General features: G+C 45.9%; 2 protein-coding genes and 3 long non-coding RNA genes across 17 annotated transcripts; 3 read left to right on the top strand and 2 right to left on the bottom strand.

The window, feature by feature from the left end:
• Window positions 1–207,347: 207,347 nt before the first annotated feature.
• LOC146831472 (uncharacterized) lies at window positions 207,348–331,219 on the bottom strand. Its single transcript, XR_014961582.1, has 3 exons — window positions 331,093–331,219; window positions 213,223–213,272; window positions 207,348–207,846 (listed from the first exon to the last, which is right to left on the bottom strand). It is a non-coding gene; the product is annotated as an uncharacterized LOC146831472 (long non-coding RNA).
• On the top strand, window positions 328,487–820,820 carry GREB1L (GREB1 like retinoic acid receptor coactivator). 8 transcript variants are annotated; one of them, XM_085605794.1, is made up of 34 exons: window positions 328,487–328,623; window positions 516,955–517,062; window positions 576,554–576,713; window positions 578,670–578,867; window positions 593,212–593,388; window positions 595,480–595,668; window positions 598,349–598,471; window positions 600,814–600,954; window positions 614,223–614,348; window positions 639,990–640,109; window positions 641,463–641,585; window positions 642,560–642,745; window positions 648,540–648,866; window positions 678,842–678,970; window positions 717,208–717,342; window positions 720,980–721,177; window positions 721,345–721,525; window positions 736,620–736,812; window positions 741,794–741,927; window positions 742,886–743,225; window positions 744,146–744,261; window positions 744,814–745,058; window positions 747,755–748,299; window positions 764,353–764,455; window positions 768,057–768,212; window positions 778,678–778,823; window positions 779,815–779,976; window positions 780,082–780,289; window positions 788,266–788,434; window positions 800,507–800,734; window positions 801,648–801,789; window positions 813,520–813,720; window positions 814,923–815,061; window positions 816,542–820,820. In XM_085605794.1, exons 3-34 carry the CDS (start codon window positions 576,557–576,559, stop codon window positions 816,703–816,705), a joined length of 5,901 nt encoding a protein of 1,966 aa, XP_085461920.1. In that variant the 5' UTR covers window positions 328,487–328,623; window positions 516,955–517,062; window positions 576,554–576,556; the 3' UTR covers window positions 816,706–820,820. The 8 variants fall into 8 exon arrangements, with proteins under 8 accessions (XP_085461920.1, XP_085461916.1, XP_085461917.1 ...); XM_085605790.1 differs by having other exon boundaries at window positions 578,643–578,867; XM_085605791.1 differs by lacking the exon at window positions 328,487–328,623 and adding an exon at window positions 511,181–511,428 and having other exon boundaries at window positions 578,643–578,867.
• A 66,598-nt stretch (window positions 820,821–887,418) lies between these two features.
• On the top strand, window positions 887,419–908,426 carry LOC146831470 (uncharacterized). Of its 4 annotated transcripts, none has more exons than XR_014961294.1 (3): window positions 887,419–887,489; window positions 888,360–888,539; window positions 907,677–908,426. It is a non-coding gene; the product is annotated as an uncharacterized LOC146831470 (long non-coding RNA). The 4 variants fall into 4 exon arrangements; XR_014961297.1 differs by having other exon boundaries at window positions 887,421–887,494; XR_014961296.1 differs by having other exon boundaries at window positions 887,430–887,500.
• An 81,391-nt stretch (window positions 908,427–989,817) lies between these two features.
• On the bottom strand, window positions 989,818–1,039,731 carry LOC146831469 (uncharacterized). 2 transcript variants are annotated; one of them, XR_014961580.1, is made up of 2 exons: window positions 1,038,537–1,039,731; window positions 989,818–990,209 (listed from the first exon to the last, which is right to left on the bottom strand). It is a non-coding gene; the product is annotated as an uncharacterized LOC146831469 (long non-coding RNA). The 2 variants fall into 2 exon arrangements; XR_014961579.1 differs by lacking the exon at window positions 1,038,537–1,039,731 and adding an exon at window positions 1,031,242–1,031,540.
• Window positions 1,031,387–1,153,206, top strand: LOC146831468 (E3 ubiquitin-protein ligase TRIM39-like). Of its 2 annotated transcripts, XM_085605787.1 has the most exons (7): window positions 1,031,387–1,031,867; window positions 1,043,740–1,043,835; window positions 1,087,463–1,087,693; window positions 1,088,724–1,088,746; window positions 1,093,230–1,093,345; window positions 1,119,708–1,119,734; window positions 1,147,323–1,153,206. In XM_085605787.1, exons 1-7 carry the CDS (start codon window positions 1,031,424–1,031,426, stop codon window positions 1,147,862–1,147,864), a joined length of 1,479 nt encoding a protein of 492 aa, XP_085461913.1. In that variant the 5' UTR covers window positions 1,031,387–1,031,423; the 3' UTR covers window positions 1,147,865–1,153,206. The 2 variants fall into 2 exon arrangements, with proteins under 2 accessions (XP_085461913.1, XP_085461914.1); XM_085605788.1 differs by lacking the exon at window positions 1,119,708–1,119,734.
• The last annotated feature ends 227 nt before the right edge of the window (window positions 1,153,207–1,153,433 follow it).

The following is a 1,153,433-nucleotide window of genomic DNA, read 5'->3' as shown; positions in this document are numbered from 1 at the left end:
ACAGTGATGTTACAGGAGGATTGTGACTCATCTTTGCATTTATATTCCAAGTCTGAATACCTTAGCCTAGCTATTTCAATTATTGGTGTTCCTGCTTTGGCAGTTTATAATGCCAAAACCATTGGGAAAATGGCCTGCTGGATGGTGAAATCCATTAATCATACTTCTACAGTCCTGTCCGACATGCTACTAGATGCCCAGGGTGAACGTAGGGCCATTTTGCAAAATAGAGCGGCCATTGATTATCTTTTGCTTAAACATGGACATGATTGCTCTGATTTTGAAGGTCTCTGTTGTTTTAACTTGTCCGATCATACACAATCCATTCGTGCACATATTGACAAGTTGCGTGACTTAACGGAAGAAGTTAGAAAACACGTTGACCAGGGCTGGTTTGACTGGCTCTTTAATTGGTTGCCTGACGTACACATGCTACGTCAAACATTAGGTGGTATTCTGATTGCTGTTGCTGTTTTGATTTCTATCTGTTGCTTTATTCAGTGTATTCCTTCACTACTTCAATTCTGTACACTCGGTACTAGACATAGATCAGTTAGCTTTGTCTCATATTATTCTTCCACAGATGTTAGCTCCATTTAATGAATGTATAATAGACTGAAGTCAAGGGTGAAATGTACTGCTCGATTTTCCCGGCTCTCTTGTGATTAAGGGGAACTAATGTGACTTCAGTCTCTTTCCATCCAAGTCTAAGGGTTAGAGTAGTGAATGAAGTCTATTTTCTAGGCACTTCGACATGATCCTGTGTTCTTCCCCATAGATCAGGGCTTGCACACATATCCTAGGGGATAGATTCGTTAGTCTTAGGGATAGCCTGCCCTGTAGTGAGGGTATTTCATGGAGCCGTGCTGAATTCAGGCCTGGTAGGCCTCAAACGGGGGAGACTCCATCTTTCTTTCTGTTCCAGCAGCTTGAGATGCTTCTAGGTTAAAGGGGATGTTTTAGTTATGAGGTGTTATTCGCTTGGAGAGAACCGGTTCAGACCAGCCCTTATCGAAGGATTGTATTTTTCTTCATGCCGAAGACGCTACATCAGGCCGGCCGGCTGGGAAAGTGTCCTTGGCACGGGGAGGTACAAGAATTTGGTGGGCGGCAGGTTACGGGCTGGAATTTTCCATGAGAAAATGCAGCTCTATATTAGTGAAAGTCTGAGGCAGATACTGGCACTTGCTTTTAGTCCGTAGGCGGCACCTGGCCGTTAGCAGTAAAGCTACTACTTATTCCAGGGAAGACAGATGACACACTTGAAGGTGGAGAAAAACCGAGAGACAGATATTCTTCTAACAGAATAGCCAAAGAGAAGAGAGTAGCCGATGAGGAAGAGGTCCCAGTGACTCGGAGAAAGAGAAGGGAGTAGATCTGCGGAGGTGTGACTTCCAGGCGAAGCCGAGGCGCAGCCAAGAAGGGAACCTAGATGACCATTGAGTACAGGCTACATACGACTAAGGTGATGTCGACCCCTTTTTATTAGAGTGTATAACCTAATCTTTCACTTTTCTTTGCAGGTTACATGTGATATGTATTTTATTCTGTGAGCGTGTATGTAGTGACTAAATAAAGTATCCAGTTTGTAGTGAATCAACATGTGCTGCGTGTCCTTGTATAAGAGGGTAGCCTATTCTTCTAGTCAGCTGTGACTTGATATGAACAGATGTTAATCCTGATCAGGTAAGTGGTAACTGAATAAGGGAGAAAGGAGCCCCTCGAACTGGGGAACAGGTTGTGCTCAACTAGCAGTCTTTGTGTGATCTGATACATAGTAACACTGGTTCCCTTGTTATATGTCGTGGTAATTATAGGATGAACTTGTGCTAAGGCTGCCGTCTGGGCAGGAAGTCCTGGGTCCGTTTGGGACCGCGAGGCTGAGGCTGCCGTCTGGGTAGGAAGTCCTGGGTCCGTTTGGGACCGCGAGGCTGAGGCTGCCGTCTGGGTAGGAAGTCCTGGGTCCGTTTGGGACCGCGAGGCTAAGGCTGCCGTCTGGGCAGGAAGTCCTGGGTCCGTTTGGGACCGCGAGGCTGAGGCTACCGTCTGGGTAGGAAGTCCTGGGTCCGTTTGGGACCGCGAGGCTAAGGCTGCCGTCTGAGTAGGAAGTCCTGGGTCCGTTTGGGACCGCGAGGCTGAGGCTGCCGTCTGGGCAGGAAGTCCTGGGTCCATTTGGGACCGCGAGGCCGCCACTTGTGTTATAAGAGGTCTTGATATATATATATATATATATATATATATATATATATATATATATATATATATATATATATATATATATATGAGTAGGAATTCCCTGTCCTTAGGTGGTATATATATATATATATGGTTTCTTAGGTGTGAATAGGCCCTAGGGAGGGGGTAACGTTCTGGCTGGGTTAGAGAGGCTCTGTTGAGCGGGTTCTATCTGATCCGAAAACCCAAGCAGAACAGTTACTCACATACATCCTGTCGTCTAACAAGTCTTGTTGGATTATAATAACTTTTCAATTAAATTATAAACAATAATCTCATCGGATGAAATTTCATGAAATATATGCGGTTTTAACACACAGTTCAATCACAAACGATAATATCGTCGGATGATCATGCACAATGGAACTTATTATATTCAGTTTAGAAATACAATTTTTCGACCTACAATTTTTTATATTACAAAACTTTATTGTCATCAGGCTTCTCCTGTATGGATGCCGCCAGGTGAAAGCTTGTCCCTATTCTGTATCGCCCTCATGTGCTCCAAGATACGTTTTTTGGCAGCAAACATAGTGCTGCCTACGTATCTCTTGGCACAAGGACAGATCAGCACATATACACAGTGATCAGATAGACAGGTTAGATGTTTATCTATATATCTGTTCTCATCTGTGATAGGATAGTAAACTTTTTTTACATTGGAGCTGTATTTACAAGCTTTGCACGACATGCAGGTGTAAAAGCCTTGAACATCTGTTGGGCATGTGCGGCTTGGTTTCTGTATAATAAACCACTTTGAAGCCCCGTGATCGTGCTTTCTTTGGAAGGAGTGCATGTAATGCTTTGTTGCATTGTGGAACTGTATTGAATAACAGGGAGCCTTGGACCCTGTCATTGCACCGCTGTACGAGTGTCCCGGTAACTTCTAAGGATGTGATCCGTTATTTGTTTGTAAAACCGGTTGACCGCGACGTGGGACATCCATTGAAATTTCATCGTCATGTACTAAAAAAATGGGAACCTTTGAAAACAACCACAGTGTGCAACGTGGTTTACTCGAACGGCGATAAGGACGCGGAAGTTGGATTCTAACGAGCGCCCTTATGAGAGAGTAATCCCCAGCTATTCAGCGACATAACATCGGGTGAGTTCACATTGGGGATAAAGCACATTGACATTGAGCATAAATTATGTCCCAGTTTGCTACTTTCCCCCTGTGAGCAATGTCTATTTGGACTAGAATGTTTATGGAGGGGCTTCCAAAGATTGCACTTTCAGCAAGATCTGTTTAGTGCTTTAACAGGGGAAGTCGAAAATAAAGTTGTGGATCTACAAATTGTAGATCAGAATCAGCCGCCATGGAAGATGACATGGATGCACGCAGAAGATTGAGAGCAAAGTCCATGTTCACCAAAACGAGTGACCAGTTGCCTGCCCGGAGATGGAGACGATACCTACCTCTTTGAACCAGAAATATCAGAAATTGGAGAAATTAATAAAAAAAGAAATTTCAAAGTGGTGGGAAGCCATAACATTAGAAAAATATCAAGAAGAGGGAAGAGTCCCAAGGGGGCTCCGTATTCTTATCGCTCCATCCTATGAGGACCCGGATCCGTAACTAGCGAATGAATGGGCAAGCAACTTAATGGAATGCTCAAATAGAATGTTGTCAATACTAATAAAGTTTGCTTGGAAAGAACGTGCAACTTTATTAAAATCAATTGCTGATCTTAAAGAAGAAATCCAGAAAGAGGAGAGTTTGGAGAAATTTACAACAAAAATTGAAGAGATCAACAAAAGGATTGAAAAACATGAAGAAAAAATTATAGCTAAAAAAGAAAGGAAATTTCTACGTGACAAGATTGACTATCAATCAGGTAGGATCTTCACTTTTGGCCGTAGATTTGACAACATCAAAGGTAAAGATGTATGTGCAACTGAGGATAAATCTGTAGCCAGTGGAAGAGAAGAAAGTGACAAAAGTGATATAAGTGAAAGTGATGTATCTGACGATGGAACAACAACAACTGAAAAAACCTTACCCAGACCAGTACATTTTTGGGAGGAATTCCGCTTAATGAACCAAACACAGAATCAACAGGGTTGGCAGAAAGATCGTGGTCGGGGAAGAGGAAGGGGTTACAGAGGACGAGGCAGAGGAAGAGGAAAAAACACAAGAGGACAATCATTAATTGCAAACAAATCAGGCGTGGTGGATGGAGGAAGAACCACAGTAACCCCCATGGGAATGGAAACAAGGGGTCAGAAAAACCGAAAATGAAGAATTGTCAAAATGTGGTAAATCTTTCCAGTCATCCTTTAAGTACTGTTGAATATGACGTATTACAGTATGGTTTGTCTTTCTGCCCCACAGCCTCGTTCTCTTATCCCAAAGAAAGGGTTGATCTATATCATTTCACAAGGAAATTGCGTTTACACAAGTGGCACAAGTTGAAGGTTAAAAGTACTCATCCTCACAATTATTTAACAAAAACTAGTCCTGTTGAGGATACCATCAACGAGGTCAATACCTTAATTGCCCTGAAAGAACTAGAATGTGATGATAATGTTGATCCTATCCCTATTATAGCAGAATCGTTGGGTTTTAAAACGGACCTAAGTTGTCCTAATGACTTTTCACCGAAGTCGAATTTTAATCCCACTATGCCTCCAAGTGGCATTGATATATTCGAAACTCTTGTAATTGCTGATTTAAAATCCTTGGCTAAAAGAAAGAACAAGTGGCATAGTGACAATTTGAGTAAACAACAAAGATTAGCAGTCAAATCCCTACAAACAGATAAGAGTATAGTGATCCGACAATCGGATACAGGGGGTAATGTTGTTATACTTGACATACATGATTATCTTCAGGAAGGGCTGCAACAGCTAGGAATCAAGGAATGTTATGAAGTTGTTGACAGGGGAATGATTAATGAATCTAATACTCGGTACCATAACATGATAAAGAATTGGCACACACAAGGGATTCTGGAATGGAATGAATATTCCTTTCTTCTTAATCGCACACCCAAAGTGGCTTCATTATATCTATTGCCTAAATTGCACAAAGATATGTTGAAACCTCCAGGAAGACCTATTGTGTCATCCATAGGTTCCCTGTTGGAAAAAACTTCTAAATACATCGATTATTTTCTACGTTCTTATGTAGAAAGTCTACCATCTTATCTGAAAGACAGTAGGGACTTCCTTAACATAATCAAAAATGTGAGTTGGCAAAGTAATTGTTTGTTAATCACACTAGATGTTTGCAGTCTCTACACGGCCATCAAACATGAAGATGGAGTGCAGGCATGCAATCATTTTTTGAAATCACGCTCCATTTCTTTTCTGCAACATACAGATATGCTATTACAGATGATTAGGTTTTGCCTAGAAAATATTTTTTTTGTCTTCAACGATGTCTTTTATAGACAAATACAGGGAACTGCTGGGAGCAGCAGGTGCCCAAAATGTACAGTCTATATCGTGACCATGTAAAAACATGGTTACGATATATTGATGATCTTTTTATCATCTGGGAGGGCAGTGAAGAACTTGCCAAAGACTTCATCAAAGTCCTTAACAACAATGAGGTCAATTTGAAGTTTGAAGGTACCATCAGCAGCTCTTGGATTGAATTTTTAGATTTACAGATTCAGGTAGTTGATGACACTTTAACAACTAAACTGTACCGTAAAAAAAATCAGGAAATACGCTGTTACATGCTGAGAGTGGACATTCCAAGGTCCTCATCAATAGCAGGGACAAAATCATCAGGTACATAACGACTTACAACTCAGGTTTCCTAGATGTAAGACAATGTCTTAAAAGACATTGGGGCATCCTCAAAACTGAACCAACATTGGAGGAGGTCATGAATGACACGCCCAATGTCACATTCAGGAAGGCAGATTCCCTACACAATAAATTGTGCAGTAATGAAGTCAGCCCCGTGAAAATAGCTACAACAGATGTTCAAGGCTTTTACACCTGCATGTCGTGCAAAGCTTGTAAATACAGCTCCAATGTAAAAAAAGTTTACTATCCTATCACAGATGAGAACAGATATATAGATAAACATCTAACCTGTCCATCTGATCACTGTGTATATGTGCTGATCTGTCCTTGTGCCAAGAGATACGTAGGCAGCACTATGTTTGCTGCCAAAAAACGTATCTTGGAGCACATGAGGGCGATACAGAATAGGGACAAGCTTTCACCTGTAGCGCGACACTATGAAGAATTTCATAAAAGCAATCGCAGTTTGTTGAAATTCTTTGTGATAGATCGAATGCCTCCAACTATCAGGGGAGGAGACAGAATTCGCAAACTGCGGCAATTAGAATCCAATTATATTTTGGAACTTGACACTAAGATCCCAGGTGGTCTGAACTCTGAAGAAGATTTATCTTGGTTTCTGGGTGATTAGTCTAATTAGCTGTTTTCTCGACTTGGTTTTCTGTAATTTGATTAACATGTTGAAGTTTGACTCACAATACTTCTGCTAGGCATCCATGGTTCTAACATTTTATATTTTTATATTTTCACTATTCATTTTCAATTTTTTATTTTGTGCTGATATGATCAACCTATAATTGAGCCATATTCTGTTTATCTATCTTAACAGATGGTGTTAACATGTGGAGGTTATCTGGTATGAAGCCATACTTTGATTAAGATCTAAATAACAGCGATCTTCAATTGTTTATTGTTCTGATGAGTACTCAGTTCAGTCGATGAATGATCACCCACTGGGGTTTAATAATGTATCTAGGACTCTCTGTATATTTGCAACTATGTGAAATTACAATAACAGCGATGATTAACTGTTTATAGTTTTTATGAACATCAAGTTACTTAATGATTACCCACTGGGGTCTAATTTTGTTTGTAAGACTCTCTACATATCTGCAATTCTTATTAAGGTGTATGCTCTGTTCCCTGTATTTGTCAATAAAGGCCGGGATTTTAGAACCAACATATCATGTTGAATGTCATGAGCAAATGATGTAACCGTATAATGCATATCTAAAGTTGAGGGTAGCGATGTTACATTCATTGAGGTTTTATTGAATAATAAGACTATATGCTGAATTTATATATTTTGGTATTCTATTATCAGTTATATCGTGCTTTGTATATTAGGTAGTAGAGTCCGGTTTATATTTCTGAACTAGTGCTTGACCAAGTGTGGCTTTTGATGAATTGAAGGGAGGTATAACGGAGGTATTTTAATTAATACCCCTCTCTTTCTTGCCCACTTAGGTTCAAAATAACTTTATTGTTTGCAGCATAAGTATAAGCTATTCATTGGCGGCATCCATACAGGAGAAGCCTGATGACAATAAAGTTTTGTAATATAAAATATTGTAGGTCGAAAAATTGTATTTCTAAACTGAATATAATAAGTTCCATTGTGCATGATCATCCGACGATATTATCGTTTGTGATTGAACTGTGTGTTAAAACCGCATATATTTCATGAAATTTCATCCGATGAGATTATTGTTTATAATTTAATTGAAAAGTTATTATAATCCAACAAAACTTGTTAGACGACAGGATGTATGTGAGTAACAAGCATAAAAAGCACTTGAATTTGGGTTTTAACCACAATGGTTGTTTATTTTCACCATTTCAATATGGCCGATTAATTAGGAAGGATATGATGGCACTGTATACACGGTTTTGTCTTTTCTTTGTATCACCTTTTTTTACGTTACGCACAGTAAATTGTTTAAAACTTGAATGGCGAACAATGTAATTTACCCGTGATCAAGGCGGTTACGCCGAAACGCGTTGGGCATGTGCGGCTTGGTTTCTGTATAATAAACCACTTTGAAGCCCTGTGATCGTGATCGTGCTTTCTTTGGAAGGAGTGCATGTAATGCTCTGTTGCATTGTGGAACTGTATTGAGTAACAGGGAGCCTTGGACCCTGTCATTGCACCGCTGTACGAGTGTCCCGGTAACTTCTAAGGATGTGATCCGTTATATATATATATATATATATATTCCCAACAAATGCACCAGCAAAATTAAGGCCGCACTCCTGCTGCAGGTAAGGTAACTCCCTTTATTTATGAAAACAGGCAGCTTTCCATCCCGTTTGGCGTCCTCTAGGCCTGACGCGTTTCAGAGATTTCTTTCTCCTTCCTCAGAGGCCCAATGTCAAACCGGAAAGTATTTGCAAACCCACAGTACCCTGCGCGCTTTTCAAGTTCTCAAAATTGGCCTCAGGTGTGCCTTTCATTATAGTTACTGTTCCAATGCACGCTGGTATCTGTAGTTAAAATTAAGCATCAATTTCACCCTCCAGTGGGTTCCGATTTAAAACACTTTATTTACGAGGATAATTCAAAGCCCATATTGAGCCCCCGGATGGGACTCTGCCTGCTGAATTTAAATCTCCTGCAGTGCCACAACCAAGAAGAATGTTCCCCTCGAGTGGCCCCTTGATGGCTTGATGGGGGGTGCGTCGCCTTCACGGCCTGGAGCTGCCGTGTCATATAATCCCAACAAATGCACCAGCAAAATTAAGGCCGCACTCCTGCTGCAGGTAAGGTAACTCCCTTTATTTATGAAAACAGGCAGCTTTCCATCCCGTTTGGCGTCCTCTAGGCCTGACGCGTTTCAGAGATTTCTTTCTCGTTCCTCAGAGGCCCAATGTCAAACCGGAAAGTATTTGCAAACCCACAGTACCCTGCGCGCTTTTCAAGTTCTCAAAATTGGCCTCAGGGGTGCCTTTCATTATAGTTACTGTTATATATATATATATATATATATATATATATATATATATATATGTATATGTATATGTATATATATATATATTCTTCCAGACTCCTCGTACTTACTTTCGGCAAATAGAGAGAGACGGACCCAGACAGGTAAGGCAGTAAATGTTGTTTATTGTCTCCCTCTGCGACGCGTTTCGAGCAACCTGTGCCCTTGATCACACAAGAAAACAAACGTCCGCCATTGTTTTTAAATGCTAGGTGTCCACCCATTGGTGAATCACATTTTCATAGACATAGAAGAAATATTTAAAAACAACCGGCATATTTGTTTGTGCATTGTAAGAATAATTAGCCTCTCAGAAAACACATATAAAATGCATACATATATTAAAATGCATACATTTATACAATTATACAATTTACATATTTTGATCAGCATAATGCTAACAGTAGAGACAATTGATAATGACTAAAAATGCCAACGCATACTTGTGGGTAAAAAGTGACTAAAGCCAATGTGTTAATAAATATACAGTAATAAATATATATATTTAATAAATGTAACATAACGATATTTGTGCAAAAAATTCGCAATTGTGCAAATATGCAAGATGGAACAGATAAATATAGCAGCAAAAAAGATAATTTATCTATTGCACCTATTCCTGATTGTGATAATTATCTATTCCTCTAATATCATGACCTAAAAATGTCATCATATGCAATGCACTTCGTCCCCTACGTCTAACATAGATGATTATCTGCTTAAATGCTCCTTACAATTGTCAATATGTCTCTAAATATTCACCTAAATTGGGCTGTGTTGCAACATCTCATGTGTTTATGTTTCTATAATACAATAACTTATACCTCAGGTTGTAATACGGATGCTACTGTTCCTATCATCCTATTCTCCTATTAGAACATGTGATATCAAAAAAGTGCTTAGTGCAACTTAAAAAAAATCTCCAAAAATACTGTGTATAAAACCCATGGACTTAAAAAACCTAATCTAATTGACACCTTAATATTAGTAAGAACAGCGACTAAAAACATATTACTAAAAACATCCGTAAAAAGTGCTTATGTATTTATCTAATAGATTTACATAAAAAATAGTACAAAAAACAATTCACTAATTGATACACTTTGTAATGGATGAAACTAATCCACTCTCCTATTTTAACCAAATGTACATACTGAACAATCCTTGAAAGTATTGTTGACATACAGTCACAAAATGACAAGATTTTAATTACTATTCATAAGAAATTATGCATATCCTCTATGGTATTCAAACGATGGGGTGCCTTACTGTCTAGATCTAAAATAATGCGTGTCTCCAATTTTCTCAGTAGTTTTTCCCTATTGGCCCCTCTCCTTAATGGTGCAATAGCATTTATCGCGTAGTATGTAAGGTAGCTCAGGTCATTATTATGTGTGGCTTTAAAGTGTCTTGCGACCGGACATGTACTATCATTGTTAACAATCGCCCTGAGGTGCTGTAAAATCCTGACATGCACCTGTAGCTTAGTACTACCCACATAACGTAAGACACAAGTGCATGCCAGGACATAAACAGCATACTCTGTTCTACATCCGAAGCTACCTTTGATAGCCACCTTAGTGTCTGAAAATGGGACAGCATAATGCGTAGTGTTAATGCCAAATTTACAGGCACGGCATGAAGCACATTTATAAAAAACCCTGCCTTGGTTTAAGCCATGTGCCTGATGAGCCTAATTCTGGGCTCATTTGAACTAATTGGCTCCTCATAGATTTTGATTTTCTGTAAGTTATTACTGGTAATTCAGGGAGTCTGTTACCTAATACTCCGTCAGTAAGGACAATAGGCCAATTCTTCCTAATAATCGACTTAATCTTTCTTTCTTGTTTATTATAAGTCGTAATCAGGCGAGGATTATCCTCCTCTTAAATTGTGTCCCCTAATGTCTCTTTAGGTAAAAGTAACGTCTCCCTTGGCCTTTCTTGTGCTTTCCTTATCGCATTACTGAGTACTTTTTCGCTGTAGCCTCTGATGCGCATTCTGTTAAGCGCGTCATGTGTGCAACTTTCAAATTCATGTGGTGTGCTACAAATGCGTTTAAGTCTAAGTAGCTCACCATAGGGTATGCTCTCTATGAGGTGTTTTGGGTGTCCGCTACTTAGATGTAATGTGCTGTTTCCTGCTGTGGCTTTTCTGAATAACGATGTCTCTAATTTGTTGCTGATAATCATGAGTTGTACATCTAAAAATTCTATCCTTGTACTACTTATTTTGGAGGTAAAAACGAGATTGCTAGAGTTAATATTCAAAGTTGTAATAAACTCTTGAGCTTCCTCCTCATCTCCATCCCAAACAATAAAGACATTGTCTATGTACCGCAGCCACTGCCGCACATGATGCACATTGTGAACCCTTTTCAGGACCTGTTCCTCTCACCAGCCAACATGTAAACAAGCATAGCTGGGGGAGAAACAAGATCCCATCGCTACACCTCTAACCTGTTTTAGGGTTTCTTTCCCAAACAAAAAATAATTGTTGTTCAAACACCATGAAATCAAGTCCAATAATATTTTGTTGTGCCCATAATATTCAACAGGTCTCTTGTCTAAAAAGAATTTGACAGCATTGAGTCCAGTTTCTTTTTTTTTTTTTTTTTTAAACCTTTATTACAGAAGTCAAAAGAGTTACAAAGATGGGCCTACAACCTTCGGGCCGGCCGCTAGCAAACGATAAGAACATAGAATACAAGTGGGAAACACACGCTGCAGCGAGAGAGAGATCACAGGAGTTGGAAAGAAAAAAACATTGGCGGCCACACCGTCCGGACCCCCCAGATGGCGGTTCCATTTTTATGTAAGAAATAACAAACAAATCCACAAGGCAGCAAAAAATCGAAGCAGCAGTATGCGCTCCCCCGGGGAGGACCCTACCGATACACAGGAAAAGCGGGGGGGGACAGGCCAGAGCGGAGACAAAGCGGACTCCGTACCCAGAACCAAGGAGACAAGGAGACTAGGGAGACGGGGCTAGTGCCAGTTCAGGCGTCAGCAGCGGGGTACAAATTCCGCCACGGTAGGAGTTCCAGGGGCCCCACACTTTCACCCATTACCCAGGCTTACCTCTCGCGACATACACCACTTTTTCCCGAAACATACACCAATCCATGTTGTCCTTCCATGCCGAGATCGTAGGCGCCCTCTGGGAGCCCCACAGTTGCGCTATGTCACGCTTTGCCACCATATAGCCCAGAGTCACCCACCACGTCTGCGGCACTGAGTAATCAGTCGGCTCCCACACATTTAGCAGACACCTCCTCGCCTCAGGAAGCAGCGGCACATGTGTGACCGCCCGCAACACCGCATGCACACCACGCCAGAATCGCGCCACCTCCGGACATTCCCACAAAATATGGACGAAGGTCCCCAATGAACCACACCCACGCTTACACAACCCATCCACGGAATATCCCATACGCAGCAAACCCGGCCCCGTAACATAGACCCTATGGAGTATTTTGAGCTGGACGAAGCGAAGGCGGGCCGGTATGGCCACCTCTTTCGGGGAGGCCACCGCAGACACCCAGTCCTCGTCGTCCAGCTCCAATCCATCGGCGACCCACGCCTCATGAAGGCTAGTCAACAGTCCCGAGCGATCATTGATGAGCTTTTTGTAAATCAAGGAAATCGTGCCATCCGGCACATGCCCATCTAGCACTCTATCTTCCAGAGGGGAGTACTCCGGGATGGAGGCAACATCCGGGAATACGGAGACCAGCGCGTGACGGACCTGTAGATATCGAAAGTACTCCCTGTCATGCAACTGGAATTCCGTCTGCAGCACATCGAATGTCTTGAATCCCCCCCTCGTCCAGAGATCGCCCACCCTGCTGATGCCTATCATGTCCCACTTCTCAAAACCCTTCGAGGTCCACAGGGAGCCCAGCCGCTCAGAGGCATACAGTGGCGTCGCCCGGGTCAATCGATCCTTCCACCCCATCGCCAAGTTTGCCGCGTGCCACACCCGTACCATGACCCGCGTAGGGCCCGTCAGACGCGCGTCGAGCGATCGAGAATAAAGCGCCCGATTGTAGTCACCACCCGGCAGTAATAGTTTATCCATCTCAAAGGCCGGGTTTAAAGCAGGCCCGTAAAGGCCGTGGTTTATCGCGGCCAGCTGGGAGGCCCAGTAGTACCGTTTGATGTCTGGGAGGGCGACCCCCCCGTCATACCACGGGAGTGTCAGCTTTGCAAGGGCGATACGCGGTCTCCCATCCCAGAATAGTTGGCGCTGCAAACTCTCTACCTCGCGAAAGTAGTGCGCCGGGACAACATCCATCGTGTTCTGTAAAGCATATAGGAAACGTGGCAGCGACATCATCTTAAACAATGCCGCACGGCCAAGCGACGAGAGCGGCAGGCGCCTCCAACGCGCCACGTCCTCCTTCAGGCGCTGGAGGGGGGGGGAGCAAATTTTGTTTATATCGGGCCTCAGCATCCAGGGTAATAAAGATACCCAGGTATTTAAATCCCTGCGAGGCGACCTGGATAGGGCAGCCCCGCGGTAGGATAGGAGTCTCCCCGGAGAGGACATACACACAGGATTTAGTCCAGTTGATGACTAGGCCAGAATTACGGCCAAAGGAATGCAAAACATCCACTAATACAATCAGCGATTTACGCGGGGAAGCAAGGTATAAAAGGATATCATCCGCGTAAAAAGATACGCGATCCTCATACTCAGGGGTCCACCGGAGACCACGAATGGAAGGCTCCCACCGCAGCCACTCCGCCAGGGGCTCCAAGACAAGCGCGAAAAGGAGCGGCGACAGCGGGCAGCCCTGCCGCGTACCCCTGCCCAGCTCAAACGGAGCCGACACTCTACCGTTCACCACCACCTGCGCCAGAGGTCCGGAGTATAACAGTTTCACCCAGCCAATGAATCCCGGGCCAAAACCAAACTTCGCCAGCATCGCCCAAATATATGGCCATTCAAGCGTGTCGAACGCCATAGTGGCGTCTAAGGACGCCAAAATGGCTGGCTCTCGTATGAACGGGACCCGCGCGAGCACCCCGTGCAGACGCCGCAGATTAAGCGCGGTGTTGCGATGAGGGATAAAGCCGGACTGGTCCTGGTGAATCAGATCGCACACCACGCCAACCAGCCGATTAGCCAGCACCTTGGCGAGAATTTTGGGCTCTGCATTCAACAGAGAAATGGGCCTGTAGGACGTGACCCGATCCCGCGGCCCCCCCTCCTTATGAATAACCACGATAGTGGCCAGACGCTGGTCCAGCGGGAGGGAGCCCGCCGAACGGGCCGCGAGGAACATAGCGCGAAGATGTGGCGCCAGCGTATCCGGTCGCAGCTTGTACAATTCGATGGGAAGGCCATTAGGACCCAGGGCCTTGCCGGAAGCGACCGACCGTATGGCGAGGGCAATCTCCTCAGATGTAGGGGCGGCATCCAACGACACTTTATCCTCTTCCGAAAGGGAAGGCAGCGCAATGTCTTTAAGCAGGTCATGGGAATCTTCTTCCGAACGGGAAGATACCGGGGAATATACCCCACGGAAATACTCAGCGAAACATTCAACAATTTCCTCCGGCTCAGTGACACACACACCATCCAGTCTCTCAATCGACGGGACAACTCGACTCGCTCTCTCCTTTTTATCCAGCCACGCAATCAATTTACCAGCCTTATCACCCACATCATACATTCGCCCTTGTTGCTCTCTACTCAGATTGAGTCCAGTTTCATGGTTGATGCTTGTATAAAGCGACTCATTGCCTAACTTGATTAAAATGAGACCTTCTTCCCATTTAGTGTCATTTATTTTGTTCAAGAAATCTCCTGTATCTTTAACATAACTCAGTAATTTCTTCACAAAATCCTGCAAATAGTAATCTACATATTGCGAGATGTGTTCACTGACACTATTGATGGCAGAAATGATGCGTCTACCTGGTGTTGGCGAGACCATTTTGTGCACTTTTGGGATTAAATACATGATGGGAATAACCGGGCATTCAACGTGCAAGAAATTAAATTCGGTGGATGAAACCAATCCCTCTCGTTTGTATTGTAATAGTTGTTTTTTGAGGCCCTCTTTCGCCTTGTTGTATTCCTTCATGTTGGTCCTCATATAACATTTTTCATCATTTAATTGTCTCATGGCTTCCGCAATGTATTCTTTTTTGGCCATAAAGACAATATTTCCCCCCTTGTCTGACTTGTTGATGATTATTTCTTGATTGTCCCCTAGTTTTTTCATTAATTTAGCATATTGCATATCCCTGTAGTTTTTCTTGAAATGATTTTTCTTTTTTGTGGCATGACATAACCGTTTCAGATCTTCTGTCACACATTCATGAAAAATGTCTATTGCGTCTTCCGGCATCATAGGAATAAAGGTGCTTTTTTTTTAATGGGCTTTCACCTGCACCCTTTTGTGCAATATCAATTGCCTGTAGCCTTGATTGAGTACTCAAATCAGTTGTCTCATTTGGTTGTTGAGTGTCATCTCCAGGTGTATTTAGTTCGTGAAGGGTAAGAAGGGTCGAGGCATCTGATGCCAATAATGTTGGCACATTATCGTTGCTGGTTTCGGGAGTTGTTGTTGTAGCTTGAACTCCTGCTTTAATAGTAAAGAATTTTTTTGGGTTTTAATTTTCTTATGAAGCAAAATATGTCAATTCGCATGCTAGGGTAGTTAAAAGTACTTTCAGGACAATAATTGAGTCCTATATATATATATATAAAGGTGGTGGTTGTCATGTCTATAAGCTCATGAGCGCTAGGACCCTTGTGGTTCTCGGCGGACTTTAAACAGGAATTACGCAAACTCCTGGGAGGTGTTAAGGTCTGATTATTCAAGTCATTACGCAATGTGTGCAGTGTGTGGTCACATGCTGAAGGATAAAGACGTCTGCTACAGGGCTCTGTGTATGACATGTTTAATTTGCATGCACCCAGGCTGGGAAGGATGGTACAACTAACAACGAGTAGGACATACGTGTCCCAAAGAAACAAGACTGCTCTCCCTGAGAGTTTGCAACAGTACAGCAAACTTCTTGTGCATGCCACATGCACCCCAAATTCATGTGAAGCAGTCTGAGGTTAGCGTATGTGGAGTTAAAGCCCTGCTCCAACCCATACACAGCCCCAGAAGAAGATAAAGCCCCAACAGAGGACCTCATTAAAAAAGCCCACCAGAATCTGCTGGTAAGGCTAAAAGAAGGGATATTGCACTACGCCAGAGCACCAAGCCATCGTCCATGCAAATCAAACGCTAAAGGCTGTGATAATCGGGTACCAAAGCAGAAACTTACCTACCGACATAAGCGAGTGAATCGCTTCACAATCTCCGATCAAACGTGGATACCAAAGCACAAACACACAGGTTGTGTTTTGCAGAAGTTGCAGGTGCCAGGGGCTAGCCTCCATTGTGGTTGCCCAGACGGCACGTGCCAACACAATGTCGGGACAGGGGAGCGCAAGATATACAACACACGTGTTCCTGAAACCACCACCGCCATTCGACAAGGCGAAGAAACAGAACAAAGGTGCTAGGTGGACTGCATTGATTGAAACATTTGATGACTTTATAGATGTGCTAGAAGAAGATGATAAGAAGATGATAAAATACTCAAAGAACCCTGCTGGTGATGAAGTGAAAGAAGTGATAAAGAAAGACTTGCAAACTGAATCAAAATTGTTCCAAAAACTAAAAGAAGCATTGGAACCCAAGTTCAATCCAGTGCCGAACGTCGACTATGAAAGGTACGTCTTCAACCAAGCACGACAACAGGTTGGTGAAACAATGGATGAGTTTGTTGAAAGTCTTGATAGATTCATTTAGCATTGCACGTTCTGTGATTTCGCCATCTCAGAATGATTGATGGCAGCCTTTTCAATTTGTTCGGAAGGCACATGTTGAGAGAAACACACAGTCTACAGAAAATTCTAATGGCTGCGAGAGCAGAAGAAAGAGCAGATCGACCAGCTGCTGATATGGAAGCGGGAACGGCCCATCATGACTCGGCCCTCTAACTTGACGCAGGATTAGGGCCTAGACCAATGAAGGGGTAGACACGATAGGAGCACTATTTAATAACGAGATTTTAATGGACCATGAGAATTTCATACGGGACACTGGGGCGCCCAACCACCTATACCTGTTGCATGCATCAATAATACGATATGTTAAAAAAAACAGTGGACCCTCCAAAGAGAGGAAGCCCCGACACATGAACTAGCTAAATCTCTATATTACATGGGACAGGGGCGCCATCTCATTAAATGGCTGTTTGTGGGTGTCAGGACGCACGAGGCGGTGCCCCTTGACGACCTACGGACCAAATGGGTCAGGACATGGGTAGGGAAATATCTGACAAAGAATGGGCTGGCATTCTGGAATACCCCAAAAAAGTAACCCGAAATGCAAAATTCAAAATCATACAATGCATGGTGGTACAGAGGGCTTACTTAACTTCACGCCGCTTACAGCGGATGTTTCTGAACACGCAACATCATTGCCCCCGATGTCAGCTAATCGAAGCAGACATCGCCCACATGTTATGGGACTGTCCACCCCTGAAGGGGTTCTGGGGGGAGGTTCAAAGCAGCATAGAGACAGGCACACACCTACACATCGAAGATTCACTGGCGGAATGCCTATTAGGGGTCCGCAGGTGCTCGGACCCGCAGAAAGTTCAGCTCCGTTTCATGGACCTTGCCCTCGTCCTGGCCAAGAGGTCCATAACCATGAGATGGAAGTCAGCAAAAACCCCAACAATGTACGCCTGGCACAGCGAAATGAAGCGTTGGGGAGGGGCTGAAAGTGCTGCAATTCGTAGAGAAGAGGCTAGTGGGCTACGGAAAAACCAGATATCCATGGAGTGGGATATGATGCTAGAAGCTTTCAAAGGCATAGAAACTGCCCCTACAACTAGCACCCCGAGAGATTAGGAGGCCATAGCATAGCTGTAACACATAGAGATGCGGTCTGCGGTGAGGGACAACAAGTGCACATAAACAACACTTTAAAAATCATCATACTTGTTAGTTTGGAACGCAAATACCCACATAAGGACAAATGTTTGCCAGGCTGTTAGCGGGAAGTGGGGGGGAGGAAGGTTTGGATATCAGTTAATGTTCACATTTTAGCACTGGAAATAATTGTAACCGCAAAATGCATGGAATACATGAATGAGAAATGACATATGCAACAATCCAGTAACTGACAATTTAATTTACGTAATCAAATGCTGTGTAACATGGACAACACAATGGGATAAAAACGTATTAGAATAATGTTTGGAATCTATATGCTGGAAACAATCAGGAAATCAATAAAAATATGTTTTAAATATAAAAAAATGACTCGGCCCTGACCGTAAAAAGCAAGCACAAGAAAAAACTAGATGCAAGTAATTAGACATCTTTACAAAAATCAAAGTTATATTTCCGATGTGGATTTTCATTTCCCTATGAAGTTAAATGTTCAGCCATAGGACAGACATGCAAAGTCAAGCCAAGGTGAGTGTTTGAAAAGTTTCAGCACTCCGTCCATCATCTTGTTGTGCTTCCTGCACATGCCTGGGAGATAGTGGCTGTAGATTTATTTCGGTCCCTAGAAAATTGACTTAATTTCATTGTAACTATTGATGAATAATCACGTTTTCCTTTGGTGAAAGACTCATTATCGACAACTTATGGCAAAGTAATAGAGCGATTTGATGACATCTTTGCAGCATGGGGCATCCCAGCTGTTCTTAAATCTGACAATGGCCCGCTTTTCAATAGCAAAGAGGTCAATCAGTTTCTTGTTTGACTCAATGTCAAGCATCAAAGGAATACGCTGTTGTCAAATAATTTATGGGCACCCCCAAGAGAGTGATTCAGTGAGCATCAATGGAGGGAATTGATGTATAACACGCCATGTGTCAAGTCCTTTGTGCTTATCGATGAACTCCACACTCCAACGCTGATGTGAGTCCTGCCACCTTGCTATTTGGGAGCGCTATCGTAACTAAGTTACCACAATGGACATCGGACCGTTCGATCAACACTGATAAGTTTCATGTCATAGACATTTCTACAAAGTGCAAGATAAAAACCTATGCTGATCAGCGCCGATGTGCCCAGGAAACGCTCTTCAATAAAGGGGAATGGGTACTGGTCAAATAGAAATGGAAGCAGAAAACTGACACTCATTTTGCTGTTGACCCTCTGAGAGTTATAAAGACCGAAGGACACATGATGACCGCTCATCATCACGGAAATTCTATCACACGGGACTCGTCACACTTTAGGCACTTGGCCCGGTGTTCGTCGGCTCCGTAGATCATGAGAGGCAGCTTCACCTGAATGCCCAGATCAAGCATCTGAGTCTATGTCATTGGTGAATAATCAATGTATCCCTCAACTACCTCATACCACCCAGTCTGGCAGACCAGTGTGAGCGCATTGACGACCCATTGAAGAAATATGATGGTAATGTTGTTTATACTTTTTTATTTAATAAAGGGGGAGATGTATTGTCTTTAAGATCATGAGCGCTAGGACCCTCACGGTTCTCGGCTGACATTAAACAGGAATTACTCAACCTTCTGGTGGTGTTAAGATGTGGTTATTAAAGTAATGATGCAATGCATGCAGTTTGTTATTGTTTGCTGAAGAATAAAGACGTATGTTACAGAGCTCCATGTGTGGCATGTTTCTTTTGCATGCTCCCGGGCTGGGGAGGACGCTACAGGGGTCAGTAGGGTGGGGATGGTTTCCACTTTGTAGAGGTCAAGAAATGCCTGTTGACCCAAATTTGGGAATGGATGTAGGTATGTTGAAGAAATAAACATTGTGTCATTATTATAATAAGTTGGCCCATTGGAATCGTGAGTGCCATTTGAATCCCAATTGAGTTAATGGCCAAGGGCCTAGTGGGCACATGTAAGGACTCCCTAATCTTAACATGTCCCAAGCCTCCTTGATGCAGCATAATCTTTAGACTCTGAGGTTCAATGTGAATGAAAGTGCCTGAGCCCCAAAGCACCCCTTCCAGAGTTCAGAAACTTTCCTGCAGTTCCCAGCCTTCAACACTTTCAGACATCCAGGGCCTGACCAATCACAATGACGGTGCCTGAGAGGGGAGGGATATTGCATGCTTGGTGCAGTGTTGAAGGTAGACCAGAGTTGCCCATATATAGAAGGCGGGATGAATGGTCGCCCCGTGTCCTTTTTAATCAAGACCTGTGCTTCCTGTTCTAATGTCAGGACAGTGGAATTCCCAAACCTACCCTTTTGGGGAAATCAAGTTCAAGCTGTGGCATTGCAAACAAGCAGACAGTGAATCCTGTTTCTGTCAAAGTCCCTGTGAAAATAGGTCCCTTTCAAGAAAACCATCAGTTTATGAAATGTGACACTAGTCAAGTAAGTTTGTTGGGAATAGATCTTTTATGCAAGCTACACTGTGTGATTTATTGCACACAGCAGATAGTGTTGAACTTTTAACCGATGATGGAGATGCAGTATTTAAATTGAGTATTCAGATTCCCATTGTTGGGCTATTCCCTGTTGTGACAAAGAAAGACCTACCGTCCGACTTAAAGAACTCTTTAAAGGAAGAAATCTGGGATTATTCTGGCAAAGACATTGGTCTAATTAAAGGTGTTGAACTTGTAAAGACCACAGTAAAACAAGTTGCTGAATTTCCTCAAATGCCACAATATTTTCTCTCTCTAGCGGTGATGGATGGAATTACACCTATGATTGAATCCATGTTAGAGCAGGGTATTTTAAAAGAGATCTTAGGAGGTCCCTGTAATTCTCTGATTATGAGGATACAGAAATCAAACAAAAAGTTGCAGTCATACAAGACCTGCTAATAATTGATAATATTGTTGTCCGATATTGTCCTGTGATACGGAATCAAGATAGGATACTGTTCCAGATTCATAATGACGCTGAGTGGTTCACAGTCATAGACCTGTGCCAAGTGTTCCAAGTGTTGTTTTCTATTCCATTGCATGAAGATAGACAGTTCTTCTTTGCATTCCAGTTCCAAAATAACGTTTGGCATGGTATGAAATTCCTCAGAGGTATATAAAGAACTCCATAGTATATAAGTTATCAGTTTCTATATACAGGTATCAACCTTATCAGTGTCCAGTTGAAATCTGCTTGAAATGGTTTATGCCACATGTATTGACACATTGCTGACTGTTATTTCTTGTATATTCTTTTTACAATGATCTCAGGATTGATACTCCCAACAGATTCTGTTTTTATTAAAAGTGGAAAAATGCAGAAACAGCTCCACCTTTAGAGCAGAAATGTTGTTATCTGGTGCAGAAGATTGATGTATTTTCTCTGTCTACAGACATATTTATATGCAAAATAAAATTGTTTAAACTGACCTATGACCTATGCATAGCCTATGGTCTCAGTGACAAGGATAATTTCCCTCATTTACAGAATTGTCTTTTTCAGTTAGTGAAAAATGAACAATATTGCCAGGAACAATTGATATGGCGCAATCGAATTCGCTGTGAGATGGATGTGATCTTTAGGCTTAGCAAAAACCAGAGAAAAAGCAGGGTACTGCATTGGGACTGAAGAAAATGTAGCTTGTGCTAAATTGGATGATGAGTCCTTCACCTCTACACTCTGTTACCAGTAGCCCCCAGCAGCATAGACATAATTGTGTTAACAAAGATATTGTTTGTGGTAACTAATTAACTTAACTTATGGGTTGTACATTTTTAACCAAGGAATTCAAACAAGTACAGTGTGATTTGTAGGGGAAGTAATGTCCAAAGACTACACTATATGAGCCTCAATTCAGATTTGCAAAGAAAAATAGCCTTTTTGTAACACACCAGAAGTAAAAGGTGAGCTATCACCAGTTTGAATCACTTCAGGAGCCATCTTACCTCTCTTAGGAAAGGTTTTTGTGTCCCAGACCTGATAAACAGTCCACAGCCACCAATAATCCGAAATGCAGTAACATTAACGGCCATCCCTTCTTTGGGTCTCATAACAATCAGCAGAAGTAGCAGACAATTATCAGTATCAGTCACAGAAGTCCCAATGTAAGGAAGCCAATGCACTAATCTTCTCTGGAGAGGTCTGAGCTGTAACACCATTTGCCTGAGACTGTTTAACAAATGCTCAAATTATATGTCCAAAAGACACACAATTGATGGACGGAAGGCAGAACAAACCAAACATTCACCCCCAGTCAAGAGATCTGGGTTAAATCCATAATTCTTTTGCTCACCATGCCACCCCAGTTTAGACCTGGCCATATGCAAATCAGTCTTGACCCTGTGCCTCATGAGAACAGTCCAACCCGAACTGCCAAGCCAGGTCCTCCCTGGACCGGAAACAAGTATCCTAGGACCGCTTTCGGGGTTTCACCCCTCTTCAGCCAGGATAGCTTGATCCAGTGGCACAGTGAGCCCGGGACCCACGTCTGGGCATACCTGGTGCACTTAGGACGAGAAAGCAAAAGATACACATCCGGTCCTAGGATGCTTTTTTCCAATCCAGGGAGGACCTGGCTTGGCAGTTCGGGCTGGACTGTACCCATGAGGCACAGGGTCAAGACTGATTTGCATATGGCTGGGTTCAAACTGGAACGGCATGGTGAGCAAAAAAACGATGGATTTAGGGCCAGATCCCTGTACTGGGGTGAATGTATGACATTGTTCTGCATTCTGTCCATCAACTGTTGTTTTTGCATTTGTCACCCTGAGTGGAAAGGGTATGCCCAGACATGGGTCCCGTGCTCTCCATGCCACTGGAATCAAGCTATCCTGGCTGAAGAGGGGTGAAACCCCGAAACCGGTCCTAGGATGCTTGTTTCCAGTCCAGGGAGGACCTGGCTTGGCAGTTCAGGCTGGACTGTACTCATGAGGCACAGGGTCAAGACTGATTTGCATATGGCTGGGTTCAAACTGGAACGGCATGGTGAGCAAAAAAACGATGGATTTAGGCCCAGATCTCTGTACTGGGGTGAATGTATGACATTGTTCTGCATTCTGTTCATCAACTGTTGTTTTTGCAAATTATATGTCCAGCATTACCACAATAGAGATACTTTTATCAAAACAAAAAGGTGAGGAGTGGATTGATTAAATTAATCTCAGCCATTGTTAATTACTCAAGGCCACTATCCAGTCCATTGTTGTCTTGCCTACCAGGCCACCTCAGACTGGAAGCACCCAAATGCAAAGTAGTCTTGGTCTTTTTCCGGGCCCACATGTATAGCCTGACAAGGACTGTTTCTAGAAACGCCTGTTTTAAGTTGATTCATTTTAACTTTCTCCACGATACCTTTGTGACGCCCCTGGCTTTAAGCCGTTTATTCCCAGGCTGCACCTTTGCTTGTCATCTCTGTGGCTTTGTGGGGGTGGACTTTTTGTATATGGTCTGGGTTTTCCCATTGGTGAGGGCTACTGGGTCCTGGCGGTGGATAGAATTGTTCACCCACAGCGCTGCTGGGTACTGTTACACGTGGTTCTGTCTGCGGGGGAGCATTAGTAGGCCCAAGGAGCAGAAAATGGCATACCTGTTTTTCAGCTGGCCTTGCTGTTCGCCAGGCGGTGGGTGGCTATCTCCTGGATGGAGCAGGGGGGCCTGTCGGAGGAACTCTGGGACAGGTATGTGGCTAAGTGGTGGTTGACGGAGGAACTCCACATGAAACACAGTAGAAATCAGGGGCAGCCGGCATGGCTCGCAGGTGGTGGGGCGGGTGGGTCACATGTGGGGGGCTTTAAGTGAAGGGTCAGGCATATTTTAAAAAAATCATTAAAAAAAATAAACTTACCTTTGCACAGGAATCCCGCGTCTCTGCTCCTGTTCTTCTCCATCTTGGACGGAAGCACAGCTTGGTAGGCACCCAGGCTCCCCTGACCAATCACAACACTGCAATGCAGGAAGGTGCGCATGAATGGTTTGAGCGGCTCAAGTGGTAAGACCAAACAGTTTTTTCACACTTAGGAGTCAGCAAACCACTCCTCCCCTGCCCTGCTCCGAGAGCAGAGCAGCCCCGCCCACCCGCCCGCCCGCAAAGCAGCAGGAAGCATAAAATGATAAGAAGTTAAAGTTACTATCATTTTATACCTCTTCTTCGTACTGCTTAAAAGCAGTGGGGCGATGCTCCTCTGCCATAGCGGAGGAGCTGCCACTGGTAGAAAGGATGAAAAGCTTCAGGATAACTCGGATGCATGAGTGTGAGCGTTTTGTGACCCCGCCTGCCACACTTAAGTGATGAGGGTGCTGCTACAGAATAATAGAGGTGCTGACATCTCCTATGCCCATAGCTGTATCTGTTTCTTGATGTGTCATTGTCCTGCTGCCAGATTCTTGTCTCCTGAACAATGTTATATTATTTCAACAGAATCTCCTGTATGATGCATACGTTCAACTGTGAGCAATGATAATCGTGCTGCATGGTTGTTTGTAGTTGATGGTATAAATCTAAATTTAAAAAGATTTAATAAAAAGAGGTCTTTCTCCAATACAAACAGTTCAGACTGAACTGGCCGGGCAGGTCCCCTCTGAAGAAGAATACAAGCCATTATAGTTTTGGCCTATGTGGACTTCCCCAGTAAGGTGTACAGTGAGCATGGGATCTAAATTAAGGCATAATCATAGGCATTTCACTGATTAAAACAGAAAAGTGATGGGTGGAGTGCTTGAATTAATCTCAGGTGGTGGTGGTTATTCTGGTCAGCAATCCACTCCATCTTTCTTTGCTTGCCATGCCATCTAAGGCAGTAACCAGACATATGCTAATTAATGCAATAGGAACAGTTCTGCCCAAACTGCCAGGCTTTGGACCATCTACGTGGGAATTTAAACAACCCTAACCAGTTTTGGCCTTATTAGGTCTCAACTATTAAGTGCAGAGTCAGTATGATGGCTCAGTGACCACTGGAACCACCTCTGAGCATATTCATCACACCTGGGGCATCTCAGTGATGAGTGCCTAGTTCTTTGCTCACTGGTCCAGCGAAGACCAGGACCAATCTTATGCAAAGCAGCTTTTGTCCTGCTTCAATAGGAACAGTCCATCCCAAACTGTCAGGCCATGTACCCTCCGAACAAGAACACAAGGAACTTTAGACAGGCTTTAACCTTAAAGGGACTTATTGGTGAGGTGCAATGTGAGTCCTACGGCGACTACAGCCTGTTTTTGCCTTATTGGACTTCATAAGTGCGGGGCAGACGGAACCCTGTAGCATGCATGACACATGCCTGATGTGGCAGCATTTCATTATTGTGAGGGCAGTAACAGAAAGAAATGGAGCAACAGGCTATCTTGCAGTAAAGGTGTTTTATTTTACTAGTTTCACATATTACCATCTACTCCTGTTTCCTGCTTCAGATGATTGCATCCATATACGTCATCAACACTCTATGAAGGTTGTAGAGGGAGGAGTCCTGCATATTTTAATAGCCAATCCTTCAGGGCTTTCGTGGCCTGTCTTTGGGATGTGATAAGACCCAACTCTCATTTGTGGAATTCCACATTTCATTAACTTTTTGTCACACTTTCAGGATCCTCTTCCTCCTCCCTATACTTGGCAGCCTTTTGTTTCACTCCTGTCCTCTTCCAATGATTATGAGGGCATGCAAGTGGCAAGGTAAGATGAGGGTGTGGCTACCATTATCATGCTGAGCAGATGGAGATGGTCTCCTACTTTTATAGAAAATGCAAGGGATATGTCTAATTTCTCAATTACTCAGAGTCTCTCTCAATTTGAGGCTCACAGCAGTCTCCACGCTCCACAGAGCGAATCTCTAATATCCGTGGCACCAACGTGAACAGAAATAGGAACAACAGGGGAGTCTATGCACATAATTCATTTGGCAGGTCAATCATACCCTGATTAGAAGATGGGCCCACCACAGGCTGCCCTGCTGGCATTTCAGTTACAGGGAAGGCAGAAAAGGGCAAAAAAAGAAGAGGCATTCAATATTAGATACATCGGATCTCTTCATGGTGGAATAGTCTTCATCTGCTGGCAAAGCTAAGTTACGCTGCTGGTTCCTCAACCCTTTTGATTATTTACGCCACCAATACATTGTACAAATATGTTGGTGTGACTAATGAACAATTAGATATGTCAGGGATGTCCCTCACTATACGTCTTCTCATCACCTTCTGGAGATCCCAAAAGGCAGTCCCTGCTTCATCTGGTTATTTTTTATTGTTGGGAAAGGTTTTTTACGACAGGTCTATTAAGGCTACCATGGCTATCTGAAGTATGAACCTACAATAGTATCCAATTAGACCCTAGAATGCTTGCAGCTCTTTTTAGGTACAAGGTGGGGGACGTCATTTTATGGCATGTATCATGGTGCACTGAGATGTAATTGTCCCCTTGATCAGATGATAGCTCTTGTATTCAATATTTGTTTTAGAAACTTTATATTTGTGTGGATTTACAATGAGCCTGCTATCACAAAGAGTGGAGCATACCTCAGATAGATGATATAGATGGATGGCCCATGAACTGCTGTAGATAATAATGTTGACCAAGTAGGTCATGTAATCTCTATGGAAGCCCAGTAAGGTGTGCTTGAGTATCTGAAAAGCAGCAGACCCTTCATACAGACCATATCAATTGCTGTGAAGAAGTCTATCTTACCCGATAGCCATGACATAAGGGTACCAGGCAACACATTTTTATCAGATCCAAAGTGGATATGTAGGCTGCATCACTTATCCTTTCTTTGAGGTCATCTACCCGGTGCATGTGATCTGTGTCAATTGAGAGAATGGCATACTGTAATCTATACAAAAGCGAGGTGTCCATCTTCTTGAGACTCAGCACCATTGGGAAATTTCACTCAGTGATTGATTCCTCTATTAAGCATGCATTGTCTGAACCTTTTTCACACAATCTCCACTCAGGCCTGGGAAAGCCAGAATGGTTGTAAGGAAATGGCATATCTCTGCCAACCACCTAGCTTCCCTGAAAAGAAAGTACATGGTTGTCTTGATCTGTCTCTTCCCTTTTTCAGTGCTGTTTGGATCAATTGATTAATCTAAAAGAGGGATAATGTGATCTGTGGTTGGTCCCTCGGAGACTAGTTAAACAAGTTTGGTCATATTAACGATGGATTTATTTACCAATGGAATTGAATGCAGGGTATCACCCATAGTGAAGAGTAATTCTAGTGTCTCATGTGTGCCCGATTCAGTCTGAAAAGTCTCCCATTGCTATCTCACAATTTGGGTTATAGAGGCTTATTTTAAAATTGAGATGAGGGAAGGCCCCATTTCTCAGTCAAAGCGTAGAAAGGAATAAGATAACCATCCTGATACAGGTCCCCCATTATCAGTGAGTCAATTTCAGTCTATTTAGGTAGGACCAGCATTGTGTGATAACCCAGGCTATGTGGACAATAAACTAAAGGGACTGTAGATGCTTATAATGGAAAATCTGCAGTCTTTCCAACACATCTCATCCACAGCTGTGGTCACTAATATGGCATTTCCAGGAAATTACCACCTGGGTTCCAGCAAACAGGTGTCTCTAGTTATTGCCATCTCCAGGTATCCAAGTTCATATAGCAACCTTCCGCTCGACCACTTGGGTAGCCACTGAATCAGAATCGCTAAATAATAGAGTTCAAAATTGGTACAACCCAGACCACCCTTTGCTGGCAGTAGATGTAAGATCTCAATGTTTAACCCTGTGTCTACCACGTGCCCATATGAAGTCTTGCAGCATTATTTCCAATATTATAAACCAGCTCGCCGGAACCCTTCTAGGCAGATCACTAAAGTAGTGAAAGGGTCTCAGCAAAGTCACCATTTTAATTATTTTGATTCTAACTATCCTAGTAATTTAGGGCCAGATGTACGACCCTCAAATTTAGCGACTCGCAAATTGCGTCGCTTTGCTACTCGCAATTTGCGATTCTCAAAATGCAATGTACAACGGTATCACAGACACAGTTAGCGATTTCCAATGGGGTCGCAAATTGCATGCCTCATCAATATTCAAGAGGCAAGCGCAATTAGGCGACCCCATTGGGAATGTCTGGCACTCCCAGGGATGGTGGCCTGCTGGGGTCAGCAGACCACCATGCCTGGGACTGCTTTTTAAATAAAGCAGTTTTTCTGTTTTTCAAATGCAGCTCGTTTTCCTTAATGGAAAACGGTATGCATTTAAAAAAGAGACATGAATCTTTTCAGTTTCATTTTTTAAGGGCAGGCAGTGTCCTTGCGACCATTGCCGGCTCTTAAAAAATATTTTCTCACACACTCATAAAGGAGAAGGAGTCCCCTGGGGACCCCTTCCCGTCTGCGAGTGGTTTACCACCTAATTGAAGTAGGTGGTAAACTGTGAGTGTTTTGCGGACGCAAATGCCGTAGCAAAACAATAGCACATGGCAGTGAGTCTCGCTATTAGGAAGGGATGCCCCTTCCTAATAGCAAGAGTCGCAAACGCAATTTTGTGAGTCAGTGACTCGCAAAATAGTGTTTGTACATGCCATTACCCTTTTTTGTGGTCGCAAACGGGGCGATCTCTCTTTCGCCAGCGCAAACAAGGGTCGTACATCTGGCTCTATACCCTTAACAGATAATTGTGGGCTTGACCAAAACTCCATACTGGATTGTAAATTCCGTAATGGCAGACTCAAATTCCCTTCAACCAAGTCTACATAATTATCAAAAATGTGTACTCCGAGGACATCTCAAACCCAGACAATCCCCCAAGAGGCCATGATCCAAGCATTCAGCTGCATTTTTCAATCTACGAGAAAAGTGCATGTTTTGGACGATTTAGCACATGGGCCAGAGAGATCCTTACAGTCCTGCAGAAACTCTATCATGGGAGTAATGTCCTCTTCTGCATTTTGTAGGAATAAAACCATGCCATCCGTATATAGTCAGATGAATGTATTCTACCCTCCAGTAAAATTACCCTATTCCCAGCCCTAACTCACATAAATTCTGTAAAGGGTTCTGCTGCAATTGTGAAAAGAAAGGGGGACAAGAACAGCCCTGAAAAGAAGATGAGGTGTCCTTGCCATAACATACCCTCTCAGAGACCCAGTAAGGAGAATTTTAACCCATTTAATCTAGGGTTCTTTCATACTGATTCATATGAGGACTTCTGTTAGGAATTCCCACGCAAGAGAATTGCAAGCCTTCTCTAGATCTACTGCTAGGATCATTGCCTAGGGATATGTGTCCAGTGAGGTCTCGCTCAAGGTCTGTAGATGACGAAAAACATCTAATGTGTGTTTTGGGAGGGAATGAAGCCTTTCTGGTCTTTTTATTTTTTATTAAGGTTTTGTAAGTAATTGTGGTCTCGGATCTGGCAGGAGCGGAGAGCTTCAGGTAGGCATAAAAGCCATCCTCCGTAGGCAGGAGATTGCTATCGTTCTAGTCTTCATGTCTGCAATCTCCTACCATAGGATCACTTACCTTCCATTTCTGGGTCACCTCACGTCATGGTCAACGCCTTTGGTGGTGTTACTGTTCAAAATCAGCTTTCTCTTCAGCCTTCATGGCATCCTCCGATTCCTGAGACAATTCTCTGGCTCTACTCACAAAGTTCCCTGCAGAAACGGCAAGATAAGACATTTAAAGAATCAAAGTCTACAGAGAAATGGTGGTAACATGCGTTGTTTTAATGTGATGATTTTTACCGTATGTACTGATATATATCTGATATGCTCCTTTGCCTGCCAAAATCCTCTTTTGTGTCACAGTGGAGATTTTCCTAAAAAAACAAATTTCTGCAGGAAATATTAGCTCCTTGTTTCTGCCGTTCTAAGAAAGAAGTACTAGGACTACTATAAGACCCGACACAATTTTTGTGTTATTTTTTTGGACCTTTTTCCTTTACTAGAAAAGAACATGCAAGAGTACATTATACAGGATCATTATCATTGTGCAGGATGCCTAGTTAGGCAGAGACTCCGTCTATTTTATGCTCCAGGGCTTCTCTAGAGGAATTTATTACATCGAGGAGGAGGTTCAGCTTGTCCGCCCGCATCACAGCCTGGTCCACCCCTGCCAGCAGCGTCGGACCATACGATATGCCCCCCAGGGCATCCCCCCGAAGGTGTATCTCTTACAGAATGTGTGTGTCCCATACCAGCGATCATGCCTTACTCTTGATGCAAGACAACAAGGGTCTCTAGCATTATGTACCTAGCAGGCATCCATCCAGGCCTCACCGGTGACTATGGTCATCACGCTCCAGGAGACGTGATCTCCTCACAGTATTCCAGCTAGGCAACTTGGCCCAGTTGTCCCATCTCTCCAAGTGGGCCAGTCTTTCACACACCCCCTTCTGGGGTAGGCAACGCATCCCCTCCCCTCGCTGAAGGCAGCAAACTTGGCCTACTCAGACACCGGCCACTCCAAAAAGGTTTGACTTCCCTGCGCCCTCAGAGGCTTTTCTCTCAGGCCTGCAGCACCATTTCTTGGATCCCGTACACAGTAGGAGACTCCGCACCGCTCCATCCACCAGGCGTAGGATGTTTGAATCGAGGGATGGGGGGGGGGGGTCGCTGCCATATGTCACCCACAAGGCCTCTGGGTCTCTCTTCAGTCTGATCACTCTGGGCCACCACAGCCTCATGCCCTTTCAATGCCCTGGGACAACCACGTCAGAGGAATGGAGGCACACGGCCCTGCTGTCAGGCCTCACCCTTATGGCTAGTTTCTGCCCCTTAGTGCTGCCCGCTGCCCTAAAGTTGCGCAGCACTTTTAGCACATACAGCTGGCAGGCGCCACCGTCGGTCCAGGCCACAGGGAGAGCCCATACCTCCAGTCATTGTACCAGAGCCACCACAAGCTCTGGATTTCCTCTATGGCAGTAGCCCGTACCTTTCTCTGGTCCAAAGAGCAGCACCCCACTTCGACGGGGGTGGCTGTCCATTGCAGAATCAGAGGGGGCTGGAGGTGACTGTCAGAGCTCCTGCTAGCAAGCAGCCATCTTCCAGCATGGCTAGCCATGCCCCCAAAGCCATTCTGGTCTTGATGGATAATTTAGAGTTGAAAGCACATTGTTAGGACTTTGCTGAGTATTTTAGAAGTAAGGGTTGTCATAAAGAGGGGCCTATGAGAAGTTTGATCAACTGTATCCCACTGCTTTTTTAGGATAATCATCTGGGCCTCCTTGGATGTTGAGGCAAGCATTACCTTTTCTTAAGTGGCAGGATATACCTTAAGAAGGCAAGGTATTAAAAAGCCTGAATATGTCTTAAACTATTCTAATGGTAAACTGTCAATACCCGGAATCTTTCCAGAGGCAATACTTCAGTTACTTGACAGACATTTTCAAGTGTTTTAAAACAGAACAAACAAGACTCAAGGACAAGAAATCTTAATGAATGGGTTCTTATGTCTCATTACAATTGGTGGTTTTAGAGTTTGGTAGTTCCTGAAGAATTGCCACTTGATCATTTTGACAAATATAGGTGGAAAACATGTTGACTCATTAACAATTCACTAGGCTATCTAGGGTCATTATATCCTCTGATAGCAAAACACTAATTTTAATTAGACATAAGAACTCATTCAGTAAAATAACGTGTCCTTGAGTCTCTTTTGTTCTAGTTTAACACACTTTTTGCTTGTTCACATCCATTGCCACTAATCTACACCACTGGCCCAAACACCCTCACTTCATCAAACGACAGCCTGTGTAAAGATCTCAGGCAAAGAGTCTCTTCGCATGTACCCATCGGGCATTGCAACACCGGCCTGACGAGGAGCTAGCCCAATGGTGAAGCATGACACACATTTGGTTGTGTAAGGGCTCTTGTTCCTATTGGAGCACTCTCCCACTTTGAAAACCGCACCTCTAAACATTTTCCTCATCTACCTTAAAAGGAACTGCATACTCTTGTTTGACTAGCCTTATTAGGGGCCAATGCCTCTCCACTCATGCGAGGGTATTCATTTTAATTTACAGAAACAAAGTTTTACTGGTAATAAGATATTTTTGTTACATTCACAAGTCATCAGCCATTCGGAGTGTAAGATCGGGAAGATCCATACACTCATTATCGGAGTGAATATTTTATGAGCCTAAGTGGGAGTGTCCCTCAGACAAGATCAAGCACTATCTGTGATTCCTTCATTACAGACCATGTCAACTGAGGTCGTTCTCTCAGCCTTACCTTTGTTTAAGATGGTGTGTGAGTGGTCTCGCCCACAGTTGCCTATACTATCTTCTCTTCCATTGCTGTTTAGTATGCTGCCACACTGCACCATGCTTTTCGGAGTAATGTGCTTCCAGCCAATTCCACACCTCTGGCAGTTTGCTAAAAATAATGATGATTTGTCCACCATAACCTTTAGGTGGCAAGGAAATTGAAGCATATAGTCGAGACCAGTTTCTCTTAAGTACCTCTTAGCCTCAATGAAGGAAGAATGCTTAACCTGTACTGCCGTAGTTAATCTGGGTAAAAGTCACTGACTGATTGTCTAGCTTGAAAGGGCTGGATTGCTTGGCAGCACAAAAAAGTACTTCTCTGTCATGGAAATACAGCTGTGATGCCACAGTCAGGCTTGGGGGGCACCCGGAGGTGGGCGCTTGGCTGGGACCCTGTACAGTCCAGTGGGGCCAGTTGTGTCACCAATCCATTTTTCAAGGAAAGTTACAGAATCAGTGCCTTCTCTACCTTCAGGGAGACCTACAATTTAACATTATTCCTGCAATTTTGTTCCTTGGGGTCCTCGCTCTGTCCCTCTCCGTGAGCTCAGAGATTTTGCTTTGAAGGGTCTCCGCAGTGGGACACAACTCTCTTATGTGGAAAACTCCTCTTGAGGAGTCCTGGAGCATAAAATAGACCAAGTCTCCGCCAATCTTGGAATCCTACGCAACGATCCCCTCAAACTTGTGGACAAGGTCAGGCGCATTGAGAAGACCTTGAAGGAGATTTGACCGAATGTGACAAAGGTGCGCGAGGGCGCGAATTATAGTTACTTTGGGGCACATGTTATAGTTACTTCAGATTACTTTAACTTGTGAATTTAGTGGTTTTGTTAGTTTGAAATGGCATGTTTTAACTGGCATTTTCACCTAACTATAACGTCACTTTAACCTCTGTTATCTTCAGTGAATTTCGAGTTTCTTTTCAATGTAGGGTAATATTTCATTACTAGAAATAATGCCAACCCCTGTGTGCATAGCTGCATGGAGTTGGCCAAAGGGCGTGGCCTGCGTCCAGGCCCTACATCCAACCCCTTACGGGAAACCAATACCACTTTGTGTACAGCCCCTGCCGGTTCCCAGGCTAGCACCATACTGGGTGCTGATGGAAGCTGGCACCTTTCCCTAGATCTTGCCTGGGAGGGAGCAGCATTTTTTCCTGCTCATGTTGGACTGGAGCAATTTCTGTTGCCTGCCCAGAAGAGTGCAGGCACAGAATGCCAGGGAACCACAGTGTCCCGGAGTGGACTCTCTGGGACACTGCAGTGTATCGGGCCATAGGGGATGGGGTTTCCAAGGTCTAATGGAGGCTCATGGAGGGGGGCCAGGCACTGCCTTCCCTTAATTAAAAAAATCAGCTTCGGGGAATGGGTTCCCCGGGGTCTGAAGATGCTTGAGGTAGGGGGTCATGTGCCCCACTCCCCTTACAAAAGACAAACAGGCCTGGGGGATTATTTTATTCAGTTTGGGAAGATGAGGTCACTGGGGCCTGACAAGGCTTGGGGAAGGTGGCCACATGTCCCCTCCCCTCATTATATCATTTGCGCCGGGCATGGGGTCAACGGGGCCTGAGAAAGGCTCGGAAAGGGGAGCCGCATGCCCCCTCCCCTGTAAAACTATATGACCCCCTCCCCTATAAAACTATTTGCACCGCACCCCCCTGCCCACCCTGGGCAATTTATATATATATTTGTTTCAATTTTGCTCTGGATTTGCAGAACCACTGCAAATTTGCGACACAATTACGAAAATATAGATGTTTTGGCCCGGGCCTAGGGTCAGGGTATCTCTAGTGAGGGACTGATACCTGAGTCCTAAGATGGCTGCTGCCATATCTTTCTTGATGTGGTGGCAGCCAATCAGATCTTATGTAGAGATCTGTTGGTTCTGTGAATCCTCCATGGTGTGATATATACATACATTTTAAACCTTTATTTCTCCAAAACTACTGAACAGATTTACACCAAATCACAAAATGCACGCTCTATGGACCAACATCTAGCTTTCTGCCAAATTTGGTATAAATTTGTTCAGTGGCTCGGACTGCAGCTGTATCTATAGTTTCTATGGAAAAATTAATAATGAGGAAAACGTGTTTTGGGACCCCCCCTTTTTTTCTCGACCCACGCTTGATGGATCACCCCAAAGCTTTCTGTGTAGCATTTGTTCGGAAAGTTTTGTGGGGATTCATCAAAGATTAAAAAAAAAAAAGGCATTCCCTATGGAAACACAATCGCCACTGGGTAATATAAAACTATTTATTTATTTCTTTATTTATGGGTTTTTATAGCACTGGAATTGACTCCAACTGGAGTATCTCTGCGCTTTTGGGCCGGTTTGTCCTTCATTCATTGCGGAAAGAGAGAGGGCTGAAACTAGATCTCATTTTTAAACAGCAAGGTTTTGAGTTGTTTTCTGAATTTCAGGTGTTCAGAACATAATCGAAGAGTTAAAGGGAGACTATTCCACAATGTGGGTCCCACCACTGATAGAGCTTTGCCTCCGTGCCTAGCCTTCTTGGCGCGTGGCACTACCAGCAGATGCCCATTACTGGATCTGAGCGACCTGGAAGGAATGTAAGGAGTGAATTTCTTTTCCAGGTAAGAGGGACCTTGTCCATTTATGCTCTTGTGGATCAGACAGCATATTTTAAATTGTGTCCTTTGACGGATTGAGAGCCAATGTAGTTTTTCTAGGAGTGGCTTTGATGCTGTTCTTGGAGGGGCATTAAGGACCAGGCGAGCCGCCATGTTTTGTATTACCTGGAGTCTGGCCAACACTCCCTCATTGGCAGAGAGAAGCAGGCCATTGCAATAGTCGATCCGACACAAGACAAGGGCCTGCACTAGGGTTTTTCTGAAGGGGTCCGGCAGCAAGGGGAAGACCTTGCGTAGCAGGCTGATGGTATGGAAACATACGCCTGCAACGTAGTTTGTGTGTTGTTTGAGCGACAGATCCTGGTCAAGGCGGATCCCCAGGTTTTTAACGACCTGTTTGGGCTCTGGGACTGTGCCAAGATCAGGTGGCCACCAATCAGGTGTCCACAGTATTTTAGCTTCTCCGAACAGCATAACCTCAGTTTTGCTGACGTTACACTGTAAGTAGTTGGTGGACATCCATTGTGCTACAGCCTTCATGCCTGCAGAGAAGGAACTCCTTAATTCCGTGGTGAGGGTTTTAAAGGGGAAGAGGAGCTGCGTGTCATCAGCATATGACACGGGGATGAAACCAAATTTGCGCATCACTCTTGCCAGGGGTGCCACATAGATGTTAAAGAGTGTTGGGCTCAAACAGGAGCCCTGTGGCACCCCTTTCGTGATTTCTACCTCCACCGAGCGGTATGTGCCCATGGTGACAGTCTGGGTACGATCGGAAAGGAAGCTCCTCAGCCAGGCAAGGGCTTTGTTCTTAATTCCTACGTTCGACAACCGGTTAATAAGGATGTTGTGTGACACGGTGTCGAACGCTGCCGACAGATCTAGTAACACTAGGATCACAGAGTAGGCTTTGTCTTGGAACATATGCAAGTCGTCCGTGACAGACAAAAGGGTGGACTCAGTGCTGTGTTTCGGCCTGAACCCAGATTGGGAGTAGTCTAGGCTGCCAGCAGTTTCGATATTGCTGGATAGGAGTCTGTTGACATATTTTTCCGTCAGTTTTCCCAGAAATGGTAGCAGTGAGATGGGCCTAAGGTTAGCTAGTTCAGTCCATGGAGTAGCAGTGTTTTTCCTAATAGGCCTTACTAATGCACGCTTCCATTCTCTGGGGACGGAGCCCGTACTAAGAGACAGATTGACAAGTTTTTCAATCATAGGGCATAGTAATTCAAGTAAAGTAGGCATTAGTCTGGCTGGGATAGTATCGTCCGGGCTGCCACTTTTGATCTGCGTGGTCAGTGCTAGTAAGTCCTTGGGAGTGATAGGGGGAAAAATGTCTAGAGTATGTGTGTTTTGGTTATGTTCTGTGTCGTGAAAAACAAGAGCTGTGCCGGTGGTCATGGCATTATTCGAATCAACTATTTTCTCGTAGATAGTATCTATTTTGTTAGAAAAAAATAATGATATTTTATCGCAGAGCTGTTGAGACGCCAGCTCAGAGCTTTCGCATGCTACAGGTTTGACAAATGATTGAAGTACTTGATAAAGGACCCTGGGGGAATTCCCTGCAGCAGTAATTTGGGATACTATGTGAGTTTTTCTCGCACTACGGATGGCTTTGTGATAGGTGGATAATGAATCCCAGTAGTGACTCCTGTCACTCACCAGATGGGAAGTTCTCCATTTTTTCTCTAGCTTCCTAGCTGCTTGTTTTAATGCTCTGAGGTCATCAGAGAACCAGATTTCTTGTTTGTTGGCAGGCCGGGGTTTGAATTGTTTTAAAGGGGCTATGTTATCTATAGCCAACCCAGTTGCTATTTCGAACTTCCTTAGGGCGCTTTCGATATTCTCCGATGTGGTAATGAAGGGCTCTGTGAAATTATCTTTAAAAACTTCTTTATTGACTTTATGCCATTGACGTCGTTTGCTAGGGAGGGAAGTCGGTCCGTAGAGAGTATGTTTGGGGTGAGAGGTATAAAATTCAATGATAAAATGGTCAGTCCAGCTGACTTGGGTGGGGGGTAGACATGTAACTGTGGGAAAATTGGCTAATATCAGATCTAAGGTGTGCCCTGCCTGGTGTGTTGGCCCTGAATTCAGTTGTGTTAGCCCAAGTAGGGATAAGTCGTTTAGTACAGACTGTGCCTCCTTGCAGTCTTTCTGTTCACTATGTATGTTAAAGTCTCCTACCAATAGGAAGTCCCTATCATTACTGATATATGGGACAAGGATCTCAAGTAACGTATTGGAAAGGTTCGTACATGGACCCGGAGGGCGATAGACCAGGGCACCCATCTGTTTATTTTTGGGGGAAGAGAAGGATTTAAAAATCAGTAATTCAATATCTGGAGTGCTTAATTCAGCTAAAATAGTACAATTGATTTCTTGTTTATGAATAATAGCGATCCCTCCTCCTATTTTCGTGGGACGGTCCAGCCTGATTATTTTATAGCCCGTAGGAATTGCTAACGCAATGGCCGGGGTCGAGTGGGGTTTAAGCCAGGTTTCCGTGAGGAAACATAGATCTGGTTCGCTGGAGGAAATTAGGTCCCATACCTCTGAATTATGCTTGGGTAGCGACCTTATGTTGCAGAGTAGATTTTTCCTTCCTGTGGGAACTTTGGTTATATTCTTACTAACATTGACAGAGGGTGTATAGGTAGTAGTTCCCTCATTAATGCAAGCCTCATGACTATGTGTTGTAAACTGAGCTCGACAGTGGCGGCAGGAAAATGGACCTTCCAATATAAGGCTCCCTCCCATAACACAGTCTTGCATTTGTTTCCCACATAGTTTTCGAAGTACCTGGGCTGAGTAGGTTCTCCTTGTGAAAGGGGACGGTAGTAGGTCGATGATGGTAGATCCCATTGCCCCTTGACCCGTCCTGTCGCGGACGGGCGCAGACGGGCTGGTCTTAGGCTAGTTTTTGGCTCCGTCGAAGGCGCCCCTCTGCGCACAACCGCTGCGCGCTTGGGCCGACGACTGGCTAAATAGTCCTTCTCAAGTGGTGCTAGAGTGCTAACCTCTCGACTGCCTCGGTGTTGCTGGGCGTGTCTGGCTCTCACCTGCCCCGCCCTCCGCTCAATGGTATTGGATACCGAGACGGGGCGGGCAGGCTTGAACACTGAGCACAGACCGGGAAATCAGCCCCTGGTGCCCCATACAGGTCTGGGGAGAATCGTTCGTACAAAGAGTGAGTGTGTAAAAGTAGCTTACAATTTAAACACAGCGTGCAATATTACATTTGTTAAAATCTTGTCAATGACATGTGGTGCAAGTGAATATTAAAAGATCGCAATCAATGATAAAAAGGTTCAACAACTCTCTACAAATGTTCCGCTCTAAAGAAGTGATACCTGGCACCAAGCGGGGTAGGGAGACACTGCCACTGTCCTCCCCTTACCGCTTAACTATAAAACATATATACATGTATATATATATATTTCAGCTCCCATTCCCAAATTGTAAGGAAAGTAAGCACTCACGGGTGACGTTTCTAAGGATCTTTTATTCAGACCAAACAAACGCGTTTCGGCGAACTGCCTTCTTCGAAGACACCGAAGAAGGCAGTTCGCCGAAACGCATTTGTTTGGTTTGAATAAAAGATCCTGAGAAACGTCACCCGTGAGTGCTTACTTTCCTTACGATATGGGAATGGGAGCTGAAATATTTTGTGGAGTGCACCGCCACCCGATAGCACCCGTCTGCGAGTGATTTCAAATTCGGTGCAAAGGGAGCGCTAATATATATATATATATATATATATATATATATATATATATATATATATATATATATATATATATATATATATATATATATTACCTACTGGCGGTCGCCAGTAGGTAGTTATAGTTAGGACCCCTTTTCCATAGGAAATCCGCAACATTCTATTTTGAATAACTTTGGCGCCGGTCGACGAATCCTCGCAAATTTCTCAAAATAGGTGGGGCGCTACGCTCCGCTCCTACCCTGAAAGTCTCGGGAGGATTCGTCAAGCGGGGGCTGAGATAAAAGGGGGGTCCCAAAACGCGTTTTTCCCATGCATTTTTCCATAGGACCTTTAGACAGGGCTACAGCCCGAACGGCTGAACAGAATTACTTGAAATTTGGCAGAGAGGTAGTCCTCAGGTCAAGGAAGTGCCTTTTGTAGGTTTGGTGTAAATCTGTTCAGTAGATTCTGAGAAAATAGCCTTTAAATCAATATATATATCTGAGCCAGCTTACGGTACGCTTACCGTAAGCTTACCGTACGCGTACGGTGGCGTGCGCGAGCGCGATTCTGATTGGCTCTTAGATCTTAGTAAACATTCGAATCGGCCGAAACCAGGAAGCGGCGGCCGCCATTTTCTCTCTCGCACTGAGAGTTAGGTTGTTAAATAAAACCAATACACATGTAAAGGAGCTGTTTTGACAGCTCACACACACATAGCCATGTTGAGGGAGTCCCCCAAGACCCCCCAAGGCCAAAAATGCCTTTTTTTTTTTTTCGCTAATTTCGCCGATTACGCTTACCGTACGCGTACGGTAAAAAATGTTAAAAAAAAAACACTATCCACACTCTCCCCACCCCCTGTGCTTTTGGTGGCCGCAGGCCACCAAATGTGCAGGACTTATTAGTGGTGTGAAAAACCACAATATTTTTAACAAAAATAATAAAAGAAAAACTTATCTACACTCTCTCCACCCCGTGTGCAAATGGTGCCCGAAGGGCACCATTTGTGCATGGCTTATAAGCACCGTAAGCACAGTAAGCACCGCGTGCTTACTGTGCGCGCACGGTGCGCGAAGCGCACCGTGCGCGCACGGAACGAACTGCGTTAAGTGGGCGCGCACGCCACGAATGGCGTAAAGTAACTTAGCATTTAAAAAACCGTACAAATTCACTGAAAAAACCATAGGTTTCACACACGTTATAGTTAGGAATTAGCATTTAAAAAACCTTGCAAATTCACTGAAAAAACCATAGGTTTCACACATGTTATAGTTAGCGGAAATTTTACTGATAAAAAACCAGTGAAATTCCCCCGTTATAGTTAGTGCAGGCAACTATAACTCACGCGACCGCAATCTTCTGCTGATGACATATGTGTCTTTATGAAAAAAAAATATTTGTAATATATGTATAGCTAAAAATGTATGGAAGAAGACATGGGCAAATAAGTGTCTAAATACAGTATTAGCATCAGCAGAGGATTGCGGTCGCGTGAGTTATAGTTGCCTGCACTAACTATAACGGGGGAATTTCACTGGTTTTTTATCAGTAAAATTTCCGCTAACTATAACATGTGTGAAACCTATGGTTTTTTCAGTGAATATATATATATATATATGGCGAAATATATGAGGACTTCCAGATTTCGTACTCGAAGGACAATGCAATGCACTGTGGGACTTGTATTTTTGCACTCTCAGTCATGTGATTAAGCACTAATAAAGCACGCACCTGCGAGTAATTTGTTTGACTTCCACCTGTGACCAAGGCTACTGAGGCGAAACGTTAGGAAAGGGAAGCATTCTAAGCTGCTGGATTTCGAAATAAAGCCACATTTCCAGTATTGGGCCTCTTTTGTTTTCGTACTTGGAGGTGCTTTGATGGGCAGTGCCGAGCTCATTGCTAGAGGCCACCCTGAAGGGTCGGGGGCTCTGGAATCGGAAAAATGTTGTTTGGATATATATATATATATATATATATATATATATATATATATATATATATATATGTATATATATATCCCCACACGTGAAACCGCCAGAAAATCGCCGCTCTCAGCAGCACGTGTGCAGCAGCTCGCGGAGGCGGTTCCGCGATACTATTTTCAAACACCAATGTCACAGGACATATAAAGCTGCGCACTCGGGCTCGATGTAATAAATTCAGTTTAATCCAGCTTGCTCCAGGAATCAAGAAGCTAACGCGCATTCCAGCAACCTGGCCTTCGTTAGTGTTAGTTACCACACAATTCATCGCCTTTAAATAACAAATTATTTCATTTGTTAGTCAAAAAATCATTACAAAGATAAACAAAGGACTGAAAAGGGATCGCTTATCAAAGTTCTTGTGGCGGCCATCTTAACCTGGCTAATGTTGGTACATCTTGCTGTGTAAATAGTTAATTTGAGTGAGCCATTGCAGAAACGGGCTAAACATATCAACATACTTGATAAATCTTTGCATCTCTTGACTCTATAGCAGCGCCTGCTGAAGGTTCAGCTGAACGCTGTAATGAAATTGCGGAATTCTTCTCCGAGAAGGTGCTGACGATCTACTCCTCTTTCCCTGAGGAGGTCCTCATGGAACTAGATGTGGGGGCTAGGGCATGCCATGTTACTATAGCTGACGAGGAGAGGCTTGAGCACTTTTTACTCCCCCCCCCTGAAATTTTGATTAATATCTGTCGAAGTGTAAAGTCAGGGTCTCCCAAAGATCAGGCCTCCCCGAGAAGACTTGAAGGGTGTCTAGAAGTTCTGGAACCTTTTATTAGGCATCTCCTGGAGGTCTCATTCATGACCAGTACAGTCCCTAGCCGCTGGAAGGAGGCAGTTGTTCTCCCCATCCCAAAAAAAACGCACCTTCTCCTTGAACGCCTAGATAACCTGCGACCCATCTCTCTTCTTCCTTATTTTGCCAAGATCGCTGAGAAAGTGGTCAACCAGCAGCTTACGACTCACATTGGGAAACATCATCTCCTGCACCCGACCCAATCGGGCTTCCGTGCTTGTCATTCGACGGAGTCGGCCCTTCTTTTGGCCACTGAGACCATCCGTCAATTCGTGGACGCGGGTCAAACTGCGGCCCTGATTTTGCTGGATCTCAGTGCGGCCTTTGATACGGTGGCCCACCAGATATTGGTTGACCGTTTGAAGAAGGGAGCTGTGTCTGGAAGGGCCTTAGGCTGGCTCACCTCTTTTTTAGACAATCGTAGCTTTCAGGTGAGGCAGGGTAAGTTCTACTCGAAGGTGATGGCACTGCAGCAGGGGGTCCCCCAGGGCTCAATTCTGAGCCCCACCCTTTTTAAGATATACGTGGCTCCCTTGGCTGAGATTGCTGAAGGTTTTGGGATTGGAGTGGTGTCCTACGCCGATGACACCCAGTTGGTTGTGTCCCTGACTCAAGACCAACAATCAGCGGCTCCCAACTTGGTGGCGTGCCTCCAAGAACTTGCAGCCTGGATGGACACCAATTGTTTAAAACTTAACGGCAATAAGACTGAGGTACTGGTGGTGGGAAAAACGCCTTCCGTCTGGTCGTCCGCATGGTGGCCGCAGAATTTAGGTCCTACTCCTGCTCCTTGTGCCCAGGCTAAAAACCTTGGGGTCTGGATGGATACCCACCTCTCATTTGATTATCATACCAGACGGGTCGCGGGCACATGTTTCGGAATTCTTAAAGGACTAAGGAAGACTCTGGACATACTGCCCGCTGCTGCCAGGAAGACCCTGGTTCATGCACTTGTGACCTCCCGTCTTGATTATGGGAACAGCCTCTATCTGGGTGTTACAGAAAAATGTATACAAAGACTCCAATGCGTGCAGAACGCAGCAGCCCGACTAGTTCTAAAGCGTCCGAGGAGAGCCCCCTCTAAACTGGCTCTCTCCTCCTTACACTGGCTCCCAATCCGAGAACGTGCTCATTTCAAGGCCCTATGTGTGTGCCACCGCATTATGCATGGGACCTCTCCAGCCTACTTGCAGAACCTCCTCACCCCTTACACGCCCACCCGCTGCCTCAGGTCTGAGGGGTTGGGTTTGGCTTGTATTCCGAGGGTGAAGAGAGCCAGGATGGGGGGCCGCTCTTTTAGGTTTCTGGCGGCCCAGCTCTGGAACAAACTTCCAGTATGCCTTCGAGTTGAACCGGTGGAAGGGACCTTTAGGAAGAAATTTAAGACTTACCTATTCCCTCTTGAATAGACTCAGCACCTGCTTTGCTGCCGCATCGCAGCGCGGGGACACACTGTTTCTAGTGTAACCATGCGCTTTATAAGTTTAATAATAATAATAATGATGTTTCAAACACGTTCCATATTCGACCACCCAGTACGGTCCACATATTTCACTTCAGGCCATTGTTTGTGGTATAATTCATTTACCACAGAACAAAATAAATATATTATCATATCTAATGCGGATCAATATTATCACCTGTAAATTATGCCCTTAATGGGCAAACGGGCCCTAAAAAAACCCTGTGCATGTTAAGAACATGAAAACATTAACACAGCAGAAAGTCAACTTCTTACATTGCAAATGCAAAATCTTAGCATAGCGATAAGACGGCTCATTTCCCCATACTGGAACATTGGTGTTTACGAAAAACAAAACAGAGATGGTGGTGTTATCGATAGACTAAAAATGTCATTACCACTCTCCTATGGTTAAAAGACAATTTCCCAGCATTCCTGAGTAATAGCACCCAGAATCGGCAAACATTCTGCCACAACACATCATCCCACAAAAGACCAAAGCACTCCCTCGCTGTTAAGTCCCCAGGGGGTCCGGGTTCGTAGCTCAATAATATACCTGGCTTCCAACTGCCATAGAAGCTTTACCCTATATCCTCCACTTTCTTTGATCGGGACCTGGTCTAGACAGAAGTACCGTAATTTATCACTATGTGAATCATGGACTTCTGCAAAATGTCTGGCCACTGGGTATGCACTATCGTGGTTAGTTATCGCCCGTGTGTGCTCCAGTATACGTTTTTTGCTGGATGGATTGTACTTCCAACATACTGGAGACCACACGGGCAGACCAAGCAATACACCACGAAACTGGTGTTGTAGTTCAGAAATTTATCAATTACGTGTTTTGCTTTTTTTCCAGGGACTACATATTCTTTTACCGTGACACTATTTTTGCAGGCCTTACATGAGGTACTATTGCTGTTCGAATTGAGGGTACTGCCTCTGTGAAATGACTGTCCACCAACATATCTTTGAGCGACATACTTTTTTGATATGTAATATCGGGTCTGTTTGGTAACAGTCCTCCAATGATGCTATCTGTCTGCAGTACCTTCCGGTTCCTTTGAACCAGATCTCTGATTATTCGCGATTCGGCTGAGAAGCCCAGAATTAATCTTACAGCTTCTGTATCACTCTCAGCCTTTGACTCCTCAGCTACTTTATATGTTAGAAATGTTTGCCTCTCAGTGGATTGCACCCTCATTGCAGTATTATGCAGTATATGGTTTTGATATCCCCTCCGTCATTTGATTATTCTCCACGAAACTTTGCAGACCTATTCTTCATTCTACATTGGCAAATGATGCAAAGTTTCATAATGATTCGTCATGGGTGTGCCAAGCTAAAAGGGATCCCAAAACCTGTTTGTCCACCTATACATTTTCCATAGACATACGTATCTTGCGTAGCATGAAAATGAGGGAACGGATTTGCATGAAATTTGGCAGAATTGCACATTATGGTGCACAGATTAACCATTTGTGAACTACAGGTAAGAAGGGTAAGTATTTTCTGAAGTTATAATGCATTTTAACTTAGTGAGATCTGTTGTCACTGTAATTTCATGAATTTTATGGTATTTCACAGGAGTACCGCGATATGTAGCGATGATAAGTAATTAAAGGCAGCCATGTTGTTTTAGGTACACTTTGAGAGTTTTGCATTTAGCCCTTAGACCTAGGTAAGTATTAGGTTGAGGCCCGACATTGTATTTGCACCTTGAACCTAGCCGCCGCTGGTGGTGTACTGTTGGTGCTGAACTGAACCTAGCCCAAGACTGATCTTAACTCCCGAAGACTGGTTTTGTAAGTTGATGTTACCTATATGTATGCTGAATGTTTTCTTCCTCTCATAGGTTAACATTGCAAAGTATGAGAATTGCACTGTGCCCACTTTTGATACTGAACAGTATTTTTATTGCAAATAGTATTTATCTAAGACAAAGTTCTGTGGTGCTTCAAAATAAATATAACTGAGTATTATTTTTATAAATTGGTCTCTGATTTATTCATTGAGTGTGTGCCTCATTTATCGCCATTGTGTGTACAACACATGCTTAGCGCTGCCCTCTTATAAGCCTCACTGCTTGCCCACACTACCACAAAAGAGAGCGTTGGTATTATCTACTTTACCCTCTGGGGATCCACTAGACTCTCTGATACTATACCTCTTTTTGGTATAGTATCTAATAAACCAGCTTCCTACAGGCAGCCCTATGGGTAGTTGTGCTGTAGATAGCTCACATCATCAAAAGCTTGATAATCGTAGTCAGCTTGCATCATCTGTGTTTGCTGTGCCCTATTGTTCAAATCTCTGTTCAGCAACTGCTTGCTGTGTATGCTGCCTCTGCTCGTCTGCTCTATTTGTGCTGCCCCCTCTATTACTTCCCCTGTTAGGGAAGGTTTAGGGTAATCGCGTGCCCAGTTGCTGCAAGACTGTGAAGGCTGTGGCACTGTCTGATACAGCTGGTTGGTGTTGTGCTGGGCACCCTGTCCCTAAGGTGGGGACGACTATGATCTCTGCTGTCCTCCTTTGCTTCTATATCCTCTTTCTTGGCCGCCCCTTCCTCTAATCTGGGGGTAAGCCTGCTACATCAGCACCTTAGATTTGAGCTTTTTATGTTTCTTTTCCTTCACCTCCTCATCCTTAACATGCATGTCTTCATAATATTTTGCTAGATGCAATACTTCAGCTAAATGTTTATGCAACCATGTTGGTTTGTACTGGCAGATCGCCTTCTTTATTGGCTCCTGTAAATTGTTCACAAAGTGCGAGCTCAGGGCTTGCGGGTATGTCTCATGGGCGAGATCAAGCCCACTGCATGATGCAAACACCTTCCGTATCCTTTCAAAATAAACACTGACCTTCTCTCCTGTCTCTTGTTTAAAATTGCTCAGTTTCTGGTAAACAATTCTTGGGGTTCTTAATTTGTTCACTTTGATCAATATTTTTTTGGGTAGTTCCAGCAGTCCTTCACTCAGTCCTCCCCCTTTTCTGTCATTACTGTCTGCTATCAATTCAGTCCAATTAATTTTTAATACTGTGTCATCATTATCCCTTTTTGGCCTCCATACATCTGGAGGTAGTATAATAGAAAACAACTGGTCAGCATCTCCGAGGGTCAGCAGCTCTATCCTCAACATTATCTCTGTCCTTTTCCACCAACCCTCTGGATCCTCCCAAATATCTGCGTCATTTACTGAAAAGTTGTGCAACTCTGTAGTCGTCCACGGGACATGCATTCGCATAATGGGGGCTGTCTTGGGGACTCTGGTACTTCTCTAAGGGGCATAGCCTTAGCGAGCATGGTTTTATCAGCATTCCCTTTATCTCTATCCTCGGATGCAGTGGTTGTTGAAGCTGCAACTGCCTCCTTTAGCTTTTCCTTCTCTGCTCCTTCTCTCTATATTCTCTCCTCTTTTCTTTTTATTACCCGTTCTCTCTCTGCACTCCTTCCGCTGTTGCCTCGCGTAGTCTCAGTGCTTCACTAGATCCCTCAATACTTCTAGTCTCATGTCCTTTGATGCTCTAGTGTTTTCTATTATTTGTCACATACCCCATTCTCCCATTCTCCCATTCTCCGCTCTGCCTGCTTGTATCCGTCATACAGAGGGAAACTATAATTCCAATTCTTCAGGGAGGCGTCTATGATATCCTTCAGTGTCCTGAGGGTGTGGTATCGCGTTCTGTCATTAAAGCCCTTTTGAAATAGTCCTGGGTCCGTTAGCCAACAGTTTGACCTATTGGTCTTTATATTAGTGCAGTATCCTGTTACTGCAAGGTGTTCTTGGGCTTCTGTTTCTAATTTCTCTAATTCCTCAGCTTCCTCCTGATCTTCCGACTCAGTGTCTGACTCCCTTTCCGTTGTCTCATCGTGTTCACTCTGCTCCAGAGCACTAGTGGGACTGTTTGGGGCTGGTTTAATGGTGTGTGATGCATTATTATTTGTTCCATCAAAGGGTCTTCCTGCTCAGGTAGAGCAGAAGGTGTGGGAGTTTCTGTTTCTTTATTATTAAAGGATTTCTCAACACTCATCTTTGCAAAACTCAGTATGTTTTGCTTTTTGTTTTTCATGATCATACATCCCTATCTTCGCCCTATTTCTTTGTGGTTCCTCCCAATTCCTGCTCCTGGCAGAATCCTTCCATCGGTGCATTGCGTCCCATATCAACAACCTGTGTTTCTTTCCTTTCTTCTCACTTGCTCTCATACGTCCTTCTAAGTAATCAGGTTCTAGCTTTCAAATGTCCCTTCAGTTGGAAACTATCGTTGTTGGATCTTTGGTTGCTAGACAGACCTAGTCTTTTAAATACAAGCCTGCAACATAACCCTTCCTTTTTATGACATACCATGCTGGCGAGCCTTTCAAAGGCGTTGGCTGAGACTGGTCTAGTGTCCTAGACTTTCTACAACATTTGGATGTACAACAAAATACCTTACTCAGTTTTGTACCCATGTTGTAATGAGATCATATTTCAAAATTAGTATACTTTTAATACTGCAGTTTCCAGTCTGCCAAGTCCCACTTGCAGACATTCTCATGGACCCCAGGCTTCTCCTCTAAAGGAGTCGGTCAGCCTTCCCAGAGACCTATCGTGTTTTCCAGAGATCTACCCAGAGCACAGACATGAAACCAGTCCCGCCCTTCAGCACTCACCCAGTCCGGATGGTCTTACCTGATCCACCAAGGCTGCACAAGACTGTAGAGGAAACCCAGCCATGTTCTTTGGATGTAACTGATGGGATCACATGTCTTGCGTTGACCCCTGGAGAACTCCTTCGTCTCAGCTGCCGGGAACGAAGTCCGATCTAGCAGTCGTGCTTCTGAAACAGCCAGAATCCACAGGCCCCTTGACCACAGCACCAAAAGTGCATCTGGACCTCCAATCAGTACATTCAAATCATGCCACCATTTGTGAAAGCAAAGTTATCTCTGAAAAGATAGAACAGTCAGTGCACAGTTGTGGTATAACAAAGTTTATTTGCCCCCAAGTTCAAGTGGAAACACGCAGTCGACCAAACTGCCAAAGTGTTTCTCCTCCTTGGGTTTCATTGTAAGTTTTATACATGAGATCATACATTGGAAAACATTTTGAGAGTGAAATCATATAATATGTGCAGCTGTAGAGTCACCCTTATCATAAACTAGCAAGCACTTGTTTCATAGCCTGGCGTCTTTTCAGGAAATCCGTGGCTTGCAACTAATTACTTTTTCTAGTTTTCAAGGCCCAAGACCCCAAGCATTCCTGTGATAAGGCAGATTTTCTATGCCTGCACCTTTTCACAGAGCAGAAACTTAGAAGGTTCTGTGAACAAGCTTCTATTATTTAGTAAAAGCAACCTTAAGGCAGATATAAAATGAAGGATCATTTCAAAAAAGGTTGATATATGGTTGCCATATATTTTATGCTTCAACATCGCTTAATATACTGCCTCGTCACAGCGAACTTTGTTCGCCACCTAAACTTGTAATAGTGTTCTTTCACAAGTTATATGATGTTGCATCCTACCTTACTTGGACCGATCCATAGTCCCCCCATTGCAATTCAGTTAGCAAGTCCTTCATGTGTGCCAGTCAGCTACCTTGACCTGGACTGCCACATCTATAGGATTTCTCCAGCGAACGCAAATACCCTGTGAGGAAATTGTCCCACCATATTGCTGCATTTTTATTTTTTGCTTCTTGAGTGATGGTGCTATCGTTGTCATTCCACCACAAAATGTTAAATTTGGGTTGGAGCCTGGTCCTACTGAGTGCAGGAGATCAACCAAAGAGTCTTCAAAATTATATTAGTGGTTAGGTGGTTAGAGTTTGTTTTGTTTTTTGGTAGCACAGGGATTCTATTAAAATGTATAGTGTTTGTTCCTTCTATGCCAGGGACATATGCTAATGCAATACATTTTTTATTTTATTTGCAAATTCTGCATTGATGGCCTATTCTGTAGGAACATGGCTTTTCACAATGGTAAGATAGACTTGTGATTTATTTACACGTATAACTTTACTTATATTTTTGCCTAACTTTGCTATTTTTGGATGATCACAAAATCCGAGGGTAAAGTTATGTTTCCACCCCCTGAAAAAGGGGATGGGGCCAAACTTTCAAGTGTAAGTTACTAATAATAATAAAAGTACTAAGTCCAGCACCACACACGGCCAACCCCTGGTACTGCAACACCAGCCCATAGAAAACAGTGGAGAAATGGACTTAAATGTAAACCCCATGGGAAATAAAGTTACTTTAAATTATATTCTTTAAAATAGGCACAAATATAAATAATTATAATGTAATGTTAAAATAGTATATATTTTAAATTTAATTATAAAATATTTGAATGACTTTTTTGCATTTAAAAATGAATATATAAATGCATTTTATGAAATATAATGTAATTACTTTATTAATTGTATATATAACTTTTTTTAAAGAATATTTTTATTGTAACTTTTACACAGCCACAGTAGTATAACATTCAAACCAGTAACATCAGATTTGTCAGTTCACTCATACAATACCCTCCTGCACCCCAGCATCTGGAGTTCTCCTCCGGTCCCACCCTCCTCCCACTGGTAACCACTTTTTCCTCCCTACCATGCAGACCTTCAAATGGTATGATAGGGGATGACTTCACTGACGAAGGAAATCAGTGCTTCACGGTTGTGTATTGCATAGTTTTCTCTTCAACTGCCCCAGATTCTATCAAGCCTTTTAGAGCATCCCCTACCGTTGTAAACCACCCTTTCTATCGCCATACATGAATCCATGCCTGCAATCCATTGTTGTTTTGTTGGCAGTTGGTGCCTACCCCAATGCATAGTGATGTCCCTCTTCGCCAACATGAAGCCTAGGTTACAGAGCAGTAGCTGGGCTCATGTGAGGTCAACGTCACATTGGATCCCCAAAGGAAAAATTGCAATGTTGTTGGAATGGTCAATTTGAGGGTTGTTTCTAGTTCCCTTATAATGGCGGCCCAATATGCAGCCACGCGAGGACACTCCCAGAGTGTTTGTGGAAATGTCCTCCTGCCCACCCTGCATCACAAGCAGTGCAGGTCCGATGCCCTGCCCATTTTATACAAACATCTTCAATTATAATAGGTTCTATGTGGGAATTTTAGTTGAATTAGTCTCAGCCCTGACTTTATAACTACTTCTCAGTAGTACATAAGGGCCGCCTCCCAGTCCGCATCCTCCATAGGGACCAAGTCTCTTTCCCAGGCTGCCCTAAGATTCACCAGCATGTCCAGCTTGTTGTTCAGTATGGTGCGGGATATGTGGGACACCACTTTATTAGCAATCTCTTCACCTAGGACCCAACTTTTCAAAGGGCTGCCCTTGGGGACCGAGGCTCACTCTATTTGTTCTTCCTGCAAGGTGAGTCATAGTTGCAAGTAGTTATATAGCTGGGTGGGGTCTAGTCCATGTTCATGCTGTAGCATTTCAAAGGATTTCAATCCCTCCATATCTAGGATATTACCTATCATGAAAATACCAATGAGAGCCTGTTTATAGAACTTAGATATTTCTCCATCTCTGGTAGTATATGGCCCTTCCAAAATGGGGTTTATTCAGTAACTCGGCCGTACCAACCCAGGACTCTAGTGGCCCTGTCCCATGCATCTAGGGTACTTTGGATTGCAAGAGTCGTTGTCTGATCTTTTTACTGTAGAGATAATACAGATATGTGCGGCCTTCCATTTCTAACCGCTCTAGCCTAGAAGCAAGGTTAAGTCTTGGGGCGAACCTCCATTAATTGATATTTTGCAGCTGCATTGCCCACCAGTATTCCCTAACGACTGGTAGTGCGATGTCACCATTGTATGTTGTTTGAGTAAGGGACTGTAGGGCTATTCCGGGTTGCCCCGATCCCATATGCGCTCACATAATTTTATCTATCCAATCAAAATAGGATTCAGTAATACTGAACAGCGTGTTCTGCACGACATGGAGATACTTGGGGAGTGTGACCATTTTGAAGATGGCAGCCATTCCCATCAGTGACAATCTCACTGCCTCCAGTGCTTGGCATCCATCTGGTATTCCCTTAAGACTACTTTGAGGATTCTATTTAGGAACTTGCATTTTGTCCATCATTATCTCAATTCCTAGGTATCGAAACCTGTCCCTCTTCACTTCTAAGTTACAGTAAGTTTTGCCCAGTGTATCCCAGAGGCCGAGGGTTTATAATGTTGATTTACATGTTTTTATTCTGTATTATTATTACCTCTCAAAGGCCTGGACTACTGAGAGAGCTGTGGGAATAGGGAGCTGCAGATCCGAGAGGTACAGCAGGATATCATTTGCATAGAATACGATTTTTTCCCCCGTCCCATCACATCTGGGAACCCTGTAATGTCCACCCTCACCAAGCAAGCCAGGGAGTCTAGGCAAAGTGCAAAGAGAAGGACCAAGAGCAGGCATAACTGCCTTGTTCTTTGGCCTAATTGGAAAACGGGACTGACTTTATACCCCTGGGACTTTGACTGCCACTGTGGGAGCTTTGTATAGGAGACCACACAATTACACAAATTGGGGCCAAATTCAAAGGCCCATAGCATCTGATAGAGATACTGTCCGGTTCCCCACAAGTTACCTGGTACGAGTGGAGAAATCTCGCGGAGACGGCAGGAGCTAACGCCCCCACTCCCACCCTATCCGACTCTGGATGTTTTACAAACTAGGACAAGGATGGAAGCAGGGATGGTAGCCAAGAAGGTCTGGGTGGTGTTGCGAGGATTGGTGAACTTCCCTCTGTGGGGGCGGACCAGGAACCCCAACTGCATAGGAAGACAAAGCAAAGGGTTACCACGGCATAGCAAACCGGGTTCATTCAAACCATGCACTCATGCGGAACGACACTCACCTCCCTTGACCTATCCAGAAGGTCCGAATGTGTGTTAGCGTGATAGCCAGGTAAAACGCGCTCAGTGCGATCAGCAAGTTCCAACGCGCTTCAGCGTGATAGCAAGTACAAATGCGCTCTGGGCGCGGTAGCAAGTTCCAACGCGCTCCAGGCGTGGAGCAGGTTCCAACGCGCTTCAGCGCGATAACAAGGTCAATTGCGCTTCAGGCGCGGTGGCAAGGTTCCAACGCGCTTCAGGCGCGGTAACAGATTCCAACACGCTTCAGCGCGATAACAAGGTCAATTGCGCTTCAGGCACGGTGGCAAGGCTCCGACGCGCTTCAGGCGCGGTAACAGATTCCAACGAGCTTCAGCGCGAGAGCAAGTTCTATGGCGCTTCAGTCGCGGTGGCAAGGTTCCGGCGCGCTTGAGCGTGGTTAGCGAGTTCAAACGCGCTTCAGCGCGACAGCAAGGTTCAAACACGCTTCAGCGCGACAGCAAGGTTCAAACGCGCTTCAGCGCGACAGCAAGGTTCAGATGCGCTTCAGGCACGGTAGCAAGGCTTGGTAATCGCTGAGTGGAGAGGGAAGGGGCAAGGCTACCCTCTAACTAGGAACTCCGTGGTCTCAGGAATCTCCAATGCGTTGGAGGCAGGTACGATAATCCGAAGCGCCGACCGGGGGAATCGCAGTCGCTGATAAGCGGATTCCCCCGGAAGCGCTGGTGATGCCCTGGCGTCTCCGGGAAACGACTAGACCGCAACTGGCCAAACCGGAAGTGAGGATGTCGCTCAGCATGAATACGGACTTATCAGACACGCAGGGAACAACAGAAGGTAATGGGGCCGGTGAAACCTGACAGGTACTTAGAATCAATGGAATCAAATGCCTTTTCTGCATCTAATGACAGACTGGCAAGTGGCTCCTGCATGTGGCCAACCACGTCTAGCCAGTTGCGTAGTCTCCATAAAGCATGTGAGGTCGCCCTCCCTGATATGAAACGTGGTTGGTCTGTGTGCACTAGTTTAGTAATTACCCTACCAAGTGATTAGCTAGTATTTTGGCCAGTGCCATCACCTCTATATTGAGGAGTGAGATGGGTCGATAGGAACTACAGAGATTTCTTGGTTTTGCAGGTTTTGTGATCATCAGTATAGTCGCGTGGCAGAGATTAGGTGGATGTATCCCACCCTCCTATGCTCCTTTAAGCATATCAAGCATATGGTGACCATTAATCTTGGAGAGTAAAAGTTTGAATGAGAAGCCGTTACACCCTGGTGATTTCCCATTTAGCATGCATGTAAGGGCATCGGTGTGCTCAGTCAGGGAGAGCTTCCCTTCTAGGGCTGGGAGTTTCATTTCAGAAATAAAGTCTGTTATTTCCTAGGTGCCTGTGAGTTGTCGTCTCTCATATAGCATTTGGAAGTAGCATGCAAATTCTCCAGCTATACCAAGGTTAGTTCTGATCCATCAACTGATTGGATTTCTCCCACCCATCTCGAGTCCTCCTCTCTCTTGCTCAGCCAAGCTAGCAGGCAGTCCAACTTATCCTGCAAGTCATAAAGTTATTTCTGCTGTTCAATATAATGGCTTTTAGCCACCAGGGTTAGTCGTTGTCCTATATTCCTCCCTCATACCTCTATGAATTTTGAGTCTTCTGTCACACCCGTGGCAAGGTAACACGCCTCCCTATTCAAGACCTCTTTTTCCAAGTCTTATACCTTCTGAGCCCCACTTTTTGTCCTAAGACAGTTTTGTACACCTCCCAGACAGTAACTGGAGAATTTATAATGCCAGCATTGTCTGCAAAGTACCACTTAGGTTACACCCTCAACCCCTTTACAACTCCCAAGGATTATGTCTCCAGATCACACCATTTCTATGCCCCAGCCTATCAGGTCCATTGGTTAGTTTCAGGGGAGAGTGGTCTGATATACCCCTAGCCAGTTGTTCCATCTCTTGTATTGCTACAGCTTCAGTGGCTGAGACAAACACATAGCGCCTTATTACAACTTTGGTGGTCCTACAGGGGACGGTGTAACGCGCCATCTGCTGTAAAACCATGATGCTGCTGCCTGCCAGATTAGGACTTCAATCTTGGTCTGGCAAGCGGTTCGGGGGAGGTCTGACCGCGGCAGTCTGTGAGGCTCACAGAGGAGCCTCACATGCAGATCACCGCTGCAAGAGCTTTGACTGCACCTTTCTGCACGGTGTGACATACATGCCACACTGTGCATGAAATGGGGTTGCAAATACAGGGGTGCACTACATGTGCCCCCAGGCATGTACCCCCAGGCCCAATTCCTGCAGCCTTTTGGTCATCCCAGTGCTTCTGGAGCTCTTAGCTGGCCTCAAGATTTTTGTTTGCTTTCTTCCTTTATTCAGCAATCCTGGAGCAGAGGCAAAGTATATAGTCCACTATGTCCTACTTAGGTTCCACAAGAGGTTTCTCTAATCCCTCCTTCACAAGGCACAATGGTCCCCTAACACGATGACCAAAGAGACTTTCAAATTGGGAGAACTCCACTCCCGTCTGTAGCATTTCCCTGTAGGCAAAAAGTAGAGTTTTTCATGGAGTTCACCAATCATATTTTTCTTGGTCTTGTTGAATCTTTCAGCAAGGCCATTACACTGTGGGTGGTAGGGGGTAGTGAAGCGGTAGGTCACTTCATACTCCTTCCACATGTGTTTCAAGTAGCCAGACTTGAAGTTTGTATCTCTGTCTGACACCACCTCTTTAGTGAAGCCCACTCTAGCAAAGATACTAATGAGAGCCCTAGCCACTGCAGGGGCAGTGGTAGTCTTAAGGGGAATAGCCTCAGGATACCTGTTGACATGATCCACTACCACTAGAATATATATCTTCCCTGATGCTGTAGGAGGGTCGAGGGGACCAACTATGTCAATCCCTGCCCTCACGAAAGAACCCCAACCACTGGAAGTGGAATTAAGGGGCCCTTTGGGTAGCCACCTGTCTTGCCACTGGCTTGACAGGTGGCACAGGAGTTACAAAACTCTTTCACCTTCTTGTGCATCCCTGGCCAGTAGAAGTGGCTGACTAGCCTACTCCACGTTTTGGTCTGGCCAAGGTGTCCAGCTAGGGGCATATCATGAGCCAAAGTGAGGAGCAATCTCCTAAACACTTGAGTCAATACAACTCTCCTAGTGGCACCAGGTTTGTGGTCTCTGGCCTCAGTGTAAAGGATACCCTCCTCCCAATAGGTCCTGTGGAAACCACTGATATCACCTTCTTCCTGTGCAGCAGCATGCTGTTGCAGGATTTCAAGAGTGGGAAAGGTCATCTGCCCCTGTCACAGATCTTGCCCAGAGGGTACCCCTGGGCCCAAAAGCTCAGCCTGGTAAGGCTCCATCTCCTGAGGCTCAGTTTCCTCTGGGGCTGACTCTTCTTCCCCCCTGAGGAGAAGGGTCTGGTGTCTGATTTGAAGCTGGTTCCCCAATCTTCCTGCCTTTTCTCTGGGAGGGCTGGGCCATTATTCCAGACTCCAGTACTTCTTTTTCACTCTGGGCTCTGCTCGGTGTTCTGGTTTTTGATTGATTGATTGATTGATTGATGTACTTATAGAGCGCCGCTATCACCCTACGGGCATCTTGGCGCTTGCATTGGGAACCCGTCCTGGTTTTTCCCTGTAAGATAACCCGTACTGGGCATCCCCAAGGTGAAAGCCAGGCATCCCGCCACGGGGGGCCGTTGTGGAGATTAAGCAGGCTTGTTGCCCAGAGCTGCATAGTGTGAACTCATGCTTAGAGTGGGCACCGAAGCGAGAATTATCGAGTCCGTGGACGATTGGGCTCTGGACCCTGCCGCGTCGGGAATCGAACCCAGGTCCCGGGTCTGATCTCTGCTTCAGGGTATGCCTCCTCTAACCAGTGAGCTACACTTCTACACACACCCAGTGTGGGATTCCACGCATTTCTGCGTGGATTCTCAGTTCTGCCTCTGTCCAGGCTGAGGGCTCCAAATCATTGCCAAGCAAACAATCAACTGGCATGGATGAAGAAACTGCTACCTCTTTTTGGCCAGCAGTCCCTCACCAGTCAAAGGACACCATCACCACATTGTCAGAAGTGGTGACTGGATAGGTCCTTCCAGGCAGATACTGTTCAGAGGACACCAGTTGCCACCAGTGACACTAGCACCAACGTCTCTCAATGCCCCCAACCTAACCCGATTAATAACACGATGCTGACTATATTTTTGCACGTTAGTGGGCCAGACAGCTAAGGTGGCTACATCCACATCCCCTACTAGAGTTTCCTCAGTGAGCTCCCTGCCCTGGTCAGTGCTTTCTTGAGATTCCATCTGGAGATTGGCAACTGCATTTACTGCAGGTGGACTAGAGACATTTCATTTTTTTTTACAGCCAGAGTCTCCAGTTGAGTGCCCTATTGTTCTACAGTCCTGGCACCAAGCCTTCTTGGGATCCCAGTTCTTTTCCTGGTCCCCACCCTTTGGCTACAAAGAGTCTCGGGCCCACCATCCTGAACAGGTTTTTGGGATTCTGAAGAAGACTCTTTATTTTTAGAGTTACCCTCTTTCCCTTTGGAGGGGGGCTTTTTGGCTTCTTTCTTTTGGTCTACCCCACCAGTGGTAGTTTTGGTCACCCTTGTTTTGAGCCATTGGTCTCCCTTCTTCCACAACATTTGAGTAGATGGTCAGTGTGCCTAAGGCAGGGGTTGAGAAGAGCTAACTAACTTAAAATTCTTAAGGAGCCTTTTTAGCTCCAGTTTGCTGGGAAGTAAGACAGTCCTCCCAGAATTTCCCAAAGGTTAGACAACCCCATACCCAACAGTGTCTCTCTTATATATTTGCTCCAAGGAAGGTTACCAGCCCCTGGATGACTAAGTATCTCCTCTAACCCACGACAGTAGTGGAGCAATTCAGGAATGGCTCAGAGTCAACCATTCTCTGCTCCTACGGCGCCTCAAAAGAGGAGGGCTAGACGAACTGGCCTTGGAATGGATGAGATCCTTCTTACAGGATTGGAGTTTTCAAGTGTCTCAGAGTCCGTTCTACTCGAAAAGCATTAAGCTGACTCAAGGAGTGCCCCAGGGGTCTATCCTTAGTCCCACCCTTTTCAATTTATATATAGCCCCCTTAGCTGACATAATTGCAAAATATGACATTAGTGTCGTGTCATACTCAGATGACACGCAACTAGTGGTATCGCTATCGCAATCCCATGCAAAGGCAGCCATCAACTTTTGCTTACAGGAGCTAGATGTCTGGATGGCAAGCAATTGCCTTAAATTAAATGGCAACAAGACGGAGGTTCTGATAGTAGGCAGGGCTCCGTCCATATGGTCCTCGAGGTGGTGGCCTCAGTCCCTGGGCTCCACCCCCGCCCCCAAGGACCAGGTTAAGAACTTGGGGATGTGGCTGGACCTGAAGCTCTCCTTTGACCATCACACCAGGATTGTTGCCGGAAAATGTTTCGGAATAATGAAGGGCCTCTGGAAGACGTTAGATGTGCTCCCCGCAGCCGCCAGAAAAACTCTGGTCCATGCACTGGTAACATCTCGCCTGGACTACAGGAACGCGCTATATCTTGGGGCAAATGGGAAGTGTGTTCAAAGATTGCAATGCACTCAAAATGCGGCGGCTCGCCTTGTTTTGAGGTTACCCAGAAGAGCTTCATCCAAGAACGCCCTTGCAACCCTACACTGGCTCCCGGTAAGGGAAAGAATTGTGTTCAAAATACTATGTATTAGCCACCGCATCCTGCAGGGAAAGGGTCCGAGCTCCCTACACAATTTATTGACCCCTTATATCCCCACCAGGGCTCTGAGATCTGTGGGGACAGGAAGGGTAAAACTACCAGTAATTAAAAAAAGAAAAAATGGGGGGAGATCCTTCAGATGGCTGGCCGCTAAACACTGGAATGACCTCCCTCAGTCTCTCAGGTCTGAACCATCGGAGAGGATTTTCCCAAAAAAATTAAAAACCTGGCTCTTCCACTTATAGTTCCTCTGTGTTTTTAGGTGCATCTTATGTTACCAAATCATGATGTGAGACTAGCTGCAGCGCGGGGACATACTAGGTAGTATAACCAGGCGCTTTAGAAACTCATTTATTATTATTATTATTAGTTTTCTTCAGTAATTTAATGACCCGGCTGCAATTTTATCTGAAATTGGCCTCAGCCCCAGAAATAACCTTAGCGGGATCAGATGGGTGCTAACCGGGAGGGACAGCACTTGCCTTAGAAACTGATTCTTAACTATTTCTAAGTATTTTTGTAATTTTGTGCCCCTGTAGCCTGGCACCGTAAAGGGCCACACCCAGTGCTTGGTAAGTGTAAATTTGCACAACTGGGGAAACAGGTTTATAGAAGGACCCCTGGTGAACCTTCAACAGCTCACCAACATGTTGCTTCAATTTGAGGCTTTGTTTAGAGTTATGTTGGGCCCAGTCCAGCTTCTCATTGAGAGTAATACCGATATATTTAAATAAATGGACTTGTTCTAACAGGGATCCGTTCAGGGTAGGTTTGGCGTGTGTCATGAGTCACGGGTTAAAAACCATGTATTTCTTTTTGTTTACATTTATTTCCAACTCTCACTGAACATAGGACCTACTGGATTCATCCCAAATCTTCTGGTTTCCCATAGGCGACTTAGATAAAAGGAGTGTGTTATCCGCAAACATTAGTGCTAGAAACCTCATGTTAGCTAGTCTGGCCGGATCATTATCACAAGAATTTAGAAAGGCAACCAAATCATGAATGTACAGGGTGAAGAGTGTTGGGGAAAGGACACAGCCATGCCTAACGCCACTGTTAACTGGGAAGGGTCTGTCACTATTTCTAACCATGTAAATATCAATGGGGAGGGAATGAGAAGCAGTGATCCATCCGGCTTCCAATGGTAATACAAAAAATCAAGTTTGGGAGAATGGATCACTTGTCCTGTGCTATCAGGGTCTGAGATCTTTGGAGTCTGTGTAAGAAAACCCTCATATGAGTACACAGGTCGGTGGCGGTGTATCTTGATTCTCCGCCTTCGTGTACTGTCACAGCATCATTCATTGGGTTTCTTTTTGTTAGGATGCTGTCCTCCACCTGGAGGTAGACCAGCTGATATTACAGTAGCGTCCAGATATCAAAAATGGAGAGGGATGTGCAAAGTGCTCATGAGTGGTGAGGTTAAAATTCACTACTTCACTCTAAAAAATGCAGAAAAATTTTAATGAAAATACGAGTGAAGTGAGAAATTAAAATAAGAGTGATGTTATGATAGACAGAGTTAATAGTCTATTACATCAGTGAATAAGAACTGTGAATGAGGTCAACATGTTTCAGCCTTCTCGTGTATTCTTGAGGCTTTCGTCAGGACCAGAAAGTGAAAAGGGGGCCGTTGCGCCGCCTTTTTTTGTGATTAGGTGATCACAATTATATTAATTCCTTTAATGAGTTATTGGCTCTGTAATAAAAAAATTTATGTAATTATACCCTCTTTACAGCATCAATGATACCATGACCATTTGTCTTATATAATTGATGGGGCTGTAACAGTAATTGTCTTACAATCATTGTGCTTCCAATTGAGCACTTCAACTAGGAAAATTACGCGCTAAAAACAACTGAGCAGTCAAGGAGAGATTGGCTTGTGGGCTGCAAGAAGAGAATAGTCATGAGAGTAGTCGGAGATTCTAACTATGATTGTTCTGGTGTGATCACATAGAGTATTCGGCTATTAAAATTAACAAACAATTAGACAGTCCGTAAGCGTCTGAATTTTCAAGACGGTAGAGTATGTTTTCCGTAAGTAATGGAGAGCGTACAATTAACCCATGGACATAACTAACTACCAATTGAAATGTTCGCCGATTCTTAAGGGTCAATCTTCCTATATTAGTATAAGTATAATAATTATCTTTTTTACCTTGCCCAATGTCTTGTATGAGACATCATACGAACTGCAATACTAGCCACGTGATATACATGATCACCTGCCCATGCCAAAAGAGGTACATCGGCATGACATGCCGTAAAGTTAAACTCCGCATAGGAGAACATAAGAGCAATGTGAACTGCAAGAGAGCAACGACGAAAATGAGTAAACACTACATAGAGCATAACCACAGTTCAGAAGATCTCAAGTGGATAGTACTAGAAACCCTGACAGCAATAACAAACAATGCTGAACGCATCCTTTTCGAAAAAGAACAGCGCTGGGTACATCGCCTTAAAACAGACATTGAAGGGTTAAATGATTTTATCCCATGGCATACACTGGCGTGATAATTTGGATGAAAAGATATAATCAGATGCCAACCTGAAAGAAACCGTTAACGCTATCACCTAGAAAGAATAGTTTCCCCAAAAGAATAAGAATGAAAAAACTCAATAATAGCGCTCACATTAACATAACTCCCTTAAACGCTATTTCTTAAGTCATTTAATTAATTCTCTTTAACATGGCCTTTGCAAATGTATATCGTGCACCTGAGTCCTCTTTCCTAAACATCGAAGACCTTTGCCAACCGCTCTGCCAACCAGATGCAGGAATAAGAGTCTCTCCTCAGTTTCTAAACCCAAACAGGTAAAAACGACCGATACGCGGCCCCGCGTTAACCGGGACACGGCGATCAGAGTCAGCACAAGCAGTGCGCGATGAAGAACCGGTAAGCCCTTGCTACTCACTACCACGAGGCAGAAGACTAACGCGGTAAGAGCATCTAACTAAATAACATTTAACCTTACAGGAACAGGTTTCTTGATCTCTGAGGTCCCGAGGAAGCTCATACAAGACATTGGGCAAGGTAAAAAAGATAATTATTATACTTATACTAATATAGGAAGATTGACCCTTAAGAATCGGCGAACATTTCAATTGGTAGTTAGTTATGTCCATGGGTTAATTGTACGCTCTCCATTACTTACGGAAAACATACTCTACCGTCTTGAAAATTCAGACGCTTACGGACTGTCTAATTGTTTGTTAATTTTAATAGCCGAATACTCTATGTGATCACACCAGAACAATCATAGTTAGAATCTCCGACTACTCTCATGACTATTCTCTTCTTGCAGCCCACAAGCCAATCTCTCCTTGACTGCTCAGTTGTTTTTAGCGCGTAATTTTCCTAGTTGAAGTGCTCAATTGGAAGCACAATGATTGTAAGACAATTACTGTTACAGCCCCATCAATTATATAAGACAAATGGTCATGGTATCATTGATGCTGTAAAGAGGGTATAATTACATAAATTTTTTTATTACAGAGCCAATAACTCATTAAAGGAATTAATATAATTGTGATCACCTAATCACAAAAAAAGGCGGCGCAACGGCCCCCTTTTCACTTTCTGGTCCTGACGAAAGCCTCAAGAATACACGAGAAGGCTGAAACATGTTGACCTCATTCACAGTTCTTATTCACTGATGTAATAGACTATTAACTCTGTCTATCATAACATCACTCTTATTTTAATTTCTCACTTCACTCGTATTTTCATTAAAATTTTTCTGCATTTTTTAGAGTGAAGTAGTGAATTTTAACCTCACCACTCATGAGCACTTTGCACATCCCTCTCCATTTTTGATATCTGGACGCTACTGTAATATCAGCTGGTCTACCTCCAGGTGGAGGACAGCATCCTAACAAAAAGAAACCCAATGAATGATGCTGTGACAGTACACGAAGGCGGAGAATCAAGATACACCGCCACCGACCTGTGTACTCATATGAGGGTTTTCTTACACAGACTCCAAAGATCTCAGACCCTGATAGCACAGGACAAGTGATCCATTCTCCCAAACTTGATTTTTTGTACTATTTCTAACCATCCACAGCGGACCTGGCCAAAGTTCTGTTCATGCAGCTTCTCAATAATTCAACGTAAGTACGCTGGGACACCCATCTCTGCCAGCACATGCCACAACATATTCGTGGGGACTAGCTCAAAGGCAGATTTAGATCTACAAACACCACATAGAATCTGCCCCTTTCAAGCACAATAGATTTCCAATATATTAGCTGGAGCCTAAATACTTGATCGATTGCAGATGTGCGATTCTGAATGCCTACTTGCATGGGACAAAGGACATGATTATCCTCGAGCAAGTCTTGTAGTCTTGATAAGATTACTCTGGTAAAGAGTTTCTACGTGGTACCTATAAGGCTAATGGGCCTATAATTAGCTGGCACCAGTGGGGAACACTTTTTATAGATGGAGAAACGTTCCGCCCCAAATGTAGCCATTGGTAGCCCACTCATAAAGGCATTACATATTGTTGTAAAGTAGGGGTACCAGATATCTGGAATTTTATCTATACCAGGGGCCTTGTGTGGGACGATCTTTCTAATGGTGTGCTCCATCTCTTTACAAGTGATAATGAGGTACACACCATTGTCAAAATGTCTCTCTATGGTTAGCAGCGAGTGTCTCCTTGCCGGTACAGTAAAAGCACTCTCTCCCAGAGATGATGAATACAGATTAGAGAAGTGTGCTTCCCAGGAATCGGCAGCAATGTTACTTTCAATGGTAACAATCCCCTCAGTGTTCCAAGTGGCCTACTTAATTCCAAAAGGAGGTTTGATTTTTGTCCGTTGTGGTGACAAGAAGTGACTCCCACCTCCCTTGGTTCCAGTCCCTTCTGGCTTAGTTGACACCACTTTTAAAAGCTGCTCTCATGGCTTGGATCGCACATCTATCCTGTATCTTAATTGAGTTAAACCACGAGGGCAGGGTCCTCCTCCTCCTCAGATACCTAGCTTCAGCAAAACATGTTTTTTTTTTTAAATCTTCAAATAGTTCATCATGGACTTTCTCAATCCTTGCTAAGGAGGTTTCCTGGCCCAGGTTAAGGTCTAGGTTGCAGAGGTCCCCAAGTCTCTTCGTCACCAGCTTATAAATGGACCTCACTGAGTCCTCTACGCACCAGGGTATCCTGCGCCTATTGGTTGCTAATCGGTGCCTGCCAGCCAGGTATTGCGCTCATATGGTTGTGGGCCTAGTGAGAGGAAGTTCCAAATCAAGTGCTAGTGGATTGTGGTCACTGTCATGTCTAATAATAACTATCATGGCCGTGACAAAGGTCCATAGTCTAACGTAAACTAATATATAGTTAATTGAACTTGGACTTGACAAACTATTATAGATGTGCCTCCCATCCCTGTCTGAGCGAGTTCTCCCATCACATGCACACGGACTCTGATTCGGTGTCAGGGCATTAACCTGAGGCCATTTCTTTATGGGACATATGGTTACGTTCGGAATGGACCAGGCTCTATCCTCCCCCAGCACAAGCTCGCTAGCTCTATCCTCCCCCAACACAAGCTCGCTAGCTCTATCCTCCCCCAACACAAGCTCGCCAGCTCTATCCTCCCCCAACACAAGCTCGCTACTAGAGATGTCCAGGGGCTCAAATTGGCAGTTAAGATCGCCACCCATTATTTTGAAAGTTCCCATCAAGAGGACTGCCATATGGGATACAAGCTGATTAACTGTTGGGGATTCCTGTCTGTTAATCATGGATCTGGGATAAATTTTGTAAATGCAGATGGACTGACCTGTTGGAAATGAAATAGTGACATCTGATACTGCCTCAGTCCCCTCTACAATACAACCCATGTGAGTTTTCTCACCCAGGTCAACAGCCCCCCAGAGGGTCTGCCACTACCACTTGCTACTGCCTCTGTGGTTTAAGCGCAAGACCTGCTTGCTGCACTTTTGATGTTAGCCAGGTTTCTTGGAAGACGCAGACATCAAACTGGTCGATAAAGAAGCCCCAGTCTGTATTATCAAACTTAGAATGCTTACCTGCGACATTCCATGACAAAACCCTCAATGTGGTATTGGTTCCTGCAGGGCTTGCCACCAGTGTAAAGCCCACTCGGCTATAGGTTGCCCTGGAGTCTATACTTACGAGGGCTGGGCTAGTGGCCATTTTGCGATTTTCTACAGTTCTACTGTGTGTGCTAGATTTGTCGTTTCCAGGGTGTTCAGAGGGGATGTAGGCCCCACCTCAGCAACTACTGCACCATCTCAGTACCCAGGTCATGACAGATAGTAGACACTTGGTAGTTAAGAGGGCAATCAGACTGGGGAGCTACTAGGGACACAACAGGGAAGCTACCATGGGGTGTGCAATACTTAGTTCTGGCAATTTGTGTAGGAGTTTGCCAGACTCTCATCATCCCTTATTGGGAGACAAATCTTAGAGCATCCATCTACAACTCTACTAAAACAGATAAGACACCGTGGGCCTTTCTTATTAATTAGTCAGTCTACTTGATTAAGGATCTCAAACCAATTATTCACGGGAACACTGTATGGTCCAACAGATTGATGCAGCCCATTAGTGGATACACTTAGGCATGTATGATGTTGTGACAATAATAGGGTGCGGGCCAAGCCCACACTAGGTATTGGTTTATAAAAATACCCCAGGGCGAGTAGAATAATATTAGAATCTCCCATTTGTGATTGCACAGCATCAAATAACTGTGTGAATCACTAAGGGTCTTTAATTTCGATAATGACACAGTCCCCATGTGAATCTTTCTGTCCCATCACAATCCACCTCACCCTGCGAGCAAAAAGAATGTTATGAGCCAATGAGACAGGAAAGTTCTTATTTTTCTCCAACCAATTGCCCAGTTCAATGTGTGTTTTATTCTGCCCTTTGCGTAGCCCCGGCACTCCTGTCAAAATTGTCACATATGGGTAGGCCGCAGGAGTCAAACTGATAACCGGGAGATCCCTTGTCTCTTGTGTTGGTGCTACAGCCCCATGGCACCCAATGCCAACCCCTTGAAGGTGGATTTTCCTTAGTTGAGGATCTGTTTCCATATCAGCCCCAGATATTGTTGCAGTAGTACTGCTAGTTGTGGTTGTGGTGGTGAAAGTAGTACTCCCGCTAAAGTTGCTCGTCATGACAAGCCTTGGTTGAGTATTTGTGGTATTTGGCACAGAACCTCCTCTATTGTTTGGCTGATAAAGTTGTATCAGGGATTTGGTGATATCTCTGAGTGTTTGTTCAATCACCGACAGTCTCACCAAAATAGGTGAGAGTTCCTTTCTCAGACTACACGTAACTCTATCGATAAGATATTCCACCAGGTCGATCGCCCAACTTGGTTATACAATATAGTCAGATCCCACAATATCGGCAGCGGGATTAGCAAACACAAGGGGGGAAGATAAGGGATCAGTAGGGATGCCACAGTTTAGTTGTTTTTTTCAGGCTGTCCTCCTGACACTTTTGGTGGCTTGTTGCAGTTCCTCAGGGGGGATCTCAGAGAGTAGCATTCTTTGCATTTTACTAGACTTTTGGTCAGGGGCCTTGTTCTGCGGCTGGAATCGACCTTGGGGGTGACCGTTGCTGAGACTGCCACAGGCGCACCGTGTAGCATATTCCATGGACTGTCTTTTCTATGTCAAATCGATTTCTGTGGCAACGACCCCTATCTCCCTATGGAGCATCAGGTCAATTGAGGTAGTTTTAGGAGGGGGTGTTGTGGCAGTCGCCCCCACTGTACACTTGCCCTTCCCCATACAGACCTCACTGAATGGGCACTTCAATACAGATCAAGTTGTTGGTATACGATGCCCCCAGGACTGCAGTCCACTTAATTCTCGGGTGAGTTGAATGTCTTTGGTGAGTGTTTTAAAAAATTTGTACTTTCACTCACCCAATTTTCCTGGCACGAGTTAGGGGGGATGCCTGGCCTGCCTCATATGTCTGCAGATGGGCCCACCCTTGGCCCAGGCTTAGCCCAGGTGTGACCCGCTCACATCCCACGCCGCAGGGCCACGTCATGCTTAAATGTGCTTGTCCTCTCGCAGGCAGGGAGTTATGGGGATTGTGGTCCTTCCCGCCAGCGGTGTGCTCCTCTGCATGGCTCTCCCCATCAATGTTCTGGCCTCCTCACACAAAAACAGAGCAAAGTCCCAATCCCAGAAGGGCCCTGCAGTGCTAAAATACACTTTTCCTTTTGCAGGCGGGGGCTTATGGGGATTGTGGTTCCCCCAGCGGTGCTTTCCTCTGCACAGCTAACTCTGTCAAGGACCTGGCCTCCTCACACAAAAACAGAGCAAACTCGACATGACCTTGCCCGCACCGTCTCATGCTTAGGATGCTGAGGAAGGTTTTTAAATGGCTCCCAGTTAGTCCCCAGAAAACTGTCACACACGCCCTGGTCACAAGCAAGCAGGAATATGGGAACACCCTCTAGGCCGGTATCAACAAAAAAATCACCAGAAGGCTGCACACCATTCAGAATTTGGTAGCCAGAATCACTCTCAACCTCCCATACTGCACATACATCACAAAACACCTGAAGAAGCTCCCCATCACAAACTAGCACAATTCAAACTCCTCAGACACACTTTCAAGACACTACATAACACTGGCCATCATACCTCACCAGTCTCATCTGCTTTCACAAACATTCCAGACACATCCACTCATTAATTTTTTTTAAACAGATTTGTATTGATTTCCAGAAAACATATGGAGACATCTTACAAAACTTGTTGAAATTACTCACAAGTTTCATCTTACATCATAATGTAGTTAAACATAGTAATCTCAGGATGTCCAGCTGCAAATTTTGGCAGCCCGCCACTGATCAAGGAAATAAATGTTCATCCAAATCCCAAGGCAGGCCTCAGCTCTTTGTCCTGTAGTGCTATGCAATACACACTATTAGTCATGGATCCTCTCAGGGTCCTGCCCCTCAATCAATACCCAACAAAATCCCCCCCCCCACAACCCTCCAAACATCCACCCTCCCCACCCCCCCAGGCATGCCGCTGAGTTGTCAAATTCTTCGCATATGGGTGTTGGTCAGTCCAACAGTGCACAGCCAGACACATCCACTCATTCGGACTCCTACTTGCACAAATCCCACGAATGTGGAAAACCAGATTTGGTGTTCAATTTTTCTCCTACCTCACTGCTAAAGCCTAGAATGACCTGCTGCTGCTGCACATCAGAGCCTCCTCCTCACTTCTTGATTTCCACATGAAGCTGAAGACCTGGCTTTTTGAGCAGTCCCTCTATGCCCTAAGTGAGCTAGACTCACACCTGGTCAGCTCAAAGATACCTGAAAGTGCGCTCTACAAATCTGCATAACATACGTAACATTACATAACATAACATAACTTGGTCCAAATCAATCAAATAAATTGCAGAATTTTAATTGCTTTTGTTTTGTTTGATGAGTGGTAAGAGTTCATAATAGGTTGTACTTTTCATGTTTGCCAGTAATGTACATATTAAATAGACATTTGTTTTATGATAATTCCCATGTAAAGTGTATATTTGTGTAAAAACCACAAGGGGGTTCCTCCAGTTGAAGGAGGTATCTTGCACTCTCTAGCAAGACTCTGGGTGATGACAGGTTGTAAATATCAATATGCCCCGACTGCTGGGACTCCCGCTCCACAACTCTCTCCTTAATGCCAGACAACTGGCATTTTGGACTGGATACAGTGGGGGACTTTTTTGAGAATTTTCATCTTCAAACCTTCCAGGACTTGTTATATAATCGATGATTGCACCGTGGGCAGTTTTTGCTGTATGGTATGTCCATGCACAATCACACCCTCCGAGCTCTATGGGCATCTGGGGAGGAGGCACCACCTGTACAGGGCCGGACTGGGAACCAAAACTGGCCCTGGCAAACTGCTCGGCTGACCCCCCTGGGGGTCAGGAGGGGTGCGGCTGAGCTGTTTGCTATGTCTGGTTTCGGCCAATTTTGTTACAGGGGGCCGATATTGCCGGCCCCAGTAACAAAAACGGCCCCCAGGGGCCCAAAACCGCCCGCCAACCTGGTTGCTCACCGGGGAAACGCCAAGTGCCCGCTACGACCAGTCCGGCTCTACACCTGTACACCACCCAACTCACTCATTATATATGGGAATGAGTCGTCATTGCATGACCTGACTCTGTCGCTCATACTATTCCCACTCTTTTGACTCTTTGAGTATCCTATAGGAGATGTGGAAGGCAGAATTCCATATCTGGAAAACCCACGTACGAGATCCCGTAATGCTTGTTTCCAGTTTTTACAATTTTTCATCCTTCATCTGGTCTACTTTTCCATGGCTTGACTACACCGAATCTTCCCCAGGCACTCTGCCTCTCTCACGGGAGACAGAGCCGGGGTAGGTGGTGAGACATTCACCACTCCAATACTAGTCGTGATCGAGAGACGCGCTCTGTAACATTCCTGGATGACTTAGACTAACGTAAAACGGGTCGGTCCAATAAACAAGGTAGAGTCTTGCCTTATGAAATACAGCAGGACTGGTTACTTGAACTATCTGCACTCATTGAAGAACCAGTCACGCAGTAGTGAAGATATAATTTGTTCTTGGTCCTGATGAATTGCCAATAGACCACTTAGGGGCTGTATGAGGCAAGAAAAATATTGACCACACAACTTTACAACGCGAATGCTCTATAGGACCATGCATGTCACATGAGCTACACTGATTTTGTTTAGGTTAGTGACCCCGACCAATAAAGTTTAGTAAAACCCCAGCATCACTAAACCTATTTTACCCCCCCCTTTCACTACACTACTCATCACAGCCCACATACCCTCATTCACCCACTGGCTTTATTATAAAAAGAGCCCCTTCACGGGTGCCCGTCAGGCATTGCAGCGCCGGCCTGACGAGGAGAACACCCATATGATGAAGCATGACACCTCTCTGGGTGTGTGAGGACCGTTAATTCAATTGGAGGCTATCCCACTGACCTGACAACTGTCCCCTGTCCCAGGAACTGCACAACTTTGCATTTAATTTCTACAGAAGGGAGCATGTGTGTTGGACCTAACCAATAGCTCCCGGTTCCTCTTGTTCAGATGTCTCTGCCTCTTATCCACACTGCCATCGGTCCCCGACTGACTTCCATCATATGCTTTGGGACTGTCAGGTTCTCGAGGGGTTCTGCGCTCAGGTCATTCAGGTCCTGCCGAGCTGAACGTACTGGTCCTCCAGCCCACTTGTGAACTCAGTGCTCTGGGCATTTATAAATGCAGCTGGGCAAGTAAGGCAGCTCAGTGATTTCTGGACCTGGTGCCTCTGCTGGCAAAAAGAGCTATCACTTTTTGTTGGAAGGTGACTGCACCCCGCCCGCAAACTTTTTCACAGGGATAAAACAGAGGCCACTGCAAATACCTAATTGCAGACAACTGGGATGACCTATGACCTCGACTAGAGGAACCATCCCCAGACTATATCATGCCCCCATGAACACATACAGTCAACTACACAGTCCAATAACCTCAAACAGGTGATCCATCCATCTTTGCTCCACCAGGGATTCCCCCCTTTGACAGTGACTTTCGAGCCCCACGGCACTTCTTAGGGCAGGCACTCCCTCTCTCCCGTCCCCATCTGCTCCCTCCGAATTCAACACAGCTGCTGCGGTGTGCTATGGCATGGGCCTGCTCACAGCCATGGGGCCTCAGGCCTTTAAAGACTTCAGAGTTTCTAGGCCCACGGCCCCCCAAGAGTTGATATATATATTTATATTTGTTTTAATCAATTTCCACTGCTGGCCCCTCTCTCTGGGTCCAATCGCTGCATCTGCATGATGATGACAGCAATTAGACAGGTACTTAAAGTGCCCTTACCTGTGAAGTGCGCCCTGCCCCTATATGAATGAAAAGCAGAATATCTTGCAGGGAACACAACCAGGAACGGCTGGTAACCTTTGAAAGTGGAGGGGCAAGTGAAGCGCCCCACCACTTCCCAAAAAAAGAAACACCCCCTCCCTCCAAAACCCCAAAGCAATGGCGTTGTGAACCCCCCGCTTTAGCAGCTACAGCTGAGGTTGGAGTTCTTTATGGGCCTCTTTTGTCGGCAGATCAGTAGAAAAACACTCATAATTCACGTGTAAGGGTAGGTGGGTAAGTGAGCGAAAGGATGGATGTGTGGGTGAAAAGGTGGATGAATAGGTGAGTGAAATGCTGGATGGAGAGATTGTAAGAAAGTGGGTTTCTGTTGCAGTAACCCCCCCCCCCTCTTTTTTTGCCTGATAGCTGATGCACTTTTCCTTGTTGTGCCCTGGGCTCCTGCCAATCAGGTGCCCAGGGCCTGTGTTCCTTCCCTAACAACTGCCTAACAGCCAAAACCCAAATTGGCAAACCCTGGCCACATGTCAGCCCCTGGTAAATGGTACCCTAGGTACCCATGGCCTTGTGACCAGGGAAGGCCTCTAAGGGCTGCAGCACTCATTGTGCCACCCTTAGAGGCCCTGTACCCTAACACACACACACACTGCTCTTGCAGGCTGAGTGTCTGGGTACAAGAAAAAACAAAGAGACGACATGGCACACATCCCTGTGTGCCATGCCGACCACCTACACTGCCCTGACATACATCTGCCACCCCTCTAGCTGGGTGCCCTATGCCAGTGGTGTGGGCACAGGAGCATGAGCCCTGTGCCCCTACAGTACCCAGGTCCACTCCTGGGCACTGTAAGTGCAGTGCTGCCATTTAAGAGTACATGGTGCTGAGAGCTCGTCAAACACGACACCATAATGGCAACACTGAAGACTGAGAAGTTTGGTATCAAACTTCTCAGCACATTAAACCCACACTGATGCCAGTGTGGGATTTAATGTACCAAGCACCTCAGAGGCCATCTTAGAGATGCCCCCTGAAACCTAACCTACAATCTACGTCTGGTCTGGGAGGCTGCCTAGGCTGCCACACAGCAGACATGTTGCTGGACCCCTGGGTAGGAGAGCCCCTGCTCTCCTGGGCCTGAAACAATGCAAATCCTGCGCGAGGTGCTAAATCTCCTCCCCCAGGATGGGCAGGGGGAAGCTTCAAAGACATGCCGCCTCTGTGAGCTTCCCCAGGCCACTGGCAGCCCCCACTCTGGCAGGTAGCCTGGCCGGAAACCTCAAATAAGGACAGGGGATGTGCCAGCCTGCCAAACCCACCCCTCAGGTAGGGGAGGCGAGGTGAAGCACATCTCCGGGCGCTCGCCATCTTGAAGATGGGAGGCCATACCCAATCAGTACTAGGCTAATGCCCCCCTCCCACAGGAGAGAGGCAGAATAGGGGGTGTACCCACCCCAGGACAGGGACCCATTGGTCCCTGTCCTTCACCTACCTGTAACACCCCTAAATCTAGTATTTAGGGGCACCCTGAACCTTCCTTCCCCAGATTCCAGATTCCGAAATACAAAGAAGAGCAAGAAGAAAGAAGACCTGCCCTGCAGCTGCTAAGAAGAGGAAGACACCAACTGCTTTGGCCCCAGCCCTACCGACCTGTCGACCCTCGAACCTGCTCCTGCTCCAACCCGGCATCTCTTGTGGCCAGCAACCTCACAAACCCCGGAGGATCTGGCTACCTTTTGACTCTAAGCACCTGGGACTCCCATGAGTAGAGGCTCTACTCAAAATCTGCTTCTAATCCCTGGCATCAGCCCGGAACCACGAACCCTTCACACTCTGCACCCTCCAAGCCTGGCCTGTGCCGGAGTGAACAAAGACCACGAGGACGACCCCACGGCGACTGTGACCCCGAGTCCGGCACCCAAGGACTTCCCTCGATGCTCCTGACGACGCCTGCTGTCTCAGAACCAGGTGCCCCCCCAACCGCGATCAACAAATTGTAAGATTTCCCTACACCAAAAGGTACCCCTGCACCCGGCGCCCGCGGCCCCCTGTGCCCAACTCCGGGGTACCTACCTATCCTCCAACTACCCAACTTACCTCTTGAAGTGGTGGTGGCACCTGGAGAATCTTCGTCCCCGAGCTTGCAGTCTTTTTCAAAACCGGAGCTTTCCCATTGAAATCAATTGAGCGCCCGAAGGCTCAAAAGCACCCTGCACCCAGCCGCCAAAGTCGCCCTGGAAGTGTAACCTCTACACCTATCTACTTCCCCATTTGCCCTGAGCCAGTGACCAGGAGCCCAGCTCCCACAGCCTCGTGGCCTGCTAGTCAGCAGCCACCAACCAAGGCCCCCTGCCTCCCATAGGATAACATTGGGCCCAACTCTCTCTGCACCCGGCTGCCCCTGTGCTGCTGAGGGTGTACCAACTGTACCTACCTGACCCTAGGAGACCCCTGAGTATATGCCCAGAACCTTAACTCTGCCAGTCGAGCACTTACCTTAAAGCCGATAACCCAATTTTCTCCATAGGGTAACATTGACTGGGTTTTCCTGTAATTTCTTCTAAGTGTGGTCTTTTCAAAACTTAAAATATTCACCAAAAATCAGCCTAGTAATGAAAGCGAAAATACTCACCTGCTATTAGGTGAGCTCCCAGTGCTGGATCTTGGTGCCCTGCACTGACTTTAGCCTCTGCCAAACCTCTTGGGACTGTGGACTCTGTACACACTGTACCTATTTGGGAACAGTATATACAGAGCCACTTTCTCACAGAGATGGCAAAATGAACGAGTGAAAGAATGGACTTAAGGATGGATGAGTGAAAGGATGGATGCATGGATGGATGGATGAAAGGGAGGGTGGATGGATGGATGGATGGATGGATAGGTGGATGGTTGGGTGGATAGATATGTGGATGGTTGAGTGAAATAAAGTATGAATGAGTGAAGGGGAGGATAGATGGAGTAAAAGAGAAAATGGATGTATGGAGGAGCAAAAGGATGGATGGATGAGCGAAAGGATGGATGGAGGGATGGATGAGTGAAAGGGTAGATGGATGGATGAGTGGATGGGTGGAAGAGCAAATGGATGGATGGATGGATGGGTAAAAGTGTGGATAGAGGGATGGCAAGATGAATGAGTGAAAGGATGGATGTAAGGATGGAAGAGTGAAAGGATGGATGGGCAAAAGGATGTATAGATGAAAGGGTGGATTGATGGATGGATGGATGGCTGGATGGAAGGATGGGTGGGTAGATGGTTGAGTGAAAGGGTGGATGGATGGATGGATGAGTAAGTGCAAGGGTGGATGGATGGATGAGTGAATGAAAGGGTGGGTGAATGGGAATAATTAAATAAGCTCAATCCTGTCAAGGATCTTTGCTTTGTAATATGTGCAAGATGACAAATGGTGGATGGAGGTATGGATGAATGAAATTATGGATGGATTGTTTTAATGGATAGGTTTGATGGATAGGTTTGGATATGGTTAAAGAGGTTTGTATATGGATTGGCAGATGGATAAATAGATGGACAGCATGGAGAAAGACTGAATGATGTATTAAAAAATGAATGGATAATAGAATGTAAAGGCAAAATGGTGGCTATCGGTCGGTGGATTTAAGGATGAATGGATGAAGGGATAGATTCTTGGATAGGGTCACGATGACTTGCTTTGCTTGCTTGGTGCCATAACAGCTTTGGTTCAAAGTGGGGGGTATTTTAATTTTCTGGCTACTCCCTTGCCCCAAAGTAAACCACCCCTCCCTCCAAAACCTTAAAATAAAATACCCCCTCCCTCCAAACTCCCAAATAAAAACATAACACTAACTACAAAATAAAACACAACCACTACACTTACATGTATAACACATCAAATAGACTAAAATAAAACAGCACTTACCCATGGGCTGCTCGTCCTCTTCGGTGTTCTCCTTTTTCGATGCATGAAGAGCTCTCCTAACCAATCCAGATGCTCCTCTCATGTTGTTAACTAGCATGAGAAAAGTGCCTGGATTGGATGGAGCAGGCTGGCTGGACGCTCCATTAGGCCCTGGACGATTGTGCTTGGTCTCCACCCAGTTGTCTTAAGACAGCTGGGTGGAGAGCTTCAAAGTGCGCATGTCACTTTGGAAGGCGCAAAATAGCTGGCCAAAATGACATGCGCACTTTAGAGCATCCACTCAGCCCTGTTTCAGTCCTCCATGCTGCCAATCAGCAGCAGAGGCCACGTCCGGCATGTCTCTAGGCTTGCAACTGGTGCTGCTGCACTGTGCACTGCCCTGGTAATATATAAAATGGCGCTCCCCCACCTTCGAGGAGAAACCACCTCTGCACACAACAAAAAATAGAATGACGTTGCATCACAATGGGATAATAGGATAAGAGGAAAGGAAGCATAGAAGAGACTAAAAGGGCTAAGACAAACGGAATAAAGTGAGTGGAGGCGGAGAGCAGATAGGTAGGGGTACAGCAGAGAGACAAAAAGTGCACACAGAGGAACAGAATCAGCATGTAAATGTGGCTGGATCAAGGCTTTAGGTGGGCTGAGTCCCTAGAGTCTTAGACCAGCTAGTAATTTAAAATGAACACTGAAACGGGCCCCTATCGGACCCATTCTCATGTCCTTAATAGCTGCGAAAACAGTAATCCAGTAGGGCACTGCCTGATTGCGTATAGGGCAATCAGGCATTGCCCGAAGGGCTAAACTGGCAGGTCAGTATTTAGGCCATTTTGTGGCTGTTTGTTGGCCTGCTTTATAGTTAGGTGAGCTGGCTTTTACTGTTGATTTTCATGATATTAAAACAAACATTGCCTACAGCAAACTCAAATCTATGCAGTCTTCCATGCCTTTCCAAAAACATATACAGCATGTCTTTACAAGTTAAAAACTGCCCTAATTTTCAAACATGGGACACTTTTCAAGCTATCTAATTTACTAATGGGGGCCACTTTTAATTTGGTGCAGGGGCCTATTTTCTGTCCCAGTTCGACGTTGCATGTTAGGGTAATCCATGGCAACGTTTAGTTGCTGTTTTTATTTCACGTGCTGTACTTAATCTTGCATTCCTTAAAATTTTTAGCTATTTCCAGGATGGGTATTTTTGTATTTCCTTTCACAGCATGTTTTTCTTGGATGGTGCACACTTTGTACTGAGTCACCTCCAGGTGTTTATAACAGGCTACGGGTGAGCTCTTTGGAGTTGAGGCTGAAGGCAGTATGTCTTTCTCACTGTGCCTGTCTGCTAGTCAAGAAGGTATTCAGAATACATGATCATTCAATACATGGCCTCTCTGCCAAGCACACAGAGCAATAACCGCGTAGTCAAGTTGCAGTTGTGATTCTGTGAAAATGTGTGTGAAGGAGGTACTCATTGGTCAAAATTTTGACAAGGTGAAAGTAAAATAATTTATTGTTGTCATTCATTTATCTTAAACAGCTAACAACCATTGACAAAACCAGCCTTCCTGACTGTTTTTAGGTGTATGTCAGGTGTTTTATTTCTGGATTCAATCACAGAAAGCACTGAGAGGAACCGAAGTACCAGTCAGATGGGGCACTACAGGAATCACTGAGATTTAGATTAAGTGTTTAAGCTGAATTACATAGACCACATGCTTTTTTGGGACCCACGCATTTTCTTCAGCCCCCTTACAGGCCTGGGCTAGCACAAAGGAAGATGGGGAAGAGTAGAGATGGATGTAATGGGCAGAATCAATGAGAACCGGCTGGTAGAGAGATGAGGAAATGAGGTGAAGGGCATTACATGCACAAGACAACAATGTAAGAGGGGTGGAATTCACACAAGAAGGTAAGAATGATGAACTTTGAAATGCAGAGGTTCCTAACTAAACATACAATAATGTGTGGTGTGCCAGGCAAGCCTCACCCTTTGCAGTGGCTTTGGGGTTTCACCATCTCCAAGAAGACTTTGAAAAATGGCAGAAAATAGTATTTTTTGCCTAGTTTCCATAAAAAGTGGTCAAGAGGTCACATGCGTGATCCATTCCAACCAGTCTGCACCACTTTCCCGTGCCTCATTCTCCTCATGTAATCACTGCACTCCTGTGTTTTCCCTTCTCCCTCCGGTAATCCCCACATTCCCATGTGCTCCATTTTACCCTTTCAATTACCACACTTTCCTGTCTGCAACATTCTTCCCCAGTAATCCCATCCCTCTATAGTGTGTACCGTTCTCTAGTGTGCAACATTCTGCTCTCTAAGCTCCTTTCTCCTTGGTACACTATTATAACACCATGTGTACCCTACCTGTGTTGTCTTCTCGCCGCCTAAAAAAGGAGCAAGTGTCATTTGCACGTGGTTCCTTATGTAAATATTACTGCTAAATCAGGTGAAAATTCTTTATGCAACTATTTCTTTCATACCTGGGTCTAAATTACCCTGACCTAAGAAAATGCTAACAGTTACCTCCATCTGGACTCAAAGCATATTGTCTGTATTAGACATGGAAATCATCCAGGAATTCGACATTTCAACTTAAGTCAGAATGCAGGTTTGTGTAGGGAATACAACATATTTTAATTTTTATTTGCGGAGGTTCATGGGTCACAGGTTTTGATTGGCTATTAATAAAAAATATTTACCACCATTAAATGTGTGATATTCAGCGCTATATAAAAAAGTTATTGTTCCATTTACTTTTCTTTGTAATTGAAGCATTCCTACCCCTTGAAATGTGTTCCTATTCAAGGGTAATTATAACAAAGTTTCTCAGTGCACTCGAGTATTCCTGGATATTCTGCTTCAGGGTAATTCGTGTTGTGCTACAACATCTGTCGCACTGTGTCTGGCAGTGCCCTTGAACATCCAATTGTAAGTGGGGCAGGAACTCCTTTCCCTTAGATGTGTGCACGTTCAAATTGAAACAAAATTTCCTTCTTGAATTAAGAACTTTTCTTTTTTTAGCATCTTGTATTCTCAGATGCAAAAACATTCAATTGTAATTCCATTTCCACCCAATGCATTTCGGGTCATATACGGCCCTTCTTCAGGGGTCTAAAAACAAATACATGAATAGCACAGATCAAATATCGTGTAAAAATCAAAACAGATCTGATTATAAACTTCATTCTTATCAGAAAACACAGACTACTAAATTTAACCAGAATATTAAGGTAAAAAACAGTTCTCATTAACTTGACCAGGTAATCAAAAACGAATCTTCCTGCACTTGAAAAATTATTCGATATTCATTGTGGTTTACTAGTCTATGCAATGAACTAACTGTTTAGTTCATTGCATAGACTAGTAAAGCACAATGAATAATGAATCATTTTTACATGACCCGAAATGCATTGGGTGGAAATGGAATTACAATTGAATGTTTTTGCATCTTAGAATACAAGATGCTAAAAAAAGAAAAGTTCTTTATCAAGAAGGAAATAGAAGCATAAAATAAATGGTGAAGATTTACAAAATGTATGAGGTCTCACATTGAAGTTATTTGATTATCAATAAGAGGAGAAACATTTTGTTTCAATTTGAACGTGCACACATCTAAGGGAAAGGAGTTCCTGCCCCACTTACAATTGCCTATTCAAGGGTAGACATTGCCAGTCTAAAGTAGTTCAATCAAATTGATATATGTTTGAGTTACACTGAGGGATCTCACTGTTTTGCGCAAAATATATGTTTATGTTCAAACATGGAAACAGAAAAAACCGCAGCACATGAGGTATATGGGAGAATAGTGCCTGCACACCACACTGATCCATTGTCCTAGCTTTTAAAATAAACTCAATGTTCAATCATGGTTACTACTTTGAGAATAAATCTTTATTCACACATGCAATAAGGCTATTTTATTGGACACTCAAAAAGACAACATGCTGTGACAGTCTTCTCTGGAATGTGACACCGTTTGATCCTAGGTAATTCTCGGCTCAAAGATTTTTCACACATTGTGATCGTAAGCTAAGAAGGCTGACACACTGCGGGATTACACGCACATCATGCCAAGGCCTTAGTGTGGAAAAACAACACCTTGCCAGTGGTGAGCAAAATGGACAAAAGAAACCACAAGCAGTGGAAGCAGTCCAACTTACCAACTGGTACTGAGACAGGTTTCTATGTACTGGCTCTACTCTTCTGGTGCACTCAGTCTCATGCCTGGATCTTTGCACATGTGTTTGCTAACAGCCCTATCAGAATATAGGATAGGCAGAGAGTCTAACCTTTCTACAGCCCTACTGTATCTTGGCTTCTGATAGGGTTTGGAGCGACACTGCTGCATATGCATCACAGGCCAAGCATGCTCCTATGTTTCACAGGCGTGTTTTTGAGGAGGCTAGTGCAGCTTCTCTATGGCTTGAGAATGTGTGATGGGTGCGCGAAGAAGCACAGCATTCATGAAAGTAAACTCCCAAACAGACTGTTAGTTTGGGTGTTTATACTTTCTGCCTTTGAAAGCTGTTCAAAGCAGCTTCTTTTTGTGGCTGCTGATACTGGGCAGTGGTGCTCTAGTTCCCTTAGGAACTAGCCGCCACTGGTAAAAGGACTGTGTAGAGTCAGACGGTAGAAGGGTAGAGGTGGATGTAAAGGAGGTGAAAAAACAAAACTAGATAAGTGGCGAAGATCAGCACATGGAGAGGTTTGGTAAATGTTAGAGGCTCAGAACCAGCCAGAGGAGGGGAGAGGTGGGAGAGAGATGAGACATGAAGAGTAGAACATGGAGGAAAGAGGTAAATCTAAAGGGTGTAGAGACAGCAAAATATAAGTTGAGCTGGAAGGAAAGATAAAAGGTGCAAGGTTGTGCATGAATGGGAGCAGCAGATATAAAAGAAGCAGAATCATCAGGAGAACTTACATGGCAGGAAGAGGGAAGGGTGAGAGGTGGATGTAAGAGTGCAGGATCACCAAGAGCAGGTAAGAGGCTGGGCAGGGAGACAGGGGAGAAGTAGCTGATTCCAGTGAAAAAAGATGAGAGCCTGGGGAGAGATGAGAGACAGAGGGTGCAGTAGAGAGGAGAGAGGGGGATGAAAGATGAGTAAAACCAGTGAGAAAAATAAGGGGCATGGGTAGGGATGAGGTGAAGTGTAGAGCATGGAAGAGGGAGATGGATGTGAGAGATTCTGAAACAGTGAGACAAGATAAGAGGCTGGAGGTAAAAGAGGAGAGGTGGATTAAAGGGAAAAGGCCAGCAAAAAAAAAGGTGTGAGGCAGCAGTGGGAGATGAGAGGTGAAGGGTAGCACCTGGATGGGAGATGTAGGAGAGGCAGAACCAGTGGAGGGGGAGAGAGAGGGACTAGTGAGAGCTGGATGTAAGAGGGGCAGAATCAATGGGTGCTCTAAGTGTCAGGTGTGTAGTGAAGTGTAAAGCATTGAGGAGAGAGGTGCTCATAAGAGATAGAACCAGAAAGAAAAGGGACAAAGCTTGTGGCATGGGAGAGACGGATGGAAGTGGGACAGAATACATAAGGTAAGATAAGAGTCTAAGAAAAAGAAAAGATCATGGAGCAGGAGGTGGATTTAAGAGGGTTAGAAATAACAAGAAAAGATAAGATGCTTTGGGAGGGTGGAAGGGGAGAGGTGGATGTTAATGAAGCAGAACAAGAAAAGAAGTTATGATGCTGGATGAGAGATGAGGATTGAAGTGGAGCATACGGATAAGATGTGTGGCTATAAGAGAGACAGAATCAGCAAGTGAACATAAGCAGAGTGGAGAAGGAAGTAATGGTGAGAGGTAGATGGAAGAAAGCAGAGACACTGAAAGATGGTAAGAGGTTGGGCTAAGGGACACAGGAGGGGAGAGGTAGAAGTTAGATGGGCAGAACCAGCAAGAGGAAGTGGAAGCTAAAGAGTAAGAGTCTGCAGGGGAGGTAAAATGCTTTAAAAATCTTCATCAGGCTCAAAACATATCAGCATCTTCAGACATCTGTTTGTTGCCCCTTTCTCAAACATCCTAGAAAAAAGATGTCAACTTCCAAATCTCTTTCATAAAAACTAATTTACTCATTGACAACATGCTGGTTGGGTTGTGACAACTCTAAGAGTTTGAAGCAGCAATTTTTGATTTGTCAGATGATTTGTGACTGATTCTTGATCAAGAAGTTAGAGCAGCCTTAATATTACCTATCCTTAGTGCTACATTTGAAGCTGTTTCCCAGCCGGTGTTTAGAAATCAACTGGCACAATCTGGAATTTAATGTATTACCCTGGTGTGGCTTACCTCTATCCTATTTGGGAAATCTGAAACAATCCCCTCAGCAGCTATTTCTGTTATATACTAAACCTCTGCCTTGTGGAATTTATTGGGTCTCCGCTGTTTAATATTTATCATTCCCAGTTAGCTTTACTCATACAGTTCTTTGGTTTCTTGCTGATATCTTACTCAGATTGATACCTAAATCATCATTTCCCTCAGTGATATCTGGTCTCTGCCCAAGAATATGTTTGAACCTGCATTCTAGCAGTTGGTTTCTGAATGAAGATGTGACAGGAGAGGATGTGGCCAAATGGCAGGAACAGTCGACCTCGAAGCTGGGGAACTGGGTTCGAGTCTCAGCAGGGATGCTCAACATCCTGTGTTTCTGAGCAAATCACTTAATCTCCCCGTGCCCACAAAAAATGAAAGTGTCTGTCTGTAACGCAACTCGTGCTCATATAACATAAAGCACTCTGATACCTTTGGGTCGAGTTTGCGCTATATAAAACTGAAAAAGCAAAAGATAAGTTCATTAAAACCTTATTGTGACAAATCAAGAGTCCTCATTTTTAAAAGATCTCATATGGTGTTCTCTTTGTGGGCTGGTGGAGCTGGGTCAATTGCCCACATTGGCAAAGTCAGCAAAAGAGCTTGGATTCATTGTCCAACACCTTCTCTTTTTTTCAGAACAGATTAACCATGTTACATCCAATTGCTTTTACTACATCCATAAGTAACACAAAATCAGCCCTTTTCTCCCTCACACTACTGTGAGGCTGTTGTACAGTCAATTACCTTCTCACTAGAGTATGCAAATGCCCTTTATCTTGGGCTTCCCACCTTTTTGCATTCGGTTTCTTTCAAATCATTCAGAACAGTGCTAAGCTCCTCATCTGAGACTGCTGCATCGCCATGCCTTTTCTTCTCAATAATTTTTGGTTTGAACCCACTATCTGCAAGGCACTATCCACTTGTCATTAAAAAGTTTCTCTCTTTCTACAGCACTCCTTACGTTCATTCCAGAATCCTATACACTGTGGTAACCAAACTCCTTTGCCATCCTAAAATTTAGATGGCGCTGATTGGAGGCAGATCCTTTTCCTTTCTAGCTGTGCAGGACTGGAACTCTCTCCCTCTTGAACTACAGTGTAACAGTCCTTTCTCCACATTAGTAAAGTCTGCACCTCTTTTGCAAATCCCTTAGTTCCAGGATGCCCAGTTAGTATATAATTTTTATTCATCCCATTCAATAGAACAATAACTAAGTTGAATTAATTTAATGTATCTCCACTTAATAGAGACTTACAAAAATATACACATATTTTTATGAGGGTTATTAATTATATTTTTAACCATCTTACTGATATCCAAACTATGTAAATACATTCTTGCAGAGCTGTTCCAACAATGCTAGATCAATGGCCAATTGATTTCACTTTCTGTGGTGTCACTTCATGTGATGTTAAATGTTTTGCAAATTATAGGGGCTTCGGGGGTTCCTATTCTGACTAGAACGCCACAAATCCTAGAACCAGCCCTGGGCACTGGCCCCTATCAGTGTGACCTGTTCTTTCACCCACCCACCCTCCCTCCCGCATGCCACACATTCTGCGACTGGTTGGGCCCTGAGTTGCTTTACGCCCAACTGTCCTACCATTCCTCCCCATATTCCTTCTCCTATGCCTTAGTGGTTCCCTGGGTTGGTTTTCCACAGTTATCAAAGCCTCCACACACACATAGAGAGTGTAAGGCTAGCCTCCCTTATTAGATGCCACTCGTCCCACTATATTGGGATGAGGATGTTTACTCTTCGGACATGTCTTACCCACACTGCTGTATTTTTTTATTCTGTTACTTATTATGTCATATACCGAATGTCACTAGTCTTGCTGACTCAGGTGTGTGTCTGTTAATGGGCAACTTTTTTGAAATATTAATAAAATAAGTTTAAAAAAGTTTATATTTTTGTAAATCCTGCTCGGCATGTTGCATTGTATTAGGATTAGTACATTATGGCTAGTTGCAAAGACAATGATTCTTTTTTGTTATTTTTATTGACATGTAATAAGAAATCTTAGTTAGTATATGTTGTTATATTTTTAGGGTTTTTTATTTCTTGTATGTTCTGGGGGCTCTTGGCATTTCCTTGGCAACCATCCTTGTTCTAGTTATTAGTCTTTTTAGATTTTCTATGGCAGGGAGTCCCTCTCTCACTTCTTCAGGAGCTTGGGGAATTGTTTTTCTAGTATAGATCTTGTGGGTTTTTTGAGGTTTTGCCTGCTTCTATATTGTCCTGGAGAGCAGTCCTAACATGAATATCAGTCACATTTGAAGGGTGTAATATTTTGTGCAATTCCAATAAGTCCATTCACTAAAAGTGCTGTATTTACTATATGCATCCCATATCATTTAAAAGTAATTTCTTCTTTTGAGATCTGATATATGTTGCAGTTTCCAACATTATATCTGTGGATTATATAATTATTAAAATAGATTTAATTTATATATATGTTATTAACAATATATCTGACATTTTTATAACATGCCTTTCATTATTTACTTACATTTTGCATTTCTAGTTTTTTTTCGGGTTGCTTGGTTTTGGGTTTGTTGGAGTGCTGTTCTTTTTGTCTTTAAGTAATTCTTATTTGAATTTTACATTGCGGAAGGAAAATACTTGTAAATTTTGAAGTTTAATTAAGTTCTTTTATATGTTTTTATTGACTAGTTTTATATTTAACAAAGAGTTGTCATTAAGTTATCTAAGCTGTTATTCTTTATATTTATTTTTTATTATATCTACATTTAATTTTGTTTTTCGTGCAATATGATTTTTCTATACTTTTGTTGCTTGGCCTGTTTGTTTGTGTTGTTTTTTTTCAATCTTGCTACCTGATTTTTGGAGATATCAGTTTAAAATAATTGGCTGCAATATTTTGTGTATAAAAAACATTTCAATTATTTTTTTAGTTCAGTTTAAGGTATGTTTTAATTCTGTATTTACTTTAGTTGCAGGGCTAGTAATTGGAGTTTTTTTAACTTTTTGAACCAGGTATGACAAATGCTAATTACGTTTTTTGTAGGTATGTATATATATATATATATATATATATATATATATATATATATATATATATATATATATATATATATATATATATATATATATATATATATATATATATATATATATATAAACAACAAAGAAAGTTACCCTGAAGAGCCGCACTGCAAATGTGATAATCCGCTTTATTGTGTGCAAGGCAGCAGTCAGACACGGTGGAAAAACATCACGATATTCAGCCAGCCAGACGCGTTTCGAGACTTGGTCTCTTCCTCAGTGGCAAACTGTTGACTGGTAAAAAAGCGGAATGACGGCACACCTTGATTTTCACTGTTCCTGCCCCAGTGGGCGTGGCCGAAGGCATTCTGGATCATGTAGTGCCGGCAATATAACCTCAAGTGAGTCCGCTTCATTACTGTCACTTAAAAACATAGTAAATCCCAAGTGGGTTGACGTTTAAATCCATAACGTGGCATGCTGCTTAGTTTGTGCCTTACACTGCTACCACTTGCCTCCGTAAGTTTGGCAGTGCAGTCAGCACCTCCACGGACCCGCTCCTCGCGGTGGCAGCTCTTTTGCAGCTGGGTCGGCCGCATATATAAACAACAAAGAAAGTTACCCTGAAGAGCCGCACTGCAAATGTGATAATCCGCTTTATTGTGTGCAAGGCAGCAGTCAGACACGGTGGAAAAACATCACGATATTCAGCCAGCCAGACGCGTTTCGAGACTTGGTCTCTTCCTCAGTGGCAAACTGTTGATTGGTAAAAAAGCGGAATGACGGCACACCTTGATTTTCACTGTTCCTGCCCCACCGTGTCTGACTGCTGCCTTGCACACAATAAAGCGGATTATCACATTTGCAGTGCGGCTCTTCAGGGTAACTTTCTTTGTTGTTTATATATGCAGCCGACCCGGCTGCAAAAGAGCTGCCACCGCGAGGAGCGGGTCCGTGGAGGTGCTGACTGCACTTCCAAACTTACGGAGGCAAGTGGTAGCAGTGTAAGGCACAAACTAAGCAGCATGCCACGTTATGGATTTAAACGTCAACCCACTTGGGATTTACTATGTTTTTAAGTGACAGTAATGAAGCGGACTCACTTGAGGTTATATTGCCGGCACTACATGATCCAGAATGCCTTCGGCCACGCCCACTGGGGCAGGAACAGTGAAAATCAAGGTGTGCCGTCATTCCGCTTTTTTACCAGTCAACAGTTTGCCACTGAGGAAGAGACCAAGTCTCGAAACGCGTCTGGCTGGCTGAATATCGTGATGTTTTTCCACCGTGTCTGACTGCTGCCTTGCACACAATAAAGCGGATTATCACATTTGCAGTGCGGCTCTTCAGGGTAACTTTCTTTGTTGTTTATATATGCGGCCGACCCAGCTGCAAAAGAGCTGCCACCGCGAGGAGCGGGTCCGTGGAGGTGCTGACTGCACTTCCAAACTTACGGAGGCAAGTGGTAGCAGTGTAAGGCACAAACTAAGCAGCATGCCACGTTATGGATTTAAACGTCAACCCACTTGGGATTTACTATGTTTTTAAGTGACAGTAATGAAGCGGACTCACTTGAGGTTATATTGCCGGCACTACATGATCCAGAATGCCTTCGGCCACGCCCACTGGGGCAGGAACAGTGAAAATCAAGGTGTGCCGTCATTCCGCTTTTTTACCAGTCAACAGTTTGCCACTGAGGAAGAGACCAATTCTCGAAACGCGTCTGGCTGGCTGAATATCGTGATGTTTTTCCACCGTGTCTGACTGCTGCCTTGCACACAATAAAGCGGATTATCACATTTGCAGGGCGGCTCTTCAGGGTAACTTTCTTTGTTGTTTATATATGCGGCCGACCCAGCTGCAAAAGAGCTGCCACCGCGAGGAGCGGGTCCGTGGAGGTGCTGACTGCACTTCCAAACTTACGGAGGCAAGTGGAAGCAGTGTAAGGCACAAACTAAGCAGCATGCCACGTTATGGATTTAAACGTCAACCCACTTGGGATTTACTATGTTTTTAAGTGACATTAATGAAGCGGACTCACTTGAGGTTATATTGCCGGCACTACATGATCCAGAATGCCTTCGGCCACGCCCACTGGGGCAGGAACAGTGAAAATCAAGGTGTGCCGTCATTCCGCTTTTTTACCAGTCAACAGTTTGCCACTGAGGAAGAGACCAAGTCTCGAAACGCGTCTGGCTGGCTGAATATCGTGATGTTTTTCCACCGTGTCTGACTGCTGCCTTGCACACAATAAAGCGGATTATCACATTTGCAGTGCGGCTCTTCAGGGTAACTTTCTTTGTTGTTTATATATGCGGCCGACCCAGCTGCAAAAGAGCTGCCACCGCGAGGAGCGGGTCGGTGGAGGTGCTGACTGCACTTCCAAACTTACGGAGGCAAGTGGTAGCAGTGTAAGGCACAAACTAAGCAGCATGCCACGTTATGGATTTAAACGTCAACCCACTTGGGATTTACTATGTTTTTAAGTGACAGTAATGAAGCGGACTCACTTGAGGTTATATTGCCGGCACTACATGATCCAGAATGCCTTCGGCCACGCCCACTGGGGCAGGAACAGTGAAAATCAAGGTGTGCCGTCATTCCGCTTTTTTACCAGTCAACAGTTTGCCACTGAGGAAGAGACCAAGTCTCGAAACGCGTCTGGCTGGCTGAATATCGTGATGTTTTTCCACCGTGTCTGACTGCTGCCTTGCACACAATAAAGCGGATTATCACATTTGCAGTGCGGCTCTTCAGGGTAACTTTCTTTGTTGTTTATATATGCGGCCGACCCAGCTGCAAAAGAGCTGCCACCGCGAGGAGCGGGTCGGTGGAGGTGCTGACTGCACTTCCAAACTTACGGAGGCAAGTGGTAGCAGTGTAAGGCACAAACTAAGCAGCATGCCACGTTATGGATTTAAACGTCAACCCACTTGGGATTTACTATGTTTTTAAGTGACAGTAATGAAGCGGACTCACTTGAGGTTATATTGCCGGCACTACATGATCCAGAATGCCTTCGGCCACGCCCACTGGGGCAGGAACAGTGAAAATCAAGGTGTGCCGTCATTCCGCTTTTTTACCAGTCAACAGTTTGCCACTGAGGAAGAGACCAAGTCTCGAAACGCGTCTGGCTGGCTGAATATCGTGATGTTTTTCCACCGTGTCTGACTGCTGCCTTGCACACAATAAAGCGGATTATCACATTTGCAGTGCGGCTCTTCAGGGTAACTTTCTTTGTTGTTTATATATGCGGCCGACCCAGCTGCAAAAGAGCTGCCACCGCGAGGAGCGGGTTCGTGGAGGTGCTGACTGCACTTCCAAACTTACGGAGGCAAGTGGTAGCAGTGTAAGGCACAAACTAAGCAGCATGCCACGTTATGGATTTAAACGTCAACCCACTTGGGATTTACTATGTTTTTAAGTGACAGTAATGAAGCGGACTCACTTGAGGTTATATTGCCGGCACTACATGATCCAGAATGCCTTCGGCCACGCCCACTGGGGCAGGAACAGTGAAAATCAAGGTGTGCCGTCATTCCGCTTTTTTACCAGTCAACAGTTTGCCACTGAGGAAGAGACCAAGTCTCGAAACGCGTCTGGCTGGCTGAATATCGTGATGTTTTTCCACCGTGTCTGACTGCTGCCTTGCACACAATAAAGCGGATTATCACATTTGCAGTGCGGCTCTTCAGGGTAACTTTCTTTGTTGTTTATATATGCGGCCGACCCAGCTGCAAAAGAGCTGCCACCGCGAGGAGCGGGTCCGTGGAGGTGCTGACTGCACTTCCAAACTTACGGAGGCAAGTGGTAGCAGTGTAAGGCACAAACTAAGCAGCATGCCATGTTATGGATTTAAACGTCAACCCACTTGGGATTTACTATGTTTTTAAGTGACAGTAATGAAGCGGACTCACTTGAGGTTATATTGCCGGAACTACATGATCCAGAATGCCTTCGGCCACGCCCACTGGGGCAGGAACAGTGAAAATCAAGGTGTGCCGTCATTCCGCTTTTTTACCAGTCAACAGTTTGCCACTGAGGAAGAGACCAAGTCTCGAAACGCGTCTGGCTGGCTGAATATCGTGATGTTTTTCCACCGTGTCTGACTGCTGCCTTGCACACAATAAAGCGGATTATCACATTTGCAGTGCGGCTCTTCAGGGTAACTTTCTTTGTTGTTTATATATGCGGCCGACCCAGCTGCAAAAGAGCTGCCACCGCGAGGAGCAGGTCCATGGAGGTGCTGACTGCACTTCCAAACTTACGGAGGCAAGTGGTAGCAGTGTAAGGCACAAACTAAGCAGCATGCCACGTTATGGATTTAAACGTCAACCCACTTGGGATTTACTATGTTTTTAAGTGACAGTAATGAAGCGGACTCACTTGAGGTTATATTGCCGGCACTACATGATCCAGAATGCCTTCGGCCACGCCCACTGGGGCAGGAACAGTGAAAATCAAGGTGTGCCGTCATTCCGCTTTTTTACCAGTCAACAGTTTGCCACTGAGGAAGAGACCAAGTCTCGAAACGCGTCTGGCTGGCTGAATATCGTGATGTTTTTCCACCGTGTCTGACTGCTGCCTTGCACACAATAAAGCGGATTATCACATTTGCAGTGCGGCTCTTCAGGGTAACTTTCTTTGTTGTTTATATATGCGGCCGACCCAGCTGCAAAAGAGCTGCCACCGCGAGGAGCGGGTCCGTGGAGGTGCTGACTGCACTTCCAAACTTACGGAGGCAAGTGGTAGCAGTGTAAGGCACAAACTAAGCAGCATGCCACGTTATGGATTTAAACGTCAACCCACTTGGGATTTACTATGTTTTTAAGTGACAGTAATGAAGCGGACTCACTTGAGGTTATATTGCCGGAACTACATGATCCAGAATGCCTTCGGCCACGCCCACTGGGGCAGGAACAGTGAAAATCAAGGTGTGCCGTATTTCCGCTTTTTTACCAGTCAACAGTTTGCCACTGAGGAAGAGACCAAGTCTCGAAACGCGTCTGGCTGGCTGAATATCGTGATGTTTTTCCACCGGGTCTGACTGCTGCCTTGCACACAATAAAGCGGATTATCACATTTGCAGTGCGGCTCTTCAGGGTAACTTTCTTTGTTGTTTATATATATATATATATTTTTTTTTTTTTATTGACTTCTAGTGGCAATTTGTTTCACAATATTTTTATCTTCATGGTTGTCTATATTTTTAACTACTATATTTCTGTGGCACATTTTTGTGTTCTGTGCATAGGATGGTGTTATGTTGGTTTGCTTGAACTTTTAGGCAATAATTTTATGGCTCCTGGTTTTATCTCGCTATCATGCCCCATTAGCAATTATCACCAGCTACTTAACGACGCATCTACAATCAGAATAGTTTCTGTTGCAGGGCAAGGTGCCACGTCTTCACAGATGGGTTTCAATGAAAACAAATTCATATTAATATGCATACAAATACTTTCCTTAATTCAAAGCATTATAAAATGATTAAACAACTTCATTTAAAGTGGGGAAAACACATTAAAAAAAAATACTTGAATTGTGTACCTTCACCTTCTTGCACAATCGCCACAAAGAAAAGTTACTTCACATCACGTTCTTGTACGACTCCATATCCTAAAAATATCATATACAACGGTGTCACTCACGCTTTGAAAATTTACAAACGTCTTTAAGTCTTAAAATGTATCAATGCCCTTACATCTACTTGCCCCAAAAATAGTCAACATCTATAATAACTGTTGCATTAAAATATACTAAGCTTTCTTTATATTAGTTTAAGAATTATTGCTATATGTGTGGCACACTTTCCATGAAACATTTCGTTTTTGATATCTAGCTTGCTAATATAACGTACACGTCCCCAGCACCAATATCCTTGTGATATATCTTCAGGTATATGATTTCTAGCAATAAAAATAATACAAAACAACTATAAATGGCCCTTTCATACTAATAATTCTTTTAAGGGCATGCACTATGTCAAAGATCTAAACTCCACCTATCCAAAAAAGTGGTCCAAATTCCATCCAATTGAAAAACGCTCCAAACAAATGTTTTGTGCGCGCTTGCCATCTTTATACTCAAACTTCATGCCATACATAAAATCCAATACTTCGCATGTCTAAGTATAATGGCATGCCATAGTTCCTGCAAGGTTAAAAAATAATAGTGTATCCCATAACATTGAGCTTCAATTGGGAATCGCAATATAACCACACACTGTAACAAAACACTAATTCAACAAATACAAGAGCTAAACACTAGAGATGTTCCTATAATTCCGAATGACATGCAAAGATAAAAAACTTCCTTGTAAGACCAAAAAGAAAGCAAAGCACCATCCTACACAATGGTCACCTACACCGCTCATATGATAAATCTTCTAACCTGGTGAAATCTTAGTGTTTTAACTATAATGGGCAACACATATTTGTCCTAAACTTGACCAAAAGGAGCACAAATAGAAATGATAGAACTTATCCATGACCTTTCTCTCATTAAGTCTGATAATAATGAATCCTGTGTATGTCATCAACCTTATCCAAAGACTTTATACAGGTGGATAAAAAAAATCGAAGTCATAATGAGCAGACTTGCAAGAAGGCTATGTAAAAGCAACAAAGTTATGTATATGTAGCCTAAGTCACTTGGCTTCTAAAAAGCCCAGATGTGTGTTGTTTAAAATAACAAATACTAGACTGTTCTACCACTGTGTTCCATATGCATTCTTAATTAGGTCCAGGTTTTTGCCTATTTAATGTTAAACCCCCCCAAAAATGTCCACCTACGTTTCCTACTTTATTTAATATCACCCCCTTTTGTATCTATTCAAATTTTCTCTATAATTACTCATTTAAATTATTTCTCAATATGTTTGAATTCTAGGAAATGTCTAAACAACAGAGTCATTAACTTATTTTCTCGAAGAGCCTACTTATATCCACAACAAAATTTTCTCATTTCTATGCTCATTTCCCAAACACAACCCTTGTTGGAGGGACAGACCATGAAATAACTCACATTCTTACTCCTATAACCGGCTATCTATTTAAGATACAGCTTTTTCATTCAGCTTCACCTATCAATCATCATATCTATGTCACATGTATTTGCAGTTCTACATTTATGATGGCCTACTACGGAGGGTAAATTATAAAAAGTTGTTTATAAGTTATATTTCTTCTCTTTCAGGCCAGTATGCACTAAACTATATGTTAGGTTACTATTCCTCTGAAATACAAAAAGAGGTTTCTAGAAGTTCTTGTTCTTTTCATTTGTGCTCAAAATTCACTAATTACCAATAATCAGATTCTTGAGCTCATTGTTCAAAGTAGAAAATTTAGTAACACACTCTAAGCGATCATCACTCATAGCCCCTGGGTTTCCAGTCAGCATGGAATCTCTATCAGAATATCTTTCTCTCTTACATGCACGCCTAACTAGTCCGGTAGGATAATCTCTTGCTATTAGTTTCAATACTGTAGCATGTTTCAGAAAATCATTAATATTAGTTCAGTTCCTCTACAACAGGAAGTATTTGGGAACACACAGCTGGAATAGAGTCTCCGGGGGGAGGAGGGTTCAGGAAGAGGTCTGTAATAGAGAGCAGTCCCTTCCTACAACCTCATTCTGAGTAGCACGATGAATGAAAAGTAAGACACAAACAATCTTTATGCCCAATTCAGGATTCTAAATTTAGCAGAAATGTTTTTCAGGTCCTTGAGTTGTAACATAATTGTGGAACTCAGAATCTGAAGGTTAAACCTACAGAATCTGAAGGTTAAACCTACCAGGGAAAAAACCTCAAGACGCAGTGAAGGCATTTCCCGTAGATGGCTTTAGCTCCAGATCTTTCCCATTAAGTGGACATAAGGAGTCCTGGGCCTGATGTGCTAAAGGCCAGGTCACAATGCAGCTGGTGTTTTTTCTCACTGATGAGGTTAAGACCTGGCCTACTTTTTGATATGTGACCGACCAATGTACACAAAATGTTGACAGACTTCAGTTTTGAAGAGGCATGACATCGTCAACGGTATGAAGATTGTGTATGTGAGTGCCCACAAGGGCCTTTCTTGAGGAATGCGGCATCAACCAGCCAGCCAAAGGTGAACCCAATCAATGAGAAAGCTACCATCTGGGATTAAATGTTGTCTGCAACTATTAGTCATTGATTCTCATGGTCCCTAATTGTCTTACATGCTTGAAAATTCAAGGAATAATGGATGATAGTCTTTATTCCCCAGGACTGTAAGGAAAATGATGATTTGTTCAGTGTGACCTCCATTCTCTACAAACTTGTGAAGCTACGAGTCAGCTAAGTAGCTCTCTTAAAAACAACAAGATGTTGAAGCTAGCATAGGCAAAACCTTCCTCTACTCAAATAATTCTTAAGGCTTTGGCCATTGTAGGACATCAGAGGAATATGTGTGGTGTTCGCCAGGACCCTTGAGGTGACCATGACATGAATAGATCAGCCATGGAATGAGACTACATTAGTCATGACCATAAATAACTATGGCCAACCCACACCCACTTTGACTGTACCCAATTGCCAGCACATGCATACCTGAAGAAATCAACCCATGGCATAGGACCCACCTGAATCAAGGCTCAGCCCCATCATCTCAACACTGCTCACACTCTGCAATTAATTCAGCACAGGTTGTTTCAGTGAACAACTAACTGTGATTACGCCTGACACCATGTGATTTGATTTGATTTGATTTGTAAATTTATAGAGCGCGCTATTGCCTGGTGGCGTCTTGGCACTAGGGGTCGATGTAAGAAAGAATGCCGAAAAGGTAATGAGCTGACTTAAGAGGTAAAGAGCCAGGTTTTTACTGCTTTTCTAAAAGACAAGAACGAATGGCTGCTTTTTATCGTGATTGGGAGAAGGTTCCAGGTCTTGGCTGTCCGCAACAGGAAGCTTATCCCCCCCCTTACCTGCTTGAACGTAGGTACCTGTAAAGGAACAGACCTCAGGCTTCTAGCAGGCTCGTACAGTTTCAGCTATGTTCTTAAAAACTGCTGTCCTGAACCATGAAGGACCTTGTAGGCCATGCAGACTGATTTAAACATTATCCTCTTTTCGATCGGTAGCCAGTGGAGGGCTCTCAGTCTGTGGGTGACTGGCTCTGATCTGGAAATATCCAGCACCAGTCTTGCTGCTGCGTTCTGCAGATGCTGGAGTTTAGTTAGGTGTAGGGCTTTTATCCCTGTATACAAGGAATTGCCATAATCCAGTCTGGACAGGGCCAATGCCGTAACTAGTGTTTTACATGAATCATGAGGGATAAAAGGCTGTATTCTTCTGATCAGTTTTAAAATGTACCAAACAGTTGAGGACACTTTATTTATCTGGTCGTAGAAAATCAATTTTTTATCGAATATGACTCCCAAATTTCTGACTTTGTCCACTGGGGTAGGGCACTCGCCCAGGCTGTATGGCCACCATTTGGGAGACCAAAAGTCTGCATCCGATCCCAGCAGCATAACTTCGGTTTTTATAACCATTCAATTTCAGGCAGTTAAGCTGCATCCATTTATTGACCTGCCTCATGCAGTCATTAAATCGGTCGGCTGTTTCCTCCATATTGCTCGAGACTGACACCACTATTTGGGTGTCATCTGCATGTGAAACTGGCAAAAACCCACAATTACTAATTATCGATGCCAGTGGAGCTACGTAAATATTAAAAAGAGTGGGGCTCAAGGAGGACCCCTGAGGCACTCCACAAGGTGAACTAAAGGGTTTGGATGTGGACTCTCCTAATTTAACTGTGAAAGTTCTATCCGTTAAAAATGAAGACAGCAACTTGAGTGCATCGTCTTGGACCCTCAGTTCTGCTAGACGGTCAAGGAGTATCTCGTGATTCACGGTGTCGAAGGCCGACGATAAATCCAATAGAATCAGGGCGGCCTTCCCACCGGCGTCCAGTATACTCCTAAGTTCCTCTGCTGCCATAACCAAGGCTGTCTCAGTTCCATGTTCCTCCCTAAATCCATAATGTGAATGGTCCAGAAAGTTTCTAGAGGCTAAGAAATTTGTCAGTTGTTTATTCAGCAGTTTTTCGAACACTTTGGCTGGGAATGGGATTCTTGAGATTGGTCGATAACTACTGGGTCCTTTTGGGTCCAAATTGGTTTTTTTTAAGAGTGGGAGGACTGAAGCTGTTTCCCAGGCGTCTGGAAAATAGCCTGACTGGATTATCTCTGTGAATATCGGATTTAGTTGTTCACTTAACAGTTCTGGGAACATATGCATAACCTTAGGCGGGCATGGGTCCGTTGCGTCCCCAGACTTAATTGTCTTCACTACCTGGCTAATCTGTTCTGCTGAAGGGGGAGCAAAACAGAAGCCCGTTTTGGGGGTTAAAGAGGTCCATGCCTCATGTATGGTGTAAAGATAAGGCGTCAGTGTTGTTTTTGGTCTTAAAAGAGTCACACACTGACGTGACTTTATCTACAAAGAACTGTCCAAGTGTGTTACATAGTTCTGTGCTACATTCCATCTGGTTTTTAGCAGGGATATTCGCTAATTTTTTAACCGTGGCGAAGAACCATGTTGCATTCATATGCAGTTTCAATACATTAAGGAATTCATGAATAGGCCATATTAAGAGCAGTACACCCCACATAATCATATCAGTCCAAATTGGAGACCATGCTTATACACATTACACTAATGTTGTATTTCTTTTTCACAACAGATTTCATTGGGTTTTTGCCAGTAACATGGCCTTACAGGGTCATGTACATACACATTATTCCTCAGGATAAATTACGTTTCTGTATCCCCATAAAAAGAAACCAAGTTAAACATGGTAAACATAAACACGTGCACAGTAAGCCCCTGACACCCTCCTCCCCAACATAAGTTTAATGTTGTATACATATATTTTTTTAAACTTTTTATTAAGCAGTTGTTCAGCTCACAAAAATACAATCTGAATAAAGAATATATATAGTAAGCCAGTCGTGGGAGGTCCAGCTCACTTCCAGTGGTGACTCCTCGAGGGAGTGCTGCGGGGTGGTGGGTGGGGGAGGGGCAGGGTGGAGGGTAGTAAACTTCGGCATACGGCCGAACGGAGTTAAGCAAATAAATAAATAAATAAAACAAAATTACATTGAGCGTGCTGCAACGCCAAATGGCGATGCATCGCGCACAATGTAATTATTTTTTTTTATTTATTTATTTACTCAACTCCGTCCGGCCGTATGCCGGAGTTTACTATGCCCCACCCTACCCCTCCCCCGCCCGCCTCACCGCCCCGCAGCACTCCCTCAAGGAGCCGCCACGGATCACTTCCTTTTCTAACAGTTTGCTTATTAAATACATTACATGCACAGTAACTTGGATACAGTGCTTTATCTCGGACAAGGTTTGGCAAGGGGTATCCCTGGACCCTCCCTCCATCTCCACCCTCCACCTCCCTAAGGACCACCTGTGTTGTACCCAGTTGCCCCATACTTTCTCGAATTTACGTGGACATCCCCTGCCCTGATATACCTCGTGCTCCGCCAACTGGCACCAATCGAGATAATTTTCCCAGTCCTGGACACTCTGGGTTTACTTGCACTCCATGCTTTGGTGATATTTCAGTTAACCACCCCACTGCTAATGTCAGCCACAGAGCGGAGTATTTGGGCCATTTCACTTCCCCGAAAATACACAGGATCAGCCCTCTGACCTCCATTGAGACCTCCCAATGGATGGTTCCATTGGTAACCGTGGAATCACCGCTGTGACCTCCCTACAGTAGTGTCGGATCTCTGGGCATTCCCAAATGGTGTGGAAAATGGTGCCTATTTTGCCACAGCCTCTAGTACACAGAGCAGAGTCGCAACGGCCCATGTGGTGTAGCCTGGTTCGAGATTAGTAAGATCTTTGCAGAATACGTAATTGTATCAGGCAATATCAGGCCCTTATGGCTAGTTCCCTGGGGCTTTGGAGAGCTTCCACCCAATCATCATCCTCTATGAGACCTACATCTCCCTCCCAGGCCTCTCACAGTGAACGAAGGAGATCTGGTGAATTATTCATTATCTTCCTGTGGACCAGGGAGACTGCTTTAGTTGGCATTGGATCTAGCAGCAACCGGTCTTCAATGGGTGAATAGTCAGGTAGTTGTTCCCCATCAGGTAGGTGACACCTCAATGTGTGCCTCAACTGTATGCACTGGAATATCTCCCCCTGGTCGATGGCGCACTCCGCCTGAAAGCCCGCGCAGGGCACAAGCGATCCACCTATCTAAATGTCCCCCAGTTTATCTATCCATAGCAGACTCCATCGTATGTGGCTTCGTAATTTCTTCACCTCCCCAAGGCAGTCACTGTCTCATAGTGGGGCCCCAGTGGTCAGTTTGTCCCCTCACCCCAGGTACTTGCTAGCTGCATGCCAGGCCAGAACCACTGCTTGAGTGTGGCTCAGGCGTGTGCTAATCCTTCTCCATTCATACAGGATAGCAGGGTACCCTCGGTCACCCATAGCTTTATGGTCAACCTATGGGGCTGGTTCGTCTCTAGCCCCAAACACCCACTTGTTCACGAATAGGCCACGTTATAACGCATGGGTTTACAACGCATACCATTACAACGCAAGTCATTACAAAGACTTGCTGAAGGGGTGGGCCCTGGATTTTGCAATAGTACAATTTACTATTCCAACTCCAGTCTGTGCAACAGTAAGGAAGGTGTTGGATTTAACATCCAACACCTTATGCCCCCTACAGCAAGTAGTTGTAACGAATTGCGTTGTAATGGCATGCGAGTTAACAACGCAGTCGTTGTAATGACCTCGTTGCAATGGCATGCGATGTGTAAACATTGTTGTGAACGATGTTTACCCTCATTCACCACCATCAGCTGAGCAGCCCAATGGTAGGCATGGAGATCCGGAACTGCCAAGCCTCCATCAAATACTCCTCGCTCGAGTTTTGCAAGGGATATGCGCAAACTGCCTCCGCTCCAGAGCAGTGTACGCAGCTTGCTTTTTACCTTGATAAAGAAGTGTCCCGGAACTTTAAAAGGGGGTATTTTAGAGAATATACAGCATGCGAAGGGCATCATCTTGAAGAGCACAGCTCAGCCCAATAAAGAGCTCAGCAATGCTCTCCAGTGGGTCACATCAGCTCAAAGACGTTCTAATTGGGCAAATAAATTCTGTTGCAGAAAATCCTCCACATTCTTGGTGACGTAGACTTCCAAGTAGCGGAGTCCCTGTGTTGCCATCGGTTCTGGGCATTTCGGCAGGATGGTAATAGTCCTCCTTGAAAGCAGGAAAATCTGTGACTTATTCCATTTGATCTGGTAGCCCAAGTAGCTCCCGAAGAGGTAAAAGATATGAAAGATCCGAGAGATTGAGAACGGGGCAGCGAGACATGAAGGAGGATGTTGTTGGCATATAAAGAGATCCTCTCCTCCCACGCTCCCCTACTCCGGATCCCTCAAAAGAGAGGGTCCTGGCGTACCCAGGCCACCAAGGACTCCAGGGCTAGGGCAAAAATCATCCGCGACAGGGGTAAACCCTGTGGTGTGGCCCTGTACAAAATAAAGGCGTACGATATCACACTATTCACAATCGCTCTTGCCATTGGATCCTTGTATAGTAAGTTAATGTTGTATTTTTAATAGTGACTGTTGTCAGAATATCATAGTTAGAAATATCAGATGACATAAATGTTGTCTCTCAAACATTGTTTGCAAAAGTTTAATCCCAGGAGGTGTAGATTTTTCTAATATCAACTCCAATGGGGTGAATATTTTTGTGAATGATATTTAAAACTCATATTTATCACAGACAATATGTTGATAACGATGTTCTGGCACGTTGCCTTATAGACAGATAAGTGCACGAAATATACAGCCACTGTTTCTCAAAATGTGAAAACATCTGATAACTTCTTTCCAGGGAACATCCATGCAAGGGATGCATGGAATAAGCCATTATTATGGTGCACCAAGCGGGAGATAGGAGACGTGGTCACAAAGCATACAAAAGGAGTCTGCCAGTATGTTTGTATTTGTACAATTATGTATGTATTTTATTTGTTATCATGTAATCCATTGTATACTGGTATTTTTTAAACATTTTATTTGCAATTCATTTACTTTGTAAAATTCTCAGACTCTCATGTTCGTGTCTTCAAGTAAAAATAAGAATAAATATATGGACAAAGAACATTGAACAAGGCCTGCTGAACCTGCGAAGGATATTTTTGGACACATTGTGATGTTTGAGTGGTTGATCTAGCAGGTCCAATGGAGGGAGACATTTGAGTGATATCTCAAGAGAGGACCAGAGTATGGGAGGGATGGGCGGAAATAAAAGCTAGGAGGCTTTACATGTTTCACGATGGTTGCTTTTTATTCACTGGCTAAGTGTCACAAGTAATACAGAAAGTATGTTTTTTTATGTCTCTTCTTTGTATCTTTATTTCTCTTGGAGTCCTGTAGGCCTTGACTTGATCGCTTTCTTCTTCTTCTCTTTTATCAGCTCTCAGGTGGGGGAAGCCCCTCCCCAGGATGCTCTGAAGAAGACGACAGACAGACGGTGAGTATCTTGAGGTTATTTTTAATTATGAGAGTACCTGGGAGGGGCGTGGCTTGGTTGCGTGTGTCAGGATCAGAATTCCCGACCAGGGAGAGAGGAAGGCCCCACTGTATAAGGAGCTCAGAGACGGGGGATCTTGACCCCTCGCTGTGAAAGCTGGGCGGCAACTAATAGGAAGATGGGGAAGCCCATAGGAGCAGGCCCAATCCAATCCAACAAAATGGATAGGTATTCGGTCACAAAGCCAGTTACGACAGCAGAAGAGGAAGGGGAGGTTGAAGAGCTGTTGTTGACCACGATAATGGCGGCGATACGAGAGGTCAAGGGCTCCCTAGAACCTAAAATAGACTTGGTGGCTACGGAGGTCACCCTCATCAGGGCAGACCTTTCCAAAATAACTGAAAAAGTGTCTACTACTGAAACCAATATCGCCCAGCTTCAGTCTAAGACAAAAAGGCTCAAAGAACAGGTATATACCCTAACACAACAAGCAACGCACATGGCAGCGTGGTTGGAGGACTAGGAAGGGAGAGCAAGAAGGAACAATATACGGGTAGTGGGGGTGCGCGAATGAGCAGAGGGACCAAGTGTCGACTTCTTCCTAAAAGATCTTTTTTTTTTCTCCCTAAAAGATCTTATTGTTAATAAGCTACAGCCCCCACACCTGTCAAAAATCTTTTCTATAGAGAGAGCGCATGGAGGGCCAGTACCCCCTCCCAGACCTGGAACCCCGCCGCGTACGATAATAGCCAGAATATTTAATCCCCGAGACAGGGGCGCAATACTCCAGACTGCCAGAGTGAAAAGGGGCTTACCATATGAAAACACAGTGATCAGGTTCTTTCCGGATTTCACTCTTCAAGTGCAACGACAAAGAAAGAGTTTTGAGATGGTGAAAAAAGAACTACGATCCAGAGAGTTGAAATATATGATGCTCTATCCCGGCTCAGCAGAGGGTAATAGCGGAGGGAAAAAAATTGCACTTTGCTACTCCAGAACAGGCTCGGGAGTGGCTGGAGGGATGGCGCACTGTCGGGAAAGGAAAAGGCAAAGACCCAAATCGGAGAACTGGACTGACTTAAGGGTGCGGCGAGACAGGAGATGGGCGAGGTCAGAAGGCTACATCCTCTAGTCCGGTTAATTCCGCTGATGCAGGAACAGCTCAGGAAGAGTGAAGGAAGAGATTGGCGTGGAAGTAAGACTGAAGCAATCTCGACCCTGCCCCCGATGGTGATCCAGAGAAACACTGGGGATTATTGAGACATTGGGTTGGAGGTGACTGAAATACTTGGCATCGATTATCCACTAAGACTCACAAAGGCTATCAGCCAGGGAAGGGCAGGGACGGGAGGGGGCGGAGTAAAAGCCTATTGTTTGCGGGTCCAGCTGGATCGACCACCCCCTCAATCTATTAGTTAGAACTGTTATGTGCGTTCAGGGGCACCAGGCGCTCTGCGGGTTGGAGAGTTTGGATTTCCTTTTCCTTAAAAGCAGGGTAGCAGGGTGGGGGAGGGGGATTTGAGGGGTGAATTTGTAGTTAGGTACGTCATCTCAGATCTATACAAAGGGAGTGAGAGTAGGCCCGTAGCTTTAGAAAAGGCCAAACTGGGGAGGGAGACTCCTACAGTGAATGCACACCTAGATGGCGGCCCATAGACAGACTCAGTCCTCGGTTAAGATATGGTCCTGGAACATTAATGGCCTCAATGGTAAATTGAAAAGATTGACAGTGTTGCAATTTATTAAACGCCATGCGCCAGATGTAATTCTCCTGCAGGAGACACACCTCAAGGGTAATCACTGTAAGGCACTAGAAAGAAATGGATACACTTTGAGGGCGCACCCGGGATACACCTCCGGTTCCACGGGCGTAGGGATTCTGATCAAACACTGATTCCCCTTCATGGAATTTAGGGATGCCGCACTTGTGGCAATACAAGCTACGATCCGACTTGTACAACTTAACGTGCTACACAGGGTGTATTACCCTAGGTCAGTGCTATACATAATGGGACGCAGCGAGAATGCGAGATGCCATAGGGTTTCTGAGTCTGAGGGGACTTTATATCACCTGGGAATGCCCTGTCCTGCAGGAGTACTGGCTAAAAATAGCCGAGGCAATGTCGGAAGTGGTGGGCATGGAAGTTCTGTTAGAGCCCAAATGGTTCCTCCTGATAACGGCGGCAAATGACGATTGGCCAAGACATGTAAAGGAATGGTTGGAACTGGCCGCAGCGGTAGCAAAGCAAAACTTGGTAAAGAAATGGGGGGCGGCTGTCACCCCAACAGTGGAGGAATATAAAATCGATTTAGACTGGTGCTGGCAAGTGGAATTGACGATTTATAAGAGCAGGTGGTGCCCTAAGAAAGGGGATAAGATTTGAGGAGCATGACAGACACATTGAGGCCTGTAGAATGAACAATAAGTAACTATTTGTTCACTGTTAGTTAAGATTGAAAAATGTTATATGATGCATAAGATCTAGACCTCAAAATGGATTGAGTTGTAATATAAGTGCTCTTTGTATGTACAGCAATTTTACGTACCAATAAAAATATTTTTTTTAAATAATTATGAGAGTACCTTGCATCACACCCAAAGGTGTCAGAGTTGAGCTCATTCACTTCCCAGAAGGTAAGTGAGGGTGGTGTAGGGTCAGGGTTGGTGGTGGTTCTTAAGATCCTTTCATTTTTACCCACTTGTACCGTTAAGGAAAGGTAAAGACATGTCGATATGCAGGGGAGGAATAGAAAAAAGGAGAAAAAGAAAATAACAATAAAAAAAGAATATAAACGGAAATAAAATAAAATTAACTGATTCTTAGGACCCCTCTTTTGTCCTTCTTTCCACTTTTCCTCTTCTATGACCTTCGTAGGTTTAATTGGTTATGTCCAGGTATAAACTAAGAAGCTGACTATCCTTGAGAGTCAATTAACAGGATACCCACTGGTGTGCCTGGCTCTGCTTCTTTTCTTTTAGCTTGTGCACCCCACTCTGTTTTCTACGTTCCTCAGTGTTTTATCCATTTCTCTCTCACTCTGGTCTATTGAGGAGGTGGGAGGTCTGTGCACCATGCCCTTTTTGTCCCTTCCCCCTCCCATAGTCTCCTATTACCACCCCGCTCCCATAAAAACATCCCGCTAAGAAAATTAACCAGCGAAAACAGGAAAGAAATGCTCCCGTTCACTCACCGCCCCTAGCTGCACCTCTCCGGAGCTGTGGTGGTCAATGCGCATCTCCTGGGGAGGCCCACCAGTCCTCACTGCACTCCTCAGGTGACTCTTCGTCTCTGGGTCCACTCTCCTCCGCGTCTTCTTCGCCCACTGGTATTTTGCCACGATCTTCTTCCTCGGCGTCCTCTGGCGTGCGTTGGCTCTGCCTCTTGACCTCCAACTCCGGCGCTTCCCATTCTGGGGAAAGGCCTTCTTCTCCTACTCCTGATTGGTGCTCCCTCAGGTAGACCCCCTCCTTCCTCCTGCATGGGAGAGGGCGGAAATGTTTTAGTCCCTTCGTCCCTTCTCCGTTCTCGGGACGCTCTCCTGGTCTGTGGTGGTAGAGTCGCCGAACCAATTCCCAGTGAGTGATATGCTGTCAGAGAGTCTATGTCAGGCTCTTTCTCACATCCCCCTCCCCTAACTTTCTTGCTAGCAAGAAACGTTCCTATAGGGTATCGAGATAGATAGTCAACGTTAGTCTGCTCTCTCCCCTTCCTGTGCTGAATCGTGACTCGAAAGGGCTGTAGCACCAGAAACCAATGTAATATTCTATCATTATGCCCCTTGTTTCGGGTGGGCCACTCCAACGGGGTGTGGTCGGTATATATAGGGTGAACTCTCTGCTATCAAGGTAGTATCTTAGGGAGTCAATGGCTCATTTTATGGCTACAGCCTCTTTTTCTATCACAGTGTATTTTTTTTCTTGCGGAAATAGTTTCCGGCTAATATAGATTATGGGTTTTTCTTGGTCTTGGTGATCCTATTGGGAAAGGACAACACCTAGCCCATGTTCAGAGGTGTCGGTTTCTAGTATAAAAGGATTGGTGTAATCTGGACTGAGGAGTACTGGTTTAGTCGTCAGGGACTGTTTTAGCTGTTGGAAAGCTTGCAATAGTTTCACTGAAGGATGTATGAGTTCTTTTTTGGTTTTTATCTCTTTTTTCAGGAGATCCGTTAATGGGGTTGCCATTTGGGGAAAGGAGGGTATGAACCGCCTGTAATATCCCAAGCTACCCAAGAAGGCTCCTAGGTCTTTCGTTGTCCGGGGAAAGGGTAGATTAGAGATGGCCGCTACTTTCTCCTCTTGTGGTTTGATATGCCCCTCACCTAAGAGATACCCGAGGTATTTTAATGATCGGGCAGCCAGTTGGCTTTTAGTCAGGTTAACTGTTAAACCTCCTTCTTGCAATGCCTGGATTACTCTCTTAAGGTGAGTTAGGTGCTTTTCCCAAGTGTTGCTATATATAACTATATCGTCTATATAAACCGTGAAAAGCACCGCATATAGTTGAAGGATCAGGTTCATAAGTCTTTGGAAGGTAGCAGGGGCCCCATGTAATCCAAAAGGGAGCATGCGGAATTGGTATGATCCACCTGGGGTAGAAAAGGCAGATTTTGTATATTGTTCGCGTAATGGCACTTGCCAATATCCCTTACATAGGTCTAAAGTACTGATATAGTGAGCTTTTCCAAATTTTTCGATCATCTCGTCTACTCGGGGTATTGGATATGCATCAAACTGGGATTTTTCGTTCACCTCTCTAAAATCAATACAAAACCGAATGAATCTATCCGGTTTGGTTACTATGACGATAGGCGGGCACCATTCACTGTTAGAGGGTTAAATTATTCCCATTTCTGACATCTGGTGCATCTCATTTTCGACAGCCTTCCATCTCGACTCCAGGATGCAAGATGGGCGTTGTCATATAACCTTCCCTGGGGTGGTGTTTATTAAATGGTTGATTAACAAGGTTTTTCCTGGAGTGAAAAAGAAAACACACCCTGTATGGGGAATAAACATTCCTCCAGTTCTTGTTGAAGGTGCCCAGGCAAATCAATATTGATGCTCTGTTGATATAAGGGTTCTTCATTTTTCATCCTCCCAAGTAGGACTGGTCTAGCTCCCTCCCATTTTTTTAACAGATTAATATGGTGTATTTGGGTTTTCTTTTTGTTATTAGGATCTAATTCCAAATGATATGTTACCAGGGTTACTTTTTCTAGGGTTTTGAATGGACCTTGCCACTGGCCTAGTCATGTATGGTCAGAAGAGGTCATCATCAATAAAACTAAGTCACCCACGGCTAAGGTTTGTTCTTTTGTTTTCTTATCATATTGTTTCTTCTGCGCTGCTTGAGCTTGCTCTACCTCACCTCCTCTTACCGCTCCACTCCCGTAAAAAGTGAAGCTAAGAAAAGGAAAAAGGAAACAGTGAAAACAGGAAAGAAATGATCCTGTTCACTCACCGCCCCTAGCTGCAACTCTCTGGAGCTGTGGCAGTCGATGCACGTCTCCTGAGGGGAGCCCACAAGTCCTCGCTCCACTCCTCAGGTGACACTTCGTCTCCGGGTGCGCTCTCCTCTGCGTCTTCTTCACCCGCTGGTATTTTGCCTCGATCTTCTTCCTCGGCATCCTCTGACATTCTTTGGCTCTGCCTCTTTTAGTGTAATAACATCCAAAACATTTGCATGACAATCAAGGTAGACTATTAACATTGGAGATTAGTGATATAATCGAATGGCATAGGTAGGGGCTTAAGGAAACACTCAGCCAAATAGTATTTCCATGTCAACTATGCTGGTTTGGCTTGCTGATTCACTCCGCAGTGCCGCACCACGGAATTTAATCAGTTTACAATTAACCTAACAGTAGGAGAATCGGTCAACGCTCCATAAATCGAGTTCTACGACACATTACATACATATGCATAATGAATTATGAGTCCATACAGAAGAAACATAACAAAATATTAATGTATAAATTAAAAAAATAAAAATAAAGATACAACTCGAAAAAGGGAACAAAAACCCCGATCTCTAGATGGAAAGAGTATCGCAGGCGCGTGCGGTCTGGTGCAATAGGAAGTGATGTGTGTCCGAACATAAGGGTGTGATGAGCCATGTGCTGTCGTGAACCACAAGGGAAAGAGCATGTATATTTATAAAAAATAAATATATGTATATATAAATATAAACATAAATATAAGAGGGGGAGAAAGAGAAAGGGCGGGCGTGAAGGGTGAGGTGGAATGAGGGGGGCAGTCAAGCGGGAGGGGAGGGCAACCACGCCGTTGCTTCATCCATGTAGAAGGACTCAGGTAGGGAGGACACCCTCAGCAATTTTTGTTTTGACCACTGTTAAATATTCCTGCCACCGCGCAGGGGTTTGTCTGGGGGGAGCTGACGCTCTTGCCTCAACCTCTCGCTGATTCGTGCATTCTGAGACCAGGGCTCTCCACAAGGCCAGCAGCCATGTGTCAATCTTGGGGCCCGTCTGCGCCTTCCAGGCCATGGCTATTTTTCGTTTGGCCAAGCCACCCTAATCTACCTAATTGGCAGTGCTGCTCATGTGAGTTGTGATTCCTATATCAGGTAAAAGGTAGAAATGTGACGAAAATTGAAAAGGATTCTCATAGTGGAGTGTCAGGGCGCATCTGTCTCGAGCACACTGACTGCCATTCATCAGGCGTAACAGGAAAGAGGCTGTAATACTACAAGTCCCAGCATGCCTGACGTCAGCGACGCCCCTTGTGATCGGACGCCACTGCTGGTAACCGGATATAGGGCGGAGGTGAAGTTTACGAGCTGCTGATTATTTTGCTGACACGGCGCTTGTTGCGTTCCTGCAAGGTCCGGCGGCGGAAAAGGTGCCTTTGGCACCAACATTTCTATTCTCTAGATATTACTCTTGTCCTCTCCTGTGCCCGTTGCTGAGGCTTCTTTCTCATCTCCTCCGTTGGCGAGACCGCGCTTTCGGCCGTCTCTTGTGGAGGAGAACCTCGAGCTGCTTCGGGGCATTGGTGGTTTCATTTCCATGTTGGCGAGACCTGCATTAGCTCATGATCTCATGCGGGGAAATACTTTTCTTGAACAAAACAAAGAAAACACTTTGCTTGTTATATTCCTTCTGTTTTCGCGCGCTCACATTTGTATTTAGGAGTGGGAGGCGCAGTACACAGTAATTTTTCTTTATTTTCGAGACTTTCGTTTCGTATCCTATAGAGTTCATATTGGGTACTCTTGATTTATGGATCTCAGTACCTTGTATTTAATAACCCAGGATACAGCCTTACCCGGCATGCTTGATGACATCGGGCTCTACCAATAAGAGCATTGTTGTACTTTCCAGGCTTCCTTCATGGCTGTGTTTGGTGTATATTTTTGGATACCACTTCCCCCTTACATTGGTGTTCTTTGAGACTGTTTGCAACGAAACTGCATTCGCATTAGTGCCAGTACAAGTTTGCTATGGTACTAAGGATTTATCCTTGACATGGTCTTTTCGTTTATTTAACTTCTAGGAGAGTTAGTGAGGGGGTGTCCAAGAGGACTTCAGCCTATTTCATATCAGGCTATTCCACAACTAAGTGGGGTAGGTGGAAGTGTTTCATAACCCTTTCTTTTTCTTCCTCTTCCAATATGACTATTGTTACCTGTACAAATGTTATTGCTTGTTGTTTCCTCACAATAGTATCCGTATTGGAAGACTGAAAAGACACCCTCTTCTCTCTCCTGATACAGCTCCTTCTCTTCATTTACAGGTAGCGTGTTTCAGTCAGTCTTACAGTCCTATTAACTCATAGTATAGGAACTGTACACTTTACGTATTAAGGTACTGAGAATGTATCATGTTCTTCTTGTGTTATCCTCAGATCTCCCTCCCTGCAGTTCTCATACTTTCCTTTCTCCGCTTGACTATCTCACTAGTCCGTGTGTATATCATTACGGACTTGGGGCAGTCGAGAGGTGGACCCTATTGAGCATCAGCACGATCCTGAGGATTTCGCAAAGGGAGATTATCTCTGTATGACCCATTAGGAAAAGTGAATGAGCCGCATAGAATACCAATGAGTTTCTTCCGGAACTCCCAATTGGGATCATCAGACAGCATGGCGAACAACCTACTCGCTCTCCGGCATCCCGAAAATACCAAAGCTGTGGTACCTGCCCATGGCCCCAAAGCAGCGTAGGACATGTTTTCTCATTTATAGTTGAATTCAGATAGACAACCTCTCTGAGACTGATGAATCTCCCTGAGAAAAACACTGGTGGCTGATTAGGTGACAGTATCTCTGTTACAGAGAGGTGCTGTTCTTTCAGAGCTTTGGTTTATTTATCATAACACTCTACATAAATGCTGGTGCCCTTCCAGTTTTAGGTTTGGGTTTTTACAGCACAGTTGTCAAACAAACCTATTACCCACCATAAACAAAGAGGGTTATTTGGTTCTGCTCTTTTCAGCCAATGACTTGAAACTTTGCCAATTACATCTCGGCTCCGCTCAGCCAATGAAGTATTGCTGTCTCATCTAATGCTATTGGCTTTTTGGTTGTTTACTTCCACGTCCACGTGTGAGGTTGAATTGAACTGCGTAAGAGAATCCTTTGGAATTATAGCTCTTTCTTTGTGCTATTGCCCCCCTCCCCAGCTCTCTCTACCTATTGCGCCCCCTCATCCCCATGTATTTCTCGCTTTATTTTGCTTTTGTCAGAAAATTCAGTTTCCAAATTCTCCTGGAGTTAGCCAGGAATCTGGGTCACTGGTGTCGGAGGCTCGACTCGACAGACATGGAGACAGGGGAAGGGGGTGGGGTGAGAGGAATCTTTGTGAACCCGGTATTGATTGGATTGAACAAGAGGGAATATTTTGTGTATTTTACAGAACTTTACCTATGAAGTTAGTCCCTGGAAAGAAGGCGGACAGGCTTTCACACAGAGCCAGTAGGAGAAGGGTCTTGATGGCTGCAGCATCTGGATTCTGATGGCCTCTTAAAATAGTTAGGGCGAGTTATTTTTAGCATTCAACATTCGCTCGGCGAAGAAAGCTTCTCTGTGCGTCGGAAATCTAGGAGGTGACATATCCAGCATTTTCACATTCCTCCCAGATATAGGCTGCCCAGTCCCCCGGGGCCTCCCAGTTGTATTACATTCAGATCGGAGGCGCGCTTGGAAACAATCTGATACTTTTAAGAAGTTAGGGCTGGTACAGAGCGCGCTATCTGGAGCAGTTAAGATCCAGGCCAGCTGGATTTTCCAGTTCAGAATGTCCGTGGTGTAAAAGAACATTTCATTTGAAAGATTTTTCGACCGATGTATTCTTCGAGATGTGTCTTCTCATTTCCACTTCACCTTGACCAGAAACACGCCATTAAAGTTAAAACCTGGAACACCTCCCATTTTCCATTTTTTTTCTATCCTTCTCTCACCTCTTCTTATGGGATTCATCAGCTTTATGAGTAAAAAAAAACTCAATACATACTACAATAGACATACTTACCAGTATTCGTAAATTGGACCTCTTTTCTCTATAATCCGGTATTTCTTTACTAGATCATGTATTGTTATATCCTATGTTTGAATAAAAATGATTGTGGAATTAAAAAGTTGAAACCTTTCCTGGCGTCTGGACTCCTGTCTGTCTACTCATGCTCGATGTTCACTGTTGAAGCGCTTGTGATGTCTTTACACGACTGTGGAGTTATCTCTCCAACTCTACCCTAAAGATCTAGACTTAATAATGCAGCGGCGCTTGCTAATCTTGCTTTCTTGGCACGGCCATTTTTCTGTCGGATCATTCATTATAGCTGCCATATTTCCTACAGTACCTGGTTCATGTCTTGTTGCTTACTTCATAATGCCGTAGCGTTGCATGGCACTACATGAACTTACAGTCACATTGTATAACATTTACTGTTGGCCTAGACCGCAATGTCCAAGCCAAAAGGGCGTATTTAAAGTGATTGCTTTCTGTCCAGCTGGGTGGGTAAAAGTGCAAAGTGGTCTGTTTTTGTTGGCCTGACCGTATTATACTCAGTGCCTTTTGGGCCACCTGAGGGATAGTCACAGCTGGAAGAGGGAGGTGGGGTTGTATTTCCACCAAGTACACATCACTTCCCATTGGCGGACACATCGCCGCATTTTGCCCAATTGCAGCCCATGTAGAGGAGTAGGTCTACCAATAAATCCATAGTGAAAACTCAACCACACTTGGGATGGAAAAAACAGCATAAACAGGCACACTGAGCCCAGAACCACATACCAGTTTAGCTAAAGAGCCTTTGAGGCCGATTACGATGTCGGTCGGAGTTGCCTCTGACCGACACTGTCGCGGTCTCGGGACCCACCGACCTTTGTTCGGTGTTTCCGAGCGCCTGATTACAATGTGACCCAACACCGTTCAGTCTCATACTCCCATTTCTCTATGGGAGCTTGTGCTACTGCCGTAAACCAGTCGTAATACAGGCTCCCATAAAGAAATGGGTTTGTGTGTAAAACCCTGCACCCTGTGGCAGGCACCCCCTGGTGCCTGCCACACAGTGCAGGGATTTACAGGAGGGCACTCTAGGTACCCCCTTGGCCACCAACCGTAGGCCGCAGAGGCAAGGGGTCCCTCCTAGGGGACCCCAAAGTCACTTTCTGACAACCTTTCCATGTCGGAAAGGCTGGCATGTAAAGGCTGTCGGAAACCAACATCGTAACCCCGACAGCGGAAATGCCATCCATAGGATATTACGGTGCGGGTTTAACTGGCCAGAAGATTCAGAGAGCCTGTCAGAACCACGTCAGAATGGCCGGCCGGTTTACGCTCCGACCACCGACATTGTAATTCGGCGGTTGGACTGCAAACCGACAGTGTTGGTAGGAAAGCCTCCAACTGTGGTCGGAAAGCTTCCGACTAGCGGTCTGAGGCTTTCTGACCGACATTGTAATCTGCCCCTTAGCGTGAGGAATTGGGAAGGGGCTCATGTGGCACACCTGCAGCATACACACAAGCCACACGCTCTGCTCATACTCTGGACACGGATATCATCAAGTAGTTTGTCAAAGAAAGAAACGTAAACGAGATGTTATCGGTCCATCTCACTAATTGACTCAGCGGTCAAAATATTGGGTAAAGTGGTTTTAAACAAAATCTCGGATTGGGTGGGGGAGAAGGGGATTCTATCAGAGATACAATATGGCTTTAGGTCAGGCAGAGGTACCATGGACCAGTGCCTCAACCTGTACCTGCTAATTAATAAATATACTAAAGCCTCTAAAGGGTCCCTATATTTAGCATTCATGGATTTATTCACAGCCTTTGATCTGGTGAACAGATCGAGGCTGTGGACGATCCTGTTGGATCTAGGGTTAGACCCCTGCCTGGTGCATTTCTTGGCGGAACTGCACCAAGATCTATATGCTGCAGTGAGGGTCTCCCACGAGGGAAAATGCACGCGTCACTTTAAATCGGGCAGAGGGGTACGCCAAGGATGTATCCTGGCCCCCCTGCTCTTTACCCTATATATCAATAGACTAGATGTAATTCTAGGTAAAGCCAGTTTGGACACTCCGCGTATAGGGAGCAATACTCTACCCGCTCTTCTATACGCGGATGATGCGGTCCTTCTGGCCCGTACCCCGCTGGGTCTACAGAGATTATTGAACTCATTCGGGGACTTTATGAGCTCATTGGACCTCGTGGTGAATAGTTCCAAATCACATGTGATGTCCCTGGGCAGCCAGAAAAATAAAGTTAGAACATTTTACTGCAAAGGAGTGGAGGTCACTAGAGTTAAGGTATTCACCTACTTGGGGGTCATATTTGACGATAGAGGTTCGTGGGCCCCTCAGCTTACTGCTAAAAAGAATAGTGTGGGCAGAGCATCTTCAGCCATATTAAGTTTTGCACGACGTTTGGGTGGAAAACCATGTGACGCAGTTCTTGCTATTTATAGGGCGAAATGTTTAGCCATAGCAGCTTATGGTGCTGCCATCTGGGGGTATAAAAAGGCGGAGGGAATTCAGATTGCAGAAAATAAATTTTTCCGTTCACTTCTCTCCGTCCCCCAATCATCTCCAACTTTCTCAATTCATCAAGAACTGGGGATGGGTTTTGTTTCTGATCATTTAGGTTTGGCCCCCCTTACATTTTGGTTGAAAACATGGTTGAATCCCGAACTTTCCCTTAATAGATTGATTTTAAAAGATTGTATGGATCTAGATAGAATGGCCGACATCCCCTGGCTCTTGTACATCAAGAAAATGTTTTACAAACTAGGACGTCCGGAGATTTACGAGAACCCAGAATCTATTATTAAGGGGGACATTGGCTGGGTTAAAGTTCAGTTTTTAAATTTAAGAACTCAAGAGCGGGAAGATGAGGAGCTTACAAAAACATCGGTAAGGGCTCATTTCTTATTGATATCCTCTCCCCAGATCGAGCCCTACCTTAATCTGGTCAGGAATCACTATCATCGTTGGTTGTTGACCAGATTTCGTTTTAACCAAATTCATTTTGTTTTAGGGAGCGTTGAGGGATGGAGTAAACCTATAGATGCAGCTTTTTGTAATTGCGACGGCCACTCATTTCAAGATACTGCGCACTTTACCTTTTTTTGTAAATATTATGTTGAAAGCAGAAGGAAGTATATCATACCATTGTTGCGAGGGAGGGGTTTTTATCAAGTTAAACCTGCTTTGATGTATTTGCAATTATTAATTCCCCTTGGATTATTTTCAACATTGCCAATTTCCTGGTTGCTGCAGCTCGGGCAAGGAAAAAACTTGATGTACAGTCTATCTTATGAACTTAGTGTTATTTGTATTTGTCGGGATGAATTTTTATAATGTTGTTATTGTATTGTACCTGTGTTTTTAACAATTTGTAATATTGTGATGTACTTTTGTGATTTTAATCAATCGATTAAAGTGGCTTTGATGATGATGGTTGTCAAAGAAAGAAACGTATTCAATCTAAATAATGTTTTAAAAAGTTGCAACAAAAACATTAAAGTTACCTGTGTAGCTAGATTCAGTGAAATTACATTTATAAGAGGAGGATTGTCCTTGGTGTATTCACAATGGCATTTGCACATGGAAATGTAAAAAACCCACACCAAATGAAATAAAAATTAGAAATATTTTGTAAAATGATGTTCTGAGCTGTGGACGGTTGCACTCCATTTCAACACCAATCCTAATTACTTTGAAGACGTGGCACAATATTTTTCTGGCCCAAGTTACCCATACTGGGAATAAGGCCACGTGACTTACATTACAAGGGAAGTCACCATATGACTCCTAAACAAGACTGAAACAGAAGCCTAACTGTGACATTTTAAAAAAGCGAATTTAACACTATTTGTTTTTTAAAGTTCTTGTCAAAGTGTGCAGAATCTGAAAATATCAAGCACTGAGCGTACTCTACTATTATTTATTGTCAAAAGAGGTCACATAAGCATTCCATAACACCCCCCACCCACAACAAACATACCTGCTAGGCATATGCCCAACAACCATTCTTGTGCCCAGAGAACACAGAGAATTAACACTAAGAATTAATACCTAGCAAAAATAGCCTAAATATGCAACATCCCCAATTAGGACAACAGAAGCATAATGTCAACCCAATAAAGTATAATTAAACTCTCAAAGAAGGGTTGGATAATGTAAAGTGGAGAATGAAACAGAATAAAATACATGCCACACAGTTTGGGCAGAGCGGGAGGTGTTGGGGTTTCAAATATTAAAGTTCCACCAAATAAAATCTAACAAAAAAGATCATAATCCCACGAACATTTTCTAATCTATTGTTAAAAAAAGGGAATGTCCAAAGCCCGAATAAACTACATAAAGATTATAACAAGAGAGTATACGTCCCACAGGTTTGGCAGCATGAGGATGGAGGCGGTCGGGGGTGGGTGCAGGGGTTGAATTGAACATGAAACGGTAACCCAAAAAAACCTAACAAACAAAAAATATTCGTACACCATAAAAATATGCTGAGATAATCGAAAAATACAAAATGTGACTACATATGTACATTTTCGCAGGGTCTTCATCAGTCTTCAAAGGAATTGCTGCCTCCTCTTTATAAAATGAACCATGCTACGCGCCTCACTAAGGGGTGGAGAAATAGAACAGAGAGGGCAACTGTGGGAGGGGAGTGTGATGACATAGAGCCAAGGGGAAGGGTCCGAAGTGAGATGGAAAAATCAGGGCAATCTAGACAGCACATCACCTCAGTGCTGGGCAGCCTACGGTGAATGAAAGCTCTCGAAGAGTGCAGGAAACGGATCCAATCGATTTGTTTTCCTGCCTGTATTTAGGTCTCGCCTAGGCAGCGCTTGCACTGTCTCTTTGAGACATGCTGTATTCAGGTATAAACTTCAAGCCCCTGCCCATATTCCGCCTATCTTTGGTGGCTTTTGATTCATCAATAGGCTTAGTAGACTCTCCTTAATGCCTCCTTTTCTCCTGTTGTACCCTCCCATGAGGTCTGCCTGGATACATGTGTTGTTCCTCTGGATGTTTTAAATACAGTCTGCGAGCACTATTTTCCTAAATGACTTTCTGCTGCCTGCTGTTGCCGGCAGGACATGTTCACCGGCAACAACTTTTTTTCAACCTGCGCAGCACGCCTCCTGTTTTTTTGCTTCAGCTTCAATAATGATGGCTGCACCTTTTTTCTTATGTGTAGCTCGCCTATCTCGATCTTGCTACTGCACACAACATTATATATTTTTCTATATGCAGTGCGGCATGATACGCTTTTTTTATAAGCAGCGGCGCAGCACGATGCGCTTTTTTTAAAAGCAGCGCGGCATGCCGCACTTTATTTTATGTATTTTTTCAGCCATGCAAATTAATTTGTTTAATGTCAGCAGGGTGGCATGCGGCGCTTCAGCTCTAACACTAGCGGCCACGGCGCAGATCGCACAACTTCATCTAAGTGTCCAAGATATTTCTTTTAAAGCGGCGCAGCACGCTGTGCTTTTTTAAAAAGCAGCGCAACATGGCGCGCTTTATTTTATATATTTTTTCAGCCTTTTCAGCCACACAAAAAATATTTTTCAGGGTTTACAGCTTGGGACGTGTCCTTCATCTAGAGCTGGGGTGATAAGCGTCCCTGCTGTTTAACCCTTTGGATTCCGTTTCCGCTTCCTGCTCCAGTGCTCACGTTGCCTGCATCTGAAGGAAGCCCAAGCAGGTCACTCTTTTTCTCCCTAAAGCTTCTCCCTATCGTGATGGCTCCTAAAGACTGCAGCAAGCAGCAGTCCAAGGAATATCTACTCTGGCAGGACTGCAGCTGCAACCTCTCCGGTATGAAGTTTAAAGTACACCCATTTTTACAGGTAAGGCAAAAAACAGCAACAACAAAAAAAAAAAAAAAAATGTGAAACACATTGTCATTTACAGCAACAATCGCTCCAACAAACACAAATGCGAGACCTATGTGGAAAAGTGTAAATTCTATGTTAGCATAAGCGTCAGCCATTTTTGACTGTCGCATCCATTTAGTTTCTGTCGTGTTCATTTTACTCTATGCTGTTCGCCTTTTCACCCAGCCTGTGTCCTTAACTTTAGCTGACCCCTCTAACATGGTCAATCTGATGTACGTGCTGGGGGGCTGCGGCTGCCGGTGCACCTGGTCCCAAATGTTATCAATTGATTGCTTATTGCCACCATAAACATTCCTTACTTCCCCTCCTCATCTCCTGACCACCTGGTCACCCATCTGCTCTTGTTTGCCTGTAGCTATTTCCGTACTTAAACCTGTTCCCTCCAGTTTTCCTTCCCATGCAATTACACTGCAACAAACTGCATATAAGGGTGATTATTTTTGTATTCAATGTACTTCCTCCCACAACACTTTAGAGTGTTGTCCGGACTCAGTCCTACTCTTGAGTGTTTGATAAACTTGGTTTGTTTTACTTCAACTTCAGTGCCGATCTCTCTTTGTTAGTTTTTGGACCCGTGGACGAGAGGGTGACCCTGCACCAGTGTGCCCTCACGGGGGTACATTTCCACAATTAGCACCCAGCACGTGGGGCCCCATCGGAGACACAGCCGTCTGAGGAGTGGTCTTGATGGAAGATCGAAATTATCACTGAGGACGTGCACTGCATGAGAAGACCTTTGCCTTTGCAGCCAACGTGAACTTTCCGTTTTTCCTGACTTGACCCTCCGGGTGGTGGCCGGTCTCGACTGGGGTTTCTTTGGCGAATTTTGCAGTGACCATTAGGTCGACCTGAGATCGGCTGGTGGAAGTTGAAGACTTCTGTTTGGTAAGGTCGCTGATGCAGCACTCTTGATTGTTTGGTTTGGTTTTGGTATTCATTCTTTGCAAAGACTGAAGGCAGGTAATATGGGGATTTTTCTCTTTTTGAAACTGGTTTTGGATAGTAATATTTTACACATATCTGTAAAACATGCCTGTTTTTAGCAAGTTTTGTAAGTGGTGCTGCTGTTGCAGTACAAGAAATGGTTTTGAACAAAGTCAGCCGGCTCCTCCAGACGGGACGCCGAATAGAGAGATGTATATAAAATACGGTATTTGCCCCATAATGTATGGCTCACTGTGGAACAAATACACCAAGAAAGAATCTGACCTACAGTGGCCAGTAAATGGATCATTTGATTTTAAGAAGGTGCAGTATGTGGAACAGTGTTTGTTCAAAAGGAAGAGTAGACAGGATATGTTTGATAGTTTGCATATGTGGGATAAGGAAATGCGAGAGAGCGAAGAAAGCGGAAGCTGTAGCACACAAAGAACAGCGGAAAACGATATATCAGAAATGTGTTGAATTGAGAGACAAAGAAATGCAGGAAGGACTAGAAAAGGTAGAGAGAGAACGTCGATTGCAGATAAATGGCCAGTACCCTATTAGACGTCATGTTTATTCAATACTTAATAAGCCTCATGATGATTCTATCTTATTAGAGCGACCCCCACCCCCGTATAAATCTCCTGATCGGAGTGCCCCTGAGGGAGGCACTTCAGATGAGGAAATATTTCCCTCAAAAGAGGTGGACAAAGATAAGCAACTCCTACGACAGGCTCGCTCCACTCTGTCTAGCGAAGAGAAAGGTAAATTGAAGGGCAGTGCTAGAGAGGAATCTCTGCCGAAAACCACAGCAACGGTAATCACAACTATGGTTCAGGCTTGGGATGACGCAAAACAGATATATTTTTTAGAAAAATTCTGTTGGGAAGTATTATATAATTGGCAACATTTCTCTGATGAACCAGGCCCAAAAGTCTTGAATGCAGATTATAAGCAGTTAGGAGCTGGGACTTACACTTTCAAAAACATACCTGATACAATTAGACGAGTGGTTAAACTACGGGATGACACATTAAAACTGCAAAAGGAAAAAGAACAGCAGCATAAAAGCGTTGAAATAGAAAAGTCTCAGACCGAGAATGCAGACGTCCCAATCGATGCGAATGATCTAAGTAGTAGTACGCTTGCTATGAAACCAATGCGTGAAGCCGCACCTCTGTATGTTCCCCGAAGGGTGTGGGAACAAGTGATGATAAGGGTTCTGATGATGCAAAGGGATATTTCAAATATAATTGGGTCTACACTCCTTGGAGTAGAGCAGATGTTATGGCCCTTAAGGCTGCCTTGCCCGACCCCCGGGAAAATCCCGCTGCCTTCTATGAGAAGGTGGAAGGAGCCATCAGTTCTTGAACTATGACCTTAGCAGATATAGATATGTTCTTTGGGCTTATTTTGCCCCCTGATATGTGGAGAACTATACGTAAAATTGATGACACTGCGGCATTTGGTGAAAGTTGGGAAAGATTAGAAGAAATAGATGCGAACAGGACACCTACCCAGAAGCCCCTATAGGAGATATTAGATCTTCCCAAAGCTATTGTGACTAAATTAAAGACTCTCATACTGCCTAAGAAAATAGACTGGACTACGTTAGCGTCTTTTAAACAGAAAAAGGATGAGTCCGTTTCTGACTTCTTTTCAAGATTTTAGGAGACATTTCTTGATTTTAGTGGCCAGTCCCTGGCCAACGAAACGGGTAAAAACCTGTTTTTTGATAAATTTGTTGCTAATATGTTACCTGAAATATCTAGTCACATCAAGGCCAGTGAAAGTTCTTGGACCACGTCCTCCCCAGTTTCCCTTTTGACAATGGCACAATATTATGAGCGACAGGAACAGTAAGCGAAGGGAAAGGAGGATAAAAAGGTTAAAGATTTAAAAACAAAGGTTATGATGGCTCAGGCGTATGGTCCACCATTTAGGAGAGGTGGGGGAGGCGGACGTGCAATGCATATACCCGGAGCACTCCCTCTCCTTCGGGCAAATTTGTCTCCTGACCAGTGCGCTTATTGTAAGGAGACTGGGCACTGGTGTTCTGAGTGCCCCCTTTTCAAGGCCAATAATACCAGAGGAGAAGGGGAAGTATGAGATGGCGCCCAGGGAACGTAGGAAGCAGGAGAGGTGCAGGTGTTCGCCCACGGTTTGAGGCAGTTGAACAAGGTCCAAATTATCCTAATACTTTTGACAAACGCCATCAGTACCAAATGACCACTATTCTGCTTATACACTCACAGAATCCGATTATGCATAGGGATGCCTAGGACGGGGGGTGGGACAGGTTGAGGTGCCAGTAGATCAAGTTGGTTCCGTATGTTGACGCAAATGTCTTGGAACCTACTGATCGGTTTCTGGTTGATACAGGAGCTACCCTTAGTGCCCTGTCTAAAAGACTGGTTCCTAGGGCTCCCCTGTCCGGCACAGTGATAACATCGATAGGGTTCGATAGAACGCCTACGCCTAGCCCACTATAACAGCCACTCAAATTTGGACTAGATAAATTGACTACAGCATGTCCATTCTTGCTCTCCCCTAACACTCCAGATAACATTGCAGGTATCAATATGCTAAAATATTTTCGTGCTACAATACGCTGTTCCCCAGAAGGTGTACGTGTTATCCTTAATGACAACTATCCAATCATTGCTAGATATTGCCTTATCAATGAGGACGCGCTCTGGTGTCCCTACCTTGTACTTTGTGAGCTAGATCAGACACTGATGTGGGCCAAATGGTTATTCCACCTGTACAAATTCAAGTGAGGGAGGGTTTCTTGTTGTCTCGTTTGCCCCAATATAAGATATCTCGAGAGGGCGAGGAAGCACTAGCAGGCATTGTCCAGGATTTAATTAAAGTGGGTGTAGTGGTCGAGGTTCCCTATAGCACCTGCAATAGCCCTATCCTTCCTATTTTGAAAAAGGACACTGATACTAAGATTTACAGGTTCATTATTGATTTGCGGGAGGTTAATAAAATAGTGGTGCCCCAATATCCGGTAATTTCTGACATAACAACCCTCCTCACTATGGTCCCTCCCACTGCCACCACATTCTCCGTAATTGATTTGAAGAACGCGTTCTTCTCAATACCCATTCACCCAGACAGCCGTTATCTATTTGGATATACACTGAAAAACAGATCTGTACAGTTCTGTAGAGGTCCACAGGGCTATACAGAAAGTCCTAGTATTTACAGTCAAGCATTAAAGAGACAACTTGATTATTTTCCTGTACCAAAAGGGGTGGCCCTCACTCGGTATGTGGATGACATTTTGCTAGCTGCAGACACTCCTGAGCAATGTGAAGAAGGTACATTGTGACTGTTATTGTTTCTTGCATCACATAATCACAAAGTCCCTAGAAAGAAATTGCAATATTGTAGACAGCAGGTTACCTACTTAGGTCACCTCCTGTCTAAGGAGAGACGTGCGCTCACACCAGATTGCATTCGGACCATTCTAGATACTCCTGTGCCCCGTACTGAAACGGATGTCCAAGCATCGATTGGCCTTACTTCTTTTTGTAGGCAGTGGATCCCCAGTTTTTCACACATTGTTAAACCTTCGTTAGCCCTTTTGGCCAAAGACACCCCAATGCCCCTCCCATGGACCACTGAATGCCAGAGTGCCTTCCAACAGTTACGCCAAGCCCTCTGGTCTGCACCCGTATTAGGTTCTCCTGCCTACACTAAAACTTTCACACTCTATGTACATGAAAGGGAAGGTTGTGCCCTCTCGGTCTTAGCACAGATGCAGGGTGATACAACGCCCGTGTGCATATTTTTCAGCTGTCCTTGACCCAGTTGCTCGCGCGCTGCCTGGATGTTTCCGAATGGTGGCAGCAACGGCTGTATCCATACGCCAGAGTGAAGGAATAGTTTTAGCACACAAACTGCTTGTGTTTGTACCCCATTCAGTTGATGCCTTATTAAACCAAACAAAGACGCAGCATTTGACTAGTGCTCGCATGACAGGATATGAATTGACACTTTTGGCCCCCCATATTACGCTAAAAAGATGCTTGACACTAAATCCAGCCACATTATTGCCATTTCCATCTACTCAGCCTCAGTCACAAGAGTCACAGGATTGCATATTTCTCACTGAAGAGCAAATAAAAGGTTGTGTTGACCAACAAGATACTCCCTTCTCCATTACAGATGGGGAGTTATTGGTTGATGGGTCATGTTTGAAATTGTTCGATGGCACTACATCTGCTGCCTATGCTATTACAACTCTCCAGACAATCGTTGAGACAGCTCATATGCCACAGAAATTAGCTCAAGCAGCTGAACTGATTGCTCTAACTAGAGCATGTGAGCTTAGTACAGACCTGATTCTCAATATCTACACTGATAGTCAGTATGCGTTCGGGGTAGCGCACAACTTTGGCAGCCTGTGTAAAGAGCGCGGTTTTCTTACTTCACATGGAACACAGATAGGGCATGAATAATTAGTACGCAATCTCCTTACTGCCTTAACCTATCCCAAGAAAATAGCTATTGTCAAGTGCAACGCACACAAAAAGGTGACAGATAAAATAGGAGCAGGTAATGCCTTTGCGGATCGCACAGCCTGTGAGACTGCAACGCAGCGAAGCACCACGTCTATGTATGTGGTTAAGTTACAAGCTGAACGTTGGCATGATGCTAGACAGGAAGTGTTGGATATGCAACAATCTGCCTCCTTTGATGAATTAGACCAATGGTCTAAGGAGGGAGCATTGGACGATGAGTGCTGTTGGAGGAGCAAAGATATGACTAAATGGAAGTTGCCCACTGCATAGCTCTACCCTCTGATCCATATGGCACATGGTCCAGCCCATGTTGGCGCATCTTCAGTAGCGAAGCAACTTATGCAATCTGGGACCATCCTGACATTGCCGCAACCTCTAAAAAAAATAGTCCAGTCTTGCCTAGTTTGCCTCCAGTAAAATCCTGGGAAGGGAACACAAACTCCAGTAGGAGGGTTTGCGATACCAACTGCACCCTTTGAGATCCTTCAGATGGACTATATCAAGTTTGAGGGCTGCAATAACCTCAAATATGTCTTAGTAGTGGTTTGCGCCTTCAGCAAATGGGTGGAGGAATATGCTACGAAATAACAATACAGCTCTCACAACTACGAAAATACTCCTGAAGGAATTCTTTCCTCGATTCGGTGTTTGTCGAGTTTTATGGAGTGATAATGGGCCTCATTTCATTGGACAGATTGTAGAGTATGTTATGAAAGGGCTAGGGGTTAAGCAGAAGTTCCATGCTGCTTTTCACCCACAATCAGCAGGCTTGGTGGAACGTTATAACTCTACATTGAAACTGAAATTGGCAAAAATACAGGCTTCCACTTCTTCAAAATCGCCTGATGTATTGCCCTTAGCACTGCTTTCCATCAGATCAATACCGCAAACACGCTCTGGGCTTACCCCATATGAGGTTGTGTTCGGCAGGCCCATGAATATTTGGGGGGTTCCTAAGCCTCGCCCTATACACGATGTGCCTCACACATTAATGAGTGATTATCTGTCTCAGTTGACTGACAGTTTACTTTCTATTCATCAGCAGGTTCGAGAAGCTCTCCACGAAAGGTCACAAAGTGACGGACATGACCTGCGTCCGGGAGACTTTGTAATGGTTAAGGCCTTCCAGCGAACAAATTGTTTGGAACCAGCTGGAAGGGCCGCAAACAAGTACTCCTCGCCACCCGAACTGAAGTCCTAGTGACCAACAGGAAGAATTGGACGCCACCCACAGCAAAAAGGTTCAGCTCGCCTTAGTGGATCCAGCTGCGTTGAAGGACCACTGTGACGTCCTGGTCACAGAAACGGGACGAGCTGCATCACCTGAAAAAACCGAGGAAGTTTTTCCGGATCACACTATCCCTGGTACATCCAGGTACCTACTCTGACCCAGGAAGAAAGGCGCTCCAGTGCAAAACAAGACAGGTGAAGCCATTGTCCTGAGTGGTTAAGTCTGACTACAAAGGGGGGTCAACCTATTAGTGGCTACTCGTCTCAACCTCAGTGAAGAAACCAACGTCCACTCAGGACTCTTAGGGCACTACCTTTCTTGTTGTTTGCCGAAAGATGATCCCCCCTAAGGAGAAGAAGGGGATTGCTACGACCATGTGTAATGGCTGTACACTTTGCATCCTTGGTTTGACTTTGACTGCTGCCCTTGTCCCTACTGTAATGTGGGTAGTGGAGGAAGTAATGCCTGGGGCTTCATTGCTCAACACTACTGCTACATTGCCTGCTACAAAGGAACACCATTATTTCGATTTGCCGCAACATGAACAGGGGTATCGGCAAAATCTGAGAAACAACTAATTTCCTCAAATGTTGCATCAGACACACCAGCTAAGCAATGCTACTAACTGTTAGGTTTGTGGCAAGATTCCTCCTCATAAGAACATACAAGGAATCCCGTTGCCACCACTGCCATTTTCTCACAATGGCTCATGCCGAGCTTGGTTTGAGCTTCTATATGCTTCCTACAAATTTAACCTCTCAGAAACATGGGATGTGGGCGAATAAAGTATGCTATCCCAACAAAGATGGGGACCCGCAAGCCAAGGGGACCGTCTTCGAGATGGAAGAATATAGTAGAGGAAATGCAGCAACAAATATGTGTATCCAAACTCTAGCTAAAATAAATGGGCCACCTGTTATTTCTGTGGTTCTGACAACTGGCCCCCTTTGTGTACAGAGTAGAGGCAATGTGCTAGTGGGTCACAGTAACTGTACTACAGTGTTGCAAATGTCCACGAGGGGCCAAAGCAGCTTCCTCGCATCACGTCATACTTAGTTTGTTTGTGGAGCTAAGGCATACTACTTCCTACCTTCAGTCTGGTCTGGTACCTGTTACATAGCCTTCCTTTTGCCACCTGTATTTCTAGCTCCCCCAACATACCACCAAGATTTGCAATTGTTCAATCATCACGTTGGTAGTAGGAGAAAACGTGCCATCAGTGTCTCTGTAGTCGATCAGACAAAGACCACATGGGGACAATATACAGACTTTAATAAAGGATTTTTTTTCTTTGTTGGCCCAGTACAAAACAGCAAGCTGGTCCATCGCCTCACTCGTACAATGGAGGCAGTGATTAATCAAACAACTGCGGCCTTAGGAAACTTGACGGAAGAACAAGCATTAATCCGCGTGGTCACTTTACAGAATAGACTTGCTTGTTCTAGATGTTATTCTAGCTGATCGTTGTGGAGCATGCCATGTCATCGTATCCAGCTGCTGTGGTTTCATACCGGACAATTCACCATCTGTCTATGCGGCCATCTCCAAACTACACAAGATAGCTACCGAAATACATCAAGACCCAGGAACATGGACTTGGACTGGGTGGTTTTGGAACTTACTTTCAGTTTGGGGTTTGAAAGTCTTATCAGTCCTGTTCATATTAGTAGCTATTGTCTTCTCTTGTTGTTTGTGTGTTCATTGTGACCAATGCTCTGTTCACTCTGTACTTCTGCCTGTACTGCCTGCATACCGTCTAAAGCAAATGTACAAAATGTAAATGCCTGCTTAACAGTGGAACGAGAAATACATAGGCTAATGATAATAGACGTTAAGAATGTACGCAATGCCCCTTAGAAGGGACAAAAACTGTCTTAGCTTATGCTAAAAGGGTTGTCTGCGGAAAAGTGTAAACTCTATGTGAGCATAAGGGGCAGCCATTTTTGACTGTTGCATCCATTTCGTTTCTGTCGTGTTCATTTTACTCTCTGCTGTTCGCCTTTTCTCCCAGCCTGTGTCCTTAACTTTAGCTGACCTCTCTGACATGGTCATCTGATGTACATGCTGAGGGGCTGTAGCTGCCGGTGCACCTGGTCTCAGATGTTATCAATTGATTGCTTATTGCTGCCATAAACATTCCTTACTCCCCCTCCTCATCTGCTGACCACCTGGTCACCCATCTGCTCTTGTTTGCCTGTAGCTATTTCCGTGCTTAAACCTGTTCCCTCCAGTTTTCCTTCCCATGCAATTACACTGCAACAAACTGTATATAAGGGTGATGGTTTTTGTATTCAATGTACTTCCTCCCACAACACTTTAGAGTGTTGTCCGGACGCAGTCCCACTCATGAGTGTTAAATAAACTTGGTTTGTTTTACTTCAACTCCAGTGCTGATCTCTCCCTGTTAGTCTTCGGACCCGTGGACGAGAGGGTGACCCTGCACCAGTGTGCCCTCGCGGGGGTACATTTCCACACCTTTTGAAATGCAAATGCTTGTTACTCTATTGAAAGGAAGGAATAAATGTTTCAGGAATTACATTGTCATTTAAAATATATTTACTGCATGAGTCTTATTAACCATATTACCGTTGTGATGCATATCAACTGAGGCACTAGACATACTACAAATAAACAAAAGGTGCACCTGTCAGTTCTGCTGACATAATTTATACAAAATAATTCCCACAGCATGATCAAGTTCAGAAATATGTAAAAACATCAACTATTAAAATATTATAACCCACAAAGGGGATGATGTACTTATCGTTGTCAGTACTTGTTCTGAAGTACCCACAGAAAACATGCTTAAAAACAACTGATGTGAACACGTGGCTCCATTGTGTCTTATGCATGCTTATGTTATTTTATCAAAATCAGTTTTTCTCACTTAAAACAGAGATTTGATCGACTGATTTCAGCCTATATTCCCATATCTATAGGAAATACATGTAGTGCATGTCACATTTACCAAGATAATCCATTGGAAAATGGCATGTGTGCTAATATGAAGAGCTCTGAACCATTAGTATGACAAAAAGGGCAGCATGACATAACAGTCTGTACCAACAGTCAACGACAAGCTACTTGACTGTGACGGTACATGTCCACTTCATACAAATGTGCCTGACGTCAAATGCAAAAATGCCTGACCCAACAGTCAATGGCACTCCAAAATGTCTGTGGAAATCAATGCCTACACTGCAGGCCGTCCTCTAAAAAAATGGACATACTCCACATATGGTCCTACAAAAATTACGAAATGTGAGATAATCCGACGTTGACAGTCTACAAGAAAGTTTAATAAGGTCAGCACTTCCACGAAATGGAAGTTAACCTGCACATCAACTTCTTGACAGATAAACGGACAAAAGGCACCTTTTGCTGCAGTTCCTTGACCTTTAAAGTCAACATAGGCCTCCCCCAGAATCTGTCACTTGGGGGTAAGCCAGTAATGCACATTCAGTAATATTCCCAGTGCTTGCAGCAGTATTTGCGAGGCTGGTCATACACCCTTTTCTTCCAGAATTTCTGAATTATGGTTCACCACATTCTGCTCTAGACATGAGAGCAAATCTGCTTACTCACTTCTCTAAACAGCTCAAGGTGGAGTCCCAGGCCTCCTTCTGCTAAGATCTCCAACTCTTCCTGTCGTGAATTTAAGGACCATATCATGATCACTATCAGGCATTTTAGGACAAAGCTTTAGCAACGCCCTGTCCCCTGTAAATTTGTAACACTGCCATATGCTTTGGCTTTGAAGACATACACTCATCTCTCCACAACCTGTGTGCCGGACCATCAGCAACTTCCCAATTCCACGGCAGGAGCACGAGGCAGACCTCCTTGCGCTCAAACACACCACATGGGGCAGAAAAACTCCAACAGCTTTGTTAGCACCTGCTGAATATAAATGGCTTCATCTTTTTATTTTCAAACACTGTAGTAAGAACCCAATTTTTGATCTCATGTTTTGGAACCAAAAGTTCAGCACTGTCAGATTTCCCCATTCGAACCCTTTTGGAGACCACTGCTAAATCTGAATCCTAACACTCTGTACCCTGCTCTAATAGTGACCTGGGGTGAGTGTCTGAAAAGATTCAGAGCTCCATCCATCATCTTATTGTCTTTGCTTTGTTCGCCCTAGGTTGGCTGGCTATGCCCAGGGGTGGGTCCCTTGCTCGCCTTGCTACTGGATTCAAGATAGCCTGGCGGATGAAGGGTGTTACCCTGAAATTAGTCCCATGATGCTTGTTTCTGATCCAGGGAGGACCTGGCTTGGCAGTTCAGGCAAGACTGTTGCCATGAGGAACAGGGTCAAGACTGATTTGCATATGGCTGAGTCTGAACTGGGGTGGCATAGTGAGCTAAAGAATGTTGATGGATTCAACCCAGATCTGTGACTGGGGGTGAGCATCTGAAAAGTTTCAATGCTCCGTCCATCATCTCCTTGTGTTTGCTTTGTTTGCCCTAAGTTGGCAGGGTATGTCCAGACGTGGGTCCCTTGCTCACTTTGCCACTGGATTCAAACTAGCCTGCTGATGAGGGTTGTTTCCCCAAAACCGATCCCCGGGTGCTAGTTTCCAGCCCAGGTAGGACCTGGCCTGGCAGTTCAGGCTGGACTGTTCCCATGAGGAACAAGGTCAAGACTGATTTGCATATGGCCAGGTCTGAACTGCGGTGGCGAAGTGAGCAGAAGAATGATGATTGATTTAACCCAGATCTAATAGCGACTGTGGGTTGGTGAGTGTCTGAAAAGTTTCAGTGCTCTGTCCGTCATCTTATAGTGTATGCTTTAACAGAATTTTAACACATTAGGATCAAAGGTCTAGCTTTGTCGAGTTTAGCGTCTTTCTTACCAGTCTCGAGGCATTGGGACGGTTCCCGGCTTTGGTTTTTGGAAGTCCTGGTTTGGCCGAGATAGGGGCGACCCCTTCCGGTAGCCACGGTGCTGATGACAATGAAAGCCTAAGCAGACAGTGCCCTCCAGAAGGAGTCCCGAGAGGAAAAAACCCGGATGGAAAAAACCTCTGATGATGATGAGACTCCAGGAATGAAGGAGAAGACAAGGAGCCAGAAAACACTGGAAAACCAGGAGCCCAAAAAGGAACCAGGAGAAGACTGGAAGACAAGCTGGAACAGAAGGCGCAAGGAGAATAATTCACCAATGGAAGGAAGGAATCACCAAAAGAGGAGCCACAGGATCGAGGACACACCAGCAGGAACCAACAGGAGCGAGGGCACACCAGCAGGAACAAGGAGTGTTGCAACGCAAGGAAGGAAAGGTTCTGATCCCTTATATACAAAAAAACAGGAAGTGACATACAGGAACAGGAAGTGACAAAACAGGAAGGAGAGGTGACACCATCTTGGATAGGGAAAGGAGTGAAGTGCAATAATATGGCCACCAAGGAAGGGGGATCACCAGATGCCCACACCAGGTGAGTGTAATGTCCCAAGGTGCCTCGGGAAGCAGATGGGCCGCCGTGCAAGTATGCAGCGTGCCCAAAAACCAACAGGCCATTGAAATGACCACAGCAAGCCGTGATGCTGTACCGCGGCGCCCCCGAAGAGGATGGAGGGGCGCCGCGGGCCACACCGCGGCCGGCGAAGAGGAAACGGGTGGCGCCGCAGGTCGCGAGTCAGCCCGCGGCATAAGAAGCTTAATATTTACCTGCATCAGGGTCACAAGCAAGCCACCATGGATTTGTGAAGGCTCAACCTTTCCATTCAAAGACGCTTCCAACTGATCACAGATCTAGTTTCCAGGTCTGGGGAAGCCACCTAAATACTAGATTTAGGGTTGTTTTTGGGGAGTAGCAGTAAGGCCAATGGGCACCTTACCTGGGGTGACTACACCCTCTGTTACACCACTCTCCTGTGGGAGAGGTGCATAGAACTAGGCCTGATTGGAAGTGTCTCCCCATCTTCAAGATGACGGGGAATGAGAGATGTGCTAGCAGAGGGCTCTGCTCGCTGTACTGCACATGTGTCAGGTGGGAGCTCTTACTGCCCGGCCTCATTCAGACCCAATACATATCTAACATACTGCACTAGCATCAGGCAGTACTGCATGACAGGTAATGGAGCTTCAGGGTTTGTCAATCACACGCCCTCTTGCCCTATCAGATGCTGTAATAGAAACAAATGGTGTACCGCAGCACCCTCAGCCCTATTCGGTCTTCTGATATGGTGGAAGCTTGTGGACCTGCCTTTTGTATGATGCAAATGGACGGGAAGTCAGAAATCATAGGCCTCGCCCAGAGTGTGCATTTGTCCACTCGCTGGGGACGGTATGTGTATGTCTGTGTAACTGTCTTTGTGTACATACCTGCAACTGTGCATGTCTGTATATATGTTTTTTTTTCGCAGTAATATTTTATTATTTAGTGCAAGAACGACGTACATCAAAGTTTCAAATACAAGGGAAATGTCAGACTGAATGGATTCAGAACAGTGAATAACTGAATGTATGTTTGCATGTATGCCTGATCATGTGCTTAAATGTATATGTGTGTGTGTGTAATTTGAAAGCCTGTGACGGTATCCGTCCCAGGGGTTGGCAAGGCCCAATCCCAAGGCCCAGTGCTGGAGAGTGCTTTTGGGCTTCAAGGGGCCCGCCACTTCCTAGATCCACCAACCGCCACTGGAACATACACATATGAAGTTGTGGCTAAGTATCAACTACAAGATTGTACTCTTTGGAGGAACTGTGAGTGAAACCATAGACCATGAGAGTGAAGTACAGGTTGTCTATGATGTCACATGAGTATACTAAAGTGAACTAAAGTGAAAAGCATCCCCTTACCGGTACTGACCTCTGTAAAATGTTATGTTGTATGTGGCAAGCCCTCTATCTCTTCATAAACAGACTGAGCTGTCTTCTCTGCAAAAACCATACCTTGCTCCTCCATCTCTCAGCTAAAATGCAAAAGTGCAATCTACTGTCTGCCCACCTCTCCCACAGCACCATGTGCTCCGACCTCAACTCACTCTCCACGTGCTGCCTGTTGGAGGTCCTGCCTTCAGCTTCCACCTTTTGCCCCCTCCCTTGTAACTGAGGAGAGCCAAGCGCAGTGGTGGAAGTCCCTGGGGTGCCATTGACTTCACAGCCGTCGACAACCAAATTGGTTGGTAGTTTCAAGTAATGTCACTGCTATTGACCTCTGCCTTCAAAAAACATCCTTTTTTATTATGGTTTCTTTCCCATGGAAGTCATATATAAGATATATATTTGTGCTTGCTTGATACTGACTACGTAGAAAGACGTTGGAAGCACTTCAGGGTGGCCCACTAGCCTGCTGGTTTGGCGAAGGCCTTTGTCTCTGTCCCCCAGTTTGGAGGGCCGCACGCCATATTTAGAGATCCCCCAACTGCATGGCAGTGAGCTCTGTACCCACAGTGCACCAGCAGCTGAGGTGCTGTGGGCACAGCCGATTCTGAGCAAGCATCATGTTTGTTTGGCTCAAAGCTGTTTTTTTTTTGTTTGTTTTTTACCAAAGCAGGGGTTCACTCCCTTTCTATCAAGGCCATTGTTTTTCCCTACTTGGATCTGCCATGTAAACCATGTCGGGCCCAAGTTGAGAAAAGCAGTGGTGGACGCGGGCTGATAGGCCCCCAGATCAAAGGTATCCAATGGCTGTGCCAACTCAGGCACCCCCCGCCCACCCATAATCCCATCAGTACCCCATCTCTGTAGGAGTCAGGCTTGATGTGGAGGGCCTCCTGCTCACTATACTCTGTCAGGCCATTTATGACTAATTCACAGTATACACGATGAGCTTCCCTTCAACATATCAATGTCTACACACCCCTCACCAAAGTAGCATATTTAGGGGTGGTCTTTAGGGGAGAGATTTCTCCACTATACTGACTGTAATAAGCAATATAAGATAATTATTTTTATTGGAGAAATATTTTTGGTCGAAAATCCACAAATATCCATTACCTCTTGGTGGAAATTTGGCCAGCATATTTGGGCACATGAATGAGTGCAAGTGACCGTGGTGTGGTGTATGCACTTTAGGTGAGTCCAGTGTTCTGATGGGTGTAGGCCACACTTTCATCCCTTGTGTGCACTTAGTCCTGTGATACACAGGGAAATATGAGACTATGCTAGAAAAAGACACCTTCCCGAACTAGAGATTGCATAGGGGCCCCTCCATTATGCCCTGAACATTAATCACGTGCTTTTCCGTGGATCTGTTCTAGTGCTTTTCCGCGTAGATTTTGGTGCCGATACTCGCAGTCCAGTTCACCCTTCAAAGTACCTGCTACGGTTACCTGAAGAATAGTGTTTTTTACTTTAAACATTTAGGAGTGTGCTCCCTGGATTTGATTAGTCCTGTAAAATAGTATTTTCAATCATGCAAATAATGTGGTTTTAGCTTGACAGCTTACATAGAGCAGACATGAAAGCATGTTGCGTATTGAGCACTAGGTGGCGCTGTGTTCCTTCTTCCAAGCGCGAGTATGGGTTTTCACGCAACTGAAATTTAAGGACATGATTTAGATTTCGGTGGATTTGTGATTCCGTCAGAACGGTGACGGATATCTCATCCGCCGAGATCTAATGCCATTAGTTCCTATGGGATTTATGTTTCGGCGGACAGGATATCCGTCACCCTCGTGACAGAGTAACCCATTTGCCGAAATCTAAATCAGGAATTTAGTTACTTCGTTCATACCAGCAAAGGAATTTCCGAATCACTGGCATGAAGCCGCCCTTCCTTTGCCACAGTTGCACTTTTCAAAAGAGTGTGAAAAAGGTTTTATATTAGGGATAAGCGAGCAAGTTGAACAGCATTGCAAAGCTCGATTTCACGCCCCATATTGTGCACCGCTCACTGAGTGGCATTTGAATAGGGCCTTAATCCCAATGCTATTTTAAAGCAGTGCTTCATTTTTTTTTTTTTTTAAACTGCCCTCAGGAGGCCAAAGCAGCTTGCGTTGTCCATTGCTGGTGCCAGCGAGGCTAATGACTGAACCAGCACAACAACTACACATCTCACTCCTAAAAGTGTGACAGTACAGACTATTCCAGGCCACTAAAAGCTATAGAAATGGCTCAGGCAGCAGGTATTTGTCATTTTAGATGCTTATTAAATAACTGTTGTTGTGCTCATTTCAAAAGTAGCAAGCAGCGCCCCAAGAGGACGACTGCCACAAGAACGGTGTTGACTATTAAGTGCCAGTGCTCAGCACCTGAAACCGCCAGCACAAAGTAAGCACTGTCTTAAAGTACAAACTGTGCTGTGCAACAGGAGATGACAAAACTCACATTAGAATAATGCAGCATTTGTGCTATGTTTCGTCACTATTTTCTGCAGGGGAGGAGCTTGGTCAGTATGATGGGGAGGGGGGGGGGGGGCGTGGATTGAGCAGATTTCCCAACAATCATGCTGGCCCTTTAGTTTATGTTAAAATACATTATACGACAAGCAGGGTGCACCAGAGGGGCCTTGGGGGCAGCGGAAAGGAAGGGGAATGTGGATTGGTAAGGGTACTATGTAGGAGAAAACAATATCTGTGAAACAACAAACATTTTGAAGTCTTTCCAAACAGAGGGATAGAGTGTGTGTGCATTTTTGTCTGTGTGTGTAAAAAGTCCTGGTGAAATACCACACACACCTCACCATACCCGACTGAAAACACCTGTATCCATCTGTTAATCACAAAATACATTTATTAGGGGGGTGTAACACCCCAATCACCCCCGTGAAGTTACACCCCTGATTTTGTGACAAAATTGCTCAAAAATGTATTAATTCAATTGATTGCCTTGAGTCCCGTCGGACAGCCAAAGCCTGAAGTAATGGCCTCGCCAGTGTGCGTACACTTTTCAGGCCATGATCACCTGATTTTTTTAGAACTCATACCCAAATAAATACCCAAGGCTTTGGGACGAAATACCCAATGAAAGACTGGGGAAAACAACTTTCTAACCTGTAGCATGCAGTTTGTAAGCAGCTAGTTGATGGCAGTTCATAGCTCACTGTGCTAGATTACAATTGTAACTTATAAACGCATAGTAACAAAAGGATCTCTGTGACAAAAGCAGTAACCCGCTGTGCTATGCATATAAAATACCCTGCCCAGCTATTGTAAGGAAGTGTTCTTATTATTTCACATCATAAGAAGTCATAACTTGTAACAAGCATTGAGACGATCATATGTTATGATTTTTGAACAGTGTATATAGAAAATGTTTTTACTATCTTTTCTAAAAGGCAAGACAGGTATAGCTAACATAATACAAGCAGATTTGACCAATTGGAGTTCATGTGTGTGTGTGGGGCGGAGTGACAGAGTACAAATGTACAAAAGACTGCAAGAGATATAGTTGAAGAAATGAAAACTTTCTCAGGGGTTTCACTGATACACCTGAGAAGAGTTACAAACATAGATGGTCATACAGAAAATGCACAGTCAACAAGTAGGAGGAGTAATGAGTTGCTGACATCAGTTAGAACAGCCTGACAGTGCTATACTAGGTTCTGGAAGAGGAAGAAAGCAAATGGCTAGCACATAGCTAACTAAAATGGCTGCCAAGTACAAAATGGCTTTCAGCTCGTGCTAACAGATTCCTGCAATCTTTAACAGACAGTCCTCTTAGCATGAGCTAAAGACATTCCTATGATCTAGTAGGAACATAGAAAATATTTTGCACATTAATTTTCATAAATTCATCAATATCCTAATCCATTGCTAGGTGGGCATTTCTCATTCTAAATATTTTTAAGCATGCATATATAAGGTATAAGCAGTAGTACAAAGGGAACAGAGCATTGGGTCATGCAGATAGCAGGAAAGAGTAATGACTATTATCACAAACAGAACTACCAATATTTTTCAACCCTAAGCAGAAAGCAAATCCTAGAACCATCTAGTCCAATTCTATGTAAAAAATATTTCCAATACACTTTTCCAGTGTTCTTTTTATGAGGGCTAGAGTATCAATCATTATAGTCAAGGAAAGGGTAAAGTAACATTTGTCAACTGCTCAGATGAACTTTTCTCTTGCAGAATAAACATTATTCCTAATGCAAATATTAAAGCAGTCAGACATATTATTACAAAAACAATCCTGGATCCAGGGGACCAGGAGGACCACACAGGGCCATGAGAATTAGGACGAGGAGCCGCAAAGGGCTGCTCCTCCTCAAAAATGGAACGACTAAAGGGGTACATTTTTATTAAGAAAAGAAGTCCTTGGGAAATTGAAGCCGCTGTACAACCAGCCAGAGGGGAGTCTTCTCCCTGTGTCTGTTTGAGCCTCACAGGCAGGCTCTTGTTGTTCCCACGGTGGAGCTGCACAACTCGCAACTCAGGAATCACGGCCCAGTTTCAAGGGAAAAGTTTCTTCTTTCAGGATAGGGCAATCACCTTCCGGGGCAAATGCCCTCAGCGATCCTGTCCAGTGTCTCATGCAGTGCACCAGTTTTCTTCACTTCAATCTAACAGGCACCAAAGACACAGCACCTGTACCCTGAACTCAAGTCCTTCCCTAACCCCTGTTTTGCTCTGCTGGTACACTGCTCTTTCGTTGGGGCCACAGATTGTCTCCAGTGTGCCCAGGTATCTCTTAATCAACAAACAAAGGTGCAGACTTTACAGCCAGCATTCAGGAGCGTGGTGCTGAAGTGCCTGAAGCAACCCTTGTTTCAAAGGGGGTCACCTCAAGTAAAAACAACCTTGCCGTTCTGGTCGGTCTGTGACTCTCTCAGCTGGGCATCAAAAACTTGATCCACAATTTCTTCTTTCTGATTTGTGACCCTGTCTTTCGCCCAAGACAGTGGCAGGGGTACATACTTCACATTCCAGTGCTTCCGGCTTTCTACCTTCACTGAGGTCCTAGTTGCAAGCAATGTCTGTGCTGGTTATATTCACCTTGGCTTCAAGCTGGACTGGTGCTGACTCCCCAGGCTGGATCTGATGTCCGGGCCACTCTGGCAATGGTTGTAAGACAGCAAATATTTATTGGTGGACAGAACAAAAGGTCTTTAGACAAGGCATACAAATAATCTATCAACAGAGAGGATATTCTCAGAATACGTCCTAGTCCTGGTGCGCCCCATATATTAGTACGGCACCCAAAAACCACTTCATCTATCTGAGAGTAAAAAAAAACCCTGGACCTATTACTCTATTTGAAGCAGCTAAGGAAGTCTGTTCATTTACTAACTTCTGAGGAAAAGAGAAAAACAATACAGACATACTCCAAATCCTTACATCTGTGTATTCCTATATTATTCATCTGAAGACCCTCAAGAAAAAAGGAAATGTTCTACACTTTTACTCATAGACTTTGCATTACTTGTACAGGACTGCAGACACTTCTAAAATGATTTTTCTCAATAAAAGCACCTACATTGTACACTTAGGACCATGCTCTCATGTTATAGGTGCAGCAGGAAAATCTAAAACTGCTAATTTTAACAGGGATTCTTATTACATAAAGAACTAAAAACTTCAACATAGTGGGTACACACATTTCTCCAGCAGAACATGTTGTGACAAACAAACTCCTATACAACAATATTTTCTTCAAAAAATGTTTGCTAAGGATCACATGGGCATCTTTCCCGCATTCTACTTTTCATGATTCAAACTATGCAACATCAGCTCTAGTAAGGACTGTCCGTTTATTTACACAGACTAGCTAATAAAAGACTAGCAATGCCCTTGCAAAACTGTATGTAGCATGAGAATAACAAACAATAATGGTGTTATCACCTGAGAAAAAACTACCCACATCTAGTTCCCCTTAAAGATAAAATAAGGGAACCGAAATCTAGACTACTCATCCTTTCATAATTTCATCAGACAGGATGGGCAGTAACATAGCATATTTATTTATTCATTTTATTAATGCTAACAATTTATTAATGCTAACAATTTATAAAACAGTATTACTGAATAGCCAATTAAATGTCTCATGGCTGTTTCACAGACAATTTAGACAGGCTAAAAAAAAGTGAGAGAAAACATAAATTTGCCTACCCTTAATTTGTAGAGGAGCTAGCCTTCTTCCCCCATTTCGACAGTAGGAAAACCTGAAACAGGTTTTACTTCTGTCGACACTATCAACCCCTATTTGTAGCAACTGGGCATAAACAAAGTTATGGGAGGTAAATAGCACATTGAGCTAGCTAAAAAACATTAATAACCAACCATCAATTCCTTTAGCAAGTATACTAGTTGTAACATGAGGGTACATGAATTCAAATTAAATCCCATTGCCTCCTTAACTCAGCCCTAAAAGCATTAGTGCTATATACATGGCAGAGCCATTCTCTTAATCAGAATTCACATATACCATTATATTTCCCTCTGTTCATATGAGTGCACAAAAACTTGCCTTTGCCAAAAAAAAGTAAGGAAAACTTCTCTTTCTCTCCCTGCCCTGCCATCTCGTCTTTCAAAAGGTTTCAGAGGTCGAAATGTCAAAGCAAACCTTTCTCTGAGCCCAGCTAGGCTACTAAATGTAGAACTCGACCTTTAACCCTTTACCAGCTGTCCTATTTTGTGTGCAAGGTTTTCCATGCGGTTTTTCAATTCAAAGTCACTATGAAGAATCACAGCTGAAAGGCAGTCCTGTTATTCCTGTTTTCCAGTAATTTAGAGGTAAGAGAATAACTTCTGCTGGGTTTTTTAATTTATTTATTTTTGTAAGCAGTGTGCGGTATGCTTGTCTAGCAGTATAGAGGTCAGCTACTTGTGTTATACTTAAATGTGTGCATTTACTGAAGCCTAAGAGCAGTTTGAAAGCTGTTCTGAGTTGCAGAACTGCTTTTAAATAGTGTATTTTGCCCAATTTCGACTTTGGTGTTTGGGGCACTTAAAAATGAATATCCTACAATTTGTTGGCATATTAGTCATCCCCAGAATGTCTTCTACATATCCCAGAGATGGGGGATCAGAAATGTATAAGGTACACCCTTTTAAAAATTAGTTTTGTATGCCTGGGGGAAGTGACATTTTCCATTTTAGTTGCCCCATTGCTGTAAAACGCTGCTTAAATTCAATTTTGATGCTAGAAGTTCACAGTATTATTATTAGGCATTATAAAGATTAAAAAACAAAATGTAATGCACTTATCTTTAATAATTTTTTTTATATATAATCAAAATTCCCCTTTTTATTTTATTTTTTAATAACTCCAACCTTTTTTATGATTGCACATATGAAAAGCAAGCGTCATTCCTTTCCTATCATATTTAAACACATTCATTTATAATCATAAGCACAGAAGCCTTACTTGAAACATGAAAGTCTGCACCACTTTTTAAAGGACAATTTATTATTTAACATCAAAACCATCACAATCATTTTTCTGTTATCCAAAATAATGAAACTGTGTTTCTAACTTTTAAAACAGCAGTCTCTAATGCAGGCCTTTATACCAGGTTTACACTGACTTAAAATCTACGTGACTCAGCATTTTCCCCTCTGTAGCCTGCAGTCAGAAATAGCCATGTGCTATTGACACACAGCTGTTGCTTGTAATCAGCAGGCGTCGAATTCTCACGCCTTTCAATCCAGCACAAATCTATCGTTCTGTAATGTGTGTTTAGCTCAACAACAACCAACACACTCAGATAATGTGAATGCCTTTTAATACCTAATACATAAGGATAAATGCTGTGACATTTTGTATCTTAGTCCAAATTATTGTAAAGAACACAATGTCGTTTTTTCTTCCTTTCTATGAGGCCTATTTTATTCCTATTAATTGTGAATTCTAATTTTATCTTTAGCATTGGGGCAATTTGCACACATGTATAGTGTCTTACTCTGTCAATTTTAATGATAGCGTGCAGCTATTTAGCATATATTACATAATTCATTGCTGGTTTATTTTAAAATATATTTTATTTTAATGATATTTTGCATAACAGAATGATGACAAAAAAAAACACATGGAGCTCATTTCAGACATTTCCAGAAGGGGGTCATACACTCAGAACACACAATAGAGCGCGCTTAAGGCTAGCCATTCTTACACAAAGAGCGCAATTGCTACTTACTCACACAAGTACCACCAAAAACAAACCACATAGACATTTAAACACACAATTAACCCACAAATCAACATTTAGGACAGAAACAAGACAGCCCACAGACTGTACTGAAACCAAACCATTTGTAAATATTAATTGTAAGTCAAATTTAAAAGAACAGCTCTCAAAAGTAGTTCAAAAACAGCCCAAAAGACTGTTCTATTTTCAAGAAGCCAAAATACACCAAATTTGCCAATTTGGCTGGTAGAACACCCAAAAAGTGCTCTACATATCACCACTTATGAATGTTCCTAAGTGCATAGACCAGGATCCTTTTTATGTACATATTTAGTTCCTTGTGGCACTAGTCACCAACGAAGAAATACATTTTTATACCTAAACCTATTTAGGTATCCCCCTCTACGGGAGCCGGCTGATTCTATGCAAGTTCCATAATGGTACCTCCAAGAAAGCAACACATTCTACGATGTGTGCTAAGAACAGGCATGCCAAGAATATTGCAGCATATCCAATATTATACACAAAGTAGCACTTAACTCAAAGTGTGGTGTTCAAGTTTTCAAAAGTTTCTCATTACCTGCCTACATAAATTGCAATTGATATATTTCCAAATTCCAAATATTGGCCAATTTCCATACAGTTCCAAAAAGCGTCACAACAAACGACCTTACCAAGCACAAAAATCTCCAACCTCTCAATGCCAAGTTCTGAGTGACCCAACGGTCATTTTTAGAATATTCACGCCAAAAAGGTTCTCAGTCAGGAGCGGTAAACATTTGGAGGAGTCAATTCAGGAAGATCAGAAATATACTGGGCTGCAGAGACAGAGAATCTCAGTGTGGGGTACCTCCTTAATAGAGTCCTGTTCTGTCCTCCTCAGTAGATTCCTGTCTCCCATCAAGACCACTCCCTTGAATAACCACTTCTCTGATGAGCCCCATATTGGGCGCCAATTGAAGAAATAAAAACCTTCTCTGGGGTTTCACTGATACACCTGGTCCTTTTAAACCAACAAAGAAGAGATTGGCACAGAAGCTGTAATATAAAAACAATGCATTAATTAAACCTCACATGAGGGAGATTGCATCACACAGTACCCTCAAGTCACTGTAGGAGGCATTCTAAGGAGTACAGAGAACAGGGGCCTTATATACCCACACAGGGGCTCAAAAGAAGGCGGTACAAGTACACATGAGAAGAGTAGAGTTACACACATAGATGGTCATATGGAAAATGCACAGTCAACAAGTAGGAGGAGTAATGAGTTGCTTCTCTGGACCAAACACTCTTAAAATATACTGCCTACTAGTATCGGTGACATGATTCTACAACAAGTAATCCTCTCGGTCTTAAGTAACATTTTCTTTAGACTTATTTACACACGTATGTTTAATTGAATCTCTATAATGTGTGTATGATGTAAAGTGCTCTGACACCCGACACTTATATGAGGAGCGCTTTAAAATAAATGAAACACATGAAAGAGAGAGATTACTACCCTTCCATTTTAGGTGCTGTGCAACAGTTTCAAGATCCTCCACTTATCTTGTTGCTCATTTGGGTGTAACTTCTGGTACTTATCTGTTCTCATTGTTTGCTTTTACTCTCGAGAAAGCATCATACTTAAGTGTCACACACATTGGTCATTGAATGACACTCATAGAACATTGAAACTATGAAAATGGCACACATAAGCAATCTCGAACCTTGGCAGCTATGAATCTACTTCTGGGAAATGCCAGGCGTCCCTGGCACACCATGAAAGTACCGGCATATTTCATGAAAGGCCTTTCAGGGTCTATGGTGTTAGAGCAAATTTGCCTCAAAATTTTTAAAAAAATTCTAGGGGTAGGACCCCACTGTTCCCGAAACCACCTTCAAGGAGTCTGTTTAGTCGTTTCGCTCGCTAGAATTCAGTGGAAGTATCACACCCCCTCCATTTAAAAAGATCTTTAGCTAAAGCTGATTAGCAGAACTGGCAGGGTGCGGAGGGGACAGTGTGAGAGTAAAGAGTGCACTGTGTCTGCAGAACGAACAGGAGCAGGTATTTGGGGGAAACAACCTTTACAACGCAACTTTTACAACGCTATGCTATTACAACGCATTTTTTACAACGCAAAAGCTTTTACAACGCATGCATTTACAACGCATGCTATTATATGGTAAGTACTTTTACAACGCATATACCATTACAACGCATTCTTTGCAAAAGCCTTTACAACGCATGCATTTACAACGCATGCATTTACAACGCATGATGTTATATGGTAAGTACTTTTACAACGCATATACAATTACAACGCTTTTTTTTTTTAATATTGAGATATGTAAAAAATTAAATATATATTGTATAATTTAAAATAATTACTATATTTGTTTAATATGAGAGAGTAATTATTTTTAAATATGATAGAGTTATTATTGAGTATAATTTTTTTTTATTTTAGAAAAAAATAAAAATGTGAGTAGTTTAACAAAAGATTAATACTTGAGTATTTTTCTTATTTTAAAGAGTATTTTTAAGTTAAATTAAATAAATATATGATTAATACTTGAGTATTTTTCTAATTACAAAGAGTATATTTTTTAAAAAATTAAATAAAAATAAGATTAATAAAAGAGTATTTTTCTAATATCAAAGAGTATTTTTTAACTTTCTTAAAAATTTTTTTTTTTTAATATTAATTGATTTGTGTTATGAGAAATTATTAATTGATTATTTTAAATTTTATTATAATATGTTAATAATTTAAAAGTAGATTAAATATTAATTATGTTTTAAGGAAGAATAATACTTGAGTATTTTGAAAAAATAAAAGAGTATTTTTTAAGTTAATTTAAATAAATATAATATTAATAATAAATAAATTGTATTCTGAGAAATTAATAATTGAGTAATTTTAATTTTACTAAAATATGTAATTAAAATAAACATTAGGATTATTATAAAATAATAATACTATAGCATTTATTTAAAATTAATATCAATTAATATAAAAATTATTAAAAGTATTATGAAATAATAATACTTGAGTATTATTAATCTTCTTATATAAAGTTTAATGTTTGAAAAAATATTACACAAAAAAGTAAGAGTACTTTTGGAGTATTATAATATAAAATTAGAGAAATGTAAAAAATAAAAAAGATAAAAAAGTAAAAATATTTTTAATATTAAAAGAGTAATTAGAAATGCATTTCAAAAATTAATAATACCGAAAGAAAATAGAGCAAAGAAAATAGAACTTACTTTAAAAAAAAGTTCCCACGCTTTTGCATTGAAGTCTATGAGCTAATTTGTCCTTCATTTATTTTGGCAGCTTCTGAATATACAACCCGCGGAACAAGAAAAGAAGGATCAGAAAGAGAAGAATGCGCAAGATTAGAAGGAAAAAGAAAATAGAGTCGAGGTAAGGAACAGATTTAGTAAATTTACATTTAAAAAGTAACATTTTACATGATTAAATTACAATATTTAAAAATAAAAACAGTAAACAAATAATGTTTATAAAATATTTCTTTATTGAAACAAACTTAAAAATTAAACCATATTTTTATTGATTTTTGCAAAATAAGGTACATTTTTTAGAAAACATATAAATATTTTAAATACATTTTTAAACATTTATTTACAGATTTGTTAAATAAAGTAGTCCGTTATAAATATTGAAGCACGCGATGACGTAATGACGTGAGCGTCGATGTAATGCGCCATTTTGAAGAGCATCGGAGGAGGAAGCAGCAGGAAGCTGATCTGCGTCCAGGTAGGAAACATTTTCACTTTTAATTTTATATTATACCTTTAATAGTGATACATATATAGTAAGGAAAGAATAAGGAGAGGTTGCGGAAAAACTAATTGATGTTTAAAATGTTTAAAAACATGTCCACATTTATGTCATTAATGTATGCCTATGTCGGGTCGCCCAAAGGTATTGGTTCATTTCAAAAATGTATGTAACTGTAAAAATATTTAAAGTTACTGTTCACAAAGTTTATTTGTTAACTTCGGAACGAAAAATAGTGAATTTGTTCTTCATTTCTAAGAGAAAAATAATAGCGTATTCGTAAATTTTGGGAAATAATGATTGAATATAAATTGGTGGTTATGCAGCAATGTGCATTTTGGATAATGGCTTCACATGTACAATTTAGATTAGTTTGTTTTTTGGTGAGTTTTTAGGTTGGTAATTAATAAAGAAGTTTTCTGTAATTAAACTAATGGCGTACGGTTGTTGAAAAATTGGTCTAATACTATGGAACAGTAGATTTGATGACATTGGTAGTTTTGCTAGAAATGAAGATTTGTAAAAAAAAAAAGGACCCGACTTGTAAGTTTGAAATTTTTTTTAGAAAAAACATTGTATGCCAATTGTAAATTTAAAAAATTTAAATTTGAAGCAAAGCAAGAAAGTAACGACTAAACTAATTTTAGAAAGAAAGAATGTTAGAAAGATTTTCAAGGTAGTCTATAGCCACACACAACGAAAATTGTTGTACAATAGCCAATAGTCTCTCAGACATTTCCCTTGTTTTGACAGTAACTCGTGGGTTTAGACTACCTGCAAGTGTTTGGGCTATTCTCATTTCTTGAAAACTTTGCTCCTTCTTCAAAGTTTCCAAAAAAGAGTAGAAGTTTGGATGAGGTTTGCCAATTGTGTGGTTGAAGGAGTTATGCCATCCCTCAATGGCATTGTTTGTTTTTGCTTCTCCCTCTAAACAACTCGTGTAGCAGTTCCACCACTCCACATGGAATCGTGGCTTCCTCCTGCGACCCGATCTGCTTAGGTGTCCAATCCATGTGTCCTCGAAATAATTTAGAATGGGTGCCAATTTTTCTTCGTTACTTGTATAATAAACAGATTCTATAATTGCAGTGTAGTACTCGTCCACACTATCGGGAGCAACAAAACAAAGTGCTGTTAATTTTTTTAGTTCAAATTGTAGTTTGCTATCACGAGAATATTCTGCAACTAGGGATGTTTTCTGTAATTTACGCCAAAATGCCTGGGAAAAATGAAAAAAACATCCCTGAATTTGGGTATCCGTGTACGTTTTATTGATCACATTGATCATGCTCAATTCAAAATCTATAATTATTTTCCTAGGACTTTGAGATGTTTTACTTTTAATCACTGATAAAAGTTCAGTGTATGTTGCAGAAGTCTTATCAGGTAGCAAACTATATACTAACGGGATTACACTATTGTTAATTTTGGCATGTATAGTGTAAATTTGAGTGAAAGGATGGGGTGTACTTTTAAACGTCCCATCCATCATCCAAATTTCACTACTTTCTAACTTTGCAAGGTTACGTGGGGTACTAAAAATGAGAATTCGTTTTTGAGGGTTTTCGTTGTCATGCAGAAGGAAAGGTTCATCAGAAAAAGAAATAGAAAGATCATGCGGAATTCTAATGTCAGAGAAAGAATGTGGTGTAGTTAATTAAATGTTACTTGCCTGCTTTTGTCTTTGAATAATTCTTCTCAAATTAGGAATTATAGGCATGTTACTAGCAACATGACTGGGGACATGCTGTGCAACCTCTCTTAAAATGGATCCTGTAGAATCATTGGAGGTGCTTGCAATAGCTTTCATTTCGTTAACGGTTTCTCTAATTTCTACCTCCATTGCAGAGGCAGAGTGGTTATGTTCTGTGGTTTTCACAACTAAATTATCAAGAGTAACCGCTCTGCCACTGCAATGGGTAGTGTAGTATTGCACACACCTCCAATGATTTCTAGTTAAACTTATTCTTTCCTTACTATATATGTATCCTCCATGGTTTAATAAATTTTTTCCCTTCCTGGATTTAATGTACTTCGCAGCTTCAAGACTAGACATTATCTGAAAAGAGAAGAGAAGAAAAACAAATTAGGCTAAAAAAGTAAATGCAATACCTCAAATGTAACACTTACACATTCCCACACTTTCCCTACTGTTGCACCTTCCTGGAGTATGAATAGTAAATATTACCCCTACACCATCCAACACTTTCCCTACTGCTGCACCTTCCTGGAGTTGGAATAGTAAATTGCAACCCTACACCATCCAACACTTTCCCTACTGCTGCACCTTCCTGGAGTTGGAATAGTAAATTGCACCCCCACACTATCCAAAACCTTCCCTACTGCTGCACCTTCCTGGAGTTGGAATATTAAATTGCACCCCTACACCATCCAACACTTTCCCTACTGCTGCACCTTCCTGGAGTTGGAATAGTAAATTGCACCCCTACACCATCCAACACTTTCCCTACTGCTGCACCTTCCTGGAGTTGGAATAGTAAATTGCACCCCTACACCATCCAACACTTTCCCTACTGCTGCACCTTCCTGGAGTTGGAATAGTAAATTGCACCCCTACACCATCCAACACTTTCCCTACTGCTACACCTTCCTGGAGTTAGAATAGTAAATATTAACCCTACACCATCCAACACTTTCCCTACTGCTGCACCTTCCTGGAGTTGGAATAGTAAATTATACCCCTACACCATCCAACACTTTCCCTACTGCTGCACCTTCCTGGAGTTGGAATAGTAAATTGCACCCCTTCACCATCCAACACTTTCCCTACTGCTGCACCTTCCTGGAGTTGGAATAGTAAATATTACCCCTACACCATCCAACACTTTCCCTACTGCTACACCTTCCTGGAGTTAGAATAGTAAATATTAACCCTACACCATCCAACACTTTCCCTACTGCTGCACCTTCCTGGAGTTGGGATAGTAAATTATACCCCTACACCATCCAACACTTTCCCTACTGCTGCACCTTCCTGGAGTTGGAATAGTAAATTGCACCCCTTCACCATCCAACACTTTCCCTACTGCTGCACCTTCCTGGAGTTGGAATAGTAAATATTACCCCTACACCATCCAACACTTTCCCTACTGCTACACCTTCCTGGAGTTAGAATAGTAAATATTAACCCTACACCATCCAACACTTTCCCTACTGCTGCACCTTCCTGGAGTTGGAATAGTAAATTATACCCCTACACCATCCAACACTTTCCCTACCGCTGCACCAACCTGGAGTTATGAAAAAAAAATCTTCTAACTGCAACTCTTATTTTAATTATTTTGGGATTATATTTACATTAAAAATTAAATGGTTAGACTAACATATTGATGGATTAAATAAAATGCTGTATAACAATACCTTGTTTTTTTTTTTAATTGCTTTCCTTGGTGAGGCTTCTGAAGTGGAATTGGCCTGTTGGCTGGAGTTGTCACGTATGTGATGGAGTGAATCTTTCAGCAAAGAAACAAACAATTGTCTTGGGAAAAAAAAGAGAAAATAAAATAACTTAACGTTGTTGAAAAATGCAAATTCTGATTTACTTTTTAAAATTATGACATAGAAAATAACTAATACTACATAACACTTTCCTAACTACTGCACCTTCCTGGAGTTAGAATAGAAAAATGTACCCCTACACCATCCAACACTTTCCCTACTGCTGCACCTTCCTGGAGTTAGAATAGTTAATTGTACCCCTACACTATCCATCAGTTACCCTACTTCTGCACTTTACTGGAGTAACAATAGCAAAAGGAATGACTATTACTTTGTCGAAATTATAACACTGAAAATATAAAATACCTTTTACAGTTGTTGTTTGTTCTCGTGGCTTTTTGGTAATGCTGGCTGCAGGATTAAGTTTTTTTATAAATTTATTTAATCCACAAACTTGTAACCGAACTACTGTGGAAATGAAAAAAAAGTTTTATAAATTAATGTTACTTAGCCAACGTTGGTTAAAACGAAATAACAAATTTTTTGAAAATATGATATTTGACAAATGAGTATGAGTAACAATTGGTAAAGCAAAAAATAATACACTTTGAATGCATTTTTAAATAAGAGTAATAATGGATACACCTACACCATCACTCAATTACTCTACTGCTGAACATTCTGGGACTTAGAATAGTAATAGTTACCCCAGTAACATGAAACGCTTTTTCAAATGTAGTACCTAACTGAAGTCATATTAGTAATTGTTACCCCTGCACCATGGTATAATTTCGTTTATGATGTAGTGTGAATGAGTAAAAAAATAAAAAAATCACCTTTACCATACAACACTTTAGCTAATGCTAAAAATATATTTTTAAATTAAAATAATTACAATTAAATAACATTTACCTTCACAATAGTAAAGGTGAGTCGATTACGTTGAGGTGATGCAAAATTAGGTACACCAATTCTTGATTTTGAAAATATAGCAAGTTTCTGTTCTTGGAAAAGAAAGTAGTTGTTTTAAGTTGGTATATATTTTTAGTGATAACAAATTAGAAACAGTGCATTTTAAAAGTTAATATAAAAATTTTTAAAACATATTTTGTATGGAAAGCAAACATATTTTACGCTAAAGCAAGGTGTTAAAATATTTTACTGACTTACTAGTAGTTGCAAACTAATAATGCATTTCCGAATGAATTTAGTGCTCTCTCTGAGGAGGTCGCAGTGGAGGTGACAGAGGGTCAGGTTTTGACGTCTGGTCTCTCTGGTAGTTGATAATCAACTGATTGCAAAATGGTGTCTTCCTGGTATTTATAAGTTTTACTCAGTGTCACTATTAATTTTTTTAAAAACTGCGTTCGTTGTGTTTTTTTTAAAACTTTATTTTACTGTGGAAAATGATAATTTAAAAAAGCATTTAAAAATGTATTGTTTTCATTCATTTGCTCCGTTTTGGCATCCATTTTGGAACATGTCTTTTGCTATTGTTTTCATAGAAAGTGTTGTAGGACAAGTTTTACAAGTGAGATGGATAAAATGGCGCCTATGTGTATGTGTCTTCTGTTTTTCTCTGTTTAATTACTTTCCGATGTAATCATGATAAAAATGTGTATGTATTGTTGTTAAATCTTTCGTTGTTTGTATAAAACTTTGAAATGTGTGAATACGGAATTTTAGGGGGGATTTTGAGTATTAATTTTAATACTCGAGTATTAATTTTAATACTCGAGTATTAATTTGGTAATGCATTTAAGTAGATTTACGTACAGTTTTTCTCCACATTTTAATACACTTCCCCACCCTAAAACCCCTAATTTCCCTGCATCCCGTGCCAGATTTTATTGTACTTTAAAAAAAAAAAAAAAAAAATTCGCGTTGTAATGGTATGCGTTGTAATAGATTTCGTTGTAACAGCACTTTTAAGTATTTTAATAGGTTTTGCGTTGTAAAAGTGTTCGTTGTAAAGTAATACGTTGTAGTAGTATTTGCGTTGTAAAAAATGCGTTGTAATGGTATGCGTTGTAATAGCATGCGTTGTAACGTCATACATCCGGTATTTGGAAATGAAGTAACAGTATTGTCTAATCCTAAACCAGACATAATTGCTTGCATTTCAAAGGTGGCTAAGCTTGTCGCGCTCTTCTCCAACCTGTACTTGTTCCTGATTTATAGTCAAAATTGGGCCAGGGATCCAGCCTAGCCCAATAATTCACTGAATATTGCTTTCGTAGCTGAAAGGAGCTGGTTGTGTGTGGACTGCTGCAGTGGGGGATAGCTAACTGAGACAGTGAATTGATGCTGGAAGAAGGATGGGCATGAGGCTTTTGGGGTTCAGCAACTGGCCTGTCCGTCGGCGCACTGGGATGGGAGGGCACATCAAACTGCTCACTCTGCACAGCACAAATGTAGATGGGGAAGAAAAAAATAAGTATAGATGCAGCATTACTGTGATTGCCACTGCCATTATGAATGAGAGAACATCCCTACTGAGACGCTCTATTCCCCAATACGATTAGTCTATCAATAAAAACATAGTCCATGCTGTAATTAATGCACACATTGAGCATGACATGATGCTTCAGCAATATTATTAGTTCAAAACACTTGCAACATCATGAAGCTACAATTACAATCGCACAGCCAAAAGCAATAATTGCATAATTCCTCTTATGTTTTAGTCCATGTTTATTCCAGTTTATCCTTAGTTGACCAGACTTTACTTCACAGTACATGATTAGACTGATAAAAGTCCCAATTTTTCAAATGAAACAATTATGCCCATCCGGGCCTTTTTCCTGCTTCACGTAGGTACATACAATTCATGTTAGGCAGCTCTGGTTTTAAAAAATCCAATGCATTTCGGGCCTTTTTTTCGCCGCCTCCCCTGTGTCTCTTTTTTCTTCCTCTGCACTTCAGCCAGCAGCAGGAAGCACTTTGACAAAGGCTACACGCCGAAACGTGTCGTCCTTGAATTGGTGCACAATAAATTATTGTGCTGTCTCCTGGTGTGCCGCATCTGTGTTTTTGCTATTGGGGCAAAACTCTAGGACTTCCTTCTAATTTTCGAGCGGCAGCTGTCGCCGTGAAGCTGGCACCGACGCCGTAGGCGCGGAACCACTAAGTACAGCGTGTTCTTGGGGATATATGTATATATATATGTATATATATGTATGTATATGTGAAAACACCAACTCCTGAATTACCTCTCTCGGTAACAAAACAGGTACGGACCGCACTGTGGTAGTTCAATTAAAGTGCTTTTATTGCAGTCTCAGCATGACGCGTTTCGGCCGTGTTGCCACAGCCTTGTTCACATAACGCACCGGAACCAGAACTGACATTTTATAGTGATACCCCTATCGCTGTGGTTACACCCACCATGGTTGATAATGAAGCTAGAAAACATACTACGATGTTATATGAAAATTACTAGGTCCCCTTAAATCTTAATACAAATGTATAAAATTCAAAGTATAAATACATTATTGACATTGATGCAGTCACAATGAGCTAAAAAATCTTAAAAGTCAAACATTAACTAAAGATTTAAAACCAAGTGGTTTAAAACACTTCCTCATGACCTATCAATACAGGGGCCTAGTCTGACAATCAAAATTGCCCAAGCCTAGGTGTAAACAGAGACAACTAAATAAAGTGCACGTGCAAAAATCTGTAAAAATACAGTATTATCTAAACATGGTTGATATTACCATCATATCAATCACCAGATAAATAATTGAAAACAAAGGGAAGGCATGTGGCTAGTGCATTACATTTCTTATGCACCAAAGTGCAAGTGCAGATTTAAAAAAACTTTCGAATGAAGTCCTCAAAAAAGTTAGCTTCATGAAGATGTTGGGATAAATCCATCTAGTACTAAATTCTAACTAAATTTATCTGATACTTAGAAAACTATTACCCATCCAGATCACACCAATTCATATATATATATATATATATTCAGTGAAAAAACCATAGGTTTCACACACGTTATAGTTAGGAATTAGCATTTAAAAAACCTTGCAAATTCAGTGAAAAAACCATAGGTTTCACACACGTTATAGTTAGCTGGACATTTCACTCGTAAAAAACCAATGAAATTTCCCCGTTATAGTTAGTTAAGCTAACTTTAACTCGCGCGCCCGCAATGCACTGCTGATGACGTCACATATTACATCACTCATGACATGGTCAGTGACATCACTCATGACATCACTGATGACATCTCAAATGACATCACTGATGACATCACTGATGACATCATCCAGTGAATGTGTGTTTTTCTGAAAATTAAATATGTTTTATATATCTCAAGGTCGATGGAAGAATAAATGAGTATATAAGTGTCTAAATGGATGATTTGTTTTTGAAAAATTGATTGTATTACTGACTGATTAAGTGTATCTTATTGAATACATGGCTAAGTGAGTAATGTTTAAATGTGTAAATACCTGTATCAGTCTCTCACTTTGTGTATAAGTGGCTGCATGGGTTGGTGAGCAGCAACATGAGTGTCTATATAGGTTATTAGTTGGTTTTTTGAGTATCAGTATGAGTGTCTGAGTGTCTGTATGGTTCAGTGGGGGGTATTACGTAGTGCATAAGTGCATGAATGAGTGACTCACTGTTTGTATGTGTTGAAGACAGCATATGTGCAGGACTGTATGGGTGGAAGAGTGTGTGTATGGGTGTGTTAGTGAGTGAATGGCTGTCTCAATAGTGTCTTTATGAGTAACTACATATGTTTTAAACTAGTATATGTGACTATTGGTGTATATAAGTGAGTGTATGTGAGAGTGAGAGATTGAAAGAGTTCCTGTATGAATAAGTATGTGTTTCTATAAGTGATTGTTTAAAAGACTAAGTATGTGTAAGTTTCCGTAGAAGTAAGTGTGGTGGTGTGTGTATAACTGTATATGCAAATAAATGTATGTTTGATTCTTTATTAGCATGAGTAACTATGTGTGTGAGTAACTCTATGGATGAGAGGCATTGTGTTACAGGATGTATAGGTGTATGAGTACATATGATGTGTGAGTACACGAATGAGTGACTGTACAGGACTGTTGGTGAATAAGTGGATGTTTATGTGGATCTTAGAATTATTGAAGAGGTTGTTGTAATTGGTATTGGTATGTCCATGTTTTTTGAAAATTTCAGTCTCTATTTTTGAATGTGTGTATCAAAGGTTATATTAGGGTGAGAGGAGGTCTGCCACTCTATCACATGGATGATGTCATCAGTGATGTCATCAGTGATGTCATTTGAGATGTCATCAGTGATGTCATGAGTGATGTCACTGACCATGTCATGAGTGATGTAATATGTGACGTCATCAGCAGTGCATTGCGGGCGCGCGAGTTATAGTTAGCTTAACTAACTATAACGGGGAAATTTCATTGGTTTTTTACGAGTGAAATGTCCAGCTAACTATAACGTGTGTGAAACCTATGGTTTTTTCACTGAATTTGCAAGGTTTTTTAAATGCTAATTCCTAACTATATCGTGTGTGAAACCTATGGTTTTTTCACTGAATTTGCAAGGTTTTTTAAATGCTAATTCCTAACTATAACATGTGTGAAACCTATGGTTTTTTCAGTGAATTTGCAAGGTTTTTTAAATGCTAATTTCTAACTATAACGTGTGTGAAACCCATGGTTTTTTCAGTGAATTTGTATGGTTTTTTAAATGCTAATTCTTATCTATAACATATGTGATTCCCATATTTTTTTCTATTGATTTTTTATGATTTTTTTATTATAAATTCTTATATTAAATGTGTTTTTTTTAAAAAAAAAAACAAGTTTTTTTGTAACTTTTTATTCTCTTTAAACACTATGTTTTTTTTCTAAAAAATCTGCAATATATCAAGTTTTCTCTTTTTTTTTTTTACCAAACAGGTAAGATATATTAGTATAACTTTGAAAATATTTTTTTTTTTTTTTTTTTAGTGCGCGTACAGTAAGCGTACGGTAAGCGTACGGTTTACGCAATGTCCGTAATTTATCTACTCTGTTTGCGTATAGTTACGCAATTTGTGTAGCCGCGCGTACTGCGCGTGGGGCGCGTAGGCGTGTACGCTACACGCGCACGTTACACGGAAGTGTTGGAGAGTGACTGTTATGCGCATGCGCGCGAGCGCGTGTCTTTTTTACGCGCATGCGTACTTTTGCCGTAAGCGCACCGTAAGCGCACCGTAAGCGTAACGTACGTGCACGGTGGGTCATGTGATCATGAAACACAGCTTTTGATTGGTTGAAACTACTTTCAGTTCTAGAACTCTCCTACACCACACCCATTACCCTCATTTCTGCTTGTGATCCCTTAGGAGAAAGAGCTGGGTTGTCTTTGTGATACGATGGCAGAACAGCAGAGCTCTTCTGAGAGTGAGGCTAGCAGCACTACCTTGAGGCAGAGAAGGAGGAAACAAAAGACCTCTTTCATATGGGAGTATTTTACTTTTCCAGAGGACAAGAAAAAGGTAAATGCACCCTTAGTGACTTGTAAGCTGTGTGGCCGTGTACTTTCAAGAGGGAATCCCAACAAGAAGTATTCCTTCGGGAATCACACCATGTTGAGACACCTTAAAGATGTACACGGAAGGACACATGCTCGACATACTGAAGGTAACCCTTCAGTAAGTCAACCAAGCACATCCACAGCAGCTCAGCCTGGTCCATCATCTGCTGGGCCGAGTCCATCTTCGGCAGGTCAGGTGAGCCCTTCATCTGTGGGGGGAGCATCTCCTTTTTCTACTCCTCTGGAAACAAACCATCGGTTTGTGAGGGTTGAAATACGGTGCGCCACTTGTCATGATCTAATTTGTCATAGGGAGACCAGTGTTTCCCTAGTGAACAATAAAATAGATCAGCACATTTGTCGTACCGACTAATATTCCCATTCTTTCTTTCCTCTGTCCCTGCATGAACACAACGGCTCTTGTAAGAGCCAACCTTACCTTTCAACTATTTTTTATATATGTTTTTAAAACTTTTTTTTGATTTTTTTTTTACCGTACGCGTACGGTACGCGTAATTTTTTTTTTTTTTTTTTAAAACACTAAAAATCAATTATCAGATTACAAGGTCCTTGAGAGACTACAATGAAAAACTGAAAATGTGATTGTGGAGAAGTGGAAAAAAGGGACCATGAAATTTTTGACTTACCATACCCACTCAAAAAAATATTTATTAATTTAAATTTAATTTTAATTGCTTTAAAAATGGTTCTAGTTTTTGAAAATGTTCTATCTCAATCTGAAAAAAAACAAAAAAGTATTAATATTTAATAAAACATTTTATAATACAGTACACATATTTACATATTTTTCAAAAAAAAAATGTGCCTTTTTTTTGCTGTTTTCAGAATATATTGCATTTCACTATAAATTGTGAAAGCAATTGCATTCATCATTTAACAGCGGGCAAAAAAAAAATTAACAATCTCAAAGATTGTTTTAAAAAAGCCCACAATCTCTTTTTGCATAAACATAACTTTATAGAAATGCATAATATTCTTAAAAAATATCATCTAATATCAATACTTATTTCTTTAAAATACCGTCTGACATTTTTGTTTCAGAAGTATAATCACAAAAATATATCTCAAATAACTCCACAATACATCTGGTTCCATTTCCTTTAGGCCAAATAGTAATTTTAAAATTCTTTTTTGATTAAATTTCCAATGGTAATCCAATAAAAATCTAAAGTTTAAATTGTACAGATCTCACCGATTGTCTGTAACATTTTGGTTTCCGAAAGATTAATTAATAATTAAATAAGTCCACAATAGAATTGTTTACCTTTCCGCATGGCCAAATAGTAATTTTAAAAATCTTTTTTGAATAAATTTCCAATGGCAATCCAATAACATTCCAAAATTTAAATTGTGCAGATGTTACCGATTTTGTCTAAATTTTTGGTTTTCCAAAGTTTCATTAAAAATTGAAAAAGTCCACATTACAATTGGTTACCTTTCCATTAGGCCAAATGATAATTTGTAAAATCATTTTTTTTGAAAATTCCAATGGTAATCCAATAAAATGGTAAAATTGTTTTGTACAGATGTTGCCAAATCTCTCTAAAATTTAGGTTTCAGGAAGATTAGATAGGAATTTGCTAAATCAAAAGGCAAACGTTGCTTAAAAATCAATTGGGAATCATTACACAGTGTCCAGCCTTTTTCACATTTAAGATAAACTGTGTAATGTCCAGAAGTTACAGTAGGTCCTTGATGGAAAATTATTGCAACTGTTACAAAAGTTTTTCCTGAAATTGATAATTGCTGTCCTGTAAACTTCTTTATTAAAGTATCTAATTTTGAACCATCAGCTTTACAGCGTTGCATCATTAAAATTACATATTGTCCGTATTCCTTTAAAATTAACGTTGAAAACATATCAGATTGACACTCACTGCATTCCATGCTATGATTAGCATCTTTAACTAATTTAGCAAAAGTGACTGTTTTACTTTCTGGCAATGTTAAATAAATAAACCTTTCAGAATCAACATTAGAGCCACATATATTGTAACAGTTTTCACAACTATGTTCCCATTTATAAGAGAGACCAAATAAATTTTCAATGGGAACCCCTTCTTCTTCCAGTACCTGAAGAAAAAACATCAAGAATTCCTGTGCGTCTTGCTGTACATTTTGAGAAAACTGTGTTCGTCCTGAACATACATCTAAAAGTTTTCTAATTTCAGTAGCACTTTCTATTTGAGTTTTATCATTACTCAGCTTTTGAAAAAGGAGACTCAACTCAGAACAGAATCTTTTTCCCTGATTTACTATTATCTGCTCTTGCACACTTTCCAGATAAAATGCAACATTCAGCACTACATTAGCGTAGCAGTTGACACCAGAGCTATTTTCAAAATGACATCCTACAACCTGTTCTTCATTTTCCTTTTTCTTTTTGCTTGCAATTACATCACTCCTCTTTTTTTTCCTCCTCTCTACATCTTCATTACAGATATTCTCATTTCTCCTTATACGAGAAACTACACGTTTCTCCAACACAGGATACTGACCTAAATGAGGAGCATAGCTTCTTCTTAATCTATTATACTCCTTTACACAATTTGTATCAGCACTAACTTTTGAGTCATCAAAGTCTATCATGAATAAACCTGATAATGTTTTCACTCGTGACAAAGCAACATATGCCATACCTTCTTTGAACACAGTTGAACCAATGTTCACAAATGCACAATCTACAGTCAATCCTTGAGACTTATGAATAGTTACAGCATATGCTAGAGAAAACGGAAACTGCTTCCTACGTACATATAAGTCTTTCACAAGCATGAAACGAACTGAACAACGACAAATGTCTTTAACTTCTTCTATCTGATCAAATTTTATTTTTAAACATTCAATTCCATCTTTTTTCTGATAATTAATAAAACCCACAACTCTTCCCATAGCTCCATTAACTAAACCTTTTTCAACATCCAAATTTCTCCTTAAAAATACTCTACAGTTCATGCAAACATATAGATTTTTTTCTAATCCAGCTGTTTTGGAAATGTTCTTCTCTAGTGAATCCAATTTATTTTTCAGTGTGCCTGTTAATGTGATAGTAGTTCTTCCATCCTCAATTTTGTCCACTGCTTCCAATTTCCTGATATCTTCCTTTTCCAATTTCAAAAGCTCCTCATTGAATATTGAGCATTCACGTAGAGTTGGCATTAAGCAGATGACACTTTTCTTTTCTGCAATGTTCTTGTATATCTTCTCTGCAACTATTTCTTCCTTTGGAAATAAATTATGTAGCAACCGACTCTGTAATGCTTTTGTGCCTGCTTCAGTGAGTAGTCCAATCCTGATATCTTTCAGAATACTTCCATATTCTTCATCGTTTGCTTGCCTCATATTAGTAGTAAGGTCCTTGTACTCAAAGAAGGACCAAATATTTGCATTACCAATGCTTCCCAATGACTTCTTTGTGTCTTCATGTGTCACAGTATTAAACACTGGTTGTCCTTTAACTGGAGTAAGCTGTAGAAGATCCCCAAAAACTATGACATGTTTTCCACCAAATAACACGTCATAGTCTGTCCTTAGAATTTGCTGCATTCTTAAATGCACAAAGGCAAGCATTAAGTTTGATACCATGCTCACCTCATCAATAATGAGAACTTGCATCTTCTTCAATACTCTTGAAACTTCCAAGCATGCTTCTCCAGTTAGCTTGTTGTATTGTATTTTGTTCTCATGCTCCACTGGTAACATTAGCAAACGATGTAAGGTGATTCCTTTTATGTTATAGGCTGCTAACCCAGTTGGAGCAGTAACCACACAAGACAAAGTAGAATCCGTTTTTTGCTGTAGGTAGCTTCTGATGACATTTATTAAGAAACTTTTTCCAGTTCCAGCTTGTCCACTTACATACATCCTGATTGGATGAAATGATGTGCATGAGCACTCTTTTTTTTCATGTAGTAATCCGTGATCAATTTTGCTTCTGATCTCTTCATAAATTTGTTGCTGCTCTTCATTCAGTTGTCTTTCCAAATTTTGTAAGTCTATAAATTCTTCTTGAGCTTGATTCATAGCCGTTTCCACTTCATTCATGGCTATTGATGCTTCATTTTCAACGATTGGTTGTCCTAGGGGATCTTGACTGAGGGTTCCTGAACTTTGGCTGTCTTGAGAACTGTCTCTAGCTACTTCAGCTGCAATTGTAGTTTCCTGTTCAATTTCTTCATTTAACATTTGCAGATAATTTGTGAAAGTACTGCATTCTATGCTGTCTTTGCAAGCATTAAAAGAATCTTCATAGCTTTGAAATTCTCCCAGTAGTTCGTCCTCTGTACGCCATGGTTTAAACAGCTGTAAAAGAGCCAAGTAGTAAAATTCCTTTTTGTCAGTAGTGTCGCAACTCAGCTTCCTGTGATTTATCAAACTTCCTTTTGTTTGCTTCACCAAACATCCTTCCTCACCAATGACTTTATATTTTCCATTGTTGATGTCTTCTGCGGCTTTCCGTGAATAAATGTAGTTCTGCAGCACTTCATAGAGACACATGTTCTCCAGATGATGACTTCTCTTGGGATAATATGTGTCCAACATGTTTGATTTCAAAATATCTGTACTTTCTGGGTCATTCTCGGCCAAATATTCAATTTCTCCAACAGATTTTAGTACCCGATTTCTCATTGCTGCAAGGCCTAAACTTGCCCAAATTATTCTTCTTGATTTCGAGTAGAGACTTGCAGAAGATAAGCTATCTGAACATTCGTAGGATCCAATTTCTCGATGCGATAACATCTTTAAACTGAAACTGTACATCTTCTTACTGACAGTCTTCTCGTGAGAAATCTCTTCCCACATTTCTTTCAATTCAGTTTTTTCTGATTTAGTAATGTAAGACGTTACATATCGAGCAACAGCAATGGAATTGTCAGCTACATACTGTATATCCATGTTAGCATTCCACATGGATAAAATGACTGGGTTGTAGTCATTTATATTTTTTGATTCTTCTTTTCTTTTAAGGCTGTAGGTATTCTTAGGTGATTTTCTTGTGATAGTATGTCTCACAGATGACATAAAACTGTTTACTCTTCCATTTGAAAGAACAGGTCTAGGAAATCCAAATCGACATTTAGTGTAGTATTTATCTTTGCTCTTGTATTTCCGTCGACAGTATTTTCCACACCGATGACTTTGGAAACGTAAAACTTGCTCCTTTAACTTTTTCTCTTCTGTGCTTTTTGGTATAGCACATGTTGCATATTCTTCAATGTAAGATAACACTGCTTCATCAGCATCTGTTCCAAACTTTGGGGCATCCTTGATCCACAACAGCATATGAATATGAGGAGCACCTCTTGCCTGGTACTCTTTTCTCCAAAAGAAATCCACTACTTCTCCTAGAGGTGGATTTTTTTTATTGCAGATGAAGGACATCATAGCCTCAAATCTATGATTGAAATATCTGCAAACATTAACCGGATCCAATGAGCACAGTTCTCCTGCTGTCTTGTATTCGATGTTTTTAATGTTTGAATTTGCCTCTCGTAGAAAATCCAGTAAATCATCCCAAGCGTACTCAGCACAGCTTAGGGTAAGGAACCATGTTGGTATTCCTAAATTCCGTAACATGCATTTTAATTCACCATGGCGTCGGTACCAATATTCATTTGTCCCACGCTGACAAGCCATCAGATTGATCAGTTGTGTTTCCAAATGATCATCTCGGTGCTGCACTTTCTCCATAAAATCCTTAGCAGACACATTTTGTAAATGTACTCTACTTTTTAAAATGTGATTTACTGCATAAGACAGTGCAGACAAGTCGCTTTCAAATAAAAGATGGAACAAATAAGGAATACTTTGTCGAAATCTGGGATCTTCAGCATATAGTCTTGTAGTCCGATACTCAGAAGCTGGAATCTGTTCTGGACGTTCATCGTATCGTCCTCCTTTTCCTTTAGGAAACAGCTGGGGAAAACATCGAGCTTCCAAGCTCTCCTCCCATACACTCACGGGAGTTCCTTTTGCTTTCTTCATCTGAAACAGATCAATATTGTCTCCCATAACTTCTTTTGAATGAAGAGGATGTATGCTAAAATGTTCATAAATTTCTTCTTCCTTTGACTTGTCCACTTTTTCAATTTGTCCAGTTGGTGTTTCTGTGTCTTCTTGTAAATCTTCTTCTTCTTCTTCTTCTATATAAATTGATTCATACCATTTGTTATTCCTTTTCAAATACAAATTTGCTCTTTGTACTTTCCGTACATCTACCAGCTCCTGCCAAATCTTCTTATTCTTTGTAGGTACACCATTAACCAGAATAATTAATGGTTCAGTTTCCAAAGTATCCGCATCAATAGTTTCCATATTTTTTTTCAAATCCAAGGGCAAATACACCACTCTACCTTTTAAACCTCTCAGTAAATCTGAAGGAGGTAATTTACCAGTTTTGGGCTCCATACGTACTATGGTCTGGAACGGATGAACACAGTGAATGAGTATAGACTCATATGTATTTAATTCAGAAAGTTCAGCAGGAATAGCATCCAATTCTAAATTATTATGTACAGCTCTGGTCGGCATTCTATTTTCCTCTAACTTGTTGTAACAGTATTTACAAATACGCTGATCTTCACCCAATTCAAAACAATTTTCAAGAAATATATATGTGGCAAAATCCTTCCACTTATAATTATCTTCATTTTCACTCTTTCTGTAGAGATCAACATTCCTAGTTTGTTTTCTATAATGAGTTCTGCGGCAACAAATACAAGTAATATTTGGTCTTTCATTAGAGATTATTGCAAATTTTGTTATGTGATCATTAAATGTCTTACTTACAGAGGGTTCTACATTCTCTTCCACTTCTTCCTCATTTACTGTGTCCTTTTCTGCACTGTTTTGTTCAGGACCAAAGTAACAAAACTGAATTTCATCAACAACCTTCTCTACATCTGATACCGATCCACGGAACAGAGCCCTGTTCAATTCATCTAACTTTATTGCTGGACTTTTAGCAAAATACAACCGTCTCACAAACTTTCTCATTTCAGTATGATGAACAGCCAGCATCCTAAAATGATGGAAAACACTATTACACACTTTTCTAGATAGACAAGCCAGAGAATGACCCTGCAAACAAGTATTCTCTCTCACTCTGCATGGATCTCGACTTTGAAGCACCTTAATCTTCTGTTTTACACTTTTTTTACTATATTCTCTTAGAAACTCACGAAATTTATCAATAGATTCCTGACGCACAGTGCAAATACTACTACAATTCCAAGTGTACACTGGGGCTTTAGGACGTCTCCCCATAGCCTCATCCGCCATCACTTGTACCTCATCTCTTGGAACCATTATCTCCTTCTCCATTATGCAACCATTTTTCACTTCGTAAGCACGACCTCTGGTGTCAACTGCATGCAGCAAACTATTACTTTGAAAATAGCTCTCTTCATTAAAAAAAGGTTCACTACTTGAACTATGCATCCATTTTCCTAAAAACACTTTACAAAAGTTTGTTCTGTTCACTACTCTTTTCCTTTTGCTTTGTGATTTCAGTACATTAACCATTTTATCTAATGTACGCATCCTATTCAAAATTAAGATGAATAGTTTCCTTTTTAATTCTAATGCCTTTGCTGCAATGGCTTCAATTTCTTTTTTTCTCTTGTAAAATTTTGCCTTTTGCTTATATTTCTTCACATCCTTTATCAAATTGGACATAACTCTTCTCTGAAACATTTTTCTACGTATCTCTTTAAACGCTGTTTTTCTGTTTAAGTTAATCTTTATAATTACAGAAGGTATATTTGCATTAACTAAATTCTCAATTTTTTCCTGTCCTTTTCTATTGAAAACATTCTTTCCAGTACAGACATTTTGTACATTTTTCCTTTTTTTGAATATGTTCTTTAAAAAATCTTTTGTCTGCTTACCAGAAGATTTTTTCTTTTTCCCAACATGAGCATCTCCAACTAACTTAGGTCCTCCAGTTGTCTTCAAATATAGGTTTTTTTTGTGGTCTTTCTTTAGTCTGGATTTTGTAGGCATCTTAAATTTTGTTCACTGCTCTTCAGCAATACCTGAAAAAAACTAAAAAAAAAATTCCTTTATTTTATTTAAATATATTACTACATTTTTTATGTTCTTTAGAAATCTTAAAATACTATAAACCCCTTTCCTATAAATGAAAATCACAATAACACCTTCACAAATTAAATATCTAAAAATAATTCCTGTGTGCACACAAAGTCATGCTTTGAAATTAGATAGAAAACGAAATTTCTTTGCCAATTGCAAAGCATACTTTCTACTCTTTTTTTTGGCAAGTGATAAGTACTTTTACAGACTGACACATTTTGAATCCACTTTTCAGATTCTTAAAAAAGCACATGTCCAAACTGCTTTTTCAGACCAGCACCATGTGTAACCTGGGTGACTGACTACACTCCAGCAAGGGCAACCAGCCTTAGTGATGCTGAATGTATTTGCATTACTGACTGAAACCTCAAACCCCACTCGGTTGTGAATACTATGCATGATTCCAGAGGATAAGCAGCTGGGTGTGTGCTAAGAGTCTGCTTCTACACAAAAAAAATGGCTCACCCTTTCCATCTAATGCAAATGTGAAATCTCCAGAGCAATACGCAATAAATCTTTGCCTGTAATTCCTCTTTGCACACAGAGTCATGGTTTCATATTAGTCACAAAACGAAATTTCTTTGCCAATTTGAAAGCACACTTACTTTTCTTTTTTTTGGCAAGTGATAAACACTTTTACAGACTGACACATCTTGAATCCACTTTTCAGATTCTGAAAACAGCACATGTCCAAACTGCTTTTTCAGACCAGCACCATGTGTAACCTGGGTGACTCACTACACTCCAGCAAGGGCAACCAGCCTTAGTGATGCTGAATGTATTTGCATTACTGACTGAAACCTCAAACCCCACTCGGTTGTGAATACTGTGCATGATTCCACAGGATAAGCAGCTGGGTGTGTGCTAAGAGTCTGCTTCTGCATACAAAAAAATGGCTCCCCCTTTCCATCTAATGCAACTGTGAAATCACCAGAGCAATACGCAATAAATCTCTGCCGGTAATTCCTCTTTGCACACAGAGTCATGTTTTCATATTAGTCACAAAACGAAATTTCTTTGCCAATTTGAAAGCACACTTACTAGTCTTTTTTTTGGCAAGTGATAAGTACTTTTACAGACTGACACATTTTGAATCCACTTTTCAGATTCTTAAAAAAGCACATGTCCAAACTGCTTTTTCAGACCAGCACCATGTGTAACCTGGGTGACTCACTACACTCCAGCAAGGGCAACCAGCCTTAGTGATGCTGAATGTATTTGCATTACTGACTGAAACCTCAAACCCCACTCGGTTGTGAATACTGTGCATGATTCCACAGGATAAGCAGCTGGGTGTGTGCTAAGAGTCTGCTTCTGCACAAAAAAATGGCTCCCCCTTTCCATCTAATGCAACTGTGAAATCACCAGAGCAATACGCAATAAATCTCTGCCTGTAATTCCTATTTGCACACAGAGTCATGTTTTCATATTAGTCACAAAACGAAATTTCTTTGCCAATTTGAAAGCACACTTACTACTCTTTTTTTTGGCAAGTGATAAACACTTTTACAGACTGACACATTTTGAATCCACTTTTCAGATTCTTAAAAAAGCACATGTCCAAACTGCTTTTTCAGACCAGCACCATGTGTAACCTGGGTGACTGACTACACTCCAGCAAGGGCAACCAGCCTTAGTGATGCTGAATGTATTTGCATTACTGACTGAAACCTCAAACCCCACTTGGTTGTGAATACTGTGCATGATTCCACAGGATAAGCAGCTGGGTGTGTGCTAAGAGTCTGCTTCTGCACAAAAAAATGGCTCCCCCTTTCCATCTAATGCAACTGTGAAATCACCAGAGCAATACGCAATAAATCTCTGCCTGTAATTCCTCTTTGCACACAGAGTCATGTTTTCACATTAGTCACAAAACGAAATTTCTTTGCCAATTTGAAAGCACACTTACTAGTCTTATTTTTGGCAAGTGATAAGTACTTTTACAGACTGACACATTTTGAATCCACTTTTCAGATTCTTAAAAAAGCACATGTCCAAACTGCTTTTTCAGACCAGCACCATATGTAACCTGGGTGACTCACTACACTCCAGCAAGGGCAACCAGCCTTAGTGATGCTGAATGTATTTGCATTACTGACTGAAACCTCAAACCCCACTCGGTTGTGAATACTGTGCATGATTCCACAGGATAAGCAGCTGGGTGTGTGCTAAGAGTCTGCTTCTGCACAAAAAAATGGCTCCCCCTTTCCATCTAATGCAACTGTGAAATCACCAGAGCAATACGCAATAAATCTCTGCCTGTAATTCCTCTTTGCACACAGAGTCATGTTTTCATATTAGTCACAAAACGAAATTTCTTTGCCAATTTGAAAGCACACTTACTACTCTTTTTTTTGGCAAGTGATAAACACTTTTACAGACTGACACATTTTGAATCCACTTTTTAGATTCTTAAAAAAGCACATGTCCAAACTGCTTTTTCAGACCAGCACCATGTGTAACCTGGGTGACTGACTACACTCCAGCAAGGGCAACCAGCCTTAGTGATGCTAAATGTATTTGCATTACTGACTGAAACCTCAAACCCCACTCGGTTGTGAATACTGTGCATGATACCAGAGGATAAGCAGCTGGGTGTGTGCTAAGAGTCTGCTTCTACACAAAAAAAATGGCTCACCCTTTCCATCTAATGCAACTGTGAAATCACCAGAGCAATACGCAATAAATCTCTGCCTGTAATTCCTCTTTGCACACAGAGTCATGTTTTCATATTAGTCACAAAACGAAATTTCTTTGCCAATTTGAAAGCACACTTACTACTCTTTTTTTTGGCAAGTGATAAACACTTTTACAGACTGACACATTTTGAATCCACTTTTTAGATTCTTAAAAAAGCACATGTCCAAACTGCTTTTTCAGACCAGCACCATGTGTAACCTGGGTGACTGACTACACTCCAGCAAGGGCAACCAGCCTTACTGATGCTGTATGTATTTGCATTACTGACTGAAACCTCAAACCCCACTCGGTTGTGAATACTGTGCATGATTCCAGAGGATAAGCAGCTGGGTGTGTGCTAAGAGTCTGCTTCTACACAAAAAAAATGGCTCACCCTTTCCATCTAATGCAACTGTGAAATCACCAGAGCAATACGCAATAAATCTCTGCCTGTAATTCCTCTTTGCACACAGAGTCATGTTTTCACATTAGTCACAAAACGAAATTTCTTTGCCAATTTGAAAGCACACTTACTTTTCTTTTTTTTGGCAAGTGATAAACACTTTTACAGACTGACACATCTTGAATCCACTTTTCAGATTCTGAAAACAGCACATGTCCAAACTGCTTTTTCAAACCAGCACCATTTGTAACCTGGGTGACTGCCTACACTCCAGCAAGGGCAACCAGCCTTACTGATGCTGTATGTATTTGCATTACTGAGTGCAACCTCAAACCCTTAAAGTATTCCTTATTTTTACCAGTACACCTTAATTTATCGTGAAAACATAGTCCATATTATTTTACATGTTCCTCACATTTAAATTTCTCCCAAAACAGAAAATGATAAACACAACTTCAACAAAAGGAATTCCATTTCTATTATTCATTTCTTAATTTACCATATACATCCCCTCTCAAACTCTAAACTCACCTTTAAAATTAGTTAGTTGTGAAAGAAATGTGGCACTCAAACAGCAGATTATCAGAGCCAGGATCTCTGTTCTTTACACCTCTCTCCTCTCAGCAGAACCAGATAATGGCAAACTTTCCCTCTCTTTTTCCACACATATACATGTTAATTTCAAATCTCAGTGCTTCCCCCTTTTTTTCAAATGTAATCACACATTTCTATTGGTTGAAAACCAACCCTTTTCCAAAAGTACCCTTCCCCCAACTTGACTTCTGCCTAGTACCCTTCCCCCAACTTGACTTCTGCCTGCTACCATAGCAACAGCTCATGGAACACTGCTGTGTGGAGTTAGGTCAGAAGTTCACCAAACAATGTTTCAATTCCACAGAGCAAGAGTGCTTGACTTTTCAAACCTAACAGCAAATCCATAGTACTGTTCTTTGGTAACACATTTTTCTGTACCAATGCAAAACATGCTTCTATTAATTTACACATACAGCCTAGTTTTTATTCTAGAATGGTATGAAACAGCCAATCAGTTCTTTTTTTTATAAAAAAAATATGTATGCCTCCATTTCCAAACTGTCTTTCATTTCTTTTTACCATTCTACTGAATTTCACCTCCTGAGTGCATCCAGTTCTCCTTTGAAGATGTTCACAGTGTGGATTGTAGGGCACAGCTATGTCTTCTGGAGTGAAAAGTATGCAGAGAAAACAGATATGGTGAGAGACCTTGCTTTGCCAAATGTAGACATTAAATGGATTGGTCAGAGAGGGTTAAAGTGGCACCAATTGATGCCATTGGTGAAATCCTTCATGCAAATCCAACACCCTGACCTCATAATAGTGCACTGTGGTGGCAATGACCTAGGCACTTTGACTGGGGTAGGTCTGGAAATGCTTATGAAGGACACCTTTGCACAACTGTTTTCACTTTTCCCTAAAACTGCCTTTGTCTTTTCTAACATATGCCAAAGGCAAAAATGGAACTGGTCCAATCATTTCTGTCCGCAGATTGAGAAAGCAAGAAAGCACGTCAACAAATCTGTTTCTGCTTTTCTCCGTGACTATGGTATGGGTTCCATTTACCACAACAACTTGCGTTACGACATGCAAGACATTTATAGAGGAGATGGTGTGCACTTCAATGATGAAGGGAACAGAGTCTTCCTCTTGAACCTTAGACTCTGCATCGGTACTTACTTGTAGGTACCACTAAAAAATCAAATCACTTCATAAACACAACGGCTCTTTTTAGAGCCCCCTAATATCTAAACTCTTAAATCTGAATTTCATTTCTTTTTTTTTCTTTTTTTTTCTACCGTACGCGTACGTTGAGCTTACCGTACGCGTACCCCGCGATTTTTTTTAAAATCAATAAATGTTTTCTTTGTACTTTTCTGTCCTTCTTTGACCCCTTTACAAATGTTAGGGGGTCTGTAACTCTCTCCCTTGCCCCCTTTTCAAGATATCACCCTTTTTTTTCTGAGTGAAACACACGAAATGGCGGCCGCCGCTTCCTGGTTTCGACCGATTCGAATGTTTACTAAGATCTAACAGCCAATCAGAATCGCACTCGCGCACGCCACCGTACGCGTACGGTAAGCGCACCGTAAGCGCACCGTAAGCTGGCTCAGATATATATATTGATTTAAAGGCTATTTTCTCAGAATCTACTGAACAGATTTACACCAAACCTACAAAAGGCACTTCCTTGACCTGAGGACTACCTCTCTGCCAAATTTCAAGTAATTCTGTTCAGCCGTTCGGGCTGTAGCTGTGTCTAAAGGTCCTATGGAAAAATGCATGGGAAAAACGTGTTTTGGGACCCCCCTTTTATCTCAGCCCCCGCTTGACGAATCCCCCCGAGACTTTCAGGGTAGGAGCGGAGCGTAGCGCCCCACCTATTTTGAAAAATGTGCGAGGATTCGTCGACCGGCGCCAAAGTTATTCCAATTAGAATGTTGCGGATTTCCTATGGAAACGTGGTCCTAACTATAACTACCTACTGGCGACCGCCAGTCGGTAATATACACATACATACATTTTAATGTTGTTCTTTTGACATCTGGGAAAGCCTTTCTGTTAGAGTTAGAGAGCATTGCATAAATAAAACCCCAAGCCTTATTCTGAGAACAGTCTTTGATGTGCTTCATTTTATAAAGTGAAATCCCTTTCCAGGTGGTGTTGTGTTGTGTTTATTATTTTGTCGTGTTTGAGCCCTCATGTGGGAGAGTGGTATCCACTATTATTCTGAGAGTGCGAAGCAATACATATACCCATGAAGTGGAGACAGGTGACAGTCTGCCTGTGAAGAGTAAAATCTACAAACAGCCTGATCATGTCAGAGACTGCATCAGGACTAAGGTCCAAAAGATGCTGAAGTTTGTAGCTCATTGAACCTTCGGATAGCTCTTCGGCTCGTCCTGTGGTCCTTGTGCCAAAACCTCACATCCAAGATGTTAAGCGAGACGTGAGGTTTTGTATAGACTACAGAGGTCTCAATGCAGTCACTAGGATTGATGCCCATCCAATTTCCAGGGCAGATGAGCTGATTGATACTCTCTCCTCAGCCAAGTATCTCAGTACATTTGACCTGAGTGCTGGCTACTGGCAAATCAGATCTCGGAGGAAGCCAAGCCACCAAAGACAGCATTCTCAACCCCTAGTGGGCATTATCAATTTATTGTAATGCTTTTTGGCTTGAAGAATGTACCTGCCACAGTTCAGAGGTTGGTGAACAAGTTCTCACAGTTCTGGAAGCCTATACTGCAGCATATCTAGATGATATTGCTGACTTTAGCTCCACCTGGAAGGATCACTTGGTCCACCTTGGGAATGTTCTGGAGGCCCTGCAAAGACAGGCCTCGCTATCAAGGCCACAAAGTGCCAGATAGGGCATAGCCAGGTTGTGTACTTGGGCGATCTTGTAGGTGGGGGCCAGGTTTAGCCATTGGAGAGCAAAATCCAGACCATGGTGGACTTAGTTGCTCCCACTACCCAGACACAGGTCAGAGCTTTCTTGGGCCTGACTGGGTACTGTAAGAGGTTTGTCAAGGATATGGGTCCATAATGACTCCCCTTAATGATCTAACCTCCAAAAGAATGCCTAAAAAGGTTCAGTGGACAGTTAGCTGGCAAAAGACATTTGATGACCTGAAGCAGGCCATGTGCACTGCTCCGATCCTGCAAAGTCCTGATTACTCCAAAACCTTCATTGTCCAGACTTCTGAGATAGGGGTGGGTGCAGTTTTATGACAACTTAATGCAGATGGCCAAGACCAACCTGTAGATTTTATACGCAGAAGGTTGACCCTTAGGGAGAGCGTTGGTCAGCTATTGAGAGGGAGACCTTTGCTGTTGTCTAGGCCTTCAAGATGTTGAGACAATGGCTGCAACTTCCCTGCTGTCCTTGGCAGTTGGGGGGAGGGTCGTTGGGAAAACCTGTATTGCGGGCCCAAGCCATCAGCGGCTGCTCTGCCCGGGTGCATCAGGCTGGTGTAGAAGGCACAACAGAGGCAGCAGAGGTGAGAGCGGGGAAGTCCCAGATGGCAAGATCCTGGTGCGTGGCCCAGTGGAAATCAAAGCACTGGGCTGATCTCCCAGGGAAGGCAGTCCAGGACAAGACACATCAAGCTCACTTGAGCCAGGACCCAGTTGCTCTCCCCAGACTTTATTGCCCTCACACAGCACCCAGCACCAGGTGAGCTGACCAACGTGGTCTAGGGATCAGGACAGGGCTTAGGTTCCTGACTACAGCATAATATAGCAGCGAATTTGGGGCTGAGAACAATGCCAGCCTACGCTCTCATGTATAGTTCGCTCTTCCAGAGAGCTTTGTCAGCTATCTGAGGGATAATTGTGTACAACTGGTAGCACAGGTGATCGGTGAGGCAGCACTTAATGCCTACAGTACCAAGTATTGCGCCCCAGGGCTATGACAGCCCTGCGGCACAAGAGATCAGGCCTTCACCACAGTGGGGAGGAGCGGAGGGAGAAACGGTTACTGCCCGCATCTGTGGCGCCAAGCCTAGCAGTTACCCTATGATTTATCAACCAGCTTAACATCATGGGCAAGGAAAGGGCACAGTACTCCCACTCCTCTAATTCAATCACACATTATACCACACTGCGCCAAATGCCACAGAGACTCACAAGGCAGGACAGAGAAGAAACGGCGGATGGCCTACTAGCATCTATCCATGGCTTTCGCACGGCACTAGAAGACCAAATCGAGGTTGTTTCCATAGATGTCAGTCTCCTGCGAGTTGACTTGAAAAAGGTGACTGATAAAGTGGACACAGCTGAAACGAATATCACAGAGCTGCAGGGGGAAGTCACAGTTTTGAAACAACAAATGGTTGAAAAAAAAATGGTGACTTCAGAATCAGAGTGTCAGGTGGAAGATGCGGAGGGCTGCTCTCATTGGAACAATATTCGGGTGCTTGGATTCCCGGAGAAAGTCGAGGATACAATGCCAGAACTCTTTCTGGAAACCTGGATGCGCACGGATCTAAAACCAGCAGGACTATCACAGTTCTTTGTTGTGGAAAGAGTCCATAGAGCACTGTTCTCTTCTACACCTTCTGGAGCCCCACCAGGGCAATTAACGCAAAAATACTAACTATAGAGATAGAGACTATATGTCACGAGCATCCCTGCAGCAGTGTACCCCGCAATATGGTAACAGCCACATAACCATTTATCCTGACTATACGAAACAGGTGCAGCAGAGGCAAAAATAATGTCTTGCCCCTAAACAAAAACTGAAAGCACTGCATCTCCAATAAATGCTACTACATTCAGTGAGACTAAAAGTACTGTTACAAGGAAAAACTAATTTCCTTGTCCGCCTGGAGGTAGTCTGGGATTAGCTAGAAATGAGGGACATAACAGCAGCCCCACGACATGGGTCCAACAGCAAATGGACTAAAGGCTCCTGTCAAAGGAGAGGTCAGCGACAGGGATGGTCATCGACATCTAACAATCCCAATACGGAATCTTTAGGTCCGCAAATAGTGACAATACAGGTCGACAAAACAATAGAACTGAAGACTACATAGGAAGGATCCTCAGTGCCAGCTACAAGCCCACAACAGCAGAATACAGGGTTATCTGAAGAATCCATAATTACACAAATTGACTGCGTACCTGATACTATGATTGAGACACCCCTCCCAGATGACGTATCCTGAGAACATTATTTTCTTCTTGAATGATGTTTTGGTGGTGGACTGACACTAGTGCTGGTATGGTTTGAAAGTGTGTACCCAGAAACTCTGGCATAGACCAGACCCAGGCATGTTGGGGGTGGGTACTAGAACGGGTGAGCAGGGCAACAGGAATCATATTGAAGTGCAAACAATGTTTATGCATGGGAGAGGTGAGGGGCACAATGTCAATTTTGAAAACTGCCAGCCCGTATTCCAATCGCAGGCAGGCAACAATCGTCCCAGTTTGATGTATAGGGAGGCAGTGCAAGTCCTGGCACATACAGTGGGTGAGCATAGCTAGGCCGACAGTTGAGCCATGCATGTCCGCGGGTGGGGAGTTTTTTTTGTTGCAGTTTTTGTTTTTAGTGTTTAGTTACAAATGTTGCACTATGGCAGTCTAAAATTCCACCTAGATGCAGGGGATGGGAGGCAATACTAAAACTCACCCCTTCACGTAATGGGAGGCACTTATAGGGTCCTGATGTGGAATATCCAGAAACTGGGGTCCTATACAAAATGGTATAGAACTCTCTCATTCCTAAAACGCCATACATTCAGCATAGCATGCCTCCAGGAAACACATTTAAACAACGCAGGGGCAGACTGGCTGGAATAGAAGTGGCAGGCCAGATATATAACCCCTCATAATCTACTTATGGCTGGGGCACACTGATATGGGTGGCACCAGGGTAACCCTTCTCCATGACGTACCTGGAGGCTGATGTTTCTATGCGATATGTGTTCCTACAGGGTACACTGGATGGTAGCCCAATCACATCCCTTAATACGTATACGCTTAATATAGATGACCCAAACTTCTTCCTGTCTATGCAGGACCTGGCAGTGCAAGAGGTGGAGGCCTGCTATGGCTGGGTGACTTTAATTGCATCCTGGACAGGGACACGGACAAAACACCACCTAGAGTGAATACGAAACCACTTATGACAGCAGCGTTTAAAGAGGCCATGCATAACCTGGGACTAGTTGATATATGGAGGAGCAGAAACCCAGAGAGTCTATACATGCCACTCGGTAACTCACAACACCCACAGTTGGTTAGATAGGATTCTGAGTGCAGGCCATCTGCGAAAGGACGATATGGACGTAACACATATAGGACGCTATCTTTCCGATCATTCTCCATCTGCTGTGAACTGCGGTGGTGCCCGCCGCCCACTGGAGTCCTGTATTGGAGGATGCCGACTGATGTGTTAACAGACCTGGTAGGAAGGGAGACCTTGTCACAATCTATGACTGATTACCTGACAAATAATTGTGGATACTCATCTCACAGACCCACAGAGTGGGAGGCCCTCAAATCAGTACTGCAGGGGTAGATGTATGGGACTAACCTGTGGCGTACATCGTCAATTACAATCGGACCTGTGAGGGGAGGAAACTGCATTGGCCGTCACACAGATGAGAGATTTGGAAAATCCCACACAATCAGGTAGAAGAGCAAAAAGGGCGTAGGTGGTAGAAGACATCTGGGATCGCTCAGATAAGTATACGTTGAAGCAGTACCGGCAACACCTCCACAGGGATGGGGGTAAGTCGGGCGATTACTGGCCTGGATACTCCGCAGGGAGCATCCCCCCACCCAGCAGTTACTCACTTGTGATTACACCTGAGGGTCGATCGGAGGTCACCAGAACAGGCATAGTAGAATCATTTTGTTCACATTTGCTGAGGTTCACACCGCAGATCCTAGCATTACCACAGCTGGGTACTCCCTGTTTTTGGAGAAACTGGCAATGCAGAGACTCCATCGAGGACCTGGAGGCCCCGGTGGCGCTTCTGGAAATTTGAACAGCCTTGAACCTGCTTTCCCGTTTACAGGCCTTACCAGGCCTACGTGGCAGAGTTTACATAAAGCTTGCTAGAAGCCTTCCCCCAGTCTCAGGATACGGGGATCCTTCCACAAACCATGCGGGAGGGGGAAATCTGTATGTTCCAGAAACCAGTTGGTGATGCGACCAACCCTAAAGCTTACAGACCAATCATAATGCTTAACTTGGACGTAAAAATCTTGTGTAAACTGTTGACGAATCGGTTGACCCCTTACATGACAACCCTGGTCCATGAGGACCAGTGTGGTTTTATCCCGGGCAGACATACTGGCATATACCTGAGACGACTTACACATGTGTTTCATGAGACTGAGGCATATGACGATGAGATGGCACTAGTCTCAGTTGACTTAGACAAAGCATTTGACACTGTAGACTGGGGCTATTTACTGGAGGTCCTACATTTGGTGGGGTTCCCAATTCCGAGGGTGGATAAAACTACTGTACACAGCCCCTGTAGCCAGGATGTGTGTGGGACAGACTCGATCAGAGAAGTGGTCACCGGGTCGCTCTCCCCACTCCTGTACTCCTTGGCGTTAGAGCCACTGGCCCGACAACAACTGCAAACCCACAGCATACACCTCGAGGACGCACCATCATGTAGTGTCTTTGTATGCAGACGATGCTTTATTTTATGTCTCTTCCCCCAGACCCGCATTACCAGTGCCCCTGCAATTACTTACTGTCTTCGGAGATGTGTCGTGACTCCCAATCGACAGATCTACATACCTGATATTTCCCCTAGCCGCCCTAGTTGATACGCCTCTTGAACACCTCCCCGACTTGGGCCTGTCCTGGGAACTGACGGTGTTTTAATACCTATGTGTCCAGATAGCCCAAACCAGAACACAACAAATGCACCTTAATATAGGTGGTTCTCATTGCCCTAAAAAAATTGGTAACCTTCTGGAACACGCTTCCCTTATCCCTAATGGGTAGATTTGCCATCTCAAAGATGGCACTCTTATCCAGATGTTTGTCATGTTACAAACATTTGTTGTGCCCTCTCCCAGTATTTTGACAATTGGACTCGCTGCTTATTTCGTTATTTTGGGCTAGAGGGTGTAGCAGAGTCACCCTGGCTACTTTGACCAAATCCTATACAGCGGTTGGACTGGAGGTCCCACGATTAGACCTAAATTACTGTGCTGCACAACTGCAACACGCAGTGCGGTGCTGGATACAGATCCAAGTCGGGAGACTCGACTTCTGGCAGGACTGGTAAATGTAGATCATCTCCCGGAGCTGCTCATGGAGGGAGCGGGTACACTAAGAGACACACCCTATAATGTGCATCAGACGGCTAGACTGTGGCAACGGTTCATGGCAACGGTACTTAGGCGCGCACCGTTTCACAGAGAACTACCGATTTGGATATTGAAGCCAGTGCAGCGGTTTATGACCAACATGGCATTCAAAGCTTGGAAGGAGGGGGATTGTACACAATGGGGGGACCTTTACCCAGACGAGATATTTATTTCCTTCGAAACCACCTGTGAGGAGTTCAGGTTAGGTCACGGGCAATTCTTACACCACATGTGCTGGCAGAAATGGCAAGACACGCCTGGCCCTGCCATCGTTCGGGGGTTTCGACAGAAGACGACAAGGGGAAATTAATTATTTATTTAATTTTCCCTTGTGGTTGTCTGTCTAAATCAGTCAACACACAGATCATTCTGCTTTTCGTTTCTCTGCCTTCAAAGTTTAGAGCTTGACAAAACAGAGTTCTAATAAAGAACTAGGGACCTGATGTATCAAAGGCATTTCGTCTATGGGAAACTGTGTTGGTACATCTGAGCCTAAAATACTAACCAACCCATCAGAATGCACCAACACTGGGCGCCATTCTGCTTAATCAACCCCCTTTACAATTCTTTGATTTACTATGCAACAGGCTGAATTATTGTTATAGGTTTTTTGTGTATGTTATTTTTTTGTTTGATTTTCTAGTCCTTTTATTACACAAAACTAATTAATCTACTACCATACCGTATTGCACGTAAGCCTTGATTACGAGTATGGCGGTCCATGGACCACCAGACTCGCGGGTGCGCAGGGCTGGTGGTCTCCCAACCGCCCTATTATGATTCAGGCAGTTGGATCTCCACAGCCTCGCTGCAGCCGCCAAGAAACTGCCATTCTATAGCTGTGTTGCGGCAGTCAGGAGGCAGTTATACGCTTGGCAGGACTGCCGCAGTCCAGCCAAGCATATTACAAGTTTCCTCTCCAACATGGTTTTCTATATTGCTCTGGCTAGTCCCAGCCAGCTTCAAGTAAAGATAAGTGGTGCTCTATCATGCTTTCAGTTTGGTGGGAAAAAAGAAATGCACATTTCAGGCCAAATATCTCAGATGTCTTGCAAATTGTGCTCTATCTCCAAAACGTCAATGATTATGCAACAGGGTAAAATCTGTGTCATCACTTTACTATTCCCAACAGTGAATTGTTCATGTGATATAGAGTCTCTATCCCAAAAGATCAGGAGTTTTAGTCACCAGCCATGGTGGTAAGCCATTAGGCGGCTAGTAGGCCAGGACTCGGTGTGCCTTCTCAGATGTGAAGAAGGAAGATAAGCCCTGAGACGGCACATTTGACAATAGTCATTCCTCTATGTATTTTGCCATGTATGGCCATTCTGTACCTTTTGGTAGTCCCACTATTCAGGTTTTACTTTATCATTCACAATCTTCTTTATCCTGCACTCTGCAGAAAGCAGATCCACGCTGTGAGGTCTTGAACTTGTTTCTGCAGGGTAGTCCTCTTTTGCTGTATTGTCTGTAGCACAGACTCTGTTTGAGATACACTTTCCATATATATTTTGATCCTCCCTTAGTCCCTAGCCATTGAGTCTGCTTTCATTTCCCTAGTTGCTGCATTGGCTTCCAGTATCTTGTGGAGCTTATCTGGAGCACCATTTGTTGCAGTGGTCAAGCTTCTCTCTATTCATCAACCCAGTGAGCCCTTTGCCTCCTGTTTGGCCAAATTGTTGCACTTCTCTACCACAGTGAAAGATTTTCTGTTCATTCTTGGCTTTCCTTTCACTGCCTATCTAATAGCTCCTGAAGTTCATCTCCAATGGGTGGGCAAGGGGAATGGTGCAACCCCCTCCCAGTGAGGTCGGAATAAATCAGATGCTTGCCGCAGGGGGTGAGGAGACATTCCCTTCCAACTCTAATATTGTCTCACTAAGTCCTACCGTGGCCCAGCTTCCACCAGGCAGCAGTGCCATTCACAAATGATGAGGGGGCTGAGAAGAGGGACAATCAGCCAAATTAGTTGATGGCTTTACAATATATGTGCCCCATGTACTGTGGATGAATACCGGGGGTAGCCTGCTCTACCTCTGTAACTTGCAGGTCTCTGATGTCACAGGGATCCTCCTGAGTCCCCAGGTATTTCCAGGTAATATAAAGGCATCCCTGGCTAATCCCTGTGGCCCTGCCTCAGTCTGGGCCATTCCAATAAATTGTGATGCGGCCACCATTTTAGTATGTTCCCATACAATTGCCCTGACCACAGGCCACTAGGCTTTGAGACCAAAGGGATCTGTGGCAAGACAAGTGGGGCTGAGAATAGAACTCCACTGAGAAGCCCCACCTTTCTTAGTCTCTCTAAGGGCATAGAGATTCTAAATACCTTACACAGGAAATAAGACTGAAAGGGAAAGTGAAAATACCTGAGCGTTAGGTGGTCTGGTGCTTTGTAAGGAATACTCAAAATGGAGTTGCATCTTGGAGTAGGCTGGTGTACAGCCGTGACCTCAGGTAGCAGAAGGAGGGAATTCCTGTTCCAGGGCAGTGTTGACAGTAATGAGACCAGACATCAAACAGGATGCTAGCCAAAGAAAGTCAAGGAGAAGAAACCAAGTGAACCAAAATAATCTTAAGCGTTATGCCTATTTCGCCAAGAAATGAACTAAAGAGAAAATCAAGTTCAAATCCAAAATGGAACATTTAATTACTTTTCCCTCTCCTGAAAGTCGTGAACCAATCCTCACGTGTAGGAAAGTAGGATCTGCTTCTATGGTTACCCCTACTTTTTGCTTGATGTGATGCTGTTTTTGACTAGTCTGACTGAGATCCTGCTAATCAGGACCCCAGTCTATCTGCTTTATCCTTAAACTGTTTTGTTCAGTACTTAGGTACATCCCAGATTGGATACTGGGGTACCCTCGTCAGTCCCTAGTATATGGTACCCATGTACCCAGGGCATAGGTACCCCAGAGGTCTCCCATGGGCTGAAGCATGTATTATGCCACCCATGAGAGACCATTCGAAATGGAACTAAAGGCCTGCCATTGCAGCCTGTGTAAGTTGATGCCTTTACAATCCTGAGGGCATGGTGCTTGGTTCTAAGTGAGAGGGTGCCCCTGCATGAGCAGGACACCCCTGCAGCCTACGGAGTCCATTCTACCGGGTTGTTAGTGAAGCAGCCATATACTATATAGAGGGGAATCGCGTAATGACCATCTCGAAAACGGCTGCAACAAATTCTATCATGTTTGGTATCAAACATGTTGGAATCATACTTCCCACACCATAACATTTGTGGGAGGTATGATTCCAAGCACTGGGAGAGCCTTCTGTTAGGCTCTCAGTGTTCCCGGTACCAGCCTTCTAGACCCGGATAGCACAAAATGATTGCTGCCGATGTGGAAATGTGCTTTTCAATGAGCACACTGGTGCAGGGGTCACCCTTCTCTATTCACGGGTCCTTAGACCAACAAAATAAAGATTGGCACTGTAGCTGGATTTCAAAAAACAAGTTTATTAATCACTCATGAGTGGGACTACGTCCACACAGCACTCTCAAGTGCTGCTTGAGGTAGAACATTGAAGTCATAGAACACAGGCCTTATATACAGTTTTTTCTGCACTGGTAAGCATGTGGATACAAATAGAAGGTATAGGCCTACACAGGAATAGTTTCCAACAAACATGGGCACATGGGAAATCACTTAGTCAGCAAAGTGGGAGGGGGAGCAGGAGTACTTATGGCAGCACTAAGAGATTGACAGTTGAGTCTGAGACCAGGTGTTCTGGCAGCTACAAACTCTTTAGCAAGCATATTGCTTTTAGCTGAGTCAGGTAGTCAAATAAAATAGACAGCACAGGCAGGGAAAACGACAAGAAGCAGAGGATGGGAGAATTACAAAGCCAACAAAATGGATGCCATAACCAAGATGGTTTCAGCTTATGCTAACAGTAATTATTTCAGATTTCCACACCGACCAGAGACACATTTCTGCCCTCCTGCTGCTGAGCCAAGCTCGAGCAGAGGGAGGTAGAACAATAGGCATCCTGTCACAGGGAGGTGTGACCACCTCCCAGACAGGACTTAGTGTATTAGGGCTTCGTGGGCGTGCTTGCCAGAGACAAAGTCTGCATGAGGGGCACATTTAGTGCATAGTCCAGTTCAAACCAGTCCTGGGAGCAGTTGGCTCCTGCTCTGGCCTAAACTGGACAAAGGTCAACTTCCCTCTGTCCGGACCCTCCCTTGGGAGGGTCTCCTGAATCGTCCCAACACTTTCCCTAGGGTACTTAAGGGCTTACCTGGGTGTAGGTCCCTAGATTCATCATGGGATAAGATTCAGATAAGACACCACTGCTACTTCTACCGTCTGGGTACTTTGGACTTCGCTGGACTTTGTTTGGGCCAGACTTTTCTTCCTTTCAGTCTGCTGCATTGTCTGTGCCTGTGCATCATAAGGAACCTTCCAAGGCCTGTGAAGCATCAAAGATACTTGAAGGAAATCTCCCTTGGAGTGAAGGAGTCACTCCTTTGCATTCGCAGGCACCTCAATACTGCTGACTGGTCTGTTGATCCCACGCTACTGCGGACCCTGAAGGGTTCAACAACACAGGTGGTGGTTCTCTATGTCCCTTGAGGCCTGCGATGTCCTCTCATTGAGTTTGAGGCCAGTATCCCTCCTGGGGGCTGCAATAACCAAACCCCTGTGCATGGCATTCTTTTGCAAGTGCAAAGGCTTGTTGTCAACTTTTAAGTGCATTGGGCTTCAAGTAGCCCCAACCCCTGGCAACTCCTTCCACCAAGATCTTCAGCCACATCGCCTCGTGGTGCACCGTGGCCTACTCCTTTGTAAAGCTGCTTGAGGTCCTCTTGCGACTCCAGTGCCTCCAGCCTATGGGTCCATTTGAAGGTCACACTTATTACTTTTGAGCTCCTCTGATTGCTCGGGACCTGCCCTGACTCCCCTGCTTGTGGTAAGTCCCCTAGACCTTGCTGGTCCCAACTTTGCTCCTTCTTGACTTCCTGTGTGGGTTGCATTTTCCAAGGCTTGTTGGTGCTTGCGCCGGACACCAACCCCTCAGCACTCGACATCCTTTGTGGCACAGCTCATACCCGGGTCCTGGTCTTCCTCTGCATCGCCTGGTCCTCACAGCTGCCGAGTCAAGTTCATCATAATCTTCCCTGAAGCACCCGACATCGGAGAGCATTCGTCTTCCAAGTCTCCTGGTCACTCCTGAGTGACATGGACTCTGTCCCCTATGCTTTCAGGTACTCTTCTTCAAGAATCCACATTTGGATTCCCACGGACACTTTCTCCTCTTCCAGCAATGGCACCTTCTTGAAGTCCTCCATTGGGTTCGACGGCGGTTTCCGACACCACTTCACACGTATGCATCTGGCTTCCCTGGTGTAGGTAACGTGGGTACTAGGGTATCCACGGGTGGGGTCGCTCTCCAACCTTCTGTCTTCCAAGGGGATCCTCCAGGGTCCACTGAAGGATCCTTAATCTTTAAAAATTCAACCGCGACTTGCACATAGACTTGTACGGAGCACGCGGTCGTGTTCACACACTGCACACGCCCTCCGTGGGGTCCCTATCTACTTACCTTGGGTGGTTCTGTGGGTCACCAGCAATTCTACGTCTTCTCGACAACGTCCTGACTTGAGTCGTGGTTCTTATACCACTTTCTTAATATATGGTTTGGTCCCCCCTGGGGCCCTCTGTGTATTTCGTACTATTTACTGTATTCCTTGCTAAAGTATTGTGTGCATGGTGTTACTCAAACGTATTAGAGAGTATTATATAATAAATACATATTTTTATAAATACTTGGTGTGGTTCTTTTCACTCAATCTATATAAGATAAGATTGCATACTGGTAAAACAAGCTTCTTTACACTCCTTCTGGACTAAGCCTGAAGGCTGCGCTCCACAGCTACCACTTAGATAGCTTTCTAAGGTTGTCTAAGACCTCTAAATTCACCATAAGGGTTGTCTGGACTGGTGCAAGGTGCCCACTTACATAAGTGGACATCATATACCAGGCCAGCTTCTCACACCACGTCCAACACATGGTGTCAGAAGTGGGATAAAATCTGTCTGATAAAAGATGGAAAAAGCCCTACATTGGTTGCCAGAGAGACAACAGAAGCTTGAATAGGCTTTAGAGCGGCGATATATTTGGACGGCGGAGACTGAAAGGAGTGTTTTTCAAGATACTCCTCAAAAATCAAGCCAATCGGTTACACAAAGTGTAAGAAACTCAACTACAATTGGCCAACGGAATTGCTCAAAGCAAAGGATTAGTAGCAGCAGGATCAACAGTATCCCTAAAAACATTTACAACACGAAAAGACCCCGAGGTATTTTAAAATAACTTTGAATGAGCAGACCACACTAGTCGCTGGCTGGCAAATCATTGACCCCTTTGTTGGCACTGTTGTTGGTGGATGAAGGTCAAGCACCTTACCAAGCTGCCAATCTGACGGAAACTTCGATATATGAGGATATGAAAAGGGTTATCCTCAGTAGACTGGGAGTTGATGAGGAAACCTATCATATCTGGTTCCACAGAGAAGGAGAAAATCTAGGGGACACACCTAGGACCTTGCTTGTCCATCTTGAGGATATTGCCGACTGGTGGGCCAACGCCTCATGAATGGCAGTTGAATCAGCACCCTGGCCTCTCAATAGTACATAAAATTGAGATGGCCAGTACATTTACTCGAGCCCAATCTCCTAGATCAGTTATGGAGCACCCAAAGGGAATTAGGACACCAGTACCAATCTCAATATGCCTCTCATATTGATAACCAATGACTCAACAAGAGACTATAAACTTACACCCAGTCAGGCCCAACCTGACAGGTCCAGAATGTAATGAATGTAGGGAATGGAGACACAATGCCCGATTGTGCCAAAGTAAAAAAACTGTTGAAGAACCAATGGAAGTGAACTGGTTACATATACCATACCTAAAAGAGTGGAACTAGTTATAACATGAGTCTTCAGCTAAATCGTAAATGGGTCCCAACTTTCCTTTATTCAGGATGTAGACAGTCACATATCCTGGATATCTTGGTATTACACCACCATATCTTCAAGTTACCATTAGATGTGTCCATGGGGATCAAAAATCATACCCAATAGCCACAGTTCCAGGACCAAATGAGGTGGAAACGTGGGTGGAACTCGGGGTTCTACCTAATCTTCTAGAGGAGGTAACACTGGGTACATATAATCCACATTTCCTCTTCCTCCTCAAAGACACATTAATGGAGGAGACCCCCTGAGGCCCCTTTTCCCCAAAATCCCTCATTCAGCCACAAAGGTTTGGAAATCAAAGAAGGAAAAATGACAGCAAAAACAAAAAGGTTTCAACCATAATGCCTTGGTAGCCCTAAACCGATGGGAACTTGATAAAAAAAAACCTTAGGGTGGCACAGATAAAAGATTCTACTCTCCAGTTTTCCTGCTAAAAGCCCAAAGAACATAATGGTAAAGATTCCCAGGGTATACCCCTTATATACGATTCAAAATGGGTTACTGTACAGAGTTGGAAAGAGGGATGATTAGCCAAAATTATTAGTTCCTAATATATGTAGAGAGCAGATTCTATTTCTTGCTCACTCACATTTGATGGCAAGACATTTTGGAGTAGCTATTTTGAACCAATTCTGCTGGCCTAGCATCTTAGCACAAATCAAGAAGTATTTTCAGGAATGTGACATTTGTCAGAAAAAAAACCCCTATCATCCCACCGGGGTTCTCCGATAAAAGATGGGTTATATGCTCCCTACAAATTAAGTAGCACTTTGTATCTGGTCAACATAAGCTTCAGAATATGGGAACTCAGTTCATACATACCATTAGAAAATGCTGGCCTGGTTCCTAGCTAGCTCACAGTGCCCCATCTGAACCACTAACCTTACCAGGGTATCAGATGCTATCAGTAACCTTGAACATGACCACTCTTCATTTCCCAAGGAAATTGTGGCTACAGATCTACCCTTTCGTTATCACTTTTGGATTCCCAAGATAAAATACAAGTAGGCTTTCCTGTTTTCAGTTTCTATTTTTGGGAAATTCTGGTGGTGTTTTTTCAGTGTTTTCCAGTGATTTCAATACCTCAAAAAAACAGTGCTTTTCAGTGGTTATTCACTTTCGCGCCATAAAAAAACAACTGAAACAGTGTTTTACCGGTGTTTATGGAACGCTTTGCTTTAATTATTGCTTTTTCCATTTTTCTTCAGAAATTGTATACTGCTCTACATTTCAGAAGCTTAATACAGTCGTGAAATACTTTCCATTGTCCTTTGAGTCTTCAGCTCAGATTTAACAAGCATTTGCAATGCAATAGGTCGCGCATTTATGCGAGTTTAAGGTATTTGCATTCTGAATGACAAAGCCTTTTATTTATGTTTTAAAAACAAAAACAAAAATACAAGGCATTGTTATCTGCAATGTCAATAGCTCAAACTCGCATAAATGCGAGACTTATTGCATTACAAATGCTTGTTTTAAATGAAAGCGTGAATTGGTCACTCAGCAAGTTGGAAGTTACAGTCTGTGTTCCAGAGTTGCTATCCCTCTCCTGCTCAGAGAGTGTTGCATTGCATTGTATCATCGATATAGCGCCCTCACACGTGTTGTGTGCGCGAAGCGCTGTTTGGCACTTCATTTGGTGTCTTTCAAAGGAATGGCTGACTGCGCATATATTGCATTTTCTGCGTTGTTCAATAACCTCCAATACAACATAGAGGATAGCTTATTGCTGTCAGAAGCCTGTTTCAAATTACCCCCGGCAGATCCGAGAAATAAACCGCAAACTTAAAGGAAGGCACAGAAACACACACTTGGTCACAGCTATTATCATTCTTTTAGCACTAAAGTGACAGTGGGAGTGCATACCATATTGCATACTGCATACATGCTGTTTTGAACATGTCCGATTTTTAACATGCTGTAGAATACAGGCTGTTCATTAAGACATCACAAGACATTCACTGCAGACTATGTATGTAAACATTTCTAAGAGGTGGAGGTAAAGGGATGAGAAGGAAAAAGAGAACAAGCATTGGAAATGCAATAGGTCTCGCATTTGCTTGAGTTAGAGCTATTTGGCATTGTAAATGACCATGTTTTTTACCCGTGTGTTATAGAGTGTATGTATGTGGTGTGTGCTGGAATTATATGGGTTGGAGTGGAATTGTGGAATTATGTGCCATGGAATTGTGTGGTGTGGAGTGGATTTGTGTGGTGGAATTATGTCGCATGGAGTGCAGTGGAATTGTGTGGATAACAATTATGTGGTATTGAGTGTACTGGAATTATGAGCAGTTGGATTGTGTTTTATGGAGTGTAATTAAGTTGAATGGTATTTTGTATTGTGGAGTGGTATGTAGCAGAGTTTAATTATGTGGTGTGCTGTTGAATTTTGTGGCATGATGTGTAATTCTGTGGTGCGGATTGGATGTATGTGGTGCGATGTGTGATTGTGTTGTTGAGCTGAATTATGTGGCTTGGTGTCAAATTATGTGGTGTGGAAAAGAAATGTTTGGAGTTGAATTGTGTAGTGTGGAACTGTGTGGCATTGAGTGAAATTATGCTGATTGGAAGAATGTGGCATGGTGTGGAGTGTATTTATGTGGATTACTGCTATGTGACAGAGTGGTTTTATGTGGGGTGTATTTATGTGGTGTCGAGTAGAGGGTAATTATGTGAAATTGAATTATGTTGTGTTTGAGTGATATTATGTGGAGTGTAATTATGTTGGGTGGTGTTGAGCTGTGTGGTGGTGACCGTGTGTAGTGTGGAATTTTGTGTCACACTAAATATCCAGGTTAGCGAATAGAATGAATATCTGTGAAGACGCGCTCCTATACCATGGAGGTGGGCGAGCCACTGAGAGCTTGAAAGCCACTAAAAGCTCTAAAGCCACGGAAAAGCTCGAGATTGTATCAGCTAGCGCTTCTTATTTAATGTCAAGCCCAAAACAAGCTGATGTTTATGTGGCTTCTTCTGATATTCATGCCCTACCCTCACCGGAAAAAGAGTTAAAAGCAATACATTAGCATTTGAGATACAATGGAGAGGCACAAAGCTACCTATTTAGTGAATGGCTTGTGCAGAGTTAAACCAGAATAAGCCCCTTGTTCAACACAATATCTCTCGCAAGTGAGAGCGCATGCGCTGACGCAGGTGAGATCGAAAAATGTGCAAAATCGAATGGCAACTACGTTAAAGTCTCTTGTGCCTTATTTTCCAGCAAAAAAAGCTAAACTGAAAGCTAATGTCCAACATGATCAGGAAATTAACGGTGGGTTTTGCCAGTTAGTTTTGAAACAACACCTTGAATGTTTATGAATACCTAAAAAGTTACAATGTTGCCCCAACAATTACATTCTTTTGCACCTTTGAGAACACCCACTTCCACAAACTTAATTTCAAAATGTGTCACTGTTAAACATCGTTCTTACTTTCGGAGTATGCAAAGTGTTGAATTACATTTACAAATGCCAATGTTTACAGAAACTGATTACTTGAATTGGATTATGTAAATTGCACATAGAGATCACTCATTTTGGGCTGCAAGATTAACCTTGGTGCAAATAAGATAAACAAATGGTTGAACTTAATGGGCGATTTAAAAAATAAACCTGTAACAGGAGGGTATTCCTTCAATGGAGTTAAATGGTGCCCGGGTGCCAAGTTTAGACTATGCAGAGCATGTTATGTTATTCATGTCTTTACAACATGCCACTCCAAACATCATCATGATTTGTGCAGTGCAGAAATGTTTTGTGGAGTCCATGTCATTTCTAAGGGACCCTGGCTGGGACTGGCAGTTGCAACAAATAGGCTGTATGAGTGTTGGAACTGAGGAATGGGAGCGGGGTAACCAATGGCAAGCCCTGAAACCCCGACACACTCCTCACTCGTGGCTCTTCTTCTGTATTCAGAGACATGAAATCTGAGCTCCAGATGACTTCTCCACAATCGAAGTGCCACAAAACAAGTGAAGGGTACATTAAGGATAGAGGCAAAAGAAGGATGAAGCTGGAGGAATATTGGATTGAGCTGGAGAAAGGGCACTGGGGAATTAAGGGACGTGAGAAAAATGTACACAGAAGGAAACAGGGGCTAAGAGAGGTGAGAAAGGTGTGAAGCTGAGGGGAAAGGGTGGCAAGGAGTGTGGCAAAGATAAAACACAGGTAAAGAGAAAGTACTAGGGGGCCGATAGGAGGCAAACAAAATGGTGGGAAGGAGAAAACCAATGGTGCCCCAGCGAATGCCAAAATGAGGGCAGAAAAATGTCTAAGAGGGGAGGCGGAAGAAAAAGGAAGGGAGCAGCGAGGAGGAAAAGGGTTTAGAGGAGACAAAAGAAAGAAGAGGCAAAAAAAGGCAGGAGGTAAAAGACACTGAAAGAATTGGGCATTTTTGGATGAGGGAAATAGAGAATGGTCATAAGAGGCAGAAATGGGGCAAAGTAGGCAGAGAGGAGAAAACATGGGTGCAGCTTCAGCAAACAGGGGCAGGGTGGGCAGCAGGGCAGAGAGGCAGACAAATGGGGCATTAAGAAGGAAGAGAGGACAGAGATAAGGTAACATAGAAAGTTCAGGAGGAATAGATGAGGACGCGAAAATTGCAGCAACGTGAGATGCCAAGAAATTGTTTACAGCAAATGTTAAGAAGAGAACAGTAAGGAAACCATGGACAAGAAAAGCAAAAATAAGAGCCTCTGCCCAAGCCCAGGTGGTTGTGTGTACAAACAGGCACGCCATTTACACACAGAAAGGCATGCGGATCTCACAAGCACACTCGGAGTTCTATGTTTATCCTGTATTGTCTGTAACACTGACATACAATCGTGCAGTTGTCTAACACAGCTTTTTACTAACCCAGACATTTTACAGACACACGTTCTTTAGATAGTTTGACAACATTCTTTTGTGTGAGGAGCTTGTATTTTTCTCACAGAAACACACAACAGGAACCCAAACACTGAGGTTGCAGGTCACACAGACTTCATATCTGCTCCCCTCTCCACCGCTTCAATTCCTAAAAGCAGCAGGATTAACAACTGCCCAGGACAAGAAGTGACAGCCGTTGCTGCCCTCGGAGCTCTATGCAGCAGTCAGATCTTTTCACCTGCACAGCAATATTAGATTCCAAGCTCTCTGAACTCAAAGGCACCTGCACCCTTTCTACAGCGCGCACAGTGTGATGGGGCAGGCGCTGAACAAGAATTAAAGGCAAGCTTCCATAATAAGACTTTTTCCCCCGCACCACGTGTTCTCATCAAACTAATGTAGTCCCTAACTCGGGATACACTGGGACTGCTCTTCTGAAGAGAGACTAAGATGGAGTGGCACCTGTGAAGTGCTACAAAAGTAGCTATAGGGAAAGGGAATGACTGGAAAGCCGTTAAAAACTTTCATAGCCCTGTGTGGGTTGCAGGAGGCAGTAGCAGGATAATGGGTGAGCATCGTGCAGGCATCAGTTGGCACGCCTCGGCAGACACACACCCTCAGACTCAACCCCGAGTCTCTGCTTCTCCAGTTATTATATTTTTTAGCAGGAGGCAAACGGCCGGCAGGCTTCCAAGGCAGCTGCGTGGCAATTCTAGGCCTGTGACAGGCAACCCAGAGACCTGAGTGCAGCTTGATCGGCTCTGTGCCTGCGAAGCAGAACTGGAGGGGCGTGGAGCACAGGAAGGGTGCTCGGGGATGGGTCGGAAGGTACAGGTCTTCTCACTGAGCCTCCCCCAGGGGCGTAACACAGGCCCCCGCAGCCCACGCGGTGCGGGGGGCCCCGAGCTGCAGGGGGCCCCCTCCGCACCGTACTCAGTCCTGAGAGCTCCATAGTAAATACGGAGTGGGGGCCCCTTTATGTACCTTGAAGGGGGCCCCCCTTCAAGGTACATAAAGGGGGGCCCCCTCAACTTTCGTTACGCCAGTGGCCTCCCCCTGGGCATGGGAATGCTAGGGATTTGGGAAAGTCTTCAGGGGAGAATGCAGCGGCCGGGTGTGAACATGTGAGCTCAAAGGGCTGCAGCCCCCACCCCCCAAATCGTGTGTGGCAGCCTGGGTGAGACTGCTTCCCGGGCACTCACACAGTCGCACCCGAGTACTTTGCAGGTCTTTAAAAGACCATTTGCTTCTTAATGAGGCTTTGTTGTTTTTCACCCTGTCTTAGAGCCCCTGCAGCTCCACTCTGCCTATGTCTGGAAGAACGAGCTACCCCACCCCCCGAAACTTTTTCTTAACTCCAGGGCACTGGAACAGCTGGCCCACACCCCCCTTTCTACCAATGAGTCACAACTCAACCCATATATTAAGTAGGCAGAGCGCCCCCTATATATAGACACGCCATGCTAAGAGGAGAGTACAGATGCCATCCACCGGTAAAACAAACATACACATCTATTTGCAATAGGCAGCAACACAAGCACACAAATGTATTCATTAAAGCACCATTTTGCTTGAGTAAACACCAATTGGGTTACAACATGCACTTGATTTTGTGGTTTGTATTATAAATGTAATTAAAAAAAATACTAGTAAAATTAAAGTTACGGCTTTTAGAAAAGAGACGAAAAAGAAATTAATTTAAGCGGAAGTTTGACAAATGTGTTTTTAGTAAAAGTTGCCACATATTGTTATTTGGTAACTTTACCTAGCAATTTGTATTTTAAAAGTCATATTTAGTGAATCATGAGCCGAGCTAAAATGACGGCAGGCGCTCTGATCGAATCAGCGAGTAGTGTGAGGCATAAGTCTATTAACGTTTTAAATGAGACATGGATTAAAAAATGTGGGCCTATTACTAAATGGTTGGGAAATGTCATCACAGAAAGATACAGATAAATTAAAAGGAAGGAATTAATTAATCACACACGCACACAGTCAGCGGCTGCATTGCAGTACCGCTCTCTCACTTACTTCTCTGAGTTGCTGTAACTCGAGCTCGAGCCACCGCAGGAATTACCGATTGCCTCGTGCCTCCTGAGAGTCCTGCACTGAGATGTTGCCGGAAAAAATAAAGCCTGTCTTCCACCTCGTTAAGTCAATGGTCTTTTAAAACAACTATGAAGTACTCGGGTGTGGCCGCAGTTATACAGACGGCAGACTACAACAGCTCCTCTCCCCCTACGTGAGCCAGGCAGGGGGCCTGGTGTTGCTCTGGCACTTGGGCCATTCACACCTCGGCTCCCCATATGCAGAAGCAGTGTTTTCCCCTGACACCTCCACGCCAGGCCACCACAAGCAGGCCAACGTTTGTAATTCTTTGGTGCCATCAAGTGGCCAAAAGGCGCAACAACACTCGGTTTAAACCGGGTCAGCTGATTTTCATCCGGTAGGGTACTGTCGGGTACAGTCGGTTTAAACCGACTTCCGGACAGCCTAAATACAAGAAAGTTACAAAAGTGGCTTTTAAACATTTATTGTTACAATTGTATTCTTGTATAGGAAGAGTTATCTGCAACTATTAGGCAGAAGAAACATTGTACCAAGCATTACAAGAATGGTGAAAAAGATAAACAGTTCAACCATTGTAACATTACTATATGATTATACTGCTACCTAACTATTGAGAGCATAGTGGGAGTACAATCTGCCAGATCCATTCGGATAGCCTAACCCCCATACCCTAGTATGATGTGTCAGGAAGTCGGCCTGCGAAGAACAGGCTATCGTCTTTTGCAGGATAGAGGTCAGAGTCAACAGGACTGCATCTCAATCAGAGTGCATCGCGTTCCAGGACAATACCAGCAGAAGTGCTCCTCTGTCAAACTTAGCACAGACTCCATTTATTTAATAAAAGCATCGTTCCGATTGCACTGTGTCAAAGGTGCAGAGCTGATGCAATGGTCTGTCTGGAGCCTTAGAGCTGTCTCCAACCAGACAAATTAATATAAGGGCATTGCGTTCTATGTACCAAGCCTTGGACAGAGTGTAGGATAATAATGCTTGCTCAGAAATGAACTGCATTTATATTAGTTTCTCAGTGCATTATTGTGTAATTGTAAATCATGTAAAAAGTCACCAGTAGAAAATTATGTCAAGCTAAAATGTAAAACTAAAATGAAGACTCTTAACGGGCCCTGTTGTACCTCACAACACCCTCTTCTTGGCCAGAGGGAATTTCAGCTAAAAACATAAAAGCTAACCTAAAATGTTAATTAAAGGCTAATAAGCTATACTTTAATAACAAAAGCAGAATAATGGCACTTAAAAACATGCAAATAATTTGAAAAGTCAATTTGGTTTAAAGACAAGGGGCCGAATAAAAAATCTAGGAGGCTCCCGAAATCTTCACTATGTTCAGAGAGTAAGGAGGATCCGGGAACGAACCAACACCCACAGAAGATATATCCACAGTTGTATCAAGAGAAGATTCCAAGCACAAAACAGGGCAGATGCTGATGGTGCAACAGTCGGTAGTGTAACCATAGTAGGAGAGCCAGACCGCAAGAATTCATGAGCAGAAATAATAGCTCATAGTAATTATCCTGAAGCAATGGCAGTCTCACAGTACTGCACTGAAGGAGAGCCCTCAGTGGGCGCACTTGTAGATCCATATTCATAGATCTACAAGACACCGGTCCAGTGCACACTCGAAAGGGCACCACAGACAGTGGAACACAGGCTGCTAGCAGTGTAACCACACAGGTCAAAAGGACAAGGACTGCTTGTCATTCTATTCCTGGAGTAAAGACACTCCAAAGTACTGTATCATGCGTTCACAACACAGCAGGACGAATATGACTCATTACATCGCATAGCAATACCACGCATGCCATTACAACGCGGGTATTACTATGCAACGTCAATTACAACGACATACCATTACATCGCAAAATTTTACACGACTATGCTGTTACCACGCATGCCATTACAACACAAAGGCATGTGTGGTAAAGGTATACTCATGGTAAACGTTTGCAAGGTAAGTGACTCTACCCTACCCTAAACCCTCATGTAGTATCCCTGCACAACCCTCCCCCGACCCCCCAGTCCTCTCCATACAATAACACTACACTACCCTGCACGACCCCCGACACTACCCTAAATTCTAAAACACTACTCTACACTACACAAATACCACAAAACTACCCTAAACCCTTAAACCCTACCCCCAGCACGACCCTCCCTCCACCCCCAGCCCGGTCCCTACAATCAAACACTACTCTGTACAATCCCCCGACACTACCCTAAATTCTAAAACACAACCCTGCACTACACAAACATTACAACACTACACTAAACCCTAAAACACTACGCCCAGCACGACCCTCCTCTTACCCCCAGTCTGATCCCTACACTCAAACACTACCCTGCACGACCCCCGACACTACCCTAAATTCTAAAACACAACCCTACACTACACAAACATTACAACACTACCCCAACACTACCCTAAACCCTAAAACACTACCCTCAGCATGCCCCCCTCCTCCCCCAGTCTGGTCCCTACACTCAAACACTACCCTGCACGACCCCCCAACACTACCCTAAATCCTAAAATACAACCCTACACTACACAAACACCACAACACTACCCTAAACCCTAAAACACTACCCCCAGCATGACCCTCCCCCACCCCCAGTCCAGTCCCTACACTCAAACACTACCCTGCACGACCCTCAGACACTACCGTAAATCCTAAAACACAACCCTACACTACACAAACATTACAACACTACTTCAACACTGCGCTAAACCCTAAAAAAGTAACCCCTAGCCCAAACCCCCTTACCTCTCTCTCCTCGTGGTTCCTCTCTCCTGGTTCCTGCTTCACGTCTGCACAGTGCACTTCGTTGTGAGGAAACGGAACAGCCTCAGTTTCCTCACAACGACGTGGATCGCCATTACATCGCATGCGTTGTAAAAGCGCATGCGATGTAATGGCATGCGTAGTAATGGCTACGCGTTGTTACATCGCATGCTTTGTAACACATGTGATGTAATGACTTGCAGGGAAACAGCCGCGTTTTAATGGCGGTTTCCCCAGCAGGACGTGTGGTAAGTCCTTCACCATTATGCCTTGAGGTGGAACATCCATTGCGGAGCAACAAAATAGGACCAAAAGAGCAAGGAGCAGGCATAACACAAGCAGTATGCCTTCAAATATACTGGAAACCAAACAGTGTAAAAGGGATGGAATCAATCCGAATATATTCTGCAATGTGCTAACAAAGCCAGACCCAACTGCTTTAAAAAAGTGTACCACACCCTCGGTGTTTGAAGCATTAAATATTTGGTGTGCAAGTTCACCAAATGTTACATCAAGTTTCTCCACAATAGAGATTGTACTTCAGAGGAAGCGCTTGCAACCTGAAGATCAAAAGTTTCTCAAGCAGATGTTAATGCAACATCCTTTTGAAACATTAAGGGTTCATTTGGCTTAACTTATCAAAATCAATGTCAAAGATAGGAATCAAGGGCCACATTGAAACTTCCCTAATTGTGTGTGTGTGTGTGTGTGGAAATAACACATTATTACAAGTCACAACCCTGGAAATGTTACCACATATGGCAATCCCGGCTTCATTCCACAACAACCTTTTTTTTGTTTTTCCAACTGAACAATTAGTACAATACAGTTATTGCGTAGTACATCTGCAATGATCGATCGCCTTTGGTAAGGAACAATCTATTTGTTAACATAGCCACTTCCCCTCCTCCCTCTGATTCATATAAAATTATAGGCACCTCCTGTATCCCCATCTGTCCGCCGTATGTGCGTGGTTGAGATCTGAAAGCAATATCGCACAACCACCCATTATATTCTCTGTCAGTCCTCATTTTGACCCCGCTATAGGAGTTCCCTGTGTTGTTTACATTACGGACTGTTGTGTATCGGTCCCAATGTCCAACCTGAAGTATCTTCTCCCTGGGTCCCAAATCCTATGAATTTTTTGGGACACTCCCTGCTGCGATATGTGGTGCGTTCGGCCGCCATATACAAGGCCATTCCCCTTGTCCATTCCTGTGTGGTGGGTCTGTCTGCCACCCCCCATCTCTGTGCTATATCTCTTTTAGCGATTACCAGCCCCAGGGAGGTGAAAATTAGCTGCGCTCTGGTGACATCTACGTCTCTTGGTATCCCCAGTATCACAAAACGTGGCTCTACGGGTAACGTCACCCCCAGGACCTCTCCCATTAAGTTAAGTACCTGTGTCCAATATATTTGCAGCTCGGGGCATGTCCAGATAGTGTGGAAAGAAATCACTGTTAGCCGTGAAGTAAGTCAGACAGGATGAAGAGTCTGCCTGTCCCATTCTGTGTAATCTATCACGGTCGTAATATGTGCGGTGTAGTATCTTAAATTGGATAAGACGAAGCCTCGCCTTTATGGCTACCTCTCTGGGGTGCATTAACGCCACTTCCCAGTCTATATCCTCCAAGGACCCCACCTCTCTCTCCCATCGTGCTCGAAGCCCAACCAGCCCATCTGGGATATTGTTGTTGATAGTTTTATAGGTGAAGGAGACTGCCTTATGTGTTAGTTCCTCTTGTAGAAGCCTGCCTTCTAAAGGAGCATACTCCGGAAGTTGTTCACTTTGGATATTCTCCTTCGGTCAGGCATGGCGCAATTGTGCGTATTTAAGGAATTGAGAGTTGTTCATCGCATGTTCCTGTTTGAGCTTCGCCCACGTTTTAAGCGCCCCATTTTCCGTGACGTCTTCTATTGTGGTGATCCCTAGGCGATCCCATGTGCTGAATGCTCTGAGTTTTTTAAGCTCCTTAAACCATGCCCCCTCCCATAGCAGTGTGCTCTTCGTGACCCGACCTGTCCAACCCATAGTTTTAGTAGCCCTCGCCCATGCCGACAGAGTCACTCGAGTCGCGGGTAGCAGTCGGGAGGCCCTCTTCCCCCATAAACATAATGTAGGTGCATATGCGGCAACATCTCCTCCCGCTCGAGGCAGTATGTGGGATGGAATCTATTCTTATCTATCCATTCGTTTATGGGTATCAAGTGGGAGGCCCAGTAGTAGGCCTCTATATCTGGGAGTGCTATCCCTCCATTATATGGGTTACGTTGTAATGTGTTGAGCGCTATTCTAGGGTGTCCCCCTGCCATAATAAGGTTCGAGTTTTACTGGCTATTTCCGTAAAGGTACCTGTGGGGAGTGGATGGTAAGAGTTTTGAAGAGCATATAACAGTTGGGACAGGGTAATCATTTTGAAGAGTGCCGCTGCCCGACTAGAGTGAGGGGGAGGTCCCTCCACCTTTCAATGTCCGATTTGAAATTATTCAGGATAGTCTCTAGGTTCTCCTTCGACACGTTTCTGTATGTGCAGTAACAAATATACCCAGGTATTTAAAACCTTGTTGGACTTGTCGTAGTTCCCCGGGTAGGGGCCAGTCTGCTTGGGAATTTTTCAGGCAATAGAACGTGGGCTTTTCCAGTTAATTTTGTAGACCGAGTGGTGGCCGTAGTCAACTATCGTTTCGAACAGGGCTGGTATAGTCGTGTAGGGGTGAGAAATATACAGTAAAACGTCATCGGCATATAAGGAAATCTTTTCCTCCTCAGTATCTGCAGGGGTACTTCGGAATCCTCTGATAGAGGGATGGGATCTAATTTTGAAAGCCAAGTACTCAAGGGTCAGCGCAAAAATTAGGGGCGAGAGGGGGCAACCCTTTCTTTTCCCTCTCTCAATTGTGAAGGGTACCGAGCCTGTATCGTTGACACACATCATGGCCACTGGTTGATTGTAGAGGAGTGTCACCCAACTTCGAAATTTCGGTCTGAACCCAAATTTAGCCAATGCGGCATCCAGGAATAGCTAGCCTACGGCGTCAACCGCCTTTTCGGCGTCCAATGACAAGAACGCCTGTGGACTTGTCTGGGTTCTCACCTTCATGAGCCAGGTTTGGGTTTGCCTAAGATTGAGACGAGTAAAGCAACCTGGCATGAATCCCGACTGGTCTTCATGAACCAGGGCCACAATGCCCCAAGGGGTCAGGTCGCCAAGATGGTTGCCAAAATGTTAAACTTCCGAGATAAGTAGCGATATGGGCCTGTATGAGCCACAGTGATTGCTGGGCTTACCCTCTTTATGGATAATGACATTGGTGGCCATCCTGAGATCTGGCGACAAAATACCATCTTTATGAGAGTCCATGAAAAGCCTAAGTAGGATGTTGGTGTACCGCTTGTAGAATTATGCGGGCAATCCATTGGCACCAGGGGTCTTCCCGGGGCGGAGTTTTGCCACGTCGTCTTGGATTTCTGCCAAGGACAGGTCCTCCTCTAGGCCCTGAGCATCATCTTCTCCTAGCACTGGGGTGGTAATCACCGCCTAGTAGTGCCTAATCTCAACAAAGGACTTACACATCCGGGCTCGGTACAGGTCTCTGTAGTACTCTGCGAACGCGTTTGCTGCTCCCTCATCTGTGGATTGGCTGATTCCCTGGAGATCTACCACCTCTCTCACCCATCTGTCCTGGACCTCTCGTCTACTAATCCAAGTCAGGAGCTTACCCGCCTTATCCCCCACTTCGTAGAGTCGGTGCAGGGTCACCAAATACTGTTTTTAGCGTTATCCATGGCTCACTCCTTGTAATCAAGCCTGAGGGCACCCAACCTACGTGTGGAGTCTGGGTTACTGCTCTGAGCGACTTGAGCTTCGAGTTCGCCTATTTTATGTTCCAACGCCACCATACATTTGTCCTTCTCTTTTTTGTCCCAGGCTATACGACTTTGAGCTCTATCCCGAAGCACAGTCTTGTATGCCTACCAGACCGTCATTCCACAACAACCTTGATCGTTCAGGATCAAAGAACAAACCATTAGAAAATAAATTGAACACTATCCGAATTAAGAAGACTGGGACGCACTTCAGATAACACGCTAAATCGATCACGGAAGTATTGCATGCCACATGTAGTGCCACCTCTTTAGAAACTAATGAATGTCCGCAACAAAGTTTGATGTTTGTTTCTGCTAATTAATACTTCAGTTTCCCCACTCAAACATTTTTAATCGAAGTGTAAAATTCAAAATTCGTGAACAAAACTCTCCTCTAAAGCTTCATATATGCCTACATGAAAGTGTTTCAGACAAGATGTAAACTGAAAAGTTTATATTAGTAATGAAATAAAACCATGGATCAACCATACAGCAGATGGTGTCTCATCTACTGTAAAAGGCAATTTCTCTAAACGCTCTATGGTCAACATTGTATAGGTTGCATCATTTTTTGCCATCAGTCTGTGTGTGTGTGTGTTCAACAGTAAGGCAAAAACAATGATGTAGTATTTAGATATTTCCATGGCACACGGTTTAATTTTAAAACCTGTATTGTCCAAATCAATTGCATAATCGATCTCAGATGACTTTGCCATTGATGGAGGAAAGACATGTCATTCTGTATTATATTGAATGCAGATGATACAATATTATTCAAAAAATACATTTGAGGTGATAATGTAGTCCTGTCATTATCTACAACAGTCAATGCTTTTTCCAAATTAACCTTGCCAATTTGTCTTAAGCATTCAGCAGCTTCTTGCTGAGAAATTTTCCAAAGTTCATTGTAAATGGCATAAATGAACCTTTTTGAATATGGTGACCTATGACCCAACAAGAAATCTTGTAAATTCATGTCATCGGAAAGGAGAAATAGATGTTCTTTGACTGCAGGTAAGGTGGAATGCTGTAATCATTGCTGGCATATCTTGCCTATGCTATAGGTGGTAGCTACCCCTGAATGTTGTGACTAAATGTACCAGGGGTATGGTCTGCTTTAAAACCCATGGAATAGTTTAAAAAATGTGTGTTGGGGGTATGGCTGGGCAAGATGGCCGAACGGACGTGATCCGTCTCAGCTCCCGGTCCGCGCCAGTGTCTTGGGGCGATATTGGCCGCATCACGACACCGGAGTCAATGCCGTGAGTGCTGAGTAAAGCCGCAAAACCTTGGGTGTCTGAGGAGCCCCAGAACGAAGCTCCAGCACTAGCATTACGACCGTTTTGAGGCGGTGCTGGAGCGCCCTTGAGCTCCCCGTGCCGGCGGCCACCCTTTTGCGACCTCGTGCGACATCCAGCGAGATTGGCGCTCATCCACGAAGCGATTTCGGCGCGGCAGGTAGCACCGAGATCGAGTGCTTTCTCCAGGCACCACCGGACAGTGGGCAGAGTCAGAGGAGCGGTTGCCTAACACCTGACGTGCTTAGGAAGAAAACTCGCTGCGGGCATTCGATGGAGGTATGAGGGGTGTGAGTGAGACTTTGCAGCATGTGTAGTTTTGGCCAGCACCATCAACAGACCAACCACGCAGGCGGAGAGAGGCAGGACTGAATGTGCATGACCCAGGGGAACAGCGAACATTGAGTGGGCCTGAGAGAATATGGAGACCGGTGCCTGACTTTAAGATGGCGGACAACGTTACTTAGGCGACAACAGTTCCGGCCCATCACATCCAAGCTCCGAGAGGACAACATTAGGTACCGTTGGACTTATCCCTTTGGTCTGAGCTTCGATTTTTACAACAAACAGCATCACATTACCGATCTGAAGGAGGGCCTGGACCTGTTGGGTCTTCCTGCCACTGATCCTGAATCCACAGCTGGCGCTTTGCGGGGATCCGGTCGTGGTGGCTCCTCCTCTGCGGGTTGGTCCACGTCCTCAAGAGGGAATCACAAGTGAGAACAGTATTGGATCTCTCGCTCTCAAGCATCTATAAAGTCTGCGTACTTTAGCCCCCACCGGGAGACACCAATTGTTGCAACATGGGGACATCTCCGACCTAAGATTCCTGGAAGATTCCATAATGGGGACACTCGGCCTCCATCCAAGAACTAAGACTGATGCTATCGGCAATCTGAACTACAGGACAGCCCCATGAGATGGGCGCGAATGGGAATAATGGTCACGCCATCCGCCAACCCTACTGAGGGGGTGACTTCCCCTACGGTTGGGATATCATCTTCCATTCAACATGAGTTCCAGTTGGTATTGTTGGGGTTTGGATATTTTTCTTTTTTCTTTTACTTTGATGGGACGGGGATTTGGTGGTGGCACTACATACCTACTGGAAGCAAGGATACTAGGACAGTTGCATGTCTACTATGGGTTACGCAGGGAGATCTCGTTCCCAAATTTTCTACAGAGAGGGCGTGGGGTGGCGGGTCTAGAGGAAAAAGGAGTGAGTCTCAATTCATAAGATGGTAATCACAGTAGCCTCATGGAAAGTCAAGGGCCTTAACTCCCCGCAGAAGAGGCAAAAAGTATGGAAATACCTCACGGATCACCACTTCGACATAGTAGTGCTCCAAGAGACTCACCTCCAAAGAACCGATGAATTGAGGCCTAAACACAAACAATATCCCCTTATTTATAGGTCATCAGCGCTTACTAAACACCGGAGAGTAGCGCTCCTATTTCACTCCTCAACAAAATTTCAGCCTTTGGACATCCAATCTGATAAGGAAGGTAGGATGGTCTGGGTTAAGGGGACTCTGCGGGGCATGTTGTGCACCTTTATTGCTACGTATGCACCTAACACGGGCCAAATGAGCTTTCTCAACACTTTGCTAGACAAAACGATTTTGATGGGGGACTTTAATCTCACGTGGCAACCGGACTTAGATAGGACTGACCCACACAGATCTTACACTGGCTCCTTCACTGTAGATCTCAAGCAGAGATTACACGATTTAAGCCTACAAGATCCATGGAGAGCCCAGCACCCACAGACTAGAGACTACACATTCTACTCTCACGTTCACCACACCTATTCCCGATTGGACTATATTTTCATTAACCAAAGACTACTTGGCATCCTTCAGCAGGTTAAGATCTTTCCCCTTTCCCTCTCAGACCATTGCCCATTAGCAATTTGCTTACAGTGGGGATCGGATCCCATTAAGAACCCTAAATGGGAAGGGAGGAGCCTAGCGCGCATCCAAGATGGTCGCGTGAGCACAGGGCTCCCCGGACCCTCGCTGCTCCTCGGAATTTATCCTGACTCTATCCTGACTTGGTTGATGGAATCTGGGAGACGAATGCTGGCTGAACACTAAACTCCTTTCGGAAATCAAATCGGACCTGGCAATCCGGAGTTATGGTGGTTTGAACTTTTGAGGCCCACCCGACGGCTGTGCCCGATGCGAGGGTGATCTGTGGAGCCGGGGCGTAGTTGAACAACAACGGCAGCGGGGCTGTGCCAGTGGCCGTCACATCACTTTCGGTTTCACTTTTGGTCTTTGAGGGGCTGGACTGTGGACTTGCTTGGTGCGACTGGGCTTTCATTGTGCCTTCGCTTGATGCCGGTGGCTTCGTCTGCTGCCAGTGTGCTCATTGACGGTGGTCCCTTCGCTCCGCCATATTGCGGCCTGTGGTGCGACACGCGTCTGCCTGGCCTGTGCCACCTCGACGCTTCCTCGGTGGTCCCCTTCGGCGATCGAGGTTCTCATGGGAGGCAAGGGAGACCCCGAGAGGCGTAAGACCAAAGCATCCCTACGTGGGGGACCGGTCCAGACGAACAACATGGACCGCTACACTCAGGGTAAAGGATCCCCCGGGACGGCCAATGTCCCCCCGGAGGACACCAGTGGTGGCCCGTCCGTTTCTCCGGAGCTGTCCCTGCAGGACATCATGGGCGCCATTAAGGGCATCAGAGAGACCATCGCTACGCAGTACGAGGCCTTGGCCCGTAAAATCGACACGCTGGCCATTGACATTACGCTAATCCGGGCGGATCTCTCTAAGACCAACAAGAGGGTCCAATCGCTGGATGTGCGGACGTCCTCCCTTGGTACGGACGTGTCGGACCTGCAGGCCACTCTCGGCGATCTCAAGTCGGCCAATGATCTGATGGCCCGGCGGCTGGAAGACTTCGAGGGACGGGCCCGCCGCAATAACATCCGCGTCATAGGCGTTCCGGAGACCTCCGATAACCGTCCGGTTGATTTCCTGGTCGAGGAGCTCATCCTCGAACATCTTGCTCCCGCTGGCCTGAGTAAGTTTTTCGCTGTGGAGCGGGCCCATCGAGTCCCAGGTGGCCGGCCGCGACCGGGTGCCCCCCCGAGGCCTATCGTTGCGAGACTTTTCCATTACAGAGACCGAGACGCGATTCTGCAGGCCTCACGGGTCCATGGCCCGGTCCGACATGAGAACTCGTCCATTAACTTTTTTCCGGACTTCACCCAACTTGTCCAGAAACAGCGGATGGGCTTCCAGGGGGTGAAGCGGCGTCTCCGGGACCTCGGTCTCAAGTACTCTATGCTTTATCCTGCAAGGCTCCGAGTGGAACATGAAGATCGGACTATCTTTTTTGACTCTCCTGCGACTGTGAGTGACTGGCTGGATTCGCTGCCGGACCGGGGTGACCGGACTGGGCCCTCTGCCGGTACCGAGGGTGGCGGGTCTCCTTTGGAGTGACTTATGGTCCCGGACTCTGCCATGTTGTACTGTTCGGCTGGGTTCTACTTCTTTTGTGTATTTTGTTTCACTATGTTGTGTGTGGGGAGCGGGCGGGGACGGGTCCCTTCCCTCCTCCGGGGTCTTTTCGTAGAATGGGGTTTGTAGGGCGACAGGCACACTGCAAGTTGGGGTGGTTTTTTGGACCGCAGGGGTGCAGGGTGGGGGGTGTTGGAGTTGGGGGGGGTTGGTGGGTGGGTGGGGTTGTTTGGATTTGTGTTTTTTGTTTTCAAGGCGAAGTATTGGCTATGTTTCATCCTTGGGTGTTGAGCTCTTTGCTAGGGGGCCCTTAATCTACTGGAGGGGATGGGGGGGGACGGGTTGAGATTGATGTCTTGGAACGTCAATGGATTGGGGGACCGTATCAAACGGGGTGTTGTGCTGCAATATCTGCGTCGTCTGACTCCTGATGTGGTGTTCTTACAGGAGACGCATCTGGTTGGCAATGTTTGTCGGGCTATGAACAGGGGGGGATATCGACTTGTGGCCCACTCTGGTTTCACCACTGGTTCGAGAGGGGTGGGCATTCTCTTGCGAGCTTCACTTCCGTTGGAGATCACCAGGGTGGTCCCAGACGATAGAGGGCGCTATGTGGCTCTGACTGGGAGGTGGGAGGGGCAGTCCCTTTCCTTGATCTCGGTCTATGTTCCCCCGGGCCTCCAGAACTCCACCTTCTCAGACTTGGGTCGTATGTTGCTTGGGCTTCCTGACAGTCTTTTGCTTATGGGTGGGGACTTTAATTCGGTTGTCTCGGGTGACCTGGACCGTCATCCGCCCAGGGCCCTCCCTGCTGCCCAGGCGTGGCTGGGCGGGCTCCTGGAGACCTTCGGTCTGGTGGACTGTTGGAGGTTAATGCATCCGACGCAGTGTCAGTACACCTTTCACTCTGGGGCCCATGGGAGTCTCTCCAGATTGGACTATTTCCTTATGCCCGCGGCCCAGGCTACTCGGATTCGAGAGGTCAAACACCTGGCCAGGGGTATTTCTGATCATTCCCCACTGTGGTTGCTTTTTGACACCGGGTCGCGATCCGCTGGGCGGATCGCTCCTATTAACCCTTGGTACCTGCGAGACCCCAAGATCCGTGATAGCCTGATTAAGTCGATTGATCAATATTTTTCTGAGAATGAGGGGTCAGTGTTGTCCTCGGTGTCCCTGTGGGAAGCTTTCAAAGCAGTGCTCCGCGGGCATGCCCTGTCCCAGATAGTGGAGGCCAAGAGGGTTAAGAGAGAGGCGGTTGTGGCGCTGGAGACTGAAATATCGGGGCTGGAGGCAGCCTTGGAGGCGGGTGTCACCCCGGAGGGGCTGCATGCCCTCAGCCTGAAGCAGTTTGAATATAAGTCTCTCGTCACTGATGCTGCCAAGACTATGTATAGGGAGCAGCAGGGTAGGTTGTATGACGCCGGAGACAAGGCGGGTAAGCTGATTGCCTGGTTGGACAAGAAGGAGAGAGTAAATCATGTGGTCCCGGAGCTTCGGGTGTCGGATGGAGTGTGTGTGACTGAGCCTGGTGAGATTGTTGAGTGTTTTGCTGACCACCTCCGTGCAGTGTACTCCCCGGTGTCTGATAGAGATGAGGACGACTCTCGTCTTCTGCTTCGGGACATTGCCCTGCCCGGCTTATCCGTCGAGGACCGCGAGCTGATGGATGCCCCTTTGTCTGTCGAAGAGATAGCTACTGCGATTCGCTCCCTCCGCTCGGGCAAGGCTATGGGCCCCAACGGTCTGCCGATTGAACTATATAAGTTGCGCCCGGATAAAATCGCGCCTTTCCTCCGTCACATGTTTCAGGAATCGCTCGAGAGGGGTTCCCTTCCTGACGACCAGCGTCTGGCTACTATAGTGGTGATTCCCAAGGAGGGTAAGCCACGTGACCGTGTGCCTCCTATAGGCCTATTTCCCTGCTAAATGCCGAACCCAAAATCCTTGCTAAGGTCCTCGCCAATCGCTTGCTGAGCGTTATATGTGACTTGATACATCCGGATCAATGTGGCTTCATCCCACATCGTAATACCGCTCTCAACTTACGGCGTCTGCACGGCGTCCTCGCTAGGGCTGAGTACTTCTCTGAACCGGCCATATTGGTTTCCCTAGACGCCACGATGGCCTTTGATACCATTGAATGGCCATTTCTTTGGGCCGTCTTGGCGAAGTTTGGTTTTGGGGAGGGGTTCCTTAGCTGGGTGAAGCTCCTTTATGCTGGACCAATGGCTCAGGTGGTTGTCAATGGGCGGGTTTCTCGGCCTTTCGCTCTCGGGAGGGGAACTAGGCAGGGGTGCCCGTTGTCCCCGCTGCTCTTTGCTCTCGCCCTGGAACCGCTCGCTGCCTGGCTCCGTTGGGAGCCCTCGATTAGAGGGCTCCGGTGGGCCCCGGGCTTCGAGGATCGGGTTTCATTGTACGCGGATGATATTCTCTTGTATCTCACCTCACCGCGGAAGTCGCTCAATGTTTTCTTTGATGTCCTTACTTCCTTCGGGAAAAACTCGGGTCTGATAATCAACTGGTCCAAATCTTGTGTGTATCCTATCTCTGGTGGTCTTCCTCTCTTGCCGCCTCGGCTTCCGCTTCAAATATCTCAGTCCGGCTTTAAATACCTGGGGGTGTACGTTTCGTTGGATCCGGCGGTCCGCTATGAGCAGAATCTCCTGTCTCCACTCCGGCGTTTGAGGGCAGATACGGCTCGGTGGTGTAAGCTGCCCTTGTCTCCGCTTGGTTGCGCGGCGCTGTTTAAAATGATGTCCCTTCCCAGATTCCTTTATGCACTCCAGAACTCCTTCGATGTCATTCCTGCGGCCTACTTTAGGGAGGTGGAGAGTTTGCAGAGGAGACTGGTTTGGGACGGGCGATCGCGTATCGCTTTGGCCAAGCTGACTCTTTCCTGGTATGACGGGGGCATCGCGCTTCCTGATATTAGACGGTACTATTGGGCCTCCCAGCTGTCTGCCATTAATCATGCTACGTACGCTCCTGGTTCGAACCCGGCATATGAGATGGATAAATTCCTGCTCCCCGGCGGTAACTATAACAGAGCGCTTTACTCGCGGTCTGCGGGTAGGGCCCTTACGGGCCCTACCAGGATTGCGGTCAGTGTATGGAAGGCGGCTAACGTTGCGATGGGCTGGAGTGAGCGTTTAACGTGCGCCACTCCTCTATTCGACTCAGACCGCTTGGGAAGCCTCTGGACAACGAAAGGCTTCGAGCGCTGGGATACGATTGGCATCAGCAGAGTGGGGGACCTGTGGGTTAAAGGTGCGGTTAAATCTTTCGCGGCGCTTCAGCGCGAGTATGAGCTTAGTGACAGAGAGTTCTTCCGTTATGCACAGGTTCGGCACGCCCTGCTTTCGGTCTTTGGGGAGGGGACCACGGTCCCTTCTTCTTCGCCTCTCGAGGACCGCATACTCGATGGTCACGTTCCCGACAGTACTATCTCCCTGATTTACAAAAAACTGATAAACAATCGGGCTGACCTCTTGGTGCGTCTTCGGGAGGCATGGACGGGAGATGGGGTGGAGCTGGACGATGAGGACTGGCAGACTGCACTGTCATCCCCTAAGGAGGTGGCCATCCCGGCCCGTCTCCGCCTGGTCCAGCTTAAGATTCTCCATCGTGTATATGTGACGGGCCCCCGCCTGGTCTCGATGGGGTTTTCAGACGACGGACTCTGTAAGCGTGGCTGCGGGCTCAGTGCTACCTTTCTCCATATCCTATGGGAATGCCGCGAGGTGGCGGAATACTGGCGCCGGGTGCATGATATTATGAGACGAGTCACCGGGGTCGCTCTGCTGCCGGAGGTGCGTCGTTGTGTGCTGAATGTATGGGAGCCCAATGACTGCAATGCGGCTCAGGCTCGGTGGGCGGCCTTGGGGTACATGATTGCAAAGAGAGATATTGCACAGCTTTGGGGTTCCCAGCGGCCTCCCACCGTGTCCGTCTGGAAGGAGAACATGGACTGGTGCATGTTCAGGGAGAAAACGGTGTATGTGGCTCGTGGTAAACCGGGGGCTTGGGGTAGAATTTGGGGGCAGTGGAACGCGTATCGTGGGTCTATCTGTGCTCCCCCTTTGGTGGATACGTCTGGGGTTGCCTCGTCCCCCTGATCCTTGAGGGTTCCTTGTGTATCTCGTACTTTGGAGTACAGATTTGGTTCTCTCGTGGCCCCCCCCTCCCTCTCAGGTCTTCCTTTTTTGACCGCCCTCGGGTGGTTGGGTGTTGACTCCCCCGGCTGGTGTTCGCCGCCCTCCATAAGTCGTTTCGCCTTGTTTGTTGTATTTTTGTATTTTTCTTTTTGTTGTTATTTATACTAAAAGTGTGTATTCTGATTTCCCTTATGTGCAGTCTGATCTACTGTGATAGTGCGGAGCCCCTGTGGGCCAGTCATTGTTTTCTGATATGCTGGAACACTTCGACTACTAGCGGCCGGCCCTGGTGGTTGTAGGCCCGTGTTTGTAACCCTTTTTATGCACAATAAAATCTTTTTAAAAAAAAAAGAAAAAAAAGAACCCTAAATGGTACTTCCCAGTTTCTCTCACACGAGACAGAGTGCTCCGTACTGAACTCCCGACCTCATTCCCCACCTCACACGCCTATTTAACCAGATGGCAGAGAATGGGGAGGTGACCCCCACGATGGCTGAAGCGGTGATTACGGTTATCCCTAAGCCTGGGAAAAATGTACAGCTCTGTGCCTCTTACCGTCCCATAGCACTCCTAAACCTGGACGCAAAGCTTTACTCTACTATTCTTGCGAATCAGATACAGGTTTTAATGCCTGCCTTAATCCATCCCGATCAATCTGGCTTTATACAAGGGCGGCAAATGCACAACAACATCAGGTGTACAATTCATCTCATTGAGAAAGCCACCAAACGGGAGATACCAGCGGTCTTGGTGAGGCTTGATGCCGAGAAGGCCTTTGTTCGAGTGGATTGGGCATTTCTCTTTCTCGCCCTCAAATCCTTTGGCTTCGCAGACAAATTCATTTGCATGATTCAGGCCAACTACTCACAGCCCCTCTCTCGGGTACAGGTCAATGGAGTGATGTCGGCCCCCTTCTCCCTCACGAGAGGCACACGGCAGGGGTGCCCTTTGTCACCCCTGCTCTTTGCACTAAGCATTGAGCCATTCGCAATGTCTATTCGAAACAATCTGTCGATTCAGGGGATTCCCCTCGGGGGAGATGACCACAAAATATCGCTTTTTGTGGATGATGTACTCTCGACACTCACGGACCCGTCTCGGTCACTTCCAGCATTGGAAATAGAACTAGCCAAATTTGAAGTGGTAACCGGCTTTAAGGCCAACCTTGACAAATCCTATGTCCTTAATCTCACTCTGCCGGACGCTGAGGCATGGGTCCTCCAATCTCACTCTACCTTGCAGTGGACCAACCGCTACCTCCAGTACTTGGGGATCCAACTAACCCCACGCGTGGAGGGGCTTTATAAAGCCAATTTTCCGGCCGCCCTCAGTCAACTTGAAAATTATCTTAAGCGATGGAAGACCGTATTCATTTCTTGGCTTGGTCGCATCCAGGCTATTAAGAGGACACTGCTGCCAAAATTATTATATCTGTTTCAGGCCTTACCTATTAACCTAGATGCTACCTTTCTTCCTAAAATCAAATCGCTGCTTACCCAGTTCATTCGGCAAAGAGGGCAGGCCCATTTATCTTTTTCCATACTGCGGCGTCCTAGAGCAAAAGGAGGGATGGGATTGCCAGACATTGGGTTATATTACAAAGCTACCCAGTTGTGGATAGTGACAGAGTGGTTTAAAAGAGAGTCAGGGAAGCATTGGCTTCATATGGATAGAGGAGTGGAGGGAGGACAATATGGGATCTAATTGGGAAAACTAAGAAAGACCGGTCCGTTAATGCGTACATTAGCACCCCCACACGCACCGTACTGAAAGTTTGGGACTCTGTGTCAAGGGACGAGGGATGGACCAAGTTCCCCTCCCCATACCCCTCAATCCAATTTAATCCGGCCTTTCCACCATCCCTACACAAAGGCCCATTCGACACCTGGAGGGAGGGTGGATGCCTCATGCTTGACCACTTGTACCACAACCACGACATCCTCACCTTTGATAGTTGCAGAAGGGATTTCCACTTACCACCAGAGGAACATTTCCATTACCTGCAACTTAGACAGTGGGCACTCACCCCTCACATACGTGACAAAGCCACGAGGGAGAAAATGGGGTTCGAGAAGTATGTTAGAACGGTGGGCTCCATGAAAGGAGTGATCTCTTTTCTCTATAACTACTTTCTTTCCAACACACACTCAGCTTAGCCACAATACATGTCCATGTGGGAGGGGATGTTAAAGCGCGATATTCATGACAGAAAATGGACGGCACTTTGGTCTGATATTTCAAAATTCAATCACTCACTAGAACTTAGAGAAGCACACTTAAAAACCCTAATGGACTGGTACCTAGTTCCCTCTAACCTCAAGCGAATCTTTCCGAACACGACTGACAGATGCTGGAGGGGGTTGTGGGTTACTGGGGGATTTCCAACATATTTGGTGGGATTGCCCCGCCATACGTCCATTTTGGGAAGAAATTTTAGCACAAATCAAAACCATGTTGGGGTATCCCATACTGACCACTATGGAGGGAGTTCTTCTAGGTCTTCGTGATCCCTCCCTAGAACACCAGACCAGGGCCGACAAAGCCGTCATGTGGACTTGTATAGGTGCGGCGAAAGTAACAATCGCGGCAGCCTGGAAGAAGAGGACGGCTCCTTCCCTCTCAGTATGGCACGCGCAACTTTGGAAACTCCTCTGTATGGAAAGAATGGCGGATATATTCTGCAACGATTATAAAAGCTTTGAATATAAATGGGGTCCTTTAGTCGCCTTTCTCACGAAGGGCCTGCCATCGACGGTGTATCCTTCGTCAATCAGAGACATGCATCTATTCCAATTCTAACATACTACACCCTCGCCCAGCCAGTCACCCAACTTCTTTACGCATTGTCGCCACTTCCTACCTAGTTATTGGGGGTAGGAGTAGGGAGTTGTTGTTTTTTTAATTTGGTTTAATCGTTTGGAATATTATCTTTTTCTAGGAGTGCCTTCCCGGTTGGAAGGTATCAGTGTAAACCCACCACGACACGATGGACTGTGAGAACTTATTTTGGGGAACATGATATTCTATGTCTATGAACTTTATGAAACTGTACGGCTCACTATAGATTCTCTTTTCAGCAGATTGGCATAGCTATGTCCGAGCCAGTGCCCTCCGCCTTGCTTTTCTCGTGACTGTGTGTATTGTATCTTACGATTCTGATACTCCGGTTGTTGTGAACCTAATGATGTATGTTTTAAGAAATGCCAATAAACATATGTTTGACAAAAAATGTGTGTTATTAGGATCAACTGGCCACACTAAACACTCGTCTGAACCGGAAATTGAAGAATTATATTTAAAATTCTGTATCATACTATTGAGCTGTTCTTCTGTAAAATTTTACTGTAGCTAATATTAAAAAGCATGCAAAAGAGGGAATGCTAGGTGTGTTTATTTCCTTACTTTTGGCCAAACCTAGGCAGGTAGTTTGCTGCACTGTTTTGTTCAGAAAGATCAATTGTCTAGGGATAAGGCAAGCTCTAAATAAAGCATTGATGTCCTGAACTTATCAGCATCGGGATCCCCAAATCGATTTCAAATCAATGTTTTCCATTCAATATTCATAACCTTGTATGGCCAACTGGGAAATAAATGAGTCTGAATAAATTAATTTTGTTTGGATTAGCATATTTTTCTATGTTGGCGAAGGGGCAAGGCTGTAATAATAAGAAACTGGGTATAAAGAGTTGGTACCAGAAAAAAATTAAAACTTTTTCAAATATGTTTTTGAACTACTCACTGGTGGTGTTGGGCAATGTTCCCATTAAGTGCAATTGAAAACTGTACATGGAGTACTAGCTCTGTGTACATAGTGATGGGCATAATGATGATAACAAAACATTTCACCATAATTAGCAGCATTTAAATACAAATCTTCAGTTTAAAATACTGTATAAGACACTAGTTCAGAAAGCATTCTCTTGACAGTATCTACATCCCATTCATCATATATGGATCCAGGAGTAATTATTTCATCCATTGCGACATTGAACATATAAAGAATCTTCAAAGTGTCTGTTGGATGAAAAATATCAAATGGGACCATATCTGAAACAATTCCATCAGAGACAGGAAATGCAGAAATGTTCCCAAGGGACAGGTCTCTTTGCACTTCATGTGAAGACGAATGAGGCTTCAGTACCTCAGCTACCAGTTCTGCAGCCAAGAGTTCTGTAATGTAATGTCCATTCAGAAGCAAGGAAAAGCACTGAAAAGGAAATCCAAATATAGGGCCATAGAGAAATCTGATAAGTCTGTTTCAGCCAAAGAAGAAATGCACATATACCATGTAGCGAAGTATACAAGGGATTAGAAGAAAAATCATCAAAATCGGCAAAGTAGTCAGAGCTAGTCTGTGCAAAAACAGGGACCTCACATGGTAATGGAGAACTGGAAGACACCTACAAAGGTGGTTGGCAATAAACAACTCCGTTGTTAGGGCAGCAGGAGAAAACTGTAAATTCACATCTAATGTGCATCCTGTATCAGCAGTATTAACAGGAAGTAGTAAAACTTCAGCATCTGAAGTCCTCAGCCGGAGAGATATTTCTATTATCTAATGTTTGTAGAGGGATTTCTTGTCTGGTAGAGAGAGGAGGCAGGTAACTACCAAGGAGCCCTTGTGGCCTACTGTGTAGGACTGGCCACATGATTTAGCTTGATCAAATCTACGGAAGCAAAACATCTGTTTCTACAACCAGCAAGTGGTGGAAAAATCACAGTTCTGGTACCGAGAATGCCAAGGGCTGGCACTGGTGATCGGTATGATGGGCCAAATTTCTTTCTGTCCTTAATTTTCTCTTGAACTAGATTCCAAACTTTAGAAATCCAGCCAGAGGTTGCTGGTTGCTCCTTCACTTTGTCAGTGGCAGAACATTTAGAAATATCATTTGAGTGCTCACCCCAAAAGATTTGAAGTTCCTGTAAGACAGCAAAACGTTCAATGATGCCTCTGTGCAAGGGTTGTCAAGATCTGGAACGTAGATCTGGACCCCAAAGAGGACTTTGTAGGGAGTCCGACCACCCAAGGATCATCTAGGCAGTTTATTTAAAGCTCTCTGGACTCCATAGAAATGAAGGCTCTAACTACAACCTGGACCTAATAATCTAGCTGTTAGGGTCTACTTAAAGCCACAGTTTTTCCTTTGCACTTTCAAATCTTCCTCAAGATGAGAGGGGTAGGAATAATGCACAGAAACACCTTGGTTTCCAGTGGTATCCCGATATGCCTTACTTGCTAGTCCCTCGTCCAAGTGAAATGGTGCTACTGCATATATCCTGATGAAGACTTGCAACTCTTTAATAACATTTCCAGCATCAGCCTATCACTGTGGCAACACCCATAGAAGTCTAGAACATTAACCTACAGCCAAGAGGATACATTTAAATGCACCATCTGAATGTAGAGGTCCGCAATAATCCAAACAGATACATATTTGAAATGAGATGTCGTGTCTGCTGTGTTTAGTCTGCCTGTACAGACCATGCCACCAATAGCATTTTGTAGTAAGGAAACTGTAGCCACCACACCTGCAGGGGCAGACGCTAATCCTTCATGAGCAACTATGATTAATTCTAGCCTGCGGATTTGGTTGGGTGTTACTCGATCACCCACCCCAGGAATGCAAGCAAAAGTAATGTTTTGAGCACTCAATAGGTAGGAGTATTTTGCTTGATATTTTTTAGGTAATGGAGTGCCACCATGGGAAGTAATGACAGCAACCATGATGTCATCATCCACCCTTGTGTGTGAACTAGTAATTGCAGTTACCACAGCAGTCTGCCCACTGCTTTTGTGGCTTCAACAACCAGTGAATTCTCTGCAATGTGTATTTCAACACACTGATGACTCATGGAATGAATTACATGAGCCCATGGCAAGCAATCTTTAAGATGTGCCACCATCCCCAAAGCAATTTATGCCTGATAGTGTTTCCTTTAGAATCTCTAAATCCCTTCCACCGCCAATAATGTAAGTTTTAATGAAAAGACTGGACACAATAATACAAATCATACACTGTAATTGTGGATAATACAGGATCAGTATTTTCTAGTGCAAGAATTAAAGCTTTTAGGTCAGCCAGCTAAGCAGTTCAATCCCCTAAGGATTGTGTGAATGTTTTTTTTGATGGAATTCTCTGTCTTTCATAATACCATGAACTGCTGCACATGCAGTTGAATATTGTTGCTTAGTGCCAATCACAGGCTGTGCTGAACCATCACTATATATTATATAATTATACTGATCAAGAGGCAAAACATCACTGGGCACAGGATATTCTTGTTTATATTGGAGAAATTCTTGTGTTTGCAAGGTAGGGTCAAAGACATAGTCAACATCAGCAGCTGTTAAGGAGGTGGCCCATTGTATCCATCTTGGATGTAATGCTTTTGCATTAGGAATACTTGCCTTGGTGACAGCCTCTAAGGCTGGAACGGGAGTAACCACAATTGTGTGTTTCCTCTGAGCCAACAGTCTTTCCTTTATACCAGCTGTATGAACTGCAGTAAGTATTTTTTCTGTCGATGCAAAATGCATTTAAGTATTGGAATATAAATGCGTTTTATAAGCAATCAATACAGTATCACCCTTGTTAAATGATATATATGTATAGCCAGTAGATCCCACAATTATGCGGATCACCAAGTTAATTGTGTTGACACGACTGTGTAAGTGTTTAGTTGCAAGCATGTTAGTTTGCAGTATTCTGAGAATCGGTGTATGTTAAGGGGACGGATCAATTCAAACAACGGGTTAATCCGTTGAGCATAGTTCGGTATGTTTGTTCTACCAAAGTTCAGAAAACCTAAAAGTGATTGTAGCTTTTTGATGATGATGTTCAGTGGTTGCAAGAGTGCACATTTGCAAAAAATGTGGGGCAAGGATTTTGCCTTCATTTGATAACTCGTCTCCCAAGAATAGGACTCTGAGAAATGCAATTTTTGTTTTTTGAAAGTTGAATTTGTAGCCATGTTCATCAAATCCCAAATCAATGCAATCAACTCTGGCTAAGTATGTGTTTAAGTCATCATCTGTGAGGTATAAACTTTCAACGGACGATAATGCTTCTGGGTCAATGTAATGCAGAATTGACTTTACTCGGACAGAAAACAGACCTGGGCTATTCTTATACCCCTGAGCAAGTGGGCAGAATTTTCTCTGGACTTCTAAAGCAGAAAGAGCCGTTACGTCCCTGCTTTCAGGCACTATATTTTGGCAGAAAAAGCCATTGGAAATATCCAAAGTTGTTTTGCATTTTTTGCAGATTATGTTGTTCATCAGACCTGTGCTATGCAAATTGCAATGGTGCGTGTATAACTGTTTAAATGTTTGTAGTCAGAGGGCCTGATTACGAGTTTGGTGGTAAGGGAACTGCCATCGAAACGGCCTTGGAAACAGCGCCGCCTTATTAGCAGTCTGCCCGCTGTATTACAGGAGCACCGCCGCCACCGCCAGTCATTTGCCGACCACCTCAACAGTGGCAAAGCAGCCACCACCATCTGAATTACTATGTGGCTTTCCATCGAGTTGACTGTGGCAGGGAGACCGCCTGATTCGAAATGGCAGAAACCAAGGAAATTAGGTGCAAACTCACCCAATTCCTTCTTTTTTCTTCAGTCTTTGACATGGGACCCTTCATCCAGGTCCTCTCTTCGCAGCAGCAACTTACCCACGAACAAAACGACCGGTCGCTGAAATCCAGGTGAGCCCCTTGCTCCCATTGACTGGCCTGGGCACATATGATCCAGACTCCAGCAAAGGAAAAGTGTTCACACAATATATTTTTCCACATATATTATGCATATGTGTACATCACACACCTGAATTGACACATATGGAACTATATTTTGTGAGGGACCCAGCCGTCAAGAGACCGCCAGCCCATTTGGAAAATCATAATTTGCTTGGTGGCATTACACCAACATGGTGGTCGTGGAGTGCTGTCAGAGGTTGATAGCCGCAACATCATAATACAGCGGGTGGGAATGCCGCCACAGTGGAACAGTCGTAAGACCGTCAAACTCATAATCGGGCCCTAAGACTAAGCAATATGAAAGATCCGGTTTGGCTACCCGAAATAACGGATTGTTCATTGATGAAAAGCAGGCCTCTATTATGCCTTGATACTCTAATTTTAAGAGAATTTCCCTAACCGGACAATTTGCTTCATGTTTATTGGATATTGGGGTTGTACTAGTGGGCTGGACCTTATGGGTATAACGTGATAAGATGAGTTCTTATCCCAGCCTATATGATGGTGATATAATGCCAGGGCTTTTGCAAGGGTCCATTCTGTGGCATATGCTTGTTTGACAACTTCAGGAACAAGAACAGAGAAGGGAATGTGCAACATTGGAAAGCTTTACCCCTCACACTCCTGGGTAGAGCCGCTCTCTATAAAATGATGGCACTTCCCCGCTTTCTTTATGCATTGCAGAATACGCCTTTCTTGGTCTCTTCCCAATACTTTCGGTCTATTGACTCCGAGGTTCGCTCCTTATTATGGAACAATGGGGCACCCAGAATCGCCCTTGTCAAGCTCACCAAAACTGGTATAATGGGGACATAGCCTTGCCTGCCATTCAACACTACTACTGGTCCTCGCAATTGGTGGTTCTCAACCGCTGGGTGCATCGACCCATCACAGACCCGGCGTACACAATGGACAGGTATAACATGTCATCGGGTAATTTTCTTAGGGCTCTGTATGGCGGAAAAAAATATGCACCTTAGTACATCACGGCCTCGAATACGGTAGCTATATGGGGCGCTGCCACTGCGGCGATGGGCTGGAAAGGTAAGATCACTAAGGCCACCCCGCTGTTTGAGTCTCATCAATTTGGCATGCTCTCGAGGTTCCCCGGGTTCAACAAGTGGGACTTAATTGGGCTCTCGACGGTGGGATACCTATGGCATAAGGGGGGGTTGTTCCGTTTAGTGAGCTGCAATGACAATACCATCTTCAGGCAGGTGAAGCTTTCCGGTACCTTCAGGTGCGGAGTATACTGCAGAAGGTGCTACCTAGGGGCTCCAACCTGCCGGTTTCCTTGCTGTTAGAAGATCTGTTACTGGATGATTCCAGACGGCGTGCTATCTCTGAAATACCGTAAGATTCTCAGTAATATGCCGGACTTTATGGGACGACGAGGTGGGGGAGCTCGATGACGAGTGGAGGGAAGCCCTGGTATCGCCACGAGAGGTGGCGATCCGTTGGCGTTTTAAGTTGATTCAACTTAAATTGCTTCACAGGACATACTACACCAGTTCGGCACTTGTTAAGATGGGCCTTTTGTCCTCACCGGACTGTCCCTGGGGTTGTGGACAGCTGGGTAATTTCCTACACCAGTGGTGAGACTGCCTCGATCTTCAGAGATGCTGGGGAAGAGTTGTCTCCGCCATATCCCTCGTATGCCAGAAACCAATAGCTGTATCCCCATGTCTCTGTCTTTTGAATGTTTGGGAGGCCACTGATTTGAATAGGTATGAACGTCTCTGGGTCACATTGGGGTGTATGGTCTCCAAGCATAACATTGCTAGAACCTGGAAGGGGGGGGGTTGCCCTTACGCATGCGGACTGGGCATCAGACATGGACTGGTGCATGCAGGCGGAGAGGGCGGTGTATGAAAGCAGAGGTTGCCCGGGTAAATGGACCACGGTTTGGGGCACCTGGAACAAAAGTAGAGGCTTTATTTGTACCCCATTTGCTGAGTCGAATGACGTTGCTGACGACGTGACACCATAGGCTGGCTGTCACAGGGGTGGATGACATTTTAAGTGTTTTTCCTTTGACCCAATGTATAATTTGGTTTCATTTATGTTTCCTGTTGTTCTCCGGTATTGTATTTTGTATTGAAACTGCACCAGTACCGTGTTAATTTGCTTGATTTTTATTTTAATAAACAGAGTTATAAAAAAAAAAAAAGAATAGAGAAGGGGGGTACAATGACATTTGTGGGACTTTTCTAACAAACTCAGGCGGCCAATCCATTCCAGCGAAGAGAATGTCACAGGTGGTTGTTAAATATTCCCAGAATATTACTTTAATAGTATGCAGTATGCCACCTTCAATTTGGATGTCCAATCATAAAGTCTAACAGGAGGGCGAACCCGCTGATCTGGTGTTTCAACTTGAATAAATTCATTAGTTGTTCTCTAAACCAGAAACTCTTGAAGATTCAGTTGAACTATTGTGACCTCTGCTGCTCTGCTTAGCAGTGTCAATGCCCATGTCTTTTTCTGAAGGATCGTTCTCAACATGTGTGGCAAGTTTTGTGGAAATACCTGCCACTTTTTTATTTCTGAATTGGGATTTTTGTTGTGGATGTTTCTTTTTTATGATGTTGTCAGACGTGTGTTTGAATCCTTTCTCGAGTTCACATACTCTTCATGCCTGGGTCCTTGTCGTCTTCCTCTCTCTGAGCGTTTGTCGCTTGAATCCTGAAAGGAAAGAGAAGGACGTGTATCAGTATACTGAAATTCTATCACGGTGTTTAAGTGTATCTATGTATATTATAACATTTATTAGTGGGCTCCGGTTACAGGGATCTATCATATGTTTTTGTTTTATATTCATTTCTCTGTTTGTCCCAGCATTTTTTTTTCCAGAAAACTCTGGTGCCTGCTTAGTATTATCTTTTTCAGAACTGCCTTAAGCTGCAGACTTAAACTATCTTGACCTATAGATGTATAGGTTTCAGCAATAATGTTTGGTAATTTGCGTTCTTGGTCTGCAACGAGAACCTGTGCGAGTCATTGGCGCACTGCCAGTGCTTCTGCCTCCCCTTTGATATTACATCAAATAATTTAGGAAACTGTGACGAAGTTGCAAATTAATTTCATCCCCAAATCCAGGTCAGCGACAGTCCTGTATTCATTCTGAATTTGTTTTAGCACTTAAGGCAAACAGCAATGGATGGTGTTTTTGAAGACGAATAAAGGATTTTCTTGAAATATGATGGCCTCTTTGGATATGTGACTTCATTCCTGGTGTCGCCTCCACTCTTCTTCAAAAGTTTATTCCTGGGTTTCCCAGTAGGACCTTTCTGCAGCAGGTCTTGGAGACGTTTGGCACAGGACATTTTGATTTATGGAACTCTAGTATTGATGTGCTCAACATCAGTCGGCTGTGGGATCTTGTTTTTGTTTAGCAATGGATGGTGTACCATGTGTTATGGTATATATGGCAGCAAAGAATGTGTCGCAATTTGCATAGTCTTCTACGGGGGAACCAGACCAAATGTTAGACACATTGTGAAAATTCCATGTTTATTTTGAGGTCCCGTATGGAGAAACGGAATTTCCTCCCGTTTGCTGGAAATTTTACCCATAATTGCATTAATAGTGATTGGACTAATTGCAGGTGGAGCCAATTGTAGCTGCACAGCTTGAACAGCCCTTGCTAGGGTAGCTGTTATTGTGTGCATAACAAACTGCGTTTAACGTTGAATATCCTAACTAGACCTGTGTAGAGAGCACAACGGTCTGCGACATTTAATGAGTGTACATTTGGGTACAGCAGCACTTTCTTTATTGGAACATGTGGGCGTGCCCCCTCCCGCATTTTGTTTGCAACATTAAATGTTTAATACTGTTATTAATTCCATTTAATTTTTTTTTTAGACACAGTGCGTGGCATGACCCGGACGAAGTTACTGGAGCATGAGGGGGAGAGAAACCCCTACTCCCAGCCTGCTTGATGATTGGCAGGTGCCAGGCCTCCTTCGGCTGAAGTCCGCATGTCGGGTTGGATGGGTGACTGTTATGTCGTGATCGTGACGCGATACGCTTGGGTGTACGTGTCCGATCACGTGAGTAAAGTTAATAAAAGAGAGTTACGCACGCACGTACGCCAGAAGGGCTGCGGCGGTGAGCTAACTAACATCACAGCGCTGTTCCCGTGTGGTCATTTACACGTGGCTAGGCCCACGGTCCATCAGCTTAGCAAGCCCCCTAACAGTGTCACGAAGACACTACAGGTGACTTGCTGTGACGCGCACTTGAATCCTTGCCAATCTCCATAATGTAGGAGCCCTGGGGATTACTGCCACCGCCCTCAATGCTCCAAATGAGGGCTGGAAGAGCATAACTGTGCCAATCTTCATGCTGCTATCCTGCTGTTTCCTAACAGAAACAGCAAGGGAGCAGCGTCTAGATTGGTTCCGAAGTCACAGGGGCGGGACTTAGTTGGTGCTTCAAGTCAATGTACACAATTCTTTCACTTTCACACAGCACTCTGCATTAGTTTTATGCCACAACATATAACCAATGCAGCGTGCTGTGTGAAAGTGAAAGAATTGTGTATGCCGACTTCTGTTTGAAAAACTGATGACAGTGATCAGCTCTTTGTAGCATGCTTCAATCGCTGCTCCATGCGAGTCCAGTGGAGACAGCACTTTTATTGCATGATTTCTCCCCCAAAAGGCTGGGCGGGGTGTTTGCGGGCATGTGCCTGCAGGGTAAATTGCTTGAATATCCAGAGCTGTAGAGCATCTATGTGCTGTACCAGGGTAGGCTCTGGCCAGGGTTAGTGCTGAAGGGGAAACTAACGGGTCCTGGCTTGCAGGGAAGCTTGTTGCAATCAGTAGGCCCAGTACTGTTTTGCTTGTCAACAGAAGAGAGTTTTTTTGCTGGCCATTAGGCAGTGTGCGTGAATCATACCTGAGCATGCACTGCCCTGCAGGAGGTGTGACTGGGCAGGACAGCCACCTGTGATACGCCACCCCCCTCCCGCCACACCCCGCGGGAATTCATTCTCAGCTGTGTGAACATTTACTGTATCTGTATGTTTGTCATATTAAAAAGCCCAATCTAATGCCTCTGAACTTTCCTTTTTTTCTCGGTGAGATCATGCAGGGCGATGAACTGTTGATCTGGGTCAGTGACCTGTGACTCTTTCATGGAGTCTTCAAAATCTTCCTGTCATTCTTGCCAGTGAAGGCCCATGCTGCCACCAAGGGTTGTATACAGTATTTTTTTTCCATTGTTTTATTGTAGTGACACTGCAAGGACCTGGTTAATGTGCACAGGTATGCATAGAAAGTCTGTATAGGTAATAGCTTGCAGGTGTGAGTGATTGTAATGTGCTAGAAGCACATCTGCTGCACAGAATGTATGATTTTCAATGATGCCTGACCTCAAGATAGCTACCATCAGTTCTTTGAGGCTCATTGGAAGAGCTGCCTGACTCCAAGATGGCCACAGAGAGGAGCTGTAATCTTGCGGGTCTTCGCTCATAGTAGCCAGGCAATGCAGAGGTTTTACAAAGGGTAACAGTCGGCATGCAGGGCCCAGCTTACTGCAATTAGGGGGCAAGCTATGCAGCAACCGAGGAGTTGGCCCACAGTGGCTGCAAGCAATCAGGGTAGATTCCCGCAGTTGCGTTTTGTTCATGACTCCCTCTGTGCAATCGGGGTGGGCTCCTGACTTTGCACTGCCACAGCCAGGGGTGGTCTTCCTGTGCTGCTTTTTGTGCTGGTTGGTGCTCCGCGTGATCGGGGTGGGCACCCGACTTCATGCTGCTGCTGAAGGAGGTTGCAAGGCACGAACGTGGGACCAGCCTGCATGGTGTTGTGTCCGCCTTGCCACCAGTTGTATTGTTGTGACTGCGCAATAAAGAGCCACCCTCCAACCTTCCCTGATTCCTCTATACCCCTCTCTACTCGACTCTTTGCCTTCCGGTTCCTTGCCTACTTCCCTTTCCCTGCTTCTCTTCACACACAAGGTCCTAGTGCCGTGCTGCTTTCATACCATGACAACATTGCAATATCTTCTAGATAACGGGTTCATAGAACTTCAAGAGGAGAAGGTGATGGCAATCAGAGCTGTTCCACTTCCCAAAATCAAGAACGATATGAGGGCTTTCCTAGGCCTCTTGGGATATTATAGAAGGTTTATTCCCAACTATTCAGAACTCTCAGCTCCCCTTACTGGCATGCTGAAGAAAGCCGCTTTGAGTAAATCCTTCGCCTCTCTCCCACCAGCCGCCATTAAGGCTTTTGAGGAGTTAAAACTGATTACCTCCAAACCCATTACACAATCGCCCAACTTCCAAAGGTCATTCATCTTGTAAACAGATGCTCTGATATTCATTGGAGCAGTTTTATCCCAAATAAAAGAAAATGATGAAGAAGAAAGACCCATCCTGTTTGTCAGTGGCAAAGTATTCCCAAGGGAAGTAAAATACCCAGTCACAGAAAAGGACTAGGGGATCATGTGGGCAGTGGATAAATTATGATACTATCTAGAAAGATGATCCTTTATTCTGTATACTTATCATGCACCTCTCACTAACTGAGCAGAAATAAGGAAAATAATGCTAGGGGATTACATTCGTTTCTCTCTCTTGAATCCTACCAATTTGAAGTTACACACAGAAGGGGCAGAGAACAAGAGAATTTCCACTTTTTATCATATTATCCAATTTTTCCCAAACAGAAAATCAAAGGCAGGGCAAATGTGAGGAATGGGGGGACTGGCTGCAGGATTTAGCAGATATTCTAGGTGATAGAAAGGAAAAAGGAACAAAAGAAGGACTTCCATTTCTCCTCCAGGGAGTGGACCTGGAAGAAGAAAAAAGAAGAAGAGGACCTCACTGCATCCCAGAGAGGCACCCGGCCTCCTCACACGTCTGCCGGTCTCACGAGTCAGCCGGCCACTGCGTGGCAGGTGGGCCTGAGGTCGAGTCGTGCGGCCGGGTCAGGATCTCAGCTCACATCCGGCATCAGTCCAACCAACGGCTGCGGTGGCGGTTAGCAGCTGGCTCTCAGCCCGATCCCCTCTCCCATCGCCACCCACTGTGGACCAATGTGAGGAGCCGAGGTAGGAGGAGCTACCTGCGGAGCAGTGTAACTTTGACTTAGTTTGCCCAAATTAGAGTGCAGCCAAAACCTTAATGCCACCCACTCGCACTGCAGGCGGCACCTGGGCAGGATGGACCCAACTCTCAACACCCACTGACCTTATCCTGTGTCTCTCACACAGAGTACCCATGATTGGATGGGTACCGACTGTGATGTCAGTTATGCACCGCGCTACTGCAGCTTACACAGTTATGACATGGTGCATTATAGCAGTGCTCCGCATGCCACTGAACAGTGCTATAATGCGTGATTAATGCATTTCAGCGCAAAGATGCAGACCACCATACTGAAATGCGTTAGACTAATGCCTGGTGCGTGGTACTTGGGAGGGCTGCACACCCCGGTAGAGCGTGGCTTACCCAGGTGGGTGCTTGCTTGTTCGGCTAGCAGTGATCGGGTGGGAAAGAAACACAGGGAGATCTATAGGAAGAGTTTATTAGTTTTAAGCAGGAAAACAGGAATGAAGATATTTTTGGTTGTTGTTATTTTGGTCAGAAGGAGCGCCTTAAAGGAAAACGGGGCAAACATGAGTAAGAGAAAAGACATTATAATTTTCCATCCACTAATTTTATTGTTTTTTTGATCAGAAGACTTCCCAAAAAATACTTTCCTGCTACTGAAATAGGGAAAGTACTTCTTTAAGTTTTTTTAGTCTACCAAGAGAACACCCTGAGGTAAGGGTGAGAGACAAATGAAGAAAATAAGGAGAGAAAGGAAAGGAAAAATCAAGCAGGGAGAGAGAGAGAGATGAAAGTCCCCTAAACGCCGTTAGAAGGATGGGATCGTGACAAATTGCAATGAAGATCTCTTAAAGAAAGGAGTTTCCAGAAATTAAGCAGAAAGGATCCACTAAAAATCTAAGAAAAGGACAGAAGAATGTAGGGGGAGACAACCTAGAGGAAGCCATCAAAGGATAAGAGAGCGTTAGCCAGGACCATATACCACTTGCACTTACCTGTGTTCAATTCTAGTCCTCTGAGGGTCCCGGTCCGGTGGCAGCATCATCTGTGGAAAGAAAGCCAAAGACAGTCAAGGGGAAAAAACAACGTGAACCAGAATCCGATTCTGTTTTGTGCCTATTTAAAATCAGTTGCAAGCCCCAATTAGAACGTTTAATTTGTTATCTCTCTCCTGAAAGCAATGAACCAATCCCCATATGAAACAGCGAATTAAATTGGATAATGGTATTATGTGTTATTTACAGCACTTATAATTGTTATAAGGGCATAATGAAGCACTATATGGGACAGGATGTGGTCCATCGGCTAGACTGCCAACTTTGGTGCTGGAAACCAAGGTTCGAGCCTCTGGGTCGCGTCCACATCCTGCGATTCTGGGCAAATCACTTAATCTCCCTGTGCCTGAATGTGTAAGTAACCGGTGCTTATGTAAAGCGCTCCAATACCTTTGGGTCGAGTTCGTGCTATATAAAATCTGCATTAAAAAAAAATATATATATATCCCAGACTGCCCTTGAGGTTTCCTGCCGGATGCTGTCTCCCGACGTACTTCCCGGCGATTCCCGGTGATTTCTCCTCGTACGGGCAAGCATAATTCCATACGAGCACGGGTGCCGAGGCAGTGTTTCTCCATCTTCGCGGTCCAAGCAGGGTCTGGACTGCTCAAGAAGACATTGCCAGCACCACACAGTCATGTCCAGTAACGCCCAACGAGAACGCGAGGCAGAGGCTGATGAATTGTTCAGAAATTTGATTACGGCATCTACGAGACGGATTGATGAGGGCATGAATGCAGCTATTGATCCCAACCCTGATTTAAAAACCCTACTCAAAGCACTCGAAAAATGTCAACGAAGCGAAATGATGAAATGGTGGGAGGAGATTTCGCTGACTAAATACGAGGAAGCAGGTCGGGTTCCACGAGGTTTGAGGATCATGCTAGCGCCTAATTTTGACAACATCCACCCAGAAATGCTTGTTGAATGGGCGGGCAATATTCTCAGTGCTTCCATGAATGCAGTTAGAATTTTGATTAAATATGCCCGCATCGACCGTGATTCGCTTTTAAAGAAAATTGAGGAGATTAATGAGCAACTCAACAAACGGTCCGAGACAGAAGAAATTCTCAAACAGAGAAAAGACATCGACGACAGAATTAAAAAACAACAAGATAAAATAAAACAAAGAAAAATACGTAAATTCACAAGAGATAAAGAGGACTACGAGCAAGGGCAGATTTTCACTTTTGCCCGCCGTTATGACAATGCAAGAAAAAAACGCTCTGATAAATTGGCTACCACTATACGAGACGTACCAACTGCAAGTGGACATTGCACGACGGCAGAATCAGACACACCTGATTCTGTCTCGTTGACCAGTGGCAGTGAGGGGGAAGAAATGGACCGTAGAGGCTCCAACATGATGTCCAGCATTTTGCAACCAGGAGAAGAGCTGAATTTTTTAGCCGAGGACCGCCGCCAGACCCTGAAGCCGCGGAATCCGCAAGCAACCGCAGGGTCAAGCAAAACAAAAAACGGAACGCCAGAAGAAAGGCCCGTGGCACAAAGAGGCAAAAAAACACAATGGCGACGACGCTAAACAAAGGTAACAACAACAACACTATAGTCAACCTTTCCAAATTTGCTCTTACCACTGCAGAAGAGAACATTTTATCTTTGGGTCTCTCTTATTGCGCAGGTAACAACTTCAACTACTGCAAGACCAGAGTTGACATGTTTAGCTTTACAAGAAAATTAAAACTCAAGAAATTCTTTACCATCAAAGGCGGCAATAAATCAAACACTTCTTCTGAAAACACGGCTGCCGCCAATGATCACAATCTGGCAGCAGCGGATGCCCATTTGCTCCTCACCTTGGCTGAACTTAACAACATGGAGGCCGACTCTTCCAGCTGGCTCGATGACACACGGTCCACGCAGGACAGGCTTTCAACCGTTATTAACATAGACTCATGTGCTGGCCTCAGCCCGTTCAGAGGCAAATCAAGTTTCATCCCCATGATGCCCAAGGACGCCATTGAAATTTTTCAGGAGATGGTTACCAACGATTTAAAAAATCTTTGCAGGGCTATCAGTCACAAAAACGGCAAGGCCAACCAACAGGATTCACAATACAAGAACCTTATCCGCAAACTAAACAACAATCCCGGTCTGATGATATGCATGTCCGACAAGGGGGGCAATGTGGTTATATGGCCCAGGGAGGAGTATGTGACTGAAGCCAAAAGGCAGCTTTCTGATGAAGACTGCTATGAAAAAATAAATATGAAGATTTATAACACCTCCAAGGAGTCTTTGAAGAAAATGTTGTATTCTTACAAAAGACAGGGATTGATTTCTAGCCATGAATTCAATTTTTTATTCAACGAATTTCCTATCATCCCCACGCTTCGCCTTATACCAAAGATTCACAAAGGAGTGAAGCCGGTACCGGGTAGACCCATCATCTCGGCCATTGGGAGCATCAGTGAAAATGCAAGTAGGTATGTGGATTATTTTTTACAACCACTAGTCCAAGATCTGTCTACTTACATAAAAGACACTGGTGATTTTATCAGGAAACTGAACAACATTCAATGGCAAGAAGGGTTCCTTTTGGTGACCCTAGACATTGAGTCGCTGTATACCAGCATCGAACATGGTACTGGTATCGCCGCAACCAAACACTATTTGGACTGTAGACCCATCAAATTTCATAGCCACAACGTCATGCTTTTAGAACTTATCAAGTGGGCATTGTACAATAACCATTTTATGTTTGGAAATGACCTTTATTCTCAAAAGAGGGGAGTCGCCATGGGAGCTTGCTTCTCCCCCAGCTATGCATGCTTGCATGTTGGTTGGTGGGAGGAGCAGGTTCTCATGGGGACCCATGCTGATGTATTCAATTCCAATATTGTCAAGTGGTTCAGATATATTGATGATGTTTTTATGGTTTGGAATGGTGACTTTACTAGTGTGATGAGTTTTATTGAGATTTTAAATAACAATGCTCTTAATCTCAAGTTCACTTCTCACATTGACAACATTTCTGTTGAGTTTTTAGACACTAAGATTATGATTGTTGACAACAAGATTGAGACAACCCTTTATAGAAAACCCACTGCTGGCAATTCAATCTTACATGCCAGCAGCGCTCATCCACAACACCTCATAAAAAGTATCCCCTATCGGTAACTCCTCCGTATTAAACGCATTTGTAGTACGACGGAGGAGAGGGCTGCATGCTCAGAGGAAGCAATAATCAGGATGACGGAAAGAGGTTACACTGAGAGGACTCTGAGGGAGGCCTATAAAAAAGTGGAATCCATTTCTAGAGACACACTGCTAAATGACAAATCCAATAAACTGAGTCTCAATGAGCCCGCTGTTGGGCCAGACAGTCCATTTCCTGATGCACCACGTTTTATCACGACCTACAATAAGCAGCATCACAAAATCAGGGCCATTGTTACCAAAAATTGGCCCATCTTGCTCACTGATGGTGTCCTGGCACACACATTATCCTCTAAACCTGTTCTCACGTTCAGAAGGGCTAAGACTATGAAAGGAGAACTTATGAGGTCTAACATTCCAAGCTCCTCCAGCGGCACTTGGCTCAAACCCAAAAATGGATTTTTTAAATGTGCCAGCTGCAGGGCTTGCAAATTTGGCCAAAACACCACTGAATATTCTGTGCCTTTCAGCCCCAACACCAGACAAATTAAGGGCCATTACTCTTGTAGATCTGACTTCGTGGTATACGTCCTTAATTGCACCTGTGGATTAAACTATATAGGGAGCACCAAACTTCAAGCTCATGTCAGAATCCTTCAACATTTAAGAGCAATCGTGAATAACAATTCCAGCTACCCGGTAGCGCATCATTTTAAGAAATGCCACAATAATGATCTCAGCTGCCTCAAATATTTTGTTATCGATAACATTCCCATACAACGCAGAGGCGGCAACAGAGAAAAGCTGCTCAGACAGCTCGAAACAAGGTATATACTTGAGTTCGATAGCAAAGCACCCACGGGGCTCAACAACACTGAAGACTTATACAATTTTATCTGAAAACACACAGCTCACAACATACAGCATTCTTCAGTGTTGCACTAGACAATAGTAGATAATCTACTGATAATTCATGCTGAGATTTTCTGTTCCTTGCTCGTAGTCTTTTCATCTTTTTATCTTTATCTTTATCAATCATAAGGGTTTTTGCACAGTAATATGCTGTTATTTGATGATTGTTCAACAACAGAAACTTTGGTTCATTATTGTTGAATCTTGCTCACGTTTTCTTCTCTTTTCTTTTTCTTTTTCTTTTGTTTTCCGTTTTTCTTTTGTTTTCCCATATTTTCCTTGATGTCGGCGACTTCTGTTCTCCCAAGTTGATGTCCCACACAGTTCGGCTCTCCCGACTTTTGCCAGCCATATCCCATTTTTTTTTTTTTTTTTGTAAAACCGTTTTTATTGCAGAACAATATAATAAGCAGCGCACATTCTTGATTTTCCTGCACCGCTATTGCCAGTGCCATATCTCACATGGTCATTTAGGCAGTCGTACACAGCTTGTACGCCCACATCCCGGAGGCCGGGCAGCGACATCAAGGGTACCATTATACTGAACCATATTTCGATCTGTACTTTTGCCGCTAACATAGTAGGGTGTCTGCGTTCCGCTTTAGAGTTGCCAGCCATATCCCATGTGGGATCATCTCAACAGAAGTTGCGCAATCCCTGTTTCTATATATAAACGTTTAATTAGTTTTTGAATTTCTGAATTCAAATTTATGTACACATGCTATTTGTTTCGTGTACTTCAGCATTTCCATATCTCCCTCTTCCTTTTTTCTCCCCCCTGTTATCATTTATATTTGCACTTTTCTCACTTCTTTTTTGATAATGTTCTTATGATCGACATATTCGTAATTGACTTTTACAGAATCCTGGGCTTGCTTACTAGTCCTTTTTAGGTCTCGCCTGAGACAGCGCTTTAGCGCTGCTCTGGCGAGACTTATAGTAAGCGAGTTTTGGAAGTGCAAACAGTGGCTTTTCAGGCCTCCAAATACAGTGCATGTGCGTAGGGCGCGCGCACCATTTGGCAGCCTGAAAGCACTAGTTTGCACTTTCAAATCCCCCCTTTACAAAAGCTCATTTCGCGGCCGCTTTGATGATAACATCAAAGCGGCCGGAAAGTGCTCACCATTTGCCACCCCCTCCCTTATCCCACTTCCCTCACATATGGCACACTGGTGCCTGTCCCTTTAAATTGCCCCGCTCATTAAGCTCGCAAAGGATAAGTATCTGTACCACGGCTTTACAGCATCGTTCACCTACCCTCGGTTGCGGTAGCTCCTGTCTCTTGATGCGTTCGCTCCAGGGTTTGACGCCCACTCCCGGCCGCCTGCAGCCCCCTTCTGCTGGTCCAGCTTCCCTGCCTCTTATCCCGGCCAAGCAGCGGACGCCCTGCCAACCCCGGGCCGCCTTTCTTGTTCTCTCAGAGCACTGTGAACAGCAGCGGGGCACGGCTGAACGCGTTAAATCTAGCCATTGAAACAGACTTGTTGTGGAAACCATTTTGATGTCGGCTCGTTCGACACCGCAATATTTAGAATATATTGTGAAATTATAGGGGTCGAATTCTCGCCAGTAATGACCATCATGTGTATAGTCTGCGCCTCAAGCTGCGTTGCCTCTTAGCGCTTCAATGTTATTTGTTATCGCCAAAATCAGCGATACTCCTGTTATCGACCAGCGAACGATGAACACCTGAGCCGGGCCTCTTCGGGATTTTGACCTCTCTGACTTGTTTCACATAGGGCTCATCATAAAATCACCGTGTGAGAGAAAAATGGTGCAAGCAGAGATTGAGTAAATTCACACGTGCAAATTAAGACTATTGAGTCTTACTCCTTATCTGCCGGGACACTTACAGATTTACTAACCTACCTGCTTTTTCGTCTGTCAGTCTACCCCTTTGTACCTACATCCCTCCATATAGTTATCTGTAGACGTGTATGTGTTATGTAATATTTACCTACACGCACACAAAAACACATTAGTTCCCTATGCTCGTGTTGTGAACTTTCGCAGCCACAGATGGCAGCTGCTCACCCTAATGTAATCTTATTGCGGCCTCTTTGCTTCATCCGGATTACAGCGGTTTTTCCTCCAGCGCGTGGTGTGAGCGCTGAGCAGCAGAGGTTGAGCGGCTGCTTGGCACGCAATAAAGTATTCTGAGGGACAACTTTTGGAAGGTGTTTTCACCTTACGTGATCTGTAACCCCAGCGTGCGCCTCCACACCCTCGGGGTGAGTGGGTGGCTTTAGGTCGCCTTCTGCTGCGCACGCTCGAGTCCTCACGTGATTGCCTTTATTTTCTCCACATGAAACACAAAGGGCCAACTCACAAAGGTGCTCCGGGGTATGGGAAGCGGAACTCCGGCGGTACTCTTTTACATGCTTTGTGAGTCGAACCTAAAAACAAGGGACTGTAGAAACAAGCATTTGCAATGCAATAGGTCTCGCATTTACGAGAGTTAAAGCTATTGGCATTGTAAATGAAAAAGTCTTTTATTTATGTTTTATAAACCAAAACATAAATAAAAGGCATTGTCATTTACAATGCCAAAGGCTCAAACTCGCGTAAATGCGAGACCTATTGCATTGCAAATGCTTGTTATCTTAGGCTTCCTTGCCATCTTTCAGAGAGATGTCTTCTAATGTACCTATGAATATTTTGCATTTGTTTCATAACAGCGTTGTTATGTGCATATTGTATGCGATAGCTTGCATTTTGCACTATTATTGCGTATTTTGCACCATTTGCAGTTTGCACTATCATTGTATATTTTGCACATCAACGCCATTGTAAATTGCACTTTAACTTGCGTATTTTGCACAATCAGCATTTGCACTTTACTACTAGTTTGTTCATGTCATTTTGCACTTTCCCATTAAATTATGATGGCAAGAGAAAGATATAATTTGCAGCCCATATTCAGAATATTTGTTGTAAAACTCGCGGTGTAGTAATTACAAGCATATTTGTATATTTTGTATAAATACTACTTATCATAGATTTCTTCTATGTCTTTCATCATAAGCATCACATGATTATAGAGTGCTAAGTATATAAGGGCAACAATAATGGCGGCTACCTTATGTGATCAAGGCCACCTTGTGGCCGAAACGCGTAATGGCGTGCTGTGTTGGTGCTGGGTTCCATTAAATTCCCTTGAAGCACGAGCTGGTGTCCGTGTGCTTTCTTTTTCGCAAAGTGGGAGAGTGCGTTTGGTGTTTATTTATATATATATATATATATATATATATATATATATATATATATATATATATATATATATATATATATATATATATATATATATATATATATATATATATATATATATATATATATATGCCACTTACTGTTAAATTTTCAGGAAGAACTGGAAAAAACTGAAGAGGGAGACATTGAGGAAGCCAGCTGACTGAACTCATGGTCTCCCTGATAGTCAATGCGTCGACATTGAACCAGCCTGATGCTCCATGCCAGTCGCATCCAACCTCCGAATCAGGCAATCAAAAGAGAAAGACTCATCACACTTATAGTCAACAACTAGAAAGGAGAAGTTATCTGGTTACAAATGCTTTCCGAAAATACCTTAAACTCTAGTTCTCTTCTGCTGCTACTACCAGCTGATTCCAGTGACTTAACATTCTCAACTGAAGTAAGTTTAAGGAGGTGCACAGAGCTGAACTTTGGCTTGGTGAAAGTCTCCCAGAACTTCACAAAGATTTTGGAGGCCTGGAAAACAGACATAAACATCAGTGACAATATTTAGTCCATACTACCTCCATGAATGAACACGGTTACCTCCTCTTTGCCTTATTGAAGAGACTGAAAGGCTGTTGCCCAACCATTGCTAAGCAAAAGGATGAATATCATTGATTGGACATTACCTTCTTTGGTTTAATTTCTCTGCTGCAGGAATGGCCCAAGCGTGATCTAAGGAGATGTTTTGAGGAATGTTTATTACTGCAACTGTTTCATGAAAGACCTCGCAATGCTGAACATCCCATCAAGAGAACATCTAAATCGAACCACTGTTTGAAAGTTGAGAGTGAAGCAAGGCCAAGCTTTTCACCTCAATAATGATTTCTACTTATCAACCATTATGCATTGAATTAGATCAAAGCAAGTGAACAGAGTTGCTTACCTAACAAGCCTGCAAAAGCAATCCTGTGAAGAATGTTGTTATATCTCATTAGCATTTTAATATGTGTTATTTGTACTTAGGCATGTTTACCTTTAAAGCACTGCATTTGGACTGTTGTTGAGGTTCTGGAATTTGGAATGTGGAGCGGGTGTAATGCTTAGGCTGTTATTACTGGCTTGAGGAGTACTATGTTGAACTGAATGATGCTAGCTCTGATCCACAAATGTTGTGGACCCGAAATCTTTAATGCAACAAGGAGTGACGACTTGGAGAAACATCTGCTATTTAGCGGCCCAGGTACAGTGTATTCTCCATTGGACCTGGTGCTGGGTAAACTATTTTGGACTATGTGCCACCGGTTCGTAAACAGACGCTACATCGTATCCCAGCCAGAGAATTGGTATTTGCATGGACAATTTAACAGCGCTACATTGGCTAAGTATCTAGGCAACTATTATCGAAATGTTGTGGCGTGATGTGTATTTGCTTTCACAAGGCATTATTTGAAGCTTACCACGTGGGCTTGCATTTGCTACCAGCATTATTTGAAGACTGTTGCATATGTTCATTCTTCATTGCTGGCAGATGGATCAAGCAGTCTGTGCACGTCAGGATTCTCTTGCCATGTCACCCGCGGCGTCACCATGTGAGGACGCTCACGTTATGCGGGTGTACGGCCCTCTTTTTTCTGTCTGTTCTGTCACTAGAACCAGGCTTATGGAGAATGCACTAGATTCTTGGACCTAGGCGACGCACAGTGAGGAAAGATTTTCTAAAACGCTGCTATGGTGCGGTTGGAAATAAGTACTATATGTTGTAAAAATGTTTCTTGCTTGTTTCTGTGATTTTGCTGGCAATATCCTCTCATTTTCTATTCTGTCTGCTTACATCTGCTGCTTACATCAGGGTGCTGTCTCTAACCGGAAAGCACAATTAAATAATTCTATCACAATGCAATTTGAGCCACTGGCTAAATTTCTCCAACAAAAGGGAACCGCTCCTATTCTGTGGATGAGTTGGAAGGAAGAGTTTTTACCATACATGAAGGCAACTGATGATGATGAAATGTCACAGAAGCGTAAAAAGGACATTTTGCTCCATTGTGTGGGTTCGGAGGGCCAAGTGATATTCCAGACATTACCACAACTACTGACACAACAAGACGAGGAAGATGATGATGTGTTCATGGAGGCTTTGTCAGAATTGGGAATAGGTTCAAGCCCACATCAAGTGTAGCCCTCAATAGATTCCAGTTTTATACTAGGGTTCAGAAAAATGGGGAAATATTGAATGAGTTTCTTCCTGCTTTACGGGGGGCTTTCTGTGCATGGCAATTTTGAGGTCACGACTAATGAAAGGATTAGAGATCGAATAATCGTACATGTGAAAAGAAGGAAAGTCCAGGAAGAATCATGGGTGATCCCAAGTTGCAACATGTTATAACCACTGCCAAAGCTGTAGAACAATCGGAAAAGTGGATGAAATCAGTGCATGACACTGAGAAAGGAAATAAGGATGAATGTGAAAATGTGTGTGTGCTGGCCAGTGGCAACTCCAACACTAAACAGTAAGGGAGAAAATGTGATAGACATGACAGACCTTCATGTTATCGGTGTGGGAGTACAAATCATTTTGCGTCTTCACCTCGCTGTCCTGCTATAGGAAAGGAGTGTGAAAGTCTGGCAAGATTGGACACTTTGGCTCTGTGTGTAAGGATTTTAAGAAGAAGAATGAATATTCCCCTTGGTGATTTAGTCATATATTCTCTTCTTATTTTTAAATAAAACCTAAAACATTCATACTCCACACATTTCACAACCCAACAGGTCTATAATTGTAGTGCCACAGATCTTCAAATGGTGAGAAAATATATCTTTTTTTAAAACTTAATTTTTGGGAAATTAGATCATGTACTTTGTAAATTATGAATTAAAACATTGCTCCACATATAAAAACCATTTCATAACATTTACCTAATCTAATACATGATTATAAAAAAGTCAGAAAGACAAACAGATTCTAATATAAAGATAGCTTCAGTATTTTATACAATCCCATAAAGTATGTTATAAATCAAACATAAGTAAAAGTGCATGATATAATTTCCCAAAAATAAAATTTTAATAAAAGATATATTTTCTCACCATTTGAGGATCTGTTACATTACAATTATAGACCTGTTGGGTTGTGAAATGTGTGGTGGATGAATGTTTGAGTTTTTAATTTTTTTTTTAAAAAAAGAGAATATATGACTAAATGACCAAAGGGAGTATTAATTCTTCCTCTGTTTGGTTAAGCCCTGTCCCTTTGGTATGTGGGGCCTCTCTCATGATATTGGATGATTTTAAGAAGGACAGTACTAATTTGAAACCCTAAGTGTCATGTGTGAACGAGGTGCAACTTTCAGAAAAGGGGAAATATGGCTGTGAATGTCATTGCAGCGTGGACAATGAGAGTGGAAGAGGGGAAATGGGGTTCTCCCTTAAGAGTACGAAAGTGAAAGAAGAGAGTATGGGAGTGAGGAATCCTGCTATGTGTAAAGTGTGTATAATGGATGAAGAGCTTGAGCTTATGGCTGATTCAGGATCTCCTTAGACAAGTATCACTAGTGGATATTTTCGGGAGAAGTTTGAGAAACTGTGGAGTATGGAGGATTTAAGAGAGTCTGACATATTGGCACAGTTTAGTCGGCACCATCATAGATATTGTGGGCTACATTGTAGTTAACATAAAGTTCAAAGGAAGGATAAAATTGTATGTTGCACCCAAGGGAGTGAATGTGTTTAGTTGGAGAGACAATGGAAGTCGGGGATTATATTGAATCCTGGAGCAGAGAGCCAGTGTTGGTGGTTGAGGATTGCCGTAAAAAAAGATTGGATTAATTCTCAGTTTCAAGAAGTTTTTTATGGAAAAGCTTGAAAAATTGGAAGGATACATTCATAAAATAAAAGTGAAAGCAAATCAAAAAAATGCTGTGCAAAAACTTAGGAATGTACCTATCAATGTGAGGTAAGAGTTGAAGAAAATGCTGAGGTAGATGGTGGATAAAGGTGTTATGGAGGAGGTGGTGTCTTTTGAGTGGGTGTCTCCGATAGTTTTGGCCCGCAAGATGAATAACTAGTTGAGGCAGTATGTGGACCTCAGAGTGGTTAATGCTAATATAGTAGTGGATTGTCACCCCCTACCTCATATAATGAGTTAGTGTGCAAGCTGGATGGAGTGAAGATTTTCTACATCCTGGATTTAAGGTGGGCGTACCATTAGATAGAGTTAACTGGTGACTCCTGCCACCTTACAGCTTTTCTTACACCGCAATGGCTGTTCCAGTTCAAGAGAATGCCTTTTGGGTTCGTCTCTGTGGTGTCTGACTTCCATACGGCTATGTTTTATTTGTTCAAAGATATGGAAACATTGTAAAATATTTTCAAGATGATGTACTCATATTCTCAAAAAATGAAAAGGAAGATATGGATCATCTTAAAAACGTTTGTGACGTTTAGTTGAAGAAAAATGGTTTAATGTTGAAGGTGAACCTCACCGCGGCAGTCACTCAACGTCCTCTTTGACGTTCTGACCTCCTTTGGGAACAATTCGGGTCTCACGATCAATTGGTCTAAATCCTGCGTTTATCCCATCGCTGGTGGTCCTCCTCTCCTGCCGCCTCGGCTCCCGATTCAAATATCTCTGAGCGGCTTTAAGTACCTGGGGATATACGTTTCGCTGGACCCGGTGGCTCGCTACGAGCAGAATCTTCTGCGTCCACTTCGGCGACTGCGTGAGGACACGGCCCGGTGGTGCAGGCTGCCCCTGTCCCCGCTGGGTCGGGCCGCGCTGTTTAAAATGATGTCCCTTCCCAGGTTCCTCTATGCACTCCAGAACTCCTTCGACGTTATCCCAGTGGCCTACTTTCGGGAGGTGGAGAGCCTGCAGAGGAGACTGGTGTGGAACGGCCGGGCGCGTATTGCTCTTGCCAAGCTCACTCTCCCCTGGTATGACGGGGGCATCGCGCTTCCTGACATTCGCAGGTACTATTGGGCCTCGCAGCTATCTGCCATTAACCACGCCACGTATGCGCCCGGCTTGAATCCGGCGTATGAGATGGACAAGTTCCTGCTTCCCGGCGGGAACTACAACAGGGCACTTTATTCCCGCCTGGCTGACCGGACCCTTACGGGTCCTACTAAGATTGCTGTGCGGACCTGGAGGGCTGCCACTGCGGCCATGGGCTGGAGTGAGCGAATGACATGTGCTACTCCCTTGTTTGCCTCCGACCGCCTGGGCAGCTTGTGGACCACCAAGGGGTTTGACCAGTGGGACACGATTGGTATCAGCAAAGTGGGAGACCTGTGGCACAAGGGCGCGGTCAAGACTTTCGCGGTGCTCCAGGCCGAATACGAGCTGACCGACAGGGAGTTCTTCCGCTACGCCCAGGTTCGACACGCCCTGCTCTCGGTCTTCGGGGAGGGGACCAAGATCCCTGTTTCCTCGCCCCTCGAGGACCGCGTACTTGACGGACATGTCCCTGATAGTACTATTTCTTTAATTTATAAAAAATTGATCAATCACCGGGCGGATCTCCTGGTGCGCCTTCGGGGGGCTTGGACTGGGGATGGGGTCGAATTGGACGACGAAGACTGGCAGTCTGCACTGTCGTCCCCCAAGGAGGTTGCCATTCCGGCTCGTCTCCGGTTGGTACAGCTCAAGATTCTCCACCGGGTGTATGTTACGGGTCCGCGCTTGGTCGCGATGGGATTTTCCGACGACGGGCTCTGTAAACGAGGCTGCGGGCTCAACGCCACCTTTCTTCATATCCTTTGGGAGTGCCGCGAGGTGGCGGACTACTGGCGCCGGGTCCACACGGTTATGGGACAGGTCACCGGGGTTGTGCTGCTGCCGGAGGTGCGTCGCTGTGTCCTGAATGTGTGGGAGCCCAATGACTACAACGCGGCTCAGACTCGGTGGGCGGCCCTAGGGAACATGATTGCCAAGAGGGATATAGCGCAACTTTGGGGCGCTCAACGGCCGCCCACCGTGTCAGTATGGAAGGAGAATATGGACTGGTGTATGTTTCGGGAGAAGACAGTGTATGTGGCCCGTGGCAAGCCGGGGGCATGGGGTAGAATTTGGGGTCAATGGAATGCGTATCGCGGAGGCATCTGTACGCCCCCCCTGGTAGACACTGATATCGCCATGTCCCCCTGACCCTTGACGGCTCCTGGCGCTTTTTGTAACAACTACATATGGACGTTCATCTCCCTTGACCCCCTTTCCCCCCCCCCCTCCGTCCCCGGCCTCCCGGTACTCCTCTCTTTAGCGGATTGCTCAAATGTTCTGACTGGAATTTCCCGGGGGGAGCCTGAACCGCACTGGTATCCCTCGTAACTCGCCTTTTGTTTTTATTGTTTTTCCTTTTGTTTCTGTTCTTGTTGGACTGACACTTGCTGTTCTTCGAGAACTATCTTGAGCCACTGCGGGGCAGTGCCCTGGGAACGGACTGCAGCCTTGATATGTGTATATTTCCTTATGTACCTAGCGGCCGGCCCGGGTGGTTGTAGGCCCATACTTGTAACCGAATTATTGTTCAATAAAAACTTTTTCAAAAAAAAAAAAAAAAAAAAAAAAAAATGTTGAAGGTGAAAAAATGTCAATTCTTCTCAAAATCTGTGGAGTATCTTGGACACTCTGTGTCTGGAAAAGGGGTGGTACTTAAAAAGTCACTGGTAGATGCTATCACCAAAGCTCCTGCTCATCGTGAAAAATTGTTGTCATTAGCGGAGCTGTGCGAGTACTACAGCAAATTCATCAGAGACTTTGCTACTAAAATGGAACCTCTCCCCGAGCTTACATGGAAAAATACTGAGTTTGTGTGAACAGATGTGCAGCAATCTGCTTTTAAGCAGATTAAATGGGAAATTGCTGAAGCCTTTTGACATGTGTTATTTTTACTTAGACATGTTTTCCTTTAAAGCACTGCATTTGGACTGTTGTTGAGGTTCTGGAATTTGGAATGTAGAATGTGGAGTGGATATATTTAATGCTTAGGCTGTTATTACTGGCTTGAAGAGTACTGTGCGGCATTGAATAAAGCTTGCTCTGATCTACAAATGTTGTGGACATGAAACTTTAATGCCAGAAATGTGTTCTTGTAGCATATGTAAGCAGATGACTAACCAAATCAAAAAGAGATATTCACAAACAGAAAAAGAAATGATTCCCAGCAAAAGGGGATACCAACATTTCCACTTATAGACTTCCAGGTTGCATCTAATCACAAACACCTTGACCCACTCTTCCAAAGGTCTGTATCAAAACCAACACCTGAATGAAAATGTGAATCTATCAATTGCAAGAATATTCATTCCAAGTGATTATCTCAGTGGCACTCAAAACAGTGGAGATCACCTTTCAAGCACTACCAACCAGCTAACACTCAAGAGGAGTCCAATGCAGTGAAAATAGAAAAATATAGTAGAACTGTACTTATAGGGCACAGCCACAAAATGTGTTGGTTGAGACGCAGGAGTATCTAGAGGTAATCCCCACTCCAATGCTGGAGGAGGCGGATACTCGGGCTTTAGATGAAGACCTGACACTAGCAGAGGTCCAAGAAGCGGTGGCAATACTGCACCCCGGAAAGACCCCTGGTACTAATGGGTTGCCTGTGGAATTTTACAGAAGATATGTGACCACTCTCTGTGCCCACCTCCTCCGGCTTTATCTTGATGCCCGAACTGAAGGAATTCTCCCCCTGGGACCTGCGGATGGCCACTATCGTGATCATATATAAGGCGGGTAAGCCTCGCGATCAGTGTGGGTCTTATAGACCCATCTCTCTACTGAACTCGGAGGTCAAGATTTTGGCTACCCTGCTAGCGACGCGCCTCATGGGTGTGATTGGGAGTGTGTTTCATGAAGACCGATCCGGTTTCATGCAGAGTAGATGCACCCCACTGGACCTCAGACGCACTCACAACTGGCTTTTGTAGATATGTAACCGTCCGAACCCACAGGTGTTTCTGTCACTGGATGCAGAAAAAGCGCTCAATGCTGTTAACTGGCAATTCCTGGATGCCTCCTTGGCCAAATTCTGACTAGGGCCGAAATTCCGAGGTTGGGTGGCACTTTCATATAATCGCCCAATGGCTACAGTACGGGTCAATGGTCGATGCTCGACTCCCTTTCCTACTGAGAGAGGGACGAGGCAGGCCTGTCCCCTATTGTCCATCTCTTTGCGCTTACTCTGGAGTCTCTTGTCTGCGCTATTAGGATACATCCTTCAATCCGGGGCTTCCACATCACACCCGCAGATGCGGAAGAGTAGAAAATCTCCCTCTACGCAGATGACATCCTGTTATACATTACGTACCCTGAGACGATACCGGTCCTCTCTGATTTGATTACCGAATACGGACAACACTCAGGTTAAAAAATCTATTGGAGTAAATCCACGATATACAGCCCATCGGATGCCCCCTAGATTGTCCTTTGCCTGGGGAATTGCGAGTGGTGTCGAGAGGTTTTCAGTATCTGGATAGCTTTGTTATGCCCCACGTGGATGTGTGCAGACTTGAGAATCTGAATGTCATCCTGGGCAACTTTAAGGCCGATATAGAGAGATGGAAGAACCTTCCTCTCATCTTGTTGGGTCGCGCTGCTTTCTTTAAAATGATCACATTGCTGCAACTCTTATATGCCCTGCAAAATACATACCATCTTCTGCCTAGGGCTAATTTCCCTGAAATCGAGGGCAAAATTAGATCTCTAGTATGGCAGGATGGACACCACAGAATCGCGCTTCAGACACTGAGGTGCAACCTCTACAATGGAGGGATCGCACTCTCTGATGTAGAGACCTACTATTGGGCATCCCAGCTGATCTCCATCAACGAATGGGCGCACAAACATAGAGACCACCCCACATACCGTCTTGAAAGGAAGACAATGCAACCTCACACACACCTACATTATCTATATGGGGAAAGGGCAGCTCAAGACTGCTACCTCGACTCAAGTGACACTTTTGGCGTGGAAGAGGGCTAGTAGGACCCTGGATTGGACAAAGTGGTTTACGCGCTCCACACCGCTTTGGGAGGTGCTTAGAGATATCCGCAAACATACCGGGTTCGAGGCCTGGGACCTCCTTGGCATCTCCACGATAGTGGACATAGTTGAAAAAGGGGAACTTGGGGGGCGGAGTCAAGATGGCGATGGACTAGGACGACTTCTTCGGTCCCTCCGGCGTCGATTATCCATAGCATTGTTATAGCGGCCTCCGGAGGGCCCCTGAGACCTGCCAGGTGTGTTGCTTGGTCCCCTGAGGCAGCGGACGGAGTTTGGAGTCTACGGCGGCCCCTCTCGTGCTGCTGGCTGTCTCGTCCTGCCTGCGGCCTGTGGCGTGGCTGACGGAGAAGCCGGGGCCTATCCTAGGAGCCAGGCAGGAGTCGTGGAGTCCGGGCTCCCATCGGGGGCGGAGCGGTGCATCGGAGGAGGCGGCCTTGCGGGGACGTCTGGTAGCTGTGGCCCACGTGCCCCTGACCTGCTGGGGGACTCGGTGGTGGTTGCCTGGGAGCTTTGACCCACGCCCACTCTTACCGGAAGGGCCGGTCCTGCGGGAGTACCCGGACCGGAGCGCTGAGAAGTTGGACGCCAGGATCGCCGGGCCACCCAGGAGACGCGGCGTGCAGGGAGACGTTCAGATCCTCCGGGTGCCTGAGAGGCGGTGAGCAACTGTACTTCTGGAGGCGCTGCGGCCTCTGGCGGACACTGCTGGGGGACATTGGTGGAGGCCTGGGCGTGGGAGCTGGGAGCGTGCTCTGCCCGTGGTGGTGCCGGGGGGCCCGCGGTCTTGTAGGCGGGACCCTGCTGGGCCGTGGCTGGATTACCGAGTTGGCTGCGGAGTAGGGACCGGCTGCCACGGCGTACAGGTGCACGGGGGGCAGTGCTCCTTAGCCCCCGAGCTGGGTGAGGCCTGCTCCAGCCTGCGTGGACTGCAGGGGGAGCCGTGGCGTGGCGGGCTCCCCCCTGGAACCAGGCGATTCCGGCATGGGTCCGGCGGGCTCAGGTTGGGGCCCATCCTGTGTGCGGTTCCCCTTGGGGGCTCCCGCTGACGGCCGTCTGGGGGAGGTGTACCCCACTGCCTAGCCTGCTGGTGGTGTGGCCCCGGATGAGGAGAGAGCGGCGGAGGTCTGGAAGAGTGGAGACGCGCGCAACGTCGCCCTGCAGCTGGGTGCGCTGCTCCATGGCTGGCCCCTCCGACCTGATGAGCGCTTGCCTGTCTCTGCTCCTTCCCCACGCTTGACGCGGTCTGGGAAGTGGGACCTGCACGGAGGCCGGCTTTTCCCGTTTGTTGGGCCGCGCCGTGGGGGCCGCACCGGTGGTGGAGTCGGGTGGCCTGGTGGCACGGCTCGTTGAGCTATCTTCGAACGCAGCACGATGTCCAACAGAGCCCGGGGGGGGCAAGACCGGTAAGGACAGTTCACAGTGGGGTGCTACCCCTTCGACGCCGCCTGGTGCCAGTGCCCCCCCCCAAGCAGTCTGACGATGACGCGCCTGTCACCAAGGCCTTTATGCTGGAGCTGTTCAACGCCATCAAGGAGGATATCACCAGCCTCCGCTCCCAGCTGGCGCCTGACCTCCGGGAGGTGCGCCGCGATGTGGATGGTATTGGGGAGAGAGTGGCGACCCTGGAGGAGCATGATTTGGGGCATGCCGGCGACATCCATCAACTCCAACAGGATGTGCTGCGGCTCACGGAGCAGAACCTGGGCCTCCAGGCCCACGCGGAGGACCTGGAAAACAGGTTCCGCCGGAACAACATTCGAGCGGTGCCATGGGATGGAGAGGCCGGGGGCCTGCGGGGCTACGTGGAGGGCCTGTTCTTGCAGATATTGGGTGAGGATGATGTCCGCGAAGTCCGGATGGACAGAGTACATCGCGTGGGGTTACCGAGAAGGGCGGGGGCTCCCCCCCTGACATCCTGGTCTGCGTCCATAACTTCCAGCTGAAAGAACGCATTCTTCAGAAGGCGCGTGGGATTCTGTCGCTGCTGTACAGGGACCACCGTACCCAGCTGTTTCAAGACCTGGCGGCGTCGACGCTCCAGAAGCGGCGTGACTTCCGTCCCGTGACATCCTTCCTGCGGGACCAGCATGTCTCCTATTCGTGGGGCCACCCGTTTCGGCTTATTTTCCGGTGGCAAAACCGGCTGGTTCAGGTCCGCTCTCTACAGGCTGCCAAGGATCTCCTGGGATTGGATGACGGGTCCCCCCGCTGGGGACTGGGACTCGTCGGTGCGGCGCCGTCGACGCTCCTCCTCCTGGCAGAGAGTGGGGCGCTCTTCCGCTGCGGGTCGGCCGGACCCTGAGACCAGCGTACAGGAGCGAGGTGCCGCGGTTGCTTCGGTGGCGACTGTGACGGAGGCTGCCTTGCAGGACTCTTCTTCGGCTGCCTAATCCCTTGGGAGGCCTGTGTGTGCTTGACGCCGGAGGGTCACCCTCCTTTCAGGTACCACTGGGAACTGATGTACTTTGTGGGAAGACACCCTGGGGTTGTTCCCTGGAGGGATGGGATCGGGGACTCCGCTCCATGGTCTGGGGGGATAACCACAGTGGTCCCTGCTTTAGGGGTGCTGGTTTCTTTTCTCTTTCTTTTTGGTCTTCGGTGGGGTCCTAGTTGGGGTGGCCCTGGGGGAAGGAGGGGGGGTTGGGGGGGAGGGAGGGTTGGGGTTGGGGGGAGGGGCCGTTGGTGGCGGCTGGGGGTGGCATGTGCGGGTTGTTTGGGGATTGTTTGTTCTGCGGGGGTTGGGTGGTGCGCGCTCTGAGTCCGGGCGCTGGGGTGCGGGGTTGACTTGGCTAGGGTCCTTGTTCTATTTGTTGTGGTTGAACGCGAGGCGATGTTTGGTTGATGGGTCCGGGGCAAAGCAAGATGACCTGGGATACGACCTGGAGTCTCCATGTGCTGTGAGTCGGGTGTGGCTGACCTGGGGTGCGTTGCTGACCCTCGATGGGGGAGGGAGGCCTGAACACGCTGGGGAATGGGTGAGGGAGCGTTGGTGTGCGTGGGATGAGCTGGCGGAGACGGGAGAGGGGAGTTATGTAGGATGCCTGTTACCCTAGGTACTTGGAATGTGAAGGGGCTGAACTCTCCCCAGAGACGCCAGAAGGTCTGGAAATACATCCTGGATCACCACCTAGATGTGGTGGGACTTCAGGAGACACATTTGACCCGGAGGGACGAGTCCCGTCTCAAACATAGGCAATTCCCCCTTATTTATAGGTCTTCGGTGGCGTCGAAACACAGGGGAGTGGCCCTGATGTTCCGCTCGACCCTTCAGTTTCAGCCGTTGGGGGTGCGTGGCGATAAGGAGGGCAGATGGCTCATTGTTAAAGGAGTATTCCTCGGCAGGACTTGCACGTTCCTGGTGTTGTATGCCCCTAACGCTGGGCAAAATAGGTTTCTCTTGGACTTGTTGCGCTCGGTGGAGGACTTTGTGGAGGGCGGCCTCTTCATAATGGGCGATTTCAATTTGGTTTTGGATGGGGACTTGGACTGTTCTCACCAGCGGAGAGCCGAGAACGGCCTCTTCTCTGAGGAGACACGTCAGCGATTTGAGGAACTGGGCCTGGTGGACGGGTGGCGCTCTCTTCACCCCCTCTCTCGTGATTACACCTTCTTTTCTCATGTGCACCACTCTTCCCGACTCGACCATGTTTTCTATAGCCAGTCCCTCCAGGGGTCTCTGAGGGAAGCAAAGATCTTTCCCCTCTCCGTTTCTGATCATAGTCTGTTGGCGCTGGGCCTCCAGTGGGCTCCGGAGGGGACTGCGCCGCGACGTTGGTACTTTCCGGCGTCCCTGGTGCGGGACGAGGCTTCCTGTAAAGACCTCCGTAAGGCGATTCGGGACTTCTTTGAGCTCAACCCGGTGCAGGACACCTCGATCTTTATTACCTGGGACGCCTTTAAAGTGTCGATTCAGGGTAGCTGCTTGGCCCTTAATGCAGCGCTCAATCGGCTGCGGAGGGCGGAACGGGAAGCGCTGGAGCGGGAACTCTCAACGCTGGAGCAGGCGCATAAGGCCAATCTGTCCCGGCAAACACTGCGCTCCCTTACTGCTCTCAGGGGCAAGCTCCGGGCCCACTATAATAACCGGGCAGAGTTCACCCTCCTGAAGCTCCGCCATCTCTCTTACTCCCAGGGGAACAAGGTGGGGAGGCACTTAGCCCGCCAACTACGCCATAAACGGGAGGAGTACATAGGGGGCATGAGGGACGCCGCCGGCCTGCTGCAGCACAACAACGCGGTCAAGGCAGGCATCTTCGGGGACTTTTATGGGACGTTGTACTCGGGGGACGCCCTGGACCCCGCTGCCCAGGAGGACTACCTGCGCGCTCTCCCCCGTGTGTCTACCGCGTGGAATGAACTGCTCTCGGCCCCCATTACTAGGGAGGAAGTGTTGGGCGCCATTAAATCTCTGAAGCCCCACAAGGCGCCTGGCGCGGACGGGTTCACGGCTATTTTCTATCAGACCTTCGCTGTGGATGTCTGTGAGTTCCTGGTTCGCCTGTATAATGAAATGGCCGACGCGGGGGTGTCCTCGGTTTCCATGGCAGAGGCGGTCATCTCGGTGATCCCTAAACCTGGCAAAGATCCCTCTGTTTGCTCGTCATTCCGGCCGATAGCCCTTCTCAACCTCGATGCTAAACTTTACTCTTCCATTCTTGCGTCGCGCTTACAAGACCTGATGCCGGCATTGATTCACCCTGACCAATCCGGTTTCATCAAGGGGCGGCAAACTCATGATAACACTAGAAGGGTGGTCCACCTTATTGGGAAGGCCAACCGGTTTAACATCCCGGCGGTATTGATTGGCCTGGATGCCGAGAAGGCATTTGACCGGGTGGACTGGCAGTTCCTGTTCCAGACCCTTCACGCCTTTGGATTCTCGGACAGGTTCGTGACCATGCTTAAAGCCAACTATAGCGGCCCCCGGTCTAGAGTCGCGGTGAATGGGTATTTGTCCCCCTTCTTCTCACATTCGCGGGGCACGCAGCAGGGTTGCCCTCTCTCCCCCTTGTTGTTCGCCCTGAGTATCGAGCCCCTAGCGATGGCGATCCGGGAACACCCGGATATCCGGGGACTGCCCTTTACAGGGGAGCAACACAAGATTTCCTTGTTTGCGGACGATGTCCTCCTATCCCTTGCGGATCCGGCGCACTCCATCCCCCATGTGCAGAGGGCCCTGGCGCACTTTGAGGAGGTGGCGGGGTTTCGGGTCAATTACGGCAAGTCTTATATCCTCAATCTCACGCTCTCGTCGGCGGAGGTCGACCGACTCCGACCGCTCTCGCCCCTGCCGTGGTCCCACTCTTCCATATTGTATCTAGGGGTTCGTTTGACCCCCACGGTTGGTAAGCTGTATTCTGCCAACTTCCCCCCGCTCTTGGCGACTATCCTAACTGATATGCAGCGCTGGAAGCTGTTGTTTATCTCCTGGCTGGGCAGGATCCATGCGATCAAGATGACGCTCCTACCGAAGCACTTATATTTATTTCAGGCCCTCCCTATTGTCCTCGACGGGGATTTCTTCCGCCGCATAAAGACCCTCATGCTCCGCTTCGTGTGGCAGGGGGGCCGGGCTCGTTTTTCCTTTGCCACTCTTCGGCGACCGCGAGCGGAGGGGGGGTGGGCCTCCCTGACGTGCATCTCTATTATAAAGCAGCGCAATTGAGGGTCTTGGTGGAGTGGACCCAACCCCTTTCGGAGAAACATTGGCTCCACATGGATAGGAGTGTGGCGGGTCGCACGATCTGGGACCTGGTGTGGAAGCCTAAGGGGGATAGGCCCAAGAATGCTTACATTAGCACCCCTACCGGCACCACCCTTAAGGTCTGGGACTCGGTTTCAGGAGACGAGCGCTGGACTACTTTCCCATCGCCTTTCACACCCATACATTTCAACCCAGCCTTTCCGCCTGCACTTCGGGAGGGCCCTTTTGATGAGGGAGGCTGCCTAGCCCTCACGCATCTGTTCCATGGCCATGCCCCGCTGACTTAACCGAATTATGGGCGGGACTATGGAATTGCCGAGACGGAGCAGTTCCACCACGCTCAGTTGCTCCACTGGGCCCTATCTACGTCAGTTCGAGAGGTGGCAACTCGGCCGCCCACCCCCTTTGAGGCCTTTCTCTCTCGAGCCACGACCCTGCGCGGGGCCATCTCTTTCATCTATAGACACCTTCTGACCACTGCGGTCTCGCCTCGGCCATGATACATGGGTCATTGGGAGGGCCTCCTTGGGCGTGGCATCACGGATGAGGAGTGGTCCCATCTGTGGCGGGACCTGGCCAGACATAATCACTCGATGGAACTTTGAGAGGCACATATTAAAACTATGATGGATTGGTACCTCTCCCCTGCCAAGCTCCATCGCATCTTCCCCGGCTCCTCAGACAGATGTTGGAGGGGATGTGGTTTGTTGGGGGGACTTCCGCCATATTTGGTGGGACTGCCCGGTCATCCGCCCTTATTGGGAAGAGATCCTGTCCCATATTAGGGACATCTTGGGGTACCCGTTCAGGGATTCCCTGGAGCATGTGCTGTTGGGCCTTCGGGACCCGCTTCTAGAACATCAGACTCGAGCGGACAAGAAGATCCTTTGGCTCTGCATAGGGGCGGCCAAGGTCACTCTAGTGGCGCCTGGAAAAAGAGGGAAGCCCCAGCGATTTCTCTGTGGCATGCGAGGCTGTGGAAGTTGTTGAGCATGGAGCGCATGGCGGACATATTTCTGGGGGACTTTCAAAATTTTGTTTTCCGTTGGGGGCCCTTGGTGCGCTTTCTGTCTGGCGGGTTACTGGGCGCTGTTTGCCCACCATCGGTCCGAGCCCTCCATCTGTTTCAGGTTTGAATATTATTGGCTGATCGCTGAAGTGTGATTGTGTGCTGCCACCACTGGGGTTTGGGGGTGGGTGGGGGGGTGGGGGGGTTGTTTTCCCTTCCTCCCGGGTTTCCTTTTAGTTTTCTTTGGGTTACTGTGACAGTTCTAAACGACAAGAGGGGAGAGTCCGCGGTACTGGGATTGGCTGGTCCGGCCCCGGTACCTTCACTGCTGTTGTCCATTCTTGGTGGGCGGGATTCCGACGCCCGTATTGCATCTGTGTTGGAGGCCTGGACTTGGACCCTCTTATTCTCCTTTAAATTTCTAGCTTGGCTGGGCCGGACAGCAGGACATTTGCTAGTCAAAGCGGCCCCCCCCAATTTGTGTATTTCCCCTGTGTGGGAATTGTTGCGGGATTGCCGCGTGTGTTTTTTTAAAATTTATTTTCCCCCTTTTTTCCCTTCCCTTGTTTATATCTTAATAAAAACACCTTTGAGAAAAAGGGGAACTTAAAACTTGGACTAAAATAAAGCCAAAATATAATATGGCTGATTATTAATTCCTTAAATATGCACAATTGCAACACGCGTGGCAGTCGGAAAGCATCCCCCATGAGCAACTTCCGGAATTCGCTCCCCTAGAAGGTAGGCTCCTACAGGAGTAACTTATTGGTAAAGCGGTCTCCTTCACATATAAAGCCATCAATAATAATCTTCCGGACGGTTTTCTAGGTCTCCGAGTAAGATGGGAGAGGGACGTGGGGTCCCTAGAGGATATCGATTGGGAGGTGGCATTGATGTATCCCAGGGAGGTGGCCATTAAGGCTCGGCTTTGACTAATTTAATTCAAAATATTGCATCGAACGTATTATGACAGGGAAAGACTCCATAGGATAGGGAGAGCAGAGTCACTGCTGTGCCTGATGTGCAAGATCACTAACAGTGATTTCCACCATACGATCTGGGCTTGCCCTATACTCAGGCCATACTGGACGCAAGTGATTGGCTTATTGGGATGGTCTTGGGGGTGACATTGATTTGATTTGATTTGATTTGATTTGATTTTATGTTTTCTTAAGCGCGCAGCTACCCTAGGGCATCCCGGCGCTGAAAAAGACTACGGAACTGAGGGAAGGAAGGGTCAGGAGGTGAACTCAGGGGAACAGTAGAGTTTTTAGGCGTTTCCTAAACCTGAGGTAGTTGTGTTCTTGCCTCAGGGAAAGGGGGAGGGCGTTCCACAATCTAGGAGCATTATAGGAGAACAGGCGACCTCCTGATCTGGCCTTCCTGATTCTGGGGACATTGGCGAGGGAAAGAGAGTTGGACCTCAGATGGCGACTCGACTGTTGTTGAGTCACCAGTGTCCTGAGTATGGGAGGGCCCTCATTGTGCAGAATTCTGTGGGTGATGCACAGGGTCTTAAAATTGACCCTCTCCTTCACTGGCAGCCAGTGCAGACTTCTGAGAGCTGGTTTAGCTGAGTTCCTCGTTGAAGTTCCTGTGAGGATTCTCGCCGCTGCGTTCTGAGCGCATTGGAGTCTATGGGTCACCGATGCTGGGGCTCCCAGATACAGGACGTTTCCGTAGTCCAGTCTGGAGTTCACGAGCCCTTGCAGCAAGAGTTTCCTGGACTGGAGTGGCAGTAAATGTAAGATCTTCCGAGCCATCTTTATCAGGCCGAAGCAAGTTCCCGCCGTTTTTCTCGCCTGAGTTTTGAAGCTTAGATCCTGGTCAAGCCAAATCCCTAAGCTCTTGACTTCGGACTTGGGGATGGGTGGTGTTCCCATGCACGGAGGCCAAGGAAGGGAAGTGGGAATTTTGTTGGAGGTCCCTAAAAGGAGAATTTCCGATTTTTCCCCGTTTAATTTTAGCCTTGATTCGCACATCCATTGATGCACCCCCTCTAGACAGCTGCTCAGGTTGGACAGGGCATTGTCCACCTGGTTAAGGGAGACGATCAGCTGGGTGTCATCAGCATACATTATTGATTTAATGCCATACGGCTTTACAACATCCTCAAGGGGAGCCATGTAAGCGTTAAAGAGTGTGGGGCTCAGGGAAGATCCCTGAGGCACACCACACCCAAGCGGCTGAGCAGAGGAGACGGAGTACCCGTCCGCTACTTGGAAGGACCTGTTTTTGAGGAAGGATGATATCCAGGCCAGGGCGGAATCGGCCACTCCCCTTAGGCCAAGGCGCTGGACAAGGGTTGCATGGTCCACCGTGTCGAAGGCGGCACTCAGGTCGAGGAGGATCACTGCCACTGATCCTCCTGCGTCCAGTATGCCTCTGGCTTCCTCGACAACGGCTAACAAAGCGGTGTCAGTCCCCTGTCCTGGTCTAAAGCCTGTCTGGGACATGCGAAGAAGATGGTTGGACTCTAAAAAATCCGAAAGTTGCCGATTTGCTACTCGTTCGGCTATTTTACTCATAGCTGGAAGCAACGAGATTGGTCTGAAATTGGAGGGGTCTGAGGGATCCAAGTGTGGTTTCTTTATGAGGGCCTTGACCGTAGCTTTTTTCCAGTTCTCCGGGACTATACCGTTTTCAAAGGAAGCATTGATCAGTTTAGTAAATAGGGGAGCAATAGTGGAAGCAACTAGCTTCAATTTACTAATTGGGGCTGGGTCTGATGGGGAGCCACTTTTGACTTTCTGTAAAACGTTGAGGAACGTTTCGATGGAGATTTGAGAGAAAGAGGTTAGTCTCGGGGTGTCTTGAAGAGGGGAGGGGCCTGGTAGTGCTTGGATTGTCAATGGGGTTGGAAGGGAGGTTAGAATTTTGGTGATTTTTGCCGAGAAGAACTCTGCCATTTTATTGCAATTTGCACCGTCCACGTCAGGGGGGGGTGGAGGGTCTTGTATTTTGGTGAGGAGTTTCACAATTCTATAGGTCTCTCTCGCGGAGTTAGCGGCTGAAGCTATTTTCTCCTCAAAGAAGTTGGCCTGTGCATTTTTTAATGCGTTTTTGTACAGTCTAATATGGGTTCTATAGTCGCTTTTATCGTTTGTATTCCAGTTTTTTCTCCAACGGCGTTCGAGTTTTTTTCCCTTTCTTCTTGATTCGCGAAGTTCCTCTGTGAACCAAGGCAGTTTGGTCGATTTCCTACTGGATGGGAGAGTTTTAAGAGGTAAGACTGAGTCGAGGGAGTCTTTTATCCAGTTATGAAGTTGGGTTTCAGCTGACGAGGGGTTAGGGTCTACTAAGGGGGTCGTAGCCGTCAGTGCTTGATCCCACAAGGTTGTGTCCAGTTTTTTCCAGGGCCGAGAAGGGGCTCGGGGAAGGGGAATGTCAGGCAACTTGCCTGGAAGTTGCAGTTTAAAAGGAACCAGGAAGTGGTCTGACCAGGGGAGGGGAAGAGGAGTTTGTACAGTGAGGGTGGAGAGATTGGAAAAGATTGGGTCAAGTAGTCGACCTTTCGTATGGGTGGGTTCTTTGTTAAGGAGGTGAAGATTGAGGGAAGCCAGATCGGCTTTTAGGTCAGTTGCAAGTTTGTTGCTTTGATCGTTGAAGTGGAGATTTAAGTCTCCAAGGATTGTAAAATTAGGGGTAACACAAGCCCGAGAAGAGATGGCGTCTGTGAGTGAGTCTATGAAACCCCCTACCTGTCCCGGAGGGCGGTAGATTAGGGCACCAGAGAGTGTCGTAGATGGTGGCAGGTGAAGGGAGAACAGAAGGTTTTCACTATCCAGAATGGGGCTATCTTTAAGTTGGCATGAAAGATTATCCCGGTAGATGATCGCAATCCCTCCACCAATACCCTTCGGTCTATTTAGAGATTTGATAAGGTATCCGGGGGGGAGTGCTTGAATGATGTCTGGATCTGTGCTAGGGGAAAGCCACGTTTCTGTTAAGAACAGAGCGTCTAAGCCAAGCTCTGCTAGTAGTAAGTGGATTTCTGTCTGGTGCTTTGGGAGTGACCTACAATTCAACAGGGCCATTTCGAGGTGTGCCGGTTCGGGTTGGGGGGATGGGGCTAACCTGTATTCGCAGTTTGGGCAGCCCACAGGGTCGGTTTCTGGCATGATAGTTTCCTTACATCCAGTGGTCACTGATTCCCTGAGCTGGTACAGGGTGTCGAGTGTATATATTAATCTAGGGCCATTGTAACTAGCCTGGGGTCTAGGCTCTGGGCTCGGTCTGGCGCGGACGGGCGCAGACGGGCTTACCTTAGGCGCGCCTTCGGCGCGCCATCGTCGCGCCCGCTGCGCTCGTCCGCTGCGCTTCCTGGCGAGGCACATGGTTTATAGTCAGGGAAGGAGTGGTCAAGGGGGCGTGGCCGCCTGAGGTGGGCGTGTCTCTAGTCGCGCCTCGCCCTCGAGAATGGCGGTGGGAGTGACAAGCGTTGCAGCGAGGAACTCGCTGTTCGTGAAATTGCTAAGTGCAAATGAAGGTGATCGTTTTAAAAATACAGAGTATTACACACAAGCGTTTTAAAAAATAAGATTTTTGTCTCAATCTCTCCCGGCTTCCGCCTCAGGAGTCTCGTAGATCTTAGTGTCGCGCTTTCCAGCTGCGCGCACTATTTATAGTGTGGTCGAGGGGGCGTGGCCGCCTGAGGTGGGCGTGTCTCTAGTCGCGCCTCGCCCTCGAGAATGGCGGTGGGAGTGACAAGCGTTGCAGCGAGGAACTCGCTGTTCGTGAAATTGCTAAGTGCAAATGAAGGTGATCGTTTTAAAAATACAGAGTATCACACACAAGCGTTTTAAAAAATAAGATTTTTGTCTCAATCTCTCCCGGCTTCCGCCTCAGGAGTCTCGTAGATCTTAGTGTCGCGCTTTCCAGCTGCGCGCACTATTTATAGTGTGGTCGAGGGGGCGTGGCCACCTGAGGTGGGCGTGTCTCTAGTCGCGCCTCGCCCTCGAGAATGGCGGTGGGAGTGACAAGCGTTGCAGCGAGGAACTCGCTGTTCGTGAAATTGCTAAGTGCAAATGAAGGTGATCGTTTTAAAAATACAGAGTATCACACACAAGCGTTTTAAAAAATAAGATTTTTGTCTCAATCTCTCCCGGCTTCCGCCTCAGGAGTCTCGTAGATTACCAATGGAACCCAAATTTGTGCTCATGGGGATCCCTAGCTAAGTGGATGTCACTAGGACCCAGTTGATCTTTGCTTCATCGGGGTTGGTGGTGGCCAAACGGGACATAGCTAGGAACAGGGGAGTGGCCGACAGTCCGTCCATACAGGAATGAACTAAGGGGATGGACCTGTACATGACGGCCGAGCAAGTCACATATCATAGCAGGAGGTGCCCGAAGAAATTTCACAGGGTATGGGACCCATGGAGAAAACACTTTGGGCTGGATACAGGAGACGAGACGCCGCAGTCCACTGGTCACACAACGCAGGAGACCTCGACAGAGACCTGAATCTATAATGTCTCATAAGACTATTCCTATAACTTACCGACAACTATTTCTTGGTCCAAGACCCAGTCCCCTCACAACGAGGACAGTTGCTACCGTCATATATTGGCTTTCAATGGCTCATTGGTCTGGAGGGGGAAATGGGTCCAATGATAATGATTATATATGCAACAATTTGAGTTCTACTTCTGTTACTGTACCATACAAGACTTCCTTTGTGCTTATTGTTCAGTTATATAAAATAAAAAATAAATGTATGTAAAAAAAAAGATGTAGCACCCAGACCCACATGCTGACTTTTCTTGTGCATATCCAGAGTACGTTCACTTGGTAGATGTGTGGCATATGTATGGTAGCAAGGGTCCTTGTGTGGTGAGAACCTGGGTGCTGGGACCAGCTGAACTAATTTTCATTAGCTTCTGGCATGGCTTAGAGAGTGCATACATCTTCCCCAGACAGTGGAAGTGGATTGACTGCATTCCTCAAGTTAGAGTTCCAGACACTGATTTGAAGGACGATAGAGACAGGGTTACCCTGAAAAATTCCGTAAGGTCCTTGTAACAAGGGGTTTCTGATTAGAGTTTCCTGGGCACTGCCATTTAGTAGATGGTAGAGGTGAGGGTGGGGACTGCACTTTTGTTGTTCAAGTTGAGTAAGTTTCAAGACATGGTCTGCTCTTTTTTATGTCTCTGATTACTACTTCCGGAAGATCTCACACTTCATTGTGCTCTTTTTGTTTTATACTCCTGCTGGGAGCCAGCACCATGCTATCTGCTGTGAGAAGCATCGCTTTACACAAAGAGAAAGGAGCGCAACCTTGAACTGGCATTGAAAAAGGAACCAACCCAAACCGGTTCTGAAGCATGAGGCAGTGTATCCTCTTTCCAGGTCTACAAAATGTGTATAGAATGGGATCCAAATCACCAACTTTCTTCCAGTTCCAAGTTCTTCTTGGCAAAGGAAGGGAGTGCTCTGCAGAGTATTCGAAGAGCAGCTGTTCCACAAGCACTTGTGTCTGTCTGACAGCCAATCTCCGAGAGGTGGGGGGACTTCAAATGAAGTCAACACTTTTTGCTGGAGATGCTGAGGGTCAGCCTAAAGAGCCTAGAAATCTGCTTGCCTACTGAGAGAGTGAAGAAAAAGACAATATAAGCTCCTGATTAAAATCAATATAGTGCACTTTTATAAAATAAAATGGAGTGAAATGTTGGAAGTTAACCAGGAAGGGAATTAGAAAAAGTTTTGTGGGTTGGTGAATAATATAGTTGACTCACATGCACTGTCTCCCTCTTACATGATCTCAGGAGAGGATTGGGTTTTACGTGTAAATAAATTCTATGGCCAGTTTTCAGTAAATGATCATAAAATTGCCTATAATGCTGATCCAGGAACTCTTGGTATATTCACTAAAGAGAAGATCAAAAATACAATAGCTGGATTTAAGTTAAATTGGGCCGCTGGATCACACAACATCCCAGCAATTGTATTAAGTATCTGTATTGATGGAGAGCTGAAATAGGAATTGTTCCGGAGTCCTGGAGTGGCTCTGTGCTAAAACCATTATTGAAGAAATGAGAAGGTAAAATGATGGCAAATTATTGGCTAATTCATGTTCTGGATGTGTCAGCAAATATATTCACCAAAATATTGTTCAAAAGACTTGAAGATTGGCTCTTAGGAAATAAATCTTTGCCCATTGAACAAGGTTGCTTTCGGTCAGGACATTCAATTCAATTCAATTCAAATAGACTTTATTCGGATTTCAAAACCATCCATAAAAGCACAAAAACCTGAATTAAGATACACAGTTAAACACTACAGTTTTAGGCCGCAAATTAATAATAAATAACATATTAAATATAACTTACAAAAGCAACAATTAAGATACAATTATACCGTCTTACTAGACTATACATTAGGCCATCATACGTGCAATATATAAAAATATACAGAAATGTAACTACTAACTTTATAGAGGCAAAGCAGATACAGTGCATTAGGTTTGTGCAAATTGAGCTTTAAAGTGCGTAGTGCGTATATAAACAGAATTACTCAATTTTCAAAGACCTGCGTGAGCGTACGATTGCATTAAGAAAACCACTGACTCTAAAAATTAATTTGTCCGATCCAAGCGTTAAAAAGTGTCTAAAAGCTGGGGGCTTCCCTCCTCCTCTGGGGGACTAGTTAGTACTTAGCTATGGGGCGACAGGCACACTGCACTTTGGGGGGGCTGTCTGGGCTCATGCAGGGGTGCAGGGAGGGGGGAGTTCTGTTGGGACCGGGGGGTGGGGGGGGTGTGTTGTTTGTTAACACCGCAAGGCAAACCCGCAACTGTTTTGTTGTTTTTAAGATGCTCGGTGGGGGGCGACCGATTGTTTTGACGTATGATGGGGGGTAGGGATTTGATTGTGTTGTCATGGAATGTTAACGGCCTGGGGGATAGGATTAAGCGTGGTGTGGTCCTGCAGTATTTAAAACGTATTTCACCAGATGTTGTCTTCCTGCAGGAGACACACCTTATAGGTAACACCTTTCATGCAATGAATCGGCGGGGATATCGTTTGGCGGCCCACTCCGGCTTCACTTCGGGCTCGCGGGGGGTGGGTATTATGGTCAAGAACTCGCTCCCGTTGGAGATTGACGAGGTGCGCCATGATGAGAGGGGACGTTACACTGTTCTTGTGGGACGAATGGAGGGTAGAGTGTTTATCTTTATATCAGTGTACGTCCCGCCTGGGTTACAAGCCACTACATTTGCGGACCTGGGGCGCCTCCTTCTGGACCTTCCGGGTGGCCTGTTGGTGGTTGGAGGGGACTTTAACGCGGTTGCCTCTGGGTCTATGGATCGCCATCCCCCTAGGGACCTCTCCCGGGCACAGGCGTGGCTGCCCGGCCTTTTAGACACGCTGGGCCTGGTGGATTGCTGGCGCTTAAAGCATCCCGTATTGCAACAGTACACCTTCCACTCGGGGGCCCATGGTAGCCTCTCGCGGCTTGATTACATCCTTGTCCCGGCGGCCCATGCAGGGAGGGTGGGGGAGGTGCGCCATTTGGCACGGGGTATCTCAGACCACTCCCCATTGTTGTTGCATTTCGATGTCTTCCCGAGGGGGGATGGCAGGGTGGCCCCGATCAATGCATGGTATTTGCGCGACCCCACCATTCGTGCCGACTTGATCAAATCCTTACAGCGCTATTTCGATGAGAATGTGGGGTCGGTCCCGTCTGCCATCTCCCTGTGGGAGGCTTTCAAGGTGGTTCTTAGAGGGGAGGCCCTCTCCTTTATTTCCAATGCCCGGCGGCGCGAGCGGGAGGAGGTGACCCGGGTTGAGGCCGAGATTGCAGAACTGGAGGGTGACCTGGGGAGCGGGGTAACAGACGCTAAGCTGCATGTTTTGCACTTAAAGCAGGCGGCCTATCGGGCCCTCGTCACGGAGGCGGCCAGGGGCCTCAGTAGAGAGCAGCAGGGGCGATTGTATGATGTGGGTGACAAGGCTGGCAAATTGATTGCGTGGTTGGACAAGAGGGAAAGAGCGAGCCGCGTGGTGCCTTTGATTGAGAGCGTGGATGGTGTGTGCGTCACTGAGCCGGAAGCCATTGTCTCCTGCTTCGCGGATTATTTCCGCGAAGTCTACTCCCCGGTTTCTCCCTGCTCGGAGGAAGATTCCCATGCCTTGCTTCGGGACATCGCACTGCCCTCCCTTACGGTGGAGGACAGGGATTCGCTGGATGCCCCGCCCACCTCGGACGAAATTGCCTCGGCTATTCGCTCGGTTGCATCCGGCAAGGCCATGGGCCCCAATGGTATTCCCATTGAGCTATACAAGCTACGCCCGGATGTGTTGGCGCCCCACCTGCGCGCGATGTTCCTTGCGGCCCACTCGCAGGGCTCCCTCCCGCCGGACCAGCGTCTGGCTACAATTGTGGTGATCCATAAGGAGGGGAAGCCCCGTGAGCGGGTCACATCCTATAGGCCGATTTCGCTTCTGAACGCGGAGCCCAAAATCCTCGCCAAGGTGTTGGCCAACCGGTTGGTTGGCGTGGTGGGCGATTTGGTCCACCAAGACCAATCGGGCTTTATACCACATCGCAACACGGCGCTTAATCTGCGGCGCTTACACGGGGTGCTCGCACGTGTCCCGTTTGTGCGGGAGCCGGCCATCTTGGCGTCCTTGGACGCCACCATGGCGTTTGATACGCTCGAATGGCCATATATTTGGGCGATGCTGGCGAAGTTTGGGTTCGGCCCGGGTTTCGTCAGCTGGGTCAAATTGCTATATTCGGGCCCGTTGGCGCAGGTGGTGGTGAATGGGCGAGTATCTGCCCCATTTGCGCTGGGGCGGGGCACGCGACAGGGTTGTCCCCTGTCGCCTCTCCTGTTCGCCCTGGCCATGGAGCCCCTGGCGGAGTGGCTGCGGTGGCACCCTTCTATCCGTGGTCTCCGCTGGACCCCCGAGCATGAGGACCGCGTGTCCCTCTATGCTGACGATATCCTTTTGTATCTCGCCTCCCCGCGCAAGTCACTGATCGTCCTGGTTGACGTTTTGCGCTCCTTCGGTCGCAACTCAGGCCTGGTCATCAACTGGGCGAAATCCTGTGTCTATGTGCTCTCCGGGGAGGCCCCGGTCCTGCCACGGGACTGTCCGATCCAGATTGCCTCCCAGGGTTTCCGGTACCTGGGTATATATATCACTCTTGACCCGGAGGCCCGCTATGAGCGGAACTTGTTGCCCCCCCTCCAGCGTCTGAGGGAGGACGTGGTGCGCTGGCGGCGTCTGCCGCTCTCGCCGCTTGGCCGAGCGGCCTTATTTAAAATGATGTCCCTGCCGCGCTTCCTCTACGCCCTCCAGAATACCATGGACTTGGCCCCGGCACGCTACTTTCGCGAGGTGGAGGGCCTCCAGCGGCGCCTGTTCTGGGACGGGAGGCCGCGTATTGCTCTGGCTAAATTGACGCTCCCGTGGTACGATGGAGGGGTCGCCCTCCCGGACATCAAACGGTATTACTGGGCCTCCCAACTAGCTGCAATTAACCATGGCCTTTACGGGCCCGCCTTGAACCCGGCATTTGAGATGGACAGGACGCTTCTGCCCGGTGGCGATTATAATCGAGCGCTCTACTCTGGCGCGCCCGACTCCCATTTGACGGGACCGACGCGTGTCATGGTGCGTGTCTGGCACGCGGCTAATGCAGCTATGGGGTGGAAGGACCGTTTGACCCGAGCGTCTCCGCTGTATGCATCTGAGAGGTTGGGCTCCCTGTGGACGTCGAAGGGCTTCGAGAAGTGGGACACGATCGGAATCAGCACGGTGGGAGATCTCTGGACGAGGGGGGGATTCAAAACTTTTGAGACGCTGCAGGCGGAGTTTCAGCTGCAGGGCAGTGAGTACTTTCGGTACCTACAGGTCCGCCATGCGCTGGGCTCCGTCTTCCCGGATGTTGCATCCATTCCGGAGTCTTCCCCCCTGGAGGACAGAGTGCTAGATGGCCATGTCCCGGACAGCACGATCTCCCTCATATACAAAAAATTGATTAACGATAGATCGTGTCTGCTGACTAGTCTCCGCGAGGCTTGGGTTGCCGACGGGCTGGAGCTGGACGACGAGGATTGGATTTCCGCGGTGGCCTCTCCGAAAGAGGTGGCCATCCCGGCTCGCCTTCGTTTCGTCCAGCTCAAGATCCTTCACCGGGTCTATGTGACGGGGCCAAGGCTTTTACGTATGGGTTTTGCCGGTGATGGAATGTGTAAGCGTGGCTGTGGTGCGTTGGCGACTTTCATGCATATACTGTGGGAGTGCCCGAAGGTGGAGCGATTCTGGCGTGGTGTGCATGAGGTTCTACGAATGGTTACGCGTGTCGCGCTGCTGCCTGAAGCGAGGAGATGCTTGCTGAATGTCTGGGAACCAAATGACTACTCGGTCCCGCAGGCGCGGTGGGTGACTCTGGGATACATGATAGCCAAGCGTGATATTGCCCAATTGTGGGGATCCCAGAGGCCCCCTGCGGTGTCGGCCTGGAAAGAGCATATGGATTGGTGTATGTTTCGTGAAAAGGTGGTGTATGTGGCGAGGGGTAAGCCTGGGGCGTGGATGAAACTCTGGGGCCCCTGGAACGCCTACCGCGGGGGTATTTGTGAGCCGCCGCTGCTACCAGCGGCCTCGCCGGCTCCGTCTCCCTAGATGGCGCCCCTCCCTTGGCCGCGGGCGCGCGGTCCCCCAGTCCCTGATCTACTCCCGTCCCCCTCTTCAGAATTTTGCTGCTGGTTTGGATCCCCCACTTATGGAGCACGTGTTGTCACTTTGGATCGAGGGTTGCCTTGCGGTTGTGGTTTGTTTATGTTGTTTTGCATTAAGAAAATGGAACCGTACTGTGGGCATGGAGCTGTGAGGCCTGCACCATTGATCACTCCTGTCTTCCTACTGTGCACCGCTGAGAAAATTTTTTGCTGTATGTATGTAATATGCTTTTGATGCTCTAGCGGCCGGCCGTGTGGTTGTAGGCCCATACCTGTAACTTCTATAAACTGCAATAAACGGTTTCAAAAAAAAAAAAAAAAAAAAAAAAAAAAAAAAGTGTCTAAAAGCATGATTATGGTCAGTCAAATCATATTTCCTGCAATAAGGGATTAGGTAATACTTTGTATATTTCCTATAAAAACCGCAGCCAAAAATGAAATGGAGCATACTCTGGGTTCCACCAAGATCACAAGGGCAATGTAATTTTTCCAGATTTTTAGTGTAGCCCAATGGAAAGCACATAAGGTTTACAATGCTCCTGTCCCTAAATCTAAATAATAAGCCCCTGTTCCACCTGCCCAAATTTTGCGTAGATAGGGCTCGGGTAACGTCGGAGATTCAGTATATAACTCCCGGATCATTAGGTAGTTTGTTGTAGATAATTTCAGTGAGTCCACTCTTTCCCTCTCATTATAAAAGTATTGATAGAGTGCCCTTCTCACCAGATTTTTATGGGAGCGGTCAATCTGGTTGGGATCTGTAAAGAGGTGACCATAGTTGACACTCACAAGGCTCCTTTCCACCGCGTTTATCCAGGGGATTAAGCTCGAGTTCTCACATTTCAAACAATCCATAATGATCTCACGGGAAAGGGAAGCTGCTGGGTTTTGCCAAATCCTTAACCAAAATAATGCAGGTCTGGCTCTTATAAAATCCTCAATATAATGTAATTTTAGTTCTTTATGACATACGAAGGTCGGTGCACTAATAACCCCCCCCAGGATCTTCCGACAGAATCTATTCTCTTCTCTTTGTAATTCTGAACAGTTCGAGAACCCCCAGACTTCTGCTCCATACGTTCCAGTTGGAAGACATTGAGTCCGATAAATTTGTAATAAACTGGAAACCACATCAGCCCGACGGGGTTGACGAAGAGAGGTGACAGAATTAATGGATTTAGAGAGTTTGTTCCTCCCCATTGCAACATGGGGTTGCCATGAACCGCTATTAGAGAATAGTAGACCCAGATAAGGGAAAGTGCATGTGCTTTTTAAAATATTTTGGCCTATCACAATCTTTGGGATTTTATAATTTTTAGGGCCGCAGGTCATTATAAAAGATTTGCTAAAATTAGTGCACAGACCAAGATCAGACATATAATTAACAAAACCCGAGATTAAAATGCGCAGAGCATTCAGGGTGCGGCCCATAAGGACCGTATCATCTGCGTAAAGTAACGCCGGGATAGGTCTCTGATTAATGATAGGGACATCCTTTGTCAGATTACATAGGGAGTTAGCTAGTTCATTAATGTATAATATAAAAAGCAAGGGGGCCAGGACGCAGCCTTGTCTCACCCCCTTGCCAATTAAAATATCATTTGAAACCTCACCTTCGTTATTTATTCGTACTCGGGCTTTCAAATTGCAATGGAGGTTGGCCAAAAAGTGGACTAAAGGTTCATCTAAACCATAATTTAAAAGAATGGACCATAAGCGGGAACGATTTACAAAATCAAATGCTGAACTTAAATCCATAAAACCAAAATATAAGGGGGATTGTTTGGCTCTTGTATATTTGGCCATTAGGAGATTAAGATTCAAGCATTGTTCCACCGTGCCAAGTTTACTCCTAAAGCCCAACTGGCAACGGTGGATAATAGAGTTCTCGTCTGCCCAGGTACTATTTTTATTAAATAGAACCCTTCCAAGGACCTTCAGGGTGTTATCGATCAGGGATATTGGTCGATAACACCCCGGGTCCATCCTATCTCCTTTTTTAAAAATAGGTACAATGGTGCTGTTGGACCATGTCGAGGGGATGGATTTCTTACTCAAGTTATTAAAAAGGTTACAGAGTAAGGGGGCCCAGATACAGATGTTAGATTTTATCTGGTCAATGGACAGGCCATCTGGGCCAGGAGCCTTATTGCCAGCACTGTTGGCAATGGCATCCTCCACCTTCTCTAATGTTATAACTATGGTACTGTCGGGGAAAGTATCCTCGGTTAGGTCTCCAACAGCAGCATAGAGCTTAGAAAAATGATTGACCCATGAATCACCTGTGCTATTGCAGTTTATCGGGGTAATGTTACTGCCCAGGGCTCTCAAGTTCTTTACTTCTCTCCAAAACCCTGTCGAGTCTTTTAGGGCAACAGTTTTAGTGAGATTGTCCCAGTGGATTATTAACAGCTCCTCAGATCTAACTTTTAATGTATGTTTATATTTAAGGCGTAATGATCTGACAAGGGACACATCTCGGGGTTTAGCTTCCAAGGCCTTTCTGAGCTCTCTATTAGCCCTCGAACAATCAGTGTCAAACCATCTGTGGTTGTTTATGTTATTCTTTTTTAGGGGTTTGGAGATTGCCCTTTTTATAGCTGCACATAAATCACAGAAGGACTTCATTATGTCAGGGCCGCCGAATGTTAAGCAGTTAGAGATCAATAGAGGGTGATTCTTAATCACATTAACTAGAATCTCTTGGTTATCAATCCCTCTCCATACAATCCTAAGCCTATCTGTAGATACAGTAATGTTTGAGGCCCCAACCTCAAGTGGGCCTATAGGTTTTTTAATGGATTTAAGGTGAATTACTATTGGCAGGTGATCGCTATATGAGCTACTGACAACCTCAGATTTAAGTAACACACCACTAAGGAGGGAGGAGGTAAACATATAGTCAATAGTTGTTGAACTACCGCGGCCAATATAGGTGGGGGCCGGTGCCTTTTCCTCAGCAATTCCACTGTAACCCATTACATCGTCTAAATCCCTGCTATATAATAAGTCCAATAGTTCAGATCCTCGTCTACAAGGCGGGGATATAGAATGAATGTGAGCATTGAAATCTCCGCCTACACAAATACCATCAAATTGGCCATACTTTTCTCCATTTGCAATTTCATCAATAAAATTAAACAATTCTAAAAAAGTGGGATTAGGATGGTTAACGAAATCATTGTTATAAAAGTTTATAAAACAAATCTTTAACCTTGCAACATATTTCACAGCTATCAAGTGTTTGCTGAGCACATATAGTGGTTCAATTTTCACGTCCTTAGAGATTTTTGCCCAGATAGATAGACCACCACTAGGTCGCCCCATAGCAGGAGATGGTGCAATATGATTATGACAGAAAAAGCCCTCCAGTAATTGAACACGTGTGCACCATGTTTCTTGCAACATTACCACATCATAGTTACTTATCCAAGTAACCCATTCTTTAATTTTCATCTTTCCTAAGAGCCCAGCAATGTTCCAACTAATGATACTCAAAGTATCAATCGGTAAGATAATGGGGGAAAGAGGAAGGGCAGTGGGAAGATCGGGGCATACTACATGTGGAGGTACTAATCTACCTGGGCATGGCTTGTGAATACATGTGAAATTTGCCTTTACCAAAGGAACAATACTTGTAACCTCATCAGTTATGTTAGGAAATGTTAGTGGTGGTCAATCTAGACTTCCTAAATCAGATAAGGCGGAAAATCTATTAGATAGGGGAAGAGTGGTAGGGGCCGTTTGAAATAATCTATGAGGAGGCCTATAGAAATAACCCAATGGAAGGAGGGTTATTGCGGTAGACAGACTGGCGTGGGTTTTATAATTATCCATGAAGAATCTAACTGAGTTTGGGTGTCTAAAATTGATCACTATACAGTCCCCACTTATGTTTTTGTGTTGTGGACCCACCCAACTCACCCGACGAGCTGATATGATCTCATTTGAGATGTCCCATCTTGCCCCTTTATGTTTGGTCAGCCAATCGATACATTTGTTGTGTAGTTGTACCCATGACTCACCTTGACCTTCTTTAAGGGCAGGGACGCCTGCTAAGACTAGAACATATGGGCAGGCTTCTGGGGGTAAGTGGAGTGACGGCCCTTGATTGTTAGTGGGTCTATTTCTTGCAGGTACACCTCCACTATTGCTTACGCCATCAGGAGTGATGCCTGTCCTGACTAGTGAAGTAGCTAATGGGGTAGCAATAGCCTTGACATTTGAACTTACAGTGTTGGCCATTGCTATTCCTACTACTTCAGAGGGGTCATAAATTGAACCAATGTTCCGTACGGGTGGGGTATTGGCTGGGCTGCTATTAGAGGATACAATTTTAGAAATAGTTGGGCCTTTGATGTTACTAGACCCAGGGTCAGCAGTAATAGCCAGACCCCCCTCCCTCAGGACATTACATAGTGGTTCTAGCTCCTTCATAAATTTCTCGCCCCGGAGGGCATCTAAACTATTAATGCCTTTTCTTTTAGTTTCCTCTTTTTTTACAAGGTTTTTGATTTTATCTAGTCTCTTAAAAATAGTATTAAATTGTTTAGCTATTTGAACTTCAACTTGTTTAAAAATGGTGTCTACAATAGTTTCGATCAAGTTGCCATTGTATTTAGGTTGGATATTTCGATCGAAGAATTCAGTCTGTGTGCAGACAGAGTTATCAATTCCCTCAAGGGGCAACATGAAATCCCCACAGGTGCCTTTGTCCATAGCTAAAAGCTGTGGTCTACTGTCAAAAGCAGGGAGGCTCTCAGTGCCTTTATCCAGTAGTGATAGCGAAGGCAGTAGATCCTCGATGACAATTGGTGTTACTATTTCACAGTCTTTATCTTTATTCCACATGCTCTGTGGGGTAGGTTGATTTCTACAGCGACTTGGTTGTTTCCTTTTGTTTACAGTACTTTTAGCAGGGCCTCTCTTGCTTTTTCCCCCTGCTGTTTTATTAGTAGATGGCGTTATATCTGTTTCAGGTTCCACTAAAAAGTCAGTGACAGGGACAGTCGCCAAACTGGTGGTTCCAATAATAGGGGCTGATGTATCAACTTGGACAGTAGGTTTAATGGCAATTACTGTAGGGGAAAGTGGGAGGTCGAGATTGGAAGTAGCCTTTGGAGATTGAGGGCATAAAGGAGTAATAGTAGGTAGTCCAATGGACATCCTTCTTTCAGTGTCTGCTATCTCATTGGTGACCATGGTAAGGGCATTGGCCAATAATTTATCAAACGATGTGGGCAACTCAACAGGGTCTACAGGTGCAGTCATGTTAGTACGTTTCCCCATGGTATGTTCACGTACCTTCGCAGCCTGATGTGAACAGAGGGATGGCCCGCCCGACCACTGGTGACCACTGAGGGCCACAGAGGGCCCGCCCTTTGCCCGGGCTTCGCCCGGCGCGTCCTCGCGGGGCGAGGGACCGGACGAATGCTTTAAGCGCCTCCTGGCGCGGGATGATCTCGCGTCGTGGCCCAGGGGATCCTGGGAGTTGTGGTGCACACGGGGCCAGCGGAGCAAAGCCCGGCTGGACCCTCGCGATGAGCAGGACAAACAAGGAAGGCGGAGCAAAGCCCGGCCACCGGAGCAGCTGACAGAGGTGAGCGTCCTCACTGGGGGTGTGCAGAAAGCCCAAAAGAAACAAGAGGCTCCGCACTGGACGAAGCTTAAAGCGCCTCCTGGCGCGGGATGATCTTGCGTCGTGGCCCAGGGGATCCTGGGAGTTGTGGTGCACACGGGGCCAGCGGAGCAAAGCCCGGCCGGACCCTCGCGATGAGCAGGACAAACAAGGAAGGCGGAGCAAAGCCCGGCCACCGGAGCAGCTGACAGAGGTGAGCGTCCTCACTGGGGGTGTGCAGAAAGCCCAAAAGAAACCAGGTCAGGACATTCCACAACGGATCCCTGCTGTGCCCTTTGACCTATAATTAAAAAGGCATTCAAATAAATAAAAGATTGTGAGGTTGTTTCATGGACTACCTTTGATATGGGGGATAGGGGGTGCATATGGGACAAACTGCACACTCGGAATGTTCTGAAGGGCCTACTGTCTTTGATTCAAGCTTTGCATACCTCAAACTCAACCAGTTGGAGATGGATCAGTTGGGTAGACTTAAAAAATAGAAATAAATTATGGCTTACACTAAGGCTGTGTGATCCTTTTTAGTCTCTATGTAGCTGATCTTCTAACGAGTCTAAATAACTCAAATTCCTTCTCCCCAAAAATAGGTGCAACTTATATTCCCTGCCTGATATGCGCGGACAACCTCGTCATTAGGATTATACATCTAGAGATCTCCAGAAGACATTTGTTGCATTTACAGCATAGTGTACATTAAATCACCTGAGACTCAGTCTGGATAAGACAAAAGTCTTAGGGCCTGATTACAAGTTTGGCGCAGTTGCACCGGCTCATCGCTGACACAGCTGCGCCAAACACGCACAAGGACCGTTGGCCATATTATGAGTTGTACTCGTGTTACAGAAGTTCAACTCGTAAGACGGCCGGCGGTCCTTTGCCTTTCCCATGGTGGTGCCTGTTTTCCAATGAGAACGGCAAAAAAGTTCCAGCACAGCATGGACGTGGACATCTATGCCGTGCTGGAACTCTTTGGGGAATACAACAGGGGAGCACTTGTTTTGCCTCCCTGAATGTAACCCCATAGCAGTGGCCATGGGGGCCCTGTAGGGCCCCCTTTGTTCCTCCAATGCCAGCCTTTTTAATGGCGGGGCACCCGTCATTAAATACTAGCGGTGGACGAAATCGTAATATGCTGAGTGGGACTGTGCCAGTCCCCGCTCAGCATATTACGTTGTGGCGCAGCTGTGCCTCCATCAGGGAACAACTGTTCCCTGGCGCAGCCGGCGGTCCACCGCGATATGACTTTGACCGTTATAATAAGGTAGACTGCTACCGTGAGTCTGGCGGTCTTGCGACAGCCAGACTCATAATCAGGCCCTTAGTTTTTTTTGGGGGGAAAGTACCCAACTTCAGTTGGTACATCAATAATAAATTAAAAGTAGAAGAAGTTATATTTCATAAATATTTAGGATGACACTTTAATGCCAAGTTGAAATGTAACTAACAACTGCAGCAAATAAGATCTAGGGCTGTACTACAGGTGGGCTCCTTGGTGAAGTGTGCTGCAGTGGTGAATCATTAATAATGGGCAAAAGGGCTGCGCTCCTCCCCCCTCCTTTAATTAAGAGAGCAGCTGAGAGAGTGTGAAGCTTCATGTTTAAGCAAAGAGCATAACACTCTGAAGAAAATACAGTAATGTTACGCTTTTTGCTTAAGGGGCAGCAGGATGATAAGTTTTGATTAAAAAAAAAGCTCCCTGTGCTTCTTAAGCAAAAAGCGTAACATTACTGTCTTTTCTTAAGAGTGGACTGTTACTCTCTTTGCTTAACACTGCAGCTTACACCTACAAGCTGTTTGTAAAGTGGTCGGGCTCTAGGCCCGCATACTTTAAAATAAGGAGCACACAGACACTGGAATGAGAGTAGTTAACTGGCCCGAGCACGTTCGCGAGGACCCTTTTATTATCAGGGTCACCTGACTGGTGACGCCTGTGGTGGGTGGGTGTTTAGTGTGGGTTACAACCTTAGAAACACTAGAACATATCCAGCCGGATACTACATCCCTCCCAACTTTGGATAAAAGGAAATACATGAAGTCCAACCTGTAAAGAAAACAAATGCCCCAAAATATATCACAAGTGGCATTATCTTCAGGCCGCTGGCCCGGCGGTGTTGGATTTCATGGACCGCCATTGTTCGTGACGTTTGGGTTTGCCTTGGCAAAATACCTGAGACCGACCTGGTCTATCAGTAACAATGTCTATGTACACAAGTCCTTCATCAGGATACTGGGAGCTGTGATGAGATCCACTCTGTGATGTCTCTTGTTGTGAGATTTCTGCCTGGAGGCGACGTGCTTGATGTTGTTCCTGTATCTTGACGGCCAAGCTACTTCCGACTTGCCTCTCTCACTTGGGCTCCTCTCTCACCGGAGCCACCGGGTGGGCTTTCCTGCTGGGCGGCCATGGGACCGTGTGGACCGTGCGGGCTCTGCGTGGGCCGTGCTAAGGCTTCGCTTCCGAACTGCCAACGGGACTCACAGCCTAGTCGCTCATGTGTCCGCCAAGGGTGATGTTTACATCTCGGTGTCTTCGCCGTCAGGAATCTGGTTCCGTGTCTTCCTCTCAGGGTCGCAGGGCAACCAGTCTCCGGCTGAAGCCTCCGTGCATCCTGCGCATGCCGAGGAGCAGCTGCCGAACATCTCTCCCATTCGGACTCCAATTTCACGGGAACTCAGCCGAGGCCCCTTGCCCCTAAATTTTACACTTGACTGCGTGGGCTGTGCGGGCCTTCGTGTAGGCTGCGCGAAGGGGTCGCTTCAGAACTTCCAACAGGGCCACGGCCTAGTCTTGCTTTATCCCAAGGGGTGGCTCTTCTAATGTCCGGTTGTGCTCTACTTCTGTCTGCTGCAGGCTGACAGGGGTGCACAGACGGTTCCTGGGCGGCCTGCCTTCTTGGACTCCGGTTGTCTTGAGTGTGTGGATTCACTCAGGAGTTGTGCTACTCCTTGGTGGTGTTGATGACTTCACCATCATTCTTCGCTTGGGCATTAGGCGGCGGTCGGATGTCTCAGGGTGTTCTCTTCTTGTGATGATGCGAGTACTCTGTCCGGTCACTTCGCCTCTTCGTCCCCTGCACGCCTGTGTTGGTTGTCTGCCCTGTGGTGCAGTGCCACTGTACCTTCCTCCTTTGTAGGCTGACATCCTGTCAACCTCTTCTCTTCATTCTTCATGGCGTCTTGTCACTCACGCTTTGTCTTTTCTTTCCTTCCTTTGCGATGCAGTCTGGTCTTCTCGCAATCTTGCTCATCCTAACCAGGCTTCTCCGTGTAGCGTGCACTCTACACGTTTCCCTCTGGTCTTGTCCCAGCACTAGGACACTGTCTTCCTTTCGCTCTGTGACTGGACCAGTCGTCACGACCTTCTTTCCTTCGATTCCTTCCAACTTCTAGTTACTGTTATTGAACTTCTCGTCAGTCTCTTTCTGGTCCTCTTCCCAGACCTCTCCTGGAGTCCTCTTCACAGACATCCCCTCGGTCGGTCTCTTCACAGACTTCTTCTCCATTCTTCTTGTCGGACCTCTTGTCAGGTCTCTTCTCTCTCTCTTTGACCTCTTCGTTGGTCTCTTCGCTCTCTGACCTCTTGTAGGCCAGTGCCGTCTTTGCGACCATCTGGCTGGTCGGCTTCTTCCACCTTACAACCATCTGACTGGTTGGCTTCTTCTCTCTTGCGACCATTGGGCTGGTCGGCTTCTTCCCTCTGGTGACCATCTGGCTGGTTGGCTTCTTCCACCTTGCGACCATCTGGCTGGTCAGCTTCTTCCACCTTGCGACCATCTGCCTGGTCGGCTTCTTCTCTCTTGCAACCATCGGGCTGGTCGGCTTCTTTTGTTTAGCGTAGCCCCGCGTCACCCTCCTGATTCACAGGCTCACCTCCGGCCAGCCGGCCCTTTCTTCCACGCGGGTGTGCTCTGCTCGGCTCGCACTTCTCTCCGGGGGCACTTCCACGCAAGGGCGGCTCACAGCGGGCTCATGAGGTGGGGGGTGGGCTCCCGGTCACCTCGCTTCACGCCTGGGGCTCTGCACATGCCAGCAGGCGATTAACCATTCCTCGCCTGGGGCTCGTCGCACGCCCCGCGGCGATCAGGCGCTTCTCACGCCTACTCCAGGGGGTGCCTGCACACGGGCAGCTCTCTCTCCTTTTCCCACAGCTGCTGGGCTGTTGCACGCACGGGCACAGCCCCCTCGTCACCATTGTAAAGTGGTCGGGCTCTAGGCCCACATACTTTCAAATAAGGAGCACACAGACACTGGAATGAGGGTAGTTAACTGGCCCCGAGCATGTGCGCTCGGACCCTTTTATTATCAGGGTCACCTGACTGGTGACGCCTGTGGTGGGTGGGGGTTTAGTTTGGGTTCCAGCCTTAGAAACACTAGAACGTATCCAGCCAGATACTACACTGTCTCATCAGCGCATGTCCAGGCACTCTTTTCACCATCCCTAAATCACCCAGGGAGATTTGCTAAATTCAATTGGGACGTAAGGAAGGGAAGCAAGCGCCCCAGCATAATAGAAGCTTCATGGGCGCAGAGCGTAACAGCTCAGCGACATTCTGATGATGTCAGACGTTTCCACCCAACATAAAAAACTCGACTCCCCTTCCTGATGCTGTTCTTGAAGCTTGAAGGGAGATGTATCCTTAGGGCTAGAGCGGTGGACCTCGAAGCAGGGGAACCGGGTTCCAGTCTCGGCAACGATGCTCAACATCCTGTGATTCTGGGGAAATCACTTAATCTCCCAGTGCCTAACAAAAATTAATGTGTCCATCTGTAACGTAACTGGTGCTCATGTAAAGCGCTCTGATACCCAATGTCTCGGGTCTAGTTCGCGCTATATAAAAAAAACAAGCATTGGCATAGCCAATAGGTCTCGCCTTTGGGACCATATAAGTATTTAGTTATGCAGCACAATATCCTTGGTGCAACAATGGCTAAACACTTAAAAGGTCCCAAAGGCGAGACCTATTGGCTATGCCAATGCTTGCACTGCAACTGTGCAGAGAGGTGGCGATGCCCCACCATTACAAGCACTGCAACAGCGCGTGAGGTGGTGGTGCCGTCCAAGTACAAGCACTGCAACTGCGCAGGAGAGGTGGTGGTGCCGTCCAAGTAAAAGCACTGCAACTGTGCAGAGAGGTGGCAGTGCCCCACCATTACAAGCACTGCAACAGCGCGTGAGGTGGTGGTGCCATCCAAGTACAAGCACTGCAACTGCGCGGGAGGTGGTGGGGCCGTCCAAGTACAAGCACTGCAACTGCGCAGAGAGGTGGTGGTGCCGTCCAAGTAAAAGCACTGCAACTGCGCAGGGAGGTGGCGGTGCCCCACCATTACAAGCACTGCAACTGCACGGGAGGTGGTGGTGCCGGTCAAGTACAAGCACTGCAACTGCGCAGAGAGGTGGTGGTGCCGTCCAAGTAAAAGCACTGCAAATGCGCAGAGAGGTGGTGGTGCCATCCAAGTACAAGCACTGCAACTGTGCAGAGAGGTGGTGGTGCCATCCAAGTAAAAGCACTGCAACTGTGCAGAGAGGTGGCGGTGCCCCACCATTACAAGCACTGCAACAGCGCGTGAGGTGGTGGTGCCGTCCAAGTACAAGTACTGCAACTGCACAGAGAGGTGGTGGTGCCGTCCAAGTGAAAGCACTGCAACTGCGAAGAGAGTTGCCGGTGCCGTCCAAGTAAAAGCACTGCAACTGTGCAGAGAGGTGGCGGTGCCCCACCATTACAGGCACTGCAGCTGTGCGTGGGGTGGTGGTGCCGTCCAAATACAAGCACTGCAACTGCGCGGGTGGTGGTGGTGCCGTCCAAGTACAAGCACTGCAACTGCGCAGAGAGGTGGTGGCACCCTCCCATTACATGCACTGCAACTGTGTGGAGAAGTAGCGATACTCTCATATGTGGGAAGTAGTAGTAGTACCTTCCCATTACAAGTCCTGCAATCGTACTTAGAGATGACCAGACTCTCCCACTGAATGTACTGCAGACATGCTGAGATGTGCCAGTACTCTCCCATCACAACCACTGCAACCATGCTGAGACGTGCCAGTACCACTTCACTGACACCGGTACTCTCCGTTTCAAATTAAGCAAGTGCAGGTACACAGCACCTGACAGTGTAAATCACTAGATGGCTCACTTGCAAACACCCTTCAAGATGGATGTGCAAGGAAGAGGGTCCCTTAAAACAAAGCCATCTCAGAGCTCCCACTGCTCCATCACATCTTTGTAGCGGCTAGTGAGCTGTGACATTTCAGTGTGCTACAAAATATTGCAAATAACCTATATTTTTCTCCTTTTGACTTTGCTTGCAGAAAATTTGTTTAAAATGTCTTTGGATTATTGCTATTGTACTTATGGTATGGCGATTTTCATACATTTTATCATAGTGATGTGCAAATTTGATGAACAGCATTTCAGGTGTTTTTCTTTTAAAATGAAATAAAATCCTGCCACCTTAAGCAATTGGACAGCGAGGAGTGAACGTGTAGTTGATTACATTGTTGTATCTCTGACAGTGCTGAGCAGTGGTAATTTTAAAGCAGAATATTCTCATTAGAGGCAAGTACACAGGCTCTTAGTGAGAATGGAAGAGAAGAGATTACCTTTGGCTCTCTTAACTGCTCACATTGACCCTTCCATCGCTCACCGAGGGGAGCATATAGAAGACAAACACATTAACAGCAAACTGTTAACTCAACAAACAATCACTGCCAAAGCCAGTAGGTTTGACGATGTCACTTGACTGCTGACAAAAACAATTAATAAGGGAGAGGTGTGGCGCAGCGGCCAGAGCGACTGACTCCGTGGTGCGGGGGTACCAGTTTGATCCACGGCAGCAGCTCAGCTCAGCACCATGTGACTCTGGGCAAAAGCTCACTTAATCTCCGCGACCGCCTCCTGCGCCTTGAAACCTTTAAAGGGGTGATATGTTTGCGCTTTACAAATAGGAATTATTATTATTATAAGGCCTGCTACAGTGCAGAACGGTTTTTTAAGTCTGCTTTGTGTTTATAGTGCATCAGTGAGAAAAAAATAAATGTTTAATGAAAAGTGTACTTTTCAGATGTAAAATAGTCCATTGATATTACACATCCAAATAGCCAATAGAAAGAAAGTAACTAAAACGCACATATGGGTCAATGCAAGATGAGAGCCACCATGCCTCAAGCTAATGGCTGAAGGCTCCTGAGCCAAAGAAGCCAATGGCTCAAGGAAGGTTATCCAGAGCACATATTATTTTGTAAAAGCAGTTTAAAAATGTAATTACTTACTTCCACACTCCGGGTTAAAAAAGATGTCACTTCAAACCATTTCTAAACTGACATGCACATTGATACGTGGGAACCATGTGCGTGAGTTATAAAAGTTAAAATTGACTTCAAAGGCTTGTTTCCCTGCATCTCTGTATGACTGCACACATTTAATACTTCCCAAAAACACGAATCTTGCCAGTTGGCCTCTGCAGGTGACAAACCACATGCACCATGTCACATGCTTTGATGCATCACAAATAACTGCCTTAATTCTACATGTGTGTTTGGCTGTCAAGTCAGAAGGAGGCAGGCGCTTGCTGCAGTGAACACTGTTTTTTTGTTGCTCCTCTGAGGTACCTTTATTCCTGAAATAACCCCATGCTCATTAAAGTACTTTCTTTCCATCCAAAGAATGCAGAGTAGTCAGGAGGTTCTGTACCCAGTGCGTGTAGCTTTCGATGGTGCAGAGCGTGCACTAGTCAAGAGGCCGAGGGACCGACTGAACACGCTTATTTCAGTATTTTACTACCCAACCAGTGTTCAATGGGTTTATTTCCCTTGATCGATGTAGGGCCCAATGGCACCCTTTTGCCACTGTCTGTGCCCTTAAATGAGTTACGTGACCATTTTATATGGTGCACCTTTAAATAGTTTGTATGCTCATTTTTAACTACTACAAGTCTTGAGTTGGTAGCAGAAAGTGTTGGTTGTTAATATAAATACATGCAAAAATAGAAAATATATTATTGCTCTAACTGATCTGAAACGTAAAATATCCAGAACCCCTTGCACTCATCCTGTAGAGGAGGCAGATTCCTTGGTCCACCGGTTTATAAAGTACTTTCATAGTGTAGTATCTCTTAATCAGTTGTGTACTAGGTAATGGCGGTAATTATCGCTTATACAAGCTGGCTCAAAAATGTACTATTTTACACAATGTTCCAAAATTGTGTATGAGTTTTGTCATGCTTTCACTTCATCTTGACTACCTCCCCCACACGCTATGCGGTGCTTTAAAAATTAAGTGTGCCCTCCAAACTTTAGCGGAGTTAACCTTCTGATAGCCGCGCCCCGAAAGCATAACACATCACTCAAAGCCCCTCTCAGAATGCGGAATTAACATAAGCGACTTGGACATACTGAATATTCTGTAACCGCGCCATCTACTGGCAAAGTCTCAGCAGCCGCAAATTATCTATAAGGCCATCACTAGTTGTGTTAATTTCACAGGATTAATAACGTAAATCTTAATTATAAGTGTTTCAGGGTGCGGAATTGTCGGATCGAACATTCTGGTTGCAAGTGATGCGACAAGGAGCATTGTCTATTAAGGGTGGAAGACTCGTAATGGCCGGACTGGAGTTTCAAGCGGAGTTAATGACCGGTAATTTTAATTCAAGTCAGTGAGCAGAAACTCGACACAGAAAGATTTCAGGGAGCACAAAGTCACTGTTGGAAAATTGGGTCAATAAGGAGGAGGGCAAAATCACAATATAAAAGACAGGAGGAGCACAGAGTCACTACTGGGAGAGTAGGACCAGCACAAAGTGAGCATGGGAAGATGAAAAGGAAAACAAGATGAAAAAGAAAACAAGACGCGGGGCCGCGAGATGCGCTCTGTAATGGGGAAGGGCAGAGCGAGGCACTTGGGACAGCAAGTGAGAGGAAAGCCAGATGGCGCCTGATCGCGCGCTGTAAGGGCGCCGCAAGGAAAGTCAGATGACGGCTGCGCGCGAGCGTGTGGTCAGACTTTTAAAAGCCCACTCACTAAATGTCTCGCCAGAGCAGCGCATGCGCTGGCTCAGGCGAGACCTAAAAACGGTTTCTTAGAGATGGTGAACCACAAACAGTCCTAAAGAGTGTAGCTGTCACAGCATAAAAGTATTGTACTATTTCCTTAATGTCTCTTCAGAATTTTAGGATTTTAAACCAATTTGTATGGAAATTGTGCTAAAAATATTCCATTTGGAACCATAATTCGGCATTTTGTAGGTATTTGAGGGAAAATAGAGCACTCTCCTGCCTAACCCTTCTAGAGGAACTTAGGTTTACTTGCTTTCCTCGCTCTGTTAAACTCAAGGCAGGCATTTACACTCCACCACTTTCAAAGTTCGACAGCCACCACTGGTGTGCTGTGTATGAGGGCTTGTCATACACACCACTATTAAAAGCTTTTGGCACAAAATCCCTCCGTTAGAATGTTATAGGTCTGAAATGTTTAGTATAGTAAAGGGGATATTTTAGACCCAGTGGAAAATATGTGTTTAAAAAGAGCTTTAAATCTTCCAAAAGGGCCAATGATACAGAGTACTCGATGTGAATTAAAATTGACATCATGGCAGGAATATGTTTTGAATATTTTTATATAATCTTACCCTGGTGGATTGCCCTGAAAGAATCACACATTTATGTTGGATTCTGATTTGAAAGCTGGGGAGGGGCGTGCACTTCGAGTGTATCCACGGCTTTAAGAGGGCCGGGTCTCACCAGGTCTGAGCACCTGCAGTTTTTAAAGGGGGCCTCGAAACGGGTCTCTATCGGGCTCTGTTTTGTGCCCTGGCACAGGCGGTCCGTTGTTTTCTGGACTGCAGTGACAGCAGGCACATCGATGTGCACGTGCGCACACTGCTGCCATCTCACTAGTGGATAAGTTACGACATGCCTTCATGTCAGGTGAGCGTTGTAGGGGAAGGGAAATCCTTTAAGGAGAGTAATTTTCTCTCTGGATTTCCCTTCTCTTTTTGAAACTCGGGAGCAGCAACATCGGCATGGTGTCACCAGGGCTTTAAGTGCAAGCTTTTTCAATAATATATTTAACAAGCCATAGTTGCTGCTTATTTATTTTATGTAACTCACAACCATTGACAAAGCCAATAATCCTGACATTACTTGTTGTATCATATATCTGAATGCAATGACAGAAACCGCAAAATACAAGTCGGGCGGCACACTATGCTAAGCACAGATTTTTAGTTTATGTGATTTTAAGCCACGCTCTTAATCACATTGGCCACGCCCCTTTAAGGGACCCCCCCCCCCCCTCAGTTGTTTCATCCCACTTAAAGCCCTGAGTGTATCCTTGACTTAGAGCACAGCTCTGGAGTCTCATCTCAATAACCAGGAAGAACCTTCAGTGGACATGAACAAATGTTGAGGTCACTGAGTGAAAATTGTTAACAGCTACAGGTAAATAATACATGGCAGCGCAGAATGGCTCTCAAGAGCCACACAGACAATTCCCCCACCATTGTGGTGTGCCCCAAAAACCATGTTGCAGGTTGAGTAAACATATCTACAGACGAGTTGGTCAGTATTGGGTTTGATATTCATTGCACTTGATAAATAACAATACCGTGGGGTACATTATTTACAGGGCCACTGGAATTATGCGATTGTGCGGTTGCCCAGTTTTTCATATAATTATTGATTGGCAGCCTTTGCCACATAATCAGTCATCTGCTGCATAAAATGAGAATTTAACACCAAAAAATCTAGCTCAAACGGTTCAAACATTACTAAAAACACAGCAATGCCTGTTGCTGCGCAGTAGAAGGACCTATGCAAAGGTTGATCGGTCACCTTTCTGTTGCTTATTGCTGTATTTGGGTGTTAAACTGGTACTCATAAGGTGCAACCAATGCCCATGCAGTGTAAAAATGACAAAATATTGACGTCATAGTATGACAAAATGTGCCACATCACATTACATAATTTGCATTTCCTTGCTGCATAATTTACGCCGCCATGCCGCATAATTTGACCCACCTGTGCCGCATAATTCCAGTTGCCCTGATTGCATAGCAGCACTTACAAGTTTTTCCACTTGAATGATGAATATTATGCATATTGTATATTATACCACACCAAAATCCACATGCTTGGTATTTACCAGGCATGTTTTTACCTGATAAATGCCAGCAGATTTGACCTGACAATATTTATCACAAAACTCATAATTCTGATATGTGAAGTAACAGGAGTTACCGCCCAAATAGGAATTTATCGGCCAACGCGTAATGATAGCCTAAGTCGCTCACTGGACGTGCAGACATCACTATAAATGCAACACTTGGCACCTGCCTTTATTTGTTTATATCAAGAAGTAATAAAACAGCAGAGCTTTGTTTTCATCAGGCCCTGAGCGCAAAACCACTTGCAATTCTTTTTAGGTCTCGCCTAGCGTTGCAGCGCGCATGCGCTGCCCGTTCGGCGAGACATATTGTTAAAGAGGAGATTTCAGAAGGGTGCTCAAAGCCCCGCCCCTCATTTTCATTGGATGGCGTCATCGTTTATAGTAAACGGTGGCCTCCGAACGAAAATGAGGCTTCTTTGTTACTGCCCTTTCTCCTTTTGGGACGGCCCATCCGGACTGGATCGTTTGCTTCACGGCTGTCGTGAAGCAATTTCTTATCTAAAGGAGGCGTGTTATATAAACAAGCCATGAAGCAAGGGATCCAGTCCGGATGGGCCGTCCCAACAGGAGAAAGGGCGTTAACAAAGAAGCACTGGGAGTGACCATAGGCATATTGCTCTGTGTTTCCCTTGTTTTAAACAGTCTTCCATTTAATCATGGCGGTCACGCATCTTGTTGTGCGCGAGTCCCCCAAATCGTTTTCTTTTAGGCTGAGACATGCGCTGTTCTGCGAGGCATGTTTGTGGACTCCAGTGTCAATGAGAGTTCGCCACTCACATTTCACTGCCGCGGTATTCATCCCGCAACTGTGAGAAAGCTTCGAGCTTTCTAAGTGCAACATGTCCTCTATTAGCCGGTTGTTAATTCAGGGACCGGAGCCTGCACATAAAATCGATGTTGGCGGGAGTGGTTGGCCCCGGTCCGAGGGGTAGCAAGCAACAAAGGACTCACACTCTCAGCATGGGATGGCCGCCGCGCATCAGGTCGCATCACCGGCGATGCGGGAGGGAGAGGCAGTGGCTGCATGCAGCAGTGTGCAGTCCCGTGCGGACGCGACCCCTGCGGAGTCACCGGCCCGCGTCTGCCAGGACGCAGTGTTGACGACACAGTCAGTACTTTTTTAAATTTCATGTGCCCTTGTGTTTGTGCAGACAGTCCAAGCACAACACCGCCCACTACACACACCGGAGCAGGGCTGCACCGGTGTGTGTGTCTGTCTGTGTTTGCGTGTGCTGCCTGCCAGCAGGGGTGGACACACAGCTCCCGTCTGCAGCTCTCCCCGGCCACCATTCTGCACCGAGCCACATAGCTCTTTTAAAAGACCTGCCTGCCGAGAAGCACCCCCTGTGCACCCAGAGTTTGGCGCTATTTGTGTTGTGTCATCCTCCTGGTGTTGTTGTTTTGGTCTCTTCCACAACCGCCCAGATGGGAGGCGAGCACCGTACGTTTGCAGCTGGAGTGGATTGTCTCAACTCACAGGAGGACCCGGAGCCGGAGGGGTCCCGGGGAAGAGAGTAAAGTATAAGAGAGGTGGCCTTTGTTAGGAGCGAGACGCAAAGGCACTGCTGTTTCTTCTATTAGAGGCTGGAAAGTTCAGGCAGCCGGACCTGTGCGTTTAATGCACCCACCACCTTTCCTCGGCACTCGCCGTGAGATCGTGCCAGCCTGCATGCCAACGGAGGGGTCCAGCGCCGGGGAGCTGGACCACACCGCACCCCAAAAAATGCACACAGTGTTTACCTAACTTTCCATTTCAGACTTTGTTTTTGCAACACAAGCTTTTTTTTATATAAACACTAAACAAACTCATTTGACGATATTGCACCGCTTTGACGGAAAGCGAGCACTTCAGGTCAAAAATATATATATAATTTCCTCTGAAATTAGACACTTACCATTTTACACTCGTGCTGGTGTTATCATATAGCTCTGTGGCACCATGGCTCCAGTCCTGGACACCAATTTACCTACTAAGTCATTCTGGGAGCTGTAGTCTTTGTACTACCCTTTATTTGTTGGATTTAGGTACCAGAAGCCATTGGTTTGCATCACTTGACAGTGTGGTGCCCTAGGGGCACAAAGACGCCTGATAATATTATACATGCTCTGTGTTGGCACACTGACATATTGTGCTCTCCGGTTGATACGAGTGATTTTGCATGTGCCTGGATATTTGCTATTTTGGGATCTCCCTATATAATACATTTTTCTTTGGGTCTCTGGATTTCATAGTTCTGTCCTAGAAACTGATTCAATGTGTACATGAATTTACAGAGCCTTCAATCGCCTTTACTTCAGGGAGCTAAAGTTAATTGCGATTGTAATGATACTGCTCTGCTAGATTTTAAACAGGTTAACCTAGCATTTGAGTCCCCTCGCTCTCATGCTTTGCAGAGCATGTGCTCCCAGTTCGGATTGCTCATTGGGCATAATTTAGCAGGTCCTGAGCAGAAGGGGTTAAATCAGTGGTACAGCGCGATAAAGCCTCGTTACACCAAAGTGTTTTCTAAGAAAACAAGCATTTGCAATGCAATAGGTCTCACATTTACGCAAATTTGAGCTATTGGTATTGTAAATGACAGTGCTTTTTATTTGTTTTTAAATACCAAAACATAAATAAAAGGCATTTCCATTTACAATGGCAATAGCTCAAAATTGTGTACTTGCGAGACCTATTGCATTGCAAATGCTTGTTTTGGCAGTGTCGGCTCACCTCCAGACACACAAGGTGTTTTCCTGGCCAGTACCAAGAAATTGTGTACTACACATCCACGGCGAGTAGAAAGCCTCAAAGTTTTAGTTACGAATGACCTACATCATAAGCCTCAAAGTTTTTAAACTAGCTTCTATTTTAAAAAAAAAATCTATTTCAATGTTTTCACATTTTTGCAAACATTACCAGCCGCATCAGAATATTTTTTATTCATTTAGTTGAGATGAATGAAGAGGAAATCAGTAAGCAAGGCCAACCCCGTATACCAGTAGATATCATTTTACAGCAGTACATGGTTTTTGAAAACACACAAAAAAGTAATTATGTCAGTACGGATAGCCTGGAGACCTTGACATTCTCTTTCAAGTTCCAATATTTGTCATTTCTCGAAGTTTAATTCATTTTAGAACCATGAATGTTTCTTTTGTATTGACAAGATAGCCTTATCTTGATTACCATGCCAAGCCATTTGGCATGTACATAAGGGGTATGCAGTCATAATAGAGGGGAAAAAACCTAAAACACACAGTTAGAACATAACGTCTGAATACTTTATTTTCGAATTTTTATGCTGAAATCATGGTAAGTCTTTTCCTTGACTAACATTGCTGAAAACTAAAAGGAAGATTAGAGTTGATGTTTAGGGCTTAGGGTTAGAGTTAGTCCTAAGAGCAAGGGTTAGTTTTAAGGTTAGTGTTAGGTTTAGGGTCAGACATACGTTTTGGCCTTTATGAGGACTGGCACTTCATTCCCGGTGTGGCACGTACTAGCAGTGACAGATCCCATCGAAATTATAGGTTTACTGCTTTCATGAGGAGACTTTGGCTGTTTCCAGTATTGGATTGGATTTGTATAGCACTTACTATCTCTGATGAGGCGTCAAATCTCACTTTTGATAGGTAGCACGCTACTCCGGAATCCAAAAAGGATTAGTGGCTGAATTAGTATAATGAACTATGAAATTAAGTAGAGAGGTGGATATGTTAGTCTGTTATTTGGATTGAGAAGGGTAGTAGAGTGATAGGAGAGGAAGAGGTTTGCATTTATTTAGCGCTTGCTACCCATGATGAGGTGTTGAAGCATCTTACATCGAGTAGTACGCTACTCCGGAACCAGAAAAAGGATTAGTGGTGAATTAGTCTAGGGAAATATGAAATTAATTTGAGCTGTGGAAATGTTATGGTGTGTATATTCAAAAAGGTAAAATCTGGATTAAAATGGGGGAATTACAGCAAAATCCAACCCGTGGTTACTGATTTCCCCAGTAATTCCTCATTTATTAAAGTCCAGTTCACTATGGGCCACATTTTCCCCAACCCCTGCAAGCAGTAACTCTGCAGGTGGGGAAAATATGGCTGAAATTCCATAATGAGATCCTTGTTGATGGATTTAGGCTTTGGCCCAGTTTAGGCTAAAGTATGGCATTAGGTTTTGGTTTGGGGTTTAGGGATAATGTTAGTCTGAGAGTTAAAGTAAATTGCCAGGGTTACATTTAGGCATAACATTTGCCATAGTGATGGGGTTTTCATGCACTTCTGGAATATATTTTCTGAATTATACTCATAACAACAGTAAAGAAAAGTTTAGTTTTTTTTTAATGTTAGCACTGCGTTTTAATAACATTATTTTAAGGTGTTACTGTTTAGGTATTACAGTTTAAAACCAAAGTCCCACCACTTACAATGGATACTGAGGTAGGTGGTATTCTGGCATAGGCAACATTCCATCACCCGCACACAATAAGGTCATGGGCAGGTGGCTCCCTGGTAATGCCCATACTACAATTACACCACCCACAATGGATTCCAGGGTCGGTGGCCCTCTGGCACCATAGTCCTGCCCTCACTTCCCACAATACATTTTGGAGACCAGTAATCCCCTTTCCATGACCTTCCCTTACGCCCCATACTGACCAATATGAGTAGATGTCCGACTTTAGGAGTTCTATTTAAATATCCCTTGTTTATGTTGCATAGGAACATTCTAAACATTGATAAAATACGGTTTTTTAAAAAAAAAAACATGTTTTATTGTATTTTCAATGTACCTTATCAGTAAGTATCCGACATACATCAATTGCACACAGGAGAATAGCATAGAACGCAAATTGGGACACCTGTAAGATACATTTGGTAAACAAAACATTTGTAACAACCAAAACTTCACGCTGACAGCCCCTCCCCCCCCACACACACACAGCATTGGCAAACATCACTGACAACCTATACACGATGGATAAAATACAGGTTTAAAAAAAATTGAGAAGATACTAAAACAACGCACCACAGTGTAAAACCCTACTACTAAATTCCGGGAAAGCATACACCATAAATATATATTGAAAAAAATCTACCTTCTGCTGGCTGTTTTCTAAAGGATGATTACTGAGCAGTGGTAAGCCAGCCTGAGGGCTTTAGTCAACTAATCATATCCAATGTCTTGTTATTTCTAACATGGTCTTCAAGCTTCCCTCAGCCCATTTAGATCCCTCACCAGTGGCACAACAAGGTGCATGCTTTGGTGGAATCTGACTCATTTAAGGATGAGCTCCGGGAATTTATTATTTATTTATAAGTTTTATATAGCGCTAGCTAGAACCCGTGGGTATCAGAGTGCTTTACATACACGAAAGAAATAGCATGGTGTAACATGATATAAGGATGCATGAAGAGATCGGCATAACATTTTAAGACAGAATACATTTAAAGGGGTCAGTGACAGCTTAGGTAGATGAAACAGTAAAATGACCACCAATCCTTCATGGTCTAGATTGTGAGGAGAGTCAGCTAAACTATTGGTGCCTGGATCAGATGGCTTTGGCTGTAAAGTATTTGTTGAGGAGATGGATTTTCAGGTCCTTTTTGGAACAGGAGAAGGAGTTCTATAGGGAGTGCGTTCCACATCCTGGGTACATGACCCGAAAAGATCGGAACTGGGTAATTTTCTTTTTCAATTTTGGAGGGATGAGAAGAAGTGAGTTAGAGCTTCTCAGAGTTTGTTTCTAACATCTGTGAAAATAGCGCGCTTAAAGCACATTTTGTTCTAGGATGAAAATAATGTGGATTTAATAGGCATCTCTAAAATAGTGATGGGCTATTTTCCTTCAAGATAATATAAACTATTGTAATTGTCATCAGTCTGACAATATATTAAGTATTTTTCACTGTTGTGAAAGCCCCTTTCGTCATAAAACTGTGCTGGAGTTATTCATAAAACACAAAAACTGGGACCATATCAATAACTGAATAGTTTTATAAGTAAAACTGTATGTGCAAATCTATTGGTCATTTCAATTGAAAATGCGTTGTTTGTAATGCAGTGCACTAGCACACCACGCATGCTTAACTTTATGCCACTCCACAACAAACTACTCCACTCTACGCCACTCCACTCTAGGCCACTGTATGACACTCCAGTATATGGTACTGCACGCCACTCCACTCTACGACTCTCCATTCCACAACATTCCACTCCACTCTACTCTAAGGCACTCTATTTCTGTTGTATTCTACAACACTTTACCCCACTCTACACCATTTTAAGCTCCTCCACTCTATGACCCACCAGTCCACAACTGTCTACTTCACTCTACCACACTCCACTCCACTCTACCACACCCCACTCCATGACATTTTAAACCACTCTATGCCCATCCACTCAAAGACCCTCCACTCTACGACCTTCCACTTTACTCTATGATACTCTACTCCACTCTATGCCACTCTACATCATTCTCCTCTCTGACACTCTACGCTATTCCCTTTATGCCACTTCACTCCACTCTATGCCATGCCACTTTACTTCACTCTACGACACACCACTCTACGACACACCACCCAACTCTACAACGCTCTACTCCACTCTATGCCACTCCACTTTACAACACTCTACTCCACTCTACACCAATCCTCTATGAAACTCTATATCACTATACTCTATGACACACTACTACACTCAACGCCCTTCCACTCTATGCCTGTCCACTCCGCAACAATCCACTCTACGACACGCTACTTCACTGTACTCCACTACTCCACTCCATTACTTCACTCTACGCCACTCCACTCCGTGTCACTTTATGCCATTCCACTCTACAACACTCTACTCCACTCCAGAACACTCAACTCCAGAACACTCAGCTCCACTCTATGGGATTCCACTATATGACACTCTACACCACTCAACTGTATGCCACTCCACTGTATGAAACTCTATGCCACTGCACTCTACGACCCTCTACTCCACTCTATGCCACTCTTCAACACTCTACTCCACTCCACTCTATGCCGCTCCATGATAGTCTACTTCACTCTACACAATTCCCTCCACTATAGTCCACTCTACGCCCCTTGACGGTATTACACTCCACTCTATGACACTCCACTCTATGACAGTGTATGCCACGCCACCCCACTCTTCGGCACTCTACTGCACTACTCCATTCTACAACACTCCACTATATGCCACTCTATTCTACGAAACTCTATGCCACTCCACTATATGCCCTTTCACTCTACACCCCTCCATTATACACCTCTCCACTCCTTGCCTCTTCACTCTATGCCCCTGCACAATACAATACTTTCCTCCTCTCCATGTCACTCCACTCCACTCCACGACACTCCACTTTATGCCACTCCACTCTACTGTGCGACACTACTCCACTCCACTGTACACTATTTTACTCTGTGCCACTCCACGCTATGCCACTCTCATCCACTCTATGCCTCTCCACAACTCTCTACTCCACTGTACACAACTCCAATCTACTCCACAACACACTGCTCCACAGTACTCCACTATACACCATTCCACTGTACGCTGCTCTATGCCACTCCACTCTACACCACTCCACTGTATGCCCCTCAATGCTATGTTTCTTCACAATATGCCCCGCCAATCTATGCCTCTCCACTCTATGCCTCTCCACTCTACTCCGCTCCGCTCCAATACATGAAACTCCTCTCTACTCCACCACACTCCACGCCACTCTACTCAACTCTTCACTACTCCACTCTGTGACACCCCCCTCCACACCACTCTCCTCTACACCACTAAATTTGGCCATGCTGAACAGCAGCCACGTTAGTGTACAACATGGCTAAACAAATTGACAAAGCCAATATCTCTTGAATAGCCAAGACCTATTGGCTTTGCCAATGCTTGTTAGAGTGTGAAGTGTCACAATGGGCTGTATTAATAAAGATACATTGACAGAACCAATCAATTTTTCAGAACTTGCATTACGTAAAACAGACGTACTCTAGAAACCCTGCCAAAATGAATAATCAAGCAGGACTTTTCACCTGCATGCAAGTGGAAATGACACTACATTACTAAAGAATAGATGCTTGAAAATATGAATGAAGCACAGTTCAACTAGGAAGCAACATTAACCTTGAGCATTGAAACATTATGTGTGTGTTCCTCCGGCAGGCGTACAAGTTTCCTCTGAAGCATATAATTTGTCACATCACAAAATAAACAGTGCCATGCAAATAGCACAATTTTGCGATTTAATGAAGGAAGGAAAACACACAAAATGAGCAATAATACACGTTATACAACTTTTAAAAGCCATTTTTCTTGTAACTATCAGTGCAACCAGGCTTTGACCTAGTAAATTCGTTTCCAGACCTACGTATGGTAACTTCAACACATGGCACATACACATTAATCTTTTATTATGAATCTGCGCTGCAATTCCCCCCTCTGATGATTTGTGAAATCATACCAAAACACCGTTTTGTTTCTTTCTCATTTTTTCCAATGCTTTCAATTCATTAAAAATGTTCTATTTAATCTCTTCCAGTTCGATCTTGTTTCTCTTTCTTTATCTTCTTCTTTTCACACCCACACTTCAATTTGTCCTGTAGACAAAACACTTCAACTAACGTAAATAAAATGAATATGCCACTTAGCCTAAGAGTTATGATAATTGGAGTTAGTACACATCTAATCATACTACCATCCTTATCACCAACTACTCACCAATCTTTGTTATTCTTTTGAAACCATGAGCAACCTCTTCCCATACACCAGTCTCTCTGAAAGCTTTAGCTTCTCGCAAAACATTAGTATGTTATTAATATAATAATTAGTGAGCATGTGATTATCAGATACATATGTACAACACTATTGGACCTTCAAAACATGGCACATTACACCTCCATCTGCAAGCAAAATATCTAAAGCCATTCTGTTCTGAATCATCAAGATTGTACGAATAGCAATCATGTATTAATGTTGTTGGGTTAATGCACATGCAGTATTAGCATCTATTAGATCTACTAGAATAGACAACCTTTTAATCTTCACATCATTCAAGAACACACCAATAGGAGGAATTATATCCATCAGCACTTGACAAAAACTATTCTTCATTCACCTAAGACTAATTTCATTCACATGATGCGCTCTCAGAAAAACTGAAGCAAGATTGCAATAGCTAATCCAATTACTTGAAATGTTAAAATCAGCTTTTTACAATTGACATGATAAATACCTCTAAATATCGGATCATGACCCAACATGTAATTTCTACTAGCTATACTATTAACTATGGAATTATTAATTATAATAATTTCTTAAGCTTGTCAATCCTCATGTTTCTTTTACAGCATACAAATCCCTCCTTTCTTCTCTTGATTAATTCAGTCTTGGTGCTTCTTTGAGTTTTGAAATCTCTCCCAGTCTCTTCCTGCAGCTTAATCTCTCTCACTTCTTCAACATTACTACTAATGTTCACTATCCTTTCACTAAATTCTCTTATAAAGGTGTGTTCTGCTTCACTTAACTTACATACACTATTTTCATTAGTTGTTTTATTCAGCATAATAGGTCTATCATCAATCTTTCAATACAGTGCCAGAGTTTTAATTCTAGGCAACTCTTCAAACGCAATTTGAAATCAATATCAAACTCCACAAGGAGGTCTTGATCTTCAAATATAGAATAGTAACACTTCATGACAACGAATAACTTTGTGAAAGTTGAGAATATAAAACCTCCTCTGAGACAGATGTTGTAAGTTACATACAAACATAATCATTTGATACATTTATAGTTTCTCTATCTCCATTAGGTAAACTTAATAAGTTTTTTCCTTAAACGTTACAATAGAATCATCGCTTTTAACTATTCTTCTAACCCTTCCAACAGTATTATGATTAGGGCTCCCGGTTTTATGGTATTTATTTTTTTGCCTTTTCCGTCTGTATTTATCCATATTTATTTTTTGGGCATTTTTTCTATATTTATCTACATTTATTTTTGCCACAAGCAAAAGACGACGCTACAGCTAGTATTTTTCCACATTTATTTTTCCTTCACCTACACTTTTCATTCATTGTTTCTATCTTTCTCTCTTTGTTTATTTCTATCTGTCTTACTTCCTTCCTAAATTATTTTCTTCCTCCCTCCAATTTATCCCTCTCTCTCTTCTTCCCTCTCTCCCTCTCCTTTACTGAATTCCTGCTTTCCTTCCTCTCTTCCTGCTTTCCTTCCTCTCTTCCTGCCTTCTTTTCCTGCTCCCATTCTTCCTGCTTTTGCAACAACTGCCTGAGAGAGGCATGGGATAACTATCACTCCTCACCTACCCGTGGCTGGAATTGTTTATTTATAATAAAGACAAATGTCATCCAGTGTAGCACAGTACTTGTTGATTTTTAACGGGAAACTCCTTCCAAGATTGCCGGACGAGCCTGCACATGCTTCTTGAAGCATGTGTTCACGTCAGTCAGTCTTGTAGCTCAGCCAACGTTGAGAGATATTGGCTTTGCCAATGCTTGTTAATAGTCCTGTACTGTTAAGCTACAAAGTGGAAGAAGCACAATGGACGCTTGATTACTTTCTCTTGCGTTGTTCATTACTTTCCCAGTGACCACCTTTACATTGTGTAATTCTCCGAGGCATTTGTGTCAGTTGTTTTTGTCCTCGTTTTTTCTTTCAGTCTTTATGGGGGATATTTATTGTGGGCCTTTCTACATTTAAATAAAGAGCAAGGGACCATAAATATGGGAGTGCATGGCATGGTATAATCTCATGCCAAACTAAAAACTTAATTTAAACATTCAGAAAGTGCAGTTCTTTATAGAATATTTTCCCGCAGCCGCCGTGGTCCGTGGGTTGGCTCCCATTTGCCCGAAATAATGATGTGCGTTAAAACAATTTCACATTTGCCACAGTTCCACTCATCTGCCTACGCAGCCACCCCGCTTGCGCCACAGGTGACAGCAGAAAGAACAATAAAGCCTCGTTACAAGTAAATGATCTTCAAAAGACCTGTGAAGTACTCAGGTGCTGCTGTGTGCGCCCGGGAAGGAATTTCCAGCAGCAGCAAGTTGGGGGGTGGTGAGAACTCTGGATTGGAGCAGGGCAGCGCGGCCATCATTTTGTAGTATTTTGCCGTTTTTACATATAAATACAGACAAAGGAAACATTGTTTTCCGTCTGTATTTATATGTAAAAATCCGTTTAAACGGAAAACGGGGAGCCCTAATTATGATATGTCACTTCAATCTTTAGAAGCATACCCGATAAGAGTGTATAAACCCATTAAAATACAAATAAAAAACACTAAAATAAGTATTGTGGAAACTATTTTTCGAGCGAAATGCAATTAGCTATTAATAGTAATTCTTCTTCCATAAAACTTGTCAAAACCAAAATGTGATGCCTACTGGTGAAAAATTAAATAATAAGCTCTTCAGCACTCAATGCAAATTGATATAAGCAGATGTAATAAACAATTCAAACGTTTAGTTCATAAAGTTCAATGCAAGTATAAATCTATCTTTAGCAGGATGCCAAAGGTACAAAATCATTCTTCTTTAGGGAGGCCTAAACTATATAAAAAAAGCTCTAACTTAATTTCTAATCTGAATGACTTTGCAGATACAGTATTAAACAAATCAAAAATGGCAAAATACAAAAAGGTCTTCTCAGGTTCAAATTTTGATGTGCCAAGGAATTTCTTTTTTTGATTACACACATGATAAAAGTAGAAACAGTATGGCAGATCACTTCATTCTCTAAGTTACATAAAAAATGTAAGCGTCCTGATAAAACATAAATCTCTCAGGTAAAAATAGGGAACACAACATTTTTTTTTCTTATGTCTCTGTAGAAACCACAGAACAGCATAAGAAGAATGGTTGACTTAGCGGTCATGCCATCACTGGGGCAGTTAGGTACATTTTTTGGCCAAGCATCCCCCTTTGGGAATGCTACAAGATGATGGATAATGCCCAGTCGTAATCTTGTTAAATAAAATCTGTCATGGGGGTTCATGACCATTATCAAATACCGCTGCACTCCCTGAGTAACCGGCCCTTGCAAATATCTGGCCACAGAGTGCTTATTTGGAATCTATGAATTCTCTCTCTGTCATTCTGTTATTTATGAACATACATTTACATTTGTGTTTGTTGTATCATAAAGTATTGGCAGGATTAATTACAGATAATTTGCCATGAACTCTTCTAATGGGTCATCCCCATATGTTGGCCACAGGATGATTTTATTATAACGTTAAAGCCTGAGGCAATCATGTATAATATCCCTAGTGAATTTAGCCCCTGGCTTGTTCCAGATGTTATGCCAACGAGTGAACATGTTCAAGCAAATGATATCTCAAAGACAGAACATGTCTAGCTCTCTATGGATAACAAAAGATGCTGCAGAGCGAAGCACAGCCAAGAGCCTACATAAAAAAATATTTTCCTGAGTTTGTAGAATACCTGTCTTGGTCGAACCCCACACCACGGCTCCAACGGTAGAAGAGGAAACATTTGCTCCTATAAAGCTGGATCAATTCCCTTATTGGTTTATTAGCAATCTTACGGGGAAATCTAAACAGGGCCTTGATTGATCTGGCGGTTTTTAGCTTTGCAGTACATAGGTGAGGACCCGATGTACCATTGGCCTCTCATAAAATGCATGCACTGATTTCCGGGGTTCTAGAGTCGATCTCATAATCTTAGACCAATTTACTTGCTTCTGGGGACCTTTGGTCTTTAAATGATCAACCACCTCTCTATAGTTCTGCATGGCAACTGGAGTTGGCTTATTCAGGGGGATTTCTCTCTGAGGCTCTTCATTGGGCCAATTAAAAACTGACTTACATGGGGTGTGGGTTGCAGGTGATATGGTGAGACATGCCTGAGACTGCCTATGGCCTGGCCATGCTGTAATATATATATTTGAAGATCCTCACCCAACTCTGGACTCCCCCTGGTGCCTACCCCTTGCAGCAGAAGCAGAGCTGCAGAATGTGGGAGAGGCTAGAGGCCAGCACTCTTGTTGAGGCAGTGTTTTCCAATCGGCCTGGAGCTCTGGCGGGTGGCAAGACGGCGGCTACATGACTCAGACGGCAGAACTGTGAACCATGCTTGTTGTTCTGCATCCGTTGCTGCCTCTGAAGCTGGCCCTGCCGACTATCGTGTGAGGAGTGCTGCAGATGGAGGGTGAGCCTTGCAACTCTTGGAACTCCTGCCTGACGAGCAGAGTCCCCCGCAAGGCTTGGATGGCAAGAGGGATCAGGCCGGTTGAAGAGCACTCAACCTGGCTTGCTCTTGGGGCCCACTCCTCTCCTGGTGTTTCGGCCCCGATTGTTGAGTGCAGAGGGACAGTGGGACAGCTAGCTGTAGAGGTCTATAGTTTGCCACACCCGGTAGCCATCTGGAGCTGGGGTGCTGGCAGCCGGATGGTAGCGCTACTGGCAACACTCCTATGAGAGCCAACAGCGGGGGGCACAAATATTGGACTACTCCTGCATCAGCTTTGGGGCTTTTGTATGCCACATCAGGAGAACTTGTACTGGGTGGGACTGGGGTCCACTGAAAAGACTTGGAGACTCTGAGTCTGGTCATAAGATGCAGAGGCACAAAAGACCCTGGTGGGATTGCCACTGAGGGGTCACTGGAACACTGCCTTACTTGAACGTTCTCATCATAGAGATGATAATCAGTGCCTTTGAGGACTGTGGGTACTAGCCACGCGATAAGGGTGGCGAATGAAGCTCTGCTAGGCCCCACAGTTTGCATAATGGTTGCATAGGAACATTCTAAACATTGATAAAATACGGTTTTTTAAAAAAAAAAACATGTTTTATTGTATTTTCAATGTACCTTATCAGTAAGTATCCGACATACATCAATTGCACACAGGAGAATAGCATAGAACGCAAATTGGGACACCTGTAAGATACATTTGGTAAACAAAACATTTGTAACAACCAAAACTTCACGCTGACAGCCCCTCCCCCCCCACACACACACAGCATTGGCAAACATCACTGACAACCTATACACGATGGATAAAATACAGGTTTAAAAAAAATTGAGAAGATACTAAAACAACGCACCACAGTGTAAAACCCTACTACTAAATTCCGGGAAAGCATACACCATAAATATATATTGAAAAAAATCTACCTTCTGCTGGCTGTTTTCTAAAGGATGATTACTGAGCAGTGGTAAGCCAGCCTGAGGGCTTTAGTCAACTAATCATATCCAATGTCTTGTTATTTCTAACATGGTCTTCAAGCTTCCCTCAGCCCATTTAGATCCCTCACCAGTGGCACAACAAGGTGCATGCTTTGGTGGAATCTGACTCATTTAAGGATGAGCTCCGGGAATTTATTATTTATTTATAAGTTTTATATAGCGCTAGCTAGAACCCGTGGGTATCAGAGTGCTTTACATACACGAAAGAAATAGCATGGTGTAACATGATATAAGGATGCATGAAGAGATCGGCATAACATTTTAAGACAGAATACATTTAAAGGGGTCAGTGACAGCTTAGGTAGATGAAACAGTAAAATGACCACCAATCCTTCATGGTCTAGATTGTGAGGAGAGTCAGCTAAACTATTGGTGCCTGGATCAGATGGCTTTGGCTGTAAAGTATTTGTTGAGGAGATGGATTTTCAGGTCCTTTTTGGAACAGGAGAAGGAGTTCTATAGGGAGTGCGTTCCACATCCTGGGTACATGACCCGAAAAGATCGGAACTGGGTAATTTTCTTTTTCAATTTTGGAGGGATGAGAAGAAGTGAGTTAGAGCTTCTCAGAGTTTGTTTCTAACATCTGTGAAAATAGCGCGCTTAAAGCACATTTTGTTCTAGGATGAAAATAATGTGGATTTAATAGGCATCTCTAAAATAGTGATGGGCTATTTTCCTTCAAGATAATATAAACTATTGTAATTGTCATCAGTCTGACAATATATTAAGTATTTTTCACTGTTGTGAAAGCCCCTTTCGTCATAAAACTGTGCTGGAGTTATTCATAAAACACAAAAACTGGGACCATATCAATAACTGAATAGTTTTATAAGTAAAACTGTATGTGCAAATCTATTGGTCATTTCAATTGAAAATGCGTTGTTTGTAATGCAGTGCACTAGCACACCACGCATGCTTAACTTTATGCCACTCCACAACAAACTACTCCACTCTACGCCACTCCACTCTAGGCCACTGTATGACACTCCAGTATATGGTACTGCACGCCACTCCACTCTACGACTCTCCATTCCACAACATTCCACTCCACTCTACTCTAAGGCACTCTATTTCTGTTGTATTCTACAACACTTTACCCCACTCTACACCATTTTAAGCTCCTCCACTCTATGACCCACCAGTCCACAACTGTCTACTTCACTCTACCACACTCCACTCCACTCTACCACACCCCACTCCATGACATTTTAAACCACTCTATGCCCATCCACTCAAAGACCCTCCACTCTACGACCTTCCACTTTACTCTATGATACTCTACTCCACTCTATGCCACTCTACATCATTCTCCTCTCTGACACTCTACGCTATTCCCTTTATGCCACTTCACTCCACTCTATGCCATGCCACTTTACTTCACTCTACGACACACCACTCTACGACACACCACCCAACTCTACAACGCTCTACTCCACTCTATGCCACTCCACTTTACAACACTCTACTCCACTCTACACCAATCCTCTATGAAACTCTATATCACTATACTCTATGACACACTACTACACTCAACGCCCTTCCACTCTATGCCTGTCCACTCCGCAACAATCCACTCTACGACACGCTACTTCACTGTACTCCACTACTCCACTCCATTACTTCACTCTACGCCACTCCACTCCGTGTCACTTTATGCCATTCCACTCTACAACACTCTACTCCACTCCAGAACACTCAACTCCAGAACACTCAGCTCCACTCTATGGGATTCCACTATATGACACTCTACACCACTCAACTGTATGCCACTCCACTGTATGAAACTCTATGCCACTGCACTCGAAGACCCTCTACTCCACTCTATGCCACTCTTCAACACTCTACTCCACTCCACTCTATGCCGCTCCATGATAGTCTACTTCACTCTACACAATTCCCTCCACTATAGTCCACTCTACGCCCCTTGACGGTATTACACTCCACTCTATGACACTCCACTCTATGACAGTGTATGCCACGCCACCCCACTCTTCGGCACTCTACTGCACTACTCCATTCTACAACACTCCACTATATGCCACTCTATTCTACGAAACTCTATGCCACTCCACTATATGCCCTTTCACTCTACACCCCTCCATTATACACCTCTCCACTCCTTGCCTCTTCACTCTATGCCCCTGCACAATACAATACTTTCCTCCTCTCCATGTCACTCCACTCCACTCCACGACACTCCACTTTATGCCACTCCACTCTACTGTGCGACACTACTCCACTCCACTGTACACTATTTTACTCTGTGCCACTCCACGCTATGCCACTCTCATCCACTCTATGCCTCTCCACAACTCTCTACTCCACTGTACACAACTCCAATCTACTCCACAACACACTGCTCCACAGTACTCCACTATACACCATTCCACTGTACGCTGCTCTATGCCACTCCACTCTACACCACTCCACTGTATGCCCCTCAATGCTATGTTTCTTCACAATATGCCCCGCCAATCTATGCCTCTCCACTCTATGCCTCTCCACTCTACTCCGCTCCGCTCCAATACATGAAACTCCTCTCTACTCCACCACACTCCACGCCACTCTACTCAACTCTTCACTACTCCACTCTGTGACACCCCCCTCCACACCACTCTCCTCTACACCACTAAATTTGGCCATGCTGAACAGCAGCCACGTTAGTGTACAACATGGCTAAACAAATTGACAAAGCCAATATCTCTTGAATAGCCAAGACCTATTGGCTTTGCCAATGCTTGTTAGAGTGTGAAGTGTCACAATGGGCTGTATTAATAAAGATACATTGACAGAACCAATCAATTTTTCAGAACTTGCATTACGTAAAACAGACGTACTCTAGAAACCCTGCCAAAATGAATAATCAAGCAGGACTTTTCACCTGCATGCAAGTGGAAATGACACTACATTACTAAAGAATAGATGCTTGAAAATATGAATGAAGCACAGTTCAACTAGGAAGCAACATTAACCTTGAGCATTGAAACATTATGTGTGTGTTCCTCCGGCAGGCGTACAAGTTTCCTCTGAAGCATATAATTTGTCACATCACAAAATAAACAGTGCCATGCAAATAGCACAATTTTGCGATTTAATGAAGGAAGGAAAACACACAAAATGAGCAATAATACACGTTATACAACTTTTAAAAGCCATTTTTCTTTTAACTATCAGTGCAACCAGGCTTTGACCTAGTAAATTCGTTTCCAGACCTACGTATGGTAACTTCAACACATGGCACATACACATTAATCTTTTATTATGAATCTGCGCTGCAATTCCCCCCTCTGATGATTTGTGAAATCATACCAAAACACCGTTTTGTTTCTTTCTCATTTTTTCCAATGCTTTCAATTCATTAAAAATGTTCTATTTAATCTCTTCCAGTTCGATCTTGTTTCTCTTTCTTTATCTTCTTCTTTTCACACCCACACTTCAATTTGTCCTGTAGACAAAACACTTCAACTAACGTAAATAAAATGAATATGCCACTTAGCCTAAGAGTTATGATAATTGGAGTTAGTACACATCTAATCATACTACCATCCTTATCACCAACTACTCACCAATCTTTGTTATTCTTTTGAAACCATGAGCAACCTCTTCCCATACACCAGTCTCTCTGAAAGCTTTAGCTTCTCGCAAAACATTAGTATGTTATTAATATAATAATTAGTGAGCATGTGATTATCAGATACATATGTACAACACTATTGGACCTTCAAAACATGGCACATTACACCTCCATCTGCAAGCAAAATATCTAAAGCCATTCTGTTCTGAATCATCAAGATTGTACGAATAGCAATCATGTATTAATGTTGTTGGGTTAATGCACATGCAGTATTAGCATCTATTAGATCTACTAGAATAGACAACCTTTTAATCTTCACATCATTCAAGAACACACCAATAGGAGGAATTATATCCATCAGCACTTGACAAAAACTATTCTTCATTCACCTAAGACTAATTTCATTCACATGATGCGCTCTCAGAAAAACTGAAGCAAGATTGCAATAGCTAATCCAATTACTTGAAATGTTAAAATCAGCTTTTTACAATTGACATGATAAATACCTCTAAATATCGGATCATGACCCAACATGTAATTTCTACTAGCTATACTATTAACTATGGAATTATTAATTATAATAATTTCTTAAGCTTGTCAATCCTCATGTTTCTTTTACAGCATACAAATCCCTCCTTTCTTCTCTTGATTAATTCAGTCTTGGTGCTTCTTTGAGTTTTGAAATCTCTCCCAGTCTCTTCCTGCAGCTTAATCTCTCTCACTTCTTCAACATTACTACTAATGTTCACTATCCTTTCACTAAATTCTCTTATAAAGGTGTGTTCTGCTTCACTTAACTTACATACACTATTTTCATTAGTTGTTTTATTCAGCATAATAGGTCTATCATCAATCTTTCAATACAGTGCCAGAGTTTTAATTCTAGGCAACTCTTCAAACGCAATTTGAAATCAATATCAAACTCCACAAGGAGGTCTTGATCTTCAAATATAGAATAGTAACACTTCATGACAACGAATAACTTTGTGAAAGTTGAGAATATAAAACCTCCTCTGAGACAGATGTTGTAAGTTACATACAAACATAATCATTTGATACATTTATAGTTTCTCTATCTCCATTAGGTAAACTTAATAAGTTTTTTCCTTAAACGTTACAATAGAATCATCGCTTTTAACTATTCTTCTAACCCTTCCAACAGTATTATGATTAGGGCTCCCGGTTTTATGGTATTTATTTTTTTGCCTTTTCCGTCTGTATTTATCCATATTTATTTTTTGGGCATTTTTTCTATATTTATCTACATTTATTTTTGCCACAAGCAAAAGACGACGCTACAGCTAGTATTTTTCCACATTTATTTTTCCTTCACCTACACTTTTCATTCATTGTTTCTATCTTTCTCTCTTTGTTTATTTCTATCTGTCTTACTTCCTTCCTAAATTATTTTCTTCCTCCCTCCAATTTATCCCTCTCTCTCTTCTTCCCTCTCTCCCTCTCCTTTACTGAATTCCTGCTTTCCTTCCTCTCTTCCTGCTTTCCTTCCTCTCTTCCTGCCTTCTTTTCCTGCTCCCATTCTTCCTGCTTTTGCAACAACTGCCTGAGAGAGGCATGGGATAACTATCACTCCTCACCTACCCGTGGCTGGAATTGTTTATTTATAATAAAGACAAATGTCATCCAGTGTAGCACAGTACTTGTTGATTTTTAACGGGAAACTCCTTCCAAGATTGCCGGACGAGCCTGCACATGCTTCTTGAAGCATGTGTTCACGTCAGTCAGTCTTGTAGCTCAGCCAACGTTGAGAGATATTGGCTTTGCCAATGCTTGTTAATAGTCCTGTACTGTTAAGCTACAAAGTGGAAGAAGCACAATGGACGCTTGATTACTTTCTCTTGCGTTGTTCATTACTTTCCCAGTGACCACCTTTACATTGTGTAATTCTCCGAGGCATTTGTGTCAGTTGTTTTTGTCCTCGTTTTTTCTTTCAGTCTTTATGGGGGATATTTATTGTGGGCCTTTCTACATTTAAATAAAGAGCAAGGGACCATAAATATGGGAGTGCATGGCATGGTATAATCTCATGCCAAACTAAAAACTTAATTTAAACATTCAGAAAGTGCAGTTCTTTATAGAATATTTTCCCGCAGCCGCCGTGGTCCGTGGGTTGGCTCCCATTTGCCCGAAATAATGATGTGCGTTAAAACAATTTCACATTTGCCACAGTTCCACTCATCTGCCTACGCAGCCACCCCGCTTGCGCCACAGGTGACAGCAGAAAGAACAATAAAGCCTCGTTACAAGTAAATGATCTTCAAAAGACCTGTGAAGTACTCAGGTGCTGCTGTGTGCGCCCGGGAAGGAATTTCCAGCAGCAGCAAGTTGGGGGGTGGTGAGAACTCTGGATTGGAGCAGGGCAGCGCGGCCATCATTTTGTAGTATTTTGCCGTTTTTACATATAAATACAGACAAAGGAAACATTGTTTTCCGTCTGTATTTATATGTAAAAATCCGTTTAAACGGAAAACGGGGAGCCCTAATTATGATATGTCACTTCAATCTTTAGAAGCATACCCGATAAGAGTGTATAAACCCATTAAAATACAAATAAAAAACACTAAAATAAGTATTGTGGAAACTATTTTTCGAGCGAAATGCAATTAGCTATTAATAGTAATTCTTCTTCCATAAAACTTGTCAAAACCAAAATGTGATGCCTACTGGTGAAAAATTAAATAATAAGCTCTTCAGCACTCAATGCAAATTGATATAAGCAGATGTAATAAACAATTCAAACGTTTAGTTCATAAAGTTCAATGCAAGTATAAATCTATCTTTAGCAGGATGCCAAAGGTACAAAATCATTCTTCTTTAGGGAGGCCTAAACTATATAAAAAAAGCTCTAACTTAATTTCTAATCTGAATGACTTTGCAGATACAGTATTAAACAAATCAAAAATGGCAAAATACAAAAAGGTCTTCTCAGGTTCAAATTTTGATGTGCCAAGGAATTTCTTTTTTTGATTACACACATGATAAAAGTAGAAACAGTATGGCAGATCACTTCATTCTCTAAGTTACATAAAAAATGTAAGCGTCCTGATAAAACATAAATCTCTCAGGTAAAAATAGGGAACACAACATTTTTTTTTCTTATGTCTCTGTAGAAACCACAGAACAGCATAAGAAGAATGGTTGACTTAGCGGTCATGCCATCACTGGGGCAGTTAGGTACATTTTTTGGCCAAGCATCCCCCTTTGGGAATGCTACAAGATGATGGATAATGCCCAGTCGTAATCTTGTTAAATAAAATCTGTCATGGGGGTTCATGACCATTATCAAATACCGCTGCACTCCCTGAGTAACCGGCCCTTGCAAATATCTGGCCACAGAGTGCTTATTTGGAATCTATGAATTCTCTCTCTGTCATTCTGTTATTTATGAACATACATTTACATTTGTGTTTGTTGTATCATAAAGTATTGGCAGGATTAATTACAGATAATTTGCCATGAACTCTTCTAATGGGTCATCCCCATATGTTGGCCACAGGATGATTTTATTATAACGTTAAAGCGTGAGGCAATCATGTATAATATCCCTAGTGAATTTAGCCCCTGGCTTGTTCCAGATGTTATGCCAACGAGTGAACATGTTCAAGCAAATGATATCTCAAAGACAGAACATGTCTAGCTCTCTATGGATAACAAAAGATGCTGCAGAGCGAAGCACAGCCAAGAGCCTACATAAAAAAATATTTTCCTGAGTTTGTAGAATACCTGTCTTGGTCGAACCCCACACCACGGCTCCAACGGTAGAAGAGGAAACATTTGCTCCTATAAAGCTGGATCAATTCCCTTATTGGTTTATTAGCAATCTTACGGGGAAATCTAAACAGGGCCTTGATTGATCTGGCGGTTTTTAGCTTTGCAGTACATAGGTGAGGACCCGATGTACCATTGGCCTCTCATAAAATGCATGCACTGATTTCCGGGGTTCTAGAGTCGATCTCATAATCTTAGACCAATTTACTTGCTTCTGGGGACCTTTGGTCTTTAAATGATCAACCACCTCTCTATAGTTCTGCATGGCAACTGGAGTTGGCTTATTCAGGGGGATTTCTCTCTGAGGCTCTTCATTGGGCCAATTAAAAACTGACTTACATGGGGTGTGGGTTGCAGGTGATATGGTGAGACATGCCTGAGACTGCCTATGGCCTGGCCATGCTGTAATATATATATTTGAAGATCCTCACCCAACTCTGGACTCCCCTTGGTGCCTACCCCTTGCAGCAGAAGCAGAGCTGCAGAATGTGGGAGAGGCTAGAGGCCAGCACTCTTGTTGAGGCAGTGTTTTCCAATCGGCCTGGAGCTCTGGCGGGTGGCAAGACGGCGGCTACATGACTCAGACGGCAGAACTGTGAACCATGCTTGTTGTTCTGCATCCGTTGCTGCCTCTGAAGCTGGCCCTGCCGACTATCGTGTGAGGAGTGCTGCAGATGGAGGGTGAGCCTTGCAACTCTTGGAACTCCTGCCTGACGAGCAGAGTCCCCCGCAAGGCTTGGATGGCAAGAGGGATCAGGCCGGTTGAAGAGCACTCAACCTGGCTTGCTCTTGGGGCCCACTCCTCTCCTGGTGTTTCGGCCCCGATTGTTGAGTGCAGAGGGACAGTGGGACAGCTAGCTGTAGAGGTCTATAGTTTGCCACACCCGGTAGCCATCTGGAGCTGGGGTGCTGGCAGCCGGATGGTAGCGCTACTGGCAACACTCCTATGAGAGCCAACAGCGGGGGGCACAAATATTGGACTACTCCTGCATCAGCTTTGGGGCTTTTGTATGCCACATCAGGAGAACTTGTACTGGGTGGGACTGGGGTCCACTGAAAAGACTTGGAGACTCTGAGTCTGGTCATAAGATGCAGAGGCACAAAAGACCCTGGTGGGATTGCCACTGAGGGGTCACTGGAACACTGCCTTACTTGAACGTTCTCATCATAGAGATGATAATCAGTGCCTTTGAGGACTGTGGGTACTAGCCACGCGATAAGGGTGGCGAATGAAGCTCTGCTAGGCCCCACAGTTTGCATAATGGTCAAGCCAAAGATCTCCAAGCCCCCTCCAGATGATAAAATGATTAACCCAGCTCCACAGAGCGCCTTACACCTCAATGCAGCATTTAAGGAAATGGAGTCCACATTAGAAAGTTTTAAAGACAGGTTCAACACTATCTTGCAAGTAGTAATCTACACAAAGACTGCGTTGGAAGGCAAGATCGATGGAGTGGCGATATAGTTCCATGTGCTGACCATAAAAGCAGGGGCATCTGCCCGCCCACTTAAGCTACTGAATTACTGAGACTGAGATTGCATCCTCGCCTTGGTGAAAGAACATGGCCCCTGGGACTATGAGAGATCCAAGATAAATATTTTCTCTGATTTCACAGACTTGGTACAGCAATAACACTGAGCTTATTTACATGCTAAACAATGCCTCCGGGTGCATGAGATGATGTTCCTTCTGAGGCTCAGGGTGATGGCGAACGGAGAAATGCAGATTTTCACCTCCCCTGAAGAAGTTGCAGGGGCTCAAGTTATATCCTGTTCTCTGGGGACTGCTGACACAGGGTGCCCCAGGAGATCTCCACATTGCAGGAGCAAGGCAAGGAGCTATTCGAGTGCCAGGCCAATGAAAACAGAGGAAACAAATGAACAAGCATATCTGGTGGAGGATGTGTTGCACAGTTGGTCCCGCCTCAGAGTGAGATGAGGGCACTTCAGACAAGGGAGGGGGCGGGGCAAGTGTCTTCTCCCAGAGGCCTGGGCTGGCAATCACCCCGATGATGGCCAGCCTTCCTATTTGTTGTTGTACTGGAACATTATGTGTCTTGACACTGAGATCCACACAATGTACTGCCAAGGAGCAGCTGGCCTAGATGGTTGTGTAGGGTGGGGGCAGAGCAGAGGAAACTTGAGGGCATATCCGGAGGTACAGGAAGGGTTCAGATGAGGCACCTGCCGGATTCTTCTCCACATGATACTAGCTGGGCTAGGGTGGGCAAACTCATACTGATGTTATAGTTTTATTTCTATTTTTATTGTTCTCTACTGCACACCGCTCTGCCACGACGGAATGGAAAGCTCCAAGTGCTTAGTTTGTGTGCTCACACAAGGTGGTATGGCAGTTACCCAGACCTCAGCTGGGGATGGGGGGACTGCGTGTATGCAGTCAAACAGTAAAGGTATATGTTCTTCTCCAGAGAGGGATGGATGTGTGGGCTTGGGGCAGGGAGGGCCAACTGCAGGGATTGAACAGGCCGATGTTGCTGCATCCTAGGGTGGTATGCCCCTACAGGGAGCAGGGGCCTTCACTCTTGCATTTCCACAGGTGTTCCCTATGAGGTAAAGAACACATCGATAGACCCAGAGGGGTGGTATGTGATGTAGTTAGGGATGCTGGAGGGTAAGCGGTTAATATTGATTTGTTTGTACGAACCAGACACAATACTTAGGGAACATGAGCTCTCTGGGGCAGATTCACCAAGGGCCTCCGCACTGTGGCAGAGGCCCCGCAGTCATGGCGGGCGACCGGCACTTGTGGCAAGAGCCCTGCACTCATGGCGGGACCTCCGCAATGGGTAACTGCAGTATGGCGTCCCGCCACGAGTGGAGGACCTCCGCCACGGGTGCGGCCCTGCCCCGGGCCATGAGATAAGGGCCCCATCACGAGTGCAGGGCCCCGTCACGAGTGCAGGGCCCCCACCACCAGTGCAGGGCCCACGCCACGAGTGCAGGGCCCACGCCACGAGTGCAGGGCCCTCACCTCGAGTGCAGGGCCCTCACCTCGAGTGCAGGGCCCCCGCCACAGGGAAATATCCATAACAACGCAGTCATTACATCGCACTGTAGTGAGGACTGCTATTTATATACGTACAATGCTAAGTTAGCACAACCGCGTTAGATGTTAGAAAGCCATCTTGCCACTTTTGCTGCTTTTGCACACGACACTGTAGTTACATGTTATTAATTGAGAAATGCTTGCTCGCCTCTGCTTCACATGAGAACTGTCTGTTGTTTACATCACAGTGAGCTGCGACCTTGGTCTGAACATTGTGTAAAGAAACAGTCTAGGTCGCTAGACGGTGCATGTTGTTGGGTTCAGGTTGATCGGCCCGCTATTTAGCCATAACACGCACGCAGCTGCAAAATACCTGAAAGTCGAGTGCTTTTAATATTACAGGCTGCATGCTTTATACACATTCGGAAGAAGAGCTTTCCCAGGAGCAGAGTATACCTGATCCTGTGATGTGATTCCACTAAGCTGATCTTTACGGTATGGGGTTCCCCATTCAAGCCTAGAGACCTTCTATTAGTCTAATAATAATAATATTAGTTTATTAGCGAAAGGAAGGTGGCTGTAATCCACTGTCATTTTAGCATGATTTCTCCTTTCATTTTCTATGGTATTGTAACTATGCTGATGGTTTTGATTTTAATCATTTGTCTGCTTATGTTAGCCAAAGTACTGCATCTTAGGACACGAGGTTTATAAAATAAACTCTTTAAACTTTACAGTGTCTCTTGTTTATTCTGTTGTGGACTGATATGAGAATAAATACGAACAGGTATTTCTGATTCCCACCATTCCTGAGAATACCCTAACTTGGATAACGAATGGGACACTGATGCTGGTCGGATAAGGGGTTCTGGGTTCTGAGGTGAGTTTTTGGTACACCGCAATTCACTGAGGTCCTGGTTTCCTGTGCATAGTTCTGTGCATAAGCAGAATCCTTGCAACATGGCGCCCAACATGGCGCATCTAACGTTTGGTCGATTGATTTGAAACGCCTTAGTAGTGCTTATATTACCCTCACTCTTGTTTCCGGATAACAGGAGTGACGAGTTTAACCTACCTGTTTCTCAACTAATAGGTTCTTTCAAGCTTGATCATTAAAAAGGTTTCTTCTGAACCCTAGTGCTACTGTTAATATCGTTGTTAATCTTTTGTGTGTCCCTTTGGCGGTTGACATTGCTGCACATAGCCGAGCGCCTCTGCGCCGTCATTTGACGACGTATGGGGTGCCAGATGATGGGATGGCTGTTATTTTTGTGGTGAGCGCTGATGCGTCCTACCCTTATGAGTTGTTTTACTCTTGGGTGACTTTTCCGGCGGTGAATGCAGAAGATGATACGTTCCATTCCTTTACTCCCACGCAGCTACCTGCAGTCTATACGCCGTATAGGACACAATAAATTCCTATTTCTGCCTGGCAGCATACCATTTGGTTTAATGGCGCCCTTCCCCATGCGGTTGCACCGGCTAGAATGGGCCCGTTGTCGATTGCAGGGGGCCACATGGCCGGTGCTGGCTGGATTTACGCCTCATCCCCGCTATCTCACGGTGGCGGTGGCTGAGTTGCGGGTACTACACACAGCCCTGATTACAGTGCATAGGGCTTTAGTGCAGTACGTGTCACGCAACGTGCAGGTGGGGGCACCTGCTGTTGCGGGACAACCAACGGACCACCACGCGGTGGTTATTAGTCCTGTTATGGTTAATTCGGTGATGGGCAAGCGCCTCCAAAATAAGGATGATTTACCTTATTGGCTTGCTGAGAATTTTTACCAACTGGAGGCGGTTTTTCCGCATACCACTCCTGTGGAGAAACACAGGATTCTCACCATTAGTTTGCCAAAAGACTTGGTCCCAGATATGGCCGATTGTGACAACTGGGGCAAGGTCTTTGCCGCGACCTACTCGAAGTGCTTCGGCACTCCGTCTATGTCTGTACTACCCTCTGTCATTAAACGTGTTCAAGAGAATCACGGTGCGGAGGCTGCTGTTGAATTGGGAATGAGGCTTGTCGGGGTGTTCGATGTGGTTGCTTCCATGGTAATGGGCAACCTCAAAGGCGATGCCATGCAGTTCCAAGTGGCTGATAAGATTGACCGTGTGGACGAACTCAAAAGGCCTAAGGTATTCGCTAAAATAATTGTGGAAGCCTATAGGACCATAAGCTGCAGTGCCTTAGGTGTTAAACCAACTGTAATAATTCCTGATATAGTACAGCAAACTAAGGTGAGCTCGTCTGGTAAAGACGAACGCCCAAATTTTCCTAAACAAAATTGGCGGGCAAAGAAACAGGGGAAGCAGCAACAGAAACAGGGGTCTCGTCCTGCCTCACCCGTGCAGTCGTCTAGTGAACGCACATATGATCTGCGCGATCGATCTAGTATTAAGTCACCTGATACATTTCAGGTTTCTCCTCGTTCTTCACAGGAAACATCGGCTTCACAGTCCGGTGGCAGAGACCGTGGGAAAGGACGGGGTGCCCATGGTCGTGAGCAACCCCGTCAGACTGATGGCAAAGGCAAGCAGGACGAGTCTGCACGTCAATGACCCCCGTTTCAGAAGAAGAAAGTTGCTGCGCTAACAGCGAGGTATGCCACAGATAGTGCGGACGCAGCTTCAGAACCTGACATGGGCACTAACGCTGCTCGACAGCGCGGCAGAAGTTACAGTAGTGCGACAAGCACTGCGTCCATATCTGGTGGCGACAGCAACTGACACGTTCATTACTGTAGAAACTGCTGACACTAGAGTGGATCCCCCTGACAGACTGTATAATATAGTCCTTTTAATTGAAGGTGACATACAACGCACGATTCAAGGGATTTTTTGGGATAATCTGACCTCTTCATACGATATCCTATTGGCAGAGGCAGATTGGCCCCCGGCTTTCATTTTAGAGGCTCCTAGAGCAGATGAGGTATTCCTCCCGTCCTTTGCGCACACAGTGCCGAAGGACCAAGCTAAGAAGTTCGCCGAGGAGTGGGCTCTGGTGCTTGCACCTGCTTTGTATCGTAATCAGGTAGGCTGGGATAAATTGTCCCCCAGCCATGAGATTCCGTTGAGGTCAACGCCCCAGCCACAACCCCAATATCCCATGCGTCGCGAAGCAAGACCTCACGTCGCGGCTATCCTTGAACAATTGGAATATCAAGGTGTAATTGAAACATGTGTGTCACCAATGAATAATCCTTTATTTATTGTAACGAAGCCAGATGGGTCGTACCGCATGGTTTTGGATTACCGGCATTTAAACTCTCATTGCCGGACATGCGCAGTACAGTATACCCACAGTTCGGCTCTCGTCGATAGTCTCGTGAGAAAACGGTTTAAAACCACACTTGACATTTCCAATGGCTTTTACAGCCATAACCTGTCCTTGCTTAGTAGTGAATGGACAGCATTTACCTCGGGCGGCAAACAAAAACATTTCAAAAGATTACCGATGGGCTATAAAAACATCCCTGGGGTCTTTGCCGCTCGTGTAGTCTCTCTGTTAGAGAGCATTGACCCTGATGCGTACTCGTATGTGGATGATATTTATCTCACAGATGACGAGTTATGGCCGCATCTGTGTCACGTTGATCGCATTATTGTTTTGTTTGCAGACTTCGGTTACAAATTCAACTTTGCGAAGTCTCACATTGCAGAATAGTTTTTGGGGTACGAACTCAACAATGAAGGTCGAGGATTGGCTCCGCACTTCCTAGAGAAATGCGCATGCCTACGTGCTCCTTCGACACCGAAGAAATTACAATCTTTGCTGGGCTTTCTGAATTTCGGTCGCACGTACATTCCTGATTATGCCCAGCGTATCAAGCCGCTTTATGCCTTGGTATAACCAACTTTTTCCAATTCTTGCTTCAAAATACTTACTGACGCGTGATAACCACACTAACCTGCTCATTAGAATTGTGCCAGGCGCAGTGGGTTTCACCTACTTAACGCTCAATGAGGGCGACACCGTCCCCATTGCCTACAAATCGCACCTGTACACTTCGGCTGAACTGCGATTTTCCGCTGTCGAGAAAGTTTTGACGGCAGTGCAGATGGCGATTCTGAAAGAACGAGCGCTATCGCAAGGGAAACGTATGTTGGTGGTCATACTATATCCTGCCCTTGAGGCGGTGACCAAAGCGAGTGTACCAAATTCTAAAGCTTTGCATCTGCGGTGGATACAATTGGCCACTTCCTTGACATTGCCCGACGTCACATATATCTTTGACGCAGCACTACAGACTCAGGAGTTCTTACAGTATGAATTTGTTCATCCAGCTCCTCTGTCCTTGCGCCCGCTCGAGGATTACCATTGTGTCATTTACACTGACGGTTCTGCGCAACCGGCGACTGGATCGAAGCATGCCTATTCAGCGGCCTGCGCAATTGTGGTCGGTACTTTCGTGAATGGTGAATTCCAATCTGATGTCGTGCATATGCAGTCATTGGGTGATTGTACCGCACAGTTGGCGGAGCTTCGTGCTCTGGTGCTTGCACTGGAGTTTGCTGATCCTCGAGTCACTTCTCTTATAGTAAGTGACTCGTTTTATTGTGTTCAATCTTACAACGACAATCTACATTTTTGGTCTCAAAATGAATATCGTGATTCCAAAGGTAGCACAATTAAGCATAAAACGCTTTGGGTTCAAGTGGCAGAACTTAAAGAACATCTGCCTCTCGCGAATGTTATTCGCACTCTTGGTCACCAACGAGTTGGTGTCCATGCAGTCGGCAACGGCTTAGCTGACGAGGCAGCAAAAACAGCAGTGGTGACATACTTAGTAGCAGCAGTTACAAGATCACAAATTAAGATCGATGATGACATCTTGGCAGCTATTGCTGCTACAGAGAAGGGAGCAAATTACCCGAGAGGTTTCCCTTCTCGTTACCATTATCGCTTAAGTCCTGATAACGTCCCGTTAGTGAGGATTAACGACGTTGGTGACAGATTGATTCCCAACGCGGACGGCAGACCATCTTTGATATTAGCGGCTCACGAGGGCATGGCGTCTGCCCATGCCGGCGTTGCAGCTACTATATCTCTGTTACAACAACGTTACTGGTGGTGAGGTTTATATAAACTAGCTCGAGCTTATATTCTTAATTGTGACATTTGCCAGCAGATAAAACCTTCAACTGCGGCGCACCCACCACAGACTCAGTTGTACATATCTAATAAACTACTAGGGTGTGTTTATTTAGATCATTGAGGTCCATTCACCTCTGATACTGCGTACAAGTACATCTTGGTTGCAGTGGATTCGTGCACACGTTTTCTGTGGGTATGGCCACAAAGGAGTGCTGATGCCCGTACTGTCATCAGAGATTTGCGTGTCTTTGTTGGAAGTTTTGCGTGTGGTACCTTTCATTCTGATCAGGGCCCTGCGTTCGCCACTAAGGCGTACAAAGAAGCCATGAGAAATTTGGGGGTCCAAGTCAAATTTTCGTCTCCCTACCGACCTGACGGTAATAGTGTGGTGGAGCGAATGAACCGTGACTTAAAGCAATCTTTGACAGCTAGGGTTTTAGGTACTGGCCGGAACTGGCTAGCCCACTTGTATAACATACAACGTGCACTTAATAATCTCCCTAGAAGGTCTCTGGGCGGGCGGACCCCATACATGATGCTCTTTGGCATACGAATGTTTGTCCCAGACCTTGATGGTCTAGACATGGCGGCGTCAGCCGCACCCTTTGACATAGATGATCACTGTGCTGTATTACAGAATCTACAAGAAGGCAGAGACAGTCTAGCGAAGGAACACGTGCCCTCCACATCTGATGCTGCGCTTCAGATTCCGGTAGTCGGCTGGCTACCTCGAGTTGGTGATCTGGTCCGTGAGAAGGTGGAGAACAAGAAGGAGTTCGTCCCCTCTTATCGTGCACCAGTTCCGGTGCTTGGAGTACAGGGTACACGTACAGTCATTTTACCTCCACTTCCTGGTCGCAAGGATAACAGGTACATCTCTATTGACAATGTCAAGCTACAGCGAGTGGCCGATTCTTCTTAGTATGACTCCAGCGGTTTCTTGCCCTGCGATGCTGAGAAATTCTGTTTTGCCCCAGCTTCTACCACCTTGCCTGATGTTGCCATCGAGATGCATACAGTTACTGGTCCTTTGTTGCCACCGACAGCTGGTGGTTTACCTGAAGATATTGAGTATGCTTATCCTGCGGATGTCCCGTTGCCTGTTTTGCAATCCACTACAGTTAACCAGTCGCGCTACTCCTTTGAGACTAATTCAATGACTTCCATTGCCCCATCTAAAATTTTCAATTTTTGCTGTCTGGTTTAAAATAAATTTTTTAATTCCCCCTTGGACTTACATTTGGCTGGTGCTCATATGTATTTTTCTGTTTATGTCCATTGGCTTTGTGGTAGTGTTTTTTAGACTTATAAATGGACACTACCTGAAAGAAAGATCTACAATTAGACTAATTGATGGAACTTTGGCTCCCCACTCCTCATCACATATCATGAAAAGGGACCAGACTTTTGTGAACATTACTGCCTGGCCTGTACTGGATGGGATCGCGTGGGATGCTGTTAAATTTCAAATTCATGGTCCCACTGAAGTAATCAATGTGCCAAATGTATTTCGTGTTTCTATGGGTGATGTAGTTAAGCAAAACATCCGCTCGGGTGATTGGGATGTTTAAGCAATAGAAACACTGTTTTCTGATTTGAAATATTATGCTGCATTTGATGCTGAGGATTTGTATTTAGATACTGCTGATTATGATGAGCAGTTCTGCTATCAACATTATGGCAATAATTTCCTACACAAAGCAAATACACTTAGAAATTTTGTAAATTATACGCAATGGGAACACTGTCCAGCACCTAGGCTGGGCAGCTCCACCACGTTAGTGGACAAATTCACATATTTTTCTGATTTCAGTGTGTCGAATCCGGCCTCCTTTTATTTTAAAGTGGCGGCTGAGTCTGCCTCGAAAGTTAGACTGACACACACTAAATTGTTGTATTCCAAGTTCTTTATGGACGAGTTGGCAATTGGAGGTTATGATCTGTGGACAGCTACTATTGATCTTAAATCGGTTTGGGGTTCTAAACAGTGGCAGGTACAGGGAACAGAAGCTTTGCATCGTGCCTGTCTCATCCCGAACCACATGTTATTTTTGAATTTGTCAATTTTTCAGACCACCTGTTTTGGATTGGCTACTTCTAAAAAATTAAATTCTCCCTCCACTCCGGGTCTGGGTGCTTATCCTAATTGGGATAATCATACGGATCTGTCCCTTGCTACGTTGCAGTCATACATTTCCAACACATCCTTCAATATTTCCAAATTAAATCCGGAAAGGTGGTTAATATGGCAAACAAGCTCAAATTCCTATCAACATCGGTTTCTAGATTTGAAAACGGGGTATACGCAAGTTCGTGTGGACCCCCGTTTTGAATCCTCTCACACTGTAACTACCTACTCAGTAGGGAAGTTATGCCAATCTTGGATGCAACATTCCACCTTAGCATCTGTTAAACTTCATTTATCACAATTGAACGACAAAATAGATTTGAATGATTTTGTTAAGGGTCCTGCGGTTGGCAGGTCCAAAAGATGGGTTTATGCTGTTTACAACGAAGTTTGGAAGCTATCACAGATTGAAGCTGCATCCAGATTACGAGCTATTGATCAAGGGGCATATGTATCAACATCACCATTTCCGATTCTCAAATAGCGATTTTTAAAGAATCGCTATTTGAGAATTGCAAAACGGGATGTATTTAAAAAATTGCAAACTTTTTGCGATTTCTTAAAATTCCTTAATTGCGATTAGCAAATTGTAAAATCGCAATTAAGGAATACCTGCCCATTCATTTCTATGGGCCAGGAGACCCATAGGAATGAATGGGAAGTAATTCTCAAATAGCGAATCGCAATTTGCTAATCGCAATTTGAGAATAATTTCAAAGGTGCAAGGGTGTCATGATGACACCCTGATGCACCCCTGAAATGAGCATGTGTGTGCATATGGCGCACATACATGCCCTAAGGGCATGTATGAGCGCCACGTGGCACTTTGTAAAATTCAAAAAAGTGCATTTTGAAAGGAAATCGCAAATTACCACCAACTGGAAGTTGGTGGTAATTTGCGATTTCTTAAGGATAATTTGCACAACTTGGGTGCTTTTTACATATCATTTAAGAAATCGCAATTTGCGATTTCTTAAATGCTTACGCAAAATTAAGAAATCGCTAAATTAGCAATTCCTTAATTTTGCGATGGGATTTGGCTCATACATCCCGATTACCGATTTTTTAATCGCAAACGCTGTTATTTTGCGAATCGCAGCGTTTGCGATTAAAAAATCGTTTGATACATATGCCCCCAAGCCAATATGGAGAAAGTATTGGCTGTTATAGACAATAGCATTAACACCCTGTCTTCCAGAATTTATACATTAGATAATATTGTTTCATCTGTTGTTGACACATGGCAGGATGATTTGTCTGTTTTGTATCATGGTCAAAATGAATTGCGTTCTATTATGCAGTTTGCATGGACATTGCAAACGTTGAAGGCTGGGAAAATCCCTTGGGATTACATGAATACTTCATCTTTGTTCCTTCCTTTCAATTTAACTGCAAAACAACCATTTATGTCCATGAAAGATGCAACATACTCATTGCTGCACATTGAGAAGTTAGAACCTTTACCTTTTTCTGTTGCAGAATTAAACTCCGCTGTGTGGATTATCCACGGGTTAATCACATTACCGTTCCCCCTGTTTAAGTTCAGTTTGTGCATGAAACATTATGCCCTAGGCAGATATGAAAAACTAGGTACTGCCTTCCTGCACGAAGTTTGCTCACTCCCATTCACGTACAGATGTGTGAGGGACAGAAAAGAAGTTTACTTAAAAGGAGAAGAGTGCACTTCCACTCCGGATCACTCCGTGGTGTGTCGGCACATTCAATTGCATGGTGCATGTAATGTGCACGCTTCTAATTTAGCTTGTGTCCTGAAAGGGATCCCGGTGCCAGTTATAACACCGTCTTTTACGCTGCTGGCTAACGGTAGTTATTTGCTATTAAATAATGAAGCTTGCTGTGGGAAGTTAGTGGGAATTCCCTACATAGTGACTGTATCACAGAGAGTAGTCTGCCGTAATAACGTCTTTTTCCCACCCCCGCATGGACGGCTCGATGTATCAATCTGGCCTTCCATTCCAACCTTGAAAGCAGAGTTCAATAAGATGAGCAGAATAAGGGCTCTATTGTCTCCCAAAAAAATCGCGTTGACTTCATCCCGGGAAACATTTGTCCTTCACGTAGCAAACACGCGCATCGAGGTGCAGGCGCTTTTGAATACTGATCTCCCACTTCATTTTGGGGCCCTAATTCAGACTATCTTTAATGCCTTGTCAACAAGTGGCCTGGCACATTTTTTCAAAATTGTGGGCTCCGGCCTCGTGACCTCCTTTCAAACTATTTTTGGTGTGATCCCGGCATTTTTTCATTCTATTTTTTCCAGCGTCTTCGGAGGTCTCCCTTTGATTCTCGCCCTCGTAGCTGGGGTACTTTTGTTGATCTGCGTACTACGCTATGGATGCACAACTTGCGTCACACAACAGCATGTCCCGGCTGCTCCATCTTCGTAACTGGATGCTTGAATACTATGGAACATTACCACTGGCAACCTTGAGCATAGCCTATAGGTTGTCCTTCCGGTTTCCCTACTATACTTGCGTACAGCCTGTCTTTCATTGCCTAGAGTGTCCGTTCCAATGGTCTCTGGATTTGTGCTTGTCGAACTCGGTGTCTCCCGCCCCGGATTATGATCGGCTAATGAGCCCCTTAGTGGCTCATGAGTTGGACTGTTCTGGTGTCAGGATTATGGCCTGTGGAGCAGCACATGGATTCCTAGGGAAGTGGGACATCGGAACAGCTGCAGCTGAATTCTTGGAAGAAGTTATCTTGAAGAACACGCCAGTTGTCCTCTGATGGTACTAGAGGCTCCGGTTGTCCAGGAACATGTGTGTTCATTCCCCTTGCTGAATTGGATGGCAGATAATATTGCAGAACGTTCCAATGATTTCCTCTTGGAAGCCGTTGCAACTTATTGTGCTTATACCTTGATGGATTAACTTGGAAGTCATCCGAAAGTCCTGTGGGATGCCTATTTGTTTTGTTTTCTTCCTCTCTCGTTTAAAATCCGTCAATGCTATTTTTTTCCCCTTTAAATGGTTTTTTTTCTCTCCTTTTTGTCTCCCAACTTTTCACTTACCTTATATGGATTCACAATTTGTGCCCTTAGTTCCGTTCTATCGAACTTGAACTCTGCGTTCTTGAAATTGCGCCCCTACTGGTTAGTGCTCCGATCAAGGGAGGGTGTAGTGAGGACTGCTATTTATATACGTACAATGCTAAGTTAGCACAACCGCGTTAGATGTTAGAAAGCCATCTTGCCACTTTTACTGCTTTTGCATACGACACTGTAGTTACATGTTATTAATTGAGAAATGCTTCCTCGCCTCTGCTTCACATGAGAACTGTCTGTTGTTCACATCCCTAACAGTGAGCTGCGACCTTGGTCTGAACATTGTGTAAAGAAACAGTCTGGGTCGCTAGACGGTGCATGTTGTTGGGTTCAGGTTGATCGGCCCACTATTTAGCCATAACACGCACGCAGCTGCAAAATACCTGAAAGTCAAGTGCTTTTAATATTGAAGGCTGCATGCTTTTTACACATTCGGAAGAAGAGCTTTCCCAGGAGCAGAGTATACCTGATCCTGTGATGTGATTCCACTAAGCTGATCTTTACGGTATGGGGTTCCCCATTCAAGCCTAGAGACCTTCTATTAGTCTAATAATAATAATATTAGTTTACTAGCGAAAGGAAGGTGGCTGTAATCCACTGTCATTTTAGTATGATTTCTCCTTTCATTTTCTATGGTATTGTAACTATGCTGATTGTTTTGATTTTAATCATTTGTCTGCTTATGTTAGCCAAAGTACTGCACCTTAGGACACGAGGTTTATAAAATAAACTCTTTAAACTTTACCGTGTCTCTGTGTACTCTTGGTGTGGACTGATATGAGAATAATTACGGACAGGTATTTCTGATTCCCACCATCCTGAGAATACACTAAGTCGCTTGTTCTGGGTTGTCTATACATTGGGACCGCCGAGATAAAACTCGGATAACGAATGGGACACTGATGCTGGTCGGATAAGGGGTTCTGGGTTCTGAGGTGAGTTTTTGGTACACCACAATTCACTGAGGTCCTGGTTTCCTGTGCATAAGCAGAATCCCTGCAACACTGCTTTTACAACGCAACTGTTACAACGCAACTGGCTTTACAACACATGCCATTACAATGCATGTCACTACACCGCATGCCATAACGCATACCATTTCAACGCTTGCCATTACAACACATTATAAGGTAAGTAATGGAGATTTTTTTTTTTTATTTCAAATTATTTTATTAATTTTATAGACAGGTAGATTAGCGTTTCGTTAGCGCGGTACAAGCCAACCGTGGTTGGTGTTACAGTAGTTACAGGTACTTGGTATACGTGTTTAGCTGCACCCCTTTACTACATTGACTTTAAGGATAGAATGATAGATAGAGAGAGGATAGAAAAGAAAGGGTGGAAATAGGTTACAAGAAGTGTTCTGTGGCGATGAGCCTAGTCTGGGTTTGTAGCCTTGTGTGAAAGTCCAACATCCCCAAGATTTTTAAGTTTTAGGGTGGGTATGGGTTTTGGGGTAGTTGGGAATAGTAATTTTTACCCCTACGCTATCCAACACTTTCCCTACTGTTGCACTCACTGGAGTGGGAATAATAATTGTTACCCCTACACTATCCAACACTTACCTTAATGTTGCACTTACTGGAGTGGGAATAGTAATTTTTACCCCTACACTACCCAACACGTACCCTACTGTTACACTAAATGTATTATGCGTTGTAATGATGTGCATTGTAATGGTATGCGTTGTAACAGTATTTTTTAAAAATGCGTTGTAATGGCATTTGTTGTAAAACATGGGATGTAATGGTAGTTGCGATGTAAAAACCGCATTGTAAAATCAGACGTTGTAATTGTTTGCATTGTAATGTCATATATTCCCACCACGAATGCATGCAGGCCCCCGTTATGAGTGCAGGGCCCCCGCCACAAATTCGGAGACTCTTTGTGATTCGGGCACTCTGTTATTCCTTGTCAGGGACACATGCTATTTCTCAGGTGGAGACTACAATATGGTGATGAATATGCAAAAAGACAAATCGAGCTGTCGCTTCAGAAGGCTGTCTGTAGTGCGCATATGAAATACATAGTGGAGTTCACTGGGTGGTAGGGCCTCGTGGTGTCCTGGGGAGCGATACATCCAGAATCTCTGGAATTATCTCACTATTCGTCAGTCAACGGGCTATACACCATGCTCCATATGTTAATGACTAGGATGGGGGGGGATGATGGCGGTCCGTACTCTCAGAACGCTTATATCGTACACTTTCAGATCATAATCCATTTCTCCTTACGTTGGGTATATCGGAAGCCAGATCAAAGATACCCACATGGTGAATGAACACAGATGCTCTGTTAGACTTGTGTTCTATGCTGAATTAGACACAGCTATTAACGAGTGCTATGAGGAGAATGAGGGGAATGTGGCAGAGTACTTGGTGCTATTGGTTGGATTTAAGGTGGAGATACATGCTATCTGCCTTAAGACTGCCTATGGTGTTAAGAAGGTACGGACATAACAAATGCAAGAGAAAGAAACTGAATTGCAAGAGTTGGGTCAGTATTTGATTTGGAGCCTGAGAGTCATCGATTGGAGGTCTTCAAGGAACATGCTGAGCTGGTTGACAGGCTTGTGGGATCCTCTACAAGGAATACTTTGCCAGACAACACATGGAGGGCGAGCTAGATGTTGTCCTGGTTGTTACGCAATAGCTCTGGCAGAACACCAATAAATGCTATTAGAACAAAGGAGGGTGACATTGTACATACTCAACAACACATTGACACGGAGTTCACCTTGTACTGTGCTTTGCTCTACTCTCGGCCCCAGGCTGTTGATGCCTCAGGAGCTTCCTCCTTTTAACGCCAGGTATCCTCTTCCCAAGCTGGACACTGCCCAGCTAGAAGAACTAAGTGCACCTCTTACAGGATGCGAAATCACAGCAGCCATTAAACTGCTTACTAAGAACAAGTCTCCAGAGTCTCCAGGGACTGGTAAGTTGTACGCAGCTTATTCACAACAATTGGTACCACGACTATTGGCACTTTACAATGTCTGCTGCTGCAGGGGCACTGCTCAAGACTACCAGGACAGTAACTATAGTTGTGTTACTTAGAAGGACGTATTCCTTCGATGTGTGTTCCTATAGACCCCTATCCATCCTAAATGCTGATTATAAAATATTGAGGGGTTGGTTTTGGCCACCATCCTAGAGGCCCTGATAAGTGAACTTGTGTTCCCTGATCAACATAGGTTCAGGCATACACATATGAACTGCAGATGAATCTTTCATGTCCTCTATCAGGCTGTCAGGAGACATAAGCAGCCCATGGTCTCCCTCAATATTGAAAAGGCCTTTGACTCTCTGATCTGGCTCTATTTGTTTGAAGTTCAGCGACAAAGGGGGCACAGAGATGGTTTAATAGAATGGATTTACTCTACACTGCCCTTTTGACCGGGGTCAGAACAGGCTTGGTGTTCTCAGCCTCATGGTCAATGCAGAGGTGCGTGCCTGGGGTGTCCACTTTCTCCATTGATGTACACCGGGCCATGAAGCCATTGGCCTGTTTGTGACATTAGAAAGTGGCGGAATTGGGTATACAGTCGAGGCACACATAATTTTGTTGTATGCGCATTATACTTTACTTTATATGGCTCACTTGCAAATGAGCCTTGAGTGAGTGATGGATGTTCTGTCCAGATTCAGAGATGTATCGGGTTTAAGGAGTAACTGCAGTAAGTTGTTTATTTTCGATTCACAAAACGATGCAGAGTCCCACCCACTGGCTTTTGTCACACCTTTAGCGTGAAAACCATATACACTTTTACATATTTCGGGGTCTGGATTTATTGGTTGAATGACCAACTGATATAAGGTAACTTAGGTAGGACAGTTAGCAACATACTTTCACTCCTGAAAGGGGCTTCCATTATCTTTGATGAGTAGAGTGGTAATTGTGAAAGTGTTGGTCCTCTCAAGATTCCGCTACTATTTTCTGGCCTTGCTAGTACATTTGCATCATTTATTCTTCAGGGATCTGAACAGTTTGTTTACTGACCTATTGTGGACAGGTAAGTGTAAGAGAATCTCGGTGGTCAAACCTATGGTACTAGTGATGCAGGGGAGTTGGGTCCTCCAAACCTTGAGGTGTATCATCGTGCCACTCAGATATCTTGGCCAATGAGGTGGATAGGAGATAAGGCTGACTGTGACACACTGGAGATGAGATCCTCCATTGTGGCACCTCCCTGATTGATTTGTTTATGTAGGTAGGCGCACAGCGAGTGCCCTTGCTGTTCACGCTTTTAGTGGTGAGATCTTGCTGGCAGCGCTATATACAAGCAAATCGAGGGTCTGTTCTATGCTCCCATGAAATGCCTGTTATGGAGTTTTCCTAGGGTTCGTGCATTGTCAGGGAGGGTGGACCAAAGGCTTTGGTTGGAGGCGGTGGGGAACTGGCTGTCAGGTGGCACTACTTACCTGATATTTGATGTTCTTAGTGAAAAGACAAGGCTGGGCGCAGGACAGTTCTTAGCTCATGCCGCAGTGATGGATGTGGCACAACAAGGCTGACCTGATGCGCCAGATGGCCCTCCTTGACTGGTTCACTCACATACTTCATTACGCTGGCGAGCTGTTGACGTGCAGTGATCCTTCTCAATAGCGCCCTGTCACCAGCCTTCCATGTAGATATGTCACAAACTAGACTGGGTAGGCTTCCTGGGCAGAGATATATCTGGACCAAAATCCAGGTATATGCTCACCCTGTCACTCGCAATGCACGATTCAAATTCACACAACTCAACTACTTACATCAGACGTACCTGTCCCATTACAAGATCAGCAAGATGTATAGGGGGCTAACTACTCGTGCCCCGGATGTATGCAAACAGCAGCACTCTTAACTCTTGTCAATCCCCTCTCACACACCACATACACTCTTTTCCAAAACACATTACCACTCCCTTTACTTTACAGCTTCCACTCACTAACAATACTTCACATACAAATACTTCTCAGAAAACAAATACATCATCATCTCCTCTCACAACTCCTCCAAAACATGACACACACCAGCACAACAAAATCACACACCCACACTACCTCATAATACTTTCGATCACAAACTAGAAACATACACCCACTCCCACCCTCTTAACTATACAAATAATATACACCCTAAACCAACTCTACTGCCAAGCGTTCTCTCTTCCCCCACACTTTACACACATAAAGCAACACAGCAACTCTCTTTTAACTGCCTCTAATCCATTGGACAATTTAGAACCTTACAACATTACCCACATGCTGCACCACCACCCCTAACTCATGCACCTTCCACCCTAAACAGACGCAAACAAAATAAACGACATGACACTCTCCGCAACTTTGCATCTCCGTCTACTGCACAACAAGACTAATCTACAACAAGCATTGGCATAGCCAATAGGTCTCGCCTTTGGGGCCATATAAGTATTTAATTATGCAGCACAATATCCTTGGTGCAACTTCAACTGTTGCATGGCTAAACACTTATAATGTCCCAAAGGCGAGACCTATTGGCTATGCCAATGCTGGTTTCAACTTGGAAACAGGTTTTCAGACCCTGTTCAGGCCACAGGGCTAGCAGGGGTTACTGGGCCTCAGCTGTGGGGTCTGAGGTTGTCTCTCTCTGATGTCCTGAGGACAGTCCTAGTATGTCTCAGCAAAACTGGGCCACGTTACAACCCCTTCGGCACTTGACTCTCAGTGGTAGCAATGGCAAGGAGTCTCTTCAGAGGGATAGTGTAGGCTTATCAGATAAGAATTCAAAAATGACCCGGGCAACTCAATTACCGATGGGCCAACCTAGTGCTTTATTTTAATCAACAAAAGTACTTGAATCTACACTCTTAAAACATAATACTGCACAAAGCAGGTCACAGCTACAATTAGAAACATGCATTTGGGCTGGAGTGCCTTGGATTCTGGCCCACTTTGCCCCTTCTCCTGGGTGCCCCTCCCTTTGTGGGTGCCCCTCCCTTTGGTAATTCTATCCAAGGTTATCCCTGGGGTTTAGCATATCTCTCGGGCATTTATCAAAGTTCATGTGCAGTTTACCCCTTGGTTCAGTTTGCAGTGCTCAGTTATTCAACAAGTCCCCTTTTCAGCACTGTCTCGAAAACATCTTCAAGAACTGTTAAGGTGATCAAAGACAGTGATACGGTTCCTGCTACTCATCACATATTTAACATGTTGCTTGGTATATTTTTCCCTACATTCTAGGAGTAAGTACGCCCAGGTGTGTCTATAGTTTTGTCTCTCATGCAACGTGAGTCTAGTGAAGCATGTACTGCAAACTGAGCCACCTCTCTGTGTCAGGGAGAGTTCAGTGTGTGGCTGTGTGTTCATGGCAGGGCACGATTCAGAGGATTCAGTGTTCTGGAGTTGAGGCAGAAGGCAGCGTGTGTTCCTCACACTGCTCGTTGCTGTGTCATAATGATGTTCAGACAACATGTCCATCCAGTCCTTGGCCTCTCTGCAGAGAGCACAGGGTAGTGGTAATTAAGATTCTGTCCAAAAATGTATGAAGAAGGAAAACTGCTCTCGAAATATTGACAGGGCCAAAGGAAAAGACCGCAGCTGTTGTGGACATGTGTGAGAAGGAATGAGAGAGGATGGCGAAGTGGAGGAGAGAAAAGAAAGTACATCCAGAGAAGTGAGCGGAATACTGTGATAGAGGAAGAAATGCAAGAAAAGGTTTGTGGATCAGTAGCATAACACAAGCCCTTGCGGATGGGGTGGGATGCCTTGGAGTAAGCCCCCAGCAGGTTTGTGGATCAGTAGCATAACACAAGCCCTTGCGGACAGGGTGGGATGCCTTGGAGTAAGCCCCCAGCCTTTCAGGGCCCTTATTCAGCACAAGACCAATAAATATCGGTGAGATGAGGAAACCTCTGGGGTCCCACCACATTCTGCGGGGTCTGGGGGCGCATCTGTTTGTTTTACACTACTGGGGTAGACAAAAAAGGGCGCAGGTGACAAACAGAGAGAGACTAGCAGAAGGAAATGAAGGGGAAGACCACGATACTGAACACAATTCAGTGCTAACAAGCATTGGTAAAGTCAACAGTGGCATGATTTCCCTGTGTGCCATATATTTGGAAGGATTAACGAAAACACAGAGGCACCCAAACACCAGTGAGGTGATATGCTGTATCAAACGTGTTTTTAGTTCATATTTTACAGCTACTTGTAAAAGACACGCTTTTCGGCCACGGCTCTTCAGAGAACCCTAACACACATTTTTCATTGTACTTAAAACCCTGCCCTCTGTATTACTTTTTCTGCTTTTGTTACTTTGTGACACTCCCTGCACGAAATTCTTATTGGAAAAAAGAACCATTTACAGTAGTTCTTTGTTACATCTGTCCAACATTAAAGGTACTGGTGGGCGTGGAGAACGGGCAGTTAATCTGATCTTTGTACATGAAGTTCCGAAACTGGATGCCCTATACTAAAGTACGCTGACTTTGGATAACGGCTACTAGTGAGCAGGACTGATTAACACACAAGGGCAGCACGCCGGGGATAGAGACACCAGTCTGGTGGTGTGAAATGAACAGTGGGTGGTGCGCTTGTGGGAACACGCGGCCGGCAGAGTGTGCATAGATGTGAGTGACTGGCAGTGCGGCAACGAGAAGTTTACAGGAGGCTGATTGCGCCGTGATTAGTGGAAAGGAGGCCCCACCCTCCCCCTCCCCCGTTCACGACAGGGAGCAGGGAAGATTGTACGTGTGGTGCCTGGCACTTGGCAGTGCTGCATGGGGTGGGGGGGTAATGTTGGGCCGCAGGAGAGCCTACTTTGGCTATTGGCTGCACCATTCGTTGGGGGTCCTCTTACGAGGAGAGGAGCCTGGCAGTTAGGTCAGGGTCTGCAATAATGCAGTCAGTTCTCCTCAAAGCAGTCACAGAAAATATGCAGCATAGTGAGAGCTGTAGTAGGTATAGTTACAGTTTAAGCAGCAAGGTATGTGGCATAATGGCTGGAGCAGCCCAATGTCATGCCTAACAAACCAGGTTCAGGGCTAGCGGGAAGATCGGCCTTCCGGTATTCTGGGCAAAACACTCTTAGCCCACTTGCTTAGCATTATATGGTCTGGCGTTTAGGTAGGGGTGCTCATTAAAGCGCTGTCGGACTAAAAAATGAAATGTTTTCCGAACAATAAAAGGCCATCAGTAATGCAATTTGTGCTCGTTGAAGCGTTTTCTTAACCGCAGCCATGAGGAAACAATCTCTCGGCATGCTGTGGCGGGGGTGGGGGAGCGCATTCCAGGCGGGGGAGCGGACCCTTTGAATTATGATGCCAAGGCTGTGGCTACACGTGCACGCGCCAGTGGGCTGAAGCGCTTCCCCAAACAGATTGCATGGCGGCACGATGCACGTGATTGTGCGCGTGCTCGCCATGCAATCCACTTTTGGGAGCACTTTGAAATGCCCCTTTTACTAGAGTCTCGCATAGCGATTGCGTAAACGCAATAGCTAGGCGAGACCTAAAAACTACACAACTCACCAATTCACTCTAACCACCATCTCCACCACCTACACACGCACACCCATCAAAATGCCTTCTTAGCCTGCTGGATGAGTACGACGATACAGAACAGCTACACTATTGCTATCCTCATACAGCTAATACCAGCACTAAGGACACACCTGCTACAAGTCCACAAAACACTGCTCATTCTTCTACAAAACAAAGTCACACCATCATTAAAACACATTCTCTAAACTGCCTACTAATAAATGCTTGATCACTCTCAAAAAACAAGAATCGCATCTACGACCTTCTCATTGACACACAACCTGACTTACTCTTCATAACTGTATCATGGTTGGGGGATGACATGACTCAAGTGTTGCATGGAGCCATTCCTCTAGGCTATCAAACTATCATACAAACTTGTATAGGCAAATGAGAAGGTGGCCTAGCTGTTCTATTCATGCTAACATTAAATGTCACTAAAACTGACGACGTTGCCATGCAAAGTTGTGAACCCCATTTCCCCAGATGCACCCCTACACCAACTTTTTCCTGTAACTTTGTACTTCTTTACAAACCTCCACCTAGCAATGCAAAATTCCCAGACACGCTTCTAGAGACAGTTTCAATCCTAATAACACTACACTCCAAACTATGCATTCTTGGTGACCTGAACATTTGGTTTGACAAACCTAATATGCCCCATCCAAAAACAATCATCACTGGCCTAGACGCACTAAACCTACATCAGATCGTCCACAAACCCACACACATCGCTGGACACATCCTAGATGTCATTTTTGCAAATCTAGTTACCTTTCAAACAATTATCCCAGTCATTCCGTCAAACCACCATTTGCTTGCTTTCCAACATAAAACAACACAAAGCAACACACCTTACATGCATCCACCTATCGGCCGTGGAACAAACTCAATTTTGAAACACATAAAAACACAACTAACATCCAATACTGATCTAGCCACAATAAATCCCATTCAAAAACTATATAAGTGGCTATAGGAAGCGTTTCATATCCTTATACCACTAAGAACAACACAGCAGAACAAAAGAAAACAGGCACCCTGGAGAAATACAGAGATAAAACTGAAAATTAGAAAGCTGCAACATACATGGCTCAAACCAAACACCAATCAAGACAAATTTCACCTACAGAAACTGAACAGATTATACAAGTCAGCAATCAAAAAAGCTAAGAAAATATTCTATTTAGACAGAATTCAAAATGCTAAATGTGCAAATAAAGTTTTTAATAAAATTCTCACTGAATTTCATGAACCAAATTGTCTAAAAGGAGCTCATCCCATTACTTAAGAATTCACAAACTGGCAAATCATTAGACAACCAAAGTAGACACGCGGGACTCCTTCCAACAAATATCACACATGCATTTATGATCCTGGTCAAAGCAAGCAGGCCTGCCGGCAGCCCTTCTGCCCATGTCTACCACAAACCTTCAAGAAAATTCTTCTAACCACCTCTGCTGCCATACCGGTAAGAATCATCAACAATTGCTTAAATACAGGAATATTTCCAGAAGACCTAAAAAATCATACATATGCCAATTACTAAACAATACTAATCTGGGCCTGCATAACCCCGACAACTACAGACAATTACAATTGGACCTTTCCTGAGCAAGCTGATAGAAAGAGCAGCATTCAACCCAGATGTCACAATTCATTGAAGATACTGCCATACTTTCAGACTTCCAAACAGGATTCTGTCTGGGAAGAGGCACCGAATCTGCCCTCATTCCCATCCTTGATGACCTTAAGAACACAGTTGACCAGAACGGGGTTGCTCCCTCCACTATCCTTTTTCAATCTGCTGTCTTTGATACAGTTGACCATGACACTCTAATACAAAGACTCTATGAAACGGGCATGGAGGGGACTTCTCTTGACTGGATCACATCCTGCTTTCAAAACAGAACTAATGTCAACCATGCCCTTTCTCATCCAAACCGTACTTTACAAAAGCTAGGGTCCCTCAAGGCTCTATCATCTCACTCATGCTTTTCATCATCTACATGAAGTCATTACTGGCACTGATCAATGAATTTCACCTCACATGATATAACTATGCAGATGACACACAAATACTCCTTAAACTGGAAAGCCAGAAAGACATTGGAAACTCACAAATGTTCAGTTGCCTCTGAGCCGTTGATCAGTGGATGATATGAAGCCATCTCAAATTGAATGCTTCCAAAACAGAATTACAAACATATGGTGAGTGGAAAGATTTGGATCCACTCGCTGCCTGGCCTGACGATCTGGGAACACCACCTAAAGTATCTAAGGGGGTTAGAAGCCTCAGAATTACCATGGGCTCCAAGCTATCAATGAATTCCCAAGTGGACAAACTAGCAAGATCATGCTTCAGTACTATAAAAATTCTGCGACGCATGTTCCCCCACCTTGATTTCCACATGAGGTCCAGGCTACTATATCTCTTGTTTTTTCTAAGCTCAATTACACCAATAGCCTCTACCATGGATCATCTTTAACAACTATGAAAAGACTACAACTGATTCAGAAGTCTACTGCCGGACTTCTCTTACATGTAAAGTCACAAATCCACATCCCTCCTCGCTTGAAGGTCCTAGGTTGGTTACTAGTTGCCATAAGATCCACATTCAAGCTGCTTTGTATCACCCACAAAGAGATACATGGAATAAAATAACCAAATACATTCAACAAAGGAACCTCCACTCTGGATTAGCACCTCGCCTCAAAATCCCACTGTACATAAAACAACATAGGTGACACATCCTTCTTTTTTTCAAGCAGCCAAGCTATGGATTTCTCTACACCCAAACATAAGTTTCATGGACAACTGCCTTTTTTCTTCAGAAAACTACTCAGGAGTTGCCTGCTCTCCACATAACCACCATAATCAAAAATAAATATACATCATATCCCTGTGTATATAAGCACTTATTTGTATTATATATGTGTACCTAGATATGTGTATTCCTTTGTATAAAGGTGTATAATAATTATATGTATATATTTTTTTCTTAATATTTCTCTCTCTCTCTCTCTCTAGATATATATATATATATATTACCTACTGGCAGTCGCCAGTAGGTAGTTATAGTTAGGACCTATTTTCCATAGGAAATCCGCAACATTCTATTCTCAATAACTTTGGCACCGATTGACGAATCTTCGTGAACTTTTCAAAACTTTTGGCCAGCTCCGGTCCGCTCCTATCCTGAAAGTCTCGGGATGATTCGTGTAGTGGGGGCCGAGAAAAAAGAGGGGTTCCAAAACATGTTTTCCCCATCCAATTTCCCATAGGACCTTTAGCCGCAGCTACAGCCCGAACTGCTGAACGGAATTACGCCAAATTTGGTAAAGAGGTAGTCCTCAGTTCAGACTTGTGCCTTTTGCTTAAATGGTGTAAATCTGTTCAGTAGTTCCTAAGAAAATGACATAAAAGTAAATATATATCTATGGCCTCGGAAGATCCGTGTACTGTATGCGCCCCCAGCGCGCACCCTGCCGTGCACGAGCTGCTTTCTAATTGGCTGTCAACACTCCAAATCAGGAAGTGTTGGCAGCCATCTTGTTCCTCGGTAGAACCAAGGCACAAGAAACCCCCCCAAAAACCTCGCAAAACGCGAAAAGGGGGCAGGGTAGAAACACCCTGACCCCCTAGGCCTGCTTAGGGGGTCCCACAAGGCCAAAAAAATCTATACATATTTTTTTTAACGGGATGCGCGCATCCTGCCGATAAAAAAAAAATACGCGCGGGCTCCCGTGCTCGTTTGGTATTTAGCCCCCGGGGGGGCCAAATCCCGGGGGCAATGGAGTTTATGTAAAGGGGGGCCCAGAGGGGCCCCCCAGCCCTGGGGACCGCCACCCCCTGGGGCTTATTAAAATTGGGTGGGGGGGCTCTCAGGCCCCTCCAGCCCTGGCGACCGCCACCCCCGGGGCTACTTAAAATTGGGTATGGGGGGCTCTGAGGCCCCCCCAGCCCCGGGTACCGCCACCACCCCGGGGCTTCTTACAAATGTGGGAGGGGGGCTGCGCGGCCCCCCTCCTGGAGCATTGTACAGGCCCAGGGGCTCCTGCAGTGTCCCGGGACACTGCCTTTTGCAATGACAGGGCGGGAGCCTTGCGACTCCCACCCTGTCATTGCAAACTGCTTTGCTATTGGGAAGAGAGAGCAGGAAACCTGCTCTCTTCCAAATAGCAAACAGATTGCTTTTCCACATGGGGAGCAGCATGTTAGCTGCTCCCCATGTGGAAAAGCAATGCCGGCTCCCAGAGGATGCGGGGAGCCGGTTGGGACCGTGGGGGGATTGGGGATGTCCACAACGGAGTGGGCCAGCCTCTCATTGCACCACTCTGCAAACGCGACCCTGGCGCGTTTGCAGAGGGGAAACAAATTCCCCTTGAATACTGGGGGTCCCTGGAGGCCAACTAGCCCACCAGGTACCTCCAGTATGCTCCAGGGAACTGCGTTGCAGAGAGGTGTTCTGAGGCCACACCCCTTTTTACACCTCTCTGCAACGCAGCACTGTGGCGCTTACTGGAGGTAGCTGGTCGGCTAGTTGCACCCCAGGGACCCTCAGTATTCAAGGGGAGTTAATCCCCCAACTTAAAACGTGCCACGGGGCGCGTTTGCACAGTGGTGAAGGGAGGGGGCGGGCCGCCTGAGGTGATATGTGTGAAAACACGCCCTGTGGCGTGTTTTAAGTTGGGGAATTAATTCTTCTTCAATCCAGAGGTACCTTGGGGGCCAACTAGCCCACCAGGTACCTCCACTAAGCACCACGGAGCTGCGTTGCAGAGAGGTGTAAAAAGGGGCGTGGCCGCTGAACACCTCTCTGCAACGCAGCTCCCTGGCGCATACTGGAGGTACCTGGTGGACTAGTTGGCCCCCAGGGGACCTCAGGATTGAAGAGGAATTATTTCCCCAACTTAAAACGCACCACAGGGCGTGTTTGCACACATGTCACCTCAGGCCCCGCCCCCTTCCTTCACTATTGTGCAAATATTCCTCTAAAATCATCCGAACTACGAATTCCGATTTACTCATCTGTTATCAGGAGAGACCTCAGTGCTGCTTCGTTGAGCCCAGTACTGATCCTGAAAAGTAATTCGAACCGTACTTACCAATAACTTGAATTTCCTTCCATAGGAATCCATTGTGTGGTTTTCACCAGAAAAGTTTCTAATTGTCGATTTTCACAAACTACAAATATTCCTTAAAAATCGCCTGTATGACTTAAACGCATTCTTTCATCTGTTTACAGGAGATGCACCAGTGCTGGATCCAGGATCCACCACTGAGAAAGAAAAAGTAACGATAACACTACTTATCTGGTAAGTGAATTTCCTCCCATAGGATAACATTGGTGATTCTATGTGAAAAAGTGTCAACTTTTAAAAATACAATAATATACCTTAAAAATCACTACTGTAACCAAAACGCGTTTACTCTACTGTTTACAGGAGATGTCCCAGTAATGAATCTAGGATCCAGTCCTGTGGTTAGAAAAGTAATCCATAAAGTAACTATTTGCATTTAACTAGAAATTCCTATTGAGCTCAATGTTGCATTGTGTTTGAAATCGTGTTGCCCATTGCAACAACTGTAACTACTGTACCTAAAAGTCTATTGCCTATTTGCAAAGTATTTATACTAAAGTAATTCGTTCTGAGAAAGTATATTTTGTAATGTAATGTATAATGTAATCATAATGTAATTTAAAAAATTAAATATCTACAAATAAATAGTTTTAAAAAATGTAGGAAATCAGTATCACAAAAATCAATATAACAATTAATACATTTAAAAATTGTCATTTTCAAAACCTTTGAAATTCACTGAAAAAAATCATAGGTTTCAGGCACGTTATAGTTAGGAATTAGCATTTAAAAAACCTTAGAAATTCACTGAAAAAACCAAAGGTTTCAGGTGTGTTTGTCAAGAACAACTTGAACGTCATCACTCTAAATAATCAAACTCAGAGAAGACGTCGAGTCATTGTGAAACCCTCTCTCTTCAATTGCTGGTCTACTTTTCATTAAAGATCGACCGTTACAAGATGGCCGCCTTGTTTACCCCAATACTTTGAGATTCTAAAGTCTTGCAGGAAGTGAGACTTCGCGTGCTGTGGAAGCGCGTTCTACCGCGCACTTCAATTTACCTGAGTCCGAGAGAAGTTGTGTATCTGAAAGCTCCCTGATATTCCTGTCAGCGCACATTTCATTTGAACCTCCGCGAGTACTGACGCAGTAGGTAACCCTAGCATCCCCTCCTTACTCTCCGTGAGCGTAGCTTTTGGAAAGACGCTCCGAGAGAGTTAGGGAGTCCCAAGTCAGAGGACTCTTTCAGTCCTCCTTCGCTGGCTGAATTAAATACCGTTACTTTCGGAGGAAAGTAAATTACCGCTGAAGTCTAATAAAGCGGAAACTCGAAATACTGAAAATCGTCTGAACAAAGAAACAGCAGAGAGAGGTAATACTGCGTCTCCTTATCCCCGGTAGGCTTACCGTCGAGAGAAGGAGACTGAAGACAATCAGCAAATCCAGTTATAACCGCAAGAAGCAAGTAAGCACAAGACTGTTGGTGGCTGCGTAATTCTATGTCAGGACCGGAGGCTCCGATTATGCTTCTCATTTCTTTACTAGAAATTCGCTCAGCAGCCAATCATATTACAATATAACAAAAAACTACAATACCCATGAAACCAATGGGTATGACGAAGTAACCATAGAGTATGCACATATAAATAGTGAGCCAGAGAATGTCACTTCCTCTTTCTTTGCTGCTCCGCAGCCAGTTAAGTGCATTTCTCTTTCTCTTTACAGTTATTTGTTTATTTATTTATACCGCTTGTTTGGTATTGCTCTGTTAGTTGCATTCTGCATTGGTTTATCTTCTCAGCGCTGTGCGCCGCTTGCGGACCTTGTTACGCTGTTGGTTTTTCTTCTTGGCTTGGTATCGGTCCCGTCGTTGCAGGGAGCGCGTGTCTGCCTCCCCGGTTCGGGCGCTCTGCGCCCGCGTCTCTTTTCAAGTGGAGCGGGAGTGAATTAAGGGGCTGAAAGGCTACGCGCGTGTCGCGTAGGTCTTTCCTCGTTTCATTTCAGGCGGCCGTTACCGCGCATGCGCGGCGGCCATTTTTCCTGGGAAAAACTTACTGTTTCCTCAGGAGTTCAGCGCGAGAGCAGCGCTTCATTTGCTCATGCCCACTGCCTGATTTCTCTTGCCCCTGTTGACGTCCTGCTGCAGGTTTGAAGCAGTTGGGGCTGTAAAATTTTGCATAGGCTTTGCCTAGAGTGGCTTTCATTTGGCAAGTCCTCCCTCCACATTTAAATAATTCATATTTCATTTTCATTTTTTGACCTGTTTGTTTAAACTTGCCTTCGGGGTTTGTGCCGCTCCCCCTTTATTGTGCTTGGCATACCAGATTTACTGTTGTTTTTCCTTCCTCTTGTGGGCATTATTTGCGCCAGGTTCTGCCATGGCTGATTATTATGAGGAAGACGACTACTATTATGATTATGAAGATGAAGACGCCTCTGGCTCTATGGAACAGGACTTGGTAGAGGCTCTGGATTTGGGTGTTCAGTCATCTGTGAATAAAGCGCTGGTCCGCGCTATTACACCTCTAAAACGTCATTTGTCGCACTATGCTGTGCAACAGGGTTGGTTGCCCTCGTCCTCTAAGTCTTCGAAATCTTCTCAGTCCTCCAAGTCCTCTAAATCTGCTAAATTGACTAATCCTCACAGATCAGATTTTGTAAAGCTGGCTAAGGCCCTTTCCTCGGAACATTCTTATGGTCAACCTCCTAAGGAGCCTTCCTCCCCTTCAGTTCATCCAACAGACGATGACGGTACCTCTCCATCTTCTTCTGACCATGGGGTTTCTTCTTCTCCTCCTCGTAAAAAGGCTTGCAAGGAGCATTTTGTTGATGCGCCGTCGCATCCCCAGGTTCTCACGTTTGAACCTTCAGATATCATTCATCCCAATTCCTCTTCTTGGCTCCCGTCTCCTGAGGTGGCGGAGTACGTCCAGACGCATATTCGTCAACCTTTTGACAAGGAGGTACGTTCCCGTCTTCGCTCTGAATGTCCCCGTCCTGACTTGGCTGATAAGTTAGCGGACACCCCTGAGGTGGATCCCACTATGGTGACCTATCTAAAAAAAATATGCCAAGGACCCTAAAAGGGGCATTGACAGAGCATGGCGCTCTTGTCAAGATAAACTTTTGGATTTATTGGGACCCCTCACCAAAATTTTGGATTTAGGTTATCGGGCCAAGGAGTCTTCATCTGCCATTGACCCGGATGACCTTATTGGTTGGGCTCAAAGGGCAGTTTGTCAATTGGGTAACGCCAATTGTGCTATGTCTTCGGAACGTAGGCGTTCTATTTTACTGAAATTGGACCCAAAATTGGCCGAACTTTCTTCTTCTGAGTCTGGTCCTTTGGCACAGGGTTTGTTGTTTGGACAGTCTTTCCTCAAAGAACTCACTAAATTTGTGGCCACTTTTAGTGGTCTTGATAAGGCGCAAGCATCGATCAGACGGGCTTTTCGCCCGGTTTTTGGAAGGGCCGGTCGATATAGGGGACGATCGTCCGGCCGAGGTTATAACCAATCTAACCAACGTGGTTTCCAGTCCCACCGTGGAGGAGGTCAGGACCCCAACTACTCCACCAACAAGCCTTCCTTCTACCCTTCCCGTCGAGGTCGACACCAATTCCGGAAGGGGCGTACCGGCGGCAATCAAGGAGGGCACCACGATTCCCCCGCTTCAGGTGAGTCTGATCTCTGCTTCAGAGGTCATGTTGGGGGGCAGAATTCAGTTTTTTCTTCCCAATTGGCGTTTGATCTCCAACGATGCATGGGTGTTGGAGACGGTCCAGGGTTTCAGGATAGAGTTTTTCAGTTGCCCAAGTCAACCCGTCCCTCCTTTACCCTTGGTTTTTTCCCTTCAGGATCAGGCGATTATTTCCGCAGAAATAGACTCCCTTCTGACAAAAGGGGCGGTTGTCCGGACTTCTCCTCACCCGCAGGGTTTTTCCAGCCACATTTTTCTCGTTCAGAAAAAAGGAGGCAGTTCCAGGTTGGTTCTCAACCTGAAAGAGTTCAACGGCTGGATTGTTTATCGCCACTTCAAGATGCCGGGCATCCATCTTTTGAGGGATCTTCTTCAGGAAGGGGACTGGATGGTTCGTCTGGATCTAAAGGATGCGTATTTGTCAATTCCCATTTACGGTCCTCATCGCCGGTTTCTCCAATTCCAATGGCAGGGTGTCTGGTACGAGTTCCAGGTTCTCCCGTTCGGCCTCTCGTCAGCACCCTGGTGCTTCACGAAACTTCTGAGGCCTGTGGTAGAGTCTCTACGATCTCGGAGAGTTCGTCTGATAATATATCTGGACGACATTCTTATCATGGCGCACTGTCCGCATCTGTTAATGCTCCATTTGGACTGGGCAATAGATCTTTTACAGTCACTCGGGTTTCTAGTCAATCCTCAGAAATCTATGTTCCGCCCTTCCCAGTCGATAGAATTTCTGGGTTTTCTGATCAATTCCCACTCTTGCCAACTGTTCCTGCCTCTTCAGAAGATCAGGATGATCAAACGGGAGTTGCGATTGATTTTACACAAACAGCTTGTGTCATTGAGGTCTCTAGCTCGGATTGTCGGTCTGTTAGCTTCTTCAATTCAGGCCATCTTCCCGGGTCCCCTCCATTATCGGGCACTTCAGCGTCTCAAAATCCGGCATCTCCAGAAAGGCCTCCGATACTCAGATCAGATTCCTCTTTCAGAGGAGGCGAGGTGGGAGATGTTGTGGTGGTTGGAACACATGGAGTCCTGGAATGGCAGAGCCCTGTTCGGAGTGTCTCCGGAGGTGGTGATCGAATCCGACGCCAGTCGGTGGGGATGGGGAGCCCGTTGCGGTCCAATGTCCACGGGCGGCCGGTGGTCCTCGGAGGAACTATCTCTCCATATCAATTGTCTGGAGCTTCTGGCGGGGTCGTTTGCGATCCGTTGTCTGTCTCCACGCATGACGAATTGTTGCATTCTCCTACGCATGGACAATGTCTCAGCGGTGCGATATGTCAACAAATTGGGGGGGACACGTTCCAAGATTCTGGCACAAATTGCCAAGGATTTTTGGCACTTTTGCCTCCAGAGAAACATCACGGTGATTGCGGAGTACCTGCCGGGTCACAGCAATTTGATAGCAGACTGGAATTCTCGACATCTTCGCGACTTCAGCGACTGGAGACTTCACCCTTTAGTGTTCAGATCTGTCTCGAATGTGGGGCCCCTGCCAGATCGATCTTTTTGCCTCTCGCCTCAACACTCAACTTCCTCGGTTTTTCAGTTGGCGTCCGGATCCGGAGGCTCTTGCCACGGATGCATTCCTTCAGACCTGGCCGTCTCTTCTGTGTTATGCCTTTCCCCCGTTTGTCATGATATCCAGGGTTCTGGCACGCATGAAACTATATCAGACGGAGTTGATTCTGATCACCCCTCTCTGGAGGGCTCAAGCTTGGTTCCCTGTTCTCCTGCAGTTGTCTTGTGCAATTCCAGTTCTTCTTCCCCAATTGTGGAATCTGTTATTGGACCCACTCAACAATCCTCATCCTCTCATAAAGTCGGGTCAACTCTTTCTAGTGGCATGGCGGGTTTCGGGGATCGCTGGCAGATCCCAGGCCTTTCGCGAGACGCTTCCAGATTTATCGTCGAAGCTTGGTCTCCCAACACACACAAACGTTATGCCGCAGCATGGAGACGTTGGTGTGATTGGTGCACTCAACGGCAAGTGGATCCCTCTTCTGCGGATGTCGCTTTGATTGTAAATTTTTTAGCTTCTCTGGCATCCTCCGGCCTTGCATATCGGACTGTCAACAATTTCCGTTCGGCTATCTCGGCGGGGCATATTCCTATTAATGGTAAACCTGCGGGTGAACACCCTTTGATTTCCAAATTACTCAGAGGCATCAGATTGGTAAAACCTCCTTCTCCAAAGTATGTTGCGTTATGGGATGTGTCTATTGTCTTACGTTTCTTGGAGGCTTGGCCTTCCAACGACACTTTGTCCCGCAAACAGCTTTCAGCAAAGTTAACTATGCTGTTGTGTCTAGTCTCTTGCAAACGTATGTCTGATGTTCGCGCGCTGGATCTTGCAGGTCGTACTTTTTCTCCTGAAGGGGTTACTTTTTCCATTTCCAGACGTACTAAGTCTAATACTACCTCCATCACTTACCCAAGTTTTCCCAATAATCCAAAACTCTGTGTGGTGCAATGTCTTAAGGATTATGAGGTAAGTACTGCTCCTTTTCGTCAAGATTTACATGGTCAATTGTTGATTGCGTTGCAAAAACCCTTTCGCCCTGTGACCCCGGCTACTTTAGCCAGATGGGTCAGATGGCTCATGGGTGAAGCTGGTATTGATGTTACTACTTTTGGTGCACATTCAACTCGTGGAGCTATGGCTTCCAAGGCCTTTTCTATGGGTGTGACCTTAATAGATATTATGAAAGCAGCTGATTGGTCAACTGATTCTATGTTTAAGACTTTTTATTATAAACCTATTCTGGATATTGCTTCTGTTGTGGTGGCTCAGCTTTGAACAAGCATAATCGGAGCCTCCGGTCCTGACATAGAATTAAAAATTTGCGAACATACGTGACAAGAATTTTCAATTCTATTAAGGACACGGAGGCGAGGATTATCCCACCCATCTATCTGTTATGTATTTTGCATATGATAATTTTTCAATTATATATTTCTGGTATACTGTTATGATGTATTTGGATACAGTCCTTGTTTTTTCTCTTCCCTCCCTAAGTATTTTATGCTTTCTTTTCATTTCGGAATGGTATATTACCACTTTATATCTTTTTCAGGGTCTGATCCGAAGTGAGCTGCGCTTCTTTCTTTACCTTGGATTATTTTTTGGACGTCTGCTGGTTCCTGTTTTGGGGGATGTTGTTTCACGCATCAAATCAGCTGTTCTATCCTGTTGGTCTTCAGTTGAAGTGTTCGAGCTACGATTTTATCTTCCACGCCTTTTTTCCAGTTGTTGCACTTTTTCTTCTTCTGACTGTTGCTATTTTCCAAAGAAAGAGGATGTGACATTCTCTGGCTGACTATTTATATGTGCATACTCTATGGTTACTTCGTCATACCCATTGGTTTCATGGGTATTGTAGTTTTTTGTTATATTGTAATATGATTGGCTGCTGAGCGAATTTCTAGTAAAGAAATGAGAAGCATAATCCTCGCCTCCGTGTCCTTAATAGAATTGAAAATTCTTGTCACGTATGTTCGCAAATTTTTAATTCATATTCATTGCCTCAATTCGTGATTACTTGACTGCGAAGTATGCTAGCCTGCTTTCACTGAACTCCTTGCCTCCCTTGCGCTTTTCCTATTCTTTCCTTCACCGTTATCATTTCCCTGTCCCCTTTTGCGCATCATCTATTATAGTGAAGCAGTGCAACTCATTGAACTATCGGTCATAGACCAAGAGTAGAGACTAAGAACTGAGCAACTCATCAATTGGACAAAACTTACCACCTAGCTGAAAAAGGTAAAAGATAAGAAAGACCAGAGTAATAGGTAAGAGAGAGAAGAGATAGAATTGCGCAGTTAGAAGAGTGTGTCAAGAATAGGATTATTTTACCTGTAAATTCTATCTTTCTGTGCATTAGGTCACATCCACTATAAACATATCAGAAGTGGACAACTTGTCATTAAGAAGAGAAGCTGAAACTCCTGCAAAAACCTGGTAGGAAGAATAAGGGGTGAATGGGGACAGCTAGAGATTCAGGTGAAGCTGAGGTACAGAATTGAAATGTTGTTCCCCTCTGTGCATTAGGTATCCTCCAATAATCTTCACCAGACCGAAGAGGGAGTCCAGGCCAGCACGAGTGTCTCTTCTCTGTCCCAATTCCCCTTTCCCCCCCATCTGGAGCAGCTGCTCACACGCAGTGTGTTCCGGAGGTTGGGCAAGGAAATTTAGCGTCGTTCTGCCTCCGTGAAGAGGATTGGTGCAGCACTCTTGACAGCGTTATAGTTAGTTGGACATTTCACTTGTACAAAACCATTGAAATTCCCCCGTTATAGTTAGTTCAGCTAACTATAACTCACGCGCCCGCAATGCACTGCTGATGACGTCACATATTACATCACTCATGACATGGTCAGTGACATCACTGATGACATCTCAAATGACATCACTGATGACATCATCCTAGTGATAGAGTGGCAGACCTCCACTCACCATAATAGAACCTTTGATACACACACTCAAAAATAGAAACTAACATTTTCAAATGAATGGACATAGCAATACCACTTACAACATACCAATTCAGTAATTCCAAGATCTACACACATATCCACTCATTCACCAACAGTCTTATACAGTCACTCATACATGTACTCACTCATCATATGTACTTATACACCTATACATCCTGTTACACAGTGACACTCATCCATAGAGTTACTCAGACACATAGTCACAAATGCAAACAAAGTATCAAACATCCATTAAATTGCATATACACAGTTATACACACACCACCACACTTACTGCTACAGAAACTTACTTACACATGCTTACTCTCTTAAGCAATTACTCATAGAAACACAGACTAATTTATACAGGAACTCTTCCAATCTCTCACTCTCACATATACTCACTTATATACACCAATACTCACAGATACTAGTTTAAAACATATGTAGTTACTCATAAAGACACTATTGAGACAGTCATTCACTAACACACCCATACACACACTCATCCACCCATACAGTGCTGCACACATGCTGTCTTCAAAACATACAAACGAGTCACTCATTCATGCATCTATGCACTATGTAATACCCCCCACCGAACCATACAGACACTCAGACACTAATACTGATAATCAAAAAAACAACTAATAAGCTAGATAGACACTCATGTAGCTACTCACCAATCCATGCAGCCACTTATACACAAAGTGAGAGACTGATACAGATATTTACATATTTAAAGATTACTTACATGTATTCACTAAGATACACTTAATCAGTCAGTTATTGAATCAATTTTTCCCCAGAACAGTCATCCATTTAGACACTTATATACCCATTTATTCTTCCATCGACCTTGAGATATACATATATAAAACATATTTGATTTTCAGAAAAACACACATTCACTGGATGATGTCATCAGTGATGTCATTTGAGATGTCATCAGTGATGTCATGAGTGATGTCACTGACTATGTCATGAGTGATGTAATATGTGACGTCATCAGCAGTGCATTGCGGGCGCGCAAGTTATAGTTAGCTGAACTAACTATAACGGGGGAATTTCAATGGTTTTGTACGAGTGAAATGTCCAACTAACTATAACGCACCTGAAACCTATGGTTTTTTCAGTGAATATATATGTATATTTTCACGTCTCAGGTCAGCCTCCTATCTGGAGTACCAAAAAAGTCGGGCTGAACAGAAACACTCATTTGCAACATGAACGAACTGCATGGTGGGATTTGCAGTATCTAAACACTGAACTGCTCAAGTGCTTTTTGTAAAACGTGACTCAGGTGCGCACCACACTACTTTAGAGGATGGGCCAATATAAAGAAAGTTACAAGCACCAGTGGCATTTGAAGGAGGCTATCGCCTAAACGCGTCATGCCAAACCTTTAAATAAATAGTTTTACTAAGCCCTGTCGTGTCCCCTTGTTTACTTCGACGGAAGAAGACATTTTTCATATATATACATATACATACAAATACATACATATACGGAGCGAGAGAGAGACAGATATTAGTTTCTGCTTAACAAATATACATATTACTTATGGTTATATTATTCTTTGTATGTATATAGAGCATTGATGCCTCATCAGGGGTAGTGAGTGCTATATAAATGCATTTCACTTACATTGTCTGGGAGAGCTGTCATATTCAGGTTTTTTGGTAGGGAGTCAGCGAGCTATGTAGGGAAGTGAGAGGCACCAACATCCCACAAGAGCTGTTGCAGTATCTCTTGGGGCAGTTCCGCAGGCCTACGCCACTGCAACAACTTTACTGCCTTTTAGATCTGGCATTGATAGTGGCAAAAAAAGGAACATTGCAATGGGCTGGAAAGTGAGGAAGGCTCCTGATTTACATGAAGGGCTTCTAGATGTAATTAAAAGGTCCAGGGCAGAAGTGGCTGTCCTTGCATTACTTTGGAGATGTAAACATCGGGGTCCAGCTATAGATGAGTGGGACACTGCACTGTGTGGACTAGAAGCAAAAACAAACAAGTGTCCTTCTCGAGTGTAACTGACCCCAATTTGAATAACTGACACAGTTCTTCTGTTCACATAATACCGATTATGTAGGTGTTTGGACGACTTCTAATTGTGGCGGTCCCTCTGCTGAGGCTACTATTCTGTTTCACCTGAGACTTGTATTGGTTTATGGATAAGTGACTAACTATGGAGGGATGAGGGTGGAAGGAGGGTATCTTTTCTAGGGAGTTATTGTTTGGCATTTTTTTCTGCACATTGTGAGTTCGACCATTGTTTGTCTGTCAGAAGCAAACATGGTCATATTGTATGCCATTCCAATTTAAATAGATGAGTATACCTGATATTGAAATGGAGACTGTTGTCCGCATTCACAGTATTGGCCAGCATAGTCCTTTGAAAGTGAATAAATATCTGTTTGCTTATAAATGACACACTTATTTCACAAATTCTTTGGAACAATAATTTAAAATAGTCTACTCAAAATAGTTACAACTCTTTCTACTTCGGTATACCACTTTTCTGGTTCTTCTCAAAGCTTGGGAAAATTTGTTGTAAATATGTAGAAATTTATTTCTGTGCACGGGACATGAACCTAGGATCCTCCATGCACGTTTCTCAATTGAAACCCGCTCTCAACAGTCACACCGTATTCAGAATTACTCACACATAAGTGTTTTTCTTTTTACTCTTCAACACCTCAAGGTTATCAGACGGTTCTGGATTTGACCATTCTTCTCAATAACTGACTTAGTCTCCCAATTTGTTAATGGGCTCTATTAATTGTATGCAAAAACAACAGTTGATGGACAGAATGCAGAACAATGTCATACATTCACCCCAGTACAGAGATCTGGGCCTAAATTCATCGTTTTTTTGCTCACCATGCCATTCCAGTTTGAACCCAGCCATATGCAAATCCGTCTGTAAGCCAGAGACCGGTCCCAGGATGCTTGTTTCCGGTCCAGGGAAGACATGGCTTGGCAGTTCAGGCTGGACTGTTCCCATGAGGCATAGAGTCAGGCTGATTTGCATATGGCCATGTCTGAACTGGGGTGGCGGAGTGAGCTAAAGAATGATGATGGATTAAACCCAGATCAGATGACTGGGGGGGAGTGCTTGCAATGCTCAACACTCCGTCCATCATCCCCTTTGGTTTTGCGCTCTATTAATTATATGACATACTCTGTAAAATGTTTGGACTGATTCATTAATTCACTTTCATCCACTCCTATCTTATATGACTCACATCCCCTCTTTCGATCCAAATCCACTCTAAAATCTCTAGCCAATTCCTGAAGTTTTCAAATGCTTTATGGGCATGTTTTCCAGAGTCTGCCATCAGACATGCCAGTTCATTTTTATTATTCTTTGCAATTTTGGGTTTATCAACTACTGATCCTGTTACTAATGTGTAATCTTCCTCAAGACTAAAACCCTGGTAGGACTGCTGCCTTCAAAAAAAGACCCTAATCTCCTGTGGACAGCGGACCTGAGTCTGAGTGGCTGATCTTATCCAGTGAAGTCTCCCCAGTGATCCTGACCTCGAATCCAGCGTTGGCTGCCCTCTCCTTGCCTCCACGACGGCGTCTGCAGTGTGAATCCAGAGACTTTCCCTAACTGCGACTGGCTCCAGTAAGAAGACTCCGAGGTCGAAAAGGACCCGTGCACTTGGGTGCAAAAGGCCGCCAGATTTGCCTTAGATTTGGTCTTGAAAAACGATATAAGGTTTAACATACAGGAAAATCTGTTTACAGACTTTATAATTCTTACATTGGTGGTTCCCAAGTAGCGTGCTACTCGCCAAAAAGCGCTTCAACATCTCATCAGGAGTAGCAAGCGCTATACAAATGCAAACCTTTTCCTCTTATATCCCTCCACTGTCCTGCTCTGTCCAAAGAACACACTAAATTATCCACTGCTCAGATTACTTTCATTTTTCACTATACTAATTCACCACTTTTTGGGTTCCGGAGTAGCGTGCTACTAACCAAAAAAGCACTTTGATGCATCGTCTGGGGTAGTAAGCGCTATATAAATGCATTTACAATACAATACAAATCCCTTAATATTTTGACACCTCAGTACTTTGCACAAAAGATTTCTTGGCAGTGATCAACCTAGTTGATTACTTTGGCCGGGAAATCTGGGTCTTCCTATGTCACTGCAGTCCATTTGCCCAACCCGAGGTGACCAAAGATTCTCAGGAGTAGGCTCCAAGCTCTGGAATTGTGTCCGATTTAACTCTTATTACAAAAGGGGAGCAAAAGAAGGATAATGAACCAGGACACCCTCCACGCAATAATGTCAAAATATGAAGACCTTGTTACATACTTCACATACAAATCCAATTTTCAAGGGAGCATCACACCATTTCTTTCTCAGTGGGACAGGGTTCACCATATTGTCATACCCACCCATGTGTCATTTTCATCTATAAAATAAAAAAAACAGGCCGGGAGCCCACAACACTTTAATACCTATGTGGGTCTAAAAAAGGGTGAGGGGAGTCAGGAAGTGCCTCACGTAAGCAACACCAAGGGAGGTACTGGTAGGTGTTCACCGGTTGGGTCACTATGTCATCATTGGCACTTACCGGACACAAAAGGAACGTGACCAAAATCCCAATTATGTGTAGTTTGAAAAAATGTGTTTCAAAATAAAGTGATATTGATCTAAAAAAAAACCTCTAGAGCCCCTTTATACAATACACCTATCTTTAATTTTGATAGTGTCCGTACTCGTTTAAAACAACAGTATCATGTTTAGACCATCTTAACCTGAACGGTCGACATTCTTCATTGTCGATTGCTTTGTAGCAACCCTTGTTGTTGGTTAAACGTGGACGCCCGTCCTGGCAGCGTTCTTTCTCTTTTGCAGGGGTTTGCGAATCTCTGTGACTCTTTGCCGGTGGTTTGCTGGTAGGGCTCCACCTGGCAACTACCTGGTAACTACCTGGTCTGGTGCATCCTTGAGGTGGATCAGTGTCTCTGTGTCCTGATGAAATTGCCGCAGCATGCAAAATTGTGAGTCTCCCGTCTGAATCAGGTCTGTTGACATGCATGCCATGGATACAATCGATGGGGCACCGTGAAGGCCACACACATGTTTGCTTAAAATGTTTACATCTACTTGTATGTGTTTACAAGTATGTAACTGTGTATATATATATATTATCTACTGGCGGTCGCCAGTAGATAGTTATAGTTAGGACCATGTTTCCATAGGAAATCCGCAACATTCTATTTGGAATAACTTTGGCGCCGGTCGACGAATCCTCGCGAAATTTTCAAAACTAATGGGGCGCTACGCTCCGCTCCTACCCTGAAGTCTCGGGGGGATTCGTCAAGCGGGGGCTGAGAAAAAAGGGGGGTCCCAAAACGCGTTTTCCCCATGCATTTTTCCATAGGACCTTTAGACACAGCTACAGCCCGAACGGCTGAACAGAGTTACTTGAAATTTGGCAGAGAGGTAGTCTACAGGTCAAGGAAGTGCCTTTTGTAGGTCTGGTCTGAATCTGTTTAGTAGTTCCTGAGAAAATAGCATTTAAATCAATATATATATCTGTGGCAGCGCTCCGTGCGCTTACCGTGCGCTTACGGTAAGCTTACCGTACGCGTACGGTGCCGTGCGCGATTCTGATTGGCTGTTAGATCTTAGTAAACATTCGAATCGGTCGAAACCAGGAAGTGTCGGCCGCCATTTTCTCTCTCGCACTCTGAGTGGGGGAGGAAAAACAAAGTTGGATAACATGAAAAGGGGCAGGCTAGACAGCTCCTAACCACCTAGCCTTGCTTAGGGTGTCCCAAAAGAACCCCCAAGGCCAAAAATTCATTTTTTTTTGTTTTTGAAAAAACGCCGAATGCGCTTACCGTACGCGTACGGTCAAAAGTAAATAAAAAAAAAATAATATCCAAATTCTCCCCCCCGTGTGCAAAAAGTGCCCGCAGGGCACCGTTTGTGCATGGCACATTGTTCACGAAAGAACATTTAATAGATAACCTTTCACAACGAAGTGCATAATATGTCCTCCGTGTGCGGACGGTGCGCGAAGCGCATCGTGCGTACATGGCCCACCCAGCGTAACGTGGGCACGCGGTGCGCGTAGTGCACCGCGTACCCACCGTGCGTGCACGGCACTAACTGCGTAAAGTGGGCGCGAAGCACACCGTGCGCGCACGGAACGAACTGCGTGAAGTGGGCGCGCACGCCACGAACGGCGTAAAGTAGCTTAGCATTTAAAAAAACGTACAAATTCACTGAAAAAACCATAGGTTTCACACACGTTATAGTTAGGAATTAGCATTTAAAAAACCTTGCAAATTCACTGAAAAAACCATAGGTTTCACACATGTTATAGTTAGCTGGACATTTCACTCGTGAAAAACCATTGAAATTCCCCCGTTATAGTTAGTGCAGGCAACTATAACTCACGCGACCGCAATCCTCTGCTGATGACATATGTGTCTTTATGAAAAAAAAATATTTGTAATATATGTATAGCTAAAATTTAATGGAAGAAGACATGGGCAAATAAGTGTCTAAATACAGTATTAGCATCAGCAGAGGATTGCGGTCGCGTGAGTTATAGTTGCCTGCACGAACTATAACGGGGGAATTTCAATGGTTTTTCACGAGTGAAATGTCCAGCTAACTATAACGTGTGAAACCTATGGTTTTTTCAGTGAATATATATATATATATACACACACACACACACACATACAATTCCGATGTAAACATTTAAAGCAAATGCCATTGCTTTGCAATCAAAGGTTGCTGGACAAATTAACGTGTGTGACTGACAAGGCACAATGTCCGTTTTAGGTTTCTGTCACCTCAATTCAGCAGCTGTCGTGGGGGAGGGGGAGACAGGACAAATAGACCTGGGCACCCACATGTGGGCCCGCTCTGAAGAAGCGGCCGTGTATAGTTACACTTCAGAGGAGTAGCACATCTGGTAATCCTCGTCTTTCCCTTAGTCTATCGTTTGGCAGAGAATCGTCAACCCCCACCCACGCCTTGGGCCTTGTCATAATGTTGTGTCTGCCTTGCACAAGAGATTGCCAGAGCGTCCGTGGTGGTGGACAGAGCGGAGAGCTGCACCTTTAAATTTCCTCGGCAGGCGAGATGGTGTCACGTGACTGCGCTGCTCCCACAGAGGAGCTGGGGGCTCGATTCTGCTAGGATGCCTGGCTGCAGATCCTGTGCTGTTGAAACCGCGGCTACAGCCTCGAAGCTCCCAGGTAAACACGGGCTCCTGCCTGACACCCTTAGCCTTTTGGACATTACGTGATCCTCGTATTGTCAGGCCAGGTAAGGGTAGTCTTAGTGGCCAACGGCGTTTTATTCCGTTAAACAGCTTATTCCCAAAACCCACCGCTCCGTCCTATGAGAGACAATCGAAGTCTTCCTTGCAAAATTTCCCTAACCGGCATCTCTCCCCGAGCTGTTGCTTTTTTCCCCTCAAACCGCGTCTCAAATGATTGGGTTTTATTTCTCTTTGCGCCGCTGTGCTGATCTTCCTGTGATACCGTGGCACCCACCTGTTGGCTGGCTCGGTGCCTCTACCTGGTTATCAGTTGTGATCAGGAACAAGCTTCTTGCGCCAACAAATCACCGGTGTCTGGTGCTCAGTCTAGTTTATTCAGTGAGCTAAAACTACAACTCCCAGCATTCATGTTTGTTAAAAGGAAGATGCTAGCTAGAACGGTTAGTGTGCTCAGAATTTAGTGTGGATGAATGGTGTGCAGAAAGGACGTAATATTTGGGGGTAACAGGCCGACACATTTAAGAAACACCAGGCAATACACAGGAAGACCCTACAACACACATCAGTGCACAGATGTCTTAGTCTGTGTGTTGTACTAACACAAACTGTTAGATTTACCCTGTCATTCTTCCGCTTCTCTGTAACCTCCATAATAGTCGTGCTGGTGACTCCCTGGTAGCATTTGCGACCGATTCCTGATGGTTTTTAAAATGGGTTTCTTTTGGCGTTTGTTGTCCGCTGGTTTGTGTTGTTATTTTTAATTGACGAGTATTCATTTAGTTGTGCTTGGCTAACGGTAGACCTATTTGTAGAAAATATGTTTCCGAAACCCCACTTGCTTTTTATGTCACTTGCTATCTTAGTGGTGTAATTTCGTCATCCTCAAAATGATGAAAGGCAGAGTATGTACTCAGGAGAGGTTTGAAAATGGATCCTCATTGGCAATATTGCCCTTCAAGAACTAGGTTTGCAAAGCTCCTGGAGTGTAGTTAAGTCGGATAAGCAGGGTATAGAAGGCGACCATTGTTAGAAAAGATGTATTTAATTATTCTGAAGTGTGAATAAACAAGAAGAGTGCCTACGAATGTTATATTAAGTTCCACACGTGACTGCTTAAGTACACTATTTACGTGTATTATTTCTTTTGCATCATATTTTGTACCTGTATTTTGTATGGTTTAATTCCTGCCACCTGAATTGTTCTCTCCGTTCAGTAGGATTGCTCAGCCTGTAGAGGGGACTTTGCTCAGCCAAAACGGGCACTGCCCCTGGACAGCCAGTGAGCTTGGGGCTTTTTCAAGGCCTAGAATGCCATATCATATGATAGGCGGGTGAAATATATGGTCATCGGCGCCCTGTACCTCGGTCAAGTTCTCGTTAGTCTTAAGCAATTTAGGTGAGAGGTGGGTTTCGTCCTGTCGTGTAGCAGGGGCGCCCCTAGAGTGGTCTGTATATAGCGAACACTGTTTTTGGCCAAAAGCTGTTATTTGTGGTGAGCACCTGATGGCACTACTGCTCAGCTATTTCCTATCGGCCAACGCCAAACCGGATGCACAAAGGGTTGGTTGAGTGTTGCGTGAACCGGAAGCAGCTACCCACGCCGGTTGGTCAAGTTGGTATTAGGTGGCTGGGTGTAGGTTTCTGGCGCCACTAAACTGCTCTCCCCTTCACCCTGGGGCACGGCTTAGCCCTTCACTCCCCTATAGTTGTTGCTGAGTTAAAAGTGGATGGGGTCAAGACTGTAAATACATCTTTGTTTTCAGCATAAACCATAACAGTAAAACATAACTGTAAAAACATTAATTATAGAAGACTGAAAATCATACACGACGTAGAAATGTTAAATAAGAGTGCCTTTAGCATCAGCGTGTGCCATGGATATATAATGCAGTAATAATCTCACAAGGTACATATACTGTTTGCATTGGATGGCTTCCGCGTCAGCTCTTCCTCAAAATACGTCACGAGCTAAGGAAGAGTATATTATATGATAATCCGTTCTACGGCAAAATATTAGTGCATGTTGTTATATGGAAGGATTTCAAATAACAGAACTAGTTACTTTTGTCGAGCACCCAAGTCTTTTTTTAGCAAAAAGGCATAAAAGTGCCTCGTAGTGTCTAGGATTAGAACCTCATGTTTTATGGAGTTATGGGCAAATGGCGGATTTATATAAATATTGTAACACAAAGTAATAATTTTAAGTAAAGACCGCCGCATTGAGTTTGGTCCGGATACGGGAAGACACATATGAAAATGGAGATTAATACAGGTCGATGCATCACTCCAAGAACTGAGAAGGCCTTGATAAAGTGAAACATGTAGGCAACTAGATAAAACAAATATATAACCATTCATTGTTTCAAATAATTTGGGATGGATGAAATACGAAAATATCATCAGAATAAACGCAATATTTAACTAAAAGTTCATTTAAACTTGCCTTCCTTTCTCGTGTGTGCTTATGATTACTGGAGAGAGTATATGTGTCCATCCGAAAGGGAGGTAGCCTGCTGTTGGCCTTTAGTGTTTCACTCTTTCTAGCTCCCTGAAAACCATGGCGCTTGAAGTCATCGGTCCTTCAGAATGGGGGAGGGCTTTGTGGACAAGTCAACGTGGCAAACACCTGTATCCAAGTCTGTTGGGCCTGAGCTTGAATGGTCTTTGGGGGTGTGGTCGCTGCTTCCTCACCCGTGTGTTTGTTGTCAAAAGCCTTGTTAACTGGGGGAGCCAGGGAAGGGCCGGCTCCCACCTCCAAGGGCATCTCACACAAAAGCAGGCAGGGGGGCAGGGGGACTGCAGAGTACTGCTTCCCAACGACACAAAAGGCAACGTGAAACTCAGTTTGGATTGAATTTGGCATCTGAAACTTTTACGGACAAGGTCTCAGTACCGCAGAATTTGCACTGGCACACAGACGTTTTAGCAACTATACATGTTTTTAACCATTTGATATATGTGAAGGTCTTATTTGAATTCTGACGAATTGTCCTGGAATAGAGGGGCATGTTATCCCTGTTCCAGATGCAGTATGTGTTTAGGCCCCTTTAGCATACCTTTTGTGTGTATGTAGAACATTCGATGGCTCGTTTGAATGACAGTCACTCGTGTACTGCCCAAAGCAGCATGTATGTCCCGCATGGCCCCTCCCCCAAGGAAAAAAAGATGCTTGCATCTTAGCATATAGGGAATTGTAATCTGATCAGCTCGCTGTGTGTGTGTTTCATTTAAATGCTAATGTCCCATGGGAATGCAAAAGATTTACCCGGGAGAGGGGGAGGGAATTGAATTCGAATCGTGTGGCTTCTGTTTGTGCGAGAGCTGTGTCTATAGAGGTAAACCTCGGATACATAGTACTTCGGGTGTGAAGCCGCATTGGAGTGGAAAGCCTGCCCTGTTTTAACCCTGGGTATGGTTAAAGGGCAGAGTGGCCGGTTCTGGTAATCTGTGGGCATAGGATTCAAAATGCCTTTACCAAGTGAATCAGTGGGGTTTTACATAACCCCTGCTTCGTAGTTGATGAATCGCCTCCACTGGCTATCACCTTGACACGTGTACAGCTCTATAGGCTGGCAAGTCTGTCATATGTTTTGAGAGATGTATGGGGTTGCGCGGCGCAGCCTATAGACGAGCATATATGCCGCGTGGTTGTGAGGGCTAACCCTGCCTAGGTTGGGCAGTAAGGATGGAGTAGGGAGCTCTCGAATCAATGACGAGGATTGTGCTTGCTGGTGTACGGGGGCCACCCTTCCATTTGTTGCAGAGTGCTGGAGAGACTTTTTTTTTCAGGGGAGCTTTGGGCGACTTAACATGTGGGACGATTCTCTTCTCACGCTACGAAGTCTCAAACCTGCTGAACATCTTGTGCCCTTTACATTTGCGGGTCTTGCTCCTTTTAGATGTGTCCTTCCCTATGTTCATTTGTTTGCGCCTCTTTAGCATTACGATAAGTTTTGGGTGGACTTGTAGGTCTGCCATTGTTCCGTGTATTTGACTGTTGTGTTGTGATAGTAGATACTGCTGAATCTTTTCAAATTGCGTCTTTAATAGACCCGAATGTGAACTGCTCGCTTAGCTTACAGGAAAACATGTGTATATACTTGTTCTAGGTGTGCCGACATTCGACAGGAATTAACAGAAACCGTGAAATATACAGTGAGTGGTTTAAAGCAAAATGTGTGATCCTCGGCGATATTTAGTGGAGGGCCCCCTTAATGCCCTTTGGCTGACCTCCTGTAACCCAAACGGGGCTGGCCCTAATGAGTGTCTCCTAAGGGGGTGCTTCATGGTAGGCTTTTGTACGCCCCTTTATATGGTGCGTGTGTGTCTAGGGGCTTTGTCACTTACACAGAGTACTTGCAACCGGATATGGTATTGGATGAGGCACATACAGGATATGACGATGTAGCGTCACGCGGACAGTGATGGCAGAAATGCACTGACGGGACTCCATACTCAGTTAGCCTCCAGCTTTGACCGGCCTAGCACTGTTTGCTCCACGACTCTTCACTTCACCTGGTCGTGGGGCGTGGGAGAAGAGACGCCTAGCGACCCTCTTACATACCAGCGTAGATTAACGTTTTGGGGGGATCTCTGCACTTCAAAGTGTTCTGGCAACCAAACCCTTTATAGTCGAGGCGCAAACACACAACACACGAATTATCTCACATGACTTGCTGTGAAGCAAAATCTATCTTCTCTCTGCAACGCCGTGGACTAACCAACCCTTCCCTCAAACCTTGAACTGTGGCAGTGACCTTTCTCAAGCGACCAGACCTGGTTTTATCCTCCTCACATTCTGGCTTCTCTTTCGACTATACAGGCCTGAAGTTTGAACACGAATTGACTGTGATGGGCTGGCCACTAAAGTCTTTTGTGGGCTAGGCGGGTGTGGGTGTCTCTGCTAGACTGTTTTATCATTTAAGTTGGGCATGCCGAATCGGTGACGTGTTCAGTATTTCCTCACAGCTTGTTGGAATGGGACCCAGAGTTGTATTAAAGACTGATGGGAGGATGTCACCTCTCACCAAGTGTACTGTCTGCTAGTCCATTGGTGCTCATTCTAGAACGGCGTGGACTCTGCCTGGACTTCAGCACATACTAATCTATTTTGGGGTGCTTTGGTGACACGTGGGATGACATAGCAGCACGGAGTCCTTTGTTATGATGTATGAGTAGTGTTGCATTTTCACTGGCGCCAAAATATGACATTCAAGATGGCTGCCATAACCACCACCAGTAAAAGCATCCTTCCGCAATTACCCGGTTTAGCGGCGGAGGAGTTCCTATGGTGGCTGGATCGTCATGTCCGTTTTATTGTTTATTTCCTTCTCTTTTATAAATCTCCCGAAATCTCACACTAGAGGTCTATGTATAGACGCATGTGCCACCACTGCCGCCCTTCCCCCACCACACACAACGATTCATCCCCCCCCCCCCCCCTTCACACACACCCGCTGATGCTTCAGTGATACTCGGGTAAATACGATTATATAAATAGGTTAAATGCAAATACGACCCTCTCTCCTTGACCCCCGTGACCTCCCTCTCGAGGTCTGCTCGGTGATGGACCAGTGATTGCCCCCGCACCTGCTACCCGGGAGAGGGGGCTCTTTGAGCCGCTGCTGTTAGCGTCACCTGTGCTGTCTTTGTGCTCTAGTGCTAAGAGGCCGGGCGCGTAGAAAGTGCCTCAAACCACCTTTCTTTTTAAAGAGCTATAGAATTAATTAAACCCCCCAGTTCCTGTTAAAGACATCTATTGCTGGCTCCCCACAAGGCTTCTTCGTTGCTCTGTTGTACCATTGTACACAAGCATCTCTGCGCGTGCCTGGTGATTCTTCTGACAAACACCAAACAGGCCACGTTCCGTGTTCATTATTCGGTTTCCTTTCATAGTGTTGTTTAATGAAGGACGCCTGATTCAATTGAACCTTTTTTCAATTTGTCATTTTTCTGGCTGGAGCGTGGGCAAAGATCATAAAAATACTAGTCTCTCCTTACACACTATATATTCGTCCTTCGTTTGTTGCAGTGTGAGGCTGCCACTTGTGTCACTCAGTGTTAAACTTAATGGCTCGTCTCTGATCGCAATCTCCGAGTTGTGCTTTTAGATTTTGGCCTGTTGGGTTTGTGTGACGCCGGTGTTGGCGGCACTCTTGGTTCCGATAGAGCACGCCCCTATTCTCCCCCCCCCTGTTCTTTCTTTCCTCCTTTACAAAAATACAATCTGCCAGCCCTGCAGGACACAGACTCGGCGGAGCCAGGTGGCCCTGCCCTTCAGGGGGGCTGGGAGCCCCAGTGCTTCCTGGCTGGGGGGGGGGGGGGGGGGGGCTGGTCACACTGCTGGAGTCTTCACGGGGAGCTTTTGATGTACGGTGGGAAAAAAAGTAGCAGCGGTTCTTACTAAAGTATTTATGGATACATATTCGTTTACACGTTTTAGGATGACGTGTGCTTTGATGGTAAGAAGGTGAAAGTTGTGGGTCTGTGCGATATTTCTACACGCCGTGGCGCAGCTGGACAGACTACATTGTGAGTTACGCCTGGGTTTTTCACCCTTATCCCAGAGAGCGTAATAACACTTACAGTATGTTTAGGTATTTTTCTTGGGGAGGTTTACTCGCGCACTTGGCCCTGGGGTGGGGCAGGATTGTCAGCCACGTTTCTGGGGTGGGCTGCAGTCACTGGGGCGTTAAGACCAGATTGGGCAGCCATGAAGACTCATGGGCCTATCGGACATCTCAGCAGCCACATCTGTGAGTCCCCCTCGGTGTTCTTCTATACATGAGCTTGGCAGCTCGTGGGTATGGCCTGGGGGCCCGTCTCTATCCCTTGCAGGGGGCGGGCCCACATGAGGATGCCTGACGCCATGACCCACCCATGCAAGGCCGCGGTGCCATTATACTCGCGCCTGCTACCCTGAGCACTGGGTTAGACATTTTTTTCAAGTGCTTATTTTCGTTTTACAGGGAGATGCGTGCGTGCAAGGACGCCGGCATAGCGCGTGGTAGGGCAACAGACTAGCCCTCACTCAGTGCTTAATTTGTGCCGGCACCTGCACTTAAATGTAAACACCGGCGCTTAAACAGTCTGCCACATTGTGACACTGTCGGTCTAATTTAGAGATGAGCACAACAGCAGTTGTTTATTCATACAATATACATGAAGAATGACTTGCCTGTCGCCCGAGCCATTCTTATAGCTTTGGTGCCCGGAATAGTCGGAATTGTCATACTTGTTGCAGTGTGGTGGTTAGTAATTGTGTTGGTACTGTCATTGGCAGTGCTGGTAGGTGCACAGTGTGGTGCCAGCTGCAGTGGCCTACTGACGAGGGCCCTGGCACTTTTGCTTATTACAAATTAAGCACTGGCCCTGAGAGAGGCAGTGGATGAGTGGTTGGCCCCTCGGAAGAGGGTGTCCCTGCCTTCTAGGTGACCTAACTGGTCAGCACTTTTGGTGCGCTGGGGTGGGGTGGGGGGGCTACTGATGGTGCATTGAGTGATTGGATCTATATGGTCATTGTTCAGTGTGGTCCTGTTAGACTCAATGTTGACTCCACTGGTGGCGCCCAGTCTCCTCGAGTGGGCAGGGTAGGGGGGCAGTGCATGCCCATCGGAGGCTTGTGAGCAGGCAAGGCATAAGGACCATTAAGATTGCTGGAAAAATCTAAACAGTGTAAATTGAACATATTTGTTTAAAGCCAGTCCTACTGGAATCTTAATATTGGGGCGCTGGAGGAGGGGGATCCAGATACTGCGCGGTGTAGTAAATGTACGTAGCTCATCTACACTGGTGGAACACAATCGAGGAAGCATTGGAACAGCCAATAGATAGGCCGAGCTTTAGTGTGGCAGCCGTCATCAGAAGGCCTAAGACCAAAACTGGCTGAGACCAGCTGGCGTGTGATCACAGGCTTGCACACTCACTGCTTCTCACATTAACGCCTGTCCTCCTGTTAGCTTTACCGGCGACAGGGAGCAAAACTAGCAAAAAACGATGCCTTTTCCTATTCAGCGCACAGAGAAGATTTAATGTGAGAGACAGCGCGCAATGATCGAGTGCACTTTTCAGATGTAAAATAATCCCTCGTACCGGCCAAAGCTTTCACGAAGGCGGAATGATACTTTAGTAGCATGTGGTGCAAGGGCTAAAGCTCCCTCAATTTATAGTTAGTAACAATAACGATGCCAAGAGGCCAGATCTAAACTTCGGGTGAGATTATTAGGGGGCTGGTGGTAATGAAAAGGTCATGCCGGAGCCTTATTTGGGGGTGGGGTGGTAACTGGCTTACCAGCAGACCCTATCGCCCCTCACGCAGTGACCACGGGTGCGTTTGCCCCCGCGGAGTGTGAGCTGCCGCGCGTGATGGGATAATTAACCCCTTTGAAAGGGCCCTGGCTGACACTCGAGCACGCGCAGCCCCGGGCACGACACGCGCTTTGTTGTCACGACCCACGGTCCCTGCTTGCAAACACATGTGCCTAATGACCACTTGCGTGTAACAAGCCCCACTGGTTTTGTCCAGTCGTAACTGGCTCTACGTCCACTTACTTTCCCTAAGGATAATCGCCAGGCTGCAAACATCAGTCGCACTGGCCCGTTTGTATGTGATGACCGCGACCCTTCACAGCGCGCCGAAGCCACAGGCAGCGCTATAAGTTCATAGTCAGTCAGGAGTCTCTCGGACACAAATACTTTACCGAGCTAGTAGGTCTAGAAAAGGGCGATTTGCATTCCGTAGGAGCGAAGAGGGATCTCCAGCCGTGCTGTCTCTCAGTATAGGCTCTCACAGCAGCCTCGAACGGTGGGAGAGAACGAAGAAACGAATAGGAAACTCATTTTTCGGCGGCTTACTTGGTGGTTTCGCCAAGCTGCCTAAATGCCTACGTTTTGCTCAGACCCAGAGATGAAGCATAAACAAGGCCCCGGTGTCCTGAAAGATTCAAACTAAATTGCACCTTGTTCCGAACCCTTATTTTTTTCCAATCCCTTAGTTACAGAAAGAAATGCCTCTTTTCTCGAGTTCAGAGCTCTAATCGAGAGGGCGGCCGTCTGCCTTCAGCAAGTCCATTTCCTGGGGACCCTCCCTTAACACGACCTCGTTAAATAACGCCCTGCGCCTCCCTGGCGATAATCACACTGCTGGTGACATCATATAAAGTTAGCGGGCTGGCCAAGCGCACCACACGCTTGCAGACTCCGAATTGGCTTCTTTTCTTAAAGCAAATGGCCATGAATTGCCGAATGCAACGACGCGGTTAGTGTCGAGAGAGATAACACACTAGCGTGCTTGTTTGACTTGTTTATGTTAATGATAACCAAGAAATGCCTTTACCTCGTTCTCTGGTCTCCCACTAGAGAAAGCTCAATGCCAATCCCGTATTTGTCACATCATGAACAGGCATGGCAACGCCAACAGTCCTGCCTGTCTTCCCACGTACTAGAACATTAACTCCTAAGGTGGTGGGGGTTTTCCACCCCCTGCTGAGCACTTGTATTGATGTTTGGACTCTTCACACGTAGTCCTTCCTAACTGTTTTTCCACAGAAGACACCCATGGCGTCCCTTTTCCCACATTTTGGGGATTCTAAAGGTACCCAGGGGGTGTGGATTCCCCGGGAGGAAATCTAGTAAATAGCCAAAATATCGCCAACTGTAGGTTTTTTGCTTGGTAAAATGTAGAAAACCGTTGTAGTGTGAGAAAGTGTATGTTTTTTTTGCTTTCTAAAATGGCAGGAAGAAAGAATATGCCGTGTTAAGATCACCATCTTCCCACCATTAAGGAGCAAGCAGAATTATAAGAGAGAACCAATATTTGTTCAAATAAAAAAATAAGTAGAAATTAGTGACCATGTTTTCATCTGTAATTTTTTTTGCCCAGATTGACAATTTAGAAAAGTAAAAATCCAGAGTCAACAGCTGATTTGTATCTTTTAATGATTTTTCATTCTGTACAGACCAGGCGGTAATTTATATGGTAAAATGTAATAAATAAAACATGGGTATGTATCTCATTCATAATTACAAATGTTACAAAATTCTGATAAAAAATCGAACCCACTAGTGTGACTTGTCCTAGTGCCTGCAACACAACCCCCCCTCCCCCCACCCTAATGCAATGTGGCTACATCAACATTACTGTGGAGTTTCTATTCAATGCTGTAGAACTCAGTGATGTCATTAGAATGACATCACTGAGAGACTCTGTGAATGCTGCCAGTTGATGAAGCTGGAGGTTGCTCTATGGATGTGTACTTATCATCTTGAGAAATAAAGTACTTAAACTACTAACCACTGTCCCTGTGGTTACTACAATTACCTTGCCAAAGAAAGGACCTGTTGACCATTGGGCTAGCTGCAGTATTTAGGCCCAGACTGGGCCACCATGCATGGAAACTTGCCAAACCCAGACATTTCTGAAAACTAGACACCCGGGGGGAGGCTGTACACAAGCTTTTCATACCCACAATAGCATGCAAATCTCAACCCGTGCCTAAAATCATGCATTTTCCTCACATTTTAGTGACAGAAATTTATAATCAGTGGCGATCCACTAAATTCTTACTTCCTTTGCTGCATTTACACTCGTACTGTGTACAAAGCTAGTAGATCTGACACACCACGTACATCTTGGTGCAGTAACCTGTTTTTTTCCTTGGAATGTACTACCTGAACAGCAGTCGCCCTTTGCACAAGGTCAACAATTTGTCAACTGCTATAATCTTTCCAGGATTAAAAATCGCTGGAAACTTTGCAGACAAATGTACCAAGATAGTCCAAGCTTCGAACAACCTGTCATGGTCTGAGTGGCCCTGGGTAAGTGCTGTAGAATTATCGTTGAAAATCAACATATACTGAACAATCAATAACCTGTCCAGTGGGACTGTGTGGTTGGTTTGCACACTATTGCCATTTTCAGCTTTAGGCCCAGAATCGTTTTAACGCCCCAAGTGAAGTGGGAGCCCACAGGTGTACCCTAGGGTGAAGCTCCAGAGTTCTTCCATGCTTTCTCAGAAACTGTTCTGCACATAGATGTGTTTGATGCACAATTTCTTGAGAAATTCTGAATCCAGAGAAAGCTGGAAGCTGTCAAAAGCCCCAAAAAACAATTACTATTTACTTCACGTCCAGTATTTGTAGTGAATGGGGGTATGTGTGGCTGAACTAAATTAGAATGCTGCCAAGTGAGCACTCTGCCTGTGCTCTGTGCAGTACCTGCCTGCATTCTGGATTAAGCTACCCTGTCACTGGCTCTCCGCTGAACAGATTGTGCTTGCAAAGGGATATCATGCCTGCCATTGGCATGTGCCTTGGAATCCTTGGGAGACAAGTCCTAATCGGAAGGAACTCTAACTGAAAAATCACTTCCAGGTTCTGCTCCCTCAGATGATGCCTCGGTATCAGACTGCCTTAGAGCTGCCTTTCATTGTTTGAGTTGGAGCCTGTTGTCCAATGAGACGCCATTTGTGTTTTCTAGCCAAAACTTTCTGGCCTAGGTAGAATGCTGAGGTACTCGTATAAATAAATGCTATGTGTGAACTGAAAGTATGCAGTGCAATGATGTGAGAGCATAGGGTAGTGTGAAACATTCCTAAAAGAAAATAGCACTTATCTGACTATGCTGTGATGCAAATAACATCTCCAAGGAAACTAGAGAGAAAGAACAAATAAATTACTTCCAGTTCCAACACACCGAATAAGGCAAAGGCATATATTAGTCATCCCACGTGCAGTAGAAACTTCTTTGTCGGACAACATGCTCCTTGTGAAAGAGCAAAAAACTGGCGACTCACAGCGAAGTTAGCCATGTGCACCACATGCCCCTCTTGTTCAGCCAACACAGCACATGGCAGTGTGTCATTCCACTTAAGCAACTAAACAGTTATTGTGCCATTCACATTTTGCTTCTACGCAGAGTACAGCTCTTTCATTGAGCCCCTCAGACAGGCAGCCTCTTGGTTCTACAATGCTCAGAGATGTGGACAGGAATGCCGAGCCACTCTGAATCAAAACAATGAACTGTTCAATATTTGATTACCCAAGAACAACAAGAAAGACAGCACAGGGTATAAGGAGCACAACAAATGGGAATGTGGACTCCAAGAAGACACAGTAAGGAATGAACGGTAGACCGCACACAAAGGGTAAAGAAAGCATGGATAAATCAATGCAACAAATGTTGGCCCACGTACACTATTACAATCCAAATTAATTTGACTGTTCAACTTTAACGAACACCCCAAAATTATGCTTAAGTAAAAAATGGGAAAGCATGACGTGACTCTGGTGTCTGGCAGTAACCATTTGAAACTAATTAAGGGAAATGCTCTTGGCATTGGACCATTTTCTGTAGGTTGCGGTCTGGACCTTGAGTCTGGTAGAACTTGGTTGACTCCTTGTTAAAGTTAGAGGCTGTCTAAACATGGGAATCATTGTAGTTCTGGTACTTGGCAGTCCTGAGTCCTTAGGGAGTTTCTTTATGTAGTGAAGGGAGTTGAAAAGTTGGGTACGGCCCAGGTATGTCTTTTTATTAAGCCTGGATTGATCAGCATACTAAACTGGCCTCCCATCCCATCTACGAGCTCTGGATCCAGATCCGTTGTTGTTGGAGCCTGATTGCTTTACTTGTGCACAGTCGGCTCGTCCGGATAGCCTCCCCTCACCAAATCCCTGGTATGGCTTGGCAGCATTTCTGTGGTTTCCAGGCTCAAGACGGAAGGGGACACATGCTTATGGCATGCAAAGCGCTGTCCAGGTTGTTCTGGTGAAGGGAGGATTCCCACATTAACCAAACAGTTACTCATTGGTGCTTAGGAGCAGGTTTACAAGACAGCATTTGCTTCCTTGGATCATTGGAAGCTCAGCTCTTGTAGGCTTTGCTTCTGTTGCTATACCTCTGCACTGTCTCTGGTAAAAGGCCTCTAGAGGACTTCAAGGTGCTCTGTACAGCTCCTCCGGACGCTTTCAACCACACTGGGGTACTTTCTATTGCACAAAATCTTCCATGCAGCAGGTGACAGACAGGAGTATGGCCAAAGGCAGAACTTCAGGCTAAGTCCCAGATTTATGAGTGGAGGAGGAAATTGACTTTGGTATTCAAAGATCCTTGGGGTCCTCATTACAGGTTTTGTTGTGTAGCTGTTCAAGGTGCTGGAGCGAAGCTCCAGCATGTAGCCTACATGCGTGGTTGGTAAACAAGCAGCTTACCGCCAACCAGATTGAATGCAATATTTAGAGCACCAATCATTCAGGCTGGATCTTTGCATGCTTTCTCTCACAGTAGAGGACAGAAAGCTGCTGGGACAAGAATTGCCTTCTGTATTCCAGATCCAAATTATGCATTTTGAAAAACTTATCCATTTCAGAAGTTTCCCATGTCTCTGCAGTTCAGGTTTTAGATGTTCCTATTACACTTTCTTGGAGAGGCTGCCTGTGGCTGAGCAGTTTGTTGACTGCCACCAGACAGGGGAGCAAGTAAGAAGAATGAGAGAGAAATGGACACCGGGCACACTGGAATAGAGCAACATCCATAGCCCAGGAGCCATCGTCACAGTCTGGCTCACAAGAAACCCATGACAGATGTGCCTTGTGGAGAAGGAAGCTATCTTCTCTGCTGTAGACATCTACCATCTTTACTGGACAGAAAAGGCCTCCTGAAAATTAATGATGGGAGACGGCAACCAGGGACAAAGATAAATTCAAGTAGACATCACAAATACTGCCTCCACTTATTTTTTTTCATAGGTATAACCCACTTTCTTTGAACTGTATCTTGTTTCATGAATCAGACATATTCTAAGAGATTTTCTTAAATCATACATTTATTTTATAATTTTTCTTTTTAATACACATAATACAAAATTCAAATGCACTGTTAGCAGTATATCCAATCGAAAATATATACATTTGCATGCAATTATGATGGGGCTCCCTGATCACGCCACAATCATCTATAAATCATACCCGTATATCAACATATCCAGCCAGTACCGCAACAGACAAGATACATTAGTGGACACCATTTGCAAGATTACAAGCAGTGGTTACCTTGGTTTTCCAGGCATGGTTGTCAGCAGTAACTTAATAAAGGCTTTGTCAATGTAGAATGCTTCTGTGTGAGTAATACGCAACAGCCATAGCAGTATTGCCCCTTGCATCAAGTTAATAATATTAGTAATAATTCTTTCCAACACCACATGGTTTATTATTCAAATATCAGCTTTAAATATATTTAGGAAATTCAGCCATTTTGTCTCCAAATGTCAGTTTACAACTTCTGAAAATAAACACATTTTTATCTTGAATACATGCTTTTAATTTTGGCACACATACATTAATTCAACAAAGCAAAAGCTTCTAGTTTGGTAGGCTAGGTTGCACACAGGAGGGCTACTTATTGGTACCTGAAGAGCTAACAGTTGCTCACGAGCTACACGTTGGAGAAACCTGCTATAGACTCTTTGTGTCATTGGCGGTTTTGGATGTTCTAAAGTCTCCTCAGCTAGAGCACAAGAGAGACAGGAGATGAGTTTCCGTTTCTTGAGTCAAATCTTTCTTTCATCTGGCATCATGGTCTTGCACCCATTAGTCACAGAGGAACGGACATCAAATATCAAAAGATTAGGAGGTTCAAAGTCTATATTGTCAGCTAGAGATAGACCATACATCCTGAGGGAGAGGGAAAGATTGTTAAACCTCCCTGTCCATCTTTACTAGTGCTGCTGGACTTTGGGGATGCAGAGCAATATTACCTCTGAAGTATACCTACATTGTACCACCAAAAATGATAATCACTGCTACCAGCTAGTAAGCTGGCATTCTTCAGAAAGCCTGTGAAGGGAAGATAACCCCTTGAGGACAATAGGGTGGGACCACATTTATGGTTCCACATGCCCACTTCTCTGCAGCAGCTTTCAGCTCTGCAGAGAAGCAGTAGAGTTGATGTATGATGGTTATTTAGATCCAGGGTGACGGGGCATGCCATATCAAAAACATAGTGGCTCTTCCAGGACCAACAAGTAAAGAAATTGGGAGGATAAGACAATTGCAGCTAACAACTGCGGACGTTAAGCCATATATATATATGCGCTTGTCTGTGGGGGGCTGTCAACAGATGTCTCTGTCCCCACCTGTGCCTTTAAAGATATTACGTTTTATTTGTTTAAGTGTTTTACCTAAGCTGCACATACAGTAGTAAGATGCTAAGTTTATACTACCGTCATGTGAAGAGGTGTTACTTGCACTTGCAGGTGGATTTGCATGCATTGTGTGACCTCTCAGTAGTTTTGCAGTGATTACCTTGCCCCATCACATCCTAATTAAACAAGCATTATCAATGCAATAGGTCTCATTCATTCAAGATTGGGCTATTGGCATTGTAAATGACAATGCCTTTTATGTTTTGGGTTTCAAAACCTAAATGAAACGCATTGTCGTTTACAATACTAATTGCTTAAACTCTTGCAAATGCAATACCTATTGCTTTGCAATAAAGGGCCTTCTCGACCACTTGTTAGAGTGTACATTTCAGAGGAAGAGGCTGGCCTGCGACATCTTCAAAGTAGTGATAAAAAGTACACTAAAGAAGATGTGTAAGTGTTGTAAATTACACAGACAAAGTCTGAAGTGAGTTACATATGATCCGAGCTATAAACACTAACAAAGCGCTCCAACACCTTTCCCTCTGAGATTACACTGTCGCGGCTCCGGTGGAAGAGCGTGAGGCGGGGCTATTTCCTACCCTCTCCGTGATTTGAGTGTGCAGTGTGGATTTGCGTAATGTCATTGCTATCTTTGGCCTAATAAAACACTCCAGCTGTAGTAGGGCCCTGGCTTCACCACCTGGTGCACAATGGGCTATTATGGCAGGCATGGAGGGAGGGAGGGAGTGATGGTCTCCGCTGCAGCTCTGGCCACGTACAGTGCCCTTGCACTAGTGAGCGAGAGGCGCTGAGGTGGTGGTATTGGTGGTGGTATTGGTAATGGTGGGGGCATTGGTGGCGGTATTGGTGGTGGCGGTATTGGTTGTGAAGGTATTCGATTGGTGGTGGTATGGGTGGTGGTGGTGTTATTGGTGGTGGTGGTGGTGTTAGTAAAACAGGCTTTTGAAAATAATCCGTCAGGTGGCTTTAGTGCAGATGACATGTAACACAGATGTGCTGTCGTCAGCTTCAGCCCATTAGCACACCATTATGTGCTACCTGGAATTCACATGACTTAATTCACTAATCCTTTCTAAATCCATTTTACTTGGGGGGTTGAAACAGACACAAGATAATGCCGGGTTAAAGTGATTGAAAGCAGGCACCCGTGTTACGGGCAGCCCTACTGCTTAAAAAAACACAGTCGGTTTCAGCTGAAACAGCGCTTGTCCGGCCTGCAGTAACAGATGCTCTATAAAGTAAATAGTGCTTACAGATTAAATAACAGGTCCCGTGGAACAACAGATTTAAAGGGGCCAGTCGCCATGGGAGGGTAAAAATGAAGACCAGGCCGTACTAAGGCGGGGCTAACAAGCCTATTAACGAATCCGAAGGCAGCATTTACGAAAGACAATGACACAAGCCATTGAAAAATATGGGAGGAGAGTGGGCGCGGCTTCTCTCCCATACTCGACTACAGCAGTCTCGCAGAGCGAGCAGTGCATGCGCGCTGCCACTAGGCTCGACCTAAAAAACCTTTATAGAAGATTAAAGAGGAAAATAACAAAGGCATTGCCAAAGCCAATAGATCCGAATTGCTTTTGAGTTGCAACCAAAATAATTAAAAACTAATGCTGAAGTGAAAAAAATGCATTTTGTATGGAGTTCATCTATGAGATAAAGAATATAATGTCATGATTAAGTGTACTTTCTGTATCTAAAAAAGGTCTCTCACGCATTGCATTGTTTGCACTCCATTGGAGGCAGAATGACGTACTAAAAAGCCAATAAAATAAGGCAAGCGAGAAATACTTTCTGATTAGAGTCAAAGCCAGCTCTGTTTTTAGGTCTCGCTTACCAGACCACACAAGCTGCCTGTTTGTGAAAAGACCTATTGTTATTTTACAGTGGCTTAGAGACTGTCCATTGCTTAGCATTGGTTGGCTTTATTGTTGCTCTCATTTGCTTGCTTCTTATTTGTTAGCTAGTGTGGGCTTTTCTTCCTCTTGTTGTGTTTGGTCCTCTGCAGGCTCATGGCCTTATTACTTGTGTCCTTCTACTGCTTGCATCTTGGGCACTACATCTTTTTTTTTTTTTTTGCTTAAGCACTGCATGAAATTGCATGTTTTTCCCTTGTGCACTTCTCTCCCCCCGCCATGCTCTGTGTTGCTCTCTTGCCTGTGTGCTTCTGTACTCATCCGCTCTGTGTTGCATCAACCCTAATGTGCTTTTCAACTGCCTGCATTGGTTTCTCACCTGTGTGCTCCTCCCCCCCCCCCCCCCCCTTCAGGTCCGTGTTGCTCTATCTCTCACCCTTATGCTTTTCTCCCATGTGCCATGTTGCCCCCCCCCCCCCTTTTCAAGTTGCCTTGTTTTTTAGGTCGAGCTTGAGCCAGCGCGCATGAACTGCTCTGTGAGGCTTCTTGTAAGCAATATAAACTACTCTGTGTGGGTTTGACTCCTCCCACACATGGGATTGGCATTTGCATGTGTCTTTCAGTAATGAAAGCATGCCAATGGCAAAAGGTGGGTGCATGGGCCACCTTCTTTTTTAATGTTCGCTTCCACGGCGTTTTGCTCTCGGGAGCGAGCAGAGACGCGCAGGCTGGCAGCTGCATTCCTCGTGGGTCAGGTTACCGTGATTTCTCTTTCGCTTATTAATGTTTTACGATAATGACCTCGGCGCACGCTTAGAGAGCTTGCATTTTCCACTAAAGTCAAAGTATTTGTGTTGATTATTAGGTGCTGCTGTCGAGCACCAGAAACCACCAGCTCATATTTAGCACTGCACTTTCCCTATGTTTAAAACCACTACATAATATAGAGCATGGCAACCTACATTCAATATTGGTTTCACTATTAAAACACGGCGCACAACCTGTGTAAATATGAAGGGAATGTTACTGTAAAGGACAAAACTTTCGGCTCCAGTCGTACTCCCAATGCTTGATTTGTAACCTTACAACTGCCGGGGCCTTTTATTAGGCAGCAGCTTCAGACAACATGCTTCTTTTTTTTGCCCGCCTAACGGGCAGCACACAACTTGTGTTAATGGGAAGTGAATGTGCTTTCAAGGACAAAACTTCCAACTGTACGAGCTTGGAAACCAGGTTCCATTCTCAAATGTTGCTCAATGGGGTGTGCTTTTGGACAAAGCATTTAATTTCCCTACACGCAGTAAAAATACAGGTGTCCTGAACTGCAGATAAAGTATTTCTGTTGAAGTTCCCTAATGAGAGACCTATTGGCTATGCCAATGCTTGTTTGTTTTGCTTCTGCCCCTCCACCCTCCGTGTTGCTTCTGCCCCCTCCACCCTCCGTGTTGCTTCTGCCCCCTCCACCCTCCGTGTTGCTTCTGCCCCCTCCACCCTCCGTGTTGCTTCTGCCCCTACTCTTCATGTTGCTTCTGCCTTTCTTCCCCCCAGCCTCTGCGTTGCTTCTACCTTCCCCCAATCCTCTGTGTTCCTTCTGCCCTCTGCCTCTGTTGCTTCCCATTACCAGCGCCCTCTCTGTTAATCCTCCCCTCATCTGCTTTAAAAAAAAAAAAGTGTTGGCCCAATTATTTTTTTAGGTCTCTCCTATTCTACCCCGCAGGGATGGATAGGCGAGATTATAGTAAGCAGTCCGAAAAGTCTACCTAGCTGCGGATCGCGTACAGTTCATGTGAACACAATCATGCGCATTGTCAACAACTGCCACAACCACGCGCATTCTTTACAGCTTCCATTTTCTACCAGACACTTCGTGCGCGCGTGCCGCGCTCTCCCTCTGTTGCCACACGCATTCAGCTCACCAGGCTGCACACCCCCTCACTCTCCATATGGTCGCACGCCTTTTCTTCGATCTCCGCCGTGCCTTCTCACAGGCTCCTCTCCGCCTACTCGTCTCTCCCCTTCTGTGTAGTTCCGCCCCGCCTTCTTTCTCGCATTTTTTTCTGATTTTCGGCTTTGTGCGACTGACTACTTGACCTCGTGCCTCTGAGTTTTGCATGCGTCTATTATATTTATTTACTTTGAATGTTTTTTTTATTTAACTTTACGCACCCAAACACGTTCATTGTTTCCTTTCCTTCTTACATTCTTATGCGAAAAAAAAAAATCGCTCTCTCCACAAACAGCACTTTTATCCTGTCTCGCCTCTCTGTGTTTTGCTGTCTGCCCTCGTCTTCAATAGTTTCCAGCCTGTGTTCTGCTTTACGCACCCAAACACGTATGCTTTTGTCTGAGTTTCCTGCTTACATTCTCATGCAAAACAAACAAAAAATCACTCTCTCTACAAACAGCACTTTTATCCTTTTATTCTGTTTTGCCTCACACAATGCCCTACACACATTAGACCACACAAAATGCCACCTCACACACTACCCTACACACATTAGACCCCACAAAATGCCAACTCGCACACTGCCCTACACACATTAGCCCCCTCACACTCTGCACCCCCTCACCCTCAAATAAATAAGAATACAGTTTACTTCCAAGGCACTGAAGTCAATTATGTGAGCCACTGTCAGATTTTTTTTTTTTTTCAATACTAATGCAGCCTTTAAAGAAAATAGAAATACAGTTTACTGACAAGTCACTAACCAACACTGCCCCCATCTCACACAGACCACACACAATGCCCTCTCACACAGACCACACACACTGCCCCCTCTCACACAGACCACAAACACTGCCCCCTCACACATACCACTCACACTTACCCCGCCACACAGACCACACACACTGCCCCCTCGCACAGACCACACACACTGCCCCCTCACACAGACCACACACACTGCCCCCCTCACATAGACTACACACACTGCCCCCCTCTCACACACTGACCCCTTGACACACTGCCCCCACATACACTGCTCTCACACATTACCCACTCACAGTACTTTAGGTCACACACACTGCACCCTTACACCCCGCACACACCCCACACCCTTACACACTTGCACTGTGCCCTCATACTATTCCCCCTCACACACTGCCCTCTTACACACTGCCCCCTAGTTCGTACGATGTCAGTAGGTGCCTTTTCTACATTTTAACAAAAACGTTACAGGATCAAAGCGTTTCTAAACCGCATCAGTAGATTTTTGGTTTTTTTCATCGGTTAATGTCTATTGGTGCTAGGTGTTTTGTGCTTAAATTAGAATTATTGTTTAACTTTATTTAACAAATGAACAAAGTTCACGTGGATGTTGCGGTCTGAAAATGTTGTGGCGCGCGCGCGCCGCGCTCTCCCTCTGTTGCCACACGCATTCAGCTCACCAGGCTGCACACACCCTCACTCTCCATATGGTCGCAAACCTTTTCTTTGATCTCCGCAGCGCGTTCTCACAGGCTCCTCTCCGCCCACACGTCTCTCCTCTTCCGTGTAGTTCCGCCCCGCCTTCTCTTTCTCGCAACTTTTCCGGAATCTCGGCTCTGTGTGACTTACTACTTGACCTCCTGCCTCTGTGCTTTGCATTCATCTCTTATATTTATTTACTTTTGAATGTGTGTTTCATTATTTTACTTTATGCACCCAAACATCGTATGCTTTTGTATGACTTTCATTCTTTGTTTTCCTGCTTACATTCTGATGAAGATCACTCTCTCCACTAACAGCACTTTTATTCTGTTGCGCCTCTCTGTGTCTTGAGGTCTGCCCTCGCAAGTCGCCTGCAACTGGTCCTTCACATACACTGGCCCCTCGCACACAGACCACAAACACTTTCTAAAAGGCATCAGTAGATTTTTGTTTTTTTTTCGTCGGTTAATGTCTATTGGTGCTAGGTGTTTTGTGCTTAAATTAGAATTATTGTATAACTTTAGTTAACAAATAAACAAAGTTCACACTGACCCCCTCTCACACAGACCACAAATACTGCCCACTCTCACACAGACCACACATCTATCTAACTATCTATCTATCGCCCACACTCTATCGCCAACGCTCTATCTATCGATCGCCCTGTAGCTATCTATCACCATCACTCTAAATACTTATCTATCTATCACACAAAATCTATCTATCTATCGCACTCACTCGATCTATCTATTGCCCTCACTCTATCTATCGCACTCCCTCTCTATCTAGATATCAACCTCACTCTATCTATCGCCCTCTATCTATCCATCTCCCTCCCTCTATCTATCGCCCTCTATCTATCTCCCTCACTCTATCTATCGCCCTCTATCTATCTATCTATCTATCTCCCTCCCTCTATCTATCTATCGCCCTCTATCTATCTATCTCCCTCACTCTATCTATCTCCCTCCCTCTATCTATCTATCGCCCTCCCTCTATCTATCTATCGCCCTCCCTCTATCTATCTATCGCACTCACTCTATCGCATCACCACAGCATCACTCAGCACCAGCACAGCATCACTCAGGGGCACAACAACATCACAATGCGCTACCACAGCATCACTGAATGCCACAGCATCACTCGTCGCCACCACAGCATCACTCAGCGCCACCACAGCATCAATCTGTGCAACCATTCAACAACAACTGGTTCAAATATGTTCTCTCAATGTTTCAAGCTTTATTACAAATGTTACAAAAAGTTGTTAATATTTCTCTTTTGTTCTTGGATTTTCGTCACAATAAAATACACTAAACATAATCTTCACAAAAGATATTTACAAAAGTTTAAGCTATTGCCATTAATAGATTACAATAACTTTTATTTAAGTATTATTTAAAAAAATTAAAAGCCATTGTTATTTGTAATATCAATACGACTAAGTCACGTAAATACAACACATATTGCCTTACAAATGCTACAGGTGTCACATTTGCGAAAGTTACAACTATTGGAATTGTAAATGACAAAGCTATTAACCCTTTCGCTGCGGCGGGAATTCCGCCGCAGCGCTGGGGGGGGGGGGGGTTTGGGGGCAGCGCGGTGGCGCGGTGCTCATGACGGAACCACTCCGTTATGAGCCGCGGTTGAGCTGTGCTCATGACGCAGTGGTTCCGTCATGACTCCACCCACTGCGCTAATCGCCCGCACAGGCGGGGAATTAGCGCCGCGTGGGCGGCGCGGCCGCTAACGGCCGCAGCATGACGGAACCACTCCGTCATGAGCACACGGCGACCGTGGCTCATGACGGAGTGGTTCCGTCATGAGTGGGGAAGGGGTTAATTTAGCTATTTTCAAAACCAACACATAAATACAAAATTTGGCATTTACAATAGCAATAGCTCCAACTTTCCTAATGCGAGACCTATTGCATTGCAAATGCTTGTTTTATATACTGCTCCCAATCTGGATCTGTAAATAAAAGGGGGGGGGGGGAAGAGTGGATGCATCATTTTGTACTTGTGCACACCTACAAAATTACAAGGCAAGCTAGGTCATAGACTTTTTGTGCTCTTTAGTCATAGTGTACAGCATCGCTAAAAAAAACATTGGCAAAGCCAGTAGGTGTCAAGACCCCACCTATTGACTTTTTCAAAGCTTTTTTTTTTTTTTATATAGAAGTGAACTGGTAACAGTAAGTTTGTGACTGCTGCTGTGAACCCAGTCCAAAAATAGGTCTCAGCAGACGTATCACCTGCAGCCTCCATTGACATTGTTATGTTTTTTGCATGTCTAGCCTAGGTGCGGTTTCTTTAGTGCCCTATGAATAGCGTCTGGTGAAAGAGGGAGGGCTGCGGCAGTACATGTCCAGGCTGGCCCCAGATCAAGGGCTGATGTGTGTGGTTGAGCGATTTGGCCACAGGACAGCCTGCGTCAAGGCTTCTTGACATGAGATAAGGACACCATGGCAGAGAATCCCATACCTTCAATCACGGGAGCAGCGAGATAAAGAGCAACAATAGAAACCACTGTACTTGTGTAGGAACAAAGGCAGCTTTTTGTGAAACATTCTTTTCCTCTGAAAAATATCACCTGAAGAAATCGCGAGGCACAGCTTTTACAAAGCTACTTGAAAACAAAAAAAACTTAACGCTTAACAGGAAGTCCTGCAGCAGAACATTTTACAGGTGCTCTTTTATGCCACTTTTTTGGGCTTACCTGTTCAATTTTTTTTTGTCTGTTTGCTTTTGCACTGGTCGAAGTTTGTAGGTGAACTTTTTCCAGTCAAGGCCGAGATCAGGTTTGAATCTGTGGAAAACTGTGCAGCCCAGTTTACTTAATTAGAATGTTTTGTTTGGTTGAATTTGTATACCAAATTTGAGAGTGTGTAATGAGGACCAAAATTCAGAACTCGTAATCTGATGTTTTTTATAGAGCGCAAACTAGACCCGAGACATCGGGTATCGGAGCTCTTTACATGAGCACCAGTTTCGTTTCAGATGGACACATTAATTTTTGTTAGGCACGGGGAGATTAAGATTATATCTGTGATTGATAAATCATGCAGATTTTGAGAGACCTATTGCTAATATTATTAACTTTGTGCCAGAGACATTGCTGCCATGGCTGTTTTGTATTACCCACATAGAAGGGTTACACATTGACAAAGCCCTAACACATTGCTGCTGGATACCCTAGCTGGTGCACTTCTGGTTCTCTTGCTTTTAATGGGCATTACTGTAATCTTGTCTGTTATCACAACTACAATGCTAATATTATTAGAAGCTCAGTATGTTTTTTATTGAACATTAGTAACACTCATTATATAAAAGGTTGGAGATCACTGGTTTAGAGGAACTGGAAGCATGTGTTTCTGTTAGGTGTGCGCAATTTATAGCAGCTGGTCTCTCCTTTGTTTTTTAGGTCGAGCCTAGATGCTCTGCGAGGCATTCTGTATTGCAGTATGTACCTGTAACCCCGCCCACTCTCCGCCCCTATTTGTTATTGGCTTGTGTCAGTGTCCTTCGTAAATGCTGGCTTCTGATTGGTTAATGGGCTTGTTAGTCTCTCTTTAGTAACGCCTTGTCTTCATTTGTAACCTCCCATGAGGACTGGCCCTTTTACTTCGTTGTTACACTTGTGCTTTAATTCGAGCCTGGGAGCACTATTTTCTTAATTGGCTTTCTGCCTGCTGTGCAGGTGTCTCCCTCTCCTCTCATATGGTGGGAGTGCTTTTCTTTTACCTGAACATGGGCGCGCTTGTTTTGTTCTAGTGAATCGTTAGCTGCCCCCACGGGCCATTCGACTTTAAACAGACAATTGCTCATATTTCAAGCCACTGTGTACTGTTTCACTTAGGTAGTTTATAATGCTCACTAGGGACCTTTGTGTTGGTGCCTTGCTCACTAGGGACCTCTAGGAGCAGCTTGCGGTACTGCACATACAATGCTGGTTCCTGGCTCACTACGCAAGCATTTGCAATGCACTAGGTCTCGCATTACTGAAAGTATGTGCTATTGGTGTTGCATTATTATTAGCAATGCCAGTACCTCAAACTATCAGTAATGTGAGACCTATTGCATTGCAAATGCTTGTGGTTTATAGTGGATAGGGCAACTATGCAGTAATCCAAGATACTACTTCTCCAAGGAGGACATGGTCCCCTTGGTCATAGCCAGGGCAACTGGAAAAAACGCGCTTGTGCGGCTTTAGTGTTTTTCTGCATAATTATAGCTCTGTCACATAATCCATAGTCTGCAGAAAACAATGTTGTTTCTAGCTCAAATGGTTCATAAGTTACTAATAGTGCAGGGACACGTGTTGCTTTGCCGTGTAAGGCTCTTTGCAAAGCTTGACCGGTCACCTTTCTTTTGCTTATTGCTATATTTGAGTGTTAAACTGGAACAAATGAGGTGCAACCAGTGCCCAGACCGTGTCAACAAGTGGAAAAATGACAAAATAATGGAGTAATACTATCATATAATGTGCAGCATTATGATGCATAATTTGACTTATCTTGCTGCATCATTTACTCAACCCTGCCGCATAATTTGGCCCTCCCCAGCAGCATAATTCCAGTGGTTTTGGTCATAGCCGAACTAAGTATCGGACAATTTTAATTGATGGCACACAATGAGTGATCGCAATAAAGAAGAGAGGCACTTTCCACGTTTTCACATTGATGGTTAAAGAATGCTGTAGAGCGGAGTATGTTTTTGAGGAGGCCTCACTCTTGGGGAGAGGATGTAGCCTTACGGCTAGAGCGGTCGACCTAGAAGCTGGGGAACCGGGTACATTCTTGGCAATGTCGCTGAACATCCTGTGATTCTGGGCAAATCACTTAATCTCCCTGTGCCTAACAAAAATTAATGTGTCCATCTGTAGCGAAACTGGTGCTCATGTACAGCGCTCTGATACCCGATGTCTCGGGTCTAGTTCGCGCTATATAAAACTCTTTTAAAAAAAAAAAAAAAGTATTAAGGACAAGGGGAGCGCTGGGCTTCATGAAGGATAAATAAATATCCTTGCTGAAATCAGGCAGCTCACCTTTCTTCCTCTTGTACTTGCCCATCTCCCAAAAGCTGAGGAGTAGGGCATAAACAGGGCTCTACTCTACTCTTCTATCAACAGCACCTATTGTCTTGGTTCTGATGCACAACATGTAATAATTCCTCAAGGCGCTTGTGTCTTCAGTCACACACATGACTACAAATACATTTTTTAGGTCTCGCTCAGCCAGCGCATGCGCTGCTCTGCGAGACATTTAGTGTATGGGTTTCCAAAGTGCTGCCACAGGCTTTTGGTGGCCTAAAGCTTGCGTGCACGTGAGCGTGCACGCGCGCAGCCGCAACTCCCGCTTCTCTTGATCGTGATCACTTTCACGGGCCGCGCGTCCGTGTCACTTTCACGGCCGCGCGGCCAATTCTTGTATTTCTTATACGCCTGTCTTTCCTTTCATTATGTTAAATATTACATGTCCGTGCTTTCTTATACCCTACTTTACCTATTTTTTTTGTCTTCAACACATTTCCTCAAGTCTTTCCCTTTTGTGTTCTCCTTATTCATTTAGCCATTTTCCCAAGTTTTCTGTTAGCCATGTTACTGTCTCACTATCCTTTTTAATATATATATTTTTTTATTATCCTCCTTTTCTGTTATCCATCCGCTGTTTTACTTTTTCTTCTATTTTTATTGTCTCCCGTTCTCATTTTCTTCTGATCCTCCTATCTTTCAGCATCTCACCCTTTTACTTTTTTTCTTATGGTCTTTCACCCCATCCCCTGTTTAAGTATACCGTTTTTAGGAACTGGAATAAAAAAAAAAAAAAGATATACAGAGAACATACAGCAGTTTCCTCTGCTGTGTCGTTGTCCAAACATCCCACACACTTCTGCTTGCATGTAAAAACAATCATCTCGTTGACATAGAAGAGATCCTTAACGCACCTGCTCTGTCCTTAAAAGATCACACCCGTTTTATGTCCCGGTCCACTGTTTTACTCAATATAACAGGATGGGGCACCAGCTCAATTATTGCTTCTTAATAAGCCTTCAAGTGCGCTAAAAATGCCAAATTCTTCTGTATGAATGGACCGAATCCCAGGTCTCTTGGTCAGCATCTGTGTGTTTAAAGAGTTACTGCTTCTTCCTCGTACCAGAGTCCACAGTCCTTCCCTTTCATGCCCAGCAGCGAGTGTTGTTGCTATCACTAGTGCAGCAGGTGCAGTGGCACAGACGCCAAGTGGTTAGCGGAGCCCGCTGCCGCCCCGTTCGTTCTGCATTTTAGTACCCACATGGTGGGCAAGTGGTACCCTTTTCTTTGGTTGCATTGGGCAGCATGGTACTTAAATTGCGCTCGCGGGCTGCTGGTGTTCTGGAGCTCTCGGAAGAGAGCTGCGCCCCAAAACATGCGGTCTCACCAGGACACTCGTGTTTTCATACATTCAAGTACTTTGCAGTAATGGCACGCGCACTGTCAACTTGCCAACACTGAACAAGCATTGGCATAGCCAATAGGTCTCGCCTTTGGGGCCTTATAAGTGTTTAACCATGCAACAGTTAATGTTGTTGCACCAAGGATATTGTGCTGCATAACTAAATACTTATAAGGTCCCAAAAGCGAGACCTATTGGCTATGCCACTGCTTGTTATTAGTTACTTAATGCCTGCAGAAGGGACGATTCGCATGATCCCAAAGTGTTGATCCCATAAGAATTGTATGATTATATGATACGTGATCACAGCTATGTAATCCTTTCCTCTTTTAGCTAAAATGGCACAGAAAAGGGAGAAGGTTAAAAGGAGGAACATGGGCTAGATAGACTGTGTGTGGGTGAAAAGGCGGATTCACTGAAGGAAATCGAAATAGCATAGAAGGGGGTGCAAAGAGCGCGCGCAAAAAAAAAAAGTGACAAGCACAAAACTGGATAAAGTCAGCATGAAAGAAGGGCAGAGAGCACCAATGAAGAGGACATAAACCTCAGCAGAGGAACAAAGTGCATACTGGCTAGGAGTGGAGGACAGTATAGGAAGGAGTGTAGAGGAATGAAGTGTAGAGTACACTGAACAAATGATTGACAGGGCTTAAGCATTAATCACAGAAAGGCAGACATTAAAAAAGGAAGCACTGAGCCGGCTGGGGAATAAAGACCAGCGAATTCCAAGCGAAAAACAAACATACACACTCCTACTCTTGAGGGGGGTGGGGTTGTGTGTGTCTTTCTTTCTCTTTCAAATAAAAATGTTTTTGTTATATTTCTAGCGTTCATTTTTACTCGCCCTTAAAAATCTGTGAGTTGCGCAAAAAAAACTCTTTGGACCAGAGAAACACATGATGCTCTTTGGACCAGACACATATGATGCTCTTTGGACCAGACACATATATAATAATGACTGCCCACCCGGCACTTACTGGAGTAACCTGGATTCTTATTTCTCCAAGTGAAGTCTTGAAGCCCCACAGGGCACTGTTGTGTTGGGAAGGAAGAGGCTCAGCAGGTTCTGAGAGATGTCATCAAACACAGCATGCCATTGATGGAAAAAGCAGGCCCTTGTGTCCACATTCTTGGGATTTTCAGAATAGCTCCGCCCCCCCTCCCCCCTCTATCAGTGCCCATCCCAGCCCCGTGGGAAATCGCATCCAGGAGGGAAAAAAAACCTGTTCTGTATTTATTTATTTTTGGCCAGAAAGAAATTGACTTGGGGCGGCTGGTGTAAGTTGTGCAGCTCTGATGTCATTTGTGACGCAGATAGGCCATCGGAGGGGGAACTGCTGGCCAGGCTCGACCTTTACAATTGAAAGGCTGAAGACTGAGTGTGTGAAGGAGCAAACTGATCTCGGCCATCCTGTTTGGGTGAAAGAGTCCTTTTAAACCCAAAGTGTCATTAATATGGCTGTAAATATTAGACTAAGTTTATACCAACCACCCCCTCCAAAACTGCTGAGGCTGAAATGTTGTTGGAAATATGTCCTTTTGGATCAAACTTGGTGCTTATCAGCTTTGGTTGGACCTTTTAGCAGATTTTTTTTCTAGTCGAATCTGTGCAAACTGCCCACTTCCTATTTGGCGTTGTCTGTGTTGTTGTACGGGCAGATGTGCTGAGCTTCCATTTGGATGCGCTTGGGGCAGGTTAGATGTTTCGGTATACATTGTGGGTGGCTGTGTTGCATTTTGGATGGCTGTGTTTGGAAGGTGGTGCATTGCAAATACCCAGGGTGTGGGTTAGGTGGCACTCAACATTGCACAGTGGAATCGTGCCCTCCTTTTACGTCACATGAAGTAGCCGGGGCCTGCCAGCCGAGGTCTGTGTGAAAGCCCAACCTGCTGGGCCAAAGAATAACAAAGGCTAAACTGAATCTGAAAGGCTGCACTGACTGCCCGGGTATTCATCCCTTTTTCCCAGCTTTTCCCTGGTTACCAAGGGAACCGGGTATTTCAGGCCTACCATCTTCATTGTCAAGGCTTTGCTCCTCGAGTCTTTGTTCGTGATTGGGGCAATTCGGAGGCTTCCTTTTGAAGAAGCAAATAAAAATACAAAAAGGTGTGTGGGTGAATATATAACATCAATCTCTTTTTTGGGGGGTTGGCTTGAGGGCTGTGTTGGGCAATTTTATTTTTCCTTTTTCATTGCACTTTATCTATTTAGTGCCTTTTTGTTTAGTGTATCTAGGACTTGCATCTTTGTAAAGCTAAACAGCATGTTGAATTTAGTTAATTATTAAAGATTTCTATAGGAATTTTTAATTGCACCATTAAGTTGCCTAATTCAGCTTTATTGATTTGGGTGCGTTAATAAGCCTAGTTATCACGTGTAGTGATAACATTTCCTACTTGTCCACAACACCATGAAGTATTAATGACCAATTTCATGCGGCTGGTATTTTCACTTTTGAGTGAGCACCGGGCCTCCTAACCTCTCAGTTTGAATAGTGCTTGGTCTTAAAACCACTTTGTATAGTTCGAAATTTCTGTATTATTTTTATTCATTTTTGCTTGAATTTCCATGTTTTAATTTTTTTTTTTTTTAAAGATCTTTTTATTAGTCATGGCAAGCAGTTAACAGACAGGTACACAACACTTTATCACACCCTTTTATGGCAAGATTACAGATTGCATCATTAGACATTACACACGTTTCATGTCTCCATTCCCATGCATCACAACCATAGTGCTGGAGATGTACTCCTAAGGAATGACCATAGCAGCATCACCTGGAGCTACTGGGGTCCCCTCTATAGGGGTTACATTTGCCCCAGATTTTCTCCCACTTTATAGGACCAGCCTGGCCCTCGTATACCACTTTTCCAGCCACCATGCATCAGTCCATGTCTCACTTCCAGTTTCTCAGCCGTGGTGCAGCCCCCCCCCCCCCCTTTAAATGTGCAATGTTGCGCTTGGTTATTGCCAGACCCAAGGTTATCCAGGTCTGTTCCAAGTGATTTAGGTCAGTTGCTTCCCAAATGCTAAGCAAGCACCACTTAGCAGAGACTGCCATCTCATTCCCGCATAGGTCATTCATGCAGGCCACCACAGACTCCCAGAAGCGTTGTATAGCGGGGCAGCTCCAAATAATATGAAAGAAGGTTCCCAGCTGACCACACTACCTGCAGCAGCCCGCATCCACTGTGTAGAAGCTTGAGCTGCTCTAAACGAAACCCAGCCTTATTCGCTACCTCTCTTGGGGAGGCCAGAGCTTCAGGCCATTCATTGTCCTACAAACCCCCCCCAGATCTTGGTCCCATCGTTAACACACATGTAGGAGAGTATCAGTTGAGTTATTCTTTATTTTATGCGGGTGAAGTCGCCCTGCGGGACATGTGATCATCAAGCAGTCTATCTTCAGGGGTTAAGACTCGGGTAAGTCTCCCCCCTGGGGAAGCGCCTCTCGGAGTGCATGTCTTATCTGTAGGTAGCAGAAGGTCTCCGTAGCAGCTACCTGGAAGTCTTGTTGCAAGACAGTGACAAGGACAACCTCTCCCTGGGACCAGAGGTCCCCTACTCTGGAGAGACCAATAAGATCCCACTTATCAAATGAACCGTAGTTGTCTCCCCAGGGCGACCAACTCTTCGGAGTACCAAAGGGGTGTAACCTGGGTTATCCTGCCCTTTCAACCCATCGCTTTAAGTGTCGTCTGCCAGAGTGTAACCATGGCCGCCATGGGCCTTTGGAGAGTTAATCGTTGTGGGCTAGAATAGAGGGCCCACCGGTATCCATCCCCGCCCCCCCCCCCGTTGCAGGACTAACCGGTCCATACGGAACGTGGGCACGTCAGCAGGAAGGTGCACCCATTGATTAATGCGGTACAAAAGGGGGTGGTGATGGACGGAGCATCAGAACCAATCAAACACTCACACCCAGTCAACAGATCCGGGTTTGATCCATCACCGTTCTTTAGCTCACTCTGCCACCCCAGTTCAGACATGGCCATATGCAAATCAGTTTGACCCTGTGCCTCATGGGAACAGTCCAGCTCGAACTGCCAAGCCATGCCTTCCCTGGACCGGAAACAAGCTTCCTAGGACCGGTTTCTGGCATTCTGGCATCTTGCTATGTTCAACACTCCGTCCATCATTTCCTTTTGGTTTTTGCTTTGTTCGCCATAAGTTGGCAGGGTATGCTCAGACGTGAGTCCCTTGCTCACTTTGCCACTGGATTCAAGCAAGCCTGGCTGAAGACGGCTGAAATGCCAGAAACCGGTCCTAGGAAGCTTGTCTCCGGTCCAGGGAAGACATGGCTTGGCAGTTCGGGCTGGACTGTTCCCATGAGGCACAGGGTCAGACTGATTTGCATATGGCCATGTCTGAACTGGGGTGGCAGAGTGGGCTAAAGAACGGTGATGGATTAAACCCAGATCAGTTGACTGGGGGCGAGTGCTTGCAATGTTCAACACTCCGTCCATCATTTCCTTTGGTTTTTGCCCCATTGATTAATGGTCAACAGCTGAGTATTTTTGAACGTTGGGCAAGGCTATCCTCCCCATAGTACCATCCCCTTGTCAGTTTGAGTGCTATGCACACAGGGCCCCCATCCCAATGAAGTGTCCTGTTTTCACTTTCTATGGCTTTAAAGTAGGCCGTAGGGACTGGGAATGGTGTATTGTGCACGGCGTAGAGGAAACTGGGCAGGGCCATCATTTTGAACAACGCAGCTCTACCGAGCAGTGATAATGGTAGGGACCTCTAGTGCTATACATTGCTCCTTAACCCCTTCAGCGCGGCGCGGATTACCGCGCCATGCTGAAGGTTCGTTGCACGGGCGGGGCCGTGACGGAGCAGTTCCGTCATCCGCACAGCGCGACCGATGCGCATGACGGAACCGCTCCGTCATGCGCATCGAAAGGGTTAATCGCGTCAGTGGGGGCTGTAGGTTTTTTGCATAGAACAGATCTGGTTCAGTGGTGACATATGGCGAGCTATTGGAACCCATTTACTGCTACCTTTGCCTTGCACCCCTGGGGCATTTTGGGCGTCTCTCCATGTAGAATGTAGATTATAGATTTCGTCGAGTTAATTGTATACCCCGAATAGCAACCAAACACTTATATGCATTATTCTGTTGAGGGGAAAATAGGGGGTCTGGTACTTGGAGCAGGATGTCATGCTCATAATGCGAAATTCTGTTCTCCCATTGCTCTGTTCAGCATAGACCACGGACCGGTAGAGCCATACTGTTTGAGGCCACCAAGCGTTCCAGTGTGAGAGCAAATAGAAGCAGAGAGAGTGAGTAGCCCTGTCTAGTTCCGCCCTGCAGCCCAAAGACCTGGGAACTTCCCCAGGTGTCTGTAACCTGCACTAAAGGCTTGGTGTAGAGGAGCTGCAACCATGCTAAAAATCTAGGGTCAAAGCCCATCCTGTCTACACTTCAAAGAGATAAGGCCATTCAATAGTGATATGGGCGTCTAATGAGAGGACTAGGGCGTCCTCTTGAATTCGCCAGTCCAACATCCCTTAGAGACACTGCAAGTTGAGGGCAGTGTTAAATCGCGGCATAAAGCCGGATTGGTCTGGATGGACCCGTTTAGTGATGATTTGAATTAGCCGGGAAGCCAAAAGTTTAGCTAGGATTGACTTTGGCTTTAAGGAGCAAAATCAGTCTATATGAAGCATAGCTCTCTTGCGGTTTACCCTCCTTGTGATTGACGACTATGGAAGCCTACCTTTGGTCACTTGAAAGTATACCCTGATCCCTGCTCTCTTTGTACTTATGCAACAGATGCAGTGCGAGTTTCTGGGCAGTGAACTTATATAACTCAATTGCTATGCCATTGCCTGAGTTTAATTGTATCGCTCGGACGATTTCCTTCTCTGTGAGATCGCCATTAGTAGCATTCTGTCATCACTCGTGAGGGTAGGGAGCCGTATATCAGCCAGTGGTTTGCGGGGTTCCTCTGTCCTGGCGATCTTCGCTGGGGAATATAGGTGGGCGTAAAAGGTGGCGAAGGCTTCAGCCACCCTCAGTCTGCCTCTCTAGCGTTTACCGCCTTCAATATTAATTTCCAGTACTCAGCGGCCCGCCTGTTCCTGCCTGTCAGGCCATGCTATGAGTTTTCCCACCTTATTCCCCACTTCAAAAAAGCGATATATTGTTGCCCTATGCCTTGTGGCATCAGATGCCATGTCCTTGTATTCTCACTGTTTGAGTTCCAGGGTATGCTTAACATCTATGTGCTCTTGGTCCGTCAGTTTAGTCACTAGATCAAGTACCACATGCTTGAGTGTCTCCAATCTGGCACTTTTATCTTTTTTTGTGACCCACTATTAAGGAGAGACCCTGTCCCATAATGACTGCCATGTAGGCCTCCAGAGAGTCTGTGCGGAGTCCACTGAGGTCTCGTTTTCTAAGAAGTATTGTTCTGTTGCTTCTATAAGGGCCTCTCTAATTCTAGGGATTTTGCGATACCAGGGATTGAGTATTATTACGCGACGCTCGTGTTGGCTGCCAAAGCCGTAGACGGCCCACAGGGAGGAGTGGTCGGAGATGCCTCTGGCAAGTAGTGGACCTCTCGGAAGTGAGGGAGCCGATATACCAGGGTGAGAATCTAGTCAGTGGGCGAGAGACTACCACGGGCTCCCGAGTGGAATGTGAAGTGTTGGGTCGAGGGATTAAGGGCATGACACGCATCCACAAGGCCCTGCACTGAGAGGAAGTCTGCCAGTGATCAGCGAGGGGACGCTGTCGGTCTGAAGGGCCAGCGATCTTTAACATCACGGAGTGTCATGTTGAAATCCACCCACATTAGCAGCTCCCCAACTAGAAGACAGAGCAGGAGAGCACTCCAATCAGAGAGCGTAGTATCATTTAGTCCTGGAGGGATGTAAACGGACATTATCTTAATAGTTGCCCCCTCCCATGTCCCTGAAAAGGCTGCATATCTTCCATGTGTGTCCACCTAGGTGTGATGAATCGTGAGTGGCAACAACTTTTCCAAGAGTATCCCTACTCCTCTTGAGCCAGTAGTTTAACCTGTGTGGGCGACTATCTAGTACCCCATCTGTCCATAACCCTAGAAGTATTGCCTATTAGATGCATCTCATGGAGAAGTACAACATCCAGGGAGTGTAATTTTATGTACTGTTGTACTACTCCTCGTTTGATTTTGTCTCTATGCCATTAACATTCCAGGACATAATGCAGTTGTGTGCAGTGTCTACCTCTGTAGACATAAGTGGAGGAATCTCTTCTTTTTAGATTATTTATATTGATGCCCCTCAGGTAACACACTATGGTTCTAGTTCGAGTTGGGATCCAGGCCGGGGGGGTGGGGGGGGGGGGGGTTGCTGTTTTAAGAACATGCAACTGATCTTTTGTCCTTGGTTACTACCAGTCTATGGTCTGACACAAATTAAGATGGAGGCTAACTTATACATTATGCTAATGTGTCGCAGATTGCATTATATAATATATGTTACCAAGATGGACATCACTCTCCTGTGCTACTAGTTGTTTATTATAACAGAATGCAATAAAGTTTGTTAAAGTGTGAGTAAAAATAGGCCAATTTCTCCTCCCCATCATACCAGTACAATCAGGTGGTTGGACTGGGAACACGCATTGGGTGTAGTGCAGCCGTTTCAGCGAATGAGTGGTGTAGAGCTCTTGCTGATAATCAAACCAAGTAACTGAACAAACAAAATCCTCAAAATTCCCACCCTGCATAGAGAACTTTGCCCTGTGTAGAGTGCTTTTTCGCTCCATATCAAAAGTCAACATATAGGAGACCGCGGCTACCACTAAGAGCTCCCCCACCCCATTATCAATCAATCAGGGTTTTATAGAGCACGCTACTCACCCGTGAGGGTCTCAAAGCGCGGGGGGGGTGCAGCTCCTAATCAGTCGAAGAGCCAGTTTCTTGAGGCTCTTCCTAAAGGTGTGCAGAGTAGGGGAGCGGCTGATGTTGGCTCGGAGCTCGTTCCAGGTATTTGCTGCAACATAGGAAAAGGCTCTTCTTGCTGGTGTGGTTCTGCGGATGCGTGGGGTCTCTGCCAGGGCGAGGTCGGCGGAGCAGGTTCCTTTTGGGTACGTGGAAGGAGACTCTCTGGTTGAGGTATTTGGGTCAGATGATGTGGAGGGATTTGTAGGCGTGAGTGAGTAGCTTGAAGGTTATTCTCTTCTCGACGTGGAGCCAGTGAAGGTCTCGTAGGTGCTGGGTCATGTGCTCATGTCGTGGGGTTCCGAGGATGAGTCTGGCTGCGGTGTCCTGGATGGTTTGGAGCTTGTGTAGTAGGGTTCTGTTGATTCCAGCGTAGAGGGCATTACCGTAGTCCATTCCGCTGGTTATGAGTGCGTGGGTGACGGTCTTTCTGCATTCGGGGGGATCCACTTGAAGGTCTTGCTGAGGATGCAGAGGGAGTTGAAGCAGATGGAGGCGACGGTGTTGATCTGGCGGGTCAAGGTGAGGGAGGAGTCTAGGGTGATGCCGAGGTTTCGGCCGTGGTCTGATGGAGTGGGTGGGTTTCCGAGGGCGGAAGACCACCAGGTATTGTACCAGGTGATGGAGGAGGGTTAGAGGACGAGGACCTCTGTCTTCTCCGAGTTGAGCTTCAGGCAGCTGTTGTTCATCCAGGCTGCGACGTTCTTCATTCCTTCCTGGAAGCAGAGTCTGGTGTCTTAGGGATTCTTCGTGAGGGAGATGATGAGCTGGGTGTCATCGGCGTAGGATACTATGCTGAGCCCATGCTGTCTGACGATGGCAGCGTGGGGGGCCATGTAGATGTTGAAAAGCGTGGGGCTGAGCGAGAATCCTTGGGGTACTCCCCATTTGATTCCTGTGTGTTCGGAGCTGAAGGGTGGGAGTCTGATCCTTTGGGTTTTGCCAGAGAGAGAAAGGAGCGGATCCAGTCGAGGGCGGTTCCTCGTATACCGGCGTCGTGGAGTCTGGCTGCAAGAGTGCGGTGTGAAACTGGGTCGCAGGCTGTGGAAAGGTCTAGTAGGATGAGGGCCGCAGTGTGGCCCTGGTCAAGTAGCATGCGGATGTCATCGGTGGTGGCGAGGAGGGCAGTCTCTGTGCTGTGGTTGGTGCAAAATCCAGACTGGGAGGAGTCGAGAATGGCATTCTCTTCGATGAAGGTGGTCAGCTGGGCGTTGACGAATCTCTCGGTGACTTTGGCTGAGAAGGGAAAGAGAGAGATGGGCCGGTAGTTTTTCAGGTCCGTTGGGTCGGCCGAGGACTTTTTGAGGAGGGGCTTGACTTCTGCCCACTTCCAGTCGTCGGGGAAGATGCCGGATTCGAAGGAGGTGTTAATGGTCTGGCTTAGTTTGGGTGCTATGGCGGCGGCTCTGTGGTAGATGTGCGGCGGGCAGGGGTCCATGGGGGCTCCTCAGTGGGTGTTTTTCATGGTCGTGGCGGTGTCTTCGGTGGTAGCAGGTTTCCAGGTGGGATTATGAGAGTTCAAGTGTTTTTTTTTTTTTTTTTTTTTTTTTTTAAAAACCTTTATTTGTGCATAGTAAAAGAACAAATACGGGCCTACAACCATCAGGCCGGCCACAATACGGTTGAGCACAGAGACAAACAGTACATCCCCTGTGCGTCAAGGTCAAGATTAGCAATGATTCAGGATTCATACACTGGAGGGATCCTTGACACCAGGGGAAGGAGAAGTGAAGGTTAATTTTAAGGTTTTCAAAAAAAAATTTTTATCGAGAAAGAAATCAATAAAGGATAGAAACAAGGAGATTCGAGTCCGCGAGTCGGCTTCATACACTGGAGAGCAGCAGCATCATGAAAACAGCCATAGTAATCTCATACAGTAAGGCGATGCAGTTAGATAACAGGATCATCACAGTAGTAAATACGCACCCCCTAAAAGCCGCCCCCACTCAATCCACCCCACACCCGGACCCCGAATCGAAACAAGTATAGCGCAGAGACATGAAAGAAAGAGGCCCATAGAACTAAAAAGAAACAGTAAATTACCCCCCCACCCTACACCAATGCGGAGGCTATGGCCTGCCCCCCCCCCCAGCATAGTGCCTGTCGCCCAATGAACCCGAAATATAGACGAGAGAGAAAGTAGGAATAGAGTAAAGAAACTAAGAGAAGAAAGAAGAAAGGAGGCGGGGAGGAGCCCACGTATCCTCGGAGCGCCCGACACCACCGGCCAACCAAGCCTCCACACACTGAAACCCCACTACACCCAAAGGCGGTCGTGTGAAGATAGCATGTAACCACAAGGAAATGAAGGCAGACAGATCGCGACGAGTGCGCACAACATATGCAAACAATTCCAGTCCCAGTCCAGCCCGTCCGTGAAACTATGATGATAGAAAGTAATCTAGCCCTGGCCCGATCGCGGGCTTACGATTAAACCCGCCCCCTCGTGAATGCCCCGCATCCCGAACAGACAAAGACAATATGGCCGCTTGGAAGAAGATGGAGAAGTAGAGTCACAAAATGGCCGCCGATCATCTATTGAGGTCCCCTTGCACACCATATAAAATCCAGACCTGGCTTGTAAAGTACATGAGTTCCACATAAAAGGAGCCGTAGGCCACCGTGAACGGTTCCTCGAGGTCGTCAGGTGTAGTTCAGCTGGAAGGTCCTGCGGGCACGGTGAGGCAGGCAACAACAAAGCAGGCAGCAATGACCGGGGAAACAAAGTATCCGCCATTGAGCAGGAGAGCGATTGATCCTGAGCGCCGGGAAAGCCAAACGCCGACACCAGTGGAGCACCGCTACACCCAGTCGTTACTTCCCCGCAGGAGGACCACAGCACTGGCAGACTCACGTCGTGTTGATCACAAACGGGGCGCTCACGATCCGCAGCAGACAGTGTAGAGTCGAACCGCTCACTCAGCGTTTGCAAGCCGACACACAATTGCAGACGAAAGTCCCGCAGGGCAGCCAGAACGGAGCCGTATGTCAGCGGAAGCTGCGCCCCCACAGCGGCAGCAATCCGGGACGGCACTGGGGAGCTGGAGTCTGGTAGAGGGAGGGCGAAGCGGGCAGCGGGCGAGACCGGAGCATCACCCCCCAGCAGCGAGCAGGCAATCAGCGCCATGTTTTACCGCTGAACGGTACCGTGGCCAGGGGGGGGATCGTGACAAGGAGGCAATTCCCAACAGGTCTGCGCCGCAACAGGTGAAAGCCAACAGTCGCCTCCCCTCCCTCGGGCTCTCTTGCAGCCGACTAGACCATAGTAGAAGGGGGTCTGCAGCCTTCCACAGCGTGGTCCACAGAGCGGGGCAGGAGACCCGTCACGCCGGGGCTTACCCTCTAGCTCCAGCCCGTCAGGTGCAGGAGGTGTCCGGGCGTCTCTCCCCCGGCTCCCCCGGCGACCGTCCGTGGCGTGAGGCGGGATCGGGACCTCGGGGCTCAGATTTGCACCAGCGGGTCCGGTGACTGCGACGCTTCCAGGGGGCCGGCCGAGGCCACAGTAGAGCAGGGGTCCAGTGCGGGGAACAAAGGCACCAAGAACTCCGGCATCCGGGCGGGCTAAGACTTCGGGAAAGCGGCGGCGCAGTCAGCGCGTCGTCGCACGCGTTGCACCTCGAAAATCGGCAAGGATAGGAATCAGGATGATAGTCCGAGGCCAAGGGCCGACGGAGCCGGGCGCTCAAGCGACTGCTCCGGTCGCCATCTTGGCTCCTCCCTCCGAGAGTTCAAGTGTTAACCTAGTTTTCCTAGTTGGGGAAGCGCTCACAGAGCTGCTGCGTTTCACAGACGCAGATGACAAGTTGTGGGTCGCCGTCGATGTTCATAATAAGCATAATGAGTCAAAAGGCCTCCGGCTTCACCCCTCTCATTCAAACCAGTCTCTGTGGGATTCTTGCTCAGACATATGATGTTCTCGATGCTGCGGCAAGGGCCTCTCTTGCGAGCTTCAGTGAATGTGTCGATCTGGTGTGACGTCATCTCGCCTCATCCCGTCTGGAGTGGTCCGGGGTCTTTGCCCCAGTGTCGGCATTGGGCTGGTGGCAGTACCCTATCTCGTAGCTCCTCCGATACGCCTTTCTGCTCCCATCCCTGGGGGTGGGTGGCAATGAGTTCAGAAGCCTTAATCAAGGTCGCAGGTCAGCGTCCCTGTTAGGCCTCAACTTCGTAATGGCGTGAAATCGTGAGTGCCAGCCAAGATAAAGGGAGCTCTGGTATTCCCTCCACCAGTAGTCTCCGATTGTTGATCTATGCTTGCGCGGAGAATGGATATTTTGGTGGAAGTAAGGGATTAGGGGCAATGGACAGCGGGAGCTGCTCTAGCAAGTGACACATCTTTCTCAGCGGTTGGCCACCCCCCATGTTGTAATTTTTGTGTGACCAAAAGCATGAAGTCACAGCTTATACTTTTTAGGTCCAGCCTGGGCAGTGCATGAGCTGCTCTGCAAGGCATGCTGTATTAAGGTATGGCATAGAAGCTCTTCCCTTTTCCCGCCCATCTTTTTAATTGGCTCCTGTTACTGTCCTTGCAAAATTGTTGCTTTTCATATGAGACTAGGCTTAATAGTCCCTCCTTGGTACCGCCTTGGTACCGCCTTGTCTGCATTTGTAATCTCCCATTAAAAACTGGATTTTTCTTGTTTTGTTACATCGTCTGCTTTATAAGTCAGTGAGTACTATTTTCTTAAATGATCTTCCCCTATTCCACCCACGACATCACAGCATACTGCTCGCTTTTATATTATTAGTAATGTATTTATTTAAATAACTGCACAGTGTGCTTTAACTTTTGCGTCCGCGCTTATTTCGCTATTTAATTTCCGGCGCGGTCTGCTTTCACTTTAGCGGCCGCACTTATTTATTTTATTACCAGCACGGGCTGCTTTCACTTTAGTGGCCGCGCTACAGAAGCTTTCTAAATTAATTCATTTTTTTTCACTTTGGGTGAAAGCACCCCATACGCGCTTTCACTTTAATGTTGCCGCGCCGCTTTCTTTAGACGCTGCTCACTGTAGCCGGAGTACTCGAGCAGAGTCTAAAAAAAAAAAAAAAAGGGTAGCGGCCACCATTAAAGTGGTCTCCCATTTGCAAGAGTTTGAGCGCTTAGCATTAAAAATAACCATTCCTTTTATACACGTGTTGATTTTAAAAACACACTAATAAAAGGCTTTGTCATTTACAATGCCGATAGCAAGTCTTAAACGCTCGCAAATGCGAGACATATTGCATTGCAAATGCTTGTTTTGGTTGTTGCTGGCCTAATTTCTTCAACTAAAATAATCGAATACCCTCCTTTTATTATAGGGGTGCAAATATAGCATTTAAAGACCACTGAGCTACAAAATACACTTTTTGGAAATGCTAGACAAGTACAGGAGTGTTTAATTGATGTAGAGTGCTGAATTGGCCTAGAAAAATCACTTCGACATTTGTGACCGAACTCCTGTCAGAATTATTCTGGAGACCTAGCCATTTTAGGCTAGCTTGTGACCTTTCGGGTATGTCATGCAGAGGAAACAGTTGCTTACCTTTGAGGTTACTCTTTCGTGAGCGTAAAGGGGGTTTTGTTTTGGTATTTAAATGTGAAAGATGAGCTTGCCGGACATGCGTCAGCGAGGTCTAGCCATAATAGAGGCCCTCTCATGCCAACAGTGACAAAACAGTATTGCAATTGCATCTGTATAGCGCTTACTACCCCTGATGAGGCGTCAAAGCGCTTTTCGGCGAGTAGCACGCTACTCCGGGACCCATAGATGATTAGTGTTGAATTAGTATAGTGAAATATGCAAGTACATTTTAAGTGGTGGATATGTTAGTCAGTTATTTGGATTCAGAAGGATAGAAGAGGAAAAAAGGTTTGTATTTATATAGCGCTTCTTACCCCTGATGGGGTGTTGAAGCACTTTTTTTGACGAGTAGCATACTACTCCGGAAGTCCATAAAGGATTAGTGGTGAATTAGTATGGTGAAAATAGGTGGACATCGAAAAGGCATTCGACAGTGTGGAGTGGCCGTATCTGTTCCGGGTGTTGAAGGGGTTTGGCCTGGGTGATCATTTTGTGCGTTGGACCAGCTTGTTATATAGCTCCGCCACAGCTAGGGTTCGTACGGGACGCACCATCTCAGCGGCTTGCCAGGTGGAGAGAGGCACTCGCCAGGGTTGTTCTCTATCCCCACTTTTGTTTGCGCTGGCAATTGAACCTCTTGCGGCGCATGCCCGACAGAGGCGTTTCTATGAGGGTGTTCCGCTGCGCGGGGAGCTCCATCACATATCCCTGTACGCGGATGACCTCCTGTTGTATCTGGCTGATGCGGGGGATTCCCTACTGGGCGCCAGAGCCCTGCTCCGGGAGTTTGGCCGTTTGTCAGGGTTGCAGGTGAATTGGACTAAGACCTGCCTGTTTCCTTTGTCCCCTGAAGTTCAGATGCCCTTGGCGCTTGAAGACCTGAGGTGGGAACCTGCCTGCTTACCGTATCTGGGCGTCCGCATATTTCACGCTCCCACCGACCTTTTTGAGGGGAATGTGGGTGGCGCGTTCGAGGGGGCTCAAGGGTAGTATGGCGTTCTGGCACACTCTCCCTCTTTCGGTAGCTGGGCGTGTAGCGCTGCTGAAGATGGTAGTGAATGCCACGATTGCTCTACTTCTTCCGTACCTTGCCGATATGGATCCCGGTCTCCTTTTTTAAGACGCTTCGGGCACTGATGACAGGGTTGATTTGGGGATCTGGCAGACGGCGGGTGGCACTGGCCACTCTGATGAGGCCGAGGGAGGAGGGGGGGCTGGCGGCCCCAGATTTTGAGTGGTACTACTTGGCGGCACAGCTGCAATGGCTTACACAGGCCGTGGCGCGTGAGTTTAGAGGCCCTGATGGTCCACAGGGTAGGGTCATCCCTCGACACGTTTTGTCATTCATTGTGCTTCGGCAAAAAATCAGGCTGGACCACCTCACCCTCGAGGAGCGCACACTCCGGCTATGCTGGACTCGCAGTCAGAAACGGGCAGGCTTCGTGGTCCCATATGCCCCGGAAATTCCTTTGGGCATGTGCACGGCCCTCCCTCATGGCGGGGATTGGTCGGAGTTGGCTGGCTGGGAAGAGTGTGGGGTCCACATGATTGGGGACTTATACAGGGATGGTGTCTTGTTGCCATTCCAGGATTTGCAGAGGGCTTTCGATCTGCCGAGGGGGGATTATCTTTTACACGCCGCCTTGGTGTCGGGGATTCAGAAACAATGGAAGATGGGACTGTCGGAACCCCCAACTTCATTGGGGTGTCAATACGTCACTATGGCGGCGGGTACATTCAAGGCGATCACCTGTCTATATAGGCGGCTGTCCACGGAGAGGCTTCCACCCCTGGATACCTTGCGGGGTAAATGGGAGGGAGATCTTGGTAGGCCCATTCCTGAGACGACGTGGCCGCAGTTGTTGCGGCGGGCCTGGAAGGGCACGCGCAACGCTAGGTTTCAATTGGTCCAATTTTACACTCTCCACAGGGCTTACTTAACTCCGGTCAAAATTTTACAGTATTTTGGAGGGTCCCAATCGCCGTGTCCCCGGTGCAATGCAGAAGGTGCAGATTTTGGTCATATGTTTTGGTTCTGCCTGGGATTAGGCTCTTATTGGGCAGATGTGGTGGCGTGTTTGAATCAAGTGACTGAGCGCGAGCTGGAAGTGGAGATGGAGACTTGCATTTTGCTTTGGTTTCCGCACACCCCCAGTACTAAAATACAAGCAAATTTTATGATTTGGGTCTGATAATGGCGAAGAGGGAGCTCACCATGCATTGGAAGGCAAGGTCTGGACCTAGCTTTCGGAGATGGAAGGCGAGTTTCTTGTCCTGGGCAGGGAGTGAAGGGACGCTTCGTCTACAATTGGCCAGGCGTGCCTCTAATGACAAGGCGCTGGACGCTGCAAGGGCCTGGGGAGCTTTAGTAGAGGGGCTTCGTTCTCCGGAGGAGCTGGACGAGGGGGACAGGGCTCCTGTAGACATGGACCAGAGTGTGGAGCCTAGGGTGGGACCCTCTGGGACTACTGGGGAGACTGTTCAGGATGAGGCCACTTAAGTACACTCAGTGAGGAATCAGCGTCTGCACAACATATTGAGAATTGTCGAATAGTCCAGGTGGGAGCATAGAGCACATATGGGTGGCAACATGGAGCCTCCTGTCCTTTGAGAACAATGATAGTGTATTTTCTATTGATTTGAGTTAGGCTTTCTCGGAACACGGGGTTCTAAATGCCTAAGCTGAAGGGGGGTTGACGCGGGCACACTGACAGGGGGGGTGGGGGTAGAGAGGGTGGTGGGTGGGGGAGTTAACGAGAAAATGTTGAAGAACCGGTTTCTCCTGACATGTACAATGATGGTTGGGTCTCTTACAAGATGCTATTGTATGTAATATTGGTTTATTGGTACACTGGTTGGGAAAAACTTAATTAAATTCTTTTTAAAAAAATTAAAAAAAATAGTATGGTGAAAATATGAAAGTAATATGAGTGGTGGATATTAGTCCGTTATTTGGAGTTAGAAGTATAGCGTAGGGATAGAAGGGAAAGAAGGGTTTGCATTCATGTAGCGCCTTTTACCCCCGATGGAGTGTTGAAGCGCTTTTCTGGCGAGTAGCAGGCTACTCCGGAACCCATAAAGGATTAGTGTTGAAAATTAGTATAGTGAAATAAGAAGTAATTTGAGTGGTGGAAATGTTAGTCAGTTATTTGGATTGAGAAGGGTTGGGGAGGGGTAAAAAAGGGATAAAGGTTTGCATTTATATAGCGCTTGTAACCCTGATGAGGTGTTAAAACGCTTTGTTGGCAAGTAGCATGCTACTCTGGAACCCATAAAGGATTAGTGGAGAATTAGTGTAGTGGAATATGGAATTAGAGAAGTGAACATGTTAGTCTGTTATTTTGATTGAAAAGGATAGTGGAGGGATAGAAGGGTGAAGGATTTATATTTTTTAGGTCATAGCAGTAGGAGGAGGCTTGTGGATGAGTAAAACGGCTTTTTGGAGGGGAGCAGTCAGAGGGAAGAGTTTAGAAAGATTTGTGGTGGGGTATTGGTATAGTAAAAGAATTGTCAGATGATGCAAGGAGGGGTAGAGTAGGAGAGAGTCAAGAAAGGGTTATTTTGGGGAAAGATGAGTGGGTGTAGAGGATGTAATCGATCGCTTACATTTGGGTTTTTTTCCCTGGAGTTTTATATAATGCAAACTTGACCCGAAGGTATTGGAGCGCTTTACACTTGTCACGTTGTGTTCGCATGCTAATGCCGATAGTGACTTTTTGTCATGTCTCAATGCAATCTGTAGTTGTGCAACTGTACAATTTAGATGCCTGTGAATATGCCTCAATGCAGTGTGCGTGACTTTTTTTTTGGTTTATGTACTGAGGGTACACAATCCAACGTCGAGATCCGCTGTCGTTCGCCTCTCATACTGTCCACCGACTTTTAAATTTGTATTTGTAATTTATTTTGTCTACTTGTTTGTTATGGCTGGATGGTTTGATATTCTAATCCGTCTTGGCGACCTCGCAAAATCTATGCTCGGTATAGACTGCTTAATGCATTTAATTGTATTCCACTGTTCTGTTATATTGCAAACAATATGGGAGCCTTTTACCCATCAAATGTGTGCAGGGCGACAGTAGGGCTGATGTTGCAGGTATTTCAAAATAAATGGCTTTAACATGTGTTATTTATACGGTTAAGATGAAAGCACAATTCCGTTCACATTTTCTAGCCTTGACTTCTGCATTTTGGCTGCGTCAGCCTCGCCGCAGCCTTCCCAAGTGGGTTTAGAGACTTTAGACAAATATGCACTTTGGTATTAGTGTTTTATAATAGTACGTTTCATTGGACACTAAATTCACCATGTATTAGTTTGTTTTCCTTGACATGGAAAGAGGAGGCTGCCATGCAAGGTCTCTTGCAGAGATTTGACTGGTAACCAAACCACATCACATCGATTTATGAGACTCCGGCTTGAGCATTTTTTGTCTGTGTTCATAAGTGTGTTGGCTTCGATGTGTCTTCAGAGGGCTTCGCAAATGGAAGCTGCAGGCCAGTCTTTTTCAAGCTGAATGTATCCACATAGGCAGAAGTCTGGATGGAAAATTGTGACTTTCACAATGGCTGGCACACAGTTCTCTTGTTCTGGCAGGCAGTATTCTCAAAACGTGAAATCTGTTAAGAACATTGTAAAGATTCTTTTCTGGTTCCAGAAGTTGCAAAACGAATGACTTTGTAAATGAGGTTTAAAAGAAATTCTATTCCACAAACAAGCATCAAGTGCTTCTCTATGTCAAATCACCCAAGCTCTGTCTCTATTCAGAGAGAGATAAGTGTGTATAAAGTGCCATGTAGGGCACGGAGATGCGCATTTCGCCTCCTCCGTGTCTGGTGTACCAACCGGACCAGTCAATGTTATCAAACCATAATTTGATAACCTTGACTGTCTCTGAATAGAGAGAGCTTGGGTAATTTGACGTAGTGAACCACTTGATGCTTGTTTGAGGTGGACGAGCCTCTGGATCAAGTTTGAAGACGTACATGGCAATTTCATTGAACATCTGTGCAACACACGTTACTGAACTGATTGTGTTTTTGTTAACTCTGGTAATGATCGAGACAAGCTAGATGATTGCGGATGCGAACACAGGCGGATTTCCATGGCCCTGATGAAGGCTTTTTGAAGGTGAAACGTGTTGGCTGCGCTTGTATGACATTGCACATTAAAGAAAAAGTTTGGCTTCGACACTGAAGACTCAAAAATTTTCGTTTTTTTCTCTACTCTCCTATAATTGTTGCCTCTTTGTTCTGATTGTATTATAATGTCTGAAACCTCAACCAAGGCAGACTCCGTGCAGTATCCAGGATGAAAACCCGATGGGGTAGGATGCAGCAACTGATTATCATTGAGATAACTGGATAGTTGTAAATTGAGTTTCTTGTCGATGATCTTAGCAGAGGTTGGTAGTAGGGAAATCGGCCAGTAGTTGGCCAGGACGGACTTACCTGCCAGAAATTAAGGGTGGGTGTATGGCCTCTGCATTGGCACCCACGATTCGGAAAGGACAAGGGTCATTGGGAGTAGGCTCTGACTCCTCCCAATAAAATGGGGGAAAACTCTGTAAAAGAGCAAGATAATGGAAGAGGAGCTGTCAAGGGCTGATCTATATGCCGGCCTGGCTTGTTGATATTAGCAGCCGTGAATACTCGTAGGCTGTCTAACCCATAAGAATAAATGCTGTTGTTAGAACCAGCAACTTTTAAGGACCCAATGATGCCTGAAATCTTCTTCTCAAAAAAGTCTGAAAGTTGAGAACAGAGATTCGGAGAGGCTTCTAGGGGCTGAGATAGAGCGAGAGGGTTGGTAAATTTCTTAGTGATTTTAAAAACCTCCTTCGCTAGATTGTTCCACCTGGTGATTTCCTCAGTAAAATACTTTGCATGGGCATTTCTAATGCCTTGTTGATAAGTACTTGGCTCCAGTTCATAACGCTCCGTATCCTCCTACAGATATTGCTTGCGCAAAGCTCTCTCAAGCTTTTTGCAATCTATCCGCATTCGTTAAGTTTAAGCTCTTCATTAAACCAAGGAGCTGATGGCTGTCGTTGACCACCCACGCCAGATTTAATGGGTGCTATCTGGTCTGCCATATTGCCTAGCCAGGCACTGACTACTAGTGCATTTAAAGAAATAAAATATCACAAACCTGACTGTCTTCCTGTTCATTCGCTCCAGATGCCGCCTCCAAGAGCAACTGGAGGAGGAGCAAATGAGCATGACACTGAGGCTTCTCGATTTTTATTATCTCAATGGATGGGAATGTAGGAGTTTAGTATTACTGTGATAGGGCAGGGTAGACAGGTCTGTAGGTGTGCTCGTTGATTAGAGGAACATTATCTGGCTACTCAAAGACCACTGCAGTTTTGTGTTTCTGGCATAAACCTTGTTTCATCTGGCCGAAGCCCACAGGTATCTGCGTGCAGTCCATCTGCAGATGGAATAGGGGTCATTGCCCTGCCCCCCCCCCCCCCTTTTTTTTTTTCCTTTTCTTATTAACGGTTGGGGCATGAAAATAATCCTGGTGTGTTTTTCAGGGAAAGGTGGAAACCCTACCAGGATAATGTTGTAAACTCATCTTCCAGGATGGGAAGGGAACGGATCATGCCCACATTTGGTGACTATGTTCCACCCTACTTGTTCGTGAAAAATAAAGCTTTTTTCTTTTTTTTTTTTTTTTTAGCCAATATCAGTTGTGTTGGTCGTTGTCACTTGGGGCTGCCAGAGTGAGATCTTTTCCTAATCCAAATTTGTAGGCTTTGATGTTTGTGATCCTAGGAATCTGTGTTTTTTTTTTTTTTGTTTTTTTGTTTTTTTTAAACTCTAATACTTTTTTTTTTTTTTAATATAACGAATTTTGTTGAGTTTACAGGTGCGACAATATTAGTACCTGAGAAGCATCGATTAAAGCTAGAAGTTTCTTCTCCAACAAGGTCACCATGAACCAACTGAAAAGATGCACAGTGAAACCCCCCCCGTGATACTTTTAATGTATGTGCGTGCGTCTGGCAGGTGCTTTGGGCATGTTTAGTTTTTCTCTCAGATTTTGCTTTTATCCTTGATATTGACAACCATGCTATCTCTTTCTTATGAAAGAGCAAAATAACAAAGATTTAAGAGGTTTGTGGGAAGGGTAATGACGTGACAAAGTAGTATCAGAGATAACCTACCGCCGCCGGACAGCATAGGGATATTTGAAAGTCATCTCATTTACATTAACTTATAAAGGAACTCGGCCTTCAGTCTTGTATCTCTACCTGGCCATGGAACTCCTCCGTGACTTGCAGTATCTTTATATTATATCTGAGGGGTACTTTATCCCATACATAATGCAGAGTATATGCAGGCTTGTAGAGTGTAATATGCTCTTTTATTAACTGTGCTGCCTGTGGGAGGGTTCTGACTCAGGAAAGCCTCTACTCTGGAGTGTTATGCTGCCCCACCTCTTCTTCAACAGTGGTAATAAAACGCATATTACACTGCATACTTGCAGGTATGGCTTACGCTGTGCTGTTTTGTCATGTTACAAACAAAGGGTTATTAAACATACCCAGAGCACAGGAAGTTAAATCCTTGCAGTATAAAAAAACTAAGCCTTCTGGGCATGGCCCAATGTGTGTTCTATTCGAAACTGATTTTAGGATAGAATCTGTGAGGCAATAGCCAATGTTTTCTCAGGGTATTTAAGCTGTGTTACTGTATTAACATGGAAGTTTAACTTTTGTGATATTCTGGGCACATTATTTTAAAGTAGCGCAGGGGTTGATTCGGTGTCTTTAAACTGGCATAATGGTATAGTGGCTTTGAATTGATTACAATGCCCAAATGTTGTCCATTCATGTTGTAATGTGATCTAGCTAAGAGATAGCACCTCAAACCTGTATCAAGGCCTCATTGCTCTTCCTGCTGGTAGATTGAGAGGCTACTCCATTAGTTGTGCATGATTGCTAGTGTGTGGTTTTGTACAGTGGCCTATGTGGAAAGAGTTTCGGTGTTGTGCGCAAGATTTGGACCGGGGAGTCCTAAGTGTGTTTTGGTGATCTTATGGTTGCGCTTAAGCTTTCAGTGAGCCAGGGGGTTGTAAGACGGATAAAAGCTTTCGCGTGTACTTAACGTCTTCAAACAAAATGCTACTTTGGCATGGTTGGAAGGGTAAGGGAATATGTAATGGTTTATGTGGGAAGCTGTTAAGGTACGCATTGGTGGGTGTTCGATGTACCATGTAAAACAAAATATAGGTAACTTGTGTGTTGTGTGAAAAATAAATAAGTAGCAGAACTAAAGCACTGCTGCCAGTATGTTTTGGGAGGATTACAGGATGATATAATTGTATTTTTTTCTTAAAAGATCAGCTTAAATGTGCAGATGCTTCCACTGGGCAACCATTTCCATCTGTTCAAAGGCTTAAGCTTTGCTATTTCTAAATGGATTCAGATCGGATTTCTGTCTGTAAAACCTGTCTCCGGGCAAAATGTTGTACTTGAATACACTTCATTTTGGTACAACCTACATTAAGACGATAGTTCCTCCAGCTTCTTAGCCGGCCCAAATTCTTCTTTGTTCTTTTTTGTAAATCACAGTTTAAGTTAAGCTGCAAGATTGTTAACCGGTCTTCGACATGGATAGGTGTGGCATCTTTCTATGTATGTTTTTATTTAATCTATTAGTTGACGTGGGCCTTGTTGCAGTCAAGTTTTTGTGTTTTATCTAGTACTGCCCTGTTACTTTTCAGTAATTTCACAATGCTGTTTAAGTTTGGAGTGGGAGGGCTGGAAGCAGGAGGAGGAGGGTGATGGAGTCGAAGTAGAGTCTGGGAGCGCAAGTGAAAGGAACAAGTTATGCATTGAAACGCAGTTAGGCTTTTGAGACAAAGGCTAAAGGAGTCAGTCAGCTTGGGAGAGAGACAGTTAGGAAAAAAATGTGCCTTTAGAAACCCAAGTGACCCAAGTACCAGAGCACAGCGATTGGGTTGGAACTAAAGGAAAGCACATGGGAATGACTCCTCCTCCTTCTACTCCTCAATTGATACCTTCACATACAGAGTCTTAGTCTGCAGGTACCATAGCACGCCAGGGAGAGGTAGGATGTTGCCAATTATGTGTTTCCTCCTTTCCTTGAGTGCTTGGGTCTTATGGGAGAATGACACCATCAAGTTTGAGGTGGAAGCCCTCTCCTGGGAGCTCAAACACTGTTCTAGTCACACTGCTGGCCTGGAGTAGCCTTGCACTGTTTGCCAGACCTCTAGGGTGGTGGGGCGATTGCTCTGATGAGGCCCAAGTTTTTCATGAGGCTCAAGTTGTGTGCAGAGGCCAGGCATGCACAGCATTCACTTGATAGGAAGGAGACCTAACCTGGCGCAAGCCTCAAGGGCACAGAGAGGGCAGCAAAATGGCGCCTGCACCTTTTGCCCTCCTTCCTGGATAACAAAGCCCAAGAGCAAGATTAAGTCCTAGTGTGACAAGACTGCGCCAAACGGGATACACATCAGGGAAGGGTGGAAGGGGCAGGAAGCCTGAGAGGTGGTGATCTCCTCTGATTGGGCAAGGTCAGGAACAATTTTAAAATGGGCAGTAGCAGGTCAGCGGAGTCAAATAAATAAGGGGTTAACCTTACAAAGTCAAAAGCTGTGCTTGCCTTCCTGTTTGCGATAGTGAGAATTTTGTTAAGGTGTTGGCAGTTAGCTACCTGATAAGTTGGAGAAAATGGGACGTGAAGTGCTGGTAGCAAGCACGAGAAAGGGCAAATCCAAGAAGGAGCTGGCAACCTGAGTGACTCTCTGGTGTAGAGATCAAGAGCAGCTGTGGCAACCTGTTGGGTCACAGAAGCGAGGAAGCAGCGAGAGGGAACAACATTCACTACTAGGAGCAACATAACGAAGAACCGATGGGCTGGTAGCAGGACGTCTGTAGAAACATACAGACAGTGGTTGGTCCAACGAGAAGGCACCAGCACGAAGATGGCCCTATTGCCTGGCTCAGAGCCAGCAAATGGGGGAAAAAAGAATTTCTATCATAGTTTTGCTTTTCATTTGCCGGCTCTAAGCCAGCTTGTGCAGGAAGGGGCGAGGCACTTGAGGACCAAGTGTGCATATTTTTTTGCCGACCGTCTCAGGCCAACCAAAACACACATGCGCACTTAGGTTTTTCAGCCCGGCTGCATTAAACTGCCAGGCTGGAGAAACCCCCCACATACTCCCTGGCCTGAGTGGAGATACTTTTCAGCCCGCTCAGGACAATCCCTGCGCTGCTGTCCTAGAGCAGGTTTGGATGGGACTCTGTTCCAGAGGCTGCCGAGAAGAGAAGAGGAAGCGCAGCTCTGGAGGCGGCCGTTGGCTTTAGGTACGTTTTTCTTTTTTATTTTGATATATTCTACGCTTCAGCACCAGCCTGGAAGTTTAGGCCCATAGGCAGCATATGTGGGCGAGAACAGCCAGTCACAGAGTGTAAAAAAAACCAAGCATTGGCATAGCCAATGGGTCTCGCTTTTGGGACCTTATAAGTATTCAGTTATTCAGCACAATATATTTGGTGCAACAACATTAACTGTTGCATAGCTAAACACTTATAAGGCCCCAAATACGAGACCTATTGGCAATTGGAAAAAACAACCCTTAACCACATGCTTCATTATCTGGCTCTAAATCCAGACATCAGTTATTTTGGGATGGGCTCAACCACTCGAATGGGATCACTTAATATAGTGTGAAAGGGATCTAAGGTAACTATGTTACTGGAAATAAAATTATCTTTAAAAACTATAAATTTTAATGCTTTTGGGACTCCTTCCAACCAGATTAAAATATAATGATGGCAAAGGGAAATTAGTAACCCAACAGCCTAATTCTTAGTCGACATGTTACAGCCTTTTTAATTGCCGCTAAGGTCAAGAGACTTTCATCAGCACTATATGATCCCTATATTTTTCATATTCCAGTGAATCATTTTGTTTTGTCTGTGGTCAACTGACAAAACAAAATGAACAAAAGCATCTAAAGCTACTCAGTCCGTATCTAGTCTTAGGGTTTTTCCTATGAAAGAAACAGCAAACTTACACATCATTGATACAATATAAAATTAACATATAAATTATGGTGCCATAAAATACAATAAGTGATGGTGGTGTCACAAAGTGGGTGTAGTGAAACATATTCATGCCTTCTCGTCAAAGTCACCCGGTAGAGAGAGACCACGTCCCAGTTGTCGAACACTTTATCTCAAATAACAGTGGAGAGCTACATCAAACTTTGTCAAAGCAGGGTCTACTGTACCCCTTACTTACTTCGTCATGGGATTGATGTCTCATTCATTTGCGTTTATCTCCTCGCTGATGATCCAAAGAGAAGGAAGACTTGTCTATGTATGCAGAGGTGTTCTTTATGTGTTGTGAATATCGCATCATGACGGCACCCACTTGGACGTGTGGTGTAATACACCATATGTGGGGGCATCTGACTCAGTGGTGCGGTAGTCTGAGAGACGCGCTGTGTCTCTCCAAAGACATTGTTACAAGATCCACAATGTAAGAGTAAATAAAAAACAAAAGGGTTTTGGAATCATGGCCATTTTTCTTACAGGAAAAAAAGTGTTTACAATCTAAAATATTACAAAATCTGCACTATGACACTCCTATTTGTGGTCTTCAAGTATGAACATATTGCGGGGTAGGGGTGCCGATTGAAGACTGCCACCGTCAGAAAGCAATATTAAAACGAGCACGAAAGTGAAAGCTCATTGAGACACGCAAGGCTTAATGAGCCTTGACAGAAAACCACATGGTGGCTGCGCGAGTGAAAGGAAGCGCTAGGCCACCAAAAGCCTGTGGCAGCACTTTGAAAACCCACACACTAAATTTCTTGCAGAGCAGCGCATGCGCTGTCTCAGCGAAGCTAAAAAAAAGGGCAACACAAGCCAAAAGGAGCATACCATGAAATGAGACATTAGTTCCTCCCCCCCCCCCCCCCACCCACAACCATGTCAAAAAGACTTGCAGAAATAATAATGTATTGGATGGAAAAAAATCGATTTATCTTATCTCATATACACCAATGAGCAATCACAGGCTCTGATCATACCTGAATAAATACCATAGGAGAAAAGAGGCTAACACTCTTAGGTCAGGTTGTGAAGAAGGCTAAATCATTCAAGGTCAAGCGAGGGATAGGGTTGGCACTAACCTTAAGTCTGTCCTAGAGCATCCCAAAGTAGTCAGACAGAAAATCCCTCAATAATTAAAACTGGGCAGAATAAAGTGACCCATTTCACACACGACCCCCCCCCACCCCCACCCCCCAAGAAATCTGTAGTGTTCTCTTTGGGCGTGGTGCCCAAAATGGAGCCTGACACAATTCAGGTTGATACATCAATTAACCTTTCCCGAGGATGATTGAGTGAATGACTGGCTGAACCACCTTAATTGCTCAGTGTTTACAACTTGTTCGATGCAGTAGTGGAGCTGGTGAGAGCTGTGGGTAGCGGGGCACTGATGACAAAAGCAGATATTGAGTTAGCATTGAGATTACTAACCGTTCACCCTGACAGTTTCAACGTGTTGGGTATTACATTTGGAGGCAAGCACTACTTTGACAAAAGCCCACCAAAGGGTTGCTCCATACTATGTGCATACTTTGTAATGTGCATCACTTTCCTGGATTGCACCCTCAAGAAGGAGCACACAGAAGGCGATATTTTAGATTACCTGGCTGGCTTTCTACTAGCAAGGGAAGTAGGTAAACAACAATGATGTAACTTATTTGGGAAGATTCAATGGGACGTTGATACAGGGCCAGCTGTGAGTGACTGCGCCATTTGGAGCTCTACACAGATGTCGCAGTAAGCACGGGCTGTGTGATAATCTTGTGGACAGGAGTGCTTTGCAACATGGAGGTACCAAGGGTCAACGAGAAATATAACCTTGTTAAAGCTTTTTTGTTATTGCAGCACTTTACTAACCAACCTTCACTTGGAACACAAATGTTAAGGGGAAAATGGAGGGGTGGGGGTTGGAGGGACCGCACAAGGGTTATAAAATGTAGTGAATTTAAAGAACCTGGGGCATCAGGCAACCTGAAGAGGAAGGGATTGTACTCCACAGGCTCTGGGACACTTGGCAGCGGAATAAAATGATGAGGTTACTCAGTAGTGCAGACTTGGTGCTGGCATCCCAAAACTGGCCCAGAGCCCGGCAGTGGTAAACAAGTATTTGATAACAGGTTGAAGCCGGGAATCTGTTGAGTACCCAGAAAAGGGATGGGCCAACCACAGTCCCATGCCAGGATTGAAAACACTGATTGCTAGATGCAATTAATAATGAAAAGGGTCCATGTGTCACATTAAGTTCTCGTCTGCATGCACTAGTTTGTAGAATGTATGTATCAATAACTGCAGATTACTCGACACTGAACATCTCATGAAGTTACATTAGTGTGAAACAAGGATGGCCAGGTGACAGGACTGCACAGGTTGAGGGTCCGTCAGGGTTGTGTCCACTTTGGGAACTTATTAGGAACTCTTTAGAGGTTTCTGGGTGCTGATCTGTCTCAACCCACATCAAAAACGTGAGAGATGTACTATTCTTTTTCCATCCTCCCTATCATAGAACTAAAGTACCCCTCTGTCTGCCAGGGTTTCAGTAAATGATCCAATGCTTGTGACAGACTCGGAAATTACAGTTTATTAAGTTCCTAGTTGAATTGTGGTTTTGAGGTAATGTCCTATTAAAGTTAAAATCACAAGTCTACAGTCTTATTGATGGGGTGTTACATATTGTGTTTTTCAAAGTAACAGGGGCGTTCAGTTTGTGCCTTTTTGAAAGTTGGCGCACCTTGTGTAGTACTTTGGACTAGGATTACCTCCTGCGAACTACAGTACATGCCTGAGAAAAAGGGATTTAATTGCAGTGTTTTCTATCTATACAGTACTTCCTGGTTGATATTGTTCCTTTTCTCCTTTTGCTGCGTTCTTCTTAATGCACACTCTAATCCCATCTGTACTCCAAGATGAATTTAGCCATGATCATCTACAAGGACTACCTCACAGGCGATATAGCTGTTTTCAAAAATATACAAAATGAAGGGCGTTTGTAGAGTACCTACGTTGAGGGTGATGGGAAGGTTGTTAAAAGAACAGAAGGTAAAATCGATGATGCACTTATCCAGCATAATCCATTGGCATAGGGCACAGAGATTGAGGGGTCGGATACAGAAACAATCACCGGTGTGAACATAGTGCTGACCCATAACCCTCAGAAAGCTGGCTTTACCAAAGAGACCTGCGGACTGTATCTCAAAGATTATTTGAAAGCAATAAAGGCAAAGCTTGAATAGCCCATGCCCAACAGGATTAAACCATTCGTGGATGGAGCTGCTGAGAATGTGAAATCTGTAATCTCTTAATCTTAAAAACTCAGGTCTACACAGGTGAGGGAATTAATCCAGAGAGCATTGATGAACTACTCGATTTACCATGAAGTAGCAATTCCATGTAAATGCTCTCGTAACCGGCTCCTGCTTTCTTTTCATCCATACACAAGGACTGTGTTTGCTTGTAACATCTGGTTGGGTGTCCTCCTTCATCTGTGTTTGCCTATTCACCCTGCCACTTGAGTAGAGGCCTTCTATTAAACTTCTAATGAGGTTGGTGAAATAAAATACGTTGCACCCCCTCAGACTGAGAATTGGCTCCACTGTTCTTTCTCGACAATCTGCTCCAGTCTGTCAAAGCAAGGGAGGGGAAAGGTTACAGGTATATATTTTTTCACTGGTAAGCAGTACGGGAAGCAAAAGAAACAGGATAACAAGGCTGGACGCTCTTCATGATGCAGAACTTCTAGTTGTGTTACACGACATCCCCAATAAGCATGTCCACTTGGGCTCTATTTCTCCATCTCACAGCATCATGGAATGTGTGGTCCATCCTTTGCAGGTTGAGGAATGATGGGACTTCTTGGCTTCGGATGGAAGCAAAAAGAGCGGAACTTCATTATGCGGGCATTTACGACCGGCAAGAATCTTGCATTAGCAGTGACCTGCTTTGATATTACATCCGTATACAATTGAAAATACTGTACCCTAGCATGACGTAAGAGAGGCTGCAGCCGTCTTCCCCTGCAGCGTCTCCACAAACCTGAAGGAAGAGCTGGAAGCCGCTGAGCCACCAGGGTTATTTATTATACTTTATGTATAGTAAGTCCATGCCGCTCCCAACATCCCCTTCTTCTCTTGCCCATGAGTAGAACTCCTGGCCATGACGAGTGGCCAATTGGGGAGGCTACCAGGATTCAAAGGCAACATAAGATTATCCACGAGCAAGTAACAAAGGGATCTTTAACACATAAGCTACCCTAGTAGGAGTGGCATTTATATGACTAGGCATTACTTCATGATTTGTAACTCCCGTCCCCCTCTCGGAACATGCTGTGCACAATCTGTGTCCTGTTTACCATATTCTGAACATGCCTGCTCTAGTAGTCCCAGTGGTAATGGTAGTTAGTTTTATGTTAGAACACTCTTAAGTCTGGAGTATCTAGACCTAAAATGATTGGCTTGTTCCATTCGCCAATGCTTTGGGAGAGAGGGAATGCTCTTTATGCCAAGCTTTCTCTGTGCTGAGTATGAGGCTCTCCTAGTGGAGAATGGTGCTCCTCGAATGCCAATACTTGCTTCTTGCTTTGAGGGTGCCAGCCCCCAAACTTGCTCAGTCTACTTTGGTTACCTTTGATTTTTCTGTTAAAATTCAGTCCTGTTTAGAAAGACGTCCTAAGCGTTGCCAGATGCAGTGTTTCCTGTTACCTATTCTTTTTTTATTATATAAGTTATTTCTCCACTTGTGTAGTTCCCAAGATACCCAGTTGGGGTGTGTCTGGTACAGAAGATGCACGCCCACCCAAGTGGATAGAAAAAATCATTGGTTTCATCAGAGATGTGGAACCTGCTCCTAGCTGACTCCAGTTGTCCTCAAAGCCTTTCCTTGCTCTCTACAGGTTATAATTTTTAGTGTAAAACAGGTCAATTAACTCTTTAGGAACTTTGCAGGATGCACATAGAGTACTTCTAGGGTGTTAACGGTTGTCTTTCTTTCTCACTTCAATCTATACAAATTCCCCCCCGAAGAAATTGACCAGATCTCATGGACTAAAAGTTATGAACTACACGGGTGACTCACAGTTGAACAAACCCATTGATCGTGCTGCGCCACATCCTCTGACCACTTTCACGAATGTATGCATCACATGACCTCCGGGTTATACTCTAATTCCTTGAAATTCGAAGGAGATAAAAATACAATTCTCTGAAGCTCCTACAGCAGATCCCCCCCACAAGCCCTTCCATCTGATGTTTGGTCAATGTTGAGAGACCTGGAGCTTTCCGCCTCAGTCCACAATTTGAGTTTTCAGTTGGGCAGATATTTGTTATCTTCTAGCTTCTCCTTATTGCGTGTTGGAGTGGCTTGAATTTCTGGTGTGTCTGCCCACAAACTGAAACACTGAATCGTGGAGCCATGCAGCTGTAAGTGAGTACCACTGGCTTAACGTTACCCTGTGGATGAGTGGGTAGGATGGTGTGGTGTGCCTTGATAAGACCAGGGTGCAGTGATGATGGTTATGGAGCTTAGAGGCTGTGGGGGCTCTCCTTCCATGAGCTCTCAGCACAGTGACAGCAGTCAAGGAGTGACATGCAGGCACCCAGTGTTCTCAAAGTCCTACTCCTACCGGATTTTTGTGGTGGACCAAAATGGGTGCTTGGTAGCTCACTGAGAATCACTTTTCTGCATTGCAATAGTTTCAGTGCCCTCTAAGAGTAAAATGGTAACCCCCGCCCCCTGAGAACTTTTCCAGGAGTGGGGGACCGATGGGTGGAGATCCCGGCGCTCACAAAGACTCTTGTTTTGCTGCCTTTACACATGTAGAATCTGTCCTGTTTGATGGTGAAGAATGCTGAAAAGGTACCCAAGTTGTGTACTGAGAAACCTGAAAAGAGAGGGAAGAACATATTGGTCTGTCTGAGTGTCATTTACACTGTGCTTCCATCTATGACTGCATGTGATGGTGGATCGGTGTTTGGCTATTCCCGGTGAATGACTGTGGTTTTTTTTTTTTTATCACATGCAAATGTAATGACTGCTCTTCGGTGTCGGACTGGTTGGACAGTCCTTTAGTTTTCAGTGTTCCCTTTCATTTAATTGTTTATCTTTTTATTTCTCTGTAGAGGTTACTAGAGCTCCCCAGGCAATGCTAACAGGCTGCTTGCTTGACGTTAATTCCATCTACATTGCACCCTATCTTGCATAGCCACTTCCTCTAAACCAGGCGATCACTAAGAAATGCTGTTGTCATTGTTTGACTATATCATTGTTTTACCATTCCAAGATGGACAACACGTTGATTCTAAATGTGGCGGTTATGCTGGAGATTTAAAACGGCGATGGGCTGTGTACAATACCAAGGTGGACATGCGCCATGGTTAAATGGCAGTATGTTTTATTTTTTCTACTAGTATTCTGTTATCTTGCATGTTGTTGAGTTTGTGCGTTTTACTGCGTTTGGGTCCGAGAGTGACTGCAAGAATGAGCCAGTGAATGGATGCATGAGTGCAAAGATGAATTACAGAGTGCACGCATAATAACTTATTGAGTGCCTAAAATCCTATCAGTGGCAGAAAGACACGTAAGCTAGACCTATTGGCATTGCCAATGAGTGTCGTGGTTATAGGTTAGAGACTGCTTTGGTGAGGGGTTTTAGAAATGTTTTTCCCTAAAAAGTAAATGGCTTGGGGTATTCTTCATGAGTGTATGTCCACTTGGTGTGATTTAATAACTGTTTTCATTTTTCAGTTATGTGTATGTGATGTACATTTTTACCACAATGTTTTTAACAAACGGTTTAAAACTTTTAAAGAATGGTGGTGCCTGTTTAGGTGGCACTGCAGGGTCAGCGTGGGCTGGGGAAGGGCAAGTGGCTGGTGGCGGATGGCTATTGAAGGAAAACTTGAGATTAAAAACAGTGGTAGGGGTCGAGTGGATGTGCGTGGCTTACTCTAAAGGAGGACGACGAGTTTGGGAAATTCGGGATTATAGTCCTTCAACGCGAAAACATGGGGCACGATTTTAGCAGTGTTAGCAAACTCGTAAAGGTGTTTAAGCAGACTGAAGGAAGTAGTCACCAAAATCTTTTCACACACGAATCTTCATTAAAAAGAAACTCTGTAAGGTGCTCAGATTTCTCTGTAAATCACTCACTGCCTTGAGGCTACATTTGTATTTTACATGTTTGTATATTAATGAACACCACTATAGATAGGGGAAATTATAGTTTTTTTTACACTTTGCTGTTTTAGTCCTCCTTTTCAGATTTAGAAACGTGTTCAGCTTTTCAGCCTCAGAACATTCTCTATGATCCCAAGGCTGTCCTTCACTCCTCCCCCCTCCCCCCTTCGGGCAAGATGTTTGATATCTAAATTAGCCGTCATTATTTCGTTCCTGCCGCCTCCTGCTGGCTGCTTGTGCCGTTTTCCTGGTGTCTGAATTATGGGGGCAGAGAGGTCGCCCGATGTACAATGGCTAATGTTTATAGAATCAAAGGTCACCATCACGGTCTCTTAATTTGATACCGTTTCACGCGAGCAGCCGTGCTACCACGAGGCGCGGCTCTCTAGGCCAATCACGTCACTCGCCTCGCGCGCGGACTCTATCATCACAGCTCTGGAGGAATCAAAAAACAACCCGATGGATAACTTTATGGAAGGCTATTCTGCAAATCTTTAATAGAAGTCACTTGGTTTTCTTCTTGTTCCCCGTGGGCAGTGGCGGCTGGTGACATTTGAAAGTGGTAAGGAGTAAAAGTTGGTTATTACTTTTATGTGGTGACCCAGACATGGTCTCCATGAGCCGAAGGGCTACTTTAACATCAGGCAACAATGACGTGCTTAGGGTGCAACAGCTGAACTTGAATATTTCACATACCGTTTGGACTCTTCTGCCAGACTCAACTAAAAAGAGTTAAATACCTGGATAACAGTCCTTTACAGCTGCTTATGCCAAGACAGAGAGACTGTCTCCTCCCTTTGTACAACAGGCGCAGCAGTCCGCTACTCGGACCTTCCCTCTACTGCAGCCAGCCCTTCCAGCCATTGTGCTGGACTTAGAAGCACACACAACAGCAGTTCGTGTCGGCACTTATTGCAGCCAGGGTGAAGGGGAAGTGCAGAGCACGTAATGTGCCTTCTCAAAAAAATATGGGCCTGTAAAGCACAGGTTCCAATCCCACAGGGCTCATCCAGCCACTTCTTCTCACGCTGACAATATATGTTCTGTCCAGTATACCGCTTCTGTCAGAGCTTTTTGGTCTATATATTACCATTTCTCATTGTTGCCTCTAAAAGAGCAGGTTTGCTTTAAGGGCTCTCAGAAGTGTCGAGTTTTGTTTGTTGACACTGTATTGCTGAGAGTATACCGGAAAGACATACTGGCGAACCTATGGAAATTGGCCGTTAAGAAACCGGATTTGAAAAGGCTGCAGCTTGCACAGTAAGGAACAGTAAGAGTACAGCTGGGACAAAATCAGACACAAGGGAGATATGTAGGCTCAGGAATCAACGACATTATGAGGGTGAACAGAAAGGGGCCTTTGTTGTTTTTTTTCTTCCGTCACTGCAAGAGATTTCTCTGCTCACACCACTTCAGTATTTTTTCCGAAAATAGTGCGATATTATTTGGACATTTAACTAGTCCCATGAAGTCTCATCTCAGCAATGGCTTTAGCTGCACCGCTCCCCAGGCCCCGTGTCCAATATTTAATACCACGTTTTCAAACCGCAATCATTTAAAATCACGCGCACCTATAAACAGACATAGATACGCGAATACACACAGTTCCACAGTCATTCGCGTCCATCCTCTGACACAGAGACAAACATACTCTAATACGAAATAAGAGGATGATAAGCACAGAACTTACCTGCTCTCTTCTTCCACATGTGCATGCTCACTTTTTGTCTGCAGGCCAGTTGCACACTTCCTGACTTCCCTCCATCTCCTAACTCTGGCTAAACAGCGCAGCAGAGCCAGACACACGAGCTTCTACCCAATTAGAAGCCGGAAAGCTCTTTCAGCCAATCCAGACGCTGCTCCCTTGCAGCGCCAGGATTGGCTTGAGCAGGGAAACTCGCCGCTCAGTAGGAGACTGGGGACTGTGACAGGGCTCAGTCACCGCTCTCCTAATGTGCAGCAAGAGCAAGCTTCTAATGTGCATGTCGGGTTGGCCGGAGAAATTCTCCGTCCAACCTGACATGCACACTTGTGCTGTGCGCTCGCTGCTGCCACCCATCACCACTCCTATGGTGATGTCACATGTCTGACTGATGCCTCACCCCCCTTCAGAGCAGCTGACTGCCACAGGGCCGATACCGCGGCCGCAAATAAAAAAGAATACAATTAGACATAACTGAATTTGAGTCAGTGTTTTATTAAACAATTACATTTAATAGGGGGCAGAATAGTACTGGGGCAACGCCCCAGCGCCCTGAGGCAGAAACCGCCGCTGCCCGTGTGTGCTTTCACTATTCGAGGGTTCTCTAGTTGCTCTAGAGCAGAAGCCTCCAGACTTTTCTGTAATGAATGGCTACTTGTGTTCAATGAAAGTCATCCTAAGCTACTAAAAATATTAGTGTTGTAATAGTGACCACAGCAGTCAAGTTTGCATTAGTCTCCAGCATATATGCAAGATTAGAAGCAGTGATCACCTCATGTTTGCCAGTGGTAATGTAAAAAAAAGCATTGTCTATGTAGAATGCCTCTCTACATGGGTAATGTATAACAACTAGAGTTAAAATGCCCCTGGTACGGAGTTAATAATACTAGTAATAGGTCTCCCAGCACCATTAGATTTATAAATAGCAACTTTAAATATATTTTGTCAGTTCAGTCATTTTTCTCCAACATCTGTCCGCTTATGAGTCCAGAACACACACGCATGTTTGTCTCAAAAATACACCAATTTGCGTGTACATAATATTTCAGCCAAACACAAGTTTCTAATGTAGTAGGCGGACCTGCACACACCACCGCTACGTGCAGGTAGCAGGAGGGCTGCCAGTAGCATGCAAGCTATTCGTTGGTGAACCCTGCTCTAAGGGGGGGAGGGAGGGAGGGAGGGAGAAAGAGGGAGAGAATGAATATGAATATATTTGTGTGTGTGTGTGTGTGTGTGTGTGTGTGTGTGTATATATATATATATATATATATATATATTCACTTAAAAAACCATAGGTTTCACACATGTTATAGTTAGGTGGATATTTCACTCGTAAAAAACCAATGAAATTCCCCCGTTATAGTTAGTTCAGATAACTATAACTCGCGCGCCCGCAATCCAGTGCTCATGACGTCACATATTACATCACTGATGACATCATCCTTGTGATAGTGGCGGTCGCGCGAGTTATAGTTATCTGAACTAACTATAACGGGGGAATTTCATTGTTTTTTTACGAGTGAAATATCCACCTAACTATAACGTGTGTGAAACCTATGGTTTTTTCAGTGAATTTGTACGGTTTTTGAAATGCTAAGTTATGTATGTATTATTTTTTTTATATATTTATTTTACAATAAACTACGTATTAAAACATTTTTTTTGTTTGTTTTTGGTTTTTCACCGTGCGCGATTTATAAAAAAAAAAAAAGTTACAAAAATGTTCTGCCTTCGGGGTCCTTCAGGGACCCCTTGACAAAGGCTAGGGGGTCAGGAACTCTCTACCCTGCCCCCTTTTCACGTTCGCCACCTTCCTTTTTCACTCTCGCACTGAAAACAAACAAAATGGCGGCCGACACTTTCTGATTTCGACCGATTCGAATGTTGACTAACATGTAACCACCAATCAGAATTACGCTCGCGCACGTTAGGGTGCTCGCACGGTGCGCGGCTATAGATATGTATGTGCTTTTAACTGCAATTTTCTCAGGAACTACTGAACAGATTGACTCCATATATGCAAAAACCTCTCTGCCAAATTTCAAGTAATTCTGTTCAGCCGTTCGGGCTGTACCTTCGACTAAAGGTCCTATGGGAAAATGCATGGGGAAAACGCGTTTTGGGACCCCCCTTTTTTCTCGGCCCCCGCTTGACGAATCCCCTCGAGACTTTCAGGGTAGGATCTGAGCGGAGCGCCCCATTAGTTTTGAAAAATTCGCGAGGATTCGTCAACCGGCGCCAAAGTTATTCAAAATAGAATTTTCAGATTTCCTATGGAAACACGGTCCTAACTATAACTATCTACTGGCGACCGATATACAATTGCATACTATGAATCTAAATTAATGAGGATATCCTGTGATGACTAAACAGACAAAATAAAAAATAGCAACATTATAAAGGCCTGTTGGTGATTTATAGCGATACGGGGCTAAGTAAAAAATCGTTTTTTCTCTGCACTAGATGGCTGGCCCCTGTAATACTAGTTTTAATTATAAATGCTCCATTCTCTCTGTCCAGTCTTAGGCCGATAAATTGTAATTACATATACACCTGTTCTAAGTGTGCTGTTAAATGATACCCTGGATGGTAGGCATTGGGGGTAATCAGTTTATCAATCTGCTTGTTGTTTCCTCCCCCTATAATCGTGCTGTGTACTGGTAGTGCGGTATGTAAGAATTCCGAAAAAAAGCTTCTTCTTGTTTGAGGCCCCTCTGATTTGCGCCCCACTGCGCCTTTTGTGCCTTCTGCTGCCTTAGTTTCCTTTTTCCCCTTCTCTGTTGGGGCCACTGACCCCTCTTTCCTGGGGCTTGATTTTTCTGCCTTGCACAACACAGAGAATCCTTTCTCTTCTGTAGTCCCTCCCTCTTTCAGGGATGTTCTGCCCTTGATAAAGTGACCGTGGCCTCCGTGACCTCTCCTCTCAGGATGTCCAGCCTGGGCATCAAGGTTAATGACAGAGAGGTCTGAGTGTGTTTTCCTTTTGTACCAGATCACCTGCTCCTTGTCCTTCCTCCCCCACTTCTCCTCCCTTAAAGCCTTCTTTGACCCAATTTGTCAGACCTGCTAATTAAACAGCATTACCATACTACCAGCTGTTACCCCATGAGCATTACATACCCACTATATTTTTGCCCGCCCGATGCTCACTGAGTCCTGGTTGGGTTTCATTATGTCGTGTGACGCAATGCGAGTCAAGCAAGCAATACTTTCCAGAAGAGAAGGGTTGATGGAAATGTGAGAACAAAAAAAAGTTCCTTACAGGGTTGCTGTAACCAAAACACTCCTTTGGGTGGCTCCATTGACACTTGCGGCTGGACTTCAAACAGCATTTATAATATAGCGTTTACGGTGGCTGCCAGTATCCACTACATGCCCAAGGGTGCTAGAAATTAGCTAAGAATTAATGGTAAGTGTAGAAATACTGTCGCTCACTTGTCTTTTCCTCCACTTCATGCTTACGTTCTGCGACCAAAGGCAGAATAAGGGCACTACTCCGGTCTACCAAGCACTATATTGCAAAAGCTTTCCATGTAAGTTACAGTCCAATTAAATAGTTTTCCAAACCAGCCATTATGGTCTCGCCTTCTACTCATCCACCAGTTTGCTTCAGCATCTTGTCCGTATGTACATGCAGTTACAGTAGGGCACAACTTCACCCATACCTTTAAGCTTTTGCCAAATAACCAGGTTTGAGCTTGGATGACCATCACATCGCATCAGGGTTGCAGGCAAACCAGGTACATGCCAAGGTTATGTACAAACCTACGGAAGCGGTTTATCCCCAATACATATTTCCATAGTGTTCCTTTCATGTGTATGTTCTGAAAATTGCTTATGACAAATGAATTTATAGGGACTCTCATAGAGACTGTCTGATCTCTGCTTTACAAAGCGTCACCCTCTAATCATTATTAAACACATGCACTCTCCTCCACTAAGGATGCATGTTGACATGCAAGATGCTGTCCAGGACTGTATCAAACTCCAGGCTTACTATGTTAGGCCATTTTGTTTGGGGGTGGGGCAGATGGGGGGGGGGGGGGGGCATCATGCGTCCATGGGATTTCTTGATTCAAGCCATCTAATGTAGATCTTTAGTCCAGCTATGGGGAACAAGGACTCTTAACACCCAGAGTGCATTCATTTGTTCCAAGAAATCCCGAAACTGGAAACATGGTTTTCATTTTCTCCATGGACTCGCCATGTGCCATCTGAACACACTGTCACATACTTGGCAACTGGTTCTATGTCTTCAGAATCCGTTATCCTGAAATGGGTTTTGAACCAAGAGTACTTTTCAAATTATGCTAATACTATTTATGGAGAAAAGTTAAACTACAAGTCCCACCAATCAAAGCGATGTTGGCTAAAAACCCAGCACTGGGTAAAGGGGCTGCACTAACGTGGTGACCTCCATGTTGGATTGATTACATTCTTACACCCTTTGCTTTTAATTTTTTTCCCACCTTTCCTGCTTTAAAGAAAACGAAACCTCAGCAAGGAGGCCCTTGAGCATGCCTTCAACCGAAGCTGACCTCTCCTTGCCCTCTGCTCGCCCCCCTTTCTTTACTTGCCCTTTCCCCTCCTGGGCCTGCCTCGTAATCTCTGCACAAACGCCATTAGCACTGACACGCACTTGCACTGCAATTTATTGGGGCATTTATCTTTAGGGGGTGGCGGGGGTCGTATTTTGCGCTGCAGAAAACCCCTTAAATACTTTATACTAGGACACGGCGGGCTACTAAAACCCGCATGTTTAGTTGCACTGACTAGATTTTTATCAGCGAGCTATGATGGAGAAAGGTTTACGTACAAGATGAACATTTCTTTTGCCAACGTTTTTTTTTTCATTATTAAGTTCTTGTTCCCCGGGTGACACAAAATTTACTGATAGCCGTAAAAAGCGTTTGTGCACATGCCCGCCCCTCTGCTGGGCGGTGGGAATGGTTAATTGCGCCGCCATTGCCGTTTATGGCGTAATTGCCCATTTTGGTGCTAGATAGAAAAGAAAACAAAAAAACGCGGACTTCAAATGGAAGAATGTCAGTCGCATTCTCATGGTCCGAGAGTCTGGCAGCAAAATGGAAACACAAGATGTCAGGGGAGTTCCTTGTGCCGCTCTTAGGGTTTTCTAGCAGCTGCAGTGTTTGTATTCCTTGCTTTTAGACGAAATTCTCTGATAATTGCAGGTATCATAGCATTTTCGTACTGCCGCCCTTGCATAAGATGTCACGTGATGGGGTCGGGGGTGACTTATGACATTTTAATTATTCATGATCCTTGGGTGATTCGTTTGTAGGGTTTCACCAGGGAAAAATGAACACTACACTTTTCTAAAATGGAGCAGAATCGTCCCTTTACTGGATTCCCCCAGGGGGTACACAGCACTCGTGCACTGCCACCCCCATGAAGGGACTTTACAAACTTATATTTACTTTGAATGTCTTTTGAAGCCAATGGAAGCTGATTGCTGACAACAAATGTTGCATCTTTCCACATCCGCATGTGCGTTCCATTAAAAAATGTGTCTACTCTGGAGTTTAGATTTAAAGAGACCAAACCTAGAGATGTGTCCAGTAAAATTTTGGATGCAAATTTCTTATGCAAACTTGAGACGGATTCAGAGTATTGTAGTATTGGATGGCTCGCGTTTGATTCACGTGTTTTAGGTACTTGTACTGCCCTGCAGTCCTACTTTCAGTACTTTGTTTTTGAGACGCATCCCAATGTCTCTCCTAGCTGTCTCCTGGCAGTCAAGTTCAAGGCTGCCTGCGTCCCCAAAGATACACTGGTAACACGATCCGAGCCATGTGCAGGTTAACTTGCATTGCTGTACGTGTTACATGAAATGTCAATTTCTGCTGAGGCTCCTGGGCATCTCCGGTATTAAGCGCCTTGCTTACAATTTATGAAATATTAAAATAGCCAGGATAATGCACGTTTTTCAAAAGTGAGCATTCCGGGGAATGTAGACCGTTTTCAGCTGTTTCCTCCCAAGGGACTTTTCTTCTGTAGAGGCCATGACACTACTGTTTTTTTCCCCTTGTGCTTTCTAAAAATAAATAAAAAGGTGGCATCTCATTAAGTGCTGGATACCTCACACACGGCCTTGTCTGTACACTTATGTGAATATTTATAATTCGTCAAATGTATTCTGAAGCTCTGCTTGTTCAAGCTGAGTTGTTGAAGCCCTTTCCCCCTGTGTTTCTGTTGCACGTGGATGCTTCTATGACCGCAGCATACCACCTTGCTGCTTGCGACAAAGCCTACTGAATGTACCGGGAACTGTGATATGAACGGGAGACTGGTCCTCTAAGATGGTTGAACTCATGAGTGGACTGCTGGGGAGCTTTCCATTCATGCTTTGAAACATGGGCTCTGTGTAGGAAGCTGCTCTTTATATAGTATACCAAAAAGGGTATACTGTGCAAACAGTCCAGGTATCCCTTATGAGTGGACAGGGGCTTGCAGAGGTGCAATTCAGTGTTGGGTGCCCCATTGAAGTCAATGGGGATCGGTCCGGTCACAAAGAGGCTGCAGGTTTGGGTTGGGGGGCCAGTCCGGCTGAGCCAATAAGGGGACTCCGGTCTCACAATGCTCAGGGTTGTGGGTAAACCTGTGGTCCTCTTCTCTTTGGGCCGTGGCGGCCGGGTGCAGAGGTGTCCTGAGGCGTCGGGTTTTTGTTACCGGAGACACTCACGGTAGAGGGGGGCCTGTTCACGGTAGAGGGGGGCCTGCACAAAGAGGCTGTAGGCGGAGTCGGGAAGTTCACATCTGGGAAACCCGAGGTGGGCTACGAGGCTGGACGGGTCTGGGGACCACACTGGCACCGTTGGCCCACTTCAACTCAGGCTAGGGGGCACGGGTACAGTGGTGGTTTCCATTGTCAGGGTTTTTGGCGGTCTGGAGTCCTCGCAGCTCTTCTGGGGTGCTCGCAGGATGCAGAGGAGCAGCTCCGCTCCCCCACGGGAGTCTTGGTTGAAGGCTGGAAGTCTTCAAAGCTTTTGAAGCACCGACCGCTGCAGGACGAGTCATCTTTGACGCAATTGACGAGGACAGCAGACAGGCCGGCAGGGTTGATGCCAAGTCAGTTGCTGGTCTTCAGTTCTTGCTTCTTGCGACTCTTCAGTGTACGTCGTCTTCTTTCGGGTCATAGCATCTAATTTCCTGGTGCCAGAGGCTCCCCTATATACAAGATTACCTGTGCCGACCCTCACGTTGTGTATATGTATTTGTGTGTGTATGTGTGTGTATATATATATATATATATATATTTGTGTGTATATATATGTGTGTGTGCGCGCGGGTGTGTGTGTATGTGTATGTGTGTGTATATATATATCACCAATCATGAAAACTCTTAAGCCAGCATTATGAATGTTTAAGTAGATTGTACACCGCACTGTTATCATATACATATGCGGTTCTAATGGGCGTTTGCATTGAATCATGCATTGTAACATACTCTACCCTCTTCTAAATCAATGTAGCCCCATCAAATGATCCTCATGAAGCACCCCTATCATTTGGAGTTAAACTAATGTCTTAATTGGGTAAACATTGGTATGGATATACTCATTTCCAATATCCCTGGATAATAGTCTGTGTTACCATATATCGTACCATCAGATATTTATCCTATATTATGAGAGCACAGACTGGGTGAGATGGTTATAGGTCAGGAAATAAGGTACCTGCAGCTGGGAACAGCAGCAGTTGTTCTTCCCTACTTGCACTCTCATTGCACTTTGTTTGAACTGCGTCATTACTGTTTACAAATGTATTTTTATATATCTTATAGGTTTTTTATATAAGTTTTTTAATGCTTAATGATTGAGTGTTAAATTATTGATACAATGTCAATTTATTGGCATTTATTTGCACTCAGCACACTTCCTCATATTCGTGCACAATTACAGGGATCTGCAATCAGATGGGTTTGTAGGACCATGATACATGGAGGTTTTGGAGTGTTATTTGGGATTTATCCCGCTATTTGATTATGCAAACTCCAATAGGGTATGAACTCTTGTGGGTATTTTACCAATTATTATGTGCTTTTACGAATGACAAGACTATAACATATACAATGCAAATTTTTGTTGAGTATATACTTGTACATTAAGCATATGTCTTGTATTGGACTACTTTACATGAGTCTGCTTTCTCTTTCCATGTTTAAACCACATCACGTGCCGAGTATCGTTCTTCCTATTTAAGGAAGTGATGTGTATTTACTTGTTGTCATGTGATCAAGGCTCAGGGAGAGCCGAAACGTTATGACGACATCGTTGCAGTTGAGCGATTAAAACCTTTTGCACTAAGAAGGTGGTCCGTGTTTGTGTTATCTGATCAGAGGCTACGAGGAGGCAGCCCTGCCAGGGATACAATTGAACTGATATATATATATATATATATATATATATATATATGCCACAGAAATCGTCTCACAGCTTGCTAACAATCCTCGTACAAGAGACGAACACGGACCCATCGATAAGTGCAAATTTTCTTTTATTCAGTCCAACATAAACGCACCACCGCCATGACGCGTTTCGGCCTACCAGAGGCCTTGATCACAATATATATATATATATATATATATATATATATATATATATATATATATATATATATATATATATATAATCTACTGGCGGTCGCCAGTAGATAGTTATAGTTAGGACCGTGTTTCCATAGGAAATCCGCAACATTCTATTTGGAATAACTTTGGCGCCGGTTGACGAATCCTCGCAAAATTCTCAAAATAGGTGGGGCGCTCCGCTCCTTCCCTGAAAGTCTCGGGGGGGATTCGTCAAGCGGGGGCTGAGAAAAAAGGGGGGTCCCAAAACGCGTTTTCCCAATGCATTTTCCCATAGGACCTTTAGTCCGAGCTACAGCCCGAACGGCTGAACAGAATTACTTGAAATTGGGCAGAGAGGTAGTCCTCAGGTCAGGGATGTGCCTTTTGCAGGTCTTGTGTAAATCTGTTCAGTAGGTCCTGAGAAAATAGCATTGAAATCAATATATATATCTATAGGCGCGCTCCGTGCGCTTACGGTAAGCTTACCGTACGCGTACGGTGCCGTGCGCGAGCTCAATTCTGATTGGTGGTTACATGACTGTAACCATTCGAATCGGTCGAAATCGGAAAGTATCGGCCACCATTTTCTGTCTCTCGCACTGAAAAACAAAGGTTGATAACATGAAAAGGGGGCAACGAAGAGAGTTGCAGACCCCCTAGCGTGCGTCAGGGGGTTCACGAAGGACCAAAAAGTATGAAAAATAAATTTAATAATTGTAAAAAAAAATCGCGGATTGCGCGTACGGTAAACTTACCGTACGCGTACGGTAAAAAAAAAGAAAAAAAAAAAAGTAACAATCACATTTAATATATAAATCTAAGGACCCCCAAGGGAGAAAAAAACAATTGATATTTTGTAAAAAATGGCGAGGCGTGCACGGTACGAAATGCGCAACGTGGGCGCTCGGTGCGCAAAGCGCACCGAGCGCCCACAGCGCGCGCACGGTGCGCGAAGCGCACAGCGCGCGCACGGTGCGCGAAGCGCACCGCGCGCGCAAAAATTAAAAATAAATACATAACTTAGCATTTAAAAAAACGTACAAATTCACTGAAAAACCCATAGGTTTCACACACGTTATAGTTAGGAATTAGCATTTAAAAAACCTTGCAAATTCACTTAAAAAACCATAGGTTTCACACAAGTTATAGTTAGCTGTACATTTCACTCGTAAAAAAACAATGAAATTCCACGTTATAGTTAGATCAGGTAACTATAACTTGCGCGACCGCAATGCACAATGTGTCATTTCAGATGTCATCATTGATGTCATGAGTGATGTCACTGACCATGTCATAAGTGATGTAATATGTGACGTCATCAGCAGTGCATTGCGGGGGCGCAAGTTATAGTTACCTGATCTAACTATAACGTGGAATTTCATTGTTTTTTTACGAGTGAAATGTACAGCTAACTATAACTTGTGTGAAACCTATGGTTTTTTAAGTGAATATATATATATAAATAATAATATATATTTGTACAGCACCAGGTATGGTACTTTGTAGATCTTAAAACTAGCAGATAGAATATTGGTGGGAAGAACATAGACGTGGTAAAACCAGTTTCACTTTGAATAGCTTTGCCTTAATATAACTAAATTCAAATTACCCATCCCATCCCAGCTGTGGTTGTGGCGCCCACTCATCGCTTGAGGTAAGGCAGCCCGTCTTCTGCACAGCGTTAACTTTTCCCTGCCCTCTGACTGTCTGCTTTTTCTCATCCATAAGCTGGGACTCCTGCTCTCCTGTTGGCCGGAGGCATTGTACTGAGAAACATCAACCCTTAGCCAGCTCGGCTGCACACGAGGGCCTGGCGTCACTTGATGTGGCCATGGTAGCTCACATGAGATGTCTGCATGTGGCGCCGACATCTGGCGAATTGTAATACTCTTCACGCAGCTGTAAGGAGAGACACTGGGGTATAGTGTAGGAAACTAAACCTAAACCTATGCCAGGGAGCGTGCCCGCGGATGCTACCCAAGGTGAGTGAGCCTTGGAGGTTGTAACGTCTCTGCGGCATCTTGTGTCACTCGAACGCCCTGGCCGGATTCTCACCTGGGAGCAGATGTCCTGTCCTTGGCTGTTGTGTGTCTTTTTTTTGCTTGCCCCGTTTGCTTCACTGGAAGCTCCAGAGGTTCGTTTCTATTACAATTGTGGCAAAAAGTGGTCTGCTTGGATTGGTGTTAAGCGACCCTTCTGGGTTAGAGGTTGGAAATGGAATCACTCATTGAAAGAACAGAAAATGTGAAGACCGTGTTTAGGTAACAGCTGGGACGTGACAAGCTAGCTTGGCAGATCATTCCAGGAATATTGGCAGACTAGCCTGCAAGCACGCGGCGAGCCTAGCTTTCATAATTCCTGCCATGGCCAGCATGATTTATTTGTGCTTGACGTTTGTGAGTGTAGTGAAGGGTACAAATATAAAACTAATTTACTAGTAATTTTTTATTCTTTAGTGTTTCCCAGTGTATCTACCTCATTTTTCAAGTTTTCTGCAAGCATTTTCTCTTATGTTGTCCTCCATTAGGTGAACGGCCTTAGGACCCTGAAACAGGCAGGTTATATCAGGGGAGGAGTGGGAATGCCATCTGGAGTTCAGTTGGAACAGTAGTGGGCCAGTGTATAGCTTATCCACAAGAGGCTTCCCCCATTGAAGGATGCGCCGATCGATGCATGCTGCACAGAGCCCAGTACAGCAGAAATGCAGCATGTGGTCTGTTCTTGGCATTGGTAAGGTCCAAGGGTTTAGGCAAGCTACTCTTGATCTGGGAGTGGAAAAAGGCAAGATGCGCCCAAGGCCTGCATAGATCCCAAAACAGACTTGGTGCGTCCAGAACACTCAAAATAAAACAAAATCTCAGCAATGAGATGCAGTAGTCACTATGTGATTGTAAAAAGTACATCAAATCTTTTTACCCAACTGGTGAATGGGCGATGCTCAACAATGCATGTGCTCACAACTACACGGGTGTTTTAACATTGTTTTGCCATGTGTGTTCCACTGTAGACTTTTGAACTGCTCCGTTGTACTTGTAACTGGCGGCGTCACACATGGGGACACGTTGGTGGGTATCAATGTAGTCCTGTTGTCTGGTGAAGGTTCACTTCTTCCCTCCTGCCCAGTGGGGCTAGAGGGAATAGCGGCAACCGAAGAGGCTAGAGCAAGGCACACAGCACTCCCGCTATGCCACCCCTGGGCCTGGTGAGTGGAGGTTCATACACCTTGAGCCACCAAGGCACCCCCCCTATTTTTGCTGATTCTTTACAACCCAGGCAAGTGGTGGTTTCCAACTTTGAGATAAATCTCAGGGTCTAGGAGGAGGCAGGAGTATAAAGGGGCGGGGCCGACAGTGTGACTTTTGCTAGGCAGAAGGAGCAGGGCCATGGAGAGGGGGAGGAGTTCCATGCCAAATACTGAACCCTCCCCTGCCCCTGCCCCTGACAGACAGACACACACACACACTTCCTCTCTCTTTCTCTCTCTATCTCTCTCTTTCTCTTATTCTTTCTCTCTTTTTCTTTCTCTTTTTCTTTCTCTTTTTTTTCTCTCTTCCTACTCCCACCACCACTTGGGAGTTTGCAAAGTCCCTCCATGGACTGTGTCCAGCTTCCATACTCGACCTGGAAACCCACATGATGCAGGGTTTTAGGGGTGTTATAGTTAGCTGGACATTTCACTCCAACAAAACCATTGAAATTCCTCTGATATAGTTAGTTGTACTAACTACATCTCGCGTGCCCGCAATCCACTGCTGATGATGTCACATATTACATCATTCATGACATGGTCAGTGACATCACTGATGACATCACTGATGACATCATCCACGTGACAATCAGATACACCTCATCATACACTAGTATAACCTTTCATCACTCACTGTAAAATACAGAGTGCCAGATTTAACTACAACTAGTTACAACTAACTATATCGGAGGAATTTCAATGGTTTTGTTCGAGTGAAATGTCCAGCTAACTAGAACACCCCTAAAACCTATGGTTTTTTCAGTGAATTTCAAAGGTTTTGTAAATGACAATTTTCAATGTATTAATTGTTATACTGATTTTGGTTATACTGATTTACTACATTTTTTTAAACTATTTATTTTTAGATATTTAATTTTTTTAATTACATTATAATTACATTATACATTATAGTACAAAATATACTTTCTCAGAATGAATTACTTTGGTTTAAATACTTTGCAAATAGGCAATAGACTTTTAAGTACAGTAGTTACAGTTGTTGCAATGGGCAACACATTTCAAACACAATGCAACATTGAGCTCAATGTGAAGTTCTAGTCAAATGCAATTAGTTACTTTATGGATTACTTTTCTAACCACAGGATTGGATCCTAGATTCAGTCCTTGGACATCTCCTGTAAACAGTTGAGTAAAAGCGTTTTGGTTACAGTAGTGATTTTTAAGGAATATTATTGTATTTTAAAAGTTGACACTTAAACATTTTTTCACATAGAATCACCAATGTTATCCTACGGTAGAAAATTCACTTAGCAGGTAAGTAGTGTTATCGTTACTTTTTCTTACACAGTGCTGGATCCTGGATCCAGCACTGGTGAATCTCCTGTAAACAGTTGAAAGAATATGTTTAAGTCATACAGATGATTTTTTTAGGAATATTTTTAGTTTGTAAAAATAGACACTTAGAAACTTTTCTGCTGAAAACCACACAATGGATTCCTATGGAAGGAAATACAAGTTACTGATAAGTACACTTAGAATTACTTTTCAGGGTCAGTGCTGGTCTAAAAGATGCAGCACTGGGTTCTCTCCTGATAACAGGTGAGTAAATCAGAATTCATAGTTCGGCTGATTTTAGAGGAATATTTGTGCGTTTCAAAAATTAATTGCTCTTCAATCCTGGGGGCTAACTAGCCCACCAGGTACCTCCAGTATGCGCCAGGGAGCTGCGTTGCAGAGAGGAGTTCAGAGGCCGCGCCCCTTTTGCAACACTCTGCAACGCAGCTCTGTGGCGCTTAGTGGAGGTACCTGGTGGGCTAGTTGGCCCCTAGGGGACCTCTGGATTGAAGAGGATTGAATTCCCCAACTTAAAACGCGCCACAGGGCGTGTTTGCACACATATCACCTCAGGCCCTGCCCCCTACCATCACCACTGTGCAAACGCGCCCATGGCGCGTTTTAAGTTGGGGATTAAATCCCCTTGAATCCTGAGGTCCTCTGGCGGCCAACTAGCCCACCAGGTACCTCCAGTAAGAGCCACAGAGCTGCGTTGCAGAGAGGTGTAAAAAGGGGCGTGGCCTCATTACAGCTCTCTGCAACGCAGCCCCCTGGCACATACTGTAGGTTCCTGATGGGCTAGTTGGCCCCCAGGGACCCTCAGTATTCAGGGGGAATTAGTTCCCCCTCTGCAAACGCGCCAGGGGGTGCGTTTGCAGAGTGGTGCAAGGAGTGGGCGTGGCCTCCGACCCGATCCCGTATTTTTTTTTTTTAGAAGGGGGGCAGTGTAGCCCCCCTTCTTTTTCTAATTTATTGGCCCTGGGGACCCCATCCCCCAGGGCCTGCCCCCAATTAAAAAAAAAAAAAAAATCGGGAAGGGGACCGCGTGGGCCCCCCCCCTCCCAAAGCCATAATTTGCCCTGTGGGCCTCATCCCCCAGGGCATGACCCTTTTTAGAAACAAAATTGGTTTTGGAGGGGGGCTGCCTTGCCCCCCCCCCCGTCCTGTGGCCACTTATGGCCATCCCCTGGGGCCGTTCATTATTTATTTAAATTATTTGTTTAGGATGGGGGCCACGTGGCCTCCCTCCTGGGCTACTACTAGCCCCAGGGACCCCATCCCCCGGGGCTGGCCCTCTTCGTTGGGGGCTGTGGGGATGTCCCCAATCCCCCCATGGTCCTAGCCGGCTTGCTGCGTCCTGCGGGAGCCGGAATTGCTTTTCCACATGGGGAGCAGCTAACATGCTGCTCCCCATGTGGAAAATCAATCTGCTTTGCTTCATTGAAGCGAGAGCAGGTTTCCCTGCTCTCGCTTCAATTAAGTAAAGCAGTGTGCAAACTACAGTGTCCGGGGGTGGGCACCCTGGGACACTGCAGGAGCTGGCCCTGGGGGGTGGCGGTCCCCAGGACCTATACAAGGCTCCAGGAGGGGGGCCGCGCACCCCCCCCTCCCACATTTTGAAGTTGCCCCAGGGGGTGGTGGTCCCCGGGGCTGGGGGCGCCTGAGAGCCCCCCCCCACCAAATGTTTTTAAGCCCGGGGGGGTGGCGGTCCCCGGGGCTGAGGGGGGCCATGAATATTATGTTAGAGCCCCGGGGGCTGGCAGTCCCCGGGGCAGTGTGGGGGAATTGGGACCCCCCACACTTAATTTTTCATTATGCCCCAGGGATTTGGCCCCCCCCCCCCCGGGGGAAAATTAGCATATTTAGCGCAGATTTTTGTTTTCTATCGGCAGGTTGTCCTAGGGCAAGGGTCTTCAAACTGTGGGGCGGGACCCCCAGGGGGGGCCGTGGAGCGATGCAAAGGGGGTCGCACCTTCCCAGTCACACTTCTGCCCAGGCCCAAGCTTCAGCACCCCTCTTCCCCCCGTCCTGTGTCTCAGCCCGGGCTGCTGCAGTGCAACTCCAGCTGCTGGGGGCTCAGCTGGGCAGTGTCTGGAGTCTTCTCTCCAGCACGCCCGAGTTTTTCACAGGTCTTTAAAGACCATTTGTATTTGTACAAGCCTACGTAAACCGGTTACAGAGGCTTAGTTTTTTTCCTGGTTCCAGTACCCCCTGGGTCCCCACTCGGCCTATTCCTTACATTTGTTTTACTGCTGTAGTGTGAGAATGCATTTAATGAAAAGGAATATAAAGTAGGGTTGCCAAAAGAAAAATGCCTGCCGTGTTTTGTTTAAAGAGCCTGCAAAGATCTCCTCTTGACACTAAATAGACTTATAAATAAAAAAGTATGCATGCATTCGTTATGTGACTTTTCTGTCTTTGTTCTCTTTAATTATCAGTATCATTGAGGCAGCCCTAGAACACAATTAAAATTGATTTCTATTTCTATTTGCTGTTCGTAATATGCACAGATAAGTGCTGAAAATACAGCTTTAGGTGACTGCTTATTTTTGTACTGACTGGGCCATCAAAATAATCTGCTGGCAACCCTAACCATAGGACTGTAAGTTTGTTGCAGGATCAGCACATTATTTATTTCCTTCACCCTCGATCCCCGATTAATGCCGCAATAGTTTAACGTAGATCTTAAACTCTACACTGCCGTCAATAACATGCTGAGTTACTTCATGGGTCTGGGAATGCACCCTGCATTGACAACTCATTCCTCATTCTCGCCCTTCACTTTCACGCTCACCCTGCACTCACAGCGATCACAATGCACTCACACTGATCACCATGCACTCAAACCATTCACCCGCTCACCCTGCACTCACAGTGATCACTCTGCATTCACAATGCACTTGCGCTGTTCACCCTATACCTCACCCTGCAGTCACATGAGTACACTACTCATCCTGCACTCATGTGACACTTCACTCACCTCTCCCCCTCTCTGCTCAATATGCAATTCACTCAAAAAAGCCCATCAGTAATCATACATTCATTCATCCCATTCTGAACTTGCATCCGCACTCAAATTCATACGCCACCTCACTCACCCTGCAGTCACTCCTCTTGCCCTACTCTCACGCTGTTGCATCGCTCACCGTGCACTCACATGGGCACTCTTGTCACCCACACAGTGCAGAGGGTTAATGTGCCTGCTACAAAGAATATGTACCATGCAGATCACAGAAATGAGTGTGAGTAAACTATGAGTAGCACTATAAAAAAAGAAAATGTTTGTCAGATAGGTGCTAAAGAGAGATGAGGTGCATTGTTGGTGAGTGGCAGTGAAGGAATTCATGGAGAAGGAGGAAACGGGGGTGGGGCATCAAAAAAGACTGTTGCACCGAGTGCGACCAGTGTAAGGACCAGCCCTGGCTGGGAGTGATAGCCCCCCCCCCCCTCCGAAGATCTGGTCTAGTGACTCCACTGCTTCAGCCTATTATTATTATTTACATTTGTAATGCGTTACTGTTACCAAAAGATGTCCTGGGGCTAATAAGCATCTGCTGCCTGAAGGCAAGTGAGAAACACACAGAAGGAGAACCAGCCAAATGGGGTAACCTACAAGGCATAGAGAAAGGTTTTTATATCTTCCTAAAGGATAATAGATTCTTAGTGGAGCGAAGCAAAGGAGGGTGCATGTTCCATAACTGCGCGGCCTGCATCAAAACAGCGAGACAGACAACTCATGCCTTCTTGAATTAGGGAACAATAAGCAGAGTGGCACATGCCGAGAGGAGCATATGGGCCCGACCCGTATGCTTGGTGAGGAGAGATGAGAGGATGAGAGAGGGCAGCAAGGGAGTGAGAGAATTTGATTGAAGAGGTCAGGGATGAGGAGAAATGTGAATTGACGAAGAGAAGTGTGGACACGCAAGAAGTGAGTGTGAGCCAAAGGTGATGGCTTCTGTTAGAACAAAGGGTAGATGTGAAAGATGAATGGGGGGACTGGAGAGGTTTAAGATACAAATAGACACAAATTTGAATGGAGAGACGAGGTGAATGAGAAGTGCTGAGGGGCACGGGAGGTGACAGGGCCAGAGAGGCCATGAGATAAATGCGAGAGACTGTTAGAGATGAGGACAGTGAAAAGGCAGAATGGCAAGAGGGGATTAAAGGTGAAGTGAGAGGTTGAATGGGGAGAGTTCAGAAGTTGTAAAAAAGGGGGAAGGAAAATGGCCTGCTAAGTGAGAGAGGGATGCATGGTTAGGAGAGGAGAGATTGATGGAAGTGAGGAGGTGAGAGGAAAGCTGCATGGGTAAACTGCTTAACTCTGCACAAAACCGCCAGGGTTTTAAGGGACCCCTGCTTCTCCCGGTCAGGGCCAGGTGAGCTTCTAATGTGGCAGCACGTATTCCTGCAGAGTGGAAGGCCCTTCACAAAGGTTGACTGGAAATCTTTCTGATGATAATTGCTGTATTTTGGTTATAAACGGGTACTGATTGGGTGAAATCTTTCCTTAGTGTTACTGTGTGTAAAAAATGTCAAAATAATGAAGCAATGCTATCCCAAAATACGCGGCATCACATAACCTCATTTACATTTTCTTTCCACACAATTTAGTCCAGCCTGTCGAGTAATTTGGTCTTCAACTGCCTCATAACTCCAGTAGCCCTGCCTACAGGTTTAGAATTTTTTGTCAGGAGGGGGTCCTTACGCCTCAAAATGTTGACGGGGGGGTCTCGGCATCCAAATGTTTGAAGACCTCTGGCCTAGGGGGTCGGGGTGTTTCTACCCTGCCCCCTTTTCGCGTTTTGCAACGTTTTTTGGGGGGTTTCTTGTGCCTCGGATGGCTGCCAACACTTCCTGATTCAGAGTGTTGGCAGTCAATTAAAATTCAGCTCGTGATCAAGGGGTGCGCGGATATCCGAGGCCATAGATATATATGTATATTTAAATGTCATTTTCTCAGGAACTACTGAACGGATTTACACCATTTAAGCAAAAGGCACGAGTCTGAACTGAGGACTACCTCTTTGCCAAATTTGGTGTAATTCCGTTCACCAGTTCGGGCTGTAGCTGCGGCTAAAGGTCCTATGGGAAAATGCATGGGGAAAACGCGTTTTGGGACCCCTCCTTTTTTCTCGGCCCCTGCTTGACGAATCACTGTGAAACTTTCAGGATAGGAGCGGACCGGAGCTGGCCAAAAGTTTTGAAACTTTTGCGAAGATTCGTCAATCAGCGCCAAAGTTATTCCAAATAGAATGTTGCGGATTTTCTATGGAAAATAGGTCCTAACTATATCTACCTACTGGCGACCGCCAGCAGGTTATATATATATATATATATATATATATATATATATATATATATATATATATATATCTCCTTTGTTGAAAATTGTGCAGGACTACAAGTCTTGTGCGCAGCAGGTAATTGAAAGTAAATTTCGCTGACCTTGCCTGCGAAGCGTCTTGAGTACCAGTGGGTTAAAGGCTCACTGGCCATCCATCCCTTGGTTACGCAAGAGCAGGAAGCGGAGTGAAGTGGCCCTCACTAGTGAACCATTCTGAAGCAGCCCGAGCGTCTCTGCAGCCCGCCCTCCATTAATGGTTAGGGGAGTACTGGCTTGAGGAGCTCGGTACAGCCTGTACCGCTAGCGGCAGATAAGAATTGTTAAACTGTTGTGCATGTTCATTCTGAAGAGTACAGGCTGGACGGAACAGACCGCGACCAGGGTGAAACATATCTCAGCTGTCACTGCTGAAAAGAGGAGCCAGGCTCGAGTTCGTGCAGTCAGCGATCCCAATGGTGAGCCTGTCATCCTGATTTGGCACTGAAAGGTCTATTTATTTATTTATTTATTTTTAAATTTCGTTGGGGGCAGCCGCCTTTTTTGTTTGCTATGGGGCTGTATTACAGAAAGTGCCGCAGGGAGGCAACTGGTGTGTGAACCTGCTCGTTGCGTTCGCAGAGCACTTTGGTATTACAGAAGAGCCTAACGAAGCTTGCTTATGAGCCATTCTATAGCAGATCATGTCAGCGTGATTCTAATCAGGGGTTCTCCCGTTAGCATAGGGCATGACCTGGTGCTAATGAGGAAATACTTTGTGTATGTCCCCCGCAGTGTATTATGGATGCAGGCGCAGAGGCAAAGAGGCCTTCAGTAGACACACTGATCATGCGCCAAAGAGAGGTGACGCACAGTCCGGGTGCCTGCCCTTTCCCCAAGGGTATGCTGTCTGAAATGGGAGGTAGGGAGCCATGGATGCCTACGTCCCCGATATCGCCTGGCAAGCGATGCAGTCACTCACTATAACTGCCTATAGGATGTCGGTCCGCCCGTAAAAAGCAGGCTGTGCTGCCACCTACATTGCGAAACACAGGTTGGCTGTTTCAAAGAGCCAGCGTGCCTTTCACTAATGTCCTGCCCCTCAGGGCAGGCGTGAGTACACAGCCACCCAAGGGAAATGCATTATCTGTAATAGGGCGCACTGTCCTTGTTTGCAGCTGGCACACTTAGTTAAAGGTGCACCATGGCACAAACTAGGAAAACGTGCCCTGTGATTAATATGGGCCCTGGGGTCAGTTATAACTTGCATTAAAAGCCTAGGGACTGTGGATCTCAGGGCAGTGGACTTAGGAGGTTTTATATTGCACACCATACACCTTTTAAGTGCTCTCTTGATGCTGTTTACAGTGTAACAGTGCAATGTGATTGGTAATTACAATGAATTGTGTTCCTGTTAGGGTTCTGCTCTCAACATCCTTTAGCATATGTTTACTCTTAGTATCCTATCATTTATCGCACTCCCTGAAGGTTTTATCCTTGTCTTTGTAGGTGTGTTCCCCACCTTCCCTGGGTAGATCTAATTGGCAAGAGTGTGTTTTCTTGCTTTCATTGTCCAGATGCCCCCTTTCCCAGTGATTGCTATCTGCAAGAAGTTTGTTATCCTGGTGGAACTCTATTGGACATGTATGGGTGGCTCTTGCCCTCTTTCTAGCAGAGTGTGACTGAGTCATCTGCCAAGGACCAGGTCACTTGGTGAAGAAGGGGGTAAAGGCATAACTAGAATTGTGGTCTTCTCATCCCACAGCTGGCAACATTGCTACAAGAATCCTGGTATCAACAGACTTCTTTAGGCATTTTTCTATTATAGAACTCAAACAATTGCCAGTGCCCACTCATGTGATCTGATGTGCCATCATCCAATTTGAATGTTGGCACCTCTTTTTTTTATTTGTTTGTTTTTATGTACCCATGTCACCAAAAGCTATTGCAATCCCAGGTGAAAAACATGGAACCGCCCTCACTTCTGATGCACGAGCAGTGGGCCCGCCACACCAACCATGGCTTTTACACCGAAGCACCAAAATGATACAGGTATAATCATAGGACTGGTCGCTTTTCCGAATCCGGGGCATCACTCCATCTCAAACAAGCTCTTACAATGCAATAGGTCTTGCGTTACTGAAAGTTTCACCTATTGGCGTTGCAAATAATAATGCAATGCCAATAGCTCAAACTTTCAGTAATGCGAGACCTATTGCATTGCAGATGCATTGCAAATAAAGGCTACTGGTGCAGCTGTAGATTGAAGGGTTGATTAGAATCAATTGCAAAGTAACTTAGCTCTGAAAAAGAACTCTTTCCGGAGTGAAGCGAGAATCCATCTTGGTGAGGTCTCTTACCCTTGGAGGATGCCCAGTGGCACAAAGAGCCCATCTGGATCAGCTTGTTAATAAGCATCGTATGGTCCTTGAGAGCGTGTGAGGCCGGGCAGTGTTCTTGGTGTTTAAAAAAATAAATTAAAAAAAAAAGCAACAATAGAGCATGTCCGTACTTGCTCCTCCTCCCAGCCGCCCAGCTCAGTGTAACAGATAACGAGAAAGAACCTCCTAGTCGAATACACTACATGAGGTTTCGTGCTTGAGAAAAGCAAGGATGCAAACACGTCCATCAAGGATTACAGCTAACTTTTCACAGTGGCAATGCGGAGAAAACACACTTGCTTAGCCATGAACATACGCACAAAGTTAGGCTGATTAATACGTTGCAGAAGTGGAGCTTCAACTTGGGCACCTGCATTCTTTATTTCTGTAAGTGCTTCCTGTTGAGGTTTAATTTTTGTGACACTGACCATCCCGGCACCAACGATGATCAGATTCTGCACCAGGAACGTCCGTTTGACATCACCTATGTTGCGTTATAAAGAAACTATGTCGGTGTAGTAGTGGTGGGGGCGGGCAAGCAGTGTTGTGGGACAGGTGTTGTACTAAGCGAAAGCAAGTAATTCAAGCATTTGCAATGCAATAGATCTTGCATTTCTGAAAGTAAGACATATTGGCGTTGTAAATTGTAATGTTTTTTATTTATGTATTTTTGTTTGCGGGGGGCGGGGGGGGGGGAGGGAAGGAAGGAAGTTGTGTGAGCCGGCCAGAAAAAATTAAAAGCGTGGCTGGTCGCCATTGTAGCTGACTAGGAGTGGTTTGCTGCAGTGTTTATAAAAAAAAAATTAAAACATAGAAAGATGTTGAAATAGAGTTAAGTGTGGCGTGCCATGATACTGTAAAAAAAAAAAAAAAAGCTACATTAATACCAGTTTTAAAAAAAAATCATAAAAGTGGGCGCCTGCTAACATTAGGCATGGTGTCCATGTTGTTAATATGAAAGTGAAAAGTAGGCACCGTGCTGCAACAAAGTGTGGTGCCCGTGTTGTTAATATAAAATTAGGTGCAATGCTGAAACCAGTAGCCACTTTGAAGCCGGAACCCGGAGATAGAGGATGATTTGATGAAAATAAACTTTTGAGTGAAGACTATAAAGGATTCCGTGCCATGCTGTCCAAATACTGTCTAACTATTGCGCCACTAATCATTTATTGAAGATCACATGGAATAATATACTAGCAGAGTGGACTCAGCAGGCCTCAGTCATTTTAAAACCCTGAAATTGCAGTGCGAACTTACAATAGGGATATCATTCCCTTGGACTAAGATGTAACCATATATGATGTAGTGCCTGTTCCCCTTCAACCCACCTTTTGTTTAAAAATTGGTGGTCCTGAAGAAGGTGGTGTTAAAGCAATCATAAGTCACTGAAACGTACGTTGACCTGGATGTCTGATACCCAACTGACAACGCAGCTACGGATGTTGTTTTCGATCTGTTCATACCGTGACCTTTTTGAGTGTATGTGAGCGGGTTGGGTATTGAATATGTATGATGAATGAATGAGAGAGCATGTTAGGTTTGTATGAAAGTGGGGTCATACTTGAGGGGACATGTGATTATAATGAAATCACTGTTCATAATGAAAAATTAATGTATATGTTAGCTTGTCACAATTGATGAAATTGTGGGAAAAATAAGTATCTTTTATCACTTTTGTATGTAAATGAAAAAGAAAAAATTATGGAATAATTTCATCATATAAAAAAATGGCAAAGAGAATATAGAAACTGAAGCTTGTTTGATGGATAGCCCAGTTGAGCTGTTGTCAGCTGATACAAAAGCAATATAGGTCTTGTGGGAAGTTTTTGCTACATTGTTTTGTTCGTTCCCCCTTCTCCCAGACCTGAAAGTAATTTTTACGGGGTACCATAGGATACTGATGAAAATGTAACGGAAACCTTTGGTTTTCATTAAAATGTTACATTCTGATGGAGATTTCAAGCTGCAGATTCCTCACCTTTTGAATATTCCTCCTGCTTGAGACTGGATTGGGAAACATTTTAGCAGCACCACGGGGCACTGTGCGGTGCTACACTGATGCCAGTCCACTACTGAAATAACGTGCAGAACCTATATAGGATCCACCCCTGCACGTTTTCTTTCAACACCACCAGACACTGATTTGTAGCTCCCTTTGTGTCTCTGGAAGACGTTTACCTTGAAACTTTCTGCAGTGTGCAAGGGATGTCACCCCAAAAACAACCAGTTTTAAACCTTGTAGCGACTGTTGCAAACACGTCTGTGACAGATCCCCATCAGGTATGCCTGTGGTCGGAGGAGCCAAGATGGCGACCGGAGCAGACGCTTGAGCGCCCGGCTCCGTCGGTCCGTGGCCTCGGACTACTATCCTGATGCCCATCCTCGCCGATTTTCGAGGTGAAACGTGTGCGAAGACGCGCTGACCGTGCTGCCGCTTTCCCGGAGTCTCAGCCCGCCCGGATGCCCGAGTTCTGGGTGCTTTTGTCTTCGGCACTGAAATCCTGCGCCATTACGGCCTTTGCTGGCCCCCTGGAAGCTCCGCAGTTACCGGACCAGCGAGCGCTAACCTGAGCCCCGCGGTCCCGATCTCCCCTCGCACCACGGATCGCTGCCGGATGAGCCCGGAGAGGGACGGCCGGACACCTTCTGCACCCTGTGCCGGCCGGGCTGGAGCTGTGGGGTGGGCCCCGGTGCGGCGTGACTCCGGCCCCGCTCTGATGACCGCGCTGTGGGATGCTGCTGCCCCCTTCGCCTATTGCCTAGCCAGCGGCGAGGGGAACCTGCGAGAAGAGAAGCGATTGTCGGCCGTTCCCGTTGCGGCGTAGACCTGAGGGGAATTGACTCCTTGCCACGACTTCCCCCCCCCCTCGGCCATTGTAACGTATAGCGGCAAAACATGGCGCTGAGTGCCTGCTCGAGGCTGGGGGGTGCTACTCTGGTCTCGCCCGCTGCCCACTTCGCCCTCCCTCTTACGGACACCAGCCCCACGGTGCCGTCCCGGATTGCTGCCGCTGTGGGGGCCCAGCCTCTGCCGACATGCGGCTCCGTTCTGGCTGCCCTGCGGGACTTCCAACTACAGATGTGCGCTGGCCTGCAAGCGCTGAGTGAGCGGCTTGACCCCATACTGTCGGCTGCGGGTCGTGAGCGCACTGTTTGTCATCTACAGGGCGTGGATCTCCCGGTGCTTTTGTCCACTTGCGGGGACGCAACGGCGGTGTATGACTGTGCTACACTGATGCCTTCACCTGGCGCTCCCGGCGCTCAGGGTACACCGCTCTACACCTCAACTGCGGACACTTTGTCCCCCTGGTCATGGCTGCCTGCCTCATTGCTGCCTGCCTCGCCGCGTCCGCTGGACTATCCTGTTGAGCGATACCTAACGGCGTCGAGGAACCGTCCGCGGTGGTCCACGGCTTACTTTTTGTGGAACTCCTGTACCTTAATTGCCAGGTTTGGATTTTATGTGGTGCAAAGAGGGACCTCAACCGATGGCTGGCGGCCATTTCGTGATCCTACTTCACCATCCTTTCACGAGCGGCCATCTTGTCTTTGTCTGCTCGGGACACGGGGCCTTCATGCAGGGGCTGGTTTAATCCCACGCCCGCGATCGGGCCAGGGCTAGACTGACTTCTATTGCCAGGGTTTATGGACGGGCTGGCCTGGGACTGGAACTGTATGTCTGTTTTGCGCGCACTCATCGCGACTTGTGTCCATTCGCTTACACTGTGGTGCCATGGTGTCTTCGCCTGCCGTTTTTTGGAGTAGTGGGCTCTCAGTGTGTGGGGGCCAGGACTGGCTGATGGTTCGGGGCGCTCTGGTGTCCCGTGGGCTCCTCCCCACCTTCTTTTCTGTTTTCTTATTTCTTTACTCTATTCCCACTTTCTCTCTTCTCTATATTTCGGGTTCATTGGGCGACAGGCACTATGTCGGGGGGGGGGTAGGCCGTAGCCTCCGCATTGGTGTAGGGTGGGGGGATAATACTCTGTTCTTAATTAGTTCTATGGGGCCTTTTTTCTTCTATGTCTCTGCGCTCTACTTTCTTCGATTCGGGGTCCGGGTGTGGGGTGGATCAAGTGGGGGCAGCTCCGGAGGGGTGCGTACTTGTTCATGTGACTATCCTGTTATATTTCGGCACCGCCTCACTGTCTGAGTTTTTTACTTCCATTGTTGTTCTTACTGATGTTGCTGCTCTCCCGTGTGGTGAGGCTATCTTGCGGACTCGAATCTCCTTTGTTCTTATCCTTCATTGACTTTTTTCTTTGATAAAATAATCTAAAAACTTAAAATTAACCTTCACTTCTCCTTCCCCGGGTGTCAGAGATATCTCCAGTATGTGACTCATAACTCGTTGTTAATCCTGACCATTGACGCACGGGGGGTGTAATGTGGGTATCAGTGCTTCATTGTATCGTGGCCGGCCTGACGGTTGTAGGCCCGTATCTGTTCTTTTAAGATGCACAAATAAAGGTTTTAAAAAAAAAAAAAAAAAAAAAAAGCCTTGGAAGTTCACTGAGGGAACCACAGGTTTCAGGGGCGTTGTAGTTAGCTGGGCTTTTCACTCGTACAGGACCATTGGGGTTCCCCCGTTGTGGTTGGTTCAGCTGGCTGTGGCTCGCGCGCCCGCGGTGCACTGCTGGTGACGTCACATGTTGCATCGCTCATGAAATGGTCAGTGACATCACTGATGACATCTCAAATGGCATCACTGATGACATCATCCTTGTGATAGAGTGTCAAACCTCCTCTCCCCCTAATATAACCTTTGATACACACATTCAAAAATAGAAACTAAAATTTTCAAAGCAATGGACATATCAATATCAGTTACAACAACCTATTCAGTAATTCTAAGATCCACATACACATCCACTCATTCACCAACAGTCCTATACAGTCACTCATACATGTACTCACTCATCATATGTACTCATACACCTATACATCCTGTTACACAACGCCACTCATCCATAGAGTTACTCACACACATAGTCACTCATGCTAATAAAGAATCAAACATCCATTTACTTGCATATACAGTTATACACCCACCACCACACTTACTTCTAAAGAAACACACACATAGTTAGTCTTTTAAACAATCATTTATAGAAACACATACTTATTCATACAGGAACTCTTTCAATCTCTCACTCTCACATATACTCACTTATATACACCAATAGTCACATATACTAGTTTAAAACATATGTAGTTACTCTTAAAGACACTATTGAGACAGACATTCACTCACTTACACACCCATGTACACACTCATCCACCCATACAGTCCTGCACACATGCTGCCTTCAACACATACAAACAGTGAGTCACTCATTCATGCACCTATGCACTACGTAATACCCCCCACCGAACCACACAGACACTCAGACACTCATACTGATACTCAAAAAAACAACTAATAACCTATATAGACACTCATGTAGCTACTCACCAACCCATGCAGCCACTTATACACAAAGTGAGAGACTGATACAGATATTTACATATTTAAACATTACTCACTAAGCGATGTATTCACTAAGATACACTTAATCAGTAAGTTATACAATCAATTTTTCAACAACAAATCATCCATTTAGACACTTATATACCCATTTATTCTTCCATCGACCTTGAGATATACATATATTAAACATATGTAATTTTCAGAAAACACACATTCACTGGATGATGTCATCAGTGATGTCATGAGTGATGTCGCTGACCATGTCATGAGTGATGTGGTGTGTGGCGTCGTCGGCAGTGCATTGCGGGCGCGCGGGTTGTGGTTGGCTGGGCTGACTATGGCGGGGGAATTTCGGTGGTTTTGTACGAGTGAAAAGTCCAGCTGTAGCGCCCCTGAGACCTGTGTTTTTTTCGGTGAATTTCTAAGGTTTTTTAAATGCTAATTCCTAACTATAACGTGCCTGAAACCTATGGTTTTTTCAGTGAATATATATATATAGTCACGTTAGGTCAGGTAGCATTTTCCCGGTTCGCTGATTTTCCTTTGGGGGCGTTTTTTCTTGGGGGTTGGATGGTCTGGAGCGGGCTTATCCTTCCCTCTGGGGTGGGGGAGGGGCGTTGGAAAGGTTGATTGGGATTGTGCATTTCATGGGGTATTTTTGATGAGAAGTCTTGTGGGGAATATTTGGTTGGATAGCAAAAAGTTTCAAGAGTAATGACAAAGGGGTTTTTGTTCCAAGAATGTTTATTGTAGCAAGATTCTAATGTATGTTGCCTGGCCTAATAAAGTCACCTTTTAGGCTAAGTGCAAAAAAAAAAAAAAAAAAAAAAAAAAAGGTATGCCTGTGGTGTCTGAGGTCGAATCACAACTCCAAAGCCTGCATCGACTGCACGTTAATGAACCTGAAGGCCAACAGGAACTGTGAGGCGTGGCATAGGCTAGCATAAAAACACACTACGCTGATAACGCTCCACGTCGCGGTCTGCATCCAAAGTTTGGTTCCATTCTCGGAGTCGACGAAGCTGCTTTAGCGATTGGTCTCCGTAGTGGTCAAAATCATCAGGTAAATCAAAAAGAAGCACCAGAAATCGAAATGGTATTCCGCGCCATCACACCACTCTTATTCGCCTGAACAGGCGTCTGTGCTGGTTCTGTCACATAGTTTTTGGGCCAAACCGCCCGATAAATCTGATCAAAGAGATCCATGCAACTATGATCTGGCTCTTCTAAACCCTGTTGACTCCCTCTGGCCTGCCTTCAGGCCCCACGGTGTGTATTCAGTAGAATCAGTCAGGTCTATGTTACAAATTATACGCTGCATTGAGTCAGTAGATATACAAACAATGGTTATACCAGTCAAAACCATATAGTATTACAATATACAAATAACACAACCATTGTACAGACAATATTCAGAGCTAGTCACCTGTTCAATACATTTCCATAGTATAGTTGTATATTATGAATCCACAGGTATTTCTCCTATACAATGTTCTAATATCTCCCTTCGGCATTACCGTGAAGCCCCATCTAACAGGCAATTTATTAGGTCTGTAACGGTAAATCAATTATCTTCCAACTAACAGAGGGGAACAACCTAAAGGGAAGAGGGGAGGTTGGGAGGGGAAGGGAAAGTCACATCTTCCACCACACCCCCATCCATCTCTGCCCAGCTGTGTCATTCGCAATATCAGATTATTACACACTGATCCATTGTATTTAAGTATTATCAATGTGTTCAATAATACACATAACAAGTCATTCCACGCCTGATGCAAGACTGAATTAAGCTGCCACAGAAATATCCGAAGGGTCATCTGGGATCAATGCTACTTGAAGCGCTGTCAGAATTGTACCCCAGCCTGCCGAAATGGGATATTTACGAAGTCCTAGCGTGGCCTCTCCTAATAATGAGACCGCCTCAGCCTTGGCCCAGTTTAACATAAAATTAGCCCAGGCTGTAAGTGAAGGGGGTTCTTCTGCTTTCCAGTGGCGTATGACAAGCCTTTTAGCCACCACCAGACCCAGATCTAAAAATCGAGAGGAAGCCCTTTGTTCTTTCTTTCTAGGAAATATACCTGTTATGCAAGCCTCCAGTGTTCGGCAACGCCCTATCCATGCTGATATTCAATAATTTATGCTGAAGGGCCCTTTTTCTGGAGTACCACTGGAGGGTTTGCACTTGGCGCCAGTTGGACACTCCGAGCCAGTCTTCTCTCCGGCTCCCCTTTGACCCAGCTTCCGACACTGTGACCTACACTGGCCCTGGGACTTTGATGCTGATGCCAGAAAGTTCCCTCCTACGATTTGATGCCGGTTCAACCTCAACCTAATTTGCACCCGATGCCACTCAAGGTGTAATTTACCTCACCTAAATTACTGCCTTCACAATGGAGACAACACACCTTGCATTGTCTTTTTGGTACAGACTCCGATGACAACTATGATCCGGGCGATGCGTTTGCTCAACCCTACAAGGATAATAATTGTTACGATGACTTACAGGAGGCTAGTGTCTCTACTTCATTGGAAACAGGACTTCTCTCACCCCCTGGACTGGCCACAGAGGAAACTGCTTCCTATGCCATGGTGATGCGTAGGGTGGCTGAAGTGCTTGATCTCCAGTTTCCCACTTTGGAGGTTAAGACCAACATTTTGACTGAAGTCCTCTAACCAGGGCAAACCACTTCTGTGCCCCTTCTTCTATTTAAAGAGGCTCTGGCTGATACCTTATGTGGGGCTTGAGTAACCACTTGTCCTGGTTGCCAGGTCAATTGACAAATTGCCAGGCACCATTGCCCTGCTCCTGGTGACTCTGCTTTTCTCTCACAATACCCTTCCTCCGAAAGTGTAGTGGAGCAAGCCTCCACAAGCAAGTCTAATCCCCAGCACACTCCGTACCACTCCCCCTACAGGGAATCTAAGGATGTTTAAATATTTGGGAAACAAGTGTCATCATCTACCAGTCTGGCACTCCGCTTGTTGGAACGCTATTTCCATGCCCTTTGGGAATCGGTGGCACAAGTTCTCCTTGGTGAGCCTCAAGTTCTTCGACCTGTTCTTGCTCAGGTGATTCAAGATGGTCGTGCTGCTGCCAAGTTCACAATTTGTTGGGTCTTGGACACCACCGCAACGGGCAAGCCATCAGCATCAGTGTTGACATTCTCCGCCTTGCTTGGCTGCAATTGACGGGGTTCTCAGGCGATGTCCAGTCCTCCCTGATGAGCATGCCCCTTCAAGGGGACCCGCTTGTTTGGGAACATGGCTGATTCCAGTCTAGAGTGTTTTAAAGAGAGTAGAGCTACTGGGAATGTCTGTCCCACCTCACTAAGTATCACAGTTCCACCTCTCCTTTCGCGGCTTTGGCCAAGATGCCCCATACTGTCAGTTTGTTCTTCCTCCACAAGAAATCCTGTAGTTTTGCAGTGGACGCCATGCTGACCACATCTCCCATGGCTACGGTCAATGGGCCGCTCCGTCTACCACACCCCCTGCAGTCCCATCTGCCAAGCCTCTTTAGTGTGCTATGACGTGAGCACAGCCTCCTGGTGGAAGGCAAAATTCACCCATTTTTTTCCAGGCTGGGAGCAATAACATCGAACATGTGGGTTCTACAGATGGATCGCAAGGGCTTCGCCTTACCCTTTTTCCATCACACCTCCCACCTTTCTCCAAGTGACTGACGGAGGACAATCTCTCCAATTTGCAGCAGGAAGTGCAAGGGTGCCAGCACCCGAAGTAGGATGTGATTGTTATTCCGGCTACTTTCTGGTGGTGGTGAAAGATGGAAGACTGCTGCCTATTTTGGATCTGCACCCTCTCAACGGCTTCAAATGTAAAATGCTCACCCTAGCCTAGGAGACTGGATGGTGGTGTTGGACCTGCAGGACACCTATTTCTATATACCCGTCATCAGCCCACTGGTGGTTTGTAGTGGGACAGGAACATTTTCAGTGCTCCACTTTGACCTCACCAGTACCCCTCGGGTGTTCACTAATGTGATGCGGTTGGTGGCAGCACACCTTTGAAGTCAGGAGTTTCAGTCTTCCCCCACCTCCACAACTGGTTGTTAAAGACAGGCTCATGCAAGGCTGTTACTAACCACCTATGGCAAACCGACTGTAATCCCTGGGATTTACTATCAATGTACCAAAGTCACGTCTGACTTCTTCTCAGAAGCTCCCTTTCATTGAAGCCATTTTGGACACTGTTTGGTTTTGTGCCTTTCCCCTGGAAAAGAGTCCCGGACATTTAGGCTATGATCCAGATCTTTCATCTTCTGTCCTGGGTTTTAGTCAGGTTGAGTCTGAGGCTACTGGGGCAGATGTCCTCCTGCATGCTGCTGATTGAGCATACAAGGTGGCATATGTGAGCTCTGCAGTGGGATCTGAAGTCCCAATGGGCCCAACATCAAGGGGACATTTACGGCCACATTCAGATTTCAGAGAAGACTACAAAATATATGCGTTGGTAATTGCTGCACGATGAATGGGTCAGTGACAGGCCTCTCTTTTGACCCCATTCAGAGTACATAGTGGTGACTGATTAATCATTTCTGGGTTAGGGTGGCCATCTGGGAGTGGTGGTGATCAGAGCCCTTGGTCTCCAAGGTCTTAGCTTCACGTCAACCTGATGGGGCTGAGGGCAATCTGCTTGGCGCTGAAAGCCTTCCTTCTGTTCATCATAGGGAGGCTGGTTCTGGTGCCCACGGATAGCACCACCGTTATGTGTGATTGCAACAAACGGCAGGGAGGGGTCTTGGACCCTGTGCCAAATAGTGCTGCCTCCTGGAATTGGCTGAACCGCCAGAAAATGTTCTTGGTGGTGAGCCACCTGGTGGCTTCTTTGAACGCCAGGGTGGACGAACTCAGCCATTGGTGCCTAGAGCATCACAAGTGGCAGTTACAACTGGAGGTGGCACTAGGCCTCTTCCTGGCTCACTCTCATTGCTGCCGCCAAGAATGCGCAATGTCCGTACTTCTGCATGTTTGAGTTTCCAGGGCGTCTCTTACTCAGAGATGTGTTCCTGCTTCGAGTGTAACTCTGGACGCCTGTATGCCTTTCTGCCAATACAACTCCTGTACCACGTTCTCAAAATCATGAGGACTGACTGGGCCCAATTCATCCTCCTAGCTCCAGATTGGGCACGGAGAGTATGGTATTCCGAATTACAGGGCTTGAGCATATGTTCTCCAATCAGACTTCCTGTCTGGGAGACCCCCTGTTGCAGCAACATGGCTGGGTTCTGCATCCAGGCCTTTGCAATCTCCATCTTCTTGCATGGAGATTTAGCAGCTACAGCTGAACACCTTTGATATTCCTCCAGAGGTGGCTGATCCAGGTGTCCCTCAATTAAAACTGTATATGCCTTTCGTGGGAGCAAATTTGTGGTTTGGGGCAGCACAATGCCAGATTAACTCCCTCCATGCAAGTTATCTAGGGTACTGTTGTTTGTTTGTCTCTTGCCAGGTAAGGCCTTACTTTGGGCATTGTTATGGGTTATCTGTTGGTACTTTTAGCCTTCTTACGTTTGCCTGGTCAGCTCAAATTGTTTAAGTCACCATTTGTAGTGAGCTTTTTAAAAGGGCTACAATATATGTATTCCCCTTCTCCCTTTGTAATGCCCCATAGAAACACAACCTGGTCGCCACGTATTTGATATGCACTCTTCTTGTGGGCTTTTTTTTTTTTTAACCACCCGATTTGCTAATGCAAGTCAATTTGTTAGAGGGTATAAGCTTCAATCTAGCATTCCTGGACTCCAATTTAAATGTGCTAAGGGCTCCCTTCCACTGTGCATTTTGCTGGAATACAAAATATCTGTAGTAAATTAGAATACATATAAAACACTAAACAAAATATATACTGCCTACAGAAAAAAATAGGTTCAACCAAAGGTACTGGACACCCAATAGTCCAAGGAACTGAGGTAATAAAATCGTCCAAAAAATAATGTTCCTCATGGAATCACTTTATCATTAGTGTTTCTGGTCTTAGCATAAGTCAAAATATATCCAATACATACAAATCCATAGAATATTTAAATACTTTATCAACATTCTTCTGTATCAAAATTTCAGTGCAGTACTCAAAATCATGTAGATGCTGTAAGTGACGGCACAGTGCAAATGCAAAAACCTGAGCCACACAGTATGTAGCAACTAGTGAAGGCAGTATTTACAATATGTACAAAAGAAGAGTTCTCTGGTATGACAGTACAATTGTCTACCTGATATATTGCTGCCAATTCTTTAAACTGTATTTCCACTAGTCTTGGCTCTACCCAGGGGACCATTTATCTCACCTACTGCTATTGGCAGTTTGGTATATCAATCTGCCTTCTAGGCATGCCTAAGGGGCTATTTTACATCTGAAAAATACATTCAGTTCTATATGCATTCGGTTCAGAAAGCTATACCTTTTACTACCTTTTCTCCAGCACAGGCAATGCCAGTGGATGTTTTGTTTAATGTGATAAAGAGCATTTGAGCATAAAATGCAAACAAAACTAGCGTAAGTAAATACTGGTGTTTACAATTGCAGAGTACTGCCAGCCCCATTGGGTTTGCCAGTGCTTGTTATTTCTGTTGGCTGATACTTTGCAACGCCTTGGCACACCTCGCCCAGCCCTCCGTAGTAAATCTTGCATTGCCGCAAGGAGAGAATGAAGTGTCCTTGAAAATGTAGAGGTGTACAGCTAATACAGGTGGAGACCCGCCTCTTCAACCCTCTGCTTCTCTGTAGTCGCACAGGTGTGAATGTACTCTTGAGTTCAGATAGTCTAGGAGTTACTCCAGCATCAGAAATAAGTTAATGGGCTCGGTACATGAGGCACTCCTGAGGAAATGTAATGGGAAATGTGTATCAGAATTCCATGTTCTGGGCATAGTTTTAGGCCATGGCTGCAAGGATCTAGATGTCTTATGAGAGCGAGGACATTTCACGGCTTCTTAGGGCACACATGCAGAACATGGGTCCCAGATTCAGTTTCTCATCGGAGATACGGCAAAATCTAAACCAACATATTTGAGAAATGAATACTACATTAAAAATATACTACTCGAGGAGCCTAGCGCGCAACCAAGATGGCCGCGTAGGCTTACGGCTCTCGAGGGCCTCCGCAACCTCCCACGTCTATCCTGACTAAATCCTGGTTAATTTGACGGGCTTTTGCTGATGAACTTGCGCTGAGGTGCCACCCGTTTTCCAAATTCAGATCGGACGCCGGGAACCCGAATGGTTGCGCCCCGAAGTTTGCGGCCTGCTATTGCCTTGGTCCCGATCTCGAGTTGGTGAGGTGCCCGGGTACGAAGTGAACAACAGCGGCATGCTGGGCTTGACCTGCCACGTACCCCGCACTTTCACTTTCGTTTTCAAGTTTGTTTTCTGATACCGGCTGAGGGACTTTGGTGTTTCAGAGGAGCGCGGATGGCGGAGTGTCTGGCCTGACTTTTGGACTATACACGGGCTTCCCGCCTGCGACTGCTGTGTTCCATTGAATTAACTACCTGGTCCTTGTCCCTGGTGCTGGCGGGTGCCGGCCTTGGTGGCCTCCGGACGATGGCGGCGAGACTAGACGGAGACAAGTCGAAACCTAAGTCAACCCGGAGGGGCGCCTATACTCAGGTCAACAACATGGATCGTTATGCGCAGTCAAAGGGATCCCCTAGTGGCTCGAATAAATCGCCTGAGGTCCAAAGAGGTCTCGGGCCCATCGTCAGAATTGACCTTGCAGGACGTCATGGGCGCCATTGAGGAGATGAAGGCTGCTGTGGGTCAGCGGTTCGATACCCTGGCTCATAAATTGGACGCGGTCCTGATCGATGTGAATTTGGTCAGGGCAGACCTGTCCAAAACTAACGAACGGGTCGACTCCTTGACTCAAGCGGCGTCGAGCCTAACTGTGGATGTGGTCGCCCTGCAGACGGAGGTCCGTCGGTTGCGGCTAGCCAGTGACCTGACGGATCGTCGACTTGAGGACTCCGAAAGCAGGGCTAGACGGAACAATGTTCGTATTATTGGGGTGCCGGAAAGATCGGAGGAATCTGCTGCTGATCTTTTTGTTGAGGATCTGGTGCTCAATCGTCTCGCGCCCAAGGGACTGAGCAAGTTCTTTGCGGTGGAACGGGCCCACAGGATTCCGGGTGGTGCGCCCAAAGTGGGTGCTCCCCCGCGGCCTATAATCGCCCGACTCTTTAACTTTCGGGATAGGGATGCTATCCTTCAGGCGTCGAGGGTGGCCGGGCCGCTGAAGTTTGAGAACTCTGTCAGCTTTTACCCGGACTTCACGCAAGCGGTTCAAAAACAACGGCTGGGATTTTTGGGCGTCAAACGGCGCTTGAGGGACATGGAGCTGAAATACGCAATGTTATTCCCGGCTAGGCTGCGGGTTGAGTTCCGGGGTCGCTCCCACTTCTTCGATCGGCCGGAGGCGGTTGGAGACTGGTTGGATGTCCTGCCTCGGGGACAGGATCGAGACACTCGGATGGCGGAAAGCGGAGAGGATTTGGTGGAGCAGGACTAGAACTTGATTCCTGGTGATGGACTAGACTGGTGACGTTTTGTACCTTGGCTCAACTGGACACTAGTTGGACACAATATGCCCTTCAAATGCCTGGAGGTTGTGGGGAGCTTATTGGGGCCCTTTCCTCCTTCTGGGGTTCTTTTCGTGGTATATGTTAGGGCGACAGGCACACTGCGAGTTGGGGGGGCTGTTCGGGCTCATGCAGGGGTGCAGGGAGGGGAGAGTTGTGGTTTGGGGATTGTGGGGGAGGGGGGTTGTTGGGGACTGTTCGTTTGTTTCGCAAGGCAATGTGAATTTCTCTGCTGACTTGTCCGGGTTGTGCTTTCCGGGATGTGGGTATCATGCACGGGAGTGGGGTGGGGGATAGGGGATTGAGAATCCTTTCGTGGAATGTGAATGGATTGGGGGACAGGATCAAGCGCGGGGTGGTGTTGCAGTTTTTTAAACGGATTTCACCCGACATTGTTTTCCTGCAGGAGACACATTTGATTGGGAACTCCTTCCATGCCCTAAATAGGAGGGGCTATCGCCTTGCTGCTCACTCTGGTTTCACTTCTGGCTCTAGGGGAGTGGGCATTTTGGTTAGGGCCTCTCTTCCACTGGAGGTGGACGAGGTGCTTCACGATGATAGGGGGCGTTATGTGGCACTGGTGGGGAGATGGGAGGGTAGAACTGTTTCGCTCGTTGCTGTTTATGTGCCTCCGGGGTTACAGACGGCTACATTTGCTGATTTGGGGTGTTCTGGTGTTGGGGGGTGACTTTAACGCTTTTGTATCCGGTTTGGAGGACCGTCGCCCCCCCCCAGGGATCTCCCTAGGGCTCAGGCCTGGTTGGGTGGCTTTCTGGACACTTTGGGGCTGGTGGATTGCTGGAGATTGATGCACCCGGGACAGGCGCAGTACACCTTTCACTCGGAGGCCCATGGGAGTCTCTCGAGACTCGATTACATGCTCATGCCGGCGAGCCAAGCTGGGATGATCGGGGAGGTGCGTCATTTGGCCCGAGGTATCTCGGACCATTCCCCTATATGGTTGCAACTTGAGGTTGTCCCGGAGACAGAGGGGAGAGTAGTGCACATTAACCCCTGGTATTTACGTAACCCTAAGATCCGCGCGGAGATGGTCAAGTCCACCGATCACTACTTCCACGATAATGTGGGGTCGGTATCGTCGGCTGTCTCCCTATGGGAGGGTTATAAAGCGGTGGTCAGGGGGCAGGCCTTGTCACTTATCTCCTATGTTAAGAGGTACGGGAGAGCAGCGGTGGTTCGCCTGGAAACTGAAATAGCTGAAATGGAGGAGGACTTGGCGCGGGGGGTCACTGACGAGAAATTGCACGTTCTCAGCCTCAAACAATCAGATTATAGGGCGTTAGTCACGGATGCCGCTAAAGGGATGAGTAGAGAGCAGCAAGGACGACTGTATGATGTGGGGGATAAGGCCGGAAAGCTGATTGCTTGGTTGGATAAGAAGGAGAGAGCGAGCAGGGTGGTGCCCGTGGTGGAGAGAATGGATGGAGTCCGTGTGACTGACCCCGTGGAGATTGTTGACTGCTTCGCGGATTACTTCCGCGGGGTATACTCTCCGGTTTCTGTGCGTTCGGAGGAGGATTCTCATCTGTTGCTTAGAGACATCGCACTGCCAACCCTATCGGAGGCTGATGCAACACTGATGGAGGCGAAGTTGTCGTCAGATGAGATCGCTTTGGCCACTCGCTCGATCGCGTCTGGTAAGGCTGTGGGTCCCAATGGTCTTCCCATTGAACTATATAAGTTGCGTCCCGATAAGATAGCGCCGTATCTTCGGGACATGTTTTGCGCGGCACGTGCGGCGGGTTTCCTTCCCCCTGACCAACGTCTCGCCACTATAGTTGTGATACACAAAGAGGGGAAGCCGCGAGATCGCTGCGCCTCCTATAGGCCCATTTCGCTGTTGAACGCAGAACCCAAAATCCTGGCTAAGGTATTGGCTAATCGGCTGGTTCGGGTCGTGGGCGACCTGATTCATCAGGATCAGTCCGGTTTTATACCCCATCGGAATACCGCCCTGAATTTGAGGCGGTTGCACGGCGTGCTCGCTAGAGCGGAGTTTATACGTGAGCCGGCCATCTTGGCATCTTTAGATGCTACTATGGCGTTCGACACTTTGGAGTGGCCGTATATTTGGGCCGTGTTGGCGAAATTCGGGTTCGGCCCTGAGTTTATTGGTTGGGTAATATTACTGTATACTGACCCATTGGCTCAGGTTGCGGTGAATGGTAGGGTGTCGGCTCCCTTCGCACTGGGGAGAGGTACGCGGCAGGGTTGTCCGTTATCACCCCTTCTTTTTGCACTTTCTTTGGAGCCTCTCGCCGCTTGGTTGCGTTGGGAGCCGTCGCTGTGGGGTATTAGATGGACGCCGGAGTTCGAGGACCGTGTCTCCCTTTACGCGGATGACCTCCTTCTGTATCTTACCTCTCCCCGACAGTCGCTAATTGTATTGGTGGATGTATTGAATTCCTTTGGTCGCAACTCTGGCCTGGTTATCAACTGGGCCAAGTCATGTGTTTACGTCCTCTCTGGCGAGGCCCCCCTCCTCCCGCGGGATTGCCCTATCCAGATTGCTACACTGGGGTTTAAATATTTGGGAATCTTTATCTCTCTGGATCCCGCGGTCCGCTATGAGCGAAACCTTCTCCCTCCCCTCCAGCGATTAAAGGCCGACGTCGCGAGGTGGCGACGACTGCCACTCTCGCCGCTCGGACGGGCGGCATTGTTTAAAATGATGTCGCTACCTCGCTTCTTGTACGCTTTGCAAAACACTCTAGATGTCGTGCCAGCCCGTTATTTTCGTGAGGTGGAGGGTCTTCAGCGTCAACTGTTTTGGGACGGGCGGCCGCGGATCGCTCTCGCCAAGTTGACGCTCCCTTGGTACGATGGGGGGGGTCGCCCTCCCCGATATTAAAAGATACTACTGGGCGTCTCAATTGGCGGCGGTGAACCACGGGATATACGGTCCTGCCTTAAATCCGGCCTTCGAGATGGATAAATTACTGCTCCCGGGTGGGGATTATAATAGGGCGCTGTATTCGGTGACCCTGGATGCGCGGTTGACAGGACCCACGCAGGTCGCGGTACGTGTGTGGCATGCGGCAAATGCTGCGATGGGGTGGAGGGATCGCTTGACTCGGGCGACGCCGTTGTACGCCTCCGGGCGGCTGGGTTGTTTGTGGAAAACGAAAGGCTTCGAGAAATGGGATATGATTGGTATATGTAAGGTGGGTGATCTTTGGGCGAAGGGGTCTTTCAAAACGTTTGAAATGCTTAAAACTGAATACAAATTAAATGATAGAGAGTACTTCCGGTATGCACAAGTCTACCATGCGCTGTGTTCGGTCTTTCCGGACGTTGCTGCTATCCCCGAATATTCCCCGCTGGAGGATAGAGTGTTGGATGGCTATGTGCCCGACAGCACTATTTCTCTGATCTACAAAAAACTTATTAATGATCGCGCGGACTTGCTGATCCGTCTGCGGGAGGCTTGGACGGGCGACGGCTTGGAACTGGACGATGAGGACTGGATATCGGCGGTGGCCTCCCCGAAAGAGGTGGCGATCCCGGCCCGCTTACGATTCGTACAGCTGAAAATCCTCCATAGAGTGTATGTCACGGGGCCCGGTTTGCTACGTATGGGTTACTCGAGGGATGGAATGTGCAAGCGTGGATGTGGCCTGTCGGGTACCTTTCTTCATATCCTATGGGAATGTCCGGAGGTTGTGCGATTCTGGAACGGAATCCACGCCGTAATGGAGGAGGTCACGCACGTGGCTCTGTTGCCAGAGGCTAGGAGGTGTTTGTTGAATGTCTGGGAACCGAATGACTATAATGTGGCTCAGACGCAGTGGGTGACTGGGGTACATGGTGGCTAAGCGTAACATAGCACAGCTGTGGGGCTCCCCGAGGCCGCCCACGATCGCGGTATGGAAGGAGAATATGGACTGGTGTATGTTTAGGGAAAAGACGGTGTATGTGGCGAGAGGCAAGCCTGGGAAGTGGACGAAGGTATGGGGTCCATGGAATTCATATCGTGGACATATCTGCACCCCGCCTCTGCCGTTAGAGGTCGATATTGCTTTGTCCCCCTAGCCGCGCATTCTGCGGGATTGTGTGAAGTGTGTTCCATGTTTTGTCTTCCCGTTGCCCCCCGCTGCCACTTAATGTCAAGAACTACTTCTGATACTCTACGTTGTCCCCCGTCCTGGGAAGCGCACGCTGTTATTTCGGACTCTCATTGCCTTCAGTGTGTTTTGCATTTAACAGAAAATGAAACAGTTTTTCCCGATTGCTCTTGGCCTATGGCCACGGCCTGTTGCATGTGCTCACGAACTGCCGGGAGCTTCGCTTCTGGTTTATTTGAATGTGTGGCGTTTCATTGCGGGCCCTCGGGCTCTGTAGCGGCCGGCCTCGGTGGTTGTAGGCCCTTGTATGTATTTTATTGTGTAATAAAGGTTTCTTTAAAAAAAAAAAAAAAAAAATACTACTCCCCAGTGGCTGCTTTTCCGCTAAGCAATGTAAATAGAGTAAAAATAAGCTGCCGCTTGCCGGGCTTCTCTGCTGACAGAGGAGCAGGGCAAGGAGTGGTGGGCACTCTGGAAGTGCGCATGAATGTTTGGTTGGCCGTCTTGGGCCAGCCAGTCATGCGCACTTTGCATGTTCTACAACCAGGCTGCATTACAGCCTAGGTTGAGAACATGCCCAGGCTCCCAGTCCCTTCCTGAGCACCGAGCCACAGCGCTCAGACCAATCACAACTCTGCATAGCAGCATTGTGATTGGCTTAGTGGAACCTGGGTGCTTCGTGTTCCAGCCGGGATAGAGATGCGGTGAGGAGGTAAGTTAATTTTTTTTCTTTACCCTCCTAGAGTGAGTGAGGGTTGTGTATAAAAAGGAAAGCCTTTTACTCCCTTGTATCTAAAGACATCCCACTACGTTACTTCGGTTCTGTGGGTTTACTTTTGCATGGGCAGAGAAATACTTTATTATTTTGAAGTTTCACCCTCCAGGAAAACTAATCCGAATTTTCCCTTACTGCTAAGGTCCCCCTTCCCTTCTGGGCGGTTTCTGTCCTTCAGAAGAAAATCCACCTTTTTGTGTCAGTGAGAGTAAAGTATTCCTACAGCTGTGATGTGCTGCAGTGTAACATAGTTGCAAAAACAACAATTGATGGACAGAATGCAGAACAATGTCATACATTCACCCCAGTACAGAGATCTGGGCCTAAATCCATCGTTTTTTTGCTATCTTGGCTGAAGAGGGGTGAAACCCCGAAACCGGTCCTAGGATGCTTGTTTCCGGTCCAGGGAGGACCTGGCTTGGCAGTTCGGGCTGGACTGTTCCCATGAGGCACAGGGTCAAGACTGAGTTGCCTATGGCCAGGTCTAAACTGGGGTGGCATGGTGAGCAAAAGAATGATGGATTTAACCCAGATCTCTTGACTGGGGGAGAATGTTTTGATTTGTTCTGCATTCCGTCCATCAATTGTGTGTCTTTTGCTTTCTCGCCCCAAGTGCGCCGGGTATGCCCAGACATAGGTCCCGGGCTCACTGTGCCACTGGAATCAAGCTATCCTGGCTGAAGAGGGGTGACACCCCGAAACTGGTCCTAGGATGCTTGTTTCCGGTCAAGGGAGGACCTGGCTTGGCAGTTCGGGCTGGACTGTTGCCATGAGGCACAGGGTCAAGACTGAGTTGCCTATGGCCAGGTCTAAACTGGGGTGGCATGGTGAACAAAAGAATGATGGATTTAACCCAGATCTCTTGACTGGGGGAGAATGTTTTGATTTGTTCTGCATTCCGTCCATCAATTGTGTGTCTTTTTGCTTTCTCGCCCCAAGTGCGCAGAGTATGCCTAGACATAGGTCCCGGGCTCACTGTGGCACTGGAATCAAGCTATCTTGGCTGAAGAGGGGTGAAACCGGTCCTAGGATGCTTGTTTCTGGTCCAGGGAGGACCTGGCTTGGCAGTTCGGGCTGGACTGTTCCCATGAGGCACAGGGTCAAGAATGAGTTGCCTATGGCCAGGTCTAAACTGTGGTGGCATGGTGAGCAAAAGAATGATGGATTTAACCCAGATCTCTTGACTGGGGAAGAATGTTTTACATTCCGTCCATCAATTGTGTGTCTTTTGCAGTGTAACACAGTAGCAGGATTTTACTATATTAGTCAGTTAAAAACAGCAATCGATACGTTTTCTAATATTGGTATAGCTTTCTGGGAGGTTGGCTTACAGAATGGCAGAGAGATGAGGGTAACTGCCATTTTGCTTGAAGTAAATAATCCCTGTTCTAATTGGCGCTGGTCGTTTTAGGCTGGAATGCTTTTATGATCTAGAGTGCCAATTTCAATAAGGGTTAGTGGAACACTGGTGAAGTGGCGCGGGTGGCGCCCGGTGCGACAGTCACTTTTGGCGCCCCCATGTCCCATGACTGCCTCCTCGGATTCTCTCACTACCACCTGCATAAGATATTGCTAAGTACAGTGCCCCTCTGAGGTCACAGCGCCCCCCTCCACAGGTCAGCACCCAGTGCGGCCGCACCCATCGCACTGCCCTAATGCCGGCCCTGGTGGAACATACACAAGAGGAAATGTTTTTTGTTGGAGGCAACAGCCATAATCCAGGTCGTTCTGGCATTGATGAAACGCAGAGGGTCAGCCAGTCCCTGCATCCAGGATCAAAAAGCTTGCTCTTGGCTGCATGAGCACTGACTTCCTGGGCGCAGCCGGCCTATTTTTGGTGAAGCGGAGAGGGCACCAGGGAACAGAGTCGAGATATGACAACCTCGCATCCCCTCTTGGGTAAGAAGCAAGGTCACTCCCCTTTACATACAGCACTGGAAGCAGAGAGTCAGCTGCTGAAAGCCACCTGTGTGTTTTTTTTTGCTAAACCGTTGGATGGGTGGGAGGGGGTGGTATCTGATTTTTTTTTTTTTTTTAATTTCTCAGAATACAAGTCTTTTAATGATATGATCTGGCCATTTCAGTTTTGCCTTGTATCAGAAAGACTGGGTTGTAGCTAATGCCATCCTTTCCCACCAGTGTTTCCTTCCTCATTTGATACACTGGGACTCTTAGCCAAAGGACAGGCTTTTGGTCCATGATGATAATTTTTTTTTTAAATGGTGTTCCTTGGCAGCAGGACTTGCTGTGGAGCAAACCTATATACATTTAAGAAAATGTTTTACACTTCAGCGCAATGAAATGCAGATCTGTTCATCAGTACAGGGGACATAGGTAATTGTAATTTTTGGTTTTTGGATAAATTTGTATCACTATTCTACAAGGAAAAATGTAGTTATCAATGTACTTTACCAATGGGGCTAGCCCTGGATACCCTGAAATCAGTAGGATTGACTTGGGTAAGATGGCTGTTCATTTTGGGTGGTAGACTGTTAGCTGAATTAACTTTTATGAACTGCTCTTCTGCTTCTTGTTAACCTCCGCTTGCACCCAGGGCTACTGACAAAATGGGAGCAGAAGCCTTAAAGTGGGCTTGATAGAATTTAGTAACCTTTAACCTCTGCCCCACTTGAACAGAAAAAACACAGCCCATAGTTTAATATTGGATGACCAGGCTCTCTTAGTCAATTGAAGGTACCCTGATGTTCTCTCATATGTTATCAAAGGCCCTAGGATCCATGCTATTATTGTTTAACGTTGCCTTACTGATTAAGATCTATTTGGGTCACATGAGGACTATAATTTTTAAAGACCTGGCTCTAGTGAAAGATTGCGCTTGAGTGTGTCATAAAGTATCTGAGTCTCAAACCTGCTGTCACTCCGTGGAGTATGCCTAAACGGATTGCCAATGCTGTCGTTTGAGAGTCAAGTATACATAAAGTAACTTAGTTATTCATTTGTAGTGCAATTGTGCCTGAGGCCCTGGGACATGGCTGGTCAATTGTGAACAAACAACACATACTTTCCAGTATCCACTGCGTACCTGCAGATTCAGAGAACATAACTTATGAAGCGACATCCCTTACTTGGGTAGTCCACCACCAATTTGATTCCCTGCCCAAGTTACTCCCTCCAATACAGCCCAGGTGTAGGGAGCAGCTGGAAGAGTCATGTTTAGGTGCAGGAAGAAGCAAATCTGTGATGGTAACTTTTTCCCATGCTCACCTACAGTACATCTGCTGCAGGGAGAAAGGACCGCCTCCCTCTCGCCCAGTCAGTAAAGGCGCAAGGCTCCCCATATCTAACCGTATCTTCACCAAAGGACTACTGCTGATCAGTAAAGCACTAGCACCCATCCGCAACACCTCCATTGACTCTGCCACATTCACCGACACCTTGAAAAATGCCACCATCAAGCCCCTTCTCCTCCCACTCTCCCTATCCAACAAGACCCTTAACACAAGAAACAAGTTCATCACTTGCATGACCGAAGTCGCTAACAGGGTAAAAGCCAACTGTCTCAAACTCAACACTGACAAGACAGAAGTATTCATCTTCGGCAAGAACTCCTCACCATGAGATCTCTACTGGAGGTAAGTCGAACTCAGACCCACACCAGGAACCTCTGAATCATTATCAACAGCAAACTGGCTGTGACCACACAAGTCAATGCCATCACTGCATCTTGCTTCCACACCCTTAAGATGCTGAGGAAGATCTTCATATGGTTCCCAAGCAATACTAGAAAAAACCCTCATTCCTTAGTCTCCAGCAGGTTAGACTATGGGAACACCCTCTATGCCAGGATCACCAAACAACTCACCAGAAAACTACAAACTATCCAGAACTGGGCAGCCAGACTCATCCTCAACCTCCCACACAGCATTCACATCACACTACATCTCAGGAAATGTACTAGCTCCCGATACACAAACACACCAATTTTAGACTCCTCACAAACACATTCAAGACACTACACAACTTAGGCCCTACCTACCTAAATAGACATATCTTCTGACACCAACCAGCCAGACACCTCCGCTTCGCAGAACTCCTACTTGCACACATCCCACGCATACAGAGAAACCGTTCAGAATGACGGGCATTCTCTTACATCGCTCCTAAAGCGAGGGATGGCCTCCCACTCCACAGTGGAGCTTTCTCCTCCTCCTCTTTCAAAAATCATCAAGAAATTGAAGAAAAAAGGGGTTTCAATTAGCCAACCTACCATAGGGAGGGCTAGACAGACAGAAATGCGAGAGTGTGCTTTACAAATACTCACAGCATCTCTTATAGTTTCTGGCCAGTTAAGCAGCCAGTCACACTGTAGCATTCCGATACCATGGCTTAGATTTTTTTTTTAATTCAAATGATTAAGTTTGGAAGCAAAATATAGCAAAGGTCCATCTACTCCAGTTTCCACTAAAGCCATGCTTTAGCCTAGTTCATTTCTACGGTCCTTTCTAATGTGGCATTCTTTCTCACCCTGCCACGCCGTCGCCACTCTACCATTTTGAGCTGGTGTCATTATTCCAAGAATAGCTTATAGGGTGTTTTCAATTTTAGACCAATGGAAGCAGTCCATGTTATGACGCAATGACAAGTTTTTGCCTGATTGGATGTTGACTCCTTTTCATTGCAACAATCTCTTGTGCAGTGGCTTAGGACTCAACTCCTGGCGTCTGCAGGATCCCACATTCCTTCAAGGAGGGCCGCATCCAAATTCCCGGCCTCGTCACACCATGTTCATATTTGGGAACACCCATGCATAATACGCGGAGCTTTTGGGCTAGACATTCACAAAGAAGATATTAATCGTTGAAAAGGACAGTGGCGCTGACCTTTGTGTTTACGGTGGCATGTTGCTGCCCTGTAGAGAGTTTCCAACAATGGACGTGGTCTGCCTCGGTAGCCCACTCGTAGGTTATCAATCTAGGGGTGCCCCCCTCCCCCTCCCGGCCTGTCTAATCTGTTCTTCTCCTGTTGTGGAAGCTGGGGTAGAGGAAAGCAGGAAGGAGGAGTGATGGATAGAGACAGGCTCCTGTCCTAGGAGGAAGTCTGAGGAATCTTTGTTTTGACTTTCAAGGGGCCTCTTTGTCAAGGAGTCAAATGATTAATTGTGCCTCTCCGAGGCGGTCTTTATTTGAGAGGGGACGGGGTGTTGAAGGGGAGGGGGGCCGGGGGCACTTTTACACTTCTCCGGCTTCTGGCCGTTGCCAATGCTTCCTATGTTACTGCACCCATTGTCTTCGCGACTTACAGTGAGTGAGGGGTGGCCCCCGCCCGCTGGTCAATGCTCGCCTGCACCCACTTGGCTTTGTCCCGCGTCTAGCACGTTCCCTACTTTCAGGAAAGTAAAAGAAATGAGATAACGTTTATCGAAAAATGTAGCGTCTGGGGTTTAGGGCTGAACCGCATTAAGGCTGTGAAAAATAACGAAACGTGCCGTGAGCCCAGGGCTTTAAGTGATGCGGGTCCTGCCGGTACTCAGGCCCGGCAGTACATAAAAACTGACCTTGAAATGGGTTCCTTTCGGGCCCTATATCCATGTAAATAAATATAAGGCAAGAACAGTGATCGATATTTTTCAACAGTGACTGTAAAATCCCCCAAGGTTATCCATGTCAGATGTGCAGTTCATGTTTTCATGTCATGTTTCATCTTGCTTTACCTTTTCCAGTATTGTGATGACGGTTTTTTTCACACACACACACTCACACAACTCTTGTATGGCTCATACTGTGGGTACCTGGGTGAGATCAGGTCCTGGGTGAATATTTATGACCAGGTGCGATGAAGAGCTCTGGAGCTGGGGCTGAAGGGCATGCTTATTTCTCATAGTGCCGATCAATGGCTCATTACATTGTTCAGACTACATGCACATCCAATCCTTGGCCTCTATGCAGAACGCATATGGTAATAGCGACATATGTGTCAATTGTAATTGTGATTCGATGAGGAGATAATGTGAAGGAGGTATACAAGTGTCGAAATATTGACAGCAACAAAGGAAAAAGATAATGCAGTGTTTAATAGTTAGTGAGCGGGATTAGTTAAGTGGAGAAGACCAAAAGAATTATCTGCAAAAGGACAGTGAAAATATGGTGTCGAGGAGGAAAGAGATCACGTGTTAGATTTGCAGAGGGATGATCTAAGGAGATTGTAGGGTAGAAAAAAAGGTGAAGGTGTCCAACAGCGATTTTAGTTTACTTATTTTAAGCCATGGTCTTAATTACATAGGCCACGCTGCTTCGAAAAGACTTAGTTGTACGTCTTTGCTGCACCCCTTTTAGAGATTATCTAGATTAGCACTATAAACGGATTAAATAAAAAAATAGGTGTCATTCAATTCATATTTGTATAATTACACATACAGACATATAACAATCTTGCATTCCTACAGTGCAAGCACATCTCTTATTTAAGGAAATGGAGAAAGTTAAAAATCTGCCTGGGATATTTTCTCTTAAAACGGTCTGCCTTTGTTTCCTTCCATTGCATTGGTGTCTAGGTATTTGGTTCAAGATTTGGTTCAAGATGGCTCCCAACCAGGATGATATATAACTAAATGAGGGCTGATGGCCATTTAAATCAGGCTTTTGTTTTGGCCCCAGCTAGATGTTAAAATAAGAAGGGTCCCTCGGTGTCTTCAGGTTGCTGCACCAAATGGGATGCAGGCGGTGGTCGAAGTGGGCAGGATCGGCAGGGCACGGTGTGCCCCTACTTCTATAATTTAATACGATCCATTCCCCTACCTTTTTATTATAAAAATGCATTACAGGATGGCAGAAATAGCCAAGGCCCATAAATAAGCCTTGGCGTTCGTGGCCTTCCGGGGACTGGTGGGTGAGCAGAGAAGGAAAAGGACTCTGTCTTTTTCCTTTTTGCCCAGAGAAGACCAGGTCAGTGTACATTTCTCCTGCTCTGTCACTAGCAGCTGCACCCACCCCCCCTTTCTTCATCTTATTCCCTCTATTTCTGTTTCGCACCTCCTTAATTGCTGAAAACGGTGACTTCAAGAAAGGGTTCCTACACCTACACCCCTCTTTCCTCTCCTTTTTGTTTATTTGTTCCCCTGTGAAATTAATCCAAAAATAGAAAAACACTGCTGGAAATTTCTTTTTCTCACATTTTGTATTTCAAAGTGCAGCCTCCGTAAGAGAGAAATAAGAGATTCAAAATATGGAAAATGAATAAATAACTACATAAAGCAAGACAGAGTGGTCGCAAAGTGGCCAGAGTCCTCTGATTCGCACCCAAACACATTAGTGACACTTTACAGAGTTTGCCATCGAAGCGCTACTTTTATTTTCTCAACTTTCTTTGAACAACATTGTTTTCCCCAGGTGGGGAAGTGCACCATTCCTGGAGGTACAGCAATACCTGGTTGATGGGTGAATTGAATGTGTACCGCGCTTCTGTTCACGAATATGGACCATTTAAACCATACTGCGTACGTTTTGTAAGGATATGAGCAATGGACATTGAAACTAGTCCCTTCTGGGCCCTGTGGCAATGTCCTTAACTTTTCAGGTAAAGGCACTCACTGATTTCTGAATGAGTGTAAATGCGTTAAAGTAACCATGTTGTTTGTTTGTTCCTGCTTTCATTTTGCATACTTTACCTAATCTTGCATTCCCTATGAGTGTTTGCTTGTTCCGGAATGTTATTACATTTTTTTTTCGCAGCATATTACTCTTGTCTAGTGCATAATTTGAATTAAGTCACACCCAGGTGTTTTATAGCGGGGCACAATTGGGTTGTAGCTGAGCTGAAGGCAGTGCAAGTTTCTCTCCATGGAGCAGCATAGTGTTCAGTGGAGGAGAGGATGTGGCACTATGGCCAGAGCTGCCGAATTTGGAACTGGTGCACCAGGTTCAGCCTTCATGACCAGTCCACCAGACCACTCTCCTGAGGGAGCACATTCCCATGCTAGACCTTAGAAGCCTGCACTAGACCTTAGCATCAGCAGGTGGACCCTAGCGGTGGCAAGTGTGGGTTAACCTTGAAGGCCTTTCTGTAAATCTGTCTGCAATGTGTGAATGTTGCACTTTGATGGAAATGCTGATGCTTTGTACACTGCCAACAGTTACGATTTTTTTTTTCCAAACCTTGAATGCCTGTCCTCCACAATCCATACTGAAGTTCACCTCCAGTCTTGCACAAGCAGCACACCCTAGAGCATCAGTGACTGTCACTGAGGTCACAGTACCCTTGAGGCCAGTCCGCTTCACCCATTAGTACCTCCATTGGCCTTGTTTCAGCATTAGTAGGTGAAACTCACCAGGGATCGGCAATGCAGGATTTGCACACACACTAAACTAAGTTCACAAACTTCACATTCTCTCTGCTTCATGCACAAGCACTTTTAACATGTGCTACCTGATTTGGGGCCACTGGAATTATGCAGCAATGGAGGACAAAATTATGCTGTAGTGTTGACTAAATTATGCAGCAAAAAAAAGGCTGCAGTGTAATGTGGTATATTTTCTGATACTTTATTATTTTGACATTTTCACACATACGAACAGTCTGCAAAGATTTTGCCTTATTGGTACCAGTGTAACTTACAAATGCAGCATTGAGAAAGGAGACCAGTCAACCTTTGCAAAGAGCCCTCCACTTCTCAGAAATACAAGTCACATTTTTTCAGCAACTATTGATCTGTTCAAGCTACAAACAATGTATTAGTTAAAATCGTCAGATTATGCAGCAGATGGTGTATTATGTGGCAAATAGGCAGAACCATAATTATGTGGAAAACATGCAAACTAGGATATTTTTAAGCCTGGGCAAAGCACTACGCTACACTCGCGTAGTTTGCGCTACTTCGCACTACGCGAATTGCACGTAGCACAGTGCAAACACGCGTAGCGTTGCGTAGTGCAGCGGTCATTTTTTGCTTGCTCGCGGTCCTCAACGTCAAGTTGGAGACCGCGAGCAAGCAAAATGACATCCCAGCGAGACTTTTTCCTCATTCGCAATCAGCAACATCAAGTTGCCGATCGCGAGCGTGGAAAATAAACCTCCCGGCGAGATTCTCAACGCGGGGAGGTCAGGTTTCTCATTGCGAGTTGTCACGTATGCTCGCGACCGCTCGTGATGAGAAACTACCAGTCCGCGTTGAGAAAGCTGCCGCTCGAGTAAAAATCTACTCGAGCGGCAGAAAACTACAGCTCACGCTGTGCAAGATGCCGTTTTCAATGATTGCACAGTGCCGGATGCTTCTCCGCACTGTGCAATCATTGAAAACGGCATCTTGCACAGTGCGAACAGGGTACTACGCAGTTCGCGAAGTGCTACGTGTAGCTTGCGTAGTGCACTTTGCGTAGCTACGCGTAGCACTACTTCGCGAACTACGCCCAGGGTTAGATATTTTGCCATTCATGTATGAACTGCACTTGTGGAAAAAGGGAGGCAAAGTGCTGATGACAGAAACTCCATGGCTCGGAGACAAATGGCTTGATTACATTTTTAAGCATATTTGGGGCATGCTGTGATTGGAAACGTATCCCACTTTGTGAATGCATTTATATGCCAATAACTCATGTTAAACCTTATATAAACCTGTGTATCCATTAGTTGAATTAAATAATGTAATAAGCTGTAACTGGTCCGTGAAAAGCCATAGAAAAACTAAAAATTGGGATGTTTTGCTCTTTCTGGTCACACATCTGACCCCGCCCACTGACCCAATCCTCAGGTTATTCCTGCCTTCTGATTCTCCGCCCACAGTTCCCTTACTCTTTTTTTCCCCACTTAGACCACTGGATGCAGAGAACCTGAAGGCACTGTCAGAAAATGGCGCAAGGATCAATTCAGCAAGTTTTCCCTGAGCCCAGAAAATGCTGCTGTAAGAGGAATCAGCCCCCCACACCATATTTCGGGGAACAACCTTTACAACGCAACTTTTACAACGCACTACCATTACAACGCATTTTTTACAACGCATAATCCATTACAACGCATGACATTACAACGCATGACACTACAACGCATTTTTAAAAACTACCTTTACAACGCATTCCATTACAACGCATACTACCATTACAACGCATACCATTACAACGCATAATATTACACTATACTATCCAACACTTACCCTACTGATGCACCCCCTGGAGTTAGAATAGTAATTTTTACCCCTATACTATCCAACACTTACCCTACTGATGCACCCCCTGGAGTTAGAATAGTAATTTTTACCCCTACACTATCCAACACTTACCCTACAGATGCACCCCCTGGAGTTAGAATAGTAATTTTTACCCCTATACTATCCAACACTTACCCTACTGATGCACCCCCTGGAGTTAGAATAGTAATTTTTACCCCTATACTATCCAACACTTACCCTACTGATGCACCCCCTGGAGTTAGAATAGTAATTTTTACCCCTATACTATCCAACACTTACCCTACTGTTGCACCCCCTGGAGTTAGATTAGTAATTTTTACCCCTACACTATCCAACACTTACCCTACTGTTGCACCCCCTGGAGTTAGATTAGTAATTTTTACCCCTATACTATCCAACACTTACCCTACTGTTGCACCCCCTGGAGTTAGAATAGTAATTTTTACCCCTATACTATCTAATACTTACCTTAAATGTAATTTAATATTATGCGTTGTAATGGTATGCGTTGTAAAGGTAGTATGCGTTGTAATGGTAATGCGTTGTAAAGGTATTTTTTAAAAATGCGTTGTAGTGTCATGCGTTGTAATGTCATGCGTTGTAAAAAATGCGTTGTAAGTGCATGCGTTGTAAAAGTGTGCGTTGTAACGTCATACATCCCCATATTTCCATCAATGTGCGTCACAGATAATACACGCATATTATTGGCCTTCTTGTAAGGTTTCCTTTAATATAAGACCCATTCCAGGATTGCAGGTCGTGTGCGCGCATGCGTTTGGACTCGAGCGTTTGGACTCGAGCAGAGCATTGCAAAATCCAATAGCTCGGCATTTTCCAGCTGATACCTATTGGCTTTGCCAGTGATTGTCTTATTGTCTTTCCGTGTACTTTCCTAGTGCCGACATTTTAGACCTTTCACTTGCAAGGCCTTATTTCTGTTCAGTCGGTGTTCACGTAATGTGGCTTGTGTATGATCTCAGAGCACGGCTTAGCTTTTATGCGTTTATTTCATTAAGAGCAGGGCAAAGTGTTATATGGGGGTGTTATTGACATACCGTGTGACAGACTTTTGGGATCTGCGTATGCCTGTCGCAAAAGCAGATGTTCAAAGCAACAACAGTTAGCATTATTACTGGTATGTTAACATGACCTCAGGTTTTTTTTTTCCTTGAAGGAAACGCGCTGGACGCCACTATGCTTTGTATCTCACATAAATGGCGCGGTGTCAGAGGGCCTGTTATTGACATTCTGGGGACAGGCCTCCCTTTTATGGCTTGGGGAAGTCGGGCCACAAAAGAGAACATTAAAAAACCTGATGTGACTGACCTTGAATGTTACTCGATAGAGGCGATATTGTGAGCGTACACGGCAAATTAACCCTCGTTTCCAGCGCTTTGTTCTGCCGACCCCGCACAGCGCAGCGCGGCTCAGCCGGGTTCAGGCCTCCGGAGCCGGGCTTTGTGGCTCAGTGTGGGGCAGGGAGTCCGATGCCACCGAGAGGTCACCGCGACGGAGCTGAAAAGGCGGGTATAGTCAGTCCTTTGGTCTTGTGGATGGCTCACTGAGGCACTTGCATGCTGGCTTTATTGGCGTCGCTCATTCGCCCTGGGCATCTGTCTGGAGGCAGCAAAACCCTACAAAGGGTAGAAACCCTACTCTGCGATTTGTAGCGAAACACAGAGGTTTGCTCCCAGTTCCAGTATTACGGGAATACCGCACTTCCCAATTTCTGTGCATATTTTGCTAGGTAATTTCCGGTGACGTTTGTGTATGGGGGAAATATGTCAGATATCAATCAGCACGTTGCGGCTTATTCTGCCCTCTGAAATGGTAATTTCACCCAGTGGCAATATTGAAAGGTGTGACATTGAATTCTAGTAATGAGGGTTTCAATTAGGGCTCCTGGTTTTATGGTATTTATTTTTTGTACATTTCCGTCTGTATTTATCCATATTTATTTTGGGTTTTATTGAAAAATGAAGCTGAAATTAGTATATTTCCACATTTATTTAACCAGTATATATCCACTCATGCTTGAATGCCTTCCAGGTTTCAATGCTGTAAACACCCACAGAAGATAAATCAATGCACTTTCATGAAAATATGCAAATGTCAGTATCCACCTTGCACTTATCTACTGCTTTTAAAGCTTCTTTACTAGAATTCCTTTCATTTTTAGCTCCCTTACCTATCAATCCACACAGCTATTGGCCTGGCAGTCATGGGAGACAGTATTTAGAATTACTCACAAAGCAACTCAATTTCAGTTTTTATCCACATTTAAAAATAAATACAGACAAGAAAGTAAAAGCTTTCTGTCTGTATTTACCTGTAAAAATCAGTAAAAACGGGAAACAGGGAGCCTTCGTTTTAATCCACTACCAATGCACCAGAAAGCGTGTAAAACTCCCGAGTGCCAGCATTAACACCGACATCACAGGCTCAGATATAAACTAAAAAGATGTGGTGTTGACCGCTACTTGATGGCATTCATCATTGACGTTTTTACTTGAGACCTTTAATCAATCTCATTGGACATCAGTGCTTTAAATAGGCCGGTACTGTCTGATACTGAGTACTAGCACTTTTCTTACTTTCGAGAGGGAGAGTACCAGCACTACTCAAAAACAAGTAGGTACTCTGCTACAGAGTACCTGCACTTCTATTTTTCCATTTCTAGCTCTTTTGGAATTTCCATAGCGGATGTGGTTGAAATTCTGGTACACCAATTATCAAATGCCTATTGCCCCACCGGGATAAGATGCAGGTTTTTGCAATCCATGTAATAACTGAACTTTCGTCGTAACAAAAAATCATAAGCAATGAATAGCTTTAGAAACCAGTGGCACAATAAAATGCTTGTCAGGGTCAAAGCCCCCTCCCCCTCTCAATAGCTGTGGCCTAATGTATGGCAATGTGTAAAATATTTACACAGTACCAAAAGAGTAATCAAGTCAGAATGTAAAAGAATAATAATCTCAATCCAAATTTGAAAAATAGAGTAACATTTAATAAATAAAAAGACACCAAAAGGACAATAATCCAATAGGGGGAACCGGAGATATGAATTTTTAAAGTTTTAAGTAAGAATGGTGTCAAGAAGCACGAAAAACCAATGATAGTCCATGATCGCAGTAGACCGGGACAATGATGCACTTTGACGCTGGCCTCGATGGAGGGGGGGGGTCGGATACTCCAATTGGGTGCATCCTGGTCAAAGATTTTGCCTTTTGACGTAGTCCTTTTCCAGGCGCCCCTTTTAGCAGATCGAAAGATATTGACGGCAGATGCAGGCCGGTGGAGCAACCCCTGCCTGATGGCCCTGTAGATTCTACATCTCCAGTTTTCTGTTGACACTCTACAACAGGTTGTGGGTTTGTGACATGTTGCAGGGCCAACTCTGGTGGTTACCTGTATTCAGTCCCTGCCTCCCAATACAAATATCGTATCGGCTATCAGTAAAAAAAAAAAAAAAACTTCTGCGGCTGCTAATTGGGCAGCTGTTAGCTCACTGTCCAATTATTTGCAGCATATTGATCATGCAAATGTTATTGTTCTGACACTTCAATTATTCACAAGGTCTGAGCTGCTTTGGTCCCTTAGAGGTTTGTTTATTGATCTTCTTGTCCTTCTGTATCATGTGCAATCACTCTGGCCAGGGCCGGACTGGGACCTGCATCCAGCCCTGGCAGATTGCTGCTAGACTGGCCCTGGTAGGGGGGTGCTAGCAAGAAGCACTGCTCCCATTTTTGTTATAGGGGGCCAAAATTGCAGCACTGCTGCAAAACCAGCCCCCACGGGCACAAAACCGACCCCCACCCCTCCGGCCCACCGGGGATATGTCCGGTGCCCACTCCGAACAGTTCGGCCCGGACTCTGGCACACTGTTGTGCAACATTTCTTTATCTAAAATGTCTAAATAATCAATGCAGTTGTGAATGGTAACCATTGCTTAGTGTGTGATGGTTACAGAATTGTACCCGACTTTGCTCCCATGCATGTATATTTATTTTCAATGCAGATTGTATCTTGGAAGTTTTTGTTTTCAGTTCCTGGGTGTGGGATGGCCCGCTGATACAAAGAAACATTTTGAGGGGCTGAGATTATAGGGACATAACTGCAATTAATTTTTAGGCCACCCAGATTTTATTAAATTCTAAAAAGTAGGATGTTATTTGTAGTTAAGATTTTTATTTAAAACTTTGTATGTCACTGCTTGAGTGCCATGAAGTGCTTTGTGGTGAGAGAGGGAATATAGGTTTTGCTGGTACAGATCACCTAAGGATTTGTCCCTATGATTTTACTGCTTTCTGCTCCGGGTGTTTGCTCACAGCAATTGCCCTCCATGCCACTCCCCCTCAATTTGTAGTATCTGCTATATTTCAGTTGTGGTTTGTGCCCCAATTGTGGTTTCTGCTATTCGTTTATGGTATCTGCTTCTCTTTATTTTCACTGTCTACCATTAACAATTCAAGTTTGCTGTCCCTTCTGTACATACTGCCCCTTTTATGCCACCTCTCGTGGGTGGACTTTTATTTGCAGTTAATTTAATGTTTTCCGAAAAGCAGGACATCGGCTGGTGGTTCTTTGTGAAGCCAATTTGTCATCTTATTAAAAGTTGTCCAACCTTTTGTTTGCAGGTGTATGGAAATGACATTCGTTGAATGTCGTTAAGGATTTTTAAGTGTTGATCCATGCATGTGTTAGTTTGTTGCTGGTGTCAAAGCGTTTTGGAGAAATGTAGGGTAGGTACGGTTGGCAGTTATCTGTGTGTTTATTGTGGTCCAGTTTCCAAGAAAATCTTTAGCAGTTCACAGCTGTGCTAAGGTGCTTTGTGCTTGGCAGAAATGATAGTGCAGGCTCTGGTGTGGAATTTAGTGCAAGTTGTTTTTAGGTGCGCTCCATAGCTGTGCCGCATCTGATTTTCTCCACTGTTTTTAGGTCTCGCCTGAGGCAGTGCAAGGGCTGTTGCTTGCGAGACTTTTTATTTACATGTATGGGTCTTGGAGCCTGCACATTGCATACCGGTTGTTAGATTCACTGTCACAATTATGTACTGGCTCCTGATTGGTCAGTGCGTGCGGTTTAACTTTCTTTTTGTTTCACCCTTCCATAGACCAAGTACTGATCCTTTTTTTTTATTTTTTATTACTACAGTCGGTATCCATCCAGTGCCTACACTGGGCTCGAGGTACTTTATCAGGTCAAAGCCTACCAGTGGTTTTGTAACTCAGATTTGCTTGCTTTCTATTTGCTGTGCTTGCTCTCTGTAAACGGGCTTTTTAATTTTGTTCTTATCTTGTCACATTTGCTGTGCATTCAAAGCTAGAGGTCCAATGTCGGGGTGTGTCTTCCAAGGGAGTTTGGTGTTCACTTTTTCTTTCTCTGACTACAAAGTGAAAGGATTTATGTGACAATCCTGCTGGTTACTCATGTGAAAGGATGCTATTTTTCTAGCACACAACACATTTTAAATGTCTATAAATGAACTGTGCAAATATTTCAGAATATATCGGAATTAGTAAAGCTCTAATAAAGCACTGTTTTAATTCTAAAGTTGTGGTTGAAACCAATATTTAAATACAATCAAAATATATCAGTACACTTGGTGATGCCATTTCCACACATTTTTGTTTGTGCACTGTGTATTGTATCAGTAAAACTGAATGTGTTTGCAGATCTAATGGTCATTTCAATTTGAAAATGTGTTGTCTGTACTGGAAGTGATCTACCACACCATTCATACATCACTGTACATAACCCTACTCTACTTTACTCTACGATACTCTACTCCACTCTTCACTCGTCCACTCTGCAACACTCTACTCCACAAACATCTATGACACTCTTCTCCCTGCTATGCTATGCCACTCCACTATATGGCACTCCACTCTACAGCATTCCACTCTGACACTCTAGGCCACTCCACTCTAGGCCACTCCACTTTAGGCCTCTCTAAGCCATTCTATTCTACACCACTGCACTGCACTCCACTCCACTCCACTCCATTCCACAATACTCCACTCAGATACTTACTCGATTCCACTCTAGTTCACTCCAGTCTAAGCTACTCCACTCTAGATCACTCTATGCCATTCTAAGCCACCCCATGCTATGCCATCCACTCTGACACTTAAGTCCACTCTCTGCTCCCCTCCACTCTCTGCTCCCCTCCACTCTCTGCTCCCCTCCACTCTCTGCTCCCCTCCACTCTCTGCTCCCCTCCACTCTCTGCTCCCCTCCACTCTCTGCTCCCCTCCACTCTCTGCTCCCCTCCACTCTCTGCTCCCCTCCACTCTCTGCTCCGCTCCACTCTCTGCTCCGCTCCACTCTCTGCTCCGCTCCACTCTCTGCTCCGCTCCACTCTCTGCTCCGCTCCACTCTCTGCTCCGCTCCACTCTCTGCTCCGCTCCACTCTCTGCTCCCCTCCACTCTCTGCTCCGCTCCACTCTCTGCTCCCCTCCACTCTCTGCTCCCCTCCACTCTCTGCTCCCCTCCACTCTCTGCTCCCCTCCACTCTCTGCTCCCCTCCACTCTCTGCTCCCCTCCACTCTCTGCTCCCCTCCACTCTCTGCTCCCCTCCACTCTCTGCTCCCCTCCACTCTCTGCTCCCCTCCACTCTCTGCTCCCCTCCACTCTCTGCTCCCCTCCACTCTCTGCTCCCCTCCACTCTCTGCTCCCCTCCACTCTCTGCTCCCCTCCACTCTCTGCTCCCCTCCACTCTCTGCTCCCCTCCACTCTCTGCTCCCCTCCACTCTCTGCTCCCCTCCACTCTCTGCTCCCCTCCACTCTCTGCTCCCCTCCACTCTCTGCTCCCCTCCACTCTCTGCTCCCCTCCACTCTCTGCTCCCCTCCACTCTCTGCTCCCCTCCACTCTCTGCTCCCCTCCACTCTCTGCTCCCCTCCCCGCTCCGCTCCCCTCCCCGCTCCCCTCCCCGCTCCCCTCCCCTCTGTGCTCCCCTCCCCGCTCCCCTCCTCTCCCCGCTCCCCTCCCCTCTGTGCTCCCCTCCCCTCTGCGCTCCCCTCTGCGCTCCCCTCCCCTCTGCGCTCCCCTCCCCTCTGCGCTCCCCTCCCCTCTGCGCTCCCCTCCCCTCTGCGCTACCCTCCCCTCTGCGCTACCCTCCCCTCTGCGCTACCCTTCCCCTCTGCGCTACCCTTCCCCTCTGCGCGCCCTTCCCCTCTACGCGCCCTTCCCCTCTGCGCGCCCTTCCCCTCTGTGCGCCCTTCCCCTCTGCGCGCCCCTCCCCTCGACTCTGTGCCACTCAACTCCACTCTCCTCCACGCTACAAATATTTAGCCTTGCTAAACAGCAGCCATGCTGGTGTACATCATGGCTAAAACACATTGGAAAAGCAAATAGATCTTGCTTAGAAGCAACACATTGGCTTTGCCAATGCTTTTTTTATACTCGCCGTCCATGTTGCATGTTCCCTGCAGCTCTCCAACATCCGTATGTGTTCCCCCACCACCCTATCCACCCACCACATCATCCTACCACCCTAACCAGTGCCACCCTACTACCCTCACCCTACAACCACACCGATCCTATAGCCACCCTAAGCACCACTACCATGCCGTAACCACCATCCTAACCACTACCACCACCCCATAACCATCACTCTGCCCACCAACCTAACTTCCACCATTGTCACACTAAACACACCCACCCTACTAACCACCATCCTACCATAACCACTGTACCATCCAACCCTAACACTACCCTAACCTACACTGTACAAACCACCACACTACCACTACCCTAAATAAAACCACCCTAATCACCACAACCCTACGCACCACCTCAACAGCTTAACACCCCGTCACTAACCACTCCAACTCCACCAAAACCACCACCAACTCCCTAGCCACCACCATCTTTACCACCCTACCACCAATACCCTAACACCCTCACTACCTCCACCACTACCCTATGCAACACCACTGCTCTAACCATCACCAGTCTGACCTAACCACCACCACCACCAATACCCTAATTACCACCAATACCCTAATTACCACCAATACCCTAATTACCACCAATACCCTAACCACTACCATCCTAACCACCACCACCACTCTATACCCCACCACCACTCTAACCACCACTCTATCCACCACCCTAACCACTACTACCACCACCACCCTAACCACTACTACCACCACCCAACCACTACCCTAACAACCACCACCACCCTTACTGCCCTCTCCTAATCACCACCAACCTTTCACTCAACCTGGCTCTCATTTCCTGTAAAAACACTTCATTTTTACCAACCATTTTCAGCTCATTACTTGATTGTTGTTTTCACGGAAAGTTGTGAGCTACGTTTGCATTTGTTTATTCTTCAGTAACTTGTTCTCGCCTGAAACTATGCATCTAGGATCTAGTAAAGCTCAGTCATATCAAAGGTTAAGACACTTTACACAAAGTCTATATCTATCTATTGACCCCTTGTCCACCTTATCTATGGAAATCAGTATGTGACGTTGAGAAGGAGCTCTGTAGTAGGATGTTGCTTCATATTTGATTGCCTTGTACATTTTAAATTGCATGCATTGGGAATAAGAAAAAGTGTTTATCACACAACACAGCATGCTTTTAATAAAGCAATCTACAAATGCAGACAGTCCTGCTTCAAAGACAGGTTGTGTGGGCTTTCATTCATCTTCTTGTGTTTGTCCTTCCCTTGGAGCATGACCTACTTGCTAGTGTCTCCTTCCACTGTTTACTTTTCAGACACTTCTTTTTGATTAACCACTCCATGATAGTGCATGGGTTTTCCAGCTGTCTCCCCAGTGTATTTTTCTTCTCCCCTTAACCACTCTCCTTTTGCTTTTGCTGTGGGCTTCTGCCCCAGGCCCCTCCATGTTGTGCTTGCCAGGAATATCTTGCGTATTTTGGGGGCCCTGTGCCAAACCTATTTTGGGTCCCTATTTGTAACCGCTTTGAGTTTAGGATCCAATTTCAGCTTTTTTTTTTTTAACAACACTCTTTATTAATCAAGTAGGCAAGGGCTGCAGGCCCCCGACAAACCAGGGGAAACTGCCACATAGTAAATAGCAACAACACTTGATATTTTGTCGTATAGAGGAACAATGAAGAGCTATTCACACAGCATTGATCAAGAAACCCCCTCCCCCTCCCCCCGACCGCACCACCGCCAGACACTACCAGAACCATCACCACACAGTTAGTATGCCGTACCATGCATGGCATTCAAGGAGGCCCCAAATCTCCATCCTCAGGGACCGGTGCAAGGAAAATGCCCCTATAATCGGCCCACCGCTTCCAAATCTTGAAGTGTTTCCGAGGGCACCCATGCGCCCTAAAGATCGGTAGCTCCAGGCCCATATTGAAATCCAGACCCAGTTTCCAAACATTGAGAGACGGAGCCACCGGGGCCTTCCACGCACGGGCTAGATCCCGCTTGGCTGTCGTAAGGCCCAGAAGCAGCAAGTGGCGCTTATAGATATTGCCCCCAATATCAGCCATAACATGGAGCAACGCCAATCGGGGGTCTACAGGGAGATCCCAGCCCAACACTTCGGATAAGCACCCCAACACTCTCCCCCAAAACCTATACACTGCAGGGCAGTGCCAGACCGTGTGCACCAAAGACCCCACCTCCCGCCCACACCTAAGGCAGTCCGGGGAGGCAATAAGACCCGCCCGCCAAAGCCGCTGTCGCGTGTAATAGGTCCTGTGCAAATACCGAAATTGGACGAGCCGCAGGCAGATCGCTATACAAGCCTCACGGGGGGGAGGCCAGCGCCTCCCTCCAGTCCGTCTCATCCAGCGGCCCGACATCCGTCTCCCACCGTTCCCGCAGACCCTGCAGGGATGGGGCCCCATGAATCACCAAGGACCGATATATTTTAGAAACTTTCTTCTCCTGGAGATCCCCCATAAACACCTGGGCCTCAAGGGGACTGTATTCAGGAATGGATTAGAGACCCTCCAGTCTAGGGGCGAGGGCGTGGCGCAGCTGGAGGTATTTAAAGAACTGCGTCCGTGGCATTTGATACTCAAGCCGTAAGACCTCAAAGGATTTCATCACACAGCCCTGGACCACCGATCCCAACGTAGAGACACCAATTCTGTCCCAGTCCCTGAATCCAGAGAGGGTCGCCAACTGAGGGAGGAGCCCGTTCTGCCACAACGGGGTCTCCCGGGTAAGCCTACCCCACCAGCCAATATGACGCAGAGCCCGACTCCACACCCGAAACACCACTTGAGTGACCGGTGGCAGCGCCGCCCGCAACGCAGTCGCGTAGAGTAGGGTATGCACGGCATGTGGGTCCATGAGGCGCCTCTCCACCGCATATGCCGGGTCCCCCCTATCGCCATACCACCATTCGTAGAGGACCAATAGATGGGAGGCGTAATAATAGGACAAGATATCGGAGGTAGCCAGTCCCCCATCGTACACGGACAAAAAGCAGATCTTCAGCGACACCCTGGCCAAGCCCCCCTCCCACAGAAAGTGACTGAGCACCGCATTGACCCTCCGAAACCAACTAGCTTTTTAATGTCCTCTTTGGCTAAGTTACTGACACTGCTCAGGCACGCTGGTCTAAATTTTAAATGTTTTTCCATATTTTAATTAGTGTAGTGTGTGTGTTTTCAATATTGTAATACAGTAGCAGATCATTAATTTTATTGCAAATAATCTTTGTGAACCACTCCTATTTCTAATATGTGAGGTCATGTTTCGATCCAAGAGAAACTTGTTTTACGGATGTTGCATGGTATTGATAAACATAAGCACAACATTTCTCTGCCTAATGTGTATGAAAGACTCCCAACACATCGCCCGTATTAAAAATATATTAAAAGAAAGTAGGACTTAAAACAATCTATATTTAAGAAGCATTCTAGGTCATCCGGGCAGGACTGTGTGGAGAACAGAGCCGTATCTAACAGAGCAGATGCGCGCGCGGCCACGCTAATTGGAAACAGATGGCCCCTGCGCACAGCTGCTCGCTCACACAAGGTGGACGCCGCCACAAGCACGAGTGCTTGAAAAGATCTCACCGATTCCAAAAGGTCACTCGTGCTTCTGTTAGCTTTGTTGCTACTTGAATATTACAACCCCAAACACATTGCAGCTTACAAAGATAATAAATGACTCGTCTTGGGCCCAATCTAGCCGCTCTGCAACACTGTAATCACTGGTGTGAATACTTTTGAGACTCATTACTTCATCTCCAGGTTTTACCGCTTTAAGTCCCTGCTTTTATTATTGCTTCCTGGACTTTTAACATGCTCATCTGCACGTTCTCCTTGTCAAGACTGGCTGTTGACAGCATATTTACTTTCTTATAAAGTGCCTGGGCAGGGTACTTCTACAGAGAGAGACTAAAAAAATACATGTGTCTTTTCAGCTATTCCTCATGCCATAACTGATTGTGTCCCTACTGCAGGAGGAGGTGCTCTTCTGCCATCCCACTTTCCCACCACTGGGATGACTGCACTGAGGGCTCCATCTTGTGGGATAAGGATGCGCTGCTGATTCTTGGTGAGCAAGTACTCTGCTGGGATTCCAGGGGGTGTGAAATCAGGTCTCGAGGTTCCCAAGTCAGCACCTTAACCACTAAGCCACTTCTAGCAGACACACTTGACTACCACCATTAGAAGATATATTATATTATTATATATTAACTGGCAAATTAATGCTTTAGACATCCACGCCCCTATACACACTAAGATCTCCCGTTTAAGGTGGCAAGCAGCATCTAAATGGTTCACCTCTGTTCTAAAAATTCAACGCACGTCAAGCTGAAAGGAAATGGCGTAAAACTTACTCAGCAGAGGATAAAAAGCAATATACTGTAAGCTTAATTACTTACAAAAGTGCCATTTTGGAGGCTAAGAGAGTCTTCTTTACTAACAAGTTACTCAATTCTGACAATAGGTCTAAGGACATTTTTATGATTGTGACGGAGTTATCTAATCCTGGTCGTGTCACTCCTCCCATCACTGCTACCCAGAAACTTTGCGACAATTTGAACTCCTTCTTTGTGGAAAAAAAAACAAAAAATTCAAGATTCAATCAATTCCAGTCATTGTATCTCAGATGACCTTTTGGATCCTCCTAACGCTTCCTCTCTGACTATTTTCCCTTGTCTAGACAGGAACCTCCTCTCTGATCTTATAAAGAAGGTAAAATCAGGCTCCCCTAAAGAGGTATGTCCTCCTCGCATACTAAAAGCCATTTATTTGGCTTTTCCAGATACTATTCTTGAATCTCTCTCTTTCCCAAGGTACTGTGCCCGAAGTCTTTAAGGAAGCAGTGGTTATTCCACTGCAAAAAAACGCAAGGCATGGACCCTCACAAGCTGGAGAACCACAGACCTATATCTCTCCTTCCTTTCCCCGCTAAATTAAAGGAGACTCGCGTAGCCAGCTATCTTAGCTCTTTTTTAGAAGCCACCAACTTCTTGGATACCTATCAGGCAGGCTTTCGTCCATCGCACTCCACTGAATCTGTTATTCTATCTGTTATAGATTACCTTAAAGGTCAGGTGGACGTGGACTGCACTCAGGCCCTGCTTCTCCTAGACCTGTCTGCGGCATTTGATACCGTGAACCACAAAATACTGTTGGATCGCATTGCCGCAGCGGGTCTTGGGGTGTCTGCCTTGGATTGGTTTAGATATTTTCTAGAGAGACGCAAGCAATCGGTGTGGTTCTCTCCTTACAAATCCAACACTGTAGATATGAGATGTGGAGTCTCACAAGGTTCCTCTCTTTCACCGATTCTTTTCAATGTGTATATACGCCCACTCATTTCCAGTCTACGGCAAATGGGGATTAAGATATACAATTATGCTGATGACATACAGCTAATATTTACCATTGAAGACTCAACCAACTCAGAGGAATTTGTTAGGAATTCCATGTTGTTCATCTAAAATTGGATGAACAACAACCAGTTAAAACTGAATTCTGAAAAAACTGAAATGATTGTACCCAAAAACAAACTTATTCATTGGACACCCACACATTGGCCTCTGGAGCTAGGCGCGGCACCACTTCCTAAGCCGGTGATTAAGAGCTTGGGCATACAAATTGACTCCGATCTCTCTATGAGGTCTCAGATTGGCTCGGTCATCTCTGCCTGTTTCGTTCAACTCTGAAAGCTGCGTAAGATCAGATGATTCTTTAGCAGAGAGGCCAGCATTCAAATTATTATCGCCTTGATCCTTTCCAAAATCGACTATGGAAATGTTCTATATCTTGGCCTCCCACAAAATCAGAAGCATCGTCTTCAGATGATTCAGAATCAAGCAGCCAGAATTATCTTATCAAAAAGATAGACCATGCCACATTAGTCCGCTACTGAAAGATCTCCACTGGCTCCCGGTGGACCAGCGAGCTATGTTAAAAACTGGTTGCATTCTTTTCAGAGCTATTCGGGGAACTGGTCCCAGCTTCATCTCTTTGAAAATTAGCAAGTACTGCCCCCAGCGCACCCTGAGATCTATGCATCTGAATCTATTGGTAGTGCCAAGATTCAGACACAAATGCACTGGTGGGGCTCGGTTCTCTATATTGGGCCCGAAATTCTGGAATTCTCTGCCACCTTCTGTGAGACTTGAAGAAGATTATGTGCGGTTCAGAAAATAGCTTAAGACCTGGCTGTTTACTTTAGCCCATAACTAGATTGCTTGTGGCTTGAATCCTCTCTACTTAAATCATAGCGCCAAGAGACTTGTTGGTGAACGTGCGCTTTAGAAATACCTAAATAACATAACTAACATTTGTTGACAGATGCTATGCACACCGTAACACTAGGCAGAATACACATGTTGTGGTATGGTCTATGCACAAACAACCTGTGGACAGGTGGTATGTGCGAGAAGTAATAAGTGGTGATGACGGGATTATCTACCAGGATTGCTTTGAAAATGTCTGGGCACATAAGAATCCAATGTGCAACTTAATTTCATAAGCGTTGGTTGCTAAGAGTCCCAAGGTTATTGCATTAAATCCCGTGGACTATAAATGATGGTTCATTTCTTTCAAAAGACAGTGAAGAGGGAAGCATTAAAAGCTGCACGATAAAGGAAATGTGCATGCATCGCTTGTCAGCAAGTCCGAATCATGGCAAAAGCTCGGTTATTATACACCATAGATCTATATATGACTGGTGAACGAACGAGAAACACACACGCACAATGTGCTACAAAAACACCAACTTTAAAAAATGCATTTCTTGCATTAAAAAAATCTTTCTGCCCTACACCAAACACTGATTTTAAAATGCATGAGTTAGAGAAAGATATGGTACTCTAAATTATGGCACTTGAGGGTATTGAGATATTTTATAAGGCTGTGTAAACCTAGAGAATTGTGACTAGAATAACTGGACTAAGGAAAGTGCTGAGAAATCTAAACGTCTGTGCGGCAGTTTACTGTAACAAGCATTGGCATAGCCAATAGGTCTCGCTTTGGGACCTTATAAGTGTTTAGTTATTCAGCACAATATCCTTGGTGCTACAACATCAACTGTTGTATGGCTAGACACTTATAAGGTCCCAAAGGCGAGACCTATTGGCTTTGCTGATGTTTTTTGTATTTACCTATCCACTTGGATCAGGAAATTAAGAGAAAAAATAGCCCACAGGCGCTTTTTAGGCACGCACATGAGACAGCTGCATCGTAGCACTTTTTATTTAAAAATGTTTTAAATGTAATTTCCTCTTAAGCCATGCTGCACAACATCTCTAAAAACAAGCATTTGCAATGCAATAGGTCTCGCATTTACGCGTGTTTAAGATATTGGCATTGTAAATGATAATGCCTTTTATTTATGTTTTAAAAACCAAAACATAACAAAAAGGCATTGTCATTACAATGCAATAGCTCAAACTCGCGTAAATGTGAGACCTATTGCATTGCAAATGCTTGTTTAATTGCCAGGCCAGGGGAGAAGAAGACCAACTCTCTGATCCCCTTAGCTGGAGCAATAGTCGTTTTCAAAAAGGTGCTTGGAGTCTGGAAGTGAACAGGTGGTGCTTTGAATAGGCAGGTACTGTGCGGTACTGAGTACCTGCACTTCTTTAATTTGAAGGATCAAGTACCTGCACTTCTCAGCACTGCTGGAACACATTATAATGGAAGAGTCCCAGCATTTCTCAGGAGCAAGGAGGTACGATAAATACAGAGTACATGCAGTTCTATATTTCCATTTAAAGCCCTAGGCACAAGATCCTGGTAGGTTAGCCGGTGCGTTGACTGCAGATGGTCGTAAATGAAACTGATTCGAAAGGGTGCTGTGGGGGTCTGTGCTGAACCAACCTGCACCCGGTGCTATCATGGATTCTAACCCTGGGAAGGCCTGTGCATGAGTCAACGGGAGCACAGAGAGGGAGGGAGGCTCATAAGAGCAAGAAACACGCCGGAAAGGATGGATATGATCTTAGGGAGTGCACACACGTTGTCTTTGGAGCTTCGACTGCGGCCTCCTAGGGGCAGGCGATCCCTGCAAGAAATGATGTTAAACGGTGCACGCGGCATTATGCTGTTCAGGGCTTCACATCAGTGGTTGCACTGAAGCAAAATGTATGGAAATCTCTCAGCAGGAACATTTCCAAAGACAGAAAAAAGGAGTGCCTGGAAGCAAAGCGTGGTGAGCTATTACCAAAAGAAAAAATACAATAACCATAATGCACTGAGACCTGGCCACATGGTCGATTAAGCCAATGACCGGACGGAATTGCGAAGGAGAAAGTTAACTGCGAAACAGAAAAGTATTATGGCCAAAACGCTGCGGCGGGCCAGAAAGAGCGAATGGGTTCTCGAAGCCGTCAAGGCGGATTTGATGCAGGCCTCCACCTGCGTGATGGGTGAGACGGTCATCTGCCCTAGGGGTAATTGTGGACAGTGGCGGGGCAAAGGACGCACAGCTCGCACTGGCATCTTTAGCAAGTAAGCACCTCATTAGATATAATATGATACAATCCTCCCACGGACTTTGCAACGTTGTTCGATGGGAACCTAGCCGGGAGTAGTTCGAGAAAGCTCCAAGTATCTTGGGGGTGCTCCCAGGGACACTCCCGCACAATTCACTGCAGGTAAGGGGCCTGGAGAGCTGTGCTTAAGGGCAGCAGAGGGCGTGTAGGGGCTCAGGGACCTTACCTCCGCTCTGTAGGGGTCCGCCCCCCCTGCTGCCGCGGGCTGACACTTTCCTACTAATAGCTGCGATGTCCACGGCCCTGAGGGTCTCTTGTCAAAGTGGGTAGCGGGGGGACCATCTGGCCTTACAGTTGTACCTTACACTGCGACGGGAAGATGCGTCCACGCTTTAAACATGAATACATAAATCAACACGTCTGTGACAGCAACGGAGGAGAGAGTGAGTATCTTGGAGACAAGGAATGTATAAGGCATGCAGCACGCATCGCTACAAACCGGGAAGGTAGCTTGGTGGGCTAATGCAGCGGACGCATACATCTGTGCTCAGATGTGGCATCCACTCCTGATGTTGTTTACCTCCGTGGTCTGATGTCAGCAAAGGCAATATCTCCGCGGGTGACCGGTTCGAATGGAGCTGGGGCTTTACTAGACTTTCATCCTTCTGAGACAGATGCGCCAAGTACCATCCAACCCTAACTCCTGTTGTCTGCAGGGCTATGAAGCTCTAAGACTGTGGCAGCAAGCCCTATGTGATTGTTTTTGGAGCGAGGTACTGGCAGGTACTGAGTACCTGCACTTCTTTCATTTGAAAGGCAGAGTAGCCGGCACTTCACATTAGGATAGCCAGCACCTGCACTTATGTGGCTCCATTTCAAGAACGGTTTCAAACTGACAGAAAACTATTGAGGATGTGTAAAATAAAATGCTGCAAAGTAATGAACTTGAAGCCAGGTCCCTGTGGAACCAGGTGATCCGAGTTGGAATCCCGATTAGATGGTGTGATCCTGGGCGACACTCGCTACCGCCTAACCTCAGCATTTCTAGTCTGCTTCATACAAAAAATAGCTACACATAAAAACCTACAGATAACCTGACATTGATTCCAAGCATGTTATTTCCTTGTACTTGAATGGGAGCGGCCATGCCCCGACAGTCACCATCCAGGCATGAGCCTAAATACCGAAAGATCAGTGCTCCTTGTTCGCCCCCAGGTACATGGCACTATTCACCCGGCCTGCCTGTGGCCTACTAAAACCAATACACTGGTTTCCCTGGCGCCGCTTCTACTCCACAACAAAAACGAAACAAGTGCACGCGCCTCGCGCTAAAAGTGGGAGAGTTGAGGGGAGTGTGGCCGACGGCACACAAAGCATTTCCCTTGCAGGAGCGAGCCGGGGGCACCATGTGTTTGTAACTTAATTACAAACATATGGTGTCAAGCTCGCTCTCGCAAGGGAATCGCCACACGTGCACGCGTTGCCATTGAAGGCAATGGAACGCGTGCACGTTTTTGGGACAAAAAACAAAGCGATAGCTTAAGGTCTTTTTCCTATGCAGCGCATGCGCGCTGCGTAGGCGAGACCTAACCAGTGGCAAAGCCAATGGTTTGCAAAGGTGAGACCTACACTTGCTATGCTTACCAATGCTTGTTTTTGTTATCTACGTCTACAATGTGAAAATTTCCAATGTGTTGTGCAGGTGTGGCAATATCCAAAGGAAGAACAACGGGGTAAAAAAATGCACAAGAAACTGAATCTGAGAATTGGTTGACTGCATTCTTTGGCCACAGCAAGATTCTTCCTTTCTTCTAAACCTGAGTTCTAGTATGATGGAAGCGAAGGTAAAGGAATTGCCGTCTAAGTGTGAATTTTGCCATAGCCAGGCTACTAGAAAGTGCTAGTCCCAAAAGCATGATGGGAGAAACCCTTTCATCCCTTCTACAAGTAATGCTGAGTGTTTGTGTGTTTCACTGCCAAGGACTCTTTATGGTAAGTGTGGAACTGACTGACAAAATGGCAGTGAGCCAAGAAGTCCGGCATTGACAAGGGTGCAGCTACCTGTGTCTGGTCCTATTGGTGTTCAGTGGAGTTCTAATGGGCGGAGTTCCTCAGCGGCGGCCAGCACGGATCAGAGGTGCAGGAGCGGGAGGGGGGGTAGTCGCTGGGGCAGCAAAAATTAAAAAAAAAAAAAAAAAAATACCTTCTCGGGGAGGAGCCTAGCGCGCAACCAAGATGGCCGCGTAGGTGCGAGGCTCCCGAGGACCTCCGCAACCTCCTACGTTTATCCTGTCTTCATCCTGCCTTGGTTGAGGGGACTGTGTCGGGGAGCCTGAGCCGAGGTGGTACCCGTTTTCCGTTTTTGAATCGGACCCCTGGTGCCGGGGTGAGCACCGACTGAAGTTTGCGGCCTACTTCCCTCCTGACCCAGGATTCGAGTTTGGGGGTAACCCAGTGGCGAAGTGAACAACAACGGCGGGCTGGGCCTGGCGAGTCGCGCACCCCGCACTTTCACTTTCGCTTTTGACTCCCCTTGCCGTCATCGCAGGTGGGATTACGGCGTTTCTTTGTGTTGGGGTGGCCTCGCTGGGAGACCCTGCCTGCCTGCCTGCGGTGGCCCGCTCTGCCGTCCTGGGGTGACCCCCGGGGCTCTCGGCCTTGATTGATTGCTTGCTCTCCACTGCGTACCTGGTGAGGTCGCGAGCCACACGACGATGGCCACGAAGCAGGAAGGGGATCGGTTGAAGGCCAAGTCTACCCGGCGTGGCACCGCGCATCAGGCCAACATTATGGACCGCTACACCCTCCCGAAGGGGTCTCCCGGCGGATCGCACAAGTCCTCTGAGTGCCCCTCGGATGCCCCGGATTTGCCTGCGGATCTGACTTCGCAGGATGTTATGGGCGCCATTGCTGAGATGAAGACCTCAGTGAGCCAGCAATTCGACACCTTGGCACATAAACTCGACGCGGTCCTCATCGATGTCAACCTTGTTAGAGCCGATCTTTCTAAGACGAATGACCGGGTCGACTCATTGGCCCACACCGCGTCGGGCCTCACGACTGAGGTAGCGGCCCTTCAGACGGAGGTGCATCGACTCCGTCAGGCAACTGCGCTCCTGGATCGGCGCCTGGAGGACTCCGAGAGCAGGGCCCGGAGGAACAATATCCGCATTATTGGAGTGCCCGAGGGACGGGAGGAGTCGGCGGCGGATCTCTTTGTGGAGGACCTGATCTCTACCCATCTCCAGCCTAAGGGGCTGAGTAAATTCTTTGCGGTGGAGAGGGCCCATCGAGTTCCCGGAGGCAGGCCGAAGGTCGGAGCCCCTCCGCGGCCTCTTATTGCCCGTATTTTTAACTTTCGGGACAGGGATGCGATTCTGCAAGCTTCCAGACTGCAAGGGCCGATTAAGCTGGAAAACATGGAGGTGAACTTTTATCCTGACTTCACGCAGGCAGTCCAGAAGCAGAGATTGAGTTTCCTGGGTGTCAAGCGGTGGCTTCGGGACATGAACTTCAAATATGCCATGCTCTTCCCGGCCAGGCTGCGGGTGGAGGCGGATGGTCGCACTCACTTCTTTGACCGTCCTGACATGGCCGGGGACTGGCTGGACACTTTGACTGGGGGACATGGTCGGGATGGGGGGGGGGCGACGGGAGGTGAGCGCTCACCGGACCGGGTCTGAGGTACTGACACCGTGGCTCAACCCGGGTGATGCCACTTTTGGCCATGCTTAGAGTCTTTTGCCTATTGTGCCTTGTTTCCCCTCCATGGGAGGTTGTGCTGGGTCTCGAGGGGGTTCTCCCTCCTCCTCTAGGGGGTCTTAGTAGTTCCATTTATATAGGGGCGACAGGCACACTGCAAGTTGGGGGGGCTGTTTGGGCTCATGCAGGGGTGCAGGGAGGGGGGAGTTTTGTTGGGGCTGTTGGGTTGGGGTTGGGTATTGTTTATTTGTACCACAAGGCAGATGTATTGTTGGGCTACTTCTACAGTGCTCCCTGGGGGGAGATGGCTCGATTTCGGTTATGATGGGGGGTAGGGGACTGCGTCTTTTGTCCTGGAATGTCAATGGACTGGGGGACAGGATAAAACTGGGTGTGGTCCTGCAGTTTTTAAAACTTATTTCTCCCGATATAGTATTTCTGCAGGAAACGCACCTCATTGGAAACTCCTTTCGTGCTATGAATAGACGGGGCTATCGCCTTATAGCCCACTCGGGCTTCACCTCTGGTTCGAGGGGCGTGGGAATTATGGTTAAAACTTCGCTCCCGTTTGAGATGGATGAGGTGTTCCACGATGACAGGGGACGATACACGGCTCTGGTGGGTAGATTGGAGGGTAGAGTGATTGTTTTAGTTTCTGTTTACGTACCGCCAGGGTTGCAAACAACTACTTTCGCTGATCTGGGACGCCTCCTCCTTGGCCTTCCGGAGGGGATTCTAGTGGTTGGGGGAGATTTTAACGCTGTAGTTTCCGGTACTGAGGACCGTCACCCTCCTAGAGATCTCCCCCGTGCCCAAGCGTGGCTTTCCGGCCTCTTGGATACATTGGGGCTGGTGGATTGTTGGCGGCTGAAACACCCTACGCAGATACAGTACACCTTTCATTCCGGGGCTCATGGCAGTCTTTCTAGGCTTGATTATGTTCTGATGCCAGCGGCACAGGCGGGGAGGGTTGGGGAGGTACGACATTTGGCGCGGGGTATTTCGGACCACTCCCCGCTCCTGCTGCATTTCGACATTGTCCCGAGGGGTGAGGGGAGGGTGGTCCCGGTCAATCCCTGGTATCTGCGTGACCCCACAATTCGCGCAGATTTGGTTAAATCTCTGGAGCGGTATTTTGAAGATAATGTGGGGTCTGTATTGTCTGCGGTCTCTCTGTGGGAGGCGTTTAAGACGGTAATCCGGGGGGAGGCCCTGTCCCTCATTTCCCATTCCCGGAGGCGCGGGCGGGAGGAGGTGACCCGTATTGAAACTGAGATAACTGAATTGGAGGGTGATCTGGAGTGTGGGGTAACGGATGATAAACTGCATGCTCTCCGACTCAAACAGGCGGACTACAAGGCCCTAGTCACGGAGGCAGCCAGGGGCCTGAGTAGAGAGCAACAAGGGCGAATGTATGATGTGGGTGATAAGGCTGGTAAATTGATTGCGTGGCTGGATAAAAAGGAGAGAGCGAGTCGAGTTGTCCCGTGGATTGAGAGACTGGATGGTGTGTGTGTCACTGAGCCGGAGGAAATTGTTGAATGTTTCGCTGAGTATTTCCGTGGGGTGTATTCCCCGGTATCTTCCCGTTCGGAAGAAGATTCCCATGACCTGCTTAAAGACATTGCGCTGCCTTCCCTTTCGGAAGAGGATAAAGTGTCGTTGGATGCCGCCCCTACATCTGAGGAGATTGCCCTCGCCATACGGTCGGTCGCTTCCGGCAAGGCCCTGGGTCCTAATGGCCTTCCCATCGAATTGTACAAGCTGCGACCGGATACGCTGGCGCCACATCTTCGCGCTATGTTCCTCGCGGCCCGTTCGGCGGGCTCCCTCCCGCTCGACCAGCGTCTGGCCACTATCGTGGTTATTCATAAGGAGGGGAGGCCGCGGGATCGGGTCACATCCTACAGGCCCATTTCTCTGTTGAATGCGGAGCCCAAAATTCTCGCCAAGGTGCTGGCTAATCGGCTGGTTAGCGTGGTGTGCGATCTGATTCACCAGGACCAGTCCGGCTTTATCCCTCATCGCAACACCGCGCTTAATCTGCGGCGTTTGCATGGGGTGCTCGCGCGGGTCCCGTTCATGCGAGAGCCGGCCATTTTGGCGTCCTTGGACGCCACTATGGCGTTCGACACGCTTGAATGGCCATATATTTGGGCGATGCTGGCGAAGTTTGGTTTTGGCCCGGGATTCATTGGCTGGGTGAAACTGTTATACTCCGGACCCCTGGCGCAGGTGGTGGTGAACGGTAGAGTGTCGGCTCCGTTTGAGCTGGGCAGGGGTACGCGGCAGGGCTGCCCGCTGTCGCCGCTCCTCTTCGCGCTTGCCTTGGAGCCCCTGGCGGAGTGGCTGCGGTGGGAGCCTTCCATTCGTGGTCTCCGTTGGACCCCTGACTATGAGGATCGCGTGTCTCTTTACGCGGATGATATCCTTTTATACCTTGCTTCCCCGCGTAAATCGCTGATTGTATTAGTGGATGTTTTGCATTCCTTTGGCCGTAATTCTGGCCTAGTAATCAACTGGGCTAAATCCTGTGTGTATGTCCTCTCCGGGGAGACTCCTATCCCGCCGCGGGGCTGCCCTATCCAGGTCGCCTTGCATGGATTTAAATACCTGGGTATCTTCATTACCCTGGATGCTGAGGCCCGATATAAACAAAATTTGCTCCCCCCCCTCCAGCGCCTGAAGGAGGACGTGGCGCGTTGGAGGCGCCTGCCGCTCTCGTCGCTTGGCCGTGCGGCATTGTTTAAGATGATGTCGCTGCCACGTTTCCTATATGCTTTACAGAACACGATGGATGTTGTCCCGGCGCGCTACTTTCGCGAGGTAGAGAGTTTGCAGCGCCAACTATTCTGGGATGGGAGACCGCGTATCGCCCTTGCGAAGCTGACACTCCCGTGGTATTACGGGGGGGTCGCCCTCCCAGACATCAAACGGTACTACTGGGCCTCCCAGCTGGCCGCGATAAACCACGGCCTTTACGGGCCTGCTTTAAACCCGGCCTTTGAGATGGATAAACTATTACTGCCGGGTGGTGACTACAATCGGGCGCTTTATTCTCGATCGCTCGACGCGCGTCTGACGGGCCCTACGCGGGTCATGGTACGGGTGTGGCACGCGGCAAACTTGGCGATGGGGTGGAAGGATCGCTTGACCCGGGCGACGCCACTGTATGCCTCTGAGCAGCTGGGCTCCCTGTGGACCTCTAAGGGTTTTGAGAAGTGGGACATGATAGGCATCAGCAGGGTGGGCGATCTCTGGACGAGGGGGGGATTCAAGACATTCGATGTGCTGCAGACGGAATTCCAGTTGCATGACAGGGAGTACTTTCGATATCTACAGGTCCGTCACGCGCTGGTCTCCGTATTCCCGGATGTTGCCTCCATCCCGGAGTACTCCCCTCTGGAAGATAGAGTGCTAGATGGGCATGTGCCGGATGGCACGATTTCCTTGATTTATAAAAAGCTCATCAATGATCGCTCGGGACTGTTGACTAGCCTTCGTGAGGCGTGGGTCGCCGATGGATTGGAGCTGGACGACGAGGACTGGGTGTCTACGGTGGCCTCCCCGAAAGAGGTGGCCATACCGGCCCGCCTTCGCTTCGTCCAGCTCAAAATACTCCATAGGGTCTATGTTACGGGGCCGGGTTAGCTGCGTCAGGGATATTGCGTGGATGGGTTGTGTAAGCGTGGGTGTGGTTCATTGGGGACCTTCGTCCATATTTTGTGGGAATGTCCGGAGGTGGCGCGATTCTGGCGTGGTGTGCATGCGGTGTTGCGGGCGGTCACACATGTGCCGCTGCTTCCTGAGGCGAGGAGGTGTCTGCTAAATGTGTGGGAGCCGACTGATTACTCAGTGCCGCAGACGTGGTGGGTGACTCTGGGCTATATGGTGGCAAAGCGTGACATAGCGCAACTGTGGGGCTCCCAAAGGGCGCCTACGATCTCTGCATGGAAGGACAACATGGATTGGTGTATGTTTCGGGAAAAAGTGGTGTATGTCGCGAGAGGTAAGCCTGGGAAATGGGTGAAAGTGTGGGGCCCCTGGAACTCCTACCGTGGCGGAATTTGTACCCCGCCGCTGACGCCTGAACTGGCACTGGCCCCGTCTCCCTAGTCTCCTTGTCTCTTTGGTTCTGGGTACGGAGTCCGCTTTGTCTCCGCTCTGGCCTGTCCCCCCCCGCTTTTCCTGTGTATCGGTAGGGTCCTCCCCGGGGGAGCGCATATTGCTGCTTCGATTTTTTTGCTGCCTTGTGGATTTGTTTGTTATTTCTTACATAAAAATGGAACCGCCATCTGGGGGGTCCGGACGGTGTGGCCGCCAATGTTTTTTCTTTCCAACTCCTGTGATCTCTCTCTCGCTGCAGCGTGTGTTTCTCACTTGTATTCTATGTTCTTATCGTTTGCTAGCGGCCGGCCCGAAGGTTGTAGGCCCATCTTTGTAACTCTTTTGACTTCTGTAATAAAGGTTTAAAAAAAAAATTAAAAAAAAATTAAAAAAAAAAATACCTTCTCGCTGCTTCCTTGCCACGTCTCTCCTCCTTAGTCATCCCTCGCTGACCTGAACAACAGGAAGCACACCCAGGCTGCCAGTCAGCTAATCACAGCAGCATTGTTTGATCTGAGAGCCTTGGTTCGGCACTCAGACACTGAGTGGGAGCCTGGGCATGTTCAGCGAAGTGCTCAAGACTGTTTTGGGCAGTCTGTGAGGGCCAGCCAAGCAGTCATTGCGCACTTAGGAGGGTGCTACTACTCCTCCCCTGTCCCCGCCCCCTCACGCGAAGCTGCGGAAGTAGGAGAAAATAAAATGATAACAACAAGTTATTATCACTTTATTTTCTTTTTACTTCACTGCTAAAAAGCAAAGTGGCGACGCTCCTGGCAAACCCTCTTTCTAAACTGAATTGCAAAGAGAGGGCAGAGCTGTAATGGAGAACAGAGGATAAACCTATAACCAGAAAGACCTGAGATGAGGCGTTGAGTCCATTTCTCAGAGGCACTGCGATGGGGCAGAAGAGGCAGGGTGCATACAAGGGCTCAAAGAAGTACAGCTAGCCATCTAACTGTAAACTCTGGCTGAGTTTGGGACCGCGGGAAACCGCGGTTATTGCACCCGGCCCTTGCTAGCCCGCCCCTGACCCTCTTCTTAAGTTCATTTTGGATCTGTGTAGATTAAAATATCTGTAGCTTCTCTTGGCACAATGCAAGCGCTTTTTACTGCGCGCTTACCATTTATCAGGACCGAGTCCCTAAACACATATTTGTTTTCTGTGCAAATAAAAAGAGAATGCTAGGACGGACAAGGTTGTGCTGACCTCGCCTGATGGCTTGGTCTGCAGGTTGGCATGTTTCAAAGGTTAAGCTAACGGTGGAGGCAACTTAATCAGTGTTGAATTGGACTCTCTCCAGATAACATGGGAGCCGCCAAGTAGCCCTCGGTGTCTATTTGGGGGTGAAGGGCAGGGCGAGGAATGCGATCAGATGGGTTAATGGTTGTCATTCATCAAGGGAAGAGCTTGTTCCATTCTGCCTCTTGCAATAACCCGCTTCCACAGCAAGGAAAACGACCTCTCCTTTTCCACCTCTGCTTTTGGGCTTGGTGAGAGATCTTGATGTATTGATTTCCATGGCTCATGCTCCCAGCTGCAGATGTTTGCTGCTGCTTGTGCCATCTGCGTGCAAAGCATTTAGAGCTGCCAAAACAAAAAGGGAGCGCAGGCCCAACAAACCAAATGCTGTAATTGGCACCTTCGCTTGACACCGTCATTAATCAGTATGGACGCGTCACAGATTAATGGGCCTCAGTACACCACAGATTAATCAGTATCAAGACGCAGCAGACGCACGCGCTCATAATGAATCGCTTTGCACCGGTTTCAAGGCAGAAGAGCAAAATACGCTGCTGTATTGATTTCACTCCAGTGGTTGGGAGCTGTTTGTAAGGTTGGTGATATTGCAGGCTTCTTGCCTTTTCTACGTGTGTGCCTCTTGGAAACTTGGCTTGCATGGGCTGTGGTCCCATCCATTCTGTTTTAAAGACCCCAAAAGCCATGGGATGCTTGTTGGTGTCACCTATTCGGCGGGCCCCTGGATGTCAATGAAAGCACTTTGTGAAAGAAGTTGCGTTATGGGTGAACTTTCTACTGTATGGCAGGTTGATCATGAGAAGGGACAGTAAGTAAGTGTAATGGTTGCAGGGCCATTGCATGGACCCGCTGAAGGCACAGCCACTTGGCGTAAAGGGTGACATAGGTAGTGCACCTTGCTTTTTAGTAGCCCCAGCTAAAAGCCAAGATATCATTGATTTAAGAAGTGTCCAGAGGTATGTGTTTTTGGCACAGATGTGTGTGGTTTCACACAAGCGAGCCTTGGACGTGTCTTTTTCCTTTGCCCTGGTAACTATGGCAACAGTACGATATTGTACTTCAGTAGAGTGCATGCACTTGTCTCACTTATTTCTTGGCACACTTACGTTTTCTTTGCTGCAGTGAATGCATGTAAATAAAAAAGTGTACATTACTTCAAGTACCCGCTTTCGATCAGGCAGCATTGAAGCATATGAGAGTGATGATCAGAGCATGAATCGCTGTTCTCCGGGCCTGGAAAGGTGAGCAAGGACAAAAAACATTTCAGGGGCCTTAATAAAACAAAGCATGGGCAAGCTACTGTGAAGATGTGAGGATGCATGGGCAAGTGGAGATCTATCTTAACACCTAAGAGACTGGCCAGGGTGGTCTGAGGGAGAGGCGAGTCGCCCGGCTCCAGCCAGCAATCGGCTCCCCAACACAGAGGGCGAGACTCGAATAGCAAGATTTCCATTTTCACCATGTTACACTGAAGGTTGCTGGCCCACATCCACAAGACCGCTTCCAGACTATTCTTAAAGGCAGTACATGCCTCATATGTATCCTTCTCCACAGAAAGAAAGAGCTGTGTATCATACGCATAAGAACCTATCCGGACCCCAAAAGATTCGACTAATGGGGTAGAGGAGCCATGTAAATATTAAATAGAGTTTGGCTCAAAGTAGAGCCCTACTGTATGCCAAACTTTAGCTTTTTAGGATGAGAGGATTGTGGAGCCATTCAGACTGCTTGACTTATGTACTCTAAGAAGGAGCGAATCCACGTCAAGGCCTCAAACTCCGATATCTTCTAGTTGCTGCAGAAGGATAGTGTGTGACTCAGTATTGAAAGCCGCTGATAGATCTAATAAAACCAGGGCATCTTGTTTTCCCTGATCTAGCATCAGTTTGACAGGGTCCACCACCTCTACAAGGGCCATCTCACTGCTGTGTATTTATGGCACAATATGTTTTCATAAGGTTTATATTTTCTCAGTCTGCATGTTTTACTTTCTTTTGTTTTTACCTATTTCACAGAAAGTGACTTGCCAGAATTTCTAGTAGTGACTGAGCTGTATTTTTCTGAGAATCATGTTTTGCCTGCTGCTAAAATACTGCAAATTTTGGGATCGCAAACTTTTCGTTTCTTGCCGCAGAATTTGCCATTGCAAGCTGCAAAATCCTGGAGTGGGGATGTTGCAGGCGAATCTATTTCTCCGAGTGCTTAATGATAGTAGGATTCAGTCAGTGCTGAAACGCTGCAAATTTTCTCCTATTTACCTTTGTTTCTTGTCACAAAACTTCTCTTTTTAGAGAAACACCAAGGTGAGAATTTTTCTAATATCCACCAGGATTTGCTATCCAACTGGGCAGAAACACTGCCTGCAATTTTTTCTTACTTTTTTTTATTTCACCAACAGAAGCTATTGGAGTTTCACCTCATCCATAACTGGTGCTAGGGAATTTACCATTATTGAGTTTTAAACCCACACCCAGGTCTTTTTTTTAACTGGCTGATTTTTCTGAGGGACATCACTGTGGGAATGTAATGGCCTCTCCTTCCTCTCCTGAAGCTTCACTCCCTTCCGTGACATAACCCCTACTTAAAAGTATATTCCTCTCTCAGACAAAAATTGTGTTGGACAACGTGCAAACACCGGTGCAGAAAAGATGGTGTTTCCCCCATCTTGCAGTCGCAGGGGGCACCATGCTATAATATTTTGATGTGACTAACAAAATGGCTGCACACGAAAATATATGTCAACATATTAGTTCTTATCCCTGCAGGGTTGCTCGGTGCTCTTTTGCGTTTCAAAACGTTTTGTCAGGCCACAAGCTTTTCTGCCACTTCTTAAACACTATGGCGGCCTAAAGGCCCAAGTGCTGGCCCACCCCGAGGAGGACCTGACCTCCAGGTCTAGCACCCTCTCACTGGCTCACATGTGGCTTAGAGCTCAAATACTTTTATGACTGGGCAGTAAACGCCCAGCGGCTTAATGAAGATGCTTTCTTCACATGTCGAAATGACCCCCTTTGTGAATTAGCTGGCTCTTTGTAGCCTCAGGCTAATCTACCTAGTGGGTTATTAAACCCGGGGCATGCTACAATGCTGACTCAAGCAAGGCATTCACCCGCTCTGCTTCTGCTCTTTGTTGACTTCCCAGGCCTGCCTGCTTTCTTTCACGTCTGGTGCCTCATCTAATGCCCTTTGCGCTCCCATGCTCGGTGGGTAGCCAGGGACCGTTGCAAGGGAATTAATCCCCGACGTGCCACCCTGCCAGCTAATGAAATCCACAAGGGCTCGTTTGTGTGGTGTTTTGGTTATTCCATTTCACAGGAAACTATATTTTGTCCGTGAACCTTCTTTTGTGTATTGAAATCGAAAATCCTGTTCGTGAATTGCATTAGGTTTTATTTTGTTTAGTTCTTAGTATTGTCTGTAGATTTTTCTCGTTTTAAACCCTTGTGTTATGTTCTTTGTGCATGCTGAGAGACTGAGGTAGGCATTTGGACTGACATCATATGCCTGTGAAGTTGCTGAGATCTGTCACTTTCCGCCTTCTTAAATTCCTTCACTTCATATATGCGCTTGCGAAGGCAGGACTGTTCCTGTCCTTGGGCCAAGGCTGTGGAGTAGACTTCTGCTGGGGCATTTTTGTTAATGTGCATCATGAACAGAGTGTAAAAACCTTTCTGTTTTGCTAAGTACGCGCTCTTCTCCCTGTAGTTTTCTTCTGTGTGATGTTGTCCTTGCTTTTTACCTTAGTGACATGTCTACCGAGGACAGTGTGTCTTATAAATTAAAAAAATATGGAAAACATTCTGTTATCTTATTAGCAAATGTTGTGCTTAACCAAAAACAAAAAAATAGAAAGTATTGCCAAAGCCAATCGGTCTGGGTTTAATGTGTTACCACATTAGAGCGATACACTTGAGAGGGAGCCAGCAGGTGTGTATAGAGAGGGCTGTAGGGTTACAGTAGTCCATCATGCATTTCAGGGCAGCCACTAGCATGGAGGCGGGAGGGTATTTCCAAGCAGGCCATAACATTAAGTGAGGAAGCCAAGGAGTGGTTGACTAAGCCTTCAGGAAATGGCTGGAATAAGCTGGTTAAAAATGCTATTCGTTGAGAGGGTGGACCCAAAGCACACTGTCTATTGTTAGTAATAGTTCTGTTTAATAGCTAAGCTGTCAAAAATATTTAGAGGCATTTTATATTTACCATTCCTAGTAACGAAGGCCCACTGCTTTTGTCATTTATGAGTCTACTTTACTATTTGAATCGATTAGAGAAGCTGCTTTTGACATTAGAAGACCTTTAGCATCCAAGTTAAGCACAATCCTTGCAATATCGTTATCAACCCCACTTGAGACACACTCACTGGTCCAATTCAATTAACGTACTGGAAAATACCGACTAACCTGTATTAGAACATGGCGTGCCCTTGACCAAGGCTGAGACGGAAAGTCTAAACATTTGAAATGTGTGTTATTGAACATGACGAGCAGGCAAGCGCAGTTGTGTTCATTCGTTGAAAAAAGGGGAGGGTGCCTGGCACGCGGCTGAGGTGAACTATGCCGCTGGAAGTAGCGCACGTGCGCGGACAGCGCGCGGGACAGCGGGGTCAAGGGGAGCGCGCGTCACAGAATACTGTACAGCGTGTGCACGCGCGCTGCCCGGCCCTCACTAGAAATGATTTTAGTTCGCGGTGAACCGGTGGGCTCCCTTCCCATGGTGCACTGCGGAGACCCAGGGCAGTGTGTTGCTACTTTCCTTCCATTAAAGGAACGGCACGTCCTCTGGATGAAGCTGCCGCGGCCCACTTTGTTCTCTTTGTGAGGACAGGAGCCCCCTGTGCAGCAGCGAGTCCAGAACGCCGCTTGAAAAAAAATGACAGTACAGGATATACTTTTAAATAAAGTGGGTTGCTATCCTCGTCGTGTGTTTGGTAATGACGGTAACAGCAAGCAGCGCGGATCAATCAGCCCGAAGTCGGTTGTTATCGTTCATCAAAGTAAGGCCTTTTGGTTCAAGGGCCGTGAAGCTGCTTTTCGTTCACTTAAAATGTAACTTGAGAGAAGTGTCTAGTGTTATGCATTGCAACACATGTATAGTATAGTGCCTTTCTATTCCTAACGAAGCCTCGGCGCGCTTTTTGGGTGGCCGAGTGTGCAACAACTTTGTTGTGCCTGGTTGGTAGAGTGTGTTTTATAGTGTGGTCTGTCTGGGTAGTATTTTTGTGAGGCTTGGACAACCTTCTAGTTTGTTGCAGCAAACTGCAGGCTCTGCAGAAGCTTGGTGTGAGTAAGAGATATCCCACAGGGGTAGTTATATAAGAATATAGTTACCGTGTCCTTCTGTCATCACTTATGTGGACTGTGTAAAGTTGCACTGATGAGTGTAGGGCATTTATATGCCTGGAATAACGCTTTATTGACTGAAGGGTCATGGAATAATATTATTTTTCTTTTTTTACGTTTGTCTTTGGTCCTTTCTAATTGTAGAGGCTTATTGTTAAATCGCAAACAGGATGTAATATTACATCATAAACAGGATGGTCTGTTTAAAGCACCTGCACTTACATGAAATAATTGGGCATAGGCCTTCAATGCGGGAGGAGACGGTTTTTTTAAAGAGAAGACCAGTAGTGCAAGCTTTGCCTGGCCTGCGAGTTGGGGTTTTCACAGTAATTTCTGACCTTTATTAACTTCAACTCCATGGCCAACAGATGAGTTAATCCACGATGGGTGGATAAGAACTAACTTTGTCCTTCTGTTAAGCGCTGTTTACATTCAAATCTATGTTGATTGTTCTCATCTGTTTATCCTCCTTTCTCATCGATTACTGCTTATTTGAATTTACTAATTTGCTTCTTTGTTTGAGTTGTGTCCTTTTTCCCTCCTCTTGCTCTCTGCACACCTTTTCAATGAAAACAATCATGAAAAGGTGTCCAGTTTTGAAGGTAATTGGAAAGCAACGATGCTCATATTCATTCGACTACTCATGCATTTAGTGTTGCAGGTGGTATGTGTTTGGTGTACAGTGGATCGATGGATGGTTTGCTGAATGAGTAAGGGAAGTAGGTTGTAGCGGTGGTCATTGCAAGGTGACTTTTTTTTACATCTGTTTCACTGTGTGATCTTGCAGCGTAAATTACACATCGCACAAATGCAGGCAGGTGGTGAAGCCTGATGTACAACTCTGACATTACTGTTCCACAGTTAGGGGTTTAACCTGTAGTTCAGGTGTTTTCTTTGTTGCAGTTTTATATAGCGCGAACTCGACCCGAAGGTATTGGAGCACTTCACATGAGCACCGGTTACATTACACAAGGAAACATTCATTTTTAGTAGACACGGAAAGATTACGTGATTTGCCCAGAATCACAGCATGTTGAGCCGACGCCGAGACTGGATCCTGGTTCCCCTGTTCCAATGTGGGCAGCACTGGCAGTTATTGCACACCCTGTCCCCTAAGAGTGTAACACCCACAGTGTAACTGCATCCCCCCTTTTTTGCACTGATCTTCTGTCTTTGTGTGAGAATTTGTCATTGGGTGTACCCAGCTTTATGACTTCTGAGTAAGTCTGAAGAACTGGTGATGAGGCATGGTTTGGATGGGCAGAGAGGAACGATAAATGTTAATTTAACGAGACATATTTGAGGCATGCAGCACCCAAACTCATCACCTCAAGACAATTCACACTCTGTGATTGAAAACTATGGGAGGCAACCTGTATGACCGACACTGCGTTGATGCCACAGGCCCGTGCCGTACACAAATGCCATAAACAAAACATAGCACAATTTTAAGCAGAATTATTTGAGAACAACGAACAGAAATCAAGAGTGCGCAATATTGTGTGCAAACACAGTTGTTGTTTTTGAACCACTGTGTGCTTTTCACACGAATGGAGAGAAATGGGTCGAGCAGAGTTTGAAGGCATAACTTTAATACCTGCCTTGGGTGCCAGGCTGAGTAGCCTCTGACAGTGGTCTGGCAGGCATCCCCACTGTCCTGCTTGGAAGCCAAACGACTAAGAAACAACTAGCTTTCCCTTCCCATGATTGAATTGGCTGAAGCCTGGGGCTTAGCTGTAGAACTTAAGGAGTGTTTTTTTTTTGGTTTTTGAAGTGCAAATGTGTTTTCCGTTTGATGGATTTTGTTTTGTGCGCGGAGTGCTGGCACCGGCCGGGCCCTGGATTGAGCACAGACCTTTGTTTTTGCTCAGCCAGGCGACAAAGGCTTGCTAAGGGGCCTGCAGATTCTGCATTCGTATTGAGTCTAATGGTGTTTTAAACAGTTCGTTGATCCTCGCGTTTTAGCGCCCCTCAAATGAGTCATTTGTTTGCTGTAGCTGTCACTTCAAGGCCATGTTTTCCTGTCGGCGAGTGGTGGGACTCAGAAGAGTTGGACTCTGAAAGATGAGGCAGGGTAATAACCTTGTTGCTTTCACTAAATTGATGACCGGGTTTACCTGAGGTCAAAAGAAGTTAACGATAAAATTGCACGGATGAGCCGGCCATTTGCTGGACCTCCCTAATATCTTGGTTATGTGAGGGCTTGTTATGTTATGCACATTTGTATAGTGCGCTAATCGCCCATGAGGGTATCCAGGCGCTTTGCAGGTGGGTAGGTGTGGAGGTTGGGGAGGGGAGTGGGGGGTTAGGTCTCCCTGGAGCTAGGCCTTCACCTTCATGCAGGCCTCAAGAAGCGACGTGGAAGCCCTGTTGTGCTGAGGTAAGTTGTTCCATGCGTTTGGGGAGATGTAAGAAAAGGTGTACCCTCCACCACTGGTTTTGTATGTGTGGGGTACGTGTGCAACAGAGTTCTGCTGAGCGGAGGTGTCTGCAGGGTTGGAGGAAGGCTGTAGCTGGTGAGGTATGTGAGCCCTAAGTTGTGTAGTGCTTTGTGTGTGTGCGTGAGGAGCCTGTATTGTGTGTGGGATCCAGTGTAGCTCTCTGATGTGCGGGTGTGGCATTGTAGGTTGAGGACGAGTCTTGCTGCTGCTTTCTGGAGGATTTGGAGTCTGTTAAGGAGCCGTTTGGTGGTTCCAGAGTAGAGCGTGTTTCCATAGTCGAGTTGGCCTCACTTCTTAAGTGATGGGACATTGGCCAGTGGCGGTTTTTCTAGGAGGGCTCTGGGGCTCAGCCCCTCTAATGTGGAAGACCACTTGAATATTTTTCTTTCAGTGTTAAAATGATTACTGGAGCAATAAATACGTAGGTGCATGGCTGCCTAGTCCGAGGTCAGATTGAAGGCCAGGCAGCCAGGCACTTGCAGGTCTATAGAGTGCATGGCAAGACAAAAATAGAGTTGCGTCGGCATCGCACTGATGTCCTTACGCAGGCCTTATACTTTACCAACCCTTAATTCCCTTAAGGAGATGCAATACTGTTTAGATTTGAGGCACTGCTAAACTAGCATTTGCAATGTAATAGGTCTCTCACTTGCGAGAGTTTGAGCTATTGGAATTGTAAATGTCAGTGTCTTTTATTTATGTTTTGAAAACCTGCAAGCGGTGCCTAAATAATCGTTGCTTACGAGAAGTAAGGCTGGCAGTAAAAGAGGCGCAGTAACTGCCAGACTTGCTTCTCGTAAGCAACAACTATAAGTACAAAGTGCGTAATTAGGCACCGCTTGCAGGTTTTCAAAACCTAAATAAAAGGCACTGTCATTTACAATACCAATAGCTCAAACTCTCGCAAATGCGAGACCTATTGCATTGCAAATGCTTGTCTGTTTTTTTAGAACCTAGTCTAACACCGAGGGATCTGTGAGCATCGAAGTCTCCTTATTAACATAAAGCTGGAGTCCTTGCTGAGGCGTATGGTGCTCGCTGTTGGTGTAGTGCTGTTGTAACATTCGCAGGCTTGGGTTCTGGTGATGAGATTTAAATAAAGAAGCACAGATGAAAGAAGAAAGGGTGATAGTGAGGAGCCGAGAGAGAGCCCAGGACATGTGAAGGAGTAATTGGGTGGTTGTGTGCGAGGGGGGGGTCAACCTTGGGACTGGCTTAAGAACGGGGGTTTAGTACTTCCGCCACGAATCCTGTAATTCTGATCCAATCACTACAACTCCCTAACTTTCAATGCTCAGAGTAGTAGCTCTGTCACTTTAAGAGGGTGGGTAGAAGCCAGTAGACTACCGTGGACCAAATTAACACAAACCCACTTGGCAGAAAACAAAAACACTACACTTGGCATGAAGACACAGCCGTCATTCACTTTTCGTTGTTTTCTTTGCTCTGGCACAAGCTGCCGTGCTATTTGTAACAAGTTACTCCAAATACTTAGGTAAAAATACACAAGGTATCAGAGCGCCTTACATGAGCACCAATTGCATCACACTGACACATTCATTTTTAGGTACAGAGAGATTAAGTGATTTGCCCAGAATCACAGGATGTTTGAACCTCCCGCCAGACTCGAACCCCGTTCCCTAGCTTCCCCGAAGGGCTGAGCCTTGGGCTTAGTAAACGCTCAGACAACTCAAAAGGCGAACCGACACAGCATGCTTCCACACTAGAAAACACCGGAGAGTTTGTGGTGTATGACTCATTCATTCACTCATTCACAGACTCACAGTTAGTTTCTAGAAACAAAACTGGGTTGTATAGATGGTCAAATAGTGGAGCTACTCACCCCCTGGAATCAGTTATGACCCTCGTAAGAAGCTGCCAACACTGCAAGTTAGGTCTCTGAGAAAAAAACTTCTCCTTTCTCTTGTGCGCAGTGCACTGTGGTGTTGCACACCAAGATCCTTAAACAACGACACTTCCCCGTGAACGCGAGGAGAATCCAGTTTTAAACGATGAAAATAAATACAGAAGTGTTTTTGGTACGGACAACCCCAGGTCACTATGTCAAGCAACGTACACAACAGGTGATGCGCACTAGTGTGATGTTTCAGGAGCTCTCTCCTAGATATCTCATCCATTCCCTGCCTCAGAGAACACACACTGGGCAAGGTTGGTAAATGCATACCTCAAGCCGTGGAGCTGTACCCACCACAGTCACACGCCTTGGGAATGCCTGGATGCGGAAACAAGGAGGCACTGCAGCTGCCGCCCTGCGCGCTGCTGCTCGCTCCCGAGGCAAAACGCTGTGGGAGTGAACATTTCAAAAGAGGTGGGACATGCACCCACCTTTAGCCATTTGCGTGCTTTCATTAACCTCTTCAGCGCTGCGCGGATTCCCGCGCGGTGCTGAAAGTTCTGAGCGCGGGCGGGGCCATGACGGAACGGTTCCGTCATAAGCACAGCCCAACCGACGTGCATGACGGAACCGTTCCGTCATCGGCGTCGAAGAGGTTAAAGAAAGACACATGCAAAAGCCAATCCAATGTGTGGGAGGAGACAGACCCACACAGAGTAGAAACGAGAAGCCTCGCAGAGCAGCGCATACGCGCTGCTAGACTCGACCTAAAAATATGCGGGGTTCGGCGTTGCACACTGAAGCCCTGCGTGCTAGATCCCATGTCACTCAAGGGCGTTTACTCCGCCTTTTTCATGCTTGCCAGATTGGAAGATTCTGTACAGGAGGTGCCACTATATGACCGTCCGTCTTCAGTGTCGGAGGGAGTAAGCCTTGAGTTTACCCTGTAGCAGCAGGTCGAGGCTGGTACATGCCTTTCACTAAAGGCAGACTTATAATTAGAAGAGAAGAGAACCACACAAGTGTAACTCTGGTTAATAGTCTTTCCCTGCTGTTTATCAACTGTGCGCACACTGGCCGAATTGTCCAAGGTGCGACCTTTGGTATGGCTCCAGCCGAGGGCCAAAAAAACCAATAGTGACGCATTTCAAAAGGTAGATAGATGATGAGCTTTGAGCTTCTTTTCCCCTTCTTCCCACAGAGTTCCTACTGTAACGCTGTCAACCACTGACTCGAAATCGCACTAATTTTGAAGACAATTTTTAAGCCATGAGTGAAGCAGCTCCAATAATTCAATCAATCAGTACATTTATAGAGCGCATTACTCACCCGCAAGGGTTTCAAGGCGCTGAGGGTGGGGTGGGGGGGTGCTGCTACTGCTTGATCAGCCAGGTCTTGAGGTGTCTCCTGAAGGTGAGAAGGTCTTGGGTCAGTCGGAGGTGGGTGGGGAGGGAGTTCCAGGTCTTGGCGGCGAGGTAGGAGAAAGATCTGCCGCCTGTTGTTCTTCTGGTGCGTGGTACGGTGGCGAGGGCGAGGCTGGCTGAGCGGAGTTGGCGAGTCGGGGCGTAGAACGAGAGGCGTTTGTTGAGGTATTCGGGTCCGGCATTGTGGAGCGCTTTGTGTGCGTGGGTGAGGAGCTTGAACGTGATCCTCATGTTGACGGGAGCCAGTGCAGGTCTCTCAGTTGGGCGGTGATGTGGCTGTGGCGGGGGATGTCCAGGATGAGCCGTGCGGAGGCATTCTGTATGCGTTGCAGTCTTTTCTGTAGCTTGGCCGTTGTCCCTGCATAGAGTGCGTTGCCATAGTCGAGCCGGCTTGTGACGAGGGCTTGGGTGACAGTCCTCCTTGTTTCCGTGGGGATCCATTTGAAGATCTTTCGTAGCATGCGGAGGGGGTTGAAGCAGGAGGAGGAGATGGCGTTGACTTGCTTGGTCCTAGTGAGCGATGAGTCCAGGACGAACCCTAGGTTGCGTGCGTGGTCGGTGGGTGTCGGTGCTGTGCCCAGGGCGGCGGGCCACCAGGAGTCGTTCCAGGCGGAGGGGGATGGTCCAAGGATGAGGACCTCCGTCTTGTCTGTGTTCAGTTTCAGGTGGCTCATCTTCATCCATTCGGCGACGGCCCTCATTCGTTCTTGGTAGTTGGATTTGGCTGTGACTGGGTCTCTGGTCAGGGAGAGGATCAGCTGGGTGTCGTCGGCGTAGGAGATGATGTTGAGGTCGTGTGCGTGGACGATATCGGCAAGGGGGCTCATATAGATGTTGAAGAGCGTCCGGCTGAGTGATGAGCCTTGGGGTACGCCGCAGATGATCTTGGTGGCCTCTGAGTGGAACGGGGGTAGGCGGACTCTCTGGGTTCTGTTGGTGAGGAAGGAGGAGATCCAGTCCAGGGCCTTTCCCTGGATCCCTGTGTTGTGGAGATGTGTTTTTAGGGTGCGGTGGCAGACTGTGTCGAAGGCAGCTGAGAGGTCTAGAAGGATGAGGGCTGCGGTTTCTCCGTTGTCGAGCAGGGTTCTGATGTCGTCGGTGGCGGCGATGAGGGCGGTCTCGGTGCTGTGGTTGCTGCGGAAGCCAGACTGGGACGGGTCGAGGGAGCCGTTGGTTTTGAGGAAGTTGGTCAGTTGCTTGTTGACTGCTTTCTCGGTGACCTTCGTTGGGAAGGGGAGCAGGGAGATGGGCCGGAAATTCTTGAGGTCCTTGGGGTCTGCTGTCGGCTTCTTAAGGAGGGCGTTGATTTCAGCGTGTTTCCAACTCTCAGGGAAGGTGGCAGATTCGAAGGAGCTGTTGATGATGTCTCGGAGGTGGGGTGCGATGATGGTGTCTGCTTTGTTGAAGATGTGGTGAGGGCAGGGGTCGGATGGAGAGCCGGAGTGGATCGTGTTCATGATCTGGGTGACGTCTTCGGTGTTGACGGGGGTCCAGCGACTGAGGAGGGCGGTGGTGGGCGTAGGTTCTGCGGCTGGTGGAGGCGTCTGGTTTGCGAAGCTGTCGTGTATGTCGGCGATCTTGCGGTGGAAGAAGGCCGCGTGGGAGTCGCAGAGGTCCTGTGAGGGGGGATGTCGTTGGAGTTGGAGCTTGGGTTGGAGAGTTCCTTCACGATGCTGAAGAGCTTCTTGCTGTTGTGTGCGTTGTCTATGCGCTCTCTGAAGGCCGTTCTCTTGGCGATGCGGATGAGCTGGTGGTGTTTGCGTGTGGCGGTTTTAAGGGCCTCGAGGTTTTCCGCAGTCCGTTCTTTGCGCCAGGCTTTCACTATAGTTCGGCGTTTTTTTGGGAGTCCTTGAGGTCTGTGGTGAACCAGGTGGTTCTCCTGCTGTTGTGCTTGTTCGGAGGGTTCTTGATAGGGGCGAGGGTGTCGGCGTTGGCTGGGGGGCCCTGGGTGAGGGCGGCGGTCAGCTGGTCAGTGGTGACTTTGCTCCAGCATCTTCGGGGGATCTGCGGCGGTTGGATGTGTGCGGTGAGTTTCTTGTAGAAGTGGATGCATCGGTGGTCAGTCCAGTGGAGAGTGGTGGTGTGGCTGACCGTGACGTTGGTGCTGGCGGAGAAGATGGGGTCCAGCGTGTGGCCTGCGTGGTGGGTCGGGGTGTTAACTAGTTGCTTCAGTCTGAAGTTGGAGAGGTTGTCGAGCAGGGTGGTGGTGGTGTTGTTGTTGTTGTTCTCCAGGTGGAAGTTCAGGTCCCCCAGGAGGATGTAGTCTGTGGTGGCGAGGGCGTGCGTGCTGAAGAAGTCGGCGATGGATTTGTTGAATTGTGGGCGTGGACCCGGTGGTCTGTAGATGAGTGTTCCTCTGAGGGTGGTCTTGGGGTCGGTGTGGATCTGGAAGTGTAGGTGCTCCGCGGTGCTGAGAGTTTATTCGGTGCTGGACGTGACTCTGAGGGTGTTCCTGTGGACGATGGCGATTCCTCCTCCGGGCTTGTTGGTACGGTCCCTCCGGATGATTTTGTAGCCGTCCGGGATGGCAATGGCGATGTCAGGGGCTGAGGAGGCGTTCATCCAGGTTTCCACCAGGAACGCGGCGTCCGGGGCTGTTGAGTTGAGGAGGTCCCAGAGTTCGATGGCGTGCTTGTGTACGGAGAGGGTGTTGAGTAGGATGCACTTGAGGTCGTTGTTGTTTCCTGGGCTGGTGTGGGAGGCGGAGGTTCGGGTCCTGGTGTAGCAGCAGTTTCGGCAGGAGAATGGTCCGTGAGTGCGCTTCGGGGTGGCTTGGTAGCAGGCAGTCGAGCGGCCGGTGTTGAGTGCGAGGAGGGTGGCGGCGTCGAAGGTCCGTCGTGCATGGTGGGCCTGTCGGGGGCCAGGGGTTATGGCGCTGGGCGCGGTCCAGGTGCTGACGGGCGCAGACGGGCCTCCGGTACGCCAGCGGCGTGGCCACTGCGCGCAGCAGCCTGCATTAAGAAGGGATGGAGGGAGGGAGGAGCAGCTGGGAGGCGGGTGGCGGGAGCCAATGGGAGGGAGGGGGGCGGGGACGCAGCGGCGGGAAAGAGCAGGAAGCGGGCGGCAGGGAAAGGAGGAAAGGACGGCGAAAAAAGCAAAAAAGACAAGGAGGCAACTTTATTCACTCAGGAGGGGGAAGCAGAGGGGAGCAGAGGCAGCACAACGGGGGATCACGGAAAACGGAAAGAAAGCGAGTTAGACAGGGACACAACGCAATCAGATGGACAGAAAACAAGCACAGATGAGCGGAGAGAGTGAAAGCAGACAGAACACAATCGGATGGACAGAGCAAGCACAAATGAGCAAAAAAAGAGAGAAAGCAGACAAACAGGCAGAGCAATACTTACAGCCCACCACTGGGCCACCAGGGATGAGCGGCAGGCGGGAGCCTGCGGGTGGAGGAGGGCCTCGAACTTCCAGCAGTGGCGAGGGGCAGGGACACGGCACCAGCAGGGTGTGCTGATGCGGCGAGGGAGCGGCCTGGCCTGAAACAGGGTCAAGGGCTAATTCGCACATATGCTAAACTTTAACTCTGTATACAATATGACTTTTTTTCCTCTTTTGCTGTGTGGTACGTGAAGACAAAGCTTTATCTGTGCAGCATAGTCGGTGCTCAACATTGTTGCAGTTCAATTCTCTTGTTGGTAGGTTACCTCAAAAGTCGCATCACTCACAACAAAAGAATGCAGATGTATGGGAAATATCTTCAATGGGCTCCACAAAAACATATATCCTCTTGCATTCCTATGCAGATCGACATATGAAACCTAAATGTATGCATAAGGCAGCAAGAGTGGGTTTGGGCCTGCCAAAGTGATTAAAAGCAGTCTTGCCAGTTCTGCATTAAACATACAAGCCTCCTGTAAGGAGCAGCAGCGAGGAGGTGTCTGCATGCATGAAAAATGCCTCCTCGTGTAAAACGCCACATCTGCTCTAAACTCTTCAGTAAATGCTCAAACACACGCTGACTGAGCATAATAGGTTTTGCTCTCATGTTTGCCGTATAACTACCAGTGGCCTCCTGCAATACAACAAACATCTGTTTTAGTGGTGTAGAAAACATATATCTGGGTTCATAGTTTAAAAAGTTGAGAATATACATTTTCCTTTAGCAGAAAATGTTAACAGTGAAGGCTTAAGTGAGTTAAAGATTCACTTCTGACAGCTGCTGTGACCTGTGGGCGACGAGTTGAAATCCCTGCATGGGCAAGCGTAGGACAATCAATTTGGAATAGTTGTTAATTACAGGCATAAGAAAAGGCAAAAAGTAGTACGACGCATTGTATAAAACCAAGTTAATATTAAAATGCAGGTTGAATGTATTTGTGCATAAAGTACACATCTCAACGCTGTCCTTATTTAATACTAGTAGCTAGCTCCTACTGTGGAGGCTATACATTGTAATTGTTTATCCTGCTTTGCACAGCTCACATTTGTTCTATATAATGCATTATAGCTGAGAGTAAAGTTTATGCTCATTCATGAGGGCTTTCTCCCCTCTTTTTCTCCCTGACACTCCGATGTCTTGCAGGTTCAGACACTCAGAGTGATAGTATTACAAATATACACAAAATGATGACAAGGCACACATGGCCATCTCTCCATGCCCTGTTAGTGTATTTAAGTGCTGTGAAGCAGAGTTCTGGTTCGGTGTAGATGGGCATTCTCATGAGCCTCGCAGCTCACTATGAATCACTACATGCCAGTGCTCTAGCAAATGGCAGTGGCAAATGTCAGACTTACAGTGTGATCGCCAGCACATGAGTCAGTCAGGCCCTGTGCTGTTAGTCACACTGCATGTGTGACTCTAGGTGTTGCAAGCAGGAGGGACGTGTGTGCTCGAAGTGTCCATGGAGGATTTTTAGCTTAGTAAAAGGAGCTGAATCCAGGCCCTTTCAGGCAGCAGAAGCTTAGTTTTAGAAAAAACGTGTGTGTGTTTTTGAACGTTCCTAAATATGCGAGTGTGCTGGCTGGCCCTTGTCCCTTCTATTTTTGGTGGCAATTCCAGGAATTTTGCTGCATCCATGGCAGGATTAAGTCCACACTGGTCAAAAGCCTGGCCACGGCGTATTTGTAGAAATTCTTAGCATTTGTGCGAAAAATATGCTATACAATACACTTTCTAACCTCATTTTTTTAAAAACCTTTCCCAGCGGGCGAATGCCCCTGCACCAACCTTTGGAGAATTGAGCTCACTCCCTGGTTTGTTGATATTCAGGTCCAGTATTATGCCTCACCACTTTTGAAGATCACTAGCCACCACTGGACATTGCACAAAATATATGTTGTGCAGTGATATATCACTCTCTTGCTCCGTACATGTTTACATTTTATCTACTTGGTGCTAATCCCTGTGAAGAAGTTGCAGTTGAACAGGCAGGCATGCATGCCAGTGAGTTCCTATCATAAAAGAATAAGCAAAGCTGTGATGCGTTTGACAGCACTACTGGTCAATATGGCAATAACTAGCTGCTATATGGATTTATTAAACACACATATGTTTACATATACATAACAGATTTAATAAAAATCAAATCTGAATTTTATTTTTTACTGTACATCGACGTAGATACGGGTATATACATATGCAAAGTACAGACCTATACAGTACCAGCTCAGAACTATATATCTACAGATTTAGATATGCCCATTACAGTGATTCTATACATTGACATCTCTCTCTCTCTCTCTCTCTCTCTCTCTCATTTATATATATATATGTGTGTAAGTTATACATATATTGTTATATTCATAGAGTTTTTTTAAATTTGTTTTAATGTGTTTTCATACTATTGCTGTATATTGTTGTGATCATGTAGGGAAGAGGCAGCTTTCTGCTAGTCTTCTAAGGCTGAGAAGGTGGTTCTCAGTGGATCTTATTGTTGGGTTTAGCAAATTTCATAGTTTAGCCGCTTGCTGTATCGTTCATGTTTTTTTCTTTTTAAGATGGGATTTTGATACAGGGTGGCAGTCTACGGCATAGGTACCTTTGGATGTGTTTCGTGATTTTCTTCCTTGAAGAGGATCTTCTGAAAATTGGAAACCAGTGGGGGGGCCTTCAAGACTTGCAGATTTTCATATAGTAGTCTGGCAGCAGAGTTCTGAATTCTCTGTATTCTTCTCAAGGTTGAGAAAGATGAACCATGTTAAAGACGACTATCGTAATCTAGTTTTGATAGGACAAGCCATTGTTGCTTGGACCTTGTGGGGGAAATCCTAGGACTGGGAAGAAGCGTCTCAGTGTTTTCATAGTAAGGAAGCTTGATCTGGATAGCTTATCCACTTGGGCATTCATGGGCAGCATGGAGTTCATGGTAATTCCACGTTTTTTTTACCTCCTTGGATATTTGCGTGGGTGGTCCTAGATTGTCCATCCAGGGCAGAGAGTCATAAGTTTTCTAGTCAACATATGAGAGCATTTCAGTTATAGAGGCATTCAGTTTGAGGTGGCACCATGTCATCCACTGGTCAACGGTCCAGAGTCAACTGAATATTTCTAGTGTTTCATGATTGACTGTATCTTGGGCAACTGAAAGGTCCAAAAGAAGCAGTGCAGCTAGCTATTCTGGTGTACGGCGTTCTTAGGGTCATCCCAGATAGAGATTAGTGCTGATTAAGTGCCTGCTCGTCGACGGACCCGTTTGGAAATCGGAAAGTAGGGATTTCTCTTCAATGAACTGTGACATCTGAGGCAAAGGCTTCCTTTCTATAAGTTAGCCAAGGAGTGTCCCATTTGCTATAGATCTAAAATTGTTGGGGTGCTGAGGGTCAGGTTTGTTTTCTTTGATATTAGGCGTATGAATACCTTATTTCATTTTATGAAAAAATACCTGTAAAGTTGTTGATCAGTGTTCTGACTAAGATGGCTGCTGAAGATGTTACCAGAATGTTTGAGAAGAATTGTGGGGCACAAGGGTCAGTGGGGAACCCAGCTGGCCTGCTAGCTTTGACAAGATCCTAATATTCAGTAAGTGATAGTTCTTTGTATGGGTTGTTGAAGATGTGTTAGTGCTATTGGCTTCTTGTCTGTTAAGGATGAATCCAACAAGTCTGCTTTGGTTGTGTAGCGAGTTTTCAGTTTGTGACAAAATTCCTGGGAAACGGGATAGACTCCTTCAGTGCATTTTTGATTAAGAAATTCTGTGAGGTTTAAGAAAAAATCTTTATAGGGGTGTTTTGTGTAGTGCTTTCTGCTTCAGTATTAGCTTTTCAAAGCTTTTTTTGACTGTTGAATTGTACATTCTGTTATGTCTTTGTAGGTGTATTTTGTATCGAGGGCTGTTTGTTTTGACCCATGTGCGTTGAAGCTTTGTGATTTGTTGTTTTATCCTTTTAAAGTCTGCATCATCCAAGGAGCCTTTTCCTTTTGTTATGTTTTCTGTGGGATTAATCTATCAAAGGCACCATGGAACCACTCCTAGAGTTATTGAACTGAGTTTCTTGAGTCCAGATCTGTGTTGGAAGTAAGCAGGTTTCTAAGAGCTTGAAATGCCGCTTGTTCTAAGGTCGATATGTATTTGCGGGTAAGCCAAGTTTAGCTTGGGTGAGTTTTGGTGTCTTGTATTTGTAGGCAACCAGGTAGTGATCTGACTATATGACTAGAGTCATCCTTTATAATGTGACTAGGCCTGGGTTGCTAAAAATGAAAATGTGTCCTGCAATGTGTGTGGGTATGGGGAAGAGCTGTTGTAGGTTGAGAATGTCCAGGCCTGTGAGGATCATTCTGAGGTGGGGGTGATATTAGATTTGTCAAACCAGTTCAGGTCACCAAGGATGCATAGTTTTTAATATTAGTTAAGTAGGTTTGCAACTGTGCCTATAAAGGTGTCTGGGAATGTTCCATTACTAGGTACTGGTCTGTGAAAGAGAACATTACAGGAAAAGGTTGGTGTAGGATTGTATCTGATGAGGAGGGCCTCACAACCTTGTAAAGAAACATCAGCTTTGAGGAGTGTTGTTGTTTCCATAAATATGGCAGGTGAGCTGCTTCCTCTTTTGCCTATGTGATTATATGTAATAGTTTGATAGCCTGGTGGAACAGCTTTATGCAGTACTTTGCCATCTCTTCCCCATGCCATGATTCAGTTATGAAGAGCAAGCGGCCAGTCTGTCAATAGGACGAAGACGTGGTACTTGTTTTTATCCCTAGAAAGAGCATTTATAGGTAGTTTGTTTAATGGAGCGGTTTTAGAGTTGGTGTTTTTTTTTGTGCTGTGGAGAATGAGTATTGACCTTGGAGGTTGTAGGTGGTGTTCTGTTGGATATTGTGTTAGCTGTAGGACAGAAATTAGTTATTTTTTGGATGTTGTTTCCTCGTCTAAACTGCTTGGCAAGCATTTTGTAGGGTCTGTGTGTGGGTGGTTGGGAGCCTGGCTGTAATTGAGGGGATGGACTGAGGACTTGTCTTTGAACAGTAGCATTGTTGTGTGGTAGACCAGGGAATGGATGCAAGGTTATGGAGACTGGGGTGCAGTGCCTTTATTTTCTATATGTTGAAATTGGAAGGGAGGGGCATGGGCAAGAGGTGGCTGCGTAAAGCATGAGGGTCGAGCTTTATGGCTCTGAAATTTGCAATATATTCTATGTAGATGGATGAGCGATTGATGCATATTATTACAAGTCCCATATGATATAACAAACTGGTAATGGGGAAGAGGGCATACGTGCCCCATTGTTGAGAGAGTAGCCCATCCACCAAACTCTGAATCAGGCCCTTAGTGTCATGATACTTGGTTGACATCAAAAGGATGGAAAGTGGAGTCTGCCTTAGCAGAAATTGCGCTCTGTCCTGACCGTCAATGCAGATGTCAATTTAAAGAAATTACGTTGCCAAGGCATATTCTGGCATGACCTATATTAAATCTTTGATGAGGCAGGCCTGCAGGAGCACGATCAAACATTACGGGGTCCTATGCATGATGAATTCAAACTGGTTGCCGTATTCCCCTTAGGGAACATTATGTATTACTTCCATTTTTAACATTTTCTGTGTGATAGAAGTCAAATAATATCAGAGACCACGCACACATCTGCATAAGGCCAATATCAGTCCTTGCACATATTGCTTGTGTGCCATCTCTGTTATTTAAATCTGGCCAAGGGGACAGCTCTAGGTATTTCTTTTATACTAATGTAATGAAACCCATTTTAAATAAAAACCCATACATATGTATATGCAATAATAAAGGAGTTGTGGGTCAGCCCTGTTAATCAATTGGTCTTTTTAACGGTCATTCACATTTTGCTTCGGCCCACTGCAGCATAAAGCATGGGGCAGTGGGTCAGCCCACTGGCTCTGCGAAGGATAACTTTTTGCCTGATCATGTACACAAATGCCTAAAAAGAAGTAAGCTTCAGTGTCCAGGCTGGTGGATCAAACCTTAACTTAGCCAGTACTTTTTGATTTCTTTTCTTTAAAAAAAAAATAATTGTGTGTTTACTCTCCAGGTTATGGTAATCCAATGCCAATGGAACGTTTTCTTAGCAAGTGAAAGTTGTATTTTCCTGTGAAGTGCATTAAAACTAATGAATTTCTGTACCTTTTCTAAGGACACTCATTTGCTGGAAAACACCTGTACTGTCCTCTTAAAATTATCTGTAAGTTGCTTTTTTATTGTAAATTATTTATGTGGCATGCATGTTTAGGCAGCAGCATATTTTCCTTTTCTGATTTTATTTTTGTGGCATATGCTTGCTATTATAAATTGGAAAATAATTAACAATCACGCCAACTTGCCAACAAGGCCAGGCTTGCTGGTTTTGCCAACGCTTGTTTACGTTTAGCACCATATGTCTGAGAGTTAAACTTAAGAGGATTATTATCAGTCTCCACTTAGATTGAACATTCTTTGATAGAAGTTATCTACCAAATCAGATGAGAAGAGTAAACTGTAGAAAACAACAACAAAAATCACCTTCATACCCTTACTTTTAAACCCTACATGTTCAATTTTGTGCGGTTTTAGGTCTCGCCTGGCGTTGAAGCACGCATGCGTTGCTCGCTCTGCGAAGGCTTCTTGGAATCAATACGGATTCAGAAGTCGAGTTTGTGCTTCGTCCCAAATTTCCATTGGCGTGCGTCATTTGGCGTCATTAATTATGCTAAACGGAGTGTGATGATTTTACCGGAGGCTTTTTAGTCCCTCCTGGTTACCACCCTGTTCTCTTTTGGCCTGGCCCACCCGGACTGGATCTTTTACTGACGGTGTGAGACGGTCGGTTTTATAATTACTGTCTGCACTTTTTTGTTTACCATTGCTTGCGTGTGGGCTGTGCGTTTACTATTGGGTGATGTTTAGCTAATAATGTTTTTTTGACGATAACTGTTATGTGGCTTTGTCGTAACTATTGTGTAGCGTTTAACTTATTTTAATTATATGATATGCTTGGGGCTTGGGCCGATATGTACGCACAGAAGTCAAGGACACGCATGCGGCTTGGTGCTTGTGCCGATTGGCTTTGCCAGAATTGAAACCTGCAACACCACCGTTCTCTAGCATGAATAAACACATCCTCGAGTTTTATCACTGGTTAGCCCGCCTTTCCTTTTGTTCTGCACGTTTCGTGTGCGAGTGTGCCACAAACCATTCGTGCCCCACGTCTGCTCCGGAGAGCCCAGTGCACCCGCCGACGGTAAGTGCTGACTGCCTGCATGCCTCGTCTCCGCTGTTCTGTCTCGGCTTTCCGAATCTTGGAGTTTGAAAATTGTGTGTCATTTTTCAAGTATCGGAGCACCATTATATTTTATGTTTTTAATAAGCAACACGGCACATTCACCATGCTGCGCTGCTCACTGCAAGCATAAAGTATTGAAAAAACAAAAGTTTAACGACCCACGCCTTTCTATTACACGGTGCTGCTCACCAAACTCCTTTTGGGCTCTCTTCAAGCCCCGCCTCACCCCACTCCAAACAAAGGTTCGGCTTGCCAAACTCTACTTTTTCAATATTTTATTCTTTTAATAAGCAGCGTGGCACAGGCAACATGCTGCCTGCTTACTAAAAGTATAAAATATTGAAAAAAAGAGTTTGGTGAGCCGCGCCTTTATTTTATTTCTTTAGCAGGCGATCGAGACGGGACAGCAGAGGAGTGTGGGCAGGGCGGGGATGGTGGGGGCTCGGAAGGGGAGGGAAGGGCTGGGTCGGGTCGGGTCCAAGCAGAAGACATGAGTAGTTACTGCATGGGGAATGCATGATGCTGCTTCAGTTGTATTTTTGCACTTAGTCACACACGTTGTTAAATGATCAATGTATGCCGCTTATTAATGTGTGTCTGCGGATGCTGCACCCATGGTGATTTTGGTGCGCGGTACTCTATTTTTAAAATATTTTATGCTTTCCGTTTCTATACAAGCAAACCCAAGAAACCGCCTCTTTACCAATACCACTTAGTTTAGTTACTTACTGCCTGTCCCTTTATTTCTCTGCAGTAGGAGAGAGTGTGTATGTGTTTAAACAAAATTTGCACTTGCCAGGGAAGGCCAAAAATCACTAGAGACAAATAGAATGCAGTGCGATTCCATTCAGTTTTTAAAGAGAAATCTGCATATTTAAATTAATTGAACACATCATGGATGGTGTCTGTCATCTATAACGTCTGTATCCTCCCCGCCCCATGCAGCTCTTGAGTGGGCAAAACAGCACTCAGAGTCGTGTGTTTAAATAATTGAGGTATTCAGGTTATTTATAGCTGTTTTGACAACCCCAAATAAGCCCCCCTCTCGCTCTCCCCCTCAAAAAGTTGTCCTACAGCCGCGCCGGCCCTGTGAAGTGCCTGTCGGTTTGCTGCACTGCGATGAAGGGGCCTCTCTGCTCTCCAACTTGCTTTATGTTTTGCTTACGAATAAGGGGTTAAGATTGCTCTGCAGCTGTGGAGCCCCCGTATTCTGCCCCTGGGATGGATTTGCAATTCATATTGCGCCATTGGTTACCTGAGTGGGCCTACACTTCATAATCTCTCTTTAAAAACAGATAAGGCGTTGCAGACCGGGTTTAATGGACAAACCCCCCCCCCCTAAATGACCGCTTTGTGCGAGGCGGCCACCCCGAACCCCTCGGCCGCCTCCGTGCCGAGGAAGGGCCCGATCACTTTCAGCCTGAATGGAGCATAATGGGGGCCTGGGGATGGGGAGGACCAACGACACTTGGGGAAAGCTCAGATTACAGGTATTGGCACACATTTTGTTTACACTTTTGGTCCCCCCGCCCTCTCCCAAACAGGGGCTTTGCATTTCCAATGAGGCTTTTGCTGTGACTGTGCAGTAACAGATCCGTGCGCGTTAACTACAATGGCCGACCGGGCACATAACAACACACCCAGCCAGCCACATAACACCGGGCCTGCCAGCAGCGCCAGCGAGAACACTCCCTTGGAGAGGAATACCTTTTTAACTCCTTCCATTGATAATGTCTTGCAAGAGTGATGCCACATAATTTTCCCTTTTTGCCATGTTTGATATGGATGCCATTTCCTTTAATGTTATACTTACCAAACTAATACAATGCCAATAGCTCAAACTCGTATAAATGCAATGCAATAGGTCTGGCATTTGCAAGAGTTTAAGCTATTGGCATTGTAAATGACAATGCCTTTTATTTATGTTTTAAAAAAGAAAAACAAAAAAAAACATTGTCATTTACAATGTCAATAGCTCAAAAGAATGTAAATGCGAGACCTATTGCATTGCAAATGCTTGTTTGTCTTTTATATGAAATTTACTTGGCATTCTGAATTACTGAGTGCTGGGATATCGAGTAGTGGTGTGAGCCAATATTGTTCATATGCCTACGCAGTATTACCACTATTAAATTTCAGTACAGCAGCAGTATTCCCCTTTAGTATAGTGGAATATTACCAGTGTGCTCTAATATTTGAAAAGTTTTCCTACCTGTAACCGTTGCCAATGAGAAATCCTACTTGAGCCATTAGAAAAAGTCTTTATTATTGCATCAGCAGATTCAGAAATCTACACATAACTACCTTGTGTGAGGAAAAGCTTGTTTTTGGGCTTCACTTCAGACAGCACATGCACTGTCGCTTGTGACAATCAGCCTCTGGAAAGGGGCTTTTAGTCCACCTGCTGCTTACGATTGGTTGGCTTCATTGTCACTCATTTCCTTGTTTCTCATTGGTCAGCACTTTGAATTCACTTTCTTTTTCTTGCGCTTGTTCCTTAGTTGATGCATGGACCATGTACTGACTAATTGCTTTATCAGCATTCTTCTGCTGCTTGCTCTCAGATTGAGGTACTTTTTTCCCCTTTTTCTTGTTTTTAATGCATTTAGTGAAGCAAGGGCTATTGAAGAACTGTGGAGGCCCTGCTAAACAATGTGTCACTTTTCTTTATGAATTGATTAATCACTGGGTGCATTACTTAGGCATCATCAGCTCAGCCAGGCTATCTTTCTTTTGTCAGGTTGGACATTTTCAGATTTCTTTCTGTGTAGCTGTGGCCTTATGGATTCGAGCAGCCCAACTATGAAAGCTGTGCCCTATGCTTGTTTCTCCTCCTTGCTGCCTGCACAGTTAGGAAGTGAAAGCCTGCCTCTGCCCACCTGCTCGGCGAGCTCTGAAAGTTTGGGGCAGGTTCTGGGGTATTCGTGGTTCGGCCGCCGGATGATCTTTGGTCCAAGCGCAGTGCTTGCTGCATTTGTTGGTCCATCTGGGCAGGGTGTACTGGAGCTCACATCTTCTTCCGCGAGCTATCTTCTTGCACAGACCGCATTCCTCTACCTTTTCTGCAGACAGACCTATCTTTGTTCTCTAGAAGTACATCTGCATGTCTAGGTTTGTTTCAAGGAGTAGCCTTTTGTTCCGGATAAAAGAGGTAAACCACATGCAGTTGAAGTGATTTGCTATGATTAAACACTGTATCAAGGGAAGCCAGGGTTGGAACTCTATTCTCTTTAGTTTTGCAGCAGACTATCTTATGTCTTTCTCTTTCGAGGTTTCCCAATACTCTGCCTCCTCCTTTGGGCAGATTCTCCTAGCCTCTCAAACTGGCTGACAACAATCAAATCAAAAACCCAATCTATCTTGCTTCGCCCCTTTTCCTTCTGTTCTCTTTAGCGCTTTGAAGTGGCCTTTTTGTCTAAAAAGTTCTATGGAAGAGACTAGCTTGGCCTAACGTAATGTGAACTGCCTTCCATTCCACTGTATCCTCTTTGTCAGGTTTTCCACTCCCTTTTCACGATTTTCTTGTCTTTATCAGCTTTGAAGCTGTCTAAAACAGATCCAAGCGCTATAAAGCAACCAACTCGAGATGGTCTGACCTATGTATACCTTTCTTGCCTGTCCTTCCTGCTCTTTTCATACCCTCTCCATCCCTATTCTGTTTCCTCTTGGCACTTTAAAGAAGCCCAGGGACCGTATAAGTGCCATATATACTACGAAACTGACATGGTTCTATACTGTGGTCCAGTTTCTCTGTCACGTCTAGTGTTGGGCACTTTTTCTCAGCCTTGTGAAGGTGTTGGCCAGTTTTTGTCTCCTGTGTGGTGTTGAATATTCTCTCTTTCTAGTCTGAAATTAGCCAGTCTGGTGTCCGCCATTGACCATGTGTCCAGTTTGGCATCACACAGTCTCTACAGCATGACAATGTACATTCTCTCTCTCGACCATTTTATGTGCCTGGTTTGGTGTCATTCACCTTCTTCATATAGTCTGTACTTACTATGAATGCATAAGGTTAGGGTTCATTTGTACTAAGCATTTCTGATGGCAGTGATGTATGTCCTCCGCAGGTTCAGTAGGTATCCTGTTCACAACAACAGGTCCTATGCACACGCATACATGTTAAGTACAGTACAACAATTTGTCTGTTGATTAAAGATGTAAAGAGATGACGTCTTTTTGGAGTGTTTGTCTTTAATAGAGTTTTGCTCAGCAGACCAGCCAACACGTGTTTCGTCAATTGGGTGTTAATCCCTTGACTTGTTCAGGGCTATAATGAAGCAAGTGGTATCATAGACCTCAAAACCGGTCATAATTCCGACCCGGTGGGTCATAAGAAATCCAAATAACGTAATCAAAATTGACTCTGTCATTTTGTGGCGTGAGTCTTATTTCAGGGTCGGTAACCCATTCATGGGGTATGTCCTTCCAAGATTAGAATGCCAGCCGAGTACGCTGCATATAAAGTAGTCATGTATTTCAATAAAAACGTGCGGGATCTATGGGCTGCAATGTGCCGCCGAAGGTCTTGTATAACAAAGGAGTGATGTCCCTCAACTATTTTTTAGATTGGGAGCAGAGTGTGGCAGAACAGAGTAAACTCCTTTCCAATGTAAAATTGTGCCCGGAATTACTCCCAAGGCATGTTAGTGAGCCACAATACATCTTGTTGCCAGTACGCTTCTTTAAAATAGCGTGTCCGGGTACGTGTTCAAACCGGTATCCTGTTCAATTGCCATGTTAAGTCTTGCTCAAATATTATAATACATGTGACTTTGTTGCACTTTATGAGCTTGTTTGGTTTATTTGGGACTTTGATGGATGCTTCTTTCAAGCGACTACTTTGCCCATTATAAAATGGGTCTCTGGTTATTCTCTGAAGGTGTTGTGTGTTGTTCCTCATTACCCGAGAGCATAGGACATGAAGATCCTTTTTAGTTCTCTCCTAAGACAGCACATGCGCTGTTGTTTACAAGAAATTTTGTTTACTAAAAAGGTCTTGAAAACCATTTGTGGGCTTTGTGACTCTTATTCACTACCTGTTAATGTGCCAGGGCATGCCAATTTCACTTCCACTTCTTTGTTTTGTAGCATGTGCCAAGTACTGATTGATCATTTTGATTAGTTTCCGTCTGCTGCTCGCGTTGTGATTGAAGTATTCTTTTTTTTTTTTCTTCTTTCCCTGTCGGTCATTGTCCATGTCACTTCTTCCCTGCCACCCTCCCGATGTCCGTGCTGATTTTTCACTCCTAGCATCTAGTTGTTGCTCGCTCCCCCCCCCACCCTCCACTTGCCTGTGTTGCTTGCTCCCCCCCACCCTCCCATTGCCCGTGTTGCTTGCTCCCCCCCACCCTCCCATTGCCCGTGTTGCTTGCTCCCCCCCACCCTCCCATTGCCCGTGTTGCTTGCTCCCCCCCACCCTCCCATTGCCCGTGTTGCTTGCTCCCCCCCACCCTCCCATTGCCCGTGTTGCTTGCTCCCCCACCCTCCCATTGCCTGTGTTGCTTGTACCCCCACCCTCCCCTTTCCCGTGATGCTTGCTCCCTTCCACCCTCCCCTTACCGTGATGCTTGCTCCCTCCCACCCTCCCCTTACCGTGATGCTTGCTCCCTCCCACCCTCCCCTTACCGTGATGCTTGCTCCCTCCCACCCTCCCCTTACCGTGATGCTTGCTCCCTCCCACCCTCCCCTTACCGTGATGCTTGCTCCCTCCCACCCTCCCCTTACCGTGATGCTTGCTCCCTCCCACCCTCCCCTTACCGTGATGCTTGCTCCCTCCCACCCTCCCCTTACCGTGATGCTTGCTCCCTCCCACCCTCCCCTTACCGTGATGCTTGCTCCCTCCCACCCTCCCCTTACCGTGATGCTTGCTCCCTCCCACCCTCCCCTTTTCCGTGATGCTTGCTCCCTCCCACCCTCCCCTTTTCCGTGATGCTTGCTCCCTCCCACCCTCCCCTTTTCCGTGATGCTTGCTCCCTCCCACCCTCCCCTTTTCCGTGATGCTTGCTCCCTCCCACCCTCCCCTTTTCCGTGATGCTTGCTCCCTCCCACCCTCCCCTTTTCCGTGATGCTTGCTCCCTCCCACCCTCCCCTTTTCCGTGATGCTTGCTCCCTCCCACCCTCCCCTTTTCCGTGATGCTTGCTCCCTCCCACCCTCCCCTTTTCCGTGATGCTTGCTCCCTCCCACCCTCCCCTTTTCCGTGATGCTTGCTCCCTCCCACCCTCCCCTTTTCCGTGATGCTTGCTCCCTCCCACCCTCCCCTTTTCCGTGATGCTTGCTCCCTCCCACCCTCCCCTTTTCCGTGATGCTTGCTCCCTCCCACCCTCCCCTTTTCCGTGATGCTTGCTCCCTCCCACCCTCCCCTTTTCCGTGATGCTTGCTCCCTCCCACCCTCCCCTTTTCCGTGATGCTTGCTCCCTCCCACCCTCCCCTTTTCCGTGATGCTTGCTCCCTCCCACCCTCCCCTTTTCCGTGATGCTTGCTCCCTCCCACCCTCCCCTTTTCCGTGATGCTTGCTCCCTCCCACCCTCCCCTTTTCCGTGATGCTTGCTCCCTCCCACCCTCCCCTTTCCCGTGATGCTTGCTCCCTCCCACCCTCTCCTTTCCCGTGATGCTTGCTCCCTCCCACCCTCCCCTTTCCCGTGATGCTTGCTCCCTCCCACCCTCCCCTTTCCCGTGATGCTTGCTCCCTCCCACCCTCCCCTTTCCCGTGATGCTTGCTCCCTCCCACCCTCCCCTTTCCCGTGATGCTTGCTCCCTCCCACCCTCCCCTTTCCCGTGATGCTTGCTCCCTCCCACCCTCCCCTTTCCCGTGATGCTTGCTCCCTCCCACCCTCCCCTTTCCCGTGATGCTTGCTCCCTCCCGCCCTCCCCTTTCCCGTGATGCTTGCTCCCTCCCGCCCTCCCCTTTCCCGTGATGCTTGCTCCCTCCCGCCCTCCCCTTTCCCGTGATGCTTGCTCCCTCCCGCCCTCCCCTTTCCCGTGATGCTTGCTCCCTCCCGCCCTCCCCTTGCCCGTGTTGCTTGCTCCCTCCCAACCTCCCCTTGCCCGTGTTGCTTGCTCCCTCCCTCCCTCCCCTTGCCCGTGTTGCTTGCTCCCTCCCTCCCTCCCCTTGCCCGTGATGCTTGCTCTCTCTAACCCTCCCCATGCCCGTGTTTCTTACTCCCTCCCACCCTCCCCTTGCCCGTGTTGCTTACTCCCTCCCACCCTCCCCTTGCCCGTGTTGGTTACTCCCTCCCACACTCCCCTTGCCTGTGTTGCTTGCTCCCTCCCACCCTCCCATTGGCTGTGTTGCTTGTTCCCTCCCACCCTCCCATTGGCTGTGTTGCTTGTTCCCTAGCCCGTCCTCCCTCTGTTTATGTTGCCTGTGTTGCCCACCCGCCTGTCATGTGAAAAACAAAAGTACTATGATGCTAGCACTGATGGACGCATTGTAGCACTTTTTTTACCCTCCCATTGTCAGTGTTGCTTGTTACCACCCACCTCCTCTGGTTGCCTGTCTCCCTACCACCCACCCACCCTCCCGTTGTCTGCGTTGCTATAAGAAGTCAGCACTGGCTTTTAGACCTGCTGCACACCACACTGCTGTACAACAAGACTAAAATACGTTGTCAAACTTAATAGCTCTCTCATAGGGGAGACTTATTGATACTACCAATGCTGGTTTTTCCTTAGGCTGAAAAACTGCTAGACATTAAAAATTTCATTGACTGACAGAGCACATTTTTGAGACTGAAGTAATGCAATGCACCATTCAGCTTTCTGGGTCTGCATGCCCTAAAGTTACACTTTCAGATATAGGGTCGATGTCTGGATTAGTTGTGAGGGACCAAGTGATTTGACTAATATTATGACCTCTGCGATGGGATTTGCCACAGGCTCTTACAGATGGAATCCCTGGGTCCAATAGTGGATTGGGGGGGGGGGGGGCACACAGCCCCCACCCCCTGAAAAGGAGCTGGCTCCCTGTGAGGGGTTGGCCACCCACCCCTTTTTAGGTCTCGCCTGACCCAGCGCATGCGCTGGTCTGGCGAGACTTATTGAGAGGGCTCCAAAAAGTGCGACCAGGCCAGCCTAGAGCTACAGTGCATGTGCGCGGGCGCGCGCGCCGCGCTTTACCGCGATTACTTTCACGGGCGCTTTGATGTTCGATCGCGATCCTTTTCACTTTCGCGGCCGCTTTACATAGCCAATAGGTCTCGCTTTTGGGACCTTATAAGTATTTAGTTATGCAACTGTTGCATGGCTAAACACTTAAAAGGTCCCAAAGGCGAGACCTATTGGCTATGCCAATGCTTGTTTATAGCATTTGGCCTCAGGGGATGGAGCCCTTGGGGGCCTCTTAAAGCTGGAGGAGAGGGGCCGTGCACCCCTCCTATTAGACCTTGCCCCCAGGTATGGCGTCCCCGAGGTCCATTGTGCTTGAGGTGGGGGACAGTGCACCCTCTCTCTTTATATAAATGTTTTTGGTTCCAGGGGATGGGGTCCCGAGGCCAGTAGTGGCTTTTGGAGGGTGGGCCGCACGACCCCCTCGCCTGGCAGGGGACTGGCTGCCTTCCAGGTGTTGGTCTCACGCCAGGGACTGCTGGCTGCCTGCGAGGGGTTGGCTGAAGGCAAAGCCCTTTTCGGCAACCCCCAGCCGCGCACAGCCAAAGGCCATGCATGGTGGAAGGGTTGGCTTTACGTATGGTCATATAATACTACTTTTTATACATGTATATATTTTTAAGTTGTTAAAGTGAAGTTATAGTTAGGAGAACATTTTTCGAAATTCACTGAAAAAAACAAAGGTTAAAGTGGTATTACAGTTGGGTGAAAAGTTCAGTGTCAACATATTGTTTTAACTAAAAAAAACACACAGGAATTCAACAGTTCTAATTAGCGGAGATTACTTTAACTTGCACCCCAGCCATGCAATGCTTATGACCTCACATATTACATCACTCATGACATGTTTTTATGACCTCCTGTTACATAAGTAATGCCCTACTTTAGACAGCCTTTAGCCTGTATCAGACTCTTCACAGTTAGTCACCCTATTGTGATAAATTAAGCAGACATGAGTAGAAAAGTGAGTTCTATATACAGTGTGCACCCTATGCATTGAGTTTACCCCGTACCACACTGTTTGCAAACAGCCAAACTCTCATGAGGAATTCACCACAGATTATTATATTAAACCGTATTTACTAAGAACAGTGTTCAATCTATGCAAAACCTCACCAAAGAAAGACTACTCACTGTAAACATCCAATGCCTGAAGGTGGTAAAGGTCATACTTTGCTTAAACATTATAGGTAGATCAGGTTCAGTGGCTCATCAAGCACATATACATGGGTAAGTAGCTGGTGCACACCTTGTGATCTGTCCTATATAGAAATTATCAAGCTGAGACGATTCCGTTAAAATACCGACGGGTGCTTTCAATACTTAGCATTTACTACATACAGTCATTGCACTATTACAAACTTTTTTTTTCAAAACCCAAAAACGTTTGTCGGTCATCAACAGTTACCTGCACATAGTGTTAGTCCGGTACACGAACATTCATAATGTCCTTAATTACTCTACACCCCTGTAACCCATTAGGAGCATAAACATACATTCTTTGTAAGTTTGCACTTTTCTGTTTTTTGGTGTAGATAATTTTATGAACTAAAATGCATTATTTTTGGGACACCTTGGTTATATATGTGTGTATGTATATATATTCTCTGAATAAAACAAATGTTACAGGGACATTATAGTTAGGCTCAGATTTCACTTGTACAAAACCATTGAAATTCAGCAGTTGTAGTTACCTGAGCTAACTATAACTTGCGTTCCTGCAATTAGGGCCAGAACAGCTCCAGGGACCCCATCCCTCGGGTTTGTTCACAATTTAATGGGGGAGTGGGCTGCACAATCCCCCCTCCCCTGGATGATTTTGGCCCTGGGACCCCATCCCCCGGGGCCCGTCCTTGTCTCCCTGGGTGTTCTGAAGTACACCCAGGGCTTTGATATGGGACCGCAGCGGGGGGCCTCAAGGCTTCCGCATTGTCAGCCAGTTGCATACCTCCTGCGGGAGCCAGCATTGTTCTTGCACGCAGGGAGCTGCTGGAAATGCAGCTCACTGTGTGCAGGAGCAAGATTTTCATCTATTTCCCTGTCCGCATGTCTGTGGGTAGAGAAAGAGGTTTGACAGCTCCCGCTTGCTGGAAGTGGAGTGTTTGCTTGGTGGAAGCTTTGACAGCTCCCGCCACTCAAAAGCAAAAACAAACCCCTATGTCCCAGGGTGGGCATGTTGGGAATTAGAAGCCGGGTTCTAAGGAGGCGGCCATGTATGGCTCCAGGAGGGGGTCCGCGCTGCCCCCCTCCTTTTGGTTTTCAAGGTCCTCCCCCAGGGAGGTAGTGAACCCCGGGGTCTGCACGGACCCCCTCTTCAATGTGTATTGTAGTTCCAGGGAGGTGGTGGTCCCTGGGGCCAGAGGTGTCCGTGTGGCACCCCCATATTAGTTTTTGCTAAATAGCCCCAGGAAGATGGCGGTGTTCTGGGGGGTGTGTGAGGCCCTCCTGCTTATTAGCATGAGCCCCTGGTAGGAGGTGGTCCCCTGGGCATCAATGAGCCCTTGGAGAGGGACCCTGTGTGCCCCCCTCTATCTATTTATAAATATCTGCATGCCTATGGGACCTGGCCCACCCTGGGGAGACATTAAAAACAAGCACGGGAGACCGCACATAAGTTCTTTTTTTTCTTTTCTTAGCTGAAGGCGATATTTGTGTATTTCACCCTAATGTTTTTGTTTTTTTTAAATGCTTTTTTGCACTACCTGGGTCCCTCTGGGACCCCAGGACCAAGGCTATTTATCCTGCCACCTTTTCTTGTTTTTTTTTCTTTTCTTTTTTTGGGTAGGGGGGCGACTCAGCTGAAGCAGAGTCCCAAGATGGCTACCAACACTTCTGGTTGAAATGTTGGCAGCCAATAAGACCTCTGCAGCTCTCTGCACAAGCTTGCTATTATTCATAAAGGCTTTGCAACCTCAAAAATACAAATTTGGATTTATAATTTCTCGCAAACTGATAGGGGCGCTAGAGAGCCCGGAGTAAGATGGCCGCACTTTAGTGCCACTCTGCTGGTCGAGATCATCATCCGCCTATTATCCTGTCTAACTGGCACCATCTGTGGCTTCACTACACAAATCTAGACTCTCTACCCCCTGCGGACCACTCGGTGGTCTCTCACCTGAACATTGGTGGCCTGCTGCCACCGTTTTATCTTTGTGATGTTGGCGTAAAATGGCGGCTTAGATCTTATATCCTCTGCGACCTGCCTCTTGTTTTGCCGCTGTACCGGAGCTGTGCGGGGAGGATCTGAGGCTGTGGCTCAGCGTCCAGTCTGGTGTGCTGTGGAGGTGTTGCCTGGCTGTTGGAATCGGCGCTGTCTCCTGCTGCGCTGGTAAGCCAATGCCGCTGCGGGCCTGAGGCACGAGGGCGGTCTGTTTGATCTGCGGCCTCTCGACCGATCGGTTGCGGTGTGGTGGCGCGATCCCCACTGGGAGCGGATTGGCTGTTGCGGCGGGCGGAGGATCGGACATGCTGCCGGAGTTAGCGCGAGGTGGTCTGGGATGCTGGGTTGCATCCCCATCGGCTGCTGCTCCTGTTCTGCCAGGCCCGCTGCATGGTATCGGGTGAGTGGCGGCCCCCCGCGCTGAGGAATCCCTTCTCCTCATAGCCGCCGGATGTGCTGCGTGTTGCCGCTTAGGACTCTGCCCGTCCCCACGGCCTGGTGCATGCGGATTTGGTGCCTGCACTGGATGTACAGACATTTGGCCCTGGCATAGCCTGGATTGTGCGGATTCGGTGCCTGCACGGGATTTGCAGATACTTGGCCCTGACATTGTAGGCCCACGTGGTGTTTGGGGGTTGGGCATCCGTTACTACGGTCACTGAGCGCCAGGTTGGTTTGCTGGACCTGCACCCCCAGGATCCTCTGTTGTGGGGCTGCGTTCATATTTGTGCCTGTGGGCAGGCTCTGCTCTGGGCACCATTTACTTGCTCCAGCGCCATTTGGCCTGCTACTTAGCTGTACTATACTCCTACCAAGTGGAGGTTCGACTGGATCCCAACCGGGGTGTGTGTGATCTACATCACGGATCTATATAGTATGCCTATGTTTCGCTAAGGGGTCTCCCAGTGTGTGTGACTTAGCGGCGTCCTTGCTGTGCTGCAGTTGCCTGGCTATTGGCGGAGCGCTAGTGGCTATATGGGACCCAGCTCTATGCACATGGCTATGCTAAACCTGGAATGTTGGGTCTGATGGGCTGAAATAGTGACGCGCCTGGGCTGTGAGTGAATCGCAAGTCTTTACCCACTACACCTCTTCAATAGTGCTAGTGCTGGTTGGAATAGTGCCTGCCTCCAGTGCTACTTTTGATCGTTATCTAGTCTCTCCCACCTTCAATGTGTTTACCCGCCAGACAACTCGCCTAACTATGAGGCGAACAGACAAACAGCAAGGTAAATTGAACTTTGAGGCTAAGAAGAACTCAAAGTCCCATACCCCGAATGCCTTTGACATGGAGACGGATCCTGAAGTTGGCTCCGGTGCTAAACTGGAGCGTTTGATGATGTCAATGCAGCAGAGTCTTCACACCATTGATGCCAAAATCGACCACCTGAAACTGTGCATGGATAACATGGCGTCAAAGCTGGATAAGCATGGCACTCAGCTGGCTGAGGCTGAGCAGCGCATCTCCACGGCGGAGGATTGTGTTGAGGCGGTTAGCGCGTCCTGTGCAGGCATGGAGAAGCTATTGGAGGTTATAAAAGCCAAAAATGAGGACATCGAAGCCCGGTCCCATAGAAACAACCTACAAATAACTGGCATTTCGGAAACTACCAACACTGGGCCTATGGAATTGTATGTGGAGACGCTTCTCACAACTCTCTTGGGGGCAGACCAGTTTTCGAAAGTGTTAATTGTAGAAAGATCCCATCGTTCATTAGCAGCCCGACCAGTGCCTGGAGCGCCACCTCGACCCATTATAGCAAGGCTGCTAAACTATCGTGACCGGGACACTGCGCTTCGTTTGGCTAGAGAGAAAGGTAGCCTGACCTATCAGGGAATGAAGGTGGAGCTGTTTCCTGATTTCCCGGTGGCGGTGCAACAGGCGTGCAGGGAATTCCATGCTGTTAAGAAAAAAACTGCAATCCCTGCACATCCAATATGCTATGCTCTACCCTGCCCGCCTGCGAATCCAACATGGCGGGAAGGCTCGCATCTTCTCAACGCCCAAGGACGCCCTTCAGTACATTCGCCAGATGGAGCGGCACTTGCCGAGGCGCGAGAAGGGAGGAGATTCGGACTCTGATGGTTGACTGTATGAGCTTGGTATTGTTCTGCATTCAGTAATGTTGCACTCTTTTCCGTTGATAGCTAAATTCCACATGTACCTCATACTGTGATACCTATTTTGGTGTGATGTGTGACTAATATACAACAGCGAGTCGTAATGTGGTTTTCTTACTATCTGAGTTGTGAGGTATTTGGCCCTATCTGTTGCCCTATGTTGTGGGAAAGTTGGGCTTTCTGCCTTGATATGGGGGTAGTAACTAGCATTAGAGTTCTGGAGCCATTTTATTGAGCACTGGTTTATGTTTGAGCAGCCTGTCACTTAGTATCTCGACCCACCCTGTTCCCACGGGGTGCCAATGGTTCCTAGCGCTCCACCGTATGGGAACTCCCCACAAAGTTGTTCTTTCTGTTAGATTGCTTTCTCATGCAGCTATGCAACGTAGTTGTGTTTTTTTCTTACTTGTTGAACAAGGGGGGGGGGGGGGTCATAGCAGGTTTCCACCGCTGGAGTGGATGGGAGGGGTCGTTGGGGAACAATGTATTAATGATCGTGCATTGGCGGCATTGCATTGGTGTGGTATGGCACATAAAAGGGCAATCTACAGGTGTTATGACAGGCATGTATGCTATGGGGGTGGATCATGACTGCATTCACTGATAGGACGATATCCTGGCTAAACTGGAATGTTAGGGGGCTTAACAATCCTAAAGTCCGTCAGGTGCTAGCCTATCTGGATCGTCACCACATCCAGATTGCCCTCTTACAAGAAACTCACCTTACTAAGCGGGCGGTGTCTACTGTTGCCACCAGGTGGGCTTGGGTAAGGCTGGCCGCATCCTACTCCTCTTACGCCCGGGGTGTAACGATTCTGATTAAAAAAGGGACTCCCTTTGTCCCGCTTTCCGTAGAGGAGGATGACGGTGGAAGATATATAATAGTACAAGGGACTTTACACGGTACGTCGATGGTGATAGTTAATGTCTATGGCCCGAATATCGATGATCCTGCCTTTTATGACATGTTATGGGGTAAACTTTATAAGTTGCCTCCTTCCACTGTTATCTGTGGTGGTGATGTTAATGTGACTTTGGACCCCGCCATGGACAGAATGTCTATGTCGGACCATACTCCCAAGAGGGCTGCGGCTTCACTACATGACGGTATACTAACACTGGGGCTCACAGACATTTGGAGGTTGAGGCACCCTGGTGACAGGGAGGGCACGTGTCACTCATATGGGCGGCAAGCCTGGTCTCGTATAGATTATTGGTTAGTCACACGGGATGCTAATGATTGGACAGTACAGATAATGCACTTGCCAAGAACACTGTCAGACCACTCCCCTGTGCTTCTTCGTATGGCGCTACCATCTTATAATCCCCCTCCTTTTCAATGGCGGTTGCAGTCTTCTTCCCTATTGGATCTGGTGTTCTGTGAGGGAGTCCGGGAGGCTATCACTGACTATTTTTCACATAATGCTGGCTCGGTGGAGACGGTGGGGACACTATGGGAAGCTTTTAAAGTGACCATAAGTGGGGCTTGTATCAGCCTACAGGCGGGTGTTCTGAAACCACTCCGAGGCACCATGTCTTCCCTAGAACACGAATTGAAAGGGCTGGAGCGCCAATATGAAGCCACGGCTGACCCCTCCGTGCTCGCGCTCATAAATTATAGAATACAATGAAGTTGCCGACCAGGAGATACGGCATATGTCCCGTAGGAGTAGGGCCAGATACTATGGAGAGGGTTGTAGACCCGGTAGAGCGCTAGCTGCCCGTATCATCGAACCCCGTGACAAAATGTATATAGTTAATCCGGTCATTGCTGATGGTGTAGTACATTATGACACACCCAATATACTTCAGACCTTTGCTAAATATTACACTGACATGTATGCTCATCGGCAAGCTGCAGACGAAGCGGAGTTACAACAATATTTGGATGATATAGCGCTGGTGTGGCTCTCTAGGAGTCAGCAAGAGTTTTTAATGCATCCTATCACTTTAGATGAAATACGGGATGCCATCACAGCACTGCCCAGTGGTAAGTCGGACTGCCGGTGGAATTTTATAAGACCTATATCGAAATCCTTGCCTGCTCCAGATGTACGAAGAGGCGTATGAGACTCAGAGCCTACTACCGACACTGCGTGAAGCACTTGTGGTCACACTACTCAAGCCTGACAAACCGTCGGACCGGTGTGACTCCTATCGACCGCTCTCCTTGATTAATACTGATGTAAAAATGTTAGCTAAAGTTCTGGCGACCAGATTGCAGCTACTCCTTCCGGTCATGGGGCTGCTGGATCAATCTGGCTTTGTTCCCTCTCGCTCCACCTCCCATAATCTGCGGACGCTCTTTGCGGTTATGCATGTATTGGAATCCACTCTGCCGGCTGTGGCAGTGTTCCTTTACACCGCCAAGGCTTTCGATTCTATCTCCTGGTCTTATATGTTTGCAATTTTGCATCTCATGGGGGTACCCTGTAGTTTTACCAATTGGATAAAATTGCTTTACACATGTCCTACTGCGCGGGTGAGGGTCAACGGTAGCTTATCTGATATAGTCCACATTTATCGCGGTAAGTGGCAGGGTTGTCCGTTGTCCCCCATAATATTTACACTCATCCTGAAACCACTGGCATGCATCCTGCGGCAGCGCTATGCTTGGGCTGCTCTGCGATTCCTCCAGCGCCCGCTGGCAGTATCCATGTATGCCGACGACATGGTGCTGTACGTGCGTGAGCCTGCCCTGCACTTAGCACCCCTCGTTAGGGAATACATCCGTTTTGAATGGTTCTCTGGTCTTGGTATCAATTGGTCCAAATCAATGATCCTTCCCCTTATGGACTGCACATCTCCTCTAGACCTGGACTTCCCCTTGGTATGGTGTACCGGTACAGTAAAGTACCTGGGTATATGGCTCCATAGAGATCCACAAGTGGTAGTGCGGGCTAACTATGGCACAGCCATTACACGGCTCGAGGGGCAACTAGCTCGCTGAATCAAGCTCCCCTTGTCCTTTGCTGACCGCATAGCGTTAATAAAAATGGTAATACTTCCGCGTTTTCTGTATCTCTTTTTAAATATTCCTGTTCCACTGACGCGTCACTTTTTTACTACACTCCGCTCCCTCCTGATTACCCTAGCATTGGGGGGCAAGAAATCTCGCCTCCAATGGGAGACACTTACGTTACCTTACGAGCGGGGTGGTTTCACAGCGCCTGATTTTCATCTCTACTACTGGTGTGCACAGGCCCACTATGCATTTTATTGGCAGCAGGATCCTGCCTACATTCCTCACGTGGCAGTAGAGGCAGGAGCCGTTCACCCAATACCACTCAAGGCCATGATATTGAACACACATACAGTTTTTGATAAGGGGGAGTTTGACACAGTTCAAGCTACGGCTAAAGCTTGGCAAGACCTGGGAAAGCGAGCGCAGAAGTTGCCATTGTATGCACCCAACATGCCACTTTTTACATCATACAGATCTCTCGGTTACTACTGAGTCAGGTGCCCTAAAGACCCTTAAAGAAATGAACATGTTCAAAATGGCGGATGTGTTTCCTGGCGGCCAATTCATTGCCTCGGCGGCAGTGGCAAAGGGCAGCGGTTTCAATGCTATGCATCTTTTTATTTATACTAGACTGCGGTCTACCCACAATTTCCTGCGGAGCCACCTGCGCTCGAGGCACTGCAACTTTTATATACCATCACTTCTCGGGTGAAGTTGGTCACTAGATTATATTGGGTATCACAGAGGGAAGTGGCCCCATTGGGATTAACTGCATTAGATAAGTGGAACGCAGTCTTACCACATCCCATATCTGAGGATGACTGGGCGGAATGCTGCCGCCTGACGGGGCACTTAACAGCAAACGGTAATTTGAGGATGGTTCATTTTAAGTATTTACACCAGCTGTATTATACACCTGCCCAGCTGTATAAGTATGGTCTGCGGGACTCAGATGCCTGCAGGCGATGTGGTGCGCTTAACTCCGATTTCTATCACTTGGCATGGGACTGTCCTAGGGTGTACTCATATTGGGATTCTGTTGTAAAGCTTGTACACTTGATGGTTGGCCTTCCTCTTACCTGTACTCCCCAGTTGTGCCTTTTGGGCCTGGTCACTTGTGTCAAGGCTTCACACAGAAGGTTTGTGGCGATTGCATTACTGATGGCCAAGCGAAGAGTTTCTATGTGTTGAGGGAGTAGACGGGATCCTACCACTAAACTATGGCTGCAAGACCTGAGTTACTGTTGTGATCAGTTTACATATTATGCAGAAGAATTGCCTATGTCATTGAAACCTCTGTACATTTGGACTCCCCTTACAACTTACTTGCCGGCTATCGTCACTATATGAGATCCTGTTTTTCCGGGAGGAGGGAATGTATATGCGTTATATTCCTCTGTGAGGCAACATACTCCCTTTTCTTACTGTTTCCTCTTGGTGCAGGTGCTTCCGGGATGCCCCCCCTTTGTATTTTCATCCAGCGAAGTACCCTCCTTATGATTGTCTCTGTAGCCCTGTCATGTGTCAATCAGAATTGACAGCCTCATTGTAATGTATCAATATCGACCCGAATGCCATGTACTGTATGCCTTTATCTTGCTCTTTGTTCTTTTTGAAAATGATAAATAAAATTGAAAGAAAGAAAAAAAAATAATAATTTCTCGCAAACTACTGAACGGATTTACACCAAATAACTGAAAGGCTACCTTTCTGCTAAATTTTGTTTTACTTCGTCCAGCATTTTGGGCTGCAGGCATGCCTAAAGACTCTATGGGAATTAACTTGGGAAATGTACTTTTTTTTTACCCCCTCCCCTTTTTCACGGCCCCCGTTTGATGGATCATCCCAAAACTTTCCATGCACAACTAGAATCACTGAGTCACTTTTTTGTGAAGATTTGTGAAGATTTGTCAAACGGCGCCAAAGATATAGGCAAGTCAAAAAACGCTTTTCCTGTGGAAACATGGTCCTAACTATAACTGCCTACTGGCAACCGGCAGTAGGTAATCTATATGTATTCACTGAAGAAACCAAAGGTTACAGGGATGTTATAGTTAGGTTAACGTTTTACCCACACAAAATCATCAAAATTCAGCAGTTCTAGTTATATTTATAGTTATACTTATGTTAAACTATAACTTCTGGCCTTAAGCTACTTAACTGCTTGAGTTATAGTTTCTTCAGATAAGTATAACTATAACTGATTAATTCCTATGGTTTTGTGTGGGTAAAATGTGAACCTAACTATAACGTCCCTGTAACCTTGGTTTTTTTCTGTGATTTCTTTTTTTTTAAACATAAAGTAATATATAATTGGATCTGCGGGGATCCGCATCTCTAGATATACAAATTTTTATTTCTTTAATAACTCCAAAACTACTGAACACATTTACACAAAATTGCAAAAAGGGCTCTTTCTGGAGCAAAAGCTAGCTTTCTGCGAAATTTGGTGTAAATCTGTTAAGCTGTCCAGCCTGTAATTGTGTTAAAAAAAATGCAAATTTCAAATGGAGATTGCATAGGAAAAAAGATTTTGGGACACCCTCTTTTTCTCATCCCCCCGCTTAACGAATCACCCCGAAATTTTCCAGACAGAAGCTCAACTAACTTGCCTTATTAGTTTTAAACATTTTGTGAGGATTCGTCAAACGGTCCCAAAGTTATTAGCAAAACAAAAAATGGTTTGTCTATGGGAAACGTTGGTCCTAAGTGTAACTACCTTCTTGCTATCACCAGTAGGTAATATAATATGCCACTGCAGTCAAAATGAATGTGGCCTAATAACACATTATTTAGAACTGTACTAAAACACATTTATTACTGCAAAGGTCAACTTAGAGTTAATTACCAGAGTCGAGTAAAGTTGACATGGGGAAAAAAACTGTTTAAAGCCTCACACATTGCACAGTATGATTACTTGACACATGGAAACAATTATGCTAAATTAGTTTATCATACTGTACAAAATGAGTTTATCATACTGTCCACATTTGACCCCTTGCATCTGGTTTAGGTTAAATATATTTTTGACACTCAGAAAGTATGTCAATCAATCAATCAATCAATCAATCGCATTTATAAAGCGCGCTACTCACCCATCAAGGGTCTCAAGGCGCTGGAGGGGGGGGGGGGGGAGGTCAGTGCTCGAAGAGCCAGGTCTTGAGCTGCCTTCTGAAGGAGAGGTGGTCAGGTATGGTGCGAAGGTGGCTGGGCAGAGAGTTCCAGGTCTTCGCTGCTAGAAAAGAGAAGGATCTTCCTCCGGCGGTGGCTTTGCGGATGCGGGGTACGGCTGCCAGGGCCTGTCCGGTGGAGCGCAGAGTGCGTGGGGGAGTGTAGAAGGAGACGCGGTTGTTGATGAGTTTGGGTCCGAGGTTGTGAAGGGCTTTGTGTGCGTGGGTGAGTAGTCGGAAGGTGATCCGGTTGTTGACTGGTAGCCAATGGAGTTTTTTCAGGTGTCCGGAGATGTGGTGGTGGCGAGGGATGTCCAGGATGAGTCTTGCGGCAGCGTTCTGGATCCGTTGGAGTTTCCTCTGCAGCTTGGTGGTGATGCCGGCGGACAGGGTGTTCCCGTAGTCCAAGCGGCTGGTGACGAGGGCGTGGGTGACGGTCTTCCTGGTGTCGGTGGGGATCCAGCGGAAGATCTTGCGGAGCATGCGGAGGGTGTTGAAACATGCCGAGGTCACCGAGTTCACCTGTCTGGTCATGGTGAGGGAAGAGTCCAGGATGAAGCCGAGGTTGCGCGCGTGGTCGGTGGGTTGGGGAGTGCTGCCTAGGGCGGGGGGCCACCAGGAGTCATCCCATGCGGTGGGAGTGGGGCCGAGGATGAGGACCTCCGTTTTGTCTGTGTTCAGTTTCAGACGGCTGTCTGTCATCCAGTTCGCCACTTCCTTCATTCCTTCATGTAGTCTGGTCCTAGCTGATGTGGGGTTGTTAGTGAGGGATAAGATGAGCTGGGTGTCGTCGGCGTATGATATAAGGTCGTGTCCGTGTTTGCGTGCGATGTTCGCCAGGGGGGTCATGTAGACGTTGAAGAGAGTGGGGCTGAGGGAGGATCCTTGAGGTACGCCACAGATGATCTCCGTGGCTGTGGATCTGAAGGGGGGAAGGCGGACTCTGAGTCCTTCCGGAGAGGAAGGAGACGATCCATTCCAGGGCCTTGCTTCTGATGCCAGCGTTGCTGAGGCGGCGTATCAGGGTGCGGTGGCAGACCGTGTCGAAGGCTGCAGAGAGGTCCAGGAGTATGAGGGCCACGGTCTCTCCCTTGTCGGTCAGGGCTCTGATGTCGTCCGTTGCTGCGATCAGGGCGGTTTTGGTGCTGTGGTTGGCCCTGAAACCGAACTGTGTGGGGTCGAGGGAGTCGTTGGTTTCCAGGGCGTTGATGAGTTGAGCGTTGACGATTTTCTCAATCACTTTGGCGGGGAACGGCAGGAGAGAGATGGGCCGGAAGTTTTTGAGTTTGGTGGGGTCTGCTGTAGGTTTCTTTAAGAGGGCGTTGAGCTCTGCGTGTTTCCAGCTCTCCGGGAAGGTGGCGGCGGTGAGGGAGGCGTTGATGATGTCTCGGAGGTGCGGTGCGATGATGTCGTCGGCCTTGTTGTAGATGTGGGGCGGGCAGGGGTCCGATGGGGATCCGGAGTGGATCGAGTTCATTATGCGAGTGGTCTCCTCGGTGGTGGTAGGGTTCCAGGTGAGGATGGTGGTGGTGTCGGTGGCGGGTTCCGGAGGGGGGCTTGTGTCGGCGGTCGGGAAGCTGTTGTATATGTCGGTGATCTTGTGGTGGAAGAAGGTTGCGAGGGAGTCGCAGAGGTCCTGTGAGGGAGGGATGGAGTTGTTTTCTGCTTCCGGGTTGGAGAGCTCTTTGACGATGCCAAATAGTTCCTTGCTGTTGTGGGCGTTGTTGTCAAGTTTGTTCCGGTAGGCTGTCCTGTTCACCAGCTGATACACCTTGAATTCCCTGGGCATTTTCACCTCTCTGGCAGGTAGAGGCCTTAAAGAATAATGCCTATGGACCTTATGTATTCACTGGGGCCCAAATCTGTCTTCCGCAGGTGGGTCCTTCCCTTTCACCAAACGATCCCTTTAAACCTTGGCTTACAATGAAGTCCTGGCAGAAACCAGTGTCATGGTCTTAACAATGTTCAGCACTACAGGTAAGTTGCTCCTTCTCTTATCGCCATATGCTTGCTCCTTGTGATCTTTCCTTGTTTTTACAGAAACCAAAACTGAAAGCCTTGTTGTTCAGCCTTCTGCAAGCAAGTCGAACCTGACTGCCTTAATTACTGCTCCCTGATAAAGAATCAAAGTGCAGTTGGCAAAAAAGTATTCTCTTCCGCCAATTTGGCATTGTGTTTTCTGAATGCTGTTTGTTGGGGGAGATACGCCCATGCCCTCTAAGATGTTGTGAGCAAAATGTTGTCCACCCTCCCTGAGGAGTTTCGAAATAACTTTGCACTGACTTTTCTTGAAGGGAAGGATGTGGCAAGTACGTTTTACGGGTTAGGCTTGACACCTGTCTGTGTGGGTCACTGTGTAGGCACTAGTGTAGTGATTTGCTATCATTCCTAGATGTGTGCTACAGGCTTCTCTGAGGACATGCATGCATCCCTTATAAATACGACTTTTAAAGGTTCCAGACTGTCCGTATCTAACATGTATTTAGCTTTGGAGATGTTCAATAGCTATGTTATGGGCCGCTCCTTGAGCTTACTATTCCTGGCCTGCCAATTCCACCAACAATTGGTAGTTCAGAGGTTACTCCTGAGTCCTGTCTTTCCACCAGAGAGACTAAATATCAAAAAGGGAAGAAGAAGCAAAGATTATTGATCCCACTCTGCTTCCATATGTGTATATCAAAATCATCAGAGGGGTTGGGATCATGCGATTTGGGAGGACCCCCGAAAGAAACTCTGCGGGACCTTCAACAACTACTTTCTGTTAGTGGTATGTTTTCGCCACTGACATACTGGTAGTCAATAGTTTCCATCATAGGGTCTTTTCCTCCACCAGGAGGGAGGGCTTCTTTCCGAAGATGATGGCCTCTGTCTTATCTGAGTTGAGCTTGAGGCAGTTAATCTTTATCCAGGTGGCGATGTTAGCCATGGTGTGTTAGAAGTTGGCCCTTGTGGAGTCAGCATCTTCTGTGAGGGATAGGACGAGGTGGGTCTCGTCGGTGTAGGAGATGATGTTGACTTTGTGGGTGCGGACGATGACTGCCAGAGGCGTCCTGTAGGTGTTGAAGAGGGTGGGGCTGAGGGAGGATCCTTGAGGTACGCCCCATAGGATGCCTTTGGGTGCGGAGGAGAAGGGTGGTAAGTACATCCTCTGTGTTCAGCAGGAGAGGCAGGAAGAGATACAGTTGAGTGCATTGCCCTGGATGCCGATGTGGTGGAGTCTGGTGATCAGAGTGTGGTGGGAGATGTTGTTGAAGGCTTCTGAAAGGTCGAGGAGGATGAGGGCTGCTGTACCACCTTGGTCGAGAAGGCATCTGATGTTGTCATTTGTTGCAATAAGAGCGGTCTCGGTGCTGTGGTTTGGTCGTAAGCCGAATTGGGAAGGGTCGATCAGGTTGTTGGTCTCGAGGTAGTCCATGAGCTCGTGGTGGATGGCTTTTTCCAAGACTTTGGTGGGGAAGGGGAGAAACGAGATTGGGAGGAAGTTTTTGAGTTTGTTGTGGTTGGCAGAGTGTTTTTTTCAGGAGGCGCTTGACCTCTGCGTGCTTCCAGACGTTTGGCACGGTGGCTGTGGTGATGGAAGTGTTGAGGAGTTCAGAAACTGTAAATAAAATAATAAATATCAATAGCTAAAAAATGTCTGGATCCAGTCTGGCGCCTAGGGGAATTCAAAAAGTGAAGAGTCTGCAGTTAAATACAGTATCCATCAGAAAGAGCATTACTGAAGGTGAATTACACTAAAGAGTTGAAATTTGTGCCCTACCATTTGAACTTGTAAAAATTGTAAGATATTGAAGTTATACTGCAATAAAATGTACTGCATTATGGTGGATAATCTTCCTTTTCTTGATGCATAATTTAGCGACCTGTAGAGCACATTTGGTCCACCTCTGCAACATCATTTGTGTGGCCCTGATTACAAGTAAACCATTAAATTCTGAACACTGTGCCAACCCATGGTTGTGTGAGATTGGAATTATGAGATGTGTGATAATGACCGCACCGGTTGCCATTCTCACCAGGCAAATTCTGAGACTGGTGGATTTCGATGTGGAATGCACCAGTTCTGCATATAATTCCTCACTTTTAAGAGGAAAACGTAAAATATATGATATGGACCGCATCCGGTAAAAAAAAAAATGCACCCTGGTGTGTCGCTATGTAATGGATCCCGGTCTGTTAAATACTTTGTTTCATTCAGATCCACTTGTAAGCTGGGCCCAAGTTTACAGTTTCTGGAGGGCCTTTTGCATCATAGTAAAAAGTGTGTTCCTGCAGGTGATTTGAGAGAAAGAGTTTCTCTTTCTCCCTCATTTGAATTATATACTTTTTTTTTTTTTTTTACATTTTCATGTTTTCCTCAGTGTGGAGATGTTTTGTGCATAGCATCACAAGATATTAAGGAGGGGTGGTCATGGTACCTGGTTTCGCCCCATATTTCTATCTTTGGTAGTGAAGGACTGCCCCGCCCTGTCTTTTTTTTATTTTATTTTTTTTTATTTAGTTTCTTTGTCAGTAATGGGTTGATGGGAGAGGTTAACATGGCTTTGTTGTTGGAGATTTTCTTATTTAGGTGCCTTTTATTACCCAGGTTATGTGTTCTATAAATGGGGTGTAAGCTGAAGGCAGGAAAGTGTTCTTGCACTTGTGCAGTTGCCCAGTTTCAATTGGATCTGTTGCAATACCAGTTTTTGGATATTGAATAGTATATGCCCTGAAGAAAATCCAGGGAAATTATAGTATGCCTAACTATACTCTAATGACTAGTTCATACTTTAATGACTACCTTCAAGTTGTTTGGTTTTTCATTGCAGTTAGTTACTTACTGTTTTCTCTTCGCTGGCTTCCCATTGAAGCTAGGTCAATCTGCAAGACTGCCTGCATCACCCATAAAGCCATACACACCTCCACCCCTCGCTACCTGGACAACAAACTCAAATTATCAGGCAACTCCAGACCTTCACGCAATGCTGAAAACTTACTTCTCGAACCTCCTACTTACAAAAGAGAAAGATTTATGGTTCAATCTTTCTCGGGTAATGCAATGAGAATTTGGAACTAGTTAACTGCAATCCTTCGGACCACCGCCTCTTGCCGGTCTTTCAAAACCGATCTTTAAACTCTTCTCTTCCAAAGACACTCCCAGGAATACTTCAACCCAGGTCATGACCCTCATGGCCGTATGGCATTGACATGAGCTCAATTTGGTAAATATGTATTCTATACTTGTTTGACCTCAATTATGCCACCTTCCATTTGTATAATCGTGGTTGTATATGTAACTTGTTAATAAGTAAACTTCATCATGAGTACCTTATGTAACTTGCTTCGTTCTATTGTAAAGCGCTCTGACACCTTTGGGTAATGTTCCTGCTGTATACAATTGCATCAAATAAATAAGTAAATAAGTGTCTAAATATCAAGGCCAGCTACAGGACCCAATAGAACCCATTAGCAGCTGGTCAAGTGGCATTTCCAGCAGTGTTTTAAAGTGTGACTAACATATATGCAAGAACTGGCCTGTCCATGTACATGCATGTGTGTGACGCCTGGAATGTTCCCGTAGCGGCCCTTGTATTTGTTTTATTTTGTGTGTTAGAACGCTTGACTGGCCTGTAAATTGCACCCAATATAAAACCTTTTGAAGGCGTGTTTTTATAACCCCTTTTCCAGCGTCTCAGGCCTCCCACTGTCTTTTCAGTTTTTCTTCTGTTTCCATTTCTCTTTGGCCCCCATCTCCCCGACCCCGTGCACTTGTGAGAGGTTTATGGTCCAGCAGGGGTGGGCAGAAGCCCCTCCGAGCAGAGCTCGCAGCCCCCATTCCTTGTAGTTTCTTGGAGGTGAGGTTCGCTTTTGTCTTCCCTCGGCCAATGCGAACCTTCCTCGGAGCATCTGTCACTTTTGGGGACAGGAAGATGGATGCGTCTCAAGTGAACTGCTGGGGGCGGGAGGAGGGGGTAGCAAATGGCCAAACTAAGAAAGGACTGGGTTGGGTGAGGGGCGGAGAGGAGAGCGGGCACTGCTGAGGTGACAGACAAGAAATAAGAAATGTAAGAAATAAGGACGCGGTGAAGGGAGGACCGAGATGATTCAGGGGTCATGTTCTGAAGGTTCCGGAAATCCCGCTTCTCTGTTGACGTGGGTGGTGTGCCTTCCTCCTGGTGAAGAACACGCCTTTGGATTTTGACGACTGTGGCCGGGTGAAAGATTTGGAGTATACGGTGGGACAACTGATGCCAGCAAAAGAAACAGCCTCTCTGACTATCGAGTCGACTGTCAGACACTCACAGACCTCTACCTGAATCGGTGAATTGTCCTGGAAACCTGTAAGTCCTGGATTTACAGTAAATTGGTATAGAACAGAAAGACTGCCGTGCTGTTGGACGTAGCTAACAAACCTGGCAGGCTTTCCGTGCCTGTGCTGGTCAATCTAGGCCCCTGGCGGAGTCGCTGGCACTCGAGAGTGATATGAAATGATATAGCCTTGCTCCATTGCTAGGGATGTATATAATGCCTTAACAGGCGCAGCCCGGGTTATTGCTCAGGCGCTGTGAGACCTGTCCCCGTGGAAATGGTCAGACACCAAGTGTGTCGCCTCGTGTCTTTTTACATCTCCTCAGCTGGTCTAGGGATTTGTACACATGTGTAGTTCGTCTTTTGTGCAATGCAGAGTACATGCACAGCACTATAAAATTAATATATACAGAGGGGTCGGAGGGATATTTATTTTGCACCAATCACTTACCGGTTTTAATGTAAGGGTTGTAGATGGTGGGTTGCGCATGCCTTGTTTTCATTTCCATTATAATGACTAATCCTTGCTTTGTCCCTGTGCTCAACTTTGGCTGTATTATAGTGCATGCACTTCACTTAGCCAGTTGTGAGATTTGGAATAGCGCTCTTTCATTCGTGTAAGCACGCATACATATATTGTGTGATATATCCACATTAAGAACCAAATAATAGTGATTCCAGTGGAGCCAGCATTTGCTTAACTTGTAATTTATCCAGGTACCTTTTTGAAATACCGATTGACCATGTTTAGTGTATATATCCCTTACAGCATCACGTCGCTAAATTGCATACTCATTTGCATTTAGACAACTATGTTATCGTTTTGTGTAAATCCAATCACACCGTTCACATACATGGTACTTGATAAATCCGCATGCTTGTGTTTTTGTCTTCCTTTAAATAGTGGCTTGCCCGTTTTAGGTATTTCTTTTCATTCTGTTGTCGCATTTTCTGTTGTTTTCGTCCTTAGTGTATTACGTGTTCTGGTTTCATGAGCGAGAGGAGCAGAGGGCGATGCGGGTTTTTCTGAAGCCGAGTAGGAGTGTATTTTGAGGAACAGGGGGGCATTACTGAGGCTGGAAAGGATGTCTTTGGGCTCCGTGAAGGGGCTGCCGACGGTGGTGCCCAGATCCGCCCAGCTAGGAGGCGGTGCCCTGGCCGCTCCGTCCCTTCAGTGGCGCCCCTCGTCCACTGCACGGATAAGCTGCAGTTCCCAATAACAAAGGCTAGGGGGCGTGCGTCGGGCGCCGCCGGGAGGGAGGCCGCGACCGGGGACGGAGGGCCCGCTTGCCACTCCGGCAGTAGAGCCCAGCTGCCCCCGGCATGTGAAGCAGCAGCGCCCGCTGCACGGAGAGGAGTCCCGCCCGCGGTGGCATTAGTGGCGGCGTGGTGCAGCAGTCTGGACTTTGCCATCTGTGATACTCTGGGGGCTGAGCTGCCGCGCGCCCCTTCTCTCCCACCAGGGCCCTGGCCGCGGGGGGCTCTCATCTGCAGACCTTTGCGCTCGCGGGGAGGTGAGAGTGCGTGGTGTGTGCTGCTCAAACGGATTCTTCCATCGGACCCCAAGCGGAGGTACAGTAGAGAAAACCTATTTACTGTTTTATTTAAGAAAACGTAAAATGAGTATTTACTTTCATGGGGCAGGTGACCTCTCAGTGCACCCGAAATTCCCTGTATAATTGAGTAGGTGAGCTGGAATTATATAAACGCGTTAACAGATTACATTACTGAAGCCAACAACGGGGTTGCCCTTTCAGAACGATGCCTAGGAATATTTGCCAGGAGAATCTCCTCCCACATTTTGAAAAGTTGTCACGTTATAAATGTAAAGGCACAGAAGTGAGTGCGTGGATTTTAGAGGGTGCCGGCAGTTTGTCGTCTTGGGAAATTAAGAGCGGAGCTGCCCTTGGTTGTCGCCCTTAGGATGTGCGGATTTCGCATGGACGCTTCGGGTCAGGCGGGGCTCTGACCTGGAGCTTGAAGGATTTGTCCGTCTGTGACCTTAAGGGAGAGGCCGTGGCAGTGCGGTTCCTTGGAGTGAAGTGTGCACCCGACGTGTTCAGCGGCGTTGGTGCTTGGTCGCTGATGCTTGAACTAGATAGGCAGCCAGACCCAGGGTGCTTCATGCTGTATACCCATCCTCGCGTTTAAAGCACTCTTGTGGCTGTGACTTTACTCCAAGTACACAGAGAGATCTCTCGGGACAAAACCCTTTGCATCAGTTCCGGACGCCGACGGGCGCTTGGAGTTGCCCTTTCGTCACCTTAAACTCAACTTCTGAAGAGTATTTTATTGAATGTGTGAATGGTTGTAAGTCTATGCTGTCAAGTGATTCATTTTCACTACTGATGAGATGGTGAGTTCGTGTGCCTGCTGCAAAGACACGTGTGACTTGGTTCAAGGAGGCCACGTGTAGTATTTAATTTTACTGTCGTTGATTACATTATGTTATGTTATCGCCGCGCTTGCGTTTAAGCGCTACACAAAACAGTGATTCATAATAGCTGTGTGCCACTTATAAACATGAGTGTGTGCCCAGTGGGCCAGGGCAGAGCGTGGCCTTCTCGCTCCTTTGGTCACTCCTGGCGCACCTCTTTAACAGTGCGTGACATCGCTGGCTGGCAGCTCTGTGCCTACGTTGGCATCAAACCCGCCTTGGCACGTGTGTTAGCCGGAATGGGTATCGAGAGTTGTGTTGGCGGTATAAAATCAAAGGAAACACACTGTCTGTTTTATGTTAAGTACCTTCTGGCAGCTTTATCAGCAGCTAATCTTTTAAAATGGCGGCGGGGCCCGCCCCGCGAACAAAAAGGCAATTCTCATTTTGATTCCGTCAAATAACTGAATGCACAGCCGCCAAGGGCCTCCCCGGGAGACGAAGATGCTCTTTTCAGATGCAGATGTCCATCTATATGTAGCTTAACTGTGGCGTTAAACCCGTTTCCAGGCGTTCTTAAGTTGGCCAGTTTGTCAGACAAAGGAAATGAAGAACAGTGAATCGGTATGCCCAGGATCACACAGTGTGGTAAATCCGGAGACACAGCTAGAAATGATAGTAGCAAAACCAAATCTCCACTCAAGCGTTTTGAAGTTGCCAGCTCTTAGCATCTTAATTATCTAATTTCGTTGCCCCTCTCTTCGCCAAAAATTAAAATACGAGGTAGTGGCCAGTGGCTAAGCTTCCATTGGTGTTGCAGGTGCGGTGCACCGGGGCCCAGAGGCAAGAGGGGCCCAGTGAACCCGATTATTGTTGCATTTTATCATTCAGACAGCAGCCAGGGGCTCATTTCCGTCCAGGCACTAGGGCCTATATAACACTTTCTATGCTACTGTTAGTGCTCCATCGGTTGCCTTGCATTTTATTAGCCTGGCCCTGTAGCTGCAAGGAGACGTATCTGCGTAGACCTGTTATCAATAACACTCACCTGAAGAACGTCCCTGTTCTGAAGCCAGCAGTATCAGCCAGGTTTGAAAATGCTAATTTCAAAACATGCCTTTTGTAATTGACTTTGCTTTACAGTCAAAAGCGCGGGCTGAGACGCCAACGGTGTCGCCTTGTAAATGATGCAGCTAAGTTCCTGTAAAAATGAAAGAAAGATTCGCTCCGATTAAAAATAAGTTATTTCGTGAACATCTCTGTTACATTAAACCACGTCACTCCCTTGTCATTAGTCGAAAGTAATGTTTTTTAAACATGAACTTTTCCCCACCTGCAATGTCCTGACAACTCCGGCATTAGTGCACCGAGGAACGCCAGTGTCATGTTCACTGTATGTACAAGCAATAGTGTGTACGTAGAACAACTGTCTAGTCAATCAGTTACAATTGTTAATGTATTGCACACATTCTAAACTGAATGTTCACAAGGTGGTCTCGGTTTCGACTTTCGAGTAAACCGAGGCACAGTGAAGTAAAGTCATTTGACAACGATCACACATTTTGTCAGTCAGGGAAGCTATGCTTTTGGTGCAGTTTTCCTGATTAAATATTGTTCTGTTCAGTCACTGGATGAATGTTGAGTTGGACCCAGCGCATAAACCGTCAGAACGTCTTTCTTGTAGAACGTTAAGTAAGGTTAAGGGAAAGCAGGCAACTGATTTTCGTTAAATTTTTTTACTTCTGTCCACTGACTTAAACAGTAAAGAGTGAGAGGGTCAGCACCCCTATGTCAAAAATTACATGCAAACGGAGCACTCACTGGGTTACCACAGGTCTTTAGCGAGACGCATATGAATTGCAGCTCAACTACAGACAAAGCAAAAAAGCATCTTTTAAGATTTTGTATGTCAGATTACATGTGTCTGCTGTTTTTAGCCTTTTAAAACTGCTGTAGGGAGGGGAAAGAAAAGTCAATGCATGAAATGTTTGGCTCGCCAGTCTCTGTGGGACAAAGGGCGCTACCAAAGCCAATTATACACCTCGAGCCTTGCTGGGTGTGCCCCCCTCTAGGGGTGCAGTCGAACAATCCTTGAGTGGCCCTGCTGTAATTACCCTGATACAGTGGTACGGTCTAGCCCGGACCAAAAAAACCTGTCCCGGGTACGAAAAAAGAAAAGCGTCATACATTCACAAATTCCGATCTTAGTCTTTGGGTGACAGTGTTTGCAGGCCTCCGAGGGCACACTTAGGAAGCCATGCGTGCCAAGGGTGCATTTTGAAGCCGCAGAACTGCTCTGCACACCCGCTGCAGCTCTGAAGAGAGTAATGCGTTAGCCATTAGGAGGCCAGCACACGTTGGCTCCAAAAGCCGCCTCCGCTTGTCTGTCATGGCCAGCCCGCCTGGCATTGTCCCGCTGACAGATAGACAAGTCCAGGCGGGCACAGTGTTTTTAATAGCACTCCAGAGACCGAATGAGCGAAAGATTTAAAGAGATACAAAACGGGTGGCGGGGTGATAGAGGGTTGTAATAGGGGAAGGGAGAAGGTGACCGGGAGAGAGAGTTTTGCACGGGTGCCTTCCAGCGCGTGTCTTTGCCAGCTGCCAGTCACCGGTGATGCTGCGTGGCACTGGGCCCGGTGTGTGTAAAAAGGCCATGCATGTGTATACGCTGGTTCTCCCTCCCTGGCCGGGGTCCCGGGGGCGAGCCCTGCAGGCGGGAGCGTTGGCCGCCGCCCTGGTGGGTGTGTCCGCGAATGAGTGTAATCTGCGGTCAAGAATGTCAGAATTCAAGGGTAGGCTGAGTCCAGCCGTGTCAAATTTATGGCCCTTTCCAGGCCATAAATTGCACACGAATCCAGGAGCCCACATTTCTTCGCTGCAGCACCGCACTACTCACTGAATAGGCACATCCTCCTTTTTAAAGGTAATTTTCAATAGGAATGCGACATAGACCATTTAAAATGAACCCTTATTAGTTTTTCAATTGAGTTTCTATTATTTTTTTGATTTATTTTTAACTTTTGAAGACCAGCCCACACCGCTCCCGCAGCCACCCCTCTTGCTCCCGCTAACATTTGCACATGTGTGCAAGGCAGTTTGTTTCGCTGCTCTTCTTCGTTTACTCCTGTCTTCGTTTTGGAAGCATGAATACATTTGTAATCTTGTGTTTTTGTTGCAGGCGGTGTGTGATAGCCCAGGCTTAAGGCAACTTGGCCTCGGGCCTCTCTGATGGCTGTCTCCCCGAAACCAAGATGAATGCATTTCCAACAGACTGAAACCACTGGCAGTAGGTACCGCCTCTTCATAATATGCAATTCTGAACCAGTGCCTGTTTTGTCTTTGATGTTATCTGTCATCTTTTGTTGCGAAACGCACTGCTTTCCCCTTGAGATGTTTTGTCTGCTTTCGACACCTGAATAATATATAAATACAAGTACAGTTACCAGTTAGATTACAGGATGGTTTCTAATTTACCTGTTTTTAGTGTCTGGGTATGCCCTTGTTATTTTGACTCTGAGTGTAAAGTATTTTTTAATACAATCGGCGGTTTAAATTAAAGTGGTAAATGAAGTGCTATTTTGTATACTTAAAAAAATAAATAAATTAGCATGCATTTTTTTTATATATGTGTTAGAGCTAGAATGCATTGTACACGCGCACACATACACACATAAAGTATTGTAGATGTGACGCAAATGATTGTAGATGTGCAGATGTGAGGTATATCATTCATTTGATAACTTTATTTCGGTCAGAGACCATAAAAGCACAGAATAAATTACAAAAAAAAAGTTACACATTTCATTAAAACAATAGAGTCAAGTTAATACAATAATTAAAAGTGAATTAAACTGGTGTTATCAAGGAGACTCATTTGGTAAAAAACAGAATATTTTAAGAAAAACTTTACCTTCTACGCCAAAAACCATGTAAAAAGCGGGACATAGCAAAGACAATTGGGGGGTGAGTGTCATATCTTAAGACCCGTGAGGTATATAATACTGCGAATGTTTCCTTTCTACTCCATGCTTCTCAGTGAATGGACCAGACCCTGCTATTTCATGTTCGACCACGTGCAGATATAATCCTGGTGTATTTTAACATATAAACCTTGCTTCTGGTGTTTTCACACCTTGTTAATGGACTTGCAGCCCTGCCTGTTACTTAAAAAGGTTTCATGTTCGTGGCGTAGTTTCTTGTGACCCTACATGCAGGTCAGATCCAAGTGCTGGTGCTTTTCGGGTTGTGCCAAGGTTGAATGAATGGTTCCTGTAGGAGAGGTGTTGGCGTCATCTGCATGATGGCTTTTCAAAATACTGCTATAGGGCTTGTCCACTGCCAATTAATGCCAGCCGAAATGCCATTATTTCTGTTCCACGTGCACCCCCTTCCCTGCGTGCACTGGAACAGGTGTGTGCGACCCCCCCCCCCACACCCCCCTGTAACCCACCCCCTCCCTCCATTGTCCTTTCTAAGCTCCCTTTACAAACAGCTACATCTAATCTCCTTGCCTCCCTGTTTGCAGGCCCTCAGCCACCTGCCAGAGGCCCTCAAACTGGTTGTAGCAGCAGGTGGACTCCGGGGTGGGAGGGGCCAAGGCCTGCCGGAAGTGACGGTGTGAGATAGCAGTGCGATGGATGGAGCTGTGCAAGTGTGATGATGGAGAAGCAAGTGGCTGGTGAGAGCGAGACATATAGCGAGAGATTGTCAGCCAAGTGACACTGATGTGTAGGTAAGAGGCACCATCATGGTAGGGGAAGAGAAAGTTGCTTGTGCGGGATGATGTCCATGGTGAAAGCCATGAGGAGGAGGGTTGGACAGAATTGTGGGTGAGAGAACAGCACAGCAAGACACCAATCAAAGGGACTGTGACACCAGAGTCAGCCTGACAGAAGATGCCGGAGGTCAGAGAGCGGCTGAGGCAAGAGTGGCAGAGGGGTAAGAAATGGGGGATCTCAGGATTGGACATGAGAAAGAGACACATGCTGAGGGGGGTGAATGAACTTGCGCACAGAGTTAGACCAAGAGACGTCAAGGACAACATAGGTAGCACAGGGTACTTTGAGATGGGCGCCGTCAGTGAAGGACATATGGTGAGAGATGTTCAGATGGAAATAGTTTGGCACAGAATGATGGAGGGAGTTAAGAGTGGGGATCCAGGCTAGGATGGTGTGACGTGGAGCTTGGGGGGCAGGAGTGTTGTGAGGTAAAAAGGGAGAAAAGACATGGACGGGGGAGATGGAAGGAAGACTGACTCCCGGGGTCACCGGGAGGGATAGCCAGATCCAGGGGAAGAGTGACGTCTGAAAAGAAACTGAGATAGGCGACAGAGCGAGGCAAAGCAGTGTACACATAGCGGGCACTCATGTGATTATGCACAAGGGGAAACAGTGGATGATAAAAATGGAGAGAGATGAGGAAATTGAAGACCAGCTCCTACAACAATGTAGAGTAAGCCTTTAGGCTTTTGTGTCAGTTATTTTTGTTGCGGTCAAACAATGCATGTAGAGAACGTCGTACAATTCTCACATAAGCTCAGAAGGAGAAGAAACATTCCACGAATAAAAATATATACATCTCTGCTGTTGAACAAACTCCACATTCGAGTTCCATGGATGACAGAATTGGGTGCAGTTTGCATGTAGTAAATTTGCACTTGCCTGCAGCTGTGGTGATCCACAACAGTTTCAAGCTTCAGCAAATCTTTAATTCTTTGGGAAAAGATGAACTTTGTTAATTAATTTGAGGGAACCCCATTGCTGCTGTGATTGTGCGATCATTTTTTTATTCTCGCTTTATCCTCATTTTGATGGTTGCTGTTTGAGCGCAGCTATGGGAAGATGGTGGGATTATGTTGGGGATGGTAGCGAGGGTTAGAGCCTTGGGGATGGGTAGTGGATGTTGGAGAGTTGGGGATGGAAGGGATAGTGGCGGTGATTGTAAGCATGGCCACTGGTTGGGTTGAGCGCTTCGATGGTATTATGGCGATACTGATGATTGAGGGCGGTGGCTGGGTGTGGTTGTCGGCTAGTATGATGCTGGTATTGCATTTTGAAAGGTAGTGTTGAGGCTGAGATAGTATCAAAGTGTTTGTGAGTTGATGGCTGGGTTGGGGTGGGATGAAAGCTTGCATAATTCAGGGTGGGAGCTAAGTTTAAAGCACGGATGAAGCTGGTGGGGAATGGAATTTGCATCTTGGATGGTGTAGAGCTGGGTGTTTGCAGGCTGGTGGTTCGGTTAGTGAATGTGGCACTGGTGGGAGGGTGTTGTGTTGGGACCTGGATTGTGGCAAGATATTAGTGAGGGTTGGTGGCTGGGTGAGGGGTGATAGAAGGGTAGGGTGGTTAGTCTGAAGATCGTGGCGAGTATGAGTGGTCGTTTGAATAGTTGTGGGGTGGGAAAGTGTGTTGGCAGGGGGTGTGGAGAAACGTGGGTGGGTTATTTTCTGTGTGTTCTGTCTTGGAGCTCCACTTCCCTCATTGTGTGCCAGTGTCAAGGGGCTCGGCGCTGTCATGTGGCCACAGATATATTGCTGGTTTATGGCCGGTTGTATCCTGGGGTAACGCTGGGGCACCGGGGGGGCAGCGCGGGGTCATTGTCACAGCCTCTGGCTCTGTTCCTCTGTGTTTGGGCTGTTGCTCCACAGATGCGAGATCTCCCTGCACGCCCCACAGTCAGCAACGTTTCAATCGTAACATCTGGAGCAGAAGTGTAAGTGGCGGGAGGAGGAGGGGGGACTGAAAGGAACTGTTGCATTTGGTTTCACCAAAGCAAGGAAGGAAGCCGCATTAGGCGCTGCGGTCGGGGGCAGATTCTGTGGCTCCTGACGCTAGGCGCTAACAATTGGGGAGGTCAAAGGACAACTGAGTGGGGTCAACGAGACACCGTGGGGTGTATTTTGTGACTGTGTAAAAAGGGGGAGCCTGCTGAGGCCACGTCGGAGTCCCTCGAAGCGCCTGTGCCGTGAGAAAGGGTTTATTGGCCTGTGGGCGCCGAGCGCGGCTTTATCTGAGGAATGCCTGCTTTTGTCGAAATGAAAGGCTAACCCGCCCAAACTCTGGCAGCCGTGAGCGTGCTGTTAATACCGGCCTGGAAAGGACAGTTGAGGGGCTGGAGTGTACTTCGCTTAACCAAATATTTATCATTTCAGTGGCTTTTTGCAGAGAGAAGTGGGTTTGGGGGAGGGTGTGTGGAGGGGGGGGGGGGGGCGTAGAGGAGTAAGCCAAAGCGGTCAGATGGCTTTTTATTTTCTAAGAACACTGCGTCATGCTCTCTAAATATAATGACGAACCCCGCAAAAGATGTGTGTTTTTAAAAGGGTTATTTTGTAAATTAGGAGTGTTGTAGAGGCGCGTGCTGGCGATCTCCGCAACACGGGTCCCCGGAGAGGCACAGAAACGATTAACTCGGTACCTGAAAGTTGCTAGTGAAGTAAAGCAGCATCGGGCCTTGTAGAAGTGCTTGGGTCTCCGCTGACTCATACATGTGTCCGAACTCTTCCCACATAGGCCCCGCTGCATCCACGCACACTTTGAACCATGCATGCATGCATGCATGATCCAGCCTGCAACATATCAGGCATGGTGGAGTGCTATCTATACATTTGTCTAGTAACCGTGACGGTTACATTTCCACTAAGTGGCAAGCCACGGTCAATATTCCAAGTGTACAGCGCGAACAATGGCCTTGCAGTTATCAATGTTTGTTTCACTCCAAACTATACCACATACCACACAATATCGCTGGTCCATTGTACATCCTTCATTCGTGGCCTCACTGTGGTGGCCAGATAGCACCAGATTTAAACTACAGTAGACACTAGCACAACAAGGCTGGAAGTTGCAGAGTGGTCGTCAGCTGACAGAGAGGAACCAGTGTTCTGTGACTTGTTACACGGGGCTTGAGCGTGGCCCGTCATACCTTTGTTCCCGGCTGCTACAGAAGCCAGGCTGATTCTTGAAGGAGGTATATGAATCTGGGTGGGATTGCATTGAAGTGCCTAAAGTACCTCTCTTATGCTCGGCATACCAATGGGATTTAAATGGTCTTCTAACCATGGTCACTAGTTGCCTGCACGAACCCATGGGAGCCATGCCATTCAGTTGTGGACCTGGACAACTGACTTATCTGATGCCAACATCTGACCAAGCAGAGGAAGGAAATCCGAATCCCACTCTGCACCTGAATTAGAGGGTGCAGAGATTATGGGGGTCTTTGGAAATGTAAGTAGTTAATCACTTTACTAATCATGTACCGAGATACATGAGCACAAGGCGGCGATTTGGGAATTCTTCCTTGCTCATTCACAAACCTCCATATGCGGCAGAAGTTGCACCTACTTCATACCCCGGTTTAGATGAATCACTACCTCCAAGCCAGAGACTCTTCAAAGGCTAGGTGTGGTGAGGTCCCTGAAATTCTGTCTGTGGATGCCAGGTTTTACAGCAAGGAGCTTCCTGTGCTGTCATCGGTGGTGCTGGGGGTGAAGGGGGGCGAGTAGGGCTTGCGCGCCAGCCTTGCCACCCATACATGCTCAGCCGCCCTCTCAGAAGATTTATTTACTCACTCGGTCACCACCAGCACACCTTCAGTGGCTTTCTGGAGTCATAGTCCATAGACTGAATCACAGTGGTGACCCACAAGCCCCAGAGCCGAACACCTGGTCCATGGGTGTCAAACTGGTCAAACAGTGGATTAGGACATCGAGCTATCAGTATCTCTGCCTGATCACCACCTTCTGTCGCCACTTGCCTTGTGGTCGATTTTGTTTTGTAATCCCCTTAAATGTTGGTGGTGGTGGTGGTGGTATCTAGCGGAATGGACAAAGACTCTTCTATACTGTTAGTTTAAGGTGTGCTCCGTTAACAGTGACCCGTCCGGTTGTGCTGAATGATCCTTGTTAGGTTATGGAGGTGGCGCACAAGCGTGGACAGGGCGCGCTAGGGACATGACCAGGGCACACCAGAGGACCGTCCATGTGCTTTTAGTTTCACTCAGCTAGGCCTTTGGCAAGACTTCTGGATCTGCCCGTAAAGTTAAACATGCCTTGCTTGCCATGAAGAGGCACACAGTACATAAGATGAGCAGCCTTCATAACACAGCCAACAAGATGGCGTCAGTAAGTTAACCGTCGCGGTGATCTGAAGGTCACGAGTTCGAATCTCGGAAAGGCAGCCTTGACCATTCATTCATCCCTTCCCAGGACAGTAAATTTAGTACTTTTAATTTGGGTAATAGTACACCTTTTAGTTGAAGCGCGCAGTTAAAAATAGGTTTACATTATTGTTCCATCGCTTGCATGACTGGCCCAAGCTATACCATAAACATCCCAACCCTGCACCCACTTTATCAGTGAGAGCTGGAAATTTTGCTTGAACATCTAGGCAACATCAGTTTTCACCAAGGATCAGCCGCTGATGTGCTTTAGTGATTAACATCAAACGCCCAAAGAATGGCACAAACTCAGGACGTGGCGATTTAAATATGGCCAACCAAATAACGAAACGCGACTGTAGGGTCAGGTGACACAAACCTCTTGGCTGAAACACCATACCAGCTCAACACACGGTGCGTGTTTACAGATTTGTATGAGAGGAATTCCTAATTTTCTCAAATAAAAGCAATATGTGTCCGAAATGGAAGGCTCGTGCTGCCCCCTAAAAAAGAGGCGCGGTTGTTCGGAAGTCAATGCGATTGTCCCGAAATAATGGAGCCGAGGTGCAGTTTTAACTGCATGACGGCACGAGCACCTGAGGTCTTTGGGGGTGGGCGGGATGGGCCAGATAATGGCGCTGGCGAGGGGCGGAGGGAGGCACCCTCTGTCAGCTGCATGTGTTGCCGTGACACCTTGGAGGTCACATTCCTGCCACTTTGATCTCTCGCTGGAATTGCCTCGAGTAATTACAGGAGAGCCGAAGCTGCTCCCAGAGAGCTTTGTTGACGCTACAAAAGAATCCCTGGCATCTGAGAGAAGGGAGAAAGTCCCCGGCCCTGACACTTGGTACATGCTAGGAACTTCCAGAAGGGGGGCTGCGGATGCATCCTTTGACTTTCTGTGAGCCACGGCGCCTCGCAAGGACACGGAGCTGCGGCGTGGGTTTTGATTGGATAGGCTGCCCATGACCTGCGCCATACCGCCATACCGCCATTCAGAGCAGGAACTGCTTGACTGAAGACTAACACGGGTGCAACCGTGGCTCTGTGTGAAGCATCGTGACAACGGAAGCACGTGCAACGGGGAACAGTAGCGCAACACGAACGCCAACAACTGGTAACAATTAACTGGAAATTCAGGAAACGTGTTTCCATGCTCAAAGAATCAATTGATTATCTAAAGGACTGAACAGAGCCTAAAAGGCAATTATTGTAAACTCTGCGGAGCGGAGGGCGTTTGTGTGGGAGGGAGACGTGGGGGTGGATGGGGCGGGAGTATGCATTCGTTCCATCTTTCCCACCCAGCCTTAAAGTAAACATGGAGGGTGTGTAGACTGTGGCCACGTTTGTAGCGGTGGCCACTGCAGGGCTTGGAGATTACGTTATGATAAATAAAGCATTTCTAGTTAGTTGTAATGCTCTGAAAAAGGGTTCTGGACTATGCATGGGCTTGAGCAAGCATACCGTCCAATAAAAGTAATTAACGTTTACGCAAATTCCGTGCATTCTTTGTCAGTCTGCACCATCTTTTAATGATTCTATAGGAGTTCGAATTTAGGAAATTCCATTGAATAAGCATGCAGTTATACGATTTCTTCCACACAAGACAAAGCATTCACGGTAACTGCATTGAAAGTCACTCAATCAGTATTTATATAGCGCGGCTTATCACCCCAGGGAGTATCTAGGCGCTGGTACACAGTATTCCGTCAAGGCTAGTCTTGGATTGCCCTGGACCCCGCACTGTCTCTCAGGCAACTTAGTCAGCAATTTCAGGCCTCAAAGCTTCTCTGAGCTGTATGCTTTTTGACTCAAGAGGTGCCAGTCCAGCTCATATAGAGGGGCACACTGGGGCAGTGCAGTAGGACCATACATGATGCACTTCTCGGTTATCTGGTTGGATCACTTGCTGTTTTGGCAGAATACGAAGCCATACCAGCATACGTTGCCTAACCACTCCACAGAACGTTGTCTCTCTGTCTCTCTCTGTCTGTCTCTGTCTCTCTCTCTGTCTCTGTCTCTCCCTCTCTCTCTCTCTCTCTCTCTGTCTCTCTCTCTCTCTCTCCCCCCCCCCCCCCCAACCCCCTGCTTAAATATGCCCCACCTCCATTTGTGGACCTTGTGCCAGCTCTTTTGTACTGTAATGTATAATGTATTTAGTGCTGCGTAGCCCTCTGTTGATGCCAGGAAGTGCACGATTCACATTGTGCCCCAGAACTCTTTTTCACAGTACGTGGTTTATAGGATGTTTGTTAGGATTGGGCATATGTATAAGATATTGAGCAAGGTGCCTGAGGATTGGCGATGTGCTCTTATGGTGCCGCAAACTGATAGCTGTCCATGATCATTGGCTGTTTCAGAAAACACAGAGTATAGATGGAGTCCGCATGCAGTTACCTGCCTTTATTATTTTTTGAGTAGCTTGTGTCATACAGGGGTGTGTGTGGAAAGAGCCAGGTTGGGAGTTGTTGTACATTGATTTTTTTCTTGCAGGAATTTAGTTACTGATCTTGGCTGTTTTAGAGCATCCTCCAGCAAATTTGCTGTGGGTGACTGCTTGAACCAAAATTGTGTGTGTAGTTTACGGCAGAAGTGCGTTCTCCGATTTAATTTCCTTCATTCGTGGTTAGAGAATATGGTTCCCTTTGCAAAGGTTTACAATCAAATCTTCTTGTAGATGGAAGTAATTTCCTTAGGGATATGTATGTACATAAAAACGAAATGGATATCCATGAATCCTAAAAGGCTGTTAACTTGGTCTACAGAGCTCTCCTGATTTCTGAAAGCTTCCAAGTTGTGCTAGGAGGATTAACAAAGGTATATATTGTAATTGTATTTATATAGCGCTTTCTACCCCTGACAAGGTGTCGAAGCACTCTTTGGTGAGTAGCACGCTACTCCGGAACCTAAAAAGGATTAGTGGTGGATTAGTATAGGGAAATGAGAGTTAATTTGAGCAGTGGGCATGCGTGTTAGTTGGATTGAATAGGATAATGGTCAGATAGATGGTCGGATAGAAGAGGAAAGAGTCTAGAAAGGGTTATTTGGGAGATCATAGTAGTAAGATGAAGTTTGGGGAGAATACAACGAGAGATGGAGGAGAGAAGTCTCCAGAAAGGTATTGGGGAGCTCATAGTAGTAAAACGAGGTTGGGGGTGAGCCAAGGAGGGATAGAAGAGGGAAGAGTCTAGAAAAGTGTTTTTCAGAGCTCATAGTAGTAGAATGTGGTTTTGGATGAGTCCGAGAGTGGAGGTAAAGGATATCTTGAGAGAGGTATAGCATAGGGTGAGACATAGAGTAGTGCTTTGGAGAGAGTCAAAGGTTTTTTCTTCTTCAACAGTAGGAGTAAAATAATAGATACATAACTGCAGAGAAAGGGTATACATGTGTAAGGAAGCTCGTATATCAAGATTTGAAGTTGTGTCTAAACTCAAACTTTCAAGTGTTGCTATACTTGAAGTGGGTTTATTTTTATAACTGTTTTTATTGTAATATTTTCTTCAATATTTCATGTGATGCAAAACAGAATGCGTAAAAATGACAAATTTGTAAATGACATTTTTAACTAACAACCTGATGTATAACTACTTAAGGGTTGTTGAAATACAAAATTAATCCGAAAATCAGATTAGTGGAGATACGATGCTTATATACAATATTTAAAACAAAAACATGGGAAGAAAAGTTTTATAGGATAAGATTAAAAGTGTACATAGTGATAGAAATACTTTCCATGGCATGAAAATTAGACTGGCTACGAACGAATTTACTGAAAGATTCAGCAGGAAGTCGGAGACTAGTCCATTCAGAAGGTCTAGAGTCAGGACGAGGAGCAGTGCTCAGGTACTGAGATGGGTACTCAATCTACTCAAGCAATACATTGATTTACATATGAATACTAGTGTGTCAAGTCTCTGGTGTAATTTCTTCTGGGAGTGTTCAAAATGTGGCCCATCACCAAAAGGTCCCTCTAGCCCTCACTGCCCTCCAGCATGGATGCAGGTACGATCAACCAACGTGACCTCCATAGTGAATTTTGAAATATTTAAATTTTTTCCTTGTAAAGCAGAGTTTTGACTGTGGGAATGAGCAGGTTTCTTTAAGGGAGGCAGTGCGATTTTCTGAGTCGGAATTTGCATAACTCAACCACTGCACATGCAGCTGGTAATTGTAATTGCATTTATATAGCACTTACAATCCCCGACGAGGCCTTGAAGTGCTTTATAGTGAGTAGTGTGCTACTCCTGAACCCAGGGTTAGTGGTTAAAAAAAGTGGTTAGTGTTGGTTATTGGGATTGGTCATGTGCTCTCAGGAAACCATTCCATGCATTTACTCTTGTTTCTTTCTGATTATTTAAATTACTAGGAGTGAAGTGTGATTGTTAGTGTCTGTGATTTCATGTAAAGGGTTAGTGACATGAATCAATAGGATGGTGGAGATTAGGTATTGTTCGATTGCAACTTGCAAGGATAGATTTTTAAATAAGGAGAGCTTGTGATATGTATGTGCCATTTCCTTTGATTTCTGGGGGAAAGATTAATTTCCATTATTCTTGAATGTGGAAAACCCTTTCTGGCCACATTCCTTAAATGTGCTCTGAAATAGACTGGTTTTTTTTTCCCTGCATTGCTGATATGTTCACGCTCCCTTTTACCAGTTGTGGCTTTACTGTAGAACCTTATTAATCACATGTGCCGGCTAAAATGTGTGGATTCACCCATTAGCTATAATTGTTGCTGTAGTACACCACAAAGAGTTGATGCTTTAATATCCTTATTTGAGCGAAGCCAGCGTGTGATGACCGTATGGTTGTCTTGTCACTTTTACGGTTTTGTTTTCTAGCCAAAATAGTATGTGCCTTACATCTGTGGTTAGCCCTTCATTCCTCTATTTACCGTTCTGTATGTTGCGCTGAGTGCCTTGAGAGACCTTCGGGTCCCCCTTACGAATACAAGACGCAGCTCCTGAAGTCGTTGCATTGAAATCTCATTTGTGTGTAGCAACGCAGGGACGCTACATCACAGCTGATGAATTCCATTTCACATAGCACTGATCAGTGTAATGTAAGGTTGTAAAAACAGCTGGCAGGTATGGGTGCAGTTTTTTTGTTGTTTTCGAATTGTCAGTTGTGCTATCATGGACTGTCAATGATATTTTTTTCATTTAACAAATTGTGTGCATCTGTGTAGCTTGGTTTATCTTCCCTGCTGCTTAGTTCCCTTTTCTGCAAAGTTTGAGTGTGCTAACGAAGTTTAGACACAATTATGACGTATAACAATTGGACATTTTATATTCGTTTGACCAGCAGAGGTTCTTACAAAATCATTTGTGAGGTACAGGCCCCCCGTATCCTATCTTCCCAGCCGCAAGCAATTAGAATTTTATTTTTGCCTTATGTTTGTTAATTTGTTTTTATAAGGCACTTCAACTCCACTTGGGTATTATGGTGCTAAAAAAGGCAATAAACCAACTAGTAGTTGGGATTTGGATTCTTTTCAATTATGTCTGGGGAAAGAGCCAGGTCTTCAGGTTTCTCCTAAATTCCAGATACCCTAGCCCTTCTTCTAAACACATCAGGAAGCAAGTCCCACTTTTGAGCTGCAATTATCAAGAAGGCTTTGCCCCTTACTGTTTTACGCTTAACTTTCGGCACTATCGAGTTTATCGTGGAGGCTCTCTTGGCATACTTGTAGGACAGTACAGCCTAATGCGGCATCTGAGGGGTGATAAGCTTTGTTAGTATATAGCTATATGCACTAAGCAGAAGGCTCAAACAAGACTCTTACCCTGTGTTGGCAAACAAAGAAGTTGTGCCAACACCAGGAAAATGTGAACGCTGCCTTGTATCTTTGTAGTCAATCTTGCTGCAAAGCTCTGGATGAATTGCAATTTTTGAGGAGATAGCCTGGCAGACCCAGATAAATAGAATTACAGTAATCCAAGCGAGACAATTTAAATACATTCAGAATAGTGTTTCTTTGAGATTGCATAAATACACGGAGCCCTTGTTTGAGTGATTTCATTTTAAATAAGCAGGTTTTAGTCACAGTAGATATTTGATCTGACAGAGTCTGTGCAGAATCATTTTTGACTCCTACATTCTTCAATACTGGCACCAGTAACGGAGGGGGCCCCCCAAACTCTCTGGCCAAAAAGTTGAGGAGGTGGTGTCATATAGGTTTCACATGGCCTAAAATCTCTGCTTTGGAGCCATGGAGTTTAAGATGGTTCAATCTCACCCAGCATTGCACTTTCTCTAAACAGTGACCAGATTTATTGGAGCTTAGTACCACCCTTTCTGAAGCAGGCTGTGTGTAGTTCTAAACCAACATGGTTGCGGGTTATGGTAGGTAGAGCGGAGGAGCAGTTTAAATTGAAAGGGACTACCTTTAACGCCTTGTCAGCCCACTACACCCCCCCCCCCCCCCACCACGGACAATGGGAGGAAGAAAAAGCGGGGGCGGGGCAGGCCGGGTAACCACAAGGCTGGGCCACAATAGTTTCTCTGGGGATGTGCAAGAGGCAGAGAATTAAAATGCATTACCAAAAAGTGTGTTAGCATCTGTGGTCCTGGATCAATGAAAAGCTATAGAGCATCGCAACCATAAACTCCCGCTGCAGAGCTGGCTGTTAGAGGCAGGTTTCAAAGTGCAGTATACAGTGGCCATTTTCACTCAAAAGAAAACTGACATTTTGTCCTTTCAGAGAAGCCTGTGGACTTCACCCTGCATTGTTCTTACCTAAGTAACCGGAACCAGGTCTGGGGTCATGAGTCTCACAACTATTGGGTAGATAGATGTACGTTTCAGACTCCTTGTTTGAATTCCTTTTCTGAATATGCTTTGATATTTTTTTTCCAGGCGGTGTACCGTCTGGATTAATGCTAAAGATGTTGCTGATGAAAGAACAAACCCTGCACCAGACTGCGCAAACTCTAACTTAATTTCCGCAGATACTCCCCAGCGTGTGCATATGGTGGGCAGAAGCAAGCTGCTGCCGTAATTGAATTCCCTCCTTTTGTGTGACTGTGCGCGCTCACACCCAGTCTGAATTGGGTATGGATCGAGAGCTCCGTGCACGCTCGGGGCACGTGCCTGGGCCGGGAAGCCGCAGATGCTGTCCATGCGCGGGCTGCCCCGGCAGCTGCTGCACGGCAGACACTGGCTAAACGGCAAGGCGGGCGTCCATGAGTGAAATCAAACGAGGTTTGTGGCCAGTTTAATGAGGCCGATGCTCGAGGCGCTGGTAAAAGAGACCAGTGCATGCGGCTACAAGCCGTGAATAGGCCCAACGTGTCCTGGCGTCTGAAGGGGGAAGGGCGTTCTATCCAGTGCGATAAAGGGCGCCATTGGGACGCTGCATCTCGATTTCGGTGCCTCCTTGGGGAGGAGACTTTACATTCAGACAGTCGGGCCCTTTTGCGCTGCTTTTCTCTTATCACAACTCGTTTAGAGCTGGAGATGGCCCGCCTTAGACCTGCCACGGGGCTCTCGCCAGGAGCGTCGTTCCCCGCCCATGGTCGGGGTAATTGACCAGCTAATGGTCGTGTTGCCATTAAGGCATTCCTCCTTCTAATGGGCTAATGGCTCCTCTTGGGCAACGGCGTCTCACTCGAACAGTATCTGCAGTTAGATGGGTAATGTTCGTTTTATGTAGAAGGCATCTCGGATCTGTATTGCGGGATTTAACTTCCTTGGTGCTGGTAGGACTAGGAGTTGGGACGGTGTAGTTTTTTTTCACTGTGGTCTTGTGTCGGTTGTACGTTCACTTAATTTACCACAGGTAAGTGCCTAACCCGCCCGCCCCACAGACTCGAGGTACTTTGAATAGGTAACTGAGAACGTTGCACATGTGCACTGTTTTGAGTGTTGCTTATTTGAGCAAATATTACCCCACCCACCAGCTCTTTACTAGGTAAGTGAATTTACAACATTGAGTCCGAGAACATTAGGAGTTGCTTTGAAGAGTGGCCGGTTTCAGGAAACTTGTGGTTCAAGGTAGACACAAAGGCTTTCTGATGTAGAACAGAAAACTACCGTCCTTGGCTTATTACAGCCCGCGATTGGTTAATGTGCCCGGCTCTGTGACTGGCTGAACGTCGAACATGTCATTTGTGTCTCTGCGGCCCCTCAATTGCATTCACTAACTGCTACTTCCACTGGACGTTACATCCGCCATCATTACGTCATCATGCCTTGACTTCAGAGGTCTCCCACAATTAAGTTTTCATTGTTCGAATTTTACAAAGGAATTACGTTGTCTGCAAATTGTCCGGTCCCATAGGCTACCCTTTCAGAATGTTTCCTTTTCCCTCTTTAAAATATTTCACATAGGCTTTTGAAAAAAATATTATAGGAATTATATTTGTTTGGTGAAGTAGGGGATCATAAACATCTAAACAAAGTCTTTTTCACACAGTTGCTCAAACACATGCAGGCAACACCTACACCCAACACTCAACACTGTACACCACCACCATAATTCTACAACCCTACCACAACCACCCTATCACAACACTACCACCACCTTACCACTTGCACCCTTTTACCATCACACCATTCCTAACACCAGCACACCATCCTAGCCACCAGCACACCATCCTACCACAAGCACCACCACCCTAACAACTACCACCTTAATCACTATCATAACCCCTACCATCACCTCCGCCATCATGCTAACCTAACCACTACCACTCTACCATGACCACCATAGCCTAACCACCACCCTAACTGCCATCACTGCCACCCTCCGCACCCTAGTACCACTACCCTTCTACCACCCTAACTACCACACTAACCACCACCACCATAGCCAGTCTACCACCACCCTGCTACCACAACCCTAACCACCACCATCCATAACACCACCACCTCGACCACCCTCATTACCACCACCCTACCACCACCTCCCTAACCAGTCTACTATCACTACCCTAACCAGCACCACCCTACCCTAACCACTGCCACTATCCCACCCTCAACACCACACTCCCTCACCACCCCGCCGTAACCACCACCATCGTGTGACTCAATATGGCTCTCAATTCCTGTAGAAGCTCTTCATTTTTTTTACGACCATTTTCGACTAATTACTGGATTGTTCGTTTCATGGAAAGTTGTGGCTTGCGTTTGTTTACTTGAGTAATTTGTTCTCAACTGAAACTATGCATCTAGGTATCTTGTAAAGCCGAGTCATATCAATGAATAAGAAGCATTTACACAAAGTCTACAGCTATGTATCAACCCGTGCCCACCTTATCTATGAAAATCGGTATGTGAACGTTGAGAAGAAGCTGTATGGTGGGATGTGGCTTCTTATTAGTTTGCCTTGTACATTTTTAATTGCTGTGCAGTGAGAATAAGAGAACGTTGTGTTCATCACACTACATGGCATGCTTTTAATAAAGCAGTCTACAAACGCAGTCAGTCCTGTTTCAAAGACTGGTTGTGTGGGCTTTTGGGCTTTCATTCCTCTTCTTTTGTTTGTCCTTCCCCTGGAGCATGGATTACTTACTTGTGTCCTTCCCCCTGCTTACTTTTTTCACCTTTTTTCAATTAACCACTCCATGAGTGCATGGGTTTTTCGTCTGTTTCTCTCATGTCCTTCTCTTCACTCCTGCACAACTCTCTGTTCTGCTCGTACCTGAATTTTTCTCCCCACCTCTCTATGTTGTGCTTGCCCTTGTGTGCTTCTCCCCAGCGATGCTTTCTCGACTGTGTGCTGCTTTTTCCACGTTCTACTCTTTTGCAGATGTACTTCTGTTCCCTCACGCTCCGTGATGCTCTCTTCTACCCGTTATGTACTTCTCCTGCAGCCATCCACGCTGATTCTGACCGCACCTTCTGTGATTCTTCCACCTACCCGTGTCCTTTGTGATTCTTCCACGGCAATTCTCCTTGTTGCTTACCTCACCTGCTTTTTTTAAAAACTTTTGCACTACCTTTTTTTTATTTACCTAACCAACTTGGATCAGTAGAAAAATAATAAGAAAAAACACGCACGCGCATATTGTAGACACGTGCCTGCGCAGTGTACATTTCTACAAAATGACACAGCTGCTGCGGCATAGTTCCTTATTTTTGATTTCCTCTGTGGCCATGCTGCACAACTTCGCTAAAAATCCCAGAGATCCCAAAAGTGAGCCCTATTGGTTTTGCCAATGCTCGTTGAAGCAGTAGCCGCCAGCTTTATGGGCCCTTCCATTGTCAAGCTTCTGGGGTTGAATGTGGCACTGCTGATCTGTGCAGACAGCACCTCATTTCTGCAGCATTTTACCACTTTTCCCACTTCCCTCTGGCACAGTCGTGTCTTTCCTTTCTGTGTGATGTTTACAATGTAACACACTAGGTAGGAAGACTAGAGTAACCTTGTGGCTTTGCTGAATTGCTCCTAAAAGGAGTGGCCTCCTGCCACTTTTGGTGTGGACCTTTGCATCGTTTTGCACCTTTTACAATGCTCCAGCATGAGTTAGTATGTGTGCGTAATGTGACCACCTTTTATGGCCTTCTTATATCAAGGAAGAAGGAACATACATTTTCACCTACACGCCCGAAGCCTGCTTTCACCGCACTCTGTGACTGTAGTCTCATGTAATTTCTGACACTTTTCCGTCTGGGAAGGCAGCTGTGGCCATAAATGCGTATTTAGAGGGCGAATTTCCTTTAGGTTTCTTCTGAGATATTGGAATGAACCGCGTTGCCACTTTAAGGGTGTGACCCGCTGACCCCTGACATCTAAAATATTGAGCAGTGTTAAGATGGCCTGGCTTTAGTGACATGCTTCTTCCTGCCATGGCACTCCAGAGTGCCACCCACGCGACTAGTTGAATATTCATGAGACGACTGTGCTTTTAACAAATGGATCTCTTGAGAATGTCCAAAGACTTCTTTTCTTTCGGCACGTGTGCGCTTCTGGGGAGTGTGTGTGTGTGTGTGTATTGCTCTTTTTCTTTAATATACTGCCGTAATGACACTGACACGCTCTCCACTACCCACCCCACACACACCCCTTCCAGAAGGCATACAGCATAATGTTTTCTTGTAACTTTGTCAGTTTTGGACAAAAAATACATCAAATTGTGTACAGCCTCTGGAAATGGAATTTTTTTGGGAACATGAGAAATTTGGTGTAAAACCACTTTATTTTTAAACCGGTTTACTGAAACAGTTTTTGAGTAGTCTTTTGACATGGGCTCCTACAAAAGACCTGAAATAGGTCAAAGCTGTCGACATCACATTTGACCAGACTTGATATCCACTGTGAATCTGCATGTACCACGAAAGTGGTTTAAACCGATATGAAATGATCCAGCCCTTTTCAATGCAGGCCAAACAGGAGATCTAATTTTAGCTCGCAATGTGGCATGCACAAAGCCATTAGATTAACAGCCCTGCGTCTTTACACTTTAATGTGAGCAGTTAACGATGCGTGTACCAAACCACATAAATTATTCGAAATATGTAGCCCAGACCCCAACGAATGTACTTTTGCTCTGATTAATGTGCTCTTAGACAAACAAATGAATACGTGTTTTTTTGTTTTTTTTAAACTTTCTTTATTTAAATTTTACATTAAACATGTACATAAGTGACATAGGCTGTCAGCACCAAACAAATGAATACTAGTTAACTGCTCATTCCAGCTAACGTACATTTGTTGGACTGATTATCTGTTGAATGTATTTTTTGAGGAAGCGCCTGTACATTTGTAGAAAGGAATGTGCATTTGTTCAGTACGTGTTGTGTTCCACGCATGTATGTGTGTGGCACGCATGCTGCCATTAGTATGACGTTGTCATGCTGATCAGGTTTCTCCTGGTTTCCAGGATTCCTTAGTGGGCCGGTGCCTGGTGTCAGTAAGGTGTAGTGGTTAGCAGTGTGAGGGTATGTGATGCTTTGTTGTTGATAAATAGTTGTGTTGCAAGTCTTCTGCATTTCAGATCCCGTAGACACCAAAAACAAGCATGATGTGCACGGGCCATAAAAGAAGCCACATTTGTTAAGGGAAAAAGAAACATTTTGCATGCACATGCACCAATATAAAAAGAAGCAACGCCTAGTTTGGCCAAAATACTCTCATCCATGAGCTTTATACCTTCAGTAAAGCAGTGTCACTAACTAAAATAAGCATTGTCAAAGCCAGTAGATTGCGTTTTTGTGGCCTGTTGGCATTGCCCGTAGTTCTTAGCTTTATTGTACAGCATCCCGATGCTGTGCATCATGGCTAAATTAAACAAAAGTTTAAAGAATGTTTTTATTTGCCAAGCTGGATTGGTAAATAAAAAAATAAAGTAAGAGCAAGAGATTTCTTTTTTTTTTTTTAAATTGCAGGTTGAGGGAGCAACACAGAGAGCTGGGGGGGGAAGCATAGCAGAGGGCTCGGGTGGGGAAAATAATGTGAAGAGTAGGGTGGGGAGAAGAAGCAACGGGTGTGAGGAATGTGGAGTGGGTGGGGAGAAACACACAAACAAGACAGCAACAGGGGAAGAATACGAGGCAGAGTGTAATATAGAGGTGACAAGTGACAGAGCAAACACTGAGTGCAGAGGGAGAGCAATATAAGTGGGGAAATAGCTGGAAAATACATGCATTCCCATGGAATGCTTAACACAAAAATTAAAAGTAGTCCTGAAAAGCAAACAGTGGAAGTTTAGATGGCAGCCAATGAAAAGAGATGATAAAGAGGTTGTGTTCCTTGGGAATACAAAAATGAAGCAAACAAATGAGAACGACGGGAAAGTCAACCAATGGTGAGAAATTGGCGGCTGAAAGCACTGTCTCGTAGGCTCGACCTAAAGGAAACATTTTCAATGTGAGCTAAGATCACAGTGCGTTGAAACCACAACAGTAAACCTTAGTTTACCTGGCATAATCACCACACGGGATACTTTTTGTTTGGTGGTAGGATTTTTTTTCTTTTTTTAGGACTTTTATTCCAAGTTTTTCAGAATCAATCTTTTTTGTTATCATAGCATGTAACTATTATATCCTAACTATCGATTACATTAAAAAATATATTTTTTTATTCCATGAACGAACATGATTTATGCAGTGAACCAATAAAGACCATGCATTCTAACCTCTGGATAGTTTAGTTTAATATGTATAACGTGCTGCTCATTACCTCATAGTATCCCAGATGACATAAAACACTGCTTTTATGACTTTGGTGATGGGAATAATATATCATGTCACCTCATGAGAAAGGCTACAGTAGCTTTGACGACCAAAAGGTGTCCACATAAGCATTCCATAGGAAACCGAGTTTGCAGTATCCAAGTAAACAATTAGGTGTCCTCACAGAGAAAATAAAGTGAAGAATGGCTGCAATCACACAGGAGAATTGTTCCTGAAGAGGTTGTGTGGAGAGTAAAGCGTACGATATCAGTGTCTGCAAATTTGTGTCCTGCTGCGGGTTCATTCACAGCAGATAGGAATCTTTGCTGATATTAAACGTAGATATATGCCTGCAGCTATGAGACAGATGTTCAAAGATTCCAAACAAATTGTATAAAGCAACTAGTAACAATTTGCAGTTTCTTATTTAAAATGCACAAAATTGGATTTGGTGAAAGTGATCACCATTATGCACCGACTTCTACCGAATGCATTGGTATTTTGCGCGCCTACCTTTGTGCTAATAGGTCAGTTCTCAAAATACTGATTTGTAGTGGGTTGCAATTCAACCTATCTCATTAATATGCATGAGATAGGTCACAAATTGCGACCTGCTATGATTGGCCACAATCACAGGGATGGTGGCCTGCTGTGGTCAGTAGACCACCATGTCTGTGATTGCTTTTAAGTAAAGCAATTTTGTTTTTTCCAACACATCCTGTTTTTCTTAAAGGAAAATGGGATGCATTTAGATAACATGCATTGGCATAGCCAATAGGTCTCGCCTTTGGGGCCATATAAGTGTTTAGCCAGAGCTATTGACTTTGCCAATGTCTTTAAGCTGTGCTGTAGAGAAGTGTGGCTGCTGTGCAGCTTGCTGAAAAGTTTTGATAAAATAGTGTCAGATGCATTTTTGTTACCTTATATATGACCAAGAAGACATTATGTACAACTGAACGACCATATTAAAAAAAGTATTTACAATAAAAAATGTCCTCAGTTTTCTTTTGTTCTTGCAATGCTGGCAACTTGTTTCTGCCTATTCCAATGGTTGTTAAAGCTTTTTTTTGAGGGGGCATAACCAATCGCGGGTGAAGGTTGGGAACTAATACATGTATTATAACACTAGCAACGGCCAGACGCTAGGGGAGAATCAACAGATGCCATGTTCCGAGAGCAGGCTGAGGTTGTGCTGAGGTGGTAGTGGTGGTGGTGGTGGTGACTGGTGCGGAGACGATGCTGAGGTGATGCTGAATGATATTCAGGTCTTGCTGAGTGATGATGATGTGGTGTACTAGTGCAAAGGCGATGCAGAGTGATACTGATGTGCTGAGTGATGCTTTGGTGGTGCTGAGTGATGCTTTGGTGGTGCTGAGTGATACTGATGTGGTGCTGAGTGATGCTGTGGTGGCGCGGAGTGACGCTGTGGTGGCGCTGAGTGACGCTGTGGTGGCGCTGAGTGACGCTGTGGTGGCGCTGAGTGACGCTGTGGTGGCGCTGAGTGATGCTGTGGTGGCGCTGAGTGATGCTGTGGTGGCGCCGAGTTCGTTACACTGTGCTTAAAAACTGTTGTGATTTCCATGTGAAGCTCTATAATGCCTTTGGTTCAAGTTTGCGCTATAATTATGCGGGACAGGCAAGCGGGTGTGGCCTAATGTAATGTAATCGGACAATATCAGGTGAAAGCACTACGTATTCACAGCTCAGGGAGTACTTCTTCTTATGACAAATCTCCTGATATCACACCCGTTGCGGCTAGGGCTGCGGATGTTAGAACTGGGTAACTAGGTTAGAATCTCTGCTCAGGCGCAGCATCTTGTGATTTCGTGCAAACCGCTTCGTTACACTGTGCTTAAAAACTGTTGTGTAAGGGGAGCTAATTTCCGTGTGAAGCGCTTGGTTCAAGTTTGCGCTATAATTATGCGGGACAGGCAAGCGGGTGTGGCCTAATGTAATGTAATTGGACAATATCAGGTGAAAGCACTAAGCCCGGGAGTTGTGTGTGTGCGCGCTAAAAGGAAATTTTTAAAAAACGCGAGTGCTGCGCATGCGCACGCTGCGGGAAAAGTGAAAGCAGCTACATCGTCCTGCGAGTGTAAGGGTGCCCGCGATCGAGAGAGGAAAGCCAGATGGCGCAGCCAAATGGCTGCTGTACGCGTGCCCGCGCGCGTAACCGCAGGCTTTAGGCCACAAGCAAAAGCTTGTTGTCAGATTTCTGAAGCCCACTCACTAAATGTCTGCCAGACCAGCGCATGCGCTGGCTCAGGCGACACCTAAAAATGAATAGTTACACAAATATTTTATAGGAGTAGTCAGAGGTCCCCATTGACTACTTCTAAAAAACGGTTTTTGTCAGCGTGCTCAAAGAGGAAGCGAGCCCTTAGAGATCCATTACTGTTCGCGGGTGGCTTACCTCCTCCTTTAAGTTGGTGGTAAACTATTAATGTTTTGTGACCGGATTTCGGTCGAAAAGCATTAATACATATTAAAAAGAATTGGTATTTGGAAAGGACACCCTTAAAACATCCCTTCCAAATAGCAATTCTTAATGGTTTCCTAAACCCATTTATCGATTTGACAAACCTTTTCTGAATTATTAAATGGGTTTAGTACATTTGAAAAAGGGTTTTAGCATTCTCCAACCCTCTGATCTATCGATTCAGAGGGTTTGAGAACGCTAGAACCCTTGTACGTGAGGCGCCATATGTTTTTGTAGAGCTTATGTTGTGGAGTAATTACTACGAAGGTACGCCATGAAGAAGTAGTTAGACTTAAAGCCTAATTTAAGCTGCTGTTATGATCAACAGCTGTGCGCGAGTAATTATCCTCATGCAAATTACATGGCGAAGAGAGATGGGTGTAGTTCCATCACATTACAGATACCTTAACTGGCATTAAATGCCATTGGACTGCAGTGTCACTGTTAAAAAGTAGACAAAGTTAAAGAGATTATAAAGAAACGAAAGCCTTTATTTCCCCTCGCAAACTATGTTATCATTTTTTTAATTGTTGATGTTAATGTTTTACGGTTCGATAAGGCTAAGTAGCATACATATTGGAGGTTTCTGTGCAAAGTTAATGAACTGTTCCACTTCGTTTTCCAGGTCGTGTTGACACAGGATAACTAAGGTACACATTCACAAGTAGTTTGAATTAAAAACAATTCAAATTAAATATTCTGATGTCGAAGGTCAAATCTGCCATTGGTGAGGTCTTGTGTGATGAAATTGGTGACTTTATTGATGAAATAATTTGTGGCATGACAGTAAAACATCAAGAAGCAGTTATGACGCTCATGGGATTAGGTGGATTTGTCAGCAGTAGGTAGGTTTTAGTTTTTTAGTAAGGCAAAGGGCCACTGAAAGGCTCAGACATGCCATATGTATTTTTTTTACATTTTGTTTTTTTACTATTAATACTTTGATGGAAAATATTGCAGTCAAGCCATTTTACACTAACCATATCGTCTCTGGGTTATGTTCCAACTTCAATATGTTGTGCTGTTGTGTGCAGCTTTTCCCCTCTTACCAAATCTCTCTATTCCTGGTACCCTGCTCCATGTGTCTGCCTTCTCGCTTGTATCCAGCTCCTGGGCGCAGTATGTTTGTGTGCCGAATGCGTGGAAATGGAGGAAGTAATATTCACCGACGCGGGTATGAGTGGGAAAGGTGTATCTGTACGTGTTTAACCTGGGAATGGAATGAAGGAGCGTTGTGTCTTTGTAAATGGAACTGAGATCTGCGTGAGTGGTGCTGTTCTAAAGGAAAATCCTCTATAAAGGCTACTATCTTCTGCCTAACTTTTCGCTGATGTGTGGCCATGCGTAGCCAGGATTATTCTCGACAGACTCGAAAGAGCTTTACCTGCTTAACGTGCTTTTATTTAATGGAAGTGCATATAGACATGTTGAGTGTTGTATCCGGTGTATGTGGATGCATGAATTGTTTGTCTTTACCTTAAGATGTGTGCATAGAATCATTGGGTTGAGTCTCAGACACTAGTGTGTTTTTAAGTGAACTGTGTCATTAGTGTGTTCCGGAGAGGTGTGGGTGCGCACAAGTATGTATAAATGGGGCATTTGAAGGCAAAAGTAGTATCTGAGGTTTGTGTATCTCAAAAAGTAGGTTTGTAGGTATGATGTACACAATAATATTTATTGGTAGTGTGGATTTTAGTGATTTTATATATTTTATGCCTGTTCCGTGCACTTAGTCTTTTTGTTGCTCTTTATGTTTAGTCCTTTGGAGTGAGCTTATCCTCTATGGTTCATTGTACTGTCCAAGGTTGTGGCCAAGGAGAAGATTTTCTAGTAATGTACCGAAGTACAGACCTGTGCTTACTAAAGAAAAAAAATGCTAAGCATGCTCTAAATCTTCCACATGTGCAAAGGATAATTTCTCCTTAATATTCTTGGGTACCAAGAGCAAAATGTGCAACTTGTGTTGTACAGATCATCCTCTTTGTATGATTCTACCATACTGCCAGATTTTCAACCCGATTCTCCCCCCGCCCAAACTCACATGACCTTCACTATGATCTGGCCAAAATGGGATCTGACAGAGCTACACATCCCTCAGCTAGCTTTATTTTGAAACGAAATATAGTTCCTTTTGACAGAAAAATTAGAGGTGAGCATTGCTGTAGCCCAGTGGAGTTTTTTGTTGGCCAAGTGTAAATGCTTGACAAATCTTACCCAGTTTTAGGACCTTCAAAAATGATAAACTAAGTTGACAGCTGTTGGGCCTGGCCCTTTTTACACGGTTATCCCCAAACGTTTTGCCGCCTTGTGCATCATTAAGACCTTCTTTTTGTTGGCTTTAGGACTGTGGCACTTTACCACTGCTAATCAGTGCTAAAGAGCAGGTCATCTCTCCTCTAAGCACGGTATGATTGGTTTGCATCTGTTTGGCATGTTTGTTGTACTTGTAAGTCCCTTGTAAAGTGGTGTCCCTTATACCCAGGGCCTCTAAATTAAATGTTATTAGTGGACCTGCAGCACTAATTGTGCCACCCACAGATGTAGCCTTGCCAACCTGCCTGCCCACATAAGGCGCAACATTGTTAATTTAAGGGCTTTATTTGTCAAACTATGAGATGTAAAGTTCCCCAAAAGCATTTAAAAAAACTGGATCAATACTGACCTCACTCGTTCCTACAACCAAAGATGAAATTACCATCATATACACTACATGCTAATCACAGAATTAACAAAACACATTGAAACCACCCCAAAACCCAAAAGGTCAATGTAAAGGGACCATCAGGTGTTGAAGACATTCGAGGGGCAGGTAAAAAAAAAGTGCCCCTCTAATGTCTCTGGGACCATGACAGCCGCCCCTGATTACACACTTTCAGATCCTCCCTGCTCCAAAACAATGTGCTGAGAGAAAACCCAATGTAGCGTAAGAGCAAAGGGGGTGGAAGAGCCAAAGCAACGCACACACTGCGTTGCACTTGCCGGGATGTCGCTGTCTGTCTTCCAAGCCTAACAGTTGACACTCAAGAGAAGGGGTGGATAGGTCGCTGATTAGAGTTGAAAGGGCATGACAGGAAAATGAAAACAACTGTGCTCGAGGGCAAGCTGTGATATGAATAGGGCCCGGTGGCCTTTGTGGCATGTGGCGCGTGCCGCTCTTACCGTCTGTCAGCCAGACTGCTGCAGGTTTTACGCTTTCAGGTCTAGTTTTTTTTTGTTTTGATACAGACTGGCAGCTTCAGATTTCTCAAGACAAAACCATATGGTACTATGAGCACTAAATTTAAGTTTTAAATGTTCCCATTCTTCAAAATGTTTGCTCACTAATATGTTGGAGCAGTTCTCTAATGGTCATTTATGTATTTGGAGACAACGTGAGTAAATTGTACCCTAAAAAATAATGGTTTTTTTTTCTGTCTGTATGTAATGGTTGGTGACAGTTTAAAGCTGGTTGTGCCACTGCCCGTTCACGAATTATGGGCTAGCCACTGGTACTCCATTCTTGATAGCGCACATTGGATCCTAAAACAGAACAGCTCTTTAGAGAGAAAATTCTTGTCTCATGATAAGAAAGCTGCCTTCAACTTAGTGTGTCTAGTCCAGAGCCGCCTCACTGCACAAAAGATTTGTCTTACTTGATTACATCACTTGCCCTGACTAGACTAAACAATAAATCAAATAGTCCGATCTTTATCTCCCTGACAAAACACAATAACACCAGAGGACAATGGCTCCAGTCAACCAGAAGTCCCAGAATCAAGCTGGAACGGGACCCAGACTTTAGAAGCAGGACTGAAACAATTAAATGGAAAAATACGCTTCGTAGATGCTGGTTGCGTTGCACAAAATTACAATCTTGGTCCATTTCCCCCCCATGGCCTCCTAGGGCTACCATTTAGGGGTAGGTGTCGCAATTGTACTGCTGCAGACGGACGGTCTGGGACAAAAGGCAGACATTGGGGTTTGGAAAGATAATTGGGGGGGGGGGGGGGGGTGTTTACAAACGCCGGTGGAAGGGTTTACAAAAGTAGGTGTTTTAGTTCTTTCCATCTTAAAGGGTGCCTGCCTATGGGTTCCGACTCCTTCCATATTTCCGTTTCAGTCTTGACCTAACTTTTATTTGAATAACCTCTCCCGACTCCTGCGTGCTGTTTGTCCGTGAAACATCGGCCCCCTTTTCCGGTAGACGTTTATTTCAAGTGCAGCTGCCCTGTGAGTACTGTTTGTACATTTCTGTAGCCGCTCGCTTCAAAGATCTACGCAAATAAACTGATAGCACAGATATCCATGCCATTCCCAGGCTCCTAGGTCTCTCAGACGCCTGTATTTTGTCTGCGTCAGCAGTGGCTCATCGAGTGCCTTCAACTTGCACCCACTTCGTCCTAACCCGGGCAAAGAGTGCAGCTGGTGGTTTTTTGTGTAATTGTGCATCCGCATCCCTTCTGCTTTTGTGCATTATCTTGGGCGCCTTTCTACACACTGGACAGCGAGTTGGTTTCATACGCAGTGTTTTTGTTTTCGCGGACCTGAAGTCACAGGGCATGAAAATGGAAACCGCGTCCCTCTGGGCAGCCTCCGCCCTGAATAGACCCGGTGGGTGCCCTTTGTGACACGCGGCGGCTCGTGCCGGTCAGATGGCTGCAGGCGCCGTGTGGAGCCCGCAGTGTTTCTTTTTTTTCTGTTTTGCGCTTGACCAGTTCAGACTTAATCTGCTTCTTTGCCACTTGTCACAGCTTATGGTGAGATGTCATCTGGCTTTGTGGTTTTCGGCCACCTGTCCTCCCATTCAAGGCTTCTCGTTTTCCCAATCGCAGATGTGGCCCATAGAGCCCTTCTCTCCCTTCCCTTCTCCCACATACAAAGCTAGCCTTTTTATTTTTTTTTTACTTGTAGTCCACTAGTCTTAGTTTTTCTGCCTACTTGTTGGCCATATGTTGCAGAAATATGATAATCTGATTTTTTTTTTCCCACAGGTAGAGTAGAGCCATTCGTTTTTTTCTTCTTTATAAAAGCCAATATTTAAAAGAACTGAATAGTTAACATAGGCTTTAGTGATCTCGTGGTAGCATTTAGCAATCAACAAAACCTCCAGACATAAGACCTGGTTCTTAGACATTAGACTGCACTTGCAATGGTACATAGAATACTTAAGCTTTTTAATTTTTATGGAGTCTTAACGGGAGTCTACGCGGGCTGCATTAGACGTCCTCCAACAGGAGAGATCCTGGTTTCTGCAAGTATAGGGAAGCCATGTGTCCCCAGGTGTAGGGCCCAGATAAACTGCTATTTGTTTAATTTCAGTTCCAAAGTGATCCTAAAGAGGACCCCTAATCTTTCTGTGGTTGTGGAAAGAATCCCTCATTAGGTATAGTGATGCATCTGTCCATACCTCTTGGTCATTCTTTATTAGCAGGATCGATCTTTTTTGACTAGGAGGAAGCCTAGTTTAACTAACACTTTACAGCCTCTTGCCTGATGCTTTTTTAGGTCTTGGTATGCTGCCTCGAGGAGGTGTGTTGTGTTCTTTCTGTGGGCTTACAGACCGCCAATCTCCTACCACTGGTAAACTTTGCGCATCACTCTAATTTTCTTTGATGCCATACGTCAAAGGCCTGCAGGCGCCATACCCTCTTCTGTTTGGCCCTCCCATAGTGCATGGACCAACTACAAGTGTCCTTACCCTGCTCCTTGTTTGCGGAGCAATTTTTTTCCTTGTTTTCAAACACTCCAAAGGAGTACTTATGTGTTCAGGCCGTCTCCCTTGTACACATACCACTTAAATGCATGCACGTGCACATAAACAAATGCATTTCTTAAAAAATGTGTTAAAACGCGAACAGCCCAGGTTCATTTCTATTTTTGCACAATCCAATGATATTGGCGCACTTGCTGTGTCATCTGTCTTGCCATAGCGCACAAACCAATGACATCGTAGCCCTTTAAGTGCTCACCAGTTGCACTATACAATGACACTTTCATTTTTGATGCTGATCCTCCTTCAATTAAGGTTTTTTTTCTCCATCGTTGCTTTCCCATCCCTCCATCCCCTCCTGCTTTACTGTTTGCCCCGTTCCCCCACTACCTCCCTCGTCACCGCTGCTTTTTTTTTGTGTGCACGATCCGATGGTATTGGAGCGCTTGGTCTGTCCTCCATCTTGCCACAGTGTTAACAGCATCTTATGGTATTGGAACACTTTCAGTGCTCACCACTTACATTACACAGTGACACATTCATTGTCCCCAGTTCCCCTGTTGGCAGCTCTGGCCGTTATGCCACATGCTTGCTTCACTTCAAAGCTCCTCAGCTGTTTCGCACTTCAAAGCTCCTCAACTGTTTTTCTCACTATCACTTCCATATTTGTTCAGCATGACCACATCAATATCAAATAAGCTATAGCAAAACCAATAGCATTGCAGAGGAAAGCCAATAGTTCTCGGCAATGCCCAAGCTATTGGCCTTGTCAATGCAAATATATTTTTGTCATGTTGTCGAGCAGCACATCGCTGTTTATCATGGCTGAAAGTCACAAAAAAAGCGCTATGATGCGACCAGTGCATGACACGTCATAGTGCTTTTTGTGTTAGGAGGGGCAGGATAATAAACTCAACATGGGGGGAGGGGGGCGAAGAGAGTCCGCATCGGATCAACATCCTGTGATTCTGGGCTTTCTGTAACTTTCAGCCATGCTGAATAGCAGATGTGCTGCTAGACAACATGGCTAAAAGACATGATCATTGACCAGGCCAATAGCTCGAGCATTGCTGAGACCTTTTGGCGTTTCGAATTCTTGTTCAACAAATGTTTTGCATGTAAATTAACTGACTTTTCTGTAAGATAATAATGTGTGGCCGGTCTTGTCAGGGGGTGAAGATTTCCACAATTTAAAGCTCCACATTTTTCTCTGATCATTGAAAACAAGGTGATGCAGCAAAAAATAAAGGCACGGGCTATGTTCCCCTTCTATGGAGTGATACTTCCCTTCCGTTTCTGACATGTACTTTAGAAAGTGCTAAATTCGAAGCAGACAAGCGTGATTTGAGCGCAGAGCAGCACCTACCTGGCTCTTGGGGCACTTATCACCATCCTTAACATCGTGTGGACGCCCGGTTCCCCTGCCGCTGCCGCCTCGTGCCACCTGAGGCTGCCGCAGGGTTGAACCACAACCCCCAGCATTCCCCTTTGCCCCGCCCACTTACGCAGGACGACGCGCCCGGAGGCGCTATTTGGTCAGAGGCTCCCTCGGTGGAGCGGGGGGACAACGTTCAGAAGCAGACAAGCGTGATTTGAGCGCAGAGCAGCACCTACCTGGCTCTTGGGGCACTTATCACCATCCTTAACATCGTGTGGACGCCCGGTTCCCCTGCCGCTGCCGCCTCGCGCCACCTGAGGCTGCCGCAGGGTTGAACCACAACCCCCAGCATTCCCCTTTGCCCCGCCCACTTACGCAGGACGACGCGCCCAGAGGCGCAATTTGGTCAGAGGCTCCCTCCGCGTCGCGGGATCGCGCGCGGGTCGGCGCCGGGAGAAGCCCGGGACAAGGGCGGGGCCGTCTGTGGCCGTCCGGGGCCGGAAGAGGCCGGGCTGGGCCACCCCTCTAATAGCTACTACCATTGAAGGTAATCAGTGTGATTGTGGATAATTGGTAACTAAAATGGTGAAAGGAAAAAGCACCAGATCAAAAACACCCGCTGGTGCTACACTAGACTCATTTTTGGTTAGGGCAACGACTCTGCTTGCACACGAAATAGAGTTGACCGAAAGGAGACTGTCCTTGGAACCTGGATGTCCCCCACTGAGATGCCAGGGTTCGCCCGCCCATTCAAACTCCCCAATTGGCAATCAAGCCTCCCCAGGTATTCCACGAGATCTAGTTGGCATTGAAGATCCTAATCCACATACGACCCTAAGCGTTGGAGACTGTGATATAACAACTGACATTCATCCAAGTCCACCGATCTCTATTGAGTCTTTAATATCACCGCCTAAGCTAAGAGAGACCAGAACCAGGAATACGTTGACCGTCCATAACCCTAGGGTCCTTAAAGCGACTTGTGCTACGAAAAGGAATGCTCTGCAAAAAAAACCTACCAAAAAGCTTCATCAGCCTAAAGCAACCCTTTCAACATCCAATCTACCTGTCACTTATGTCATTGACCAAACCTCAATTTGGGACGACCTACTTAAGAAATTAGACTCTATTATAGACCCGATAATCGACAAATTGGCAAGCATTGAAGTAAGGATCTCCAAGTTGGAGTCACGATTTGATAATTTCCCAGCAATAGCACAGAATAATGTTATCCTTGATGGTCACCTACATGGGCCTCAGCCCTGTGCACTACCCCAGCCAGAAACATCTAAAGCTATACTTACTACGATAAATACAACACAAGTACAACCAACATTCCATTTATCCCCTCTAGCGGCTCCTTTGGCGTTGGTTCTGGCACAGGTACCCCCGTTATCACCTAATCAAAGAGAGACTACTATCCATCTAATGGACAAATGTGCACACTGGATATCGTCAAATCTCAGTGCCCCTGAATGGGTATGCCAATCACTCGTAAGAAAGATTATCATGGCGAGAAGAGTTGACTGGGTGGGCTCTCAGGAGAAGAAGCTAAAAGGGGACTGTGTTATTGTGCACTTCTCGAGCACTAATGTTTTGCCTGTACTTCTTAGAAATTTTTTCCCCCCTCAAAGGAGATCGTTTGAAATAGTGCCTCTAACATATGATTACTTCTTTAACAAACGTCAATTTAAAATCCCAAGCCTGACCAGGGTAAAAAGCTCTATGGTACAGTCTAGTGCCCCTACCATTGTCAGCTCACCCTGTGTTAATACAGTATCACTGTCCAATAGATTCGAAGCACTTTCTAATCTGGAAGAATGTGATTGACTCGGGAACAATTCTTTACCTTTTACACAAATCCCAAACAAACACATGAAAGTACATGCTAATGTTATTGGACCGTGTTTTAACCTAGATATTCCAACCCATTTGTCAACTTATTGTGTATTGCCTAGTTTTAATGAACCAGACGTAAGCGAAGAAGCCAGTAACTCAGCTAATGTGGAGACTCCTTGTACCGAACGTCAACCAACCATAGCCTCCCCCTCAGATCTTAAAATCAGGATTCTATCATGGAATATCGCTGGTATAAATTCAAAGATAGACAACCCAGAGTGGTCTAAGTTTATATCAGAATATGATGTCGTACTATTGCAGGAGACCTGGTCGCTTGTGCCTACCCAGCTCTCCGGGTTTTCTGCACATACTGTAGTAGCGACCAAGGGGAAGAGGGGTAGACCTTATGGGGGCCTCTCCATATGGGTCGCAACTCATTTAGACTGCACTATCTGTGAACTAGATCTGTTCTCAGTAGATCTTCAAGGTCTGGCTCTTTTATTCAAACCTAATTTTAAACTAATTCTTATTAACGTTTACTCACGTCCATCTAGCCTATCTCAAGATTCTCCGATTTTTGACTTATTATCTACTAGTATACCAGACCTACCTAAACAGGACAGATTGATAATTGCGGGTGACTTTAACTGTCAATACGAACCGCTAGTGGATCTCCCATATATATTAGAAAACGAGGAAGATAATTGTAATTTAATACCAGATCCCCAAATCCAGAAGGTAAAGGCTTGGACCCCATTAGTTATGCAAATTAATGCATTTGTCCTTACGCATTCATTGAGGGCCTGTAATGGTCGTTTAAAATCAGACCAGCCAGGGAAACCTACCTTTAAAAGGGACAATTATTCCTCCCTAATAGACTATATTCTGGTGGAGGTATCTTCTTGGAATAGCATCGTAGACTTTACTGTCATCTCTAGATTTGACAGTGACCACGATGCGTTGTTGCTTGAGCTATTAATCCCTGTCTCTCAAGCATCTTCTACTACTGGCCCAATGCCCGACCGGAACCTTTCTCTGGTCAATAATAAAAGAAGAATCAGATGGGATGCAGTTAAACGCACCCCGGACAAAATTTTAGAACTTTATGGGCTGATTCTCCCAGCACTTCTGGAAACGGAAAGGTTATTTACCCCACTACCAAGCGACTGGGACTTACAAGCGGTAGAATCAACTTACCTGCAACTAACCTTGGCTCTTAAAATATTCTTTAATCCCCCATCAACGAAGCCCAGGCAAAATCACTTTTTTAATTCCTGGTACACTAAAGAATGTAGGCAGGCAAAATCTGCTCTTATTAATGCAATAAAAACAAAAAATAAGGTTGTATTGAAGCATTCTAGAAAGCTTTATTATGAGACTATAAAAAATGCAAAAAAGTCATGGGAGTTTGAGAAATGGGAGGCCCTCAAAATTGCCCTATCTAATAAGGACAGGAGGGGATTTTGGAAAATTATCGCCAACTCGGGTAATAAGGACGAACGATCCCCAACTCTACCGAATATTGCAGCATCTGCCTGGGAAGCCCATTTTAAGTCATTGTACTCAACTGGAGATGATCTGATCCCTACGGAGGGTCCTCTTCAGCTAGCACAATTTGACTCTTTAAATGAAATCACGGCCCAAGAAGTTGAGGGTGCTATCAAAACCCTCTCTACATCTAAAGCACCTGGCCTAGATAAAATCCCCGGGGACCTATATAAAGAAGAACCCTTGATCTGGGTTCCTTATTTATGGACCTTATTTAACGCCATCATGAAAGGTATGAATATCCCAGATACATGGCTAGGAGCTGAAATATTCCCCATTTATAAAAAAGGATCACCGTTGCTTCCTGCAAATTACAGGCCAATCAGCCTAATAGATGTAGCACAAAAGCTGTTTGCTAGAATTTTACTTAATCGTCTGCATTCCTGGATGGAAGAGATGAATATCTTGAGTGATTTACAGGCAGGATTTAGGAAAAGGGTGTCAACTGTTGACCAGCTCTTAAGGCTGCAATTATTATTCTGGAAGACAGTATCAATGGAGGGTGGCAGCCTCTATTTGATATTTGTCGACCTGAAAGCAGCTTTTGATATGGTCCCAAGGGATAAGCTCTGGGCGGTACTGCACAAGCTGGGAGTCCCCTTGGACCTACTAGTTATGATCATAAGACTGCATGCACACTGGCAACTATGCGCAGGTCCGATATGGTAAGGCAGGCCAATTAACCGCGCGCTTTCCAGTCAATAGAGGAGTCAGGCAGGGATGCGTGCTAGCCCCTACCCTGTTCTGTCTTTATGTTAACGCTTTGGTTAATCATATTAATAAAACGGACCGTGGTGACTCCCCTAGACTTAATGGTAGAAAGGTTCCAGTCATGCTATTTGCAGATGACACCCTTCTGCTATCTAAATCCCCGATGGGCGTTCAACGTGTTTTAGATAGTTTTTTAGCTTTTTGCATCGACCATGGGCTCGAAATAAATATTTCGAAAACTAAATACATGGTTTTTAATCCAGCTAATACACTCGGCCTAATCCCACACTCAATGGAACAACTCTAGAAAGGGTCTCACTATTCGATTACCTAGGGATCACACTTTCTGAGTCCTTTTCCTGGGCTCCTCAACTAGACAAAGCAGCTATGCGGCTTGCCCAACTATCTGGCGCGATATTAAGAATGGCTAAATATACCACACACAGGGCCCCTGGCCCCGCAGCAGAAATCTATAAAGTGCAAGTAAGAAATGCAGCCCTATATGGGGCAGAGTTGTGGGGCCATTCTCAGTTGAAAGGTCTTTCTCTATTAGAGAACAAGTTTATTAGACTTCTATTGGGCTTACCGCAAAGCACCCCTCTAGTACCGCTACGCCTTGACTTGGCAATACGACCAATAGATGAAGAAGCTGGCCTACGTCCTTTAACATACTGGCGAAGACTTTGGCTGACTGATGAGCTAGGGTCCTATTGTCGTGATCTTAGTTCAATAATTTCAGTTAGCACTTCTAAGAAGTTTCCCTGGCTTGTCTATATTAAGGAGATGTGCTACAGGATTGGTTTGCCTGAACTCTGGACTAGCCCTGGGGTATTCTGTTTGACGCTCTCTCGTGTCAAACTGGTCCAGGTATATAGGCAGCATAAGCTAAGTGCATTAAAACAAAACACAACTCTTGGCAGTCTTTCGAGACAGTTTTTGTTAAATAAAGACCAGTATATCTTTGAATCATTCCTGAATGAAGTGCATCCATCTCTGGCAAGGAAACTATATATCCAATTTAGGTTGGGCACCTTACCTCTTAGGGACTTTACTAAGAACTGGTCCAAACAAAGAGAAAAAAATTGCCCAGCCTGTGGAAGGTCGCCTGAGACAATAATCCATGTATTGTTTCTTTGCATTGCATATAGAGCCCCCAGGAAGTATTGGCTCATTCCTTTATGTAGGAATCTAGGATTTACAAGATGTACCGAAGCCTACCGCATCTTAGCCACTGACACAAGTACTGTTGTAGTGTTTGCTGTTTCACGTTTTTTACATGCAATGTGGATTAAGCGTCTTAAGTACTAAAAAATTGTATGCTGCTATGTATATTTTCCATGGTCTATTTAAAAAAAAAATCAATTTTTTAATCCTTTTTATTATGCTCAAGTTTGCCTTTTATATGTATTTTATGCACCTTTTATGATCTTTTTGATCGAAATAAAGTTTACAAATGGAATGGCTAAATTTTTACTGAGGATTACCATACATTAATTACTATGTTAATTTATATTTCCTCTAATTATGAAGTTATCATTTGGTCCTCTTGGTACCTGTAACTGCAATCACTATATGTTCTTGGCTGGTAGAATCGGTGTTTGTGCTAATGCACTGATATAATCAAAGAGCAGGTCTTGTAGAATATGAGCCACAGACTGAAATCTTCAAACAGGGCCAGTTGTAGTTCCAGACACGCATCATGCAGAGAGATTACAGAGTAGGCTACGACAGCACGCCTCTCATTGGGGAGAGAAGACTATATCTTCTCATGCAATCTTGTAGCATTTCAGTGATTTCAGCTAATGTAGAAAGCATGTGTTAATTTTTCATCAAATGCACTTTAGCTTTAGATTTCTGTTGTACAGTAGCCATGTTATTGGATCCCCCAAAGCCTGTTTTCTTTCTTAAGATTTGTGTTGTTATACCTGACAAAGAGTTCTAGTCGGAAAGCAAATGTGTTGTGTATCTTACCTGAAATGTACTCTCCAATGTGGAGCAGCTATACAAAGATAGATTGCCTATTTATACATTTTGTTATGTGAGCAGTGTGCTTTGATTGGTTAATTACAGACCACCTCTAGGAAGGGAGGTTGGTTGGTTTCAGAGCTTAAGGTTTTTATGTGTGTACCTTATACTTGGGACAGCGAATAAATAATCTGAAATCTTTATTACTTCACAGTGATAGCCAAAGTGGTCACATGAGCTTTGATGGTATCATTCTAAGAAGGTATCAATTTTCATATTGAAACTGTGGGCGCTCTCTCTAAGGTAATCTGCGTGATAGCCAATACTCATAGCACTCTCACGAAGAACAAAAGAGGCAATATGTCCCTAAAGACAAGATCTAAAACAGCATTTCATAATACAGTTGAAAAGTATGAATGGACTCAAAAAGTAAGTTTGAGATCTGAAATTTAGAAAACCATGAAGGTTTAGTAAAATAATAAAGTGAGATACTGAAGGCAAATTTTAAGGCTCAGTTGAACAAATTATTCGTAAGGCATACAAATCATCTGGCATGAGGCACTTAGCAATTTAAAATGGATGCAGCAATGAACAGTGTCTGGAATTAGACCAAGTCCAGTGTGTGTAGCAAATCGACAGAGAATCAGGCAGCATCCCTATTAGAGACCCACATTTTTTTGGCTCACCCCCCCCCCAAAACCGAGGGTTCACTGTAGAAAATGAAGGAAACTGCAATGTCAGTATGGTGCGACATGTTAACAAATCACTTTTCAGCATTTTAAAATATCATATAACCTTACCATCCTTACACAATCCCAATACATGAATAATGATTTGTCTCTTTCGGACCTAACATAATTCGGATGTGTCAGAACAAACTGGTTACATGAACGATAAAGATTCATGAATGAATACAAAACAGTGTGGTAGCAGAAAGAGCCTTGAAAATATCTTCAGTCTTCCTCCAGAGAACAACATGCCACACAAAATAAACAGCGCACATTTTGCTGCATGCAGTGTCAACGAGAAATATAAACACACAATGAATATTATGTAGTCAGCAGCCTTGTTTTACAAAATGAAGGAAACTGCAATGTCCTCATGGTACGAGGCAAACATATTGACATGTGAAATCACATTTCAGCATTATAAAATGTCATATAACCCTACCTGTCTAACACAATCCCAGTACATGAGTATTGGTTCATCAGTTTCTTACCTAATGTCACCCGGAAGTGTCAGAACAAAAGTTACATGAACAATAAATAGTCATGAATGAATGCAAAACTTTGTGAAAACTTAATAATTAATACTTATATAAAGAAGTGTGTGAAAAAAGTGGACAAGCACTATAGAAATAATTTAAATGAACCCCCCCACCCATAAAACTAAATAGGCATGTTAATTTTACTGTACCAGTGCTCATTAATTCAGCTCGTTTATCTCACTGATGGGTCAATTATCAGGGATTGCTTCTGTCTTGACTGCTGCATGTTTCCATCCCTGCCAGAGAGAAGTTAAAAACACTGAAATTGATGGGTGGCTGTTGTCGTTTTCAACCGGATTTGCATACTTCCAACAGTAATTTCCATTGCCCGTGTTGAAAACGGGCGTCTTTTCATTGCACACACTGCGACTTTGATTGCACAAGGCTTAGCGGAGCTGGCATCCATTGCCAACCTCAGACTGAAGCTTTAGTAGGGAACCGAGGAAAATTCCTCAACCTGAAATTAAGTGCAAACCCCAAGCCCAAATGTGCCTTGTCTCAACCCAAACTGGCCAGCCAAAGAAGATGTTTATTGACCTGGGAGATGCTTGAAGAAAATGGTAAAGCACTCCTGTCTTATTTACTTTTTTTTTGTCAAAAGTTTATTTACTTTTTTAATGAGAATTGTTTTTGGAAAACAATTTTATTAAAGTAAAAGCACAGAGTAATCGTTACAGTATTGCATTTCAGCCCAGTTTTCGTAGATTATAGTACATCAGTATTCACATACAACAGATATTTAATGAATTGGAAGATCACTGTTTCGATTTCTCCTCATCGCCATGTCATCTGTTGGAGAAGTGCAGATTTCCCCCCCTAAAAGCATTCCATCCCCCCATTTTTTGTCCCACTTCTTAGGGCAGCCCCGTTGTTTATAGACCTCCTTCTCCGCAATCGTGCATCTATCCATCTCAGCCACCCACCCAACCGTCAATGGTCGTTTGTTGGATCCCCAAAGCATCGCTATAGCCCGTTTTACCTGCAGGTACCCCAGGGCCCACATTGCTGTTCTATGTCTGTCAGGTCGGTGGCCTCCCATATATTTAGGATTCCCAGTCGTGACGGTAGTTGGAAGTGTTTACCTAGTGTGTCGCTCATTTTTTTGGTTGCTCTGTCCCACAAAGGACGTACAGTGGGGCATTCCCATAGGATATGGTAGAAAGTACTATCTTGGCTGCATCCCCTAAGGCACAGCGCATCTGCACGACTACCTATTTTGGGCAGGAGTACTCCGGAGAGATAGGAACTATGGAGTATTTTTAGGTGTATGATGCGGAAGCGGTGATTTATCGCTGTTTCCCTGGGGGACATTAATGCTGTTTGCCAATCATCGTCTTCTATTGGCCCCAAGTCTGTTTGCCGTCTGTTTGCCAGCGGTCTCGAAGAGTTTGGAAGGAGTCTGGTAAATCATTGCAGAGTTTACGGTAAGTGCAGGAGATTGCTTTTGTCAAGAGCGGTTCAGTCAGCAAGCGGTCCTCCAGGGGAAAAGAGTCTGGCAAGGAGGTCAGGTCTGGAACACTGGTGAGCAGAGCATGTCTGATCTGCAAATATCAAAAGACTTCTCCTTGTGTGAGAGCATGTTTAGTTTGTAATTCTTTAAATGTAAGAAGTTTCCCCTTGCTGACCAAATCCCCAGTATTAGTTATGCCAATGGTATCCCACTTATGAAATCCTGTGTGGAAGCAAAGTGATCCTAACTGCTGAGATGACCACAATGGTGTGACTTTATCTGCCCATCCCAGGCGCATAGTGGCCTTGTGCCAAGTGGCCACAGTTTGTGACATAGGCCCTAGGTACCGGCCCCGTCGGACCTTGCTATAGAGAGCACTCAAATACCCTTCTCGGTCTGTTTGGTATTGTTCTAAGTGGAAAGATGGGTTTGTGGGGGATCCATAAATCCAATGATTAATGGCCACCAGCTGTGATGCCCTGTAGTAGAGGTGCTGATCCGGAAGAGCAATCCCTCCGTCATACCACCCCTTCGTTAGCTTCTGGAGGGCGATGCAGGGTGCCTTCCCACCCCATAACAAAATACGGAGTTCCCCTTCAATGGTGGTAAAATAATTGTCGGCTATAGGGAACGGACAGTTTTGGAGTACATCTAAATATCTAGTGAGTGTCAGCATTTTAAATAAGGCTGCCCTTCCCAGAAGGGACAGTGGCAGCGGCCTCCCGTGCTTAACATCTTCTTGTAACCGCTTGAGGGGGCCCAGGAGATTATGTTCATAAAACAATTTGGGGACGGGTGTGATCAAAATGCCCAGGTATTTAAAACCTTCAGTGGCCAATTCAATCGTGTAGCCACGAGATAGTCTAGGCGGGCGCCCATGTAATATATACAATACAGATTTGGACCAGTTAATGGTATATCCTGCATATTTGCCAAAGTTAGTTATGAGAAGGATGTGGTTCTAGAGGTATAGACTGCCTGCAGGTGGTCCGCAAATGTTTCTGCAACTTCCCGGGGGTCTGTCACTCACCTCCCACCCTCAAGTAAGATTTCAGGGACCCATCGAGCCGCTTGATCTCGTCGCTCCAACCAAGCCAGCAGTTTGCTGGCACGTTCCCCAAGCTTGTAAACTCTGGTGTGTGCGAAGGAGTTTCGCCTGGGTCTTTTCCTGTGTTAGGGCTTTATATTCTAGTTGCTTATTTCAGGGTTTGTGGGCCGTGGCTTCAGTTGGAGAGGTATTGTGTTCTGTTTCCAAGAGGAGCAAGTCACTCTCCACTTGGGTCATCTGTTCGTTTTGATTACGAATATACCCTATCTTCAGTGCTAGGGCGCGTCCTTTAATTACAGCCTTATATGCCTCCCATATGGTGTTCGCCGAATCGACGGAGCCGATGTTTTCGGTGAAATAATGGTCTGTGTGTTCAGTTACGTCGTCTTTGATATCTGGGATTGTAAGAAGCCATGGGTTAATGATTATGGGGCCTCTGGTGTAGCGCTGGTGAAATGTAAGTTCAACCCTGAGGGGATAATGGTCGGAGATACCTCTGGGGAGCCCCTGGGGATGTTGGAAACGACCTATATCTGCAAGGGAGGTAAAAAGATTGTCAATGTGGGACATACTTTTATGTGCATTAGAGTAGTGTGTGAAATGAACTATATCAGGATTCAGCTTGAGTGAAGTCTGCCATGTATGTACTACTTCTGGGAGATGCCTTTAGAGGCTGTCTGTCAAGCGTGTCGTCCATTGTCATATTAAAGTCACCTCCCAGTATAAGAGTACCAGGGTGAGATCTATTAGTATCTTGACCAGGTCTTGTAATGCTGTCTTGCCCAACGCGTGTGGCAGATTGGCCGATATCACGTTCAATGGCCTGCCAACCCAAGTCGCCTCCAGTACCGCAAATCTACCTTGTGGGTCGGCCCATGTATGAATAGGTGTCAGGGCTAGATTTTTACGAATAAGGATACCTGTGCCCCGAGACCCAGACGTAAACCCTGCATGGGCCACAAGCCTGTATCCCCATATGTGGAGGGCCTTACAACTGTTACCCACCTGGTGTGTTTCTTGCTATAATATCAGGTCTGGCGATTGTCTTTTAAGATATTGCTAGACCACTCCTCTCTTTATTTTACTACCCAGGCCGTTAACGTTCCACGTCAATATTGATAGCCTCCTGTCTTTTGAGTCTACCATGTCTGGTAATTAGGAAGAACAAAAGAAAAATACAGTGCCTCTGTTTGTGGTACACATTGCGAACCCCCGTTCGAGGAATGGCATATGACTACAGTGTTGGCAAACCCTCCCATGTCCCACCCCTCCAAGCAAATAAATGTTAGCAGTAATCTAGCCTTCTGGACTAGCGAAATCAGGCGCATCTGAATGCTCTGTGCACAAAGAACAATAACATCAAAAACCCCAACTACCCCCCCTTTCCCTCTCTGAACCCCCCTCCCTGCCCCCCTGCCAGTGGAATCTAAACTATCCACTCCCCAACAAGGCAGAGTGCCTGTCGCCCACCCCTCCATGTGCGAGGTGCCTGGCTAACCACCTCCACCCCTCGCCTTATCAGCGCAGTATTTCCATAGTATACTTAAATGCAGTTCATTCTAGTCCAATCCTAATGTATAGTTCATGTCCTTTCTGAGATTGGAAGGCGTAAGCTCGGTACTGTCAGTCTAGCCTCAGGTGCAGGGTCAACCTTTACCCAGAGGGTCGTTGCAAGCAAATCGCAAGTCTCGGAACCTGAAAAGGCAGACTTGACTAAGAGATGTTGATACAAGCACCAAGATCTAGTGGTCTGAGTCAATGTGGCCCATCTGAGTCTCCCTCTGGATGCTGCTCTTTTGGCGCGGTAAAGGTTCGTTGGCTATTGTTGGGGCCTTTGTTGTTGGGGCCTTCTGACAGTTTCCCTATTCGACGCCATCCTTCCAGCCATTCCCAGGCCTCCTCCGGGGACAGGAAAAACCCGGTCTTACCATCAGATTCTATCCGAAGTTTGGCCGGGAACAGCACGGAATATTTAATGTCTTTGTCTCGGAGTGCTTTTTTAACATCTGTGAAACTGCGTCTTTGTGCCTGAACTTTGACAGTGAAATCCGGGAAAAATGTAATGTTGACATTGTCGATTTTCAATGGAAGGCCGGCTCGTGCTGTCTGTAAGATGACGTCCCTGTCCCGAAAGTTGAAGACTTGGAATTATGGGCATCGGAGGAGCCCCGGGTTTCTGACGCCCCCCGGGAACCCTATGGGCTCGTTCAATGGAAAAGTAACTGGAGAGACGTTTGGGTTGGAGTTTGTGGAGCACCATGTCTTCCACGAAGAGGACCACGGTCGGCCCCCCATACGTTCAGGCACCCCAAGAATACGGATGTTATTTCGTTTCGCTCTCCCTTCGTAATCTTCTAGGAGCTCTTCCATCCGTTTGTGTTGGTCCTGGAGCTAAGCAACTTGCTTCTGGAGGGTAGATGTATCAGATAGAAGGGCCGTCGTAGTGGTCTCAACTTCTTTGACCCTGGAGTCCATTTTCTTCAGGTCAGCTCGCAGGAGGGTTACCTCAATGTTCACTGAGTCTATACGTGTTCCCAGAGATGTCCGAACCCCAGCTATGGCCTCCATGACGCCTTCAAGGGTGAGCGTTTTAGCGGGGAGGACGAGGTTGTGAGGTTTTGAGATCGTCTCCTGGCATTACTTCGGTGTCTTCCACCTACTTGGTCTAGGTAAACTTTGCCAGTTGCTTTTGGGTTTGGGATTGGAGTCCTTTGTTGTTGGTCATGATTAGTGTATAGGAGACGGAGAGGTGCTGCTGTTTGGAGAAACACACCTGTAATTGCCGCCGCCTGCACGGATGACAGGACTGCCCTCCGCCGGCCTGTCGGTGTTCCAGGTGGTTCTGCTAGGTAAGGTAAATTGGGGCGTCCCTAGCCCGCAATAGAGTTTGGTCCGTTATGGGGCCAATGTCTATAATGTGGGAACCCTTTCTCCAGCACCACTTGGACCCCCAAGGAGCCAACTGAGCTCCGAATTAGTGTTGTTGCTTCAGCGGTAGTCTATAGAGGGGTCCAGAGGAGGCGAAAGGATGGCGGGGGCCGGTTCATTCAGCGATATCCACCGTTGCGTCTGTGAGCGGAGGTCTGGGACCCAATATCCTGTGCAGTCGTTGATGTGGATTAGGGACCCCTACGTTTGGTTCAAGTTTGTTGTGTGATGAACAGGCCTCTCAGTCTTGGCCTCGAGTGTCTGGGGCCGCACAGTTTGCACCCAGCTCCACTTGTAGTGCACGTTGTGTGTAGGGGGCTCATGAGGTGAATGTGGGGCCGGTGTTAGCAGTATTTTGGAGTGAATAGGTGTCCCCGCTGGGCTGTCTTGAGGTACAGCGCCGGAAGGAGTGGTCGTTTTTCAGTGCCTTCGGAGGTAGGCCGCACATCCGGGGCCTCGGTTTGGTGTCAGCCGCCAGGTTCCCAGCACCCATGGATGGCGTGGGTATCTCGATCGCAGCTTCTCCCCCTGCAGCCCCCAGTCAGCACCCTCTCACCTCAGTCGCTCGATGGCTCCCGGGAGATGCAGCAGGCTATGGTACTTCTTGGCGGCTTCACAGGTAGGCCGCAAAGCCGGTGACCTCGATTTGGCTGGTCTTCCCATTCAAGTTTAGTCCCCCGCAGTGTGCCGATGCGTTTCCATTCTGCTATGTTCCACAGCGGCGTCTGGTTGCTGTGTCACCCTCGCCGCTCCTTGATGACCCCCGGCGGGGGGGGGGGGGTACTGGAGCCCCAGGTGATGTCAATTTCACAGCCAAGGCCAGTGCGGTCTTGGCAAGCAGGTCCCGGTTGGGGCTGCTCCTCCTACTATTCTTCGGCCGCCATTTTGGCTCACTCGGGGCGTTTCAAGTCGGTCGCTATTGCCGGCTCAAAAAGCAGGTGAAGCACCTTTCTGAGCAGCGCCGCCGTGCTGGATTGGGTCGGGAAAGTTTCCCGGTGTAATTGGGAAGTCTCCCGGTCAAGAAACAGAGAAATGTTCGGATAGATCGGCGAGGGCTGCGGAGCCGCCTTAGAGAGCGACCATTCCCGTGAGCCGCTAGCCACGCCCCTGAGAATTGTTTTTATGAGAGTTTTATAGAGCACGTACATGACCTGAGGGTCTCAGACCACTGTGCAACATAAAACAACCACACAACAAAAATCAACAGGTTCTTGAGAAGGCAGTAGGGGCACGAAGAGAAATCATCACACCACAAAAAGTTACAGTAGAATGGGTACATCAGTACTAACTTAACTCTTAAACACCAAAACGATAACCCTACGCTCAATTAATATAATAAATCCACCTAACAGCATATAAGCAGAAAGACAATACCTGTAACACGTTAGTAGCTGAATCGGGCTCTGGTCTACTATAATGGAAGACATGGAACCAGGTTTTAAAATTGACGGATTACTAAAAGCACTGCAATACATGCCAGTGGCAGTCAAACGTCCATGTCATAATGAGACATGCATCTGCCTTATCCAGCTTCAATTTAGTCTTTTGAAGAGAACCAAATACAGCTTCAAAAAAGGTGTTTGCCGCAAACAATATGCTTCCCAGTTCTTTGCAAATTAGTTTTATAACCCTTGTAGGTCATTTGACAACATTTTCATGGTTTGTGTCAGACAAAGAATGTGTGCCTTACATGGGACTTATTTCGAATGCCATGGCTCACTGGGATCAAGATTTCTGATTTATGGAAGTAAAATTTCCTAGATCATATTATGCAAGCATTAGGATTTGATTCGTGGCTAAGGTGCACAGCGATTGCACACTGTGTGGGCCATTTTATGACGCAAGAGGAAGCAATATCTCATTTGTGAGTGAAAAGTTGGACTGCCTAAGCACAGCTGGCGATCCCTTGGGGTTTGCTGTCCTTTTCTGAAGAAACTTGTGTTTCTAACGTAGGTGTATTCTCATTTTAGTTCAGAACGAATCATGAGTACAATTTCATTTACTGTGTGGTGCAGTGTGCATTGATTTGGACTCTGGGGGCTTTGCAGTGGCTTGGAAAAAGTATGTGGACATCGAAGCTGTGTTTTTATACCATCTTTGTTTGCAGGATGTGTGTGGAGAATCTGTGATGTAGTGATGGCCAGACTAGAATACTTTTTTTCCATGCATGGCAGTGGCACCTACCGTTGAGTGCTGAGAGAGTTCATGTCAGCAGATGTGAACTGTAGGCTCCTACAGGACATTCCTGGGATCCTATGTGGTGGGTCAGATTTTTAGGTCTCGCTGAGCCAGCACATGCCAACAGTCCCTGAGCTGCTGCTGTCAGTCAGATTTGTAATGATTGACTCAAAACTTACAGTGGCATGCTCTGGCATTTCTGGGTCTGTAGTATCGTAAAATTAAAGGATTATAACTAAGTGCCCTTGCACTCTCTCTATTTTTCAAGACCCTCTGGTGCCATCTGCGATGAGCTGTATTAGTCTGGCACCGTAGAGCAAGGCCATACTTGGTCAGAACTGGCACACCTAGTGTGGCAAGGGGTATGCATCGCGTTAAGGCTCACCAGCGCCCACTCAGCAAGGCAGGCATATTTACGTCAACATTCCTACTCTTAATGAATATAAAATAGTCCCAGCCCGCTGTCCTTATCTAATGTTGGTAAAGCATAGGGTTGCCTCATCCTACCAGCACAATGTAAATAGACATGTACAAATAAAATGTAGAATGTTTATATGTCCCTACCGTTAGAATATCCCCCAACAAAACGTCTGCATCTCAAACATTAGTGCTTTACCTCTTCCTCTACATGGCAGGTTCCAATTGAAGCCATTTGACAGGTGTTTAATGTATGGCTATTGGTATTTTTGTTGTTGTTATATGGTGTGTGGTGCCTGGTTTCTGCTGCAGCTGCTGTGCATGGGAGCCACCAACGCTTCAGGGGGGTCCAATTCTTCAGGACGGTTCTCATTCAGTCCAAGGCCAATTAATATCTGTCAGATATGGGAGTCTGAGGGACCCCTCATTAAATTTTGCAGGGAGACTCCATCATTTTGTGTTATGCCACTGGATAAATATTAGCTGAAAACACCATCGCTTCCTGTAGCACTGTTTTAAGATGTATGTTGTGTGGAACTTCTTGACTGTAACCAGCATCAAGTGCCTGTCTGTTCACAACCCTCCCGCTTTTTGGGTGCCATTTGTCCCCCACTCTCGCTTATTGAGTACAAACTGCTAAATCACTTGGTGCAATCTTTGCTGGACACCCAGATGTAGAACACTGCTTTTCACACGTCATCTCATCCATAACACTGCAACCTATAAAGCAAGCATTGGCATAGCCAATAGGTGTCGCCTTTGGGACCTTATAAGTGTTTAGCCATGCAACAGTTGATGTTGCACTAACGATATTGTGCTGCATAACTAAATACTTCTAGGGTCCCAAAAACAAGACCTATTGGCTATTATGCAAGGCTTGTGGTATTACGAGGAAAGAATACGTGGGCCCCTTTGAGGTCTATCGAGTTTCCCATGCCTTTCTTGCGCTAATGTTCGATGGGAGGCATTACCTCCCACATGTTAAAAGGTAGCTAAATGATATAGCCTAAATTTGCTCTAACAGCCTTGGTACCCTCGGTCGGCTGTTGAAGAGATGTACATGATACACAGTTTTGGGCTCAATAGTAAGGTTAAACACGAGGACATCAGTGGTAAAAGGCCCAGATTGTCACAGTTTGAGCCGTGTAAACCCAGTCAGCCATGGTATTTCTGAAAAAGTTACCAACAATTTTGTTAATCCCTTTTTGCCTGATAATACTTCTATGGGTAGGCGGGAATTATTTTTCTGTAGTCCCCTTTTATAATTTCATTTGAGTGTTTTTTACATATTTTGTTTAGTGAAACTGCAAACTTCCTTGCAGTCTCACTGTGTACGCAGAGAGATGTTTTTTTTCGGGACTCTGGACTCCCGAGTTCTCTGGGTTTAGACTCTGTCTTCTGTACATGATAAGAAATAATGTGATTCTGGGCAAACCGCTTGATGTGCCCCGTGCCTATAAAAAGTGCAAACATATTTAATAGTTATGTGATCTAAAAATCAATAGTTCAAAAATGTGCATTTTTCCCACTTAGTGTTGTCCGTTTCAAATATTATCCCATTTGTCCCATTGAGCTCTAGTGCTAAAGCTCCCCCCATCTAGGCTCTCAGTGTATAGATTGGCATGTATATAGTGCTTTCCTACCCCTCATCAAGCCCATAGCGCGTTTGAGCTAGACTAGTAATTATCTACTCTGTTTGTATAAATGTTTGAAGGAGTGGTTGTCTATAGATGTCGTGCTCTGGTGTCATGAATGAGGTTTGGAAATGTGCTCCGGCTTTGTTGAGGTAACCATGTCGCAATGCAATATTGCACGAGGAGCAAAAGCGAAAGAGTAAAAGTGTGTGAGAGATGGGTTAGTAGTTTGCATCTTCAGGTCAGTAGTCTTGTAAATCTATTTATCCCCTAGAGATCTTCAAACTTTGCTCTTTGCACTTGTTTACAGGGCTACGGGGTCCTTAACTGTCAATCTGTGACTGAAAGCACTGTGAATGCCATTATTTTTTAAATTGTATTGCACTGTATAAAACAGGCTGCTGCATATTACTGTTTAATATAAAGCAAGTGCTTTAAATATATACATTTGAGTGATAAGTATTCATACGATAGTGTAAATATTTTTGTGTCCATTAAAAGGGTGCACTCCTTTTAACGCATACATCTATTACCTCTCAAAAAGAATAAATATTTGTTACCATGAATCTAAGTCCATTAGTTAAAAGCTACACTGGCCCTAATTCAGTCGCTTCGTACAAAACGTGCTTTTGTTTGTTGTTTTTTTACACTAAGCGTCAGAAAGCCTGCTTTGCGCATCTGGCTTAGAAGTAATGGCCCTGTGGAGTGGGCAGAGAAGACCGCCTGCTTCGCAGAGCTGTAGGTGTCATTGGTGCTGCTGGTGCATTAGAGTCCCAGGGTGTACTTGCTGCACCATTATTTCTCTGAGCATTGGAGCAATGGCCCAAGGAAGAGGACAAATGAAGCAGAGGAGACACCTTGAAGACACCGAGATGAGAGGGACGCTGAGAGATGGGAGGGAGAAGTATGGTGTGAGATGGGAGTCCGCGTCGTTAGCAAATGTCGGAAACAACAACAAGGCAGTACCTATCATTTGTGAAACGGGTGCAGTGACACTTTTGACCAGGGGCCCTCTGCATCACAATTATGAATGATTTACAATAAAAAATTGGCATGGGGCTCATTTCCTGGCTAGCATTAGGGCAGATGGCGCCCTAGGTGCATAAAAGTGGGGTGCAGCATGCAGTAGCTCAGTTTCATTCAGAAAGAGACTGGACTTGCTTTGGGATTGAATTGATGGTCAGACATGGTGGGGAAGGAGTGAAAGAAGAGGAGAGAGCCATCTTCTCAGGGTTACACACACGATTAGTGGAGTTCATTGGGGCCCACAGCACCCCAAATATGGGCAGTAGTGTTTTTAGTCAATTCTGTTCTTGTTTGATGCGGTTGCTTTTTTTTTTTTTTTTTATAAGACCCCCATCTAGTGTGGATTACGAGCTACAGAAAAGTACCCCTGAAATGATCTTATGATCCCCATCCCCTGTGATCACCCCTCCCCAAATCCTTGCCATATTATTTTGGCGGGGGGCACAACTTCAAAACATTTTGCTCAGAGCAGAAAAGTTTGAAGACCTCTGCTCTACCACCGCCCTTCCCCAGCCCTTGCTTTTGGACTTTTTCATGGCTCTCAAGGACCATTCCACTGTTCCAGTGTGATATTCTCCGGTCTCTTGGGATGCGACGAGCAGGGAGGTGCAAAAACATACAGAATATATTGATAATTTCCAAGTTTGTAACTTTCTCCTCCCTGAGGCACACGAACCATCCCTGTATCTGTAGCTCAGACCCTTTTTTTGTCCTCAGCCATGTGTCTCTGAGCCAACCCAGCTGGATGCTAACCTTCACCATAATCTTGCACGGACTGCCCTCTGGCCACCCCCCTCCCACGGTTGGCACCTCCCTCTGATCCCCTTTGAGCTTGTTGCTGCCAGGTTTGCCAGTTGCCGCAGTGATCTCTCTGGGGGTGGGCACACCCGGCCGCCCCTCCTCCCGCGTCAGTGTGGTGGTCGCAGCTCATAAATGCAGTGGTGTGCCCTGGCCAGCGCGCGCGAAGTCTGAAGGGCTTTGATCTGACGGCTGCGTGTATAATTAATGAAGGCACCAGCTGTTGGATATTTGTAAACATGGAAATAAAACGCGTTCTGCCTTTCGGATGTCTTCGTCCTTGGTATGCTGTCGCTGCCTCCACCAAAGCAAACGGCAAGGCACAACAAGCATTGGCAATGCTAGCAGATCTGGCTTTAATGTGCTGCACCCTGCACTCACAGGGTCACCTGTTCAACCTGCACTCACAGGCGCACCCCCTCCGTCGCACAGGCGCATTCCTCTCTCTGCACTCATACAGGCACATCTCTCACTCGGAGTGTGAAGGTGGAGTGCACACACATTCCTCTCACGCAGCACTCGCATGAAAGAAAAGCGTGTAACGGGTGCACACCACATTAAGCAGCACAATGCTTTAGTTCTCTGAGCTAGGAGATAAGGGTGCCAAGCATGAGACCTGCAGATGAGTCGCATACATCCACCTCTGGCTCGGTACGCCAACTCTCCACCAGTTGGTAGTGACTTATACTAATAATGTTGACATATTTTCACATTGGCTGGGCCTGTGTCTCAACACTCCTTTTTTTGTTTGTTTATGTTTTAGAAACGAAGTCACACCTTTTTGTTGCTGAAAAGCATTTTAGGCCTATTCGGGATTTAAAACCGGACTGAAGGCATAAGTACATCAAATTTAGCACCCCAGGTATACTCCAATCAGCTATGCAGCGCTGGTACCCATTTATTTCTCAGTTTTAGAATTGGCAGCGATATCGCGATCTGATCCCTCGGGGTTGGTTCGTTGCTCAGTTTGATCTACCTCTCAACAGCCTCAATTCTGGATGCTATAATAGCACAGAAGTTTGAGGTGATCAACTGAGGGAAGGGAACAGCGGGAAGGAGACCTGCAACGAAAGCACACTTATCAAATTGCTGGACAATCTATTTAATGTGCTCATTGGTACCTTGCAAAGCGTATGCAAAGGTCCCCATCTTCCATGTGATTTCAGTAACGACTGATAAATCCGCACTCAGAGGTGATTAAAAAACAGAGAGCAACCTTCAGTGAAAGGCCAGGGATTAAACGATTTCCCAATCGCATTACTTCGAATGCTTACTTACCCTTGCTCACTGATAGCAGAGCTTAGAAAGAAGAACAACCCCTTACCCAGAGCTTGTGCAGTTTAAGTGCCTCACTTTGAACTTACTCCAACCGGGCAATCAAGGATGGTGCATTGAGGGAATACTCTCTGTAGCCTGACAAGATGCAGGAAGTGGAGTACACCCGGCCTGGTTGCTGAACGTAGAAGATCTAGAAAACCAATATAGGGTTCTGGCTCGAATGGCAGCAAGGCCAAACCAATTATAATTAATGAACAAAAACAAAAGCCAATGCTGCATATAACTCACCTATACTTCAAAAAGTGAACTGAGTGAAACAGTGACACTAGCAACCACTTTTTCAGTTGGATTTAATCCTGGAATTACTTTTCATTTTACATTTAAATGCATTTTCAGTAACAAGACAACAAATACCATCAACTTACTCTCTTTGTATTGAAGGAGATGTTGCTCCTTAGTGTGTCCCAGGTGGGCGTAGAAGATAGCGGCTGGTGGTGCTCTAAGGGCATGCTAAGCAACGTTGAACGTCCCAGCTGCCGGCCCCTGAGTAGTCTAACGACTCATGAGTAGTCTGCCGTGCGAAATGCAAAGCTGCCGGTTTTAACTAAGGTGGGTAGAGGAAGACTGTCACATAGGTGACTAGGATGGCAGGCAACGACGAGCTCCTTGGTTCGCCTAATTGACAGGCTCGCAGGGAAGGCGTGGGCAGGCTGGCGGGCTCCCTGCATTAAGGTGCACGGATTGTGTGGAGCCTGCTCGCACCCTTCCAATGCAGGCGGTGGCCTGAGCAGGTCCCGTTGTCCAAATGGGGCAGATCCAGATGACAGTAGGCAGTGCTTGCTGAGTGCACCAACTGTGTTTATATATGGGTCAGCATCTGTACAAGAAGGACATTCTTATGTATTTAGTCATGAAAATAAAATAATGAATTGGTAAATTGCAGGGTGTCGAACGTAGGAAAGAAAGAGACTGAATAAGAGAGAGCCTATATAGAACAAGAAACCCCATTAAGTACCATCATCTTGGGTTGCTCATGTGCACCACCTACTGCAGCTGCACTATATCATTGGGTTTCAGCTTGATTGCAGTAAGGAGAAATCCTCCAGACCTTTAACAGCATGGTGGAGAGCGAAAATGATGCCTTAAACCACAGAAAAGCTTTGCAAGGGCGAAAACTCACTGAGAAACTTATTAAATGCAGAAATTTCACTTTGGAAAAAGTAACATAGCACGCACTCCTACAGAAGGGTACCACTTCAGTGTGGCAAATCTCTATAAAATGTTGCTCCTAGCTTGTGAAATGGTTACCAGCAGCACATTATTGCTGGTAAGTTTGTAGAAAGAACTTGTGTGTATTGTGATACATAGCTAAATTAACTGTGAACAGCTCAGTGCTTCCCTGCAATATAGAGTGACTGTGCGAGGTAAGGGCGACTGTTTTCAGAAAGCACAATGCCACCACACACTGGAATATATGGTAGTAAGTGCCCTTGACAAGCTGCCACCTCCTCAGGAATAAAACGCCAAGGTTGTTGCTGATGCAGTCATCAGAGCGTTGGAGAAAACCAGGAGTCGGGAATGCAGGCGAGGAATTTCCCAGGAGTTAAGAGTCCGCATCAGCAAACAAAGGGATTGAGAAAACAAGGAAAGAAACACAACTTTGTTGCAATGCTTCCTCCAACCAGACTGAGGCCATTGAATAGTAAACAAGCATTGGCATAGCCAATAGGTCTCGCCTTTGGGACCTTATAAGTGTTTAGTCATCCAGCACAATATCCTTGGTGCAATAACATAAAGTGTTGCATGGCTAAACACTTATAAGGTCCCAAAGGCGAAACCTATTGGCTATGCCAATGCTTGGTTAACTTCTCCCCAGTCGATGACGGTTGTGGAGTGGTGTTGAGTGGAGTGGAGTGGAGTGTTGTGTAGTGGAGCTGAGTTAAGTGGTGTTGAGTGGAGTGGAGCTGAGTAAAGTGAAGTGGTGTTGAGTGGTATGGAAAGTCGCCCAAGTTGCCATCAATTTGCTCTACAGTGCTTCAAAGCCTTTTGCTATTTAAATCCAATAATAATATAATATGTTACCAGTTTTCTCGACCTACCTCTATGTAAACATCTGGTGCCTTTTATCCAATGCAGGAGCTTGTTTTTTTTAAAGATGGAGCACTCCGTAATTCCGGAGTACTCCCTTTTCCAGGTTTGCATGCACTCCAATTTTTGGAACATAGAGAACTCTTGATTTGCTTTGGATCTCAACATTCTGTTAAATAGTGAAGATGGTGGTAAAATGCAGGTATCTTGGTGTAGAAATTGCTGTTTACAAATAAATGTGTTTTAGACCGGGAGGGGCTAGTGGGCAAGGTAGCAAAATATTGTATTGTAATATTTATATAGCGCTTGCTTTCCGTATGTGGGGAGCTGAAGCGCCTGCCTACATGGATAGTACTCTACACTGTGCAGGGTGTGTGGTTGGAAGAAAGTTCTGTTTGTTTTGAACCTATGTGGGAAGTGTTTCCACGCGGTGCATGATAACCACCGAGGTGCGGTTATCGTGAAAATGGGATGCAGTGCCTAGCAGCGTGATGAATGAAGAAATGTGAAGAAAGATGTGCACTCTTTATAAACTGCCAATTTTTATAACTCTGCAAGTCCCTTTATGCCATTTGTTATGTACATAGTTCACTTAACTAGTTACTGCACTCACTACACTCATTGCTCAGAATGCTATAGTTTTAAAGTAAGGATTAGAGAGGCCTGGTGAGCAAAATACTCACATTATATATTTATTTTTTTGGGGGGTAGAGGGGTTGTTGGGGAGTCTCATTTGTAAAGCTCCAGAAATGTTTAGGCTAACAGCTTTCCACATAACTATTTGCTTGAAATTTGTCCAAAAATTCGAAATTGGCCACCTATGCAAGAAAATGATGGTATACTTGTGAAATGCGTTTCCTTTCCCTCCACCTGTTTTGGAAAGCTCAGAAGAGACAGGTTTCAGGAATGGATATATTTGGTTTGAGCCGTTTCCAGGCAAGAACGCGACATATTTTTAATGACACTTTACGATGTGATCTGTCGCTAAGTCTGATTTGATGGGGACTGGGAATAATGCATCTGATAGTGTCATGAGATATAACCTTATGGCGAGATATAGCAATACCATTGCTTTCCGTGTGATTAATAAACGTTGCACAAATTTGACTCCCTAATGCTCAAACTAGTTGACTCGCTAATTGTAAAATGAGAAACGGGAAGGGAACAATAGGAGAGTGGAGAAAGGGTAAAAAAATAAGAAAGGTGGGGAAAGGTACTTGATTGAGGGGAGTGGAACGACGGGAGAGAGTGGTGTAGGAGGAAACTAGGTGAAATATTTAGTTGGGAGGGAGACTAAGAGAGACACTAGAGATAATGAGTAGGTGGAGGAAGGTGGAAATAGAGAAGGGGGAAATGGGGGCGTCCTAAGACATGATACATCTGGTGTCGTACATTTGTTTGAATGCCAAAAATAATTGATCGAGATAAAAGTGATGCGCTCGGGTAAGGCACTTGAGGGCGCTCCTGTCTCGTTAGTGTTCGGGTATCAGGGACGAAGAAGGTTATGTAGGGTGGATAAAGCATGTGCGGTGTTTCCTTAGGAAAAGGAGACGAAGAGACGAATGGGTTCAGGAAAAGCTAAACAGAGGTATCACAGCAGTTGGGGATAAAGGAGATGGAGCCAAGTGGCGGCACTAAAGAATATGCTGAACTCTTGGAAAGAAACCTGAAAATTAAATACGTGAAACAAAGCAAAGTGATTTTGCCTACTTGTCTGCCTAAGTATAACACAGGATATTAGAAAAACATCCCATTGTTCCCACAACGTGATGTAAATCATCGGATATTCTCAGACCCCACTTTTCTGAGTTAATTTACTCCAGTCCTAACATGCGTGAGAGGAAACTGAATTTGTGTGGGTGGCAGAAAAACACAGCCAGCAGTGAAGTGCCCAGGCAAAGGAGCCTGTTCAAGCAACATCACAAGATGTAACAAGGCCGTGTTCCAAGTTAAAAAAAAAACAAGAAAAGACAAGCGCGCTCGCCTCGCGCTGCAAGTTAAACAAGCAACAGAACATTGGAGAGGCGGAGCGAGGCGCGTGCGCTTGTGCGCGTAACAGCAAGCTGGTGGCTGCCTTTGGCAGCACTTTAAAAACCCGCTTACTAAATGTCTCACCAGACCAGCAAATGCGTTGGCTCTAGCGAGACCTAAAAAGGAATGGCAGCAAACACCACATGATGGATTGGGAAAGTCAGGAAGAAATCGAGGAAGGAACGGCCATGATTGAAAAAAGAACGAAAACTTGAAGTGGACTAGCTGCGGAGTCTCCTTAAAAGGCAGCAGCAAACCCTCGGGCTGGTGATGGCTATTTTGAAGTTGAAGGGAGCGGCAGCCAGGAGCACGAGATGAAACAGGCTCAGGTGAGAAACTCACCCAGGCCGCCGCTACAGGCTTTAGACGGTGTTTTCTGAGCCCCAGGAACCACAGGACCCCGCAAAGTACTGTGGTTCTTAGGCGCCCAAGTGGGCAAGAAGCCATAGACACACCATGGTCTTGGCATTGTGCACAAAGCCCCATATGTATCTAGTTTTCCCATTGTGTTGCATTGCATTGCATTGCAGGCTTTGTTAGGCTGTTCATATCCTTGACGACGATGCGAAGACTAGACCTAGTCTTTGCCACTCTTACACTATAAATGCTGTGATAGTCTTAGAAAACCATTGGCCAGATTAAGATTTTCCAATTTGTCCCCAAAACTAGTAAACACCTGCGATCCTGTTAGACCATCTGTTTTACAGGTACACTCCCTTTAAGACTTGTGTTTGCAACTTATTACTTAACATTAGCTTTCTGTATGCAGGTATAGCAAATGTTTGCTCAACTCAGAAGCTTGTTGCCAATGCTTGTTACTTTTTACAATGGATAATATTAAAAGTGCACACTGTAACTACATGATAATAACCGTATGCAAAGTCACCTGAAGTGAGCTCCACTGAAATTATGCGAGTATGCGGCTGTGGTGTTTTCTGTATAATTATGTCGTTTCCCATTTGCCACATAGACCATCATCTGCTGCATAATCTGTAGATTTTAACAAAGAAATGTATCTGAAAGAAACACGTTAGTTAGATTCCTCACCTTAGAATATCCCCAGGCGTCAGACTGGATCCGGAAGATTTTTCGTCAGCAATACCCCTTGCGCGTCGCTAGGCGTCGTCTGCGGCTCCGCGTCCGTCGTCGGCGTCGTGCGCTGGAATGACGTCGTCGGAGTACTTAGACGCCGTCCTTGCGCGCTGATGTCAGTTCTTCTTTTTTCCGCGCCAGTAAGCGCAGATCCGGGAGAGCTACCCCTTTAGTCACTTTTTGACTAACTTTTTTCGATCCTTTTTGATCTTGTCTCGACTCCGGTGCCGGTAGCATGCCTGGTTTTAAAGCCTGTGCTGACTGCAACCGCTTGATGTCGGTTACGGACCATCACGGCCGGTGCCTTTACTGCTTGGGCCTCGACCACGAAGCGGAGTCGTGTTCAGACTGCAAGGCCCTGACCTCGAAGGCTAGACGGGAGCGGTCCCGTAAGCTTCTCGAGCTTTGCCACTCGGCTCCGCGCCCCTCTCGATCCCGGTCCAGGAGGAGGGCCAAGGATCGGTCGCGGAGCCGCAGCCAACGTCATCATCGATCGTCTGGCTCCAAGTCTTCGGGTAAGTCGAAGCACTCCAAGAAGTCCAAGAGGCGACACCGCTCTTCGGACTCCCCTCGCCGGTCGCGCGACTCGGCCGAGGGTCAGGGTGGTTCCACCCCCGCGGCTCCAGCGGAGGCGCAGGCGCCGCGCAAGTCCCCATACCCGCCGGTCCCTGGGACTGACGCGACGCCGGCGGAAGTCAGTGCCTTCCTCTCGGCCATGAGGAACCTGGCTCTGCCGTCGACGCCCGCTGGCGCGCCTTCGGGCCCCGCAGACCCAACTGGGCAACCTTGCCTGCCGGCGGCTCCGGCCCCGGCGCCGTCGACGGCTCCGGCCTCTACGCCGCAAGTGCCCGAGGGACCCGTTCCCGAGTCCCCGCCGACGCCGGTCGACCTCGTCACGCCGGCGTCGACACCGGTACCACCTCCGACGCCGGCTCTGCTCGGCGTCGAGCCCCAGTTCAGCCCCGCTCCGGGCCCGGCACCCTACCCCCGAGAGCCTGGTTATCCAGGCCTCTACCTCCCAATCCTCCTTCCCGACCGCTCCGCTGGACCGGGATTCCAAGAGACTGGAACAGTTCGGCAAAAAGCTGTTCTCCTCCCTTAGTTTGGGCCTGCGGTCTTTGAACACCGCCTGTCTCTTGGACCGTTATTCCCACTCTCTGTGGGATACGGTGGAGGACGTGCTGCCCCTGTGTCCGGAGGAGGTCCAGACACGACTTACCCAGGCTCTGGCCGATGGGAGGGATGCAGCGCGACATGCTATCCGATGTGGGCTTGACACTACGGACTCGCTGGGTAGGGCGATTTCTACCTCAGTGGCGCTTAGACGTCACGCCTGGCTGCGGTCCACATCCTTTTCGGGCGATGTCCAGAGCACCCTCATGGACATGACCTTTGATGGCACTCGCCTTTTCGGCGAGAAAGCAGACAGTGCGCTGAATCGCTTTAAGGACTCCCGGCCTACGGCCAAGTCCTTGGGCCTCTCGGCCCCGCGGTCGCAAACTTCCGCCTTTCGCCCCTTTCGTGGCCAAGGAAGGGGTGCCTCCTCACGTACGCCTAGCCACCAGCCGCAGAACCAACCTGCGCGCGGTCGCGGACGTGGTTTCCGCCGAGGCGGTTCTGGAGGACGACACGGTCAGCCCACATCCACCCCCGCAGCATCCGCCTCAAAGCCTTCCTAGTCTGAGCTTTCAGGCCCATTCCACGCCAGTGGGCGGCAGAGTTTGCCATCACCTGCTCCACTGGCGGTCCATCACATCGGACAGGTGGGTGCTGCAAATCGTCCGAAGGGGCTACTCCCTCCCCTTCGAGACGTCCCCTCCAGCCATGCCACCGCAGCACCACCGTATCTCGGGGGATCATTTGAATCTTCTCCACGAGGAAGTTTCGGCCCTCTTGGCTAAGGGGGCCGTCGAGCGCGTTCCGAGCCCAGAAGTAGGTCGTGGTTGTTATTCCCACTACTTTCTGGTTCCCAAGAAGGGCAAAGGGGGCCTACGCCCTATCTTGGACCTCCGGAACGTCAATGCCTTCCTCCGGAAGGAAAGGTTCAAGATGTTAACTTTGGCTCAGGTTCTAGCTGCCCTAGACCCTGGAGACTGGATGGTAGCGTTGGACTTGCAGGACGCATATTTCCACATCCCCGTCCTGCCGGCCCACCGGCGTTACCTGCGGTTCACGGTGGGCCAAGAGCACTTTCAGTTTACCGTGCTCCCCTTCGGCCTCACCAGTGCCCCTCGGGTGTTCACGAAAGTGATGGTGGTGGTCGCAGCTCATCTGCGCAGATCAGGGGTTCCAGTCTTCCCCTATCTCGACGACTGGTTGTTGAAGGCGGGCTCGCCCCAGACAGTCGTCTCCCACCTCCAGACTACGGCGGATCTCCTGCATTTGCTGGGATTTTCCATCAACGTGCCGAAGTCACACCTGAGTCCCTCTCAGAAGCTCCTCTTCATCGGAGCGGTTCTCGATTCGGCGCAGTTCCGTGTCTATCCGCCGGAACAGCGGGTCCGGGATATTCAGGCCCTGATTCCCATCTTTCGGCCTCTATCCTGGGTTTCGGTCAGGCTAGTGTTGCGGCTTCTGGGGCTGATGGCCTCCTGCATCCTACTAGTGCATCACGCCAGGCGGCGCATGTGGGCTCTGCAGTGGGACCTGAAGTTTCAGTGGGCCCAGCATCACGGCAACCTGTCCGACCATGTCTTGATCTCGGAGGGCACTGCACAGCAGTTGCAGTCGTGGCTCACGGACCGCGATTGGGTCAAGGGCAAGAGCCTCTCCCTTCCCCAACCGGAGCATGTCGTAGTGACGGATGCGTCCCTCCTGGGATGGGGTGGCCATATGGGAGAGGCGGAGATCAGAGGCCTCTGGTCTCCGGCGGAGTCTCGTTTCCACATCAACCTGTTGGAGTTGAGAGCGATCCGACTTGCACTGAAAGCCTTCCTTCCCTCTGTCAGGGGAAGTGTCGTGCAGGTGTTCACGGATAACACTACCGCCATGTGGTATTGCAACAAACAGGGCGGGGTGGGGTCGTGGACCCTTTGTCAGGAGGCTCTGCGCCTCTGGACGTGGCTGGAACACCAGGGCGTTACCCTAGTGGTTCAACATCTGGCGGGATCTCTGAACGCCAGAGCAGACGAACTCAGCCGCCGGTGCATGATGGATCACGAATGGCGTCTGAACTCCGAAGTGGCGCAAGGTCTCTTTCAGCAGTGGGGAGAGCCTTGGTTAGATCTATTCGCCACCGAAGAGAACGCGCAATGTCAGCAGTTCTGCGCGTTGGAATTTCCAAGGCGGCACTTGCTCGGCGACGCTTTTCGTCACGAGTGGAGTTGCGTTCTGTTGTACGCCTTTCCGCCTATACCACTTCTGCCCAGAGTGCTGAAGAAGATCAGGCACGACCGGGCCCAAGTCATCTTGGTGGCTCCGGATTGGGCACGAAGGTACTGGTACCCCGAGCTACTCAGTATGTTGACCGATCCTCCGATACGTCTGCCCCTTCGGAAGGATCTTCTGTCGCAGCAGCAGGGGACGGTCCTCCACCCGAACCTGTCCAGCCTCCACCTCCATGCGTGGAGATTGAGCGGCGGCAGTTGATGCCATTTGACTTGCCTCCTGAAGTCTGTGATATCATTCTGGCAGCCAGGCGTCCCTCCACAAAGACGGTATACGCTTGCCGGTGGAACAAATTTGTGGCATGGTGCACAGCAAAGGCTGTGGATCCCCTTTCCGCCCCTCTTTCTGAGGTTCTACTGTTTCTTCTTTCTTTGGCCCCGGCAGGGCTCTGCCCTGGGCACCCTGAAAGGTTGTCTTGCTGCCATCTCTGCCTTCTTGCGGCTTCCTGATCAGCCTTCTCTTTTCAAGTCCCCTGTAGTTACACGCTTTCTAAAGGGCATTACTCACACGTTCCCTCCTGTCCCTTTTGTAATGCCTCAGTGGGACTTGAATCTTGTTCTCACATTTCTAATGTGCGCTCCCTTTGAGCCTCTTCATAATTGTCCTCTTCGTCTGCTGACGCTTAAGACTGCTTTTCTGGTAGCCATCACCTCGGCTAGACGGGTGAGTGAGCTCCAGGCTTTATCTTCAAAGCCTCCTTTTCTCTCTGTTCATCCGGACAAGGTTGTCCTTCGGCCTCGTCCCTCCTTTCTTCCGAAAGTGGTGACTCCATTTCATCTTGGGCAGTCTGTCACCTTGCCCACCTTCTTTCCGCATCCTTCCAAGGAGGAAGAGAGGCTCCACCGTCTGGACCCAAAACGTGCGCTCTCCTTTTATCTGGACCGCACAAAGCAGTTCCGGGTGGACGACCAACTTTTCGTTGGATACGTGGGTGCTAAGAAGGGGAAAGCTGTGCACAAACTGACCATCTCTTGGTGGGTCGTTTTGTGCATCAAAATCTGTTACTCCTTGGCAACAAAGGACCCTCCTGTTGGGCTGTGCGCCCATTCTACTCGGGCCACGGCGGCTACCACTGCTTTGGGACGGGGTGCCCCTTTGCAGGACATCTGTCAGGCGGCAACGTGGGCTTCGCTACACACATTTGCCAGGCATTATTGCCTTGACAGCCAAGTCCGGAGGGATGGCTTCTTTGGCCGTTCTGTCCTCCAGGACTTTCTGGTGTGATCTTGGTTCGCAGACCCACCACCGGGGATGGTATTGCTTGGGTATCTATTCTAAGGTGAGGAATCTAACTAACGTGTTTCTTTCAGATGAACAAGTTACTTACCTTCGGTAACGATGTATCTGTAAGAAACATTAGTTAGTTAGATTCCTCACCGACCCACCCATCCTCCCCGTTCTGCGAACTGACATCTAGGGTTAAGGTTATCCTTTTCAGGCCCCTAGATTTTATTTTTGGCACCAGTGTCGGTCTTTGCATGGCTCTGCGTTCCTGGCGCGGAAAGCTATGTACAAGAACTGACGTCAGCGCGCGAGGGCGGAGTCTAAGTACTCCGACGTCATTCCGGCGCACGACGCCGACGACGGACGCGGAGCCGCAGACGACGCCTAGCGACGCGCAAGGGGTATTGCTGACGAAAAATCTTCCGGATCCAGTCTGACGCCTGGGGATATTCTAAGGTGAGGAATCTAACTAATGTTTCTTACAGATACATCGTTACCGAAGGTAAGTAACTTGTTCTTCTAGCTCAAACGGATCAAAAGTTACTGAAACGCGGCTACTCAAAGTTGCCCTGAAGTGGAAGAATCTTTACAAAGGTTGACTAGTCACCTTTATGTTGCTTTTTGCTGTATTTGGGTGTTATATTGGTACTAATGAGGTGAAACCTTTACCCAGGCTGTGTCAGCAAGTGTAAAAATTACAAAACAATAAAGCAGTACTACCAAATTATGTACCGCATTACACCACATTATTTGCCTTTTCTTGCTGCATGATTTAATCACCTGTACCGCATAATTTGGTCATTCCCTGACACATACTTCCAGTGGCCCTGCCTGTAGTTTACCAAGAAACAGTGCGTCACAGGAAAGTGGTATATGAGCGTATATATGTATATATATATATATATATATAATGTGTGTGTGTGTGTGTATTTAAATTCTCTTACACAGTCTTTCTCTCACAAACTTTGTAATGCCACTGTTGCCAAATTGCATCTGCTTTTATAGATTTAAGAATTTTTGGTAAAGGTCATTCTTCCCATTTTATTTTAGATCATGGGGAATTCATATGCTGGGCAACTTAAGTCTGCCCGCTTTGAGGAAGCGCTTCACAATTCCATCGAGGCGTCTCTCCGGTGCAGCAGTGTTGTGCCAAGGCCGGTTTTCTCTCAGCTCTACTTGGACCCCGAACATCCCATTCTCGCCCCAGAAGGTAAAGTGGCCATGCTTTCTGCTTAAAGGTTGACTGAGGGGGCAGGGCAGATGCACACTGTGGCTAACCATGGCTCTGCGGGTTGCTTGAGTTTTTTCAGTATGTGAACCTTATGGCTGCTGCCGAATTGGCAAAAGAAATTAATTTGTGATCATAGTGCGCCGTTTAAAGGGCTTTCAGCACTCCTTGAGGAGAGTAGTTTGACATACGTTACATTACAAAGCAGTTTAATATAATATACCAAGTAGTACTGTATAAATATTTAATTTATATTGGTGGACATGCCTGCAGATGACACACTGGGTGATGATGCATTTGTAACCCATTCTATGGTAATTTTCGTAATGAAAACAGTCCCACTGTAGTGCCTTGGTCATAAGATGCTGAAACATTAGGGTGATGCTGCTGTGCTATTTATTTTTGCTATTCTCCTATCTCATGATTATTCCTAGGTGCATTTAAGCATGCCCTGTAACTGTTTATCTGTTCAGATTATTTATTCAAGTATTAAGTATGACATCTGTTCTCCACATGCATTATTCACATTTCCCTGGATTTCAAAATCAATATTCAATTAGAATACAATGCAAATGGTATTTATTACATATGGTGATTTGGCCATCAAGTGGATGTAAGTTTGAGATCCTGGGTCCTTCACATTAAAAGTACAGGCCCCTTCGACACCAGCGCTACACATGGTGCTACTTCTCACTAAATCTACAGTTATCCTGGTCATTGATCAGGTGGACAACTCCTGGCTGTTTTCTTCAAGTTGGCAACTCCATAGGTCTAGTTTCTATTGCTCTTGAACTTGCAGCCTATTCTGCTAATAACTAGAGCCAAGGTCATGGAGTTTTTTGTTGAATATGGAAGCCACCTTTAACCAATTACAGATTGTATTCAACGTATATGCTAGACCACTAATAAAGGAGCTGGCCACGCGAGGTTGCAGACTGTACAGGTATGCGAATGACTTACAATTATTTCTCTGCCGTGACGGCACAACCTCTACACAGCGAAAGATTTAAAATACAAATCACTTCACCTGGGTGTGAATGGGTAACAACCATTTGAAATTAAATGCAGATACAACTGAGAAAACTTTGAATAATAGACTGGCCCTTTGGAACCCCCTACACGGTTAATTGGAAATGGTTCTTCACCCACACCCAGTTCAAAAAGCATCTGGGTAATTAAACCCCAGATTGATGCAGGTGTATCTAAATGTACATGTCATCTGAAAAGGATCAGAAAGCAAACCCCCTTCTTATCCTTGGTTGCACTAAAAATGATAACCACGGCTTCTATCGTTTCACGGTTAGGCTATGTACACATCATGTATCTGGGGCTTCCTAACAACGCATAAATAGATTGCAAGAGGTGCAAAAAGAGGCCGCAGAGTTAAACTCCGAAGGAGATCTCCTGTGACCTCACTGTTAATACCGTTCCTTTGGACACCTGTGCAACAAAGACTCCAATTTAAAACTTGCAGCCTAATATCTAAGGCATTACACTGTATGGCTCCTTGATTTGTGGCCGAGAAGAATAATCAGTATGTTCTTTCACATATTCTCTGATCTTCTCATGCCAGTTACTATTCCTAGTTCATTTATGCCTGAAGGCAGGACTATATTCCTCCTTGTACCACTCGCTCAGCTACATCTGTTCAGCACCAGGAAACCTTTGGTGTACCTGCTCTTTATTAGGATTCCTTAACATACCACAATAACTGAGCATGAAGTTAATTTACGCAGACACTAAAGTCTTGAGGCTCCTAGGTGTTAATGTTCTTTGACCTTTGCATCTTTTAATGCTGTTTTAATGTATTATATTTTTACATGTGTAGACGTTTAGCGTGTTTAGGACCTGCATTGCTTACTTTAGAATTCCAGAGTGTTAACCAGGACTTTTTTGTTGTTCAAAATAAAGGTAACTGTGTATCTGCTTTTGGCTCAGACGTGAAGCCCAGAGTGGAGGACTTGGATAAGGAACTCGGCCACCGATGCACGCAGAACGGCAGTTTCGATCTTACCACCGGCCAGACGGTCTCTGAAATGGAAGAAGAGGAGGAAGAGGAAGACCTGTCTGATACCAATAGCCCACCTCTCCCGTATGCCCAGAAACCAGCCCCAGAAGGCGCATGCACGACAGACGGTTTGTGTTACTCTCCACTATGCGTTGCTTGGTATAGTTACAGTCCCTTTGGAATCCTAACCCAGTATGCAGTGTCTGAAGGGTTGTCTCTGAATTTTCATGTTTTCCCACAGAGCCTTTATTGCTTTAGTCTTGAATGGTGTTGTCCTGCATGCGATTTGATTACCCGGCACCGGGTGAAGGACACTTATTTTGCCAATGCATCCTCTTCATAGATCTATGCCTGACCACATCCTGTGGTTACCTGTTGATTCCAGACAGATCCCCTCACCTTTTACCCAGGTCCAAAAAATTAGTTTGGTTACCGTGTGTGTTGGACCTGGCCCTTTTTTTTAGGGTTATCCCCAAACCTTTTGCCTTCCTCCTCCTTTTTGTCTGACCTCCTTTTTGTTGGTTTTAGGACTCTGGGCACTTTACCACTGCTAATCAGTGCTAAAGTGCAGATGCTCTCTCCCTAAAACATAGTATATTTGGTTTTTCCATGATTAGCATATTTGATTTACTAGTAAGTCCTTAGTACAGTGCACTGTGTGTGCCCAGGGTCTGTAATCCAAATGCTGCTAGTGGGCCTTCAGCACTGATTGTACCACCCACACGAGTAGCCCTGCAAACATGTCTCAGGCCTGCCATTCTAGTGTCTGTGTGCAGTTTTAAACCGCCATTTCGACCTGGCAAGTGCACCCACTTAATAGGCCTAAACCTTCCCTTTTACTACATGTAAGGCACCCCTAAAGTTGGCACAAAGGTACCCCATAGGTAGGATGCAGTTTATTTAAAAGATAGGACATGTGCTGTTGTGTTTTACATGTCTTGGTAGTGAAATACTGCCAATTTCGTTTTTCACTACAGCAAGGCCTATCTCTCCCACAGCTTAGTACTGGAGCTGCCTTATAACATCTTATACATGTATCTGCCAATTGGGAGCTGATGGAAAATTGGAATTTGGTGTCTCTGGACCCCCAATTTAAAAATGCATATTTTGGTGAAATTGGTTTTTAAATTGCAGGTTAGAAAATGCCACTTTTATAAAGTTGGCATTTTCTTTACTTTAACCATTCTGTGCCTCTCCCTGTCTCTGAATACACGTCTGGGTCTTGATGACAGATGGGCTGTATGTGCATTCACTCTAGACAGTCATAAAGGGAGCTGGGCTGTGCTCTGCATATTCTGACGGCCCATCACCAGGCTGATTGGTATTTCTAAACAAGAGTGGTGGAAAGAGTTGACACCGACATCTGAATATGGCTGTACCTGTCCTCACACAAAGAAGTCTCCACTCCCTGGAGTGTGTCAGGAGCCAGGACAGGGAAAGGCAAGGTCTTGTGCACTACAGTGACTTGCCTTTGAAGCATCCCTACTTAAAAGGCTGAAATGGATACAAGTTCTAGACCTATGACACCATATACTCCTAACACTTCTGGGTTGAGGACATACTGCTAGGAAAAGGAGCTGATTGCTGCAAGGAGAGACAGCCACTTTTTTGTTTGCTTTGCCGTGCTGCCACTGCTGGTGCATCTGTCCTGGTAGTGAAAGGACTAGTCTTTACTTTGTATATCCTGCTATCCAAGGTTCTCCAAGCGCTTGAGTTGAGCTTGCCTTCTGTTAGAAGTCTCAGGGCCATCAAAGACTTCACTTCACCAGCAGCACCTGGACTCCTCTGCTGGGAGTCCCAACTTGTCAAGTGGTGCCAAATCCAGTTCCTTGGCCTTGGGAATTTGTTTGCTGTGTTCAAGAAGAAACTGGTACATCGACTTCGAGTGTGACTTTGTTCTGGCACCATTCTTCGGCACAGCACCGTTGCCTGCATCGGAGCCGTGGTCCCTGCTGAGTACAACAATCATGACTTGCAGTGCAGGCCAAGGCCGCTGCAGCGCCCCCGAAGTCCCACCACAGAGTGAGTCCCAGGTGCCGTGTCACAGATGTCCATGACACCTGACTCTGCGGCAGCACCTGTGGCCTTGTGATGCGACATCGACACCGCAAAGTTGGCGCCTTGCAGCTTTACCTTTTGGAGCTTCATCGACCCCTGCACCATCATAAAGAACTGACGCCTCACCACCAACGCTGCTTCACCTCCCCTGCAGTAGTAAGGATCCAACGCATCACCTCCCCTGCCTGGCAGTAAGGAACCGGCACCTCCCATCCCCTGTAGCAGTAAGGAACCGATGCCACGCTGGCTTCAGTGACGCCTCACCTCCCATGTGCTATGCAATGTCTGTTTCTCATCGTTTTTCAAGGTACTGTAACTGGGGTCCGTGTGACCCCGTAGCCGATCTGCGCTCCATCGCGATCGGCACCGAACTGTTCGATTTGACTTCGTCAAGCACGTTGTTTAACCCTAGTTGGAGCTATTGGGTTTCTGAGCACTATATCTACATTTAATCTTTGAGAAATCTTATCTTGCTTTGTGTATGTTGATTTTTTTGTCGATTTGGTCTTGTTTTACTCCGATAAATATTGGCTATTTTTCTAAACTGGTGTGGAGTACGTTTGTGATGTTTTATGTGTGTGTGTGTGTGTGTGTGTGTGTGTGTGTGTGTGTGTGTGTGTGTGTGTTTTATCTAAATACTTTACACATTGCTTCGAAGATAAGCCTGCCTGCTCCTGCTAGGCAGCCATGGGGGTGAACGTGGGATATTCTGAGGGTGTGTAACTTACCCTGACTAGAGTAAGTGCCCCTGCTTGGACAGTGGGCAAACCACTGCCAACCAGAGCCCACCATTTCTTACAGTGGGTAACTGTGATTATCCGTGCCCTGGGGGGACGAATTGTGCTCTAAAAATATTCCTGGATTGCTCTGTCTGACATCTGTGAAGCATACTTGAATCAGACTTGAAGGGTACACAAAACTTTAAGCTACTTCCGGTCTGTCTATGGAAGAGTTAAATGGGCTTAGAATCTTTTGCTTTTTTTTGGGTACATTTTTACACAGTTTAAACCGTGATACAAATTGCAATGAAATTAAGAATAAAAATAATAATAAATATAAACATGAGGCTAACTGGTTACATTTGCCCTTCTAATCAGGCATACCTTGTGTTTTTCAAATGCATTTTCAAAATGATTGACTGTTTTGCCTCTTCACCTGTGCTTGGAAGTTGCTTCCCACATGTAGTATCCGTTTCATGTCACCATTTGTTTTTAATGTTGCTCCCAAGTCGTCTTCAGGGTCGTATAGCGACCATTTGGACAGCACTTTAACCTAACTTAATTTTTTTTAATAATAATCTAATTAACACAGTTTCATTGGGGTGACTGGCTATGTACTTGATCACTCGTGGTAATTTACGCAGCAGTTGAGTGTTTTGTGTACTGTTGCGGCTCTGTTGCATCCTGTGGTTGGTTGCATTTATTGGAGAAGAATGTATATTGTTCCCTGCCTAACGCTTTAGCTTCAGGTCTTACAGCCGACCCCAGACTCGAAATTTATTTTGGGCCTCATCAGTTTACAATGGATCGTATGAAAAATAAAAAATTGCTAAATTGAGAATGCAAATTTAGGATTCTACACGAGATAATGATCTCTGAAATTAGAAGAAATTTAAGGCAAGGTCTGCCATGCTGTGCTAGTTACATCTCAGTGAAACTGTGTTAAGTATTTATTGGAATTCAAAATGGCTGCCCCTTCTGAGCCCCTTTCTGCTATTTGCATTGCTCTTCAGAGGGATGGAGTAGGTGTGATATGATTTGTTTGATCTAGTCACACAAAAACAAAGGAAGGGCCGGGAACAGTCTGAGCAGGTCAGTCTGCCAACCCAACGTAAACAGCGTTCCAACTGCTAACTGTCCTCACTTTTTATTTCCTCATGTCAGGGCTGAGCCTGTGCACTGATGAATTATTCTCTTGGCTGGGCCATCATGTTATGACTGGCTTGAAGGACCTGCTCTCCGCCTTCCCGGCTGTAATCCAGCCGCACAGTGATGGGCCTTTAAGAGAGGCAGCTGGACTGGCAAACGCAAGAAACGGCCACATCCTCAAGTCTCATAGGTCTCTTTTTGCCAGATTTTATGTTTTTACGGTTGAGAGTGAAAGAAAGGGAGCCATTGCGTGAATTGACTCTGTTTTGCAAGTGGAATGGACCACATAAGTGGGTCAGTTGTCCCACTATGCTTTTGAAAGAAATGAGGGGCTGGGGTGCAGCAATGATCTATGGGAATAGTAGACTTATCACATGCAAAGAGTTGTGCCTTATGGCAGCTGCAGTAGTAGTGGTGGAGCAGGTGGGGGGGAATCCCTTACCTGCTGGCCTCTGCCTCTCTTCTGTCCTCTCCGCCTTCTTCCTGGCTTCTGTTCGAACAGGAAGCACTTCGGCTCCTCTGCGGCAATCACGACGCTGCAATGTAGCGTTGTGATTAGTCTGAGCGCTGTGGTTCGGCGCTCATATGGGGAATGGGTGCCTGGGTATGTTTTCCACCCTGGCGTGGAGAACATGCAAAGTCTGCTTGACTGTTTGGGTGGCCCTAGACGGCCGGCCAAACATTCATGCGCACTTAGGAGGGTGCCCACCCCACCTCCCCCCTGCGATGCCCAGCCCCACAAATCTGCCTCAGCACAGAAAACTAAAATGATAATAACAGTGCGTTATCATTTTATTTTTCCTTTTTTTGCAGTGCTGAATGGCAGTGGGGCGACCCTTTTCCACCTTAGCGGAGGAGCGGACCCTGGCCAGAAGTGCTTTAACAAAGTTGCAAGGAGAAAGATTGATCATAAGAATAGATTTTTAATATACCTGGTTTGACTCCATGATTCAAAAAGGTGGAACTTGATCTCCACTCTGACACTTGCAGTTCATAACCACGTTTGCTCCCTTGGTCTTTGTATGTGAACTACCTTGCTCAAATGGTCACTTTGAGGCTTTAGCTCTAGTTGCGCCTTTGTCGTGGCGTTTATTCTCCTGGCTGCCACCTTGTCATATCTTGTGCAGTCACAGGACTATTTCCTGAGCTCCCTTGATACAGCCTCCTCCTTCTGCCATGGTCCGCTATTCTGAGGGTTGTAGTGTTACAGCTCCTACTCTCCACGGGCCTAGTTATGGTGCTTCTGGCTTCTGTGTGGTTTTTGCCATCTGCGCTTTAAGGCATGGTGGTGTGAACTGCATAGCCAACAGGCCTTGTTGTGCTAGATCCTAGTTACTCTCGCTGGCCAACCTATCCGCAGTGGACAGCTGCTCTGCTCTTTTTTTGGGGGGGCAAGGGGGTAGGCCTGCTTTCTGTGTGTGTGTGTGGGGGGGGGATAGTAGGGCATTGTCCGGTCCCATGCTGCCATGAGATTTCAGCTGGTTCTCCTGCCCAGCCTGCCCTGTCATCTCCTAGCTTATTCATACCCTTGCCTGAGACTTGTGCCATCTCTTAACTGCTATTGGCCTGTGATGTTTACCGCCTCCCTGCCTGCGGACATCCTTGCTCTGGTCCCTGGACTTCCTTCTCTTACCTTTCCCCAATTTTTTGCCGCTGACATTCCAACACGATTCCCTTCCACTTATGGAGCATCTTCCATTGTGATTTATCATGCTATCTATCTCTGGTGACAATCTCTAGTGTGTGGTGGTGGGTTTCTTGGTGTGCAAGAGAGATAATAAAACCACCAGATATCGAACTAGGACTGGCGGATTTACTTTCCTTAGTTTGTGCAGCGTTTTGGCAGCTACTTCTGCTGTATTGTGCATAGCTCTGGCCGCGTCACCTGGTGCATTCTGGTCAGTTAAAAAGTTGCTTGTAGAGTCTGGTATCCAGTTCTGCAGGTCTCTTCAGAGGTATTCTGTGGTTTGCGGAGAAATCCTTAGGAGTGTTTTGTGCAGTTCCTGAGGCCTCATCTGGAGCTCTGCATCTATTCCTTGATGGTACCAGCTCTTGGTCACACTGGAGCATAATGTGGGAGCCAGTTTGGTAGTGCAGCCCTAGTGCAATGGGGACCTGGTTAAGCATTGATCTTGCATGCAAGGGTGACCATAGATAGGTTTTGCCCTATGCCTCACACTTTCTCACCTCTGTACCTCCCCCTCCTAGTTTTTTCTCTCCATCTAGTATGCCATAAATATTGCATAACTCTTGGTGAGTTCATTAAGGCTCCTTGATCACATTTCTCCAGTTTCCTCCATCACAGTCCCCGATCAGTAGGTTTGTGTCAGGTTGAGCCTGTTGTGTGTCTTCTTCCCAGCTCACAGCTGTACCCCCTTCCCACCATCATCTCCAGCTCCCCACATGTCTGTCTTTTAGCAAAATGTTGAGAAATAACACTCAGCAAAATAAAATCCCCACTCAAAATGTAATCCTGACCTTTTTATAAAATGTATTTTATTTTTCATTTGTGAAGCCAATACGTCACCAAGTTCTATATGAATGTTGAGCATAGTAAATTTGATTGAATAATCAAGACATTGTGATGATTTAAAAAAAAAAAACGGTATCTGTAATAATAAAAAAAGAGTAAAGGTGGCTGTGGGTAACATTTGTGTTCCTAGCAACAGAATAAATGCTGTCAAATATAAGGAAAAACAGCTATTGTGCATAACTTGATAAATCACGTCTTTAGATTCAAATTAAAAATGACTCCAGCACTAAATGCGGTTACCTTCCTGAGTAATGTTAATGTATTTGTTCCTTTGCTCTTCAGTGGAGAGAGTATCCGCCCGGCCACCCCCAAGAAATGGTGTGTGGAGGAGAATAGTTGTCAGACTTGGTGTGTGCCGCATGAACCTTGTTTTGGTTTGCTTCCTGTATAAGTTTTTTGGTGACTGCAAACAGAATAATGTTCTTGCCCACTGCTTGGAATTGATTGATGGGTGTGGGCTCCTGTTCTCTGTCTGTAAAGGATTCACGCAAGCCGCGGGTTTCCTCCTGATACAAATGCAGATGGAGCAGGAAGCAGCCATCTTGCCACTGTGAGGTGCACATAGGGGGCTCTTTTCAAGTATCCAAGCAGGGGGCCCAAATGGCCCTGAGCCTACAGGCGTCTCCCAGGGTGACCATCAGCTTTTTGAAAATATATTGAGAAGTTTTTACATTGCGCGTACAGGAAGCCATTGGCAGTTGACAGAGCTGCTCACAGAAGGATTTGGGAACCAATAAGGCCCCAGAGACAACAAATGAAATAACTTGCATAAAATAGAATTTGGCCACACAGGGAGTGGATAAATGACGTGGTGCAGGAACCCTACTCGCCATTATTAAAAAAAACAACAAAAAAAACTTTTGATAGTTTGAGCTAGGAACAATTTTTTGTTGTTAAAATCTACATCTTATGCCGCAGATGATGGATTATGTGGTACGTGCTGAAAATCTCTGTGGCCGCAGAATTGCATAATTCCTGTGGCACTGCCTATAGCTTATCCAGTATGCTGCTGCTAAGTTCATTGCAGGTTGCAAGACCTAGGAATACACTGTTCGTAGCATGTGTGGGTTGTAGATAAACATTCTCTTCATACTATTTCCGTGATCTTGCTGTGACCTCACTTGTTCCCTTTTAGGAAAGGCACCATCTTTAAATCATTAACAATCATCCACTAAGCAGTATATTCATCCTCTTCTCATTTACTTCTCATCAAATGTATCTGGCACCACCCTTTTTCCTCCTTTAAGATAAGCAAGCCCATCTCCTTCAACAGATTCCCTGTACTTGGAAAGTTTGCACAGGTGACAAGTCTTTCTCCACTGCAGCATCCCAACTCTGGAACCTGCCGCCTCTTCAACGTCGCTCTCAACCTTCTTTCACTATTTTCGGAAACATTGAAAACTTCTTTGTTCAGTTTGTAATTTCCTCCTTCGTTCTGCTGCATGTTATTTACTGACCTTCGCGCCAAGCAGCCGTTGCGAAGGTGTGCTTTATCGATACCCCCTATCCTCATAGCCTGGGCGCTTTCAGAAGTAGATGAATATAGGGATGCCGTGGGAGCTGGTAATGTGTTCGATACTGGAGAGTGACCTCCGAAACCCCTCCAGACATTTGATAACGTGGTTGTCTATATCTAATAAAATCACATTAAAAGGACTTGGAAACACATTTTTTTTCATTCTTGGCATATGATGTTACAATGTTGGCGTGCATCATGTTAAACAGACTGCAGTCATTCACAGTATGAACTCTTTCTTGCTCCCCCTGTATAATTCTTAGTCAGGGCTACTGGAATTGGGCGATTCCACGGCTGAACCTTTTTTTGCATTATTGTAGTTTTGCTGCATTTACCACACAATTCATCATCTGCATCATAATCTGTCGATTTTACCATAAAAATTGTTTCTAGCTCAGGCAAATCAAAAGTTATCAAAAACTTGGTGATGTGGGTTTGCACGGAGCGAAGAGCCCTTTGCAATGATTCATTGGTCATCTTTTGATTGCTTTTTCTGTATTTAGTTGTTAAACTTGTACTAATGAAGTGAACTCTTTGCCCAGACAGTAATACCACATGTAAATGTTTAAAAAAAATTATGAAGTAATAGTATCTATAAATGTGGCACATCATTTGCTTTTTCGTGCCGCATAATTTAGTCAACCCTGCCACAAAATTTGGTGCTCCCCTACCGCATAAGTCCTGTGGCCGTGGTCATAGTCTATTTTGAAATCCTTTAACATTTCCATACTTGCACGGTCAGTGATAAGCCAACCTCTGAAAAAGGACTCTGAGAACATTGAAGCGTTTGGTATAAGCATTAGGCTACTTGCTTTGTCGTGACATGAAACTGAGGTGGTGTGTATCTATCTGGCAAGCCTTAAAAATGTAAAATAAATGTACCATCAGACTAAAAATAAGGTGGAACGTTCAGTGATAAGTAAGAAAGTGTGTTTTCTTGTTACACACAATTCTCTTGAAAGCCAGGGTCATGCAGGGGTACCATTCCCTTCGCTTTACCCATTGTATTTCCATTTTGCTTGTGTCTGGTTCTCAGCAGACATTTCCATTGCCTTTGCGTGTGTTGTAGGAAAGCATGGCAGACATTTTTGGTTGAAAGAGATTGAATATCTCCCAAATCCCAATAGACCGATAAAGGGCCAGTGCTGCAGTGCCAAAAATGTAAGAAAGAACATCTAGTGCTCTGGATTCGAAGCAGCAGCTCTGGTGACTCAGAATTCCTATCACAGGGTTTGCCAATCACGTGTGTACCGACATACATTGCGTTTGTGCTGCTAATGGTATTGAGTAAACCGAGGCACCCTGCCTCTAGAGGAGAGGTCTTCAAAAATGTTTATGCAGTGCAACCCCCAGTGGAACAAAAAAATCGGCCCCTCTTAGAACTTTGAACCATTATTCTATTAAATTGGCAATTTTTAAATATTTGTAGACTTTTTTTTTTTTTTAACAACACTTTTTATTAATCAAGTAGGCAAGGGCTGCAGGCCCCTGACAAACCAGGAGAAACTGCCACATAGTAAATAGCAACAACACTTGACATTTTGTCGTATAGAGGAACAATGGAGAGCTATTCATACGGCATCAATCAAGAACCCCCCCCCCCCTCCCTTCCCAACGCCCAACCCCCTCCCCCCGACCGCACCACCGCCAGACACCACCAGAACCATCACCACACAGTTAGTATGCCGTACCACGCATGGCATTCAAGTAGGCCCCAAATCTCCATCCTCAGGGATTTGTAGACTTTTTTGAACATTACATTGACATTCTGTTACCGTTTTAAAATTCCAATCAAATACGTGATCGCCAAAGACACTATTCTGGTCTGGCAGGCCTTACTGACATGTAAAAGTATCCACAGTGTGATTATTAGGAACAGGAGAGGGGGTTTTGAAGAATATTTGGAGACCCTTCTGTTTTGGTGTAGGAGAGTAGGGTCTGCTTTCTATGTTCACCCCCACTTTTTGCTTTTGCTTTACTGGTTTTCGACTTAGATGTGGCTGTGGGCCTGCTAATCAGACCCACAGCCCTGCTGTTCTCTCTCTAAATTAATACTATGTACTTTAGGTGCATAACCCATTTGGATAGGATCACCTTATTGGCCCCTGTACAGTGTACCCTAGGTACCCAGGGCATAGGTGTACCCTAGGCCTACCAGGGGCTGCAGCATGTATTATGCCACCCCTGGCCTGGCCTGGCCTTCCATTTTGACACAACTGGCTGATCACTCAGCCGGGGCAAGGTCGTGTAATCACCCCTTGCTTAGGTGTAGTATTCCTATACCTAACTTACATATAGACACATGTGTACCTATCAGTCACTCCTATGGCAGGCCTTGACAATCCTGGAGGCAGAGTGCTTGGTAACATGTGAGATGGTGCTCTAGCATGAGCTGAGCCTGTCTGCAGCTTTCGGAACCTTGTCCTTATAGCTGTTCTATGATATAGCCTACCATATACTCTTAAAGTGCCTTATAATCTTAGACGGTTATGGTAACTATGGTTTGGCTTTCACAAAACATGTCGTGTAAGGTGTCTAACACTTTGGAATACTACCCCCACACCATTTCTGGACATGATAATATTATTCCCCCCTTCTAGAGGGAAAGACCTGTTAAAATCATACTTCAACTGTTAGCCTCTGACCAAAGCCTCAGCATCACAAAATGGATGCTGCTGCCACGACACAAGTCTGACCTCCTGCAGCTGGGAGTGATCCCAGCCAGGGAGGCCTGGACAATAGGTTTCCTGCTTGGGGAGGTGCTAGCACCTCCCCAGACAGCCTTTAGTGTATTGGGGCAGGGTGGGCTGAAAGGAATGAGACATGCCTGGGGCACACAAGGTGTTCCTTGCATAGTCCAGTTCAAACCGGCGCTGGGGCACTCCAGCCCCAGCTCTGGCGCGAAACTGGACAAAGGGAAGTGGGTGTAACCACCCCCTCCCAGGTCCCACCCATAAGGCGTGACCTAGCAGGTATCCCAGCCCCCCAGATTAGTATAAGAGTGGGAGTTGGGCCTCAAGACTTTAGATTATCCTGAACCTGCAAAACTGAACAGAAACTCTGGACCTTCGACATTCGACGAAAGAAGAAGACTGAAGAATCTCCCTTGTAGCCAAGGAGTGGCTACCCTGTGCAAACAGGCACCATCAAGAGACTACCCTTCGCTTTGCCCACGTTCTACGAGGAACCGACTGCAGAGCCTGACCAGAGCCTTGACTTCCAGACTTCTCCGACCCTGATCCACATCTACAGCCGAGCTGAGATCCGTGGAGGCGACGAGCGACGTGGGACCGGCTACCTGGAAAAAGTGGCTAGTAACTTACAGCGCAGCTTCTGAGGTACCCTCGAAGTTGTGCACCGGGGATTGAGAAGCCCCAACCCCAAGCACCATCTGCACCCAAGATCAGCCCCCCCACACTCCACGAGTCCTGCGTGGGGCCCTTCAGCATTTTCCTGCTTGCCGCGTCTGTCCGGTTGCTTGCCCGCCGGCTAGTGGCCTTTGTGACGACGCACCCTGAAATCTTCTGCGCTGGTTTGGCTCCTCCAGACTGGCTCCCGCTTCTCTGCAAAGAAGAAGCACCCCAGACCCTCCTGGTCTGCACCAGAAGCAAGTCCTTCGTTCTTCGTGGGTTCCGCTTGCCAAGGCTTGGTGAGTCCTAGTCCAACTTCGACGCCGCCGACAGCAAGAGCCTTCGTGGGACAGCTCGCCTCCTGGTCCTGGTCGTCCTCGACGCTTCCTGGTCCTCCTGGCTGCAGCGACAAGCTTCACCTTCACCTGCAATCCTCACGACATCGCCTGGTTCCTTCCTGGTTCCACGTGGTCTCTGGCTAGTGACCTTGACTCTGTCCCTTCTGCTTGCAGGTTTCTTCTCTTCTTGATCCCAGCCTTGGGATCCACCGGACACTCTTCACTGACTGCCTGTCAGCATCTTTCTTCAGGCATCCATAGGAGTCGACGACGAAAACGACGCATCTTCACCCCTATGCACCCGCAGCCTGTGGGCTAGGTAACTTGGGTACTCCGATACTCATCAGGATAGTGACTATCCTAGTGTCTAGTTTTCAAGTCTCAACTTCCTAGCTACTCCGGAAGTGTCCTAAATCTACCGTTTTCTAAACTGTACTATTGCTATTGACTTTTACGCATTACGCGTGAGTGTTTCCACTCTGCACACGAATCCCGTGGGCCTCCCACTTCCTAACTAACGCTAGTGTAGTGTAGCCCCAGCGATTCCCTAGGCCTATCCTATTTCCGTGACAGTGGTTCTTATACCACTTACTTAGTATATGGTTTGCGTGGCCCCTAGGGCCTAACTGTATTACTTACCTGTGTGACTTAATGTATGCTTAAATAAGACTGTGTTGTACTTACCTCTAATCTCATAAAGAGTGCTGAGGGTTTGCTTAGAATAAATACACTTTATTTTATATATATCTGTTGTGGTGTCCTTTCATTTGGTATTCAAGGGATTATATATGGTATCACAGCTGGCTTCACATGCCATTCAGAGTTTAGCCTAAGACTGCTCTTGTCCATGCTACCACTAGGATAGCTGGTCTATAAGGTTGACTTTACAACCAATCACCATAAGGGTATTTGGACTGATATAAGGTGTACACTAGAACTAGTGACATCATACATCAGGCCAACTTCTCACATTTGGCATATGCTCCCAGCTAGGATATAAATGACAAAAGATGTTAGTGATGGCCTGTTGCAGAGTAACTTACTGCCACTCATTTTTTTCTGCTTGAAACAAAGCACTGCTATCCGCATAATGTTTTTTACCCAGAGCCCGATTCTATGTTTCACTTTTTTGTTTTTGTTTGTCGTATCATGTTGCATATCAATGCATACAACTACAGTTTAGATGTGTGTGTGTCTTGCTTCAAGTCAGAATATGTGTCTAGTGTTTAATAAGAAAAATATATTTTTCTATCTCCCTTACTCGGCCAAAGGGGTCAGGGAGAAGTTTGGTCTTCTAGATGGCATGCACACGCTACAAGTTTAGTATCTGATTACTGCTCTGAAGGAAATAATGAATAAACATGTCATTGCAATTTGCAGAACAACTGACAAAGAATCACTACATCCACATGAACTTACCTTCTTTTGAAGCCCAACTCACGCAGTACTATCTGAAAGGCAGGAGAAATATAATGCGCGCCACGTTTCTAGCATTACCAACTCAAGAACTACAACCAAACTCGAGTAACAGATTCAGCATCAATCCAAAATGCAAGTTTTGCACATGCAATAAAAAATTGTTTATGCATTTACTATTATGGTGCCCGGAATTTGGGTCTGCCCACCAGTTCCTCTTAAAACCTATGTTTTTAACATAAGGAATACTGACCCGCAACAAGGCGCTTTTACTGTATTTTAACTCAATAGACATAATGGTTCTGGCTTGATATGGGTAATTTTTTAATATAATGCAAAAAAAGCTTCAAAGCCTGGAACCAAACAAAGCAGCCGTGATTATTCAACTATTTTAAAGAATGTTTTATGAACGGCCAAAAGTCAGCAGAAAGGCTCTGGACTTCACATGTGATATATTTGCCGAGTCTGGACTTGAAGATGAACATTAGGTGAATTACAGAAGCGGAGTGCAAACCAGGTCTGAATCATATTTGTTTGTGTGGTGGATTTTAACATAAGGCCTTTTAGTAATGATTTTAGTTAGTCATATACAGTAACATTATTTATTCATTAATTTGTTCATCTTATTACAAGTTATCTGGTAATCCCCTTTCGTGCAAAGAGCAAGACTAGAATTTGAACACTAATTGTACACCAGGGTTTTTTGGCAGTATGATTTTCAGAAAGGAGGAAGCATGCACAATTTCCACACTATAGTCCCATTTCGATGTCCTAAAGTTGGAATCTGGTGTAAATTGCGTTCCTGGCAAATACTGGGCTCCATGCAAACTATATTTACTGAGCGTAAAATTTGCACGCATCTGACATCACAACTTTTAATGATGGCCTTAGTCTTCTGGGTCTGTTTTGCACGATCACAGATACATCAGCGTGTGCCTTTTGGGTGCACCCTTGGAAGCATCCTAATAATTGTTAGACTTGAGCATAAGTATCTCTCCCCTCTCCTCTCTTTACCAGTACAACCTCCTTTCTACCTTTGGACTGGCCCGTAATGTGGTTCTCCGGACACAGTGCCTCCTTGAGGGGGGGTGAGGACATGCGCATGATCCTAATTCAGAGTGTGCCCACGCAACATCTTCCTCATATCAGGTTCCCACTAAGTAACTGACCTCTGCTTCAGCATGCCTTCTGTCAGAAAGGGTCTTAAGACGGGTACAGGTTGTTTGTGGGAGCTGTTGTTGGACATGTTATTTGTCGCTGGTTTCTGCTGTTTTGGAACTCATGTGCTCGCTGTAAACAGACCTTCATCTTGTTGTTAGACTGTTTGGCTAGCTCATCCAAGACTGCATGGAAGCATGTTGAAGACTCGTTTTTTTGTTGTTTTACTTTTCAGGTTTTTGTCTCGCTGGAAAAGACCTTCGGTTGGTGTCGGTGTGCCTGGAGCAGATCGAGGTGCCAGCAGGGTTTCTTCTGGTCGGAGCTAAAACACCAAATCTTCCTGAGCACATACTGGTGTGTGCTGTTGACAAACGGTTTCTACCAGATGACAATGGAAAAAATGCACTTCTAGGTACAGTGATATAAACATCTGCATCTTTCATGCCCAGAGGTTGGTTTTTCTTGTTGCTTTGAAGTAATAGTTCTCTTTTATTCCTTTGACTTTTTGCTAGTAAAGTTGACAAGTTGTAGGCGTGCGTTGGGTAGACAACGACACTCTTTAAATCCAGCTGGCTGTTTTAAGTGAATGTTTGATGGACCTCAGATTCCTCCTACTGTATTTTCTGCCCCCATCTTTGATATTAAAATAGATTGGAGGTCAGGTGTCAGATGTGATCTCTTGCACAGAACCGTTCCCAGGTAACTGGAGAGTGCAGCATCCTGGACCTCCTTGAAGCATTAATCGTGAACTGTTTTGGTCAGCCTTTTGACTGCTTTGAGGAACTTATGGACTCCAGTTTTAATTGCACTGTCAACTCTTTCATGAGTGCATTAGTACTTCAGTGAAATCCATTTCTAAAGGTCTGTGATACTTGCACTGTTGACCAGGCATTTCATATGCCCAGTCTGCTCCACCCGATTGCAATTGATTCCGAATGCTATTTCTTTTTTTTCTCAATCTTGGCTTGATGGTTATACCTTTCAAATGCCAATAAAGAGATCTTTTTAAAAGGTCCTGCTCCACCCGACTGCTTCGAACTCTGACAAAGATGTCCCTCTTCCCTACAAGCCAGAGTGGCTCTCTTGCAAGAGCAGAATACTGCAGAAAAATGAAAATTATCCTAGGTGTCTCAGTGATTTATAGTGTGCTGGATTCCATAGAGAGACAAGCTGCAGAACTTCCAGCATTGTGAAGCTGCGATAATAAACCTTTGAGAAGTTTGGAAATTATTGTAAAGGAACTGTGGAAAAGGAGCATTTAATTTGAGTCCTTTTGGGAAAATGGAGAATGTGCTGTTCTTTTCAGTGTCTTTTTTTTTTTCCACGAAGCAGAGCCAAAAATGTTAAGTGATCGGCAGTCCAAGACCTACGGAGATGAAGCGTCAGGCTTTCCCCAAAGCAAAGCGATCTGAGTGGTTTATACATCTCTTTCTGCTCTGAGGGGCAGCTCCACGGGGTCGTATTTGAATATCACTGTACTTTTCAATCCTGCCTGGTCCAGGAATCCATCAAAGTTCGATAGGCTCCGCATTGGTATGGGTTTATTTGTTGTCTTAAAAATGTCTTACATTCCAAGTAAGCGATTGCTTTCCGGTAACACTAGCAATGACCAGAGCAATGCTTGCTAGGTGATTGGGATAGAAATGGTTCATTGTGTCATATAAGTAACCAGATGGATGAGGTACGCCAGTAACCTGTCCATACCCTTGCAAAGGTCATAAGGATATTCATATTTTAAGCTTCGGTGACATTTGCAGCGTCCTCCTTGCCGTACATGGTATGTCCTCAGCCATACGTTAAAAAAAATTAAAATATGAAAAATACCCCTTTAGTGAACAAACTTGGTGAAGGCATGCTTTAAACCACTAGTAGGTAAAACATTCTGGTCGGTGTTCTCCTTCAGTTTTGCACGTGTCTTATGGCCTTTAAAGTGAAACCAAGGGAAGGCTCTGTCACCGCGTGAACCCCCTGTTTCTATTCTTGACCCTGTGTAGGGACACAGTTCCTCTCCCTCTAGAACTGCCTCAGTAAGTGTGGCTGCGTAATCCTGAAACTTGAGTTTATTGTATGAGGGGGACTTGGAACCTTCATATGCTACATCTTACTCGGGTAAGATTCTACCTTCATGTCTCTCCAGAGGTCCTTCTGGAGGTTTCACTCTGGCTGATCTCTCCGTTTATCACCGACCCTGATTCACTCGTGCAAACCAGGCAGCTCTCTTTTCCAATAAATATGGTTTACCTTAATTTTTTATGCTTTCTAGCAGTGTGCATCATCAGTCTCTAGTTCCCCTTCTTTATGTATCTCTTTACATCCCTTTTCTGCGATGTCTTCCTTTTTTCTCGTTTGCCCCTTTCTCTCGCGCTTTTTTTGGTTTTCTCTCCACCTCCTTCACTCTTTTCTTTTCGCTGTATACAATGTTAATTGAACTGATTACTTTGAATATCCTTTTCTGCGTTGGTTGTTGAAGGTGGATGTAAATTGTCTTCTTGCTGTTTTGTAGGTTTCTCCGGAAACTGCGTAGGTTGTGGTGAGAGGGGATTTCGATATTTCACCGAGTTCTCGAACCACATTAACTTGAAGCTCACGACTCAGCCGAAGAAGCAGAAGCACTTAAAGTACTACATAGTGAGGAACTCCCAGGGAGCTCTGTCAAAGGGCCCCCTCATCTGCTGGAAAGGCAACAGAGAAGGTACGGTGTGCCGACGAGCTAGGTTTTCTTGGATGCGCGTCACTGATGTTTTGCATTTTCCTAATCCACCCTTCTTACAAGAGTCTACATGCATTTGGTCTTTGTTAGTCGTAGCCACCAAAGTTATCGAAGACCCATCATTTTGATTAGGCATCTGATCATAAATCTAATGTAATCATACAATTTTGGACCGCTAAAATAGCCCAGTCGCCTCTCTGCCATCCTGTGGGATAGACTTTTGTCTGCATCATCACCTCAGTATGCCCACCGCAATTGTTTGCTTGAGATGCCTGCACACTTGACCAGAACACATGCTAGTTGGGTTTGATGAAAATGCCTGTGGAGGTTTTGTCGGGTGGTACCATGGGGGGGCGGGGGGGGGGGGGGGGTTATAACTGGCACTGATCACAAAAGCTAGAAAACACAGAAGTTGAGATACATTTTTGGGGAAACCACGTACTGCTAATTTCAGTTCTTTGACACACCTTGCTGATTTAAAAAAAATATTTGTTAACATATACAGGCTGTCTTGAGCAACCAGCAGCACCTATAACGGAGCACTTCAGGATTAATTAGGGCATGTGCCTTTGTTTTTTTTTTGTCAGGCTGTGGCGTTTCTGATTTTCACCCTTTAGAATGGTTCGAGAGTCCCAGTTTTCTCACCCAGATGCAGTGTTGTTTCCCCTCAGAGTGATGCAATTCTCATACTATTTGAATACAATTCAGCAGATCACAGCTTAGGGTATTCGAGTCACCCTTCTTTCATATTTGCAGCATAATTCCATGCGGGAACACGTACTCACAATTTCTGTCTGCAAGTTTACGTTCTGCAGAGCTTTTCTGTGTCGATGAAAGAACACTAATTGCTTTCTGCAAACAATATTCTTCTAGAAATGTATTATTTGATTGTGAGGAAGGATAATTTCCCCATAGTGCAATGAAGCATTTACAGGAGTACAAGCATTCGGCAACCACAATAACTTTACAAAACGTCTGTGCAACATAAATTGTTGCCAAAGTCACAACTTTCAAATGGATGTCTCGAAAGGAAACCTTTTCAGTGTTTATCGTAGCCCTTTGCAAAGGTTGGAGGAAAAAACATGGCACACCATACTTAGGATCTAATCTGGGGCCTTCTTTGGTCTCCGGACGCTTGTTTCCGGTCCAGGGAAGACATGGCTTGGCAGTTCCGGCAGGACTGTTCCCATGAGCCACAGGGTCAAGAGTGATTTGCATATAGCTGTGTCTGAACTGGGGTGGGAAAGTGAGCTAAAGAATGATGATGGATTCAACCCAGATCTGCGACTGGGGGTGAGTGTTTGAAAAGTTTTAGCGCTCCGTCCATCATCCCTTGTGTTTGCTCTGCTTTGGTGTCCAAACCTGTTACTTATATTTTACATTTTATTTTTTCACGTAGGACTTTTTATTTACTTGCTGCATAACCCAGAAAGGTTTTCGCAAGTTTTCTAATGCTTAAAACAAAGCACGAACTCTGAGCAAATACAGGGTAAACTAAATGTATAAAATTAGCAAATTTTTTTTTTTTTTTTATATAACTCCAGTTACCACAACTGTAATATTACGAAGCAACTAATGTAAACGGGCTTCCCATCACTCAATGTAGACCCCTGAAATAGGTTAAAGGCTGTTGGTTCTGCCGGGATTTAAATCCTTACTGTAGGTCCCAGAGAATGTCAGCGGCCAGAGCTTGAAGTTGCTTGTGTGTTGTAAGGTTGCCCAATGTGGCCATTTAGAAAGTGCGTTGAACGTTGGGATCGGTTACAGGCAGACCCTTTGAAAACCCAAGCTCGGGTGAGGTAGCCTTAAATAACAGAAGAACTGTATCGCTCTTATCATTTCACATCAAGCAGTGGAGAAAAGTCCTATTGATTTTGTAGGGCTTTGGCAGGGTCCGTTGAAACCCCAATCCCTCCACCCACACAATGGCAAGTCTCACAGACAACAGTCGATACTTACAGGAAGTGTTAAGATGAAGGCCAGCAAAATATTGCTGTTTTTGTCGGTCACTCACATATTCTATACATTTATGGGAGCCCCCAAAGCTTATGAGCTCATCTCACTGGTGAAGTGTGAGTGGAGGAGGCTGCCATCACTCAAATACTAGATGCACCACAAAGGGTCTAATTGGCAGAAATATTTAAGTCAGTCAAATGTGCTGAAGGCAGAGTGTGTAACTGCATTTAAGATTGTCACATATAGAACTTAGGGTGAGTTGTAGCCCATTTTTGTTCATCGTTAGCAACATAGGGACAACTATTTGGCTATTGTCTCTAAGACCCTGATTTAAAACCATTTTTAGTGAGTATGTGTAATTTACTTTTGACTTCACCTCAATTCACCTCGTCAAGGAACAAATCCTTTGTGTGAATACTCAGTTTGTCCTTATTAAACCTTCACAGTCCTTAGAAGGAGTTTCACATGTTAAATCCATGCATGGAGATGATAGGCAGCTGGGTGCCCTCTTCCAGTTACTTTATTGGGATGGATTTCTTTTGTACACAATAAATGCTGAAAGAACCTTGAAAAACCAGTGTGGAGGTGTCTCGCGTACGCACTACACGAAATGTAAATGTGAAAAAATGTAAGCATGTAACTGTGGTCATTTTTTTTTGTTCAAGGAAATCTCGCTTTGGTAATTTATCGTCTGTTGACTTTGCAGAATGTAGAAGTCGGCTTTCGCCTGCTGGTAGCCATTCCACAAAACCCAACTGTTCAGGGTCTCCTTCTTCAACGCCAGAAAGTGAAACGACTAATGGGTACAAGTCAGGCTTCATGCAGACAGGTAAAATAACTGAAAATTCCAAGTGTCTTGACTGAAATTTATTGCACTGCTTGGTGAAGATTGCCAAAGTTTTCCTCCTTGCTGCAGTGTGAGACATGAATATAAATCACCCTGGCAAATGGAAGAGGTGGGAAGAAATTCTCCATTATTCACTAGCTGCTCACATTTTGGAGCAGATCTTTAAGAAGAGGAAATATTTTTAAGTGCGGTTTAGACTCTTTTCTGGTAGAGATGTAAGTCCTTTGAATGCCTTGCAAAAGCAAATGTACACTACCATAGACAGGGCTAGGCACTCACAGTTGTTCAGCTCCCTTTTCATGTGTTTTTCCTCCAATAAACTTGACAGCCTGCAAGTTCATTAGAATTGATCCACGATTATGCTTCGCTGTCCTTCCTTGAGTCTAGGCCAAAGTGATCTCCCAGCCTGAGTGAGAGCGTCTAGTGCCTCGTCATCTCAAAGTATGTCAGATAGCAATGGCAGCAGAATTGTAACTTGTGAGTGCAGTCCTTTTAACCTGCACTCATAGAGGAGACTGTTCTACTAGCACTTTTTTTTTTTTTTAAAAAGCCCCTCGCTTTCCCACATGTGGATGGCAGAGGTGTGTGTGTGTCTTACCGTGTAAAAATACGTTTTGGGACATGATGTGTATAGGGTGCACAATATGACGGGTTTCCTATGCCTAAGACTTCTGCTTCGAAAGCAGTCTTGCCTGTTTGGTGGGATGGAGCCAATGGCTATTTGCTATCCCTTTTTTGTGTAGGTTTTCCATGCTACTGGGAAATCTAACGTTTCCCACTTCTTTTATGTGTAGTTGTCTGCCACCTAGCCACATTGGCCTTCTATTGGTCATGGTGTGGAGAAACACCACGTTGATTCAGTGAGCAGTACATTGTGGAAAATCTGCAATTGTAGCCATTCATTTATTCAGGTTCTTGATATAGTGCATCAAGGTCCTAGACATCGGGTTGCAGAGCACTTTACAGAGGAAAGGTATAGAGTAACAGTGAAACAAGCAAAGAACATGTAAAAAAACATGAAATATAGGTCTGGAACAAGCATTGACTGTACAAACTAGTAAGTCTGGCGAACATTTGGCTTTGCAAATACTTATTTTGTTTATGAATGTTTTTATGTATGCATACGTTAAACTCTTAGGGCGAAAAAGCAAAAGACATTAAGATGACGGAGGGAATGCAGAGCAAATCAAACATTCTCCCTGGACCGCAAACCAGCACCCTGGGACCGGTTTCGGGGCATCACCCCATATCAGCCAGGCTAGCTTGAATCCAGTGGCACAGTGAGCCCGGGACCCATGTCTGTGCATACCCGGCGCACTTAGGGTGAGAAAGCATAAGACACACAGATGATGGACGGAATGCAGAGCAAATCAAACATTCTCCCTGGACCGCAAACCAGCACCCTGGGACCGGTTTCGGGGCATCACCCCATATCAGCCAGGCTAGCTTGAATCCAGTGGCACAGTGAGCCCGGGACCCATGTCTGTGCATACCCGGCGCACTTAGGGCGAGAAAGCATAAGACACACAGATGATGGACGGAATGCAGAGCAAATCAAACATTCACTCCCAGTCAAGAGATATGGGTTAAATCCATCATTCTTTTGCTCGCCATGTCACCCCATTTTAGACCCGGCCATATGCAAATCAGTCTTGACCCTGTGCCTCATGGGACCAGTCCGGCCCGAACTGCCAAGCCAAGTCCTACCTGGCACGGAAACAAGCATCCTGGTCCTAGCATTCTGGCATTCCTGTACAATCCCATCTATGATTTTTGTGTCTTTTTGTGTGATATCCCCTCCACTTATTGATTGGAAAAAATGATCTAGATGTAACAATTCTGATTATTCACATAACTTTTTTATACTTGGCTCTAATTTCTTTTTCATAAATTCAGATGACATTTAATTAGAGAGAATCTTTACAATTCTTAGCTGATGTGCTTTGAATGGTGTATTATTCTAATTGGTCATGATCTATGTTATTATTTTTTGTTATTAAATCAATCCTGAAAATGAAATGATACATATTGTGCATTCTCTGTACGACGTGCATTGTGTTTTTTGCAGGGAATGACATTTGATCAGATGTCTCTTTTAAGGCTAATCCCTATAGTTGTGGGTGAGATAGCTAATGCTTTTAATTTATATATCGGTTATAACATTTCTTAGATTTATTTTGTAATATTATGCTCTATGTATCAGTTGTATAAGTTACCAAATAGAACATTTTAAAAACGCTAGTTCTTGAAAATATAACTTACCTGACAGTCCATGAATTTAGGCAAAGTTTGCTTTTAATTTAATAGAGTATTTCCCTTACCAGAGTGCACCGCATACAGTCCAGCCAAAGGAGTTGCTGCTGTTAACCTGAGTGGGACCCAGGACCTGTCTATGCCACGAAACAAAGGCATCATAAAGCCTCTGGCATTGCCGGGGCAGCTCATAGGGAAGGCATTTGGCTCAGGTAGGGGTTACTTTGTTTTGTACAATATTGATAATGTGTGCGATGTTAATGTTTAACATATATTTTTATTTGTTTTCCATTGATTTTACCCCGGCGCCCAACTCCTGATTGAAATGTTTGTGATATTTTACGGGGTTGTTTGTAAGAGTTCAGTTCTTCAAATTTGCACTGTCTACACTTTTACGAGTACTGAATTTCAGTTTTTTTGCTTCAAATATTTTTATTGTTATGATCAATATTGAAGCAAACCAACTTTGTGGTCGACATAGTAATAAGAAGCTCCAAAGAATAATATACTTTTGCAGTGTGAATCTTTCTGGATTCACTAGGCTGTGCCTTATTCCGCGGTCTAGTGGTTGGGTCCGGAGTCGTAGTGTTTTTTCTCTATTTTTTTATTGTCGTGGCCCAGGTGGGCGTCGATGTCCCACCATTTGGTGTCCTCCCATGACGTCGGCGTGCTTCCTCCGGAAGCTCCCACCTTTGGGCGCCATCTTCAGATTCTTTTTTCCGCTGTTGGGTCTGGATCATCACCGATGAGTTCCAGAGTTTTGGGAAAAAAGGAGAAGAAATTAAGCAGAAAACCACAGAAAAGTTTGAGTTTTCATCTCACAACCAGGAACACAGAGCCGGGACGACAAAGAAGGAGAGGAAGATAAAGAACTTCGACGTTCGACGGAAAATGCGCACACCGGAGCGCAGGAATGGCCGAAACCCACTTCAAATTTTGCCGTAACTGCCACCACCAATACGTGCAAAAGGACCAGCACCCAGTCTGCAACCTCTGCCTGCCAATCGACCACGAAAGCAAGGATTGCAATACCTGCTCGGCATTCACCCCCAAGATCCTCAGAGTGAGGGAAAGACGGAGGAGAGCGAACTACGCCATGCAAGGCCAAGGAGAACCTCCGTTGCAAAGGGACTTGGGCCTCTTGAGCTGAGAAGAGGACAACATCGCCGAGGGACCAGAGGACTACACGGTCGTAGAGACCGATAAGAAGTCGACAAAGGAGGTAAGGGACACGTCGACCCCCTAAAACCCCGACAGACTCTCGAAAAACAGAGCCAAAGTCCTCGAAAGGAGCACTGGTGTCGAAGCAATCGACAGCCACAGCTGCGTCCACGGTCAAACAGCCCAGCGGATCCTTCGAAAAGGACTCCCAGCCGGTGAAAGCTCAAGAGAAGCCTAGATTGGCGAAGCACGCCCCCGAAAAGGCGCGCTCGACGCCGAGGGAAAAAGACGAAGGCGACTTCGACGTCAACATCGACGACATCGAAGAGAAGCGCCAAAACTCTCTGCGCCGAACAGGCGGACGAAATGGAGAGGAAGAAAAGAAGGCTCGAGGTGGAAATGGAGTTTCCTCCAGAGGAAGAGGGTTTTCGAAGAACGGATGAGCAGATACACCATCCCTTCAAAGCCCTCGACGGTTGTCGAAGTAGAAGTCGAAGAAGAGTTCGATGCCGCCGACCCGCCGAAAACTCCAGAACCAGCAGAGCAGCAGGACGAAGAGGTACTGTATTGTTACGAGGGAGAAGGTGAGGAAGATCAACAAATAAACTTGGAATCGACTTCCTCGACGGCGCAGGACCTGGATTGGCAGGACCTCGACGCCGAAAGCCCAGAAGAAGCCGTAGAGTCCTATCCATCGAGGCCTTCGCCGCCAGACGACATTGGCATCTACAACATGGTCATCAAGAATGCTGCAGCAACATATGGGGTCAAATTAGAGGAAGAAAAACCAAAAGCCTGCTTCCTCTTAGAATCTCTGCTCCCCACTCAAACTAGGAGCCAATTCCTACCCATGCTTCCAAGTGTACTGGACCAGGGCAGGGAAGCTTTCAAAGAGCCAGCAACCTGCGGGTCTGTCATCCCTAGAACAGAGAAAAAATATAAACATTCCTCGAAGGATCCAGTATATATCCAGGGATCGGTACCGGCTGACTCCATTATAACGGCGACAGCCAGAAAGAGGGCCAACATTCCCACAAACTCAGGGCCACCTCCAGACAAGGAGAGTGAGAGGATAGACCTTACAGGGACGAAAATAGAGAGGAATGCAGCAATTTACGGGCGCATTGCGAACTCCATTGCCCTAATAAACAGACATGCTTACCAACACTGGGAAGAGGTCGGACAGCTGCTCAAACATCTCCCAGAACAATACCAGCAGAGGGCAACACACCTGGTGGAGGAAGGCAAGAACATGGCCAACATCCAGCAGGCTCATGATGATTGGAGTGAGAGAGGAGGCATGCCTGGCTAAGGATTTCAGGTTTCAAACCGGAGGTCCAGAACAATATTCTGAACACAGCCTTCAATGGGGAACAACTGTTCGGCACACCAGCGGATGAGAAGCTGACACAGCTCAAAAAGGAGAATGAAACTGCGAGGTCCATGGGAGCACTGCAGTTCAGAGAGATGAGAAGGGGCATCCCCTCAAGGAGACCGAATGGCAGAGGAGGAAACCAGCCGGGAACGTCGCACCAGACTTTCCAGCAAAGTTATCAGAGTAACAACCAGGCACAGCAAGGTCAGCAACAGCAAAACTGGCAGTACCAACCTAGGGGCCAGTCCTTTCGGTGGTGACCGAACGGACGTGGACAAACGAGCAGAGGGGGGCAGCAGCAATCCACCTCAAAGTGACTCTGCTGTACCAAACGTTTCCACCAACACAACATCTCTACGGGGGCGGCACAACAAAAGACTCAGAAAACAGTTAGAAACACACACAGGAGAAAACAGCGAACATGTAACAGGCAGACTAAGACACTTCTTCCAGGAGTGGAAGAAAATAACAACAGACAAATGGATACTGAACATCATACAGTTTGGATACTGTATAGAACTGGAAAAAAAGCCACCAAACAGGAGGCCAACCAACAGAACGCGCACAGCAAAAGAGCTTGCGCTTCTCCTGCAGGATGAACAAGAACTCCTCCACAAGGACTCAATAGAAACCGTGCCATTCAAGGAAAGAAACAAGAGAGTGTACTCCAACTACTTCCTCGTGCCAAAAGTGGACGAAACGTTAAGACCCATCCTGGACCTACGGTTCTTAAACCAATACATAAAAACTCAAATTCAAAATGACGTCCCTACAAGAAGTTGTACCACAAATAAGGGACGGGGATTTTATATCCCCTATAGACCTCAAGGATGCCTACCTACACATTCCCATGAACCGAAAACACAAACATCTACTGAGATTTGCCATCAACAAAGCGCACTACCAGTTCATGGCCCTAGCCTTTGGACTAAAATGCGCACCAAGGGTCTTCACAAAATGCCTATCTGCTGTAGCGGCGCACTTACGAAGACAGGGAATTCATGTATATCCCTACCTAGACGATTGGTTGGTAAAGGCGAATTCCTACAACCAATGCAAACTACATGCTCAGCTGGTCACGCACACGCTGACAGAACTAGGATTTTCGATACACTGGGGGAAGTCCTCGATAGAACCAGAACAGGTGAAGATCTTCCTGGGCGCACAGATCAACACCATTCAGGGCAGGGTATTCCCCAGCGAGAAGAGAACCTTCGCACTGCTGAAGGAGACACGTCAATACCGGAAGGATCAACCTCTGACTGTGAGGACAGTGAGCAAACTCATGGAGATGATGGCGTCCTGCATTCACCTAGTCCCCAATATCCGACTCCACATGAGACCATTCCAGGAATGGCTACAGCAGCAATGGTCACAGGCAACAGGGAGCTGGGAGGATCTAGTGGTTGTAACGCACACAGTGCAAGAGGAGATCACATGGTGGAACAAAGAGAACATAACAAAGGGGAAACCATTTACACCACCAACTCCAACAGTGACCATCACAACTGACACATCCCAAATGGGATGGGGAGCGCATATCAACCAGCTCAAAGTGAGGGAGTTTGTGGACACAAACGGATGCGATAAGACACATCAACTACCTGGAACTAAAGACTGTGTTCCTTGCCCTAAAAGCCTTCCAGAGACAACTGTATGGCCAGAGAGAGTTGATACAAACCGACAACACCACAACAATGTTCTACATCAACAAGCAGGGAGGCACACAATCTGTGGCGCTATCAAGCCTAGCGCAGGGGATTTGGATGTGGGCCATCCCACTACAAATAGACCTCCTGGCGATACATCTACCAGGGAAGGAAAATGTGGAAGCAGACAGACATCAGCATCCCACGAGTGGGAGCTCAATACACAGGAAACGCAAAAGCTATTCAAAAAGTGGGGGACCCCACAAATAGGAGATAGTGCAAGTAAAGGAATCTTGCTACGGAGCAACCTTCCCTGGGTGCAAATGCTAATTTTAAATCAGTTTACCCTTATATACAATCATTTTTTGTGACTGATGATTCTCAAAAACAGTTTCATTTCACAAACAGTATTTTCAGCAACATGATAAGTTTTTCAAACCAACATTTAATTATTGTTCAAATCACAATAATACTTTGTTCATTACAATTTATACATAGGTCAAAATTTTTGTTATATCCATGCTCGCCCAATGCATTTCGGGCCGTATAATGGCCCTTCTTCAGGGGAAGATCTAAAAACAAGATGAAAGTAAAACAATAAATCCAATCATTTCAACTTCATGAGTGCAGACAACGGCTACAACATATCAAGAAAAGCATACTAAGTACAACAGTACATGACATCTCTTCGTTATTTCGAATTAATACTGATTTTGCGAATATATGATTCAAGTCAGAACGAAATAATCCTTAAAGAATACCCTTATAGAACCCAGTCACCCGAAGTGATGATATAATACACACGAACATGTGTATGTGTGAAAAAACACAGACTAAGCGTACCTGATGACCATGTATTAAACGCACTCTATAGAGCAGGAGAGAAAAAAACATACCAATCCTTAATCCAAAAAAACCAACACTATAAACTCAAAACAAGCCGAACTTTAAATAAACAAAACCTCTTTTCCACTGACCTTGGTTCCTGACAACCTTTTGAAAACAAATACCCCCACTCGGTAAATCGAGCTCGAACGGGATTTCTAAAAGAAAGATCCAGTCAGCAAATTACCATCCGCGAAATACACATCAATACAGCTGTAATTACTCCAAATAACGCAGAGAGCGTCCGCTCACCTTTTCAAAACCTCTTCAAAGTAGACGTTACCGATAACCAAACGGAAACCATTCTTCTCTACCGATGCAGTTCTCCACATCCGCGTCTACCATATATGGAACTGTAATCACTAGCAGCGAAAAGGGACTGAACCTATTTACTTCATGAATCTTAGCGCGCGCCATTTTGGAATGGGGTTTCATGACTTACACTTCTAAAAACGGTGTCAACCAAGCAATGTATGAATCGCTAGTATAAATTGCCCACCGGCTTATTTTTTATTTCAGACCACACAACCTATGATCGAAAGCCTAATTTGATGTGAAAAAAATAAAAAACACCTTGTTAGTGAACTGCAAGGAGAAAAAGTGAATGATAGAACAGTAAAGAATAGTAAAGAAAGACGTTCTGATATCAACAGCAATTATAAGCTTAAAATCAGTCTGCGTGTCTCCAATGGTGTACAATACGTATTTTTTAAAGAAAACATCCTAAATCAACTTTCTCGTTGATCCCATGGGGATCTTGAGTATTCAGCTTTTTTATCCAAAAAATCTCCCTTTGTAAGAGTGTTTTTGTTAGATTTTTACCAGGGGTTGGGACCATTTTCTCTATCACTTGGAATTTAAGTTGTGATATAGAGTGTTTACACAAGTTCCAATGAACTGCGAGACTGCTTTTTGGGTTGGCGTTTCGGATCGTGCTTTTGTGCTCAGAGATTCTTGTCTTGATTTTTCTCTCAGTTTTGCCGATATATAACAGTCCACAGGGACATTTTATAGCGTAGATCAAGTTCATCGAGTCACAAGTTGAATTATGTCGCAATTTAATGGTTTCCCCTGTGAAGGGATGATGTACTTCATCTCCTATGATAACATTGTTGCAGTGCACACAGTTCAAGCAACGTTGCGTCCCTTTATATGCCATTCCATCAGTGCTGGGTGTAGTTGAAAGAATTTCTTTGATGTTTCTCGACCTTCTAAAGGCAAATAAAGGTTTTTCACGAAAGAGATCTTTGAAATCTTCCTCATTTTGTAACACATCCCAACGATTCATTAGAATTTTTTTGATTTGTCTGGATACTGTGGAATATGTAGATACAAAAACTTGTCGAGTTAGTTGTACTTTAGGTTTGGTTTGCAATAAATTTTCTCTGGTCTTTTGCTCTGTTTTGGTAATGGCTTCTCGTAGAATGTTTTCAGGGTACCCTTTAGATGAATACCTTTTCTTCATGCATTCGATATTTTTTTGGAGCGTTTGTTCTGTAGAGCAAATCCTTTTGGCTCTCAAAAATTGTGAATAGGGAAGATTGTACATCAGATTTTGTGGATGAAAACTTGAGTATAACAGGGCATTGTTTTTGTCTGTAGGTTTATGAAAGATTTCCGTGTGAATGGCACCATCAGTTATCTTAACCAATACGTCCAGGAATGGGAGTGAATTCTCACTGATGTTGCTTGTAAATTGTATATGTTCATCCTTTGTGTTTAATTGCGATATTTTAATCTCCAATTGTTCTGTGTTGTTTTTCCACATGATAAAAATATCATCTATGTATCTTACATACAACAAAAGATTATCCATCCATTCCGGGTCACTTTAAATGTATTGATCTTCGAAATAGGCCATGTAGGTATTAGCATATGCAGGTGCTCCTGCAAAACCCATAGATGTACCTTTGAGTTGTAGGTAATACTGGTTATTCCACTCAAAATAACTATGGTGCAAACAAAAGTGTAACATTTCCAACAGAAAAACTTTGTCCGTCTTCAGAGTTGTTTGTCTCAATAAGGCCCATTCTACTGCTTGCATCCCTCCCAGGTGGGGGATGGAAGTGTATAAAGATTTTACATGCAGCGTGCAAAGTACAATGTTGTTGGTCATCTGTACATTCTGTAGTTTCTGCAAAAAATGAGTGGTGTCTTTTATGTAGGATGTCCATTCCTGGACGATGGGTTGCAGAAAATGGTCAATATATTGTCCAATAGGTTCGAAAATGGTTCCACACCCCGTGACAATAGGTCCAAAATAGACCTGTTTGCAACACACCAGAATGCAAAATGCCAAGACTTCGCATCCAGACAGCCAGGGCAGCAATACTAAGGAAATGCCCTATGGATAAGCCAGTTGAAGACATTTGCCCACGCTTTTCCCCCGATACCGCTGATACACAAGGTGCTCAGCAAATGCAGAACAAGCAACATGACTCTGATACTGGTAGCACCACAGTGGGCCAGGCAGTCCTGGTTCTTACAGATAATGGAGATGGCGCAGGGGCCACCATACAAGTTCCCAAAAAGAAGAGACCTGCTCTCATTGCAAAATGGGAAAGTGCTCCACCCAGAACCAGAGAGCCTCAGCCTAGCAGCTTGGCTCCTGAAGACTTGGAGTTCACACACCTAAAACTCCCAGAGAGCACACTGGCGGTGCTGCGGGAAGCAAGAAGACCTACCACACGGAAGTGTTATGTAGCAAAATGGAAAGGGTTCACCCCCACCCCAAAAAGGGTACCACCACCGGCATAGAACCTCAATGTAGTTCTCACGCAACTTATGAAGGCACCCTTCAAACCCATTCACAAGGCCTCTCTACATATGCTCACCATAAAAACAGCTTTTCTGGTAGCAATCACCTCGCTATGCAGGGTAAGCGAACTGCAAGCGCTAACACTACAAGAACCCTACATTCAACTGACAGGGTGGTAATGAGAACAGACACACACTTTATGCCAAAGGTGGTGTCATGGTTCCACTTAAGCCAGACAATACAGATACCAAGACTTAATACACACCTCAGTTGCGCAAATGGGCTCCCTTTCTCCCTCCCCTACCCCACAGCCCTCCACAGTTTCCAACATCCAATTTATACTCTCATATCAGTATGCCAACCGATTCATTGACTTCATCTGGGAGAACAGGTAACACTAATTGGGCTGTCCAGTGATTAAACATAGTAGCCCTCTCCTTTTTATAGTCTTTATATTGATTAGTTAGACACTTTCAGAAGCGTTCCAGCGCTAAAATGCCAAATATTTGGTCCCTTGTACCAATGTGGTCCCTATGGGTGGGAATGGGTTCAGGGTTGATTCCTTCTGTATTATGCAGATGTTGGAAATCACACCCTTCGAGGCTGCATATGTAGATATAAACCTTTAGAATGAAGTGTGATCTGGAGGCTTCCTGTTTAAGCCCCAGATGCACCACACAGTGGTGCATTTGGACATTATGGAACCACTCCTCTCCTTCTAGCTTAAATACCGGCGTACATAATGAAGGTATTCTGATCTTTTGCCTTCAGAATGTGTGATACCATGGCACAGCCCCACTGCTTCCATCAAGGAAAGGGTCACTGTGCTGCTGCTGGTGAGAATGCAATTGTCTAGTGAATGAGAGTGAGATGAGCGAAAGGTGGTTACCCCCAAACCTGTGCTTATTGAGCCCTAAATCGTAAGGGCCACTCTTATGTTGGTGCTCAAGTTGACATTGGCCAGCGTGTCTGATTTTTGGTTTCCAAGCCAGAGTCCATGGCAGACTTGTTACTGTAGCTTGTTCCATATGAAGCCAGATCTTGTCTGTGCTTCAGAGACCGTTCACTCTTGACCTTTAATTGGGTGCTTTATTTTACAGAGAAAGGCCTGGGAGGCTTAAGCCCCCGGTTCACAAATGGGCCAATGACTTTATACAATGTCTTTCAACAGCCATCAAAGTAGGAAGAAGCTGTGAAATGCAGAGGACCTAAGGAAAAATATTTATTTTAATAGTGCTGATATGTCGTAACGTATCTCTTCATGGCAGAGATGCGGCATGAATCAATCAATTTCCAGCAACAGCAGCAGTGTAGAATATTGGGTTACATCTCCACAGTGCTCACCAACACTGCCGATCTCTCCCAGTCTCGGGCATGAAACTCTTAACCTGTGTAGTCCAGCAGGTTCTTCACTCGAAACAAATGGCTTTGCTCTCCGCGACAGGCAAGCAGCCTGGCTGGTAGTACATTTCACTTAGTTAATGTCCACTATGTCTATTCTGAGGATCTCACAATCACATTGTCTTCCCCCTCCCAGCACCTATGATGTACTTTTGTTGCTTACTGGGTCAGGCTCACAGAGGAGACCCCTCAGGCACATCCTGTTTTCAGGAACACTCACTAGCCTTGTGCTTTTTCTGGGCTCACCCTGTCTCTTAACTTTGGTCGCTGGCAACCACAAGCTTTGCACTGCCCCCTTTACGGCATGTACTCTTGAAGTCATGGGTGCGTGGCATGTGATAAGGGCCGCCAATGTGGACTTCTCCACAGGTCTCTTTGGTTCAGAACCAGTAGTACTGCTAGGGCAGGAACGAGAACAGGCTTGTGATATAGCTCTTTCTTGGCTGCCTGTAATGCAAATCTTTCCTGGGACCTCGTCACTAGGAACCTCCCCTCTCCACGCGCCAGGGATACCAGTAAGGAGCCCTTGTACTACAGACACTGAGGTTAAACTGGCCCGCCGGGTGGGGGGAGGGGAGGGGAGGGAAGGGAAGGGAGGAGTGTCCACTTCAACAACATGGCTCTGCTCAAAACGTGATTATTTCGTTTTTAACATAAATTCTTACCTATTTATTCAGTTGAGAGTTTTATATTGGCTAGCGTATTTCCTTTAAGTAGCATCAGAGCACTCAAAAGTCATGAACAGGTAAAATTGGTCTTGCTTCTGAATAGGATTATTCAATCAGTCAATCAGCATTTGTATAGCGCATCACTGTCACCCCTAGGGGTATCTGGACACTGTAGGTGCGACGTCTCCATCGAAGAGCCAGGTCTTGAGTTTCTTCCTGAAGTCCTCCAGGGAGGGTGCTGTTCGAAGATGGGAAGGTAGGTCTTTCCAGGACTTGGCGGCGATGCAGGAAAAGGAGTGGCCCGACTGCGGCTGTGACGGATGCAGGAGTGTGCACCCAGGCTGGTGAGGAGGAGCACAGGTGTCTTGCGCGTAGGTGGAAGTTCAGTCATTGGTTGCTGTAGGCCTATCCTGGATTGTGAAGAGCTTTGTAGGCTTGTGTGAGGTTCTTGAACTGGCATCTCTTCTTGATGGGGAGCCAATGGAGGTTTCTGAGATGGGGGTTGATGTGGATCTGTTTATGGAGGTCCAGGGTGAGTCTGGCTGTAGCATTCTGTACGGTCTGGAGTCTTTTGAGGAGCTGGGTGGAGATGCCGGCGTAGAGAGTGTTGCCTTGGTCAAAGCAGCTGGTGACGAGGGTCTGAATGATGGTCTTTCTGGTGTTAACTGGGATTCATCTAAAGATTCTGCAGAGCGTGCAAAGGGTGTGGAAGCAGGAGGAGGTGACTGCATTGACTTGTCGTTTCATGGTCAGTTCGCTGTTGAGGATGATGCCTAGCTTGTGAGCCTGGTCTGTTGGTGTGGGTGTTTGTCCTAGTTCTGCTGGCCACCAGCTGTACTCCCATACGTTTGTGTTCTTCTTGAAGTTCAGTGCTTCTGTCTTGTTCAGTTTAAGGCAGTTGTCTTTCATCCTGTTGACTCCATTGGTCATGGCGTCGCTGAAGTTGATTTTGATGGTGGAGGGGTCTTCGGTGAGGGAGAGGACGAGTTGAGTGTCTAATGCATAGGAAATTATGGTGAGGCCGTGGGATCCGACGATGTCTGCGAGGTCGGATCATGTAGGTGTGAACAAGGTGGTGCTGAGGGATGAACCGTTGGGTAGGCCGCCTAAGATGCCCTTGGGTTCGGAAGTGAAGGGAGGCAACCGGATACTCTGTGAGGAAAGGGCGTTTTGTGGAATGCTGATGTTGTAGCGTCCTGCCGATGTTGTAGAGTCAGGCATTTACGTTAGATGAGTGAAGGAGAACTACGTCCCATGGTTGGTTTAAAAAAAAATATAGATGTTATCCATATCTTACTTGGTTTCAGTTGTAGGTAAGTTTGAAAAGTTAAATTTTTAGTAGTCAAGTGAAATGTGTACCTTGATTCCTCTTCCAAGATTGGGATCAAGATGTTCCATAGCGTAGTGCTTGGACCCTCTTGGATTTGTTCAAATGTTTAAACCATTTGAGAGAATGTTGAGTGTTTTTATGGGAACCTGTAGAACAGATATGTGATTAGTATATAATGGAAATAGGGACTAGAGAGTGCAGGCATTTTGTACCTTTCCTCAGTATGCTTTGTGGCCAGTGCACAAGACTTTGTACTTGAAATTGTATTTTCCAGAAACAAGTGAGGTGCTTTCGGTGTGGGTTTATTGTGGTTTTTAATATGTAATTTGAAAGATTTAGCTCTTGTGTCAAAGCACAAGTTTTATTTTGCATCTACATAAAGTTTACTATGAGATGTAGGCGATAAATCACTTCCTCCCCTTCTCTTATGGTTTACTTCCTCCCCAAGACTTGTTTATATGGAGAAGTCGTTGATCAGTCATATGATGTTAAGTGGAACTTCATTTTCATGCCTTGGTTTGCCATGGTATCTTATTACTGATACTGTTTCAGTTTAAATTTTCAGCATTTATTTTATAGTTTGTATAATGTAGAAGAAGGCCTAGCATTGAGACTGTTAATTTCAGCTGTAGGGTGTTTGGGTGGTGTTAAATTTTTGTCTCAGGTGCCTCAGGCTCGACCTAGAGTGGCACAAGCCTGGAATGCTTTCAGCCAGTACTGACCAATTAGGTGCTCACTTTGAACTAAGGTAGAGGATTGTACCAACCTATCTGCTTCGGTCCCTCAATCTCCCACCCAGCCCTGATTTAAAGGCAGTGACAAGGCCAGGATAGCACCAACCAGATGGCGTATCCCTTACAATGGGCTCGTATTTGCCAGCTGTTTTTGACTGGGACAGAAGGATGGTGCTGGGGAGTCAGTGGGCCTTGCCATTTCCTAGGTGGCAGAACTTTCTCCTGTCCTTATGGTCTAATCAAATCTCCAAGCTTTCCCCAATGAACTGACTGACACAAATGGGCATGTGAGATGGCTCCCATCGTGCCACATTTAGGCACACTGGTAATCGCTAGGATTTTCTTCCCTGGGATGCACATGCACACTCTTGTAAAAGTGGAATCTTGCAATTTTACTGCTGAAACTGCACCCATGCACAGTACAAAAGTGAAATGCCCAGTTGTTTCGTGCATGCATGGGGTTTCAGCAAGGGATTAAACAGGATTCTCCATTTATCTGGGTGCATGTACACCCCAGAGAAGGTAAATGTAGGCATTACCAGTGTGTTGCAGAAACCCAGAGGATCATCTGGCGGACTCTGTCATACACAGTTATGGCAAAGGAATTCTCTAAGATTTACCCTGCTGATACTTCATGCTTCCAGCAAAGAAATCCCAGTCTATTTCCCATGGCGGGGTGCCTCAGTGAAGTGCCATTCCAGATTAGCGGCCCAGGTTGACCACAACAAGGACATTAGCATGGCAGTTCTGGAACGGTCATGCTGATGTCTGCCAACGCCGGTCACTCCCCAGCCATTTCTCATTCTCAACCGTAATCAAGGGCTGATACTACTGGTAGACGTAGTGAGGTGGTGATGATGGAAACGCTCAGGACTAAAGATACTATTAAACACTACTGCGATCTATGCCTCTGCAATACCCATTTCCCTCTAAGGCACGTTTGTGTTTTGTTACCCAACCTCATACCATATTCCCCTCACTGCTTCTTTTTTACTCTTGTTGCTGTATCCCAGCCACACCCCTTTCCTCTTGTGATGTAATTCATTTGCTTTCGATTCACAGCTTTCTTTCACTTTGGGAACCTAGTTATGTACCCTTTTTGATGTGATCTACAGACTTATGCTAGGCACATAGAAGGAAAAAATGACCTTTACATGGCACTACTGATCACACTACAGTTATTTGGAATTAAATCTTTCTGTGTGGATCACGCTTACATCCAGTTCTTTACAGTTGCCTTTTGTTCAATCAGTATAACTAATTCGCATTCTCCTCTTACTGGGAATCCAATAATACTCGGAGCAACCTTGTCCAACCTGATGTATTTGAGCCCATTAAAGTGTCTTGATATTTAGATGCTGTGCTACATGGTTTAATCAGTGTCTCTCTATTTTCCTGAAGTGGCTCTGGTTTTAAGGAAACTGACGTCCTCATATTAGTCATCCACCCTGTTTGTTCTGCTCTTTATTAAATTATTAGGCTGCATTTCCTGACGTTCTTTCATTTTATCCATTTTTAGTCCCTCTTGCATTACGTGCCCCAGACATTGCGAATGGCAGTAATAATGGTGGGAGGAGTACCGTGCTATCCAGACACGTGCCACATTCTACGTCTCCAAGCCCGGGCTGTGTGGCTGTAGATCAAGGTGAGTATCCTTCATGTCCAATGGTTTGCTTTGTGACTTACAGACTTTTTTTCTGTCCCAACCTGAAAGTTTCACCACCGCCTCAAACAATCTGTGAGTTGGAGAGGAATTATTATAATTGTTACAGATTTATAAAGCGAATGGCTATCCAATAAGGTGTTTTCCAGCGCTAAGCTCCTCATGGTACCACAAGTCAAAAATAGCGCTGCACACTTAATCAGAACAACCACGTTTTTTAAAGTTTGTGAAAGAGAGAGTGACAAGATCTCATAGAGGATGGTAACGAGTGCTAATGAGTTCCACAGCTTAGGGCCCAGGTAGGAGAAGGCCTGACCCCCTTGATAGGACCTACTGACTCTGGAAACTCCAGAAAGATTGGAATTACTGGAACGCAGAGAATGATTTGGCTTGTAGGACAATACAAAAGAGCTGAGATAGTGGGTACCAGTGTTAGACATACATTTATGTATGTAACATAATGCTTTAAATTGAACTCACCGCTAAATTGGTAGCCTGTGAAGATCATGAAGAAGTCTGAGCGTAGATGTAAAATTAGGGGGATGCAGTAAAAGTCTTGCAGCCACGTTTTGCACTATCTGAAGCCGCTTGAGCGAAACTTTAGGGATGCCAAGTAAAGAATATTGTCATAGTCCAGCCTGAAAATAATCAAGGCCAGAATCACTGTTATTTGAGCAGAGACAGGAAGATATCCAAGGATTTACCTTAACCATATTAAGATTCCAAAACAGGTGGACGCAACCTTGGTAATCTGATGCTTCATTGAGAGCTTGTTGTCAATCCAAAAACAGATTATTGACAATGGTTACCAGACTTAGAGACGCACAAAAAACCTTGGGCCACTGATGGGGTCCCCAAAGGTAAGGTTGGTTGCCCACCAACAGAATCTCAGTCTTATTCCCGTTCGATTTGAGGGAGTGAGCATTCATCCATGCAGACACTTTCATAAGGCAGGTATTCAAAGCATCTCCTGAGTTGACTAGGAAACAACAATCAAGGTGTCATCATCATATGAGAAAAGTGAGACCCAGCTCTACAATATATCCGCAAGTGTCCTTACATTAAGATTAAATAGGGTCAGACTGAGAGAGATGTAAATGATCATACGTTATGAATATTTCTGTTGAGTGCGTACCTGATATACGTGGTCTTAGCCAAGTCAAGGGCTTGCCATGCATACCCATCTCCTAAACTTTGGAGGAGTATGTTATAGTTAACCGTGTGTAAAGCGGCACTGAGATCTAGAAGAATCAAAGCAGCAGTGCTGCCTTTATCTAGCTGGCACCTTAGATGTTCAGTGACGCCGAGTAGTGCTGACTCCGTACTCTAGTGGCTCTGAAACCCAATTGAGAGGGCTGGAGAAGTTTTTCCAGAATTTTACCCAAAGTAGGCAAGAGCGAAACCGGCCTATATTGGACCAGGTAAAATAGTAAAGATTAAGCTTTTTCAGCAGAGGAATTACTGTTGCATGTTTCCACGCCTTAGGAATGCTACCTTCTGAAAGTGATGCATTCAGATGTTAAGTTAGTATTTCTACAAATTGTGGATTAAGGGCAGAAAGAAAACTCACAGAGCAAGGCGGGGCAGGTCCCGGGCCGGAACCTCTCTTACGTGTGGTTGCGAGCAGACAGCTGCAACACAAGTGTTGTCACAGATGTTTTGCAGCGTGAATCTTTCTGGATTCACTATGCTGTGCATTATTCCGCGATCTTGTGGTTGGGTCCGGATTCGTAGTCTTTTCTTTGTTTTTTTTTTGTTGTTTTTTTTGTAGCCCAGGTGGGCGTCGACGTCCACCATTTGGTGCACCTCCCGTGACGTCGTCGTGCTTCCTGCGGAAGTCCCACCTTTGGGGCGCCATCTTCAGATTCTTTTTTCCGCCGTTGGGTCTGGATCGTCATCGGGAAGCTCCAGAAATTCACTCGGAGGAAGAAGGAAGAAAAGCGAGTTTCATCGATAGAATCAAGAGAAGACATCAGGAATAGAACAGATTTCATCAGGAGCGCGAAGAAAGAGGACCAGCGAACCTTTTTCTTCGACAGCCTTGGAGAATGCACGCTCAGAGACCCTGAGCGAAATGGACAAGACGCCATTCAAGTTCTGCCCAAACTGCCACCACAAGTTCGCGCAGAAAGACCAGCATCCGGTCTGCAACGTCTGCCTACCGGTGGATCACCAGAGTATCGACTGTAACGCCTGCTCAGCCTTCACGCCGAAGACACTCAGGGTGAGAGAGAGGCAGAGAAGAGCCAACGCCAACATGGATGGCAAAGGGAAACCCCCGACACTCTACGAGCTGGGCCTCGACACGGACGACGAGGACAACGTCGCCGAGACAGCCGAAAACTTCACGGTCGTAGAGACCGACAAGAAAAAAGAAGACGAGGTAAGAGAATCGTCGAGCGCAAATCAAAAAACACCTCAAACACGAGGGTGACTCGAGAAAAACTGAGTCATGGTCCACGAAGGGAGCCCCGGCGCCGAAAACTTCGACGTCCAAAGGGGGAACTTCGGACAAAAGGCCCAGCGGATCCTTACAAAAGGACTCCCTGGTGCAGAAAGACGCCGAAAGGCAAGGGTCGTCGAAATCATCCCATGAAACTGGCCGATCGACGCAGAAAGAACGTTCGACGTCGACGCAAGTTTCATCGAAAAGACCCGCGGTCGACGCCGAAAGCATCTCCGAAATGGAGAAAAAGAAGAGGCGGCTCGAGGCCGAAATGGAGAACATCCTTCAAAGGAAGAAGGAGTTCGACGCCAGGATGAAGGAATTCAAGATTCCAACGGTTTCATCGGCGGACGTCGTCGAGGTCGAAGACGAGTTCGACGCCGAAGGGCTGACAAGGGATCTCGAGGAAGAAGAGGAGCCCTATTATGAGGAAGAAGCCGAGGAAGAAGACCAACAGTCGTTCTACGAATCGGCGGCATCTACCAGCAACGACGTCGAATGGCACGATCTCGACACCGAAAACCCGGAGGAGGCCGTGGACACGTACCCCTCGAGGCCTTCGCCACCCGACGACATCGGGGTGTACAATATGGTGGTGAAGAGCGCAGCAATGGCCTTCGGCGTCAAACTCGACGAGGAGAGGCCGAAAGCCGATTTTCTCGTCGAAACACTGCTCCCCATCCAGACTAGGAGTCAGTTCCTCCCCATGCTACAAAGCGTGATGAACCAGGGGAGAGAAGCCTTCAAGGAGCCTGCCACCTGCCGGTCGATCACGCCCAGGACAGAGAAGAAATATAAGCACTCCTCCCTGGACCCACCTTACATCAAGGGTAGCGTCACCGCAGACTCCATCATAGCCTCCACGGCCAGGAGAAGGGCCAACGTTCCAGCAACTTCGGGCCCACCTCCGGATAAAGAGAGCAGGAGGATCGACCTCACAGGCAGAAAGGTCGAGAGGAACGCCGCAATGCACTGGCGCATGGCGAATTCGAATGCACTCCTCAATAGACTCCAATACCAACACTGGGATGAGATGGGGGAGCTAGTAAAGCACCTCCCCGAAGAATACCGCCAGAGAGCCTCTCACCTGGTGGATGAAGGCAAGAACATCGCCAACTCCTGTATAAAGACGGCGTTGGATGGGGCAGAGACTTCAGCAAGACTCATGGCCATAGGGGTCACAGAGAGGAGGCATGCATGGCTAAGAATCTCGGGATTCAAACCGGAAGTGCAGAACAACATCCTTGGCACCCCCTTCAACGGAGAGACACTGTTCGGAGCAACGGTGGACGAAAAGCTCACCCAGCTCAAGAAGGAAAACGAGACAGCGAGGTCCATGGGGGCCCTACAGCTGAGGGGAATGAGACGAGGAAATCCCTCGAGGAGACCCTACGGTAGGGGTGGAAGCCAACAGGGGACGTCGCACCAGGCGTTCCAACAAGGTCAGCAGGGCGAAGGTCACGGACAAAGTCAGCAGAAGCAAAGCTGGCAATATCAACCTCGGGGCCAGTCCTTTCGCGGGAGAGGGAACGGACGTGGCCAAAGGAGGAGAGGGGGCGATCAGCCCTCCTCGAAGTGACTCAGCACGCAAGAAGACGCCTACCCTCGTAAGGTCCCCAAGGGTGAGGCGCAACAAAGTGTCATCAGGGGGAAGAGAAGATTCAAGAGCCTACGAGCATACGTCACCAGTAGGCGGAAGGCTGAGGTTCTACCTTCAGGAGTGGCGGCGTATAACCACAGACAAGTGGATACGGAACATCGTGCAGTACGGATACTGCGTAGACTTGGAGAAAAGACCTCCAAACAGGAAGCCGAAGGGAAGACAGAGATCGGCCCAAGAACTGGCAATACTCAGAGAAGAAACGCGGAAACTCCTACAAAAGGGAGCCATAGAGACAGTGCCGTTCAGGGAACGCAACAAAGGGGTCTACTCAAACTACTTCGTGGTTCCGAAGGTAGACGGAGACCTCAGACCCATACTGGACCTCCGTTACCTAAACAAGTTCATCAGAACGCAAAGGTTCAAAATGACTTCACTGCAGGAGGTACTGCCACAGATAAGAGAAGGGGACTTCATGGTCACCGTGGACCTCAAGGATACCTACCTTCACATCCCAATAAACAGAAGGCACAAGGGCCTTCTAAGATTCAACATCGAACAGGAACACTACCAGTTCACAACCCTGGCCTTCGGATTAAAATCAGCGCCAAGGGTCTTTACAAAATGCCTGTCGGCGGTAGCGGCACACCTACGAAAGCAGGGAATACACGTATACCCCTACTTGGACGACTGGCTGGTCAAGGCAAACTCACGCGAGAAGTGCGAGAGGCACGCAAAACGCGTAACAGACACCCTCACAAATCTGGGATTTTCCATCCACTGGGGAAAATCATCGCTGGAACCGGAACAGGTAAAGATTTTCCTGGGGGCAAAGATCAACTCCCTCAACAGTACAGTAGTGCCCAGCGACAGGAGGACAGATGCTCTACTGAAGGAGACGCAGCTCTACCAGAAGGGGCGAGCTCTGACAGTGAGGGCGGTGAGCAAGATGATGGGGATGATGGCGTCCTGTATCCAGCTGGTGCCGAATGTACGCCTGCACATGAGACCATTCCAGGAATGGCTGCAACAGCAATGGTCACAAGCAAACGGAAGTTGGGAGGATCTAGTGGTTGTTACGCACGCAGTGCAGGAGGAGATAACTTGGTGGAACAGAGACAACATAACAACGGGGAGAAGCCTGACACCACCAAGCCCAACAATGACCATTACCACGGACGCATCGCAGAAGGGATGGGGAGCGCACATGGACAACCTCAGAGTGAGGGGTCTATGGGCTCCAGCAGATGCGGTCCGCCACATCAACTACCTCGAGTTGAAAACGATACTGTTAGCCCTGAGGGCATTCCAGAGACACCTGTTCGGCCAGAGGGTGTTGGTACAGACAGACAACACCACGGCGATGTTCTACATCAACAAACAAGGGGGGACACAGTCGTTTCCCCTCTCATCCCTAGCTCAGGAGATTTGGAGATGGGCCATACCTCTCAAGATAGATCTACTGGCAATTCACCTACCAGGGAAGGACAATGTGGAGGCAGACTGGCTGAGCAGACAGACCTCAGCATCGCACGAGTGGGAGCTCAATGGCCAGGAAACGGAGAAAATCTTCCAGAGATGGGGGACTCCCACAATAGACCTATTTGCAACACGCCACAATGCAAAATGCCAAAGCTTCGCGTCCTGGCAACCAGATCAGCAATCCAAGGGAAATGCCCTATGGATAAGCTGGTGGAGGACATTTGCCTACGCCTTTCCACCGATACCCCTGTTGCACAGAGTGCTCGACAAGTGCAGAACCAGCAACATGACTCTGATCCTGGTGGCTCCACAGTGGGCGAGGCAGACATGATTCTCACAGATTCAAGAAATGGCGCAAGGCAATCCGTACAGGTTCGAGAGGAGAAAAGACCTGCTCTCAATGCAAAACGGGGAGGTCCTGCACCCAGAGCCAGAGACACTCAACCTAGCAGCATGGCTCCTGAAGACCTAGAGTTCGCACACCTAAGGTTACCTCAGAGCACTATGCGAGTGCTACAGGAGGCAAGGAAACCTACTACAAGAAAGTGCTACAGCGCAAAGTGGAAGAGATTCACGGTGTGGTGCAGGAAAAAGGGCCTGCAAAACAGAATGACAAGAGACTCAACTGTGCTGAGGTACCTCACACACCTTCTAAAGAGTAACCTCTGCTCGAGCTCCCTAAGGGTACACCTAGCAGCGATCGTTGCCTACACCAGAGGTGAGAAGGGTGGAAGTTTCTTCACCTCGCAGGTGGTGAAGAGATTCATGGAGGGAGCCAAAAGAATGGCACCCCCGAAAAGGTTGCCGCCGCCGGCATGGAATTTAAACGTGGTTCTGACGGAGCTCATGAAGGCGCCGTTTGAACCCATTCACAAGGCCACTCTACAAATGTTGACGATGAAAACTGCCTTTCTAGTGGCCATAACCTCACTACGCAGGGTGAGCGAGCTCCAAGCACTAACGCTACAGGAGCCCTACATTCAAATTCACAAAGACAGGGTAGTCCTGAGGACGGACCCACACTTCATGCCCAAGGTAGTGTCGGCGTTCCACATGAATCAGAGTATCCAGATACCGAGTTTCTTCCAAAACCCGACTACAAACGCAGAAAAGGCCCTGCACACCCTCGATGCCAGAAGAGCGGTGATGCACTACATTGAAAGAACCAAGGAACTCAGGAAGTCGAAGCAGCTGTTTGTGTCCTTTGCTACTAGCTTCATGGGTAGACCAGTGACCAAGGGCACCATCGCTAGGTGGATTGCCCTCACTATTCAATTCTGTCACAAACAGGCTGGACAGGAGCTAACGGAGGGGCCCCAAGCTCACTCCACAAGGAAGAAGGGGGCCACAGTTGCCTTCCTGGCAAACACGCCCATCCAAGACATTTGTCTCGCAGCAACTTGGGCATCTGTGCACACGTTCACAAAGCACTACTGCGTGGACATTCAAATGAATAAGGAAGCACAGGTCGGACAGAAGGTGCTACAACACATTTTCAACGACCAGCGATCATCTTCCACCCAGCCACCACAAAAATAGGAAAACCGCTACAAAGTCTATGCACAGCATAGTGAATCCAGAAAGATTCACGCTGCAAAACGAAAAGTTTCTTACCTGTCGGTGTAGTTTTGCAGCTTGAAGATCTTTCTGGATTCACTAGCGAACCCACCCACCTCCGCCAGGAAGATGAGGCTGGAGGAAGAGGGGGTGAAATGGATAGGATCAAAGAAGTGGAAACGTACAGAAATATGGACAAAAGGATTAATCAATCGCCTAGGGTTAAAAAAAAAAAAAAAAACAAACAGGGAAAAAAGAACCCGAAGATGGCGCCCCAAAGGTGGGACTTCCGCAGGAAGCACGACGACGTCACGGGAGGTGCACCAAATGGTGGACGTCGACGCCCACCTGGGCTACAAAAAAAAAACAAAAAAAAAAAACAAAGAAAAGACTACGAATCCGGACCCAACCACAAGATCGCGGAATAATGCACAGCATAGTGAATCCAGAAAGATCTTCAAGCTGCAAAACTACACCGACAGGTAAGAAACTTTTCGTTATGACGGATCACAGGTGCAGCACAAGTGTTTTCTAGCTCCAATTGTGACTGAGGACAGTTGGGGTCGGGCGTAGAAGAAAATGAAGCCTGAATGTCAGCAGCTTTTTTTTTTTTAGAAAAAGCCTGCTAGTTTGTCACACTGAGGCTACGAGAGAAATTAAATGAAGCGCTGTTTGTATAGCGCACAAATACTCCAAAGGAGTGTCTCAGCGCTGACCATGTACACGGAAAGCCTACTCTCTGCGAAAAGTGATCGTATTATTCCTTTTGCTGAAACAGCCATGTTTTTAGTTTTTTCTTAAAGACAGGAAGTGCTGGAATGGACCGGAGCTCCTTGGGGAGCTTCTTCCAGGTCCTTGTGCCAGGGAAGGAGAACGATCTTCCGCCAGTTCTTGCCCTGCAGATTCTTGGAATCCTGGTTAGACCGCTGTGTGAGGAGCGCAGTTCTCTGAGGGGTGCGTACGCACATATGCTCTCCCTCAGGTAAACCGCCCCACTCCTGTTGAGAGTCTAATGTGTCAGGACCAGTGTCTTGAAAAGAATCCTCTTTTTGACAGACAACCAGTGTAGTGCCTTTAACTGATGGGTCATTCACGTTGTAGGAGCTAGATTGAGAATTAGTCTGGCTGCCTAATTCTGTACCACCTGTAGACAACTGAGCAGATAGTCTGGAAGGCCCAGATAGAGAGCATTTCCATAATCTATCCGTGAGGTGATCAGGGCTTGAACCACTGTTTTCCTCGTTTCTCGTGCCAGAAAAGGAAAACATTGCTTTAGGTAATGCAGGATCCCGAAATAGGAGCCCACCAAAGATTGGATGTGCGGTTGAAAGGAAAGGACGCTGTCCCTTTTAATTCCTAGGATTTTTACTACCGTTTGTTAAGCTCCCGGGGCAGAGTGCCATGTGGCCAACACGTTCACCGAATTTCGGGGGTAATATCCCCGAAGAGCAGGATCTCGGTTTTATCAGGGTTAAACTTAAGTTGGTGAACTGATAGCCAGTTGAACACATTAGAGAGACAGTGTTTAATGGCCTCTCCATCAAATTCCTTCCCCTTTTGACAGGTAAAAAGCAACTGCATGTCATCTGCGCATGATAGTACTTTACCCCCTAGAGCCTCTGCCAGACTGGCTAGGGGAGTAAGGTATGCATTAAATGAAGTGGAACTCTGTGCTGATCCCTGAGGCACGCCTACTGATAGTTTTCGAATAGGGGTTGCAAATGGAGGGTGCCATACTTCTTGACTCCTTTAGTTTAGGCTAGGCCATCTATCCCTCAGGCCTGAAGACAAGCCAATAGTCTTCCATGAGGTACGGTATCGGAGGCCGCCGATAAGTCCAGCGGTATCAGGGCAGCCTTTGCCCCCTTGTCTAGCATGTCTTTAATGTGTTCTGTTATTTCTAGTAAGGCTGTTTCTATACTACAGTTGGGTCTAAAGCCCGGCTGTCTAGGTTGGAGAAGATTGTTATTCCAGGTAACTTGAAGTGTTAACATGCTTCTCCTAAGATTTTAGAGAATGCTGGGAGAAGTGAGATCGGCCTATAATTGGTTTGAACTTTAGGGTCAGCTATGTACTTTTTTTATTTTAGTAGTGGAAGGATTTCCACCTTTGTGGGCATTGTGCCAGTCGCCAGAGAGAGATACAGGAGGAGAAATATTTGTGAAATCTAATAAGGTTTTTACCACTTGAAAAAGGGTTTTGGGTCAATTTTCATGCCATGCATATTTTTTTTACGAATAGAAAGAGGCTCTAGTGTGCATCAATTTTTAAGAGCCAGTCTATAATTTTGTTTATAATTTTCACAGTAAGATTTGCGCCAGACTCTTTCCAGATGTTTATAGATCATTTTATTTTCATGCAAGTCATCATTAAACCATGATTCTGGGGGAAGGGTTCTATGATTCGTGTAATAGGTTGTATGGAGTCGAGCAAGGACCAAAGCCAGTTGTCGATGGTGGCTGAGTCTGCCTCCACTGAGTGACAATTTGACTCCGGTGTGGAGTTCAGAGAAGAAATGTTGAGTTTCGTCTAGTTCCTAGAAAAGGAGACTGTGTTCTAGGCATAGAGAGTATTGTAAGGGGGAAAAGAACAGCAAAGTGGTCTGACCATATTAAGGGCATCGAACTGGCTGCCTGCAGACGTTTCAGATTAGAGAATAGGGGCTCAAGCACATGCCCAGCCTCATGAGTGGTTGAATGGCGCAAACTATAACCTAAGTACTTTAAACAACGATGTATGTCCAAATGAGATGAAGGGAGCAATATTTCATCCTGGAACTCCGAGTGAAAAAGGACATGACACTCTAATTGTTCATGCAGTTTGCATCATTCGTTCAGATAAGTTGTAATATTTTTGCTGTAGTCTCTGCAGTAGTGTTGACCTCTGCTTGTATGATGCCTCGATTGACTCTTGCAGTCACTAATGTTTGTGTCTCTCATCTTGATAGCTTCACAAAGCAGTTTTGAGACACAACTATAAGCTTTTCTCTATTGGTAAGCAACTTAACAGTCATCATTTTATATTCTTAAAACACAAAGTGGGACCACAATGCACTATGCAGCTCTCGGTTTCGGGTGGTCTTGAGGTACGTCAGCATCAGTGATGTTCAGGCCCCCTGCGAGTGGCCTACATTGCTCTCATCTGCTATCAAAATGTACTTTGTGGACTCCATACAACTGCTTAATAAAAAGATTTTTTTTAAAACACAAAGTGGGTTGATAGCCTTGTCGAGAACCAGACATGTAGCATCCCCACAAGAAATAATAATTAAAACATTTTTAAATGTCAGAACTCTGAAGGAGGAAGTGCATCAGATACCACAAACCACCTTTGAACTGACTGAGTGAAGGGGAACACCACACTGCTTTATGGGCCGCTGAGATAACTAAAGAACTGAGACACGGAGAAAGTCACAAGTGATGGCCCCTCACTCAAAGATTTCGGGCTGGGCTATGAAAGATGCCAGGGGCATAGCTGAACACAAAACTCATTCCCTGGCTGCTATGTAAAGTGGGCTTCCTGGGCCAGTTTGTGTCAGTGAGATATAGTCTGGGTGGTTCCACAAAGGTGTCCTTTTCCTAACCATTGCAGCTGTAAAGCTTGAAATTTAAGGTCTCGGTTAACAAACACCGTCTGGATGTATTTAACTATAAACTGCAATCGAGAGTTATGGCTGATGTTGACGAGCCAGTGCTCTGTGATCAGACTAACAGATCGCCTTCATTTCAAAGCCTTGCAGATGCCTGGTTTGTACTTGTGAGATATAATCGTTGCATCGTTTTACAAAGATGTCACAGGCTTACCTATCCTGTTCCGTTGGATTTGTAAAGTACATGGCTACCCGCGGGCCTAGCTGCTGCAGCAGTGAAACAAACTCAAGCACTCTGAAGGTAAATGCTGTCTAAACACATTTACCTCCAAGCTGCAATTGGGAGATGTTTGGTGATCCAAAGCCCTCTGATCAAATTAAGGGATTGCCTTCATTTCAAAGCTTTGCAAATGTTTACTGAGGTAGATTTCCTTAAAGTGATAAAGCCTATGGTACCCTTTACAGACGCTATGTTAGCATTGGTTTTCAGTTGCGTGCTAATTGCGTAAACAACAGAGTGAGACACCGTTCTCAATCGGCACTAAAGGCTCTTTAAATTTTAAGGATCTTAACTTGTCAATGAACTGAAAAAAACTGTTAAATTGACTCCACAAGGAAGAGTATGGTGTGGTCTTGCTAGAGGAGACACATTTATTCAGAATTAAGAAACCACATTTGAGGTCTTACTAGTTACCATTGAAATACCATTCCAGTCCCCTACTAAAACTAAAGGTACATCCATATTGTTATACCATGACCTAGCGTTTACCCTTGAAACAACATGTAATAAAGAATGCACAGTACTAGGCTGGGGAAGTGGGTTACCAACTCAAAACCTTTTGCAGTATATGGCTCCAATGATGAAAAAGACATTTGATTCTAGTCTGTTTCTGACAATTACACATTTCCCTGTCAGGGAACAACACGTTTGATTTCTCTTGTGATCCATCTTCAGCCTAAATTTGACAATGGAGATCATCCCTGAGCACTATCTGGAATACACGATTTAGACCTACAGAATGGCAGGCCCATTGCAAATGTGAAAGGGATTATACTTTCTTTTCAAATGTGCACACAAATGAACTCACTTTAGAATGGATTTTTTTTTTAAACAGGGAGGTGTCAATACTTTCTAATGTAACCACACAAGTGCTATCAGATCATGTTCCAGTCATTCTTAAGAGATTCCACTTCAGTAACACCTACCTCTCCCCAATATACAATATAGATGCTGGATGAAATAGCATTTCATGATATAGCTTAAGAGTAACCAGACCTGATACCAGGTTCGCTCATATACAGCCACTGAAGAGGCTTGGATTAGAGAAACCTTTTCGAATTTGCACAGTAGCATAAGATAGATTGTTGCAAATACCTAGAGGAGAGTAGACGCACTAGCTGTGAATGAAATAGCATATAAACCTTTATATAGGCAACATCACTGTTGGGAGAAAAGCAAAAAGGCAGATAAGTTATTGGCCTTCAAGAGACAGAAGAGTCAAAGTAGGAATTAAATAAGACAAACAGGAGATACTACAGCAAAGTATGAAGATATAATTAATGCTTTTTGTCAAACATTTTATTCTCTTTTAAATAAGTTGCAGGAAAGTATTTCATATGAAAAATTGTATTTGTTGGCTGCAGTTCTGTTCCCTTATTGAGAGCCAAAAGAGATAATGCTCCGGACAAGCTGATAAGCCCAAATGAGGTTAAAAGAGTGATGGGGCACTACCTAGAAATACAGCCTTCCAGTCCAGGTGGTTTTCCAGATTCATTCTACAAAGCCTGCAAAGTTTACAGTGATATGCTTGTATACCCAGCAAACTTCTTTAATTGCTCCTTTACCACGCACAATTGTACATTCAGTGTTGTACCTTATACTAAAACCAGACAAAGGCCCTTGTGAATACAGCTCGTATAGGCCAATAGTGCTTCAGAGTTGTGATGTAAAGAATTGCACAGATTTTTGGAGCCAGATTAGATGGTATCTGGCCCAATTTTATCTCCCTATATAAATAAGGTTTTGCAGCGTGAATCTTTCTGGATTCACTATGCTGTGCATTATTCCGCGATCTGGTGGTTGGGTCCGGATTCGTAGTCTTTCTTTTGTTTTTTGTAATTTTTTTTTTGTAGCCCAGGTGGGCGTCAACGTCCCACCATTTGGTGCACCTCTCGTGACGTCGTGCTTCCTGCAGAAGTCCCACCTTTGGGGTGCCATCTTCAGATTCTTTTTTCCGCCGTTGGGTCTGGATCGTCATCGAGAAGCTCCAGAGTTTTAGATGAAGGAAAATAAGCGAGTTTCATCGAAGGAGAACCTTTAGAAGACTACAGAGAGAAAGGTATTACAGCCGGGACGACGAAGAAGGAGGGGATCCTCGAATTCTTCGACGCACAGAGGAAAATGCGCACTCAGAGGCTCTGAGCACAATGGACAAGACACCATTTAAGTTCTGCCCTAACTGCCACCACAAGTTCGCGCAGAAGGACCAACACCCGGTCTGCAACCTTTGCCTGCCGTTCGACCACGAGAGCAAGGACTGCAACGCCTGTTCCGCCTTCGCGCCGAAGACTCTCCGGGTGAGAGAACGTCAGAGGAGAGCCAACTTCAGCATGGAAGGCAAGGGTAAGGCCCCGTCGCTGTACGATCTGGGCCTATCAACCGACGATGAAGACAACATCGCCGAGGGACCTGATGTCTTCACGGTCGCAGAGACCGATAAGAAAACGCCTGACGAGGTAAGAGACATGTCGAGTACAAAACCACCGAAAGGGCCCCGAAAATCGGATGGTGACTCTCGAAAAAATGAGTCAAAGTCCTCGAAGGAAACACCGGCGCCGAAGATTTCGACGTCCGCCAGTGGTTCAAAGGACAAAAGGCCGAGCGGATCCTTCGAGAAGGACTCCCAGGTGCCGAAGACCGCCGAGAGGCAGAGTTCGTCGAAACAGACCCACGAGGTGGGACGTTCGGCGACAAAAGACAAGACCGCGTCGACGCAAGCTCCGCCGAAGAGACCTGCGGTTGACGCCGAGCACATCTCAAGTTATTGGCCTTCAAGAGACAGAAGAGTCGAAGTAGGAATTAAATAAGACAAATAGGAGATACTACAGCAAAGTATGAAGATATAATTAATGCTTTTGTCAACATTTTATTCTCTTTTAAATAAGTTGCAGGAAAGTATTTCATATGAAAAATTGTGTTTGTTGGCTGCAGTTCTGTTCCTTATTTAGAGCCAAAAGAGATAATGCTCCGGACAAGCTGATAAGCCCAAATGAGGTTAAAAGAGTGATGGGGCACTACCTAGAAATACAGCCTTCCAGTCCAGGTGGTTTTCCAGATTCATTCTACAAAGCCTGCAAAGTTTACAGTGATATGCTTGTATACCCAGCAAACTTCTTTAATTGCTCCTTTACCACGCACAATTGTACATTCAGTGTTGTACCTTATACTAAAACCAGACAAAGGCCCTTGTGAATACAGCTCGTATAGGCCAATAGTGCTTCAGAGTTGTGATGTAAAGAATTGCACAGATTTTTGGAGCCAGATTAGATGGTATCTGGCCCAATTTTATCTCCCTAATTTTATCTCCCTATATAAATAAGGATACTAAAAATGCCATCTGGGTCCCTGCAGTCATATTTGCCTGTGACATTCTATGCTTTCTAACCAGTTCTCTATACTCTTTGGGCATGCTATTAGAAATCGTCTATGCAGAGTTTGAAATTAAGATTAGTTGTGTAAAATTATTTGGGGTGTGCCTCAATGTTTACAAACAAGAATGTTTGCAACTGTTCCAGAGCCTTGCATTGCTTTAGGCAAAATGCCCTATAAAATACAAAGCTGTTAGTCTACCCTAGAAAACTAAAGACATTACAATTCTAATTTTCCATGCTCAAGGCGGGGTCATACGGACACCCGTTCTAACATAACATCCCCAGCCCTTTAGATTTAATCAGGCACAATTTCAACTCTACGTGTCCCCTCAAAATTAAAAACAAACTTGTGCATTTGACTAAATCGAGCTCTGCATATGTCCTTGTTATCCCAATATTGGTAATTGTGCACTGTTGCTGCTTCTTGACCTAACCACTTCCATTACTGCTGCACTCATGAAATACAATGAATAGGGTTGAAAAGATTTGCCTTTGCTACTGGTTGTTTCTCTCTGTCCTAACTCCTGTGATGTAAGAGTACTCAGCTCAGTCAAGTACAATTTAGCCACTGTGCTCTACCATGTCCCAAGGGTCTCTGCTGTCCCCTGTATTGAATGCGTTTGATACCCTTCCCTCTTGCCAGTAGATCAAGTTCTTACCCAGGATATTATAATGGTAGTACTTTTGGTTTTGACTTTGGGGCGCTTGGCACCTCTTTGTGATCTTATGGTAGGTGTGAAGGTCTTACTAATGCAAATGTTTAAACTAAGCTCATCAGATCATCAGACAGTGTTACTGTTTGCTTCATGGAAGGTAAAATAGTTGGCCCCTATTTGCTCAGAATTGTGTATGCAAATATTTGCTCTTGGAATGTATATGGACTTTCTAAGCTGTTAGAAAATCAAGATACAATACATTTTCTACAGAATTCTAAAATATTAATGTTCCAGGAAACATGGAAAATGTGTCATGAGCCCATATTAGGCTTTTACGAATATGCCAGCTTTGCAACTCGTACATCTGTTCATGGTCGAGCAAAAGACGGGCTCTCTATCTATGTTTCTTTGGACCTAGATGTTTCTCATTATATAATAGATTTCCAACTGGCCTGGTTATTGTGTGTTAAAATTGATTTTGAAATGCCAATAATATTCATAAATGTGTATGAGTGTAAAGAACGCAATTAAGATGACTCAACTTTCAGTATTATGGGAAGCAATTGCAATCTTATCACTTCAGTATCCAGCAACTAGTATTGTTATTTCCGGAGATTTTAATATGCATTTGTTCACTAAGAATTCAGGGGTCGTAAAGAAGAGAGGTAATGCTATTACTAAGATGTTCTGTTCCCAATTGCAGAAATAGGATCTTGTGCTGTTACAGGATACTCAATACAATACGACAGGTGTCCCAACCTTTAAAAATTCAAGGCAACACTCTACTATTGACTATACCATTATTTCAAATAAATTAATGAATAGCCTTATTGAATTACATGTGAACCCCAGAGTAGAAAGTGATCATAACCCACAAATAATTACATTATCATTGACAGTGGACTATCTACCAAAATTAAGAGCTCCTGATAAAGGGCCAGTTGTTTATTATCTGAAAAGGCTGGCGTGGCATTCAATAAAACAAGATGAGATTTTGGACTTTTTAGTCCCTTTAATAGATCAAGTAATAAATTAGGGTTGCCACGGGAACTCAATAGTGAAAACGTGGCCAGGTTTCTGCTAGTTACTGGTCGATCGCTTTCCGGTAAAACCAGCTTTTAGGGGAAACCCCATACATCGAAAAGAAAAATGTGGTATTCACACAGGTTACATAAAAAAGGCTCTAAATAAAGCTTCTCGTGCTATTTGTAAATCATCACATGGAGTAGTTACATTTACACAATTATGTTTAATAAAGAAATTGAGGAAATCGTATAAAAATGAGATTTGGAAAGCAAAAATAGAATACAAGGAAGATTTGTGGATAAAATTGCACCATGTAAGTAAGACAAATAATCTTAAGAGCTTTTTGGGGTATTATTAACTCTTTGGAACATGGCGATATGAGAGCTAGTAGTGCTAATATTTCCGCAATAGCCTGGGAGTCTTTTATTCCTACCCTGTATGGAACCAATACTGCAAACGAACCAAACTACATTAATGACGCATGTAACCCGTTGTCGATAATTAATATGCATAATGAGAATAGAAGGCACGAAACTTATGACAATCAATCATTAATATTTGAGATACCGCAGGTGGACACGGTAAAGTCATTGATAACCAGGATGAAAACAAATGGTGCGCCTGGTCCAAATGGGATCCCGAATGCTGTTTTTAAAGCAAGAAAAGAGACATATGGTCAAAATTCCTTACCACACTGTTTGGAGACATCGTAAAAACCAAGCAGGTCCCAGAATCTTGGCAAGGCAGCATAATACATCCGATTTATAAAAGTGGCCCGCCTGAAAACCCAGCGAACTATAGACTAATTGCCCCAACGGATGTAGAGGCAAAAATGTTTGCAACATTATTACTTAAAGATCTAGAGGAATCGGCAACTACAAGGAAAGTTATCCCAATTTTTCAAACTGGATTTCGTAGGGGACAATCAACAATAACTAATCTGCTGATACTTACCTTGTTGGCAGAGAAAACCAAATACAAAAAATAAAAACTTTGTATTTGCTATGTAGATCTAAAGGCAGCTTTTGATTCTGTTCCGCGTAATCTTCTTTGGGCAAAGTTATCAGCATGGGGCGTACCAAAAAATCTTTTAGATATGATTATACTATTGTATACAAAAACGTGGGTACAAGTCAAAGTGGGGGATGGAAGTAGTACCACTCGTCGCCTTGAAACATATAGTGGCCTTAAACAGGGCTGCGTACTTGCCCCCTGTCTTTTGAACCTTTTTATGGATGATTTGTCGCATCATTTACATAGTGTTAATGCACACTCGCCAATCCTTGCAGGCCAAAGTGTAAAATATTAGCAATATGCAGACGATACTATTCTGCTAAGTCACACGCAAATAGAGCTGCAAAGATTGATAGTCATTTGATCAATATATATTGTCAAATGGTTTACAAATAAATACCAAAAAAACTAAAATTATGATGATAGGATCAACAAAATCATATAAAACATTATGGAAAATGAAGGATCTATCTGTTGAAACAGTAAAGCAGTATAAATACTTAGGAGTTATGCTGGATGATAGAATGACTTTTAAACCACACTTTGATAACTTAAAGGCCAAGGCAACTTCATTGTCTTTTGCCTTTAGATCATTGCGTGATAAACTTTCATGCCCAAGTTACAATCGCTTATTAGAACATTGGAATGTGGAGCACTCCATTGTAGACAATGGAGTGCTCCATGCTTCTACAGAGCAACATTCAATGTTTTACAAAAGCCTCTCGAAGTTCGAGGGGATTTAAATCCCCCCGAGCTTCGAGAAGCCTTTGTTTAATTTGTTAGAACATTCTGCCCTCTAGTGGCAGAATGTTCTAATAGCCTTATAGCCCTTCGTAGCAGGGCTATACCGCTATTAAAGTCCCGCTTATTTTGTTAAAGTCGCTCGCCTTCGGCTCGGGTCTTTAACGCTGCAGCGGGCCTTTAATAGCCGGTATAGCCCGCTACGGCGGGCTATAAGGCTATATTAAAAGTAATGAAGGCAAAACTTATCCCTGCGCTTACATATGTGTCAATCATTTTCAGAGGTAAAGATAGCCAATTGTTGGATTAATTACAAATAAAAGTTTTCAAGTCCATTTTTAGGATTTTAAAAAATGTTGGACACACTATAGTTAGACTGGAATTCGGTTTGCTAAACCAAATATTGGTAAGACAAGCTGCATTTTCAAAATGTCCATTTTCACTTTATTTATCGGACCCCGAGTCCCTTGCTTATGTGATTTGGCAAGAAATGAATGAGAAGGAGTATACCCGACCATGGAGGTCATACTTAACGGAAAGTTTGAATACTTTTAAGCTCCAACCTTTTGACAATGATTAAAAATAAAAAAAATTTACAACAGATTTTAAAGCAATCAACTAATTTGATATCATTAATATTGGATCAGGAGCAGACTGTAAAAAAAAAAAAAAAAAAGCACGCCTGGTCGGTTATTAATTTGTGTAATAAGATTGATCCACAATTCTATCTAATTTCTTGTTTGAAACCAGCGGTAAGGGATATATTGCTTAAGCTTAGGTTTGGACGTTACCCCAAAAAACTGGCTCAGGATGATGTGGTCCTATAATAAGAATAGAAAGCGGTTATGATTCCAACTATATTGTTTTCCCCTATACTGGCAATGTAACTTTATACATTTTATAAAGTATCTAAGGTTTGGGGTAATTTTAAGAAGCATGGATGTACTTTATATTTTAAGCATTAAGATCATAATTGGACCAAACATGTGTTACTGTATGCTTTACTTCTTGTAAGGGGCTGTTTAAAAACCAGAGAGGGGACTTTCTGTATGGATGGGTTTACTAATATGTATGGTGAATAACAACGAAATGTAATGTTTTGCAGCGTGAATCTTTCTGGATTCACTATGCTGTGCATTATTCCGCGATCTTGTGGTTGGGTCCGGATTCGTAGTCTTTCTTTTTTTTTTTTCGTAGCCCAGGTGGGCGTCGACGTCCCACCTTTTGGTGTACCTCTCGTGACGTCGGCGCGCTTCCTGCGGAAGTCCCACCTTGGGTGCGCCATCTTCAGATTCTTTTTTCCGCTGTTGGGTCTGGATCGTCATCGAGAAGCTCCAGAGTTTGAACGAAGGAAAAGATAAATACGCGAGTTTCATCGAAGGAGAAAGTATAGAAGACTACAGAGAAGAAGAACATACAGCTGGGACGACGAAGAAGGTGGAGCTCCACGGAAACTTTGACGCCCATTGGAAAATGCGCACTCAGAGACTCTGAGCGCAATGGACAAGACACCATTCAAATTCTGCCGTAACTGCCACCACAAATACGCACAGAAGGATCGGCATCCAGTCTGCAACCTTTGCCTGCCGATCGACCACGTGAGCAAGGATTGCAACGCCTGCACCGTCTTCACGCCGAAGACGCTCCGAGTGAGAGAAAGGCAGAGAAGAGCCAACTTCAACATGGAAGGCAAGGGTAAGGCCCCGTCGCTGTACGAGCTGGGCCTCTCCACCGACGATGAGGACAACATCGCAGAAGGACCCGACGTCTTCACGGTCGCAGAGACCGATAAGAAAACGCCTGACAAGGTAGGAGACTCTTCGAGTACGAAAGCCCCAAAAGGGTCCCGAAAACCTGAGAGTGACTCTCGAAAAACAGAGTCAAAGTCCTCGAAAGGAACACCGGCGCCGAAAATTTCGACGACCGCAAGTGGATCCAAGGACGAAAGGCCCGGCGGATCCTTCGAGAAGGACTCCCAGGTGCCGAAGCCCGCCGACAAGCAGGGTTCGTCGAAGCAGGGCCTCGAGGTGAGCCGGCCGACGACGAAGGAAAAGGCCGCGTCGACGCAAGCTCCGTCGAAGAGACCAGCGCTCAACGCCGATCCCGCCTCCGAAATGGAGAAGAAAAAGAGAAGGCTCGAGGCGGAGATGGAGAGTATCCTTCTGAGGAAGAAGGAGTTCGACGAAAAAATGAGACAGTACAAGATCCCAGTAAGGCCGCCGACCGAGGTCGTTGAGGTCGAGGAACAGGAGGACTTCGACACCGAAGATCTGTCGAGAGATCCTGAATAGGAGGAAGAGGAAGCCTACTATGAGGGAGAAGAAGACGAGCAGCAGTCGATCTACGGCTCTGCGCCGTCGACGACTCAGGAGATGGAATGGCAAGACCTCGACGCCGAAAGTCCCGAGGAGCCCGTGGAGACATATCCTTCGAGGCCTTCGCCGCCAGACGACATTGGAGCATACAACATGGTCGTCAGGAGCGCAGCAGCGGCCTTTGGGGTGAAATTGGACGAGGAAAAGCAGAAAGCAGACTTTCTACTGGAAACACTGCTCCCCATCCAGACTAGGAGCCAGTTCCTCCCCATGCTCCAAAGCGTGATGAACCAAGGGAAGGAGGCATTCAAGGAGCCCGGAACTTGCAGATCCATCACTCCAAGAACAGAAAAGAAGTACAAGCACTCTTCACAGGATCCTCCATATATCAAGGGATCAGTCACAGCTGACTCCATCATTGCTTCCACGGCCAGGAAGAGGGCCAATGTGCCGGCTACCTCAGGGCCGCCTCCCGACAAGGAGAGCAGAAGAATGGACCTCACCGGGAGGAAGGTGGAGAGAAATGCGGCCATGCACTGGTGCATGGCCAACTCCAATGCCCTTCTAAACAGGCACCAGCACCAACACTGGGACGAAATGGGAGACCTAATTAAGCATCTCCCAGAGCAGTACAGACAGAGAGCTTCCCATCTGGTCGAGGAAGGCAAAAGCATTTCGAACGCATGCATCAAGACCGCATTGGACGGGGCAGAGACATCTAGCAGGCTGATGGCTATTGGTATCACGGAGAGGAGGCAAGCCTGGCTCCGAATTTCTGGCTTCAAACAGGAGGTCCAGAACAACATACTGAACACACCATTCAACGGGGAGACGCTGTTCGGTGCCACGGTGGACGAAAAACTCTCCCAGCTGAAGAAGGAAAATGAAACGGCTAGGTCCATGGGGGCCCTGCAATTCAGAGGGATGCGAAGAGGCACCACAGCTCGGAGACCCTTCGGAAGGGGAGGAAACCAGCCGGGTACGTCACACCAGACTTTCCAGCAAGGACAGCAGGGTGATGGTCACAGCCAGCAGGGCCAGCAGAAGCAGAACTGGCAGTACCAACCTCTGGGCCAGTCCTTTTGCGGGAGAGGAAACGGACGTGGACAGAGAAGAAGAAGGGGAGACCAACCCTCCTCAAAGTGACTTCCATCAAAAGAAGAGGCTCACCCTCAGGATACCCCAGGGGATGAAGCGCATAGTGAACACAGTAGGGGGGGGTTCACAAACCAAACGCCTACGAGCATGCAACACCAATAGGCGGAAGACTTAAACTTTACCTTCAACAATGGCAAAAAATAACATCAGACAAATGGATTCTGAACGTCATACAGTACGGGCACTGAATAGAGCTAGAGAAAAGACCTCCAGACAAGAAACCAAAAAGAAGGCAACGCTCCGGGCAGGAGCTTGCTCAACTCAAAAAGGAGACTATGCAACTGCTCCAAAAGAAGGCCATAGAACCAGTGCCACACAGAGAAAGGAACAAGGGAGTGTACTCAAACTACTTCCTGGTCCCAAAGGTGGACGAAACACTAAGACCCATCCTGGATCTACGGTTCCTAAACAGATTCATAAAAACTCAGAGATTCAAAATGACATCGCTGCAAGAAGTGCTGCCCCAGTTACGAGGAGGAGACTTCATGGCCACGGTGGATCTCAAAGATACCTACCTGCACATCCCGATGAACGGTCGACACAAGAACCTGGTAAGGTTCAACATCAACGAGGATCACTACCAATTCACAACCCTGGCATTCGGCCTCAAGTCCGCGCCAAGGGTGTTCACAAAATGCCTGGCAGCGGTAGCAGCATACCTACGGAGGGAAGGGATCCATGTATACCCTTACCTGGACGACTGGCTAATCAAAGCAAGTACTCGCGAGAAGTGCGAGGAACACGCAGAAATAGTGACAAATACACTAACAAGTCTAGGGTTCTCGATTCACTGGGGGAAATCATCAATGGAACCAGAACAGGTGAAGATCTTCCTGGGGGCACAGATCAACACCATAAACAACACAGTCATGCCCAGCAACAGGAGAACAGAAGCCCTGCTGAAGGAGACACGTCTCTACCAGAAGGGGCGAGCTCTGACAGTGAGAACGGCGAGCAAGATCATGGGGATGATGGCGTCATGCATACACCTAGTCCCCAATGTACGCCTACACATGAGACCATTCCAAGAATGGCTGCAACACCAATGGTCACAAGCAAACGGAAGTTGGGAGGATCTAGTGGTTGTAACGCACACAGTGCAGGAAGAGATAACATGGTGGAACAGGGAAAACATCACAACAGGGAAACCCTTGACACCTCCAAACCCAACTGTGACCATCACCACAGACGCATCCCAGAGGGGATGGGGTGCACACATGAACAAGCTCAGAGTGAGAGGTCTGTGGACTCCAACGGATGCGGTCAAACACATCAACTACCTGGAATTGAAGACCGTACTGCTAGCCCTGAAGGCTTTCCAGAGGCAGCTGTACAACCAAAGAGTGTTAATACAAACCGACAATACTACGACGATGTTCTACATCAACAAGCAGGGAGAAACGCAATCGTTCCCCCTAGCCAAACTGGCTCAGGAGATCTGGAGATGGGCAATCCCACTGAAAATAGACCTGCTGGCCATACACCTTCCAGGGAAGGACAATGTGGAAGCGGACTGGCTCAGCAGGCAGACTTCGGCATCCCACGAGTGGGAGCTCAATGGATGGGAAACGCAAAAACTATTCAGAAGGTGGGGGAAACCTACAATAGACCTATTTGCAACACGCCAGAATGCAAAATGCCAAAACTTCGCATCCAGACAACCAGAAAAACAATCCCAGGGGAATGCCCTATGGATAAGCTGGTCAAAAACATTTGCCTAAGCTTTTCCACCAATACCACTGATGCACAGAGTGCTCAACAAATGCAGGACAAGCAACATGACGCTGATCCTAGTAGCACCACAGTGGGCAAGACAAACGTGGTACTCTCAGATAGTGGAGATGGCAGAGGGCCCTCCACACAAATTCAAAAAAATCAAAGACTTACTCTCCATGCAGAACGGAGAGGTTCTACACCCAGAGAGCCTCAGTCTAGCGGCTTGTCTCCTGAGGACCTAGAGTTCGCACACCTTAAGCTACCTCGAAGCACTATGCGAGTGCTGCGTGAGGCTAGGAGGCCAACGACTCGGAAATGCTATGGAGATAAATGGAAAAGGTTTACTATTTGGTGCACCAGAAATAAACTGCAAAACAAAATGACCAAGAATCAACGGTGCTTAGATACCTCACACACCTACTAAAATCTAATCTATGCTCGTCGTCACTAAGAGTCCACCTAGCGGCGATTGTAGCGTACACACGAGGGGAGACGGGAGGAAGTTTATTTACCTCTCGGGTAGTAAAGAGATTCCTCGAGGGAGCTAAAAGATTAGCACCACCTAAAAGAATGCCGCCGCCGCCGGCATGGAACCTCAATTTAGTCCTGACTGAACTCATGAAGGCGCCCTTTGAGCCCATACACAAAACCTCACTACATATGCTGAGCATGAAAACAGCCTTCCTGGTAGCAATAACATCGCTACTCAGGGTAAGCGAACTGCAGGCGTTAACACTACAGGAGCCCTACATACAGATCCACAAGGACAGAGTCGTCATGAGGACGGACCCACACTTCATGCCAAAGGTGGTGTCCGCTTTCCATATGAACCAGACCATTCAAATACCAAGTTTCTTCCAAAACCCGACAACGGGCGCAGAGAGGGCACTTCACACTCTCGACGCCAGAAGGGCGGTGATGCACTACATAGAGAGAACTAAGGAACATAGGAAAACAAAACAGTTTTTCGTGTCATTCGCTACCAGTTTCCTGGGTAGACCAGTGACCAAGGGCACCATCGCACGATGGATCGCACTAACAATACAATTCTGCCACAGGCAGGCAGGACAAGAACTATCGGAGGGGGCACAGGCACCCTCCACAAGGAAGAAGGGGGCAACAATTGCCTTTCTGGCAAACACGCCCATTCAGGACATATGCCTGGCGGCAACCTGGGCTTCAGTGCACACGTTCACTAAGCACTACTGCGTGGACATACAGATGAACAAGGAAGCACAAGTAGGACAGAAGGTGCTCCAACATATATTCAACGACCAACGCTCATCTTCCACCCAACCGCCACAAAAATAGCAAACCGCTACAAAGTCTATGCACAGCATAGTGAATCCAGAAAGATTCATGCTGCAAAACGAATAGTTTCTTACCTGTCGGTGTAGTTTTGCAGCGTGAAGATCTTTCTGGATTCACTAGCGGACCCACCCACCTCCGCCAGAAAGATGAGGCAGGAGAGCAAGGTGGAATAACAAGTGAGGTTGAGAAGAATAAAATACTGAAAAGAGACTTGGAGAATAAACAAGACTAAAACCGCCTGGGGTTCAAAAAAAAAAAAAAAAAGAGAAGACAAAAGAACAAAACAAGGGAAAAAAGAACCCGAAGATGGCGCACCCACGCCCACCTGGGCTACGAAAAAAAAAAAAAAAGAAAGACTACGAATCCGGACCCAACCACAAGATCGCGGAATAATGCACAGCATAGTGAATCCAGAAAGATCTTCAAGCTGCAAGACTACACCGACAGGTAAGAAACTATTCGTTCATATTCGGTTATGAACAAAATACCCTTTTATGATATTTTATGTATTTGTAACAGCTATAAAGATTTGTTAACACCTCCTCATTATTTTTAAGGAATGGAAGAATTTGCCTTGTTTTGTGAACTGTGTTTTATTGTAATGATTTTAATTAATCAGACAAAGAATATACTTACATGTATGCAAATTTAATCTAAAACTTCGAATAACAGGTCTGTATTTCAAGTTTATGATCAGGTGAAACTGTTGTCAGTCTTTAAGAATGTACTTGAGCAGAAAAAGCACAATTCACATCTTATCAAGAGTGCTTAATGTGCATGGTTCATGCCCTGTTCCATAAGGAATACTGCAGGACTGGGCTATTTTATTTAAAGGTCACATATTTTAGTTGAATGTCCTACATTGCTAATTGATGAATCCATTTGCTGACCATCAAAAGGGGCAGAGGCCTGCATGTTGTAGCAGAAATTAATGTATTGAACAATCAAGAATCTAGAGGCTCTCAGTAAAGGGAAAACACACTTATGCTGCAAAATAAATGAAGGCACTTCTTGTTAACTTGTCTAACCCATCTGATCACCCTACGTAAACCTTCCCAATGAGAAATTTAGGTCCATAAATTATTAATATAAATCGCGGAACTGTTATTAATTCTGATATGATTTCTGATCTTCAGTTAACAAAGAAATGTGTTTTTGAACAAAAAAGTGTTTCTTAACTGCAAGTTTAGATTAATTCGTACTGTAATGTGCAATAAATCACTCTATACAAACCTAACCCTTTTCATTGATTCTCTCTGGATTTCATGTATGTTAGGTGAATGCACAAACACACTGCATTGCTCTATGCCTTTCTTTATGCCTTCGCTCCAACCTGCTCCAAATCCTTTTGCCTCCTGTAGCATCTATGGCTAGTTCTGGCCCACCAAAGAAGCGACACCGGGGTTGGTCTCCGGGGTCTCCCGTTGCTGGTCCTGCGTTACCTGTCCAAGTCCCAGCCATCCGACCACTTGCAAGAACCGGTAAGTCTTCAAAACTCAACGGCACAGCTGCTGAAGAGTTCTAACCAAATATTAGTTTGCAGGAAACATAATGCATAGTTGAACCCACCCAAAATTTAGGACCAGCACGTAGTTTTCTCAATTCTATTCTTTTTACAGGTCGGAACTTAGCCTTTTACGTTTCTTATTAAGTTATTTGTCATACTAGTGTGCTGCTGAACATTTATTTTGGATAAAATCAGTTTATATGCGCATGAAAGATGCACAAGTTTACAAACATAAAATGCCTGAAACATCACCCTGCATTAGAATTGATTTTTAAACACTGAGGCTCTGCAAAATGTCTGTGCTTACACTTTTATTGATGGAAATGTGCATCTATAGAAACATACATTCATATGTTGAACAAATGAAACCGGGGCTCACACTACCGTCAAAAGAGTTATTTGTAGAAAAAGGAAGCGTGCTATATAAATACTTTGTATGGGAGCAGTGGGATGGTTTTTGTTGTAACAGCGGGACTAGGGTGTTTTTTGGTGGTTCTTTTTATAGTGTAATGGTTAAGAAGTATTAAAAACCTTCCTTCTTTTCTGTATATTTCAGTATGCTATGCATATAATAAATCTGTACTTTTGCCATGTTGGAGATGGACATAGGTCTGTGTTCACAATGTACATACTTCAATTCTCTTGCTGACACATTTCGCATTGTCCTTTAAATTTGATCTTGCTTGTAATAAAGTCCGTAAATCAGGTTGGGGAAAGCTACCTTTTTTTTTTGTACCTCCCTATTTATCTACATATATATGTACTCATTTTAACCGTTTATGAAGCGAGACGAGCCGGCAGAGTTAAATACTCATTTAGTTTGTGTCAGAGGGTACATTACAAAATATTGAAGCTGAATTCCATTTAAGAAATAAATTACAAAAACACATTTTTCTCCTTGTTAGTCGTTGTTTTCCTTTTTGGATTCAGTGGTTGATGCTAGGCAAAACAATTTTTTGAGGTTGGTGTTCACAATCTGATGTTTTCATACTGAAATTGTTGAGATTTCATTCCTTTTGTAAGTGTTTTTGCAGCATATGGTCACTTATAGTGCAAGCAGTGGAAGAGTCTGCACTTGCAGCACTATTTTGAAGGAGTTTAATGCTGTTACAAATCAGCATGTGAAAGAGGACCGTGGGCTCTGTGCTTGATGTGCTCAAAGAGTTGGGTTTTTTCTCCATTCAAGTACCAACCAGTTATGGCAGGAAAAAACGTGCAAACCTTTTGCTGGTGTCTCTTCCGCTTCAGCACGTTCTTTTGTTTGTGTTCTAAAATGGTCTTCAGGGATTATTAACTCTGTGGCCTTTTTGTGTTCTTCTTTTCCCAGTTCCACTTCCTCAATCAACAATGAGTGCTATTTTGCAACCACAACCCATCCCTGCAGGCGAGACTGTAATTGTTCCTGAGAACCTTTTAAATAATTCAGGAGTGCGACCTGTTATTCTCATAGGTAAGACCAATTTGTAGTTATTTACATTTCTGTCTAGGAGATTTCTTCTGGGATGGCTGCCAGTGGCACATCTCTATTTGTGATCACAAGAGCTCCACTGGTCACTTCTTTTGGACACCACTGTCCTTTGAGATCACTTGCATGATGAATGGGTCTTGATTGGTTTTCGCCGTACTGCCTAGGTGAAAATAGTGAGTTGCATTCTACTTACTTTTCCAGGGACACTTTTCTTAAGGTACACCAAGCCTCAAATAAGGAGCATGTGATAAAATCCTTTCCCTAAATATTTTTTTTCTGTAATTAAAAAAAAAAAAAAAAGTACAATGCACATGATCACATAACAAAGACTATTGCTTTGTCTGGCACAAAGGAACCGTCTTCACTAAAATAATTTTCGAATAGATTAACGCAGGTTTACAAGCTATGTTTTTAACTGTGAAACTTTATATTAGCTTTAAAAATATTTTGCAACATTATGAAATTTATCATATCCTTGTTTATCATTTCAAAAAGTGAATAAAAAATTTGAAAAGGCTATTCAAAACAAATGAATCTATGCATATAACTGGATATTAACGTACTTTGAAATGGTATGTATTTGAATGGGTATATATTTGACATGGTACATGAATACGTAAAGGCCTGAGGCACTGGGTTCACTTTCCCTGCAAGTAAGCTTAATAGAGAGAAAAGGGTTGAGGAGCATTTTCTGAAAAAAGTTGGCTGGAAACATTTTTGCATGCTTGGTTTTATCACCATTGTTTTTAACCATTTATGATGGATTATAATTGAAAATTGTTTCATCCACATAGCCTGAACAAGAAGCAGAACTGAAGCTAAGAGGGAGGAGAAATAAAAAGCACTAGAAATGTACAAAGATTTTGCTTCGGGCAGAGAGAAGGCCCCACATTCCTTTTTGATCATGGTTGTTATAGAGCCTAGTGTTACCAAACATGTATTGTCTTCTGTTGCAGGCTATGGCACTTTACCATACTTCTATGGAAATGTGGGTGACATTGTAGTCAGCCCCTTGCTGGTCAACTGCTACAAGATACCGCAGCTGCAAAACAAGGACTTGGACGAGCTGGGCGTGGCAGGAAGCCATTTATTAAATGTGGATAACATGATACTTTTAACTATTCAGTATCTCGTGCGTCTGGGTAAGCAGTACCGCATTCTAACCTGATCCATGCTTCAAATGGACTTCAAAATTCAGTTTCGGAATTAGTGACCCACAACCGTGTCGCAGTAGTGTGGATATGTAGCCAACCTTTGACACTGTTTTATCGAAGAAAGAAGGTACGATTTGTACACCTGTGAACTAGCCTTTGGAAGTAACATTCTTATCAGCTACCTATACATAGAAGAGCGTCAAATCGATGTAATGGAGAAAGAGGCCTGAAAATATAACAAACACCTAAAGCTAATTTTTAAGTCTGCTCCAACTGTGCCAGCCTCTATCCATTATGAGTCTCATCTAAACTAAATATAACGCTACCTTGTACAGGATCAGTTTCGAATTTAACTCTTAACGAGAATCCCACATCTGTTATGGGCACCCAGAACAGATGCACATACAAAGGGGTCTTCAAGTTAATTCTGAACCTCTGAAAGGCACAAAACTCTGATTGCCGATACAGAATTGTGAGTCTTGGCCTCATGATGGGACAGAGGATGGCTTAACCGGGTCTTGTTTTTAACTTTAATGTCCTCTGTGTCCATTGTGCACTGATAACTGGTTGCGTTATTTTCCTTTCGGGCTGAAATTGAGACCAGTGTTCCCTATGTAGAAGCCAGGCAGGGATGTCACATGATTGTTGTGTAAAGAGGATGTGTGAAGACTTGATAGACTTCTGTGCTCCTGTATATCTAAGCCCAAGTGTATAGTGAAAAGTAGGCCTTTTAAATGTTTTTGTTATTTTGTGATCATGGTAATATCTTCTAATTCTTACTGAAGACAGTAGAAATTCTATATTTATAAATTTGTTTTTTGTTATGCACCCATCATTTTGTTTTGTATCTGTGTGATTTTCCTATCTGGCAGTGAGAAAGGGCAGGAATCCATTATTTAATGAGCTACACTGCCCTATTTTGTATACTGATATGTTGTCACTCTCCTTTCAATATTGTATTGTTTCCATAGGCAGTTCTTCAATAATACGTATTTTTGCTTTAGGCTTTTATTATGGACTGATAAAGTAATATGCTGATTGAGGAATAGCCGCAGCTCATAAAGTGCCAAATTTTTGCTCTTTGTTGATTTAAAAAAAAAATTTTTTTTTACATTATTGCTCTTTCTTTTGTTCTTTAATTTCTTTAGTGTTCTGTTTGTGTACCTTAGCCTAATAATTTTATATTGGGAGTGATTAAAGGCACTTCAGAAATATTTTCTCCGCGCATGTTGGTTGGCACCCATAGAAATGATGCTGGTGGTGAAGGCCTTTTTTGCTCCACTGTCTTTTGATCAGTCCCGCTTACCTTCCCGATAGCTGCTAGGTTGACGCAGCCTTAGGTTAAATTGGTGCTGCGGAAGTATTTGCTTCCTCTTTATTTTCTTCATCTCTTCTGCACATTCTCTCGTGTTTATTCCCGGGGCTACTACCTCCAGTTACATGATGACAGATGTCTATTGAGGTGTTGGTGGAGATCAATGAACTAATTTCACTTTTTTGACCTTTAGCCGGAGTTCAGAGTCAGTCCCAAGAGACACTTGATTCATCCATTAAGTGCCCATGTAGCCTCAGGCCACAATAAACATTCCGCTTTACCATTGGGGGCTGGTGGTAAAGGGGCCACAGTAGCCTCCTCTGTGTTTTTCCTCTGAAGGCAACTTCCCCAGGCAACCAGTAAAAGTCATCAACACACTGGCTGATGAACGTATTTACTCTTTAATCATTTTGAGTTATCATTTTTGTAGCGAAGTACTGTGTAAAAGGGTTTTTGCCTTTCACGGATGATGGCTTTAGAATTCTAGCACCACTTTTTGGTTGTAAGTTTAGAATGGTGAATGCAGGCCGTTGCCTAGCTGATCTGTTGAAACATGGTGCTCTTGTCTGATTTTGGGTTTCCGCTACTAAATGTAGATGGGGCTGGCAGCAGAGTAGATTTCAAACTATCTCATCCAGTTCAAACCAGGGCCATTGCCCACCTATCCACTCCGCTGTGTTGAGGTTAAATTTTGTTTAGAGGGTGGCTGCCTTTCTTCATTTTACTGTGCAAAAGGCAAAACCAAGACACAAAGTCAGCAACTCTAAGGCAATAAGTTGTGCTTTGATTAAAGTATGTAGGTTGTGACCAAGCAAGACGTTCAAGAATAAAATCCCTATGACGACACCCAGGGGAGTTTGAAATGGTTATCCCAGGGTATTTTAGTAGTGTGGGCACGGTTAGTGCTTACTTTAAAACCATGCTACCGTTGCCCAACCACAAACCCTCAGGGTTTGGTTAAAAAATAAATGTCTTGTAGACTTCTGATTCCTCCAGCAAGGGTTTATCTGTGCACATAGCATCAGTCTTGTTCTTCGTTCCTGTGCTTGCACATCAGGCACACACATGCCGCGACCTTAAAGCAGTGCACATGTGCATCTAGTTCAGTCCCCTCACCCTCCACCTGTGCAGTCTCTATTCGAGCCCTTGTGCTGCAAAGCCAGGATTTATGTTGTAGCTTTATGCTCCAGTATCACATTGTGTATGTAGCAAAGTCATTAACTCGCTCACACTCAGTGCCACTACAGTTGGCTAAGGGTGGTGTCACCACTGAAGTAATGGGGAGATGTGGTTAGATACTAGCGAAGGCTAATGTAATGCAACCTTGTGATGTCTACATTGATTGTTCTTGTGCACTTTGATGCTGGTTATCAAATCATAATTACCTTAGCTACGGCAATATTAACATTTATAGGATGTACATGTGCATCCGGTAACATTTTAAAATTAACCTAACCTAGCTCTTTGCTACATTTAGTTCACGTTTCTGTCTTCATAATGGCTTATACCATTGTGACTCAGCTCAACAAGATAGATTCCCAGAGCTGCAAAGGCTACCTAAATCCGGAAGAAAATATGAAACTGCTCTTTGTAAGGTAGCATTTCACCGGTCATGCAGCAGCCGCAATCTGTGTGACTTGTCAAAAGGGTTCAATTATTGCCACAAGCTACAACTACTTCTGGATCAGACTGGGATGGTGTTCGTGTCTTTTGTCTATTAAACTGGAGTGTGTGGCTGTAAAAACACACTGGAATTTAGGATTAAAAGTTCCTCGTGCACCTATTTGTTCTGATAATGCACTCCTGTTTTTTCTGGGTGATACTCTGCCTCAGAAGCTTCCCACTTACTCTATGTTGATGAGGGCTCTGTAGAGAGGTGCGCAACATACCTGCACTCGCCACTAGGTCTGTCTGCACCAGTACGGGTGATACAAATCACTGGTGCAAGAATAAGACAAACTCTCCTAGCCTTTAATATTAAACTTATACACATCAACATTTGTTTGCTTTTCAAAATTTTGCATTGGGGAACCGGAAAGAGGCCAATCATTTGTACTATTTCCACTAAGTGCCACTGACGAAGTTCAACCCAATAGGATTCAAATACTCCTGCTTGTTTTCCTTCACACACACCTGCAGACATTCTAGCCCATTCTCTCATAAACGTTGATGTCTGTCCTATTCTCTAGTTGTCTAGTTTCTGTACATTAATATTTTACTTCCGGAATATCATTCATTGAAACAGCACATGGAGCATGTTGGCTCTGTGTAGACTTGGGTACTCGTTCTTAGTTTTCATAGTAATTTTTCATGGCTAAAGTTGCCCAAAAAGATAGCTATACCACAGGGCAGGTTTTACCACTGCATTCAGACTCCCATTAGTTACTTAGAGATTAGTTTTCCTCATTCTGAGCTTCAAAACTACCAATAAGGAGCTCCTTTCCATGTGAAATTACCCTGGAGATATCTTTGGGGGGAGGAGAGTGGATGTCTGATATGCATGGTCTTCTACATGGTTCTATAAACATCTGCTCTGTACATGTGTCATGCTGTGTTGAAACTAGATCGGGAGCTAGGGGACAGATTCTTCACTACTAGTAAGAGTCCAGGGCATTTCCTGTTCTGGCATCACATAATAACCTTCTTACTTCAGCTACAAAATGGCCGTTCCTACTGTAAATATGGCAGAATTTTCATGTTGCAGTATAGGGTTAAACATGTGCGTGTGAAACTATGATTTTTGTAGTTTTCCACATGTAGTCGAGTGGATTTTTGTAACTCGCTATAAAGTCTCAAGTCATACAAATTATAGGAGAAAACCTACGATTTATAGATTTCTGGTTTTCTTTTGGGAACTCTATCAATCAGTCCGTATCGCATACTTCAATAAATCTTCCCATTTCAGTCCATATTGTCTGCACAGACCGTGTTTGGTCTCTAGCTTTACCCATCTCTTTTCACGTTGATACCTGTGGCCTTGTGGCAGTATGAGATACCATGGAATACCTTCATTACTTTGCTTATTATAATTAGAGCATCTTTTTGCGCCTGGATTATAATAATGTTTTCTTTTTCAGACTCCTTCTCGAAATTCCAGTTCATTAGTTGCAAATGATGTCTGGAAGAAAAATCAAGACAGGCTAGTGGGAAAAAGTTTGCAATTTAAAGCCAATGGATTCCAGAACTGATTCCCAAAAAAGTGCTGTTTCAGTTCATTAGGTATTCGCTTGAGACCTTTTGCAACCAGTCAACTGGATTTTCCTCTTGCACTTGTTTAAAGAAGACATAAAGCTGTGCAGCCCAGACTGCTACGTTGATGATTCTGCAAGTAGATGGATGGGTTCTGTGTATGGACGGTTGAGCAATGGTGTTTTTTAGTGTAGAGTCAAGGCTATAGCAATCACATAACCTGTGTGCTCAGTGTGCATTAGACTGAACGTCTGATGCAGGAGACTGAGAAAAAAGTGAGCTGATAACAAATTACAAATAAAGACACTTTACTAGAACATGAGCATTTACAAAAGTATTCCTTACATGGAAAATGTTTTAGTTCCTAATGAAGCAATAAACCACAGCTTGCTATTAACACAGGATCAGCTCTTTCACTTAGTGATGCAAACTGGATTTGGAATGAACTGGAGAGTCAAAACATTCTTTATTCTCCTCTTTAGCAAAGTAGCAAAGAAGTAAAACACTGGCTACAAGTGTTAGTTTTTATTTAAAGAAATACAAAAATCACTTAAAGCCTCCATGCAACATTGGCTTGACCTTGAAGTCCTGATTTTGAGTCCCCATTAACGATTTACTAATAATGTTTGTGTCTAATAATGTTTGCGTCAAAACTGACCTCCATGTGACCATGTTCACTGCTTGAAGTCTCCTTCATACATACTGAGCAGCCCGGATCACACAAACAGGCAAAATCACATCTGCTTCAGGTGTTACCAGAGCGTTCCTTCCATCTAAGCCAGGGTTCTCCAAAACCTGTCCTAGAGGGCTGGATCCATGTCAGATTTTTAAGATAACTACATTTTTCTAAATGGGGATATGCTAAAAATATGGCATGGATCCGGCCCTCCAGGAACAACGGAGGAGCCTGATCTAAGCCGACACCCTTCCCTGTTGATAGAAGAGGGCCCCTTTCATAGTAATCACACCTGCTTGGAGTAGCCCATGGTGATGGAGATATGTTTTGTCTTACTTTCGTACTTGCTCATTTGTGGATTTGTGATGAACCCTGGAGAGCTGAGAATTCTTCATGCAAGCAGGTACATACATAGAAACTTGAAGGTTACATACTCCAGTGTGTATAAAGACTTTGCTGCCCTAATACGTGTATTTGTAAGGATGCATGATGGTGCATTTATTTTTTCTGCTAAGTTATACGTGTTTTTCTGACATGTTTCATGTGAAAGCTGGAAATATCTTCCATGTTCGCTTACAGGTGCAATTGTTTTTTCTATTTAGGTCCTGATCAAATACCGCTACGGGAAGAGTTTGAACAGATCATGCTCAAAGCAATGCAGGAGTTCACTTTGAAAGAGCGATCGTTTCAGATGAGTGCACAGAGTATCGCCATGTTACCAGGGCAGCTACCATCGCTTGCTAGATTGACTGCCAGTGTTTCACGAGATTTGGTTCATGTGGTAGTTACTCAAAACTCTCTTGCAGAGGGAATTTCTGAAACACTAAGATCTATCAGTGAAGTGAACCATCAGCAAAGGGTGCCAGACTATGTCATTGCAATCTGCTCTTCGAAGGTCCGAGGCAATGAATTTTGCGTGCTTGTCTTGGGTAAGTAGCTTTCTGCTGTTGTGTTGAGAGTCTGTGTATAATTTAATTGTACGTTCTTCTGTTTAATACTGATGGTTCCCACTGATCATTCTTACTTTTGCAGCATAAATTGGTATAGATAGACTTGCTCTTTATATTCCTGAAATTTAATGGTGGCCTGGACAGCTAGTCAAAGTTTGGAAAACAAATCAGTCAGTGGATGTCTACTTAAAGAAGGGTTACTCTCAGATCTTCCATGGATGTTGAGAGTCAACAAATCGTGTTGAGCCAATTACATGAAACCTGTAGGTAGTACTGTTGCACCAGTCCCTTAAAGATTGGCTTTTAACCTTATTGGGCAATCACTCAAGAATTTTACAGGCAAAAGATTGATTTAAAGCAGTGAAATAAAACAATCAGTGCTGATAAATCACATTTCATAGGAACTGCTGTTGCCGAAGAACATTTCAGAGCTGCACAGACGCCCAAAAACTGCCAAGATACAAAATAAGTTGTCAGGGGTGAAAGAGCCTGCAATATCTAAACACCGTATACCAAAGCAAATCTCAAGGTCAAAACATCCAATGGTGTATATCATTCATGACATGAAAAAAAACATGCCTTACAGGGTAAGAAAGTTTTGCAGCGTGAATCTTTCTGGATTCACTATGCTGTGCATTATTCCGCGATCTTGTGGTTGGGTCCGGATTCGTAGTCTTTTCTTTGTTTTTTTGGGTTTTTTTTGTAGCCCAGGTGGGCGGCGACGACCACCATTTGGTCCACCTTCCGTGACGTTGTCGTGCTTCCTGCGGAAGTCCCACCTTTGGGGCACCATCTTCAGATTCTTTTTTCCGCCGTTGGGTCTGGATCGTCATCGAGAAGCTCCAGAGTTACAACCGAAGGAAGAAGAAAGAAAAGCGAGTTTCGTCGACAAATACATCGGAGATATCACAGGAAAGGAAGATATTTCATCAGGAGCGCGAAGGAAGGAAGTTCAGCGCCCCTTTCTTCGACGACCTTGGAGAATGCGCACTCAGAGGCCCTGAGCGCAATGGACAAGACGCCATTCAAGTTCTGCCCAAACTGCCACCACAAGTTCGCGCAGAAAGACCAGCATCCGGTCTGCAACCTCTGCCTACCGGTCGAACACCAGAGTAAGGACTGCAACGCCTGCTCAGCCTTCGCGCCGAAGACGCTCAGGGTGAGAGATCGGCAGAGAAGAGCCAACGCCAGCATGGATGGCAAGGGTAAGGCCCCGTCGCTCTACGATCTGGGCCTCTCTTCGGACGACGAGGACAAAGTCGCCGAGACAGCCGAAAACTTCACGGTCGTAGAGACCGACAAGAAAAAAGAAAACGAGGTAAGAGAATCGTCGAGCGCAAAACAGAAAGTACCTCGAAAACACGAGGTAGACTCGAGAAAATCTGAGTCTAAGTCCACGAAGGGAGCCCCGGCGCCGAAAACTTCGACGACCAAAGGGGGAACCATGGACAAGAGGCCGAGCGGATCCTTAGAGAAGGACTCCCTGGTGCCGAAAGACGCCGAAAAGCAAGGGTCGTCGAAGACAACCCAGGAAACGTGCCGATCGACGCTAAAAGAACGGTCGACGCAAGCATCTCCGAGATGGAGGAAAAGAAGAGGCGGCTCGAGGCCGAAATGGAGAACATCCTTCAAAGGAAGAAGGAGTTCGACGCCAAGATGAAGGAATTAAAGATTCCAACGGTTTCATCGGCGGACGTCGTCGAGGTCGAGGACGAATTCGACACCGAGGGCCTGATGAGGGATCTCGAAGAGGAAGACGAGACCTATTATGACGAGGAAGCCGAGGAAGAAGACCAACAGTCGGTCTACGGCTCGGCACCATCTACCAGCCACGAGATCGAATGGCAGGATCTCGACACCGAAAACCCGGAGGAGACCGTGGACACGTACCCTTCGAGGCCTTCGCCACCCGACGACATCGGGGTGTACAATATGGTGGTCAGGAGCGCAGCGACAGCCTTCGGCGTCAAACTCGACGAAGAGAAGCCGAAAGCCGATTTTCTCCTCGAGACCCTGCTCCCCATCCAGACGAGGAGCCAGTTCCTCCCCATGCTACAAAGCGTGATGAATCAGGGGAGAGAAGCCTTCAAGGAACCAGCGACCTGCCGGTCGATCACGCCCAGGACTGAGAAGAAGTAGTATAAGAAGTATAAGCACTCTTTCCTGGACCCCCCTTACATCAAAGGTAGCGTGACCGCCGACTCCATCATAGCTTCCACGGCCAGGAGAAGGGCCAACGTACCAGCAACCTCGGGCCCACCACCTGATAAAGAGAGCAGGAGGATAGACCTCACAGGAAGAAAGGTCGAGAGGAACGCCGCTATGCACTGGCGCATGGCGAATTCCAATGCTCTCCTCAATAGACACCAGTACCAGCACTGGGACGAGATGGGGGAGCTAGTAAAGCACCTCCCCGAAGAATACCGCCAGAGAGCCTCACACCTAGTAGATGAAGGCAAAAACATCGCCAACTCCTGCATAAAGACGGCGTTGGACGGGGCAGAGACTTCAGCAAGACTCATGGCCATAGGGGTCACCGAGAGAAGGCATGCATGGTTAAGAATCTCGGGATTCAAACCGAAGGTGCAGAACAACATCCTTAGCACCCCCTTCAACGGAGAGACACTGTTTGGAGCAACAGTTGACGAGAAGCTCACCCAGCTGAAAAAAGAAAATGAAACGGCGAGGTCCATGGGGGCCCTACAGCTGAGGGGAATGAGGCGAGGAAACCCCTCAAGGAGACCCTACGGTAGGGGAGGAAACCAGCAGGGGCCGTCACACCAGACGTTCCAGCAGGGTCAGCAGGGTGAAGGTCACGGACAGGGTCAACAGAAGCAAAACTGGCAGTACCAACCTCGGGGCCAGTCCTTTCGCGGGAGAGGGAACGGACGTGGCCAGAGAAGGAGAGGGGGGGACCAGCCCTCATCAAAGTGACTCAGCACGCTGGAGGACGCCTACCCTCGACATGCCCCCAGGGGTGAGGCGCGAAACAGTAACCTCAAGGGGGAGAGAAGGATCAAAAGCCTACGAGCATACAACACCAGTAGGCGGAAGGCTGAGGTTCTACCTTCACGAGTGACAGCGGATAACCACAGACAAGTGGATACTGAACATCATGCAGTACGGATACTGCGTAGATTTGGAAAAGAAACCGCCGAACAGGAAGCCAAAGGGAAGGCAAAGATCGGCTCAAGAACTGACCCTACTCAGAGAAGAAACACGGAAGCTTCTAGAAAAGAGAGCCATAGAGCCAGTGCCGTTCAGAGAACGCAACAAGGGGGTCTACTCAAACTACTTCGTGGTCCCGAAGGTAGACGGGAGCCTCAGACCCATCCTGGACCTGCGATACCTAAACAAGTTCATCAGAACGCAAAGGTTCAAGATGACTTCGCTGCAGGAGGTTCTGCCCCAAATAAGACACGGAGACTTCATGGTCACCGTGGACCTCAAGGATGCCTACCTGCACATCCCAATAAACAGAAGACACAAGGGACTTCTAAGGTTCAACATCGACCAGGAACACTACCAGTTCACAACCCTGGCATTCGGATTAAAATCGGCGCCAAGGGTTTTTACAAAATGCCTGTCGGCGGTCGCGGCCCACCTACGAAGGCAGGGGATACACGTCTACCCCTACTTAGACGACTGGCTGGTCAAGGCAAACTCACGCGAAAAGTACGAGAGGCACGCAAAACGCGTAACAGACACTCTCACGAACCTGGGGTTCTCGTTTCACTGGGGGAAGTCGTCGATGGAGCAGGTGAAGATGATCCTGGGGGCAAAAATCAACTCCCTGAACAGTACAGTGGTGCCCAGCGACAGGAGGACAGATGCCCTACTGAAGGAGACGCGGCTCTACCAGAAGGGGCGAGCTCTGACAGTGAGGTCAGTGAGCAAGATGATGGGGATGATGGCGTCGTGTATTGTAACGCCCTGAACGTCTCAGGACCGTTTAACAGACACGACAATGAGGACGCAACCACTTGTGAAGGGTTAGTTCTTTTAATGAAGGCAAATAAAATACAAAGAACAAACAAAAGTTATAGTCACTGGAATCCTCCAGGCTAAGTACGTTACCAGCCCACAGCACGGATGGTCCTAACCGTCCTCTGCATATACGCCGATCCCGGCGTATGCCAACAGAGGGCAGAAATGAAATGGCCGACAATGCCAATCGGTAGGCTGTGAGGGGCACGAAGAGTGTTGGGGAGAATCGAGGAGTCAGGGAAACACCCAGCCGGGGTCTCTACCTGAAGGGAGCAGCCGCTCAACCTCTTCCTCAGACTGCACCGGGACGCGGAGTCACCTCCTGGTGATGCGTCACCGATACCCCAATCACAAGCAAGAAGACTGAACCGAGAGCAGCCGCTCGATCGATCCTGTGGACTTCCGAGTCTGTAACGCGGCAAACACCTCCTGGTGTGCGTTACAGCTGGCAGTCCCTGTGTCTCTGGTCGGGCTGGGAGTTACGACTCCAACCAGCAAAAGCGCCACTGCGCTTGGACTCAGCCGAGTCAAAAAGCGAAGCTCAATGGTTGACCGGTAGAGCTTCCGGGTCCTTCACAGGTGACGATGGGGCAAGACACGGCCCAGGGAGTAACGACTCGACCTACCTCCGTTCTTGCCTTACTGGAGCACCACTCCGGAACACTGCTCTTCACGAAGCAGGTACGTCGGTGTAAACACAATATCCGACAGCCTTGTACCTCCCGGTTCCTCCCTTTATAGGGCGTGTTTTCCTTGAGTTATGTAACAGCTCTCCTGTTTACATAAGGGCGTGTTTCCCTTGAGTTATGTAACAGCTCTCCTGTTTACATAAGGGCGTGTTTCCCTTGAGTTATGTAACAGCTCTCCTGTTTACATAAGGGCGTGTTTCCCTTGAGTTATGTAACAGCTCTCCTGTTTACATAAGGGCGTGTTTCCCTTGTATGACAGGAATTCTTGACATGTATCCAGCTGGTGCCGAATGTACGCCTGCACATAAGACCATTCCAGGAATGGCTACAACAGCAATGGTCACAAGCAAACGGAAGTTGGGAGGATCTAGTGGTTGTTACGCACGCAGTGCAGGAGGAGATAACTTGGTGGAGCAGAGACAACATGACAGCAGGGAGAAGCCTGACACCACCAAACCCAACAATGACCATTACCACGGACGCATCGCAAAAGGGATGGGGAGCGCACATGGACAACCTCAGAGTGAGGGGTCTGTGGACTCCAGCAGATGCGGTTCGCCATATCAATTACCTCGAGTTGAAGACAATCCTGCTAGCCCTGAAGGCATTCCAGAGGCACCTGTGCAACCAGAGGGTGTTGGTTCAAACAGACAACACCACGGCAATGTTCTACATCAACAAACAGGGGGGGACACAGTCGTTCCCTCTCTCCTCTCTGGCTCAGGAGATTTGGAGATGGGCCATACCTCTCAGGATAGATCTGATAGCAATTCACCTACCGGGGAAGGACAATGTGGAGGCAGACTGGCTAAGCAGGCAGACCTCGGCATCGCACGAGTGGGAGCTCAATGGCCAGGAAACGGAGAAGCTTTTCCGGAGATGGGGAACTCCCACAATAGACCTATTTGCAACATGCCAAAATGCAAAATGCCAAAGCTTCGCGTCCAGGCAACCAGATCATCAATCCCAGGGAAATGCCCTATGGATAAGCTGGTCGAGGACATTTGCCTACGCCTTTCCACCGATACCCCTGTTGCACAGAGTGCTCGACAAGTGCAGAACCAGCAACGTGACTCTGATCCTAGTGGCTCCGCAGTGGGCGAGGCAGACATGGTTCTCACAAATTCAAGAAATGGCACAAGGCAATCCGTACAGGTTCGAAAGGAGAAAAGACCTGCTCTCAATGCAAAACGGAGAGGTCCTGCACCCAGAGCCAGAGACCCTCAACCTGGCGGCATGGCTCCTGAAGACCTAGAGTTCGCACACCTAAGATTGCCTCAGAGCACTATGCGAGTGCTACGGGAGGCAAGGAAACCAACGACACGAAAATGCTGCAGCGCAAAATGGAAGAGATTCACGGTGTGGTGCAGGAAAAAGGGTCTGCAAAACAGAATGACTAGAGACTCAACAGTGCTGAGGTACCTCACACACCTTCTAAAGAGTAACCTCTGCTCGAGCTCCCTAAGGGTACACCTAGCAGCGATCGTTGCCTACACCAGAGGTGAAAAGGGTGGAAGTTTCTTCACCTCGCAGGTGGTGAAGAGATTCATGGAGGGAGCCAAAAGAATGGCCCCTCCGAAAAGGTTGCCGCCGCCGGCATGGAATCTAAACGTGGTTCTGACGGAGCTCATGAAGGCGCCGTTTGAACCCATTCACAAGGCCACTCTGCAAATGTTGACGATGAAAACGGCCTTTCTAGTGGCCATAACCTCACTACGCAGGGTGAGCGAGCTTCAAGCGCTAACGCTACAGGAACCCTACATTCAGATTCACAAAGACAGGGTAGTCCTAAGGACGGACCCACACTTCATGCCCAAGGTGGTGTCGGCGTTCCACATGAATCAGAGTATTCAGATACCAAGTTTCTTCCAAAACCCGACTACAAACGCAGAAAAGGCCCTGCACACCCTCGATGCCAGAAGAGCGGTGATGCACTACATTGAGAGAACCAAGGAACTCAGGAAGTCGAAGCAGCTGTTTGTGTCCTTTGCTACTAGCTTCATGGGTAGGCCAGTGACTAAGGGCACCATCGCTAGGTGGATTGCCCTCACTATTCAATTCTGCCACAAACAGGCTGGACAGCAGCTGGCGGAGGGGCCCCAGGCTCACTCCACAAGGAAGAAGGGGGCCACCGTTGCCTTCCTGGCGAACACGCCCATCCAGGACATTTGCCTCGCGGCAACTTGGGCATCTGTGCACACGTTCACGAAACACTACTGCGTGGACATTCAGATGAATAAGGAAGCACAGGTCGGACAGAAGGTGCTTCAACACATCTTCAACGACCAACGCTCATCTTCCACCCAGCCACCACAAAATTAGGAAAACCGCTACAAAGTCTATGCACAGCATAGTGAATCCAGAAAGATTCACGCTGCAAAACGAATAGTTTCTTACCTGTCGGTGTAGTTTTGCAGCTTGAAGATCTTTCTGGATTCACTAGCGAACCCACCCACCTCCGCCAGGAAGATGAGGCTGGAGGAAGAGGGGGTGAAATGGAAAAGATCAAAGAAATGAAAACGTACAGAAAGATGGACAAGTAGGATTAAGCAATCGCCTAGGGTTTAAAAAAAAAAAAAAAAAAGGGGGAAAAAAGAACCCGAAGATGGCGCCCCAAAGGTGGGACTTCCGCAGGAAGCACGACGACGTCTCGGAAGGTGCACCAAATGGTGGTCGTCGCCGCCCACCTGGGCTACAAAAAAAAAAAAAGAAAAGACTACGAATCCGGACCCAACCACAAGATCGCGGAATAATGCACAGCATAGTGAATCCAGAAAGATCTTCAAGCTGCAAAACTACACCGACCGGTAAGAAACTATTCGTTATCTTCCAGAGAACATCAGTGGTCTATGTAGGAAAGTAGCCATTTTTTACGTCGTCACTCCCACATTTTGCCTGGTAACGGATGTGATTTGGACTGGAAGTGCACTGGGTTCCTTATAACCAGGTTCTCCCTGCCAGAGCTCTTTCCCAAAACTGTACAATTGTTCCCCCAGTTGACAAAACCTTTAGCACCCTCTGAGGGTAACCCCCTAGTAAATGGTACCCCTAGTACTTAGGGCCTAAGGTACTTAAGAGGGTCCCTAAGGGCAGCAGCACAAATTGTGCCAGTCTAAGGGACCCCTCACCAAGCATATGCAAGGCTGCCATTGAAGGCTGCGTGTCTTGGTGCAGACAAAAGTGAAAACGCAACATGTCCCACATCCCTGTGTGCCATGTCCCCTACCACTGCATGTGATATTTGTAAGTCACCCCTACAGCACGCCAGACAGCCCTAAAGCAGGGTGCCGAAGGATTACCTGTGAGGGCATACCTGTATGAGTAGAAATTCCCCTGCGCTGGTCAGTCCTATTACAACCAGTGCAAGTGGACAGGGAAGCCATTTTAAAACATTGCAATTACATAGCGCTTACTACCCCTGACTGTGAGAAAGTGCCATCTTTCTTGCATGGTATGCCCCCACTTTTTGCTAAATTGCTGAATGTACTTCGATTGAGTGTACCCTGGGTTCCTGCCAATCAGGTGCCCAGGGCCTATGTTCCTTCCTTAAACCACACAAACCCCAAATTGGCAAACCCTAGCCACATGTCAGCCCCTAGTAAATGGTACCCTAGGTACCCAGGGCCTTGTGACCAGGGAAGGCCTCTAAGGGCTGCAGCACTCATTGTGCCACCCTCAGAGGCCCTGTACCCTTACACACACACACACTGCCCTTGCAGGCTGAGTGTCTGGGTGCAGGACAAAACAAAGAGTCGACATGGCACACATCACTGTGTACCATGCCCATCACCTACACTGCCAAGGCATATGTCAGCCACCCCTCTAGCTGGGTGCATTACGCCTATGGTGTGGGCACAGGAGCAGGAGCCCTGTGCCCCTACAGTACCCAGGTCCTTTCCTGGGCACTGTAAGTGCAGTGCTGTCATTTAAGAATACATGGTGCTGAGAGCTTGTCAAACACGAGCTCCACAGCACCATATTGGCAACACTGAAGCCTGGGAAGTTTGGTATCAAACTTCTCAGCACATTGAACCCACACTGATGCCAGTGTAGGATTTAATGTACTAAGCACCCCAGAGGGCATCTTAGAAGATGCCCCCTTACAGCTAACTTGCAATCCACGTCTGCTCTGAGGCTGCCCAGGCTGCCACACAGCAGACACGTTGCTGGACCCCTGGGTGGGAGAGCCCCTGCTCTCCCGGGCCTGCAACAATGCACATCCTGGGTGAGGTGAGAAATCTCCTCCCCCAGGATGAGCAAAGGGAAGCTTCAAAGGCATGCCGCCAGTTAGAGTTTCCCCAGGCCACTGCAACCCCCCACTCTGGCGGGAAGCTTGGCCGGAAACCCCATACAAGGACAGGGGATGTGCCAGCCTGCCCACCCCACCCCTCAGGTGGGGGAGGCGAGGTGAAGCACATCTCCGGGCTCTCGCCATCTTGAAGATGGGAGGCCCTACCCTATCAGGATTAGGCTACTGCCCCCCTCCCACAGGAGAGAGGCAGGATAGGGGGTGTACCCACCCCAGGACAAGGACCCATTGGTCCCTGGCCTTCACCTACCTGTAACGCCCCTAAATCTAGTATTTAGGGGCCCCCTGAACCTTCCTTCCTCAGATTCCAGATAGAAAAACGACAAGAAGAGCAAGAAGAACAAAGACCTGCCCTGCAGCTGCTAAAAAGAGAAGAAGACACCAACTGCTTTGGCCCCAGCCCTACCGGCCTGTCGACTCTCGAACCCGCACCAGCGCGGCATCCCACGTGGCCAGCAACCTCACCAACCCCGGAGGACCTGGCTACCTTTTAGCTCTAAGCCCCTGGGACTCCCACGAGTAGAGGCTCTACTCAAGAAACCTACTTGCTATCCCTGGCACCAGCCCGGGACCGCGGACCCAACACACTCTGCACCAGCCAAGCCTGGCCAGTGCCGGAGTGGACAAAGACCCAGAGGACGACCCCACGGCGACTGTGACCCAGAGTCCGGCACCCAAGGACCCCCCTCGACATCCCGGAAGAAGCCTGCAGCCTCAGAACCAAGTGCCACCCCAGCCGCGATCAACCAGAGGGTAAGATTCCCGACGTCAAAAGGCACCCCTGCACCCGGCGCCCTGCGACCCCCTGTGCCCAATCCCGGGGTACCCACCTAACCTACAACTACCCAACTTACCTCTCGAAGTGGTGGTGGCACCTGAAACATCCTCGTCCCCGAGCCTGCAGCCTCTTTCCAAACCGGAACATTCCCATTGATTTCCATTGAGCGCCCTAAGGCTCAAAAGCACCCAGCCGCCCGAGTGGCCCTGGCAGTGCCCTCTCTACACTAACCTACTTCCCCACTTGCCCTGAGTAAGTGACCAGGAGCCCAGCTCCCACAGCCGCGTGGCTTGCCAGACAGCAGCCACCAACCAAGGCCCCCCTATCCCTCATAGGATAACATTGGGCCCAACTCTCTCTGCACCCGGCCGTCCTGAAACCGCTGAGGGTGAACCAACTGTACCAACCTGACACTGGGGGACCCCTGAGTCCATGCCCGGAATTTCAACACTACCAGTCGAGTACTTACCCTTAAACCGCTAACTTCATTTTCCTCATAGGGTAACATTGACTGGCTTTTTCTTCAAAAATCTTCTAAGTGTGAACTTTTCAAAACTGCAAAAATTCACCAAAAATCAGCCAAGTGACAAAAACGAATTTACTCACCTGCTCCTAGGTGAGCTCCCAGTGCTGGATCTTGGTGCCCAGCCCTGACTCTGAAAAGTGTTCACAACTATACTTACTTCTAACTCATTTTTCTCCCATAGGAAACCATTGTCTGCTTTTCTGTGAAATTTCTTCTAAGTGTCTACTTTTGCAAATTTGAAATATTCTTTTAAAATCGTACCATTTCTGCAAACGAAATTACTTACCTGCTTTTGATAAGGACCCCAGTCCTGGGTCTAGGCACCCAGTCCTGGATTACTAAAGTAACGATAAAGTACTCTACCTGCAATTTGAATTTCTTGCCATAGAGATCCATTGAATGTTTTCTGTGAAATATTTTCTAATTGCTAACCTTTGAAATAGCTAAATATTATTTAAAAATCATTACAGTTATTAAGTCGACTTTCATCACTTGATTCTGAATACTGACCCCAGGCTGGTTCTAGGATCCAGACCTGGAATTCCAAAAGTAATCTGAAAAGTAATTTATTACAAATAACCTGAATTTACCATTGAGCTCAAGGCATTGTTATGTTTAGGAAATAGGATTGTTTATTGCAACCAACTGTGACTGTTTACACAAATTTATTGCTTGAAACAAAAGTATTTATATTCAACCTCTCATTCTGAGAAAGTATATTTTTACCCCCTTGTGGTTCTAAAAATAAAACAAGCATATATTTTATATATACAAATCATTGGCCTAGAGTTCAGTTATTGAGTGTGTGAAACCATTTGCTGACTGAGTGTGTACAATAAATGCTTTACACTGTCCTCTGGTACTGCCTTACTGCTCGACCAAGCTACCACTTTTGAGAGTAAGGTCATACCTAACTTTGACCTCTATCAGCCTCTGGGGGACTGTGGACTCTGTACACCCTGTACCTATTAGGGAACAGTATATACAGAGCCACTTTCTCACACTGACGAGGCGTCAAAGCACTTTTTCGGCAAGTAGCACGCTACTCCAAAACCCCAAAAGGATTAGTGGTGAATTAGTATAGAGAAATATGAAATTAATTTGAGAGGTGGACATGTTAGTCTGATATTTGGATTGAAAAGGATATTGGAGGGATATAAGAGGGAAGGTTTTGCATTTATATAGCGCTTGCTACCCTTGTTAAGATGTTAAAGCGCTTTTCAGCGAGTAGCACACTACTCTGGAACCCAAAAAAGATTAGTGGTGAATTAGTTTAGGGAAATGGATAGTGGAGGGTTAGAAGAGGGAAGGGTTTGCATTTATATAGCGCTTGCTACCCCTGGTGAGGTGTTGAAGTGCTTTTCGGCAGATAGCACGCTACTCCGGAAACCAAACCGGATTATCGGGGAGTTAGTGTAGGGGAATAAGAAATTAATTTGAGTGGTGAACATGCAAGTTTGTTACTTGTATTGAAAAAGGATAGTGGAGTGGTAGAAGAGTGAAGGGTTTGCATTTATATAGTGCTTGCCACCCCTGATGAGGTGTTGAAGTGCTTTTCGACGGGTAGCGCACGACTCCGGTACCCAAACAGGATTAATGGGGAATTGGTATATGAAATTAATTTGAGCGGTTGATATGTTAGTCTGTTATTTGGTTTCAAAAGAAATAGTGGAGGGATAGAAAAGGGAAGGGTCTAGAAAGTTTTTTTTTTTTGAGTTCATAGCAATAGGAGGAGGTTTGGGAAGAGTAAAGGGGAGGTGGAGGGGGAAGAGTCAGAGGGGAGGGCTTAGAAAGGCTTCTTTGGGAGATCTGAATAATAAAAGATGTATGAGATGATGTAAGGAGGGGTAAAGGAGGGAGGTGTCTAGAAAGGGTTACTTTGGGGATCACAGTATTAGAATGGGGTTGGTGATGAGTGAGAGTGGAGGTAGATAATATATTGAGAGTGGTATAGGATGAGAAATAGGGTATTGCATTGGAAAGAGTAGTAGAACGAGGTTTGAGATGAGTCAGAGTGGAGGTAGAGGATATATTGCGAGAGGTATAGGGTGCGATGTAGGGTAGTACATTGGAGATGCTGAATTATAAGCAAAGTAATAAATATAAAGATACATATGTACATGTAAGGTATATATGTATAAGGAAGGTAATATATCTACATTTAAGTTGTATTTAATTAACTCAGACTTTCAAGTGTAGCTGTACTTTAAGTATTTTTTTATTTTTTATGTAATTCAATAGTGAAGCAATTTTAAATATTTTTTTAGAATTTTATATAGCGCGAACTAGACCCGAAGATATCGGGTATACAAGCGCTTTACATGAGCATCAGTTGATTACAGACGGACACATCCATTTTTGTTAGGCACGGGGAGATTACATGACTTACCCAGAATCACAGGATGTTGAGCGTCGTTGCCGAGACTCGAACCTGGTTCCCCAGCTCCAAGGTCATCCGCTCTAGCCGTAAGGCCACATCCTCTCCCCAATGGTAGATCGTTATGATAAAAGATTTCCTTATTTATGCAGTCCCCTATATACAAGTTTAAAAATATATATATATATATATATATTTTTTTTCTTTATAACATACGTAGCAACATCCACTGCACAATTATACATGTATACATAATTCTATATTGTCTCAATAATCCTGTGGCAATACATAAATGCAACAACATGTGCTCCATGAGTATGTGCATACTTATGTCAAAGAGTGCGTGCATCATGTAACCAGAATAATTTGTGTCTTGCATCCCTGTACCCAACAACTCTTCCCCCCCAACCCCCCACAGCTCACCACTTGGCTAGTTACATGATTGTGATTAGTGTAAGCTTCATTGAGATGCTACATCTAGGGGTGGTGTAGTTTCGTACACATGTATGTCCAGGCTTATACTGCGTTATCTGATTCCATTAACGGTAAGGGGATATGGGTGATTTATATTATTTTACTGTATGGGCGGGTCTTTAGTTTTAAAGGATTCCAACATCATGTCCCACTCCATTGAAATTGAAGGTTTCCTCAGGCCTCTATATTCCTCCCTGAGTATGATTGCACTCTCCGCTCTCCCCCCATCGGACAACCTCCTCATGCCAGCTTAGTATGTTAGGTGGCGAAGCTGATTTCCATCGCATGGTATTGGACCTCTTTGCAATAACTAAGGCTAAATCAGCGAATCTCATTTGCACCTTCTGGGTCTTAGTTTGGCGATATAGGCCTGCTATACAGCTCTCTGCTGTGTCTCAGGTAGTTGTTCCCGTTATTGTTCTTATTATGTCTGCCACTTGAGCCCAGAAAGTGGCGAGGTTTCTGGCATGCCCTTAACATGTGTATTAACTCGGCATCTCAAGTGCGACATCTAGGACATTTTTCTTGTGCTTCTGGGTGCAATTTATTTAATCGGTGTGGTGTGAGGTAAGCCCTATGTTATTTCATATAGTGTATACATTTGAATTTGGCTTTGCATGATACTTTTTTGGGGTATTTCCAGCATAAAGTCCCACTCCTTATCCTGCAGCTCTCTACCGAAAGCTTCAGCTCATTTCTCCCTTAGTCGTGCAAGGGGTGTTGCTGCATTTGCTCGAATCCCGCGGTAGAGCCACCTGATCAGATGGCGACCATTACCCATTAGATATAGGGCGTGAACAAATTCATGTGTAGGGGGGTTCAGTGTTATTAGGTGTTCAGTGTTTTCTGATGTATCTAGTTCTGTTTATGTGCAGGAGAAACAGGGATCCAGGGACTCATTGTTCGTGAGTAAGGGCCTCGTGGTTCAGCAGCACTCCATTAGCGAACAGTGCCCCTATTGTTGTCACCCCTTCCCTTTCCCACTTGTGTATGTGGTGTTTAGTTACTAACCCTGTGGGGGTGGGAAGACCCAGTAGTAGGATGTTCGGGGCGTATGGGACTATTCGGTCCGTGTATTGCAGTGCTCTCCTCCAGTAGTTAAGAGCTATTTTCAGTAATAGTGGGGCTGTTGATGGGATTTTGTTTTGGGGCAGTAGTAAGGTGTGCAGCTTTCCCTGGGATAGGGCTTGAGGTGCATGTCCTATTTCGTGTAAGTTGCGTCCAGCAAGCCAGTATGCAAGCCATTAAAGCTGGCTGGCAAAGCAGTATGCTTGGAAGTCAGGGGACCACATACCCTCTTTAGCTGTCCCCAACTGCAACTTGGGGTGCCCTTCCCTTCTGCGCCCTTTCCCCATATTAAATCAGATAGTAATGGGTTCAAGACTGCAAAAACGGAAGCTGGGATCACTATAGCTGGGTTGGTAAATTAGTAAAGCAACCGTGGAAGCATGACCATTTTAGAGATTACTATTCAGCCCTCCACTGATATAGGGAGGGATGTCTAGAATGCTATTTGGGTGTGGAGGGCATAGATTGCTTTCTTGAGATTACCATCAAGCAGGTCTTGTGGTGTCCTATACATTTGAATGCCTAGATATTTAAAGGTGGTTGGTGCCACTTGGAAATTATAAAGTCCGAATGGTATTGTTGGCAGGTGCTGTTCATTTTTATAAAAGAAGGCGTAAGATTTAGTCTAGTTTATGGTGAGTCCTGAAATTTGTTCGCAATGCGTAAATATGCGCGCCACAGGGTCTAAATTGTCTTGTAGCTTTTTAATGTATTGCACTATATCATCTGCATATAGTGATAGTATGTGTGTAGTTTAACCAATGCCGATGCCCTTTTCTACTGTCTCTTTACGGAGCTTTATTGCCAGGGGTTCAAGTGCTAGCACAAACAGAAGTGGAGCTAAGGGGCAGCCTTGTCATGTGCCTCTGCATACGGGGTAGGATTGTGATATAAGTGCACCTGTGCGGGCTCTTGCGGTTGGCATCATATAGAGCAGTTTAACCCATCGTAAGTATGCAGGGGGATACCGAACCTGGTAAGCACGGTCAGCATGTATTCCCAGCTAAGAGTGTCAAAGGCCTGTCGCAGGTTTAGAGAGATGCAGCCTGCTCCGGTTACGTCCTCCGAAGTAGCGTCCATGATCTGATAGATATGCCATATATTCAGGGAGGTACTGCGGCCAGGCACAAAACCACATTGGTCCGTGTGTGCAAGGTGTGGTAGGAAGGGGGGGTAATCGATGGGACAGTATCCTGCTTAAGATTTTATATTCGGTATTTTAAAGCGATAATGGTCGGTATCCTGAGATGACTTTGGGGTCCCTGCCGAGTTTGAGGAGGGAGGTAACTAGTGATTGCATTGTTGTGGGGGGTAGGCCGCCCGATTCCAATGCTGTTTGATAAAGGCGTTCCAGGTGCGGGACTAATTGTGCCACGAAGGTTCATAAAATTTGTGAGGGAGGCCGTCTAGCCCTGGTGTTTAGTTGCGCGAGAGTTTTTCAATAGCTTCCTTGATCTCGGTTTTAGTGATTGGACCTGTCAGTTCTTTTTGATCCGTCCGGGATAAGTGTGGATAATTAAGGTCTTTCAAGAATACTTCTGTTGTGTCCTCACCTATCCTTATGGGTGTCTCATACAGTGTCTTGTAATAGTCCTGAAAAGCAGAGTTTATGTTATGCGTGTGTACTGTTGTGCCATTTAGTGTGGTAATTTCGTGCACTGGGGTGGACGTTGGTGCATTGCGTAGTATCCGTGCTAGTATGGTACCTGACTTGTCCGCTTCGGCGTGTAGTTGTTGTGTGTAGGATTGGTAGTCTATTATGCGGAGGCGGTCGAGCAGTTTGGCATATTCTATGAGTGCCTCTTGGAAATTCGCTGTAGTGTTCGGATCCTCTACCTATATACATGTTAAACATAGAATAATATAACTATATGTAATATGTACGTTTGTTAAGCAGAACTCACGAATATCCTTATATTTAAAACAATTATACACGTATGACTGTACAGGGTCTCAGCCTACACACACTGGGAAAAGTGCTCTTGCGCTTCCCACTGTAGTCACTGGCTGATAAAAGAAGCCATGGACAAACTCACCTTCTCAGGTCTGTGATAAATACGGCACTTGATTATCTCGCCAGTGTCTGAGGGTCTCTGCGGCTGTGGGGGAGGTCACACTGGCTGTGCCACAAACGGCGCTGTGGGTCAAGGTTACTGGTGAAAATGAGTTCCTAAGCTACATGATGGGGTCACTGAAAATACGGATGTTTGGTATTAAACATCTCGTATTGATAAACCCACACTGACTACAGTGATGGATTTACCAATGAATGCACCCGTAGGGCACCTTCGAGGAGCCCCCTGAAAACCTACCAGCCTCAGGAGTGCTCTCTGTCTGGTTTCTGCCAGCCTGAGACACTATTCTGACCTCCTAGTGTGAGGGCCTCTGCTCCCTGGATGCCCAGAACAAAAGCTTGTCCGGGAAGACTGTGTAAATTAAGCCACCACTGCACTCATCGCTCCAAGCTCGAGTCAAAGTGGGCCAATGGTGTCATCAAGGTCCCTCAGCCCTCCAGAGCCAGAGTCCATCATGGTTTCACCCTCGTGGTCCCTCCGACGTCACCTGCAGCCTCTGCACACAACTGCTCCGGTAAGGAAAAACCCAACACCTAAGGACACCTCTGCCCCTATTGCCCGTGGGCCAAGGACAAGAAGACCAAAGGTGCCCCTATGTCCCCAAGCATCGTGAGGCTTGAGCTCCTCTGGTGGTTCTGCCTGACTGGCCTCCTAGCCAGAGCTTGCAGCCTCCTATCACAGAGACCGATTTCCATAGAATAACATTGGGCTCCTGGCGCTGTTTTACTCCCTGCCGCCCTCATGCCGCTAGTCGTATAATGTTGGTGCTGCCTTAGACCTTGCCCACCACTCACCTTAACTCTTGGAGATTGGTCCCATAAGTCACTGTACTATACTGTTTGCAGAACTTGTTCTTCATTCAATATGATAACATTGCAGAACTCAAGAATTGCACTGTGTCCACTTTTTGAACTGAAAATAATTCATATTTAAAACATACTTACCCGAACGATTTTTCTGATACCTAAACATATATAAAGATACTTGCTGTTTTTATAAATTGGTGTGAATCTCCTTCTTGAGTCGTGTGGGTTCTCCATTGTGTGTATTTGCAGAAGTCTTGCACTCCTCTCGGTTAAACCTAAGGCTGCTCGACCTTACAACCCCTAATAGAGCACCTTGGGATTGCTAGAGCAAACAAGCCTCTGTCCACTTATACGGGAACCTCTGGACTTTTTGCATGGTATATCTGATTATTGATATATCACATAAAGTGACAACTTCCTACACTCACAGTGGAGAACTAGTTCACAAGCTTGAAAAGTGGAAAAGAAGTAAAAGAAGGCTATGATGATTACCTGCAGGGCCAGGTAGCATTACTGGGTTTGATCCCAACAGTGCCATAGGTAGTCCAAAAAATCCCCCTAAAAGGTGGGAGAGATTAATATTACACCTATCACACCAGATGACATCGAAGCACATAATGTACAAAGTGCTTTTGGCAACAGTGCTATATGCTTCAACCAGGCCAGTCAATGGCAGAAGCACTTATAATCTTTGATTTTGTGAAATGCAAACAGCAATAGGGTAATTGTTGACTAGGCTAGAAAGGGTGGTACCAGAGTATTGGCATTTGTGAGGGAACCCACAACCATTTATTTGGTTCTTGTCACTGCTTCATGGAGAAGATCTGGCAACCCCTGGACAGTGAAAGAAGGGTACCTATCAGGATTTAATAAGACAGAACCCTGGAAGGAAAACGTATAGAGTCTCACTTCCATTAATTTGACTCATTTAGTTGCTATATATAATAGGGCCTGTTCAATGAAGTGGAGAACAACATATCTTACCACAGAGCTCTAACCTGGAGGCAGATGTATCCTCCTTAAAAGGGAAAATGGTCTCAAGCATGTCCATGAAGGGCACATACTAGGCCTGTGATCGCCACAACGTAGGGAGGAAAGGGACCTCATTGAAGAGACATACATGGCTCTTGGTACAAGACTTGTGTGCAGAGGTTCAGTCCCACATCATCAATATGCCTCTGATATGTGAAACGCTTCAGTGAGAAGGTGGACATTTCTCTGGAAACAATTTATACAGAGATTTAAACTTTTAGATGTATGGGAGCTGAGAAGTGTATGGTAATCTTTTTGTGCTTCTAAACTCCCCATGCTTAGCTGAGGATATTTGGCACCAAGATTGTTCAGACACTTTACTTCACTGAAGCACTAATATGAGGGTGCCTATTTTAAACAAAGGCTGACAATGAAGACATTCACAAAGTTACTTAGAATGATGACCCTTTCAAAATGCCTAATACTGCGTTCGCCATTCATTATCCTCCACTGGTCTTAATGACTAGTGGAGAAAAGCTGGCACAGTATTACTGATTGTTTTGCAGCAACAAACCACATTGCTTACATGTTAGAACATAGTAAACTGGAGGAAAAGAATGACTCCTGTATAAAATTGTACTTCTGATTATTGGCGTAGACAGACTGTATGCAATGGAAAGCACACATGCAATGGATTAGAGACTCAGGAAAATGAGCCTGCCAGGGATAGATTAATATAAATCATCTAGAGCTTGGAGTGGTCCCTTCAAAACTCATCTGCTCTCTGTTATCTGTGAGAAAGCTTTCCGGCAAGGGGTGCAAGAGCACAGTACTTCTGGACAAAATCCACACACTAGTCCTACCTTGGTTCCAGGCAGAACACCTCAGTGGACTGAAGCCTCTGCTATTGAATTTCCAGCATGAGCAATGCAAGCGATCCAAAAGTCCCTAGGCCTAAAAACACACCACCCAAACAAAGACTTTACCACAATGATGTTACTGGTGCCTTCTGAGTCCTGGTGTCCAATATGGTGGGCAGAGGTGTATAGGATGCGGTTTAGTCACTGTTGTCTGGCTCATGGCACAGTCCACTGGAGGTCAGCAAGAAATGAAGGGTCCATCAAGTTGGTATATGTTCATTAGGCACAGATAAAGTGGGACCGCATTCACTGTAGAGTCCTCTGAGGTGCCTAAAATGTATGGGCCTGTGTCTTCAAAAACACTGGTTGTCATGAAAACCTTTTGGTGTTGGAGGCAACCATAGGGCTGGGGACTCCAGTTAGCCCAATTTCTTTAGCAGTGTCCACCAAAAACTGGACTTTAGAGTTGGGGTCTCAAATGGTAGAAATACAAGTATTTTACAGAACCATGCCGGCTAGAAGGATGGTAACCAAGCCATCCTGGGTTGTGAGAGTGGAACTAAGGGGTGCCATACAGGCATCCTGAGGATAAAGTGGATCAGAAGCCGTTCCCTCTCACCAGCTCACGGAAGACTAGTAACATTGCAGCTTCTCAAAATCAGTGGTGCAGATCTAGCTTCCTAATTTCCTTTTCTCAGCTGGGCTGTGTGGATGTTGTGGCTCCTGGGTGCCATTAGTCCTGGGAGACATTCTCCTCACAGTCCGCTGCGCTTTTGGCAGAACATCCTGGGGTCAGCTCAGGCACGCAGCATCTCCTCATTCTCTTTCGATCATTCCAGCAAGGCTTCATGAAGGATTCCAAGCCTACGCCTACTCTAGGGAGAGTAGTAATCCATGAGAAGTTCCAGTCCCAACCCCTTTGAAAGGTAAGAGAAGGAATTATTGCCTCACGAGGGTCTCTTTTTGCCAAGGCGTACTGCCATTTTCAAATGTCCAGGCACCTCTCCAGTCCTGGAGGAAGGCATGATCCTGTTATCCAAAATGATCAGCTCTGGAGCAAGAAGGTACTGGCCAAACCAATGTGGATTGGTTAAGTTGATTTTGTTAATTCTTGTTCAGGCAGCCCAGCAAGGCCTCTGCTGCCTTGATAACCAACAGAAAAATTAGAAGCTTTGATGGGCACATTTCAATTAAGCGGTGTGAGAGGGACAGGCGGAAAAAAATCTGAGGCCTTATAGGTTGATCAATTTTGGCTTATTTTTATTGTGGTGGGTCTAAAAAGCTAATAGGGAAGGTAAGGGACTTCTTTTCTTCTTCGTGGATTTCTTTATCCGTGGTCTTCATCTGGTACAGCTGAGCTTCTACTGAGTGGGCGTCCCCAGGAGTCTCAACAAGAGAAGAAGGAGGTAGCGGTAAATATAACAGTCCTCTGGGATTAAGATTCCAGGATAGGGCCCTTCACCGTCTGGGGGAGTCTGTGGAAACCATGCGAAAGAAAAGAGTGCATCAAATTACCAAACCAAGAAATATGACAAACCCAGCAAAATAAGAAAGACCAGGAGGATTATTGTCCCCGGTAGCCAGTCCCTTCTCTTCAGGGTACTGAGTATTGCTCCAAAATCAGATAATCTGGGGTCTGAAGATGGGGCACATGCAAGGTAGGTGTCGGGAGATATCCCTTTCTTTTATCACTTCCTGCACAGGTCCAGTTTACCAAAATAAAGTATACGTTTTGGGATGGGCTCATGCAGGCGGGGGGAGCAGCGAGGGAAGTGCACAGAAAGGCGGACAACAGATACGTAGTTCTAGGCTGCCCTCCGTGCTTTCCTTCTTCGACCCTCTCACTCCCCTCCCCCTCCCGAATCACGTACCACAGAGGGCGCAACTCTCCTGAGTTGCAGCAGCTTGAAAGCGTCCTCCGGGGGTGTCCACCAGTCCTCGCACCAGGTCTCGAGGCTTCCGTTTGCTTCCTTGTTGTGGTGTGTGTCGTCAGCCGGGTTCTCCTCCTCTTTGGGTAGACTGTCCTCTCTCCGTCTTGGGGCTCGGTCCTTTAACGCAGCTTCTTCCTCCCTCGTCGTAGCTGGGCTCCTTCTCTCCTCGGGAATCTCAGCCTCTTCCTAGTTTCCCGGGACCTCCTCACATGGTGGTGGCCCTGACTCTCTCTGCTCCCATTGGCCTTGACTTGAATAAATAAATGTTATTGTCTCAATTAAAATTGTTACAATGGAGATCAAGCAGAGATATTCCAGCACCTAATTACTTCAGTTATAATAGGTACGCATTTAACCTAATACATAAATAAATAGATCTAAAATACTATGTTTTGACGATAAAAATGAATAAAAGCAGTGCAAAAGGTCAACTGTCAAAGCCTTCAATTACTTCTAATCCCTGATTAAGGCGTTGACTTACGTTTTTCACTAAAGTGCAGATTTTCGCTCAGCTGTATGGGTCAAAGAAAGGTTTCGTGGTGACTGTGCAGATACGTCTTCGGTACTTTAGCCACGGAGATTTCAGTAGAGTGCGAGGTGCGAGGTGCTGCCTAAAAGTTCTTTCGCCTTGTGTGCAAATTTCGCAAATCTTGCCAGTTCCGTTGGAATGTCCAAGTTGAAAAGAAGTTTCATTGCATCTTGGCATGTGTGTGTACCGTATTTTAAAAACAATGGTTTTAGTAAAGTGCGACGTGACTATGCCAAGCAGTGACATATACAAACCAGGTGAGCCATGGATTCCTTGTACTGTTGACAGAGCCTGCAAGTACTGACTGCCTCTAAAGATTTCCAGCTCATGTTAATGTCTTTTATCTGCGGCACCATGAGTCTCACTGCTAAGATTTGCTTTAAAATTGACTTGTTTAAAGCGGCGTCAATGTATGGCTGCCTTATGCGGTCGTCGTAGGAGCTGGCAAGTATCCTGATGTTGCTGCTGGAGAGCTCCAGTTCCTTCATGTCCTCTTCCTTAGAGAGTAATCTAACTTGTTTTTTCTTTTAAATCGATTTTAAGGTACCGGGCTGATGAATGAAATCTTGCCAGTTGGTCATGTTGAGGCGCAATTCAGAGCAGGCAGTGTGCAAGCCTTTGGACCACGAGTTGTTTCCTTTCACAAAAATTGTTTTTAATGTCGCTTTCATTGTGTGCTGTGGGGTCCGCACATACCCCTCGGTAAAACCGCAAGATCGAGCCCCAATGCTTGCGACTGTTTATTTAGCCCGAATTCCAATCGTACCAGTACATTCCGGGCATAGGTTGGTATCTGAAAAATGTGCTTAAATGCTCGACAATTGGCTTGTTCCAAGGTGTTACTAAAAGCCGCCAGGAATGCTAGTTGGCTGTATGTGAGAGAGGGTAGCAGCTTGGCACATATGACCTTTCTAATGGATTTAGTGGATGGGCTGCTTAGTTTGGAGTTCCGTTTACATAGTGCGTACGTCACTGCCTTAGCTTTTGTTTCAATGGAAGCGATGTGTGTCGTGGGCTTCCCATTGCTAGTGAGCCAAACCCCCAGGTAGTTATATTTGGTCGTTGTTGTTATTAGCAAGATGGCCAGTCTCCAATGTTGTCTGAGTTTATTGGCATACTTCCCAAATATTACTACCTTCGTCTGTCCCGCGTTTGCCCTTAGTTTAACATTTTTGTATCTGTTAAGTGCATCCAGTAATCTTTGCATGCCTGTTTTGGTGTGGTCCAATAGCACCATATCGTCCGCGCACTGCATTAAAAATAATCTTGTCGAGCGAATTTTAGGAGATAGAAGCCTTGGATAATGTTTTGCCAAGGTCTGCCGTGTATAAATTAAAAAGGAGGGGCGCCAGTATGCAGCCTTGTTTCAGCCCTCGGGCTGTTGGGATCTTTTTAGTACCTGCATTCGTCGTGAATTTCACCCGTACCCAGGTTCTGGTGTAAAGACTGATTATTGCTTTTAGCAGCATCGGTGGTATCCCCCAGTTCTGCAGTTTCCGCCACAGCAGACTCCGGTTGACGCCGTCAAATGCCACGGAGTAGTCCACAAAACATGCAAAGAGTGGAAGCTGCTTTTTCTGAGTGGACTGTTCTACTAAGTAAGTGAGGGCTAAGGTATTATCCATTGTTGATGCCCCAGGCCTGAAACCGGATTGGTAGGCTGGTAGGATATTATTGTCGTTAGCCCATTCCTGCAGATCTTACAGAAGAAGGCTTGCATATCCTTTTGCCTCGATGTCCAGGAGAGCAATCAGCCTATAATTCGATGGGTCCCCGGTGTCTCCCTTTTTATGAATGGGCTGCAGCAAGGAACCTTTCCAAGTCTCCGCGACTATTGAGTCAGCCAGTCAGTATTGATAAAGTGGCGTAAGTATGGTGCCCCAGAAATCGCAATCTTCTTTGAAGAGGTGTCCTGGTAAGCCATTGGGACCTGGTGCCCCGTCCTTTCTGATATGTTTTAGAATTAGTGTCACATGGTTCTCTGCAAGCTGGTGCTCTGATGTTTCTTCGCTAGACGGGAGCTTCCCTATTACTGAAGGTACGGCTGTGTCTTCAATGGGTGGAGGGAGGGTATTTCGCAAATCGTCTGTAATAGGGAGATACTGCTGATGCTGTTGAGCTTAACTTGGCATGCAACAATACAATGTAAGCCATATGGGCAATCCATAAATCGCTGGTAACCACATTGCGCCTATCATGGCCATGCCCTGAGAGCCTATTGATGTATGACCAAAATTCTGCCTGTTTGTTTGGAGTCAGCAGGCAATGAATGTGCAACCATTGGGTATCTTGCTGTCGTCTTTTGCTGTCCTATACATTTTTCTATGTATTTTCCTAGGTAGGAGTTGATCTTGGAATGTTTTATCATTTCCTTCTCTCTTGTGGATGCGGATGGCTGATCTCAAGGCCCGCTTACTTTGCCCCACTTTTATGCACCGAGGTTGAGGTTGGCAACAATTCCTTTCTCCTGAGGCTGTACGATGGTTTGTTTGTCTGCAGATCAAACGATCATACACCTCTGTCGCCAGTTTAATCCAATTTTCAAAACATTACCTGCTATAAATTCGTGGGCGAATCTGGGCTAGTTGTTTTTCCACTTACATAGGGCTGATGTATCTATTATATTCCATGTTATTCTCCTCTGTAGGGTGTGAATTTCCTCCCCCTTAGTATGACCCACAGTGGCGATGAGCGGTTGCCTGGCCATGTGTAATGCAAAGACTATGGCCAATGGGAGATGGTCACTCGTCTGGAAAATAATATTCTGAGATTTTGACACTTGTCCATGCAGGCGATTACACACAAAAGTCAATCGTGGATTTGATTTTCCCCTGTAGTTCTGTATTCAAGACAGCCTTGGGAGGATTGAGGAATTGTATTGATTTTAATCTGTATGTATTTAAAAATGTGTTCATTAGCATTCCGGCCGTGTCCATCGGCAGGGCATCATCTAGTGCAGTCCCTAGGTTATGAGTGTTGAAATCCCCGGCGATTATAATCTCACAGTTTGACTGACTGCTTAGTAGCTCTTCCAGTGTGCTCACTAGAGCCTTCATGATACTGAATCTTGGTGATTCATTACTGTTGAAGTAGATGTTCACAGGTACAATTTTTATTGGGCAGCTGTTCAATTTCAAGCCTTGCAAAAGAGTGGCTTGGGCCATGTCCGTGTTTAGTAGAGGTATAGCTTTTATGTTACTGCTAATTCCTATGTATGTTGATAGGCCCCCCGATGGTCTTCCAAATATGTTGTGCTTTTTTGCCGGCTGCTGAAATTCCCTGAAGCCTGGAATGACCGCTGAGGCTAGCAGCCAAGTTTCTTGAAGACCTAGCAGATCCCCAGACTGTAGAAAATCAACTGATTCGTGTTTTGTAATGTGGTTTTTAACCCATACACATTCCATGAAATTACTCAATTCAAAGCTGGGAGAATCATTGCTTTGTTTGCTCGGAGCAATTTGTTCTTGACGGTGGTCGGGTTATTGATGTTCCCTCATTGTGGTTTCTTTCAAGATCCATTTTTACACTTTCTGTTCACATGCACCTTTTTTTTGCGTGGAATTTGGTGAAAGATGTATTCTTAAGTTGTGGAATGCTGTAGTATGAGCAACGTAGTTTCCCCCTCTTAAGAAAGACTTTTGTGAGTTCTCTGTTTTTTTTATGTTCGTGCCGGCTTTTAACAAAAAGTGCTACCAGGCTAGCCTAGAGGTACAGTGCGCGGGCGCGCGCGCCGCGATTTACCGCAATTACTTTCACTTTTGCGGCCGCTTTGATGTTTGATCGCAATCGCGATCACTTTCACGGCCGCTTGGCATAGCCAATAGGTCTCTCTTTTGGGACCTTATAAGTATTTAGTTATGCCACTGTTGCATGGCTAAACACTTATAAGGTCCCAAAGGCGAGACCTATTGACTATGCCAATGCTTGTTTCATTTTAGTATTGATGGCTCTCTTGTTTCATTGCTGCCCAATAGCTTGAATTGAACTTGGATAAGATCTTCGGTCACAATCGAGGAGAGCTCTGGAATATGTCGAAATATTTGTAAAATATTAGACCTGTTTAAAATGTCGGCACTTCCCCGTGAAGTGTATTCAGGAGTGAAGATTGTGATGTTATTCTCCAGCTCCATTTGACCTTGTGTCCTTTGGCGTTCGTTGGTGGAGTATATGGCCAGACCTTGTGCGTTTGTTATGATCGCTCTGATATCTTTGTGGATGATGTTGATCCCCCGGAGATCATTTTGGTTCAGTAGCGGGGGGGGCTGACATTTCTCTGTCCGTGGCATAGGGCCAGGCTTCCCGCTTATTGCTTTGTTGATACTGCTTCGTGGAAAAGCTACCTGTGCTGACTGTTTGTGATGGCACTACCGGCGCGTGATGGGTCCGCTCTTCCATCTTCTCTGACAGTCCCTCATTGGTGTGTGGATTTTGTAGTTATTTTTAGGTGTTGTTATATTGTTTGGCTGGCCATTTCCCGGCCTGGCACTACGACTTTCCATTTGAGAAATCGTATAGAGTTTCTGTGGCTCTCCGTTCTTTGCTGTGAGAACATTTTTTGCTTGTATTTTTTGGCTCTGAGGGCCAACTGGTTCTCTCAGACCCAGCTGTGTTTCCTTTACCCGGCTCCGTTGTTTGTTGGTTTTAGCTTGTTTTATCAACCGTTTATTTGCTCTTCGTGATGGTGTTTTGGAGGGTTCTGTGGTGAGTTCCAAATTGGTTGTTCTGCCGAAGTTACTGTGCAAGGTTTCTGATTTGAGTTTTATTCTGCGCAGTGATCTTTTCTACTAGGCGTGTGTTGCCCACGCTGTGATTCGCATCCCTTGTTGCTGTTTGCGGTGGCACGTTGGGGGGGCTTTCGACGCTCGCTGGTCATTAATTCCGTTTGCTTCATTTAATGTTCTTTCAGGGGTTCTTTGATGGGACTGGGCTGTGATGGCCTGAAGTCTTTGCTTAAGTTCTGTAATAATGGATGTTAAAACTTCTGGTAGAGACCTAAGCTTCTGCACTATTGGTAAGCACAAGCACCTGGCTGGTGGTAATGACCTCAACAGAGCCAGTTTTTCTGTTAGAGTATCGAATTTAGCTTCGATTTTGATCATGGCTATCGTGATTGCCTGCACGGTGTCCATTTGTATTTCCAATTTTTGTGTTTGCCAGGTAAGCGCGTTGATAGCCATTAATAAGGTGGAGTTAATTGAAGACAATAAAGAATTTTGGTTAGGACATCCGATCTGTGGTGTGCACTTAGTTTCGGCAGTGGAATGTAGGAGATTCTGTTCTCCCTAGAGGCTATTTTCTCCCCGTTCCTCTCCCATCAAATGTAGGCTTTGGTTAAAGGTGAACATTTTAAGTGCTGATAGGCTCCGTGACTGGGACTGGGACAGAAAGTGCAGGTTGTTTCTGCACTCTGCCTGTATGTCCGTTGTGAGCTCCCCATGCATGTAATGGTTGTCTTTACCTTTGTTTGTTGACTCTTGAGTGGAAGATATTTCTAAGACTTCCGGTGTTCTCAGGCCTTATGCGTTGTGCCTCTTTCCTTGGGGTTCCAAATACTCTGATGCTGATGAAATTTCAAGGACTTCTGGGTCTCTTTGCCCTTGGGCTTTTTTCCTGGCATTGTATCAGACCTGATGCGACTTGTATCTCCTCCTGGGGTGCTGGATGCTCGAGCGATGTTGAGATTTCAAACACTTCGAATCTCCGTGCCCTAACCCTTCTTTTGCCGAATCCAAGTGTGGATTCAAGTCTGCGTTGTTGTTCCCAGCGGGGGCCAATGTCACGTCAGACGGTTTCCCGCTGCCCTGGCTTCTCATCGCCTGGGTTGTTTCCTGGCTCTGACTCTAGCCCCTTTTGGCTTGTAGCGTTGTATGTGTTAATGCATTGCTGTACGACGTGCTCTTTCCCAGTATGTCCTGTCCAGGTGTTATTGTAATAAAATATTTGCAGATTGACTTGGTGTCAATTTTGGGGTTTGTGCTTAGTGAGTGCGGCAGAGGGTTGGACAGCAGCTGCGCTTGCTTCCATGTTGCCTGCTTTGTTCTGCTGCCTGCGCTGGTAAGTTTGCTCATGTTAATATTTGACGTGTTAATATTTGACTTGTTCGTTCTCATATGCTGTGAGCGAGAATATTTGTGGATGGGTTTGTATTTGCCTTTCGCCTCCCTGTCCTCTAATTTGTAAGGTAATTTGTACTTTAATTTGTAGGTCAATTTCCAACTCTTGAGTCTGGGGGTCACGCACTGTGTGTCCGGATATGCTTCCTTTTCCAAAGCCACTTTCTCTGACTTCCCTGCTATTCAGCGTGTTGGTTGGAGTCATTAAGTCAAACGGAAGATTGACGGAAGGGCCGATGAGCGGACTGACAGGCAGGCAGCAGCTGAACGTGGCGGGAGCTCTCTTATGTGACCACTTGCGAGCCTATGTGGCTCTTCTTGACCAGGGCTGCGACCAGGACTGCGACCAGGCCTGTGACAGATCTTCAGCCGAAAGCGCTGTGCTGTTCAGCGCAGCCCTTACCAAGGGCTTCGGTGTGGGACATCCTGAAGGGGTGGGTGCTTGCTTGCTACTGGCTCGGCTAACTTGAATGGGAGTGGTGGGGAGAGGGCGGTATAATGTTATTGTGGCGGATGGGCAGATGAACAGATGGGCTGGATAGTAGGTGCCGCTGAAAATGGGCTGGTCGCAGCGGGGCAGCTGTAGCGATGGGCAGATGTAGTGGTGGGGGGGGTGAAGGAATGGCAGGGAGGAGCACGCGAGCAGGGCACGCTGGGCACCGCAAGCCACGCCCAACCTAGTTGGGCTGCCTCTGCGGGGCTCCTGGGCACTACACTCCGCGACCACCGCTAATTATGGCCGCGCTCCCACGCTCTTTTTGACCCCTGCCTTGCCTCTCCTCCACTCCTGTGCTCCTTTAAAGCGCCCACACAACAGCGTGACAAACACGCCACACACAGTGCGCCACACTCCACGTGCCGGCCCCCTCGGTGCTCCTGGTACCTTGTGCCTTGTAGTGCCTTTTGCCTTGTGGTCGGACCGCTGTGGTTCTCTATGCCCCCTGCCGGCTCCCTTGCGGCTCCTCGCTGTCCTGGCCGCGGTTCCTCGTTCTGCCCGTGTCTTCACTGACTGCCTCACGGTCGGAGTTGGGCAGGGCTGAGTGCCGAGGGTTGAGCGTCGGAGTCAGGCTCTGAAAAGCTGTGTGCTGAGAGCCGGCAGCCGGCAACCTCTCTCCTCCGAGGATTCTGCCTCTGTGAATTCTCCTTCCTGCTTCCGGTCAGCTGGGGGAGTACCAGAAGTGCTTTGAATCCGTCCAGGTATCCATTGGCCTTGACTTCCCGGAGGCCGGGCTTCCTCCTGTACCTAAGAGGCATGGAGAAAGATTAACCCTTGCTTTGCCGGCTTCTCTGGGACATTGGCCCTGAATACTGAGGATATATGTGGTAAGGGGAGTAGATGTTGGTACTAAGTTTTGCGTTGTGTTGCTTTGGTTGTTGACCGGTTTAACACAGGGACATTGATAAAATCTACTGGAAATGTGGTTTGCCTTTGTAGCTCACTCAAGTGAGATGCATCAAAATCTTTTCTATTCCATGCTTGGCATGTATGACAGTTCCATGAACAATATGTTGCTTTGGTTTTTGACCTTTTTAACACGAGGACATTGATGAAATCTACTGGAAATGTGGCTTGCCTTTGCAGCTAACTCAAGTGAGATGCATCAAAATCCTTGCTATCCCATGCTTGACATGTATGACAAGTGCATGAACAACATTCAATTATTGGTACATTCCTGTTTAAGATCAGATTGAGGAATCCAAAGAGATTGAAGCTTATTGAGCTATTGTAGTGATTGACTTTAGTAAACCAATGGTGAACACATGTTCAATTAACATTTTGATGTGCGACTGCCTTGGTGTAATGTGAATTTCCCTTCATCATGTTTACTTGTATTTTGGAACACATTGCAGTCAATTTATTTACTCTTATTGGTTTATGTATACCATCACATTCAGTGTTATGTTAACTTTATGCTTTGCTGGTCAACCTTTTTCCATTCACTAAATATTCTACACATAGACTGAATGTTAGTTCACAAATGTGTCACTTTCATATGTGCTAGCATGTATAAATAACAATCCTTCTGAGCATACCTTCTTGTAGACACTTTTGCTCTTTTATGTATATATGTGTACATGCGTGTATCGAATTGATGTTTGTGAAACGTGAACCTGGCTAGAGAGCAAGAAGGCGCTGAACACTAGACTAAACCTTGAGATAAAATTAGGAATAATTTAGAGTGAGGCAGCACACTCATGGATGTCGGTTACTGCCGTGTAGAAATAGTGTTAATTGCAGGAGGGTTGGGCAGTTGGGGTGTTTTCTCCAGGTCGTGGGAGTGCTCTGAGGATGTGGAACAAACCTTTGGATCTGATGTCTAACTATTATATTTGAGATGATAGACTGCCTCCTCTGCTCACAATTTTGCTTTTTATTGCTAGACTGTTGCCAATTGACCTCGTGTGCTGTTGTATTACATTGTAATTGGTGTTTTTTGTTTTTGTTTTTTTTGTACACAGGTCAGTATCAGTCTAGAGCTCTGGCAGAGAGCATGCTTACCACCAGTGAATTTCTAAAAGAGATCAGCTACGAGCTCATCACAGGCAAGGTCAGCTTCCTAGCATCTCATTTCAAAAACACTTCCCTGGGTAAGTCTGCTCCTATGAGATGCTGATTGGTCCTTTGGTGCATTTCACCAAGTAATTTTGTTTTATTACTAGCATGTAAAAATAATGCCCTTGCATGTAGAATTGGAGCGAGGTGTATTTGGAGCTTTCCTGCTTACAATATTTCTGCAATGTTTTGTAGAGTTTACATTTTTAGGAGTTTTACAAAGAGAGATGGCAGAAATGCAATAGTAGCGAGATGCAGTGGATGAGAACTGGGTCACTGATTTCTTTCCGTGTCCTGACGGACTCTACTTGAACATCCGGTCTAGCCTTTGGTTGGCTTGTACCATTTCACACAGTTACTTGACTCAAGCTCTTTAATTTATTTTGATGCTTCTGCGTACAAATTAATTACATATTTTTGTGACTTGTGAAAGTGCCTACACTTACAGTCCTCATACAGTGACATTGCTGAATACTTGGATTTATGTGTTTATAATGCAGGCTCCTTTCTAGCTTTGACAAGTAATGGCGCTTGCACCATTCTTTAGGTTTGACATGTAATTACATTTTCACCATTCATGCCGGGGCGGCTCCTTCATATGGGCCGAGGAGTGTCGGCCCTCTGCTTTCTCGCAGTGCGAGAGCAGAAACATAAAATGGTATTTTTTAATACCATTTTATATCTCTGCATCTCGCACTGCAAGAAAGCAGTGGGGCATGTTTTGGTTGCATGCAGCCTACATAGAGAAAATGGCCTCCCCATAGACGCCTGTTGGGTCGGCGTCCCAGCCCAGCCAATCACAATGCCGCCATTGCAGCCTTGTGATTGGCTTAGGTGAGGGGAGGAAGGCTGCCTGTTGCTTCCTGTTGTAGAGAGGACGATGCAGGATGGGCCGGCAAAGGTAAGTTAACGTAACTCTTTTTTAAATTATTAAACCTTTTCCCCACACGGAAGTCATACCTGCCGCGACTGCATTTATGGCTGGCATATTGTACCTATATGTACTCCAAGAAGCTTTGCTGCAGCTTTCTTCAGCCATTGGCTTGAGATATTAATAATAACATCTTATATTAACACAGAGGAGTATTTTACCCTCTGTTTCTATTGGGTGTATTGTTCTGCCTAGGATGGAATGCATGAAGGACTATTTTCCATCAGAAAAGTAAACACTGTCATCGCCTTTTTAAATCTTTTTCTCATCCCTACATTGCACACACAAACCAGCCCTTTTTATTTTAATTGTTGCACATTGCAGCAGGAAGTTTTAAATTCTATTTGTCAGCGCTTTAATGTGAGTGTTCAGCTTGATGGCTTCGCCAGTTCCTTTTATTACTCCTTTCATTCACTCCATCACTTTTCTCACACTTCAATCAGCCCTTTTACAGTGATCATTTGATTCTGTAACTCTTAAATTGCTATTTTGTATGGCCTTTAAAACCCCTCATTCTCTCATCTATTGAATACCTTTTGTGACATGTCAGTTGAGCACATCCACCACTTTCCCTTGGTGCGTGTCTCTGGACATCCATGTACATTTGTTCCCTATTTTTCTTGGTAAACTTATTTTTGGGAAATAATTATGTTTAAAAATACTGTATTGTATTTGCGTTTTATGTGGCTATTCTTTTCTGGGGAATTCCATTAATTTCCCCCACTAACGAGTTCTGACACTATAAATCTAAACACACTTTCAACCACAAACTCAAGGTTGACCGGTATCTCAGGACTTATTGGCCTTATGCTACAAAAAATACTGCAATCAGACCACACAGAAAACATTTTACACATTGCAAAGGGTACATAAGGCGCTATTTAAATAACAGGACACTGCAATTCTATTGTGAGATGAAGACTGCTCACTACGTTTTTTTCTAAAAACTTTCAGCTGTCTTACAAGTACTTGGACAGGGTCACTAGAGTTACTACTTACTACCATTTCTGTATCCTCCATGAATAAAGTGGTCTCTTCCTTGGTCTGGCGACTTCATTCCTAATCCTCAATCTCACCATCGACAAAGTCTGTGATCTTGGCTAAATTCCTTAAGTGCTTGTTTTTTCAGTCTCCCTTATCCCTATTATTTCTTTTCTTACTCTTGTTGCCCAGCAATTATCTCTTTTTTTTGTCATTTAAACGAACTGCACCACCTGTAATTAGGGGCCGCATAAACTGTTTAGAAACATTGGACATTTCATACATGTTTTGTAGACTCTGGGCCTTTCTTTCTGGTAATAAGCCAGCATCCAGTCCCTTGCTAGTTTGGTGACTAAATTTTAAATCTCCATAAATGTTACTAGCTTGAATACTCAACACAAATATTGGTTCAACAATGTAACCTTTTCTGGATAATGTTAAAATTCCCCCTGATCCATCCTCAAATTTTCATTCCTTGTACTTTTATCTTTCACAAGCGTTGCTTAAATGGTTGATCTTGTTTAAGAGAAGTTCAGATTTCTTTGCTTTTCTTACCACTTTGATAGATTTTTAGGTCTTGCTTTATGAGCACCATATGCTGTTGGGTGCAAGACATATTATTATCCTACAGTGGGCTGGGACCACACCTATTGCTTAACATTTGGTGGCTTCATTGCCACTTTCAATTGCTTGCTTCTTATTCTTAAGATGTGTGGGGCCACTTCCTTTTCTTGTGTTTGCCCCCCCCCCTTCCCACAAAGCATGGTTGAATTACTATGTCTTTCCACTGCTCTCATTTTCAGATGCTACTTTTTTTTTGGTTTAAGCAGTCTGAGAATATGTGTGTTTTCTGACTGTCCTAATCGTATGCATCTCTCCCCCTTCTGCGGTACTCAGTCTCCCCTCGCCTTCTCACGTGTCTGCTTTCTCCCCTCCAGCTCTTTGTTGCTCTCTTTCGCCTGTTTGATCCCCATACTCGTGACCCAATGTTGTTTCCCCCACCCAGCGCTGCCCTGTGTTGTTTCTGTCCCCCCGTGTTGCTTCACCCACCCACTTTAAAAGCCCGTTCCCATCCGCACCCTGTGTCCTTTAATCCTTCCCCATAATTTTTCCCCTACAAAGAAATCCACCTCAGATGATTTCACTCTTTATCATAGTGTAGTGAAAAAGCCACAGATGCCTTTGGTGTCAAGCAGAAGGAGTCATGCTTTTTATTAGTCACTAGGCCCATTATTACGGCTAAATCTTTACTTTCCAATGATTCTGACAGCTTTGCAGCAAAGTTGTGAAGTCTTCCAAAAACAAGCTACTTCTATAGCAGTACCTCCTAGAATAGAAAATAAATCTAATCCACACAGAACCGATAATACGTTGGGCAGTGCCACTGGAATTATACAAATCTGCTGCATTTTCCACATAATTATGGATCCGCTGCATTTTCTGTATAATTCATCTGCTGCATAATCTGAAGGTTTTTACAAAAAGAAAACATTTTCTACTTCAAACAGATCAAAAGTTACTAATAACGTGGTGACATGGGTTTGTGTGGAGTGGTAGGCCTTTTGCAGAGGTTAACTGCTCAACTTTTGGTTGCTTTTTTCAGTATTTGCTTGCTGAAGTGTTACTAATGATGTGAAATATTTGCCCAGACAGTACTACCCTCTGTAAAAATTACAAAATAATGAAGCAGTAGTGTAAAAAAGGTGTCTCTTTATGCAGCATAATTTTCCTTGTCTTGCTGTATAATTTAGTCAACCCTGTTGCATAATGTGATGCTCCCTGGGAGCATATTTCCAGTGGTCCTGACTTTAGGTCACATATTGAGCCTAACTCTTATATTGTCTTCAGTGCCAAGATAACAGCCCCGATTCTCCAGCATACATGGCCCACCACCAGATGGGGGAGTTAACTTTTGGAGGCTGGGGGAAGAAACGTGGAGTTATCGGTGGCCATAAATGACTTAGAGCAAAGTTACATAGCTACTGCTCACCTACAATGGGAAGATATATACTGCAGTACATTTCAGAACAATAACAAAAAAGGGGCAAGTCAGTTTTGGATGTTTTCAGAATATTTGTAAATTATTACTCAGTCTTTTTCAGCTAAAGCTGACCTAGCCAGAAGGCAATTATCGACCGGTATTTCAGGTTTCAAAAGGGAAGTTTAAGCAAACTTTATTGACCCACTTTTTATAGGGAACACATTGGTCCAGCAATGGATCAGAATCTGTAACAATTGAAAAAGCCAATAACAGTGCAAAGTCTACGGCGGCATTGCAAATGACAAGTTCCTTTCATAGATGACAGCCAGGGGCAACATAGATTACTGACAGTACAATGCCTCAAAAACAAATCCCTCCTCCTGGTTTCCAAGGCCAGTCACATTGGCACCAAATCAATCAGGGAAGGCAACACTCACCGATACAGCCACTCAAACACCCACTCACTCCTATGCAGCCACTCACAACCGACTGACTCTCTAATACAGCCACTCAGTCAACCACACAGCTGCTCACATACCCACTAACACACTGTTACAGGCAGGCACACAGCCACTCAAATGAGATCTGTTAGATATAGTAGGACTATATAAGTCTCTTTAGTGCTGGTCCCATCACGTAACAATAGCAGAGGGACAGAATTAAGGATTGTCCATACATGTGGCAGTTCATCACAGCTGAAAAATAGGTATTAAATATTCTAAAATTTGGATACTACATAGGAGTCCAAAACAAAATTAAAACACATTTCCACCAAAGAGACACCTACAAGCAAGGACAGTTGTAAATACTGAATCAAGAGGTCATGAAATAATGTTTGAATCTCAAGAATGAAGTAGCAGAGGTTCCACTCCACAAATAAAATATAGGAGAATGCTAAGTATATTTCCTGATTCCAAAACTGGATTTGACTTTAAAACCTCTATCAGACCTAAGATTTGTGAACTAGTTGAACCACATTAAGAATTACCGCAATTGGTGAAAAAAGAAAAGAGAAAAACAACTTGCCCACCATAGATCTTAAAGATGCTTAAGTCCATATACCAATTCTTCCTGCTCATAGGAATATTTCAGGTTAGTAATAAAAAGGTTCTTGTTGCTAGTTCAATTTTCTTCCTTTGGGAAAAGGTCTGCGCCAAGGGTCTTCAAGTGATCACTGATAGTGGTGGCAACACATCTCAGGAGGGTAGGAATTCATGTATACATTGATAGCTGGCTGGTCAGGGCAAGTAACAACAATGTCCACAGAATCTCCAGATGGTAGTAGACCCACTGTACCAATTTGGGTTCACAAACAAAATGAAAAAGTCGTCATCCGTATATAAAAAACAAGAAGAATTTTCTGGGGGCAATTATGAGTACAGAATTGATAATGGCATATCCAGTTCAGAGGCGAGTGTTAAAACTACAGGGACAAGCTCATCTATATCAGTAGGCCTTGAAAATTCATAATAATGTTAATAAATTTGCAGGTCTGGTGACATAAATAATCTACCTCATTATAATGCTTTTGACCCATAAACTGGTTTCAAATTGTGATCCTCGGCAAATATTTTAATTCACTGAGCCACCGTTTTCTTTTTTATTACATATGAGAGCACCTTCAAATACGCGAGTTCAGCATGTCTATTGTACAAAAAACACTTTTGTTTGATTTAATAGACTAAACTTATGCCCCTTATATAATACAAATATAGCCAAATAAAGGAAGACACATGACAACTACCTTGCCTCTCAGTTCATTAACCGCATTGTCATCAGGGCGCGGACAGGAATGATTCTCAAATCATGTTTAAAACTATCACTTTAACCCCTTGGCTGCGGCAGGAATTCCGCCGCAGCGCTGGGGGGGGGTTGGGGGCAGCGCGGTGGCGCTGTGCTCATGACGGAGCCACTCCGTCATGAGCCACGGTTGAGCTGTGCTCATGACGGAGTGATTCCGTCATGACTCCGCCCACTGCGCTAATCGCCCGCACAGGCGGGGAATCAGCGCAGCGTGGGAGGAGCGGCGGCCAACGGCCGCAGCATGACGGAACCACTCCGTCATGAGCACACGGCACCCGTGGCTCATGACGGAGTGGCTCCGTCATGAGCGCTGAAGGGGTTAAATAAGTGCATCCCTGAAGCATGAAGTGGTAGCACACTTATTTGCAGTCTACAGATTTTCCATTGAAATGGCTGCAACATTTCCCACTGATGTGAGTTTTCTGATAAAACTCTATAGTGTATAATTTTTGGAAATTAGGTTTCTGCAACTGTCATTTGCACATCCCTAAGTAAAGTGTTTTGATTTGTTTGCCCCTATTTAAATCCTTGTTTGCATCACACTTCTGAATTGCAATTTTTTTTTTTTTTCCATAATTCCTGATATATTTGGAAATACTTGCACTATTATTTACAAGCTATTTAAATGTTGTTTGTTAGAAAAAAAACTGACATCTTGCAACTTTTTATTTCACAATGATTGTCAGACAGCTCACTTGACAACAACCTCTAACTGTAATAGGAGAAATAAAAGTAAATCCCATTTTCCAGGATAAGGTATGAAACAATTAGTAAAACAAACAGACCTATCCATGAACAGACAGCAAATGTGTCAAGATAAAAACAAGATTTAAAGTCATTTTTATTGCTCACTTTCTGAATGAACAGAGCACCCGTTCCTTCCAGCTTGACTTAAGGTCACTCCCCAGAAAGGAAGAGTAGGTGCTAAAAATAGCTCGACCTAATAAAATCCAACTTACCATAGCGAGAAGGCGAGTAGTTTTTTCGAGGCCTGCCTAGGCATTTCAGTCAGCGAGAAAATTAATGTAGTAATTGGAAATTTCGAGATCAAACATTCATTTGATAACAAATGCAACACCTCACATGCGACCTATTCAAGAATGGATGAACAGTCAGTGATCTCAAGTGAATGGAAACTGGGAGAATCAAGTTCTTGCAACAAGCAACGTGCAGGAGGCACATTGGTGAACAATTCAAAGGGGGCAAATTATACAAAACACAAAGTTCAACTGCTATCAGTACAACAGACTTGTCACACGTGACGAGCACAACTTCACAATCTTAAAAGATTAAAAGTCAGAGGTCAAAACAGGATGTTTCCAAACAAATATACTACCTAGAATTAAACATAACTTTAGCAATAAAGGCTTTCCAAAGTCAAATTCAAGTCCAAACAATTCAAATACTAACATTGGGAAACAGGAGGGCAATTAACTGACAGAATTCCGATTGCCAGGGTAGTCAGGTAAGGATGCGTCCTGGCCCGTACCCATTTTCCCCTATATATTAACAACCTAGTGGAAGCTCTCTCCCTAGGGAATATAGATGCACCTAAACTGGACGGGGCTTGGGAGCTCACACTTCTATTCGCCAATGAAACCCTGTTAATCTCCCAGACCCCGGTAGGCCTCCAGCAGCTCTGGACTAGTTTTAACGCTTTTTGTTCAGCTAGGGGGCTCGAGATCAACATTTTGAAAAGCAAATTTATGGCCGTTAGACCACACAAAACATTTAAGCTGCTATCTCCCTGGCAAATGAAAACCTAGGACGAGTATCTAGATTAGAGTACCTGGGCATAATGCTCGAGAGTAAAATGTTGTGGTCTGCACACATAAAGAAAAGAAGGGTCGTGACTCAACACCAGGCCTCGGCAATATACAGGAGGTTCCAGGGAATATCGAGAGCTCTTTTCCCGGCTCTTGAACTTTACAAACTAAAGGCCCAATCAGCCACGTTGTACGGGGCAGAACTTTGGGGATATGCTAATCTAGATGCTCTTATCATAAGTGAAAACACGTTTGTCCGCTCACTACTCCATCTCCCATCGAGCACTCCCTTAATAACAATGTTCTATGATGTCAACATAAAAAGAGTAGGAGAAGTAGCCATAATAAGGCCCCTTTTGTATTGGTTGAGGCTCTGGAGCACGGAAGAGTTGAGGCCGCACCAGATGGCTGTTGAGGAATTGTTGGTCCTCAACAAAGCCCTGACTTTTCCCTGGTTCAAACATGTCCACCAGTGCTTTGAAAAATTGGACCTTGGATCCTTTTGGTCAGATCCCGCCTCGTTGGAGGCTTCTTCTAAGTTGCTGCTGAAAAATCTTCACTAGGATCACATATACACTAGTCTTTTTCGCAGTTCCTCACTTGGTAGGCTTACAGATAAATTTCTGTCCATCAGGGATCGCCCATTTTATGAAACCTTTCTTGACCTCGCACTCCAGCAACTAGAAAAAAACCTTATGTTCGAGGCATATGAACTGCAGATTACACACTATGCATAGATCGCCATCTGGTGTGGGGCCCGGATGTTTGCACTTGTTTTTGTCTTGTAAAATCTTTGGAAGTCACGAGGTAGGTGACTCCTCCCTTGGATCATAGTGCGCATGGGCATCGGCTCCATCCTCAGTTTGTTTTTTTCCCCCATCTGGCTCGGATGTGTTTCTCACGTTCCAGTTCGGAACCGTTAACGGTTTTCTCTTTCGACGCGCAATCCTTCCCTTCTCGACGGTATTGTCTTGATCGCGTTTTCCCAATCCACACGACTCTTAGCAACTTTGAAGTCTTCGATTCCGGTCGTCGACGAAGGCCTTCGGGCCTACCTGGGCCTCATCTTCTGGCTCATGGAAAGGACGCCATTCAAAAAGTGTCCTCGATGTGGGTCGAAGTTTCCCCAAACCAACCTGCATGAAGTGTGCAACCTCTGCCTCTCACCGGAGCACGAGGCCAGAGACTGTCCAGCTTGCGCCTCCTTCTGCTCCAAGAAGACGATCCGGGACCGACGAGCTAGAAGAACAATGGCTCGCTCGTCATCTTCGATCCCCGACGACATCTTCCAAGAAGGTGTTGATGTGCCAGAGCAAGGGCGGGTCGAAGAAGGCCTCATCAGCGCCTCCGAAGCAGATGACTCCGACGTCGAAGACATCACTTCAGCTCAGAGGGCCGTGAGTACAGACGTCAACCCCAATCCCCCCTCGACACTATCAAAAAAGGCTTCGGTCCCACCTTCCCCTTCGGGTCCAGGTGCACACCGAGAGACTGCTTCCCATGCCCCGCCTTCGGGCCCGGTAAAGAAGCCTACTAAGCCTTCAGGTGACTCGGGCTCGAGTCAGCCTACCCTCGGTGCCGAAAAACATACACAGGCACCGAAAAAGAAGTCGTCCTCTTCCTCATCCACGCCGACCGCTGCTTCGACATCTAAGCCCTCGGCGTCGAAGACTAGCACCGGTTCCTCGACACCGACAACACACTCTGAGCCGACCAAAAAACGGCCACCAAAGGGCCCCGACTCCCATTCTTCGAAGCTGAAGACCTCGGAACCGAAAAAACAACAGATTCCATCGGACAAAGACACTGCAAAACTGCGCGGTTCCAAACCCAGAACCGCTACCGAGTCGGCGCCGAAAAAGCCTACAGCACCAAAGCCGTTGGCTCCGAAGGATCTGCTTCCCACAGGAGAACTGTTTCGCCCAGATCCTTGTGAAGGATCGTAAGACTGGTCACTTAATGCTTAGCATCAAGAAAAGACCCCTAGATACGCCTGCACCGGCTCCACCACCGAAAAAGAGAGACTTTGCTACCTCTCCATTAAGGATCCCTTCTCCTCTTCCTCCTCCTCCTCCTCACCGCTCTCCTACACCATCACCTACTCCAGTAGATGTTGATGATAACACCTCTGATGATGCAGGGGGAGGTGCGGACGATCAACCTCTACTGGCTCCCCAGACCCCTGGGATGATTACAGTGTCCCAGACGTCCCTTACACCCCACAAGACGACATCTATCCCTCTAGGCCTTCCCCTCCAGAGGACAATATCGGCTTCAACCAGCTCCTCCACATAGCTGCCCAGTACCACGGGGTATCCCCTTCATACAGACCCCGTGGAGGAAGATTTTCTCATGGACACTTTTGACACCACACAAAGGTCCACCTCAATTTTACCTATGCTTAAAGGAGTCAATAAGCATGCACCAGAGGTCTTTAAAGACCCGGTGTGGGCTCGAGTCATCAACCCGCGAATAGAGAAAAAATATAAGGCTGCCCCCACTGATCCAGCGTACATCAAAGGCCCCGCACCTCTAGACTCCCTCGTAGTCTCCAATGCGAGGAAGAGAGACAATTCCCAAACATCAGGTGACGCACCACCACCAGATAAGGAATCTAAACTCCTGGACGCCTCTGGCAAATGCACAGCGTCACAGGCAGCAAACATATGGCGCATTGCCAATACCCAAGCTGTTAGCTAGATATGACAGGGCACATTATGATGAGCTTGAGTCCATAATGCAACACCTCCCAGACAGATATAAAAACTCATTACATGAAGGTAAAACCTTCACTAACACCTTCATCCGTTGTGCCTTAGATGTTGCAGATACCGCCTCAAGGGCAATATACACCAGTGTCCTTCTGCGTAGGCATGCCTGGTCATGCATCTCCGGTTTTAAACCTGAAGTCAAGAGTTCCATACTCAATTGGCCATTCGATGAGCAACACCTATTTGGCCCTAATGTGGACGTATCACTTGAAACAAGCATTTGCAATGCAATAGGTCTCGCATTTGTGAGAGTTTGAGCTATTGGCATTGTAAATGACACTGCCTTTTATTAATGTGTTTTGAAAACCTGCAATCAGTGCATAAACACACACTTTGTACTTGTAGTAGGTGCTTACGAGAAGCAAGGCTGTCAGTTACTGTGCTTGTTTTACTGCCAGCAGTGCATTTCGTAAGCAAGGACTAAAAGTACAAAGTGCATATTTACGCGCGCTTGCAGGCTTTCAAAACACATGAATAAAAGGCCTTGTCATTTACAATGCCAATAGCTCAAACTCTCACAAATGCAAGACCTATTGCATTGAAAATGCTTGTTTAGCTATCTGGTTAGATGTTTTTGTCCCAGTCTGATCCTGTAGAAGAGCGATTTTAACATTGTTGATAAGAACCTACATTTGAGTGAAATGAGACACAACTGTCAGCATGATGTTTCGTTATGATATGTTGTCCAATGGATTCAAATACACCCTTACAAAGACGGACAGCTTAGCTATGTGCTCTCTCTCTGGTTAAAAAACACAGCTTATATTTCAGTGAAACAAAATAGGCAATCAATCCACTCATCAATTGTTTTTTCATGCCCCTTCTCCTTGTACAGCAATGACACCTTGTGAGAAAGTGGGTTTCTGTTGCAGTAACCCCCCCTTTTTTTTGCCTAATAGCTGATGCACTTTTCCTTGTTGTGCCCTGGGCTCCTGCCAATCAGGTGCCCAGGGCCTATGTTCCTTCCTTAAAACACACAAACTCCCAATTGGCAAACCCTGGCCACATGTCAGCCCCTGGTAAATGGTACCCTAGGTACCCAGGGCCTTGTGACCAGGGAAGGCCTCTAAGGGCTGCAGCACTCATTGTGCCACCCTTAGAGGCCCTGTACCCTTACACACACACACTGCCTTTGCAGGCTGAGTGTCTGGGTGCAGGACAAAACAAAGAGTCGACATGGCACACATCTCTGTGTGCCATGCCCATTACCTATACTGCCAAGGCATATGTCAGCCACCCCTCTGGCTGGGTGCCTTATGCCTATGGTGTGGGCACAGGAGCAGGAGCCCTGTGCCCCTACAGTACCCAGGTCCATTCCTGGGCACTGTAAGTACAGTGCTGCCTTTTACAAGTACATGGTGCTGAGAGCTCGTCAAACACGAACTCCACAGCACCATAATGGCAACACTGAAGACTGGGAAGTTTGGTATCAAACTTCTCAGCACATTAAACCCACACTGATGCCAGTGTGGGATTTAATGTACTAAGCACCCCAGAGGGCATCTTAGAGATGCCCCCTTACAGCTAACCTACAATCCACGTCTGCTCTGAGGCTGCCCAGGCTGCCACACAGCAGACACGTTGCTGGACCCCTGGGTGGGAGAGCCCCTGCTCTCCCGGGCCTGCAACAATGCACATCCTGGGTGAGGTGAGAAATCTCCTCCCCCAGGATGAGCAAAGGGAAGCTTCAAAGGCATGCCGCCAGTTGGAGTTTCCCCAGGCCACTGCAACCCCCCACTCTGGCAGGAAGCTTGGCCGGAAACCCCATACAAGGACAGGGGATGTGCCAGCCTGCCCACCCCACCCCTCAGGTGGGGGAGGCGAGGTGAAGCACATCTCCGGGCTCTCGCCATCTTGAAGATGGGAGGCCCTACCCTATCAGGATTAGGCTACTGCCCTCCTCCCACAGGAGAGAGGCAGGATAGGGGGTGTACCCACCCCAGGACAAGGACCCATTGGTCCCTGGCCTTCACCTACCTGTAACGCCCCTAAATCTAGTATTTAGGGGCCCTCTGAACCTTCCTTCCCCAGATTCCAGATAGAAACCTACAAGAAGAGCAAGAAGAAAAAAGACCTGCCCTGCAGCTGCTAAAAAGAGGAAGACACCAACTGCTTTGGCCCCAGCCCTACCGGCCTGTCGACCCTCGAACCTGCTCCTGCTCCAGCGCGGCATCTCTTGTGGCCAGCAACCTCAAAAACCCCGGAGGACCTGGCTACCTTTGAACTCTGATTCCCTGGGACTCCCATGAGTAGAGGCTCTACTCGAGAAACCTATTCCTAACTCCTGGCAGCAGCCCGGAACCGCGGACCCAACACACTCTGCACCAGCCAAGCCTGGCCAATGCCGGAGTGGACAAAGACCCTGAGGACGACCCCACGGCGACTGTGACCCCGAGTCCGGCACCCAAGGACCCCCCTCGACATCCTGGACGAAGCCTGCAGTCTCAGAACCGAGTGCCACCCCAGCCGCGATCAACCAGAGGGTAAGATTCCCGACGTCAAAAGGCACCCCTGCACCCGGCGCCCTGCGGCCCCCTGTGCCCAATCCCCGGGTACCCACCTAACCTACAACTACCCAACTTACCCCTCGAAGTGGTGGTGGCACCGGAAACATCCTCGTCCCCGAGCCTGCAGCCTTTTTCCAAACCGGAACATTCCCATTGATTTCCATTGAGCGCCCGAAGGCTCAAAAGCACCCTGCACCCAGCCGCCCGAGTGGCCCTGGCAGTGCACTCTCTACACTAACTTACTTCCCCACTTGCCCTGAGTAAGTGACCAGGAGCCCAGCTCCCACAGACGCGTGGCTTGCCAGACAGCAGCCACCAACTAAGGCCCCCCTATCCCTCATAGGATAACATTGGGCCTAACTCACTCTGCACCCGGCCGTCCTGAAACCGCTGAGGGTGAACCAACTGTACCTACCTGACACTGGGGGACCCCTGAGTCTATGCCCGGAATTTCAACTCTGCCAGTCGAGTACTTACCCTTAAACCGCTAACTTCATTTTCCTCATAGGGTAACATTGACTGGCTTTTTCTTCAAAAATCTTCTAAGTGTGAACTTTTCAAAACTGTAAAAATTCACCAAAAATCAGCCAAGTGACAAAAACGAATTTACTCACCTGTTCCTGGGTGAGCTCCCAGTGCTGGATCTAGTGGAGAAGTGTGGCTCACTGGTTAGAGCAGGCAGACCCTGAAGCAGAGGTCAGACCCGGCACCAGGGTTCAATTCCCGACGCGGCAGGGTCTTGAGCTCAAATGTCCATGGACTCGATAATTCTCGCTTCGGTGCCTGACCTAATCATGGGTTCACACTCTGCAACTCTGGGCATTAAGCTTGCTTAATCTCCACAACGGCCCCCCGCGGCGGGATGCCTGGCTTTCACCTTGGGGATGCCCTGTAGGGGCTATCTCACAGGGAAAAGCCAGGACGGGTTCCCAAGGCAAGCGCGGAGATACCCCTTCGGGGGTCGATTCAGGCGCTATATAAGAAACATAATAATAATAATAATAATAATTGGTGCCCAGCCCTGACCCTGAAAAGTACTCACAACTATACTTACCTCTAACTCATTTTTCTCCCATAGGAAACCATTGTCTGCTTTTCTGTGAAATTTCTTCTAAGTGTCTATTTTTGCAAATTTGAAATATTCTTTTAAAATCGTACCATTTCTGCAAACGAAATTACTTACCTGTTTTTGATAAGGACCCCAGTCCTGGGTCTAGGCACCCAGTCCTGGATTACTAAAGTAACGATAAAGTACTCTACCTGCAATTTGAATTTCTTGCCATAGAGATCCATTGAATGTTTTCTGTGAAATATTTTCTAAGTGCTAACTTTTGAAATAGCTAAATATTATTTAAAAATCATTACAGTTATTAAGTCGACTTTCATCACTTGATTCTGAATACTGACCCCAGGCTGGTTCTAGGATCCAGACCTGGAATTCCAAAAGTAATCTGAAAAGTAATTTATTACAAATAACCTGAATTTACCATTGAGCTCAATGCATTGTTATGTTTAGGAAATAGGATTGGTTATTGCAACCAACTGTGACTGTTTACACAAATTTATTGCTTGAAACAAAAGTATTTATATTCAACCTCTCATTCTGAGAAAGTATATTTTTACCCCCTTTGTGGTTCTAAAAATAAAACAAGCATATATTTTATATATACAAATCATTGGCCTAGAGTTCAGTTATTGAGTGTGTGAAACCATTTGCTGACTGAGTGTGTACAATAAATGCTTTACACTGTCCTCTGGTACTGCCTTACTGCTCGACCAAGCTACCACTTTTGAGAGTAAGGTCATACCTAACTTTGACCTCTATCAGCCTCTGGGGGACTGTGGACTCTGTACACCCTGTACCTATTAGGGAACAGTATATACAGAGCCACTTTCTCACATTGGTGGATCAGCGGTGGGATACAAACTTGCATTTGTTGGACTACTTGGTTACCATCTGATCACACGACAGAACTCTTAAAAATTGCCTTTAGAATTCTGATTGGTTTTTCCAAAATTACTAAAAGTCTTGCTAGGGCCTTGCTTAAGTCCCATTAGAATTTTAGAAAAATAAAAGTCACTATAGTCAGGGTAGAGGGTTAGAACTGTCAGGTTAGAATGTCTCAAACAAACCCAGCTATTAGTGATAATAATAACATGGACCTGGTGGAGGAGCTCGACCTCACACCTTACTTACACTTGTCTTTCAAGGAATTGAGGTCCTTATGTAAACTCAAAAATTTACAAATGGGTCAGCATCCAACCAAACAAGGGCTCCAGGAGCTCCTGGCTGAGTATGCTAAAGACCACCCATCTGAACATGGTGATGGCCAGTCAGATGAGGAAAGGGAAACAGGGGAGGAGGACAGCAACCTCCCCATACTATTCCCTAGGGAGGAGATGGCACCCATACCCTCCAACTCAAGACATAGCATCTGGGCACCTAGAGACCACACAGGTGGCTCTGGTCCCAGAGACAACACTGGGGGTCCCCCCAGTGAAGAGGACAGCCTTATGAGGCTGGCCAAAAGAATAGATCTAGAGTCCAGGCTCCTGGCTCTAGAAAAGGAAAGGAGAGAGATGGGTTTAGCACCCATCAATGGTGGCAGCAATAATAAAAACAAGGATAGGGAGGAAACTTCTGACCTTAAAATCCCCAAAGGGATTGTCCCTAAATTTGAGGAAGGTGATGATATCACCAAATGGTTCACAGCCTTTGAGAGGGCTTGTGATATCAGGAAAGTAAAGAAACCTCTCTGGGGGGCACTCCTGTGGGAACTGTTCTCTGGTAACTGCAGGGACAGGCTTCTGACTCTCTCTGGGCCAGAAGCAGGATCCTATGACCTCATGAAGAAAGCTCTGATTGAGGGATTTGGATTCACCACTGAGGAGTATAGGATTAGATTCAGGGGGGCTCACAAAACCCAGACCCAGTCCTGGATTGATTTTGTAGATTTCTCAGTGAAGACACTGGATGGTTGGTTAGCTGGACATGGTGTGCAGGATTTTACTGGATTGTACAATTTATTCATGAAGGAACATATTTTGAGTAACTGCATAAATGAAAAGTTGCATCAGCATTTGGTAGACCTAGGTCTAAAATCCCCCCAAGAATTGGGAAAAAGAGCAGACCACTGGGTCAAGACTAGGGTGACTAGGACGTTCACTGGGAGGGACCAGAACCAAGGGGTCCCAAAACCTCCCCAGAAGAAAGAGAGTGAACCCCTTGTGGATAAAAGAAAGGAGTCCCAGGTAGCCCCCCAAAAACCTGACCAGGAGGGTGGGCCCAAAGACACCTCACAAACTAAACCAGGGTACCAAGGTAAGAATTGGGATCCCAACAGAATATGGTGTTTCAACTGTCAGAAGGCTGGACACCACACCCAGGACTCTAGCTGTCCTAAAAATAAGGTTCCTAGTACAGCTCCAGGGGTGACTAGTGTAGCCCCAGGGGTTGCCAGTGTAGCTTGGGAGGGAGGGTCCTCAGATGAGGAAGTCCTCCTAGCTTTCAACTGGGGGATGGGCCCAAGAAGCAAGCTGGAGATCCCAGAAGGAAGTAGACACTTCCACCACCTACTGGTGAATGGAATCCCAGCCACTGCCCTGAGAGATACCTGTGCCAGTCACACTGTGGTACATGACAGGTTGGTATTCCCACACCAATATGTCTCAGGGGAAACAAGAAGGGTAAGAACTGTCCCAGGGGGAGTCACTGTTAGGCCTGTGGCTATAGTGCCCCTAGCCACAGCTGGGTCCCTTAGATGGAGGAAAGTGATAGTCAGTAAAAACCTCCCCCTTGATTGTCTCTTGGGGAATGATCACTTAGATGTGGAACTGAGCCAAAGAGAGGTGCTGGCCCAATGCCAGGCCCCGCCCAAAGAACCTGTGGGGGCTCAACCTGCAGTCAGTGCAGCTGAGTCCCAAAAGAGTGAGAAGAAACAGGGTAGGAAAGGTGGGCAACTGTTAGCCACAGTTCCAGAGAGCCAGGGAGATGCTATCCCAGTAAGGGAAAACTCCCACAATGGCACTGGTAAAGCCCCCCCTAGCCAACAGCAAGACCTGACTAGTCAGGCAACTGTCCAGCCTGAATTAGTGGCTCCTCAGGTGGCAGAACAAGGGGTAGAGGAGGGGTGTTCCCTACCAAGAGTAGGGACCCCCTATCCTCAAACAGACCAACAGCCAGGACCCAAAGAGAACTATAAAATAGCCCCCTCACTTGCCAGTCAGGAGCTAAAGGTATGGTACTGGGCACTGACAGCTGTCAGCAGCCTCTGCTGGGTGTTAGCCTTCATGGCAGCCCTATCCTTGGCATGGTGGCCTAACCCCCTGCCAAATAGCAAGTCAGGCCCCCTAACCTTATTGGTCATGGTGGGGTTGCTCAAGCTGTGGGTAGCCTCTGTGGGTAAGCTGGGCCTAGCCCTGGCTAAGTTAGAAACTACCGAGGTATACACCTCTAAACCCAAAATAGAAAGATGGGACCAGGACAGTAAAAGACAAGGAGAGGAGCCTTGGGAGTTAGGTCCTGAAACTAATAAGACAGGCCAGCTCCCCAAAGGGATTGACCTAGGCAGAAGGATGTAAGGCAGAGTAGGCCCTGCAACTTTCAAACCACTTCCCCAACTCTTCCTCGCCTGAAAGACTAGGTAGACTCTCCCAGCTTTGGCAGAAGTCTCCTGGCCTTTGGGCTGGGGGGGGGCTTGTGTGAGAAAGTGGGTTTCTGTTGCAGTAACCCCCCCTTTTTTTTGCCTAATAGCTGATGCACTTTTCCTTGTTGTGCCCTGGGCTCCTGCCAATCAGGTGCCCAGGGCCTATGTTCCTTCCTTAAAACACACAAACTCCCAATTGGCAAACCCTGGCCACATGTCAGCCCCTGGTAAATGGTACCCTAGGTACCCAGGGCCTTGTGACCAGGGAAGGCCTCTAAGGGCTGCAGCACTCATTGTGCCACCCTTAGAGGCCCTGTACCCTTACACACACACACTGCCTTTGCAGGCTGAGTGTCTGGGTGCAGGACAAAACAAAGAGTCGACATGGCACACATCTCTGTGTGCCATGCCCATTACCTATACTGCCAAGGCATATGTCAGCCACCCCTCTGGCTGGGTGCCTTATGCCTATGGTGTGGGCACAGGAGCAGGAGCCCTGTGCCCCTACAGTACCCAGGTCCATTCCTGGGCACTGTAAGTACAGTGCTGCCTTTTACAAGTACATGGTGCTGAGAGCTCGTCAAACACGAACTCCACAGCACCATAATGGCAACACTGAAGACTGGGAAGTTTGGTATCAAACTTCTCAGCACATTAAACCCACACTGATGCCAGTGTGGGATTTAATGTACTAAGCACCCCAGAGGGCATCTTAGAGATGCCCCCTTACAGCTAACCTACAATCCACGTCTGCTCTGAGGCTGCCCAGGCTGCCACACAGCAGACACGTTGCTGGACCCCTGGGTGGGAGAGCCCCTGCTCTCCCGGGCCTGCAACAATGCACATCCTGGGTGAGGTGAGAAATCTCCTCCCCCAGGATGAGCAAAGGGAAGCTTCAAAGGCATGCCGCCAGTTGGAGTTTCCCCAGGCCACTGCAACCCCCCACTCTGGCAGGAAGCTTGGCCGGAAACCCCATACAAGGACAGGGGATGTGCCAGCCTGCCCACCCCACCCCTCAGGTGGGGGAGGCGAGGTGAAGCACATCTCCGGGCTCTCGCCATCTTGAAGATGGGAGGCCCTACCCTATCAGGATTAGGCTACTGCCCTCCTCCCACAGGAGAGAGGCAGGATAGGGGGTGTACCCACCCCAGGACAAGGACCCATTGGTCCCTGGCCTTCACCTACCTGTAACGCCCCTAAATCTAGTATTTAGGGGCCCTCTGAACCTTCCTTCCCCAGATTCCAGATAGAAACCTACAAGAAGAGCAAGAAGAAAAAAGACCTGCCCTGCAGCTGCTAAAAAGAGGAAGACACCAACTGCTTTGGCCCCAGCCCTACCGGCCTGTCGACCCTCGAACCTGCTCCTGCTCCAGCGCGGCATCTCTTGTGGCCAGCAACCTCAAAAACCCCGGAGGACCTGGCTACCTTTGAACTCTGATTCCCTGGGACTCCCATGAGTAGAGGCTCTACTCGAGAAACCTATTCCTAACTCCTGGCAGCAGCCCGGAACCGCGGACCCAACACACTCTGCACCAGCCAAGCCTGGCCAATGCCGGAGTGGACAAAGACCCTGAGGACGACCCCACGGCGACTGTGACCCCGAGTCCGGCACCCAAGGACCCCCCTCGACATCCTGGACGAAGCCTGCAGTCTCAGAACCGAGTGCCACCCCAGCCGCGATCAACCAGAGGGTAAGATTCCCGACGTCAAAAGGCACCCCTGCACCCGGCGCCCTGCGGCCCCCTGTGCCCAATCCCCGGGTACCCACCTAACCTACAACTACCCAACTTACCCCTCGAAGTGGTGGTGGCACCGGAAACATCCTCGTCCCCGAGCCTGCAGCCTTTTTCCAAACCGGAACATTCCCATTGATTTCCATTGAGCGCCCGAAGGCTCAAAAGCACCCTGCACCCAGCCGCCCGAGTGGCCCTGGCAGTGCACTCTCTACACTAACTTACTTCCCCACTTGCCCTGAGTAAGTGACCAGGAGCCCAGCTCCCACAGACGCGTGGCTTGCCAGACAGCAGCCACCAACTAAGGCCCCCCTATCCCTCATAGGATAACATTGGGCCTAACTCACTCTGCACCCGGCCGTCCTGAAACCGCTGAGGGTGAACCAACTGTACCTACCTGACACTGGGGGACCCCTGAGTCTATGCCCGGAATTTCAACTCTGCCAGTCGAGTACTTACCCTTAAACCGCTAACTTCATTTTCCTCATAGGGTAACATTGACTGGCTTTTTCTTCAAAAATCTTCTAAGTGTGAACTTTTCAAAACTGTAAAAATTCACCAAAAATCAGCCAAGTGACAAAAACGAATTTACTCACCTGTTCCTGGGTGAGCTCCCAGTGCTGGATCTAGTGGAGAAGTGTGGCTCACTGGTTAGAGCAGGCAGACCCTGAAGCAGAGGTCAGACCCGGCACCAGGGTTCAATTCCCGACGCGGCAGGGTCTTGAGCTCAAATGTCCATGGACTCGATAATTCTCGCTTCGGTGCCTGACCTAATCATGGGTTCACACTCTGCAACTCTGGGCATTAAGCTTGCTTAATCTCCACAACGGCCCCCCGCGGCGGGATGCCTGGCTTTCACCTTGGGGATGCCCTGTAGGGGCTATCTCACAGGGAAAAGCCAGGACGGGTTCCCAAGGCAAGCGCGGAGATACCCCTTCGGGGGTCGATTCAGGCGCTATATAAGAAACATAATAATAATAATAATAATAATTGGTGCCCAGCCCTGACCCTGAAAAGTACTCACAACTATACTTACCTCTAACTCATTTTTCTCCCATAGGAAACCATTGTCTGCTTTTCTGTGAAATTTCTTCTAAGTGTCTATTTTTGCAAATTTGAAATATTCTTTTAAAATCGTACCATTTCTGCAAACGAAATTACTTACCTGTTTTTGATAAGGACCCCAGTCCTGGGTCTAGGCACCCAGTCCTGGATTACTAAAGTAACGATAAAGTACTCTACCTGCAATTTGAATTTCTTGCCATAGAGATCCATTGAATGTTTTCTGTGAAATATTTTCTAAGTGCTAACTTTTGAAATAGCTAAATATTATTTAAAAATCATTACAGTTATTAAGTCGACTTTCATCACTTGATTCTGAATACTGACCCCAGGCTGGTTCTAGGATCCAGACCTGGAATTCCAAAAGTAATCTGAAAAGTAATTTATTACAAATAACCTGAATTTACCATTGAGCTCAATGCATTGTTATGTTTAGGAAATAGGATTGGTTATTGCAACCAACTGTGACTGTTTACACAAATTTATTGCTTGAAACAAAAGTATTTATATTCAACCTCTCATTCTGAGAAAGTATATTTTTACCCCCTTTGTGGTTCTAAAAATAAAACAAGCATATATTTTATATATACAAATCATTGGCCTAGAGTTCAGTTATTGAGTGTGTGAAACCATTTGCTGACTGAGTGTGTACAATAAATGCTTTACACTGTCCTCTGGTACTGCCTTACTGCTCGACCAAGCTACCACTTTTGAGAGTAAGGTCATACCTAACTTTGACCTCTATCAGCCTCTGGGGGACTGTGGACTCTGTACACCCTGTACCTATTAGGGAACAGTATATACAGAGCCACTTTCTCACATTGGTGGATCAGCGGTGGGATACAAACTTGCATTTGTTGGACTACTTGGTTACCATCTGATCACACGACAGAACTCTTAAAAATTGCCTTTAGAATTCTGATTGGTTTTTCCAAAATTACTAAAAGTCTTGCTAGGGCCTTGCTTAAGTCCCATTAGAATTTTAGAAAAATAAAAGTCACTATAGTCAGGGTAGAGGGTTAGAACTGTCAGGTTAGAATGTCTCAAACAAACCCAGCTATTAGTGATAATAATAACATGGACCTGGTGGAGGAGCTCGACCTCACACCTTACTTACACTTGTCTTTCAAGGAATTGAGGTCCTTATGTAAACTCAAAAATTTACAAATGGGTCAGCATCCAACCAAACAAGGGCTCCAGGAGCTCCTGGCTGAGTATGCTAAAGACCACCCATCTGAACATGGTGATGGCCAGTCAGATGAGGAAAGGGAAACAGGGGAGGAGGACAGCAACCTCCCCATACTATTCCCTAGGGAGGAGATGGCACCCATACCCTCCAACTCAAGACATAGCATCTGGGCACCTAGAGACCACACAGGTGGCTCTGGTCCCAGAGACAACACTGGGGGTCCCCCCAGTGAAGAGGACAGCCTTATGAGGCTGGCCAAAAGAATAGATCTAGAGTCCAGGCTCCTGGCTCTAGAAAAGGAAAGGAGAGAGATGGGTTTAGCACCCATCAATGGTGGCAGCAATAATAAAAACAAGGATAGGGAGGAAACTTCTGACCTTAAAATCCCCAAAGGGATTGTCCCTAAATTTGAGGAAGGTGATGATATCACCAAATGGTTCACAGCCTTTGAGAGGGCTTGTGATATCAGGAAAGTAAAGAAACCTCTCTGGGGGGCACTCCTGTGGGAACTGTTCTCTGGTAACTGCAGGGACAGGCTTCTGACTCTCTCTGGGCCAGAAGCAGGATCCTATGACCTCATGAAGAAAGCTCTGATTGAGGGATTTGGATTCACCACTGAGGAGTATAGGATTAGATTCAGGGGGGCTCACAAAACCCAGACCCAGTCCTGGATTGATTTTGTAGATTTCTCAGTGAAGACACTGGATGGTTGGTTAGCTGGACATGGTGTGCAGGATTTTACTGGATTGTACAATTTATTCATGAAGGAACATATTTTGAGTAACTGCATAAATGAAAAGTTGCATCAGCATTTGGTAGACCTAGGTCTAAAATCCCCCCAAGAATTGGGAAAAAGAGCAGACCACTGGGTCAAGACTAGGGTGACTAGGACGTTCACTGGGAGGGACCAGAACCAAGGGGTCCCAAAACCTCCCCAGAAGAAAGAGAGTGAACCCCTTGTGGATAAAAGAAAGGAGTCCCAGGTAGCCCCCCAAAAACCTGACCAGGAGGGTGGGCCCAAAGACACCTCACAAACTAAACCAGGGTACCAAGGTAAGAATTGGGATCCCAACAGAATATGGTGTTTCAACTGTCAGAAGGCTGGACACCACACCCAGGACTCTAGCTGTCCTAAAAATAAGGTTCCTAGTACAGCTCCAGGGGTGACTAGTGTAGCCCCAGGGGTTGCCAGTGTAGCTTGGGAGGGAGGGTCCTCAGATGAGGAAGTCCTCCTAGCTTTCAACTGGGGGATGGGCCCAAGAAGCAAGCTGGAGATCCCAGAAGGAAGTAGACACTTCCACCACCTACTGGTGAATGGAATCCCAGCCACTGCCCTGAGAGATACCTGTGCCAGTCACACTGTGGTACATGACAGGTTGGTATTCCCACACCAATATGTCTCAGGGGAAACAAGAAGGGTAAGAACTGTCCCAGGGGGAGTCACTGTTAGGCCTGTGGCTATAGTGCCCCTAGCCACAGCTGGGTCCCTTAGATGGAGGAAAGTGATAGTCAGTAAAAACCTCCCCCTTGATTGTCTCTTGGGGAATGATCACTTAGATGTGGAACTGAGCCAAAGAGAGGTGCTGGCCCAATGCCAGGCCCCGCCCAAAGAACCTGTGGGGGCTCAACCTGCAGTCAGTGCAGCTGAGTCCCAAAAGAGTGAGAAGAAACAGGGTAGGAAAGGTGGGCAACTGTTAGCCACAGTTCCAGAGAGCCAGGGAGATGCTATCCCAGTAAGGGAAAACTCCCACAATGGCACTGGTAAAGCCCCCCCTAGCCAACAGCAAGACCTGACTAGTCAGGCAACTGTCCAGCCTGAATTAGTGGCTCCTCAGGTGGCAGAACAAGGGGTAGAGGAGGGGTGTTCCCTACCAAGAGTAGGGACCCCCTATCCTCAAACAGACCAACAGCCAGGACCCAAAGAGAACTATAAAATAGCCCCCTCACTTGCCAGTCAGGAGCTAAAGGTATGGTACTGGGCACTGACAGCTGTCAGCAGCCTCTGCTGGGTGTTAGCCTTCATGGCAGCCCTATCCTTGGCATGGTGGCCTAACCCCCTGCCAAATAGCAAGTCAGGCCCCCTAACCTTATTGGTCATGGTGGGGTTGCTCAAGCTGTGGGTAGCCTCTGTGGGTAAGCTGGGCCTAGCCCTGGCTAAGTTAGAAACTACCGAGGTATACACCTCTAAACCCAAAATAGAAAGATGGGACCAGGACAGTAAAAGACAAGGAGAGGAGCCTTGGGAGTTAGGTCCTGAAACTAATAAGACAGGCCAGCTCCCCAAAGGGATTGACCTAGGCAGAAGGATGTAAGGCAGAGTAGGCCCTGCAACTTTCAAACCACTTCCCCAACTCTTCCTCGCCTGAAAGACTAGGTAGACTCTCCCAGCTTTGGCAGAAGTCTCCTGGCCTTTGGGCTGGGGGGGGGCTTGTGTGAGAAAGTGGGTTTCTGTTGCAGTAACCCCCCCTTTTTTTTGCCTAATAGCTGATGCACTTTTCCTTGTTGTGCCCTGGGCTCCTGCCAATCAGGTGCCCAGGGCCTATGTTCCTTCCTTAAAACACACAAACTCCCAATTGGCAAACCCTGGCCACATGTCAGCCCCTGGTAAATGGTACCCTAGGTACCCAGGGCCTTGTGACCAGGGAAGGCCTCTAAGGGCTGCAGCACTCATTGTGCCACCCTTAGAGGCCCTGTACCCTTACACACACACACTGCCTTTGCAGGCTGAGTGTCTGGGTGCAGGACAAAACAAAGAGTCGACATGGCACACATCTCTGTGTGCCATGCCCATTACCTATACTGCCAAGGCATATGTCAGCCACCCCTCTGGCTGGGTGCCTTATGCCTATGGTGTGGGCACAGGAGCAGGAGCCCTGTGCCCCTACAGTACCCAGGTCCATTCCTGGGCACTGTAAGTACAGTGCTGCCTTTTACAAGTACATGGTGCTGAGAGCTCGTCAAACACGAACTCCACAGCACCATAATGGCAACACTGAAGACTGGGAAGTTTGGTATCAAACTTCTCAGCACATTAAACCCACACTGATGCCAGTGTGGGATTTAATGTACTAAGCACCCCAGAGGGCATCTTAGAGATGCCCCCTTACAGCTAACCTACAATCCACGTCTGCTCTGAGGCTGCCCAGGCTGCCACACAGCAGACACGTTGCTGGACCCCTGGGTGGGAGAGCCCCTGCTCTCCCGGGCCTGCAACAATGCACATCCTGGGTGAGGTGAGAAATCTCCTCCCCCAGGATGAGCAAAGGGAAGCTTCAAAGGCATGCCGCCAGTTGGAGTTTCCCCAGGCCACTGCAACCCCCCACTCTGGCAGGAAGCTTGGCCGGAAACCCCATACAAGGACAGGGGATGTGCCAGCCTGCCCACCCCACCCCTCAGGTGGGGGAGGCGAGGTGAAGCACATCTCCGGGCTCTCGCCATCTTGAAGATGGGAGGCCCTACCCTATCAGGATTAGGCTACTGCCCTCCTCCCACAGGAGAGAGGCAGGATAGGGGGTGTACCCACCCCAGGACAAGGACCCATTGGTCCCTGGCCTTCACCTACCTGTAACGCCCCTAAATCTAGTATTTAGGGGCCCTCTGAACCTTCCTTCCCCAGATTCCAGATAGAAACCTACAAGAAGAGCAAGAAGAAAAAAGACCTGCCCTGCAGCTGCTAAAAAGAGGAAGACACCAACTGCTTTGGCCCCAGCCCTACCGGCCTGTCGACCCTCGAACCTGCTCCTGCTCCAGCGCGGCATCTCTTGTGGCCAGCAACCTCAAAAACCCCGGAGGACCTGGCTACCTTTGAACTCTGATTCCCTGGGACTCCCATGAGTAGAGGCTCTACTCGAGAAACCTATTCCTAACTCCTGGCAGCAGCCCGGAACCGCGGACCCAACACACTCTGCACCAGCCAAGCCTGGCCAATGCCGGAGTGGACAAAGACCCTGAGGACGACCCCACGGCGACTGTGACCCCGAGTCCGGCACCCAAGGACCCCCCTCGACATCCTGGACGAAGCCTGCAGTCTCAGAACAGAGTGCCACCCCAGCCGCGATCAACCAGAGGGTAAGATTCCCGACGTCAAAAGGCACCCCTGCACCCGGCGCCCTGCGGCCCCCTGTGCCCAATCCCGGGGTACCCACCTAACCTACAACTACCCAACTTACCCCTCGAAGTGGTGGTGGCACCGGAAACATCCTCGTCCCCGAGCCTGCAGCCTTTTTCCAAACCGGAACATTCCCATTGATTTCCATTGAGCGCCCGAAGGCTCAAAAGCACCCTGCACCCAGCCGCCCGAGTGGCCCTGGCAGTGCACTCTCTACACTAACTTACTTCCCCACTTGCCCTGAGTAAGTGACCAGAAGCCCAGCTCCCACAGACGCGTGGCTTGCCAGACAGCAGCCACCAACTAAGGCCCCCCTATCCCTCATAGGATAACATTGGGCCTAACTCACTCTGCACCCGGCCGTCCTGAAACCGCTGAGGGTGAACCAACTGTACCTACCTGACACTGGGGGACCCCTGAGTCTATGCCCGGAATTTCAACTCTGCCAGTCGAGTACTTACCCTTAAACCGCTAACTTCATTTTCCTCATAGGGTAACATTGACTGGCTTTTTCTTCAAAAATCTTCTAAGTGTGAACTTTTCAAAACTGTAAAAATTCACCAAAAATCAGCCAAGTGACAAAAACGAATTTACTCACCTGTTCCTGGGTGAGCTCCCAGTGCTGGATCTTGGTGCCCAGCCCTGACCCTGAAAAGTACTCACAACTATACTTACCTCTAACTCATTTTTCTCCCATAGGAAACCATTGTCTGCTTTTCTGTGAAATTTCTTCTAAGTGTCTATTTTTGCAAATTTGAAATATTCTTTTAAAATCGTACCATTTCTGCAAACGAAATTACTTACCTGTTTTTGATAAGGACCCCAGTCCTGGGTCTAGGCACCCAGTCCTGGATTACTAAAGTAACGATAAAGTACTCTACCTGCAATTTGAATTTCTTGCCATAGAGATCCATTGAATGTTTTCTGTGAAATATTTTCTAAGTGCTAACTTTTGAAATAGCTAAATATTATTTAAAAATCATTACAGTTATTAAGTCGACTTTCATCACTTGATTCTGAATACTGACCCCAGGCTGGTTCTAGGATCCAGACCTGGAATTCCAAAAGTAATCTGAAAAGTAATTTATTACAAATAACCTGAATTTACCATTGAGCTCAATGCATTGTTATGTTTAGGAAATAGGATTGGTTATTGCAACCAACTGTGACTGTTTACACAAATTTATTGCTTGAAACAAAAGTATTTATATTCAACCTCTCATTCTGAGAAAGTATATTTTTACCCCCTTTGTGGTTCTAAAAATAAAACAAGCATATATTTTATATATACAAATCATTGGCCTAGAGTTCAGTTATTGAGTGTGTGAAACCATTTGCTGACTGAGTGTGTACAATAAATGCTTTACACTGTCCTCTGGTACTGCCTTACTGCTCGACCAAGCTACCACTTTTGAGAGTAAGGTCATACCTAACTTTGACCTCTATCAGCCTCTGGGGGACTGTGGACTCTGTACACCCTGTACCTATTAGGGAACAGTATATACAGAGCCACTTTCTCACACACCTGACTTCTACTTGTGATCTAAGCAGCTTCATTTGCTTCTCTGCATAGACAGTCTTCCAGACAATAATGGCGGAAGCGTCAAAACAGATCCAGATGTTTCTTAAAGGCAAAGCACAAAAATTCTACATTCCATTAGTGATGGTGCTATAAAGGAGGTACCAAATAGACCATTCACAGACTCAACAGGTTTTCTTTCAACTGAAGTGCAGACCTATTCAAAGAGATAATGAAAAAGGAAAACTGATTTTATTTTTCTGGACTTGGCAATGCAAATCAGTCTACCCCATCTGGCTTTCAAGTACAGTACATAAAATTGTAGATCTCAGTCGGGCTGCAAAGGTTCTCCCATCCATAGCCAATTTCCGTAATCATTAATCTTTTTATGGAGCAGTAAATGCCAGCAGTAAGAGGTTGAAAGGGAGATTTTGTTGGTCAATTCAGTCATCTAACCATTGGTGCAATGTACGCACCTTCTCACCTGTACCGGCAACAGGTTGCATAGATTGAAAACAGGTGATTTCAATGTGCAATTTGCTCACGATTTACAATGGCTGATATTGTATAAGGAGCTACACTGGTAATATCTACATACATAACGTTAGTGCAGTAGACGTGGGACTAAACCAAGAGTATCACTGCCAGCACCTAGCCTGGAATGTATAGTTTTTAAGACCTCAGGCATTGGCTTAGAGGAGGATGGTTATGTGGCCTTTGCAAAAATCAGAAAAGAACACACAATTTAAACAAGCTGCGTCCTCTGTGAGCTGCACTCAAGAGCTAGGACCGGAGCGGCTCCTACAAGCGGCACCTGCCGGAAGAGGAGGGCTGTGCTAACCCACCACAGTAAGTGGGTGTGCTGAGGCCACGGAGGTCTAAAAGCCACGAGTTCTTGGATTTCAGGACTTTCAAATATCCTCACAGTCACAAATTGTGAGGTGCTTAATAACATCCTAAGAGACCCGTCTCTTTGGGGTTGTTGGGTTTATTGTCGAATATATAGGTTATGACACCCTAGTCCGTCGCTTTGTGTAAAACGTGAGTGCAGAATGTGAAAGGATAATCGTAGCATGCCCCTGAAAACTGATCACTGTGCCAGGATCCGCGAAATGTTCTTGTGACATTGGGCAGACTATCCCAGAAACCGGAATATTAAAGTTGTATGGTGCTGGTATAGTTAATTGCGACCCAGCCCACGTCTCCTGGTATCACCAGTGCAACTCAACCTCACCAACCACTAAAACTAAGTCTGCGATGAAAAATCCCCAAATCGCAATTTGTTCTTCACATCGGCATTACATTCGGTCAATTTGTTGTTCATATGTGAATGGTTTACACAACAGCCAGACAACAGCCACCGTGATGAATATATCTACTTTGTTATAGGCTTGGATTTTTGGAGTTACTAATCATAAATAAACTGAACTGAACTGGAGAGGTTTGGATGAAATGAGTGTGGAGATGGTCCAGTCTCTTCCTAGATTATCTTATTTGTTTATAACATTTGTATGTGTGTGGTGTCTCTTAGCAGCTGCTGTTTCACGTCTTTTTTTAAGCTAGAGTAAGAATGCGCTTTCTCCAGTTCTTGGCGCTATACTATCGTGCTGCACTGTAGCAGTGTCGGCGGAGAGGGGGTTGTGGGGTAAGCAACCATGGGCTCGTGTGCAAGGGTCACTATGACTTTGTATCAATATATTCTTCAAATAGCTGTCACTACAGAACAATTGTGTGTAAACTGTTACAACAGCAGATGTCGTTCTTGCAGGGCCCCCCGCAGGGCCGGCTCGCTGTGCTTGGCTGGCTTGGGTGGCGGAGAGGTTTCCTGTCCCCGCCCGGACCTTGAGGGTGGACCGGAGGGCGTCAGCCCTGGTGATTTCATACCTGTGCTTGAAGCCTTCCTCCAGGGTAGGGTCACTGTCTCTCACCCAGGTGCCCACTAGAGTGAGCCCGGCCCCCCTGTACTGTCGGTACCAGTACAGATACAGGAAGCTGCTGTCATCCTGCTCGCAGGTCATGTCCACTGGGAGAAACTGCTAGAAACTGGTCCCGAGTGACCCGGACCACAGAATACACATCTGTGTAAAAAGGAAAAATGGATCCAAAAATGAACAATCCTGCGAGTGGTGCGCGCGTGCGCCACAGCGAGACGTGTTTTCAATTATCGTGCCCGTGTCTGGGCACGATAATTGAAACCACATGGCCTATTGATGTCTATTACGTGCACCAAGCGCGTAATTGGCACCAATAGGCCATGGGTGGAGCAACGCACCCACCTTTGGCCAATTGCGTGCAGTCTTTTATAAAAAGACACACGCAAAGACAATGGGGTAGCACAAAAGGAATTGCACGAGCGTGTGCGATTCCAGGGTTCATTTCTGAACCCCGGACAAAAGGACTCTCGCCTGTGCGAGCACTGCTGCGCAGTGCAACGCAGGTCGCGAGACCTAAAAAAGAAAAAGGATACCAACACAGCTAAATCTATGGGAGCCTTGCAGTTTCAAGCACCCAGATGTTCCTTTCGTCGCTCATCCTTCAGAAGCACCCACAGAGGCTACTCCTCTGATAGCCCCTCCACTTCTTACAAAGCTCCCACCCAATCCACCTTTACTAGAGGTTACCAAAGAGGCGGTTACAGGGGGAACAACAACAAAGGCAGAGGCAAAAACAACAACTCCTGCTCTGCCTCCACCCCCACACCCACCCCATGACTTCCCCCAGACCATTCCACTCCAGTCAGGGGAAGACTCCACCAATTCCTCCCTGCCTGGGCAAACATCACTTCAGATAGGTGGGTGCAACAGATAATTCAATCAGGCTACTGTCTCGAACTAACATCTACCCCCCCCGACATACCACCCAAACAGCGTCCAATGTCACAAAATCATTTGTTACTGCTACAGCAGGAGGTAATCTCCCTCCTACAAAAAAGTGCAATAGAATCAGTTCCCCTGCACCAACAAAACAAGAGTTTACTCCCTCTATTTTCTCATACCAAAAAAGGATGGCTCTCTAAGGCCTATTCTAGACTTCAGACCCCTAAACCTATACATAGACCATTTCCACATGGTCACACTTCAGCAGGTCCTTCCTCTGCTTTCACAGGGCAACTTCCTTGCTACCCTACATCTCAAGGATGCCTATTTCCACATTCCCATTCACAAGGCTCACAGAAATATCTCAGATTCGTAGAGGACGGTCAGCACTATCAATTCAAAGTACTCCCATTCGGAGTCACCACGTCACCAAGAGTGTTTACCAAGTGCCTGGCGGTAGTGGCAGCACACCTAAGAAGAAAACACATCCACGTCTTCCCATATCTAGACGACTGGCTCATAAAAGCCAGCTCGTACAATCAGTGTGTACAACACACTCACGCCACTATTCAACAACTTCACGACCTGGGGTTCACAGTAAACCACGCCAAGTCTCAGCTGCAACCGTCCCACATGCAACAATACCTTGGTGCCACAATAGACACCTCAAAGGCGCAAGCCTATCCCAGTCCCGCCAGGATAGCAAGAATACAGGCTCTTCTCATCAAATTCCAACCGCAACACTCTCTTCCAGCTCGAGTGTTCATGCAACTCATAGGGATGATGGCCTCTTGCATATTCATAGTGCCTCATGCAAGACTCCAGATGCGTCCTCTCCAAGAGTGCTTAGCACGCCAATGGAACCAGGCTCAAGGTCAGCTAACAGATCTGGTGTTGGTAGATTGTCGTACCCATCGCTCTCTGCAGTGGTGGAACACCAAGAACCTTACCAAAGAGTGACCGTTCCTAGTGCCGAATCCACAAATAGTTATGACGGCGGACGCATCGCTCTCTGGCTGGGGAGCTCGCCTACTACATCACACCATGCAGGGCAGGTGGACACCTCAACAAAAGTTACTCCACATCAACCACCTGGAGTTACTAGCCATATTCCTAGCTTTTAAAAGCGTTTCAAAAACACATATCAGGCAAGGCTGTCTTAGTCCACACAGACAACATGACAGCCATGTATTATATACAAAAACAAGGCGGAACACTCTCTGCAGCTCTCTCAGCTGGCACAGAACATATGGAGATGGGCTATACCTCAGAAAATTTTTCTCCTAGCCCAACATGTCCCAGGAGTCCAAAACACCATAGCCGATCTGTTGAGCCGTCAAACACAACAGATCCAGAAGTGGGAACTTCATTCGCAAGTTCTTCAACCGTTTTTTCAAACATGGGGGCAACCACAGATAGACCTCTTCACCACCCAAGAAAACACCAAATGCCCAAGCTTCGCTGCCAGATATCCTCACCCATTGTCCAAAGGCAATGCGATATGGATGAACTGGTCAGGCAGCTTTGCGTACGCTTTTCCGCCTCTCCCACTCATTCCACTAGTGGTGCGTAAACTACAGCAACACTCCTTAACGCTCATCCTAGTTGCTCCAGCTTGGGCCAGACAACCATGGTACACCACATTGCTGGAACTCTCTGTAGTTCTGCACCAAAAATTACACCTCTCTCCACGCCTCTTAACCCAGAAACATGGAGAGATCCAACACCCAGACCTAGCTCAGCTCAACCTAGCGATCTGGCTCCTGAAGTCCTAGAATTTGGTTACCTTAACCTTCCTCCTGACTGTATGAACATCATTAAAGAAGCTAGACGACCTACCACAGGAGCATGCTATGCAGCCAAGTGGAAACGATTTGTAACATACTGTCATAACAACAACACCGATCCCCTAAATGTGTCTTATCAAACACATCATAGGCTACTTACTACACCTCCAAAGATGCAACTTAGCCTACACGTCTATTAGACTGCATCTTGCTGCCATAGCAGCATATCTACAAAATAGACATATATCACTTTTCAGAGTACCTGCCATAAAGGCCTTTATGGAGGGACTCAAAAGAATAATTCCCCCCAGAGTACCACCTTCACCTGTGTGGAATTTAAACATCGTTCTCACAAGACTAATGGGGCTTCCATTTGAACCTCTACATAAATGTGAGCTACATTGCTTAACATGGAAAACTGCTTTCCTAGTAGCCATTACTTCTCTACGAAGAGTTAGCGAACTACAAGCACTAACCATTCAGGAAGCCTCTCTGCAGATGCATCATAATAAGGTTGTTCTCCGAACTAAGCCTAAATACCTCCCTAAAGTCATTTCTCCCTTCCACCTCAACCAATCTATGAAGCTGCCTGTATTCTTCTTGCAGTCACAAACGGTCGCCGAAAGAGCTCTTCACACCTTAGATGTCAAAAGAGCACTGCTGTACTACATAGAGAGAACACAACGTTTTCGTAAGACCAAACAACTATTCGTGTCTTTCTCACCACCTCACAAAGGCAACCCCATATCAAAATCTGAGATAGCTAGGTGGATTGTCAAATGCATACAAATCTGCTACCTCAAAGCAAAACGTACATTATCTATTCCTCCTAAAGCCCACTCTACACGAAAGATAGGGGCTTCAATTACATTTTTAGGGAACAGTCCCTTCGACGATATCTGCAGAGCAGCTACATAGTCTACACCGCACACATTCACAAAACACTATTGTGTAGATGTGCAAACTAAACAACAGACTAGTGTGGGCCAAGCTGTACTCAAAACACTATTTGAAACTACTGAAACAGATACTGGTGGTCGCCGCTAGGAGGGGATACTGCTATACAATCTATGCATAGTGTGTAATCCGCAGCTCATATGCCTAGAACAGAATAGGCTACTTACCAGTATGCATCTGTTCTTGGCATGTAGAGCTGCAGATCTACACATGCCCACCAGCCTCCCCGGCTACCTTTATCTGTTCCAGTATTATCTTATTTAGATACAGCATACATGGGCATCTTTCCTGTTTCTTACAAAACTCCATCCTTTCCCTGCTGGCGAAAAACAATCTGAGGATGGAGCTGATGCCCACGCGCACTATGATCCAAGGGAGAAGTCACCTACCTCGTGACTTCCAAAGACTTTCCAAGACAAAAACAAGTGCAAACATCCGGGCCCAACACCAGATGGCGATCTATGCATAGTGTGTAGATCAGCAGCTCTACATGCCAAGAACAGATGCATACTGGTAAGTAGCATATTCCATACAAAATGTTGCTATGATAAACTGGAGCTGGGGTCATTTACTGCCTTATGGAATTCGAACAGGAGTGGTGTTCGCTCATCCGTATGCACTGTGTTTGCTAGCTGCAAATGAAACCATATACCATGTATTCTTTTTCTGCCCAGCATACGCAAAGCCTAGGGGGAAATGGATACGCCTACTCTGTTTGTATTATGGCTTCCGGAGATACCAGTAGGCAATGACAATCTTAAAGGACAACCCAACTATTTTGTTGTCTTTGCTCTAAGCACGTTTTTATTTATGGCTGGATTAATAAGGAAAGCTAAAGGTCTTAAACTCTAGCTTAGGCCAAAATGGTCTGCTTCTACAGATCACCCCCTTTCCGTATGTCTGACTCTGTTTTTTAGGTGGGGTTACTGGACCTGCTCCACTTTCTATTTCTTTTTAAAGAGTGCCATTTTGTGATGTTATTGTTTTTAAGAGAGTTATGCTATGTCAGGTCTTAAAGTGATCTCAATTGGTCTTGACAATTTTGAAACATTGAATTTAAATCATTGTTTTATTGTGTGTAAGTTTATGGAATGAATTTTCCGAAATAAACATTACGTAAAATACTAACAGGCAGCACAATAGCTATTTTCTACCTAAACAAGCAGAGACAGGTAATTTCTTATCCTTAGTCAAGATTATCTAAAAAGAAATTGGCATTGGGCCATTGCAAGAAACGTCTTTATTGCCAGTCTTATAACAGGACGAGAAAAAATCAAGCTGTTTTCGTCAGTGACAGTCCGGTACTTCCACAAATTGGAATTAAACAAGCATTTGCAATGCAATAGGTCCCGCATTTGTGAGAGTTTAAGCTACTAGCATTGCAAATGGTAATGCCTTTTATTTGTTTTAAAAACCAAAACATAAATAAAAGACATTGTAATTTACAATGCGAATAGCTCAAACTCTCGTAAATGCGAGACCTATTGCATTGCAAATGCTTGTTAAGGAAGGGAATGGGATTCGCGTGAAATCAGAAAAACGAAAGAATAAAAGGCCATCCTAAAATATCTTCTCTGCCCAAGACTTGTGGATCTTGTCTCTTGCACGCGCTCCACTGAAGGTTTAATTGATTGCAGCATCTATGGTGCTGACTTGTGATTCATACAGTGCGCTTGTTGCTGTTTGCATATATGTTTTATGAATAATTTGGTTTGCCAGCAATTTGAAATTGCTGTGCGGTAGCTGAAAGCAAATAATCTAATACGACCACGAATAAAAGGTCAGAGATGGAATGGATCAACGGGGAGCGAGCGGGGCCAGGCAAGGTCTCTCAGGGAGTAGCTAGCAAGCGCAGTTGATGGGCCATTCACCCGAATTGCTGTTTTTTTTTACTATTGAGTCGTGAAATGGGGGATTGCAAGTACCTTGTTTGCATTAAGGCACAATGCGCCTTTACTGCCTACTTTCTCTGCAGTTGGGCACGTGCATAGGTGCAAACATCACTGCAGACAGCGGACTTTTATCCATTGCTGTGGTTCCGCCTGTGTCTCCTGTAACGCCGAGCGATATTTCTCCTTTTCAGAGAAAATGTCAAATAATTTTCTTGTGTCGCGCATAAAAAAGACAACGCTTCCACCGAACCAGTTAGGATTCGAAAGCCTGGAATAGAATTGCGGGATATGTGAGGGTTAAGGAGCCATAGGAGGGGAGGCAGAGAGAGGGGATGTGCGGGGCACCGACAGCTGGGCACATCTTTGGCAGAGAAGAGCAGTCAATCCGCAGCTCTGAAGACAGGCTAGGCATGGGAGGAGAACAATAAAGGAAACGGAGGTGGGGGTTTCACTGGGAGTCAAAACAGCACAGAGATGCAGAATGCCTGGAGGGGAGGAGGAAGGGTAGGGCAGGGTATAGAGAGATTTGGGACATTGTGAGCAAAAGGTAGAAGGACACGAAGAGGAAGAGACAAGAGGCCTTGGAAAAGGGGAGGGATGGAGGGACAGAGCACGTGAGAGGGCAGGGAGGACGATAAGGGAAAAAAATTAAACAAGCGCTGTGAAGGCGGCCCGTGCGGCAAATAAATTGAATAAACAAGCGCGCTGCAAATAACAAAACAAGTACTTACTGACTTATGGAGACCGTGGGTGTAACGCCGCAAGCAAACGATCGAGTCCGGATGGGCAGGCCTAAAGGAGACAGCGTGGTCACCAAAAAGCCTCACTTCCAATCGGAGGCCAGCGTTTACCATAAAGGATGACTCGTGCCAATAAAAAGCATGGGCGGAGCTTCCACTCCACTTCCGAAATCACCTTGATAACAATATAACTCGCAGAGCGAGCAGTGAATGCTTCAACGCTAGGCGAGACCTAAAAAGGACACTAAAAGATCAATTTACTGAATGGAGCACACCAGGTATAGATTTATTGGCATCCTCTCCTGTGAGGGAAGCCCGATTTGCATACCAAAGGTGCTGGGCTCTTTGAAGTTCCCTGCCTCGGCATGCTAATTCATAGGTCCTCCTGTGGGAGGGGGTTTAAACACCCTCTACCCGAGTAGACTTTATTCATGACCTTCAGAGAGCAAAGGCCCTCACCCCTGGGGGTCAGGAACTCATGGCAGGCTGGCTAATACCAGTATGTGAGCACACCTGTAGTTGGTGGGTTTTCAGAGGGCACCTCTAAGGTGCCCTCTGGGTGCATGTATTAAAAAACCCACCACTGGAGTCAGTGTGGGCTTATTTTTATTATGAGATGTTTGATACCAAACTTCTATGTTTTCTGTGAAGCCATCATGTAGCTGGGGAACTTGTTTTCACCAGTGTCAAGCACATGTACTCTAAAGGGTTTCCCTGTTCACTTGTAATATCTAAGAACTGACTTTGACATTGTTGGGGCATATCTGCTCATGCTGAAATGTCCACACATGTAGTATAGTGCACCCTGCTTGTGTCTGTGGGCTTGGCACACAGGGATGTGTGCCATGTCGTGTATTCACTCTTGTCTGCACAAAGACACGTAGGCTGTATGTGTTTGGTGAGCGGTCTGTTAGGATGGCACAATTCGTGTTGCAGCCCTTAGGGACTCTCTTTGGCCTCCTTGCCTTAGGTATCAGGGGTACCATTACTAGGAACCTACAGGGAGTGCTAAAGGTATTGCCAACTGGGGAACCAGTTTAGGGAAAGAGGTCAGGCACTGGAGACCTGGTTAGCAGAAAGCCAGTGCACTTCCAGTCAAAATCACATCAAATGGCAAGTAAAAAGGGGAGGGGGTGAGCATGTAAAAAGATCGGAAACTTTTCTACAGTGGCTTCCATTGTTTGCTGAAATTTATTTTATTGAATAGCGTTGACTCTCTTACCTACAGTACCGTTGTTTCTTGGTAGGTTACCTGCTGCCTAATACAGATACTGTCTCCCTCTCTCTAGATGCAAAACAAATAGGTATAATCAAGACACATCTTTTTTTATGGAAAATGAAATTACCTCCTCCTTTGTAAAGATGTGAGAATGATTGTCATCACATATAGTATACCTTAGCTAAAAACCTGTTCCTGTTCCAAATTGCTTCCAACGCTAAGATACAGACATAGTTAATAAGATTTAAAGAAACTTGATTTCCCAATGCCAGATACCTCAAAACAAATTGCCACCTCTTATGGATCCACTAAATGCTCTCGCACTAATAAATGTACTGCACCAACTCCTTCAGCATGTGTTTTCTCTGCAAGAGGTGGCAGGTTGTTTTAATGTTACATGGGCTGCCCAAGCCGGTACACACACTGCCTTTCCAGAGAGAAGACAGGCCATGTTAGATGCTAATTACAAGAATATATTTGCTGAATCAAACGAGTTAAAAACTGAGTTATGTTCCTGGCTCAAACGTGTTAAACCATTGTACATCACAAGTTATGTTTACAGACGTGAAGAATAGAAGAAATAACTTGTGCCACCCAGCATGTTGTCTTGATAGCTTGTCTCTTTATTCGCACACCATTGGCAAATAGTTTTTTAACATGGTGGGCGACGCGGTTTATGGTGTAGTATGTTCTGTGCATTCATAACCATTAGTTGTGTTTAAACCAGAACCATTTTTTTAAAAAAAATAAAAATATTTATGTACTTAATTTCCGATCCGTGAGGGCAGGCCTTGTGCCCAACCTATATATCCCTTGCTGTGTATCGCATTTGGGTTTGCCCAGCGGAGTTGGCCGCAACATTGGCATATGTTTTGGGTGCCATTTGAGGGAACCGGGCACCCATAGAAAAAATAAATGTAAAACCCGGCTTTTGCTGGCATTCAGTATGGCACCGGCGGGGGAGCCAGCAGGAGCAGTGGAGGTCTTGGGGCTCCCCTTGCAGCCCTCCAGCATTGGGGTATGTTGCAGGTGCCCCGGTTGGGTACCCGGGCACCCACTTTAAAAACAAAAATAAATGAACGGCAAGAAGCACTCCATAATGTCCTGGGGCTTTTTTCAGTTATACTTTTTATTGCTGGTGATGCCCTTATAGGAGGCAGGGGCACCACCAACCACTTTTTTAATGTTGAGGGGGGCAACAGGGAGTGCTGCAGCACCTCAGCAAAATTACGAGAACAAAACACAGTAAGTCTCCTGGGTCATTGAATCCATGACCGCAGGGGAGCTTAGGATATTTTTTGATGTATTCCATGGTGTAGTTGTATGATCTTCAGCTGAAGTGCAGGGACCCTTTATGTTAGATTCCGGGGTTCCATTTTCTACCCTGAAAAGTATTAATAGAAATAAGAAATCATACCTGTTGATGATTTTTTTTAATAAGGCTTTATTAATATTTCATGATAATCACTTGTACTACACATTGCAATGTGTGAAAATATAAAAGATATATTTGATTATAGTTATTGGTGACTTTCTGACAAAGATTATAGTTCTGCTTTATAGATGTTGATTTGCTGTAACTCGTGGGGGTGCACGTTATAGTTAATTAAGGGCTTGAGTTATAGTTACTTGAGATAACTATAACTGGTAAATTTAAGTGGTTTTGTTAGTTTAAAACCGTATGTTTTAATTGACAATTCCACCTAACAAGAACGCCCCTTTAACCTTTGTGTTTTTTCAGTATATGTATATATATCTATATCTATATATCTATATATATATATATATAGAGAGAGAGAGAGAGGCCACTTAAGCTTAAAAATATCTATTTGCAAATAATTTTTATTGCTGTTTATTGCATTAGGTGACGATTTGGACAAGTTACTGGAGCGCATACAGCAGAGAAGAGGAGATAATGTTGTTGTTCCATTTAATGGAGATGTGAATGATTGTTTGTCTGCTCAGGAGGCGTCTGTCATGGTTCCTACTCAGAGCACAGGTAAGAGTTGCCACAAATGGCCCTTTTTCAGTGATGGGAGTTCTTTAGTACTAGTGAGCCACAGGTTTGCAACATGGCTATGTTATTATAGCTTAGGTTCACATGCTATGCATATCCAATCCGTCCATGTAGTGGTTAGCTTGGAAAAGTGCACAGTTTCTCCAAAATGTTTTAGTATGGAGACAACCAGAGTTCCCCAAAGCCTCCTTATTCATCGTAGTCTTTAGATTTAATTTTCCACCGTCAGATTTGAACATGAGTAAAAAAAACTAGAAAACTATAGGAGAAGGAAATCAAGAGACTTTGAAAATCTGGGATTTCTTTTCATCCTTTTGGAATTGAAGGTAAAATGCCGCATGAGGAGCTTTGACAGTGGCAAGCCAATGCCAAAGGGGTAGTGCTTCAAACAGACTTCTCAAATTGCAAATGCAGTCATTTTTGCCATAAGATTCAAAGTATCAGGAGTCCCAGAATACTCACTGAAATCAATCATGGCAGTCTGTAGTGGAAGAAAAGGAGAAAGTACCCCCAGACGAAGACGTAGAGGTGGCTTCTGAAGAGAGTTGCTTGAAGTAAAGTGATGGCGTTGACTTCACCTGGATTAGCATTCTGGTCACACGGGAGAGTTAGGTTTTTCAGAGGAATGGCCCCATTGTGATAATCTCTAATATTCCTAGTATTACTCATCCTTGCACAGTCATCACTAATGAGATGAAACCCATCTCTTTGAAAAAGGAAACACCATGAAAATGCCGTGAATGAATCCCAACCATCCATACTGAGTGCCATAAAGAGGCTGGCATTCCCAGCATCCTCCTGGTATACCGAGTGCAGGTGAAGGTTGTACTGCCCGAGGTGGGAGGGTTGGTCATAATGACTGTAACAAGGTTGAGTACAACTACAAGTAATAACGATGACTGATAGGTAATTTAGGTAATTAGCCAATTGTCTCTCCTACCCTCATCCCAGTTATGACCTGCTAGGAACACCATCCATGAATCAATACAACCCAATGAATTTAATTAAGCATAGAGCACAGAAACATATTAGTGACAGATGGAACTTTTTTTAAAAATTCATTTGATTATTCTCTTTTTCATTAGAAAGACATAACAATAAGGAAGCAAATACAGTTGCTTGTCCATCACACCAGTTTTCGACGTTTCAAGAGTTTTCCACGACATGTGTGGCTGTAGATACACATGCTCGGCATACTCCTGCCATCTAGTGTTGGGTCCAGATGTGTGCAAGTTGTTTTTCTTCGAAGAAGTCACGAGGTAAAGTTTAGCTGAGACTGCCTAGTAATATTATGACTGAGTCTCTCCGGAACTGAACACCTCCAGGGGTGAAAAGGAGAGGATACATCAGGATGTGTCAGCAAGGGTATAGAGACAGAGAGCTCAGTAGAGGATACCAGGACTAAAATGGAATCGCCACGATTATCGACTGTGAACCCTGGCTAACAACTTGGGAATTGGTGGTAAGAGCGGGCAGACATATAGGAGTTTTAAGGGCAAGCAGCCAACAACTCATCCATCCCAATGCTCCCAAGGCTGGAACCATGGAGCAAAAGAGATGAACTTGAACTTTTTGCTCAGTAGATCCGCTTGAATATTGTCTACACCTCCTTATGTGAATCGCTTTCAAGGGCAATAGTTGGGATTCTGCCCCCAAATCCCCGTGGATTTTCCACATCCTCTGAAGTGTTGAATTAAGATCCCCTCACGATGCAAATAAGACACTGACACCATGTTTTCTGATATTATCAAGTCCTGATACTTATGCAGATGCTCATGGAACAATCTGAGTGGTTTGAGTACTGCGGACAGCTCTTTCCATTTGAAAGAATGATGAGCCTCCATCAAAGACCATTTCCCATGGAGCGTTCTACCCTCCAACGTAGCCACCCAGGCAAGGGAACCAGCACCTGTAGTAACCATCCTTGGAGGGTTTGGATGCAACAGAAGTCACTTCTACATATTGGACACATCCAGCCATCACTGAAGTTAAGCTTTGATGTCTGGAGCTACAGTGCATTGTAGTCTTGTGAAACATGGATCCAAGATTTTCTCGTGCTTTAACAGATGCCGAGGGTGTAGTATAGCGATGGGACAGTGAATGCACATGCGGCCATATGACCCTGTACTTTCAGCCACATCCTATTGAGACTTGCTGAAAAGACAAAAGATCAGTCACCAGCTGTTGCAGTTTCCCTGGCCTGGTGTTGGACAAGAATACCAAATCCAAATCTTTTCTGACTCAAGCTCCTGTAAATGTCCTCTCCTGAGTCAAATGCCATTTGGCTAAGTTGAAGCGAGCTCCCAGCCTCCATATTTCTGGTTCGCAGGCCCAGTATCTGTAATGTAAATGAGATTGGTAACTTTCAGGCCCTCTTGCTGCACTTTACTATTTAGTTAGGATCGCATTTTGATGTAGAGAGAATTTAAGGGAGGTAACTGGTAAAAAATAATCCCACTTCATGCAAATAGATTTGTGAAGAACAACTGGGAAGGAAGTGTCACAAAGGAAACCTTGTAGGAGTTTAGGAGTCCAGCTCCTATTGTTCCAGATAAACTTTTCTGTTAAAGGTGCACTTCGTTGGAAAGCTGCAGTGGGCTGTCTTGAATTTAGTGAATCTGTTGTCGGTCCTTTAGGAAAGGAGTAACTACTACTTCATTCTGGCAATATTGAAACTGTCAAGAGCTGATGCTGTGGGCACATCAATGAAGTCCCTTTTGTTTCCTTATGGCAAAGGCACCATGAATAAAACTATCCACCTTGTAGCGTGCATCTTGACAGTCAAGGCAAAAGCTTTCCGTTTACCAGTGTATTGGTAACGCTGACTTTACCCCTTCGATAAAGAACCGAGTGCAGTTAGCACATTGTGGACTACCTTCTGGTGCATCCAAAAGATAAAATATTGTTTCACCTATCGTAGGTTAGGATATTAATCTTCCAAAATGCAGGTGCACTTCAAGTGAAGTTTGGAAGCCCTATACCATTTCACAATATTAAATAGTAATACTTGAAAATCAATGCAGCAACATCAAAACATTTTTGTTTTCAGCTTTAACCTATTTTGGTACATAGAACATTTTGTACCTCATCACAAGGGAATGCAGATGGTTGGTTAAGGCTAATGGACCACGGAGATGATTCATGTTTACTGCCCATTATTTTCAAACCTGGTGCATGTTATTTATATATATATACTTTTTTATATGTCCCTTGTAATGCACTTTTTAAAAAACTGGCGTTTTTATGTATGCAAAGAGCCCACAATTTATATTACACTGACATTTTGGGAGAAACTCTCCGTCTTCAAGATTTTCTTTGTTTTAAAGTTATCTTACCCCAATACATGAAGTTATGCTGTGCTATAATGGAATTTGTGATGTTTTTTGATTCTAAATGCACTTGGTCTCACTATTTATGGACATATTTTCCATTATTATGGGTTGTGTATATTTGTGTTTTTATATGTTGCACTAAGTTGATAGATTCTTCCACTCAAATGCTTGTTTTATGGAGCACTTGGTAGTTGCACCTGTTTGTTTTGGGCTCTTTCTGATTACCATGTAAACTGGTTTAGGATTTCTCACAAAAATAATAATCTAATGGTTCTCTTTATGTCTAGTTCAGGATGTTGGGAGCTTCCAAATCTATCAGCCACAGCTTGTAGTTGCCAGGAAGCTTTTGTCACAAGTGTGCGCCATCGCCGACAACAGCAGCCAGAGTCTGGATCTGGCTCGTTTCAGCAAAGTGGATTTCCTGATTCTGGTCTCTCGTTCTGAAGTCTTGGTTCAGCAAACACTTCAAAGGATTCAGCAGTCAGGTAAATAAGGGAAAACATGGACTGGAGGCTAATAAATTGGCATAAAAAAGCAGAATTGGTTGTAATTTCATCCTCATTTCATGGTACCAGCTACCATTTTATATCCCAAACACAAAGTTTTCTTCCACGTTTTTAATTCGAATGAGACAAAATGTTTTTTGTTGCAGGAGTCCTTACAGACTTGAGTTTAGAAGAGAGAAGTATGGCTAGCCAGAAGGCAGAAAAATACATTCTGCGGCTTGACGGCGACATCCAGACCAAGTTTGAAGGCTTCATGAGAAGAGTTAAACAGAATCCATACACGCTTTTTGTTTTAATTCATGACAACTCCCACGTTGACCTAACAAGGCAAGTGTTTTAAAGGTGCAAGGCATGGGGCGAATGAGTTTGGAATGGGTATACTGGGAGAAACATACTGTGCCCATTAAAGGGAGAGATGCTGCTTTAAAAAAAAGGTTCCTGTTTAGGAAGACATCGGGTGAGTAGGCGGTGGTCCTCAGGCCCACGACTTGCTTTGCCTGAGGCCGCCAACAAGATTCCACATAAAGGATCAGTTACCACCCCATTCAAACTGATCAAAGGTTTGGAATGACAATTGCAATCAGAAACCACTTCTGTATGCCTTTCCAACTTGGAAGTGAGATGCTCCTTTCATGCCCACATCCGGTTTGTGTCTGGATTGGGTTGCTAACACCTTTGTACGAGTCTGAAAGACTTTTCCAGCTTGTAAAGGGGCACTTATGCGTTTTAAAAAGTCCTTTTGTAGTCGCACACCCTGTGATTTGGGAGTTTGTAGGGTTAATGAGCCCCAGAAATGTTTGTACACCAGACCCAAAAATCTGTAACCAAACTTAAGTAGAACAACGCTAAAATGCATTTGCAAAATGCCAAGTTGCTGTTAGAGCCTCATTTTATAAAATAATATTTGCACTGCTTTTTGATGTCACATAATCAACTGATGAGCCTGGTGAACAGGTGACTCCTTCTCACTCTCACATCTCTGTCCCTTATTTCCCTTTTAAAAATTGGTTATCGACTGCATTTCTTCAGTTGGTTCAATTGACATAAACCTTAATGCACTAGTATGTTCAGTCAAAGACCTACTGTTACATGCCCTCAAGAGATCGGATGTAAGATGTTTGAGGCTCTCGGTGATGTTGAATAAAGTTATTAAACTTGCAGTGGGACTGAATCCAGCAACGCAGGGCCTTGCCTCCTATTTTACTCTGTGCACTCTTGAGTTTTTTGGTTGTTAAAGTGTTTGTGTCAGAAGAGTTTTAAGCACTCCCTTAATTTCTTGTTGATGAACAATAGCTTTTGAGTTACTGTGAAAATTGAGCTGATTAGAGGTATCTTTCAGAAATGGTGCAAGTTATTCTTTTTTGGAAGGTGCCTTTTGAAACTTATCAATGGGCATATTTTATTGAGCCGTCCAGTGATGTTTGTCTGCTTGTCTGTCCCATTGGAATCCCCTCTGTAAAGCCAGAGGAGCCTTTTAGGCCTCTGATTCTTTGTTGTGTAAACCCTGCTGTTTGTGTGATCCAAGGACATAAAGGAAAAGACCATGTTGATGAGGGCTCGTTCCGTCCACGAGAGAGCTGCATTCAATGTCGCGATGCTGGTATGCCAGTTACGCAAGGGCTAGACATAGAAAGTTGTAGAAGCAGCGGGGAATGATCTCTTCTGGCATTCTACATCCCTCGCTTCCACTGACACAGCTGCATACTCCTCAAGTGCACTACCCGAGTATAATACCCGCTCCACTCTGCTTCCGGATTGTTAGGTTGGGCAGAGTGGAGCCCTGATTAGCCGCGAGTTTATATTTAGTTTACCACTTTTGTCCTTTTGTATGCTATGTTATATTTTTGGGACTGTCAGTGTAATCCTTTGAGTGACTAGAGTGTGTTTCTTTTTGGTAAGTGGAGATATTTAGATATGGTTTGTCTCCTTGTCAGTCATCTTCTGCAGTATGCCCACTATACTGTTCCCTGCTACACATGTCAGACACTGTCGTTGGCCGATGCACTGCATTGTGCATCCTTGTCAGGTTGAAAAATGCTGTGTGTGTCTCTGCATATATGTATTGTACAATGGCGCTAGAGAAACTCAATCAAAAACTTTCTGACTAAACACTTGCCGAAATCGGGGCATCTTAGATCTTTAACCCCTTGACTCCTCTGTTGATACGATCTATGTGTTTACCCATCTGTCTGTTTTTGTGTCATGAAAATATGTACTTAGTACATTATGGGCATAAGGCCCTTGTGTCAAGGCAAGTGCTGCTGCAATGTTTGTACCAGGTCCGTGCAAACATTTGAGAAAATGTCTTGACACAAGTGTCAGCTGTCAAGTAGCGATATATCAGAAATATATTGTTTTCATATTTAACTGTACTCTAGCGGGATCAAGCACGCTGTCATCCGTTCCCAAGGGCACATAGTTGACGGTGATCTGTCTCTTATAATCTCATAACTTACTTCTGAATTCTTGATAAACTCTGCAATAAGATCATACATTTTTTTCAGATTTGGCAATTAATCTTCAAAAAAAATCTGAATAAAGTTTACATTGGCGTAGGTTTTCCCAAGTTCTTGTTTCCAGATTGAGACATCGCAGCACCCATGAACCACATAACTGCTGACTCATCTTGGGGACTTGTCCCTCTTTGGTCTGTTATTTGTGACAGTTTGGAATCCCAAAGGTTGATTGTAAATGCATGTCTGTGTACAAGCCTTAAGCGTTCTGGGCAAAGATCACTCTAAAATTGAAAAAAAAATGAAAATTACCAGTGTCCTGAAACATTTCCTGGCATGACACTCTAGTGAATAAGAAAACACAGTTGTACTTTCATGATAACAGTAGCCTTACGCACTTCATTTGGCAGGGATTTTGCAGTAGTGGGTCAAATTCCACCTGTTGTCCTCTTTATTGTTTCTCTGTTCTAGAGCACAATTTCTTCAAACACCTATCAGTCATAAACTCCATGACATCTTGGATTCTACTCCCCCCCCTCAAACCGGGGGCCCTTAATAATGGTCTGATGTTGAGTTTATTCTTGAGCATTCGTTATGGTAATCATTGGTAAGTTGAAGACAAAGAGATTTTCAGTATCCACTTTGAGTAATGGTCACCTGCAACCACACTTTCCCCTTTATTACAGGGCCTCCACCCAAAATCGACTCTTTGTAACTTCCACTTGAGTACTTCCTTTGTTTATTCCTTGCTTAATTTTAGTTGACTTTGGTCTTATGTTCGTGTGTTTGTTGATGGTGTCACCTGTAGCCTGATACATAAAAAAAAAAAAATAATCACAAAAGTAAAGTAATCCATTTAAAGGGACACTGATAATTTCTGTTAGAAGAATATACATGAGTGTATCTGGAAAGGCAGAGTGTGCAGCACATCTATGAGCGAGAGAGAATAACTGAAACAGATTAAAGCTTAGCACACACGCAGACACTGGCAGGCCATTGTTGTCACTTTTATACTAGTGACTGGAGGAAGTGCAATTAAGACATTTTGAGAATGTAAAGAGGAGTGTATGTGGAGAAGTCTGAATTATAGAACAAATGCATTTGTCAGTATTCAAGATAGGCAAAAAATCTGCATCTTTGAAAGACCACAATATAAATAAAACATTTATAAAAATAATCTCTGAATGAACAGGCTAGAGCTAACCAAAGGAAAGGAGGACAGGTGGTCCATACAGCAAGTACTCCAGAGGAAGAAATGAGAGGAACTAACAATGGATTAATTGATGGATGGATCTACTACACTCAAGTTGTGATCTATATCGAGTAATCTGTGCACTGCTGCTGAGGGCCTGATGTCTTTGATGCTGAGGATGTAGTGGTGCATGAGGACAGCAGTAGATTAGCTCTAATTGCACTCCTTAAAAACACAGCATGGAGGTTAGCAGTGGCGGGTCAGTAGGGCCTCTCTTGATTTTTAGGTTGACCTGGGCAGCGCATGTGCTGCTCTGCGAGGCATGCTGTATTCAGGTATGGACTTGAAGCTCTGCCCATATTTTTCATTGGCTTTGGTCATTGTCCTTTAGAAACTGTGACTTTTCGTTGGTCATTAGGCTTAGTAGTCCTCCTTTAGTACCGCCTTGTCTCATTTTCTAACCTCCCATGAGGACACCCCCATTACATGTGTTGTTACTGGGTAGGCTTTATTTACAGCCTCCGAGCACTGTTTGCTTAAATGGTTTTCTCCTGCCTGCTGCTGCAGGCAAGACGCACTCTCTCCCATTTCTTTAATAATTTTCTTTTTTTCATAGCCCGGCACGCTAATACAGTGGCGGCCATGCCTTTGGTTTATTTTTGGCAACGAACGCAGTTGCATGTATTTATTTTAGTATTTATAAACTTTTTTTTTAAACTGCCCCATGCCGCACTTTCACGGCAGCTACACACTGCTACTTAGACAAGACGCGTCTAAGGAAAGGGGCGCAGTTGCCATTAAAGTGAAACCGCGGCATAGGGCGCTTTTACAAAAAGATGTATATTTTTTTTTAAAGCGCCCCATGCTGCTCTTTCACTTTAATGTCAGCTTCGCTCCTTTCTTTAGCCAAAGCTCATCTAGGGAAAGGTGCCGTATGGGCGCTTTTACAAACCAGTATTTGCAATGCAATAGGTGTCACATTTACGAGAGTTTAGTAAATGCGAGACCTATTGCATTGCAAATCCTTGCTTAAAAACGTTTTGAGGTTTTTCCATTTTAATACACCTTGGCAGAGTCCACATGACATTTAATTGCATGCAATTGTCAAATAGTGGCGTGAACGCTTGCTGTTGATCACCAGCGCATGAGAAGGTGATGGCTATGCAATTCAGGCTGGATGTTTTTAGGAGAGTGCAGCTCCAACATGTTATCAGGTGGATATACCTCTTGAACAGTGAATATGGGGTGAGGGCAAGGGTGCACAACCGTGCAAATGTGAGTGACCAGGGTTACAGGAAGAGGGTTAAGGCAGGTGGGGATGATGGGGAGTCACTATGGTGGATGCTATGGTCCACAGCTGAGATAGTTGCCGGATGGTCCAGGGCAGGATATGGGGAGCGGCCGGGGCATCCTGGGGGAGGGGTGAAGGTGTTAATATCAGGTGCTGCCCGGTCTACATGGGATTGGGGGTGTAGCCAAAAGGCCCTGGGGGGTAAGGGGGCGCCAGCCTTCCGCATCTTCTCACCGAACTGTGTTTAAGCATGATGTCCCATGCTGTTGCTATGTGCCGCTTGCGGAGGCAACGGGCCTCTCTGTGGAGGTTCATTCTTTCGGCTCTCCCCATCGGAGAAGAGCAACCTGCCATCGTATTGGAAGCAGTGGCTGGGGAGCTCTTCAATGCACTGTGAGGACGCGCTTAGAGAGTAGTAGGGCCAGATTTGCAAAACTGGTCCAAACCATGTGTTTATTTTCTCGTATTTAGATCCCCAGGGCTGTCACACCTCATGTAAGAGCTGCTTGATAATTTTGATATAGATGCAAAATATCCTGAAAGAATTTTGGAATATCTTGAATTAGAAGGATTTGTCACCCTTATCCAACCAGGGAATTGGTTTGCTGGCCAGTCTGATTTTTGGTGTGTAATGACTACAGATTTTGTTTAGCCCAGAATGAAGCATGGTATATACTTTATTCGTGAAAGTGATTTTGGGTTTTCCACAAAAAAACGAGTAAGCATGTTAAGGGTCTTTGGTATTCAGGCCCAAATAGAGGAGCAGAGGAAAGAACAAGCTAACTGAAGTGAGGAATGACTAATGGAACTTCGATGTATTTATTTAAATGTTGTAACTAAATGTTTAGTGTGTTGAATGATTGTTGGTAGCAGTAGGATCAGTGATGGGGCATACTTCAGTCACCTCAAGCTAGGCAGTGGACAATCATTCACCCTGAAAGAACTAAATTAATGCCAAAATCCTAGGGCAAGGATACATACACATAGTGCCTGTGAGGATCTTTGTCACGATTATATAAACCACATTCATCTTGTTGACCATTGAACACAAATACTAAACAATATTTTGTACAGACTGTTCTTTTCTGACACCAGGTCAATGTTACTATGGTGAATAAGAACTCTTAGATGCTGTAGAAAGGATGCCTGGGCCCTGAAATCTTTAAAAGATCACGAAAATTAGCTATACAACGGTTGATAACATAATCCGTGTCTTGCAGTGATTTTCATCCGCAGTGTTACAGAGGAGCTGTATTGAGCTCTGAAAATTACACTACAATATATGTTATGTTACATTGATTTGTATAGCGCACTAATCACAGGTGGCTTCAAATATGTTGAACTCGCAGCATTGTTGCAGTGCGCACTGCCACGTCTTCTTACCTCTGCTGACCATTAGGACAGCAAGGTGAGCTTTCAAGATTAATTTATTCACCCATGGGGAAATTATGAATTTATTTTAAATGTTTGCATTCTGGCTGCCTGCTCGTCTGAAGTACGGGGACTTTAGAGGTTTGAGCAGAATTGGAACCTTTTTTCCTGGAACAATTGGGAGCTGCTGAAGCCAATACAATATTTTATCTTGACGCAGAAATCGTCCCTGAAGAACAGCATGTGCACTTGTATTCTCCTATAAGGTTGAAGGGTCTTAATTTCACCTGAAGCCTCTCCAGCAGCAGCGCATTAAGACATCAGTGGCCTGGAAACGACCTTTCGTTTGGAGAATAATATGCCCACCTCAGGGCATCAGAGTAGCTACCCAAGCAGTTCACCAAGCCGAACATCGCGTCCTACTCTTGGCGGGCAAACGAGCTTCTGTAGCGGAGAAGGTTGCTGTTCAGTTTATATAATTTAAGAACACTGTATGCCTGGTCTGTCTAAAATGGGTGAAAAATGCCCCAAAGAGCATGAGACGTGCTCAGCGGAGCAGACTTATTGGTGACTCTTTTGCATCTGAGTAATTGCACAACTGCTTTGTAACTCATAACTTTTGATGTGGCATTCGTCCCGGTCTGGAATATATCCTTGGCTCAATTTTCTAATTCATTGTTCGGGCAAGAATGGACCTGTCCCTTCTGCGATGGATGCAGAGTGAGGAGAGCTGTTGAACTCCTTGTGTTTTTCAGAATGGTGCACTGTTTTTCATTTGGGTCATTTATCGCTGAAAGAACTGCTGACTCTCATGAGTTCTGCATGTACCTCTTAGAATAATTTGGAAGACACCCCATTTTTCAGAAGACCACAACTGAGGGTCAGGCAGTGACTGTACATGTTCATTTTAAGGTGAACAGGCTGCCCCCCTGATAAAGTTTTGACGAAATGTGGACTTGGCTGCATTTTTGTTAGATAAATTTGACATTCTAATTATACCAGAAAACAGATTACTGGAATGAATTGCCTGTAAGACTCTAGTGTAATATTTTGATTGTAACAGATGTATGTGACACAAGCTGACTGATGTTTGAAAGCGCCAGGAAGCGTGCCATCCCAGGGACTTGGAGGAGCGTTCCACCCTTTGGAATATTAAAAACGATTGAAATGAAAGCCAGATTGGAAACCTAAAACATCTTTATGGCATTTAAAAAACTCTGTCTCCAAACATGAATTGTATTTGTCTTGAGCCCAGTATATCCCAAAAGTGTCCTTATTGGCACAGCAACACTATCCGTAACACTGTGGCCCAACAGATGATCTACGGGGTTAGTCTTGTTTTGAGACTAGTCTCTGTGGTAAACGACAGTCGTGCTGGCTACTGAGGAAGTTGATGGGTCATTCAATCAGAGAAAATTGCAGTAGGATTACAGAGGACTAATAGAGGGATCCTGTGTATTAGAAATGGTGCCTCACTGTGAAATTTGTTGGTTGTCCTTGAGATGCTGAGTTGGGAGGGCTGTTTGTAGTCTGTGTTTTGTATATTATATTAGGCTCAACCAATCGGCTCCTAGTTTTCATCAATCCGGTATTCGCGAATCGAGAATTTCGTCAGAAAATAAAGATTTAAAAGTTTCAATATGCTAGTTTTCTAGGATTTTTTTGTTGTTGCTGAAAATCTTTGGATATTTTGTTGTCTTTAAAATTGTCAGAGGTAATTATTTCTGAGTGTCGTCGAAAGACTGTAATCTCCAAACATGTTAAACAACAAATATGATTAAAAAAAAAACAGTAATCCACCTCTCTCTCTCTCTCCTCTCCTCTCCTCTCCTCGCCTCGCCTCTCCTCTCCTCTCCTCTCCTCTCCTCTCCTCGCCTCTCCTCTCCTCTCCTCTCCTCTCCTCTCCTCTCCTCCCCCCCCCGCCCCTTTTTTATTGAGCATTATGGTTTTCTTTTTGGTTAAGCTCTCCACCAGAGTGTGTGTTTTTCCAGCGGTGTCCCTTGCGTACTTCTCCTCCTCCCCTGTACTCATGGTTGCTTACTGTCACCTGTGTGTTTCTCCACGCCCCCGCCTCCATGTTGCACGCACTCTTGTTTCTTGTGTCCTCTCCCCGTTGTTTTCGCATGCATTTGCTCCCCCTCTCACACCACTCTGTCTAACCCATTATTTCTTCTCCCCACTGGACCCTTCATGTTGCTTCAATCCACCCACCGTAATTCTCTCCTCACTGTCACTTATGCCTTTGTTTTCTAAACAGTTTCACACATTTTCTTTTTTTATTTGCTGATACAACTTGGCTTGGCAAATTTAAATAAGCCCAGTTTCTTTTTGTAGACATACGTGGTGCTTGTCTTTAGGCTTTTTTTCTCTTATTTAGTCATGCATCTGGATGTTGTACATCATGTCTAAAAAGCGTTGACTAGACAATTTTTGTGGTGAGACTTGATGGCTTTGCAATTGCTCGCTGTTCTCGAGTTTAGCGGGTTAACATATCACTACGGTACAAACCCCTTTCGATACATCGTATGTAGCCAATATAATTGTAATTAAACTTACTGCAAGATCAAATGTTTAACTTAAAATGGTATAATTTAAAAACAATATCTGGGCAGTTCCTCTACTTCTGCTTGTGTGCAGAGAGCACAGTGGAAACCTTTTCCTAGGATGTGCATCTTCACCAGTTGTCATTTATTGATGGCACACTCATTAAAATCATGCCATGTCGGTGTGTACATTTCTTTGCCAAGAACTTCCAAATTTTAGCTTATCACATTCCAACCAATGCTTAAAGTGATGCCCTAATGCAATGCAACTTTGAATGTGAATTTCCTAGTGAATGTTCAGCATCTTCCAAAGATATTGAAGAATCAGAGACCAATTTCATCTTGTTTATGGTTTATAGGTGTGTGGCAGTCTACATGACTGATTGAATCTTCACAGGTGTTTAATTTACATGTTTTCGATAGATAAACAAATGAAGAACCATTCCTAACAATGTTGTGCAGTGGAGAATAAATCTGTGATATGCTAATTTATGTACCCTTCACTGTATCCCTGCTCTGTCCTACCTGTGGTCACCGTGGCTGTGGACTTCGTAGCCCAGGAGGCTTTGCTGGGCTGGTAATTGGCTGCACCTGAGCTGGAGTAAGGGCTATAAGACTCCTCGCCGCTCCCGCTGCGCGGGACGTGCGCGGGCGCGCGCCGGGCGAGGCCCAGGCCAAGGGCGGGCCTGTTTGAGCCCGTTAGAGACTGGTAGGGGCTGGGCCGGGACACCCCTTGCATTTTGGTGTACAGCTAGAGGGTCCCTTACACAAGCCAAGCCCGAACGGATGCCCCAGGGTTGCTAGATTAGTGGGACGTCTACAACTGCAAATACGCTCTTCTTTCCGCCTTGTGTACCTAGCCTTGGGTAATCGCTTCCTCCTTCATTATGAATTTGCGGGATGGTAGAACCACCAAATGTCTTACGGGAGGGAGCGTTGCGGGGACTTTGGACAACTTTATAGTAAGGGCAGCTTCCTTATTAGAGCGGGAAATAACTTTAACTGAGCGGCGGATGTCCCTGGATCCCCAAGGTAGCAGAAGATCTTCCTTGGGTCCTCTATCGACTGCCAGAACTCCTGATAGACCACCCATTTTTAATTCAGGAGTTGCTCACCAACCCTTGGGGGTCAGTCTACCTGTTTCATTGCACTCTCCTCGACCTGAAGCAGTGGATGTCGCTGTTGTTCCCTGTTCAAATGTATGTACATTACCATCTATATTGTCTCCGAGGACAACGTCCCAAAAAAAGCCAGTGCCACCAAGTTCCCGTAAGGACCCTGTTGTTGTTAAAAGGAAACGCGGGGGGAAACAACATTTAGGAAAAGCAGCCAAAATTCCTAGGTCTGCTAAAACTGTAGACTGATCAACTATGCTTTCCCTCTCTCCCCTGCAAATTGATAGCTCTTATGTGACTACCAATGTTCCCGAACCCCTAACGTTGAGTGTTAATCTGCCAAGTGCCAATGAGGAGTATTTCTTAACAAAAATAAGGGAAATGCTAACTCTTTCGTTGAATCCTATTTTGGATAAACTGGTAAAGATCGAGCAGAAACTCTTATTTTGCGATCAATTTGTTAAGGTTAAGACAGCACTTGGGTCTGCAAAGTCAGTAGGTCTTCAAACTACCCCGAGTTTCCCCCTGTTCCAATCAATAGTATTCCTAGTGGAATCGTTTTCCCTAGCCCCCTTGCACCTTCTCCTTTTACTGTTTCCCCACTAACGAGCAACCTATTAGAGGGACCGAATTTCAGTCCTTTGGTTAATTGTGTACACGGTGAGGGTATGGAACTTGCAAACTCGTCAGGGGAATCAGCGTTGTTTATCCCTTGCTCTCCTCCCAAAATTGTGGATGACTGTCCAAGAAGGTCAATACGAGATCAAGTCGATAGGCAATCACGGACAAGGGGGGAATATTACTCAAGCAAGTATGTCTAAAAGTTTGGGCCAATCTAGGTTTGGCCGTGGTCCTGTGCTGGGAGCCCTTGATTTACCCCCGGTAGCAGCCCCGCTGGTGGTAATACTCAGACAAGTGCCCCCAGTGCAGGAGGGACAAACAGAAACGACTGACCAGTTAATGCTGAAGGTGATGCATTGGCTTAATACTCAAATGAAAAAAAGAGTAAGCAGCGAGTGGGACATTAGTGAATATCTCATAATGGTGAGGCGGTGTTCTTGGCTGGGCCCGACAGCGAAAACAGAGAGTGGAGACTGTGTTGTGGCTAATTTTAATAACCCCGGAATAGCTAGCATGATCTTAGATTACTTAAGCCAAAAGACTGGGGGCTGCCTTCCGTCAAAAATAACTGTTTGCCCCCTAAGCTTCTTTTATCCTTCTTTTAGTAAATCGACGCCAGGCTATAGAAGGCAGGGTGTTTATTCAAGAGCCAGTGGGGGGACACAGGCAGGACTTCTCGGGGTTCTAACCACAAACCGGTTTGCACCACTATCAGGGCTTGAAGACTGTGACTGACTTTCTCAGGAGGGGTTGGGAGCTGTGAAGTTAAAGCCGTCGACCATTAACCTGGGTGAACCTACCGAGAATACAACCTGATTATGTCAACTCCAGCGTTTCTTTGGCTGTTGAGAGAGTTGGTAGCCCAGGGTTAACTAGTTTATCTGAGCCTAATCCACTTAAAATATTCTCGTGGAATATAGCGGGTCTAAGTTCCAAAGTTGCCTCAGAGGATTGGTCATCCTTTATAGAAGAGGCTGATGTAGTAATCTTTCAAGAAACCTGGGCTAGGGAAATGTACTTTAGGCCAGGCTACTTGTCCTTTGGGAAATTAGCTATTCCAGCACCTAGAAATAAGGGCAGATCTATGGGAGGGCTCTTAATATGGGTGCGACAACGGGCTGATATTTCAGTAAAGGAGGTGGAAATAGAAGATCTGGATATTCTGACTCTATCCATATCTGTAGGATCTGGTTTCAAGTGTATCCTAGTGAATGTCTATGCCAGAGGCCAGGTGGGCGGAAGAATTTCTTCGACAGTGGTTGCTCTCGATATCTTCCTGAAGTCTCTACATTATCCTAGGAACATTATTATTGCTGGAGACTTCAAATGCACCTACGAACCCCTTGGTTTTGAAGATGGGAATCACACGTGTGATGAGGACATAGTTTGGGGTATCCCGACTTTGTCATTAGAACCCGTTAAAATCTGGTCAGCAGCCGCACTACAGCTAAAGACACTTACAATGGAATATGGGCTCAAGGCAGCCAATGGTAGGTCTAAGTCAGACCCCCAGGGTATGCCTACGTATAATATGGGTACAAAACATAGTAGGATAGACTATTTTATTTTAAGTGTTGAGTTGTGGTCCAAATTGATAGATATGGAGGTACGAGTTAGGATTAAGAGTGATCACGATCCCCTTTTAGTACAGTTGGAAGTGCTCGCTAAAGAGAGAGTAGAAACTCAGAAAGTTGGTGTTCCGTCTTCTATTTTGGTCACCAATAATTGTCGAAGAGTAAAGTGGGACCACATTGTAAATGATGAGGTAAGATGCTCTATGATGAGGCAAATTTTAGTAGATACCATTGCTGCTGTTACCCAGTTATATCTAGATGTTACTGGAGTTAATGTTGATGGGATCACAGTGCAGCATATAGTAATGGTTAAGAAGCTGATGTCAATTCTTTTTAAATCAGGCCCACACCCCAACTGTGCCAATAAAATATAAGTCGGCCAAGTGGTACAATGGGTATTGTAAGAGGGCATTCAGGGCTCTGTCTTGTGCAATCAGGGTGGGGCAAGTTCCAGAAATTAGGAGATGTCGAGCTGCATATAAGCAAACCCAATATTTGGCAAAGAGGATGTTTGATGAGGCACATTGGAGGGATTTGTTGTCATCATGTAGGGATAAGAATTGGTGTAAATTTTGGCACTTAATTAAATGGGGAAGTGGCAGTGATAACCCTAATCCGGTAAATCATGTAACCCCAGAAGACTGGGTTGTCTTTTTTGAGACCCAGTTTGCCTGCACTAATCCGGAGATCCCGTTTTTCTTATTGTCCTATTCAAGAGTGGGGGCATTATCATTTTCCCATGCAGAGGTGGAGCATGTATTGGAAGGCCTACCGGCCGGGAAAGGACCAGGGCCAGATGGAATTCCATCTGATATCTTTAAATTCGATCGTGCAAATTGGGTAAAATATATCCATATATTGGCTAATGGTATTGCAGGAGGAGCCACCATACCCGATTCATGGCGTGGGGCTGAAATCATCCCAATATATAAAAAGGGTGATCGGGCCCTGCCATCTAATTATAGGCCCATCAGCCTGATTGATACCACCCAGAAGCTGGTGGCTCAAATAGTACTAAATCGGGTATTAGGGTGGATAGTTGATAATGACATATCAGAATACCAGGCTGGTTTCCGGAGCCATGTCAGCACCATTGACCAGGTATTCAGATTTATGATGCTGTATTGGAACACAGTAGTGCTGGGTGGCGGTGTTCTTTATGCAGCATTCGTGGACCTTGAATCTGCCTTTGATTTGGTTCCACGGAATAAGCTTTGGGAATCTTTGGAAAGGGCTGGGATGCCACTAGAAATCTTATCATTCATTGTTAGGCTCCATGAAAATATCTCTGCCTGAGTGAGATGGGGAGGGCAAGGTGAGACTACCAATAGTTTTAAAGTGGTTAAAGGAGTGCGTCAGGGGTGCGTGCTTGCTCCCACTCTTTTCTCCCTTTTTATTAACAATGTCGTCCCCTATTTCACTGATTACCCAACGGATGCCCCCACACTAGCTGGATTTAGAATACCGATATTAATGTTTGCGGACGACATTCTTTTATTGTCCAAAACTAAAAATGGCCTCCCACGTGCCCTGGATCGCTTCCAACTTTTTTTGTAGTGATAATGAGTTGGAGGTTAATGTTGGGAAGACTAAATTTATGGTCCTTCATAAGAGGAAAAAAATTAGTACAACTCTTAGAATGAATAATGCCCCTATTGAACAAACAGATTTTTTTGCTTATTTAGGGGTGACCTTGGGATGGAGACTTAATTGGAACCACCAGTTGGATCTCTCGGTAATTAAACATAACCAATTAGCAGGAGCACTCCTAAAAGAACACAGATCCTCTTTAACTAAACCTATAGCTCCAGTAATGAAGATGTATCACGGGAAGGTTAGAGCGTCAATACTCTATGGTGCGGAACTTTGGGGTTTTGAAAACCTGCAACCCCTGGTACTTGCCCAAAATAAGTTCCTTCGTTCCCTGACTGGCCTACCTCAATCTACACCCCTAAAACCATTGCTGCAGGACCTAGGGAGTGTATCATTTGACGAGATAGCAGGTTTTAGACCACTGACTTATTGGAGACGCTTGTGGACCACCCCAGAGCTAGCATCTTATGCTTTGGCTCTTAAACATCTTATAGGGGTGGACAAGTCTCGCCAAGTCCCTTGGCTCTATAAAATTAGAGCTGTCCTTATGGCAATGAACCTTGGACAACTTTGGTTAGACCCAGTAGGGAATCCCTTCCCGTCGAAGATAGAGCTTAAGAGACTGTATGTTGAGATGTTCCAACTTAACTCTTACGCCCAGATAACTGGGGGCTCATTAACTGACCTCTTTATGGACCATAAGCTTGATTACTCTCTGGAACCCTATTGGGACATTATCATTGGAACTGGAGATAGGAAGTTGTATCATCAATTCCGAGTCGGACCCCTACCTTTAAAATCATTTATTAAAAAATGGGGTCAGAATTTGGGTTCAAATATGGATACCTCCTGTCATTGTTGCCCAGGGATTCCAGAGACTATTCCACATGCTCTTTTTGTTTGTCCTGCATATAGAGTTCCACGCATGAAGTGGATCAAGCCCTTGTGTAATCAGATAGGTATAAGTTCTGCGCAAACAGCCCTGCGCATTTTTAAGTGCGACACAAAGGAAGTTATTGTAGTTGCAGTGGCGAAGTTTTGGTCTTCGTGTTGGGTCATAAGAAGAAAAGTTCTTCAGACTTAAAAATTTAACATTAGGATCTTATGGATTATTGATTTGTATTGTTTTTATTGTTATTACATTAGTCTTGGAATATTTAATATCTTTTTAACGTAACTTATTGATGATGGGTTTTTTCTTTTTAATTGTATTCTATGATATAGTATTGTATATCTTGTCGATGTTGTCTTTTATGATTTTTTAATCGAATAAAGACTAATGAAATGTACCCTTCTACTTCCCGTTACCCAATCCTTTGCCACACCCCTTATCTGACAGCAGCTTAAAACCCTTTTTCTTCACAATCAAAACACAAGTAGTTAGTGAAGATTGATTGTGCAACTTATGATTGATTTTTGTACTATTTTCTTCTTTTTACCAATTAGCATTGTTAAAAGTAGTTATCTAGCAAATGCGCAGTTTTTACTTGTCCTAAGTAAAATATGTACTGTTTTAAAATTGTAGCATTTCTGAACCCAGGGAAGTGAACATCATTTTTCACAGCAAGAACTAAAATGTGGTTTCTACAAATGTTCTGCTATAATGTCGTTTGAAGTACCCCCTTTCCCACCTAGGTATTGACATTGCTGTGCTTTTGCCCCAAACAGTGCAGTTTCCGGTTCGCTGTCCCACGGGGAGCCTGGCCAGGGGCTAGCAGATAGAGTCATTAATTGCAGAGAGGTGCTGGACGCGCTCAATTTGATTGTGCTGCAGGTCAGCTCTTTCCCATATGCGTTGCAAACTCAGCAATCCAGGATCAGCTCCTGCAATGAGGTCCACTGGATGCAGCCGGACAGCGTGGTAAGTTTTGTTTTTATCCTAAAATTGAATTACGCGCCCATTTCTACAGTTGTTAACATTTCACTGATGTCAAGCCTTAAAAAAGCCACTGATGCATTTTTGTTGGTCACAGATGATGACATTGCACCGGTGGACATTGAAGAGAAAATGGGTTGGGTCGCTCAAAAACCTCAAATTTCTATTGATTGAATTTTCATTGGCAGAGATGATTAGTCAAGGAATGTCGATCTATAGCATAGACGTGGACCGGATTAGCGATTATTGCCACAGAAGGCTATCAATCAATCAATCAATCACATTTATAGAGCGCGCTACTCACCCGCGAGGGTCTCAAGGCGCTGGGGGGGTGGGGGAGGGGTTCCGCTACTGCTCAAAAAGCCAGGTCTTGAGGTGCCTCCTGAAGGAGAGATGGTCCTGGGTCATTCGTAGGTGGGTTGGGAGGGAGTTCCACTTCTTGGCCGCCAGGTAGGAGAAGGATCTTCCTCCGGTGGTGGTTCTGCGAATCCGTGGGACAATGGCGAGGGCGAGGCTGGCGGAGCAGAGCTGGCGGGTAGGTATGTAGAACGTGAGGCGGGTTTTGAGGTATTCGGGGCCCATGTCGTGGAGAGCCTTGTGTGCGTGGGTGAGGAGTCTGAAGGTGATCCTCTTGTTGACGGGGAGCCAGTGCAGGTCTCTCAGGTGGGCCGAGATGTGGCTGTGTCGGGGGATGTCCAGGATGAGTCGAGCAGATGCGTTCTGTATTCGCTGGAGTTTTTTCTGAAGTTTGGCGGTGGTCCCGGCGTAGAGGGCGTTCCCGTAGTCCAGGCGGCTGGTGACGAGGGCCTGGGTTATCGTCTTCCTGGTTCCGGTGGGGATCCTGCGGAAGATCTTAGGGAGCATGCGGAGGGTGTTGAAGCAGGAAGATGTAACGGCGTTGACTTGTTTGGTCATTGTGAGGGAGGAGTCCAGGATGAATCCCAGGTTGCGTGCGTGGTCCGTGGGCTTGGGGGCGGTTCCCAGGGCGGGGGGCCACCAGGAGTCGTTCCAGGCGGAGGGGGAAGGACCGAGGATGAGGACTTCCGTTTTGTCTGAGTTCAGCTTCAGACGGCTGAGCTTCATCCATTCCGCGATGTCTTTCATTCCTTCCAGGAAGCTGGCTTTGGCGGTGGCGGGGTCGTTGGTGAGGGAGAGGATCAGTTGGGTGTCGTCGGCGTAGGAGATGATGTTGATGTTGTGTTTGCGTGCGATGGCTGCGAGGGGGCTCATGTAGACATTGAAGAGGGTTGGGCTGAGTGAGGATCCTTGGGGTACGCCGCAGATGATCTTGGTGGGCTCTGCAAGGAAGGGCGGGAGACGGACTCTCTGGGTTCTGTCGGCGAGGAAGGAGGTGAGCCATTCCAGGGCCTTCCCTTGGACCCCGGCGTGGTGGAGACGGGTTGACAGGGTGCGGTTGCAGACGGTGTCGAATGCGGCCGACAGGTCGAGGAGGATGAGGGCGGCCATTTCACCGTTGTCCAGCAGGGCCCTGATGTTGTCGGTGGCTGCGATGAGGGCGTTCTCGGTGCTGTGGTTCGCTCGGAATCCGGACTGCGATGGGTCGAGGGAGTCGTTCGTCTTGAGGAAGGTGGTCAGCTGTTTGTTGACGGTCTTCTCGATGACTTTGGCTGGGAAGGGGAGGAGCGAGATGGGGCGGAAGTTCTTGAGGTCTGTGGGATCCGCTGTGGGTTTTTCAGGAGGGCGCTGATCTCCGCATGCTTCCAGCTCTCCGGGAAGGTGGCGGATGTAAAGGAGTTGTTGATTATGTCCCGGAGTTGGGGTGCGATGATGGAGTCGGCTTTGTTGAAGATGTGGTGTGGGCAGGGGTCCGCTGGGGAGCTGGAGTGGATGGAGTTCATCGTGTGGGTGGTGTCTTCTGTGCTGACGGGGTTCCAGGTGCAGAGGGTGGTGGTGGGGGGCGTGGACTCGGTGGGAGGGTACGTGGTGTGGGGGCCGAAGCTGTCGTGGATGTCGGCGATCTTGCGGTGGAAGAATGTTGCGAGTGAGTCGCAGAGGTCTTGTGATGATGTGATGTCGTTGTTGCTGGCGCTGGGGTTGGAGAGCTCTTTGACGATGCTGAAGAGTTCCTTGCTGTTGTGGGAGTTGTTGTCCAGGCGGTCTCTTAAAGCTGCCCTTTTGGTGGTGCGGATCAGCTGGTGGTGTTTGCGGATGGCGGTCTTGAGGGCTGTCATGTTTCCTGATGACTGGTCGTTGCGCCAAGTTTGCTCGAGGGTACGGCAGGATTTTTTGGAGTCTTTGAGATCGTTGGTGAACCATGAGGCTTTCTTGCTGTCAGAGTTGCTGGGGGGGTTCTTCAGTGGTGCGAGGGCGTCGGCGCAGTTGGTGATCCACTGTGTGAGGTTGAGGGCTGATTCGTTGGGGTCCGTAGTGTAGGAGGGTAGGTTTTGGCTCAGGGAGGTGGTGAGCTGGTCGGTGGTGATCTTGCTCCAGCATCTACGGGGTGCTTGTAGCGGGCGGTGGTGAGTTGTGGCTTTCCTGAAGTTGAAGTGGACGCAGCTGTGGTCAGTCCAGTGAAGTCCGGTGGAGTGGCTGAAGGAGATGTGGTTGCTGGAGGAGAAAATGGGGTCCAGCGTGTGGCCGGCGTAGTGGGTGGGGGTGTTGACCAGTTGCTTGAGGCCGAGGTTGGTGAGGTTGTCTAGCAGGGTGGTGGTGTTGTTGTCCTTGTTGTTCTCCAGGTGGAAGTTGAGGTCCCCTAGGAGGATGTAGTCGGAGGAGGCGAGGGCGAGCGGGCTGATGAAGTCTGCGATGGCTTCGCTGAATTGTGTGCGGGGGCCCGGGGGTCTGTAGATGAGGGTACCTCTGACGGTCATCTTGTGGTCGGTGTGTATCTGGGAGTGGAGGAGTTCGGCGTCAGTGAGGGTGTCGTCGGTGTTGGTCGTGATGCGGATGGTGTTTCTGTAGACAATGGCGATGCTGCCTCCGGCTCGGTTGATGCGGTCCTTCCGGGTGATCTTATAGCCGTCCGGGATGGCTATGGCGATGTCGGGGGCTGAGGAGGCGTTCATCCAGGTTTCCGTGAGGAAAGCGACGTCCGGAGCCGTTGTGTCGAGGAGGTCACAGAGTTCGACGGCGTGCTTGTGGACGGAGCGAGTGTTGAGCAGGATGCACTTGAGGTGGTTGTTGTTGGCGCCTGTCCTGGCGTGCGCGGTGCAGGACCGGGGGCAGGTGAACTTGCATGCGTGGCAGGTGAAGGCTCCATGGGTGCGTTTTGGGGTGGCTCTGAAGCAGGCTGGATGTCGGCAGGTGTTGAGTGCGTGGAGGGCGGTGGCACTGTATCTACGTCGGGTGGGCTGGCTGCGTCGGGGGCCAGGGGTCCTGGCACTGGGCGCGGTCCGGGTGCGGACGGGCGCAGACGGGCTTGCCTTAGGCGCGCGCGGCCTCCATATAAGTGGGAGTGGAAGGGAGGAGCAGCTGGGAGGCGGGAGCGGGGTGGCGAATGGGGCAGCGGGGGGCGTGGCCGCAGGGTGCAGCGGGGGGAGGGGGGCACGGGCTGGAGCGTGGGACTAGGGGGCGGGGTACAGAACGAAGAAAAACGTGTCACTGGGGCCACAGAGCAGGGTACAACAGAGCGGGGGAAGCAAACAAAAAACGGGGTACAGAACGGGAAAACGGGTCACAGGGGGCACAGAGCAGGGCACAACAGAGCGGGGGAAGCAAACAAAAAACGGGGTACAGAACGAAGAACGGGTCACTGGGGGCACAGAGCAGGGCACAACGAGCGGGGTGCCAGCAGGCGCAGGGACTCACTGGCAGCGGCGAGAGCTGGCAGGCAGCAGCAGGCACAGGAGGACCGTGTGGCGGCTGGGGGGGCGACCTACCTGCAGGCAGGGTCAAAGGTCGCTATCAGTTCAAGTGAATATGCCCATGTTAACCTAATGGCTTCCTTCCCCTGATGGCATTAGTCATTCGATGAAGGTCTCCACTACTAGTTAACTGCCTGGGTGCTAGCACTTTGAGATAAATCTAAGTCCATGTTCTCTTGGTTTCATAATAACTATATAACTTGAACAATAAGCTACGTGTCGCTGATTACCTTGTTCAGTGGAAAATGTTGTAGTTGTCATTTTTACTTTGAGAATGTGTATTTGTATTTGTGTATCTTGTTTTATGTGGACCTCTTCGGAGTGCCAAAACATAATAAAATTGATTGATTGAGGAGATTACCGGATTTACCCCAGCATCAACCAATAATCTGCAAAACCAAACGATCTAGTCTGTAAATAGGGTTGTCATTTTTCTTATAAAAATACTGATCATTTATTTATATTGGTAGGTGATAATAGGGGTAATATTGTCAGGATTATTTTGTAACGTTGCAATTATCCCATTGTAATCGTCATGAAACAATTTGGACAATTAGCAAAATTGAACAATAAGCTATGGTTCAAGTCTTCAATTATTCTTTATGTAGAGGTATGAAAACAAAAGGCCAATAATCCCATTGTTGGCCAGTAGCTTTGCCCGATTGACAGCTACTTGGCATCTAATTCTCATTCTTTGCCAAGTAAAATTGATATTGGCTATGCTCACTTGATGCAAAGTATCTGAGGATTGCAAGGAAGCTGTGCACAAGTGCCTTTTCACCTTTTCCGTCCTTTAATCATTACAATTTCTAATTGTTATACAAAAGTTAGTTTGAATACTCTATACTCCCATCCCCAGCACATTCTGTAATTTGATACACACGTGGAAGCACAGTAGAACTGCAATAAGAAAGTCCCATCTTCCTTCACGTTGGCTGATGTATCTGTGTGCCTGGTCATTTCTGATGTGAATATAGGATTCCTGGGACTTCAATAGCCATATCAAGTGCTCGGGTGGCAGGGAGTGAAAGGGTTTTACTTTAATGCTGCGGTGGGAAAGAGGTCATAGCTGTAATCCTCGCTGATGGCATTATTTGTCTTGTGCCTCTTCATCTGATTGTGTTTTTGCTCCTGTGTTGTAGGAGGAGATGGATAGCCAGGAAAAATTGTACTTCGGTTTGAATGAGTACAGCAATTCCCTACATTGGGGAATCACAAGTCCTCTGCTAAGGTGTGACGAAACATTTGAGAAAATGGTGAACACACTCCTGGAGAGGTAACTAATGAAGGAGGCTGTATCTTTTATGTTTAGTGTTCATCCTAGCTTCTTGGTGACATAATGACTTCATGTGGTATACACAGTTGGTGCTATTCTGGTGATAATATCGCACACATTGCCATTGTGTCTGTAGCATCCTGTGCTCTTATCACATTGTCAATCATAGGCGGCTGCTACAAATTTTGGGCTATTTGTTCTGAGCATCAGTGTTTCATGTGAACGGAACATGCTATTTATTTCTGAATGTCTATGCTTGTATATTGTCATCCTACATACATGATCTCTTGAACGTGCAAATCCTGAAGCATAGTTTCCTAGAGATGGGTTTTGTCTAAATATGCAAATAATTTTGAAATTCTGTGCTTCTTAAACTCCCAAACCTGTTGTCCGGTTGTGGGCCATGGCGTTCCTTGCCTGTGCAGTTGACTGGTGCGTTTCCTGTTGGGGCATGTCAGATGGGTTTCCTTGTCGGGCTGAGTATTTTTTGTCCACGTTATCCTGTCATGTCGATTTCACCATTGCAGTGGGCTTGCTTCTAAATGTTTCAGCAAAAAACATTCAATTTTAAATTGTTAAGACAGCACACTTTTTGCAATACAATATTATTTATAATGTACCATAAAACCAACCCTAAAGTTGAGTACATCAAGAGTTAGACTATATCTGGTTGCACTCCGCATATTCAGACACCAGTGTTTACAGTGTCTGCAACTCATTGTTCTTATCCACAACGTAGACTTCTAGTCCATAACAGTGAGTGTATTGTGAAGAACACTTTCCATATTCAGAGCAAATTCAGGGTTAACAGATCAAAGCAAAACTTCCTTCATGGTACCTTGTGAGCTTGTTTTCTTGGCTTTACATTTTTATATATGTTGATCAACTTTTGTCTGAGTTACTTTGACTGATGCATTGTAGTACTTGTTGTTTTTAAAACCTTAGTCTTTTCTTTCAGGCATCCTCGGCTGCACAGTATGGTGATCCGATGCTACCTCCTTATACAGCAATACTCGGAAGCCCTCATGGCTCTTACAACAATGGCTTCCCTCAGAGATCACACTACACCCGAGACCCTCAGTATCATCGACGATCTTCTTATTTCCCCTGGAAAAGACAAGAGCGGAAAGGGGCACATGTTAATCATCCGAATCCCTTCGGTACAGCTAGCCATGTTGGCAAAAGAAAGACTGCAAGAAGTCAGAGATAAACTTGGCCTGCAATACCGGTTTGAAATTATTCTTGGAAACCCTGCTTCGGAACTGAATGTAGCAAAGCACTTTGTGGCCCGGTTAAAGGTGAGTGGCCAGTTTGAGTTTGTTTGAATTTGAAGTACAATAATGTTTGGGCCTTCTCTCAAACACCCTTATTTCAGATTTTAGTTGTCCATGAGTACTAGATTAGAAATCACATTTATCTGTCTAAAACTGACACTTGAACACACCAGGCTCCAAAGTCCATATGAGGGCTCTCTCCTGCAGAAGAATGAATGATTTTTGGTTAGTAGCTGACTGCAACGCCATTGTCTGTTTATGTCTTGATGGACGTGCTCAACTTTCATTAAAAATCTGAAAGCCAATCATATTGCATGGTTGAAAGATAATTGAGAGGCCTGAGTCATTGCTATTTCAACTGAGATGGAAGTTCTTTTCATGAGTTGATGGCGTGAGGACCAGGTTCTGTTCTGGTCTCTTCAGGCCCTGGCTAAATTAGCTTTCTGAGGCTCTACTCTCTGTAGAGGCTGTCCATCGCTGCTGCTTAGTGTGAGACACCTGTCTGTTCAAGGGAACATGAACCTACATGGTTCTTTCTGAATGGTTGCTAGTGGGCTGTTTCCTGTGTGATTTCTGGAGCTCACCAAGATTGCTGACATTGTGATTCAGGAAGTATGCGGTTTGAAACATGATTGTCAGTGGCAAATATCTGCAACGTTGAAAAAGCAGCTACATATTAACTTGAATGCTGTTCAGCTTCTGTTCTTGCAGCACAATCTCAATCCTACCTTCAGATTTCAGTCTGAGCAATAGTTGTGACAGTTTAATTAATCTAGTATATTTCTGATTCATCAATGGTGTTCGCACACTACTTCAAAAACAGTATGCTGTGAAGGGAGATGTTTTTCATACTATAATCTTTCAGATTGGGTGGGAAATGTTCTTAATGTCATCCAGCTAGAATACTGAAACTTCTAATTTTGAGTCTTTTAATATATTTGAAGGCTTGGACAGGCTGCAGTCAGGAAGACTGGAGTCCTCAGACATACCTTGATTTGGAGGGGTTGCCCTGCATAGTGATCCTTACAGGAAAGGATCCGCTTGGAGAGACTTTCCCAAGGTACAGTTTGTCATTAAACGCAAGGTTTGCCGTTTATGTAGATTCTTGTTATGTTTTACTAGGAGGATGCCTCTTTTTAGACTTGTCGGGCATGTACATTTTGTAAAAATTAATGAAGGAGTAAGGCAAAGAACATTTGTTGACTAGATCACTATTTTAGTTTCACAATCGCACACATATCAGCCCTGTATTTGAAAAAGATACAATTTTATCTATTTAAAGAGTTTTTCCCAGTCCAAGATTTGTATATCACTTGCACCTTTTTCCTAGGCAAATTTCAGGTGGGATGGGCATCGTTGAAACTGAGTAGAAGACATATGTTGTGAGTACAGAATGTAAACACATTGTAATGATAATTTGTGATGCACATGCTTTCTGTGTGTTCCTATTCTAGCGTACTCACATCTTGTGCCACAGTTCTGATTACAATCAAGAATTCTCTAACTTGCCTAAGTCTTTCTGCAATATACAGGCATTCTCTGCTCAGGAGGTGCTGTAGCGCACTGGCTGCGATTATTTGTGTTTACAATTGTTCAAATTCTTTGCTCTTAGGTCGTTGAAATACTGTGACCTGCGACTCATTGATTCCAGTTATTTAACACGCACTGCCTTGGAGCAAGAGATTGGTCTTGCGTGCTGTCACGTTTCCAGAGAAGCCATTCGAGAGCCTCTGGCAGTCCTCGACCTCAGTGAGAAGGAGCAGGACAAGGTCAACACCAGTGAGAATGACTCTGATGAGCTTCTGATAGACTTGGAAAGGCCCCAGAGTAACAGCAGCGCAGTCACTGGGACTTCTGGTCAGTTTCTGTACAATCTCATTATTTATACAGACAGTACTGATTGTTTTAATCATGTGGAATTAGTAGTGTGTTTTACGGTGATGAGTTATCAAATCTACATACTCGCAACTGCTCCCAGGTTTTGCATCTTTGTTCATCCGCTTTCTACAGTGGTATCTTGACTCTGAATTCTGCTGTAGTTTTTAATCTTTACCTGATCCATTCTTTCCATCTCTCTTTTCTGTAGCTCTTCAAACTCTGAGAAAGAATTGTTCATTACACACTATGCTTTGGTATTCTCTCTCGTAATCTTTTACCATCTTTTTGGTCAGGTGTTCGCCTACATCACTCTATGAAAAACTTTTGTTTGTACAGAATTTCACGAACATTACCATTTGTCAGTGATGCCAAACTACGACTCTGAAGTCAGTGGTGTTTTCAGAATCCTTACTGAAGTGCCCGTGATGAATATGCTAATGGAAAACCATATAACTTTCTTCTCATACAACCACTTGGTTGGTTATGTCTTCTGCCACTCACAGCCCGCCAAAAATCTGATTTCTTACCGATTGTACGTGGTGAAAGACTTAACCAGCTGAGGGTTGGTGTATAAAGAACCTTTGTTTGTATTTTGACTAGTGCGTCTGTTTTCAGCCTTGCAATGTATTCTGTCTTGATACTGGCCTAAGTACTTCTGCATTTTTTCTCTCCACCTGTCTCCAAATATAAATTGGAACTCAGGTATTCATTTTCACTGCCAGAAGGCATTTCAGCATCATCTGGCTTCAGTCAAAAAGCAAGTTCATAAAATAAGTCCAGTCATTGCCGCATTCATAAAAACAATTGAGAAAAAATTGAGTTACAATCTGAATTTTATATCTGTAAATTGCAGTGCGTTTCTAAAATTTGCGCTCAATAGGTATTCATACTAAATCTATTATTGCAACGATGTACCAGATTTATTTTTTAAATATTTTTTATCAAGTGCAAAAACATTACACATTCACATAACCATAACAACGAATTGCACATAGACCGTACATATTTGCATAGTTTGCTCAAACCCGATAACCAACTGATCAGAATGGTGTATTGCCATAGCGGGATCACCTCAATCACCCCGGTACATCTTAAAAAATAACTGAGATCCCCATCACATTCCCTTCTCAGAGCATCCGGGTTCAAGAGACACCTTTTATTCAGACGTCCGCGTTCCAACCTGTTGTGAGTTCCCGGCCTCTTGGGTTAGACCATAGTGTCTCATCCGCTTGGCCACCACCAAACCCAGTGTACTAAAAAGTAGTTGAGGTCGGGAGATATCCACCTTGCAGGGGATACCCAGAAGGATGAATTTAGGGTCTAGCGGAATAGAGGTGCTCAGGATTAAATTTACTTCACCAATTATCTCCTGCCAATATGTCACTATATGTGGACAGGCCCATATCATGTGAAGGAAGTTATCTGGAGCAGCCTGGCAGCGCAAACACCGAGGAGACTCCGCACATCCCATTTGATGTAATTTTTCTCTTTCATAATAGACTCGATGGAGGATTTTGAATTGGATGAGACGGAACCTGGCCCGTATCGCAAGCTCTCTAGGGTGCATCAAAGCAGCCTCCCAATCCAAATCCTCCATCACCCCCATGTCACCTTCCCACATCTCCCTCAGCTTACTCAGAGAATCGGGCATATTATTTATAGTTTTGTAGGTAACAGAGAACGCCTTCATGGTTAAATCTGCCTGAAGTTTTCTCCCCTCCAAAGGTGCATATTCTGGGAACTCATTATCTTACATGTCCTCCGCCCCCATGCGTTCCGCAACTGAGCGTATTTAAGGAATTGGGAGGTGTGAAGTTGGAATTCTGTCCGAAGGGCTGAAAAGGGTTTGAGTGTGCCCTTGACTATGATATCTCCCACTGTAGAGATCCCCAGTAGATCCCACATTTCTAAGCCCCGAAGCTTTTTAAGTTCTCTAAACCAGGTACCCCTCCACAGGGGGGTTGCCCTGGTTATTCTGCGTGTCCACCCCAGCACCCTGGTCATCCTGTCCCAAACCTCAATGGCGACTCTCGTAGCCGGAAGTAGTCTATGGGCTCCCTTACCTTATATAGGTAATGTTTTTGGTTCTAGTGTCTTCCTTTCCAGCCTATAGGTAAGGTGGTCCCCTGATGCATGTATCCAATCATTTGTGGGCGTAAGGTGAGCTGCTCAGTAATATACCTCAACATCGGGAAGCACAATTCCCCCATTTTACGGGTTGCGTTGTAGGGTCTTCAAAGCAATTCTGGGGTGTCTTTTCAGCCAAAGGAATGCACGGAGCTCGGAGTCAATTTCCCTAAATATTGATCTGGTTAAAGGGTGATATGTGTTTTGTAGTGCATAAAGAAATTAGAGCAGAGAAACCATCTTAAACATGGCCGCACGCCCCATTATAGTAAGTGGTAGGCCTTCCCATAACAATTTACATGATTGAACATAAAGTGTCTGACTCGTGAATGGTATATAGGCTTTAAAGTCTGCACGCTTTTTGGTGCCTGACTTCTGAATAACCACAGTAGGATTGTAATGCCACAATTATTTATGAAATAGTGTATTGAATGTATTTTCTTTCAATTTCTTGTATCCCAGTTGATAATAGTCACTGTGTTGTCTGTCTGACTTGTTACTGGAACTGGCATCTCTGATCTTGAACTTGTTCTTTTTTCTGTCTACAGGCTCCATTGCTGAAAATGGAGTGAGCTCTTCTAGTGCTACGGACCATTCCCAGAGGCACCTTTCCTCACACGATTTCCAAACTGTGGATGAAGGCACTTATCCAAACTCCACCGCCAGGGAGGTCTGCAAACAGGAATGTGACTCATTGGGGAATCAGATGGCAAGCAGCACCACATCAAAATTGTCATCACCCTCAGCATCTCACACTTTAGAGTGGTCTGGGGAGTCTGTGAAAGAAGCAAGGACTTTGACTCCAGCTCTGCCACGAATTGTAATCTTATCCAGAGCGGCGTACAGTCTTCTGGGTTCAGAGAAAAGCGGACAATTGCCTTCCACGTCTTCTCTCTTGCCTCATGCGGATGTATCTTGGCTGAGTTCTTTGAGGCCTTTGCTTTTAAAGGACATGAACAGTGAAGACCAGTCACTTTACTATCGGCAGTGGACCACAGCAAGGCAGCACCATGCAGACTTTAACAATCTAGGGGAAGCAGCTGTTTGTAGGCATACCCACCCACGACGATTGCTTCTGACTGGACCCCCACAGGTCAACACGTTTTCTTTCTTTTATATGTTGAATTCTTGTGTGGTGTGTTTAAGTGACAATTTGTTAAGTGATTGGCTAGTGTTGGTTTCTAGTGCATATACTTATTTTTTTTCTTTTTAAAGCTACTTCCTCTTTTTATTTCAGGTAAGTATTTTAGGTAGGACAGTAAAAAAACATTTCCAACCCGAAGCAGTGGATCTGTAATCTTTACGAAAATCAAATAACTATCTATAAGAACCAGGGTGTGAATGTCTAGACCAAAATGAGAAGTATCCAGACTCTGACAGCGCTGTCAGAACATACTAGTGGAAGTGCAGCACTATACAAACCTGTGTAGCCTCACATAACTATGACAACCTTTTCCTGTTAATCACTTTTGCAAGTGTAATAGTTGATAGAATTCTAGTCAACACTCCCTCAACCTCTCAAAATGATAAGAACTGTCCAAACGTGCTATTGATTTGTTGTGCTTGCCAAATAAAAGCAGAGTGCTCATCACTCCGCCATGCAAATTATCACTCAATAGTAGTGACAGGACTTTTCACTGATATTATTGGATCAGCTGTAGAGTCTCCATAACCAGTGATTAACATGTTCCTTTGGCAGACTGAACGTTTTCTTACCAATTTTGGGACTGCTTTGGGGGGAATTTTGCCGTTCATTTTTAAACACCGGGAAGAATTTTACAATATATGCCACCTCACTTGATGCATCCAACTGGACCATTGGGCAGCAACATCATAGACGGTGTTTTGGGATTGCTGTAGGGGGCCTTCCAATGCCAGACGTAGGGGGAAGATATTAGCACTCCGTGTCACACAGCGTAAAGAGAGCTCTGTCAAGAATGTTAATATGTGCTTAACCTCATGCTATTCCATGCCAAAGTTGTACTTGCATGGGCTAGTGATAAGTCACTAGACCACTACATACACTGTTAAGTGATGATAACCCACAATGACAAGTTAACTGTCATAGGCATAATGGGAGCACATTGAGAACAAGAGCTGTGATACATGACCAAATCAAAGCTTCAGTAAAAGAAGCTAGAACTACACACTAATCGGAACAAAACTCACAGGATTAGCAAGTAAAATTAAACTAGGGGTACAAACACACAATCACAGGTGTAAGTTGGAACCCTAAGACCTAACGCTATGCTGCATCACTCTTCCCTAGCTTAACTCCTCTATCTATTAAATTTTGAACACTTATCAGCCTACCATTGGAAAAGGTGGATGTTGCTCTCTTGATTCTGTCTTGATAAAAACCACGGGTTCCGGAATTGTTCCAAGCTATGTTCTCTTTTTGTCTCTGATTTCGCTTTCTCTTTTGGCTAGACCATTTTCAAAATGATCTAAGGCATGTGTATGCAAGGTCATGCTTAGTGACTTGGTTACTGCATGTTATTTCTTAGGTGCTTTTGCAACACTCAATTTAGTATGTGATCCTCTATCTTGCATGCACATGCTTTGAGGCACCCGAGGCATGATACCCTCCCAAATGTCTTGATGGTTGGGTATAAAGTATGCTGTATTGTATCTTCTTGGTAAATAGTAGGTGCCACTCTGTGGCCATTTTACAAACCATATTCGGGTGAAGCTCCACTGAGCAAGCATAGACTGTTTTCCCTCCCATTAACATATGGGAAATTACCTTCCCATTTTTGTTACCTGTGACTATGTATTTATTACCTGATTGGGCTCCTAGGATTATGATTTCAGGGCTCTTTCTGTTTTATTATTTCCACATAATTGCACCTTAATACTTTCACAGGCTAATGTGATGGTGCTTTTGTCCCCCATGCCAACAAACTGTTCTCTTGACGGACCTTTTCTGTAGTGTGCAGTCAAAGCTTTTTGTTTAGCTCCAAATGCTGTATGAAAGTAGCATGTTATGTGGAAATATGCACCTAAACGAGAATCCAGTGAACAAGCAGATGGTTGTCCAGAGTATCCATAGAGTAGTCCATTTCAATGCAGTTTGGGGCCCAATGTGGCCTCCGCTCATTATGGCTTCTCTGCAAAGTGCGACAACAATATGTGTACATCCTAAAATCTGCACATTGTGGTATCTCCATGAATAGTGTTTCCTCCCAACAGCATGTCTCTTGGCCTAGCATACCCGCTGTCTGTGCACTCTTGCCTGTTAACATAGTGCAACCGGTCTGTAATGTGGCTCTGTTTAGCATTGCCGATTTGTTCACAACAAACTTTATCTGGGACAGAAATGCCAATGTATTTTGAAATTTTAGTGATTTCACACTAAACAAAGTGAGTCTTGACGATATAAAGAATTCAAGATGGGATTTTTTTTCATTGTACTTTTGAGATGTAAAATAGTCTGATACATTGCAAGCACTCCATACTTTGCACAATGATACACTAAACAGCCAATTGTATGTGGTTGGATAGAGAGCTGCTCCTATGGACGGATCCAAAGTCCACTGACAGTATATTTTAAATAATTGGCAACCTTAGTGATGTGACTAGCCTGTGTGTACAACAAGTCTCCTGCCTAGCTAATGTCCCACCTGTCCTGGTGCCAAATGGGCCTCAGGGCAGGGGGTGGCATTCTCCAGTAACCATTCTGATCTAGATAATAGACAAGTTAGTACTGGACTATGGCATGACTGGAGTTGCAATAGTACATTTACTAGGTCGAGGTGGGGGCAGGTCAAAGTAATGGTCAAAGTCACACTTGTGGCCCAGTTGATGATGATAAACAAAACAAAGACTTGGATTATAACTGGAACTGTATAGTTTTTTTCCAGTAAATATTTGTTTTTGTTTAAACCACACATTTTCAAACACATTTTTTGCAAACTAAGTACTTTTTCAGTGCATGATAGGGTGGCTAACTATAGGTTTATCTGAATGAAACACGTTAGTTAGATTCCTCACCTTAGAATACCCCCAGGCGCCAGGCTGGATCCGGAAAGATTTTTGTAGCAATACCCCTTGCTAGGCGTCGTCTGCGGCTCCTCGTCCGTCGTCGGCGTCGTGCGCCGGAATTACGTCGTCGGAGTACTTAGACGCAGCCCTCGTGCGCTGACGTCAGTTCTTCTTTTTTCCGTGCCAGTAAGCGCCGATCCGGGAAGAGCTTACCCCTAGTCATTTTTTGACTAACTTTTTTGACTCTTTTTGGTCTATCGACTCTGGTGCCGGTATGATGCCTGGTTTCAAAGCCTGTGACGCCTGTCATCGCCTGATGTCGGTGACGGATCACCATCGCCGGTGCCTTTATTGCCTGGGGGCCGACCATGACGCGGAGTCGTGCCTCGATTGCCAGGCCTTGACATCGAAAGCTAGGCGGGAGCGGTCCCGTAAGCTTCTCGAGTTTCGGCACTCAGCTCCGCGCCGCTCTCGGTCCCGGTCCAGGAGGAGGTCCAAGGACCGATCGCGGAGCCGCAGCCATCGTCATCGCTCGTCGGGGTCTTCGGGTAAGTCGAAGCACTCCAAGAAGTCCAAGAGACGACATCGCTCTAAGGACTCCCCTCGCCGGCCGTGCGACTCGGCCGCGGGTCAGGGTGGTCCCACCCCCGCGGATACGTCTGAGCCGCAGGAGCCGCGTCCGTCCCCATACCCGCCGGTCCCTGGGACTGACGCGACTCCGGCGGAAGTCAGTGCCTTCCTCTCGGCCATGAGGGGCCTGGCTCCGCCATTGACGCCTGTAGGCGCGCCTTCGGGCCCCACAGGTTCGACTGGGCGACCTCGCGTGCCGGCGGCTCCGGCGACGGCTCCGGCCCCGCAGGTCCCCGAGGGATCCAGGCCTGGATCTCGGTCAGCGCCGGTCGACCTCACGACGCCTCCTCCGCCGGTGCAGACACCGGTTCCACCTCTGACGCCATCCCCGGACAACGTCGTTCCCCAGTTTAGCCCCGGTCCGGGCCCGACGCCGGTGCCGCTGCCAGCGCCGATTGGTGAACGCTTCATCTACTGCCCGGCTCCGATCATTCCTCCTGTTTATCGGGAATCGGATGACGAGGACGACTGGGAGGGGTCTGAAGACCCTATGGCCGCTCAGGCCCAACTTTCTCAGGACTGGGCAGAGGAATTGGGGGATGCCAGCGGTCTGGATACCTCCCCGGATGCTGGTTTCATCTCTCCTTCGACTGTGGCCTCGGAGGAGGGTGCTGCGCAAGGCGGCCGAAGCCCTAGGGCTCGAGTTGCCTGCTGTGGCCGTGAGGACTAACGTCCTCACAGAGGTCCTTCAACCGACAGCAAGCTCCACTGAGCCTCTGCTGCAGTTTAATGAGGCCCTCATTGACGTTCTGCAGGGCACTTGTTTCAGGCCCTCCACAGTCCCTCCTGTGGACCAGAACGTTGCCCGGCGCCACCGCCCTGCTCCGGGCGACCCCAGTTTTGCAGCGTGAATCTTTCTGGATTCACTATGCTGTGCATTATTCCGCGATCTTGTGGTTGGGTCCGGATTCGTAGTCTTTCCTTTGTTTTTTTTGTAGCCCAGGTGGGCGGCGACGACCCACCATTTGGTGCACCTCTCGTGACGTCGTCGTGCTTCCTGCGGAAGTCCCACCTTTGGGGCGCCATCTTCAGATTCTTTTTTCCGCCGTTGGGTCTGGATCGTCATCGGGAAGCTCCAGAGATACAATCGAAGGAAGAAGAAGGAAAAGCGAGTTTCGTCGATAAATAACTACGAAGACATCACAAGAAAGGAATATTGAACATCAGGAGCGCGAAGAAGGAAGTGTTCCACCCTTTTCTTCGACGCCCTTGGAGAATGCGCACTCAGAGGCCCTGAGCGCAATGGACAAGACGCCATTCAAGTTCTGCCCTAACTGCCACCACAAGTTCGCGCAGAAGGACCAGCATCCGGTCTGCAACCTCTGCCTATCGGTCGACCACCAGAGCAAGGACTGCAACGCCTGCTCAGCCTTCGCGCCGAAGACGCTCCGGGTGAGAGAACGTCAGCGAAGAGCCAACGCCAGCATGGATGGCAAGGGTAAGGCCCCGTCGCTCTACGATCTGGGCCTCTCCACAGACGATGAGGACAACGTCGCCGAGGGACCCGAAAACTTCACGGTCGTAGAGACCGACAAGAAAAACGAAGACTAGGTAAGAGAGTCGTCGAGCTCAAAACACACGAAAGTGCCTCGAAAACCCGAGGGTGACTCGAGAAAATCGGAGTCAAAGTCCACGAAGGGAGCCCCGGCGCCGAAAACTTCGACGACCAAGGGCGGGACCATGGACAAGAGGCCGAGCGGATCCTTCGAGAAGGACTCCCTGGTGCCGAAAGACGCCGAAAGGCAAGGTTCGTCAAAGACAACCCATGAAACTGGGCACTCGACGCAGAAGGACAGGTCGGCGTCGATGCAAGTTCCGTCGAAGAGGCCCGCAGTCGACGCCGAATGCATCTCCGAGATGAAGAAGAAGAGGCGGCTCGAGGCCGAAATGGAGAACATCCTTCAGAGGAAGAAGGAGTTCGACGCCAAGATGAAGGAATACAAAATTCCAACAGCTCCGCTGACGAAAGTCGTCGAAATCGAGGACGAATTCGACACCAAGGGGCTGGGGAGAGATCTCGAAGAGGAAGAAGAGACCTATTATGAAGGCGAACCCGAGGAAGAAGACCAGCAGTCGTTCTACAGCTCGGCGCCATCAACCAGCCACGACGTCGAATGGCAGGATCTCGACACAGAGAACCCCGAGGAGCCCGTACACACGTACCCTTCGAGGCCTTCTCCACCCGACGACATCTGGGTGTACAATATGGTGGTCAGGAGCGCAGCGACGGCCTTCGGCGTGAAGCTGGACGAGGAGAGGCCGAAAGCAGATTTCCTCCTCGAGACCCTGCTCCCCATCCAAACGAGGAGCCAATTCCTTCCCATGCTACAAAGTGTGATGAATCAGGGGAGAGAGGCCTTAAAAGAACCAGCGACCTGCCGTTCAATCACGCCCAGGACGGAGAAGAAATATAAGCACTCTTCTCTGGACCCCCCTTACATCAAGGGTAGTATCACGGCCGACTCCATCATAGCTTCCACGGCCAGGAGAAGGGCCAACGTGCCAGCAACTTCGGGGCCACCACCAGATAAAGAAAGCAGGAGGATAGACCTCACGGGAAGAAAGGTCGAGAGGAACGCCGCAATGCACTGGCGCATGGCGAATTCAAATGCACTTCTCAATAGGCACCAGTACCAGCACTGGGACGAGATGGGGGAGCTAGTAAAACACCTCCCCGAAGAGTACCGCCAAAGAGCCTCCCACCTGGTGGAGGAGGGTAAAAACATCGCCAACTCTTGTATAAAGACGGCGCTGGACGGGGCAGAGACTTCGGCAAGACTAATGGCCATAGGGGTCACCGAGAGAAGACATGCATGGCTAAGAATCTCGGGATTCAAACCGGAGGTGCAGAACAACATCCTTAGCACCCCCTTCAACGGAGAGACACTGTTCGGAGCAACAGTAGACGAGAAACTCACCCAGCTGAAAAAAAAACCGAAACAGCGAGGTCCATGGGGGCCCTACAGCTAAGGGGGATGAGGAGAGGCAATCCCTCTAGGAGACCCTACGGTCGGGGAGGAAGCCAGCAGGGTGCGTCGCACCAGGCGTTCCAGCAGGGTGATAGTCACGGACAACAAGGTCAACAGAAGCAAAACTGGCAGTACCAGACTCGGGGCCAGTCCTTTCGCGGGAGAGGGAACAGACGTGGCCAGAGGAGGAGAGGGGGTGACCAACCCTCATCAAAGTGACTCAGCTCGCAGGAGGACGCCTACCCTCGACATGACCCCAAGGGTGAGGCGCAATACAGTAACATCAAGGGGGATAGAGGAATCAAAAGCCTACGAGCATCCAACACCAGTAGGCGGAAGGCTGAGGTTCTACCTTCAGGAGTGGCAGCGTATAACCACAGACAAGTGGATACTGAACGTCATGCAATACGGTTACTGCGTGGATTTGGAGAAAAGACCTCCAAACAGAAGACCAAGGGGAAGACAGAGATCAGCTCAAGAACTAGCCCTACTCAGAGAAGAAACCCTGAAACTACTAGAAAAAAGAGCCATAGAGGCAGTGCCGTTCAGAGAACGCAACAAGGGGGTCTACTCAAACTATTTCGTGGTCCCGAAAGTAGACGGAAACGTCAGACCCATCCTGGACCTCAGATACCTAAACAAGTTCATCAGAACGCAGAAGTTCAAAATGACTTCACTGCAGGAGGTGCTTCCCCAAATAAGAGACGGGGACTTCATGGTCACCGTGGACCTCAAGGATGCCTACCTACACATCCCAATAAACAGAAGGCACAAGGGCCTTCTAAGGTTCAACATCGACCAGGAACACTACCAGTTCACGACCCTGGCCTTCGGACTAAAATCGGCGCCAAGGGTTTTCACAAAATGCCTGTCGGCGGTCGCGGCCCACCTACGAAGGCAGGGGATCCATGTCTACCCCTACCTAGACGACTGGCTGGTCAAGGCAAACACACGCGAAAAGTGCGAGAGGCACGCAACACGCGTGACACACTCTGTCGAACCTGGGGTTCTCGATACACTGGGGGAAGTCATCGCTGGAACCGGAACAGGTGAAGATTTTCCTGGGAGCAAAAATCAACTCCCTGAACAGCACAGTGGTGCCCAGCGACAGGAGAACAGAGGCCCTACTGAAGGAGACGCGTCTCTACCAGAAGGGGCGAGCTCTGACAGTGAGGTCAGTGAGCAAGATGATGGGGATGATGGCGTCATGTATCCAGCTAGTGCCGAATGTACGCCTGCACATGAGACCATTCCAAGAATGGCTACAACAGCAATGGTCACAAGCAAGCGGCAGTTAGGAAGATCTAGTGGTTGTTACGCACGCAGTGCAGGAGGAGATGACTTGGTGGAACAGAGACAACATGACGGCAGGGAGAAGCCTGACACCACCAAACCCAACAATGACCATTACCACGGACGCATCGCAAAAGGGATGGGGAGCGCACATGGACAACCTCAGAGTGAGGGGGCTGTGGGCTCCGGCAGATGCGGTACGCCATATCAATTACCTCGAATTGAAAACCATCCTGCTAGCCCTGAAGGTATTCCAGAGGCACCTGTACAACCAGAGGGTGTTAGTTCAAACAGACAACACCACTGCAATGTTCTACATCAACAAGCAGGGGGGGACACAGTCGTTCCCTCTCTCCTCTCTGGCACAGGAGATATGGAGATGGGCCATACCTCTCAGGATAGATCTACTGGCAATTCACCTTCCAGGGAAGGACAATGTGGAGGCAGACTGGCTAAGCAGGCAGACCTCGGCATCACACGAGTGGGAGCTCAATGGCCAGGAAACGGAGAAGCTTTTCCAGAGATGGGGAACTCCCACAATAGACCTGTTTGCAACACGCCAAAATGCAAAATGCCAAAGCTTCGCGTCCAGGCAACCAGATCAGCAATCCCAAGGAAATGCCCTATGGATAAGCTGGTCGAGGACATTTGCCTACGCCTTTCCACCGATACCCCTGTTGCACAGAGTGCTCGACAAGTGCAGAACCAGCAACATGACTCTGATCCTAGTGGCTCCGCAGTGGGCAAGGCAGACATGGTTCTCACAAATTCAAGAAATGGCGCAGGGCAATCCCCACTGGTTCGAGAGAAGAAGGGACCTGCTCTCCATGCAAAACGGAGAGGTCCTGCATCCGGAGCCAGAGAGCCTCAACCTGGCGGCATGGCTCCTGAGGACCTAGAGTTCGCTCACCTTAAATTGCCTCCTAGCACTATGCGGGTGCTGCGGGAGGCAAGGAAACCAACTACACGAAAATGCTACAGCGCCAAATGGCAGAGATTTACTGTGTGGTGCAGGAAGAAGGGCCTGCAAAACAGAATGACTAGAGACTCAACAGTACTGAGGTACCTCACACACCTTCTAAAGAGTAACCTCTGCTCGAGCTCCCTAAGGGTACACCTAGCGGCGATCGTAGCCTACACCAGAGGTGAGAAGGGTGGAAGTTTCTTCACTTCGCAGGTGGTGAGGAGATTCATGGAAGGAGCCAAAAGAATTGCCCCTCCTAAACGGTTGCCGCCGCCAGCATGGAATCTCAACGTGGTACTGACGGAGCTCATGAAGGCACCGTTTGAACCCATTCACAAGGCCACACTGCAAATGTTGACGATGAAAACGGCCTTTCTGGTGGCCATAACCTCACTACGCAGGGTGAGCGAGCTTCAAGCGCTAACGCTACAGGAACCCTACATTCAGATTCACAAGGACAGGATAGTCCTGAGAACGGACCCACACTTCATGCCCAAGGTGGTGTCGGCGTTCCACATGAACCAGAGTATTCAGATACCGAGTTTCTTCCAAAACCCGACTTCAAACGTAGAAAGGGCTCTGCACACCCTCGTCGCTAGAAGAGCGGTGATGCACTACATTGAGAGAAACCAGGAACTCAGGAAATCAAAGCAGTTGTTTGTGTCCTTTGCTACTAGCTTCATGGGTAGACCAGTGGCTAAGGGCACCATCGCTAGATGGATTGCCCTCACTATTCAATTCTGCCACAAACAGGCTGGACAGGAGCTAGCAGAGGGGCCTCAGGCTCACTCCACAAGGAAGAAGGGGGCCACCGTTGCCTTCCTGGCGAACACACCCATTCAGGACATATGTCTAGCGGCAACTTGGGCATCTGTGCACACGTTCACGAAACACTACTGCGTGGACATTCAGATGAACAAGGAAGCACAGGTTGGACAGAAGGTGCTTCAACACATTTTCAACGACCAACGCTCATCTACCACCCAGCCGCCACAAAATTAGGAAAACCGCTACAAAGTCTATGCACAGCATAGTGAATCCAGAAAGATTCACGCTGCAAAACTAATAGTTTCTTACCTGTCGGTGTCGTTTTGCAGCTTGAAGATCTTTCTGGATTCACTAGCGAACCCACCCACCTCCGCCAGTAAGATGAGGCTGGAGAAAGAGGGGGTGAAATGAAAACATCAGAAGGAATAAAAAGGTACAGAAAATGGACTGAAGGACTAATCAATCGCCTAGGGTTAAAAAAAAAAAGGAAAAAGGGGAAAAAAGAACCTGAAGATGGCGCCCCAAAGGTGGGACTTCCGCAGGAAGCACGACGACGTCACGAGAGGTGCACCAAATGGTGGGTCGTCGCCGCCCACCTGAGCTACAAAAAAAAAAATAAAAACAAAGGAAAGACTACGAATCCGGACCCAACCACAAGATCGCGGAATAATGCACAGCATAGTGAATCCAGAAAGATCTTCAAGCTGCAAAACTACACCGACAGGTAAGAAACTATTTGTTTCCTCTCCCAACACCCCACCGCCGAGAGTCTGGGTATCCAGGCCTCAACCTCCCAATCCTCCTTCCCGTCCGCTCCTCCGGATCGGGAATCCAAGAGGTTGGAACAGTTTGGCAAGAAACTGTTCTAGTCCCTGAGTTTGGGGCTGCGGTCTTTAAATACCGCTTGCCTTTTGGACCGTTATTCCCACTCTCTGTGGGATACGGTGAAGGACGTGCTGCCCTTGTGCCCGGTGGAGGCCCGGACACGACTCACTCAAGCACTTGCTGACGGTCGAGATGCAGCACGGCATGCCATACGGTGTGGACTTGACACCACGGACTCGCTGGGTCGGGCGATTTTTACCACGGTGGCGCTTCGGCGTCACGCCTGGCTGAGGTCCACGTCATTTTCGGGGGATGTCCAGAGTTCCCTCATTTTAGGTCGAGCCTGAGTCAGTGCGCATGCGCTGCTCTGCGAGACTTGTTGTGGTGGATTATGGAAGAGAAGCCCCGCCCATATTTTTCATTGACTTGTTTCATTGTCCTTCATAAAGGCTGGCTTGCGAGGAGTTGTTAGGGTTGTTAGTTCCTCCTTGGTACCGCCTTGTCTGCATTTGTAAACACCCATGGTGACTAGCCCCTTTACTTCTGATGCGACACGCAATGTCCTATTTAGTTTGTAAACACTCTTTTCTTTAATGGGCTTCTCTTACTACAGGCACGATGTGCTTTTCAGAGCGCCATGTGCGCTTTCACTTTCAAGCAGCCCGGGACAACGGAGGCCGCCTGTTTGAAGTGAAATAGGTCTCGCATTTACAAGAGTTTGAGCTATTGCCATCGTAAATGACAATAGCTTAAACTCTCGTAAACTCGAGATCTATTGTATTGCAAATGCTTGTTAATCTGCGGTGTCATCTCGGTACTCTTTATGCTGATCTATAAAATAAAAACAGTACCACTATTGACAGGAGCCAAGTTGCGTTTGCACATGGTCATCTGACAGGGGGAAGGAATGTTCAACGAGCTGTTAATACAGCGATAAATGACAACTGCAAAACAGTGTAAAATATTAACAGAACTCGGTGCGCGCTCTTTACCCACTTGGTCAGCAGTGACACTGTGTGGTACGCACTACACGCCCGCTGGCACGGCCCCCCACTCCCAGCGCGTCTAACTCCCGGTGGTGTGAGCGTGCACTGGCTGGGGTCGGTCTTCTATCTCCCGCACACGCCGTTCACGACCCCCGCCTCGGAGTGTTGAAGCTGCCTGCTCAGAACCGTAGCAGAGCTAAGAGATGTCGCACACTCCTTTCAGCGGCCCGGTAAGTCTAAATGTATTTATATTCTGCTTCTGAATCCGTTGCTGTCAATCTCCCCCTCTGCTCTGCCCTTTCCTGCTGCTGCTCCTGACAGCGCCACCTCACACCTCAGGTTCGCTGTCTGGACCCCAGTTTTGGCTGTCACGTGCTCCGATGTTTTGTAAACTAGTACGTCCTCTGTGATTTTCTGTACTATTGGTGTGGATGGGCCCAGTGGATATGTGTACGTGCTTTGCAGGTTTATTGTCAGTCATTCAGTGGAAAGGTATGTAGCTGGTAGCTGAGGGCTATGCAACATGTCGGCCGGCAGTGAGTAGGGTGCACGAGGAAGCTTTGACCTGTTTACCCATTTGCACAACGACCCTCGCGTTTCTCATCTTCCAAAAATAGTGTGTCTGGTTTCGTGCGATTATGAGCAGAAGTGATCTGGTAATTAAACTGCACTCTTTGGAACCAGAGATCCGGGTTTGCAAGTTGGTTGCTGCTCCTCTGCGTTGTGTGATCCTGCTCAAATCACACGAGTGTCTTACTCTGACTTGCGTGTCTTGTCTGGCAAATATAAACGGGAGTTCCTCGGTGCATTATGTAAAGTTTGCATTGTATGTTATACATAAAAAACATAATTATAGGCTTTTGTTTTTTAAACGTAATGCTGGTAAGTGATGAGTATTACACGCGGTAGGTTGTATATGAGGCGCACTAGTTTACATGTTGGTTTCTGAACCAGACTGACAAATTGGTGTTTGCTGGCCATTTATGTCCCCTGAGATTTCTTTATTGCGATTCAGTTGTACAAGTGACTCAGCGAAGGCTGGCATCAGCTGTGCTCTTCTGCTTCAGTTTCACTTTAAGTTACTTGTTTGACGCTGGGACGATTCTTGCATGGTGCTTCATGCAGACGGTGTGTTTGTGTGTGTGTCTTCGTAAGTGTCTATGTGTGTTTGTGTGGTGACAAGTGTATGTGCCTGATGCGTTCTTACGGATAGAGCGACATTATTCTCTATTAGTTCAAACACAATACGTTTTCGTACAGCTGGTGTTGTAAATGCATTTATATGAAGGTGCTTTCAGTTGTGAGAGTTAAGAAAAAGGAGGATACTAAAATAAAATATTTGCCCAAGATCACACAATTTAGTTAACCAGGAAGCTGCGATGAATGCTGGTTTTCTGGTTTTACTCTGGACAAATCAGGCACCAAAGAGTTGTCTGTTTGTCTCTCATTTTTACTTCATATGTTAATGTTTTGTTTACTTCTTTCTGCATTAGGGTAGAGCGAGCATGGCAAGCAGAAGCCACATGAAAGCTCAGCTCAATATAGGCTCGAGGTTACAACAAGACCCTGTGCTGAGCCTGTTCCATGTTTTAGGCTCGAGCCTGGCTCAAGCTTCCAGCGGCTCACCTACCTCTACTCAAAATAACGGAAATGTACTATTTTTGTATGTGTCACAGTAAAAAACCTCAGTCGTTTTTGCAGGAGTCCTCTTAAAAAGTCTGTTTAGGCAGACTCAGTCATACATGCATGTACTTGTCTCCAGCAAGAAAAAATTTAATTTGGCTGATTACGCTTTACTATGTATAACTCCACCCCCACAACATTGCTTTATATGATTTGTTCCATTGTGATCTTATCCTCTGTGTTATTTGGTCCCCTGCGTGATTTACTCCATGTAATCTCCTTCATGTGGTTTGTTCCACGCTAATTTTTGTTTTGTGATTTGCTTCACATGATTTTTTGGTAGAGCCTGGGCAGCGCATGTGCTGCTGCCAGGCATGCAGTAGTGGAGTATGGATTTGAAGCCCCGCCCACTCTCCGCTAATATTTTTAATTGGCTTGTGTCATTGTCCTTCGTAAACGCTGGCTTTTGAGTCATTATAAGGCTTGTTAGTCCCTAGTTGGTACCGCCTTGTCTGCTTTTGTTACCTCCCATAACGACTGAACCTTTTACTGGTGTTGTTACATGGTCTGCTATATAAGTTGGTGAGCACTATTTTCCATAATGCTCTTCAACCTATTCCACCCACGACATCGCAGCACCCGCCCGCTTTCATTTTAATAGTGTTTTTTATTCAAATTACAGCGTGGTCCGCTTTAAGTATAGCGGCACACCTATTTACTTATTTAATATACGGGGTGGTCCGCTTTCATTTTAGCGGCCGGGCTACAGAAGCTTTTGAAATTAATTATTTTTGTATCACTGTGGGTGAAAGCACCATGTGTGCTTTCACTTTAATGTTGGCCGCAACCCTTTGCTTAGACGCTGCTCACTGTAACCTGAATATGCTAGCAGCATTTAAAACAAGCATTGGCATAGCCAATAGGTCTCGCTTTTGGGACCTTATAAGTGTTTAGCCATGCAACAGTTGATGTTGTTGCACCAAGGATATTGTGCTGCATAACTAAATACTTATAAGGTCCCAAAGGCGAGACCTATTGGCTATGCCAATGCTTGTTGCATTTGTCACCCGGAGTGGGACAGGTATGCCCAGAGGTGGAATCCGTGCTCGCCATGCCACTGGAGTCAAGCTATCCTGGCTGATGAGGGGTGATGACCCGAAACCAATTCCAGGATGCTTGTTTCCAGTACAGGGAGGACCTGGCCTGGTAGTTCGGGCTGGACTGTTACCACGGGGAACAGGGTCAAAACTGAATTGCATATAGCTGGGTCTGAACTGGAAAGGCATGGGGAGCAAAAAACTATGGATTTAGGCCCAGATCTCTGTACTGGGGTGAATGAATGACATTGTTCTGCATTTTTTCCATCAGTTGTTCTTTTTGCATTAAATATACAGCCAACACAGCATAATGTAAAAGAGCTGGAGAGCTGCTAAAACACATCTGCTCCTTTTCTTGTCCAGCCGCAGCCGGTCTCACCACCCTCTAACTGCTGGATCCCACTTCAGAAACTATGCCTACACTAAACAGTAATGCTTTCTATAATAAACCAGTAGTAAGTTAGACATTTAGCTTTCGACGTGACATTATTTATTGTAGCTGGTTTTGATAGTTTACCTTATTTTTAATGGTATTGTATTGTTTTTTGGAGCCATGAAACGTAGATATCTGTTTTGTAGTATTCCAGTTTGTTGGTCACTCCCATTAACAGTGCCATGGGTCACCGATAAAGTCGTAAAGGCAAAACAAACACTGAGACGTGATGTGAATGCAATTAGGTTGAATGATGCACTTTAAATGTGTGATTTGAGGATGTGTGTATTGAAATACAGCATAAAACGATAAGCAACATGAAACGCAACGTGCAACACTACGTGAGACACATTATAACATAAATCACACAACATAAAAGGCAAGGGAAAGTGATTGTTTCACTAAAAGTTGGTTTTGGTCAATATCTTTCCTCAAAAGTTAAGTTTAATTGTATAATATCGAATCAAACTGTAGCTGTGTTATACTTGCAGGAATGTACCCCATCGCCACAACGTTGGAGCATGGGGAACGGACTTCCGTTGCGAAAGTGACAGCTGCCCCAAAATGCATGAGTGCAGGTGTTAGATTAGATTCAACAGAAAACAGAAACACGTTTCTTTCTCGAGCTCATTTGCCGGGGGTATAAATGCACTGCCTGTTAACTCCTCAAGAAAAGGGGGGAGGGAGATGCGAGCAGAGCATATGGTGAGCACTTTCGCGGCCTCTTTGATGTTCAGTGGCCGCGGGGCTCACTGAGAATATCAAAGCGGCCGCGAAAGTGATCACGCAGGCGGACAAATGGTGTGCGCGCCCGGCGGCGCACATGCACTGTAGCTAGAGGCCTGCAAAAGCCACTAGTTTGCACTTCCAAATCCCGCTTACTAAAGCTCTCGCAAGAGCAGCGCTAAAGTGCTGGCTCAGACGAGACCTAAAAAGGGGCGCGGCCACCATTAAAGTGTTCTCGCATTTGCGAGAATGAGCTCTTGGCATTAAAAATAGCAATGCCTTTTATATATGTGTTGCTTTTAAAAACACATAAAAGGCATTGTCATTTACAATGCCAATAGGTTAAATGCTCGCAAATGCGAGACTTATTGCATTGAAAATGCTTGTTACTATTTGTTTCAAACAATATGTAAAAGTTCCAAACTTTCACCAAGATTCGTTTGCAGCTTCTTCTAAACTGGAATCGCGTTCTTACTAACTCACATCCTTGCTGAATGTATAAGTTTCAGTTTGTTTCATCTCATGTTGGCGATGTTGTCCTCTTGTAGCAAAATCATGTCTAACTCCTCATCAGGGATTTATATATACTGTTTTACATAAGTATTGGTCATTGTGAGGGTCCCTAAAATTAATCTGTGACTGCATGTCTACTGTTCAAATGAAGCGAAAGATTTCAAATCCTTTTTAAAAGAAAGTTCCCACAGAAGGTCAGTGCACCTATAGCAAAGCCAAGTGGTTTGCCCAAATAGTAGATGTTAATGTATTTCTACATGTATGCATATTTACATGTTGGCGTTGCGGCACTGTTGCTCATTTGGATTAAATGTGTTTTCTTGTCTTCCTGCCAGGTAGGAAAGACGGGTGCTTACTTACAGTTTCTCAAGATCCTCTTCCGCATGCTGATACGCTTACTGGAAGTAGATGTGTATGACGAGCAAGAGATTTACACAAGTATGAACCTTTATACAAATCCTTTGTACTGTTTTAGCTGCATATTTTACTCTATTTTAAAAAAGGTGTTTTTTATTTAATTTAATAGCTCATTAATGCTTCATGGTTAGAATGTTACCAGAGTTGCCCCAGCCAAGTCTGCAGATTAAACCAAATATGTATTGCCTGTGTAACCGTGGGTTCAAAGAAGTGGACCCCTATTGAATGATGGGAAGTTTCCCTGAAACCAAAGTCACACAGCAAGCCAAATTGTGCATCATTAACTTGAGAGACGATTTATAATGCAGTCTTTTTAGGTCTCGCCTGGCGTAAGACTGCGCAGACATGCGCAGTCTCGCTGGCGAGATTTAATGACTTGAGGAGATTTCTCTAGTGGGCTTTAAGCCCCGCCCCTCTTTTCCATTGGCTGGCGTCACCGTTTATGCTAAACGGTGGCCAGCCATTGGAAAAGAGCGTCTAGTAACGTACACTTTTCTCTTTTAGAGCCGTCCCAGTTGGACTGGCTGCCCCGACTTACTGCTGGCGTAAAAGATTTTTTATCTTTATGGGGCCAAACACATGGCCCCATAAAGATAAGAAACCAGTCAGGCGAGCCAGTCCAACTGGGACGGCTCTAAAAGAGAAAAAAAAAGCGTGAGGCGTTGCTTGTTTTTAACTTCGGGACGAAGGCAAGTGTTCGGCGGAAAAGGGGGTGGGGGTGTAAGTTCAACCCTCCCAGGCGGCCGTGCTGTTGGGTTTCTGCAGGGTGCTCAGTGCTGTGTTGTCGCTGTTCCTACGGGTATTGTATCCGGATCCGAGGTCCCCTACTATTTGGGGAGTCCAGTGCACACTTCGTGACGCACTTTCGTCCCGTTTCTGCCCTCCTGGCGGCGCTGCCCTTTTAACCCCAGCAGGCCTTGTACCGCCACCCAGCTGCTGGAATGTGGGATGCACGAGCAGTGTGTGGAGGTTTCCTGTTGACGCCAAACTAAAGCAACACAAATAACCCCGCTACGAAATCTTGTGGCCTCGCCTTCTTTTAATTTTCGGCTTTTTTTTTCTTTTTTTGCCCTCCTATTTTGAAAAACTGTTGTCACAAGTTCATTGGTTCCGTGCAGTTTTTGATTAATTGTTGCTGCGCCGAACTAAAAACACCCCTCGGGGATAAAAAATAAATAAATCATAATTCGTCCTTGTTTATTCAACAAAACTTTCTGTATATTTTTTTTTTTTCTCTAGTGTTTCAGTTCTCGATCATCGCCAGTTTTAGGTCTGGTCCGACACAGCAGCTGTCTGCAAGTCTTATTGTTACCAGCTCTTTAAAATAGGCACAGAGAGCTTTACGTTTTACCCAGAGAATAAAACTCCCATCATGCTACCGTATTTTTGTCTTCCAGGAAGTATTTCTTAGAATGCAGGGCTCACTTGCCTCTAAAAAAAACAAAAAACTCTCAATCCTCATGTATACCGAAAGCTATTATTTTTACTTTGTTCCAGCACTAGCAAAACCAGTACTTTATACCACACACACATTGCACAGAGACAATGGTATGTGTGTAAATCGGTGTATAGGAAGTGTTACATCATAGTGTAGGAGTGGCATGTCCTCGGTACTGGTAGGCAATATAGTTAATGTTCTTATTCAGTAAAGGCACAAATTCAGAATTTAAAACGCAACATCATTAAGGGTTCTCTTTCATAATGAGAATCGTTTTCTACCCAAATGAACCCTTTTCACAAGATTAGGCTAATGAAACCCACTGACCTATTTACATTATATGCACTTCGTTATCCCCATGGTATACTTTCTTAGCAGGCATTTTAACCCTCTGTGCTACCTTAGGATGAGTCCAAATTTCCACTAGACAAACCTCTGGTCTCTTTCCAGGAAGATGATTAATCACGGGACTTCTCTTTACATTTTAATTGATGTCTGAAAGTTGCTGGAGGCCAGGAACGAGGCAGCAGGTGATTTTAAAATGAAAATGCACATTTTCAAAAAGGACCCCCCAACTCAACGCCCGGTGCGGTTGCACCGATCGCACCGCCCTAGAGCCGGCCCTGCCCCGGACAGGCTGTGTATAGTACCTGTGTGAATGGTTAAACACATTTTCTCACAATCTTCCTCATTTAAAAGTTGACTTGTGAGCTGTTTATGGTATTCCATATGGTTATTTTTGCCCCTTCCCCCCCCCCCCCCCCCCCCTTCCTTAAAATAAAAAATTCTGGTGGCTCCTGCCCGAGTTCTCCTGTGGTCACTGGAGATTGCTCTCCTTGTATCCCAATGTTGAAACTTGGGAAAACCGAAATATATTCAGGCCTCCCACCCAAGTCATCCCAAGTGTTTTCCACTGTTGCAACTCTGAACAAGTGTTCCACCCCCTTCTTGAATGCGTGCATTTTGTTGTACTAGGTGGGTCTGCAAGCACACTATAATTATGTTATCAAATGTATTTATTCATTTGAGCACATACAACCATAGTTATCAAGTAAGACAGAGCGTTACAAACTACTTTGCAGCATTAATAGTTTAGCGAAAAATTCTATTAATATTCTCCTAGCTATTTCTGACTTATTCCCCTCATATCACATAGTAGCCATCTCCTTAGGAGCAGCATTAGGGCGAATAAAGTGCATATGTACTAAGCAAACTAAGAATACTTACATTGTAAATGGAGAAATACTTATCTCAAAGCTAGGCTATCATTAAGATGGAAGATGAGTCACATTAATAATAGATGTTCTCATTAATTCATAGCGCACCCATATCTAATAGCTTGAACTTTGCCCTATCCATTACTTAGCCCTTTGGTGGAAGTTAATCTTATACCATATCATGTATAGAGGAAACATCGCAGCATGAAGACAAATAAAGTGCAAAAGCGCTAATCGAATTAAAGTGCATATAACACAAGAATCTTAGGAGCAGCATTAGAACGAGTAAAGTGCATATGTGCTAAGAAATCGAAAATATATACAATGTAATTAAACAAATACTCATCTCAGAACTTTTATTAAGTTGAAGCCATTTGCTTTGCTAATGGTATTATATAGCAAAGCAAATGGCTTTAACTTAATAAAAGGCGCGGCCTATTGCATTTTCAATGGTTGTTTTTTTTTTTTTTTTGCTTTATCATATTGACTAAAATCACAGGATGTGAAATAGTGTTCTATTTAACTACAGTTAACATGTTTTCGAAGTATTTCCTTCTGATTTGCTAAAATACCATAGTCAAGTGTATCCATCCCCTGTTTGTGAAAACACCTGCTAAAAAAGCATTGTTTCTCTAATTGAATGTCTGGTGTAATTTTGCAGAATTGGTGCTGAACTTATGCATTCAGTCAGAAAAACGTTAATGTGTCCCTTTGTATGTGCAAAGTGTTCAAAACAAAAATCATTAACCTGCACTGAAATATGTGTATCTGAGTTGTATTCCACCCGGTAGAACCATTGTAGTGGAATGCTGACAGTTTGTAAGCAGCGAATTTGTATTTATGAAACTTATACGCATTTCATTACTCATAAACCGCGAGACATACATTCCTCCATAAAATACACAATTAGATAAGTGTTCCTGTTGTTCACTACTTTCTAAATCCTTTAATGTTTTTCCTTTTGTAGGTGATACTGAAAATGGCGACATCACACAGTCTGTCAGTGGGCAGTGGCCAGACATTGAAGTTTTCAGTAAAATGAATTTTGATGCAAGTGTTCATGATCCAAAGTACAGTCAAGTGAGCCCTGTGTTTACAGATAGTCTCATAAGAATTAAGCAAGGTCAGTGTAAACTGTATGTATGTGCACAAAACTGTTTTATGTGCTTGAAACTGTTTTATGTGCTTAATTGGTGTGCTAAAATGCAAGGTTCAAATTTGTCGCAGTAGAAGTCTTTTGTAAATGGTTGGTTCTGGCATTTTCACTTGGTTGTTGTACTCGTAACTGCACCATCACAAACTATACCATTGAGCATGTATATACATTTGTAATGTGCATGCTCTAAAATAAACCACCTGGAGGAACACATATTTCGGAAATTTTCAGACTTGCAATATTATCTGTGCAAGGAGAAGGGCGATCAGTAGTTTTGCAGCATAAATCTTTTCTGGATTCACATACTGTGCATTATTGTGCCATCTAGTGGTTGGGTCCGGAATTCTCCTTATTTTTGTAGTCCCATCTTTGTTTTTAGGTCCCGCCTGGGTTTCAGCGCATGCGCTGCTTGCTGGCGAGAGATTTTATAGGAGAGTAGATTTCAGAAAAGGGCTTTAAGCCCCGCCCCTCATTTTCATTGGCTGGCGTCACCGTATATGCCAAACGGTGGCCTGCCATTGGAAATTAGGGTTTTTGGGTGACTCCCTTTCGCCTCCGATCGGGACTGGGTTGCCTACTTTGCTACTGTCGCAAAGTACTTTATCTTTATGGGGCCATGTGTTTCTAATTAGAAACATATGGCCTCATAAAGACAAGAGATCAGTGCTTGTTGTTCTTCTGACCGGGAAACCCTTTTTGGGTAGCTGTTGCGTACTGTAAATTAACATAACACAACCATGTCCCCTAGACCTTCATACGCCACTAACTCCTCTGCACGTTCCGCCTTTTCCCTCCCCGTCCAATCAACCCGCTTCCTCCTATTTTCAATCTCCTCCCTTCTCGTCTCAAGACCCTGCTTCCCGTTCTAACCAAAAGCCCGCCCGTGGCTCAGCACCCATACAGACCCACAAATTACGTCCCTTTTGGCACAGCATAATACATGTCAGGGTGGTTGTATTTATATGCATTATACCCCCTGCTCACGCACACGCTTTGCCTCCCGCTCTGGTCTTTTGAAAGAAGAATGCGCACCTTTTAACCGTTCTCTTAATCCTTAGTACAGGTACGTCTCGGTGGGCATCCGTTGAACGATGATACGCAGTAATTTGACCACACACAGCTCTGTCCCTAAACTAATCATCTGACATGCACACCCCCTGCTATTGCAGTACTGGGACCTGTACTTTCCCATACCACCTCTGTCCTAGCCGGCGTCATCTCTCGTGCCAGTACCTTGGAGCTGCCCTTCGGTCCTAACCTTTGACATCATCTCTCGTGCCTGTACTGGCAGTGCACCTACCACCACCCCTCCGTCCTAACCTGCCTCATAATTTCTCGTGCCAGTACTGGAACCGGTACTCGTGCCTACCACTGCACCTCCGCCCCAACCCGCGGCACCATCTCCTGGTCCAGTACTCGGTGCCGCACATAGCTCAACGAGTGCACCACCTGCTCGAGTTCAACCCCTGCAGTGTCAGTACTGGTCCCTCACACCGCTCTTTCACCACAGCTTCATTGTATTAGCACATTCTGCACCATGACGTGCCTAGAGCCCCTTCTCTCCCCCCCCCTCCCCCCCGGGACTGGAGATTCGTCACAAACACGTAGATAAACTGGGGAGGGTAGCGTAACATGGGGCTGCTCTGGACCGGAGTGCATGATCTGTTCCTTGAACAGAGCAGGAGTAGCCATTGGCTGAGATTAGTCACTGCAGAGGAGGAGCGGGGGGGTTTCACGGAGGTGGGGCGTGAGTCAGAATTGGCTCAGTGGGTCTGGCAGTGCAGGGCGTGCTGTGAGCATTCTGTCCTATTCCCCGTGTCACGTGACCCTTCACCTCAAAGGCCACACAGCTGTACCCAGTGGCAAGATCTAAATCCTTTTATTCTGTGCGTGGGGCCAACACACAACTCTGCTAGTGCACCTCAACTTGGAGGTGTACCAGGCCTCTATCCCTCGTGTACCCACTACAGCACTGCCACAGCACCCAAGCTCGGCTCTGCATCACCCTTGCTACTCTCTGCATCACCCTTGCTACTCTAATCCCGAGAGCCAGGGCTCTGGCAGTGCACCTCTGTCCAGATACACAGCTTCCCTGCTGAGTTACCGGCACATCATCTGACAGAAATATCTTGTCCTAAATATTAGTTACAAAAATATTGCCCCCTTGGGTGCAGATTTTTAAACTAGCACTTCTGCTTTCAGCTGATCCTCGTTCACGTGGCACATGCTTATCTTTTCAGCAGATTCTCGTTAGTTGCTTGCAAACAAGATCAGCTGAAAACACAAGTGCTTACAAACTGAACAAAGATCGGCTGTAAACACAAGCGCTTGTTTAAAAACTGTTTTCTACACAAATCTGGTTTAATATGCCCACTAAATGGTATGCCTTGCAGATAGAATGCAAGTTAGTCGGCATATTAAAACAGATTAGTGAAGAAAGTAGTTTTTAAACAACCGCTTGTGTTTTTAGCCGATCCTCATTTACTTTGGCAAGTTTATAGCGCAAACTCGGACCCAAAAATGTCAGAGCGCTTTGCACGCACGGGGAGATTAAGTGATTTGCCGTGTGAGATTCCTCCTCAGAAGGGTACTTTTATTTGCTCAAATAATGTAAATAATCATGGCAAAGCAGTGCTCTGGGTTGGAGTAGCTCCAGCTGCACAGGTGAGAGCCATCCTGCTGAGATATGATGCCTTCCGAAGCGGTGCTTCGTTTTATTTTACAACCAAACGAGGACTCTGACTTTTATGGCTGAGAGATATCCCTGCACATAAACAAAAGCCTACTCTGGTGTGTGCTCACAAGGGCTTCACTAGTTGAAAACGGACTCTCATACCTGTCCGTTTCAGTATTTAGAGGCTTGCTTTTATCCATAGAAGCAACAAGGCAGATCACCTTCTTTACAGTAACGCTATAGATCCATTACTAGTGTCAGAGATGCCGTCCCTGTTCACATTTTACCTCAATTTGCTTTCCATCAGAGTAGTTCCTTTTCTTCCTGTTGTTTCTTTGTTGTTATCATTTCTATAGTCAGGGTCCCTGGAATTATGTAGCAGTAGAGCTCTAAATTATCCTACAAGAAACAAATCATGCGGCATTTTAACAGTATTACTTTGTCCATTTTACACATTACACATGTTAATACTGTCTGGGCAACAATTTCACATCACTAGTACTAGCTAGTTTAACAAACAAATACAGAAATAGACAACTGAATACCCAGTTAACCTTTGCAAAGGGCCCCCCACTGTCACATGTTGCCATGGTTTTATTAACTCTAGAACTGTTTGAGCTACAAACAATGTTTTTTTTAATATCTCGAGATTATGCAGCAAATAATATATTTTGTGGCAAATCCATAATTTTGCAGCGTGAATCTTTCTGGATTCACTATGCTGTGCATTATTCCGCGGTCTGGTGGTTGGGTCCGGAATCGTAGTCTTTCTTTTGTTTTTTTTATTTTATTTTTTTTTGTAGCCCAGGTGGTCGTCGACGTCCCACCATTTGGTGTATTTCTCGTGACGTCGGCACGCTTCCTGCGGAAGCCCCACCTCGGGGCGCCATCTTCAGATTCTTTTTTCCGCCGTTGGGTCTGGATTGTCACCGTGAAGCTCCAGAGTTTTTGCGACGAAAAGAAGAAAAAGCACGAGTTTCATCGAAGAAGTAGTTGAGGAAGACTACAGTAAGGAAGATCAACAAGCCGGGACGACGAAGGAGGAGGAGAACCTCGAGATCTTCGACGTCCAACGGAGAATGTGCACTCGGGGACACTGAGCGCAGGTATGGACAAGACACCCTTTAAATTCTGCCATAACTGCCACCATAAATACGCGCAGAAGGACCAACACCCGGTCTGCAACCTTTGCCTGCCAGTCGACCACGAGAGCAAAGACTGCAACGCCTGTTCCGCCTTCACACCGAAGACACTCCGGGTGAGAGAGAGACAGAGGAGAGCCAACTACAACATGGAGGGCAAGGGACCGGCCCCGTCGCTGTACGAACTGGGCCTCTCCACCGACGATGAAGACAACGTCGCCGAAGGACCTGATGACTTTACGGTCGCAGAGACCGATAAGAAAACGTCTGACAAGGTAGGAGAGATGTCGAACACTAAACCCTCGACAGGGCCCTGAAAAACAGAGTCAGACTCTCGAAAAACAGAGTCAAAGTCCTCGAAAGGAGCACCGGCGCCGAAAATTTCGACCACCGAAAGTGGATCCAAGGATGAAAGGCCCGGCGGATCCTTCGAGAAGGACTCCCAGGTGGCGAAGACCGGTGAAAAGCAAAGGTCGTCGAAGCAAGGCCAAGAACTTGGGCACTCTACTTCGCAAGATAAGGTCGCGTCGACGCCGGCTCCGTCGAAAAGACCAGCGCTAGACGCCGAACAGGCCTCCGAACTGGAAAAGAAGAAGAGGAGGCTCGAGGCAGAAATGGAGAGCATCCTTCAAAGGAAAAAGGAGTTCGACAAAAAAATGAAAAAATTCACAATTCCAACGAAACCACAGTCGATCATCGTAGAAGTCGAGGAACAGGAAGAGTTCAACGCCGAAGAACTGTCAAACTCCTGGAGATGAAGAAGAGGACCTTTACTATGAGGGAGAGGAATATGAGGAACAACAATCAAACTACGGCTCGTCGACGACACAGGACCTGAAGTGGCAGGACCTCGATGCCGAAAATCCAGAAGAGCCTGTAGAGACTTACCCTTCGAGGCCTTTGCCGCCAGATGACATTGGGGCCTACAATATGGTCGTCAAAAGCGCAGCAGCTTTTGGGGTTAAGCTTGAGGAAGAAAAGCCAAAAGCAGACTTTTTACTGGAAACACTGCTCCCCATCCAAACGAGGAGCCAATTCCTCTCCATGCTCCAGAGTGTAATGAACCAGGGAAAGGAGGCGTTCAAGGACCCAGCAACATGCAGGTCCATCACACCTAGGACGGAGGAAAAATATAAACACTCCTCCCAGGACCCTCCATACATCAAGGGATCCATCACAGCGGATTCCATCATTGCATCTACTGCCAGAAAAAGGGCTAATGTCTTGGCAACCTCTGGGCCACCACCAGACAAGGAAAGCAGGAGGATGGACCTGACTGGGAGGAAAAATTGAGAGAGACGCGGCGATGCACTGGCGCATGGCGAACTCCAATGCCCTACTGAACAGACACCAATACCAACATTGGGACAAAATGGGGGAGCTAATCAAGCACCTCCCCGAACAGTACCAGCAAAGAGCTTCGCATCTAGTGGAGGAAGGGAAGAATATAGCGAATTCTTGCCTTAAAACGGCCTTGGATGGAGCAGAAACATCAAGCAGGTTGATGGCAATAGGGATAACGGAAAGAAGGCAAGCCTGGCTCAGGATCTCAGGCTTCAAGCCAGAAGTCCAGAACAACATCCTGAACACCCCTTTCAACGGGGAAACGCTGTTCGGAGCCCCAGTGGATGAAAAACTCACCCAGCTCAAAAAGGAGAACGAAACAGCAAGGTCCATGGGGGCCCTGCAATTCAGAGGGATGAGAAGAGGTACCCTGACACGGCGACCTTACGAAAAGGGAGGAAACCAGCTGGGAACGTCACACCAGACATTCCAGCAGGGCCACCAGGGCGACAATCACGGACAGCAGGGGCAGCAGAAACAAAACTGGCAGTACTAGCCTCGGGGCCTGTCCTTTCGCAGTAGGGGGAACGGACGAGGGCAAAGACGAAGAGGGGGAGAACAACCCGCCTCAAAGTGACTTCGCCCGGCGAAGTGTGCTCACCCACAAGATGCCTCCGAGGGTAGAGCACAAAAGATCCAAAAAGAGAGCGTTACACAGACCAAACGCCAATGAGCATGCAACACCAGTAGGCGGCAGGCTGAGACGTTTCCTTCAGGAATGGAAAAACATAACAACAGACAAGTGGATACTCAACATCATACAGTTTGGATACTGCATAGAGTTGGAAAGGAAACCACCAAACAAAAAACCAAAGAGAAGGGAACACTCAGGACAGGAGCTAGTGCAACTCGTAGAGGAAGCACAAGAGCTACTCCAAAAGGAGGCCATAGAACCAGTACCATTCAAAGAAAGGAACAAGGGAGTGTACTCAAACTACTTCCTGATATCAAAGGTGGACAAAACACGAAGACCCATCCTGGATCTACGGTTCCTAAACAAGTACATAAGGACGCAGAAATTTAAAATGACGTCCCTACAAGAGGTACTCCCGCAAATGAGAGACGGAGACTTCATGTCCACCGTGGATCTCGAAGATGCCTACCTGCACATCCCAATGAACAGGCAGCACAAACATCTGTTAAGGTTCTCCAGCAACAAAGAACACTACCAATTCACAACCTTGGCATTAAGACTAAAGTCCGCACCAAGGGTTTTCACAAAATGCCTGGCGGCAGTGGCGGCGTGCCTGCAGAGGGAAGGGGTTCATGTGTACCCTTATCTCGACGACTGGCTAATAAAAGCAAGTTCATGCGTAAGATGCGAGGAACACGCACAGCGGGTCACAAGGACACTAATGATGCTGGGATTCTCCATACACTGGGGAAAATCCTCAATGGAACCGGAACAGGTGAAGATCTTCCTGGGGGCACAGATCAACACCATACAGAGAACGGTGATCCCCAGCGACAAGAGAACACTGGCCCTGCTGAAGGAGACGCGCCTTTAGCAGAAGGGGCGAGCTCTGACAGTGAGAACAGCGAGCAAGATCATGGGGATGATGGCGTCATGCATTCACCTAGTCCCCAATGTACACCTACACATGAGACCTTTCCAGGAATGGCTGCAACAGCAATGGTCACAAGCAAGCGGAAGTTGGGAGGATCTAGTGGTTGTAACGCATGCAGTGCAAGAAGAGATTGCATGGTGGAACAAGGAGAACATAACTATAGGGAAGCCCTTGACACCACCAAGACCAACGGTGACCATCACCACAGACGCATCCCAGATAGGATGGGGAGCACTATGAACAAGCACAGAGTGAGGGGTCTGTGGACTCCAGCAGATGCGGTCAGGCACATCAACTACCTGGAATTGAAGACCGTATTCCTAGCCCTGAAGGCCTTCCAGAAAAAACTGTACAACCAGAAGGTGTTGATATAAACAGACAACACAACAACGATGTTCTACATCAACAAGCAGGGAGGAACACAATCGTTTCCCCTATCCAACCTGGCTCAGGAGATTTGGAAATAGGCAATCCCACTCACAATAGACCTGCTGGCCATAAACCTACCAGGGAAGGACAATGTGGAAGCAGACTGGCTCAGCAGGCAGACTTCAGCATCCCACGAGTGGGAGCTCAATGGACAGGAAACGCAAAGGCTATTCAGAAGGTGGGGTACACCGACAATAGACCTGTTTGCAACACACCTGAATGCAAAATGCCAAAGCTTCGCATCCAGGCAACCAGAAAAACAATCCCAGGGGAATGCCCTATGGATAAGCTGGTCAAAAACATCTGCCTACGCTTTTCCCTCAATACCACTGATACACAGGGTACTCAACAAGTGCAGGACCAGCAACATGACACTGATCCTAGTTGCACCACAGTGGACAAAACAGACCTGGTACTCACAAATTGTGGAGATGGCACAGGGACCACCACACAAGTTCACCAGAAGGAAAGACTTACTCTCCATGCAGGACGGAGAGGTTCTACACCCAGAACCAGAGAGCTTCGGCCTAGCGGCATGGCTCCTGAAGACATAGAGTTCGCACACCTTAAGCTACCTCAAAGTACTATGCGAGTGCTCCGGGAGGCAAGGAGACCGACGACACGAAAATGCTATGGGGAAAAATGGAAGAGGTTCACATGATGGCGCAGAAACTGCAAAACAAGTTGACAAAGGAATCAATGGTTCTGAGATACCTCACGCACCTACTAAAGGCTAAACTATGTTCATCCTCGCTAAGGGTGCACCTAGCAGCGATTGTAGCCTACACACGAGGTGAGACGGGTGAAAGTTTTTTTTAATCACGAGTAGTAAAGAGATTCCTGGAAGGGGCGAAAAGGATAGCGCCACCAAAGAGGATGCCGCCGCAGGCATGCAACCTCAACATAGTCCTAACGGAACTTATGAAGGCACCCTTTGAGTCCATCCACAAGGCCTCACTTCAAATGCTAACAATGAAGACAGCCTTTCTGGTGGCAATAACCTCGCTACGCAGAGTAAGCGAGCTGCAAGCGGTAACACTGCAAGAGCCTTACATCCAAATACACAAGGACAGAGTCGTAATGAGAACGGACCCACACTTCATGCCGAAGGTGGTGTCGGCATTCCATATGAACCAGATAATACAAATACCAAGCTTCTTTCAGAACCCAGCCACAAGCGCAGAAAGGGCACTGCACACGCTAGACGCAAGAAGGGCGGTGATGCACTACATCGAGAGAACCAAGGAGCACAGGAAAACGAAGCAGTTTTTAATGTCCTTCGCAACCAGCTTCCTAGGTAGACCAGTAACGAAAAGCACCATCGCGCGATGGATCGCACTAACGATACAATTCTGCCACAAACGGGCAGGGCAAGAACTATCGGAAGAGGCACGGGCCCACTCCACGAGGAAGAAAGGGGCAACGATTGCTTTTCTGGCTAACACACCCATTCAAGACATATGCCTGGCGGCAACATGGGCTTCAGTGCACACGTTCACTAAGCACTACTGCGTGGATATACAAATGAACAAGGAAGCACAAGTAGGACAGAAGGTGCTTCAACATATATTCAACGACCAACGCTCATCTTCCACCCAGCCGCCACAAAGATGACAAACCGCTACAAAATCTATGCACAGCATAGTGAATCCAGAAAGATTCACGCTGCAAAACGAATAGTTTCTTACCTGTCGGTGTAGTTTTGCAGCTTGAAGATCTTTCTGGATTCACTAGCGAACCCACCCACCTCCACTAGAAAGATGAGGCTGGAGAAGAAGGTGGAAAGACAGAGAATAGAGAACAAGAAGAGACTTAAAGAGAAATGTGGGAAAGGAGATGACTAAGAAGAAATAATGAAAATTGCCTAGGGTTAGAAAAAAACACCCAAAAAAAAGAAGAAAAAAAAAAAGAATCCGAAGATGGCGCCCCGAGGTGGGGCTTCCGCAGGAAGCGTGCCGACGTCACGTCATAGCGAATCCAGAAAGATCTTCAAGCTGCAAAACTACACCGACAGGTAAGAAACTATTCGTTATGTGAAAAACTCTGCAGCCTTAGAATTGCATAATTCCCGTGCCTCTTGTGAACTGAGCTCCCTTTAGGTTCTGGTTGTGGTCAGATTGTGGAAGGATGATTATGTTGGCACATTCATATTAAGAGCTATGGAACTGAAGCCAATGTGCCTGTCAGTGGTTTAAAAGCTTGTGGCTTCAAGAGCATATAATTCCATAGTTACTTTTTTTCACAGCCGGCATATTACTCTTGTTCTACCCCAAAACCCCCGCAATAACCTATTTCCCATTTTCTGGGTCTCCAGCGCCTCAACGTCATATGAATAGAAATAGCGCTATGCAAATATCATCACTCCACTATATACAGAAAACTGAATTAAAAAACATTGCTATTTCTACACAAAGAGCTCTAACTTTCGCAAATGCGAGACCTATTGCATTGCAAATGCGAGACCTATTGCATTGCAAATGCTTGTTTGTTATTGGTGGGCATCAACAGACCGTCATTTGGAGTCTCCTGCGAGGTCATCCAGCTTCCTCCATAAGCTCTCAACTTGGTCGCTATCTTTAAATTCTTCATTTTTGCTGTTGGGGCTGGATGCTTGCTGAAGGCTTTCCAACACAAGGAAGAAGTTGACAGAAGTTTGTGAGAGCACCTAAAGTCCACTGAAATAGTAGGACATCTAACTCGAGGTACTGGAGGAGAATTCGAGGGATATGGATGCTTTTTCTGTGACTGATTTGGAGAATGCCCGTACAGGGGGCTCCCGCTGCGATCTAATGGAGAACACACCATTCCAGTTTTACATGAACGGTCAACAGACATTCTCGCAGAAGGACAAAAACCTGGTCTGCAACATCTGACTGCTCGTAGACCATCGAAGCAAGAACTGCAACACCTGCCCCGTGCTCATGCCAAAGAAGCTGAGAGTGAGAGAGCGACAGAGGCATGCCCACAATACTATGCAGGGACAAACTGTAGCAAATGGTTTACAGCAGCCTTAGTTGCTTTATGTCCCTTGTTTTAATTGTAATATGTTTTATATGGTGTTAAAGCAAATGCATTTTTGAGCATGGGTCTGCGGCTGATGCTTTTGGAGCTCAGTGGTTGTTGACGGGTTTTCTTTTGAAACCACAGCCATTGGAACCAATGATGCATGTAAAGTATAGATGTGGGCGTGGGCATCAACACTAAAATTGCATATGAAATTTGCAGAATTTCAGGCAGGCTCAAACCTTTTGTGTATTATGTTTTTATATCCACAGAAGCAAACAAAGATAAAGAGGGGAGGGTTGAGAAACCTCGCAAGCGGGAGACTGTGTCAATGATGTTAACAAAATATGCTGCTTATAATACATTCCATCACTGCGAGCAGTGCCATCATTACATGGATGTCAACCCTTTGGCACAGGTGAATAGTGGCAGTTTTTATCAAATTACTTTTCATAATGTTTTCTTCATTCTGTTTATCTGTTTTTTGTTATCTATTGTTGTCTTTATTTGTTTGAAGGCTACCATGGTCTAAGCGTTTAATCTCCCTTATGGCAATTAGAATTCACCATAAGAGGTGAATGATGCCTTTTTTTGCAAAAACAAGGGGAAGGGAGCATTGGTTTCGATTAAATGCAGTTTTAATGCAATGGTTGAGACACGCCTCACGTGGGCAGTTTAATGAAGTGGTGGGCTGCCACAGTGTCTATCATGTTTCAGTTCTTGAGTTAAGATAATATGGCAGCATATTTCAGAGGTCTCAATATGAAGCTATGAAAGAGGCTGCAGTGCCACATCAATAACATTAAGTCATATTTTTTCAAGAAAAGGACGATAAATGGTTGGATTAGTGGAAATTGTGGAAATCGAGGCGTGCATACCTTCAGACAGGCCAGAAACCAGAAGGATGGGCATTAGTACAGAGAGAGCATGTGGTAAATCTGGAGACTACATAAGGCCAGTAGTTAAAGAGCATTTAGGAAAATTGGGAAAACAGGTAGGCCTGCTGGTTCTGATCTGCTGTTAATGCTGGGTTTAAATGACTCATGCTCTTACATTACACATACCTGCAGGGCCCGCTTTAGGGCAGTGTGACTGGTGCGGGCGCACTGGGCGCTTACCTGCAGACTTGGGTGCTGAACTGGGGGGGGGGGGGTATCGGGGCATTGTGTTTAGTAATGACTTATAATTGGAGAGATGAGGGGCATTTAGCCGGGTGGTAGTGAGAGAATCTGAGGGGGCGGTTATGGAGTGTGGGGGCACCAAAAATGATTGTCGCGCCAGCAGCGCTAAAGTCGGCCCTGCATGCCTGATTTAAATGTAACACAAGGCAAAACTTTGTCTTGTTTGCGGTGGTTTCTGTTTGTGTTTTTTTGTATTCTGAGCTTTATACTCTCTCCCTTTTTCCGCAGTTGCCTGATTCCTCCCTGCATGCCTTTACCTTTTCCTCCTCTATGCTAGGAGAAGAGGTGCAGCTTCACTTCATCATCCCAAAGTCAAAAGAGCACCATTTTGTCTTCAGCAAGCAAGGAAAGCACCTGGAAAGCATGCGCCTCCCTCTGGTATCTGAGAAGGTAGGCCTCTTTCTACAGTGCCTCTATTGATTGCTTTGTTTGAAGTTCTCACTGTGTATCGGCTCATAATGTGCATTGTCTACTTTCCTCCTGTGCATCTTTTAGCAGAACCTAAACACACTGAAGAGTCCAATATTCACTCCTTCTAGCGGGCGGCATGAGCATGGCCTTCTGAACCTCTTCCATGCCATGGAAGGCATCAGCCACCTCCACATCCTGGTAGTCAAAGAATACGAAATGCCACTTTATCGAAGATGCTGGCCCAATCACATATTTCTAGTGCTGCCTGGAATGTTCAACAATGCTGGAGTCGGTAAGCACATATTAGCAAAGTTTCCTTTATTCCCACAGTAGTGCTCTAAATATCAAAACCGTATTTGTGTCAGAGGCTCATAAAGTTAAAATAAGGTCCGCAGTTTCTTTTTCCTGAACTATGGTGGCAGATTTTCTGGTATCAGGATCTTAAAACAAAATGGTTGCCATGTCGTAGGCTTTTGTCTGGGACTGAATAAGGGCAGCCTGTAGAATGATATAGGCAGTACTTAATTTGAAGTGGTGGTTACAGGTGGGGGCTACCAGCACTCATTTATGGGGACCAGCAGTTATATTTTGTCATTAAACGGTGACCAAAAGCAACTGTGAACAACACACAAGGGGAAAAGAAGGAGGAAGAGAAAGGCAGAAAAGCACATCAGGGAGAAAGCAGGATCCTACAAAAGAGAGAGGGTGAGGCAGTGTCTGGTGGTAGACTAAAGAGGCATGAGGTGGACTCAAGACTGCGCAGCCTTGGTATTTGACACCACCAGCATACAATAGCACCTGTTGCGGGCTTCGAACCAAAGCTTTGGAGAACGGCACTTATCCTTTTAATAATCAAGCATGGGATCTCGGTGGAGTTTGGTTATCGAGAGGGTTATGGAGAAGACACTTAGTTCATTTGCATGGTAAGCAGATCATTGGGTCAGTAAGGTTTTGTCTGTGATGCAGAAGTTCTTAAGAACAGGCTGTCATTTGGTGAGTTGGTGATAGAATCTGGCTGCATTTTCCACTGAGTGGTTTAGGAGCATGGCGCGCCAAGCAATGCTCAGTTTTCTGGTGAGGTCTCCTTTGTCTAATTTTGCGCTACACAAATACCACATACAGACGAGGTGTGAAAGCTGTTGGTCACTTAACCGTGAAGAGGCTTAAGGGTTGTAACGTCCAAAGTATTTGGACTATTTTCTCAAAGATGGAAACTAGGATGTGCACTTAAGGAGTGGGGATCCTGGAGCACGGGAGAGTTAAATGCAGCCATGATGGGTGCAGGATGTTCAGGAATTGTTTCCATGTCAATACTTCTGTGATTTGTCTGGTACCTTCCTTTTCGTCACACAGCAGTGAGTGACTGTCGACCATCCCTGCATACTGAAAGTTCTTAACTCTCCAGTCTTCACGAAGGCAGATGTCTAATTTCGATGAGAATAAGCACTGGCGAAGCCAATAGATCTGGCCTACACAAGCATGCAATTTATTATAAAGCATAGGCAATGGAAATTATATTATGGTATATGCTTTCAAATAAATACAACAGAAAAAATGAACTAACTTAGTGCTTGGTCCACGAGTCCTAGAAGTGAACCGCTCTCTTTTGATATGGATGTGCATGTAGCCAGGAAAAGCATGGTCACCCAAAGTGCCTTACAACCAGCGACTATAGTGGGCTGACACATTGGCTCATGCTGTATACTATCAGGGAGGATAAATAAAACAAAGATTTATCATTCCTGGCATATTATATGCCACTTGTTTTGTGCCTCTCTGTGCTTTGTTTTATTTATGCTCATTTATTAGGTCTTGTGGCAGCGGACCTCAGAGGAGGGCACGCACTCTGTTAAAGATTTGTTTAAGTTGCATCTAGTGATTAAAGGGTTAGTGCGGCTTTAATTATCCCTTGCTGCCATTCTTTCCTGTTAAAAATACTATCAGGGAGGCAAGCAAAATGTGGTTGACACCAGAACAAACCAATGGATGAAAAGAGCCAGAGACTCTCTTTGTATTTATATAAATATTTTTGCAGCGTGAATCTTTCTGGATTCACTATGCTGTGCATTATTCCGCGATCTTGTGGTTGGGTCCGGATTCGTAGTCTTTTCTTTGGTTTTTTTTTTTTTTTTTGTAGCCCAGGTGGGCGTCGACGTCCACCATTTGGTGCACCTCCCGTGACGTCGTCGTGCTTCCTGCGGAAGTCCCACCTTTGGGGCGCCATCTTCAGATTCTTTTTTCCGCCGTTGGGTCTGGATCGTCATCGGGAAGCTCTAGAAATTCACTCGGAGGAAGAAGGAAGAAAAGCGAGTTTCATCGATAGAATCAAGAGAAGACATCAGGAATAGAACAGATTTCATCAGGAGCGCGAAGAAAGAGGACCAGCGAACCTTTTTTCTTCGACAGCCTTGGAGAATGCACGCTCAGAGACCCTGAGCGAAATGGACAAGACGCCATTCAAGTTCTGCCCAAACTGCCACCACAAGTTCGCGCAGAAAGACCAGCATCCGGTCTGCAACCTCTGCCTACCGGTGGATCACCGGAGTATCGACTGCAACGCCTGCTCAGCCTTCGCGCCGAAGACACTCAGAGTGAGAGAGAGGCAGAGAAGAGCCAACGCCAACATGGATGGCAAAGGGAAACCCCCGACACTCTACGAGCTGGGCCTCGACACGGACGACGAGGACAACGTCGCCGAGACAGCCGAAAACTTCACGGTCGTAGAGACCGACAAGAAAAAAGAAGACGAGGTAAGAGAATCGTCGAGCGCAAATCAAAAGACACCTCGAAAACACGAGGGTGACTCGAGAAAAACTGAGTCAAGGTCCACGAAGGGAGCCCCGGTGCCGAAAACTTCGACGTCCAAAGGGGGAACTTCGGACAAAAGGCCCAGCGGATCCTTACAAAAGGACTCCCTGGGGCAGAAAGACGCCGAAAGGCAAGGGTCGTCGAAATCGTCCCATGAAACTGGCCGATCGACGCAGAAAGAACGTTCGACGTCGACGCAAGTTTCATCGAAGAGACCCGCGGTCGACGCCGAAAGCATCTCCGAAATGGAGAAAAAGAAGAGGCGGCTCGAGGCCAAAATGGAGAACATCCTTCAAAGGAAGAAGGAGTTCGACGCCAGGATGAAGGAATTCAAGATTCCAACGGTTTCATCGGCGGACGTCGTCGAGGTCGAAGGCGAGTTCGACGCCGAAGGGCTGACAAGGGATCTCGAGGAAGAAGAGGAGCCCTATTATGAGGAAGAAGCCGAGGAAGAAGACCAACAGTCGTTCTACGAATCGGCGGCATCTACCAGCAACGACGTCGAATGGCACGATCTCGACACCGAAAACCCGGAGGAGGCCGTGGACACGTACCCCTCGAGGCCTTCGCCACCCGACGACATCGGGGTATACAATATGGTGGTGAAGAGCGCAGCAATGGCCTTCGGCGTCAAACTCGACGAGGAGAGGCCGAAAGCCGATTTTCTCGTCGAAACACTGCTCCCCATCCAGACTAGGAGTCAGTTCCTCCCCATGCTACAAAGCGTGATGAACCAGGGGAGAGAAGCCTTCAAGGAGCCTGCCACCTGCCGGTCGATCACGCCCAGGACAGAGAAGAAATATAAGCACTCCTCCCTGGACCCACCTTACATCAAGGGTAGCGTCACCGCAGACTCCATCATAGCCTCCACGGCCAGGAGAAGGGCCAACGTTCCAGCAACTTCGGGCCCACCTCCGGATAAGGAGAGCAGGAGGATCGACATCACAGGCAGAAAGGTCGAGAGGAACGCCGCAATGCACTGGCGCATGGCGAATTCGAATGCACTCCTCAATAGACACCAATACCAACACTGGGATGAGATGGGGGAGCTAGTAAAGCACCTCCCCGAAGAATACCGCCAGAGAGCCTCTCACCTGGTGGATGAAGGCAAGAACATCGCCAACTCCTGTATAAAGACGGCGTTGGATGGGGCAGAGACTTCAGCAAGACTCATGGCCATAGGGGTCACAGAGAGGAGGCATGCATGGCTAAGAATCTCGGGATTCAAACCGGAAGTGCAGAACAACATCCTTGGCACCCCCTTCAACGGAGAGACACTGTTCGGAGCAACGGTGGACGAAAAGCTCACCCAGCTCAAGAAGGAAAACGAGACAGCGAGGTCCATGGGGGCCCTACAGCTGAGGGGAATGAGACGAGGAAATCCCTCGAGGAGACCCTACGGTAGGGGTGGAAGCCAACAGGGGACGTCGCACCAGGCGTTCCAGCAAGGTCAGCAGGGCGAAGGTCACGGACAAAGTCAGCAGAAGCAAAACTGGCAATATCAACCTCGGGGCCAGTCCTTTCGCGGGAGAGGGAACGGACGTGGCCAAAGGAGGAGAGGGGGCGATCAGCCCTCCTCGAAGTGACTCAGCACGCAAGAAGACGCCTACCCTCGTAAGGTCCCCAAGGGTGAGGCGCAAAAAAGTGTCATCAGGGGGAAGAGAAGATTCAAGAGCCTACGAGCATACGTCACCAGTAGGCGGAAGGCTGAGGTTCTACCTTCAGGAGTGGCGGCGTATAACCACAGACAAGTGGATACGGAACATCGTGCAGTACGGATACTGCGTAGACTTGGAGAAAAGACCTCCAAACAGGAAGCCGAGGGGAATGCAGAGATCGGCCCAAGAACTGGCAATACTCAGAGAAGAAACGCGGAAACTCCTACAAAAGGGAGCCATAGAGACGGTGCCGTTCAGGGAACGCAACAAAGGGGTCTACTCAAACTACTTCGTGGTGCCGAAGGTAGACGGAGACCTCAGACCCATACTGGACCTCCGTTACCTAAACAAGTTCATCAGAACGCAAAGGTTCAAAATGACTTCACTGCAGGAGGTACTGCCACAGATAAGAGAAGGGGACTTCATGATCACCGTGGACCTCAAGGATGCCTACCTTCACATCCCAATAAACAGAAGGCACAAGGGCCTTCTAAGATTCAACATCGAACAGGAACACTACCAGTTCACAACCCTGGCCTTCGGATTAAAATCTGCGCCAAGGGTCTTTACGAAATGCCTGTCGGCGGTAGCGGCACACCTACGAAAACAGGGAATACACGTATACCCCTACTTGGACGACTGGCTGGTCAAGGCAAACTCACGCGAGAAGTGCGAGAGGCACGCAAAACGCGTAACAGACACCCTCACAAATCTGGGATTTTCCATCCACTGGGGAAAATCATCGCTGGAACCGGAACAGGTAAAGATTTTCCTGGGGGCAAAGATCAACTCCCTCAACAGTACAGTAGTGCCCAGCGACAGGAGGACAGATGCTCTGCTGAAGGAGACGCAGCTCTACCAGAAGGGGCGAGCTCTGACAGTGAGGGCGGTGAGCAAGATGATGGGGATGATGGCGTCCTGTATCCAGCTGGTGCCGAATGTACGCCTGCACATGAGACCATTCCAGGAATGGCTGCAACAGCAATGGTCACAAGCAAACGGAAGTTGGGAGGATCTAGTGGTTGTTACGCACGCAGTGCAGGAGGAGATAACTTGGTGGAACAGAGACAACATAACAACGGGGAGAAGCCTGACACCACCAAGCCCAACAATGACCATTACCACGGACGCATCGCAGAAGGGATGGGGAGCGCACATGGACAACCTCAGAGTGAGGGGTCTATGGGCTCCAGCAGACGCGGTCCGCCACATCAACTACCTCGAGTTGAAAACGATACTGTTAGCCCTGAAGGCATTCCAGAGGCACCTGTTCGGCCAGAGGGTGTTGGTACAGACAGACAACACCACGGCGATGTTCTACATCAACAAACAAGGGGGGACACAGTCGTTTCCCCTCTCATCCCTAGCTCAGGAGATTTGGAGATGGGCCATACCTCTCAAAATAGATCTACTGGCAATTCACCTACCAGGGAAGGACAATGTGGAGGCAGACTGGCTAAGCAGACAGACCTCAGCATCACACGAGTGGGAGCTCAATGGCCAGGAAACGGAGAAAATCTTCCAGAGATGGGGGACTCCCACAATAGACCTATTTGCAACACGCCACAATGCAAAATGCCGAAGCTTCGCGTCCAGGCAACCAGATCAGCAATCCAAGGGAAATGCCCTATGGATAAGCTGGTGGAGGACATTTGCCTACGCCTTTCCACCGATACCCCTGTTGCACAGAGTGCTCGACAAGTGCAGAACCAGCAACATGACTCTGATCCTGGTGGCTCCACAGTGGGCGAGGCAGACATGGTTCTCACAGACTCAAGAAATGGCGCAAGGCAAACCGTACAGGTTCGAGAGGAGAAAAGACCTGCTCTCAATGCAAAACGGGGAGGTCCTGCACCCAGAGCCAGAGACACTCAACCTAGCAGCATGGCTCCTGAAGACCTAGAGTTCGCACACCTAAGGTTACCTCAGAGCACTATGCGAGTGCTACGGGAGGCAAGGAAACCTACTACAAGAAAGTGCTACAGCGCAAAGTGGAAGAGATTCACGGTGTGGTGCAGGAAAAAGGGCCTGCAAAACAGAATGACAAGAGACTCAACTGTGCTGAGGTACCTCACACACCTTCTAAAGAGTAACCTCTGCTCGAGCTCCCTAAGGGTACACCTGGCAGCGATCGTTGCCTACACCAGAGGTGAGAAGGGTGGAAGCTTCTTCACCTCGCAGGTGGTGAAGAGATTCATGGAGGGAGCCAAAAGAATGGCACCCCCGAAAAGGTTGCCGCCGCCGGCATGGAATTTAAACGTGGTTCTGACGGAGCTCATGAGGGCGCCGTTTGAACCCATTCACAAGGCCACTCTACAAATGTTGACGATGAAAACTGCCTTTCTAGTGGCCATAACCTCACTACGCAGGGTGAGCGAGCTTCAAGCACTAACGCTGCAGGAGCCCTACATTCAAATTCACAAAGACAGGGTAGTCCTGAGGACGGACCCACACTTCATGCCCAAGGTAGTGTCGGCGTTCCACATGAATCAGAGTATCCAGATACCGAGTTTCTTCCAAAACCCGACTACAAACGCAGAAAAGGCCCTGCACACCCTCGATGCCAGGAGAGCGGTGATGCACTACATTGAAAGAACCAAGGAACTCAGGAAGTCGAAGCAGCTGTTTGTGTCCTTTGCTACTAGCTTCATGGGTAGACCAGTCACCAAGGGCACCATCGCTAGGTGGATTGCCCTCACTATTCAATTCTGTCACAAACAGGCTGGACAGGAGCTAACGGAGGGGCCCCAAGCTCACTCCACAAGGAAGAAGGGGGCCACAGTTGCCTTCCTGGCAAACACGCCCATCCAAGACATTTGTCTCGCAGCAACTTGGGCATCTGTGCACACGTTCACAAAGCACTACTGCGTGGACATTCAAATGAATAAGGAAGCACAGGTCGGACAGAAGGTGCTACAACACATTTTCAACGACCAGCGATCATCTTCCACCCAGCCACCACAAAAATAGGAAAACCGCTACAAAATCTATGCACAGCATAGTGAATCCAGAAAGATTCACGCTGCAAAACGAAAAGTTTCTTACCTGTCGGTGTAGTTTTGCAGCTTGAAGATCTTTCTGGATTCACTAGCGAACCCACCCACCTCCGCCAGGAAGATGAGGCTGGAGGAAGAGGGGGTGAAATGGATAGGATCAAAGAAGTGGAAACGTACAGAAATATGGACAAAAGGATTAATCAATCGCCTAGGGTTAAAAAAAAAAAAAAAAAAAAAAGAACCCGAAGATGGCGCCCCAAAGGTGGGACTTCCGCAGGAAGCACGACGACGTCACGGGAGGTGCACCAAATGGTGGACGTCGACGCCCACCTGGGCTACAAAAAAAAAAAAAAAACAAAGAAAAGACTACGAATCCGGACCCAACCACAAGATCGCGGAATAATGCACAGCATAGTGAATCCAGAAAGATCTTCAAGCTGCAAAACTACACCGACAGGTAAGAAACTTTTCGATTTTATTCATGAAATGTTTTGATTACATGAGGCTGGTAAAACTGCTAATGATTGTTGGATTCTTTCCTCTGAACTTCGAAATTTTGCATTATTTCTAACTTAACCCACTAGACTTGGAAACAATTTTTTAAATTAATTTTGTGTAATACATGGTGTAGTTCAATCTAGTTTATTTGTTTGAGATTGTGACGCTTGTCTTTAAATTCATGACCTTTTTCACTGTGCAAATTGACACACCATTCTTAGCATTCGTGCAAATTAAGTCCTCTCTATTCTGTTTGGGGATAAACTATAACAGTAACGTACATCATTTTGACCTTTCTTTTTGCGCAGGTGCTGCAAGGTTCCTTATAAAGGAACTGTCCTACCATAATCTGGAGCTGGAGAGGAACCGCATGGAAGAGCTGGGTGTTAAACGCCAGTGTGTGTGGCCGTTTGTTGTTGTCATGGATGATTCTTGCGTTTTGTGGAACAGTCACAGCAATGTTCCGGAGCAGCTCAGGTTTGTTATTTTTATTGTGCACCCATTATTAGTTTGCTGCAATTATGATGTTGAGAATAACCTTAGTTTCCTTCTAGTGTACCTGATGATGACTTGATGAGTGGTGTGTGTGAGAAAGTGCCATCTTTCTTGCATGGTATGCCTCCACTTTTTGCTAAGTTGCTGAATGTACTTCGATTGAGTGTACCCTGGGTTCCTGCCAATCAGGTGCCCAGGGCCTATGTTCCTTCCTTAAACCACACAAACTCCAAATTGGCAAACCCTAGCCACATGTCAGCCCCTAGTAAATGGTACCCTAGGTACCCAGGGCCTTGTGACCAGGGAAGGCCTCTAAGGGCTGCAGCACTCATTGTGCCACCCTCAGAGGCCCTGTACCCTTACACACACACACTGCCCTTGCAGGCTGAGTGTCTGGGTGCAGGACAAAACAAAGAGTCGACATGGCACACATCACTGTGTACCATGCCCATCACCTACACTGCCAAGGCATATGTCAGCCACCCCTCTAGCTGGGTGCATTACGCCTATGGTGTGGGCACAGGAGCAGGAGCCCTGTGCCCCTACAGTACCCGGGTCCATTCCTGGGCACTGTAAGTGCAGTGCTGTCATTTAAGAATACATGGTGCTGAGAGCTTGTCAAACACGAGCTCCACAGCACCATATTGGCAACACTGAAGCCTGGGAAGTTTGGTATCAAACTTCTCAGCACATTGAACCCACACTGATGCCAGTGTAGGATTTAATGTACTAAGCACCCCAGAGGGCATCTTAGAAGATGCCCCCTTACAGCTAACTTGCAATCCACGTCTGCTCTGAGGCTGCCCAGGCTGCCACACAGCAGACACGTTGCTGGACCCCTGGGTGGGAGAGCCCCTGCTCTCCCGGGCCTGCAACAATGCACATCCTGGGTGAGGTGAGAAATCTCCTCCCCCAGGATGAGCAAAGGGAAGCTTCAAAGGCATGCCGCCAGTTGGAGTTTCCCCAGGCCACTGCAACCCCCCACTCTGGCGGGAAGCTTGGCCGGAAACCCCATACAAGGACAGGGGATGTGCCAGCCTGCCCACCCCACCCCTCAGGTGGGGGAGGCGAGGTGAAGCACATCTCCGGGCTCTCGCCATCTTGAAGATGGGAGGCCCTACCCTATCGGGATTAGGCTACTGCCCCCCTCCCACAGGAGAGAGGCAGGATAGGGGGTGTACCCACCCCAGGACAAGGACCCATTGGTCCCTGGCCTTCACCTACCTGTAACGCCCCTAAATCTAGTATTTAGGGGCCCCCTGAACCTTCCTTCCTCAGATTCCAGATAGAAAAACGACAAGAAGAGCAAGAAGAACAAAGACCTGCCCTGCAGCTGCTAAAAAGAGAAGAAGACACCAACTGCTTTGGCCCCAGCCCTACCGGCCTGTCGACTCTCGAACCTGCACCAGCGCGGCATCCCACGTGGCCAGCAACCTCACCAACCCCGGAGGACCTGGCTACCCTTTAGCTCTAAGCCCCTGGGACTCCCACGAGTAGAGGCTCTACTCAAGAAACCTACTTGCTATCCCTGGCACCAGCCCGGGACCGCGGACCCAACACACTCTGCACCAGCCAAGCCTGGCCAGTGCCGGAGTGGACAAAGACCCAGAGGACGACCCCACGGCGACTGTGACCCAGAGTCCGGCACCCAAGGACCCCCCTCGACATCCCGGAAGAAGCCTGCAGCCTCAGAACCAAGTGCCACCCCAGCCGCGATCAACCAGAGGGTAAGATTCCCGACGTCAAAAGGCACCCCTGCACCCCTGCACCCGGCGCCCTGCGACCCCCTGTGCCCAATCCCGGGGTACCCACCTAACCTACAACTACCCAACTTACCTCTCGAAGTGGTGGTGGCACCTGAAACATCCTCGTCCCCGAGCCTGCAGCCTCTTTCCAAACCGGAACATTCCCATTGATTTCCATTGAGCGCCCTAAGGCTCAAAAGCACCCTGCACCCAGCCGCCCGAGTGGCCCTGGCAGTGCCCTCTCTACACTAACCTACTTCCCCACTTGCCCTGAGTAAGTGACCAGGAGCCCAGCTCCCACAGCCGCGTGGCTTGCCAGACAGCAGCCACCAACCAAGGCCCCCCTATCCCTCATAGGATAACATTGGGCCCAACTCTCTCTGCACCCGGCCGTCCTGAAACCGCTGAGGGTGAACCAACTGTACCTACCTGACACTGGGGGACACTACCAGTCGAGTACTTACCCTTAAACCGCTAACTTCATTTTTCTCATAGGGTAACATTGACTGGCTTTTTCTTCAAAAATCTTTTAAGTGTGAACTTTTCAAAACTGCAAAAATTCACCAAAAATCAGCCAAGTGACAAAAACGAATTTACTCACCTGCTCCTAGGTGAGCTCCCAGTGCTGGATCTTGGTGCCCAGCCCTGACTCTGAAAAGTGTTCACAACTATACTTACTTCTAACTCATTTTTCTCCCATAGGAAACCATTGTCTGCTTTTCTGTGAAATTTCTTCTAAGTGTCTACTTTTGCAAATTTGAAATATTCTTTTAAAATCGTACCATTTCTGCAAACGAAATTACTTACCTGCTTTTGATAAGGACCCCAGTCCTGGGTCTAGGCACCCAGTCCTGGATTACTAAAGTAACGATAAAGTACTCTACCTGCAATTTGAATTTCTTGCCATAGAGATCCATTGAATGTTTTCTGTGAAATATTTTCTAAGTGCTAACTTTTGAAATAGCTAAATATTATTTAAAAATCATTACAGTTATTAAGTCGACTTTCATCACTTGATTCTGAATACTGACCCCAGGCTGGTTCTAGGATCCAGACCTGGAATTCCAAAAGTAATCTAAAGTAATTTATTACAACTAACCTGAATTTACCATTGAGCTCAATGCATTGTATGTTTAGGAAATAGGATTGTTTATTGCAACCAACTGTGACTGTTTACACAAATTTATTGCTTGAAACAAAAGTATTTATATTCAACCTCTCATTCTGAGAAAGTATATTTTTACCCCCTTTGTGGTTCTAAAAATAAAACAAGCATATATTTTATATATACAAATCATTGGCCTAGTGTTCAGTTATTGAGTGTGTGAAACCATTTGCTGACTGAGTGTGTACAATAAATGCTTTACACTGTCCTCTGGTACTGCCTTACTGCTCGACCAAGCTACCACTTTTTGAGAGTAAGGTCATACCTAACTTTGACCTCTATCAGCCTCTGGGGGACTGTGGACTCTGTACACCCTGTACCTATTAGGGAACAGTATATACAGAGCCACTTTCTCACAGTGTTGAAGTGCCTTTTTCTTTTGCACCCCGCCCAAGGCCAGGCACTGCCGCATGTTGGGCACAAGACCTAGCGACAGTGGGGGTTGGGCACAGGACCTGGCCACAGTGGGGGTTTGATAATGGGCCTGTTGCACATAGCCAAAGGCGCTGTGGGGGTTGGCTGCCCTAAGGTCCAATCACTGAAGCCATGCACAGCAGGGATTACCCATGGGGAATGGCTGCAGTGGAGCTTGGGGTGCAGGGCCTATCCTGCAGCCAACTCCCACTGTGTATGGCTAAGGTGCCATAAAGGTTGGTCCCCACACAGCGGATTCGGGCTTAGGGTCTGGTCACTAGGCATGCTATCCTGCCATTCCTGGCAGCGCACATTAAAATGTGGTTGGGTCTGGAATTGGTTCCTGTAGTCTTTGTTCTCTTTTTTTCTTTTTGTTTGTTGTGGACATTGAGTAGTCAGCCATTTTGTCCCTTCTCCCTCCTTGAATGACATCAGATGCATGCCCCCAGGAATCCCTCAACGTTGTCACCATCTTTAGATTCTGTTTTCCGCCACTGGGTCTGGAAGCACAGCCAAGGGCTCCTGAACCAAAGAGGAAAGAACTTTAATCAAAAGATCCAAGAAAACACCAAAGGTCACTTTTTCAAACTGATTTACCAATGGACATTGAAGGAGAAGCACGAAAGCTCTGAGGAAAACTGAAGATAGTTGAAGTCTTCAAGAAAGCAGAAATCACCCATGTGGGTCAAACAATGAGCAAGGGGTAAGGAGAATACAACCATTTTTGCCCTAACTGCCACCACACATTTTTACGAAATGTGCAAACTTTGCTTCTTGAAAGATCGCAAGTGTATGACACATTCCAGCAAAACACCCTGAAAGCAAGACAGAAACAGAGGTGGGCACATTATGGCATAGCACAGTACCAGCACAAGCAAGGGTCTTAAGAATTCTGGCTTGTCGAGGGATGGTGAAACCCATGAAGACACTGAGGTGGCATAAGGAGGAAATCTCCAATTGTGAGAAAGAGCCATCTTTCTTGCATGGTATGCCCCCACTTTTTGCTGAATTGCTGAATGAACTTTCACTGAGTGTGCCCTGGGCTCCTGCCAATCAGGTGCCCAGGGCCTATGTTCCTTCCCTAAAAACTGTGCTGAAACCTAAAACCCAAAATTGGCAAACCCTGGCCACATGTCAGCCCCTGGTAAATGGTCCCAGGGAAGGCTTCTAAGGGCTGCAGCACTTATTGTGCCACCCTTAGAGGCCCTGTACCCTGACACAAACACACTGCCCTTGCAGGCTGAGTGTCTGGGTATAGGACAAAACAGAGTTGACATGGCACACATCCCTGTGTGCCATGCCCACAACATACACTGCCCTGGCATACATCAGCCACCCCTCTAGCTGGGTGCCCTATGTCAGTGGTGTGGATACAGGAGCATGAGTCCTGTGCCCTTACAGTACCCAGGTCCATTCCTGGGCACTGTAACTGCAGTGTGGCCATTTAAGAGTATATGGTGCTGGGAGATCGTCAAACACAAACTCCACAGCACCATGATTGCGCCACTGAAGACTGAGAAGTTTGGTATCAAACTTCTCAGCACATTAAACCCGCACTGATGCCAGTGCAGGATTTAATGTACAATGCACGACAGAGGGCATCTTAGAGATGCCCCCTGAACCTAACCTACAATCCACGTCTGGCCTCAGGGGCTGCCGAGGCTGCCACACAGCAGACATGTTGCTGGACCCCTGGGTAGAGAGCCACCCGCTCTCCTGGGACTGCAACAATGCACATCCTGGGCGAGGTGCTAGGTCTCCTCCCCCAGGATTGGCTGGGGAAGCTTCAAAGGCATATGCCGCCTTTGTGAGCTTCTCCAGGCCACTTGCTGTACTCAGCAACTGGCTCCTACCGGTTCTAAACCCCCACTCTGGCGGGAAGACTGGCCGGAAACCCCAAGGAAGGACAGGGGGTGTGCCAGCCTCTGCCAACACCACCCCTCAGGCGGGGGAGGCGAGTGAAGCACATCTCCGGGCTCTCGCCATCTTGAAGATGGGGAGCACTGCCCAATCAGGACTAGGCCACTGCCCCCTCCCACAGGAGAGTGGCAGGATAGGGGGTGTACCCACCCCAGGGCAGGGACCCAGTGGTCCCTGCCCTTTACCTACCTGTAACGCCCCTAAATTTAGTATTTAGGGGTACCCTGAACCTTCCTTCCTTAGATCCAGATTCCGAAACAACAAAGATCAATAAGAAAGAAGACCTGCCGTGCAGCTGCTTTGGCTCCAGCCCTACCGGCCTGTCGACCCTCGAACCTGCTCCTGCTAAATCCCGGCATCTCCCGTGGCCAGCAACCTCACAAACCCCGGAGGACCTGGCTACCTTGTGACTCTGAGCATCTGGGACTCCCACGAGCAGTGGCACTGCTCAAAGCTAGTAACTGACCCCTGGAATCAGCCAGGAACCGCGAACCCTGCACACTCTGCACCCGCCATGCCTGGCCTGTGCCGGAGTGAACAAAGACCACGAGGATGACCCCCCGGCGACTGTGACCCCGAGTCCTGCACCCAAAGGCTTCCCTCGATGCTCTTGACTTCGCCTGCAGCCTCAGAACCAGGTGCCCCCCCAACCGCGATCAACAGAGGGTAAGATTTCCCGGCACCAAAAAGCACCCCTGCGGCCCCCTGTGCCGAGCTCCCGGGTACCTACCTATCCTCCAACTACCCAACTTACCTCTCGAAGTGGTGGTGGCACCTGAAGAATCTTCGTCCCTGAGCTTGCAGCCTTTTTCCAACTAGGAGCTTTCCCATTGAAATCAATTGAGCGCCCGAAGGCTTAAAAGCACCCTGCACCCTGCCGCCCGAGTGGCCCTGGCAGTGTAACCTCTACACCTATCTACTTCCCCATTTGCCTTGATTAAGTGACCAGGAGCCTAGCTCCCACAGCCGCGTGGCTTGCTAGTCAGCAGCCACCAACCAAGGCCCACCTGACTCCCATAGAATAACATTGGCCTAACTCACTCTGCACCCGGCTGCCCCAGCGCCGCTGAGGGTGTAACCACTGTACCTACCTGACGCTGAGAGACCCCTGAGTCTGTGCCCAGAACCTTAACTCTGCCAGTCGAGTGCTTACCCAAAAGCCGATAACTCAATTTTCTCCATAGGGTAACATTGACTGGTTTCTTCGGAAATTTCTTCGAAGTGTGGGGTTTCTAAAACTTAAAATATTCACCAAAAATCAGCCGAGTAACGAAAACACTCACATTCACCTGCTATTAGGAGAGATCCCATTGCTGGATCTTGGTGCCCAGCACTGACCCTGAAAAATATTCACAACCGTACTTACCAGTAACCCAATTTTCTTCCATAGGAAATCATTGACTGTTTTTCTGTGAAATTTCTTCTGTCGATTTTTGCAAACTTCAAATATTCTTTAAAAATCGTGCTAACTGTAAAAACGTAATTACTTACCTGTTTTAGATAGAGGTCCCAGTACTGAGTCTAGGAGCCCAGTACTGGATTACAAAAGTAACGAGAACATACTTTACCTGCAACTTGAATTTTCTTCCATAGGGAGTCATTGACTGTTTTTCTATGAAATTTCTTCTAAGTGTCAACTTTTAAAATAGCAAAATATTACCTAAAAATAACAACAGTAACTAAGTCGACTTTTATCACTTGTTTCTAAGAACTGTCCCAGAACTGAATCTAGGATCCAGTCCTGGAGTTACAAAAGTAATCCGGAAAGTAATCTATTGCAAATAACTTAAATCTTCCATTGAGCTCAATGCATTATTGTGTTTGAAATTGTGTTGCCTATTGCAACAACCTGTAACCAGTATTTACAAAAGTCAATTGCATATTGCAAAAGTATTTACCTAAAGCATCTCATTCTGAGAGAGTATATTTTAATACCTATTGTTGGTTCTAAAATAAAACAGACATATATTTTTTTATATAAACCATTGGCCTAGAGTTCAGTTGTTGAGTGTGTAAGACCATTTGTTGACTGAGTGTGTACAACAAATGCTTTACACTGTCCTCTGATACTGCCTTACTGCTCGACCAAGCTACCACTTTAGAGAGTAAGGTTATATCTAACTTTAGCCTCTGCCAAACCTCTGGGGACTGTGGACTCTGTGCACACTGTACCTATTTGGGAACAGTATATACAGAGCCACTTTCTCACATTGGTGGATCAGCGGTGGGATACAAACTTGCATTGTTTGGACTACTTAGTTATCATCTGATCACACGACAGAACTCTTAAAATTGCCTTTAAAATTCTGATTGGTCTTTTCCAAAATACTAAGTCTTGCTAGGACCTTGCTTAAGTCCCATTAGAATTTTAGAAAAATAAGTCACTATAGTCAGGGTAGAGGATTAGAACTGTCAAGTTAGAATGACTCAGACAAACTCAGCTATTAGTGAAAATAATAACATGGACCTGGTGAAGGATCTCGACCTCACACCTTACTTACACTTGTCTTTCAAGGAATTGAGGTCCCTATGCAAACTTAAAAATATACCAATGGGCCTGCATCCAACCAAACTAGGGCTCCAGGAGCTCTTGGCTGAGTATGCTAAGGACCACCCATCTGAACATGGTGATGGCCAGTCAGATGAGGAAAGGGAAGAAGAGGAGGTGGATAATAACCCCCCACACTATTCCCTAGGGAGGAGAGGGCCCCCATACCCTTCAATCCAAGAATTAGCATCTGGGGACCTAGAGATCACCGGGGGACCCACCAGTGAAGAGGACAGCCTTTTAGCAAGGCTGGCCAAAAGATTAGAGCTAGAGTCCAGGCTTCTGGCTCTAGAAAAAGAAAGGAGAGAGATGGGTTTAGCACCCATCAATGGCGGCAGCAATAATAAAAACAAGGATAGGGAGGAAACTTCTGATCCTAAAATCTTCAAAAGGATTGTCCCTAAATTTGAGGAAGGTGATGGATGACATCACCAAATGGTTCACAGCCTTTGAGAGGGCTTGTGAAATAAGAAGAGTAAAGAAACCTCTCTGGGGGGGACCTGTGGGAACTGTTCTCTGGTAACTGCAGAGGCAGGCTTCTGACCCTCTCTGGGCCAGAGGCAGGATCCTGTGACCTCCGAGGAAGACTCTGAGGAATTTGGATTCACTACTGAGGAGTATAGAATTAGATTCAGGGGGGCTCACAAAACCCAGACCCAGTCCTGGATTGACTTTGTAGACTTCTCAGTAAAGACACTGGATGGTTGGTTAGCTGGACATGGTGTGCAGGATTTTACTGGATTGTACAATTTATTCATGAAGGAACATATATTAAGTAACTGCACAAATGAAAAGTTGCATCAGCATTTGGTAGATCTAGGTCTAATGTCTCCCCAAGAATTGGGAAAGAAGGCAGACCACTGGGTTAAGACTAGGGTGACAAGGACAGCCACTGGGGGTGACCAGAGGAAGGTGGCCACAAAACCTCCCCAGGGGAAAGGTGGTGAGAATCCCCAAGATAAAAGTCTGAGTCTTCCAAAGGGCCCCAAAAATCTGTTGAGGGGGGTGGGACCCAAACTACTCCCTATGTGCCTCAACCCTATAGGGGGAAGAACTTTGATCCCTTAAAGGCCTGGTGTAATAACTGTAAGAGGTCAGGACACTTAACTGTAGATACATCTTGCCCCCACAACAAAGCCCCTAACGCACCCAGTACAGCTACTCCTGGGGCAGCTAGTATACAGATGGGATCCGAAGTGTACCTGAGCAAATCTGGGAACACACTGAAGCAAGTCTAGTCTCACTGGGGGAAGTGGAGTTTACCCAACTTAAAGAAATATTTGCAGTACCCCTGGGTGAATGGAACTAGGGTAGAAGCTCTGAGGGATACAGGTGCCAGTGTCACTATGGTGAAAGACACACTGGTTTCCCCTGAGCAATATTTGATTGGGAAGTCTTACCCAGTCACCAATGCTGACAGTGTCACCACTAGTCATCCCATGGCCATGGTGACATTAGGCGGGGGGGGGGGGGTTACTGGCCTGAAACAGGTAGTGGTCTCTCCAAAGTTGCCAGCTGCATGTCTGCTGGGAAAATATCTGGAAACCTCAGCCTGGGCTGAGGATGAGCTAAAGGCTCATGCAGCCATGCTGGGCATCGCTGAATTGGTGTGTGTGCAAACCAGAGCAAGAGTAAGGGTGTAAAAGTAGGTCTGGAGCCTGAAATAATGGCCCAACCAACCAAGAGAAAAGGTAAGAAGACTGGGGAACATGATTCTGTACAGCAAAACATTCAGGACCCCTCTCCACAGGGAGAAGATTTGGATACCCCTGAGGGAACTGAGCCCACGGAACTTGACCCTTAGCAGGTTGAACTCTTGGGCCCAGGGGGACCCTCTAGGGAAGAGCTGTGCCAGGGTCAGCGAGACTGTCCCACTCTTGAAAGCCTAAGGCAGCAAGCTGTTTCAGAAGCAAAGGGCGATGTCAGTGGTACCCACAGAGCTTATTGAGAAGAGGGATTACTGTATGCTGAGGCAAGAAATCCCACTTCTGGAACCACCAGGAGGGTGGTAGCGCCACAGAAGTACAGGGAGTTCCTCCTAACTTTGGCTCATGACATCCCCCTAGCTGGACATCTGGGGCAATCCAAAACTTGGGAAAGGCTAGTGAGTCACTTTTACTGGTGCCAGATGCACCAAAAGGTGAAGGAGTTTGTCAGCTCCTGTGTTACCTGCCAAGCCAGTGGCAAGACAGGTGGCCACCCAAAGGCCCCCCTCATCCCACTACCAGTGGTGGGGGTGCCCTTTGAAAGGGTAGGAGTGGACATTGTGGGTCCACTTGAACCTTCCACAGCCTCAGGGAACAAATGTATTCTAATAGTAGTGGATCATGCTACTAGGCACCCTGAAGCAATTCTACTTAAGACTACTACAGCCCCTGCAGTAGCCAAGGCCCTCCTGGGTGTTTTCACCAGGGTAAGGTTTCCTAAGGAGGTGGTTTCAGACAGAGGTTCCAACTTCATGTCTGCTTACCATTGGCCTTGTTGAGAGATTCAACAAGACATTGAAAGGCATGATCATGGGTCTCCCTGAGAAACTCAAAATGAGATGGGATGTCCTGTTGCCATGCCTGCTTTTCGCTTACAGAGAAGTACCACAGAAGAGAGTAGGTTTCTCACCCTTTGAACTTCTGTTTGGTCATCCTGTGAGGGGACCACTGAGGGCTGGGAGAGGCCTCTTCAAGAGCCCAAACAAGACATAGTGGACTTTGTGCTTGGCCTAAGGTCCAGAATGGCTGAGTACATGGAGAAAGCATCCAAAAACCTTGAGGCCAGCCAGGAACTTCAGAAGCACTGGTATGACCAAAAAGCTGCACTGGTTGAATTTCAACCTGGGCAACAGGTGTGGGTTTTGGAGCCAGTGGCACCAAATGCCCTCCAATGTAGATGGAGTGGCCCTTACCCTATCCTAGAGAGAAAGAGTGAGGTCACCTATTTAGTTCACCTGGGCACTAGCAGGACACCCAAAAGCGTTATCCATGTGAACCGCCTTAAGCTCTACAATGACAAGGCTGACATCACCATGCTGATGGTGACTGATGAGGAACAGGAAGCAGAGAGTGAACCTTTCCCTGACCTCCTCTCCTACAGCCCACAAGATGGGTCAGTAGATAGTGTAGTCTTTTCAGACACCCTCTCTGCCCAACAGCAGACTGACTGCAAGCAAGTCTTGCAACAGTATGCTAGCCTCTTTTCCTGACCCCTGGTCTGACAAACTGGTGTACCCATGATGTGATCACTGGTGACAGTGCACCTGTCAAGAACACAATCTATCGTCAGTCAGACCAAGTCCAGGAAAGCATCAAAGCTGAGGTCAGCAAGATGCTGGAGGTAGGGATAATTGAACCCTCTGAGAGCCCCTGGGCTAGCCCAGTGGTTCTGGTCCACAAACCTCATCAACAAGGTGGAAAGAGAGAGATGAGGTTCTATGTGGACTATACAGGGCTCAACTCTGTCACTAAGACAGATGCTCACCCTATTCCAAGAGCAGATGAGCTGATAGATAAATTAGGGGCCGCCCAATTCCTCAGTACCTTTGACTTAACTGCAGGGTACTGGCAGATTGGCATGGCCCCAGGAGCAAAAGAAAATACAGCATTCTCCACATCTGATGGGCATTATCAGTTTACTATGATGCCCTTTGGGTTAAAGAATGCCTCTGCCACCTTCCAGAGGTTGGTGAACCATGTCCTTGCTGGGTTGGAGTCCTTTAGTGCAGCTCATCTTGATGATATTGCTGTCTTTAGCCTCACCTGGCAGGATCACCTGATCCACCTTGGGATGAAGGTCTCACTATCAAGGCATCCAAATGCCAGATAGGGCAGGGCACTGTGGTGTACTTGGGCCATTTGCTGACTGAGTGTGTACAACAAATACTTTACACTGTCCTCTGATACTGCCTTTCTGCTCAACCAAGCTACCACTTTAGAGGGTAAGGTTATATCCAAGTTTAGCCTCTGCCAAACCTCTGGGGACTGTGGACTCTGTACACACTGTACCTATTTGGGAACAGTATATACAGAGCCACTTTCTCACAGATATTTTTTTGCAATTGACATCAGAAACCCAGATTAGTCATCAAGAAGAGTATTCACATAAGGCTCTTAAGACCAGGCACATATATATAGAGTTGATTTGTCCTATAGGCCAAAAGCTATCCTTTCCTTCTTTCTTCTGTGAAACGTTTATTCTCTCTCGTGCATATTTGTTTAATCCTTGAGTTTTATTCTTACCTAATACTTTTTCTTGTGTCTTTTCTTTCACAGCCAAGCACCGGAGCCAATAGTTAGCAATAAAAATATTTCCTTGAAATGTGTCCTGCAGCACATAGAAGCAACGCCAAAAATCACTCATTACGCAATGCTAAGCATTCAGAAGTGGAACAGCAAGTTAAATTCCAAGAGGCCGAAACCTCCATTCTCCAGGTGCCATGTCCATGATTTAATACTGCTCAACGTGGACCTGACCCAGAACGTGCAGTATGATGTTAATAGGTAGGAACAATTCTGGCAGGATAACTTTTATTGTACAATAAACTATCTCAAACACTGACTGGTATGTCACCTGCTAACTGCTGTGCTAAGTTCCTGGCATGCCTCCTGCTGGGTCCTTTGCGTGCTGCTTGCTGGGTCCTTGACGTGCTGGCTGATAGGTGCTTGGCATGCTGCCTGCTGGATCCTTGACGTGCTGGCTGATAGGTGCTTGGCGTGCTGCCTGCTGTGTCATTGGCCTGCTGCCTGTCGGATGTGCTAGCTTTTTCTTGGTTGCCGAGGCCCACTCTAGCGGCTATGCCGGTGCCTGTTGTAAAATGGCTGCCTGACTTGCTGACGTCTATTGCAGCTGCAACACAAAAAGATGATGGACGGAATGTTGAACATCACCAAACATTCACCACCAGTCACAGATATGGGTTTAATCCATCGTTCTTCTGCTTGCCACACCATTCCAGTTTAGACCCCAGCAATATGCAAATCTTGACCCTGTTCCCCATGGGAACGGTCCAGCACGAACTGCCAGGCCAGGTCCTCCCTGGACTGTAAAACAAGCATCCTGTAACCGATTTCAGAGCATCACCCTTCATCAGCCAGCCTAACTTGAAACTGGTGGCATAGCGAGCGCAGGACCCACGTCTGGGCATAACCATCCCACTTAGGGTGAAAATGTAACACAAAAAGAGCCTGACGCATTGGCTGCAATGGTTCCTGGGGTGCTTACTGCCTAGCCTGCTGGCTCATGAGAGTCTCCAGCTTTCATGTTGTTTCTTTCACGCTGGGTATCTCTACTACCCCCACCCCACCCGTCAGAGTCCACTCGGGCTTTCTAGCATTGTGAAACATAAAATTCATAATTTCCCTCTTTAAAGGGGTTTTGGTGAGCTTTATCAGACTTAATCTTTCCTATATCTAGGTACTTTTGTGAGGATGTGGACTTCAACCTTAGGACGAATAGCAGCGGCCTGCTGATCTGCTGCTATAACACCTTCAGCCTCATGAAGAAGTATATCCCAGTCGGAGGGCAAAAGGACTTTGTCATAAAGCCCAAAATTATGGTAAGTGTGTATAGTTTAAGGACAGCCTTACATCGCATATTAAAGCTAAACATAAAGATTCTGATTGTAACACATAACCAACCAGAAAAACGTTTGATGTCCTCTCAATTTAAAGGGATATGTTTGGCTGTACTTGAACTACATGTGAATACATGTGTCAGCTGTGGGACCCCGTACATTTTTACACACACATCTAAATGTTACCATCCAATTGTCACAATTTAAAAGAAGAAAATACTGTAAAGTGTGTAAAAAAGTTGAAATGTTTGTTAGATCAATTTGCCAGTGTTGTGAAAAGCCGACTGGCAAGTATAGTTGTGGCCAGAACTGTGTTCATTGAATTACTAAGAGGTTATCAGCAGATTCTTTTAGAAGTGTTGCCGTCTTTTTGCTTGGAGAATTGGTAACTCTACCTTGATTGGTGAAATTAGTATGGTCCAGGGCACAAGTCCTAAAAAAAAGAAGTGGGGGGACTCAGGCAGTTTGCAAGTAACATCCTGTCGCGTGATATCCCAGCATATGACATCACGGCGTATGACATCCCACGTGGCATCACAGGGATTGACATCACTAGAAGTGACATCACAAGCCACAATTTTACAGAAAGTGGCATCACAAGAAGTGGCATCAGATCTTAAGCCCTTGCATATGTTTAGGAGGTCTATCATGTATGCGTTTGAGCGCATTGCGAGGATAATAGCACAATGAGCTATGGAAGATGTGTGACCTACACCTTGTAATCCCCCATTTCTATGTAACACATCCTGTACATTCATTTACAAACTTATATAATTTATTGTATATGTAATATGCACTTCTGATATAAAGCATTCTGACACCCTGCATTGGGATGAGAAGGGCTATACAAGAAACAATAGTGGTACTTAAATTATTTCAATGCCTCCTCAGGGGTAGTAAGCTCTATATAAATGCAATTTGTTTTGTGTAAATACTGGGAAAGACCAACACATCTGACATTCTTAGAGTCAGTGCTTTAAATGGGCCGGTACTCACCGGTACGGAGAACCGCTACTTTTTATTTTTCTCCCTTTGAGTACCGGAACTTTACACGCTACCCAGCATCGGATTGGGAAGGTGGACATTGGGTGATGGGATGGTACCTAAGGGTCTCTGCTTTTCTTCCCTGCTCCCTGTCCAGGCTAGCACCCTGAAGCTATAGTTTGCTGGGAAAGGGGGAATTGGCCTTGCTGTGTGCCTTCCTCCAGTTACTTTCAGGCCTTCGTGGGGGGTTTATGTTTGCATAGGCTGTGAGGCATTTTTCCCAGATAGGAAAATTGTGAGGATGTAATGTTAGGGCCAGTCAGCGCTGCCTAACAAGGAACTATGAAAATAGGTTTGAGTCCCAGCTTTAGCTCAACATTCCGTGATTCTGAGAAAATGACTTAATTGTCCTAGGCCTAAAACAAAAATTAATGTGACTTTCTGTAATGTAACTGGTGCTCATGTCATCTCTGCCCTTGCGTGTCTGCTATGTTTGTGTGTTTGCCTGCATTTGTATTCCTGTTTTTGTAAGAAAAAAGTGAGAGAAAGAGAGAGAATCAAGACACTCTCAGGAGGTATTTTAAAGAAATGGGTGGCACTTTGTGTGTACATGTCTGCTCGGCGACAAAGATTCATAACTAACGAAAAATAGGGTGGGTGGGTGAGTGAGTGAGTGAGTGGATGGGTGAGTGAGCAAGGGTGGATGTCTGGATGGATGGATGAGTGAAAGTATGCATGGGTGAAAGAGGGTCGATGATTGGCTAAAAGGGCGGATAATGGGTGGATAAGTGAAAGATTGGATGGATGAATGAAAGGGTGGATGATGGATGAGTGAAAGGAGGGATTGAGTGAAAGGGTGGATGGAATGAAAAGGTGGATGGAATAAAAGAGTGAAAGGGTTGATGGATGGATGAGCGAATGGATTGATGGATGAGGGAAAAGGTGGATAAAGAGATGGATGAATGGATAGGGTTGGAGATAAATGGATAGGTTTGGATATGAAGGGTGGATAGACGGAATGGTGAAAAACTGAATGATTGATGAAAGACTGAATAGATAATAGAATGTAAAGTTTAAATGGTGGACATCAGCAGATAAATGGTAAGATGAAAGGATGAATGGATAGATCGATGGAAGAGCTATCTTCTGGGGAGGGTCATGATTGTTTGCTTCATTTGCTTGGTGCCATAAGATCTTTTGTTCGAAGTGGGGGTATTTTCAGTTTCTTCCTACTCGCATGCTCAAAAATATATAGTATTGTACCAAACAGCAATTAACAGTATGACGTTAAAAAGGTGCAACTGAATGACAGCAGCGTTTGAAGGCCGATGGGGGATTCTGAAAGCCTTTTTCCCCGTGATTCAGACAGGAAACCGGAGCCTGCGGTGACACACTGCATCGTCAAATCTAGACCCGCCCCTGGTTAGCAGGAACACCTCTACTAGAGCCCAGGCCTGGCTTTGTAGCCAACAGCAGTGTGTGTGCCGGGACTTGTCCTAACACACTGCTGGGACTTGCCCATAGTACTTCTAACATGGAAAACAACACATTGGCAAGTGGCGGAATGCCTGCGTCAAATACTAATCCTGGCCTTTCTATATAGGGTTTCATCGCACACCTCTGCCACTTCTAAGCGCTGTACATAACGTTACTATTGTCCAAATAATGGCACTCAGTTTATTGACGTAGGTAGTATGAAAGGTCGAATCAGACACTTAGATAACTACAGTCATCAGTGACAGGTATTTACTTATAGAGCCGTCCTTTACACGTCATTTGCATTTTCTCCGCCCGAGGATGCTTACTTACCAGAGGCAGGCTGGCTTTTAGTCTATTTTGAGTTCCCTGCAAACGCTCGGCGCCTCTGCAGTGCCAGTAAGGCTGGGCCAGAGTCAGACGTATGTCAGGCCCCTTCCCGCCACAAAATCTTTGCCCACCGTCCCGCCTCTGTCCTCCGAGGAGCCCGCTTACCAGGCTGGCCTCCATTGTACCCGGCTCTTGGAACCAGCCCCCATTTTGTGGCCTCTTGTGCCGTGGACAGGCCTTGTTATTTTGCTCGCACATTCCCCACTGTAGAAATGCCCAGAGGAGACGTTCTTCGTGCATCAGCCGCAGACGCCTTTGTTTAAGGCAACACTTTCAAAACAATAATATTTGCGTGTGTTATTATAAATACAGATTTCACTACCTCTGTGCACTAATAAAGATATTGAATGGAGACCCCGTTCCTCAGGCTGTCATCTAAAGAGGCAGCATGTGTTTCCTGTCCTGACGACTCTGGCAGTGACACGGGTGTGTTTGTAAACGGCGCAGGGTAGCTCGGTGGGTGCTGGCCCGGGATGGGTGGTGTCTCCTGCCTTCCTCATGGCCCCTGCCCACACAGGAGGATTGTTCTCCCTTCTCTCGCTCTTGTATTTTCACTGCCCTACCCCCTACAGCGCCTGTTTAAGCATTTTGCCCCCTGGAAAGGCATATTTTATGGTACCTGTTTGGGAAACCTTCATGTTCGAGGCATATGAGCTGCAGATTGTACACTTAGCATAGGTCGCCATCTGGTGTTGGGCCCGGATGTTTGCAGTTTGTTTTTCTTCTTGGACCGTCTTTGGAAGTCACGAGTTTGGTGACTCCTCCTTCGGTCCGTACTGCGCATGGGCTTCGGCTCCATCCTCAGATTGTTTTTTTCCGCCATCGGGCTCGGATGTGATACTTCGTGCTCCGGCTTCGAACTTCTACGGTTCCAGCCTCGACGGAAAATCCTCGATTCTTCGAGTTCCTCATCATCTTCATCTCTCGAAGCGGCACTTTTTCCATCCCGTACATCGACACCGGCCTTCGGGCCCTCCGCGACTCCGGTCCCGGCCGATGGAAAGGACTCCGTTTAAAAAGTGCCCAAAATGTGGGTCTAAATTTCCCCACACCGACCTCCATCAGGTGTGTAACCTTTGCCTCTCTCCAGAACACGAGGCTCGAGACTGCCCCGCCTGCAAGTCTTTTCGATCGAAGAAAACGATCCGAGATCGAAGGGCTCGACGCACCATGGCGCACTCATCCTCGACAGCTCCACCGGACATCTTCGGAGACGACGCCGAAGCTTCGGGGCAGACACACACCGAACTGGGAGAAGACATCGTCAGCGCTTCCGAGGCCGACGACTCCGACCGGGAGGACGTAACACCAGGACAGCGGGCCGTGAGTACAATACCCCCTCCCAGCCCCGCACCGAAAACCAAAGAGACTCCGGTTACTCCCTCGCCTGCCGGCCTGGGCAAAACCAAAACCAAAGCCTCGATCACCCCACCTTCGGGCCCGGTGTCGAAGCACTCAAAGTCTCACGGCAGCTCGGGATCGAGCCAGCCGACGCCCAGTGCCGATAAACACCACTCAGCACCGAAGCCTGCAAAATCCAGCTCGACTCCGAAACCACCGGTGCCGAAGCCTGGACACTCGGCGCCGACCAAACACAAACAGAAATCGGTCGGCACCGACGCTCCGGCGCCGAAACAGCATTCGACGCCGAAACACACGGAGACCTCCAAAAAGCATGGCGTACACAGAACATCGAAACCTCCGGTTCCGAAATCGCCGGTGCCGACAGACGACTCGGCGCCATTGGCTCTGTTTACACCAGACCCTTTACAAAAGACTTTGTCCAGAGATCCAAAGACTGGCCTTTTGACTGTGATTACTAAGAAGCGTCGCCTTGAGGCTCCGGCTCCTCCTCCTCCACCCAAAAAGAGGGACTCAGCTACTTCTCCCCTTAGAGTACCCTCCCCACTGCCACCCCCCCTCCCACCACCACCCCCTCCACCTTTACCTCACTACGATCCGGCCCCATCCCCAGATCCGGATGACAGGGACCCGGACAATGACCCAGGGGACGCCCCAATGGATTCCACTCCACCAGGGACCCCAGATCCATGGGAGGATTATAATAACCCTGATGTACCCAATGTACCTCAAGACGACCTATACCCATCAAGGCCGTCTCCTCCAGAGGACTCCTTAGGGTTTCTCCATTTAGTGCAGAGAGCAGCACACTACCATGGGGTGGACATGCACACTGAACCAGTGGAAGAAGACTTCCTACTGGATACATTTGATTTACAAGATCGTTCCACTGCTATTTTACCCATGCTTAAGGGTGTCACCAAGCACGCTACAGAGGTATTCAAAGACCCTGTCAGAGCCAGAGTACTAAACCCTAGAATAGAGAAGAAGTACAAGGCGGCACCCACAGACCCTGCATACATCAAGGGCCCTGCTCCTCTAGATTCCCTAGTTGTCTCCACAGCTAGAAAACGGGCTAACTCCCAATCCTCAGGAGATGCCCCACCACCAGACAAGGAATCTAAACTTCTGGACGCGTCTGGTAAACGCACCGCCTACCAGGCTGCAAACATGTGGCGCATTGCAAATACACAAGCACTGCTTGCGCGATATGATAGAGCACACTATGATGAATTAGAGGCTCTTATGCAGCACCTTCCAGAGAAATACAAACGCCAAGCTCATGACCTGATACAGGAGGGCAAACTAATCACAAACACCTCCATTAAGTGTGCCCTCGATGCAGCAGACACTGCTTCTAGAGCCATAAACACCAGTGTCCTGCTTCGCCGCCATGCCTGGCTCAGGATATCAGGGTTCAAGCCTGAGGTCCAGACATCAATACTTAATCACACCTTTGACCAGCAAACACTCTTTGGCCCAAAGGTAGACGAAGCGCTCGAAAAAATGAAGAAAGATACAGACACAGCGAAGTCTATGGGAGCGCTCCAGACCCAAGCCTCTAAGCGTTCCTTTCGACGCTCGTCCTTTCGTGGCACAGGTAGAGGCTCCTCCACCGATAATGCCTCTACCTCCTACAAATCCCCTCCTCAAAATACCTTTTCAAAGGGCAACCAAAGAGGTGGTTACAGAGGCAACAACAATAAGGGCAGGGGCAAAACCAACAATACCCGTTCTGCCACCCCACCCGCACAATGACTCCCCTTCGCTCCCCCCAGACCATTCCACTCCGGTCGGGGGCAGACTACAAGATTTTATCCACGTATGGGAGTCCATAACATCGGACAAATGGGTGACCCAAATCATTCGGTCAGGGTACTGCCTCGAGCTAACATCTACCCCACCCAATATCCCACCAAGGCACCGTCCAATGTCCCAAGAGCATTCCACACTGCTCAAACAAGAGGTACTCTCGCTCCTCCAGAAACACGCTATAGAGCAGGTACCCGACAATCAACGAAATCTAGGGGTCTACTCCCTATATTTCTTAATCCCAAAGAAAGACGAGACCCTCAGACCCATTCTGGATCTCCGGCCTCTAAATGCCTACATACATTCAGACCACTTTCACATGGTCACCTTACAACAAGTCCTCCCACTCCTCTGCCAGGGAGACTTTCTCACAACACTGGATCTGAAAGACGCGTACTTTCACATTCCAATACACCCCTCTCACAGAAAATACCTCAGGTTCGTGGTGGACGGGCAACATTACCAATTCAAGGTTCTCCCCTTCGGGGTCACCACTGCACCACGGGTGTTTACCAAATGCCTAGCAGTAGTAGCAGCACACCTCAGACGTCAACATGTTCACGTCTTCCCTTACTTAGACGACTGGCTCATAAAAGCCGCGTCCTACCACCAATGCGTGCAACATACAAACAGCACCATCCAACTGCTTCATCAGCTAGGCTTCACGGTGAACTACCAAAAGTCCCACCTCATACCATCTCACACAAAGCAATATCTCGGGGCCACCATAGACACCTCAAAAGGTATTGCCTATCCAAACTCAGCCAGAATCACAAGCATTCTAGCCTTACGCAAAATATTCCTTCCTCAACACTCTCTACCAGCAAGAGTGTTTATGAAGCTCATAGGGATGATGGCGTCTTGCATCTTCATAGTGCCCCATGCAAGACTCCACATGCGTCCACTTCAGGAGTGCCTAGCACAACAGTGGAACCAGGCCCAGGGTCAGCTGACGGATCTGGTGTTGGTGGACGGCCGCACACATCACTCTCTGCAGTGGTGGAACACCACAAACCTTTCCAAGGGACGGCCGTTCCTGGACCCGGTTCCCCAAGTGACTCTAACAGCGGACGCATCGCTCTCCGGCTGGGGAGCGCACCTCTTACACCTCACAATGCAAGGTCTATGGACGCCACAGCAAAAAACGCTCCACATCAACCATCTGGAGCTTTTGGCGATCTTTCTAGCCCTAAAATCTTTCCAAAAGCAGATTTCAGGCAAAGCAGTCCTCATTCGCACAGACAACATGACTGCGATGTATTATATACAGAAACAGGGGGGGGGACACTCTCCCCAGCTCTCCCGCTTAGCCCAGAGCATATGGAGATGGGCAATTCCCCAAAACATTTTTCTCCTGGCACAACATGTTCCAGGCGTACAAAACACCATAGCAGATCTGCTCAGCAGACAGACTCAACAACTACACGAATGGGAACTGCATCCACAAGTTCTTCACCCATTCTTCCAACAGTGGGGGCATCCTCAAATAGACCTCTTCGCCACCCACGAAAACAAAAAATGCCCAAGCTTCGCCGCCAGATACCCACACCCATTGTCCAAGGGCAATGCGATATGGATGAACTGGTCAGGCAGATTTGCATACGCCTTTCCACCTCTCCCACTAATTCCATTAGTGGTCAGGAAACTACAACAGCACTCCCTCACACTCATTCTGGTAGCTCCGACGTGGGCCAGACAGCCGTGGTACACCACGCTACTACAACTATCAGTGGTACCACATCAAAAACTGCACCTTTCCCCATACCTCCTAACCCAGAACCATGGAGAAATCAGGCACCCGGACCCAGCTCAGCTCAACCTGGCGATCTGGCTCCTGAAATCTTAGAATTCGGGTACCTTAACCTTCCCCCTGATTGCATGAACATCATCATGGAAGCCAGACGTCCTACCACTAGAGCATGCTATGCCGCAAAGTGGAAAAGATTTGTAATGTACTGCCGTAACAATACAATCAACCCTCTAGATGCATCCATACAACACATCATATGCTATCTGCTCCATCTTCACAGGTGTAACCTGGCGTATTCATCCATACGCCTACACCTAGCAGCGATCGCTGCCTATCTACAAAACAGACAGCATTTGTCACTCTTCAGAGTGCCCGCTATTAAAGCCTTCATGGAAGGCCTTAAACGAGTAATTCCTCCCAGGGCACCACCCTCCCCTGTATGGAATCTAAATTTGGTCCTTACACGACTAATGGGTCCGCCCTTCGAACCAATGCACAAATGTGAGCTACAATTTCTCACCTGGAAAACAGCTTTCCTTGTAGCTATCACTTCCCTTAGAAGGGTTGGCGAAATACAAGCGTTCACCATACAGGAACCTTACATACAAATGCATCACAGCAAGGTCATACTTCGAACTAATCCGAAGTTCCTGCCCAAAGTCATTACCCCCTTCCACCTCAATCAATCAGTGGAATTACCTGTCTTCTTTTCGCAACCCCAATCTGTTGCGGAAAGGGCCTTACACACACTAGATGTGAAAAGAGCGTTGCTTTATTACATACAAAGAACGCAACCCTTCAGGAAGACCAAACAGTTGTTCGTCTCCTTTTCTCCACCACATAAAGGCAACCCCATCTCAAAATCAGGGATAGCTAGGTGGATTGTAAAATGCATACAAATTTGCTATCAGAAGGCAAAGAGAACATTATCTGTTCCCCCTAAAGCCCACTCTACAAGAAAGTTAGGGGCTTCTATGGCTTTTCTAGGGAATATACCCTTAGATGACATATGCAAGGCAGCCACATGGTCTACACCGCACACATTCACAAAACACTACTGTGTAGATGTGCACTCCCAGCAGCAAGCTAGGGTGGGCCAGGCTGTACTAAAAACACTCTTTCAAACAGCTGCAACGGATACCGGTGGTCGCCGCTAAGGTTGGGTACTGCTATATAATCTATGCTAAGTGTACAATCTGCAGCTCATATGCCTCGAACGGAATATGCTACTTACCAGTATGCATCTGTTCTTGGCATGTAGAGCTGCAGAGTTGTACACGCCCACCCGCCTCCCCGGCTACCTGTATCCGTTCCAGTCCATCTTATTTAGATACAACACACATGGGTTTCTCACTGTTATTACTACGCTCCATCATTTCCCTGTTGGCGAAAAACAATCTGAGGATGGAGCCGAAGCCCATGCGCAGTACGGACCGAAGGAGGAGTCACCAAACTCGTGACTTCCAAAGACGGTCCAAGAAGAAAAACAAACTGCAAACATCCGGGCCCAACACCAGATGGCGACCTATGCTAAGTGTACAACTCTGCAGCTCTACATGCCAAGAACAGATGCATACTGGTAAGTAGCATATTCCTTTTATCATCTATTTTCTGCTAATTCAAGCCTGCAAGAAACCAAACAATACTGAAGTATATGTCAAAGTATCAGAAACGGGGGTCACACGAAAGCAGCCATGCTTTGCCTTGACTGGGGCCCCAGATCAAATGCAATAAAATGGCTCTGGGTAAAAGAGAGCCCTGGCGAGATAGAAAAATACAGCTGATGTGGAAAGACAACTCACTTTTCTTGGGGGGATGGGGGGGCTTTAAACATGGGGGTCCCGGGCGATTGCCTTCTTTGCCTGCGACTTAATACAGCTCTGTCCTCGTACCGCTAAGCTGTTGCTTATTTACGAGCCCCGTGTGCCTCAGTTGGGTGGAGGGAGGAAGGATTCGGCCCCTCAGCCCCCAGCATGAGGTGGAGGGCTCGGACGGCCCCTGCACCCACAACTGCTGCTTCCGCAGAGAGGGGCGCGTAAACGGGGAAGACGGGGGCAACGAGAGGCCCAGCTCTGAATTTAACATCACAAGCACCTCACAGAGAAAACCAAGAGCGAAATAATATACATGCACCTGTGGAAACTATACACAGACACAACACACACAGGCACAGAACAAAACAAAAGTACATTATATAATTCATAAGTTGATTTCATCTAACGTTAGAAACACTACCCACGTCATGTAAAGGAAACTTACCAATATTTTATCTGCTTTTGAAAAACTTGCTGTAGGCCTTCTCTTTTCAAATGTATGTTTCGCTTTTTTGGTGTAAACATTCTTTTTGTGGTGGAAACATTTTGGTGTTAAAAGTTGCTTCCCTGTACTCCCTTTTAATTAACGTGTTTGTAATACACATAAATATACCCTCTGATAGTTTTGTGTTTGGAACATCACATGCATCACACCAGGTGTGTTCACATGAGTCCGTTCTCGCGTGCGTTAATATAAAATAGAGTGCTATAAAGTAATTGCGGACAGACTGGTTAATGTAGCGCAGTGGGCTGAGCACCTGCTGAGACTCCCGCTGTCTGCGAGGTTCGTACCGACCCTGCCTTTCATCATTCCGAAGCTGTTGTAGTTTATGGTGAGCGTGCTACAGGTGGAAGCTGTGATTGGGGTCTGGGTGGTGGCGGACCCACGAGAATAGTTAAGTCCCTCACCTTACGAGGAGCCGTAGAAGGGACACATAGGATCGGGTCGGAGCGGTCAATGAACGGGAGGGGTGTCCGGCAGAGAGCATCTCCTTACTGCTCTGACGGGGCCAGTCGGGCAAAAGCTCAGCATCTGAAGTACTCTGTGTGCCTTGCTTCCTGGCCCTGCTGTAAAGCTGGGGCCTCAGCTCTGCGAGTTCAGGCCACTTTCAACTCTCTCGTCTCTGTTACTAACAGACAGTGAACCGAAGGAAGAGACTGTGCAGCGAGTGACACTATCCCACACATCCTCCCGCCCTCTATCTTTCTCCCTTTCGCCTCCAGGGGTTTGCCGGGCCGTGCGGGCGCCCTGCGGCTTGTGGCTGGTCCCTGTCCGCCGGCCGCCCCTGCCGGTGTGCACACGCCCGGCCGTATATTAGCCGAAGGTGAGCAGGGGTGCGCGCTGTTTATTTGAGGTGATAAAGCAGCCCTCAGCAGTAATCTGCATCGATATGTGCCAGCAGCGGATCTTGGGTCATAGGAATCAGCGGGATAGAGAGGGAAAAAAACTCAAGTGCGCCACAACCTACGTGAGGAGAATGGAAGCAGCGGCGCCAGCCCGACAACAACAAACGGCCCGTGGATGTGACGTTCGCGGAGGTAAGCGGGAGACAGTGCAGCAGCCGAACACGGGAGCCGACAGCAGGGGGAGAGGACGCCATTAACACCACCGCCTTTCTCCGAGGTGAAGCAGAAATGCCTCGGAGAAACGCAGCGGCGTTTTCGGATTCGGGGGCGTGTTTTCCTTTCTCTCCTCTTGCCATTGGCTGGAATGTTTACATTCCAGAGGAGAGAAAGAATCGAAAAAACACGCCCCCTAATCGCAAAAAGACGGGGCTTGTTTGGAGCGACAAAGCTCTTCTCCAATGGCTGACCAGCATTTAAGAGGCCAGCCAATGGAGAAGAGGGAAAAAAAGGGGCGGGTTAAAGCCCCACTCCTAAAACGTTAAATCTCGCGAGCGAGACTGCGCAAGCGCAGCCTTCGCTAGCCGAGACCTAAAAAGGTGAAGTCTGCACAGTGTTGTGTGAAGCTGTTTTTGTTACTTTTGAAATACCTTGTGGAGTTAATCAGGTGTATCCACCTATAAGGGACATGTTGGCCTTGAAATGCATTGAAACACTTTTATTCTTACCCTATTTTTATTGTCTGGTCTTTCGTTTTGTTTTCCTCACTTTTTGCACTAGGTGTCTGACTGCCCAGCCCCCATCTCTCCTGTGCACTATGTCTGCGCTCCTGACAGTGAACAAACTCTCTTGGCAGCCCCGGCTCAGTTCCTTCTGGAGAAGTTCCTGCAGCACGCTACATACAAGCTTTTCCCTAAGGCTGTCAACAACTTCAAAAATCCTGTGCTGTCAATTGACTGCTATTTAAATGTTGGATCAGAGGTACACATGTCTCATGAGTGGTTTGAAAACATAATGTTCGTTTTTTTAAAACTATAAAGTGAGTCTGGTTAATAACCAGTATTTCTCTCCTTTAGGACCTGTTGGCTTTGTCAATATATTTTAGCGATGCTGTATAGCATTCTTTCTGTGGCAAAATAAGAAAAAAAAAAAAGCCTATGATGCAGCGGCTCCTGCATTACCTAGTGCACGCATGTGCCTACAAAATAACACTGCTGCTTCTTTGTTTCATTTTTCATTTACCAAGTTGGCTTGGTTAGAATTTTTTTTGAGTGAATGTATTTTTTGAAGTGCAGGGGGTGCAACACAGGACACAGGTGGAGGGGGCAAGGTGGGGAGGACAAAAGTATTACAGAGAGTGGGGAGGAGAAGATCCAGACAATAGAGAAGGAGTGTGGGTGGTGGGACGAAATAAACACACAGGGTATTGTGACAGGAGCTACACAGAAGGGTGGGGGTGGGGGAACAAGCAATGGTTGGGTGAGTAGTACATGAGGGCGAGTGCAACATGCAGGGGCCCGGGGAAAAATACACATGATGCAGAGCAGCACAGATTAAGCACTTGATGAAGGCAATTAGAAAACACATGCACTTTCATGGAGTGCTTAACAAACAAAAAAAAGTAGTGCTTGAAAATAAGCAGTGGAAGCATATATAGGCCAGCCAATCAAAAGGGGTAATAAAGAAGCTGAGCTCAATGGGAGGAATAAACACAAGATTGACAAGCTGGCGCTTGAATAAAAAACAGGCAATTTACAGTGACAGGAAAACCAACCATTGTTGAGCAACAGCCAAGCTCCAAGTACCTATGTGTTCTTGGTAGGACCACAATATGTATTTTACAACCTAAAAAGGACATTGCTTATACAAGGTGAGAACTGCTTTCTATCGTCCTAGCTGATCGTGAGTCATTAGCCAAACACCTTCAATTTTTGATACGCTGTTATAATAGTCTGTGAGACACCTTTAAGAGCACAAAATAGCCAACATACCAGATTCAGCCATACTTCAGAAGTGATGGGACAAAGAGACATTTTATGAACAAGCAGAGTTTCAGAACTCTGATGGCACACATACTGGGTCTGTTCGCAAAGCGGCCTGACTCTTATACATTCAGAGAACGAAACTAAGTTCACAGCCTCCTTTTTCTTTTGACAGCAGTGTCTTTCTGTTTCCTTTTTTAGGTGTCCATATGCTGTGTCAGTTCCAGACCCCACTCTGTAAATGTGAACTGTGAAGGGGTATCCTTCAGCGGACTTCTGCTTTACCTCTGTGATTCTTTTGTGGGTGCTGATCTTCTAAAGAAATTCAAATTTCTTAAAGGTAACTTCTCTTCTGCATTTGTAAGAAAGGTTTACACTGATGGTGGAAGCACAACAATTGTGAAATGCCCTGCAGTAACATTACATTGCTATGGATACCTTGCTTTAAATTCATGTTTTTGTCTTGGCCTCGTGGAACAACTATGGAAAGGGAGCTTGGTGAGCTCAATATACAAGGTTGTAACTTGTGCCATTAGATCCATGCATGTACACTCCACTGGGCTATACAGAATGTTGTGGACCGGTCCTCTGATGAGGCATACTGTTCCCTTGTAAGTTATAACCAACTCAGTAATGCCGAAAAACAAGATAGGATGGTGAAAACACTGTTAATCCTAGGTTGTTAAACGAAAATAGTTTCATATCCAGTAGACCTGAATTAATAGAACACGATTACGTGTATTGTTCACCTTGGGTGGAAAATTATCATTAACTAGTTACAAAACATTAATTATCACTGTAACCACATTAAGGAGCTGTTATCATCCTAATGATGTATTAAAGGTCCAGAACATGTGATTTTAATAACTATTTTATATTTGCAACTTAAGATCACAGTAAAAGATTTTGGATGGGCACCCCAGGAAACTGAATTGTTGTACAAGGGTACATTGTTTTCCTCTCTCTTCCTTCACACCCCTGTGCACCACTCTCTCACAGTGGTATGCAAACCTGCTCACATACCCTGTGTAATCCTGGGTGTGGGTCATGCACCGTAGCCTCATTGATCATACATTGTTATGTATAGAGCTCAGATGCCCTGTGGGGCAAGGTCCGTAGGCTCTAAAATTCCCCAAAGTTAATACAAATAAATCGCTCTACTGTCCTCCAGTACATTTTAAGCCAGAATACCAGTATGCAGGTGTATGCAATTCTGTTAACACTGGGCAAGAACTAGCTTCTGCTTTCATTGGGCTCCACAATAAAGACGCAGCGTCACCCAGAAAAGTCTGTTCTGGGTAGCAACTCAGAGTACTTCCACACTATTGTAAAAGTTTGTATTTGGTAGGATCACTTGGAGAAGAAGGCTAAATTGAGAATTGTTTACACTCTAGACACAAGCGTAGCTTGATAGTGAGGGGATAGGCCAGGCTGTGGTTATATCGACTTTTGGATAGTTGCTTGTAAAGTCAGCTTTATTTCTATTCATGTTTGGATGTAGAGTGTCTGAATATGGTGCATCCCTGTGAGAATAAAGTATTTTTGTGTCTCTGATGTGCGAGCCTTACCCATCTTTCCTCATTTACATATACACAGCACTGAAAAAGGCAGTTGATGAATGGTATGAGGTAACTTATTTAGCTTGCATCAGAACTGATCATCTTTGCACAGTCCTCCACTTTAACTTGGGCACTTGGGATTTATTATATGGTCAGCTACTGTTATTAAAAGCTTATTCGTTTACTTTCCATGCAAATGTGCAAGATAAATCTGTATTTATGTCTGATCAGTAAACAACACATTTTCTGTCTGTATTCCAGGTGCCACCCTTTGTGTCATTTGCCAAGACAGAAGCTCGCTGCGTCAAACCATTGTGCGATTGGAACTTGAAGACGAGTGGCAATTCAGGCTCCGAGATGAGTTCCAAACAGCAAACAGTAGTGATGACAAACCACTTTATTTTTTAACCGGACGGCATATATGAGCTGCATGATTGACTAAGGCGAGTCTTTTCTCTATTTCTGTCAAGTACAATCACTGTGGAGCAAAGTGCAACTAACTGCAAGCCAGACTTTTGCCAAAGGATTCAAGGAAACCAAAAAGAGGACCTTTACAGCTTGTAACTGACTCTTCAGAAGTGGGGCTTTGACATTGGATACATTTGTTGAAAGAACTACAAAAGGGTCTTTATTGCATTGTGGAGGTAGACACGATCAGCAAGAAGAGCTTTTGCTCTCAGATATCTCTAATTTGCACACTTGTTTTCAACAATCAGAGCCACAAATCTGGAACATATGCGGGAAAAAAACTCTTGACATGAGCCCCAGTTCCAGGCTGAGGGAATTCCTTGGGACTTGCACCATGGGTGAGACAGTGTGATGAAGATTATATACTGAGCCGGCATAGTCTCAGTTTCTCTTCAGATCTGTACCGCGGTACAGTTGACTCAGGGGTTTGATATAACCAAATATTTGTCAAAGGTACTTGTATTAAAACGGCCTTGTTATTTTAACGTGCAGTGTTAGTTCAGAGAGATGTAACGTGTAAAGTGTATGTGTGTTGTAAATGTCTGAGCAAAATTTCCACAGGAGTTAGAAGTTTACAGTCCTCGTTGACCCGAACAAATGGGCATGCACCCGGAGTGCAGAGACCACGCTCCACCGCTCACCTGGCCCGAGCATAGGCTAGGGTCAAAAAGGAAAGATCAGCGGAGTTGAAGCAAAAATGTAAAAGAATGTAAATCTGGCATTACCTCTGCGATCTGATCTACGTTCGGAGGTGTCACAGTTGATGGAAGCAGAAATCACTATAGTTTCAATATTGGCACTCCATCTGCACAATGTTATTGAAAGTGCAATCAGCCATAGGTTCGCTCCTGTGTCGCAGGCCCAGAGCCATGACGCCGGTGAGGCCAGTAGCGAATAGTGGTCATGTTTCTAAGAAAGAGTCTAGTGTTCTGTGGCAATAAAAGAAAAAGGCTTGGCAGAGGCAGCATTACTTCAAATTAAGTATTTTAATAAGAAACACCAGCAAAGTGGCTTAAATCTAGGTCACATCTGATAATTCTAGTGTGACAGTTCCACTGTTTACCAGTGAGTGTTTTTTTTAGACCGCATAGCCTTGTCAAGTCCAGGTACTGTACAGATTTTCACTGCCGAAACTGAAAGAAGAAAAAGAAAAACACCTCTGCTGGAGGTGATATATTTATCATACTTTTTTTATTTATTTATTGTCACCTATTGCCGATGAATATTCCAAAAGTAATTCACCCATCCATCTGCATTAATTATGGATCATGCGATTGAGGAAAAAGTCTCTGTATTGTATTTACCTGGCTGCAAAATCAGTGGGGTGTGATTAAGGCTTATTAGCAATCGAGAGGATTTGTGCACAGAAACACCTATTTCTGAGGGGAATTATGGCTAACGTAGATTTGTGAAATGTCATAAGGACACCTAAGAGGGCTAATCCGATTAAAAGATCTTACGCTGCAGTTAAACTATATGTTGTGCACTAGCATATAGGCTGGAAATAGATTTAGGGATGCACCCAGCCGTATGTGGATAGAATTGAAGGCCACCAGAAAATAAAAGCATGGGTCACCCTTCTGTTGACCGCAACAAGTGAAGCATAGGTGTCTCGGTAAATACTTAGACAAACCCTCTGATGTGTGTCTTTGCAATGTCTCCCCGTTGAGGCTCACACACTAGTGGCTTGCCAACATCATCACTTGACTTAAATTTCCATTTAGGTTTTTTTATACTTTGGTGCAGAAAAGGGACATTCTAACCACAATTCATGATGTTCAGTTGGATTAAGCAGTGAAAGTATTTCGCAGGCCATCATCTAACCCCCCCCCCCCCCCCTTTAAAGGCATGATAGACTAACTGTGTAATCTGAGAACATCTTTTAGGAGTAGGTAGGTGTACCCAAGGTGCATGTAGCAATTATATGGCAAATTTATAATCGCAGACCTGTTAAGTCCTACATTATGATAATACAGAGTTTTAATTTCGAAATTGCTAATTTTGTTAGCGTTCATTCATCCCGTGACCTCATTTTAAAATAAATCCAGTTAGTTTGTTTATCATTTCTGCAATTGCTACAGCCTTTGAGTGCTGATAAAACCATAAGCTTCCAGTAAATCCTGCATTTTTTTTACATTTTTGTTTACGATCAAAATTATATTAAGTCAAGTCACTTCTGATTAGCAGAGAATGAGTCACTGCAGCAAAACGTCTTATGCACCAAATTATGCAAAACAAATTTCAATTATTTTGTGAGACACTGTGTGTTTGAAATGTAAGTAGATGGGTTTGGTCAAAATTAGCAAGAAGCAATCATTTTGTACAAATAAACTTTGAAAAAAAATTGAAACAGATTTTGTAATGTGAATGTAATAGCTAGTATTTTATATGCTGCTACTGATTTACATTCATATACTACCACATAAAATTAGCTCTATACATGATGGTAGCTCCTTGACACTTAATGTGTTGACTAAACAGATTGCTTCCTGGCCTTTATTTGAAATAAACGAGGTGGGGAATGGAACCAGAGTAATGGAGAAGATAGCATTAGTACATGTTTCTCTCCTGGTCACATCTTGTGTCTCTGGTTAAGCAGAATGCAGCGATGTGCTAGTAATATGGTAGACGTTGGTGTGTATGCCGTTTTAAATCTAGGGCCCAATATAGAATTTGTTGGATGAGTTACTCCATCTCAAACGTGACGGATATCCCATTAGTTGAATTACAAGTGTATTATATCCAGTGGCACTTGTAATACGGCGGACAGGCTATCCATCATATTTGTGACGGAGTAACCCGTAAGCCGAACTCTAAATTACGCCTCTAGTCACTTTCCTGCTTTTACAGTAACGTCTTTTGCCATCTTGGTTGTTATACAGATAATGGGAAGTTGCATCTTTGTGGTAGACCAGATTGTTTGGTGCTCTTTTGGCAGTTTCAGGTTTCAAACTATTTTTTTCTTGCTATAGTTGAGTTCCAAATATGAACTTGGGCATCCTTGGGTGGAAACATTAACATATGTCTTAACGAATGGACCTGGTCTCCTTCAGGCTACCAGAATGGCCATCGGAAACTTCTAGCTGTCTTATGCTTCTTAATGTGTACATGTGGACCAGGTTCACCTCTGTGAAAATTAGTGCAATGTACTTCATTTCTATGCCTGATCACTGCTTTATAAGATCTCTTGCACATCTATTGGGAACAATCTGCTCCCACCCTTATTTACTTGTGTTAAAACACATTAGATATTTTTTATCTTGTGCTTGATATAAAATGTTTACAATTAACGAGTTATAAGATGATATATGGGATTGCAGCGTAAAGCGGGGAAACATAAAATTGGTAGCTAGCAATAGAGGTTGAAGCGTAGCAGATTTTAAAAGGTCAACTTTTATGGCATGTTTAATGAATCAATGGTTTATTTCTCATTGTTAATTGTCCTCATAAGCGACTTGCCTTATGTATGTTTAGAAAACCCCTCACTTGTATTGGGGATGCAGCATTCCATCCATTTCAATGGATCTTTTTAATTATGCCCTCCTGCCAAGCTGTTTTTCTGAGTGGTGCCCATAAGCGATATCAAAGTGTAAAGAAAGGGCATTATTGCTGTTGTGATTGCTTCTAACCCCATGTCTTTATTGTTTGCACTAAGTTCTCTCAATTGCATGTGCTTTGAAACAATGCAGGTTTCGAGTAGCTCGGTGAAGGTGGCTTGGGCTGGAATAGAGGGACACTGGCTACAGGGATGTTAAAAAAGCAATCCTGTCCTCCAAAATGTCCTTTGAATTCATCTGATAACAGGAGTATTTCAAGCACCTGAATGATTTTAGTCCCCTCTGGGCATTGCACTATTAGAAATGTCTACATAAGAGCCTTTTTTAAACCCCATTTTCCGTGAAAGTTACAGATTCATTAAAATGTGACTTTGGAGATGGGTGGGAAGTGGGGAAGGTTTTTACCATATGACTGTGTGTGTCAGTGTAATTCTTGCAATCGCAAAAAAGTGTCTATATGAATGTATGACATAGGCCAGCATTATATTTTCCGGCAATAAATGTTTAAATCAAAATCATTGTTTGTGCAAATTTTAAGTTGGAGCTCAAAAGGAAAGCATAAAATGAAATAATTCCACTTTGTTGTTGAAAGATATGGTTTCTTTTTTTACGCAGATATCGACCGCCTAACACTTTTCTCTGTGCTTTGCTGTAATATTTTGATACATGAATGGTCTCCACGAACATCTCATTTGGAATCCCATGTTTAACTAGTTTCTATGCGACTGCTGCAAACAGCATGCATTGCCGCCATAGGTAAAAAGAGTCTTTTTTTTTTTTTTCTTTTTTTTACATTGTCCTCTTTAGAAGCAAATGTGTGAAAAATAAGAAGAAACAGCAACACAATCCACCTTGCTATAGGCTTTCAGCCATGTCACACTGTTCCATGTTAGGGGCCAACTGGAGAATTATCTCTTCTCTCCCTACAGGTCACTGCATGACTAAAAGGTTTGAAGCAGCCTGTTGAGGTCAGTGGTTTACTCCGATAGCACAGACCACGGAACACAAAAGCATCACTTCTTTTAGCACTTCTATCACCTGAGAAGTTGGAGATGATTGGATGGTGAAAAGTATGTGCAGTGAAGTGCAATATCTGAAAGAGACACATTAGTGATAGATTCCTTACCTTAGAATATCCCCAGGCGTCAGACTGGATCCGGAAAGTTTTTTGTAGCAGTACCCCTGCGCGTCAGTAGGTGGCGTAGTGCGGCTCCGCATACGTCACTGGTGTCGTAAGCGCCGAGATGACGTCACGGAGACTACTTAGGCGCCACCCATGCGCGCTGACGTCAGTTCTTTCTTTTTCCTCGCCAGCAAGCGCAGATCCAGATAGAGCACGTACCTTACTCACTTTTTGACTACTCTTTTGAGACTTTTTGTCTCCCCTTTTTATTTCTCCTGGTGCACGTAGGGATGCCTGGCTTTAAGTCTTGTGGGGCCTGCCATCGCAACAATGTCAGTGGCGGATCACATGATGTTTGCCTCTACTGCCTGGAGACCGAACATGACTCCCGGTCCTGCAGGGACTGTCGAGCCATGGCCCCGAAGGCCTTGAGGGTGCGGCGCCGGAAGCTGCTGGAGGTCCGGCACTCGTCCCAATGCCGCTCCAGGTCCAGGGACTGTTCCTGGGACCGCACGCGGGGCCGCAGTCGCCGCTCCTCGGGCTTCAAGTCTGCGCCCTCGGATTCCGGTAAGCGGCGACATAAAAAGAAATCGAAGAAGCGTGTTCGCTCTCCGATGTCCACCCGTCGGTCCTCGGATGCAGACGAGGGGGACAGGGGTTCTGCCCCTGCGGCTCCCTTGGAGCCTGGGAGTCCCGCGGCCTGGCCGCCTTTTCCTGGGTCCATTGGCGACTCCCGAACAGGTGCAAGAGTTTCTTGCCACCATGGACTGCCTTTTTAGGCCTCGGGCTCCCGCCTGCGCGCCTTCGGGCCCCGCGGTCCCGTGTCCAGATCCTGTTGGTCCGTCGGCGCCGCCAGCGGATCCCCTTCGGCGCCACAGGATCCTACGCCGTTGGCTCCGGCGCCACGAGGTCCGGCGCTGCTGGCTCCGGCCCCAGCACCGCCTCCGGCGCCGCAGTGGGTGCCATTCGTTCCACCCTTGCCCCAGTTCCAGGACCATTTTGTTCCTACCTGGGATCCGCATTGGGAGACGGCGCCATTTCCGAAGCTGTATGTCCCAGCTCAGGCTCTGCCGCCGCGACCGGTTCCTTCTGCAACGGAGGTGGAGGATGACTGGGAGGGGTCCGAGGACCTTCTTGCCCGTCAATGTGACTCCGAGGGGACTGGATGGACGATCTGGAGGACGCTGGTGACCTCGATGTCTCTTCTGACCAGGGGTTTGCCTCTCCCCCACCTGTGATGGAGGAGGGCGCTTCCTACACGATGGTGCTCCGTCGAGCTGCGGAGGTCCTCAACCTCGATCTTCCTACGGTGGCCCTCAAAACTAACCTCCTCACTGAGGTGCTCCAGATGGCATCTATTTCATCGGAGCCACTGCTTCCCTTCAGTGACTCCCTCACCGACGTCCTGTTGGGCACTTGGTCGCGACCGGCCACGGGGGCCACTGTGGATAAGAATGTCGCCAGGCGTCACCGCCCGGCGCCTGGTGACCCCGCGTTTCTGACCACTCATCCCACGCCTGAGAGTCTGGTCATCCAGGCCTCGATGTCGCAGAGTGCTTTTCCTATGGCTCCGCCGGATAAGGACTCTAAGAAGCTGGAACAGTTCGGTAAGCGCAGGTCGGGGGTCAGTCTTCCCTTACCTAGACGACTGGTTGTTGAAGGCGGACTCGCCCCAGGCAGTCGTCAGCCACCTTCAGACTACGGCCAGCTTCCTGCATTTGCTGGGGTTCTCCATCAACGAGCCGAAGTCGCACCTGAGTCCCTCTCAGAAGCTCCCCTTCATCGGAGCGGTTCTGGATTCAACGCTGTTTCCGGTTTATCCTCCCGAGCAGCGAGTCGGATATTCAGGCTATGATTCCGATCTTTCAGCCTCTGTCCCGGGTTTCAATCAGGATGACCCTCTGGCTTCTGGGCCTTATGGCCTCCTGCATCCTGCTGGTGACACATGCCAGATGGCATATGCTGGCTCTGCAGTGGGACCTGAAGCTCCAGTGGACGCAACATCCGGGCAACCTGTCCGATCATGTCCAGATCTCGGAGGGCACTGCACGGCAATTGCGGTGGTGGCTCACGAATCGCGATTGGGTCAATGGCTGATCCCTCCCCATTCCCCAACCGAAGCACACAGTGGTGACGGATGCGTCCCTTCTGGGATGGGGAGGCCACTTGGGAGAGGCGGAGGTCAGAGGCCTCTGGCGGTGACCCGGCTCCATATCAACCTTTTGGAGCTGCGGGCGATCCGACTTGCACTGAAGGCATTCCTTCCCTCTGTCCAGGGAAGTGTGGTGCAGGTGTTCACAGACAACACCACCTCCATGTGGTATTGCAAGAAACAGGGCTGGGTGGGGTCCTGGACCCTATGTCAGGAGGCTCTGCTCCTCTGGATGTGGCTGGAACATCAAGGCATTTCCCTGGTGGTTCAACACCTGGCAGGTTCTCTGAACGCCAGGGCGGACATACTCAACCGCCGGTGCTTGATGGATCACGAATGGCATCTGCACTCGGACGTGGTGCAAGGTCTCTTTCTGCAGTGGGGAGAGCCTTGGTTAGATCTATTAGCCACCGAAGAGAACGCCCAATGTCATCAGTTCTGCGCGTTGGAATTTCCAAGGCGGCACTCGCTCGGCTACGCTTTTCGTCGCGAGTGGAGTTGCGGTCTATTGTACGCCTTTCCACCTATACCACTTCTGCCCAGAGTGCTGAAGAAGATTCGGCGCGACCGGGCCCAAGTCATCCTTGTGGCTCCGGATTGGGCACGAAGATACTGGTATTCCGAGCTACTCAGCATGGTGATCGATCCCCTGATCCGTCTGCCTCTTCGGGAGGCTCTTCTGTCACAGCAGCAGGGGACGGTCCTCCACCCGAACCTGTCCAGCCTCCACCTCCATGCGTGGAGATTGAGCGGCGGCAGTTGACAGCTTTCGATCTTCCTCCCAGCAGGGCTCTGCTCTGGGCTCTATCAAAGGTTATCTTTCGGCCATCTCTTCCTTTTTGAGGCTTCCAGATCAGTCTTCTCTCTTTAAGTCCCCGGTTGTTAACCGTTTTCTTAAAGGCATTACGCACATGTTTCCTCCTGTGCCGTTCATCATGCCTCCATGGGACTTGAATCTCGTTTTGAGCTATCTGATGTGCGCTCCTTTCGGGCCCCTTCATACCTGTCCTTTGCGTCTAATTACTCTTCAGACTGCTTTCCTGGTTGCTATCACCTCTGCCAGAAGAGTGAGTGAGCTCCAGGCTCTTTCTTCCAAACCTCCTTTCCTTTCTGTTTATCCAGACAAGGTGGTGTTAAGGACCCATCCTTCTTTTTTGCCAAAGGTGGTCACGCCCTTCCACATCTGGCAGACCATCACTTTGCCTACCTTCTTTCCGCCTCCGCATCCTTCGAGGGAGGAAGAGAGGCTTCACCGTCTGGACGCTTGCATTCTATCTAAGGCGTACACAGCAGTTCCGGGTGGATGACCAACTCTTTGTTGGCTACGTGGGCGCCAAAAAAGGTCGGGCTGTACACAAACGGACCATCTCTCAGTGGGTCGTTCTGTGCATCAAAGCATGTTACTCCTTGGCTAAGAAGGAGCTTCCTGTGGGGCTGCGTGCCCATTCTACCAGGGCAACTGCAGCCGCTACTGCCTTGGGACATGGCGTCCCCGTGCAGGACATTTGTCAGGCAGCTACTTGGGCCTCGCTGCACACGTTTACCAAGCATTACTGCCTTGACAGTCCGGTCCAGAGAGACAGCTTCTTTGGCCATTCTGTTCTCCGTGACTTTCTGGTGTAATCTATTCTCAGACCCACCACCGGGGTTGGTATTGCTGGGGTATCTAGTCTAAGGTAAAGAATCTATCACTAACGTGTCTCTTTCAGATGCACAAGTTACTACTTGTGTAACGATATATCTGTAAGAGACATTAGTTAGTGATAGATTCCTTACCGCCCCACCCATCCTCCACGGTCTGCGAGCTGATTCTAGGGTTAAGGTCATTCCCCTTTCAGGGCCCTAGTTTCATGGCACCAGTGGTCAGTTTCTTGCATGGCTCTGCGTTCCTGGCGTGGAAAGTCGTGTACAGAAAGGACGTCAGCGCGCATGGGTGGTGCCTAAGTAGCCTGCGTGACGTCATCTCGGCGCTTACGATGCCAGTGACGGATGCAGAGCCGCACGACGCCACCTACTGACGCGCAGGGGTACTGCTACAAAAAACTTTCCGGATCCAGTCTGACGCCTGGGGATATTCTAAGGTAAAGACTCCATCACTAACTAATGTCTCTTACAGATATATTGTTACACAAGTAGTAACTTGTGCAATACAGATAAAGGAATATTTTTTGATTATGGGTAGAATTAAGCTGGATTGATTTAAGAAAAGAGCATCTTGTTGAATTTTCTGTTTAGCATTTTACAGTATTTTTTTATTGGAGGATTCTCAGTTTGAGGTGGGAGAATATTAAAATGATACGAGTCTATAAAAGTATTTTTTATTTTTTTACAGTTAAGTGACTTGCTCATCTTCTTCATGCTTCAAAAATGGTATAGCAAATATTTAATCCAAGATGGGTCCAGTAATTCTTAGAGTGGGGAAAAAAAGCCTGTCTCCTTTCTTCGGGGTACAAGAGTATTTATTTGAAAAACCTACAGTTTGTAGCTTGTGTGCTGAAGATCACATGGTTTGTGTACTCCTCGTGCTGGGAATGTACATAGAAATATATTTTTTCTTAGAAAAGGTTTTGTGGTGATGTGGGATTCCACCTCACACCCACAATGCACCAGGTAAAAGATTCCACCTTAGGGGGGTTTTTGTCCGCCTTCGGGTTCAGATATAGTTCTGTAGTAGGGGTTCTCTGTGTATAGTCATAATCTATGAATAGTCCCGCCCATGTGCGGGGACCCCGGAGCAATCAAAATATCTCTTAAGCTGTCCTGCATTTGCAAACCTGCAAAGACACTTAAGAGACAGACAAAAATAATACAGCCTAATAACAACACGGCTGCACTGGCCAGCACTTCCTCTGAAGTGAACACAAAAGCCAAAATAAAGTTTAAATGTCATTTTTATTCACATCTGACATGTTCCTTTATTGTATCACACTCCCTTCACCAAAATCCCTTTAAACAATAGAGAGGAAGGGGTGGACAGACAAGCCCTATAGGCTGTCATTATGTGTCTGCTAAAGGGATACTGTGCCTTTAAGAAACTCTCCAGAGACCCCCGGTATCCCAGGATGCACAGCCCAAGCAAGTTACTTTCAGTTCTTTTTTCCGGCTCCTGCTAGCAGGACCCTGGAGCTTGAGCTCTACCCTTTTGAGTGGTTTATTTGATAAAAGTTGGATTTTTTGGATAAATAGTGTTTTCATTCGACGTCTAGAGCCTTTGTCTACTACTGCCTGCAATCTGGAGCAGTTTTGGCCCACTCTTAGCATGGCTTTGTTCGATAAATGCCCTGAGTGTGGGAGGAAAAAGGCCAAGACGGACCCACATGATGTTTGTATCCTCTGCTTGTCGTCCTCACATGTCCCAGCTACATGTGTCATCTGTAAAAACTTTTCCAAAAGGACCCTGAGGGACAGGGAGAAGATTCGTCTTCAGGGTCAGGAGCAGCAGAGGACCGGTGGGACTTCGGGGCATGGAGGGTCTCATTCCCCCTCTTCCGCCCATGCTTCAGCCCCTGGAGGGACCTCCGGGCAGAGCAGGGAGCAGAAACGGCACCTACCGGCTGGTAGGTCGCGTTCGGCGTCGAAGGCGGCGACGGCGAGGGAGAAGGCACCGGTATGTTCGCCGTTGATCCAGGGCTCTGGGTCGCGGCAGCCTCGGCGTTCGACGTCGAGAGAGGGGCCGGCGAGACCCGGGACCGGGTCGCCGTCGCTGACGTCGACACCCCATCGACGTCGTGCTGAGCCCCGTGGCGGTCTGCACTCACCGCCTTCGCCGTCGACCCATGGCTCGACGCTGACGGAGTCGACGCCGAGATCCCGGCGCCGGAGAAGATCGCCGTCGAGGCACAGGTCGCCGTCGAGGCACAGGTCGCCGTCGAGGCACAGGTCACCGTCGAGGCACAGGTCGCCGTCGAGGCACAGGTCGCCGTCGAGGCACCGGAAGTCGACGTCGAGGCACCAGAAGTCGACGTCGAGGCACCAGAAGTCGACGTCGAGGCGCCACAGGTCGCCGTCGAGGCACCAGAGGTCGACGTCGAAGCAACGGAGGTCGAGGAAGCATGGTTTGACGTCAAGGAGGCGTGGTTCGACGTCGAGAGGGCGCTCGACTTCGAGACGGCGTTCGACGTCGAGGGGGCGACGACCGGCCAAGAGACGCCGGACGAGGTCGACGTACAGTTCGACGTCGAGGACATCGGGGAACACGTCCTCAGTGATTACAATCTCCAGTCGGGGATCGGGGAGACGAGGGCGTTCCCCGTCGGTGACTTCAACACGGGACAGGCCCTCCAAGAAGAGAAGGGTGGCCGAGAGCCCGGACAGTGATGGTGCGGGCTCTCCTGCAAGGAGTGATGGGGCTTCGGAACCTCTGTCCCCGCTGCGGCCTCAGCGGCCTCCGCTGCCTCCTGCGCCTGCTCTTCCGCCGGATCCTCTACCGGCGCCTGCTCTTCCTCTGCCTCCTCCTCCTCCTCCTCCTCCTCCTCCCCCTCCTCCGCTGCCTCTGCCCGCGCCTCTGCGGCCTGCATCTCCACCGCAGCCACGGCCTCTGCCCCCGAAGGATCCCCACAGGCAGAGATCTCGCTCTCGTCCTCGCAGGCGGTCACGGAGTAGGCGCAGATCTTCCACTCTCTCTGGACATGGACAACGGAGATACCGGTCTCGTTCCAGAGGCTCGAGGGGCACGGACTCTTCTGAGGCTGGCAGGTTCTCTCCCTCGCTGTCGGAGACGCCTCCTACCCGCGTCTCGCCAGTGGATGACATTGCCACTTTCCAGGAGGTGCTGATGAGGGGGGCGGCGAAGTTGGGAATATCAGTAACAACCCCTATTCCCACCACCTCTGTGATCTTTGAGACTTTGCACAAGGCTCATCTGTCGCGCCCCCTCCTCCCGTTGGTTCCGGGGTTGGAGGAGCCTGCAATGGAGGTGTTCTTGACGCCGGCCGTGGTGAAACCGGCGCCCTCGAGACTGCTGAAAAAGTACAGGGCCCCGGACTCGGACCCGGCGTTCCTCAGGGTGGATCCTCCCCCGGACTCTGTCATTGTGTCGGCGGCTCGTAAGCAACACTCTACGACGCCTTCGTCCACGGCCCCTCCGGATAAGGAGAGTCGTAAGATGGACTCCTTGGGGAGGAGGATGTGCTCCACGTCGGCCGCTACGATGAAGGCCGCTAGCGCCTCCGCTCTGTTGGGTCGCTATGACAGGTCTCTTTGGGACTCCCTGCAACAGTTCGCTGCCTCCCTGCCTAGAGAGAAGAGGGAGGACTTTCAGGAGGTGCTGAACGAGGGCATGATGGTCTCTAACCAGATCATCAGTGCGGCGGGGGATATATCGTTGCTGGCGGACCATGGGTACTGCCACGGCATACACATGAGGAGGCATTCCTGGCTACGGCTGACACCGCTCAAGCCTGAGGCGCAGCAGAAGATTGCCAATTTGCCGTTCTCCGGCACGACGCTGTTCGGGTCTCATGCGGATGACGAGATATCCCGCATGAAGGCCGAGGCAGAAACCCTGAAGGCAGTGGGGCTGGAGAGGCCCAGGGAGCAGAGGAGGGCCTTCCGCTCCTCGGGCAGGCGCTATTCCAAGCAAAGGGGTCAAGGGCGTCAGTCGGGTCACCAGCTACAGCCCCAGCAACAGCAGCAACAGTTCCCGAGGCAGTCCTTTCAGAAGCGCCAGAGGGGCAGAGGACAGCATCAATCCTCGTCGGGGAACAAAGGCCCAGCCGGGTCGAAGCCCTGAAGGGTCACTTCCCCCTCATCCGTTACCCGCTCCGGTGGGGGGAAGTATTCAACACTACCTGGCAGAGTGGAGGACAATAACTCAGGACAAGTGGGTGCTGAATATTGTTTGCAATGGATACAGTCTTCGTTTCACCAGCCCGCCTCCACAGATTCCACCAGTGCGCTCTCCCTACATGGTGCAGGAGCTCCAGCGGGAGGCGGACGTGCTGTTGGCAAAGAAGGCCATAGAAGCTGTTCCTTTGAGGCAAAAAGGAAAAGGTCTTTACTCCAGGTTCTTTCTCGTCAGAAAAAAGGACAAAAACGAGTTCAGGCCTATTCTGGATCTGCGTCAAGCAAACAAGTGGATCCGCAGAGAAAAGTTCCGTATGTTGTCCCTGCATCAGATTTACCCTCAGTTGCATCGAGGAGACTGGCTGTGCGCCATAGATCTGCAGGACGCTTACTTCCATGTGCCGATCGCACTAAAGCATCGCAAGTTCCTGAGGTTTCTGGTAGGCAACAACCATTACCAGTATACAGTACTCCCGTTTGGTCTGAAGTCGGCCCCACGGACGTTCTCCAAGTGCATGGCAGTGGTGGCGGCACACTTGCGGAAGAGCAAGGTGTTTGTGTATCCATACCTGGACGACTGGCTGATCAAAGCCTCCACGTACCGGGAAGCCCAGTGTCACTTCAACAGGACAGCTGCCTTGCTGCATCGCCTGGGACTGCACATCAACATGTCGAAGTCAGTGCCGATCCCTGTGCAGTGTCTCCAGTACTTGGGGGCCTCAGTCAATACCTTGAACGCAAGCGTGTGTCCTTCGGAGGAGAGACGCTTATCGATCCGTGGGAAGGCCCTGCACCTCCTCTCAGCCCACTCTCCTACAGTGAGGACGGTGTCTTCCTTGCTGGGGTCGATGGCTTCATGCATCTTTCTCACCCCCAATGCACGTCTGCATATGAGGCCTCTGCAGGAATGTCTGGAGGATCAATGGGACCAGAGGCGGGGCGTTGGGAGGACAAGATTCATCTGTCCCAACACGCTCTCCAATCTCTGACATGGTGGTGCTCCTCAGAGAATGTTTGCAAGGGGACTCCTTTCCACAAGGATATTCCGGTCCAGACCATAGTGACCGATGCGTCTCTCCAGGGCTGGGGAGCGCATTCGGGCCCTCTTCAGATTCAGGGGATCTGGTCGCAGACGGAGATGACTTACCACATCAACTTTTTGGAACTCAGAGCAGTACACTTGGCCCTGAAGGTGTTCCATCCCTCCTTCACGACGAACTCCCTGCTTGTTCAGATGGACAATACTACTACCATGTACTACCTCAACAAGCAGGGGGGCTCCCGGTCACGCACGCTGTCTCGGGAGGCACAGACTATCTGGAATTGGCTGGTGGCCAGGAACCTGACGATCACGGCAACCCATCTGCCGGGAGTGCAGAATGCCCAAGCCGATGCACTCAGCAGGCTCGTTCAAGAAAATCACGAGTGGGTGCTAAACGACGACGTACTAAGAGACGTCTTCGCAGAGTGGGGCACTCCGGATATCGATCTGTTCGCTACGGCGGAAAACAGCAAATGCCGCGACTTCGCGTCCAGGTACTACCAACCAGGGACACTGGGGAATGCCCTATGGATCAGCTGGTCCAACAGCTTTCCCTACGCCTTTCCACCCATTCCCCTGAATCCGGCGGTGCTGATCAAGCTGTCGCAATCCAGAGCCAGGATGATCCTGATTGCTCCGGAGTGGCCGAGGCAATGGTGGTTCACCGACCTTCTTCACCGGTCTGTCCTGCCACACCGGCGCCTGCCGTGTCGGCCGGACCTTCTCACGAAGTTCGGAGGACAGATGGTCCACCCCAATCTCTCATCCTTGAGTTTGGCAGCATGGCTCCTGAGCTAGTACAGTATGGACACTTGAACCTACCTCAGGACTGTATGGAGATCTTGAAAGAGGCGAAGAGGCCGTCTACGAGGACTTCTTACGCCTATAAGTGGAAGAGATTCTGCTTATGGTGCAAGGCAAAGGACATTGACCCTACATCCTGTAAAGAAGATGTTATTTTGCCTTATCTGCTGCAGTTAGCTCAATCTGGGCTTAATTTTCAGTCTATTAAAGTTCATCTCGCAGCTTTGACTGCGTACAGAAAGGGCCCTTCCCAAACCTCATTTTTTCAAATCCCTGTGATTAAAGATTTTTTGGAGGGTTTGCGTAAGGTGTTTCCCCCTGTTAGACGACCTTCTCCACCGTGGGAATTGAACGTGGTGTTGTCCAGATTGATGAGGGAGCCTTTTGAGCCTATTCATAAGGCTTCGTTTCAGCATTTGTCCTGGAAGGCTGCCTTCCTTGTGGCCATTACATCGGCCAGGAGGGTAAGTGAGATTCAGGCTCTGTGTTGTCAAGAGCCGTATACTGTATTCCATGCGTCTAAAGTAGTGATGCGTACTCATCCTAAATTTTTGCCTAAGGTGATATCTGATTTCCATGTAAATCAAATGATAACTTTGCCTACATTTTTTCAGCATCCCTCCTCTCCGGCGGTGAGGTCTCTGCATTCCCTAGATGTGCTTAGGGTGTTGAAATTCTATCTAGATAAGACAAAAGACATCCGCAGGTCGGATCAACTGTTTGTAAATTATGGTTCAGTAAGAACTGGTCTAGCTACCTCGAAACAGTCCATCTCTAGATGGATTGTGTCCTGTATTTAGCTTTGTTATCAGAAAGCTAATAAGACGTTAGGGGGTAAGCCTACAGCGCATTCGACTAAGGGCAAAGCAGCTACTACAGCTTTGCTTAGGAATTTTCCAATTGCTGACATTTGTAAGGCTGCCACCTGGAAGTCGGTCCATACGTTTACAAAGCATTACTGCCTGGACTCTGATGCTAGGGCAGATGCGCAGGTTGGACAGGCTTCGCTGAGGAATTTGTTTGCACAGTGATTTGTTGGTGTTTGGTTCTTACTCCACCGCTGTTTGTTGGTTGGGATGGGCTTGCCATTCTATTCATAGATTATGACTATACACAGAGATCCCCTACTACAGAAGGAGTAGTTTCTTACCTGTAACTCCAGTTCTGTAGTAGGGGTATCTCTGTTATAGTCATAAGCGACCCTCCCTCCTCCCCGGTGGAGTAATTCTGACAGTATCAGGCCTGTTGTTATACACCTTCAAAAAGAACTGAAAGTAACTTGCTTGGGCTGTACATCCTGGGATACCGGGGGTCTCTGGAGAGTTTCTTAAAGGCACGGTATCCCTTTAGCAGACACATAATGACAGCCTATAGGGCTTGTCTGTCCACCCCTTCCTCTCTATTGTTTAAAGGGATTTTGGTGAAGGGAGTGTGATACAATAAAGGAACATGTCAGATGTGAATAAAAATGACATTTAAACTTTATTTTGGCTTTTGTGTTCACTTCAGAGGAAGTGCTGGCCAGTGCAGCCGTGTTATTAGGCTGTATTATTTTTGTCTGTCTCTTAAGTGTCTTTGCAGGTTTGCAAATGCAGGACAGCTTAAGAGATATTTTGATTGCTCCGGGGTCCCCGCACATGGGCGGGACTATTCATAGATTATGACTATAACAGAGATACCCCTACTACAGAACTGGAGTTACAGGTAAGAAGCTACTCCTTTTCAGAGCTCCGGAACCATCGAGCTGAAGAAGTGCAGTCATCCAACTCCAAACACCATAATTGCCTTTGAGTTCAAGAAAACTTTGTATGGCAAACGCTTTGGAATAGATTGGGACCGATTGGTTTTTTGAGGCAAGGTAATTTGAGAATGACTCCTCGTGAGAGCGTTTTGCAGCGTGAATCCTTTTCTAGATTCACATGCGGTGCATTATTCCGCCATCTAGTGGTTAGGTCCGGAACTGTCTCTTTTCTTTTTTTCCTTCTCTTTTTTTGGTCGCTGTCGACCACCATTTGGTGCCAGGTATGTCCCCTGTGTGACGTCAGACTGTATCCTGGAGGTCGACGTGCGTGGTAGCCATCTCCAGATTATTTTTACCGCCGTTGGGTCTGGAAGCACGAAGGGAAGCTCGGAAGAAAGATTGGCGTTTTCCCGAAAAAACTTCAAGAAGGAAGATTATCACCGAAAGTTGAACAGAACATCGTCGGAGAACAACCGGAGGAACACTCCAGGACACAAATGGCGAGATAGGGGCCATGGAGAAGACCCCCTTCAAGTTTTGTCCGAAGTGCCATCCCAAATACGTACGAGACCCACACACCGTGTGCAACCTCTGCCTGCCGTTAGATCACCAAGACGACGACTGTGGGGCCTGTTCAGCGTTCCTGCCGAAGACACTCAGGGCGTGCCGAAACCAGAGACAGGCGCACTACACCACGATGTCGCAGGCCTTGAAGAAACCTACCATGAGCGAAATGGGGTTCTCCAGCGACGAGGAGGAGCTCGCAGCTCCAGCAGAATCGACACACGAAGGTTCGGACGTCGAACTTATAGAAAAGGACGCCGAAAAGAGACAAGCCGATACGAAGACGAAGGAGTCGAAAAAGAAGACGGAGAAGGTAAGAAACAAATAATCGTCGGAACCGAAGGGCCACGATCCTAAACCGGCAAAGGCAGCCTCGACGTTGAACATAAAGGCGATCAAAGGTCAGCCGCGATCGAAAGAAACTCACAGGATCCAGCCAAAGGTCTTAGATGAAGGAAAATGGCACAAGCCGTTGAAAACAAGGGTCTACAGCGAACCCACGAAAAAAAGTGCGACGCCGAAGACAACAGTCGACGCTGAAAAGAAGAGAAAGTCCCCGGACTCAGATGCCGAAAGGTCCCTCGAAGTCCAACACAAAAAGAGACGGCTCGAGGAAGAAATGGCGGCTCTTACAAAGAAAGAGGGAATCCGACGAATCTTTAAAGGATTTCCGAATCCCTTAAGCACCAGAAGCAGAGCCAGAAAACGTCGACGCCAAATAGGCAGAAGACGCCAAAGAGGAGGAAGACACTATCTTCAACTCTCCACCAAAACTGGAACCTCGATGCGAAGGCCCCGAGGAATACGGAAACTTACCGTAGGATAACTAAAACGAAGGAATCTTCGAAGACGACTGGAACGATCTCGACACCGAGAGTCCGGAGGAAGAAATCTGCAGCTATCCTTCGAAAGCTTCCCCACCAGATGACATCGCTTTCTACAACGAAGTGGTGAAGAGGGCAGCAAACCAGTTTGTGGCGCCCCTAGAAGAAGAAAAAGGGGACACATGTTTCCTGCTGGAAACTCTAGCACCTACAACAAGAGGCACACAATATTTGAGAATGACTCCTCATGAGAGCGTTATGGAGAACCCGCTGTTTAAGTTTCACCATTGCAACAGCATTTTTTCATAGTCCCACCACCATAGGGTCTGAACTTTTTGCCTACTTCGAGACCACAAGGAATCAAACTGTTCAGCATGTTAGGCCTTTGGAAACAAAAAGGCCATCTGCTGTGAGAGGGAACATCTGTGAGCGCACTAGATAATGCAGCACCAAAGCTTTCCAAAGCAGTTGATTGAGCCCAATGTTCAGAATTTAGTGGGGACAATCTTCCATGTAGAGATGGGATGCCCATTCGGCATCTCAGCAGGCCAAGGCCGGGGTCCAGAAACTGTGTCCTGATAGGGCTTCGACTTCAGGGCCCAGCCGTCTTACTTGATATTTGCTTCGAGGGCACACACTGCACCTAAGCTGTCCAAGCCATCAAAGGATCTTGCTTCCGGGTTTGGAACTTTACAGGGACCTCAACTCCATTCAGGGCAAGCATTGGCCTCAAGAGAGCCAGGTTTGAAGCCTGAGAATGCTCTGAAAAGACCTCAACTGCCGGTGCTGATGACTATTTATGAGCCTGCTTGCATCAATAGCCGTTCCCAGCTCTGTAAAGGAATCAACAGGACACCTACACTCAAAGCCTATAGATACCATCTCCATACCTAAGCACTGCAACCTCTTCCTCATGTTCCGTTTCTATTGCGAAGCAAGCATCAACACCTGCGTCAACAACGATGAGTGAGCTGACATCCTCGTTGGAACTGCCTGAACAGCCTGATGTCAGGCAGAGGAAACCATACATTCGCTCACACCAGGCAGATATTTGTGCTTCCCCAGAGCAAGAGCCTAAGAAAAGTAATCGCACCTTTGATAAGGCCATATCAGAGTAACTTGGAAATCTCCAGTATTATATCTTTTATAGATTCACATGCTTGAATCTTCCCCGTCGTCATGGTGGGAGTCCCACGGTAGCAGTACAAATAGCAGTATTAAGACATTACCATAGACCACCATAGAAAAGAAAAGCACAACCTTTCAACCTCATTTTATAGCATCCAAAGTTCAGCCACTCACAGCAGAGACCTCAGAGTAACCTTCCCCTACAGAGCTACCATACCTTAGATTTCTTACCGCACGTCCGGCGATAGTCTCTCTGACCTCTGCTCCGTGACAGTTTTTCTCTTCAACTTTTGATCTCCAGCTTTCAGCTACATTTAAGGTACTATTGTTTTGTGTCTTTACCTCTCATTCTCAAGACCTGTGGGGAGTGTAGGCTGTTCTCTGAAGACACCCACAAACAGCGTCTTTATTGCCTCTACCGTGACCAAAAACCCAGGGAATGTAAATATTGCCCCTCTTTTTGAGCCAAGACTCTCAAAGACAGAGAGGGTAGGCTACTCCTCTGGCTCCAATAGAAGAAGGCTACTTCAGACTCAAAATCTGAACCGGAGGGAAAAGCCCAATCTTCCTCCAGCAAAGTAAAGGAAGACCGCTCCTCTTCTCATCATGGAGACGAAAAAAGATCCACGTCCCAGGAGCAAGATAAATCTGAGGTGAAACACCACAAAAAAACCTTAGGTGGTGACTTCAAAATCATCATCCCACCAGCTTCTGTTTCCCTGACTCCTGTCAGGGACCAGTCATCTTGTCCGTCAACGGCTTCGTCATCGAAGACTCACCCCCACGAAAAAAGCTGATGTCTCTACACCGTTGACGGTTTCGTCGGAGATGGCCACAACAGTCAAAATGTCGACAGCAGCAGCGTCGTTAGGCCCGCAACTAACGTTGACAAAGGCATCGTCTAAGAGACCTTTACCATCGTTGGGGATTGCACTGTTGACCATCACCCCGTCGATGACTCTGACGGCGGCTCTGCAGACTAAGGTCGTGCACGCAGCAGCGACGGTTTCGCAGATGGCTGTATCGGCGACGGCACCGTCATCGGGCCCGTGAACGGAGGGGAAAAACAGCTTCCACCAGCCTAAACAAATGCAGGATTTCTCTAAAATTTCTCCTTTGCCTCCAGCTCGTCTATTGAATTTTCAAGAGTCTGAGGATGAAGGTAGGTTTGGCCCTGCCTATAGCCCATCGCAGTTAAGGGTCAAATGTCAGGACTCTGATGATGAAGACATTCAGGACAATGAACCATCCTCTTAGCTGGCAGGAGAGTATTTGTTTTGGGATAGACATCCTTTTGCGCACCATCCTGAATCCTTCTGTGAGTGTTACCACTATGATGACTGGGAGGAGGAACGTCATCACTTTAGGGAATCATCAGTGTATGTTCCGGTATCTTTAGTGTTGGACTTAAGTCATATGATTGACGATTATTATAGATGCTTTCCAGATGCTAATGCTCCTAAACAGCTAATGCCTCCTCAAGAGGCTCCTGTTGATCTAGCAAACCAAAGCACTTCCAAATCTACCAGGGAAATGGTTTTCCCTCCACCGATTATCATCATGGAGGATACCCAGGATGTTGCTCAGCAACAAATAGAGGAAGGTGAAATCCATACTGACATGTATACTCCTGGTGACTGGGATGACTATATACCTCCATGCCACCATCTCCTAACCTGCCTCCTGCGGATTGTCCACCTGTAGACATCGGCTTTCACGATCTGTTGGAGCGTGCCTCCAAGTGATTTGATCTGCCTATGCCGGCTAAATAGACTGAATGCTTTTTGTACGGTTTCAAGCCAGGCACTCAGAGTTCCATCAGGGATTTTTTGTGGCAGGATGGCCTCAAGCTAATGAAAAAACCGGCTTCCATTACAGCGGTGATTCCAAAGCTGAACAAAACGTTCAAGGCCGCTGACAACTCGCCCACATGCCTTATTGGTCATCCTCGGGCGGACTCTGTCATTATGCAGGCAGCACACCAAAGGGCCAAAAACCCATCGTCCCAGTGTTCTGCTCCCCCTGATAAGGAAGATCGCCGGTTCAACAACATAGGGAAAAGGTCTTCTGCTCTGGCGGCCACCTCCATTAGGGCTTCCAATGCCATGGCTATCTTAGGAAGATATGACCGGCAGATGTGGTCGGACATTTCCTCATTGTTGGAGCATCTTCGGGAAGATAAGAAGGAAGCAAAGGGAATTCTGTCAGAAGGGATAAGAGCATCTTCTGAGCTCATTGAGATTGCCATGGATGTGTCACCAAATGGCAAGAGCAGTGGTGTAGCATCATCAGGGTTGGCTGAGAGCGACCACCTTTTGTCCTGAGGTACAGGCCAAAGCACTTGATATGCACTTCGATGGGGAGTGCTTGTTCGGCAAGCACATTGATGAGGCGCTACAGTCCATAAAAGCAGACACAGACATGGCAAAATGACTAGCCACTCTCCAGCAATGCCGCTTCCAGTCCTTTCGAGGTAGAGGTCAGGGGCAATATACATCTGAACCGCAATTTCAAAAGCGGTTCCAGACTTCGAGAATACCTACCAACCATACAATCAATCCTTCTGAACCAATGCTGCACAGTCCTATTCAAAACCAACAGGACGTAAGGGACAGCAATTTGCTGAAAGGACCCAGGGCTCTTAACAGGAGACCATGAGTATCACCAGGCCACTGCCATCAAAGTCCCATAGCAATTCGGTCCACCTCTCAAACGTCTTGCAAAAATGGAAGTCCATATCATCGGACAAATGGGTGTTAGACAACTTCCAGCACGGTCCCACCCTGGAATTTGTTCAGCACCCCCAAATGTACCATTGCAGAAAGTTTTGCTTCGTCATCTACCAGATCTCAACTACTAGCCGCAGATTCGTTCACATAGAATTATCCCCAGGTTTGAGACTGGATCCGGAAACTTTTTGCCACAGCATCCCTGCACGCCGGGGGCGGGGGCGACATCACGCGACTCCGCCCAGGCATCGTCTGCGTACGTGATGTCAGCGAGGTCACATAAGACCCGCCCTGGCGTGCCCACGTCAGTTTTTTCCTTTTCCGCATGCAACGCGGATCCGTTCCTTGCTGCAGGCCTGTTTCAGGCCCCCCTTTCTTCCATTCTTTTTTGGTGAGAACAGTGTGCGAATGCCTTCGGGCCTTAAACCTTGCACGTTCTGTGGGTGTCTTATGTCGGCGATGGACCCTCGCCTCATGTGCATCTGGTGTTTAGGGGAGGATCACAGCACCTCGGATTGTGCGGCGTGCCAAAAGTTGAAGCCGAAGTCGCGGCGGGAGCACCGCATGAAAATTCTTTCGGCGCGTCTCTCCAGGTCGACGTCCTCCCCCCGGTCTGCTTCGGCGGACGGCTTCAGGTCCGGCCGCGGTCGTCGTCCTCGCCTTTCCCCGATGTCAAGTGAGCGTCGCTCCCTGGTGGGTAAGTGTCACAGTTTGTCCCTGGGGGCTGGTTCTCGGCCTACTGGGGGCGTGGACTCTCCGCGGGTGAAGCGGCCCCGCGTGTCGTCCTATCCACCGTTTCCCGGTGTTGGAGCATCGAGAGTCCAAATGGAGACTTACGCCGCGGCTTTGCAGGCCTCGCTGGTGTCGTCTCCTCCTTCCCCTCCTGGGGCGTCGGCGGATCCCTCGCCTCGCGCAGGGCCCTCCGCGGCGCCGCCAGTGGCTCTGGCCCCGGCACCGACTGGGTCGGATCTAGGCTTTGAGGATGTGGTGCTGTTGGGGTGCGGCTCCTCTGGGGCACCTCCTTCAGGCCACGGCATCTCTGCCTCGCCGCAAACCCCCACGGGGCTCCCTGTGGTGTCGTGGGAGGTCGCCGGGGCTCAGGTCGCATCCCCGAGCCCCTCTCTGTCCCTTGGCAAGGTGGTCCTGTTTGAGGCTGAGGTGACACTGCTACGGAGCCGGCAGCAGCTGGACCGTGCAGAGCCACAGGGGTCAGTGGCCCCTCCACGTCCCGCTCCAGGTCAAGGTCAGACCCCTCATCCTTCTCCGGGCCGCTCTCATACCTACTCACAGGCGGTTGCCTCATTGGAGGGCGAGTCAGAGGCTGTATCGTCCCTGGCGCCGCCACAGGGGTTGCCGGGCGACCTTCGCCTCCTTCTGGGCTGCATCCGGCGGAGGGCTTCAGGCCCCTCCCGGGGCCCATCCCGTTCCCCCACGCAGGTGGTTGCCTCGGCGGGGGCCGGGCCGTCGCCGTCCGGGTGCCGCTCCAGTGCCAGTGCGGCTCCAGCTCTACTCTGGTCCCCGCTCCGGTCTCCGGTGCGGGGTGACTTGGAGGTCCCTTGCCCGTCGACGCCGGATGGCGCCGGTGTCCTGCCTCAAGCGGCGGACTCCACGGCTCCACAGAGGGGTCGTACGGCGGATTCGTCTTCGGACACTCCTTCTCCGGAGGCAGGCTGCATTTTGGTGTCGTCCTCCCCAGAGACTGATCGCCGTGTGGTGTCTTTTTCACTGGAGTCGAAGGGTGGCTCCCTGCCCTTTCTGCGGCAGGGGTGTCCGTGGGAGGAGCGGCAGGTCCCTCATTCTTCGGCACCTCCTGACTTCCAGGTCTGGCCCTTGCCCGCCCCGCTTGGCCTCGGAGACGGCCGCCTTAGTTTGCATCTGTCGCCCAGAGGAGTTGCTTTCTCCACCGCGGGGCCATACGGATGCGGGTGCCGCCTTCACTCACGCGGTGTCCACGGCTGTGGGCATCCTATGCATGGGCGACCCTGTGGCTCACTTTCTGGCGGACCATCTGTTGGAGGTCCTCCACCAGGGCTCTGGTGTGAGGGAAATCTTACTTACCTTTGAAGGTTCGCTCCTTTCTGCCTTGACAGGGGCTTGGAGGCGTCCTGCCTCCGGGGACCCGGTGCCTCCGCATCTTCTGCATCAGCACCTTCCGATGCCGCGTGACCCGGCGTGCCTGTACGTTCACCACTCAGCCGCCAGTCCCCTTCTGCAGACTGCTTTTCCCTCCCTACCGCCCCTGTTGGCTCCGTCCTCCAGGGAGGCCTGCTGGCTGGACACTTGGGGACGCAACATTTTCGCCTCGATCAGCGCGGCCCTGCGGCCCCTTAACACCTTGTGTGTGCTGGCTAGGGCCTCCTCCTGTTTGTGGGACTCAGCTGAGTCTCTGGGGTCTGTAGCGTCTCAGGAGTCTGCTCTGGTGGATTTGCGGCACCATGCGTTGGATGGCCGGGAGCTGGCGGCGTTTATTCTCCGCTCCACTCTAGACGTCTCTGAGGCGCTGGGCCGGGCCATGGCTTCCTCATTTGCTCTCCGTCGCCATGCTTGGCTTCGGGACGGTGTCTTCCCCGAAAATATTCGGGAGAGACTCCTTGATCGTCTGTTTGATGGCAGTCTCATGCCCCGGCCGACTCCGCCATCCAGAGGCTCTTGGCAGGGCTCCGTCCTCCTCCGTCCCCTCCTCAGTGAGTTCTGAGTTAGGGTTGCCTTTCGGTCTTCTTAGGCCGGCGGTTGTGGTTGTGGAGTATATTTTTCTGGCCGATTACGTCCTTCCTTGGGACTTTGGCATTGTTGGCTGCTGGACGGCCCCTTGTTGCTGCTGTTGTGTGTGAGTTCTGCAGGAGTTGTTGCGCATACTTGGCCCTGAGATTGGGCCTTCTGCTTTGCTTGGGCTGCTGTCAAGCCTGTAGCGGGGATGTTTTTTTCCCCGTGGTTCTTTTGTTTCTTCCTCTGCTGCGGAAGTTCTTCCAAAGAGGGTTCCTATATATTGGGACTTCACGTGCCCTATGTGGGGTTATGGTAGCTGTCATATGGTTTGTGCTCTGCTGGAGGGTTCTGGTCGCCTTCGGGTACCTGATCTCCTTGTTTACGTAGGTTGCTTTTGCTTCCTGAGGTCATGTGCGCGGCCACTCGTGGTGGTGGCCTGGGCCTCTCCTCCTCTCCCTGCTTCCGTTCTGCGGTCTGGGATGTCCCTTGTCAGGCGTTGCCTACTTGGTCTTCCTGGGGCCTCGGGCTGTTCTTCTTGCTTCCGGCCTTGCATGCCGGCATTGTTCTGGCTGACAGGCTGCTCTCCATCTGGAGTTGGCTCGCCTGCTTCTCCCTAGTTTCCTTGGGCTCTCTAAGCTTCTTCTTCTTCCGTCTTCCTGTCTTAGCATTCGACAGAAACTATGCTGCCTTGTGTGGGGAGTGAGGTGCTTCGGCCCTCTCAGCCCTTGGTTCCTCTGCTGCGAGTGTACGAGCCTCTTCAGCCTTCTTTCCCTCCTACATCCCCTTGGGGTCGGTGGGGTTCTGCTTGCGGGGGTTCCCTTGGCCTGGCAGGGGCGAGGTTCTACCTGGTCCACAGATCTGGTCCCCTGTGGGGCCCTCTGTTCTGCATTGGCTGGTGGGGTCCTTTCGCAGACCCTCCTTCCCAGGGGGTATTGCTAGGGTATCTATTTTACGTGAAGGAATCTGCGGCTAGTAGTCTCTATCAGATGTACGAGTTACTTACCTTTGGTAACGATGTATCTGGTAGAGACGATTCTAGCCGCAGGTTCCTTCACGACCCGCCCTTCCTCCTCTATTCTGCGAGGACCCTTGGGTTGGTCTTCGGTAGTCGCCTCCCGGTGGGGGACTGTCTCCTGTGAGTGCCTTCCTTGTTCTTGATGGGTGGCTCCGTCTGGGGGCGGTTCCTTCCTCCCTTGGTTCTTTGGAGGATCGGGTTTCAGTGCACTGGTGCCCTGCTGCTCTGGCTACTCCAGGTTTGGTGGGGCTTGCCTCTATCCTTGTCCTCCCTCCACTCCCTTCCTTCCATTGTTGTCCTCTGGTTTGAGGGTCCTCTGGCCATGTCTTGCCTTTGTCCTTGTGGGTGGTTGCCCTCTAGGTCGGGGTGGCTTGGTGATTCGTTGTCCCTGTCCGTCTTGGGACTGGTCCCCTTTCTTGCTCAGGATGAGGGGAGTGGACTTCCTACGTGTGCCATGACTTTTATGCCTGTTCTTCCCTTCGGGGCACAGGGATGGGAGGTTGTCTATGTGCGGGCAGGGTGGCTGCGCAGGTTTCTGCTTGTTCTTCTTTCCCTGCCCTTGGGGTCTGCGGTGTTGACACTACCCAACTTTTCTGCTCTTCGCACACTGTTCCCATGCTCCCACAGTTTATCTGATGATTCCGCGTTGTGGTGCAGTATATTCTCCAAAGAAAATTGACGTGGGCGCGCCGGGGTGGGTCTTATGTGACCTCGCTGACGTCACGTACAATGCCTGGGCGGAGTCGCGTGATGTCACCCCTCCTCCGACACGCAGAGATGCTGTGGCAAAACGTTTCTGGATCCAGACTCACGCCTGGGGATAATTCTACATGAAGAAATCTGCGGCTAGAATCATCTCTACCAGATACATCGTTACTGAAGGGTAAGTAACTCGTACATCAGGGGTTTTATTTTTACTTCTTAATCAACAAGAAAAAAACAGGAAGATGGAGACGGGGCATGGACCTCCAGTTGCTGAACAAGTTAATCAATTCTTCAGGATGCTCTCTCTACAAGAGATCCCCTTTTTCCATGAGACGGATTATCTGTCTTCACTCAATCTCCTTGATGCTTATTTCTACATTCCCATTCACCCCAAGCATCAAAAACTTCTCAGGTCCGAAAAGGTGCACATTATCAGTTCAAGGTGCTTCCTGTTGGTCTTTCTGTAATTTAAGGAAGGAATCACTAACCTGATAATGTGCCCAATCCACAGGAACGAAGAGAATTTCTCCACACTCTCAGGGACAACCTCCCATATGGTAAGCACAATCCTCATACAAGAGGCTAACCCTAAGAGATGTGGGCAATTAGTCTAATTCAAGCAGTCTCTGCTAATTCCCCCTGGAGACTCAAGAGAGGTGGACCTACGAAAAGAAACAAACAACTGTTGATAAAAGATATTTTAAATTTTTAGACAGTATCAACTTTCATATTAACATGCCCTTTCTGCAGAGAGATTCCACTTACCACATAGAGTCTTCCGAGCGTCAAAAAACTGACTGGAAATGCATTCATTAGCCAACAAGGATCACCAAGGCTAACAGTCAGTTGGAGCAGGAAAGGATATCGGAGTATTCCAAGATTCACAGGTTTTTAATCACAGTCCAAGTATTCTGGGTTCTTCACCATACTTTGTGGTACAGGAAAGACTTCTTCTTTGGATAAGGAAACTTAAACAGTAGACAGTGTCTTTATTCATGCGCACATTATCAAAGGAAGAAGGAAATGGATAAGGAGGCAGACAGCGTCTTTTAGTCATGCGCGCATTATCAAAAGAAAGAAATGGTTGCAATTGTCCATATAACGAGCCTGTGAGAATTATACCAAAAATAACTCTGTCTAAAGAATTCCAGCCAAAAGAAATAAACACGTGGCCCCGAATTGACTTCAAACGCGGCCGCTAATCATTGTGATCGATAAAAGAGGTCACAAAAGAAAATGCGAACGCAACTGCGAAGGCTGGTGAATTAGACGCGGTCGCGTGTCAACATGAAGTAACTTGTGCAAAAACCTTCGAGGCGTAATCAGGGTACCCAAGTTCAAAATGTGGACACAAAAGACACTGATAGGCAGAATCTGGAGAATTTTTTTAAAAAGGAAGCAAAGTACCACAATGACAAGTTGAATCCAGCGAAGTGAAGACGGGAGAGTTCTTCAGAAGGCACCAGAAAAAGGGGCGTGGTCGGAAGTCCAAAACCGAAAGCCAAGCATCAGCTCCCTCTGCTGCTCGGTATTTAATAGTTAAGGGAATGTGTGAAAACTCCGCTTTCATTTACACTAAGTGGCAAGGGAATCTCAACAAAGTGAACACATCTCTGCAGAAGATGCACGCTAGCTCTAAATAACAGTTGGCCATTTAATCACACAGGAAGCCTGAGCCCTGACACTTTCTTTATGTTTAAAATTGGCCCAGGGTTTTCACCAAATGCATGGCCTCGGTAGCAGCTTTCTGTGAGAAAGTGGCTCTGTATATACTGTTCCCAAATAGGTACAGTGTGTACAGAGTCCACAGTCCCCAGTGGTTTGGCAGAGGCTAAAGTTAGATATAACCTTACTCTGTAAAGTGGTAGCTTGGTCGAGCAATAAGGCAGTATCAGAGGACAGTGTAAAGCATTTGTTGTACACACTCAGTCAGCAAATGGTCTCAACACACTCAAGAACTGAACTCTAGGCCAATGGTTTGTATATAACAAGCATTTACAATGCAATGGTCTCGGCATTGGTAAAGTTAGAGCTATTTGCATTGCTCATGACATTTTTGTTTTATGTTTTTGTTTTTAAAACATTTAAAGAAACGGCATTGTTATTTACAATGTCAATAGCTTAATCACTCTCAAATGCGAGACCTATTGCATTTGCACCCACACACAGAGCCACCTACACACACACTGATTAAGCTATTGACATTGTAAATAACAATGCCGTTTCTTTACATGTTTTAAAAACAAAAACATAAACAAAAAAAATGTCATGAGCAATGCCAATAGCTCTAACTTTAACAATGCCGAGACCGTTGCATTGTAAATGCTTGTTCGCTAGCCGAGACCTAAAAACTAAATCAAACATGTTCCGCAGAGGAAAATACAAGCAGCCTTCATTTTGTGTTCAGGCAGTGTTCTTGATTGTGTACAGTTTTCCCCTTTCAGATGGTTGTGAAATCTATGCTATCAGGCAGCAGAAAGGAACCCCCTTGCCAAACAACACTTGGAAAGAGCAGGGGGAAGTGGGTGGGGGGAGTGGATGCGATGTCCTCGCTGCAAAGTCTGTGCCCTGCAGCCGAGAACGGGCTGGCATACACTACAGGCCCGGGTGATTGCTGTGGGGATATGGAGGGGTGAGAGAGAACAGGTTTGAAGTTTGAGGGGCCTGGAGGAAAGGGGTGGACCTGCTCAGAAAAGCGTGTGTCCTGCAGGTGAGAACGGGCTGGCACACCCTGCAGGCCCGGGTTGCTGTGGGGATGTGGAGAGGTGGGATTGCACAGGCTTGGGGGGCAGGTGAAATCCTGCTCTGGAAAGCCTGTGCCCTGCAGGTGAGAAGGGGCTGGCATACACTGCAGGCCGGGGTGTTTACTGTGGGGAGGTGGGAGAGCACAGGTTTGAAGTGTGAGGGCAAAAACAACAGTTGATGGACCTGGAGGAAAAAGAGGGGGGGGCGGTTTGCTCAGGAAAGCCAGTGTCCTGCAGGTGAGAATGGACGGGCATACACTACAGGTCAGGTCCAGGGTGCTTGCTGTGGAGAGGTGGGACTGCACAGGCTTGAAGGGAATATGAGGGCCTGCTCTGGAAAGCAGTGCTCTGCAGGCGAGAGGGGGCCAGCGTCCCCTGCAGGCCCGGGTGTTTGCTGTGGGAACGTGTACCAGGGACAGCTGAGCTGGTCCGGCTGAGAGGGAGGCTCGGTGCTCAGACAGCCAGGCTCTGCAGGGGAGGGCATGCACGGAAGGAATGCAGAGAGATGCGGCCAGCAGATCACACGTCGTCTCGCGTCAGGCGTGAGCTGCGCACCTGATGGTGTTTTTGTCTTGGCACTGCAGTCTGTCTGTCACTTGCAGTTTGCCTTTCCCATGATTAATCCGGGACTTTGAGCACCAGAATGCGGATAAATAAACACGACAGGCAGGATGAGCTATAAATAGGCGTCACCCCCATTGCCTCTGATGAGGCCGGTTAATCGCTGTTCGTTTGCCAGGCCAATAACTGTTAACTGTCAAGGTGCCGCCTGCCAACCGAGCCTTAAGAAAGTTGGCAGGCTGGTTTTCACTCCTCCACGGCAGCGTGCCCCCTGCCTCCAGCTCTGTGCGTGAAGTCACCGCCAAGCCCCCTCAAGCCCCTGTGTGCAGCCGCCTTTGGGGTGCAGTCTCTGGGGGCACACCTGACGAAACTGTTGGCACTGCACGGTTTAACATGGTCAAGAGGAGAGCTCAAGTCGGGAGGGGAGGAGACCAGTGTGCCCCCCGCCCCCAGCCTGTGGCAGAGGGAGGAGGGGCCGGGCCGTCCCTTCAACTTGTGACCCCCACACCAAGCCCATTCACATGGGCAATGACTACCCGCTGGGGCATACACTTGCAGTGCCGTCTCAGGTTGAATTTTAACTCCGCCCCCCGCCCACGGCAGCGGTCTCTTTGTCTCTGAAAGGGCCCAGGAGGGGTCCTCTTTGTCTTTAGAACCCAAGCGTAGGAGCAACTGCCCCCAATTTACACTTTCATTGCTTAACGAGGTGTACGCTTTTCCAGAGGGACGGTGGAAGCATTTGTGTGCCACGCCACGACTCTAACCAAAACACACGCAGCACTTAAAACATTAACGCAAACACGTTTATCCTTTTAAAAATGCGCCCAGCACATTTTATTTCCTCGGTGAAATAAACACTGCCGCTTCTAAACAAAGCTATCGGAAGCCCTCGTGTGCCATGTTAATCTTGATTCTCCCATAACACGCAGAAAACTTAGAAGCTATTTTCAGAAAACTAAAACCAATGAAATCTCAACTGTTCCCATTATTTATTTATTTTTAAGTCGGGCTCGCGCGCTAAGCCAGGCAGACACTTCATAGCTCTAATACAGAAGTATATTTTCCATCCAGCACGCCAGAAAAGGGCTCCCTGAAGTGCACCGCATCTGAATTTTCTAATCTAGCACATTTAATTGCCTTTGATTTTACAGGACATCCCGGAGCCCAGTGTTATATTTGAAAGACAAACGCTACCGGCTACAATGACAATCTGTGGCTTCCCTGGTATATCGTTAACTGTCAGGCAAACGCGGAGACGCTCGTTATTTCATAATGGACTAATGCTTAAATGTTTATAAATGCATACATTATTCCTTGTGTCAACTCACGTATTCCCTAAAACGTTCACACCTTTGAATCAGACATGAAATGTTTGCTTAAGAAACTAATACGTGCTTTGTTCGGATATACAGACTCTCAGAGCTAGCCTGTGTAGAAAAGGCATGGAGTTCAGCTTTGACTGTAAATCAGGATGTGGCGTCACTCCCGTAGGTGAGCTAATTAGTCGCCAACACACACTTTTCTTAAACAAGACAGAACACAGATTTGAAAGAAATTGTCTGCCACCCACAGTGTGATCAAATTTGAAAGTAAGGTTAGCCGAGGGCACCGGAAGACACCACCGCCTTTCTCCGAGGCAGAGCAGAAATGCCTCGGAGAAACGCTGCGGCATTTTCGGATTCGGGGGCGTGTTTGTCTTGAGAATGAGACTTCTTGCAAAAAACACGCCCCCCGATCCGAAAAGGACAGGGCCTAATCGGAATGACTGACCTCTTCTCCAATGGCTGGCCAGCATTCAAGAGGCCAGCCAATGGAGAACAGGGGAGAAGAGGGGCGGGTTCAAGCCCCTCTTCTCCAAGTCATTAAATCTCTCGACTTCCGGTTCTGCCTTCGGCAGACCGGATGGTCCTGAGACCTAAAAATATATGGTTGTTTTATTTTAGAACCAACAATAGGTATCAAAATATACTTTCTCAGAATGAGATGCTTTAGTTAAATACTTTGCAATAGGCAATTGACTTTTTTTTTTTTTTTTTTTTTTTTTTCTTAAAAACCTTTATTTGTGCATAGTAAAAGAACAAATACGGGCCTACAACCATCAGGCCGGCCACAATACGGTTGAGCACAGAGACAAACAATACATCCCCTGTGCGTCAAGGTCAAGATTAGCAACGATTCAGGATTCATACACTGGAGGGAGCCTTGACACCGGGGGAAGGAGAAGTGAAGGTTAATTTTAAGGTTTTCAAAAAAAAAAAAAATTTTATCGGGAAAAAAGTCAGTAAAGGATAGAAACAAGGAGATTCGAGTCCGCAAGTCGGCTTCATACACTGGAGAGCAGCAGCATCATTAAAACAGCCATAGAAAATATCATACAGTAAGGCGATGCAATTAGATAACAGGATCATCACAGTAGTAAATACGCACCCCCTAAAAGCCGCCCCCACTCAATCCACCCCACACCCGGACCCCGAATCGAAACAAGTATAGCGCAGAGACATGAAAGAAAGAGGCCCATAGAACTAAAAAAGAAACAGTAAATTACCCCCCCACCCTACACCAATGCGGAGGCTATGGCCTACCCCCCCCCCCAGCATAGTGCCTGTCGCCCAATGAACCCGAAATATAGACGAGAGAGAAAGTAGGAATAGAGTAAAGAAACTAAGAGAAGAAAGAAGAAAGGAGGCGGGGAGGAGCCCACGTATCCTCAGGAGCGCCCGACACCACCGGCCAACCAAGCCTCCACACACCAAAACCCCACTACACCCAAAGGCGGTCGTGGGAAGATAGCATGTAACACCACGGAAATGAAGGCAGACAGATCGCGACGAGTGCGCACAACATAAGTAGACAATTCCAGTCCCAGTCCAGCCCGGCCGTGAAGCCATGATGATAGAAAGTAATCTAGCCCTGGCCCGATCGCGGGCGTACGATTAGACCCGCCCCCTCGTGAATGCCCCGCATCCCGAACAGACAAAAACAATATGGCCACTTGGGAGAAGATGAAGAAGTAGAGTCACAAAATGGCCGCCGATCATCTATTGAGGTCCCCTTGCACACCATATAAAATCCAGACCTGGCTTGTAAAGTACATGAGTTCCACATAAAAGGAGTCGTAGGCCACCGTGAACAGTACCTCGAGGTCGCCAGGTGTAGTTCAGCTGGAAACTCCTGCGGGCACGGTGAGGCAGGCAACAACAAAGCAGGCGGCAATGACCGGGGAAACAAAGTATCTGCCATTGAGCAGGAGAGCGATTGATCCTGAGCGCCGGGAAAGCCAAATGCAGACACCAGTGTAGCACCGTTATACCCAGTCGTTGCTTCCCCGCAGGAGGACCACAGCACTGGCAGACTCACGTCTTGTTGATCACAAACGGGGCGCTCACGGCCCGCAGCAGACAGTGTAGAGTCGAACCGCTCACTCAGCGTTTGCAAGCCGACACACAATTGCAGACGAAAGTCCCGCAGGGCAGCCAGAACGGAGCCGTATGTCAGCGGAAGCTGCGCCCCCCCAACGGCAGCAATCCGGGACGGCACTGGAGAGCTGGAGTCTGGTAGAGGGAGGGCGAAGCGGGCAGCGGGCGAGACCGGAGCATCACCCCCCCGCAGCGAGCAGGCAATCAGCGCCATGTTTTACCGTTGAACGGTACCGTGGCCAGGGGGGGGATCGTGACAAGGAGGCAATTCCCAACAGGTCTGCGCCGCAACAGGTGAAAGCCAGCAGTCTCTTCCCCTCCCTCAGGCTCTCTTTGCAGCCGACTAGACCATAGAAGAAGGGGGTCTGCAGCCTTCTACAGCGTGATCCACAGAGCGGGGTAGGAGACCCGCCACACCGGGGCTTACCCTCTAGCTCCAGCCCATCAGATGCAGGGTACAGGAGGTGTCCGGGCGTCTCTCTCCCGGCTCTTCTGGCGACCGTGCGTGGCGTGAGGCGGGATCGGGACCTCGGGCTCAGATTTGCACCAGCGGGTCCGGTGACTGCAACGATTCCAGGGGGTCGGCCGAGGCCACAGTAGAGCAAGGGTCCAGGGCGGGGAACAAAGGCACCAAAAACTCCGGCCTCCGGGCGGGCTAAGACTTCGGGAAAGCGGCGGCGCGGTCAGCGCGTCGTCGCACGCGTTGCACCTCGAAAATCGGCAAGGATAGGAATCAGGATGATAGTCCGAGGCCAAGGGCCGACGGAGCCGGGCGCTCAAGCGACTGCTCCGGTCGCCATCTTGGCTCCTCCCCGGCAATTGACTTTTGAATGCAATAGTTAGTTTGTTGCAATAGTCAACACAATTTCAAACACAAAAATACATTAAGCTCAATGGGAATTTTAAGTTAAATGCAATTGATTACTTTCAGGATTACTTTTCTAACTCCAGAGCTGGATCCTAGATTCAGTCCTGGGACAGTTCTTGGAAACAAGTGAGTAAATACGTTTTAGTTACTGTTGTGATTTTTAAGCAATATTTTGGTATTTTAAAAGTTGACACTTAGCAACTTTTTCCAATCAAATTACCAATGTTATCCTATGGGAGAAAAATTCACTTCGCAGGTAAGTGGGGTTATGGTTACTTTTTCGGGTTCAGTGTTGGAGCCTAGATCCAGCACTAGTATACCATCTATAAGCTGTTGATAGAATGCGTTTAGGTTATACAGGTGATTTTTAACGAATATTTGTAAGTTTGAAAAATCGACCCTTAGAAGAAATTTGACAGAGACACAGTCAATGGTTTCCTATGGGAGAAAGTTCAAGTTACCGGTAAAGTATGTTATCGTAACTTTTGTAATCCAGCGCTGGGCTCATAGGCTCAGCACTGGGACATCTATCTAAAACAGGTAAGTAATTACGTTTGCACAGTTGGTATGATTTTTAAAGAATATTTGTAGTTTGCAAAAATCGACACTTAGAAGAAATTTCACAGAAAAACAGTCAATGGTTTCCTATGGAAGAAAACTGAGTTAGCAGTAAGTATTGATTGTAATTACTTTTCAGTGTCAGTGCTGGGCACCAAGATCCAGCACTGGGATCCCTCCTAATAGCAGGTGAGTATTTCCGTTTTCGTTACTCGGTTGATTTTAGGTGAATATTTGAAAGTTTAGAAACTCCACACTTCGAAGAAATTTCAAGTGAAACCAGTCAATGTTACCCTATGGAAGAAAAGTGAGTTATCAGCTTTTGGGTAAGTACTCGACTGAAAGAGTTAAGGTGCAGGGCATAGACTCAGGGGTCTCCCAGGGTCAGGTAAGTACAGTTGTTACACCCTCAGCGGTACAGGGGCAGCCGGGTGCAGAGTGAGTTAGGCCCAATGTTATCCTATGGAAGGCAGGGGGCCCTTGGTTGGTGGCTGCTGACTAGCAGGCCACGCGGCTGTGGGAGCTAGGCTCCTGGTCACTTGCTCAGGGCAAATGGGGAAGTAGGTAGGAGTAGAGGTTGCACAGCCAGGGGCACTCGGCCGTCGGGCGCTCAATGGATTGCAATGGAGAAGCTGAAGAAGGAACAAAGGCTGCAAGCTCGGGGACGAAGATTCTTCAGGTGCGACCACCACTTCGAGAGGTAAGTTGGGTAGTTGGAGGATAGGTAGGTACCCAAGAGTTGGGCACAGGGGGCCGCAGGGCACCGGGTGCAGGGGTGCCTTTTGGTGTCAGGAAATCTTACCCTCTGTTGATCCCGGTTGGGGGGGGTCCCTGGTTCTGAGGCTGCAGGCGTCTTCAGGAGCGTCGAGGTGGGTCCTTGGGTGCCGGATTCAGGGTCACAGTCGCCGGGGGGATGTCCTTGTGGTCTTTGTCCACTCCAGCACAGGCCAGGCTTGGCGGGTGCAGAGTGTGCAGAGTGTGCAGGGTTTGCGGTTCCTGGCTGATGCCAGGGGTCAGTTACTTGCTTTGAGCAGTGCCACTGCTCGTGGGAGTTCCAGATGCTCAGAGTCACAAGGTAGCCAGGTCCTCCGGGGTTTGTGAGGTTGCTGGCCACGGGAGATGCCGGGTTTTAGCAGGAGCAGGTTCGAGGGTCGACAGGCTGGTAGGGCTGGGGCCAAAGCAGTTGGTGTCTTCCTCTTTTTAGCAGCTGCACGGCAGGTCTTCTTTCTTCTTGATCTTCTTTGCTGTTTTGGAATCTGGATCTAGGGAAGGAAGGTTCAGGGTGCCCCTAAATACTAGATTTAGGGGTGTTACAGGTAGGTAAAGGGCAGGGACCAATAGGTCCCTGCCCTGGGGTGTATACACCCCCTATCCTGCCACTCTCCTGTGGGAGGGGGGCAGTAGCCTAGTTTTGATTGGGCAGAGCTTCCGATCTTCAAGATTCGGAGAGCCCGGAGATGTGCTTCACTTCGCCTCCCCCACCTGAGGGGTGCAGTTGGTAGAGGCTGGCACACCCCCTGTCCTTCTTTGGGGTTTCCGGCCAATCTTCCCGCCAGAGTGGGGGTCAGAACCGGTAGGGGCCAGTTGCTGAGTACAGTAAGTGGCCTGGAGAAGCTCACAAAGGCGGAATGCCTTTGAAGCTTCCCCTGGCCATCCTGGGAAGGCTTCAAAGGCACCTCACCCAGGATGTGCATTGTTGCAGGCCCAGGAGAGCAGATGGCTCTCTACCCAGTGGTCCAGCAACATGTCTGCTGTGTGGCAGCCTAGGCCGCCCCTCAGACAAGACGTGGATTGTAGGTTAGGTTCAGGGGGCATCTCTAAGATGCCCTCTGTCATGCATCTTACAGTAAATCCCACAATGACATCAGTGTGGGTTTACCGTGCTGAGAAGTTTGATACCATATTTCTCAGTCTTCAGTATAGCCATTATTGTGCTGTGGAGTTGGTGTTGACGACCTCCCAGCACCATATACTCTTAATGGCAGCACTGCACTTACAGTGCCCAGGAATGGACCTGGGTACTGTAGGTGCTCTGGGCCCATGCGCCTATGCCCACACCACTGGCATAGGGCACCCAGCTAGAGGGGTGACTGAGGTATGCCAGGGCAGTGTGTGTTGTGGGCATGGCACACAGGGATGTGTGCCATGTCGACTCTTTGTTTTGTTCTGCACCAACAGACTCAGCTTGCAAAGGCAGTGTGTGTGTGTCAGGGTACAGGGCCTCTAAGGGTGGCACAATAAGTGATGCTGCCCTTAGGGGCCTTCTCTGGTCACAAGGCCCTGGGTACCATTTACCAGGGGCTGACATGTGACCAGAGATGCCAATTGGGTTTTGGCTGTTAGGCAGTTTTTAGGGAAGGAACACAGGCCCTGGGCACCTGACTGGCAGGAGCCCAGGGCACAACAAGGAAAAGGGCATCAGTTATCAAGCAAAAAGTGGGAGAGGGGGTTACTGCAACAGAAACCCACTTCCTTACACTTTCCTAAGACTTTCAGGACACATGATGTTTCCTTACCTGGACAACTGGCTAATAAAGGCTTCTATGTTCCCGGCGACCAAAGCTTCCACTAAAGGTTGCCGGAATCTCTTCCAGTCTCTAGGGCTTCATCTCAATTTAGAAAAATTGTCCCTCATTCCTTCCAAAACTCTTGATTTTTCTGGGGGCATGCCTCGACATGGATCTCAGAAAAGCCTTTCCCACTCAAGAAAAAGTATTACATATTCAAAAGATAACACGGCTTCTCTCATCAAAAAGTTCAGTTTCTGTGAGAATATTCAAGTCCAAGCTGGGAATGATGTCCTTGTGCATCCTGCTGATCCTCAATTGCCATCTCTGCATGCGACTGCTGCAGGAGCAGCTGGATGCACAATGGATTCAATCCCAAGGATCATTCAACGACATGATTCACATTTTGGCTCCTATGATGTCTTAGTGGAGGACCAAGGAAAATCTTACACTGGGCCTCTCCTTCATTCACACTGTGCCACATTTAGTGATGACCTCGGATGCATTGATGGAGGGATGGAGCTCACTCCCAGGAATTGCAAGTTCACAGCAAATGGTCCAAGCAGGAGTTGGAATGCCACATAAACCTTCAAGAGCTAAGGGTGGTATTCCTGGGCCTGAAAGCCTTCTTACCTTGAATCCAGGGCTCTTCAGTTCTTGTCCGGACGGACAATACTACCACTATGTTCTACCTTTGAAAGCAAGGTGGCATAAGGTCTTGAGCGCTTTCCTTCCAAGCTTAATAGATTTGGGAGTGGCTTCTTGCCAACCACATCTCAGTGCCAGTGAAACAATTGCCGGAGTCCACAACGAGTGGGCCGGCTCTCAGCAGGGTGTCCAAGTAATGCCAGGAATGGCAACTGAAAGACCCATAGCTGCAGATGGTCTTCCAGTTCTGTGGTTATTCAACATTAGATCTGTTCACTACGTATCTCAACAAACAGTGCACCTTCTTCGCAAGCAGTAATCCTCAGTCAGAGTCATGGGGAGACTCCTTTCTGTTTTCATGGGCAGGGATGTTCACGTACGCCTTCCCTCCAATTCCTCTCATCCCTTGAGTCCTTCAGAAAATTAAGCCGGAACCGTGTTGGCTGATTCTCATTGCTCCCGGGTGGACAAGACAATACTGCTACACCGAGCTGCGTCGCCTGTCGGAGTGTGCTCCAAATCTCTAGTTTCTTTCTTGGAAGGTGGCTTTTCTCTAGGCCATTATTTCAGCCAGACGTATCGGTGAAATCCAGGAATTCACCATAAAAGAACCATATCTCCAGTTCCTACCAGACAGGATTATGCAGCGTACTAATCCTTCCTTAATAACTAAAGTGCCTTCAATTTACCTCCTCAATGATCCTATAATCCTACCTATGTTCTTTCCTAATCCGTCTTCGGCGGCGGAGAGAGAGCGTTCTATTCATTGCACATTAAACGCTGTTTGAAGTTTTATTTGAAAAGAACAAAGATTTTCCCTAAATCCTCTCAATTACTGATATCCTTCTCCGCACCTAGAATGGGACAGGCCTTGACTAGGCCCAGCATTTCTCGTTGCGTTACCTCCGCGATTGTCTTATGCCATGAAAAGGCGCAATGGTTGGAAGAAGGCAGATTTAGCCGTTGGACAAGCTGCACTTCGTCGCCTCTAAGTGTCTTTATAGAAAACGACCAGCAGAGGTCAGTAAAATACCAAAATCACTTTAGCGTTCTCTGGATTCCAGTCCATAGAAATTGTCTTCCACGAGCACCCGTAGACAATAATTTTTTCAAATCTTGTATCTTCAGTGATATGACCACGAAGGCCCTGATTTTATATTATAAACAGAGCTTTGGACTATACCATATCCCGCTGTAAGGCAATATTTATCTCCATGTGTTCTCATACCTGGCGTGTCACACAGTTTGGTGCTTACTTTCCCTCCATGTTAAAGAACAGTAAATGTTTCAGCACCCAGGCTAATGTGCTGCATAGCTAAATACATATAAGGTCCCAAAGGCAAGACGGATTGCATTGCAAATGCTTGTCTTTATAGATTTGTTTGCTATTGTTTTTTACATGCATTATATATATATATAGGCATTTATGCAAATAATGTTATGCTTTTAATTCTTGCCTTATTGTATTTCTCTATTACGTCATCATGGGATAGTCGCCTTCCCACCGCCATTATTTTGTTTTATTGTTGGTATACTGCTAACTAGTAAGATTCAAGCATGTTAATCTATAAAAGATACAATACTGGAGAAAAAACAAGTTACCTGTACACTGTGGTTCTCCAGTATTGATAACTTTTATAGATTCGCATGCAACCCTCCTCCCCGATCAGGCTCACCCTTTTACCTTTGAGTGATCTATTTGTGCACTTTTCTGAAATCTAAGGTATGGTGGCTCTGCAGGGGAAGGTTACTCTTAGGTCTCTGATGTGATTGGTTACATTTTGGATGTTATAAAATGAGGTTGAAAGGTTGCTTAATTGTGCTTTTCTTTTCTATTGAGGTCTATGGTAATGTCTTAAAAACTGCTATTTGTACTGTTACTATGGGACTACCACCATGACGATGGGGCAGATTTAAGCATGTGAATCTATAAAAGATATCAATACTGGAGAACCACAGTGTACAGGTAGGTAACTTGTTTTTTTCCTGATAAGAAAAACAAAAAACAAAAAATACTGGCCTACAGACACCAGAATATTTATCTTCACCACATCCATCACCCCACACTAACTCTGACAATGAGCATAAGGTACATCCTCCTGGTTCCTACGATGTTCCCATTCCAGCTGATGATGATGATGACCACTGGCACAACTACAGTGTAGATTGCCTTGAAGACCTATTTTTAGAGCTAAACCCAGAGATGGCTTCACCATGATCTATCGCACAATCAGCCAGAGGGATGCAGATCACCACAAGCTGAAGCTGCGTGCGATAGAGGAGGATTTTCTGTCCGAAACACTCTCCAAAACTGTCAAATCACTTCAATTCTTTCCCATGCTGAAAAGCATGGCTAAATGTGCAGCTGACATTTTTAAAAATCTGGTGAAAATAAGGGTTGTAGCCCTGAGAGTTGAGAAGAATGCACTGTAGTACATAAGAGGCTACAAACCACCCAACACCCTCCAGATCATACTGCCAGAAAGACAGGCTATATCCAAGGCACTGGCAAAGATCCATCACTGGAAAAGGAAAACCACAAGATTGATGCAGCAGGCAAGCAACTGGCTGTAGGAGCAACAACGTAGTGACACATCAGCAATCCAGTGGGTCTCCTATCCAGGATTGACCAATATCACTTGGAGGAGATGGTATAGCTGCTGAAACAACTGCTAGAGACCTACCGCAAGATGGGCAAGGATTTAGTGCATGATCATAAAATAATCTTCCAATGTCGTTATACAATGTGGTTTCGATGCAGCTGACATTGTATTAGATGAGACCAACACCACTGCTCTTGTCGGAAGGTATGCAGGACTAAGGATCTCATGCTTCCACCTTGATTTTAAAGTAGCATCTACTCGGTGTTCCATTTGATGTTGATCATAAGTTTGGACTTGCGAACATCAAGGTGGACATGGATACAGTCAAGGCTGTTTGGGCACACAAACCGGCACATGAGAGGAAGTGCTAAGGCTGCAGCAACAACGCAGCGCCCCAGCTTTCAGCAGCAGCAGTTTGTTCAGGAAGGCCTGACTCCCACAATGTTCCTCAGACCCGATTCCCAGGCAACAGCTGCAGGAAGGGTAGACGAAACCAAGGAAAGACCTCCCCTACTTCATAGCAGGACAGCCCACCACTCCCCCCAAATCACACAACACTTGGTGTGGGTGGAATAAGGTTATGCCGTAGACAGTGGGAGGAGGTATCCTGAGACAAGTGGGCCTGATCCATAGTACACCAGGAATACTGCTTGTAGTTCGCATACCACACCACCCCTTACCTAACGTTGTGTCCTTTGACAGTGAGAATGATCATACGATTGTCGGGGATGATGGCATCTTGCATTACAATTGTTCCAAATGATAGCCTTCATATGCCCCCTCTATAAGAATGCAAGTCAAGGATATGCTGTTGGTAGAGCAGTGTTTAGCACAATTAGAATGGTGGAGCAACACTATGTTGTTAATGGGCAGATCATTTATCGACCCTTAACCACTTGAAACCATTACCATAGACATGTCCTTCATAGAATAGGTGGTGCGTTTAGTCAACCTGATTATTCCGGGAACCTGGATGGAGCAACAGCAACAAATACATTTCAGTTTCTTGGAGCTGATGGAAGTGCAAGTGGCACTTGTAGCATTTTATACCCTCATTTGCAACAACACAAGTTTGTAAGGTCAGACAATTTGACCACAATATGTTCCATTCAGAAAGAGGGGGGCACTCAATAGTCTCAATTGTCAACCTTAATATGAACTATATGGATTGGGCCTTTCATCACAAGGTCCTTTTCTTTAGCAGGGTACCTTGTAGGAGTAGACAAATTTGCAGACATGCTAGCACAATGCATCAACAAGCACACAAATGAGAAGTGAATCCATAGCTATTTAAACAGAACTTTATGAGATGGGGAACACCCATTGTCAATCTGTTTGCCACCACAAAAGATGCAAAACATTCAATCTCCCCTTCCAGTTATCCACAGTCAATGGACAATGCTATATGATTTATGAATAAACTTGCCAGGGATCTTTGCCTACACATTTCCCCCACTACCACTGCTTCTTTATGTAGTGTGTAAAATGTAACATCAATGACACTCATTCTAATCACCCTCGCAAGAGTTGGACAACCATGATATTTCATGCTTCTTGATATGACTATTTACCTGCAGAGGAAGCTACTCCTCTGTCCAGACATTGTAACACAACATCAGGGGCAACTACCAGACCAACATCTCAAAGCACTGACTCTTGGGATTTCGTTCCTGAGGTCATAGATGTTCGAGGCTTGTGAGCTGTAGATCACATGCTTTCCATACTCCTGCCATCTAGTGTTGGGTCCGGATGTTTGCAAGTTGTTTTTCTTCGAAGAAGTCTTTTCAGTCACGAGGTAGATGACTCCTCATTTGGTGCGCATGGGCATAGACTCCATTGTTAGATTGTTTTTTCCGCCATCGGGTTCGGACGTGAATTGCTGCGCTCTGGTTCGACACCGTTCCTCGGGTTCCCCTTGGTGCACAATCCACTTACCCTCGACGGTATTGTTTTTGATCGCGTATTTCCCTTCTCCGCGTATCTTATTTAACCCCTTCGCGGCTAGGCCTTTTTCCCCCTTGTGCTAAGCCTTTTTTTGGCAATTTGGGGTAGTTCGCGCTTAGGCCCCTGTAACTGTTTGACCACATAAGGTATCCACACCAAATTTGCGTCCTTTTTTTTTCCAACATCATGGGGATTCTAAAGGTACCCAGGGTTTGTGGATTCCCCTGGAATGGACCAAAACATTTGCCAAAATACAGCTAAGTTTTGTTGGGGGCGGGGGAAATGGGGAAAAAGGGCTACAGATGAAAGCATCTGCTTTTTTCCCTGCAAATGGTATCAAAAGGGTGTTGTGGTGCTGAAATCACCATATCCTCAGCTGTCCCTTGGACAAGCAGACTTTTGTCAGAAAACCAAAACATTTTACACAGTTTTGGCATTTTTCTGGGACATAGCCTATGTTTGCTATTTTTAGTGCTTTCAACCTCTTTCCAGTTAATGGTAGAAATGGGTATTAAAGCAATAATGGATCCTGGAAAGCTATACATTTTAGAATCGTAGACAAAATTCTGAATTCAGCAAGGGGTCATTTGTGGAGATCCTTCAAGGTTTCTTTATAGAAACTAACAGTTGAATATAGCACAAATTGTAAATTAGTTGAAAAAACAGCCATTTGTGTCAACATTTTCACCTGTAACTTCTTCTAATTATGAAAACAATATACCGTTACATCCGCTGGACCTTTCTGGTTGTGGGAATATATAGGACTTGTAGGTTCACCAAGAACCTGACGAACCCGGAGCCAATAACTGCGCAGCGTCTTGCAATGGTTTTTTATTATGTACCGGGTATAAAGCAATTAATTTGGGAAAATATATACATGAAAAAATCGGTATAAAGACACCTATGTATTTCTGAAATTGGAATAAAATATAGAGTTTAGAAACAGATATTTGCACATTTCCGAAATTGTTAGTACCCATACTAGCATGAGAATTATAGGTCATGTTTCAAAATAACTTCTTTTTTACACAGTCTTTCATTTGGAAGGCAGAAATGCATTGAAAGTCAATAGGTAATAACAGTTGCTCTACAATTCTGTGTTACCCTAAGTCTCCTGATAAAAATGGTACCCCACCTGTGTGGGTAGGCCTAGTGCCCACGACAGGAAACTGCTCAAAACGCAACGTGGACACCTTTTTTTTATAGTGAAAACTGGCCCTTTGGCGAGATCTATTGTTGTCGGTTTCTTGGCCGAAGGGGGACAGGAGATGTGCACGTGTACGGACAGGAGATGTGAACGCGTGCACATCGCCAGTCCCTCCCTGTCTCCTGCTCGCTGTGCCAGTGCGGACAGGGGATGTTCACGCGCACGCCCGTCAAAGGTTAATCCAGGCGTAGGAATCAGAGTGTAGATTTATAACACTAGTAAAGAGATTTACTTCCATGTATTGTGAGACCAAGGAGCGGGGCGCGGACGTTACATGGTGGGAATGCTCTGGGACTGGAAGTTTCTCCCTGCCAAGTTGCGGTTTTGTGGATGTTCTCGCAATCCGTTCCCTCCTGTGACACGGTCCAAAATGTAATATTGTCCGGGCAGGAGTACGTCTTTAAGGAGGGTGGAAACGGAGAACAGACTCACCCAAAATTGTTTGTGATGCAGGGGAATGTGTTTCTGTAATTAAGAGGGATTTGCGCATGCGTAAAAGTACGTTACCTATATTTGTTTCCAAAAATACCCATATACGCATGTGAGAAAGTTGAGATTTACAAACAATTCCACAACTGACCTCACGAAAGTGTGATTGTCATCATGGTTTCCCGGCAGTACTCCTACAATCCTCTGCCAATTCCAAAATGTTGGAAATTTACTCCTGGGTAACTTTTCATCAGAATCGACACTGTATCTGTCGCAACCAGTTCAGCAGGCCTTTTTCCCCCTTGTGCTAAGCCTTTTTTTGGCAATTTGGGGTAGTTCGCGCTTAGGCCCAGAGAACCAGGTCAGCAGAGCTGCTGTAGAGCCAGAAAACCAGGTCAGCAGAGCTGCTTTAGAGCCAGAGAACCAGGTCATCAGAGTCACTGTAGAGCCAGAGAACCAGGCCAGCAGAGCTGCCGTAGAGCCAGAGAACCAGGTCAGCAGAGCTGCTGTAAAGCCAGAGAACCAGGTCAGCAGAGCTGCTGAAGAGCCAGAGAACCAGGTCAGCAGAGCTGCACTAGAGCCAGAGAACCAGATCAGCAGAGCTGCTGTAGAGTCAGAGAACCAGGTCAGCAGTGCTGCTGAAGGGCCAGTGAACCAGGTCAGCAAAGCCGTTGTAGAGCCAGAGAACCAGGTCAGTAGAGCTGCTCTAGAGCCAGAGAACTAGGTCAGCAGAGCTGCTGTAAAGCCATAGAACCAGGTCAGCAGAGCCGCTCTAGAGCCAGAGAACCAGGTCAGCAGAGCAACTTTAGAGCCAAGATCCAGGGCAGCAGAGCTGCTGTAGAGCCAGAGAACCAGGTCAGCAGTGCTGCTGAAGGGCCAGTGAACCAGGTCAGCAAAGCCGTTGTAGAGCCAGAGAACCAGGTCAGTAGAGCTGCTCTAGAGCCAGAGAACTAGGTCAGCAGAGCTGCTGTAAAGCCATAGAACCAGGTCAGCAGAGCCGCTCTAGAGCCAGAGAACCAGGTCAGCAGAGCAACTTTAGAGCCAAGATCCAGGGCAGCAGAGCTGCTGTACAGCCAGAGAACCAGGGCAGCAGAGCTGCTTTAGAGCCAGAGAACCAGGTCAGCAGAGCCGCTGTAGAGCCAGAGAACCAGGTCAGAAGAGCTGCTTTAGAGCCAGAGAACCAGGTCAACAGAGCCGCTGTAGAGCCAGAGAACCAGGTCATCAGAGCCGCTGTAGACCCAGAGAACCAGGTCAGCAGAGCCGCTGTAGACCCACAGAAACTGGTCAGCAGAGCCACTATAGACCCAGAGAACCAGGTCAGCAGAGCTGCTGTACAGCCAAAGAACCAGGACAGCAGAGCCATTGTACAGCCTGAGAACCAGGTCAGTAAAGCTGCTCTAGAGCCAGAGAACCAGATCAGCAGAGCTGCTGTATAGCCAGAGAATCAGGTCAGCAGAGCTGCTCTAGAGCCAGAGAACCAGGTCAGCGGAACTGCTTTAGAGACAGAAAAACAGGTCAGCATAACTGCTTTAGAGCAAGAGAACCAGGTCAGCAGAGCCGCTGTAGAGCCAGAGAACCAGGTCAGCAGAGCCGCTATAGAGCCAGAGAACCAGGTCAGCAGAGCCGCTATAGAGCCAGAGAACCAGGTCAGCAGAGCCGCTGTAGAGCCAGAGAACCAGGTCAGCAGAGCCACTGTAGAGCCAGAGAACCAGGTCAGCGGAACTGCTTTAGAGCCAGAAAAACAGGTCAGCATAACTGCTTTAGAGCCAGAGAACCAGGTCAGCAGAGCCGCTGTAGAGCCAGAGAACCAGGTCAGCAGAGCCGCTATAGAGCCAGAGAACCAGAGCCGCTATAGAGCCAGAGAACCAGGTCTGTAGAGCCAGAGAACCAGGTCAGCAGAGCCGTTATAGAGCCAGAGAACCAGGTCAGCCGAGCCGCTGTAGAACCAGAGAACCAGGTCAGAAGAGCTGCTTTAGAGCCAGAGAACCAGGTCAACAGAGCTGCTGTAGAGCCAGAGAACCAGGTCAGCAGAGCTGCTGTAGAGCCAGAGAACAAGGTCAGCGAAGCTGCTTTAGAGCCTGAGAAACCGGTCAGCAGAGCCGCTGTAGAGCCAGAGAACCAGGTCAGCAGAGCTGCTTTAGAGCCAGGGAACCAGGTTAGCAGAGCTGCTCTAGAGCCTGAGAACCAGGTCATCAGAGCCAGAGAACCAAGTCAGCAGAGCTGCTGTAAAGCCAGAGAACCAGGTCAGCTGAGCCGCTCTAGAGCCAGAGAACCAGGTCAGCGGAGCTGCTTTAGAGCCAGAAAAACAGGTCAGCATAACTGCTTTAGAGCCAGAGAACCAGGTCAGCAGAGTCGCTGTAGAGCCAGAGAACCAGGTCAGCAGAGCTGCTGTAGAGCCAGAGAACCAGGTCAGCTGAGCCGCTCTAGAGCCAGAGAACCAGGTCAGCGGAGCTGCTTTAGAGCCAGAAAAACAGGTCAGCATAACTGCTTTAGAGCCAGAGAACCAGGTCAGCAGAGTCGCTGTAGAGCCACAGAACCAGGTCAGCAGAGCTGCTGTAGAGCGAGAGAACCAGGTTAGCAGAGCTGCTCTAGAGCCTGAGAACCAGGTCAGCAGAGCCAGAGAACCAAGTCAGCAGAGCTGCTGTAAAGCCAGAGAACCAGGTCAGCTGAGCCGCTCTAGAGCCAGAGAACCAGGTCAGCGGAGCTGCTTTAGAGCCAGAAAAACAGGTCCGCATAACTGCTTTAGAGCCAGAGAACCAGGTCAGCAGAGTCGCTGTAGCGCCAGAGAACCAGGTCAGCAGAGCTGCTGTAGAGCCAGAGAACCAGGTCAGCTGAGCCGCTCTAGAGCCAGAGAACCAGGTCAGCGGAGCTGCTTTAGAGCCAGAAAAACAGGTCAGCATAACTGCTTTAGAGCCAGAGAACCAGGTCAGCAGAGTCGCTGTAGAGCCAGAGAACCAGGTCAGCAGAGCTGCTGTAGAGCGAGAGAACCAGGTCATCAGAGCTGCTGTAGAGCCAGAGAACCAGGTCAGCAGAGCTGCTTTAGAGCCAGAGAAACCGGTCAGCAGAGCCGCTGTAGAGCCAGAGAACCAGATCAGCAGAGCTGCTGAATAGCCAGAGAACCAGGTCAGCAGAGCCGTTGTAGAGCCAGAGAACCAGGTCAGCAGAGCTGCTGTAGAGCCAGAGAACCAGGTCAGCAGAGCTGCTGTAGAGCCAGAGAACCAGGTCAGCAGAGCTGCTTTAGAGCCAGAGAACCAGGTCAGCAGAGCCGCTGTAGAGCCAGAGAACCAGATCAGCAGAGCTGCTTTAGAGCCAGAGAACCAGATCAGCAGAGCTGCTTTAGAGCCAGAGAACCAGGTTAGCAGAGCTGCTCTAGAGCCTGAGAACCAGGTCAGCAGAGCCAGAGAACCAGGTCAGCAGAGCTGCTGTAGAGCCAGAGAACCAAGTCAGCAGAGCTGCTGTAGAGCCAGAGAACCAGGTCAGCAGAGCTGCTATAGAGCTAGAGAACCAGGTTAGCAGAGCTGCTATAGAGCCAGACAACCCTGGTTGTAATTAAGTACTAGATGCCGTATATACATTCACACTAGGATGTTTTTCTTTTCTTCTCTTTCTTTTTTTGTTCTTTTTTCTCCAATTTTCATAAACTTAGATGCCGTATCACTGGCAGTTAGCATGAATTTAGTTGAATTTATGCGGCATTGCGGTGCGGTCTGGATGTTTAAGATCACTTTTTACAACTGTGTATATGTCTTGATTGTGCTACTTCTCGGCTACATTCGGATGAGGCTCTGAGGGTTATTTTTACACCTTGGCTTTAAATTTTTTGCTAACAACGTAGGTGCCCTGACTGAGGGATTTCCACTGCCACAGGACACTAAGGCCCAGGGGGATTTGTTTAATGATGTATTAAATTCCTTGCTAATACCAGATGTTTCTGGCTGTAGGTTCAGGTGTCTCGCGGATTCAGCTGCTCCTGGTTTCACAACCGTTTTTTAGTTCAAAGTATTCAAGCCTCACTGGACACCAAAAGGTGGCAACACTGCTTATGAGCAGGATTTTCTCTGGGATATATGTGTGCACATAGAGTGAGCGGCAATCGACTGGCATCTTTAAAGCATTCTGCCAATGACATTGGGGCTTATTTACAAGCCCCTTGCGCCGCCGCTGAGTCACTTTTTCCCACACAAAAAGTGAACCACCGGCGGTGCAAGGGACTTGTAAATAAGCTCCATTGTGCCCAATCGAACGCAATAAAACAGTTACGTAACCTTCACACCATGTAAAAGGTGAAATAAAGCACCAGTTTCTAAAGTTATTCCTCTGTCCACACTTGGTAACTTAAGTCTCCTGCCTAAGGTCTACTACATTTATTGTAATTTAAAACTTCAGGTATCAAAATGCAAAGTTGTATGAGCTATTAGCCTTACACTGGCTGAACAACTGCCTCTTACCATAGGACTGTTACGAGTGTCTACAAATCTAAGATTGTATTTTGGGAAGTAGATGATGCACCTCATGCCTGCAACATAAAACCAGCATTTGCAATGCAATAGGGCTGGCATTACTAAACGTTTGAGCTATTGGCGTTGCAAATGATAATGTTTATTAGTTTTTTTTTGTTGTTTTTTTTAAATATTCCAGCAGTAGCATAAGTAATGAAATAAAATCCATGTAGACCACCAGTACCACCACCACTAACACCACCACCACTACCACCACCGCTACAACCAACCCAAGTACCATAACCACCACTAGAATTATTACTATTACCACTCTGTGGTGATAGTAATAATAATAGTGGCAGTTATGGTACTGGTGGAAAATTACTATTACAAATTACAATACCTGTTAATTTTTCAAAAGGCATTGCCATTTACAATACCAATAGCTCTAAAACTCGCAGTTGCGAGACCTATTGCATTGTAAATGCTTGTTTTGTAAAGTGCCTCGCTGTGTAGATTTTGAACCCTAGCTCTGCCGGCACCTAGGGAAACCTAGCAAACCTATACATTTTTGAAAACTGGACACCCAGGGTAATCCAGGATGGGGAGACTTGTCTGGCTCTCACCAGGTTCTGTTACCCAGATACCTTGCAAACCTCAAAATGTGTTAAAAAAACACATTTTCCTCACATTTCTGTGGTGGAAAGTTCTGGAATCTTTGTGGATTCCCCAAAGTCTTCCAAGAAAAATGTACGTCCCTTGTGTGGATGGGTCAAGTACCCATGTCAGGCAAGGTCCCAAAACCTATTGAGGCGACTTCAAAATTACTTATCACAAAACAAACTGGTTTTGCACCCAAAAATATGTGGACAATGTGTTTTTTTCAGCTAAATTTGAGGTTTGCAGGGCATTCTGGGTAGGAAAACGTTGGGGGATCCACGCAAGCCATACCTCGCTGGACTCCCCCGGGTGCCTATTTTTCAGAAATTTGTGGGTTTGGTAGTTTTCCAAGATGGCCGCCGAGCCCCGGGCCAAAAACCCAGGTGACCCCCTTGCAAAACCAGGTTGTTTTGTGATAGGTCATTTTGATGTCGCCTCATTAGGTTTTTGGCCCTTCCCTGCCACGGGTACTTGGCCCACCCACACAAGTGAGGTACCGTTTTTATCGGGAGACCGGGGGGAACGCTGGGTGGTAGGACATTTTTAAGTCTCCACAGTACGATTTGGGCCATTTCCTGTTGCAGCCACTATGCCTACCCACACAAGTGAGGTATCATTTTTATCGGGAGACCTGGGGAAACACTGGGTGGTAGGAAATTTGTGTCAGCCTGGTGATCCTACAACTTTCCCGCACAAAAATGTGAGAAAAAATTGATTTTTTCAACAAAATTTGAGGTTTGCAGGGAATTCTGGGTAGGGAAATGTTGGGGGATCCACGCAAGCCATACCTTACTGGACTCCCCCGGGTGTCTAGTTTTCAGAAGTGTGTGGGTTTGGTAAGTTTTCCTAGGTGGCTGCCGAGCCCGGGGCCAAATACACATGGGACCCACCTTGCAAAACCAGGTTGTTTTGTGATAGGTAATTTTGATGTCGCCTCAATAGGTTTTGGACCCTTGCCTGTTGCGGGTACTTGACCCACCTACGCAAGTGAGGTACCATTTGTATCGGGAGGGCTGGGGGAATGCTGTGTAGAAGGTAATTTGTGGATCCACGCAGATTCCAGAACCTTCCCACACAGAAATTTGAGAAAAAAGATATTATTTTCAGCAAGATTTTAGGTTTGCAGGGGATTCTCGGTAGGGAAATGTTGGGGGACCCACGCAAGCCATACCTTGCTGGACTCCCCAGGGTGTCTAGTTTTCAGAAATGTGTGCGTTTGGTAGGTTTCCCTAGATGGCCGCTGAGCCCGGGGCCAAAAACTCATGGGACCCCCCTTCCCCCCCCTTTCCCCCCTTGCGAAACCAGGTTGTTTTGTGATAGGTAATTTTGAAGTCACCTCAATAGGTTTTGGGTCCTCGCCTGTCGTGTGTACAAGTGAGGTATAATTTTTCTCCGAAGACATTTGGGAATGCGGGCTGGTTGGAATTTTGTGGATCCACACAGATTCCAGAACTTTCCACCACCACCACAGAAATGTGAGGAAAATGCGTTTTTTTTAACTAAGTTTGAGGTTTGCAGGGATTCTGGGTAACAGAACCTGGTGAGAGGCACACAAGTCACCCCATCCTGGATTCCCCTTGGTGTCTAGTTTAAAAAAATGTACAGGTTTGCTAGGTTTCCCTATGTGCAGGCTGCACTAGGGCCCAAAATTCACAGGTAGGCACATTGCTAAAAAGAAGTCTGTGCCTAGTGGGCTTTCTGCTGCTCTGGGGCTGGATCGGGGTGGGGGGCTGCCCTGATATGCCAGGAGGGGCAGAAAGACTGTGGCTATGTTTTTGAGGGCTGGGGGCATTGGTATACCCATTCTGGACAGCCCCCACCCCACGCATAAAAAAAGCCAGCGTAATCGCTGGCACCTAGTGGGCTTTCTGCCCCCCCCCCCCCGGGGACAGATCAGAGGCCACTGCCCCCAGCTGCCCCTCGGGGGAGGGGCAGAAAGACTGTGGCATTTTTTGGGGGAGGTGTGTGCATTGGCATAGCCTTTCTGGGCTGACCTCAACCCTGAATAACATTTTTTTAAAAAAATCCTCACTCCTAGAGGGCTTTCTCCCCCCCCCCCCCACCAAGGGGCAGATAAGGGGCTATTGTCCCAATATGCCTCCAGGGAAGGCCAGAAAGACTGTGGTAATTGTTTTAGGGGTGGGGGCATTATCATGCCCATTCGGCCAGCCCCCACCCCTACATTATAAAAAAAAATCTCTGGTGCCTAGTGGGCTTTCAGCCCCCCTGGGGCAGATCAGGGGCTATTGCCCCCATCTGCCCCTGGGGGGAGAAGAAATACTGTTGCATTTTTTTGGGGGGGCGGCATTGGCCTTCCCATCTTGGGCAGCCCCCACCCCTACATCAATAAAAAAAATCCCTGATTTCTAATGGGCTTTCTGCCCCCCCGGGGGGGGGGCAGAAAGACTGGAATTTCACTGGGGGTGGGTGGGCATTGCCATGCCCATTTTGGGCAGCCCCCACCCCAACATCAATACAAATAAAAATCCCTGGTTTCTAGTGGGCTTTCTGCCCCCCCGGGAGGCAGATTGGGGGCTACTGCCCCATCTGCCCCCTGGGGGGGCCGAAAGACTTACATTTCTCTGGGGGATCATTGCCATGCCCATTTTGGGCAGCCCCCACCCCAACGTCAATGAAAAAAAAAACCCCTGGTTTCTAGTGGGCTTTCTGTCCCACGGGGACAGATTGGGGGCTACTGCCCCCTGAGGAAATATGAATTTTGTGATCAGAATATGTCCCCTATCGTAGACCCCAACGGCTCCATGTACATGCTATAAATACATGTATGTTCCCTCCTACTCCAGTTTTGAAGACGCAAATATATGTGCGTCCACCGTCAACATGTCCTCTTTCAGATCCGCCATGAATGGGTCAGATATTCCATTCCTAAGTATGAAAGGCCACCGACTTTATGTGGTTCACTTTCCACATTTTACAGATTCAGGCGAGTAGGCCCTGAATTCTGCCATCAAGCCTTTTCCTGCCTTATGCCTCTGAAAGCTCCAGTCTGAGCCTGCATCTGTATCCATGAACTTTGTCCTACTCCCTGCGCGGCTAACGGTGCCTGATCCAGCCTGTCGCCTGCCAAGAACTGTATTTCACCTTCAAGATTATCTACTCCGCTCCCCATCCGATGCATTCCTGTCTAGTAGTTTAGGTAAACATTCCTCCAGCTACCGTGCAAAGGGGCCAGGCCTCGCTGTCCTCATGCAAGTAATTCATAGCCCCGTTACCATGGAATATTCCTACCCCCTCGCATCTAGTGTAGACACTTAGACGCTTGTACACGCACTAACCATCAGTATAGAATAGATTCTATCCTAGAGACCTTTCCTTTTAGATAACACAGTTCTTTAAACATAGGATATTAGATATGATTTGGGATTAGGTTGACATAACCCCCAGACTTCTGTCTCCACATGTAGAGCTAAATGTCAAGTCTCCTTCACCCTCTAGTTGCACGTCAATCACACGTCATGCGGCTGCGCGCGCATCCCTGCCAAATATTTCTGCTGACATTGCAGGATTCTTCTATGGATCCACCCACTTGTGACATCATGTTTAATGACGTATTTTAGTTACACCCATGTATACGCCTCTATTAGCTACGTATGTACCTTTTATCTATACTATCAGCTGTTACGCCTCTTGCATCTGTTGCACTGTAATGCATTTTCTATAAAACTGCTTATCTGTCAATAATATATGCCCCTTCCTTCCTGAACTTTCGTGGTGATGGAATAGAAGGCCCACAATTCGAATTGTATTCCTTTGTATAGGAATAAAGCCTTTTAAAAACCTCTAATACCACGGATTCTGCCTCTTATTTTTACTGAGTTATTCTCACTAAGACTTTACCGCATAAAAAATAGTACCGGTAACGAAATATTTACCACATAAATTGGCGCCCGAACAGGGACACTTTCTCATCTCACGCGCCGGCGGTGCGTTGCAGGCCCGGTCTCCTGCCACAGCTGAACGGACAAAAACGCGTACCCGCAGGATTTCCTGTATCTCCCTCCGGCCAAGCGGGGACGACTGAGGCTGCGATCAACACCCAGACGAGGCGGTGAGACGTGCGAAGTATCCCGACCAGAGCCTAGCTGAGAGAGCAAGATCCGAGGTATACAGAGTCCCACCAAGTTCCGAAGTTCCGAGTCCAGTCGAGTCGAGTCCAGTCCAGTCCAGTTTCAGTTCCGTTCCGAGGCCTTCCGTTCCGAGCTACCCGGTGAGTACCATTACCGGGGAGGCATTTTACGTGCACATAGTCTGTGCCGGTCAAGACGGGTTTGGGTACACAAATCCGGTCTGCACTGTTTCAGCAGTGTATCTGTACTGTTTAGCAGTATATATAGTATGTCTTGCATATAAATAAATATTATCTAGTGTCAGTATTATGTCAGTAACTAGATTTCTATTAGTTATCATTGTTCGTTAAAACTGTTAAGCGTTAAATGTTTTAATACGTTCTATATATTGTGGTGTGAATGACTGTTCATTATTGTGTTCATCGTATAAAGTGTGTTCTAGAAACAAGATCTAAAAATGCCGCTCTTTTCGAAACTAAGACAGATCAAAACTAGAAAAGGTGTACTCGAAGAAGCTGTTCCCATTCCACCTAGGGATACTCCAGGATACTTTATGTATCATAAGCATGGTCTAGATGCCGTATTATTTCTTGATTTATGGGTGGACTACACCAAAGAATTACCAGAGAGTCAGAGATGGCCCGCAACGGGGACCTGGGATGCAGATTGCATCATGAGAGTAGAAGAAGAATTATGGAAAAAGAAAGCCAGACAGTCACAGAAAGATGCCATTGAATTATGGCGTAAAGAATCATACAGACGTACAGAAAAAGCACTCAGACAGGAAGAGAAAGGTAGAGAGAATGCAAATAAACCTCGAGAAAATCTATTACTTGAGGAAGGTACCCGAGTAAACTCAGAACAAGTAGATAGACAAAGAAACACTCTTATGAATGGTATGTATCCTCTTCTGGCCGAAGGGTTACCTAAGGCTACCCCGGAAATACCAAAAGATTTAACTCCTCCATTGCTCCCGATAAAAACACATCCCAAAACAGCAAAGGACGTTTTCCTTTCCTCCTATTTAGATGACGTAGCTCCCGAGTATGCTAATGCCATACCACACATACCGCTTGCCGATGGTGTTCAACACCAAGAGCATCCGTCTGTATCCCCGCAACTACAAACTCCTACACAAGTTCCCACAGGTCCGTCCGTTTCTACAGTTTTTCCCGCATCCACAATCTCTATCCTACGTCCAACGAATCCTTTCGTGCCTAGCACCTCAGACGGTGCTACCGGAGGTACGACAGACATGTTTGCCACCCCGCCGCGAAATAAACAGACCCTTAGAGATTTAGCACTCCAACGTACACCCCAATTAGCGACATCCGACATGTTTAAAGAACAGCTTGTGGATTGTAGATACGACCCAGTACCAGGTAGACAGGATAAATTGCTCATATCATCACTACGTATACGACGGGCTACATTATATTTAATGACGATACCAGGAATGGTTGACCACTTAGACGAAATATATCGCTTTGTCCAAACAGGGCGAGGTCCAGAAAGTATTAACGAAGCTATGGAATATCAGAAAGTGGATGTCCAAAGACAACTACTACGTTTTTTCATAAATTGTGTAATTAGGAATCAAGACAGGCCCGGGGCAGATCACGATACCATGCAAAGACTTGTCAAATGGGGTCAGAACATATCAGAAGAGAAACACGATAGACAGGCGTGTATAATCGCCATGAGTCGAAAGATCCGCAAGGAAGTAGAACGAATACATAAAGAAAGACGAGAAACAGACAGAGTAGAATCAGAAGAGGAGGAGGAGCAAGAATCAGAACAAGTCGAAACAATAGCTTATGTAGGTAGAGGAAGACCCCATAATAATACTAGAGACTTTAACGACCCGATACGTCCAATACGTCCAGAATATAATAGACATTTTCCAAATCCTATGTTAAATACAAAATCCCCCGAACACCTATTCCAAGCCGTTGATAAATTACTCCGAGATCGAAGAGGGTACCATGTGCTCGATTCCATGGACGAACAAGAATTAGCTAGGTCAGCAGTACAATGGGCTGACAGTCCCAGCGAATACAATGATGATGTACTTGCACACACGTTTCTGAATCTTGACCCATACGAACAGCGCTTAGCTAGTATATACATGATTCAACACCTCCTTATATTATATAAAAGCCAACATTCCGATCCAGGACCCTTACCTGACATATTGACAGAACTACTCACGAATATATGGAGAGGGTCAAGTACTGATTTGATTAAAGAAATTCTAGAATTCCGAAACCAATATTTAAATTTCGTATGCCCAGAACACGTTCCAGTTCCCATCATGGGAAGAAAAATGTATCATATAGATAGACAGAACCCGTTACGCGAAGTACACCCAATCAGAGGTGACGGTAATAACTTTACACGCGTGTTTGTGTACACGCCTATAACTAAACTAGAATTATTGGAAATGAAGAAAGTAGTACCCAGCCATGACAAGGACCCAGCAGGTTTCCACCGTGAAATAAAGGACATGTTACTCATGGGAGAGTATACCTACCCCGATATTATGAAAATATTAAAAGTCCTATTACCCTCCGGTGTTTATGAGAAACTCAAAGAAAAGGAATGGGAGGTGGGAGACCAAAAGATAGATTGGACAGCATTAGAAAACGAAGAGAAGGCCCGAGCTGCAGGATCAGGGCTTGGGGAAAAGACTACAGCACTAGCAGGACTATTAGTGCAGGTACTGCCACGCTTATTAACTACGAAAAAGGAAGACTGGGGTGCAATCTCAGCCTGTAAACAAAAGCCAGATGAAGACACTAGTGATTTCTATTCCCGATTTGAAAAATGTTTTGGTATAAATAGTGGCATAAAAGCGAGTAGTGAGTCATATCCACATCTGTTCGTGACAAAATTAGTTGAAAATTCTCTGCTACAAGTCAAGAATAGAGTATTGAAATTCGAAAGTACCTGGCAAGGTAATACCCCATCACAGATGTTACAGATGTTACAATATCATCACAATAGAATTAGAGAAGAACATGAACACGAACAAAGACGTATGAAAGATACAAAAATGAAAATGCTTGTTGCTCAGTCAGTTCCAGCCGATGGTCATCATAAAGGTGATTCCGCAGGTCCTACGAAAGGGACATGCAACTATTGTAAACAACCAGGTCATTATATACACGATTGTCCAGTCCTGAAACATAATATTGCTACAGGTAGAACTCAGGAGAGACCACGTCCACCTAGACAGGATCAGAATCAACAACAAATTCCTCAGCATACACAACCTAGGTTAGCTCCGCAACAACTAGCTCCGCAACAGACAGTTCCACAACAGACCGTAGCACCACCACAAGTGCAGCCTATTGCTGCAACACAAGCGACAACACAACAGATGTATCAGTATGCACAAGCAGATTATCCCGATTATCAGCGATACACATGACCTAGTCTAGAGAGGGAAGTTGGCTTACCCCTTTTTGAGGTTCCTGTAGACCAAGAGGGACCTTATGTACATAGTGAACTATTAGGGGAAGACAGAAAGTTTTTACTTGATACAGGGGCAAGCAGAACAACTATAAGACGCAGTGAAGTTCCAGGGGCACCCCTCTCAGGCTCACAGAATATTTCCCTTGGATTCTCAGGAAAACCTATAATAAATGACGTGACACAACCTCTTCCACTTACGATTGGTCCATTGACACGTACTACAGATTTATTGCTTACTAAATCATGTCCAGAAAACTTGTTAGGTATAAAAACATTGAAAGCTCTAGGAGCTATAATATGTTGTTCTCCGGAAGGAGTACGACTATTTTTACGTGACTTTAAAGGTCACTATGTGTCCAGAGACATGGATCACCGACTGCAGAATTTACCTACACATTTATGGGCACAAGGCCCCACTGATGTTGGTTGCATGAATATTACACCATATCGTGTCACACTAAAAACAGGAGTAATACTACCACGAATACGACAATATAAGTTACCACCCGATGCTGTTGTGGCTTTACTGCAAATTATTGACGAGCTCATTGCACAAGGAGTGGTTGTCGAAACAGACTCCAATGTATGTAATTCCCCGATAATTCCGATTCTTAAAAGAACGGATCCAAAAGCATCACCAGTATATCGATTAGTTATTGATCTGCGCGAATTAAATAAATGTATTGTACCACAATACCCCGTGGTCCCAGATATCTCTTCATTACTAACAGCTATTGACTCAGAAGCAACGTTCTTCACTGTAATTGATCTCAAGAATGCTTTCTTTAGCGTCCCAATAGATCCGGAAAGTCAATACTTGTTCGGGTTCAGTTTAAATGGACGAAGTTTTAAATTCACACGCGCACCTCAAGGATTTACAGAAAGCCCCAGCATCTATAGCCAAGCACTGAAACGAGAACTTGACAGTATCCACATGCCAGTTAACACTGCCTTGCTTCAATATGTCGATGATCTGCTGATCACCGCCCGAAGCGAACCTGAATGTGAAAAAGCGTCACTGACGGTTTTAAAATTTTTGGCTGACAAGGGGCACAAGGTGTCCCCTTCTAAGCTGCAATTCTGTGTCCAGCGAGTTGTTTACCTTGGACACTCGCTGTCCAAGGAGGGAAGGCAGGTTACACCCGACCGCATCCAATTAATCGCTAACATGCCACCACCCAAGACACAAAAGGAGGTGCGGGCTTTTATAGGCCTCACTTCATACTGTAGGCAGTGGATCCCTCAATATGCATTTCTAGCAAAACCACTCATCCAGTTGACAACACAGGAGGCAGCCACATCGACTGTCCTCCCTTGGACTCAAGAACATACACATGCCTTTGAAAGCTTAAAGAAAGCTTTATGCCAAGCACCTGTTTTAGCAACACCATGTTACAGTAAACAGTTTACACTCTTTGTTACAGAACGCGAAGGTACTGCCTTGTCAGTACTCACTCAGGAACAAGCAGGATCACACAAACCATGTGCTTATTTCTCTAGTACATTAGATCCAGTAGCTCAGGCTCTTCCTGCGTGCCTGAAATCGGTGGCAGCAACAGCTTTAGCAATCAGACAAAGTGATGCCATAGTGTTAGGACATCAATTGACAGTACAAGTACCACATGCAGTAGAGGTTCTCTTGAACCGCACACAAACACAACACTTGACTATAGCGAGACTCACCGGTTACGAATTGACATTGTTTCAGCCACACATAGAAATCAGACGTTGCAATACGTTAAATCCTGCCACACTGTTACCAGTGGGCGGAACAGATCCATTGGCACATGATTGTGTCGAAGTCATTACTATCACGACGAAACCCAGACAAGACTTGACAGATATCCCTTTGTCAGATCCAGACTTGACATTGTATGTAGATGGGTCATGTATGAGAACAAGTACAGGAGAGTTAGTGGCCGCTTACGCAGTCACAACAGACACTGAAGTCATTGAAACAAATCGTATTAACACTTTGTCAGCTCAAGCAGCAGAGCTCATCGCTCTGACACAAGCCTGTATTCAAGCCAAAAATAAGAAAGTCAACATATACACGGATTCACGTTATGCATTCGGAGTCGTCCATGACTTCGGCGTACTGTGGCGAGAGAGAGGTTATTTAACTTCTCACGGTGCCCACATCCAGCACGGACCCCTCATTCAAACCCTATTAGACGCGATTCATCTACCTACTGCAATATCGATTATGAAATGCAAAGCCCATACAAAAGTTACCGATATCATTTCTCAGGGTAATGACCTAGCTGACAGAACAGCTAAACAGACTGCTCAGAATCAGACTCTCACAACTGACATGACAAAGACAATAGTTCAGACACTAACACATTGCATGACAGTTAAGGATCCCGCCCTTGATGTAATTGACATACAGACACATGCTACACCAGAAGAAATAAAGAAATGGACTGAATTAGGAGGGATCCAAACGGATCAAGGATGGATGACGAAGGAAAAATCTATATGGTTTCTTCCCGACTCTATGGTTCAAGTTATCATTAACACAATACATAGTCCAGCGCACCTAGGAGAAAAAGCTATGCTAGACAGCATTCAACACATTTGGTTCAACAAGCACTTGCGAGCAGCAGCTAAACAAAAAGTTCGTACCTGTATGATATGTTGTCAGTTTAATCCAGGTAAAAGCATCCCCGTAGAGCAGGGTGGATTTCAACCTCCCGATCATGCTTTTGAAGTCCTCCAGATGGATTATATCCAGATGGAACGATGTCGAGGATTCAAATATGTTCTCGTAGTTGTCTGTGCTCTTTCCCGTTGGACAGAAGCATACCCGGTTTCAGATTACACTGCTCCGACTACTGCCAAACAGTTAGTTCGAGAATTCTTCCCACGGTACGGTTTACCACGTGTTGTCTACTCAGATAACGGCCAGCCGTTCTCATCCGAACTAATGAAACACGTTTCCCTTTTGCTAGGCTACCAATGGAAATTCCACTGTGTCCGACATCCTGAGGCAGCAGGTCTCGTGGAACGCCATAATCAAACTCTGAAAATTAGATTGTCCAAAATATGTAGGGAAAAAGGTGTCGACTGGATAGTAGCCTTACCAGTTGCGCTCTTTTACATGAGAATGGTAGCACATTCTCGAACTGGGCTATCCCCGTACGAGGTGATCTTCGGTAGACCACCAAATATGTGGGGGACGCCTATACCTCGCAAAATAACTGATGTTGACTGTAATATGCTGACAGATTACCTGGCTTCCTTGATGTCTGCACTACAATCTTGTCGTTCACAGGTAACCGCAGCTTTTCCCGATAATACTGAGGTGAAGCCCCATGACGTGGTTCCTGGTGACCTGGTTTTGGTCAGGAATTTCGACCGGAAGACCCAACTGGATCCTAGGTGGAAGTCGCCTAAGTTGGTTCTACTGACTACAAGGACGGCTGTGAAGATTGAGGGTCGCAAAGGGTGGTTGCACTCGAGTCATATCAAGAAATTTTATGGACTACCATCCAGTGTAGATACTCAACCCTGTATTCCCTCACAGACAGACTCAAAGCTCCCCTTGGTTGAGAAATCAAAACCAGAACTATACAAACTAAAATTGAGGTCTAGTAAGTCAGACAATTTGATTGTTTAAGTCCTCTCCAAGGTGAATCGGTTGAATTTGTCTCTGACATGTATCCTCTAGACCGGAATAGAGAAAGAAATCATCAGATGCAGCTCAAAAAGCATGCGTATTGTAAAACACTTCGTAGTCACTGCACAGTAACATTATTAATTTTGTTTTTTCTAAGTCTTCTGATCATTATTTTTAGCATACTATTACATATGTATTACCCTATTCTTAAACATGCTTACAATATAACTGCAGAACATTCTTTTAGCGAATTACCTCCGCATGAGTTGTCATATAGATTTGCGCTGCGCAACAACACATTCATTAGTATGTTACATCATTCCCATCAGACCAGCAATGCCACAAATTGTTGGATATGTGGCCGACTCCCTCCCTATCAAAACTATAAGGGAGTTTTGCCCCTCTTTCCCTATCCGTTCACACACAATGGCTCCTGTGGAGCATGGTTTAGTTTGATTAATTCCCTAGATTCAAATTCCGCAGTTTATCAAGACAACTGGGTATGGGGAAACCTGAACCTAGTTTTACTTAAAGTCTGCTACCCTAACAGGGAGGGACTTCCCAAAAGAACAGGAACTGATCTAGAAAATGAAGTATATGGATTAGGTAATTTTACACTTAACCTCATGATCCTGAACGTTGAATCTGAAGCTACACCAATCTTGCCCGCCATGTCAGTATTCCCAGTAAAAGGGGAATTATGTATAAGAAAGAATGGTTCCATACACATGGGCCATAGTAAATGCACCACTGTAATAAAATTCAGTGATCAAGGCAAGTCTACATTTAGAGCTTCCCATCATTCCTACTTCATATGTGGCCAGACCGCATATATATGTCTACCTCTAGATTGGGATGGTACCTGTTACATAGCATTCCTTCTGCCACCTGTTTTCCTAGCTCCTCCTGATTATCATAGAAATACCCATTTAGTACACAATAGACAACAGAGAGATCTCCCAATTATCGATTACACTGAAACAGCATGGGAAAAATACACAGATTTCAATAAAGGATTCTTTCCCTATATAGGTACAGTCACTAATAGTAAGCTGATACGTAGATTAACCAGAACCCTTGAAGCAGTAGTGAACGAGACTATTTCCGCCTTAGGCAATTTAACAGAAGAGCAGTCTGCTATGCGGATTGTTGTGCTTCAAAATAGTCTTGTCCTTGACGTCATCCTGGCCGATAGGGGCGGAGCTTGTAGGGTCATCGGATCAAGTTGCTGCATTTTCATACCAGAAAATTCGCCGTCAGTATATAAAGCCATAACCCGCCTTCATAAGATTATAAGCCAGATACACCAGAGTCCAGGCACCTGGACTTGGTCCGGTTGGTTCTGGGGCGTGTTGTCAGCCTGGGGATGGAGAATGCTATCCTTCCTAGGTATTGGCTTTCTCATACTATTCAGTTGCTGCTTATGTCTACAATGTGGGCCAGCGATTTGTGGTCTGTGTGCCACATCGTGTATCCCACATCCAAGTTTTCGTTCAAGATCCCGGAAGAAGAAAGAAGAACAAATGATGCTATATGAACAGATCGATGGATTGATGAAGATCGATATCTCCTGTGGGTCCGTAGGGGACAAGGAGGGAATGAGGAAATATGAATTTTGTGATCAGATTATGTCCCCTATCGTAGACCCCAACGGCTCCATGTACATGCTATAAATACATGTATGTTCCCTCCTACTCCAGTTTTGAAGACGCAAATATATGTGCGTCCACCGTCAACATGTCCTCTTTCAGATCCGCCATGAATGGGTCAGATATTCCATTCCTAAGTATGAAAGGCCACCAACTTTATGTGGTTCACTTTCCACATTTTACAGATTCAGGCGAGTAGGCCCTGAATTCTGCCATCAAGCCTTTTCCTGCCTTATGCCTCTGAAAGCTCCAGTCTGAGCCTGCATCTGTATCCATGAACTTTGTCCTACTCCCTGCGCGGCTAACGGTGCCTGATCCAGCCTGTCGCCTGCCAAGAACTGTATTTCACCTTCAAGATTATCTACTCCGCTCCCCATCCGATGCATTCCTGTCTAGTAGTTTAGGTAAACATTCCTCCAGCTACCGTGCAAAGGGGCCAGGCCTCGCTGTCCTCATGCAAGTAATTCATAGCCCCGTTACCATGGAATATTCCTACCCCCTCGCATCTAGTGTAGACACTTAGACGCTTGTACACGCACTAACCATCAGTATAGAATAGATTCTATCCTAGAGACCTTTCCTTTTGGATAACACAGTTCTTTAAACATAGGATATTAGATATGATTTGGGATTAGGTTGACATAACCCCCAGACTTCTGTCTCCACATGTAGAGCTAAATGTCAAGTCTCCTTCACCCTCTAGTTGCACGTCAATCACACATCATGCGGCTGCGCGCGCATCCCTGCCAAATATTTCTGCTGACATTGCAGGATTCTTCTATGGATCCACCCACTTGTGACATCATGTTTAATGACGTATTTTAGTTACACCCATGTATACGCCTCTATTAGCTACGTATGTACCTTTTATCTATACTATCAGCTGTTACGCCTCTTGCATCTGTTGCACTGTAATGCATTTTCTATAAAACTGCTTATCTGTCAATAATATATGCCCCTTCTTTCCTGAACTTTCGTGGTGATGGAATAGAAGGCCCACAATTCGAATTGTATTCCTTTGTATAGGAATAAAGCCTTTTAAAAACCTCTAATACCACGGATTCTGCCTCTTATTTTTACTGAGTTATTCTCACTAAGACTTTACCGCATAAAAAATAGTACCGGTAACGAAATATTTACCACACCCCGATTGCCCCCTGGGGGGCAGAAAGACTGACATTTCTCTGGGGGGTGGGGGCAGTGCCATGCCCTTTTTGGGCAGCCCCCAACTCAACGCCAATAAAAAAAAAATCCCTGGTTTTTAGTGGGCTTTCCGCCCCCCGCAGAGGGTTGGGGGCGGGGCAGAAGACTGTTGTGCCCAAACAAATATGGGGGGAGCAAAGGCCCTTGCCCAAGGGGCCTCTCCCTCCTCCCTTGTGCTAGTGGGTGGATCCCTGCTTGGGGACCGCCCTCCTGTGGTGATCCCCACACAGGGATCCACTAGGGAAGGGTACCATTGGAAAAGGGAGATTCTCCCCTTTCCAACCATACCTCTGCCATCTTTTTCGGTACTCGGGGGGGGGGGGGGGGGGGGGGCTGAGATAGCCCCACGAGCACTGAAACTGAAACTAAGTTTCATTGTCATCTTCATTGCAATGACGTCAGCGTGCGATCGCCATTGCAATGAAAATGCAAATTGCGCTCGGGAGGTTGGAGAAGCTCTTCCCCAACCTCCTGAGGCCAATAAAAAAAAGGGAAATCCCTCTGCTGTCTGCAGCAGAGAGATTTAGTGCCCCTGTTCTCATGACGGAATGGTACCGTCATGAGCACAAGAGCACTGGTGCTTATGACGGAACCATTCCATCATGAGCACCGAAGGGGTTAATACAAAAGACTCTTTTCGATCAGGAAACTTGTGGAAGGCCATCGAGCCTACCCGCATCGATCCGCCTCACATTCGATGGAACAGACTCCATTCAAATTCTGCCCTCTGTGCCACATGAAGTTCCTGCGTACCGACTCGCATGAAGTGTTCAACCTGTGCTTATCTCCGGAGCACAACGAGCAAGACTGCAACGCGTGTAAATCTTTCCGCTCGAAGAAAATGCTCCGCGACCGTCTGGCTCGACATGCAGAGCCACAACACTGGCTCCACTCCGGACCTCTTCTGAGCAGATTCCAAACACAAAACCAGCGATGCCATAGGAGCCTAGGAAGAACAAGAAGAGCCTATCTCTGTCTCCGAGTCCGGCTCCGATGTGGACAAAGACATCCCGCAAGGTCAGCGTATCATGAGTACCGATCCTCCCTTGCCCCAAAGTCCAACTCAGCCGAAGAAAAAGTCTCTGGTCCCACCTCTGCCTTCGGGCCATAGTCAGCACCGAGAACATGTTTCCAACGCTCCGTCTTCGGCACCGAAACATATGTCAAAGCCTTCTGGCTCGGGCACTGAGCCGAAACCTTTGGGGTTGAAACCAAAACCCATCTCAGGCCCACCTCCTTCAATGCCGAAATAGTCTTCTGGACCTAAATCCCGGGCACCCAAGACACCGGCACCGAAAACCTTGGTGCCGAAACATAAAGATGCTCCAATACTATTGAGGGAGCCCCGTTTCGATGTCCCGCCTCCAAAACTGGAGCAGAAACAAAAGGAACTGTACATCAATCCAAAAACTGGACATCTTGCGACCAAATTGCCACTCAAACGCAAATCTGGCTCAGAGGAAATCTATCCCATTCTTTTAAAGAGGAAACATGTGGTTACTAAACCCTTTTCTTCTTACCCCTCCATCACCTCCTTAGCCGGAAACACAACACTTGATAATTACCCCTACTAATTCACAACCACCATCTACACCTGATGTTCAGGACAATGGGGATGGGGACAATGTTCCTGCACCTGCAAAATCACGCGGTTTAATTACATAAAGAATCTCTAGAGGAAAATTTCCTTTTTGAAACACTTAGCAGTTTCCAAAGATCCACTCACACACTCCCCATTCTTGAAGGTATGCTAAGACATGTGGATGACATATTTAAGGATCCTGTTCAGGCCTGTATTCTCACCCCCAGGATAGACAAAAAGTATAAATCTTCACCATCCGATCCAGTTTACATCAAGGGCTAGTTACCCTTAGATTAATTTGTAGTTTCTAATGCCCATAAATGGGCCAATTTTCGAATGTCAGGATATCCTCTGCCTCCGGACAAAGAGTCTAAGTTGATAGACGCATCTGGGAAAAGAGTAGCCTCCCAAGCTGCAAATTTCTGGCACATTTCTAACACCCAAGCCCTTCTAGCCAGGTATGATAGGGCGCATTGGACAAACTGGAGCAATTGCTCCAATTTCTGCCTACGAGCACATGTCCAAAGCTCAAGACCTAGTGCAAGAGGGAAAGCTCATCTCTAAAAATTCCATTAGGTGTGCGTTAGATGCCGCTGACACTGCGGCTCGAGCCGTCAACACCTGCGTGCTACTAAGAAGGCATGCATGGTTACGAATTTCTGGGTTTAAACCAGAAGTTCAAGCTTCTATTCTTAACACGGCGTTTGCCAAACACCACCTCTTTGGTCCTGTTGTAGACACGTCCTTAGAAAAGATGAAAAAGGACACAGACATGTCAAAATCTATGGGAGCCCTAAAGTCCCCTTCTGGCCGTGGTTCCTTTCGGTGCTCCTTCCATGGTGTGGGGGGGCAAGAATGCCTCCTCAGGCACAGCCTCCACACCATACAAGGCAAAAAATCAGCCCTCTGGCCCCAAGGGTTTCTTCAGAGGGGGCTACAGAGGCAACAAAGGAACACGCACCTCCCCCTCCAATACCAAACAGTGACTAGCCTACACTCCCCGATCATTTAACACCTGTTGAGGGGTGTCTTTCACAATTCCTACCCGTCTGGTAATCAATAACTACAGACAAATGGGTGCTAAAAATGATCCATTCTGGTTATTGCCTGGAGCTTACCAACAATCCTCCAAACAATCCTCCACGTTCACACGTTCACACAAAAACCAGACCATATACACCTCCTAGAACAAGAGGTTCAATCTCTCCTTTTGAAGGGAGCCACTACAATATCAGGGGCCGGGCGTATACCCCCTGTACTTTCTGATACTCAAAAAGGACGGTTCTCTCAGATCTATTTTGGACCTCAGAGAATTAAACCTTTACATACAATCAGATCACTTTCACATGGTGACGCTTTAACAAGTGCTCCCACTGTTACAACAGGGCTACTTTATATGTACTCTAAACTTAAAGGGCGTGTATTTCCACATTCCAATACATCCTGCTCACAGCAAATTTCTTAGATGTGTGGTAGCGGGGCAGCATTACCAGTTAAAGGTACTCCCATTCGGAGTCACCACTGCTCCCAGAGTCTTTACGAAATGTCTGGCAGTAGTCGCTGCTCACCTACAAAGACAACACATTCATGTCTTCCCGTACTGGCTTATCAAAGCCAGTACGTACCCAAAGTGCCACCAGCACACTCACATAACACTTGAGTAACTGCACCAACTGGTGCTCACAGTTAATGTGTTGAAATTGCATCTTTAACCTTTCAACACTCAAAACTATCTAGGAGCCACTTTAGATACCCTAAGAGCTCTAGCCTTCCCCAATGCTGCCAGAATTTGCAATATTCAGGCGCTGACTCTTAATTTTCAGCCCTCTCACTCACTACCAGCTTGAGTGTTTATGCAGCTGCTCGGAATGATGGCCTCTTGCATCATGATTGTTCCCCATCCCAAGCAAGTCAGTGGAACCAGTCACATGGTCTCTTAACCGATCTAGTGGTTGGGGGGCTCATCTCCAAAATCACACAGTTCAAGGCTTGTGGAGTCAAAAGCAAATAACTCTCCACATAAATCATCTGGAGCTGCTAGCAGTGTTTCTAGTGCTCAAAGCCTTTCAAGTTCACCTTTTAGGCAAAGCTGTCCTAGTCCGCACCGACAACATGACAGCTATATATTATATACAAAAACCGGGGGGCACTCTCTCCCTAACTGTCGCACCTGGCTCAAGACATTTGGAAGTGGGCCATTCACCACAAAATCTATCTCCTAGCAGAACACCTCCCAGGAGTAAACAATCAGATTGCCGACCTTCTCAGCAGACGGAGGCAGGAAATTCACGAGTGAGAACTTCACCCTCAAGTTCTCCTCCCATACTTTCAAAGTTGGGGTTTCCTCAAATAGATCTTTTTGCCACACACCAAAACGCAAAATGCTCAAACTTTGCCTCCTAGTATCCACACCCGCTCTCCCAAGGCAATGCACTATGGATGAACTGGTCAGGTATATTTGCCTATGCTTTTCTGCCTCTCCCCCTCATTCCATTAATGGTTTGGAAATTCAGACAAACATCCGTCACACTGATTCTAGTAGCTCCCACATGGGCCCGTCAACCTTGGTTCACGACCCAGTAGGAGCTATCAGTAGTTCTGCGTCAAAAGCTGCATCTCACAGCCAGTCTCCTCACACAGAGCAATGGAGAAATCAGACAGCCAGATCCCAAAGAACTGAACCTGGTGATCTGGCTCCTGAAGTCAGAGTTTGGTTATCTTAAATCTTGCCTGCGATGCACCTAAATCATGTATTAATCAAACAATGCAATTTCCAAAACTTTATGAATACCTAGTGTATGTTTCCTATCACTATTCATATGAATATGAATATGAATAGTGATAGGAAACATACACTAGGTATTCATAAAGTTTTGGAAATTGCATTGTTTGATTAATACACGATTTAGGTGCATCGCAGAGCAGGCCATTGATTGTTCTAGTGGATTGAGTGGGGGGCGGCCGCGCTCTCTTTATTTCCCCCTGTTGCTCCTATTGTGTTAGTAGTTATCTTAAATCTTCCACCAGACTGTATGAACATTATTACAGAGGCCAGAAGGCCTACTACAAGAGCTTGCTATGCAGCTAAATGGAAGTGTTTTGTTATCTATTGTAATAATAGCATCAATCCTCTTGATGCTTCCATACAAAATATCATTTGTTATTTGTTACACTTGCAGCGGTCAGAATTAGATTATACTGCTATCTGCAATAGCTGGGTATTTACAAAATAGGCAACACTTATCTCTCTTTAGAGTACCCGTTATCAAAGCTTTTATGGAAGGACTAAAAAGAGTTATACCACCAAGACTTCCCCCTGCACCAGTGTGGAATCTTAACATAGTCCTCACACGTTTAATGGGCCCACCTTTTGAAGCCATGCATAGAGGCGAATTGCAATTTCTCTCCTGGAAAGTCGCTTTCCTCATTGCAATTACTTCACTGAGGAGAGTTGGTGAGCTACAGGCACTAACCATAGAAGAACCTTTTTTCAGCTTCACAAAGACAGTGGTTCTTTGTACCAACCCTACGTTTCTACCTAAAGTAGTTTTTTCCTTTCATATCAACCAATCCATTGAGGTACCTGTGTTCTTTCCTCAACCATATTCAGTGGCAGAACGAGCTCTACACACTTTAGATGTCAGAATAGCCCTCTTAGACTACATAGAAAGAACAAAGTCATTCCGTATGACTAAACAACTTTTTGTTGATTTTGCTGCTCCTCACAAGGGCAATCCTATTTCCAAATCAGGTATCGCCAGGTGAATTTTTAAATGTATTCAGACTTGTTATGCAAAAGCAAAGAGAAAGTTAGCAATACTCTCTAGAGTGCATTCCACTTGTAAAATAGGGGTTACTATGGCTTTCTTAGGAAACATTCCCATGGATGACATTTGTTAGGATGCAACATGGTCTACACCACACTCATTCACCAAGTATTATTGTGTAGATGTTTTGGCAAGACAACAAGCTTATGTAGGCCAGGCAGTACTTAGAACACTCTTTCAGACAACTGCGACAGCTACAGGTTAGCCACCGCTTTGGGAGAATACTGCTGTATAGTTTTTGCAAATGCAAAAACAACAATTGATGGACAGAATGCAGAACAATGTCATACATTCACCCCAGTACAGAGATCTGGGCCTAAATCCATCGTTTTTTTGCTCACCATGCCATTCCAGTTCGAACCCAGCCATATGCAAATCAGTCTTGACCTTGTGCCTCATGGGAACAGTCCAGCCCGAACTGCCAAGCCAGGTCCTCCCTGGACTGGAAACAAGCATCCTAGGACCGGTTTCGTGGTTTCACCCCTCTTCAGCCAGGATAGCTTGATTCCAGTGGCATGGAGGGCACGGGACTCACGTCTGAGCATACCCGTCCCACTAGGGGTGACAAATGCAAAAACAACAATTGATGGACAGAATGCAAAACAATGTCATACATTCACCCCAGTACAGAGATCTGGGCCTAAATACATTGTTTTTTTGCTCACCATGCCATTCCAGTTCGAACCCAGCCATATGCAAATCAGTCTTGACCCTGTGCCTCATGGGAACAGTCCAGCCCGAACTGCCAAGCCAGGTCCTCCCTGGACTGGAAACAAGCATCCTAGGACCGGTTTCGGGGTTTCACCCCTCTTCAGCCAGGATAGCTTGATTCCAGTGGCATGGAGAGTACGGGACTCACGTCTGAGCATACCCGTCCCACTAGGGGTGACAAATGCAAAAACAACAATTGATGGACAGAATGAAGAACAATGTCATACATTCACCCCAGTACAGAGACCTGGGCCTAAATCCATAGTTTTTTTGCTCACCATGCCATTCCAGTTCGAACCCAGCCATATGCAAATCAGTCTTGACCCTGTGCCTCATGGGAACAGTCCAGCCCGAACTGCCAAGCCAGGTCCTCCTTGGACTGGAAACAAGCATTCTAGGACCGGTTTCAGGGTTTCACCCCTCTTCAGCCAGGATAGCTTGATTCCAGTGGCATGGAGAGCACGGGTATGCTCAGAGGTGAGTCCCTTGCTCACTTTGCCACTGGATTCAAGCAAGCCTGGCTGAAGACGGCTGAAATGCCAGAAACCGGTCCTAGGAAGCTTGTTTCCGGTACAGGGAAGACATGGCTTGGCAGTTCGGGCTGGACTGTTCCCATGAGGCACAGGGTCAGACTGAATTGCATATGGCCATGTCTGAACTGGGGTGGCAGAGTGGGCTAAAGAACGGTGATGGATTAAACCCAGATCAGTTGACTGGGGGTGAGTGCTTGCAATGTTCAACACTCCGTCCATCATTTCCTTTGGTTTTTGCTTTGTTCGCCATAAGTTGGCAGGGTATGCTCAGACGTGAGTCCCTTGCTCACTTTGCCACTGGATTCAAGCAAGCCTGGCTGAAGACGGCTGAAATGCCAGAAACCGGTCCTAGGAAGCTTGTTTCCGGTCCAGGGAAGACATGGCTTGGCAGTTCGGGCTGGACTGTTCCCATGAGGCACAGGGTCAGACTGATTTGCATATGGCCATGTCTGAACTATGGTGGCAGAGTTGGCTAAAGAACGGTGATGGATTAAACCCAGATCAGTTGACTGGGGGTGAGTGCTTGCAATGTTCAACACTCCGTCCATCATTTCCTTTGGTTTTTGTATAGTCTATGCAAAGCATGTAGTCTACAGCTCACATGCTTCAAACTGATAATATTACTTACCCAGTAAGCATCTGTTCTTGGCATGTAGAGCTGTAGATTCACATGCGCCCACCTACCTCCCTGGGTACCTATACCTGTTGCAGTTCTCTCTTACTCTTTATACATACGCATGTACATCTATATTCTAATCTTATTAACTCCATTCTTACCCTCTGTCAGAAAACAATCTAACAATAGAGTTGATGCCCATGCACAATATCACCGAAAGGAGGAGTCACTTACATAGTGACTGGAAAGATTTCTTCGAAGTAAAACAACTTGCAGACATCCAGACCCAACACTAGATGGCAGGAGTATGCAAAGCATGTGAATCTACAGCTCTACATGCCAAGAACAGATGCTTACTGGGTAAGTAACATTATACTTTTTTTCCGCTTCGACTTCCTGAAAAGAGTATTGTTATTTTGAAATAGACACCTAGACCCACTACAAGAGCGTGTCACACTGCCAGATGGTAGAGAAGTGTATGCTACTGTCTCAGTAAGGACAAGAAACCTATCCAGGCTTGGGTACATGAAAATGATTTATTATTTACTACACTTGTAGAAAACAGGCCTAGCACACACCTCTATCAGGCTACATTTGGTAGCTGTAGCCATCTAGATGCAAGTTAGACAATACCAATCTCTTTTAAGATTCCAGGTGTAATAAGAGTTATCCCACAAAAAACACCACTTGTCCCTTCATGGAACCTTAATCTACTTATATGGCCTTTGGAGCCTCCTTTTGAGCCTGTAATATGGCAAGCTGTATGTCGGACTGCACCAGCACTGACAGCTGTGTGCTCCGTGAACACTGACAGATATCGGAGATGAACACGACGGAAGAAACTACGATTCCTGGCATGCTTTGCAGTGTACGTGCCAATGTGCGCGCCATGACATCACCGCTACTTGAGGGGCCGGAAGAATGGAGCCGGTGCTGCTAATCCTGATTGTTTCCTGAGAGTCCAGGTCACCAAAGGTTCGGTAAGGGTGCGTTGCACCAACTTGATTCTTGGGTTTTGAGTCCTAAGGGAAAGACAGGATCCATTTCCCGTGTTCGTAGTGCGCAGGCAGCGTACTTGGACTGTTTACGTTATTCCATTTAGCTTGAAAGCAGAGTTCAGCTTTCAAGCATTTGCGAGGTGGCATTTCTCATTCCCTGTTTTCACTCTTGTTGGCGAGCTCCACTTGTGGTTAGCTCTTGTAGAGTGCGGGGTGAGGAGGCATATTTATGAAAACTATTGTGCACCATATGTTAACCGGATGTTGGTGGATTCCACTGTTCATGGAGTGAACTCGTAATATATTTTCTTATACGTAACGACAAACTGGTGATATTCAGCAGCTGACATTTATTGAGGGGTTATGGTCTACATTCCTCCATCCAGTATTGTATGAAGTAATACTGCTGTGATATTGACTGCTGCCTCTTTGACCTTTAACTGGAATTCAGTCCTTTTTTGTTGCTTTCACTGTCCTGTATTTGTTTTCTCCGCTGCAGGGGTTAGGACTAGAGAGAGCTACTTGGCCAATTCTCTCTGCCCCTGTTTTCCCTCCTACTGCTAATACAGAGTATGTGAGATTCATATAGGCATACCGATCATATCACCTGAAAAAAATCATTTCATGCTTTTATGTGTGTTTCTTGTTTTATGTCATAGTCGATGTAAAAATGCAGAGGAGGATGTCCTACTAACAGACAGACAGCTCTTGGAGCATAAGGCAGCATATTGTTGATTTCTTTACAGGTATAAACAGAAGTAGATATGACATGTGTAATTGGATCAGTATGTTATAGTTAAATGTGCTTAACAGAAACGAAGGTTGATTGCTTTTCCTTGTGTTTCAGGTCTCCCTCACCGCTGTTCCCTTCCTTACCTTCCCCCGCTTGATCACCTTTTATGTCTGTTTACTTGCTATCAGACATTGGGGATATCAGGATGTGGACCACATCAGCTTCAACACGATCCTGAGGATACAGATCTGACACTGTAACGTGGAGAGCCTGTTTCTGGTTCACAAAGAGCAGGTCACTCTAAGGAAACCCCTATTTATTGCTACAGTTATCTCCACATTCCATGTTAATCATTCTATTGACTTACCACTTTTCTCTCTACAATCTCGGTCAATTGCAGATAGAGCATTACACCCTTTAGATGTCGAAAAATTCCCTATTTTTTACATTGATAATAAAAATGCATTCATAAGACAAGACAATGGTTTGTCACTTTCGGAAACCCCACTAAGGAAATCGTGTTTTGAAGTCATGGCTTACACCATGGATAGAGAAGTGCATTCCAAGTGTGTTGTGCTAAAGCTAAATGTAGGGTGACCAGATGTCCCAGATTTCCCCCAGACAGTCCCTGTTTTCAAAGGACTGTCCCAATTTTCTGATGCTTTTATTAATTTAAATACATGGTTTTAGGGACAACGGTCAAGTCATCCTGCAAAGGGGAATAGAAAGTATGCTCTCGTTTCCACATGGTCCGTCTAAAGTTTGAAATTATTTATCTGTTTCTTTCCTGTAGCACAGCAATCCGACTGCATGCTCCCAACACAGGGTAGTCAAAGTGGGGTGGAGGTCCTACGATAGCTAATGTTAATAAACATCGCCTTGCATCTGTGTAAGTGGGTGTGTGTGTGTGTGTGTATCTATAAATATACAGATATACAGAGATATATACATATACACACATTTACAAGTCTATGCATAAACCAGAACAGGCCAGACATAGATGTAAGGCTAAAGAATTTTAAGTTTTTAATGAGATTGTATGACATTCCATGGAGTGATGAGTAGTTGTTGATTAGGCTTGACGTTTCCTCTTCATATGATGCATCACAAAAGGTACAGGGGGACTCACCATGCACAAGAGAAAACAATGAGTCACAAGGAAAACAGTTTCCTAAATTTCAGAAAGGTGCTCAGCACTTTTACACAATTTTACGTAACAGGATTTCTGTTAGACTGAGTGGGAAAGCCATCCGTTATGGAAGAGGATGCCTCACACACATAAAAGTGTCATGCTTCATCATCGGCAACGAGCGGGCATTTCTAGGTCCTTTTGGTCCATTGTGGATGAATGTGTGACTACAAAGGACACCACCTCCACCCTGACCAGATTACCAGTATCCTCTAAAATTCAGGGTTGACCCATTCAGCCAATTCAAAGCTTAGGTATGCCTCACCTGGGTGTGTTTTGTGTTTTCCGCTGTAACGTTGGTGCACTACCGCATAAGGCAAATTGAGACTGTTTTAGATTTAGGGATCTAGAGCCCTGATTAATGTCACAGACCAGATAAGCTAGTTACTGCTGGCAGAAACATCTTGGCTAGTATGAGACTCGTTTCAGCCATTGTTCTCTGTTTTCTCGCCAAATATAGTGTTTTTAGATATACCTAGAGTTCTCACTAATAAAGGTGAAAACCGAGGAACTCTAAGGTAGTTTTAGATTTTCTGGTCTTCACGTGTATGATGAGCCCCTGTACATTTTGTGATGCACTAGATACTTGTTAAGGGGCATACAGGAGCATATCCTCTTTATATAGCAGTATCTGATAGAGACATCTAGCCGCAGATTCCTTAATTTAGAATATCCCGAGGTGTGAGACTGGATCCGGAAATGTTTTGCAGCAGCAGCTCTGCGCGCCAGGGGACAGCACCACACGACCCCGCCCTAACGTCGTCCACGTACATGACGTCGGCAAAGTCATATAAATCCCTCCCGGCGCGCTGACGTCAGTTTCCCTCTTTTCCACGTGCAACACGGATCCGGAGTGAGCTCCTCTGGCCTGTTTTCAGGCCTCATTTTCGACGCTTCGCATTGAGAACAGTGTGCGATGCCTTCGGGCTTTAAATCTTGTAATTCCTGTTCACAGCAAATGTCCGCGACTGACCCGCATCTTATTTGTATGTGGTGTCTGGGCGAGCACCATGACTCCACGGACTGTGACGCCTGCCAGCGCCTGAAACCGAAGTCTTGGTGGGAGCGCCATATGAAGCTTCTTTTGGCACGGCTGTTCCGGTCGGAGTCGTCTCGCTCACCGGCCTCGTCATCGACTGTGGGTCCCTCCTATGTTCGGTTCCGTCGTCGATCGCCTTCTGGGGTCCGGGGCCATTGTTCTCCACTTGGTAAGTCAAGGCGCTTGTCACCTTCTGTTGTCAGGGGCGCTGGTTCCCAAACCTTTCCGGACGTGCGCTCTTGACGGTCGCCCCCCCACTATCCACCCTTTCCGGGTGTAGGGGCGACGCGGGCCCAAATGGAGGCCTATGCTACGGCTTTACAGGCCTCCCTTGGGTCCTCTCCCGTTCCTGGGGCATCCTCGGACCTCCACTTCTTGTGGGGTCTCCGACGGCCTCGCCGACAGGTTCGCCCCCGGTGTCTCTTGAGCCCTTGCGTCCCGGGAACATCGGAGATGTGGTGTCGTTAGGGCATGGCCCAGGCGGGTCCCCCTCTATGCTCCACATGGAGTCGTTAGGGCACGGCCCAGCTGGGTCCACCTCTTCGGCTCACGACCCCTCTGCCGTGCCGCATAGCCCCGCGGGGCTCCCTGTGGTGCCGCAGGTGGTTGCCGGTGCTCATAGCCCTTACTTGAGCACACCCCAGCCTTCCGGGCAGGCTCGGCTCCGCCTCCGCTCCCTTCTCCGGAATTGGAGCCTGTTCAGGATGAGGCGGAGCCGGGACGGCGTCGGAAGATTGCCTCGCTGGCCCCGGCGCTCTCTCCTTCGTCTGATGGGGAGTTTGTCATAGTCTCTGCGCCGACTCGACGCCGGATGCTGCCAAGTCGGCGTCGACACGCATCATTTCGGCGCCGTGTCCATGCCGGGTTCTGGACTCTTCTATAGAGGCCTCTGGAGAGAGTTCGGCGACGCCCTCACCGGAGTTAGTGTTGCCAGTGCCCCCTTGGAATTTGTGGAGCCTCCTCAGGAGCTCCCAGATCCGGCAGGCTGTTCCCCCTCCCCAGGAGCCCAGTCAGGATCCTCACTCTTCCGTGGGGCTTCCTTCCGTGGAGCATTGGGCGCACCCTCAGTGTCTTGGGAGGGTCAGCTTACAACCCTCCCCCACTGATGAGCTGTTTTCCCCTCCACGGTGGGCTACCGAGGCTGGTGCTGCTTTTTTGAGTGTGGTCTCTTTGGCTACCCGCATTTTAAATATGCAACCCCCCTCTACCCCTTTGTCTGTGGACCCCTTGCTTGAGGTCCTCCACCCTGGGTCTGGAAATATGGAGCCGCTTTTGCCTTTTGAGGCTCCCCTTTATGATGCCCTCTTGGGTACCTGTGTCCGACCTGCGTCGGGTGACCTGGTGGCTTGTTCAGTTTTGCACTGCCACCGTCCAGATCCACATGATCCAGCCTGTCTTTTTGTGCACCCTGATGCGCAGGGGTTCGTGTTACAGACTGTCTTTCATTCTCTACCCCCTCTAACGCTTCCTCCCTCTCGGGAGTCCAGGTGGATTGAGTCATGGGGTAGGAACATCTTTGCATCCACTAGTGCTGCCCTACGGTCCTTAAATACAGTGTGTGTTTTGGCTCGGGCTACCTCTGCCCTGTGGGACTCTGCAGAGTCTTTGCATACTGCCACCTCTGAAGGTGCTCGCGTTGATCTCCTTCGCCGCGACCTTGCCGAATTCACAATCCGTTCCGCCTCAGATACTGTGCATTCTTTGGGTCGAGCCATGGCGAGCTCTGTTGCCTTAAGGCGTCACACTTGGTTGCGAGATAGCCTCTTCCCTGAAAATATCTGGGAACGACTGGTTGACTGTTATGTTGTATGATAACTGTTTGGGCTTGCACCAAACAGTTATATGTTTACCTTTAAGATTGTGTGTGAGCGTGCTTGGAATGTCACTTGGTAAGTGGCATTCGAGTTCTCCAGTCAGTTGCTGTTGTATCAGGAGACTGATGGAGGTATATCCTGGCGCTCACCTGTTTCTTGTATATTTATTTATCTGAAATAAATAATACATCTATACTCCCGGCGATCTTCCTTCACTTCAATTGGCGACGTTTGGGAATCGGAACTACAGTTCTTGGAGAAAATTTGTAATATGTTTTTTTTAACTACTACGAGACGACGGACAAGGTGCCAAAAAGACAGTGCAAGAGGTGACGTCGGTACAAAGGAGTACGTACGTAGTTTTGAACTTACTGGTGGATGTGGATTTGGACGGTTTGAAGGTCCGCGCTGACGGCATTTTTCAAGTGGTGTGAAGGTTCCGAGGACGGGCATTGCGCGGAGCTCCTGACGTAAGTTGGAAGTATTAACACGTCAGGAGCATGCGCAGTACCGCTGAACGCAGAAACGTCATCGCGCAAGGTCACGTTGCGTGACCTTGCGTAGCGGCCATTTTACTTGAGCAAAGATCACAGAGAATCCACAATAAGTACGTGCAGTCACGGGCTTTCCATTTGGAGAAGTTTTTCACGGGAGACCGGCAATAGGATGAAAGGCATATTGGAAGACTCTAGAAACAGGTGAGACTGTCGGGGCATACTAGCGGCGTTATATAGAACGCTTGGAAATTATAAAATACTATTATAAAAGTATTCGTGGAATATATTTGTTTTTGTTTTTGGTTGTGGTGCCGTTAAGAGAAGATTCCTTATAACTACAATTATTAATGGATAAAGGAGATAACGAAGAAAATCTCGTAGAGGGAAATATGGCACAACAATATTTTTCGATCAGCAATCCACACCCTTTTTGGGCAACGGGACCAGAACCGAGTATTAAATGGATGGAATGGAAGGAATACTTCATAAATTACATTTGTGCAATAGACGAGGCAGGGAAAATGAAACCTGAACAGAAGAAGAGGATACTCCTTCATTCTTTAGGACCTGTGGGATTGAAAACTTATTAAAGAATGTCTCAAATTTTGGATGTTAATTTAGATGCTTTCGAAAACACTCTTAAGGATATGGACAGGTATTTTGCTCCAAAAGTTTGCATAGGAGTAATAAGGCACAGATTCTTTCAGAGGAAGCAGACTAAAAATGAAACTGTGGATGAGTGGTTGGATGATTTTAAAAAATTGGCTGTAGATTGCAAGTTTGATAACTTGCACGATGACCTAATCCGAGACCATCTAATCATGCACAATAACAATTCATCTATACAAGACCGCTTATGGGTGAATGGGGACGCACCACTCGATGATGTGTTGGCTATAATGAGGAAATCGGAGATGTCTGGTAGATGTGTGAATGTGATTAAAGAGGCAGAGAAAGAACCTGAAAAGACACCGGACGCGGTATTTAAAATACAAAGCAAAGCTAAAAGCAACTTTCAACAAGCTCAAGGAAAATGGACAAACCAGCCGTCGAAGAACCAGGGGAGAGATTTTAAAACTGATGATAGGAAGTGCTATCGTTGCGATAGTAGAGATCATTTGGCTTTTAGCAAGCTATGCCCGGCGTTAAGGAAAAAATGTGGTATTTGCGGGCTGTTAGGACATTTTAGTAAAATGTGTCGTAGGTGCAGCAATGTAAAATACATATGGAATGATGATAAAGGTGATGATGGTAATGGGGGTGAAGATTGTGTGAAGAATGTGAGAGGCAATTTTATTTTGAACATTAAGGACGATTCTATGGAAGGGAAACCTATTTGTGAATTGTCTTTAGGTGGGGTAAAGGTAAATGTGTATGCTGATTCAGGATCGCCTTACACCATTATAAACGAAGAAGTATAGAAGAGGAAATTTGTAGATAAAATTGGAGATCATTTAAATACATCAGATGTGAACCCAGTAAGTTATACAGGAGAAAAAATCGACATGCTAGGATTCAGGTGGTTAACCTTTCTTTTTAAAGGAAGATCTACGAGAGGGAAGTTATATGTAGCTAAGGTATCTGTATTTGGCTGGTTTGACCAGAAAGATCTACACATGATTTTAGACCCAAATAGTGTGGAAAAAGTACTTATTATGGATGAATGCAGTAAGATGGGTGAGGTACTGAACAAGAAATTTCCTAAGGTGTTTGGAAAAGACTTAGGGGGACTCAAAGGTTTCGAACACAGAATAGTACTGAAAAGGGATGCTCAACCAAGAGTTCACAAAGTTATACCTATCCCTATACTAATTAGAGAAGAAGTTAAAGGAGAAATACAAAATTTATTGTCTAAGGGGGTCACTGAAGAAGTGGAAACATCTGAATGGATTTCTCCGGTCGTGGTTGCCCGCAAGCCTAACGGAAAGATTTGTTTGTGCATTGACTTGCGCCATTTGAATAATAATATAGTAATTGAGAAGTTCCCTTTACCAAACATTAATGAGATGGTATCTTCCTTAAGAGGTGCAACATGGTTTTCCACCATTGACCTCTCCGCTGCCTATCATCAGGTGGTGTTAGAGCCGCAGTCCAGAGGTCTCACGGCTTTTATTACCCCTTTTGGGTGCTACCAATTCACACGTATGCCTTTTAGACTTGCATCTGCTGCGGCAGTCTTTCAAAGACTAATGCATAGATTGTTTGGGGAGATGGAAGGGGTGTGTTTCTTCCAAGATGACATTCTGATAGCAGCAATCAACAAAGAGGAACAGGATGCCAGGTTAGTTCAGGTCTTAGGAGCATTACAGTCTGCGGGACTAACTGTTGAATTAACAAAACGTAAATTTGGACAAAGAAGTGCCTCGTATTTAGGACACATTATAAGTGAGGAGGGAGTTAAGCCAAAACCGTCGCTGGTTGAGAACATTATTAAGTCACCTGCTCCCACTTCTTAAGAAGAAATAAGATCCTTTCTGGGCATGGCAGAATATTGTGCAAAGTTCATAAAAAACTTTGCATCAAAAGTCTACAATATGGAGGAGCTTAGCGCTTGACCAAGATGGCCGCGTGAGCCTTGAGCTCCCGCTACCCTCGCGCCCTCCGGCACTCATCCTGTCCTAAATCCTGATTTTCATGCACGGAATCCTGCAGATGAGTCACAGCTGGGGCGATTGACGTTGTCCGGGCCAAGATCGCCCACCGGGGACCGAAGTTGTGCACGGCGGAAGATTGCGGCCTACCTCCGAAGGATGCCAGGGGCTTGCGTTGGCAGGATGCCCGGCCACTAATTGAACAACAGCGGCCTTGGGAGGTGTGAACTGACGGACGGATGCCGTGGCACTTTCACTTTCGCTTTCTCGCCCTTTGTTTGCTCCGGGTTGGGAGTGCGTCATACAGATCCTCTGTTGTCTGGAAGACCTCCACCCGGTCCTGACTGGCTGTTGAAGACCTAGTCGTACCTGTCTCCCCTACCTGAGTGAGGGACGTCCTCTTGCGACTGACCGTCCTACTGTCCGAGATGTCGACCAAATCGGAGGCAGACAGGTCGAAGTCTAAGACTACCAGGCGGGGAGGCTATATCCAATCCAAAAATATGGATCGCTATGCCCAGCAGAAGGAGTCGCCTGGTGGATCGGGACAGTCGCTGGAAGCGCAGAAGGCCGATTCATCCCCAGCCTCGGAGTTATCATTGCAGGATATCAAGGGGGCAATAGATGGGATGCAATCTTCGATTGGGCGACAGTTCGAGACCCTGGCGCACAAGGTGGACATGATTTTGGTCGATGTCAACTTGACTCGCGCGGACCTGGGAAAAAACAATGAGCGGGTCAAGTCCCTGGACCTCAAGACTACTGGCCTCGCGGACGATGTCTTGGAACTCCAGGCTGAGGTCCGCAAGCTACGAACCGCGAATGACCTCTCCGCTCGCCGGCTCGAGGACTTTGAAGGTCGGGCCCGGCGCAATAATGTGCGCCTTATTGGGGTCTCGGAAACTTCAGAGGAGCTCTCCGTGGACCTCCTCGTCGAGGACCTGGTGGTGAATCATCTTGCGCCAAAGGGCCTCGGCAAGTTTTTCGCGGTGGAGCGGGCTCACCGAGTGCCTGGCGGACGGCCTAAGGTGGGAGCCCCCCCGCGGCCGATTGTCGCCCGGATCTTTCACTTTCGAGATCGGGACGCTATCCTGCAAGCATCGAGGGTGACAGGCCCGGTGCCTTTTCAAAATGCCTCTGTGAGCTTTTACCCTGATTTCACCCAGATGGTGCAGAAACAGAGGCAAAGTTTCCTGGGGGTGAAGCGGCGGCTTAGGGATATGGACCTGAAGTATGCCATGCTTTTCCCCGCTAAGCTGCGTGTGGTATATGAGGATCGGACTTTCTTCTTCGAATCGCCGGACATGGCAGGGGACTGGCTGGATGCACTCCCTCGGCGACAGCCCGGCCGGGACAGCGTGGATGGGGTGGAAGGCGACCGGGATGGACAGAAGTGATACCTTCGGTGCTGGCCTGCATCGATTCGGCCCTGGACAGTGACTCGCACCTTATTGCAGTAATGGGAGGGTGGCGGGGGGAAGATAGGGGCTCTTTCCTCCCTTGGGGTGCTTTTTGTAGATTTGTTTTTGGTAGGGCGACAGGCACACTGCAAGTTGGGGGGGCTTAGTAAGCTGACGCAGGGGTGCAGGGTGGGGGGGGGGTTTTCAGGATGTTGGGGTTGTTGTTTGGGGTTGTTGTTTTTTCTTGCAAGGCGTAGTAATGACTGTCAGAATTGTCCGATTGTGGTTCTCTGGGGGGGGGGGGGTCTCTTTGTGTTCAGGGATGGGGGATAGGGGCTTAAACGTACTCAGCTGGAATGTTAATGGCTTAGGGGACCGTATAAAACGGGGGATAGTCCTGCAATTTTTGAAACGGACCTTGCCAGATGTGGTCCTCTTGCAGGAGACCCGCCTTATAGGGAATATGTGTTATGCACTTAACAGAAAGGGCTACAAATTCATTGCTCACTCGGGGTTTTCCTCGGGATCCAGGGGTGCGGGCATACTTGTCAGAGCTTCCCTACCATTTGAGGTTGACTCCACCATTGCTGATGATAGGGGGCGCTTTGTGGCCGTGTCGGGGAGGTGGGAGGGCAGAACGTTGGTTTTGGTTTCTGTTTATGTCCCTCCTGCCTTGCAGGCCTCCACGTTTGCTGATCTGGGCAAGGCCTTGTTGGAACTCCCCGAAGGGATGCTAGTGGTGGGAGGGGACTTCAATGCGGTTGGTTCTGGAATGCTAGATAGGTACCCGCCCAGAGACACCGGGGGGGCTCAGAAGTGGCTTCCCGACTTTATTGATACTTTTGGCCTGGTAGATTGTTGGAGGCTGCGGCACCCCACTCAGCGACAATACACCTTCCACTCCGGGGCCCACGGGAGTCTCTCCCGGATTGATTATCTGCTCACTCTGGCGGCACACGTCTTTTTGGTAACAGAGGTTAGGCACATGGCACGGGGCATATCAGATCATTCACTGGTGTGGGCACGTCTGGACATAGGCCGGGTGGCGGGGGGCAGTGTGGCTCCCGTTAACCCCTGGTACTTTCGGGACCCCAAGCTGCGCAGCGCGCTGCTGAAGACAGTTGACCACTATTTTCGAGAAAACCAGGGCTCAGTTGACTCCGCGGTGTCCTTGTGGGAAGCTTCTAAGGCTGTACTGAGAGGAGAAGCCTTGTCCCTGGTAGTGGCCGCCAAGCGGCGGAGAGACGCCGAGGTGATACAAGTGGAGGACGAGATAGCGGCTTTAGAGTTGGCCTTGGAAGGGGATGTTGAGACGTCCACGCTGCACAATTTGAGCCTGAAGCAATTGGAGTATAGGGATCTGGTGACAAATGCCGCCAAGACCCTTCACAGGGAGCAGCAGGGGCGGTTGTATGATGTTGGTGATAAGGCCGGGAAATTGCTGGCATGGCTGGACAAAAAGGAGCGTGTTAATCGTGTGGTGCCGGAGTTGTTGATGGATGGGGGAGAGGTTGTCACTGATCCCGACGGTATAGTCCGGTGTTTCTCAGACTATTTTCGTACGGTATACGCCTCGGTCTCGGATAGATCGACTGAGGACTCGTGTGATCTTCTGCGGGACATCGCTCTGCCCTGCCTTTCCACCATTGATAGGGAGGACCTCGATGGTGATATCACTGTAGACGAAGTGGCAGGGGCTATCCGTGCGTTGCGCTCCGGCAAGGCTTCGGGCCCAAATTGTCTGCCGATAGAGCTGTACAAGCTTTGTCCGGATAAGTTTGCTCCTCACTTGACCGTCATGTTCGTGGAGGCGCGGAGGAACGGGTTTCTTCCGCTCGATCAACGGCTGGCGACGATCGTGGTAATACATAAAGACGGAAAGCCCCGGGATAGGTGTGGTTCCTATCGGCCGATCTCGCTCCTCAACGCCGAGCCGAAAATCCTTGCCAAGATTCTCGCGAACCGCCTGGTCCGGGTACTTGGCGACTTGATCCACCCGGATCAGTCGGGCTTTATCCCGCACCGTAACACTGCACTAAACCTTAGACGCCTCCACGGAGTGATTGCCAGGACGGGTACGATACGAGAGCCGGCTATTGTGGCGTCCCTCGACGCCACGATGGCCTTTGACACGGTAGAGTAGGCATACTTGTGGGCGGTGCTGGCCAAATTCGGCTTCGGGTCCGGATTCGTGCGGTGGGTGAGGCTGCTCTATGAGGGGCCTCTTGCAAGCGTCGTGGTGAACGGGAGGGCGTCGGCACCTTTCGAGCTCGGGAGAGGCACCCGGCAGGGTTGCCCCCTGTCGCCGTTGCTGTTTGCCCTTGCTCTTGAGCCATTGGCGGCGTGGATACAGTGGCACCCGGATATACGTGGGCTTCGCTGGTCGCCTGACCACGAAGACCGTATTTCACTCTACGCTGATGACATTCTGTTATATCTTGCCTCGCCTAAGAAATCTCTGATAGTGGTTTGTGACGTCTTGACATCTTTCGGTAGAAACTCGGGCCTAGTCATTAATTGGGGGAAGTCACACTTGTATGTCCTGTGTGGGGATGTCCCGCCTGTTCCGCGTAACTGTTCGATCCAGATAGCCCAGCAGGGCTTTTTGTATTTGGGGATCTATATTTCCACCGACCCCATCTTGCGCTACGAGAAGAACTTGCTCCCTCCCTTGGCGCGCCTGCGGCGGGATGTGGCGGGCTGGCGGCGATTGCCGCTCTCCCTCCTTGGCCGCGCTGCACTGTCCCTTCCCCGTTTCCTCTATGCCCTGCAGAATACTCTTGACCTGGTCCCGGCCAGCTATTTCCGGGAGATCGAAAGCCACCAGCGCGCGCTCTTATGGGACGGGCGTCCGCGTATCGCAGTCGCTAAGTTGACGCTTCCGTGGTACGACGGTGGTATCGCGCTTCCAGACATTCGACGTTATTACTGGGCCACCCAGTTGAGCGCGATTAACCATGGTGTCTATGGTCCGGCGCTCAACCCTGGCTTCGCCATGGACCGCTGGTTGCTCCGTGGGGGTAATTACCACAGAGCGTTGTATTCGAAATCGTCGGACCTCACCCTCACGGGGCCCACCAGAGTGGCCGTCCATGTGTGGAAGGTGGCGACGGACTCGCTGGGCTGGAGGGGTAAGCTTACCCTTGCCACCCCTCTGTTTGACTCCGAGATTCTGGGGAAGCTTTGGCGCACAAAAGGGTTCGAGAAATGGGATTTGATCGGCATATCCAGGGTTGGAGACCTTTTGGTTAAGGGTAAGATAAAGTCGTTCGAGGAGCTGCAGAAGGAATACGAGCTGGGGAGCACGGAGTTCTTCCGATATGCACAAGTGCGCCACGCCTTGCGGTCAGTCCTTGTGGAGGGGGAGAAGGTGCCCGAGTCCTCTCCGTTGGAGGATCGGATCCTGGATGGTCACATGCCAGAGAGCACGATTTCGCTCATTTATAAGAAGCTTATTAATGTCCGGGCGGATCTTCTCCTAGGGTTGCGCGCCCAATGGATAAGGGACGGCCTTGAACTAGATGATGAGGATTGGCAGTACGCAGTTTCTTCTCCCAAAGAGGTCGCTATCCCCGCGCGCCTGCGGCTGGTGCAGCTTAAAATACTCTATAGGGTCTACGTGACGGGGCCCAGGTTGGTTCACATGGGTTTCTCTGAGGAGGGCCTATGTAAGAGAGGCTGTGGTATGGTGGGTACCTTCCTCCATATTATTTGGGAATGCGGTGCGATTATGGAGTTCTGGAGGCAAGTCCATGAGGTGATGGGGGAGGTGACAGGAATTGTTATGCAGCCTGAGGCGCGATATTGTCTCCTGAATGTCTGGAGTACTACTGACCACAACGCAGCACAGACTCAGTGGGTGACCCTGGGGAACATGGTAGCCAAGCGCGATATCGCTCGGCTGTGGGGCTCCAATAGGCCGCCCACATTGACAGCGTGGATGGAAAACATGGACTGGAGCATGTTTAGGGAGAAGACAGTGTATTGTGCTCGGGGGCGCCCTCGGAAATGGCATGCTGTGTGGGGGCCATGGAACCAGTACAGAGGGGACATATGCCTGCCCCCCGACCCGGATCCGCCTGAGGAGCAACTTTCCCCTTAGTCCTTTTCCGGCTTTGACTTTCCCGCTGATATGTGATTGTTTCTAGAGTCTCTGCCTTTCCCTCCTTTCCCTTACTATAGATCAGTGCCTGTTGGACGTGATGGGGCTCGTCCCCCCTGATGGGAACCTCTCTTGGTGCTTACAGTACCTTTCGCCTTGCTTGTGTTTAGGGTTGTATTTATGTTTATGCAAAATAGAACCTTTGGTTCTCCTGTCAGTGATATGTGGACGCAAGCATGTGTTGAACCTCTAAAGCTGCCGTACCTCCGGGATGTCGGCTGAATAGCTGTGTCACTGATATAAAATAAAGGGTTTTCCAAAAAAATAAAATAATAAAAAAAAAAAAAGTCTACAATATTCGGTCCCTCTTAAAGAAGAATACTAAATTTGATTGGGGTAAGGAATGCAAGAGAAAATTTGCGGAGATCAAAGTGGACCTACAAGCAGTAAATGCTCTAGCTAGCTTTGACCCTAACTTAGAATGTTTATTGAACATGGATGCTAGTGACAAGGGACTAGGTGCTGTTCTGTCACAAAAAGGAAGTGAGGGAAAAGAGAAAATAATTTTATTTGCTTCTAGAGCGTTATCACCTGCAGAAAGTAAATATCCTATTATAGAGAGGGAAGCGTTAGCTTGTGCATGGGCTTTAGAACATTTTCGTGCTTTTGTGTGGGGAAAACCTGTGACGGTCGGCACAGATCACCGACCTCTGGTTCGCATTCTGTCTAGCGAGGGTACAGCTGTTGCTTCCGCTAGATTAGCCAGAATATCAATGAGGATGAAGGAATACATCTACAAAATGGTTTATGTACCGGGCAGAGATAATGTTGTGGCGGATTGCTTATCTCCATTAGAGGAACGTGTTGATGACCCATGGGGGAATTGTAGTGTAGCGACAAACAAAAGTGAGTAGAGGGTCTAAGGGAGTTTAGAGACCAGCGCGGACAAATCCCCAAATACTACGACTAGAACAGCAACAGAGTCCGCGGGTCTATATTGGTCTACCTGATCAAAATAATTTTTTGCAAAGAAAACCAGCTACAAATCTAAATAAGGGAATCCTTTCGAAAAGGACCGAGTCCCATCACCCACCAAGGTGGCATGCTTCATCATCTGGGACCTCCCATTAACCGCACCTGGTGCGGTTAAAGAGCTGCAACTCCTTAAGTTACTGTAAGAAGGAGGAGCTCAGGGATGTTTTGACTAATACAGCTTGGGGGGGAATCACTCCCAAAATAAGAGGAAGCTGCCTGTAGTGTAGTGAAGTGAGGTGCAGTGTGTGAAAAAGTGATGTTAAAATTGATTAACACTGGAAAAATGCTTTATTCAATATCCAGTGATATCAATGATAAAAAAGCAGAAATGATAGAGTAAAACGTGTACGCCAAAAGATAAGGAACACGTACTCTAAATGTGGGTCTACATGTTTCAGTAAGGCAAGTAGCAGGCTTGGCACTAGGTCGCTCAGTACTGAGCGACCTAGTGCCAAGCCTGCTACTTGCCTTACTGGCCTACCTACACGAGCACATCCTTAGCATGAGGTTATCCACTCAGGCAACATGGTACTCGTGTCGCCGTCTCGACACTTGAGCTCCAGTCTATATGATCTGCTGTCCGAACTGGGCTGGATTTTATTCACCGTGTGGGCGGGTAAACATCTGGACCCGCCCTAATTTTCCTGATTTACTGCCTTATAAGTGACTTACCTACTAGTCTAAATGCCAACCTGGACTAGTCCTCGACACCCAGGTTTCTCTCAATTGTATCTGAGTTAGGAACCGGGCATGCCTTGAGTTAATGCATGGCCCAATAGAAATGACCTCTTACTAGGGACCTGTACATTCTTTGGTTCATAGTCAGTTAATAAGTAGTGTTGCAATGTCAGAGTTCGTACAGCTGACCCCTTTTTTACATCGACGTCAGTGAGCAGACAATACCTTGGCGTATCTGTTCCTTTTGTCTTTTAGAGCGCTGCCTCAGGCCCTGAGTCGTGACCAGGAGTGTGGGACGTTCCCCGATCTCTTGACGGGTAAGGAGGTACTTTGAATCCCTTCCAGACAGACGTTTACTTTTGCAACGTGTGTAATTGGTCTACTTATATTTTCTATTTTGTCCAGCTCTCTCTATTTTTGCATATTTTTCCCTGTTAAAAGCCGATTCAAGTAGAAATTATTTTGTTTCTCTTAACAGGTGATTTTAATACTTCCCGACGGTGCCGCACATCTACTGATAAGCAGGTACCATTGTTGGTCGTATCGTTCCTTTTATGTCCCTGAATACACTTTATCACATTGCAGTAGTGTTTTGTTATGGTCCTGAAGAAAGCCATGGTCATCTCCTTGAGACGCTAGTTGGCTGAAACATGTAGACCCACACTTAGAGTACGTGTTCCTTATCTTTTGGCGTACACGTTTTACTCTATCATTTCTGCTTTTTTATCATTGATATCACTGGATATTGAATAAAGCATTTTTCCAGTGTTAATCAATTTTAACATCACTTTTTCACACACTGCACCTCACTTCACTACACTACAGGCAGCTTCCTCTTATTTTGGGAGTGATTCCCCCCAAGCTGTATTAGTCAAAACATCCCTGAGCTCCTCCTTCTTACAGTAACTTAAGGAGTTGCAGCTCTTTAACCGCACCAGGTGCGGTTAATGGGAGGTTCCAGATGATGACGCATGCCACCTTGGTGGGTGATGGGACTCGGTCCTTTTCGAAAGGATTCCCTCATTTAGATGTGTAGCTGGTTCTCTTTGCAAAAAATGTTTTTGATCAGGTAGACCAATATAGACCCACGGACTCTGGAATTGTAGTGTAGCCTTCATACACGATTCAGGTGCACCTGCGATTAGTAAAAGAGAATGGCTGGAGGAACAATCTAAAGATTAGGTATTGGAGAAAGTGTTGAAGTACATTTGTAATGGGTGGCCAAAGAAAGGAAGTATCAGGGGAAACTTGCAGTCCTGTTGAGAAGTATGGCTGGAACTTTCCTTAGACAGAGATTTATTATTGAGAGGGGATAGAATCGTTCCTCCAAGAATGTTGCGCAAAAGAGTATTACATTTGTGTCACGAGGGACATTTTGGGATTGTCAGAACCAAATTGATAGTGATGGGGATGTTTTGGTGGCCTGGAATTGATAGAGATTGAATGTTTTGTCAAAGGTTGTCCAGTTTGTTGCTCAGCGGACAAATCTCTTAAAACCTTAAGACCTACAATGAGTGATGGGTTGATTCCTAGTCTCCCTTGGGACACAGTAGCGGTGGACATCTTTGGACCAGTAGGTGAATTGAAGGAATATGGGTTGGTGGCTATTGACCTGTTTACCAAATGGCCAATTGTGAAAATTGTGGAAAAGGCAGATACGCACTCTGTTCTTAAATTTTTAGATAATATCTTTGTAATGGTGGGCTTACCTGTTAGCCTTTTGATGGACAATGGGGTACAATTTCTATCTAACATGGCTAAAGATTATTTTGAGAGATGTGGGGTAAAACACAAAACCACGGCACTATACAATCCTAGTGGGAATGGCACGGTGGAACGGTTTAATAGAGTAATAAAGGGTGTTATACAAGCATCGATGAACAAGAACTTGGATTGGAGAATACAGGTGCAAAAAGCAGTGTGGTCATATAGGGTCAATTCTCAAGTTCAGACAGGGTTGTCCCCTTTTGTCATGATGAGGGGTAGAACACCTAGGTGTAAGTTCAATCCTAGTTGGCTAGTAGAAAGCAAAGTGCAATATTGGTCTCATACTGATGTGAAAGAAAAATTGGAGTTAGTACATTCAAAGACAAAAGAGTACTATTACAGGCACCATGGTGCCAAGGAAGTGGCTATCAGTGTGGGGGATTGGGTGCGTGTCAAGAAACCATTCAAGGTCATTAAAGGGGAAAGTAAGTTTGAAACACCCAAACAAGTGGTAGAAGTCTTAAGGAATTTGGTAAGACTTGAAGATGGGAGAGTTTGGAATCTTAAAGACATTGCTATAGTTAGTAGTCAGAATCATGATGGAAACATTCAGGTACATCATCACAAGGGAGATTTTGAGTGGATTGAAGATTATTTTGAAAATAGTAGTTTACAGTCTCAATTAGCTACTGAAGGTTCTCATGATCTTGGGGTGGTTCAGGATGGAATGGGGGGGCGTGTCTACTAGTAATGGAACTGCAGATACTTCTTCCTTTACGGAGGGGGAAGGGTCTGTTGAGTATCAGTCTGTTATGGAACCTTCTCAGGAGAATGTCAATTCGAATCGGGATATTACGGGTGGTAACAAGAGAAAAAGAGTTTTGCCTAGTTGGCTCAAAGAATACATTGTGTAGTATTATTTGGTATTAAGTTATGGAGATTCTTCCTGGGATTTTTATCCTTGTTTGTTTTTTTTTGTTTTGTTTGTTTTTTTTTGGTTTAATTGTTCTTTTATTTGCTGTTGTTTATTAAGGAGGGGGGATGTGTTATGTTGTATGATAACTGTTTGGGCTTGCACCAAACAGTTATATGTTTACCTTTAAGATTGTGTGTGAGCGTGCTTGGAATGTCACTTGGTAAGTGGCATTCGAGTTCTCCAGTCAGTTGCTGTTGTACCAGGAGACTGATGGAGGTATATCCTGGCGCTCACCTGTTTCTTGTATATTTATTTATCTGAAATAAATAATACATCCATACTCCCTGCGATCTTCCTTCACTTCATTGACTTACCCTTTGATGGGGGTTTTGCTCTTTGATGCTCACGCCGAGTCAGCAGTTTGCCGGCTCCTGGCAGGCTTTCGTCCTCCCACTTAGCCCCTTTTGGGCCTGTCTTCTATGGTACTTTTTCATTTCGCATCCTTAGATGCACTCTGTGTTTACCATGGGCAGTGAGCCTTACGTCTTCTTTTTTCAGTGGTCAAGGGTGCTTACCCTTTTATTGGCATCCCTTGGATGCGTTTTTGCTTTCAGCTGCCTGTTGGCCTTCTGTGGCTGTGTTCCACAGGTTGCTGTGTCCTCTGACTGTGGTATTCAGCCGGTGGCTTGGCTCGGTGATGTTGTTACGGCTTGGAACTCAGCTCACGGGTTTGGTTCGTTACTGCAATCTTTTGGCCTGGCTTCTTGCCCTAAGAGGTGTCCCCCGTTGTTTGGGGGTATACATACTCCATGTGGTGTACTTGTACGCTATTATATAGCCTTGCTTATCTCACCTGGGCCTGGGGGTCATTAGGGCTCCATGCGTCGCTTGGTGGTCCGTTGTACGGTGTGCTATGTTTTTCCTTTGTGCCATCTGCTTTGCCATGGTCATCCACCTCCTTTGGAGGTTTCATGGTCTCCTCCTCCAAAACGGCTCCTACCAGCCCTTTCTGTTCTAGGTATGGTCCGGTATATACATGTTGATGCTCCTGGCTCGTTCTGTCTCTGCATAATTGTATGTTTATACATTTATGTCTACATGCCGGTTGCCTTGGTATCCTCTTCCTACGTCGCTACCTCTTGTCGAGTCTGGACCAATATCTCCATGTGTGGGGGAGCTTTTCTGAGTTGTTGCAAGTTGGCCATGGGTTCCTTCTTGCTTCTGCTTACTGGAGTGGTTTTCCTAATTGACATATGCTCCCTTTTTGTTGTTCGATGCTGTACGTGTCTTTCTGGAGTGTTGGTCTTGGATTCTGAGACTTTTCCCACCTTTCGTTACCGTGGTGTTTTTGGCCTCTTCCTTCGGATATGCCTACTCTTGTTGCAGCTACGCCTGCGGGACAGTTCTTTTAATGGCAGTGGTAATTAATTACTGTCTACATGTCTATGTTGTGGGTTGTTTCTCACTTTGACCTCATGCTGCCCGGTCGGGCACTCTTCTGTTCCTGTGTAAGCCACCTTAAGGTCTCTTTGGCCTTTTGCCGGCGAAATATTCTACCTGCTTCGGCGGGTCGGAGATTGGTGCTATTGTCCCTCCTTACCCCTTTTAAGGTTAGGTGTGCGCTTGGCATGCTTCTTGTCCTGCTGGGTTTTTCCCTACGCATTCCTCAGGTTCTGGCTCTTGCCACCGGCTTCTTTGACTTCCTTCTATAGTCTAGTCTGTTAGGTGCTGATTACATCTCTTCGAGTTCTTTTCAAGCTTGGGCCAATTCACTTATCGTGCGCCATTTAGCAAGGAGTGATCCTTCTTGCTCTCCCTCTCTCTCTCTTTCCTTGCTCTGGTATAGGGCTCATGCCATTCTACCTGTCATTTTTTTATATGGGTATGGTGTGGCGCCATTCTGGCATGTTTTTCGGATTTCTTCTATCTTGTGAATTCTGCTCTTCGTGCTGCTGGGGTTCCTGTCGGGCTGTTCTGCCACAGCTTCCCCCCCCCCCTTATCCGTCACTCTGTTGCCGGATCAGATGCTTGGCGCTTTCTGTTGTCCTGTCGCAGACCCACCTCCCTTGGGGTATGACTGTGGGTAGTACAACATTTTGTATACCTCTTCTATTTTGCATGAACATACTAATTATATAATCTATTAATTATAATATTATTAAATGAGTTTTGCATGTATATTAACCAACATTATTAATATTCGAATTACACGTGGGATTTGCATTTTGCATGGCTAAATAACCTTTATAACTAAATCTGTAGTATATTTGGTAATAGAATACTGCATGATATATGTTGCTTTTGTGATGTTGCCCATGAGGAGGATCGAAAAGGTGAATATAATTGCTTTAAATGTCGCTATATGCTAGGTAAATACAAGCACATAAAGGGATTAGTAAGGGGTTAACATTAGATTCATTATTTTTATGTATTAATTACTCTTTTGTGTTTGTTTCGCTTAAGTTAGCATTTGGGCCTAAATCAAAGATGGCCGCTGACACCACACGACGAAGTGGCCACTGTCCCATGAGGTGAAGAGTGAGCTACGCATGCGCGAGAAATCTCCTAAAGCCTCGTCACGACCTTTGTTCACCATGTACCCGGACAAGGACAGAATATGGGAGGTCTGCCAAGACAGGAGAACAATCAACCTTACAATAAACCAGAACAAGCCGACTCTTGGACTAACCAGTGACCTCACCCTTCGAACTGTACTGAGAACCTAAAACTTGCATCGGACAATCTCAACCAGCCAACCACGACTGTTCTAAAACTCTAAAATGTATCTTCTTTGCTTCATTTTATTATAAAAAGAGTAGTAGAATAGAGAGGGTGCCGCTTCAACTCTGGACTTCTTGATTGATGCTACGATTCCGCATTCTTCTGAATCTTTGAGGGTCCAGATGCTGCCCGATCATTTGATGACTGCGAACTTTGCCTAAATCTATGGGCAATGATTGATGCTTGCACGTCTCTGGTCCTTTGCCGATCTTTGGGACTGTAACGTGCTGAGCAAAGAACTTTGAGCTTTGGCCTGCTTTCGGACGATTTACTGCAAATTTGATTATGCAGAGCCAATAAATTAGAGGACTCCAAATAGCCAGATTAGGTAAATATGATGTTCTGCGATTTACTCAAAATATTGATATAAACTTTCTAAACTTGACGAGACAAATGCAAATTTAAATCATTATGAAAATTTAGATAAACAGATATGGATTAACAAGAAAACGAGTCTGTGGTTTATAAAGAGAAGTAAGATCTAAGTCTTAAATTGTGTTTTAGCTGGTTCTAAATCACCATCAACCAATCCAACTAATTGGTCCATTGACCAAGTGGGAGGAGTGCCTTGATGTTTAGGATTAAGGATCTGTAGGCGAAGGGTGTTAATGTAAATTTTGTAAAATAACTTTTCTCTCCCTATTGGTTATAAGGTGTCCACCCACATGTCCAGCGCTTGAATTACTCATCCCTCCTGTGTGTGCAGACTAGTGAAAGAGATGTGTGAATGTTAGTGTTATGGGCCCCACCAATGACTGCATGTATGAATGAGCTAGTGTGACGTCGGGTCTGCGACGCAGGGAGGATATTGGTACAGGTTGTTTCTCCGTTGCCTCGGTTTTTGCGCTGGATCAGTATCTATTCTAAGTTAAGGAATCTGCGGCTAGATGTCTCTATCAAATGTACGAGTTACTTACCTTTGGTAACAATGTATCTGTTAGAGATGTTGTCTCGGTGCAGATTCCTTAACGCCCACCCGGCCTCCCTGTTCTGCAAGGACCTTGTCTAGTGGTGTTTCCGCTGGCCTCTTCAATTGCCGTTGGGTTATATCTCAAAGGGGTTCAGATTGTTGCACTCCCCTCGGTGCTTTCATATACAGTTCGCCTCTGCTGGGGGCTTCTTTCTGTTATATGGTGCCTTTGATTCACAAGGAGATTTGTTTTCCTCTCCAATTCCCTTCCCTTCCACCTGCACTACTACCTCGGGGTCCTGGTCTCCTAGTGGTTATCCTCTTTGAGGGTCTGTTGTGCTCTGTTTCCTACCTCTGTTTTTAGAGGGGAAGGGCCAGTCTTCTCATTCTTTCCTACAGTATACTGTTGTTCTTCTGTGTTCCATTCTTAGTGGACGGCACAGTTCCACATGGCACTATTAGTCTGTTTCTTTTTGTCGAGATGTTCTTCCCTTGTTGCACTCGGGAAGGGGCTTCTGTTTCGCTTGTGGGGTTCTTTCTCACGGTTTCCACTTATATGTGTAGGCAGTGTCTATTCTGTCTTTCAGATGGTGTCTTCCACCATCCTCCTCCTTTATTCACAGATTGTTCATCCATCGCACACTGTTACCATGCTTTCACAGTTTCTGGTTGGCGTCTCCGCGTTGTGCCGCGGAAATGTTTCTCTGAAGAAACCTGACGTCAGCGCGCCGGGAGGGACTTATATGACCTCGCTGACGTCACGTACATGTATGACGTCTGGGCGGGGTCGTGTGGTGGCGTCCCCGGCGCGCAGAGGTTCTGCTGCAAAATATTTCCAGATACAGTCTCACGCCTGGGGATATTCTAAGTTAAGGAATCTGCGGCTAGACAACGTCTCTACCAGATACATTGTTACCGAAGGTAAGTAACTCGTACATCAATCACGATGGTGGAAATCATGCAGTGGAAGTATGCCACTGAATTTGTACAAACATATCATGATGTCAATCTCTGTGATTAAGTGGTGCCTAAATAACATTTTCTTTTCAACAATCATGTTTTCAGACAGGTTCGTAGTACGGCGAGGGGGTACCTGCTTACCCCCCAGCTGTGCATGTTTGCATATGGGCTGGTGGGAGGAGCAGGTACTCATCAGTGACCATAGGAATATATGGGATTAGCATGTCATTTGTTGGTTGCAATTTATTTACAACCTCTTCCTGATATGGGGGGTTTATTCCAGGCTGCCACTGAATTCATTGAGGCACTCAACCAAAATTATCCTAATTTATATTTCTCTGGCAATATAATTGAAACCCAAACATAATTCCTTGACCTACAAGTATTTGTAAGAGGGGTTAGGTTAGAGACAAAACTATCAGGAAAAAGACATCGGGCAATTTGAATTTACACGCACGAAGGGCAATTTGATTTTACACGCACAAAGTTTTCAACCTCATCATCCAAAGATTAGCATCTCCTATGGAGAATTGCTCATGTGGGTCTTCTTTGGCTCTAGTGGCCTCCACTGCTTGCTGGGGGCCTGCTCTGATTTACCTGCTGGTGGTGAGCCACTTGGACCTTGCTGGTCCCGACCCTGCATCTTTTTCTATGACTACATTGGTTGCCGTTGCCAAGGCTTGTTGGTGCCCCTGCCAGACACTGACCCCTTGACTCTTGACATCCGACGTGGAACAGCTTGTGAACAGCTCCTGGTCTTCAACAGCATCACCTGGTCTGCACAGCTGCAACTTCAAGGGCACCATCAACTTCCCTGCATCTCCGACATCGGTGGACGTTCATCTTCCATGCCTCCTGGTCACTCCTGAGTGGCATAGACTCTGTCCTCTCTGCTTGCAGGTACCTCCCATCTTGAATCCACCTTAGAGTACCACCGAACTCTTTCACCTTCTTCGTCAGCGGCATCTTTTCAGAAGTCCTCCATTGTTGTCTAAGGCAGTTTCCTACGTCACTTTGCACTTATGCACTCTGCTTCCCAGGTGTAGGTATCCTGGTTCATGGGAGATCCACGGGTGGGGTGACTGTCCAACCTTCCCTCTTCCACAAGGTTTCTTCAGGGTGTGCTGGGAAGGGTCCTTCTTCTTTAAAACTGCAACCTCGACTAACCCATTGACTTTCATTGAGTACGCGGTTGTGTTCCCACACTGCAAACAGCCTCTGTGGGATTCCTAGATACTCACCTTGGGTGGTTCCTTGGGTCCCCGACTCTTCTACGTCTTCTGGGTCCAGTCTCAACTTAAGTCTTGGTTCGCATTCCACTATTTTAGTATATGGTTTGGTCTCCCGCTGGACCATACCCAAACCATGTTCTATTTCCAAAGTATTTGTGTGTATTGTGGTTGCATCTCTAGGTAGGAGATATTGCAATGTCTTAGTAAGTGTTTATAATCAATACATATTTTTTTATAACTACAATGTGTGGTTCTTTTTCACTTAGCCTACACCATAAGATTAAGTACTGGTAAAACAAGCTGCTTTACAATCCTTCTGGACTAAGCCTGATGGCTGCTCTCCACAGCTACCAATTAGAGAACTTTCTAAGGTTGTCTAAGACCACTAAAAAGCCCCATAAGGGTTGTCTGGATTAGTGCAGGGTGCTACACTTACATAAGTGAGCACCATATACTAACCCAGCCTCCTACAAATTGTAAGAGGGAGGAAGGACTCTGGATGCAGTATAATCTCAGTGCTGCAGGGCCTCAGAGGGGGTGGGTGGATTCCCCCCTACCCTGATGAGTCACAGATGAAGGGAGTGAAGTTTGGGGGTTGAAAGCATAAGTAGTTTAAGTGGGACTTTTAATCAATAAGATGTGTCCATAAGAGTAAGAACTTTTTATCTGTGTAAGACAGTTTGTGTGTCCTCTGCTCCATGGCAGTGATGTGCCAAAGCTGTCTAAACCAGGATTCTGCCGAGGGAGCAGAAGGAGACTTCCAGGTTCGAGCTATGAGCTGTTTGGCAGTGCCAGTCATATGGAGTATGAGATACCAGTCTGCATGGGTCATTGCAGAACATGATGTAGGGAAGATTCCCAATGTACTCTTTATATGACTCAGAATCTCCTTCCAAAAAATGGTAAGCATAGGGGCATGCCCACCATATATGGTGAAAGTCGCCCACCTGTTCTCCACAGCGCCAGCATGTGGCTTGAGCCGTTGGGTTGATAAGAGTGTGGACTGGCTGGGATATAATCCCACTGGAGTTTTACCTTATAGACTGCCGCTTACTAAGAGATGCTTCAATGTGTTTGTGGGATCCCCCTCCACAGCAGTTCCCATTGTTTCTGAGTGATGTCAGGAGTATTGTCTGAAGCCCATTTTCACTGGTATGGATAGTGGGGGAGGAGGCGTGAATGTTGTAGCACATCATATGTCTTAGACATCAGACCACGGGTGCCTTCAAAGCTGCGAACAAGATGTTCAAAACGGGCAAGGGGGTGGGTAGAAGCCATTCCATTGGAGGGGCAGGGTGGAGAGCCCAGTGCCATAGCTGAAAGTATTGATGACTGGCAGATTCAGGGAGGTGGAACTCTATTTTACACTGGCTGAATGGTTTAATAATCTGTCCCTGGAATAGGTCTTGTAGAATTCTGCACTCGCCCTTAATCCAATCTGGGAAGGAATCCCAAGGGAGGGCAGGAGAGAAGTTGGGGTTCTATGTAGTTTGAGTGTTCGGGGACTGGAATGTAGTCAGACCCCTCCCATTTGCAAACTTGTCCCATATCTCTAGGACTGTGCGTGTCGGCAGGCTATGTAAGCACTAGAAGGGCAGGCAAGGTCCCAGGGCAGCCGTCAAGTGACAACCCGATCCATATGTACCCAATGTTTTTTGCAATCCTGCACCACCCACTCGGAGATGTTGCATAGGTGTGCAGCCCGATAGTAGTCCTGGCATTTGGGACAGGTGAGCCCTCCCTGGTTTCTTGGGAGCATAAGAAGAATAGAGACGCAAGGTTGTTTTCCCTTCCATATGAAGGAGAGAAGATCCCCTTGCAGTTGTTTGATGTTTTCTGAGGGAATAGTAGCAGGCAGAGATTGGAACAAATATAGGAGTACGTTCATTTTCACCACATTGATATGTCCTAACCATGAAATGTGGAGTGGTCTCCAGCACTGGAGGTCTTCAAGTATTGCCTTACAATAGCATTGCCAATTAGCCTGCGTCCAGGTGGTTAGGGAATTCGTGATTCTGAGGCCAAGGCAGTGCCGCTGGTGTGGTGGCAGAGTTGCAGGGCAGGAGAAGGTGGGGGGAGATGGGGAGGAAAACAGACAATACACATAAAAATGTTTTTAAAAAGTACAAAGAACTTACCTGCCACCCAACGCTCATTTCCGTGTCCTGGCAGGCTCTGGATGCGGTCTCCCGCTCCTTCTTCCCGGCACTCTCCTGGGCTGAATTGATAGAAAGGGAAGGACTTCTGCCCTAAGACCATGCAAAACCAGCCAATCGCAGCTCCAGGATTGGCCGGAGAAGGCTAACCCCTTTTGAGGCTGGGGGCCTGCGACTGCAATCCCTCTGCTGTTTCTCAGCCTTGGCATTGCAGGCTCTGAAGTACGTAGATCAGATTGGTCGCTGTAGGGGTGTTACCCGAAACCGGTCCCAGGATGCTTGTTTCCAGTTCAGGGAAGACCTGGCTTGGCAGTTCGGGCTGGACTGTTCCCATGAGGCACAGGATCAAGACTGATTTGCATATAGCTGGGTCTGAAGTGAAGGGGGGAAGTGAGCTACAAAACGATGATGGATTCAACCCAGATTTGTGACTGGAGGTGAGTGTCTGAAAAGTTTCTGCGCTCTGTCCATCATCTCCTTGTGTTTGCTTTGTCTAACGTATGAATACATCCTGTGCTTGGTTCAGGGCATAGAGGTTGAGGAGTGTTAATGTATCTCTACCCCTCTCGACAATCAGAGTGAGGGACTGCCTGCCAGGGTCCCAAGTCATTTTGACAGTTTTTGTGTAAAAGCCCCTTTTGCAAAGTATGGCGACAGCTAGCGTCTTTGAGTCAGTGTATGCACAGTGCTGGTGAGGGTAACTAGGGTACGCCATGTGGTGGAAATCAATTCTAAGCAGGTGGCTCGACAGCAGGAAGATAACAGGGGGGTCATGTTGAACAAGATATCACAGACCTGTCACCATTTGCTAGGGGAGTTGAGCAAACAGACTTTAAGTGATAATAAGTTTAAATCATGTTCAGTACCCATATGAGAGCTAAGACACTCAGTACGCATCTAGGAAGTTGCACAGCCATCCCGTGGGTGACAGTAGGAAGAAAGAGCCTCCAGGCACAGAGATCTGTCAGGGAAGGCATGGGTTTAGGAAGGTGTGAGGGGAAACCTAAGGGGCCAACAGGGACCAACCTAATGAACCACTCCATAAAGCATCAGGGGAAGAGTTTACCGACCTTATAGAGATGTTGGCCTTAGTGGAGGAAAGCTCAATGAGGGGGCGGGAGGCCAGGAGCAGTGCAAGAGAACAATCTGCATGATGAATCCTGTAAAGAAATATAGCAAGTTACAACAAGTAGGCATTAAGAGTTTGAGCTCTGTGCCCTGAGCCCTGCCAAGTGTGCTGAGGTTCGGTGGGCCGGCAAGTGTCGCGAGCCGTTCAAGAGCGAGGCGAGTGTGTGTTCTGCTTATGTTAATTTTCCTCAGTTGAGGAATGAGAGGGCTCCTGCTTCATCTTTTGGAGGTGCGCAACAATGTCCACCTTCGTCGCGTGGGAATACTGTACAGCCTTGTTGCGTTTACGGCTGCGTCGTTGAACTATGTGCTACTTAGGCCACCAATCCTCTGGGCGTGCAGAAGGCGAGGGTGAGGTGTCTCTGCTGGGGAAACCCCTGGGAGGCCGAGGACCGTTCTGGCCTCAGTGAGGTAGCGGACTATACATTGTTTTCCAGTCCAGGTGAAGAGTGGGCCTAAGGGATGGGCCCATTGATATTCGATTCCCTGATTCCATCACAGGCTTAAAGTCTTGTCTCTTCTCCAGAGTCAGTGGGGGAGAGGTCCTGATAGATCTGCATGGTATAGCCGCAAAATACTGTCTGCTTTCCCCCTCGCAGTCTTGAGCATGGCCTATTTGTCCTGAAAAAAGTGAGAATGGCAGGGAGTGCGTGAGACCGTCCAGGTCTGACTGTGACACAATGTGTTCTGTCAAGAACCAGGGCTGCCCCCTCCGAGTCACCCCAGATGGCTTCTAACAGGCCCCTAGTGAAGGACATGATATCCCCCCACCCCACGGGCGATGCCTCTGATGAGCAGGTTAATGCATCGGCCCCAGTTCTCTAGGTCTTCCTGCTTGGCCGGGAGTTTGAAATGTTGCTCTTCCAACATGGTGACCCTTCTCCAAAGGTCCTCCTGATCCGCTGCGTGAGAGTCAAAAGTGCTTTCAAGGTCATCCACTCTGGCTACCACAGCCGCTTTGTCCTTGCGAAGGTCATTGAGGAAGCGTTTAAACTTTAAAGAGCCAATCTCTTGGTGGATGTCTGCCAAAAATGTCCCCATGTAGTCCTGCGTGATGCAGAAAGCGTGGAGGGGTGCCTGCATGGAGCGGTCTTTCTTGCTACTCATTTTGGATGTAGTAGTTTTAGCCCACAAGGAGACCACAGAACTGTTCCTGGCAATCCTGCCTCTGGGCATAGTAGACTAAGCAGTGGTGACTTAGACTCCAACGGTGCTGAACAGAGAGCAGATCCTCTCCGCAGTCCAAGAGCAGATGATGAGTAGGGCAGGGAAATGGAGCCCTCGCGGTTTAAAGGTCAGTGCTAATGGGGGGGGGGGGAGCCTACCTATGAGAGTAGATCAAGGCCGGAGGGACAGACAGAAATACAGCCAGGCCAGACCCGACCCGGCCCAGCACTCCAAAGTCAATAGTGTGAGAAGCACAGTTTCAACAAGGCCCAATGTTCAGACAGTTCCTGGGCATGACTCTAGGGAAAACAATGCAGCAAGACCACATGAGCCACAGGTTCCTCGACGACGCTTAGATCTCTCATGGAAAGCCAGTGTGGGTGGGCCCCACCAGTCCCCTCAAGGGGCAAAAACGCGCAAATTGTGAATTTCGGAGCATCCGTGTTTGGTGTGGATCACAGCCATCAGTGATTCGCAGACTTAAAATACTGTGCGTTACAGCAGCAGATGTCAGTGTTCTGCACACTTGACCATCAATTAATACTGTACTTTGGAGGAAACTGAACATGAACACAAACGTGGATTTGTGTATATATTGTAAATGTTTACTGTGCTAAATATGTGTACAGTACATTAAGAAAGAACTGAAAAACAAAAGAAGACGTAATGCAGAATGTGGTACCTCCACCTTTTTTCTGTCAAGTCCTGGGGGGGCACCTTTAAGCTGGAGTAAGTGGAAGAAGGTATTCTATGACTATTCAGTGGTATGTGGCCCGCATTTGGGTCTAGAGAGGAAGTTAGCACAGTTATTGCATTGTCTAGGTGCAGGATGTTTTAGAACATCTACCAGAATTAAGTGTTGGGGAATTAAGAGGTTTGAATACTTAGGAAATCTTTAATAAAAAACTGGACATACACTTTTTACCATGCATTAGTACCATTATGGAGAGGTATAATGTTGGTAAACATACTCAAAACGATGGAGAGACAACAGAAGATGTTGTATCAGCATTGAGGAAATTGGCTTCTATGTGTAAGTTTAGACAGTCATGTGATGAGCGCATCAGTGACCAGTTGCTGTTAACCTGCAATATTGACAGGGTATGGAAGGAGCTGCGATTGAAGGATATTCCTCCTTTATCTGAGGTACTCATTGTAGCCAAACAAGTAGAACATATGAGGGTGTGTGTTAAGGAGATTAAGAAAGACACTGGAGGCAAAGAGGAGGCTCAGGCAATCAAAGAGGAGGAAGATGGTGTCTAATTAGTGAAGAATAACAAAAATTAGAAAGGGAGATGAAGTGAAGCTACCTTTAATGAGAAAGGCTTGGAGAGAGAGAGAGAGAGTGAGTTTACTTCCAAGGGACATTGTTTAAAATGTGGGAAAGTTACCACATGGCTAACTCAAAACCCATGGACAAAATATGTGGAAAAAATGATGTGTTGCAGAAAAGAGAGAAGAATAAGGAAAAATTATAACAACATGGCAGTTGAAGTGTGTGGTGACATAGTTTTGCAGATGACACTTGATTCCAGGAATCCAATAAGATAAAATTTGGATAGAAGATGTAGAGGTGGAAGCTATGTTTGATTCGTGTTCAAGATCTACCGCACTTGCAGGTAGGATTAATGCCAGAGCACAGGCAGTCTGTTGAAAACTGCAACCTTTATTTTCTTCCTGCTATACGCGTTTCGGGCCACTGCCCTCCTCAGTAGCAGATAGTATGTGTTTGGCAGCGCACGAATAACCGCCAGTATATCCCCAGTTAATATTCCACAGGTGCAACTGCTCGCAAAGATTCTTGGGACTGGTAGTCCATCAAACCCATGTGGGTCGTCGCTGCAAAACACAATTTCAAAGTTCAACACAAGGCACGGCAAAGTTCATTCAGGCGCCCATGCACATGAACAGCACCTCCTGCTCCGCTTAAACACTGCATTCCTTTGCTCAGTAGCGGACCCACAAACATTTCGCAGTAGTGCAGTCCCGCGGCCGGGCCGACCGCTATGTATGAAAGAAAGAGTTTGCCCCTCGGTAGGACCGCACTTGCAGGTAGGATTAATGCCAGAGCACAGACAGTCTGTTGAAAACTGCAACCTTTATTTTCTTCCTGCTATACGCGTTTCGGGACACCGCCCTCCTCAGTAGCAGATAGTATGTGTTTGGCAGCGCACGAATAACCGCCAGTATATCCCCAGTTAATATTCCACAGGTGCAACTGCTCGCAAAGATTCTTGGGACTGGTAGTCCATCAAACCCATGTGGGTCGTCGCTGCAAAACACAATTTCAAAGTTCAACACAAGGCACGGCAAAGTTCATTCAGGCGCCCATGCACATGAACAGCACCTCCTGCTCCGCTTAAACACTGCATTCCTTTGCTCAGTAGCGGACCCACAAACATTTCGCAGTAGTGCAGTCCCGCGGCCGGGCCGACCGCTATGTATGGAAGAAAGAGTTTGCCCCTCGGTAGGACCGCACTTGCAGGTAGGATTAATGCCAAAGCACAGGCAGTCTGTTGAAAACCCACATGGGTTTGATGGACTACCAGTCCCAAGAATCTTTGCGAGCAGTTGCACCTGTGGAATATTAACTGGGGATATACTGGCGGTTATTCGTGCGCTGCCAAACACATACTATCTGCTACTGAGGAGGGCGGTGGCCCGAAACGCGTATAGCAGGAAGAAAATAAAGGTTGAAGTTTTCAACAGACTGCCTGTGCTCTGGCATTAATCCTACCTGCAAGTGCGGTCCTACCGAGGGGCAAACTCTTTCTTTCATATATATATATATATATATATATATATATGTCGACGCTCCAAATCCTTATTGTTGAAAGGAAGTAAGCACTCACGGGAGACACTCGGAAGAAATTTTTATTCCGATACAGCAAACAAACGCGTTTCGGCAGACTGCCTTCCTCGGTGTTTGCTAACGCACCGGGAGGCCACCCATTTAATGCCTGCATTGGTTGTGACATCCGTATTGCAACATAAAAAGGGGACTCGTGCGCTGATCGCACGGATTCCGCCATTTATAAATGTATAATTGTCACTCATTCAGTGAACCCGTATTTACATATCATTTCAAATTCTGAAAAAACATTCTTAATCATAAATGTTAAACTCTGTGAAAACAATATCCAGATATACGGGTTACATTTCATACACAATGCACGTATTATGGCATTTCAACTTATTTCCTGCCATGTATTGGCTAAAGCACCCAAGTAGCAACACTAAAAGCAGACTTGTGCGAAAATAACACACTCCGCCATTGATGAATGTGTGATTATGGCTTAATCAATCAGACCATTTATAGATACCGTTCAAAATTAAGAGAAAATCAACATCTTTAAATGAACATTAAGTGAATATTACGGGTCTAGACTCGATAAGGATAATGTACAGACAGACGATTTGCATTTTGTGCATAATGCACATTACTTCACTGTTCATCACATAATGCCATGTATTGGCTCAGACATTACCCAACAATCGCTACTATGTATCAGTTTTTGATAGACCCACAGATTTACTCTAAATAAATTAATAGGTAACCACCAAAATCCAGCCGTGGATCGGCTTATGTCGTCCTGATGCTATGGTCGAGTTCATCAATTTCAAATCCTCATCACAGTCACATTCAATTATTTCACTTAATCAATCAGTTGATGGCAGTTTTGCATGCAATGTATGATTTCCTGGCATATCAAGTCACAATCTTAGACACCTCATAATCCCAAATGTGATGCCAATTCTTCCCCACTGTTTAGGCCTTTGGTAAACTTTGTCTGACAGTCAACTATATATCGTGACTCTAGTCTTCGAAGCTTCCTCAGCCTATCACCTCCTCTGATGCTCTCTGGTACGAGATCTAAACCATAAAATTTAAATAGGTTCCTATTGCTTGAATGTCTCTCAGCATAGTGTCTCGCTACAGGATATGAAGTGTCTTTGTTGGTGATTGCCCTTTGGTGTTCTAATATCCTGATCTTCAGTGGGTGTATAGTGCTGCCTCTGTACCATAGGTCACATGGACATACCAAGCAGTATACTACATATGAGGTGCTGCAGGTGATACATTTATTTATAGTTCTTTTCACTTGTATGCCTGGTAAATTATAGGAGAGAACTCGTCTACTATTGTAACATGCCTTACATTTCCCACAAGGGAAGAAGCCTTTCATATCTTTCAGGGTTCTCACCCCTGGGGATTCTTTCTCTAGATGTCTGCGTACTAGTTGAGCTCTCAAAGATTGTGCCTTTCTGAAAGTGACTAATGGAATGTGACTGTGATGAGGATTTGAAATTGATGAACTCGACCATAGCATCAGGACGACATAAGCCGATCCACGGCTGGATTTTGGTGGTTACCTATTAATTTATTTAGAGTAAATCTGTCGAGTGACCTTTCAAATGCTGAGAGCAATTTGGGAAACAAAATGATTCACACGGCTGCTCGCCGTGGAAAGGAGCACCATTTCGGAAAACGGGAGGCTGGGGAGCTGAAGATTCAACTCTGTGCAGCACTGTGTCCCAGCGATTAATTCAGCTTGCCTCAAATGCGCCAAACCTACTAAGGTGAAGATTTGCTCTTAATGTGCAACACGTCATTGTACCTACTATAGGACAGAATTGTAAATTCATCTCATTAGACTATAATACCCATAATGCACTAATCATTATGTACGAAGCAAAAGTCATTCAGTTTCGAATAAAAGGATACCGGAAATGAGATGACCTTCAATGCGTGTTGTTGCCCATGAAGAAGAGGCGTTGCCTCGAAACGCGTCGGCCATGAGTGTAATGTGTGGCAATTTTAAGACAAGCAGCAGCGAGGAAATAAATGCCAGATGGTGGGGGCACAGTCGAGTGACCTTTCAAATGCTGAGAGCAATTTGGGAAACAAAATGATTCACACGGCTGCTCGCCGTGGAAAGGAGCACCATTTCGGAAAACGGAAGGCTGGGGAGCTGAAGATTCAACTCTGTGCAGCACTGTGTCCCAGCGATTAATTCAGCTTGCCTCAAATGCGCCAAACCTACTAAGGTGAAGATTTGCTCTTAATGTGCAACACGTCATTGTACCTACTATAGGACAGAATTGTAAATTCATCTCATTAGACTATAATATCCATAATGCACTAATCATTATGCACGAAGCAAAAGTCATTCAGTTTCGAAAAAAAGGATACCGGAAATGAGATGACCTTCAATGCGTGTTGTTGCCCACGAAGAAGAGGCGTTGCCTCGAAACGCGTCGGCCATGAGTGTAATGTGTGGCAATTTTAAGACAAGCAGCAGCGAGGAAATAAATGCCAGATGGTGGGGCACAGTCGAGTGACCTTTCAAATGCTGAGAGCAATTTGGGAAACAAAATGATTCACACGGCTGCTCGCCGTGGAAAGGAGCACCATTTCGGAAAACGGAAGGCTGGGGAGCTGAAGATTCAACTCTGTGCAGCACTGTGTCCCAGCGATTAATTCAGCTTGCCTCAAATGCGCCAAACCTACTAAGGTGAAGATTTGCTCTTAATGTGCAACACGTCATTGTACCTACTATAGGACAGAATTGTAAATTCATCTCATTAAACTATAATACCCATAATGCACTAATCATTATGCACGAAGCAAAAGCCATTCAGTTTCGAATAAAAGGATACCGGAAATGAGATGACCTTCAATGCGTGTTGTTGCCCATGAAGAAGAGGCGTTGCCTCGAAACGCGTCGGCCATGAGTGTAATATGTGGCAATTTTAAGACAAGCATCAGCGAGGAAATAAATGCCAGATGGTGGGGGCACAGTCGAGTGACCTTTCAAAAGCTGAGAGCAATTTGGGAAACAGTATGTATATATATATATAAATATATATATATGTATGTAAATATACATATATGTATGTATATATATATATATATGTATGTATATATATATATTCACTTAAAAAACCATAGGTTTCACACATGTTATAGTTAGCTGGACATTTCACTCGTAAAAAAACATTGAAATTCCCCCGTTATAGTTAGTTCAGCTAACTATAACTCGCGCGACCGCAATCCACTGCTGATGACGTCACATATTACATCACTGTATTCACTAAGATACTGTTAATAAGTCAGTTATACAATTAATTTTACAAAAAAAACCATCCATTTAGACACTTATTTACCCATTTATTCTTCCATTAACCTTTAGATAAACATATATTAAAAATATTTATTTTTCAGAAAGACACACATTCACTGGATGATGTCATCAGTGATGTCATCAGTGATGTCATTTGAGATGTCATGAGTGATGTCACTGGTCATGTCATGAGTGATGTAATATGTGACGTCATCAGCAGTGGATTGCGGTCGCGCGAGTTATAGTTAGCTGAACTAACTATAACGGGGGAATTTCAATGGTTTTTTACGAGTGAAATGTCCAGCTAACTATAACATGTGTGAAACCTATGGTTTTTTCAGTGAATTTGCAAGGTTTTTTAAATGCTAATTGCTAACTATAACGTGTGTGAAACCTATGGTTTTTTAAGTGAATTTGCAAGGTTTTTTACATGCTAATTTCTAACTATAACGTGTGTGAAACCTATGTTTTTTTTAGTGAATTTGTAAGGTTTTTTAAATGCTAATTTATGTATGTATTATTATATTTTTTATATATTTATTTTACAATAAACTACCTATGTATATAGTTATAGATTGACTGTATCCTGTAATATGGAATGGCTCAGCTCTTTTTTTTTGAATTTGGATAAAGTTGAACAGCATAGTTAATATCTTCTATAAACTTATAAACAGTTTAAAATGTTTTTTTTTTTTAGGGTTTTTCACTGTGCGCGCACCCCGCGATTTTTTGAAAAAAAATAAAATGATTTTTTCACCCTTCAGGGTCCTTCAGGGACCCCCTGACAAAGGCTAGGTGGTCAGAAACTCTCTACCCTGCCCCCTTTTCACGTTCTCCACCTTTCTTTTTCACTGCCACACACAAAATGGCGTCCGGCACTTCCTGATTTCGACCGATTCGAATGTTGACTGACATCTAACCACCAATCAAAATTACGCTCGCGCACATTCGGTGCGCGCACCGTGCGAGCACCCTGCGCGCACGGTGCGCGCATATAGATATTTATATACTTTTAACTGCAATTTTCTCAGGAACTACTGAACAGATTGACACCATATATGCAAAAGGCACATGCCTGACCTGAGGACTACCTCTTTGCCAAATTTCAAGTAATTTTGTTCAGCCGTTCGGGCTGTACCTTCGACTAAAGGTCCTATGGGAAAATGCATGGGGAAAACGTGTTTTGGGACCCCCCTTTTTTCTCAGCCCCCGCTTGACGAATCACCCCGAGACTTTCAGGGTAGGAGCTAAGTGGAGCGCCCCATTAGTTTTGAAAATTTCACGAAGATAAGTCAACCGGCGCCAAAGTTATTCAAAATAGAATTTTCAGATTTCCTATGGGAACTCGGTCCTAACTATGACTATTTACTGGCGACCGCCAGTAGATAATATATATGTATATATATATATGTATGTATATATATATATATTCCCCCGTTATAGTTAGTTCAGCTAACTATAACTCGCGCGCCCGCAATGCACTACTGATGACGTCACATATTACATCACTCATGACATGGTCAGTGACATCACTCATGACATCACTGATGACATCTCAAATGACATCACTGATGACATCATCCAGTGAATGTGTGTTTTTCTGAAAATTAAATATGTTTTATATATGTATATCTCAAGGTCGATGGAAGAATAAATGAGTATATAAGTGTCTAAATTGATGATTTGTTTCTGAAAAATTGATTGTATAACTGACTGATTAAGTGTATCTTTTTGAATACATGGCTTAGTGAGTAATGTTTAAATGTGTAAATACCTGTATCAGTCTCTCACTTTGTATATAAGTGGCTGCATGGGTTGGTGAGTAGCTACATGAGTGTCTATATAGGTTAATAGTTGGTTTTCTGAGTATCAGTATGAGTGTCTGAGTGTCTTCATGGTGCGGTGGGGGTATTACGTAGTGCATAGATGCATGAATGAGTGACTCACTGTTTGTATGTGTTGAAGACAGCATGTGTGCAGGACTGTATGGGTGGATGAGTGTGTGCATGGGTGTGTTAGTGAGTGAATGACTGTCTCAATAGTGTCTTCATAAGTAACTACATATGTTTTAAACTAGTATATGTGACTATTGGTGTTTATAAGTGAGTATATGTGAGAGTGAGAGATTGGAAGAGTTCCTGTATGAATAAGTATGTGTTTCTATAAGTGATTGTTAAAAAGACTAAGTATGTGTAAGTTTCTGTAAAAGTAAGTGTGCTGGTGTGTGTATAACTGTATATGCAAGTAAATGGATGTTTGATTCTTTATTAGCATGAGTGACTATGTGTGAGTAACTCTATGGATGAGTGGGATTGTGTTACAGGATGTTTAGGTGTATGAGTACATATGATGTGTGAGTACATGTATGAGTGACTGTATAGGATTGTTGGTGGATGAGTGGATGTGTATGTGGATCTTAGAATTACTGAATAGGTTGTTGTAACTGTTATTGGTATGTCCATTTTTTTGAAAATTTTAGTCTCTATTTTTGAATGTTTGTATCAAAGGTTATATTAGGGTGAGAGGAGGTCTACCACTCTGTCACAAGGATAATGTCATCAGTGATGTCATTTGAGATGTCATCAGTGATGTCATGAGTGATGTCACTGACCATGTCATGAGTGATGTAATATGTGACGTCATCAGTAGTGCATTGCGGGCGCGCGAGTTATAGTTAGCTGAACTAACTATAACGGGGGAATTTCATTGTTTTTTTACGAGTGAAATGTCCAGCTAACTATAACATGTGTGAAACCTTTGGTTTTTTCATTGAATTTCTAAGGTTTTTTAAATGCTAATTCCTAACTATAACGTGTGTGAAACCCATGGTTTTTTCAGTGAATTTCAAAGGTTTTTTAAATGCTAATTCCGAACTATAACGTGTGTGAAACCCATGGTTTTTTCAGTGAATTTGCAAGGTTTTTTAAATGCTAATTTTTTTTTTTTCTTCTTTTTTTTTTTTACATATTTTTATTTTAATTTTCTATCCTTTTTTAAAGACTATGGTTAAATTTTTAAAATTCTAAAATATGTTTTTTTTAACATTTTTTATAAAATAAACAGGTAAAATTTATTAGCAATACATTTTTTCCTTTTTTTAAATTTTTTTTTAGTACGCGTACCGTAAGCTTACGGTAAGCGTACGGTTTATGCAATGTCCGTAATTTATCTACGCTGTTTGCGTATAGTTAGGCAATTTGCGTAGCCGCGCGTACTGGTGTACGCTACACGCGCACGTTACGCGGAAGTGTCGGGGAGTGACTGTTATGCGCATGCGCGCGAGCGCGTGTCTTTTTTACGCGCATGCGTACTTTTGCCGTAAGCGTACCGTAAGCGTACGGTAGGTCATGTGATCATGAAACACAACTTTTGATTGGTTGAAACTACTTTCAGTTCTAGAACTCTCCTACACCACACCCATTCCCCTCATTTCTGCTTGTGATCCCTTAGGAGAAGGAGCTGGGTTGTCTTTGTGATACGATGGCAGAACAGCAGAGCTCTTCTGAGAGTGAGGCTAGCAGCACTACCTTGAGGCAGAGAGCGAGGAAACAAAAGACCTCTTACGTATGGGAGTATTTTACTTTTCCAGAAGGCCAGCAAAAGGTAAATGCACCCTTAGTGACTTGCAAGCTGTGTAAGCGTGTACTTTCAAGAGGTAATCCTGACAGGAAGTATTCCTTTGGGAATCACACCATGATGAGACACCTTAAGGATGTACACAGAAGGACACATGCTCGACTTACTGAAGGTAACCCTTCAGTAAATCAACCAAGCACATCCACAGCAGCTCAGCCTGGACCATCATCTGCAGAGCCGAGTCCTTCTTCTGCAGGTCAGGTGAGCCCTTCATCTGTGGGGGGGAGCATCTCCTTTTTCTGGTCCTCTGGAAATTAACCCTCGGTTTGCGAGGGTTGAAGTACGGTGCGCCAATTGTCACGATCTAATTACTTATAGGGAGACCAGTATTTCCCTAGTGAACATTAAAATAGATCAGCACACTTGTCGTACCGTCTAATATTCCCAATCTTTCTTTCCTCTGTCCCTGCATGAACACAACGGCTCTTTTAAGAGCCAACCTTACCTTTCATCTATTTTTTATATATTTTTTTTAAAACTTTTTTTTTTTTTTTTACTGTACGCGTACGGTACGCGTAATTTTGTTTTTTTTAAAAAAAACACTAAAAATCAATTATCACATTACAAGGTCCTTGAGAGACTACAATTAAAAACTGCAAATGTGATTGTAGAGAAGTGGAAAAAAGGGACCATGACATTATTGACTTACCATACCCACTCAAAAAAAAGATTTATTCATTTAATTTTTTTTTAATTGCTTTAAAAATGGTTCTAGTTTTCGAAAATTTTCTATCTCAATCTGAAAAAAAAGAAAAAAGTATTAATATTTAATAAAACATTTAATAATACAGTACACATATTTACATATTTTTCAAAAAATATTTTTGCCTTTTTTTTGCTGTTTTCAGAAAATATTGCATTTCACTATAAATTGTGAAAGCAATTGCATTCATCATTTAACAGCAGGCAAAAAAAAAATTAACAATCTCAAAGATTGTTTTTAAAAAAGCCCACAATCTCTTTTTGCATAAACATAACTTTATAGAAATGCATAATATTCTTAAAAAATATCATCTAATATCAATACTTATTTCTTTAAAATACCGTCTGATATTTTTGTTTCAGAAGTATAATCACAATAATATATGTCAAATAACTCCACAATACATCTGGTTCCATTTCCTTTAGGCCTTTGGTTTTTTCATTGAATTTCTAAGGTTTTTTAAATGCTAATTCCTAACTATAACGTGTGTGAAACCCATGGTTTTTTCAGTGAATTTCAAAGGTTTTTTAAATGCTAATTCCTAACTATAACGTGTGTGAAACCCATGGTTTTTTCAGTGAATTTGCAAGGTTTTTTAAATGCTAATTTTTTTTTTTTCTTCTTTTTTTTTTTACATATTTTTATTTTAATTGTCTATCCTTTTTTAAAGACTATGGTTAAATTTTTAAAATTCTAAAATATGTTTTTTTTAACATTTTTTATAAAATAAACAGGTAAAATTTATTAGCAATACATTTTTTCCTTTTTTTTAAATTTTTGTTTAGTACGCGTACCGTAAGCTTACGGTAAGCGTACGGTTTACGCAATGTCCGTAATTTATCTACGCTGTTTGCGTATAGTTAGGCAATTTGCGTAGCCGCGCGTACTGGTGTACGCTACACGCGCACGTTACGCGGAAGTGTCGGGGAGTGACTGTTATGCGCATGCGCGCGAGCGCGTGTCTTTTTTACGCGCATGCGTACTTTTGCCGTAAGCGTACCGTAAGCGTACGGTAGGTCATGTGATCATGAAACACAACTTTTGATTGGTTGAAACTACTTTCAGTTCTAGAACTCTCCTACACCACACCCATTCCCCTCATTTCTGCTTGTGATCCCTTAGGAGAAGGAGCTGGGTTGTCTTTGTGATACGATGGCAGAACAGCAGAGCTCTTCTGAGAGTGAGGCTAGCAGCACTACCTTGAGGCAGAGAGCGAGGAAACAAAAGACCTCTTACGTATGGGAGTATTTTACTTTTCCAGAAGACCAGCAAAAGGTAAATGCACCCTTAGTGACTTGCAAGCTGTGTAAGCGTGTACTTTCAAGAGGTAATCCTGACAGGAAGTATTCCTTTGGGAATCACACCATGATGAGACACCTTAAGGATGTACACAGAAGGACACATGCTCGACTTACTGAAGGTAACCCTTCAGTAAATCAACCAAGCACATCCACAGCAGCTCAGCCTGGACCATCATCTGCAGAGCCGAGTCCTTCTTCTGCAGGTCAGGTGAGCCCTTCATCTGTGGGGGGAGCATCTCCTTTTTCTGGTCCTCTGGAAATTAACCCTCGGTTTGCGAGGGTTGAAGTACGGTGCGCCAATTGTCACGATCTAATTACTTATAGGGAGACCAGTATTTCCCTAGTGAACATTAAAATAGATCAGCACACTTGTCGTACCGTCTAATATTCCCAATCTTTCTTTCCTCTGTCCCTGCATGAACACAACGGCTCTTTTAAGAGCCAACCTTACCTTTCATCTATTTTTTATATATTTTTTTTAAAACTTTTTTTTTTTTTTTTTTTACTGTACGCGTACGGTACGCGTAATTTTTTTTTTTTTTTTTAAAAAACACTAAAAATCAATTATCACATTACAAGGTCCTTGAGAGACTACAATTAAAAACTGCAAATGTGATTGTAGAGAAGTGGAAAAAAGGGACCATGACATTATTGACTTACCATACCCACTCAAAAAAAGATTTATTCATTTAATTTTTTTTTAATTGCTTTAAAAATGGTTCTAGTTTTCGAAAATTTTCTATCTCAATCTGAAAAAAAAGAAAAAAGTATTAATATTTAATAAAACATTTAATAATACAGTACACATATTTACATATTTTTCAAAAAATATTTTTGCCTTTTTTTTGCTGTTTTCAGAAAATATTGCATTTCACTATAAATTGTGAAAGCAATTGCATTCATCATTTAACAGCAGGCAAAAAAAAAATTAACAATCTCAAAGATTGTTTTTAAAAAAGCCCACAATCTCTTTTTGCATAAACATAACTTTATAGAAATGCATAATATTCTTAAAAAATATCATCTAATATCAATACTTATTTCTTTAAAATACCGTCTGATATTTTTGTTTCAGAAGTATAATCACAATAATATATGTCAAATAACTCCACAATACATCTGGTTCCATTTCCTTTAGGCCTTTGGTTTTTTCATTGAATTTCTAAGGTTTTTTAAATGCTAATTCCTAACTATAACGTGTGTGAAACCCATGGTTTTTTCAGTGAATTTCAAAGGTTTTTTAAATGCTAATTCCTAACTATAACGTGTGTGAAACCCATGGTTTTTTCAGTGAATTTGCAAGGTTTTTTAAATGCTAATTTTTTTTTTTTCTTCTTTTTTTTTTTACATATTTTTATTTTAATTGTCTATCCTTTTTTAAAGACTATGGTTAAATTTTTAAAATTCTAAAATATGTTTTTTTTAACATTTTTTATAAAATAAACAGGTAAAATTTATTAGCAATACATTTTTTCCTTTTTTTTAAATTTTTGTTTAGTACGCGTACCGTAAGCTTACGGTAAGCGTACGGTTTACGCAATGTCCGTAATTTATCTACGCTGTTTGCGTATAGTTAGGCAATTTGCGTAGCCGCGCGTACTGGTGTACGCTACACGCGCACGTTACGCGGAAGTGTCGGGGAGTGACTGTTATGCGCATGCGCGCGAGCGCGTGTCTTTTTTACGCGCATGCGTACTTTTGCCGTAAGCGTACCGTAAGCGTACGGTAGGTCATGTGATCATGAAACACAACTTTTGATTGGTTGAAACTACTTTCAGTTCTAGAACTCTCCTACACCACACCCATTCCCCTCATTTCTGCTTGTGATCCCTTAGGAGAAGGAGCTGGGTTGTCTTTGTGATACGATGGCAGAACAGCAGAGCTCTTCTGAGAGTGAGGCTAGCAGCACTACCTTGAGGCAGAGAGCGAGGAAACAAAAGACCTCTTACGTATGGGAGTATTTTACTTTTCCAGAAGACCAGCAAAAGGTAAATGCACCCTTAGTGACTTGCAAGCTGTGTAAGCGTGTACTTTCAAGAGGTAATCCTGACAGGAAGTATTCCTTTGGGAATCACACCATGATGAGACACCTTAAGGATGTACACAGAAGGACACATGCTCGACTTACTGAAGGTAACCCTTCAGTAAATCAACCAAGCACATCCACAGCAGCTCAGCCTGGACCATCATCTGCAGAGCCGAGTCCTTCTTCTGCAGGTCAGGTGAGCCCTTCATCTGTGGGGGGAGCATCTCCTTTTTCTGGTCCTCTGGAAATTAACCCTCGGTTTGCGAGGGTTGAAGTACGGTGCGCCAATTGTCACGATCTAATTACTTATAGGGAGACCAGTATTTCCCTAGTGAACATTAAAATAGATCAGCACACTTGTCGTACCGTCTAATATTCCCAATCTTTCTTTCCTCTGTCCCTGCATGAACACAACGGCTCTTTTAAGAGCCAACCTTACCTTTCATCTATTTTTTATATATTTTTTTTAAAACTTTTTTTTTTTTTTTTTTACTGTACGCGTACGGTACGCGTAATTTTTTTTTTTTTTTTTTAAAAACACTAAAAATCAATTATCACATTACAAGGTCCTTGAGAGACTACAATTAAAAACTGCAAATGTGATTGTAGAGAAGTGGAAAAAAGGGACCATGACATTATTGACTTACCATACCCACTCAAAAAAAGATTTATTCATTTAATTTTTTTTTAATTGCTTTAAAAATGGTTCTAGTTTTCGAAAATTTTCTATCTCAATCTGAAAAAAAAGAAAAAAGTATTAATATTTAATAAAACATTTAATAATACAGTACACATATTTACATATTTTTCAAAAAATATTTTTGCCTTTTTTTTGCTGTTTTCAGAAAATATTGCATTTCACTATAAATTGTGAAAGCAATTGCATTCATCATTTAACAGCAGGCAAAAAAAAAATTAACAATCTCAAAGATTGTTTTTAAAAAAGCCCACAATCTCTTTTTGCATAAACATAACTTTATAGAAATGCATAATATTCTTAAAAAATATCATCTAATATCAATACTTATTTCTTTAAAATACCGTCTGATATTTTTGTTTCAGAAGTATAATCACAATAATATATGTCAAATAACTCCACAATACATCTGGTTCCATTTCCTTTAGGCCTTTGGTTTTTTCATTGAATTTCTAAGGTTTTTTAAATGCTAATTCCTAACTATAACGTGTGTGAAACCCATGGTTTTTTCAGTGAATTTCAAAGGTTTTTTAAATGCTAATTCCTAACTATAACGTGTGTGAAACCCATGGTTTTTTCAGTGAATTTGCAAGGTTTTTTAAATGCTAATTTTTTTTTTTTCTTCTTTTTTTTTTTACATATTTTTATTTTAATTTTCTATCCTTTTTTAAAGACTATGGTTAAATTTTTAAAATTCTAAAATATGTTTTTTTTAACATTTTTTATAAAATAAACAGGTAAAATTTATTAGCAATACATTTTTTCCTTTTTTTAAAATTTTTGTTTAGTACGCGTACCGTAAGCTTACGGTAAGCGTACGGTTTACGCAATGTCCGTAATTTATCTACGCTGTTTGCGTATAGTTAGGCAATTTGCGTAGCTGCGCGTACTGGTGTACGCTACACGCGCACGTTACGCGGAAGTGTCGGGGAGTGACTGTTATGCGCATGCGCGCGAGCGCGTGTCTTTTTTACGCGCATGCGTACTTTTGCCGTAAGCGTACCGTAAGCGTACGGTAGGTCATGTGATCATGAAACACAACTTTTGATTGGTTGAAACTACTTTCAGTTCTAGAACTCTCCTACACCACACCCATTCCCCTCATTTCTGCTTGTGATCCCTTAGGAGAAGGAGCTGGGTTGTCTTTGTGATACGATGGCAGAACAGCAGAGCTCTTCTGAGAGTGAGGCTAGCAGCACTACCTTGAGGCAGAGAGCGAGGAAACAAAAGACCTCTTACGTATGGGAGTATTTTACTTTTCCAGAAGGCCAGCAAAAGGTAAATGCACCCTTAGTGACTTGCAAGCTGTGTAAGCGTGTACTTTCAAGAGGTAATCCTGACAGGAAGTATTCCTTTGGGAATCACACCATGATGAGACACCTTAAGGATGTACACAGAAGGACACATGCTCGACTTACTGAAGGTAACCCTTCAGTAAATCAACCAAGCACATCCACAGCAGCTCAGCCTGGACCATCATCTGCAGAGCCGAGTCCTTCTTCTGCAGGTCAGGTGAGCCCTTCATCTGTGGGGGGAGCATCTCCTTTTTCTGGTCCTCTGGAAATTAACCCTCGGTTTGCGAGGGTTGAAGTACGGTGCGCCAATTGTCACGATCTAATTACTTATAGGGAGACCAGTATTTCCCTAGTGAACATTAAAATAGATCAGCACACTTGTCGTACCGTCTAATATTCCCAATCTTTCTTTCCTCTGTCCCTGCATGAACACAACGGCTCTTTTAAGAGCCAACCTTACCTTTCATCTATTTTTTATATATTTTTTTAAAAACTTTTTTTTTTTTTTTTTTTACTGTACGCGTAATTTTTTTTTTTTTTTTTTAAAAACACTAAAAATCAATTATCACATTACAAGGTCCTTGAGAGACTACAATTAAAAACTGCAAATGTGATTGTAGAGAAGTGGAAAAAAGGGACCATGACATTATTGACTTACCATACCCACTCAAAAAAAGATTTATTCATTTAATTTTTTTTTAATTGCTTTAAAAATGGTTCTAGTTTTCGAAAATTTTCTATCTCAATCTGAAAAAAAAGAAAAAAGTATTAATATTTAATAAAACATTTAATAATACAGTACACATATTTACATATTTTTCAAAAAATATTTTTGCCTTTTTTTTGCTGTTTTCAGAAAATATTGCATTTCACTATAAATTGTGAAAGCAATTGCATTCATCATTTAACAGCAGGCAAAAAAAAAATTAACAATCTCAAAGATTGTTTTTAAAAAAGCCCACAATCTCTTTTTGCATAAACATAACTTTATAGAAATGCATAATATTCTTAAAAAATATCATCTAATATCAATACTTATTTCTTTAAAATACCGTCTGATATTTTTGTTTCAGAAGTATAATCACAATAATATATGTCAAATAACTCCACAATACATCTGGTTCCATTTCCTTTAGGCCAAATAGTAATTTTAAAATTCTTTTTTTGTTTAATTTCCAATGGTAATCCAATAAAAAACAAAAGTTTAAATTGTACAGATGTCACCGATTCTCTGTAACATTTTGGTTTCCGAAAGATTAATTAATAATTAAATAAGTCCACAATAGAATTGTTTACTTTTCCGCATGGCCAAATAGTAATTTTAAAAATCTTTTTTGAAAAAATTTCCAATGGCAATCCAATAACATTCCAAAATTTAAATTGTGCAGATGTTACCGATTTTTTCTAAATTTTTGGTTTTCCAAAGTTTCCTTAAAAAATGGAAAAATTCCACATTACAATTGGTTACCTTTCCATTAGGCCAAATGATAATTTGTTAAATCTTTTTATTTGTAAATTCCAAATGGTAATCCAATAAAATGGTAAAATTGTTTTGTCCAGATGTTGTCAAATCTCTCTAAAATTTAGGTTTCAGGAAGATTAGATAGGAATTTGCTAAATCAAAAGGCAAACGTTGCTTAAAAATCAATTGGGAATCATTACACAGTGTCCAGCCTTTTTCACATTTAAGATAAACTGTGTAATGACCAGAAGTTACAGTAGGTCCATCATGGAAAATTATTGCAACTGTTACAAAAGTTTTTCCTGAAATTGATAATTGCTGTCCTGTAAACTTCTTTATTAAAGTATCCAATTTTGAACCATCAGCTCTACATCGTTGCATCATTAAAATTACATACTGTCTGTATTCCTTTAAAATTAATGTTGAAAATATGTCAGATTTACACTCACCGCATTGCATGCTATGATTAGCATCTTTAACTAATTTAGCAAAAGTGACTGTTTTACTCTCTGGCAATGTTAAATAAATAAACCTTTCAGAATCAACATTAGAGCCACATATATTATAACAGTTTTCACAACTATGTTCCCATTTATAAGAGAGACCAAATAAATGTTCAATGTTAACCCCTTCTTCTTCCAGTACCTGAAGAAAATAAATCAAGAATTCCTGTGCGTCTTGCTGTACATTTTGAGAAAACTGTGTTCGTCCTGAACATACATCTAAAACTTTTCTAATTTCAGTAGCACTTTCTATTTGAGTTTTATCATTACTCAGCTTTTCAAAAAGGAGACTCAGCACAGAACAGAATCTTTTTCCCTGATTTACTATTATCTGCTCTTGCAAACTTTCCAGATAAAATGCAACATTCAGCACTACATTAGCGTAGCAGTTGACACCAGAGCTATTTTCAAAATAACATCCTACAACCTGTTCTTCATTTTCCTTATTCTTTTTGCTTGCAATTACATCACTCCTCTTTTTTTTCCTCCTCTCTACATCTTCATTACAGATATTCTCATTTCTCCTTTTACGAGAAACTACACGTTTCTCCAACACAGGATACTGACCTAAATGAGGAGCATAGCTTCTTCTTAATCTATAATACTCCTTTACACAATTTGTATCAGCACTAACTTTTGAATCATCAAAGTCTATCATGAATAAACCTGATAATGTTTTCACTCATGACAAAGCAACATATGCCATACCTTCTTTGAACACAGTTGAACCAATGTTCACAAATGCACAATCTACAGTCAATCCTTGAGACTTGTGAATAGTTACAGCATATGCTAGCGAAAACGGAAACTGCTTCCTACGTACATATAAGTCTTTCACAAGCATGAAACGAACTGTACAACGACAAATGTCTTTAACTTCTTCTATCTGATCAAATTTTATTTTTAAACATTCAATTCCATCGTTTTTCTGATAATTAATAAAACCCACAACTCTTCCCATAGCTCCATTAACTAAACCTTTTTCAACATCCAAATTTCTCCTTAAAAATACTCTACAGTTCATGCAAACATATAGATTTTTTTCGAATCCAGCTGTTTTGGAAATCTTCTTCTCTAGTGAATCCAATTTATTTTTCAATGTGCCTGTTAATGTGACAGTAATTCTTCCATCCTCAATGTTGTCCACTGCTTCCAATTTCCTGATATCTTCCTTTTCCAATTTCAAAAGCTCCTCATTGAATATTGAGCATTCACGTAGAGTTGGCATTAAGCAGATGACACTTTTCTTTTCTGCAATGTTCTTGTATATCTTCTCTGCAACTATTTCTTCCTTTGGAAATAAATTATGTAGCAGCCGAGTCTGTAATGCTTTTTTGCCAGCTTCTGTGAGTAGTCCAATCCTGATATCTTTCAGAATACTTCCATATTCTTCATCGTTTGCTTGCCTCATATTAGTTGTAAGTTCCTTGTACTCAAAGAAGGACCAAATATTTGTATTACCGATGCTTCCCAATGACTTCTTCGTGTCTTCATGTGTCACAGTATTAAACACTGGTTGTCCTTTAACTGGAGTAAGTTGCAAAAGATCTCCAAAAACTATGACGTGTTTTCCTCCAAATAACACGTCATAGTCTGACTTCAGAATTTGCTGCATTCTTAAATGCACAAAGGCAAGCATTAAGTTCGATACCATGCTCACCTCATCAATAATGAGAACTTGCATCTTCTTCAATACTCTTGAAACTTCCAAGCATGCTTCTCCAGTTAGCTTGTTGTATTGTATTTTGTTCTCATGCTCCACTGGTAACATTAGCAAACGATGTAAAGTGATTCCTTTTATGTTATATGCTGCTAACCCAGTTGGAGCAGTAACCACACAAGACAAAGTAGAATCCGTTTTTTGCTGTAGGTAGCTTCTGATGACTTTTATTAGGAAACTTTTTCCAGTTCCAGCTTGTCCGCTTACATACATCCTGATTGGATGAAATGATGTGCATGAGCACTCTTTTTTTTATGTAGAAATCCGTGATCAATTTTGTTTCTGATCTCTCCATAAATTTGTTGCTGCTCTTCGTTCAGTTGTCTTTCCAAATTTTGTAAGTCTATAAATTCTCCTTGAGCTTGATTCATAGCCGTTTCCACTTCATTCATGGCTATTGATGCTTCATTTTCAACGATTGGTTGTCCTAGGGGATCTTGACTGAGTGTTCCTGAACTTTGGCTGTCCTGAGAACTGTCTCTAGCTATTTCTGCTGCAATTGTAGTTTCCTGTTCAATTTCTTCATTTAACATTTGCAGATAAGTTGTGAATGTATTGCATTGTATGCTGTCTTTGCAAGCATTAAAAGAATCTTCATAGCTTTGAAATTCTCCCAGTAGTTCATCCTCTGTACGCCATGGTTTAAACAGCTGTAAAAGAGCCAAGTAGTAAAATTCCTTTTTGTCAGTAGTGTCGCAACTCAACTTCCGGTGATTTATCAAACTTCCTTTTGTTTGCTTCACCAAACATCCTTCCTCACCAATGACTTTATATTTTCCATTGTTGATGTCTTCTGAGGCTTTCCGTGAATAAATGTAGTTCTGCAGCACTTCATAGAGACACATGTTCTCCAGATGATGACTTCTCTTTGGGTAATATGTGTCCAACATGTTTGATTTCAAAATATCTGTACTTTCTGGGTCATTCTCGGCCAAATATTCAATTTCTCCAACAGATTTCAGTACCCGATTTCTCATTGCTGCAAGGCCTAAACTTGCCCAAATTATTCTTCTTGATTTCGAGTAGAGACTTGCAGAAGATAACCTATCTGAACATTCGTAGGATCCAATTTCTCGATGCGATAACATCTTCAAACTGAAACTGTACAGCTTCTTACTGACAGTTTTCTCGTGAGAAATCTCTTCCCACATTTCCTTCAATTCTGTTTTTTCTGATTTCATAATGTAAGACGTTACATATCGAGCAACAGCAATGGAATTGTCAGCTACATACTGTATATCCATGTTAGCGTTCCACATGGATAAAATCACTGGGTTGTAGTCATTTATATTTTTTGATTCTTCTTTTCTTTTAAGGTTGTAGGTATTCTTAGGTGATTTTCTTGTGATAGTATGTCTCACAGATGACATAAAACTGTTAACTCTTCCATTTGAAAGAACAGGTCTAGGAAATCCAAATCGACATTTAGTGTAGTATTTATCTTTGCTCTTGTATTTCCGTCGACAGTATTTTCCACACCGATGACTTTGGAAACGTAAAACTTGCTCCTTTAACTTTTTCTCTTCTGTGCTTTTTGGTATAGCACATGTTGCATATTCTTCAATGTAAGATAACACTGCTTCATCAGTATCTGTTCCAAACTTTGGGGCATCCTTGATCCACAACAGCATATGAATATGAGGAGCACCTCTTGCCTGGTACTCTTTTCTCCAAAAGAAATCCACTACTTCTCCTAGAAGTGGATTTTTTTTATTGCAGATGAAGGACATCATAGCCTCAAATCTATGATTGAAATATCTGCAAACATTAACTGGATCCAATGAGCACAGTTCTCCTGCTGTCTTGTATTCGATGTTTTTAATGTTTGAATTTGCCTCTCGTAGAAAATCCAGTAAATCATCCCAAGCGTACTCGGCACAGCTTAGGGTAAGGAACCATGTGGGAGTTCCTAAATTCCGTAACATGCATTTTAATTCACCATGGCGTCGGTACCAATATTCATTTGTCCCACGCTGACAAGCCATCAGATTGATCAGTTGTGTTTCCAAATGATCATCTCGGTGCTGCACTTTCTCCATAAAATCCTTAGCAGACACATTTTGTAAATGTACTCCACTTTTTAAAATGTGATTTACTGCATAAGACAGTGCAGACAAGTCGCTTTCAAATAAAAGATGGAACAAATAAGGAATACTTTGTCGAAATCTGGGATCTTCAGCATATAGTCTTGTAGTCCGATACTCAGAAGCTGGAATCTGTTCCGGACGTTCATCGTATCGTCCTCCTTTTCCTTTAGGAAACAGCTGGGGAAAACATCGAGCTTCCAAGCTCTCCTCCCATACACTCACGGGAGTTCCTTTTGCTTTCTTCATCTGAAATAGATCAATATTGTCTCCCATAACGTCTTTTGAATGAAGAGGATGTATGCTAAAATGTTCATAAATTTCTTCTTCCTTTGACTTGTCCACTTTTTCAATTTGTCCAGTTGGTGTTTCTGTGTCTTCTTGTAAATCTTCTTCTTCTTCTTCTATATAAATTGATTCATACCATTTGTTATTCCTTTTCAAATACAAATTTGCTCTTTGTACTTTCCGTACATCTACCAGCTCCTGCCAAATCTTCTTATTCTTTGTAGGTACACCATTAACCAGAATAATTAATGGTTCAGTTTCCAAAGTATCCGCATCAATAGTTTCCATATTTTTTTTCAAATCCAAGGGCAAATACACCACTCTACCTTTTAAACCTCTCAGTAAATCTGAAGGAGGTAATTTACCAGTTTTGGGCTCCATACGTACTATGGTCTGGAACGGATGAACACATTGAATGAGTATAGACTCATATGTATTTAATTCAGAAAGTTCAGCAGGAATAGCATCCAATTCTAAATTATTATGTACAGCTCTGGTCTGCATTCTATTTTCCTCTAACTTGTTGTAACAGTATTTACAAATACGCTGAACTTCACCCAATTCAAAACAATTTTCAAGAAATATATATGTGGCAAAATCCTTCCACTTATAATTATCTTCATTTTCACTCTTTCTGTAGAGATCAACATACCTGGTTTGTTTTCTATAATGAGTTCTGCGGCAACAAATACAAGTAATATTTGGTCTTTCATTAGAGATTATTGCAAATTTTGTTATGTGATCATTAAATGTCTTACTTACAGAGGGTTCTACATTTTCTTCCACTTCTTCCTCATTTACTGTGTACTTCTCTGCACTGTTTTGTTCAGGACCAAAGTAACAAAACTGAATTTCATCAACAACCTTCTCTACATCTGATACCGTTCCACGGAACAGAGCCCTTTTCAATTCATCTAACTTTATTGCTGGACTTTTAGCAAAATACAACCGTCTCACAAACTTTCTCATTTCAGTATGATGAAAAGCCAGCATCCTAAAATGATGGAAAACACTATTACACACTTTTCTAGATAGACAAGCCAGAGAATGACCCTGCAAACCAGTATTCTCTCTCACTCTGCATGGATCTAGACTTTGAAGCACCTTAATCTTCTGTTTCACACTTTTTTTGCTATATTCTCTTAGAAACTCACGAAATTTATCAATAGATTCCTGACGCACAGTGCAAATACTACTACAGTTCCAAGTGTACACTGGGGCTTTAGGACGTCTCCCCATAGCCTCATCCGCCATCACTTGTACCTCATCTCTTGGAACCATTATCTCCTTCTCCATTATGCAACCATTTTTCACTTCATAAGCACGACCTCTGGTGTCAACTGCATGCAGCAAACTATTACTTTGAAAATAACTCTCTTCATTAAAAAAAGGTTCACTACTTGAACTATGCATCCATTTTCCTAAAAACACTTTACAAAAGTTTGTTCTGTTCACTACTCTTTTCCTTTTGCTATGTGATTTCAGTACATTAACCATTTTGTCTAATGTACGCATCCTATTCAAAATTAAAATGAATAGTTTCCTTTTTAATTCTAATGCCTTTGCTGCAATGGCTTCAATTTCTTTTTTTCTCTTATAAAACTTTGCCTTTTGCTTATATTTCTTCACATCCTTTATCAAATTGGACATAACTCTTCTCTGAAACATTTTTCTACGTATCTCTTTAAACGCTGTTTTTCTGTTTAAGTTTATCTTTTTAGTTGCAGAAGGTATATTTGCATTAACTAAATTCTCAATTTTTTCCTGTCCTTTTCGATTGAAATCATTCTTTCCAGTACAGACATTTTGTACATTTTTCCTTTTTTTGAATATGTTCCTTAGAAAATCTTTTGTTTGCTTACCAGAAGATTTTTTCTTCTTCCCAACATGAGCATCTTCAACTAACTTAGGTCCTCCAGTTGTCTTCAAATATAGGTTTTTTTTGTGGTCTTTTTTTACTCTGGATTTTGTAGGCATCTTAAATTTTGTTCACTGCTCTTCAGCAATACGTGAAAAAAACTAAAAAAAAATTCCTTTATTTTATTTAAATATATTACTACATTTGTTTTCACATTAGTCACAAAACGAAATTTCTTTGCCAATTTGAAAGCACACTTACTGCTCTTTTTTTTGGCAAGTGATAAACACTTTTACAGACTGACACATTATGAATCCACTTTTCAGATTTTTTAAAAAGCACATGTCCAAACTGCTTTTTCAGACCAGCACCATTTGTAACCTGGGTGTCTGCCTACACTCCAGCAAGGGCAACCAGCCTTAGTGATGCTGAATGTGTTTGCATTACTGACTGAAACCTCAAACCCCACTCGCTTGTGAATACTGTGCATGATTCCACATGGTAAGCAGCTACCTGTGTGCTAAGAGTCAGCTTCTGCACCAAAAAATGGCTCCCCCTTTCCATCTAATGCAACTGTGAAATCACCAGAGCAATACGCAATAAATCTCTGCCTGTAATTCCTATTTGCACACAGAGTCATGTTTTCACATTAGTCACAAAACGAAATTTCTTTGCCAATTTGAAAGCACACTTACTGCTCTTTTTTTTGGCAAGTGATAAACACTTTTACAGACTGACACATTATGAATCCACTTTTCAGATTTTTTAAAAAGCACATGTCCAAACTGCTTTTTCAGACCAGCACCATTTGTAACCTGGGTGTCTGCCTACACTCCAGCAAGGGCAACCAGCCTTAGTGATGCTGAATGTATTTGCATTACTGACTGAAACCTCAAACCCCACTCGCTTGTGAATACTGTGCATGATTCCACATGGTAAGTAGCTGGCTGTGTGCTAAGAGTCTGCTTCTGCACCAAAAAATGGCTCCCCCTTTCCATCTAATGCAACTGTGAAATCACCAGAGCAATACGCAATAAATCTCTGCCTGTAATTCCTATTTGCACACAGAGTCATGTTTTCACATTAGTCACAAAACGAAATTTCTTTGCCAATTTGAAAGCACACTTACTGCTCTTTTTTTTGGCAAGTGATAAACACTTTTACAGACTGACACATTATGAATCCACTTTTCATATTTTTTAAAAAGCACATGTCCAAACTGCTTTTTCAGACCAGCACCATTTGTAACCTGGGTGTCTGCCTACACTCCAGCAAGGGCAACCAGCCTTAGTGATGCTGAATGTGTTTGCATTACTGACTGAAACCTCAAACCCCACTCGCTTGTGAATACTGTGCATGATTCCACATGGTAAGCAGCTACCTGTGTGCTAAGAGTCAGCTTCTGCACCAAAAAATGGCTCCCCCTTTCCATCTAATGCAACTGTGAAATCACCAGAGCAATACGCAATAAATCTCTGCCTGTAATTCCTATTTGCACACAGAGTCATGTTTTCACATTAGTCACAAAACGAAATTTCTTTGCCAATTTGAAAGCACACTTACTGCTCTTTTTTTTGGCAAGTGATAAACACTTTTACAGACTGACACATTATGAATCCACTTTTCAGATTTTTTAAAAAGCACATGTCCAAACTGCTTTTTCAGACCAGCACCATTTGTAACCTGGGTGTCTGCCTACACTCCAGCAAGGGCAACCAGCCTTAGTGATGCTGAATGTATTTGCATTACTGACTGAAACTACAAACCCCACTCGCTTGTGAATACTGTGCATGATTCCACATGGTAAGCAGCTACCTGTGTGCTAAGAGTCAGCTTCTGCACCAAAAAATGGCTCCCTCTTTCCATCTAATGCAACTGTGAAATCACCAGAGCAATACGCAATAAATCTCTGCCGGTAATTCCTATTTGCACACAGAGTCATGTTTTCACATTAGTCACAAAACGAAATTTCTTTGCCAATTTGAAAGCACACTTACTGCTCTTTTTTTTGGCAAGTGATAAACACTTTTACAGACTGACACATTATGAATCCACTTTTCAGATTTTTTAAAAAGCACATGTCCAAACTGCTTTTTCAGACCAGCACCATTTGTAACCTGGGTGTCTGCCTACACTCCAGCAAGGGCAACCAGCCTTAGTGATGCTGAATGTATTTGCATTACTGACTGAAACCTCCAACCCCACTCGCTTGTGAATACTGTGCATGATTCCACATGGTAAGCAGCTACCTGTGTGCTAAGAGTCAGCTTCTGCACCAAAAAATGGCTCCCCCTTTCCATCTAATGCAACTGTGAAATCACCAGAGCAATACGCAATAAATCTCTGCCTGTAATTCCTATTTGCACACAGAGTCATGTTTTCACATTAGTCACAAAACGAAATTTCTTTGCCAATTTGAAAGCACACTTACTGCTCTTTTTTTTGGCAAGTGATAAACACTTTTACAGACTGACACATTATGAATCCACTTTTCAGATTTTTTAAAAAGCACATGTCCAAACTGCTTTTTCAGACCAGCACCATTTGTAACCTGGGTGTCTGCCTACACTCCAGCAAGGGCAACCAGCCTTAGTGATGCTGAATGTATTTGCATTACTGACTGAAACCTCCAACCCCACTCGCTTGTGAATACTGTGCATGATTCCACATGGTAAGCAGCTACCTGTGTGCTAAGAGTCAGCTTCTGCACCAAAAAATGGCTCCCCCTTTCCATCTAATGCAACTGTGAAATCACCAGAGCAATACGCAATAAATCTCTGCCTGTAATTCCTATTTGCACACAGAGTCATGTTTTCACATTAGTCACAAAACGAAATTTCTTTGCCAATTTGAAAGCACACTTACTGCTCTTTTTTTTGGCAAGTGATAAACACTTTTACAGACTGACACATTATGAATCCACTTTTCAGATTTTTTAAAAAGCACATGTCGAAACTGCTTTTTCAGACCAGCACCATTTGTAAGGGCAACCAGCCTTAGTGATGCTGAATGTATTTGCATTACTGACTGAAACCTCAAACCCCACTCGCTTGTGAATACTGTGCATGATTCCACATGGTAAGCAGCTACCTGTGTGCTAAGAGTCAGCTTCTGCACCAAAAAATGGCTCCCCCTTTCCATCTAATGCAACTGTGAAATCACCAGAGCAATACGCAATAAATCTCTGCCTGTAATTCCTATTTGCACACAGAGTCATGTTTTCACATTAGTCACAAAACGAAATTTCTTTGCCAATTTGAAAGCACACTTACTGCTCTTTTTTTTGGCAAGTGATAAACACTTTTACAGACTGACACATTATGAATCCACTTTTCAGATTTTTTAAAAAGCACATGTCCAAACTGCTTTTTCAGACCAGCACCATTTGTAACCTGGGTGTCTGCCTACACTCCAGCAAGGGCAACCAGCCTTAGTGATGCTGAATGTATTTGCATTACTGAGTCCAACCTCAAACCCTTAAACTATTATTTTATTATACCAGTACACCTTAAATTATTGTGAAAACATAGTCCATATTATTTTACTTGTTCCTCACATTTAAATTTCTCCCAAAACAGAAAATAATAAACACAACTTCAACAAAAAGAATTGCATTTCTATTATTCATTTCTTAATTTACCATATACATCCCCTCTCAAACTCTAAACTCATCTTTAAAATTAGTTAGTTGTGAAAGAAATGAGGCACTCAAACAGCAGATTATCAGAGCCAGGATCTCTGTTCTTTACACCTCTCTCCTCTCAGCAGAACCAGATAATGGCAAACTTTCCCTCTCTTTTTCCACACATATACATGTTAGTTTCAAATCTCAGTGCTTGCCCCTTTTTTTCAAATGTAATCACACATTTCTATTGGTTGAAAACCAACCCTTTTCCAAAAGTACCCTTCCCCCAACTTGACTTCTGCCTAGTACCCTTCCCCCAACTTGACTTCTGCCTGCTACCATAGCAACAGCTCATGGAACACTGCTGTGTGGAGTCAGGTCAGAAGTTCGCCAAACAATGTTTCAATTCCACAGAGCAAGAGTGCTTGACTTTTCAAACCTAACAGCAAATCCATAGTACTGTTCTTTGGTAACACATTTTTCTGTACCAATACAAAACATGCTTCTATTAATTTACACATACAGCCTAGTTTTTATTCTAGAATGGTATGAAACAGCCAATCAGTTCTTTTTTTTATGAAAAAAATATGTATGCCTCCATTTCCAAACTGTCTTTCTTTTCATATTGCCATTCTACTGAATTATACCTCCTGAGTGCATCCAGTTCTCCTTTGAAGATGTTCACAGTGTGGATTGTAGGGCACAGCTATGTCTTCTGGAGTGAAAAGTATGCAGAGAAAACAGGTATGGTGAGAGACCTTGCTTTGCCAAATGTAGACATTAAATGGATTGGTCAGAGAGGGTTAAAGTGGCACCAATTGATGCCATTGGTGAAATCCTTCATGCACATCCAACACCCTGACCTCATAATAGTGCACTGTGGTGGCAATGACCTAGGCACTTTGACTGGGGTAGGTCTGGAAATGCTTATGAAGGACACCTTTGCACAACTGTTTTCACTTTTCCCTAAAACTGCCTTTGTGTTTTCTAACATATGCCAAAGGCAAAAATGGAACTGGTCCAATGATTTCTGTCCGCAGATTGACAAAGCAAGAAAGCACGTCAACAAATCTGTTTCTGCTTTCCTCCGTGACTATGGTATGGGTTCCATTTACCACAACAACTTGCGTTATGACATGCAAGACATTTATAGAGGAGATGGTGTGCACTTCAATGATGAAGGGAACAGAGTCTTGCTCTTGAACCTTAGACTCTGCATCGGTACTTACTTGTAGGTACCACTAAAAAATCACTTCATAAACACAACGGCTCTTTTTAGAGCCCCCTAATATCTAAACACTTAAATCTGATTTTCATTTCTTTTTTTCTTTTTTTTTACCGTACGCTTACCGTACGCGTACCCCGCGATTTTTTTTAAAATCAATAAATGTTTTCTTTGTACTTTTCTGTCCTTCTTTGACCCCCTTACAAATGTTAGGGGGTCTGTAACTCTCCTCCTTGCCCCCTTTTCTTGTTATCACTCTTTTTTTTCTGAGTGAAACACACGAAATGGCGGCCGCCGCTTCCTGGTTTCGACCGATTCGAATGTTTACTAAGATCTAAGAGCCAATCAGAATCGCGCTCGCGCACGCCACCGTACGCGTACGGTAAGCGTACCGTAAGCGCACCGTAAGCTGGCTCAGATATATATATTGATTTAAAGGCTATTTTCTCAGAATCTACTGAACAGATTTACACCAAACCTACAAAAGGCACTTCCTTGACCTGAGGACTACCTCTCTGCCAAATTTCTAGTAATTCTGTTCAGCCGTTCGGGCTGTAGCCCTGTCTAAAGGTCCTATGGAAAAATGCATGGGAAAAATGCGTTTTGGGACCCCCCTTTTATCTCAGCCCCCGCTTGACGAATCCCCCCGAGACTTTCAGGGAAGGAGCGGAGCGTAGCGCCCCACCTATTTTGAAAAATTCGCGAGGATTCGTCGACCGGCGCCAAAGTTATTCAAAATAGAATGTTGCGGATTTCCTATGGAAACGTGGTCCTAACTATAACTACCTACTGGCGACCGCCAGTAGGTAATATGTATGTGTATATATATATATATTTATATATATGTGTGTATATATATGTACATGTATTTATATATATGATTCAAACTCCAAGCGATGGCCACCTGCTTCGCCCCCAGCTATGCTAATTTGCATATGGGCTGGTAGGAGGAGCAGGTGGTCCAATCGCAGTTTGCTCAAGAATGGCAAAACAATGTGATTCAGTGGAGTCGCTACATTGATGATTTGTTTGTCATATGGAAGGGAGATGTTATCAGTGCCCAACATTTTGTAAAGAAATTACAAACTAATCAATTGAATTTAAAATTCACCAGTGTCATCAGCAATGTAGAGGTGAACTTCTTAGATTTGACAGTTTACATGCACCAAGGAAAACTACATACACAACTATTTCGAAAACCCACTGATGGTAATACATTGTTGCATGCCACGAGCTTTCACCCAGTGAATTTGGTAAGAAGCATTCCCTATGGAGAATGTCTTCGAGCCATGAGGAATTGTAACATTAAGGAAGATCTGGAGGCGGAAATCAAATGTCTTAAAAATAGATTTTCTGCCAGAGGATATTCAGAGGAATGCATTGCATCTTCTGTGTATAGAGCCACAAAACAATCAAGAGAAGAATTACTCTTCAAACCCAGCAAGAAGGAGAGTAAGAACAAATTGGGGAATTCCCAGTGTAGAATGATCACCACGTTTAACAACCAGCATAAAGATTTGCGTCAGATTCTACAAAAACATTGGCATATCATTTGGAATGATCCAATCTTAAAAAAGTGTGTTCAGAGAAAACCTCTCATCACTTTTAGAAGGGCGCGTTCGTTAAAGCAAGCATTGGTAAGCAATATGCTACCTACTGACAGAGTATCTAAGATCAAAAACACATGGCTAACCAGGAAAGATGGGTTCATCAGATGCACGAAGTGCAAGGCCTGTACTTTTGGCAAAAATACCAACAGCTATGTTTCTGGCTTCATGAAGAGGGAACAGAAAATCAAGGGACAGTTCTCTTGTAAAACGGAATTTGCTGTCTACGTGCTTCAGTGCCCTTGTGGCCTGAGATACGTAGGCAGCACAATTCTTCAAGTACACAAGCGGGTGCTGCAACACCTGCGGGCTATAAAGAATGCGGACCAATCATATTCGGTTGCCCGTCATTTCAACCAAATTCACAATAAAGATGTGAGTGGTTTGACATATTTTGTCATAGATGCTGTACCTGTCAACATTAGAGGGGGTGATCGGCTGAAAACCCTACGAAGATTAGAATCCAGTTACATTATCAGGCTTAATACTAAAACCCCTATGGGGTTAAACATGGAAGAAGACCTGTATACGTATTTATGAACTATCCTTATGATCCTTTCTCTTTTCTTTTTTGCAATTAATTTTAATTTGGCTCTGTATCTGGTTATTCACTTTTCACGTATATTTAACAATGTGAAGACAATTCGGTATGAGGCAATTTGACATATAATAACATACATCTAGGACAATGACAGGACAATGATAGATCTTTTGCGCACTGGCGCGGTGACACACTTAATACAACATGAATAGGAATGTTTGGGGATAATCTATATGAAAACCCACTGGGGTAGTATTGTTAATAATGTTTAATAATATTTAATAATTTTGATGCACTTGGACAGAGAACAAAGACTAACTTTGATCCCGTGGCACAAGCGTAGTGACTAGTCTCACTAGAGACATAGAAGAGGGTCAACAATGATTATCGGTATGGCAATGAAATGCGCCATTTGAATGTTATTTAAAGTGTCCCTGTGGTATCAACAATCCAACATCCTATCTTTGTATTTGATCCACATTTGTCATTGTATTTTGTGGCACGCGCCAAAAATTGATCTCACCAGAGAAATGAAACATTGTAAATAATGAGGAGTGCTGAAATTTGGAATTTTGAACCTCAGATAGAAGAATGCGAATGAATTTAGCATGTGCTATAATTAAGGAACTACGAGTATGTCTTCACTTTTTATGATTGTAGTCTATCATGTGACACGGAACATTTGCACGAATTTAAAAGGTGGTAGAAAACTTTATTGGAGTTGTTGGTGAGCAAGCCTGCTGGGCAGGCGAAACGCGTCTGACTCTTTCCAGCTGACATTAAAACCATTTTCCAAACGACACGGCGTCGACATTCCATTTGCTTTTGGAGTTTGAATCATATTACTGGACCGGGCTTCGGAGGTCCATTAGCGCCGACGCGCCTTGCGCTCAGGAGGTGGTGGGTTGCAGAAGCAAGTTTGAACCAGTATTTATATATATATATATATGTATCTATATGTGAAGCTCAATGGGGAGTGTCCAACAACGAACCGCACTCTACTCAGGTACGCTTTTCCCCAAACAGCATTTATTGGTATGGATAGGCAGGCTCGCAGTAAATGAGGCAGTTGACAGTAGCCCAACGCGTTTCAAGACATTTCTCTTCCTCAGGGGCGTAACGGTCAAAGAGAGCATGACAGACTCCAACTTCCTTTAAAGCGATATCGCACACCATGATTGGTTGCTCTGGATGAGACAGTGCGTTGCATTGTGGTTGTTGAAGTCACAATATTTCCACAAATGGATGCTCTCGCAGTTCCTGCTAATTAAAAGCTCTAACATGAGCCCTGACGAGCTTGGCTGTCCTCAATCCATTGTCTGAGTCCCACATAGCGAGCCCAAGATTCCTCCGAGCTCGTGGCCCCGATGCTTTCGGGTGGTGCTATATTTATATGTGTCTATACATTGTGTGTGTATAAATATATTTAGACATGTGATCCAGCGTGAAGTATGCCAAAAACCTTTCTCATAACATGTCATATAATTTCACTGAACGAGGCCTATAAACAACAAATTTTTATCTCATTACGATATCACTTACACAAGGTCCTCCGATTAATCTTTGGTTGAGCTAATAGGAACCAGAACCTGAGAGAATGTTGGGAAATTTCATTATGAGGACCTGGAATATGAAATTTCTTAAACAATAACTACTACTTCAAACATTCCTTCCGTAAATCACGAAATACATATCATGAGATGAGAAATATGACTAAAAGAGTGAGACAAAATCGATAAAGATAGTTCACAAATAACATTTATCTAAACTCTTTAGAGTGGACAGAGCAAGAAATAAATGAATTTGTGGTTAGTTTTAATACATCAAATAAACACATGTAGTCTCACACACATTACGGTAGATCGTATACATTGGTGACTCGCTTGTGGAAAAGATGGAAGCGAGAGAAAATTCAAGATAATACAATTCAAATTACAAGTCTCGAATCATACAAACCAAGTATGGTAGTTTGGTTCAGTCCGTCAAAACTCATAGCATAAAATGCCACAGATGGAGTAAGCAACCCTTCAGCTGAAAGGTTAATCTCTGCCAATTTTGCCAGCCAACTAAGTGCAGATTTCGAGTTCGCAGTCAGGAAAGTTCAGTTCAGAGTTGACATGAAGGAAATTTAGTGTTCAGCCCTTCAACATGCCATGCAGGGAATAAGAAATTCAGCAAGCCCCTTGCTCCTCCTTTGCAAGGCAATTATGCTCCAAATGTTCGCCGTGTACACCCATAAATGTTTCTTTTAGCCAAATTGTTGAATGCTCATTGGTCGTCTCAGTGGTCTGCTCCTGGTGTGATTAATACATCATTTAAGAAATCCGGAAGGTTAGGTAATACATTTTGAATATCGTCCAATTTGTTAAAAAGTTTATTTGTAATAAACTTTCATCCTTCCCATGGAAGTTTTCAAAAGAAACTTTTTTTAAATCATTAAAATCGAGTACTTTTCTTAGGTTTGCTATCTATTGTTACTAAGTCTCTACATACAACGTCCTTTGTTAGAAAGCAACTTCACGAAAAGTTCTCACAGCGTTCAGAATGACTACTCAGTATAACTTTTTTCTATACTCTTGCACAGGCCAGCAGAATAAAAAATTTTTTAGGCCTACTTGGAAATTTAGCTGAATCACTGTCGTGATAATCACTATGACACTATAACCAAACTCATTAATACAAATCATTTGCAATGCACTACATCTAAATTATTGTCACACATTAATTAGGAAGCCTTCTCATAAACCTATATTTCAAAAGTACAAAATTTACGTATCTTTTCTAATGTTCACATTTTTCTCTATACGTTACAGACTTTAATTATTAAATTCAAACCGTAAAACACGTTAGCATTTGTTATTTCAATAACTTGTGATTCTTTAGCAAATCCCTAAGCATCATTAGGCATATTTAATTTCTTTTTTCAACACATCACAATTTAATTTATATCAAGGTTACCTTTAGCTTCATTTTTTTTTTTATATCACACATTTATCACTTAGGTTATTCTTGTCAATACTTTTCTTATATTTGCGAAGCATAAATCAAGGTTTTTGAATACTCTGCATACTTTTACAATGCAGTTGAACATTTTCACGTTCATAATTTAACTCATCATATCAACTTTATCAATATTAGTCGTAAATAGTTAGTAAAGAGACCTGCTAGAGGTAAACGTTTTTCAACAATTTACACTCCATCACATGTATATATTATATATAATATATATAATTGTTAGAAATGGGGGCCTCTAGTCGACAGTGGCTGGTGCCGATGTTGAATAGTGACCCTTCTTCCTAAGTCAGAGTAAGGGGGCTACACCCTTTGATAACCCCTGCTCATCCCTGTGGTAACGTAGCACGAGCAGAGGACCATACACAATAACGCAGGAAAGACGCTACAAAATAGACACCACAAGCAGTTATAAAAAATAGTTATCTTTATATAGATTAAACACGAAACTGAGAAATACTCAAAGAACCACAATGCACTTAATTACAGATTAGTCTCAAGAGCGATGAAAGCACTTGTGCGTGCAGGTGGAACGAACTTGGTTCGGGCCGGGATCTATGTGACCCGGTTGGTGCACAATGTACAAGGTACTTAGGATAAAGGGGCAAGGTGCACAGCTCCCCTGGGAAGGAGCGAGATGGCAGGTGGACCCACAGCAGCCACAGTTCTTGGGCGGTGGCGTTCTGCAGCGTGCACTCACGATAATCCTGGGACGGGCGTGTAAGCGGCACCCAGTGGCACACGCGGAAGTTGACTAGGATCCCGATGTGGGACTAGCATGGGCACTCCGCGGCTCAGCTCTCCAGCTGCAGCGGCACACGATAGCGATAGTGATGATTCATGTGGCACAGTAAGGATGGGCACTCAGCGGCACAGCTTCTCAATGGCGAAGGCCCAAAACAATGATAGTAAGGACTCTTGTAGCAAAGCCAATGCGGGCCTGCAGCGACACAGCTCCTCGGCTGCAGTGGCCCACAATGGCGGTGGTTTCGATTCTCATAGTAGGGCAAATGCGGGCACCCAGCGGCACAGCTTCGCAGCGACCCACAATAGCGACAACAAGGTTTTTCGTAGCAAGGCCAAGATAAGCACTCAGCGGCACGGCTCCACGGCTGCAGCGGCCCACAATGGCGTCAACAATGGGTCTCGTAGCAAGGCCTATGCGGGCACTCAGCGGCACAGCTCTTCAGCTGCAGCAGCCCACAATGGCGATAGCAATAGTTTCCGTAGACAAGACAAATGCGGGCACTCAGCGGCACAGCTCCTCAGCTGCAGCGGCCCACAATGGTAATAGCAATAGTTTCCGTAGATAAAGCAAAAGCGGGCACTCAGCGGCACAGCTTCTCAGCTGCAGCAGCCCACAATGGCGATAGCAATAGTTTCCGTAGACAAGGCAAATGCGGGCACTCAGCGGCACAGCTCCTCAGCTGTAGCGACCCACAATGACGATAGCAATAGTTTCCGTAGAGAAGCAAAGCGGGCACTCAGCGGCACGGCTTCTCAGCTGCAGTGGCCCACAATGGTGATAGCAATAGTTTCCGTAGATAAAGCAAAAGCGGGCACTCAGCGGCACAGCTTCTCAGCTGCAGCGGCCCACAATGGCGATAGCAATAGTTTCCGTAGACAAGGCAAATGCGGGCACTCAGCGGCACAGCTTCTCAGCTGCAGCGGCCCACAATGGCGATAGCAATAGTTTCCGTAGACAAGGCAAATGCGAGCACTCCGAGGAACAGCTTCTCAACTGCAGCGGCCCACAATGGCGATAGCAATAGTTTCCGTAGACAAGCAAAAGCGGCGTTCCCCACAGTAGATCCAGAGGCCTTGGATTTCTCGACAGAGGCCTCACCTGCTGGTAGGATTTCTCTCAATAGGAATCCGGGCTGCTGAGGAATGAAGTCTCTTGTCCCTGAGACTTCGGCAGGGGGCAAGCTCAATTCAGGCCCTTGGGTAGTTGCTTCAGTGGATGGATGAAAGTTTCAAAGTCCACTCCCTCTCGTTTACATGGCCAGAGGTCTGTCTTGGCATCCCGAAGTTACACACCACAAAGGGGTTTCAGCTCAGATGTTTATACCCCAAAAGTCTTTGTTCTTGAGAAAGTCACAAATCACTCCACCCGGCCAGAACCAGTTTGGTGTCGACTTGGGTCACTTTATTTACGAGGCTGCATACTCCCTTCCAGGGAGAGGGGCCCACCATCAGACACCCAGCGGGAGGTGGAGCCATCATTCCTCTTGCCAGACACAGTCCTGCTCAGATCAAAGGGGTCACCCCTCCCCATACTTCAACGGCAAATTGCTCCATTCAACCCAGGTCAGCCCCTGCCTGCCCTGGCCCTCTAAAACAGACAACCAAAACATATACCAGTGAAACACACAGAAAGACTTAGAAAAAAGATACCTACTTTCCAAAAGTGGCAATTGCACACGTAGAACATAAAGACAATCATTACTACCAGATGCACGTTAATATTTGGAGCGGAAGCATACCAAATTCGACCTCCCTGTCATGTTTCTTGGTACTACTAGGACTACACCGGTTCATCAGTTATTCTATAATAAGGAGCATTCTCGCTGTGTCACTGAATGGCAGTGGCACAGTGCCCAGAACATCTAACGCCAGCAACCATGAAGGAGACATAAACGACAAAAATGGAAGGGAGACCTACACCAATGGTGCCAGGTCTAACAATATTGGCATCAGGGATATCATCAATGATGTTGTTTCAGATGTCAGCAGTGATGTCATCAAAAATGTCATATAGCAAGGGGCGGAGCTTGCCTGTCTTCAAGATGGCCGCGAACTAGGGCAGCTCTCCCGATTGCCACCAATGATCCTTCATAATCCTTGTGCAAACCCTTAAAACGCTGACACTGTGAAGGGGAATACTATTGCCGCTGTTAAACGTTACCAGTCGCCATCTGAATTGAAGCAGCCTAACCTAAAATACTGACCGTGACGCACTACGGGTGCTGAGGTGAATGAGGCTCTCCGGCTACGTGGAGGACTACCACACCCCAGTCAGGTACGTGATTACTGGGCGAGTGGTCCCGCGGTGCGGCGTGATGAACACAGCGAGGACCGGTGGCGGTGAGCCTGGCGTGGCATAGCTGAGCGCTGCTGGATTGAGGGAGACGCACCTGGAACAGCGAGGTTGGGAATAGAGTGCATGGGCCGTGAACTCCTGCAGTAACATTGAAGACTGTGGTAAGCGAAATTGCAGGGCAAATGGCGCGGGTCACTTAGTAGGCGGCCCACACCTGATAAATACAGGACCGCAGAAGGAAAGCTTTCCAGCAGCGCTGAGACGGAGGGTACCCCTGAAGACATTGGGGGAGTAGGCCCAGGCGACCTTGTGGAACACCTGCTGTCGAGTCCTGAGTTGACACAGACCCGTGTCCAATAAAGCGCAGCAACTGGGACTACTGTTTTGGGACCTTGAAATCACAGAGGCTAATGTTGGGCACAACTTGAACATTAGGTAGCCCAGAGAACACTCCCGGAAGAAGCAGTGGGGTGGTGACACACTAACCCTTTGAGGTCCTGTGCGCTCATCACCCCTCCCCCCAAGTGTGGGAGAAAGTGTGGGCAACTAAAAGAAGCAAAGAAATACCCATACCCCCCCCACTTTTGAACACAGGAGACGTTTGGAGGGTGGCAATAAGAGAGTGCAGGGGGTGACCCCTGAGTCCTGGCCTGCTCCTGATCTTCCGGCAACACTAGGCCTCCGAGCAAACACTGATTCACATTAGTGAAGCACCCTGACAGGCGTACATGCACCCCAGCAACCCCAACATTATGGGTAAACAGATAAGCTCCAGCCAAAGCTGCAATTTGACCTACGCAAAACCCCTAGGTCGAAAGAGTCCACGCCTGTTGAACAAGATGCCAGCTTGGATGATCCGGAAGCGGGTGCGGATATAGACATGAAACAGGTGTTTCATACTATTCAACAAAGCCTCTCCAAAATAGACAGTAAAATTGATGCGCTTTCGTTCCGCATGGACAGGATGTTGGAGAGGCTGGACAAGCATGGCGGCAGGCTCGATGCGGCGGAACATCACATCTCAGATATGGAGGACGTCATTCGACCAGACGCGGAGACAGATAAGGAGAGGGACAAAATCTTGTGAACTCTACAAGCCAAGGCTGAAGATCTCGAAGAGAGATCTAGACGGAACAACGTCCGCATTTTGGGAGTTGCTGAATCGTCCAATATCGCAAACATGGAGCAGTATGTCGAGAAGCTACTCGTCAAATTACTGGGCCATACTAGTAGTAGAACGTGCGCATTGTTCCTTGGCGCCCAGGCCGATAACAGGGGCTGCCCCTCGGCCTATAATAGCAAGATTATTAAATTACAGGGATCAGGACGCGGCTTTGCGAAAGGCTTGAGAACTGGGAACACTTCGCCATGAGGGTACGGAACAGGGCCGGACTGACTACCGGGCGTTTTGGAATTCTGCCCAGCAGGGTGCTGATTTCACTGTGGTGGGGGCTGATTTCGTTCATGGAGACCTGCGTGTACTTCGAAATAATTAAAGCAAAACGAATTTCGTTCAGTACACGCAGGTCCCCATCAACTAAATCAGCCCCCACCTCAGCAGCATTCCAAAACGCCCGGTAGCCAGTCCGGCCCTGGTACGGAAATATCCCTGTTTCCCGACTTCAAGCAAGTGCAGGAAGCGCGAAGGCTCTTCATTCCGGCCAAAAAGAAACTTCAGGACCTAAACCTGGAGTACAGCATGCTGTACCCTGCAAAGTTGAGGGTCAAAATAAACGGTAAAATGCAGTTTTTCACCGACCCTAAAGCTGTGCAACGCTTCACCAAAGATATAGAACAGTGCCTGAAATGCCAAGGTTCACGAGGCTCCTCACAATCACAAGGGTTCTGGAAGAGCAAGATTCAGAAGAGTGACTGGACGGGCAGAACCGAGATGGAAAACATCCGGTATAGAAAGAGACTATGAGGGTAACATGGGTATACGATAACAGGGTGATTGGGGACTCTCGTGGGCTCAGCCGCGACTTGAATGAATGGGCTGGGGATGCACAGGAAAATATTATAGAGTAACATGTCGGACTGCATAGAGCACAGGGTGTAGCCCCACACAGTGACACTTGCCTACAGTTGAATTCGACTATAAGTATAATAAGGGTGGTGCGATGCGGCGCGTGACATGCGTGAAGGCTACCTGTCTAGGAACACAGACCCATGAGGGTCATTGCCAATTAGCAGACAGAGCATAAGGGCTCAACAACCTCCAAATCCCATGCTCTTATGTCACAGTATTATGTCCTCGGGCGGGATCACTTGTACGCCAACGCCATCGGTAGCATAAGATGTGATGTATGTAATAATTTAAAATGCCAATGAACATGTTTTACAAAAAAAAGTATAATAAGGGTGGTGTAGGGAGTTAGGCAGGATGGCAACATCTGCCCCCACACCATTAGCACTGTTCATTTTGGGGTTCTTTTTGTTTTTCAGGAATTAGAGAGGTAGATCAGATAGCCACAACTGTTGGGGGTTCTTGTGGCATGGGAGGGAATGTTCGTTACATTAGAAGGGGTTCGTGCATTGATGTAAAAATGCAACAGCAATTACACACAGTACATACTACAGGCAAGGGGAGTTTGTTCACTGAAATGTTACATTATTTCAAATGGCTGCGGTAGGGGAGACTTCGCAGGTCCTCCAACTCATGACCTGGAATGTGCGTGGTTTAAATGATAATAGAAAGATCGGAAGAGTGTGCACCTATTTAAAAAGACACCCTGTGGCTATCGCAATTCTGCAGGAGACACATCTCACCCTAGAGCGCAGTGAGGAAGTACATCGCAAATTACAGGGGATATGTTACTCTGTGGACTACAATTCCCATGCCAGTGGGGTCTTGATAAGGATTGAACAGGAAAGCGGGGTAGAGATGACAGGCTTGCTTCGGGATCCACAGGGTAGGTTTGTGGTAGCCCTTTGCAAACGGGGTGATTTGAGGTTCCTCCTGGTGGGAGAATACGGCCCAAACTACTATGATCCCCATTTCTATACTTCCTTGGCGACCAGATTAGTACAGTAGAAAGGTATATCGCAGGTGTGGGGAGGCGATTTCAACTGCATATTAGACCCAAGCATAGACAGAACCCAGGGCCCACCTAGGCGTCCAGCAGCTGCCATACAAGATAAAATGCACGCAGAAGACCTCATAGATATCTGGAGACATAGATCACCTGGTGGGAAGGGTTATACACATTACTCCTCTGTCTATGATACTCACACTCGAATAGATTACTGGCTAGTGTCTGAAGGGTTAGATCCCAGAGTTGTGGCATGTGCACACCTCCCACGAACATATCCTGTCCGGCTTGTTTTACAGTACAGAGCACCACAAATTCCACTATTCATATGGCGTTTCCCACCTTGTTTACTCTTGGACCCTGTATTCAAAAAGGGATTAGCAACAGCGATAGAAAATGTCTTCACTGATAACATAGGGACAGTACAATAATTCGCCACGGTGTGGGAAACATATAAAGTCTGCATCAGTGGTGATCTCCACACATGCAGGTGTACTGCGCTCCATTCGTAGCAGATTAGAGACATTGGAACGTGAAATAGGTCACCTGGAACAGAATATGACAGGGGCAGGGACCGCTCAAATTGCCGCAGACCTCAAGCAGAAATTGGCTGAGTTCATTGCTGAAGCCAACGACGCACTTAAACACATGGGGAAATATGCAACAGCACGCTGTTAGGGGGAACGGGAACAACCATGCGTCACTCTGGCAGGGATATTGCGACCCAAGATGGAATTAGATAACTTGGTGGGCATGATTGACGAGAGCGGGAATCCATTACGTACCCCTGAGGATATTGCTGCCCATTTTCAACCTTATTATCAAAAATTGTACACCTCCCAAATCCCTACAGACAAGTAAGCACTAGAGGAGTACTTGTCATATATTAAGATGTCGTGGCTAGTGACTGTTAGAAATGTAAATAATAATTGGAAGGGCCAACCGCAATCGTGTGAGACTCTATTAATGTGAAAGTTTATGTTGTAAATGAAGTGAATGAGTGGCTAGTGACTGAACATAGGGAGCATGTGATGGCACCTGTAACATCTGATTAGATACAAGATGCGTTACGGGGAATGGCAACTGGGAAGGCCTCTGGGGCGGACAGTCTCACGTTAGCCTTTAACAAGGAATTTCAAGACCTATTGATTCCCTATCTTAAAATGCTATATGAGGAGATGGCGGAGTCCGGCATCATGTCACCCTCTATGCACAAAGCGATAATTGTCACCCAGTTAAAACCGGGAAAGTCACCTAGTACTTGCTCCTCATACAGGCCCTTATTCCTGATCAATGTTGATGCCAAGCTCTATGCCAAAATGTTGGCTAATGGATTGGCGCTCCTATTGCCGGGTATTGTATGGCCTGAACAGGCGGGGTTTGTCCCTAGTCGTAACCTGTCTCAAAATCTGAGAACTTTGTTTGGTACTGTACAGAGCTTGAATCCTAACATCAAGGTAGTGGCGGTCTTCCTCGATGCGAGAAGGCATTCAACTCTGTGGAGTGGAGTTTTATGTTCGCGGTACTACAAAAGATGGGAGTCGGGGATATATTCCTCTGTTTAGTGTCAGTATTATACACATTACCCACAGCTAGAGTGAGGATTGGAGATGAGGTTTCCCAATCATTTAACATTACCCGGGGAACGTGCCAGGGCTGCCCCCTGTCCCCTTTATTGTATGCGATAGTTGCCGAACCATTGACTTGTGCAATCTGTGAATATCACACACACAGAGGGCTGAGATTCCCCGAGTACACGTTTAACATTTGTGCCTACGGAGACCACACTTTACTATACATTTACAATCCAGAGGTGAATCTGTCTCCAATACTGCGGGAGGTGGTTCAATTTGGTGGTCACTCTGGGCTGCGAATAAACTGGGATAATCCATCAGTTTCCCTCTTACTCCCAGCACCACGAATCCAACTATGGAGTTTCCGCTGCACTGGACCACAGAATCGGTTCGGTACTTGGGCATTCAATTCCCCACAGACCCTGCAATAGTGATGCAGGAAAATTATGGCAGGGCTACTCAACGGCTAACGGAAAATATAGAGAAGTGGGTTAAGCTTCCACTCTCATTGATAGGGAGAATTTATTTTATGAAAATGGTGATCCTGCCACAATTCCTCTTTTTATTCCAAAACATACCTATTCCTCTGCCGAAACACCTATTCAAATGCTGGCATACACAGCTGATACAGCTCACCTGGGCTGGCAAACATCCTTGCATACGGTGGGATTCACTCACTTTGCCCTAAGAATTAGTTGGGTTAGGTGCTCCTGATTTGGTGAAGTATTATAGAGCTGCGAATAGCATATGCGCCCACTACTGGATACATGGCCCACAAGACACACCCTTTTAATACCTGTAAAGAAATGCAGTGGCACCTCTCTCTCTACCCCAAATGCTCACCCAGCCGGCCCCCCGAAAACTGCGAGTCTTTGATTCCATAGCTGTTACTACACAAGCCTGGCAAACATTATTACATAGGCAGGCAGGGGCCTTCCTATATGCTCCGGAAATGCCCCTTCAGTGGTGTCTGTGGTTTCAGCTGGGCCAAAATGTGGGGGCGAGACCAGCACTGCAAACTATAGGTATTAATACAATGGGAGATTTCTTCAGAGATGGCGTGTTGGGAACCTGTGAAGTGTTGCAACACAAGACAGGCAGCCGGTGGGCACAGCATTATTCAAATTTTCAGAGCTAGGCACACTAGGCGTGCCCTTATAGGCGATGATCTACTGGAGCCGCACACTATGGGTGCACTCAACACCCTTATTAAGGTTGAGGAGCCCCTTAAACTAATCACTAAATTCTACATTAGCCTGCAAGACACCTGCAAGTCCGAAGTTCTAAGAGTTAGGTTAGATAGGCAACGTGATCTGGGCGCTCCTCTCAGTGACTAGGAATGGCAGTATTGCTGCACCCGTACCCGATCAGTCTCTCTTAATGGGAGACACAGACTTATCCACTTTAAATTCTTGCACAGGGCTTACTGCACCCCTGCGCGTCAATTGCGGTACGGACTGGTGGAAAATTCCCACTGCCACAGATGCAGAGTGGAAGGCTCAGGGTTCTGGCATTTAGCTTGGCAATGCCCAGGGATTTATGAATACTGGGGTAAAGTGTTCCAGGAGTTGGGAACCATTATTAGCGCAGATTTGGAACCAGACCCCAAGATGGCGCTTCTTGGGTGGGATCTCTCTGTCGATAAGCAGGTAAATCCTTTGCTGGCTATTGGACTCTTACTGGCTAAGTGCCGGGTGACGCTCCGCTGGATGAGAGGCTCACTTCCACTAATTAAATGGCACGCGGACATGCTATACTGCAATAGGCAATCCGACACGTATAGCGAACTGCTCCCTCCCAGAAGCCATCCCAGGAATTACTGGGGACCATACCAAATACATCTCTTAAGTAGATCTGATGACGTAATCTCAGATCCGCAGACTACGGCTGTTAGACCTGTCAGCCCTTTGGGTGGTCCCTCCTCATCATTATTTATTTTGTCCCACTTTTGCCTCAAACCCTGTTTGAATTTTTCCTTTTTGGGAACCACCAGACTTTTTCGTGTTGCTGCAGATTCAGGGAGCCATTTTAGCTACCCCTGAAACTTCTGTCTGAGGGCCTGGAGCACAAAATGGTGGCCACCTGTGACATCACCAGCATCCACTGGAACCTACCAGCACCTTCCAGAACATTCCAGGAGATTCCAGAACTCTGTGACAGTTGGAGACCGTTTAGAATGTTGGGAGGATAAGAGAGGCAGTTGGCAGTTGGAGCTGGCAGTTGGCACCTGACTGGTGAAGAGAGAGGAGCACAACAGTGAAGGAGGAAGGAGTGAAGCAGCAGGGGTGGAAACTTGTGCCTGGAGTGGGGTCCATAAACCCACCCTTGATACTTGTCCCTACTGATGGATCCCAGCCTATAGCCCTGTGTGGGAAGAAGACAGAAGAAACTTATCCTAAGGACCTGGACAGCAGGAACAGGCCTTAGAACCAAGAAAGCAGCAAGATCCTGACCTGAGAACTGGTTTCCCTGGAGTCCGGCGTCGAGTAGCCTGAAGACCTGGAGCCCGAGGTGGAGAAGCGGCGCTGACTGAAGTAGCAGACGTCGTACCCGGAGCCGCCTGAGGTCGTGAGAGGGCGCCGACGGAGGTCGTGAGGAATACCAGAGGTCGAGGAGGAAGTGAACCGAGGTCGAGCGAGCGGCGTCATCGGAGGAGTGAAGTCCGCCCTCCGGAGTCGTCGGAGACCGAGGTAGAGGAGCACCGGAGGTCGGGAGTGAGGATCGCACTCCGGAGTCGCCCGGAGCCTGTGAGGAGGAGCACCGGAGGTCGGGGGTGAGGATCGCACCCCGGAGTCGCCGGAAGTCGACATCGAGGCCAGGCCGGCCGACGTCATCGGAGCCGAGAGCGCCATCGGACCGGAGCCGCCCGAAGTCGACATCGTGAAGAGACTGCCCGACGCCGTCGAATCGGAGGTCGAGATCGAACCGAGGCCACCGACATCGGACCGGAACCGCCTGCCGGCGTCGTCAAAGAACTGACATTGTGCCGAGGCCGCCGAGACCGAACCGGAACCGCCTCACGGCGTCGACACGACTCCAGCGGCGTCGGAACATCAGAAAAAGGGCAGTAAGTGGAGTAGAGGGCGCCTAAGGCCCTGTGGAGACCTGAGAGACTGCTCTAAGGGGCTAGGGAGGTGCTGAAACCAACCTGACTGTGCCTGGGGTGAACTGGGACTAACCTAGAGAGGTTGTGTGGAGAGAGAAAGCCAGGGCACTGGTATACCCCCCTTGGATCTACCTCAGATTAGGCCTCAGCCTTGTCCCAGCCAGGGAGTAGCCCCCCTCAAGCCTTCCACAACCCTACAAGCTGTGCCTGGGCCAAATCAGCCCATAAGAATTGAAGTGTCATCTGATTATATGAGGGTTGCTGTATACTTTTAATTATTTATTGGGGATACTGTATTTATTGAGTTTTTACCTATTTATTGCTGCACTATATTTATAGGTCCACAGGACTTGTTGGTGTACAATATTTATTGGTACAGTATTTATTGCCTCAAAGTATTTAATTGTCTGTATATATTGCACTTGTATTTATGCCCTGTTATTTATGATCACCCCTATTTATTTCATCAAACAGCCAATATTTATTTGACCTGCACTATTTAAAATTTGTATATTGTGATTGACATTTATTTTTCCAATCAGCAACTAAGAGAAAAAGATAAAGAGAGATATTTTCATAATTTTTACGGTGTAGAGTCGTTTTTGGAACGGATGCACGCATGGTTCTTGTATGGGTATATTGTATGCTTAGCACTGCGCCTGTTTCCTGACCACTCGAGCCAAGCTACCACAGTGTGTCCGGAAGACCACCACCACCCCTTCTAGTGTGGGAGTGGTTTTCCAACATAAATTGGTGTTCAGTGGTGGGATAGAGCTGTGCCTACGTATACTCAACAATAACTGTGGGTAGTCCATAGGCCTACACCGGGAGTTTTCTCAAAGCGGCCTTCCTAATTGTGGGTTTTTGTTTTTTTCCAAATTTACTCTGGTGGTGGGAGGAGGTATTATTAAAGGTACCACCCTGCATTGTTACTGCACAAAACCTGTCCTCTAACCTGAGTGGGCAAGATGGAGTTTGTACTAGAGAATCTAGAAACGTACACTGTGGCCCAACTCAGGGAGTTTTGCCAGCGGGAGGGGGTGTACTGTCCCCCAGGAGCAAAGAAGGGTGCACTCCAAACCAGCTTAAGGGCTTGGGGGGAGGCACGCAGGGAAAGCAAGGCTGAGGAGGAAGACAGGGATGGAGAGCCTGACCCCGAGGGGGCTGAGATGTACCAACCTGAGGTGGGGAACCTGTCAGCAGGGCCCAGGACACTTTCTAGGAAGGGCAGCACTGTCTCTAGTGGGGGCTTATCCGAAGTGGAGTTAGCAGATCGGAGGGAGAAAAGACAGCTCACATGGGACTTAGCAAAGCTGGAGAAGGAGAAGGAGGAACAGAGGTTGGCTCATGAGACGGAGAAAGAGAGGATGGCTCATGAGATAAGACTGAAAGAGATAGAGCTTCAGATCTTAAGAATTGGGGCACCAACTGTTCCTAATGGTGGCAGCAAAGACCAAGAAATCACCAGGGAATCCAAACCTTACCTGCCAAAGGACATAGTAGCTAGCTATGGGGCGGGTGACGACATCGCCAAGTGGCTAGCAGCCTATGAGGTCTCGTTGAGGGCCCATGGGGTTCCAGTGAAGTATTGGGGAGGAGGATTGTATAGGTACATGCCTCCAGCTGGTAGGGATGCTTTATTGGCCCTCGAAGAGGATGAGCAGACCCACTACCCCACCATGAAACTGGCGCTCATCAGAAAGTTTGGACTAACACCTGAAAAGTACAGACAGAAGTTCAGGGGTAGTCACAAACTGGGCACACAGAATTGGGTGGACTTCCTGGACTATGCAAAGAAGGCACTGGAAGGTTGGATTCAGGGCAGTGAAGTAAGGAACTACGAGGAGCTGTTTGACCTAGTACTGAAGGAACACCTACTCGAGAAATGTTTCCCTGAACTGCGGCAACACCTGGTGGATAGCAAGCTGACCAGTCCCCGGAAGCTTGCTGAGGAGGCGGACATTTGGGCTAGTACCCGGGTGTCCACAAGGGGGACTGGAGGGGATACTCAAAAGGCCGGACAGGGCGCCCCCCAGAAGAAAGCGGGAGGGGAAAAGAAAAAGGAGTTCTCCAAAGGCCCCCAAAATAACTTCCAAGGGAAGGGAACGGGATTCACCTCTAAGGCTAACCCACCCAGAAACCCTAATCCTGGCCAGAGTCAGCAGCCAAGGGTTGTCCATTGCTATGAGTGCGGTGGCGTTGGACACTATAAAGGAGATCCGAAGTGTCAGAAACGATCACCCCCTCCCACTGGAGGAAAGCCCCCCGGAGTAGCTAGTGTAGTGCTCGGGGAGGAGATGCCCTTAACTAAGGGAAGGGAGTGGGCGGGTGTCACTCTAGTGTCCCTGGGAGAACGGGAGATGGTTCCTAAGATCCAGGTGCCCGCAAATACCGCAAAGTATGGGCAGTGGATCACCATCAACGGCCAAAGAGGGGAGGCTCTGAGAGACACAGGAGCCAGTATGACTATGGTGCGTAGCCAGCTGGTGTCTCCAGAGCAGGTAATTCCCGATGTACTCCACCCAGCCGCGATGGCTGACGGCAGAACAGGTCACTATCCAGTGGCCGAGGTTCCCTTTGAATGGGGGGGGGTTGCAGGTTCACTTCGAGTTGCCGTAAGCCCTGCCGTGCCAGTCGATTGTCTGCTGGGCAATGACATGGAGCACAACGCTTGGAAGGAGGTGGAATACCGGACTCACACCGAGATGCTGGGTACACCTGACTGGGCCTGTGTTAGCACAAGGTCCGCGACTACCCGAAGAGGGAGTTCATTCCGGCCGGAGCCTGGAACAAAGGCCCAGCCAGCTGCCAGTCAAGGGAAGAACCGAGGACAGGAGGAGCCTGCCTCGGCGTCTCCACCCCGTAGGACGGATAGGCCACCGGAGGTGGTGGACCAGGAGTCTGCGGAGGGGGACGTTACCAACCTGGAGGACCTGCCCATCCCGGCCGAGTGGCACGTGGAGGGAGGCCCGTCCAGGGAGGAATTCTGCCAGGGCCAGAGGGAGTGCCCTACCCTTGAGGGGCTGAGGCGGCAGGCCGAAGCCCAGGCAGCAGGGAACGTTGAAGGGAACTACAGTGTTTACTGGGAGGATGGCCTCCTCTACAGTGAACCCAAGGCACCCCTACATGGATCGTCACGAGCCTTGGTAGTTCCTCAACGTTATCGAGCCTTCCTTTTGGAGTTGGCTCACGAGATACCATTGGCAGGACACCTGGGGCAAGACAAGACCTTCGCCCGTCTTGTCCCACACTTTTATTGGCCTCAGATGAAAGTGTCGTCCGATACCTACTGCCGGACATGTGTGTCTTGCCAAGCCAGTGGGAAAACAGGGGTGAAGCTGAAAGCTCCCCTGGAACCACTTCCTGTCGTTAGCACCCCCTTTGAAAGGGTGGGCATCGACATTGTGGGTCCATTAGATCCACCGACTACAGCTGGTCACAGGTTTATCCTGGTTCTGGTGGATCATGCCACACGGTACCCAGAGGCAATACCTCTGAGGACCATAACAGCACCTGTTGTGGCAAGGGCCCTGATGGGAATCTTTACCCGAGTGGGTTTTCCCAAGGAAGTTGTGTCCGACAGGGGGACCAACTTCATGTCAGCGTATATGCGGGCAATGTGGAAGGAGTGTGGAGTGACCTACCGGTTCACGACTCCTTACCACCCCCAGACCAATGGTCTGGTGGAAAGGTTTAACAAAACCTTAAAAGGCATGATCAGAAGTCTGCCTGAAAGCCTGCGGAGGAAATGGGACGTCCTCCTACCCTGTTTACTTTTTTCCTACAGGGAAGTGCCACAGAAGGGAGTGGGCTTCAGCCCCTTCGAGCTTCTGTATGGGCACCCTGTACGTGGACCTTTTAACCTGGTGAGAGACGGATGGGAAAGAACTCCCAGAAAGCTCCCCCAGGATGTGGTGAGCTACATGCTGGCCTTCCGGAGCCAAATGGCTAAGTTGTGGAAGCAAGCTTCTGACAACTTGGAAGCCAGCCAAGCAGTGATGAAGGCGTGGTATGACCACAACGCTCACCCGGTGGAGTTGGAGCCTGGCCAGAAGGTGTGGGTGATCGAACCAGGAGAGCTTAGTGCCCTCCAGGATCGCTGGTCAGGACCCTTTGAGGTGTTGGAGAAGAAGGGTAAGGCTACCTACTTGGTGGACCTGAAGACCCCTCGTCAGCCCCTGCGGGTGCTGCATGCCAACCGCCTCAAACCCCACCACGAGAGGCCCGAAGTCATCTTGATGATGGTGACTGACGGAGGAGAGGACGTGGAAAGCGAGCCTCTCCCTGATCTGTTTGCGTCTCAAGAAAAGGATGGGTCGGTGGAGGGAGTGATTCTCTCCCCATCTCTAACTCCTGAACAGCAGGAGGACTGTCGCCAGGTCCTGGGGCAGTACTCTTCGTTGTTCTCCCTTGTCCCGGGTAGGACTCACCTGTGCGTCCATGACGTGGACACAGGAGACAGCCCACCTGTGAAGTCCAAGATCTACCGGATGTCAGACAAGGTGAAGGCCAGCATTCATAGTGAAGTCACTAAGATGCTGGAGCTAGGAGTGATTGAACCTTCTAGCAGCCCCTGGTCCAGTCCGGTGGTGTTAGTACCGAAAGCTGCACCACCGGGTGCCCAACCAGAACTGAGGTTCTGTGTGGACTACCGGGGACTGAATTCAGTGACAAAAACTGATGCTCATCCGATCCCTAGGGCGGATGAATTGATTGACCGGCTGGGAGCTGCCCAATATCTAAGTACCTTTGACCTTACTTCGGGGTACTGGCAGATCTCTTTGACTGATGGAGCAAGGGAAAGGTCAGCCTTCTCCACGCCCAATGGCCACTACCAGTTCTGTGTGATGCCCTTTGGGCTCAAGAACGCACCTGCCACGTTTCAGCGCCTGGTAAACCAGATCCTCACCGGAATGGAGAGTTTCTCTGCTGCTTATCTGGATGACATAGCCGTCTTCAGTAACAGCTGGGAGGATCACTTGCGTCACCTGCAAGCTGTTCTCCAGGCCCTGAGACAAGCTGGATTGACGATCAAGGCCAGCAAGTGCCAGATCGGGCAGGGGTCGGTAGTGTACCTTGGACACTTGGTGGGTAGGGGAACGGTGCAACCCCTCCAGGCGAAGATCGAGGCCATCATGGCCTGGGAACCCCCCAAGACACAGACTGAGGTCCGAGCATTTTTGGGCCTCACGGGATACTATCGCCGCTTCGTGAAGGGGTACGGTACCATCGTAGCCCCTCTCACGGAGCTCACGTCCAAGAAACAACCTCGACGGGTAGTCTGGACGGAGGCTTGTCAGCAAGCCTTTGAGAAATTGAAGAAAGCCATGTGCGAGGCCCCGGTCTTAAGGGCCCCAGACTTTTCCAAGAAGTTCATTGTCCAGACAGATGCATCAGAACATGGCATTGGGGCAGTGTTATCGCAACTCAACGAAGAGGGTCTGGATCAACCCGTGGTCTTCCTATCCCGGAGACTACTTCCCAGGGAACAGAAGTGGAGTGCAATAGAGCGTGAAGCCTTTGCAGTGGTATGGGCTCTGAAGAAGTTGCGGCCATACCTGTTTGGCTCGCACTTCCTTGTTCAGACCGACCACAGACCCCTTCGTTGGCTGATGCAAATGAAGGGGGGGAATCCCAAGTTGTTGAGGTGGTCTATTTCCCTACAGGGGATGGACTTTCAGGTGGAACATCGGCCTGGAGTGGACCACGCCAATGCAGACGGTCTCTCAAGGTATTTCCGCCTTAGTGATGAGAACTCCCAAGGGGTTGGGTAGCTCTCCCCACTTTCAGCTGGGGGGGACGCGTGTTAGACCTGTCAGCCCTTTGGGTGGTCCCTCCTCATCATTATTTATTTTGTCCCACTTTTGCCTCAAACCCTGTTTGAATTTTTCCTTTTTGGGAACCACCAGACTTTTTCGTGTTGCTGCAGATTCAGGGAGCCATTTTAGCTACCCCTGAAACTTCTGTCTGAGGGCCTGGAGCACAAAATGGTGGCCACCTGTGACATCACCAGCATCCACTGGAACCTACCAGCACCTTCCAGAACATTCCAGGAGATTCCAGAACTCTGTGACAGTTGGAGACCGTTTAGAATGTTGGGAGGATAAGAGAGGCAGTTGGCAGTTGGAGCTGGCAGTTGGCACCTGACTGGTGAAGAGAGAGGAGCACAACAGTGAAGGAGGAAGGAGTGAAGCAGCAGGGGTGGAAACTTGTGCCTGGAGTGGGGTCCATAAACCCACCCTTGATACTTGTCCCTACTGATGGATCCCAGCCTATAGCCCTGTGTGGGAAGAAGACAGAAGAAACTTATCCTAAGGACCTGGACAGCAGGAACAGGCCTTAGAACCAAGAAAGCAGCAAGATCCTGACCTGAGAACTGGTTTCCCTGGAGTCCGGCGTCGAGTAGCCTGAAGACCTGGAGCCCGAGGTGGAGAAGCGGCGCTGACTGAAGTAGCAGACGTCGTACCCGGAGCCGCCTGAGGTCGTGAGAGGGCGCCGACGGAGGTCGTGAGGAATACCAGAGGTCGAGGAGGAAGTGAACCGAGGTCGAGCGAGCGGCGTCATCGGAGGAGTGAAGTCCGCCCTCCGGAGTCGTCGGAGACCGAGGTAGAGGAGCACCGGAGGTCGGGAGTGAGGATCGCACTCCGGAGTCGCCCGGAGCCTGTGAGGAGGAGCACCGGAGGTCGGGGGTGAGGATCGCACCCCGGAGTCGCCGGAAGTCGACATCGAGGCCAGGCCGGCCGACGTCATCGGAGCCGAGAGCGCCATCGGACCGGAGCCGCCCGAAGTCGACATCGTGAAGAGACTGCCCGACGCCGTCGAATCGGAGGTCGAGATCGAACCGAGGCCACCGACATCGGACCGGAACCGCCTGCCGGCGTCGTCAAAGAACTGACATTGTGCCGAGGCCGCCGAGACCGAACCGGAACCGCCTCACGGCGTCGACACGACTCCAGCGGCGTCGGAACATCAGAAAAAGGGCAGTAAGTGGAGTAGAGGGCGCCTAAGGCCCTGTGGAGACCTGAGAGACTGCTCTAAGGGGCTAGGGAGGTGCTGAAACCAACCTGACTGTGCCTGGGGTGAACTGGGACTAACCTAGAGAGGTTGTGTGGAGAGAGAAAGCCAGGGCACTGGTATACCCCCCTTGGATCTACCTCAGATTAGGCCTCAGCCTTGTCCCAGCCAGGGAGTAGCCCCCCTCAAGCCTTCCACAACCCTACAAGCTGTGCCTGGGCCAAATCAGCCCATAAGAATTGAAGTGTCATCTGATTATATGAGGGTTGCTGTATACTTTTAATTATTTATTGGGGATACTGTATTTATTGAGTTTTTACCTATTTATTGCTGCACTATATTTATAGGTCCACAGGACTTGTTGGTGTACAATATTTATTGGTACAGTATTTACTGCCTCAAAGTATTTAATTGTCTGTATATATTGCACTTGTATTTATGCCCTGTTATTTATGATCACCCCTATTTATTTCATCAAACAGCCAATATTTATTTGACCTGCACTATTTAAAATTTGTATATTGTGATTGACTTATTTATTTTTCCAATCAGCAACTAAGAGAAAAAGATAAAGAGAGATATTTTCATAATTTTTACGGTGTAGAGTCGTTTTTGGAACGGATGCACGCATGGTTCTTGTATGGGTATATTGTATGCTTAGCACTGCGCCTGTTTCCTGACCACTCGAGCCAAGCTACCACAGTGTGTCCGGAAGACCACCACCACCCCTTCTAGTGTGGGAGTGGTTTTCCAACAACGGCCAATGAAGCATTGTCACAGGAGGCAGGAACTTAGTCAGTTGAGGGGCTTGTGGGAGGAGGTTGGCCCATACCAGCGAGGTCACTGAGTAAGGAGTAGACCTAACATGGGGCACTGGTCTGTAGAATGACATGATACAACCACGTGAGATGCTATACTAACCAAAGAAGCAACTGTACTATTTGAACTCCCTGAATGCCTAATTTATACTTTCGAGAATGAATGATCTTTTGTACTGTTGTACTGATACGCCTTTCTATAATGTAACTGTGTTCTACTGTATATGTATTTTGTTCTCTGATAAAACCAATCAAAATAAAATAATAATAATTTTAAAAAAAGTCATATAGCATGTAAACAGTGATATGTGAGGTCATAAGCAGTGCATGACAGCGGTGCAAGTTATGTTTAGCGCACCGACCCAAAACGTACGAATTTATGTGATTTTTGGGTTTATTTTGTAAATATAACTTCATTTTAAGTGCAGTTGTTTAAGTGAATTTTTGAGTTTTTTTAAGCATAAGTTATAGGGCTACATTTACTAAGGATTTGAGCTGGGGCAAAATCACAGAAAGTGATGTAAAGTGGCGCAAATGATTTGAATGCTATTTACTTTCCAGCACAACAGGTATTTTACCCTGGAATGGTGTTCTTGCCTCCTTGCAAATAGTGCTTGTGTCAGTTTGCATCAAGGAGGTGTTAACTTGAGTGCAACATTGGCGGATCAGCATAACCACCCACAACTTTTCTGTCGAAGCCTGATCTACTAAGGTAACCAGCCAGGATTTGCATCAATAAAATAATGCCTTCTTTAAGCAGTTGCTAAAGAGGAGAAATGTTATTTCTCCAAACATTCCACACATTGCATGTGTGCTGCACTGTGGAACACAGATACAATGTGTGGAATGTTCAATAATTTATCAGCTTGCACACACCTCTGCACTATGATGCAAAGGAGAGGATGTGGCCTAAAGGCTAGAGCGGTCGATCTCAACTCGCTTGGGGAACCGGGATTCGATTTTCAGCAGGGGCCCTCAAAATCCATTGATTCTGGGCAAATCAGTTAATCCCCCCGTGCCAAACAAAATGAATGTGTCTGTCTGTATTGCAACTGGGGCTTACGTAAAGCGCTCTGATGCCTTTGGGTCGAGTTTGCCCTATATAAAACAAAACAAAAAAAGTTTAATACATAAAGGTTCAGCACTATATAGCATATATATGTCATATCAAAGTTCACGACAATTAGCACACAAATGAATTATCCAAGATGTATATTTCTTGAAGTAGTTTTTCTTTATTTTTCTTTAAAATGATTTTGCTTTATTTTCCAGAAGGCAAAGAATCATAGCCATAGCCAACGCGTTTTTTCAATTTGAAATACGAGGAGTATACAGGCTGCGGGTTACTATGCCACTGCTGAAACTTCACACTGTATAGAAGTTTTCGGAATGTTGGATTTTCAAAAACCAGAATTGTACAAACAGCATATGAAATTACGTTTTGCCTTACTGTGAAGCCCTGAAGAAGTCTCGTTTGAGACGAAACGCGTTGGCTAAGGCTAGGATTCTTTGCCTTCTGGAAAATAAAGAAAAATCATTTTAAAGACAAATAAAGAAAAACTACTTTAAGAAATATACATCTTGGATGATTCACTTGTGTGTTAATTGTCGTGAACTTTTAATATGACATATATATGCTATATAGTGCTGAACCTTTATGTTTTAAATGTTATTGTAGGACTTGTTCCTAAATAAGAAGTATAGAGGGGAGTACGCCTTGGTTCTTTGCGCTATTTTATAACTTTAGACACTGTTCATCTGCTGGGTGCGGACTCCAACAGCCTCTACCTTCATCTCTTGGATTTAAAAAAAAAAAAAAGTTGTGCATGGCGCTAGGCAGCCTGTTAGTGCATCAGTGCATGGAATGATACCAGCACCAGGCCTATTTTTAATAAATATCGCTTTCTCTGGGCTGTCTTGACCAAATTCGGCTTTGGGGAGGGATTTCTTGGCTGGGTGAAGCTTCTTTACACGGGACCCATGGCTCAGGTGGTAGTTAATGGACGGGTCTCTCGGCCCTTCGCTCTAGGTAGGGGCACGAGGCAGGGGTGCCCGTTGTCCCCTCTGCTCTTTGCTCTTGCCTTGGAGCCGCTCGCTGCTTGGCTCCGCTGGGAGCCCTCGATCAGAGGGATCCGGTGGGCCCCGGGCTTCGAGGATCGGATCTCGTTGTATGCGGACGATATTCTCCTGTATCTCACCTCGCCGCGGCAGTCGCTTAATGTTCTCTTTGATGTTCTGACTTCCTTTGGGAGAAATTCGGGTCTAACGATCAACTGGTCTAAATCCTGTGTCTATCCTATCTCTGGTGACCCTCCTCTCTTGCCGCCTCGGCTTCCGATCCAATTATCTCTGTCCGGCTTTAAATACCTGGGAATATACGTCTCGATGGACCCGGTGGCTCGCTATGAGCAGAATCTCCTGCTCCCACTTCGGCGTTTGAGGGAGGACACGGCTCGGTGGTGTAGGCTGCCCTTGTCCCCGCTGGGTCGGGCAGCGCTGTTCAAAATGATGTCCCTTCCCAGATTTCTCTATGCACTTCAGAACTCCTTCGATGTTATTCCGGTGTCCTACTTTCGGGAGGTGGAGAGCCTGCAGAGGAGACTGGTGTGGGATGGACGGGCGCGTATCGCTCTGGCAAAGCTTACTCTCCCCTGGTACGACGGGGGCATCGCGCTTCCCGACATTCGCAGGTATTATTGGGCCTCACAGCTGTCGGCCATTAACCATGCCACGTATGCGCCTGGCTTGAATCCGGCGTATGAAATGGATAAATTCCTGCTTCCCGGCGGGAACTATAACAGGGCACTTTACTCCAGCTCGGCGGGACGGACCCTTACGGGCCCTACTAAGATTGCGGTACGGATCTGGAAGGCGGCCAATGTAGCCTTGGGCTGGAGTGAGCGATTAACATGTGCTACTCCTCTGTTTGCCTCCGATCGCCTGGGAAGCCTCTGGACAACGAAGGGGTTTGAACGTTGGGACACGATTGGTATTAGTAGAGTGGGAGACTTATGGATTAAGGGTGCTGTTAAAACATTCGCGGCGCTCCAGAGCGAATACGAACTTACGGAAAGGGAGTTCTTCCGCTACGCCCAGATTCGGCATGCCCTGCTCTCTGTTTTTGGGGAGGGGACCAATATCCCGGCTTCTTCGCCCCTCGAGGACCGCATACTCGATGGTCAAGTCCCCGACAGTACTATTTCATTAATTTATAAAAAACTTATCAACAATCGGGCTGACCTCTTGGTGCGCCTCCGGGAGGCGTGGACGGGGGATGGGGTGGAATTGGACGACGAGGACTGGCAGTCCGCACTGTCGTCCCCCAAGGAAGTGGCCATTCCAGCCCGTCTCCGCCTGGTCCAACTTAAGATTCTCCACCGGGTGTATGTGACGGGTCCCCGTTTGGTCTCGATGGGATTTTCTGAAGACGGGCTCTGTAAGCGGGGATGTGGACTCAGAGCCACCTTTCTCCATATCCTTTGGGAGTGTCGCGAGGTGGCGGAATACTGGCGTCGGATTCATGTGGTCATGGGACAAGTCACCGGGGTTGTGCTGCTGCCGGAGGTGCGTCGCTGTGTCCTGAATGTGTGGGAGCCCAATGATTATAACGCGGCTCAGACTCGGTGGGCGGCCCTGGGGAACATGATTGCCAAGAGAGATATAGCGCAGCTTTGGGGTTCCCAGCGGCCTCCCACCGTGTCCGTATGGAAGGAGAACATGGACTGGTGCATGTTCAGGGAGAAGACTGTGTATGTTGCTCGTGGCAAACCGGGGGCGTGGGGTAGAATCTGGGGGCAATGGAATGCGTATCGTGGGGGTATCTGTGTTCCCCCCCCTGGTGGACACCGATATTGCCTTGTCCCCCTGACCCTTGACGGTTCCCTGCGACTTTTGGGATAATCGAATATAGACGTTCCTCTCCCGTGCCCCCCCCCCCCGACCTATCATTACTCCTGCCTTTTAGTAGCTATTTGAAGATCAGAAGTAGAGTCCCCCGGATGTAGCCTTACCCACATTTTTTGCCTTTACGCCTCGCCTTTTGTTTTTATTTGTTATTTATGTTAAACCTATGTATCCTGCTTCCCTAAGACTTTCCGGAGTAATGTACGGGGCTGGACCCCGGGAGTCGACTACTGCCTTAACTCTGTATGATCCTTCCCGAATCTAGCGGCCGGCCCCGGTGGTTGTAGGCCCATTCTTGTAATTGATTTATTGTTCAATAAAATTTTCAACAAAAAAAAAAAAAAAAAATATCGCTCTGCGCTGCTTTCTTCCTCTTGCACAACGCAACTCATCAGCTTTGGTTGGTGTGTGATAAACAACCATAATTCTGCTATATAGTATTTACATGTATTCTAACCATAACTGTACTTTGACTGTGGTTTCTTTAGTGAATTTTGGAGGTTGTTTTAAATGTAAGTTATCAGATTTTATGTGTCCTTTAATCATAACTTCAGTTTAACAGGGTTTTTTTCTGTGAATTTCTGTTGTTTGCAAACATACCTTATTGTACTTTATATATGGTTTAAAGCTTTGTTTCAACTGTGGTATTTTTCAATCCATTTTTTTAAATGTGATTTGTAGCATTTTATCTTTGTTGGAAACATTATTTTAACTGTGTTTTAATGATTTTTATATTTTGTAGTAGGCCCATTTTGGCTGCTGCCACAAGTGTTTGTGGGCAAAAGGAGAAAGGACTGAATTTGGCATTTGCAAGCAGATACAGAGGAAGAGTGCTGAGTTGTTGAATGAAGGCTCTGGGAAAGGAATAGATACAGTTTTGAAAGCCATAACTGACAGCAACACTGCCTCTGGGGCAGAAGTAATTTCTTTATTTTTTAACTTTTTTATATTATTGGCAAACAGCATATATGTGATACAGTCTATCATTCAAATATGAAGCCAGAGGTGCCCAGCTAGGAAGAAAATCGCACCAGCAGCCTCTATTATCGGCCAACTGTGTTCCAATTCTTAAGATTCATTGAATCCTTGCCACCAGTCTTCAAAAACCAGGGCTTTAGAGTCCTTCCATTTTATTCTCAAAGTAAGAGCTGAGGCTGAGAAATTGAAAAAGGCAAGAATAGCAGGAGTAGGACCCGTTAACCCAGGTGAGACCGGGTAATTAGTATAACAATATAACAATGTCTCAACTGGGGATCATTTAGCATGGACAGTTTGAGAAACAGCATACATCATGGAGACCAGGGGAAAGGACAAAGGGAGACCACAATGGAAAGAATGAAAATAAGGTTTTTTAGTAATTGCAGGTAGTTATAACAGCACTACTGTACAATTGAAGTGTATGTTGACCATAACACACAAGTGGGCACTGGGCATGCTAGTGACAGGTGACGGCGCAGTGACACAAAGTGGAAAACAGCGTGAACGGCACGAAATTATAACAAATAGTGGTCAATAAGGAGACAAGTATGTACAAAATTGTTTTCGTAAATTGGGTAAAATAAATTGACCACTACAGCGCCAAGGTTCTGTGCTGGGTAGTCAACGGCGTTTCAACCTGATTAATTTCAGGTCATCATCAGGACAAATGGACACGTTATTTACAATGATAGTGCTGGAAAACGCAAGAAAGATAACCAATTTAGGCAGCCAGAGTTCCAGTCAAGGCAGGGGGTCCAGAGGGTAGGTCAGCACGCAATTCAAACGCGGGATAGCTGAGCTTTCATGGGAGGGAGAGTGAATCCAGGAGCGTAATCCAATATATCAATCTTGTTATAACCATGGAAGTAGGGAGTACGGTCCGCGTGTAGAAGCATCACGGGCTGGCCGGTAATTGGGCATGAAGCGGAGGAAATCCGGTGAATAATGCCGGTGGACGAGTGAAGCCTCATGCCCAATTACCTTTCAGGACTTAAGGTGGTAGGGGGCCAAGGTCCAAAGAACCACCAGGAGTTAGTCTTTACTAACTCTGAAGCATGCGTGTGCAGAGGTGCTGGTTGGGTTGATAGCTTTGCTTGCTACACCAAAGGAGTAGGGGACCTAGAAACAGGCTGCAGAAAGGCACTTGCGGACAAGTTCAGGAGCTCCCAATGAGGGGATTTGAGGGGGCTCGGTTCATGAAGCACAGTCAGTTCTCAGAAACACAGGCTGTGAGCTCCGGTGCAGAGTGGTTAAGTTGGCTGGGCTTGTGCATCATGGACACTCACGGTTGTCTGCCTTCACCGGTTGAGGGGACAAAAACAAGACAGCTGGGCCACTCTTGAATTGGGTCTCTGCAGTGCTGACATCTCTCGATGACTGCTTGGTCTTGGAGTTGTTTGACTCCGGTTTGGACTGTGAGAGGCTTTGGTTGCTGCAAGGGGTCCTGTTCCCCTGGTATTGGTGCTGTGCAGCTCTGGCTGGTTCTGGCATCGTCTCACTTGGCGGGGAGATGGATCCGACCTCTTGGAGCATGGTGACCTCTTTATGGGAGGCTGCTCCATCAGGGAGACTGGGGAGCAGCAGAACAATGGACCGGACTTTACTGTTTTGTGCCTTCAAGCTGCAGGGGAGTAGCTCCTCTACTTCAAAGGAGATTTCTGGCAGTTTGAGAAGTGCTGGCAGCCTTCTGGAGTTTTTGGCAGATGTACAGCAGCAGGATGAGATGGTTTGTCGCGATTGTTGGGACAGGTGCAGGTTTGATGCCAAAAAGTCTGGAGCTGGTCCTCAGTTCTCGCCTTCTTCTTCTTCTTGTGTCCATCGAATTTGAGTTGCTGGTGTCAGGGGTGCAACATAAATACTGAATTTAGGTGTGTTTAAGGAGAGTGTAAGGTCTACACCCTCTGTATGACAACTTCCTGTGGGGAGTGGGCATAACTCTGACCCAGTGTATCTAGTTTCACCAAAAAACAAGATGATGAAGCAGAGTGTGGGGGGAAATGGCTGGGGGTTGTGGAGGGTCCTGACTAATCGACCTCAAGTGTTGACTAGGTACTTTTATGGGGATTGTGATTGGGGGAATAGTGATGGTGTGAATGAACTTATATTTGTGATATCCGTGTATTGGCTGATTTGTTTCTATGTTTCTAAAATCAATAAAATTTGCTTATCAAAAAAAAAAACAAGATGATGAAATTCTGTTTTTCGTGTTCACTTCAGGTAGCCCACCTTAGGGGTGTAACTAGCCAGATAGTGAACACTCCTCCTGACTAGCTAATTTTTCTGCCCGTCCCGGTGCTAAATGTGCCCTGGCCAGTGTGTGGCTTCTCCCCTATCTGGGGTAAGCTGGAGTCGCATATCAAAGGCGGCAGAGGTCTTTGAAGCCTCCTGCCTTGATATGCGGATTACTACCCACCCTGCTTGGAGGAGGTAAGAACACCTCCAACCAGAGCAGGCATTGTTTCTTACACCATATAGCATGAGCTCTCACGTCCGTGGGTAAGAAATGCATCTGTGGTTGCAGGCTGTTCAATACCAGTCAGCCGGCACACTAGAGGTTGGTAGGTTTTCAGGGGGTTTCTCTAAGGTACACTCTGGGTGTAAGTATTAATAAATCAACTACTGGAATCAGTAAGGATTTATTAAGACAAGGAGTTTGATACCAAACACCATTTGTTTCAGTGAAGCCATCATGTATCTGGGGAACTCGTAATGGCCAGTGTCCAGTACATATACTTAAGATGGCGTCCCTGTTCACATACAATTTAAACACTTGTACTATATAGTAATTGGACTAGACAGCACCAGTGCAGAGCTGCTCAAGGATATATATCCTCACATGTAACATAATGCACCCTGCCTTAGGCCTGTAAGACCTGCTGTTGGGGTGCCTTACGTATATTTCATGCAGTGTATGGGGTTCATGGCACACAGGGTGTGTGCCATGTCATGTTTTCACTTTTGTCTGTACCATTTTACGCAGCCTGCAATGGCCGTCTGCATGAGTTTGGTGGTGGGTTCCTTAGGGTGGCACAATACATGCTACAGCCCTTAGGGGCCCTCTTTAGTGCCCATGCCCTAGGTACCAGGGATACTATTTACTAGGGACATACAGGGGTGCTAAAGGGCTTGCCAATTGTGGAACAATTGCAGAGTTTACCTTGTTTTTGGGAAAGAACACTGGCACTGGAGACCTGGTTAGTAGGAACCCAGTGCACTTCAGTCAAAGTTGCATCAAATATCAGGTAAAAATGGAGGTGACCATGTCAAAAAGGGGCACAATCCCACAGTATTAATTTGATGTAGGGAGGGAGTTACTTTGGTGAACTCCTTTTTTAAAAAATCTAATTTGTATGTACTTAAAAAGTCATTTTTATGACAATTGCTCAATTGATTTCAGATTAGAGTTCAAAAACACATTGCCCAACCTTACAATTCCCCCCAAAACCAGTTTGTGAATGGTTGAATGTGAAAAATCACAAAGATTTAAAAATTATGTTTAAAGGTGTATGAGGGTTCTCTAGTTTCCTACTTGTGATGCTGTTTTTATTTACTTCTGCATGTGCCAGCAAAAAAAAAAGGTTCAAGCAAATTTAAAGACTCACATTTCTTATGAGGAGAGGGCGACAGAACCTTCCTATATAGGGATAGTGTTAGCTCTGGCTGCCAGCCCCAACCCATTCCATTTATACATGTTTGTTATATTTGTGTTCATCTCAAACTTGAATTTGACAATGATGAAAAGATACCTATAGCTTCGGTGTTCGGTAGGTCTTAGATCTAAGAGCTTTATTAAAACTGCGGTCTGGGGGTTGTAGCAGCAAGATAACTAACAAATGTCAGGTGCAGCATACAATTCAAAAGATTTGTCTATGTTTTTAACAGTTTCACAAATTCAGAGCCACTGCTGCCTCTCAATCCTTGGTCATAAAATTTTAAATAAAGTTGATTTATCACTTTTACTTTTTCAGGAAGGTCTTCTGAGCCAGAAGTGAAAAGTGTAAGCACAGAGCACAAAACACAAATACGTTTCTAGCCCAGCCCAAAAAATTGATCAATTTAGATACCTCTCCAGCAGCGGTCAGGAGTAACATGAAGCCATTTGTCCTAATGCTGAATCCCTCAAGAGCCAGGTAATCTTTGTTGCAATAGAGTTCAGGGGTAGACACTGGGCTTGAAGGGGAAGGGGGTTGGGGGTGTGTGTTACACTCCCCTCTACTTAATGTATTTTGTGTAAATAGTTGGGTACAGCTGCTTTCAGTCTGGCATGGTGAAATGTCTGTTACAATTCACCAGGAATGTTTACATACACACAGACAAAAACGCACACACACGCTCTCCCTCTCTCTGTTTTGAAAGTCTTCAAAAATATTGGTTATTTTACAAAATAGTATGTTTTCTCTCACTTAGTATGCATATAGTCTATGTTCTTCTCCCTTTCCACTGCCCCTCAATTTCCAATCATGTATCCGGCTTGTTGTGTAGTGTATTTTAAAATGATATGCCCCCGCCCCACAATGTTACTGACCATGCTACGACCCTGCTCCCCCTACTTAGCTTCACAGCAGTCTGCGAGTCTCCCCTCTGTCTGAACGTTGTGCACTCAGGCGGAGTTGGCAGTTCCACTAGGAAGCCTCATTCTGTACTCCAGAGTTCCAGCCTGTCCTGCTGGAAGTTTCTCGTGGCTTCCTGGCTCCCCCGCCCTGTAGTTTGCTTCAGGAGGACGGTGTCTCTTTTCCTTTGTTCTTCTGGTGTGTCCCTGCCAGACAAGCCACAGCTTGAATGCAGGCCTGGCTTCAGGGTTCTCAACCTGGGAGGGCCATAAAAACACTTGGGTGGGCCATGAATATGCATGCGGAAGCAGGCAAAAATCCACAAGGGTTTACGAAACACATGGAAAGCGGCATTGCTGTGCCTACTATATAAAACAGCCTCCCACACAGACCTATCAAATTATTGAATATTGACATTACTTGATGTTGAAGTTGTTACATGAACTACAAACTTGGGTCGCACACCAAAATCTCTTGCCATTCTTTAAATAGACTTCCTTAATGGTACATCAGACACAATTTTAACACTGCCTATGGTTGCAAGTCTGTTAATGCTGGGGAACTACTGTATGCTGCTTGATGAACCTTGAAACAGCATTTGTTGGATTTGTTAAGAACATATTGTCAAATAAATGTAATGACTGGGGAATTCCATATTGTTACAATCTATCTGGCAGCTATCCTCTAGAACCTCAAGTCAAATAAAGCTTAACACCGTCTCTGATTTATTCTCTAGGGCCTATATTTTTAGAGAGTTGGAAGGCGGTGTGATCACCCTTCTCTTGTCCAGCCTCTATGTAGTAGACTTAGGGGTTGCTTTGGCCAATCATAAATCTGGATCCCCTAAGCAGGGGTGGGACATGACATCAATATTACAGTATGCAGCTGACAAAATCATATTTAACCGAATTAATATCAGCCTGTTGTATCAATTAAGTGCCCTTCACATGTACAGTTAAAATCACAAGACAGCAGTAAAAGCAACACACACAAATGTTTTTGTATGTGTCAAAAAGATTTTGGGTATGTCAAGTCAAGGAAAGCTTTATTCGACTGCATTTTTTTACAATCATAAAAGCGTACAACATTCATAAAAAATACAAACGATTACAGTTCTCTCATCTATACATAAACCTAAATGCTCAGTCAATTATAATTCATCATAAATTTAAAAATATTAAAAAAAGAATCGTCACATAAAATTCATCACAATTTAAAAATCTTCACATATCATACTTTTTCTAAAGTGCAGTGCTTTCTTCAGGAACCTTACTATGTTCATTCTCCAGAAACTGGAGTCTATCCATAGCCGGACGACATTGTCTTAGCCCCTGCTGCTTTAAAAGTGGTAATATCCACACTTTCCTTAACACTATATAGTATTTACAAAACAGAACTAAGTGTATTGTAGACTGTTCAGCCTGCATGTCGCACGAACACAGTTGCAGTGTCCTTGACCAGTCATTCATTTTTGGAAAGGTTACTAATCTATGACTGATATCCAGCCTGAACCATGTTAAGAGCCGCCTGTCAAAGTTGTCTGGTACAAATACTAGATATGATTGCATATCAAAGGAAGTTAAAATTAGCTGGTGTTGTTTTACAGTACATTTTGAGCACTCTCCTGACATCCTTATCATACCCAAATGCTGGAGACCCTCCTTTCGCAATTTCTTTCTAGGGATTTCATACATACTATTGGAGTTGGTAAAATATTCTGTGTGCCCTAGGTCACTCATAAAATTTCGGACATACCTGACCCAGGGGATTTTTAATACCCCCTCGTGTTTAAGGCAATCTTGAAGTATCTCTCTATTTAACTTAGTTTGCTCTTCTGTCCATATTCTATGCCATAAGAGGATGGATTCCAGTTTTATGAGGTCTGAAATATATGGAAGACCCAATTCCTCATGGCAGACAAAAGAAGAGGTGCTAACTGGAACAGATAGGAGATACCTTAAAAATTAGTTTTCCACTACTTGAATTGGATGAGCTATAGTGAAGCCCCATACTCCCGCCCCATACATTACCGTTGAGGTACATTTCGCCTTATAAATTTGGATAAGCTCTGATGGGGGTTTCCTACCTAATTTTTTAGAGAAGGAAGAAAGGGCAGCTGTTGTCTTTGCAAAGGCCATCTTCTTTGTATTGCTTGTGCCCATGAGTCGCTTTGATTGAACAGAATACCTAGATAGGAGAAGTTCTTGGTTGTAGCTAACTTCTGCCCTCCCACGTACATGCTCCTTGGCCTGTATTGTTTTCCACCACAGTTCATAATATAGATCTTTGACTTAATAATTGTAAGATCTACATTTTCCATAAATTCTGTATACCTGTCTAGAGCCCTCTGCAGGCCGATTTGGAATCTAGACATCAGTACTGCGTCATCCGCATAGAGAAGTGCAGGTACTGATCGACCACCTACTATGGGGAAATCCTGGTTATTGTCAAGGATTGCTCGTTCCAACCCGTTAGTGTACAAATTAAAAAGAAAAGGGGCCAGTACACAGCATTGCCTTACACCCCTTTTGATTGTGAAGGGGGCTGTGCGCACGCCCCCTAAACCAAAGCGCATAGTAGCTGATGCATCTTAGTAAAAATACTGTAAAAAATGGGTAATATGGGAGTCCACTCCTAAGGCTTCAAGTATCTCCCATAGTCTGTCGTGTCTCACCGAATCAAAGGCCGCCGTAAGATCCACGAATGCCAGGAATAAGGAGGTACTTTTTTACTCTGACGTATTTCCCCACCAATAAGGCTAGATTTAAACTCTGCTCAATTGTTCCGAATCCCTCGCGGAAGCCATACTGTTTGTCTGATAGGACCTGTCTATCTTCTGCCCATGCCTGAAGGTGCTCTAAAAGGACTCTACCCGCAACCTTTACCAATGAGTCCAACAGGGATATTGGCCGGTAGCAGCTGGGATGGTTACGATCCCCTTTTTTAAAAATTGGGACTATTATTGATTCCCCCCAGGTCTTTGGAATTGCTTCCATACAACTAGCATTAAAAACATGGGTTAATATAGGCCCCCAGAGATCAGTGTTTTCTTTAAATAAGTCCACTGGATCCCCATCGGGGCCCGGAGCTTTACCTCCCTTACTCGCTGCAATAGCTCTCCCCACCTCCTCCATTGTAAACTTCAAGTTAAGTTTTTCCCACTTCTTGATTGTTGTAACCATGCAGGTTTCATTAATGGGCTCCAACTCCGCATAAATCTTTGAAAAATGGCAAACCCAGGATACCTCGGGTATAGCGATTTCTATAGAGGGGCCCCCCACGGGTTGTAGGAATGAGGTTTTCACTGCTCTCCAAAATGCGGCACTATCCTTCTGTAATGCTGCATCGTGGAGTGATTCCCAGGCTTCCTTTCTCAAGGCACATTTTCTCTCATCAAGTACCCGCCTATGCTATGGTCTAGCTTTCTTGATATTATCGGCGCTTCTGGGCCGCCTGTGTATCTTGTTTTTAAGGGTGTTGTAGGCAGTCGTGCAGCGCTTGTCAAACAAGCCCCGGGGTTTGGTTTTGTTCCGGTGTTGTACCAGCAATGACTCCCTAATCCTGGCTGCTAATGTCTGAAACGAGGTTAATATGCTATATGGTAACGCTGACTCGCTCAGACATGTTTCAATGGAGGTTTTATATTTGGTTACTATCTGACTACTTCTGGATCTTCCTTAGACCATCGTAATGAGTAACCATTCATTTTATCCAGTTTTATCACTCCTATATCTTCTGTGTGGATGGCTGTCCTTTGTGGTCTCTGTGCTGGAAGTCCAATTGTTAAAAAGAGGGGGAAATGATCACTCATGGGGTTATCCCCTACACTGAAATCGTATATTCTCGATGCGTGATTACGTGATACAAGAATAAAATCTATGATCGACGATAAGCCTCTCCCGTTAAATGTGGGTGGCATAACACTTGGGTTGGGCAGTAGGTCATTTACAAAGCCCAACTCATTATTAACCATGAGGTTATTAAATAATCCCCCCGATCTTGTGTGACAAAAATGTGAGTTACATAAACCTTCTTCGTTCATAAATCCACAGATTCTATTATCCTGATGAGAACATGGTGAGCAGTTAAAATCCCCCAACATGATTATCATACTATCTTTGACACAATCAGAGGTGACCCGTGTGAGGTCACTAACAATATTTTTTACCACATTTTCCAACTCAACTAATGGAATGTTATTATAAAAATTAATCAAAGTAATGCTATAGGTCAGATTTATGTGGAGTTTGATCAAATGATAATATCTATCCCCCCCCCATTAATTCTGTTTTGACTAGTGGTAATTTATTCGATAGGTATATACACAGACCTCCCATTGCACTACCCTGCGGCCCCTTTACTGCGGCTATGTGTAATGTTTTAAATCCGTTAATATGTATTGGATCCATCACCCACGTTTCTTGCAAAAAGAGTATATCAAAATCTAAAATCAAGTCACACCACATTTGATTATTCACCTTATTACACAGCCCTGCGACGTTCCAAGATACAATCTTGCACAGATTGTGATCGTTATTTAACACAGGTCCCTTTTGTTCTGTCGTTGTAGGGGTAGATCTTAACTGTCCCATGGGGGGCGTTATATTTGTTTGGGAGTCATACAATCCGGATATTGGGGGTGAACTACCTGGTCTGTGCAGTCACTGAGGCTGTTCCAGATCTAATGAGATGAATGAAAACTTGGGCAGTATTTCTCCAACATCTATACTGCTACCTTTAAGGGGAGTTACTACACCAACCGAACTAGAGGGTCCTTTATCCTGTGCCATTTCACAACTTAATGGGGCCAGTCAGTCGATGTCCTCCAGTGTATTAAAGACATCATAGCGGTTAGTGATTGGAATAGTGTACCTAGTTTGACTCAGCCCAAATGATCTATCTTCCTCAAACATAAATTGTGGAAATCTATCTGGTTGGTAAAAAAAAAAAATCAGAGGTAAAATACTTATCCTTGATGTATTCAGGCTCCTCCCCTACATAGTATGGTAAGAACCAGTGATGGAGTCCTAAAAGTTAGGACTACACAGTCCCCCTCTAGGCACTTTTTTAAATTACCTACCCAGCCAATCCCCCGGGACATCTTGAACTCTGCGAATAAAGGACTTAAAAGAATACCTGTTCTAGCTGATAATAAATGTAGAGATCTGTTCTTGAGTGTTGACCAATGCTCTGACTCCCCTGGTGCCAGTTTGTGAACATTGGCCAAAATGACCGTGTATGGTGTAACCTCCGGTGGGGAGTTGCAAGTTCTCACGGCATTCTTCATGCCTCTAGTTGCGTTCTGTTTTCCAGGATCTCTTACTGACTGCACTCCCTGATTGTATATACCCCTCTCAGAAAAAGTGTCTTTTTGTATATAGGCATTCGTTTACTGCCTCTATTCAAATCCTGTAAAGGCTGTTGTTGAATATTAATGGGGCGTGTTTCTGCTAGGCGTGGTGGACCAGACCCAGCCGGGGGATTCGTTTTATTGCTTGTTTCTTGTTGATACTGTCTAGACACGCCGCTATCTCCCGGATTTCTACTCTCTGTGTGGATTAAACCCACAGGGTTACTAGTTAAAGTATCTACTACCTTGCATTGGCAAGTCTTGTGGGGAGCTAGGGTTGGATTAGTCGCCCAATTTTCTGCCTTTGCCAAGCTCTCCACAATAGCAGATAATTTAAACATTAATGGGTTCAGGAGGGCTAATATTACTGTTTCCATCTTTTTCCAAAAGTCCAAGGAATTGTTTACCTGGCCTAAGGCGGGGGCAGAATGAACAATTTCATTAGGTGTCGTAGAGACATCTGTGCAGACCCCCCTCTCCATAGTTAGTTTTACCTTTCTGAGCACTTGTGACTACCTTAGGTCTTGTTGCTCTACCGGTCTCTGAGATGCTTTCCACATTCACTGAGTCAGGTCCCAGAGAGTGCGGAGCTCTTATTAAAGGGGAGTTAGGTGCAAGATTGGCGCTTTTGGAGGAAGCATTTACACTCACTTAGCAGGGGGGGCAGTTAGGTTCTAGGGAAAGTCTTCACTCCGTTTGGGCGATTTTGTGGATTAAAACTGACTCTGCCTAGCGAATGGACCAGTTGCTGGTTTTCTCATATTTTTGACCCTGGTACACTGTTGTAAATATAGAGGAAGGGACAACCTCTGGAGATAGTGGCTCTATGTATTCCTGATCCTGAATATGTTGTGAAACACTGTTGAGATCTTGTGTTGCCTTGCCGAAGATGACTGTATAATGCCTTGCACTGATGCATTTTGTTCTGAATAAAAACAGTTAAAAAAAAAAACTGACTCTTCCCTTAATAAAAAGGCGTCCAATGTCCCCACCACGCCCTGACCAATACGCTTACTCATGATCTCCTCCCCCAATTTATTAACAACATAAACCAATATTAAGTGTTCTACAACGATCTCTATAGTGGTCAAGCTCAAAATGGGATCATAAGAAAAAGGTAACAATCAGAATCCAGATCTAATACCTTAACGGATCAGTCTTAATCAGGTTCTGCAAGTTTACTTGGGTCTCTGCCGATCTTGCCAATGTTAATACCCTGGCCCAGCCCGGCCTCTGATGGGCTCGGATGGGCCCGCCCTCGGCCCGGGCGTGGCCCGGGCACACCCGCACGCGTCCCGCGCTGCGGGAGGCGGAAGCTGCCTTTATGCGCCGGTTGGCACGCGATTCTGACGCGGCTCCCGCCGCAACACCCCCTGGTCTTTGCAGTACTCGTGGCGTGTGGCTGTTTCACGCGGGAGTCTACCAATGCGTCCCCCGCTGCGGAAGGAGGAAGCTGCATTTATGCGCCGGATGGCGTGCGGTTCTAACGTGGCTCCTGCTGCAACACCCCCTGGTCTTTGCAGTCCTCATGGCGTGTGGTTGTATCAGGCAAGAGTCTACCAATGCGTCCCACGCTGCAGGAGGCGGAAGCTGCCTTTATGCGCCGGATGGCACGCGATTCTAACGTGGCTCCTGCCGCAACACCCCCTGGTCTTTGCAGTCCTCGTGGCGTGTGGCTGTTTCAGGCGAGAGTCTACCAATGCGTCCCCCGCTGCGGGAGGAGGAAGCTGCCTTTATGCGCCGGATGGTGCGCGATTCTAAGGCGGCTCCTGCTGCAACACCCCCTGGTCTTTGCAGTCCTCGTGGCGTGTGGCTGTATCAGGCGAGAGTCTACCAATGCGTCCCACGCTGCAGAAGGCGGAAGCTGCCTTTATGCGCCGGGTGGCGCGCGATTCTAACGCGGCTCCTGCCGCAACACCCCCTGGTCTTTGCAGCCCTCATTGTGAGAAAGTGCCGTCTTTCTTGCATGGTATGCCCCCACTTTTTGCTGAATTGCTGAATGTACTTTGACTGAGTGTGCCCAGGACTCCTGCCAATCAGGTGCCCAGGGCCTATGTTCCTTCCCTAAAACCCAAATTGGCAAACCCTGGCCACATGTCAGCCCCTGGTAAATGGTAACCTAGGTACCCAGGGCCTTGTGACCAGGGAAGGCCTCTAGGGGCTGCAGCACTTATTGTGCCACCCTTAGAGGCCCTGTACCCTAACACAAACACACTGCCCTTGCAGGCTGAGTGTCTGGGTATAAGACAAAGCACATGCCTGTGTGCCATGCCCACAACCTACACTGCCCTGGCATACATCAGCCACCCCTCTAGCTGGGTTCCCTATGCCAGTGGTGTGGGCACAGGAGCATGAGCCCTGTGCCCCTACAGTACCCAGGTCCATTTCTGGGCACTGTAAGTGCAGTGCTGCGATTTAAGAGTATATGGTGCTGAGAGCTCGTCAAACACGAACTCCACAGCACCATAATGGCAACACTGAAGACTGAGAAGTTTGGTGTCAAACTTCTCCGCACATTAAACCCGCACTGATGCCAGTGTGGGATTTAATGTACAAAGCACTACAGAGGGCATCTTAGAGATGCCCCCTGAAACCTAACCTACAATCCACGTCTTGTCTGAGAGGCTGCCACACAGCAGACATGTTGCTGGACCCCTGGGTGGAGAGCCCCTGCTCTCCTGGGCCTGCAACAATGCACATCCTGGGCGAGGTGCTAGGTCTCCTCCCCCAGGATGGGCAGGGGGAAGATTCAAAGGCATGCCGCCTTTCTGAGCTACTCCAGGCCACTTGCTGTACCCAGCAACTGGCCCCCACCGGTTCTGACCCCCACTCTGGCGGGAAGACTAGCCGGAAACCCCAAGTAAGGACAGGGGATGTGCCAGCCTCTGCCAACCCCACCCCTCAGGTGGGGGAGGCGCGGTGAAGCACATCTCCGGCTCTCTCCATCTTCGAGATGGGAAGCCCTGCCCAATCAGGACTAGGCTACTGCCCCCTCCCACAGGAGAGTGGCAGGATAGGGGGTGTACCCTGCCCTTTACCTACCTGTAATGCCCCTAAATCTAGTATATAGGGGAACCCTGAACCTTTCTTCCTTAGATTCCAGATTCCGAAAAAGCAAAGTAGAACAAGAAGAAAGAAGACCTGCCGTGCAGCTGCTAAGAAGAGGAAGACACCAACTGCTTTGGCCCCAGCCCTACCGGCCTGTCGACCCTCGAACCTGCTCCTGCTAAATCCCGGCACCTCCTGTGGCCAGCAACCTCACAAACCTCGGAGGACCTGGCTACCATGTGACTCTGAGCATCTGGGACTCCCATGAGCAGTGTCTCTGCTCAAAGCAAGTTTCTAACCCCTGGCATCAGCCTAGAACCGCGAAAGCTGCACACTCTGCACCCGCCAAGCCTGGCCTTTGCCGGAATGGACAAAGACCCCGAGGACGTCCCCCCGGCGACTGTGACCCCGAATCCGGCACCCAAGGACCCACCTCGACGCTCCTGGCGACGCCTGCAGCCTCAGAACCAGGGACCCCCACAACCGTGATCAACAGAGGGTAAGATTTCCCGACATCAAAAGGCACCCCTGCACCCGGCGGCCCGCTATGCCCAACTCCTGGGTACCTACCTATCCTCCAACTACCCAACTTACCTCTCGAAGTGGTGGTAGCACCCGAAGAATCTTCGTCCCTGAGCTTGCAGCCTTTGTTCGTCCTTGAGCTTTCCCATTAAAATCCATTGAGCGCCCGAAGGCTCAAAAGCACCCTGCACCCAGCCGCCCGAGTGGCCCTGGCAGTGCAACTTCTACTCCTACCTACTTCCCCATTTGCCCTGAGCAAGTGACCAGGAGCCCAGCTCCCACAGCCGCGTGGCCTGCTAGTCAGCAGCAACTAACCAAGGCCCCCTTGCCTCCCGTAGGATAACATTGGGCCAAACTCACTCTGCACCCGGCCACCCCAGTGCTGCTGAGGGTGTAACAACTGTACCAACCTGACACTGGGAGACCCCTAAGTCTGTGCCCAGAACCTTAACTCTGCCAGTCGAGTACTTACCCAAAAGCCGATAACTCACTTTTCTTCCATAGGGTAACATTGACTGGTTTCTTCTGAAATTTCTTCTAAGTGTGGAGTTTCTAAAACTTAAACTATTCACCTAAACACTGACCCTGAGAAGTACTCACAACCGTACTTACCATTAACCCAATTTTCTTCCATAGGAAATCATTGACTGTTTTTTTGTGACATTTCTTCTAAGTGTCGATTTTTGCAAACGACAAATATTCTTTAAAAATCGTACCAACTGTGAAAACGTAATTACTTACCTGTTTTAGATAGAGGTCCCAGTACTGAGTCAAGGAGCCCAGCACTGGATTAGAAAGGTAACGAGAACATACTTTACCCGTAACTAGAATTTTCTTCCATAGGGAACCATTGACTGTTTTTCTATTAAATTTCTTCTAAGTGTCGATTTTGCAAACTTATAAATATTCCTTAAAAATCGCCTGTATAACTTAAACGCAGTTTCTCAACTGCTTACTGGTGGTACCCTAGTGCTGGATCCAGGATCCAACACTATGACCTAGAAAAAGTAACCATAACCCCACTTACCTGCTAAGTGAATTTCCTTCCATAGGATAACATTGGAAATTTGATCAGAAAAAGTTTTTCAAGTGTCAACTTTTAAAATAGCAAAATATTGTTTAAAAATCACAACAGTAACTTAACCGAATTTACTCACTTGTTTCCAAGAACTGTCCCAGGACTGAATCTAGGATCCAGTCCTGGAAGTAGAAAAGTAATCCTGAAAGTAATTATTTGCATATAACTTAAAGTTCCCATTGAGCTCAGTGTATTATTGTGTTTGAAATTGTGTTGCCTATTGCAACAACCTGTAATTATTACCTACAAAAGTCAATTGCATATTGCAAAAGTATTTAACTAAAGCATCTCATTCTGAGAAAGTATATTTTGATACCTATTGTTGGTTCTAAAATAAAAACAACCATATATTTTTTATATAAACCATTGGCCTAGAGTTCAGTTCTTAAGTGTGTGAGACCATTTGCTGACTGAGTGTGTACAACAAATGCTTTAAACTGTCCTCTGATACTGCCTTACTTCTCGACCAAGCTACCACTTTGGAGAGGAAGGTTATATCTAACTTTAACCTCTGCCAAACCTCTGGGGACTGTGGACTCTGTACACACTGTACCTATTTGGGAACAGTATATACAGAGCCACTTTCTCACACCCTTGGCATGTGGCTGTATCAGGCGAGAGTCTACCAATGCGTCCTGCGGGAGGCGGAAGCTGCCTTTATGCGCCGAATGGCATGCTATTCTAATGCGGCTCCTGCCGCAACACCCCCTGGTCTTTACAGTCCTCGTGGCATTTGGCTGTATCAGGCGAGAGTCTACCAATGCGTCCCGCGCTGCGGGAGGCGGAAGCTGCCGTTATGCGCCGGGTGGCGCGAGATTCTAACTCGGCTCCTGCCGCAACACCCCCTGGTCTTTACAGTCCTCGTGGTGTGTGGCTGTATCAGGCGAGAGTCTACCAATGCGTGCCGCGCTGCGGGAGGCAGAAGCTGCCTTTATGCGCCGGGAGGCACACGATACTAACGCGACTCCTGCAGCAACACCCCCTGGTGTTTGCAGTCCTCGTGGCGTGTTCCTGTATGAGGCGAGAGTCTACCAATGCGTCCCCTAAGCAGGGGTGGAACTTGACATCAATATTACAATATGCAGTTGACAAAATCATATGGAACCGAATTAGTATCAGCCTGTTGTATCAATTAAGTGCCCTTCACATGTACAGCAAAAACCACAAGACGGCAGTAAAAGAAACACACACAAATGTTTTTGTATGTGTCAAAAAGATTTTGGCTATGAATAGTCAAGCATTTGTGATATTACCAGCCTACAGATACCTTGGTCTGGTACAACGAAAATGGCAGACGTTATCATCTACGAGCATTGCTAAACCTGAAAGCTGTTCTTAAATATGTGTTGCAGACATTATTTATTCTCCTCGCTGGCCCACCAGCAAAGCCAATACTACATGCAGCAAGGGCCATATGTCTGTGAACTTTGCCCTATGCTGAAGAGGCATATATAGGGAAACTCTCAAAGGGGTTGGGCACTGAACCATGTAGCTTGTTCTGATTAATCAGGTTACCTAACTCCCCCTCATAAGAACAGTCTAGTCAAGTCTAACCAAGTACACCTGTGCATGAAGCTTGTTTTGTCCTGATTTGGCACCAAAGCAGAAATTCAGGGAGCCACATTAAAATCTCGACTTTTGTTGGGATTTGGTTGGCTCAAGAGCTTCACCCATATTCCCATGGTTACATTAATACTTGCATACTAATACATTGGATATGCATATGGTATGGAAAATTGGATTGGCACAGGATACATTTAAAAGGATATTGACAAAATATTTAAATGCCAAATCATACTGAGTAGAACTAACTAGTTGCTGATAAAAAAAAATGCTGAGCTAGGGCTGACCACCTACTCCTGCAGTATATTTTAGATATATCTATTAGACCTGCTTCTCATCTTTTGTTTTTAGAATTAAGGTGTTAGGCTTTTCTCATAGGAGGAACAGTGACAAGAGTGCATAAACCCAAACTTTGCAGGCTGCTGTAAATTCTACAATAACATCAGAGAGTTTCCTATGCATGTAATTTCTTGTTTCCTCAAGCTTCAAAACAAATTAAGAATGAAGAGGGTGTTTAAAATTTCCCTTCACTGGACGAGACTAACAAACTGTGCTTCTGGAGTAAATCCTTGATTAGGTGGCAAAACCCTCAACTCACAAGTGGTTTGTGAAATGTACTGATGCCATATTGACCAGGATTGAGTTGTAGACTATTGCTTTTTAATATGGACTGGAGATTGCCCCTGACTAACGATTCATTTTCACTTCTTTAGTGAGGCTAGGTACTGCCAAATGTTTAAATTATAACTGTGAATATTTATTGTTTAGAACACATATATTTATTGCTCACAATGTGTGTATATAAATATATATATGTTTTTGTTCAAACAAATGCCCTGGAGCTTCGGGAGGGCACTCAGCAGCAATCCAGCTATCATTCTTGACCCTCCTCTGCAAAACAAAAAAGAAAATTTGTAGCCTGACGCGTTTCGATGCAGAAAGCATCTTCCTCATAGGCTTGCAAAAATTACCACAGGAAAGGCTCTCTTTTATGTTTATTTACGCATGTCTCATCATTTGTTTTCCTTAATAGGCTTTGCATAGTGCAGTTTAGTGGCATGCTGGGACAAGTAGTTCCATCACGAGCAAAAGTCTCCCCTAAGTGGGCTCCTGTTGGTAATTAATATTAAAATGCATGTCTTTTCCTTGGTAGGACTTTGAATGCTGGGAAAAGTTTCTTTGTTTTTCGGATCACTGTGCTGCATAGTCAAGGAATGGTTTCCCATCACAGCCTCTCTGTTGCCTTTACTTGAGATGGTGCACCTCCCCACGACCGGACCGCCGTGTGGCTAATTTTGTTCAAACACATGGCCTGGAGCTTCGGGAGGGCACTCAGCAGCAATCGAGCCATCCGGCTTTCATTCTTGACTCTCCTCTGCAAAACAAAAATGAAAATTGAATGAGTTTCAACCATTCAATCTATCTGGTGACCTTTTTTGTATTTTATTATTGGGCATAACAGTGCTGCCTCTGTGCCTAGTTGAGCAAATCCCTCCTTCTCAGGCTTGCAGGTCTTACCTTTATTCCTGTGTCTTTTTACGGAAACTAGTAAAGTCAAGTTTAGAAAGATAGTGAAACAACGCTAAAGCCAGTCTGCACAATTTCTGTACCTTTCTTCTTGGTGGTTCCTTCAGGACCCCATGTATGTATGTATATATGTACTGATATTTATATAGCACGAACCTGAGCTAAGAAACAACGGAGCGCAGTACATTGTGTGAGGGGTTGGAAGATGATCTATATGATTGCAGGATATTACCATCTTTTGTGTGATGTATCACAGACTTTTGACCTACCTGCTTTGCTGCTTTTAGAGCTCTGTGCATTCCACCCCTGAGACCCAATAGAAACGTGTCTGTGCTCCCCCTATAAACATGGTTAAATTGGCTTACTTCTAAGGTGTAGAAAGCGTACCAAAGGCCTGGAAGTTAAAAGCCACGTGTGGACTGCAGCAGTATTGTACCTTCCACTGCTATATGCAGGCAGCAACTTATTGTCTTTACAGAATCTCGGCTAGGAAAGTCCTTGCTGGCATTTTTCTGCTCCTCACTTACATTGACAGTGTCCCATTCGCAACTAAAGAAAGCAATGAGAATGTTGCAGCAAAAAAAGTGTTTTCCCCTGAGCTCTCACTCGAATGAGACGCTAGGCACAGAGGACATGCTACAGTCACACATCAAACATTTAAAAACAACATGAACGTAGCATAATTGCCAAGTTTTCGGTATGTACATGTTTGACAATTCTATGTTGGCAGTGTTCATAAGTGTGGCATTTATATACATCAAGTGTGACACTTTGAGTGACCCTATATATATATATATATATATATAGCAAGAAGTTGAACATAAAAGCTACTGACTTGCCGGGTGACTTTTATCTTTGAATTTTGGTTCTCATAGTTCTGTTTTCATAAGGAAAATACCAAATTCTCAAGTACCAAAATACAACAGAAAAACGGTTCCTGGATGGCAAAGTGCAGTCAGAGTTTATCTAGCCAATTAGCACCTGTTCTGGTGCAAGCCCACATACTTGAGACCCGGTGTTGAAGACACTGCCAGCTAATGAATGTAACATGAACCCCACCCTTCCTTCTCAATATACAGCACTTGTCATCTCTTGATGATTGGGGACCCAAGTACGTGCACACGCTCTGCTAACAAACCTGAGGAGGGACAAGTGCAGTGCCGCATATGCCTAATGAGGTGGGGGAGGGGGGAGGGTCCTGGGTACATATTCTGCTGCTAGCCTTGAAAACTCCAGATAGAACAGAGCAACAGCGGTTCGCAGGATAGAGAGGTGAACCACCTGCTATAGCAGGGCTGGCTTAAGGGCAGTGCGACTGGTGCAGCCGCTGACCTGTTGAGGGGGTGCCGACGTCAGGGGGGGTGCTGTGTTTAGCAATAATTTATGATTGGAGAGATGAGGGGCACTTATGCCCGGTGGTAGTGAGAGAACCCAAGGAGGCGGTCATGGGGTCTGGGGGCGCCAAAAATGATTGCCGCACCAGGCGCCACTAGTGCTAAAGCCGACCCCGCGCTATAGGTCCTCTGCTGTCAGCTCTTGTGTCTGACAGTGCTGGTATATGTTACACCTTAAAAGAGAGGGGTGATGGGGGTTGTGCCCTCACTGTGAGGCTTTGCTTGCATTACTGCCACTTCTCAAATCTCTAGCCGGGAACTGCTACCTGGCCTTGAATCAAACTGAGGTTTGGAAATGTATAGTTTGCAAGGAGAAAGATTTAAGTAAAAGGGAGAACGAGACAAAGGGGAGCGGAGGGGGAATGGGAAAAGAATATGGAAGAGGAAAAAAGCAAAGGTAGGGAAGATACGAAAAAGTGTTAGGGAGTGTGTAGACAGGTAACCAGATAGTGAAGGTGACAAACAAAGTGAGACAAATGGTGGCACCCAATAGAGTGAGACTGTAGTGGTGTAGAAAGGTTACCATGGGCCCTAATGTTAAGAAGGAGAAAGGATTCCTCCTCTTGCCTTTTGAATAATGAAAGACAAACAAAAGAGCAGTGTAATGGGTCCTTTGCACCTCTGGGATCTGGTGCCACTGCACCTGTTGCTTTAGTGCCTTATTAATTCTTGAGACATGCAGCTGTGGAGCGGGATGGTGAAACATAGGAAAAGGTACGGGGAGAAAAAAACACAAGGAGGAAGATAGAGAATGAGGAAGTAAGATCAAGAGAGAAACAACTTGGGAAAAAGATTTTTTCTAAGTAACACAGAGACAGCTGGAGAAATACAATAGTGAAATGGGTGAGGATGTGACAAGGAGGAAAGAAAGAAGAATAAGAAGAGAGCAAGCAATATGGACAGAAGGATGTGATAAAAAGAAGAGAGGTTTCAAGTCATGGATGGGAGGGGCAAAGCAGAAAAATGGTAATAGGAAAATAATGCTCAGTACACACTCTCAGTCTAGCATACCAGCGCTGACAACCATGACGGAACCTCCTACAACGTGTTTTCTTCACTTTTAATGTGCTGGAGTAGATCTTATTGATGTCCTCCTAGCCTAGCTTGCAGTTAGTGAGCAGTTGGACTGCTAAGGCCAGGAGCGCTCGGCTCTGACTGTCCACTGTGGAGCCCAATCGCCTCTCCTCACCCCAGGCGCGCAACACCCATTGGGCTCACCGGGCTTCAGCCCCCCCCCGTCAGCCGAGACAGCCTCGCGGGCTGGCGTCCGTCTAATTGCAGCCGCACCCGAGTACTTCACAGGTCTTTAAAAGACCCTTTACTCGTTAATGAGGCTTTTGTTGTGTTTTCACCCATTCTTACAGCCCCTCTGCCTGGAAGACTTAGCCCCCCACCCCCCCCGAAATCTTTATCAGCCCCCCCCCCGAAATTTGGCTCTAGTTGCCCGCCTGCCTCACCCCCATGCTATCCACTCACTCTGAGGCAGTGCAGTGCATGTGGGGCTGGCGCAACCCATCTCCTGGAAGAGCATAAACAAACCGCAGGCAATGAGGGCTTTGCCCTGCCTGAAAAGTGTTACTGACTGTATTGCACTGCACCTGAGAAATAATGCAAAGGAGGCAGAGCAGACATTGCAAACACAAGGAGATGATGGACAGAGTGCTGAAACTTTTCAGACACTCACCCCCAGTCACACATCTGGGTTGAATCCATCATCATTCTTTAGTTCACCTCGCCATCCCAGTTCAGACACAGCTATATGCAAATCAGTCTTGGGAACTGTCCAGCCCGAACTGCCAAGGCAGGTCTTCCCTGAGCTGGAAACAAGCATCCGGGGACTGGTTTCTTTTTGGGGTAACACCCCTCATCAGCCGGGCTAGCTTGAATCCAGTGGCAAAGTGAGCAAGGGACCCATGTCTGGGAATACCCTGCCAACTCAGGGTGGACAAAGCAAACAAAAGGAGATAATGAACGGAGCGCTAACATTTTTCAGACACTCACCCCCAGGCCCAGAACTAGGTTGAATCCATCATTGTTCTTTACCTCACTTCGCCACTCCAGTTCAGACCCAGCTATAAGCAAATCAGTCTTGTCTCTGTGCCTTATGGGAACAGTCCAGCCCGAACAGCCAAGCCAGGTCTATCTTGAACCAGAAACAATCACCACCAGAGCAAGCACACTGAGAATGAACAATTACCTAAACATAATTGCATCACGTGACAATCTTGGGTGCTTGCGGTGATGCAATACATTTGCTAAAATGAGTTAGAGTAACGCATGCACCGCACTTAGCAGGGCAGACAATGTACACTCTTCGGTTTCTGAATGGCCTTTGGGAGAGCCAATGGGCTCCCTTGGTTTGGCCTGGCTCACCTGGCCCACCCTCTAGAACAGGACCTGCTTGAATGCCACACACCCTACTCAGGGCTGTAAGCGCTGGGAGATTAGGCAGTAAGCTGTCTTTTGACTGCCATCTTTTTTTCCTCGTAACTTGTGATAGCGCAGTAATTCCTATCACGTTTCTCTAATTGAAACTTTTTTTTTCCTAGGTTCCCCCACTATACAGTATATAAATTCAGGATATAGCCCAGGAGTTCTGTTTTTGTATACTACCAGGGGGACCCTGTCCAGTGGCAGCTGGTGATTGCAAAAAGTGATGAGGTGGAAGTTCAGACACAGAATTTTACTATGCAAGTGAGCATAGCAAACACATCTGCTGCCCGATCTTCTCAGGGTGGATTTTTCTGGGATGATGGGTGAAGACAAATGTTAACTTTTACCCAGCTCAGTAGTTTTGATTTTATCAGCCTTGAGAGGATGAAAGGCTGAGTGAAGCGTCGCTATGTTCTTAACACCAACTGTCTGCACAATGGTGTCATGCCACCCACCCAGAGCATTCCTCACTTCCAATGCACTTTACCATACCCATCCTGTGTTGCACCATGGCACTAGCCCTTTATCTAGGATGCCCAGGTTTTGAAAAACAAAAACTGGGACATTTTGCAAAAATAGAAAAAGGACAACAATTATACATCAACCAAGGGGCACAGAATAATTAAATGACAGCACTCATAAACATCAAAACACAGATAACGAGGAACTAACAGAACAAATTAAATGCAACTTTTGAAACCAATATCTTGATTGTTGATTACATTTCTATCTGATAACAGCTACTAACTACTCCTGACATGAAACATATGAAAACATACCTTCTTCTATTTCCAATCGACCCAGTCTAAACACCAAGACGTGCTACATTTTCCAATTTCTGTCAGGATTGCTGGTGAAAAACGAGGACTGTCCCGGAAAATCTGGGACATCTGATCACCCTACATTTATCTCATGACACTTGTCAATGCCTACAGATAAATTTCTCTTCTAATTTTCTCCAATATGGTACCTCACCTGAACTGTTTGATAACTCACCGAATAGTGGATTCTTCTTTTTTTTTTTGAGAGAGATAGGGCCTGGCCCCGGAGCACCGTCTTAAAGGCCTCCCAAAGGGAGACGGCGGAAGACACCGACCCCACGTTATCATTAAAATAGTGTTCCAAAGACTTAACCAGGTCTGCATGGATCGTGGGGTTTCGTAGGTACCAGGGGTTGATCGGCGCCACCCTCCCCTCCGCCCCCAAGGCGATATCTAGGTGTAGCAAAAGAGGGGAGTGATCAGATATACCGCGTGCCAAGTGTCGCTCTTCCCCGATCATCCCAGCTTGGGCCGCAGGCACTAGCATATAGTCAAGCCTCGAAAGACTACCGTGGGCCCCAGAGTGGAAGGTATATTGCGCCTGTCCAGGGTGTTTCAACCGCCAGCAGTCTATCAGTCCCAGGGTATCCAGAAAGCCCCCCAGCCAGTTCTGGGCCCGAGGGAGGTCCCTAGGGGGGTGTCGATCTTCAACTCCGGAAACCACTGCGTTAAAATCCCCCCCCCAAGACCAAAACCCCCCCCGGAAGCCCAAGTAGCAGGCGCCCCAAATCAGCAAAGGTGGCCGTCTGCAGGCCCGGCGGCACGTAGACCGCGACCAGCGAAATCAATCTACCCTCCCACCTCCCCACCAGCGCAGTGTAGCGCCCTCTGTCGTCGTGGAGCACCTCATCCACCACCAGCGGGAGAGAGGTCCTGACTAAGATGCCCACTCCCCTCAAGCCAGAGGTGAAACCAGAATGGGCCAGGAGGCGATATCCTCGTCTGTTCATGGCATGAAAAGAGTTCCCTATGAGTTGCGTTTCCTGCAAGAACACAATGTCAGGCGAAATACGTTTCAAGAACTGCAGGACTACCCCCCGCTTTATCCTGTCCCCCAGCCCATTCACATTCCAGGAAAGAAGTCTCAGTCCCCTACCCCCCATCCCTCCCAGCACAAAATATCCCCCTCCCGGGGAGCACAATCATAATAGCACAGCAAAAAATATTACCCCGCCTTGTGAAACAAACAAACAAACCCCAACCCCCCCCCATCAACCCCAACAAAACTCCCCCCTCCCTGCACCCCTGCGTGAGCCCGAACAGCCCCCCCAACATGCAGTGTGCCTGTCGCCCCAATATGAAGAAAGGACAAGAAAAAACCCCAGAAGGAGGAAAGGGCCCCAGCAAGCCCCCCGCAACCTCCAAATACCACGGGGCAAATCGTTACAAATTGGAGTCCAGTGCAGCCACAGGTGCAAAACGTTACCAATACAGTCCATCACCAGGATCACAGTTCCATTCCTACTCCGTCAAACCCTCTCCGCTCTCCGCCATCCGACCCTCCCGATCCCGACTCTTGGGCAGGGCATCCAGCCACTCTCCCACCGCCTCCGGCCGGTCGAAGAAGTGGGAGCGACCATCCAACTCGACCCGCAGCCTAGCCGGGAACAGCATCGCATACTTGAACTCCATGTCTTTCAAGCGCCGTTTGATGGCCGAGAATCCCATCCGTTGCTTTTGAACCGCTTGTGTAAAGTCTGGGTAAAAGCTAACATTAGAGTTCTCAAATCGTAATGGCCCAGCCACCCTCGACGCCTGCAGGATAGCGTCTCTATCCCGAAAATTTAAAAGTCGGGCAATGATAGGCCGCGGGGGGGCACCCACCTTGGGCGCACCCCCCGGGATCCTGTGGGCCCGTTCCACAGCGAAGAACTTGCTCAGCCCTTTGGGTGCTAGATGAGTCACCACTAGATCCTCCACAAAAAGATCCACAGCAGACTCCTCCGACCGTTCGGGCACGCCGATAATGCGGACGTTGTTCCGTCTGGCCCTGCCTTCGGAGTCCTCAAGGCGACGCTCGGTCAGGTCACTGGCGAGCTGCAACCTCCGCACCGTCGTCTGCAAGGCGGCCACATCTACCGTTAGGCTCGACGCTGCTTGGGTTAATGAGTCGACCCGGTCATTGGTTTTCGACAGGTCCGCTCTGACCAAGGTGACATCAATCAGCACCGAGTCCAATTTGTTAGCCAGAGTATCCAATTGCTGGTTCACAGTCACCTTCATCTCCTCAATGGCCCCCATGACATCCAACAGGGTCAATTCGGATGATGCGCCCGAGGCCTCCTTGGGCGGCTCAGGCGATTTACGCGATCCACTAGGGGATCCCTTTAGCTGTGCATAGCGGTCCATATTGTTGGCCTGGGAATAAGCTCCCCTCCGGGTAGATTTGGGTTTCAGTTTGTCGCCGTCCACTCTCGTCGTCATCGTCAGCGATCAGCAAGGTCAGCACCCTCCAGCACCCGGAGGAAGGCCAGGAGATCCGGGCCGCCAACTGAAAGAGGCCTGTTTACAGTTCAAGACTAGGCCTTGCACTCCGTACTCCGTGCAGCTCTCCCAATGTCCCACGCATCAGTCTCGGTAGCTCAACTCGAAACCGAAAGTGAAAGCACGGGGTCCGGGGCAGGCCCAGCCTGGCATGCCGCTGTTGTTCAATTCGCAGCCGGGCACCTCACCAACCCGAGTTCGGAACCAAGGCCGGAGAAGGCCGCAAACTTCAGATCGCCAAAAAACACGTTCCCGGAGTCCAATTTCGATTTGGAAAACGAGTGGCACCTTAGCGCAAGATCATAAACAAAAGCCCATCGAAAAAATCAGGATTATGACAGGATAGACGTGGGAGGTTGCGGAGGCCCCCGGGAGCCACAAGCCTACGCAGCCATCTTGGTTGCGCGCTAGGCTCCTCCTCGAATAGTGGATTCTTGATCTCCACATCGATAGTCAAAGGTCTATGTATTACTGCTACCCACCAATACTGAAGAAGCTCTAAACACAATCAGTAGGGACAGAGAGTAGGCCAGATACCAAAATACCTGCCACTGCCATTAGCGAGAAAAAAAATCCAATACTGCTAAAAAAAAAAGTGGTTTATTTAACACAATGGACCAGATCACTCCTGGGTCTGATGGAGAGGATTCGCCTAAAGGCCAGGGGCCATCGTTTGTGCACTCCCTATCAATATAACTTCCACCACAGAAAAAAATGGATCCCTATGTTTACTAGCCCAGCCTCTTAAGGGGGCCTTTACACATCTTATGATAAAGGGGTTTCTTCACCGAGGAAAAACTCTAGCTACTCTGTTCATCTGATATTATGGACCCACACAATTGTGCGAGAAAATTTACAGGATGGCCTCACACACCATCCAGGTGTCAGGGTTCATCATCAGCCATTTCAAGTTCGCCAAAGAATCCTCTAATAGCAAATAAGCCCATACTAGGGATGTAGTTCAAGCATTAGCAGGAAACCGAGGAGAAAAAGAAAAGGGAAAGGGATCCAATATAAAAATCCCTACCGCCTACCAGTTAAATTTTAGAACCTTTATTCCTTGGTGGAGGAGGGATGGTTAAAAAGCAGATGGTCAATAATATCCCTGTTATGGTGCTAATTGTCCGATTATAAACAATCAGGTCTGTTTAGTCAATCAGGTCGACATGTTTCAGCCCCAAAATGGGATTTCTTCAGGACCAAATTGAACCCTATATGTCCCTATAGTGCTTCCCTATTACATGCATGCTAATTTACATGCATACATAACCCACTTGGCCCTTAGTCCACTCCGGGTCCTACTGTGCCCATAGGAAACTATTTCGTCAATGATCTTCGCCGGATCACCTACAGTGTATTCATATCCTCGGGAGGAGGTAGGGATTTTTAGTATTGGACCCCTTTCCCTTTTATTTTTCTCCTCAGTTTCCTGCTAATGCTACATTTTCTCGCACAATTGTATGGGTCCATAATATCGGATGAACAGAGTTTTTCCTCGGTGAAGGAACACTTGTATCATAAGGTGTGTAAAGGCCCCGGTAAGAGGCTGGGCTAGCAAACATGGGGACCCGTTCGTTTAAAAAAAAAAAAAAAAGTGCCCCACATTTGCAAATCGGAGCAGTTTTGGACCGTTAAAGACATGCTGTACAGGTGTTTTGTAAGGTGTAGGTAACTACATGCATTTGTGCTAGCTGCAGCAACACAAAAAGTTGATGGACGGAGTGTTGAACATTGACCTTTTGCTCACCCCACAACCCCAGTTTGGACCCAGCCATATGCAAATTAGTCTTGACCCTGCTGCCCTTGGGATCAGTCCAGCCCGAACTGCCAGGCCTGGTCCTCCCAGGACCGGAAAACAAGCATTCTGGGACCAGTTTTGGGGTATCAACCCATCAGCCAGGCTAGCTTGAATCCAGTGGCATAGCGAGCATGGGACCCACTACGAGCAAAAAACGATGGATTTAGGTTTAGATCTCGGCACTGTGGGTGAGTGTTTGACATTGTTCAGCATTCCATCCATCAATTGTTCTTTTTGCATTTGTGCTTGTTGCAGGTAATGTCTGTGGGAATAGCAGATACATCAAGAGCAACAGACATTGGCAAAGCCAATCTGTTGGTTTTGCCAGTGTTTTAGCCATAATGTACAGCATCACAGATGCTGTGCAGCATGGCTGAAAAAACAAGAAGATGCACTGACATAGCCGCTGAGTCATTTTGTAGGCACATGCATACTTTCAACATGCATGCACGCACATGTCTACGAAAAGACCGTGGCTTATTATTCTTTTTTTTTATTAATCCAAGATGGATCGTAAAATAAAACAAATTAACCCGAAAGTACTGTTTTAAAACATAGCACAAAGGTGTTTTTAAAAAAAAATATAAAAACGATGAGCGGGTTGAGGGAATGGGGGTGAAGCAACATGGCAGATGTGGGAAGTAGCAACAGACGAGGCAGTTGAGAAGCATCACAAAGAAAGAACACAGGGGCATAGGGAGAAACACTAGGGTGAAAGAGAGCAACAAAAAGTGTGGAGGAAGCACACAGGAGAGAAAGAAAGCAACACGAGTACGGGTGGGGGGAGAGAAACACATGGGTGAAAGAGAGCAACATGGGGAGGGAGAAATGCACGAGTGAGACAGTAGGAAAACACTGGCACTCCCAAGGAGTGTTCAAACTAAATGAAAGAGTAGCTCTCTAAAATAGAGTAAAGGAAGCACTGAACCCAGACAATCAGAGATGCCAAGAGGCACCAGGCCCGTCGGACATTGCAGCGCCGGTCCGACGAGGAGCGCCCAATGATGAAGCATGACACCCTAACAGGTGTGTGAGGGCAACATGATCTGAAATTTAGATTTACCCCCCTTTGACCAACTAACAGCAGACTGATAGTGATCCTAACTATCTTGGCTTTTAAGAGGAACTGTTCCTTTCTGTCTTTTCCTATGAGGAAGGGGACCCACGGGAGGCGCGTGCAGTGGAAATAGCTGCTATCGGGATCTCTATTAAAGCCTATGGAGAATGTCGCGGTTTGATTTAAACAGATTAAAGTCACTTCTAGCAGGAGTTCAAAGTTAAAAACTTAGAGTTAAGCTTTTGAGGAGCCCACTACCACGAGAGTACTGAGGTACCACTGTTACCTGCCCCAGGGAAGCCGGGTGCATAGGTCGTTTTCGATGTCTGGTCGCGGGCTGATTTTCAATGGGAAAATGTACAAAACTTCTGCTAGCCAAAAGCGTCGATGATGCCATGAAGATTGAAGTTGTAGATCTTGTAGAGAAGAACCTGAAAGCAGAGGGGACAGAGTCTGGGTCAAGGCACAGTGACCAGGGAGCTCAAAGGAAAGAGCCCTTCAATGTCGGGTGCTTCAAGTGGAAAGAGGTGTAGCTTGGATCTGCAGCCACGGGCTCCGGGAGGCTTCAAGGAAGGCCAGCTTCGGGAGGGCGACTGTCCCACGTCGGATGAGGGTCGCTGCGGTGTTAGTGTCCGGATTGGATCCACTAAGCCTTGGCAACCGCAACCCACTCAAGATGAACAAATCAGCTACTGGTGCAGATCCACGAGGTCTGTGAGAGGTCTGACTGTAGAGCAGGCCTGGAGCAGGCAGGGGAACTCTTGGAAGTCAAGATTGTCCTCCGCTCTGGCCCACAAGTCGAGAGACAAGGGACCGCGGAAGGCAGCAAAATGGAGTGCGTAAAAGGGAGCCCACGGGCCACCGGAGGGGGCTAGGGCGCTGATCTTTGGCACAATTGCTGCTTGGTGGTTGGCTCAAAAATGGGCCAAAGCACAACTTCGCCACTGGTCAGGGTCGTGTGCTATGCAAGAGGTGGCCGGTGTCCTGGGGTATTGGGAATCTCGGTACCCACGCGGTCCACGGTGCTCAGACTTGCTGTGCACGCTCACTGGCCTCTGGGATGCTTAGGAAACCCACCTCGAGGTTGCTGGAAGTCGACGAAGTCCGTAGAAGCAGCGAAGTTCCAAACGGGTCACTTGCAGTGTTTCAGGTGCCTGCCAAGCAGGGGGGTAACTCCTTTACCCCAAGGGAGATTTCTTCAGTCAGCTGGGCAGCAGCTCGTCGAAGGTCAAGTCTGTGAAGTCCAAGATTAATCTGAGGCCACGTTATTCACCTTTATCCCCAAGATTAGGGGAGTGTCCAGAGTAGTGTCCACCAATGAGAGGTGAGGCGGGAAAGGGTGGCTACACCCTCTCCCCTTTGTGTGTTTCCCGCCTGGGCGATGGGCAGGATGCCCCTGAACCAGTTCCAGGCGGTGTATGCAGAATGTAGGCGCTGTAGCTGCCTACGTGCAACTCTGAAAGGCAACATATGGTGCACCCACCCAGTTCTAATCCACATATCCTGTCTGGGGAGATGCTAGCACCTCCCTGCCACAGGAGCCCTATTGTCCAGCTGGCGAGGCTGGGATTTTCCCCAGCAACAGCCAGCCAGAGTCGTGTGGGTGGCGGGTAGTAGCCATTTTGTACTACGTGTGCACTTTTAAATTGGTGTCTAAATTCTGCCGCTTTTCCCATATCGCCCCTCTAGCAGGGGGGAATCGTGCCCTCATGCCCATGGCTGGACTGGGGGTAGGATTCCTACATGTTTGACACCAAACACGATATGGTTCTGTGTAGCCATTCTCAAGTTATCACGCTATCGCGATAGACTTATAATGCGGTTAAGAGTATATGGTATGGCTACACTACAAACAACCCAGCAATGATTTTAAGAAGGTTGCAGAGAGGCCCTACTCAGGTAGGGGTCCCCCCTCACACATACCTCAGCATCCTGCCTTGTAGGATTAGCAAGACCTGCTATAAGGGTGACCTATGAGAGTATAGGTGTTGTAATGGGGTGGGATATAGGGTACCTATATCCCTGTAAGGGGTGCTAGCACCACCTTACCCAGACTACAGTAGTGGTCTGGTGGTGTCAGTTTGTATGGCTGTCCCAGGGTGGCACAATAAGTGCTGCAGCCCTGGTAGGCCTACTGAGGGACCCATGCCCTGGGTACCTAGGGTACCATCTACAAGGGACTGTCAGGGCATCCTCAGTATCCAATTGGTTTGTACCTAGGGTACTCACATCAGTTTTAAGGAGAAAGCAGATAGGCTGGGGTCCTGGATAGCAGGATCCCAGCCAGACTAGTCAAAAACCACTCAAATACCAGGCAAAAAGTTGGAGGCAACCATTAGTCAGAGTCTACCTTCCTACATAACCCCCCCCCCCCCAAACGAAAGGAGATAAGGCTAACCTTGTCCAGATAAGCCTTTATTTCCTGCGTGGCCATATAAGGAAGAACCTGCACTAGCATGGTTGCTCCCTGTCTCATGGTCCACTTGGGAAATCCTACCCCAAGGGGTTCTAGAGTTTCTCCAAAGTCTAGGGGAATTACCTGTATTGGTTTTTGGTACAGAGGTGGGCTGGTGGGGTGTCTGAGTCTGGAAGTGAGGCCCTATTTGGGGTGGTCTCAACCTCCTCAGGTCACTGGTCACCATGGAAGCCTTTCTGCCCATGACTGTGTCATATCTGGACCTAAGGGTCAACCTCTGGCTGCCTACAGCTGGGGGTTGGGTCCCTCTGGTTGGAATAGTGGAGGGCACTGGAATGTTTGGGGCAACTATGCCCCAGGTTTCCCTGTGCACAACAAAGTCCATCTGGGGGGTGCCTGTACCTAGGGGTAAGGGGGATCCCTCAGTTTGTAGAGGAATATTCACCTGGCTAGAACTATTCTGCTGGGTGTCCCTAATCTGCTGATGAGGGGGTTCCTCTGGACAGGGGCCCATTAAGGGTCCCCTGACCCCCTGACCTCTGCAGCCCTGGGCTGACTGAGGCAGGGTAGAGAGGGGCAGGATACCTGCTCCAGACTGGGTGCCATCTTGGAAGGATCCCCTGCCATCAGAGCTGTGGTCAGGCCAGGCCTGCCCACTTCTGGGGCAGTTACTTCACAAGGGGCAGGATCAGTTCCCTTAGAAACTTGACCCTCATCTTTAGTCTGGTGGGGGGAGGACTGTTCCTCTCCCCCTATGCTCTCTGTTTGGGTGGAGTGATCCATAGTTTCAGGCTTCACTCCTTTTGCTTTCTCCTGGGGTGGAGGTGAGGCCTTCAAGGTCTCATCCACTCTCTCAGGGATGCCTAACATTTTCAAATGGGCCTTGTGGTCTACCTCAGCCCAGGCTGAGACTTCCAGATCATTCCCCAGAAGACAATCTACAGGGAAGGTTGGGGACACTGCCACTCTCTTCGGGCCAGTGACGCCTCCCCAGCTGAGATTTACCACTGCCATGGGATGGTCTGTCCTAATTACATCTATATTGGTCACCTGGTAGCTAAACTCAGGTAAAAGCTGTTCTAGGGGCACTAGTCTCTTGGTCACCATGGTGACACTAGCCCCTGTGTCCCTATAGGCCACAGCCTTCTGACCATTGATCATGGGCTCTTGTCTGTACATGCCCAAGATATGGGGACTCATGGTAAAGTTGGCAAACCCCATGCCACCATCACAGACTAGAGTTGCTTGTGTAGGGGACCTGGTTAGGCCAGAGTCCACCTGAATTCCCCAAGAAAGCCCAACTAAGTTTTTGGGTGCACTCCCACCACCTGGGGGATTACTACTGGTAGTAACAGGAGGTGTTGGAGCTGCAATGGGAGGAACATTTTCTTTATTGCCATTCTTTGGACAGCTGGAGTCAGTTTTCCAGTGGCCAGGTTGCTTACACACATGGCAATATGGTTTCTTGTTAGAAGAGGAAGGATTTTGGGACCCACCCCCAGCACTGGGTTTTTGGGGCCCTTCAGAGGACTTTTCTGTTTTATTATCCCCACCTTTCTCTTTGGGCTTAGTGGAATCTTTCTTCTGGTCACCACCTTGGTTCTTGGGCCTGATCCTGGTTCTGACCCATTTGTCTGCCTTCTTTCCCAATTCTTGGGGAGAGGTCAGATCAGAGTCCACCAGGTGCTGGTGTAAGAGTTGGTTCTGACAGTTATTAAGAATCTGTTCCCTCATGATGAGATTGTACAATCCTTTGTAATCTTTTACTTTACTGCCAGTTAACCAACCTTCCAATGCCTTGGTAGCACAATCCACAAAGTCTACCCAATCTTGATCCTGTGCTTTCTGGGTGTCTCTGAACTTTAATCTATATTGATCAGTGGTTAAGCCAAACCCATCTATTAAATCATCTCTCAAGATATAGTAATCATCTGCATCCTCTTCTCTTACAGAGAGGAGCTTGTCTCTTCCTTTGTCTGCAAAGGAGAGCCACAGGATTGCTGCCCACTGCTCTACTGGGACCCTTTGTACTTTACAGGCTCTCTCAAAAGCAGTGATCCATTTGTGGATATCATCCCCTGACTGATAGGGGGGCACAATCTTGTGGAGGTTCCTATTGTCAGGAGCTTTCTCTCTAACTCTAGGGGTTTCATTACTGCCACCAGGGGTTTCTAGACCCCATTTTCTTGAAGCTTTCTGAAGCTCCAGGGATTCCCAGTCCAATGCTAACTGTTCTCTCCTGAGCTGTAGTTTAGCCTGCTCAAACTGGATCAGTCTGCATTTCCTCTCTTGGGAGGATTCTCTTCTCTGAGAAGAGGCAGAGGTCCCTTTGGATCTCTCAGAATGGTTGGACCCCTCTGAGGGGGATCTGTTCCTTCTGTTTGGATCCGCCATTCTCCCTTTAGGGATGGAGAGAGTGCCTCTTGGGCCATCACCTCCATGTTGTGAATGGTTTTGTTCATCCAGGTTAAGTTCATTTTCCTCTTCCTGGTCCTCATCAGAGTCCACCCCAGGGGTGTCCTCTTCTGGGGGATGCCCACCCAACCTGTCTACCCCATCAGACATTAAAGTCTGCTTAAAGTCTGCTATGAGCAGGATTTCCCTGAGACGTTGGGTATTGGCACCTTTGTTTGTCTTAAGTTGCCGAGTGGTGCACATCTCCCTAAGCTCAGCAAAGGAGAGATGATCATATTTGTCGACTGGGACCCTCTGGGGTCCTTCCAGAGCCTTATGGGCACCTGAACTTACAGAGATTTCTAGTGTAGTGGTACTGGTGTATCTACCTACACTAGGTGTGGCCTACTGAACCCTTTCTTGAGTTGTAGTCAAGGTGTGCTAAACCCTCTACACACAACTCCTAAGTTCAGTAGAACTTATTATATTCTAAGCTTGAATTTATATGTACCTTTGGTACCAAGTGGCTTTCACTTTAGAAATTCAATTTGTTATCTGGTAAAACAATGGCAAGCTTGAATCCCACGGCTGCACACCAATGTGAGAAGTTGGCCTGGCATATGCTGTCTCCTAGTTATAGGGGACACCTTGCACCAGTCCAATTCGACTCTTATTGATGATAGGTTTAAGACAACCTTTAAAGCAGTGGCGGCTGGTGACTTTTGAAAGTGGTAGGGCGCAATGAGCGAGCGTGACTGGAATAGATGGTCGTGAGGGTCCTTCACTGAACAAAATTTGATACAGAGAACAAAATGGTACATTTTACTGCAAATCTGAATAATTGCACATTTGCCTTGCGGTATTTTGTTGTGCTGATGACGTCTTCTATTTTTTTCATGCTGCTGTCTTGTTGTGCTGCATTATTTAAATGTGATTTTTATTTTGTTCTATTGTAGTTTTTGCGCTGTGTTCTGTTTTGACTGTTCTTGTGATGTGCGATGTCATGTTTTAATTGTGGTGTCATGTTGCTTGGTGTATGTTACTGTGTTATATTTAGTGGTTTACTTTAGATAGGTCAACAAACGCTGCTATATTTGCAGCCGAAAGCAGCACATTCCTTTAAAGTTCCAGTCATAAACAACCATTTACCACTTTCTAAGGTAGTAAAATAGTGCTGTTGCAGCTCATCAACCACTTAAGGCACTAGTCGGCCCTAAAGTGGCAAAATGGATTTGTCTTTTTTGCCACATAATCAGTCATTTGATGCAAAATGTGCAGATTTTAACTAAAATAATTATTTGTAGCTCAAAAGATACAAAAAACACAGCACGATGTGTTGCTGTGCAGTGGAACATTTGACTGGTCAACTGTCTGTTGCTTTTTGCTGTATTTGTGTATTTGAGTGTGAAACTGATACTAAAGTGGTGAAACCCTTGCCCCTGGTGCGCCAACGTGTAAAAATGACATAATAGTGAAGCAAGACTTTCACTAAATTCCGCTGCAAAATATGCCTTTTCAGGCCACATAATTTAGCCAACCCTACCACATAATTTGGGTCTACATTGCCACACAATTCCGGTGACCCTGCAAATACCCAATAAAATATCTTAACTCAATTGCCTTTGCAATAATTGTCAATCACAGAGTGCCAACAGCTGTAAATTACGTCAATATTAGTTCCCCTGCTAGGAATACATTGAACCTACTTGTAAAAAAAGTTCCCTCGTTCCCTCCCCTCCCCAACCGGCCCGTGTGTGAGGTTTGCAGCTACAAGCATATGAATTAGCATATATGAAAGTGTTCTGCCCTAGCACCTCGTTTCAGTGGCAGTTTGAACGATTAACGGCTCTGACACATCACGAAATCGTGCTAGGAGTTGCCTTTTTTAATGCAACATTGCTGTGGCCGTAATCTACGAGGAAAATCCCACAAATATAAATGTGCAACTGCAGGAACGATAGAAGTAGGAGAGGATGAAGGGAGCGAGGGCTGGGTAGGTAATGAAAAAAAAATAAAGACACATCTCCAGACTAGGTATTTTGCCCAAAAAATTTGCACAACAACGAAACAGCAGCACAATGTGCACAGCAGAGTAGCAAGTGTTTATGCCCGGAAACAAACAGCCAGAGAGCGAGATTGTATTGACAGGGAACAGACGAACGGCCTCCTGGAGACTCAGACTGTGAGGTCACTCTCAGTGCCAGGCCCAAGTATATCTTCGGATTCTGGGCAAACCACTTAGCCTTCTGTTGCCTTAAAAAATCTGACCTTAAGTAATGTAGGGCGCTCCTGTAATGCGCGCCAATACCTTAGGGTTGTGTTTAACTTCAAACTCTCCTGCGTGAACACCACATGACTGCTCAACTGCACCCAAATAAAAATACAGAAAAAGTTAAGTATATTAATTACAGCTTAAAATTAAAATAGGCACCTACCAGCCTGCATTCTTTTGAGCCTCCGGTGTAATAAACACGAGACATGGCTCCGCTTCAGATGCATAACGCTTTCAAAAGTGAAAGCACACTCGACTCCACGTGAGGGAAAGAATGAAGAGAGTAGCGAGCTGCACCCCTCCTACAGCCCGGCCCCTCTTGTGATGGCTTGTAATTGTTGCCACCCACTACCTCCTTCTCCCTCCTAGCCTGCCCCGCCCACTCCCATTGAAATGAGTAGAGTTCTGCCAACTCCTCCCAGGGCTATTTTGTAATCGCCCAATAAGCAGCCTTATCCAAGGCATTCTAACTCGGCACACCCCCTGCCTCGATGTCACTGCTGTAGCTTGTGCCTGCTGGTCGAAAGATGACCTCGCCCTGGCAGGCATATGCGCAGCAGGATGTCTGCAGTTTATTACAGAGCTGCCTCATTAAAAGTAATAGAGCAGCCAGCAAATAGAAATTTATTTTCGGCTGCTTAGTTTTTTACATTCATTTCTTGCCTCTCCCCTCAGGCTCAGAATGGCAGGGCAACGCCCCTTTTGCCCACTAGCACCAGTCGCCCCTGCTTTAAAGAAAGCTATCCTAGTGGTAGCTGTGGAGAGCAGCCTTCAGGCTAAGTCTTGAAGGAGTGTTAAGCTTATTGTTTTACCATAGATAACCTCTTGAATGACCAAATGAAAGAGTAGCCCACACAGGTATATATATAAAATATATGTATTTATTCTAAACAGAATCCCACAAGTCTCTTTATGAGGCTAGAGGCAAAGTTACAATTCAAACAAGCATTGATAGATACAATAAATAGCACTGGAATCACAGGGCCCCAGGGGGGGACCAAACCATATATTAAAAAAGTGGTATAAGAACCACGACAATTCTACAGACAATGCCTAGGACATTTAGGATCGCTGGCCCCAAAAGAATCCACCCCAGGTTATGAGGAAGGGGACCCACGGGAGGCGCGTGCAGTGGAAATAGCTGCTATCGGGATCTCTATTAAAGCCTATGGAGAATGTCACGGTTTAATTTAAACAGATTAAAGTCACTTCTAGCAGGAGTTCAAAGTTAAAAACTTAGAGTTAAGCTTTTGAGGAGCCCACTACTACAAGAGTACCGAGGTACCACTGTTACCTGCCCCAGGGAAGCCGGGTGCATAGGTCGTTTTCGATGTCGGGTCGCGGGCTGATTTTCAATGGAAAAATGTACAAAACTGCTGCTAGCCAAAAGCGTCGATGATGCCGTGAAGATTGTAGTTGTAGATCTTGTAGAGAAGAACCTGAAAGCAGAGGGGACAGAGTCTGGGTCACGGCACAGTGACCAGGGAGCTCAAAGGAAAGAGCCCTTCAATGTCGAGTGCTTCAAGTGGAAAGAGGTGTAGCTTGGATCTGCAGCCACGGGCTCCAGGAGGCTTCAAGGAAGGCCAGCTTCGGGAGGGCGACTGTCCCACGTCGGATGAGGGTCGCTGCGGTGTTAGTGTCCGGATTGGATCCACTAAGCCTTGGCAACCGCAACCCACGCAAGATGAACAAATCAGCTACTGGTGCAGATCCACGAGGTCTGTGAGAGGTCTCCTTTGAAGAGACTGTAGAGCAGGCCTAGAGCCAGGGGAGCTCTTGGAAGTCGAGATTGTCCTCCGCTCGGGCCCACAAGTCGAGAGACAAAGGACCGCGGAAGGCAGCAAAATGGAGTGCGTAAAAGGGAGCCCACGGGCCACCGGAGGGGGCTAGGGCGCTGATCTTTGGCACAATTGCTGCTTGGTGGTTGGCTAAAAAATGGGCCAAAGCACAACTTCCCCACTGGTCAGGGTCGTGTGCTATGCAAGAGGTGGCCGGTGTCCTGGGGTATTGGGAATCTCGGCACCCACACGGTCCACGGTGCTCAGACTTGCTGTGCACGCTCACTGGCCTCTGGGATGCTTAGGAAACCCACCTCGAGGTTGCTGGTAGGCGACGAAGTCCGTAGGAGCAGCGAAGTTCCAACCGGGTCACTTGCAGTGTTTCAGGTGCCTGCCAAGCAGGGGGGTAACTCCTTTACCCCAAGGGAGATTTCTTCAGTCAGCTGGGCAGCAGCTCGTCGAAGGTCAAGTCTGTGAAGTCCAAGATTAATCTGAGGCTCTGGGGCCACGTTATTCACCTTTATCCCCAAGATTAGGGGAGTGTCCAGAGTAGTGTCCACCAATGAGAGGTGAGGCGGGAAAGGGTGGCTACACCCTCTCCCCTTTTGTGTGTTTCCCGCCTGGGCGATGGGCAGGATGCCCCTGAACCGGTTCCAGGCGGTGTATGCAGAATGTAGGCGCTGTAGCTGCCTACTTGCAACTCTGAAAGGCAACATATGGTACACCCACCCAGTTCCAATCCACATATCCTGTCTGGGGAGATGCTAGCACCTCCCTGCCACAGGAGCCCTATTGTCCAGCTGGCGAGGCTGGGATTTTCCCCAGCAACAGCCAGCCAGAGTCGTGTGGGTGTCGGGTAGTAGCCATTTTGTACTACGTGTGCACTTTTAAATTGGTGTCTAAATCCAGCCGCTTTTCCCATATTGCCCCTCTAGCAGGGGGGAATCGTGCCCTCATGCCCATGGCTGGACTGGGGGTAGAATTCCTACATGTTTGACACCAAACACGATATGGTTCTATGTAGCCATTCTCAAGTTATCACGCTATCGCGATAGACTTATAATGCGGTTAAGAGTATATGGTATGGCTACACTACAAACAACCCAGCAATGATTTTACGAAGGTTGCAGAGAGGCCCTACTCAGGTAGACTAGTCAAAAACCACTCAAATACCAGGCAAAAAGTTGGGGGCAACCATTAGTCAGATTCTACCTTCCTACAGGCGCGCTAGGCGACCCAGTGACCGAAAGAAAGCAGGGCCAGTGGAGTCGAGCGGACTGTAGGCTAGATGGCGCCTGGGCCGTGATCGCCCCGGGAGTCGGGAGCTAATTCAGCTGCCCTCCCCCTCGACCATCCGGGACTGGGACTGGCACAGCAGTGGGGGCTTCACTGGAACCCCGACGAAGATTGGCTTGGCACTCTGGCCCAAATGTGAGACAAACTGCGACGAGGCCCTCTAACTCCGAGGGAGGAGCCTGGAGGACACCGTGGATCTTGGTGCAGAGAAGTGCGGCTGCTGGGAACCCGGTCGCAGGGGAGGCCGGCCTGTGCCCGTTCCCTTGCCGTCGACCGCTCCCTAATTGTGCACTTCTGCCCGCTGCAGGTGAATCGTCCAGCCTGGTGGGAGCAGAGCAGCAAAAGCCGGCCGTGAGATAGGAGCTCGGCCCGCTGTGATCTTGGCAGTGGATGCGGGCATTTTGAGCCCTCTGGGACGGCGGTCCCGCGTGTGGAGCCTGGGAGCAGTGGGGCAAGTTCCGTGGTCCGGGCGGCCGCGTCAGGCAATGTGTTCCCCCGCCTCTCCCCAAATGCAGAGGCCACAACCAAATGCCTCAAGTCATTAGGAAGATGGGAATCGATCCACATGATAGACCACCCGGGGGTAAAGATCAGCGAGGAACGATTGTGGCTGATTGAGGAGCCTCGACGCCCCGGGCCCCGGTGTGAAGGAGTGTGGCTCCTGGGGTCCCGGTAGTGGGGGAGGCCGGCCTGTGCCCACTCCCTTACTGCCGACCACCACATATGTGTGTGCTGCTGTCTACAGCCTGGTGGGACCAGATCAGCAAAAGCCGTCCGTGAAGAGGAAGGACTACCTCTAAGATTCTAGTGGTGAGTTGTTTTGGTATGGTTTGAGCCCTCTGGCAGGGCAGATCGGCACTGTGAGGCCTGGGAGCGGAGGGACGGGTCTCGTGGTCTGAGTTGCGGGGCGGCCTCTCGGGCCCTGTGCCTCCCCACCTCTCATCGACCCTGCGGAGACCATAGCAGGAGGCCTCGGAGCCACCAAGGAGCCGGGAATTGGTCCTGAACCGGTGGCCCGATCCACATAATAGACCCCCCGGGGTGAGGAACAGTGAGGAGCGACGAGGAGGCCGGCGGCGGTCACCCATTGCGAGTGACCTGAGGGCGGGGGGGGGGGGGTGTCCCTAGAATATCTGGCCCCAGGGTCTGGACGAGAGCTATAAGCAGCTTGCAATACTGGTAGAAAGATAAGGAACTGGGGGAGAGGAGATCCCTGAGATGACGAAGGGTCACCCCCAGAACAAATTAGCCTAGACAAATATACGGTGAAGATGTTGATGCCTGGATTGTTGGCCAAGGAGACTGGGGCCTCCGCTTCACCAGGGGACCGCCAACCAGAGGGAGAACCCTCCTTGCAAACAATAATGGCTGCCATTCAGGAGCTCAGCGGCTCAATAGTCCCGATTGAACCTAAGTTAGACGCGGTAAAGTTGGAAGTTAACTTGCTTGGGCAGACTTCAATAACATTTCTGAAAAGGTGGCAGTGGCGGATACCCAAATAAATGGGCTGCTCTCCACAACCAAATATCTTGGCTAGCAGGTACAGAACTTAACAAAACAAAGTGTAATGTTGGCTGCCAGACTGGAGGACGAAGTGGGAAGGGCGAGACGCAACAACATCAAAGTGATGGGGGTCCCGAAGGGCTCTGAGGGTCTCAGCGTGGACCTGTTTTTGGAGGACTTGATTCTTAACAAGCTCAAACTAAAACGTTTTTCGAGCTTATTCTCTCAGGGCTCATAGGGCGCTTGAACCGCCACCAAAACCGGGAGCCTCGGTGCACACTATCATTGCCCAAATATTAAACTTTAGAGACCGGGATGCAATTCTACAGACAGTTCGGACACACGGAGATCTACACATGGATAATGCGGTGATGCGCTTTTTACCGGACTTTACCCTGCAGGTCCAGCGCCAGCGCAGAAGTTTTGATGAAGTTAAGAAAGCTCTACGTGGCAAGGAACTGAAAAACATGATGCTCTACCCCTCCAAGCTGAATGTAATCACAGATGGGAAGACACTACACTTTGCCACTCCTGAAGAAGTATGGGACTGGCTAGAGGGGTGAAGAGTGGTCGGTAAAGGTACTACTAGTGAAAGACAAAGGGACAAGTTTAAGGGTCCTGGTGAGAGGAGAGTCGCCCCCTCTTGACTGCCCCTGAGATCTGCGTCCCCTGAGACGAGCACATGAGCACCTAATCTGTGAGATTAATGGGGGAGTGGTTGTTTGCGAGTTTGCGCTGAGATGCTGGGGTGGGGGGGATCATGGAGGGGGGATGGGTGTTAGTGAGACAAATCGAATGGCCCCAGATACCCACCAGCAATTGGAGATACAGTCCGTAGACGGCAAAATTGGTAACCACACGTGAGACCACACCGTGGTTAAAAATATGGTCCTGGAAAGTCAATGGATTGGGAAGCGGTATTAAACACACATTGATCCTGCAACACCTAAAATGCATAGTCCAGATGTCATGCTTATGGAGGAAACACATTCAAGGGGACATCATTATAAGGCATTCGACAGAATGGGATATTTTTTTAAAAGCCCACGCAGGTTACACATCAGACTCACGGGGAGTGGGAATCCTGATTAAAAAAACGCTACCCTTTACTCCCGGAAAATGTGGAGTGATGACCACGGACGCTATGTAGCCCTTAATGGGACTTGGAATGGGATAGATCTCAATATCTGTTCAGTCTATGCCCCACCTCGACTCCTGACAATGACCCTCCCTGATCTGGGAAATCTATTACTGGGACTACCCACGGGAACATTACTGATAGGCGACGACTTTAACGCAGTCTTTGACCCAAATTCCGTCAGAACTGGTGCAAGAACCGGGGGCAGGGAGGGGAGGCCCCACTCTCACAGTGCACCTCAGAATTGGGTCTGGCGACCTCTGGAGGGAATTAAACCCTAATACTCGACAGTACACATATTTCGCGGCACCACGCTGTAGTTTCTCCAGAGTCCATTATCTATTAACTCTCCGTTCCCAGCTGCTGCAATTCACGGCTTCTGTACAGTTGGGAAGAGGAACATCAGATCACTCTCTGGTTGAGGTCCTACTACAGGGCCCGATGACAGTCTATCAAAGCCCGCCCAGGCTGGATGCCTGGTATCTACAAGTCAAAGATACGAGAGACAAAATACGCAAAGAGGCTGACCTGTTCTTCCAAGAAAATCAGTGATCTGTCGATTCGGCACTGACCTTCTGTGAAGCTTTTAAGACCATTTGAGAGGAAGCACCCAGGTGATAATGGGGGGGAGGAAAAACAAATTCAGACTGCAATGCGCCAAACTGGAGAAGAAGATATTAGAAATATGAAGGGTAGCACAAGACACAAGACCAGAAATAGATAGACACCAATTGTTGCTCTGTCAACAAGAGTTGAGAGCATTGATGGAAGACCTAGCCCATAAGCAAGCCTTGGCAACGCAGCGATGTTTCTATGATGTTGGAGATAAGGCAGCCAAACTTCTAACGTGGCTGGAAACACGTGATAAACAGAGGTGAAAGATAAAAAAGGGACTGCTCATTTAACCAATGTGGGAATAGCTGAAACCTTTGCCTCTTACTATGAGGCCTTGTATGCTGCTCAGACCTCAATGACCGACATGAACTGTACTTACTTTCTAAAAGATGTGACCCTTCAGATGCTAAATGGGGAGGAGTGAGAAGTCCAAGAAGCTGGCCTAACTGAGGAAGATCCACAACTGGCACTGAGGGTTTGCCAATTGAGCAATATAAAGGCCTAGAGGGGTGGTGGCTAAACCGATGTTGGCAATGTATCGAGAAGCTCTCTCCACTGGTTGTCTCCCACTTGACCAGAGGATGGCAATGATAGTGACCATACAGAAAGAAGGGAAGCCCCCAACCGAACCCAGTTCGTACAGACCAATTTCCTTGCTTAACGTAGAGTTTAAGGTACTGGCCAAAATCTTGGCAACTAGACTGTGGTGGTTCTTCCCTCGATAATACATCCCGATCAGTATGGTTTTATTCCCTGTAGGCGCACGCAGCTTAACATGTGGCGCTTATCTGTGGTACTCCATTTAACCGAATCCTGCAGATGCACAAATGGTGGTGGTGGCCTTGGACGAGAGAATGGCGTTCGACTCAGTAGGGTGGAGGTATATGTTTGCAGTGTTGGAAAGACTCAGTTTTGGTCCCAAATTCAGAGCATGGGTGAATCTATTTTACAAGGCCCCTATGGTGGGTCAAGGTGAAAGGAACAACCTCTCGCAGCATCGAGCTTCATAGAGGCACCCGACACGGTAGCCCGCTGTCCCCTATGATGTTCGCTTTGGCTCTCGAACCGCTAGCAGCATGGATCCGCAGTGGTCCTCTAATCTGGGGTATACCCGTGCTGGGAGGATGGGAAGAAAGAATCTCCCTATATGCTGATGATGTGGTACTATACATTGCACGACCCCAGAACTCCATAGTTAGTGTAATCCAGATACTCCGAATAATTGGGGAGCACTCGGGCTACACAATTAACTGGACTAAATCAGTAATATACCCCCTATCTGGGGAAACCCCCCACCTGCCACGTGACTATTTAGCCCCATGAGCCCAAAGGGTTCAAATACCTAGGTATCAATATATTTTTTTAAATATCTTTTTATTGGCATTTATATATATATATATATATAGATAACAAGAATATAAGCACCATAGCAAGAGCATCTCCCTATTTAATGCATTTGGCCGGTAGTTTTCACAACATATTGATTATCTTCATGTAAGGCAGGAGCCAGTATTATGCATATAATGTCATATTATACTTAGGCATGTGCAGAACAATTTTCCCTGGCGAATACACTACAACAATAAAATAGTCTCTCGCTATGGACTTACAATTAGGGTGTGGCTGGGCCTTTATGCACTGTTACCCGACGTAGTTGTACATAAGCCCTATATCAACAATGTTGTTTTATAATGATATATTCAAGCATTGCATAGCCAATAAAATAAACCACATAAAAAGAAAACAATATAATTCCAACAAACAAGTACATTTGATTATAAACTACCAGGGGTCTGTAATCTGTGTAAACGATCGTAAATCAGGAATCAACACTTGGTGAAGGTGGGGGGGGGGGGCAGTGAGGCATGTGTAAGTTTCTCTCTCTATCCGTCAGTCAGTTGAGACTATAGTTGAGGTCCGGTAGGGTTTCTGTCGCGTTTCCCATGCCCTCGCTATGTCCGCCCATCGCTCTGCTAGCGGTTTACGCCGTTTCGTAATCTTATCTTCTCTAAGCAAAGCTTTTTCCTCTACTCTAGTCCAGCAAGAGACATCCGCTTCCAACGCGACCACCAATGGGGCGTGTTTCGTCTTCCAGCTGAGAGCTATCCTACTCTTGGCCAAGAGAAAAGCCAGATCTATGAATCTATTCCCCTGTCTCTCTGATTTGAGTCTCGGGAATAGACCCAGGAGACAGACCTCTGGAGAACACATTAGGTTTCAAGACAAAACTCTGTTAATCATGTCTACAATCTTAGTCCAGTAATCCGTAAATCGTATACAAGACCAAACCATATGGTCAAAGTCCGCATCCGTCTGCAAGCATCTGGCACAGACTTGGTCCTCCCTACCATATACTACATTCAACCGATGTGGTTTGAGGTAAGTTCTATGGAGCATATTAAATTGTATAAGCTTGAAAGCCGTATTCCGGGATACCTTTTTGGGACCACCCAGAACCTTCGTCCATTCCTTCTCAGTCAGTCGCCTATTTAGTGTGTTCTCCCACCTCTGCAGTAGACGAGGTAATAGTCGGGGTGTTAATTCCATTATTGCCAGGTATAGCCATTTCACCAAGTGTCCCGTCTGTAGGAGAGTAGGGTCTGCAATCCTATGATCACCCAGATTTTTTGCTTTTGCTTCATTGGTTTACGACTTTCTCCGGCCGTGGGCCTGCCAATCAGACCCACAGCCTAGCTGTTCTCTCTCGAAATTAACACACATGTACATTAGGTGCATCCACTAATTGGAACTGGGCCGCCTTGTCAGTCCCTGTCTCAGCATACCACAGGTATCCAGGGCATCGGTGTACCCAGGGCCTACCAGGGGCTGAAGCATGTATTATGCCACCCCTGGAATGGCCGCCCAAATCTGACACAACTGGCTGCACGACAGCTGGGGCCACGTGGTGTAATCACCCGTTGCTGTAGGTGTAGTATTCCTACACCTAAACCCTAAAATGGACACATGGATTCCTATCAGTCACTCCTATAGCAGGCCTTATCAATCCTGAAGGCAGAGTGCAGGGAATCATGTGGGACGGTGCTCTGGCGCGAGCTGAGCCCGTCGACGGCTTGCGGAACCAAGTCCTAATAGCCGTTCCATGGTGACGCGGGCCAACTACTTGTAATGCATTATAATCCTTGCGGTTATTTGCTAACTTTGGCATCGCATCACCTACACATGTCGAGTAAGGTGTCATACGAATGGGAATACGAACCCCTCGCCAGTCCTGGCGACGGGGTTAGCATTCCCCCCTTTTAGAGGGACACGATATGGAAGTAACCTTGAACCCCGGTTAAAGTTGACTCAAGCCTCAGCATCACAAAATGGATGCTGCCACCAGACAGAAGTCTGACCTCCTGCTGCTGGGGGACCTTCCAGCAAGGGGAGCTTGGACAAAGGGTTTCCTGTCGAGGGCGGTGTTAGCACCATCCCAGACAGGGTTTGTGTATCCCAGGTAGGCAGGGCTGAAAGGAAGGTGATTGCAAGTGGCACCCCGGTGCTCGCTGTGCATAGCCCGGCTCAAACCAGTTTCGGGGGCACACCAGCCCCTGAGCTGGCGCGAAGCCGGACAAAGGATAGGGGTGTAACCACCCCCCTCCTGGCTCCACCCATAGGTAGAACCTAGTCACGGGCCAGCCCCTTTTCTTAGAATAAAGGTAGGAGCGAGTCCCCTTCCCAAATTGGATAATCAGATAATCGGATAACTCCGAATCACGAACCACTTTCCACGAAAGGAACTCTTTACTATTTCTGAAGACTCTCCCTTGTGGCTAAGGAGTAGCCACCCTGCACCAGCAGGCACCATCCAAGCGCTTGCGGTTTGCTGTACGTCTCCTACGGATCAAGACTGCCCAGCTCGACGAGACCCGAGTTCCCTGCCATCTCTGACCTTTTACCTACCTCATCAGCCCAGCTAAGAGTCGTAGGTGTGACGAGACCTGCGGGACCGGCTATCTTCAGAACCTGCACGACGCTTATCTAGCACGCCCACCGAGGGACCCTCGAGTGAGTGCACCTAGGGTTTGAGAAGCCCTAAACCCTGAGCAGCTCCAGCATCGAAGTCTGTCTCCCCAGCATCCACGAGATCTGCGTGGGGGCCCTTCCGCTTCTTGCTGTTCCCAGCGTTGTCCGACCACTTGCCGACCGGCTTGTGGCCCTCTTCACGACGCTCCAAGATTATTTGCATCACCGGTCTGGTTGCTCCAGACTGGCTCTTGCTCCCCTTCAACAGAGGAGTACCACGGACCCTCCTGGTCCACTCCTGACGCCATCTTGACTCCCCCGCTTGGGTTGCCACTGCCAAGATCCGCTGCCCCTTCCTGGGCCCAGCATCATCGACAGCAGACACCTTCGTGGGACAGCTCGCCCTCCATCCTGGTCGCCGCCGCGCCTCCTGGTCCGAGGAACAGCCGAGTCCGACGTCACCCACTCACCTGGTCGAGGTGACTTCAGCCGGTACCCCCCTGGTACCCACACGATCGCTGGCTAGCGGTTGAGAACTGAGTCCCCTCTGCTTTCAGGTTTCCTTCATCACCGATCCAGGCTTGGATCGCTCTGAACATCGTCACTGGTCGCCTGCCAGCAACTTCTTCTTTCAGGCTCCTGAGACTACACGAGGACTCCCGACATCTTGCCGAACTTCACGCAGCCGCAGCCTCCGGGCTAGGTAACTCGAGCATCTCGGTGCTCCATCGCAGGTTCGCTCTACAAGTGTCCAGTTCCTTTTTCGTTTAGTCCCACTGATCGGAACACTCCGGAATCAGTACCTCCAGACTCTAACCATTCGCATTTCACTGTTAGTGTAGATGGTTTCTCGTGCCCCTCGGGCATTTGTGTAAATTGTGCAACTGAAGTATTTTCCTAAGAGTTTTGTAGTGTGCTTAGCTCCCTGACTCATAAAGAGCCAGGGTAGTCTTGTTATAAATAAATATCCTTTTATTTTCATAACAACTTGTGTGGTGTCCTTTCACTTGGTGTTCAAGGGGTATATGTGATGGTAAACAGCTGGCTTAGCACGCCCTCTAGAGTTTAGCCTAAGACTGCTCGTATCCACGCTACTAGGATAGCTGGTCTATACGGTTGACTTACAACCAATCATCAATAAGGGTCGTTTGGAATGATACACAGTGATCACTAGAATAGTGAGCACTACATATCAGGCCAACTTCTCACATTGGTGAGCAGCGGTTGGGATTTGAGCTTGCTGTTGTTTTACCACACACGTATCCTAAGAATATCGCAGTGAAAGATCACATAAGTACCCAGGTACATATAACTTAACTTAGAATACTCCGAGTTCTACTGAACCGGCTGTTGTAGTGTAACAGGGCTTAGCACACCCTGACTACAACTCTTAGCAAGGGATCAGTAGGTAAACCCATAGTGTAGGTAGGTGCAACACTTACACCTCACTAGAAAAGCATGTCGGTCCACGGAGAGTCTGCAGGGACTCCCTTAGTGGTCAGTGACCCTCCACAGGTCGTGTCACGATATGCAACTCTTAGCTTCAAGGAGATGAGACAACTGTGTGCCTCCAGGAAGCTAAACCAGGGTTCTAACCCTACCATCGCAATACTGATAGGTCTCTTAGAGGCGTACGATGCTAGGAGGTCCTCTAACCCAGGTCCCCCCAGTGCAGATGGGAACATGCCTCCCTTAGAGGGAACCCTCGGTGACCCCGACCTCGACCTCCACACAGAGGAGGAGGACGAGGACGAGTTATCGGGAGACGAGGCAGACAAAGGTCCAGTGGTAGTCGGCAGGCTTACAAGGACCAACTTAAGCAGGCATGAGAATGGAACTGGGGGAGCCCCGGGCCCACGCTCAAGCAGGCTTAACCTTGGGAACGGACGAGCTAGGTCTCTCTCCAGAGGCTCTGGCAGATCGGTTCATACACATGTCTCTCAGGCACCTTCTCAGAGAGGAATGACTTCCCCTCAGAGGAGGGAGCATGAAGCGAAGATGCGGGAGGTCAATCTGAGGATCGAGCGGGAAGAACTTGCCCTCGCCAAAGAAAGACTTGCCTTGGCCCGAGAGCAGAAATTAAGTGGGTTAGATCCCACTGGTGGCAGCATTCTCAATAGAGAGAAAGACAGGGGTATAGACACTAGACACCTGAGTAAAATAGTGCCCCCCTTTAAACAAGGGGACGACATCCACAAGTGGATAACTGCCTTGGAGAGGGCCTGCACTGTCCAGTGCGTCCCCCCAAGTCAGTGGGCAGCTATACTGTGGCTTTCCTTTGAAGGTAAAGGAAGGGACAAGCTCCTCACTACAAGAGCTGAGGATGCTAACAACTACCAAGTCCTGAAGAACACACTGATTGATGGGTTCGGCTTAACCACGGAACAGTACCGGGTGCTGTTCCGGGACACCCAGAAAATTCAGTCTCAGGATTGGGCTGACTTTGTCGATTGTGCCACTAAGGCTTTGGAAGGCTGGTTGCTGGGTAGCAAGGTTACTGATTACACAGGATTGTACAATCTTATCATGCGAGAACAGATTTTAAACAACTGTCAGAACCAATTGTTGCATCAGCACCTTGTCGACTCGGATCTGACCTCTCCCCAAGAATTGGGAAAGAAGGCAGACAGATGGGTCAGAACAAGGGTCAAGCAGAACCAGAATCAGAACCAGGGTGGTCAGAAGAAAGCAGACCAAAAGGGTAACAAGAACGAACAAAATGACCAGAAGTCTTCGACAGGTCCCCAACAAACCAAAGAGGGTGGGGGTCAGGCTTCACAGAAGAAGAAGACTCAAGAAGGCCAGTCAAAAAGGTGGTGCCAATACTGTAAAAGTAAGACTCACTGGTTTAGTGAGTGCACCAAGAAAGGAGGGCAAACTCCTGCCACTGCAGCCCCTAAGGCACCTGCGCCCCCTAGTACAGTCAGCAGTGGTAGTGCGCCTCCCAAGGCATTAGTTGGGTTAACCTTGGGAACCGAGGGGAGTGACGACTTAGTCGGCACGCTCACTCAGGCCGTCCTTGTCTGTACAGGGGATATGGATATGTCCCCTGATGCCAGCCCCAATACTTTGGGCAAATACAGACAGACACCTTTGATAAATGGAAAAGTGGCTCAGGCCTACAGGGACACGTGTGCCAGTGTCACCATGGTGACGCCTAACTTCGTGGACCCTGGACAGATCATGCTAGGTACCAGTTACCTAGTGACCAATGCCAGCAACGTCACTACCAATCACAGTATGGCAGTTGTTGATTTCTCCTGGGGAGGGGTAAGTGGCCCGAAAAAGGTTGTGGTTAGTTCAGACCTCCCCGTAGAATGTCTGTTGGGCAATGATTTGGAAACGTCACAATGGTCAGAAGTGGAGCAGAGGACTCACATGGAGATGTTAGGCTTGCCAGCACATGTCCTTGCTGTGACCAGGTCACAGGCCAAAAGATGCCCCACTGAACAGGTGCTGGATCCTGGAAGAACGGACCAGACACCTTCCAAGAAAAGGAGCAGTAAGGGTAAGGCTTCGCCTTCCCCCTTGCCCCAGGTCGTGGATCAAGTCTCCGAGGAGGCTGACCTTAAAGAACTGAGGGAAACTGAGCCGCAAGAGCTTGAACCTGGTCAGGTTGAGTTTCTGGGCTCAGGGGGACCCTCCAGGGAAGACCTGGGGAAGGCACAGTTAGACTGCCCCTCACTTGAACCCCTCAGACAGCAGGCCGCTGCTGAGGCTGCAGGGAACGCCACAGGTACCCACAAAGTGTACTGGGACGATGGACTCCTGTACTCCGAGGCAAGAGACCCCAAACCTGGTGCGACCAGGCGGCTGGTCATCCCCTTGTCTCTGAGAGGTTTCCTTCTCACCTTGGCCCACGAGATTCCCCTTGCAGGCCACTTAGGCCAGAATAAGACTTGGGACAGAATTGTTCCACACTTTCACTGGCCCCACATGTCCGAAGATACGAAGGAGTTTTGCCGCTCCTGTGTCACTTGCCAAGCCAGTGGTAAGTCAGGTGGCACGACAAAGGCCCCCCTCATACCACTACCAGTGGTGGGGGTACCCTTTGAACGAGTGGGGATCGACATTGTCGGACCAATGGAACCCCAGACAGCATCAGGGCACAAGTTTATACTGGTGGTGGTGGACCACGCCACCAGGTATCCTGAAGCTATTCCCCTTAGGACCACTACAGCACCTGTGGTGGCACGGGCCCTACTTGGAGTGTTCTCCAGAGTGGGCTTCCCTAAGGAGGTCGTCTCAGACAGAGGTGCAAACTTCATGTCGGGATATCTGACTGCTATGTGGAAGGAATGTGGTGTCAACTACAAGTTCACCACACCCTATCACCCACAATGCAATGGGCTTGTTGAGAGATTCAACAGGACCCTAAAAGGGATGATTCACGGACTACCTGAAAAGCTTCGGCGGAGATGGGATGTCCTGATACCCTGCCTCTTGTTCGCCTACAGAGAGGTCCCGCAGAAGGGGGTTGGCTACAGCCCTTTTGAGCTTCTGTTCGGACATCCTGTAAGGGGACCCCTTTGTTTGGTAAAGGAAGGATGGGAGAGACCTCTCAGAAAGCCGGCATCAAACATTGTGGACTATGTGCTCGGTCTCCGCTCGCGGATGGCGGAGTACATGGAAAAGGCGTCTAAAAACCTGGAGGCGAGCCAAGAATTACAGAAAGCTTGGCACGACCAAAAGGCTGTCCTGACTGTGTACCAGCCTGGACAGAAGGTGTGGGTGCTGGAGCCAGTGGCCCCAGCAGCACTCAAAGACAAATGGTCTGGGCCCCACACGATCATTGAGCAAAAGGGAGAGGTCACCTACTTGGTAGACCTGGGAACTCCCCGGAGCCCCCACAGGGTGCTCCATGTAAACAGGCTCAAGGCATATGTCGACAGGGAGGGCATGGGCTTGCTCATGGCCACAGATGAGGGACAGGAGGAGGAGAGTGACCCTCTCCCAGACCTGCTCTCTCAGAACCCTGACGATGGATCAGTAGACGGTGTTGTCTTTTGTGGCAGCCTCTCTGGACATCAACAAGAGGATTGTAAACAGGTTCTTCAATCCTTTCGACATATGTTCTCTCTGACACCCAGTCAGACCAAGTGGTGTACCCATGAGGTCGACACTGGGGACAGTCTGCCCGTAAAGAGTAAAATCTATCGGCAGCCTGATCATGTCAGAGACTGCATCAAGACAGAGGTGCAGAAAATGTTGGAGCTGGGAGTCATTGAACCCTCGGACAGCCCCTGGGCTAGTCCCGTAGTGCTCGTGCCGAAACCTCACACCCAGGGCGGTAAGAAAGAGATGAGGTTTTGCGTGGACTACAGAGGTCTCAATGCGGTCACTAAGACTGACGCCCACCCGATACCAAGAGCAGACGAACTTATCGACCGGTTGGCCTCGGCCAACTACTTAAGTACGTTTGACCTGACAGCTGGGTATTGGCAAATCAGGTTAGCTGAGGAGGCCAAGCCCAAAACAGCATTTTCTACCCCGGGTGGGCATTATCAGTTCGTGGTAATGCCCTTTGGTTTGAAAAATGCACCTGCCACCTTCCAAAGGCTGGTGAATCGAGTTCTCACTGGGTTGGACGACTTCTGTGCGGCGTATCTGGACGATATCGCTGTCTTTAGCTCCACCTGGGAGGATCACCTGGTCCACCTGAGGAAAGTGTTAGAGGCCCTGCAGAAGGCAGGCCTCACTATCAAGGCCACCAAGTGCCAGATAGGGCAGACACAGGTTGTATACCTGGGCCACCTTGTATGTGGAGGCCAGGTTCAACCATTGGAGAGCAAAATACAGGCCATCCAGGACTGGGCTCCTCCAACCACCCAGACTCAGGTTCGAGCTTTCTTGGGCCTGACTGGTTATTACCGGAAATTTGTCAGAAATTATGGATCCATTGTGACCCCGCTAAACGACCTGACAAGTAAAAAGATGCCAAAAAAAGTTCAGTGGACAGCAAGCTGTCAGAAGGCATTCGATGACCTAAAGCAGGCCATGTGCACAGCACCTATCCTAAAGAGTCCAGACTACTCCAAACCATTCATTGTCCAAACAGACGCTTCGGAGCTGGGTGTGGGAGCTGTTCTATCGCAACTGAATTTTGATGGTCATGACCAGCCCATAGCTTTTATTAGCAGGAGGCTGACCCCCAGAGAGAAGAATTGGTCAGCTATTGAGAGGGAGGCCTTTGCTGTGGTTTGGGCCCTGAAGAAGTTGAGGCCATACTTGTTTGGCACTCACTTCAAGATTCAGACCGACCATAAGCCCCTCTTGTGGCTAAATCAAATGAAGGGTGAAAACCCCAAACTACTTAGGTGGTCCATTTCCCTACAGGGGATGGACTTCACAGTGGAGCATAGACCTGGCACTGATCATGGCAATGCAGATGGGCTCTCCAGGTATTTCCACTTAGAGCAAGAAGACTCACCTGGTCAAGGTTAGCTTATTGTCCCAAAGTTTGGGGGGGTCATGTAGGAGAGTAGGGTCTGCAATCCTATGATCACCCAGATTTTTTGCTTTTGCTTCATTGGTTTACGACTTTCTCCGGCCGTGGGCCTGCCAATCAGACCCACAGCCTAGCTGTTCTCTCTCGAAATTAACACACATGTACATTAGGTGCATCCACTAATTGGAACTGGGCCGCCTTGTCAGTCCCTGTCTCAGCATACCACAGGTATCCAGGGCATCGGTGTACCCAGGGCCTATCAGGGGCTGAAGCATGTATTATGCCACCCCTGGAATGGCCGCCCAAATCTGACACAACTGGCTGCACGACAGCTGGGGCCACGTGGTGTAATCACCCGTTGCTGTAGGTGTAGTATTCCTACACCTAAACCCTAAAATGGACACATGGATTCCTATCAGTCACTCCTATAGCAGGCCTTATCAATCCTGAAGGCAGAGTGCAGGGAATCATGTGGGACGGTGCTCTGGCGCGAGCTGAGCCCGTCGACGGCTTGCGGAACCAAGTCCTAATAGCCGTTCCATGGTGACGCGGGCCAACTACTTGTAATGCATTATAATCCTTGCGGTTATTTGCTAACTTTGGCATCGCATCACCTACACATGTCGAGTAAGGTGTCATACGAATGGGAATACGAACCCCTCGCCAGTCCTGGCGACGGGGTTAGCATTCCCCCCTTTTAGAGGGACACGACATGGAAGTAACCTTGAACCCCGGTTAAAGTTGACTCAAGCCTCAGCATCACAAAATGGATGCTGCCACCAGACACAAGTCTGACCTCCTGCTGCTGGGGGACCTTCCAGCAAGGGGAGCTTGGACAAAGGGTTTCCTGTCGAGGGCGGTGTTAGCACCATCCCAGACAGGGTTTGTGTATCCCAGGTAGGCAGGGCTGAAAGGAAGGTGATTGCAAGTGGCACCCCGGTGCTCGCTGTGCATAGCCCGGCTCAAACCAGTTTCGGGGGCACACCAGCCCCTGAGCTGGCGCGAAGCCGGACAAAGGATAGGGGTGTAACCACCCCCCTCCTGGCTCCACCCATAGGTAGAACCTAGTCACGGGCCAGCCCCTTTTCTTAGAATAAAGGTAGGAGCGAGTGCCCTTCCCAAATTGGATAATCAGATAATCGGATAACTCCGAATCACGAACCACTTTCCACGAAAGGAACTCTTGACTATTTCTGAAGACTCTCCCTTGTGGCTAAGGAGTAGCCACCCTGCACCAGCAGGCACCATCCAAGCGCTTGCGGTTTGCTGTACGTCTCCTACGGATCAAGACTGCCCAGCTCGACGAGACCCGAGTTCCCTGCCATCTCTGACCTTTTACCTACCTCATCAGCCCAGCTGAGAGTCGTAGGTGTGACGAGACCTGCGGGACCGGCTATCTTCAGAACCTGCACGACGCTTATCTAGCACGCCCACCGAGGGACCCTCGAGTGAGTGCACCTAGGGTTTGAGAAGCCCTAAACCCTGAGCAGCTCCAGCATCGAAGTCTGTCTCCCCAGCATCCACGAGATCTGCGTGGGGGCCCTTCCGCTTCTTGCTGTTCCCAGCGTTGTCCGACCACTTGCCGACCGGCTTGTGGCCCTCTTCACGACGCTCCAAGATTATTTGCATCACCGGTCTGGTTGCTCCAGACTGGCTCTTGCTCCCCTTCAACAGAGGAGTACCACGGACCCTCCTGGTCCACTCCCGACGCCATCTTGACTCCCCCGCTTGGGTTGCCACTGCCAAGATCCGCTGCCCCTTCCTGGGCCCAGCATCATCGACAGCAGACACCTTCGTGGGACAGCTCGCCCTCCATCCTGGTCGCCGCCGCGCCTCCTGGTCCGAGGAACAGCCGAGTCCGACATCACCCACTCACCTGGTCGAGGTGACTTCAGCCGGTACCCCCCTGGTACCCACACGATCGCTGGCTAGCGGTTGAGAACTGAGTCCCCTCTGCTTTCAGGTTTCCTTCATCACCGATCCAGGCTTGGATCGCTCTGAACATCGTCACTGGTCGCCTGCCAGCAACTTCTTCTTTCAGGCTCCTGAGACTACACGAGGACTCCCGACATCTTGCCGAACTTCACGCAGCCGCAGCCTCCGGGCTAGGTAACTCGAGCATCTCGGTGCTCCATCGCAGGTTCGCTCTACAAGTGTCCAGTTCCTTTTTCGTTTAGTCCCACTGATCGGAACACTCCGGAATCAGTACCTCCAGACTCTAACCATTCGCATTTCACTGTTAGTGTAGATGGTTTCTCGTGCCCCTCGGGCATTTGTGTAAATTGTGCAACTGAAGTATTTTCCTAAGAGTTTTGTAGTGTGCTTAGCTCCCTGACTCATAAAGAGCCAGGGTAGTCTTGTTATAAATAAATATCCTTTTATTTTCATAACAACTTGTGTGGTGTCCTTTCACTTGGTGTTCAAGGGGTATATGTGATGGTAAACAGCTGGCTTAACACGCCCTCTAGAGTTTAGCCTAAGACTGCTCGTATCCACGCTACTAGGATAGCTGGTCTATACGGTTGACTTACAACCAATCATCAATAAGGGTCGTTTGGAATGATACACAGTGATCACTAGAATAGTGAGCACTACATATCAGGCCAACTTCTCACACCGTCGAGCCCAAAAAATACCTAGGCATATATGTCACGCGAGACCCACAAGAATTCCTCAGACAAAATCTTGACCCGCAGCTTGAACGACTTAAAGTAGATGTGAAGAACTGGGAATCCTAGCCATTGACGTTAGGCAGAGCGGCCCTCTACAAGATGATGATCCTCCCGAGGCTGCTCTATGTAATGCAAAATGCACCCCACAAGATTCCACCAGCAGTTTTTAAGGATATTGCCCAAGCAGTCCGCAAACTACTGTGGAAAGGAGGTGCTCCGAGAATGAGAATAGCACTGGCCAAACTACATAAAGGGGTGTATGACAGGGGACTGGCGAAACCCGACTTTCAAAAATATTACTGGATCTTGCAGTTGCTTCTAATCAATGACTGGGCTTTCATGGACCACCAGGATCCAGCTTACATGGTAGACAGAGGGTGCATGGGCCTGGGAAGGTGCAAGAGACTACTGTTTGGTAAGATGGGCAGAGGTGGTTGGCCACAGCACACACAGGTGGTAGTGGGCATATGGAATAAAGCTACCACGTTTCTGGGTGGTAGGGGGAAATTCATGGCCCAGACTCCACTGTGGTACAGCACACTCCTGTCAGAGGTGGTAGGGCTGCATTGATTTGAAAAATAGAACCTTATTGGGATAGAATACCTGGGCGACATTTGGAGATCAGAGTGCGATTCCGATTGGTCCAACTTAAGATACTCCATAGATTATACTACGAGTCAACCCTCCTGTACAAAATAGGCAAGGCAAATTCCCCGTTATGCAGAAGGGGTTGTGGGAGTGAAGAGTCCTTCTATCCCACCCTTTGGGATTGCCAGCAGATCCAACTTTATTGCACCCAGATCACATCAATAATGGCAATGGTGAAGGAGGTAGAGATCCCGGTCGAACTCAAATGGCTACTCCTTTGAATAAAAGGGGAGCAAGATTGGCCCAGGCCAAAAGAAATCTGGCTGAGAATGGCAGCGAGGGTAGCAAAGCGAAACACTGAAAGTGCATGTGGGGCCTCTGCCATGCCAGCGGTTGAGGATTGGAAGGCAGACCTAGATTGGCGCCAGAGGGCGGAACAGGTGGTCTATGCAGCAAGAGGCTACCCCAAGAAATGGAAGAAAGTGTGGAGCGATTGGAGAGCCTACAGGGGTTAGAGCTCATGGGACATACAAATGGTTACTCGTATGGTAAAAGAAAACAAGATGTACGATGCAAATTGAATTGAATGGCCGTAAAAGTGTCTAATCTATAAGTCTGGACTATGTAACAAATAGGGTTGGGTGGCACCAAGGTGAATATACAGCTGCTATAACCTCATTATACCAACTGCAAAATGATTTGTGAAGCCTACTGTTTTATTAATAAAAAGATTTTCTTTCTTTTTTTTTTAAAGAAAATGTAAATAGCTGGTGACTGTTTTACATTTGTATGGATTGTATTTCTATATAGAGCAATAGAGATGAGATGATATCAGTGATCCTCTTTTTTTTAATGATGGATGATAGAAATTTATGCAGTTGAAATTGTGGGGATGAAAGTATCAGTTGAGAGGTTATGATCAGAGTGGTATCAATATTGAAATTAGATTTAACGAAGAGTGGCAAGATACTCTCTAGATCGAAAGACTTATCCAATTGTAATAATAAAAAGGCACAGACTCTTACCATAGACAAAAAGATAGAAAAGGCAAACTCAGCTCATGGCCTCTGGAATGAAAGAGAGACGCTCATTGTGAATGCTCTTTGGAAGAGACAGATCCCCAGCATGAACAAAAGGCTGGAAGTAGGCCCTCACCATGGGCTCTGTAGTGAGGGAGGCAAACAACCAACACAAACCAAATGTGTTGATATATACACATGTTATATGTGTGTGGGGCTTAGATTTTCTTTAAGGAGCTCTTAGTCTGAGTTGTTGAACACAGGGCTGCTCAGTACCGAGGCAACCAACACTTGGTTTCTCCCTTTTCCACTTTCTTACACCATCCTACTCTTACTGTATCTTTATTTCACTCTTGCAAGTTCATTTTCCTCTCTCATTACTCCCTTTGTCAGTGCTTCTATACCTCTGTTCCCCTCGTTTTCTGCTTATCTCTTTCTTGCGCTGGTCAAAATATCGTGTTAAAAAGTAAGCCTTGGTATCCAAAAATGAATGCTTGAACTAACCCCTACCAACGATCTCCACAAATTAAGCACAGTGTTGATGTTGTCATAAAAAGGAAGGTGATGTGTTCCGTGAGGACAAATAAAGTGAGCTACAGACATTGGTGCAACAGAGTCAAAAAGCAGAGCGTTACTGAAAGAGGCAGAAAAAGAAAGGAAATGTGTGTTGTTACATAGTGCATTCCACTGAATTTTTTGCCATTTTGTAGCACAGTACCTAACAGATGTTTTAAATACCATGATCCATTTTTCTCAGAAAGATGATAACTGGGTTGGTACTGTGCAAAATGAAGCCTGTAAGTTATATCCATGGCCACAGGAATTATGTGATTGTGTGGCTACAGCGTTTTTTTAAATATTGATTTGCCGCATTTGCCACATATTCCATCATCCCCTGCATAATCCACAGATTTTACCCCAAAAAAGTTGTGTCTAGCTCAAAGGGTTTAAACGTTACCTAAAACGCAGCCACACGTGTTGCAGCGGAGTAGAAGGCCCTTTGCAGTGCTTGACTGCTCACCTTTCTGTTGCTTATTTATTTTGTTGTGTGTTAAACTGGTACTAATGAGGTGCAACCAATGCACAGACACTGTTAACAAGTGTAAAAACTTTTTTTTAAATGAAGTAATACTATCAAAAATGTTGCTGCATTATGCCACATAATTTCCCTTTTTGTGCCCTATAATTTACTTAGCCCTGCGGCATAATATTGACCTCCAATGCCGTATAATTCCAGTGGTCCTGGTTATATCCGTACACCCTAGCAGACAGCACGTTTATGACTTCACTGTCTTAACGATTGAACTACAGGCATAAACAATTTCAGTTTCACTGGTTTTGCTTTAAAGAGCTGTATTTTTTCTTCTTCAAGGAAGGAGTACATGATCAAACATCTGATCCCTCTGAAAAATAGTACCACTTCTGTTGGGCCGTCCTTTGACTAAGGTAATTTAAAAGCTGGACTGCGGTGGCACTAAGGCTCTGGAAACTCACTGCTAAGGGCATCTGCTGACAAAGCCTCTCAATTAAGTGCCCAATCTGCAAGTGACGAGTGTGTGTGTGTGTGGGGGGGGGGGGGGGGGGGGTTGTTTGTTTATTGCTTTGCTTTCTGGATAAATTCTGGGTTTGAGAACGGAGTTTGGTGGAGCAGAAAGGATGCCTTGCTTGGCCACCATGAATGGGAACGTGGCCATCCACCGCGGAGACAAAAGCATGACCCCGTTTATAGTCCCCATAACTGCCCCTTCGAAGAGGAGTGAAAACTCTGCTGCTCAGAAGCAGCATCTACCTTGGCGAGGCCTCACCATCGTACCCAAAGGCAAGGGCAGGAGCACACACCACATACTGTGTCTGCGGGTGCTGGCCAATTTGTCACTCTATATATGACAATGGTCTGAGACAATCTGTGCTGGCCTGGGAAGGGGCTGGCGCAGCTTCTCTAGTTCAGAGCAGCAGAACAGGCCCGAACTTTGATGAGGAGAAAACCGTCCCACATCAACAAGCCTCAGGGACTAGACCTCGGGCACCGGCCGAATGCCCACCTTCTCAATCCGACCCTGCACACCCTTCCTAGGCCACTGACGACTTAGATACCCCAAGAGCTTAGTTTCGTCACTTAGAAGGGGTGTAACCTCCGGAGAAAGTGCTGCCGGACGTTGACTTATATCTCTATAAACCGGCCCTCTCGCGCAAAAAAAACCAGTTCACAAGCATGAACACACACTACAAAGAAGGTAGAATGGTTTCATGTTTAAAACAGGTGCTTCTTTGATTTAGTAAAAATAACGTTAAAACTATTTACCCCATTTCGCAAAAGGTTAACAGAAATCCAACCTCTGCCAAGAAACGCACCAAACTCTATAATAACGTGCTCACCCTTCCTGCAGCATCGCCTCATATTCTGGACGAAAAAATGCTGTTCCAAAAAGTGAAAACCACAACACAACAGTTACACAGCAGTGACCTTAGTTTCTCTAGTGTCGTTTTTGTTTTTCATGATAAATGACATGTTGAGTCACAGCTTCTCCATGCTCTGCTCACACACACTAAGAATGTGCAGATGCATACACAAACAAATGCACAGACAGGTGCACGCGAACTCTTCAGGGAACAAAAGCATTTAAATCTAAGTACGATATTATAGTGCGCTTAGTCACTGTGGAAAAAAACAAAACGCATGAGCCTGGGATCTGCGTCCATCGTCCCGTCTAATTATCCTCCCAGAAGGGGCATGTTTCCACATCAACTTGTGTCCCCGACTTTTGTACCATACTATGCTTGTACAAACCCGTTCCACTGGTCGGATCACCGTGTAACCCAACGGACTTGGGTACGGCTTGTTTTGTTGCTGCTCCGACGGCCCGCGCTTGCAAGTGTTCCTACCCAGGGACACTCCTCTCCACAAATAGCCGAGAAAGCCCGTGCGCGGAAATCACAGTCCATCCACACACCGGGCTGGGAGAGGCCGCCATGGCCGCGAGTGCACCAGCAGCCCCCGGCCTCCAGCAGCCCCTCTGCACGGAGCACCTCCCCGACCCGGCGGCCGCTCTCGGTGACGACGCTTCCTGCGTCATCTGCCTGGAGTACTTCACGGATCCGGTGACCGTAGAGTGCGGGCACACCTTCTGCCTCTCCTGCCTCACCCGTTACATGAAGCAGCAGGATTTAACCATCTCGTGCCCAAGGTGCCGGCACCGGTTCGGCCAGAGCAGCCTGAGGCCCAACACGGAGCTCTCAGCCGTCGCCCAGGCTTTTCGGCAGATCAAGATGGAGGCCTTGGCAAGGCCGCAGAGGAGTATTTGTGAAGGCCACTGTCAAATAAAGAAGACAAGTGTGTGTCCGGTGTGCTGGGAACCCCAAAATGATAAATGTCACAACGGGGGATCTGAAGGGGAAGCCGGCAAAGAATACAAGGTACAGTAAAAGTATGTCATCACTTTCCACCTGCCAAGGTATCAGATTGCTCATGTGTGACTATTTCATATTTCAGTGTAATTATGAGTGACATTCAACGACTATGCGTGACACTTTCTCGTGAAACATATAAATATCAGAAATTGCGCACATTTGAGCAACAACAAACTCTAAGAAGATCATAAAACTGCTGTAAAGCACCAAAAATGGAAGGCCACCTAAGTGCATGCGCTGTCGGGCCATGAGATACTACAGGACCTAGTGGGGAAGCATTTTGTGGGAAAATAACAGCAAGGACATATGTGTGACACTTTGAGTGACACTTTCTCGTCAGTAAATTAAAGCAGTGACTATTATTAGAGTGCTGAAACGAGGAGAATTTACTGGTATTTGTTCTTTAGTGTACTATGGCTAAGGTTCAGGAAAGATTCAGCATTACTTCTAGAAGTCTAAATATTCACCACTAAAGCCCACCCTGAACCCACGCCCCATACACTGCTATCTCGCATCTGATCTACTTTAGTGCTGCAGTCACAATATACACATTTTACTTATTTTTGCAGACCAGGATGATGTCTGAAAGACATGTGAAACTCGTGGATGTTCTGCACAGTGTGAAACTTGAAAATATGGGATCAATCCCGGCTTCCCCTTGACCAAATGATGTGATCCGAGGCAAACACTTCATTTCACCTAGCCTATTCTTTGTTCATTATCACGTATGAGAGAACCTTCAAAAGCATGAGTACAGGGTGTTTGCCATACAAAAAATCTCTTGTTTAATAGACTAAAAGTTTGCTCCATAAATAATAAGAAACTAACCCACATTCATGACGACTCCTGATTTATCTCCTAGTTCACTGATCACATTATCGTCAGGACAGGGCAGGAATATTTCTCAGTTCATGTTTAAAACCTCTAACTTTAATAAATACATCTCAATGCAGTAATATATTTTGATGTGTTAAGATAAAACACTTTTTTCATGTTAATAAAACACCTTTTTGAAACTTAAAGACACCATTTCATATTCTAACATCATGATCTTTGTTCACTGTTGTTGGGGATAATGACGATAGGAGGAAAGAGGCAACCTAGTGAAGGAAGTGGTAAGACACCTCTGAGGTTGTTGACAGCCAGGAAGTGATGCCCAAATCAGCTAGTGGCTGGGGTCTGATCGGTCAGACACCGAACATGCCCTTATGAGAAGGAAGTGAGTACGGGACGGACTGAATAAAGTCTCTGAGTGACAACAGGAAATTAAAGAGGTTGCCTGTGTTTGAGCTGTGTGCAGTTTTACCTGTTTGTATTTGGTTGAGTTCTGGGAAGTCGCCATCCATTGCTGAAGAGACAGCACTACACTCCCAGCGAGGCTTCCTTCGATGTAATGGTGAAGGTAACAGTGGTGAGATCTTTAAACTCTGAGATAGGACGCAACAACTCCAGGGTCTCAACACTAGACTCTGAACTGTCCCATGATGGTGCCACCAGTGGCCAAAATAGCATTTTGTTGCCCTCTAGTTTAATACTGAAAGGTCACACACTACTCGCTTGGAAACTTTCAAAAATAAAATGTTGCTTTCTGTGTTTGAGCTATTCATTTATTTTATGCTCCTTCCGTATATCTATCATCCCTAATTCATTATTCCTTTTTGTTTTATTCTTTCTCTTCCTTCTATAACTCCACTTCTCCCTTACGGTCATTTATGCCCTTCTTTCACTTCCCTTCCTTACTTTCTTCCCCATTTTCATTATTTACACCCATTTTCACAATGATATTTAATTATTAGTTTCACACCTTATGCATACTTGGACTTATTAAAAAACAGTCCTGTGCGGCCAGTCCCACGGTTTGAGAATAGTACACTGTTGCATGATTTGCGTGGCAAATATTTTATAGGCTTTGCTCATGCACAAGCACTTGGAGTGAGAGCTGGCCCCAGGCTCGGCTCTGGCTCAGCTCTCCCTGCTATTTTGTTGCCTCACCCATCTGGCAAGCTCCACTTGTGCCAAGGAGTCATCCGAGTTTTAGGGTCTTTTGCTTAACGCCTGCGGTAGTGGGGAGACTTTGATTAATCTAGATGGATTAACAAACTGAAATATATATAGCAGCTCACCTCATGCACAACACTAATATAATCATCAGCACACTGGCTTAGTGGCATAAAGCAGGAGGGATTAACCCGTCCAAGGAATATTGACAAACACAATCACTTAATTTTCCACATTTTCATGCCTAGTTGACAGTTGGCTCCATGTCATGTGCAACACCGTCAGCCATTTTGGGCAATTTAGCCAGGAACACTTTGCATGCTGGGAATATTGATGCTGTAGTTCCATTTTTTAATGAAACAGCAAGTCTCGAAATTTAACACACCATGGGCTAAAATACCAGGACTAGCTAAAGGTTTTGCACAAGACATGCGGCTAATTGACAGTTCCAAACATAGTTAATATTTTGAACCTTTCTGGAATGTTCAGTTATCCCTTTGAAAAGCACACTCAAATAGATGATTGCCAGCATGCTATTGGCACACCTGTCGGCCTTAACACATCCACAGTTTGATGTTATAGGAATTGAGGAGATGGGGCTTATTTGACAAAAGACACCATCTTCAAGACAAAAAATGAATGACAAAATACATTTCTGATGTCCCATACAGTCGCCCAAAGCCACTCAGTTTTCCTCTCTAAATGACAGCATTGCTTTTCAGTGTAAATTTTGTGTTTCCCAGGGACAAACTAAACGGTCCTCTTGGGCAGATTCCTTCATGACTCCTAGGGGGCCTGGCACACAATTTGAAGACTACAGCTGTAACCCAGTGCCAGAGTAAGGATACAGGTGTTTGCTCTGTTGAAGTTATATGTTGGACTAACAGCCCCACCAGTACAGGGTTCCATCTAATGTGGAAGAGGGTTCATCTTTTAATCAAGGGTTGATGTGAGTGCCATTGCTGAGCCTGCACTAACCATCTTGACTCCATATTGGCTTTTCTGTAATGGTGTGGTGATGTATTGGGGGTTCCACTTGCCTCTACACTAGTGACGGCTCTCTTTTATGGGCTTCACAGCTATGCTCTCCTTGTTTTCCGGTCTTTTTTTTATCATCGCAAAAGTGAATGATAACCAATTATTCAATCACGGTGTAATAAAAGAAAAATGCCTACCCACTTCAGGTCCAACAACAGCCTGTATTCTGAATTGACGGCTCGCGTAGGTGCATAAAAGCACCTGCACCAGCCAGCAGAGGGATTATCCAGGGCTGGTGGAATCCCAGGGCCGTAGCATGCCTCAGTGTATCACCCAATCTGTGGCGTGCTAAAGCGTCGCAGCTGAAGGTAACCATGAACGCTGCTGGGTTGAGCCCTTTAGTGCCCGTGGCTACAGGCGATCCAGCTCATCACCGAGTTGGTAAAGGGTGCGGTGAAAAGCAGAGACTGAAAACTGGTGCCTGAGACTATGCAGGTTCAAGGTTTTAGTTTCATGTTCTAGTGTGGGAAGCATACATGCACAGGGTTCAAACTGGACCTGCATAGGCACCAAGTTAAATAAAACAAGTTTTTAAATATTGTGTGCCTATGGGTGAAGGTTTGTAGTAGGGAAAGAGAGCGTGTGCATTTGTGAGGGTGTGTTTGTGAGTGAAAGTGAGAGAGTCAGTAAGGGAGTGAGTCAGAGTGAGTGAGAATGAGTCTTATGAAGTGTAAGTGAGAATGAATGACAGTGAGTGAAGGAAAACGACAATGAGTGTATCTGAGTGTTACAGAGTGTGGGACTGAGTGAGTGAGAGTGAGTTACAGTCTGAGTGATGTTAAGTGAGTCAGAGAATGAGTGAGACACAGTGAGCTAGAGTGAGAATCAGTGAGACTGATTGAGTCAGACAAGGTCATAAAGGAGTGGGACTAAGTGAGACTGAGTGAGAAAGAGTGAGACTGAGACTAGTTAAGTCAGAAGAAGATTGATTGAGTGAAAATAAGTAGGACTGAGTGAGTGAGACCAGGTGAGTCAGAGTGAGAATGAGTCGGACCAAGAGAGACTGAGAATGAGTGAGACTGAGTTAGACTAAGTTAGAATGAGTGAAAATAAGTCAGACAAAGTGGGGGCTAGGTGAATCAGTGGAACTAAGTGAATTACGGAGATGCCAAGTGAGTAGTAGTGCAAATAAGACTGAGTGAGTCAAAATGAGATTAAGTGAGAATGAGTGGGTAAGAGTGAGATTGAGTGACCCAGGCTGAGTGAGTCACATTGAGATGGAGTGAAACAGAATGAGTGAAAGTGCATGAGTCAGCGAGATCAAGTGAGTCAGAGTAAGTAAAAGTGTGAATTAAAGTAAGATATTGAGAATGAGTGAGAGTGTAAGACTAGGCGCAGCTGTGTGTGAGCGAACTCTCCACACCTTTTCATCGAAAGTCAGGCTTGTTCACTGAAATTTGAGACAAAAGAATTACGCCCAACCACTTTTAAAGGTCACCATTCTGCTCTGACCTGATATATGTTGATGGACAAACTCTTGCATCTGATTCAGAAAGGATCAAATATCACAATATGAATTCAGAACAAGAGGGGTATTGTGCCGCGCACCCTTTTTCAGTGTCATCTCAGTTTGGTTCTGTGAATGAACTTTCTTTGTTAGAAGTTTGTTGTAAGTAGATTAGATAGGCATCAGGACACGTCTTCTGGTTACAAGATAGATTTATTAAGATAGCACAGCAGAGATAAAGCACTTCGCTAGCTGACCAGACCATCAACTGCCAAGACTGGAACATTCACATACCAGATAGAACACTCATAGGTAGTGAGGGAGGTTGAGGAGACATAAACACAAAGAATGGACTACTGACCCCAAGTAGCCATAACAAAGCAAGCACATATATACAACATATCTTCTTCCTTTACAGAAAACACAATAAACACTTCAAACACCCAACAAAAGCTTAAAGCATGAAAAGGAAAAGCAAGAAAACATAAAACATGTAGGAGGTCAACGACCTCTTGGACTTCCAGATGAAGAAAGCTAAGGGCAGGACAAGAAGAGGATCACAAATGAGAATCATGACAAATATCACGATGACATGACCACCTTCTTCCCTTCGATTGACGAAAAACAAAAAGAAACAGTCTACTCTCTACAATCCGTCCTTGTGGCCATCAAAAATGGGAAGAGACAGCTTACGCACTCCAATCAGTTTTCCGTCTGTCGCGGCTTACTGCACACAGTTGAAGATATAAAAGTTCAACAAAAGCCTCAAATGCTCAATAGTTCTGGAAGAATGCTCCCAAAGAAAAATCTTAGCCAGATTTCTTGCAGTCTAAAATTACGCTCTGGTACTTTCCTTGGGTTAAAGACCACTCGATGTAATTTGGGCCTCTACATTAGACTTTAAATTACATTTCTTAGTTGACAAACTGTCTCAGTACTAAGGCTAAAAAGCCCGGCTCTAGTCGCAGAACATTTGTACCGGTAGAAAGAACCTCCATGTCACGATTTTGTCTCGTGGTACTGGAACTCTTGTCGTCACAACTCTAGGTCGTGAACACTCCTGGACAAAGGACACATTTTCCCTTTCTTTTCCTATCCCGGTACTGATTTTATGACATCTGTTGTCTCCCGCTAGATAGGTTGGAACTTTAGTTCTCACATTTTACCCCCTTTTCCTTTGTCTTCGTCTCCTTACGGTGCTGGGACATCCTTTGTCCTCTCGCAGTTTCTGGTTTCGCCGGTCCTGGGACACCATTGTCGTGGTCCAAGGCTCACTTCCTTAGTCCTTACTTTTCCCTGAAACAGGGTTAGGGTTGCAAGATCTTCCCTAAACAAAAATTTAAATAGGAATTCCACTTTGCAATTTTAAATTTTCCACTTGCGTCTTCCAGTTTTTCAATTACTTTGCAATTTTCCCACTAGCGTCTTTCAATTTTCCATTTACTTTGCAATTTCAACTCTTTAAAATTTACAAAACTTCAATACTTTTGAAAGGTGGCATCTTTTGTTATCCTTTATCTGCCACACCTTCTATCGGACTGCACTCTGTGAACGCTAGAATTAAGTCAATTACACTCTCCAAAAGTTGACGCTAATTGATGAAAGTACTCCTCTTTGCGCCTCTTCGCTACTAATAAATATATGTGCTATTGAACATCACATCCAAACAAACACTGTTCCAGTTCTTAACGTACAAGGTTTTAAAACTGTGGCGCTGTTCACACTTTTACTCTTACAGCCGTAGTTTTATTCCAGCTTACCCATGCGGATCAGAAAAGCAATGCAGCCATAGGTTTTACTATTCACAAGGATTAATTCCATATAACACTCCTTCTGCCAATGAAAATTACAATCCATATTGTGAAATATAATTTACAAAAAGTCCCTCGAAAATCCACCAGGTGGCAGTCTCGTAAATGGATTGATATCCTTAAAATGGACCCATCTGTGGATCCACTTGACGCTTTAACTTATGGCTGGTCTCCGTGCTAAAAGGACAATTCAAACTAGTGTGACATAAATTGCTGATGCTTGCTGATGCTGTGTGAATGACCACTTTGGCACCTGTAATTTCTTTGAGTAAAAACCCTCGCGCCTAAAACGGAACTGCCAGTGCTTCGATAATCCTAAAAACACATAACGCTGCATGCGTTCACTTAACCATTATTTTCCCCGACATCAAAGTGTGTTACCTGATCCTCGGTGAAATAATGATGGATGTCGCTCAATATATTCACCCGATTCCATCCACCGCCTCAATTATGCCAGTGTTCCTCGAAACACAGGACCGACATCTTCACATTCTTGCGATCGGTGTTCCCGTTACCATGGGAACACAACACTAAAATGGCTGCTTGACGTTGCGTGTTGCGAGATGACGTGCACACGCTGGCAACACGGAAAGAATTCTTCAGGATTCCTTAACCATGACGGTGGACGGATGACGCCCACATGGAATGCGGTCTCCGCCGACACCTCAGGAGATTCGAAGACGTCATCATTTTCAGGACGGCAGCGATGAGGGAAGGATCGGTCTAAACAGCAACGGTAAAGCGAAGGCTATGACACGCCTCACTTCTCTCATCAAAAGTCTCCAGATTAACGCCGCTTGTCACAAGAAGTCTCTTTGAGAAGAAAAACAAATCTCATAACATGCCTCAGCCAAGCATATCATTTACCGCGACACACAGTTCCAGCTAGGTTTAAAAATATGTCAGTTTCAGGAAAACATACACGCTTCACGTTTGCTATTGCTGACATGTCGCCTAGTATGAATATGCTTTAACGGAGATGAGCTCCTGGCAGCGCCTAACAGAAAGTGTCCCACATACCTGTCAGGTCGTGTTGAGACAGGATAGACAACAAATGGAGTAATTTAGCTGATTTCTTTTAGTTTCTTGTTTCTTTAGCCGATTTTCAAGCGTTACTCGGGTTTTCAGTTTCTCAGGTTACCAGTTTCTTTCACCTTTTTAGTTAAATAACATGCAGCAGATATCTTCTTGCTTTCAGCGTTGTTCATTTAAATAACTTGCGACAGTTTTTCTTCTTCTCTTGGTGACTGTCGGTTTATTCATATTTTGGTTGAAACTTTCGTCCATACAGCAGGTTTCATTAAGGTTTGCGGCATACCAGAGGTATCTTGTTTACTTTTACAGTTGCTTTCAGCCGCAGATGGATGACAAGGTGTCTTGGGTTCTTGATGCAAAGTGTTTCTCGTGCTGCGCTGTGCTTCTGCCTTGGTCTGGTCAGTCAATTCGTCGCCAAAATGTTGTAAGTAGATTAGATAGGCATCAGGACACGTCTTCTGGTTACAAGATAGATTTATTAAGATAGCACAGCAGAGATAAAGCACTTCGCTAGCTGACCAGACCATCAACTGCCAAGACTGGAACATTCACATACCAGATAGAACACTCATAGGTAGTGAGGGAGGTTGAGGAGACATAAACACAAAGAATGGACTACTGACCCCAAGTAGCCATAACAAAGCAAGCACATATATACAACAAAGTTCCAGTAACTGGTAGCCTCGTGGATGCTTTTAGGAGGCATGTCAGGTTTACTCTTTATTGAATTGCACACGTGTATTGTCTTTTTTTCTGAATTCCCAGCTTCCTTCCAGTAGTGAAGACTCTCTTACCCATCCAGCCCTTTTCCTAAGAATTTTACACTTCTGCTTCTTCATGAACAAGTCTGATGGAGGTGAAGAGATTCAATACATTGTCATATATTAGGTAAATGTATTCCAGACAGGTATCCCTTCCAACTGTAACAAGAACATACATGGACTGATGGGTGAGGTGCCTTCAAAGCACATTGTCTGCCTGCAGTTGACATTATAGACTTTTGAAATGCTTGAATGCACGACATGCATTGGTACAAAGAAGACTAGTTTTTCTCATGAGGTGCGATATCAAGAAAGGGGTAGCAGCAATACAAGGCCAGCCAATGGGATTGGGTATAAGTTCAGAACTGGTGAAGTCGCCAGCAATACGAGCAGCAGGGTGTTATGCTTCCATTTCCCAAACCAAAGCTCTGCTGACAAATTGTAGGCCATTGACTGCAGATGATTACTATAGTGAGTAGGTTTTTGCCAAGCCTAACTCAGTCAGACAGCAACACTATCTGTGAGTTCTGGTAATTTTTTTTATAAGAACAATTTTATTGATTTTAAAGATGACAAACAGTGCTCTCTCCAAATGGACACAGTAATTACAATACAGCCCCATCCAGGCCGCCCGCCACCCCTTTTAATGTGATATTAGTACATTACTCAACATTTCCCCCCAGTTCGTATTAGGCCCACTGTTTGCCCCAAACTCTGTTGTATTTGCTGGGTTAGCCACGTGCAGTGTGAATTGTTTCCTCCAGTTTTGTGCACCGGTCCATGCCCTTCCTCCAGGCCGCCAGTGGGGGTGCAGTGGAGGACCTGCAATATTTGACTATATCTCTTTTACCCAACAAAGTATCCATTCCCTGCCTCCCAAGTCCTCTAGGATTCCCAGTAGTACCAGCCTAGGGTTTGCCTCAATTTGCTGCCCCACTACCCCGGACAGTATGGAGAAGACCTTTGTCCAAAAGTGCTGTATAACGGGACAGGCCCATACCACATGATAAAAATTTCCTCTGGACTCCGGGCAGTGTAAACATACAGACGAAGGGCACACCTGGGCCCTTCAAAGGTGATATGGTGTGTGATATGCCTGATGCAGGTACTTAAACTGGACGAGGCAGAGTCATGCCGAGATTGTGGGGAAGTGCAGGGGGCCATACAGGTATCCCGTCAGTCGGCCTCTTCCAGTGGGCCCACTGACTCCTCCTACCGTTCCCTCAGGGTGTCCAACTGGACAGGTGAGTGCATGACCAGAGTCTTGTATATCTGAGAGATCTGTCCTTCTCCTAAGAGGCTCATCAGCACCCAATCCTCAAGAGGGCTGTACCCATGGACCTCCCCCAGGGCATCCTGATACATGGACAGGGTGTGCCGGAGCTAACAGAGAAACTGGGATTTGTGCAAATGAAACTCAATCTGCAGCTCCTGTGAGGAGCTGATATGGTCCTTGTCCCGCACATCTCCGAGGCACAAAATGCCAATCCGCCCCCCCCACCTGCCTTTCCCCAAGGCTCGCCACTCGTACTAGCCATCTACCTGCCCACAGGGGACTCCCCCACGTATAAGTCTGTGGTACCAGCCCGTCCAGGGCACTGCCGTCCTCCAAATCTGGAAGACTATCCTGGTCAGTTCTGGGAGGTGTCCGCGGAGTGACACCCAGTATAAAATATACATTATATTATCCAGCCCAATAAGTGCCATTACCATACCCCCTCACCCCCCCTCCAGTATGCCAGATCCTCCCAGCCCTTGTGCAACGAGTCGTTCACCGTCGGGAATTATGCTACCCAGTAGTATAGACGAATGTAAGTGGCCCGAACACATTTGTCAAATACAACTATGGGGGGCTTATTGGCCTAAAAGAACTGTCAGTGCTTCCTAGTTGTTAAATCATGACTGGGGATTCTGGAGGCGGAAGTATATGAGTTCTAGTAAATTATACAGTGTTTCCAAATAGGGTAAGCGGGTACATGGATTTAATAAAGAACAAGCTGTTCTTTAAGAGCACCTAGTTCAGCCACAAATACAAAAACACAAGGTTTATTTACACATTACTTGTCCTAATTATTTCCCTCTAACGGCATTCATCTGAAACAAGCCCAAGCACGACCAGTGGCTCGCTTATGAGTAAATACAACTCATTATCTCTTCTCCATGGGTGTGCCTAAGTTCATGTTTTAATTGTGTCTCCCTGAAGAGTGTTGCTGCAGACTCCTTACCTCGATGCATCATCTTTCTGTTTGTCAGATGTTTTGCTTCCCTCATGACCGTCACATTCCCTGTAATCACTGGTGCCTGGTCTGGGATTGATGGGGTCATACGTCTTGCAGGCCGTGTAGGGTATCTGGAGAGCCAATCTCCCACATTGTCATTGAACCTTCATCACGAAAATATAAGGACAAACATATATTGCCACTACTAGAGAGCTGTTTTCAAACATCCAGAACAAAATTCAATGTTTGTTAGGATGTATTATCTAATCTCATATCACGATCTTTGCCCTGAGATCATGCAATAATGTTGCCAAAATGTCAATCACTCTATCTGAACTTGTACCATGGCTTTGTTATTAGAATGTAATTCATTGTAACTGTTGTTGACAATATGCTGTCGCTAAAATATCAGTGCAAATGATGCTGGGGAATAATTTGATTGTAATTTAAAGTGAAAGGAATTATATTGTGAATTGCACATATTGATCATTTTATTATAGAATGAAACTTATATCTGTAGCTACATATTTTTTATGTGTTTTTCTAAACTTGCTGACAAAAGATAAATACATACATTTAAAATTACATATTTAGATATGTAAGCCTTCAGTTTTCTGCAGTAATATGGTTTGATGAGGGTTTTCAAAATGTTTGCTTGGCCTTGTCCCCCTTCCTGTAGCCAACACACCCTTCCTTGTAAGACTAACAGCAAAAGGTTCCTGGCCTCCACCTTACATGAGGCCATCAACTTCAGGCTAGCCGGAACAGCCAACAGTTTCTATATTATTTTATTGGCTTCCGTATAGCACAGTTGTGATCCTCACTGGGGTAGGTGGGGGCGAGAACACTGCAGAGAATTAGGAAAAACACACTTTAAGATAACAAGGAAAGGCAGAGTAGAGGAAATACAATTTAACAAGTGCTTGATGTGCATAATCAAGGATTATACACAGTTGCAGAAAATTATGGGCCACATCTACTTAATGAAATACTGTGCATTTGGTCATGCAAGGTACATGATTTCTGGAACTTACTGGTACTTAGAAGGTATTATCTTAAATTAATCTTGAACTTCTTACAGGTGGTGGCCAAGTGTGTAATTGTCGGAGGGGAGATCCAGATTTTAGTGGGGGTTACTTGAGAAGGAGTGTTTAAAGGCAGGTCTTAAGGGGATTACGAGCCATAGAGATGATTTACATTTTTAGACTCTGTTTTGTCTAGGGATGGCGAGCTGGTCAGCTTGGGTTTCCGGAGTGCCCTGGAGATGCACCTTATATGTGATGCAAGCTATCTTGTAGGCACTGTATGCCTCTATAGGTAGACAGTTTAAAGAGACCCAGCTGTCAAAGGCCTCAGCGAATGATCTGGCCATATATAGTACATCTGACTTTGGAAAACCTTCTAGAAGGTTACATTTCTATTGATTCCTAACTAGTTCCCTAATTGGGTTGAAAATGATAGCCCTAATTGGGATAGTGTAGGTAGGTCCCTCACACACCCGAGCATCAATATCACCGCACATGCTGCTCTACTGATCTCTGTACTGACTTGTGTTCTGTCCCTCCGCAGCCACATTTGCTGAAATGCCTTGCTGCCCTGCAAGCGGCCTTAGAAGAAGTTCTTAAGGAGAAAGTGCAACAGGAGGAGAGGGATGGTTGCTGTCGGGTAAGGAGTGTCCTGTATTTTCTGGAGAGTTTCTGGTACAACATGTTTTTATATGATATGGCTTGAAAGTCCTGCCCGTGAGTGAAAACCTTCACCAGAGCAGCAGCTGCTTACTCAGGGCCTGCTCTAGCTATGGAAGGCTGTCTCCTGCCGATGCATCGAACCTTTCAAGGAACTCGTTGCCAGGCCTTGTGCACGCTCTCAGGCGCCTTATCGTGTCCTACCACCTCTACCTCTCGATACTCAGTTGTTTTTTGTGATATAGTCTGCTATACTTCCTTATAATGTTGTATCTTCTCGCACGTGTTCGTCCTTTCCTTGTGCAGCCATTTAGAATGTATTCAGTTTGATTGGAAGGAAACAGTTTTTACAGATCTCGATAAATCATATGTACTTTGTCCAGTTTCCTTCACAGCTGGTACATATCGATGAACTAAATTGTGTGAGAACGTCGACCGCTTACTATTGCCAATTTTGTTAACATATATTTTTGAGAACTTAAAATGCATACTTCTGCTCGGGTCAGCTCAGGTCCATGTTGCCTGTGATATCATACTGAAATCATTGTCTACAATTTTACCTGCCCTACTTTCCACAGTGACTCATATCAGGGTATTTTCAGGTCCATACTGGCCATTCTAAAACACTAGCATTTCCTCGGTGAACAGCAGGCAAGGAGGCTGATTTCAGAGCAAGAAGGGCTGTCATGTTCCCAGTAGTGCTGGAACAATTTTCAGAGTTGGGGTTGGCCAATATCCTCTCTGAAGTCTCTGGGGTTGTGAAAAATCCAACTGCTACTTAAAGAGTGAGGGCATTATGGCACAGCGAGTGGTACATTTTACATTTAGCATTTTTGCAAATGTCTGGCTAACTGTGACGGGGCTATTTAAGGTCATATATAGATGCCACATGCTACATCAAAAAGTAAAATTTGCAAAACAAAATCACCAGAACCAACCGCTGGGCAGGCAGCTCGATTTTTACTTAGGAAAAGTACAGCCTTAACTTCTCTCACAACGTAGGATTGTCTGATTTAAATTCAAACCTGGGGTAACACAGGTGTCAGTATGAATGGGTGCTGTGCTTTGAACGTTTGACCTCCAATTGAACATGTTCTCTCCATGATCTTCCAATAACTGGTTCATGTAAATATGTGAAATTGGTCAGGTGGTTTCCACTAGGCATCCTTGACTTAGGAATCAAAATAGAGGCACACATTTGTTTTGGTTGTATTAAGAAGCAGGAGTGTTCAGAGTTTGGTAAACCCTGTACTTCTGACACCCTACTTACATCAAGGTTTACAGTCCATCTATACATAGAATGCAAGAACCATTAGCTGACAGCTAACCATCGATTAAGGGCCAATTAACAGCAAAACAGTGTTTTAGTGGGATATAGCCCCTCTGTGCAGACCTCACAATATTTCAAATAACAATCTACGATACACTAAAAAAAGGAGCATCCTGGATAAGTTTGGGTAAAAATGGCACACAGCCACCATATAATCATATTCTTTGGCACATTTTTAGATCTTGGCTCCAGACAGCACATGCTGTATATACTTTGTGAACTTCAGCCCGCCCATAGGCTTCCCATTTGCTGGCTTGATCGTCACTGTCCTAATCTTTCTCCCCTTTTTTCCATGGCATGCATCCTCTTCTTGTGTTTAGCCCTCCTGAGAGCATGGACCAATTACTATTATCCATCCACTCCTCACAATTAATGACCATTTTAGGAACTTCTTTTTTCTTTAAGAGCCCACCTCAGGAGCGTCGTGTTTTCACTCACTCTGAGCACTGCACTGTTTCTATAAACAGGCCTGTAAATCATGCTCTTATCTTGTCCCCCAATCACCCTCCTCCTGCTGTTGCTTTCTTCATCCTGCACGCCCGTCCCTACCTGCCATGTGCTTCTCCGGCCATCATGAAATTACTCTCCCCACTCTTCATTTTTTTCTTATCCTGTCCTCCAATCACCCTCCTCCCGCTGTTGCTTGCTCCCTCCCGCGCCCGTGGCTGCTTGTCCTATGGTTCTCCTATCATAATGGAACAGCCCTTTAACTTCTTTTTCAAGCCACAGCATGTTTTTCAGTTACCAGGAGTGCATTTGCAGGGAGAGAGCGAGAAAGTTAGCAATCTCCTCCATGCTCTCCATTGCTTTGCAAGGTCACGTGACCGCTTTGTTTCAGCTGCCCTTCCCTCACTCATTCTCACTCCCCTTCCCACCCCTGAAATAGTTACAAAAAACAGGAACATATCATAACAGGCTCTCTGGTTACTAATAAAACAGGCTGCCGGAAGGGCTTGTTTCAATTCACTGGATGGTCATTGTAAAGCGCCACATGCCACCAATTGAACTCCTAGGTGCAGGAGTGCATCTGTTAAGTAAGTGTTTTGTGGTTTAGAATAGAGTGCACAGTACATCAGAAATCCCCTCTATGGTCTCCATTGACTTGGAAGGACATGTGACAGCTTTGGTTTGGCTGTCCTTCACTCACTTATTCTCACCCCCCCATCTCACCCCGGAGATAGTCACAAAAAACAGGAGTACGTCATAACGGACTCGCCGGTTACTAATAAAAGAGGCTGCGGTAATAGATTAAAAAAATAATTCCAGAATTTGAATCTATACATGCAACAAGCTCTACATTTTGATGATTATTGGCTGTGATACATCTAGCTAGTCGGATAGCTCAGTGGGTTGAGTACCTACAGCAGGCATGCCTGTGTAACATGCAAGTCACAAGTATGAATTACACTAAGAAAGACGGTACCAATTGAGGAGCCTAGCGCTTGACCAAGATGGCCGCGTGAGCCTTGAGCTCCCGCGACCCTCGCGCCCTCCTGCAATTATCCTGTCCTAAATCCTGATTTTCATGCACGGAATCCTGCAGATGAGTCACAGCTGGGGCGATTGACGTTGTCCGGGCTCAGATCGCCCACCAGGAACCGAAGTTGTGCATGGCGGAAGATTGCGGCCTACCTCCGAAGGATGCCAGGGGCTTGCGTTGGCAGGATGCCCAGCCACTAATTGAACAACAGCGGCCTCGGGAGGTGTGAACTGGCGGTCGGGTGCCGCTGCACTTTCACTTTGTCTTTCTCGCCCTTTGCTTGCTCTGGGTTGGGAGTGCTTCATGCCGGTCCCCTGCTGTCTGGAAGACCTCCGCTCGGCCCTGGCTGGCTGCTGACGTCCTAGTTGACCCTGTTTCCTCTGGCTGAGTGAGGGACGTCTTTTTGCGACTGACCGCCCTGCTGTTCGAGATGTCGACCAAATCGGAGGCAGACAAGTCGAACTCTAAGACTACCAGGCGGGGAGGCTATACCCAATCCAACAATATGGATCGCTATGCCCAGCAGAAGGGGTCGCCTGGTGGATCGGGACAGTCGCTGGAAGCACAGAAGGCCGATTCATCCCCAGCCTCGGAGTTATCATTGCAGGATATCAAGGGGGCGATGGATGGGATGCAATCTTCGATTGGGCGACAATTCGAGACCCTGGCGCACAAGGTGGACATGATTTTGGTTGATGTCAACTTGATTCGCGCGGACCTGGGCAAAACCAATGAGCGGGTCAAGTCCCTGGACCTCAAGACTACTGGTCTCGCGGACGATGTCTCGGAACTCCAGGCTGAGGTTTGTAAGCTACGAACCGCGAATGACCTCTCCGCCCGCCGGCTCGAAGACTTTGAAGGTCGGGCCCGGCGCAACAATGTGCGCCTTATTGGGGTCCCGGAAACTTCGGAGGAGCTCTCCGTGGATTTACTCGTCGAGGACTTGGTGGTGAATCATCTTGCGCCTAAGGGCCTCGGCAAGTTTTTTGCGGTGGAGCGGGCTCCCCGAGTGCCTGGCGGACGGCCTAAGGTGGGAGCCCCCCCGCGGCCGATTGTCGCCCGGATCTTTAATTTTCGGGATCGAGACGCTATCCTGCAAGCATCGAGGGTGACAGGCCCGGTGCCTTTTCAGAATGCCTCTGTGAGCTTTTATCCTGACTTCACCCAGATGGTGCAGAAACAGAGGCAGAGTTTCCTGGGGGTGAAGCGGCGGCTTAGGGAGATGGACCTGAAGTATGCCATGCTTTTCCCCGCCAGGCTACGCGTGGTGTATGAGGATCGGACTTTCTTCTTCGAATCAACGGACATGGCGGGGGACTGGTTGGATGCGCTCCCTCGGCGACAGCCCGGCCGGGACCGCGTGGATGGAGCGGAAGGCGACCGGGATGGACAGAAGTGATACCTCCGGTGTCGGTCTGTTTTGACTCAGCCCCGGACAGTGACTCGTACCCTACTGCAGTAATGGGAGGGCGGCGGGGGGAAGATAGGAGCTCTTTCCTCCCTTGGGGTACTTTTTGTAGATTTGTTTTTGATAGGGCGACAGGCACACTGCAAGTTGGGGGGGCTTTGTAAGCTGACGCAGGGGTGCAGGGAGGGGGGGGGATTCGGGATGTTGGGGTTGTTGTTGGGGGTTGTTTTTTTTCTTGCAAGGCGTAGCAATGGTTGTCAGTATTGTCCGATCGTGGTTCTCCGGGGGGGGTGGAGGTCTCTTTGTGTTTGGGGATGGGGGATAGGGGCTTAAACATATTTAGCTGGAATGTCAATGGCTTAGGGGATCGTACTAAACTGGGGATAGTCCTGCAATTCTTGAAACGGACCTCGCCAGATGTGGTCCTCCTGCAGGAGACCCACCTTATAGGGAATACATGTTATGCACTTAACAGAATGGGTTATAAATTCTTTGCTCACTCCGGGTTTTCCTCGGGCTCCAGGGGTGCGGGCATACTTGTTAGAGCTTCCCTACCATTTGAGGTTGACTCCACCATCGCTGATGACAGGGGGCGCTTTGTGGCTGTGGCGGGGAGGTGGGAGGGCAGAACGTTGGTATTGGTTTCTGTTTATGTCCCTCCTGCCCTGCAGGCCTCCACGTTTGCTGATCTGGGCAAGGCCTTGTTGGAACTCCCCGAAGGGATGCTAGTGGTGGGAGGAGACTTCAATGCGGTTGGGTCTGGAATGCTCGATAGGTACCCGCCCAGGGACACCGGGGGTGCTCAGAAGTGGCTTCCCGACTTTATAGATACTTTTGGTCTGGTAGACTGTTGGAGGCTACGGCACCCCACTCAGAGACAATATACCTTTCATTCCGGGGCCCACGGGAGTCTCTCTCGGATCGATTACTTGCTCACTCTGGCTGCGCACGCCTCATTGGTATCTGAGGCTAGGCACATGGCACGGGGCATATCTGATCATTCGCCGGTGTGGGCCCGTCTGGATATAGGCCGGGTGGTGGGGGGCAGGGTGGCTCCCATTAACCCCTGGTACTTTCGTGACCCCAAGCTGCGCAGTGCGTTGCTGAAGACAGTTGATCACTATTTTCAAGATAATCAGGGTTCAGTTGAATCTGCGGTGTCCTTGTGGGAAGCTTTTAAGACTGTATTGAGAGGGGAGGCCCTTTCCTTGGTAGTTGCCGCCAAGCGGCGGAGAGACGCCGAGGTGACACAAGTAGAGGACGAGATAGCGGCTTTAGAAGTGGCCTTGGAAGAGGATGTTGCAACGGCCACACTGCATAATTTGAGCTTGAAGCAATTGGAATATAGGGATCTGGTGACGAACGCTGCCAAGACCCTCAATAGGGAGCAGCAGGGTCGATTGTACGATGTTGGTGATAAGGCCGGGAAATTGCTGGCGTGGTTGGATAAAAAAGAGCGTGTTAATCGAGTGGTGCCGGAGTTGTCGATGGATGGGGGAGAGGTTGTCACTGACCCCGACGGTATAGTTCAGTGTTTCTCGGACTATTTTCGTACGGTATACACCTCGGTCTCGGATAGGCCGACTGAGGACTCGTGTGACCTTCTGCGTGATATCGCTCTGCCTTGCCTTTCTGCCATTGATAGGGATGACCTCGATGGCGATATAACTGTAGACGAAGTGACGTGTGCTATCCGTGCGTTGCGCTCCGGTAAGGCCTCGGGCCCAAATGGTTTGCCGATTGAGCTGTATAAGCTTCGCCCGGATAAGTTGGCTCCTCACCTGCGCGCCATGTTCGTGGAGGCACGGGTGAATGGGTTTCTTCCGCTTGATCAACGGCTGGCGACGATTGTGGTCATACATAAAGACGGTAAGCCCTGGGACAAGTGTGGCTCCTATCGGCCGATATCACTTCTCAACGCCGAGCCAAAAATCCTTGCTAAGATCCTTGCTAACCGCCTGGTCCGGGTGCTTGGCGACTTGATCCACCCGGATCAGTCGGGCTTTATCCCGCACCGTAACACTGCACTGAATCTTAGACGTCTCCATGGAGTGATTGCTAGGACGGGCACGATGCGAGAGCCGGCTATTGTGGCGTCCCTCGATGCCACGATGGCCTTCGATACGGTGGAGTGGGCATACCTGTGGGCTGTGCTTGCCAAGTTCGGCTTTGGGCCTGGATTTGTAGGCTGGGTGAGGTTGCTCTATGAGGGGCCTCTTGCTAGCGTCGTGGTGAACGGGCGGGCGTCGACACCGTTCGAGCTCGGGAGAGGCACCCGGCAGGGTTGTCCCCTGTCGCCGTTGTTGTTCGCCCTTGCTCTTGAGCCGCTGGCGGCGTGGATACGATGGCACCCCGATATACGTGGGATTCGTTGGTCGCCTGACCACGAAGACCGTATTTCACTTTACGCCGACGATATTCTGTTATACCTCGCCTCGCCTAAGAAATCTCTTATAGTGGTTTGTGACGTCTTGACTTCTTTCGGTAGGAACTCTGGTCTTGTCATCAATTGGGGGAAGTCATACTTGTATGTCCTGTGTGGGGATGTCCCGCCTGTCCCGCGCAACTGCTCGATCCAGATAGCCCAGCAGGGTTTTTTGTATTTGGGGATCTATATTTCCACCGACCCCATTTTACGATACGAGAAGAACTTGCTCCCTCCCTTGGCACGTCTGCGACGGGACGTGGCGGGCTGGCGGCGGTTGCTGCTTTCCCTCCTTGGCCGTGCCGCCCTGTTTAAAATGATGTCTCTTCCCCGTTTCCTCTATGCCCTGCAGAATACCCTTGACTTGGTCCCGGCCAGTTATTTCCGTGAGGTCGAAAGCCACCAGCGCGCGCTATTGTGGGAAGGGCGTCCGCGCATAGCGATTGCTAAGTTGACGCTTCCATGGTATGACGGTGGTATCGCGCTTCCAGACATTCGACGTTATTATTGGGCCACTCAGTTGAGCGCGATTAACCATGGTGTATATGGTCCGGCGCTGAGCCCCGGCTTCGCCATGGACCGATGGTTACTACGTGGGGGTAATTACCACAGAGCGTTGTACTCGAAGTCGTTGGACTTAACTCTTACGGGGCCCACCAGGGTGGCCGTGCATGTATGGAAGGTGGCGACGGATTCACTGGGCTGGAAGGGTAAGCTTACCCTTGCCACCCCTCTGTTTGACTCCGATATTCTGGGAAAGCTTTGGCATACAAAAGGGTTTGAGAAATGGGACCTGATCGGCATATCCAGGGTTGGCGACCTTTTGGTTAAGGGTAGGATAAAGTCATTCGAGGAGCTGCAGAAGGAATACGAGCTAGGGAGCACGGAGTTCTTCCGATACGCTCAAGTGTGCCACGCTTTGCGGTCAGTCCTTGTAGAAGGGGAGAAGGTGCCTGAGTCCTCTCCGATAGAGGACCGGATCCTGGATGGCCATATGCCAGAGAGTACGATCTCGCTCATTTATAAGAAACTAATTAATGTTCGGGCGGATCTTCTTCTAGGGTTGCGCGATCAATGGACCAGGGATGGCCTCGAACTCGATGATGAGGATTGGCAGTATGCAGTTTCTTCTCCCAAAGAGGTTGCGATCCCCGCGCGCCTGCGGCTGGTGCAGCTTAAAATACTCCATAGGGTCTACATGACGGGGCCCAGGCTGGTCCATATGGGTTTCTCTGAGGAGGGCTTATGTAAGAGAGGCTGTGGTATGGTGGGCACCTTCCTACATATTATTTGGGAATGCGGTGCGATTATGGAGTTTTGGAAGCGAATCCACGATGTGATGGGGGAGGTGACGGGCATCGTCATGCAGCCTGAGGCGCGGTGTTGTCTCCTGAATGTTTGGGGTCCTACTGACCACGACGTGGCACAGACTCAATGGGTGACCCTAGGGAACATGGTAGCCAAGCGCGACATCGCTCGTCTGTGGGGCTCTACTAGGCCTCCTACATTGACAGCGTGGATGGAAAACATGGATTGGAGCATGTTTAGGGAGAAGACAGTGTATTGTGCTCGAGGGCGCCCTCGGAAATGGCACTCTGTATGGGGGCGATGGAACCAGTACAGAGGGGGCGTATGCCTGCCCCCAGACCCGGACCCGCCTGAGGAGCAGCTTTCCCCTTAGCTTTCTTTCCGGCTTTGTACTTCTTGCTGGTATGTGTTTGTCTTCTTGAGTCTCTGACTTCCCCTCCTTTCCCTTGCTATCGACCTGTGTCTGTTGGACGAAATGGGGCTCGCTCCCCCTGATGGGAACCCTTTTTATGCTTTCAGTACTTATCGCCTTGCTTGTGTTTAGGTTTGGGTTTGTGTTTATTTAAAACTGAACCTTTGACTCTCCTGTCAGTGAAATGTGGACGCTCGCATGTGTTGTGTTTCTAAAGCTGCCGTACCTCCGGGTTGTCGGCTGAATAGCTGTGTCACTGATTTAAAAGAATAAAGGTTTTTGGAAAAAAAAAAAAAAGAAAAAGAAAGACGGTACCTTCTTTTCTTGAGAGGCAAACAAAATCAATATCATGATTTTACTAGATAATTTTTGCAGCTCTCGTTAAAGTGAATTGACACATTTCATATTATGTTTTGCTCTCTATCAAATAGTAAATGTAATTTGGGATGCCTTGTTCATGTATGCCCGTAGTTATACAAAGGAGTAACAGCGCATCAGCTATGGGTGCTGCATCTGCCTTGGGAACACTTACCATCTGGCCATGCAAAGCTGAAACACATTTACATTGACAAAGCCAATAGCTCTCACATTGCTGAGACCGATTGGCTTTGCCAATGCTTGTTACCTCTACATTCTGATTGAGACTTCTAGCCGCAGATTCCTTACCTTTTGAATATTCCCCCAGGTATCAGACTGGATCCATAAACTTTTCAGCAGTACCTCTGCACATTGGTAGGTAGCACACTCTTCTCCGCACTGATGCTGTTCCACTCCGTAAATGACGTGCAGAGAACTATGAGGCGCAACCTCTGCATGCTGACATCAGTTACTCTGGAGAGCATTCGCACACACAAAGCAGAATCCCAAAAGCAAATTGGAGTGAACAGTGTGCAGATTGCTAAACTTGGGATCTTATTAATGACTAGAGTCTAACAGCAGAGCAGGGCCGGTCAGTGAGGAATCTGTGGCTAGATAGAGTCTTTATATGAAAGAACATTATCGAAGGTAAGTAGCTTGGGGGTAAATAGCACATTAAGAGTAAATACGATTGACGTGCCTCTTGCATCAAAAAATGCACTGAATGTCTAGTTTACAATGCTTAGGATTGAATTGAATTTAAGATGGAGGAATGATCTGACCTCATTATCTTGTATGCATCACATAAAGAAAACAAATTGTTTCATAGCTTGAATGGACGTCACTAAAACCTTTGTTCTGCTCACACTTAAGGATAGGGGGTCTGTTTCTTAAAACATTCATGCAGCTGCTCCTGTAGGTTCACTCACTGACATTGTTGCAGATTTACACATTTAAAGGGTTTCAAAGTTGGGGAAACTATGATAGTCATGAGTTTATAGGATTATGCATTGAGAGGTGTGTGGATTTCCAAATAAGTATATGCAAAAGCAGCTCCACATGACTAATTGGACACCATGTACATTTGTGCATGTGAAAATGCCTTTGCATTAGTGCAATTGCACTCCTACGTTTCTTCATTTTTTTTATTGTGGAGAAGGCCCTTTACCAACACCACCACCAAATGTGAAATTGTTTCATTAGCAACCCACCTTAAAACATATCTTCACCTACGATTGACAGGACTAAGGACCTAGTGTATCTAATGGTTTTACCCATTTTGTTTATTTGGGAAACTGCGTTGATACATGAGGGTCTGAGGCTCTATTTCAATAGTGGGAACGGGTCAGTGAGAAGTTTATGAATACTCCCAAATTTGTGAATTTGTCTTTGATTTCAAATCTTTCAGGGCATCACCACCCTGAAGTGCTCACACCTGAGAAAATAATTACTGATGCTAAATATTTCACCATACTAGGATACCATTATGCATGACTAATTCCTGTTACAAGTACAAATTAACTTTTTCTGAATTTCAAAATTGGATTCATACTGTTTTCATGAATCCCGCCCAAAGAGTGAATGCTGGCTCAAATATATTTGGCAGGTTTCTAGGATATTTGAAACTACTCTGAAAGTTCAGTTTGTAAACATAAAAAAAGGTTTTGATTGCAATGTATTAGAAAACCTTTGAATGTTATAGCCTTTTCCTTTCACAGATCCCTCTATATTGTCAGTAGGTTGAGGTAACAAAATTTACTCACTCTGCAGTCAATAAAAGTAAAGTAAAGAACACATTTCAATGACAAACCAATCAGGAATAGTTTGCCCGGGGCATTGTCAGACCTTTTATTATTAGTTATATTCCCCAGCAATAAATAGCATTAAATGCAGTGTCATAGTCCCTATCTAGAAGTCTACGTCGAAATTACATACTGTAAAAAGTGTATATTTCCTCTGTCACCAAACATGTGTGAACCAATTCCATCTTTTTTGCTTCTGTGATGTCCTAGGTGATGCCATTCGTGAAGTCTTATGTGATACCATCAGTAATAGTCATGATTAGTGTCGTGGATAATATCACATGTGAGGTGATGAGCATTTCAGAGCGGTTATGGTTGCGTAGCTAGTCATACACGGTATTGGGATGGTAATGTCTCTGCATGATGTACAGTCATGTCCTCTGCTCTACGTGAATGTACTGCATACCTATGACCCTGTTTTCTATTTGCATTTTTTGATCACGCCACACAGTAATCCTGTATGTGTGCAGTGACCTAGGCCCAGTTTTATGACAATGATATGTTCTAGACATAGTCCTGAGCCGGCAGAGGTACACCTAGTGCACCCCCATAGCGATAGAAGACTGCTGTCCCCGTAGCCGGGTTCATGCATGGAGCACAGTGGTAGTAGCGTACCAGTTTTGGTGAATTATAGTGACAGGCTTGAACCTGTGAGACATGAATGTGCACTTACAGGCCCATTCATATAAAGTACCCTTACTCACATTGAACTTAGAATCTGTAACTCTAAATCCCATGCTTTGAATGTGTGTGTGCTAGACGTGGTAGTGTGCTGTGTACAAGTGATACAGGCTAACCAGTACTGTTTTGGAAGGCAATAGCCTGGTCCAGAGTACAAGACTTACTAGAGGTTGCTTTCTACAGCCAGATTATATGTATTGATGAATCACCTATGTGGGAGGTCGGAGCACCAGACGTTATGGTGAGGAAAGAGGAGACAGGCTTTCCTTAGAAGTTCCAGAACCCTTCCTGCTACTTGGGCTGTCCATGACTGCTCTGACTGCAGCTACCATCAGGTTGATGGCAGAGAGCACAGGATGAGGCTTGCAGTATCTGTTGTTAGGGAAAGGAGCTCTTTGAAGGGGCACAGACTCTTGTTCTTCTGATCTCTGTGAGGAAGGGTCGTAAATAGCTGGGTGCAGACTGCTCTCACCTCCTTGTAATTCTGAGGTGGGACCTTCACCAAAAGGCCGTCCTACTAGGAAGATTATTCTTGCAGACAGAGGCCAGGCCTAGAAGGTGGACTGGACAGGACACATGATAGGGGAACCAAACCAAACCTTTTCCAAGGAAGCAGACTTGAAATGTATATTCTGGGCCCAATTCACAAAATTAAACTTAGACCTGAAGTCTAGGGGTCCAATTCACAAAGGTAAACGTAGACGTCAGGTGAATTGGGCCCTTATACTTCAGGTCTAAACTTTGACTTCAGGTCTAAGTTTACCTTCGTGAATTGGGCCTTCTCTGTTTAAGAGCCCAGTATAAGGATGGCAGCTCCAAACCCATCATACGCGCCAAGGGTTGGTTTCTCACTGACCGCCAACTCCCCAGAGTAATGGGCATTGCCTGGAGTCCCATCTGAAGAGGAATTACTTGACTGTGCTGGATGCTAAGATACCCTGCCTGTGAGCAAATGAAGCAGCAGCTCTTCAGGAGGAGAGGATCAAGCAAGACACTGCTGTAAATGATGCTGGCGTTGGTTCCGTCTGACTGAGAATCACTAAGCAAGTGCGCTAAAGGAATAGCAGTACTGCAGTATTGTGCTGTGCAACCGTAGACATTAATGCCCCTAGTAGGCTCAGGCACCTGGAGCGCTGTGCCTGTGTTGGAGGCCTGACTGAAGCAGGGATAAGTGCATGCTTGTGGCCTGTGTGCCCCATAAGTGAACTGCATGAGCGCAACACTGCCAAGTGTATTAGTGGGTCAGAGACAGTCCTGAATATTAAGTGACCCGAGAGGTGTCCAAGGAGTGTCTCATGTAGAATTGAGGCCGTTGCCTGAAGGCACTGTGTGTCGGAGATACCCCTGGCATTCAGTGCACCCAAAAGTAATCATCTGCAGGAATGTAGCTATTGCTTTCAACAAAAAGCGCCAACTAATCGCAGGCGTTTCGAAGTGACTCCCGCCATGAGCCAAGTACCGACCGGAATGTAGGAGTAAGATGCAGATCTGCAGTCCAGCACCCAGAAGAGGACCTACGACATAAGCCTCCACCCCTGCAGCAACCCATTGAGGCTGGCATGCACCCCTGAGAAGACCACTGTATGTCACCTTCCTTTTGCCAATGAGATCCTGCTGCTGCAGGAGGCCAATGCAAAAACAACAATTGATGGACAGAATGCAGAACAATGTCATACATTCACCCCAGTACAGAGATCTGGGCCTAAATCCATCGTTTTTTTTCTCACCATGCCTTTCCAGTTTGAACCCAGCCATATGCAAATCAGTCTTGACCCTGTGCCTCATGCGAACAGTCCAGCCCAAACTGCCATGCCAGGTCCTCCCTGGACTGGAAACAAGCATCCTAGGACCGGTTTCGGGGTTTCACCCCTCTTCAGCCAGGATAGCTTGATTCCAGTGGCATGGAGAGCACGGGACCCATGTCTGGGCATACCCTTCCCACGCGAGGTGACAAATGCAAAAACAACAATTGATGGACAGAATGCAGAACAATGTCATACATTCACCCCAGTACAGAGATCTGGGCCTAAATCCATCGTTTTTTTGCACACCATGCCTTTCCAGTTTGAACCCAGCCATATGCAAATCAGTCTTGACCCTGTGCCTCATGGGAACAGTCCAGCCCGAACTGCCAAGCCAGGTCCTCCCTGGACTGGAAACAAGCATCCTAGGACCGGTTTCGGGGTTTCACCCCTCTTCAGCCAGGATAGCTTGAATCCAGTGGCATGGAGAGCACGGGACCCGCGTCTGGGCATACCCTTCCCACTCGGGGTGACAAATGCAAAAACAACAATTGATGGACAGAATGCAGAACAATGTCATACATTCACCCCAGTACAGAGATCTGGGCCTAAATCCATCGTTTTTTTGCTCACCATGCCTTTCCAGTTTGAACCCAGCCATATGCAAATCAGTCTTGACCCTGTGCCTCATGGGAACAGTCCAGCCCGAACTGCCAAGCCAGGTCCTCCCTGGACTGGAAACAAGCATCCTAGGACCGGTTTCGGGGTTTCACCCCTCTTCAGCCAGGATAGCTTGATTCCAGTGGCATGGAGAGCACGGGACCCACGTCTGGGCATACCCTTCCCACTCGGGGTGACAAATGCAAAAACAACAATTGATGGACAGAATGCAGAACAATGTCATACATTCACCCCAGTACAGAGATCTGGGCCTAAATCCATCGTTTTGTTGCTCACCATGCCTTTCCAGTTTGAACCCAGCCATATGCAAATCAGTCTTGACCCTGTGCCTCATGGGAACAGTCCAGCCCAAACTGCCATGCCAGGTCCTCCCTGGACTGGAAACACGCATCCTAGGACCGGTTTCGGGGTTTCACCCCTCTTCAGCCAGGATAGCTTGATTCCAGTGGCATGGAGAGCACGGGACCCACGTCTGGGCATACCCTTCCCACTCGGGGTGACAAATGCAAAAACAACAATTGATGGACAGAATGCAGAACAATGTCATACATTCACCCCAGTACAGAGATCTGGGCCTAAATCCATCGTTTTTTTGCTCACCATGCCTTTCCAGTTTGAACCCAGCCATATGCAAATCAGTCTTGACCCTGTGCCTCATGGGAACAGTCCAGCCCGAACTGCCAAGACAGGTCCTCCCTGGACTGGAAACAAGCATCCTAGGACCGGTTTCGGGGTTTCACCCCTCTTCAGCCAGGATTGGTTTGGTTTTTGCTGCAGGAGGCCAAGCACGGCCCAGTACTACTGCTACAAAGTTGGTGATAGACTGAATGGGCTATAGCCTGAGAAACTGAGTGCTAAGACTAGATGGAAGTTTTTGTGGTACGAGGGCACCCTCCAATCTACCAAGAACGCTGATCTGAGGTAGGGAGCCCACAGACAAGTAGACCCACAAGTGGCAAGTGGAGGACTAGTCGGCAGAAGCCCATAGAACACAAAGACTCTCACCCATGAACCGGGTATTTATATATTATTGGTTGTGTAGTGGAATTCTGTTTTCTGTGTAATAAAATACTTGTCTTTTTCCACATAGTGAAGCACTAGACTGGACATCTTTCTTATTGCATTGCTGGGGGGATGGTATTGATTCTTGAGCCTAAATTGCCCCACACTAACCTCCCTGAGAAGCCTGTGACAGCTTGCCCTCACTAACGCTAGGACTCAAGCTCGGAGAGGTTTGTCCTTGGCCTAGTTTCAGACCCGCCATACCTAGCTGCCTCTAAGCACAGGCTATGGCCTTTGACTATGCTCTTCATTCTTTCTTTGTATCCCTGAGCATGCCCCTGAGCTTCTTTGGTAAGGCCTTTGGGTGTCATCTACACTAGATTCTAGGCCCTTGAAGTTTTCGAGTTTCTTTCTCATACACAATGACCGTAAAGTATTTTTTTAAACCCAGAGGGTAAAAGCTTTCTCCAGTTTTTAATGTGCCTATTTTAATTTAATGGTTACAGTAAACAGGAGAGTCCTAACAACACCACTTCCCCTGCACCTCTCCCCCTGCCAGATCCACCTCTCCCATCTCCCCTCCTCTGTAAGTCGATCCTGCACAAACTATTCACAGCAGAGGACCATATTATCTTGTAAGTTCGAGGCATGACAGTGATAATAATACTTTTAATCAAGGAGAAGACAAAGAACCTTCAGTTTAACTTCTTGAGCATGGGCGATGTTGAGCCAGCTCGGATATATTGAAGTGGAGCGGCTCAAAGTTGGTAAATCACTTTGGACTGTTGTTAATCCTATGAGATTTTTCCTCTTTGCTATGAGTCCCATAAGTTTCCATGGAAGACGTTGTGGGTATCCTAGCTGTATTGATTTGTTTACATACTGGAAGGAAATGAGAAACAGTCATTCTGTAACAATGCAAAGAAACTGATTAGATATTGTGCTCACCGTAGCACATGCTCTTAATTAAAAAAAACTATTCAATGCAGTATGATTGGGTGACATTTTCAACATGTGCATTGTCATCCAGTATAGTACCAGAATGATCGTGGGCGAAATATCGTTCTACAAAAATACTGTAACCTGAATACTGACCACTTAAATATATTTAACCTTAATGATCTATCTATCTATCTATCTATCTATCTATCTATCTATCTATCTATCTATCTATCTATCTATCTATCTATCTATCTATCTATCTATCTATCTATCTATCTATCTATCTATCTATCTATCTATCTATCTATCTATCTATCTATCCCTGCCTGCCTGCCTGCCTGCCTGCCTGCCTGCCTGCCTGCCTGCCTACCTACCTACCTACCTACCTACCTACCTACCTACCTACCTACCTACCTACCTACCTACCTACCTACCTACCTACCTACCTACCTACATACCTACCTGTCTATCCACCTTCAAGGTACATGGTTGCGGAGTTAAGAGTAGTACATCTATATTTACCTACATATACATACCTTCACGATATTTTGGTCACAATATTTTACTAGGACGATATAGCTCTCATTGATATTTTGATATACAAGCTTTCCTTCCTTTCTCACCTCTGCTACTGTTCCAACAGTATGTTGCCCTATTATCATTCATCCTATATGACATGAAGGAAGTATGATGCTAGCTGCATATAATTGGATCCGCCAGTTCCTTCCCTGGTATCTAATTGCAAAAGTTGCTTAACCTAATATAAAAGCTAGATTAGTCTGGCTTAAACATTTGCACCCCAAACGGCTCTCATTTGCTGTCTGAACTGAATAATCTCACTTTACATGTCCCTCAATGTCTCTAGTACGACCTCATTTTAGATCTGCCACGTTTGGCCACATCCCGCACAAATCTAAATCTAGCGGGACTACATGTGCCATAAATATTGACAAATGTGTAAAACATGTTGCAATATTTTTTTAATTATGAGAACACATTTGTATTGAATTTCAAAAGCAAGTTTAGTAGACTAAAATTACTAAAGATATTTTTATTTTAAATATTAATGTAAATTAGGGTTATATATTTATTTTAAATGTAGAACAAAATAAAAAATGCTGCAGGACTATTAACCTAATTTTTATTTAAACATTTAGAATATAATAAAGTAATTTCAAATTATAGATCTAAAGTTTAAATTAAAAAAAAAAATCCGCCAAAAGAAAAACATATATTTTTATTTATGTATTTTAAAAATTGATGTACAGAATTAATTTAGAGTATATTAATTATATTTTATTACAAATTATCAATACATTATTTTAAAAAAAAAGTTTTTATTTTTGTTTTATAGATTGAACATAACCACAAACAGATCATGAATACACAATACAACTTAAATATCAGTCCATAGCAGTGTTGTAGGGCGAATAATATAGCAACATGTCCTCTCAAGGTGAGCATGTATACGGGATACATTAATCTTTAAACCTAAAATTGTTTATTAAAATATTTTAAAGTAAAATAATTAATATGTTTTATATTTATATTTATTAACATTAAATTAAATTTATTTATACTTAACTTTTTTATTCATTGTATGTATATTATACATATTGGCGGAGCTGGACATTACTACAGTGGGACGTGCTCTGTCTACTTATTGAATGATTGTTATCTCTATATAAACGGCGATACTACCTGACACAATATTTTATTGGACGGGGAGCAGCTCTCCTTAAGGGAATTCCAGAAACAAAATAAACTTTATGGAGAAATTTTGAATCTACCTATTTCTATTGCCCTGAAGAAGTCCTACAAGGGGACTAAACGCATTGTCTATTCTGTGTGTTGAACGCTGTGTTTCATCTACATGAAATGAAAATGAAACAGTAAAAGAGAAAGAAAAAAGAATAAATTCAAGAACTCTTTTTTATTAGATATGGACGTTAAAGTCGTCCTTTTTGATAAAGTTTTTTCTGAGTGGTGCACCAGTGCTTTTGTTTTTAATAATTTCCTAAGGGGTTTTATTGTAAATCCCTACCTTCATTATTTCTATGGGATGGTGTTGAAATACCAGTGGTTAGCCATGTGTAATGCTGGACTTACTCCAGCTCTGAGCTTGAGCACATGTACTACTATCTTGAGGCATTCTTGATTATAGTAACTTTATAAGTGGAGTTTGTTAATAGCAATGGGCTCACTCTTTTGTGGGTAGGTGCAGGTCTCTCCCTAAACTCCTCATTACCACTTCTTACTCCCTCTCATTTAGTAGTTAGTATGCCCCTTTTTTTAGCCGCTTCCTCAGGTCCCTCCCACATTTACTACTATATAGTGAACGTACTTGTGTGAGATTCTCCATATAGGGCTTATTACAACTTTGGCGGTCCTACAGCGGATGGTGTGAAGCTGTGGTATGACCGTCTGCCAGATTAGGATTTAAATCCTGGTCTGGTGGGCGGTCCTGCTGCAGTCTAATATCGGCAGTCTGCTAGGCTCATAGAAGAGCCTATCATGCAGACTGCCACATTCAAAGCGATGACTGTACCTTCCTGCACGGGGTGGCATATATGCTGCACTGTGCAGGAAGGGGGGTGCAAATCCAGGGGGGCACTACGTGTGAACCCCTACATACACCCCCAGGCCCAAATCCGTCAGGAAAACCTGTTAGGGCTGTGTTGCCATTCTGTCGCAACTCGGAATATGCTCGGCGGTGTCGGCTGCTGCACCTCCAGCATATTAATGCAGGTGAAAGACTGCCGGCCCATCGGGATCCTTGATCCCAACGATGCTGGTGGTCTTGTGGTGGTCCGGCCGTCGCAGTCGTAAGACTGCAAGCAGTCCCGCTTTGTGGCAGCAGTCAGACCCCCACCACAGGTACGGTGGTCCTATGGACCACCATACTCATAATCAGGTCCATAGAAAATAGCAGTGATGGAGATTTACACTTGTAAGTTTGTGAAATGTATTTTGTAGAAAGTAAGTACCATTACTGTTGTACCGCTTTACGTGCCACAAAATTTAGTTTGTGAATCAGGCCCTAGAACTTTATACTTGCAATGCAAGACTTTCCTTGCTACTGAGGACTGGATAAGCTGCTGATGTGTGACATAAGATAACCTGTTGTTTTCCCAAATAAATTCCTACAGAAAACTTTGATCTAAGATACAGGAAAAACAACCAAATGGAAATAGACTATATATTTTTTTATAACTTTATTTTTCAGTTTTCGGTTTTTCAAACAATCAACAGTACAGCATGCAATAGTACACTGGCATCTCATGCACAATCCCAGAGGCAAGCAGGGCAACGTTTCATATCAAGTTACATTATAATAGACAATGAGATCACATTGTGAATCAATTAACAGAAGGGGACTGTCGGGCTTTTTTATGGAGGTCCAGCATACATGCCCAGGTATATGATTAGAAAAGAGGGTATGCAGTTCCTCAAAGGAGGGGGAAGGAGATATGTCAGGAAATCATAAAGGGGAGTGGTTATCCTAGGTAAGTCGGAAGGAGAGGAATTCCTCCTATTGGAACTAGCACCCTCACACACCCAGCCAGCTAGGTCTCATGCTTCATCATATGGGCCTGCTCCTCGTCGGGTCGGCGCTGCAATTCCCGACGGGCACCCATAGAGGGGCTCTTTGGCGGAGATCTTTTGTTCCTTGTCGTTTGGTGCAGTGGGGGTAAGGGGCCTAGGAAGTGTAGATGTAGTGAGAAGTGATTAAAACAAGTTGGGTAGTCCAAAAACACTTTTATTCAAATTGGTTCTCCACCTGATTAATAAAGGGGGAAGAGTGGCGACTCTTCCCCCTTTTTTAATCAGGTGGAGAACCAATTTGAATAACATTGTGAATGTCACATTAGAACATTGTAATTACCAGGGGTTATTCATTACGCTCAGGCCCCCAAGTCCGCTCCATCCCTGTTGGGAATAGACCATATGTAGCAGAAAGTTAGAACTTTTGTCAGAAAACCTGCTTTTTGTTATTTGGGGTAAACCGGTTCAATAGTTTGAGAAATGTGCATTTAAAGAGGTGCTCATGAAGAGATTAATTTCATGGAAAAGCTATTGATATCTGGACAGTGGAGTCCTTTGGAACAGAAAATGTAAAAAAAAACTCAAATCCCATCAGCCAAGAAGGTACACGTTACAATACTGCCATACCTTGTGATCCTCCCCAGCCTGGGTACCCGCCAATGACTGCCACACTCGGAGCTTAGTAGTACATGTCTTTTTTGTCTGCGTGTAACTGCGAATTCAACATTATAAACCAGCCATCATTGCATTCCCCTTTTAACACTTACTTCAGAGCTCTATCGAGTCCGTCAGGAGCCAAAAGGGTTCAGTCATTGCTAACTCGCAAGAAACTTCATCTCCCCGTCTGTTAAATAAAAAATATATTTTTTTCACAAAATATATATGTACAATTAAATCTCTTCAGTCTTTTTGCCACTTTAATTGATCACTTTGTTCTTGTCATTGAAAACTGTGAATCCTTCACCATCAATGTCCAGGATCTGCGTCGACGTTGTAGATGCAAAAGGAGTCACTGATGCTTCAGAACCAGTCTCTCTTTCACCCATGTAGATCTGATGAACAAGGAGTTAAATGCTGCAGTGCTGGTAATAGACTTCCCAGGATGCTGGGCAGTCACCATATGTCCCTTGGTAAACACCACTTGAAAAGGTTCAGCATCAAATGAAGCATCAGATTTTCTTTTCCGCATTTGGCGTGCAAGCACTCAATCTCCTTTCTTAAAGATGATGTTCTTCGCATGTCGTCTTTTGTCAGCATACACTCTCCTCTTTTGTTTATGAGCCAAGTCCTTCTCACAAATTGCGTTCTTGTTTTTCTTTCAAAGGTTGGTCCATTGAGGTAACTTTGTTGTCATTACTCTCCCGAACATCAATGTTGCAGGACTTTCACATGTGATCGAGTGAGGTGTTGAACTATAAGCTCTTAAGTTTGAGTTTAACACAGTTTTTAAATTGTGCTTCTCAAGAGTAGCACGCTGCACTGCTTTCATTAGCATACTCTTAAAGCCCTCAACAGGTTCTTTGTCCTTCTGCCACAGAGGTGTGCTCTTCTAATGCTTTATATTCAGATGCTCTAAGAAATCTTTGAACTCTCGACTGTTGAAAGGCGGGTCATTGTCAGATTTCAATATGGCTGGAACACCCCATGTCGCAAAGAAGCCATCTAGTCTCTCAATGACTCAGTCTTGAGTGATTGATAAAAGATCTTCAATTAATGGAAATTGTGAGTATTATTCCCCAATCCCCATCAGGTGATGTCCATTGCCAAGTGGACCAAAAAAGTAAATGGCAACTCTCTCCCTTGCGTGCTTCAGGAATTCTGTCATGTTTAAGGTGTGTTGAGTAACGTTTGTAGAAAACCAGTTGCATAGATGACAGGCAATTAATTGTTTTTCAACCCTCTCATCAAGATAAGGAAACCAGACTCTGACTCGGAGAGCTTGTTTTGTGGCAACGTTTCCACGATGTCCTTCGGTGGCCACTTCAATTATTTTCTGTCACCTACTTTGCAGAATCAGGATTCTCGACTGTTTCAGTATAACTCCTTCCTGAGTTATGGACAGTTCTTCTTTGGCATTTTTGTATTTTTGATATTCAAAATCAATGGTCAGAGGTCGAGGCTGTTAGTGCCAAGACAGATGTCTAATTATATCTTTCAACTTTAGCATCGCTATTATGACTTGAGGCAGTGATAATCTGGGCTAACGAAATGGCAGCTTGTGTGTTTGATCTTACAATGAAATTGATATAGGCTTCAGCCATCTTGAATGGGGTACTGTAACCTTTTATAGGCACTCTGGAGAAGTAGTCAGCAGGGTTTTGATTCTCCCCTGGACAATGCACAATGGTATAACTGTACTCTTGTAATCGTAGTCTCTATTGTTCAATGTGAGGAGGCATCTTGGCCTTTGGACTGCCAAATATAGTCAGTAAAGCTTGGTGATCAGTTACCAGCATAAAAGACTTACTGTCTTTTACGGAAACTCCTAAAAACCTGGCTTTTTACGCAATAATCCTGCCCCCCTTCCTGACTACTTACTCTTGTTGTGGGACTCGCTAGCGCCGGGACACCTCCCCAGAGGTAGCTGTTCGCGCTCAATAAATTTCTGTATTATTATTATTATTATTACTGTAAAGGAATACATGGAAATGTTCACAAGCTCATACCACGGCTAAGCATTCTTTTTCAGGTTGTGAATAAGCACTTTCTGTTTGGAGCAAACTATTACTTGTATATGCCTTTGAGCATTTGGGTGTCCGCTGTGCTGTGCAAGGATAGCGCCTAACCTGACTAGGCTAGTGTCAACAACAACCTCTTTATGAAGCTTCAGATTGAAGTATGACATTTCAGTGTCATTCTCATTGGCTTTTTTGATTTTCCTAAAACTTTACTCACATTCATGTGACCAATGAAATGAAACATTTTTTTGGTCAAGTCTCTCAATGGAGCACTTATAGTGGCAAAGATTTGGATATATCTGGGGCAGTAACTGGCCATGCCAAGAAATGAATGCACCATAGAAACATCTTGTGGGAAAACAGCATTTTACAGCACTTGTACTTTAGCAGGATCAGGTGTCATACCCCCATCAGAAAAGATATGGCCAAAGAATTTAAGCTTTGTCTTATGGAACTCACACTTATGTGCATTCAAAGTCAAACCTGCATTAGCAAGTAAACGACATACTTGTGTGAGAGGTTTATAGTGCTCTTTTTGTGTGGCTCCGAAAACCAATATGTCATCCCTATCATTGAATGCATTCATGACAGCTTGTACGAAGAGTCGAATGACATCTTGAAAAAGTTCTGCAGTCGCTGACCCACCAAAACATAGTCTTTTGCATCGAAACAGACCAACATGTGTAGAAAAGGCTGTAATGTACCTGCAATTTTCTTCCAGTTCCAACTGATGATAACCTTTATAAAAATCAAGGCGATAGAAGACCTTTGCACCATTTAATTGCATTATCATTTCAGCAATGTGAGAACCTTGATGTCGTTCTCGTTCAATTGCCTTGTTTGCCTGATACATGTCAACGCATATGTGTACAGCTCCTTCACTGTCCTTTTTGGTCACTTACCACTATGGGAGAAACCCATGGCGTTGGACCAGTAGAACACTCAGTTGTATCATGCTTAAGTAACAATCAAAGTTCTTTTTCAACAGCTTCTTATAAATAAAAAGCAATTTGTTTATGGTTTTGAGCAACAGGACGGACATCCTCATTAATATGCAATTTTATTTTCATAGTCTTAAGCTTTCCTAAACTATGAAACAATGAAGGGAATTGACTTACTATTTTGTGGTGAGTGTTCATGTTGTAGTTTACAAAAATCAGTCCCATATCAGCAGCTGTGCTGAAACTGAATAGACAGGCACTTGACGCTGTACCTCGAAGCACATAGATGGGTGCTTGCACTTTAGTTTTCTTGTTTTTCATCGTTGCTACAAATTAACCTTAATTGTTTCAAAGCGTCGATGCAGCCCATGTATACACTTTGGTTTTTGATGGAGTAAGTTGCGGTAACAGAGACAATTCCTTATATTTCTTCTCAGACATAATGTTTATCGAAACACCACTGTCGATAATGAATGTATAGAACAACCATTTAATTAAAGTATAACCTTTGGACAATGTTTAAAAGACTTGGGTGATTTGGCATGTTGACTGTTCTTTGACTGACATTTTTCTTCACATGTGGCCAGTCCAACATACTCACGTTTTTCGGAGGAAAACATCGACATGGCTCAACCATCTTGTTCACTTTCACTTGATACTGATACAGAAGAACTGTTTGACAATGATTTAGATGTCAATCGACTTCTTTCAGAGTCGATTTCTCTTACCAGATGGCGCTGCTTCGCCTTGTGGGTGTGCGTCGAACGTTGCTTCTGGACTAATCTTGCGGCAATTTTGTCTTCGCGCCGTGTAGCACTTACTTTTTCCTTCGCTTTGCAAACATCACAAAATGGTGTTCCTTCCCACAGCCTTTCCATATCTGTCTAATGGCGAGACATTTACCATTGTGTGGAAACAAAAATCCACATCTAAAACACAACTTCTTTTTACGTATAGACATCACTTTATGTCCTTCAGTCTTTTGCTTTGGCTAACTTTTCATACTCACAACTGATTTATTCTGGGCGCCTCCAGACTCCATGTCAGCAGCTTGTCTATTAGCACACTCTTCAGCTCTGGCAGACATTAACACTTGCTCCAGACTTAGAGTTTCTCTCAGCATTCGTCGTCTGGATGAATCTGACAAGCATCCATCAATAACTCGTAAGACACGTAGCTTCTTCATCATTAGATTCTTTGAACTTGCAGTGGTTGAGGAGTGTGCTGAGTCTATTCACAAATTCATAGGTGGTTTTACTAACTTAATGTCATTCTTGACTGAAAATGTATTTTTCATAATTCACATTGGGCACTGGATTAAATTTGAGATTCAAAGCTTTTTTAATCTGACGGCATGTGACTTCTTCATCAGTTCACAGCATATTCTTAATGACTTCTTTTACACCATCACCAGCAAGATTTTTGAGATACTTGATAATCTTTTTATCAGTCTCTTCAAGTGCATCAATGAAATCATCAAATGTCTCTATCCAAACAGTTGATCTATTGCCAATATTTAGCTTTTTGGCGATAGCAAAAGGTGGTGGTGGTTTCAGAAATGCAGCAGCATTGTAGACCAGTCACAGGGGTGTGGAATTTAATAAAATATCTACTTGTCCATGGGGCAAGTTGCTTCATAAATCTACTTGTCCTGTAACAAAATTCACTTGTCCCTTTTGTGCCATTTCACTATATAAGAGCTCTGCAATAGCCTCTCTGATTAAGCCAGGGCCCCTTCCTTAGTAGGGTTTGAATACTAGCAATTCCCTTATGTTGCCACATTTCCGCAGATCTACAGACTGGGGCTGAAGGTAATGGTAAGCAACAGTTCCATGGTTGGAATGCCTGTTTGTGTCTATGCAAGCCTATGAACTTGCATGTTTTAAGGGTTTTCATGAACTTTTCTCTAACTTTTTCCTATTCTGAGAAAGGCTGGAAATTGATTCCTGACAACGGCAGGCATAAAATGTCTTCCAGGGTTGGAAAAAAGTGTTGGAGGGAAAGTGAACTTGCAAAGACTCAGGTTTTGCATGAGCAAATCTACACCTGCATATTGGGTCATGCTAAAATGCAGTTCACAAATATTTTCTAGGAGTACTATATCATGGCCAACTTCTGTAAAGTCTTGTGAATTCACGAAAGCTGTATATCTGCACTTATTGCAAGGACTTGGGTGCACTCTTGAGACTTTATTTAATAATTGGGCCCCAAATTAGATCTAGTGTTATCTATGAGCTGTTGTGTTTATTAAAATTCTGTCTCTATCGGCTAGCTTCACTGTGAGTGACAGCATTCTTCTCTTTCACAAGGAGCATATCGACACACAGTCGTTTTGTTCAGCGCCAGGAACTACGTTGGCAATGTGTGCTTTTTGAGACCAAAACAGCTTTTTTGCTTTTGCCAATGTTTGTTTTAATAGTGAGGGTCGGGCAGATCACACACTAAAAAGGTTTTACAAAAACCATGCCAAAACAAGTCGCGCATTAGCAAAACCAAAAGGCTGATCAACAATTACAGACCTATTGGCGTCACCAATGCTTGTTTATTTTTATGTTTCCCATAATTTTATTAAAACTGCTTACACTGATTTACTATTATGAATATTTTTAGGAAATACTATCATACATCAACACATTTTACTAAATGATGCTGCAAAGAGATGTTACCTAAAATTTGACAGTAGTTAAGCAAAATGTTTTTGCCTTTTTTTAGTGAACATTTTATTTTGAAAGCAAAGAATCCTCAATCTTGCTTTCAAGTTTCCGAAAATATTTGCATCTAATCAGAGAGCATTATGGGAGCATTATACTTAGCCTCATATTGCTAAACATTGAAAACGTGTATACACAGTTATGTACTGGAACCACTGTCAGTAGTGTAGTCTGAGGTTACCACATTTACTTAGAGCGCTCACCTTAATAATAAAGGCTTTGCATTAATGAACCATAAATACAAGTTTGAATAGCATTAACACTTGGACACACATATTACCTTAACTGCAGGCATGCCTTTTCCTGATCCGTAAGGTGGTACTGTAAACTGGCAGCCAAAGAGTTTGTGCTGTTGGGGGTTGGGCCTACTTGCCCCAAGGACAAAGTACACATTAAAACTTGTTGCCCTTGACCCCAAACAATATGTCCTGTGCGTCGGGCTATAGGAATTCCACATCTCTGAGACCAGTGTGGAACTTAATGACACTGCTTGTGGATCACTGTGAATTGGTTTATGCAAACCGTCTGTGAATTCTTATGACTTGCTGGCCTCTTGATCATCTTTAATGATAACTGGACGTGACTTTCTTCTTGATCTCTATTGGAAAAACAACCTTTCACTATCCCGATCATCTTGTTCGGCTCTCACTCTTCTATGGCTTACAGCGTCATTCTGAACCCCACTCAACTGCTTCGGTTGCATGCCGCTTCGGGTATGTACAGCGCTGTAAGCACAATCCTGGGAACTCCCCCTTGAGCCACTTCACTGAGTGCAGTGGTACAATGACTCTCTTTAATGGGTTCCGTAAGTCCATTATTTCTTCTTTTCTAAACATCAATTTGCACTTTCTGACACCAGGCTGATCTCCGCCTTGCAGCGCTTCTGTATTCAGCGTTATTTTGCAATTTTCGATTATCAATGGCTGCTCTTTGACAACCTGTTGTATCCAGCGCTAACACTCTTTATAACGCATAACTTTATCTTACATGGCAGTGCGGTACCTTTATGTATGACCTGACCAGCATGTTTTTGCCCAACGACGTGTAGATTCTCTGCAACAGTTTTCATTTTCTTCAACAGCTTCACATCGGTTGGAGCTGTGCTTTGACTCCACATGCATTAAGGGTCGATTCCATACCTCGACGACGGCACAAGTGACAAACATGAGCAGTTTGCTTGGACCTCGGCAAGCTCTCTAGAAGAGCACTGTTGGTCTTCGGGTTACTTATCTCCTTTCTTGTCACCAATTGTACCGTCCTCCCCAGCCTGGGTACCCATCAATGACTATGCCACACACGGAGCTTTGTATTATATGTCTTTATTCGTCTGTGTGTAACTGCAAACTGAAACATTCTAAACCAGCCTTCGATGCATTTGGCTCTAAAACTTACATCAGAGCTCTATGGAGTCCTTCAGGAGCCAAAAGGGTTCCGGCATTACTAACTTGCAAAACACTACAAATCCCATGCCCTGAAAAAGTTTATTAAAAAGAGCTTAAGGTGGCAGGTTAGGGGCATCCTGACTCCCAGTCTGTTGGGGGGAGGGGTTGGGGGGGGCAGTGTGGCCTTCCCATCTTGTTCTGTTGTACTCGTGTCACAAACCTCCAAACCACTGAGCCGCTGTGCCATGAGGTGGCAGACGTAACATGGGTACAGTAAGAGTACCATGGAACCTAAAATAAAAAATTTAAAAAGTATAGGGAGAAGGCAATGCAGGTTGGGAATGCACAGCCAAAGTCTGTTTCACTGGGTCGGGGGCACACTGTAGTTGGGGGAAGGGTCTGGCCAAACGCCAAGCCCTGCTGCCAAACCCTGCTAATCACAAAAGAATGCCGTGCACAGTGGGTGATGACCACATGCGAGGATGGGCACAAAGCCTGGCTATATTCCAGGTCCTTAGCAGGGAGGTACAGCAGAAAGAGCAGACATACATCTTCAATGCCCACAATGCAAAGTACACCATCATTTGCATCTCTTACCTCTTAATATTACATAAAGTGCTGTTCACATTATGTGCAGATTGCTGAATGCTGCACCTTTGTATTTTAGAGTTCTTCTGGTTTTTTTACCCATGTTCAAAGCATTTCAAAGAAAACCACGTTGGCTCCTAAGAAAACTCCATCATTACATTTTTTCTTTTTATATCTAGTCCTATTTTTATTAGAGGTGCAGATCTCACTTGGGCAGCATAACGCTGTTCAAAACTGACAGGAAGTGGGTTCTAATCCACACAGATATTTTGATTATGGACTGCTTGGTTGGTGGATCTCTGCACCTAAACAGAGTCTTACCCATTGCAAGCTTAAGTTAAAATGGTTTTGAGTGGCAGCTGACAGTGCCTGCCATTTAAAGTAAGACCCACTGCTGCACAACTGAGGCAAGAGGCCCAACGCTGGTTACACGTGCATACGTAACCAGCGCAGATCTTCTTACCCCAGCTGTGAGGATGCAACAAAGACTGCTATATGTTATCTAGGCGCAGGTAGCCTATCGCAGATGCAAACTTGAAAAAATTGGCTATGGCCCGTGCAGATCTTATAGCTTTATTTCGTATCCAAAAACAGATGTTCCATTTCAATTTGATTAAACTGTAAGTCTCTAGTGCTTTAATGAATTTACGCTGTTGGTGAAAACTGTACAAAATAAAATTACATTTTGCATTGACTCCACCGAGAAAACTGATTAACATGAATGTTTCTATGTTCAAAAATATTCAGAAGGCAAATACAACGTTAATTTGCCTTTCTCAATGCTCTCTGTTTTATGAAAATATTTCTCTGAAGCGGTCCTAAGGAGATTCAGGTTTTAAACTGCCCTCCTGAATCTTGCAGTTCAAAAGCCATCGTTCTTGGCAAATTTATGTGAATTAAGCACGTGAGCTGGTTTTTAAAGTGGGTCAAATGAAAACTGAGGGAGGCAACTTTTTATGTGTTCCAGTGTAGGATTAGCTAGCAGCATTTATACTGCAATGTAATTAACACAGAGATGATACTGATCATCTGTGTTTGGTGAAAAGCCTGTAGGCGCCTAAGACAACTTGCAACTTTTTCCATCACATGCTCTTTTTATATTCCGATTTTTATTAGAAGTGCAGATCTCACCACTTTGGCAGAGGGACTCTATGTAAGACTATTAGGAATTGGGCTCTGACCCCCCCCACACATACAGATATTTGTGGATAGCCTGGATTTTGGATCTCTGCTGTGAGAGGTACCAAAATGGGGCTTACCCATTGTAAGCTTCTCTTTAAATGGTTTTGAGTGGCAACCACCTTCCTATGAAAATAAGGGATACTGCAGTGCATCTGGGGTAAGAGTCCCTGCGCTGATTACACAACATGTGCAAGCTGAGCGAGGTGAGCTTTGTTTGATTTAGCCTGATATATCTGCATGTGTAATCTGTTGCAGATGGTCTTTGAATAAATTGGGTATGGCCTCTGCAGGTCGTGTAATTTTATTTGATATGCGACAAGAAATATACTATTTCTTTCTGATGCAAGTGTAAGTCGGACAATTGCACCCAATGAAAATTAGAGAGTAAGTTTCTTTGGGGAGTTTTCTCCAAATTTTAGGCACTCCGGGAGAGTGTGCTTTGTGCTAGTCTCTGGGGTGCATTGACCTTTATTGTTCGGTCCTCTGAGGTTCATAGGAAACCAGGTTGAATGTAGAAATGAAACTGTGACACAAAACTTTCACTGTTTAATGCTTTACTGGAGTATGTGCAAATGAAAGTCACAATCAAAGCACTTTCTTTGTACAGAGTTGAAAGTTAAATTCAGTGCATATTTCAAGTAACACCTTGATTATTTTCTACGGTTGCACTATAATGGAGGCCTTATGTAGGTCTGGGATAAGGGGCATGAAGAGTACGATAACAGAGGAAGATGGTGACAAGAATCGCTAAATGATGTAGTATGATAGCACCTGCATATTGGGTGTGCAGCTGGTGTCTAGGGGGTGCTAGCATACATTTAGGGGGTTCAAACACACAAAAGGTGTTGGTAAGAATGCTAGCAATAAGCCTAACACCTGGTAATCTCTCGGGGTAGAATCCCAACCCATTTTTCTTTTACCCTTTATGCCACCTCAGTATGGACCCAGCCATATGCACATCAGTCTTTTGACCCTGCTCCAATAGGAACAGTCAGACCCAGACTGCCAGACAAGGTCCTCCCTGAACCAGACCAAAAGCAACCTCAGACCCGTTTTGACCTGATTGGGGCTAGTCAGTTGGGTTAAGCTCGGTTAAAGTGGCACAGGGAGCATGGGACTCACATCTGGGCATGCTCTTTCCACTTAAGGTGGTACATCAAACACACAAAAGGTGATGGGGGGGGGGAATTGCTTGCAAATGAACGATGGGTTGGAATGCTATCTCAAGCAATTGCCAGGGGTTAGACAAATGACCAGCATTCCTCCTGTCACATTAACTGTGTTTATACAAGGGGGTTACCTGATCTATGTGAACTTTTTTTATGTGTGCACCCCTGTAGGATGCGAAGGTCCCATTGGCATTTCCTCATGTCAGTCTGTATATATTTGTTAGGTTGTGCATAGTGTTTAGCTGTCCGTGTGCTAAAGAACCCTTTCTTATAAAAATTAAAAGCCCTAACCAGAGGGGGGCGTGGCTAAGCGAGCCGCAATGGCGGACGCGAGTTAGACAAGCTCCGTCCAGCCCGCGGTCATATCCTTCCATATCCTGGTTCCCCCGGCCAAACATTGGGTAGGAAGGGGGTGTAGGGACGTTTCCCCCCCCCCCGTGCAGCCAACCGACGGAGCTCCGGGAGCCTGAGTGCGCTACCGGCGGTGGAGTCGCGCCGCGCGCGGCTCGGGCCCAGAGACGCTGCTGAAGCCGGGGAGTCGAGTGCTGCATCCGGACGGCCCCTGGCGGTGGCGGATCGCGGTGCGCCCGGCCCCGATTGACGGCGAGTGGTGGGAGCGACGCTGGGGGCTGGCGACCTGCAGGCCACAGTGGAAGAATTAACAGGGCCTGCCGCACCACAGGGGGCCAGGTGATGAGCTGAGAGGGACTGGCCCGGCGATCAAAAGAGTGGCGGCGGTAGCGGAGGGCCCGACGGAGGGGATTGGCCCTAGCATCACGCACTGCAACGCAGAGGACTAGCGGTTGGGGAGCGCTGAGAGCCATCACAGCCACCAAACTCGGGTCCCCGTGGCTGAGTGCCGGAGAAGTAGAGGGACGGCCCGGAGGGACGGTGGTCAGGGCCCCCTGGGCGTGGTGGGCCACGGAGAAGCTGCCTGACGGGGCTCTGATCCACGTCTGCGTGCAAGAGACTGTCCACACGCGAGCTGATACCCGCTGCGGGCCGGGGGCGAGGGCCTACTTCTGGATGCGAGTGGCGGCCTAGGCGGGGCGGCGATTGATGTTGCGGCGGCCAGACCGGGCCGCGGAGGTAAGCAGGGAAGAGGAGTGATGCTCGCGACGGATCAGAGGGCAGCCCCTAGACAGAGGAGCGGAGTGTGACGATATCGGGGCGCCCGGTACGCGCGGGGCAGCGCCTGGGACTCGGCGGAACACCCTAGCGGTGAGCAATTGATGGTGAGATTGGCCGAGGTGCAGTGGCAAATCGTGGCCTTGGGCCTGGTGGACGGCTACTTTGAGGGCGGCCGGTTTGGAAGCTCCTGGTCGGTCGGCGTCTGAGGCGCTCGGAGAGGCCACCCAGCATCTGGCAGGATTGGTTTGACTCTGTGGACCTACTTCTGCGTGGGACGGCGGGGCTCGGCCCCCTGGAGGGAACTCCTTGGGTCCGGGGCAGCTGTTCCTGCGTTTGGCCCTGCCGCGACTGATCCTGTGGGGGATCTCTGGAGGAAGACATGACGAGAGACAAAGGTGGGGGCTCCGCTCGCCATGGCCCAATTGATAAATGTACTGGTCCCGGAGCGGCGGCTGGCGCGACCGGGGGACCGTCAGAGACTATCCCGGATAAGGCGGCCCTGATGGCGGCCATAACTCAATCCAGAGACATGCTAGATGCCAAGATCGGGCGGTTGGGTCTGATGTCACATTGCTGCGCCAATATCTGCGCAACGCAGTGTCTCGCATCACAGAGGCGGAGACCCGGATCTCAGGGGTGGAGGACGATGTTACCACGCTGAAACAAAAAATGGCATCCATGGAGAAGATTCAGCGGGGATTGACGCTTTGAGTGGAAGATGCAGAAGGACGGGCCCAGCGGAACAACCAGAGATTTGTGGGCTTTCCGGAGGGCTGCGAGGTGGGTAACATGGAACGCTTCCTCACACAAAGGCTGGAAAGTTGGCTTCCGCCGGATGCGCTATCACGCTGCTTCGTGGTGGAACGGGCCCACCGGGCGCTGGTGCAGAAGCCGCCGCCGGGGGCGCGATCGCGGCCTGTGATAGCGAGATTCCTGAACTATTTGGACCGGGATGTTGTTCTGAAATAGGCCCGGGGTAAAGAGCCGCTGCAATATGAAAATGTACGCATCTCAATATTCCCCGATTATACCCGCCTGGTGCAGCAGCAGCGTCAGTCCTTCATGGCCGCGAAGGCCCGCCTGAGAGACCTTAAGCTACCATATGCTCTATTGTTTCCGGCTCGCCTGCGGGTGGTGTATCAGTCCCGTACTCACTTCTTCGATCCCCCGGAGGAGGTCTTCAAGTGGGCTGACAAGACTGTGCGGATGCGGGTGCCTACGCCGCCTGGCAGGGAGTCGGACTCCTCCTCCGGAGAAGCGGCCCGGAAGGACTCGAAGAGACGGCAGCGGTTGGGGGACATACGGTCGTGCTCCAGGAGGCACTCGGTGTCGGGTGGGGCTGCGGCACGAGATGGTCCGGAGCATGGACATTGACTTCTGATATCCTGTTGCTTGGGGTTGGTTGGGGGTGGGTGGGGTCTCTCGAGCCCCCAATGTGTTCATCATAGTTCTTGAGATGTAATGGTCGGGGGAACGAAGGAGTGGGCTGGTTTTCCGCCGGACTTGTCCGAGTCGGGATCTGGCCTGAGGACCATGGGCTGTGAGTTTGGGATCCATTGGATGGGGCGGTGCCACTTCCCCGGTTGGGAGCTGGGTACTTGCTCCGCCGCGACAGATGCTTCAGTGTTATTGAGGTATGGGTGGGGGGTTTGTTGGGGGGGAGTTGTTATTGGTTCCGCGTCGCACTTTCCTGGTGGGTTTCTGACATTGGTCCTACATCTAGCTGCAGTCCTCTATGGGGGAGGGGGATGAGGTTCCTTCCCAATGGCTAGCGAACAGATGGGGGACACAAGAGTCCCAGGTACCCTTCGAATTCTAAGCTGGAACGTGGGGGGGGAACTTGATAAAATTAAGCGAGGGGCAATACTACATCAGGCTAAGAGGGCTCAGGCGGATATTCTTATGCTGCAGGAGACGCACCTCTTGGGTACGAAGACCCCATGTTTGCAAAGATATGGGTATTACCAGATCTTTCATGCGGGGTTTGCGAGGGGGTCCAGAGGGGTAGCGATACTGGTTCATCGTAGGGTCCCATATGTACACGCGCAGCAATGGATTGACCCACAGGGCCGCTATTTATTTATCAGGGGTACCATTGGGGAAGTCCCCGTGATCTTGGGTAGTGTTTTCGCCCCCCCCCCTTACAGTGGTCTTTTGTGGAGAGAGTATTGGCCCTCTGGGCGGACATGCCAGATATGCTCTCTATCGTGGGAGGGGACTGGAATGATGTCATAGATCTGGCCAGGGACCGGAGTGGGGGGGAGGGCGGTGAGCGGAGAGGTGGTTCCACGAAACTCAGCTCCCTAGTGACTAGTCTTGACTGGATTGATGTCTGGCGGTGGACTCACGGGGATAGGCGGGAATACACGTATCTTTCAGCAGTTCATGCCACTTTCTCGAGACTGGACTACATATTTCTTCCCCGGGCGCGGACAAGTGGAGTGGTACTCGCGGAGATCCTCCCCCGCACCTATCGTATCATTCTCCAGTATCCCTTGAGCTGGCCATAGGCAGAGGGCGGCAGTCATTTCGATGGCGTTTGTCGCCGTGGCACCTACAGAATGCAGCCTATAGTACTCATATAAGGGAAGCTATTGCCCATTACTTTGCTTCCAATGAGGGATCGGTGTCGAGTGTGGGATCCCTGTGGGAGGCCTTGAAGCCAACTTTACGTGGGTGGACATTTCCTGGTGTTCGGCGGCCCGCCGCAAGCGCAGGGAAGAGCTGATGCGAGCGGAGGCCTCCGTTGAGGCACTCGAGCAACAGGCTAGGGAGGAGGGAGGAAGACGGTGGGTGAGGCAACTGCTCCAGGCCCAACAGTCATGCGCAGCCCTTCTTCTGGATGAAGCTCGCCAGACTTGGCTGGCGACACGTAGCAGGATTTATCAGTGGGGAGACAAGTCCAGGACGATGGTCTACAGGCTCTGCCAGGGCGCCTTTCACGCTCAGACCCTTCCGGGCTTAATAGACAATACAGGAGCTCCGATCACTGATCAACTCCTTATAGCCGAAAGCTTTGCTGCCTATTACGCGGAGCTTTATGCCCCCCGGGAGTGCCTGCCGGCGGCCACCATAGAGCAATTCCTAGCTGACCTACCCACTAAACAGATATCGAATGAGGTGCGGGATCGTCTGGAGCTCAGCATGGCCTTGGGGGATCTTAATTCAGGGAAGGTGCCTGGGCCCAATGGGTTTCCGAGTGAATTCTTCAAACACTATAACATACAACTGGCCCCTTATTATCGAGCTGTAGTGGAGGAGGCCATGGAGAGGGGCATGCTTCCCCCGGACTGGAGACACGCGGAGGTGGTGGTATTTCTCAAGCCCGGCCGGCCCCCGGATCAACGGGACTCGTATCGGCCTATCTCCCTCCTTAATTTAGAGGCGAAGGTCCTGCCAAAGCACTAGCTAATCGTCTTCTGCCCCATATATTGACTCTTATACATCCAGATCAGGCGGGATTCATGCCCAAGAGGGCCACTAGACACAATATAAGACGGGCACATGTGGCGGTGGTGGCGGTTCGGCAGACAGGGGAGAGGGCGGCATTACTGTTGGCGGACATGGATAGGGCCTTTGATTCCTTGAGCTGGGTATATCTGTTTGCCTTATTGCGCCGACTCAATCTGGGTCCGAGCTTTCTTTTCTATCTCCAGCTCCTCTATACAAACTTGACGGCGGCGGTGCGGGTGGCTGGGGTGACATCTCCTGTCTTTCCCATACATCGGGGCACGCGACAGGGATGCCCCCTGTCCCCGTACCTATTTGCGTTGGCCATGGAGCCGTTGGCGGCGTGGGTGCGTATGGATGCGCAGATCCGGGATTTCGAGTGGTCTCCGGAGGTGTCGGACAGAATCGCATTTTATGCAGATGACGTCCTGTTCTTCCTTACGGAGTTAGACGCATCGGGGCCGCGACTCCTACGGATCATGCAGATCTTTGGAGAGACATCAGGATTATATATGAATCCTTCCAAATCCACGCTGTGGATGCTGGGCGAATGTCTGGGGCCCGGGGTATTCAGCTGGCGGTGGGAGGATTGAAATACTTGGGGGTGTTCCTTTCGGAAGCTCCGGAGCTTTCTTGGGACCGCAATGAAGCGCCAGTATAGGAAAGGATCCGCACGGATCTCAAGACCTGGTCTCGAATGCCATTGACGCTGTATGGCAGGTCCGCAATATTTAAGATGGTGGCACTACCTAAGCTGCTATACCAACTGCAAAACTATCCATACCCGATCCCGCCTCGATGGTTCCGACAGGTGAACTCAGTGTTTGGGCAGTTTCTGTGGGAGGGGGCAAAGTGCGAGTGGCCCTTAGAACATGTTTCCTATCCTCGTATTGCGGAGGACTTGCGTCATCGGATGTCTTATCCTACTATCAGGCCTCGCACCTCCTTGTTCTCAACGAGTGGTGGTATGGGATAGAGGAGACCCGGCGTATGCGCTGGAGAGGATACTTATGGGAACTAATACATTACACACTATCCTGTACTCGGCGTCGGTGCGCAGCAGCCTACCGTCAGCCACGCGAGTGATTTTCCTGATCTGGCGGCAGACATTGCGTCGGATCGGCTGGTGGAATGTTTTAACTGAAGAGACCCCCCTCTGGAGCAATGGGCGCTTCCCCGAATTGATGGCGCTGAGAGGTTTCCGCGGATGGGATGACATAGGCATCTCGACATTGGGAAATGTTATGAGCGGTACGACACTTAAATCATTTCAGGATTTGCAGAGGGAATTCTCTATGCCTCAATCACAGTTCTACAGATATCTGCAACTGCGGCATGCACTGTCCCCCAGCCTGGAGGGCCTGACATCACTCCCAGAGTTTAGCCCGCTAGAAGCGAGACTTTTTATGGGGGATCTGGAAACCAAATAAATCTCCAGGATCTATCAGGCCCTGGTGATCCATTGCTCTACGAAGCTGCAGAAGTTGCGGGTAGATTGGGAAACTGACGTAGGTGCCTTAGATGAGGACGACTGGAGGGAGGCCCTGGCAGCCCCGAGGGAAGCAGCTATAGCGATGCGACTGCGCCTCATACAATTTAAATACCTGCACAGGGTGTACTTTACCCGGGCCAGACTGTTCCGAGCGGGCTTGATTGCTGCTCCGGACTGTCTTAGGTGTGGTCAGGAGGAAGGGACATTTATACACACTACTTGGCACTGCCCAGCGCTGGACCGATTCTGGAGGGGGGTAACTACCTGTCTGGCTGAGGTGCTGGGGTGGGCGATCCCGCGCACGCCACGATTTGCATTACTACATGTTATGGAGGGCATCGGGTGCAACATATATAAGCAGCACTTGCTACAGCTAGGCCTTACGCTGGCAAAGCGGGATATCCCCAGGGCATGGAAGGTGCCTAGAGCTCCATCGATCACAGCATGTAAAAACGGCCTAGATTTTTGTATGGGGCTGGAACAGCCCATATATGTAGCCCGAGGATGTCCACGCAAGCATTATAAAATATGGAAACGGTGGGCGGATTATCGGGGGCTGTGGCTGGAGCCACCAGTGGAAGAAGAGGATTAATTATGGGGATGGCTAGGGAGACTGGTCGTGAAGGGGGGGCGCCAGGCAAGAGGGGAAGACCGGGGGATTCATCTTACCACAATACGACGTGGCTGTGGGGCCTTAGGGCTGTGGTGGGGAATCCATGGATATGGTGCGACGCAGGGGATAGGGTGGGGGGAGTTTGGGGGGGGTTGTTATTGTTCAAGATATATGTTCGAGGCATATGAGCTGCAGATCACACACTGAGGATAAGATCGCCATCTGGTGTTGGGCTCGGATGATTGCAGGTTGTTGTTGTCTTCGGAGAAGCCTTTGGTCACGAGGTTGGTGACTCCTCCCCTGGACAACAGTGCGCATGGGCATCCACTCCATCGGCAGATTGTTTTTTTCCGCCATTGGGTTCGGATGAACTTTTTTCCGCTCCAGCAGAAAACTTCCAGCAATCGATTTAACTCTTTGATTTGTATTCCATCGACGTCGACATCAACTCGGACCGGTTCCGGAAGCGGCCGATGGACAGGACACCCTTCAAAAAATGCCCCCAGTGTGGAGCGAAGTTCCCCCACAGTGACCACCACGAGGTTTGCAACCTCTGCCTGTCGCCGGAACACAACGAGTCCACCTGTCCAGCTTGTTCCGCTTTCCGTTCGAAGAAGACCCTCCGGGACCGAAGAGCTCGACGCCATATTATGGCCAAACCAGCTCCAGAACCGGAGGACATCTTTGCTCAAGATGTTCCCGAAGACGACACCGAAGATCTCGAGATCGTGTCCGAAGCCGACGATTCCGATGACCTCATCACTCCAGGGCAGCGTGTGAGTACCACCCCCCCTGCCCCTGCCCCATCCAAAAAAGCAGTGGTCAAGACTCCGCCAGTTGGGCCCAGTCGCGACCGGAAATCCTCTTCAGAAGCCCCGCCCTCGGGCCCGGCTCCGAAGACATCTAAGCCTGCGGGTGGCTCGGGCTCGAGCAAACCTCACCTAATTGTGCCTTTAACACCCTCGGCACCCAAACACTCATTGTTGGCACCGAAACAGGCTCCAAGGCCGAAATCTCCTTCGGCACAGAAACGTTCCTCGGCACCGAAGTCTCCACCGGCACCGAAACGTTCTTCAACATCGATGCCTAAAAGTCCATCGGCACCGAAAACTCATTCGGCACCGAAACCTCAATCGGCACCGAAACCTCAGTCGGCACCGAAAAATCAGTCGGCACCGAAAAATCAGTCGGCACCGAAAAATCAGTCGGCACCGAAAAATCAGTCGGCACCGAAAAATCAGTCGGCACCGAAAAATCCATCGGACCCGAAAAAATCATCGGAGCCGAAAACTGCGTCCCCGCCGAAACAAGCTCATAAAGACCCGAAGCGGACGTCACAGACACCACCTTCGGAGCCAGATGATCTTTTTCGACCAGATCCTACTCAGAAGCGGATCTACATCAATCCTAAAACGGGACATGTGACTGCCATCCCATATAAAAAGCGGAAGCTGGACACTACACCTCCCCCAGCTCCCATACGGAAAAAGGACTGTGCTACTTCACCACTTCGTCCTTCCTCTCCTGTTTTACCTCCTAACCCGTCCCCCCCTCCTCCTCCTGCTTCTCCTTTACCTTTACCTTTACCTTTACCATCTCCCTATCATTCACCTCCTCCACAGGATGATAATGATGACTTAGGGGGAGGGGCGGACCCTGATTTATTTGATGATCCTGCTGATCCAAACGACCCTTTTACGTTCCCAGACCCAGCACCCATGGATGACTGGTCTTATCCTATACCTGACATGCCTGACCCCACTACCTACCCTTCCAAGCCCTCCCCTCCTGATGACCACCTAGGGTACGGCCAACTTATAAATAGGGCAGCAACATTCCACGGCGTTACAATGCACACAGACGCCATTGAAGAGGACTTCCTCCTTGATACCTTTGAGCAGTCACAAAAGACTGTCCACATACTGCCCATGATCAAAGGGGTTATAAAGCATGCTACTGAAGTCTTTAAGGACCCTGTTCGAGCTAGGGTGCTCAACCCACGCATCGAAAAAAAGTACCGACCAGCCCCGCAAGACCCTGCATACATTAAGGCCCAGCTCCCTTTAGACTCCCTAGTCGTATCAAATGCCAGGAAGCGCGCTAACTCTCAGACAACTGGAGAAACGCCTCCCCCAGACAAGGAGTCTAAGCTTTTAGAAGCCTCGGGCAAACGGGTCGCCGCGCAGGCGGCTAACCATTGGCGTATTGCGAATACCCAGGCCCTGTTAGCCAGGTATGATAGAGCGCATTATGACCAACTTGAGGACCTTATGCAGCATCTGCCTGAACCTTTTAAGTCCCAGGCCTCTGACCTCATCCAAGAAGGCAAATTAATATCTAATGCCTCCATTAAATGCGCCTTAGATGCAGCAGACACTGCTTCTAGAGCGGTCAATACTGGCGTCTTACTCAGACGACATGCCTGGCTCCGTATTTCCGGTTTTAAACCGGAGGTTCAAACCGCAATTCTTGCTCAACCTTTCAACCAAGAGCAGCTATTTGGCCCTGCAGTGGATACTGCATTAGAAAAAATGAAAAAGGATAATGAAACTGCCAAGTCTATGGGAGCACTGCAGTCTCAACAGAACCGGGGTTCCTTTCGTCGCTCCTTTTATAGAGGAGGCTCCAAAAACACATCAACTGAGACCACGTCCACCTTTAAAAATTCTGGACAAACATCCCCCAACAGAGGTTACTTCCGGGGAGGTTATAGGGGAAACAATAACAAAGGTCGAGGACGGGGCAATAACAACAACACCCGCACCTCACCAGCCACCAAACAGTGACTTGCCACCACTCCCCCCAGACCATTCCACTCCGGTCGGGGGACGACTCCAACAATTCCTGCCTGTCTGGACTTCCATCACCACAGACAGGTGGGTAAGACAAATTATCCAGTCTGGCTACTGCCTCGAACTCATACAATCCCCCCCAAACATACCGCCCAAACAACGTCCAATGTCCTCGCATCATCTCTCTCTCCTCAAACAAGAAGTTCAATCCCTGTTACAAAAACATGCGATAGAACCAGTTCCCCTTCAACATCAGGGAAAAGGGGTATATTCTCTATACTTCCTCATTCCCAAAAAGGACAAAACACTAAGGCCCATACTGGATCTCAGACTACTAAACCAGTATATACATTCGGATCATTTTCACATGACCACTCTCCAACAAGTCCTCCCACTTTTACAACAGGGAGACTTCCTCGCCACATTGGACCTCAAGGACGCATACTTTCACATCCCTATGCATCCCGCTCACAGAAAATATCTACGATTTGTGGTAGATGGGCAACACTATCAATTTACAGTTCTCCCATTCGGAGTAACAACAGCACCCAGAGTGTTCACCAAGTGCCTAGCAGTCGTGGCAGCGCATCTCAGAAGACAACAGATCCATGTCTTCCCCTATCTGGACGATTGGCTCATAAAAGCCAATACATACCAAAAATGCGTTCTCCACACTCATCGCACGATTCAAACTCTCCACGATTTGGGATTCACTATCAACTACCCCAAATCCCACCTACAACCTTCCCACTTACATCAGTATCTAGGAGCAACCATAGATACATCCAAAGCCATTGCCTATCCCAGCACAGCCAGGATAGCCAGTATACAAAATCTCATCTCTCAATTTCAAACTCATCCATCTCTTCCAGCAAGAGTGTTCATGCAGCTCCTAGGCATGATGGCGTCGTGCATCTCCATAGTCCCACACGCACGACTTCAAATGCGTCCCTTACAAGAATGCTTAGCACAACAGTGGAACCAAGCTCACGGACAACTTACCGATCTGGTGTTGGTGGACAGTCGCTCACTTCGATCACTGAAATGGTGGAACACCATCAACCTGTCCAAAGGGAGACCGTTCTTAGAGCCTCTTCCACAAGTTGTGCTAACTACAGACGCATCTCTCACGGGGTGGGGAGCCCACCTCCTCCACCATACCACTCAGGGCAGATGGACCAGCCAACAAAAACTGCTCCACATCAACCACCTGGAACTCTTAGCAGTGTTCCTAGCACTAAAATCCTTTCAAATTCACCTAAAGAACAAAACTGTCCTCATACGCACAGACAACATGACGACAATGTATTATATACAGAAACAGGGAGGGACACACTCTCTCCAACTGTCCCAACTGGCACAGCAAATCTGGAGATGGGCAATTCCCCAAAACATCTACCTGTTAGCAGAACATCTCCCAGGGATCCACAATCAAGTGGCCGACCTCCTAAGTCGCCACACACAACAGATCCACGAATGGGAACTACACCCCAAAGTTCTACTCCCCTTCTTCCAAAAGTGGGGACAACCAGACATAGACCTGTTCGCCACCGCCGAAAACACAAAATGCCCAACCTTCGCCGCCAGGTTTCCACACCCACAGTCGAAGGGCAATGCCCTATGGATGAACTGGTCAGGCAGATTTGCGTACGCCTTTCCGCCTCTCCCACTAGTTCCATTTGTGGTACGCAAACTGAAACAACAGTCACTAACACTAATACTAGTGGCTCCCACTTGGGCACGTCAACCGTGGTTCACCACACTTCTGGAACTATCTTTAGTTCCACATCAAAAGCTACGCCTCTCCCCGGATCTATTAACCCAGAACCATGGAGAAATCAGACACCCAGATCCTCAAACACTGAACCTAGCGATCTGGCTCCTGAGGTCCTAGAGTTCGGTTACCTCAATCTCCCTCCAGACTGTATGAATATCATAAAAGAAGCCAGACGACCTACTACTAGAGCGTGTTATGCCGCTAAATGGAAACGATTTGCCATCTACTGCGCTAATAATGACATACACCCATTGGATGCTTCCATCCAAAACATCATTTGCTATTTACTACACTTGCAAAGATGCAACCTAGCGTATTCCTCTATACGATTACACCTAGCAGCCTTGGCAGCCTACTTGCAAAATAGGCAACACCTGTCCCTTTTTAAGGTACCAGCCATCAAAGCGTTTATGGAAGGTCTCAAAAGGATTCTTCCCCCAAGATTGCCACCTGCCCCAGTGTGGAATCTCAATGTGGTTCTAACAAGACTCATGGGCCCCCCATTTGAACCTATGCACAAATGTGAATTGCAATTCCTAACATGGAAGGTAGCCTTCCTTATCGCAATCACTTCCCTGCGCAGAGTAAGTGAAATACAAGCCCTTACACTTGAAGAACCTTTCTTACAACTACACCGTAACAAAGTGGTTCTTAGGACAAACCCTAAATTTCTTCCAAAAGTGATTTCCCCTTTCCACCTTAACCAATCAGTAGAACTACCGGTCTTTTTCCCAAATCCAGACTCGGTAGCTGAAAGGGCCCTACATACCTTAGATGTTAAAAGAGCTTTGCTTTATTACATCGACAGAACAAAACCTTTTCGAAAGACAAAACAACTCTTTGTTGCTTTCGCGCCACCACACAAAGGCAACCCGATCTCCAAATCAGGAATAGCCAGGTGGATAGTTAAATGCATCCAAATATGCTACCTCAAGGCTAAACGTACACTCACAGTTCCCCCTAGGGCGCACTCCACGCGTAAAATAGGGGCTTCTATGGCCTTCTTAGGCAATATTCCCTTAGAAGACATTTGCAAGGCAGCCACATGGTCTACCACGCATACCTTCACTAAACACTATTGTGTTGACGTACAGGCCAAACAACAGGCCTCCGTGGGCCAGGCTGTCCTAAAAACTTTATTTCAAACTGCTGCAACGGATACAGGCGACCACCGCTAAGGGGAGCACTGCTATATAATCTATCCTCAGTGTGTGATCTGCAGCTCATATGCCTCGAACGGAATATGCTACTTACCAGTATGCATCTGTTCTTGGCATGTAGAGCTGCAGAGTCACACACGCCCGCCCGCCTCCCCGGGACCTGTATCTGTTCCAGCATCCGTCTTACTTAGACATTACACATGGACATCCTTTCTTTCTTTTCTATATACTCCATCTTTTCCCAACATGGCGAAAAACAATCTGCCGATGGAGTGGATGCCCATGCGCACTGTTGTCCAGGGGAGGAGTCACCAACCTCGTGACCAAAGGCTTCTCCGAAGACAACAACAACCTGCAATCATCCGAGCCCAACACCAGATGGCGATCTTATCCTCAGTGTGTGACTCTGCAGCTCTACATGCCAAGAACAGATGCATACTGGTAAGTAGCATATTCCTTATGGCAAATGTACAAATAGATTGCTATAGAGATATGCTGCAATGTGAATCTGTTGTCAACTCTGATATTCAGGGTCCTGTAACACCTGTGCAATCGGTTAATAAAATATGTTTAAAAAAAAAAAAGCCCTAACCAGAGGCCGACTTACTAAGTATTGATTCTTAGGCTGCTGAGATTTGAGTCTTTAGCCCTGCTCAGATTCGCTATCATGAAAGTAACGTGCTAAAAAGGCGTTCTTAGGTACAAGTTTGCGGGTCCACTGTTGAGGGCTCCAGGACACCAGAGGCAAAAGACCCATGGTGGTACATCTGGAGCTCAGTACCTTCTGACCTCCCTGGCACCATCTGCCCAGATTCTCACAAAAACAGAAGAACTAGTAGTAGGAAATTATATTCCTGAAAATCGTGAATAGAGGCAGAAGAAGAGAGCCTTAATTAGAGAGATGGAGCAAAATGCTACTTTCTACATTTTTGGGACTTTCAAGAAGGGTGTGGTCAAGACATAGATCTAGAAACAGAGGATCCACAGCCAGAGTGCTCACGAGGTTGAGGACTAGTCGAGGAAAAACATTTCAACTGCTTTATTTTTAGGATGACAGATATGCTTCTAGTGGAGCTAATCCCTCTGGGCTTATACTATTTATTTCAGGCACTAAATGATTCTGCAGGTAGAGGAATTTATAGGAAAGATATTATGGTTCTTCTGGGGAGAGTAGCCAACATAGAGAAAAAAGAATTGGCTTGATGTGGGGTTACTATTTAGACTGTACCTCTGTTGCAACCTGAAACTGACAGACGTTGTACCTTGCTGTGTTGTATTGGGAGCCCATAGCTATTTGTGCTGCTCATACGATCACCATTTCTGTTCCAGTTTGCAAGCGGCCACCATGTTCCTTCTGAACTCTGCTCTTATTTTCAATATATTTGGGCATTCACTCTTCATTCCTCTTCTGTTTATCTCCCTTAGACTCAATTCAGGCGCCAGAGACTGATAATTGAGTTGGAGTTTGAGGGTCTGCAGCGGTTCCTGAAGGAGGAAGAGAAATTCCTTCTGTCCAGACTGCAACTGGAAGAAGAGAAGACTCTGAAGACAATTCAGGGTAATGTCGCCAAGCTGGAAGAACGAAGCTCCCGCCTCAGGAAACTCATCCAAGAGATAGAGGAGAATTACAGACAGCTTGGTGGGGACCTACTTCAGGTGAGTTAACTGGAGAAGCAACCATCTTCCTTTCTAAAACTGATTGGGTACTTGTGTGGGCATAAATTAGTAGTAGTCAGCAGTAATAACTGCTATCCCTGGCATGCCCATTACTACATTTGCTGTCTCAGGATTCAAGAAGATAGCAGCAGAAATATATAGTAATTATTGCTGTAACAGCTGTGTTTACTTTCTGTATTTTTAACTTTTTGCCATTTCCCTAATCCAAAGCAGTAAAAAATAAGCTGTCGGGGAGGTTGTGGGGTTCGAGGGGTGGTACAGGGAATGCTCTAGGTGGCTGCAAGCTGTGATGCTATGGGGCTTTTGCTACCCTTGGGGTTCTGGTGACCCAACGTCCAGTGATACTGCAGATGTATCACAACTTCCTGGTTCTGAAGCCCTACTTAGGGGTGTAACCGCAGTGGTGCAGCTGATTAAAGTCTACAGGACCCTCCAAGGCTCAGTTCCCCTCTATACCCCGAAGTATCCCTACTGAGATAGGAGAAGCAAACAGAAAGGGTTTGACGCTGACTGAGCATATATCACTTTAAGCTAAGCTCCTTTCACTTTTCCATGTGTAATATTGAAGGATTACCAGTAAGTTAGGTCATTCAGTCAGTCAGGTTAGCACTCTAGCTCTTATTAGAAAACTATTTTCTAACAGGCAGATTTTATTTAAACTAGGGATAGTGATGTTTGGGTTGTCTCATCTTCTGGCTATATTTAATTCCGCCTAAAAGACATTACGTGGCTTGGGTACACTCAAAATGCTGCATTTTCATATTGTACATCTGTCTGATTAACAATGTGGTTTCAATGACTATCCACTGTTCTACCTAAACTCTTTATGTATCTTGGTATCTTGGCCTGTACCTCCTCTCTCCTTTCTCTCCAGAAATAACCAGATTTTGCTTGCATGTATTTAGAATCCCCTTTCATTATTAAGCACTAGAAATGTTGCTCTTGTTTTACAGTCAATAATGATAAATATTCCAGTAAAAACGTAACTCCCTTTTGTCCTTTTTTCTAGGCATCTAGAATGCTCCTGAACAGGTAAGACCCTTTATTTTCTTTCGTACAATGAGCAGATTGTCTCTAAGATCTGAACTTAGGGCCCTTAGAATGATCAAGTCTCAATATTTTCGAGTTATTCTCAGGTCTATGTCACTATGTTTATTTAGGTACAGAAAGTCTATATGAAATACACTAAACTGGTCATTAAATTCAATGTTTTTAAAATCACACTTAATTTTACAATTTCCATTCAATTTTATTTTCTTAGCCTGATACTGCTGTAACATGACTCTCTGATTTTCCAACACATTCCTGTGTGATTCGTATTTACTACTCACCCGCAAAATGTTTCCTGAAGTACCATGCCTATAAAGCAAAACCAAAGGAAATGATGGACGGAGTGTTGAACATTGCAAGCACTCACCCCCAGTCAACTGATCTGGGTTTAATCCATCACCGTTCTTTAGCCCACTCTGCTACCCCAGTTCAGACATGGCCATATGCAAATCAGTCTGACCCTGTGCCTCACGGGAACAGTCCAGCCCGAACTGCCAAGCCATGTCTTCCCTGGACCGGAAACAAGCTTCCTAGGACCGGTTTCTGGCATTTCAGCCGTCTTCAGCCAGGCTTGCTTGAATCCAGTGGCAAAGTGAGCAAGGGACTCACGTCTGAGCATACCCTGCCAACTTATGGTGAACAAAGCAAAACCAAAGGAAATGATGGACGGAGTGTTGAACATTGCAAGCACTCACCCCCAGTCAACTGATCTGGGTTTAATCCATCACCGTTCTTTAGCCCACTCTGCCACCCCAGTTCAGACATGGCCATATGCAAATCAGTCTGACCCTGTGCCTCATGGGAACAGTCCAGCCTGAACTGCCAAGCCATGTCTTCCCTGGACCGGAAACAAGCTTCCTAGGACCGGTTTCTGGCATTTCAGCCGTCTTCAGCCAGGCTTGCTTGAATCCAGTGGCAAAGTGGGCAAGGGACTCACGTCTGAGCATACCCTGCCAACTTATGGCGATCAAAGCAAAACCAAAGGAAATGATGGACGGAGTGTTGAACATTGCAAGCACTCACCCCCAGTCAACTGATCTGGGTTTAATCCATCACCGTTCTTTAGCCCACTCTGTCACCCCAGTTCAGACATGGCCATATGCAAATCAGTCTGACCCTGTGCCTCATGGGAACAGTCCAGCCCGAACTGCCAAGCCATGTCTTCCCTGGACCGGAAACAAGCTTCCTAGGACCGGTTTCTGGCATTTCAGCCGTCTTCAGCCAGGCTTGCTTGAATCCAGTGGCAATGTGAGCAAGGGACTCACGTCTGAGCATAACCTGCCAACTTATGGCGAACAAAGCAAAACCAAAGGAAATGATGGACGGAGTGTTGAACATTGCAAGCACTCACCCCCAGTCAACTGATCTGGGTTTAATCCATCACCGTTCTTTAGTCCACTCTGCCACCCCAGTTCAGACATGGCCATATGCAAATCAGTCTGACCCTGTGCCTCATGGGAACAGTCCAGCCCGAACTGCCAAGCCATGTCTTCCCTGGACCGGAAACAAGCTTCCTAGGACCGGTTTCTGGCATTTCAGCCGTCTTCAGCCAAGCTTGCTTGAATCCAGTGGCAAAGTGAGCAAGGGACTCACGTCTGAGCATACCCTGGCAACTTATGGCGAATAAAGCAAAACCAAAGGAAATGATGGACGGAGTGTTGAACATTGCAAGCACTCACCCCCAGTCAACTGATCTGGGTTTAATCCATCACTGTTCTTTAGCCCACTCTGCCACCCCAGTTCAGACATGGCCATATGCAAATCAGTCTGACCCTGTGCCTCATGGGAACAGTCCAGCCCAAACTGCCAAGCCATGTCTTCCCTGGACCGGAAACAAGCTTCCTAGGACCGGTTTCTGGCATTTCAGCCGTCTTCAGCCAGGCTTGCTTGAATCCAGTGACAAAGTGAGCAAGGGACTCACGTCTGAGCATACCCTGCCAACTTATGGCGAACAAAGCAAAACCAAAGGAAATGATGTACCATGCCTATAGTCCTCAAATGAACAGAGGTTAAGGAGGCATAGTCAAAAGTAATGAAATGACATTTTGCTAGTATGGCCTGCATGTAATCCACCGTAGACCTTACTACAAAGAGGTGGTTATATTGCGCTGCGCACATTTAAGTGGTGTTTCTGCCTCACTCTTGCTTAATCACTCATTTGCCCACTGACTTACTCAAGCATTCACTCCCTCTTCCAGTCTCTTTTTTTTTTTAAAGATTAATTTTATTGATGACAAGTTAAATACAATCCAAGTACAATTCCAAGCATTACTTGCAACAACATAATTACAAATAATCGGGCGTCATTTACGAACTCTAGCTTCTGATTCTACTATCTTTGTGTATCCCTCAAAAACTACTGTTAGTCTATGTCTGATTCAGGATGTTGTGTTGCTTGTGGGGGCTCACAAATATTCCCTCTATATTTGTTCCATTTACCACAGTCCTGTGACCATTTCTTGGGACAACCTCGTGACTCATATACAGTTTTTTCCATTACCATGCACCAGTCCATGTCTTTCTTCCATGTACCCAGTGTTGGAGTATCGCGAGCTTTCCACAGTTTTGCTGTATTTCGCTTGGCCACGGACATGCCAAGCATCACCCAGATTTTCTCTTTCCCGTTCAAATCGGTGAGATCCCACACGTTTAAGAGACATATTTTTATCTTGTGCTCTACTTGTTTTCCCATCACCCTTGCCATGCACTGGGTCACCTCCGCCCAGTATCGTTGGATGTAAGCACATTCCCAGATGGTATGAATAAAAGTGCCTTTCAGGCCACACCCTCTACTACACCCATGGTCATCTCTGTAGCCCATCTTCACCAGGGTGGTACTTGACAAGTAAACTCTATGTAGTATTTTGAGTTGCACTAGCCTCAGCCGAGATGAAATTGCTATCTCTTTGGGACATGCGAGGGTGTCCTGCCAGTCGTCATCCTCCAGCTCCACCACATCTTTTTCCCACTGACTACGGAGCTGTAAGAGGGGATCCGGCATGTTATTGACTAATTTTCGATATGTCAATGAGATGGCACTTTTGGGACCCTCTCTCAGTCTTATTGACTGAAGGGGAATGTCGTGTAGCCTGAAAAACAACATTTTGTGATTATTTATTAGGTATTTTAATGACTTTGACAGCAGCCTCTTACTGCTTCGTTCTTCCACACACTGCTCCACTGTTGGCGTTTGGCCAACTAGTCATCAATTGCACATCTTAAAATCGTTAATTTTGTTCCTCAGACGTACACATCTTAAAATTGCGAATTTGGTGCCTGATATGTGCACATCTGAAAATCGTGAATTTTGTGCCTGAGACGTGCACATCTGAAAATCGTGAATTTTACGCCTTAGAAGTGTGCATCTTAAAATTAATGAATTTTGTGCTTGAGAAGTACGCATCTTAAAATCATGAATTTTGTGCCTGAGAAGGGCGCATCTTAAAATTGTGAATTTTGTGCCTGAGACGTTGGAGCAAAGTTGGTGTTGGGTGCAATCTGCCTGCAGTGCTGCAACTCCCATAGGGTCCAATTTATAAATACCATGGTTACTCACAAATGTTGAGTAGATTTCGGATTTTAAAGGGATTCAGAAAGAAGCCCAAGAATATACATGGAAATCTATGACAGACCTAGATTTCACTAGTACTCAAGAGGGCACGATTATCTCATTCTGAATTGCACTGGTGGAAAATTCAGCTTGAATACTTGATGTAAAACTATGCATTTGTACACTCAATTTAGTTTTCTCTTCGTAGGGACAATATCTTTCCCTGTAGGGTCCCCAGACCCACATTAAATATGGGGATGTTCTCTGCACTTTCCTTCAATGGAAAGGCACTTCTTCCTGATTTTCACAGAAGTAGATGTGTGTGTGTGTGTTCGCTGTGTGCAGAACTACCTCCACGTTGTTTGTGAACTTCCTGAAACCTACTAAGTTGTGGAGGGCTTTCTTGGAATTCCCGTTGTCCTGCCTTGCGATTGCATTTACAAATGCTGAAAAATCCAATATATTGGCAGATTTTCTCTATCTATAAGGGCAATTTCCATGACAAATATTTTCGCCAAGTATGTCGAATTAACTCAAGCAAATTGATTTTTTTGCAATTAAATGGAATTTGGTGCCCATAACGTTTTGTAAATTAACCTTCGATCTCAAACATCTAAGCTCGTCAGCTGCTGAGCCGAATCATATGTTATATTGTAATCCCACAGATTCAATATGTATCTACATTTTAATAAAAAGGTAAATGAATATTACATGGACTCCATAATCACACGTTGATTAAATGTACACTTATATTGAAATCCAGATTGTTCAAACACGTGTGTAAGTGTCAATGGTTTTGCAAGATGTAGAACCTAAATTTCAACTTGATTACATGACTTGGTGTAACCTTCCTTGATTCGGTGTAAACCTCAGGGAATGGTGGGTTGCATTTCACGCTTCTATTCTTTGTTACAGGTGCAAAGTTGTGGATGTCCAGAAAACAGAGGCAGGGTGCCCAGAGCCAGAGAAGGAGATCCAGCATTTCCACCAACAGCACATGGACTTACAGAAAGCTGTGGCAGATTTTAAAGGTACACATCTAAAAGTGAGAAAGGAAGAGAGGAAGACCCCAAGTGTACACCCTCTAACGTTCAGTACATAAGCATGAAACGCTCTAGGGAGGGGAAGTAGGAGCCAATTGTGGTATTGTCTCCCATATTTCATGTCCCTTATAACCAATTGTAAAGCAGGGTATAATGTCACCCTGCTAAAAATTGCTGTTAGTAGGCCTGGAGACTCTCACCCACCGTAAGGCAGCATGCCTCATCACAAGGCCCTGCCGCTCACTAGTTGAAAGTTTTCAACTAATGCAGGTTTGAACTCTCTGATACTATATATTTATTGATTTTCCAAAAATAATGACCATACATCACAACATACTGCACGTATACTATAACCCTGCCCATAATCATAATAATCTGCCGATCGGCTGCACCCACCATTTGCTTCCCTGCCCATCTCCCCTCCTTCTTCCACTCCCCCCAAATGAATAAAATGAACACAAGACCAAAATCCCACACAAGTTCATGAACCCCTTTAATATGCAATCTTTATCTAACCCTGTCATCTTTCTAAGAAAAAGCCTCATATCTCCTCAAATTTGTGCATGTTGTCCCTGAGTCAGTAAATTATTTTCTCATATCCAGCAATTTCATAGATGTCTTCAATTCACTGTTTGTGGGAGGGGGGCCCTCTGGGTTTAACAGAGTCTCAAAATTACCATTCTAGCTGTTACCAGTGCCATCGATAACCATTGTTTCACGTGGGATGTTAATGGGGGTAATCCCAAGAAATCATGAAGGAGTGCCTTAGGGGCCCCAAATGGCAGTGTGTTCTAACAGTTCTGTTTCTAGGGTGGTCTATACCTGTGCCAATATTCGAAAACTTTCAGGATTCCCATACAATATGAACTATGCCCCCCTACTCCCCCCCCCCCCCCCCCGTCGCCAGCAGGACCCACTTGGCTTAGTTTCGCACCGAGACCTTTAACCAGCATCCAGTGCCATCCATTGAGAATTTTGAAATGGTTGAACTTCAATCTTGCTTCCCTCATCCTCAAATGTGTGCTCAAGTCGGTTTTCCCACACCTTCTGAGTCTCTTAGACGTGTCTAAGGAGTAGGCACGATCAATGATAAAAGAGTATAACTCAGAAATGGTATCCCTCAAATATTTCTACACATGAATGTAAGTATCTGGTGGGGAGGTCGTTAGCTCATTGGGCGCCCTCCCAAGTGTTGTCCAAAGGGCACTTTTCAAATCTCCAAGCTGGCGTGTGCGGTAGGTTAAAATCTCCATGTAGCTCTTGAACTGATTTATTCTCTCCTTCCCTAAGCATGTCAGCCAGGCACTGAATCTTACACCTCTTCCAGATCGTCCAGCTTATCTCCGATTGCCCCACTGTTTTTTTTGTTGTTTAAATCTGTTTTATTGTGTTTTCTTGAAATTTTTTTGTGGTTCAATTTTTTATTGAAATTTACAAAAGAATACATATAGTATAATAACTGTTTGCATTATCATACAATAAATATATAAGAAAATTGTTATATATAAGCATATAATAAAACTTTCTGAATAATTAATCATATTATATAATTTAATAAATACATAAACAGATCCGTGCAAAAACAAATATTTGACTTTATATTGAGGCCATAAAAGATGGAATTACGGGAAGGGGGGGAGGAGAGAGAAAGGGAAGGCAAAGAAGGGAACACAAAAGAAAACGATAAATGAAAATGTACACAAATATAAGACATAATGCTATATAAAGCTATATAAATATGTTCCTGAGAAAAGAAGACACTCTAGAAAACCAATAAGAATAGAGAAAAGATGAATATAAGGGATAATAATTTCACTTGATGTATAAATATATATATTAAAAGATACAGAATTATATGTAAGTGTTCTGGTGAGTAGCTATTAAAAACAACAACAAATAGGTAGACACAATATGTATTAAGATTTATTAACCACCAATAATGAATGATGAATGAGAATGAAAAGGGATAAGAATTAAATTACTGTGTAGATGGGTCATTAATATTAGCATCGGTATTTAAAGCTAGAAAAGGTGACCATACTCGAAGAAAGAGATCAGATTGATCCTGTATGTTGTATATAATACGTTCGTAGGAAGCTGTTTGAATCATGGCCACCATCCATATTTCTTGTGATGGTGGTTGAGGTGACTTCCATTGCCATAGTATACAAATTTTGGCTGTAGCTAAGGCTGTGTGTAAGAGTCGGGCTTGTGGTTTAGAGAGTGATTGTGATTGACGTGTATCATGCAGAAGAATGGTAGCATGCGAAAGTGGAGTTTGTAGAGGCATCGTGGAATGTAAGGTTTTACCTATATAATTCCAAAAGGGTTGGATCACTGGACATCCGCAAATGATATGAGAAATGTTACAAGACGTACTATCACATCTCCAGCAGTTTGAATGGGGAAGCAAGCCAGCTGTTTTCTTGAAATTTAAAAAATACTAAACAAAACATAACAGAGTAGACTGTATACATGTCATATGTTTCCCATCATAAAAAAAGATCATGACATATTACAAGGCAGTTTATGCCAGTATATATACATATCATTAATGGTAAGTTCTAAACACAAAGTGTAATAATGTGACGTTCTGTCCCAGAAATATGTAATGCAGGTACGCAAGTGAAAAAGAAGGGAAGGGGGAGAACATGATGTAAAACTAGTAGGGAACCTCCCTCTGGTATCTATAGACATACAATTGCGCTAAATAACAATACGTCTCATCTGCCATAACCATGCTTGTGAAGAATATGCACCTGCTCAGTCAAAGAAGCTACTAGCCTAGTGACACATTGTTGTGCGATGGCAATCACCCATGCCTACGTGAATGATGCGTAATATTTTAGTGCCAGGGAGTATCAACAGCCTCGCATATTGCATCTATGTCCTACGGGAGCTACGTGGGTGTCCATCGTGGTGTCAGGGTCCTGGTTTGCCAAGCGAAAGTCCGATAATATTGCATCCCATGCTGATACCAGTGGTTGCTTACGCAACCCAATCGCGTCTTCGTGGTGCAGTGTAACGCTCTCCGCCTGTGCCCCGCACATGGGGTCTGATGATGCACCTCAACATTCCTTGGCATATTCGTTCCCGGTACTATGTAGCTTTTCCTTCCTGCACGAACCTCCCCATCGGTTAAATGCCTGCACCTGTTGGGGCATGGTGGGGGCATTTTGTTTGGGACAGGACACAGGCCAGGCTTTCCCTTTTAGGGTTCACCCAGCCATCCCATGGGGATTAACATGACATGGAATCAAAGACAACAGACACTAGATTGTAGTTTGAACCAGCCTCAAATTAATATATATCTGCAACATATTACAGATTAGATTGCTTTGCTTTTTTTGATCGGGGGAGTAGCAGTAATCAGCATTAACAGATACATTGAGAGTAAGTATCACCAACAATGGGGTTGACTTCGCCTGCTTGATGACTCAAACTCCAAGCAATGTGAGGAGGGCAATACAGGGCATAGCCCCTCACCAATGGGTTCGGAATGCAGGGTTGATGCACCCCTCAGCCCCCACAGTCACATCGCAGACTGTATCATGACACAACCCAGGTAAACATAAACCCACGATGCACTTTGCGGGGGACTCCAGATCCCAGATACACCAATTGTTTGGGACCAGCTGGTGGGGGATGAACACCTGAGAAACGCAATCAGGCGTATTTAAGCAGCCCAGCTTAACTGCAGCAAGGGACGTGCTTCGACGGGGACTCCAGGTCCCAGATTGCATGGATTGTTTGAGAGGAGCTGGTGGGGACTGAATTTCTGGGAAACGCAATTGGGATTATTTGAGCAGCCCTGCATCACCGCAGCCCAGGCCAAGGGTGGCCCTGCCCTGCCCTGCGCCTGTCCGCGCCAGGAAGAAGCAGTGAGGGCTTATAATAGACTGTAAAAACAGCAGGGTCTCTCGTAAAACGAGAGTGAAGGAATAGTTGATGACTCATGTAAAATGGCCAAGAACGATTTGGTTATTGATCTGAGGAGTAACCAAAGAACAGAGAGTGTAGCAAAGAGACGGGAATATGGTGAGATTATCCATACCAGTAAAGCCTAGCGGGAAGCCAGCATCTGGGATGAGTTCTTGGTTGCCGCTAAAACAAGCATTGAAAATGCAATAGGCCTCGCCTTTAATTAAGTTAAAGCCATTTGCTTTGCTAATGCTATTGTATAGCAAAGCAAATGGCTTTAACTTAATGAAAGGTGAGACCTATTGCATTTTTAATGCTTGTTCAATATTTTATACACGCCATAGTTGCTGCTTATTTATCTTATACAACAAACAACCATTGACAAAGCCAATAGTCCTGACTTGTTGCAGGTATGATGTTACTTGTGTTGTATATGTGGATGCAATGACAAACAGCAAAATACAAGTCGGAGGGCACACTATGCTAAACACAGTTTATGGGTTATTTCAGTTAGCTGTAGGTGCTGTTGGACAGCTTTCAATCTGATGAATTTACCACCTGAGGCATTATTGCATTTATGCAGAGCTTTAAGTGGGCTGGGTCCTGCCGGTGCTCAGCCCCAGCAGTTCTAAAAAAAAGCAGGTGCAGAGACTGATAACTGTCGGGCTCTCCATTTTTGACCTCACACTGAGGGTGAAAAAAAATCTTAACTCTGCAGCAGTGGCACCCTTCACTGCCTCTGATATAACTTCAAAGAGACTTGTTATAGTTATTTCAGTCTCATCATTTCAGTGCTTAAGCATTTTCTATGTTATATACAACAAAGCTGTAGTTAGTGCTTATTTATCATATGCAGCTAACAACCACTGACAAAGCCAATAGTCTTGGTTTGTTGTAAGAGTAATGTTATTTGTTGTATTACAAATCTGGATACAATGACAGAAGCAGCAAATTACCAGTAGGGTGATCCACTAGGCTAAGCATAGATTTTTAGCTCACCTTTAAGCCACGCCCTAATTACATCTGCCTCGCCCCTCTGAGAGCCCCCCCACAGTCTTTTCATCCCACTTAAAGCCCTGCATATGCGGTAAAACCACCCACGTGCTTCAACTGTGCTAGGGGTAATAATCCCGATTTTTAAATTTGAAGGAAGATGTTGCCAATCCAAATTCTGCTGAAATTGAGGACTAACACTACTCTAAAGTTGATAACAATGTTATGTGAAAACACTTAGCATGCAATTAGTTCTATCCAGTGTTTGAGTGAAGAAGTCGGGATTTTCCTTGCATCATAAGTGAGCTCTGTACGTCTGTTGGACAATAACCACGAACGGTGATCTCAGTGCGTTAAATGGAAATAGAAAGTGCCTCAAGAAATCACCCAGGCATGGAGGCTTACTTGATGCCTTGACAACTATAGCTGAACGGCTTGTGAAAGAAAGTCAGCAAGCAGTGAAATGGGCACATCACAAATTTAACAAGTTAATACTTTTTGTGCAAACATGCGGCAGCCTCGTTTAGGTCTTATTTCCCCTTATGTAGCATCCGCTTGTAAAACAAACAAAAAAAGGCTCCAAGTCAGAGCAAGGAATATTGACTTTGCCAGTGCTCGTTTTGAAAGGGCGTAGCAGATCAAAAAACTTTGGAGCGAAGATTATCCCCAATCACTCGCCCGCTGCAAAATAGAAACCCACGGAACGAGTGACCTAGGCTATACGTCTGACAGTACCAAGGCAAATGGCAGTACGGCACTATATACACACGAACAAATGTACCACATGCAGACCAGCTTTTAATGGGGAGAAAGGAAAGGGATGTTGTAAATAAAGGAATAGAATGCCAAATTAAGCTCGATACAGAAAACAACGCTAATATCAGATGGATAGAAAATGCAGGGGGGTAGTGCGGGGTAATAGTGTGTTGACGTAAACAGTGGGCTAATAAAATGCATGGCCGGAAACGGGTGCAGGTTATGACGGGCAGCACGAAAATAAGCAGACTCACAATGTAGCCGTCACCAAGGGAAGACCTGATGGTGGAGATTCGGAAGGCAGTATATTGCGGTGCAATATTGCAAAGAAAAATCTGACGGCATGGCGGAACGCAGTGTTAAGCGTGGTATCGAGGTGGGGGGGCGGCGGCGTGCTCAGTGGGTGTACAGTAATCGGAACTAGAGAACGGATAAGTAAACCACAAGAGACCAAGGGTGGTCAGAAACGTTGAAAGGAATGTAGACCGAAACGCTTAAGATCGCAGGGTGATTGGAGGGGAGGGAGAGAATCAGAAGCGGCATGGCGCCATTCAAGCCGCAGATATCCCATGCCACTGCTCCGGCTATATCACTGATACCGCAGCCCCTGGGCAGGGATACGGGGGTGAAAAGGATTCATAACCTCCAGAGCGCTGACCAGAAAGAATCTAGCTCCACAATAGTACTTGTGCCAGATATCATCTTCTTCGGGTTTTATCATTATTATTATTATTTTTACTAAGAGGCCACATGAGGGCAGTGGCGGCCCACGAGCTCCCCTGTTCTGACATGCATGACCCGTCATCCATTAACAGCATCATGGTACTCCACTCCAGACCTCGTAGTCTTTCCTCTCTTTTTATCGCGGAAGCATGGGACAGTGGTAATTCAAAGTGAGATTCCGCAGCTCTCTCCATTACCAATCAAGCACGACAAACGGGTTTTATCTAAGGATACGGGGAACATTTTCCCACGTTATAGCTCTGTACGCTCCATAGAAGCACGTGGAGAACAAGCCATCACTGTACCTGGTCATGTTAGTGAGGGATGTCGCATCCTGTCCTGCATGCGGCGCGCGCTCCCTGGATGCGCCTCTATTGTTCCGCGTGTGCGAGAATGGTGTTGGCAGAGGGGGTGGAGTCTCGCCACGCCTGGCTGAGCTGCTAAGGCACGGTCCGCTTTCACTTTCGTCCTTCACGAAAGCTTTCTTGTCTTTATGGGGCCATATGTTTGAAACACATGGCCCCATAAAGATAAGAAAAGCTTTTACCACAAACGTAAAGCAACTGAGCCAGTCCAACTGGGACGGCTCTAAAAGAGAAAACTGTACGTTACTAGACGCTATTTTCCAATGGCTGGCCACCGTTTAGCATAAACGGTGAGGCCAGCCAATGGAAAAGAGGGGCGGGGCTTAAACTCCGCTAGTGAAATCTACCCTAACTCATTAAATCTCGCCAGCGAGACTGAGCATGTCTGCGCAGTCTACGCCAGGCGAGACCTAAAAAGGGATAACAAGCACTTTTGACACCTGGTTGCACATAATGGTTGCAGAGAGTTCACTTGCCCCGACTATCATATAGTTCCAGAGGAGCGGGTTAAACACTTTACAGCCCTTTATGCAGACATAAATATAGATGAAGATATAACAGACATTCCATGTGTTGGTCCTAATGACTAAATTGATGACATGACGAGAAAAGGCCTTACACAATAAAGGAAATAGAGGAAACTGATGCTGCTGTACAGGCACAGACACCAGGGAAGGTGCCTGGCCTGGACAGAGTTCCTGCTGATTTATTTTGCTCTGAGCCCTAGATTTGGGGACCATGTTTGAACTCCCATTCGAATGCTCTATTGGCAGGGGCCCTGTCCCGAACTCTTGGAAAGGAGCTGTAATAATTCCCATATTTTAAAAGGGAGATAAGCTTGTCTCAGTACATAAAATGCCTATAAGCCTAATTGATAATATACAAAAAGTCTATAGTAGGCAGATTTCCTCAAGGAAAGTGTTGTCCCACCTTCAGGTAGGATTTTGACAAAATATTAGTACAATCGACCAGATAATGCATTTTTTCCCCCGATTAAATGAAAGAACGTCGACGCTGATGGGGGGGGGGGCAGCATTTGTTGCCTTTGTGGACCTCCGTGCTGCATTTGACCTTGTCCTGAGGGCAAAGCTTTTGGAGGTCTTGCAAAGGGCAGGGGTTCCCCTGGGTCTATTGTCTCTTATACAAACCTTGTACACAGAGAACTTTGCAAGGGTTAGGTGGGGACCAGCAGGAGAATTTACAGAGGATATTTCCATTCAAAGAAGTGTTAGACAAGGGTGCATTTTGACCCCTATCCTCTTTCTTTTATATTTAACCGGATGTAGCCTTAGCTTTTTGACAGCAAAAATGATGTGTCCAAAATGGGGGGACACAAAATACTGGACCTTGTTTCTTTACAAAATTGCGAAGGGACTATCTATTCTCCTGGGAAAATGTAACCTTTTTTATGTAAGGAACAGGGTCTAGAGATTAATAGTAATAAAACCAATTATATGGTGTTTAGTGCCCACAGAAAAACCAAGGGCAAGGTAGTGCTTGAGGGTGAGACATTGGGTGTCAGAATAAGTGATTCTCATAGATGCCAGCCCCAGATTGAGGAAAGTATACTGTCCTTAAAGCAAAGGGCAGAGTCCATCATTACGTTTGCTAATAGGGTGTCCACTTTTGCTGTTTCACCTCCTATCGAGATCTACAGGTGTCAAGCCTGTGGAGCAGCCCAGTATGGGGCCGATTTGTAGGGCCACTGTAATCTTGTTTCTCTTGAAAATGTTTTTGTGAAGTCTCTATTGAGACTTCCCACTGGTGCCTCTATGCTCCCAATAAGATTTGATCTGAATCTTCGTTCTATCTTCGATATCACTGCCCTGAGACCAAAGTTATAATGATTCAGGCTGTGGACAAAGCAGGAGCTGTGTCCATATAGAGATTGTATCAGGGTATTACTTGATGGCCAAGCAGCAAGTAACATCCCTTAGCTACTACACAAAAACGTGTCTTATGAAGCTGGGTTTGAATAATTATTGGTCACCTCCCACTGCATTGACTTGTGATGCCCAAGAGAAGGTGAACATGAGTTACTGGAATTTTGTGTTAGGAAATGTCATCCACTGTAAATTCGGGCAGCCTGGTAAATTCCTATATGATGCTTAAATCTGTACCTGAATTTGAGTAATTTATGAATGTTACAACTAACCCTTTTGCACAAGCACTTAACATAAAATTCAGATTGGGGATCCTGCCCTTAGCTTCTTGCTTTACTTGTTTTTGGGCCAAAAAAGAAATTATATCCAACACATGTCCCGTGGTTTGTCCAGCAATGGAGAATGATGAACATGTCTTATTTTTCGGTAAATCTATGTAAGGCAACGTTCATGGTGAATTATTCCCCTTTGTCGATTTCTTGGCTTCTCTGATTGCCATACAACACAAGGAGTATGTAAAACAAATACACATGACTCTATTGTTTATTCAATCTCATCCTATTTGTCCTCAATATAGTATATCAGGATGAAAGCATTGAAATAAGTGGGTTTTATCAAAGAGTGCTTTTATATGCCAGTAGCATTTTCAGATATGAGTATTGTTCGTAATAGTTTGTATGGTTCCTTTCACAAATAATGATTTATTTACCTAGCCTTATTAGTATGCTATCTGACATTCATACACACAAAAACCTTTCATGCATTATGCCTTTCTGACAACTAAGTGTACTAAATATTTGCATGGAAGGAGTTTTGTAAATTTGAGGCCTGAGACTCTCTCTGTGCTTGGAGCCTAAAAAAGTAGGTAAAACAGCAGTGACATGGAAGGCTGGTCAGGGCTCTTTCTACACCAGGTGAACAAGTGTGGTTGAGAAGTGGCCCAGGTCTGAAAAGTGTGGTATTATGAGGGAAGGAAATCCGAGGATCGCGAAAACATCCAATAGAAGACCTATGGGATGAATGATTACATCCTTTTGAAACTATGTCAGGGGAGGAAGAGGAAGTAGATATGACAAGGCCTGAAAAGTGGAAACCAGATACAGCTTAGTGATATATGAATAATGAATATCTTACCTGCATGACTGGGAGCCGATCTGCACTCATGCACTGAAGGTTAGCATATCAATGAAAGTGGTATGCACCACCCCTTACACCCACCCCAACTGATAAAGGGCAGAGGTGTACATAAACACTACAAGTTACGAATGCTGGGGAGCTTGCTGAGAGCCTACAAGCCCCCCTTACAGACCAGGAGCTCCAGAAGGTAATGCGTCACTTCCCAAGAGGCAAGACCCCCGGATCGGACAGTTTGCCTGTCAAGTTTTACTCGCCCTTTAAAGCAGAGTTGGTTACAAAATTGCAGCACTTGTACAAAGCGGCTAAAGAGCTTGGAGGCCTCCCAAGCATGACTGATTGGAGGCCTCCCAAGCATGACTAATGAAGCTACAGTGACTTCTATTTTAAAACAAGGACACCCCCCTAAAGATCTCTCTTCCTAACGTCCCATCTCTATTCTTAATACCGATTATAAGATCCTCAGGAAAGTCCTGGCCAACGGACTTCCAATATTGCCCGTGCTGGTATATAGAGACCAGAATGACTTCATTCTAGGTAGAAATACCTCTCTGAACCTCAGAAGGCTTTACCAGATCTTTGAACATGCCCCAATGGAATGGCCCCACTCAGCTTGCTTCTCCTTAGATCTAGAGCAGGCCCTATCTCTTTAAAGCATTGAATATATTCTGTCTGCCACACCACTAGTTGGTTGGATTAAGCACCTCTACGGTACCCCAAGGACACTGATTAGGAAACATATCTCGACCTCCTACTGGATGTGGTGAGGCACGCAGCAGGGGTGCCCTCTTTTCCCTTTGCTTTTCGCCATTTCTATTGAACCCTTAGCAATGAAGTTTCAGCTGAGTGGCCCGTTGTGAGGCATACCAAAGGCCGAAATTATGCAACCAGGATCCCTCTATGCTAACGACATGTTGACCTATGTGTGTGATGTCACAGCAGATTATACTCTGATCCTACATGCTTTTGGTGCCCTCTCAGGCCTAATGGGCAATCATAATAAGTTCCATGTATTCCCCTTGATATGCAGTAACCCTCAAAGGTCAGTCCTCCTAGGAACACTACCTAGACCATGGGCCAGGCCACTTTTCGTTATGTGGGAATTAATGTATACCACACATCCGCAGATTTGTTGGGAGGGCAACCTGGAGAGGGCATGCACACCCAGGTGGCTTTTTGGACCTCTTTGTCCCTGTTGGTCCCGAACTTTAAAGCCATTGCTAAGATGGTAGTGTTAACCTGCCTACTTTAATATTTTTCAAATATGCCCTTGCTATTGCCCAAGAGCAATTTCAGGAAGTTAGATACGTTATTAATAACTCTAATATGGGGCTCGGGTAGGCGAAGGCTCAGTCTGTCGAAACTAAGACTATTGCCTCAACAGAGGAGGATGAAGGGCCTCTGATTTCTATGCTTATTATTTAGTTGCCCAACTCCAGTGGCTCGCCCTTTGGCTAGCGGGCTCTGATATGCAAGAAAAGGGACTCACGGCCCTTAAGGTGTGAGATGGTGCACTGGGTTATCTTTTAATTATAGGTTCAAGACTGTGAGGGGATGCTCCATTATTGCTACACCAGGCTCTTGAACTTTTGAGGAGAGGCTCCTTGTAAATTGACACGACCCAACCTTATGCTCCAGCTATATCCCTAACGTGGCATCCAACCAATTCTAGATACCTGACAGCCCAAGATCTGATACAATGAAAGAAAGCGGCCTCAACACGTTGGGGGATTTATAAGCGGAGGGATCTCTATTCGACCTGCCCTCTCTAATTGAAACACATAGTTTGCCAGAAGGCCAATCCCTTCTAGATGGTAGAATTCAAGGGATTCTCCAGCAGCTGTGGAGAGAAACCCAAGTGCTCCCCCTACTAATGCATTGTTGCAAACTTTTCACACTCCAGCGAAGGGCCGATAACAAATCACTTGGATCTATTGGGCCATTGGGGAATACATCAATGTAACTTTGTAGAGCCTCAAACAATTCTGGAAAGATGCTTTGGGGCATGCGTTAAACGGTAAGGAATAACATAGAGTGCTGGAGTACCTTCCAAAGATCTCCAGAAACAAAGGATTCAGATTTATCCAACTAAACATTCTCCATAAAGCATATCTCACACCTAAAACAAGCATTTACAATGCAATGGTCTCGGCAATATTATAGGTAGAGCTATTGGTATTGCTCATCATTTTTTTTATCATTTTTGTATCCCTAAATAAATGGCATTGTCATTTATATTGGCATTAGTTTTTTTTTTGCATATGCGATACCTATTGCATTAGCAGAGAGAGAGTGAGGTAGTGAGATAGAGAGAGAGTGAGGTATTGAAAGAGAGAGTGAGGTAGATAGAGAGTGAGGTAGTGAAAGAGTGAGTTAGTGAGAGGTATTTTCTGACGTAGTGAGATAGAAACAGTGAGTGATGTTGTGAGATAGCGAAAGATTGAGGTAGTGAAAGAGAGAGTGAGGTAGTGAGGGATGTTGTGAGGTATTAAGATAGAAACAGAGAGTGATGTAGTGAAGTAGTGAGATAGAGTGATGTAGTGAAAGAGTGAGTGTAAGTGACTTAGTGTATTTGAGAGAGAGAGAGTGAGGTAGTGAGATAGAGTGAATTAGTGAGTTAGAAAGAGAGAGTGAATTTGCGAGGTAGTGAGAGAGTGATGTAGTGAAGTTTTGAGAGAGTGTGTTGTGATATAGTGACACACACGAAAACATAACTTAAACTGATGGAAAAAGTAAGTATTTCAATTGAATGCGGTATCGCCCCCCCCCAAAAAAAAACCACACACTAAGCAAAACGTACTATAGATGTTTACAAAGGCTGCAAAATACACTTTGCACACCATTAGTTTATACTTGTCGTTCATCCTCATCTAGTTGGCCTTTCTCTTGCCTTTTACTCCCGGGTTCTATCCCCTTCATTCCAGGGTTCCGCCCCTTCATTCGCACCCACACGTTACCCTTTTCGAAAAATGCCCATCTGCTCCCTCTACTTAATTCCACGAATGGGTGTGACACTAACTGTCCCAAAACAAGCATTTCTTGATGTGACTATGTACAGATTTGCTACATAAAGCGTGAATTTCACCAATTGGCAAACGGAATACTTTGCCCTCTTAGCCTCCCTTTCCTCTCCTTACAACTGTCTACACACTCTGCCCTTACGACTAGTGATCTCGTACTTAGCCATTGTCGTACGTGTGCTACTCACCAGGGGCCTGCACATAGAGCGACCCGAAAGCACACAGGTAGATGCCGGCAAGTGCGACTTAAAACATTCGCCGGGGAAGCCGGGTGTCCGCCATGGTGGGGGCAATGTGCAGGGGGCTCAGAAACGCAAACTCTTCGCCTTCAGGACAGCCAACGCGCCACGCTGGGATCTGGCAGCAGGGCAGACGTGGTGGGTTACAGCGGTTCTATGGAACGCGCGCACGCTCTAGGGGCGTGGCCATCGCCTCTGAGGAGAGAGAAGGAGGACTCAAGCTAAAACACCGTGGAATTAAACTCCTTCAGTAATACATGTTGCCAGTTAGAACGTGGGGCCAGCAATGCATTGAGTGATGTAGTGAAGTTTATGAGAGAGTGTGTTGTAATATAGTGACACACACGAAAACATAACTTAAACTGATGGGAAAAGTAAGTATTTCAATTGAATGTGGTATCGCCCCCCCCCCCCAAAAAAAAAACCACACACTAAGCAAAACGTACTAAAGATGTTTACAAAGGCTGCAAAATACACTTTGCACACCATTAGTTTATACTTGTCGTTCATCCTCATCTAGTTGGCCTTTCTCTTGCCTTTTACTCCCGGGGTCTATCCCCTTCATTCCAGGGTTCCGCCCCTTCATTCGCACCCACACGTTACCCTTTTCGAACAATGCCCATCTGCTCCCTCTACTTAATTCCACGAATGGGTGTGACACTAACTGTCCCAAAACAAGCATTTCTTGATGTGACTATGTACAGATTTGCTACATAAAGCGTGAATTTCACCAATTGGCAAACGGAATACTTTGCCCTCTTAGCCTCCCTTTCCTCTCCTTACAACTGTCTACACACTCTGCCCTTACGACTAGTGATCTCGTACTTAGCCATTGTCGTACGTGTGCTACTCACCAGGGGCCTGCACATAGAGCGACCCGAAAGCACACAGGTAGATGCCGGCAAGTGCGACTAAAAACATTCGCCGGGGAAGCCGGGTGACCGCCATGGTGGGGGCAAGGTGCAGGGGGCTCAGAAACGCAAACTCTTCGCCTTCAGGACAGCCAACGCGCCACGCTGGGATCTGGCAGCAGGGCAGACGTGGTGGGTTACAGCGGTTCTATGGAACGTGCGCACGCTCTAGGGGCGTGGCCATCGCCTCTGAGGAGAGAGAACACCGTGGAATTAAACTCCTTCAGTAATACATGTTGCCAGTTAGAAAGTGGGGCCAGCAATGCATTGTACGATGTGGTGTTAAAGTTCAAAACGTCACATAGTGAACCACGTAATACAAGCTGTACTCTTCTTAGTTTTTAACCCATTAGTTTGCTTCAATCCGCCACACACAAGATGGCGGAGATTAGCCGGATGCTATACTTAAGGTCATCACACGCGCGCCACCGAATACAGTCAGTATCTCTTGTCCCGCACTGTCGACGTTTAATCATTAGAGCGAGCGGGAAAAACAACAAGGCAGAGCAAAAGGCAAGCACACCACTGCCTTTCTCCGAGGCAAAGCAGAAATGCCTCGGAGAAACGCAGTGGCGTTTTCAGATTCGGGGGCGTGTTTCTTTTTCTCTCCTCTTGCCATTGGCAGGAGGAGAGAAAAACACGCCTAAAAAAGGGCGTTGCTAAAAAGTGGAAAGAACACCAAAAAACACGCCCGCGAATCTGAAAAAGACGGAGCCTATTTGGAGGGACGGCTCTCTCCTCCAATGGCTGGCCTCCGTTTAGGAAGCCAGCCAATGGAGGAGAAGCTAAAAGAGAGGCGGGCTAAATAGCCACTCTAGAAAACATTAAATCTCCGACTTCCGGTTCTGCCTTCGGCAGACCGGTAGTCCTCGACCTAAAAATAGGACAACGATACCAGAGGACTTGCTCAGACTGTGCTGGGTGACAAATGCAAAAACAACAATTGATGGACAGAATGCAGAACAATGTCATACATTCACCCCAGTACAGGGATCTGGGCCTAAATCCATCGTTTTTTTGCTCACCATGCCATTCCAGTTTGAACCCAGCCATATGCAAATCAGTCTTGACCCTGTGCCTCATGGGAACAGTCCAGCCCGAACTGCCAAGCCAGGTCCTCCCTGGACTGGAAACAAGCATCCTAGGACCGGTTTCGGGGTTTCACCCCTCTTCAGCCAGGATAGCTTGATTCCAGAGGCATGGAGAGCACGGGAATCACGTCTGAGCATACCCGTCCCACTCAGGGTGACAAATGCAAAAACAACAATTGATGGACAGAATGCAGAACAATGTCATACATTCACCCCAGTACAGAGATCTGGGCCTAAATCCATCCTTTTTTTGCTCACCATGCCATTCCAGTTTGAACCCAGCCATATGCAAATCAGTCTTGACCCTGTGCCTAATGGGAACAGTCCAGCCCGAACTGCCAAGCCAGGTCCTCCCTGGACTGGAAACAAGCATCCTAGGACCGGTTTCGGAGTTTCACCTCTCTTCAGCCAGGATAGCTTGATTCCAGAGGCATGGAGAGCACGGGACTCACGTCTGAGCATACCCGTCCCACTCGGGGTGACAAATGCAAAAACAACAATTGATGGACAGAATGCAGAACAATGTCATACATTCACCCCAGTACAGAGATCTGGGCCTAAATCCATCATTTTTTTGCTCACCATGCCATTCCAGTTTGAACCCAGCCATATGCAAATCAGTCTTGACCCTGTGCCTCATGGGAACAGTCCAGCCCGAACTGCCAAGCCAGGTCCTCCCTGGACTGGAAACAAGCATCCTAGGACCGGTTTCGGAGTTTCACCTCTCTTCAGCCAGGATAGCTTGATTCCAGAGGCATGGAGAGCACGGGACTCACGTCTGAGCATACCCGTCCCACTCGGGGTGACAAATGCAAAAACAACACTTGATGGACAGAATGCAGAACAATGTCATACATTCACCCCAGTACAGAGATCTGGGCCTAAATCCATCTTTTTTTTGCTCACCATGCCATTCCAGTTTGAACCCAGCCATATGCAAATCAGTCTTGACCCTGTGCCTCATGGGAACAGTTCAGCCCGAACTGCCAAGCCAGGTCCTCCCTGGACTGGAAACAAGCATCCTAGGACCGGTTTCGGGGTTTCACCCCTCTTCAGCCAGGATCGCTTGATTCCAGAGGCATGGAGACCACGGGACTCACGTCTGAGCATACCCGTCCCACTCAGGGTGACAAATGCAAAAACAACAATTGATGGACAGAATGCAGAACAATGTCATACATTCACCCCAGTACAGAGATCTGGGCCTAAATCCATCGTTTTTTTGCTCACCATGCCTTTCCAGTTTGAACCCAGCCATATGCAAATCAATCTTGACCCTGTGCCTCATGGGAACAGTCCAGCCCGAACTGCCAAGCCAGGTCCTCCCTGGACTGGAAACAAGCATCCTAGGACCGGTTTCGGGGTTTCACCCCTCTTCAGCCAGGATAGCTTGATTCCAGAGGCATATTACCCCTGCAGATTTTTGCCACATTATGTGGAGGTGCCTGGCCATTTGAACATACTGGAACACTGAACAGACTGATAGCAGCGGTGACAGACAGGCTGCCGTTGACTATCATGGAGGACTGCCTACTAAGCACTTACTCCAGACCTTAAGCAAGAACATCAAAAAAACATAACCCTGCCACATCCAGATGAATATGGATTATCTCACCATTTTAGGCAGTGTAAATCCCCAATATGACCAAGCCACTTGTATCGAAATCTTTCAAAGTACTCTCGCCTCTATATGTAGGTATTTAATACAAAATAGTTCATACAATCTTATATCATCTATAAACAAATTCAATAAATACAAAGAAACACAAAGTAAAAAACCTAACATGTAGCAAACAATTGAAATCTTCAATCCGCCCGACATCATCCCCCGCCCGCCTCCCATTCCCCCCCGCCATATTATGATGGCGGGGGGGGTACCGCGGCGGACGGGAAGACCGTCTGCCGCTTTTCCGCCCGGTCGACGAGTCGACCGGGCAGAAAAGGGTTGAATATGGTGGCGGTGTCTGCTAGACACTGCCATCCATATTACGATGGGAGCGGGAAGCAGCCTTTCCGCCACGGAAAGGCATGCGGATTTCGCAGTTGGGGGCCCGTTGCGGTCCCCCAGGATGTAGAGGGTGTGGGGGGGAACATGGGGGGTACCTATAGTACCCTCCTGCATTGGCACGGTCAAAGTGGCAGGCACGGCGCGGTGCCTGTCACCTTGTGCATGCCAATGCATGACATGCATTCCCAGCATTGTGGCGGGTGGTGCTGTGAGCACCGCCCGCCACAATGCTGGGAATAGAGGATGCCACCGCCACAGTGGCGGTGGCATCCTAATTGCCAGTACGGGACCGCTGCACCACTGGCGGCCGGTCCCAGCACCACTAGGGTGCAGTCCGCCCGCCATCCTAATAGGCCCCATAGTAATTTTAAACTGGTGTTTCGCTCTGTACGATTAGAAACATGGGCCCAAATGAATACAGTTACCCAACACCTAAAAGAGAGTAAGGCGCCATATAAAAAGCTTACTTATGCCAATCTGACTTCCCAAATCTATCTCTGTGGTCAACAAGCCATTCATATCTCAGGACAGAATCCTCTGTTCCTTGATGGATGGATGAACGTTCTCCAGCAAAAGGAAGATACTACAGATCTGTCACATTCGAAGGGAGAGTCCAGAGTAAGTGTAAAAGGTCATGGAGAATAGGCTCAAGCATATATCTATAACGAAATAGGAGTGACACAATTCTAGAGTGATCTCCACGCAAAAGCAAGGGAAGCCCTTGTATGCCTTGAAACTAGTGCCATATAAATACTTTAAAAAACGACACCTTTGCATATATACTATGAAGACGTCAGTTGGCCAACTAACAAGAGGCAGCATATTCTTCATTGCCCATTTTTCAGAATTCATAGTAACATGCAGATAGAAAAGCACTATATTCATCTCTCCTTCTTACGAGGGAACCCAACCTAGTTCTCAATAATTATCTCCGATTCTGAAGTATGTATAGCTTCGCCTCCATATCATGCAGCTGCAAAAAAAAAAAATATAATAATACTATCTAGTTTCTGCTTACTGGTACATTGTTTCAAGGTCGGCTGACATAAAGTCCAGGATCCCATACAAAAAGAGAGAGCCTCCACAGCTCCAGTGTCTGCATTGTATTTTGAACGCAGGCCGGGCGAATAGGCATAGCAGTCTAGCGTGATACGTAATGCGACCAGCAGTCCTATGGTCTCCGCCATGTTGGAGAGGAAGACCAGGCCCTCAACCATCCATGGTTGTTAAAAAATTAAATAATGCTGCTTGCTTGTATGTGTTAAAAACCTACTACTCCCAAAAATATATACAAGGAAAATAGAAATTTAGAAAACACTAATGGTGTAACTCCGAGTGCAACAAATTACTTAGAGACCGTATAGGAGAACACAGGGAAGGTGGGATGGGCGTGGACGTCTAGCAAGATACGTAATGCCGACAACTGCTATATTGTCTCCGCCAAATTTGAAAGGGGGACCAGTCACTCAATAATACATAGTTGCTGAAAAAGTCAAATAATACAGCAGCTGGCTAATATCCGATTAAAACAGGCTACTCCCCAAAAGATTTTTTAAAGACAAAAAGAAATTAAATAGCTGCTAATGGTGAAGCAACAGATGCATAAAAGCACTAGAGGCCCGTCCACTAGTATGGCTGGAGATAGAACAGGAAGAAATCTCCGGAAACTAGAGTAATGCACTACTGGGAGCCCATACATCAGCATATTGGTGCTTTGGGGAACTAAGGGTCTATTTCACGAGACATTATAGATAAACGGGCTAACTCATATGCCCATCGTCGAACGCACTCCAGTAAAGGTCTAAAAGATAGCGCTTGGAGCCAAGATACTTGTCCAGATGTCACTTAACGTGATTACAAAGCATTCTTTCACGGTATGACTTCATTAAGTCTCCGTTTTGTGTGTATCTAGTAGGAAAATTAAGAATAACTGTCTTTTTTTGCAGTGTTTAATATCGTCTTGGCCTCTCTGAGGTACAATTTTTTAACGATGGTCCATCTCAGGTCTTTTTCTGTGTGTCCCTGATTGAGCCAGTGTTGAACCAATGGTGCAGCTGTCTTCTAGTTGAGAATATTCAACTTATGTTCTCCTATTCTCAGTCTTATTCGCCTGCCAGTTTCTCCGACATATCCCAAGTCACAAGGACATAGGATAAGATATACGACATTCGAGGTCTTACAGTTAGTGATATACTGTAGTTGTATGTTCTTATTGCCAAATTTCACTTGTTCTGCAGCAGTGGCATTATTGCACACTTGACAAATACCACATCTGTGATTGTGTTTGATAGGGTTGGCACATGTGATCAATTTTGGCTAAACTGGTCCTAGGTAGTCGGTCTAGCTTTCACTAGAAGTTTCCCCAGATTGCGGTTTCTTCTGAATGCAAACAATGGTCTCTGCAGTTTGCCTTCATCTTCCTTCAGATTTGAGAGATTCCATTGAGAATTAACAGCCTGTCGGATTTTCTTGTTCAAATTAGAATGGTGTATGACACACACGAGTTTGTCGTTTGTTTGTTTTGTTCTTGTTTGAAACATGGTTTCCCTATTAATATACTTGACACTTTTAAAGAAGTCTCGAATCAACCTTTTCCGGTAGCCCCTGATAAGTAGTTTCTGTTTGAGTACTTCTGCATGTATCACAAAGTCTTCAAGACTTGTACAATTCCTACGGAGCCGAATGAAGTGGCTGTAGGGGATATCCTGTTTCTGACATCACAGGTGAAAACTGCTGTAGTGGAGCAGAGTATTCTTGGCGGCAGGTTTTGAAAACCTGGATACTGCAAGCTGTTGATTACTATGTTCTATCCATACGTCCAAGAATTCCACCTTTTCTCTGCTCTTATTGGGGGTAAATTTGAGATTGTTATCACATAAGTTGATCTATTGGCAGGACTGGTCAAGGTCTTCTTCATCTCCATCCCAAAAATGGGCCAGTCTCGTAAATAAATTTAGACTCAAAGCCTCCATATAAAGGTTAGCTATACTGGGAGCACAAGCTGCTCCCATACTAATACGTTTAGCTCGTTGGTATAATATGCCATGAAATTCAAAGAAGTTTTCGTTGAGGACTATTTCTTGGTATTGCAAAATAAACTCATTGTTGTGACCATGTTCGGCTGATGATAACATATCTTGAATTACTTCTAAGGTCTTTATTTGAGGCATGTTCATATAGAGGTCCTCTATGTCCATTGTCAACAAAATTTCTCTTTTTTCATTGAATGGTATCCCCTCTGGAAATGAGGTGTCCTGTATCGTTGATGTAGGCAGGCAGTCGACTCACCAAGGATTTTAGGAGCACATCAATATATTTTGATAAAGGTTCAGTTGCTGCGTCTATCCTGTACACGATAGGCAGTAGTGGCGGGTCGAAGGTGTTTTTGTGAGACTTAGGGACTTACTCCAGACCTGCCAAAGTCAAAGTTTCAATGAGATTCACGGGTCTTCTGCTACTACTAGTCAAACGTGGTCTAACAATGTGTTGGAAGTTAGCAGATCCCCCAACGTAAGAGACCAAAACCCTGCATAGGGAAGGGAGACAGGGACTGAGGAAGCAGCATATAGCACACAGCTGGGACGCTCTGATACTAGTCTTGGGGGTAAGATTACAAACATTTTGCGTTGGGTTACCATTACAAAAGTAATGCAAACCAGCACAAAATGTTTTTTTCCAAATTTACTTACCAGTGCAATACTTGTTTTGTGCTGGAAAGTACCCTGGAAGTAACGCAAAGCAGTGCAAAGTGCCGAGGGGGTATTACATGGGCGTTCCCATACAACCACCACAAAACCATGTCTATAAACAATATTAGACAGGGTTTAGTGCCAAACATTAACGCCATTTCAAAGGAGGCGTTAAAAGGAGAAATGTTTTTATTTCTTCTTTCTTTTCCGACTTTGCATGCACACATACAAAGTAGGAAAAGTTATAAAGTGTGTCTAAGCATAGTATCTTGTACTGGAAGGCCACCCTTCCAGTACAAAACCTATGGTAGACTCAGGCATACACCCTTGCACTATGGCGCAAAGGTGTATGCCTGGCACACAGCATCTTAAATCAGTGCCGGCTATAGGGAGAGGGGACCAGAGAGCCACATCTTTGTAGATATGGCGCTCTCCTGCTCCCTCACTGTCATGCAACGCAGTTTAACGTTTTTTCTTCTGCGCTGCGTTCCATGCTAGTTTTGAAAATCTGGGCCTTGAAGCACTACAGAGAGGATAATGAAAGGCCTCCTTAGCCCCAGCACTACTCTGGACAACCCTTGCCTTTTTCTTTTATTTTGTTGCACTCCCCAATGCTCCCTCGTTGGGAGTTGTTGGGATGGTCATTATGACAGAACATTGTACTTTCCCTCCCCCTCTCTTCATTCCGCGCCCCAATTTTCTAACTTCTTCTTTATATATTAGCTGGGTTAAAGTTAAGTTTACAATAAACAACAGAAGAGTGAAGCCAGAATGTCAAGGGCTAGAAACAGGAATCACTTATGTTTTTAAGAAGGGTCCTCACTCACCAACCTCGTTGGCGACATGCTTCATCATTGGATCCCCACCAGAGAGGCCGAATGCCTCTCTGGTGCTTCAACGCCTAATTACAGCGGAGCAGGATTTTTGTGTGTTGAGTGCAAGTGATGGTGCAGTAAGTGATGTTAAAATAGTCTTTACTACTCCTTAAAACCTTTTAATGGTAGGGTAGTACGACTAGATTAAAAAGTGTGTGGTGGACGTCGCGACTGAATAAATTGATCAGCCACATCCAGAATTAAAACATTAGGTGGACATGTTTCAGCCTCTGTGTGCCAGTTGCAAGGCTTTCCTCAGGACCAGGGACCATGGCGGTATGCACTCACTAAGGTGCACCTTAACCTATGGCCACTTAGAGAACCGGATTATTCATGGTTCGGAAAAATCCCGCCTTCAGCATTTCTGAATGCGTAAGTCGATCTGTAAGGCAAAAGGGACATTGAAAAACACATACACAAAACATGACAAATACATATATTTCGCCTGGTGCATAGTTTAAACAAACGAGCGATCCTGTGCAACCGCAAAATGCCCTTATAATGTGACTGGCTGGATTGTTACCGTCACAAATTTTGGTCGGCCCTGTGGGCGAGTAATCCAACCCAGTAATGCTTCCTATTCGGGTTTCTAGGTGCGGTTACGCATTATCGGCATTTAAATAAAAAATTGTAGAGTGCGCCAATACCCTTATTCGGGTGCTATGCACAAAGATATTCAACCGTCACAGGGTAGAAACCCACATGACCGGTGTTCGCCGTGACTAGTTGTTAGTTACAGGTTGGCCTCGTAAAGTTGCCCAAGCGAACAAAGTGGAACTACCTTGTAAAGTGAAAAAAGCCTGTGTGATTAATGGATCTCTGGTTAAGATAGTTGCAAATAAAGTTAAGGAGATAGGAGGCTTACGTTTAGAAATGAAGTTGTATTACAGCATGGGTCGTGGCAGGGGGCTGTGACTACGAGTCACTCGCTGGCGGGTGGGAGACAGAAAAACGAGGGTCATTACGATCTAGGGAAAAATAACTCGTGTTGACCGGTGCATCCTGCGCCACTTACTGCTTTAAAGTCAGCCGCCCGCGTTGCCTAGGTCGTGCCCATCTACAGGACCCGAAGACTGAAAATGCTTCTCCATCACGAAGATATAGACGGAAGAGCCGCCACTGTCTCTAGGGCGGGGCACAGCCGACGGAATGACGTCTGCACGCATGCACGAGCGTCAATCACGTCAGAAGAGTGCACCGCTAACCTAGTGACAGGTATGCTGGCGCTCCGGCGATTGGAATGCGCATGAGTACAGAGGGGTGAACTTAATCTCAGTCATAAGATAAAATAGATGGGGCCGATTCACAGATTTAACTTAAGACAAAATCCTAAACTTACTACTTTTGGTATTCACAGAAGTTAGGATTTTGTCTTAAGTTTGTCTTAAGACAAACTTAAGACAGACTTAAGACAAAATCTTAACTTAAGTCTGTCTTATGTCTGTCTTAAGTCGGTCTTAAGTCTGTCTTAAGTTTGTCTTAAGTCTGTTTAAAGTCTGTCTTAAGTCTGTCTTAAGTTTGTCTTAAGTCTGTTTAAAGTCTGTCTTAAGTCTGTCTTAAGTTTGTCTTAAGACAAAATCCTAACTTCTGTGAATACCAAAAGTAGTAAGTTTAGGATTTTGTCTTAAGTTAGTTCTGTGAATCGAGCCCTGTGCATATGTGCAAGCGGGTAATATTCAGGGCTGAAAGGCAACAGCCTAATCATAATCATTGCGTGATGGTGGATGCCAGTGACAGTAGAAACCAAATACAGTGTATGGCAACGGAATTCAAAACCTGACCCTTAGTGATATTATGGTACAGGGTCAGTGAGTGTGAAGTCCTCGCTACTACGGGGGAAACTAACAGCGTGAGAGGCTGCAGTGGGCAGATAGACAGGCTAAATATGTGCGTAGTTGCCACTGGGGGACAAGGAATGGCAACGTAATGACCCCTAAGGATATTAAGGTACAAGGTTATGACTATGAAACAATCACAAAAGGAGAGATTGCTCCTGTGGGTGGTGATGTCATAAAAAACAGTCACCCGAATATGAGTGTAGTTTCCACTGGGGGACAATTCAAGATGCTAAAGCCCGTTAAAACCATAGATAGGGGAGAGAACAGAGCTTATTGGTTCTAAAATATGGTGATATCACAGCTCCTCTGCCACAGTCTGATTTTCAAGAGCCCTAAAAATCCAGTAATACCTGGCTGTAAAAGATGGCACACGTGGGAGAGTGATAAATAGCAGTCTTTCCGGGTTTTTATAAGGGACCGAACTCTTACGTGCTAGTTAATCATCTTTTTAATACTGACCCCCACGGGATATTATCATTCATTCCCTGCTTGTGGGTAGCCAGATGATATATCCAGCGGTGCTCCTTCTCGAAGAGGGAGCTTTGTGTGTTTTTGCCTGGCTTTAGTTGCTCAATTATAGTCCAGTGTATGTCATTTTAGAAATGTTTTAAAATGCATGCTGTGGTGATATTTGGAATTATGTATGCAACTCTGTCGTTCTAATTATATTATTTCAGTAGCTTCACGTTTGAAATGCTAATTTTAAGTATAGACATGGGTTGCTACCCTATTGTTGTATATCTTTGAAACACCAATTAAAGTATGTTGGAAAAAAAGGATGCTTTGCTGTGAAGATTGTCTAAAAGGATGCAGCCTAATCTCCTTTGACATCCTTAGCTCTCCGCATGTTGCCCCTACCCCATTTCCCCGTCTGCCATCAGACAATCAGTATTTATGTTTCATTGTCCCTCTGTTGCTCCACCGTGTCTTCCATTTCCTCCGGGAAGAGGAGCCACTTGCAGGATCCCATGTTGAAGTACTGTTCTCCTCAGCCCTCAGGGTGCCGTCTTCCCTCAACAACACCCTGGGTGTCTGTTGATTCCCCAGGAATGTCAGTCCAGGAGTCCCAGTTGTCTTTTGCTGCCCATGCCCTATTTTTTTAACTCTGTACATCGCCAGGAGTCTCCCTTCATGCCGACGCGGCACATTTTCCCAAAGTTCAAGGGATGACTAGAGATCCTCAAGTCGGTCAAAGAAGTGTGTCTTATCCTGTGTCACAACTCAGAGGCGAACTGGGTATAACAGCATGCATGGCAAATTCAGACTGCACAACTTTTGTTTCATGTATATGAAGATCTTTCTATTCTTTTGGACCTTCCTGGTATAGTCAGGATAAATTGCAATCTCATGGTTGTCGTAGTGAATGCTGACTGCCTCTTATGTCCTGGTCTTTGTAGTTGAATATACTTGCTGTGAGAGCCCTGAGAGAAACTTGGGGGGTCTCAGTCTCGACCCTGTGCCCCATGGGAACAGTCCAGACCGAACTGCCAGGCCAGGTGCTCCTTGGACCGGAAACATGCATCCTGGGACCCCAGTTTGGACACAGCCATATGCAAATCAGTCTGGACCCTGTGCCCCATAGCATCATTTGTTTGCTGTAACACTTTTCGACCTAAGTGGGATGGGCCCAGACGTGGGTCCCTTGCTCACTGTTCCACTGGATTCAAGCTTGCCTGGCTGAAGAAGGGCGACATACCCTGAAACCGGTCCCAGGATGCTTGTTTCCGGTCCAGGGAGGACCTGACCTGGCAGTTCGGTCTGGACTGTTCCCATGGGGCACAGGGTCAAGACGGATTTGCATATGGCTGGGTCCAAACTGGGGTGGTGTAGTGGGCAAAAGAACAATGGATGTAACCCAGCTCTTTTGACTGGGGGAGAATGTTTGCATTGTCAGCATTCCGTCCATCATTTGTTTGCTGTAACACTTTTCACCCTAAGTGGGATGGGTATGCCCAATCGTGGGTACCTTGCTCACTGTGCCACTGGATTCAAGCTAGCCTGGCTAAAGAAGGGTGACATACCCTGAAACCGGTCCCAGGATGCTTGTTTCCGCTCCAGGGAGGACCTAGCCTGGCAGTTTGGTCTGAACTGTTCCCATGGGGCACAGGGTCAAGACTAATTTGCATATAGCTGGGTCCAAACTGGGGTGGCGTAGTGGGCAAAAGAACGATGGATTTAACCCAGATCTTTTGACTGGGGGAGAATGTTTGCATTGTCAGCATTCCGTCCATCATTTGTTTGTTGCAACACTGTATAATGTGGGGCAGCGGTGCTCTGCAGGGAATTGTCCGATTGGCCATCATACGCAGGAAGAACGCTCCCTGCACGTCAGGTCATCTGTGTTGAGAAAAAAACTCCCCACTTTGACAGTTCATTTTCACAATACAAAGAAGTTTCCTGAATGTATGATTTAAAATGGTGCCTACTCAAAAATCCAGCAGTGCTCTGAAGGGAGTGCTGCCATGGTAATTGCCCTCATAGCACATAAATCCCTGCCACAAAGATGGAGGGGTCTCTAAATAGGGTAGACAGTCAGCTGCCTGAGTGACAGAAGCCATGGACGTATCCCTTTTGACAGACCTGTCGACTGTCCACCAGGTTCTAAATGTGCCCCTAAGCATGGTCTACTAGGTTATAGTAGGCAGGGCATTTGACATATCAAGCAAGTCTGGTTGTCTTTGTGTATATTTGTGCATGATTTTGATGATCTATTTAGCTATTGTCTAAGATATTATAGTGCAAAAGTTAACACAGACCTGGTGACTGCAGGAAAATGGACCACAGAGACACACACACTGATACCCCTTCCACCTGCCCACCCACTCCAGGTCCCTTCTCAGTTTATATTATGTAATTGTATGCTTCAGAATCATTCTGATGTTTGCTCTTCTTTCTCGGTTTCAGAGTGGCGATGGGCTCGCAGACATGCAGGTAACTAAAAAGGATCTCCTTGTCTAACTAAATCTTGGCACATAACCAGCAAAATCCCACATTTTTGTCCTTGTGCTATGTAATTGTGTGACTAAAAATGATAGCTTGCTACTTTGTGCTTAGTGATAATGCATGTGTTGCTGCAGCAGCCACAATGGGTGTAAAGTCCATTGACACTCATTCATGTGATGTGCAATTAATATGAACCCTGTTGCTTTTCTGCAGAGATTACTAGAAAGAGAATATATACCTTTAGGGGAATCCTTCACTAATGACATTTACATGTAATCTCAGCCTCACATATGTATGGTTATGTATGGGCAAGGATATCTAATAGGTTCATTGAGGCATCATTTTTCAAATTTCATCCAATTTGTGATTATTTTAATCTGATGGCTTTTTTTTATCATTAAAGGTGATGGGGACTGCGTGGCCCTCCTTCCCAAACCTTATTAGGCTTCTGGGGACCCCATCCCCCAGGGCTGTTTTTTTTTTAATTAAATGGCAGGGGTGGTGCTTGGGCCCACTCCTGAGCCTTATTAGGCCCTGGGAACCCCATCCGCTAGGGCAGTTTTCTAAAAACAAAAGTATTAAAGGGGAGTGGGGCCCATGGCCCACCTCTCTGAGCCTTTTAGGCCCTGGGGACCCCATCTCCTAGGGCCATCACTAACATTAGAGGAGAGGGGGGCCATTGCGCCTCCTACCAGAACCTTTTTAGGCCCTGGTGACCTCATCCCCAGGTAAAAAAAAAGGTAAATTAAAGGGGAGATGGGTTGTGTGGTCCCCCTCCCAGAGTCTTGTTAGGCCCTGGAGTCCCATCCTCCAGGGCTATTTTTTTTAACTGAAAGTGGGAGCCCTGTGGTCTTCCTTCATGAGCCATATTATGCCCTGGGAACCACATCCTCCAGGGCTAGTACTAAAATTAAAGGAGAGGGGAGCCCGCCTCCCTGAGTCTTTTCTGGCCCTGAGGACCCCATTGCTCGGGGCGCACTCTAATAAATGTGGGTGCCCACCCAGCCACTCACCATACAGTTGTTCGGGGCTGTGGGGGAGCCCCAGGGCCCCCACGGCCGCCGCCCCCTCCCAGCATGCTGCGGAAGCCGGCATTGCTCCTGCCCGCAGTGAGCAGCTACTAATGCTACTCCCTCTGGGTGGGAGCAATGTTTTGATCTGTTTGAAGCGACGCCACATGGCGGTAGGCCCGCGCTGCCCGCTGGCTCTGGCCTACACTGTGGTCCTGCAGGGCACACAAAACCTGAGCTGTCCGGATCGTCGGGACGGGGCATCATCGCAGGCTGCACACCCGCTCAGCAGCTTAAGGTGCCACTGACTCAGTGTACCCAAAGTCACCGTCCCGTGGCGGGATGCCTGTGCTGGTTTCAATGCTCCGAGTGCCACTAACCCTGTGCAACCCCAGTCAGCGCCACGTGGTGGCAGGCCCGTGCCGGCCACAAGGCCTCGGGTGCCACTAACCCTGTGCAAGCCCAGTCAGCGCCACGTGGCGGTAGCCCCGTGTCGTGCACCAGGCCTCAGATGCCACCAACCCTGTACGCAACAACTCATGGGCCCTTTATGAATGAGAAGCGTGGAGCTTCCGTCATCCTGCTCCGGCTGCCTCCATGGTGCTTGGGTGTAGGTCAGTTTGGGTGAGGGTGTTTTTTCTACTTTTATGGTGATTCTTTCGGCCTGCCCGGTGTGTGTTGCAGGCCTGGCGCTGCTTATTGCTGTTTTCCTCATCGCGCTTTGGCCCATTGCGTGTTTTTCAGTGTTGTGGTTTGTGTTTTTATCTCCGTCGTGGTTGTTGTATCGCAGACTTTGTCCACGGTGTCGGCGGACTATCGCATGGTACCGCCTTGTTGTGAATTCCATGTTGACCCAGGGTTATTTTCCCTCGATGGGCTGTGATATTGAAAGTTGCGTTATGCTACTCTTGCGGTAGTTATCACAAGTTCTTGTGAATATACCCCTCAGTGTTTGCTCCCGCTTGGTGAGAGATTAAAAAATGCTCTCGCCATACGGGAGCAAACATAGGTTTCACCCACCCGTGCCGGTGCAGGCGGGGAAACCACTATGTCCCGAAGGGTGGCTCTCCACGACATAGCTAGTGAGACGGCCCCAATGGAATAAGGTCCCCGGGCCCATTAATGGGTCTGGGAGGGGACTGTGTAACCCTCTTCCCTTAATTAAAGTAATCGGCCCTGGGGGCGTGCTCCCGGGGCCTTTAATGGCTCGGGGGGGGGGGGCGGGCGCCCCCCTACCCATTTCAGTAATATCGGCCCAGGGGTGTGCTCCCCTCCCATTCATTATTGATATTGGCCCCAGGGAATGAGTTCCCCAGGGCCTTTGGGTGCTCAGTAAGGTAGGCTGCACGGCCCCGCATCCCATATATGCAGATCTTGGCTCAAGGTGGGCTCCTCAGGACCTTTAATAGCTGGGGTTGGGAGGGCGGGTGGCACCCTACCCTGTTTTTTATGATTTTGGCCCGGTGGGGCGAGAAGTGGGGTTGGCTTCCTGGGGTCCTCGCGCCACCTCCCCTTATTGTTGTTGTTTTTTCCCAGTCCTGCGGGAGTCCTGCAGGATTGTAGCACTTTTGCCGATATATTTTCCTCTGGGTCCCCCACCCCACCCCCATGGGGCCTAGGGGGGGAGGGCGTTTCTACCCTGACAGCTTAGAAATAGAAGGAGCAATGAACTCCTCCAAGGAACTATAAACAACAGCTAAAAATGATCCAAACTTCCTGACCCTAAGATCCCAAATATTAATCAACAATTCTGTAACAAACTAGCACTTCATTTTCAGGATAAAGTTAAGTCTGTCTATAATTCCTTTCTTAACCTGAGCCAAATGGCTGACTCAGACTCTAGATCTCCGAAAGGCACACACAACATCAGTTCTTTATCTCATTTTGGACCTCTGACTGTTGATAAGATGCAAAGAATACTCATGCAGATCAAATCAGGTCCACCTAAGGACCCATGCCCGGCCAGAACAAATCATTTAGCCCCAGAGGTGATAGCCACTCACCTCATGGCCATTTTTAACAATCTTTTTGAAGCAGGTTTTTTTCCAAAAGATTGGAAGGTAGGGTCTGTTCTGCCATTATTAAAAAAGACTAAATTAGACACTGGTGACCCCAACAACTATCGACCAATAACTCGATTACCGTTTCCTGCCAAACTGGTTGAGAAAATTGTCAATAAGGAACTAACTGAGCATCTTTTTAGAAAAATCCAAGAGTTTGGATTTTACACAGTTCAGTTTTCGAAGTTATCACAGTTCTTAACTGGCGCTGAGGACAGCCACGGAAGAAATTAGGCAAACGATAGACAGTGGAGGAAATCCGTCCCTGATCCTTCTGGAACTATCTGCCGCATTTGATGCGGTCAGCCATGTTCTTTTCATTGATTGCCTTGAATCAATTGGAATCAAAGATAACGCACTCAAGTTCATGACTTCTTTTTTGACAGACCGCATTCAAACAGTCTGCTTAGGTGATTTCACCTCACCAGCTTTTTCATTACCCTGTGAAGGCCCTGGGGGGTCATCCTTGAGCCCCAAGCGTGTTCAATCTTTATGTCACTCCACTTGCAGCTTTAATTAAATCATTTGGTTTTTCTTTGGTTTCATATGCAGATGACAAGCAGATTGTGTCTCCGTCACCAATAATCCTGGATCCACAGCAGCCCAGTTCCACGACTGTATATATCAGTAACCGGATGAGCAGCAATTGCTTGAAATTAAACTCCTCAAAAATGGAGGTCCTGCTGTTTGGCGATAACCCTTCTTTCTGGTCAAACAAATGGTGGCCCCAGGAACTGGGGAGTCTGCCTAACCCCAGGGAAAAAGCAATAAACCGTGGGGTTATTATTGATACTTAAGTTATCTTATGAAGGACAAATAAATCACATCCCTTCTTCGTGTTTCCTCATTCTGAAAACCTTAAGGAAAGTATTACCTTTCATTCCACCAAGCCTGCAAAAGAGGGTAGTCACAACTCTGATTTCGTCCAAAGTAGACTATGGCAATGCACTTTTTTATCAACATTCAGAAACGGTTTTTACATAAGTTACAAACACTACAGAATGCTGCAGATAGGCTATTGCTGGGCATTCCAAAACATACATTTGTCTCTCAAGCACTCATTCAACTACACGGTCTCCCTATTGATAAATGTATACAGTTTAAGGCACTCTGCATTGCCTTCAGGGCAGAAGCCTTCAGGGCACAACATGCTGTCGGCCCAGACTACTTTATACAGCGTTTTCAAATATATATTCCAGCGTGCTCACTGCTCTCATCCACAAGTGGAAACCTGGTAATCCCCAGATTTAAGAAAGCCAACTGTGGTGGAAGAGGCTTCGTTTTATGCACATCGAGATTATGGAAATCACTTCCGGTAGAACTAAAAGTCAAGACAAACTTACTAGAGTTCAGGAAAATCTAAAAACCTGTCTTTTTTCCAAATAATTCTGCCATTTTCTGGATCTTCAGAGCCTATCAGGTTCTGCTTAGCGCCTAGATACCCCCGGGTGATTGTCGCTTTTTATAAATTCTGTTTTCTTTTCTATTACTTTTTTTTTCCCCCTTCAGGATAAGGGGCTAAGTCTCTGAGTCCTGTAGTGGCCGCCAGCAGCATTTTTCTGATGATGTTGCTGGCAGCCAATTAGAGCGCTCACTCCCACAAATGTCTGACTCCTATAGGAAAGAGATGGTCCAAAGGAAATAAAGCTGTCTGGGCAAATCAGAACGCTTTATTTTAAACTGACGCTCACGCAAGACTCTCTTGAGCCTCTCACGGACCCTACCGTTCAGATATACAATTATTTTTTTATCTTAATTTAATAAAAAAAAAAATACTATCCGAATTTACCTCAACTCACAAAGGGCACAATTTGTGGACCAAGAACTAGCTTCCTGCCAAATTTGGTGTAATCCTTTCCCACAGATTTTGCTGTAGCTCTCTCTGAAGAAGTCTGTGGAGAATGCATGAGGATTTTGGGACCCTTTTTTTTCCTTGGCCAAAGTTAATAGGTTAATAGCTACACAAAAAATGCTTATCCTTTGGAACAGCTGTCCTAGCTATAACTACTCAGTGGCCACCGCCATATATATATCAACCATCCACAGAAACAACTGAAGAGATGGCACTCTGGGACGAGTAGTGCTTCATTAATTTTAATGGCAGTACCACAAAAACAGGTTATGCATTGTTAACAGTGAAGTAACAGAAAGTGATAACAGACTCTCACATTTGCCACATAATTACTATACATGTCACAATCAAAGCAAAACAGACAGTGTAGATAACTAATATACAGAAAATAATGTTTTATCTTCCACACTTACAATATAATTATCCTGAAACCTATGATGGTACGACATATATATGCAAATCCTGCCCATGTGGGCTAATGCTTAATGTTGCCGTCACCTCAAACAGGCAATGTACAAAACGTATAAAAAAATAAACCTATATATGAAAGGATGATAGTATTTAATCCTTTACCACTACAATATAACTATCCTAGAACATGTCACCAGTGAGATGTAAATACTTATCCTGCCTAAGAGGGCTAATGTATGCTCTATTTGAATGCTCTGCAAGTGCCAGATCTTTCTCGACTATATAATACCAGTCAACTAGCCCAAAAGATAAATTAGCGTACTTGTGCTTTCTTCAATGCCAAATATTTAACTTGATGTGTATATCTGCATCTTGATCTTTTCCATATCTGTGAAATTTTGTACAAAACAAGAAAACACAGATAGACATATAGATTCCCTGAACTCTTCTTTCAGGTTGTGCAGGAGACTAATAGGACCCTGTTGTGGGACGGGAGGCACCCCAGGACTGCTTTTTTCACTCTGATGTGCTGCCCATACGAGGGAGTTAATTCCCTACCCCATCTCAAACTATATTTTTGGGTGGCACAACTGCTGGTGATTAACAAATGGGTTTTTGCAGAGCAACAAGATGCCAGTCTTTATGGCGGACTGCGGGTTTTGCCACAACAAGTTTACCTGAGGGCACTTTATAGTCGAGAAAAAGCCCATAGCCGTCAAAACCCCACGGCCCTAGAGATCCAGATAAGGTAGGACGTAATGAAGGCAATGGGATGGAAGGCGTAAACTGCCCTAGAAATGGGACTTGGACGTATTGTCCGGTCAGAAAAATCTAGATGGCTTCTGGCAGTTGGACCTGATTGGAATCTCCAAGATGGGGGATCTCTGGGGGAAGGAGGGCATGCTGTCCTTTGAGGAACTCCAGGCGCAGTATGAGCTAGTGAAGTTCCAGAGATCTAGATACTTGCAGGTGCGACACGCTCTAACTAGCCGCACTACATAACTGGAAGACATGGCGGAAGAAACCCCACTTAAATACAATCTATTAAAGGACAATCTATTAAAGGCCTCACCACGCCGACATGCAATCTCACAAATTTGCACAACACTGACCCGGAACTGTTTAAAGTCCATGGACAGGTTAAAAGAAAAGTGGGAACAGGCCTTGGGTGTCATTGAGGAGTCGGACTAGGAGGAAGCATACAGATACCTGAGGGAGGTGGCAAACAGAGCCAGTTTTCACTTAATACAGCTCAAGATGCTTACTAGGGCATATTACACAAGGACCAGACTTTATTAAATGGGTAGACTCCTCAATAATAGCTGCCTGCGTGGGTGTAACCAGAAAGGGACATTGATGCACAATCTGTGGGAGTGTCCCAGTTTGGGGACCTTTTGGCTTACCATCCATGGCTACATGGAGAGGGCGGCAGGACAATCGATTGAGCTACCACCCGTGTGTATGCCTAGGACTGTGGGGAGAGCAGATGTTGCTTTGGCATTCCGTCCTGTTTAGCAATACAGCATTATTGGTGGCCAGGAGGGACATTACATTGCAATGGGGAAGCGAGTCGACACTCCAGACAACCCAAGAGCTGTAATATGGATTGGTGTCTGCCAGCAGAGAGAACTGTTTTTTTCAATAATATTTATATACATTTTTTCCAATCCAACTTACAGCAGTATATGAATCAGGGTAGGGGCGACAGCTCATATACAATATCACAATTATTTGACAACAACATTGTTCCCCCCCAGGATTTTTCAAACATATTTTACATTACATAGCTGTGTTAAATCATAAGATCAAACTGAATCCAACTAAAGTGGTGTGCCTGTCCAATGATTAAGCATTATATATGTGGTACCACGATCTGCTCCGCTTGTTAAAAGTGCAATCTGCAAGGTAAATGTGCTGTTATAAACTCCGATGATGGGGAGGTTGGAGGGGAGCGGGGGGGGGGGGCTGCTCAATGTAGCCTCCATACAGTGACCACGGCATGATGGGGCAGGGCCTAAGTGAGAAGGTAACTGAGTTCATGAGTTAGGTGTGCGTGCACTTAACTAAGCACTTCCCTCAATAGAGCGCCTGGATGTGAGTACCGAGGGTCCTAGATGTGCCCTCAGGCTATAATGGTGAACCTACTAATTTGTTACAGATTAGTGCGTGTTGCACGAAGACTGGATTCTATGGTGGTCAAATATTGCTGCCATTCCATAGGTTGTACCCTAGGCGTTGGTCGTGGGCCTGGGATGCCTGTATGTCGTGCTCGGCCACCAGGGCCCGGCGAAGGGCTATCAGCCAGACCTGGGTGGAAGAGCCCTCCGACGATTTCCAGGCCATAGCAAGTGCATGTTTAGCCAATACCAGCGCCAAGTCCAGGAACTTATTAAGGTTTTTGCGACGTGCATTGCGTTTTGTAATGCCGAGCAAGTAATGTGCACCCTGGGCTGGAAGTGGGTTTCCCATTGCTGCTGTTAGTATTTCTAAGACATTTCCCCGTAATGGCGTGATGTGAGGGAATGTCCAAACCATATGTAAAAAGTTGTTGGCATCTAGGACATATGTCTATAGATGTTGGGTACATACGTGCCAGTTTGTTCAGAGTTAGATATTGTGCGGAGTTAGATATGTATGGTGTAGATAGTTTAATTGGGCACATTTTAATCTGGCATTTGTGGATATTACCTGTTTGTCAGTGACTTAGCAGAGAGGACTGTTTATCAAGCATAAGGATGCCCAAAGAAATTCGACAAGATATGTGGTCCATGGAGGGGGTATGAGAACAGGAGATAGAACTGTGAATGCTCTGCTGATCACCCTAGGGAAACACTGCCCAGAGGGATGGCCCTGGCCTATCAAAGTAAAGGTTTCATCAAACCCGATTAATCACTGGCTACTGTCAATCCGGAGGTAAGATCCCTGACAATAGCATTCCACTGAAATGCCCAAGTTATAAGTAGAGAGTTTACATATGATGATTTGCTGTGTAACTTTAAAAAAAAAAAAAAAAGATATTATTATAATCATTACAACAAAAAATTAAAACAAATTTCTCTTTGGAAGCAGAATTATATGTAATACACATATTCTTATATCCCTTCAAAAATATTGGAGGCAGAATTATATTTAATACACATATTCTTATATCCCTTCACGAATATCTGCTGCAACATTTCATAATACAGATGCTAATTATTCCACTAATAGAGTTCTCCTTTTACTTTCCTAAGTGGACCGCTTGCTCTTCACTCATGGTCTACCCCTTTGGCTCTAAGGTGGTGAGTTCTATTATGTATTTTGATTTGAATCTACAAAGAGCCAGCTCTGTTATACCCTCTTACATGTGGCAATATGCAGTCAATAGCATAATACTGTAAGAGCCTGGTATCGCCATAATGTAGTTTGTGAAAGGACCTTGCCACTGGATAACTTGTATCTTTGTTCCAAATAGCTCTAATATGTTCTAGAATATGTTTATGTACTGGGAAGATGGTGCTTTCCACATAGTTCTTATGGCAAGGGCAACTCAAAATGTAAGCCACATAGCTCAATTTCCATGTCAAAGCTTTGGTAATTTTCCTTTCTTTCCCCGTAAGTACTTCCTTATACATCTTACACGATATTCCTATTTTACAGGCTTTACATTTCTGACATTTATAGAAACATTTGGGTCCTTACTATGTAACTGTGTTACCTTTTATAGAGAAATGATTAGTTGTTAATTTGCAGCTCAATGATGTAGTCCTCCAGAAAGTGACACTACGTTTACTGGCTAACTTCAATTTTATTACTAGATCTAGCCGTGGGAATTTCCAAATGCTTGTTAAAGATTCCATGTTTTTCCTTATGTTGCTTACTAAATGTCGTAATGAAACGTGATTTTGCCCTTTTCTCTTTTAAACTGTTACTCTAATTGTAATCTTCCCTCTTCCGATTTGAATCCTAATTGAACCTGCTGTAATGTTCTATCTTCATACCTCTAGGCCCTGAATCTAGTGAGCATTACCTTCTGCTCTTTCTTAAATACCTCAACGGTAATATAGTTTGGTTGTCATAGGGGATACTCTTCATCAGTGCTGCTGGGTGTGCACTACTTAATGCAGTATGCTATTCCCTGCTGTTTCTTTTCTGTACAATGAGGTCACTAGGGCATTATCTGATATAAATAACTTCTCATCCAGGTAATCAACTGTTAGGTCATTGATCGTGCCTGTAAGAGTAATATTAAGATTATTCACACTCAGGACCTCAATTAATTCCTTTGCCAGATCTGAGAACCATTCCAATTTATGAAGAAGTCCTATCATAGCCATAACATCACATATTCTATATACCCACTCAGAGGCTCACTCCAGGCCACCACCCCATGAATACATTTGCATAACTGGGGGCGAAGCAGGTGCCCATCGCAGTTCTCTGCAGTTGGCTGTAAAGTTGGGAATTGGTCATCCTTTGGTGTTACTTTGTCCAAAACACTGTTTTAGGACCTATTTCTTTTGATTCTCTCTTTCGCCCTCTAGTATTTCCTTCCTGTAGGAATAATCTAAATGAATGTGTGCTAACACTCCGCTACTATCAATAGATATTCTACTAAGAACCTCTGTTTACCCTTTGGACAATAGCTGGACTTGAAGACGAAATCCAAACTGGAACTAACTCAAATACCCTGAAAATTCTACTGCGAATACCACAACTTTGCAGATACTGACTCACTAACCTGAAAACATTATTTCACTTAAAAACAACAGCATCTTAGCTCATGAGTGATCACCTGAAGAGAAAATCAATACCTCACTCAGGAACCTAAAGTGCTTCACACTCTTGAGCTACTAACAACAAAATAATACCCAGCTCTAGAGTGCTAGAAATCAACAGAGAACCTACAGCATGCCAGACCTCCAATACAATGACCAGCAATTGACTTCCCGAACAAGAGCAAGTTGCTAATAACACAATTGGTGCTGAGTCCAGAACGAAATGACAATAATGTAAGTAACTTTAACATTTTCACCCCCTATGTGGGACTCAAACTCCCATGTTAAAAAAACAAATCTCTGTTTACAGATGCAAGGTTGGAGAGTAGCATCTTATGCCAACAAATATCATAGGAATTGGCAATGAGAAAGTTTTAGTTAATGATCAAGTGTTTGCCATAATGCCCTATCTATTTACCAGTTTGTGTGAACAAAGGATGGGGTTAGTTTCTAAATCTATACTACACTCTAATGCAAATTTTGTAGGTGAAATTTGGAATACAACATAATTTCAACATTCCAATTATTTAGAAAAATTGCAACAATCAAAATAACATCATAGTTTTACATCCTATATTAGTCGGACATGTTACATTTAGCCTATCCTTTTCAATTCAAGCTATACTATAATTAAACATTTACTCCTATATGGAGTCACTGTACAATTTGTCCATGTGTTTTATGCTTGCCATTCCTGTTTACTCTGATCAACCCTGTCTCCCAATTTGCTTTGTTAGCTAATATAAAACAAAATGTGAAACTCCTCATCAGTAGATAGCCCATGATTAGCTCTATCCAATTTGTGCATCCAGTATACTTCTTTCTCCCTTAATAAAAGTCTTGATTGCCTCCACCCAGGTTGTCATCAAATGGCGAATTCCATTGATCCTAATGACCTTAAGCAGCATTTCCTTGTGTAGGTTTGAGAAATGTTTCAAAAAAGTTACTGTTGTTCTTTATTGCTGAGACATGTTCATTCCACTTACACCTCAATTGATGCTTGGAGGAGTCTATAATTGAAAGTTACAAACACAAATGATAACATAGACACAATAAGTTGTCTTGCAATTCATGAATTGCCTAATCTGGTGGGATTCTGATTTGTAACTTTTAAAAGTACAGTTTTTTCTAGTATGTATGGACATCATATACCGGATCCATATTTGTAACAGCCAGGTTGACATTTCTTGGGAGAATGAGTATAAGAAACTGAGTTACTCTTGGAATGTAGGCCCTTAATTGTTCTGTTCCTTGTGTAATTAACCTCGTTGGTGAAAGAAAGAGGAATGTGGTGGAATCAAGACTACACAGTCTTAGTGTTCTGCAATCCAGTATCTGTCAGCGCCAGCTGCTAGGTTCCGAGGCAAACTTTGGGCACCATCATTTATCATTATACAAATTAAGCACTGTATTCCAGAGTCTCACTGGTCTCTGTCACTTTTAACTGTGCATTGTGACAAGCGCAATCACACTCGCTCACCTGGACCCACAAACTGGGCTCAAAGCTTCCTCCTAACTAGCCCACCCCTCTGAACCCCACCTGGAACAACCTTGGTTGTGCTAGAGAAATGCAAGAAAGAGAAATCCCTTCCCTTTTCACCCATCCTAAATACTTCGTTTAGTCCCTCCTTTCCCCATTCCCTCACAATATGCACCGTAGCCCCTGCTAGCCTGCTGCATTTGCTATAGAGCCGAGGTGAAGAACGTGCAAGATCATCTCACTCTGGGACCCCTTTCCCTGACTCTTGCAAGGAGATTGTTTTACACTGTAAATGATGTCTTGGCAAAACAAAGCAGCTACATCAGGGCTTTCTTCACTAGTACTCCTGAATGCAAAGTATAATGCAAACATCATGTCTTACAAACAAACACATTTAAATGAGTTTTAGTGGCAGCTCTCTACTCAATTTCAGATTTTAGTTGTTTCTTTTCAATTATGGGTCCCTTGTCATTCACTTTCTCTGCAAAATCTGTCATGATTGGTGATCTCTTAGGCGTTTAAGTGGCAGGCTCTATAGGTTCACTGTGGCCTATATCACCCTTGAAAGACTATATCAGAATTCAGTAGCTCTTGTTGTCTCCTATCTATTGCCCAGTTCTTTCTATTTCACCATTCTTTGAACTCTAATGTGTTTTTTTTTTACCTTGCTTGTAAGTCTTCTTAGGGGAAACGCATCGGTTTTCCTGCTGAAACTCAAATAGGCCGCTTGCATTGCTTATCATTCACATAGTCACCTGCCTGCAGTGGATACACACTGCTATATATATTAGAATTCCATCAGGGCTGTCACAAACCTTTGAAGGGCCCAGCATAAAAATAATTTATGTTCCCAAGAACCTATTTCTGCACAATATAGGACTTTTATCCTTCAACCTTTTTTTACCTTGATCACACTCCTCAAGACCCCTCCTTTCCGAAGCCCCATTTTTTTCTTCCTGTCTCCTACCTCTCAACAGGGCCGGCTTTAACACTGGTGGCGCCCTGTGCGAGATTGTCTGTTGGCACCCCCCCCAATGACCACCTCCGCCACGGATTCCCTCACTAGCACCCTTTAACAGTGCCCCTCAAGTCTTCATAACCACTGTCTCTCAGATTAATTTAGTTTGATAGCACCGCTCATACCAGTGTAAGGTGTCAGAGCACTTTAATCACACACATGTATAAATCAGCGTATAGGAAATATTACATCAGACAGGACTACAAGGTGTAGGAGTGACATGTCATTGATACTCGTAGGCAATAAGAGTCCTTATTCTGGAAAAACACAAATTCAGAATTTTAAAAGTAACATCATTGTTAGGGGTTCTCTTTAGTAATAAGAATTGTTTTCTACCCAAATGAACCCTTTTGGCAAGATTAGGATAATAAAAGACTGGGCAAAAAACTAATAGCTCTAACTTATATCTTGCAGTTTGCATGCAGCTCTTTTATGACAGATAACAGCTCAATGTTTTGTATTAGGAATTGACTTATAAACGACAAGTTACAAAAGAAGCTCTCTTCCAGAAGCAGTAACCTACTGACCTATTTACGTTATATGCAATTTATTTGCATAGTACTTGTTCTTAGCAGCAGGCTTTTTAACCCTCTGTGCTGCCTTAGGATGAGTCAAAACTTTCACTAGACAAACCTCCTGTCTCTTTCCAGGAAGACGATTAATCACTGAAAGAACAGTAGAGCCTAAAACCAAATTACCATACTGGGACCACCTGATAATTGAAAAACGGGAAGGAGAAAAACTAATTAAATATAGAACAAATTATATAATGGAAGATATACACAAAGAAAAACTATTGACAGTCGAGAAAATACAACTCATATTTAAACCTGAATACAAATCCAGAGGTAGATATGACACATTGAACAGAGGGAATATCCTTAGATTATTTAAATCAATTCCAGCTTTAGTCAACATCAAGAACGATGATATTAATTCCATTGAATTTATTGCCGAGAAGAACAGTACCAAAGAACTGACCCTGGTCACATTAAAATCTATGACAATAGCAGAGAAAATATTAAAAGAATTCTCAACATTCAAGGCCTGGGGAATAATTATCAAAAAGCAGGAGCCGAAAGTCTATCCTACTCCACTTATTAGTGAATCAAATCGGCTCCAAATAGAAAAAAATACCAATCAAAAAGGAACAGTATTAAGGAATGCCCGGGGGAGATCCATTAGCACATCAAGAGAGGTATCACCACCTTCCATAATAGAAACATCCATACGAATAAACGAAAATTGGATTGCACAGGCCTTGCATAGTAATATAGAACAATGAAGGAACAATATTCCAATCCCCTCAAATAAAGTAACAGAGTTGAGAATGTGTTCATGGAATATAAACGGAGTAGGGACAAAGATTACCAATGCACAAATAAGGACTATTCCATTACCCTGTCACATTCTATTCCTCCAGGAAACTTGGGAAACAAACCCTTTTGTATTAGAGGGTTATGTTGGATATTTTGAAAATGCAAGTAAAACACATAGGTATGGACGCCCTAGTGGGGGGTTAGCAACCTTTATTTCTAGTTCCATAAAGGCTGAACATGAGCAACTTGTTACACATAGTAAAAACATACTTATAGTCAAACTAAAATATAAAAGCTCAGATCAAAAGGATATGTCATTGATTATGATCAATGTATATATCCATCCAACAAAAATAAGTAGAGCAACCATATGTGCAACCCTTAATACCATATTATTGGAACTAATCATAGAAAATCCATTGGTGGACTATGTGATGACTGGAGATTTTAATCTCACTTTGTTAATACCGTTCAATAGGGATGATGTCTCACAATTACAAGACCTTCAGTGGTCAATCCCACAGCAGGACTATCAAGGAGTCACATATAGCCAAGCACGAAATCAAATTGGTAGAACATTCATCAAGGACATAGAAGCATTGGGATTGCGAGTCCTTAATGGCCGATTTAAAGAGGATACACCCCCCGCCCATACATATATCGCACACAATGCAAGTACTAGGATCGATTATACAATGGTTTCACTCAATTTATTTCAAAACATAAATTCGTATAGATTAGTTAAAGTTGGAGATAGTGATCATTGTCAGCAGATAAGAAATACTAACATTAGGCACAATATTAACCAACCGTACCATACTGTGCCGGGGTATATTGGAACAATAAATTATAAAAAACTAATTTGGACTAAACTGAATAAGGATACTATAAATGAAAAAGTTGAGAATATTATTTGGACCTGTTTTACTGAAAATACCACAGAAACAACAATTGAACAGTGGGTGGAATTCACTAAGAAAATAGTGAAACCCCAAACCCAGGTTAACTTCAATAAAAGGAATGTAAAATGGAAAGAAGAAGGAAAGGACTCATATATGAATCTTCCGTATACAATAGCAAAGTTAAAACGAGATCGAAATAAGATACGAAGACAAATAAAAACCACAGTAACAAATGATGAAATTTTGAACAATCTTAAAGCTTTAAATCAATCCTTGAAGAAGCTAATATGGAATGAGAAATACCAAGCAAAACAAGAAATGTGGTCTAAATTATTTCATGCAAGTAAACAAGCAAACGTAAGAGAATTTTGGAATATTATAAACAAATTAGTACGGCCGAGCAAATTGGTAGTCTCATCAACCTTAACTGAGCAAGAATGGGTTACTTTTCTTGAAAAACATCTAAACAACAAGGGAGCTACTAAAATGAGTGAGAACGTAATAGAGAGCTTTACAGCATGGGATGAGATGCAAGAACAATTTACAATTTCGAAAGAACAACTAGTAAAACTAATAAAGAAGCAGAAAGATGGGGCACCAGGCCCCAATGGGATACCATTTGCCCTTTTTAAAGAAAACCCAGTCTTTTGGTCGAGCTATTTGGAAAAGGTATTCAACAAAATTATAGAAACAGGTAACATCCCTGAGTCTTGGCGAGGATCTCTAATTTCCCCAATATTTAAGAAGGGCAATTGGGCGCTTGCGGAGAACTATAGACTCATCACTCTACAAGATACAGATGCCAAGCTTTTTGCAGGAATATTATTAATTAGACTAAATGAATGGGTAGCAGAAAACAAGATTTTGCCGTTGAATCAAACTGGTTTTATTAAGGGGCTTGGAACAATGACAAATATTATGGCGTTAGCACTATTAATTGAAAAATCTCTGAGAGAAAAAATGCTCCTCTATCTGTGCTTTGTAGATTTTAAATCTGCTTTTGACTGTGTGCAAAGGAATTTATTGTGGAAAAAACTTATTGAAAAAAACATTCCATTTGATCTATTAAGACTGATTCGGGAGGAGCCTAGCGCGCAACCAAGATGGCCGCGTAGGTGCGAGGCTCCCGAGGACCTCCGCGACCTCCTGAATTAATCCTGGCGATATCCTGTCCTTGTTGAGGGGACTGTGTTGGGGAACCGGAGCTGAGGCGCCACCCGTTTTTTGGGCTCGAATCGGACCCCGAACGCCGGTGGGAGCATCGATCGAAGGTTGCGGCCTTCTCCTCGCCGGCCCCCCGGATTGGAGTAGTGGGGCGATCCGGGGACAAAGTGAATAACAGCGGCGAGCGGGGCTGGGCGACTGGCGTACCCCGCACTTTCACTTTCGCTTTTGCGCCCTCCTAGCTCTCAAGCCGGGTCGGGCTGCGGAGCGGGGTGCGGTGGCCTTGTCCAGGAGCCCGGCTGACCCGCCGGCGGTGGGTTGACCCGCGGTTCGGTGGTCGCCCCTGCCCCCCCCCCTGGCACCCGTGACTTGGTATAGCGGCCCGTTTGGGGAGCTTGGCACGACGGTGGAAGAGCCAGCATGTCCACCAAACAAGATGGCGACCGGGCGAAGGTGAAGACGACCCGCCGTGGCACGGCGCACCAGGCCAACAGTATGGACCGCTACACGCTTCAGAAGGGTTCTCCGGAGACATCGCGTGCATCCCCGGTGGGCCCGACGGAGGCATCTGCTCATCCGGTGGATCTGACCCTCCGGGACGTCATGGGCGCCATCGCAGAGATGAAGGCCTCGGTGGACCAGCGTTTCGACACCTTAGCGCAAAAAATAGACTCGGTCCTTGTGGATGTGAGCCTTGTGAGGGCAGACTTGTCCAAAACAAACGACCGAGTCGACTCCCTGGCCCACACCACAACGAGCCTCACGACAGACGTGGTGGCCCTCCAGAAGGAGGTGCGCCGGCTTGGCCAGGCGAGCGCCCTGATGGACCGGCGATTGGAGGACTCCGAGGGTCGGGCCCGGAGGAATAATGTCCGTATTGTGGGGGTCCCGGAGGGACGAGAGGCGGAGGCGGCGGATCTTTTCGTGGAAGATTTGATCCTGACCCATCTCCAGCCCCGGGGGCTGAGTAAGCTTTTTGCGGTGGAGCGTGCTCACCGGGTCCCCGGGGGCAGACCTAAGACTGGTGCCCCGCCGCGGCCGCTCATCGCCCGGATTTTTAATTTTCGGGACAGAGATGCTATCCTCCAGACCTCTAGGCAACAGGGACCGGTCAAGCTTGACAACATGGAGATACATTTCTACCCAGACTTTACTCCGGCGGTCCAGAAGCAGCGACAGAGCTTTCTTGGGGTTAAACGTCGCCTAAGGGACCTGAACCTCAAGTACTCAATGCTCTTTCCAGCCAAGCTGAGGGTAGAGGTGGATGGTCGCACGCACTTCTTCGACCGGCCCGAGGCGGCTGGGGACTGGCTGGACACTCTGCCTGGAGATCGGGGCCGGGGGGGCGGGGGGGGCGCGGCTGGCGAGGAGGGCCCGCCGGATCAGAATTGAGGGGTGACTGAATAGGCCTTGCTCTGGACGTTGTTCCTTCACCATTTATTGATTGCGTATGTTCCCCTCCTATGGAGGTTGCGTGGGGTCTGTTGGGGGCTTCCCTCCTCCTCTGGGGGACTAGTTAGTATTTTAGCTATGGGGCGACAGGCACACTGCACTTTGGGGGGGCTGTCTGGGCTCATGCAGGGGTGCAGGGAGGGGGGAGTTCTGTTGGGACCGGGGGGTGGGGGGGGTGTGTTGTTTGTTAGCACCGCAGGGCAAACCCGCTACTATGTTGTTGTTATTAGGATGCTCGATGGGGGACGACCGATTGATTCGACGTATGATGGGGGGTAGGGATTTGACTGTGTTGTCATGGAATGTTAACGGCCTGGGGGATAGGATTAAGCGTGGTGTGGTCCTGCAGTACTTAAAACGTATTTCACCAGATGTTGTCTTCCTGCAGGAGACGCACCTTATAGGTAACTCCTTTCATGCAATGAATCGGCGGGGATATCGTTTGGTGGCACATTCCGGCTTCACCTCGGGCTCGCGGGGGGTGGGTATTATGATCAAGAACTCGCTCCCGTTGGAGATTGATGAGGTGCGCCATGATGAGAGGGGACGCTACACGGTTCTGGTGGGAAGAATGGAGGGTAGAGTGTTTATCTTTATATCAGTGTACGTCCCGCCTGGGTTACAAGCCACCACATTCGCGGACCTGGGGCGCCTCCTTCTGGACCTTCCGAGTGGCCTGCTGGTGGTTGGAGGGGACTTTAATGCAGTAGCCTCTGGGTCTATGGATCGCCATCCCCCTAGGGACCTCCCCCGGGCACAGGCGTGGCTGCCCGGCCTTCTGGACACGCTGGGCCTGGTGGATTGCTGGCGATTAAAGCATCCCGCATTGCGACAGTACACCTTCCACTCGGGTGCCCATGGTAGCCTCTCGCGGCTTGATTACATCCTTGTCCCGGCGGCCCATGCAGGGAGGGTGGGGGAGGTGCGCCATCTAGCGCGGGGTATCTCAGACCACTCCCCATTGTTGTTGCATTTCGATGTCTTCCCGAGGGGGGATGGCAGGGTGGCCCCAATCAATGCATGGTATTTGCGCGACCCCACCATTCGTGCCGATTTGATCAAATCCTTACAGCGATATTTCGACGAGAATGTGGGGTCGGTCTCTTCTGCCATCTCCCTGTGGGAGGCTTTCAAGGTAGTCCTTAGAGGGGAGGCCCTCTCCTTTATCTCCCATGCCCGGCGGCTCGAGCGGGAGGAGGTGACCCGGGTAGAGGCCGAGATTGCAGAACTGGAGGGTGACCTGGGGAGCGGGGTAACAGAAGCCAAGTTGCATGTTCTACACCTAAAGCAGGCGGCCTATCGGGCCCTCGTCACGGAGGCGGCCAGGGGCCTCAGTAGAGAGCAGCAGGGGCGATTGTATGATGTGGGGGATAAGGCTGGCAAATTGATTGCGTGGTTGGATAAGAGGGAGAGAGCGAGCCGCGTGGTGCCTTTGATTGAGAGTGTTGATGGTGCGTGTGTCACCGAGCCGGAAGCCATTGTCTCCTGCTTCGCGGATTATTTCCGCGAAGTCTACTCCCCGGTTTCCCCCTGCTCGGAGGAAGATTCCCATGCCCTGCTTCGGGACATCGCACTGCCCTCCCTAACGGTGGAGGACAGGGATTCGCTGGACGCCCCTCCCACCGCGGACGAAATTGCCTTGGCTATTCGCTCGGTTGCATCCGGCAAGGCCATGGGCCCCAATGGTATTCCCATCGAGCTCTACAAGCTACGCACGGATGTGTTGGCGCCCCACCTGCGCGCGATGTTCCTGGCGGCCCACTCGCAGGGTTCCCTCCCGCCGGACCAGCGCCTGGCCACAATTGTGGTGATCCACAAGGAGGGGAAGCCCCGTGAACGGGTCACATCCTATAGGCCGATTTCGCTTTTGAACGCGGAGCCCAAAATCCTTGCCAAGGTGTTGGCCAACCGGTTGGTTGGCGTGGTGGGCGACCTGGTCCACCAAGACCAATCTGGCTTTATACCGCACCGCAACACGGCGCTCAATCTGCGGCGCTTGCACGGGGTGCTCGCGCGTGTCCCATTTGTGCGGGAGCCGGCCATCTTGGCGTCCTTGGACGCCACCATGGCGTTTGATACGCTTGAATGGCCATACATCTGGGCGATGCTGGCGAAATTCGGGTTCGGCCCGGGTTTCATTAGCTGGGTCAAATTGCTATATTCGGGCCCATTGGCGCAGGTGGTAGTGAATGGGCGAGTCTCGGCCCCATTCGCGCTGGGGAGGGGTACGCGACAGGGTTGCCCCCTGTCGCCTCTCCTGTTTGCCCTGGCCCTGGAGCCCCTGGCGGAGTGGCTGCGGTGGCACCCTTCTATCCGTGGTCTCCGCTGGACCCCCGAGCATGAGGACCGTGTGTCCCTCTACGCTGACGACATCCTTCTGTATCTCGCCTCCCCGCGTAAATCACTGATCGTCCTGGTTGATGTTTTGCGCTCATTCGGTCGCAACTCAGGCCTGGTCATCAACTGGGCGAAATCCTGTGTCTATGTGCTTTCCGGGGAGGCTCCGTCCCTACCACGGGACTGTCCGATCCAGATTGCCTCCCAAGGTTTTCGGTACCTGGGTATCTATATCACACTTGACCCGGAGGCCCGCTATGAGCGGAATTTGCTGCCCCCCCTCCAGCGCTTGAGGGAGGACGTGGTGCGCTGGCGGCGTCTGCCGCTCTCGCCGCTCGGCCGAGCGGCTTTGTTCAAAATGATGTCCCTGCCGCGATTCCTCTACGCCCTCCAGAATACTATGGACTTGGTCCCGGCACGCTATTTCCGTGAGGTGGAGGGCCTCCAGCGGCGCCTGTTCTGGGACGGGAGGCCGCGCATTGCTCTGGCTAAATTGACGCTCCCGTGGTACGATGGGGGGGTCGCCCTCCCGGACATTAAACGGTATTACTGGGCCTCCCAACTAGCTGCAATTAATCATGGCCTTTATGGGCCCGCCTTGAACCCGGCATTTGAGATGGATAAAATGCTCCTACCCGGTGGCGATTACAATTGCGCGCTCTACTCTGGCGCGCCCGACTCCCGTTTGACGGGACCGACGCGTGTTATGGTGCGTGTCTGGCACGCGGCTAATGCAGCTATGGGGTGGAAGGACCGTTTGACCCGGGCGTCACCGCTGTATGCGTCTGAGAGGTTGGGCTCCCTATGGACGTCGAAGGGCTTCGAGAAGTGGGACACGATAGGAATCAGCACGGTGGGAGATCTCTGGACGAGGGGGGGATTCAAAACTTTTGAGACGCTGCAGGCGGAGTTTCAGCTGCAGGGCAGTGAGTACTTTCGGTACCTACAAGTCCGCCATGCGCTGGGCGCCGTCTTCCCGGACGTCGCATCCATTCCGGAGTCTTCCCCCCTGGAGGACAGAGTGCTGGACGGCCATGTACCGGACAGCACGATCTCCCTCATATACAAAAAACTGATCAACGATAGATCGTGCCTGCTGACTAGTCTCCGCGAGGCCTGGGTTGCCGACGGGCTGGAGCTGGACGACGAGGATTGGATTTCCGCGGTGGCCTCTCCGAAAGAGGTGGCCATCCCGGCTCGCCTTCGTTTCGTCCAGCTCAAGATCCTTCACCGGGTTTACGTGACGGGGCCAAGGCTTCTGCGTATGGGTTTTGCTGGTGACGGACTGTGTAAGCGTGGCTGTGGTGCGCTGGCGACTTTCATGCATATACTGTGGGAGTGCCCGAAGGTGGAGCGATTCTGGCGTGGTGTGCATGAGGTCCTGCGTGTGGTTACGCGTGTCGCGCTGCTGCCTGAAGCGAGGAGATGCTTGCTGAATGTATGGGAACCGAATGACTATTCGGTCCCGCAGACGCGGTGGGTGACTCTGGGATACATGATAGCTAAGCGTGACATTACTCAATTGTGGGGATCCCAGAGGCCCCCTGCGGTGTCGGCCTGGAAAGAGCATATGGATTGGTGTATGTTTCGTGAAAAGGTGGTGTATGTGGCGAGGGGTAAGCCTGGGGCGTGGGTGAAACTCTGGGGCCCCTGGAACGCCTACCGCGGGGGTATTTGTGAGCCACCACTGCTACCGGCTGCCTCGCCTGCTCCGTCTCCCTAGACGGCCCCCCTCCCTCGGCCGCGGGCGCGCGGTCCCCCAGTCCCTGGCCTACTCCCATTCCCCTCCTCAGAGTTCTGCTGCTGGTTTGGATCCCCCACTTATGGAGCACGTGCTGTCACTTTGGATCTCGGGTTGCCTTGCGGGTGTGGTTTTTTGGTGTTGTTTATTTCAAGAAAAGGGAACCGTACTGTGGGCTTGGAGCTGTGTGGCCTGCACCATTGATTACTCCTGTTTCACTGCTCTGCACTGCCGAGAGACTTTTACTGTATGTATGCAATATGCTTTTGTCATTCTAGCGGCCGGCCGGGTGGTTGTAGGCCCATACCTGTAACTTTTACAACCTGCAATAAACGGTTTCAAAAAAAAAAAAAAAAAAAGACTGATTCGACTGTTACACAATAAAACCTGGGTAAAAGTAAGGATGGGGGACGGCCGATCACTAACTAAGGAGATCCCTGCAACAAAAGGGTTAAAGTTGGGATGTGTGTTGGCTCCCCTACTTTTTAATCTATTTTTAGGAGATTTATCAGGATACCTCGATGAACTCAATGCACATCCTCCGAAGCTAGGGGACAAGCTGATAACTAACCTAATGTATGCAGATGACGCCATTCTTCTAAGCCACACTAAAATAGGTCTTCGGCGCTTAATTGACAGAACAGTTTTGTATGCACAGGAAAATGGAATGGTAATAAATGAATCCAAAACAAAAATCATGGTGGTCACTAGGAATATAAAACTGAGACAAAAAAAATAAATGGTATATGGAAAATACCCAACTGGAACAAATAGAAGTGTACAAGTATCTGGGTGTACTATTTGACCAGAATGGAAACTATCAATTACAAAAACTAGACATACAAAGGAAAGCTAACTCGTTAACTGCAGCATTCAAGATAGCACAGAAATCGCTCGGAACTCTGACGTATCGGCCGCTTATGACAATTATAGGAGCTAAATTGCTCCCAACAATAACATATGGTAGTGAGGCATTAATGGGGACGGATGCAGAACTATTAAATAAGGTTCTTTCAAAAACATATAAATCTCTCTTCTATCTCCCAAATAATGCTTCCCCAGCACAGATTAGACTGGAGTTCGGGTTAAATAATCAAGTTATTGCAAGAAAAGGCCAATTTATTAAAACGTGGTATAGGATCAAAAATGATCATGATAATCATATATCTCAGTTACTTTGGCAAGAAATAAATAAGAATACCAAATCAGTTGTAAGAAAATATCTCGACGATGCATTAGAAGAGTTTGCATTAATGCCAATCTGGAATAATATGATAAACAATGGATCCTTTAAAAAATTAGTAAATCGAACAACAAACCACCTTTCACTTGTATACGACAAAGATACACTAGCAAAAAGAAAACACTCATGGGCAGTAATAAATGGATACGAAAAGAAGAAAGTACAAGAATATTTGGAGACACCTTGGTCTGAGAAAAGTAAACAATGTCTTATGAGAGCAAGATTTGGAATTCTACCAGGCCTTAGTCATGTCCCTCCGTGGAAAAAAACTAGTAGCAGCACACTGTGCAGACTTTGTAAAAGTGGAGAAGAGAATATTGTCCACCTTCTATGTATTTGTCCAGGACTCCGAAATGAAAGATGCACGTTATTGAAACCTCATTTTAACATGCGTGGAACAAGGACATGTAGACAGGCAGTCAAAGTCTGTCTTCATTCGAACGATATAGTCATGAACGTTGCCTTTGTAAAGTTCCTAAAGATTGCATCTATAAAACTGGGAGTATAAAATATAAAAAATGTTTTTATGAACAAGTTTTAAAGTAATTCTTTAGGTTATAATTGTTCTTTCTAAATGTATTATATTTATTACATATGCCTTTGTGTTGGAAACATTGTAAGATTTTAATTAATCAAACAATAAAGAATTACTGTACTGTCCACTGGAGTTATCTTGATATTTTAATTGATGGATGGAAATTGAGGAGGCCAGGAACGTGGCAGCTGGTGCATTTAAAATGATGATAACTTGTAAAAATGACGCCCCCACCCCAAGTCAGCGCCCAGTGCAGTGGCACCAATCACACCACCCTAGAGCCGGCCGCTCTCACCCTTTACCTTTTTCCTGCACATCTTGCAACAAACACCCTGTGTCTTCCTTCTGCACCTTTCTTTCTCTTCACCTTACCTCTGCTGCTAAACCAGCACTTTTCCCCTCCCACCCTTAGCTCTTTGCTCTCTAATGAACCACTCACACACGCCCTGACCAGTTCCCAAGCAGCTGTTCCCTGACACTCACTTGACACTCTCCTATCCAGCCTGGACCACAATATTAGTTTAGAAATTGACAGTGCAATGTTCTTCAGAGCAAAAGCTGATACTTTTGCCTTTTGGGGCATAGTTTTTCCCTTATTGGCATCTGTTGACCATTTGTTGCAATGTGCGTTGGCACCTTAAGGCAGCTGCCTACAGGGCATCATCAACACTGCCCAACCCTGCACCAGTGACACATAGCTTACAAGCATTTGCAATGCAATAGGCCTTGCATTTACAAGAGTTTGAGCTGTTGGCAACACAATAGCTTAAACTCTGGCAAATGCAAGACCTATCGCATTGCAAATATGTTTTGGTTTACTAGCGCCCGTTCGCGGCGCTTTCATATTTATGGAGGCCACGCCCCTTTCTTTAAGCAAGCCACAGGTAAAGAAAAGGGCGTTGCCGACAATAAAGTGAACCTGCGGCATGCGGCGCTTTGACAAAATAAAAGCCCTGCGGTCCTAATAGGTATCACACTTGTAATTCTACAGTAAAAATCCATACATAGCTCTTTCAAATCAATGCCGCTTCCCATGCTATGTAAATAATGAATGTCTGGCACAGCTGTACCCACTGCAGTTAAAATCAGAGCTGATTTGCAATATTTAAATATATGCAAATGTCAGTACGTAGAAAACAGTGATTTATTTGAGCCGGTGGTTTCTGGTGCTCAACACCAGAACTTAGGGGCATATTATCAAGCACGGCGTTAAAATTATCGCCGCTTTAGCTGCAGAAAACTGCCGCTAAAGCGGCGATAATGGGCTTGATAATATGCCGCAGAGAATTCCAATAGAAGCCCATGTTGACACCAGAACATGGGCTTCTATGGGAATTGTTAAGGGCATATTATCAAGCCCATTATCGCCGCTTTAGCGGCAGTTTTCTGCCGCCAAAGTGGCGATAATTTTAACGCCGTTGCTTGATAATATGCCCCTTAATAGTCAACACCAGCGCTTGAGAAGGTCTGCTACAAGCTCGCATGGTCTGGCTAATTTAGAGCTGACCACAACAACAGTTAATTATTAATTCAATATACATTAAAAATGACTATTACCTGCCACCCAAGCCATTCGTATAGCTTTGAGGGCCTGGAATCGTCTGAATTGTCACACTTGTAGGAGTGTGATGATTAGTAGTTGTGTTAATATCATTGGTAGCACAGCAGGGGCAAAGTGTGGTGCAAGCTTCAGTAGCCTCCTGACAAGAACCCTGACACAGTATTATTTTTTTTTTTTTTACTAATTAAGCACTGGTACAAAAAAAAACTTTATACAGCAGAACACAGAGGGGGTGATAAACTCACATTTTGCACTGACTTTACGTCATAAAGTGCCACAAACCAGCACAAAGTGTTTTTTAATTATTTACTTTCCAGCACAAAACTTCTTTTGTGCTGGAAATTATTTGAAAGTAACACAATGCAGTGTGAAGAGCTGCTTTGCATTACTTCGCGCCAAGGGTGATCCCATGCAACTAATCACACTTTTTGACACAAAGACCTATCTACCAGAAATGTGAGACTGGGTTTTGCATTAAAAAAAATAACACCTTTTAAAAGCAGCCGTTAAAAGGAGAAATGTAATTTATCTTTTCTTTTCCGACTTAGCATATGCTCTGCACTATACAGCACACATACAAATAAGTAACAGTTTTGAATGTTGTCGAGGCATAGTATTTTGCACTGGAAGGGAACACTTCCAGTACAAAACCTATGCTAGACTCTGACAAACACCTTTCCACTATGGAGCTAAGGTGTGTGCCTGACGCATGGCAGCAAAATTCTGAGCCAGTTCTAGGGAGAGGGCAGGCGAGAGACATATCTCTGTAGACATGGCACTCTCCTGCTCCCTCCCTGTCATGCAACACAGCGCAGCATTTTTGGCTGCTGCACTGCTTTGGGGGCTACATTGGTAAATCTGCCACAGAATTGTTTAAAAAATATAAGTGATAGAAGTGACAAAGTGCAATGCAACTGGTAACCTGCATGTATTCTGAAGGATGCTCCTTGCAGGAAAAAATACCCAAACCTGCTTCACGAGGCCCGTAAAACCCCTCTTTCTGGTAGTAGGATTCATAACATCTTCCATATCATGTTTTTCTGTTTTATTGAGAGCCAGAAATCTTCTGCTCATCTGTTCTTGTGAGTTGAATAGCAGACCCTTTTTAGTGCACAGCCCATGGCAGTTAGCACCGGCTGTATGCCCCTGGTGATGGTAGAGAAATTCACTGTCTTGGAGGTGTATGCTCACATCTCGTCCTATAGAAATAACTTTGTAAGCGTAAATTGCGCCTTTTCATTGGATTATTACGTACTGCCGCTAGGGGGCGCACTAACTGATATCACTGTATTTGATTGTTCTTACAGCAACTGGTGGGTATTAAATCTGTGTTGGATGAATGTACGGTGCTTGATCATTGCAGTTTCTGGGAGCTACGGGTGAAGTTCTATGCCGTGATTCAGAGAGCTGGGATTTGAGCGGTAATATGCCAGTGATTAGGTAACGCAACAGTTCTTATCCTTTTACATTCTGTGGACGCCCTACTGAGTCATTACTGGAATTCAGAGACCACCAAAAATTATTATTGGAAATTAGTGACCACTACCAATTTATTACTGGAAACCATAGACCCCGGGATAAGCAATTTGTATTATTTGAACCTCAAAACAATATATAAAAATACAGAAACAATCAAAGAAATTCACTAAAGGATAACATATCTAATTTAATCCACAAACAAATATAGAAAAATCAAACAATTTCAATTCGGTTTCTAATTCTAAAATACAAAGCAATATGCTATCCTCTAGCATATCAAAGTCTGCTGTCATTTTGTTGGTGGTTTAATTAAGGCCACTCATTGCCATAACTACATATATTCTATGTGGTGTTCTCAGGCTGCTCCCACAAATCTAGCTAAGAACACCAAGGGGCATATTAACAAGCGGCAGCGATAATTATCGCTGGCCGCTCTTAGCGAGAGAAATGTTATCGCTGGCTTTCGCAGGAAATTATCACCATGCTAGCGTTGTATTAACAACGCATAGCGCAATGGCGATAATTTCCCAGCGATGTTTTCCATGGAACATCGCTGGTTTTCCAGCAATGTTCCATGGAAAACGGCGATAACCTTGCTAATACGACCCTGTGGTCGTATCAGCATAATCCACCCCCAATGGTAAGTATAGCTAAGTTTGCATTTTAGCAGACTTTAGTTTTTGGAGAAAACTGCTGTTTTCTCCAAAAACTAACGTCTGCTAAAATGCGTGGGCAGCCTTGTAAATATCGCGATGTGTACATCAGCGATATTTACAAGGTTGTACTGCCCAGTGACGCCCACTTTGCATCTCATTAGAGATGCAAAGGGAGGCGTAGGGTAAAAGGGTGCTAACATGCGCTAATGCATGTTATCACCCTCTTGTAAATAGGGCGATATTTTTATCTCCGCTTTTTTGGCTTTAAAAGCCAAAAAGCGGAGATATGGACCTTGTAAATATGCCCCCAAATTCGTTTTAGCCTCCAGTTTAAAATTTCTTCACATGGTCAGACGTTTTTACATTTTCTGTTTTACATTTTGCTTCTTAATTTACATCCTTTATTAACGTGCTATTATTATTTAATTTACGAAACAGTTGCGGCTGTCTGGGAGTCCACCGACCACGAGTTAAGAACCGCTTAGGTAGAGGTTACGGTACATGGTTAGTAGCTGTTGGGATTGACTTGTGCTGCAAATCTTGCAATGGAAATTGAATGTGACTCTTTGAATGAGCTGTTATTTTCTCTTCCTCTCCAGTGGATGTGACCCTGGCTCCTGAAACTGCCCATCCTTACCTAATCCTGTCTGAAGATTGGAAAAGTGTGAGGGACGGGGACACAAAGCAGGACCTTCCACCAACCCAGGATAGATTTGATCATTACACTGTTGTGCTGGGATGTGAGCGCTTCTCCTCAGGGAAGCATTACTGGGAGGTAGAAGTGGGGCACAAGTCCGACTGGGGTCTTGGAGTTTGCAGTGAGTCGGCGAGAAGGAAGGGCCGGATCATATTACTGCCAGAAGCGGGATACTGGATTGTTCGGCTTCGGGATGGCGACAACTACAGCGCTCTCACTTCTTCCACCACACAGATAAGCCCTAAGCCATTGCCAAGAGCAGTGGGAGTTTTCCTGGACTATGAGGCAGGAAAAGTCTCTTTTTACAATGCTGAGAACAAATCTCATCTCTACACTTTCCATGACACTTTCACCCAGGTACTTAGACCACTTTTCAGTCCTGGTGTTGTTGACAAAGGTAAAAATGCAGGTGCTTTAAGGATCCGCATGGTGACCAGCTGGTGAAAAAGTTGCCATGACAGTACACACGTTCTTCAAAGACAAGTTTGCTGTGCTGTCACTTGAAGAGCTCTATGAATTGGATGGTCTACCAAAGGTAGAGCCATACACAGAAACATAATTAACTCAACTAATGGATATGGATGAGCAGCTACATGGTTGAATAGTATAGCAGGCCCATAACTTGACTGCCTTTCTGCTGCTATCTCGGAGGACCATCACAATCACATGAAAATTTGAGGAATAATCTGAGAAGTTCTCGTGATCCACTACCTACTTAAATATAGCGGAAAATATGCCTCCCTGAGAGAGGAGTGGACAATGTTGAGATGAGGGATGATTGCATTGGAGAGTGATTTGATGAGGGACATGACATTTCATCACCTTCATAGGAGTTGCAATGGACTAGAGACAGAGTAATCCAAGTGATTTAAAAAAAAAAATAATGTTTTATACAGTGCCAACTAGACCCGAAGGTATCGGAGCGCTTTACATGAGCGCCAGTTGTGTTACAGACGGACACATTCATTTTCGTTAGGCACGGGGAGATTTTGATTTGCCCAGGATGTTAAGCGTCCCTGACCAGACTCGAACCTGGTTCCCCAGCTCTGAGGTCAACCACTCCTTGTGCATTGTCAGCGCACTACTTTCATTGTAACTGAGACTAACGGGCATTATTTACATAAGCCAGTACGAAGACTCTCCCTGTGCTGTAATCTCCCTGTTTTTCTAAAACAGAGTTAATTATCTGACAAAGGGGTTGATAGTCAAGGGGATGTAGTGGTGGGAATTAGTGGGTCATTGTTAGAGGGGTTATTTGTGACTGATGTTACCCAGCTTCTTAATTGGGGTGCGGAAGTTGAGAGAGAATTGATGTAACGCTTGACTATCATGTCTAAAAACCCCACCCCACCTTCTCAGCATGCAGATACCAAGATGACTGGCTCACAGCTAAACAGGGCCATTTACAAACTGCTAATATTAGTGTTTAACTGAAAGAACCTGGGCCCAAGCCATCTCTGACAAGCTAGCATGCTACTCTCCAACCTTTAGTATTCAATAAGCTAAAAATAAGTATGACAACTAAACCTATTTAAGTGCCTGTTTGGTCTCTTTGTTTGGAATTGCTTACTGCCCAAAAGTCATAGCACCTACCCACCAGAGTTCAAAACTTGACAGAAAGTAAGCAAGAAAGAAACCTACCACAGAATGTAAATCAAAACAGGTAATGCCCAATCCACCTGTAAATATGCACATATCTGTCACTCAACCCACACTCTTCTGGGCACTCTTCACACTCACATACCAGGACTTAAACCTTGAGGGAACCCCTCTCCCTGCACCTCTCAGCTCGAGTCAGTAGAGTGTCCCTCTCACCACTAGGACCATGAACCCCTGTGCCAGTTTCCCCATTTACCTCAGAGACACTGCGCACTACTGGAGCTACCTCATGTCCTTGAACCTCCTGGTGTATGTTAACCCCCTCCTTCAAGTCAGGCGCCAAATCCCTGGGTGTGTACTATTCCCTCAGCACTAGAAAATTCAATTTTGCTGCCACCATCTGAGCTGGACTCCACCTCAGCAAAACTCACTTCCTGAGCTACACACTTTTTCTTTTCAGCTAAGGCTCGATCCATCTCCTCGCACTCCCGGTCTAGCTGCCTCAGCCTCCGGTCACGAGCACAAATCCGATTCCTCTCTTCACGAGCCAATCTTTCCCAAAATGTTTCCTCCTCAGGGCCACTGCCCTCTTGCTATTCTGGCTGGGGATCCTCCCCCTCAGATTCCTCCTCAGAGTCATCTGCTAGTGTTGCTTCCCAGCGTAGCATCTCATAGCTATACCTATACAGGGCTGCCTCAAGATTCTGCCTTGTTGATCTCCTCTTCACAGGCAGCCCCAACTCCTTGCAAAATACTTTTAGCTCCCTTATCTTGTAGATGTACAGGTGAGAAAAGTTGATTTCCATTTTGAGAAGGTCCAACAGGTGCAACAACTAACCAGAGTTCCAACAACAAAATTCCAAAGGGAAACATGGAAAAATAGTATGTGGTTGCGTTTGGTCTGCACTCACTAGTAGTGTTCACCAATCACTGTATATGAGTCACAGATGCAAGTCCAAATCCCACCCATCTACATGCAGATCTCTCTATTCAGCCCTGTGCTGACTCACCCTGTCTCCTGGAATCCCCCAGCCCCTGTCACTCAAACTCCAGACAAGGAATACACAACCTAGCAGAGGGAGGCTTGGATAGTTTATGCAAGAAAATACCTACTTTTTAAAAGTGGTATTTTCAAACCCAAAATGTTAAAACCAACTTCACTAAAAGATGTATTTTATCATTCTGAGTTCAGGCATACTAAACTCGAATTTCCACCATGTTCCCTGGGTCAGTTAGGATTATAGGATGTAATAATCAAACTGCCCATTCTGGCCTATGGGGAACAGTTAGCCTTGCAATAGTGAAAAACGAAAATGGCTGTAATTCACTATCAGGATATGCCACACACATCAGGGCATGTCCTACCTTATACTTACAATGCACCCTGCCCTTGGGCCCACCATAGGGGTGTCTGATATGAAGAAAAGGGAAGGTTTAGGGACTGGCAAGTGGGTGCACTTGCCAGTCAACTTGGCAGTACCAGACTGCACACAAGCTCTGCAATGGGAGGCCTGAGACACACTTTACAAGCTGCTCAGGTGGGTGGCATAACCAGTGCTGCAAACCCACCAGCAGCATTTGATTTACAAGCCCTTGGCACATGCAGTGCACTGTACTAGGGTCTGACAAGTAAACAAAATCAGCCAATCACGGAGTCACTAATCCATACATCAATTTACAATAGGGAGAGCATATTCACTTTAGCAGTGATAAAGTGCCCAGAGTCATAAAACAGCCAACAAGTCAGACAAAATACAGGAGGAAGGCAAAAAGTTCAGGGATGACCCTGCAAAAAGTCCAACAGCCCTCTTGCTGTACTTTATGTTCTTTAGTGAGTGAAAGGTTATGCTATTTGTACGGTGATCTAATTTGCCCATGTTCTGTCAAAACTTAACTTAACCTATGGGTTATCATTTATGCTATGTACAACATTTCTGATTGAAACGTTTTTGCTGCTTGCAACATAAATAAATAAAACAAACAAAAAGTTTTAGTTTAAGAGGCACATGTAGGTTACGGAGTGGCCTGTTGGACCTCTGACTAGACCAAGTCATAAAACATTAGACCAGTACTAACTGGTCCGACCTTGGACTCCCTATATCCAAATGCACAGGACAGCTGGAATCAGGGAAGAAAGATGTACTCCTCCCTAACTGGCAACACATTTTGAATCTTCTAGATTGGGAGAATATTGTGAAAGCATGCATAACTTTGGTTGGCTCAGTCTTTTTAATCCAATCACCAATGGAGAATAGAGATCAATTACTCAAGCCAGTGATTTGTATGTCATTTGGGAAATAGAATACACCTTGGGCCAGTGTTGGGTAGATACACTGAAGGGGCAGAATAATTAGTGGTGCACACCCTTCCCCCCCCAGCTGGGTTAAAGCCTGGATCCTGGGGACCCTTGCCCTTTGAACTGTGGAAGGAGGAGATGGATCGCCCTTCAATGAATATAGCTGCCTGACTGATGGATGATCTCCACAAGGTCAAACTGACAGAAGGACACACGTGTAGGAGGCCTCGGTTAACTGAAAATGCCCTGGGCCACAAGGTCCCTGCAGCACAGATGGTCTGTGACAAAGACCAAAGATCACACAACTGTTTTTCTTGGGTTGAGGAGCTGCAGAGATGGTTTTCTGCAAGATCACATATAAATCTGAACTGCCAGTCCTTCCCTGTACTCTCAGAATCCGTCCTTCCCAGACAGGCTTAAAGTTCAAAACCTTCATCTGACAATGTAGGGTTTGGTCTGCTACGTTGTTGGCTGCAGCCTCCCTAATTCTTGAACTCGTTGAACCATTTCTCAAGCCCTTAAAATGCCAGAGACAATATAAATTTAAATAGGCCATGCAACAAATAATGTTACAGGATGGTTCTTTGAAGTTGCTGTTGATCTACAACCCTAAAGACCATTTCCTAGTGGGAAATGACGAAGCCTTGTGATCGAGTGGCTGCCCCTAGGCAGTGCATATTCCACCACCAGAAAATATGACTGCTACCTGTAATTTCTGGAATATAGCCCACTAAAAATAGGTAGCACCCAGTGTGGGGAGGTGTTATAATGGGGGAAGACCTGCTGCTTCATCTATCCTCACTGCAAAAGATTGAAACCAGTTGGGACCTTCACTGCTCTGTACAAGTTGCGTAGATATGATTCGTGGACCTCTGATAACCAGTGAAACTCATGGCATCATGACATTCAGTTGACTGACTTGTGTGGGACTATTGTTGTTGGGAGGTGGGTTTTTGGGAGCGAGGATTCTGCTATGTTCAAACTAGCATCAGCCAGCTGAGGTGTCTTGACTTAAACCCAGAGCCAGACAACACTTACCTAAGGCGCATCACACAAGGTTGCTGCTTGAGATAATTTTTTATCTGCCATCATTTCCCTATTGATTCAGACGTTGTTAGTAAACACTGTGGTAAAACAGTCCTCCAATTCAACCCCAGTGCTTTCCCTATAGGATAAACTTCACCATAGGGCCAAAAGCAAATCTGGCACCATGCACATAAATATTTATGGGTTGCATCTTGGGTCCGGAGGATGACAGCATCATGGGGTTCTCTAAGCATACAAAGCTTTACTTTTAATTTTTTTTTTTGTAAACAGATTTTATTCATCAGTTTCCAAGTGCACAGAATCAATACAGTGGGAATTTAGAGCGTACATCTTGTGTCCGATAACAGATATCAACACATATATCTGATGGTCTCATATTATCCGGTGTAGAATCTCACCACGTGTAGTTCATGTATAAACTGCGCCCCGAATGTGTCGGTCAATCCAGGGTTCCCGGTAAGCTATGCTCCGCATCCCTATGATACGAGATCGACATCTCATCAGTCCGTCCCAATCAAAGTTCACAAATACTGCGACAACCAATAAAATTAACAAAACCCTCTCTACCCTCCCCCTCCTCCCCCATATGCAACTCCCCTCAGTCAACTGATCTGGGTTTAATCCATCACCGTTCTTTAGCCCACTCTGCCACCCCAGTTCAGACATGGCCATATGCAAATCAGTCTGACCCTGTGCCTCATGGGAACAGTCCAGCCCGAACTGCCAAGCCATGTCTTCCCTGGACCGGAAACAAGCTTCCTAGGACCAGTTTCTGGCATTTCAGCCGTCTTCAGCCAGGCTTGCTTGAATCCAGTGGCAAAGTGAGCAAGGGACTCACGTCTGAGCATACCCTGCCAACTTATGGCGAACAAAGCAAAACCAAAGGAAATGATGGACGGAGTGTTGAACATTGCAAGCACTCACCCCCAGTCAACTGATCTGGGTTTAATCCATCACCGTTCTTTAGCCCACTCTGCCACCCCAGTTCAGACATGGCCATATGCAAATCAGTCTGACCCTGTGCCTCATGAGAACAGTTCAGCCCGAACTGCCAAGCCATGTCTTCCCTGG

The sequence above is a fragment of the Triturus cristatus genome, chromosome 5_1, assembly GCF_964204655.1.
Source record: "Triturus cristatus chromosome 5_1, aTriCri1.1, whole genome shotgun sequence".
In the NCBI taxonomy this organism is placed as follows: domain Eukaryota; kingdom Metazoa; phylum Chordata; class Amphibia; order Caudata; family Salamandridae; genus Triturus; species Triturus cristatus.
Note: the sequence above shows the minus strand (reverse complement) of the source record. Positions and strands in the feature narration are given on the sequence as shown.

Coding starts and splice junctions, on each gene's coding strand:
- LOC146831468 (XM_085605787.1), top strand. CDS start 1,031,424: ATGGCCGCGAGTGCACCAGCAGCCCCCGGCCTCCAGCAGCCCCTCTGC. Junction 1,087,694..1,088,723: donor TTGGTGGGGACCTACTTCAG/GTGAGTTAACTG, acceptor CCTTTTTTCTAG/GCATCTAGAATGCTCCTGAA. Junction 1,119,735..1,147,322: donor ATGGGCTCGCAGACATGCAG/GTAACTAAAAAG, acceptor CTTCCTCTCCAG/TGGATGTGACCCTGGCTCCT.
- GREB1L (XM_085605790.1), top strand. CDS start 576,557: ATGGGGAATTCATATGCTGGGCAACTTAAGTCTGCCCGCTTTGAGGAA. Junction 576,714..578,642: donor TCCCATTCTCGCCCCAGAAG/GTAAAGTGGCCA, acceptor TTCAAAATAAAG/GTAACTGTGTATCTGCTTTT. Junction 595,669..598,348: donor CTGGAAAGGCAACAGAGAAG/GTACGGTGTGCC, acceptor TTGACTTTGCAG/AATGTAGAAGTCGGCTTTCG.